Source organism: Lycorma delicatula, chromosome 3 (assembly GCF_047948215.1).
Source record: "Lycorma delicatula isolate Av1 chromosome 3, ASM4794821v1, whole genome shotgun sequence".
Lineage (NCBI taxonomy): Eukaryota > Metazoa > Arthropoda > Insecta > Hemiptera > Fulgoridae > Lycorma > Lycorma delicatula.
The window spans coordinates 146,000,895-147,124,386 of record NC_134457.1 but is presented as its reverse complement, the minus strand read 5'-3'; the positions used below and the strand labels follow the sequence as shown (position 1 = coordinate 147,124,386).

General features: G+C 29.8%; 1 protein-coding gene across 7 annotated transcripts; it reads left to right on the top strand.

Moving 5' to 3' along the window:
* Window positions 1-246,280: 246,280 nt before the first annotated feature.
* Window positions 246,281-1,117,454, top strand: LOC142322087 (low-density lipoprotein receptor-like). 7 transcript variants are annotated; one of them, XM_075360751.1, is made up of 19 exons: window positions 246,281-246,415; window positions 538,488-538,526; window positions 645,423-645,557; window positions 1,046,285-1,046,407; window positions 1,055,319-1,055,432; window positions 1,055,509-1,055,631; window positions 1,077,416-1,077,645; window positions 1,078,413-1,078,677; window positions 1,079,693-1,079,947; window positions 1,085,126-1,085,426; window positions 1,087,913-1,088,131; window positions 1,089,208-1,089,420; window positions 1,091,751-1,091,892; window positions 1,093,447-1,093,645; window positions 1,094,546-1,094,602; window positions 1,100,650-1,100,789; window positions 1,104,745-1,104,906; window positions 1,108,481-1,108,549; window positions 1,116,526-1,117,454. In XM_075360751.1, exons 1-19 carry the CDS (start codon window positions 246,340-246,342, stop codon window positions 1,116,568-1,116,570), a joined length of 2,907 nt encoding a protein of 968 aa, XP_075216866.1. In that variant the 5' UTR covers window positions 246,281-246,339; the 3' UTR covers window positions 1,116,571-1,117,454. The 7 variants fall into 7 exon arrangements, with proteins under 7 accessions (XP_075216866.1, XP_075216859.1, XP_075216860.1 ...); XM_075360744.1 differs by lacking the exon at window positions 1,055,319-1,055,432 and having other exon boundaries at window positions 1,116,526-1,117,452; XM_075360745.1 differs by lacking the exon at window positions 1,055,509-1,055,631 and having other exon boundaries at window positions 246,282-246,415; window positions 1,116,526-1,117,449.
* The last annotated feature ends 6,038 nt before the right edge of the window (window positions 1,117,455-1,123,492 follow it).

The following is a 1,123,492-nucleotide window of genomic DNA, read 5'->3' as shown; positions in this document are numbered from 1 at the left end:
CAGCTTCAGGGACGCTTGGGCGACCTAGTGATTTTGCATGTTTACAGAACAACCTGTCTCAACGAAGGTTCGGTACCAAGAGTAAATTGTATGCCTAGTAGGATCCCTATTGTGCTCTCAACGAAAATTAAACTACAGTTCCTGACTGCAAATCGTGAAAAAAAAACACAGAGGGAGCACGTTCCGCACCAGTAAATTTATACACTTTTAATAACACTGATGACAGCGGTGATAGCTAAAATCGGTGCTAATGAAACTTGATGAGGTGAGTTAAAACTTGATGTGTTTTGCTATAAAATGAGATCTCAATCGAATCTGTAACTTACCTAAACTTTTATGTGCTTTTAAAGTAGTTAAATTCTTTTTGTCGGGTATATGTTAAGTGCCTCAAACAAAAAAGTTATTGGGAACCTGAAATGATAATATTAGCTTTGAGAAAAAAATTAATATTAGTTTAATTTTTATTTTTATTGTAAAGAATCATAAGCAATATTGTTTTATTCTTCCACAGCTCCAATTATATTTTTATTTTTTAGCTTGTTATTGTAACATAGCAATTTTAATTAACTTTTTAATAATTTGCCTCAGTCCGGTTGATCTTATAGTAAAATAGATTAACAGTTTAATAAAACATAATAGTAGTAATTTAAATAGTTATATTAAAATATACCAGCTTAACAGGAGATTTATACAGAAAAGTAAATAATAAACATTATTATACAATTTATTATTATTTCACAGTTCATTTTACTTTTATAAGATTTCATTTAATTTTATCACTTAAAACATCCATAAAATAAATACCTATCACAAGCTCTTTAAATCCTGATAGTAAAACGTGTCCAGTTCATACATTGCTTCCGTAGAGACACCATCGAGAACATTATGAACGCACGTCTCGCAGGTATCAATTTAATGCAGTGTATAACAACAGATGTATCTATTTACTTGGTTTTTTAATTACTTTCAAGTTGTATAATTAAACACTGTGTTTACAGTTTACTACGTATATTAACTTATACTATCGGTCACTGACCTACTTTCCATAGTTTTCCAAAGATAAAGATATAAATTATTTATTTTATTACCATCAAGACAGTAATATTCATTACATAATCGTTATCCGCAAAATAATTTTTTTATAAAAACAAAAAATTGCTTTTAAACACTGTTCGTAGGCAAATTTAACAATGAGCTGCTTAAATTATCATTCGCATTTGAATTGCAAATCGTAGATGGCTTGATGCCATATATCTTAGCGCTCATATCACTGAGAAATAATTAGTCATCGTACTCAGTCAGTTGTGGGCGTCACACAACTGTGACGCATCACACAACTGTGACGATTTTATTTTATAAAATAATATTCTAAACGTTAACTACCCGATACAAAAGTAGGGTTCAAAAGTTGTTCCCTTGAAAGCTGCCCAACGATCCGCAACAAACAAGCAATCTGCAAACTTTTATGGCACTTTTTCACCTGTAAAACCAAGACCTCCAGTAACACTCCTTCTTTTTCAGATCTCCCATATTAAAAGACTCTCTTATCAAACTAACCCGGTTTAACTAATCATTTTTATCTGGGTCTCCTGCGATTCATATTCTGCCTCCAGACGGTTGTAGAATATTAGTGGTTTTCTCCTTCCCAAAACTGTTATTATCCATCGTCAGGTTTTGCAAAATATTAAATACAATAATTTTAATATATCAGTTTTCAAACTTACTAACTGAAAGTAGTATTGCTTAACAATTTTTTTCCCGCAGTTTAATTTACAATCGGTTCCAATTTACCGGAACCATAAGTAAATTTGAATATAAAAAAATTATATGCAGAGAGGGGTTTCCATTGAAATACCTCAAAGAGATGTACATTATACATATTGTATACATATCTTACACAGTGTACATTGAAGATATAGTAAACATTAATAAGTATATACAAACACGACCTCAAAAAAACCGATAAAGTTCAGAAAATACAAAGCAAACACCAAAAAATAGTCTTATCAATCATATAAAAAATAACTAATCAAACAAAGAAACGGTGAAACAAATTAAAGAACCAACAAAAATAAATGGTGAAAGGAAATGAAGAATTTTGACGATGCAAAACATCCTAGGGTAGCTGATTCACCTCAAATCTCGGAGAAATTGTAGATCTAATTGTCTTAAATCAATATATGCTGTCGCTTTATGCGCCTAACGTCCTCGCTATTATCCAGAAGGTTAACCACGACCCAGTTCACATGTCTGTTCAGTTTCGTTTTGTATAAACACATTTTAAAAAATTCAAGTGATGCACAATTTCTATTTATTCTTTTCTAATAATTCTGCACAATTTAAGCCGTATAATTTTGAATATTGGGACAACGATAGCATTGCAACTTCACTGTACTTTATTTTACTTTTCCAATCTTCCAATCTTCCAATCGCCTTAATTACTATTTTCCCAGTCCCTTTTGCGCTTTTAAATAATCGACGAGGGTTAAAAAAAAATTTAAGTTATTTTTAATCTGTCACCAACCAGTAAAAACTAAAATTTAAAGAATATTTCTACAAATTTAAAAAAAAAAAAATACTTTTGGCATTTTGTCATATGCTGTAAAATTTATTTTTACCGTTCATAAAAAAATAAATAGTTTTAGCAAACTTTTTGAAATTCATTTATTTTTTTTAATTTTATTTATTTTATAGATTATAATTTTGTTTTTGTTTTTTTGTATCTACAAAATACGCTGACGAAATGAAAAGCAAAATGTACAAGAGAAGCAAAAGATGAGAAACGGTGCAAAGAGAGTGCTAGCGAGCGTTACCAAGACTGTTTGGTGTGCGGTAATTTGTAAATACGGATTTTTTTTACATTGAAAGAAGTATTTTGATGGACCTGTTATAAATTTTATCATATGCCTTAAATTGACAGATCTTTTTTTAACGAAAAGTTCATTTTCTTCATAAATGAAATTTTTAAGAAATCGTTCCTTAGTACTGAATTGTTGAAGCGTATTAATATTGCTGCACCTGATATCATTCTTATAAATATTTTGGCTGATTAAAATTTAAGAAAATTAGTCGAAAACTTTGGTAAAAAATTAAAATTGTGTTTGGATTAGTTCCATTTATTTAAGAGTAAGTTTAGACTGCACATAAAAAATTAATAATAATATACGAACTGGATTTAGTTATTCCTCCTTTCTGTTTGTTAAAAATTATTGGCGAAACTTTACATAATATTAATTAAAGTGATTTTTTTTAGATAATTAAAATTACAAAAGTATTATAGGGTTTTAAAAGTATCATTGTTTATTTGAAGAAGTAACATTAAACAATCCAAGAAACTAGTTGTACTTATTCAACTTCTATATTACAGTCTAGCATACCTAAATCAAATGATTGCTTTCCTGGTAGATAAATATTTTTATATTTATTATTTTAATAAATCATTGAGACTCAAAAAATAAAATAAAATATAGTATACATATTAAACCATTGCTAAATATTATGGAAATGCTAATCGATCAATGTATTATTTGTTTTTCCTTAGGTTTTTCTTTAGGGGCATCGACAATTATGGTCATTATCCCCTAATATTATTATAATTTAGTACTAATAATAAAAAAAGGAATTATAAATGAAAAAGTTCAAGAAAATTAAACGATCGGTGTTCCATTTGAATTACATTCCATATTTAATGTTTACATTTTATATAATTGTCTTTGAATATTAATTTTTTTTCATTTCTAGCAGGATGATTATAATTTATCTTAAAAAATTTAAAACGATTAAATAAATTGTTTTTTGGAATTAGTCTAGAATTATTATTTTAATTTTTTTATCACTCAATAAAGTTTTTTTGCCAATATTTTGTCTTTATTTATTCCCAAGGATTTAACATCGTAGGCTATTTTCAATGCTTATAATTTTAAGCTTTTTTTTCTTTGTTATATATAATATATACAGTTGCGTAATTTAGTGTCGATCGCCACGCCTATTGTAATTTTCAGTTTGTAGGTTCAATTTAGAGTTACAAATGTTTACTCTTGGTATTTATAGCTATTCATTTTATTAAAACGGAATTTAGAACTGAATTCGACCTTGTCTCTATTTGAGAAAAAGTAAAAAAAAAACTACTAAAAAATGTTGGGTTACATTAGTTTTTCAAACGATACTCTGTACATAACTTTGTTGATAAATATTTACTCATACACTATATAATATGCATTGTGGATACATTTAGGTATATTTACTATATGTCATACTCATATATGTATAAAATAATAAAAACTAGTGTATCTCTAGCTTCAAACATAGTCTGCATCTGTAGAAAGGCTCTTTTAAAATATTTATCCCTGCATTTTTATTAATAATTTACTCTTAAATTTCGTACCAGCTTATTTTTAATAAAATAAGGAAAATGATTTATTGTAGCTCATAATTTGCAGTTTTTTAAACTTAAGTTTTCCTACGTATATAGTCCATTTTTTTCAAAAAAGAAAAGAATTAAGTTGTTCTTTAAAATTGTATTCCAGTCTTTCTTATAGCTTTGACTGAGGAATTCTGTTTCTTTAGGGAATAATGATGTTCACTAGACCGGCAATCCCTTTAAACAATCAAGGTGCCAATTGTAAAGCTCATAACACTATAATTCTTTGTTTTTCACATTTCACTGTGTAAAAATGAATTCTACTCGGTGAAGAAAGCAAGAGATAATTATTTCACTCATTTGTATTATGGCTAGATCGGACGATGTGTTATTATTGAAAATAGGTTTGCTATTTCAAAGAGTGATTTTCTATTTGCGATAGGTCCTCTAAAGTCGATTGATTATGGTGCTAACAAACAAACAAAAATTTTAAACTTTTAAATTTTATCTTTTAAGGGGTCGTTTCACCCTTAATTAAATTAATCGTAAATAAATTATGATACGTTATCAGAGTCGATTAGATGGATACAAATGTATTATGTAGAATAATACATTAAAAAAATATATATAGAGAGATTATTTCATATCTTACTGGAAACGATAGATGTTTCCTCGAAGTGTATATTTCAACTATTGAATGGATGCAGTATGTATAATTCATTCTTTCTTAACAAAAAGACCTTATTTTACACTATCAGTGCCAGAGTTTATTATGATCACGATGCATATAAAGGATCTGAGATACAATCGGACCTAATCGCAATTGCTTTCTTTAAGTGCAATGATTATTTTATACGCCATTTCCTGTGGTGAATAGTGTGAAATGTGACTTAACACTCTTCACAGTCTAAAAAATATAATGTGTTAAGCCTAATAACAATTATATTTCACATACTTAACATGCTGACATGCAATAGTATATTCGTCTCTAAGAAGAAGACCTCAGAAAACCATTTTACTCCTCATCTCCTCTGTAAGCATGATATAAGAAGCTTAATTTTTCTAATGTTTAAACGTGGAAAAATATATATCCACTTTTCCATGTTTTTCTCTGTAACAGTTTGAAAGCATAAACGTCACCATTTTAAGACCAGATAGCAATGTGATTTTTTTTCAGACAGACCATTGAGGCGGATTTGGATCACAACTGGCTCGATCTAGAGGGAAATAACAGGCTAAACATTACACCAATAATGGCCAGATTTTTTTATTTTAAGATTCTAATTTTCATAGCTTGAAAATAGTTTTTCTTAAAAACATTAAATCCACATAACACCTGTTTCTTAATAGTTTTCACTATTACAAAATTTAAAAAAAATGATTGAAGGTATTATTAAATACCATGGTTTAATATGTGTTAATCCGTAATGGATTTACAGCGGGCAATGCATCGTGATCTCTCCTTCAACACTAAAGGTATCTTAAAACCAAGGTGTTTTTAGGTTATACAACGGTCCACATGCTGTAAGTACCATACATTGTTCGTTTAATATTTATAAATATTATCGATCAAAATATAAATAAATATTATCGAGATGGACTTGAGGGCAGTCTCCTCTCCTCATTGTAAAGGTCACGTGATTAGACTTAACCGGATTGATGTTTATGTTCCATTTACACAGTCACACGCTGATAAGATTCAAGGAGATTGTCATATATACGAGATCACAAATTCGTCATCGTCAACCGCCAAGATAGCCGTGTCATCCGCAAACGATGCAACTATGACATAGTTCGAACTGGAAAGGTCTGCAATGAAGATCAAGAATAAAATTGGACTCAAAACTGAACCGTGTGGAATTCCTGACTGAGTGTCAGTAAATTTAGAACCTTGCGAAAGGAACCTTAATACCTTGCGAAAAGCGACCATCAGGTATCTACTTAGTAATAAATAAAACGGTTGAGGCAGGATCAACTTCAACTTGTAAAGAATACCAGGTAACCAAATCTTGACAAAGGTGTGCTGCTGTTCTGTGAGTTTCCTACACAATTGTCATCTCCTAATTCTTCTTTTAATGGAAATATAGTTTCCTAGGATAAACTGTACCTTCTCGCCCCTCATGTCCCTCCTCAGCGTCGAGCAGCATGTTGCCTCCTGTATGATCGAGGTCAAACGTTGAGTCGCATTATCTATATCGAATGACCATTTCAATAGTACAGGCACAGGTAACTCGTCCTCAACCTAGCTTCGATTAGTAGACCTTTTAGGTTCCCGATCTGTTGCACTAAGAATTAAATGTTTGACGTCAGCTTCTAAGGTGATACTTTAGTGTGCGGTCTACTGTCGTTTACATTTTAGTATGCGGTCTACCGAAATTGGTGCTACTATAAACCTCATATATATTTATTTTTAATTAGGAGCAAGCGAAGCTAGCTTAGTTTAAGCACGGTTAGGTTATATTGTATCTCTCTTTTTATACTCTTTTTAAATCTCTTTTAAAAAGAGTGTTCGTTGGTGGTTGGGTTTCAATTAACCACACATCTCAGGAACGGTCGACGTGAGTAGTCACTACAAGACTACACTTTATTTACATTCATACATGTCATCCTTAGTCCCTCTGAAGTAATACGTACGGTGTTCCAGAGGCTAAACAGAAAAAAAGGTTATGTTGATATAGTACGAAGTTCAGTACGCGGAAACGACGTTACCCAAAAAACTTAACCTCAAATTTGTAATTGTTGGTTAATCTTTAAAAATAAATTAAAAAAACCTATGACTTACTGTTAAGTGGATAATCATACTTACTATTTATATTTAACTTTTAAAATCGATTATATAATGGACATCGTGATAACAATTGAGAGATATACTGTAGTGGTAGACCTCTTGATGATGTTATATCGCATATTAAACTAGAACCGCTACTGAAATTTATCTGCAGTAATAGAATTATCATCTTTGTTTTGCACCACTGCTTCAGCAAACAATTAGTGATGATTATTGGAATGACCATTCAAATGATTATCGTAATGAACATTCAAATTCCCAGGTGTTCTCTGACTCAGTGAGAAGAGATTAGTATGATCTATGTCAAAGAACCTGTCCTACGTATCTTGAGAGCCTCTAGAAGGAGTAATCTTCGGTGCATAATTCATCCTCTGTTTCTCCTTTTTTTCTAGAATTTTCTTATTCACCCTACACCATTTGTAGTTAGCGGAATAGAACAAGTACCATAACGCATAAGTAGTCGGAATATTTCTGTCTTTTTTTTAACTATCTGCAATTCTGTGGCAGCCCGCATTTCACGCTGCAGTATGGTCTCACGTCGTTGTTCTTGCTATGCTCATATTGCTGGGATCAGATACATTGGGTTACTCCGGGAGATCTTCTAGGTTCTTCAAAATCTAACACTGCAGTTGGCAATATACCTCAAACCGAATACCTCCTTGTTGTTATCCTGCGAATCTAAGTAAACAAAAAAGTAGATAGCGATTCCTTCGTAACCCGATGACGGGCGTTGGCAATAACTCACCTCTTGATTTTCAATGTCCTCCTTGATCACATTGATTGGAATTGAGTGGTAGAAATTTTTTAGTACTACCCGAAATGATCTCTCGTTTTTTCTGGTAAAAGTAAATTCTAAGAGATTATACACCCGGACTACTGTACTTGAATAACCTTTTTGTAAGCGTCAATGTCTTTTGAAATTATTCTTAGCTGTTTATTATTAATCACTCGTACACTATACTCGAATTTAGTCACAACTGCTTCTGCTTCTGAATTAGTAACTCATAAAGTTTTATTATGTCAGTATTACCATGTAAAATTGTTGACGGGGGTTTAATCTTTTCCTTCTGTTTAATTCGCTTATTAATTTCATCCATCAGTAGATGGTCGTACTAATAAGACAACGGTAAATCATTTCTAAAACCAGTTTGCGACACCTTCAGTTTTTCGTTGAACTGGTAAGTCTAACCCACCGAGTTGTTCTAATGTGAACGCGTCTCCCCAAATCTACCGGTGTTCTTTGGTGGTTGGGTTTCAATTAACCATATATCTCAGGAACGCTCAAACTGTTCTGTACAAGACTACATTTCATTTACATTCGTACATATCATCTTCATTCATCCTTTGAAGTATTATCTGAAAGGTAACCGGAGGCTAAACAGGAAAAAGAAAAGTCTGCCATGGTAGGTTGACTACTTGTAAATCTCTAATGTCAGTTTCACCCTCATTCCCTGAAAAGTAATACATATTGTGAAATATCATCTTTAATTGTCTTTCTGGGGGCTCTGCTTGAACACTTTAGAGGGCCTCGCTTTTTTTTAGGCTGTAAATCATTGTCTATAAATATCGTTTTGCCGTTGTTATTAGGAACAGTTAGCAGCTGATTCATAACAACCTGTCAGAAGATAGGTTATGTAGACTCATACATATCCATTTACACTCATCCATATCATCCTCATTCATCCGCTGAAGAATTATCTAAACGGTAGTTACCGGAGGCTAAACAGGAAAAAGAAAGGTTATGTAGACTAGCTGTGAAAATTGATATCGATTAGATTTATAAAAATCTTATAAAATAGAAAAGTAATAATATTATTTGTTATACAATACCCGAATAAAATGATACTAAATCAGCATTATATCTCGTTTTACAAATTTCATAAATTAAGTATAACTTTATCCCGTAATAACAAATGTTCATAAATAATATAACTTAATATTTAAAAAAAAATAAATATTTGATTTTATTATTTGAATTAATTATACAATAAAACATAATCAGCTATAGTTTCATTTCGTTTACGCTTCAAACGTAAATCGTTCATCGGTTAAGACTTAACTTGTTTTAAGTTAAACTAAACATGAACAATTTACAACCACAACTGAACAGAGAGGTATAAAACTTCTCATATTTTTCTTATTGCAGATCGATCTATCATGTTCCTCCCCTTTATTAGATTTTTAAAAGTGCTTCTATCTCTTAAAATTAATTTTTTTCATCCAAAGTGTAGTTTAAGTACCGTAAAAAGATTGTATTACTGTACATTTACTGTGTATATGTTTATACATATTTGTATATGTTTTATATTATAAACTATAAATTTGTTGACATAAAATATACTTATTATATTTTGTTTTATTTGTGGTGTGTGTGTGTGTGTGTGTGTGTGTGTGTGTGTGTGTGTGTGTGTGTTTGTGTGTGTGTTAAATTGACTTTCTAATGAATTATAATATATTTTGTTAATTATTTTTGTTCTCTAACTTAAATTTAAGTCCAAGTTGGTTATTTTGGTGATGGATTTAATTGAGGTTTAACATCACATAATATTACTAAATTTATTTTTATTTAAGTCGGGCGGGGGGGGGGGTTCCTCAGCTCTGTTTTGGGCCTGCCTTATACTCCATCTTTACTGCAGACCTTTCGACTACTGACCAGATCACTGTAGCTTCTTTCCTGATGACACGGCTTTTCTGGAAGTCTATGTCAGCCCAACTGTAGCATTAAATGACCTACATACAATCTGAGAGTGCTGGATCGAATCAACAGATGGTTGATTACACGGAAGATAAGGGTTAATTAAACATAATCAAACCATGTGACATTCACGATGAGGAGAAGTGACTTGCCAGTGGTCCACCTTGATGGCGTTGTAATTCCGCAAACTGAGAGAGTGTGAGACACCTAGGTTTACTCCTTGACCGTCAAAGTAAAATAAGCTCATATAAGAGAGAAGAGTAAGCATCCTGAGATAAAGTTCAAGGAAATGTTCTGGTGTTGGGCAGAGGTTCTCAATTATCTTTATCTACTAAGTTGCTGGTGTACTCGACAATTCTAAAACCGATCTGGACCTACGGGGTTCCACTTTAGGGTACTGCGAGCAACTCCAATTTTGAAATCTTACAGCAGTTTAAAAATAAACTAGCGAAGTGTGTAACAGAGGTACCTTGTTTCAAAAACAAACAAAAAATAGTGAAATACACGAATGTTTAGGTTTACGATACTTCCGGGAGGAAATACAACGTTTCTGTTCAAAGTACGAACTGCTACTTAGTTCATATCTCGTGAATGCTACTTAGTACAACCACGTTAATCACTTAGTCGTGAACCTCTTAGACAACGGGGATGACGTTAGAAGATTAAAACGGCTACACTTTCTGGATTTAGTACTTTGTACTAAAACTTTAGTCTTAAGTGTAACTTCAGCTATAAGTGCTGTGCATTTTCTCTTCTATTTTTATTTCATATTCATTTCTTTTTCTTCTTATTCCTTCATCGTTTTTCTTACTATTTATGACTTCTTTTATTTTGCTTTCTCTTGTAATGTAAGGCATTAAATTTTTTCAAATTACTTATCGTATGTGCTGGCCGCAAAAGTTATTTTAATACTAGTGTGTAATTTTTGCGGTTCGCTGAGGACTCCTCATCATGGGATCCAATTTACTCAAGGTTAATATAAATGTAACCGACTGTAAATAAATTTTGAGACTATACAAAAATTATTTATTTATACAGTAACAATAAGCTGACGCCAATAACAGTTAATCGTGGATAGTAATGAATTTATGATAGTGTGAGATATGCCATGTTCTACAAGACTCGAACCCGGAATCTCGAATGATAATACCATTCCACACAGATCAGAATGAAAAAAAAAATAAAAATTTTTAAGATATAATTTTTTTAAAAAAATAATAATATAGAGACACAAAATTTTTGGGAATTAAGTGTTGGAATCATACTCTCTACACCTGTTTAGTGCAGACTTTCCGAGAAACAAACTATTAAATAAAAGTTATTTAAGCTGATGGGATATTTTCCAGGAATATCTTAAGTTTATATTTTAAATAATGTTTTTTTATATTCTGAATTTTCAAAAGATAACTTCTTGTTAACGGGATAATTAGGCGTTCTTTGAATCATATTTGTTAAAATAACCACGTGTTGTCATTTTTAAAAATACATTTTCCATCCTAAAATTAAAAATTTAAAATTTTCTATTGTTTCAAATGATTAAAACCGTTTTAATATAAAAAGTAATATTAACTTTTCTAATTTTCATTTTATCAAAATATCTAATTGAAAATTTAAAAAAAAAATTGCTAAAAATCATAGGTTAATAGAACAAATGTTTTCTAAATGAAACGTTATTAGAGCAAGTACTGAATTATTATTGTCATAGAGAAAGAGAAAAAATTTAATTATGAATGTTTTATTCAAACAGCCTCAACTGTATTAATTTTAGAGGAAATATTTTTGTAACTGAAGTGAAATAAATCAATCTAGAAGTTCTCTTTTATTATTTTTTTTTTAATATGTAAAGTCGTAGGGTAAAAGTAATTTTCAACTTTATCCTGTGATGGGGTTGTCGATTTTATGTTTCACCCAAGTGCAGGAATTTCAGATAAATCGTTACCAGATATTTAACATTTCATTTTTAAGACAAATCTAAAAAAAATTTGAAAAAATAAAGACGTCAAAATGATTTTGTAAGAAAAAATATCCTTTTGGTACATTACATTTTTCTTTTTACAGTCTTGTAATTTTTTTTAATACGAATTAATGCGTAATTTTTATACTTGAAAAATGTTTTAATTCGTTTTTATAGGAAAGAATTTTTAATAGAAAACGACTATACATACTTAATGCAGGTATTATTAAACAGCTTAATTGCCATCACAGTATAGCAAGGGGACAATTTACTTAAATAAACGCCGCCTACTAAAAACAACCAATTTACAAACACACAAACACATATAAACCCGCATGAATTGCCCGACAAACAAAACACCTTCGCCCTCCTTCCCGTCACTCATCCACCCACAAAACTCATACTCATTCTATCTCTTTTTACTCTCCAGCTGAATAATTTGAAAGCACAATGCTGGCGCCGTGCATTGATCAATGTTAAGTACGTGTAGTTGTATAGAAGTGTATTCGCGTTTGTTTGTGTGTGTACACGCGCGCGAGCGCGCGCGTGTAAGTGAGCGTGTGTGTATAGCGCGTTGTTATGGGATGGTACCAGTGGCTGTCAGGGGTGTTCATGGGTAGGATTTATATTCAGACCACGGGCTAGGCGACATTGACTGATGGGCCAATTTGCGATTGGAGGGCAATCTGGCGACCACTTCTCCCAAATTCACTTCTCTCCTCACACCCAGTACTAATCCATGTTTTCTTCATCGTCAATACTATACTCGACTATATTTGAGATTGCGTGAATGTTTTATTTATCTCTCTATGCCTCCATCGCGCCCAATCAACTAGCAAATTAAATAAAATACAATAATTCAGTTAATTACATTAAAGTTTTTAATAAAATTAAATTTTAAGAAGGCTGCATCATAGGTTTTCAAGCCGCAGCCCCTTCCTAGTTTCTGTGTTCCAAGGATTTAAAAAAATTAGTTATAACAATTTTTATCTTATTTTATTAAATTCTTGGAAATTTGTAAATTAATATAGAAAGAATTACAATATAAATTTTATATAATATAATATGAATTTAACTTCATTAATTTTTTTGTCTAGTTTAATAAATAAACTGTAATAGTAATGGCCACAGAACTGTATTTAGTAAACACATAACAGTTTAAGAATTTGCTTGGTCAAATGGGCGTATTTTAATTTTCTTCTCAAAAAAAACTTTTATCAACCTTTATTTTTAATATAAAACATAACTTACTATTAATTAATAAATTATTACACAAGAACGAATTGAAATACAATCACATAAAAAAAATGGTTTAAAATAATTTATAAAATTTTCTGTAACTCCAAAAGTAGTATATACTGAAATACGCCTTTTTGGCTTGGAACGGCAATGTAGGTTTACAAAAGCAACATAAATATCTGTATATTTAATAAAAATAATTTTCGTATTGGCTCGATGGTGGTAACTATTGGTCCAAGGGTAAAGAAAAGTTGAAGATCTCACATCTATCTTATAATTTAATGACCGCTAATTTTTTCCGGCTTCAAAATATAAAAATATTAAATATTATAAATTTTTATGTTAGTTTTCTACGTTGACTTTATTGAATATTTTTTAGGTTTATTTCTATTTAATAAGCTGATTAATTTAAAAAAATTTCCGCCCGAAATAAAAAAAAACAACCTTCACAAGAAAGGATAAGTTTCTCAGAAATGAGAAAATGAGAAACAAATAATAAAATAAGAAAGTAGTACGACTGTAACCTGAGAAAAACCTATCTTGATACAAATAACATAAAGGAATTCAAAAGCACGATGTAAACTAAGAAAGCTAAGGCTATGGAGTTTTGTAATGAAAGAATATATTTTTATTTTTTCCCTTAATTTCCGTTTAATTTTCTAATATTCTCGGAAGAAAATATATTGAGTACCAGAATGCATCAGTTTATTTAGCATTTCGCTGTAAAAATTCAATATTATCCAATAAAAATGAACAAACAGTAAAAATATCTTCATATATCCGTCTTTATGTACACGGTGGTAATTTATCTTTAAAATCATTTTCCGCTTAAGGTCTCTGAGAACATTTTATAACATAACCACCGACCAGAATTCGAATCTTCCTGGGCAAAAAAAATTGATTATGGTCGGGTCATTTGGTGTAGAATAAGGCTTAAAATAAACAAATAAAAAAATAATAATAACTATAGATCGAATTGAGATGTTCCTTTTTTGAAGCCGATTAAATACTGTTATTAAAACTTTAGGAAGTGTTGTAGTGTTCTGAAAGTAATGAAAATTATCATCACAGGTTGAAAATGTATAAAAAATAAAATGTATAAATTCGAACAGTAGTTCGAATTCTTTTGATAATGTCACTAATAATTATCATAGTGTACAATAATAAAACTAACTTTTGTTAGAGTGATTTCGAACATTTTTCACAGTTTTTTCACAGCACCACATTTCAAAAGCTTCTAATCTTTTCTTCTCAGATATTCCGATTGTCCAAGTTTCACTTCCATATAAAGCGACACTCCAAACATATACTTTCAAAAATCTTTTCCTGATTTTTAAATTAATTTTTGATGTAAACAAATTATATTTCTTACTGAAGGCTCGTTTCGCTTGTGCTATTCGGCATTTTATATCGCTCCTGCTTCGTCCATCTTTAGTAATTCTACTTCCCAAATAACAAAATTCTTCTACCTTCATAATCTTTTCTCCTCCTATTTTCACATTCAGTGGTCCATCTTTGTTATTTCTACTACATTTCATTACTTTTGTTTTTTATTTATTTCATAATTAATAAAAAAAAAAAAAAAAAAATAGTTTTAAAGTATTACCCATTCATTTAGTTTTAAGATATGTACATTCCTACATTCTAAACATTTACTTCTAACGTTGAAGAAGAATAAGGGAAAGAATAAGCTTACTTTATAAAAAGTCAAAACATAAATTATTTATTATAAAATTTCAAAATCATTTCCTCAAAAATGGTGTGCACGATTTAAAATAAATATAATTTAATAAATTATGGTAGTTTACTAAATTTATTGATCACTAATTTTTACAGAATACCACGAGGAAAGGTTTACATAACTGAAAATGACGAAAAAATTTCTTATAAATATTAATGTTTATATATTTCCAGCTAAACATTTTAATTTCTTATAAACAATATTCGAAAACTTTCTGGTTTCAAATTAAGGCAGCTAAAAGATTTTTCCCGAAATATGTCTATAAATTTAAACAAAAACTATATTGCATTTATGTGAACTTCAGTTATCAAGTTCAAATTTTTTCTTGTTAAGTATAATTTGATTTAAAAAAATCAATAAAAAATTGATTTCTTAACTTCATCTTCATCAGGCAATTTTTTTACAACTCAAAAAACACTCTTTTTTATTTTTGGAATCAATAAAGTTGTTAAATTGCCAAGAAACTTTAAAGAAAAATTTAAAGTTTATAAAGAATTTAATTTTGAGACTAGTGTAAATAATAAATTAATAAAAGTTTTAAAATTTATTTGAAAAGGAAACGAAACAATAAATTGGCGAAACTGTCGTAATTTAAAACTGAATAAAAATTTATTTTACTATCATGTAAAACATTCAGTGTTCTTTCGTTTTGCGTTTAGCCTCCGAAACCACCATAAGGTGGTTTCCATCCTCATTCATCCTTCAGAGGATGAATGAGGATGCAATATGTACGAATGTAAATGAAGACACCCCAAACTGCAAAGGGGAATGGGTGATGTTTGTTTTATTTTATTTTTTTAGTATCCTAGGTCGGTCGTATCCTATTAAAGACTGTTATACGGATTAGAATACTAGGTCGTGGAGAAAGTTGTTTGCTGGTGGTTGGGTTTCAATTAATCACACATCTCAGGAATGGTCGACCTGAGACTGCACAAGATTACACTTCATTTACTTTCATACATATCATCTTCATTCATCTAAAGTAATAATACCTTACGGTGGTTCCGGTGGCTAAAACAGAAAGGGAAAATTATTTAATCTAGCATGTCTTATAAAAACTCTCCAAAATTTTCTTGATTGTACATGGAAAACATATTCTACGAAGTGCAATATTAAAAAAAGTTCTGCTCATGTTACCGCAGTTATAATCGCTTTCAAAATTACGTTAATTATTTTTATAAATTAACTGTTATTTTATTATCAATTTCTCTTACGAGCCTTCGCAGATAAAATCAAGGGAATTTAAATTACGGGAACTTGAAAACAATTAATTATTCCTCCTCAACCAATTCTTCAGACAGGTAAGGTTTAAGTGTTGTTAACATCATGTAATAGATACCGAGATCATGTTTAGAAATTTGCAGCCTTTCAAGCTGCAAATTTCTAAACATGAGTGGTGTCTAAACAAGAGTGGTGTCTTCCCCGTAGCGGAAGACACCACTCTTGTGATGATTCCGGTTGCCAGACCCCTCTTCCCGTTCCTATCCCTGATGGGGTTCAATGGAGGTCATCTTTTGACCCTCAAACCGAATTCATCTCATAGTCATAAGCCAGGCCTCAGTTGAGATGCCACCGATGTAAATGCCTCGGTAGACATTTACATCAGTGAATTTTAGCTCAGCCTTTGCTTTCGCTGTAAGCAAAGGTAAATGCCTTATTTTTTGACATCTTCTCTTCTGTTCTACATCGTTGCCTTCTGAACTAGCTAACCACGAACCCCGCACTTAATTCAATATTTAAAAAAATAGACGTGACTGTAAATGTCTCGTACTTCGGAAATGAATGAGTTTAAAGTCAGCACTAAAGCACACCATAAAACTGTTGATCGCAACAACGGCAATTTAGACCTAGTAGTACTACCTACATCCCAATCCCCGTTGGGGAAGACCTTGTGACGATTCCGGTCGCCACCCCCTACCGGTTCCTAGCCCTGATGAGTTTTAACGGAATAGTACTACTTACATCCCAACCTCGTAGGGGGGTGTCTTCCCCTAGTGACGTTCCGGACACACCCCCACCCCCGTTCCTTGCCTGTTGGACGGGAGTCGTCTATCTCCCTCTGATTTTTTACATATCATAGTAATAAGCCTGGCATTGTTGGGATGCCACCGATGCAAATGCCTCGGTAGATATTTGCATCGGTGATTTAATAATATTGCCTTCGTTGTAGGCCTCGTCCGGACATTTTGAATGTCCTACATCGTCTCCCTCTGGACTAGCTAACCGTGTTCGCGGACACGCGACAGGATTCATATCTTCATTTTTGAAAATTTTGCATGTAAATTTCAAACAATACAATCTTCAAATTTAAATTGTCTATTCATTGAGCCAGTTACAGATATTGGAACCAAATAAAAAAAAAAATTTTGAAGATTTTATTTTTATTCCATTTTTTGAACTTATAAAAGTTCAACTTAAACTAAAATATTTCCATTTTCCTGTATCAAGTGTAGAAACCTACACACATTTATAGTCGTTAGTCAAATTTATTGAATTAAATTTTGAAGAAATTAGTTTACATTAATTTATTTTACAATTAAATAACTATTATTAAAAAATTCCATTTTATTTTAAAATTATTTTACTATTGATTTACATAAATTTTCTCAAAATAAGACCGTTTAGAGATTTTATGGTTTTAATCAAATTTTTAAATTATAAAAAAAAATAATTTTACTTATTTTTTAAAAATTTCCTTATTAGATTATTAAAAAAAATTGTTGGATAATAGTAGGGATTCAGCTTTGGAGTCCATTATTTTTAAATTATTCAAAACAAATTACATTTAAAACAATAGATGTTGGCCTATAACTGCAATGAAAAATGCAGTTTTGCGTCAATTTATACTTAGCCATGAGTAAAAAAGGTACTTTTTTGGACCGATGTTTAAACTTAATTTTTTTCTTTATTTTCACTAAATTAATCAAGCTAATTATTTCTTTTTTCCCGGCAATAAGTATAAAAATTATCCACTTGAAGGTTAATTTGAGTATAAAATAAATGAACGTTTCTTTATTAGGTTATTATCGATTTTTGAATGAATTATTAATTTTCAGTACCAGTCAAGTATGGTGAAAGTTCCGTGTGTTTTCGATTGAAAATAAATCGAGTAACGATGGGTTACTTAATAGATTCCACTTTTTCCATAGGGATCCCACTTTAATACGAGACATCCTACAACTAATTCTACAGGATGAATTCAGTAAGATTCGAAACACTATTAAAAAAATACTATTTAAAAATAAGTTGCGATACATTCTATTCATCGCATATCTTTCGTTGAGATCTAGTATAAAATAGTTTGCAAAAAACTTTAGCTTAACATGGATATGTTTAGGCATAGAGTTGTATGTTGAAAAAATGTCTTTTATTGAAATATAAAAGAAACTTCATGTAGTAGAAAAATGGTTGAATGTACGCTTAAGCTTGACAGAACGTGTTTTGATGTCATTTTTTGCATAGAGTTTCATGTAGAATTAATAAAAATGTCTTATAATGAAATGAAAAAGAAACTTTATGTAGTCGGCAAATTATCGAATGAAAGTATACTTCACATAGTGTGTACTATAAAGTCATACTTGCTCATAATTAAATTTTTTTATTAAAAAAAATGCTCACTTATTTTGAAAATAAATTCGTACAGAAACTTCTGTTTTCAAAAAGGGTGGTTGTATGGGTGAACAGTGTTCAATACAAATACTAAATAAATCATGAAAAATACTTGACGGGATGTGTTTTATATATACCTTTTAGGGTTGTGCCACTTGTGCGGAATGTGCCTTTATATAAAAATACTGAGGCTCAAAAATCTTCAAACTACTTTATTAGTTTCATTGAAATTTATATATGCATGTTAAAATTTGATGAAAATTGGTTGAGTCGTTCCTGACCGATCAGGATCAACTGATCGAACCACTTCAAAATATTTTTATAGTAGTTACTGTGTGACTTTGATGCGTTCCATTAAAAAAAAAAAAATAATGCTAATTGAAAAACTGTTTTGCCCATAAGATTACATTTTTATTCAGGATTCTTAAACACAGTTCATATATCATATTTATTTATTTAATAAAATGAATTTTAAAGTAAGAAAGGTGTCGAAAACCCTGCTTTAAAGATTATAGAGGTAGCGTCACCGCCTCGTTGTCAAGTTGTCATACTTGCCAGAGGGGGCGCTAGCAATGCCCCTCGATTAATGTCATTTGTATCATTTGTACTTCATAGAGAAGCTGGTAACAATGTTATAAAACTTTAACCTAGATTAAATTTTACAAATAATAATAATGGGGCTACTCGTGCGCACTTTGTATACTTAATATTTACAGACAATTATAATAAGCCATAATATTTTTCAAAATTTATGAAAGAGAACGTTTACTTAGTTTTTAGTTTAAAACTAAAATCTAGTACCATTTTAGAAATATTGGTCAGATTAATACAATGTCGGGTTTTTACTGTAAAGTTTAATTGAAAAATATCATTACTGATGATAATATAGAGTTGCATATGTATACACGTACTTATGGAATCTTTGTGGAGTACCCGAGGGAAATTTCACATCGCAAGAAATTCTTCGTTTTTTTTTTTAAATTGACAATTTTCAAGGAAGTTCATGCTTGAGATTTGTTTTTATAGAGACTACTTCTAACCTCACTATTATTATTGTCAATACTACTTAAAAGTGATTGTACAGTTTAAAATTACTGGCTAACGATTCAGACTGAAATTTCATCAGGATCTGTTTCATATCAGTTGTATAAAAGTTTTACAAGATCAATTTCATGTTCAGGCTTTAAAGATTGTCTAAGTTAATCAAACTAATTATTTCTTTTATCCCTGTGGTAATACAAAAAAATGTTTCCTTGAAAGTTAATTAGCAAACAAAATTAATATGCATTTAAGGTATTACAAAATCTGGCATAGATTTATAATCTATCTTTCAATGATTCAGAACTGTACCGGGACTTACATTCAGCTTAATTCACAATTTTACTCAGTGTAAACTGTATGTTTAATACTGTTTTACTTTTTTATCAGTGGCAAGGCTGAAAATTATATCCTTATTCACTCGATTTTATTTAAGTGAATTGTCTTATTTCTTTTTATTTACTTTTATTCTAATAATAGAAAAATTAAATTTAGAATGATGTTATTACTTTACGATGTATAATAAATAAAATAAAGGTTGCCGACATCCGTGACTGAGTTGGTAGCGTTTCGGCATTTCATGCGGAGATCCCGGGTCAGGCATGGCATCTTTTCATACGCTACCAATTTCCGGGCTAATGATCATAGCTATTGATGCCCGCTCTTTCATAATAAAATTGTTATAATTCAATCCTATTTTATGGTATTCTATTTTATAAATCATGTAATATAACTTAAAAAGCTCTCAGATGAGAATATTCCGAGTATAAAAGAGTTAATAATTTTTTCCTCTGATTATCATTCAACTTCTTAAAAGTTTAATATTTTATTCTATTTCTATAATTGTGGCTAAAACCTATTTCCACTGTTCCCGATAAACTCTCATAAAATAATGATTATCGGTTGATATATAGAAAATAGGAGTATATAAAACTCCTATTTTTTAGGAGGTATTTTTAATCCCAAATACTCTGATAAATTTTTAAAATTTTTACCATGCTGATAATGTGTAATTTAGATAAAAAAATAGTTTTATCTATTCGTAATAATTCGGGTCAACTGATTGGTGCAAATATATGTAAAGAAATTCTATTTTTTTTCGGAGGTTAAATTACTTCTTAATACTAATAAGGTAGGCTAATGTATGAAAACTATTCTAAACGTGATAACGCTTAATTTGAAGGACAAAAAATTTAAGATATCAGTTTTTTAAAGCTCTTTGACCATAACAAAATTTTTCTACGGTATTATTTCTTAGTATTTTTTTTATAATTAGGTAAACAATGAATATAAATGAAATTTCAACCGTCTTTATCAGTCCTTCAGTTATTTGATTTTTTCTAAATTGTGATAAAATTAATCCTCTTCATAACAAGATTTCATGATTATAATTAAAAATTTTCCTGAGACATATACCAGGTTGTATTTCAAAACAAATACTCATATATATATATATATAATTCAGAATACAAAATTTTACATATATATATATATATATAGAGTTTTGTTGACCCAGATATAAGAATTTTTAATTTAGGGAAAAGGTATTTTTTTTATAGATGACAGTATTTTTCTTCTGCTATATATCATAACAACTGGAAAAGTAAAATTAAGAAAGATAATTACGCACTGAAAGAATACAGTTCTACCCATAATTACAATAGTAACTTTTCCTATTTCTCACTTCTATAATAAGGTTTTAATAAACAGTTGAAGTAACAGCTGTTAAAGTGATTGGACAAATCCATTGAATTATTATTCGTTTCCTGTTAAATTTTACTAAATATTTCCAGATTGAAAGAAAATATCTGTTCCACAACGCCGTTTATTTTAAAATAATTTCATTATAATGTAGTAGCTACCTTTAGAAAAAAAGATATCCTGTTATAGAGTTAACAAGAATAACGGCAAAAATTCTTCGGTCAGCAGTTCATACGTTGACCTGCGTCAGCTACCCTTGACTATTTTTTCTTCACTCGTGCGTTGCTGAAATATCGAAGGATCTTTCATCTGATTCGTACATCGCATATTGGACTTTTACGTTTCTGAAACGGAATCACTTGCAATTCTTCATTCTACAACAGATATCCGGTTCATACCTTTCGTTTAGATCTCATTTATTTTTCTCTTTTATAATATAAAATAAAACTCACAAAACTTTTTCATCTGTTGCATTACCCGTTCAACTTTTATAAAACTAATGTACAGATTATTTATTTTAACTATTTTTCAAAGTTACAAGAGTCAAAAAATATTTAAAAGTAAAACCTTGGATGTTTTCTGTTAAATTACGAAATAAGTTAATACACTGCATTGGAACACTAACCACAAAATGATTTTCTGATGTAACCTTTAAAAATTATGAAAAGATATTCTCATAATAAAATCCTAAAAGAAATTTTAATTAAGTATTTTTATATTAAATATAATTGATCGGATTCTTTATTACACAAATCAGGCAGTTAATTTAAAACATTTAAAATATTGACATATAAAATTAAATATACGAGTATATAAAAAACTTTTAATGATATTACTTTTAACGATAAAAAACTTTTAATAATATTAGTTTTGAATAACGATTAACCTCTCAAATTTATGTTAAATTAATATGTACTAATAATATAATCTTACTTATTTAAAAAAAAAAAAAGTTGTTTTTCAATTAGCTATTTTAACATGAAACCGTTGATTCCATGTTTTCTTATTTTTAATATTCCATAGTGTTCGTATTAGCTAATAAACTTATCTGATGTCAGTTGCATACCCTTTGCTTGTTTTACAACGGTAATTACAAAAATAAATAAATAAAAACATATATATATATATACAAATATTATTACATAGCCCAGAAAAGCGTATTCTGGACTGTAGCGTTTTGTCTTTATTTTTCACAGAAAACGCTTTTCTGGACTGTATAAAAGTAATAATAATAAATACGAGAATCAGTGACGTGTGAATCGTCGTTAAAAAACAAAAACGAAAAAAAGCAGAAGAAAAGACAAACGAATGTATTCATAGTATATAGCTATAGCATATAGCTATATAGCTATATAGCATATAGCTGTATAGTATATAGCTTCTTATAAAATGTCATAAAAAAAAACATACATAATATGATAATAGGTAATACCGCTTTGTGATGCATTTTTCTTTATATAAAAGCTATTTTATTTATTTTAAAATAACTTTTATATAAAGAAAAATTATACTATTAAACTATTATTACTAGTAATAGTAATAATAGTAATTACTAGTAATAATGACTATTATACTACTATTAATAGTAGTATAATATTAGTATTATTACTATTAAATATTCATTAATTAATACGTTTTTCATGTTTTTATTCTTCTCTGACAGCATGCCAACTTACTTTAGGTTTATAAAAAATAAATCATACTTCGTATAAATCATCCTTCAAAGGACCGAGTCCCAGCTACTGGGTTGGGGAGGCTGGGAACGGCATAGCTGGGCTTGGCGCTGCTCCTTCCCTGCGGTTAGAGGCGATGGCACCTACCAGGGTTTATGCTTAAATTCGGATCCTGCCCTGGCTGGTCTAGTGATGAACGCGTCTTCGCATTCAGCTGATTTCAAAGTTGAAAGTTTTAAGGTTCAAATCCTAGTAAAGGCAGTTGTTACTTTTATACGGATTTGAATAATAGAGTGTGGGTACTGGAGTTCTTTGGTGGTTGGGTTTCAATTAACCACACATCTCAGGACGGTCGAACTGAGACTGTACAAGAGTACCCTTCATTTACATTTATACATATCATCCTCTGAAGTAACATCTATGGTGATTGTCCACTGGTTCACTGAATGACGTCTACATCTTTAAAAAAAAAGAAAAAAAAACATCTCTCACACTGATAGAATACGATATCTTGGCCTATAATTGGATCGTCACCTGACGAGGAAGGGCCACGCGGTAGAAAAGAGGAAACACCTTAACATCAAGTAGAGGGAACTAAGCAATTTTCTGGGTAGAAATTCACAATTATCGTTGTCTAATTAACTGTTAATCTGCAGAGTTATCCTTAAAACTATCTAGACATATGGGATTCAGCTACGGGTACGACATGGATTAGCAATATTGTAATAATTTAAATATTACAAAATAAATTGGTGAGAACAATAACAGTGGCACTGCGGTTTATTAGGGGTAGAGAAATTCATGACTATCTAGAATTACCTTCTGTTTACAAAGACATCCAAAAGAATGGATCGCGATATAAACGAAGGTGATTTACACACGTAAATCACCTGGCAGTATTGAACAACAATCTATTGAAAAACAGTGATGACATCAGGCGATTCCATTTGCTGAACCTGAGAGGTGTAACCACAAGAGTGACCTGGTGAAAGAACCTAAGAGGCGGAACAAAGGATGAGTCTCTCACCATGTAGTGAATGACACTTTTATAATCTACGAATTATAGCTATTTCTATTTTCCGACGAATATTTTTTTTTAATCTATAGTGTTATTTTCATATATCGGTATTAATGACTCAGTTATTGTTTTTATTCTCATTATTTTCTTCCTGTTACTTGTGATTTATTTTTAGTGCTATTTTAAGCATTTAACTTTGCTTGGACTACGCGTACAGTTGCTTTTCTTAAGTGTGTGTGACCTTTGTATGCATTAGAGGGATTTCGTCGGGGACCTCTTTTCACGTAATTCCCATGACTCAAATTTTCTTATGGTCGCCTATGAGATACCGATTGTAAATGTTAAAAGACAGACAAAAAAATCTATATAATACACATACGATATTTACTTAACAAATAATAAAAATTCATAAATAATACTTATATATGAAGTAAGCGTTTTTACCGGAAAAATCGACAACTATACAATCTAAGGTAAAATGGTCTATTTGTTTTTAATTCTGTCATCGTGAAGAAAGTGATGAAAACCAAGGTAAATATTGTAACCAAAATAAGAATAAAAATATCATAACCAAAATAACTGATATCACAACCACCAAAAAAATAATTTTATTATAAAAGTGTCAGCGAATCTTTTAGAGACAAAAAAATTATGAAATCAAAATAATGGTGAATAACACAAACCCCTAAAAAACCACTTACAGTGTGAAGGTATCACTCAAAAAACAATCGTTTGTCCCGAATCGAAAAGACTGATATTTTTAAAATTAAAAATTTACACTAATACCGGGCTGTTTCTAGATAAAATAAACAAGTGGTTTAGAAAAAAAATATGAAAAAAGGCTTGTTACCCAGTCATTTAGAGAGCATATATATGTACTCGTGTATTTATATATATATATATATATAATATATAGTATATTTAATAAATGTAACGTTTAGTTTTCATTTCATATGTCATGAATATGACTGAAGACGCGGGATCTCACGAAAGTACTATCATGATTAAAATTAAGGTAAAAAATACCTATCTAAATAGCTCTGTACTAGGGGGTTATATTAATTTTTTTTTTTAATTTGAATACAAAGAAATTCACGAAGAATGTAACAAATTTTCAGAAAATGTTCTACTGGTGAAAACAAAGAAGTAAGTTTGTATAAACGTTGCTTCCGAAACGCTTCGTTAGCGAGTGTCGGCTGACGAAATATCTCATTCTGATTTCTGTGTCTTCGGTAAAATTAAGCGAGTGTAATTTTTACACTCCACCACCTTAAGTGGTTTTATATAAAACTTTTACTGAAAAATTGAAACAAAAATAGGTCTTAGAACTGAGCTATTAGTAGTACAAGAAATCTGGGGGGAAATAGGAAAGATCGGGGTCGAAAAATACACAGTTTTATTTCTGGCCTAAAATAATTCTGTTAAATGAGTAGTAATAAACACATAAAGGTTTTAAACAAACTTCTACAGAATTTGATTCCAAGAATAAATTAATGGTATTAATAAAAAAACACAGACACTGAATGCAAACATAAGAATTTCGAAATTTGTTAAATACAAAACTTATTAAAATGTGGCAGATTTTATTTAAGTAATAACGAAACAAAATTTTCAATATTTCAAAACAAAAGAATTACATTTTTTAGAAAAATAACAGTTTTTATCTTTTGTAGTTTTCGATAAAACTACTATTAGTTAGTACTAACAGCAATACAATTCTGCCTAATTTTTGCTGTTTTTTAGGAGTGATTTTTTATAAAACTACTAAATCTACTACTTAATTTCAGTCCCAGAAATAATGGTTTAACTCAACTTTCTGCTTTATTATATGACCAGTAGAAATATCCTGAAACTTTTTTATATTCCTTAGTGAATATATATATATATAAAATAAGTAGCAAATTTTACTTTCTTCATTAAAAACCAGGAGAAAAAACAATTTTAGTACTCACAAAAATTAATAATAGAACTAACACTAATCAGTATAGTGAAACGCAAATAATATATTAAGAGAGAAATTATCAAATGTAGTACGAGCAGTACCAATCCATATTTATAAATTATATAAATACGTATCTATAACCTACAACTCACTCACGAATTTTAGCCTAAATTTAACTTTATTTTTGTATATTTCAAATGATTTCAATAAAAGTATACAAAAATTACACTTCCCCACAATGCAGTGTGACTACAGTCTTTTAGACTCTAAAACTCCCTCTCTCAAACACACGCAAGCAAGCAAGTTTTTTAGGATTTGGACGTACGGAAAGTGTTGGATAATATCTACTGGAAGTGTTTCAAAGTTTTGTGTTTTTTGGATTACGGACTTTCTTTTTATTGCTATTTAAATAAAAAATACCTTATACCTTATTGCCATTGGCAATAAGGCATACTATTGAATGTATATTCGCTCTGCAGATATTGGCAGGTCGTGTTTGCGACGTAAACAACGACTTAGAAAATTCTTTAACTTTTCTCAGGTGAGCAGACAGAAATTTTTCTAAGTGCTAGCTAATAGACTAGGAGGAACCTTCCTATCCCAATATCTCTTCAAACTTCCCCTATCTAATCAAATCCTCTTGGAACTATACCGATCTTAACGCCCAACGTTTACTTCCCCCACCCTCCCAAACCCGACCCCGGATTTGGAGAGATATATTTTACTCCCCCCCCCCCAACCACAATCACGTGTTTTCATTTATGGGGTGAATTTTTATAATAAATCTCTACTATATTTCTTTGAAGCCCTAACACAACCAATCAATTCTTTGCAATTTTCGCCAACAAGAATATTAATTTCTGTTCTGTAAAAACCCTATCCCCTAACTTCGTCGCACGTACATCTATACGTTACGTGACTTACTCATCTTATAAAGAGTGCTTCATAACTTCAAACATTTTCACAATAATGTTTGAAAATAAAACTGTGATACGAAAAAACAAAAAATTAATTCATGAATGACTCTTTTATTGTAAATATTAAAACCTTTTCGTACTTCTAAAATAAAAATTAGAGTACAACTAATAATAACAATATTCATATATATAATATTAAAAGAAAACCCATAACAGTTAGAGGCAACCCGGTGCGAGTCACATGTCACTCCCAAAAATTAAATAATCATCCTTAAAATTAGCATGCATCCCATGTCTGACATAAAAGAAAACTGAGAAATTAAGTAGTTTCCCGTTGCCTTCTTTACCGAACCAAATATACAAATCAACATGGTAAGTCGATAAAGATTCAGGTGGTGTTCAGCCTCACTTTTAATACCTTAATTCTGTTTTCTATTGAGACTGATTGTATAATGAATATCATTACTTTTAGAGAAAGAAACGCTGACTGGTGCCTCTTGTATCCCTCGTCTCAGGTGGTTTAAATGTGTCATACTAGCATATAATGTTGTGGTAGTCTGACACGTATATTTATTTTGACTCGTATATGAAGTAAAAATTGAAGTGGAATACAAATTTAAAATTCAAATTATTATTATTATTTTATATAATGTTATGATTTTTTAATTATGCTTTTGGTTTTTAAAATTATACGAAAAATGTATAAATGAAGTAAAAACCAGATGTTACCACTTTTTTGTGAAACTCTTGTGCAAATTAGTTAATAATGAAGAGACAGTACAGTTTTTATGGTTATTACGCTGGGCTCATGATCATGGCTTAATTATTAATGGAAAAAAAACGGCTGCAATGCACATCCTTTCCCCAAAATCAGTACCATAATTAACGAAAAATTAGTTTTAAAAACATACTTGAACCTCTTTGCAAAATATTAAACCTTCCTGCACGTTTGTAGCTTATAAATCCGAGCATAAGTATTTAGGCATTAATATTGATGATTTTTTTACTTTATCTAAGCAAATTAGTATTATTTCTCCTCAATTTCGCAGTATGCAATATAAATTATATCATCTACACTTTCGTTTTAACCCCACTTTCTCTAACTTTGCGGTCTCAAAACTCTTCCTCCGTTTTGCTTCAGGCGAAACGTGTGGTTCTAAGCAAGGGTGTTTACGTGAATCCTCTGTCACGTTTGTTGATTGTTAGTTTGCATGATGATCAATCCCTTCTATAGCAAGGCTAGCCGCCGGGGTACACCCCCATTCTAGGGCTACCAACGCTGGAGGTCCGGTCCGGTACTCCGGTGGAACCGGCATATGTCCTGGCGGAGAGTGGATGCCCAGTCGCTGCACTGACTCCAGGCCCCTACATACCGAAATTTTCAGGGCTCCCATGCACGACATACATGGGCACATTAACTACATACTTGCTATCGGGGGGGGGGGGGGGCATGTGAACAGCGGAAGGGTCTCCGTTGTCCACCGACCTGTAATCACTTCAACCTTGGCCGCCACATCGCTAGCTCTAAAGATGGTGTAATTCCGTTTTCTTAATCGTTTGATTTTCTATATCTGCAGATGGCCGAAAAATCCAGTCCTTGTAGAACGGCATGTAGGTGGAAATCAGGCCGAAAAAAATTCCACCTCCGAGGAAAACACTCGGAGACCCATTATCCAGCTTTATGAATAGTACTTATGTACAGCAGTTGTCGCCCTGGATGTGGAACGTAGATGTTATGTTCCGGACGTGAGGATTATCTACCTCAGAGCATTATTACTATCATTATTATTATTATTATTATTATTATTATTATTATTATTATTATTATTATTATTATTATTATTATTATTATTATTATTATTATTATTATTATTATTATTATTATTATTATTATTATTATTATTATTATTATTATTATTATTATTATTATTATTATTATTATTATTATTATTATTATTATTATTATTATTATTATTATTATTATTATTATTATTATTATTATTATTATTATTATTATTATTATTATTATTATTATTATTATTATTATTATTATTATTATTATTATTATTATTATTATTATTATTATTATTATTATTATTATTATTATTATTATTATTATTATTATTATTATTATTATTATTATTATTATTATTATTATTATTATTATTATTATTATTATTATTATTATTATTATTATTATTATTATTATTATTATTATTATTATTATTATTATTATTATTATTATTATTATTATTATTATTATTATTATTATTATTATTATTATTATTATTATTATTATTATTATTATTATTATTATTATTATTATTATTATTATTATTATTATTATTATTATTATTATTATTATTATTATTATTATTATTATTATTATTATTATTATTATTATTATTATTATTATTATTATTATTATTATTATTATTATTATTATTATTATTATTATTATTATTATTATTATTATTATTATTATTATTATTATTATTATTATTATTATTATTATTATTATTATTATTATTATTATTATTATTATTATTATTATTATTATTATTATTATTATTATTATTATTATTATTATTATTATTATTATTATTATTATTATTATTATTATTATTATTATTATTATTATTATTATTATTATTATTATTATTATTATTATTATTATTATTATTATTATTATTATTATTATTATTATTATTATTATTATTATTATCCTGAGGTTTATCTGCCTACCCAGCCTTCTGGGAGTCTGTAGTTAAGGCAGTCCGGCCTGCATGCTGTAAAGGAGTTCCATCCTACTGGAAAATTGGGCCTTTCATATTTTATATTTGCTGAAACACAAGTTTTTCTAACATTTACGAGTATACTATACCCGTAACAGTTTGCTTATGAAGAAAAAATGGCTCAAAAATTTGATTAAGCATGATACTTCACAAGAGATTACTTTCGGATAATTGCGGACGAATTCTACCTATTCCTATGGGTTTTCTTAGTCCCATATTTGACAATATGGCGAATCACGACACCATGGATATGAAATACTGCTTCAAAGTAAATAAAATTCACTCTAGGTAGTTTTCATCGGCAGAAATGAAGTCTAACGTGGATGTTACATACGAAATCTTGTAACTTAACCGTTTGGTTTATTTCATAGCTGTAGTTTATAAAAACGAAGTGTAATTGCTTGGCAACAACATCACGGACAATTCTTTTAGAAATGTTTCGTTGTCGATTAACGTTTTGGACTTCGACGGAAAGATAGTCGAATTTTTCTGTATTCTACGTACTTGTTTTAGGCCTACTTGGTGAGTATCCCTGCAAACACTTCCGGTTTCCAAAAACTGTTCACGCCATTTACGTAAAATTTGTCACTCGAAGAATTTCTACGATAGACCCATGTATAATTTACTTTTATGTAAGTAACTGATTTTGTTTTTTCAAACCATGTCCTTTTTCTTGTGGTGATGACATGGTACTGAAGCCCAGGCTCATAATACCTTGGCATGTGCAACAGTATAAGACAACTGCTATCTGACGTGCGTAAAGCAAACAAGAATGTAAGATAATGTGTGAGAATGTGTAAAATGACGCATGAAGCAAAACTGAGTGCTGCAAAATAAAGACTACATTCGTTCTTGAAATCACGAAGTTTTTTCAGACACCTTGTATTACATGTAAAATGTCATTTGTTAAAGATTAATTTGTTTCATTCATTCTTTGGTATGTCAGATTTATATCGGCTAATTCTCAGGAATATCAGGTATTTCAAAAAGTTATAAATGATTTGTTCTAGTATTTATATTACCTTAACTTATAGTCAGGAAATCTAATTGTATACATTGTTTTTGGTTTATTAAATTTATTTTCTGGAATTCATGTAAAATAAATTACAGTTAAATAAACTTTAAAGTTCAGTTCATCAGACATTACGCTTGCAATTTATATACTCGTCAATGAAGGTAGAAACTAATACAATTTAGTAGCTTGTTACCAGAGTTTTCGTGCAATTCCCAAGAACATTAAAACTTATTTGCATTATGAATTAACTCTCAGTTTCAGGAAATTGTTTCCTGAAACATGTCATTCTGATCTGACGGAAAATAAATTAAGTTCTATTGTTCCATATAAATTTAATTATTTTAATATTTTCTTTTTAATAATCCAGTTAATGAACCAACGATATTAATCGTTTAAAATATTAAATTAAATACCTCAAGTTATAAAAATTGTCTTTTTTATTTATAAATGTTTTGAATAATGATTAATATTGCTGATGAAATATCTAAAAAAAACTTCATATTCAGGGATAAAATACCTGGAGATGAAATATTAATTTATTATGTAAATTTAATAACTTCAAAATATCAATTCTCAATAATTTTAAAATATTAATAATTTAATTAATTTTAATTAGAAATTCTAAGATAAAATATTTTGTAGTGTGCGTCAACCGTAGTATTTCATTCCGTAGAATGACTCTCAAATTTTAATATTAAAAACCAGTATGACTTAAATAATGATACGCCAGCAGCAAAAGTTATTTTTTTTATGAACTGGAGTTCATAATTACTGACTGTTGATATAAAGTACTTTTCAAAGCATTTTGAAGTGTAAAAAATACGATTCATGACTGACAAGTTACAAGAATTTTAGAATTAGTTAAATGTTTCATATTACACTTTACGCACAATGTGATTACAATTTTTTTTTTACGATAAATTTTCGTTAACGTATTATTTTATTTAGAAAAGTAGTGAACATAACATTATACATTACAGAAGTCATATCAGGATAGCCTCTTTCAACTCCCTAAAAACAAATTTTCTCTCTTTTACCATACTGTAGAATTCATAGCATTACTTACACTGTTAGCATATGTTACTCGTTTTTTCAATAATTTAACCTTAGTTTTTTATTTAAGTATAAATAAAGACACATATTTATGATAAAACAAATGAAAAAATCAGATTTATGAAGGTTGACAGAACTATATTGTTTGGTCAAAGTCATTTTATACACTGCCAGAAATAATTTAGAAATCACCGTATAATACCGATATTTGTAATAATACAAATACCGGTTGAGAAGCGTAAACGTATGTGTAATTTAAAAAATAATTTCACACCATTTATTTATGTAACTGATAAAATATAAATTTTATATAAAAAAACTCTAGCAACAGAATTTAATTTAATTTTAAGTTGTTGCTTGAATTAAGTTAAGCGTTGAATATGGCATGCAAATGCCAAATTAAAGGACTTGGCATGCTGACATATTCGGCTTAGTGAAGAAGAAAACTGGAAAACACATCACCCCTCACTTTCCCTTAAAAAACCTGGCGTGAAATATATTTGCTATTCTTAAGAACGGATATATTATTTTTGAGAGTGATTTGTGGTTTATTTCCGGGTACAATCATTAGAATATGGAATTTAACATATATACATAACTGATAAGATTCCTAAAAGTTTTTTGATGAAAAAAAGATTATCTCAAAACGTATTATTTAAAAAAATATATATATCTTATGCTAGAAATGGCCTATTTGTTAAGGAGTGAAAAAAAGTCTTTAGATCGCTTTAGAAAGTCTGTTTAAATAATAATCATTAAAATAATTCAGAGTGCATGAAATCGATAAGAAAGTAGGCGAAGGATTGAGAGGTTTCACCCGGCAACCAAACCGATTGTAATTACTACAGTATTTATCTGGAGGAAAGAAGAGTACCGTGGAAAAACTTTGATGAGAATAGAATCACAAATGTAAAGATAAATAATTTACACTATCGGAATTTATTTTACCGAACTTCCAACGAATAATGATGACGATGACGATGAAATTTTTTTTTTCAATTTTGTACTATTTGGTGAGGAATCTTCCATCTCTGTTGCTGAACAGTTTTTTTTATTAAGAAAACAAAAATAAAGAAAACGGTTTTAAACAACTTTCACATGAACTGTTTGTTTAATTTCTTTAGTGTTTTCGAGCGTAATTTTAATCCGAGGAAATTGTTTTAGGTAATGAAGCATTTTGAACAGTCATTGTAACTAGTTAATTAGTAAATTAATGTAACTTATAAATAATTATTAATTTTTATCATTGAATAGGAATAATCATGTAGTGTTGCGCATACAAAAATATTTCCTAACCGATTAAAAAAGAAATAAATAATAATTAGCGTCGTATACTCGTATTTTATTTAGACGTTAAAATTCGTTTTTGTTAATCGTAGTTCTTATAAATGACACGAGATGGAGCAGTAGTATTGATCTGATTTCTTGCTCGGTAACTATGACTGCGCTATATATATATACAGGCTTCACGTAAACTGCCTCCCTTTTCGACCCTTTTGGTGCAAAACGTCGGTTACCTCTCCTGCCTCTCAATCTGCTATCACTCAGTCTCTCGTTCACACTATTTCCACTTCTCCTTTTCCTTCTCTGTCATTCTTATTGTAGCCGTCATTTCTATATCTCGATGATATATGATTTTGTGCCGATGTGTACTCGTTTGCGCACGCGTGCAATTGACATTTACCAGCAATAGATAGAAATTCCCAATATTTGTTATAGGACATCTTCGACTTAAAACTGATTTAGCACACGATCAAATCATAAGTTAGAAATCATATTGTGTAACAGACATATTAGAAAAGTTAAAGACTTTTTTCTTAATTAATGGATTACTTACGGTATATTTTATTTAAAAACAACGTTAATAAATTATTATTTAAAAAAATTGCCTATAAACTTGTACCTGACATATAATTAATTTTAAGGGATAATTTTCTATTTTGTAGATCAGTTAATAGATTAATTTATTATTTTACCGTTACTGTAAATGGTAGTTATCTAGCCACAACGGGTAACTAGATAAATATCAAATATTGTTATCTAGCTGAAAAATACTACGGGTGTTTTTTGATACATTTTCCTAAGATCCCCATTAAGATCTCCTTTCATATCCCCATTTTGCTTAAAAAGGTTTTTTACTTTTGCTTTTTATATTCTACTAGGATATAGGTTGAAAAGTGTTAAATAGTATTGAAGCAGTGAATATAAAGATTGGTTTACTATATAAAAATAACAGGTTAACCCTTTATTCTAGTGTTGTTTTAGCCATGATGCATGTAAAGTATACCCAAGAAATTATGAAAGAGCTCTTGCCAGCGTTGCTTTCTTGGAAAGTTGAGAGACTTCCTATAATGCAGCCAGTCCTTGATCTGCATCTACATTCTGATTAATGAAGACGGCAAAGAAAAAGCATCTCACTCCTCACTTTTCTTAGAATAGATGCTCTTGAGAATAGAAACTTGCTGCTCTTGAGAATAGATGGGTCGTTTTCTGGAATGATTTATGACTGGTCCCATGATCCACTAGGACTATGGTACTTAAAATACATGCGCATTTTTCCGTACTGGTCCCTGTTTGAATACAATTACTTTTTCTTTTTAATTAACAACATGTAATTTTTCTCAGTTGCCACTTGGTCAATTTTCAATAAATTTTAAACACTTAAAATTTGATTTTGAAGCTGTATTTCTTAAAAATAGTTATTTCTAAAAACTTGTGAATTTTATTAATGATCAATGGTGGCTCGCGTATAGGCATTGTGGAACTGCAACACTCCCTATTTCCACTTGATATTATCGATAACATTTAATATAACGAGTCCTTTTTTCTTTAAATTTTTCATTATACTTGTACAATATATTATAATCGTTCAGCTTAAGTCACTAGCCATTCCCCAGTATATGAAAAAGATACAAAAATCTTTATATGGAACAGTGCGCTTCACAGTTCCAGTGGCGTGGTGTTTGGCTGTTGTGCGTATGCGTACATAGGAAGCTGCACGCTAGGCTGCAAGGGGAGAGAGAACTGTTGCTCCCGCAGTGCTGACCCTGGCGTCCTGGTGGAAGTAGTTTTTTTTTACTCCGCGTTTGTATAGAACGTTCCTTGTTCGTCCGCTTTTCTAGTTTAGTCAGTGGAAGGAATATGAAAGTGGTCTAGTTGTTTTTTCAGTAGTGATCAGAAGACGGCGGAAAGCAAGGGCTCTTTGATTGCCAAATCTGTCCAAAAACACGCTGGAAGGGCGAAAGAGAAGGTAATTAGAAAAAACTAATTATGTATTTGTTTCTATGTACGGAAACCGTACTCGGTTTTAAGCACATACTGAGTATGTACTATTCTTGAATATGATAAAGTGTAGAATTAGATTATTATTCTGCTTCCAGCTATTCTATTTGATTAATTTTTTTCGGTTCTTTTATTTTACATAAAACTTTTAACTATGGCCTTAGAAAGGCCCAGTAAAAAATTTTCTGGAGCAGCATGCTCACTAATTTTAGCTACGAGCCGCCACTGTTAATGCTACATCTGATTTTAACGTTTCAGTGGTGTCTATGTCTTCATGCTTATATTGGAAGGACTTGAAACAGCAACTGTTTTTTATTTTTTTACTTTTGTTCTATAAATAAATGTATTCTTGTGGTGTCTATGTTTTTAATTACCTTCATGCTTTAGACTGAAGAACTTAAAACAACAACAATTGTTTTTTTTTATTTTTTACTTTCTTGTAATTCTTTTAAAGTAGTATTTATTAATAAATATTTGTTACTATTTCATAATATTTTCCATTTATTTTTTATACACAATTTTTCATCATTACTGATGATTGTTCACAAAACAAATTTCATTTTATATTATCAGTAAAAGCTCTCTGAAAAAATATCGTTTAACGTAAAGTATCATTTAATCCAAAGTATTTCTAAATATATCCCTGGGTAAAATAAAAACTACTATTGAGTAAAATGTATTAAAAAGATTTCTCGGGAATCCATTCATTTCTTTTTCGCTTTGAGAAAAAATATTTTTTAATTTGAGTAAATTTTGTTTATACGGGAAATGCAAAAAATTGTTTTAATGAAATATTAAGCAATTTCCTAGTGTGTAATCGATAATCTTCTTCTCGATAAGATGTTCTTTCGATCTTATGAAGACTCTTTTCTGTATTCTAGTGAAATGTCTTACATTTTTCACCTCATTATGTAACATCCGTAGGCACTAAAGAAATCATCATTGTAAGATAATAGACAAGTATTAGATGTTTGGAAATGGCATCTTCATTGCATCAAAAATATTCGCTGTAACTTCTAGTTCATTTTTTTTTTTTAAGTTTTAAATACAGCTATTCTAACGCTTGATCGGATTTTATTCCGTGCTCCAAGTTCTTCTGTAATTTGTTTTCCATTTGAATCCCTAAATATTTGTTTTTTGGTGGACATGATGTATGTACATATTAAGTGTATCTGAGAATAATTCGATCGATGTTTTCTGTATTTTTTAAATATCTCACCAAAGATATTGTTATATAATGCAAAGTACTTATATAGGATTTAACAGTTTTAAAAATATTGTTACAAAAAAAATTTCTTCTGCTTCTTAATCGTATTAATGCATTGTAGTGAAAAAATCAATGACATACTCGTATTTTTCTGTTTAAAATTGACCAAACTTTGTTTAAAATAAATTAATTCTAATTTTGTTTAAAAGAGGTAAAAATTAATTTAATATATTTTCTACTTTTTCTCTCCAATCAATAGTAGGACTAATTATTATTATTATTTTTAGTCATTTTTCCCCTAAAAAGATTGTTTTTCTTAGAAATTGTACTATAATTTCCTGAATGAAAGTTGATACGAGCAAATATTTTACGAGACTAGACAATAAATTAACTCCTCATTCTTCCCATTAAAAAGGATGGGGCGTGGGTGGTTTGTTTGATGATGTGCTCACATTTTTATCTTAGTAGCTATTAGTGTAGAGCGGACCACGTGATGCGCTAGGCAGTTACGCGCAGCGCCCGAACGATTCATTCGTTCGAACGATTTATACTTCTTTATACGAACGATTTGTCTAAAATCATATTTGCGTTCTGGGTATAAAACAAGGAAAACATTGGAATTAGAGCTGTGTTAAAACATGTCAACTCAAAAACAGCTAAAAATGTTCAGGATTTTAAAACTTTTCGTTGTAAAAGTTTTGGTTGTTAGTATGCTAAATCCATGAACGTTAATTAGTTACAATTGGCAAAATCATTTAACAAAATAATGTGTAATGAAACATAAGCCATGTAAGATTTTCGCGGCGGGTCTTGTCTTACGCCCGCCTCTTTTATAGTAAATATAATTTTCCTACTTTTATCATGTAATAATATTTCCTACTATAACTAACTGGTTAATGCGTAATACATATTTGATGGATGAGATTCCTCACCTTTTTATAGACTGGTCTTCGTGTAAGTTATTTTTCATACTACTGTTGTGAAAGAAAATAGTATTAAATTAAATTGAAATTAAGGGTAAATTAATTTTAAGTACTCTTACATTATTTAATATTTTTCAGAAAAAAATATTTGGTCTTTAAATATTACATTATTTGTTTAAAATTACTTAAAAGGTAACAAAGCGAATTCAGTTTCTTCTTTTAAGTGCTTATCAGCCATTCATCTGAATCAACATTGTGCGCCTAGATATATACGCTTAATAACTATCAGCTTGTAGCGTAAAAGAATTCCCATTATTTGTAGAATGAACTTTAAATATTTTCTTATTTTCTTTGTTTTGAAAAGAAAGTTTATACTGCTTTTTATTTTCTGTTGAATTTTATAAAACTGTGTAATTTAAATATATCTTCTAAACCCACCTATATAATTTAGAAAAACTTTCATTTATACAAAGATGTGTCGGAATAAAAAATCTTTCTGTGTTCAAAAACAAAATCTTTTTAATTAAACAAGATCATTAGTTAAGATTTGTCTCGTTCATTTTTTCCATCAGATATGTTAAGCCGTTGAATTACATGTTTTGTTTTTTTTTTACATTTATATTACTTTTCTTTTTTTTGTAAAAGTTTGTCATAGCCTTACTATTACGTTCAGGGAATTTTAATCCTGAGTATCCCAACAGATTTCTCAAAAGTTTTTAGTCATCATATACACGACCGTAAATTTTAAACCCTTTACTAAATAGGCGTATTTTTTTAATACTTTTAGCAAACAAAACTAATTTTGCTTAAGCATATTTTGGAGGCCTATATGCAGAATGGAAATAAATTTTATATATGAATGTAAGGAAAATTTTAACAACAGTCGGATTTATGTAACTAACTTATTCGTTTTCAATTTTAATAATTGAACAACGGAGATTTAACTCTGAAGATATCAATTCGATTAAACTTCAGTTCCTTGTTTTAATATGATGTAAACTCTTTTTGTTTAGGTTATATTGTTTAATATAAAAGAGCGTAAGCCAATTTAAAGTTAAACTGCAGTTGAACTATAATTTTATATTTTTTACTCGTTATATTAAACCACAAGATTAAGTTTTTATAGTTAGTTATACAGTTTATAGTTTTTATTATTTTTTTTTTGTACGTTAGTGGTTTCAAAAGTTGCCGGTTCAATATCTGTTCAGTCCTCATAAAATATTTAACACCTAAAGAGTAACTTTCCAAATAATCCAACTGTAACAGGCATCTACTACAGTTTTGCAGTAACATGTGGTTGTACTTACTACTTGTTTGTACCTCAATCCTATACTCTAAGTGAGATAAAGTTTTGTTCAAATTTTTTTTTGTGTAAATATAAGTTTTATTTTCATAATTTATGAAAACAGATCAAACGTACCCGTGCTACTGAAGATTACAAAGTGACTAATAGCATGTGTTATTTGTTAAGTAGTACTTACTGTGATCCTCTGATTTTTTTATTAATTATTTTACAGCTTACAGAGGAAGAAATATTTGATGGTTATTTTCAACAGAATTGCATACTTGAATAATATCGCTGTCAGAGTAAACAATAAAAATATATAAAAAAACATTTACCCACTCCGTAGCATTCACTACTAGATTATTATCTGTGGAAATCATGAATGATAAACAAAGAAAATTACTAGTATTTGTGAGATCAAATACAGTTTTCATATATCCCGAGAATATTAGATTATTAACAAACGTCTACTGGAATACGTATAATCGAATTATTATTTTCATTTTAATAATAAAAAAAATAATAATTTTTCATTTTAAAAATATATTTTCTCTGAATATATTTACTACGCAGAGATATTAGTCTCATAAATATATATTATTCTTTTGTTGAAATTTTTCCATGAAATTTTAATCTAAAAAAACTATTAAAAAAAATCAGATTATTAATACATTTTAAAGTTTCTATACTCAAAGGAAAAATTTTACTGTTTAATCAATTTTACGTTAAAGTTAAAAAAATGATAGTTTGTTAAAATAAGAATTTTATTTAAGGAATCTATATCAGATATTGTAATAATATAAGTAGATATTGTAATGAAAATTCTCTTTTCATGAAACAGAGTAAGTTGTTTCAATGTATCAGGAAAGTATAAAAATTGCCATACTTTTTTCCGTATTAAAACCTAATGAATTAAAGATATTATTCAGTAGGTTTCCGAGTATCATTCATTTATCTCAGGGAAAGCAAATATTTTTGGTATCTTTGGTGATTACAAACTTATTCATCAAAATTATGAAAAAGACTGGAAGAAAAATAGTGTAAAAATAATAGACTTAATGCACTCCTACTCTTCAGAAGTACTGGATGTTGAATATCAACCTTTCCTCCTTATACTAAAAAATTAAGAGTACAAAAGAATTGAAAGATATTTTTATACACATAGTATATTATTATTATTATTATGTAGGCTATATAATATATTATTTATTTTGAAATTAATAAAATAGCTAAAAAGTAATGCATATGTAATCGATTCATGTACATACTACAGTACTTATTTATGATGGAAAAGATTTAAATTTTTTTGGCAATATAAATACATAAAAACTGAATATTAACTGGTATTCTTTGTGATATTAGAATATTAATAATATAAACGTACCAAGGGATGAGGAAGCTAAGAGTATATTGTCTCTCAAGCGGAACTTTCTCTAAGGGGTTCATATTGGTTTCTATCTAGACAAATAAAACAAAAGCGAACCACATATTTTTCATTCTTTAATGCTCTGCTAACAAGAGAGACCCTCGGCATCAATAAAAACCGACCCCGGTCATTGGTCAGGAAGAAAGTTTAAGCTGTTTCATGATTACATAAAAATGTTTCTAGTGATGAAAAAATAAATTATTTACAATTCGTTAGTTATCAAAAATTAGTTTTACCAATTAGATAATTAAAAATTAATTATAATAGAACTTCTATCGATTTGATTAGTGACAACAGCAATTTATTTATTCGAATGAGAAAATTAGAAAGAAAAAGTCGTGCATTCTGTTGTTAATTCTGTTATTTATTTTATTAACACGGTGAGATATTTTCATTATATGATTCTAGGGGACAGGATATTCTGATCATTCAAAGTGATACAACCCCCCTATGAAAGACAACGTGACAGTAGAGGGAAACATTTATTATCTGGTTACATAAAATCCGTAAGGGCGGACTTATAAATCCGGAAATGCGCTCACCTTAGAAGAAAGTTTCAGCCGACCATTTCAAACGTATCAAGCCAACTGGCCATAACGGTAGCCATCTTTTTTCCTTATGTTAAAAGATACAGTTTATTACAGACAGATCAACTGCCTTTAATCATATACATCAGAAAATCATTGGCATAACGCAGGAAAAACCAGAATGAATTCAGGAAGGGCATCGATGGGACTTTTAATCGGTATCTGCAGGAACAAAACCATCACGGCAAATTAATTACTTCTGTACAAAATTATTAAATCCCTCAACTGTTTCTAATTAGATACTCCACGAAACCTAACATCTCAAAAATTTTGTAACAATTGTCAGTTAATTTATGTGCCCGAAAATAACGGCAACTCTTTCAACACTTAACCTATGAAATTAAATTAAATCTCGAATGATTCCTTACTGTTGAACATTATCGCAGTCGTATACCTTTTGTGGACATAGTATGTTCAAAGTCAACGTCTCTTAAATTCCTCTTTCTATGGATAAGCCAAATTATATTTAACCCTCTTTTTTTACAAATAGAATCAATGCTAACCGCAGTGTCAGATTCAACTCTGGTCAAAGGGTTTTCATGCCAAGACTGAACTACCTTTCAAGATCTTTCTACCAAAACTCTTCGGTAAATAGAAATCGATTTAAGAAGTGATAAAAATAAAGTTTTATGCTAAATAGTTGTTAAAATAAACTTAAAAACCCGTTTAAAAAAACTCTTAGTTAACACCTAAAACTGGCCATTTTGATCGCTAAATAGTCGACATCCGTAGACACTACGAAAAAAATTGTTCGGAAAATATTTAAGATAATTTTAACATATTTAAAAATAAAACAAAAATAAATAATTAACAACATTATTTGTCAAAAAACCTGTTCTTATGTAACTAAAAAATAAGTATTTTAGTCGGGTTTTTAAAATAAAAGAAAGTATAAGCTGTAATCATTCTGAAAACGTGAACTTTTTTCCTCCTACCTCCCGAGCTGGAGATAAGATTAAGCATAGCACTGCTCAGGAGGTTGTCCTTTTAACTCAAACGGGCCTTCCCGTCTGCCATCTGTACGACCGGTCAGCCCGCCGGTTTGGATCTTTTATTTTTGCCTACCTCTAACCTTTGAAATGAGGTGGCCAAGCCCGGCTATGTCGTTTTTGGGCCTCACCCCAAAGGTGAGGCCTCACACCAATTTCTTAGCGTGATACATTTAAAACGACCAAAATGCTTCGTTATTCTAATTTCAATCATTCTTTTAGTTTGACCTGCTTACCCTAATTGCAATTTTTGTCTTTACAAGCCAATTTACAAATCGTCGTTTTTTTGTGCTTTTTAAACATTAGCTTAATAAAAATAAAATTGAGAAACTGGCTTATTGCCAATAAAATTGAAAAAACCGCTAAAATGCACCAATAAGTAGTGAACCCATAAGTTTCTTTCTTTATGCTTACTTTATTCATTTCAAAAGGGTAAAATATATTTTTTTTTTTGTAAACTTTAAAGTTTTTTAATGAATATAAAATTAAATAGGTAATTTAAACTATTATTCATTTCGGGCGTAGAAGTTGTATTCAATTAAGCTGAAAGACATGCAATGCATCTTTCTGATATGCCGATGAAATAGTGTTTTAACAAAAAGTCTGGGAATCTTAGAATGCTTTAACATTTAGTTAGAAAATTTGAAAAATATGGAATAATAGTAAATAAAATGAAACTAAAATCATTATCCTAAAATAGGAGGAGCAGAAATATCATCTTAAAATAGAAGAACAGTTAAAATAGAAGAACAAAATGTGATTTCAGGTCATTTGAAACAGGATTTTGAGAAACAATTCAGTTGTAAATAAAAATAATAATCATAATAGAAGTATATGTGTAATTGAAAAGAAAATATTTTTAGTGGGTCTCTAATAAAGAACAAAAGAAATGACTATTAAAGCCATAACTGTTTAATTTGGTCTTTAGAAAAGAATTGTTGACTCTTAATCAAGAAAAGATGTAAAAGGACGTGGAGTTGTGTAAAATGAAGGATAAAAGAGATGCGGGTATGAAAAAGAATGAAATGCAATGTTAGATTGAAAGAAATAAAACGCTAAAAAGAATCAAAGAAATAAGGATTATAATGAAAATACGTTAAAAAAAGAATCGGGATTCGGGATAGTACACTGTCTAGGAAGGAAGTGTTTATCGGTAGAGGCATTACAACTCTGATAGCAGCAAAACAAAAAAAGAGGCGAATGTACCGATTAATATATGACATTAGGATTAAAGATAACTACAAACGGATGAAGAGACTAGTGGAAGATCGAGTAACTTGGAAGCGGGCCATGCGCTGAAACCTGCTTAAATAGCGGAACGCTAATGATGATGATACACAGGTACCGTGTACAAAAAATATGTAGTATAAAATTATATCATTTTATGTACTGATAAATGTACATGTACTTCTTCTCTTTTGTATGAGACGGTCCTATTTTTTTCAGGCTTCACTACAATACGATTATACATCTGTAATGAAATGTAGAATTACTTTTTTAAGTAGGATTTCAAAAATATGTCGGTTGTGGCGCCAGTCCCTCTTGGTAAGATACTGCGTCTATACAATTTTTCTTGTTTGAAAGTAATTTTATTAAAACATTACTAAAGAACTTGATATGACCTTCATGTCATTTTCAAACCGTACTTCTGTGAACAATAAATCTCGCAGATTTTATTCTGAATTCAACAAATTAAGCGCTACTACTAGATGATAAAGATTGATTTAAAATAAAATACAAAAAGGAATTTTAGAAACGTATTTTATTACAGGTTTATGCAATTCTAAAATTGATCTTATTGTAAAAATTATTTGCATAAACCTAATTAATTTATTTCCATAGTCAACCTGGTAGCCTGAGAGGTGAATCGAAGGGTTGTTAAGTTTGTAGCAACGATTTAGAGATGGAAACTCACCTTTCAACTTTACCTCTCCTTCATCTCCACCTGTCTAATAAAGATAGCAGCCGCCAATTTGAAGTTTGAGATTTTAATAAATAACATTACACGTAACTTCATTCCGTCTAATTGTAAGGAACCTTCTGCAAATTTCCATAAAAATGGGAAAACGTGTTTGGACGTACTTTCTTTAAAAAAAAATTAAGTACTCTTCTTATAGCAGAGTTACACTAGTTTAAAACATTAGTTGCCATCATAATTATGTCAACACATCAGTATTCGGAGTAAATTAAAAGTAAAATACGAGAAAATAAAAATCTAAATGATCCCTTCTGATCCCAGAAGTTTTTACATTGTTAATGGCTTTAAGGAAAATATTTCACGTTTTTAAATATTTCTCAAGTCTGCAGGTAATCATTATTACAGGATTCAGTATTTTTGATGCCTTTATTGTGAAAACTCCACACTTAATAAATTTTTATTTTTTGGTTTTAACAAACCAATTTATGCGTTAGAATCAATTTAAGCCATTATTTAAAAATATTTTTCATGTGATTCAATTTAAATTTATTTCTAATTACTTTTTTATTTTAATACCCGAAGAATAATATAATTTAATTATATAAAATTGTCGGCCACCGTGGCACGAGTGGTAGCGTCTCGGCCTTTCACCTGGAGGTCCTGGCTTTGAATCCCGGTCAGGCATGGCAGTTTTCACACACGCTACAAAACACTCATCTCATCCTTTGCGGAAAGAATTGCTTGACTGCGGACCCGGAGGTTAAACGATCAAAAAAAAATTATATAATATTAAATTAATTTTATTATTATTATTATTGTAATAGGAGGTAGGTTTCCCATCGATCATCTTTTCTGCCTTTCCTCCGTAAGATTTTAATTGGAATCCCCATCAGATTTGCCATTTTTTAACAGTTTACAAAACTCATTCTTTATTATGCGAGTGGAATAAACGACTGTATAGTAGGTAGGCCTGTTGTTATTCGATGAAAAATAAAATTACTTTAAAAAATATTTCATTATTATTTCTAATAAATTATATATTTGCTATTTATAATTTTATACCTATTTTGCACACATTCGTTATATATTTTTGAGATCATGTATTTCAGTTTTATTTATAGTTACGTACAGTGATGATGTATATGGTGGTATATTTCTTTTCTTTTTCCTGTTTAGCCTCCGGTAATTACCGTTCAGATAATACTTCAGAGGATGATGTGTATGAGTGTAAATGAAGTGTAGTCTTGTACAGTCACAGTTCGACCATTCCTGAGATGTGTGGTTAGTTGAAATCCAACTATCAAAGAACACCGGTATCCTCGATCTAAATCCGTGTAAAAATATTTGACTTTACTAGGACTTAAACGCTGGAACTCTCGACTTCCAAATCAGCTGATTTGGGAAGACGCGTTCACACTAGATCAACCCGATGGATCATTGTTATAGTATTTTCTTTTTTTTGAGATCCACTTTTCAAACTCACTCCCTCTCTCGCTTTCTATATATATATATATATATATATATATATTCGCGTGTTCGCGGCTCGATCAGGATATTGAGAGATTGACAATTAGAATGTTTATACAATTACAGTTTATTGTTTTAAAAACATAAATCATAAACAAGATAAATCAATATTAATGACAATGATGACAATAGTAATAAAAAATTGAGATTCCACACAAGACAGAGTTTAAAATAATCATCAGGATTTATTACAGATAGAGAAATATAAAACCAGAATTCCGACCCATTAACAAAAGATTTAGAATAACCACTAGTCTTTATACTTTTAACCAGTAGTCTTGTATTAACAAACAATAGTATACTAGAAAGACAAGTACAAAGTTCACTGCAAATACCTTTGATGTTCACAAATAAAACTACCGTAACAGTTTATGAATGGAATTTTATCTCTTTCACTTAAAGTTTTACAGTAACTCACCGTTAGTATTTCTTGTATACCGGAAATACTCCTGGAGTCACCTTAATCGTAGCGAACTTAATTCCCACTGGAAATTCCCTCCTTCACTGTCCTCTCCGCAGAATGCTCTCGGTGATTGACATCTCGCAGTCTCACATCGTAGACTCTCCTCGCTGGCCTGATGTCGTAACGTCTCGTTAGACTGGTTCGCAGAACCCTCCTCGCTCACGCAGGCGTAACGTTTCGCAGACTCACATTTTATCACACAACTGACCCTTAAGTTGTTTACCAGTAGTATTTATACTTCTACCTTCTTTACCTGCCGGACGAGACTCAACTCGAAGCGTGAGAACGATCAACCGAGTCCGTTCATTCTCATGCATTCCTTAACATGGTGCGGTACCTTTTCTCACGGTATAAATATTCTTTCATTGTGTGTCAGAAGACAGTTTTACAAAAGACGATTGTAAAGTGGACCTGTTATATCTACTAAAAGGGTTCCTTTTAGTCCCTTTCTGAATTTCTCCAATTATTATATTTTCTATTACTTTCATAATCTTTGGTTGGAATCTACTCAGGATTATAACGTTTTGTTACAAAATATATATATATATATATATATTTTTTTTTTTGTGTGTGTGTGTGTGTGTGTGTGAGCCGATTAGAGAATTTCATTCAACTCTTAATGTATTGTACTTCTTACGGAAGTTTTCTTTTTACGGTACTTTTTTCAACCTTCCCTTATTATTATATTTTTCTTTTTTATGATCTGGCCTTATCTGTTTCGAATTGATTATTTATTCTTATTCTATTTTGTATAAAACTTTTCTCTGATAATCTCACAGCACAATAATTTCAGATACCATAATTGGAAGATTTTTAAATGAAAGATTACGTAGTTATATATAATTTCAATATTTTAATAAATTTCATTACTTACCATAGGACATCATCATTACTTTGTGTTATATTGTTATAGCATAATATACAGTCGTAATACATTCTGATATTCAAAATACCTTCAAGCGAAAATTCAAGAAAATTATTAGGAAAACAGTTACGATAAAACTATAATACTTATTATATTCATTCAACAGATCCTTTACTCAACCTCAACAAGACCTCATTATATCATTTCTGCGTTCTATTTTTATTTATTCAAGAATTAGGTTTCTTCTGAAAGGCTTATTTTGGTATAGGCAACGCTTTTTACAGACCTATCTGTATTTTAAATAAAATTAAAAGAATGTCAAAAAAATCCTTAAAGATAAACTGAAAAAAACCTGACTAATAAATAAATTATTAAGAAAACCCTTTTCATAATTTTTAAAAGATTTGCTTTTAGAAGTCACCAACAAGTTAAGGAAAGTTGTTTTTCTTTGTCACCGACTTTAAAGAATAAAATTTAAAGAAAAATAAAAAGTTTATTTTATTTTTAAGACTGGTATTTTTTTATTATTCTTACTTTCTTGTACGAAGCAATTTATTGTGATAGCAAAAAATTTCGGTTTTCAGATTTTAACGGAAATATCCATTTGACCAGCCCTGAATTCATTTTGAATAGTTTCAGCGTAATTCTGTACGTACATACCTGTGTACGTATGTATCTCGCGTAATTCACAAACGATTAGCCGTAAAATGTTAAAATTTTGGATTTAGAACTATTGTAAACTTCTAGTTATGTGTTTTGATTGCAATAGTCTGGACGAAAAAGGTGTCCATAAATACCCAAAATCCAAAAAAAAAAATGGATTTTAGACTTTCCCTTACCTGCAGCCTTCATTGAGAGCTTTTCAACCGTATATCATAAGTGGTACTTATTTTCATTGGCTCCAGTTATAGGCAAATGAAATTTTAATTAATGAAATACTTGGATCTTACAAAGGGAAGGCACATCGGTTCTAATCAGACTTCATTTCCTTTTATTTAAGCTTTTTTTTTAATTTAAATATATTAGTTTATTAATAATTATAAATCTCTGATTGTAAAAAAAATTTACAATAAATAATAATTCAATAAAAAAAATCAGACGTTATTAGTGAAATAAAATTTTATGTACTTTTCGTTTAAAAAAAAAATGTATATGTATAATTTAATAGGCGTACAAGGAAGTCATGTGGTGTCCACATCACACTTTTTTAAATATTTATGTAATTAAGATAACCCTTTTTAGTTTACTTTGCCTTGAGTTAAATTCAAATAAATATTTACTTAATGTCTATTTATTTTTTTAGTATTGTTTGAAAGTAAATCATGCTCGCTTAAAAGTTAATTTCATAGTAAGATAAATATTTGTTCTATTTAACTTAATCTTATAAGAGAAAAGTTAAAAACACTAAATTTGTATAAAAGTTCAATGCAGCATAAAATTTGATAATTTTAGAAGAAACCTCTTACGAAAAAAGCTTTTTCTACAAATAATCTATTCGATAATTGAGAAACATACACAGAAAGTGCAGAGATAATTTCATAATAAAAATAAATAAGAACACATTTAAAAGAAATAATAGCGTAATAAAAATACGGGGAAAGATCTGAAAATTAATAATCGGTGAAAGGGTTAATACACCAATATAATATTAGGTACTAATATTACTCTTCAAAAATTTCCATCAGAAAAGGAAAGAAATGTAAAAAGATGATGTAATGGAGCATCATTTTATGTTGTAAAGTCGTATAATATAACATGGATCATTTGTTATTTGATGAGAAAATCCGGATTGAAAGATTTGGAATTTCTAAAGGAAGTGATGGTGTTCTTGAAACGAAATCAAATGATACGAGAATTGTATAGACCTAGGGTATCGATACGGACAGGCCTGAAAAGGCTTTTGTATATTTAATTTTCTACGGAGCTGAGAATCGATGAAAATTCAATTTATTTTACACAAGGGTTGTATTAGAGAGAGAGAGAGAGAGAGAGAGAGAGAGAGAGAGAGAGAGAGAGAGAGAGAGAGAGAGAAAAAAAAAGTGCTCATATACTCACATTCCCCACACGTTTAACTAAATGCATTTAATTTTTAATCACAGGTACTTAATTATCAAATGGAGTTTATTAAAAATGAAAAAGCTTTTCTAAGAAATAGAGTTATAATTTTTAATTATCATCTCCATACTTAATTTTGTTCATTTAATAGTGTTTTATCTGACGTATAATGCAGATCACGTATTTATGTGTGTGGATATGATCTGGCGTACGCGTTTGCTAAAGCGAACGCTCTAAAACGGCTTTTATTATTATTATTATTATTATTACTATTATTTTTATTGTTATAATTACTGCGGATGGCATTTCGTTCGGTTACAATTCATATAATAATTAATCTAACTGTTTTTTTAATGTCAAGTAAAACAGTTACCGAATGGATCCTTCTGTTTACTTTTTTATTAAGAAAAGTATTTTCACGTAGTGTTCTGTCAATAAGGGTTTTTATGGGAGCTCTCCATTCTTCTCTATTTTGTGTGTGTTACCCTTTTCATTCTACTATACTTTCTATTCCCTTCAAATTGATTTTATCCGCTAACTGCCATCCTCTACGCCCTTATCCTAGTTTTAACTTTAGTCATTCCTTCCACAGTCCTTGTATAAGGAATAAACTAATTCCCACACTACCTGATACTGTCGGGACCTGTTTTAAATTACTGGGCACGGTCCATTCCGGAGATACGAGAACCTACGTAAAATTGACTCTATAGAGTAATATCTTCTGTCAAGTTTATTATATGATTTCAGAATCGTACCATACTGATTTTAAGTTTACGATCCCTGTGATAAATCGTTTCCAAATATTTGAAATCTGTATCTCGAAAGGTTCCTTTATTATTTATAACTTGGCCGAGATGGTTTTGCCACTTATAACAAAGTCTTGGAAGAGTAGTGCAGTATCTTTTTGGGAATGGGCTATAAGCATCATAAATTAAGTGCATTGGTAGCTTATATTAGTTTTCTTTTGTATTAATAATAGGATAATAAAAGTTGCTATCCCGTTCAGTTAATTTTCTTCTTTGAATAATAATATTCCTTCTTTGCCAGCTTTTTTCATTACCTCCTCTTTCCTTTCTTTTCTATCTGACCGAATTTTTTTCTATATTCTCTGTAACCACATCTCAAACCTTTTCAAACTTCTTTCATACTTTTTCTTTAGTGCCAATCCTATAAAGAGCTATCGCAACCAGTAAAATAAAATTTCCTTAAGTCTTTGCTCGTAGTTTCACGTCTTTTTTTTTAGAACTTAAGTAGATAAATATCTAAGTTTTAATACTCAAGCTGCAGCGTATTCCTTTTTCCAGCTTATGTGTGCTTTTCTTCAATCCTTTCTTGCTTTTTTCTGTCCTCTAATTTTCTGTTGTAATCCTATGTAAGCTTTTGACGAGCATGCTGTCTTTCCGTTTAGAAAAAAAGTGGCTATATAATTACAAGTAAATCATCATTAGGTTTTCTAGTGATGGTTTCCTTGTCGGTTTGTTGAATATGCTATCATTATCGCTAAACAATGCTATCATTATCATTATCGATAGTAAACAATTGAAATAGCACTTTATTTAAACCTCTTTTCAGTAAATTCTAATTTATTTAAATGTAAAATTAAAGCATATATGATAACTATCTTAATTTTTTTTTAATAATTATTTCAGTAAATTCGTTCTCTTGTGCGTGAAAATATGATATGCAACATTTGTAGAAAATGGAAAATTTAGGGGTTCGAATCAAAAATTCATAATGTAAGACAGAGGGTAGTGTAATTTCAATATGTGTTCAGTGTATTTTGCAGTAGTCATTCTCTTGTACCTTCAGGGTTCATTCCAATAGCACTCTTTAATCGGGTATTATTATCATCGTTATTGTTATCATTCTGTGTTTTCTTCATTTCCCTGAATCATAGAGTAAGCTACTACAGCAGGTAACAGGTGTACCGTACTGTTTTCGATAAACCCTAAAGGAATATTTCTGCAAAGTACAGTATGTCTTTTTTTAAATCCGATGCAATAAGTACATATAACTATCTTATTTATATTATTTATCAATAAAATTTTCCATACAGGATAGAAATATCTTTTCCCAGTTCTTATCTGCTTTTTGTTAAGGATTTTACCAATTATGTGAGAATGACTTTGAAATGTCCTCGCCTCAATATCATAGATTTTGAAAGAGGTTATAGCCCCGGAACTTGAAAATAATATTAGTTTCGATATTTCATTATTTTGTTTTAATTTTTAATTTCTCTCTTTTTTACAAATTCAATTAAGTATGTTAATTAACTAAAGCTAATGTTGAATATAAATTTTTCCAATAGGCGATGTTCTATAAAGTACATGAGTATTTTTTAAAATGAGTTTTATTAACGAGTGAAAATAAGAAATAAAAATGAAATCTGTCAAACTGATGAAGAGTAAAGCTTAAAAATTGTCAATAATCGAATTATAGACCTTGTCATTTTCATTTTTTTATTTTTTTTATTTATCTGAAGTCTGCTAAAAAGTTAGAGGGCATACTAATTCAATGGTTTTCCTGTATAGGACAAATTTAGTAATTGAAATTTGACACACTTCCCGTTATCCAATCAAGCTAAAATTTTGCACGCAGCTTTGGTTCTGATGACAATATAATATAGCAGCGTATTTAATATCGTTCTAAATCAAATATGGCAGACATTGTGAAAACAAATTTCTTTGTTTACATACGGAGACAAATCATATGTTTCTATAACTAAGGGTTTGCTGTAGCAGTGAAACGAATTTGTTACGACAAAAAAATGAATTTGTTACTATAACCTCTCATGACTGAATTGTTATCTGATTTTGTTACGATGATAACCCGATTTGTTATCGTACGTAAATGAATTTTGTTACTATAACAAAACCATTTGTCATTCCGCCTTTCATTATTTTAACGAAATCGTTTTTCTTCGTGTGAGATAGTAAGATTCTCGTGGGAACAAAAAATGAAACCAAAGAATACAAAACAAAAAAGAACTGCAACAGAAAGTAAAAATACCATGAAAAGCGAGCGAATGAAAGTGAAAATGTGAAGCAGGCGAGAGTTGATTTTTTACTTTATTTTTTACGCAGCCCTAGTAAAGTTAAATTGAAAAAAAATTTTAAAACAAACGTTTTCTTTTAAAACGAAATTGCTCTAAAAAGTAGAAAATAATTTTTCAGTGATTATTAGATAATTAAAATAATTTTCAACATTTGTAAAAAGAAAATCATTGTGCGCTCAGAAAATATTTCTGAAGAATTCGAATAGGTCTTCTGATAGAATCCATAATGGTAAAAATGTGAACATAAATTAAAATGATTAGACAAAGTAATATTTTATGAGCGTAGAATGGTTTTCTTTTTACAAATGTTGAAAATTAATTTGATTATCTTATAATCGCTGAAAAATTGTTTTCTAATTTTTAGAGCAATTTCGTTTTAAAAGATTTTTAGTTTTATTTATTTAAATAATAGCTTTATATAATCCACAGTGATTTGCTGCAAAAAAAAACCTAAAAATTGCTTAATATGAGGCAACAAGGCAATTGTTGTATTTTCAGTTAGAATAAGTAGAATCAATAAATTTAAAGAAATTAATATTAATATTAGTAATTTTTTAAAAAATCATTTGGTTAGGGAATTATGGTTTTTGTAAACTTTCTTTGTAGGTTTTTTGATAGGTCCCTTTCTTTGCAACTACTTATATATATATATATATATATATATATATATATATATATAAGTAGTTATATGTGTGTTTTATATGTGTGTGTGTGTGTGTGTGTGCGCGCGTGTGTGTAAGATCTCTTATATATTATTTCTCTTCACGTTTTATCTACATATGATACTTTCAAGACTCTCTTGGAAACCGAGTTGAAAAAAATTTAACGGTAGACATGTGTAAACGCGTTCAAAAGTCCTTAACCGATCGGAGTACAGAAAAACTTACAAGAGAATAGAAGAGTGAAACTTAGTAAGGTTGATAGCACTGTAGTGAATAAGGTTGTAGATTATCTACCGGTAGAAACTCATTTATCCGGCTATCAGTACTGCGGTCCTGGCACAAACCTGGGGAAGAGATTAAGAAGAGGTGATCCCGGTATAAATAAGTTGGATCAGGCATGCAAACTCCACAACATCACTTATTCTATATACAAAGACAACGCGTCCAGAGCGATAGCTGTTAAAAAGTTGGCCGAAAGGGCTTGGCAACGAGTGATGGCGTCCGATTCCGATTTAAGAGAAAAAGCAGCCGCTTGGGCGGTAACGAATGTGATAAAGGGAAGTCGAAGTTCGGAGGTAAAGTCGTGAATAAGAAAATTAAATGTGGTGGTCATTTTGATCATAAAAATAAATCGGATGTAAGATTGCATCTGGAACGTAAATCAGGTGATAGATTATAGCGCGGTGGTAATATTAAAGAAAAGAAATAATAGATAATATACCAATACGTTTACTGCACGATAAGGAATTGGCAGAGCACGGTAGAGAATTAAAGATACGCTTTAGAGGTGTTTTCATGCGAGATAATTTACCAAATAAGGTTGTGGATGCAAGAAGCGGCTATAGTCAATCTGGATACAAATAAGGAATCAGGTACGCATTGGATCTGTTATAGGAAAGAGGATCAAGCAGTATACTATTTCGATAGTATTGGCAAAATGCCCCCACCGATAGAACTGATGCGCTACTTGGCGAGAACAGCGATGTTTTCTACAACTATACCAGATATCACCTGATGATATATATGCGGTCACCTCTCTGCCTGCTGTTTCAGAGACCGTAACTACGAAAAAGTTGTGTACAATGTTACCGATATTTATCACTTCAAATATACTCGGCCTATATAAAATTATAACTTATTTTATTAAATTAATATGGATTAATTTTGATATATGTAGAGAAGCCATTTTGTAGCTAGTATTGTAGAGCGATGTGAAATGATTTGATGTCATGACATACATTCAACATTATGGAGTCATCAATCTGGAAGGAAATAGAGAAGGTGTTGAAATGATTGTGTGTAGATTCAGACATTACTGCCGAATATAGTGAACTCGGAGCTATCGAGAGTTTTACACTACCACTACGAGAAAACGTAAAAATACTTAAGTTCACAATCGTCGAGTTAGATTTTAGAAAAGATTAGTGTATATTATATTTGCTTATAAAATTAATTTAATTTTGGTATTTTTATTTTTCTTCCTATAAGTGATAGTTTTATAAAAGGTATTTTATTGTACTGGTTGTTATATGATATATGTGTCGTATATGTTAAATTATATTGTGTTTGTATTTGATTTATAGCATATTTTGGTTTCCAATAAATTATTTTCTTTCCACTTTGTGTGGTATTTAAGTAATATTACTTTACACGTAAATTATAATTTTAATAACATTTTTTGTTTGATTACTCTATGTTTATCATTACTCTTGTTCTCAAGCTTTTTATTATGGGTATATTATCGAATTTTATAATATTATATCTATTTAAGTGAATTTAAAAAAATAAAATTTATTTATAATATTATTGAATAGAGTATTAAAATGTCGAGATCCTATTGACCTATTATACAATGATGTCATACTCATTATGTTTCAGGGATGAATGATCTTCAATCATACACACGTTCTTTCCAGAATTGGAAATGCCTCTAGGCCAATGAGAAAATGGGGTTACAATATATAATGACTGGTTAATAGCATACCGAACGTTGAAGAGGATGTCAATGACGGATTTTCGTTTGCGTTTCCGTAAAATGTATACAAAGACGAAAAGAACTACATCGTAAAGCAGAAAAGTACCGTCGCTATACCTAGTTAAGAGTTGAACGATATCGCAGAATACATTGAAAATTAGATGAAAGATTTGGGACAGGTCGTACTTCCAGATTTGTGCTTGCAATTCTTTTCTCCTTTCCTTCTACCATTACACCAATCTCCTCCTTTGTGTATGTGTATTCTTTTTGGTTGTATACCGTATGTAAACGTAGTCTTGTATGGAAAAGCTTCTCTTGTCCCCAGACTTGTGTGGCATGTGAAATATCTAATTCTCCTGTAAACCGTTCAGACAGATCACCACCTGGAAGGAGGTGATCTGTTTCTCAAGCTTAATAAACGGATATGTAAGTGATTTAACAAGTTTTTCCTTATTATTATTGTTGTTTAATGTTATTCGTTATTGTGAAAACTGTTATTATTAATGTTTGGGCAATTACAATCATCAGTAACTGATTACAGTTTGTTATTGGATGTAGTTCTGAAGGTAATACGAAAAAAAGTTACTACGGGGCGTATTACTTCGTTTTATAACTACCGCGATTTTTTTGTTTTTGCAAATTTGATTGATTACAACTCAAAAACAAAGGCATTTATCAAAAAATAGTTTTCACCATCGTTTTCCCCAAAAATTTTACATTAAACACACATTTCCATTTTTCCTATTTAAATCAAAAAGTTTGATTCAATATGGGGGGATCCAAGATGGTGGAAAAATATTGTAAAAACATACTAAAATAGTATATTTTATTAGATCCGCACATAAAATATGTAGATCCGCAGAAAATGATTACGCATACAAGTGTCCAGAAACAACTTGGGAGAAAGGTAATCTCATTAAATTATGAAGAAAATATAGGCGTATCACCAGAAAATTGTGGCTGATTCTAGACAGTTTCTCGTCTGCAGTATGAAATGATAATTAGTACTAAGATAACAATTTAGTATTTTGCAGTTTTTGTATCGACGCATTACTTTAATGACTTCCACGCTTTATCAAGCGTGGAGGTAAAAGTCGTTTATGTATTCTGTAACATACTAAAGTAATATAAATTCCCGTCTAGCCACACCGTCATTATGTTCGTTATCCTCATGGTTGTGATAATAATACTGGTAAATAACAATATAAGCTTTTATCAATTTGTAAACACTATCTGGGTATTATAATTTTTTCTCAGCAGCAGTTTGGTCAGCACAGAACTCGAAACTTTGCATGATCTGAAGTATGGGGATTCCAGAATAGTCGGCACCCATCTTAAAAACATTATAGCTGGTTACCCGTCGTAGCGGTAAAAAGTATTTTGCACGGTTCTTAGTGTTACCCGAAAAATATTACGAGGAGGTGATCGTACTTTGTTTCTCATTTTTTATTTATTTATTATTGTTTTTATTGTATTTTATTTATTTATTGTATATTTATTTGATGATGGAGGCGCTTGAAAGTGAAATATTTATCTAGAGTATTGTACGCTGTGCACCAACGCACATTTATAGCTACTACTATCGATAACCAAAAGATATATCGAAAGACAAAAAGAACTTTTTTGTAGAAACTTTAATTTAAATTTGTTTGTAAGAGTAACACTAACAGAAACCAATACATTATTTTTTGTATAATAGATAATATGCACTTATCGTATATCATATTTTAAAGGATTCTACCCATCCAAAGAATAATTAATATAATAATAACTAACATCTAATGCACGAATGTTATATTCAGACAGCTTTAAAAGTATTCGCTTACACCTATTATGGTTAGACTATGCAAACTGCCTTAAATAATGTTCTCTAACTGCTGTCAATGTCATCATACTCTTTTTCTCATGCCTCAACTGATTTCATTCATTACAGTTTTATGAAAAATGAGAATGCGAGAAAAAGACAAAAAATCAATACAATCCTTCTATTGAGAAATAATATTTATGTATGATTCAGCATTTTGTTTGATATCTCCAAGCTTTATAAGAGCTGTATATAATTCTGTATATAGATCGTTAATTTCATTTTATTTAATCCCACTTGGTCAAAGGAGCAGAAAGACGCTTATGGGTCCAAATTTCAATGGCCAGATTATTACGTTAGTATTATTTAATAATAATGTTGTAATTAAGATACATTCTGATAATGTTGGGTTTTAATTTAATCCCATGTAAAAGGGGGAGCAAAAAAATATTGCCATTTCTTGATTCGGGTCATATTCTCGTACTAATTAGATGATTACATGAGATGATCACATTAGTATGGCGTTATGCTTTTCTATATTTCCATTCAGTGATTTAATTTTTTTTGTAGGTTATGTTTTGCTTAATATATCATCAGACAAAATTAACAGATTTTTATGAAATTTTGTACGATGACGTCTGAATATGGATCATTGATCCCGTTTAATTATTAGCTGCAATTAATCTCGGGGATGGGAAGGTACGATCACCTTGTTTCTCTTATCTCATAATTATAAACATAATTATTAAAAAAGATTAAATTAATGCCTAACCTATCTTACCGGGGAAAATTGTACAACTCCTTAACGGCTTTTACTATATTATTAATCAAACATAAAAAGAAGCAATCAGTGTAACAAGCAGTTCCTAAAAGAATTACTAACTGCCTTTTCCACAAATAATAGGCATTAATCGACTTATTAAATGATTTGTAAGCCCAATTATTTAATTATTCAGCGATCCTTATTAGCAAAAAACTGAACTAAGTTCGGTTTCGGGATATAATCATCAGTGAAAGTTTTACCATTCAAAAGATTTTGCAAGCTTCGAAATAAATGGTAATCTAACGGTTCAAAATCAGGGCTATATAGGGAATGAAACATCTGTTTCTGACCGAGTTCCAATAATTTTCACTAGTTACGAAAGATATGTGAGACCTTTCATCGTAATGGTGGAACACAATTCTTCTGTGATTTGACGATTATGGCCGGCTTTCTTCGATTATTTCTTCAAGTTTTGTTAGGTGTTAATAGTAAACAATCAAACTGAACGTTGGTTTCTTGTAATAAGCTAGTAATACCGAATACATTTGTAATCCCACCAAATTGTCAGCATGATATTATTTTATGCGATCCAGTTTTCATGTGGCTTGTGCTGGTAAAACGCTTTCTGAGAGAAAGTAATTGCGGTAACTTAAATTTAGATTATTTAAAGAAACTAACCAGCATGGGCATCAAAATATTAATTCTGAGCGACTGAAAAAGTTACTGTTGAAAAGCAACAAAACTCGATGAATAATACTGGGTTAAAGACGGAATTACGGATCTCATCGGTAAGTTTATTATATCATCGGTGAAGCAGACGATTCTTCAACAGACTCTGAATCTGACAGCGACGACATAGACAATGGTGAAGAAATGGCCACAGAACTTTTATAAGAGCACAAAAATTATTTACCTACAAGTAAAATATTTATTCCCGTTTTAGCAAATGTAAAGTAAGCTAATTTAAAATTAATCTTTAATCGTTGAAAAAATAATATTATCAGAAAAATAGTTTTCTTGTCCTTGCGTTCAGTAAGTATTTCAATAAGATATAAATAATTAATTTTTTTTTGGAAGAACGAATTTCGCAGTTAAGATAGTAGCGGGCAGTTTATTCAGTATTTCTTCTTTATTTAGCTCATTTTTCATATTTTAACTACCTAAAAATTGATTTTCACTTAAATAAAGTAGAAGCAGTGTAAATGACGCACTTTTCATAAAATCCATTGCTTTGTTGTTTTATATGTTTCTATCCCAGTTCATCTTATTGTTGTGCTGCTTATAAAAGATTTCAGGTAGTACAAGTGGCGTCAGTTCGAGTTGCTTTATCTAAAAGTAATGATCTTCAATATACTCCTTCGTAGGCTAGAGTGAATGCATCACTTGCAGGACTGTCATCTGTATTTCTATGGGATCAGCGTACTGATGTAACATTACATTTAATTCAACGAAGAGGTAACAGGAAACCACATTATTCATCAGTTTCCTTAGTAACAACGTTTTTATAACTAAATGAGGTCCCATTAACATTAAAAACTAGCATATACAGGAATTTATTTATTTTTTCTTTTCACTTGAGTAAGCAAAAATTATTAAATTCTTTTTAATACAAATTAAATATTATACGCTACCGAACTCTTTTCATGTTCTATTAGTGTCCATTACAACTCTTTAACTGTTGTAATATTGCTCGCCTAAAAATATTAATTATGATTTAGTCAATAAATTGAAAAGCTAAAAATAAAATAAAATCAATCTTATCCTAATATAAATTTTTACTAGACGTTTTATCTATTACTTTACACTACCTAACTGAATGTTTCATAATTTAAAGAAGCTGAGATACAAGAAACATCATTCTGACCCAATCGGGGAAAACACCTGCCAAGCTACGGTTACGGTCACCACGCCACCCCCTTCGTTCCTAGCCCATCAGGTTTTGAAGCCATCTTCAAAACCTCGAAAAAAGACACCTCTCAGCCTTGATCTTGCCTCAGTCAGGATGCCACGTATGTGAATACCACATGTAACATTCCCATCGGTGTACTACTACCTAAAGAACTCAAAAGAAAAAGACAAATACATTTCATCAACTCTTAAAAAAGACTGATTTGTCCATACCCGAAGGAACTGACCTACTACCCGAGAGTAGATAAGATGAGTTCAACACGCAAAAAACTAGCCTACATAACCGGCTAGGCTAATACGATATATAAAATAATAAGTAAACCAATAGAATATCCCCAAGAATCCTAAAACAACTGGTAGATTTTAGAGCGAGGTTAGACTGTATGTTCATAGGTGATGAATTAAGACAATGCCTTGTTGCTTGTTGAATAATAGTTTAATGAATTGTCTTCTTGACAGTTAATGAAATGAATTGTAGCATAACTTATAACTTGACATTTATAAAAATAATAATTACAAAATTAAATAAAACATTAAAGCTAACGTTCATCCGAACGAAGAATGGAGTCCATCCGGACTAAGAGTATGACCTGACCGCCTTGAATCAGTCTAGCACCGAATGTTAGTAAATATGAGTAACACTGATTGTCCATCAGGACGAAATGAAAATTCGACCGCACTGCGCGGGATTCGAACGTAGAATACTAGTACGGCTTAACTTTTTTTAGCGCTAGCACCCATTCGATTGCAGCGCTGAACGGCTCGACGTGGAATGGAACAACAACGAAAACAAAAACTGAACCGTAATAGACACAATTCGAGCGAGTACGGCGATACGTAATAATTAATTTAAAGTTAGTTTTTTGAATTGTGTCTATTATGGCTCAGTTTTTGTTTTCGTTGTTGTTCCGTTCCACGTCGAGCCGTCCGATGCTGGGATCTAGTGGTTGCTAGCGCTAACCGGAAAGTTAAGCCGTACTAGCATTCTACGTTAGAATCCCGCGCAGTCCGATCGCATTTTCATTTCGTTCGCATGGAGAATCAGTGTTACTCATAGTAACCTAAGCTAAATGTAATCTTAGCTACTAGTTTAGCTAAGTGGGCATACTGCGTCAATAGTACCTCCTATCACTACAAGGAGCGCTAGTGTTAGTTAGCTTGGAATTTCCCTTTTCCATGTGGGAAATTCACTTTTACCTCGTCCTCTTGGACCGAGAAGTTTTTAAACTCCGCAGGATTGCCAATCAAATTATTTTTGACAATTATATATCAATTATTTATTTTATTTTATTTAGTTAATATTTCAAAGGTTGGTAGCACTGACTGCAGATGTTGTAGTCGTCTACTAAGTTGTGACGTCACAGGTGAGCGGTAGAATTAAATAAATTAATAATATTTAAAGTATAAAAAAGTAATTCGGTCTGGCCGGGTCTCGAACTCGATCGCCCGGTCGACTTGGTACCTGGTGCGTTATGTCTCGCGGCTATAGCAGTCTGTCGACCGTACAAGCAATTTTGTCTCACCGATCGTACAATTTGTTCTACATAAGTTGTGAAATTACATTACTTCAGTTACTGCCGACCGTTGCCGCAAGTACCGCCACACCCGCGCGGCATGCACACTTTATTTAAAATAATTGAATTAAATAAACGAAAAAAAAAATTATATTTAAGTAAAACGTTAAATATTTTAAATTAAGTTGTGCGTGTAAGACGTGCATCAGAAACAACTCATTTGTTAGCTTTTTTTCTAATGGTATGCGGGGATGACATTTGGATATTCTTCCTAATTTCATTAATATTAAAGGGAATTATAAAATATGGGAATATGTAATGTTTGAAAATAACCCATGCCTGATCATAGTTTGAACCAAGAATCATCCGGATGAAAGATAAAAAGTACTACTACTCTACCGCACGATGATCGGCGAATAAAACTTATAAAAGTAAAATAATTTTAAAAACAACCTATTAATATAATGAGAATAATAATACATGTAAAACTGAAATGACCACGTAATAATCGTAAAAATATTAATTCTACATGTTAGGAAATATAAAATATTTAAATATGCACAAATCATCTAATTTAAAATTAAATTATTACGCCTTATAAAATGTTGTAGATGTTAAACATAAATCCGTTTAACGACCAAGAAAGAAGGTACGAAATCAAGACGTGAAAAAACACGCAATATGTTTTTATAACAAATATACTATACTCTAAATTTAGGATATATAATACTATTATAAATTAATAAATTCTTTCATACAGTACGCAATCGGGACCTTCTCGTTATACATTACATACACACAAACAAACGCGCGCGTTTACAGAGAAAGAGAGTATACAAAATATAAAGTTACTACTTTTATGAAAGTATATTTGGACTTTACGAAAACACATGAATTGTAAATAAAAAAGGCGTAGCCTCTACGAAAAATGTTTGCTATAAACTCGATATTTTCATTAAACGTTATAAATTATTGTACTTTCACGGATCAGTGCGTCAAGAAACGGAGAACTGCTTCAATTTTGTCACGACTTAAGTTATGGAAATAAAAAGAACAAATACACAGTAAAGTTTACCCGATTTGTCTATACAGAGTGACGGGAAGCTGAAAATGAAAATAAATTGGAAGTCTTTTCTCACAATCACAATCGTTCGGTAAACAGCTGTACATTACGGTACTAATGTTATAATTTGTATAAATAAAGCTTATACAAGTACATTTAACTTACAATGTACAAACATTCGCGGAAGAAGTTCTTTCACAGTTCGCCGACTCTTGTTCGTACAACATATAATAATAAAATAAAGGGAAAGTATCAATAAAAGCAGACGTCCATTTTCTTGAAAATAATGCCACTAAATTCTCTTTTAAATTACGGAAATATTACATCTAAAAAATCCAACGTAACTTAGAAAATATTAATTAACGATTAAAACGATCTACTCTACAACTGTACAAGTTAAAAGAAATCTACATAAAAATCATTTATCCCATTCATAATTTTTATCTTTCAAAATAGTGCTGTTGTCGAGAGATAAACATTGTACAAATTGGGAGCTGTCAGAAGTAGTTACACGTAACGGGAACCGAAAAGAGAAATTTAGTCTATTAGAAAGACTTTAAACAGACACAATCTTGTAACGATGCAACTAGAGATTTTAAATAGAAAATGTTTTTTGTATTTTATCAAAAGTTTTATATTATGGGATTTTTGTATTACAACCTACCTCTCATTTTCTGTTTAGCTTCCGGAACCTCTGTAAGATAATTATTTCAGAGGATGTATGAGGGTGATATGTGTGAATGTAATGCATTCTTTCTGGTCGACAACTTCTGTAGTTACCCTATTAAATAAGTCATATTATATGTATTACGCTACATTATGTCTACATTTCATCGGATTGTAGCTACGCGATATTTTTTTGGTACACTTGGAGATAATGTGTATATTAATATATGTTTATCTTCCTTATAACATTTGTAGTCATCTGCCTTTTACGAAACTGTATTATTTTTGTTCGGATTGAAGATTTCGAAAAAAAATTATTCTTTTTGGTAAAGAAGAATATGTTTAGCTACCGATAAAGCTATGTTATTTGGATTTCTGTGACTATATTGAGAAAAAAGCTTTTTTGTTAACGGATTAAGAAACTATTGTATTCTTATTAACTTTTAATCAAAATAATTGAAGTTAAATAGAGATGTTATATTTTGCAACTTTTATGTAAAAATATCTTTGAAAAAATCACATCCCAGTTCCTTTTTGTTCAGTGTAAAATGAAAAAAAAAATTACAGAAACTCCCAAAATATAGTTTTAAAAATAAATTTTAGTATTTTTTTTTTTTTTACAAATAAAATATTTTACACGGTGCAATGAAGGTAAGAACGCGTGTTTTTTATTTGTTGAATTATGCCTCAAAATTACATTAGTGTAACACGAATGATGACTGATGAGGTTAAAATCCTCTTGTTTTGCAAAATCATTACCGTCAATTAGACTTCTATAGCTGAATCTGAAAAAGTGCAGTGCGGGGAACTTTACTTGTGTTACGAGATTTCCATAAGACGAACTGATAATGTAGGAGTATCAGTCTATAATGACTGAATTATTAAAAATGAAATTGTTTTTTTTTTTCAACTTAGTGGTTGCTGAGTAGAGTGTTTAATAAGGGATAAAAACGGTCGATACATTAACGACAGGATTAATCTGTTTGTCTTTATAGATAGTATTACACACCAAACTGACCAAGGAAAAGGTTTTTACAATGTGAGAAATCAGTTTTAGCTGACTCAGGATCGGTGAACTCAAATTGAAATTGTATTTTATAAACTATTTGGAATCATTAAATATACTGTCCCGACCGTCAGCTACTGTGATGGTAGCTAAGATAGAAAATTCTTTCTTTTAAACAGCTCTCTTTTTTTTCATCAATTTCTTGTTCGATTATCGCAAATACGCAAATGGTACTAACAAAAATCGCCAAAAAATTGGCTGTCAATGATCTATATATATATATAGATTGCACGTTGTAGTGTTGAAGTGCGCCTATTTGTATGGGTGTGAGAAATTCGTTTACTCCCAGGATGTGCACTCACCTTGTATTTTTAATCTAAGAGATACGAATATTTAAGAAGTTTAAGTATTCGATTACCAAATGGTTCTACTTTAAAAGGTTTTCGTGTTTTAACAACTACCCAAGCTTTTTACAAGAGCAGTTATGGTTTATAAGTAACAGTGATAATGCACTAGTTTTTCTGAATTGTGACAATGAAGAAAAATTTCAAATGTGTCGTGAGTTATTTCTTTAATACAGAATGTCAATTTTAAAAGTGTATGATGTAGGAGTCTTAAGTACAAAATTTAAATTTTGATCGGATTTATATCACACATGTGTTACGGAAAATTTTGGATGCATGTTTCCTAACAAACCGTTCATTCGATTCGACAGAATTAACCAAAATATTTGTGTTACATTAGATCTTTCTTACTGCTCTTAGAAAATAAGGCTAGGTAGGCTCTAAGGAAAATAAGGTCAGGTATTATGGTTATTAAATCCAGATTCCGGATTATTGGTTTTAAATGTATAGAATCACTTAATGAATCTCAAAAATAACAAGGGCTAAAACTTATTAATAATCGTAAGTTATCCGGAAGTTATATTTTACAGAATACATACTAATATCTAAAAGGAAAAGCCGCTGCGCAGACGTAAACACCCTTGGCTGTTTAAATAATAATCCCTAAGGGCTATTAATTTATTTTAGTGTTATCATATAAGACAAGCAATGAATATATATTTCAAAAAGAAAGATACGGTGGAGGAAATGAAGAAGAAATACCAGACCCTTGCCAGGAGTTAATCCAAAGACCGGCTGAAATAGCATACTAATTATTACACCGATCGTTCAACATATTTTGTTTATTTTTTTGAACTCACAATCTCCCTATAAGGGTAAGGATTTTAAAATCAGTTAAACACATTTCTTGTGCTTCCTTTATTTTTTTTTCTATTTTTAAGAAAATAAATCCTATCTACATTACACTAAATATAGTTCAATGAATTAAATATTTAATTTTAGAGTTTTTAGTAAAAATCAATATAGCTGAGTTTAATTTGCTTTCGCCAAAAAAAAAAAATTATTACGATATTAATTTTATACCTAAAGATATACAACGCATATACGACGCAAGAATTCCTATGAGACTCGGATGCCAGTTAAATACAAGATAATAGGTGTTTTTAACGATCACGAGGGAAATGCTTATCAAACGCACGCGGCAGCGTCTGCAGATCTTCATTTTATTCAGTAGCGTTTATCCCTAAGTATTCCAGCTACATTGGAACCGCGTAGCAAATGCACTTCAATTGACCCGAGTTTATGGGAAAGATGTAGAAAACGTCCGACTCCGACTCCACTCCCGTTTTAAATGAATCAAGAGACATCGCAATGCATTTGTATGTTGATATAACTGCCACTCGTTTTGTTTGACGACAGATGCATCGATTCAATCATCCGGCCAAAACTCCATCCGAATTTACAAGGTTTTAATGCTTTAAATGCCTTATTCTATCATATCATCGTCATAAGTCACATTTTATGCAGACAAATCACCTGCATTTTCACTGATAAATTTCCAAATTGCATTTCAAAATATGGAACTAGAAAAAGAAGCGCCAAACATAATTGAGGTTTTAACAAATAGCGAATATTTTTCTCCGACTACTATAGAGAGGCTCTGCTGATATTGCTTTCACAACCCTCCACAACAAGTACTAAGGAGCGTTCATTTATGTTTCTTCTGCCAATTAAAAATTGGCTAAAAAGCACCATACGTGAAAACAGGCTGAACGGGTTACCTATGATAAGCATTCACCGACCAAAAATTTTGCTAACAAGATGCAATTAGTTGAGTCTAAAATTTATTATTTTATCTAAGTACTTACCCCTAAATTTTTTAAAACCAATATTGAACGTATTTTTTTACGCTCGTAAGAACGAATTTTTACCGTTTGTCATAAATAGTGTAATTTGAACCGTTACAATTTACAAATTATTTGCAGACACCTAGGTAATGGGTAATGCTAATGGTCAATTTTTATATTTCTTCCAAACATAATTAATGGGTTTTTGTCGGTTATTTTCTTTTTCAAGCGATGATTCTTCATATTTAGTCTGATACAATATGAATAACACGAGTAAATATATTTTAATTACAATATAATTTCTAACTTCCTATATTTCCATTCTTATAATTTAAACCTACGTTTAATATATAATGGAAAACCAGAATATAACTTTTTTCACAAACTATAATGGAACGTTTATTATCCGACGGTTTTGTAAGTGAAAAGAAACCAGCAACGAAGAAACTGCCCAATATGAACCACTCTGAGACCACCAGCAAGACCAGCTAAGAGAAAACTGACTCATACGAACCACTCTCAGACGGAGAGGACGGCCACACCAGCGCTTACGCCGGGATAGAGGATCAGGCACAAACGAGCCGCTCAGGTGCTTGCTTTTGCTTTTCTCCCTTCCCACCTTTTCCCTTCTTTTTTTTTCATATTTTTTTTCTTCCACTTCCTTTTTTTTTCTTCCTGTTCCCATTAACCTTTTTTTTTCTTCCCCTTTTTCCTCCCCATACGCCCTCCCGCACTCCCGCCCTCACGCTTTGCTTTTCTAGGAAACGATGCCTCCGATCTACTCTTTCCGAGATTTGATTGGACCCTCTCGAAACTTCAAAACTTAAAACCCAGCCTCGAGTCGAGCAGGAAAATGGTCGCTGGAGGATTGGAGATACCTTAAGTCTTTGGAGTCCTCCGGATGTTAGGTCCCTCTCTCCGCTGGCAGTCGATCTGAGGTGTCGTTTCTTCCTGAGCTGACTCGGGCGTGCTTTCTTCCTCTTTCTTTGGCAAAAGTCCGTGTGCGCCGTTTCCTCAACAACTGAGAGTCGCTCGTGTGGGCCGCATTCATCGCAACATAGGACGCAACATAATGGATTAAATAGTTTTTTTTTTTTTAATTTAGTTTATTTTTTGTTTAATATTTATGATTAACATTCAATTTTTGTTATTTATTTTTATTCATATTTTTATGTATTTTGTTAAATAAGTAATACATTTGTTAAGTAAATTTGTAATAGAATATCAGTATTTGTTTTATTTTAAGTCAATTCAACAACACCGGCATACTTTTACAAATGTATATTGCTTGTTATTGTATTTTATATGTCATTGTATTTCCTTTGTTAAGTAAATAAATAAACAAGTTGAATAAAAAAAATAAATATTTTTCGTAATACAACTAGATTAGAAATCGAACAATTTTTTTAGGCTTTGTATAGCTTGTATGGACTTTACCCAGAGAGTATTGTCAAACTCAGACCCGAATAAGTTTGTAAGGTTAGACATCGTCTGATGTTCCACCGTGCCTTCAAATAGAGATGTGCAGGCCATCTTGACACAAAAACAATATCCCAAAAATTCGAAATTCGGTTTGAAATTATCAAGCATATAATCTGTATTACGACGCAAGAATTCCTATGAGACTCGGATGCCAGTTAAATACAAGATAATAGGTGTTTTTCACGATCACGAGGGAAATGCTTATCAAACGCACGCTGCGGCGTCTGCAGATCTTCATTTTTTTCAGTAGCATTTATCCAGCTACATGGATGGTTAGAATCCTTTAAAATATGAAATACGTTTAGTACATATAAAAAAATCTATTGGTCATTGTAAGTGGTACTCTTTCAAATTAAATTTTTGTTACAATTAAATTAAATTATTATTTTTTTTTAACAAATTTAAATTAAATTTTTGTACAAAAATGTTCTTTTTGTCTTACGTTATCTCTTTTGGTTATCAATAATAGTATCATTTGTTATAATCGTTATCATTGTTTATATAATTATTGGTTATAATAATAATCATCACATCAGCTCACCCTCAACCCGGCCCTACAACCGTGAAGAGGGATGGGCACTCCCCGTCCGCACTCTTTCGGCGCCGGAAAACAGATCACGATCATACCTTCCACCCCCTTAACAAACAGCAAAACCGAGAAGCACAACCGCAACTAGCTCGGATAGCTCGGGATCGCCAAACCCGTACTCTACGAGGAACTCCTGAGCAAGACAATTTTCCCGTTGGCCAACATAAGTGCAGGTACCGAAGTACGATGTCATTGCCCGCCCCGGAGGTGTGCATAGATGTTACTGCACAGACGTGGGGTTGGATTTATCCGGGCTACTACTACTACTGCTGATGCTGCTCATGCTGCTGCTGCTGATGCTGCCGATACTGCTGCTGCTGCTGATGCTGATGCTGCTGCTGCTGCTGCTGCTACTACCCCTTGCAGATCGGGGACGGTCAAGACCAAGCCGGTCGCGAAGTACCTCGGTATGATGATTGACCGAACTGAGTATTGCTGAGCGGCTTCGGGGAGTCGCCGACAAAGCCGCCAGATCCATAATTGCTCTCAGCTGGCTCATGGTGAATGTCGGGGAACCGAAGGCTAGCAGACAGTAACTTCTTGTGTTCACGGTGCATTCCGTCTTTATACGGGACGAAAGTGTAATAGTTCAAAGCGTTAAGATTCGAGTTAAACCAGGCCTGCCTCTATTTCCCCGAGTGTACGAGGCCAGGCCGAACTCATCTTTTTCAATTTTTCTCGTTGGACGGCAGATCAGGACATACTAAAGAGGGATGTCGCAGCCTCTCCAATGTAGTTGCGAAAATACGAAACCCCCACAACGTGGTTGTGTTGGGTGCTCTGTGATCTGAGCAGCTGAGAAAGTGTGGCCTGTTTCGTCGGCAGCATTCTTTCAAGAAGAGCAACCTGGACAGTCCTTAGGCAGAGGAAAATTAGGTAGCAACCTTCTCAAACAAGGGTGGAGAACTTGGTCTGAAGTAATGTGTAAAACGGTTCCGGATGGAGTCCCGGTAAAAAGGGGGGTGGTTTTCGTCGGGAGTTTGGATAAGTTCACCCGTGAGAATCCGACTCTCTATGTGTAAATGCATTCCACCTCCTTCCAAAAAAAAAAAAAATATTATTATAAAAATATTCTGTATTTTTAGTCATTCTAACATTGCGATAAATATATTATAATCGACCAGAAAAAATAAATGAATTGATCTGTAAACATATACCGCTTGCCCATAATACGAGCTTGAAGCTCGTAGCTTCTGTGGAGAATTAGTTAACAAGAAATAGCACGAATGCGGGGAGTGACGATCGCAGCTTTTGACGACCATAGGTTGTATGAAAAAACAGTTCTTACTTTCCAAATACCTTATAAAATATTCTAAAAGTATTGACATTCACCGACCAAGTGCAATGAAATAGTGTTTCATTTCGATCTTTTAAAGTTTTATTTAAAAATAATTTATAAAAATTAGAAATTATATTTAGATAAACGCTAAAGGTTGTTTGTTTGTGAAGGTAATGGATCGAAATACAATTTCTAATTTTTATGAAATTTTTCAGTAAGATTCTTTATTATTGGAAGGAATGACCTAAATGCAACTATTTTAAATAAAATTTCCAGTTTTGAAATAATGGTCAGTAGAGCTTATTATTATACCCCTAATAATATATAATGCAGCATCTAATCAAATTTTGAAGCCCACCTCCAATCCAAAAAATAGATTTTCTAAAATTGGTGCTAATTCTACATTACTTTGCCAGCCATTCTACTTTGCCAGCTATATACTTTAACGTAAATGAATAATCTGAGATTGTTGAACGGAAGAAAAGTGCATGACTGTCAGCCCTTATTTACTTAATATTTTATAGTCATTAAATTATCGTATATAGAGAATAAGGTTTTTTAAGGTTTTTAAGAGTTATAATGAATTTACGTGCAGTCAGAAATATCCGGTATCCCTGAAAACAGCGCATAATATATTATTGTTTTTTCGCTCTGATTAAACTGTTGAACGGAAGAAAAGTGCCGACTGTCAGGCCTTATTTACTTAATATTTTATTGTCATTAAATTATCGTATATAGAGAATAAGGTTTTTAAGAGTTATAATGAATTTACGTGCAGTCAGCAATTTCCGATATCCCTGAAAACAGCGCATAATATATTAATATTGTTTTTTCGCTCTGATTAAACCTTCTACAATTTAATTCGAAAATTTCGTTTATATTTTAATTTATTCACACTCATTTTAAAGCTCAATTTATTAAATTCTACTAGGGATAACTACTATACACAAAACGTTTTGTTCTTCATTTTACTGGTTTGATCAGCTCTCCAAGATTCCCTATCTAGTGCCAGTTGTTTCATTTCGGTATACCCCCTACATCCTAAATCCCTAACAATTTGTTTTATATATCCAAACGTTGCCTGCCTGTACAATTTTTCCCATCTACCTGTCCCTTCAATGTCAAAGCGACTATTCCAGGATGCCTTAATATGTGGCACAGTAGAACAAAAATTCTTTGAACATTTTTATTATGAGTTACTTTTTATGCACTTTCGTTATTAGGGCGGTCCCATTTTAAAAGTGGTAGAGACTTTACTTCAATAATATTTCGAAGATTTTAAAAAAGAGTAGAGAATTTTATGTTTTAATTATTTAAATTGGTCGGTTAGCGTAATGAAATTGCAAAACGAACCAAAATATAAATATTGGGTTTTAGCTAAAATTAATGCTTAAAAGATATGAAATTTGAAAATAGTATTTTACTTATCAGCCTGAGGAAAAGTTCTATATATTATTATAAAAGTTGCATCAACTGAAAATAAATTACGGAAGACCTTTACTAGTTTTTAATTAAACCACCACTATATGATACAGTTTATGACGTACAATTCGGTTTCTGAATCCATTGTTTTCTTTGAGCAGTAAAAGAAATATTTTCAAACGCGAGAGATAGTCGAAATCTAACGAACACAGTAACTGAAACAAATAGATGTAGTGCAAATATCTTCAGGTTTTCAATTCAGAGAAAGACGAAAATAACTTGTTTTTTTACGAATGTAAATCAATCTTTCAAATTAGAGCACTTTTTTATTTACTTTTTTCTGCTTGATGAAATAAGTACCAATATCTGAGGTTCTTAAATTTCTTACTTTCACAAGGAAATCGAACTCAATTGACTATGTCTCTACACATATTTCCTTTCTCTTATTTATTCAGGTGTTTACCAGCTAACAGAATTTAAATTAAAAAATTTAATTTGAAATTAACCTTGAAGTACGAATGCGCAAAAACCGACTACATTTCTTTACATCTTACCTTAAAATTGTAAAAGTTCTATAAAGTAGTCTGTAGGAAAAATACAGTAATTGACTATATGTCAATACTATATATATATATTTTTAAGTTTGTTTATTTATTTATATATACAGCAACAATAGACTTACACTTAATATCAGTTGCTGTAATAGTTGACAATACATTTTTATTGAGTATGAAAAATGTTATACCTAACCGGGATTGAAATCTGGAGAACCTCTGGATGAAAGATGGAGACGCTACCTCCCAGCCACGAAGATACATAATAAAAAAGAGTACTTTTGATACATTTATGATAGCAAGTTTAGACAAACCTAATATTATAAAAATAAAATAAGGTTTTGCCATATTACAAGTATAGATATAAAATAAATTTACAGTATTCTTGAGGTACGATCTCACAAACGATCAGTTATACCTTTCTTTATCAGAAAATATATTTTCTGTTAATCATGCATACAAATTTGAAACACAATTCGACCATATGATAAGAAAATGTTTTCATTACATTTAAGTTCTATTTAATAAACAATTTCGATCTCTCAACACTGTATTACTTTAGGTTATTCCCTGAAGTACTAAAAAAATGAAATTATTATTGAAATATGCACAGAGGTGGTATGCGATTAGGAAAAAACATTTCACACAATATTGATAGAAATTTATCGATCAGCTTCAGCATGGTAACGGAACAAAACAAGAAAATTATAAAATAATTTTCAATGGAAGCTTTTTGTCCTTAACTACACAATAAACTTAAGTTCAGTCATTGAAAAAAGTGTTATCTTGTAATGTAATATCACAATGGGTGCAACTATCTTTGAATGGAATTGAACATAAATCGTTTAATTTGAATCTATTTCCTTGGTTGTGAGTCGATTCCGATTTATCCGGAACACATAATGTTGGACTATAAAAACGTTTTTTCCTATTCGATTGCATTTTTTTAGAAGTTGTTAAACATTATTTTTCTGCTCTGTATTATTATCAAGGTTCTTTTTTTTAAACAAAGGCTCGATTTAAAACTTGCGTTTCTTATATTGAAACCTTTGTTCAAAATAGTCGCTCTAATATTTTTTGCACTTTCAGATTATTTTCTATACAACTTTATTTTTGAATTAATAAATTTTCATACAATTTTTTCATATTGTCACATGACTCAAAAAATAAATTTTTGGCTCGCGATTGTTCCATGAATGTGTTTTTTCACCCTATACTGTAGAAATATTTTTATACAAACCGTTTAAAACTTTTAGTAAAAAAAAAAATATATGATTTGATTTGGATGAAAATAATTAATGCCGTAACTAATTTAAATATTTTAAATAAATAATTATCATCTTCATTTTCTCTTAAAGATAAATAAATATGAATGGTAACAGTAAAATAGGAATATATTGAATAAATTTATGTAATTTTCACCCTATCTAATATAAATCAAAGACTTAAAACCACTACAACTAAAGTATATACTATAATTAGTAATTCAAAGTAGATTATGGTAATTTTTACACAAAACGAGACCCTTTAAACAGATCTTAAGTGTAAATATACAATTTATTGTATATGTCACTCGAAAGATAAGGTTTTATATCTGATGAAATATTTCTTGCGAACTGCCCTTTTTCATACGGGAAGCACTTTTCTAAGTTTATCAATTTTAATAAAAAATAAATTTAATAAAAATAAAGTAACAATTTTTTTTTCATGTATTTAAATGTTAACTTAAAAAGAGAAATTTAAATAATCGATTCTCTTTTATTTAAAAAGTTAATTTTATTATTTACACGAAAATTTGTTCGTGTATTATTCTTGATGATATATTTTTATGTTTCTTCATCTTTCACGACACTATTTAGTAAAACTAACAAATAGAAATTTTCATTTTTCAGAAGATAATAAACTGGTGTATTAATAAAACTGAAACTGTAACTAATTTGAAATTTGACTGGTTAGATGCATTTTTTTAATAATTTATTAATATAAAATGTTACTAGTACGTCTGATATCTTCAGATGTTTACTTCATCTTAAATCGAAGAATATTTATGACAGTAAAAGAAAACTTGTCAAATAATATCATTCACTTGTAAAATAAATTTGTCAGCAGTAGAACAAACAAATTTATTAAAAAAAAATTAATTTTTATGATATCACATTCTCTGCAAACAGAGTGTTATTACTATGAATTAATAATACCATGTTACTAACATAAATAATCTAAAACGAAAATCGTAATGCATATTTAAGAGAAAATTTTGCTATTGATAGATATTTAGCAGACGTCTAATTATTTAAAGTAGTTAAAAAGTTGAAGGGCTTAGAAACAAAAAGAACATTTTTAACAATAAAATTAAGTACTCGAATTCATCTGAACATAGCAATAAAGCAAATGGAATAAATGAGAAAAAATGTTTTATATTTAATTTAAGAAACAAAGTATAAAATGTATTGCGTTCCTCGTTTTACTTCTTTATAAAAGACACTTTTTAAGTTAAGTGCTTTCTAGACGAGAAGTGTACTAATTTCTCTCTCTTATCCCAACCCTTCCTAGTACACTTTTTACCCTCGCTACAACACAACAATCTGTTGTTTATGTATAATGAGATAGTTAATCTTAAATATTAATGATAGTTTTTTATTTCAACTAAAAACTCATAATGTAACTAATTTAACAAATAAACATCTAAAATAATGAACTTATCATTTATGTAATTTCTTCTTTATACATACTACAGTTACAAGCTGTACACGTCTGAAAAATTTTACTACTGTAGGTTAATTCTTTTTTATCTTCTGTACCATGTTATATTTTTTATTTTATTCTTCTAAATATATACGAAAGATTTGCTGGACGATATCAACCAGAAGATTTGAATACTTTTTAATTTATTTCGATGTATTACAGGTTTTTGTAGAGCGTACCCAGAAAAATGAATGACGTTAAAGTCATACTATAAAAGTGCTTGCAATTAAAAAAAATTAAAACATCTTTGAAATAAAAATAGGAGTACAAAATCGTACGCTCATGTAGTAAACATTTACAGATCTACAATTTTGGTTTTAACATGTACAAAAATACATAATTCTTCTGAATCAGATAGTAACATAAATTTTCTGCTTTAACAAGAAAATGCTTTCTAATTTTTTTTAGGTTCCCGACTGTAAAAATGTTAAAATTATTTACAAACTTATTTTTACTATATTGAAAAGATGGTATTGAATTCTACGAACCATTAGATTTTATTTCCTGTTCTTGTAAAAGAAAACTGGCTTTACCTTTTAAATTTCACTTGCGGGAACCAAATAGCTATTTCATACAAAAAAGGGATTTAGTAAGACACTTAAAATATTATTAACGAAAAATGACGTTCTAAAATACATACTGTTTAAGGTTCAAAATGCACCTTCGAAAATTAAAACAGGAAATTCGTATTTAATACATTTTTAATTTAAGTAGCATTTTCCATAATTCTGACCGGCTTCAGCAAGTATAAATCCTGACAAACTTAATTATTAATAGATACATGTAAAGTAAATAAAATATACGTTAAAATATATAAATAAGGGGATAAAATCAAATAAAATTGACTTCTGAACAAAAACCACAATGAAAAAATAGTATTTTGTAATTCTTATTTAAATTTTGACTCTTGAAGTCGCCTTTAAATTAAAGAAGATTATACTAACTTATTTAGTTTGGCAGCGACTTCAATAAGTCGACATTTAAAAAGGAATTGAAAATAAATTTTTAGCTTTTCAACGTGGTTTTTGTTATGAAACCGATTTCGGTTTTTAAAGGCTTTTCCATTTGTTGGTTGTATTTTTCAATTTAAACACGGAAAGGTTTCATAAAACTCTTTTCATGTGAAATCAACCATTCGCAGGAACGCGAAAGTGAGAAACCTGCTCTTGATAAAAAATCTCTGCTCTTGATAAACAAAACTCGGAAATGGAATAGCTGCTACATAGTATTAACTAAAGCTTTCTGGGATGTGGAAATATAAATAATTGCTTTATCCAATAATTTTCAGAAGTAAATTAAGCTGCAGAAAGAGCATCGTATTCTTCTTCAAACAAAGCAAAGACTGTGGCGGAAACTTATCGGTTACTTAGACAAGAATTTAGTGAACATATTTTATAAGAAGTACATTCATATAATTCGCATAAGAGTTTTTTTTTTTTTTTTTTAATTAATAAGAGTCAGTTCAATAAGAGTCAGAAGTGTCCATTTTTTAAATTAACAACAGCATAACATTTTCAAAATTTATTATCACGAGCGTTCTGGTTTGTCCTTCAGCCTAAGACACTCCTCAAAATGTAACAAAAGTAAGTGAAACCACTCTTCAAGATTGAAGAACAGTTCACAATGTTTGCGAGTTTGTAGACACATCGTACAATGTTTTTCAGCAAATTCTGTTGCTGGAGGTCAATATTTCAATGCGCTTGACCGCATCACTACTGTATTAATTTTTAGGGTTTACTATTCCGACAGTCTTTCCACACTATACTTATTCACTAGATCTCGTTTCATGCGACATAAATTTATTTCTGAAAATGAATTTGAAATTAAAAGATCGTTTCGAGACGATTAAAAAAAACAGAATCGATTCTTAACAGATAAGCAACTTAACGACAAGTTCCCGCATAAGTCGTTTTGAATTTAACGAAGTAAGAACAAATGTGAACTATGAGCCTCTAACCGGGTGGTAGTCGATCGTCAGTGATGGTGATTAAGAGTGTCTGACCCGCTTTCCCACCGTTCAATTCATTCACTGTTGAATGAATTTCAACAGGACAATTTCCTGTCACACAGGAAAAGCCGTGTTCCAGGAAAGCCCTACAACTGTGGATTGTTTCTGATGCATGGCTCACACAAATATACACACATAACTTAATTTAGAATATTTATCATTTTATTTAACTATAATATTTTTTCGTTTATTTAATTCAATGATTCTAACTAAAGCGCATGCGCATACCGTATATAATTCGCACGGGTGTGGCAGTACTATCGGCGATGGTCGGCACTAAGTAAACTAATATAACTTAAATAGAAAAAATTTCTATTGTAGAGTCGGTAAAATGGTGTAGCCGCAAGGCTTAATTCACCAGGTACCGAGTCAAAGTACGATCGATCGAGTTTGAGACCCAGCCAGACCTAATTACTTTATTACACTTTAAATACTATTCATTTATTTAATTCTACCTCTCACCTGTGACACAACATAGCAGACAACTACAACAACTATACATCAGTGATACCAACCTTTGAAATATTAACTAAATAAAGTAAAGAATTAATATTTAAAATATAAAAAATATTTTGGGCAACCCGGTGGAATTTCAAATTTCACGGTCTAAGAGGACGAGAGAAAAGAGAATCTCCCGCAGGGAAAAGGGAAATTTCAAGATGGCGGACTGCAACACCAGCGCTCATTGTGGACAGGGACTACTATTGAAGCAACATGCCCATTTAGCCACTAGTTCAGAGTATTTTTTGGGTATGGGTGAGATTTTGAAACAACATTTTTTTGAAAATATTGTTATTACTAATTGTTAACAAATATGCCTAAAAAAAATATGACCTTAATTAGGCGAAATCTCGGGATACTGAGCGTGACCTTGCTCTACACCCTCACCTTCTTGACCTTTTAAGTTGAAAATTTAATGGCATCAACGGCCCGTATATATAAATAGCCTGAACAATTTTGATCAAAATCGTTCCAGTAGTTCTAAAGATATAAGTGATTTAGAAGCGACACCGAACATACACACAACGTACATACGAACATTAACATTCGTAAAATTTCCATCCAGTTTTTTGGCTACCTTATATGTCAAGATCCGGTTAAATTCCCAATGCCCAAATTGGACCGATTACAATACTTTCTCATCTAGAGCTGAAGCAGTATCCAGACGGGAGAGTAAAATTTTTAAATACACACTGCGTTATCTATGGCGTCTGTAAAGACAAGGAGTAACAGGGGGCGCGAAATGACAATCGCAACGCTTTAACGGCCATATATGGAAACTACTTTCAGGACGTGCTTTGCATGATGTGTAAAAGCAAGTGTTTAATGAATAAAGAAAATTAAGTTTAAATCTACGACAAATTTTGTATTTGTAGGAACTGAACTAACTCTCCTTCAAAAATTAAATAATTAATTGTTTAATTCTTTTATATGATATAAAATTTCTAGTTTCGATGGGTAAATGGAAATAATATTCTCATCTATCCCCTAACTACAATGATTACATTTTGCTTTCTAGGACTTTTAAGTCCTTTTAATGATTTTCTTTTTATTTCGTGTCAGGTTTTATATCTTTAAGTATAAATGTACCAATTATGTAGTGTTAATCTTTATCTACCTCATATACCATCAGTTAGTAATGTACGAGTCGACGTCTGATGAAACAGTGACCAACACTCGTGACGTTGTTCTACTTAGGTTTTGTATCCCATTTGATGGAAAAGTTAAACTAATTTCGAATGACTATTCCATACGCATCTTAAAATTTCAATATTTTTTCCCTTATAAGTGAAATTCTCTCTATTCTGTTCAGCTCATCTTCATAATATTGTATAAAATAACCTATTTTTAAACAATAAGCTTAGAGTTTTCCTTATTAGCACTGCTAATTAATTAATAACAATGGTTATTATTGTAAAACACCGGCATCGTAAATGTATTTCAGTGGATTATACACAGAATAATGTTTAACATCGTTTGACCGTGTTCTGTTTATTTTATCGCTGCTCGGGCATCCTGCGTTGTTGCCAAATCTGTTGTATAGTTTAGTAAGTCATTAATGTTTTACTCGCGTAACTACTGTTTGTTTTACTTGCGTCTGATGTGTACGCACAGTTAGAAGGCTTAGTCTTCACAGTTCAGTTATCACATATCTTTTGTCTTGTATGTTCGTCAGTACAACTAAACTAGTATTAGCATCCTTTTACAATGCATTAAATTAAGTTAGTAATTAAAATTATTTCTTACATTACATTAATACACCAGAATACCACTATTTAAAAAATTTAAAACAACAATTTTATGCATAAGAATATTCTCGATTTAACTAACCTTCGACTTGTGAACTTTCAGACCCTGCATCTACGATCACGATATATTGAGGGCAATTTTGGGGTTATGAAAATTATTTTATCAAAATTTTTTTATCAAATAGGCTAATTATTATTCCTTATCATTCTAATACTGATTATAATAAGTAGATTATTACCGGTTAGTTTATACTTTATAAAGCATCATAAAAATTGCCAGCTTCATCAAAATCATTTTGATCAACTTTACTCAATAAAGACGTAAATATTATAAGATTATCTTCCTTATTTAGGGTACTTAATTAAGGTACTTAAAAGTTAAGGTACTTTTGAAAAATTAATAAATTTCACCATTATATATTTCACCGCTAAGTATTTCTTATTGACCTGGACTAGTAATGATTTTTTTATACTCAAAAATAAAAAAATAAAAAACAGGAATAATTAGGACCGAAGAATAAAATATTTATGAATAAAAATAAAAAATCAATCTTATTACTTGATTTATTGGGATGACGGGTGCAGTGAGTACAAACCTTTTTCCATTTTAAAATAGAAAAGAATTGAATTAAGTGTTTTATTTAAAGGTATATATGATATAATTTCATATTATCATTTTTTTAAAACATTTTACCTTAAATCCTGATAAATTATAATAACTATGGGTTTAATTTATTACCTTCTCAAGTGTTAAATTACGAGAGGTTTTCTCTAAAGTAAAGACCGTTTCATTGTAAAAAAAAAATATTTTGAAAACTTTATAACTACTACTTCTCTATATAATCGCCACATGAATTAAGACATTTATCATAGCGATACACCAGCCTCAATATACCCTCGTCGTATTCTTCTGTCGCCAGTCCATTTAGCCACTTATTAACAGTATTTTTAAGTTCATCGTTAACAGATAAATGCTTACCACTCAAACCTTCTTTTAATTTCCCAAACAAATGGTAATCAGAAGGAACTTAGTCCGGACTATGTGATAGATGATCGTAAATTTCCTATCTAAAATTTCTCAGTAAATCACGTGTCGGACTCGCAACATGTGGACGTGCATTTTCCTGCAGAAGGACGACACCGTCAATCAGCCGCCTAGGTCGCCGATTTTGAATGGCTGCCGTAACTTAAGTAAATTTTTGCAGTAGACTTCTGCACTTATAGTCGTTCCATGTGGCATGAAATCAATCAGCCGTATGCCAAACTGATCCCAAAAGACTGTGGCCATCAGTTTGCGTCCAAATGGCTGTGGCTTGATCTTTGTTGGTGATTAAGGATGACGCCATCCACTTGACTGCCGTTTCTTCTCTGGTATGTAATACGAAATCCATGTTTCTTTGCCGGTAACAATTGAATTAAGGAACTCATCACCTTTTTCTGTGTAGCTGATCAGAAATTCCAAAGCAGATACCATTCGGATATTTTGTGACGTTCCGTTAAGACGTGTGGCACCCAATGTAGACAAAACTTTCTGAAACCTAAATGGTCATGAACAATGCAACCAATAACAGCTCTTGAAACATCAGGATAAAGAAGGAACAGGTCGGAAATCGTTTAGCGACGATCTTTTCTGATTTCATCATCGACGCGTTTCAACAAGTCCTCGGTGATTATCGTGGGCCTCCCCGAACGTTCTTCATCATGCACATTAATTCTGTTATTTCTAAACCTTTCATTTCGGGCATTTCTTTCATTCATTATCATCATACACAACAATCAACTGCCTATAAATTTCAGCCGGCTTAAGTTTTGATGGTTTAAAAAACGTAAGACTCACGTATTTCACAGTCGGCGGCAACATTTATTTTCCTATTAATTTTATAACGTACTCACACGTAATCAAATATACTACAACGCGATAACTTACAGACAACAATGCAGTGTATACATTACTAGCGTGGCCATGAATGACACAGGTTGGCCAACCTTAAGGAGAGAAATTTCCCAGTGGATTCCCAGAGATATCCCTCGTATAAATTTGGAAGCTATTTAATTTATCAGAAATTCCATTTTTTTTATCAAAATGGAATAATATATATTTTATATTTATTATACTGTATCTGGAATATTTTTGTAGATGTAAACAAACTTTGTACGAGAACATATTGTCACCAGCAATCCTACTGGCTGTATGATCACTTGATCAGAAACTCACAATACTCACTAATTCACAGTCAGTTGCAACTTACTATAATTTAATAATAATTGAAGTTAAATTTATTCATCTTAATTTTTACAATCGATCGTAAGTGTGTGTCTGGGTTCACATTTATTTATTTTTCCCTTCGTGTATGCGAAAGAAATCAAAATTATTTTGTATATAATTACGTGTGTTTATTTAAAAGCTTGTTTCTATTGTAAATTAAGAATTGGATTTAAAGATGTTCTCTCAAAAAAATTATATATACTCGTGTATATATATATATATGTATGAGATACATACATTTCACTTTCACACTGGAAAGTGAAATATTCTATTAAATGTTTATAAAATTTTAAACAAAGAAAATCTCATAAACGATATTGTTAATAAATTAGCAGTTTTAGTAAGAATTTCCATTCGAAATGCGTCCTCCACTATTAAGCAAAAGAATGTTAAGACTCCTCTAAAAATAAGTCGAAAAAAAACTATATTTAATACCGCGGATGAATTTGTAAAAGCAGCAATAAAAAAAAGATTTTAGGAATTTTTTTTTAGGAACGAAATACCAACAGTTGTAAAATATTACAAGCTGTAAATACTGACGACGAATTACCTTACTTGAAGAGAACGACTTTGTTTAAAGTATTAAAGAAACGTAATTTCAAACTTAACATATTTATAAGTTTTCCATTAATTATTATTTAATTAATTTTTTAAATCATTCTATTTATTGTCAATTGAAAATTACGTATACAATTTTATTCAACATTATCCTTGACCCTGCTAGCAAATGAAACCTTGTGCGCTAGCCGCGAGTTCATATCATTATGAAGGATGATATCAAAAGAAGTAATTAAAAATACTATATTTAACTAAACGGAAATACATGATTTTTGTAACATGATACATAAAAATTAAAAAAAAAATTAAGTTATATAAAATAGACTTAAAATAAAAAATACATAGAATGTAAAATTATTTAGATTTACACTGAAAAAAAAATACAATAAATTCATAATCTAAAATGTAACAGAAAAGACAATTCGATAATGGGGGAATGAAAAAATACATTATAAGATAACGTATTATAAGACAACAAGAAATAGTCATAAGATATGACAACTGAATACTATTATGAATTTGTATTGCCTTTAGCATTCACATAAACATTTACAGTTTTATATATGTAGATCTTTTAATGTTAAATAGAATATTAATTTATTTTCTTGTATGTTATTCATTATAATAATATGTTAAATTTAGTATTATTATTAGTGTGGATTATTTTTGTATTTCAATTTGGTAATTTGAAATATATATTGTGTTTCATCCATTCATTTAATTCTTTGATTAGATTACTATTTAAATATCTGGACGTTAAATTTATTGGGGACTTTGTTAGAAAATATGCTGGAGTAATACGAAAATTGACGTTTGCAAACAGTTAATTTTGAAAAAAATCTAGTATAAGTATTTGTTCCTGCTGAATTTCAAAAGAATTTGTTTCCTTTGAAATTTTAAATTCAAAATCATTTATATATTTTTTTACGTGTAGTATTCCTTTCTTGAAATATATTTGTCTCAAAGTAGGTACTCTAAATTCTTCAAATAAGCGTGTATCGGAATATAACCTTGGTCTACCAAGAGCTGCTCTAATTAAATACTTCTGGAGGATAAATATTTTATTAAGATTGGTATCATACGTTCCTACCCATATCTCGATTTCATATTGAATAAGTGAATGAGCATATGCAAAATTTATAATCCTTATTATTTCAAGATCTTTAATTTTGTTTATTTTGAAAAACGGATGAATAAGGTAAAGGAATGTAATACGTGTTTAGTCTTCATGTTAAATACTGTACATGGACGTTCCACTTCATATGATCGTCCGATATTATTCCGAGATATTTTATTGACTTGACTTAGTCTATTGACTGACAACGGCAGTTACTGTTTATCGATTCGCTATTACTTAATGAACATGTATGTTGTTTTAGTTGAAATTCACGAGGGGGTTTGCCGGTTTCAGTAGGCGAGAATGACATATATTTCCTCTTATTTAGATCGAGCGAAAGAATATGAATTTAAAACAAAGATTTTACCATAAGTAATTCACGGGTAGAGCTCTTATATACTTTATTTCACGTCTCACCCGAAAAAACTAAAGCTGTGCATCAGCTATAGACACTATGGTACCGTTAGGAAGGTTCATTTTTAAAAGGTTGTTGACGTATATTTGAAAAAGTATTGGCGAGAGAACAGTACCTTGTGGTAGTCCGAAGTTTGAAATTTTTCTGTTATCAAGGACATCATTAAAGTCAGAATTTGAGTTCTACTCTTAAGGTAGTTTTCAAACAGTTCTTTTATTGGTCCTCGTATACCGCAGTTATTTAGTTTATGTATTCAAATTTTGTGAGGAATTGTGTCAAATACCTTAGCTAAATCGAGGAATATTGCTATAGTCTTGTTATTTTTAATAAAGCTGTTAATTATTCTAGTTAAATGTAAAACCGTATCGTTTGTTGATTTTTCAGATTGAAAACCGTACTGATTTTTATGAATGAAATTATTTTTATCAAGAAACTTTATTATTCAGTTTTTTAATATTTTTTAAATTATTTTGGTAAGTTACTTAACAGACTTATAGGTCTGTAATTTATATAGCATGGATACACATAAATATGGCCATGGAAGAGAAGAGAATCAGCTCATACCTGCGGAGACAAATTGAGGAATATTTCAATGAAAGAAGGTGTAAGATTAGTACACAAGAAGATGAAGTACTCTTCAATATGTCAGGCGGTGTGCCGCAAGGTTCAGTTCTGGGCCCATTACTATGGGTCCTGGTCTTTGATGGCATACTTAGTTTAAGGTATCCAGAAGGGGTACAGCTTATTGCTTATGCTGATGATTTAGCTGTGCTCGTACAAGCTAAAACAATGGAACGATAAAACAATGGAAAGATAAGACAAACCTGTCACTAAAAATAGTAGCTTGATGGTTGCGTTCAAGAGGGTTACAATTATTTGTGAATAAGTGTAAATATGTCAAGTTCACCGGACGTAGGGTACTAGAATCGGTTGATATACACATCGATGGTCACAGAATAGAGGAAGTACAGATGCTAAAATATTTGGGAGTCACATTGCAGAAGAACATGTTTTAAAAATATGTGATAGTGCAGAAAGAATGATGAGAAGTTTGAATGCGTTAATGTCAAAGAACAGAACACGAAGGGCTTCGAAGAGAAGACTTCTTGCGTCGACAGTGACTTCTGCAATGTTGTATGCCGTTCCGGCATGGTGGTCAGCATTCAATATTGGAAGGAATAGAGATAGAATGAAGAAGATACACAGAGGGGTACTCTTAGGAGTTGTATCGGCCTACAGAACGGTCTCTTATGAGGCCCTCTGTGTCCTTTCTGGAGTTTTCCCTATAGATCTTATCGCTAAATACAGAGTTGAGAAATACTTAGGCAGAACAGATAATGAAGTAAAGGAAGAGATATATAACTTATGGCAGCAAAGATGGCTGGATGCAGGGGTAGCTAACTGGACTAGATTATTAATACCTTACATATTAATATGGACAAGCAGGCGTCACGGTGAAATGGATTATTATGTTACACAATTTTTAACAGGTCATGGTTGTTTCAATGCATATCTTCATAAAATTGCCAAAAGAGATCAGCCTATGTGTATGTACTGTGTAGAACAAGAGGATGTTGAGCATACCATTTTGAGGTGCCACAAATGGCAGGAGTTAAGGCAGTACGCAGGTATTAGCGGGAAAACGCCGAAGGAAACAGTTTATTATATGCTTGACAGTGAGGTAAAATGGAAAAAGGTTGCTGATTACATAAGAACAGTTTTAAAGCAAAAGAACATAGATGAAAGAAATATGGGGTACTAGTTTGTTAGGTGGGGTGGACAGCCTCAGCAGTGAGAGCCAGCATGCTGAGGTGTGCTGGTTTCAATGATCTGCTAAGGACTCCTTGGGTGTGTTTGGTAGGAATAAAAAATAACAATAGATCCATGGGCCACACCACGGCATTATGGTATGGTGTGGTGCCATAAAGGACAAAATAATGTAAGGTCTGTAATTTGCCGGGTTGTTTTAATGTCCCGATTTATGTATTTCGATTATTTTGGCTATTTTAAATTTAGTAGGGAAATATCCTTGAATAAACATCTATTATTTATTTGTTCAAGAGCTTTTACTTATTTCTTAAAATAAAATAAAAAAAAAACCTCATAAAACATTCTTTGAGAAATTCTACGATTACAACCAAATAAAGAAAAACAGAAATAGAAGACCAACTAGCGATCATAATAAAATAAACACCAAACCTCAAATTAAAGAAACAAAATATATTACACGCAAAAAATATTACATTGCTTAATCAAACCCGCTATATAGTAACTTATTTCTTTAAAGTAACAAGCATTAAAGCTATCTATTCCAGATGACGAGTTATTTTTAAAAATTTTTATTACATTTAATATTTCAGTAATATTTGTCGGGTTAAGAAATAGGCTATTAATATAGATGGGAGTTAACGAAAGAGACAGATTTAAGTTATTTGTATTTTTTAGTATCGCATTTGCATATTGTTAAGTATTTATTTAATTTATTAGGTTCAATTTTCAGTTGTTTAATTTCTTTTTTCATATCTAATATTTCATTAATACATTCATTTCCACGTCTTCTTAACATTGTTTTTATTTAGTTGGAACTTATTATTAAAATAATAAATTTTTGTTTTGTTTATTCTATTGTTTAATGTGTTCCTATATTTTTTATAATAATCTTGTAGTTTTGTATTAAAAGGTTGCTGTAATAATTTACGGTGCATTTTATTTCTTTTTTTCATAGCAGTTACAATGCTCGGAGTGATCCATTGTTTTAGTGGTTTATTTTTATGGGGTGTTTAATATATTAATCTGTTTGTTTATTTAAGTAGTCAGTAAGCTTATTAATAAAATTCGTTACTAATATATCTATAGTATCAGTTTTATTGATGCATACGTCATTCCAGTTTTCTTTATCTTAACTAGATTTAAGTTCATCATAATTTATTTCATTGATAATATTAGGTTGTTATCTTATCTTTTACGAAGTTTGTAAGTTTTAAATGAAATGAAATGCAATAATGGTCAGTGGTAGCAGTCTTCAGGATCGCCCACATCACATCCCTCTGCCCAACGCAACCACTCTTAAAGAAAATATGGTAGATGCAGCTGGTCGACTGCATTTGAGACAGTTTTGTAATCGTGTAAATTTGTTTGTGTGATTTAAATACATAGTTGCATAATACTAAGAAATTAATTTATCAGGTTATTATTATCAAGAACATTTACATTCGTATCCCCTATTAAAATTACGTTATGATCTGTCTTTATATTTTGTAGATAAGCATCCAAGCTAATCAGGCAAGAATGTATGTGCTGGGAAGGTGATCGATAAAGGTAATCAGTTAATGGTTCCCGTTATCAATTCTAAAATTAACATCAACTGTATTTCTAACTCTACTTTCACTATTTTGTGTTTAATATTTTTATCTATAAATAAACATATACCGTCACTCTTTGTGAATTTATTATTTTCAATGACGGCGTATAACCTTCTAAACTGAAATTTAATTCAGTGTCATTACCGATTCAAGTTTTGGTCAATATACTAATAGGCGTAGAACGTATTAATACCTAGAGAAGAAATTATTTAAGAATAGTTCCGTTACCTCTAGATAAAATGTTTTTTAAAACGTCTTCCTTCAGAATTTAAAAGTGGAAAGACCATTTGAAAAAGACGAGACTCGCTATCGTTAACACTGAAAGAGAAAAACATTTTGTAAAAGATGCCTTATGATTATTTGATCCGATTCTGACAATGATTATGATAAAAAAATGAATGGTGAAATTTTTAAATTATGATTTATTGCGATTTTAGGAAAATTAGATAATAAATGCGTAACAGTTACGGGCATTCCTTCATGTCAATCTGTAAAATGGAGGCTTTACTTACAGTAATCGGGTGAAGCCAAAAATTATTAAATCGTTACTAGATAATAGATTATGTTGAAAATGGAATCGCTGAAATCAGTTTCTTTGCGCAAGCAAAACTACAACAAATAACATTACCGTTGAAACATTATCGATGAAATCGTGAAAGAAATTAATTTATTTTGGGAACCGATTCTCATCATTAAGTATTAGGGTTATCATTAGAAGCTGAAATCGTATCAACAGACGTAAGGATTTAATAACCACAAATAATATGACTTTCAGTCGACCGTTATGAACTTAATCAAATATTTACTTTCTTCTGAATCTGATTCAGCTGAAAACTTGGACTAGAAGGAGGTAAGCGATTTGAAGAATAACATATTTACAATTTTCGTTTTTAGTTTTGTTTTTAAAGTATTTTTCAGCTTCTTTTCTGCCGATATTTTACTTAAATTTATATCTTATACATGAAGAAAAGTTAATGATAATAAATAGACTTTAAGAACAAACAAACATTGATATTATTTGAAAATAAGTGTAGATTTTAGTTGTTGCCCATGTGCATTGTATTTCCAGGTTTGCTAAGTTAAAATTATTTCGTAAATAGTAATGTAGAATACAAAAAATAATTTTTTTAAAAATATTCTTCCTGCAATAAGACATATAATAAACAACACCGGAGATAAATTGTAACTCAGACAAAGTACAGAGTGCCCTGTGTACGAAGTGCCAGTGTGGAAATAAGCGTGCTCGACTAATAACAGACTGTGCACTGGTTCTCCGTATCACACGCATTGAATATGAGATTGTTTCCAAATACGGCAAAAACAAAATGAATTAAGTATAGTTGAAATTATTTTTTTGAAAAGTGCAACAGAATATAATTAATTATATTCTTAACAATCGGTTCAAATCAGTTACAAACAAATTATCCCTAGTGGTAGGTAGCCGCATTCAGTGTACGTAAATACGATTGTGGTTTTACACATTTTTTCTGAGAGAAATTTAATTGTTTTAACATTTAACAGTAGCAGTTAGTGGATTAAAAAAGTGAATTAAATAAACTGATCTGATTTTTTTTTTTTTTAATAAAAATGTAATAAATTTAATTAAATATGATAAAAATATTTTTGAAACCCAAATATTAATCTATTTATCAATAAACCGTGCTTACCATTTACTTTTGGGGTGGACTTTTGTTTACGACCTTCTTATGTAAAGCTAAAGAATCAGTTTTGGTCTCGGTTATTGTCAAATTGTGAATTCTTTACACAGTAGGTAAATACATCTTGATTTCATTTCAATGTTTGGAATATCAATGGTCTATAGAATATAATAATGCTTTTCAGTAAAATTATTTATTCATCAAAATTTCTCTGCGCCATTTGTTAAGAAAACCTAAACTGATGGTAAATATTTTCTTTCAATATGTTGAAAATTTGAGTCATTTTGATTTTTTCAATTGACTTGTCAATCATTATAACTTCAATGTACAGAGTTTAAGTAAGAAAAGTTCTGCACCGTAGGAAAAATCACAGTATTTGTTCAATATGTCCACCGTCGAATTTCAGAGAGGTCTATAGGTGGAATTTCAGCTTGTTTAACACCTTGGGACCATTGTCTACGGCAAGACAGTCGTTTCGATCTTTGTGCGTATGCGGGCTACACATACTGACGACTTGGACAAATCTTTGCACCCGTGAATTCAGTTACTTCCAGAATGAAAAGTCCATAGGGTTGTGACCGTTAGCGCAGATTTTGTATGTTGACTCACCCTTTCACATAAAATTTTGCCTCATCGAAAAACAATACAGAGGATAGGAAGTTCGCATTTTCCAAAATTCAGTCAAAAAACCACCCACTCATTTCCATCCTACGATCAGATCATCTTCCGATAACTGTTTGCTTATTTTAAATTGAACGGATGAAATTCTTCCTTCCTCAGGATATCGTGAACGGTGGATCGAGAAACATTAATCTCCAGCTCGGTCCTTGGACTGCCGTAGCTTGCTGCCGTTGGACACCTTGACGATCCCAGCTTTTTGTACTGTCATCAGCCGTGGCCTTCTTGAACAGGCAAAATCGACAACATTACCCGTCCTCTTAAACCTTTCAACTAATATTTCACGATGCTGTGTAATATTGATCGACGTTCGGGATAACGTCGATTAGACTCATTATTAAAATCACGATGTGACGACAGGCAAACAACAGGATGATTTCCTTACGTTCCCCCTGCCTATCATCATTACCTCGACTAGACAAAGGAAATAGAAATATTAGAATTTCGCTTAAGGTGGAGGACATTTTGGACCCTCTGTAGTTTTAGGAAATAGTTGGTTAACGATTAGGTCACCGCATACGCTCAAAGCTTGCGCGTAAAGATATGAAACGAAATTCTTTATAACGTATGAAAAATGTAATGCTTGAAGGGATTTGAGCCCAGGACCTTCCGGGTGAAAGTTAGAATCGCTATTATTTCTCCGAGGAGGTCGGCAAGAGTATTATGAAACAAGTTAAAATACCCAAAAACGTGTATCATTAATGGTACCGACTAATTAATTTTTTTATTAAATTTCAGCGTCCGTAGAAGTTTTGGTTAATTCTATAACTACCCGTTCTTTTCTTCTGTTACTTTGAATATCGTTTTACTCAGTATCTTCACGTTTAATATAAATCTAAACGAACGTAGACGATTACATCCAAATTTTTATCAAAGTCTTTTGTCCGGATATCATTAGAACCAGCACATCATTAAAACTGTCACTCCGTTCCCCTTCCGGTAAGACTCTTTAAAAATGAACTTACCCAATCTTGACACGATTAGTTATAAAGAAAAAATTATTCACATTCTTTTCGACTTCGTGATAAAATTATCTAAGAATAAAAAGTCAGCAGAAAGTATAAAACACACAGTTGAAAACGTTCTGTGTATATTAAGATTTGAGAAGGTCAATGAAAATTATGTATTGTTTGCATTTATCTTTTTAATATAAAAAAAAACCTGATAATATCTTTCTGGTTTACAAATGATAAATATTTCTTATCACAATAATTATTGTAATATTAACACATGAGGTGACGGTTATTGTTAAATTTTCAAAGTTTTCAGACTATCGATCGTGATTTGCCGCTGGGCTTCTAATTAACGGCAATCGCTTAGAACTTGAGTCGACTTGATGAAACTTGTTGTTTGTTGGAAACAGCCACTTGTCGAGTTCGTAACAATGGCTAAAAATACAGTTTCACATAAATCCCTGTCACTACGTCTAATGCCTACAATACAGTACATTGAACATCGTTGTAAAGTTATTGAATAAGTATAATCAAGGAAAATTCGTTAGAGCGATCAATCGATTTTACCCTTCTTAACATTAAATTTAGTTATTTTAAAATTAATTTTGCTCACCGTATCGTTAGTAGTTAAATTAATTTAATTAACAACAGGAGATTAATTATCGCGTTTTAATTAGTTATTTATTTTTAATATCGTATTCAAAATTATCATTGTACCACTATCGCTATATCGTATATTATATTATTTTCCTTTTAGTTAAATTCATTAAAATCATTTGTAGCGTGTTAACAATATTTCATGTATTATATATCAAACCATATTTTGTATTACAAATAGTACTATGCAACTCTAATAACAATTTCTCATTAATCAAATGAAAATGAATTTGAAATTGCTTTAAATTTTCCTCAGTGAATGTCAGAGTTGAAACTGCTCAACAATAATCTCTACTCGCTAACACAGAATACTCATTTAAAAAGAATATAATGTTTAATTCTGTATTTGCGTTTACTTTTGGTCTTTTTTATTCGAATAACATTTACAAATACTCAACCTTTTTGTTTTGATAAATATGATTAATTTTTAAAAACTTTCAACTATTTTTTGAAAGTATTTATTAATTTCCTTATCTCTCTCTAATAAATAAATGAATAAATATATATATATATATATATATATATATATATATATATATGTGTGTGTGTGTGTGTGTGTGTGTGTGAAATATGTATAATAAATTAATAAGTGCTCGAATTTTTATAATATAATTTATATAAATAATACTGGTAAACATAATTTCTGTTTCCTAACATGCGACACATGATTTCAATCTGTATTTTGATGCTGAAAACGAATACGAACTCAGAATCTTTCTATCACCCATCATTTTTGAAAACGTTTTAAATTTTAATTAAAGGATTTTTTTCATTTATCAACGTATAGTTAGCATTTTAAGCTCCTATATTGTATTTTGTTACCTTATTTTTTATTGTTTAACTTTCTTAACATAATTCGTAACTGTAAATATACAATACCAGACAAAGATTTAAATCATATCATAGTTATACATTATGACATCATATCTAATACTGAAGAGCAGCCTTCATGGACAACATTAATCATGTCTGTGTAGGTCAAAACATGTAGCTGAAAACACAGCTGTATTGTTTGTATTAAGCACTGGATTTAGGAATGAATTAATTTTGTTCAGTCTTACTGCTGTCTTAAGTTTGTTAACAGTGCAGTGTCACAATGCCTCGAAATTGTGTAAATGATGAGGGTGCCTTTTTTTATGTATCTGGTGAGTTTACCGTAAAATCAAATAGAAAAAACATTACAACTTTAATTAAAAAACTATATCATTTGTACTTTCAGTGTAAAATTGGTGATCAGGATAAGACAATTAATGCATATAGTATGCATTAATTGTTCTGCTATTTAAGAGAATGCCTGGAAGGTACACTGAAGGCTTTGTCATTTGGGGTACCTATGGTTTGGCGTGAACCAAAGAATCATTTAACCGATTCTTACTTTTGTTTAGCAAGCGTGTCTGGAATTTTTAAAAATCTAAACATACTGTAAAATATCCTTCATTGCAATCTGCAATCAGTCCTGTACATCAAAGTGAAATTATTCCAGTTCCTGAGTCTGTGAATGTATCTTTCGAAAGGAGCGATGAAGAATCAGGCAGTACTGAAGAAGACAACAATGATTTTGATTTTGAATTATTTTCCAATAAGCCACATCTTATATCAGAAGATGAATCAAATGACTTGGTTAGGGATTTAATTTTATCCAAGTTTCAGCTTGAAATTTTGATTTGATCCCAACAGTGAAGAATTCTTTGATCCTAACAGTTCAGCTGAACTGTTAGGATCAAGACGGCAAGGTTGGAATTTACTTCAAAAAAATTGAAATATTACGGGCTTTCGAAGCCGATAAAAAGAACTTTCTCAGTATTTTACTGATGAAAATTTATCTGTTGTTTCTGCCTCGAGCCAAATATATTTAAAACACATTTCGGTGATGGAATTTCACCGAAATTCACGTGACAATTCAGCTGTGTAAGTAACACCTTGATTCTGTTTACGATAGGATCTAGCTGTACAGTAAATATCATTACTTTCAGAAAAAATAATACTGATAGTGACTCCTGTACTGTAGGTGCTTTATACATGCCACAGCTATGAGAAAGACTGGGATAGATAATGTAAAGCACTAGATTAATTAGCGCTTCACTTAGTGAAGTCGATTACTGTTTACAGTATTTTCAATGAAAAACACTCACCGCGCCTGTCACAAATTACCCGTGAACAGTGGAGTCAAGCGCCTAGTTGCCTGGTGAAGCGGGTAAAACTGATAACAGTTATCTACAAAACTTAAGTTTAAAATGTTGTATCAAAAAGAAAAGAAAAAAGAAAACATTATGTTTAGTAAAACACATTGTTTTACTAAAATAGTAAATACGTAACTATTACTATGTTACAATGAAGTTATTTTTATCTTTTTTTTTTCAGTTATATGTATGAAAAGGTAAAACTAGTAGTTTTAACAGTTTTTTTTTTTGGGGGGGGGAATTTCAACTTTAAATATTTATGAAATAAAACGGGAGAGGTAAAAATTGTATGTTTATCAAATCATCGTTTATTACCCGGTAAACCATCAACTAGATGAAATGATTTTTAAATCGTTAAGCTCGCTTTGTATAACACGAAAGGATTTTACTTTGGAACAAAAACCTAATTCATTGAAAAAAAAGTGAAATTTTTTAAATTCTTAGAAAAGCATGAATTCATTTTTTGTAAACCAATAAAAACTTGAAATGTAATAAATGTTGGGAATAAAAGTTGCAAGTTTAAAATACTGATCGTTCGCTGACAAAGTTCAGAATTTACTGAAATATACTGGTTTGAAAGTTACCTTAACTTATCGTAATACTTTTTAAAGTGCTTTAAAATCGAAGAATACATTGTAATAAAAACTATCGTCATAACATAGTAAAAACTATATAATGAAATATTGTCCATAGGGCAAATAACTGTTTCCGTTAATGATGACATTTCATTAATAGTCAAAGTATATATTTACCGATGAATTTAAAATTAGTAACATTATTAATATGTTTTATGAAAATCTTATTTTATTTCACAGTCAATTCTTCAAAAAAAAAAAAAATGAAATAAATCAAAAAAAGTAAGCTTTGAATACTTTCTAACCGAATATGATTTTACACTTGTATAAATTACTAATTAACCTTTTCTTACTGGCTTCACCCGATATTTTTGAATTACAATTTTCCAGTTTTCAACCGGTTTACAAGTATTAGCTATTTTATTTAGTAATTGTTATTTTTGTAAAATTAAAAAAAAAATATCTGGTATATTCGTTTTGAATAGTCGAATAATAAAAATATATGATAAGCATTATCGAGGTTGAGAGGTAATTTAAAACTTTTTTTAAAATTAATACCTCAACTATCAAGGAGAAGTATTGTAACAATCAGATAGTGACATTTTTACTGCAATATTTATATTGCAAATGCTATTTATAAAATAATTTACAGTCTAAATCATTTTCCTGCAAGAGTTACTGCAAATCTACCTACTAGGGCGAAGAATTTTACTTAATCCGTGATATTATAATAGCTACCTTTCATTAATATAGAAATTTCCTTACTGTCTTAGTCAGTCCCTGCGGGGAACAGAGTGAATGTGTAGTTTGTCAGGCTAAATATCACTTACGTTTCAGTGGGTTGTCGTAGTATTGACACAACAGGAAATTATTTGACTTTTCACTTCCTGTAGTAAAATCTGGCCTAGTAAGCTTGGTATTATTACAACACCTAAATAATATAATTTCTCATTTGTTTATGAAAAAATATAATATGAAATAAAAATATTTTAATGTATTACAGACAAAATAAATAAATTATAAAAATAAAAATAAATTCTGTTTCATTTTAAAACCAACAGTATAATGAAATATTGACAATACACGGGATCGATAAGCCTGTGTTTATAAGAGCGGTAAACAGTGCTTTTTGTTTTCCGTTAAAACGAAATATTTTAAATTAAAAGTATGAAATGTTTTAACCTTGTTCTATGCAAATGGGGAATATCTACTATAACCATAATATAATACCCAAAATGTGGCAGGCATATGAGAAAGTAAAATTTGTGAAAAATAATAATTGGTCATTTATAAATGTTATCTTTTGTGGTTTTGTTCTCAGTTTCGATACTCTTGACAACCTCTATTCACTAAATTAATTTAAACTGGAAAAAATGCGTACATCTTATTATCTCCTTGTACGAAGTAAAGGAGTTGTTATTGTGGTCGCGAAAAATTTCGGTTTTCAGATTTCAACGGAAATATCTATTTTGACCATTCCTGAATCCATTTTGACTAGTTTCAGCGTGATGTCTGTACGGACGTACGTATGTACATATGTATCTCGGATAACTCAAAAACGATTACCCCTAGGGTGTTGACATTTTCAACTTGAGGCTGTTGTAACATCTAGTTGTGCACCTTCCCTTTTGATTTCATTTGCCTGAACCAAAAGTGTCCAAAAAAGCCCAAAATACAAAAAATTTGAATTTTGGAATTTTATTTAACTGCAATAAGCTGTTACTGAAAGCGTTTCTACGATAAAACGTAAGTGGTACTTATTTTCATTGGTTCCAGAGTTATAGCCAAATAAAATTTTAATTAATGAAATATTATTAAAAATTAAAGAATAAAAAAATTAAAATTAAATAAAATGATTCATTAATTCATATCGTCTGTGATCCAGATGATGTGATAGATCACAGATGATTTATGAAGCATGGAGCATGGATGATTCATAGATCATGAATCACAGATGATTCAGGGATCATGAATGATTCATGATTTACCATGAATCATCTGTTGCGTTTTATATACAATTGTGTCGTATTACACTGATGGATAAAAAAATGGTTTTTAATGTCACTCTAAATGTGATACCATTTTTTCAATTGCTTTTTTGCGTACATTACAGATATGTAAATACAATTTTTCTATCACCCTTAGTTTTAAATAAATTACGCTTCAAATAAAAAAATTAAGGGAAAATAGTTAAAATGTGAAAAATTAATAATTTTGCATGACCATACCTGTGTAGGATGCTTTACCTGCTGATGCTCTTCTTGCTAGCATGTTAGCATTCCATTTCCCTTTATAGCGGCTTTCCATCACCAAAATTTCTTGGTGGAAACTTTCACCGTCTTCGTCACTTACGTCTCCGAGGTTGTCCGGGAAAAAAACAAGATGTAAGAGAAGGAAATATACATTCAAAGACATATTACATCCCATAGCTCTGTATGAAATATTATCAATATCGTGGTAATTGTCGGATTTTTGTTTACCGTGGATAGTTTTGCAAACGTTTTTAAATGAAGCGAAAGCTACACTTTCTACATTATTTAACATTGAGCTAAATACACCATCTTTCACCAAATCTCTTATTTGAAGACCAACAAATAATCATTCTTTAATTTTTCCTTCACTTATATTCGGAAATTTCTGCCTGTTGTACAAAACTCCGGGACTATCCTTCTTCAATGCTTTTACAAAATGTTTCATTAGACCTAGTTTGATATGGAGAGGGAGTAAAAATATTTTTTTTTTTGGTTCTACTGAGGGCTCATGAATAATATTTATCCCATTTGGAGTTAATTTGTCTCGTTTCCTTCACTTTTTCATAACATACTCTTTATTCCTAGCTCGGCTGTCCCATTCACAAAGAAAACACGTGTACTTAGAACACCCTAAGTACATGTTTAACAAAATAGCTATAACTTTCAAATCACCACATATGTTCCAGCTATGTTTTTCTAATTTATTTTTTCAAGAACGTCTTTCATCATATCGTATGTCCCTTTCAAATTAATACCATAAACAATTGGTATCGAAGGATATCTGTTACCGTTGTGTAGAAGAACCACTTTTCAACTATACTTGAACTAATCTATGAAAAGGCGCCAGTCCTCAGGTTTATCAACTTGTCCTAAGTGCAGCGTGAGCTCATCAATATTTGTGCAATAAACCAAATTATTTTCATCAATAAAGTACTGAGAAAGTTCTTTTTATCGGCTTCGAAAATCCGAAATTTTTTTTGAAGTAAATTCCGACCTTGCAGTCTTGATCCTAACAGTTCAGCTTGATTTTTTGATAAATTTTAATCCCTAACCAAGTTATTTAATTCACTTGTGATATAAGATGTGGCTTATTAGAAATAATTAAAAATCAAAATGTTGTCTTCATTCACGGGTAACTCAAGTGGAATAATTTCACTGTGAGATACATGCCTGATTTCAGACTGGAATGAAAAATATTTTACAGTATGTTTAGATTTTTTAGAAATTCCAGACACACTTGTTAAGCAAAAGTAACAATCGGTTGTATGATCCTTTGGTTCACGCCAAACCATAGGTACACCAAATGGTAAAGCCTTCCGTGTACCTTTCAACCATCCTCTTAAATATACACAACAATTAGTGCATACTATATGCGGAGCCCGTATCTTATCCTGATTACCAATTTTACACTGAAAGTACAAATGATTTTAATTAAATGATTTTTTAATTAAAGGTATAATGTTTTTTTCTTTTTGATTTTACGGTAAATTCATCACATTCATAACAAAAGGCATCCATATCATTTAAACAATTTCATGACAATATAACACTGCAGTGTTAACAAACTTAAGACAGCAGTACGACTGAAGAAAATTAATTCATTCCTAAATCCAGTACTTAATACAAACAACACAGCTATGTTTTCAGCTGCAGTTGATTATGGTTATTTTTTTTCAGCATTTGTTTATTTGGTTGTTTTTATATTTGATTATTTTGTATAATTCAAAGAGATTTAAGGGTTCTTGTTGCTTATTCTTCTGTTTATCATATAAGCTTATTTATTTGTGGTTTATTTACTATAACTGGTTTTTTGACCTGCACAGACACAATTAATCTTGTCCATGAATACTCACTCTTCCGCATTAGATATGATGTCATAATATGCGACTATGATATGACTTAAATCTTTGTCTAGTATTGTTTATTTATGGCTTACAAATTATGTTAACAAAGTTAAACAATAAAAAATAAGCTAACAAAATACAATATAGGAGCTTAAAATGCTAACTATACGTTGAAAAATGAAAAATCCTTTAACTAAAATTTAAAGATTTTTCAAAAATGGTGGGTGATAGAAAAATTCTGAGTTCATATTCGTTTTCAGCATCAAAACCAGATTACAATCATATATCGCATGTTACGAAACAGAAATTATGTTTACCAGTATATATAAATAATGCTTAAGTAATTATATTATAAAAATTACTTACTAGTTTTTTTCGTGCACTTATTTATTTATTATGCATATATATATATATATATATATATATATATATATATATATATATATATATTTATTTATTTATTTATTTACTTATTTATTAGAGAGAGATAAGGAAATATTATTTGTTAGAATGTTATTTGCTAGATAGTACAAAAACACCGCCCGCCCTTCCGCCTAAGGACTTATCTCTAGTGGACAGTTGTCAGACAGAGGCAAACCTTCACTTCACTTAATGTAATGGATAACACTTAAATTAGACATTTAGTAGATATTTTTTTTAAATTTATATCTATATTTTTAATATATGAATCATATAAAAATCACAATTTTTTTTTACGCAACTAAAAATAAGTATTAAATAAGACTACTGAATTTTTTGGCCTGTACTGTTGTATTGTATATTACATCGGTTCCTGATTAAAATCGATAATATTAGGCAGTATTTATAGTTTACAATCAAAGGTATTATAATTTATTATATAATTACATACTTTCAGATTTTACCTTTCATTAATTATTTTATTATATATGCCTTCATTTTTGTAACTACATTGAACTAGTAGTTATAATTTTCGTAATTAAACCGTTTGAATGTAATTTCTATATTACTGATTCATTCATTTTCAAATTTCGAAAAAGAATTTAGTATAAAAAGATAAAATTAAATAAAATAATCGAAAAATTAAAGTTAAAACTTTAATTATTAGACAAAAGTTAGTAGAATAATTGCTAGATATTTTTATATCACCAGTTTCTAAAGAATAGTAATTTGTTATTTAATATAATTTTTTGTAAAAAAAAAACTGAAAAATAATTAAAATACAGTAAAAAATATATATATACAAATATATAGTCGTATAAAAATCTAAACGTAAATAATACGTCAGAAATGTCTTTAATTTGACAAAAAACAAATTTTACTATATAGACACATACTATTTATAAATGGCAAATACTTACAGAGACTAAATTGAATAGAACTGCTGGCCCCTACCTATACTACACCCAGAAAGGTTTGCCTACTACTCTCAGATAAAAACAGTAAAAAGTTAAAGCTGAACTAACAGCTAAAGCTGTTTTTCCCCCATATAGAAAATTAAAAACAGTATCATGCGCTAGCACTAGGAATGAAAGGAATTTGTTAAATTAAAAAAAAATCTATTCAACAAATTCATTACCTTTATAGTAAATGATTTTAAAGCGTATTTTATTCGATATTCCAGAATATGTCATTCTTAGCTAACCATCAATATTATTTCTTTGTTATCAAATCAATTAATTTTATATATTTTTTGTGAAGAAAAAGATGCTTACTCTAATTTGAAGACTGAAATTTAGAAAAATGATTAATGCTAAAAAATTATTCTGGAGTATCAGAAAAACAATGAAAACACTACGAATTATATAAATTAAAATATTTTATAAACAAATATATATATGTATATTACTTAATTTACATATGAGTAAAGTGTTTATATTATAACAGTTAAACTCCTAAGGTACTTTAAAGTCTATGTATCGCATAAAACTTTCAGTCGATCCGGCTTCCTGGTACTCAGTCACGTACAACTGTTTTGAATCGTAGAACTCTGTCCAGAGAATTTCTGATGAAATAGATTTTATTGCCCATCTACTCACAGTACTTCGATAAAAAACTACGTTACCATAGACGGTTTTAGATGACGATGATTGTTAATAGCGTTCACTGCTTCCCCTGTTAAAAATTCAATCACTACACGTTGCTTTAGAAACGTTAACATAGTAGGCGTACTCTACAAGCTGGCAGAAAGTGGCTGAAGGTCAACGAGTTTTTGAATTTGGAAGGGACAAATTATAAGATGGCAACAATGTTGCTTTGAGCCACATTTTGTTCACACATTACATTTCAGCCACGCCTTGTGTGTGTGTGTGTGTGTGTGTGTGTTTGTGTGTTAAATTATTATTATTAGGTATAATTATAATATTTTTAGTACTGTTATAATAATTAATTTAAAATTGTACGAGTATTTTTACACTAGACTAGCTTTGAAATTGTCAGAATAAAATAAGCAGTGCGTAGGTTATTGTAAAGTGAGTACAATAGGCCATTATTTAGATTTATTACAACTTTATATTTAATGTCAGCAAAGTAAAAATAAATTTGTCTATAAACATGTAAATAAACTCATTCTGATATTCAGATATTTTTTCACGAAATTACGAGAAAATTATTTGGAAAATTGGTTGAAAAGAATAACATGTATATTTCCATATTCCGAGTAGGCTTACCATTACGTAATTTTCTACAATCCTTGTTTTATATTTATCAAGACATATGTTATCACCTTCTCTGTTTTTGGGAACATCTTCTTACTGAAAGCTAAGTTTGTTATTGCTTCCTTTTATTTATGTTGCGCTCCTCCAGTCCTGTGTCACTATAGACCCCAAATACCTGTAATTTTTTCTGTTTTCCTGTGACTTTTTTCTCACTTGACCTTACCATTAGATTTTCCTTGTTTACATCCATTACTATAGTTTTTCCTTTATTTGTTTTCATTTCGTACTCCAGGACTGTTAATCTTTAAAGCCCGTGTGTGGTATCAGCTAAAATTAGTTTATCATCAGAAAACCTTACGTATCTTATTTTTCCTTCTCTTATACTTAATACTTCTTCTAATCTATTCCTTATCACATCTTTAATGTGAATGTTGAACAGTGTTGGTGAGAGGCAGCATCATTACCAAACAGCTAAATCTAGACCTACCCAGTCAGCATATTCTTACTTTCATTGTTGCTCTTATTCACTTATATAATTCTTTAATTAACCTTCTATCATTTCATTCTACTTTTTTCTTTTTAAGGATCTCCATCATTTTTTTACATTTGACTCTATCAAATGCTTTCTTTAAAATCTAAGAAATACAGACTCATTACCGTTTCCTCTGTCTGAATATCTTGTCTCTAATCATCTTTAGTAGCTGATGGCATCACTGGTTCTGCTCTCTTTCCTGAAGCCAAACTGTTCCTCTCCTATACTCTCTTCCATTATTCTTACCGATTTCCAGTTTGGAACTCTTAACAATATTTTTGTGGCTTATTTTAACCTTATTGTTCTAAGTTCCGTACACTTTCTGGTATCAGTTTTGTAGTGAATCGATATCATTACTGTTTTCACAACGTTTTCAGGCCATTCTCCCACACTGTATATCCTCCTACACAGTTCAACTATTTCTTCCACTCTATAATATTCTTCAAATTTAAAATTCTTTAAATTTCCACTCTATAACAAAGTCTTGATCTTCCAACTACCTATATGCAATCGGTCTTTTAACTTCTTTTGTTGCTTCTCCCGGAGATCCAAATGAGAAGCTATTATAACTCTAGAACAATACAGAAAGATGGCTAGAATTTTAATAATGGTTTTCTGTTACCTTCTGTATTCTAGTACCGTTGACTTTCTTAAGAGTTTTTCCGCTTTTGCAGGTAATTTCCCACCCCCAGGATAATAGATTGCCCTGTACCCACCACTGCTCATCCGTCCTCTGAAGAGGTTCTTGACACTTATAGTGGGGAACTCTTTACCGGCAGTAATTCGATCCCTTCATTCGTTAACAGCTTATATAAACTAGCAGTTGTTAATATATAAAATCATTGTACTCACTTTACCATCGGGAGGTGAATGTCAGGATTTTCCCTTCACCGAATCTCAGACCTTAAAAGCATTTCCTACACTCTTTAATATTTTTGAGAGGTTTAAACAATTTTTTTTCCAAGTGTTTGCCAGATTATTACGGTTGTAGCTTCAGCCACAGGATTTAATTTAGACAAAGAGCTTAATAACATTTTTATGCAAATCAGAACAACCGTTTTGGAGTTGCAGTATTAAAAACTTTCAATGAAGACTGTTAAAAATACTAGTATTATCTTCTAGTTTGCAGTAGGGAAGCGACAAAGCTTTCGCAACAAACATCTTTTAAAATTTCTTTCGTCAATTTTTACCAAATTGGGTGCAACACACCTCAGATTAACTATTTATCTATTTATTTGAAAATCAATAAATGTAATACCAACTGAACTGCCCAGCTTTACTCCGGATGGAGGTTTTCTTTTACAAAAAAAGGGGAACCCTGGAAAAAAGTACCAAAAAATGTTTTCTACTAAAATTGTACAGGTTAAATTTCTTGTTCCTTGAATCTTATGTTTAGCTAATGTTTAAACAACTTTTTTCTTGTATTTTTTAACAATATGTATGTGAAAATATAGTATGTAAATTATGATACTTATGAAAAATAAAATACCAAATCTGACCAAAATTCGATACCGGATCCTTCTGGAAGAAAGGACAAAACTATTACTCCTGGCTAAAAATAATATATTATCTGTAATAACAAAAAAAATTAACAAATAAAATTATTCAGATATAATTTACGTTGGTATTTTAAATGTAGGCTGATTTTTACTTAGGTTATATAACACTGAAAAATGATAGTACGATAATACTGTTATAATTGGAAAAGAAAAGTTATTATTATTGTTTCGTTTAAAATGACTAATAATCCTTCTGAGTTTTACATTAATTTAAACAAAAAGGTTTTAATTTAGCTACGTTAAATTTAGTAAATTATAATTACTCGCAGTTACATTTAATATAAAATTCCAACATAATATTAAGTAACGGAAATTGCACGGCGCCTACTGAAATATAAAACGAGTGCAAAATATAATAAAAAATGTTAATAAATAACGTGTAACAATGAAAATTTCCTTAAGCAAATATTATTATTTTTAATAATTTATTTTAAATAGATGCCTATTTATTTCTTAAAAAAATACTCTTCACATATTACAAAAAAAAAAAAAATATTACATATATTATTTTGTAATTTATCTTTCTTCGTTTTCTTTTACCTTTTCTTTAAAAATAACTGTTTTATTAATATTGCTGGAATATCAAAACGTATAAAATTCATATTCATTTAGAATTAACTGAAATTATTTATAAACCTCTACTTTATATTAAAACCGGAAAGTTTTCTCCACTATAGATAACTAACAAAGAGATTAGGTAATATTCATGAATTAAATATGTGTGGAATGCAAAACTCTTATTCATCTTAAATACAGAATTTACATTTTAATATCATAAAAAAAAATTCGAGAATTTTTTGAAGGAAGTTTAAACGGTTAAAAAGTAATGTTCATAATATTCATAGAATTAATCTTTGTAAGCCTTCGAAATTATTAAGAATAAATTATTTTATTATGTATTATATTATTTAGTATATTTATATATATATATATATATATGTGTGTGTGTGTGTGTGTGTGTGTGTGTGTGTGTGTGTGTGTGTGTGTGTGTGTGTGTGTGTGTGTGTGTGTGTGTGTGTGTGTGTGTGTGTGTGTGTGTGTGTGTGTGTGTATGTATGTATGAGAGAGAGTAAACTGACTTCGATGTACTTGTGAATAGAAAATCTTCTCCCAAATTATCTTTTTGAATACATCCGCCTTTGTATCTGGTGAGATCGAGATTTATGCATTTTCAGTTTAAGCCTTCCTTTTTGATTTTAAAAGTATTCTCGTTTTAATATTTTGATAATAAAACTCGCATTGGACAATTGTACAAGCAGTACTATAATTATACTGCATACTTACTACACTGCATTATAATTGTTTTAACGTTGAGTTCTAACTCCGGATATAATATCCAAAACCGTCTTTCAACCATTCCTAATTATTCAAGAAAAGACTGGTATTAATCATCTTACCATGATGTTAAAAACACTAGATCAATAATTAACAACTATTAATTTTTAATTTACTAGTAACATTGCAAATAGTTTAAGTTAAAACTAAAAATATAGTATTATCTTACACATTCACTTCAGTGAATATGTAAACGTTTCCTGTATTCAGTCAAATACATTTATAAAGATTCTTTCACGTTTTTCTCCCAGGGTATTATGTCATCTTCTTCGAGACGGCATAGAAAGGTTGTCCGCAGAATAGTGTTTTAGGACTCTTGTTCTAGGTTGTTGAATTCGATTCTTCGATGCGGTTGAGGTTACCCAATAGATGCAATGTCATCGCCTATGCGGATGATGGGCTTTTGCTGGTTGAAGGAGATTCGAGAAATAAGATTGAATTCAAGACAGACCACGATTGCAAGATACTCCCGTTGTGGAGTTTGCAACATAAGATGGTGTTTAGCCCAGAGAAAACAACGATGATGTTGCTCAAGAGCAGACTAGCTGTTACACGACGACCTCGTGTGTTATCGGATTAGGTATGTCCCGCTGCAGAAGTATCTAGGTACCTAGGTGTTATCCTTGATGAAAATTTTCGATTCAAGGAACGCTTTCAATATGCTGCTAAAAAGGCTTGTTCTACTTTCTTCGATGTTCGATGAGCATTTAACTCCGATTGGGGGCTTAATTTCAGACAATGCGTGATCTACATAAGAGTGTATGCAAAGCTATTACAGTGTAACTTTTCGTCTAGTAATTTTTTGAGATGCTACATAAATTAATCTCGACCAGAGTTAGCCGATTGTATTTATCGCTGTTGAGGTTTACCAAAAAGGCTTTTTTTTTTTAAGAATTGCGGACACATTACATCTGTTTTGATAGATGTGACATTTCTTTAAAAACGGATGTATATGTTTTCCTGTTTAGCCTCCGGTAATTACGTTCAAATAATACTTCAGAGGATGAACGAAGATGATATATATGAATCAATGTAACTAAAGTACAGTCTTGTACAGTTTCAGGTCGACCGTTCCTGAGATGTGTGGTTAATTGAAACCCAACCACCAAAGAACACCGGTATCCACGATCTAGTACTCAAAATCCGAGTAAAGGTTTTGAACCTTAGAATTCTCGACTTCGAAATCAGCTGATTTGCAATGACGAGTTCGCCACTAGACCAACCCGGTGGGTTTATCAAAAAGGCTGAATTTAGGTAAATATTTAAATCTGTTCACTTTACTCCATACATCAGCTCTTAAATAGAAAGTTTTTATTTCCCGTATTTTGTACACAATAAAAATTTATGCAACCAAATATCTATTTATTTTAGAATGAAATTTTTAATTACTCTATATATAATTAATGTTATTCGTTGGTTCATAATAAAATTAATTTAAATATTCTTTTACTTCAACGTTTTATTTATTTACATTTATGCCGATAATATGCCGTTAAATAGTCTGGTGTAACACAAAAATTATTTAAGAACCGTTATGTAATTATAAGTATTTAAGTAATGATTGCATTACTAAGAAAGTATTAAGTAATGAGAACATAAGTAAGCATTGAGAAATACTGCTAAATTTTTATTTGTGTGAATTTTCTATATCTAGTTTAAATAATTTCATTCCTATAATCTCTAAATATTCTTAATTTAAATTAGACACGGAAGAATTTACACAAATAAGATCTTAATAGTATTTCTAACTCGAAATATTTACGACTGCGTTGATTCCTATCGGTTAATATATTTTAATCATTCTCGCTCAAGATAGATTAACAAAAAACGATATTAATAGACTAAAAAATTAATCCGTTCGGCTTGCTGTAATAAAATTTTGTCAAACTTTGTTATAAGCTAATGTAAATAACTTTATAATGAGAAAAACTTTGGTAATTTTTTCAAGGTAACAGTAATAAAAAGAAATTTATGTTCTTTAAAAGTTCTATTTCAAACCTTCAATTTTTTTTCTTCAGTGGTTCTAAGGTTCGGATTTTTCAAGAAGATATTTTAATATTCAGTAGCTTCCGATGCACCTTCCTCAACGGACATAACAAAAACTATTCTTATAATTTACTTTTGTGTTCAGTTTTTGAAATACCGCCTTTTTTTTAACAAAAAAAGTCTAACAGAATTTATACTTTAACATGATACAAGATATAATGTTAAAAGAAGGAACGTAAATATTTTTCCCTGTCTACTTCTGTAACATTTTAGGTGTCTATTTCTTATTCTTCCTTTCTTTATTCTTTAACTCTTTTTCTCACTGAGTATATAACCCGTACTTTCATTCTGTGAGTATCAGGTGGTACACAAAACCAGTATCATTATCGGTGTCATTGTGTTATTGTCACAGTAGAGTTTCACTGTTATAATACATTCTGTTGCGAGCGGTAAAGGCAAGAACGATATTAGGTTAGCAGGGTGAAAAGGAATAAAAGAGCTCGGATGAGATGAAACGATGGAGGTAAAATGTTGTTTTTGTAACCCTGCCATTCTGCCTTACATTATTCAGTAAGCATGCGTTCACACATAAAAGATAAAGATGTGTGTGTATACACATAAAGAGAAATCACACATAAATACGAAATACGACACATATACAAGTGATTAATGAATCGGTCGTAATCCGGTGCTTGTGTGCGATGGAGATACATGAGTTGTTTGAGTATGTGTATGCCTTATAAATATTACGAGTAGGTTTGTTATCTTGCCTCCTATTACGATTTCGTAATATAAAACATCACTATGAACATTTATATTCGTTTACGAAACAACCGTATAGATGTTGAATATTTAAATAAACGTACAGATAGGGGGGCTTAACTTAAAACGAGATGAAAATTGAATTGCGAAAACGGTTACAATATTGTTTTGTTATTACTCTACTCTTTTTTATCATCCTCTTAAATCTTCTTTTTTTAATTCATTAAATTTTATTGATTTATGTATTCTCTATAAACTGAGAAATAAGTAACGCTGAACAAATTTTTCTCAAAATCTAAAATTAGTTGGCCATTTCAATTATATAATAATACAGTATATTATTTTATTTATGTCTATATAAGTGTGTCTATTTAATTTTAAGTTTGCATGAATTGTTACTAAGTTACAACACAATTTTGTAAGAAATGTGTACTTTGTAAAAGATGAGAATAATTTTTTTTTCTTCGAGATTACGGACATCAACTGTTATTGTCCTTTTTCCCAAACAAAAAAGAAAAAAATTCTTTTCTTTTCTGATAAAATAACTAGCGACCTACTCAGAAGACTAGTTTTGTCAGACAGATCATCCAGATATAGATTTTCATATGACATTAAAACCCCAGAAGAACAAGATGACAAAGATGCCTTACCACTTAAAAAAATACATCCATTTCTAAAGAAATGTCACATTTAACAAAACAGATGCAATATACCCGCAATTCTTAAAAACTCATACTCGTCCAAAAACTTATAAAATTAATTAATCCATGTTATCTACTGCTAATAGCTAAAAAAACTATTTATTATAACTAATAATTTATGTAATTATAGACTAATAATCCAGATTATCTGTCGCCTAGGTTTACCATTAAGCCAGTCTTTTTTGCTTCTTTTTTCCATCCTCCCGACGTGCTTCCAAGGTGTCTGAGAGCCTAAAATATGGAATTTTCCAATCTATCTCCGCAATAAGTCACGGAGGATGTTCTGCTGCCGGCATTAGGTGATACCCACCCAGATGGTGCGGTGGACCCACCGAGTTGATCTAATGGTGAACTCATCATCGCAAATCAGCTGATTTCGAGTCGAGAGTTCTAAGGTTCAAATGCTACTAAAGGCAGTTACTTTTATACGGATTTGAATACTAGATGGTGGATTCCGATTTTCTTTGGTGGTTGGGTTTCAATTAACCACACATCTAAGGAACGGTCGTCCCGAAACTTTACAAGACCACATTTCATTTAGATTCATACATGTTATCCTCATTCACCTTCTGAAGCAATACCTTCAGAGAATTGCATTAGAGTCTAGGCTTCGCGCACTGCCCGCTAAAATGATTGTGGCGGCTAAAGTGCTCGCCCTCCTTTTAGAGGCCTCCGTACTTCCGGAGCTCCGCTGTTGCTTATCCAAAACTTTCTTTTTTCAACATCATCTCTTCTTTCTGGATTACCTAAATGGGGATTATAATCAGTATGTCAACTATTTTGGCTTCACTTTCTTTCACCTTATTCTTTGGTAGAGAAGAACTCTTTTGTTTGATCACATCTGCTGTCTGCTTTACCGGTTTTGGGCTGCCTTTTCTGGTTGGTCGTTTATTAAATTTCTTATCAATAATACACTCAGCCAAACTGGCTAAAGCTGGAGCTACTTTTGAAATTATTATTAATAAAAATGGGCATTATTATTATTATTGTATTTCAAATATTAAATAATTGTCATTGTTGGATACGGAAGAAGAAGAAGAAGAAGAAGAAAGAAAATAAAATTAAAAAATTAGTGAATAAAAAGGAAATATTAAAAAAATATAATAATAAATATTAATATGAAAAAACATTAAAAAATAAACTTATTTAAAGAAACATGTATTTTATTCTAAAAGTCTTTCCTTAGTTATATGTATACAGTTCATTCAGTGTCTACTAATGTCGACTGGCATCAGTAAATCTGATGTCAATTCCGATCTTTCTAAACAGTCGAAATTGTCATCTAACTTAAATACTAAGTAAAATGTTTATTAAAGATTTTTGAACATAAACTTGTTTTCAATCTATTTTAGTAACCCTTTTGCACAGTTATTTATCGGGGGGTTGATCCCCTAACAGTAATATATCAAATTCATTTTCAAACGTAGCATATATACATTTCATAACATTAAATCTAAATTCAAAAATTTTTTAAATAAATTTTTAAAACTTCAAGGATCTTGAAATCATTTTTCTATTTGGCTAATTATTATAGTTTTTACTAGAATGGCTTGTCGAAATAACAACTTTACTTTATATCAATATTAAATCTCTCCGATTAGTATTTCTAAAATGGCTGTAGTTCAATATTTGCTGCCATTTTAAATTGAAGAAATAACTCCTTTCCCCAATAATATTTTGAACAGTGCTTGCTAGTGTTACAATTATGTAATTAGTTATTTTTATATTTACCAATATACACAGCCATTAATTCAATATTACATCGTATAATATTAGGGGTGTGAGGGAAGCTCCCTTTACGCTAGTTATAAAATTATTAGAACAGGTGCAGCTTATCTTCTACGGATCTAAAACGTCTGTGTGGTTCCACCATGTTTAAACCGAAAAATCTGGTGTCAACGATGCTGGTTTAGATCATCCGAACGAAGTTGGCAGAAGATACCCAGGGGTGAATAACTATCTCTGGGTATTCCTTGGGGCACGTCCCAGGTCTAAAGAGATCGAAGTTAAAAAACACAGTATATCAATACGTTTGAGGAGTAGGGTTAGCAATGTAGGCGCGGATGGAAACAAGTCACATGAGGTGCTGTGATAGTACCGTAAGGTGGCCCCCAGGATTGTAGGAGTGACGGTGACGAAAATCCAAGATTGGATGAGAGACAAAGGACTTTGCCTGCGTCCAGAGAAAACGTCCTTGTTGCCCATGACAGGTAGCAGAAGAATTCTGGATATTGATCTACAAGTGAACGGGCTCCGGGTGGAAGTTCGGAATGCAGTTAAATATCTCGGGATCTGGATGGATACCTGGAGGTCCTTTACGAGGCACACAAAAGAGGTATGTCTACGTGCAGAGCGGGCAGTCAGAGATCTAAGTAAACTGATGGCGAATGTCACTTTTCCGCGTACATCTAAGTGGCGTCTGTACGCATATGTTGTTAATTCTATTCTCTCATGCGGAATACCGGTGAGGCACAGGGTGATCAATACAAAACGTAATTGCCGACTTCTGGAAAGTATGCAACGTCGAATGGCTCTAAGGGTAGCAGCTGCATACAGTTCAGTTTCAACCGAAGCCGCTATGGTGATTGCCCGAATGATACCGTTAGAACAACTTGCTGAACACCGTAAAAGAATTTATGATAGAGAAGACAAAGCAATATTTTGAGATCATGATGAATGATTGGCAGACACGGTAGGATGCCACTGACAAAGGTAGATGGACTCACAGACTAATCCCGCATATTGCGCCGTGGTTCGGGGGGAGTTCGGGGAGCTGGGTTATTGGCCCTCCCAGTTTCTGATCGGCCACTGGGCTTTCAGGACGTATTTATACTGCAGAAGAAGAGCAAATAACGAGGAGTGTCCTTACTGTTCAGAAATTGGCACCACCTGAGCATGTAGTGTTCTTGTGTAGAAGATGGCGCGACGTGAGACAGGAATGTGAAGCGTCCGTGTGCCCCCTTCAAGTTAATAACGTAATCTCCAAAATGTTGGACAACGAAGAATGGTTCATCACAATAGCAAATTTTGTGGCTAACATCATGCGACAGAAAGATAGACCGTAAGGAGATGAACAGTCATGAACTGACCTTAAAAAAATTCCTGAAATCAGGTGAAGGGCTGGACCGGAGAGAGAAGGGGTTATAGACAGCCCTCTGCGGAGCCATCGTTTGTCATGAAGCACAGGGGCTCTTGACCCCCTGTGCTCTTGACACCCCGGGGTCGTGTAGTGCTTAGTTGCTGATCCAACCTCGGGTGGCGGGAAACGGTGAAGTAGGAGTTTTAGTCGGCAGGGTGCGGGCACACAACATAGGCTCTTAATAACATCTAGCCGAACCCGAGTCCGACACTCCACAACTTATGGGGGGGGGGGGTACATAACTGGTATTTCTCCGCAACATCGATAACAAAAAAAAAAAAAAAAAGGTTGCCCATGCCATGTTGTAGTGGTGGAATGTAAGAAAAAATACAGGATAAGAAGTTTAATCAACAACTCAATAGTCAATTTAAAGACAAGCTTGTGAAGATGTTTGCTGAGATTACCGTTAATTTTAAATGTAATTTTGTTGTAATAGCTGCCACTATAGGAGCACATTATCATTAATCAGAATTCACTGGTTGTTTTAGAATTTATTGAGTGACTGGATGATAATTTTACACGTCTAGGAAAGAATTTTAAAAAATCATTAGCGATTCTGGTAATTACCAGAAAGTAAGATTACATGCGTATAAGAGAGTGCGAGCGTGATGTCTTTTAATTTCCTTGCTTAATGATTTTTATGTTTCTAAAGATAGTTTTCATAAAATATTTAATTTTTGGACATATTGTTAGCTGATGAATTTTCGTGTGATTTCATTTTTCAGTTAGATCAGACTATATTGATTCGCTCTCAAGCATCTTAATTAATTTATCCGTTTGGCATCAGCGTTAATTTCTTATTACGCTTACGCATACTATCATTTAAAATATTACATCTCATCTTAGAGCTACTTAAAAAAGTCGAACGGAATTAGGGGCTATTTATAAATAGGACGTCCGATTAATTTTTAGTAAAATTAAACGTTCTGACAATTCTACCATTAAAACATATCCAACATTTCCTAAAAAAATTAACTACAAATATATTGTTACAAATGAATTTTCAATCATATTAAAAATTTAACTATTTTCGCGTTATGTATTTAAATATTTCTATTTAGAGAAGTATTATTGCTGCTTTTATAGGTTTTTAATTAATAGCTTTTAATTAATTATATATAATTTTCAAACGCCTAAAATTTTCAAACGCTTCGGTTAACTTGAATACTTACTCAATTATTCTTCAATATCAAAAAACGACTAGGAAATTACTTTATTCAGAATCAATTTTAATAATTTATTACATTCACATCACTGTTGTTTTGTACAATTATGATTTTAAGTTTAATTCGGGCCATTCTTTTTTTTTCCGACCTTCATTGCCCACTAGGTAGTACCTCGGTATTTCGTGCGGAGCTCCCGGGTACGAATCCCGGTCAGGCATGCATCTTTACATACGCTACCAATTTGCACCGGGCTGTTGATGCCACCTCTTTCATAACAAAACACCTTATCTTTTTTATTAATTATTTTTTTTTTTAGTTTTAGGTAGTGCCCTGATCAAGCGTTTTTTACAGTTTTCTCTAAACCTTGATGCCAAATGATGGAGCAGACCCTTTTTCATCCGTGGAATAGTAAATCAAGCCTTCCTGATAACGTACAGTGGTTTTTAATGTATAATAATATAATGATCTGAATAAAAGTATTTTGTCTTCATGATGTCAAGTTTTGTTTTTAAGTTTTTCTTCTTTTTTATGTTGTTTTTTTTTTTAATATAGTTTTTTCATACTTATTTTGGACTAGTTAAACTGTTTAACTTAGTCTGTCTACTTTCATCATTTTAGTCATAAATAAATTTGAAATAAGTAATTATGCACCCAAGGTTTTATTTAAATTCTATCCATGCTTTTATTACGTAACTTTATAAATTTTAGTTTTTCATTGAGTTTCTTATTAGTAGGTAATAATTTATCATGTTAGTTGGATTAATTCTTTTATTTTAAAAAGTAATGTAACATAAGACATGAATACAATTTTGCAATCTAAAATAAAAATTTAAAGGGAAATTAAAAAAGGATCAGTAATTCTGGGAACCAGTCTTTTGAATGCAATTCTTTTAAGTAGAGGAATACTGTTTCAGAGATTATAATTTCAAATTATAATTTTTTCTTGTCTAATTTCAAATTAGTAACACTAACAATTTACTTAGAAATCCAGCCAACCTAAGTACCAAACGACGTAAATTATCAAATACTCAGTTTTTGAAAATACTCAATAATAATTTGTACGGAATATAAGGTAAATTTTATAAAAAAAAATAAAACAAAATTAATTGATGTACCATACTTGATTGATGTAAAAATTAACATTAAAAAAAAAAAAATTATAAGTTTTTAATAAAAGATTAAAAAATGTTTTATTAATTTTATTTTTACAAGAAAAAGCTTAGTTACGTTAAATCAGATTATTAATAAATGAGTAAGTGTATTGAACTCTCCGAGGGTTATCAATAGCAATAACAGAGTTAACAAATATAAAAATAAATCCCTTAAATATAAACATATTTGTTCACGACATAGTCGTAAGGAATCTTTATTAAAAGCATTTTAATAACTTATGCGTTATGATATTAACATTATTTCGACTATAACACATTTATACGTGTGTATAAAAACGAGACTTTTTTTTAATACGGAACTAATGGAAAGCGGATGACAAATGTATTTTACCAATAAATTTCAACCAAACACATTTTTAAGGGATCTTTTTTCAATATTACTCGGTGGTTAAAAGTCGATAAACAGAAAAGAAAAACAGATTACAGTACTGCAGAAATGTATGAGTAAACTCAATCTTGACCTTTGACCCCGTGCCGTCACAGAGGTCAGAATTCGTGACACCACGCCTGTTAAAGTCACACCTCGTGCTGATCACTTAATCCAAGGCCAAAAATCAAGGTCATAAAAATAGTTTTTTGAGGTCATATCATATCTTGTCGTGTCTCGAGGTCATATTAGCAGGCTTGTCGGACCGGGAATTAGCATGGCTCAGACGTTCTTTCCCAACTCGCCCAACACCCTCGTAAAGATCCAAATAGACGACGGAGAGACTTGGCGTTACGGTCTCGACAGTAAAGCGGGTGAAGGCGAGATCAACCTGCTGAGCACGTTGATGCATGAGATCGGACACGCCTTGTGCATCCGAGTTCGTTCACGTACGCCTACAGCAACGGACGCAAGAATCTCAGAGACGACTGTTGGTGGTGCAGACCCTTTACGCCAGCGGCAGCGGAGCAAACTCCAATACGGTCCGGACCATCCAGACGATATCTTCTACGCCTACCGTTACTCCCGACGACGAGGATGTTATCGATGGTGGAAGAAAAGAGCTGCGGTTGCGGCGATAAGGTTCACTACTTGTTGTCAAAACGGGAAACTGTATTTCGTCTGCAAGAAACTACTGTGGACAATAGAAATCGCTGAAGTGGTATGGATTACCAACGGCGACATTCCAATTAACCAATCTAAAACTTTCATTTCGAACCGTTTCAATTCAACGTCGCTGTACACATCATCAGTCAACCGTATTAATTAACTTATTGTAGTTAATGATATGGTTCGTAGTGTTTGAAGCTTATCAGGTGCAGGCGAGCAGCTGCTGTTCGACCTCAACTTTCGTCTAGCTAAGACACTCGTTGAAATAGATGAGGCCGCATTCGCTACATGATAATATAACTTTTTACTCGCACAAATTTCCGTCATCTATCCCTTTACAATGGAAGCGTGTATGAATCGATATGCGTAAAAATGTGGTTAATCTGATGATACGTTACCCGGTGGATGGCTAGATTATACTTTAGTAACTGCAATCGATCCGAACTGCAATTCTGTAATTAATCGGGACGAATTTAATATATCGTTATCGATTTAATAAATATGATATTATATAAATTTATCAACATAAATATTTATTTTGTTTGTAAGCAGACAGTGATTATTAATACTTCAGCTCACTTTATAGGTGCATGCGACAACAGCATTGCGGTCGTTCCGACAGTAGTCTGTAATGGGATCGAACCAACGAAATCAAACGGGAACGAACTGCAAGAAAACAAATTAGTTTTCACGACAACGAAGTATGTAAGTATATTCTAACAATATTAATTTTCTTTCCAATGTGCAATTACTGTCTTAGCTTATTTAACGGCTAATTTTAATTAAACGAGTACGTTAGTGCATAATTAAAGCGTTTTCACTCACGTGGTAGATGATGCGTACGCAGATAGTGCCTTAGAGGTAGGTGATGTCAGATAACAGGTAGTAGTACAGATTCCTGTAGCAGTACTGTTTAATCGGAACGTGGTATGAACGCTGTGGGAACCTGAAGTGTATTTATATAAAACCGTACACAACGTAAAACAAACGAACCGGTTGATCAAATTTCAACTTTGGACCACAACCAGTAAACCGTACATTCATCTCCCTAGAAAAGAAAGATTGTGTCATCGTTATCACAACAGACCGCTCATACTCCAGCGTCAGCACTTAAACGTACGCGCACACGGGTGCTAGGGTCTCCCGTCCCAAAAACCTCTTTTCTTTCCGTAAAGAAAAGTTAGTTTATGTCATTCTGAACACAATGGATTTTATCTGGCTGCGCTACATCCATCCGCGGTGGAGAAACATAGCAAAAAATTGAACTGCAGATTTGACATGACCTCAAAAACAAATTTTTTGTGACCTTGAATTTTTTTTGTGTACGTGATCGACACGTGATGTCATCGGTCGTAAGATCTAGTTGTCTGACCTCTGTGACGTATGGAGTCATACGTCTCGAGGTCAAAGATCAAGGTTGTGTTTATTCTTACATATCTACATAATTGTTTTGCTACGCTGTTATTAAATTATTATTTATGTCTCACTGAATGTTAAATCGTTTTAACTGTTGGTGGTTTTAAAATAAAAATTGATAAAACTTTTATTTATTGTAGTTTCTTAGAATGGATGCTTCATCAGAAAAAACTTAGTCAATTCATAATGCGAGTATATGTACTCGCTTTATGAATTGATTTAGTCACGATGATCTCCATTATGATGGAGATCATCGTGACTTTATATTTACGTTTAACGGGGTAGCAACTGTAGTACCTACAAATAAATTGCTTTCTTTGTTTTATATTGACCAAATATCATTGATATAAAACACAATGATTTTGTAGTTCTAATTACGATATAATTATCAAGTTTTCTAGAAAATATTTTTAATTAATATCACAGTTTGCTTTAATAATTTAACGTAATTTTTTAATAATCAGAAAAATACATTTCACCCACTGAATTCATTACTTCCCTACGTAAGACATAATCTGATGTTTTGTTTATTGGTGCTTAATCCGTTATAAACTGATACACCATATTGCAATTAAAGGAGAAGAATGAGAGAGATGAGAAGAGCGGTATATTTCTTTAATCAAGTTACCCTGGCTTTCCTACTAATTTTCCTGGAAATGTAAGAAGAGCATCACAACGAAGTGCTAATCGTAATATCCATCTACATTAGAATCCTTTTTATAGATGATAAATTCACCATATAATCAGCAAGCTTTTAAGTGGCAACTTGTTATAGTAATTTTGGGGCATGTAATAAAATTTTAGAAATCATATACAGGATACGAACTCGGGACCTTCTACGCCAAAGACTGAAATTTTACCACTACTAAGAAGATCGGCGTTCAGAAGAATCTAGATATATTCGGTAGAAATAATTTTGTATGGTGCAAACTATATTTAATGATCCTTTAGAGATGCTTTGTAATAATTTAGTGTCGTTTTGAATTCTGTAGTGAGGGATTATAGCTTAATAGCGAATTTTTAAAAAGCTCTAAAGTAAAATCTTATCGTTCAGAAGGGATGTCGCTGAACACCTTTCAGCTTAAAGGTTTATTGTTTTGTTTGTTTTTTCCCCTTTAAAATAAGTATAAATGTAAACACACATGCAAACGGGCGCGCACAGAGAGAAAGAAAGACAAATATACATATATTTCGAAAAATCTAAATTTCCCTAATAATAATGATATGTATACTCTTCCAAAGTCAATAAGAATCTGAAATGTGATAAGTATTTTGACGATCCGATCACTATTGATCACTGCAGAGTCAAAACAGGCGCCGTGAATGTAACGTGATACTATTCTGTACACCAGCACGTTTGTAATGTTACAAACGATTGAGTAGAGAAAGTATTACTACATTTACAGTAAAAGAAATTCAATCTCAATTGATATTGCCAGTAGGAAAATCAAGATGCGTACCAATATTATTTTGGAGATTTTTACAAACCCGATTTTTCGTTTTTCGATATTGTTATATTTATTTTTTTTATATTAATTTTCCGGCTGTCTGTAGTATTTATCTTAACAATAACATCGGTTCATATTAGTGAAAGAGATTCCATGTTTTACAGAGATTTTTTTGTCCTTTAGCTGAATAGCCTTGTTTATCTCCTTTTACTACTAAATCTTCTTATCGAGCACATGCTGCACCCTGCATATCCTGCTATTGCTTCCACGTACATCTGTTTCTTGCATCATAAGTCTATTTCTTACTCAACTCCTATGTTTCCATAAGTCATTATCATATGATTATTTTCACCGATGCAAGTTCTTTGCATGGTGCAACGGATATGGTGACCGTTTCCATTCTCCTTTATTTTTGCCTTTAAATCTTTAAGGTCTTGATAGCTTCCATTTCCTACTAGATCTTCTATAATTATTTATTATTTTCTGGTCTCTTTTTTTGACTTCCCACTGATCCTTCTCGCACTATTTTATTCTCCTTTCATGATATCTCCAAACGAATTAGATTTTTTTTACTCAGTTTACTCATATTTTCTTCATTTTTCACTTTCTCTGTCCACTTAATATTTTACAATCTCCTCTATACTTGCCTCTAGGCTTTTTCTTAGCGTACCTTTTTCTCATCCATACAGAAGTATACTCAAAACATAGCAAGACGCTTATCCAAGGTTAACTCCATCTGCTTCTTTCAAACAAAAAGCTTTTCCCGAATTTTTCCGTTAAACGCTTCCTTAGCCATTATTATTCTTTTTTTATTTCATTTTATCTTTCACCTGTAAGCATTCAACTTTCACCTGTAAACATAATATTGAATTGTTCTTTTCATTCAAATCTTCCTTCTTTTGCGTAGATAGTGCTTATTGTTTCCTATTCTCATTACTTTTCCAAATATTCTTTTCCATTCTATATTCCAATATTATTATCCAATTTTTCAAATCATCTGTTGTCATCTAATATAACAACCATGAAAAACTATTCGATCTTTTATTTCCAAATTCATAAAAAATTCCTTGCTGAATGCGAAGTTAACGAACTATCGTGTTCTTGACACTCTACTGCCCTTAGTGTTTGAATATTGAAATTATTGCTATTTTAAGAAAATCTTGCCGCCACATCACGCTATTGTAGATTGTATTACAGTTTCACCATTTAAGCTTACTTTAATAATACAATTTATTAATTTGAAGTGTTTAAGATGTACTAAAATCATGTCTTTTTTCTCCATAACAATAAAGAAGAAATTTCAATTCTCTCAATGGTTCTGCAGTCGAGAAAATGAACAGAACTTCTTTTTTGCGTCATTAAATTTTTTTGAATAATTTGCTAATATTAGCTATCCCTTTCTCTTCGATGCTAATTTTTTAAACATACTTATTTCATTCTCAGTTATTGAAACTGAAAATCTTGACTCGATTATCAAAAATTACTTCTACAGATTTTACTCTCAACACGTTTCCTCAAACCAAAATTTACCAAATTTCAATAGTTTAGTATATGTCCGACCGACTTTTTGTCTTCTTAAGCTTTCATAAATCTCTCTTATTTCCTATTTGTCTTAAGAAGACATCATTTCGTAATTTATCAACTCGTCAAATTTTAAACATCCTGTAGCACCAAATTTCAAAAGTCTGTATTCTTTTGCTTTATTTTTTCTATTGTCAATATTTCGCTATCAAATATTTTTTAAGAATATTTTAAATAAAATTTGGCTTAAATATAACTCCGCTGATCTCGGTGGTGGAGAGGTAGCGTCTCGACCTTCCATCCGGAAGTCCCGGGTACTATATTAGTCCACGTACAAGATTCAAAGCTTCTATTTTAAAGCATCAAATAAAAACGAAGGTATTAAATAAATAGAAAAAAATGTGATTCCATAGTGATGTGGAGCAGTTCTCTTTATTATCTAATCCTGATTTTCATTATGTGGTAAAAATTATATTAAATTTTTTTTTAAGCTGGAATTTCATAAACTTTAAATACTAATCTTAGTCCTGCTTTTCCTTATCAAAAATGTATATAAACCAAATCCCAACTACAGTTTTACCATCTTGATATATTACCCTTTAATTTGAATTGAAAGTTTTCATTTAGCCACCTCATAAATCTTTAAGGTGAATTTAGAATCTCAGAATCTGTATTTTATGTAGGATTATATGATCATCATTTACCGTTTTCCCTTCTCGGAACAAAAATTTATAAGCATAAAGTATTTGATTTATTATGGATTTCTTATATTCAATTATTATTTGTTTTTCTTTTATGTATATACATTAGATTTAATCGTAAGTTTTTTTTTACTTTTCTAACATTTAATTTTAGTATACATTAATAGAAAAAACCCGGAAAATTAGCTAAAAATATAAAATAGGGAAATGAGAAAGGAAAATTAACGTATAATAACTATATTAATAAGGTACTTGTAACCGATGTATAAAATCCAAGTCTCACTTTTAGAAAATCTTAACAAATATTAATGTAAAAGGAAAGAAGAAGAAATATATATACAGCACGCGCGCACACGCGCACACGTGCACACACATTCACATTAGAAATTGATTGATAATTCGACAATTGTAAAATTATTACACACCGACAAAATTTTTATTGTTTGTGTTGGAAGCATGTGGTGAATAATGGTTTGATTGTATTAAATTATAAAAAAATAACTGTGTGGTGGAAAAGTACATATTTTAAACCAAATGCCAAAATCATACCAGGTATAACACAGGTATCTGAGCTCTAATCTCATTTAGTTATGAAGTATTGCCATTTATTGTAATATCTAGTCATTTGTCTAGTTCTGTGAACTTAAATTTTTCAAAGAAATATATAAAAGGGGAATGAAGTTCCTGAACTTAAAATTAAAGTAAGAAATCGATCATGTGATCCCATAACTGGTCTCCTGATAATGTAATGCTTTTTACTAGTTGTATGTCTGTGACGGTAAGAATTTATGTCCGTTAATAACCCTTAACTTATTTTATAAAGGCATAACCAAAGCTATTATACGATTTCTTCTTGTGGTACGGAATTGTTATTCTATTAAAAATTATTCTAGATAATGCATTTTACAATAGCGTTTGTTTAATAAATGTGGTGTTGTTCTCTGTTACAAAGAACGTATAAAAGTACTGCGTTGTGACAAATATATAATTTTGATGTTAACTATTAATGTTATATATATATATATAATCTGTGGTGTTTTGTCTGCATATTAAAAATAATATTTAAAATATTATTTTTAATATAATTCAAAGCATTGCTTGAAATTTAGATGCACTTTCTCTCATTTATAGTATGTTTTCTGTCTGCCTTTGTTTATTTGTTTGTTTTGACTTCCCTAAAAAATGGCTGAAGCTAATTTAAGAAAACATACTAGCTACTATTCACTTTTCATAACTTGTTTTTGGCTGTTTCTTATTTTGTAAAATTATATAAAGCTGCGTATATATATTAGTTGTATTATTATGAAATCCTAAGAAAGATGCTATTACTCTTTTTTTTAAATTTATTTTTTATTCCTCAAGAATGACGCGTTTCAGAAGGAGCCTACGTCATCAGTTTCTATTTTAAATTATACTGAATGTTTAAATTAAATAAGTCATATATATTAAAATGTAAATTCCATTAATAAAAAATCCATATAATTCTGTCAAAATCTTTTTATTTATAATTTTAAAACATAGCTTACCAAATTCCAGTTTAATTTCCTCGAGCGCTTTCGGCTATTCTGCCGTCTTTAAGAGGAATATAATTGTGATTAAAATTATAAACCTACCACAATTGAATTATATATATAACAATTATCGTCATTTTATTATTTGTCAAAAGTTAAAGTTTAATTTTAAGTGACTACGTCGGTATTGTAATAGATTCTCAATTGTTATGTGTAAGATAAGTTACGTTCTCGCCCTCCAAAGAGCTCATGACCTTAGCGTCTTCCAGTAACAAGCATTTAGAATTGGAATCATTGTGCTTAAAAATGTTCTGTACTTTCTAAAGACATTTTTTAATAATATGTTTTGAACGGCAAGGAGAACTGAACATCTTCAGTTCTCCTTCCCGTTCAAAGACCTCTAACTCACATCAATTGAAAATTTATACCTTGTGATAATCAATCCTTTTTTAAGTTTTTTTTTCATGGGCCCAGTATAAATTTTATGATATTGAAAGTCTGTGCCGTTTTCCTTATTCTGATGGTCCTGAAAGCCTTTTCATTAACAAAAAAAAAATATATTTAGACTTTATTTTCTACTATTTTTTTTTTTTTTTTCAAGCGCAATAAAATCTCATTGATGTAAAGGCGGTTGGCTTTTTAAGATTCAAATCTGACATTGTGAAATAAAATAAATATTAATTTTCAGTTTGTAAGAGTAATAATTTCAATGAAGTTTGTCTTGGTAAAACACCACTACCCGTCATTAATGAAGATTTTATGTTCTACAAAATTATTAATATTTGAAAAAATTTAATGAATGTCGAAATTTAACTACAAAAAAAAAAATATTTTTTTAATATATTTCACCAATATTGTCTTTTTATATCTAACTGTTAAAAAATAAAAAATTGCCTTACATTTCAGTTTTTAATATTGCTGTCAGTAATTTTTTCTTATCACATAACAGACGTACCACTTTTAATAAAATCTGCATATAAAATTAATCAAAAGCCATTATATAAGTATAATTTATTGTTTAATCTGAAAAATTTATGAAAAGGATATTCCACTACCCAGTTACTTTCAGTTGATTTCTCATGAGCATAATGAATGCTTTAAGAATTTTTTTTTTTTGGTTTTAAACATTTTTTCTTCTTTTTACGAGCAGTCTATGAGAGCTTTCTTCTTCAGAAATATAAAACTATTCCTCTATAATATATATAATTAATTTTATTTCCAAATGATTGTTGTTAACTTTTCCAAGCTATACTTTGTTCTTTAGATCGTTAAGTACTTGATTAAACAAAAGGACGATACGGGACTATTTAGTACTTTTAAAGTAGAAGCATATTCATCTCTTTTTACCTTTTTCATACTACGTCACAGTTTCTGTTTTAGAAGTTACATCGTTTAGAGAAAGCTGCAGTACAAGAACTAGAGGACGGGTTAAAAGTGACGTGCTAGTATAAAAGTAACAATAGTAAAAGGTCGGTAGGGGTTACTCCGCACGCTTACAAACTTGACACGTACACGCGTCTGCGCGCATACACACCCGCACATATACGTACACGTACACTGAGTTTAATTAAAACTGCCATGACGCTAATGAGGAGACCCCCTTCCTTCTCGTATCCACATTCCCCTTTATACTGCTCGGCCTCAGGCCTTGGCTTTGAGCAAAGGATGAGGCGAGGAGCGAAGGACGGTTGCTACCCATCAGACAACTCAACTCGCATTAAAGTAAACCCATTACGTGTTATTGGCCCCTATGAATGAAATTACTGTTTAAAGAACACGGAGGAGTCGGAGGGGGACTTGAAGAGTGAAGTGAAATAACGGAAGTGGGGAAATGGGAAGTGCAAGAACTTTTTTAAGTTTAAGAGAGAAGAAAGAGTAGTAACAGTAAAAATAATAATAATAATAGAAGAAGAAGCAGCAGTAGAAGTTAAACTCGATGGAAATGGAAAGTTTAACAAAATAAATCAAAAACAGCGCCCTGCACTGCTCTAAATGCGTATGCCGTGTGCCTACTATAGGGTCTACTCGTATTTTCTTCGTTATCTTATCCCATTGCTTTAACAATATATTTTAAGAGTCAGTTTAGTATGAGCCTAAAACAACTGTGAAAATGTCAGAATTGTGGTAGCTTATATCTTGAAGTAGAGAACAATTACTAACCCGGCACATAGACTGCTCTTAGCAAAAGATTTATTATTTATTTTTATTATTAATGAATTTAAGGTTTCTATTCTACTCATTATTTCTTTCTCTTGCCTTCTCTTTCTCAATTTTCATCTACTTTTATTCTAAATACAGCATGACCCACTTAAATATTCATTGTCTTTAGTCGTTCAAAATTAATTAATGTGTATTATTTTTGTAATATTATAATTTTTGTAATATTTTTAAATATGTATTTTAAGTTCTTTTACCTTAATTTTTTGTTGTTATTTTATTTTACCTCATTTTATTATTTTTCTTTAATTTTACGACTATTTTTTTAGCATAATTTTTTGCTTTTGTACTCCATACGGATAAAAGCATAGCGAGGGAAGGATGGTGAATAAAAGATTTACCGTACTTACTTTATTGTTACCGATATTTCATAATTCATTATTTTACGTATAGTTTATTCAGTTCAAAAGTAATTTGATAAAACTTAAATAAATCTATTTACCTACCAACTCCTCTACTTTTTATCGACTCCATCGAACGGAAGTAACGGTATGATTTATAATATATCACGATACGGTTATCTTCCCTGAAGCAAATCCTTTCCACTAATTTGTTTGTACTGTCTTCTATTTTCAGCTAGTTTTTTTATTTCCTTGAAACTCCTGTTTCCTTTTAGATCTATAAATTTCTTTCTAAATCATAAAATCCTAAAACTCACTACATTACGATATTAACAAATTATTAATTCTAGCTCTATATATATATATATATATATATATATATATATATATATATATATATATATATATATATACAGAGTGTATCACGAGATTCCCCCGGGATTTTCATAACCTATTCTACTCGTGAAAATAATGGAATACTTTCATATGTCCTAAAATGCTTTGTTTGCGAGTTACGGCTGGTGAAAAATTTCGCTCGGATTTCAGCTACCCCGGATTTCACTGCGATTTCATTTTACCGGGGTAGCCGAAATCCGAACTTAAATCCCCGGTGAAATGAAGTCGCAGTGAAATCCGGGGTAGCTGAAATCCGAGCGAAATCTTTCACTTGCCGTCGTAACTCGCAAACGAAGCATTTAGATGACATATATATTATACACATATATAAATATATGTCATTTATATGGACTTTTTCCATTATTTTCACGATTAGAATAGGTTATGAAAGTTCCGGGAGAACCTCATGATACATCTGCATGCGTGCGTACACACACACACACACACATATATATATATATATATATATATATATACTAGTTCTAAACTTAGAACCTTAGAGAAAGCAAAGTTGTACTGACAGGCAACATTAACTTTTCAATAAATAAAAGTGAAGGGTAAGATAAAAGAGATTTTGTTCTGCTCTAATTCAGGATTTACGACACTAGCTGATAAAATTCTCTATTCATATCAATTAATAAATACATCGCTATTGATGAAATATTTAATAAAGCACAGTCAAATAAGGAGAATGATTAATGCTGTTTAACCGGTTTTCTGATCAGTTTTATTTCAAGTTTTACCAAAAACATTTGGTAAGTTATGTTCAGAGGAAGTATACATAGATGAAGTTAGGGTAAGTAAAGAAAGATGTTATGGCAGGGGTGTTGTACATCGGTATTTTAATTTCAGTATTGAAATTTAAACTTTTTCTATTATTTGTCAGAACTTACCTGATGTGTTTTCCGTGTGTAAATATTCTATGTATGCTGATGATGTTAAAATTTATCTTATTATGAGAAACGATTCCGACTGCCGATTTTTTCATGCAGGATTGAATAGTTTATTCGTCTTGTGTGATACAAATAAATTGTATTTAAATCCGAAGAAATGTAAGTGTTGGTCACATCTAAGCAGACTTACTTATTTCATTGGGGATAATAGATAAAATAAATGTGGTTGAGTCTGTTAGGGAACTGCGAAATTTTACTTGATGTATGTTTTAGTTTTGATGTGCATCTTCAGTTTATTTTAAATGATACTAATAGTATCATAAGTTTACAGTAAGACAGGCCAAATATTTTGAGGATAAAAAAGCAATTAAAATAGTCTATTATGTCTACGCGAGAAATCGTCTTGAGTACAATGGACAGATACGGACTCCATTCTCCAGTCATCAGATGCACCGATTAGAGTTTATAGAAAACATTTTTTTATAGTATTTATTTTTTAAGGTTAATAATGAATTTCATTCCTGTAGATTTTCTACGCCTCAGTTACGTGCAGTGTTAAATATTAGACCTAATAAATGTAGACGGGAGTTATTGCAATTATTAATGCTGCAAAAGACTACTAAACTTAATCGACTGTCAGTGTATTTTGAAAAAAATTATTATTTTATGTGCCTAAATAGACATAGATGTTTTCATTTTTTTTATTCCTGCATCCTATACCTTACCCGTACGCCGATTCCCCATTGAACTATGTTCTTAAACCGTTCAATATTGTGACTTAATTAACAGGAATATTGATTTGTTTAACGATAGTAATTGTAGGTACAGATGTGGGTGTTCAAGAGCATTGATGCAGCTATTTGTTTGTTTTTTTCTTTAAGTAGATCATCCTTACATTATTATTAAGAAAATAAATGAAAATTTATTTTCTTAAATCATTTTTGTTTTTTTAATATTATTTTTTCAGACGGAGAGACAGACGGGAAATTGTGAGTGATAACAGGAGCGAAGGGGTGATCATATTTCGGCAGCTTAGCGGCAGAAACTTCCTCTTCAAACTTTCTGTCCCTTCTGACTAAGAACCATTACATTTACCATATTTGAAATAGAAAATTGTATGAAAAATCGTCGATCGTCGATCCCTAATAATTATAAAATAAAAGAAAATTTCATAAAAATCGAAAAACTCGTTCGCTCGTAATTGCGTCACAAAGACACAAATTGACAAAATACCATCAGATCTAATCGAATTTCGCTCGATGAATAGTATAATTAAAATTTTCAAGTATATTTAGATTTACACTAATGAAGTAGAATATACAGGGAACAAGAAGGAATGTTAGAAACAGAAAGTTATAATTTTTTAATAAAAAAAATAAGCCTAATTAAATATCAATTTTTCATAGTTTTTTTTTGTCTTCAGTTTGATGCAGCTCTCCAAGATTCCCTATCTAGTGCAATTCAATTTGGTATACCCCCTACATCCCTAACAAATTGTTTTACATATTCCAAACGTTGCCTGCCTACACTATTTTTTCCTCCTACCTGTCCCTCCAGTCTTAAAGCGACTATTCCAGGATGCCTTAATATGTGGCCTATAAGTCTGTCTCTTCTTTTAGCTATATTTTTCCAAATGCTTCTTTCTACACCTATTTGCCAGAACACCTCTTCATTTGTCACTTTATCCACCCATTTGATTTTTAACATTCTCCTACAGCACCACATTTCAAAATCTTCTAATCTTTTCTTCTCAGGTACTCCGATCGTCCAAGTTTCACTTCCATATAAAGCGACACTCCAAACACATACTTTCAAAAATCTTTTCCTGACATTTAAATTAATTTTTGATGTAAACAAATTACATTTCCGACTGAAGACTGCCTTTTGCCTGTGCTGTTCGGCATTTTATGTCGCTCCTGCTTCGTCCATCTTTAGTAATTCTACGTCCCAAATAACAAAATTCTTCTATCTGCATAATCTTTTTTCCTCCTATTTTCACATTCAGCGGGTCCATCTTCGTTATTTCTACTACATTTTATTACTTTCGTTTTGTTCTTGTTTATTTTCATCCGGTAGTATTCTTGCGTAGGACTTCAATCATGCCATTCGTTGTTTCTTCTAAATCTTTTTTACTCTCGGCAAGATTATTATATCAGCAAATCGTAGCATCTTTATCTTTTCACCTTGTACTGTTACTGAAAATCTAAATTGTTCTTTAACATCATTTACTGCTAGTTCTATGTAAAGATTAAAAAGTAACGAGGATAAGGAACATTCTTATCGGACTCCTTTTCTTATTACGGCCTCTTTCTTATGTTCTTCAATTATTACTGTTGCTCTTTGGTTCCTGTAAATGTTAGCAACTGTTCTTCTATCTCTGTATTTAAACCCTAATTTTTTTTTAAAATGTTGAACATTTTATTCCTATCTACGTTATTGAATGCCTTTTCTAGGTCTATAAATGCCAAGTATGTTGGTTTGTTTTTCTTTAATCTTCCTTCTACTATTAATCTGAGGCCTAAAATTGCTTCCCTTATCCCCATACTTTTCCTGAAACAAAATTGGCCTCCTCCGAACACTTATTCCACTCTCCTCTCAATTCTTCTGTACAAAATTCTAATTAAGATTTTTGATGCATGACTAGTTAAGCTAACTGTTCTCTTCACATTTATATGCTCCTGCTTTCTTTGGTATCATGACTATAACATTTTTTTGAAGTTTGACGCAACTTCCTCTTTTCCATAAATATTACACGCTAGGGTATATAGTCTATCAATCGCTTCCTCACCTGCACTGCGCAGTAATTTTACAGGTATTCCGTCTATTCCAGGAGCCTTTCTGCCATTCAAATCTTTTAATGCTCTCTTAAATTCAGATCTCAGTATTGTTTCTCCCATTTCATCCTCTTCAACTTTCTCTTCTTCCTCTATAACACCATTTTCTAATTAATTTCCTCCGTATAACACTTCAATATATTCCACCCACCTACAGACTTTACCTTTTGTAATATAAATAGTTGTACCATCTTTGTTTAACACATCATTGGATTTAATTTATGTACCCCAAAATTTTCCTTAACTTCCCTGTATGCTCCGTCAATTTTACCAATTTCATTTCTTTTTCCATTTCTGAACACTTTTCTTTAATCCACTCTTCTATCGCTAGTTTGCACTTCCTGTTTATAGTATTTCATAATTTTCGATAGTTCCTTTTACTTTCTTCATCACTAGCATTCTTATATTTTCTACGTTCATCCATCAGCTGCAATATGTCATCTGAAACCCAAGGTTTTCTACCAGTTCTCTTTACTCCGCCTAAGTTCGCTTGTGCTGATTTAAGAATTTTCTTTTTAACATTCTCCCATTCTTCTTCTACATTTTCTACCTTATTATTTTTACTCAGACCTCTTGCGATGTCCTTCTCAAAAATCTTCTTTACCTCCTCTTCCTCAAATTCTCTACATTCCACCGATTCATCTGATACCTTTTCTTCAGGCTTTTAAACCCCAATCTACATTTCATTATCACTAAATTATGGTCGCTATCAATATCTGCTCCAGGGTAAGTTTTGCAGTCAATAAGTTGGTTTCTAAATCTTTAACAATGATGTAATCTATCTGATACCTTGCAGTATCGCCTGGCTTTTTCCATGTGTATATTCTTCTATTATGATAACTGGGTGTTGGCAATTACTAAAATATACTTCGTGCAAAACTCTATAAGTCGGTCCCCTCTTTCATTCCTTTTGCCCAGCCCGTATTCATCCGCTATATTTTCTTCCTTGCCTTTTCCAATGCTTGCATTCCAATCTCCAACTATTATTAAATTTTCATCTCCTTTTACATGTTTAATTGCTTCGTCAATTTCTTCGTATACACACTCTACCTCATCATCATCATGGGCACTTGTAGGCATATAGACGTTAACAATCGTTGTCGGTTTAGGTTTTGATTTTATCCTTATTACAATGATTCTATCGCTATGCATTTTGAAATACTCTACTCTCTTCCCTATCTTCTTGTTCATTACAAAAGCTACTCCTGCCTGCCCATTATTTTAAGCTGAGTTAATTATTCTAAAATCATGTGACCAAAAGTCGTTTTCCTCTTCCCACCGAACCTCACTAATTCCTACTACATCTACATTTATCCTATCCATTTCCGTCTTTAAATTTTCTAACCTACCAACCTTTTTTAAACTTCTAACATTCCATGCCCCGACCCGTAGAATGTTATTTTTTAATTTTCTGGTGACCCCTTCCTTAGGAATCCCCACCCGGAGATCCGAACGGGGGGAAGTCCCGTTCCGACCCGGAGTACCAGGAAGAGGTAGACAGGGGTGAAAGTTTAGTCGGTAGTGCGCACGTATACATACGCCCTTGGTTATAACTGGCGAAACCTGTTAGTGAGCCCGGCACTGCTTAGGCACGTAAATGGGGTTCCTCCACCTCTTTAACAAAAAAAAAAGACCAGTGGAACGTAGTAAGTTATAATTTTAAGCTAATAAAATTAATTTTAGTTGCAGATATATCTTTTTATACTATCTTGACTTATAATTCGTAATCGTGCTATGTTCCAAGTCATTTTTAATCCTTTAATTAATTGTGTTCTTTTAAATACTCGTACATTTCATTTAAAATTCTAAGAATCACTGTATATCATTTAGGGAAATTACAATTCTAGTTTTAATTTAAAATAAAAAATAAGAAAACCCAAATTTCAGAACACATCATCTTATCTCATGGTAATACTACGCAAAAATTTGGCAAAAAGGTTCAGAAACTGGTTTTTTTAGGGCTAGAGAATGAATGAATAAGGGTGGGGAAAGTATTAGAAAAGTGGATCAAAGTAAGTAATAAATATAATGATAAAAAAACAAATTTTGAAATTTTCATGACAGACATAATTTAAATATGGCATTTCAGAAGTCGATAAGTAAAATTTCATAATCTCTAAAAAACAATTACTGGTACACGAATAATAATAGTAATAATACTAGGCATAATTCTACGCCATATGGCAAGCATTAAGATATTTCGTTCACTAAAGAGTATATAAAGCTATCATCTGTTAAGATTCGCTTAGTTCTTTGTATGCCATGTTAGAAACTTCTGAATCCCTCAAATAGACAATACTTGCTACACTCCAACTATTACAAAAACAGAAACGCATATTTATATGGACGCCTAATCGCTGCAGCATGCTAATAAATGTGACCACAAACTCAGCTACAAGAACCTCTTAAAGGAAGGCCTCTTAAATTAGTCCAGGAGATTCAAAATCCACCGGGTTGGTCCAGTGGTGAATTCGTCATCACAAATCAGCTGACTTTGAAGTCAAGAGTTCTAAGGTTCAATGCTAGAAAAGGCAGTTACTTTTATACGGATTTGATAACTAGATCGTGAATATCGGTGTTCTTTGGTGGTTGGGTTTCAATTAACCAAACATCTCAGGAATGGTTGATCTCTGACTGTATAAGACTACACTTCATTTACATTCATACAAATCATCCTCTGAAGTAATACCTTACGGTGGTTCCGGAGGCTAAACAGAAAAAGAGAAAAGTCCAGGAGATATAAGAGCTGCGATAATATCAGCGATCAAAAAGAAATTTGTCGTAAAACAAATCTAAATGTTTTTATGGATTCTCTATTTAAATATAAAGGCAGTATAACAGTAAATAGAGAAAAGAATCCTATTCTAACACGACTGAGGATTGGATATATCAACCATATCCATCCATATATGTGTTGTTTTGACAGGAAATATCAGCAATCTGTAAGCTGTGATACTTGAATTAAAATCAACGATTTGCTAATTGAATTCGCTAGATATGAATAACGGCGAAAAACACTAGGATTATCAAAAAATTTGCGATAGTTTTATGAAACGTGAAAGAAAGTATCAATGTTCTCATGAAATTCTTTCATGAGAGAGGAATTTTTTTATCGGATTTAGGTAAATGATAAACAAAGATTTTCGTTGATGCATATATACCCCTTTATCCCTTACATGTTTGTGCTATTTACTGTATTGTCTGAAACTCGGATAAGATTCTTTACAGCTCATACAGTCAGATATTAGCTTTAAGTTTTATTTTCCGATTTTTATATAGTGACAAGTTCTTTCGGCTAAGTTATCTGTGTCCTGTATTTTATTTGCTACAGAAAAAGTCCTTTATACCTTACGTAGCGACTCTTCAAATTAGTTTAGTCAACAAGACTGCAAGAGCTCCTTACACCTTATTCAGCGACTACGTAATTGATTTAATACTTAGTAAAATTGCTTTCTAATAATGAAGTGATTTCTAAAGACTAATGGCGCTACCAGCCGATATCGTAAAACAATAATAGTAACAAAAGGAAAAGCTTATTTAAACATTTTTTTAAAAGTCATTTTCTTATTTTCTGTCTTTCTGCTTGTCTCCGTAGTGAACGGACCTATTTACTAACGAACTGTTAATGAAAGTTAACGATAGTAGAATGGTATCCTATACAATTGCATTAATTGCTATCTAATAGTAATACTTTATTATATATAATGGAGCATACCACAATTCGATTACCGCTCTGTGCTACGTACCAAACCAGATTGTTACGACGTAAGTGGTGATACGTTTCTAAACGAGATTGTTATTAGATACTCGTATGTACACTCGTTCACATACTGCATTTGATTTAGTCAATACAGCACTCGAAGACTTTTTTTGTAATTCCAAGTTGATTTATGTGTATTTTTAATTTATTAAATTAATGAAAGAATAAATAGTTATCGTTATTATGAATACTATTTAGAGCGGAAGGGGTTTTGTAGCATGGAATTATATTATGCGTGGAATTAATCATAATTATTTTTTTCTTCTTTCTGAAATAGTTTCGAAAAATAATCGTTCAAAACAATGAAATTTTCAATTTTCCCTAAAACACGATTGATCGGGATTTAAGGGAGATTTACCTTGCTTGTGCCCTTACTAAACTTATTGATGACCCACTATCCAGTCCCGATGATCAAAAGTTAAAGATTGCTAAACCTATAAATTTAAAAAAAAAATAAAATGTAATGTATTTTTAAGTGGTACGTCATGGAAAAGAGATTAGTATGCAACATATTTACATGGAGTTTCTCTTACTAGAAAAATCTTGTAAACAGTAAAGGAGTTTTTTTTAAAACCGGGTGATTCAAAAAGGACTTAACAACTTTAAAAGCATATAAACATTTATTTCAATACCTTACGGATTCGGTTGAGGTCTCATTTCATAGAAAAATACATCAAATTTGTCATCCAATAATAAACTTATGGTTTTTATGGCTTCCATTTATAATTCGACATTCATCCTACCTGAAGTCGATTTCATTCCAGCAAGTAAGGCTTTCTGTGCAGCTGCGGCGTTGATTCGAAATCTTAGATCAACAAGATCGCAAGGTTGTACTCAAGCCCCGATCTTTAATTAAACCCTACAAGAAAAATTTAGCACGGTCAAATCTGTAGAACGAGGAGACCTCCACGACCGATCCACCAACCTGGCAATCGAGTATCAAAAACGTTTTGGACTTCTAGGCGATAATTAGGTGGTGCCCCGTCTTGCTGATAGTAATGGTATCCATTTTGGTCTTCATCGTCTAACTGAGGAATTAGAAAATTTCGAAGAATGTCCAGATTAACAATAACATCTACAGTTGCCTCCTTGAAGAAGAATGGACCGTACAGTCTTTGTTTGCTTAGCGCACAAAAGCATTGACCTTAGGGCTATCAAGAATGTGTTGCAAAGTTTCATGAGGGTTTTCGCTACCCCATTATATTTAGCGCTAATGATTGTTCATCTTCCCGCTGATGTGAAACGTTGACTCATCTCTAAAAATTACATTGTCTAAAAATTCTATCCATTTCCACACAAAAAATGCAACCGAGAAACATTGTCGTCGTCTGTAATGTGTTGAACCACGGTTAGTTTCTATGGTTTCAAGTGCAATCATTTACATAATACGCGCCAAACAGTCGTTTGTGGAATGCCAGTCTCAAGTGACGCACGTCGAGTTGATTTCTTCGGACTATGTACAAAGCTAAGTTGTTCCACAGTAGCTTCAATAATATGTGGAGGACCTGGTGACTTTGTATATTTAACAGAACAACCTGTCTTAACGAAGGTTTGGTGCCAAGAGTACTAGGAAATGCCTACTAGGAGGCTCCCTACTGTACTCTACAAAATTACGTTGAACTGCAGTTTCTGACTGCAAAACTTGAAACCAAAACTCTTAACAAGCGCATTCCACACCAGTAAATACTTATATACTTTTTTAACAATACTGTTGGCGGCGCTGGTGGCCAAATTCACTACTACTACTGTACTACTTGAATCAAAACTTATTGTATTTTGCTATGTAATGAGACCTCAACTGAACCTGTAAGTTATCTAAATAAATTTTTATATTCCTTTAAAAAATCACCCGGTACTTTGTCTTTATATAATAGTAAATATTGTCTAAACAAATATTTATTTATACTGTATTCAGGGATTTTTTCATTTAATGCTTGTAATTAACAATTTAAAATTTTAAAAAACTAACAATTTTCTAATTTAATTTCCTAATAATGTTTTCTAATGAAAACTATCGATTTCACTAACTAATCAGAATAGAATTGGATATGAATGAGAAACTAAGTTTTCAGATATTAGTAGAGACGACTAGCTTGATAATAATGTAATGTTACAACATGCTATTTCAAAGGAACTTTGTTTGAAATTGCTAGATCTTTTATTAACTGTTTCTCTTTGTGAGATTACATACGAAAACATTGTTATTAAAATCCATTTAATAATAATTACGCGTTTTATTAGTGAATAGCATTCTATATCAATTTCGCTATTAAAATATTCAACTTGGTTTTCCAATAAAAAAAAAAAAAATCATTCAAATTTATACAAGTGTAACAAAGTGTGTAAAAAAAGAACATAATATAATAAAGTGCACAATTATTTATTCTTTATAATTTACATTTGTTTCTCTTTATTCTTTTCATTTCTGTTGTTTATGTGAACTGAATTTTTTGTCAGTACTAATATTTATACAGCGCGTAGGCAAAGACATTTCTTCTTTGCGGGAAACCTCATCAAAATTGTTTCAGTTTTGTTTTCCTTTTTCCACGACTTTTGATAACAACAACCTGAAATTTGTTATCATCAGACTGTGACAAAGACCATTGTTACATCTTATTATTACTACTTTTCCATTTCTTTCTTTCTTTGCCTTATTTTTTTTTTTTTTTTATTCTACGTATACATTTCCTTTTTTATTTCACAACTTGTAATAAGAAAAAGCAAGCTTCTGCCTTAACGAAATGAAAAAAAGTTGAAAAATTTGATACAACGTCATAGGTCTATTATATTTATTTTTTATTTTTATTATAAATGTATTTAGATTACGTTTGGTATTCCTTTATAAAAATATAAATAACTATGAAAAAAATCAATGTAATATTAACTATTTAGAAGTAAAATTTCTTTCTTTATTCTTCTTTTATTCTTTTTCTTTCTTTTCAAACATTTATTTATAGACGTATCAAGAATTAAAGTCATTAGATTCATCAAGATTACATTAAACAACATACTCATGGATATGTTTTACGATATAAAGTGCATATATAAGATACAAAGCGCGTTTAACAACAACAAACAATACGGATTAAATAATTTTTGTTGAGAGAGCAAAAAAGTAATAATAATAATAATAAGAAAATATTAGAAAGATTCAAACAGAAGCAGATCAAGTAATGGTAAAATTTCTAGATTTAAACATTATTTCATAGCAACCAAATTAAATTTATTTTTCAGGTGGCCTAACTTAGTAAAACAAAAACTGGCTATTTATGTGTTTACCAAATTTAATTTCATTCCTCGTATCCTTAATTTTATGCTCATATGATGTCTATCTCTGCGGTGAAGTGGTAGCATCCCTACCTTTTATCGGAAAGGTTCTGGCTTCAAATTCCGGTAAACTTTTCATTTTTTAAATGCTAAAAAATTCATTACGTACTATTAAAAAGGAAATAGGGTAAATAATTAGACTTAAGCCTGTAGTTACCAAAGTGAAAATAAATAAGCTGTAATTGTGGATAAAAATATAATTAGAATAAATTACTTAATAACAATGACTGATCGTAGAATCAGTAATCTAAACCTAAAACTTTGGAACGAAACAAGGTAGATAAAATAAAATCATGTAATTAAACAATATATTTTTATGTTTAATAGGTTATTTATCCAAAATATTCATTCGAGAAGTATTCTTTTCACTTTGAATTTCTACAAATGTCTGATGCCAGCATTTTGGTTCTTAAGGAATTATTAATCTACTTAATTTGTTTTCATAAATCATCGAGAATACCTGTGTTTTCATACCCATCGAGAATAGTCTGTGCGCAAATTGAGATTACCACATTTTTTTGTAAAGTATTCAGCAGATATTCATGAATTAAGGAAAAGAAAAAATGTATTTTCAAATACCTAGTATTTCATATTTAAAGTCTGCATTAGTATGAAATAATCTTATACACAATTGATATTTTTTAACATCAGCATATAAGTAAAAATTTCGATAATAATATTTCTAGGCATAATTGTTACAATCTCTTTCTGCTGGTGTGAACTAATTAGAAATTTTGGTCACCCAGTTAGAGCAGTATAGTGATCAGTAAGGTGGTTTTACATTTAACTGGTCTTGGATTCCATTCCCAACTAGATGTCTGGTTTTATTACTTAATTCTTATTCTTTTACTAATAATAATAATAATAATAATTTCTATGATTGTGCGTACACCTGTTCAATGAAAAAAGAAATGAGATTACATTGCGTTCTTTCAGAAGAGTAAGTAATCAGTTCGTTAATTTAAAAACTACAGTTTTTAATGAAATTTGCGGCCACCGACTGCTTATGAACATTTAGCACGAATGGAAATTTGAACCGTATGAAAAATGCCATGTCTGACCGGGATCGAACCTAGGACCTCCGAATGAAAGGCTGAGACGCTACCACTCACGCCAGGGAGGCCAACTACAGTATCTTAATTTTTGAAATTAATTAAAGTTATTTTCTTTTTTCTGTAATGACAATATATATTATAAACTAGTTGTACCTTTTTTTTTATTGTGTTTCAACTATATTCTTTCATATTTTCTTAAAAAAAGAAAAGAAATGTTTATAATTTTATATTCTGATTTAAACATAATTGTATTGGTTTCTTAATTTTTTTTTCTGCTTGCTTCAGTTACAGCGAAACGGTTTTCTGAAAATAATGACCTTTTTAAAAAGTTCCCGTGCGGATTTTTTAATATTTTATAAAATGATTAAGTTCATTTTGTATTGCATATTCATCCAGATTACAAGATTAATATTGTGAATACCATTCGTTAGAGTCTTGCCTTCAAATTATGGATTTTTGGAAAAGTTAGATTTCTCTGATTATGTAATTAAGTTCTCTTTCTTTCCATTTTGCAACCGTACCCTAACGAATATGGAGTGTTTATTATTGAACTATTACAAATACAGTGTACTCCTCTATTTTTTAGGTACACTAAAATTTATACAAACGTAAACAGAAATATAAAACAATTGAAAAAAAATTTAATTAATTACCAGGTACATCTCAAACTCCTTAGTGATTTTCATTTATAAAAAAAAGAATATTAAAATCATTTAGGTAAATACATTATTACCATATTTTTCAATAATGACGTAGTTCGTACATACATTTACATCTTATAAAATATGTTCTTGGTGGTTACTGCCCTGAAACCTTTTAATCAAATCAAATTGAATCCACTAAAAGAATTTCATATTTCTCTTAAGCGTTTCAGCATTCTGCTCTTCTTAAATTTATCTCAAGATTTAATTTTGTTAGAAAAAACATGACGCCATTTATAAGAAATGAAAATAACTAGATACATAATACGGCTTCAATTGAAATACAAATTATAACGAAGCCTAAGAAGTTGGTTATATGTCTAGGTGATTTTTCTGATTTTGGAAATGGTATTTCATTATTGGAACTGGTGTATGGAATTTTTTTAAGAATTTTTGTTGCGAAATGCGCATAATGTTTTATATTCATTGTATTCAATATTACGATTATTGATCTTCTATTTACTACTACCAATATTAATTGTTGTTTACCTCGTTACATAAAATAACATCAAAATCATATGAATCTTACATCCCAGGAAATAAATTTAGATATATTTCATATTTTCAAATTTACTTATGAGCGTCTTACGTCATAAGACTGAAAATTACGAAGTTTTTCAGATAAGAGGTATAAAGTACTATCGGTACTTTTTGAGGATCGTACTGAAGTACAATATTTTTTTTGTAATACAGAAAAATATTGCACTTACATAAGTCTAAAGTTTCTTAAAATATAGATTTTAATGTAATGAACATATACGTACTATAAATAAATTTATATAGTCAAAAAATGGTAACGGAAATTTTTTTGCTATACTGTTAATGATATCACGTAATTTACTTTTGACTAAAATGAGATTAATAATTATTTCCAATGAATATTTTCTGATTTTAGCTTTTGGAAATAATTAACTATTACCGGATACACAAACACGTTCTCAGACACATACATACGTACATACACACATATATAACATACGTAAATAGATCGATGAATCGTTTTTAATTATGACAGGTATACAAAGTCACCTCCCGAATAGAAACCTCTTTAATCTAATTTTCAGTTTAACTTGAACTGACAAAACGGATTAGAAACCCCTCTCCCATCAGATCGGCTTTGCCTTTATGCAAACGCAAAATATTTCAGTATCCTATGCACAAGCTTTGAGCTTAACTAGTAAATATATCACATAATACAAAAACTAAATATAAATTTTAAAATAGAATAAAACATATCATTTAAATGGGATGAAATTATAATTAGATATTTCTGAAATTAAAAGTATAGGCCTGCTATTAACAGATTTTTTTTAATAATATTAGATAATACAATTTTTTTTCTTCAGCCATTTGACTGATTTAATGCAGCTCTCCAAGATTCCTTATCTAGTGCCAGTCGTTTCATTTCGATATACCCCCTACATCCTAAACAACCCTAACAACAATTTGTTTTACATACTCCAAACGTTGCCTGCTGCATAATTTTTCCCATCTACATCTCTCTCCAATATTAAAGCGACTATTCAAGAACGCCTTAATAAGTGGCCTATAAGTCAGTCTCATCTTTCAACTATACTTTAACAAATGCTTCTTTCTTCATCAATTTGCCACAACACCTTTTCATTTGTCACTTTATACACCCATCTGATTTTAACATTCTCCTGTAGTACTACATTTCAAAAGCCTCTTACCTTTTCTTCTCAGGTACTCCGATCGTCCAAGTTTCACTTCCATATAAACCTACGCTCCAAACACATATACTTTCAAAAATCTTTTCCTTACGTTTAAATTAATTTTTGATGCAAACACATTATATTTCTGACTGAAGGCTCGTTTCGCCTGTGCTATTTGGAATTTTATATCACTCTTGAATCGTCCGAATCTTTAGTAATTTTACTTCCCAAATAACAAAATTCTTCTACCTCCATAATTCTTTCCCTTCCTATTTTTATATTCAGTGGTCCATCTACATTATTTCTAATACATTTCATTACTTTTGTTTTGTTCTTGTTTATTTTCATCCGGTAGTATTCTTGCATAGGACTTCAACCATGCCATTCATTGTTTCTTCTAAATCTTTTTTACTCTCGGCAAAATTATTATATCAGCAAATCGTACCATCTTTATCTTTTCACCTTGCACTGTTACTCCAGATCTAAATTGTTTTTAACACCATTAACTGGTAGTTCTATGTAAAGATTAAAAAGTATCGGGGGTAGGGAATATCCTTATTGGACTCCCTTTTTTATTACGGCTTCTTTCTTATGTTCTTCGATTATTACTGTTGCAGTTTGGTTCCTGTAAATGTTAGCAATTGTTCTTCTGTCTCTATACTTGAACCCTAAATTTTTTAAAATGCTGAACATTTTATTCCAGTATGTTATCAAATGCTTTTTCTAAATCTACAAATGCCAATTATGTTGGTTTATTTTTCGTTAATCTTCCTTCTACAATTAATCTGAGCGCTAAAATTGCTTTCCTTGTCCCTATACTTTTCCTGATACTAAATTGGTCTTCTCCTAACACTTCTTCCACTCTCCTCTCAATTCTTCTGTACAGAATTCTAGTTAAGACTTTTGATGCATGAGTTGTTAAGCTAATTGTTCTGTACTCTTCACATTTATCTGCTCCTGCTTTCTTTGGTATCATGACAATAATACTCTTTTGAACTCTGACGCAACTTTCTCTTTTTCGTAAATATTACACACCGGTTACTATAATTATCAATCCCTTCCTCACCTGCACTGCGCAGAAATTCTGCAGGTATCCCTTCTATCCCAGGAGCCTTCCTGCCATTCAAATCTTTAAAGCGCTCTTAAATTCAAATCTCAGTATTGTATCTCCCTTTTCTTCCTCTTCGACTTCCTCTTCTTCCTCTATAACACCAATTTCAAATTCGTTTCCTCCGTATAACTCTTCAATATATTCCACCCACCTACTGACCTTTTCTTTCGCATTATAAATCGGTATTCCATCTTTTTTTAGCATATTATTAGATTTTAATTTATGAACCACAAAATTTTCCTTAACTTTCCTGTATGCTCCGTGTATTTTACCAATGGTCATTTCTCTTTCAACTTCTGAACACTTTTCTTTAATCCACTCTTCTTTCGCTAATTTGCACTTCGTGGAAAAATATATAGTATTTCTCCATAGTGCTACATAATGATGTTATTATCGTAAAAATATTACAAAATTTATTTTAGTATCATACTTGATTTCCAAAGATAATTACACTGGATTGCTTTAAATTAGTTATGACAAACCCTTTCCGTTAAAAAAATGTAGGTCTGTTATAACATCTAGTAGTGCACCTTTCTTTTTGATTGCAATCGACTGATCCAAAAGTGTCCAATAATGTCAAAAATGAAAAAAAAAAATTTGGATTTTGGACTTTTCTTAACTGCAGTGATAAGCCTCATACAGAGCTTTTTAGCCCTCATATTAGCTTTATAATAAGTGGTACTTATTTTCGTTGCTTCTAGAAATATACCCAAATGAGTTTTTAATTAATGAAATATTTAATCATGCAAGGGAAAAGCACATCGGTTTGAATCAGACTTCATCTCCTTTTTTTAACTTTTTTTTTATTTTAAATATATTGATTTATTAATATTTATTAACCTCTGATTGCAAAAGACGTTTTACGATAAATAATAATTCAATAATAACAATAAAAAAATATGAAAAATTATTAAAATTTATTAGTGAAATAAAATTTTATGTACTTTTCATCTCCTTATGTATTGCCTATCTCCGAAAATGATTTACGTTTTTCAAAAGGAAGTATCCGTTTGAACAATGCATCGTTCAACCAGACACCATTAGCTCTAAAGTAATGGGATAATAGTATTTAGCGTGTCACTATGTATCACGCAAGTTAAATTGATATTTGGTTTTTTAGGCAAAGTAAGAAAACTAGAGGCGTAGTGCACAGGTGTTGAGGAAACCGGTTTAGTTATCTGGCTAAGAACACTTACCGGAAATTTTTCATACTTAATGGTAACATGTTACCATAATTCAATGTTTGTAAAAAAACAGGTATTATCGATTAGAAATTGTTAGATTTTTCCCTTTCCTAAAACGACTATAATATATTTCTCTTTTTAGATATTCTATCTGAAAGTTTAATTTTTACTGTGCATCATTCTGACACTTTCATTTTGCTGGAGTATGAAATTTACAAGAAGTCGAACGAAGAATCATTGAATCCGTGTAAAGAAATTTTCTCAAAATAAAATTATAAGTTTACAACTCCGATAAGAATCAGTACCTTAAATTTTTCCAATTAAAAATTTACATAAGCAATATGACCAGCTAATATTTATGTTTTACCGATTACAATATTTATCTTTGCAAATATTTTAATAAACACCTTCTATAAAAAGTGTGCAAAGAAAATTAAAATTATTGCGTAATAAGTTACGCAATTACCTTGAAATTATGATGCAACGTTAATATTATGCAATGAATTGCATAAGTTATTATGCAATTTATTTTTGAAAAGCATCCTATGTTTATGTTTAATTTTTCAGTATAATATCAAGTTTAAACTTTCAATTTAATAATTTTAAGCTTTATTTGTGTCTTAATGATAAAATAATTCCTTTTTATTGAAACACAATAATCAAAACTATGATTTTCTTTTTTTTAATTTTTATGTAAAATAGTTTATTTCTAATTAAATGAAACGTAAGTACGTTTCTTTTAAAAATATAAATACAAAAAACCTGATTATTTCTATACTTTTGGAAGACTTAATGAAAGTTAAACGGCGGGACTATTTTTTTGTGTTCTTGAAAAATGGAAAAATGTTATTTTCAGTTTAAGATCTCATACTCAAGGGAAAGGATTGGGTAAAATATTTTTTAAGAAAATAATCCCCAAGTGATGAAAATAAATATAAAATCATAAAATTAAAGAATTTTTAAAACATACAAAGATACAGCCGTAATTCTAAATAAATAAAAGTCGTAATTTTCTAAGAAGGGGGTGAAAGTATTGGCTTACTTTTTTTTAAAGAAATAAATAATATGGAACCGTAACTAAATTGTATGATAATAAGCACATGATACGGAACTAAGGAACTCCCTAATAAGTACCTAAGGAACCCCGTAATAAGTCAACCCATAACAAAAGTTATCAGTAAGCAATGTTCAATAGTAAAAGAATATATCTGTTTTCACTTCATAGTACACAAAAAACAAACATTAACCGATAAATAAATAAATATTTAATAAAAATAAACAAATAATAAAGCGATAGCTTGTCGATAGACACATAACAACGTAAAAATTGACAAGAATAATACAATTACTACCTGAAAACAAAAAGTAAAGAAGTAAACAAAAATAACATCGTTAGTATTGGCGATAGTAACGCTAACTGTCATTCAGTAGCTCTTAAATCAAGCACATTGAAACGTTTTAACCTCCGGACTTCCACGCTCTTATCAATCAGATTGATCGCAAAATGGTTAATGTGGTTGACATCATTACCTAGACGTTTTTGGTACTGTTTCCCAACCACACGAATCGTCGGAAGCTCCAGATATTTGTGAATCATTGTGTGAACCATGTTACTTCCGCAATTGCCCTCGTTACCTTGTTTCGGAAGCATTGTTTGACATCTACATTACTATTACTTGTGGTTCCTCACAACTCCATACCGTAAGTGCAGATTGGTCGTAAAATAGCTTTGTAAATCAAAGCTTTTTATTACAAAATGTGAAGTGTGAGTTTCTCCGTAGCAGTCAATGTAGTTCACTATACTTCGCGTTCAGTTGCTTTTTTGTCACCCTCACATAATTCTTCCAGGTCAAACGCCTATCTAGGTGGTCCTAGGTACCTCACACTCTTTGTTCGTGGGATCAAGACAGTGTCCATGTTCACACTGGTACAATCACTCCTTCTTATGGCGAATGTGATCTGGTTAGATTTATTCTGACACTTTTATCCTCCAAAATTCCAGTGCCGTTTCCAGCTCTCTCGAAGCTAGTCCAGATGTTCGGTAACGGCAAGAATAAGGCAACGATGCAACCTTACAGACTAGAAAGTCCACAGCGAATATTGAATACAGCACAGGACCAAGTACAGAGGCTGAGGAACACCCGACCTAATGTCAAAAAATCTCGATAAATCTTACCTGAGAGAAAAGTGTCTCAAGATGATTTCGTAAGACAAGATAGTAGAGTAAAGAAGGTTTTAATTTTATTTTATAGAGTAGTCCAGAAGACCGTGCCTTGTCAAAGGTCTGTTGGATATTGAAGAATGTTGCCATGCAGAATTTTCTTTCTTCCAGACATCCACTGATTACATTGACGACTCTACGGGATTGTTCGATGGTGGAGTGAACGTACCTGTACTTAAATTGGTGGTCCAGAATTACTTTCTCAGGCTTCTAAACCGGCCTAAGCCTGCGAAGTAATATCTTTTCAAATAATTTAGATATAACTGTAAGAAGAAACCTCGTGTGCAGACTTCTTTGGTTTCAAGATCATTACCTCCTTAGATACCTTCCGTTTCAGTGGGAAGTAAGACAAACGTATGTAGGACAGCGTTAAAGAGATCCTTATTGTACATGATGCCCTTAAGGGGTAGCAAAACAAGCATTTTGTACATCACAATGAAGGATAGGCTTCCTTTTCTTCCTCAAAACCGTCGTACTCATACTGACATTGTCAGTAAAACTGACAGTGTTTTTACTGACAGTGTCAGTAGAATGGGCGAGTGGTCCGACTTCGAGTCATAGCTTTTTTGTACTATAGATGATATACCTAAGTCAAGTAGATCGAGAACCCACAACTGATCCCTAATTGAACCCCTAACTGAGGACCTTACAATGGGTCTTTCGCATTTCAATCCTCTCCGCCACATAGCTGGAACCTGGAATCGAAAAGTAGTCGGAGAATAACTAGTTAATTATTGTATAGCGTGGAGGTGAGTACTCCGCAGAAGGCCTTGTAGGCCGTAACTTCAACCGTGGTTTCTTTAATCTGATTGATTCAGAAACCCAGAAGTTGTTGATGCAGTAGAGAATTTCCATTAACAGATTTTTGAGAGGACCTGAGAAAACAAGCTTATCAGGCTTTCAGTCTCTTGAACCAGGAAATTTACATTTGAAGAAAGCCTGCCTAACCTGTCTATATTATTCTCATTATTACGGCCAGCCGCCCAATCATATATTCGACGGAGTTTCTCAGACTTCGCGTCGATGTTCCCAGGAGATGAGGAAAATTTTTATCATCAAACGTGAGGCTGGTTGCTTGCTCTACGGCTAGACTCTTGAAGTAAGCTGTGAGTTTCTGCGGTGTTTCTAACGATTTCCCTACAATTTGCTACGTATTTTAACTGAAATATACTTTTATTTTTCTCTTGCAGCTCTAGGTTTACGAAAAATGTTGATGTAGGTTCTTTGGTTAACCTGTGTCGTGCATTTATTATGTCTGTCACTGTATACCTGTGGTCTTCGATTATCTTCAGTGGGATCGAGTGGTTCAAGATCCTAATCACTACATGAAGGCTCGTTGGCCTTTCCAGTGAAGGTATGACCTATAATTCATTTTTACGACCTAGGATTTTATGACGTTTATGTACACCTTAATATCTTTAGAAATTATTCTAGGTTATTTCCTCCTACCAGTCATATGTTTTAATCTTCCTTACCCACGACCGCTTTTATCAGTTCGTACAACCTAACCACATCATTAAACCCGTAAAGTACGATAGGTGGGGGCTTGACGGGTCCGTTTGTTCGTAAGATAGTTGTCCTCTAATGGAAGACTACTAAATCTATTTGAAATTGATAATCCTCAATGGTCAGATTATGATTTGCAGTTTGTTTTCTCGGCATTGGTATGGTTCGCACAAAGTAACAACACATTCTGTTTTAAAAATCACCCAAAATAAACACGATTTATTCTCTCAATTACACCAGATTTATAAAACAATAGCAGTTTTTTAAAAGTAAAATTTTTTTTTTGTTAAAAAGAAAGAAAAAATAGAATACAAGACTATTTAAATCAATGGAATTAAATTTAAATATTCCAGTCCAGTTTACACTTTTAGCACTACCAGTTGTACTTCTCATCAAGAATGCATACCTTATTGTAACCTTTCTGGTGATACTGCTCTTTAATGTTCCAAAACAGGCTGAGAGTTCTACCCTGTTCCTTTCGTGGCTAAATTCTGACTGATGACTATTGTCTATCTGACAAATAGATTTAATGATATTTTAAGAATAAAAAGACAACTGCAAATTTCAAACATAATTTTCAAATATTTCTTATTAATTGGTAGATATTCTGTTAAGGAAACAATGAAATATTACTTCCTTTTATTGTTGTATATAGCTTCAGTTTTGCACATTACGTGCAGGTTTTCTAGTACATATATGCGCGCGCACATGCAGATACATACACGCGCGCGCATACACACATACACACACATGTGAATATGTTGTATAGCAGTAATAATTAATTACAAATTTAGGTTCATTTAGATTTTTACTTATCGATGATTTTATCAATCAGTCAGTTTATTGACCGTTAAGAAAAATGCTGTTTCCAAAGGTAAAATAAATATATATGATAAGGTCAAAGTGCAAAAGGTAAAAAATCTGAACTGTATCCGGCGTTTTTTAGTTTTTCTTTTTTTTTAAATGTTTAACCTTTTTATATTCTGTTCTACCGGGAGATTCATACTACCTCCCAGACTGTTTCCTCAAGGGAAGTGACCCACAATGCCATGCTGTTGAACCTCAAGGGACACATTGCAATCTGACTTCCAACATAACTGAGCTGTCCGGCTTGTTGTCCCTTCCCATGACTCTCATTCTCTCTGAAATACACATTCTCTCTCTTGTCCGCCTTTAACACCTTTACGTATATAACTTTACCTTTATCCGCTACCGAATTTCCTTCCCATCCTCCGTTTCTCTTTTCATAACAAATAAAGAGGTACAATTTTTTTTATTAAAACTTTAGATTACATAATAAACTTTCCCTATTCATCCTTTATGAGCTATTCTATGATGTGTGTTTGTGTTTGAAGAGCTAAAGAAAACATGTAAAACGTGTGCTGTTTTACTGCTTTATCATTAATTTTCATTAGATCGTTTTTAAAATAAAATGTTTATTGGATTTTATTTACAAATTCACAGAGTATTCGTAAATTGAAATAAACTACTGCAAATTTTTATTTTTCATTTTCTTCTTTTAAAGATAATTGTGCCTGGAGTTATAGTACTGCTCTACGCGTCAATAACTGCTTCTTGTTCATTTTTTATTACCACTCCGTAAATTTTCTACTCTGTTACTCATTTTTCATTTAATATTTATTTCCCCAAAGATGAATAGCGGTGTACTTTATTGGTTGGGGTTCAATTAACCACACGTCTGAGGAATAGTCGACCTGAGTCTGTATCCTCATCTTATTGGTCCGGGGGGGGTTACTTGTTGTTTACTAGTTGATCAGTTTGCAACGTACATATTAAGAAAATGAAATTAAAATAAAAAGGTTATAAGATCTTACTTTCTTCTAATTAATTGATTGTAATATATCAAAATAGAATCAAACATTCTCTGATATTATTTTTTTCAAATAAAGCTACCATAAAAATGTCATTAATGATATTAACTTGCTTTCTAATTCTGATTCTTTATTTTTTCAAATAATGTAATTTTAAACTGTAATAATAATAAATGTCAAAACAGAAATTTAACATTAAAGTTCTGTAACTAAAATAAGTTGCATGAAAAAAAAAATATATATATATATATATGTAATAGCTTTAACAATAAAAAAGGAACAAAAAAATGTTAATGATTCATATTCGTTACAACGCTCTGAAGCATAGTGCTGTGGCTGCGTAATTACTAGCATCACTGATTGTTAAATTAAAGCTTTTCAGCAAGGATCTAGATTTTAAACCTTTACTTATTAACATATCAGGTGATAGATAGATCAGTATTACTTCAGATAATTACATATATCTAGGACAGTAAAATTTTTCCTAAAAACGTTTATCAAATTTATTTCATAAATTTATGAAATATTTTTAAAAAATGATATTTATTATTTATCATAAAATAATTTACCAAGTAATATTGTTTTTTTTTTGGTCTTCAGTCATTTTATTGGTTTGATGCAGCTCTCCAGGATTTCCTATCTAGTGCTAGTCGTTTCATTTCAGTATACCCTCTACATCCTACATCCCTAACAATTTGTTTTACATATTCCAAACGTTGCCTGCCTGCACAAGTTTTTCCTTCTACCTGTCTCTTCAATATTAAAGCGACTATTCCAGGATGCCTTAATATGTGGCCTATAAGTCTGTCTCTTCTTTTAGCTATACTTTTCCAAATGCTTCTTTCTTCATCAATTTGCCATAACACCTCTTCATTTGTCACTTTATCCACCCATCTGATTTTAACATTCTCCTGTAGCACCACATTTCAAAAGCTTCTAATCTTTTCTTCTCAGGTACTCCGATCGTCCAAGTTTTACTTCCATATAAAGCTACCCTCCAAACATATACTTTCAAAAATCTTTTCCTGACGTTTAAATTAATTTTTGATGTAAACAAATTATATTTCTGACTGAAGGCTCGTTTCGCCTGTGCTATTTGGATATTTATTCGTTCCTGCTTCGTCCATCTTTAGTAATTCACCTTCCCAAATAACAAAATTCTTCTATCTCCATAATCTTTTCTCTTCCTATTTTTACATTCAGTGGTCCATCTTTGTTATTTCTACTACATTTCATTATTTTCGTTTTGTTCTTGTTTATTTTCACACGGTAGTTCTTGCGTAGGATTTCATCCATGCCATTCATTGTTTCTTCTCAATCATTTTCACTCTCAGCTAGAATTACTATATCATCAGCATCTTTATCTTTTCACCTTATATTGCTACCCCGGACCAAATAATATAGAAATATTAAATTATAGAAATAAATTGTCAGCTCTTCCAAAATAAATGTTTTTTTAATAAATTTCATGAAAAAGAAAGGGTTTTACATTATACTAAACGAAAATTATACTTTTACTTAATTGTTTATTTTCCCTAATTTTCTAAAAACTAATAACTTAATTTTGGGGATGAACTTGTGCAGTTTTCTTATATAATAACGCTTCTGCCGTTCATATTCAATTAGGCTACTATCTACTATATATGCCGTAATAGAGTAAAAACTATAGATTACTGTGTAATATGCAGTAATAATTGTGAAAAATAATTAGCTATATTTATTTAATAACTGATACGTAATTTTATAGTTAAAGGCATAGAGATTTTGAAAAACAAATAGTATAAATTTTCAAAAATATCATTACTAACATAGTTTTTAAAAACCGTAACTTTAAATTTTGAATTACCACTTCTGTTCCCGGGTGCTCTTATCAGAGATTTGTAAATAACCGTAATGTTTAAAAGAGAAATCTGATATTGTTGAAAGCAATCATTCACCAAAATTGTTTTAATAGGTTCATTAATTTATAAATAAACCCAGACTTGTAGAAACAATTGAAAATTTCATTTGGGAATTGCTTTTATTACCCTCTAATTTTATCTGTGTTATCTAATCATTATCGACGTGTATAATATCGATGTAATCGTTATCGACCTGGATTAAAATTACAAAGAGATTAAATTTAAATACAAAAAGAAAAGTACATAGATTTTATAATTAATTATTTAAATAATCTAAAATTAAATAGTGAAACATGATATTATGATCATAACTAGTTAAAATAAAATAAAATTTTATTAATTATTATTTTTTCGATGCATTCCCAATTATTAATTTGTGTGGTTCATTAATTTATAACATCGAAACGCTATCCTTGTGCTCTACAACACCATTGAAAACAATATTTGACTAGTTATAATTATTTTTTTTTTCATTGTCCATTTTGGCTTTTAACTACCGGCTTTAATTGTTAAATATCGATTTGAAAATTGGATTTAAATTTTTTAAATACTCGTTTAAGCTACAATTAAATTCAGTTAATAATAATAAAAAAAAAGTTCATACTTAAAAAATTTGCATACTTATTAGATTTGTACTGTATGTTTTAAAATAATGTTTGAATTATTATTTACCATATTTTAAAAATTCAAAGAGAAAGACAGTTATGCTTTCATTCCTCAAACGCAAGACCTTCTTGAAATATCCTTATTTTTGGCATTCTAAAGGACTGATTTTTATAACTCGTACGGAATTAAAAAATTCATTACGACTTAATCCTCTGAGAAATACGAAAATAATCATTTTTTTAATTATTCTGTTGTTATTTAAAAATAAATTTTGATTAATTTCTTTTTTCTTTCTATAATTTTTGTGTTGCTCTGGTGGAAAAAAGTAACTATAATATTCTTTACTTTTCTCCACAGATCACTTCATCAAATTCTGATATCTTTTAAGCTTAATTGTACGTAGCCACAAATTTTTACTTTCCTGCCATCGTAGGTATGCTGCAAGCCAAGTATGGCAACTAGTAAAAAAATAAAAAAATGGGGATTTTTTTTGCATTTCTCCACGTTTAATGACCCAGGAAATTCAAAAACGAAAGGAGGGTGTAATATTCGTACGTAAGTATGTTAGACCCCAATTACCTTTTGACTGGTTACACGGGTCTGATGAAACCTTGTGCAGAGAATACGATATGTAGGGCTATTTTTGACCCCACTATTTCACCAGATGGTGAGGTAGATATTTTTTGAGGGCAATTTTCTCAAAATTTTGCAAACATAATCCAATTTTATATTAAGCTCAATACAACCGTGCATGCTTATCTTATCATTTTTATAAAGTTTTTTCCCCAAAATTCTCCCTTCCCCAAAAATCTAAAAAGCTATTTTTTTATTTATACTTTCCAATCGAATTTTTTTGAATGTCTTCTTATGCATAGTAGTAGTGCAAGCAACCTCAAAATAATAATTTGAGAAGAATACTGTAGAGAAACCGATCAAAGTTTAAAAATATAGATTTTTTGAATTTTTCCAAATTTGTTTTTGGTTTATTTAAACTTTTAATATTTACTAAGTTTTAATAACTTTTAGAAAGAATGTTACAATAAAATTTCAAAATAATTCACCCTTCATCCCAAAAAAAGAGATTTTCGATAAATTTATATTGGTAGTAAATTTTTGGTCAAGGACCATTGCCAAGGAGGAACGCACTTGCATGTTTCTCGCATGGCAAGAGACCTGGAACCACGAGACCAGAGGCCGATGAGTACTACATGATTTAACGGATCACAGGTACTTCCGCGGTTACCTCCATGTCGTAGGGAAAGCGCCGTCCCCCGACTGCCTCTATTGCCCCGGTGTACGGAACGACGCCGAGCACACCTTTTTCAAATGTGATTGGTGGGCGGCAGACCGAGGAACACTACAGGCAGATCTTGGAGCAGGGCCCCTCCCGATGTGTAGCAACGTTATAACCATTCCGTAGCAGCGAAAGGTTATTGCTAAAAAAGCCACAAAACTCAAAACAAACGCAAAATCCAATAAAACGGAACTAACAACGAATAAAACACAAACAAATAAACTACGAAACTAATAACCACGGCAGCGAATCGGCAGAGTGAGAAACGACCATACTCCACGAGATCAACTTAATATTCAACATTAGCGGTGAACAGTGCAGAAGTGTCACTTAAGAGCTTAGTGCTGTCTAAACCTCGATGGTCATGGCGTGACAACAGAATATACAGCTCGGCAAAGAAGGGAATGGAAATCACTTCTTTAGTTCTTTTGCCTGATGTTTCTGACGTGATATATTTGTTGATCTAGTGTACGACTTCCAAATTCCGACTGTAATTTATATCTCGTTTCACGCTACCTGAAACCGTAGTCTTGAAATTATCGTTTAATAATTTCTGATTGCTTGAATTATAACGGAAAAAATAGAAGCATTAATTAACATTTGTAAGAAATATAAAAAATTCGTTAATATAAAATTACGTTTTATAAAGCGACTGCAGACTCGAAAACAGTATATTAAATACCCGAATTTATGAAGATGTGGAATACAAAGGTTAACGTTCTGAGTTTATTTATTCGCGTTTATACGCATTTGTTTTTGTATGTGTTTGCCTGTACGTGCATCTGTATTGAATTTAATAATATAGAATCCAAAGCAAGTATACATGAATAAAAACCATTCACGTGTCTAGTATGTATAATGTAATGTAGTGAAATAGAACTAGTATACATACTCGTACGAATATAGCTGATATTAAAAGATAGTTACGGCTTGCTGTGCTGCATACTAATGTAAAATATTAATACTAAGTCTCTGTTTGGAAAATAAATAGGATTCCTCCTGACTAAAAAATCGTGATTTGAAATTTTTATCATTTTTTATTTTTTTTTTTTAATTTTAGTTGAATGAATGCGTATTTGCGTTTGTGTAGATATACGCACTTAGTTACTGATTTTTTTTTTTGTAACAGAATATATAAAAAAAGTTTGTCCAATATTTGAGTAGTGAGTTCCTTACATCGATATAAAAAGTTTGTAAACGTAGTCGAAAAAGCCTTTTTATCCGTTTTTCCATCAATTTGTGTTTTTAGATAGAAATTTATAATTCCAGAATCGAAGTATTTTAATGAATTACGGCAATCTAAACATTATTTTTCTTTGTTCTATACTCAAGTAAACGAACCGAACTCATAGAGATATAATAGTATTGTCGTATTGAAAATGGCATTATTCCCGTTAACACGAATAGGCGACTACACGTACTTTGTTAATGCTACAGCCACTTAACTGTGTTAACTCTTCTCCCGAAAAGTAAACGTACTGCATGCGACTGCGCATGATCTTATTCATTCACCAGTCTGATAAGCCAATAAGCAAAACATTTTATAAGACTGATGACTATTGTATTTACATCAGGATAAAGATAAAAATAAATAAAGTTTGATACAACAAAATAAACTATTTTCTACCGAGTTAGTTTTCTACTAAATAAATAAATTAATTTTTTTAATTTTGTAAGTTTTTTAAATGGCGGCCTTGTTATTTTTTCACTCCACGATTGTAAAAGAATTACTGGGAAGTGATCATTTATTGTCAAAAAATTAAATTTTGTTTTATTATGTACAAATGGTTTTTTAAATCGGACTCACGTTACCGAGTTATAATGAAAGATGTTAGTTCGAGTTTATATGCTTAAATTTAAAATAAATTCATAGTAGTTTTCATCTGCATTACGTGTAAATATTAGACAATGGCATTCAAAAAATTGGTCTGCTAGACTGAGGTCAGTGGTAGTGTTAAAAATGGGCACCCTGTTGGGAAAATATCCCATCAAGATTCTGTAGAATTTAAATAAAAATGAGTTCAATCTCTGCATTAACGTTTTAAAATTATTCACTTATTACCTATTTACTTTCTTATACGAAGTAAAGGAGTATTGTGATCGTTAAAAATTTCAGTTTTCAGATTTCAACGGAAATATCAATTTTAACTAGTTTCGTCACTTAGCGTGACATCTGTATGTATGTATATACGTACGTATCTCGCATAAATCAAAAACGATTAGCCGTATATATTGGATTTTGGATTTAGGACTGTTGTAACATCTAGTTGCGCACCTTCCCTTTTAATTGCAATCGACTGGCCCAAAAGTGTCCAAAAAAGCCCAAAATCCAAACAAAAATTGGATTTTGGTCTTTTTATTACTGCAATAATAAGCTCTCATTGAGAGCTTTTCAACGATATATTATATGTGGTACTTAATTTCATTGGTTCCAGAGTTATAGCCAAATGAAATTTCAATTAATGAAATATTTGGATCCTATAAGGGGAACATCGATTCGAATCAAGACTTCAACTCTCTTATTTTTTTTTTTTTTTTTTTTTTTTTTTTTAATTTACATATATGGATTTATTAATAATTATTAACCTCTGATTGTAAAAAAAATGTGTATATGTAATTTAATAGGGGTACAAGGAAGTCGTATGGTTTCCATATCAGATGTTGTAGCTATACATATACATATCCATATCGTGTGTTGTAGCTATACTGAAATATTTAAACGAGCATGTTTTTATTAGTTTTTGAAACTAATAAAAACGCTTTATAAGATATAGAAAGCTTTTAAAAGATTAGGACTACACAATATTTTCTTTAGAATTGAAAATCCTAAATAAAAGGGGTATTGATTCAATTATAAGGTAGAAATTATTTCTGATCGTCTAAACGATCATTTTAAAATGTTTTTTTTTTTATTTTCTATTTTCGTTCCGATCATTATGGGTAACGTTTGTATAACTCCTTTTTCTTTTCCCAAAAGGTTTTCATTCTTTTGCTCTGTTGTTTTTGGTTTTCTTCTGTCCATCTATTCAGGTTTATGCCCTCCTTTCTCTTTTTCTCTGGAATCTAGATTCTCGAATCACTTTTCTAAATTTATGTCTCTACACAAATCCTTAGAAATGTTTAATGTTTTTAGATATGTTTCTATTTCTTTAAACCGGTTGGTTTTTATGGCTCTGCTGGTACTGAAATTAAATATTTGTTTTGTCAATCTTTGGTTGTTCATTCTGAATAAATGTCCATAAAACTGTAATCTTCTTTTCCGGATTAAGTCCCCTATTTTTTTCTGTATATTTGTAAATTTCTTTTTCGCTTTTCAATTTGTAAATTTCATCTTCATATTTTTGTCCATAAATTTTTTTTAAAATTCTTTTTTCTAATTTTTCTATTTCTTGTTCTGAAAAACTGCAGACATTCTGCCCCCATACAGTGCAGAATGCACTGCATGGGGCATTCTTACCAGTCTTCTGGTAAGACTAAAGTATTATAGTACCTGAATTTGGAGTTATATGATAGGGATTTTTTATTGTAAATGTTCGTGAGACGATTGGCAGTTTTCATTTTTCGTACTCTACTCTTCATCCATTTTTTCACTATTTGGTGTTATGATTGTCCCAAATATTTAAATTTTTGAATTCTACTTATTTTTTGTTGTCAAAAATTTTAAGAGTTTGAGTTCTATTCTCTTTGTCACTGGAAAACCAGTTAGGTTATCATAAAAAATTTAAAGACAAATTTTGCTTGCGCATTCGCTTAGTTTTTGAAATTTGATTTTATCCTAATTTATATTTCTTGCAAGAATGTCAATATTTTCTGCGAAGGCCAGATTGTTTCAACTGATTTATGAAAAAAAAACCTTTTGATTTAATTTTACAGAATAACAATATAAAACAAGCGCTGTGGTTTACAAAAAAAAAAAAAAAAAAAAAAAAATACACTGAAATACACGATTATCTGGGATTGCCAACCGTTCAAGAGAAGATATAACAATTCAGTACAAAATATAAAATGAGACTGAACAAACAAGTGAAATGGCTCACGAATAACCAACCGGATAACAACGAGGAGGTTAGGTGCCTAAAGCGACTGCATATATTTGATTTGTAAGTTCTCCGAGATTTGAGATGAATCGGCTACCCTAGACTGTTGTACATCGTCAAAATCCTTCACTTCACCTCGCCACTTACTTTTATTGGTTCTTTGATTCATTTTAATTTTTCTTTGTATAATTAGTTACTCTTTATGGGATGGATAAGATTATTTTTTGGGTTCTTTACTTTTGTGTGTTCTGAACTTTGAACTTTCATCAATGAATGTTCTTTAGACACATCTTGCATGTACTAATGTAACTGTATAAGATTTACGTTGCATGTATACATATACATACATACGTATACATATACCGCTCTTTGAGGGATTTCAATGGAAACACCTCTCTGCATGTCATTATTTTTGTATTCAAATTTACTTAGGGTTCCGGAAACATTTGAAACATTGGTAAATTAAACATTGCGGTAAAAAAATTTACAAAATCAGTATTGCAACCTATACTTACGAGTTTTTAAATAATACTAATTACATAATCATTCATTTTCTGCCATCTTTAACAGTCTTCTAATTATATTACCAAATACTTTTCAATTAATGCCTTTAAAATACAGTTATTTTATTGTGTACTTATTTATTGCACACTTTCATATAATTACATCATATAATAAAATTATAATAATATTTATTATACTTAATATGAACTTCCTACTTATTTCTTCTTACATTGTGATACTACTTTGAATAAGGTTTTTTCAATATTTTTCTTGTTCCTTTTTCGTAAGCGGAGGAGTTTATTTTTTTATGTATTCCTGACGTAACAGTTACAAGTATGATCTATATATGTACATATCTATATAAGTACATGTGTACTTATTTAAATAAATTATTTATTTATTCATTTAAAAAAAATAATTTTCCTCACATTTGATAATTAATTTGAGTTTTTATCTACTCTTTTTCATTATATTAACTGATTAAAATTTTAATGATGTAAAAAGAAAATTATTATTTACTCGATAAAAGTGTTCCAACGTCATAAAATATTTTTTTTTAAAAATTCGGGTATTATATATATTTTTTATTTAAGAATAATATTGTAGTGCAATTTATGTTTTTATCTTTTATTAGGTAAAAAGTTTTTTCTGCAAAAGTTACACAGATTCTGGAAAAATATTTTGTGATCATCTCCCAGTTGTTAGTTCTTTTCTAGTTGATTTAAAGTTATTAATATGACCTACATAAATTTCTTCTACTTTTTTTTTACACCAAACTATTCTTTCATTTTACATCTCTGTAAAAATAAGATTCTTAAAATACAATTATTCATTTCAAGAGACATGTATGTAATGACTTTTTATTGTTATCATATACATTTATCATTTAACTTTAAAGTGGGCTAAATAGGAGTTTTATAGAAGAATTTTATTGTCAAGATTAATCGTTTTTCTCAACAGCAATAACATTTATTTTGTCATTTACTAAAGTTTGGTCATGAAATAATTTTTATTAAACTTGCACCTGGCGCGATCTTTTGGCTTTGCTATAAACTACTTTTAAACATGAAATATAGTAAATCTTTATCGGAATTTTTACTGTTACTGGTAATATTTAACGTACATTTCTATAAACCGTTTATTATTCCTATAATACATAGAATAAAATACATAAATATCGCGAAGAATTCTGTCTTTCTTTATCGTCATTTTATTAAAATTTTAAAGAAACAAATGTATGAAGTTCACATATTTTTTCATCATAATTGAGTGTTTTTCTTTATACAGGTTCGAATAACAGCACTTTAAAAAGGAATTTCCACCGTTGTTTGTCTCTTCTTTCAATGTTTGTTGACGTTCTTTTATTTTAAAATTAACTGTACTTTTCTTCTCACACTCTTACTTCGTTTGTTTGTTTATTATTATTGTAAATTTTTATTAATCATTCCTCAATACTTAAAAAAAAGTTAGCTTTTTCCTCTTAAATAAACCTCCATAAAACGTTATAATGTGAATAATAGTCACCCTTTTATAACGTTTTATAATACCAAATTTTATATTATCGAAAAACTGATCTGCATTAAATTTGCTTCATCACAATAGGATGAGATACCCGTTACAGCTGGGTTGGCTCTGGAGTAGACGTAGACAGATGCTAACCAGCAAACTTTGGATTGGAAAATCTCTTCTGCAATACCCAGCTAACTTAACTATACAGGCTAGAGTTTTAGAGGTAAGGATTATTCTAGAAAGATTTAATATAATTTTCATTAAAATTTTCCTTTACTTTGAAGATTTAATTTTCCTTTGTATAAAAGTCTAAGGTTTTACTTTTTTTCAGGAAATTTAACGAGTTTTAGAGTATTTGCTCAGCAAAAGTTGAGTAAGCCTTCGAATTTAAATGCTGCTAGAAATTTAAAATATTTCCTTACACAATACGAAGCATATCGTACAGGATATAAAATAATTTACACTGTAAACTGTCTTTCCTTGAATTTATTACCGAGGATCAAACAAATGTCATATTTCTAGGTTAAGCATCATTTGTATGTGATCTTTCTGTTTTTTAATTAAACTACTGATTTTTCTTTGCACTTTAACAGATTACGTAGAATACAGCTGTTTTAATTCACGAACTACGAAGATTATTTAGCCAAGATCGAAGCATCTTCAAATTTATCCTCAGAAAAACCTGTATGAAAACGGTTTGTATGGGAATCTTTGAAAGTGCATTTCCCTATGCGATTGCAGTTTGGGCTTATTAACCGTCTAAAGTAGAACCTTAATAAAAAACCTTTTCATAGCCCAGACCAAAATTTTACTTCGCATTAGAGTGATTAAAATAGGCATATAATTCCTTGCTCTCTCTAAAGGGCTCAAAGTAGCCTTATGGTTTCTTCCAACTTTTGGGAAAGGAAAAAGATAAATTAAAGTGTTTACCCTCATTTAAATATTACCAAAACGGCGAAATCTAATCCTGGTTATTTTCTGTCCTTTTTTCTTGAATAACCCGATTACCCTTACAGTGACGTAAATCAGTAGTTTTTGTTTCGTTTACTTACTGAAAGAAAGTTTGGAAGAACTATTTATTTCCTTGCGTACTGCTAAAATATCAATAATAACAGCTTTCTCATTAGGACTTTCATTGGAATTATCCCCACCTAAACCACCTCTGTAGGACAGAAGGTATTATTGACAAGTTTACAGTACCAACTCCTCAAAATCTTGATTTAGAAAATCGCAGTATATGTTTATCATTTTCCTATATTAAGCATTATTTCTAGTTTCACGTGTATATTCGTTGCAATTTTTTTGGAAAACGTATTTGCCAATACGGGGAGAATTGGCAAATCAGATTATAATGGTAGCCATCATTGCGATAGCTGCACAATAAAATATGTTAATTATCTTTAAGTCTTCTCTTGTCTAACGACGACTGAATTTTTCATGGTCCAATCAGTATGTAGAGATTGCGAAGAGGGAAAAGACTAAAATATTTGGAGAGTATTCACCCTTATTATTCTTACAAAGACGAAACCGATGGGGATTGAAATGAAGGTAGAGGTAATGGAACAACGTATAAAAGAATCGTATGAAACTATAAGGAATTTGTTTCTCTAGGTTTTGTGTAGTCTTGGTATGATCCTTAAATAATAAAGAAGTTAGGCTATTACTAACCGATCTCGTATCTCTGAAATGGTCGGTCTAGTTGAATCAAATGCTCAATTGTTCTTCTCTAGAGGGAAGGAATGGAGACCACATTAATAACTACGAAGTTTATGGAAAGAACACGATTGTCCTCATTAAAGATATGTTGAATTCAGGTAAGCCTCTACCAAAATTCGAAAGAGTACCCGTCACAATCTACAGCTTTCATTGATGTAAAAATGCAAAATTTAAATTTAAATAGATGACTATTATCGTTACAATCATATCATTATCTGCTTTTAATTGATTCAACAATAGAGATTTTTGTAGAAGTTACATTTTGTACATCCCAGTTAAGATTATAATATTTTTGGTATTAATGTAGTAGGCGATCTATCTCTGTAGTTAGTTAGTTAGTTGGCGCCACTGAAACGCTACATTGAAATAAGGAAATAAATAAAAAAACAATGAATAAATGGATTAATTTAAAAATACATGGAATTATTTTTATTTAATTAATACCGAAATTATAAATATAATCTAACCAAACTTAACCTACGCCCGCTGCCAAGGTTAGCTAGCATAGGTTAATTTTGATTAGATTTTATTTATAATTTATAATTATAATTATAAGCACGTAATTACAACATGAATAAGATTAATTTATTCCTAAATTAGTCCATTTATTCATTATTTTTTGTGTTTTTTTTTTATTTCACTGTAGTGTTTCAGTAGCGCCATCTAACATCTAACTACAAAGATAGATCGCCTACTACAGTAATACCATATTTTTCTTTCCATTTAGCCACAATTCTGTATATATCATTTCTTATATCCTTCATTGTAAGAAAAAATGTGACAAAATTGTCATCTTTTTCATTAAAAAAAAAAACGTAAAAATGAAAGTTTTCTATAATCTACATCTATCGATAAATCTTACTGACTACCTCATCATTAATTCTTCTATTTTCCTGAAAGTTAAAAAAATTGTGTAATTTTCTGTAACTATGCCCAGAATCATTTTAGAAAACATATGCAAAAGTTTATTTTGATTAAAAATTTCAACGGATTTTAATAAAATAGGATTAAAAAGAAATAGTCAGAAAAAATGAAGCTATGAAACATGACCCTGATAAGTTTTTTCCCTTAGGTAATAACTTCCTCTTGATAGGTGCAACGATGGAGCAAATTAACTTTTCACATTCACTAAATTTTAATTCAGTTAAAATTCAACGATAAAGGTTGTCAAGAGATATTTAACCAAATACTACTCCGAATAATATTTATTTCTAATTAAGAATCTTGATAAAAAATAACCTTGGGAAGGTAAACGGGATTAAAATTTTATGTGACTTCCTAACTTCCTGAATTGTATATAGTCTTATGCAGCTGTCGAAATAAATACTTGGAATATAAAGTCGATAATAACATACCAGCATTCTATGAAACTATAACTCAAATTTTCACTTTAAATTATCCCTAAAATTGTGAATTCGGATAAAAGTAAGATTCATACTTGTGTATTTTGTGATTCAGTTTCTTATGGAAATTGATAGTCGTCCTTAGAAATAAATTCAACTACGAGTATACCTGAAGAAAAGTTACGGTTTTTTTTTTTATCAGAGTAAACAATTATTTTCTAATTCCCTTCAATATCTCTAATATTTTTAATAGAAATTAAAAATTTAGAACAACTAATTGATTTGAGTGTTATTTTCTGTCCTTCCTAGCACTGTCATTCTAACATTCGTAGTTGACCCGTTTCGGAGAACTTCCATTATCAAAACTAAAAATTAAAAAAAATAAATTTTGCAGGAAATAGCACGCAAATCAGTAATGATAATTCTAGCGGAAACACGAAATATTGTGGAAAAAAAATTATATGAAAGCTTATTTCAGAATTTCCTTTTAAGTATTACTTAAAATGGCAATATTGGAAAACAAGGCTTGGTATTTTCTGCTTAATTTGAAAGTACTGAAAAATCTAACTTGACAATGACTTTTTGCTGTGCAATTAAAAATATATATTTTATATTTGACACAAATCCCTCATTAAATAAGTAAATCTTCCCGTTTAACGAATACCTAAACATCTCAAATTAACAAGTTCTAAAGGAAAAATAAACAAATATTATATTAATAAAATTCTCAAAAAGTGATAGAAAAGATTTCTTCTATTAAAAATTCAGTATTACGTTCTTCACTGAAAAATTATATAATAAAAACGAATATTTCCTAAAATCTCAAAGGATTAGCTTAAAAAATAATACATTTTTGCCGAAAAAATCATTTAACTATTTTTAAAGAAGGAAAAATGGTGATCAGTTATAAGCAACGGCTTCAAACCGTTTTCCGGTTTCAAACAAGATTACATAAAAATATTCCTGATTTAGACTTGTAGAATTTTGTAAATTTAAAATATTAAGTGAAATTTTCCTTTTCAACAAAATTAAAAAATCAGTCTTGAGAATTATAGAAATTGGTTAGCATCAACATTCAGAACTCTGTTATATTTTTAACTTTCGATGCCTTAACGAAATATAACAATAATAGATATTCTTTGTTGAAGTAGTTGAAAAAATTAGTATTCTTTTTTAAGATACAAAACGTTTCCTAATTCTTGAATATTTCCAGTCGGTGATCAAATTAAACCACCCATAACGCTGTTGGCTGAACAGCATTGTAGTGGGTGCGTCTCTCTTGGTTGAAGGGAAGACATGCTAAGACCGAAATTGATTAGCACTTTAACTACTTTGCCTAACGGGCTTACATAATCTGCACATTACATAGGCGATTCAAGGATGACAGAATTGCCGGTTTTAATAACTGAATGAATGGTTTGTGAGATAACCCAGTTTATGGGAACGCATGACTGGTAATAATAAATTCTATTTCAAAATTACTCGTAATTTCAATATCCAAAAATTTCAAACTTTAAAATATAAAATGTAATACCCCCACGTTATTTTTTCAATGTAAAATAAGAAGTATAATTAATTATATTAAAAAAAAATCATATTAATAAAACTAAAGACAAAATAACCTATCAGATTCAGCTGAATTGAACAGTAAATTTCTTATTGCAAATAAATGAAAACTCAAAATCCATTTCTAGACACACTTCTCTGTACATGTACATCTACTTTGTTTTCACTGATTTCAATTTATGAGAAAATAAAAAAATACATTACAACAACATTACAATTATATATTCCTAAATAAAATCATCTATAAACGTTCCCTAAATAAAGATCTTCAGGTAAAAACAATTTTTAAAAATATAATAATAATTATTCAATACCTTCTCACGCCTTTGTTTTAAATGTAAAATAACTTATAGATTTATTTTTATTCACTGATTAAATCGAATTTCGCGCGCACCACACACACACCCAGAGAGAGAGAGAGAGAGATAATATATATAATATTATACTGATATAATATTATTTATATTATATGCGAATAATTACAATTTTCTTTTTTTTTACTTTTCTATTTTCTTAGCTACTAATGTTAATATTCTAAAATTAAACATAAAAGATAGAAACTCTTTCTATAAAAATCTTCGTCTTCTTAGAACTGATAAAAGAAGAAAAACAAGAAGTTACCATTGAAAAAATTACTGATAACTTGAAACCTAAGGTAAGTAAAATTTTCATTAAAACGAATAAACTTCATAATTCATTTTGATTAACTTTTTCTTCTCAGTAATTAGAAATATACTAAAGTTTTTTTCATTATTTTAAGAAAAAATAATTAGTAAATGACTTCCACTTGAACAATCCCTTAAGATTTAAGATAACGTATAATTCACAAAAAAATAAAATAATAATAATAATAAGATAATTTAAAAATATCCTTTACTTTTAATTAAACATTATATTTATGTATAATTTTATTTATTTTCCTTCACTGAAATTAAAAAGTTATAATTAGTTCTTATTTTTATTTATCAAGAGGTCTATTAAAATGGTGAAATTAATTTTCCAATTAAAATAAAGATCTTGTTTTTAAAAAAATTTTAATAATAAACAGAATATTTTTTTTAAAGCATTTAAATTACTTCTTTCCTTTTTTTTATTTTAACTGAAAAATGTTAACTCATAAACGATTTGGTGTATGAAGATCTACCACGATATTCTATTCAGAAAAAACGCGATATTCATCCCAAATTTCCCTAATACGAAGCTATTTGATCATTAGGTCGATAAGTTATTTATTACGTATTCCTACTTAACAAAAATTAATGCTTCACTAGCAAATGTTTTTTTTCAAATGACTACCGCTCAAGAATTTGTATGTTAAGTTTCTTAAAGGTTTTCAATAAACTAAAACGAGTCGTTGTTCCAGAGGTATTTGTTCAAAAAGAAACAGCGAGACAAAGAAGGCCATCTGGTGCAAGTTGTTCGAGTAACCGATGAATTTTCTATTTAACGATACTGCAGAGCAGAGATTCTCAACCGTTTTAGCTTCACGACCCCCAAAAAGTAAAAACATATATTATAAGGAATATTTCACGACCCCATCCAATGAAACCTAGTAAAATGTTTAAAATAAATGATTTTTGCTCAAAAAATGATTTCATTATTTACGTGTAAAACTGTAGTTAATTTCGCGGCTCCCTTTCATATCATTGCGACTGCCAGTTTGAGAATCGCTGCAGTAAAGGAAGATCAACTGATAATATCGGAAATGAACGAGGAGTTTTGAAGGTAAAATATTTTTGACATTCTTGTTTCCCCTAACCACCGTTCTATTGTTAACAAACAAAGAGAAAAGCTTCACCTACTTTTGTAAGTTTCATCTCAACGTTCCTCGCTATAGTAAATGAGTTTTCATTTGAAACAAAATATTACAAAACTTTACTTTATAAGTTTTTAAAACAAAACATGCATGTTAAATGAAGCTTCCAAAATTATTCCTAATATAAAAGAGTAAGTTAAGTTTTAGATAACTTTTCGATTATCAGTACAATACAGTAAATTTTTTCTAAAGCAAAGTGGGAAACTGTAAATGCGGACAAAATTCTTTAAATCACCTTGCTGGACGCAGTTTGATAATAGTGTGTTAAGTTATCTTTCTAGTAACACAGAATCGTAGAGTTAATCACAACACATCATGAAGCGGGTGATTTCCGATCTTTAAGCTGGAGGGGAAATGCTGTTTTCAAATACTGCTATGGAATTTTTTGAAACGGGTAAAACATATTATAAACCATATTGCATCTGTTGTTAAATTTTTTCCGTATGTTTATCTGTCAGTGTAGGCAGAGAGTAGGGCTTTACTGTTTTTTACTCTTTTAAGTTACTTTAATATAATTAAAATAAATATACATAACAATATTATACTGTTTGGTTTGAATTTGTTTAATTCAATTTTGTTAGTCTACTTTTATTTTGATTTTTAATTCTTGATGGAAATGAATTTTATCAAAGGGCGATTGTGACAGCAGTGAAATATAAATTTGAGTAGTAGTCACATTTTAACTATGCTTTTTGACTATGCTAATGCTTTTTTTATTTTTTAATATCCTTTTCAAATGGTTAGATGGTTTAACTCTTACAACGAAATATTATATTTTTATTGTTTAATTAATAAAATTCAGCCAAAGAATTTTTCTGATATTTTGTATAATAAATCTTCAGTTGCACTCTCAGTGAAACAGAAGCTGAAGAGTTAACTTTTTATAAAAGAATAAATTAATGATTATTTACAAGCAAGTTTTTATATTTTTTTTATAATGAATTATAACGCTAGTTTCAAACCATTGTTGGGAATTTGATTAAAAACTGACATTGCGTTAGAATGACACACCAAAATTTTCTGAAAAATTTGAACATAAATCGTTTGGATTTATCCAAGCTTAGTAAAACAATTAATTAAAATGAAAATTGTTCAATTTTTTTTATCTTACAATCGGTCGGCAAAATTATTTTATCACAGCTGTTTTTTTCTTTTTTTTATGCGGGGTCAGTGACATGGCAACAAATCATCTTTTTTGTCCTCAACTTCTTCCGGGTTTAGCCAAATGCATTGTAAATCCCTGAGTATCTTTTTTCACAAGTCGCTTTCGGTCTACCTCTTTTTTTCAACCATTTCAACCCTTCTTGCCATCATAATTTGCTCCTTCTTCCTTCTATCTTTATGATGCTAAAATCTAAGGCACTATTCGGTGATCTTGTCCAAAATTGTAATATTTAAATTTAATCAGCAGAAAATTGAATTACAAGTAGATTTTTCAATTAAATTTTATGTGGATTGGATAGATTATCGGAGATAATAAAAAGAAAGGCAACATAATTAGTCTGTTTCTTTTAGGCCAAAGTGTTACACTTTATAATGTAAAAAGAGTTCTGATTGATTTTGATTGAAACAGGTATTATTATTATTATTATTATTGTTTATTTATATCTACAAGCTTATTAACTTTGAAAAGCTTATTGAAGGAGCATATTGACTAATCATAACATGCACAGTTCCACTTACAACTAATTAAAATTAATGAAATAAATTATTTTTTTACTTCAACGCAGAATTTTCCAAATCAGTTAAATACAAACATAGACACAGATTCAGTGGAATCATCTGGCAAATACGGTGGAATAATTTACTGCAGGAAATAAAAACCAGTTTTAAGAAAAATCATTAATAAATTGTGAATGAAGAACAAGGGAACGAGAACATTTGTTCCAGGAACCCCGCATTCTACATCTTTGAATGAAGACCTATAATGTTTTTTATAAGAGCTGTAAAAGAGAAAAATAAATCTCAACTGTTTGTTTACAGACAGTTAGTATAGTACTACTATATCCAGAAGTAAATAACTCTTCTAATATCACAATAACTAATTTTTCATCAGTTGAAGTGTGGAATTAAATAAGAAGCTTTACAAACATCTCAAAATCAGTATAAAAGTCTAATTTTATACAATTATTATTTAAAATTTTGTCTAAATTTGATAAATAGTCAAATAAATAATTTTTTAGACAAATTTTACCTATAATCATGCGTAGTTTATCAATATATTATGTTTTTTTGATGGAGGAAGGCGCCTCCATCATTGCTATATGAAAATGCAGAGAGCACATTTTCTTGGAAAAAAAGCAGCTGTAGTTTTCCATTGCTTTCAGCTACGCAGTACTCAGAGGACTGCGTGATGTTGATATGGCCGTTTAAGTCGTCCTGACTCACGCCCCTAACAACTACTGAAAGAGCTGCTGCCCTCTTTCAGGAATCATTCCTTAGTCTGGCTCTCAACAGATACCTCTCCGATATGGTTGCACCTTCGGTCCAGCTACTCTGTATCACTGAGTACTCAAGCCCCCTCACCAACGGCAAGGTCTCATGATTCATAGAGGAGGGATATTTTATAATTTCAAAAAAAATAAATAAATAAATAAAAAGTATCGAATTAACTGAAATAAACTAGTCATTTACCTATAGAAAATCTGCTGACAACTATGTGATAAATCTTGTCTTAATCATCTTGCAGAATCTGATGTTGCAAAAGTCCAACGGTCAGTATATTTACCACCCATCAATGGCTTGAAAAATCAAGACAGGAACTTGCTGCTTGTCTGTGTAAATCATAAGAATCAGGTACCTTGACAGATCTCAACAGAAAAAATGGTCGTTGAATATATAAATATTCAAATAAAGTACTGTAGGTAAATAACGTTTTGTGAAAGCTAATACTAGCACTTTTTTATTAATCTGATCGCGTTTATGGAAAACTTTTCAAGTGGCTAAAATCTATATATATAAAAATGTTAAGTTCGTTTGTGTACGGCTTCAAAAAATCAAAATGTTCTGCACCGATTGAGCTCAAATTTTAGCACGATATATAACCCGCATCAAAGATTGTTTTCATCTATTTTTAATAAATCTATCTATCTATTTTTAATTTGTACAGTTTTTTAATAAATAAGAGGCTAATAAATCAGATGAAAATGTAAACAAAGGAAAACCAATCAGATCAATGCAAGATGGCCGCTGTCAAACACAACGACCAATCACAAAGAGCCCGTATGGCCGTTGCCAATGTAAACAAAATCACAACTGATTAAGTAACAAATTTCTTTGAATTATATTTAACAGCTAAAACATCTGTATTTTATTAAAAAAAAAAACACCAAAACAAAAAGAAAAGCCACCAAGAAGGATGAGTTACAGTAAATAAATTTAAACACCCAACTTTCATATAGCCCAGATAGACTTAAGACTAGGCAAACAAAAAAAGTCGAAATAACCAAATACACAGAAAATAATATCCCTACATAATGACCAAAAAGTCCTTTGTTAGGTTATTTTTTCATATATATGACCAAACAATCGTTTTTTGGCCATTTAGCGTTCTTTGCTATGTAAAAGCAATGAACAAAATTCACAAATAGTAACACTGAAACCACACAACTAAGTATTCGTTTTTGTTTTTTTTTGTTTTTTCTAACCTCCGAAACCACTGTTATGCATTGCTTTAGATGATGATATGAATGATTTATAGCGTATGAAAATGCCATGCCTGACCGGGATTCCAACTTGGAACCACCGGATTAAAGTCCGAGAAGTTACCAATCGCGCCACAGAGACCGGCAAACATATTCGTTAGGACCCGAATAAAAACACGACTTACCAATATGGCGTTGTGTGTCAAACTAATTTTATAGCCACATTCTGATATCATTGTTTTTCTGTAACACGGCTGGAATTCTTTTCGTTTAATGATACGAACCGTTGTCGAAGACAATAACCGAATTCTCTTCCAAAGGACATAATACACCGCTAAACTATTTCTAAATAATTCAAATTCGTGTAATTTTATTACGAAACACGTTTTTATCAAAATCTCACCTTTTTCTAAATTGACCTGCGGGTTTTTGTTTTCTTTGGAGACCGTAATTCATTAGTAGATTAATACTCGAGAAACACGTTGTACACTGAAGCAACACAACTTCTACTTACGTTAGCAGTTTATTAACATCTGAAATCAACACCGTTTGATTATTCTGTAATTTGTAAGCATTACTCTGCTTTTGTAAGTTTTTAAAATGATGTGTTTTTTCCCTCGACTTAAGGGCTTCTTTTCGCAGCCCACAAATCTTTATATATAAAAATGTTAAGTTCGTTTGTGTACGCTTCAAAAACTCAAAATGTTCTGCACCGATTGAGCTCAAATTTTGGCACGATATATAACCCGCATCAAAGATTGTTTTTATCTATTTTTCGCATCAGTCACATACCCGCGACCGCGAGAAAACAGTTTTTTTAACGGTCAGCTGTGTACCAGTGACCGCGCCATCTGCCGGAAGTGAGGGGAACACTCGCCATACTAGCTAACGACAACCGCAGTCACATGTGAAACAGTACCTGTTCCCAATTACATTGTTTATTAATAAAAAAAAAAACGTATCCACTTGCATCTGATTCAGATTATTATGCAATCTGAATTAAATATTCACTTTAATCGAGGTACTTTTGTGTCATCGTGTCGTGATTGAGCTGCGCCTTTCACCAAGCTCTGAATTTATTAGAAAACGACCAACAGTGGGATATATGTATTAATGACGCGTGCAACACTGCACATCCAAACCAAATTCGCAATTATATTGACCGCTTGCTTCCCTTCATCTCCCACAGAGTTATGGGAAAGATATCGATCGCATATTGCTGAGGATATTTTGCATAGAGTACGCCTAGAAAATACCAATATGACCATGGAATTTACAGAAGCCATTTACAACGAAGCATTGATAAATATTGAAGACAAGTGCTTAGCTATTGCAAATAAAGTTCTTAGTCAATTGAGAATGCCAGCACCCATCCGAGCTGCGATTGTTTCATTTGATGTGGATTTACGCCGTGAACAGAGTTACAACATTTGTGATCTTCAGTCATATGCCCAATCAAACATTACCAAATTACGCATAAACAGAAAGGCATTTATGATCGCATAATGCAAATAATAAATGACGGAGTTGGAGGGACCTTCTTCTTGGATGCGCCAGGAGGAACTGGGAAAACATTCCTCATTAGATTGATTCTAGCAACGGTTCGATAAAAAAATGACAATTATCCTGTTGCGGAATATTAATCAACCAAAACTCTGCAACGGCACGCGACTTGCAGTTAAGAAATTGATGAATAACGTAGTGGAAGCAATGATTTTAACGGGGCCTTTCAAAGGTGAAGATGTCCTCATTCCTCGAATACCCATGATCCCGACCGATACACCATTTTAATTTAAAAGATTGCAATTCCCAATTCGATTGGCATTTGCAATCACAATCAATAATGCTCATGTTCAATCTTTAGAATTGTTTGGTTTAGATTTAGATGCGGATTGCTTCTCACATGAGCAACTGTATGTTGCGTGTTCCCGAGTCGGCAAACCGACTTTATATCTAGCCTTTATATCTACGCAGACAGTGGAAAAACAAAAAATATTGTATATCCACAAGTATTGCAAAATTAAACTTCTATGAAACGTATGCTTTGTTTTGTTTCTCATTTCTCATCCATGCAACCACAATGTACCACAGCGAAGCGTGGCGAGTACAGCTAGTTTCTTATAGTTTTCTATTTACTTTCTTACTGATACTTAGGTTTTGAAGATACTGTATATTCTGGGAATAAATTATTTATTTTTTTGTTAATTATTCTTACTTTCTGGAGACTGAAATGTAACTGACATATTCAAAAAATATGAACAGAAGATCTAAGAAGATCTTTCCTTAGAAGAGGAATGTTTTGTAAAGTAAGGTGTACATGTTAGGCGATCTCAAGTATAATCTTCATGGAAAAAAATAAATAAAATTAAATATGTTTAATATTTTTGTAGCACCAAAATAATTTTTTCTCTCCTAAGGCTGTTATACAATATAAAAACACATATACATGCTAACATACATACAATAATTAAAATAAAATAACTTTTCTGGAAAATTTAAACCTTTTTTCGTTTTGAGGTCCTATATATTTCAAAGCTGTAAGATATATAGTACTTTAAAAGAGATTCCATAACATGGATATATATATATTGTATTGACCTCTACTTGGCTTAAGCTTAAGATTTAATTTACGATTGTGAAATTTTATTTTTTACTTGTGAATTTGGCAAATAGATTTTGTTTCTATTTTTTACTGATATGTGGAGTGTAAAATTACTTCACAAAAATACTGGAGAAGGTGTTACGTTTAGAGGATATTTGCAATAGAAATTTTACTCTTTATCTTTTTAAATTTTTAAACTCTCTCTCTTTTCATTTAGAAGATCTTGTGTTTGAATGACAGTCAGGATCGGTATTTTTTATACGCCTTTACAGAATTTCGTACCGTACTAAAGTTGATTCAAAAGCCTAGTTGGTGAAGTAATCTTCCAGAGAAATAAATAAATACAATCAGAAATACTATTAGAAACAATAACGTTTAAGATTGACTGAAAAGTTCATATATGTATATTCCTAAATATAATTTCTGACTCTTAAATTATTGACATGAATTCGGTTTAGTATTTTTCTGTAAATGAACCGTATCAGTCAGATTGGGAAGAATTTGTAGAAAAATTTATCATTAAGATTTCGTTACATTATACGCCACCAATAAAAATAGGGTTTCTTCTAATTTTTAGGTCCAATCTCTCGGTTTGGTTATTATTTTTTTTTTTAATAAAAAAATATTTTTTAACAAAAGAAAAATTTTCTAATTGATTAATTAAAACGGTTTTGAATTTCACTAGAAAGATGAGAGTTATACATTTCCGATCACTAAAACCAACAGAAGTTTTATAAATGCGTTATCTAATTTTATACTGCTTTTCGTTGTCGAGTTAAATTTAAAAAAAAAAAAAAAAGTATTACCAGGACAGAGAAATAGTTTTCAACGTTTACAGAGATAGAGAACAAAACTTTTGTAACTTCGTACTAGTAATTCATTCTAGGAAGTTTTCGTTTTATTTTTCTTTAGTTAAGAAACTAAATAAACAATCATATAATGTCGTAATGATTAATGAGTAATTTAACTTTACGTTTGTGCAAACGATTAAATTTTAAACTACATCCGAATTCCGAGAAAATCTATCAATCTTTGCCATAGTTTTATAAAACCTATTACTAATTACTGATTAATGAAAAAAAATTACTTAATACAACTCGTATATAAAATTTTTGAAAATTTTCAAAGACAAGGTATCTTCGTTTTAAAGTCAGCATTTATTTTATCTTTCGCTATACACAATATAGTTTCAACTCGGATTTTAGATGAAAAATATGATTTCGATTAGAGAATAGAAAAAAAGAGAATATAATTTTTCGAACATTTTTCAACATTGGTTGTTATTCGATGTAAAAAGGAAAAGAAAATTTTGCACTTTTTGGAAACATTTACAATCCTAGAACAATATTAATCTCAAAATCATAGGCTAACGAACGGTACAAAAGATATCAACGAATGACGAAAGTCATTACATTTTATTTACTCTGATACTTATCGATTTAGAAATATGTTTAGCTTTTGTACGATTACGATTAGCAGCATATCGTATTACTTTAACTGTAACTAACAACAAAGTTAATGACGGGCAAAAGAGTCGGCAGCAATTTCTTAAATATTCGGTGGATCGATTAATGTGTACAGTTATATTCATGTATCTACGTTAAGTAACATAACAGAAAAGGTTTTAGACGACCTGTCATGAATAGCCAAGTCACTCCTAAAAATAAAATATCCTCTTTATGAAATAACAAACATCCCATGCCAGGTTTACTAGGGAATGGAAAAATGAATAAAATTTTCCTGTTGCCTTTTTTGTGAGCCAATAATATTGTTACATATTAGAATGTCAATCCCACTGAAAAGCAGGTGATGCTCAACCTCATAAGAGACGTATTTCTGTTCACAGAGGGAATATATCACACGGTGATATCGGCAGGATAGGGAAACATGAAGGAGAAAATTCGGCGCGCTTACCCCAGGGAACATCATCAGGGCTATGCTACAAACCGAACGATCGTGGCCCACGATCTGGTATCCACGATGCCGGTTAAGATCATCCGAACTAAGTTGGCGAAAGATCATCCGAACCAAGTTGGCGTAAGGGCTCGAGGGAGAACTTCCACCTCCGGGTGCAGGCTGCTAATGGAGCTGCGGAGCGACTTAGCCAGGTGATCTCTGCTAAGGTGGAAGGTTTCACTACGTCTTTAGCCGGGAGGGGTGGCCGGAGGATCCACATCCTGGTTAAGGATGTGGACGCACTCGTGACGATGTAAAGCCTCGTCTGAAACATGAAGGTGTGGTGCCGGTGTAGGACAGCCCCGTCCGGAAGGGGTGGAATGCTTCGGTGTCCCACCACCGATGGGCGGGAATTCCTCTGCAGTGGTACCAGGGGGGAAGTTAAGACCGTAGTCCTGGTGAGGGATCCCTCGAGGGACTCCTTATTAGAGGCGAGTCACAGAAGACCGAGTCCCGTTTGTCTGGGTGGGGACCTTGGAAAGGCATAGCCGGGTCCTCGCTTACTACCCAAGCAGTTTGAGGCGATGGCACCTCCCGGAGCTGTGTTTATGCTTAGTTGCTCCGGCACCGGCTCCGGGAGGCGGTGGAAAGAAAACAGAAAAAAAAAGTTGGCGAAAGATGTCCAACAGATGAATAATTACCTCTGAGTCTCCCTTGGGGCAGATTCCCGACCCAAAGAGATCGAAGTTAAAAAGAAACTTAGGATCCCAACAATTTTGAGATGTGAGGCCAGTAATGGAAGCGCAAATGGGATAGAGACAAGTCACATGAGGTGCTGTTGTAATACCATAAGGCAGGTCTGGCATCCCATGTTGAGGGGAGTGGTTTTTTAGTGGGTAAGCCCGCAAGGGAGAGTCCCGCACTACTATGGGAAATGAGACCATATGATGCCTATAAAAAGTTTCCCCTCCTCCCCAAAAAAAGGGAATATATCATTACTTTCAAAGAGAGAAACTCTTGCTCTTGTCTTTTGTACCTCATATTCTTTATGTGCGTCTAAGCCATTGGAAAAATTTCACAGATTAATGTCTCTTAGTGAAGAAATGCTTTATAGCAATGCTTCAACTCAGAAAGGGAGTATTTAATGTGCGTTGAAGTATAAAGGGTCATGACCATTGCAAATTTGCAGACTAACTGCCGCCACAACTCTGGCGCCGCATCTAAAGCAATATAATAAACATGGAGCCAAGTGAAAAGACAAATAATTACTTTCTCATTCGTTCAGCCGACGTTATTTTTTTATTTTTTTTTCATTGTTTATATGTAATGTTTTCAGTTTGAAAGTTACATATTAGTTCAAAAGTTAAAATCCTTCCAAAATTTTAAGGGTATTAATTTAAATTTATATAACACCACCCGTCAACTTAAATAATTATTACTGATAATTTCTGACGTAACTTTATCGTTTTTTTAAACTGTCTAATTTTTATCATGTTCTAGTGCAAGCAGCCTAATAGAAGCAGAACTTTAATTTTGTTGTATTTTTATTTTTTTCTGTGTATTTTGAATTTACTTGAAAAATAAGAGTATTTCTTATATTTAGAAATATACTGCTAAATAAGCTTTCATACATTAAATTAATTAGCTTCCTGTTAAATCGAGCTTTTAAATTATGTTTCTAAATAGATATTCGTTTGTGTTAAAAAATTAATCGACCAGGTAATGAGCACCAATGGTAATGTATTAACATAACATTATTTTTCTAGGGACTGTTGATCCTTTTATAATCCTCAGTAATATTTTTCCTTCATTTCTCTCTGTAATATAATTCCTTTTCTTTTAAATATAATAAAAACAAGAATTAACCAACGTGTAATTAAGTTTATAAATTAAAAAAGGACAGGATTACAGAATCCTTTACTACTTTCTTAAGAGTAATTTGACCTCCTTAGTAGTGCAATTACAATAATGTTAGTAATTTATATGTCCATATACAGCCAAGCCTATTTTCTATATAATCATCCGTAAGTTAATCTTTCTAATTAATCTATATTATACGTTTCCCTGTAGTCTAAATTCAGTTTTTTTATTTGTTCAGAATTTTTTATTTCATATTATTTTCTTGTTCTACTAGATTTATGTCACGTAATATTTTATTTTATAAAATATTAGCAATAGCAGCTGCAGTTTTAACCTTTTTATAGATAGAAATATGTACAATCGATTTCTTTTCATTCATGAATTTTTTTTACGTTAAACCGGTATTCATACAGTTTTTATAATTTTCATGCACTTTATTTTACTTAAGGTTTATTGAACATATAAAATGTATTATTGTAAAAATAATGTAATCTTTGAAAATTTTATTTGTTTATTCCACTCTAATATATCCGGACCATTAATTACAATTTTAAAGCGATAGAAGGCAATCTATCTTGTATACTTTTATGTTTTCGGGAGTTGTGGTATATTAAAAAAAAAAAACTGTAATGGTTAAAAAATAAATCTTTTTTGAAATTTGTGTTTCTCGTTTTTTTAATGACCAAAATGTACAATAAAATTTAGATTTTAAATTATTTATTTGCGCATCTGCAGATGTATGTATACGATATAATTCTATTTGGACTTCATATTTCCGAAACGATTTTTTGTGATGTTTTATGTAATATCTAATGTATAAGTGACTCTGGTTCTATTTAATTTTTGGAAATACTAGATCAGCGCATCCATAACATCTGATAAGGAATAGGCACAAGAAGAAGAAGAAGAAGAATAAAAACATAATGATATATTCACACAACTCTGAATATAGTACTTTGATAATTTAGTACCGATTTGAATTCGGAAAATCTATTTAGAATAACAACCGAAATACAAAATTTTGTTTCATTTTTTCTTTAGGCACAAAAATATTTAAGGTGATAAAGGTTAAAGTAATTTTTAATTTAATCTGTGAGAAAGGGTTAAGCTTTTTAAAGCTCTATGCCAACAGTGCGAGGAAAATTAGTAATATAAAGTTGTCAGCTTTCTCTGAATTTGTAATTAATGTATTTTATTGTCGGTGATAATTCTAGTAAAGCACAGTATCTACACTTTCTGCGTAAAGATAGTGGAAATAACATCTACGGTATACTCTTGAAATAAAACTAACTTTTACGTTCTACCAACTTCTACAACGAAGTGTAAAATAAAAGCTGAAACAGATTATTTGGAAGTAATTATAATAAAGTAATATGTAATAATTACAATATGCATCAGTGCATTTCCACAAGCTAAGCTTTAGAGAATGTTTGCTGTATAATGCGAGTCATATTTTAAATAAGGCAACCGAGCAAGCAGCGTAATTAAACCAAGAGTATCTGACTTATTATTCAATTAATGTAGTAAATTAGATTTGAGAAGGAGCGTTTGCGGGTTTAACTGTACATTCTCTATTCAGTGTTTTACTATATTTTTCCTTTAAACAAAATAGCTATTTTAACCGAGATAAAACACAATTGAACCACAAACCTGTAATTCATCAATAAATAAGTAATTTATTTATTAACTTCATTTAAAATTCATTGGGACAACTGAAATAAAACGAAATAAATTATTCTATTTTACTACGGTTTTCAGTTCAGCTACTTCTTCATTAATTTTCACCTCAAAAAAAAAAATGGTTTACAAATTTTATATTAAATTACCGCCGCTTACTTTTTCAATAATTACTATTCCTGGTATAAGAAAGTAATAATTTACTGTAAAAGTTACTGTAGTTTTCTTGCAGTCGTTAAATAAAAAAGAAAAGTAATCATAATTCAGTTAATTTCACGAAAGAAATTAATTATTATAAGCTTTTCTTTAACTTGCTTTAGTTATAATCAAATCTATATCTTTTGATCTATCTTATGAAAATCAATGAAATTTGATTCACGTATGTAACTTCGATGACTATACAATGCTACAGTGTCGGCATTTTGATGTGAACCCACACCCAACTCCCACGCGCTACCCCTACGCTAAATTCATGCATTTAGTTGAAAATTTTCACTTCTCATGAACTATCGTATGAAAATGATTGAAATTTGGTACACGTGTGTAACTTCGATGTGTGAAAATAAATATTTTTACTTTTTAGTCTTAATAAACAAACAAACTTGAACAAACGATAATATTCAGATATAAATATTATTAAGAATTTTTTTTTATGTTTATTGTTCATTAAGACTAAAAAGTAAAAAATAAAAAAAATAAATACAAAAATATATTTGATTACATATAAAAAATTATTTAAAAAAAATGCTTTTATTTAGCTAATAAAAGATAGTGGAAATATTAACATTAATAAAAAAAAGGAAACAAATTAGAAAACCCCCTCTAAAAAGTAAAAAATAAGAATTAAATCAAATTTAGAATTTAAAAAAAAATATATATAATATATTAACAAATATAAAAATGCACTGTAAAAATAAATTGGTAAAAAATAAATTATATAGATATCTAATAAATAACCAATAAATAAATGTAATAATTATTAAATTTTAAAATTAAAAGTAATGAAAATATTTAGTTAAATAAAAGCGTGGTACAGTTTTTATAACAATCTTTTCGAATAAGTATTTATAGACATTTGCTGTATTTTAAAATATATTTTTTGTTTAATGAGGTTGTTTAGTATATGTATATACTTTATTTATCTGTAATAAAATAACTCAAGTTTTAATTCTTTGATGGTTCAAATTTGCACCGAGATGACCTTTAAGGGTTAATAAGATTAAAAATAAAAATTAAATTTAGAGATCTTGCACAAAGTTATTACATGTTGACGGTAATCTGAAAAAATTATTAATTATTACCATTATTATAATTGTAATCGTAATTATGAATTCATTAAATAAAAATACATAATTAATTAAAATGAAACTTTTGCGGAAAGAGTGCATTCAATTTGGCTTACATTACAAGCAGAATTGCTTCAAAAGATGAACTTCAACTATGTGAGAACAGGTACAAAGAAAGCGAGTGGGTGCATTTTCCCAGATTGTTACTTGTAGCTAGTCAGTCTCAACTGGAGAGGTTTCAGCAGACCTTTCTGCCTCCTCGCGTCGTTATTGAAAATTAAAATGAAGATTAATTGCTGTAAAAATAAATGTTGCGTTGTTTTAAATAAATTATAAAAACTGAGCCACGCTTTTATTTAACTAAATATTTAAATATTAAAAATGTTAAGATAATAATTATTAAAAATTAAATTATTAAATTATTAAAAATTTTAAAATATTAAATAGTTTCATTACTTTTAATTTTTAAATTTAATAATTATTACGTTTATTTATTTTTTATTTATTGGTTATTTATTAGATATTTTAGTAATTTATTTTTTACTTTTCAGTGCATTTTTATATTTGTTAATATATTATATTTTTTTGCTTAAAATTCTCAATTTGATTTAATTTTTATTTTTTACTTTTTAGAGGATTTTTCTAATTTGTTACCTTTTTTTCATTAATGTTAATATTAGTTCAATAAAAGCTTTTTTAAAAAATAATTTTTTATATGTAATCAAATATATATTTTTTTTGTATTATTTTTCTGCTTACCTCAGGTTAAATATTTGAGAAGTACTACAATTTATTTAGCAAAGTATTTATTATCTAATATATCTTTTGTAACGTAAATATTTCTTCCGGATTTTATACCATCTACAGTTCGTAAAACAGCTTAAAGACTTCATCAGTACTAATATTTTTTTTATTTGAGCGCTATGGAATAGTTATGCAATAATTAAAGACGTATATAGTTGTGGAGGTAAAAGAGTTAATAAGAAGGTGATTTTTGATCAGCTGTATGAGTAAAATTGTTTTTTATATAACCTAAAAATGTCATTATACGATGGTGAATACTCATAGTTTGTGAGCTGGTTGAATAGCGTGAAGTGATCCATTTTTTACTTTTGAGATTGAAAAATAGTTTAACGGTTTACTGTCCTACGATCAAGCAAAACCAGATAAAATAGAATGAACCGCAGACATTTTCAAAACCGAGTAGAAATATTTAAGACGATCGATCTTTAATAACTGACGAGCACCGTTCTGAACATTCAATTGAAGTTTAATTCCACCGCTTGAGAATCGCGTAGATTAAAAATCTGTTCATGTAAATAATGATTTTTAATAGTTGAACATAAAATTCTTATTATCACATTTATTAAAATTACATTTAAAAACTGAAAAAGTGATCAGAATATTACATGTAATGGTTTTTTTTCTTTTTTTTGGTGTGTGTGTGTGTGTGTGTGTATATTAATTTTCTTAAATATTTTATAACCATATTTATTTATCTTCTTGCTTATCGCTTATAAAGAGAGGTGGTCTTTTTTCTTTAGCTTTCTCTTATAAATGTTTCCATCTTTTAGAGGATGATATATATGAGTGAAAATGAAGTGTAGTCTTGTACAGTCTCAGGTCAACCATTCCTGAGATATGTGGTTAATTGAACCCCCAACTACTAAAGAATACCGGTATTCACCATCTAGTATTCAAATCCGTATAAAAGTTTACTAGGATTTGAACCTTAGAACTCTCGACTTCGAAATCAGCTGATTTGCGAAGATGCGTTCACCGCTAGACCAACACGATGGGTCCCATCTTTCAGTCTAAACCTACTTTATAAGTTCAGAGTTATTAATTTTCTAGTTTAACTACCCAAACTTTGTTCAGTTGCTAAGGATTTCTCTTTTTAATTCATTATAGGTTGCTAATTAAGGTGATTTTTGTTTACTTTTTCTAAAGATTATCTTGGGAATAGCTACACGAAATTTCAGCTTTTTAGTTTTCCAGGAAATAGATTAATTAGTCAATGAGGGCTATCGCTTTAAATATATAGGGCGTTTTCACCCGTTTTCATACCTTAAAGAAAAATACTAAAAATCCCTTCATAGCGGTAGCTTATTCTAAAGTTAAAAGTAAAGAGTGGAACTTGTGTAATAAGTATCAAATTTCGAACATTTCTAGTTTCAACAACCTTTTAACCAGTTTAAACCCTGACGTTTAATTAACCCCTGAAGAGTTTTTAATGAGAATAAAATAATATATATACACGAGGGCACGTTAAAAAGTAAAGAGAAATTCAAAAAATCAATGTATTTATTTGTACTTACATAAATGATACTTGCATTATTTTTCAACATAAGCTCCACTTAATTCTATGCACTTAGTTCATTTTTTAACGAGATTTTGAATGAATTCCTTCCTGGAAGAAAGTTTTCGGTCTGCAGTGCAGAAAATTTTTTACCGCTCTTTTTTTTCTATGACCTATTTATCAGATTGAAATGATTCCCTCGCAACTCTTCTTTTAGTAAGTGAAAAAGATTAAATCGCTTGGAGCCAGGTCCACACTGTATGAAGCCTCAGCAGCTCAAAACCGAGATCATGAAGGCAAAGGACTGTTTTTTTTTTGGTCATATGTGGTCAAGCGTTATCCTGAAGCAAAATCCCGCCTTTAGAAAGTTTACCACGTCTTTTTGATTTGATTTTTTGCTTCAGTAAACGCAGTAGCTCACAATAGTTGTCACTGTTTACTGATTGACCTTTAGGTGTGAAGTAAACCAAAAGTGAACCTTCCACATTCCAGAATATCGTCATCATCACCTTTCCTGCAGACACCTTGGTTTTGAACGTTTTTTTCTGTGAGAGATGAAGGATGTTTCCACACTAAACTTTGTCGCTTACTCTCGGGTTGAAAGTGATGGACCCATGTCTCATCAACTGTTATTATTTGCTTAAAAAATGAATCTCCTTCATCTTCGTAATGTTTCAAAAGCTTCTGGGAAATTTTCAAACTATTCTCTTTGTGGATGCTGGTCAATTGACGTGGAACCCAGAGAGCACAGACTAAGTTTAAAGAATCATGGATGATTGAAAATGCCGAACCATGGCTTATATTCAATTCGCTTACAGTGTCATCAACTGTAATTCGTCGATTACCGAAAGTCATTTGTTTAACCGCTTCAATATTGTCGTTAGTCTTTGAAGTGGAAGAGGCTTACCTTGCCGCTGTTCATCATAGAGAGAAATCCTACCGTTTTTAAAGCGATCAATCCATTTGTAGATCTTGCTTCCACTCAAACAATTCTCTCCATATTGCTGTTGCATTCGACAAATAATCTCTGCTGGTTTCACCTCTTCTGTATCACTGCTCGCATTTCTTCCTTGTTGCAGTCAGACAAAAGAGCGCACATTTTAAACAGACTTTTAAACACAATCACAAATAGCTAACAATGAAACAATACTTTCAATGAACAGCTGATAGAGATTATGAGTTATACCAGAACAATCATTGCTGCCATAGATGCGATTGGGAGTTTAAAAAAATTTTCCTTTACTTTTTGACTTATCCTTGTATAATATTTTGCATATATTTTATTTATATTATTTTTAGCAGCTTTTTATATGAAAACTAACGGAGACGTAATCTGAAACCTTTAGCAAGTGTAATTTTCTAAGATTGAGCAGGATTATTAGACGAATGAAAACCAGAGAATCTGTCATGCTAGGCTAGGCTAGGCTAGGCTAGTGAGTGATACAATTATGTTTTGGCTTATACCGTACTTTGTTTCATTAATATAGGGATTTTTATAATACAGAAGTTTATTTACTTCATGAATATAAAATATGTATATGAATACTTCATACATTAAAACAGACAGATGCTATAATTTGCAGTTTGAAGAAAAGATTTCCTCTAAACACTAAAAGAGCATTTACATAACTATCATTTAATAACAAGAATCTAATTAAGAAAAAAAGTGATCGAATTAAAATGATAATGGATCAATACAGAGAAATATAGAAGTTTCGATGGAAGAAACAGTAAATTTATTTGCAATTATTAGTAAATAATACAATCGTAATTAATATAATAGTAATACTTAATAATTAAGTATGAAGCTAAAAAGTTCATCAGAGGATATGTGACTGATGTAAATAGGCATGATACAGACTTCCTAAGAGAATCTTAGTGTTAAGATCTGAAATCCTAAAATGAATTCACATCAGAAGGCGAGTTTTCCCTTATTACAGTTTTATCATTTATTTTACGTAAATTTCAATATTCTTTACGCTGTTATGGTTCAGAAGAATAATTATCTTAAGCTTTTAGGCACTATGCTAATTAATTTCTGTATTTTAACAGTATAAAGATATTCCTTTAATTTTAGTCTATGATTATTATCATTATTATTTGTTTTTTTACCATTTTCAGTACTCAATTACATTTTATTATTTACATTTAATTACATTAATATAATGAAAAATAAATATTTTTTTACGTTTAAAGACTTTAAACATCAGAGGTTTAATTTGCTTTGAAGTGGAATATCCTTTATTCTTTAGTTACATACTTGAAGAGCAGACTACAAATACGAAAACAAGATTATGTTACAGCGATTAACACGAAAAAAAGCCTCAACATACATTTGCATCAAGAGATTGGCCTCCGATTTTTACAGACTATATTGGTTTCCATCATTCACTGAATGATTTAAAAAATTTTATCTCTGTCGTAAACACTGTAGGTATCATTCGAAGGGATCAATATCACCAGCACTTGATGAACTATAAATTTCCACTCTCCTCATTTTTCGTACTTTGCTGGCATAAAATTCATGTTATGGAGCACGGCCATGCTACTATTTGGTTTTCTAAAACCAATCCGGTTAAAAAACAACGCAGAATATTTTAATATTTAAACGTGTTGAGTAATACATCTAACTCATTGAAGGGGTCCATGTAAAACCAACAAGAATGAACTGCAGATAGCATTTAACGCCTTGAAGGAGTCAATACAATAAAAGAAATAAAGTAGTGTATTGAAGATAGCATCAGACGCCTTGAAGGATTCTATAAAACCAACAGTTAACTACCGTATTTTATTTTAAGCTGCTATTGACGCCTAGAATGATAGATAAATTATGCATAGCTACATTTTATTTATGTTTAACTTTCTCAATGCAGGGTTAAAACTGTAAAAGCAAACCGTAATATGCTTGAATAACATTCAGATTGGACCTAATATTTAGAAAGGGACAATTGAGTGTTGTCGGTGTAGAATAATTTTTGGTATATTTAACTTATATTAAATAATGCGAAATTTTATTATTGCTTTTAAATTTAGGTAAAGATTATCTTTAATTTACTAAAATTATTGTGAACAAAATTTCCGTCGGTTTTGTAAGACAATGCAATTTTATTCAAATTCAAAATTAATTTCAGCTGCTATTCAAATAAGAAGTTATTGCAATGCAAATATATAGATATGTTTGTTTTTCTTGAGTTACCAGGTATGTACCCAATTAATATCTTTCTATATAGCATATATACGTATTAATATATTCATAAAATTCTCCAAGATAGTACAAAATTGCGTAGTTTCAAAATACAAAATGCATTGTTTTCCTCAGAACTGGGTATACTAATCTGTTCCTTTACAATAACTACCTCAGACTATATTGTGGATGTGACGCATATAGATATAAGTGACACTAGACAATTTCTTTCTCTGAAAGTTATTATAAAATCAAATACGGACCAAAAATGTCGCTTATAAAGTTGCGTTTCGTATCAACTGCATTTCGTTGGACTTGACATGGTGAAATGTAAGCAAAAGGCAACAGTAAACCGTTTTACTTTTTACCGTTTTTCTCTGTGACCCACACGACTTATTGTTCTTGACTGGTTATCCCAATTAAGGAGGAATTGGTGTTTCATGTCAGATCGCCTTCAACCGTTATGGTTATGACAGATAACATTCATGTAATACATTACTGTACATCTTTATGAATTATTTCTTTTTTTCAACATTCCCTTGGAAGAAATTACGAATAGGAGAATTAGTATCTGCAGAACGAGTGAGCTGTTTCCCAATTAAATAATTATTTAATTTCAAATTTATTTTAATGTCCTATGTTAATATTTTGATGATTATTTCAAATAAATAAACAATAGATATTATTTATTTTATTTTATCCATTTTGTCATTTTAAACCACCTTTTTTTTGTCTACCTGTTAGCAATTACAAACAGTACCTCATAGGGGACCATAAGTAAATTTGATTAATGATAATTACATGAAGAGAGGTCTCCGACGTACCCTCTCATTAACCCAAATATAGGTTCAACACCTCACATAAAAAAAGCATAGCTCCAAGTAAAGTTCAGTACTTAACGTAACACTGGAAATAAATCACTGATAGAAAAGAATAAAATGGCATTACTACAAGTATGTGAAACAATAACTAAAACAAACATTCGTTGGTAAATAGAGATAATTTGTAGACTATCATTGTGATGTTCACTACACAGTAACAGACTCATCCTGTGTTCCCACTCTAGATTCTGTTTCCAGGTCACTCCTCTGGTTACGTCTCCCAGGTAGATATGGCATATTCCCAGGCATATGGAAACATCATTTCAGTCGCCTGATGTCATCGCTGTTGTCGAATAGATTTACTGCCAGATAATTTACGTGTTTATCTAATCTTAATTTGTACCGCGAGCTATAACTCTAGATCTGTTTGTAAGCAGAAGGATAGTCTTGGATTTCTCTATCCCTAACAAACCACGACGCCTCTGTTATGGTCTTCATCAATTTATTTTGGAATCATTGAATTCAATATTGCTGTTACTTGTTCGAACCTTATAGCTGGATCCCATACGTCCAGATAAAACCGTCATTTTAATCGGATTTTTTAAATTTAATCCCATTTCACAAGCTATTTCTCAGAATAACCTTTTGCGGTTCGATAGTATTTTAAATTACTTATACTGTATTCGTTTATTTTATCTAATTCATATCTTTAGGTTTAACAAAACATTTTTTCACGTATCTGGAATCTTAAAAGCTGATTTTAAATCCTTTTGGGATGGTGAATTCAAACATTTTATCAGAACTACTGTACAATTTTACTTCTTTTAGATAAAAAAAGAAAAAAACTATCAACGATGCATATTTTAAATAAAATCATTAGACTTATAGATTTTATACTTTTATTCATTGTAACTTTGGATACGTCAAACAAATTTATATTTATTCAAACACAGATTCAGTTAAAGTACAATAATAAAAATTTTAAATAGTAGTTATTTTTATAGGTAACTGATTTTATTGTAATATGTCTTTGCTTTACTTGGTAAAATATTTCGATCAGTTATTCGCTTGAAAGGCGTAAAAGTGTTATGTTTGTAAAAAAAAATACGAATCATTAATCATTCTTAAATCCTATTTTCCATAGTGAAAATTTGTGGATGATAACGCTCTACTGCTTATCGTTGACATAACCCACCAAATTTTCCTGAATTAGGTTTATGAGGGAGTGTAAGAAATGAATATTTAATGATATCCTGTATCCTGAATATTTTAGTTTTCTAATAGTTCATTTACGAGTAAAACATAGTTTCCATTTTTACTTTCCCGGTGAGTATAGCTATATTAAAGGAGAAAGTATGTGATCTTTTATATATGTATCTATGTATTTGCATACGTATGTGTGTCTTACTGCTTTTTACTTTATATCTCACGATTGACAAAACCGATTTTCTTCAAATTTGGCTTAAATATTTCTACATATGTCATATAATCACTAAAACCATTATACTTATTGATTTTGATTTATAGTAGAGTATTAGTAATCATTGATTATATTATTTTTTCAAAATTCGTTAAGTGGGTGGGAGGATATCGAGAAAAAACCGATTTTGATTTTCTTTAGAGTCATTTTGATAAAACTTTATTAGAGCAAATTTGTTACCTAAAATGCATATACAAATAATAAAAATAAAAAATTCAAACAGTCAACCATCACCACTTGAAACTGAAATTTATACTTTTTGTTCTTTTGCTCTATGTCCTTTCTGTTTAAATATTTTTCAAACTATTTTGAACGTTTATACTTCATGTACACAGCTATCAAGAAATGTATACAATTGTTTAAATCATAAACCTCGGGCAAAAAATGCAGAACAGTTTTTTTGAAAATTTTCTTTTCTTAGTTTATTATTTATTGAAGGGTTGCTAGGATTAGAGAAAACTTTACCTAATAAAATTTGTTAAGTTTAACATAAATATGAATATTTTAGAAAAACGTTTCTTATAATTTATTCCACACCTCTAAAAAAAAAAAAAAAATATATATATATATATATATTGTGTTTTTTTGGCTCATAACTATTTTAATTTTTATTATTAATATTAGGGAAAATCATTCAATACCTTCCCAGCTTTTTTCTATTGTCTAGAAACCCGCCAACATTTTTGAAGTTGTAGCTAGTTCGTATTCGCAAAGAGTTTCTTCAAAAGTGGTGAAGAAGTTTCTTGATTCGTATGCTAATAAAAATAATATCCTCAAACTTAGCTAGACGTAGGGGACTGGCCAACCTCAGACCAGGGACCCTTGACAGACTCAGTGATTCTCGTAGGAAGCTGAAAGCAGTCATCCTGTAATCGAAGAGGAGACGGTAGAGAGAAATTTGTGATAAAGAATCCCGGGGCAATCCGATATAAATTTACGATCGACAAGTTTGGGAGGTCGCAAACTTGTCCTAACAAAGGAAATGACCGTCAGGGCGATGGATGCACTGCTTCTTAGGATCAGGAGTAGGTGGAGGGAGCTGGTGGCTGACGACATCCCCAGGTTCAATATGGAGGAACTGCAACTTGCTTCCAGAAAGTTGAAAGGAGGAAGAGCCCGGGTCCAGATGGTATACCGGCCGAACTTATAAAGATAGTGGCTGAGGTCATCCCATTGGTGTGTTCAACAATTTCCTTACACATGAAATGATCCCCTGTGAATGGAGGAGAGCCCGGGCTTGTCCTTCTCAGAAAGGAGGGAAGACGTTAAGAGGACCCAATGGGTATCAGCCTATTTTCCTCCTCAATTATGGAAAAATTGTTTGAATTGATTTTGGCTGGCAGGTTGAAGAGGGAATTGTAACTAAACCGAGGTTTCTCGATGCACCAATTCGGATTCAGGGAAGGGAGGTCGGCGCACAGATAGTCCTCTCCATCGTGGATGGTGTTACCTGTGGTACCAGGTACACAAGAAAAATTCCAATAATAATACTCCTGGATGTCAGTAACTCCGTTGGGAGCGTTTCCTGGGAAACCCTCATTGAGAAATTGGTTAGGAGAGGGGCATAAGTCCCCGTACCTTGTACGAATGGTACTAAAATAGTTAAAGGGTAAAGTATCATGGCTTCCGCTGTAGGGGAGGATGTTATCCGGCCTATTAGTCTCGGAGTTCCGTAGGGATCCGTGCTGGGTCCGCAACTCTGGAACATTGTCTACAATGGCATCCTTGGATTGGTTTTCCGGTGAGTGTGATGGCCGTAGGCTACGAGGACGACCTACCCCTCGTAGTTGCAGTCAGAAATGTGACAACGGTAAGGGAGGGAGCCAGCGTGGCAATTACCCAAGTAGGGCGATTGGCTCATGAACAGAGGTCTCACCTTGGCTGCTAATAAAACAACCGTCATTAAGATGACAGGCCGAAGGCGTATTGAAGAGTTTGTGGTGGAGGTGGATGGCACAGAGATCCGGCCAACGATAAGGGGGAAATACCTTGGCGTATGACTGGACAAGAATAGGAAATTCACCGTGCTTGCAGATGAAATTGTGAAGAAAGCATCTCGGACGACCTCGGCAATATCGGAAGTGATGCCCAATATAGTGGGACCTAGGTCGTCTAAGAGGAGATTGATAGCTTCCGTGGTCGCCCCAATAGTTTTGTGTGCTACCCCAGTTTGGAGTAGGACATTGGGTATCAAAAGATACTGACAGAATCTGAATGCCCTGCAACGAAATTTGGCGATAGGGTGCTTACCGCACAGTCTCGTTGGAGGCAGTTTTTTGGTGTCTGGCCTGCCGCCTCTGATATTGGTTATGCAAGAGAAAAGTGTAGCTTTTCTCTTGCACTAAGGATGAAACGAGAGGCGACCTTTGGAGCCAGTGGCAGGAGAGACGGGATCAATCCTATACCAGTAAATGGACTCACAGGCTGATTCTGGATGTCCGGGCATGGATAGGGAGTAGGCATGGGGAGATAGATTACCAAAGGCTTACGAGACATAGGTCGTTTAGGAATTTCCTCCATGTCATTCAGAAGAGATCTTCCCCGGAATGCATCTACTGCTGTCAGGTGGGCACAGTTGATCACACCTTTTTAGGGTGTCCGCGGTGGATGGCGTTTAGATTGGAAAGAGTGATTTTCAAGACCCCCTCAGGAAGTCATGCAGGCTATGGTGTATGACCGGAACCAGTGGAGACGGTGTGGAAAATGGCTTCGGACGGTCCTGAAGCTAAAGGCCATGGAAGGATGAGTGGGAATTCGTGATAGGAAGGGGAAGGGTCAGCCTACACAAGGAAGTAGTTGGGGCCCTTGGGCCGCTACTACTTCCTTGTTATCGATGATATATGGAGCCGTTCTTTCAGTTAGATGTCAGAAGATTCTGCTGTCAAGGAATGGGATTGATGTCGTCTGCCACGGTGAATCAGTCTATCCAGTGGCACCAATGGATTCAGAGAGGCCAACAGCAGTACCCCTCCATTAGTGGTGCCCCAGATTGTGCCACGGACCTTCGTGGATGAAGGCAATAAGTAGAAATATAATCACAGAGATGTTATGATGTTACGGCAGTTGCAGTTTTGCCGGAACGCATGGGGAGGACGAGATAGGTACAGCCTGCTCATAGAGGTAGTTTGGGGCTCTCGGGCAACTGTTACTGATGATGTGTATGGGACTCCTGAATCCGTCCTGCGTAACCCGTGAGAACACAGCATGTTCCGAGTAATGCCATTACGGCGCATGTTGTAATATCGGAGCATGTTGTCATAGGGGGAGGTTGTTCAGTGAGTCCCCGCCTTCTGCGGGAAACCTCATACACACAGTAGTGCGGGCTGCTAGGCGTCTGTGTGCATAGTTTTCCTCCTCCTGCGTAAAAAAATACCGTACACGATACCACTATTTCAGTGCTATATTTGACACCAACTTTCAAATTATGTTCAGAAAAGTTGTATAAGAAATTAGTTACAAACTTTATATTGATTATTGTTAGTAACTCATTGTTCTTGTGGCTGAGCTATTACTTCATTCACATTATTAAAAAATATTACGTTTAACAATTATGTTAAATTTTATCTTGTTACATATTACCTATACAATATACAACAACATTACAACATGATATGTAACATGACAAGCCAGATCGCATTTAAAACCTGATCGGGCTTGTCATTTTTCATATGCTATGAAAATTGATCTACCTTAAAGTGGCAGTAATTGAACATTCGCCTAGTGTTACTTAGAGAAAAAACAAATGTCTGTTTTTGTTTGTGTTTAAAATGCACTTTTCAAGCAGTTTGATACAATCCACTTGAGGAAGAAATAATTTTACTTTTTCATCCTGGGAAAAACAGCTTATTCTATCATACTGTTTTCTTCAAATTGTTGTACACCCATATTCAGGCAAATCGTTTGATTACGTATTTTATTAGAATTGGTCTAATCTTCCTGAAGTAGCAGGTGCCTAAACGCACATACCAAGCCATCTCTAACCAGTTAAAACAATTAGTAATACATATTTATATATATTAAGGTTTAATTTTTAAATTAATATCTATTTTATTATTTATAACGATTTTAACGATCATATAAATTCAATTTTTTTGTAATCTAATATATTTGAAAATATAATCTTTTTTCTATTTAATATATAATCTAATATATTTGTCATAATATTATATACTTGCGTCTTTGGACACGTACTTGTAACAACGTAGCCTACAAAAAAAAGCTTTTTTTTTAAAAAGAAAATAAAAAAATTAATCGAAATCGGTGCAGTAGTACTCAGTGATTGATGAAGTTTACACGTTTCACAATCTAATAATTTTGTTAAAAATTGAATAATTTCTTCATTTTTCGAAAACTTAAGGTATGATATCGGGTATTGTGTAGCCTATATGTTTCTCTAGAAAAAAAATAAAAAATAGAAATTATTCATCGTAATCGGTACAGCAGTTTTTATCTGGCTAACAAACAAACTTTAAAATTTATTTATTGTATGACAATTGATATATGAATTTTTTGATAATCTGATTTAAATTTTTTTCCCAACTTAATTTGTAAATCATGTCTATTCCATGCAAAAATACAACGTGGTTTTTACCCCGTGTATTGGTAACCACGTCGTAATAGTATTGGTAGTATTGTTCTAACAGAAGACAGCAGGTTAATGCTGACGGTCAAAATTAATCACCGTCAAACTTCTGTATTACTCAACGTTTTGAGTTGTCCAAAGATCAAAAACATAAATTTTTTTTTTTTTAAGTTTATCTTTATTTGTACTTGTTTATCAGGGAGGTTTAAAATTACAATCTAGAAATTAGTGTGGTAAGGGATATATTAGATGGATGGCTTCTGTTATTTTTTTAATAGGACAAGGTTTTTTTGAGATATTCGAAGAGGATTATTTTTTTGAAAGAGGTAGAAAAAAGTTTATAATTTATTAGGATTCTTTAGTCCTAGTCAAAGTTATATCTTTGAGTGGTTTTTAGTTTAGCAAAAATATTACTAAAAAAATGAATAATATTGGAAATATTACTGCAAATAAACACATTGAAACTGTTTGGAAAAATTAACAAACATATACTCAAACCATAAATCTTTAAGATTCTTTTAATTTTGATTATTTAAAACCATCATTTTAATGCCTTTATCTAAATGAGGCTTAATCAGGATAGGAGAATTTTTATATTTATTAGATCATTACGGAGTACTATACATCACCCTTAATAATAGGAGTTCTATGAACTTTTTATTGTCCTTTCTCGAAGGTTATTCCCTAATAAACTTCACATCCTAAAAAATTTGAGACTATAAATTTCTCTTATCTTTACTATTTCATTCATCATCCAAAACATTTTTCCAGTTGAGGAGTTATCAAAGACGAAATATTTTATAAAATTTATCAAGAACGTAAAGTAAAAAAAAAAAAAAATCATCAAGAATTAATTCTTCTTTTATAGAGAATTGTCAACATTTATGAAAAAACAAACAGGTAGTAGTAAACACAAGTACGAAACATTTAGACTAGTTAAATGTAAATTAAATACTGAAACCGGTTTCCAGTTTGTTAATCATCTTATTTAAATGAATATTAACTACATTTTGAGATGTTAGTTCCGTAAAACTGTAACCAGTATTACGTAATTACTTAAATGTTTTTCTTTGGGGGGATGTCAAGTAAATTATTCGGACAGCTGAAGATGACAAACGTTAGAGATCAGTAAATGCTTTAAAATAGATTGTGAAAGAATTATAATTGCTTGTTTTATGTAAAAAAATAAAAAATTGTTGTAGCATTCACTGATGTAAATTATAAGTTTGAAAATTGTATTGAGTAATGTAGAGAAGGGCAAGTGTATTATTATAATTCCTTGGGGTGTGACAATAATTTTAATATCGAATTCAACATAAAAAAAAATAATTTTCAACCTACCTGTAGTACCATCGAACGATTTATAACAAAACTAAGAAATAGTCAAAAATTATTTTTTATAAGATATGGCAGCCCAACCCTCCTTTTGGGAAATGAATCATTAATTACGACAAAACAGTACTAAAGCAAGATTCAGTCAGCGAAGATAAGATTTTTGTGAAGTACAAATCCTTATTCATGATTAAATCAAACATAGGACTAATATACCAGAACTGAATGTAACTTTAGTAACAATAGTGCACAGCTATTAAACTGCCCATCTTAATTACCTACTACGCCTTGAAAGCTTTGCTAAGACTTACATTAAATTTACTGGGTTTCATTTTTCCAGATTTACAGATTTTTTTTAGATACTTTATATTTAAATAGTAATATATTTTTTTGAGTTTTGTTTACATAGTTTATATTATATAAGATAAGACGTTTTTCTACGTATTTCAATGATAGCACAAGGTCACGCTTCTCTTACAATTGTATACGCTTAAACATGATATGTGTAAAATTTTTATGTAATTAACTTTAAAAGCGGTTGATTACTATAATAATTTGAAGCACCGTTTAGAAAGGTGGATAAACTTCAAAGCACAAAGTTTTATGCCAATGGGAGAAGGATTTGGGTCTCCCCGAGCAATAGTAGATAGGTCGGTAGATTTTTAGAAATTAAGCATTTTTGTGAGAGGATTTTCTAGAAATTGTTATTCATTTCGAAGCAGGCACGAGCCTAATTTTTGATAGTGAGAAATACGATAACCCAATCTGCTGTCATTATAAGGATATTTTTAAAACATTTTATAATATGTCAGATTAGAATACCTTAACGTAAGATTAAAGTTTTTGCTAATTTTCCTTTTATTACAAAAACATTTTAAAATGGTTTTAATACGATTTAAAAAGCGGTTGAAATTTAATTCAAGATTTAATATTTACATATTTTTTTAATATTGTTAATATTTTATGAATTGAACTAAAAGTATTTTGTAATCAACTATAAAAAAATAATTTAATATCGTAATCACAAAAGTTAAAAATTTTATCAGAGAATAAGAATTTAAAACGCGAATAGTCGCCCTATTATATAATCATACACGCATTCGCTACTCAGCTGGGATTGCACGAAGGAAGTGAAATTTCATTCCGTCTGGAGGGTATGAGAGAAAATTACATTGTTTTAATGAAGTACGCTAACGTTAGCGGTCGAGAGGAAATTTCATCCTCTTATATCTATATTTCAAATTATGACTTAATACTCTACCAGATGTCATCTCTGGGGGCAACAAAAAAATGAAAAAACTATGAAAATATTCTACTATATTATAAAAGAAATTTATAAAAATGTTTTCATGAATATTAAAAAAGTAACTAAAGTTTTTCCAAATTATAATAAAAAAATTACTTTTTGATTTTAAAGATATTGTACAATGAAAGATTTTATATAAACACTATATTAATATGAAATGAGCATCTATTCATTTAATACTTAAAACTTTGGTCAAGTGCCATTATATTTTAAGCTTCCTAGATTAGCACTGCTGTTGATACAATGTGATACTGATTTAATTTTTCACCTGACTTATACGTTCATAATTCAAATCCTAAGAAACACAGTTGGTGATGGAATTATTCCAACTCGATGCACGCGCACTGTATGAAAGTCATTCTACCTTATTCTATAGGTTAGTACTACCTCAAAGAAGATGCTCTGCCATTGCTTTATTACTGTAAGTAACTGTGCCTATTTTCTGCTTTCAGTCTGAAAATAGTGTTGCCAAAAATTTCTCTTTTATAATTTTCTGATACGAAATTGTTGTATTTAATTATGGGACTACCATAAATTCTAAAACGAGATGATTATCCATTCGTATCCCGGCCAGGCATGGAATTTTACATACGCTATAAAATTTCATATTTATATGGACAAGCTTTTAACTTATAAGGTGAACTAATCATTTAACAATAAAAGATTTTTTTAGAAAATTAATTGTGAAGCAATTTTAAAAATAAAACAAAACTGGTTATCTTTTGGATGTTACTGATTTTAGAGCAGTAAAGCTGAATTCAAGGAGGATTCGATTAGCCCCTTTATCATGCCTCTACTTTATTTTCTATTTTCAATATTTATTTAAAATAAAATATAAAATATTGCTTAAATGAAATATGTGATCATGTATGTGTATTGTGTAGAAAATATGTATTTATGTAGTAATTAGTACTTCGAGTTTAAAAGAAATATAGTAACCATCATGCTATCCGACATCATTCAATCCGAGTATATTGGATGTTCTGTGGAAGATAGTGCCGTGAAATAACACAATTGTGTGGAGAGTAACACAGTGTGTCCAAGATTGCATGCACTTCACAGATTATCGGCAAAAGTTTTTCTGACTATTTATTTCTAATAAATATAAATCTTTTAGGTTTACTAAATAAGTTTAATTACACAAAAACACTGGCATAATTACTTTGTTGTTAAGAACACTTTATAATTGCTTTAGTCTTTGTCGGTATCATAAAAAAAAAAAATGTTATAACATTTTAAACAGCGTGAACCCTGTTGCTATTGTTTATACAAAAGCTCTAAACACGATAGATAATTCTGTTGGTTGTGCTTTTGTGGTCGGCAAGAGAACATACATGTTTGGCCTTCCCAGCATCGCCATTGTTTTCGTCCCAGAGCTGTATTCTATTTATAAGGCCTTAAATAAACTTAGTTTAATATTCCGACACGTACTTGTCCGTTCAGATTCCATGCCTTGCAGGGTACTAGTGATATGTACTCCAGAAACCCTGTTGTTTGCAGAATACAGTATTATTTCTGAAATGACTCAGCGTAACACAAATGTAAGGTTCTGTTGGATGCTCAGCCTTATTGGAATTTTAGGCAATGAGCGCGCTGATAGTGCAGCAAGAGTGGCTTTTTTCCAGCCAACTTTCTCTAATCGCATTGTTTTGGACGATCTTGTCTGTTTTATGTAGAGAGAGGTTCGTGATGAGTGATAAAATGAATGGAATGTTACACCAACAATAAACTTCGTACAGTTAAGAACACTGTGTTACCGTGGAACTCTTCACACAGGAATAACCGTCAAGAGATTATTATTATTATTTGCCGTTTGCGAATTAAGGCACAATAAACTTACTCATAGGCCTTCATGAATCACACCGATGCAACCGTTTGTGTTCACTGCGACTGCCAAGTAACAATACATCACGTCCTTGTGGATTGTATCTGTTATGCGGCGTTGCGTCGGAAATTTAAATTAGGAGCTAACATCCAAAATATTTTAGGAAACAATATGACGATGTTATCCAATATCTTGTTGTTTCTTAAGGCCGTGCGTTATATTATATTGGAATATTTAATTATTTTTTTTATGTTTTATAATGTGTTTTACATTTTTACTACTTTGCCAGTGTGCCTTTTGATTTTTAATTTTATTTTTATATTACTATTATTTAGTTTGTATAAATGTGATATTTGCGTTTGTTGTTATAGAACTAGTTTATTTATTGTAGATGCATTGCTTCCAGGCGCTAGTAACGAACCATCGCTGTCCAAAACACAAAAAAGAACACTTTAATTATTATTTTATAAAAATGGCTAAGAATTCATAAACGATGGTTATAAACAAAAGTTTATCACAACTTTTAGTGTTATACAATCGCTCGTTATCGAGGAAAGTTTAGCTGTATGTAACCTTTCTGACATCGATTGCGTCACCGTTGCACCTTCGTCATTATAGCACCAGCTGTGAAATCTCGTACATTATTATCATTACTTTCTTTTCTGAACTTCGGATAAATTATATTAGCAATACTTCCTTCTACGAAACTTAACAATTTTCTTTAACAAACAACCATTGTGTTTAATATTATCACGAATATATTTTTTCTTCTATTTAGCTGTAAAAAATATTCTTTATATAAATTGTTTTGAATTAAACGGAAGAGAAATGTCCATTTGATTACCTTATACTGAAACTTTACGCAATCTTTTATATGATAAACTTATGAATGTTTATTATAGAAACTTTTCACTTAACGTTTTCTATAATTTACAGTAAAACTTTTCCGTATACAGGGAAGTTTCTACTAAATGAATCAAAAAACTTTCCCTATTTCTGTCTATTTCTACTAATTTTGATTACAAAAGCCATCCACTAATAAAAAAAAAAAAAAATAATAAAAATACATAGTCTCAATCTGTTCTTTTGAACTAGGATACGAATGGCTTAATTTAACCGTGTTTTGAAAGACTTGCGATTCAAAATTGTTCCAAGACGAAATGTATGTAATAGGAGTATAATATTATAACATTTGTACAATGAGATAGAAAAGAAAAAGTTTACAGGAAATTTTAATGTTAATATTTTCACGATCTAATTAATCTATTAAGAAAAGGATTATTCTTGTGGACACAATCAATCAATAGTATTATTAAGAAAATATCTCAAGAACAAAAGGAAAAAGTTTTAAAACTTGTCCTACATTTAAAAATAAAAAAAAATTCATATAAATATGGGTCATATGAAACGTTTCATTTTCAAGCGTGCGAAAAATTCTGCTCAAGGATAAAATGGGAAGCCGTACTGAAATTCTTTGAATTTAATTAATGGGGAAAATTTGATGGTTTCTTTCAGTTTTGTTTTTAATAAAAATGAAATTTTTTAAACTCTTCATAGTCAGTTGACGTTACTTACATAGATTTCCTCAAAATTAAATTGTCTATAGATTGTGTTGCAGAATTTTATTTATTTACTGGCAATTAGTCATACGTAGAACGTAAAAATCTATATTTTATACATATATATATATATATATTTTTTTTTGTTTTACTATAATTTTCTCAAAAGTTACTTTAATACATTTATGGGACTTGTTTTATTCAATTTTTCATGTCAAACAACATATGAAATCATTAAACTTACCGCTTAATTTAAGTTTCAAAAATTTCAGTATGCCTCATATTATCATTGCAGCAGAGAGAAATTTTTCACGAGTTATATTTGAAAACGAAGTGTTTCTGGATTTATGTTTAAATAAAAATGTTTTCTTTATTTCAGTTTTAGAAATTCTCCTGAGATTTTTTTCCATTTCTTAGTGAGACACCTATATATATTATTATGTTTACGATAGAAGTATTATAATATAGTAAATGAAATCAAGTTTTCCATGTCTCGAATTTATCTTAAAAAATAATTTTTAACAAGTATTTATTAGTTTTTTATTTTCAAAATAAAATCAAAGAAGTGTAAAAATAATTCTGTATCCTGGAAACGAGTATATCTGTAAACGTTTTAGACTCAGTGAATTCATCCAGTATTCTCATATTTTTCAATTTTTAAAAAGTAGGTAATAAATATTGTGTATTCTACCCGATTAAAATTTTGGAAAAAAAAATTTTTCTTAATCTTACCTTTATGTTAAGGTAAAACTTAATAAAGAACTTTTGCTCCTATGTTAATCAGCAATAGATAAATTCCGCAAGCTGACACGACTAAATATTTTTGCTACATAAAGCTTATTTGGAAAACGCACCGATAGAATAAACGAAAACTTTCATTGGATATTTAATAAACAAATTAAAATTTCTTATTCAGTAGGTAAAGAATTCAATGAATAATGCATTGTTACTCCTGTTTTTCACTCAATATTACTTTTAAATAAAATTATGAAGTTAACCCTACATTTTGGTTCAGGAATGAGATAGAGGAGTGAACTGGGCAGAACTGTTTCATTTCATATCACACAATATAAAAGGGAGAATATAACAGTCTCAAAATATCGATCTTGATTCCCTATCGGTTAAAATGTTTTATCTCATATCATTACGGTAGTCAATGGTTTTTTTTGGTTTTTTTTTTAAATCTTGTTATTTATCTATATTATATTTTACTCCGTAATTTTCTTTTGATTTTATTCCATACATGTAATTTTCGACAAGTCCTATTTTAAAGATCAAAAATTAATAAACTTTTTCAGGAAATCTTTCGTACTCTCAGAACCAAAGTGTTTCACCAAATAATACTTTGGAATCAATATCATCATAAATTTTCAATAAAAGATTAAAAGATTAACTATTTTATCAAAATAACATCGATCACATTTTTGAAATATTAAAATAGTTACTTTACTACACTAAATCATTAATAAATAAATAAATATTACAAAATGATATTCCTTAACATTAATGCGTAGTATATTTACTTATTTATAAATACATCAAAAATGCTTTCTTTACTTTTTTAAATAATTCATAGAACAACATTACTCGATTTAACAAGATATAATGAACTAGTATCAACAGTAGTTGTAGCCCTCAGTAGTTGTAGTTGTAAAGGTTGTAGTAGTTAATAAAATAAAGTAGTTGAAGTAAGTAGTTATAATAGAAAACGCTGAAGAGGCCAATATTAGTTGAAACTGTAGCCAATAGTTTTAGCTTATGAGAGCAAACAATTTGCCGCATTTAACTTTAACAAAGAGAAAAAAATTTCTAATGATTAAAGACTGAGTGCAATATGCACTCGAATACGCGCATGTGTTTATATACTTCCTATTTGTATACCTAATATCCAATTTATATGTCATTAACCGAGTAGACAGAATAAAATAATTACTGAATTTTTATGTTTTATATTTATAATTAATCGTCATTTTAGTTTAAGATTTTTTAAATTTTAGTTTATAGCTAATCATCAATTCGAAAGAGATGGTTACCAATTCCTTGCAATAATAGTATTATTATGTATCGTTATTTTATTGAATATATCTGTATAAATAAAAATGTAAACGTTCGTTTGTTCAAAATCTTAAATGTCCGAAAGTTCTTCACCAATTGCTTTGAAATTTTGACACAACGTTGCACTCAAATACGCGCATGTTTTTATATACCTACTATTTATATACCTAAGATGTCACACCTGTGACAGATAAAAACATGCTTTTTTTGAAAAACAGCGCTATCTGTTGGATGTAAAAGCAACACAAGTTATACTAAATATTTTACGATTCCATTTCAGTGTTTCCGATATGTGTGTCCGCTATAGACTAAAAACCTACAGGACCGATTTACGTGCGGGGAAAAGGAAGAAAGGGAAAACTCGGAAAAGGAAAAATCGAAAACGATAAACGGGAAGAAGGGGGAAATGTAAAAAATGAAAAGGGAGAAAACGGGGGAAAGGAAAAACGGGAAAGGGGAAAGGATAAAAAAAAAGGAGAAGGGGAAAGAGAAATAAGAAAAAGATGCCAATCCAAAAAGTGATGGAATGAAGGAGAAAGAGGAGGAAAGGGGGAAATTGGTGAAGGATATGGGAAAAGAGGGAAAAGGAATATAGTAAAATTAAAATGAGGAATAGAAAATTAGTGAAAAGGAGAAGGAATAAGGGAACAGGGAAAGGGGGAAGGGAAAAAGCGAAAAGTCATAAACGTTAAAAGGGAAAGGTTAAATTTTGCCAAGTTCGGTAATGTTCATTTTGTTAGTGTTCTATGAAACTTTAATGGTGTTCATTTAATCTATATATATATATATATATATATATATATATATATATATATACTCAAATCTAGCAGTAACGAAGCATTGCCGGGTCTGCTTGTAAATAAATATCATTCTATTTATTAAAATAAAAAACCGGTCAGTTGAATAAAGTGCATAATGGATTAAATATTTTTAAAATAAACTTCCAAGATTACTTTTTTAAATATATATGTAACATTATCAAATTTGTTGCAATCTATAATTTTCCGCTAAAAATATAAATTCAGTTTCAACTTTATATAGTAGAAATATACATAGCCGGAGTGTTGTTCTAAAGGTCTCGACCGCTGATTGGCTGAAGTGTATTACCTGATACCGAATTGGAAGCGATGTCTGGTAACTATACGGAAAAGAGATAACAGTATAGTACAAAAGAGAGATGCATCACTTCACACCGGAGAGTAAACAAAAGGGATCAGTCCCCTTTAGTTCAGCTCATAGTGAAAATGAGGTAACATTGTATCTACATTACTTGGGTCACCAGTAAATTGCAAATTTTAATAGTTATTATCCGGTTTGAAATCATTAGCATTTGGTTTGGAAAGATATCTAATCCACTGAGTTACCCCAATCCTTTTTATAAAATTATATTTTCCTATTTAAAAAAATATATATTCACTCTCTACGGTAAAAAGATTACTTATTGCTTTGCTTTTTTAACTTCTGAAAATAATAGACTCGGTGAATATGTGAGTACATGTGATGACATATTGTCTATTTCATCTCGCACAAGTTTACATATTTTCTTTTTTATTTTATTTCTTGGAATCCTAATTATTTTATGACATGATAACTGCTGCTATGTTTTAAGGGTGTCTGTTTAAAAAAAGGGTGCATTACGATATTTCAAATAATCCAGTTGATGAATAGCAATTCTGTTTACCGTGTTCGATTCCGTACTTTATTTCTTTTAAATCACCCTTCAGCAGAAAAAAATTTAATTTAGTAGTTCAATCTGACATTTTTAATTCTATGAAGTCAATTTTTTTCTAAAAATACCTTTATAATTTTAACCGACATTTTTCCTTAAAACTAAGAAAGTAGGTTTTGTAGTAAATTTAGAAAGAATACATTTTAAGCGATACAACATTAACAGTAGTTTCTTTTGCCTATCTTTCTTGTTTACATCGATTGATATTAAATTATCATTACTTTACTTCTCAATGTACTGTTTAACAGAAAATTTTCATCGCTTGGATTCAATTCACACAATCCGCTGACTTTTGTTTTCAAACTCTGCGACGGAGAGATAGTGTCTCAGCCATTTATTTCGAAGGTCCCGACATCGAATTTATATAGATTTGTCATTATTCCGGTATAAAAACTATTTTATCATATTTCCAAGCACAAACATAAATTTACGTAGTGGATTAATTGTGAAAAAAAGGAATTATAATAAAAGCTTAAATTATAAGCTTTAATTAACACACTCTTACACCATTCTTCATTCGTTGAGTATTAAAGTCAAGATATCCAGCCTTAATTTTGCCCCGTAACGACATGTTAAATGCGATTATGTCGGAGCTTGAAGGTGTCCGTTGGAATGGGTTGTGGTGATGTGAATCACAGCCGATCCTGCAGCCTGGAAATTATTCCTTTCATCGTTTGCTCAGTGCGTCGACGTGCGTGCAACCAAACACGTGGCATCGACCGCTCCTCAACACTGCAACTACGTCCGCTCTATCAGATGCGGCTTTGCAACTGAAACAAGAAAGAGGGCGATCGTCCTGTGCAACTGAGAGTAGAGATACAAAACCCGGTAAAGATATTATTTATTAGGAACCGAGTACTGCTCGTCTTTTGAAACAGCAGCAACATGTTAATTTCAGAAAGGGGTGCAGAAACTTTTTGGACGTACTATATAATGATATATTTGTTTTTATTTGATGTCCAGCAGCAATTGATTTCCAACAACTTTTAAAATGGATCACTTTAGTATACAAATCATCATTTCTTCAAACGTGTGAGAATAAAAACATACATGAATTACGCCATTGATCTTTTTCAGCACGATTTTTTTCTCAGTTTATTCCTCAATTATCGAATCGGTTATTTTCGTATCAGTACTCTTCTGGTTATATTCTTGAAACGCATTATGGTCCTTAATATTCCCATACATTTAAACCTTTGTTGTCTTGTTATAAAGTATTTTATTTCTATTTATTCTTCTTACGATAACTCTAGGTCTACACCAGTTATAGATACCGTATCCTTTTTTTAGTGACATGAAAAAGGTTTTATAGCGACAGAAAAACTGCTAAGCCTGAGCAGATTTGAATCCAGGATGAATTCCTGTATGAAATACCCAAGTTCAACTTTAATTATCCAAGTAATACATATATGAACAAAATTAGATTTGGGGTTCATCAAAATCAAAATAAAAAACAATAATAAATATAATAATTTTAATTTTGAGGGGCAAAATCGGGTACATGAACGATGATGCTATTCTGAATGAGGAATTGTTTTAGAGCTCCTAAAATTGATCTTGACCGAGATCAGAATAGTTTTTTCTAAACATACATAACATATGTAGACCAGATTATATTTTTAAGTACCTAATTTTTCTCACCTTAAAGGTAAGAAAAGTTTCAAATTTACTCAATACGACAATGGTTGCATGTGAAAAAAAAGTCACATGTTTACCATATTACAAGCCCCATCTTCTTATAATTCTAGCAACATTTTGGTCATCCCTTGCCGTAAGAGTTGGTCATATCAAAAATGGTTTCAGACAAAACTTTTAGGTAATGTTTAGAGGACTAACTACTGTTTTAACCGATTCGATACTGTATCTATTAAGGGAGATATGATTCTTTTGTCTTCAAAATCCCATTTTTTCCACCCCCTGGGGCAATGTTTGGTGATATAAAAAACTTTATTTACATAAGTTTTAGGCCCTTATCTAAAGAATAGTAGGAACTATAAATGAATTCGACATTTTACTTAATAAAAAAGTTATAGAAATATATTTTTTTTTTTTTTAGAAAAGCCCCCCATTTTCACCCCATGGTTCAATTTTGACCGTTAACGAACTCGACCGAGATTTTGGACGAGTTATTTTTAAAGTACAACTTGGAAGTGATTGACGCAAAACTACAGCAGTTATAGTGTCCACAAGAAAGTGAAATATATATATATAGATAAACTTTTGAGCTGACGGTGGTTTTGGGTCTGGAGGATGTGAAACGCAAAGATATGTCGAAATTTTCTGGAAGTCGATTCATGGTACCCATTACAATAGGTAACTTACTTATGAAATCTACCTAATAGTAAAGGAATACTGGATAAAATATAAAAAATAAAATGTAAAAAGTGTATACATAGATCTTAGATTATCTTAACATTTTGGCTAAAAGACTGGTACAAAAAAATTAACCAATACAGTATCAGCGTGCCAAAACTGGCATTAAACTAGCAAAACTATTCATGCTTTACTTCCTTTTACAAGATATATTTATGTTAGTCAGCATAAATACGTGTTTATTTCTGTCTCTTTATATTTCTTCAATAAAAATTAGTTTACAGTTCTTGCCCTAGTTCAATGTCGTTATTATCTACGTCAACCTTGTCATAGCTTTTTATATTATTTAAAACTTTTTATTAAAATGGATTTTGAAATATAAATGTCTCCTCAGTCCTTTTTATGATCCGCTTAATTGGCTTTTACTTAAAAATGTAACTAAAACATGATGGCACTCTTTATATTTCAAAATTTTTAGTTTTTAGGTTTTTAACTTTTAAAACATTTTTAACTGAATAAGATTACTTAAGACTAATGAAAAAAATAATTGTTTTCTGTCTACTAAAGTATTTACCTCTTATTTGACTGTCAATTACTTATTTATTTCGTCTGATAAAGTAAAATATATTAGAAACAGATCACTTAGTTTTATAAATAATTTTATAGTCGTATAGTTACGTTATAATTGCGTTTTAGATGTTGAATAGTTAAATATCGCTTATTGTTAAATTTTTCTTAATCTTGACTAACAAGGTATATTGTAATCTTGATGAGTCGCTAATGGCTTAATATTATTTGATGCAACTGTAAATAAAAATATATATTTTTTTAATTATTGTTTTTTATATTTCTATATCATGGTGTCAATATTATTTTTATATGTGTAAAGTAAATATATTTTTATTTCACTTTTGACTTTCATTTTATTCTAATTGTATTATATTTTTTTATTATTTTTTTTTTTTAACCTCCAGGACCATCTTTAGATATTGCTTCAGAGGATAAGATGAATGACATTTTTGTAGCGTGTAAAAATGCCATGCCTGACCGGGATTCGAACCCTGGACCTCCGAATGAAACCAGTTGAACCGTTGAACATGAATGACCAGTGTTTGAATTAATATGTCATTACAGAAACTCGTTTTGTAAAAATTGTAATCACAGTACTCACGATTCAACTTTCGTTTATTAAAAACAAAATTTATTTTAAACTTTCAAATTATTGAAATTGCATCTTCTAAACAAAATTAAATTAGAAACGATAAAATAAATAACAGCTAATATATTTCAAATATATTGCAAATAACCGTTACCCGTCTTCATTAAAGTTACCTGAGTAACTCAGTTGTAGATACAACTTTTAATCCAGAACATAAAGGTTAATTAGGAACATCTACTCCTATATGAATGTTGGCCTTGCTTATATATATTACACTTTGGTGATACATAATTGCAAACAGTTTAACATCAAACATATTTTCGTTGTATTGAGTGATGTAATTACACAAGTCTTCCTTACAGTAAATTTTCAGCGTCAAACATTAACTTTTAATTAAAAAAAGGCAAACAAACGTTTTCTAAAATAAAAAAAATATTTTTATTAAATCAGGCTTGATTATTTTTTAATTTATTATTATTTATAGGCATTTTTCTACTAAAAAACAATAGAATTTTTAACTTCATATTGTTACGGAAAATTGTGTGTTATATGAAACAAATATGATAAAAGTTTAATAGAAAAAAAGCTTATTGGAATTTTTTATTGGATATTTTACGAAGTTGTTACTTTGAACAACAAAAGATCATATGCTGGAACATTTTGCCATTTTTTCACGAAAATCTTTAAGATTACAAAACATGGCAACAGTGATCAGAAAGAAAAGATTTAGCTCTCGGAAACTCTCTATCGATAGAAAGAGAAAGTAAATCATCACTTAACTTTACATTACAAAAATATTTCACATAATGTCCTTTATATTATTTATTATACATTTAGATAATATTTAAAGAAGTATAATTAGATTATATGTTTTCTCTCCCTACACTTGCGCATACTATTTATGCCAGCTCATCGTCGTTAATTCTGTTTAATAGATTAATGTTTTTATGCTGCTATAAAACTTCATAATGAATATAATATTTCACAACAGTAGAACACAATCACTTATTTTAAAAGCGCTTATTTAATAGCAATTGATAAACTGAGTATTCGATTATAGTCTGTAATCATAAAAGGCAGTAATTATTTGTATACTTTGTAATAATTACAAAAATGAAACTATTTATTTCTTTACTTCACTTTCAGAATGTAATAATGAAAGGTCTATTACGGTAGACTATTTTTTAAACGTATATTACAAAATTATTAATACTAATTTTAAATCATAGATTTAGTGTTAATTAAAATTTGTTTAAGTATGTAGACTATGCGTAAATCTGTTTTTTTATCAAGGTGATTAATTATTCAATTTTTTCTGGATGTCTATTAATTGGATAATCTTCAATGTGAACGAGGTATGTACGTCGAACAATTCCCGGAAAAAGCGAGATTTCTTTTTGAAACATTAATATAGAATGCTCCATACTAATTTTTAAATAATTCCATAGAATTCCTTATGTGCTTTTCCCGCTTTTAAAGACTTCTTTTGTGAATACTAATTAACATGTTCATTTCATCGTTTTACTGATGTTAATTTAAACTGAACTATCTTAGCTACCAGCTTTAAAACCAGATCCAGGGCAAGGTTATAAATCCCTAAAGATATTCTTTCTAATCATTACAATAAACAAAATTCAAAATTGTCACCAATATTAAATATTTTTATTATGATTTTCTTTGTCAAGTATTTTACTATAACCTTTTGAATAATCACGAATATTTATTTAAGGGGAAGATCCCCTAAAGTTCTGAAAATTTTGAATGAAACTCGTCACCAACTATTATAGAATAAAAGTAATATTTTAGATATGATACGTAACACTCCCGAAAAAGGTTTTACTACAGAAACAAGTAATCTTCTCGGAACGATATGAGATATTCTCTTCGTATTTCTATTATTTACCTTTTTTATAATCTCTCAACAATAATAAAAATCATTCGAGATCATGTCGGCGATTTCCTTGACACTTCACACGTCATACAGGTAAACGATCGCTCTTGTAAAATATGAACAATAAACATTATGTTTTGTGGATTGGTTTCATACCTAAAATAGATTTAGTTTATCTTGCAACCAAAATTTACTTATACCATATCTCAAGTGACCTAACTTTCATATTTCTAATGACTAAATTATCTACGTTTATCAAATGCTACATAACAAAAAAAAAATTTTTTTTAGAGAAAAACGAGAAATAAAATTTTAAAATCAAGTGTACAGTACAGTAAAACTATAAATGAAAATCTGTTTAATAGTTAATTCAATTACTGAAGCCTGTTAAATGTGCTAGGATGTTTTATTCGATTACATTAGTCTCTCTTGGTACCTTCCTAACCTATTCACCTTTTTTTTTTGTTTTTACTTTTTTTTTTATCTAATCTTGATTTCTATAACCTGTGATATTTTCTATACTTCATTATCTTTTTATTTAGTTTTCTTTTTAATTTTATTTTAGTTAATACGATTTCAAGTTACATTTCTTATAATATTTTTCATATTTATTTCAGATATGAATTTAAACCGTTCATTGTTCCTTACAACAATCAATCGTCAATTTTTTGGGGGGGGGGATTTTTACTTATATTAATTCATCCATTAAATCCATTCATAAACACATAAATTAGATGATGTGCCAGTTATATGGGAAGGAATCCAATTAAAAATATGTAAATGTAATGTTGTAAAGTTGCTAAATAAAGACAGTGTTTTATTGCTTTTATAAATAAAAAAGGGATATTAAGTTTAACGCTATTTATTTTCTCTTCATTAAATCTTTGAAACATATAAAAGTAAAGGTGACGAGGTATTACAGAAGGCCGCTTTCTCTGAAAATAATGGAGTTTAGTAAGTAGCTAATCCCTTTGACAACAAAATTAAGGAATTACTTGATGATTATCGTCCACATTTCTTTTGGCATGTTGACTTGGAAAAATATTTGGCTCGATGATTAACTCATCAGAAAATTACAAAACGTTTTTAATGATTGGCTCACTTATTTTTTACTGATTGAACACTTTTCTCCCTCTAAACTCTAAACTGGTATCCGACAGATAGGAAATAGAGTATGTGTATAAATACATATATTAAGGCCTCTCCTTTCAATCGTATTTTCCCGATGATATACTAATTTAGGTTGCTCAGATCACAAAATCTTTAACATTGACCTACAAGTTTCTAACTTTATCTATGTAACCATAAGAGAAAATAATTATTCGGGATAAAAAAAGCGGACTACATGGACAATATCTTTGGCAATGTTAAAAGTAAACAGTCTAACCACAAAGTAAAAGTTTTCAGTATATTTTTACAGATAGCTTCCCCGTCACCATAAGAAATTCTTCTGGGAATTAACAGACTTTCATGTAGGTTGGAAGCAGCTTATTACTAACGAATTATTTTGATTTAATATAATTTAAAAAAACTGTTCTTTCTGAACTAATAAGATAAGCAAGCTCGGGGTTTTTAAAGGAATATTCTTGAACACAAATTTTGTGGTTTGTAAATATCCAACTGAATCTTACTGTAACCGTTCAGGTAAAATTGATTTTATAACAAGTGTTTATTAATTCGAATGAAACTAAAATACACAAATATGTTTTGAAGTACAATACTAAAATGTTAAAATTTTGATTTCGTTTCACTTTACATTTTTGATTTAAAAATAAAACAATTGTAATGTTATGTATTTTGTTATAAATTCATAACTCGCAGGTTAAAAATTAGTCAGTGGTAATTAAGTTCTGAAATAATTGTATGCCAAGAATAAAGATGGTAATGGAAATCCACTATTCTTATTGCCTACAAAATAATAATTTCTACTATTAAAAGTCCTTCAAAAGAAAGTGATAAAATTTGAAATACGGTTTTACTTGCACCCCCCCCCCCCATGTTAAAGACACAAGAGAATCCCCGTCCAATCAACGCGAGTGGGATACCGAAGCGTCCCACCACTCCTGGACGGGGCTGTACCAACCTTAGGTCCTCCGCGAGGAAAGGCGACAGGACTCATATTTTTCCGCTGACCCTGCAGCCCCGACCCCCAAGCCAATGCCCGCGAGTGTTGCATAGCGAACATTTAGCCTCCGTTTGGCAGTTCTTCCGGAGCTGCCTCCCAGCTCCACAATTAAAACAACGCCCCCTTTTTACGACCGGTTGCAGGACCCTGCCCGGTGTCCTATGCCACAGCCCCGATAGCATCGTTCCTAGGCGAACTTCCTCGAAACCTGACAAGATACCCATTCTACATGAAGTCGGCCAACTTTTCGCAGTTCCTCGGCCAGCAGTGGCGGGACCGCCACCGTCACCACCTTAGTTTCCCCATACGACGGCCGCAGGAAGAGGACATCAATAGTGACCGAATCCTCAGCAGTCTTCCTCATGTCACGTAACAATTCCTCCTTCCTCAATGTAAGGGCGTCGAATCTTTTATCAGCGAAATGGACCCGCCGATCTTCCCTACCAACTGTGACAGTGCTACCTTCCACCTTGCCCAGTATGTGTTGTGTCAACTTGACAGGAACGTCACCATTATCCTGAACTCTTATGTGGAGGTTCTCTCCCTGACCCCGACGTGCCGACAGAATATTGGCCTCTCCTGGTGACACGGTATCCCTCACTGTCCGGTGAAGATCCGCGTACGACCGTCGCGCCGCCCTCACCACGATCGTCGTGGTTGGGGGCTTCACCGGCTTCTTCACTGAGACTGTCACCCCCGTGACAGTCAACAAAGTCACGTCTACGTGTACCCAGAACGTAGTAGAACTCCTCCGAGCCATATACTCGGCCACCTTATGGAGGTGGAGTCCCACCTTCCCTTGAGGGTCACAAAAACAAACTTTGGGGTTGTCGGCCAGAACTAGCCGAGCTGACTCCACCATACGGGTAACTGACCGTTCCTCGCCCTCAGAAGAGTCTACTGTCACCACAAAGTTCATTCCACCTACGTTCACTAACCCGCCGGGCAGGTCTATGTCATTGGTGCCGCCGACCACCACTTGGCCCACCCGCAGTGAGCCCGACCGAAGCATCTCCTCCAACAAGCTTGAGTTGGTCCAACAATCTACACCTCGTGCAAGATGTTTTGAATAAACAAAACATGAACGAAACAACTCATACAACAAACGAAACTATTACTAACGAAAATAAACAACAAAATATAAAGTATGGACTCAATGAAAATGTGAAAACGGAGTGCGCTATCAACACGCCTACACTCGCTGAGATCTCTACCTCCAACCAGCTATTATTGTAATTATATTATTATTATTATTATTATTATTACGAAATTGTAACATGAGTAGAAAATAGAACAGAAGCTTCTTAAAACAGACTATGATGATCCTTAAAGGATAGTGAGTGAGAAGTAAACGTAGCCATTAACATTAATAAAATTTGTCCAATTTGCAACTGAAAACAACCAACCTCCTTGTAGTAAAACCAACTGCTACGGTACCGATATTGAAGATGGAATAGTTTAAAGAACAGGAATACGAAAAAGAGGGGGTGTGTTAAGAAGCGTTTGCTGTTAAAGGCAGCCGGAAATAGCAGACGAATAAAGATGCCAGAAACTTTTCCCATTTTGCTAAGTGTAACACCCTCCGTAATGTTAAGACAAGAAAATTAAGGAGAGAAACTGTACAGACTTGATAAACATTAACTGACTTCTGAAGTCTACTTTTGAATAATATAATTATTAATTTATTTATAGATATTAATTAACTTAGATCGCTTTATTCATGCTCGTATGAACTTTTAACTAATTATTGAGCAAGGCTACATTTAGTTGAATTGGATTTTATTTATTGTAGCGTGATGACTAATATATATATATATATATATACACACACATATAAAACTTCATATGTGTATAAGGAAATAAGTATACTGCTGGTGCTTTATTTTCTACATAAGAGCACATACAGTATCGTTAATATTTGTTGTCAAACCATCCAGACTAATATTGTAATCAATAGGTTACAGTTATAACCTTTAAGTGAACGTTTTCTCTTGCTAATTAGAAGCAGTGTATTGAAAAATTTACTGTTTTTTTTTGTTTTTTTTGTGTGTAGGACTTATATGTATGTAAGTAAGTTGCCATAATAATTATCTTGCAGATGGCCTGATATGATATACTATGTACCCTGAAAATAACATAGCCTTTTTGATGAATAAAGTAAACATACCAAGTAAAGCTACAAATTATAATTTTTAATTATTAAAAAAGAATTAGAACACACATTAAGAAATATTGTATATAAAATGAATGGTTCTGTATTAGAAATAAGTGCATTAGTTTTTAGTTTTAGATTATCTATTCCAGTTTTATGGTTACGCTTCCGGTGTAAATATGAGACCAGTTTATATTGCTGGTCTTACTCATTGCTTAAACTCATTACTCATTGTCCAATATTTCTTCTCTTCTAGTAATGATGATTATTATAAAGTCAGGCTGTTACGGTTGTCAAAACGAAGAGCTGAATAACTTTTCCATTTTTTTTTTTTTTTTTTTTTTTTTTTTTTTTTTTTTTTTTTTTTTTTGGCTTGTCATACTGATGTGGAACAGTAAATTTGGATCTTAAGCAGAAAAAAGAATTTATGTCACTCTTTACCTTCATAGTACGTTTTCTATCACTGGTTGCTTTTATTCCTAAGTTACTTAGCAAAGATATCCTCCGCCATCCTCCTCTTTAAGGAGTGGCTCAAGTTAGATAACTGTTACAGTTACGATTATGAAAGTTTACTAAGTCATTTAATATTTTACAGTTTTTGAAAGAATCTATGCTATCGTGAATCAACAACAATCTCAATAGTACTAAAAAAAAAAACCGAAATAGAGTTACTGTTTTTCAATCTATGAATGAATCCTTCGTCCATGCTAAGTGTTTTGAATTCGACGTGTAAATTTATAAACTGTTAAATAAAATTGTTTTAAAATTATGTAATGAAATTAAAAATAGGTCAAGTGATTAGACTATATAAGTCTATTAACTTTGAAGAGGAAGTATTTTTAGAAAAAGAGCAAGTGTAAAACTTGTTACTATAAAACTCTAGTTTCTTTGAGTCCGATATACCAGTTGCCCTTTTTTCTCACCTTTGAGATTACATTACAGAGAAAAGACATCTTTAATTCTCTTTGATGTGAGCTTGATTCAAACTCTAAAATGTAGTCTCATAAAGCGTTTTACATCCTTTTATTCAAGTGTTTTAACGATAAATTTGAGGTGTTGAACTGATAGGTGAAAATTCCATAACCTTACAGGGCATTAAGCCCTAAATATCAAGTTATTCCCAGAATTATTTGTTTAATAAACCATTTCAGTAACAAAATCAAACGACCCAATGCAGCAATTAAAATAAATTTAAAAACTAAAAACCGGTTTAAAAAATAATTTGTTTAATTCTTTAAATTTCGAATTTTTAATGTTATAATCTAACTAAAAACAAACAACTACCAAAAAATTGTTATCCGTTAATTTGACGTCGATTTCATTAAGTCTAAATTTTAAGAAAAATTAAATACTAATTTTTTAATACTTTTTTGAAGTTTATTTTATTTTCAAGCAAAAGCGATAATTCTTCTTAATTTATTTATTTAATTATTAAACCTTGCGATTAAGGATGGTTACTGTTGTCTTACTTGTTTTTTTGGATGATTAAACGCTGAATAAACGTCAAGCATGACCGGGATTCGCATGCAGAACCTCGGGGATGAAAGATAGAAACTCTACTACTCCACCACGAAGGTCGGTAGATTTTAACTACTATCAAGCGTGATTTTTCTGAAATCAATAGTTTTTACAAAAAGTGAGAAAAACACATAAAAAACAGTAGTTTTTTGCCGTCAATTTCCAAACAAAACAATTTTTTTCAAAACTTTTCATTGGAAATGTCTGCCAATCAGTGTGGAGGTTCTATTAGATTCCCTAATACAAAATCCTGAAGGGCAGATAAAGGGTGTGGACCCACGGCCACTGGGTACCGGTAAAGTTGCAAAAAATCGGTTTTTTTGTATAACTCGAGAAATATACGTCGGATGAAAAAAGAATTATAATAGCTTTTGTTTGTATTTCCAAGCTCTACAATTTTTTATTCCTTTATTAAATGTTATCTACTGTTAATTGTTAATATTCAATATTTAGAAAAAAAATATCTTGAGCATTAGATAACAGATCTAATTAAACATTCTCATTAAACTGTTATAAATAAATCAACGAGTGTAGAAAATTATAATATAATTATATTACGATCATTAGGAATTTATTTAGTGAAATGATTTGAAAATGTAGTGATTCGTTTGATTTTTACTTTTTTCTTGATATTAGTATTAAATAACTAAGATCCGATAATATAAACATGGCGATGATGGTTAGCATTATAAATTGGTTTTGGAAAACCTACGTATCAGTTCATAGTTAAGCATTAAAAATAAGATGATTATTATGTACACAAATTTTCGTTATCATACTAGAAACTTATAAGCACTACATTTTTTATTACATAATAATATTTTTATTATGTTTGAATTAAAATGAACAATATTGTAAAGTTCAATTTGATGTCCTGAATTTATTTTGCCAAAAAAGATTTATTCCTGAAATTATTAATTTATGTTGAGTAACTTAAAAGTGTCTTCCATGATTGACTTTACTTGTAAATGTGTAAGTTTCTTTGACATTGAAAGGCAAATAAGTACCATTTCTACACGTTTTTCTCATTTTTGGCAAAAACTATTCATTTCACAAAAAAAGTGTTAAAGAAAAAAATGAAGATCCTAGAAAGAAATCAAATTTTTTGTAAATCTTTTTTCATCCGTCGTATATTTCTCGAGATATACGGTAAAACTGATTTTTTGCAACTTTACACCTGCTCACGGGGCCCTTTGTCCCCAGTTATGTGACTGCCCGGGGGATTTGAGATACTCTGGTACCTCCCTCCATTTCCAATGAAATTTTTCCATTACACCATTGGTGGAAATATCGTACCCATCTCTTGGTCTAGTACTATGCTAATCTTTTAATTTCAAAACATATGTTACGTTCATGTCTTCAATTGTTTCCTTTATGAATTATAACCTCTCTGTCATTACAAGTTTTTCTTCTATAACTCTGTTATTAACTTAGCTAACTATTAAATTACAAATCTCTATTGTTTAATTTGTTATACTGCATACTCCTGTAACATGTCTAGATTAGTAGCGCTAGAAACCGTTGGGTCGGCGAAGACGATCATTTCATAAGCAGTCAACGCATAACAAATGTTCATTTTTCAAGCTATCAGGTTGTGCTTGTCGAAGAGCATGAGGGTTCTCGCTACTTCAAATCCGACAAATATGACGGTTAACTTGACCAGAAACATGGAAGGTAGTTTGGTCAAAAAAGATTATTTTTTCTGAAAACGTATTATCTTAATTCATTTTATCAAGGATGTCCACCGCCTGGTGGACATCCGTTTTATCAACTGTACCGCCTTGGTTTATCGTCATATTCAATCACATGCACCGACTGAATTTTGTATGCATGAAGTTCTAGGCGCATGTATAGAACCTTCACAATTGTCAATTGTGGTGTTCCCAGATCTAAACTCACACGATTAGTGATTTATCCGGTCTTCTCTGAAAAGTTTCTCTGACTCCATCCACAACTTCTTCGGAGACGGCAGGTCCATCAGCACCTGTTTTTGTACTACACTTCCTGTATTCTTAAACTACTAGTACCAAGGTTTAATACAGTTTTCATTCGGAGGATCACGGCCGTAATCTAATCGAAAACGTCTACGAACAGTTATAATAGATCAGCTTTCATGAAACCATAGTACATACATTACTTTCCTTGCACGATAACCACTACTCAGCTGATGATCCTTCCTTCCGTTACATCGCGCCGGTGTGTTCATTCAAGATCGTCAATAACTCCACTACTCACGTTAACGTTTTAAAAAAATCAACATGCGTTACATTGCTATGTTCACTTTTTTATTTACCCCTAAAATGCCCTGACTAATCTATTTTCATCTGTATATTTCTTAATAAGCATGACGAGATGAATTAAGTTAATTAATTTAACTCAAAATGCATACCAAAATGTATGAAATTTTAACTCGTAAATTACATGTAAATATAAATAATTTAGAGTATGTTTTGATGAAAAATAGATTTTTGCAATCAATGAAAGGTAAATTATTTTCATTCTACGTTACCTGGTAATAATCAGAAAAAAGGAGACCAATTAATATTATTCAATACTTAAAAATTTTATTTTTGAATTTCAATACGATAATTAAAAGTAGTCACAATTATATTAAAATATTTGTTTTTCTTTATTATATTACTATTTTCCCTCTCAAATATCGCTTTTTAAATAATGAAGAACTGATAATTTGATGTTTCTAAAACTTGTTTATCATTTTAAAAGTAAATAAATTTTTTCAACCTTTTGTAGAAAAAAAACATTTATTTACAGTTAGAGAAAATCATAAATTGTATTGATGTTAATTACACTTTATCTAGGCAGAAGTATGCGTACACCTTTTACCCGAAATACTGTAAATCGTTAATCCAATGATGACACCACCCAAAAATATCTCCATCCAAAAAATGTAAAAAATAACTTCTGAACGGTTTATTTTTTGTTTATCAATTTAAGGATATTAACTCATAATTTAAGGATAAAAAATGAGTATTTATTGTAAAGTAATGGAATATTTAAGAAATAGCATTCATAGAGAGAGGTTTTAAAAAACGTAAAAACAGTTAGCCAACGTAGACTTGCTTTGATGAATTTTAATATTAAACAGTATATAAATGATAAAGCAAATGAATAAATTTTTGTTTTATTGCAATTCAATTTAATGAATAATTAAGTTTCTTTAGAGGTATTTAGTTAACATACAAAAAAGCGGAATATTTTAACCTTTAGTGGCTGAGTATAAATAGATGGTAAAATTTACTTTTGCATTTTTTTTTTATTCTTCTTATTCTATGTCATTTAATTCCCTAGCTGTTGTTTGTTTTACCCTAAGTAGTATTTAAAACTGTATAATCTTGACTTTAAAGTATACAGTATTAATATGTATTAATTATGCAGTAGCCTACAGAATATTTTTAAATAAAAACTCCAATTTAGATTGCAAAATTTCATAATATTTGCAAGTTTGTGTGTATATACCCAATATATATATATATATATATATATATATATATATATATATATATATATATATATATATATATATATATATATATATATATATAAGCGATTCTTTTTTCTCCTGAACCAGAATAATAAATTAATTTATATGATTAGGGCAGTTAAATTTCTCATTTTTGTAGCTTTATTATCCATTCTAATAGTTTTTAAAGACTCTTGAAACATGCATTTAAATATACCATTATTTTTTTAAAAGTACACAAATTTTGTTGTTTGTGAACAACAATAAAAATTGTTATTTTTCATTGTAGTTTTTTTAAATTTAAAAATTACTAGTAAATTAATTACCGTATATTTTCTCTATTTATTCATCATACTTGATGGTTATTTATCAGTAAGCATCAAATATGATAAATAATGAATAACCATCAAATGTCTTTATAATCTTTATAATAATAACATATTCCTTTATATATTACACATACTCATATATATATTTTAAATATACATACATACCAATCTATCTACATAAATAAAAATTTAAATGTTCGTTTGTTCAAAATCTTAAACTTCCGAAAGTTCTTTACCGATTGTTTAAAATTTTGACACAACGTTGCATTCGAACACGCGAATTACACCTAATATTTATATACCTAAGATTTCACACCTGTGACAGGTAAAAACATGATTTTTTGAAAAACAGCACTATCTGTTGTACGTAAAAGCAACACACGCTATACTAAATATCTTACGATTCCATTTCAGTATTTCCGACATGTGTGTCCTCTATAGACTAAAAAACAACTGGACCGAATTACGCGCGGGAAAAAAAGGAGAAAGGGAAAAATCGAAAAATGTAAAAAGGAACAAGGTAAAAAGGGAAGAAAGGGAAAATGTAAAAAGATAAAAGGGGGAAACGGGAAAAGGAAATGGAGAAAAAATAAAATGGAAAAAAGAATAAAGAGAAATAAGGGAAAGAGAATGGGGGAAGTAATGGGAAACGGGGGAAAGAGGGGTAAGGGAATAGAATATAATAAAAATGAAAATGGGACAATGGAAAATGGGGGAAAGAAAATTGGAAAGGGGGAAGCGAAAAGGAAAGGGGAAAGAGGGAAAAGGAATGCGAATGATTAAATTTTATGAAGTTCCGTAATGTTCATTTTATTAATGTTTTATCAAACTCAATTGTGTTCATTTAATCGATATATATACTCAAATCTAGCGATAGCGAACCATTGCCGGGTCTACTAGTATATATATATATATATTTCTTGTGTGCGTGTGTATGAAAGTGAACTCCTTCTAAACGGCTGGACTGATTTTGATGAAATTTTGTGTGTGTGTTCAAGGGGATTCGAGAATGATTTACATTCACAATTTGGTCCACTGGAAAATGTTTTTTTAATTAATTTTTATATTTATAAGTAGTTTTACATTGGATCCGGCAGACTGCACTACCATCGCAGTATCGAATATTCAATAATTTTTTTTTTTTTGTCTTCAGTCATTTGACTGGTTTGATGCAGTTCTCCAAGATTCCCTATCTAGTGCTAGTCGTTTCATTTCAGTATACCCTCTACATCCTACATCTCTAACAATTTGTTTTACATATTCCAAACGTGGCCTGCCTACACAATGTTTTCCTTCTACCTGTCCTTCCAATATTAAAGCGACTATTCCAGGATGCCTTAGTATGTGGCCTATAAGTCTGTCTCTTCTTTTAACTATATTTTTCCAAATGCTTCTTTCTTCATCTATTTGCTGCAATACCTCTTCATTTGTCACTTTATCCACCCATCTGATTTTTAACATTCTCCTATAGCACCACATTTCAAAAGCTTCTAATCTTTTCTTCTCAGATACTCTGATTGTCCAAGTTTCACTTCCATATAAAGCGACACTCCAAACATATACTTTCAAAAATCTTTTCCTGACATTTAAATTAATTTTTGATGTAAACAAATTATATTTCTTACTGAAGGCTCGTTTCGGTTGTGCTATTCGGCATTTTATATCGCTCCTGCTTCGTCCATCTTTAGTAACTCTAATTCCCAAATAACAAAATTCTTCTACCTTCATAATTTTTTCTCCTCCTATTTTCACATTCAGTGGTCCATCTTTGTTATTTCTACTACATTTCATTACTTTTGTTTTGTTCTTGTTTATTTTCATGTGATAGATCTTGCGTAGGACTTCATCTATGCCGTTCATTTTTCTTCTAAATCCTTTTTACTCTCGGCTAGAATTACTATATCATCAGCAAATCGTAGCATCTTTATCTTTTCACCTTGTACTGTTACTCCGAATCTAAATTGTTCTTTAACATCATTAACTGCTAGTTCCATGTAAAGAATAAAAAGTAACGGAGATAGGGAACATCCTTGTCGGACTCCCTTTCTTATTACGGCTTCTTTCTTATGTTCTTCAATTGTTACTGTTGCTGTTTGGCTCCTGTACATGTTAGAAATTGTTCTTCTATCTCTGTATTTGAACCCTAATTTTTTTTAAATGCTGAACATTTATTCCAGTCTACGTTATAAACGCCAAGTATGTTGGTTTGTTTTTCTTTAATCTTCCTTCTACTATTAATCTGAGGCCTAAAATTGCTTCCCTTGTCCCTATACTTTTCCTGAAACAAAATTGGTCTTCTCCTAACACTTCTTCCACTCTCCTCTCAATTCTTCTGTATAAAATTCTAGTTAAGAATTTTGATGCATGGCTAGTTAAACTAATTGTTCTGTATTCTTCACATTTATCTGCCCCTGCTTTCTTTAGTATCATGACTATAACACTTTTTTGACAGTCTGACGGAAATTCCCCTTTTTCATAAATATTACACACCAGTTTGTATAATCTATCAATCGCTTCCTCCCCTGCACTGCGCAGTAATTCTACGGGTATTCCGTCTATTCCAGAAGCCTTTCTGCCATTTAAATCTTTTAATGCTCTCTTAAATTCAGATCTCAGTATTGTTTCTCCCATTACATCCTCCTCAACTTCCTCTTCTTCCTCTATAACACCATTTTCTAATTCATTTCCTCCGTATAACTCTTCAATATATTCCACCCATCTATCGACTTTACCTTTCGTATTATATATTGGTGTACCATTTTTGTTTAACACATCATTAGATTTTAATTTATGTACCCCAAAATTTTCCTTAACTTTCCTGTATGCTCCGTCTATTTTACCAATGTTCATTTCTCTTTCCACTTCTGAACACTTTTCTTTAATCCACTCTTCTTTCACCAGTTTGCACTTCCTGTTTATAGCATTTCTTAATTTCCGATAGTTCCTTTTACTTTCTTCATCACTAGCATTCTTATATTTTCTACGTTCATCCATCAGCTGCAATATATCGTCTGAAACCCAAGGTTTTCTACCGGTTCTCTTTATTCCGCCTAAGTTTGCTTCTGCTGATTTAAGAATTTCCTTTTTAACATTCTCCCATTCTTCTTCTACATTTTCTACCTTATCTTTTTTACTCAGACCTCTTGCGATGTCCTCCTCGAAAATTTTCTTTACCTCCTCTTCCTCAAGCTTCTCTAAATTCCACCGATTCATCTGACACCTTTTCTTCAGGTTTTTAAACCCCAATCTACATTTCATTATCACCAAATTATGGTCGCTATCAATGTCTGCTCCAGGGTAAGTTTTGCAGTCAACGAGTTGGTTTCTAAATCTTTGCTTAACCATGATATAATCTATCTGATACCTTGCAGTATCGCCTGGCTTTTTCCAAGTGTATATTCTTCTATTATGATTTTTAAATTGGGTGTTGGCAATTACTAAATTATACTTCAAAACTCTATAAGTCGGTCCCCTCTTTCATTCCTTTTGCCCAGCCCGTATTCACCCACTATATTTCCTTCCTTGCCTTTTCCAATGCTTGCATTCCAATCTCCAACTATTATTAAATTTTCATCTCCTTTTACGTGTTTAATTGCTTCATCAATCTCGTCGTATACACACTCTACCTCATCATCATCATGGGCGCTTGTAAGCATATAGACGTTAACAATCGTTGTCGGTGTAGGCTTTGATTTTATCCTTATTACAATGATTCTATCGCTATGCGTTTTAAAATACTCTACTCTCTTTCCTCTCTTCTTGTTCATTATGAAACCTACTCCTGCCTGCCCATTATTTGAAGCTGAGTTAATTATTCTAAAATAATAATTCAATAATATTCTATTTTAATTTTAGTTTGTTCCGACAGTTGGTGCTGCGATCAAATTGAAAAAAATATTTCGTAATTTTGTGTTATTATTGTGTTTCAAAAAATCGCGAGAAAACAGTTTTTTTAATAAATAAGAGGCTAATAAATCAGATGGAAATGTAAACAAAGGAAAACCAATCAAATCAATGCAAGATGGCCGCTGTCAAACACAACGACCAATCACAAAGAGCCCGTATGGCCGTTGCCAATGTAAACAAAATCACATCTGATTAAGTAACAAGTAGGCGGCACTGCGATCGCGTTTAGAATTGCACGCGTATTGAGAAATATTATATTATTATTTTTTGAAATAACGTTTTAAAGTGTAATTAAAAAATATACATTGTGCAAATCTGTAAGGTACAGTATTGAAGTGAAAATGTTTTTTAAATTTATTTATGTGTTGTTGATCTTGGGATGGTTAAGGTTCACAATTGGGTCTGGTAGGCAGCGTGTGGGTCCGCTAGGCAGAGCTGCGATCGCGTTTTAGAAGTTTTTTTTTTTAATTTTTGGTTTATCAGTCAAACCCGATAGTTGGTGCTGCGACCGTATTCTAGGAATTTTTTTATTTCGTTGCTTTTTCGCATATCGGTTACTTGCGTCGTAGCTTAGTGTTGTTCTTACATTAAAATTCGTATTTTGAGAATAGTTTGAATTAAATCCGATAGGTAGTGCTGTTCTGACAATTGGATTTTTTTACATTCTGACTTTTATAAAGTGAAAGGTTAAATTTCGTTAAATTGCTAATGTTCAGTTTTTTAAGGTTTTATGAAACTTTCAATTGTTGTCATTTAATCTGTATGTATACTCAGATCTAGCAATAGCGAAGCATTGCCGAGTCTGCTAGAATGCGCGCTTATTGAGAATATTATATTATATTATTATTTATTGAAGTAACGTTTTAAAGTTTAATTAAAAAATGTACATTGTGCAAATTTGTAAGGTGCTGTATTGAAGTGAGTATTTTACATGATTTTTCACGAATTTTGATGATGTATACACGTGCATTCAATAACAATCAACGTAACCTACAAATTTAAATTGTCAGTTTTCATCTGATTCTATGCAACTTATGAAGTATTGGACGGCCCTTTGAAAATAAAAATTTAAGTTTGTAAAATAAATTATAACATTTATAAAATTAAAACATAAGTTACTTATAATATAGTTTAAAGTATATTTAAAAAATTGAATTTATAATGTTTTAGCTGATTAATTTTATAAAAAGATTTCTAAAATTATTTTTAATTTACAATTATCTAAAATTCGGTAAAATAGATGTTAAAATAAAGAATGAGAAAAATGAGAAAAATTTCTACTAAAATTTTAACTACGTTGCTTTTTTACAGTGCTCTAATTTTTTAATAATTAGTTAATTATCCTGTTACATGGTTATGAAACATCAAAATTATTAAATTAAAAAATATGTAGGAGGTACTCTTTTAGAATGATGTTAAGTGAAAATTAGTAGTAATTTGGATGAAAATTTATTAATTACACTAATTATTAATTTTACGACGTTTCGATTTTTTAATTCAATTTTCATCGGACATCTCAATATTTAGTGAAAATACATATTAATCATACTACACATAATTAAGCAATAAACTCGTTACAATAATACAACAATCACAAACTGATAATATCATACTAATAGTCATTTTAATGAAATTTAGAACACATTCCTGCTAATTTTAACTTAATTAAGTTACTTATATTTATATGTGTGCATTTATTACAAAGTAATGCCGCGTCAGGACAACGTCTGTCGGGTCCGCTAGTATATATATATATATATATATATATATATATATATATATATAATTAAAATGGGACAATAAAATCACAAGCAATTTATGTTTATTCCAGCTATTAAAATATTAGAAGAGAGACCATTGTTCTTTTGGAAGATGCCAAATGTGAGAAAAAAATCATTAGATGACATAAATTTATTTTGATAATGAATTAGAATATAACAAAATTAATGAACGAAATGACAGAAATGACAAAAAAGGAATGACAGAAAGTTAAATATTAAGATCAAATATTAGGAACAAATTATATACCAGAAGAGGAAGGATTTTTGTTATTTCTATTACTTAGGTTATTTTGTTATTTAAACATATAAAGGATGGCCAAAGTAACGCAGATATCAAAAGCAAAAAAGCTAGTGCTTGCATGTCAAATTGTTAAAAAATATTTATCACGTACTCGTATAGGTCTAGTTTGTAGTACATCTACTATATTTATGTCTTGTTTAGTAGCTTGTGCAACATGGAAATCCAGAACTAACATGTAGAGTTACTAGAGGACACTGAAAATTAAATGGTAGGTGAAATAATGAAATGATCAGGTCTAAATACGAATAGAAGGGAAGAAAAATTTAGCTGTTCAAAACTGTAAACATAGAAAAGGATTGAAATATTAAAAAAAAAAAAAACATAACTTAGGATCAAGGACGTATTAAAGAAGTTGAGGTTAAAGGATTAACTCAAACTGAAAGTGATTGAAGATTTACTCCAAAATACTCAATTTACGACTAAAAAAAAAAAACCAAGTAAAATTATATCTTTTGTGATAGTTAAACTAAAGAGTTTTGGTGCATAAATACTTAAACAGAAAATATGCATCATTAACAAATCCCAGTATTCTAATCTTAACCCACCGGGTTGGTCTAGTGGTGAACGCGTCTTTCCAAATCAGCTGATTTGGAAGCCGAGAGTTCCAGCGTTCAAGTCCTAGTAAAGCCAGTTATTTTTACATGGATATGAATGCTAGATCGTGGATACCGGTGTTCTTTGGTGGTTGGGTTTCAATTAACCACACAACTCAGGATTGGTCGAACTGAGAATGTACAAGACTACACTTCATTTACACTCATACATATCATCCTCATTCATCCTCTGAAGAATTATCTAAACGGTAGTTACCGGAGGCTAAACAGGAAAAAGAAAGTATTCTAATCTTACCTGGTCACTGGATTAGACATCCTGTACAACTCCCGATTATTAAAACTGAAATAATCAGCTGTACTGTACTGTACGTAGCCTTGTATGTATTGAAATAGGTACAAACACTGAAACAATATACCGGTGTCCGTAAAAGAACTCCGGGTTTTCAAAACAGAATATAGTTTTTATTTTGCAGCACTCAGTAGTGTTTTATGCATAATCTTGAAGAAACAACAAAAGTTTTAGTGTACAATTTCTCCGTCAGATAGCAGCTACGTTAGACTGTTGCACAAGTCAAGCAGTTTTGAGCCTCAGTACCGTAGCGTCACCGTAAGGAAAAGCACAGTGTCTGCACGAGTTTACAGAAATAAATCAGTGGCTCTCGAACAAAGAAATTATACCCGAGTTCATCGCATAAATTCTTCGAGTAACAAAAATATATGTAAGTCATTTAAACAGCTTTTTGAAACCGAAATCTTTTTCAAAAAATACGTACCAGATGGGCCTGAAACAAGTGTTGAAAATACAGAAAGAATTCGACTATTTTTCAAACGAAATCCAAAATATTCAGTTCGTAATGTTAGTCATCAATTAAACATTCCTAAAAGTACTGCCCATGACGTTGTTGGCAAGTGATTCAACCTTCGTGCTTATAAATTACAGCTACTCTGTGAAATTAAATCTAACGATAAGCCAGAAAGCGTTCAATTTGTAACGACCACGGTAGACTTCATTTCTGGTGTTGAAAACTACCTGCAGCGCAATTTATTTTCTGATGAAGCAACATTTCATATTCATGGAGTAATGAATCGCCATAACTGTCGAGTATGGAGCTTAGAAAATTCACACGAAATTGTAAAATTTGCCCGCAACTATCCGAAAGTAAATGTTAGGTATGATATCATGCATAATCTAATTTTTGGTTCTTTTTTTACCTACAAGCAGACTAGCACGGGGATATTGTACTTCCACATGTTGAAGAACCTTTTGAAAGCTTTCTAACATGTTAAAGAACATCCAACTTGAAAATATGAAGGGTTTAATTTTCTAACAGGATGGAGCTTTCCAAAACTCTGTTGGATAATAAGAGAAGTTTCCGTCGCTTGGCCACAAAAAAGTTCTTATTTGATGCCCATAGATTTCTTCTTTTGGTGCGACGTAAAGACAAAGAAATAATTCAGTAACTCTACCTCCTACTTCAAAGAATAACAGCGGCTTTGGAAGCAATTCATGCAGAGACATTCTCATCAGAGTGTGAAATTGTCAGTTTGACCTTCTCAGGACTATAAATGGTGCAACCTAAACTCATAAATAACGCATAACCACCAACATTCTTTTCTATTTCTAGCTAAATTTTGGGTTCCTGATATTTACCATATTTTCTTGATCGTCTATAATTTTTACTCTTTTCTGTCCTTCCTCTTACTTCTCTTTCTAATGATCCTTCTAGCGCTGTTTTATCAACCTTTCTTCATCGATTATATGTCTAGCCAGTTAACGTTTTCTTAACTATCGGTATTTAAAACATTTCTAAAACAGTTCTTTAAATTACTGCTACCTACCAGTTGTAAAACATTGAAAGTATTTCTTTTAGTTTTATTTTGTGTGACTGTATCGGATGATATAATCTAATATAGAGGACCAGATTAAAGTCATTCAAAAAATAACATATCTATTTCCAAAATAGAACAAACATCTAATTTTTACTTACTAAGAAAAATGAAAAGAGAAGTGGTTTCAATTAGTCTTCTTCTTTTATTTCAATATTATGTTTTATAACCCCTTTGAAATACAATTGACATGCAACAATCACAATTATTATGTTAATCCTTGAAACTAGCTATATAAAGCTACATCATTAATCTTTGGGAAAACAACTTTTGACAATCATCTCTTAATCTTAATTCCTATAGTTACGTCCTAGATATAACAATCACTGGAATGGTTAGTTCATAGCAATAAACTAATGTATCGTCTTCTATGAGGAAGAATATATTATAAACACATTTCTTACTTATCACATGTCTCTCATATCTTACTTAAAGAATACGTTTGAGGAATATTTATTTTATTAACCATAAATATAATATTTTTTTAAACGACCCAACATACAAAACCTGAGTTTTTCATCTAATCGATGAAAAATTATACAAATTCAAATTAATTAAAAATATGAATTAAATTCATTAGTGAATTAATACTTGACGTAATAAAAAAATGAAAAAATCGTTTATCTTTAATACCGTGCATTTATTATTTATTATCAACATTTATTATCAAAATTATTCTTATCATTATTTTTTTTTTAGATTTATTTCCCAAACCAAAGGAGTAGACGATGTAATTCTTTTTTCCCTTTTTTCTGCTGAATGGTACACTCAAAAGATACATACATTGTACAAGTATGGGGTGGAAGCTTGTTCGTAAACAAAAGATCGATACTCAAACAAACAACTTTATGAAATTAATAACCGGAACCAGTACCTTTGCGCCACATTCTCTCAGAAAAAACCTCACCAAAAAACCGACAATAAAATATATGTAGACTTATACGTGAATTAAATATTACATAATATCCCTCATTTTGTTATCAATAAAACTAATATAGATGGATAAAATTTCCACTTCTGTAGAAGAATACAGCTGTTTTAACAATAGAACATCTTTCGAGTCAAGTGTTTAGACTACAATTTCGACCTAAAAACCTTGTTAGTCTCCAATAATCAACTTCCAGAAATATTATGTCTGAAGATATGAAATAGTATTAGATGTGCTACACCTTTAGATTGTAAAAACTATAACTAATATCACCCTTCATGGGGATCGGAACGATAAAATAGAAGCTCCATCTGCTGCTTTTGATTGGTTGTTCACTGCGACGTAGATTCTAACACTCCAAAATTTCTATCGCACCGATTTGATGAGGCGTGAAATTTATAAAGAGATTGGTTTCTTTTTGTATGATCCAATTTGAATGGCTAATATGTATTTTAACTGTTAATTAACCTTATAAATACTTTTAACATTTTATGTACCTTCTATTTAATGTATTAAGTTAAATGTACACTTGTACTTGTACATTACAATAAATAAATGAATAGTTGTTTTTTTTTTTAAGTCTAGATCTATTAAAATAATGTAACTCATCGAAATAATTGGTAATATTTTGTTTTACGATAAATATAATTTATAATTAAATTCATAAAGAACACGTGCAGATCTTTTTCTAATATTTTTTTTTGTCTTTTAATGATTGTTTTCTATATAAAAAAAAATCCTTAAACAGTTACATACGTCTTTAGATTTTGGGGTTATAAGAGCTCTTCATATTTCTCTACTTGAGCTTCCATACTCTCAATCAAGCTAACTATCAGCTCCCCTAAGCAATCCTCTTGACACCATTCCCCCTATTCCCTGACCTAAGTTCTTTTTTTTTTACTTCTAACTGGCATTTCTACTCACCTTTTTGATAACCATCGGTCAATCAAATAGAGTTTAGTGTAAATAAAAAAATGGTTTGGTATTTTACGACGTGGTATGCTTTTACAGGATTTTTATGTTATAATTTTTATTTTAAAATCACTTATTTTAGAAATTTCTCTAAGTGAAAATATCTATCTATATCTAAAGCACATTTTTTTGGCAAGAAAATATACCGCGGTCTTATATAATAAGCAAGGAAAAATCATTTATTCTGTTTGCCTAAATAAATAAAATCTGTAGGCCGAGACCCTATCACTCACACCCGGAGCTCTATTCGTCCGGAGCTCCCGGATTCGAATCCTGTTCAGGCATAGCAGTTTCACACGCTACAAAAATTTTTATTTCATCTCATCCTCTAAAGCAATACCAAACGGTGGTTCCGGAGGCTAAAACAAAAGTATCTTTACATGTTGAAAAAGAGAAATTACTATGGCTCACAAAGAAATATAAATAGATTTAAATATACAGAATGTATCAGGAAGTTCTCGCGAGACTTTTATACCCTATTCTAGTTATGAAAATAATGGGAAACGTTCATAAAAAAATATGTCCTAAAGTGCTTCGTTTGGCAATTACGTCTAGTGAAGTATTTCGCTCGAATTTCAGCTACACTAGTATAATGAGGTCGTACTGAAATTTTTAGGATGTTAATAAAGGGGAAGAATCAGTGATTTCTTATGACTATTAATAAGAAAATTGAGTAAAATAGGTATCATAACCTTATCTGAAGTAGGTTTGTGAAATGCAGGGTGAAAACCAATAAATTGGGGTAAAATATCGTGTTTTTTATGTTTGATGTAAAATAACTCTTTTAAATGGGTATTAAACACATAAAACTTTTAACAAAACTTGTAGAAAATTTAATTCTGAAAAAATTGTGTAAGATAAGTTGAATAAAACAAAGAAAAATTTTAATATTAGACAAGTACATCACTACATTTGTCAGAAAAGTAATTATTTTTTACCCAAATTTATTGGTTCCCTCCCAGATTTCTCAAAACCTGCACCAGATACGGACCTATTACGGGACGTATCTATTTATGGGACCTATTCGTTCGATTTTTAAGACGAAAAGCCATAAGAAATCATTAATTTTGTTCCTCCATTAACGTCCTAAAAATTTCAGTGTGACCTCATTGTGCTAGTGTAGCTGAAATTCGAGTGAAATCTTTCACTAGCCGTAACTAGCAAACCTAGCATTTTAGAACATATTTTTGTATGAACTTTTTCCATTATTTTCACGAATAGATTAAGCTATGAAAGTCTCAGGGAAACTTCGTGATACACTCCATACACTTCTTATATTATTGAACTCATAACCTCCGGAACCACCGTAAGATATTACTTCAGAGGATGAGTAAGGATGATGTATATGAATGTAAATGAACTGTAGTCTTGTACAATCTCAGGTCGACCGTTCCTGAGTTGTGTGGCTAATTGAAACCCAACTACCAAAGAACATATATTATTGAACTATTACAAGGCAGGTTGTGGCTACATTAAGGAAGTTTAATAGTGTTGATCCAACACTGTTGTTAAAGAATGTAACTTCTTCATTATTTAATAAGTCCTGGACGAAATCAAGGAAGAAGTAGACTATCCATCTGAAGTAGACTATCCATCCTGCTGTCAAGTATTTCGTCTCTAAGTCATAATGTCAGTGTAAAAATACCAACAAGAAGTAATAGTCTAAAAAGTAGATCGATTAGATTTATCAATTTTCCTTCTACCTAATTTTTTGTAGATGGAAAGATATTGCAGAAAGTTTGAATTTACTAATCAATTGCCAAGGATTGATGTCAAATAAAACTCAACGAGATGTAAAATTATGGTTAAAAAAATTGCCACTTTATCCTATGCACTTCTGTCCAGATTCTTGTCATTTCGTTATGACTCGAATCTTATTTACCGAAGATTTATCCAGCCAGAAATGAGTTTCCTGAAAAAAATCATAATATTCAGAGAATACGAAATATTTCCCTATAATAAGTAAATATATAATGAAAAAGCTGTAGTGTGTAAGGATGAATTTTTAAGAAAAACTGATGACTGAATAAATGTTAACAAGGCTAATACTGCATAATTTGATGTAGGATACTAATAACAGAAAATCAGTTAAATTGAACTCAAAATAAATAACAAAAAATCCAAATAATGATTTCCCTGTAAATGTGTTGAATTGTTAAAAATGTTGCCAAAAACACAGATATTCTAACTGCTCTCAAAGGTTAGTGAATATAAAATTAAAAAAAGATTTTCTAAATTGACTAGACACAATGTGTGTTTTTTTGGCGTGTATTTGTGTACGGGTGTGTGTGTGCGCGCGTGTGTGTGTGTATGTGTAAAAAAAAGAAAAACGTTTTCATTATTTATTTTTAATTATTTACTATTATAATTTAAATATGTAACCTGTATAACCTAAAAATGAAATTATAATATTTAAATATAATTTATTTCAAAAACTCCCTTCAGGTGTTGTAATATTTGAAAAATGATTTGGTGACAATTAAATTTCCCTTTCTACTTACAAAACACTACAACATTACGAGAAAGAAACTTCAAAACATACAACTTGAAGCTAAGAATCCAGAATAGGATAGTTGGAACTAACTATAACTTTAGATGGATTTATAACAATAAATATTTAAAAGTGACAGCCAATTAAATCCATAATCCATATTTTATAATAAACAAAAATTATTCCCACTTTTTTTTCTTGAAGCAGCATTTCATTGCATAATGAACCATGCATGTTATAAAGCAGGATTTCTACTACTGTATATTAAAATATGGTTGTATTTAATTAAAAAGTCCGCACGTTTGGTTGTTTTGTTCTTAAATCTGTAATTTTATCCGATATAAACTTAAGAACCGCTGAGCTGATGTGAATAATCCATGCTGCACCATTGTTTTATTGAGGCATTAGGATTAGTTCGAATTTTGTATGTTCAATTTTTGTACATTTATCAAAAATAGTATTAAGTGCTTTGTTTGGATCAAACATTACGGTCTCGAGTTGATGAAATGTATTCATTCTTAATGTTAGTTAAAAATATGCCATATTGTTATCGGTTGTTTTTATTGTAATCAAATTTCGTAGAAGGCGGACTGATATAATATTTCGTAATGGCGCAACCTATAGTAAAGTTTATATAAACAATAGTATGACGGCTATTCACTGCCATTGCCACAGTTGGATACTGTTTCGTATTATCTTTTAGCTCTGTGCTATACTTATGCGAAATGCTTTTTGGTTCAATTTCTTACTTATTTGTCGATTGTCTGTAATCAATCAATTCGATTGTGTACGTAATTATTCGTAAACAACACAACCGTTTTTAAAAAAAACTTGATAGATAAGAAGTATTTGGAAAGGTTTTTACGATCAAATTCCTAGAATTACTGCAGGGAAAATTATTATTATTTTTTATTATCTCTTAACATGCTTATTCAAATATTTTTGCGCACTGTTATAAGTTAAAGGAGGTAAATGAATATTTTTTTTTTATAAATAGCCTACTGATTTAAAAAAAAATTAAACATTTTTATGAATAAGATTTATAAAACTTTCAAAATATTATTAATATTTGCAAGCCCTTATGAGATTATTGGTCAAAAGAATACCTCCTGCCATTAATTAAGAATCATATGATTTTCTTATTTTTTCATACAATAAAAATTTTATTTAATCCACTAATATAATGTTGATATAATAATTATGATGACAGCCATTATTTCTACATCTAATTATACTATTTGGTATAAGCAGACTATAAATAACAGGAATACTGCTTTAGAAAAATCTTGTGAGTAACTTTATGAGTAATAAATAATGTTCTTTTTAATACTGATCAACTTAAAACTGAAAATAAAACATTAAAAAATGAATGCTCATCTCTAAGAATTGAAAACATGAAATACCGGAGTGATTTAAATGAATTACTACAGTACATGTGAATCGACAACTTAGAAATTAATGGAGTTCCGGAAACACAAAACGAAAATGTTTATACAGTTTTAGAGAACGTGGCCAAGGCAATAAATATACCGTTCGGCAGCGATGAAATATCGATAGCACGTAGGATACCTACAAGCAAAGGTAAAATTAAGCCTATTACGTGCAAATTTGACCACAGATATACAAAGATGAAATGGTTGGTCGCGGCAAAAAAAAGCAATCTCTTAAATCCACTGATTTGATGCACGGCTTCCTCAAGGAACTATTTATATCAATGAACATCTCACACAAATGAACAAAATCATCATAAATATAGCCAGCGAACTTAAAAAATAAAACTAGCTTATATATGTTTGGGTGAAAGAAGGAAAACTGTTTATAAAGGAAAAACCTGACTAAAGAACCGTCATAATCACTAAGGAGAATGACATCGCTCGATTAGAAAATAAGTAACTTGTTCACAAATCGGAATGTTGATATTTTGATTCTGATATATTTCATTATGTTTCTATGTGTTTTACTGTAATTGTGTAGGTGATAATTTTTTAGTGGGTAACAGAAAATTTAATATTTTTCGGATTTTATTGATTATTCAGATTACAGGTATTAATTTTAGCCCGACAGAAATTGGGTAATTTTAGAGATTTCTTATTATTTTTATTGTGTTACTATTATTAATATGGTGTTTTTTTTTTCATTTCTTATCAGACTTTCTATTAATTTTAACTTGTTTGTGTAACTAATTATCCTATTATGTCTTTCAATAATGAATTAGATGATTTGATAGCATATGACTGCTACAATACAATATAAGTAAATGATTCTTTTTTTTAAATTTTAATCCTCAATTATATTTTAACAATAAATATGACCTAAATATAATTCATATGCGTATAAGAAGTATAAGAAAAAATTTGATGAATTTGTCTTTTACTTAGGTAATAATAAAGATAACTTTCAAATTATAATATTGACCGAAATATGGATCGGTGATGACATTGAATTTAATTTCAAATTGGAAGGTTATAATGTAGTCATTCAAAATAATAAATTTACAAACAGTGATGGTATATGTTTATTTATAGATAAATTTATTAAACCGATATAATGGAAGTAGAGTTAGAAAATGCAAATTCAGTTGGTATTAATTATAGAATTGACGGGAAACCATAAACTAATTGCCTTTATCGATCGCCTTCCCAGAACATACATTCTTGCCTGATTAGCTTAGATGTTTATCTACGAAAAAAAGACGGATGATAACGTAATATTAATAGGGGATACAAATTTAAATATTCGTGATAATAATAACTTGATAAATTAATTTCATAGTATTATGCAACTATATGGATTTAAATCATATATAAATAAACCTATACGATTATAAAATAGTCTCGATGGTGAAATGCAGTCGACCAGCTGCATCGACCATATTTTCATTAAGAGTGGTTCCATTGGGCAGAGTGATGTGATGTGAGCGATCTGAAGACTGCTATCAATGACCATTTCTGTACTTCATTTCATATGAGACTTACAAACTTTGTGAACGATAAGACAACAACCGATAATATTTTCAATAAAATAAATTATGATGAACTTAAATCGAGATTATATAAAAAGAACTGGAACGACGTTGCAATAATAACACTGATACTATAGATATATTAGTAACGAATTTTATTAATAAACTTACGGACTACTTAAATAAACATAAACAGATTATTAAAATATCACATAAAAATACACTGCTATGAAAGAAAGAGATTAAATGCACCGTAAATTATTAAAACAATCTTTTAATGCAAAACTAAAAGATTATCATAAGAAATATAGGTACACGTTAAACAATATCATAAAGAATGCAAAAATTAATTATTTTAATAATAAGATCCAACTAAATAAATAACAATGTTAAGAAAACTTGGGAATGTATTAATGAAATATTAGATATGAAAAAAGAAATTACACAACAAAAAATTTAACCTTGTAAATTAAATAAATACTTAAAAAGATAGAAGAAAATTATGCAAATGCGATACTAAAAAATACAAATAAGTTAAATCTGCCTCTTTCGTTAACCCCACCCTCTATTAATAGCTTGTTTCTTAACCTGAAAAATATTACTGAAATATAAAATCAAATAAAAAATTTAAATAATAACTCGTCACCTAGAATCGATAGCTTTAATACTTCTTGCTTTCAAGTAACTACATAGTAAAAACCATTTGAACACATAATAAATAAATTTTTATTGAAACATATTTCCCTACTAAATTTAAAATAGCCAAAATAATCGCAATACATATCTTGGAAGATAAAAACAACCCGGAAATTTACAGACCTATAAGTCTGTTCAGTAACTTTTCCAAATTAATTGAAAAAATATTAAAAACTGTATAATAAAGTAACTGAAATAGTAAGTAACAATAAGTGAGTAGAGTAGTAATAGTAAGTACCCGAAAAATAATGCGCGCTTGCAAGTGTCTTGATAAAAATAATTTTATTCGTAAAAATCAGTACGGTTTTCAATCTGGAAGATCAACAAAAGATGCGGTTTTACATTTAACTAGAATAATTAACAACAATGTTAATAAAAATAATAAGACTATAGCAGTATTCCTCGATTTAGCTAAGACATTTGACAGTTCCTCACAACATTTTAATACATAAACTAAATAGTTGCGGTATACGAGAACCAGTAAAAGAACTGTTTGAAAACTATCTTAAGAGTAGAACTCAGAATCTGTCTTTAATGATTTCAGTGATAACAGAAAATTCTCAAACTGCGGACTACCACCGGGTACTGTTCTCTCACCAATACTTTTTCTAATATATGTCTATGATCTTTTAATACTGAGCCTTCCTAACGGTATCATATTATCTTTCACTGACAACATAGCTTTATTTTTTTTCGGCGAGACGTGGGGTGAAGTAGAGAAAGCGCTCTTCTCTACCCGTGGATTACTTACGCTAAAATGTTGGTTTGAAAGCCATATTCTTATGCTCAACCTAAATCAGAAAAAATATATGACATTCTCGCCTACTGAAACCGGCAAACTCACTCGTGAATTTCAACTAAAACTACATAAATGTTCAGTAAATAACAGCAAATCGATAAACAGTAACTGCCGTTGTGACTCAATAGATGAAGTCAAGTGAATAAAATATCTCGGAATAGTGTTGACGATCATATGTGGAACGTCCGTGTACAGTGCGTACGTTTATAAAATAAACGTACGTACTTATTTATACGTTTTACAAAATAAACAGAATTAAAGATCTTGAAATAATAAGAATTATTTATTTTGCATATGCTCATTCGCGTTTTCAACATGGACTCGAGATATGGAGATGACCTTATGATACCCATCTTAATAAAATATTTATGCTCCGCAAATATTTAATTAGAGCAGCTCTTGATAGACCAAGGTTATAGCCCGGTACATGCTTATTTGAAGAATTTAAAGTACCTACTTTGAGACAAATATATGTCATGAAAGTAATACTACACATAAACACATATATAAATGACTTAGAATTTCAAAATACACGGTACAATACTCGTTCAGCAGGAACAGTTACTTATACCATATTCTTTTCAAAATTAACGTTTGCAAATGTCAATTTTCGTATTACTCCAGTATATTTTCTAACAAAGTCCCCAATCATCTTAACGTTCAAATAATAAATAGTAATCTAAACAAAGAAATAGATGGATGGGTGAAACACAAATATATTTCAAATTACCAAATTGAAATACAAAAATTATCCACACTAATAACAATAAATTTAACATATTATTATAATGAATAGCATACAACAAAATAAATTAATATACTACTTAACATTAAAAAATCTGCATGTATAAAACTGTGAATGTTTAAGTGAATGGTAGGGATGTATAAGTTCATAATACTATTCAGCTGTCTTATCTTATGAGGATTTCTTGTTGTCTTATCATATTCTATCTTATGTATTTTTTTACTTGCGTTTCTTTAATTCACATGTTTTTTTTTCATGTTTGTCCTCAAATCTTGCATCCTTAATTTAACATACTTCCTGACATTCCGATTGATGAAATTTTGCACAGTTATTTAGGCAGGGTGGCAATACAATATTCCACCATTACTTTTGCAAACATCCTCCCGTACGGGGATAAATTAAGGGTGAAAATTTAGGGTGGGGTGTAAAAGATTGCTAAATCTGCAAGTCGGCTATGTGGGGATTTTTGGAATCGCAAATGAAAAACCCGTTATTTTGTATAGTAAATGTTTGGTTGAAAATTTGTTTGATATTTTATAAAAATAACAGAAATTTCAATAAATGTTTTTTTTTGGAAATCCAAATTAACCTACAAATTAAACTCATGTAATGTATGATAATAATTTGATTAAAGTATGACTAAAAAATATAAAGCAAGGTCTTAAAAAATTTGGAATATTATTTTATTTCTCCATTATGGAATTTTATTTTCTCATTGTTTATATTATGAATTTGTTGTAGTTTATTTGATTTGATTTCAATGTAAATTTAAATAATTTTATATTATGGTTCTATGTATTTTTTTTTTAGTCTATTTTATTTAACTTAATTATTCAATTAAATTTTTTTAATTTGTTTTTTTATTTTTATGTATCATGTTAAAAAAATCATTTATTTAAATATTGTACTTTTAATTAGTTTTTTAATAATCATCCTGTTATTATGATATGAACTCGCGGCTACCCCTCAAGGCTTCTTTTACTAGCTGTGTCAAGGTTAAATATGTTGATATAAAATTTATATATAATTTTCAAATGACAACAAATAATTAAATACAAGTATAACATCCAAGCACGAAAGCGTCAAAAATATTTTTACCAAGCATGGGCAGCACTTCCCGGGTACATCTACGTTACGTTATATGAACGTTTCATTTTATCACTTCGAGCCAAACACTTTTCTTAAAATATTTCTTTTCTTTTACAAAATATTCCGGTGTCCTCCTCAATTATTTAATGTTAAAGTTTCTGCAGCGTACAGACTTTCAGGTTTTATAACCGTTTTTAATATCTGAATTTTGTATTGTAAGAAATCGATGTTTTATTGTAAAGATTTTTGGTCAGTTGGAAAGTCATCTCCATTTTATTTGCCTGATTTTCTGAACACATTTTGTCTATTTCATTTTTCCGGATTATATCGCCTAGACAGTTAAAGTTTTCCACTTCAATTTTTACTATATTTTCTAGTGTTCTTTTAATTTTTTTCATTAATTACGTTTTCTTCAGATGAAATTTTCAGTCCATTTCTTTCAAAGATTTCCTTCAAATTTTCAATTAGCTGTTAGGTCTTGATTGGATAGGTTTAGACTGATTTTAGGTCATCAGCGAAGATCATTTGCTAAAGCAAAATAATTCATTGATATTCCTCTGTTTTTTTTCCGATTCTTGCGATAGAAAGTTTTAGATTTGTTGAACATTTATTGCTTTTTTTTTCTTGATGGATTAATTACCAGAATTTATTTAATTAATTAATCAGTCGATTAAACAAATTTTTGCATGCAAGAGATTTAAAAGGGAAAAACGCAAACAGAACAAGACTAAAAGTAATGCTTTATATTATATTATGTTAAATTTAAAACGATGTTTTAAATTTACACCCACCCTCTTAGGAAAATGTATGCCTCCCATACAGGTAAAGTTAGTAAAACTTATTTTATTATTTTCATCTCATGGTACATTTTACCTAAAAATTTCAACGTATATGAAATAAGATTAATATTTAATATGAACTTTGCCACGAAATAATTTTTTAATTCTGGATGGAAACTCATCTTACGTCTCTTTTTTTCCAAAAGATTTATTACGATATTTTTACTTGAAATGTTTTTTTTAGAAAACTACTAACTGAAATATAAACTAAATCAAACATAGTTTTTCATAGAATCAGAACTTTATGAAACTTCAAATGTTTTTTTGGTTTAGTAAAGTAACATCTTATTTACCTACTGGGGATGCAAAATACCAAAAGGTATCAGATAAAAAATAAAATCGTTAACAACTGCTCAGTCAAGATTTTTCAAAAATTTCATGACTGATAATTTACGGTTAATTAATAAGAACTGGTATCTGCATGAACCTGGAAAATTAGCCCAATGTACATCACACAATTATTTATTTTAAGGATATTAAGTATTTACTAAATATTGGAAAGAGGAATCCAAATAGTAGTAAAGAATTGTTGGAATTTAATATTTAAAGGTATAATTACGTCATGATTTTAAACGGGGGGAGACCACAATTTTAGTAATCTTGATCGAGAATCTTTATTTGTAGTGCTGATTTAGGTTTGTATAGAAACTTATGAAAGAATGAAAAAAGCAAGGACGAACTAAAATATTAATGGAAACGTCTTACGAGAAGGGAGGCAGACGCTAAGAGAAACCCAACGGGTTGGTCTAGTGGTGAACACGCTTCATAAATCAACTGATTTCAAAGTCGAGAGTTCCAACGTTCAAATCCTAGTAAAAGCAATTACTTTTATACGAATTTGAATACTAGATCGTGTATACCGGTATTTGGTGGTTGGGTTTCAATTAACCACCACTGTATTGATTGTATATTTCTCCCCTAAATTTTAAAATTGTACTTCCACAATATATATACTGAGAGGAAGAAAGAGAGAGAGAAAAACTCATCTCTTCCACCCTGAACTATTTTTCTATCAATATTTCTGATAGTGACAGATGATTCCTGTAATATCCTTTCATTTATTTATTCTCTGCATTGTTTTCGTTTACAAAAACTAATTAAAATAATAAAAACACCATTTTAAAAAACATCAAAAAATAACATGAAAATAATTACAAATTCCTACGAACTTTTTTAATCTATTGATTAACAAAGATTTAATTTTTGATTGCTTGATTTAATTTTTTCCTACATAAATTTTCCGAAGCTTTAATCTGTACATACGAATTGGTCATAGTTTTGCTTCAAAATAATTCTATCGTATAATTTTTAATTTGTTAGGAACTCAGAATAATTTGTTAATGAATACCCTCAGTACATTTTGGGTAGAATTCATAAGAAAGCTACCTATTGTAATGGGCACCATGATTCGACTTCCGGAAAATGTCGAAATATCTTCGCGTTTCACATCCCCCAGACCCCAAAACCATCATCAGCTCAAACGTTTATATATACATATATTTCACTTTATTGTGGACATGAGAACTGCCATAATTTTGCACCAATCACTTTCAAATTGTTACCTAAAAAAAACTCGACCCAAAATCTCGGCCAAAATCAGATCATGGGGGTGGAAATGGGGTGGATTTTTCGAAAAAAACAAAATATCGCTATAACTTTCTTATTAAGTAAAATATCGAATTTGTTTAAAATTCCTTCGATTCTTTCGATAAGGGCCTAAAACTTACCTACGAAAAGTTTTTTGATGTCACCAACCATTGATTCAAGGGGGGAAAAAATGAGGTTTTCACGACAAAAACCATCATACCTCCCTTAATAGGCAAAGTATCGAATCAGTTTAAGGTGGTCGTTAGTCCTCTAAACATTACCTAAAAGTTTGTTTGAAGCAATTTTTGATCTGACCAACCCTTACGGCAAGGGATGACCAACATTTTTCTGAAATTGTAAGAAGATGGGCTTGTCTTATGCTAAACATTTGAAATTTTTTTTCACATGAAACCATATCCGTATTGAGTAAATTTGAAGTTTTTCTTAATTTTAAGGTTGAAATATTTTTTATCCCCTACTTAGCACCGGTGAAATCTACCTCCGCCTTCAGGCGTGCAGAAAGGGATTTTTTTTCTTCTAAAGGTACTGAATCCCGTACTTGTGCTACATACTAAACTATAGGTTTTATTCCACATATAATAGTTGATTCTGTTGAAGTACAATTGCTGCCAAGGATTTTCGATCTGATTGTAATTTGGTTATGTTTTTTCACAGTCCGTAATTTCTTTTTTTTAAGTGAGCTTTTAAACAGAGAGATGGTGTAAGAGTTATTCCTATTTAATAACACCGACCTACTCTACCCTTTTTTCTTAAATGATTTTTCTTTAATTTCTCACCTTTTTCCCAAAAAAAAAGAAAATAAATCTAATAAATACGAATATATTTCTATCTGAAAAAAAATATAATTCCATTTTTAATTAAAAATAATTGCATATATTGAAATAAATTTCAAGATTTTTAATCATACAATACCATACAACACCAGATATGATTTTTAATCAAACCTGGACCAGGTCAAGTAGTAATTTAATACCCATAATTAGTCTTCTTACTATTCATCATTTCCTTCCGTGTACCTTTAAAATCATTAAAACTAAACAAAAAGTTATATTTCAGTAAATATTGTTTATAGTGACGTCCAAGGGACCAACGATTTTAGGTTATTGTAAACGATAGTCACAATAAAAGATGTTAGGTAGCCTAGTGGTACTACTTTAATATGCCATCTACACGGATATTGTAATACAGTAAAATAATGATTATTAAAAATAATATTAATCTATTTCTGTAATAAAATAATATAAAAAAACAAAAATATGCAATAATAAATACAAATACGGTAGGGTAAAAGAAGATAGAGAAAAATTATAAAAAATACTTTTTCGGCAAAAAGTCGGTTATTTTGCTTTACTTGGAACATTTCATTTACTTGGATCATTCTTCCATTTATGTGGATCTGTAAATAAATAACACCGCCAGCAACGAGCAACAAACAAATCCAATAAAATCCATTAAAAACTATTAAATACTACTAAAATTATTTATAGTACGCAATAGTTTTGAAATAATGAAGTTAGCCACTGTACTGGAAAAAGGGGAAGATTTCAAAAATGGTAATACTGTTTTTCAATGTAGGGAAAAATCTATGGAATGGAATGCAAAGTTGGCAGGAGTCTATTACTCCCTACTTTATCGCAGAACCTGGACAGAGTCCCTTGCTGCTGGATCATTCTAATCGGGCTTGTTTTTTTTAAAGGTTATTTTTAATCTCGGATCTAATTTTTCAATTTTTGTATATTATTATTATAGTGAATTTAAGACGGATTTAATTGCATTCCAATCCGTTGTTGAACCAGCGTTATCGAACCCATTTCATGGGCCGACCGCGGAAGGCTAGCCTTATAAAGCCTGTCCTCCCGACGTAATTCCCCTTCAGACTGTCCACTGAAGTCCTTTCGGTGCTAACTCTTTAATAGGCTAGCAGGAATACGCCACAACGGGGCACTACCTGTAAGGAGGGAGCAATGCGTCCCCTTTTCCGGAGGAGTCGCAATTGCTGGGTTATTTTATCTTATTGTAAGTTTTGAAAAGGAGAGGATGTTTAGAAGCTCTTCATCCGCTTCTGGTATGGCTGCCCTTCAGGACGCATCTCCGCTGGGCTCTGTTGGAAAAATCTAGGGAAGGTTCCCCATTTAAAGTCTCTTTCAAAACTTACAGTTTTTGAGATCCCATTGTTGATCATCTTGAGTTGATCGCACTTCGACATTGTTCAAGATTGATCCATCGTCGGTTAAGAACATTCTTCGCTAGTAAAAACGATTTTAAGAATCGGGGTATTGTTGTAAGAGTAATAGTTTAGGATGACCACTCATTTCAGACGAAAATGTGCAACGAATTCAAGAGACTTTTCAGCGAAGACCGAAAAAATCCCCTCGTTTCGATAACTGAGAAATTGTGATGTCTCATATGACTCTTTGACGTATGTTAAGACGATACTTGTATTTCAGGCCATACCGATTTCAACCGATACAACCTCTTCGTGTAAATGACATACGAAAATGTAAAGATTTCTTTTATATTCTCTTAGTCGATATGGAAGACTACAGGTTCTTACCGAGCTTATTTTTAGGGATAAAGAAACATTTCATTTAAACAGTAAAGTTTCACGTCACAATGTACGCATATGGGCACATGAAAATCCGGATTAGATTGTACAGCTGCCCAAAACTTGGCGCTACTTCTTCTATCCCAATATCCCCAGGCATTACAGCTAGTGGCGTTTTCTTGTGAGGATATGTGAAACAAAGTGTTTATGTCACACCATTAGTTGCTGGTTTGGAGTTGAAGTTGACAGCCAGGATCACAGCTAGCAATATCTTCTTTTATATACTGTCTTCAACGACTTGAAGAATTCAACTTTTGTCTTGATATTAAAATGGGTGATATTAAAATGGGTGTAACGGATATTAAAATTATCTGTGTAGCAGATGGAGGGGATACAGAACATTTACATCTTGAGAAGTGGAATTTTTAACATTTTTGAACAGTATTTTATTTGTCGTGTACATGTAACAACACATTTTTATTACGAAATTGATCTTTTTGAAACCGGGTAATTTCTGCTACATCTGTAGATATTTTGTATAACAGGATATGTAATATTTCCGATGTATATTGTAAAATATATATTCCTTGTATTAAATTAAAGCCAAAAAAAAAATCCTTGTATAAAAGCAATTTTATAATTAAATACAAGAGTTAAATGAGACGCATCGAATAATACTTTGAATGAAATTAAATTAAATACGAGTATCCTCTTAATAAATTAGCAATATACATACTTACTAATAGATAGAAACTTACTTAAATTAGATTTATACCTTTCGATCATCTGAACAAAATGTGTGAACAGAAGTGTTAATGAAACATTTCAACTTGTGCAAAAGTTAAATACCGTTTTGTGATGAGGAATTTAAATTGCAGTAACATTATCCACAGTTCTGGCACTGGAAATCTTGATTAAGTAAGAGATTTTAGTTATCTAAAATTTCCCGTATTCGTACAAAGTATCTCCTAAGTTTCCATACGCAGGAAAAATAAACATTTTTTTTTTTTTATGAAAACCATTTTTATTTATTTTTGTTATTAGTATTTATAATTATTGTATTCTATGTGTGGAAACTTATGGGTCACCCTTAATTTTAATAACATAAGTTAGGAGCACTAACCATGATATAATGAAAATTATTGTTTGACTAAATTAATTATGTTTTAATTATAAAATTAGTTTTTAATTTATAAAAAGAGCATTTTCTTACCACTTGAATAAAATAAGTCTATATGAATACTCGAATAAGCTGTTGCACAATAATGTATTGTGTGTGCACGGATTAGTAAGTATAACAAAACAATTCAAGCAGGCCTATAATTTTAGATATACTTCTGGAATAAACAAAATTATTTGAAAATAATGATATTCATTTTACTGGGATGGATTTGAATTGACACTGTATTTAACAAAGGATAAACAAAATACTTTATAACAGATTTTTAGAACAAAGAAGTAAAAGAATGAAAAGAAACATGAGAGGAAAAGGAAAATTAAAATTCTCAGGAAATATAAATATATATTTAAAAATTATATAGAACATGCTTTATGAGTTGTTTCTCCAGTAAAATACACTGAAATATTTTTAAAATTAAAAAAAACCTTTAAAGAAAAATATATGTTTTTATTATTTTTCCATTGATGTAATATTAATAATACTGTTTGGAGATCTAAATAATCCAGCAGATGATTTTATCAAAAAGGAAAACTATTATTAAAAGTAAAACAAATTAATAACATTAGTAATTTTTTATTAATAAATAAAAAAAAGCTGTAATGAATTTTCAAAAAAGATAGACAATTTTATTTTAATAAAATTAATTTATTAATTGGCATAAAAATAAAAAACTTAGTCAATTTTTTTTTAGGTTTCGATCAGCTGATTAAAATATTTACTGAAAGTTCACATTTTCTAATCTTAATCAACAATTAAATTTTTTTTCTTTATAATATTTTAATAACCTCTTACTAAGATAGTTTTGTTTGAAAATAGGTTTTGTAAGGGAGTCTAGCTACATCAAAGGTACTGACTGTAATCAAAACAAGTCCACTATTATTTAACCGGGCACAACATTACCAATTTGTAGCACAGGCGTAATCGTTACTTATCACCATACCATTAGTCCCTTTTGCTGCTACTCACCAGCCTTGCTACTGTGCAGGAGCTTGTATGAGACACACGTGCTGTTCACAATATGAGAGAATGAATGAAAGAGATATTACATATATTTAGTTTCAGAGAAGCCAAGCACTTCCTCACTCCACTATTCAACTCTGAAAAAAATTCATGAGTAAAATATAGATGATATCATAAGTAAAGTTTATCACAAAAATCGTTATGGCATCATGTAACTTATACAACAAACTAAAGTTCCCATAATAGTTCATAATTAATAGTTGTTTACAAAAATTAAAATTTTTTTACAAACTTAAAAAAAAAGAAATTAAAAATCCTCCAGATTGATTCTTTATAAATATTAAAAGCTTTATTTTCAATGAAATGTACTGATTTTAGTAATATTTTGTAAACAAAATTTCTCTGATCTTTCCATACGAAATTTCTTTCATTTAACGTTGAATTTATTCCACATAATTTACAATTTTTTTCTGATGCATACGTTTCAATCTAACTAGTGAACAATAAGCAATCCCATACGTTCCAATGAGATAAGGATGATACGTATGACATGCAAAGGGAACTGCAGTCTTGTACAGACTCAGACCGACCATTTCTGAGATGTATATTTAATTGAATCCGAACTGCCAAAATACACTGGTATCCGCAATCTAGTATTCAAATCCGTATAAAAGCAACTATCGCTTACTAGGATTTGAACATCAGAATCTTCGACTTCGTAAATCAGCTGTCAAACAATTTATTTGCGACGAAAAGTTAACCACTAGACCAGCTCGCGGGCTGGTTTTAAATGTAGTACGATTGATTATCAAAACTAAAAATAACATGATCTAATTAGACGATAGAAGATATTCGTTATTTATGCGTAATTTTTATTGGTTGGTGTTGGTTTCTCAAGACCAATATTAATGTCATATTCAATGTAATTTAAAGTGGGATTTCAAGAAAATTAATTGTATTTTTAAAAACAATTTAAATAAAAAAGCTTAAAATGATTTTAAAAAATTTGACTAAATATAATTTCATAAAATATATTTCGTGCATTATAAGAAAAATTTATTTCTGCGTTATAGAAAGATAAAGGTCCAATCCGTGGTAGTCATTTACATCGTGCTTCTCCATTTCTTTTTGTACTTTTATGAAAGGTTTTTTCCCCTTTTTTGTTTCGTACAAACCACTTTATTTATAAAAACAACATTTGTTGTAGGCCTACCCATATTTTATGTAAAAAGAAACCGAAAGATTTTAATTATATATAAACTTGAAAAAGTAACTTCAAATTAAGAATCAATAAGATTTTATTGTAATTTTTAATCTACATCAAAAAGTAGAAATTTGAAGAATTTAATAACGATTATTATTTTACTTTTTATTAGATCTGTAAAGTTATGCCTATTTTTAATTACCTTCTTGTTTTTTAATTTTATGCTTTCACTAGCTGTGTTTAATCTATCGGTTTGTTTATGTATATTTTCCTTGTTATTTATGACTATGTAATATTAACCGGTTGTTACAATGTTCGTATACTCCATTTTACATAAGAGGTAGATCGCGTTGCTTGTTTCAGTAAATAAAGTATTAGAAAAACTCGCCGTATTTCTAACTAAAAAGCCAAATTTATAGATATCGAATAAAAAATAAAAAAAATTAGTTTGTTTAGTATTACAGGCCTATAAAATAAGGAAAAAATAAAAATATTTTGTTTATTAATTTAAACAATAAAGAACGTTTTTGGGCATAAATAATATAGAATTATAAGATGCAAATATCCAATAATATAATGTATTCAATATAACGTGGTATTCCTCCATGTTATTTTAGGTCAAAAAAAGTAAAATTTCATTACTTCTGGGTTTATTTCAGTTACATCCTATAATGAACAATCATTCTCTGAAATAACGGAATTGGTACAGCATTCCCAAATAGCAGAATTGACTATTACCAGAATGATATATTATTTTCACTAGCATATAACGTATATTCTCCGGTGTAACGGATTACAATGCGCATGTATAATTTAAGTACGGCGTGAAAAGAAAAATAAAACCCTTCTGGATTATTTTGTACTTATTACATTTAGGAGTAATTGAAGATAGGTTTTCCTTATGGTAGGCAAAAATAATTTACAATTCGTTAGTTTTTCATAAATTTTATTCAGTATTTATGCAAAAATTTTGCAAAATACCGATAATTTTGATAAGCCCATTTTACTGTTTCTAATGTATTTTCGTCAATTATATTACAATAATTACAATAACGTAATTAACGCAAATTCTATAGAAATATCTAATTAGTTACATTTTTAAGGATATTTCTAGGTGAAAAATTGAACTTGGCACACATATGTTGGGTATGTAAGAAAGAAAAAAGAAAGAAACTGCGTACTGAGATTTTTATTTTTGAAAGAATGCTAGGATCTGTATCTGCTGAATTAATGATGACACTTTATTACGGTCTTATCCATCCGTACCTATAATACCGTATACACGAGTGAGCGACTGCATTAACTATTCATGTGAACAGGGCTTTTATTTTGCGAGCAAAATATCAATAGGCAGAATTAGAGGGATAAAGTAGTATAGCTCTGAGAAATCTTTAAAAAGCTTAAATATTTTATTCCTGAATTCACCGAACATTTATAAATCGATACTTTACATAAGAGTAACCTACAGTGATTACGTTAAAAGGTTTGATAATTAATTAATTTATTTTTAACGACCTGTTCATTTATATTACAATTTTTTTTATAGATATAATACCTTTTCAAAGTATGTAAAAATTATATATAATACATTACGCATTATTAATTATTTATGTTCATTACGGATACTCATACAGAAATTCAACTAATAAAATTAAGTCAAACGTAAGTTATTAAAATGTATTTTTAATTTTTATTCTTATAAATTAAAAAACATTTTTCAATTTATTAATTCAAATATCTGTCTTGACATAACAAAATCTCAAATTATTAAATTAGGGCTGCAGTTCAGTTCCGCATAATTCCAGTTTGAATAATTGCTTTTTTAAGTAAACATTCTTTAGAAAGAAAACTTATATTAATTTTTTGTTGTGGTATTTTTTAGGTAAAGGGAAAGCAGGTTATAAATATAATAAATTATTTCAAAATCTGGTGATATAGTTATTACCATACCCTATAACCTCATGAAGATTTGAACGAGTTAATGTGCTATACTAAGGAAATATAGATTTGGCAGAACTTGTTCTGCCAAATCTATATTTCTGTTAAATATATATATATTAAAAAAAAAAAAAAAAAAAAAAAAAAAAAAAAAAAAAAAAAAAAAAAAAAAAAAAAAAAAAAAAAAATTTTTTGTTTTTTATTTTTTTTTGAGATTTGGCAGAACTTGTTCTGCCAAATCTGCCAGACTCTTCTTTGTGATTTAAATACCTTTTCTTAAAAACTACGCCACATTGGAAAGCCATATCAAATCAGACTATCACATAACCACTGTAAGCAACCGTTATTGTTGTTCTTGTCATTTCTTTTTTTGTTCTTGAAATGACATCGTATAAATCTCAGTGTGTTTAAAGCAGAGACAAACGAATCTAATCTTAATAATAAACCGCTTTCTTAGTTTACCATTTACCAAGAAAAGAGCAAGTGTTTTAATATAGATTCTCTCTGTCGTCAGGTAAGTTATAATCTTACATGTACAGATTTTACGAAATCGGGCCGCTTTAATCTTTAAACAGTTTTAACAGAAGACTATGCCTTTGACCAGTTACAGACCAACAATTATCTCAGACATGCTTTGTCTCTTGGTAACAGTATTGTGTTTTTTAAACAACTCGTTAGAAAACAATTTCTGGTGTGCTCATTACTAGTATGGTCGTTTATGTACTACAGGAGAAGAGCTACTGTTCACATTAGTCCAAACACAGGAATAAATTCTGACTGTAGACGATTTAATATCAACTCTTTTTTACCTTCTTCTAGTAAAAATGTCTGAAACCAACTTGATGAGATTCTGCCGACCACTATAATATTCCAGTTTTGAAAAAACCTATTGTGCATAAAAAATTTAAAATCCTTCGATAGATAGCAAACTCTACAAACGTGCTCTGTGACCGATGAAGAACCACATTAAGCTTGCCGATGAAGTCATATAGTGCTAAACTAACTGATTTTCTTTTTTCTTTTTTTTTAATCTCCGGGACCACCGTTAGGAATTGTTTCAGAGGATTAGATGAATGCAAATTTTTGTAGCGTATAAAAGAAAATGCGATGCCTGACCGGAATTCGAACCCGGGACCTTCGAATGAAAGTCTGAGACGCTACCACTCGAGCCACAGAGGTCAGCTAAAGCAATTGATCTATCACCTAAAAACCATTATGGTTATCTTATTACCAAGATGATTCTTAAGAAAGAAAGGAAAATCGATTAATACAGTTTTTTCGAAATATTTCGTGGTGAAAGGTTTGTCGCAATTCTAATAGTCATTCAATCATATTTTTGTATAAATAGAAGTAAATCCGTATGTTTAAAATAAGCCGAAAATATTCTAAATGATAGTGGGTTGTTAATAAGAAGTAAGTGAATTACCATCCCATTCAAAAGCATTTTTGTTTTTAAAAAAAACTTAATGATCTTTTGAGTTTTTCTGAGGAAAATCAAGAATGAAGGAAGTATAGAAGGCTTAAAAATCCTTAAGTGTTTAACAGTAGTCTGTGTTTGGTTCGGGAACAACAATGCTAATTAAGATATAACAATTAAACTCTTCAGCAGTTTTTTATTTGATTTCAATGCTTATAATTGATTTAGTTCAGTGCTTATTAGTTGATTTGTTTTCAATGCTTATAGGTTAAAATTATATCTCTGAGTAGGAATCGATCTGTTTCTTACCATAATATTATTAGGTTGAGGTTATTTTTTTTTTAATAGATTTATATTATTATGCAGTACTTTTGGGAATATTATGAGATAACTAGTGAAATTTAGGTCGTTTCTTTTACCATAATTCTTAAACACCTGTTAACAGGTGTTTTGATAACCTTTTTTTTAGTTACGGTCTTCTTTTCGGTTTACGGGAAACGTTTTACATTACCATTTTTTTATAAATTATCGAAACAGTTAAAAAAACTTCTCGTCAATTTAAATTACAAATACCAGTTTTCTTTTACAGAAACAATATTATTCTGTCGACGAATGCCTAAGTAATACTAATGAAAACATTTTTTAAATTCTGATCTTTCCAAAAGTGTAAATAAATATGTATTCTAATAATTTTCACTTAAGTTTTTTTATTAATAGTATGTTGGTGTATTTACCTTAATATTATTTCAGGTATTTGTATCTTAAATACAGTCTTGTGCAAATTAATATGAACAAGAGGTAATTTTTAATTAGTTACGTTGTATCACTTCGATAAAAAGGTCGCTGTGGAAGAAAAATGTAAGAAATAGCACCATCTTAAAAGATGATGCTATTTTACGTAGAATAAATAAAATTAATTCTCAGAAAAATATTTTCGAGTTACAAAAAGACTTACAATCAGTCGGTGTGAAAATTCACGATTAGAAACTCCTTACGGACCCAATTGTGAAAAATGAACTGCACTACCAAAGAGAAGATGATTTCTGCTACGATAAAGGTGTGGTTTTACGACCCAGAAATTAAAGAACTATGTAAAAAACTTATAGATTCAATGCCTAAAAGAATTGAAATGTTTATTAAAGAGCGAGGAGGACATATTAAATACTAAAACATACTGTAATAAACACTGTACATTCTTAACTGTAATAAATTTGATTATTTTTGAAAATATACTCTTGTTTATAGATTTGCACAAGCCTGCAATTAATAGACGTCAATCATGTGTATTTTTTATTTTATAATTATTAATTTTAAAATGATCCTAAGAGTAAGGGTTTATCACGGTTTCCCTTGATCCTTTCAGATAAATACAAGAGTAGTTACTCTTTTTTACCCGTGGAGTAGCATATCTACCCATTCCTGAAAAAATATATATATAATATATATTATTATGTACTGATTAGAATAAAAGATTTTTTTATTTATTATTCATTATTCTAGATGACCGCTTCCTAAAGTATTCCACAAACCCAGATATTAATAAGTTTTTATGATTAATAAGAAGCAAAAGAAAAAACAAATTAACTGGGTTGTATCGTTAGATAAACCGAGTTCAACGATCCGCGTGTGTTATTACCAAGCAGGATATAAATTGGATTTTTACTAGTACATAGATCTTCATAGATTCCACGCATTGTTGCAGGCAAATTATTCTATAATCAGGTTCTATAGTATCAAATGTAAGTAAAAATACATTTAAAGTTTTGTTGTTGGAATAATAATGAACTCTAAAAATAAATGCGATTACAATGTTTAAACTTGCATTAAACATTTTTTTAAATACTTAAATTTCATTGTTTTCTTATTCATATATATTACATCCTGAATATTAAATAAGATGAAACTCTATTACAGTATTTTTTAAATTATTTATTTTTTCTTGAGTTGAGTTATTTATTTGAAAAAAATTTATGTACGGAATGAAAAAAAAATTAATGATAAAATATTTAATTCAGTATATTATATAACTTTTTATACGTAGATAGTATAATATTTTTTATTATCAAGTAAATTTCAAATAATAAATTTATAACAATATTTAGGTATATAGCGTTATAAATCTATAAGTTATTATGTAATAATTTTTTTTTTACTGTGCTTATAATTTATTTATTGTAGTGTCTCCTCATTCGTCGTATGAGGACGAGATACGTAGAACTGATATTTTTTACAATTATAAAATCATCAAGGCCAACGAAATTAAATAATTATTTCCATTTTTCAGATTAAAAAAATTTGACCCGTTCATTTCTTCAAAGTATTCCGGTCGTCAAATTAAAAGTTTGTCGAGACATAATATAGTCGATCTAAATATTTTTTCAGTCGATATATTATATAATATAATTCAAAACATTTTCAGAAGTATGGCTGATATTCGTTCAAAGTTAAGATGTTACTTTGACTGTAATGAGGTTCAGCGTACGGTGATTAAAGTGCTACTCGTATTACTAAATGTCATTCGCGTTTAGCTGGATTTCGTGTGCTGATACGCGATCATATATTGGCCCAGTGAAGAAATAAAAGGAATCACTTCATCTCATCTTCTTCAGTATGGAGTCAACGGATGCTTACTATTATTGAGAATGGCCATCATTTTTCAGAGCATCATGACCTTAATGTTTGATTATGGCACTTTACTCTTTTTCTTTTTTATATGACTAGGCCCAAGGAACACGGGAGCATAAAACAATATCCACCTGTCGTTTCTTGAATTTGAGATATCTTTCCAGTTTCTTATCTATAATCCGCATAAATCCTCTTGGTTTTGATTTGACCATTTGGTCTTGAGTCTCGGTGTTAGTTTTTTATGTAATAGTCTCGATTATAACAACTTAGCACTTTTCACCAATTCTGTGTAAGTTTTCCAAATGTTGAAGCCGTTTTCGTCTGCAATCTGTAAAGCTCTCTGTTCTAACTGTTTCTTCAAGCACTTATTTCGATTTTTAGGAATGTTCGAACATTACAATCATAAGCGATTACATGAAGGAGTATTACAAGTCTTACCCTATCGACAGATATTTTATTTTAAATTTGTAATAATAATCACAATGATGCTCTAATCTTTGACTCTGATTTTTTTTGATTACTTATTTTATTGTTCCAGCTCTCGTTGATTAAGGAACTTAAATATTTAAACTATTGGAATTTCAGGAATTATCCGATTATTTATAAGAATTCTGTATGGAAGTTGTATACATTTTCTCTACATTATCACAAATATTATGTGACCTATACAGGTATATGATGTATCACTAACATTTGAAAAATACTTTTGATCGGTTTTAAGCAAAATTATGATTTTTTTTTTCTTCTTTTAACGACCTGAAATAGAAGTGCCAGCAGTAGAAAGGACAAAAAGATATTGCTTAAATTATATAGTTTTTATTAACTAATTCGCAAATCAAACGGTTCAAAGGGTATTGTGTACTTGTACTTGTACTTTATAAGTACAGTGTAAATTATGTAAAGTAATAGAATTATTCAGCTTCATAAACTTGGCTGTGTACTGAGGATTCAGTTTTTTATAAATTGTTTTCACTATTTTATTTAATCGATTTCTTTCTCATAAAAATAATAATAATTACAAAATAAAGCTATTTATGCAAAATAAAATAATGATTAATTATGTCTAAATTAAGAAATTTGAAAGGAAAAAAAATGAATTTGACTAATTTTTTTTTTAAATATTAAAAAGAGGTGTAGCAGATTAATAATTAAACAATAGAAATTTAATGAAAATTTAGTTTATTGAACAAGGACCCACCGGGTTGGTCTAGTGGTGAACGCGTCTTCCCAAATCAGCTGATTTGGAAGTCGAGAGTTCCAGCGTTCAAGTCCTAGTACAGCCAGCTATTTTTACACGGATTTGAATACTAGATCATGGATACCGGTGTTCTTTGGTGGTTGGGTTTCAATTAACCACACATCTTAGGAATGGTCGAACTGAGAATGTACAAGAAAGACTACACTTCATTTATACTCATACAATATCCTCTGAAGTATTATCTGTACGGTAGTTACCGGAGGCTAAACAGGAAAAGAAAGAAGTTTATTGAACAAGAAAAAAATTACAGTTGCAGAAATGTATGAAAATATTCAAATGCACATATATTTATTCTAAAACATTGATTTGCTGAAATGTCTTTTATCTATACAAAATCAAATCAACTAAAAAACTTTTATCAGATTTAAGTAGAAAAAAACTAGTAGTTTTCCTTACATGAAATAGTATGGTAAACTTAAAAAAAACAGTTGGTGCACGTCAACTCAAAAAAAGAAATAATTTTAAAAATACTGTAATGCACTTTCATCTTAAATCTTATGTAAAGGATGTAATAAATATGCGTAAGAAAACAATGAAATTTAAGTATTTAAAAAATGTTTAATGCAAGTTTAAACATTGTAATCGCATTTATTTTTAGAGTTCATTATTATTCCATATACATACACAACAATATATGTGTATAGGCCTGCAAAATTCGTATAACTTATATAAAATGTACTTAAAAACCGGCAAATTTAAAAATATAAAACAGTAAAATTAGTTATATAAACAGCAGCAATGAAATAAAGTTTCTTTCAAGCTACTACTGAAACCTATCTAGGATACTTCGTAACTCTCACATTATTGGGAGCTCTGAGGTAGTCCGGCGTGCTGCCGGACTACCTCACTAACACTAACATAGATGTGCTATCTATGTTCGAAATTAATTCCTGTATCGTACGTGTGTTTTTAAACATAAAAATTGTTATAAATAATCGTGGATCTTCACTTATTTAATTTTGATTTTATAAGATGAAGTAAATATCTTCTAAAGTTTTTTTTTTTATCTTTTATTTCTTTTGGTGTCGCATTTGTTTTATTGTTTTTTGAGAATTAAACAATGTTTAGTTAGTCGTAAACTAAGGTTATTGCGCTTCGGTCGACAGAGATTCTGTTGTATTTTTATATTTTACAAACAGAAAATTGCACTTTTATATATCACGTATAACTTTAAAGTCTTGATTAATTTTATTTTATTTATGTGATTACATCAACGGAGAATATGATTAAAGTAACCTACCAAATTGCTGTATTTTGGCTTATAAAAGACTAAACATTTTCCTTTTGGTTTTACGAGCGTAATTTTCTTTTTAAATGGAATGAATGCCAAGAAAACCTTCATGCGTTTTTTTATAGCTGGTTCGTAAACTTAGGATATATCTGACTTAAACTTGTGTTTTACTGCGACGTTTCTTTAAGCCTTAGTTGAAAGTAATTCTAGAAAACTACACATGTGCCCAGGCATATACGACCGATTTTTTAAAAGGATAAAATGAATATTAAAAAAAAAAAAACTTTTATTTTTATTTGTTGTAGTTTAAATAATTAATTAATTTTGTGGTAGTTAACTCACATCAATAGAATGCAATATAAAATTAGTAGATGAATTAAGCGGAGTTATAACTCCTAATAAAAAAAAATATGCTAATATAAATAAAACAATAAATAAATATACGACAAAAAAATTAACAAACTTGAAAAAGTAAACTCGAAAAAAGTAAAACTAAAACATTGCTAAAAAGAGAAGTTTGAAATAAAAAGAGGGGAGGAATCGGGAGAGAGTGAAAGGATATGAGTGTGTGCGCGGGAGAAATTAAGATCAAGATAGGTGCCGACTATTGTACTGGTGTGTATCTGTATATTGTAAAGGTGTTAGTCAGGCAGGGTAACGGAGTAGAATGGAAAGGAACGCTGGACGTGTTGAATTAGGACAGTCGGTTACCTGGCGTATGCGCGCGCAACTCAGGGTTAGATTATGGTGGGGGTAGCTGCACAGTGCAATGCGACTGATCGGTAAGAAACAGTGAGGTTCTCAGTCGTGTCCGATCTCGGTGGGGTCGTCGCGTAGCCATGTTTCGTGATAGTGTCCTTGTGTATTTTGTGTTATTCACTGGCTGTTATATTATACTTCCTACATCGGCTTTAAGTAAGTAATTATTTATTACTGTTGTTTTATATAGTTTATATAATGTAGATTAGATTTAACGTATATTGTGTTTTAACTTTCATCGAGCTATGTCGTTAAGGTAGGGTATTCTGCCACTGCTATCCTAAGCCGTATGTAAAGTTTAGGTTAGGTTGATTTCATGCTCGTGTAGTTACTATCATTTTTACTAAGCGAATGAATTCGATTTAGTTTAGCATAAATGTTATAAATATTCCATCAAAATATATTTTTGTAAAGTCATAAATATAAAATATGTTTTGATATGTTAACGAAAAATATTCTACGGCAATTAAATTACGATTAATTTATTGTAAAATCGCTTTTGTATTGTTACTGTGGAATACACTTGTTACTCGTTCACAGTTGTTTAAATATACTTGTAATGTAGAAATATGCTGCTTGTAATAACAGATATTTCTATGTTAACTCTTAAATCGAGTATCATTTTTGTAATAAATTAAAGGAGATTCGTCGTATTGATCCATATGCCATCGATAAACATAGTATTTGAATACATTCTTTAATCTTGACTAAAAAACAGGTTTTCACGTGTACAAGTATATTAAAAATGTTATTATTTTTATGTCGTTTATTATGTATGAAAAGTATCGCCTGATAATTTATATATTTTTTATTTAATTAAGTTATTATTGTTGATATTGTTATTTTTAATGTATGCGTTTATTTATATATTTAAAATAAAATGTTATTTAAAAATAAATAAATACATTAGTTACGGTTTATTTTAATTAGACTAATTATTGTTAAGAGTGAAGTGGATTTTTAATACACTGTCCTATTAAATAAATTAACACGTATTAAACTACACTTCCCAAAATGTAATATAAGTGCGTGTTATTTGATTGACAGAATTTATAAAATTTACTTTATGATATTATTTATTAAATCTGACAATAATATTGCATATATTTATATACAGCCCTGCAACTTAGAAGGCTATTTATTAATCTTATCAGTTTTATTACACAGACATACCGATCTGTTAGTTGTAAGGTTGTTTTGATTGATTTTATTACAATTGTTTAAAATAGAATAAATAAATAAAATTACTTCGTTTTTTTTATAGATTTTTAACAGTAAAATATATCACCCTATATTAATAAAAATTTTTTTTCTACATAAAAAAATTTCAGAATTTCTAACATTTGAATTGTATTATGGAACAGTGTATTAATATTTAGTTGAATTTAATTATTAATTATTCTAGTTGACCTTACTCATGCATGTAGCTGTAGGCGATGTTTATTTTTTATAAAACCGGTTGATATTATATTTACAATTACCGGTAAAATAAGATAATATGGTATTATAGAAATTTAATTACACGAGTTGGATGTAATTTATCTACTTTTTTTTTAACTTTCAAATAAATTTACAAACCAATCAGTTTTTTTTTTAAATTATTATTTTATACGTTGTTTATTATTTTTTCCACGCGTACAAATAGATATTTTACTGTTAGATTTTGTGTCGGAGTAAAAGCGAAAATCCATTTAATACAGGAATTAGTATTTTGAAAAGTTCCATAATCCATCGAAGTAAATTACAGTTTATCTATTTTATTATTTTTATTGTTAGTTTTTTGTTCAGTAATAAAATCATTGGATAGCTGAAAATATCTTTCTTGAATTGATTATTTATTAATCCGTCATTATGTGTTTCTCGAATATACATTAACATTGCTATTCGAGTGGATATATATATTTTTTGCTTGTAATTAAAAATTTCTGATCGCCTTACTAGAAAATAAATTCTCATAGGACGATCAAATTGATTTCGTATTTCGTCTACATTAAAATCAAACCGTATCGGTTTGCTTCGAAACCTCTTAAGAAGACGCTGAGCTTGTCATCAGTATTAAATATTTATTATGTCTACGTTTATTGACACAAAAATATGTTATCTCTCAAGAGAATTCTTCAAAAAAAAGGAGTAAGATAGTGTTTAAGGATATTAAAGTACAAGTGTATTTTTTTTTTCTCTTAATTATGAGTGGAGTACACCGTTTTATTAAATTAAAAATTCTCAGTAATCCACGCTTTTATATTTATAAATCTACTGATACGTTAATGAAATTTTTTTTTGTAAACTCATTCCTTCGTACAAGATCTGCCATTTTGAATAAATTATCGACCCTTTTAAAAATTCTTCCCATCAATTTGAAATAAAATTAAAAGATTTTCTTTTACAGAATCAATGATAATCGAACTCTGCCGATAAGTTTTTAAATTAAAAAAAACTTATTGATTAAAAAAGAAAATACTGAATTTTCATTTAACGGTTTTTAATTTATATATAAATTTTACACAATCGCTTTACTATTTAATTTAATTATTATTTTTATACGTAAACTTGTGTCATTTATATATATATATATATATATATATATATATATATATATATATATATATATATAAATATATATATTTATTTTAATTAAAGCCATAAACCGTATTTGTAGATATTTTAGATGATATAAGCTTATTATTATGGATATTTAAATAAAAGTCATCCGCTACATTTTTTATAAAATTACAGTTATGTTATATAGTTTAATGTTAAAATTTTTACGATATTTAGTTAAAGGAGATAGTTTTGCAAATTATGTTCGGTCGAATATTCATTCCGATTTAATTCGTAAACATCATTGAAAGTTGCTGTGTCGTATTTTTTTTACGAATTTGCGTAAATTCCTGTCCTGATCAATTATTCAGTAATGCAATTATAATGCTGTAAGAAAATATAAATCAATTTATACCTAATGTTTAACTAAAAAACTGATGAGAACTTATAAGAATATGTGAAAACATTTATTATTATACTAAATAACAGCCCTCTTTTCTTGTATTTCGTATTTGGCTGTTTTTGGTGTCTAAAATTAGTTCTGTCTCTATATTTAACTTTTATTCTATAAGCATAGTCTCTTGGGTCTTCTTCACTATTCCTCTACAAAATAATAAACTGTATTACTTAGTAATAGAAAATGTTATTCCCTAATTAAAAGATATTATGCAAATATGCTTAGTCATCTAGGATTTAAAAAATATATTAGATCTTTTGCGTAGTTTTGTATCAGTTTTCTCGTCGGAAAATTAGGCTAACTGACAACCAGTTCGAATTACATGATATTTTTAAAAGAAAACTTCCTGTTTGATCTAATATATATAGAAAAACAAAATTTAAATGTTAAAATTTAAAAAAGATTTTATGTAATAATTAAGAGATAAAAATAATTATCATTGTCTTGCTTATTTAAAAAAATACAGAGAGTAAAAATCCAATTAATAAAAGATATTTACAACAAAAATAACATCATAAGCCAAATCTAGGCAATAAATACGGTTATCTTATCAGAGTGCATCTTCAGTTTGAAATCATATGAAACTAAAGCAATCGGAAAAAAAGAAAGAAAAATGACCAATAAAAATATGTGAGAACGTATTCATAAGTAGTAAAGTTCGTTACAAATACAATGAAATTGAGAACATGTCAGAATCAATCAGAAAAAGAAGAACCATATTCGGCCACCTTACGAGAATATATAACAGGCTCACAATACAGATCTTCAGCCACATTTATAATTAAAAGAACGGAAATCAGTAGGTTACAAAGACTTTAAAGAAATAAAAATAACTGAAGAGATAGTACAAGACAGAACAACGTCCAGAAAAGCGGTAAAATATTTCAAGGGTTTTCAAGAAAAGGAGAAAAACGAAACCGACTATGCCTAATCAGAAGAAAGAAGAGAAAAACAAAGCGAAAAAATGAAGTACTCTTGGAAGACCAGGAAAAATAAACTGCAGAAGAAAGAGAAATGAATACCAAATGTTGCTTTACGTCGTCCGCAGACGGCCAAACTAAAAAAAAAATATGTACTAATTATAATTAACAATTTAAATTAAATTTACATAACATGGTTTCATCATTTATGCTTACTTATTTCACCAAACGAAAATTCTACTACAGGATGAAATTTACTTTTTTTTACTTTGAAGTTTGAAATTGAAGAAATCTTAGACGCCAAAGAAATTTACGTAAATTAGAATCCAACAAACTCTGTTAGTCACCATTAAAAATTGCGTCATTGTTGCATATAGTTTGTACACTTAACGTTAATTAGACGAGGTAAGCTAGCGTGGGTTATGTTTGGTTATATTATATTGAAATACATACGATTTGTCATATATTGTAAAAAAAAGATTGAACAATTTTGGGGGAAATTTAGAAAGCGTACCGAAATGATTTTTCATTGCTTTCTACATTAACACGAATATTTCATTTTTTCTAAAGCATAATTTTCATGCCACTAGGGAATTATAATGAACATCATTATTCTCAGTGAAAACAACTATGACCCATCTACCTCAAGTGCTTTTACATTCGTCTCGGTTATAACAGAAACTGAAGCAAACAGTGAAAAGAAAATAATTAATTAACAATCTATTTTGAATTATATACATTGATTCGACTCGTCAGGAAGAATGACGGAAAAATAAATATATCAGAATTTTCATTTATGCTTTCGATAAAATTATAATATTTCTTAAAGTATCACCATAATTATTCTAATAATTTCCTAGCCTGTTTAACTTCGATTGTCGACATTCGGTTCAGTTTTAGAAGTTAATAAAAAAAATGAAATAAATAAAAAAATTAGATGAAACAGAGGTAGTGATTGCTGATCCCGAAACCAGCCGAGCAGTGATGCACCTAAAAAGAAAAATATAGGCTTTTAGACATAATCGTATTAGTGCACGGAAAAAGTTATTTAGCTAATAATTAAATTCTGACACACGTTATGGTTCTATATATTAATAAAAACATCAAATAATGATTTTTAATTCAAGTCAAATGAAATCAAATTTTCATATTATCTAATCAGTTGTAAAATTAGGTTTAACGGTTGTCACTTTATCTTAATTTTTTTATCTTTTTTTTTCAAAATTATATTTTTGATTAATATTCTATAATCAGATTATTTAACTCTCCAAGTAACTGGTATCAGATATAAAACAAAGCATGCAAGTCGAATCGAAGATCGTGATTTTTCAACTTAGATAGCAGAAGTTGAAATACCTGAATTTAGGTATACTAATTGTACTTGTATATTATTGTTTTATTACATGTCACGATGATTAGTAAAGAAACTTTCTAATTATACATTCTCAGATTTAAAATAATTATAATGTAAATTTTATTCTTCATCCTCAAAACCCTTACATTAAAAATAAATTCAATCATTTCAGGAATTAAATTATAGTCCAGTTTGCATTAGATATTCAGTGGTCTCCTAACTTTCTTATATTTTTAATTAAAAGATTATCATCAATAAAATTGAAAAATTACTTAAAAATAGTTTTTTTTAGTCGACTTAAATTAAAGATTTTCTTTGGTCCATCGGATGCAATTTTTCTAGTGTAATTTATATTTGTTAATATAAACAGAGGAAAGTCTTTCTGTTGATAGCTCTGACAAAAATAAGAATAGCGTTAATGAATTTTTGAAGTTATACTTCTTTTGGTGCGTTAGGAGAAACTGATCAGGGTGTATTTTCAGCAAGTTACGGAAGTCGCGCGCCGATGTAACACACCATGAAGATTTGCGCTGGCCCAAGTGAATCAGTTTGTACGCACATGCATGTAGTATTCAGTCAGTCGTTCAATGCAATTAAGTGATTAGCACGTGTTGTAAATACAATAGTAATTGAGTAGTAATAAATGTATATTTATATACATGGATTTCTGAAGACTGATGTTTTAAACTGTGAATATTGTTGTTCATATTCATAAAACTTTATTTATACTGCAGCATATATTTATTTATTTTTTGTGAAAATTGTGTATCAAGATTTGAGGTAGTTTTATGTAAGTATTATTTTTTATGAGTAAAATTATGTTTTAATGACAGAAAATTTCACACATCAGATAAATTCTTGATTTTGCATAAATAATTTTAAATTTACCAAAAACAAAATTTTTTGATAAAATACACTTTTATAAAATAAAAGTATTTGTATCATATTTTCCATATCATAAGCCCCTGATAACCCTCGTGGCTATTCAATCGTCATTCGAAGAATTAATGGAACTAAACTAATCGAAATATATTCGATGAACTTTATTTTATATGACAACGAATACTTCAGTATTTTTCAAACTGTGTAAAATAAATATTATTTAATTTAAGAGTTATTTATTCAAACTTTTATTCGTGCTATTTAATGTCGCCTATCGATCGTTTGACTTAGTTCAAATTTGTTTGAATGCGTAAAAAATCTTTTTTATTCACGCGAAAGTAATATAACTTCTTACTTGCGTACATAAGTACACACGAGCTTTATTATTGTACAGCAATAACTGTCACTTATTTGTGTAGTTATATTTTTTATTAATTTAATTTTATGTTAATCGAACAATCAGATGAAAATTGGTTAAATAGAAATTTGACTTCACTAAATAGGAACAAGTTGCAATGAAATTAGAAAGCAATTTGGAAATTCTGAAAGAAAAACTGAATAAAATTTTAAATAAATTCAGAATATTGTAGTAGTGTATTAGAATGTTTGTTTATTTTGTTTTAGTTTTATTCATAGCGAAATGACTAATTTTCTATTAGTACCTTTAAAATTGGATAACAAATCAGAAATTTATTAGAGTTTTATTTGCGGAGCGATTGACGACTTTCGCCTAATTTCGATTACAAAAAAGATTTTAAAAATCTGTAAAAATCTACGTCATTAATTCAGTATGTTTTATCAGTTTTAATTATCTTGGAATGATAATTTTACTTAGAAAATATTTATCGATTTACGGAGTAATAACTAAAAAGATCTTTCAATTTGTACACTTATTGCGCCTCTCTTTTGCGCATTCATTAGTAGTTTGAGGGGACAGTTTGGACAATGCAATAAACTTATGCCCATGTCATCACTGATCATTCCAATAACTTAGTTAATAAAGTTGTACGGGCCGCGGCTCAGAGGGACAGGTTAACGGTTAAACAAAATCTTTTCGTAAAATCCACCCGAGGAAGCTTTTAACACTTTAAGAAATGTTTTTTAGTTATGGAATGTTTGTATTCAGTTATAATATAGTACGTCGTTTATTATTTAATTATTTAGAATATTTTAATTTTTACAAAATTATAGCTGGTAATTAGATATTAATACGTTAGTTTAATTGTCTTGTAGTCGTTCGTTGTTGTTTGATTGCAAAAGACGTAATTTTTTGTTTTGTATGTGATTACTTATTCTTACGGTAGAACGGAACAATGCGTGGTTGCTCTTACATTGGCATTTTTACGGGCAGACAATACCTGATAATGTCTGCAGTCATATTTAATGCTTTATCGGATCAAATTAAATTATTACTTCCTTGTACAAAGTAAAGGAAGTATTGTGATCGCGAAAAATTTCGGTTTACAGATTTCAATGGAAATATCCATTTTGACTATCTCTGAATGACTACTTTCGGCGGGACGTACGTATTTATCTAGCATAACTCAAAAATGATTAGCCGTAGAATGTTGAAATATTGGATTTAGGAGTTATGTAACATCTAGTTGTACACCTCCGTTTTTGATGGCAATCGACTGAACCAAAAGTGTCCAAAAAATTCCAGAATTAAAAAAAACAAACTGGATTTTAGACTTTTTCTTAACTGCAGTAATAAGCCCTCATTGAGAGCTTTTCAACGATATATCATAAGTGGTACTTATTTTCATTGGTTTCAGTTATAGTTAAATGAAATTTTAATTAATAAAATATTTGGATCTCAGAAGGGGTTGGTACATCGGTTCGAATCAGACTTCATCTCTATTTTTTAAATTTAAATATATTGATTGATTAATAATTATTAACCTCTGGTTGTAAAACAAATTTTACGTTAAATAATAATTCAATAATAAAAAAAAATTATGAAAAAATATCAGAAATTATTAATGAAATAAAATTTCATGTAATTCATTTTAATAAAATGTGTACAAGTAATTTAATAGGCGTGCAGGGAAGTCTTGTGGTGCTGTGATTTTAATTTTTCCATATTGCAGGCTGTATTTGCTTTATTTTTTCTTCTTAAGCTGTTAACATTTTCTTAAATTGTTTCTCAATTTTCTTATGGATGAATTGATAAATATTTTTTCTTCATAATATTTTAGCCGCAAATTTGTGTTTATTCGTGTACAGTCTTGTGTATGCAAATGATATATATTTAATTTAAAAAAAACCTTTGCGTAATTGATGAAAAAAGAGCAAATTAACTAGACTTACCGAAAGTCCCGGTTTCAATTCCCGGCTTAGAGCTTTACATTATTTAAAATTTTATCTAATTATTTACACACACTGTATGTATAATTCACTAGAGAAGCTTACTATAATTACTTCCATTATAATTAGGTCAGGTAAATTCCGTACACATTAGTCATTTACGGTAGATTTTCGAATTTTAAAATTATTAATCAAAATTTAATACTAGAATTTTTTAGATAAAAATGAAATTCAATTATCAATCTTTTATTGATTATTTTCTTGTTTTTTTCGTTTTCATCTGCGATTTCTAAGTTGAAGGTTAAAGACTTGAAGGCAAGTATTGTCTTCAGTTAAATGTATTTTTGTTTGTTAATAATACCAGTTAATTGCGTCTCATAGAGTTAGGATTCTCAGAAAGAAGATTAATTATTAGGAAAAACATTTCTGAATAATTTTGTTTTTTTAATGTAGTTCCCGCATTAAAAATTAGATTATTCAGTTTTCCTTTGTTTTTATTTAGTTGGAATTTTTTATAGCCTAATGACCTGGGGAATGTCATCCATTAGTTTATTAATCATAATATTTGTGTCAGATCAATTTATTAATATGATAGTTGGTTTACAATTGCGTGTTATTACTTATATTACATAATTATACACTTAAGTGATATTGTTATTCCACTATTCACACTAATGAATGAACTTCTCGGTGTCATAGAAAACTGAAATTTGACAGATAGATTTCTGTTAAATTAAATAAAAACAAAATGTCTGAAAAATTTTTATTTGAAAGATCCGAAAGTAGTCTTTTTTCTTCTAAAATTATATATATTTTAAAATCAAGCTAACAACTTAGTAAAAACGTTCTTATTCTAGTATTAAAATATATTAGAAAAATAGTACATTTTCAGAATTGAAAAATTAGCTGTTCTGTGAAAGAATGAACTTGCCTTATCATTTCCTTTTTTATTTATTTTTGTTTTTCATGTTTTGAAAAAAAATAACGATAGGCCTGCAACGAAGGCTTTATCCATTGATAAGTTGTTTCCGTTTTATTTTAATAACTCCTTTTTTAATTGGTTGTTTTATTGAATATTTATGGAAAAAACAAATAATCACTGTTTTTATTCAGATTGAATTTATTTTTCAAGTCGATTAAATTAAATACAGTTAAACCTTTTATCTCATAAAAATAGTATAAAAGAAGCTGCTTTAAATGCTATGTTTTTAATCCCCTTTTTGATTTGTCAATTTTTATATTTTTATCTTACTGTTATTTAAATATATGAAATTATTTATGTTTAAATATTTTTCCCGTTATTTTTCAACTGTTGAAAACGTTGTATTTTTATTCTTTTGTGAATATTTAACATGTATTTAGAGGCTTGAAGTAATTTTAATATTTTTTCTATCATTTTACTGTTTTAATAATAATTATATGTAATTATATAATAATATATTCATCACCTTAAAATCTGCAATAATATTATAATGTATCATAAAATTTTTTTTTTAATATCTTCAAGATGTAAAATTTACTATTTTTTCATCTTTACTATCGTAATTTATAACTTATCTATTTTTTTTTGTAAATAAATAAATAGCAATAAAACTGATTTCATAAGTATCTTCCTGAAGGTAGAAGTAAAATAATATATATTTTATTCAACTTCAATAAACTTTCCTACGATTAATTTTTATTTTGTTAAAGAATTATCCCTTGTAACCTCCTTCACGTAAACTTTAATGGAAGATTTTTGAAACAAATCATTTCACGGTGTTAACAGTTTAAAGTTTTATTTTTATATCTTTTTCTTTATTAGTGCCTAGTACTTTATTGTTAACCAAAGTCTGATGTCTTTATTATATTCACAGAAAACAGAAGAAAAACTTTTAAGTACAAAAAATATATTTTCGCATTTCAAAGAATTTTAGCACACGATTACTAGTCTCTCTTTACACCATTTTCAATGTTACTGTATGTATTTTCATCAACGTGTCTTTGTTTATTGAATTTTTTGCGAATAGTTCTTTCGTCATTTGGATAGAAATATTTTTTTATGCCTTCCCTTATAAAAAAAACCGAAATTTAGTAACCTGTTTAAAATTATAAAATAGAATTTAAAAAACGCACAAAAATTAAAAAAGATTGTTTTCTCTTCTTCTTTAAATTAGGTTAATTCGTAATTAGCACCAAATTAACAGTTACTAAAATTTATTTGTGGTTTATGTTAGTTTTTAATTTGGCGCTGACTTCACAATTTTGAAATTTAAAAAAATTAAAAATAATAAATTTGTTTTACAATATTTTTTGAACTTGTTTTAGTTTTTAAATGTCATTGGGTATTTTAAAACAATAATTGTACTGTAGTCAATACAAAATATGCGTCCAATTGGTATATAGAAGCAGGATTTTAAGGAAAATATTTATATTTAAGTTGATTTAAAACATGTGATTGTATATTTATAATTAAATCCGTTAATAATAATGATATTTAACATAGGGAATAAGTTCTCAAACAAAATTTCTCACGTTGAACTGATTGCGATTTAAAAATTAGCTAATAAAAAGCAGGATAAACATTACCAGTTTCAGTGAAATGTATGTTTTTACACGACTGCCTAAAAAGGAGTGTAGTGTATTTACGGTGTATGTATGTTTGTTCTATCGTAGCAGTTCAACCGCTGTTATGTTAAATAAATTAATTAACAATTAATACAATCTATCTTACCAGCACGTTGATGTGTTCTGTAGATCATTCGGCTTACTTGGAAGTCATCATCAATTAATATATAAAATCCAAACGTTTAAAATATCATAGTTAAAATTTAAAAACAGTCATGTCTGTCCGGTCCTACTAGTATACTGGTAAGGTGGATTATATTAATTATTAATTTATTTACTTTTGAATAGTTTCGTATTCACAAAAAGGATATTATTCAAAATACTTAATTCTATAGTTTTTTAAGTGATTTCTTTTGTCAATATTAACAATATTAATTTTCTATTTACCAGTAATTATGGGATTTTTATGAAGTGATTGATATGAAATCGCAACCGTTTCAATAATTGTGTGCGAGATTTCGTAAAGTTTATTGTTGTAAATCAAGGTAACTCATTAATACATGTGCAGTTATTTTTCTCATGTTCGTAATTCAAAAGAAAGAGTGCGATAAGGCGTTTCTGTTGCATTTTTTTGTTTTTTAGTTGTCCTTGGAATATACTGAATTAAAATTATTTTAGATTTTCCTATGTGTATAATCGTTTCATATATAATATACTATTACGTTTATTTATAATTTATATTATTTAAGCTTTTTTAAATAGACACATCGATAACGTTTATCTTTGGGATAAATTATTTATATTATACGTTTAATTATTTCATGCGTTATATTGCACAATATTTAAAGATATATTATTAAGCGCTCACGAAAAGTAACTGTTATTAGGCACACTTGTACCTCAAAGTAAACATATTAGGAACATATTATAGTATGGAGATTGTATTATAATCAATAGTTTACGTTGAACTAATTGCGATTTAGTAATTAGCTAATAAAGCGCATGATAAACATTACCAGTTTCAGTGAAATATTCATTTTTACACGACTGCCTAAAGAGGAGTGTATTGTATTTAGGGTGTATGTATTTTTTTCTACCGTAGCAGTTCAACGGCTGAACCGATTTAGATTTATCACCCCGCGTTGAAATCCTTACGTTACCGGAAGTGTCATAGGCTGTATATATGTTTTGTAAATATATGTTCTGTTTTTATTTTAATATACGTTTAAATAAATTTTAAAATGTAGAAAAAATTTGATACTGTATATAACTACTATATAAAGAATTGCACCCGCACGTTCTCTAATTATCCTGTATTAATAGTTATCCTATAAACAACAATTTTTTTTTGGCAGTTGTAATTTTTAGTCTTTAGTATTTATCTCTTTTTATTTTAATCAATTAAAATATATTTTGTGGCGTTTTTTTCCTCAACTTACTTTATCGTTTACTGCTGTGCGTTATCATTTTATTGTATGTATCTTTATATTAATTTTAGAAATTGTCCTGAAGTTTTTTCCTCCACCACTTAATAAAAAATTCAATTTGATTACAATAAACGGATTAAAATCGTATGTTGATTAGTAACACTTTTAATAACTTAATTTATCTTCTTATATATAAATGCGAAAGTTTATCAATTTGTTTGTCTGTCTGTTTGCAACAACAATACAAGAGAAGCAACTTACCGATTGCTTTCAAATTTTCAGGATATACCTGTGTTATCCCAGGGAAGGTTTATCCGCTTGGGGATAAAGATATTAAAAATATTTATTAACGAAACAAGAATTAATTATTTTATTTCATTATATTTTTCACCATGGCATTATTTTTTTTTTTTATGAATATCTGTAAAATATTTGATATTCTCACAACCATGAGAATAACGAACGCATCGGGGGGTCCAGGGGGCTGACCCTCCTGGTAGATGGTCGAGCTCTGACTCATAGTTTGTTAATTTATTATAGAGATTTAGTTCGATTAATTATTTTAATTATTATCGTCTATTGTAACAATCATTTGGTTAATATACTAAATACAAGTACAAGGCGGACAATTTATTGATTTAAAGTTTTATTTGTAAAATAAAATACAAACTCTCTGTTTTTATTGAAATTATATTTGAAAGCTCTTTTTATTAAAGTTGGTTAAATAGCAATTATCAGCTGTTTTTTGTTAGTTTCCGATAAATATTTATTAAACATTTATTATACTAATATACATTATATTTATTTTGCAATTATTAAATTCTGCAACGCAGATTTTTAAATTTCGTTCGTGAAAATTTCTGTACAGATTTATTATAAAACGGTTTTTTATAAAAATCTCTTTACTGATGAGCTAAAGTGATCATTACGTAAAATCACGTAATTTGAAGATAAATTTTTTTTGACATAAACAAATTATTATTTATTTATTTTTTTTACTTGACTATTATTTATATTATTATCAGAATAAGAATGTACTTCTTTTATCCTTAATTCCCTATTCATATTGTAATCGACTAAATACATTTAATGAATACGTATAGTAAAATGAGTCATTTGTTTAACTAATTAGCCTAATCAGTTTTTAATGAGAATTAGGTGACATTGTTACGGTTTTTAGTTGTCTATCACTTTCTGTGTTTTGTTTCGTATTGATTTATTACTGTATTCTTAAATAATTGTATATAAGCTTATAAACAAAACCTTATATGAAGCCTATTAGATAATTCAGGTTCCTGTCTCATACGTGGAGTTAAAGGAGGGTTATTTGGAAGTACTTTTCTAATAAATTGTAGATTTAAAGTTTAATGAAATCATTTCCCATTTTGTTTAAAGCGGTGAAGTGTATTTTTTTTTACCCTTTTTTTTTGTTTCTCAAAATGTTTGAATTTTTCATAATGATAACCTATTTTATTTTTACTTTGATTCTCTATTAAAAAATTGTTAAAATTAAGGTTGTTATATTCTTATTAAGTAATTATGTACTTTGTAAATATGGTTCGTTCATTTGATAGTATCAAAATCGTTGTTCGTTCTTATGAGCTTTTTATATTGAATTATTTTAGCTTTAAAATTGTTCAAGATCCAGGTTTTCTTCTGCTTACCTTAGATTCGGTAACTTTTGGTTTATTTATTGATGAAAGTTTTCCTCATATTATTTATACCGTATTACTGACAGGCTCATAAATTTAATATTATATTAAATTATATCAACGTAGTATATTGACTGCGTGTCAAAGATGATAAAATCTTCGTTCTTAAATAATAATAATAAGAGCTCATTTAATGTATTTAGTCGATGACAATATGAATAGGGAATTAAGGATAAAAGAAGTACATTCTTATTCTGATAATAATACAAATTATAGTCAAGTAAAAAAATAAATAATTTATTTATGTCTGACATAAATAAACATGCAGTCAGTTGACTGCGTGTCAAAGATGATAAAATCTTTTATCTAGTGAAACGAGATGCGTTTACGTTGTTAAACGCAGTTCACTAATATTTAAAAAAAATATAGTGTATCTCCTACAGTATATCCATCAGTTGGATTACCAATTTATAGGTTTTTATCTACATCTCTAAATTTAATAATTAAAAACGATTAATTTGTTTATTTGATGATAGCTTTTCTGAGCCAATAAAATGAGCGATTTTTAGCAGGTGATTTTATTTATCTGCACATTAAAAAAATTCTCTATAAATTGACAGTTTTATTTAATACGCTTAAATGCACTTCAAAAACAATCCAAATTTCTTTTGTTGGGAGTTTTTTCTTTGAGTTAAACGTTTCATGCAGCTGAATAATTGAAAACCTCACTTTTCAAATATAGCCGCAAGAAAATATCGCGTGCTGTAAGACCCAGAGGTTTGGCAAGCCAAGAAATATCGCCATATCTGGGTATTAAGTAATCTTAAAACAACTCTTTCAGTTTATTCGGATCGTCTATCTGTGTAACTGGTCGCTTCATCCTGTTGAAACCACGTTCAGGAGTGATTTCCAGTTTCTTTTCTATTTCAGGACAGGAAACAAAATTCTTCAGTTGTTCAAATTTATCTTTTAACGTGACAAAAACAACAATATTCGCCATCATTGTTCTTCAAGAAATATGCTGATTCCAGAGAATACTATTTCAAACCGTACGATAATATTAGTATTTTTATTACATTTTACACAGTTGTTTGATTATCAATACTGGAAGCTTTGTTTATTTACATATTCACTTATGTTTCTTCAGAACTATGCACCTACATTTTAATGACAAGAGCCGACTGCCTCGAATTATTCCAGTTGAAATTTAAATGACGTCGAAATAACACTTTGCCAAGACGACAATCTTTGCAGAATTCTGCAGTTACAAATACACGGTGTTCACCGGTCCAATGCTCCAACAAAGTAAATTCTATAGAAAGAGGAACATTTTTACGAAAAGTAGATTCTCAAATCTTGGCGGAAAAAACAGTTTATAATCCCCCATTTCAATTAGTCATCCGTTGTTATATATATATGTATTTTGTTGTAGTACTATTAACCTTTTGCGGTTTCACCATTAAATATAAATTAAGTTGCTAGAATAAATAGTATACGTTTGGTAAAGTGGTAATTCACATAAATATAAAAAAAAATCTATAAACGCTTCAGTTTTCATCTGATTATCGTTCGTGATTTTATTTACGTATATTATTTGATTCACGTCGAGGTTAGTGTATGATAGCAGCAAGTGTGGACGCGTTTAAATAAACCGTATAAAAATATTAAATTAATAATAATCAAGAAACCATGACGACCAGTGGGCGTATCATTACATCACTTTTTAATTAGTTAAGAGCAGCTCTTTTGAAGTTAAATTTAACTTAAATCCTTTGTTTAAGTTTTTTTCTTTAAAATCCTTTTATTTTATTTTGAAGTCCGCTTATAAATTATAAAACTTAATTGGTAAAAACAGTATATTCCATTGAAAATAGATTTAATTAAATATATATTAAACTAACCTAACGTGTGAAGATCGATCGTTTTCTTGATTAAACGACTCTATTCGTCTGAACTACCTTTGTATGAATGTACCCTACTGAATATATTATTCTAAGTTTAAATGTTTTACAGAAAAACAATCTGTAAACGGTATATCCTTTCGAAACAGTAGAAGTTATAAAAACAAAAGCAGTTAATAAATTTATTAAATTAATTATAAATAATTTATTAATAACAGTAATAATTACGCCGGTTATTTGTTTTAACACTGAAAAGGTTATTATTTTATTAATTTACCGTTACGTTAATTAATTATAATTAATGTATGACGAAGAATAAATTTAATAACGCATACAAAATTTCATATAGCTTAACTGAATTATTGTATTCTTTGTTTTTAACATTATTTAGGCCGAACGGTTACTGAATTTACCAAAATTTAGTTAATGGAACTAAATCATTTTTGAAAAAATGTAACCAAATAATTTTAGAAAAATATAATTAACTTAGTTTGATTTGGTTTTTTTATTCATTTTCATTATCTTTTTCGGTAAAGTAGTAAAATTATTGTAACGCATAAATGACTGTAAGCGTTTTATAATTGACTTATGAAAAAATTTATTTCATATACCACACACTATACTATTGTATTATAAAACACTATGATTGTATTATTTTAATGTGTAATTATAATTATTGTATATATATTATTAAATCGATTTACTACTGTTTTGTAATACAGTAAAAATCTCGATAACCTTAGAGAAAATTAATTTCCCCTACCCTTAAAAAAACTAGTTTTGGTAAATTTTGACGAAGGAGAGCTGACACAGTAGTACGACTTTATGTTACGTAAAATTTTCTTGCATGTATTTTATAGCTGATATATCCGTATATAGAAAGTTTCAGGTGAGGCCTTCATGTAGGCCTAAACTCAAACTTCCTATGTGCGGATTAATTTCCATTTGTTCCTATGAGATAGGCCTAATTTTTTTTCTCCTGTTAAATACTTGCAGTAAAATCTGACCTTAAAAATATAATTTTATCATTTAAATATAAACTGGTATAAAAGTATTATAATCGTTTAAAACTTATAAGTTGATGTTTAAAAATAAAATATAAGTATTTTATAAGCCTGCTTAGAAACAGTATGCATAATTATTACTGTACTCAATAATACACCAGTGATAATCTTTAATCGGTTTAGGTTATTTTATGTTACGTTTTTAAGTCCTTTACTTAATTGTTTATTATCTGCTAAAAAAGAAAGGAAAAAGATTTATTTCGGTCTTTTTCCTTATACAGTGCCTCTATATTTTAAATTATTGCATTTTTAACTAAATTACGTTTTTGAATAAACATGGCATAGATAAAAGGATTTTTTTATACCATCATTTACGCTGTTCAGATTAACGTATTACTTACCGATCAGAAATGTTTTTGGATTAAAAAGGAACTAAAAAGAACCGAATTGAATTGACGGCTGTCAAAGTTTTCCTAATTTTCACAATATTTAATATTTCGTATAGGATTATCATAACTGACTTGAGTATTGTTTTCTGTCTTTCCTAGCATTGCCACTCTAACTAGCTCTAGTTGTCACTCTAGTTGAAGCGTTTCAGAGTAGTTTTGAGAATGGAGGTCCTCCGAAACGCTTCAACTATGGATAGACGGACAGTGCTAGGAAAGGCAGAAAATGACGATCAAATTAATTTCTATATTTTTTTGTACCCTTATCACATTATGTGTTATAATAGAACGAAGTAATAAGTAGATATAGCTTTAACTCTACGATTGGAAAGAAAAAAGTTAAGATTAAGTTAAGAAGGAGGGATTAACCACAGCATATGTAAAAGACTTCTTTCAGTTCCTGTGATGGAGAATATTATAATGTATACGTCATGTTGTAATTTATTTACTATATAAGTTAACTTGAAGGGCAGTATACCTTATTTATTGACAGTTGAGAGCAACTATACATATACCATTGCATTAATGACTTTGATTATATGTCTCAACTTGTCTAGTTTTTTGTCTATATGTCTTGTCTTTTTTCACATTCTGATAACTGAAGTATGTGCAAAATGTGTTTTAGTAAATATTTAAGTTTTTATAATGAAAGAAATGCCTTTCAGGTTAACATTTTTTTAAAGAAGTAATCGAATATATGGTTTTTTTTCAAGGTCCTAGGTTCGAATCCCGGTCAGGCATGGAATTTTTCTAATATATGACTAAAGTTTAGTCCGATATAGGCCAGCGTTTCTCAACTGGGAGGTCGCGAAATTAGCCTACATCATTACACGTAAACAATAATGAAATCAATAAGAAAAAAAATCATGTATTATAAACATTTTACTTACATTTATAATTACACGTGTAAAGAAAATAAAATAAAATGAGATGGTTGCGTTTGTTCTTCATTTAAAGATTTTCCCCAAACATGGATCTATATTAGAAACACACAAAAGAAAATCGTTTTCAAGTAATAAACGACGATACCTATTTTCAGTTTTTAGCGCAACCATAGACGAAAAACCATTTTCACAGAAGTAAGACCTGGCGAAAAGGATTAATACTCTCAATGCTTCTGTGACTAATTTCCATGTCACTTCGACGAGTAAGCCAAAACGTATTTAAATCTTAAGATGTGAATTGTATTTGTAACGTTTTATCGACAGAAAATTCGATGAACTGGTCGTGAATCTCAACCAGCAAATTAGCAACTACAACAGCGTTTTCACTAAATGGATTCAGTACTCATCTCTTCGAGAAATCATTTTTATCATCCGGGAAATACTCCGCCAACTGAACTATTAGCTCACGCAAATGCATCTTTATGCTATCTAAACTCCTTTTCATCAAAATTTTTCTTAATATATTTGCAAGTGTATGGAAACATATCAGAATTCTTACTCTGAAGGCGAATAATTCAGATATCATTAAGCTTCTTGATGAAAGCACGAACTTTGTCATTAATAAAATGTTTTTATCACGTCCTTGTAAATTCACATTCAAGTCGTTCAAATGTGAAAATACAGCAGATAAGTAAGCCAACAGCAACATATACCCATTATTCTGTAAAAACATTGAGAATGGCGTTTGTTTATCCTGGAAAAATATTATTAATTCATCTTGCATTTCAAATAATCGGGTTAAAACTTTCCCTGCGATAACCATCTGACTTCTGTGTGGGAAACAAGAGATTTATTTTCGCCCATATCATCGCATAGTTTCGTAAACAGCATATTCTGTAATGATCGAATTTTAATAAAATTAATAATTTTTAAAACTCTACAAAGAATTTATTTAAGTATTTCCGGCATATTTTTGTGTCAAGAACTTTTTGTGGCATGTCTATGAAGGATGCGTACGTCCATTTTGCCTTTTATATAAGACGATCTTTTAATTTTTTTCAGAATTCCACTGTTCTTTCATGTTATCACCTTTGCACAATCACTACAATACAGTTTTTCATTCTATGTTGTAGTTTTTAGTAGCTTCATAAAATACACTGTCCTGTTACACCACCAAGTATTGATTTGCAAAACAACATATTTTCTTTGATTAATCTGTCCGTATCGCATTCAGAACTCATAAAACATAAGAACTGAGAAAAATTCGTGAACGATAACGAATATCTAAATTCGTTAGAAAGCGGAATTTTTTTCAGTTTTTTGCTTCCATGCCTATTAAAATATTGACCATATCAATTGCAAAAGGCAATATGAGGGTTTCTGCGATTGAATGGGGTTTTGGGCATCTTAGCTATTCTTACTGTCACGAGATAGGATGCTTTGAGTGTACGTTTATCGGTATGGCTTTTTTTTTACAAATAGAAGCTTGTTTATTTCTCAAAGTATGTAATTCTCTTTCGAAAAATTATACTAAAAACTATAGGTACATATGTCATAATATGTGACTGTGATGTGATATAATTTTTTGTCTAGTATTGTTTATTTATAGCTTACAAATTATGTTAACAAAGTTAAACAATAAAAGATGAGCTAACAAAATACAATATAAAAGCTAAATGCTAACTGTACGTTAAAAAATGAAAGAATTCTGTAATAAAAATTTAATTATTTTTCAAAAATGGTGGGTGATAGAAAGATTCTGAGTTCAAATTCGTTTTCAGCATCAAAAGACCGATTAAAAACATGTGTTGTTTGTTAGGATACAAAAATTATGTTTATCAGTGTTATTGTTTCATTCTCTAACTCAGTCCCTCCATCTGTAACCCTTTTTCCTGCGCTTGATCTTTGATCTGACTGGAATGAATGAGGTCTATGAATGAGTGTATTTATAGCTACCGTTACATTTCTTTGTTTTTATTTATCCTTTCGTTTTTTTAAAAATTTATTTACTATTATTTTATTTAATTAACTATTTTTACGTTTTCTTTATTTGTTTTTTTCTCAATTTTTGTTAATTGTATGCAGTACATAAAAAAATTTGTTTTATTTATTTTATTAATTTTTTTATTTGCTTATTTAAAGCAATTCGAGAAATAAAGTTATTTGAAATTTATTCCATTTTAATATATTTCAGTTATTTGAGGTTTTTTGTTGTATTTAATTGTCCGGTACTGTAACGAAATGATTTATTGAATGATTTTGTTTGTTAAGAAAAATAGCAATATTATTTTTAATAGAAAAAGTTTAGATTGTGATATTTAGTATTTCATAACAATTTTCACAATATAATCTTATAATCTTGTATCGTAAAGTTGTTTTGTTTGTTATTTATTTAAAAAAAATAAAATATGACCGAATGGATTGCGTAATAATTCTCTGAATGAATTACTTTTTCTTATTTTATACTGAAATTCAGACTAAAAAATTAATTCCTTGTTAAAAAAACGAAACAAGAAAAAACTTGTTACCTGGCGTCTTGTACTAATATAACTTCTAGTTGTTTAGTTTTTAAGCTGACTTTACCCACCACTTGTTTCAAGAGTCAGTGTTTGTATATTGTTGAACTGATGTTGAGTATAGCTCTGATAAAACTATTGCCAACATTTTTATTCATTTACCTTGACACAGTAACTGCATTACTGTATTCTAGCGCAATTAATTATAAAAAGATACTAGGAGTATATTTTAAAAATATGTATATAAAAAAGGAAAAATTGTTTATATTAATCTTAAACAAGTTTATTTACACTTTGATATTTTTTTACGTATGATTTTAGGCGTACAAAGTTGTCTTTATATAATAAGAACTATACGTAACAATTCTAATAAAGTAATTCGTATTATTATTTTATCATTTTGTGAATATGTTGTTTTTGCTGGAACGTTAATTAACATTCTATATATTTTTTTTTTGTTACATAACTAATTTTGATATTATTAATACTTATAAAAATAACGTAAAGTAAAAAATTACCGTACGATATACTACTATAAGGTTACGTTTCAGTGGAATGGTATTATTGCGTAAGGTGGTTATTTTAAATATCGTAATTGAAACAAAGTAGTTAAAGATAATAATGCTTACATGAATTCTTCAATTTATGATATAATTTTGATTAGAGACACCTAACTAATTTTTTGTAACCCCCTTTACTTTAATTTTTATGATCATTCCATATATTGTATTTGTTTCATTTCTCTTTATTCATTAATACTATCAATTATTATTTTATAATATCTGAATTAAAAATAGATTTACGTTATCTACGAAATATCTATATGGCGTATACATTTTTATAATTATATTAATTAAGGAAGGAAGACTAGGTGGGATATAATTGCGGCTAATAAGAATTATTGATGGATAGAAAGCGATAATAAAGGAATAACTGTGTATATATATATATATATTTATATATATATATATATATTAAAATTATAAATACTATATATATATACATATAGTAAAAGGATCGTGTAAAATAGAATAAACTAAAAAAAGTGTTTAAAAATTAGATTGAAAAGTTAGAAGATTAAATAAAGAATTTTACTAAATCCGAAAACAGTTGTTAAAATAAAAAATGTTCAACGGAATGATTTGATTTAGGAAGAGGAGATAGACCAGATTATTCATCATTTCGCTTCGTGTAAGTTGAAGATTTAATGAACGTTTTTAGGAAGAAGACGAAGAGATAGTCAAAGGAAGAAGGAGATAAATTGTATAGGCTTTACAGACTACATGAGTTCAAAATTATAAGATACAAAGATACAATACAATATAAAAATGAATGTTAGGAAAACACGTGTAAAGAGAATGGCAGACAATAATTCAGTGAATGTCTATTGAAAAGAAGAAAGAATTAAATAAGTAAAACAGAACAGATTTAGGTACGATATTAATAAATGATTGAATGTGGCAAAATGAAATAAAAACAGGAATAATAATCGTAGATGGAGGTAGTAAGATCGGTCTTACCTGAGGCGGAGCAGTCGATGCCGGATGGCTGTGAGCGGCCAGCCTTAAGGGATGGGCTGCGGGGGGGCTCCTTGGAATTGTCGTTCGCCGATGATCCCCTGGGGACGTCGCTCTGGCTATTCTAATTCGTGATAAGAGCGCCCGGGTGATTGCGCAAGGGCTGCGTACATATCATATGGATTAGGTCTGGCCTCTGCGTGACTATAGGGGGAGAAATTTTTTTAGCGGGTGAGCCCCGCACTTGCCGTCTAAGCGGGCTTGGCGGCGGCTGGCAGAGCTTTTTCCACCCCTACGGAAAACAAAAAAAAAAAAAGAATAGATGGACATAATTGGAGTAGCAGGAGAAGCGTCTTGTAAAATATTACGTTTAGATTGTATTTAGTGTAGCTATGAATCGTGAATATTAAAAAAAAAAAGAAGATATGGAGGAAATTCGAGAATAATAAGTAAATATTAATCGAAACAATTCAGGACACGAAAGCTTACTTTTGTTTTAATTTTTATAGAACTGTATTCTCTGCCCAAAATCTTTGTTTATTTTTACTCGCTATTTTAGCGAAAAACCTAAAAAAAATAGAATTTTAAACAACTTTCATAGGAAGATTTTTGAAAAATTCCAGGTACAGAAATTAAACAAAGAAACTAAAAAAATTAAACGAATAACTTTTTTCAATAAGTTTTAGGTAATGGTTTCCAAACGAACTGTAGTTAATGTACTAGTACTGGTGTTAAAACCTAATATTCAGTTAACAGAGATAGATATTATACTGAATCACTCCGTAAAATTACACCCTTTCTTAAGAATAACAAGCATCCTGACCACTAACTTATTAAGGAAGATGAGGAATTACTAAGGATGGTTTACTGTTGCCTTCTTTATTGAGCCGATATACTGTTGCGCATCAGTATAATGAGCTCATCTACATGTAGGAGACACTTATCTCTACAACTGAAACCTTCACTATATTCGCAATAGGGACTGGTTATAAAATAAACATCATTACTATCAGAGAAAGTAACTTTTCTGGCGCCACTTTTAATCTAGATGCTTTATACTTTGAGAATTTTACGTTCTCTGGGAAATTTATAATTTAAGTCCATCGTCAGTATATGTGACTCCCTCCGCCGAAAGGAGAAGATTGCATCCTCCAACAACTAGGACCCCAACACGCGCATTCCTGCTAGACTGGAAGGCGCTAGCAGACCTTCAGTAAACGGACTGAAGGGGCATCGTACCGGGAAAAAATCCAAATACATGTTTAATGTTGCAAATATATATATATATTGCTAGCCTCTCAAACGTCAACCCAAGTAACGCTTTTAATTTGATATGCAAGGATCGGAACGCTATCCAAAATTCTGTCCATAACAAAACCTATATGTAACCGAAATTAATAAACAAATACTCGCCCGATAATAAGAAAAACCCAACAGCAAGGGACTGTTATCCAGGTTCTTGAATTAATAGGGGGATATATATCTCCCACTATTCTTGCGTTCCGTTCCTTTGGGAAACGATCGCAATTTTTGTATTTTTTTCAGTCAGTAGAAGAAAGATTTATTATATTAATCTATAAACTATAATAAATAGATACAATTGTGACTTACAAAAAAAGACAGGTAAAAGGTTAACTAAGGAATTTCTAAAATATATTTTTATAAGTTTCTTTCGCGTCACATTTTTACAATATCGTTTTTTTTTATTCAAAAGTATTAAAAAAAAAAAATGTTAATTTTGTCTGTGTAAATAAATATTACTTTAAATTTGTCTTTTATTATTGTCTATACTGGCTTCGACGATCAGTTCTCGAACTGAATTCGTCTTTCGTTATTCAAATAAACCAGAGGGGTTTTTTTTTAATAGAAAACGATGTACTAGATTATTTCTATAGACTAGTTTTAAAAAAAAATTAATGAACATCTTTAAAACCCCCTAATGCTCATCTTAAACACTAACGGTTATCGTTTAAAAAAAAAAAAAAACCGATGCCCATCTTAAATTTTCTTCAAACAGTTTTCCCTGTGTGAAAAACACCTAGTTTTGCATACGCATCCATGATGTTTGTTTTGTCGACAAAAGTTAAATAAAAGTTATATTAGATATTATTTTCTTGTAAATATCTGTTTAATGAATGGCTTACATTAGTATTAGTGGGAATTCATCAGACCAGCGAGTTATAAATGGAAATGTTCCTATTTTTTATTTTAACATTTCCATTAACATCAAGAAAAGAAATTAAGACGTAGTGTTAATTATTAGCACTCCTAAAAAACGTTGTTTTACTTTTATCCTACAAGAAAATAGAATTTTTGTTAAATTGATTACTTCTGTTGAATATTAGAATTAATATAAAATATTAATTAACTGTTAAAAATGTGCGTTTATGTTTAAATCAGTGATTATGAATGTAATTTCATTTGTAAGTATGTATCATTTCATAGATATGTTATTTTCTTTATATGATATTCAGAACATAAAGCTTAATTAATTTTACCATATTTTATCATTTTCCTTTCTTCTTTCAATGATCAGAATGTATTAGTGTTGAGTAACATTCCCGGTCTGGGAAAATGTCAATGTTATTTGTGTAGGCTGATATTAATTTAATATGTTTTCAGTTTAGCGTAGAAACGGGAATTGTATATCGATCATGTTTAATCACAGATAAAGCAATTCTCATGAGCGTATTTTTCTACCGTCTATGAACCATCAAACTAAGAGACGTTAAGTCGTTGTTAGACGGTGAAACGTTTTATATTTTGGTCTATATAAAGTATTTTAAGTACATTGACGTTATTCAGCAGAGAAACTAGATACTCGTATATACACTGCATTAATTTTTTTATTATCTATTTTGACTATGTAATAAGTTAGTAGTTTATTGTTTTAATTTATAAATACATCCATTAAATTATTTTGTATAAGATACACAAAAGAAATATTAGATTTATTGATACGGTGCGGTATTTGGGACTTCGTCTGGATCGGCGTTTGACTTGGAAGTGTCACGTGAGGATGAATAGAAAACAGCTTAGGACAAGGTACAGGGAACTAAATCAGCTGCTACAGAGGAACTCAGGCCTCACGTTGTCCAACAAGATCTTAATTTATAAGGATATCCTGCGCCCAGTCTCCCGGGACGTACGGTGTAGAATTGTGGAGAACGGCTAGTACTAGTAATATGACAATTATACAACGATTCCAGAACAAAGTAGCGAGGGTGATTGCCGAAGCGCCATGGTTCACGCGGATTGATGAGGTTCACAATTACCTGGAGCTCCCGTCGGTTCGTGAAATTGCACGGCAGCGCAGTGATAAATACATGCAGAAACTTGAGAATCATGTAAACCACTTTGCAATTAATCTTCTCGATAACAGCAGGGACGTATGACAGTTGAGACGTGTCCCATGTACTCGACTTAGGGACTGCGTAACAGTTTGGAGTCTAATAAAAGTTAAGTAGTAGTTTAATTGTTTAGTAGTACAAGTTTTCATAAGTTTAGTAGTAATTTCTTTGTTTTTACTCTTTCCTTTTATTCTTGTTGTTTTTTTTCTTATTAATGTTTTAATATGACTATGTTTTATCAGACTATGTGTTGCTGAAATTAATGTTTTATGACTGAGCTTGAAATTTCATATTGGAGTTTAAGTTCACTTGCAACTATTTATTGTGTATTACTTATTTTAAGGGTTCCTTAAGGATCTCCTTATCTCGTACTTTTGTCAGCAGATTTACTTATGACTGTGCAGGAGAACCGATTGTAATTATAATTGTTATTGAACAAAAAAAAAGAAAAAATTATTGATACATTGGTTATAAATTAATATTATGAACTAATATAAAAGGATGTGTATAATAAAATATTTTTGGTATATTTTTATTAATTGTATGCACAGAAAATAATTTGATGGCTTTTCTTTTATCATTTTTAACGATTATTTAATTTTTTTTTGTAGGGTTGAACCATTTTATTTCTTCATTGTGTTTTTGCGCTTCTTTTTTTTGGGTCGTCATCTTCTGTTTATTTTAGTGATAAACTTTTTTATTTTATAGATTGTTTTTCTTTTGTTGTTTATATTGATGAAATTTTTGTTATTTTTTTACGAGGTTATAAAAAAATCTTGCTTATAAAAATTTATCGGCAACCTTACATACATATAAGGAATTTGATTTTGTATAAGGAATTTTGCATTTATTTATTTTACGACTTAAATATAAAAACAGTTCATATTATCCTCGTTTTGGTAAATTAATTTTCTCAATTCTTATTCACCATTGTAATGTTAATTTTCTTTTCGGATTTTATGACGTATTCATTAAATTCGAAACAAGTTTGTAAGTTTGTAAATTATATGTATGTAACATGTAGGCTAGCAATGAAATATCTACTCGCTTTATATATATATATATAAAATATATATGTATTTAAAATTTATGTTAATTGTATTTAGATAATTAATAATCTAATACTTCCTGTAGACAGGGGTAATTCAATTAGTAATTGAATTTCTGATTTTTGGGAAAATTCAATTTTCGCCAATATTCGCCATCGATAGAAGAAGTACTATTTGATCGATTTATCTAGTTTGGTGCTTTAAGTTAGCTTCGATTCCGGTTATTACAGTTATACCCATCAATTAAGCTAGCACTAAGCTTTGCAAACGTAATTGTGTGTAAATATTACCTTTAGTCATCCTTTACGCGCTAAATTAGGGTTAATTACACAAAGTGTAATTTGGCTTCTATTAATTGACGGCGTCTGAATAACTTAAATAAGATTACCTTACCTTGATTACGTAATAGGTAAAGAATCTTATACTAATTTAATTTTTTTTAGGAAGAGTTAAATTTATTGTCGTCTTTTTACTGGATTGTGCAAGATTGTTTCGACCGTTCGATTTATCCTTTGTCATTTTCGTTTTTTAATTCTACTGGATTATTTTGTTTTCTCTCTTGGGGTTAGTCCTAATCTTTACCAAAGTAAAATGCTTAATTCCTTTTAAATAAATATGTGTATATTAAATTAATTTTACGAACTAAACTTTAAATAACTTTCGCCTTTTACAAATAAAGAGTATATTAAACATTTTACATACTTTAAAGGTGTTTTTGTTTAATTAAATTCTTGGTTTTCATATTTTTGTAATCTACGAGAGTACTTATTTCCCAAGGGATTATACCATCACGTTAAATGTAAAGCGAAATTTTCTTTTAAACTGATATTGAGTTACATAATCATTAATATTAATTCTAAAATTCAAATATAGCAAAATTTCATTGTCCGTTTATAAAAAAGCTAATTCATTCAAGCCTATTCGTTTATTTATTCATCGCGGTATCTTATTATCGCTCTTTCCTGTCCTACGTAGCTTTTAATTCATTATTCAGTTTCCAGAATTTGAAACTAGACTGTTATGTTGAAAGAGGAGGGGACGTTAATCTTTACAACAATTACTACATTACAACATTACTGTATTAATAAAATATTTTAGGAAAATATATATTTTGAGAATTAAAAAAAAATTATGTAGATGATCAATTCAAGACCTAAACTTGAAGTTTGAGCATGAGAATATAGAGTGGAAATCGCCTGACAGAAGATTCGAATTTGTGACTTCCAGATAAAAAGACTGATACCAGTACGCATAATTCTTTAAAATACTCGTATATGAAAATGTAAAATTTTATTAAAATTAACTGTAATAGTTAAAAAATTAAAAATAAAACTGCAGGAATTTTTAATTATATAAAAATGGAATACCAGCCGCTTACCTATAGCACCTCTTGAATATTTCGTGAAGTCCAAGGAAATTGAAAATTTGTTTAACAGATTTAGTTTTCTTCGTACGTAAGATAAGATAAGTTTTTTTTCTAGATTCATTTCCCAAAGGCTTTTTCTGATTTTCAGAATATCCGGCAGCTAAAAAGACATTTAGCCAAAACAATCAACAAGGTTTCTTTGCATTTTTAAGCATTCCATTTATTTTTATATTCCAGTTATTATATTATACTCGCTTTCAAATTCAAATGGGAAAGTCATAGTGGGCTGGTAAAATTTATTGTTATTAATAGGTTAAAAATTAATCCTTTTTAAAAGTACTTATTACTTATATTCGTATTCGTTACTAGTTCCTCATTGGAATTTCTCCTAGCATCAAGCTATTTGTTTTATTCATAATATATATATATATATATCATCATTTAATGTCTAATCCTCGCCTCATCTATTAACTTCATCCTTCTTCTTCCTCGTTTTCTTTTTCCTTCCGATGTAGTCATCAAGATTCGATTTCCTCTAATCACATGACTTAACCAGTTTCCTTTTCTTTTGTGTACTTTCCGCATAAGTTCTCTTTCTTCATTAATGATGCTCATTATTTCCAGATTCTTCTCTTTGTCTAACCTCTTGTTCTCTTCATCCTTCTATGGGTTCACTTTTCAAAGCCTTAATCCAATCCTTCTCCTTAATCCAAGCCTTCCAATCTTTTCCTCATCGTCCATGCTTCTTTTCCATACGATAAGGAACTCCAGTCATAACATCTGGCTAATCTTTTCCTTATCTCTAAAAGTCAAGACTTTTAGTACACATTAATTCACTTTTCAGCGAAGGCCTCCGTTGCCATCGCTAACGCCCCTTTTATTTCCACTGAGCTCCTCCAGTCCTTTGTCATTATAGTATTTAAATATGCGTAATTTTTTACTTTCTTTATTTTTATTTTTTTTGTTTTCCTTAACCCTAAATCTTCTTTGTTATTTACTTCCAGTTTTTCGTATATCTATTTTCATTCCGCACTCTTTAATTCCTTCCTCCACAGCTGTTAATCATCTTTGAAACTAGAATTACCTTAAAATTAGCGTCTTAATTTTGTCCTCCTGTACTTATTCTTTTTTTTTATCTATTCCTTATTATATCTTCAATGTGAATATTGAGTAGTGTCGGTGAGAGGCAGCATCCTCGTCTAACAACTCGATCTCTACCCTCCAATCTTACCCTCCATCTTAGTTACTTTATATATTCTTATATATAATATAATATTCTTATATATTTCTTATATTCTTAGTTACTTTCATTACTGCTGTTTGTTTCACGTCAATAATTCTTTAATTACTCTTCTGTCTTTCCATTCTACTTTTTTCTCTTAAGAATCTCCATCATTTTCTCTCAATTGATTCTAACAAATGTCTTCTTTATATTTATTAAACACAAATTTATTCCTCTTCCTCTCCAAATATTTGTCTTCAACCATCTATATTTGTACCGTAGCATCTCAGGTTCCTTTCCCTTTCCTGAAGTCAGATTATTTTTCTTCTCTACATTATTCTTACCGAGATCCGGTTTATGACTTGTAATGACATTTATGATATATTAATATAATTTTGAAGTAACATCATTTTTGTTTAATTTTAAATATTTTGTTAATGTAAAGCTTATATTTTGTGAAAATATCCTATTTGAAAATTCGTATTTGAAGAAAAGTTGACCCTCTTTTCTAAAATAAGTACTTCCGTTGTTGCTCGGTAATTGGTGTATTTTTTTGCTAATGTTACATAGATATTTTGGAAATAGAAAACATTTGCCTGTACTATAGAACTCGGTATTTTTTTAAATGGAATTTAATTGCTGAGTTGTATTTTATTCATCCACTGAAGGTGAATTATTTTCTATGTAGACTAATAACAAGAAGTTTTCCTATGGGACTGTTCTTTTATATTCATTTTATTGTTATTTTTTAAAAGTATGGCATTTCCAGACGTAAGACTTTTTTTAAGTGTAAAGTTAATAACTTTTGGCATAAAAATCTAAAGCGTGATTTTATATTTTTTGAATTCTGAAATCATCGAAATTTGTATATTTAAGAGTTGATAATAAAAAGTACATTTAAGTAAGGCAGTCAGTAATAATTATGTACAGTTAGTTCTTAAATGTTACTTATGTTTTTTCCTTAATTTTTTTTTTTATCTCTATTGGTTATTTAACGAGTTTATTTCTTCTTATAAATTACAGTAAGTCAATATTCTTTTATAGATTTTTTCTTTCCTTAGGTTCAATGATGTAGAATTTTGTTACAATGCTTTAATGGTATATAAATCTACTGTAGAAACCCATTAGGAAACTATTTTATTGTTTACTTAAATTCACCCAACTCTTTTAAAACTTACAGAACCATTTTGTGATTTCTGTGATAGTATATTACGATGTTGAATCTTTCCACTGTTTACTATCGTATTTCTTCTCTCTCGTTGTAGGCATCGAATTTCAGAAAGGATGAGGGAGATCTATTTTGCTTTTTCATTACTATTATCAAAAGAATTTCAATTAGTCTATTGTGTCTGTATATATATATATATATATATATATATATATATATATATATATATATCTATATCTGTGTGCACGCGCGCGTGTATGTTTTTAGAAATCTTTACTGAGATATAATTTTTGTGTACTTAAGTCCCAGCCAGTACTCCAAATATCATGTCAAAAAAAAGAGAAAAAAATTTGTAGAATGGGAGTAATTTTCTTATTAAAATCTCTTTTCAATGTAGGATTCGATATATTTTGCGTAACCTGTCTGATTATTTATAAACATACGCGTAAATTAGAGCGTTTATTTTAACGTAATAAGTAGTCGACAAAATAAAAACATTATTTAACTCGTGACCTCGTTATTCAGTGAAAAATAATATTATCTAGTCAGCACATGAAACCAAATCGTCTAGAGTAAATTAAAAATCGATCAAGTACCGTTTCCTTATTATTTTTAAACCTGTCGTGTATGCAGTATTTTAATATGTTAATGTAAGATAACTCAAATCAGTTCCTACAGTATTAGCACCGCCGGTCCGATTAGTGGTTAAAGAGCTTCAAGAAAAAGGCAAAAAAGAATGAATAAAGAGAAAGCTACGATCTACCCACACAGCTATCTTGAAATGAGACAAAGAACATCACCCAAAGGACTGTTTCGAAGCCCCTGCAGACGAGTGGGCTGTCATCCCTTTCGCAATCCCTCGAGATATGTACTTATCCTGAAAGGGAGTAACATATTACGTGATCAACGATTCTGCATAAAACAACGAAAATATATACTGCACCCCCAGATATACTAAAAAGAGCTGTTTAAGATAAGACTAAGAGTACCTGAAGGAAAACTCTCTCGTTCCCAGGTGACGTGGCCCTTGGAAAATGTACAACTCGACTAGATAAACCGTTTAGCTTTTACCCACTACAGGATTTTGTATACTTACGTGCATTTTAATTTTTAGTTTTAACTGTTGAACAACCGTAGAGTAAATGTATTTATTTGGTTATTGATTTTAATATTCTCGGTAAACTTTTTTTAATTGTTAATCACTTTACACCTACGCATGCATACAACTTCAACAACATACATCTACATCAGTAGCTATTCAACTACATCAGTTCAAAATTTATTATCGGGTTATTTTGACAATAAAATAACCGTCATATCCGCCTAAATTTCAGATATATAATTATTCAACACCAAATCCATGTAAGTAATATTTAAAGAATTAACTGTAAGATTTACCTTATTCTAGTTCATCTTTCATTTCTGATTTACAGTTTATTAAAATTATAAAATAAGCCTAAATATTATTTTCGTATACTTTTTGAAAATAATATATATCTGCATTATTGCAACATAGTAATCATTAAATATTTACAGTATCTTCTTTTTTAACTTCAAAGTCGAAATATTTCCACAGTGGAAAAAACTGGAAAAACATATGTATATTTTATACAACTAATTAGTATTATTATAAATAAGAAAATACATCTATCGGAAAAGTGTAACTTGAAAATTAAAATTAGTGACGTTATTTTTCCAAAAACGTTAAGATCCAAGAAATTCTTTAAATTATGTAAAAATTAAGCTGCAATATGGAGATGGGGAAACCGCACTGTATCACGTCTACTACTAGGCTTTTGCGTGATATAATTTATTGTTAAAGTATTAATTATCTTATATATATATAAATATTATTATTAGAATTGTTATTAATATTATTAATAGAGCGTTTTCTGTACTTTGTGTATTATTAAATGCACGCGTGTCCATTGTTTTATTACATACGATACATCTGTTTGTCTGAGAACGGAATTGTTTGTTTAATTGTAGTTCAATTCCAATTAGGTAATAATAGGTGTTATTTAAACTACGTACAATTTAATTTAATTAACCAAATTACTGAATTGATTTACTGAAATGGTATATTTTATTAAAAACTACATTGATAAGCTGAAACCTAAATAAAACATATATTCATAATGTCTTATACAAAGATCCAGTGACTTATGTAAACGTATACGTGTGTATATATATATATATATATATATATATATATATATATATATATATATATATATATATAAATTCACACACTATATTAAACAAACTTAATTAAACAATAATAAATGTATAAAATCAGAACCACCAAATACAATACATTAAAAGGTAAGAGACACCAACTGTAGCGCTTTCGAAGTTAGCTTTATCGTCAGCAGTTAAAATCCCTTATCATGGTATGACATTGAGGATGGGTTAGAGGTTTTATAAGTAAATGACACTAAATGCGGAAATTTATTTTATGTAAAGTTTATAGTTTTAACTGCTGACGATGTAGTATTGACTTCGAAAGCGATGCAGTTGGCAAGTGTCTGTTACTTTTCAATGTACTGTATTTGGTGGTTTTGATTTTATAATTTTATTATTATTTTAATTATAATAATTCAATACAGTGGAAAATACACACACACACACACATATATATATATATATATGTGTGTGTGTGTATTAAATCCATCCATATGTATTACCACACATATATATATATATATATATATGTGTGTGTGTGTGTGTGTGTGTGTGTGTGTGTGTGTGTGTGTGTGTGTATTACTGTATAACCAGAATTACTAAAATTTACCACTTTTCTAAAGATACAACATTTTTGGAAACTTTGGGATTGTGTAATTTTTTCAATTTATTTGAGGCACTTGTAGTATTTTTAATTGTACCGCTGATTAATTAATTAATTAATACGATTGTGAAAAAAAATTTCATGTTATGGTGCTTAAGAGTTTTATCTAAACCAGTGTATTTCTGGTAAGACTAATATTCATCATTTTATTACGTTTTACTTTTAAGTCGCATCAACTATTTACGTCATTAGCCGCTTCCTGAAATTTACTCGTTATAAATTTCCCAAACTAGCCGGAAATCGAAAACAAAATTTTCGTAGAGTAGGCAATCATACTCTGCCTTTGCTACCAAGGCGGTTTTTAGTTATTACTTTCATGGTTTACTATTTATGTTCACTAAAATTCCTTTGGATGTCAAGACTTCTTTCTATCTGGATGTGTGGGTTCTTAAGGAAAATCCAAACATAATTTCTTTAATAATTGTGGCAATAAGGAATGGCTTAGTGGGGTTCTATAATATTAAGCTCGTTATTTACATCAACGAATAGTAAACTTACGGATTTTTTATTTTAGTTGTTATTCTCTTGCTCAATAATGTACAAGGGTCATTTAGTAATTAAACACAAATAGCTGTAGAGAAAAAAATGGCTTATTAAATAAAAATAATTTTTTTGTCTACTTTTCCACGTAATACCCACCACCTTTTCTGCACTTTTCCCATATTTTTACCAGTCTTCTTATCCTCTCAGTGAAGAATTCTTTACCTTGATCTCGAAGCCTATTTTGTACTTTTTTCTTTACTTCTTCGTTGTCGTTGAATTTATGCTACGCAAAGCTTCTTTCATCGTTTTTTCAACAAATCAAAATCCGAAAGGGCAAGGTCTGGGCTGTAGGAGGGTGAGGTAGGTTCTCAATCCAGTTTGCCAATAGTTTCTATAGTGAGTTGTGCCGTATGAGGTCGAGCGTTGTCTTGAAGAAGCATGCTGCCTTTCCTCCGCCATTCCGGACATTTCCTCTTCAACGCGGGCTTGTGTTTGTTATCAATCATAATTGAGTAGTAATGACTGTCTATAGTGCGTTGCTCCTCCAAATAATCACAGGAAATCATGGGCACTTCAAAGATGGTTGACATGACCATACCACCCGATGGTTGTGTTTTGAATGTCTTACGGACATGCGATTCAGGGTGTTTCCACTGCATGCTTTGACGCTTGGACTTCGGCTCAAAATGATGTATCCAAGTTTCATCGCAGAGTAAAATTTCTGTCCAAAAATGCGTCATCTTCGTTATTGAAACGATTTTTGACTTCGGTTCAAATGCGAAATTCTCGGCTTTGTGATGAACAGTTAGCTCTTTGGGAATTCACCTTGCACAAGTCTTACGGTAGTTCAATTTGTTTTGAATGATGGAATGAGTTGTGGCAACACTTACTCGACATTTTTCAGCAATTTGTTCAACTGTAAGTCGTCGGTCTTCTTGGATAAGTGAATCAGTATGAGAATCTAACGCCGAGGTCGACACTGTTACCGGATGCCCGGAACGGTGCTCTTAGGTCACGCTTTTGCGGCCACTTTTAAACTTTTCCACCCACTGGTAAAAACTCTCACGGTTCATACAACTACTGTCGTTCTGTTTGTTCATCTGAGAGAATATTTCGGACGGTTGTATTTTCCGAAAGTAAAAATCGGATCATAGAACGATGTTCTTCAAAACTACTCTCTTCGAGAGGACACGCTATCGTAACTAAGACTTAAGAGGTTATGTACACATAAATATTAATCGAACAGCTGGCTTCAATTGCCTGCATTAAGCGTTTCCTTCACTAAAAATATTTGTCCGTTTAATTATTAAATGACCCTCTTATAACGTTTTATCAACGTTAATAAAAATTGACCTTTTTTTTAATGAATTGATTTTATTATTTTATTTTTATTAATTTTATTTTACAAAAACATGCAAACATTTATTTTCTCGTAATACTTATTTTGTTCTCTTTCAATCTTATTTAAAAAAATTATACATACCGGTATTTATATGTATATATATATATATATATATATATATATATATATATAAATAATTTTTTTTTAGTATGTCATTTTGTAAAAAATAGAAAAAATATCAAACTTTATTGAATATTTAGTAAAAAATAAGATCACACCGCTTGACGCTAACATCGTCCGCATTTTGAGTTGTTACCCGGTAGTTTACGTTCTCAATAGTCCCAATAGGTTTTTTAATCTTTAAATTATAATTCATAGAAATAACTATGTAATTGTAACTGTACATACCATGTAAATACTTCGTTTTAAATAAAATTGAATAATTTGCTAATATATAACATTGTGTCTAGATAAATGGGATTTAAAATAAATATTGATTTGAAATTTCTTTGCTTTTTAAATTAATAAGAAACCTTTTTGTAATATTAAATACTTTTTCTTATTAGAATATTAATACCCTTTATATATTTTAATTTTGTGCTCAAAAAGCAGGGTGGTGTCCTTATTTCCTCTAATTTCACATCCACTGTACCGATTTTCTTCAAACAGGTTTCAAATAATATGCTTCAATGCTGAAATTAATCTTAATACAAAAAATTCGGGAAAAAAGACAGAGATTTGAGAGGAAAATTTTACAAAACCATATTATTTATATGAAACTCATTTAGTGAGGCGTGCATGCGTAAAGGAGGATTTAAATATACTCGGATTTGTAATTCTAACATTATATTTACATCATCTGGAAGATGGTGAAAAATAAATATGAAATATATAGATTAATGTAAAAGTTTCATTTAAAAAACAAAAAAAATGAACACTACATGCTATATCAAATTTTACCATTTGAATATTGATTTTACAACATTGAAAAGATATAATTTTTCTTGAAAAATATACCAAGATTAAATTCCTTCTTTTATATGCATTTGATAGAATATGTGCTAATTTGAAAAATATTTTAATTATGTATTAATTATGAACTTCCTATAGCTATTTCTAGTGTACAGTCCTGTAAATCGGATGGTTTACTTTTAAAAAAATCTAAGTTACATTTTTGACTTTTTTGTTGTGGTATTTTTTTAAACAAATTCATTTACTTGTTCTTCCTAAAAAATAATTAAATATTTCTTATAACGATTAGTTCTTCAAAGTAATAAATGAAGACTTTCGTAATTAAAGTAATAAAAAAAATGTTTAATGTTTTAAACTTAAAAAAATAAAATGACTGCATAGATAGTTCAAGCTTTTTTTCGTTTATACGTGTCGGTTAAATTATGACCAATATTTTAATTATCATATATAAAATATAATTAAAATCATTTTTATTCGTTTTTGTTATTTATGTTTTTATGTAAATTTTAACGATTTTCTTTTTTTTTAAATTAATTAATTTTTTCTTAAGAGTAATTTTTTTAGGAAAATGTAGTCGAGAAGGAAAAATAAATACTTGAGAAAATAACATGAGTCGCAATTGAATTTAGGTGTGTGTAGGATAGTTTCTTACTTCGGTATTGTTTAAGATAAGTTATCTTTATTGTTGACATTGTAATACTAATTTTTTACTTATCTTATCTTTATTTAGAGTTTTCTTTTGTATTATTTAAATTAAATAATTTATAAATTACTAAATAATATTTTCTAGTTTTTAAAAATTATTTTTTACGGTTCCCATTTAAATACACACCAGAGACAGGCAGAGATCGGAATGAGTGATCGGTACGACCATCTCGAAGTCTTTAACGTTTTACCTTTATTCTGTCCGCACGTAGGTCGCTACCGGGTAAAAGAGGTGTACGACTTCCGGAACAGCCGTCGTATTGAATTTCCAACGTAGTACCTTTTGAGTACAAAAATATGATAGTTTTGACAACGACTGACGTAATGTTTAATAACGAGTTAGCTTGTTGCTGTGGTTAATTCAATGAAAACCGCTGGTGTTTAGTTGCAATTTTATTTAACTCTAACAAAGGAATAGCTTATTTAAATTGATAAATTTAATCAGCATCTTATATTCACTAATCACAATTATCCAGTATTCATGAGAATGGCCTGTTTAGAGATTACTTGGAATTAAAAATATATTATGTATCAAAATTTTCATTCATTAGCTCGACATTTTTTTGCGATCATTATAAATAGTGTGTAAATAAATATGTATTAGAAATATATGATACTTTAAATAATTTTTTTTATTGTTTCCAAGGTATTATAAATATTACTGATTTATTAGACGACATTTCAAGACGTAACTCACATAACTCTTATTAAGAATGAATGATGTACCGTTTAGATAAATCTACTTCTGTGCTGTTATTCTTCTTGGATCGATGTTGTTCCACTTGTATTTTCCTTGAATTTCATTAATTTTATTCCAAAATGCATAGTGTAACTTTTAGTTCATGATTTTTTACGTGATACTTTAATTTTTTTTGTTGTAATGTACCGGAAAAACCACTAATTACTGTTATTATTAGGATAATTAATGCGCAGAAAATTTTCTTTAATTAAACTAATATTATGTGATTTACCTTAGTCAAGGTTATTTTATCCAGTGTTTACATGTTTATAAATATGTTGTGTATGTTGAAATGATATAAATAGGAGTATTTCGGGTGATAAAGATCAATAAATACGATTTCTAGTTACGAATGAGTACTATAAGACCGTGTTATCTGCTCCTGTATTATATGTAGAAGTGGATGAGCAACACGCTGTGCGCATTCACATCATACTCGTCCTGAAACCATCCAATAAAGATCTGTAATTCATTACTGTCAATAAATTATTAACGCTAAAAAAGATTGATTTCAGTTAAGGAATTAACAAATACGTCTTTGTAGTAATGTGTATTATTGCAGGTGTAGTTGTCTAAAGAAGACAAAACTTGAAGCTAATTTTTATCGTCGCATTAATTTTTAATCGCACAGAAATTTGTTGATAATGCGTAAAAATACAATTAATATACCTCATTTCTTTTCCAACGTAAGTTATAATACTGATTTTTTTACTTATTTTAGGTATTGTTAGTTTTTTTCTACGCGTATTTATCTACATAAGCCTACAAACATTTTATGTTTATTTATTGATGGGATCCCCTGTAATTTTATCACTTACATTCTCGTATTCCATTATCTTCAAAATATACATTTTTTTCTTCATTCCCTAAAATATTCGTATGTATTGTTTAAAAATTCTTTTATACAGTTTTATATTTGGTAAACAATCGTATATTTCTCAAAAAAATTGTGCTTTTTGTTTATCCTTTCTTGATAATGAACTTCTATATATTATGTTTTAAGATATATTTTTACATTGAACCTAATTTAACAGTTCTTAATCAATAGATAATTTTCATACGATTTTTTTTGAGCAACCTGTTCTTATACGTGGTTGCCGAAAGGATTGCGATCATAAGTAACATGTTTGGGTAACGTGTCTGGAGACCATCCAAAGATAGCCTCCTCAAATACAATGTTAATAATATGCATCACTTCTCAGGACACAAACAAAGTAATTAGTTAAAGTTAGAAGCAATTAGGTAACAGATAATAAAATCAGATCAAAACAGATAAACAAAATATCCTAAAACATTAAATATATCCAAGTAAAAACACAAATATTAGTTAGATAAAAATAATAGAGTTACAAAACAACAAAGACACCAAATTCTCAGAAGAGATTCAGCCCGTCAGATTCAATATATGTCAAATTGTACTATAAATTCTTAAAGTTTGAACTTTCTTTATCCACTGTATAATCCCATGGGTCATGCACTCCAATGATCATCCATGCCCTCAAAGATTAGCGAGGTCCAGTACATGTAGCCTCTTCAATCGTCTTACTTCCTCACCATTGTCAAGTAGATTCAGCGCCAGATGATTCACATGCATTATCCAGTTTTGACGTGTAATCCCTACTTGTCCTCCTTACCATCTCCCAAAGATGGGGCACTTCAAAATACTAGTGCACCTCATCGTTCCTAACGAACCATGGAGCCACTGATAACATTCTGAGCATCTTGTTTTGAAACCGTTGGATGATTACGTTACTATTAATGTAGTCCCTCCGTACTCTCACATCATGCCTCCGTATTAGTTTCATGAAGAAGTTTACAGCAACAGTTTATTCGTCAAGGAATGAATGGTTTTAACGATTTTATTTGGAGATTTTTACTATTGTTTTACATCAATGTTAGTTACTAAAAATGTATTAGGTTGTTTTTAGTGTAGATATTAGATCATTCATTAATTTAATAATTAAATATCATCCTCTCTTATAATTTTATGTGGTCTTCTCGTATAATTCATTTACTTTTTGACCGTGAATGGTTATTAGAAATAATTTTTGGCTTCAGGAAATCGACTGATTAGGTTTGATAATACATAGACAAACTGACGTGTGCAATTACTACTGTTTGTCTGTTTAGTCATAATGCACGATTCTTGTTTTTGGATAAGAAGTGCTGTCAGCTGATTAGTTTTAGATCATTATTGCAGGCAATTAATTTTTTTTCCTAATGTGTACGTTGAAATCTGTTCATCTAGTGAACAATAAGCAACCATTCACAACCCAATCAGATGAGAGCGATATGTATGACATATAAACGAGGTGAATTTTGTAAAGTCTCAGACCGACCATTCCTGAAATGTATGGTTAATTATACCCCAACCACCAAAATACACTGATATTTGTTACCTAGTATTTTAGTATAAAAGCAACTAACATTTAGTAGGATTTGAACCTCAGAAACTTTGTCTTCGAAAATCAGCTGTTAGAAACCCGATTTGCGACGATGAGTCACTAAACCAGCCCAGTCACTAAACCAGGTGGGCTAATTCCAGACGGCGAAATGCGTTAGGAAAATTAACGTTGTATTCATTAGTCATTTTATTCTTTATTTTTGTCGAAATTTTCATTTTCTTAGCTACAGCTGTACGACAGAGGAAACTTCTTCTTTCGGTAAAAAAATATCATTCGGATTTTTCTATTTTTTGAGATTTTAAAATCCCTCCCTTTAAAAGTAATAAATTATAAATTACAAATAAATCTTTTTCTCTTTTATTTTTATTATTTTTCTATATTTTGATTAATATTCTATCGACTCTTTACTGTTATTTTATCTAAATTGGGCGTTTTAAGGTTGGGTACAATTTTTTAACAGAATTTTATGAGTATCAATACCCTTATTGATACTTATAAATAAGTATTAATATCCGGGTATTAATATCATTAATACCCGGATAAGGGTAGGATAATTTCTTTATCTTAATAATTCAGTAATTTTATTAATTTTTCACTGTTTCTACGAGTGTTTTAATTAATTTTTTTTTCAGATAGGTAAAAAATTTTATCCAGACTTATCGCAGCAAATTATTTAAACATTAATTTTATTTTGTGCAAATATCACAAATTACTGTCGCGTGATAAGCTTATAAATAGGATATCTTAATAGCACTATAGTGCATTTGAATTTTTGCTTTTTTTTTTACTTGGTTTCACAAATCACTGTTTAAAAATTTTTAATATTTAGTACAAAGAAATTATTGAATACCCAAGAAAATAGGCAGTCTTTTTACAGTAATAATAATCTTTGTCAAATCGAGAGGGGTTAAGTTTTTAAATACGTGCAAATTCCACCACATTTAAGCCACGTATTTGTCAGATTTTTATCAGATGGTTTACCTTCAGCGTATGATTTTATTTCACTGCATGGTTTTTTGTTTAGGTAATATAAATTTATAATCGTGCAATAAGTAAATAATGAATTCTTAAAATTTATTTTCAAGTGACTTACGTGGTACTCTTTATTTTCAGTGAATTGAATTTTTGATGGTAATGTTGTAGAAAATACTTTTCTACAACTAAAACTAATGAATTCTTTGACACTTCACGGAAGTTCATTTGTGTATATCATTAACACTGATAACGATAAATGACATATTTTGTGACAGTAAATAACATATTTAGTAAATCATTACAATACATAAAAGTACTTAAGATATAAAAATATAATAATTACATTTATTTAACATTGTACACTGCCAGTTATAGATACATATTTATCTATTCATAAGTTAGTTGAAATTTAACTGAAGAACTACGTCGTAATTCAGTTCGTTTAGTTTGTAGATAAATATTCTTTAATGTATAACTATTAAATAGTACTTCAAATATGTCGTAGACGTGAGTTCATTCTGCTAAACTCCGTGGCAGAGTGGTAGCGTCTAAGCCTTTCATCCGGAAACCCCCGGATTCGAATTCTGGTTTTGGATGGCATTTTTCGTACTATAAAATATTTCCATACTCACACGCACAAGTTCTGTAGTGAAAAATTGCTCATTTTAATGGCATTTGCATTAAGTACATTAATAAAAATATTGATTTCTACTTCATCTTATTTTAAGCTATAATTCTTGGTGAGCCTTGGTCTTATAAATTATCTGCTTCCTCTACTACCTGCCAATGATATTAGCTAAACTCCTCCATCCCTCAGTCCTATCACCAAATCCTTTTTTACCTCATCTGTCCACAAGTCTGCTCCTTGCCTTGTTCTATCTGGGAACTAAATTTAGGAAGCATGCATCTCGACTATTGACCCATCTGAAAAAAACCTATAAGGATTTATAATACCACAGGTAGTCCGTTAGCCGTTAGAGAACACACGTGTTCTCTGGCGAACATGATACGTGCGTGCTGTATTTTTATTGGCGACTTGGAGTAAGAATGAGAGAATTCTAAATCTTGTTCCTCAACCTTGGCGGTGTTTGTGTAGCAGGCGGTGTTTGTGTAGCATGTGACCTAACAATGTTAAAACCTCACACTTCACACACTTATATTACTAGATACTAGCGTAGGACAGGGGATCGCATTTGAAGGCAGGTTGGCAGGTCTGATTTGTGGATTCAGGTGAAGAGTAATATGTTATAGTACTCCTTGGGTTAAGTGTTTTCTCTGTCGTATTGTCATTTCACGTCTGCCCTGCGTGGTACGTATTCTAACCTGGTTGAACATTTCTCCTTCGTTAATGAAAGTCTTTATTTCCGTATTATTTTCAGTATCATTGAAACCTGCAGTCTTAGGCCTATTATATTCCCCCGCCAACTAATATCTTCGGTGTTCTAAAGTTAGAACCAATCTGAGGCCCCACGGAAAGTCACGGTCACAATCGTTCAAAGGCGATGAATACAAAATGAACAACAAAGAATCAGCCATACTTTCTCGTTTCAAGTTTACCCACTGGCTCGCTGAAGCAAACTGTATTCAACGCAGGATTGCCAACTTTTACATATAACACTACTCACAGTGCACAGAATACTCCCTCAGCGATAATTGTGTTTGTTTGTGTAGTTGTATAGTTGCTTTTCGAACGCTCTATGTAATTTATGCCCACTTTAGTGTGTTATAATAGTTGTTATACACTAACGTAAGTATTACAATTTATAAATAAATCAAATTAATTACAAAATTTCTGTGAATTTTGATTTTTTCTTACAATTCCGGAAGTAAATATGCAGTTAGAAAACTTTGTGTTTCTTTTTTTATTAAATTGGAAGCTTCATGCTAGTATATTGTTATTGTTATATATATATATATATATATATATATATATAACAATACCACTCAATATATATATATATATATATATATATATATATATATATATATAACAATACCACTCAATATATATATATATATATGTGTGTATACATACTATCATCCCCGTCCCGGCTTCGCTTGCGCAATATGGTCTTATTATTATTTGCATTCCCGTCGCCGTGAGGGGATGTTTAGCCGGTCGTGTCACGCGTTGCTCGTCCTTCCCGTCTAGCCAGGGGGCTCTGCCTCCCCGGACCCCCCTGTGTTCATTAAACTTATGCTTGTGAGAATAGTAATGTTAAATTAAAATTAAAACCCCTTCAGTTTATAAAAACTATCAGTATATTGTTTTGTCAGTACAGGACCCAATAATTGGTTTTTAGATTTCCCTTGCGGTTCGCACGCGAAATACATAATCAGAGTTAAAAAAATTAATTATCGTTACAATGTTACCAGATCTCATAATGATTTATTCAATAACGGTAGCTTAAAACGGCAAAAATGTAAAAAAACAATTTATGTATTTTTACTCCTAAAAATAATAACCTTCAAAAAAGCCTAAATTGGTTTTAGATATTTATCTAAGGAGTATTCGCAAGCCCAAGTGGAATGAATATCTCGTTTAGTTTAGTCGGAAATAGGGAAAATTTTCAATCATTTTTCCAGATTATTTTACCTTTCTTCACCCTTTTCAAGGTGAATTCCAAAAAAATCTAGAAATTTGTTTTAGATATTCACTTATAGATTACGTTCACTACAAAAATCAAGTTGATGTCTTCATTTGTTATAGAGAAAATAGTAAATTTCAATGTTACCCCATTTTAACACTTTATACTCGGAATTTCAGAAAATATAGAAAGTGTTTTATCACCTGAAAATTACACACAAGAAAAAATCAAGTTATAATTTTTTTTTACCTAGAAATTCTAATGATAGTAAATTTCATTGTTACACCATTTTAACCATTTAAACATCGATATTTAAAAAAATACTTTCTTAGCGTGCACTTACACCAAAAAAAAAAACATGTGTACAAATTTTCATCAATTTATCTTTGGTAATTTTTGCTAGGCGTTAATTATGAATTACATGACATAAATTATTATTATTAGTTTCCATTTTTGCGTTCTATTTTTTCTGATTCTTTGATGCCTGATGCTCTAATTGTGGTATTTTCTGATACGTACAGCCTCCGGTAGGACAACTGTCCTGACTCGATATACTTCGCTTGTTAGAGTGCGACCATATGGGTCTGTATGCTTTCTGAGGTTTTTCTGTTCTTTTCATGTTGGATGTCTTGTTTGACATCCATTTGTATATATTCCCCTAAGTATATGAATTTTTCGACTCTCATTATGTTTCCCAATTTTGTATGGTTTTTGTGTCATTGTTTTGCCTTTCCGTGTATTGTGTTTTCTCGTATGATATTTGTAACCCCGTTTTGGCAACGATTTCGTGTAAGAGGTCCAGTGCTTCTTGTGTTTCCTGTCTATTGATGTTGAGAATTGACAGGTCGTCTGCAAATGCCAGGCATCTGATGGTTGTTTTGGTACGTTGTGTTCTTCCCAGACGTATCCCCTTGAATGTTTTCCCCACTATTTGATAATTTTGTCGACGATCACCATGAATAACAGGGGTGACAGACCTTCTCCTCGTCTGTATCTCGAATGGTACTGAAGTTTCCCCATGAATTTTATCTTGGAGGTGGTTTCCACGAGTTTCTGTTGTATGAATGCTCTTATTGTTCCGTCTATGCGGTATTCTTCTAAAGTATCAAAGAGAATCTGCCTGTCTATGAAGTCATATGCTTTCCTAAAATCCACAAAATGAACCATAGTATTGTTTGTCCGTCTAACCTTCAAAACTGTTCTTAAGTTCCAGATATGTTCGACGCATGATCTTCCTTTCTGAAGCCTGCCTGATATTCACCTAACTGTGAATCTACCTGTGTTCTAGTCTATTGAGCAGTACCTTGGAGAGATTCTTGTAGGTGACCGGTAGTGGCGAGATGCCCTTGTAGTTATTGGGATCTGTCCTGTCGCTCTTCTTGTGTAATGTCTGGACCAATGCACACTTCCATTCCTGTTGAATTTCCTCCGTAACCTATATATATATATATATATATCTTACATATATTGTGTACATTATATACAATATACATTGTATATAATGTACACAATATGGAATATTGTGTGATTTATATATTATACTCGTATAAAATATATTTTTTAATCGCACAATATTCCATTATATGAATGTGTTACTTATCTTTTAATAATTAAAAAGGTGAATATTTGAACAACATAGATAGACTTTTAATATAAATGCTTCAGAATCTTTATTTGTTTTTATACATTAAAGTATATATGTATCTGGATGTTCTATTTTTTATCCTCATACGCGATTTTTATTTTTTTAATTTCATCCCATGTATAAATTGAATAGAGTATTTGCTTTACATATATATATATATATATATATATATATATATATATATATAAATTGAAACAATGGAAAATATTTTTAAGAAATTATTTAATTACTTTAAGTTTTAATTACATTCAATATATATTTTTTTTAAATTAATAAATAGTTGTTGTAAATTGCTACCAAGATTTTATGTAAAATATTTTATTTAGAATATCCTCTCGTTCACGTAAGACAACAAGATTTTGTTTTATTGCCGGTACTGAATGATAACGTAATTATTGAATGCCATCTGTAAATAAAACCATTACTTTAACGCAGTAGCCACTACCATCAACCGTGAATTTAAAAAGATGGTTTTAACTCCTCGGATTGGTCTTGTGGCGAACACGTCATCGAAAATCAACTGATTTCGAAGTCGAGAGTTCTAAGGTTCAAATCCTAGTAAAGGCACTTTTATACGGATTTGAATACTGGATTGTGGATACGGTTGTTTTTTGGTGGTTGGGTTTTAATTGACCACACATTTCAGGAATGGGTCAATCTGAGTCTGTACAAGGCTACACTTCGTTTACATTCATACATTTCATCTTCTGAAGTAATTCTTTCATCGGTGGTCCCGGAGGCTAAAAAGAAAAAGAAATAAAAATAAAAATTTTGATTCATGCCCTTTATTATTCAACTATTTGTTTCAAGCTTTTACGATTTCGTAAATATAATTGTAATGATTTTAACTGATGAAAAATAACGATTCTTAAATTGGTATGATTGAACGTTACTCTACAAAAACTACAGTTTATAAACTTAGGAGTACGTTTATTTCAATCCTCTATATTCTTAAATATTTCCTTAATTTTTGTTATTCTTCTAAATCTTATTAAATTCGATTCTACCTTTTGAGCTATTTTTAAATAACTATTTCAGCATAATTTTTATTTATTTTTCTTCTCTTAGTTATCTTAACAGTATTGACAAAAATAGCTATGATAATTAGCTTCTCTGTATATATTTTTTTTATTTAGTCACGAAATAACCAAAATATTTTCCTTAACACTTCGGCTATCTCGGGTAGAAATGTATATTCTTATTTCTTTTTGTTTGTATACGAAACATTACCGAGTTTTAAAGTACATATAATAAAAAAACTGGTTATTATAACCATTGTAAAGGACCTTTAAAGGCTATAATCTCAACCTGAATAGACACCTTCATATATATATACCGGGTGTCCGAAAAAAGCTCCGCGGTTTTAAATTAAATCTACAGTATTATATTTATAATTAAAAATGTTTTATTACATGAAAGTATAAAATCTATTTCTTGTCTATTTACATGTAATAGTATGATTAAAATTAATATTTTTATGTAATAAATTTGCATAAATGTATGGAATAGGAATGAACGTAAATATTCACTTAAAAATGCTTTCTTTAATACTTTCTAGTCTTTGAATATCAGCTAAGTAACAGACTTCTACTTTTGGATGGTAAGTATACAGTCTATGTAAGTTTTATCTATATGGATAGATAAAATACCTCTTTGACATTGTTGTCATTCTGTTATCTATATACGTATATACATCCAATGATCTATCTGAGTTCGTATCTGAATAGTTTGTACTTAGTAAAAATAAAATGAATTAATTTAAGATGAATATTTGTGATTTATTTAGTGATTTTTATCTTGAAGCTTGTTATTATTTTTCGATTTAATGAATATTATTAGTTAATAAGATATGGTTTCCGCTATAGATTATAAAAATGAAACATAACGGATGTTCTTAACTGTATTAACATAAGGAAACAACAAATTTCATCGTCAAAGATATTTTGGCGTGAATAAATAAATATCGCGTCAGAATACTATTATTGTAATATAATAATGGAATTTAAACGTGGACCGCTAACAAATAGAAATAGATTACACAATTTTAACTTAGCCAAATAGAATGCGTATTATGAAATAAGGTTTATTATGTTCATTAAAGTAATGCGTAATTATTATTTATATTTTGATAATTTTACAATATTTTTATTTTTGCATACATTACAACGTATAAGATTACGAAGAAACTGTTCTGTTTATACAAATTCTTCGTTACCATCCCGAATTGAGGTGTTTCCGCGAAAAGTTTTAATTTTTATAATTTAATCTTCTTAATGATTAATAAATATGTTTTATAACTACTGACAGATCATAAATCGGCTTTGAGCTTAAGGGATAACGCAGCTAAGACCATCGTTATTAAATTTCGGAATGTATTAAATTATTATTACAAAGGTCTTGTGTTATAAAGACCTTTTGCCCTGAACTCGTTATTACTAGCAAATAGCATTAATAAATCTTGTTAATTTAGTAGTAAGCTGAATCGTGGACAATATATAATAATAGATATTGTTTATTGTGAGATGTGGGTTTCATTATCGAAAGTTCTCCTTTATATATGTTCAAGTTCAATAAATTTAGGTTATTGTTAATATAACATCTGTTTTATGACTCCCCCAGTTAAATCCCGTGTTCCAGTTCAGTTAAACATAGATGGCTTATAAATCTGCTTGAATCCTACATGATACTTAGGTTTTTGTGTCGATATTGATCGACTAAAAACGTAAAATTACTCTAATTTATGTTGAAGTCCTCAAAATAAAGATAATTTAAAATAACATATTAGTATTCAAAATGTAAAACTTACTGCATTCAAAATAATGTAGTTTTACTTAACGATATATTAAAAAAAAATTGTTTATTCTTGTTAAAAAAGCAGAAATTTGAAATTGATGCCATTCTTAAAAAAATATTGAAATCATGTTTAAATCTGAGTATTATGTTTGTGTGCATATGAATGTTTATCGATACATATTTTAATTTATATTTCAATTAATTTTACCCGATGTAAAGCTTTCATACTAGTTAGATTAATTACGTTATATTTAAAAATAAAATCGTACTTGGGCTGATGATATTCTGGGAACGATTTAAGTTAAAGGAAGGTTAGAATTATGAAAATTTTCATTTGTATTTTATGTTTTATTTATTTCTTAAAGTAATGATTTGAAGTTTAAGAAAAAAATAAAATCTTTTCTTAAAAGTTTTATAAAAATTGTTGACTTTTTACAGTTTCACTCTACCGAAATGAGAATTATGTTGTTTTTTCTCCCTAAATAAAAATTAATCAATCTAAAGAATAGTTTTTGTTGCGTATATCACGGAGGTGGGTAATTATTTAAATTTTCAAAATAATTTTTTTTTTGCTGTACATTATTTGTCTCTGTCTTTCTTAAGGCGTTTTCTTTAATACGTGTAATGAACCGGCGGTACAAGAATTAATTTTGTTGAGATACGAGTAAATAACGTACATTTTTTTCAGCCGCTAATCTGTGCTTTTACATTGTGATACACTGTAAATATACACAAATGATAAACTGTGTAAAAGTGCTGAATATCATCTTTATTTCGTCGGGCATGACATCCAGATGTGTAATAAATATATTTGCCGGGTAAAATACTCTCAGCAAAGTGTGTTTGGAAGTCGAAATCTATATACAATCTAATCATTATTTTTTTTATTATTATTTTGTTTTAAATCAATTTATTATTAATGTCTATATATTAAAAAAAAAAAAAAAAAAAAAAAAAAAAAAAACCACTAACTTACTATTAAAAAGTAGTGGATTCATTTTTCTCGTATTAATTTATTATTTTAAATTATTGTTATTTTTCTATGCTAAATTGGTTTGTAAATATTTTTTCTGTTTATCCACAGTTTTTTTTTTATAGTTTTAACCACTCTTTGTTATAGGATACCAACATTTCTTTTTTAACAACTCACTTGACATACATAATATTTATTGATTTATATCAGAATAATTAAAAACTTTTTTTATATATATATTAATAATATTTTTTAATTATAAATTAATTTTTTATTTAATTATCTTCGTGAATTAACTGTAAAAATTCTGATTGGTTTTATTTATCCCTCTGGAAATTTATTTTTTTGAAGTAAATTTATAAATCATTACTTAACACAACCTTCGATAAGATTTGGTGTTATATATTTCTATAAATGATTCATTTCATAGAATACAGGTGTATATCAGCCAGGTTTAAACAGGAAACACCTTTTGTTATATTGGTGTAGACACACAGGAAGTGATAGCTATTAACAGTCGGGTATTATATGTTGGTTACAGTTCGTTTATGACTATAGCCTTTACACATAACCAATACATTCTCTCAACCTTACATAGCTCACTCGCGTGCGCACGTGTTCAACCCACATTTATGTTTGTCATTGGCTGTATATCATACCATATTATACATGCGCACCGAAAGCAATATGAATGATACATGTACATGAACTATCCACAACAATAGACTAAAATTCATTCAATTACTGGCTAGTTAATATCATTTGAGCTCTGAATATTATTGTTTATTGATTCTAGTAGGAAAGTGATAAAAATTTAAGCACAAACAGAACCGTGCCTACATAGTGTTTATTTTTTGCTTGACGGTTTCGCCACAAAATTTTAAGCGAATATGAAAATGGAATTTTTTTAGTGTATGAAAAATGCCATCCCCGACCGGAATTCGAACCCGGAACCTCAGGCTGGAATGCCGAGACTCTACCATTCCACTACTTTCTGATTCTCAGTAATTTGACTTGTTTAATGGTATAACTTTCTTTCCTCTCTGTTCTGTAAAAATTTTTACTAGATCAATAACCCTCTCTAGTTTTTATCACTCTCTCTCTCTCTCTCTCTCTCTCTCTCACTCTCTCTCTCTCTCTCTCACACACACACACACAATTGTAATATAATATTAACATTCATTTTAAAAGATTAATTATGTATTAAGAAATTGCAAAATTCAAGAAACAATGCAATAAAATTATTATCAAACGTAAATTTGGGAAATATACAAAGTGTATCTATCACGAAGTTCTCCAGGGACTTTCAAAACCTATTCTAACGTAAACATATTGCAAAAAAACTCATAAACATATGTCAGAAAGTGATTCGTTTGCGAGTTACGGCTAGTGAAAGATTTGACTAGCTCGGATTTCAGCTACCCCAGTGAAATGCGGTCGTACTGAAATTTTTAGGAAGTTAATTAATGGGTAGAATTAGTGATTTCTTATGGATTTTCACCTGAAAATTCGAATAAAATTAGTTCCCGAAACGTATCAGCAGTTTTTTAGAAATCTAAAAAAAAAACATTTTCATTGGTAAAACCAATAAACTGGGATAGAAAGCCCTGTTTTTTTGTTTGACGTACAACTTTGTTAAATAAGTAACAAATACAAAATTTCTAAACAAAACTTGTAGAGAATTTAATTCTAAACAAAATCCTGTAAGATAAGTTGAACGAAACAAAGAAGAGTTGGAAAAAAATCGAATTTTATTTAGAAACAGTATACTAGACCAAAGTGCATTATACGTATCAGCTTATAAAAATTGTTCAGAAATGAGCCCGCCATTTGCAACTATTTTAAGCACGCTTCTGTACTGCTTTTTTTGCTCTTTTTAGATCTTCCCGGCCGTTCTTAAGTTGCCCAGCCGCACCCATAATGCGGCCAATTAGTTCTTCACGAGAATGTATTTTTGTTTTGTATACAATATTTTTCATCTATCCCCAGACGCAAAAATCTAAGGCCGTTAGATCAGGCGATCTTGGTGGCCACGAAAGTGGACCTTCCCGACCGATCCATTTCTCAGTGAAACAACGATTTAAGTGAATGGAAACGGCATAAGAGAAGCGGGGAGGCGCGCCAGACAGCTGAAAGTATACGTTGCGTCTCTGCGCTAGAGGTACATCTTCAAGCAGCTTCGGCAATTCTTCTTGAAGAAAGTGCAAGTAGACCTCAGCATTTACGCGGCCAGGTAATATAAACGGTCCAAACAGCTGATTGTGAATCAGGCCGCACGATATATTGTCGCTTAATCGGTGTTGAAAATTGCCTTCCACCGTTTCATGAGAATTTACTTCTGCCCATTTATACTCATTGCCCTAAGTTATTATCGTCATCTCGAGTGAAATTTGTCTCGTCGGTAAACTGCGGGACTGCGTTGAATGGCACCGATAATAATTTCATCATTAGCAGCGTCGTGTTGGACAGATCATTTATAGCTGGTACATATACTAGGTACTGCACCTGTTTCCCAAAGATTGCGAAATTTCAGTAGTCGCGCTAATTGTTTTGGGATCTGCAATCCTGTAATTCGGAAAACTATTTAATGTTCTACTGCAATAGCTGTAGCATCATCATTACACCCACCCACTGACAGTTGATCATTGTTTTTATTTTATTGTCAACTTTGAAATAATAACTTTTGAAATAATTTATTATATTTCTGTCATTAATAAAACAATTATCTAAGTAATTTTAATTTATTTATTTTTATTTTACAATTGTGTATTTTTCAGTTTTTAATTTTTAACAGTAAATTTTGTTTTTATAATCCTTCTCATCACCAAAAAAGAATTTGATTTTTGTTTACATTAAAATAAGTAATTTTCTGACAAATGTAGTAATGCACTTCTAAAATAAAATTCGAATTTTCTAACTTTTCTTTGTTTATTTAAATGATGTTACACCATTCTGATCAAAATTAAATTCTGTACAAGTTTTGTTTTTTCGTGTTTATTACCTATTTAACAATGTTACTGTTCGTAAAACATAAAAAACGGGGTCTTTTACCTGAATTTATTGGATTTCATCACAGATTTCTCATAAACTACTGCAGGTACGGTTCTGAAACCTACTTTATTCGAATTTTCAGGTCAAAAACCATAAGATATCACTAATTCTGCTGCATAATTAACATCCTAAAAATTTCATTAAGACCTCATATTTAACCGGAGTAGCTAAAACCTGAGCGAAATCTTTCACTAGCCGTAACTCGCAAACGAAGTATTTTAGGACATATATTTTATACACGAAATTTTTCCATTATTTTCTTGAGTAGAATAGGTTATGAAAATCCCGGGAGAACTTCGTGATAACTGTTAAACAGAGATTTTTTTCTTCCGGATCACTAAAGATCACGTTTGCATATTAGAAACTTATTTTGTTTTCCCAATATTTTTTCATTTTTTCACTCTGTTGTTTTGTTTCCTCGGTCCAATTTCTTCCTGTACTTCTTTCATCCTTCTCTGGAAAATTAAATTCTTTGATTAATTTTTAAAATTGGTCTCTTTATTTATTCAGGTTTCTTTGGTGATTTTTAAAGTTTTAAGCGTTTTCTACTTCTTTAAACTAGCTAGTTGTAATAGTTCTACTGTTTTAAAAATTATAATATTTGTTTCGTTAATCGGTTTTCGCTCATTCTGTGTATAAATGCCCATAAAATTGTAATTATCTTCTCCGGATAATGTCTTTTATTTTTGCTATATTTTTATAAATTTATTTTTTTGTTTTTTAGTTTATAAATTCCGTCTTGGTAATTGTTGTCCTTTCTTAAATTGTTGTTTCTGTATTTTAAAACTAGGTTTTTATCCGAAAACCTTTGCAAACACCCATCACTATATAACACTTCCGAAAGAATTACTGTTTTGTAATACAGAAGTTTAGCATTACGCGAAAGCGATTTTTTGTTATATAAATTTCGTGTTACATCAAGCTACCGCCATTTTCTGCGTTCGTTCTTTTAGAGCTTACTTTTCTGGGGCGTTATTACTTCTCCGGGGTTTTTTTTAATTTTGATGCTCTTTTAATTTTCTGATTTTTGAGAATTTTGTGTGTTTTTAATCTACTTTTCCTGTCGTTGCAGAACCATTTTGTTTTTTCAAAAGAAGTTTGTAAGCCTATTTTATTAGCACATTCGCTTAATTCTGGACTTTAATTCGAGCCTCGTCCATATCTTTTGTAAGTATGCGGTATCATTTGCGAAGCCTAATAAGGTTTGTGTTTTATATATATATATATATATATATTTATAATTTAGACTTATAATATTCTTTCTCTAATTAATTTACTTCTTAACTTTTTTATTGTATGTTATTTTACTAATTTCTTACTATATTTCATTTAATATTCAATATTTCTTTTATTTTTTCAAAATCGGTTTTCTGTTTGGTTTCTTTTAAAGGTGTTGGTAACGTAATGTCGTAGTATATATTTTTTATTCCAAGTGACAAGTGTTTATTTTATTTTAGACAAATGTTGGTGAATTTCTGATAATTTACATTGAAATTTTACTTTGCTATATCGAAAAGTTGTCATAACGCGTAAAGGAAGTCCAGGCAAAGCTCGATATCGATTTGTAGTTTGAACTATGCAAAACGGCGCTTAGGCAATAACGGCCCCTGATTTACTAGCTAGTTCTTGGATTTTGGTGAGCTTTGTCGATAAAACAAATACTGCGGCCGCGCGCGCGCGCGCCCATTCACACATTATAATCTACAGAAATTATGAACCAATTTTTTATTTATTTATTTTTTACAGAATAAAATGATGAAACAGCTCAACTGAAATAAAATTAATAGTTGTAAGTTTGGTTTTAAAATAAATGCACAAATATTACTTTATTGAGATACGGTTTTGTTGTAGTCTATGTAACACGGTTGGATTGTAAACTATAGTTCTTAATATTCTAAATGTTATTGTGTATGAGTGTGTTCGCGTTTATGCTTAGATCATATTATATCAAGGTTAGGTCTGTATCTTATCATCGCTTACTGGATCAGTAATAATATTCTATCCGTTTAATTATGTGTGATCCATTTAATTTTTATTATTCAGTTATCAGTAATTATCTTCTTATTCAGCTATAACTGCTAATAATTAATATTATGTAGTAACGTAAAAGTGATTTCGTGAGGCAAGATTTTTTATTTTTATTCTACGTAGAATAAAATATTGTATTACTTTTCACTTTGTACTATCATTAGTAACTCTTAATATTATTAATTTAATTGTTAAGTTTGTAAGTTTAACGTTTTATCTTATAAATGTAAAGAAATGAAAATAAATAACAGGGAATGGAGAATATCTTTTTAAGGAAATTTATTTTACGAATATTAAGGTTACAATAATTTGTTGCTTTAGATTATAATACCATCTAAAGTACAATAAGTACGCTGATAAACATATTTTTGTTTCCTAGCATGCGATATGATTTTAATCTGTTTATTGAAGCTGAAAACGAATATGAACTCAGAATCTATCTATCGCCCATCATTTTTGAAAAATGTTTACATTTTAATTACAGGATTTTTTCCATTTTTCAACGTATAGTTTGCATTTTAAGCTCATATATTGTATTTTGGTAGCTCATTTTTTATTGTTTAACTTTGTTAACATAATTTGTGGGCTATAAATAAACAATATTAGACTAAGAATAAAATAATATCATAGTCACGTATTATGACATCGTATCTAATACAAAAGAGTGAGCCTTCATGGACAAGATTAATCATGTCTATGTAGGTCAAAATATGTAGTTGAAAACATAGTTGTGTTGTTTGTATTAAGCACTGGATTTAGGAATGAATTAATTTTCTTCAGTCTTATTGCTGTCCTAACTTTGTTAGAAGTGTAGTGTCATAATGTCTCGAAATTGTGTAAATGTGTGATGCCTTTTGTTATGTTTGTGGTGAGTTTACCGTAATATCAAATAGAAAAACATTACACCTTTAATTAAAAAAGCATATATTTTATACTTTCAGTGTAAAATTGGTGATCAGGGTAAGGCGTGGGCTTCTCATGCAGTATGCACTAATTGTTCTGTATATTTAAGAGGATGGCTGAAAGGTACACGGAAGGCTTTGCCATTTGGTGTACCTACGATTTGGCGTGAACCAAAGGATCGTGTAACAGATTGTTGCTTTTGTTTAACAAGTGTGCCTGGGATTTCTAAAAAGTTTAAAAATATCCTTCATTGCAATCAGGCCTGTACCTTACAGTAAAATTATTCCAGTTCCTGAGCCACCTGTGAATGTATGTTTCGAAAGCAGCGATGAAGTATCAGGTAATACTGAAGAATACAAGAATGATTTTGATTTTGAATATCTTCCAATAAGCTACGTTTTATATCACAAGGTGAATTAAATGACTTGGTCAGCGATTAAAATTTATCAAAAAATCAAGCTGAACTATAAGGATCAAGACTATAAGGTTAGAACTTACTTTAAAAAAAATACAAAAATTTCGGGCTTTTGAAGACGACAAAAATAATTTTCTCAGTACTTTATTGATGAACTGGCGCCTTTTCATAGATTCGTCCGAGTATAGTTTAAAAGTGGTTCTACTACACAACGGTAACAAGTATTCTGCGATACCAATCGCTTATGGTATTAATTTGAAAGAGACATACGGCGTGATGAAAGACGTTCTTGAAAAAATAAATTATAAAAAGTTAGCGGGAACATATATAGTGATTTTAATGTTAAATTAATCTTGTTGGACGTGTAGTTAGGCTATACTAAGTACATGTATTTTCTTTGGGAGTGGGACAGCCGGGCTAGGAATAAACATTATATTACCAAAGAGTGAAAGAAACGAGACAACTTAATTCCAAATGGGAAAAATATTATTCATGAGCCCTCAGTTGAACCCAAAAAAATATTTTTACCCCCTCCATATCGACTTAGGACTAACGAAAAATTTTGTAAAAGCAATGAATAAGGATAGTCCCGGATTTTTGTGCATCAAGTAGAAATTTCCGAATGTATGAAGGAAAAATTAAAGAAGGAATATTTGTTGTTCCTCAAATAAGAAACTTGGTCAAATATGATGTATTTAACTCAATTATAAATAATGTAGAAGTTGCAGCTTGAGCTTCATTTAAAGACGTTTGCAAAACCTTTCTCGGCAAACAAAAATCCCACAATTATCACAATATTGTTAATCAACTTCTTACTTCTTACAGAGCTGTAGGATGTAATATGTCTTTGAAAATACATTTCCTCCTCTCATATCTGCATTTTTTCCCGGACAACTTCGTAGATGTAAGACGAACACGGTAAACGTTTCCACCAAGATATTTCGGTGATGGGAAGCCGCTATAAAGGGAAATGGAATACTAACATTCTAGCCGATTACTGTTGGACATTAATTCGGTATATACCTGAGGCTATTTATAAAAGAAAAGCATCAACGAAATCATGCTAACGCAGGTATAGTCATGCAAAAATATTAATTTTACAAATTTTTTAACAATATTTTCTCTTAATTTTTTTTGAATTGTAATTTATATTAAACTAAGGGTGATAGAAAAATTGTATTTACAGATCTGTAATGTGCACCAAAAAAGTATTTTAGGAAATTATATCAAGAGAAACAGTAATAAAAGATTTTTTTGTCTATCAGTGTTATTACTCAAAGTTTATTCCAAATATTTTTTTCAAATTTTTGCCTTGAAAGTTCTTTGATAATCAGAATTATGTTGGGTAATATATTGTTGCGCTGTGTAAGATTAATATTATACTAAGAAAGAAGATTGCAATCTGTAAAGTGCAAATAGTGTTTAAGTTACATGAACTATTGCAACTGAACCATCAGAGGAACTTCCTTCGTAAAATAAAAAGAATCGTCGTAAAAATTGATTCATTGGTGTTGATTTAAGTTTGAAGATACATAAATAATAACTAAATAAAATACCACTGGTTGAATTGAGATTCTCTTCTTTCTTTTATTGAAGTCAGTTTAATGAACGAAACGTATTATAAAATTATTAATCGATTATATCTTGCAGTATAAATTAATTTTTGTAATCTCCTATCAGTTAAAATGTGCATTGATTATTAAGTACTCGTAATAATGTTTTTAAAAAAGTAGTGATTATGATAAAATAAACTTCCTAATGTCTAGTTCCGTAAATCTTTACCTAACTAGAACTAATTAGTAGTAATAACTAGAACTAATTTACTGACAAAACTTACCGACCATTTATGCAAGTATTGTGCGTCGACGTACAGCTCCATGAATTTGGGTAGCGAGTATGCAACCAACCGGGTTGGTTTAGTGGTGAACGCGTCTTCGCAAATCAGCTGATTTCGAAGTCGAGCGTTCCAGTGTTCAAGTCCTCGTAAAGGCAATTACATTTATACAGATTTGAATACTAGTTACGTAGATACCGATGTTCTTGGTGGTTGGGTATCAATTTACCACACATCTCACAAATGGTCGACCTGAAACTGTACAAGACTACACTTTACTTACATTCATAGATATCATCTTCTGAAGTAATACCTGACGGTGATTCCCAGAGGCTAAACAGGAAAAAGGAAGGGTAGTGTGTATGTATGATGTCATAGAGTATGATCTTCAGCGAATGGTAGTGCGTTTGTGAAAACATGATTTAACTTCATAGTTGTATTTTATATAACTGTTAGCTAGTACGTAACAGATGCTTTTAACTATTATACTATTATAGTACAGTATAGATAGTATATAGTATATAGTATAGTATAGTAGAGTATAGTATAGATGTGTACGAAAACTACCGTCCTCACCCCGCATACTGATCAACGCTGTCGACCGGATTCACGGAGCTGATTTTTAGACAGTAATGTATAAAATTATTTCGGAATTTTCAAATATTACCTTGATTTATCATTCTTTTCTTAATGAGTACGGGGCAGATTTATATCTAAACACTTACGATACAATATATGAGTGCACATACGCTACTCGTTGCGTGCTAATATCCGGACACTCGCGCTTTAACGTGTAGGTCTCGTGTGTACGTGTTTGATTGCTGCTGTAGTGTCACGCATTTATCTCTAACTAGAACTGGTACGTGTTAAAACTGGCAGATTTTCTCTCTCGCAATGAATTATGGGAAAATATACCCGCATTTCTGTACGAAGAAAATCATAGATATCAAAATAAAGTGATAAAATTAAATTACGAACTAAATTCATTTTTGATAAGGTAAATAAATGTACAGTTTCCGTCTAATTTAAGCGGTACTTAGCCTGTACAGTATTAAACTTTGGTATTTTACACTGCTATCTTGATGTATTCTTGAAGGAATTTTATTTTATTAAAATATATATTTGATGTAGCCTGCAAAAATAATATTTTATCGTTGATACTTAATCCAATGTAAATAATTTATTTTTTTTACTTTATACAAAATAGATCTGCGAACGTTTATTTCTAATCGGTATGATTGATTGGAAATGTACTTCAGACCAATGATAACGTTGGTGGAGGTTGACAGTAAATTAACGTTTTCCCTTATTCTATATCCTAAGTCAAGCAATGGATCGTAGACCTCCCTTTGGTTCTATTTTATTTAATACTGTGTATGTATTTCAAATATGCGTAGCCCAGATATAACACTGGGGAACAAAAAATAATTTTTTTTTATTTCGGAAAGAAAATATGTGATTTTGATAGAAGTTTTTTCCTGAATTCAATACGATATCGGATTTTCCCCATCACGTAATGTTTTCGAGAGACAGGCATTTATAATTTCAAACAGTTTAATACTTTCTGCATTCGTAACTACACATTATTCAAACATTTGACTGCCCTAGAAAGTAAGAATTGATGATTTTCTGCTACATTTCGCATGTGGATTATCCCTCTTGATGGTTCTACAGTAAACGATCAGCACATTAGTATTCCATTTGCTTTGATACCTCTTTTCCATAGCTGAAATGTCCTGATGAAAGTGTTCCCCGTGCTCATCGCTCACTGCGCCAAGATTTTCTGGGAAGAAATCTTGTTGCTAGTGCAGGAAGTGTACTTTTAAGGACACATTAAAACCAAATTTTTTTTATTATGTTATAAGATCGTTGACCGTATCACACTAATTTCCCGCTTTTCGGTTTCCCAAAAAACTCTGAATAACTTTTTTGAATGCTTGCCAAGCTGCTTTCTCCAGTGGTGTCAATAATTTCTCAAACTTTACATCATGCATTAGTAATCGTATTTGCGTACCCACAAATATTCCTTCTTTAATTTTTGTATCACTGATTTTAGGAAACTTCTGTTTTAAGATATGAAACCAGGAGTATTGTCCATGGCCTTGACGAAATTCTTCATTAATCCTAGTTTGATATGTAACAGAGATAAATACCCATTTTTAGGATTACACAACTGGTCATGATTTACATTTTTCTGTTCAGGAAAGAGTGATTTGCTTTTAGGTTAGTCTTTTCTAATGAAATGATTTTTCTGTCCCTACTACTCCATTCACACAAAAAAACAACAGTACTTTGTGGAATCAAGCTGCAGACCAAGAATAAGTGTAATTAACTTCAAATCACCACAAATATTTCATTCATACACTTCATATTGAAGCTTTTTCAATATAAATTTAAAGTTTAGGGTACAATACTGTATGTTTTGATTTTGATGTAAATCCTTTATGTTTGTTAAGCAGAAATAACAGTCAGAAGAGGTATATTTGCGATTTCCTCCAAATCATAGGGTTAGTAAGTGGCATGTGGCGTGTGTCATTTTCCCATGCAGTGAGACACCTAGAACACAATAAATAACAGATATGTGGGGCCTAGACCCTTGTTTGGTTTCCGACTTTACAACCAAAATAACGTGCATAACACTTTTTACTTCCTTGTACGAAGTACAGGAAGTATTGTGATCGTGAAAAATTTAGGTTTTCAGATTTCAAAGGAAATATCCATTTTGACCGTCCCTGAATCTATTTTGACTAGTTTCGGCGTGACGTCTGTACGTACGTATGTATGTCGCATAAATCAAAAACGATTAGCCGTACAATGTTGAAATTTTGGATTTAGGACTGTTGTAACATCTAGTTGTGCACCTCTCCTTTTGATTGCAATGTATTGAACCAAAAGTGCCCAAAAAAGCCAAAATTCAAAAAAATTGGATTTTGGACTTTTTATAAGTGCAGTAATAAACCCTCATTGAAAGCTTTTCAACGTTATAAGTGGTACTTATTTTCATTGGTTCCAGAGTTATAGCCAAATAAAATTTTAGTTAATGAAATATTTGGGTCTTACAAGGGGAAGCCACATCGTTTCGAATCAAACTTCATTTTCTTTTTTAAATTTAATTATATTGATTTATTAATAATTATTAACCCCTGATTGTAAAAAAAAGTGTAAAAAAATATCAGAAATTATTAATTAAAATAATTTATGTAAGTTTCGTTTAAAAAAAGTATGTATATGTAATTTAAAAGGCGTACAAGGAAGTCAAGTAGTGTCCGCATCACCACTTTTTACTAATGGAGTAACGTTTCGCCTTTGGGACTTGAGCGTCACTTCACCACATACATAACAAAATTTGTTAGGATGATTTAAACAAACTCTAGGCATTTTGTAATTAACGACTAATTAAAAAAAAAAGTTATAAATGTAATACACAATAATTCAGAGACACAAAGCACTCACATTGATGTGTTTCCTCTCTTTTTCTGTTTAGCATCCGGAACCACCGTAAGGTTTTACTTCAGATGATAAATGAGGATGTTATGAAGCTAAATGAGATGTGTGGTAAATTGAAACCCAACGACCAAAGAACACTGGTATTCACGATCTAGTATTCAAATCCGTATAAAGTAAACTGCCTTTACTAGGATTTGAACCTTAGAACCCACGACTTCGAAAATAGTTGATTTTTGATGACGAGTTAACCACTAGACCAGCCCGGTGGGTGACTTCTTTACTGGTTGACTACTGTCTCACAACTGGCATCGTTCTGATGAATGTGTACTACACTAGATCACGGTAATACGTGTCTATCTATACATGGCTGAACCTGCACAACAATAGCAACGCTACCCTTTGAGTTGAGTTAGTTCATTTGGTTCTATCACATTTACAAATGCTGCAGAAGCTTTTACTTGACAATGGACAAATGGACGAAAAATGTTAAAAATATTTAAAAAAATTAAAATAAAAAACTGTGGGTGATGGAGAAATTCCAAATACATATTTGAAAACAGGATAATAAACTGCATTAAGTACAACTATTTGTTCTCGTGAGACAAACATCATGGTGATTAGTATAACGGAAAGACCATCGAGAATCTTCCATTGTGAATTACCAAATGTTCCTAGACTATATAAATATATAAACAACCATTTATATTTGTAAATGTATATATATATATATATATATATATATATACACCTAAAGTATGTTAAAGCATTCTATATATACGAGTATATAAGGTTAAGTTTACCATTCATGAATATCTAGGACTTCCGAAGGTTTGTGAAGTTGTGAGATTGTGAGACTGCGCAGTGTTGAGTACTAGCAACGACTTGAAAATCACGTTAACCACTTAGCAGGCAATCTAGTTGATAACAGCAGGACGTCCGAAGATTGAAACGTCTGCATGTGCTTAACCTAGAGGTTACTTCATGATGGTTTGATAAATGATAACTCCAAATTTAGTAATATTATTCTTGTTTGGTATTTTCTTTTGAAGTATTTTTTCTGATGGACTGATAAATATTTTTTTCTAAGATTACTTACTGTTATTATGATTTACTTATTATGGGAGTTCCTTAAGAACTCCTTATTATGTGCTTCATATCAAGCGACTTACTTTGGTTCCACGTAAGGAGCCGATTGTAAATATACTGGTTGTTGAAAAAAAAAGTATTCAGAACTTCCTTTGAAGTTTGTAAAAATAAATTACACGATTTAATACAAGAATTTTTCTGTAAATAATTTTAGAGGTTCATTAGTTTTTCCTTTATTTGTTTTATTTATTTTTCAGTTTTCTTCTTGAAATTTGGAAAAAACTTGTAAATTTATAGTTTCAAATTTTTTTTAATCAATTATTTTTTTTTTTAGTTTCTGAAGTTTAATTATACAACAGCTATTTCACATATACGTTATTTACTATCCTCAATTTTGCCAAATACAAATTGATAACATTAATTTTAAATTCTGTGTGAATCCATAATATATTTTGTTTATAAACAAAAATATAATATAAATCCAAACCATATCAATCTTTTTTTATATTCTGAATTATTTGAACTCGGTTAGAAAAAAAAATAGCCACGATTCTATTTTTATTTCTTTTCACAAACGTCTTGACATACTTATGGAAAAATAAAAATATTAGAACGGTGATGGCTTTTTTTTGTCTTACTTTTTTATTATTTAAGTGTAAAATTACACTGCAATACTTAACCGTAATACTTAGCGATTTATAGGTTACACTATAAATTTTCAGTGTTGGGATAAACTCTTGAGCAAAGTATACTGAACACTGATTTTACTTGGATCAGATTTCCTAACTAGAAAATAACAAATTGTGTTTAGTTGCTGTGATTTATTTTGAAGGGAGCTAGAACTGTAATAGTTTCTCATTCATTATTTCCTTATTATTATTAAAATATATAGTTTAATATTTACTAAAATTGATGCGAATCTAAAACTACAAGTTTAAGGAAAAGGATATAAAGTTTTACGTTGACTGCCATTAATTTTCACCTCCGTATCACCATCTGTATTAATTTCTTGGAAACTACCTGACTAAAGAATTTCAGATTATACAGCAAGATTCCCTTATAAATAATTCAATGAAATTTCTTCGATCTATTGATGATTTTTTTATTACTGATATTTGATTAATTGATATATTGTAAAAGTTTTTTCAACACCAGGTTTTCTGAGTTTAGACAGGTTTTATGCGGATCGATATCCTTCCTAATAACAAAGGATGCCAATAATTCATTATGTAAATTCAGATTATCCCCGAATTAATCGTCATTAAAATTAGGGGAGTTTTAGGCAAACGATCATTAAATTGCCAGTAATGTAGCAGTGAACATATTGTTCATCGTAAGACAGAACGTATTAAAAACTCAAAAAAAAAAAACTTTGATTGAAGTGGTTTGATGCAAGCAAAATATTTTTGTTTTTAAAAATTATTGACAATAATACTTGACCTAGTATGACTCGTTACTGACAACACTTTCAGTAGATAAATTTATGCCTGTAAATGCACTAGAAACAGTCTACAAATCCTCAAATCTTTAACAGGTCCTAAAAATCAAAACATTCAATACTCACGTGAAAATAATATTGGTAATCTTTAATCTTTCCGATTGAATGCAGAACTTCGTTTCACAAATTTAGACGGTTAATTGCTTTTCCTTTAATCGTCGCTCTTAATCCAGTTTTATTTCTCGGTTTTATTTTTATAGATATTAGAAAAAATAATTGTAACTCAAGCTTTCTATCTGACTTTATTGAATCTTAACACAAAACTGAACGTGTTACCATTTAATATTGATTGTGTGCGGCTAATTCATTATTATCTTTATCAATAATATCTTACTGACAATAAATGAATTTATATATATATATTGATCGTGTGCAGTTAGCTTTATTAATCTCGGCTTAACTAACAGTTTTTACTTATGAATGGATTAAAATGGTTAAAATTTACTAAAATCAAATCTAAATTGTGAGAAAATTTAGTATTTCTATTTCTACTTATCGGGGAAGGCTACTCGGAATGTTTAAGGTTTTTTTTTCTTTAGAAAAAGTAAGGTACACTAAACTTGTTATTTCCACCTTGTACTGGGATAGTTTATGGAAAAATTTATTTTTAAAAACTGATTTTTTTCTTTTTCCTGTTTAGTCTTCGGGAATTACCCTTCAGGTATTACTTTAGAGGATGATATGTATGAGTGTAAATGAAGTATAAGTCTTGTACCGTCTCATTTCGACCATTCCTGAGATGTATTGAAGCCCAACCACCAAAGAACATCGGTATCCAAGATCTAGTTAGTATTCAAATCCGTATAAAAGTAATTGCCTTTACTAGGCTTGAACGCTGCTCGACTTCCAAATCAAGTGATTTGGGAAGACGCGTTCACCACTAGACCAACCCGGTGGGTTAAAAAACCAGATATTTAATGTTAGTGAAAACTACTACTACAAATTGATTTGTGTAATATCATCAATATTCTTACATTTTTTTTGTTTACATATTTTTATTTGTTATATAGGGGTCTAGATAAAAATATATATATAGCTCTTTATTCGGACTATGTTTGTGTCTAATATACAAACATATACTCCGTTGTAAACAAACTGCGTTAGTGTTAATGTAATTTCCCGCGAATGTTAACGAGGCAGTTGTAATGCATATTATATGCGTTATGTTATAATGCTTTTGAGAGAATAATCAAAACATTACAAACACGTTGAGATATCCATGCATTACTTACTATCCATACTCTGTTACATTTTAACTCATCACTGCATTTAACACTTGCTGCAAGCAAGCACTAGAAATAGCTCTTACGGTGAATGTAGTCAACCTAAGTGTCCGGTGAGTGTAGACATACACAACTAGTTCACTATTCATAAGCTTAAACCTACGTACATTGTAAGAGCTTGTAACATGCTTGTTTGTTGTAGTGAGGCTACTGATTGAGTCATTGTGGTAGAGTACACATGCACTGAGTGACAAGTCGCTTAAAATGTTTTTAATTCATTGTTGTTATTTAATTATAACAAAGATTGTGAGTTAAGAAATATGATTGTTTAATATTGAACAATATCCGTTAATGATAAATAACATTTCAAAGCTGTCCATTTTGTTGTTATAGGTCATACGCTTAACGTATAGTAGGGGCCATGAAAACTGAAGCTTGAAATCAAGCAGCTAATATGCTGTTGTAACCCACCGGGTTGGTATAATGGTGAACGCGTCTTCCCAAATCAGCTGATTTGAAAGTCAGAAGTTGAGCGTTCAAGTTCTAGTAAAGGTAGTTAGTTACTTTTATATGAATTTGAATAGTAGATCGTGGATACCGGGGCTGGTTGGGTTTCAATTAACCACACATCTCAGGAATGGTCGAACTGAGACTGCACAAGACTATACTTCATTTACACTCATACATTTCATCCTCTGAAATAATACTTGAACGGTAATTCCCGGAGGCTAAACAGGAAAAAAAGAAGAAAGAAAAAGAAAGCTAATATGCTGTAAATCAACGATTCCACTGACATTTCTCGTACTGGTGTTTACAAAACGGAAAACTAATAATCTGTTCATGATTCAATCTCAGTCGCAATAATTTAAAATTTACATTTAAAGTAAATCTTATCTAACAAAGAAAATGTTATCTCAAGTCGATGTTAAGTACTATAATATAATAATTTATTTTATTATATTTAAAATAGAATTATTTCACTAGTAATTATTGTTTGAAAATTTTATTGGTATTTCTAAATCTAATTTATCTCCCAGCTGTTAAAAATTACAAATGATCCATTGTTCACAAAGTTGATAAATGTAAAGTTAACCGTTCCTTTTAAATGAAACAACTTTGTAAGTATGAGTTATTAAAAAAATAATAAATAAATCATTCTAATTAGCTGACTAATAGTAAAGACATGCATCGATAACAAGCATTGTATACAAAATAAAAAGTATTATATTTTCTACTTATATAATCATAAAAATTGAAAGATTTGCGTAATAATAATTTCAATAATTTTTGTTCATCTCTTGAATGCGTTTCGCCAGTGCCGCGTTTTGCTTTTCTTGATTTATACTAGTGTGTATGTATAGGTTATTTTTATTTCATTTGTAGTTGTAAGCAGGATAAATGAACTTAAATCCATTGTGACTCATAAAAAATTAAGTCTTACATAGTTGTTACAAACAGAGCTCTTTGTGGCTTATTTAGTTTTAATTTCACGGAGTAGTTGCAGTTTATAAGAACGAAGTTTCAATTGCTTGCCAATGACATCGTGGATAGTGCTTTTGGGAATGTTTTGTTGACGAATAATACTACGAACTGAACGTTTTGGACTTCGTGGGAAAGATAATAAAATTCTTTCTGTGTTTTCGGCGCTTGTTTCAGGACCTCTTGTCTTTTCATTGTGCTTCCAGTTTCCAAAAATTTTTCACTCCATTTACTATGGTTTTGTCACTCGGAGAATTTCTACGATACACTCGCGTTTAATTTCTTGGTTCGACACTCACTGATTTTGTTTCTGTGAGCCAGTACAAGGACTGTGCTTCCTGTGTCGCGACGCCATGGTTCTGAAGGCCGCCGCAGAACAATTTGGCCTGTGCAATAGTCTAAAGTAGCTGCTATCTTAATGAGAATGTTAACTAAACCTTAATTGTTTTCGCTTCAATATTACGCATAGAACACTATTGAGTTTTGCAAAATAAAACCTATATTCATTCCTAAATTCTTGAAACCCCGGAGTTTCTTTTTCCGGTTTATTATATAGTCTTACAATATTTTTATATAGCTACAGTATTTCTTGTTTATTTTTATGTAACAATATTATTATATATATTAATATTGCTATGTAATAAATTTGTATAAATGTATGGAGTGGCTGCGTACGTAAATATTCGCTGAAGAATGCTTTCTTTAATGCTTTCTAGTCTTTGCATAGCAGCTAAGTAACAGACGTCTGCTTTTCGATGATAACAGTCTATGTAATATTTATCTCTATGGACAGATAAAATACCTCTTTGACATTGTAGTCATTCTATTATCTATGTATTCTGTTACATATTCGTATTCAAAATGTAAAACTTACTGCATACAAAATGATGTAGTTTTACTTTACTTATTTAACGATATATAGATCAAAAAATATTTATTCTTGGTAAAAAAGCAGAAATTCGAAATTGATGCCATTTTTTAAAAATCTGATGTGAACATCACATGGCGTCCTTGTTACATTAAATTGCATATACACATTTTTGCTGTACTTCATTTAAACTTATTTAATTTGAAAGTGAGATACGATCCTCCATTTTTTAAATTAAAGTGGACTGTTACACAGTTGCTAAAATATGAGTTTTTATTAACATCAAATATTTATACAATTATTAATTCAACAATCTTACCTGAAATATTAGGTTAGTTCAGTGGTTCCCAAACTTTTCCGAGTTGCGGCGCCTTTTTTCAATTAAACGTTTTCCATGGCGCCCTACCCTAGGTAAAAGTATGGCTACTCGTAAGTAAGAGATAAAAATAAATAAAACTCGTGTATCTTCATTATTTTTTTATTTTATTAACATTAAATTAATAATTATAAATGTCTTGGTTCAATTAATTATGAAGCTTTTACATTATTTTGCGTTGCCCCTGTGAAGAGGCCGCGGCTCCCCGAGGTGCCGTGGCGCACAGTTTGGGATTCACTGGGTTAGGGTAAAAGTCCTTTGATTACTCTTTAAATAAATTGTTTACCAAATAATCCAATAATAAAAACTGATTGTTCTACACCGTAAGACCAAAATTAATATGTTTAACCAGTATACAGGAATTCACTAAACGGAATAGTTTAACTTTTATTAATAAGATACACCAGAAATCGGAAATACACACCAGAAATCTTGTGCATATTACGCTCAAGTGAAAAAATTTTTCAACAATCACTTTAAATAGAATACAATTCAAAAACGCATTTAATTTTTCTGTCAGATAATTAAATAAAATTATTTTTGTTTTAAATAAATTACAATTTTTGTAAGAATTTACTAAGAAAATCCAAAAATAATACGATTTGAATTGTAATTTTCAATTAATATTAAAATAATCATGTGTTTCACCAACTATATTACATATACACATATAATAGATAATGCCTATTAAATTATATACATACATTTTTAAAAGTACATAATATTTTTGGCCGCTGATAACTTCTGATTTTTTCATATTTTTTTTTTTATTGTTATTATTGAATAATTATTGATTGTAATTTTTTTTTACAATCATGGGTTTATAATTATTAATAAATCGATATGTGCAATTTAAAAAAAAGTTAAAAAAATAAATTTTAAAAACTTAAAAAAATTAAAAAGGAGATGAAGTCTGACTCGATTCAGTGTGCATTCCCCTTATAGACCCAAATTCATTAATTAAAATTTCATTTGGCTATAACTCTGGAACTAATGAAAATAAGTACCACTTATGATAAATCGTTGAAAAGCTCTCAATGAGGACTTATTACTGAAGTTAAGAAAAAGTCCAAAATTCATTTTTTTTTTTTGCATTTTGGGTTTAGTTGGAAACTTTTGGTTCACTCAATTGCAATCAAAAGGGGGAGTGCACAACTAGATGTTACAATAGTCCTAAATCCAAAATTTCAACATCCTAAGGCTAATCGTTTTTCAGTTACGCGAGGTACATACATACATACGTACGTACATACGTCACGCCGAAACTAGTCAAAATGGATTCAGGGATGGTCAAAATGGATATTTCCGTTGAACTCTGAAAATCGAAATTTTTCGCGATCACAATACTTCCTTTACTTCGTACAAGTAAGTAAAAATATGGAAATAATGTTTAAATCTGAATATTATGTTTGTGTGTATATGAATGGTTACCGATATATATTTTAATTTATATTTCATTTAATCTTATCGTTTTACCCGATGTAAATCTTTCATCCAGTTAGGTTAACTAAGTTAAATTTAAAAAAAAAGTCAACTTAGGCGGATGATATTCTGGGAATCATTTAAGTTAAAGAAAGGTTAGGTTTATGATAATCTTCAGTTGTATTTTATGTTTTATTTAGATTATAAAAAACAGTATTAATTCTAAAAATAATGATTTGAAGTTTAAAAAAAAATATTTTCTTAAAAGTTTTGTAAAAATTATTAACTTTTTATTGTTTTACTCTGCCGAAATGAGATTTATGTTGTTTTTTCTCCCTAAATGAAAATTAATTAGTGTAGGGAATAGTTTTTCGTCTTATATCACGGAGGTAAGTAATTATTTAAATTTTCAAATTTATTATTTTTTTTGTTGCGTTACATTGTCTGTCTCAATTTTTCTTAAGACTTCTTCTTTAATACATATAAAGAACCGGCGGTACAAGAACTCATTTTTTTGAGGTGAATAACGTTCCTTTTTTTGCCCGCTAATCTGTACTTTTACGGATTTCGGATTTACAGCGTGATTCACTGTAGATATACACAAATGATAAAATGTGTAAAAGTGCTGATTATCATCTTCATTTCGGCTTGACCTCCAGATGTATAATAATTTTTGTATTCCACGCAGAGAAAAAGGTAAATGGGAAACCACTTCACTCATCAGTTACCTTAGCTTGGAATAGAATGGTGTAATTTTTGAGTATGGTTATGCTATTTTTTAAAATGAAATTTTTCGCCAAAAAATAATTTTAGCATGCCAAAACCGTCATTTCACCTTAACCAGATAAATCGTTATGGTTAGTCAGATGTCAGTACTGCCAACAATGCCCCAAAATGGGTGAGATATAAGGGTAAGAAAAATTCCCCCGAAGGGTGTTGCAGAAGACTCTCAACCCGCATCCGTAACGTGACGACACGAAGGGACCAACGGCCTACTGAGATCCACCGCTCTAGGAAACACTGCCCCCACGAGTCCAACACCAATGACGAGCATGCCAGTCAAGGCACCGGGCAACTCGTCCCCGTGGTACCCAATCTCCGGCTTGGGTCGGCCGTAGACTCCCCTGATAGGGAAAGACAGGGAAGGAAGAAGATAGGGAAAAACTACAGGCAACAAAGCAACTACAGAAAAAAAAAAAAAAATCTACAAGCAGTAAAAGCATCAACTACAGAAAAAAAAAAAGTTGTGGGCGGGGGGGTAGTAGGTTGCCATGTGTCGGGAGGAGGGCGGAAGGGGCGATGGTGGGCAGGGACGGGGGAATGGGAAAGGCGCGGTCTTGGGAAAAAGGGGGAGTGTGAGGGGTGAGAGGCGCGGTGATGAGGTGGCAGGAGGGGCGCGAGGGGGGATGTGGGACCAAGAACTATCCGCAGTCCAAATGGGCCCGGGCAATCGCCACAGAGGAGCGAAGTACCCGAGCCACAATCGCCTCAACCTCAGAAGGGTCACCCAAACCGAGCAACGAAAGGTTGCGAAGCGTGGAGCTAATCAAACCCCCACGGGCCCCAATAACAACAGGCAACACCTGCACGGTCGGGACACTAAAAGCCGACGCGACCCCTGGGAAGATGGAAGAATACTTCGCAACCTTTTCCCTAGCACCGTCCCGGAGTGAGGAACCCTGCTCGTACCTAACGGTGACGTCCACCACAAAGGTCTTCCCCGGTGCTTTAACAACCAGGTCAGGCCGCAAAGTAGCACTCCATCATGGCGGCGAATACGGGCACCACGCCCGGCAGGACATTCACCAAGGACATGGGCCAAGGTCTCATTGGCGGAGGAGCAACGCCGACAAACCACGTCCTCAGACGGATTAAGGCGACGCAAGAAACAACGTGTAGGGAACATGTCACACCTCATCTTCAAAAGATCGATCTCTTCACCCGGAAACAGGACCGGGCTCCTAAGCCAGGTATTGCCCGCACGATTACCTTTAAAGGCGCGAATCCCACGCCCCTGGGACTCCTGCTCCGCCCAACCAGAAAACTCGGCGACCTTCCTGGCACGCTTCCACCGATCGAGATCACCCACAGAGACGGGCCAAGAGAGCCCCATAGTCCGAGCCAAAGCAGCTAACCGAGGCAGAGCAGGCTCAAGCAAGACACGCCGAACCACCTCATCGGCAGTGTCCTGCAGCACGCAAAAGGCTTTAAGGGTCGAAGCCCGAAGCAGGTCCGCCAGCCGAGGAACACCCAACCCACCATCAAGGCGCCGCGCATAAAGAAGCCCGTTAGAAGCACAAACCGGAAGATGGAAAAACCGCTTGACAAACCGCCGAACAACAGAATCCAACACCCGCAATTTATTAGATGACAAAGGCTGAAGCGTGAACCAATGGTAAAAACCCGGCAAAACGTAATAGATTAGAAGGTCCAGCTTCTGGCGGGGTTTCAAAGGGAGACGCGAAACCCGCTCACATGCCTGGACGACGACCTGGACCGCACGAGGACCAGATGTCCCATGTGCAAGGGAGAAGAAGGCACCCAAGTAGCGCACCTCCTCCTCAGCAGACACATTCCGAAGCTCACGATCAGAAACGAAAACGGAAAGAGGAACGTCGACCCAGGACCTACCCTGCCGACGAACCTCAAAAACAAAGCTCTTAGAAGGGGACAACTCAAGGCCAACGAGGCCCAAAAAGGAAGAAACCTCGTCAAGGAGCCGCTGAAGGGAGGGGGGGTCGGGAGCCAGTAAAACCAGGTCATCCGCGAAAGCAAGAACCCGCAAGGGAACCCCATCCGCCCGAAAGGACCCATCCATAGACCCCAATCGGCGGAGGAGGACATCTAACACAAGGTTAAACAACAGGGGTGAAAGGGGGTCACCCTGTTTAACCCCACGCCTCAAAAAAAGGTTATACCCAACACAATCCTGGAAGGAAATATGCGTCTCGCGGTACATCTCCATCACAGCCAACAAGATGGGAGAAGGGACCCCTTGGGAGCGCAAGACCTCGAAAATAGCAGCGTGCGAGACACTGTCAAAAGCCTTACTGATGTCGAGGACGGCGGAGCAAAGTCGACCGACAAAGCACGCTGCATAAGGTGGAAGTTAATAAAACAACCATTCCCAGGAATGAAACCACGCTGCGAGGAGCAAAGCGAGACGCAAGACCGAAGCTTCCCTTCAAGAACACCACTATAAAGGCGGGCCAGGAGATTGCCGACAGTAATCGGCCGCCAATTGACCCCAGAGGAAAGGTAAGCTTCCTTGGGAATCAGCCTGGTGGAACAGCGACGCCAGGCAGAGGGATAATACCCGGTGTAGAGGAGCAAATTAAAAAGCCCCGCCAGAACGTCATTAAGCCCGGCAACCCCCAATAACATTTCCCGACGAAGACCGTCCGGACCCGGGGCACCCCGCTTCTTAGACCGCTTAAGCCGGGCCCGAACCTCGCCCGACGTCACTGGGCTGCAGAGGGAAAGAACGAGCAGGAGGGGGCAAAGCAAGACGGCAAGGCCTGGGGGATCCCCACAGAGACCGATAAACCGACGCCACCGAAGCCGCAGGGGGGCACGCAACGGGACCAGGCAACAAATCACCAAGCAGGTCCCTACGAACGAGATCGGCAAGCTTGGACGGGTTCGACCGAAATAAATTCTGCGTCGCCGCATAACGACGACGCTTGTCAGAACCCCGCGAGCGGGGATCGGGACGCCGAAAATTCCGACGGGGCCGAACGACCGGATGATTCGCGCGGAAGCGGGCAATCAGGTCCCCCGTAAGCCGCCCCACGAATTCGTCAATCCAGCCAGGGGGAATTCAAATATTGCAATTTTAGATTTTTCTTTATTAATTTGTGTACACTTCAGATAATATTTTTTAACTAGAGTTAAATTTTTATACCTTTTTACAGATTTAACAAACAAACTTAGAATATATATTTCTTTTTTTTAAATTATTTTAATTTAGGAAAGAAAATAAATCTTGTATGATAAAAAAAATTAGATTATAAATGTAAAACTATATTTCAACTGTATCACTGAGGGGAATCTAAATTTTCATGATTTACTAAAAAAGAGGGGAAGCCCAGCAGCATCGTTGTCAAACTTGTTAAAAATTTAACTATATTTAATGACAGAAAAGTAATAAGATAATAATAGTATTCCTAACTATTATATCAGCCGTATTTGAAGTAATTTTTATCTTTAAAGGAGTGCCTTATTTTACTTAATCAAAAAATGGATTATTATGATAAATTTTTGTCGTGAAGCGATTTACATAATGAAGTGTGTTTTTTAATTTGTTTTAGTAGTTGCAAAAATCTATGTAAATGCAAGGGTTAAACATATATGAAGTTATTTAATATTATTATATTGAACAAAAAATCGTACTAAGATTTTATAAAAACGCAAAAATGATTGTTTTTGTTTTCTTTGCATAAATCAATTTTCAATACGACCACAAAAACTTCTATGGAAAACAATTGTTTTATTTATGAATAACAGAAATTATACTGTCATATCTCATCTTTGATACCGATATTTTTTTGCATTGTTCACATTCTGGCATTTTAGACTAAAGTTTTGACTGAATATATAAGTTGCCGTCATCTTCAACATACAAAACTTCTATTCCCAAATCTCTGCAGTTTTAGTCCTTATTGTCTATCTAATGAAGATAATCTCGAAAGGCTAATTCTGATGGGAATTTTCTTCCGATACAATACGAGAGGTTATCTCTAAAGTAAAAACCATTTCATTGTAAAAAAATTTATTCTGAAAACTTTATAAATATTTTTTATTTCTCTTAAACTACATACCTTATATTACTTCTCTATATAATCGCCACATGAATTAAGACATTTATCGTAGCGATACACCAGCTTCAATATTCCCTCGTCATATTCTTCTGCCGCCAGTCCATTTAGCCGATTAACAGCATTTTTAAGTTCATCGTCACCCGCGAATCGCTTACCACTGAAAAATTCTTTCAATTTCCCTAACAAATGGTAATCAGAAGCTAAGTCCAGACTATATGGTGGGTGAAAGTAAATTTCTCCTCCAAATGTTTTCAGTAAATTACGTGTCGGACCCGCAACAAACGGAGTGCATTATCCTGCAGTAGGACAACGTCGTCGATCAGTCGCCCACGTCGCCGATTTTGAATGGCGCGCCGTAACTTCCGTAGAGTTTCGCAGTGAGCTTCTTCATTTATAGTCGTTTCACGTAGCATGAAATCGATCAACAGTATGCCAAACCGATTCCAAAAAACTGCGGCCATCAGTTTGCGTCCAAGTGGCTGTGACTTGACCTTTGTTGATCTAGTTTGTGACGCCATTCACTTGACTGCCTTTTTATCTCTGGCGTTAACACGAAATCCGTGTTTCATCGCCGGTAACAATTGAATTGAGGAACTCATCACCTTTTTCTGTGTAGCGCATCAAACAATTCCAAAGCAGATCCCATTCGGATTTTTTTGTTACTTTCCGTTAAGACGTGCACAAACCTTTTTGAAACCTAAATGGTCATAAACAATGCGACCGATAACAGCTCTCGAAACATCAGGAAAAAGAAGGGCCAGATAGGAAATCTTTGAGCGACGATCTTTTCTGATTTTATCATCGACGCGTTTCAACAGGTCGTCCGTGATTATTAAGGGCCTTCCCGAACGTTCTACATCGTGCACATTAATTCTGTTATTTCTAAATCTTTCACACCATTTTCGGACGTTTCTTTCATTCATTACATTATCACCGTACACGGCAACCAAATGCCTATGAATTTCAGCCGGCTTAACGTTTTGATGGTTTAAAAAACGTATGATTCTACGTATTTCACAGTAGGCGGCAACATCGATTTTCCTATTCATTTTATAACGAAATAACTCGCATATAATCAATGATACTACAACGCGACAACTTACAGACAACAATACAGTGTTTACATTACTAGTTTGTCCATGAACGACACAGGTTCGCCAAACTTAAGGAGAGAATTTCTCAGCGGTCTTTACTTTAGAGATATCCCTCGTATATCAGAATTCGTGTATTCGAATTCTCGTTGTAGAACAATCAAAACCATCTTCTCTCATTAGCTGATCTTAACTTTTTACTACTGCAACTACGATTACATTTCCTTCTTTACACGACACAGCAGATTTCCCTTGTTCTTTGTTTTCTTAAACAACAATGAACTCATTATACTTAAAAATTTAATTTTATAATTTTCGGAAATTTACACGTATCATATAAATTTTTTGTTATATCCGCGTTAGAAAAAATGATTATAATTAGCTTAAAGCGATAAATACTTACAGGTAGATTTAACATCCACCGGGTTGGTCTAGTGGTGAAAGCGTCTTCCCAAATCAGCTGTTTTGGAAGTCGACAGTTCCAGTGTTCAAGACCTAGTAAAGTCACTTAATTTTACACAGATTTGAGTACCAGATCGTGGATACCGGTGTTCTTTGGTGGTTGGGTTTCAATTAACCACACATCTAAGGAATGGTCGAAGTGAGACTATACAAGACCTACACTTCATTTACACTCATACATATCATCCTCATTCATCTTCTTAATTATTATCTGAACAGTAATTACCGGAGGCCAAACAGGAAAAAGAATGTAAGGTAGAATTTAACAGTGGCCTAATAAAAATAAATAATTTAAATTTATCTTGTAAATAATTACAGATACTAGACCCGTCTCTAGTTACTAACAATGAGAGATGATTTTGTGGAACCTGCCTGACTGATATTCTAACTCAGAACATGCGTATGTAAAAAGTAATGACGTTACAACTCTACTGCGCAGTTATGGTTATATTTCACGATTTCAAGCTAAACATTTAAATAATTATTCAATTAAGTAATGCGTTTGCATTAACGGATATCACATTTTACAACGTATTAATTCAAATAACTTTTTACAATTGTTTATAACAGAAATCAATAAGTACGAGATAATATGTTGAAGTTGAAAGCAAATAAGATGTTTAAGTAAAGCAAGATGTTTAAGTATAATTAATAATAAATTAATGTAAGTGTTTTCGATACTTGTATTACACAAATTACCGTAATAAACTTTTTTTTTTGTTTGTGATTGTATTTATATATACATGATTAAAATCATTTGACCCTTCTCACTTACGTCATCGTTGTTATACTATTGTGCACAGTAAATTAATATTTGGGCATCAGTAAATCTGTATCTTATTATCTTATGTTCCTAATAATACAGAAAGACCCAGTCATTCATTGGCAATTTAAAATGACTTTCACGATTGATTTACTGAAGAAATGGCGTAGTGATAATAAATTCGATCGATTTCTAGGTCGATTGTTCTGAAATAGGTTTCTGAAGTTTTCAAGGTTCTTTACTACTATGCTAAACTGAAGGTGAGAACTAAACATACCTTCATTCTTATCTAGGCCAGATGCTTCCTTAGAGATACGGAAGACTTCCGGATATTCTCATTATGTATAAATATGATGTTTGAAGCATTTTGTATTTTTAATATAATTTATGTACTACATTCCTTTGCATTACTTTTTTTGCGCTTTGTCAGTGATCTTACGCATTTTAATATACCGATTCCCTTATGAAATATTGATTAGAACTCCGCCGATATCGATAGAAATGCGGCAGCGTCTTTGTTTTTCACCTGGAAGTTCGTGTCCTGGTCGGGCATGTTAAAAAAAATTCATTTCCTCCTTCATCAGCTGTTATTGGACGTTAGACCGTTATCACTCTATAAATAAATTATTGAAGTTGAATCATTTAGAACTTAAAAACGTTAGCCCACTGGACTGGTCTAGTAATTAATTCGTCATCGCAAATCAGCTGATTTCGAAGTCGACAGTTCTAAGGTACAAATATTAGTAAAGGTGGTTACTTTTAAATGGAGTTGAATACTAGATCGTGGATACCGGTGTTCTTTGGTGGTTGGGTTTAAATTAACCCCACTTCTCAGGAGAGGTCGATCTGAGACTGTACAAGACTACATTTCATCCACATTCATACATATCATCCTGATTCATCCTCTGGAGTAATACCTTCGGTGTTTCCGTAGGCTAAACAGAAAGAGAGAGAGAGAGAGAGAGAAATTAAAAATGTATTGTATTAGAATGAAACTAATACATCCGAACATAAAAATTCCATAATAAGTTCAATTAAAAAAAAACAAAACCATGAAGTTAAGTTTTAGCCTACAATAACGTTTAAAGTTATTACTTGAACACAAAAGATTTGTTTATGCGGGTTTGCTATTAAAACTCTTTAAGTTGGGGTTATAACAGTATTGGAATTACTAGATGGATAAATTATATACAATAAAACGCAAAGCTGCTTGTAATATATGTATATTTCTTTTTAAATTTCATTTGTGTTATGAATAACTATTTTGTAAACACAAAAATAACTAATAAATAAATAATTTTTAAAAGTTTAGGAAAATTATGAAAAATAAATTCTTTTAAAACAAGTCGTATTGCTTTGCGGTTGAACATTATTACATTCGTTTTGTTTAATAACAGAAAAGAAATATTTTTTTAAATGGGTTTGTTTTGAAAAATTATTGTTTTTTCTCGTACTAATGCGGTATCAAAGAATGTTACATTCTTGAAAACATATTTTAGGTGTATTTTTCATTTCATTCCTATTATATCTATATTCTTTGTTTTTGTGTAATATAAATTTTTATAATTTAATTATTAATTGTTTTCTAAAACTGTTGCGGTGATTTTACTTATAGATCGATTATAATATTAGGGTTTTAAAATTCTATAGATTTTAAACGAATTTAAAGTATCAGCGGATACACAAATCATAAAGGAGAAAAAAAGTGAAGTTTAATTAAGTTTATTTATTTATCCAAAATTAAAAATAAATTAATTTTTACTGTTTTTAAATAAACCCCTTCATAATCTTATATTGTATTACGTTAAATATTATTTAATCCGATTTCATTTTGATTTTCAAAATTATATTGTGTCAAAATTTATTTTTCATATACTCGAATTATGTACGTAATAGACAAAATTACTTTTAAATCTGGTTTATATAAAATTTTCAACGAACAATATTTAAGTGTATAAAAACGTAGTAGACAAGTTTTTAATATAACACGAACGAACAGGTTCTGTGTTGACTTGTTAACGAAAATACTACAATAACAAGAAGAGATGTGCTATGAGTGACGTCAGAAAATGAGTTTGCGAGTGAGAAAGAATCAGATGTCAAGAGTAGAGTGTCGGCTCAACAACAGCAAAGCGAGAGTGATAGTGAATGATACTGGGAGAGAGAAAGAGAGAGAGATTTCAAGTGAAATGCCTGAGATGGTAGGTCGCTAACTCGTCAATGTCAGAATCAGAAGAACTTTAATAACACAAGTGAAAAGCTTCATATCTCAGCAACAACATACACACGCACACATACACACACTTCACGACTGCAACAAAGAGAGTGAGAGAGGCATTGTGGAAGAAGATATAGTCTGAACCGAGAGATCGAGAGAGTGAACCGGGAGATAGAATCGAGGTATATATACAGAACAATATTCTCTCTCTCTACAACTTCACAGTACAATAGAGTGATGAGTTATTTCTATTGTGTTACTATGGATGTGTGATTTGCTCATGCGCATCCGCGTAGGGGTATACATGATACGTTGTTTTGTTTTTTTTTTATGTACGTTGTCCAAAACGACATAGCGTGGGGATGATGGTGTGGACTTGTCATGTACAGGTTACACGATATAAATTTTTTTTATCATCATTAATCACTTGTGGGAATAAGGGAGAGGGGAAGGAATAACCGCAAAAACCAGGAAGAGGGATGAGAGAAGTGTCTAAAAACACTTTTCCTGCGTCCTGTGATAATACACTGCAGTGTATTGTCGAGTAATGTATTATATTATAAAAGTAAAGGTTAAGCGATTGTAAGTTAAAAAAATAAATAAAAGTACAATAGCCACCAGCTAAAAAACCTTTTCTTACAAGTTTTTATAAATTGTTATTTTTTGCAACAAAAATTGTTTAAATGTTTGGTGAGATTATCGTGTGGGCAAATAATGTAAAAAAGGTTATTTATAAGGCCTATTCATGGAAAAAAAAATCATCTCTTTTAAGTCATGGGTGTTAAATGACCAATATTTTGATACGTTGATTTGCACTCGGTACTGATTAAAAGTCAGTCTATGTAGCGTTTCAACAAGATAAAGGTTTTGAAATTCACCATCTTTGTAACTTCTTTTACCGTTTCATTTTAATAAAATATGAATAAAATAATTACAGTTTTCTCAAACTTTTTATCAATGCCAATAAAAAAAAAGTTTTCCCGTATTTCGTCATTTTTTCCTCTTATTATTCTTCTTACTGCAAACGTGTACTCCTATATTTATAATATTGTATCAGAAATATTCCCGATTATTTTAAACGTTAGTTTGGCTTTAAATTGCAGCTCAAGCAAAGTATCAATTGCTATATATTTCCAATGAACCGATTATTTGATATGCTTTAAAAAAATTCGTATTCAATATTTTCAATTTTTATTCACGTTGGGTGCATAAGTTACTCTTTTCCTCTTAATTATCTACCTTTATTTATTTTACGATCTTCGAATTGCCTTCTTTAAGATACGTGAAATTAAAACTTTAAATTAAATCCGTTCTTCATGAAATCCGTTCCTTTGTGTCTAACGACCCTTTTTGGAAACAAGTATTTATCACCAGGTCTACTTAAAGATAGAAAACTGGTTCCCGATACATGTCGTTAGATAGGCAAAGAGACGAAATTTTCAAGAGGGACTTCATAGTTAAATTTATTTTGTAAATTGTATGAATTACCTAGAATTTTGTTAGAGATTATTGTACTTAGTTTTATTATACCTTTTTTTATTAAATTTTGGTCGTGGTTTTATTAGACAAACCTGACTAAGACTCATTTCGCTCTTTTGGGGAACAAGCAATAACACGGTAATGAATGCGTAATAATTTATTATTCTTAATAAAAATTATTAAATATATATCTAAATAAATTTCTTATTCTAAATTTATTATTATCATTTTTAATAATAAATCATAATCTTTTATTAACAGAAATTCGAAATAAATAAATAAACTTTAACTGAAATTTCTGATTAATTTTTTATTTTTATTTTTAAAATGTAGTTAAGAAATTTTTTGTAGAATTGAAAAATGACATGAATTTGCTTGTCCGAATTATTATTTATGATTTTATATTAATATCATTGTTATTTTACAAAAATGTAAATAGTTTCCAGATAAACGGTATTGATTTTTAATTATTGAAATGCATTTTTAGATAAGATTACGATTGATTTAGTTGTAATATTCTTAAAAAATATAGACCTAGTGTAAAAATATATTTTTAAAACAACGGTTTGCTTTATTCCAATTGATTTTCTGTCAGATTAATGAAAACGAACATTGTAAATAAATAATTTCCTCATAGAAGGGATAAGATAAGTTATATAAACCACTTTTCTTCGATTTTCCAATTTTCTTCTTTAATGGAAAAATGGCCGACCTCCGTGGGAGCGATTGCGTCTCCGCCTTTCAAACGGAAGTTTATGAATGCGAATTCGAGTAAGCCTGGAAATGTTTTTACTAACTACCGAGTAATTCTCCAATAGAGAATTAAATAAATAAAGTAATACTTATTTTAAAAACTAAAGATCCGTACTTATGTATGTTCTTACTTAATTATAATTATGTTAATGTGATAACTCTTTCGTTGGCTTTACCATCAACAGTTAATATATTTAAAAATAAATTATTATTTATTAACTTTATTGTTATTTATGGTTTAAAAGCTGTATCCAGATATAGTCAATTAAAGACTCATAGATAGACCCTTAATCTAGATTAAGTATTCTGTCTTGAATTCTTTTACATTGAAAGCGGTGGGTGAATAATCATTTCCCAATCTAGTGGAAAAATCATCGTTAATAGTGCTGTTGTGGTTTATACTTATGAAAATCTACGTAATATCAACTGAACCTAGAGCAGAGTTTATTTCACTTTTATTAAAAAACAATTCAGATCGAAACGAGGATGAAAAATGCTTTACTTATAATTTTAAATAAAACCTTAAAACGTCTCTGAAACCAAAATTCATAAATTATCTAATTTTGTTGCAAAATTATATCTGTTTACTCTCAATTTATTGATGTTCTTGTATGTCAAACCTAAAAAAAAATTCGTTTTGCGACACCAAAGAGTTTCATTTTACAACAGTTTTCTCCGAAAATACGACGTAATTTACCTCCTTTGTACTTGAAAGATTATAACATTCGACCGGTATCGTAATCTTCGCCCATTTTAAAATAAATTCTGGTAAATCTGGTAATATTTACATATTTTTATTATTTTATTTTTTATTTGACTAATTTTTCAGAAATTTTCTTTGCATTTTCTGTTTATTATTATTGTAGTACTTTTAAACAAATTACTTTAAAAAGAATTATGAAATGTTTATTAATGTCTTGAATTAAATCACATATTTGTAAAGAAATTTTCAATTCTTAAAGCAAGATGTGTGACGATATTATTTGTGAGGAGAACTTTTTCTTAAATGTATTAAGGAGTTTAGAAAAAAGAAAGAAAGTAGCGTTCATTAATCTTATTTTTTAAAGGCATCCACTGGTTAGATCAGTGGCCTAACAGTAATGCCTAAAGTATTCAGTAACTCAACCGAAGGACATTAAAGTACAACACTATTTACTTTGATGATCGACTGAAACAGATGTTTTAAATTTAGTTTTAACTGTTATCATTATCCTTATTTGAGATATTTTATTTTCCAAATTCAGCTTTCTAAAATCACTCAAGTATTTCAAACCAACAGTGTAAAAGTGGATACAGGTTTATCATCTTGCCTAAAAAACCATCTGATAGTTATATCTATCAGATTGTTCCGAATCTGTTGTGCAAATTTATTTATTGGGTTCAATTACAAAATTTAGATGATTGTTATTGTTAACACTTTTAATCATAACTGTGTTACAGCGAATTAAGTTTATTTACCATTTATTTATTATGTAGGTCGGCAAAACATTCAGTTTTATTATTTAATTTTTCTTTATATCTTTTTATTTTTAGTCTCATCAAGAATTAAAGTCATTATCGACTGGAGTGTTACGGAAATGTACCGGTAAACGTGTAGTGTTGAACAGACTCGGGCCGACCATTCCTGAGATGTGCGATTAATTGAACCTCGACCTCCAAAGAACACCGGTATCCACGATCTGGTATTAAAATCCGAATAAAAATTCCTTCATTAGGATTTGGACCTATGAACTTTCATCTTTGAAATCAACCGATTTACGTTGAGTTTTACTACTGGACCGGTGGTTTAAAAGTTTTTTTGTACGATTTAATCGACAAATAAAAATGGATTCGAATTAATAATAATTATTTGTCAGACGAATGCCGTAGCCAAGTGGTTGTAGATGAACTGACGTTAAACAATACACGCGCCCAAAAATGACATCCAATCTCGAGAATGGCGCGTATTTTTATAGAATAAATGACAATCTTGTCAAGCTTATTTTGGAGAAAATGTGGAGAGAAGTGGTTTTCCTATCTTCTTTTTCTTGGAGTCGATTGTACTGTCGTTAATCACTTCCGAACCGACCGAAAGGCAACTGATTTACAACTCTGAAAGTGGCAATCAGTGTTCGCAATTGACCTGTTCGTCAAACAACATCATTATTGTAAGAGGTACAGTCATATTGACTAATGCTTCTAGTGTCTATAATGCAGTATCATTGATCGCTATAATAAAAATTGAGGTAGATAATCGAAAAAACTTAATTCTTTCTATTGAGAAAAAAGATACTGTTATAGAACAATTTATTCGGTAACAGTCATAAAATAAATTGCTCTGATATTAATCTGTTGCACACTAGTGTTCAAGTAAATGCAAATTAAAAGAAATTAATGTATGTATTACAAAATGTACATTTATTGTGAATGTTATTTTATTTGTGAGAAAATTCTTAAATATCCTCCAAATAAGTTTTTACTTCTGCAAATCATGAAATGTTTAATGTAAAAAAGGTGAGGGTATACGAAATTATATATTTACCAACGTAAATGTCGACAGACATTTTTTTATTCTTGAATGAGAATGTATGATGGGAAAATAACTACTACAATTAGAAAATACTTGTATTACTGAGGGATGTGTTGAAGAGGGGCATTAAAAGAGATATAATATTCAAAATATATGAGTACTTTATAACATGCTCAGGTTTTTTTTCGTTTTTAGTTTACTTTATTAAATTGTTACAGAAGGGTAAAATTTATTATTATTAAGTAAATACAGTTCTTATTCTTCATTTTTCGTCTACTAGTAAACAAATTATAATATTTGACTAAGATTTTATTCTTGTTTTTGATAGCTATAAATAACGATGCAACTTTTTTGGGACCGAATACCATTAAGGGACCTCGTACTATGTTTTTTAAGTCAAGCAAGTATACGCGCTATTTGCACTTGCGTACAGCTCCCAGTAGACAGATGATGGAGTGTTGTTGTGTGTAGTATTATCGTATCCCCCCACCTAATCTCAAACGAGTGGTGTGACTGGAAACATCAGTGGTGGGGGCTATACGTCATTTAACTATTAACTTCTATGACGTATACTCGACATTGTGCCAGTTGGTGTTATTTTTAGCGTTTGAGTAAAAGTATTTTAAAGCGTATAATCATACTATTTAAATGTCATAAATTATTACAAGTCATCTTTTTATTATCTGTTAATCAATTAACAATAATTTAGAACAACACGCTGGCGTGCGTATATGCAACCTACTTTATCATCAATATACTATCTCATCTTTATTTATTTTTTTAATTATTTTCTTTTTGTGAAAAGTTCGGTCGTAAAAATTTCAATAAATGAATTTATAATATGCGTTATAGAATAAACAGCTTATTTTTGATGAGTTGTCTTTAAAAACCGGTTCTTTTTGTACATTATTATTAATATTATATATTAAAATTTATTTAATAAAACTAATCTGGGAATTCCTAATAATTACGCATAAAAATCTTCGGTATCTAATTTTAAACCGTTACCCTGAAGATCCAGTTTCAACAGTTCTGTAACGTTAGAAATAAATATATTCAAGTAATGTTAAAGTATATTTTAGAACAAGAGTCTTGTCTATTATTTAAGTGTTTTTAAAAGAAATAGTTTTACGATGATTTTTTTTACGTGGCGGTCACAATTAAAAAAAAAAAAACTGTAGGACTTTCCTGTCACGCGGCTGAAGCCGCGTTCAGAGTCCTACAACTGTAGGTTGTTTCTGATGCGCGGCCTACACACAAATACACAACTTAATTTATCATTTTATTTAAATATAATATTTTTTCGTTTATTTAACTCAATGATTCTAATTAAAGCGCTCGCGCGTACCGTATATAATTCGTGCGGGTGTGGTGGTATTAGCAGCGACGGTCGGCACTAACTAAATTAATGTAATTTCACAATTTACATTGATCAAATTTCGCTAGTATGATCGGCAGACTGGTGTAGCTGCGAAGGTTTAACGCATAAGGTACCGAGTCAACCGGGCGATGTAGTTTGAGACCCAGCCAGACCGAGTTACTTTTTTACGATAAATATTATTTTATTTAATTCTCCTGCTTACCTGTGACGTTACACCATAGCAGATGACTACAACAGCTGTACGTCAGTGCTACCAACCTTTGAAATATTAACAAAATAAAATAAACATTTAATATTTAACGTGTAAAAAAATAATTTGGTCAGCAACCCGGGGAATTTCAAATTTCACGGTTCAAGAGGACGAGAGAAAAGAGAATTTCCCACAGGGAAAAAAGGAAATTACACGATGGTGGATTGCGACACTAGCGCTCGTTGTGGTGACAAGGAGTACTATTGTCACAGTATGCCCACTTATCCATTATTTAGAGCATTTTTTGGGTGAAGGTGTAAATGTTGCAAAAAATTACTTCGCAAATATTACTTTTTAATTATAAATGTGCCTAAGAAAAATTCGACCTTAATTAGGCGAAATCTCGAGGTACTGACCTTGCTTTACAGTCTCACTCGCTGGACCTTTTAAGTTGAAAATTTATGGCATCGGTGCTCCATATATGGAAGTGATCTAACCACCAAGTTTGGTGAAAAAATCGGTCAAGTAGTTCTGGAGATGTAAGATGATTTAGAGGCTAACACCAAACACACACACATAAATACGAAAATTAACATACGGAAAATTTCCATTCGGTTTTTTGGGTTTCTTAGATGCCCTTAGGTTCAAGATCCGGTGAAAACCGCATATGCTGTAATCAAACCGATTACAATATTTTCCCTTCTAAAGCTACAGCGCTATCTAGACGTGAAAGTAAAATAACTTATTTCAGTTCAGTAAAGGTAGAATTAATTTGTTTTGCACTAATTCATATTTTTAAACAAACCGTATTTTACATTCGGTTGGAAAAAAGGATTATTTAAAGAAATAAAGATTTCTTTTACAGCGTTCGAATCTGGCTGACTAGAAATAAGTAATCGTTTCACGTAAGGGTTAGAATACAATTTTACAGTTAGGGCAGATCTCATACTTCGAACGTTACTAATTTTATTGTATAACATAAATTTTTAATTGTAATCTTTTTTATCAGACGATTAAGATTCGAACGAAGGTTCTTCATCGTAAACCTTTTTCATTTCCATCGTTAATTAAAATATGAAACTACGTGTTTATGTTGCAATATTAATAATTCGATTTAGAAGGGGAAGGCGTAACCGTTTTGAGCACCTCCAGTTATAATTATATTTTTTCAATGACTTGTGAAGCATTCACATCGGCCGGTTATAGATTACTTTCGCCTCGTAACGATGTGCACTCATGATATTCATTGATATGAGACTGGAAGAATTAAAACAAAACCATTAGGTATTTCAACGAGAATTCCAGTTATAACCTATAGTCTGTTCTCAAATAACATCTAAAAATTCATGAAATGGTATGAAATTTTGAATTCTACTATTGAAAATTTTCTGTAATCGTTCGTTTTCTTCTGTGCATTATACAAAATCAATCTCCATAAATCCTTCACCTTTCTATAAACTAAAATAGCATGGCACGCATTATCTCCTGATTCCATCATTACCTATATGAAATAGCTATCATCAATATTTCTCTTTCTTGTTATATATTTTCATTAATATTCTCTTATTATTCATCGTTTCCATATATATTAATAATTAAAAATTTCTATTAGTTTTCTTTAATGCACTCTATAGGTTTTATGCATTTTTGTTTATTTTCATTCGATCGCTAATTTTGTTTAATTTTAAATACATTTTACGGAGTGAAAAGATTGGATTTAAACCCTAAGGGATTGAATGTTGAAATAGAATCTGATATGTTGGAATAGGTTATTAAATTACTGTAAAATTACTAATAAAATTTTCACAAAATTTTATTGGGTTACTTTTTTTTTATTGATCTCTATACATTCCTGCTGACTTTAATATATGCTTTTTTAATTTTTCTAATAATTATTTCTATTGGTACTGCAATTTGTTAAATCGATTATTTTAAATTGGAAATAAATGGTGATATAAAAAGTACGATGTATTTTTATTTCATTTGAATAAAATAATATCTGTATTGACAAATTTTATTTCAGTTTAATGAATTTTTGTAGAATTAAGAGGGAGAATACTGAAATGAAGTAAATGAATTTTAACCTCGGTTGCCTCTCGTGTAGTCTGACTTTTTTAATCGGTGTAATAAATTTTTTAATATCTTGTTGATTGACTTTGATTTTGAACCGATTTATTTCTTTATCAAACCCGTTATTTTATTAGCGGTTACACTTAAATAGAGGGGGACATATATTACATGATATTTGATGCAGTTATTTTTTGAGTTCCGACTAAGTTACGTTCTGTAAGAGATACTTATATGGTAACCGCCTACGAAATATTATAAAATGTAGACTTAACATTTTAGAGATAAACTATAATATTAACCTACATAGAGATTAGATATCAATAATTTAATAAAACATTTATCTTACCACAATTTTCGAGAAGGTAAAAGCAATTAATATTATTTTCCTCAATGAGAGCTGCCTATTTTCTAAAATAATTAAAATTATCTCTTTGAATTACTATTATACTTTTTGTAGTCATGTTATTTTTATATTTTATACAGAGTTTAACCACAGTATTTTTTTTTTCACTAGTTTTATTTTATTAATTTTTTATCTTGATTTGTGTCTATTTTTCTACTTGTATAGGATTATACGTAAACGGCATAATCTGTTCTTAGCAAAGTTTTAGAACGAAGTAATTTCAAGAAGACTACAAGTAGACTTAACAATTTACAGCTTGCTGAAATTTCCAGATCTATTTCTTTAGTTGCAATATTTATTAGTAGGTCGCCTCCTCGTATCAAAACATTTTTGATTGTCAGTTGACAGAATGGAAAAAACGTATACCCGGTTCAACGGTTAGAAAAAACCTTCGTTTGAAATTTTATTTTTTATTTCGAAAAGGAAATATGGATTTTATCTTCCTATTAATATAACTGTTTCTCATAGTTTACATGCTGAGAATTTATTATAATGAATATTTTCAAGTAATTGAAATTAAAAAAAAGAAATATAATTGTATACAGTATTCACAAAACCTTTTGAAATATAAAACAGGGATTGCATCCCTACTTTTCTTTGTTAAGATCACAAGTTTTTATTAAATTTAATTGTTGTGATGAATTTAATACAGTAAAGCATTTCTGGTTTGGAAGCATTTAACAAAATCAAAATTAGGAAATGCATTTTTAATTTTAATTGACGATTCCATTATGAGATATAAATAAGATCTGATACTTATAGAAATACTGAATTGTCGTCTCATGAACATTATTTTATTATTTTATATACCTTTCTGCACTGCCAAATCAATCATTTAAAGTTAGAATTAAACGATAAAACCTATTTATCAAAATTGTTATTTTTATCGAATTCTGTTATTTCAATAAACAAAATAAAGTTTAAAAACCGAGTAATTTTAGAATTGCTTAATTCATTACATTAAATTGACAGTCGTGATTAGAAACGATATAAACAATCAGTCACTATTGAATTTGAATAAATAATCGTATTTTCCTTAACGATTTTTTTTTAATATACATTTGATAAATTTTTTCCTATTTTACCAAAAATACCATTTTTTTAGTGTAAACCTTTACTAGTTTACATAGATCCTTCATTATCGGTATGTATAATGCGTTCGGAAAGTTGCTGTACAGTACGCTTTCGAACTATGTAGTGTATTCTGTTCTTTCGGCGTTAGGTTGTTTGCCCTATGTAAATACGTTGGGCCTTGCTCAGTAATAACCAAGACGTCAGTTGTTGAGTTGTAATTGAACGTGATTCGTTTTGTATTGTTTCTTTATCGGAGTCAATAGTTGCGAGAAACGTAACGGTTATTTAGTTAGAGGAACGAATTTTTCTCGTTGAACACGTCTTTCGTGAAGGTGACAAATATACTTATTTGGTAAAGCACAAGTTTTATGGAAAGTTTCCAAATACTCCTGTTTGTCACCGCAATGTGGTCCGAACTCTTATCAAAAAATTTCGAGCAACGGTTCTGTAAGGTATTCCAAAAGGTAACGGTTCCAGAAGATATTTGATATTTCGGATGCTATAGCCGAACGTCCATCTAAGTCAACGCGTAAGTTAGCGCAACTGCAAGATTCCGGACTTAACCCACCGGCTTGGTCTAATGGTGAACTCGACAGCGCAAATCAGATGATTTCGAAGACGAGAGTTCTAAGGTTCAAATTTTAATAAAGGCATAAAGGTAGTTGTTTTTATACGGATTTGAATACTTTTTTTAAGGAGGTGGAGGAACCCACATTTACTGGCGCCAAGGCACTATTGGACTCGCTAACAGGTTCCGCAAGATGTTTGTGTTGCGTATGTGTTCCTGCGCACTACTGACTAAACCTCTTCCCCTGGCTAATCATCCCTCCTGGAAACCGTTTATGTGACATTACTTCAGGAAGGGGGGAAACACTCACACAAAAAATCGGTCACGGCAAGCACAACAGGGAACACCCAAACAAACAAACACTCACCATAAAACGAAACAAAATCACACACAGAGAATAAATTAAGCCAAAAGATCGATAACCACGCACACAAACACCATACACGCCAAGAGATCAAAGAACAACCAAAACATACACACAACACGCAGACAAAACTCATTAAATGCAATAAAGCTTCAAGAAACACCCAGCAATACTGTCAAAACACAGTACTTACCAAACGGAGACTATCTTTTCCGATGAAACTGCAAGAGACATCATCGGGGACCACGAACGGAGTGCCCACAGATTTGAATACTAGATCGTGAATATATCAGTGTTCTTTGGTGATTGGGTTTCAATTAACCACACATCTCATCTCAAGGAATGCTCGACCTTAGACTGTACAAGATTACATTTCATTTACATTCATACATATCATCCTCTGAAGTAATGCCTTACGGTGGTTCCGGATTCTAAACAGAAAAAAGAAAGATACCGGACTTGTTACAGCAATAAAGTTATAAAAAAAGAATTGAAACTTGCCCCTACAAAGCATTGCGTTTTCATGAACTGAAACCTATAGGTCATACCAATAGACGAAATTATTTTCAACGATTAATATGTTTTATTGACCAAAATTCCGTGGGCATCCCGACATTACGTTTTTTTAGAGCTGAAGCTTGATTTCATCTGGGAGAGTATTATCAGTTCACAAAATAAACGAATGTAGTCGACAACTAACCTCCATGAAATTTCAAGAAGAATCTTTCCACGAAGCGAAAATTGCAGACTCGTTCGGTATGAGTAGAACGCGCATTGTGTGTCCAATCATTTTTTAAAGTACAGTTAATAGTGATCGTTGTGCTGTTTTAACAAACTTCATTAGTCAGTTAACAGAACTGGAAATCATTCACGGTCGGTTCCGACAACATGGCGCTACAACGCACAGAGCTAACAAGGTCAGTGACGTTTTTTCAAAATATATTTGGTGATCGAATCATTTCGAGGGGTTTGTGGCCTGCACGATCGCCCGATCTGACTCCCCGAGATTACTTCTATGGGGGACAGCGAAACAAGCTGAGTATAGCAACAGATCACGCACAATTGACAAACTGAAAACCGCAGTAACGGCATACGTACGAGACATTCCATCACGTCAGCCTGTTACAGAGTTTGAAAACTTTACACTATTCCAGTTATTGTATTATCTGTTTCTATAAAATAATGAAATAAAAATACAAAGTAATAATTAAGAAAGTTTCCTCATTACACGTCTATAATCTCAGTGCGCACCAACTTTCGGAACGCTCTGTATATAAATTAATAAAAAATAAATTCCTTATTTACATCAATATCATTTAGATAATTTTATTATGTTTAAGCTATATGTTTTTATTAGTAGTAGGTAAGTTTGTGTGACCTTGCGTCTTGAAATGTTGAATAACTTGTACCGGTTCATACGTAAATGTTAAACGAGAAAAAAAATGAAGGAATAATGGAAAGAAAAGTAAATATCAGCCATACTTTACTTTAAAAATAAAGCAGAACAATATCATATGGGAAAAAAATTAGTTTTATTGTAATATTTACAGTGTCTTTTATCTTAAAACAATAAAACAAACTGCGTTTTATTCAGACTAACTATTCTGCGTTATTACATTAAGAAATTGTATAATTCGTTGAAGTTTAATGTCATGATTTTAATTAATAAAAACTTTGTGTACTTAGGAGCCAATTGTTACATTCCTTCTTCATTGAATAAAAAGATGTACATATCTGGTTATAAATAAAATGGAAAAAATTTGCTAATTGTGAAAGGAAAGATATACGCTAAACAGCATGCTCCAGTTGAAAAGTATTGCAAAGGAAACGTGACGTATGATCAACTTAGATGTTCTATTAATAAATTATTTGTACGATATTTTCTATTTAATTAAAGGATAGTAATAATGGAAAAAAATATTTAAAAAATTCACCGGTAATATGACGATATGTATCATGTTTGAGGTGAATTATAGACTTAAAAGATATGTTTAGTTTAACATTATTTTAACTACGTTATTCTCGAGTAGTGTTTTGAAAGACCTGGTTAAAATCATAACATAACTGTTGACTGTTAAAGAAGGTAACCTGTTTTAAGAACAGAAAAGTATATAGTTGATACTATTAATAAATAAAAGGGATATTACTAACTTGTATTTATCGATTTTTGAATCGATATCAAAAAATGACTGTAAATAAAAAACATATTTCCATTTCTTTTTAAATTTCACATTTTGAAGTCCGCGTCCAATTATTAAAACGCTGAAATTTCTTTACCGTTAATTTTTTCTGGCTTTCAGAAGTTGAAATTCGAGGATTAATTGAAAAAGAATTATTCTATTGTGGGAATTTTAAAAGACGGTTTATTATTTTTTTAAATTTATTTTACTTTTTTAATTTCACTATTATTTAAAATCTGCGAATATATCTACCAAAAGAGATGTCCATTTGACAAAAGTTCACTCAAAAAATTGCACGTAAAACTTGCTCTTAATATAAATAGAAATTGAAATATGGTAAATATGAAGTAACGTAAAGAGAGTACGCTAAGATTTTCTAGAATGTAAAAAGAAAAGAATAAAATAAACAATTTATTTTCTACATCTAAAAATCTTAATCTATAATGAAAAAAAAAACTCCTTGGGACAAAGCTAACTAAAAAGTGAATAACAATGAAGCAACCAGTAAACAGACTGCAAACATCTGGCTCATAGCGTGTGAATTTTACTTTATTGTTTCAGTTAATCAGATTATTTTTAATTATTATATAGAAAAATTACCTTCGATTGACTTGTAAAAATTCCCAATTGACAATTTGATTTTCTTTTGCGTTTTATAGGTTTCGATTAAAGTTTTTTTTTTTTTTTTATTTCGTTTCAAAATTTCATACATACAACTTGACAAACTAAGTTTAAAAAATGTGGTTTACGACAGTTTTCTATCTAACGACAGTTAAGTTTAATAAAATCTGTTCAATCATTGTGTTATTGTGAGAAGGTAACGGAAGTTTAAATGTGTAATTCTTTGCAAATGGTATTAACAAGCAAAATTTATCTCGATTATGAATTCATAAAAAAATGAAGTCCACTGAGATATTCTTGTCAATTTATTATTCCGGTTCAGTAATTGTTTGGTGTAAATAATATTTTACTGTGGATTTATAGTTCATGCGCCTATTTTATTTATGATGATTGATATAATGATGGTAATAAAAATATTCTAATTACATATATTAGTATGCTTAATCTCATGATTTTAATTTTTTTTTTCAGGTAAGTTCATTGTGTTACCTGTATGAAAATCAACTAATCAGTATGTAAGTTAATGATTATAGTCATGTATTTTTCAATTAAAGCAAAGAACAGGTTTAGAATTGCAAAAAATTAATTTAATTTGGATCTTAAAATATTTTGAACGTTTGTGTGAGAATATAACGAACTGAAGAATTATTAGTGTTAATATTGAAAAAATAATCTATCCGGAACTACGCATATATTACTTTAACCAAATAAGTTATAGAAAACGATTCATATTTGTTTTTAGATTTAGAAAATATTTCTGTTACTGAAGAATGAATTAAAAATAGTAATGTGTGTTTTGTTCGTGTTAAAAAATCTCCTTTCTGAACTAAAATTGAAATTTCTGATTCTTTCATTTATTTACGAAAACAAAACGAATTATCGTAGAAACTTTTATTGGCTAATGTAATTTCTATTGTCGGCTGATGAGATCTGCAGCCCCCATTGACCGACAATAATTAGACTTTATCCTTCAGGGGTTAAATCTAGTAAGTTGGATCCAAAAAATCCGTTTTTAGCATTTTACCTTTCCGTAATGAGTAACATATCAAAAGTATTTTCACAAAATTTGAGATAAATCTGTACATAATCATTTCTTTAGTCATTAATCCCCTCTTATATACTTTATATACTTTTATTTTTTTATCCATCCCAGGCCTGGACCCGCCGCGGAAGCACACTCGGTCCTAGGGATGCTGTTGTCTCTAACTTTCCGGGGGACCATGCTGGAGCCGGCTATGCCGTCCCCGGCATGAGGTACCACCCGGTCAGCCGGGACTTGGTTCTCTCAAACGTCTGCCTCAAATCAGGGGTCCCCCAAGGGCGTCCCCTAAGCGGGACTCGGTCTTTAATTGCCTGCCTCAAATGAGAAGTCCCCCAAACAGGGGATCTCCGATCGGGACTCGGTCTTTACGCTTTCCCTTCCTACTCACCCCAGAAGTCCCCGTTCACTCATCGGAAGTGCGACACCTCAGCATCGCACTTCTCATGAACGGGGCTATCCAGCCACATCCTCCTCTTCCAGCCTCTTCCTCTTCAACTCCTTCCATCGCCTTCCTTTTCAAAATGTTACCCACCATCCTACCGATTAGGTTCCAGTTTCTAGGGCTATACAACATTACCTCTATCACATTATCCGGTGTTATTGCACCAACAATAGTCCATCACTTACCTCCTAGTCTTCTCCCATCTAAAACAGTTAAAAACCGTCTGTTCAACCATGTCGCATTGCTCACAATACATATACTCCGCCGACCTCCTGCTCTTTCTATCACAGAGGATCTTATATACCTTAATCGGCCGTTACCTGACCATGCAAGAGTAACGCCGTTACTCAACGTGTGAGCGCCGCGCTCACTCTGACGCAATAGTAATAAAAATAATTGATTACTGGGGAATTCCCGCAAGCCAGAAATGCACTTGCTTACCGCATTCCAAGTGTGTAGGCCCTTTAATATGCGTAGGCAGCTAGACGGCGTTCCAAGAATCTTCAAAAAGTTTTCAAATTCTATTGCCAGGTCAGCTAGTCCTGGAAAAGTGGATGAACTAAAAAGCTTAGCGATGATAAGAAATGTTCTGAATCTGTCCTCCAAACGGAGTATCTTATTTGGTGCGAGGAGAAGTCATTAAATTTAAAATACAATCTAGAAGTGACTGAAGTATTGGATCGCTGCAAAAAAGAATATTTGCCGAATATCCATAATATCTGTTAATTTAGCGACTCTTCTGGTAACAAGGTGTACTACTGAACAATCGTTCTCCACAATGAAGAGAGTCAAAACAATTGCGCGTAACAAGTAGGGGGATGGAAGATTAAGTTTTGTTTCTTTGTCAAAGCATAGAAATATTACTGTCAATCCTGATCAAGTTTTAGATATTATGGGGAAAAAGAAAAATCGAAGACTAGCTCTCTAATCGTTCAAAACTTTTATTGCAGTGTAAATGTGTGAGTGTGAAGAAATATAAATGTGGTTTATGAAAAAAGTTATATACTAACATTATGATTCTTATTTGCGTAGTAAATGATGTATTAAATCTACTACGAAGATGTTTTGTATTTTTCAAACGCAATAAAGTATAAAAAACCTTTTCAGTAAAAAATAATTTTCATTATTATTTTTTAATCATCATCAGCCCCCTTAGGCCTCCCCCAAAAAATCCTAGCTACGTGGCTGACTTTTATTGCTTTTATTTTAGACTATTTTTGAGTGAAATACTGTTATAATTTTTGAAAATTTAAATTTTATATCTAACAGAAAAGAATCAAAAGATGTATTATTTAAAAAACTTTAGCTGTCGTAAAATAATTGGATTTCATATATCGTACGTACCTGTTACTGTAAAAGTTAAATCTCTCAGTGAAATCATACATTTAGTTGAAGTGTTTGATTAAATAGCCAAGTCCGTACACGAAACATTTACTATAATTTTGTCCAATATATCTTTTTAAATTAAAGTAACTTACGTTATATTATTTTTGTTTTTATAGTTAAGAGTTTAAAATTAATTTATGTTTAGAATTAATTATCATATAAACGGCTTCTTTAATTTTTAAATGTTAGTGGGTTTGGTTAATTTTTCTTGTACTGCGGGTTCACAGTGAGTAAGTTCTCCTTTTCCGTTATCCTTCTCTTTCCGTTATACTTGAGTTCTTTCTCCCGATTTTGGGTTTACGTTAAACCTTACGAAGTCCATGTTGAAGGGCCTGTAAAGCTTGCTAGTACGTTTTTCATGTGATCTGAAGATAGTAGTGTGATGACAGGAATCCTAAAAGAGGAATCTCTCTTCTATCTGTTGGTAGTTCCCTAAAATAATGCTTGAAATTTCTATTCGATAAAGCCGGGCTTCCTAATCCTGAAAACAAAATCCTGGTTTATAAAATAAAACCCTAAAATCAATTCTAATTCTGTTAAATCTTAGTATTTCTCATATTTTACAAACCATCTATACTTTTTCCCATAAACATATTTCAAAAAATTTAAATATTTATTTACAGATTTTCTACCTAAATAAAAATAATAAAGAAGTTCTTAAATTAATTGGTTAAAGAAGTAAAAACTTATAAAATCTGCCACAAATTCAACCTGTGCAAAAATGTTTCTTTGTTCTATAATATACTAAAGAAAAAACTTAAATGCAAGTATTTTGGTCTTCAAATATGTATAATAAAAACAGTCAAAAGTTGGATAAACTTAAACAAATACAGTATGTAGTTATTAAAAGTAAAATATATGTATTTACAATTTTATTTTTTTAAATTTTTTCTATGCTATTTCAATCAATGACATTTCCGGTGTCATATTTATTATGTAAAACGTAGCGGTGATTAAAATTTCTATGAATTCTAACTCCCTTCTACATGCAGGACTTCTATTACCGGACATCTTAGCCGATATTTTTTTAAAAATATTAATAGATAAACTTTGGGGGTACGATATATATCGTAGGGGATAGCTGTAGCTGAACCATAACCAACCCTACTGCATCTACCATACTACCATTACCTTAGTGGTCTTTCTTTCTTGGATTAGCTTTTATTCTTCTAACGTACATTCACGTAGCCTGGTTTAATAAACCCTTCGGTCTTAGCCGGATATATTCTTGAAATATTACCTTAAAATAAGAAGAACATGAACGGATCTGTCAGGACCGTTATGATTTTCAATTGACGTTAGATAAAATTAAACAATAAATACATTATTTTTTCAATATTGTAATTATATATACAAAATTACTATTGGTGGTGAGTGGCTTTTATACCACTATCACATCTAGCATGATTATACAGTAAGCTGGTACTGAAATATAAATTAGAATAGACTTATCTTTAAGTTACTTGAAGATACAAATTGTTGAATGCTTATTCTTGTGTTAGCTACCTTTTGCTCTGAGTCAAGCTTTCATTGTGTGTTTTAAGAAATTTGAGAGACAAATTTTAAGAGTCATTGAAATATTTTAAGACATTTAGATTTAAAATAAATTATGATGTGACGAAATAAAATTTTTTGTTCATTTTTAAAAAAATATAGACAAAAAATATAAATTTAAATAAATGTAAATTTGAAAAATATATAACGGTACGTGAAATTGATAACAAATTTTAAATGCAAAATAGACAATATGTAAAATATACGTATATTTTATATATATATATATATAATATTTTATTTTACATACATTATATAAAATATACATATACGTATATTAAATATATGCGTATACAACAAAAACTCGTTTAGAATTTAAAAAAAACAAATTAAATTATTTTAGTAATTCAGGTTTATTAAAAAGTCGATAAATAAAAAAAATTCTGCTGATAGTATTTTGTTTATCGCGGTTAATTCTGTAGCAACAAAGTAAAATCAAAGCTTTCTTTGTTATAGTAGTTGCCTGTTATTGTTGAATTAAATATTATTTTACTGTAATTATTGTTATTGCATGAGATGACTAGGCGTGAAAAGATAATAAAATTCGTTTGTTTATCTTAGGGAGGTTTGAAAATTATTATGAAAAAAAAATAAATAAAAGGAAGTTGAAGTAGGGCAGATAAGGATTGAGAGAAACAGGGGAGAAGTAAAGTCACAATCTTGTTTGAGTTTTTTCCCCCTTTTTTATTCTTTTCCTATTTACTTTTTCTTAAGTGAAACTGCCCTAACCAGCCCAGCTGTACTTTTCCATCGTTCAAACGTGTCTGGTCCATTGTGATTTTTTTTTTCTTTAATGTTGTGACATTACTTTAGGTTTTTACATTATTGATGGAAGTTCTTTTCATCACGTTTTTCTCATAAATTTCTGCTCTGGATGCTAGTATAGACTGTATTAAATGTATACATACGTAAATTTTTTTTTAAAAGTACGAGTAAATGTAATTTCATTCTAAGTTAAATTTTATTTCTGTTATTATATATACCGTTCCTCTAATGGTGATAGAGTGTTTATAATGTATTTTTTCCCACGAAAAGGGGTACGTTAATTTATTACTTTACACTGTATATTTTAGGTCTGTAGAAAAGCTTTGATAAATGTAAAACACCTTAACGTACTTTTTAATCGGAAATACATGTTTTACAGGTTGTTTTCTCTAAAAGATGTTCATCATAAAGCCAGTTCTAAACAGTTAATACGTTACTTTTACGCATATTGAAGAATGTAACACTAAATGACGTCATTCTTAACTTTTCTTAAGAAGCCTAGTCTAGATAGAATGCTTGTTATTCTTGAGAATGGCTATGTAGTCCTCCCAAGAATGAAATGGCTGTTATTACTACTATATATATGTCGAACTGAATTAGAAACCTATTCCACAACAAAATAGGAATTTTTTTTGTGGAGATATCCGTTGTCCGGAAGAGGTCTACAGCGAAGGCGAAGGCTGAGTTAAAAAATCACTAATGTAAATGTCCACCGAGGCATTTGCATTGGTGGCATCCCAACCGAGGCCTGACTAATTATTGTGAGATGTAATCAGTTAGAGGATCTAAAGACGACCTCTGTTAAAGTCCATCACGGCTATGAACGTGGGGGGTGGCGACCAAAATCGTCACAAGGTTGCTGTCTTCCCCTACGGGGGTTGGAATATCCGTCTAGAGAGCGCTAAATCAGAGCCCTAGAAGGGAAAGTATGTAGTCGGTCCAGTTTGGGCAAATGCGGTTTTCATCGGATCTTGACATTTTGACCTCTAAGGAACCCAAAAAAACCGGATGGAAGTTTTCCGAATGTTAATATTTGTATGTACGTGTGTCCGGTGTTGGCCTGTAAATCACCTTATATCTCCAAAACTACTGACCGATTTTAATCAAACTTGGTCTGATTACTTCTATATATCGGGCATTGATGCCATTAAATTTTCAATTTAAAAGGGCAAGGTTACCCTCAGTATCTCGAGATTTCGCCTAATTAAGGTCATATTTTTCTTATGCACGTTTGTTAACAATTAAAAAATAACAATATTTGCCAAAAATTTTGAAATCGTACTCCCACCCCAAAAAATACTGTTATAATCGTCTGCTATGTTGTGACATCACAGGTGAGCGGTAGAATTAAATAAATTAATAATATTTAAAATGTAAAAGAGGAACTCGGTCTGGGTGGGTTTCGAACTCGATCTCACGGTTGATTCGGTACCTGGTGCGTTAAGCCTCGCGGCTGCCGACCGTACTAGCGAAAATTGTTTTATATAAGTTGTGAAATGACATTAGTTTCGTTTAGTGCCGACCGTTGCCGCTGGTATCGCCATACCCGCGCGAATTAAATACGGTATGCCCGCGCTTTAGCTAGAATCATTTAATAAAAAAAAAAAAACAAAAAAAAAATTATATTTAAATAAAATTATAAATATTTTGAATTGTGTGTGTAAGCTTTAGCCACCTGACGGGAAAGTCCTACACTATGTTGTCAGCTTTTTTTTTTGCTAATTTGGGGCAATGTCATACAAATTTTATCGATACTCTTTGTTTTTAATAAACTCCCTGAGTAGTGTAGAATTTGCTCGTAATGAAATATACTGAGTAAAAATTTCGTTAATCTTATTTTGTATAAAAAAATCCGTTGCAACTTAGTCATTTTGGGGTTTAATTTTACAATTTGTGTGTTCCTCTGTTTTTCTTACGATTACGGATGATTAAATTTCAATTGAACTTTGAAGGACTTTTCCTTGAAATACTGAACTGTTGGGAAAATTAGCCGACTGATTTGCCTGTCGTGTTTGAAAGTGTCTATCCGTTTCTCATGTGATATTCAGTTTCTTTTGATTTAATTCTCCATTCATTTAATTATTAATGATAGTAAAGTTTTCTTAAATATTTTTTTTAATCAAACGGATGGTTATGAATTTTAATTAAGCGAAGCTAAAATTACTTTTATTTCTTGGGCTGTTAAGCTATGGTATACATCTGCTATTCGCGCAAATAATTCGAAATTTATTTTTCCTTTTTTTATACTTTTATTTATAGTCACATCAACAATTAAATTCATTAGCGACTTATCAGTGTAGTGTAACTTTACCGGTAAATGTGTAGTTCTGAAAAAACTCAGGCCGACCATTCCTGAGACTTGTGATTAATTAAAACCCAACCAACAAAGAACACTGTTATCCACGATCTAGTATTGAAATCCGAATAAAATCAACTAGATTTATTAGTATTTGAATCTGAAATCTTCAATATCAGCTGATTTACGACGACGAGTTTACCATTATTTTTAATTTAATGAAAAAACTGTTCTTCAATTAATAGATTTTTGTGCCTTATACTATTCCAGTCGCTGTTTGAAAAAAAAGAGTGAAAGCAGACTCCCTAGAGATTGGTTTTCTGCTTACCATCTTACGGGGTTAGCGATTGCTTTCTAGTGGGAGGTCGAAACCAAGTGTAATTAAACGACGATATGCTTTCTCTGTTTCAATCTATTGCATAGAAAGAATAATGAACAAATAGTAGTCGATAAATAGATAAATCTAATAACATTTATTTTAACAATTAATGACATTTTTATTTATGAATTAATTACGAGAGAAGTAGTGTGAAAACATATATGTATTTTGATAGAATTAAAACGGAAATGAGATTAAACGTCACACAAGTGTTTTGTAGCTCAAATTTATTCGCCTTAAATAAGAAAAAAACCTATTTATAATCCTTTCAGATATTTTAAAGATTTCTCCAACGAAGTTTAAACTATTAAAATTGTTGCTATTCTTCACAGTGGTGCTCCTGCGAAAAACGTTCAAGAGATACTTTAGACGTTTAGTTTTATTCTATTTATATGTCTGTCAATTTTGTTCGCAAAAAAGTATGTAGTTTAAGGCTAATTTTGTTTTACTCAAACGAATCTGGGTTATATAAGATATGCCTGTAAACATCTCTGTAAAAATACTTCACGAATCAATGTAACACTTGATTGTTGAATTATTTTCGATTGAAAATAAGTGGAACAAATAAATAGATCTGATTGGGAATCTTGTTTCTTTCTGAAGTCGTTTTAAAATAGAGTGAACTGATTTTAATTTGTTAATAATCCTACTTATGTATTCTGTATGCTTTGTATTTTAACTGATGTATTTTTGTAAAACAAGGTCGGGAAAAATATCTTAAATAAAATTTATAAAGTAACAGTTTCATTTACTCTCATATATATAAAAATTTTTGTTGTTTCATAAATACTATTATTGTTGGTAATAAATTCCACAAAGTTTCTTATAAATTATATCAGTGATAAATATTATAATTTTGTTACATATCTTTTCGTTTGCTAATGTTACTTATTTTTAAAATAAAAGATGTAAAAAAACTAAGTTTTTAATGAGTTATTCGGTTAAATATCATCAAAGAAGAACATTTAAAAAAATATCTGATGTGGACACCACATGACTTTCTTTTACGCCTATTAAATTGCATATATATATATATTTTTTTTTTTAAAATGAAAAGTACATAAAATTTTATTTCATTAATAACTTCTGATATTTTTTATTTTTTTTAATTTATATTATTGAATTATTAATTATCGTATAAAAAAAGTTTTACAATCAGAGGTTAATAATTATTAATAAATCAATATATTTAAATTAAAAAAGAGGAGATGTAGTCCGATTCGAACCGATGTGCCTTTCCCTTGTAAGATCTAAATATTTTATTAATTAAAATTTTATTTGGTTGTAACTCTGGAACCAATGAAAAAGTATCAGTTTGATGTATTACAACAGTCCTAAATTCAAAATGACAACATCCTACGTCTAATCGCTTTTGAGTTATGCGAGATTCATGATACGTACAGACTTCACGCCGAAACTGGTCAAAATGGATTCGCGGATAGTCAAAATAGATATTTCCGTTGAAATCTGAAAACCAAAATTTTTCGCGATCACAATACTTTCTTTACTTCGTACAAGGAAGTAAAAAACATCTATTGAAAATATTTTAACTATACCAGTTTGACTAAGAGTTAAAGAGACTATTAATTTATAAATTTTACTTAAGACATTTTTAAATTTCGACCTTGTTTATAACAATTATAACTTGTTTATAACCGAACCTGTTTTTTTTTGTTACATATGCGCCTCAATGTTAAATAGTAAATACTCTGATTAGGTTGAATAACTCAACAAAAACATTCCGAGATGTTTTAAATGACAATTCTTTAACAATAGACAATACTAAAATAAGCGGGGAAAAAGATAAATTATATTTTAAACAATCGTAATGTTGTGTTTTTGGATTCAAATTTATAAATTATTTATTTATACATAGAATTTTTGAGGTTATTTCAGCTGATAGTGTAACAACAGAGATTTTTTTTCCTTTAAAGATTCAACGGGGATTAATGGCATTTTTATTCCAAAGTGAACGACTCTGTATCTATTCGAATACTGATTATAGAGTAAGATCGTTGTTTCTTTTTTAATTAATCCCTCCTCCCAGTAATGTTTCTTTATTCTCATACCTTACTAATGGTACTAATAAGATTCCTTGAGATTTGTAATTCTTATGCTTTGATATCTTAAAAATAGAGTATTTAAATAGTCGTTTCTGTAATCTGTATCATTCCTTGTATCTGCAATTTTAACAAGTTTTATTCTAATTACTGTAATTTTAATTAAGAGATTTAATCTTTTATATTATTTATCTTAATTTTTGTTTGATATTTAATGTTTTGACGACTACATCCAGTAAAATGTTCATTTTGTTCCATTTCTACTTGTTTATGTGTTATTACTTTAATTTTTAATGACAGTTGAATATAATACTACACTGCATATAATATTCTTCTTTGTACTCTGCACTTGGTTGTGTAATATGTACGTAATGATTTACATTTTGTTTACTTAAAAGGTACACACACACACACACACACACATTTGAATATTCAACATCATAATAAATACGTATATGTGATATTAATTCAGAATATTTTAGCTATTACAGCGACTAATTTTCATACAGTTATTTAATATCTCAATACGTTAATTAAAGAACCATATGTCGTATAATATCTAATGCAATAGACGTAGGAAAAATGAATAAGAGAAGCATTTCTAAATTCCGTTTAAATTAATAATTAAAACTTGAAGATTTATTAAAACTTGAAAAAGTGTTTTTAATATAAAGAGGAGTCATAGGAATAACAACCGTAGTCCAGCCACAACATTCTAGTAGATTGTATTCGTTAGCGAAGTCATCGTCCTTTTAAATTTAATTTTTGTTTCCTTCACGAATTCATTACAAGATTTCTGGATTTTAATTTATTTTTAAAATAACATTATGAAATTTAGGATGATGTTTCAAGGATTTTAACGATGAAGTATTAATTTTTAATTCCAAAAGGTTTGTAGAAAATATGCTGGATAATTTTAAAATTAAACTTCGCGTTAAATCTTCACCGGGTTATAATATTCGCTTTAATAAGTAAATTCATAACAGTTAAATTGTTGTTTCCATCTGTTGTTTTTATTTATTTCTATAGTCATATAAGATTGACGTTTACAGATCCGTGAAAAAACGTTTATTTAAACGCATTTTTTATTTAGTTTAATTCTTGTTTCCTGAAATGGTTTACAGATCAGATATACAATGACAGCTTGTACATTACATTAGCGTTGGGAGGAAATCCCTCATTTGAAAGAGTTTGTAAAATTTATTCAGATAAAATTTTTTATTTCAATTCAACTTAAATGCACATTAAAAAAATATATTTCTAAAAAGTATTAATTCTTTGTCTCATTAGTTTTATTTGCTAACTTTTTTTTTGTAAATTTCTGCCTTAATGAGTAAATGCCATAAAAGAACAATTCTCAGAAGGATTCGGTAAATATTTCAAGTGAAGAATAGCTTAACTGCTAAGATTCAACCGTGTAAATTAATATATTTAGTTAACATAAGTTCATTATTTAAGTTTAAACAGTAAAACGGAAATAAATTTTAGATAACAGATTGAAATAAAAAGAGCCCACCGAATCGATTACCGAAAATATACTTTATACTTTTATGGAATGCCAAGGTAACATGAAAATAAAAACATCTTAGTAATTATTTGCAAAGATATAACTTAATGTACGTAAGTCGCGGTCGTTACAAAAAATTACGTCATTCATGTACCTACGAAAATCTTGGTTCAATAAAATGTACCTACTTATTAATCTACATTAATTTACTGATAATTCGAGAGCAGGTATTCCGATTTTATTATTTAAAATACCAAAATTAGTTTCTACTCTTTTTCTTTATTTCATTCGCATATAGCTATTTCTTTCCCTGCTAACATGAAACAGAATATAAAATATTATTTCATAATGAACATAAAGAGAAACATTAATTTTTTGGTTAAGATTTATACATCCTAATCACCTACGAGTAAAGTAGGACGATTGTGATCGGTAACAGATGATTTCTCTGAAAGTAATAATGTCCATTTATGTATTAAGTCTCTGTGTTAAACATAAAAAAGATAGTGCTGAATATCACGTAAATTTTAGCGGACTTGTTAAACCAATACGCTACAGTTTATTTGGTTTATTGAAAAAGGCATTTTGAAATCACTTCTATCTTTCCTAGAATGTTTTTAGTATTTAGTAGTCGTTTACTGGAATGAATTTTGACTCGATGTCGCTTACAACATTTACGGTTATAGAACTTAAATTACATACTTTTTCTTGCAAAATATTGTTTAATCTGAGACTCTAAACATTACTGTACGAAAACTGTCACTATAAAATACGATAAGCATTCTGTTTACTTTACCGATTATTCAACGGTGTTATTTGGATAAATTTAATTCTGAAACCTTTCTCAAAGTTCAATGAAAACACCGGTTAAAAAAATTCTGGTCGGTTAAAATTTATCCATAAAATATATACACAGATTCTAAACAATTACAGCTGCTGGTTAAATGTAATCAGTATAATATTTTATGCGCGTAATATTTTAAAGCTTAAAATTAACATAGTTAAAACATTCTATGGCAATACACTTTTATTAATAGTTAGTTATAACAATAATAATGACTTTTAGATGCCCTTACAATGGAGGTTTTTTATTTATTTAAAAAAAATATTACCTGACGTTTTATTTAAAGCCTTTTATTACTTAGTACCTCGATTTTATAACTTCCTAACATTATCCCCACACACTTTCATTTAATTCAGTCTTCTCTTTCATCATATATCTCACTCTTTCCTTTCATTTTCAAGTCTTCCTGTTAGCTGTCATCCTTTCGTAAACAATCAATTCATCTTCTCTTTAATTATCCATTCATAAATTTCTTACAATTACTTACTTACTATGTCTATCATAGTCATTTAGTGTAAACAAAGTAATTTATCTTTTTTTTATTATTATTCATATTATAAATTTTAATTTTACCAAAACAAATTTCCTGTTATTTGAGCTTTAAATTAATTAAATTGTATTTAAAGGGGATATTTTATCTAAAAAAGAAACAAAAAAGAAAACCAAAAACCAGCACTAAGCGAAAGTAATATAGAAATTTGTTTATAAACATGGATCATTAACTGTGCAAGTAGCACATCCAAACTGTCTGCAATGATACAGCTACCTGTTGTGATGTGTTAGTCAATTTTTTTTGGATTTGCAATTACCTGCGTTAACTTTTTTTTTATCTCATTTAAAAATCTAAGAAGTATATACATTTTTTTAGCTTAATTTCTAACGAAGTTCTGTAAATTAGCTCTTTGTAAAACAGCTTTTTGTTTTATCTATTCATGTAATAACCTGTTAATTTACGGAACACTGGTTCAGGAAAAGAGAAAATCTTTTATTATCTTTTTTATATTCACTTCGTTTGTAGTAACATTTTAATTAAATTTCATAAGAAAGTTACCTATTGTAATGATTCGACTTCCGGAAAATTTCGACGTATCTTCGCGTTTCACATCCTCCAGACACTACAACCACTGTCAATTCAAAAGTTAATATTTACATTTACATATGTATGTATTTGTGCCAATCACTTTCAAATTGATACATAAAATACAACAACCCAAAATCTCGGACGAGTTCGTTAATGGGAAAAGTCGGCCCATGAGGAGGGGCTTTTTCGAAAAAACAAAATATCGCTATAAATTTCTTATTAAGTAAAATATCTAATTAGTTTTTAATTCCTACTATTATTTGAATAAGAGCCTAAAACTTTTCTAAGTAAAGTTTTTTGATATCACCAAACATTGACCCAGGGAATGGAAAAAGCGGAGTTTCGAAGACAAAAAAAAATTATACCTTCGTTAATAGACGCAGTATCGAATCGGTTTAAAGTGGTCCTTAGTCTTCTAACATTACCTAAAACGTTTTTCTGAAACAATTTTTGATATGATCAACACTTACGGCAAGGGATAACCAAAATGTTGCTGGAATTGTAAAAAGATGGGGCTTGTATGCCAAACATGTGAAACTTTTTTCACATGCTACCATTGTCGTATTGAGTAAATTTGAAGTTTTTCTTAATTTTAAGGTGGAAATATTTTTTATCTTCTACTTAGCAGCGGTGAAATCTACCTCCGTCTTCCGGCACGCCGAAAGGGATTTTTTAATATGTGCTCAAGAAATTTAATATACTAAAAAAATGGGTAAAAGTTTTAAGTAGGAATATAAGAAAAAATGGAAGGTTAATAAAGGTTAGCTAATCTGGCATTGATACACGATGACCTCGTGTATCAATGGCGGTTCATCGAATTAGGTATGTCCCCCGCTGCAGACGTACCTAGCTGTTATCGTTGATGAGAATCTTCGCTTTCAATATACCTCCAAAAAGGCTTGTATCCCTTTCTTCAATGTTTGTAGAACAGTTCACTCCGATTGCGGAGGCTTAATTTCAAAACCAAGTGTGTTTTATGTAAAAGTGTATGCGAAGCTATAATGCTATATGCCGCACCTGTCTTGCCTTATCGAATGAGGTACAAATGTTATAGCAATATTTTGTAGAGATCCCAGCGTTTCCTGTTGTTATCTGTGATCGGTGCCTGTAGGACTGTCTCTCAGGAGGCGGTCCTTGCTATTTTTCATATTAAGCCCTTGCCAAGTTAGTTCTGGGCGCATAAAAGAAATAGAAGACCAAGGTTTTCAACATCAGGTGGACTGAATCATCTGAGGACCGTTACGCGCATGATATTTTTCCTGGTGTGAGACGTATGCAGGTTGTTTGGTGGATTTCCCCTAATTGGCATTTTACACAGTTTCTTTGTAGATAAGGAAAATAAGCTTTTCGAGATTGGTTGGTCATATTTGATTTGATTAACCCATCAGGTTGATGTAGTGGTGAACGCGTCTTCGCAAATCAGCTGATTTCAAAGTCGAGAGTTCCAACGTCCAAATCCTAGTAAACGCAGTTACTTTTATACGGATTTGAATACTAGCTCGAAGATGCCGGTGTTCTTTGATGGTTGGGTTTCAATTAAACACAGATCTCACAAATGGTCTACTTGAGACTGTACAAGACTACACTTCACTTACATACATACATCTTCATTCATCCTCTGAAGTAATACCTGACGGTGATTCCCGGAGGCTAAACAGGAAAAAAAGTTTGGTTTGATTAATTCAGGCTTGTGTCCGCAGCGTAGGGTCATTGATGACGTACTATGTTTAGAATAGAATGATTATCCAACACACCGGTAACTGTATTAGGATATATTATTTGTTAATGTGATTCTGAAAAAGAAGTACACAAGTTTCTCCAACTTTCTGTTAATTCTGATTCGGGTAACTTATTATTTTATGGGTTGTTAATTTGCAGTTATAGAAAATCAACGTTTTGAAATTTAATATTTTTACATAACTAGCTGTATTCTTGATTACGACCGGATTGTGCCTTCTCTTCCAAATTCAACCCACACAAGAATTGGACGAAGGTGCACCTCCGACATCAAATTGTATTTTTTAATTAACTCTTTCTTCAAATAGGATTAAAGTAACTAAAATAATTATCATCGATGGCAAATTCGACTTTTCAACATTGAACGCATGCTAGGAGACAACAAACGAGACTTATTATTTAATAAATGAGCTGATCGACAATCTTCTTTCTTAAAGGTTAAAAGTGGCTGCACAGTCACATTTGATTTTCATGTATCATGAAAATCAACTACATTCGACTATAGGTGTAGCTAAATTGGTATTTATTTTATGGAATTATGATTTTTCTTTGTCAATTTGCTATTAAAATAATATCCATCCGAGAAATCATAGAAGACCTGTTTCTAACATAAGGGTTGCAGCGCTTCCTGGCGTATTTTTGAAACGCATAAAGCCAAAGTTTGAATCAAAAGAATCAAGTTTCATTATAACTAAGTTAGTCGTTAAGATATTATGCGATAATTTTCACAACGAAGACTATGAGACTATGTTTCTTTATTATGTTGAAAATAGCATAATCTTTACTAAAGACGTTTGTAGCACATAGGCTGATAAGTAGCTACTGGTAATACAGTGATATTAGCAAATTATCAGTGATTTTGGCTGACTCAGAGTATATTCAACAGCGCCATATTTTCAATATATTTACAATACTTAAAGGTATTTGAAGTTTTACTACATAAAAAAAGTTTGAGGATTTGTAGATGAGACAACTCTACGAGCAATATGGTTATAAATAATTTATTTTAGGATAAATTTTAGATTTAAATTACCTACGTTACCATTACTTAGTGGTTTTGTTTGATATGAGTTATTGATTGTGCAACTATTCAAAACTATAGAAAGAGATTTAATTGGAACGGACAGGAAAGATACAGTTCTCAATTTTTACCGAACGGTGACCATATGCAAATGTTGTTGTATTGATTAGAATTTAAAACTTTATGTTACATCGACACCGAAAGATGGAAACGATGCAGATAATAATTTTGTTTACAGTTAAGGAATTTTCGTCGATAAATCGCCGAAGGAATGGTGATAAAGAACTCTGTTTAATATAATTTATCATAAAATTATACAGAAGAATTGAAAAATTATGTACATGAATGGACTTTGACAGAGTACTGATAACTTTCTTAACTTATAAGTGGGAAAAGACAAGTTGGCCGTCCTAAGAAGAGATGCAGGATAAAACTCTACAAATGCTATTTTTAGGAGGCAACGATACAAGTTTTTAAAGCGTAATCCGTATTGGGATAACAATGATGATAAAATAATTCTTTTACTTTATTAATTCATTCATATTTTTACAGTACTAGCACATCATTTTTCGTAGTTTTGCATTATTTCGATCCTTGAGATATATCCGCATGTTAATTTACTTTTTAATTCGTAAAAAATTTGTATTGTGTAAAAATATTTATTTTTTACATCAAAATACAATATTATATTTCAAGGACATTTATTTCTCATTTTTCTTCTATTTTAAAAACATCATTATTTTCAACTACATTCGGCTACATATTGTAGCTTTGATCCTTGCAAAATTTAATCGGATAAGTACGCTAATTCTTCAAAGAATAGAATTATGTTATAGCAAGGGCTCGGAAATCAAAGACGTTCAATTATTTGCTCTAAATTAAGGTAAAAGTGCACTGCATTTGCTTTTCGAAAATGGAACTTCTAATTTACAAGTTAGACTTTTGTTTACAACTTGAGAAATATGGGCTGCAACTTTTTCGGACGTTGAAATATTTGTATATTCATTTCAAGATAAAATACAAAATATCTGTGTTCATCCGATCTGAATCGTAAAAAGTGAAGTTAATATTAAAAATCATCAAACAAAACCTTATTTACAAAATAGTCTTTTAGTGTCTACATCGGTTGTGAAATTTGACGAGGCATAATTAAATGTATTATTATTAGAAAGAAATTGAATTAAGGCGAGATACAGAATAATCTATTTTTAAAGGAAAGGTGTAATTGCTTCTTCAGTTATTAGATTTTTTGATCGATCTAGTTTAAAAATTGTAACATTCCACGTTACTATTTTGTTGAGATAAAACATACCATACAGTACGTGCTAAGAAGCCTGTTATATTGAAAATAATTATTGAAATTAAAATTGAAAATAATTATTGAAATTAAATCTTGTTGATTGGTTTTTTTATTTAAGTAATATAATTTTAGTTATTTCAATTTTATTTTTGCAAATATTCATTCAAAATTTAAAAAAGTACTGTTGATTTAATTTATCTATTTTTAGAAGAAAAAGATTATTTGTTAAGTTAGCAAAATTATTAATTACAAAGAAAAAAAATTAATGAAATAGATGCTGGAAGAATTAGTGAACGGTAAAAAAAGAGGTCTTATAAAAAATAAAAATTCTTTACTTTGTTTGTCGTCTTTTGATCTTGGTTGAAATACGAATTGTCAAATATTATTTGAAATAGGATGGAAGAGATTAGAATTATCAGATTAGTATTATCTTCAGCGACCTTCTTTAGGTCACAATATCTTAATCACTTAATACAACGGTTTATTGAGACTCAAAAAAAACATTTAGAATTTATATTCATATTGGATGTAATATAGTACTAATATAAAAATCTATCGAAATTCCATTATTTGTAAATATTGTTTAATTTAGTTTTCGTTGTCAGGATCGATTATTTATTAAAAATAAGTAAAGGCGTACGCGCGTTTATACAAACACACAAATTAATTGCATTAAAACTAACGAATACGTTTTTAAATTTCTAAATATCAAAGTTGAAAATATCGCAAATCGTAATTTATTTTTAACAAAATATTTCATAATACTTTTTCAAAGATAAATAAGCCGGTAGTTTACAAACAATTTATAAGCGATTAACGTCGGTTTGGATTGTACTAAACTTCCTTGTTTAAATTTAATTTACGCCAACATCTCACCACGATTAAAACCAGGATTGGAAATTGAGTACGGAATATTTTATAATCACTGGCGGTACAAATCCTAATGTCAGTCTCGACGCATTTACAGAAATTTATGAAAATCAGTTTAACCGTTTTGCCTCTAGAGGGTTATCTAACTCAAAAATTCTATAACCTATATTTAGGCGACGAATAGGCTAAATTAAATAGCTTTTATTTTCTTTCAATGTCCCACTGGAATGAATCGGATTATTTTTTTCTGTCGGTAACGTTTGTAGAATTCATTTTATTTAATCTTAAATATTCAATATTAAATATAATATATTTTACATGTAAATATTTATTTAATCGTATATTTGTGATCCCTTACTCCTGAATGGCTTGAATTGCTGTCATGAGCTGCCAAATCGTACGAGTAATGCTGGTTGGTGAGTGATGATTTAGAAAACTGAAAGTTTATATGGTTGACATGACTTCATTTTTTCAAATATGACATAAATAAAATGAAACTCATTAAATGGAATAATAAAGTTAACGTTGTAAAGAGATATGCTAAAGAGAATGAAAAAAAAAGTGCTTCCTTAAATGTTATACTGATATAACTCTATAACAATCATTAAAAAAAAAAATGGAAATAAAATTAAAATTATAGGAATGACTATGTAAACATAATATTAACTAATATAATAAATATAAAGTTGAAAAATTTTAAATTTAATTAGAAAATCAATAGTAAATTTTAATCATATGTAGCAGTTAGACAGTTTAAGCAAATAATTTATGAATACTCGTACTATAATGTAACGGTAATTAGAAATCATAATCGAAAACAAATAAAAAAAAAGGATAAAAGTAAAACCTTCTACTACCAAAAAACCCCATGTTACAGTAGGTATTAATAGATATAGGAACATACTTAACCAGAATGTATAAATTATTCATGATAGAAGAGGACGAAGAAAACTATTTACCGTATTTATTCGAGTACCCCCCGCCCCGAAATAAGCCCCGCTCCTCGATTTTTCGGACCGAAAATCTAAAAAAAAAATCGAGTACATACCGGTATTTTAAAGTGTAACAGATATGATAAAAAAATACGTAAATACGAAAATGTTCAGAAAGTAAAGCATTTAATTCGTTCATTTAAGTTACAATATTAATATTACATTAATAATTAATTACCGTAAGTACTAGTTTAGTTTAGAATCAGTAGGCCAGTAAAACGAAAAGAAAGTATGTTGAAAAGGATCATTTCAATACACTTTTTAATATGGGATTTTATTTTTACTTAATCACTGTCACTGTCAATGTCTGTAGAAGAGTTACCGGTAGTCTCCACGTCGCTCTGCCAAAGGTCTTCACTACCATCAAGTTCATTAGATATTCCGCATTTTTTAAAACTTTTCCTTACTAATTCCGTGGAAATACCTTCCCAAGCATCTTTTATCCAAACACAAATCTGATTAAAATCTGGATGTTTGATTCTTCCTGTAGGCGTGAGAAAGAAATTTTCATCAGCCATCCATTTACTGTACAGTAGTTTTAATGCAGAATTGAACGGTTTATTAATGCAGACATCTAGTGGTTGTAATAGAGATGTCAATCCGCCTGGAATTATTACTTGGTCTGTCATACCCTCTCTTAAAATGCCTTTCACTTTATCAATCGTGATGCCCCCGATAACTACCCATTACTAGCATATCGGTATTTTTTTTTATTAAGTAAATCTCCTGATCGCTTTTGCCATACACACCTGATCCAATCTAAAATTAAGGTTTCGTCCATCCAACCTGAATTCTGTGCTCTGATAGTAACTCCATTTACCTGTACGGTAGGAAGAGTTTTTCTTTGATAAACAATGTACAGAGGCAATTTTGATCCATCAGAAGTAATGCAAAGGATAACACTACACCTTTGTTTTTCATTACCACCAGTGCGACTCGTAACACTTTTTTCGCCTTTTTTGTTTACGGTTTTTTCAAATGGCATTTCAAAATATACGGGGATTTGATCAGCATTTCCTATTTGAGAAGGCAAATAGCCTTTATCTTTTGTAAGATTTATTATGTATTTGTGAAAATGTAATATTTTTTGTTCATAAGCGTCTGAAAGTCGTTGAGAAATGGTCGTCTTTCGTCTTATTGACAAATCATTTCGTGCAAATAATCGTGGTATCCATACACGGTTTGCTTTAAAATCAACTTTATTAAATAATTTAGCGATTTCACGAGCATATGATTGACACATTTCTGTCGTGACAGCATATCCGCATTTCCTTTTTTCCGTAACAAAGTCATACAATTTTTTTTCTAGGTCTGTGTATTTTTGTTTTAAGCCACGAAATGCCCTTTTATTACCAGTGCCTTTCACCAGAAGTTGTTTCTTCTTACGCCAGTCTTGAATGCAGCTTTCATCTACATCAAATTTTCTTCCTGCCACCCGATTTCCAATTTTTTTCAGCCTCTTCTATAACGCGCAGTTTTTCATTTACTATAAAAGATCGTAGACGCTGTCCTTATGTACTCATTTTAATGCTGTAATTAAAATAAATCACCGTATTAAACTTTACAAGATAAACTGAACAGATAAAATGCACATAAACGTTCACATATACAAACAGTACAATGACTATGGCTAATAGACAAGACGACGATAGGTAACTGATACTGTAACTGCAGTGTCATTAGAACCGTATGCAGCGTATACAGAATGAATCAGTTTTATAAAAATACCGTAACTTCGTTCCTATCGATAGTATGAACAGGATGTTAATAATTAAGGATGTATTCTGTATAAGTGGAATCCGGTATTGATAAACGACAGCCTAATGTAACTAACTATATTTATGTGATTGAATTTAGGTACTTCTAAGAATACGTTTACTTTATATAAATTATCCTGACTTAAGGTGTTTCAAGTAAGCCCAGCACCCTAATTTTTTCTCTCCAATTCCAAGAAAAAAATTGCGGGGAGTACTCGAATAAATACGGTACTTTTAAATCGTGGTATTATATTGCCTGGATATGACTGTGGAATTTATGCAAATACTAATCATTATTATTTGATAGCTAAATTTACGTTTTAATAGCACGTACTGAGTGTCATTCATAAGACACAGACGAAAGGTTTTGTAGCTACTTTATGAAAATTAACATTCAAAAAATTTTAAATGCGTATTTTTCCTGTCAAGTATTTCCTGGAAGTATGATAAAACATTAAAAAACTAAACATTACGAGACTTCACAAAATTTAACCTTTCACTTTTACCATATTTCTCCATTTCCATATTTTCCTATTTCTCTTTTCCCTGTTTCCTATTTCCCTATTTCTTTCTCCATTTTCCTTTTTTCCCTTTCACAGTCTCCCTTTCACGATTTCCCTTTACCCCTTTTCTTTTTTCAATTTTTCCTTTTTCCTCTTTCCCCTTTCCCATATCCCTCTTATCCTTTCCACAATTTCTCTTTCCCTTTCCCATTTCTCCATTTTCCCCCTTACCCTTTTTTTCTGGCGTAAATCGATGCAGTAGGTTTTTTAGTCTACAGCGGACACACATAGGAACATTGCCTGTTTTATATATATAGAAGAAGAAAGTATGTATGTATATTTTGTTTGTTTCGTAAACATTTCGACACCGGCGAAACCTAGCAGGAATAGTTTTTGCAAAAATATCTCTTTTCACGTAATTAATATATATTCTGAATATGACCCAAATCGGACCATAAATACAATTTTTCGAATTATCGTGACCCCCTGCGCTACCTAGCGGGTTCAAACTAATTCAGAAACCTTCGCGGGTGTGCCCACAACTCACCAAAGTTTCATCGCAATCAGATGAATGGCATAGAAACGCATATGGGACAAGCAAACATTCATTTTTATCTTTTCTTTTACATATATATATATAAAACTCACCATTCATCCGATTTGGATGAACTTTGCTGAGTTACGTGTGCGCCCGCGAAGGTTGCTATATATTAGTTGGATCCGCTAGGTGGTGCTGGGGGTCGAGAAATTTCGGATAATTGTATTTATCGTCCGAGTTGGTTCATATTCAGAATATATATTAGTTACGTGAAAATAAATATTTTTTCGAAAAAGGGAAATTGTGAGGAAGGGAAAAAGGGAAGAAAGAAAAAAGAGAAAACGGAAAGGTTAAATTTTGTGAAGATCGGTAATGCTCAGTTTTTAATGTTTTATCAAAATTTCATTTGTGTTCATTTAATCTATATATATATATATATATATATATTCAAATTTAGCAATGGTTAAGCATTGTCGGGTCAGCTAGTTAGACTATATTTAATTAGTTATTGATCGAACGACTAGTTTTAACTTAACCATTTGACATTTCCTCTGTTTGTGACTTATTACAGTTAAACTTGTTTCCCGATCTTTATGAAATTTTTAAGAAGTCATTTGCAACGATTTTTTATAAAATTTAACGTTTCAAAGTGTTGGCCGATATAATTATTTAACAAGTTGAAGGAAAGTGAGTGCGGTAGTGAGGGGGAAGAGACCTCAAGTTACGGGCTACTGCTGGAGACTAAACATTTGGTTTCCTACCCGTTCCTGACGTCACCTACATTCAACATCATCCATAACTTCGAGTCTGTTTGTCATCGGCTACGCGGTAGATACTTATATTTTATGTTTTACTTCATATTTAACCCTAACGACTCCTATAATGCACTATATTCTGATTTTCTCGCAAAAAAAAAAAAAAAAAAAAAAAAAAAAAAAAAAAAAAAACTGGGATTTAGTGGAAGTACATAATAAACAATCAGAGATATCCACCGTATCCTTGGAAGTATTGCTTATGATATTTCAAATAAAGTAAGATCATTTTTGTCACTGGACAAACCTGCAATCAGATACGATTTCGTTTTGAACGTTATTCTAATTTTCACTTCATTATTTCAGTTTTGTTGTAAAACTCAATATCTTGGAAAATTTAATACAAAATATAAAATTTAAACACATTTTTCAGATATTCTTAAAAAGACGTTATAATTTAAATTTATAATTTTAAATACATTAGAATATATTCACAAGGCAAAGATATGATATGGTACTATTATTTTTTATGTACTGCAAAATATATATATTTAAACTGTGTAAGAGCGGGCATCAATAGCTGTGGTCATTAGCCAGGTGGAAATTCGTAGCGTATGAAAAGATGCCGTACTGACCGGAATTTGATGCCGGGTCCTTCGCACAAAATGTCGAGACGCTACCTACTCGGCCAGAGCCAGAGATCGGCAAATATAATGTTGTATTGTTAATTTATTTCATTACAAAAGAATCCAATTTTTTTTTTCAACTAAAAAAATTAATGATTATTTAATAAACAAACATTTGCTAGCTTTATAAAATGCTGATTCATATTAAAAATTAATGTTACTTTGTTTTTCTCTTTCTCCATCATATAATATTTTGAAACACAAATAAAACTAATATTCATTCCAACGTAAACCGCAGTACGTGTGAAATGTACTGGGAATAAAGCATAAAACATGAACTGTTTTCCCAATTTCAAATTGTTTTTCTCTGTTATATTATCTTTTGTTATAAATATTAAATTTTTGTTTAATATTAAATTTATAAATTTACTGAAATATAAATAGGGAAGAAGAATAAATCATTTTATCTGTTTTTACTCGTTTGATTTGTTACTCCTTTTTTAATTTAATTTATTTTTAATTTTATGATTTTTTTAATTTTTAGGAGCACCGTCTCATGAATTTATTAATTAAAAAAACGAAAAGAAATCTTTTTCATTGTAATAAAAACAACCATATCTTCATTAAATGAAATGAAACTTACGTTATTTTATATATATATATCAAATATTAATTTATTATATTTTGTTAAAAATATTTTATATGCGAATTCTCTTGGATTGCATATTGGTATTTTAAGATTAAGGATTGTTGTTAGGTATTTTGATTAAAAAAAAATTTAGTATGGTATTTTTAGAAATACTATTAAAAAAATTATAAACTAACGGGTGAGACAAGAATGGGTCATGAAATTTTTCATTCAAAATTTAGAACGTAGTGTAGTCTTAGAGATGTAATATTGTAGGCATAAAGCGATAGCACGATATGAAATGAAATTTTTGCTTGATATGAAACGAGAATGATCTGATTTTATTTGAAACTTTGTTGTTATTGAATTCTGGATTCAGCGCATAGATTTAACTTTCTTTTTTTCTATACTTCAGTAGCTTGCAAAAGCATTTTCGAAAACCTTTCTACTTTTTTTTATCTATCTTTGTATTTATAGATATAAACCCTTACAGGTTTTGCCCCTTGTTTGCTTATATCCGTATTTCCAGTTCCCAGTCCACGTTTTCCTACGATGAAGAGGAAAAATATATTTTTTTTCACGATATATATTTATTTTAAAGATTTTTTTATTTATTTATTATCAATGTATTTTTTTTAAATTGAAATGTTTTAAATAAAAACATTTAAATTTTATTTCAGTTACAAGAAAAATATTATTTAAAATTAAGATTTTATTTCATTTGTTTTATGGTTTTGTCAGGTGCAATCGGTTTTTAACTTTTAGAATATAGAGTTTCATGTTATTCGTTTGTATTCTTTTTCTTTACTAGACTATTATCTTGAATATTATTCGTTTTGATGATTATTAATCTTTATACTACTCGTGTTACTGATTAATAGATATTTCATCACGTTTTTATTTTATTTATTTTTTTGAGAACGTATCTCCTATTATTCAATGAGATGATGTTTTAAAACATCTATTTCTACCCATTTGTATAAATTACTTAATTCTTATTAAATTATATAAACTGTTGTCACGACCCTATTAATTTGAAAAATGAAAACATTAAATATTGAAACAGTTTATACAGAGTGTTCGGAAAGTTGTTGTGCCCTGGAATTATGGAAGTGTAATGACGAAACTTTCTTAATTATTACTTTATATTTTTATGTCCTTATTTTACAGAAACGGATATTACAATAACTGGACTAGTTTGTAAAAGGTATTGAAAATGTCCGCCTTCAACACCATTACCACACTCCACGCGATTCAATTTGTTTTCAAACACTTTTAACCGGCTGATAAACTGGAATGTCTACTACGGTTTTTAGTTTGTCAGTCGTGCATGGCTTGTTGCATTCACTGCTTGTATCGCTGCTCCCCATAGAAAGTAATCTGATGGAGTCAGATCGGCGATCGTGTAGGCCAAAAACCCTCGACATGATTCGTTCACCAAAGACATTTCGTAAAAAAGTCACTGACCGTGTTAGCTGTGTGCGCTGTGGGGCCATCTTGTTGAAATCAACCTTGATTGATTTCAAATTATGTTAACTGACTAATGAAATATGTTAAATCCGCACAGTAACGATCACTATTAACTGCATTTTCAAAAAAAGATTGGACTCAGAATGCGCGTTCTACTCATACCGAACCAGAGTCCAATTTTCGCTTCGTGTAAAGATTTTTCTTGTAATTTTATAGAGGTTAGTTGTCGACCATAGTGGTGTATTTTGTGAATTAATATACTCTCCCACATGAAACCACGCTTCATCTGTAAAAACATATTGTCGAGGTTACCTAAATTTGGTCAGTAAAACGTTTAAATCAATAATCTCGTCTTTTGTTTGGTATGATCTGTAGATTTCAGTTCTTGAACAGACATTGGGGAAAAGTTTCATTTTTTCTTTTACAGCTTTATGTGTAGTCGCAAGTCCGATATTTTGCTTTTACAACGACTCCACAGGGAATCCAACCTAACGACAAAAGAACAGAATGCACAGATGATTCTAAAGCGTACTGTAGAGCGACTTTCCAAACGCACTGTGTTATTTACATCATTCTCTTTGTTAAATGATTTATATCTGCTACATCGAGTTTATTGTATTGTTTAGTTTTTCTCATTATATCTATTTTTAATGACGTAATTTTTTTCCTGTTTAGTCTCCGGGAATTACCGTTCAGGTATTACTTTAGAAGATGTGTGAGGTTTTGTATGAGTGTAAATGAAGTGTAGTATTGTACAGTCTCAGTTCGACCATTCCTGAGATCTGTGGTTAATTGAAACCTAACCACCAAAGAACACCGGTATCCACGATCTAGTATTCAAATCGTATAAAAGTAACTACCTTTACTAGGACTTGAATAATGACATATCTTAGTATAAATTATATGTTGTCAAATAAATGAATATTCAAAATTATTAATTTTGAATAAACGTTATCATTTTTTCCTATTTATTATTTACTTTGATGCTTTTATATTTTAAATACATATCCGATATAAATATATAAGCTTTTTTTGTAAGTTATCAAGAATTCTTACTATTTCTGTTGTGAGTTTTTTCTCTTACTGTATTAGGTTTTATTATATTGGGCAGTTATGAATAAATTTCAGTAATGAAAAAAAGAAGAAAAAAAATCGAATGAGAAAATAGTTTTTGGTTATTTTTTTATAAATGATCATTTTCTGTTTCTTTTATTTTTGTGAAAATTAAAATCTAAAATGCATTTGTTTTTAATATATGGTAAACTAGCAGTAATGGACGTAAATGTATGCTCATATACGTAGAAGAAAGTCGATTTAAAGATTTAAACATTACGTAGAATATTTCCATTTAGAATTCCAATTTACACATTACGTAAGACCACCAGAAGACTGATTGGGAAATTAAACACTGTGGCAGAGAGTAAATAAAAAGTAAATATAATATTTTCATTGACTATTACATTCATAAAAACGAAAGGAAATCATATTAAAAAGTACTTTATAATAAAAATAATTTTGTACAATTCTGCGCAAGAAGACCGATTTTTCATTATTTGAAATATGTAATATGGAAGTTACATATTTTCTAACTTGCCCGGCTAAAATTTTTTCGATCTTAAATTGAGAGTAATTTAAGAAGGACTCGACTAATCTTCATCAAATTTTCATATGCACAACTTCAGAAACTACAACATATCTAAATTTCAATAAAATTGATTTAGTAGTTTTGGAGATTTTCAAGCCACAAAATATTTTATGCCTATAAATAAATAAATATAGAAGGAAACCACAATTTAAGTGAATGGTAATTTGTAATCCTCATACCTCAAAATGTAAAGAAAATTCATTTTCACTCCCACACTCATTATGCTACCGAAAGTTATATCGTACTTTACTTCGAAAATTTAATAAAATAAAAAAATTAATATAAAATAGTTTTTGGGGTTAAATACAGAACGTAAAATAAACTCAATATTTTAATTTTCTTCGTATTTTCAACATTTGGTGCGTAGGAAAATCTCTACACTTATGATCCAGGCTTTTTATTAAACTCTATGATCCTGATTGTCATGTGCGTTGTGATTTTATTACGTTGTAATGAACGAATATTGTATTTACGTAGCTGTTTAACGTAAGTAAAATACTGTAATAAATCTAATACTACTTAATAATATGCTAGGAATAGTAAATTAATTACTTATTTAATTCAATTAAAAAGTGATTATATTGGCTTTTGTTATTTCCCTTAACAGCGACCCGATCCAATATTTCTTTAAATTTTAGAATCGTTATTCAATAACAAAAACAATTCTAGACCTCCTATGAGAGCAACGTCAGTGTAGCTGAATAGGTTTTAACCTGAAAAATTTATCTCTTTCTCTCTATTGTTATTGTATATTTATGAATTTTTATTTTATATATTTATTATTTTAAGTAGATACGATTAATAGTAAACCTATTTTTTATTGAAAAAAATTTAATTTTTATTATTAAAAATTTTGATTTAAAGTTTTTAGATTTATTAAACATTTTTTTTAAAATCTATAAATTATAATGTTTGGCTGTGACCTCAACCTAAAGAACATGTTTAGAATTATAACATTAAAGGGAAATTTTCGTTTTGGTTATTAATCCTTTAGGGGTTGATTTTATTATTAATACTTTAATATTGTCTTAACACGATTAATAAATCTTTGATTAAATTTTAATTTTTCAAATAATTAATTTATACGTTAAAACAAACTAGATTTAGAATACTACTGATTTTTAGAGAAAAAACTTAAATACCATCTTAAATATCAGATTAATGTAATTTTTTTAAAACTGTTGACATTTCGGTATTGAAACTATGCCGTAAGAGATCTAAATCACAGAAGTATGTTTTTAATGTTGCGGGTAGCACTCGGTTCTCATGTTCAACATGTTCTCATGTTAATCTAGTATAGTGGAATAGATTTACGGACTTTTTTAGTCTGTTACAAAAACCTTGACACTTTGTTCAACTGTAATACTATTTTATATTTATTGACGAATAAATATATTACAATAAAGGCTTTAAGAAATATCTAACGTTTACAGCTATCTAATAAAAGTTTTATATCGGAAAATCTTTTTTATTATGACTTTTACGTATTCAGTAAATAAAAACCAAATAGTAATCGCATATTATCACAGTCCCATGTACTGTTTATTTTCACGTTTAAAAATTTGGTATGACAAACGTCTTTTTTTAAATGTAGACAATTAATTTTGTTATTATTTATCGTTAAAATCATTGATTTTCTATTAATACTATTTATTAGTATTTGCAATTTTTCTATAAAAGTTTTACCGTCACAGCTTATGTGAATAACGTACAAAAAAAAATTTGAGGGGAAATAAAAAAAAATAAAAAATTGATCTGCTTTTAATTTTTAAATGTTTAGAAAATAATTTTAACGTTTATTTTAAAAATTGTTATAGTAGCGTTATTTAATTAATAAAAAAGAAAAAAAAGTATATATAACAGTATGTACGTATTCGCTTGTGCTATACTGCGTCTTAAAAGTATTTTTCTTAATACTATAGTTACGTAAATATATTATATTATGTGGTTTGTTTGCACAAAGCATTATTAAGATTCTTTTTTCGTTCAAAACAAAAAAATAAAAACAAGTGAATAGCAGTTGTATTTGTTGTTGAATAAATGAATAAATAAAACGTAGTCGGCATCAAATAACAATAATGATTATATTTTATAAAGATTTCTTTTATCACGGTGTGAATTCTTTTACTATGGAGATTTTTTATTTATCTTATTATTAAATGCCGATTTAAGTTCAGACTGATTTTTTTGTAACATAAAATTGCTAAATCATTTAAATTTTAGTGAGTTAAGTGATTACTTTTAACAGAAGGTTTTGTTAGGAAAGGATGAAGGATGCTTTCAATTAACTTTGATTCGTTAACTAGTATTTTATTTCGTAATAAGTATAAAAAAAGTAATAGAAATATTTTAAAAGTAATGATTAACCGTATTACGTTGCGAAATTATTAAAATCTTGTTATGTTAATTAACTGTTCTGATTATTATTTGCGTGTTCCTATGGCCTTGATGTTAAAAATCGTATGGTTTTAATATATATTAACTTGGTTTTCGATATGGAGTATTATATATATGTCGTTCATCTAGATATTTACTGGAAATATAAAATTGTAAACTGTTAACTCCTGGTAAAATTATTAAGTTAACATTTTTCTGATAATTATTTTTTACTTAATACCAAAATTTGATTAAATATTATTTATATTTTTATTAAACACAGTGTCTAATGCATCATGTAAGTAACTAAATATGACATCAAAGAAAAATATTTTTTATCTGTGTGGAACGTCTCGGATTCAAATGGGTTTGTTGACTGGTATTCGGTCTTCTTTTTGTCGAATCTCAGGAAGTACTGCGCGAGTCGGTCTTTCCATGTCTGTACTTGCGTCTGCAGTTCGTGCCTGTTGTTGGCGGAAGTCATGACATCATCGTCGGCGTAGAGTAGCGTACATGCCATCGTTACTATTATTTCCCCCACGTAAAAAAAATATATTCTGTATTTGTTTTTTTTGTTGTTGTTTTTTGACTCAATGTCTTTTAATTTGGATTATTAATATCCAGGAAAGTTATGCAATACTTTGCATAACTTTTAAAAAAAAATAAATAAAAATATTTTTTATTTTGAATAAATTACAATTTGTACGGGGAGTTTTTTCAATCTTGTTATTTTTGGCGAATTAAAAAAAGGATAAAAGTAACTCTTTAAGCGAAAATGCGAAAATTTACTATAGTCTGTGGCATTAACGTCCCTACCTCATTTTTTTACTTTTATAAATTTTCGTTTTTTTGTAACATCTTATATGTCTAGCTAATTTGTTAGAATTAAAAATTGTAGATTAAACCGATCCAAAAATATCTAATAATAATATACATGCCATTATTATATATTCGTTATATAAACTCGAAACAATACTAATAAATTTTGCAATAATTTTTTTTTGTGTTTGAAACGAATAATTCAAAATTTTGACCAATACCACAATGTTTTTCAGAGTTTATTGTTTAACCAATGTTATTCCTTACCTTCTGTAAGTAGAAATGTTAAAAAAAATTGGTCTTTAATTTAAACACTATACAAACAAGATCTATTTAATGTTTAATAGTTTTACACAATATAATATGAGTATCATAATATTATTTTTAAAAACAGCACGCTGTTATTAAAAAATGTATGTGTATGTGTACGTGTATATATATATATATATATATATATATATATATATATATATATATATATGATCCCAATTGGCAAGAGAGCGAAAAAGAGTGAGTTAGCTTCTACAGTCTTTTTTCAATTTCTGTTCATCATGCGGAATAAACATGTTTTATTTTTCTGTTTAAGCTGTTCTATATGTTATGAATTACATTTTATTTGTCTTTATTATTTATGTAACATTGAAAGATATTTGTACGATATCGATTTATTTTTATTTTTTTGAGGACAGAGGTTTTTTGTATACAATTGATTGCATAGATACAAGGAAGTGAAATTCTTGTACAGTCATTATTTTCTTTGGTTGTAATACATTTTAATTTATATTTCCATTTTTATAATTATTATTTTTAATTTATATTTTATATTCTTCCTTTGTAATGATTATTTTTTTATTTTTATAAAATATAGATTATAGTACTGTACTGAAAACATTTGACCCAATTTTTATTGATAAATATTTAAAGAAATATACTGTTATTTTAATTTAATTAAAACTATCATAAGAAAACTATAACACTTAAAGCGACTAAAAACAACTAGAAATATTTTAAGTACCAAAATTGAAACGGCGCGGCGGCTCTTTCAAGACAGCCACTGCCACTGTTAATGTTTGTGCAACGCGACTGGCTGCACCTGCCTTCAGTTAGTTGACTAAAAGACAAAATAATAAAAAAATTGACCGCGACGGGAAACGCAAGTAACCACATAGAACAGGCAAAGTTGCGTCGGGGAGCTAGTACATATATGTATATATTAGCATCCCCGACGCAACTTATATATATATATATATATATATATATATATATATATATACTAGCTTACGAATTAGTTAACAACTGTATATGATGAGGAAATATCTCATAATTGAGTTATTACTGAATATTTATAAGTTTCCTGATTTTATTTATGCTTTTATAGTAATGTTAAGATATTTTAACTGTATTGTATAGTAGCTTTGCATGATTATAAAATGAGAGCATTACGTAATTAGATTTTTTTTTAAAGTCTAGGAACTTATAGCGAAAAAAGTATTAACATTTATTTTTCTTATCTATTTTATTTAGCCATACATCTACTGCACTGCTACATAATAGGACTTTATTTATGTATATACTGTAAAATATATTTTATTGCTTTCGGTCTGTTATTTATTTCATCTCGTTGCAATATTTTTCCACATTTTTGTCTTCGTATTTTTATTACTGTTACTATTTGTTCTTAAATATTTTACTAGTAATATTCATTTTATCATGTGTTTAGTATTTTCAATATTTTTCTTACATTGATACGCCCGCAGAAGTTTGTACGATAATGTTAACGAAACGAATTTAGGTATGTTAACATAAACCTTTGTGAGATTACAGTAGGTAAAGGACCAGCGTGGCACAAGGAAACGGAAAGTTTTGAAATAACTCCCATAAAGGTAAAAAAAAAAGAATTTAAAAGCTTTATTGTTAAAAAAAAAAATTAAATTACGTGCCATTATGTGTCCCGACACAAAAAATTTCAATTTCTAAAAACAATGTCCATAAGATGATGACTATTCGAACGTATGGATTCCTGCAAGCCAATGCTGAGATTTTGCATGGCACTTTGAAACACTTCCATGGGAATTGAAGCGATTTCATCTCAAATCCTCGTTTTCAATTCAGCGATTGCCGTTGGGTGAGTGGTGGGAACTTTACTTTTGAGGTGATCCCACACGAAAAAAATCGCACAACGACAAATCTGGTGATCTTGTGGCGTAATTTCGCCAAACCGTGAAATTACGTGGTTACCGAAGAGTTGTCGAACGGCTGCAATTGAAGCTCTGGCAGTATGGGCTGGCTTCATTTTGCTGAAACCAAGGATTATGAAGATCAGGAAAGTTTTGAAGTTGGTCTGCTATACAAAAGTTTCGAGCATATCAACATGTCGTTCAGACGTTACTGTCGTTGCATTTCCTCGCTCATCCTCAAAGAAGTAAGGCCCAATCACATCTCTTGCTGATACAGCACACCAAACTGTAACTTTTTCCTATGCAATGGTCGTTCGTGCAATTGACGAGGGTTTTCAGCTGCCCAGTTTCTGCAATTCTGCTTGTTTACATACCCGCTGATATGGAAATGAGCCTCATCCTCCAAAATGAAAGGTTATCAACAAAATTGGCATCGTCTTTAAGGTTTTCAATCATTTTACCAGAGAATTGTTGTTGCACCAAGTAGATTGATGGTTTCAGTTCCTGTACAGTTTGAATTTTGTACTGGTGAAACTTCAAATCACTGTGGAGTATTCGTGTTTCCTTGCCGATCGTAGTGGGTTCCTTCCAGTTGATGCCCGAACTGTTTCAATGTTTTCTGTGTTCTCGTTGAGTTCGTTGACCTCCTGGTGGTTTCTTTTTTAGAGCTGAACCCGTCTCCTCGAAATTCTCAACTCATGTCTTGATGGCGTGGCAAGATGAAACGATCATGACGTCCTAAATTGTAATGACATCTGAATTCCAGTTGAGCAACAGTCACTGTCACCATTCTTGTAAAATGTCTTTACGGCATGTGTCTACCGACCTACTGGTCCACGATTACTAAGTGGCAGGTAGTTGTGCATAGAAGGATGCCACTTCCATCTTTCTACCAGTTTCTCAGGGCTGCCACTACTACTTTCAAAATTTTCGTTTCCCTGTGCCACCCCCAAAATTTGAGCATAGACCAAATTATTAATATTATAAATTCAAAAGTAAACCTGCCGGGTTAGTCTAGTGGTTAAACTCGTTAAACATCGCAAAATCAGCTGATTTTCGAAGTTCTAAGATTCGAGTCCTTGTTAAGATCAAACAAAGTTTTCGATATAAAGTTTAAAGTATCCATATAAAGTTTTTATATGGATTTGAATACTAGACTGTGGATACCGGTGTTCTTCGGCGGATAGGTTTCAGTTAACCACACGTCTCATGAAGGATCAACTTGAGTCTGTTCCAAACCGGTAAACATGTTTACCGGTACACTTACATTTACACTGCAGCTACGTCAGGCCTGGTAAGCCAGCGCAGTAATTGCATATGCAATTACACACTCAGACCCGGCAGTAGCTGGAAAACCTGGTCGGAGAAATATATATTATTTCAAAGTAAAGCGGTAGAAATAACATCTGCTTGTTTATATTTTTTGTGTATAAAAATGTTTTGCAAGAATATAAATTTTTGATTGTATTTCGTAATTACCTTCGGAAATTTTGGTATGGAAAATTTACAAATGATAGAAGTCATAAATATAGTAATATCCTATCAACTAAAAAATTAATAGTGAACAAATTTAAGGTATCTTTAAATCGAAAAGTAAATACAGTCACCTTCTAATATTTTTAATGACATAAGAAGTGTGTTTATAAATACCGTAGCATTCATAAGCTAATTTCTCCAAAAGTTTTTATATTATGACTTTTGGTTGAACTGTTTAGCTTTTTGAACCTGTGGAATCAGTTCAGTGTACTACCGGAAGAAGTTAATTTTTGTTTTTGTGTAGTAGTTATTAAATAAATTAATGCGGAAATTAATCCGGTTTTCGGGTGAAATTTGATGTTATATTTTTTCGTATTATCTGAAAGTATAAATTTTCGGCAGTTTTTTATAATATTAATTTGGATAATTTATACAGTTTACTTATTTTTATTACACGACTGTACTATTATTATGAATTGTAATTCATTTACACCTTTCTGTAAATGAAAGCTTAAATAATCGTTCCTATAAAAAAAAGACTTTTTATTTTTAAATAATGAATACTTTCAAGTGAAAGATTTTTCAGTTATTCTTTAACCATTGCTCGTTTGAAATTGTCTTCTACTCATAATTTATCTGTAATTACATTGACTAGCTAACGCAAAATTATGTCTTACGTTACTAAACTTCGATAATTAAAAAATGTTGTAAGAATTAAATAATAAAAAAAGTGTTGATTTAATTTCAGAATCCAGTTTTAATTAAATAGCTGGCTGTTACAGAATTTAAATTCTTATTCAACGAGAATTACTGGATATTATTAAAATAAAAACTGTTTATTTTAATTGATGCCTATTACAAATTAGCCTTGATACAACAGAACTACGTTGCGCGCGCGCGCGCGCGTGTGTGTGTGTGTATTTGAGGAGGGAGGTATTTATATGTGCGCGCACATTCAATGCATGTTTGTTACTTGATTGACTGGACTGGTTGTTAATGGTTGGCCTCTCTTCTACTTTACTTCCCGTTTGTCGTTCTAAATAATCATTTATTTAGTGTCTCGATCTGTTATATGTTTGTATTGTTTTGTACGTGTTTAATTTTATAAGTGCTCACTTTAGTTATTGCATTAAAATCGCAAAAATAAATAAATGTTCATTAAATCCACATTTTGTTTTTCTTCATATATTTATTTTTTAATGCTCTTCTGTATTTCTTAACTATTAAACCTCTTAGTTTAGTTCATTTTTATTCTGCTACCTAAATCGAAATTTTAGTTTGTGGAATAATACTGCGTTTGGTCATTTATCTACGATTCATCACTTAAATATAACTATAAATATATAAATATATATATATATATATATAAATATAACTATAAATATAACAAACACGCTTGTAGTAATTGATAATAAAAACTAGTTTTTAATTAATGAAAACCTACTGAAACTATGTATCTGTTATTACAATTGTAATAAAGAATCTGCAAAAAAATTAATTTACCAAACAGCTATTAATATGAGTATTACGACCACTCAGGTACCTATAAATGCTGTAAGCACTCTACAAAGCAATTGATAATTAAATAAAGAACGGTTTTTTGATAGTAATAAAGTCATTATTTTACGACCGTTATATTACGTATTATACTGCTTTAAATATCGGTACGAGTAATACATTAATGAGGCTGTTGTATAACTCGGTGCATAATTAAATTTTTTTATATTTTATTCATAATGTACTGATTGATTGTGTGATTCTTTTTATAAAGAATCTCATAAACAACAGACAAAGGACAATATTTTAAACACAACCGAAGGATATGTATTATATTAAAACGTGATTTATATGTTTTTTATTCTCAATTACTCTTCCATAATGGAAGTAATTTTTCCATTACGGAACATGAATTAGAAAAAATATTTTTTGGTGAAAGTAGATTTTATTTAGTTTTTGTGGTTTAAAAATATTAATTCATATATACAGAGCGATCGTAAAATTATTCAGCGTATTTTAGATGTTAATTAAAAAAAGTTAAAAAACAACGTACTCACATCCGTGTTGTAGTTTTGAACAGGGCATTTGAAACAGTTTTCTTTACAACAGTTATTTACATTATACGAATTCCACATGAACTCCTTTTGTAGCGCGTAAACTATGCAGACGATATTCATTTTCACGCCACACATTACAAGAATATTTGGAGTTATTCCTTTAATTGTACCTTCGATTCTTCTTTTTAGTTTATTGATGTTGATAACCTACTTTGCGTACACCCTTTCCTCGACAAATCCCCAAGAAAGAAATCGACTGGCGAAACGTCAGGAAATCGAGGTGCCAGAGAATCGGTTCATCATGGTCGATCCAATGTTGAGGACATTGTTCGTGTAGTTAGTCCCTAACATGTAAACCCCAGTGTAATGGTGCGCCACCTTGTTGGAAGTAAACGTTTGGTTGCCGATGTTCAGTTTGTGATATTGCATACTCTTGTAACTTGTCTAGATAACTAGCGCTTTTGTAACCGTTGGCTCTGCGAAGAAGAATGGTCCCATCACTTCGTAAGTGGTTTTTCGTAACGTGGTTTTTTCGATTTACCAATTAAGAGAGATTTCAACTTTTCTGTCCCCATGTTCGCATCTAAAAGAACTGTGATGTGGTCTTTACTTCGTGTTCTACCGTGACATTTATCGCTTTTAAAAGTTAAAGTTTTGTCAAGTAAACATTTGTAAAATAGTCCAGTTAAGTCAGCGTTAAAAATATACGATTCGTTGTATGTGCTTATAATTTTCTTTTAGCGTACTGTTTATGTTCGTATTACACAAACTTCATTTACACTGCCATTTTCACCAGCTTTGAAATCTGTACAATTGAACTGTCTAGCAAAGTACCCGGCTTTTTCACGTAAAATTTGTCCACTGATAGGTAAATTTTGATCGTGACGGTGTTTAAATCACTCAAACGCTTTTTTCAAGATCGGGATACTTGACAGACTACTATTTTGATAACGCCTGAGTTACGAAGGCTACGAACTTTCAAAATTTGTTCACGGTTTCTGTAAATCGTTGAAAGCGTGTCGGATGGTATTTCGAATTCCGATGCGATCATGTTTTTTTTCTTTTTTCCCTCGCCTACTTCCATTATGAGCCTTATTTTATTATCTAGGGACACTGTTTTTAAATTTCTATTCCACATTTAAAAAAAAAAAGTATAGAAAGAGGGTAAAAGCAACTAACCAAACTAAATAAAAACTGAACCTAATTGTATAAATGCTAAACAAATAAAAATCGTTGTAAGGAAAGAATAAGATCATTCTTGTTTACAGTAGCAAGCAAACCCAAACAGACATACGAAACTATGCATACCAGTTAAGATGGTTATAAAGACACATTGACCGACACTTCCTACGACAAACGAGTTACGGTGAATAATGACGCGTGATGTATAAGATTTTGCTTCCCTCTTTACTGTATGTTGATTCATCCTTTTTTGTTATCGGATAGTACTGGAAGTGAATCATGCTTGTTTTATATTTCTGAATTGAAAATAAGATCGGTATTACAGGCCTAATGTTTAACTTTGGTTTTTTTATTATATTTTTTGTAATAAACTAATCAAATCTTCGACTTATCCGATCGTTGTTCGAGTTAAAGGAACTATATTTCCGTATAATTTAATTCAATACGGCCGGGAATTAGAATAAATTTCGAGTTGGTGAAATTTTCGAGTTATAGGTATTCGAGTTAGAGAAATTTCACTGTAATTATTAATATTTGTTTTGAATCAGTTCTTTCTAACAAAACACGGATTTCTGTGGTTCATTTTAAGTTCTGTTAACGATCGGCAGTCTATATTATCGCGAGTGGTAGCGTCTCGGCCTTTCACCCGGAGGTCCTGGGTTCGAATCCCAGTCAGGCATGGCATTTTTCACACACGCTACAAAACTTTCATCTCATCCTCTGCGGAATGAATTGCTTGACTGTGAACCCGGAGGTAAAACAAAAAAAAAAAAAGTCTATATTATCGTGGATACTGATCAATACTAGATCGTGGATACCGGTGTTCTTTGGCGGTTGGGTTTCAATTAACCACACATCTCAGAAATGGTCGAACTGAGACTGTACAAGACTATACTTCATTTACACTCATACATATCATCCTTATACATCCTCTGAAGTATTATCTGAACGGTAGTTGCCGGAGGCTAAACAGGAAAAAGAAAAAGTCTATATTATCGAAACCCACCGGTTTGGTCTAGTGGTGAACGCGACTTCCAAATCAGCTGATTTGGAAGTCGAGAGTTCCAGCGTTCAAGTCATATACTAAATTCAGTTATTTTTACACTGATTTCAATACTTAGATCGTGGATACCGATGTTCTTTGGTGGTTGGGTTACAACTGACCGCACATTTCAGAAATGGTTGAACTGAGACTGTACAAGACTACACTTCATTTACACTCGTAAATATCATCCTCATTCATGCTCTGAAGTTACCTGAGGCTAAGCAGAAAAAAAGAAAAAGTCCTATATTATCGAGACTCTTAATGTATTCTATTTTAAATCAACTTTGATTTTTTGTTATTGTTGTTTGTTGTAAATTTTAACCTCCAGTACATACGTCATTTTAAAATTAAGCGTTTATAACGCGTGTCTCATTAAAAAAAGAAAGTTTTACTATGAAAATTATCATTTATAAAAATATAATGTTTTGTATAAGGGATTGATTTATATAGTTTTCTTACTCAGAAATAAAATTATTCTATTTTTTCTCCTTTATACAAAATGTCCATTATTTTGGTCTGTTAATACTGAATTCAGTTAACGCGGAATTTTTAGAGTTATTTAGTGTTTTATTTATAACTTTCCGTTTTATTAATTTAACTAAAATTCCATGTAAAGGAACATAAGAACTAGTAGATAGGTTCTGAAATTCTGATGAATTATCGTTAAGGGATCTGATATTTCCTAATAAAGGCGTAGTGTAATTATTTAAATTGCATATTTTATATTTATATTGCGTTTTTAATAAATAAATTATAAAAAAAATACGCATATTATAGTAGCCTATCTCTTTGTAGCTTGTATCGTAATTTATTAATACGAGTATATTAAAAAATGCAGATTATGCCCAGCAGCATATATGTATTTATTCATGTGTGGTCGAATTTGTTAAATCAATTCTTCGTATAAATTAATATCTTAGCCAATATAAAAAAAAAACAAAATACAATAAAAAATTATTTACTTTTCAGTACTGGTTACTAATTCTTTAAGTGTTCGTGAAGAATCTCGACGTATTTTCAAAAATGTGTTATTATAATAAAGTGATTGTATTCCAGAATCTATTTCAGAAAATTTGTGACAACTAAAATATTACTAATTGTTACTTTTTGATCATAATTTTTCTCTTATATAATCTTTATACAGCTTTATTTTGTTCTGTACAGTGTATAAGGCAAATATTTATTGACTATCCTTTCTCTCCAATAAAAAAACATGGTGTGTTGGTTTGTTTGCTCTATGTGCTCACATTTTTATTTTGAATGAAGTGCTACCATCTAGCGGAAAAAAATTAAACCAATAAATTTATAATAAATTGTATTGTGTACTATAAATAGTACGTTATTATACTTATTATTTTTTTACATTTTGTTAAAAAGAAAACTATTGTAAAAATAGGTTTTTTGAAATTTTATAAAAATAAATAAATATAGAAGCACCATGCTTCTTGATACGAACGATGTATATATATAATTTGTAAATGTGTTAATCCTTTTACATCATTATATTTCTGTGACCATGACAACAGAAATATAATTAAGTAAAATTACTAATCTTTTTTTCTTTAATAAATATCTGTAAAATACTTAATATTCTCACAAACATGAAGATACGAACGTGTCGAGGGTACAGGGGCGGCTAGACCGTCTAACCGAGTTACATTATGTTCAAGAAGCGATGGTTTCTTTGCTATTATGTGCTCATATTTCTATTTTGAATCGAATGTAAGCTTCGTGCTTGTAAATATTTATCTACAATTATATTTGTGTTTTCGGAATAAAAAAGGAAAAAAATTGGGGTTAGAACTGTATTAAAAAAATCACAACTTATGTAGCAGCTAAATATGTTCAGAATTTTGAGCTTTGCGTTGTAAATGTTTTTGTTGTTGTTAGTACGCGAAATTCATGAAGATTATTTAGTTACAATTGGCAAAATCATTAAACAAAATCAATTTTAATGAAAGATAAACCCGCCTTTTCCTAGTCCTGTTAAAAAATGAAACAACGGGTTTTGAAAAACTAAGAATTCGTTACAATAGAAAATTAAATGTTTAAGCCTAACTTAATTTTTTACTACTTCCTTTCTAATTAAATATTTCTGTATTCTATTTCTTCTGACATGTATAGGTGTGCGTATTAGGAATAATTAGAGGTTCGGTTTAATTCAGTAAAAAGAGAAAGGAAACTAGATTTCCCGATATGTACGTAGGACAAAAAAAAGTAAAATATTATGATTAGATCATAAAAAAAGACATTTAGTTACTGAGCAAGTAAAGATGAAATTTACCCCAATATTCCAAATTAATTTGCTATTAACCCTTGATAACCTCTAAATAACTGCATCTTGTCCTAACATAAATTTAAAAATGGAAAAAGAAAATGAAATTTTCACTACATTCAACGACAGCGGTATACAAGAAATTAAGGTACAAAAAATCTTATGGACAATCATTTAAATCACAGGTTCCTCTAAAAAAATGTAAAAACCGCCAGATCTATTGAAACACACAGTTTGATCTTTGTTGGGAGCTTAATCATCGCTGCCAACAAAGCACATGAGTACAGAGATGTGCAATTAATTTACAGATCCTTGCGTTCTTATTCCCAATCCAGTAACCTTATAGTCAGCTTTATCCACTGAAAAATCTAAAAAAGAAATTAAGGATAAAAGGAGAGTGAATAGTAAGATAAGTATAATTTAGCAAAAGAGGGACTATGTTTTTTTACCTTTCGGTGTATATAAAACGAAAACGCAAAACTAATTCCGTGTTATCATATAATTATGAAATTTGGCCAAGTAATTGGTATGCTTGGGACCTTAATGCTATTAAAAGTTTCATGAAATTTGGAAAAACGTAGGATAATTTAATTTTACCCTATTTTTAGATAGAATTTGTTTTGTTGTGAAAATTCACTTGGGAATTTTTGAAGACTAATAATAGTAATGTAATGTGGAATAAAGTTTTAATTTCCCGAATTTTACGCTAAAAGAAACAAATTTTTTAAAAATCGAATAAAGTGGTCGGAAATCTCGAGAATCATAATTATATTTCCATACATATGCTATGTTAAGTAAAAAATTAATTAGAACCCTTTTAGTTGAGTTCAAACATTAAAAAAATCTTTCATTTACTACCCCCTCAAAACTCATTTAAAAAGGTTAATCTAAACATTCAGTGTTTTAAACTGTTCGACATTCTTTAAGGAGGAAACGTAGTTTTTCCTGAGGTTCCAAGGATGGTGGATGTAATCTTAAAAATTACCGTCAATTATTAATTTCTTATTTGTTGAGAAATTAGTTAATAAATGAATAAAAATTATAAGCAAGGTCCAGAAGTTAAATAATTTTCAAATTTATTACTGGAGATTGAAATTGATTAAATTTTTTAATTTCCACAATAGATGGGAAAATACAATACCCTTGCCAAATTTTTGTATCTAATTTCATTATTTTAGAATTCAAATGAGCCTTTTTTTTAAATTTTACACGTTTGAATATACAAATTTAATTTGCAGTGTTTCTTTATTTTTTGATTTATTAATTGTTTGTTTTTAAACAAAAATGTAACACTGATATTATTGTTATTTTAAATATTATATATTAATAATATATTCATACAAATACCATATGATGTGTTTTAAGTTTGAGAATGAAAAAAGGGTTCCGGAAGTAGCTACGTTGCTTCCGCTCCTTTACAACAATCTAAAATAATATTCAATTTCAAATATGTTACATCATGCTAGAATGAATTGCAGATGCTACCTAATCTCCTACCCTTTTTTTTTGCTAACGTATACGCATTTTGCCATTTTATATGTTACTCGTATAATTTATTCACATTTTTTATAGTTTATTTTTGTCTTATTTTTTATGCACTTACCATATAATCAAAGATATTAGAACTTCTTGTTATAGAACTTCTTGTTATATATTCTGTTTCGAAGAAAAAAATAAACTATGGTTTTTATAATTATTGTACCTGCTAAGTGCATTATCAGCGATTTCACCTCATTCGTGTGATCGTTGACACACAAATAAAAAATAAAATTGTACTGAATGTGATAAATGTTGGAGAATGACAAGTGTGGCTATACTGTTGAGTGCATTTCTGAAAATTAGATTGTATAGCTGAGTTTGTTTGTATCTACTTGTGTTGCATTTTTTATTATCTGAGTTCGGTAATTGGTTTTTTTAATGGATTGTTGTATTACAGACAATATAAAATCAACATAAATTCCCTCTGATTTTTTAAATTATTCTCTATCGCGTGAAACACTATAAAATGAATTAAAAAACGGCTTTGTTATTCTTTTGATTGTTATCTTTTGAAAGTTACCCCCAGGTATTTTAAATAATTACAATATATATATATATATATATATATATGTATAAAGTATATAAAGTACGGTATATTAAAATCACATAAATTGTTTTGGTAATATAACATTTTAAAAATTATTATTTCTAAAGAAATTATTATTTTTCAATAATCTTCTCAAAATGTGTTGCGGATGACTTTAAAAAATTTATCAAAATTACGTGAAGAACAAATATTTGAATAATCCAGCTTCGAAATTTTAAAAATAAATGCTTATTATTATCATGAGTAGCTTCTATTTCATTCAGATTTAATTGATTATTTCATCCGACCGTGGAATGTCATTTAGATTGATGTGTTACTTACGTTCAAGATATGTAATTAATATTTCTGATTTTTTGTACTGTTATACAGTTTAACTTCTGGACTGATCTTGTGATCTTTAGATTTTCCAAATCACTTATCGATCTGTCACTAGTAAAAAAACGTATGATCAAAAAGTACATATTAAAAAAATATATATAATAATACAATGGTACTAGATGGGCTTTTACGGAATGAGGAATGAAGTGATTTTTTTTTTGCATGGTAAATGTATGTATATACTACGATTCAGTTACATGAAGGAAGACGAAATGGAGATGACATTCAGCTCTGTTTTTGACGAATTCGCTCTATCCATTTCTGGGATACAATGAAAATTATTATTTTCAGAGAAAGTAGGTACGATGAATCATCTCTTACATGAGTTATTTTACTAGAGTTGCAATATAAGAAGGATTGATACTGTATTAAATGATGTAAAACACAATTGATTTCAGCCTAAAGATTTCCTTTGTCAGGAATAATTAGGTAGTTTAATCGAATCACATTATTTTCTTAAGCATGGAATTTGTCTGTTTCGGCCAAAAAGTTTTCATATTGGTATGATGTAAAATTGTAATTTATAAGTTGAATTATTTACTGTTTCTTTAGTTTTTTAATTGTAATTTATTTGTTTAAAGAAGAATATAGATAATAAAAAAAATATTTTATATACGTGTGGCGACGTAATCTAGAAAAAAAAACTGACTACAGTAATAGAATTCTTTCGTAGTCAGGTAATTTATTAATTGACATCCTAGCTTATCTTTAAGTACGATGTTTTTTTTTTCTATTGTATCTTAATTAAATTAATTTAATCTTCAACACTAATTCTGGTCTGCCGTTGAGTTCTGGTTTTTATACAATTTATTTATTGTTAATCATTGTAATGTTTTTATTAAACTGTTTTTGTGTTGCAATAATTGTTTGAAACTTTTTTATTATTGTATAATAGTAATTATTAAAATTTACTCACTTTATATTTTAGTTGAGATGATTTATATTTATTGTATTTATTCACATTAGTAAGCAACACACTTACGTGCAATTGCAGCTACATTTTTATAAAAGATCAATATATATATATATTTTTTTTTTAATAAAAATAATATTTTTATGGCGGTTAATAATGGCGACCCTAACAGGGATTCAAATCTAGATTTTTTCCCTAAGTAATATTTTGATAAATTTTGTGATTTTATTTTATATCATTTCTGCTTTATACTTCTCTACAATATTTATAACAATCATGTGACTCTACTTATAAAAAAAATTACTTTCTAACACTAACTATAAAAATTCGTTAATTGATACAAGGTTTTCTCATAGACTGCTTTTATTTAATTAAGCTTAATTTAAGTGTAATTAACATGCTTAATTAGTTTTACTAATTTCCGTAATAAAAACTAAAATTAAAATTAAAAAAGTGATTTATTTCGTGTACTTTTTATAACTAAACTATTTACTTTTTATAGTAAAAAATGTGTGTATAATTAACAGAACGTATTAAGAGTCTTTAACCAACCGAAGTCTTGAAAACTATTAAAAAGAAAGTAGAAATGAGATGTTAATTTTAGTCTATACTAGAACCAATCGTTTTTAGGATTTCTTGTAGAAAAAACTAGTGCCAGTTAATCCTACAGAATACCACTTATATATTATTTTCATTAATAATAATAACAATAATTTTTTTGTGATGGCCTCCGTTTTTCCCGTACAGCTCTCCTAACCTCCGTGAAAAAACCTTGTCTAAGCTGGGAAGCGGGACAAGGAACAGTCATGAAAAATTTTAATATGTCGCACTTATTTAACGGAACTTGTATCAGGGTGAATACATATAAAGAAATCATAGAAGATCTAGATAAATATAACCTAACATCTAGTACCTAAACGGTAACATTCAACATATATTACACATAACACGTGTACACGTAAATAGAAACAAACATAATACAGCATCCTGTAAAAATATTTATTCTGACATATAAATTTAAAATCAAACAGCTAGCTGTAAATAAAAATATAACGTAAATATAAATCTGTAACAAATTTCTTTTAAAACAACGTCTGGCTGCACAGGCCACGAAGAATCTTATTATATGCTATCGACATATTAAACTTAAAATGTACCGGCACAAATGATTTCACCCTAGCTGCACTGACCACCAACTCAACGTTCAGCCAGAACGGTAGCTATCCCCGCACACAACAGCGAACCCTGATGCAATCTATTCATTTAAGAATAACAGACAAAATTCTTGAAAGATGTAACTTCCCGCTAAAAGCATCAACTTCCGATCTATCATTAATTAAATTAGGACCACCTATGCACCTTGATATTGGTGACAGCTACGAGCGCACATATATTTCAATAGAGTATGTCGTCTACTGGTACCATATGGTACTCTGTAACTCAGCAGAATCAAATCCACCTTTACATAACTATGGATTGCCATTACACAATATCCTGAATATTTCTCCTTCTGTTCTAAGACACATCCCAAGATGCTTGCAACCTCAGGTGAGTCGTGATGCAAGGCTAGTCCACGGCAGCGTAAATTAAACGGAATCTTTTTTGTACCGCTTCTACCTGTTTAAACAAATAGTTCTTATCGCTGTTCCACAGGACGGAGCAAAACTCCAAAATCGGCCTAACCAGTGCTTCATAAAAATACAACATATTCTTAACATTTATGAAATTTCTAGCCACCCAAAAAAGTAATCCTAGGTTTCTTCTAGCATTAGAAGTGATGTTTTATCCACACGTTTTGATAAATACTTCGAGTCAAAGATAACACCTAGACCACAAACACTATCGACATGATGAATCTTCTTATCATGTATTTTGTAGTTGTATTTCACAATCATAGTTTTTTCTAGAAAGTGTCATGACAACCGTCTTTGCAAGATTTAACTTCATTCCATTGTCCGACGCCCATTGTTCCGCGGCACTGAATCGAACACCTTACTAATATCAAAATAAATCACGTCAACCTACTTCCTATTTTCAATTTCGTGCTTCAAAGATCATCATATCAAGAAGGTTAATGATCGTTGATCTTGTGGCCATAAACCCGTGCTGCGAAGAATCGATATACTTGTTCAAAGAGAAATACAAATTATGATGAATTACCTTATCAAATTCATTATATTTATTACAGACAGATCTATAATTATCAATTTCCTGATGTTTTCCTTTTTGGGAATCTGCGATACCACATCCCGTTTCCAATTCAAGTCATACTTACTTTGACTTAAAAACAGGGCGTTATCAACAAAGAATAACAATCAAGATAGTACACATCAACTAGAGATAGTAAATAAGTAAATATAGATTAGACACAAGCCAGAGTTCAGAATACATGTTTGGAACTTATTCTAGGTAGATAAATATAATAATAGACCCATTAACAAAAAAACGTCTTAACCCTTTTTAACCCCTTATATCAACAAATAATCGTCTAAATTTCACTTGTAAATACCTTTGTTGTCTATCCTAACAGTTTTTGAATGAAGTTTATTGCATTATTTCTTTCACTTATGCACTTAATAATTTTACCGCAACTAACCGATAGTATTTCTGGTTTACTGGAATTACTCGTGGCGTCATCTTACTCGTATCGAACTGGATTCAGGATTCTCTTCGCTGGAGTAACATTTCGCACTCTCGTCTGGCAGACTCACACTTGTGACTCTCCTCGCTGGACTGGTTCGCAGAACTCCGCCGAGCCCATAAAATTCGCAGCCTCTCCTCGCTGAACTCCCCGCACAACTGACGCTGTAACGCCTCGCAGACTGGTCCTAATATAACTCTTTTTTAGCTGGTCTTACCCTGACTATTTATAATACTAGCCTCTTTATCTACTGGATCGGACCCAAGTCGAAGCGTGAGAACAGTGGGCCGAGGCTTTTTTTTCCATAAATTCGAAACCTGGTCAATTTTCACCGTACAACAGGTGTTCATTGTATGTTAGCGGGAAATATAACAAAGGACGATTGTTAAACGGATCTATACTTTACAAAAAGGGTTCTCCTTTTTTGTTCCTTTCTGGATTCCTGCAATTATTATACTTTATATTACTTTCAAATAATTGGTAGGAATCCGTTACTCAGGCCCGCTATACAGGTCTTGTTACAATATATTTATTTAGTTTGACATTAATATTCATTGTTGTATAATAATTTATTTAACAAAAATATATAATTAAAATTGTAGCTGTCAGTTTTGAAATTAACCGGGGGAAACGACATCATGAATATCATTGAACGTAACCTAAAGTTATAGTATGTTTTTAAAGAGAGCAATTTTCAGAGGGAAATGATAATAATGTCGCCGCCTATTTGTAATTCGCGTCAAACAAAATTATTGTATAATTTAAAAAAAATAATAATAAGAAAGATGCCAGTATTAACTTAAATGGATTTTTTCTCAAGTAAAGGAAAAAATGGACTAATTTTTCTTTCTATAACTAATTAAAAAAGTGTAAACATAAAACTAATTATAGAACTAAAAAGTAAGTTCGTAAACTTAATAACTTAAAAGAAAGTTGTTTAATTGTTTTAAATAAATTAGTTATTTCAGGAATTTAATCGTTTTCTATGATAACCTAGTGAAAATAATGTATTTAGTTTTATATGTTAATTATGACGTATTAACTACATCGATTCGGCCTGATTTTGTGTCTTGAATCATGGGATTCATTTCGGGAGTATTTTTCTTTACGTTTCATCATTCATAGACAAAAATCACACATTTCCTTTTTCTAATATAATTCAATAAATATCTAGTTGAACAATTGGGCTAATTGATTTTTCATTAAAAATTTCTTAGTTATAGTCAATATTGGTTCTCTCGTCCATTCTGTAAAATCTTGTGTTTTGTTTTCAGTGCCAGGTTCATTATAAGATATATTTATTTAAATAGTGATATAAAATTATTGTTTTCTATTTTCATTTATGGGCTTAAAGCAGATTACTTCATTAAAAAGAAATTTGCTAATCTAAACGAATCTTAATGATGTCATTTTATAAACAATACGATATTTAATTACGTAAGCAATATTAGCCTAGCCAGCTTTACTTTTCTACGCTATGTAAGTTGTCAGTGGACAAAGAATGAAAGAATTACGTATTAAAAAATAACAAAAACGTAAGATAAAGTGAACTACACTATTTGTTTTCATTTTTGTGTACATGTATTTTTTAAAAACATCACCCGTTCACACAAACTCACACGTGCGATGCATTAGGAAGAAGTTTACTCCTTATAATTAACCTTTTTAACGCGGCTGATGAGAAAGCTGCTTTAGAAAACTGTGAAAGATGAAAGAAATATCTAAGTTCCGATCACTTTTATACTGCGTATAAAATTCTTAATAAAATACTACATCGAATTTTTAATTCTTAATAAAATAATGAAACCTTTTTAACGCGGAAGCTGAACATTTTTCAAATTTTTTTAGAATTTTTACATTTCGTAATTCTATGTAATTGGTTCAAAGGAATAATGTCCGTTAGGATAAATGGGAAACATTCTTTTCCCAAACATACTGGGCACAATTTGATAGTTAGGGATCGCTAATTTGACAGTTGTTTTATTCTAGTAAAACTGAATTATAAAATGAACGATAAGTCGGTATTAAGTAGGTTGTTTCCGGCTTTTAATCGGACGCTGATACATTGTTTTGTAAGCAAATAATGTGTTGCAATTTTATGAAAAAAAAAACCGTCGTAAATTGTATTACCCCCACATAGTTGTTAAAACACCGTTCATCTTGTATTCTGCTGATAGTGTACTATATAGCTTTGCTAACACTGTACTCTACTGCGTTTATAATTAAAAGGAATACTGTATGTAACATTGTTGTAGTGTTTTATATTTTTGGATTTATTCTTTTATTTTTTTGCTTTAAATGGGCATCGACTTACAAGGTCTTTTTTTCAGAAATTTGAAAACTTATACGTTCGGTTGTAAAATGCCTTCTCACTGAGCAGCATTTCCCAACTTGAGGTTCGCGGTGATATGAAAGGGGGATCGCAAAATTCACCTAAAACTTTATACGTAAACAAGAATTAAATCATTTTATGTGAAAAAAATTATTTATTATAAACATTTTACTTACAGTTATAATTACCATGTAAAAATATACATTAGTGAGATGGTTGCATTTTCCATTTAAATGTTTTTTCATGCGTGGGATCATGTTAAAAACACACAATAGCAAATTGTTTTCAAGTAATAAAACACGATATCTTTAGTTTTTAGCAGAACCATAGACGAAAAACCATTTTTACAGAGATAAGACATGAGGCAACACGTTAATGGTAGTAGAATTTGGTTTACTTCTGCGAATTAGATTATTTATTACTTTGCGTCCTATATAATCATTAGATTATTATAATCTTGTGTTTATTTATAGTAGACATTTAAATATTAGAATACAGCCTGACAGGCGACCAGTTCATGTTAATGTCCTTAAAATGTTTATGTAATTTTTTATCTGAAATAAACATTTTATTATTTTTATTAATAATGTATTAATATTATGTAAAAATACCAATATTTAATAACTTTTTCAAATAGTGATCACTTGACTCTTGAAAATTTGTAATAACTTTTATCAATTTAACATTTTATTAAATTCTTACTGATTTTTAATTTTACTTGTATTAATTTTTACAATATACTCACTCGAATAAAATTCAGAATTTCTTTGGAAAAACAATTTGATGTCTTCAGGTGTCACTTTTATTCATTTTTACCATATCAGTGTTTTTTCAAATGTATATATATTTATTATTAGAATTAAAATTACAGTAAAATGAACTGTGCGGAGAACGCACGTGCTCTCCGTTCGCGTTCCTGTCGTACACCTCTCTCGTTCGGCTCGCAAACAATAGCGTATCGGTTCCTCACGGAAAACCCGTGGTGGTCTAGTGGTGAACGCGTCTTCCGAAACCAACTGATTTGGAAGTCGAGAGTTCTAGCGTTCAAGGGCCTAGTAAAGCCAATTACCTTTAAACAGACTTGAATACTAGATCGTGGATACCGGTGTTCTATGGTGGTTGGGTTACAATTAACCGTACATTTCAGAAATGGTCGAACTGAGACTGTACAAGACTACACTTCATTTACACTCATACATATCATCCTCATTCATCCTCTGAAGTAATATATGAACAGTAATTCCCGGAGGCTAAACAAGAAAAGAAAGAAGAAACCGCTGCCCGCCGCTCGGGATCATTCCACTCTCCTTCATTACTAAGAACAAAAATGTGTGAATTGGTTCTTTATTGTATAACTGCAATTCAAATTACAGATGAACGTACTGATGATTGCCTAACGAAACCGATTCATTCAGTAACATTTGGTGTTCGTGGGTACCAAATATAGAACTGGAGTTCGTAGTGTACTTGCGCATTATAACAATGACCCATGCACATTTTCATTTATTTAATATTTTTTGTGTACATATACGAGAAACAAAAGTTTTAATTAAAATATAAAATCGCCCGGGGGGCAGCACAATTTAACGTGGCGGGCCGCGTGTTGGCCAGGCCTGATCAAAGAAAACTGCCATGGCAGTTTACTTGAGGAGGCCGCTGGCTTCTTTAATCTCTTAAAACGTTATCGACTCTAAATAACTATTTTTCCCTACCATGTTTATTTAAACCTAAAAGTTTGTATTATGGTCCTTAAGTATTTATACTATCAGAGTAGTTGACATATCTTTAAATTTTTTAAATACCAAATTAATTTTTTTAAATTCTTCAAAAAGCATAAAAGTTATAGCCATCAAATCATTTAAATTAGTAACAGTTCTGTCCCGATTAGTCTTATTTGAGTCTAAAATCTTTGCTCACTAACAATTGCATTAATATTTTTTTTCTTAGCTTACACCTTTGTATAATAGGTGTTCTCAATAAAACTGTTATAAGCGCTAGATTTTTTATTTTCAATTTTTATTTGTAAAAGTTTATTCTCAGGAATTAATTAAAAATTCGTGGGTCTGGTTGATGAACTTACTATCCTTTATATAAAGAGTATTTAAAATGTTTAATTAAAAAAAACAAAAGAAAAACATATTTGTATAAACACACACACACACATGCAAAACATACCGCAAGTCTTTTTTTTTTAAATTATCAGAAAGACGGCAGAATCTAAAATAAGCAATTAAAATTCGCATAATTAAGATTCAACAAATAAACTGCAATTTTTTTCATGTCACAATTGTACAAGAACTGTTATACAAATATACGTTTAAATGTGTATGATTCATTAGGTTTGGTGTAATTAGTTATAATTATGTCAAAACAACCAAATCGAAGTGAATTAAATATTTTGTGGGAAAATGTATTTATTTTAAAAATTCAATTTGTTTCCTCTCTAGTACGCATACCCTATAGTACGCATATAATAACATTCCACGTCAATTTGTAATTATGTACGTTTCGGAATAAAAGTTGCATGGAGAAATTAAAGGATGAATAAACTACTCAACTTTTTCAAGTGAATTATAACGAATACTTTTACAGTAAAAGGCTTTGTTGTGGGACTGTAGTAGAGTAGAGGAGCAAAAATATTGTAAAATTTAGCAGTTTATGACTCGCTGTGTTTTTTGAAATTTCTATTATTTTTTAAAATTAGTTTGAGTAGCTATTTATGCTAAAAAGTTAATTAAAACTACATTTGTACTATGTTTACCTTTTTTACACGTCTTCTATGAGAAACATCCCTTCTTCAAAATGAAAACATGCCAGAGCGGAAATGTTTTTGATATCGTGGTGGTTTCTATTTTAAAAAGATTTTACTGTATGCAGTACACATAATTTTTTTTTACCTTGCAGTTGCTGTTCAACTTTAATAAACTTTAGTAGTATTATATAGAACTCATTAAGAACTTTAAGGCTACAGAACGTATAATTAGATCAAGCATAGTTAATTATTATTAAAATATGTTAATAACTGTATTTTTTTTCTAAATTTTACCTCCAAATAAATGGACCTGCTTTGTAGTTGGGAGCAGTGTTGTGCAGGAAAAACATGCGATTTTGAAATGTAGCAGATGTTTTATTTATTCATTATAAAAAAAAGAAAGATATAGAAAAAACGAAGACCGACTTTTCGTTATTTTATTTTGTATAATCGTTTGGGCAAGAAATAAAATTAGAAAACTAGGAGGTATAATTTATTTTTAATTTTATGCAGAAGATATTTTCTGATAATAAAAAAATTAAACTACTGTAACTGTAATTTAATGGAATAATTAAAAATAATAAGTAGACTCTACACGCAAGAATGAAGTTGAAACCCATTCACCACTGTGATTCACTGCATAATCCCGTATGAAAAATACACCATTGTGAAGTCAATACAACCTCAAATAGAGGTTAATATTGTCTGTTTCCGGTATTAATTTGAGCGTAACTGAAGAACAATTCGTCAGATTTTCATATGCATAACTTCAGATACTATTAGTTTTAGAGATTTGCTAGCCAAAAGTTTTATACTTTGGCTTTTATACCGTATATATATATATATATATATATATATATATATATATATATATAAATAAAGGAAATTACAGTTTAAGCGGATGGTATTTTCGTACTCATACTTCAGATCGTGAAGAAAATTTAATCTCAGTCCCCAGTCCCACCGCGTGATCGAAAGTAATACCGTATTTTTCTTCGAAAGGTTATGTTTGCTGATATCGTATGGAGTTAAGAAACTCGTTTGATTTCATTTTTGTAATTTGATTGCGTTAACTTTTCATTACCATCTATCAGTAGTCAGAAATTTAATAAAGTATATTTGAGAACGGATAATAAACATTAAATACGTATTATATGAAAAAGAAAAAAATGTAAACAATATTATTGATACAAATTCAAAACATTACTCTCGCCGCTACAGGGATTTTTTTTGTTTGCTTGTTATTTTTCCCGCCAGTGGTGGCGGAAACCGACGGCTACTGAACCACGAAACAGTTTAGCGACCTACTAGCCCCTTGAGCTTACCTAATAGCGTGAACTGGTTAAGCGCGGTACCATACATCACCGGCTTACGCGTCTCAACCGCTCCTTGTCATATATTTACTAAAATGGGTAGGCGCAACCCGTCAATTACTAAAAATATATATGACATCCATAAATTAAAATTTATTTTGTCTAGACAGCAATTCGCTGCCACGCCTAAATCGCTGAATGCCAGCAAGTACCTGTCCACCATATTAAAGCGCTTGGAGCCTTAATTGGCTGGTGGTCGGCCATATATCTCTAGGTTAGCTTCCGACAGCAGTGCGGTAGGAGTCTTTCTCTAAAGTAAACTACTGATGTCGGTTGAACATAGCAACCGAGTCAAGGAACTCCCACACGTTCCGACAATGCGGCTCTCGCCACAGTGACTCGCCGCTTATGAGTGACCAAATTTACCCTTGACCTCTAAGTTCCAGACTGGCCGCTACAGGGATATGAAATTTTTTGATTTTAAATTCTTTATAAGTCAAAAACTACAATAAAGCGATACTATTTTTTAATATTTACTATCAGCACAGTGAAAACAAAATATGCAAGATTATTGACTTTTGAATGCGCGTCGTCTTTCTAATTATCATTTTTACATTTATAAATATTTTGCTAGTCACAAAATTAAATTACTACGAACAATAGTTTTAAAATATCCTTTATGAAGAGGAACTAGATATAGATAATTCAGATTGTACTTTATCAGTAGTGGTGCAGAAACTCTATTGTCGAACAACAATAGAGAACCAATATCTAATAGTCCTTTATATTTTAAATTAAATTTTCAAAGTCCTTTTGTGAAAGTTTTCAATCGTAAGAACATTAAACGGTTGTCCCCTCTCTCAAATTTGTACATAGGCGGAGATATCCCTTAGTTTACGGTTCATGCTGTCTTTTTCTTGTATTATATAACTTTTACCCTATAAAAGAGGCTTTTATTAAGTTGTGGCGCGTTGCTGGTGTGAGTTTTGATAGAACAGAGCAAGATTTTAAGCGATTTAGTCAGCGGAAAAGTGAGTAGTATAATTTTTAAGTCATTAAACTAAACTACTTTTCTTAGTGGATTTATGTTGCTGCAAATTTTTATTAAGAATTATTTTATTTAAAAATGTATAATTGAAGCGGTTACAGAAACGCTTTCTCCTTGACGTAATAGTAGAATTTCCATTTTTCATCCCGATAATTTTGGGTTCGAATCCCGGACAGGGTTGGTTTTTTTTTGAGAATAGTATTCATTACATTCCAATATAAAATCTTGAGCTCAGGCGGTCAACTAATTATGCTAAAAAATTCGATCTGATGTTCTTTTATCAAATTCCATGATATGCATAAATAAGTTTTAATATAAAATATGGTATATGTTTATAAAATTCGAGAAAAAGGGTGTTCAGATTTTCTTAAATTAAAATTTTTCACTTTTATTTGTCAGTTGTCTAAAAAAAAGCTTTTGCCTTAACATTTTTATGTTATGTTAATAACTGCTTATTGTAACAATTTTCCAATGTAATAAAAGATTAGGAAGAAATTTGTGTTTTTGATTATGGTTTTCTTGCTTTGACGTCTATTTTATAAATTGATTTTAGTGTGCGTTAGCGCGCGCGCGCGAAAGAGTAAGAGAGAAAGCGCTTGTATTTTTTTGGTGTTGTGGAACTAGAACATTGATGAAACGGGGAAAAAAAGTGAGTTAATTTTCCTCCATCCGTCTTTAGATATCCATATGGTAAACGTACGCCCTTGTTACATTCATTATGCTTTATGCCGGCTACCGTGTAGCTAGGGTGCTTTGAAACAGGGAAGGATTTGCATTCAAAATAACTTTAATACTGCTACTGCCCCTTTGTTGTTGGCCACACTGCAAACTAAACACTGCTGTTTAAAAGGGGGAAAAAGATATATCTGCTTTTGTACTCTTTTATACTGTCATTGGTTTTGAAAAAAAAGAGCTAAAATCATAGACAGTGAATTTAAATTGAAGGGGTTTTTAGATATTACGAATTCAGTGAAATAGATTTCGGATCACTAACTATAAATATTTTGGCAAAAAAGATCTGATCGTAGTATAAATTATATACCTTGCTGGAATTGGGAATATGAATAAATTTGTATATAAATATTTTTTCAGACGATTAATTATTTATACGTTCTCTCTCACTCTTTCATTCTCTCTCTCTCTCTCTCTCTATATATATATATCAATCTCTCTATATATCATCTCTCTCTATATATCTCTCTATATTATCTCTCTCTCTCTCTCTCTCTCTATATATATATATATATATATATATATATATATATAAACAGAAATATATAAACCCGCCGGGTTAGTCTAGCGGTTAAACTCGTCAGTCCTTGAAAAGGCAGTTGAAAGCTAGACTGTAGATACCGGTATTATTTGGTGGTTGGGTTTCAATTAACCAATCGTCTCAGGAGTGGTCAACCTGAGTCGTTTACAGACTTATTGTTATTAGCTGGAATGATTACTGGGCTATGGTATGCGTCTAGTTCCCGCTTGCACGAAACTTATGTGACAAAAGCCATTAACTATCGTACTTGTAAAAACATCATCTTTTCATTAATACACATTATCCCTACCATACAGGCTCTGTCATTCTTTCTCTCTTTCTCTTATACCAGACTTCCTCATTCTACCTAATTCATTCTACTATTATACGCGCGCATGCAAACACACACACACACACACACACACACACACACACACACACACACACACACACACACACACACAAACAAACAAACAAACAAAAAACAAATATTTTTAATTACTGTATTATTTACTTTTATATATTTATATTTTTTAAATATTTTTCAATAAACCAATTTTTTATTAATCTATATTTTTATGTATTACATAATTTTATTTATTTATCCTAGAGAAAGGTATGATTATTAGAGAAATGAATGAGAAAGGTGCCAATTATCTTTATTTAGACCCTTCTTCTTCGAGTAGAATATTTTGCAAGTGGGTAGCCGTCACCAGTTACATCATTGACATCGCTGTCGACATCATCCTCATCATCACAATCTGTAGTGTTTTCGTCGCTGGAATAATTCGCTGATATGATGAAATTTTCAATGATGACTTCCATTAGACCATAATTTCTCCGTAATCTTCTTCAATGTGTTCCACATATCTGCAATTTTTCTCGTCTTCTTTCACAAAATTAATGGCTCCTCGTGTTTTGTCTTCCAAATTTTCTCGGAGACAAATCTCCGGACACGTTTTTTTCTCTTATAATTTTTTTTTACTTGTCCAAGCTAATTCGATGGCGTTTGACTCAAACATATACGGTGGAAGACTCAATACGGAATGGCCGTTCAATTTTAATACTTAATCAATCCTGTAATTATTTTCACTCTGCCTTTGTTCAATTAAGGAGTGTAGCTCAAATTTTCGCGTACTTTCTCTGAACGGAATGTCATTCTTTGAAAGCCAGGTTTTCATTTCAGCTTTTTTACTGTTCTTTGATGGCTTCTTATTTATCTCGACAGTGTGGTAAGGTCCGTTGTCTAAAACGATCACGCTTTTCTCCGGAAGATTCGGCATTATATTTTAATTAAGCCGTTTTTCGAAGTTATCTCAATTCATTTGGCCGTGATAATTTTCAGGTGATCGACCTGCGTTGAGAATAACTTCTGCACCTTCAATAAATCCATTTTTTCTGCCAGCATGAACAATAATAAGCCTGTTCGATAAACTAATATCGGTCACCACACCTTCTATGTCCTCTCTCAGCCAACATTTATTGAAGCTCAAAATATTATTGACGCATGACTCCTCTAGGTAAACGACCTAAATGCAGATTTTCCGATCTACATTTCTTAATAGAATTCAAAAATTTATCCCGCCAGTTCACGATGTCTTATCGCGCAATAATTACGTTTTTTCGGTTAATGCACTTTCTCCACCGAAAGCCCGTTTGCCGCAACAGTCTTCTTAATGAACGAATTACGTATGAAAATTAATTTTTTCTGTTACGGCTGGTAACAGTTTCGTCAAAGTGAGAACTATTTTTCTGACAATGTAAAATTCAGAGAAGGTATTTCGGATTACTGACCGATCAAAAATATCACAAGAAAATTTCACACTTTCATTTCTTAGTCGACTTTTCCCTGGCATTGACAATTTAAATTTCCCGGCTTCATTTCCTTCTTTCCTTATCGTGGTTATTGTACGCACAGATATTCCGGTTTAGGTCGATGAACGCAAGTTCCTTTTTTTTCAATATACGTTCAGATTTTCCTAGACGAGCCTTTTCATCACATTTATCGATTATTTTCACGTAGTTATTTCACCCACATTTCTCCCTGGCTTCACTACGCAGTCTGCCCATTTTTCGTTTCGATGTCATTCTGTAAATTAACAGCAATTAAATTATAAATTTAGATATAAAAGACCGTAATAACATTAAAACTTTTTCCCCTAAGGACAAAGAATTTAAGAAATAAAGAAAGAATATAATTACAATCGACACGATTAGAATTATATTATAATTAGAATTAATTAAAGTATATAATAAGACGATTATAATTATAATCGGTTCTGCAATAGAAAGAAAGCTGTAATTCTAGTAATTACACCAAACTGAACGCCACGAGTGTCGACAAGCAAGTGGGAGAAATGAATGAAAAGAAAAAGACCGCGTATGTTCGTGGTTTGAATAGTATACAGCTATTCTTGGAATTGCTGTTTACGAATGAGCTTTTCTTTCTTTCTTTTTCCTGTTTAGCCTCCGGTAACTACCGTTTAGATAATACTTCATAGGATGAATGAGGATGATATGTATGAGTGTAAATGAAGTGTAGTCTTTTACATTCTCAGTTCGACCAATCCTGAGTTGTGTGGTTAATTGAAACCCAACCACCAAAGAACACCGGTATCCACGATCTAGGATTCAAATCCATATAAAAATAACTGGCTTTACTAGGACTTGAACGCTGGAACTCTCGGCTTCCAAATCAGCTGATTTGGGAAGACGCGTTCACCACTAGACCAACCCGGTGGGTTGCTTACGAATGAGCTGCCATGCTGTCCCCGCTTAATACCAGAAACTAGCGATCATTCTAGCTCGCATAAATACATGTTTACCGGTACATTTACACTTACATTCTCTATTTTTTCCTGTTTAGCCTCCGGGAATTACCGTTCAGGTATTACTTCAGAGGATGATATTTATGAGTGTAAATGAAGTGTAGTCTTGTACAGTCTCAGTTGGACCATTCCTGAGATGTGTGGTTAATTGAAACCCAACCACCAAAGAACACCGGAATCGACGATGTAGTATTCAAATCCGTATAAAAGTAACTGCTTTTATTAGGACTTGAACGCTGGAACTCATGGCTACCAAATCAGCTGATCTGTGAAGACTCGTTCACCACTAGATCAACCCGGTGGGTTATTTACACTTACATTGGATTACATCTAAAAATACGTCATGCCAGACAAACCGGTGTGGTAATTGAATTTGTCCATACACGCATATCCAAACCCGGTAGCTGGAAGACTGGTTTTATACATGTATAAAACATATATATACATATAAATATTTTAACATATAAATACATATATACATATATATATATATATATATATATATATATATATATATATATATATATATGAAAATCATAATTGAAAAATATTAGAATACGTATTAAGTACATGTTAAACGAGAAGTAGGAAATTCAGGTATATTAAGTCTTAGTTCTTTAAAAATATACTAATACTAGACTAATAATTATATTTGTTTATTAAATTAATCGTATTATCAATATTAATAATTTTTCAAAACATAAAACAAAATCATTTAATAAATCGCTTAATAAAATTTGACGAGAAGATCAGGTAATTTATTAAAATTACATCAAAAGAGTTTATAAGGTGGTTACGCATTGGTAGAAATATTATGCTTTGTAACTTAAAAATATTTCTTCAGTTTGTTTTGAAATAAGTGATCTTTTTTGTTGTTTATTTTTTAGCGATGAGTGATTTTTTTTAGTTTACTAAACTACATGATTGTTATTTACGGTTGTTTACGGTTTACATGATTGATATTGTGCAGCGATGTGGATCTTACGGTCCATTTTTGAATCCTGAAGGGAACCATTCACTTTTTAAAGGAGATATATTTTAAATGGAATATCAGTATTTCCGATTGTTTAATTTGACGGTATTAAATATCGTAGTGTCTAAATTATAATGAATACTTTATAATAAAACTGGTTTTATATGAGCTATTATTTTTTTATATAAATATTTTTTTTAATTATTAGTTTTTTCTTGTGTTGATCGTCAGAATTAAATTTTCTCCATTGTTTTACTTGAGCCTTCCTGGCAAATGACATTCTATTAAGATGTTTCAAGGAAAGTTGTTTGATTTAGTTGCAAACGAAATCAGTCTTATCATTCGCATACAGAACTAGTTATCCAATTAGATATCCTGAAATAAGTGAAATATAGCTGGATGTATTTAATATATTACTTTTTTTAGATTAAACCGCTTATTGCTGGTTTTAAAGGTAATGAATCCTAATTGAATTGTACTTATCGACATCCCATTTACATACTAACAGTGTTCTTACCGCACATAAATTACACACCATCTTTGTTTTTCTGAACAAGATTATTTCCCGTATATGTGTTAGGATTATCAATACATCAGCCTAATTTAATATATATATATATATTTTGTATGATTGCTCATTCATGTTTTATCATAATTCAGGAAAAGTAGATTGCAAGAAAAAATCAAAAGTTTATAAAACATATCTCCATATATATATATATATATATACACGCACACGCACGCGCGAACACACACACACACACACACACACACACACACAAAATACTTCTTTTTTTTTGCTAAAGAGGATTTTATTGACAGCATGTTCTTTTGTTTGAAAAATCTTTTTTCCATTTTTAAGCATACAGAATAATTTAATTAAAAAAAAAAATTATGATAAGACTTTACCAAAGTACTAGGTTGTGATTATGTTTAAAAAAAACTAAAAAGGAAAATTAATGTCAATAAAACTTGTCTGCAATTTTCACTTTAGACGAATTTGAATGAAGTATAAGACATAAATAATATAACTTCAACTGCTGGTTTATCGCCATGCGAATATTTGAGACTTATGTTAAGAAAAGTTTCCGCTAAATAATAATTCGATTTATGAAAAAAATTTCTTATTTTTCCAATGAAAATTAAGAAGAGATTGAGTACTCACATGAACCAGCGTTTACTGTTAGAAGCTGTGTCATGCAATACGGGCGTTCGCTTCAATAATCCTATTTTGTTTTTGAAATTGCACTTTTGTAAAGTGCATTCGATTGTAAATAAATGCCCATTGTGTTGTTTAGTAAACTATTAACATTGATTTTTGTACAGAGAATGAGCTGTGATAAATAGTTGTTGGAATTAAATAACTAAGTGAATGAATGATCGAGAACTAAGTAAAACAATTTAAATGCTTGTTTTGATGGTAAAAAAAATAATCTTCTTTAGTGTAAATGAATTTAAAAAATATGATTGAAAACAAAAATATGAACAAAATAAATAAATAGTAAAATAAATAAAAAAATAAAATAATTATAAACTAGTAGAAAAATAAAAAATTACTTATAAAATCACCAGTACCGTATACACTCATTACCACGTTCACCATTTTGTCCGTAATGACGCTTGCAGATATACCTTGCCCGTCGCGTCGTTCATAGATTTTAAAGTTTCACATTGATGATGTAATCATTATACTTATATCATACCGGGGTGATTCAAAAAGGACTTCCTTTTAATAGCATATAAAAATTTATTTTGCTAACTTACAGTTTCGGTTGATGTCTCATTTCATAGCAAAGCACATCAAGTTTTGACTCGCTAAGTTCATTATTACCGAATTCGATCATCAGCCTTGTCACCACATCGTTAAAAATGGATGTATTTACTGGTGCCGAACGTGCTCGCTGTGTGTATTGGTTTTACAACTAGCAGTCAGCAAACTTTTATTGGTTTTTAAAACTAGCAGTCAGTTCAACGTAATTTTCGTAGAGAGTAGCCTCCTAATAGGCATACAGCAGTAGACTCTACTGCTGTACCAGCAGTAGATTGCCTAGTCTACTGCTGGCACCAAACCTTCGTTGAGACATTTTGTTCTGTTAAAAAAAAAAAATCACCAGGACGCCCACGCATCCCTGGAACTGTCGTTTATAAATACTGATTATGTTTGTTTTAGTCCGAGAGAAACAGGGATGAACCATAAGTGGTCTCTTAAAAACATACAAGCTTAAGAAAGACTATGAAAATGTTAATCCTTATGCCAAAAGAAAGATATCCATTCATATAATCAAATAAAAACGATTTTTACGATTTCTAAAACTATTTCCCCCAAAATATCTTTAATTTAATTAGTTCCTTACGAGTGAAGAAAAATAAAGCGAAAAACTTTTGATTGTTGACTGTTTTCTTTTTATACATTTTAGCTGTTTACTTTTATAAATTTTAATAAAAGGCCTAATGAAAACAAATTCCATCATTCATTTTGAAACGTTTATTATTATTATTATTTTTTTTAAATTATTTTCTAAGATGTAGTTTGTTTGGTTTTTGTCTCTTTTGTTGTCTTGTTAGACCATGGAAAAAATATCATTGAAGTACACAGGCTGTCTTTGCTATGTTTTAATATTTATGCCTTAAACGTTATTCTTTTTAATTGAAATCGAAAGCAATACAGAAATATTTCTGTGCAAATAAAGAAAATAATTTAACATAACATTGGATTACGGTTTAATATATATTTTTTTAAATAAATTATTTTCATTAAAATAATTTATAAATATATCAAAATATGCCTTAACTTACATACAACTCCATTAAACAACAGGTATTTTTATTTATTAACATTAGAACAACGTTTAAAGGAATTTTAATTTATTTATTTTAAAGGGATTTATTTATGAGTTATTTTTAGAATTTATTATTTTATATTTTAGCTTCTTAAATTCTGTTGTAGAATTTATTAAAATAAAAGAAAACGAAAGCCTGTGTCGCTTATAAAAATATATGTGCAATCCTGAGAATTGCATAATTAAAGTATCCAGGTGCGCGCGGGCTTATCTCTCTCTCACTCTCTCAATCTCTGTGTGTGTGTGTGCGCGCGCACGCGTATAATACATAACACTAATATAAATACGTATTAACATTTAGGGATTATATTTAATATCTGGTATTATACAAATAGTTTTTTTATGGGAAAGAATCGAAATATATGTTAAATTAGTTTTCGGAGAGACTATATTGTGAGCTTATAAATTAATTTGAATATTAAAACATTTGGTTTCTGTTATTATACTCACACATTGTTGATATGTATGTGTGTGCACACGCATGCGCGTGTTCTGCTTGGCTTGTAAATTTATTCTCGATAAACTAGGACGACAAAGTTTTTACTTTAGCCATTGTTATCTATGAATATGTATATACATTGATTAACAACTTGAAGAGGTGTTAGTGTCTATAATTGATAATGCTAATGCTGTCTGAGTTGGTTTACTTATTGTAAGAGCATAAAAATAATCAGATTTATTGTTAGAGGTTCTGAACTTTTCTCTACCCAATAAAGGTGTAGAACTTTCTGTCATAAAATATTCAGTTGACTACTCCTCAACTTTTCATCATTTACGGTAACTCCCTTTGCATTTATTTGTAGGCCCCTCACATTTTTTTGTATGTTTGTTTAACTTAAAGAAGTTAAAGCTTAATATATGTATGTTAATAACGCTGACTCCAGGAAAAATTATTTACGACCCTCCCTGTCGATAAACGTGGGCTACTGTTCTTTGTTTTTTGTTTTTTTTTTTAGCGGTTAATGCCTTAAATTTTTTGTCATAATTCATATACCTAGGATAGAGAATGGAAGTAAATCAGTTAAACTGTTTGTGATGGCAAATTATTGTCATTTTTTAAATCGTACTGGCGATTCACGTTTATTTTATTCTTTCATAAAGTTTAAATAAAATTATGTGTTGTCGTTTTCGTTTATATCTGATTAATTAAACGTAAAATAATGGTAGAAATTATAATATTTTTAATAAATAAACGTAATCTTTAGTATGTAGCCATAATTGACTTTTTAAAAACTTAAGAATAAAGTAAACGTTAATTTATATTAATTTTAAATGTAATTTTTATTACGATAATTAAAGAATATGTATAGAATATTTAATATATTAAAACATGAAACTACGTAAGATGACTTTGTGCTATAAATGACTTTTGAGATCTCATTAAACAACATCTCTGAAAACTTATGTCGTATTTCGTTATTAAAGGACAAACATTAAATGTATATCTTTAAAACGTCAATATAAATATAATCTTTCGGTAAAAAAAAAATAAGTTTAAGCGTTAAGTTTTTTTACCAAAAAAATTTCCTTTCCTAAATTAAAAAATCTGATGTAGACACCTACATGACTTCTTTGAACGCCTATTAAATTACAAATACACATTTTTAAAAGTACATAAAATTCTATTTCACTAACTTCTGATTTTTTGCATTTAATTTTTTTTATTGTATTATTGAATTATTATTTATTGTAAAACGTTTTTACAATCAGAGGCTAATAATAATTAATAAATCAATATATTTAAGTTAAAAAAAAGTTACAAAAAAGCAAATGAAGTAGGATTCGAACAGATGTTCCTTCCCCTTGTAAGATCGAAGTAATTTGGGTACAACTCTGGAACCAGTGAAAATAAGTACCACTTGATATATCGTTGAAAAGCTCTCAATTAGGGCTTATTACTGCAGTTAAGAAAAAGTACAATATCCAAATTGTTTTAGATTTTGGACATTTTTGCCCATGTCGATTGCAATCAAAAGGGGAGGTGCACAAAAAGATGTTACAACAGTCCTAAATCCAAAATTTCAATATCTTACAGCTAATCGTTTGTGAGTTATGCAAGATACGTACGTACGTACTTACAGACGTCACGCCGAAACTAATTAAAATGGATTCAGGATGGTGAAAATGAACATTTCCGTTGAAATATGAAAACCGAAATTTTTCGCGATCACAATACTTCCTTTACCCCGCACAAGGACGTAAGAAGGGATCCAACTGAGATTCTCCTCTGTTTTAAATTAGATAAAAACTAAAACAAGTTATTAGACTTTTAAAGTATATTTAATAATTTGCTTTTATTTTTATATTTTTTCAGTTCGTTTTTTACAAGTAAAACTAATGGTATTTTACGAAGCTAATTTACATTATATGTTTAATTAATAAATTAAAAAAAAAATCTGATGTGGACACTACATGACTTCCTTGTACTCCTATTATATTACATATACACATTTAAAAAAACTCAAAAGTACATAAATTTTTATTTGATTAATAACTTCTTATATTTTTCCACATATATATATATATATTATTGTTATTATTGAATTATTATAAATAAATCAATATATTTAAATTAGGGTCAGTTTTATTTGTGAACAGTAAAGGTATTTGCAGTAAAAAAACTTTATTCTTGTTTTATCTATTGTAATTTTGTTATTAATACAAGACTAGTGGTTAAAAGTGTTAAGACTAGCGGTCATGCTATGTCTTTTGTCAGTGGTACTGAATTCTTATTTTCATTATTTATCTACCTGTGAATAAATCCTGACGATTATTTTAAATTCGGTTTTGTATATAATCTCAGTTTATTATTATTATTTTCAACATTTATGATTTTGTTATCAACATTTAATATTATTATTGTTTACTGTTGCCATTTGGTCAATCCCGACTTTGTTTCCTCTTTATTTGTAATATCAAGATGTCTTCCTATAATTATAAACAAAGTTGTTATTTTGTTACTGCCATGGTTACCAGTTTGTACTTAATATGTTAATATGCATTATTAAAATTAGTAATTTTTTATATATCAAATGACACACAGCACACTCACAATAACACTTATACATATAAAGGTTAATAAAGAATTTACTCAAAATATGGCTACTTGTATATTTAATTGATATCTGTGAATTAGTGCTATGGTGAAAATAATGCAAAGAAATTCTGTTATGTGAATCTACGTTGTTTATATTTTTTGGTCCTCTGACCAACGGATATGTAAACAGTCAGGAAGAACCCAACCTCATCGTGGTTCCTAGTATACCATGGCTGCAATAGTGGAATGAATCGTCTTGTCCGTAGCCCTTTGTTTGAATTTTCCCAAACTTCAAATTATAAAACTTAATCATATTATTCAAATTTTCAACAACTTATAATAATACAGTGACATGAATTGATAAGAGTTACTGACTCTACAATGACTTGAGCTGGACGATACGTATTCATTCATCAATATCATAATATTATTTAATTTTTTAATATTAAGGATGTATATTACTTATTAGTTTTAATCCATTGTGGATAAGGAAAAATTGTTAAAGGAAAAATTTTTAAAACAAAGAAAGTCTATAAAGTCTGCCATTACTAGAGTTTGTACATTTGCTGATAAGTTTAATGTATCAATGGATGATGTTTATGCCTTAGAAATCAAGTTGAGAAATTTTCTTGATTTACATGGAAAATATGATGTTATTCAGTCACACCTTTAGACTTAATTTGGAAATGATTTTGATGATGTCTGATGAGAAAACATCATCACCAAATTCAAATTGAAGATGATTTAACCACTATTGAATGTAGGTTGCAATTTTTTGGAAAAAATAGTCAAAAAAACAGTGAATCAAGAAATTTGTTTAAATTTAGAGACAACCAAATCCAACTATAGCGAATTAACTTACCAGTATTTAAAGGCAATGTCTTGCCTTTGTCTGACTGGCAACATCTTCATTCCTCCTTGAAGGATGTAAGCACTAGCTGTTAGCCGTTAAAGCATTTACAAACGAAATTATGTAACTGCATTAGAACTATTGAAAAGGAGATTTAATAATAAATATTTAATTACTTTTCATAATGCTGACCGCATCTTAAATTTAAATGCTTTAAAGGGAGAATCTTTGGGCACATTGTCCAATTATATTAATATAGTATCATTTCATGTAAATCCTCTTGATGTATTGCAAATCTATTGTTAATACATTTGAATTTATAGTGATTCAATTTTTACTTTCAAAATTTGATTATAACACTTAAAAGGTGGAAGGAGAATTTGTTAAAGAAAGAATTTCCCACCTTTTAAAACTTAAGATTCTTGAGAACACCAACCCAAATAGGTCAAACCTTTAAACATGGAAAACAATGCCTTGGAGACAGCGTTACAACAATACATCCGATTCTTTTACTAAATGACCTATTTCAAATACTAAAACTAATAATTTTAAGGGTTATTCAAAATTTAATTTACAATATCTATTGTGTAATTGAAATCATAAGTTACAATATTGTGAAGATTTTTAAATCTATCTATTTATGTCAGAAATAACCTTTTAAAACATAATTATTGTTTTGATTGTTGTGTAACGGCCGTTTTGTTAATGAATGTCATTCTTCCATTGTTTGTAATATTTGCTTTAGAAAACATAATACTCTTGTCCATATGCATAGGAGTATTGATTCTAAATCAAAGTATAAAGGATTTGAAAACAATAATCATTACTTGTTTAAACTGCAGTTAAACAAATTAGTGTTTTGTCTGTTGCAATGTGTAATGCCATTGATGTTCATGGTAATTCTCATGCATGTCACATTCTATTGGATTTTGGCAGTCTAGTGAATTTTTGTACATATGAATTTGCTCGAATTTTAGGGCTTACGTTTGTGAGATATAATTTCACAAACGGAACATGGACAATGGACATGCAATGGACAAACAATACATTGTTGTGATCACATTGCATTCTCTATACATGGATTTTTCATTTGAGGTACACAATGGGCTGTTCTTTCGAATATAACAGAATGCCTGTTGTCATACACCTTTGACATCTCACATCTTAAATTGCCTCATAATTTATTTTTTGCTGACCCTAATTTTAATCGTGCAAATGGTGTTGATATATTAATCGAAGCCCAATTTTACTTGAGTCTCATTCTTCCTGGGAAATATATTCAAACGTTTAATGATCCTATTCTCCAAGAGACTAAACTAGGATATATAGTTAGCAGTTGTATTCCAACTTATGTTAAGAGCAATAATTCCACTACACCATTTCTTTCTTGCAACGATTCTACAAATCTCTCTAATATAAATGAGAAATTTTAGATCAAAGAAGTCATTAATAATAATTCATTTAATAACAATTTCTTATGCGAAAAACATTTTCAATTTAATCTGACATGAAATTGTAAAGGTGGATTTGTGGTTTCATTACCACATAAATATGATATCATCCAAGTAGGTGGTGATTCCTTTGTTAATGCTAGAAACGGATTTTTGTATTTAAAAAAAAGGTTAAATAATAATTCTAAGCTCAAAAGAGAGCTTATTCTACCTTCATCCTACTCTAGGATGAAGGTAGAATAACTGGGTCATATGTCATCACTTAACTCTGATGGACTTATTAATTAATGAGTTAATTATTTTGATCATTAAAAATGACTTATTAATGAGCTAATGTGTGCTACTTACTTCACCACTCTGTATTTAAACCATCTAGTTTAACTACTAAACTTCGAGTGGTTTCAGTGGTTTGGCAAAATTTCCAATGACCTATCACTTAATGACACTACTAGTCGGTCGAGTAGTTCAACAATATATATTTCCTATAATGATTAGATTTAGAATGCATAATTTTCTCATTACACCAGACAATGAAAATGTATCAACAAATTTTAGTCAAACCCAGTGATTCAAACTTACAATGTATACTGTGGCATGATTCTCCAGGTCAGGAAATAAAAAGCTATGGACTACATACGTGTTAACTTATGGACCTGCTTGCACACCATACCTAGCCACACGATGTCTAATACAAATAGCAAAGGAAAATGAAATTAATTATTCACAAGCTTGTAACTCTATTCAAAACGACTTCTGTGTTGATGACCTTATTACGGTTCAAATAACTTAGATGAAGTTAATCAACTGAAAACTGACATTATAAATTGTTACAACAGTATGGGTTTTCGTTACATACTGGTTTTCAAACAATTCCATCAGTGCTTCCCTCGACCATAATTATTCTTTACCATCCAATGAAGAACAATACATATGAACTTTAGGAATCCTTTGGAATAACACTAAAGACATATTACTTTATCAACTCGCTCATTCCAATAATTCTAACATCAATACAAAAAGAATTATCCTTTACATGATAGCCAGTATATTTGATCTACTAGGACTCATCAGTCCTATCGTATTTTCTCATAAATTTTTTATACTGTCATTATGGCAAATTAAAATTGATTGGGATCTCTTTACAATCAGTTGTATTTAATGGAAAATTTATAAAAATAAATAGATCTATAATTCCTAATAAAAATATTAAGGTTAAGTCAGTGGTTTTAAGTCATGATTTTTTCGATGTTTCAAAAAGGGCTGTGGTTGCTGTATTTATATATGAATATTATTTGTTGACAATACAATTTCATCTAATTTACTGTGTTCACTTCAAAACTGGCCCTTCTAAAAAAAAATAATGTTACCAAGACTTGAATTATGTGGCTGTTTGTTACTTACTTGCTTATTAATAAAAGTAATCAATGCATTAAAGATAAATTTTAATGAAATACACTTGATACTGATTCTATGGTTGTACTTTATTGGATTCATGGACAACCATCTATTTGGGAGATATTTATTAGCAATAGAGTTTTGGAAATCCAACCTAATACCACCAAATGCTATTTGACATTTCGCTAAGTTTTCAGATAATCCTGCTGACGTACTTTCTAGGGGTTGTCCTCCAAGCAAATTAATTGATATGTTATTCTGGTGGCATGGTCTGAATTGGATTTCACGATCTTCTTCCTATTGGCCAATTAATAATAATTTTACCTTTAACAATTGCGATTCGAATCCTGAATGTATAGCAGAAAAATACAAATCTGTTATTGCCATGTGTATCCACTGTCGTACTCGATTACACACAGAAATATTCATCTTTACACAAGGTATTTGCATATTTAGCTTCTGTTTTAGATTCATTTACAATGCTAAGTCTAATCAGTTAGAATGAAATTCAGGTCCTTGACTATACAGGAATTAAACCACACACTTACCTTCTTCTTGCAACAATCACAGTTCATTCATTTTGGTCATGAGAAACATAGTATTAAAAATAATCTAATATTGCTAAATGTAGTAAACTTATCTCTTTGAATCCATTCTTGGAGAACTTAGGTTTACTACGCACAGGAGGCAGATTGCAACATTCTTTATTATACTACCATGTAAAACATCCTATCATATTACATCCTGATGCTAAGATCACAAGACTAATCATTAAGGCTGAACACATACGGCTACTACATGCTGGTACTCAGTTAACACATCATTCGCTGTGTTTGAAGAAGTATTGGATACTAGATGCTGAAGGAACTATTTCATGAGTCGTTAATAAATGTTTTGACTTGCTTCAAGTTTAATGCAAGAACTCAAATTCAACAACTTGGTTAACTACCATGTTTTAGAGTAATTCCTTCCCAACCATTCTTTACTTGTGCAGTGGATTATGGCAGTCAAATTATGGTATGCCATGTTGGGCAGCAATCAAAATCTTTCACTAAAGCTTATATTTCACTGTTTATATGTCTTGCGACTAAGGCAATACATTTTGAACTAGTTTCTGACTTACCTACACAATCAATCATTGCAGCCTTAAATAGACTCATATCTCGTAGAAGTATTTGTAAGCAAATCTTTTCTGACAATGTTACTAACTTTTGGTTTGCTAAAAACATACTGTATAACTAATATTCCTCTTTAAATCAGACAGTTTTAAATCAATCATTCAGACATTTTCAATGAAACAAGATTTCAGTTGGTCATTCATTCCTCCTGAATCTCCTCATTTTGGTGGTTAGGAAAGTGCAATTAAGTGTAATTAAGTGTCAAACATCACATGTATCATGTTATTGGTTAAACAATTCTTAACTTTCAGGAATTATTACAATTTTAAGGAACGCAGATTGAAGCTTGCCTTAACTCCTGTCCCTTATTCTCTTATTTCTACAGACCATAGAGATCCTGAGCCTTTAACTCCAGGACATTTTCTCATTGGTTCTCCACTTACATCCTTGCCTGACTCCAGTTATCAGAAAATTCAAATCAATCGTTTAGGACGCTGGCAAAAATTTATTTAATCTATTTGGAAGTTTTGGTCTAAAGACTATCTACATTATTTGGAGCAACAAAATAAATGGCAGTTTCCCAACCAAAATTTTGCTGTTGGTGATTTGGTTTTGATCGCCAACAAACATTCCACCTCCACTGCAATGGAAGCACGGCATTGTCACTCAAGTTTATCCAGGTTCTGATAATCTTGTGAGAATGGCTGGTGTAAATACTGCCAAAAGTCACTAAAAAGATCTATACATAAAATATGTCTATTACCAATTATCGTATAATTGATATATTGTAACTAGTAATAACATATTTCTTAAAGGTCATAATGATATTTGTAACAATAATTTATTAGATTTGATATTTATGGTTCAATATGATCATTAATTTCATTTATTTTGCATTTAAATATAGTATTAATGTATATTCTAAGATGCATGGTTACGTTGATGTAATTATGATTCTCATTTTCATATTGCTCCCATACATCTATACAATTTACAGACTGCTTCGACTTACAAATACATACAACACAATCATACATACAACATAAATGTACATACAAAATACAACGCAAACATATACACTATTGGCCACTTAGCTACCAGGCTAAATTTGGTTGCATTAAGGCAACAAGATGGTATACTCCATTTGCTTCTGGTTAAAGTCCCAAGCTACTTTGGTTGCATTGAGGCACCAAGATGGTATATCCATCATTTGCTTGGAGTTGGACTCCCAAGCTCAGTACTCCTTAATGCATGAGGCTGCATGAACAGCACTGTTAAAGAAATCCTAGAGCTATGTAACTCTAGATACAATCTGCCATTGGCACCTGATTGCTCTGGCCAATGGATACATCTTGACGCATTAGGCTTCACGAACAACATTACCAAAGAAAACCTAGATCTTTGTGATGCTAGGTACAATCAATCTTGAGGTTTAGTCTACCCTAGATAATTTACACATAATTTTCATTGGCATGTGATTGTCCTGGCCAATAGATTGTTAATGTATAAAGCATCACTAACAATATTATAAGAAATCCTTGATTGGTGGAATGCTAGGTATACACTGATTAAGATAATCAAATTATTTATAATTATATAGCTACTTATGATTATTACATAAACCAATCTATGTATGAGTATTATGATTTATTCTATTATTTATAATTGATTGTATTTAAATAAGTAAATGAAATTACAATTTGTTTTGAAATAATTATTACATAGTATTTGTAATTCATAAACGATTTCTATTATGACTTGGCAATATGCACCTTGTAACTTTGTTATCTTGATAAATACAACTCTATAATTTTATAATTTATGTTCAGTTGCATGATATTATATTTCATGTAAGTGTTAATTGTAACTTGTTTGTTATAAACATAAGTTACTGTGTAGATTTATTTGTTACTTTCATTGTCTTCACTATTTGGTATGTACAATTATATTGAACCTGCATTTCAAAAATTATTTTTTTCATTGTTATTACTTGTAAATGAGGAAAAAATCTTGATTTTTGGCAGGCAGTATATGGTCAATCCCAACTTCGTTTCATCTTTATTTGTAATATCAAGATGTTTCTTTCTATAAATGTAAACAAACTTGTTATTTTATTACTGCCATGATTACCAGCTGTTTGTACTTAATATGTTAATATGAAAAATTAAAATTATTATTTCTTTATATATCAAACAACACACAACACACTCAAAATAACATTAATAAAAAATTCACTCAAAATATGGCTACTTGTATATTTAATTGATATCCGTGAATTGGTGCTATGGTGAAAAATAATGTAAAGAAATTCTGTTATGTGAATCTTTACCATTATTGTCATTATTATAATTATTATTGTGAGATATTTTATTGTCTGTTATTATTATTACAATTATTCTGGTTATTTTTGTGGTTGTAATTACTATACTTTTTTCATTATTTGTTTTATTATTGTCGTTTACTATTATTATTATTATTATTATTACTATTGTCATTGTTATTGTTATTGATTTGTCTTGTTTTATATATGGTCTTTAACTAATAAATTGTAATTATATTAAAATTTTCATTTGTCAATGTCTCAGTATCCTGATCGAGCCGGGAACACCCGACAGTATAAGTTTTTAAAATATAATCGTTTGTGGTTTGATAGCTTTACATCGGTGGAAAATTATTAAACATTAAGTTTTTTTTTTTAGGTTTATATATATAAATATATATTTTATAAAGATAGTAGAGTTTTGTTATTTAATATTACTTGTTGGTTTACCCCTTTACCAATTAATAATTGAATATTACTGATGTTTAATTTAACAACCGATTATATTACTTAAGAAGTGCTTTTAAAAGGACATTATGTACTTTTTATATCACACAATAATGTATATATATATATACATATGTGATGAGTCTATCCATTTAAAAGAGGGGAACTAAATTGTGATTGACGTTTATGTGTCTATTGTAGCTTCACTGAGTTTATTGTTAAGATCTGTTACAGTTACTTATGCACCTCACTTAAACTGCAGTTATCCTATCGTAAGGACTGAGTAGTTTCAGTTAACATAACAGTGGATGATGCAGCTGAAGGCGATGATGAAGTCACTCTTTCTTTGAACAGAAATTATGCTATTATGACAGTAATAATTTGCTAGTGGTTTGATTTTAACCACCTAATTTTCAATTTGTAATTATGATTTATCATGTTCTCTGCCGATTTCTTTATGTACATTCCATATGAAATTAATATTAGCTTACTTTTATTTTTTGTGTCTGGCTACTGTAGTTTGCTATGTCATTTATAATATATAATTATAATTACCACTAATAATAATTGTTGGTTATTGTTATTATTATTATTAATAATAATTACTAACGAGATTTAATATTTGGATTGACAATTGAAATAAATTGAAATGGGAGTCACTTCAAAAAACCTGTCGTAAAATTAGAGCTTTTCTGAATAGATTTTATTACCTGAAGGCTGTCCTACATAAAACTTTTTTACTAATGTTTAAAGTCCTAATGAAATCTTTAATAGGATTTGATGTGGAAGTATGGCGTTTGACAGCTGACTGGAATTTTAAAAATTACAACTAAACTCCAAAAAAGTGACCCAAATTCAAATCTTTATAAGCATTGTAATACATTGACTCATAATGAATAATTTTTCCAAAATAATTACCTAGTAAAACGCAGTGTACCCATTTATTTGCGACACAAGAGAATGTACACGATACCAAATTATTTTATTTAATAAATTGCCTTTATATATTTTAGAGGTAAAAAGAAAACTTCTGAGGCAATGTTTTTAACTATTTATTAGTGGCAATTTCTTAATCATTATTTTCCTTTTGTTATAAATGTGTATGATCTATCCATTATTTTTATTATTGTATATCTTTTATATCATAAATGTAATTTGTAATTTAGATGTATGAATGAAAAATTACCTTCATTTAAAGTTATTATTAATTTAAACTTGATTTTTTAAATTAATTTCTATTTACAATAATTAATTTTTAATTACGCTTGTTTTACTTTATGACGCCACATTCATTAAATATTCAATAACATTTCAAGTATTATTATCTAAGGATGTAGTTCTAGCTTTCGTTCAAAGTTATAATAAGGGAACCTGTTGATAATACTTATGTCTTAACAGGACCCAGTGTAGTCCAATTTATGGAACCAGATAAATAAAATTTAAAAAAATGAATACGGTGTTTGTTTAAAATCCCAATCCAACCAAAATATTTTTTATAAAAGTTAATACAATAATTTTGGATGAACAGGTTGGCAGCACTTGCTATTGTTTTATAAATAATCAGATGATTTTCTGTTCCTTTTTTTGCGAACAGTTAAGTTACTTTTAGTTATGTGTTTTTTATTAAAAAGAAATGGTTTTAAACTCGGAAAAAAGGATTTTTATTATGGTAAATTATTTAACAACCAAATTTAGAAAGTAGCAAATAAATCTTCAATTTATGGTTTGGTAAAGACATATAGAGGGACTAATTTTGTTGGCAATCGAGGCGTAGCCGGAAACGTTCAGTATTTAATGACGAAACATTGTAAGATGTTAGGGTAAACTTTTTAAACTCGCCTAACAATTCGTTACGAAAACTTGAGCAACAAAAAGATTATGTCCGTGTAGTGCCTTTAAATCTACCAAGCTACTTAACTTAAAGCCGTACCGAATTCATGTACCAAAATCATGCGTGAATTACATCCGGTTGATTATGCTGCTAGGCTCCACTACTGTCAATGGTTTAATCAGTTTGTTCGGGATAGCATTAAAGTGTTGGATAATATATTTTTTACAGATTAGGCTTGGCTTCATTGGAGTGGTTACATTAATAGTCGGAATGATTGCTACTGGAGCTTCAACATTTCTGACGTTATTCATACACCCACAGAAAATTGTTGTATGGTGTGCAATTTCCGGGCAAAGGATAATTGCCCCCAAATTTCTTTGAATACACTCTTAATGTAGAATTCTGTCAAGAAATTTTAACACAATTTCTGGCAAATTTTAAATTCCATGAGAGAGATTCGTGGCTTCAACAAGATGTAGCCAAATGTGACACGGTAAGAGCAACAATAGATCTTTTGAGAAATTTCTTTGGTGAAAAAGTAATACCGACTGGCTTGTGGCCATCTAGGTCCCCTGACTTTTAATCTGTAGATTTCTTTTTCTGTTGGAGACGTCTAAGAGGTTGTGTATTAAAAAATAATCCATTCACCTTTGAAGAACTGAAAGCCAACATAACTAAAAAATTACGAGAAATTGGAAGAAGTACTCTTCGAAAGAATTAATTTTTTTAAAAAGAAAATTCTAAATTAATCAGAGATTTTGATTATAGAAATGTAATGTATTACCTTTTTTGATATCAGTATCGTTTTGTTAAAACCAGTTTTATTTATATTACACAAATTTTTTTTTTTTTGAGCAGAAGGAATTATATCTGCGAGACTCTTACCGTACAGTTTTACAGTTTCTTTTAACTTTTTTGGATTATCATTATGCATCGTTTTTATTCATTTAGTAGAAACTTTAGTCAGCTGCTTTTGTTGCCCGTACAGAGATTGCTTTTCTAGCGCTATTATCCTCGCGTATCCCTAGATTGCCGGTCAGAATATGTCATGTTATTAGAACTCCATACAGCAATATCGAGAGAGAGAGAGAGAGAGAGAGAGAGAGAGAGAGAGAGAGAAAGGTAGCTTTAAAATATTGTTCGTCGTCTTTTGCCTCTTTCTACCTTCTACAAGGGAATGCAAAGTGATATTTCGACGGCAGGACTAACCTTCTAGCACCGTTTCCGTACAGAACAGGAAGACGATATGGATATGATGTTGTTAAATGTAATTGTTGTATCTATAATATGTGCACAAATCATCGGTGGATCCGATTACCTTATCACTATGATAAATATTAAATAGAAACCTGTTTTCATTATATCGTGCTTAGGTATATATTTTTTTTAAATTCTACTTACTGCTTTGTGTTTTCGTTTAGAACTTTCGCAAAGATCTCTGGTTCATCATAACCTTTTATATTAAATTAAATCATAATTTAAAATATAAAAGTTACAGAGAAGTATATTTACCATCTTAGTCATTGATGTAAAATATATAATTTAAAATATTTGGAAGATTAGTCAAAGTAAAAGGAAAAAAATATTTTTTTATAAATAAAATTATATTGTGCTGCTGCTATATGTTTTTAATTTTTTATTTAGCCGTAATCTTTGTTAAGATTAAAAATTCAAATTAATTTTTGAAGTGTGTTATCCACTTAAATTCACACTGAATTTTTTCACGTGCTTGAGTTGGAAAATAAATTGACCGTAGTAATTGTAATACAATCGAATGTTAACATTTTCTGCTATGTAACAAACAATTACTGTGTTCCTGTTAAATTATTGATTTGTCATTGATTTTACTGTTACCACTGAATAATAGAATAATGAATCGATTAACGAATGTATAACATTTTATAATTTATTTAGTAGGATTGTGATGTTTTATTCAACTTATTTGTAATTTTTATGGTATCTCTAAAAGGAAAATGTATATAGTTTATACACTATATTTATAGTTTCGTTTACCATATTTATAGTTTCGTTTTTAATTATTAATATTTTTTATTGCTAGAATCACACATCTAGAAATTTTCTAGGTCACATTTTTCACACTTTTATTATTTACTTTGTATTTGATTCATTCTTGATCACCTCAGCAATTTTGTACCTGTAAATTTTATTTATTATTTGCTTGATAGGTGATTTGATATTTGTTGTGTGGCCTGCTTGTTCGGTTAAAACTTTGAAACGTATGGTTTGAAAAAAACTTTGCAGTTTTTTTTTTATCCAATAAAGTAAGTTTATCGGTGGAGAAATTGGCTAGGGAGTTTGGGCTACCGCTTTCCAATGCGGTTTAAACCTTTTTACCGATTTTAGTATTTTATTTCCTGTTAATTTTAATAAAGATGGTTTTTTAAACTAAATTTTTCTTTAATTTTATCCTAATTATTCTCGTTTTTGTTTTGAAATACATAAGAATCCAAAATTGTAAATAGTCTATGGATGATTTGTTTATTTGGTCCTAATACTGTACGGGATGTACTTTGTTTTATTGCCAGTAAATAATTGTCCTGTATCGGTACATAATAGTTTCTTAAACATGGCGATTAATACAGGATACAATTTAAGAACGCTGCATATTGAATATATTTTACTATACCTTTTCTTTTACGGTCTGCTAATTTTCCACTGTGATTTTGTTAAAAAGGCTGAAACTTTTTATTACATTCCTAATGACATATTCGTCTTGATTAATTATTAATTTTCTAATTACTTATCTCAGTTATCCTAATTAATATCATCTCAGGTGGTGTTAAAAAAAATTGTAAATTTTAGGTGACAGGGTGAATCTACGAAGAATACATAAAGGAGCCTGACATTCCTGTTAGCACCGATGTTTGATGTGAAGCGTCAACTAAAAGAATATTTGGATCTTACCCCAAAAAAGAAAGCAAAAAAAGAACTTTTGATGAAAGAAACATTTTTAAGCACCGATCTGTCCCGATCGGTGGTTGTAACCACAAAAAAAGCAAAAATATGCTTTTAAAATAATTGTCTTGTTTTTGATCTGAGATCTTGAAGAATTTTCGGAGGGAGTTTTTCATCTTCAGATATTTTATTTTGCTGAGCGGATTCATTGTTATGAACTTTTGTGTTTTATATATTTCAGATTTTTTTTTAGGATTTCTTAAAGGACGTTCATACGCTGATAAATATCAATTCTTTTACAATAGAGAGCGATGACAATAATTTAAAAAATGTCGTTATTGATTGATAGATTATTATAAAATAATAATAAAAAAAAAAAAAAAAACGGAATTTAATATTGATGCTTATATTTTTTATTTGTTGTACTATTCCTGAAGAAATCAACCAAAAAAACGACCAATAATTAAAAGAAAATGTAAAAATAGCTCTGAACTAAAAAGTCTATCAATTGTTTAGACTAATTTAGAAGACTGCTGAGTATTGGACAGTTCATAAACGAGTAGTTCATTTTCATAGATTCATTCACTGAATTAAATGAATTTGAATAAATCTTGTTAGAAATTGTATTTGTTTTCGGCATTTTCTATCCGAATCCATGTTACCTAATACAGTTCATTAAATGATTTACTCCTTTTTTGTAAAAGAACAAAAATTGTCGATACTTTCAACATTCACTGAATTATCATTTTTTTGTAAATAAATTTTTTTATGTTAATTTAGTTAGTGGTAGCTAACTAAATTATTAGCTGTTAGTTCTATATTCATTTAGAACGTATGAAATACAGAATATGTAGCATATAGAATATATAACATTTAGTATATAGAATATACCGTATTCTATAGTCATATATCTTCATTCAAATAAATTTTGTATTAAACCTCTCAGTGGGTGATAATTTTATTGAAACACATATTTATGGTGCTTATTAATTTATGTGCTCCGTGTATAAGAAATTATATTTGACCAAAACTAAAATAAGGTGATTATGAAAGTATTCATTTTCTGTCAGCTAGTTTTAAATCGTCATAATTATAAATAAGCCGTTAATGAACGCGTAATTTGTTTGCTTTTTGAGAATCTTGTTCGTTTAATAATTTTGAATCGATATACTCGAACGAATTAGGGTTTTCAATTTCTTTTCCGAGAACCAATCCAGAAGATATATTTCGCATTTCAAATACTTATATTTTCCAGACGAGAATATTTTTACGAAATATTGTATTTTTAATTGTGAAATGATTGATCCGTTCATTTCTTTTGATATACGCGTATTTACATACACACAGATGATTAGGTAATAATTTCACGCTTTTCAAAACGATTAAATTTTAGTTCCTGCGTTGTTACGGTCCATCATTTAGTTATATTAACAAAAGCGGTAGGCTAAAGTATGATTTTAGCGACTGTCACTCGCAGACACCGCACAAACATTCAGTTAACCGCATTATGTCATATCAATCCAAACATATCACTGTTATGACGTGCTTCTACTTGTACTGCTGCGGTATTGTTTGTGTACTATAAATGCATTTTGACCGATACGAGCTAACGAACTAACATTATCTTGACTCTGAGTAATAATGATTAATGATTAAAGCCGGGCCTGCAACGGCTACTGTAGTAACAACGACAAACCCGTCCTTCGATTCCATCCTTGAGTTAAGATGAAATATTGTTCGTTTTGCTTTAGTTATAAACGATGAAACCACAGCCTTCTCCGTTTTAGGAGTTGTGTTGAATTGTCTAAGTTAAGTTTTACTTAGGAAATACATATACACTTTTACAAGATGGGATTTTCAGATCTGGTGAAATGACATTTTTTGTTTCCGAATAAACTCTCTAAAAACTTTTAAACTTTTTCCAAATACAGAAAAAACTCTCGCCTGAATATCAAATATTCTAAAGTCGTTTTTAGAACTCATTTCCATTTACTGTTATTGCGCAACTTTGTTCCTTTATTTTGCAGGCCGATCTATAACTGCTGGTTATAAATAATTAGTGTAGATAGATATCACTCTAATGTTATGTAATATTTTGGGCGTAATTAATTTCGTTATAAATATTTTATAATCCAGTATATTGAACACACACACGCGCGCGCGCGCAATTGAACTTGCTTTTCTGTTGCCTATTATTTTTTCCCTCTCGATGTATGTAATTTGTAATATATTTTTCTAATTAACCATGTTCAAAACCGAATATATTCCTTTTTAAAACCTATAAATCATTAGTCCACATATTTGAGGAGGTTTATATCTATTAAAAAAATTGTTTTTATATTTTTAAATTAAATTTAAATCTATCGCAAATTATTCATCGCATTAAAAATGTAAAAATCCTCATTTTTTTATAGCCCTTACTCTTTAGTATTTCTTGAAAAAAAATTTTCAAAATCTTTAACCCCCTTTAGAAGATTATAAAAAATTTGTTTATTTTTAATTATGTTTTTATATTAAACAATTTTTAAAAAAATATTTTTTTAAATCTATTATCTTCACTTGCGGATATTTAAATTAATTTTACTCGAACGTTTCCCATTGAGTATGGCAGCCTCCAAAATGGAAAAAAAAATTTTCACAATTTCAAATTGTTAATACTCATAACGTATTTTTTTAAATAATAAAGTCTATAAAATGCCTTAATACTCTTCCCTGATGGGGGAGCCCTCAAATTCTCAAAAAGTCAAAAACATATTTTTCGAAATCATTATGCTGTTATACCAGTATTAAAACTTTTGGTTATCGCTTTATTTTATTGAGCATATTGGTTTCAAATGTTAAAATCAATAAATTTAATATATTCTTAATTATAATTTACAATGAATTACGGCGAATAACAATAAGATCAATTTTGAATTTTCAGTCTACATCCGCGATGAAAACAGATCGTACTTGCGTTGCCCAGTTACTTTAATTATTAATCAACTGTCAGCCACTATATTTTAGTCATTTTATTAATTGTTTATTTATATTCATCCAGTTATAGAATGCTACAACTTGTGATCCCGCCGAGTGTGAAATATGACGAGCAATTTGATTTCTGACGGCAAAAAACAATTCTGTGACTGAATTCAGAAGCAAATTTTTGACATTTACGGGCCGAGTGATGCTAAATTAATACAGCAGTACCATTTATTTCGAGAAGTGTGAACGAACGTTCATGATGTAGAATTTAGCGGCCGGCTGTCGGTGATAACGGATATTTGATTGAAAAATTTGTCAAAAAAATTCGAGAAAAATCGGAACTTCATCGTGTCAAATTGTGTTTAATGTCTCGTGATGTTTCATGATCTTTGATTTATGAAATTTTGACAGAAAGATTGGGCTATAAAAAATCATGTGCCGGTGGATGCAGAAAATGTTTAAACGAACAAACACGGAAAAACGTCTTGCTGCTGCACTTAAACGATTGACAGAGTTTCGAAAATGAAGGTGATGAGTTGTTCGAACAAATTTTTATCGAAGACGAAACCTGGATTTCTTATTCGAAGGTCGAGAAAAAGCAGCCTTCAGTGCGACGAGAGCATTCGTAATTTGCTAGACCGAAAACATTCAAAAAACAAAAATTCGGAAAAGACACTTATAGCTACTGTTTTTTGAGATAAAAAAGATGTCTGCTTATCGATTTAGTGATTATAGAACTACTGTGAATACCTATATGTATTACGGAAAATTAAAAAATTTCAGAAGAGCTATAAAAAGTAATAGTCGTGGGATACTAGGCCACGGTTTTCGTTTTTGCATGACAATACCCGGCCACACACAAAAAACCGCGAGGCAATCGTAAAAAATTTGTTGGAGTTTCAGAATGTAGCGTATATTTAGCTGCAAGTGACGATTTTATTTTTCTTCAATTTAAACAGTGGCTTACATCACAAAAGTTAGGCAATGATGACCTATTGAAAAATAGTTTACTGCGCGGCTTAATTCACTGGCGGCGGAATTTATTGAAGAGGGAATGAAGAAGCTGGTGAAACGGTATGAAAAAGGTGTTGAAATTGAAGGCAGCTTGTAGAAAAGTAGTAAATAAAAAAATTTTTGTGCGTTAGTAATAAAGTTTGTTTATAAGTTTCAGTTTAGTTTTTATTTCAAAAGGGACTTTAATTTAAAAACACGGCGTAGGCGGGAAAGTTATTCATTGCCGGCTTTTTTTATTCGCCGGCATCCGTGGAGCGTGTGGTAGGATCTCGGCCTTTCATCCGGATGTCCCAGGTTCGAATCTCGGTCACGCATGACATTTTTCACATACGCCACAAATCATTCATCTCGTTTTCTGAAGTAATACCTAACGGTGGTCCCGGAGGTTAAACAAGAAAAAAAGGCTTTTTTTATTCAAAATATTTCTTTTATTAATACACTAATATTGATTTAAAATTATCTTCCAACATTAATACACTAGTAGGCTAGAAAAAAAATATCTGTATAAAACTTATAAAAAGTGTTTTTAAAAATGTTGAAATTTTTTTTTGTTATATTTATTCATTATAATATGTACATTTCCTTGATGTTAGCCTAAATTTTCAACAAGTCATTTTTGTTTATTCTATTGTTTTTTGTCATACAAAACCGGTTATTTAAAATTGTTTGAATTTCATGTCCGTGGAAGTTTTGTTATGTATTCAATCAAAATAATATGGATTACAGCCTATACAATAATAAATATCCTACATAAGTTTAAAACTAATGAAATATTCATATTCGTTTAATGTAATCCATAATTAACATTTCTTAGTCTTGTTTGAACGGCCTTGCTTTAATTTCTTAACCCAGTGCACTTTACTTTCTCTAATAATTCTCTCTTTGTTAGTTGTATCTTGTTGCAGCTTACAGAGGCATAGTTTTTTCTCTCTTTTCACCTGTCTTTTTTCTCTTCCTTTCTACTTGGATTTATCTCTCTTTCTATTTCTCGTTTACATTTTAATAGAGTATGTTTGTATTGTATGTGTAATTTGAGAGTTGTTTGTATACGTTAACTCGTAGTTACGTATGCATATGAAAGTTTATAGTTAAATTTGAATATTTATCAAATATAACTTGTTGGCAATAATAATACTATTAATTTTACTACTACTATTATTATTACATTGCTAACATGTATTATATTCATAATTTAAATGTTTTCTTTAATCTACTATTTTATTTTAAACATTACCCTTGATTTTTTTTAAATTAGGAAGATAATATTTCGATAAAATTTTCAGTATAGTTCTTTTGTAAATTCTTTTATTTACATTTCAAATAATTGGTTTAATTTATCTTTTATTTTTTGTTATAAAAAAATTGTCATATGATTCTAGTGAAAATTTGTATAGTTACTAAGTAAAGATAATGATATAAGAAGCAGATGAAACTTCTTAGGTTCTTAGGCGAAAAGATCTGGTGAAGATCATTCGACCCAGCACCTACACTTATCGTAAAATTTCCTTTCTTGTACTGACTAGTACAATACAAAAGTTGTTGCATAAAAAATAAGAAAAAAGAATTTAAATTACTACGTTTGATGTTTATATTTAACTAACTTTATTGTGGTCTATCTAAACGGCTTATAGTTTATTTTGATACTTTTATACGTCATACTATGCTGGGTACGAATAGTGCCCCGTTGATCTTTTAAATCATTTTGATTTTCTCTTGGAGGTTTTTTTAATTACTGGAGAAAAGAAAATCTCGTTTTGACATATCTAGTAATGTGTTTGATGACATCGGATTAAATTTCTCTATTTCTCTGAGGAACTGCGGTAAGAATGGTCAATTGCTTGCGAGAGTAGGCCTTATAGTTTCCTTCTGGGTGGGTGGATATATAGTTTCTAACTCCTGAGTCTTTTCTTACTACCGATCCTTTTTGCTTAACGATGATTCTTGCTAATGGTCAAATGATCCTTAAGTATGGTCTTGCTAATTTAATAATTAGGATATCGGGAATTTAGAGCAATTACGTTAATTAATACGAAAAGGCCGTTCAGGAACTTTGTTTTCCTGTCCTGTTTTTTATAATAGAAGTATCTATCGGGTAAATCCTGGCCTCCTAATCCCGTTTAAAAATTGAAATATTCGACTGTTAAATTTAGCAATAAAACAGCTGGTAAAGAATTGCACAACTTTCCCGGGGTGCTAAAGTTATTTTAATTTTAATAGAATAAAAATAAAAAAAAGTTTTTAATAATAAAAATTAAAGAAGTTAGAGAAAAAAAAGAACTGAATATTTTTTTTTTAGAGGTAGGGAATAAATTTTAAGAAAAATCTTTTTAAAAATATTCTTACGTAGGTTAAACTTAACAACGAATTTGCTTAAGTAATGTTTACTCTAAATCAAACACCCTTTTCGATAAGGGCCAAAATAATAAAAAGAAAATTTCGGAAAACATTTTATGCGTTTTATGTACGAGGTCTGTCATTTAAAATAATTGTAAATATTTCTTGATAGATCTATATATGAAGTATAATAACCTTTCAAAAAGTTTTTGAATAATATTTTAACCGAAGGGTGATAGACAAAAGTACCAAAAACATGCAAAACAAAAAAAAAAATCAGAAGACAAAAACAAGAGATGGGGGTTGATTTTTGAAAAACCTCTTTTGGTTTTTTTATATATTCGTTGTAGTTAACAAATTTTCTGTAATTATAGTTTTCCTTAGAATAGCTCTGAAAAAAGTAGAATTAGTTTTTTCGCGATATCCTCTATACCCTTGACGAATTTTGACAAAAAATAAAATCTATACTTATACGTAAAAATATTTTAGCCAGATTGAAGAAAATGGCTATAATAAAATATATGCCTTTCTACTCTAAAGACATATCAACAAAGTAAATAATAATTACAATAAAAATAATAATTATAATAATGATAATGACATTACGTAAATATAACATACAATATAGTAATTGAAATAAAACAGAGATTTGTTAAATGACAGATTATAAAAACCAGAATACAGACCAATTTACTAAAAACGTTATAATGACCGCTAGAACCTAATGTTGCATTAGCAAGATAACACTAGAAAGTTTAAAGTTCAAACAATTTCATTATTGCAAATAATATTTTTACAGTTTATAAAAGAACTATCCTACACTTTATAAAAGAACTATCCTACACTTTATAAAAGAATATAATACTGTTACTTTCACTACTCGCCGAACAACGTATTATATTCACCCACTGTCCATCTGGTATGACGTACTCATACGTGACGTACTTTTTACTCGTTATTATCACATCGCTGTTATCACGAATGTGCCGAACACGATCTTGCAGAACTACAGACTGTTATCGCTTGTTATCACAACTGCACCAAACACGGCCTCGCCAAACTACTGACCTCTCTGTTAGTCCCTGGCAGTATTTATATCTCCTGGCCTGCAGAACCAGTACCCGATTCTTCTCTCTAATTGTTGAAGTTTAATAGTTTTCATTGTTCGCGCTTTTATGTTTTTTCTATAAGTTCTTATTCAGGCAAATCATTCTGAAATTTATTCAGCCGTCTGGTAATCCTTCTGGTCTACAAGAGCTTTCGGATGTGCCATTGTCTGTATTACAAAGAAAGAATGGTTAAATGGACCTGTTATTCTAAGAAAAAAGTGCCTTTTAATTCATTCTAGATTCTTCTCTGTTTTCTCTTTCTTTCTTTCTTGTTAATTGGTAGAAATCCGTCACTCTGGTCCGTTTTACTTGTCCTATTACAATATATATTACTTTACCGTCTAGATAGCGCTATAGCAGAGCTACAGCTTTAGAAGGGAATGTATTGTAATCGGTCCAATTTGGGCATATTGCGTTTTCACCGGATCTTGACGTTTTGACAACTAAGGAACCCAAAAGATCGTATGAAAATTTTCCGGATGTTAATGTTCGCATGTACATGTGTTCGGTGTTGACCTTAAATCACCTTATATCTCCAGAACTACTCGACCGATTTTGACCAAACTTGCTTAGATTACTTCTATGAATGGGGCATTGTTTCATTAAACTTTTAACGTGAAAGATCAAGGGAGTGAGATTGTAGAGCGCGGTCACCCTCAGTATCTCGAGATTTCGTCTAATTAAGGTCATATTTTTCTTAGGCGCATTTGTTAAACTCGATCGCCCAGTCGAATCATTACCTGGTGCGTTAAGCCTCGCGGCTACATCAGTTTCCGACCGTGCAAGCAAAATTTGTTGTATGTAAGTTGTAAAATTACATTAGTTACTGTTGACTGTCGCCACTAGTACCGCCACACCCATGCAAATTAAATACGGAATGCGCGCACGCTTTACTTAAAATCATTGAATTAAATAAACGAACAAAACATATTTAAATAAAACGATAATATTTTTAAAAGTTTTGTGTGTAAGCCGTGCATCAGAAACAGGAACATCGAACTACAACGGAACATCGGATTGGTAATAGTAATCCTTTGGGTATTTTATGGACTATCGATTTTAGAATATCGTTTAATAGATTAGGGGACATAATACTTGGGTGTAAAAGACCTTACAAAAAGAACAGAATTAATAAGATTGACGGGAAAGGCTTACAACTGTTTTTTAAGCTTTTTTATATTACTACGAAAAATGTGATAAATCTAAATTTGTAAAATAAAATACTTTTTTGAATACGATTGATAATTTCGTCTAAACGTACGTAAGATGTGATTGTCATCAAATGATTTTACTGTTAAAGAGAAGGTATTTAAAACAAATTTTGACTGTAGATGTTAAATGTATTTTAAAAACTATTCAGTTTGCGTAAAAACAGATTAAAACTTGTTTGATTAGTGTTGAATTCATGTATAGAGAAACATTGCAGGGATTAAGCGAGCTTGTTACAGAGAAAGACTTGATGCGTTCTCTCTGTTTCACCCTAATTACTTCTTGTGCTTGTTTCGATTCCGTGGATCAGTTAATCAGATTGTGGTACTATCTTTGAGAATAGAACTGTCAGTTACGATCTTCTGAACTAAACTGATATTGGAATTTAAGAGGAGAAATATATAGTTATAGAGTAATATCTACTTCCAAACACAATTTACATTACATTAACTCATCTGAGAATTGTATTGTTTTAACAAATCGCACTAAGATGAATTACATAGATTTTTAAGAAAATTTGATATTCTTTTCTTTTAGTTTTGTTTTGTAGTTATTTGCTTACTCAACAGTTGTTACTTTTTTCTTAATACTAATTACTTAATCGGTGAATTATATTTAATTATTAATTAATTATTATATTATACTTAATTATTAAAAAATCTTTATAATGCATGCGTCCTACAATTGTTTTTAATTTACAAAAATATTTATAATAAAATAAAGAATAAATAACCCACTTTAATAAGGATGCTGAAAGTTGGTACTGTCGGTACCTGATACATATTCGGTGGATTTACCATTGTTGGAGGTATAATTTCAAAACAGAATGGAATAATATTTCTGTTTACTATATTGCTAATTTTTATCGTATATTCTCTGTGTCCGTTTCCGAACTTAGGCTTGATATTTCAGTTTCCTCTTTTTAAGTAAAATTATCCGATGAAAAAATAAAAACCTTTTATTACTAATTTTTTTAGTAAATCGGTACCTGGTGTATGTATCTGGTTTTTAGTAAATCGGTACCTGGTAATACGTATGAAACGGCGTGTTCATACCGTTAAGAATTATGATTATTAAACAATAGTTTTTTATTTCGAACGGTTGATTTTAAATCTACTCGAGTTGCTCCCGACGATTTTTATTGAATTTAAAATTTCAGTCATTAAGCTTTTAGTAAATGTAATAAAAACCTTGGTATTTATTACACCACTAAGTATTTATACACCATTAAGTATTTTTATACACCACTAAAAACAATTAATTCAGAAGCATTTACAAATTACTTGGTCCAATTTTTAGCAATTTTATAACATTCTATTTCCCTTGTCATAAACCTTAATGTATTTTCAAAGACCTTTAAAAAGTTATATGATAATGGCAACAGTGTAGAAAAAAGATTAATTTTAATTGTAAAATTTCCAGATTATCATAGTTTTATAAAATAAAGCCGTGATTACAAAAATTATTTGAAATTTTCATTTGTTTCCTAAAATAATGTTAACTATTTTGGAAAAAAAACGTGTTTGTGTGTGTTCGTGCGCGTGTGTACTATGAATTTGTAAAAGACGTAAAAAGAATAATTAAAATGAATGAGCATGCTTTAAGAAGAAAATATAAAATCAAATTTTGTTTGTAATAATTATTTGTTGTTTATAAATTTGTATGTAAAATTACTCATTCAAATGAAATTACTCAAAAAAATAAAATGGAATTACTCAAAACTATAATCAACGTAAGCTAGTTGCATTATTATATGTCAAAAAATTATAATGGTAAACACATAAATGGGCAATTGGTCTACCAGGGTTGTCACTGCTAATAGTACAGTGGAAGGGATTACCGTGACAGAGTATTATAAGTAAAAAGAACCTAACGCTGCTCCAGTAACTTACCCCTACATTACGCACAACTGTACTTTCTAAACTTTTACAAATAATACTTTTATCTATTTTCACATTATTATATTTATACGTACGTAAAAATGTATATAAAAATATTTTAAAAGCGAGTTTTTTTACTATTACGAAGCTATAAATCATTTATAAAAATAAAAAAATTAGTAATAAAAAGGTTTTCATTTTTTCATCGGATAATTTTAATTAAAAAACTAAACTTAAATACGTTCAGTTATGCAACAGCTTAGATTTTTAATTTACTCGTCTGACTGTTTATATCACATTTTAAAGACTAGCCTAGTCCGTATCATTTATTATTGCGATTACACTTTGGAAAACAAGTTCCGTCTTCTCTCTTTCTTTTTTCCTCTCTGAAAAGTAATGCCATAGTTTGTTTAAAAATATTGACTTAGCAGTATCATAAAAAATGTAGACAAAGCTTGGCGATGTTACTAAGATAAGTAAACTTTTATACGCTTGTCCATTACTCCAATAGACAACCAACTTCTTCATTTCCTGGTTAAAGTAGTTCATTTAATACTTCGTACTGCTACCGCAATGTAATGGCTTTGATGACAGCCCAGTGAAAATCACTCATCACAACATAATAATGTGATATTAATTTTATTGCTATTATTATTGTTATTTTTTTTATACATTTTTCTTCATTTTTATCACTAGTTATATGTTATTTAAAAAAAAATGTTTAAATTAAAAAAATCATAACGGAGTGCTTTTAATAATTACAGCTGCACTAATTCGTTGAACATGCGAAGTGTTTTTATTTCAGAATCGTCGAGGAGGTATTATTTTTGAACCGTTAACAGCAGTGTAGTACGTTATTAACCAAGATAACTGCAGAATAAACTATTTATAAAATGTAAACAGGAATTGATTTAAAATTGTCGAACACGTACGTATTGGAAAAATAGGTTTATGCGTATGTATTATTTTGCATATTTTTACTTTATTGCGATTGAATCGTAGAATGCAATTACTGTTATTGTTATGCGATTGTTTTCTACCAGCGTAATAGCGTAATGGAAATATTACTAAATCCAGGTATTATATAAAGGTGTTTAATATACTTTAGTAAAATTGTTATTTCTGTTTCATTTTATTTATGTATTATTATTTATCTTTGTATTATTTGTCTGATAATAATGTTGTACGAGGTGGGCGGGAAGTACCTTTACGCTAGTTATGAAATTATTCGGATTTGAATACTACATCGTAGATACCGGTGTTCTTTGGTGGTTGGGTTTCAATTAACCACACATCTCAGGAATGGTCGACCTAAGACTGTACTACACTTCATTTATATTCATATATCATCCTCATTCATCCTCTGAAGTAATACCTTACGATGGTTCCAGAGGCTAAACAGAAAAAAGTAATGAAATTATTAGGATAGGTGTAGCTTTCCTTCTATGGATCTAAAACATATGTGTGGGTTCCTCCATGTTCAAAACACAGCTGCATGCGTCTACATGTCCGGTTGTTTATCCGCAACAGCGTATTAGGGGTGATTATTTCAAATGCTGACCGAACAGCTTCTTGGAGCTGTTTAACAGAGTGCATAATTATATTTGATGAGGTCAGAGTTTCTTGCCGGGCAAGGCAATAGAGCCGGTATATCATCTGAACCGCGTTCGATCCAGAGGTTTGGAAAAATTTCATCGAGGCGTCTGCGGACATTCAAAGCAAATGCGCTAGAGCACCGTCTTGCTAACACGTAATCTTGTCAGCGATCCCTTTTGCCGTTAATTTTGGAAGCAACCATTCGTCGATCATTCTCAGATAACTGTACTGATTAACTGCGCCGTCGAAAAAATAAGGACAAAGGACATATTCAGCTGTCATCCCAGCCCAAATTATAACGTGAGGAGGATGATGTTCGATTTCCTCAAAAAAAGCGAGGATTATCTTTCGCCCAGATAGAAAGATCTCGGTTGCGAGAGCTTCGATAAATCGCACACTAGTCTGAGAACATGACGTTCTTTTTATCTTTTGCTCTCGGAAAAAAGTAATAACTGTCAGGCATAACACGTCCATCAAGGTTGTTGTCACTCAACCTATTAACTGTGGCTGAACGAAAACATTTAACTTTCAAGTCCACGTCGATCTTGAAACGCCTAACTGTGCAGAACGTTTGCGTGTTGATTTTATCGGTGATCGTAGAATCGATGTTTCCACAGCAGCACACGTCTCAGCTAGAACGCTCGGCTTTCCACTGTGTGGCGCATCAAGAACACTCCTGTTGCAGAAGCCTTCTTCTCCCGTGTCAGTAACGTTTGCCATGATGGTGACTATATCCCAAAACGCACAGAGAAGTCGTGTCTCATGTTCTCCAATGTTTTACCAATGCGTGTGGACGTTCGTGGACCCGCACACATGTTAACAAACGCTCTTCGGCAGTGAACGCCGAAGAGCAATGAACCCACTCTTATTAGCCATCGTTCTATACTCGATTACGAGTAAGGTCATCCTACCACGAATGAAGATACCGGACGATCCCCACCCCGGCTTATCCACCCTACCTTTTCCAGCGACAATGAGTGATATCAGCGGTAAGAATTGACAGCAGTGGAACTCGATTAAGCTGGATTTCTTACAGTGTAAAGGGACTTCCCGCCCACATAGTATTGTATTGTAATATGTTCATTTGCTATTGAAGAAATTTGATAAATACGGATATTAGAATTAGTAATGCCATACGTCTTTACAGTTGTGATATTTTGTACTTTTACTTAAGATAACATGATGCATTTTTTTTTATTTTTACAAAAATGTTAACTGTTGTTTTTTTATAATCATGTTTGGAAAAGATATTTCATTAATACTAGTCTCTAATGTCATTTTGTATTTACCACTTGACCTTTTTTCTACCTGTAAAAAACAACATTTTAAATCTTGTTTTCGAATCGGTACAGTTTTAAATAGAGTATAAATAATTTAGAATTCGTTTTATTTTGTCATTGATTGGCATTAATTGTTTTACGTTGACAACAATTAAATGTAAATGAAATAATTTTGTTTAAACAACAGTGACTTCATTTTAGAAATGGAATTCTGTACATTTGTTCGTTCAGTTCAGAACTGTAATCCAATTACACTTATACATTTATTTTATAAATAAAGATACGAATAAAGAATGACATGTAGATTAGATGAACATTATGAAAATTTTAGGTATATTTTTTATTCTTATTCTTATTAACCTATATTGGTAAATATGGAAGGCTAAAAAGACGAAAGAGATAATCTGAAAAAGTGATTTTATAAAAAATAGGTTATAAAAATCTTTTTGTCACTTTATTTATATGGTTGAAATTTATTTGATTTGATAAGTGAATTGAAAAACGTTATTTTCGAAAACTTGTTTTACGAGTATATCTTACGATAATGATTATCGTACGATATACTTGCCATGATGGTGGCAAGTAATCAGTTTTCGAAATAACGATTATTCCAAAAATAGTCTTGTTCTAATTTTTTTTTTATTATTATTATTTATTGAGTAATTTACTGTACTGTCTTTTAGTCATATTTATAGTACTTCATCAATGTAGCAGAATGATTCTAAATAATCCGAGTTTAGGTTTTATTTTTATTTTGTTGAATCCTAACCGCACTAGTGTTTTGTGAGAGCGTGTCTATCTGTGCGTTTACATATGTATTATAATTGTAAGCTTAATAAAGTATGTGAAATAAGCTTAATTATTTCTATATTGAGTACTGTTTACCTTTCTTAACTTCTTTCTTTTATTACTTGACAAAACGTTTTTACCTAAACTTGTCAAAACGTCAACAAATGATGAAAGAATGAAACTAAGAAAGGTAAACACTACTCAACATAGAAAAGATAATAGTAATTATAATCTTAATAACAACAATTTTAAGATTAATTATACTGATGTTTTTCTACCCAGTAGCTTGGTCATATATTTGTGATCCTAAAAATTATACTTATGGAAAAAAGCAAAAATGTGTTCGCTTGTTCACATGTCAGTCTTCTAATTCAATAAAATCTCATCTTCTAGGTGACTGTTGTGAACAGTGTCTGTTATCTTCATGTTAATATCTAAAAGCTGATATCTAGATTTTTGAAATTCTATGTTGAAAGGGGTGAAGGAAAGTAAAAAAATTTCGAACAATGATTGCAAATTTTACCCAATTCCGATTATACCAAACGAGAAACTCACTCGGTTTGGGCTTGTAAATACTCTACAGATAAATATCTAAAAACCATTTTCGGGGTTTTTGAATTTTATATTTTAAAGGGTAAAAAACAGATATTATTTTATTAGAATTTTGTCGTTTTATGTTCTCATAAAAATTGATTCAGTAACGGTAACTGGTAATATTATGATGGTAGTTTATGTTTGTAATTCTGATTATCTATTTCGCGAGGGAAGCCATGACGGAAAATGTAAAAACCAATTAGTGGGTCTTGTACTATCCAAACTGTTACAAAACACTGACAGTTTTTATAAATTGAACAGGCTTTAATTTTTATTTATCATTATTAATCGCACAAGCATGAGTTTAAAGAACACAGGGGGTTTAGAGGACAGAGCCCCACTGGCTAGACTAGAGGCCGAACGAAGCGAGCCCTGACCGGCTTAACACCTCCTCACCGCGTCGGGTAAAGCAAATACCCTTATTGCGCGGGCGAAACCGTGACTGGGATGCTAGTCAACCTATAAATGTAATTATCTGAATATTATAATAATGCTATTATGTTAATGTAATAATGTTGATTATGTAAATCTATTTCAATTAATGGAGGAGGTTGTTGGTTATGTATATTAACGTATTTTTTTCTTCTTTATCTGTAAATAGATTTACCCTGGTGGTTCAGTTTTAAGATGTTTTAGTTAGTTAGTGAAAAATGTTTAACGAATAATTATATCAGCTACATACCCAATTTGAAGGTTTTTTTTGGGCGAAATTTTTTTACTTGGAAAAATTTTTTATAGGCTTATCCAAATTTAAAAACCCAAACAAAACGGATGTAAATTATAAACCTATAACGTAGTTTATTAAAATGAATATAAGAAGCACTTAATAAAAACACTTAAAGAAGCATAAAAATTTACTAAAAAAAACATTCTTTTTTTAAATGTTTCTTGATTCAACTTTTTGAAGTCAGAGCGAAATAATCAGTTAGTAAATTGATAAATCTTTGATTTGAATTCGGTATCGACGCCTGAGTTAACATTTAAAGAAGAATTTAAAAAGTATCATTTATATCATCAGTTGATGTTAATGCGAACGCCAGTTATGGTTCGGAAAATTACCAATCGATAGTCTCTATTCACTGACAATCTAGCATACTTATTGTTACGCTTTAAATTGCTTCTTTATTATTATTTTTCTTTAAAGTGATTTAGGCCGGGTAAATTTTGTAAATAAAAGGACAAGGTGATACGTCTGAACCTTACGGTTCCCAGAATTTGAGATTAATATCGAACTATCCGATTGAGAGTAAATGTTTTCTTTTAAAGTCTGAGAATGACACTAAAAGGGTGATGAAATTGCAGTAAAACAGTTGTTGTATCTTGCTAGAGGTAAATGCTGTTTACATTTTCTAGTTTATCCTTGTGAAGAAATCGGTAGGTTTTTTCTCGACTTTGTAAAAATTTCCATTAACTTTTATTTTTCAAAAAAATATATTTCCTTGTCAAGAGTATTCGTGATGTATTCACGTGTGTATATGTATGAATAAGTACACACACAGGCGCGTCAAAAACATGGTACACCTGAAGTTAATAAATAAGCTCCAAGGTAGTCATAAAACGCATTGTACTTTTTTTGGTAAAAAAAAAAAATACCCCAGAATAAACAACACAAAAGAACTCAATTACTTTCCTGCAGGTTATACATTTATAAGAACTGTAGGAGGGGTACTCAATTCTGCCATCCTAACTTCTCAAAATATCCATGTTGCTTAATATGAAATATTTTAAAACCCAACTATTTTTTAAATGATCCTAAATATTTATATTATATCACAGCTTAACTTATTTATTCACGATTGTAAGCAATACTTGGTGTCAAAAATTTTATTTTTCTCATTTAGAAAAAGTTCATTTTTTTGCTTATGTTTATAATAAAAAATATTGAAGGATGTGAGCATTCGTGGGATTGAACCCGTACGTTGTAGGTTTAATTTCTGTAAGTCAGTTCTACACCGTAATACACGGAAAACATTTGCAAACATATTTCCTGAAATGTCATTTTACGTATAATTTATAAAAAAACATGTTCTAAGATGTACGCACATTAATCCCCCCAAAAAAATAAATGGTCCGAGTCTGTTTTTGTCTGTATTATATTTTTTAATGAAGTTAATAATTATTAAAATTCCGGATATTATTTACTCTGTTGTTTAATTGATTAATCTGTCTTGGATTAACACTTAATTTTTCTTGTAAATATATTTTATTATTTTTGTGTTTTTTAATGGATTTTCTATAAAACATATTTTGTTTAATCGATTAAACTATATTTTTTCTTTTTTTTTGTCTTCAGTCATTTGACTGGTTTGATGCAGCTCTCCAAGATTCCCTATCGTGTTAGTCGTTTCATTTCAGTATACCCTATACATCCTACATCCCTAACAATTTGTTTTACATATTCGAAACGTGGCCTGCCTACACAATTTTTTCCTTCTACCTGTCCTTCCAATATTAAAGCGATTATTCCAGGATGCCTTAGTATGTGGGCTATAAGTCTGTCTCTTCTTTTAACTATATTTTCCAAATGCTTCTTTCTTCATCTATTTGTCGCAATACCTCTTCATGTGTCACTTTATCCACCCATCTGATTTTTAACATTCTCCTATAGCACCACATTTCAAAAGCTTCTAATCTTTTCTTCTCAGATACTCCGATCGTCCAAGTTTCACTTCCATATAAAGCGACACTCCAAACATATACTTTCAAAAATGTTTTCCTGACATTTAAATTAATTTTTGATGTAAACAAATTATATTTCTTACTGAAGGCTCGTTTCGCTTGTGCTATTCGGCATTTTATATCGCTCCTGCTTCGTCCATCTTTAGTAATTCTACTTCCCAAATAACATAATTCTTCTACCTCCATAATCTTTTCTCCTATTTTCACATTCAGTGGTCCATCTTTGTTATTTCTACTACATTTCATTACTTTTGTTTTGTTCTTGTTTATTTTCATGCGATAGTTCTTGCGTAGGACTTCATCTATGCCGTTCATTGTTTCTTCTAAATCCTTTTTATTCTCGGCTAGAATTACTATATCATCAGCAAATCGTAGCATCTTTATCTTTTCACCTTGTACTGTTACTCCGAATCTAAATTGTTCTTTAACATCATTAACTGCTAGTTCCATGTAAAGATTAAAAAGTAACGGAGATAGGGAACATCCTTGTCGGACTCACTTTCTTATTACGGCTTCTTTCTTATGTTCTTCAATTGTTACTGTTGCTGTTTGACTCCTGTACATGTTAGCAATTGTTCTTCTATCTCTGTATTTGAACCCTAATTTTTTTTAAATGCTGAACATTTTATTCCAGTCTACGTTATAAACGCCAAGTATGTTGGTTTGTTTTTCTTTAATCTTCCTTCTACTATTAATCTGAGGCCTAAAATTGCTTCCCTTGTCCCTATACTTTTCCTGAAACCAAATTGGTCTTTTCCTAACACTTCTTCCACTCTCCTCTCAATTCTTCTGTATAGAATTCTAGTTAAGAATTTTGATGCATGACTAGTTAAACTAATTGTTCTGTATTCTTCACATTTATCTGCCCCTGCTTTCTTTGGTATCATGTGCATAACACTTTTTTTGAAGGCTGACGGAAATTCCCCTTTTTCATAAATATTACACACAAGTTTGTATAATCTATCAATCGCTTCCTCACCTGCACTGCGCAGTAATTTTACAGGTATTCCGTCTATTCCAGAAGCCTTTCTGCCATTTAAATCTTTTAATGCTCTCTTAAATTCAGATCTCAGTATTGTTTCTCCCATTACATCCTCCTCAACTTCCTCTTCTTCCTCTATAACACCATTTTCTAATTCATTTCCTCCGTATAACTCTTCAATATATTCCACCCATCTATCGACTTTACCTTTCGTATTATATATTGGTGTACCATCTTTGTTTAACACATCATTAGATTTTAATTTATGTACCCCAAAATTTTCCTTAACTTTCCTGTATGCTCCGTCTATTTTACCAATGTTCATTTCTCTTTCCACTTCTGAACACTTTTCTTTAATCCACTCTTCTTTCGCCAGTTTGCACTTCCTGTTTATAGCATTTCTTAATTGCCGATAGTTCCTTTTACTTTCTTCATCACTAGCATTCTTATATTTTCTACGTTCATCCATTAGCTGCAATATATCGTCTGAAACCCAAGGTTTTCTACCAGTTCTCTTTATTCCGCCTAAGTTTGCTTCTGCTAATTTAAGAATTTCCTTTCTAACATTCTCCCATTCTTCTTCTACATTTTCTACCTTATCTTTTTTACTCAGACCTCTTGCGATCTCAGACCTCAGACCTCCTCAAAAATCTTCTTTACCTCCTCTTCCTCAAGCTTCTCTTAATTCCACCGATTCATCTGACACCTTTTCTTCAGGTTTTTAAACCCCAATCTACATTTCTTTATCACCAAATTATGGTCGCTATCAATGTCTGCTCCAGGGTAAGTTTTGCAGTCAACGAGTTGATTTCTAAATCTTTGCTTAACCATGATATAATCTATCTGATACCTTGGAGTATCGCCTGGCTTTTTCCAAGTGTATATTCTTCTATTATGATTTTTAAATTGGGTGTTGGCAATTACTAAATTATACTTCGTGCAAAACTCTATATGTCGGTCCCTTCTTTCATTCCTTTTGCCCAGCCCGTATTCACCCACTATATTTCCTTCCTTGCCTTTTCCAATGCTTGCATTCCAATCTCCAACTATTATTAAATCTTCATCTCCATTTACGTGTTTAATAGCTTCATCAGTCTCTTCGTAAACACACTCTACCTCATCATCATCATGGGCGCTTGTAGGCATTTTATCATACTGAATTAATATGTTTTAGTAACGTACGATGCATAAAATATGAATATTTTTTAATTAAATACTCGTAATTATTTAAAAATTTAAATATTATGCATATTATTAAATTTAATAAATGGCTATTAAAAAAAAAAGATATAATTATTTTATTTTATATAATAAATATTTTACAGGCCTATTGTTTTTATGTTTTGAAATAAAATTGTTAAGCCCATATTGTATTCAAGGATTTTTCCCTAATTTTGTTCAATATGTAGATGATTATTTCTGCTTTTGATATGATTACTGTTAAATTGTTTACATGACCTTAGTATTGTGTGTATTATATAAATTGCTAGTATGCTAGTAGCACTGAATTAAGGAAGTATTATAAAATAAAAATTTATCCAGTATTTATATACATTTATTTTCTTATTTAATTAGCATTTTAGCATTGTACGCAATGAAGGAAATTAATAATTTGAATTTTATAAAAAATTAATTGGATTTCGTTTAAAAAAAATAATTTTTTTTTTAATTGTTCACTTCATTATTGGTAATAGAAGATTTTAAATGTAAATATTGTTTCATTAATTCACGTATACGTTTCGAGAGAGATTCTGTGTTATTGAAAACAAACCAATTCAAGGAAATCAACATTGCCTAAAAAATGCAACTCTTAATTTTAATTAAACGATTATCATTTGTTATCATGTTGTATATTAATGTTATAACAACTAATTTTTTAATATTTAAGTATATTTAACAAGGGTTATTTTCTAATCTAAGCTGTAAACGACTTAAGTTAATAATAAAATAGAAAAATTTATTTTGATTTTAGATAGAATGAAAGACGGTATAGGTTCATATAAAAAAAAAATAAACAGAAAAAAACGGTCTACACCCTTTTAAAACCATTCAAGCTTATGACTACTAACATTGGAACGGCTGCTTTCTCGCCTATGAATCCCCCCTGAGTTTACTTGTTTTTATTTACCTTGGAGTTTGTATATATATATATATAAATAAATAAACTGATGTTCTTGTTAATATTCATGTGCTGGGAATGTTCATTCATATTCGGATTTTATTATTCATATATTCATTCATATTTTTTGATCCATCCTTCTCTGTTTGTTTGACTCAAACCCTTCTTTTCGTTTTTTTCTTATATGTGAATATATAATAGTATATTATAGGTAGGTGAGTGTTTTTTTTCTTTTAATGAATCTTGTGGTGAAGTCATATCGCTGTTGAGATGAACATATGTTGTAAAAAATGTAATGCAGTCCGTAAGTAAACGTAGTATCTGAGTTAACGTTATTAATTAACTGCGCTGCATTCTCTTGAATTATATAATACTTATAGAGGAAACGTTGAGTATAAAGATTCCCTTGATACGAAATGCTATAAAAAATATGACGAATAATGTTGGCTTTATTTTAATTAAATTTTTACGACGTATGAAAGAATAATTCTCTTCTTTGTGTCATTATAGCGCATAACATGTGTTGCATTTTAGAAGTCTTTAGAACAGTTCCACTTATTTAGTAATGCGCGTGCATTTTTCTTATGGAATAAAACTAAATAAAAAATAATGTAAATCGACGTTTATTTAAAATATTATTACTCTTCTGTATCGTTGCAAGATAAACCTTTATGTAATTATTATATTATTAATATTTAGTAAGTAATTACGCGATTAATCTACAAAAATCAGTAGCGTTCCGAAGCGAGTTCTTGTTTTAACTCGATCTTTTCTCAATTCCCTTATGTTTATTTGTTTATGACAGGGTTACGACCAAACATTTTTATTGACGTAAGTGAAATTTGAAATTCCTTGCTGTACGCGGAACGACACATATGTAACAAATTTTTATATTTCATAGTGACGGCTGCACTCTCTTAGAAAAGGGATGAAAGATTACGGATAGACGCGGTTTATAGTGGACGTTTCCGTTGTCAACCGTTACTGCTAACAGATAGAACATGTGATGTCATCGAATATTTTCATTTTGTTTGAGAAGCTACGGGCCTTTACATTTTACTTCAATTTTAACACAACTTTTCGAATGCTTACTAACATAAGGCCATATCTACAAACTTCAAGTTTTTTGTAATCTGAAATTATTAGCTGTAAAAGTATCCTTTTCTGAACGAATATTACCACTAAAATGAACCCTCTTCAAAATTTAATGCATACTACTTTAAAATATTATTTTAACTTATATTTCATTAGAAAAAAAAATAAACGAATTGTGGATAACGTAGATATCCCCTAATATTATCAAGCATGTATGTTTGTTTCATGATACTATTCGCCTGTGCATAATGAAAGCATTCTGCCTTTCTCAGTAGAGTAGACTATAAAATACCAAAATATACTCTAAATTAGCTTAATTTAGTGGTTTCTTTTAAGTTACTTTTACTTCCTTGCACGAAGTAAAGGAAGCATTGTGATCGCGAAAAATTTCGGTTTTCAGATTTCACCGGAAATATCCATTCTGACCATTCCTGTATCCATTTTGACTAGTTTCGGCAACGTCTGTACGTACGTATCTCGCTTAACTCAAAAACGACTAGCCGTAGGATGTTGAAATTTTCGATTTCGGATTGTTATAACATATAGGTGTGCAACTCCCCTTTCAATTGCAATCTACTGAACAAAAAATGTTCAAAAAAGCCCAAAATCCCCAAAAATTTGGATTTTAGACTTTTTCGTAACGGCAGTAATAAGCCCTGATTGAGAGATTTTCAGAGATATTTCATAAGTGGTACTTATTTTCATTGGTTCCAGAGTTATAGCCAACTAAAATTTTAATTAATGAAATATTTTGATCTTAAATGGGAAAGGCACATCGGTTCAAATCAGACATCATCTCCTTTTTTTTCAATTAAATATATTGATTTATTAATTATTATTAACCCGTGATTGTGAAAAAAAAAACAATAAATAATTCAATAATAGCAATAAAAAAATATGTGAAATAAAATCCGAAGTTATTAATGAAATAAAATTTGATGTACTTTTAAAAATGTGTATATGTAATTTGCAAATCCCTTACGGCACGCCGGAAGGCGGAGATAGATTTCCCCAGTGCTAAGTAGGTAAAAAAGATTTCCACCTTAAAGTTAAGAAAAACTTGCAACAGTGGTTGCATGTGAAAAAAGTTCACATGTTTAGCATACGACAAGCCCCATCTTCTTACAATTCCAGCAACATTTTGGTCATCCCTTGCCTAAGGGTTGTTCATATCAAAAGTTATTTCAGACAGAAGGTTTAGGTAATGTTTAGAGACTTTAAACAAATTCGATACGCAGCCTATTAAGGAAGGTATGATTTTTTTTTGTCTTCGAAACCATACTTTTTCCAACCCCTTGGCCAATGGTTGGTGATATCAGGAAACTTTACTTAGATAAGTTTTAGGCTCTTATACAAAGAATAGTAGGAACTTTAAACGAATTCGATATTTTACTTAATAAAAAAGTTATAGTTTTATTTTCGAAAAAGCCCTCCTCATTTCCAACCTCATGTTTTTATTTTGTCCATTAACGAATTCGACCGAGATTTAAGGTCGTTGTATTTTATGTATAAATTTGAAAGTCATTGGCGCAAAATTACGGCAGTTATCGTTTCACAAGAAAGTGAAATATTATATAAACTTTTAAAATGTCGATAGTTTTGGTGTCTGGGGGATGTGAAACGCGAAGATATGTCGAAATTTTCCGGAAGTTGAATCATGGTACCCATTACAATAGGTAGCTTTTTTTATGAAATCTACCTAATAGGCATTAGTAAATATGTGTATATGTAATAGATTTGGTGAGACATCTTAATTATTTAATATTAATTGAAAATTATAATTTAGAATCGTATAATTTTTCGATTTTCTAGTTTAATTTCTGTTAAATTTTATTCAATTATTCTGGAATTTCTGTGTAATTTTATCTACATTAAGGTTAACTACAGAGTGAAAAGTAGACCCTCACAAGAACAACATGTACTCTGAGGCATACATGCCCGATCTTTAACAAATTGCAAAAAATCTTACCTTTTATTTCATTACTCCTCTGATATTGTCGGAGAATATTTTTCCTAAGTCGGAGTTGATTTCGTTTGTTTTTTATTTCCAGTTATTTAATCGCTATTTGGTTTAATATAATTTTGTTCTTAATTTGTGTCCATGTTCTTTAGTTTGCAAATATTCTCTCTCTTTATAGTCATCATCCTCTCTTAGTCTTTTTATTCTTTCTATAGTGCTAATGTTTTCTTCCTCTTTATCTTTTCTTCTCTTAATCATTTTATCTTTCTTTGGTTTTAACATTTTCTTCCTCTTTATATTTATCACTTTATTTATTTTCTTTCTTTTTTCTAAGGAAGTTTTCTTTGTTTTATTCAACTTATCTTACACCGTTTTGTTTAGAATTAAATTCTCTGCAAGTTTTATTTCATGTGGTTATTACCCATTTAACAATGTTTTTGTAATTCAAACATAAAAAGCAGGGGTTTTATACCCTAATTTATTGGTCTCCATCCCAGATTTCTCAATAACTACTGCAAATATGGTCTGGGACCTATTTTATTCGATTTTGTAGGTCAAAAACCTTAAAAAATTACTAATTTGCCTTTTAATTACCGTCCTAAAGATTTCTGTACGACCTCATTTCACCGGGGTTAAATGATGTGTTGTTGTTAAACAGCTGTTCAAATTGAATAAAACAAGTTAATAATTAGTCATAACCATGAGTAATTATCTAACTGTTTTTTGTATTCTAGTTGTTAGTATCAGCTGTTTCTAATAATCTTTTCAAGTTATTTGATAAAAAATTTTAATAAAAAATGTGGTCTATCTAAAATTTATGTTTTAATTTGAAAAATGCCATTTTGTTTCTATAAATCCTAGAACGTTGAAGTTTTCACAGAATATTTTTAAAACTTTGTTAAAAGATTTGAAAAGTTTCAATAGAATCACTGGATGAATGGGCGAGTGATACTAAATCAAAAGCGTGTACCTCTTCGTGGAACACTGTGTGTATTAGGTTATACGTGAGCCCTAAAAAGTTTGAATAATTATAACAACGTGGAATCGTAGGCATATTTATTGCGTTATATCTAAAAATTTACAAGTGTACATAATTATTTTAAATACTTTAAATAGATTTTCAATACTTATTAGAAATTTTTTTGAATAGAGGTGCCAGATCTGATTCGTTTTTTAAGTGTTTGATTTTATAAAATGCTTTAATTTAACAGTGTAATTGGAAATTTTAAAACGCCATATTTATTGAACATTTATATTATTTATGCAGTTATAATTTACAGATAACCGTCTATATTTCAAATTAAGTAAATTTTACTAAGTGCTTTACAGTTCTGTGGTTTACTACAAACATTATTGCGTTGTATCTAAAAAATGCACTAGTTTATTTAATTAATTATTTTATCGGTTGATTAAATATTATATAATAATTCATTGGTTTCTGCAAGTACTAAATTGTTAAAAAAAAAACGATATTTGTTTCTTTCAATTTCGTAGTTTAATAATAGTTTTACATATATAGGTAACGGAAATGTTAACAGATGAGAAATAGCTTCTATTTTCATTTATAATACTTTAGTTAATGATGATTTTCATTCCAATGCAATATATTGGGATATTTAAAAAAATAATTTTTTATAAATAATAAATATTATTTAAATAACCATTATATAAATAAACATTTATATTAATGGTTTAAAGAATTTCTTTACTTAGCCAATTTAAATAGTATGCATTTATTTATACGGGATATTTATACCGATTGAGAATGAAGGCCGAAAGTTATTGGTAAAACGATCAGCAACAGGTTATTTTTTATTTCAATAAATTTTATGTAGTATTCTATTCATTAAATAATTAAAGCAAAAATGAACCTAAATTCTAATAAACAATTAGCTATTGTGCGTAACTGTTTTCTACTGTAGCTTAAGTTTACCAACGTAAATATCAGTACAGAAATATATGAATATTAATTAGCCCATACAAATCCTGCTATGAATACGAAATATGGTGTACGCAAGCAAACGTATTCTCTTAGTGGGTAGATCAGAACAAAGAAACAGAGTGCACATCGGTTACTACAACCTGTGCAGCAAAAGCGAAACCTAGCTTTAGAACCGTTTACCTCATCGGTTAATAGAAGAGAAAGTTAATATAAGATTGATAGGTGTAAAAATGTGATCTTTACCCGTTATTCATGTAAATTTATAAAAATATTTGGTAATTTGCAAATGTTTGTAAAATATAAACTTTTATACAATTTTTTTTTAAGTTAATATATTGTCAATCTTCTTTAAAGTATAACTAATCGTATTAAAAATACATCTGTAATTTTATACAGAGTGTCCTGGGAGGTATTTGCCAAACTTAAAGGACCAATTCAAGACATTAAAATAAACAAAAACGTTCGTGTGGACAAACGCCCAATAGCTTTATTTTCCTTCTATCCGCTGTGTGTGTGTGTGTGTGTGTGCGGGCGCGCGCGTGTTTTTTTCAATAAAAATTTATTTCTTTTTGAAGATATTTTAAGAAATTTTATGTGTTCAGCAAAAGTTTATGTATTTTATGAACTGTTTGAATGTTTGTTTTATTTTATACTGTCCTTGAAAGTTTCAAAATGGCTCCATTAAAATTTATTAATCATTAATATTCCGTAAATAACCTTTACTATAAATTTTTTTTTTTTTTGTCTTCAGACATTTGACCGGTTTGATGCAGCTCTCCAAGATTCCCTATCGTGTTAGTCGTTTCATTTCAGTATACCCTCTACATCCTACATCCCTAACAATTTGTTTTACATATTCGAAACGTGGCCTGCCTACACAATTTTTTCCTTCTACCTGTCCTTCCAATATTAAAGCGATTATTCCAGGATGCCTTAGTATATGGCCTATAAGTCTGTCTCTTCTTTTAACTATATTTTCCAAATGCTTCTTTCTTCATCTATTTGTCGCTATACCTCTTCATTTGTCACTTTATCCACCCATCTGATTTTTAACATTCTCCTATAGCACCACATTTCAAAAGCTTCTAATCTTGTCTTCTCAGATACTCCGATCGTCCAAGTTTCACTTCCATATAAAGCGACACTCCAAACATATACTTTCAAAAATGTTTTCCTGACATTTAAATTAATTTTTGATGTAAACAAATTATATTTCTTACTGAAGGCTCGTTTCGCTTGTGCTATTCGGCATTTTATATCGCTCCTGCTTCGTCCATCTTTAGTAATTTTACTTCCCAAATAACAAAATTCTTCTACCTCCATAATCTTTTCTCCTCCTATTTTCACATTCAGTGGTCCATCTTTGTTATTTCTACTACATTTCATTACGTTTGTTTTGTTCTTATTTATTTTCATGCGATAGTTCTTGCGTAGGACTTCATCTATGCCGTTCATTGTTTCTTCTAAATCCTTTTTATTCTCGGCTAGAATTACTAATATCATCAGCAAATCGTACCATCTTTATCTTTTCACCTTGTACTGTTACTCCGAATCTAAATTGTTCTTTAACATCATTAAATGCTAAATCCATGTAAAGATTAAAAAGTAACGGAGATAGGGAACATCCTTGTCGGACTCCCTTTCTTATTACGGCTTCTTTCTTATGGTCTTCAATTATTACTGTTGCTGTTTGGTTCCTGTACATGTTAGCAATTATTCTTCTATCTCTGTATTTGAACCCTAACTTTTTTTAAATGCTGAACATTTTATTCCAGTCTACGTTATCGAATGCCTTTTCTAGGTCTATAAACGCCAAGTATGTTGGTTTGTTTTTCTTTAATCTTCCTTCTACTATTAATAAGGATGGGCAACGGCTCTGCAGAAGGCTGTCCTTCACCCCCTCGCTCACTCGTCCTGATATTTTTCATCTTCGCCGGTTTTCTTCTTTTCAGCTACTGCCTTGATCCACACATATAATAAACTCCCACTAGAGCCTCTACAGTTAAAAGCCTCTTCTTCGCTCCTCGATACTTCTACCAGCGTTGGTCAGTAATAAAGTTAACATTTTGGAAAGGCTTTACATACCCGGCCTCCCGTTCGGTGTGCTACGGCGCCACAGTCCAGAAGTTTTTAGTCTATGCAGCTATTAGCTTTGCGGCGATTGCCCCCGCAGTTGTAGCAGAGGGCCGACCAGTCCGGTATATGACACTCAGAACTCCTATGACCAACACCCCCAACACCAGCAATAGCGGATGTCATCTGCCGTAGGCTCCAGCCTACCTTAATTCGGTTCTTAGCAGCCAAGAGTTTTGCCTTCCGTTGAGGAAGTCTTACTGTGGCCCTAAGGGTATCCCTATACGCTGAACGTAGAGGAGAGACCTAGATGGCAACTTGGAGCCCATCTACTGTTGTATAGTTTGCCTTGTATCTTGATCTAAATCCTTGAGACCCAGAGCCAACAGCCGCAAATCCCTGCGCCGGTCACCAACATATACTCCCTAAACTGTCGCATCGATTCTCTTTTTGATGTCCTCCGTGTTGAGTCTGTACCTCTAATTCTTAAGTTTAACTGTATCCGTACGAACTTGACGTACCGACAAGTTGTCCTCAGCGAGATCGTTACCAACGCTTCCCTTAATCTATTTCAATAAGTCCGCATAACTGATACCTTTCAGGCTTACAGTCACCACCGCTGTTTTGGGATCTTTAGGGATTGTCGACTTGGGTGTAGAAACTCTCATAAGATAAAATGGCAGCTAGACTGGGGACTGAGGCTGTCTCTTGGCCCAAAACTCTAGGGTCTTATGAAAGCGATCACTAAGCGGGTTGTTGGGTTCGAAGAATACAAGATACAAAACTCTACAGGCCGAAATTTGGACAAGGCCGACGTTATGTGACGTAGCATGTCAACGTCATTATCCTTAATCATGAAAATATAAACCTTCAACATATCAGAATCCTCGTCATGGTAAAAATCTCAGTGCTCTGAGAATCCCTCAAAACAGTCCCACTAGGGAATTGATCCTCCTGCACACTCCAGGAGCTCGTTCACATATCATGGAGGCACAGGAACTCCGCTTCGCCATAGCTTTGTCAAGGATGATGTCGCAGCATCCGTCCATACTTTCCACCGGGTGGCATCGCCTGGTATCAACAGGAGTCCTTACGTTAGCGTGAGCCAATCGCCTTACCCAGATCATCCACTTTACCGGACTCCAAAACCCGCTCAATCTCACCCTAGAGGTTTGGGTTTCTTTGTTCTGCCTATCCGTGCCGCCATCAGCCAATCCCTGGCAGACATCAATAAACTGTCGTGCTAAATCTCGTACATGTGTGGTGAGATAAATAATAGTCATCATAGGGAGTAGATTGTTCATACTGTTGTGAATAAGTTCGGTAATGGCATACATAAGCTGCGCTCCTTTCTCCGCTACAGTTTCATGTTGTTGTTAAAATGGCCAGATCCATTTTATCATGAACCTCTTCACAAGAAAGACCTTTCACAACACTGGTTTCCACGTCCAAACTAGACAACTGCCTATCCATTTCCAGACTAGACAGTTGTCGGTGCTACATAGAGCCTTCCCCGATGGCTAGAACCATGACTCCATCATTATTAGGAGCCTTACAATCAGCCTTATCGGCCTTCTTGCCTTTTGACATGGCGTGTCTGGCAGAGCCACCTGATTTCTTTCTTACCTCCCGTACCCGAACGGAGTCAGACATAGTACGACGTATGATATTAATCAATTTATCTAACTGAACAACGTAAGAAAGTCACGTATAAAAGAACACACGAGAGAGAAATCTACAAGCGGAAAAGAAAGTTTCCTAAACCGAAAAAATAAATATATTAAACAAAAATTAAATTCAAACCAAAGTTCAAGTAAATTAACCACCAACAACACTATAATCGAGAAATTCGCTTAAGAAGTTCACTAAGTATAAAACGTAAACAGAGGTAACATTGGCTAAAGGGAAAAATTTTCCCCGGTTATAACAGCTGTTGTCAAAACTTCTATGTTATAAAATAATAATTTCTACTTAGAACGCTTCTGTACGTCAAATATAAACTAGAATTAAACATAAATTTTATGTACAGCCAAAAATAGGGCAGTAGAAATTAAATTTAGCCACATACGTCCTGTATAATAAAAATCGACAAAATTAACACCGAAAAAAATATTCGAATATTAAACACCAAAAGCAGTAACCAGCCTATGGTTACTAGGCAACGGATCGTAATATTTATGTCTTAGTATAGACTATGAATATTGGCTAATATGACCAAAAACAATCTAAAATCTTCTGGAATCTTATTCTTCTGGAATAAGTTCCAGTTGAACAAAATGATTCCAAATTCGTTCAAATATTTTAAGAAAACTTAAGATTTTAATTGTTAAAGTGTGAAACGCCGCAAAAGTTACCCATAACGGGCACAAAATTGCCAGACTGCATAAGTTTACCAACAACTTTAACAATTCCAGTTCCAATTCCAGATATGTTATTAAACAGTGTTTCTGTTTAATAAAATATCCTTTTTTTTGTAGCGTCGCCAAATGTAATAGTTGAAGTTAAATCATTATTTGATTTTTGTTAGTATTCATTTTATAATTGTTTTCGCTTTTGAAGAAGTAATTATATTAAACCACCCTTTTCCCCATCTAATTATTCATTTATAGGTGAACCTTCTAAAATTCATTTAGATCTGAAGGCAAACTTTTTAATTGACGTCTTATTAATCTTCTTAATTTTTTCTCATTTCTTCTTTGATTTTTACATCTGCTAGTCTCGTTTAATCTTTTATGCTTACGTAGAACTCCTTTTTCCTTTCTTATTAGTTACACTGTTACCTTTAATAGGAATGTTCTTTGTTACATTTTTTTAACTTAAAATTTTTTACAAGTCAGAAATATTATTCTTCCCACTTTTTATAATCATAATTTTAAGTTTTTTTTTTTTTTTTGTTATTCCGATTAAAGCATTCGTTTTCATTGATTTTATTTATGTAAATATTTTTTTTTTGTTTTACACGATTAGTTATTAGCTTTACGATGAAAATGCTTCTAAAATAATTAAATTTCTCTTATCTTATTTTAATCTTGTTACACTTTTTATTCATAATTTCCACTACTTAATTACTTTTAAAGGTGTTCCAAACTGAACTGACATTTAAAATTTGCCGCCATTTTTTCGTTGTAAAACCAAAGTAGAAATTTATATATGCTGTTACCAGTAAACAGTGAGGTTAAACTATGGAAAAGTACACACTTATAAACAACACTTATACATTGTAAAAATAATAAAACGAGTTTTCAAAAAATCATTTTAGCGATGAGGAACATATTCTTCTTACCGGCTTTGTCAGTAAACAAAAGTATCGAATTTCGGGATCAGAAAATTCAAAAATGATATATCCCATGCACCTCGACGGGTCACGGTTTGATGCAGATTATTGGCAGGGGATTCACTGGACCTTATTCTTCGAAAATGAAAATGGGAGATATCAATGGAGTTAAAATGGAGTTACTGTCAATGGAGTTCGATATCTTGAAATGATTTTAAAATTCTTATGTCCTAGAATTATTGATATGGATGTGGAAGAACAAGTGGTTTCAACAAGACGGTGCAACATGCCGCACGGACGATGAAATTGTGTAGTTATTGGCAAGAAAATCATAATGATAATGTTATCTCGCAGCGTGGTGACGTGAATTGGCCGCCAAGATCCATGTGATTTGACACCGTTGGACTTTTTTCTTTGAGGATTATCTTAAGGAAAAGAATTGTACATAATAAACCACAAACAATTGAGGACCTCAAAGAAGAAATTCGACACAACATTACCTACATTTCCCAGCAATTATATAAACATGTTTTTGGAAAATTTTGTCAAAAATGTGAACAAGTACAGCCAAGGCCGGGACGCACATTTGTTAGATATTTTGTATCACACGTAATCTCCATGTCACTACTTTCTAATAAAGCCAAAATGTTATCAGTTATGTAATAAAAAATGTGTTTTATTGAAAAATTAAAATGTCAGCTCATTTTGGGACACCTTTATTATTACTTAAGACCGAAAATTATGAAACTATTACGATAAAGATTTGTAGAAAAATCTTCTGATAGCAAAATAATTGAAGAAAATTCTACCTTCCCAACTCTGTTGCTAATATTAGGTTAATTCATCAATTTGTAATCGGTAACGAAATGTAATAAAAATTATTCAGTTTAACCGTTTTAAATTATTTTAAGTAAATTGTTTAAACTTTTTTTATGAAACAATTTGAGCTTAGTGTAAAATTTAAGGTGACACTTTTCTGGATACTGTATTCTATAGATAACATTTTTTGGATTTATACATACATGCATCTTCTTTTAGGTAATATCGGTGGTCTCCCTAGTTTTATTCCATGAAATCGGGTAATAGTTACATTTCAGAAGACCTTAGCATGATTTTATTTATTTCTATTAAAAAAAATATGTATTTTAACAGAACATACCTAACAAATTTAAGAAAAATTATGTTTTGTTGAATGGTCTGCGTAATTTTCGTTTGCTCATTCGTGATACGGTTGTATTAACTGGAATAAAAAATTCTTATTAATTTATTCTCAAATACCAGATTACTTATATATATCACATACTGTTTTTTAAACTTTTTTCATAAAGTTTTTTAAACTTAACATATAATAAGGATTTGAATTTGTTGAAATTCTGACAGTTGATTACCCTTCAGCTGTTACAACAAGGGTGATAATTATTCCTACAACCCATATTTTTTTTTATAACTTTAACTCTGCCTCCCGGAACCGGATTCGCAATTAAGCATTAACACGGTTCCGGGAGGTGCCTTCGCCTCTACTCACCAGATGAGGGAAACGCCAGGCCCGGCTATGCTGTTCCCGGCCTTCGTCATTCAGCTACCGGGACTCGGTCCTTTGTGCTTCGCCTCTAACGGGGACACCCCCAAAGAGGCGGCCCCGGCGGGAGTCAGTATTTTAGCTCAGGGGCTCGACAGTACCCGCACTTCATCTTTACTGCCCACCTGTACAAGCACGGTCGAAAGGCACCTCCGTACGGAGATGTCTCACCCCCTCGCTTCCAGATATTTTATTTGAAGTATTCCCGACGCAAAATCCGTTACAGTGTCGAAGTCCACCGGACTGCGTAACATCGTAACACTGTATAATATAATGCAACTATTACGTAGAACCTATTAATTTAATAACTGTATTAACTGTATCATTCAATACAGTTTAGTTTGAATGATACAGTAGTTTATAGGTAATATAGTACAATAATTAATATATTTATTTAATGTTATAATAATTATAAACGATTAATAGTAATCGGTGATCAACGGATTTAAAATATAATATTTCGATTTATATCTTTTTCTATTTATTTACACGAATATCTTATGATGAGATCTCCTACCGAAAAATGTATCATTTTAAAGTGGTAGCAATATCTAAATTTCATTAAATCTTTCTGTTTGTTTCACTATTGAAAGGCTATTTTTAAGGATTGCCATACTTTTGTAACACTGTAAATGCTGCGCGTGTGTGTGTTAGCATTAATAGATATAACAATTATTATACATTTAATTGGTAGTTTTATGAGGAGTAGGAATCCCAAGTTTCGTTTTGAATTTAACAAATTTATAAATTTAATAAAATTATAAATAATCAACAAGTGAAGTTGTATAATAAAGGTGTTGTTTATTGTGGAAGATACAATTAATACAAAAAAAATAGTTTTTTTTTTTCATTATCGTACGCCTTGTTTCACGGACACTGAACGTAACTGACAATTATCGAGATGGTTATTCCTAAAGCTTATAAGATAATGAATTTTTAAAATATCTTTTCATATTATTAAAACGTAGTTAAATATAATAAATATACAACAAAGTTAATATTTTCAAAGTAGTTTATACAAAAAGAACTTGATAGATGATGAATTAATGAATGAGTGCTAAGTTTTTACTCGTAACTCTGTCACTAACATGAAAATAGACGAAATGCCAAAAGGTCGAGTTAAAACATAGCTTAATATTTAAACGATCTTAAAATATCTTTGTTTTTTATCACAAAAATAAATAAACTCTTAGTTTTACATAAACGTAACTTACGGGATATTTTATGACGTGAATTAAGAGAAAAGTTTTAAATATTTTATGTTAAATTATTTTCTTTTACTTCATATATTTTATAACTTTTATTTTTGATTGTGGGGATTATAAATTGAGCGTATCTTTTCACTTTGCGTCTGAATTTATTATATGAATATACGATTATTATTTTTACATGAGTTATACGAGAAGCGTTTAAGGATGAGACGCTATGAAAATATAGTATAAGCTTAGATTATGTTTCACAGTCAATTTTACATATATATTTATATTACACTTGTGTGTGTGTGTGTGTGTGTGTGTGTGTGTGTGTGTGTGTGGGCGGGGGGTGTGTATATATAATATATATGTACACACCCACACACAGATACAACACTGATGTAGATTACATTACCTTGTTGTTTCAGTATAATAATATTTTGAGTGGTATAAGTTCCAGATAGTATTATAGTTTAGTTATTTATTACGTCAGTGTCTTCTTAAGGAGTGGGTGTACTCTTTACAGTACATGTTAAGAGTTTAGTTAAGAGAGTGGTCGGTGTAGCGGAGCACGTTTGTTCTACTTCGTCCAATATGATTGTAATAGTCACGCAACTCTTTAATTTTAGTATAGGAATCATTTGTTCTTCCTCTTAAATTATTTTACAGACTACAATTATTTTTGTATGAAAATAACTTTTTTTTTCAATTTTTCGAGTTTTTAAAATCTTTCTATGATGTTTATTATATCTCAAAATAATTCAGATCCATTTTGTTTGTATTACCTCTTCCCAGTACATCAATCGGTTTTAAATTAAATGATCTAGATATGTCCATTTAAAATAAAACTATTTTGTAAACTTTGTAATTTGATATGCATCTAATAAAATTGGATGATTGGACATTTTCCATTAAAACTAGTATTAGATAAATAACTAAAAAAAAAATACATTACCTAGTGATTAGTTAAAAACATTCTCTTTATTAAAATAGAGAAATGATTTTGAGAGAAAAGCGGAACAGGAAGGATTGGAGAACAGGGGGTTTATTCAAATTTATCGAAGATCGTTAATGACGATTTTAACCTCTATTCATTCTTATATCTCGGAATACAGTGGGTGGTTCTATAAATAAACCCTCCTAAGAGTTATTCCTTTCACAAAATTCTGACGCAAACGTCATTTTATTACATCCTTCTCATTTCTATTAGCGAAATGTACCCTTAATAATTCCTTAGTAAAAAATATTTTTTTAACCATAACGTGAATTCATCACAAAAACACATCCAAGTAAAGTAAAATTTATTCTTTGATTTTATCACCTTATTATTCGATTGACTTGTTTATTTACAAAAATCATTTAAATGGTTGGGTAGAGTAAAAAAACCCACCTACATCATTGTCAGTGAACTTGGTATTAAGTCAGCAGCATGCTAACGAATAAAAATTGGGAGGGTAGTTAATAAGCTGCCCTGCGTTGGGTTAATATACTTGTATGTTTTTGTTGTGAAATAATGATTTATTTCATCATCATTATTATCCTTATTTTTATTTTTCTGGCATTATAGCTCTGCTGCAAGGAAAGTATGGTAATTAGTAAAAAAAAAACTGGGGTATGTGTTAATTTTTACATTTTTCCATGTTTCATGTTCCAGGAACCCCAAAAAAAGTGGGGGATAATGTTCGTTTGTATGTGTGTTGACGTGTTTGAAGTTTAATAGCTGTTGAATGGATAAACCGATTTTGATGAAGTTTTTTACAGAGACTCTTGTATTTGGGAAAATTTTATGATAAAACTTTGGAACAATATCTCCTGGTTATAGGAGGATTTTGGTCGGTTAATTTTCTCAAAATTTTGCAAATATAACTCCACTTTATATTAAACTCAGTACTTGCGTGAATGCTTATTTTACAATTTTAAAAAGATTTGTTTCAAAATCCCCCTTCCACAAAAAATTTATCTTTTTATTTATTACATATTTTTTGACAGTTTTTAAAAATGTTTTCCCAGACATACTAACAGTAGTGCAAGCGACCCTAAAAAATATTTTGACGTCAATGTTGGTGGTGAAGGAACTGATCAAACTTTAAAAATATCGATTGTTTTAGATTTTTCAATTTTTTTTGTTTAATTAAACAATATTAAAATTTAAATAAACTTTAAACTACAATACAAAGTATTGTAAGTAAATCAAAAGTTTAAATAATAAACTTTTAATAATAATATCACAATAAATTTCATCATACTTCACTTCCATACCTACAAAAAATAAATCTTAGATAAATTTTTAGTGGTTATAATTTTTAGTGAATTTTTTTTTTTCCATTTAACGTAGGAAACACAAAAAAATTGAAAAAACGATTTTTTTTTAATCTTTAAAACTTTTTTGGTTTTTTAAACATATAATGATACTTTACAGTAAAAATGTATCATAAATTATCCACTTTCCAAAAAAGAAATCTTAGGTACCTTTTTTCTTGTATCATTATGTTTCCTATACTATTGAAAATAAATAACCAACTGCAGGAAAGCATTAAAACTTTGTTTAACTTAATTAATTTTCAAATGTAGTCCACTTCAAGGAATAACTTAACGTGTAATTTTTTATTGTTTTTAAGTATGTATATATTTTTATGTAGTAAATGATAATCTAAATTAAATTTACGTTAAAAAGAAAAGTTCTATAATCACCGTTATTTGATAATTCTATTCTATTCTCCATGTTCTTCGCAAATGACATATATGTTTTATATTGTTGTTTCAATAGAGGTAATTATTGTCAGTTTTTATTTATTTACTAGCAGACCCGGCAATGCTTCGCTATTGCTAGATTTGAGTATATATATATATATATATATATATATATATATATATATATATATATATACATAGATTAAATTAATGCAATTGAAAGTTTGATAAAACATTAACAAAATGAACATTTTGTGAACGGAACTTCACAAAATTTACCCATTCTCTCTTTTCCTCCTTTCCCCATTTTCATTTTAACATATTCCCTTTTCCCGTTTCCCTCCTTCCGCCCCCTTCACTCCCCCTTCCCTTCCGCAATTATCTTTCTTTTATTTATCTTTTCACCTTCCTCTTTCCCCCTTTCCCCTTTCTCCTTTTCATTTCCTTTTCCCGTTTTCCTTTTCAATTTTTTTCTTTTTTTCATTTTCCCCTTCTTCCCGTTTTTACCCTTTTTTCAATTTTCCCTTTTCCTTTTAGTAATTTTCATAGTCTATAGCGGACACATCGGAAACATTGAAATGGAATCGTAAAATATTTAGTATAAAAGCAACACACTGCTTTTACGTCCAACAGATAGCGCTGTTTTAAAAAACAAATGTTTTTACCTATCACAGGTGTGACATCTTAGGTATATAAATAGTAGGTATATAAAAACACGCGCATATTCGAATACAATGTTGTGCCAAAATTTTAAAGCAATCGGTGAAGAACTTTCGGAGATTTAAGATTTTAAACAAACGAACATTTACATTTTATATTTATAAATTTTTTTTAGGAAGAATGTACTTTTTATATATACCCCGCCAAAAAGGCCGGTAGTTGTTTACTACTGCCGACAATTATTTGTTGTACATTTGCCATGTACCACATCGCGAATGGATCGGCCGCATCTCTTTTTGTCTTCTTTTTTATTTTTATTGTGTTCAATTCAAATAGTGTCCAACTTTATCTTTTATGTATTTAGCTTAAGTATGTACCATAAAGTTAATAGCTACGAATTCTTTTTTTTTTAATTATTAAACCTTTAAAAAAGTAATGTATCTATTGCTATTTTAAAGCGGATTTAAATTAATTTCATTCGAAAATATTCGAGTAATATTGGTTGGAATGAAACTAAACACTTTTTATAATTATTAAAATAATAAATAATGTTAAGATTATGATCTAATGTATTATTAGCTAGTTACTATTATTATTTTAACATATTTTTTTTCTGTATTATTTTTGCCTTGGTTTAAATATTATTGTTTACCAATCTAGATGTCCATTTAGGTTAAGATTTAAAGTATAATTTTTTACAAACGATTTATGGGATAGATAGTCTTTGCTTCTAATTTATTCAAATTTTTAGATTTATTTATAACACATTAACCTACTTACTTTAATGTATTCTTTAATTTGTTTTGTATTTCTACCTAAATTTTTGGAATTATTTGGCTGTAAGGAGATACCATATTCAGAATAAATCCACTGTTTCAGGAATGCTCATTGGCCAAAAACTAAGATATAATAATAGCATAATTTTTCATTTATTCCCTGTGTATATTTATTTTTTAGTTTACCTGAAATAAAAATTTAAAACGACTTATAAATATTCGTGTATTTATGGTTACTTAAACAAGAAAACCTTTTTAAAAATATTATTATGAAATAGATATAAGATTTATCCACATAATTATCTTATTTTTGTTTATTGTTTTTTCTTGTCAGCCTTTCGTTTATATTTATTAACAAAAATTTGTCGCTTATAATCACGAAATTGTACGGCAGTTTGTGGCTGAAAACGTTGTTTGACGTTAGTGGGCGAAAGAATTCGCAGACTGTAACGTGTACGTGGGTTACCGGTAATGTTGCTGACCGATGATTTTATGGAATGTTGAATGGAATTCACAATTAAAATTGTCCTTTTAAAGCCACTTTTAGATTCTAATTGTATCTGATCATTTAGAATAACGGGGTTGCATATTTTTATCTGTGTGTTTCATTATATGCTGTAGTGTATTAACATGCGGTCGTTTTTGTACGTGATATTAACTAGGTTATTGCAATGTTGATGTATTTCTGATTTGTTTCTCTTAGGTGGTTAGCAAATGTTGACTTAACATAGTAATGGAGTGCATTTACGTGTTCATTTTATATTTGTTATTCGTTTCTTCAATAAAGTACTTTATAACTTTGTGTAGTTGGATCTATTTAGTTTATAATTAGTTTCTGCAGAATTGCGTTTCTGTTTCTGTGTGTCTGTGTGTTTTCTATAGTTTTAGTTGAAAGCTACGTAGTACTGTAGCTTTTTTTAAATGTTTAAAATATTTTTTCTTGATCTTTATTTCAATACGTTGTATCTTATGTTTTATGTTTGTCTTTATTTTATCTCTTTTGTGTAGAAATAAAAAAATGATAGTACTGTTTTATACATTTTTTTTTAGGTGTTATAATAATCGAGCTGTATCATTACACATGAGTTTAAAACTTAATAGCAACAGTAAAAAAATCAGGTATTCTATTTCTCTTTCCTGTGCAATCGGTTTATTATGAATTATTTCTTTTTATCGAAAAAATTAAGAAAATCTAAATGAATTATTGACTACATTTTAATCTAATACGAATTTACGCCGATGTAAAAATGAAAAAAACTTCTAAAAATATTACTACCTAACAGGTATTATTTTATCATTTTTTCAATTACTTTTGTTGGTTTTTTAACATCTTCTAAAATTATTTCTAAATTAGCTTCTGCGAAGGGTAAAAAATCACTTTAGCTATCTCCTAATAATATTGTCTACATAGCTCTATTGTTTCATATCGTTAATTTTAGCTGATTGTTTTCTTGCAAAAGTAACTAACTACACATCGTCTGGCAAAATAATTAGTTATTGTCTTGTCGAAAAAATTTCAGTTCATCTTTACCTAACTGTTAATAAACAGTTCTCTTCAAAAGTACACGCAATTATTCAGTTTATTAAAAGTTACTGTCTTTTTTTAAACCATTCTTGGAAAATGGTCAATATCTGGAAAACGTTAAAATTTGATAACGAAAAAAGTGAAATTATTAGGGTTTTAATGGAGAATAGTTTTTGAATATATTCTTCTTGTGGAATAGTCGTGTGAAACTAATCTTTTTTTTAACAATGAAAAAATGACTGAGGAATAGAATAAGATTGCCTTAGATTATTTAATATTTTTATGAAGCGATTGATTAAGATCAACCGCCAAAGATAAAACTAATCGTCAAAGATGAAAAAAATCATAAACTGTATTATTTTTTTTATGTACTGTTCTCATCGGTAATGATAAAACCCAATCAGTATGTTCAGCGTTTGAATTAATATGAATTTGGTGATCTCAGTACGATTTTATAATGTTCACAGTGAAATATCTTCGTATTTAGTTACAATTAAAAAATAATCATCAAATAATTTTATTATAGTTTTTGTCTGTGATAAAAAAAATTAATATTGATTCAATATTTCTTGTATAATTTTTTTTTTATAATTTAATATAGAGGTGAGCAATTTCATAGATATTACTTAAAAAAAAAAAATGGCGTAACTTACTTCAGATGAATCACAAGAAAAAAAAAACAAATTTCTAGAAAAATATTAAAGGTATTGAAAACGTAACAGATTTATTAAATATAAAATAAAACAAATGAAAAGATCGATTCGGGTTTGCAAAAGGACAAACAGAATGAATTAAGCCAAGATAGAGGTATAATCCACTAATTAGAAAAAAAATAAAACGTAATTCGTGAAAAAATACGCAATTAACAAACAAAAAATAACTAAATAAAACCTATGTTAACTTGCATACATATAAACCTAATTACGTTACATGTACGTTAATATTTAGCTCAACACATATATATTAGTCTAACTTAGGTAAGAGTGTAAATTGTTGACTCGTATTTGATTCATTAGCTGTGTATTCTATTTTTTCAGATATTAATTTCGTATGTACCATGTTTAATTAGAGTAAATTAAGCTTGTCGAAATAGACAGGGAATTAAATGGATAAAAACTTCCCGATCGTCAATTATGTTATAAGCTAGTTACTGCAATACCTACAAAGTAGCTTATTATTTTGTAAATTTACTTGACGTGTTAAAGATAATACTATTTTAGTATAGAAATTGAAAACATTTTTCACAGCAGTATTTTCCATCTTTTTTCAAAAATAATCCTGGTAGAATGTGTTAGTACAAAATTGAACCAATTCTCTTGCTAACACGTGCTGTTGTTGCCTGCATACGTACGAAGCTAGGAAAGCTGCTTTTATCTTCTACTTAAATTTCTCCCATAATACTAGAAATAACGCATCAAAACGAATTTTTATTTTAATTTTATTTATTCATTTAATCAATTTAATAAACTTTAATAATAATCCGTGTTTATATGTATGTAAATTTTACACAACATTTTTACCAATCTTAGTATCTGAAGTAATACACATATCGTATCGGTTTAATTATTAACAAGAGGATTTTAATGGTAATTAACTGGTAAATTTCATCTAATCTGTCGTAATCGTTAGTTAAATATTTTTGTATTTTTTTATAATTTTGTTCTTTTAAAGAACTTTAAATTAAGTGAAGGTTTTATGAAGACTGCTATATCCTGTGATGTACAGGATGTAGTTTGATTTCTAAATAAGGACTTCCGTTATTTATTTGAGTTTTGATTTGAATCTCAATATTTATTACATATTAGTTAGCGTTATTAATTAGGTAATGCCAATTTACCTGTTACATTTTTTTCAAAATGAAAGTATTATCTACACTGATCTGTATAGTTACCATCATAAAAAAAATCCCTTTCGGCATGCCGGAAGGCGGAGATAGATTTCTTCGGTCTAAGTAGGGGGGAAAAAAACCACCTTAAAGTTGAGAAAAACTTCAAATTTAGTCAATACGCCAATAGTTGCATGTGAAAAATAGTTTCACATGTTTAGCAAACGACAAGCTTCATCTCACAATTTCAGCAATATTTTGGTCATCCCTTGCCGTAAGGGTTGGTCATATTAAAATTTGTTTCAGAAAAAAGTAATTTTTAGAGGACTAATGACCACTTTAAACCGATTCGATACTGTGCCTATTAAGGTAGGTATGATTTTTGTTTTGTTTTTGAGACCCACTTTTTCCAGCCCCTGCGCCAATGGTTGTTGATATCAAGAAACTTACGTTTTAGGCTCGTATCCAAAGAATAGTAGGAACTTTAAACGAATTTCATATTTTAATTAATAAGAATGTTATAGTGATATTTTGTTTTTTCGAAAAAGCCCCGCCATTTCCACCTCCATAGTCCGATTTTTGCTGTTAAGGAACTCGACCGAGATTTTGAGACGAGTTATTTTTAAGGAGCAATTTGAAAGTGATTGGCACAAAATTACGGCAGTTATCGTTTCCACAAGAAAATGGAATTTATAAATATATATATATATATATATATATATATATATATATTTATAACCTTTTGAGCTGACGGTGGTTTTGGGGTCTTGGGATTGTGAAACGAGAAGATTGTCAAACTTTTCCGAAAGTCGAATCATGGTACCCATTACAATAGGTAGCTTTCTTATGAAATCTACCTAAATGTTGTGATACTAACTTAAAGTATAAGTTTTAGTCCATACTTATATATTTTTGAAATTTTTGAGTTATTGTAATTAATTACATATTGATTTATTAGTTACATTTTTTTAAATCGTGGATCGTCTATTTATTTTTTTAAAAACTTGCTTTTACGATGAGAAGAGGTGATTGCTGTCGTATCCACCTGGATAATACCCTCTGATAAGAACACTGTATGGTGCCTGGGTTTGCATCTAGATCGTTGTATGACCTGAAAGGTTCATGTAAAAGAAAAGAGGAAGCGATTAAAAGCTAGATTTATGCGGATGTACTGGTTGTTGGGTAGGAAATCTGATTTACCTCTATCAAATAAATTATTGCTGTATAAGGTATTCCTGAAACCGATATGGAACTACGGTATACAATTCTGGGGAACATTTTGTAACAGCAAGGGTGAAGTCACCCGGCGGTTCCAAAACAAAATAATTAGAATCATAATGGGAGGCACCGTGGTTCGTAAGGAGACTGAGGTCCACAACTATTTAAGGATCCATATATTCGTGTGAAAATCCAGAGGGTAAGAACAGGCTACTAGATACGATTAAATACACATGTGAACCGTCTATCGGTGAGTCTGTTTGACAGTAGTTGGGACGTTAGACGACTCCATTTGTTAAGACTTGGGTGATATATGACGACAGGATGTCAAATCCATAGACTGGGATGACTATTGTTCTTGATAGATCGGTTTCAAAACTGATCTATATACCTATCGTCTCAGATCTTTATGTTGTTGTTGTTATATTACAATTGTGTTATGATCAGTAAGGTGAGAATTCAACAATCATTTGAAATTATTCGACTTGAATGTGTACATTAAGGAATATTACTTGTGTTCGTTTGTACTGTGTATTAAAATTGTTTAACTGTTGATCATTTTGATGGTTTAAATTTGATTCTATTATCATACTGTGATATTTTATCTTACTTATTGACTTATTTGTCTCGCTTGTTATTCTTGTTGAAATTTTTTAATTTTGGTAATATATTATTTTTATTTGTTCTGTTAACTATCATTGTTTTGGTATACTACCATTATGCATTATTCTTGAAAAGTAACGTACGAGGGTTATTTTTTTTTCAAGGTCCGATCGGTCACGAAATTAAAACCACAGTGAAAAATTTTTTTTTAAATTTATAACAAGTACTTACATAGTTACGCTATTTCTCTACATAGTCGCCACTCCGATTTAGACATTTGTCGTAGCGTGGTAGCAACTTTCCAATACCCTCGTCTTAGAACGGAGCCGCCTGTGTTTTCAGCCATGTTTCTACGCTGGTCTGCAGCTCGATGCCTGTGCGAAAATTTTGTCCTCCTAGCCAGCGTTTCATGTATCCCCTGTGACAATTTAAAAAAAAAAAATCTTCTTCATTGTGGTAGCGCTGGAGAAACGTTAGGGAGGCGTCCATTCTCATTGTTTTGTGATGGCCAGCCAGCATCTTGGGAACCCATCTCGCACACAGTTTGCGGTACTGAAGTCTCTCACTCACAATAGTGTAGAGAGCTGACCTTGAAATTTCAGGAAACGAATCGCTCTATACAGAAATTGTGAACTGACGATTTTCTCGAATTGCCTCATCCACTCGCTCAACGATATCATCGGTTGACAGTCGCTTCCTTCCCTGACCGCCTCCATCATGAACATCTGTACGTCCTGCTTTAAAGTTCCTGCATCACTGTCGCACTTTGCTGTCACTCATTGAAGTTTCACCGTACACATTACTTATTCGTCGATGAATTTCAGCCGCATTAGACCCCTCAGCCTGAAGAAATCGAATTACCGCACGCACTTCACACTTGGCGGGAGATGCTATTGTTTTAGACATGTTTACGCGCTAGCTGCGTGTTCAGAACTAAACGAAGTGACGCTGCGCAACACATATCCGCAAAAGTTCATCCGATTTTTGCGCGGGTTTTTATTTCGTGACCGATCGGACTTTAAAAAAAATAACCCTTGTATATTATTAATGTTTGTATTCGAGGAGAAGTGTCACTGGATAGTCTTCATCCATTTTATAATCTGTCAATAGATTTACTTATGGTTTCAAAGTGTGCAGGAAACCTATTGTTAGTAAAGCGCAATAGGAAAAAAGTAACTTTTTTCCTATAAAATTTGCTTTTTTCCTTAATAAAATAAGTATTTTATTATTAAGATGTAAAAAAGGAAAATATTTTTTTTTAAATAACCAACAGTGTTGCTTGTATGTGTTAAATATGCGCAAAGTTTTTGGTATTCTACATAGAACTTCAGAAAAATCATAAACATTATTTTCAAAATCGTGATCACGGCTTTAGAATTTGGTTTAAGCTGGTCCTTCAACTCTAATATTTTATTTATAATAAATAATGGATTCAGGTGTGTTTTTATTTACAGTTTTTCTAATTTAATCTGTTTTTAACCGGAAGAATTTTTTTTTTTACTCGAGTGTAATATATTAATAGATTAAATAATATCACGATTTAAATGAATAATGAATAGGTAACCTTTACAGTTAGTAATTTTAAAAGTGGTACTTAGTTATTTTTATTCAGTAAACATGTTTTTTATTTTTTTTTTCAGGTAAGTGTTTGGTGATACCTGCATGAAAAAATTATTGGACTGTGAAATATGTAAGTTAGAGATAAATATTTGTATGCTGACAGTTGCAGGAATAGAGGAAATTAAAAAAAATGATAAAACATTCTAAGCCTAGGAACTGAGCTTTTGTTTCACGTTTTACTTCTTTTTTTTTTAACTATTATACTGTTTTACTTACGAAATTTGGAATAATGCCTCTTTCTTTGTAATGTTTTGATAAAGGTTGGTAGATCTCTAAAAATTATTCTAAATTTGCATCTCGAACTCGAGTCGGAGATCTCGTTAGAACTGTGAACGATTTTTTTTGGATGGAGTTTTTTTTTGTACGATTAATTTTTTCCAGTCTAGAAATAACAGCAAAGTTCTCGTTCATTCAATTAGTATTTGAACTTCCCGCTAAAATTTCAGTTGCCATAGATATTGTTCTTGCGTTTTACAAACAGTATAGAATAAAAAACATCGGTTTTTTTTAATTCGTTTCTAAATTCAAAAGTGAAATAATTACGAAAATACTAATAGGACATTTTTTGAGATTCATTGAACATTGAGTTATTGAAAGTAGTTTTATCGTGATATAGTACAGGATCATATATTACTCGTAATTGAGCTCAGCAGGGGGTGTACCTTAGTGAAGTATACCCCATGTGTCACAAAATGATCAGTATTTTATCATTACCTTTAAAAATATGCTTTTTACAGCTCTTTTCTTACATAATTCAACTTTGAATATATAATAAATAAAATGTATAGTTTTTTATTACAAAATTATAATTTAAAGAAGGTATGTGTTCTAACTAAAATAAACAGGACAAAAAACAGTAATATACACTTGATTTAAGGTCTATATTACGTTAAATAGATTTTACTGAGGTATAGTTAAATTATATTTAAAAATATTTTTTAAGTGTTCCATATACTATAGACAACCCATTGCTTTACAGCCGACAAAATTTTCATATTATTACGCTAAGCAATGCAGTATGAATTTCAACCAACTTTTTACGTTTAGCAGTTTAATACGCAAGGGGAGACGGTTAAATGAGATGTACTCCAATAAATAAGTAAAGGTTTTTTTTAATTTAATCAGACTTGTTTAAAAAAATAATATTTTATTATAATATTTTTAAATGAAACAAAATGTCTCAAACCATTTGAATTAGGAAATTAAGAACTTATTCATTAACAAATAATCGTAAGTTTTTTCACATTTTTTGTCCGTAAAGTGTATTGGGAGATTGTTTTTATAAGTTAATCACTGTGTGTTAAACGAGATATTTTTATAATATTTATTTACGGTTTTGGGTAATTAATGGTCCCATAAGATGATTAAAACTAGAGCATGCATTACAAAGTTCAATTAGCAGCCTTCTCGTTAAAAATATATGGCGGTGACGGATTCACTGTGTTGATCAATGAAATAAAATTTACGTAAGGGAGAAACAAAAGACCTAAAACAACGAACGAATTCAAATTCATTCGTTCAATTGCAGGATGAATATCCGAATTTAAATTTGATTCATACAGTATGCTTTTAAGAAAAAAACGAGTATAAATTCAAAAATTATTATATTAGACATTACTAAACTACAGGATGTTTGTTATAAAAGGCAACTCCAAAAAAGCAACCAAATTTAAATAAAAATAACGTGATATATATATATAATGCGATTAGTTATAAATATTAAAATTATTTGTGCAATCAATATTTAGATAACATTCTTTTATAAAAAATATTGAAAAGTGTCCACCATTTTCGTATTTACCCTCTTTTCATATTTCGTGCAACCTTTCAAAGTTTACCTCTTCTGATTTCTCGTAATTTTTGAATTATGTTGGCTTTCAGTTCTTCAATGGTGTGTGGATTATTATTGAATACACATCCTTTTAGTCATCCCCAGAGAAAAAAATTACAGGTGAAAGATCAGGTGACCTAGTTGGCCATAAGCCAATTGATAATATTCTTTAACCAAAAAAATTTCTCAAAAGGTCTATTGTTGCTTTTACCGAGTGACATGTGACCCCCATCTTGTTGAAACTACGAATCTCTCTCATTTAATTCTAAATTTTCAATAAATTCCGTTAGAATTTCTTGGCAGAAGTCTGCATTAAGAGTGTATTCAAAGAAGTATGGGCCAATTATTCTTCGCCTGGAAATTACACACCGCACACTAATTTTCTGTGGTTGTAGAAGTCGTGAGTGGATGATGCTAGGATTGTTAGGGCTCCAGTAGCAATCATTCCGACTATTAACATAACCACTCAAATGAAACTAACCCTCATCTGTTAAAAATATATTATCCAACACTTTAATGCTCTCTCGAACAAAGTATAATAAACCATTGACGGTTGTGGACCCTAGCAGCATAATCAACCGGATGTAATTCACGTGACATTTGAATTCGGTATGATTTTAAGTTAAGTAGCCGGGTAACTTTAAAGGTACTAAAAAGAGATATTCCTATTTGTTGCGCATGTTTTCATAATGATTTATTAGGTAGTTTAAAAAGCTAACTTCTTCCAATGTTTCGTCATAAATACTGAATGTTTCCGGCTATCTCTTTGATTGTAAACGGAACCAGTCCCTCTACATTTCTTTATCAAACGATGAATTGAAGAGATATTCGATACATTTTACCCGGAAACTGCAGCTGAAAAGCTTCTTGTCATAAAACAAAAAATTTAATCGTTAAATAATTTTCCTCAATAATAATCCTTTCTTTCATGTTCAAGATCATTTCTTCTTAATAAAAAAACACAAATAATCAAAAATAACTAACCGTTTGCAAAAAATAAATAGAAAATTATATCATCTGATTATAAAACAACAGTAGGTAGTGCTGCCAACTTCTTTATCCGAAATTACTATATTAACTTTTGTAAGGATATTTTGGTTGAGATGCGTTTTGAAACAACACGTAGGAGCTCACGGAAAAAGAGCCTCCCTTTTATATACAAAAAAAAATCAGTTTCTGATATGTAGCTTGTTTACTGGTCAATGATAAGGCCCCTTTACGTGTCATAATTATTAAGAATACTGAGATAAATGAAAAATTAACTAATTAATGCACATATAACACTGTTTAAACCAATATATACTGCCGGTATGTATACTCTATTGAGGTTACACCAACTGTAGATTCTACTCATTAGGAGAATATTTATCTATGATATTTTTTTGATCTTTTTTTTGTCAGGGTGATCGTAAATTATTTAGCGCATTTTGGGTGTTAATAAAAAAAATTACAAAGCAATATATTTAATGCATGTTTTGTTGTTGAATATGGCGTTTCAAACAAGTTCCACATGAGCACCTTTTGAGATGCGTAAAATCTCTAGACGATATTCACTTTCACGCCACATATTAGGGAGTATATCTAGAGCTATTCCATTAAATAAACCTTCGATTCTTTTTAGTTCATTGAACCTCCTTTGCCTATATTCTGAAAGAAAGAAATCGAGGGGCGTAGTTGATCGTTCTGGCCAGAAGATTGGTCCATCACGCCCGATCCAACGTTGAGGAAACTGTTCATGTGGTCGTACTTAACACGTAAACCCAGTGACGTGGTGCGCTACATTGTTGGAAATAGGCGTAGTCGCCGATAATTAATTTGTGGTACTGAGTACTCTTGTAACATATGTAGATAACTACCGCTATTGTAAGCGTTGGCTCGGCAAAGAAGAATGGTCCGATCATTTCATAAGCAGTCAACGCACACCAAACGTTAATTTTTTTCGGGCTATTACGTTATGTTTATCGAATGGCATTAGGGTTCATGTACCTCAAATCCCAGAATTATGAGGGTTAACGAGACCAGAATCATTGAAGGCAGCTTGGTTAGAGAAGCTTACTTATTCTAAAAACTTCTTCGTTCACTTTATCAAGTATGTCCACTGCAAAATTCTAATGACTTAGTTTATCGTCATCTTCAATTGCATACATCGATTGAATTTTGTATTCATTAAGTTTTAGGCGTTTCGATTGACCTTCTCGATTGACGATTGTGATATTTCTAGTTCTAAATTCGTACGACTAGTCGATTTACTCGGGCTTCTCTGAAAATTGTCATTTAGTCGATCCACAACTTGCTCGAAGACATCTTGGCTTGGTCTCCCAGCATCTTTTTTGTGAACTACATTTCCGTAAACTGCTGATAACAACATTTAATAGAGTCTTTATTATGAGGATCACGGCGTAATTTAAACGAAACCTCTACGAACAGTTATAACAGATCCGATTTCATGAAACTGTAGTACCCTCAATTCGACAAGGTGAAGTTCGTATTCGAGGAGGACTGTTGTTTTGTTTGGCTGTAGGCAAAGATGGAAATATAACACGTTACAGTCTGGGGTTAGTCCTGCTGAACAAAGTGACGTGCTTGTCAATCCGTTTTAAACAAGAAATGTTGTCCGTTTAAAATAGGTTGCTCTATTTTTTTGCTGATTATTATTTTTCTGATGCGGTAATACAAAAATATTAATTTACTGTATTCACAAATGAAGTAAATTTAACCTGCAAGTAATTAAAATAATTTAATTAAATGTTTTTTTAAAACTGTATCATAGTTCACAGTATTATATCCAAAGCTGATAGTAATAATATAGGCCTATAGAATCGCAACAAGTTGGATATAGCTGCGAAATAAAAAATAAAATAATATTTTTATATTAATTTACTAAATAATGAAACGATCAATAATCTTAATACAATCCTTAACCAGTTTTGTCCGCAGTTTCCGTAGAACTATCTTCTGTGATAGGCTAAGAACCCTCGATTTCTGAGGTTGACTCAGTTTCAGTTCCACCGGAATTAATTTCCATTTCGTCTTTACTACCTGATGTCTCATCATCGTCCATCTCTATATTAATAAATATGCTTTCAATGGCATCTTCCATTAACTCATCTGTTTTTCAGTAAGAATCAATTATCTCCTGAACTTTCGATACTGATCTTTTCCCGTCTACTACAGTAATTGACGAAATTGTAACTAATGTAACGGCTCGTTCTGTCTGCTATTGACATGTAGGACATATTGCGGTCTCGAATTTTTTAAAAACTAAATTCCAAATAAATTCAGTTGGGTTAGAATATGGATGGTAAGTTTCAAGCTAAGCACTGTAATTCCTTTGTTATTTAATATTTCGTATAATTCAAATTGTGGTTTTGGGCGGTGTAATTTGACAATTTCTGAACGTATTTTTTTTTGTTAGATCTGGGTCGTAGTTAATTTCATTTTTTTTTTGGAGCCACCTTGAATATAGTTTTTCAATGACTTGGTTGATGGAGGTTTATTTTGTTGTTTACTATGGTAAGGTGCGTTATCTATGACTAAAATACAATTTGCAGGTAGTCATGGGATAATTTGCTTTTCAATATACTTCAAAAAATTTTCATTGTTCATCTCTTTACAATCATTTTCTGTTTTATTCATGGAATCTTACATTAAAAAAAGCACTTCTATGAATACCATATCTCCACCCGCATGAGTCACAATTAAAGAGTTACCATTACATCGTCACGTTGCCAGTACTTTTTTACCGTGTAATGTTTGTGCACTTAAATTTCATGTAGGTATACGACCGGTCTCTCTTGCTTAGGAGTTGCATTTTATCTCAGATGTCCAAGAAAAAATGCATGTTTTGCGATACGTCATCTTGTTCACACAAAATCAGTCTATTATTTCTACAGTGTTTCCCTACTACCAGTAAAATTCAGTTCCTCGTGACAAAAGATGCATTATTTTCGTATAGTAGGTATTTCCTGATAGAATTCGAAATATTTAAAAAAATTTCAATAACACTCTATCGAAATCTTCTATTTCATATTTATTACGACGAGTATATTTCTTTTTTTTTGGCGTTTGAGTTTGAGAACCACACGCCTGTTTCGTATTCGATTTTCCTGTAGACCAGCTTAAGTTTAGCAAGCCCGTTCCGTCGCTTTCACAAGAGACACCAATAATCCATTTTTTCATTGTCTATGAACTTATTATTGTTAAACGCGAGACGACGCGCTTGACTAAGAATAGGTTTTCTGTATTCATTTGAAATCTTAACACGACTACATTTTAGTAACAACTGTTGCAATTTCCAGTGCAAAGAACAGGGAGTATTTGTTTTTGTTAGTAGTAACACGTCTACAAATTTCGTAATGCTTATTATTGTATAATTCTACAACTGGCGCGTCTCTGTTCGTCATTATATCATTCATTACTTAAACCAAGAAATTTAATACTTTAAATAGTTCTTTAAAGTATTCTTACTTTTGCAAAAAAATATATAATTTATTTACCTGTATATACTTTTTCAGTGCCATATATTTTCGTCATGCTTGTGTTTTTTGAAGTACTTTGACTACGAAAACAATTTCTGTTATTACGAAATAACAAGGCGAAAGATAAAATTCATTATTTGTACAAAAATAGCCATGATTAAGTAAAAGAAAAACTGTTGTTTTATTTTTCCACATTGCAATTGAAATGACATGAATTAATTCAGCGATTTCCAAACTGTGCGCCGCGGCCCCCGGGGATCCGCGACCTCTTAACATTGGCGCCGCGAAATATTATAATAGCTTCATAATTAATTGAACCAAGATATTTATAATTATTAATTTAATGTTAATGAAGTAAAAAAATAATGTAGATACACGAATTTTATTTATTTTTATCTCTTACTTAAAAGTAATACTTTTACTTAGGGTAGGGCGCCATGGAAAAACTTTAAATGAAAAACTTATCATCTTTATCATTTGAATACAAAGAATTAATTCAAAGGAATTAATTCATTAATATAGATAAAGCCTAATAAATAATATAATATGTTGTGTAACACTAACATGATAAGCGTCTGCGTCCATACACACAGATCATAATGTTTAAAACAAGAATCTAATCTCACGGCAGAAGTCACAATTCCTTTAGTAGTACCACTGGAACGTGACTGAACAAATCAGGAGTTCGTAAACTCTGTGAACATGCACCTCCCCTGTCGACTAGTACAGGCGTACGATAAAAATAAAAGCTAGATAGCTATTTTCATAAATAGCAAAAATTATTTTCCCAAATAAAATTTATTAACATTTTGTTTAATTTCAGACAATAATTTCTTTAAAACTATTTAGTGTACTTATCGATATTTCTTACTGTATATAGTACAAAAACGAAAGTTTATACTTTTATTAATAGTTCCCTCCATCAAATGAGTTGTAAAATGAATGACCACCTTATATGAATAAAGGTTGTCAAATTATTTCATTTGAGTTGTATTTATATGTACTTGTTGTAATATGTATTAGTACTGTTGATTGTTTTTATAGTAATAAATATCATCATTAAATAATAGGCCTATAACCAACAAATAATGATTAGCTTAATAGCTTGATTATAATGATTAATAGCTTAGTCATTTTATTAGCTAAATAATTTTTGTATCGCATTATTGACTAATATTCAATACTTGTTTATTTTTCATTTTCAATAAACTGATTTAGTTCAATTCATGGCGTGCCCCAGTAGCCATTGCTCCGGGACGATCGCGCCGCCGTGTTCATTCAGGGTCATCAGTAACAGTAGTACTTACACTAATAAACAAGCGCGTTACATTGCTTTGTTCATTTTTTATTAATCCCTAAAATGCGCTGAATAATTTATGTTCACTCTGTTTAATTTTCTGTGTAAAATAACAATACATAATTCTGCTTCATGGCAGTGTGATAATTCTCTCAAATTTGTTATTTTTTAGTTATATTTTGTCTTTTAAACCTATTTCTCCCATTTTCTTTGGGGTTTGGCCGAAGGTAATTAGGATAATTTTTTCGGCCAGATCCTCTCTGTGAAGCAAACCGGTACGGAAACTTTTGGGGTGTAAAAACATTTTCATTGATGGAATTCGGATCCGAAACTTTCCGGGCGAAAGAATGAAACTCTGTTTATATCATGATGGTATATTTTGTGTTCTTTAAGAATGTAATTCAGTAATTATTTTTATTTTATTAATCATTCAAAGTTTAAATATTTCTTTGTTTGTATTTTTGTTACATTTGATGAGAGAGCGACATGTTTATATTCCTCTAGCGCTGTCTATCTTAAATTATCCTCTTTTCCATTTACTTCTATTTACGCGGGCGTGTTTTTCATGTGTTAGTATGTGGATGTTTGAGTTTGTGTGTGTGTGTGTGTGTGAGTGCATTGTAGGTTCATTCCTTCATTCCTGTTTTCAAGATGTTTACCTTTCTCCGGATGTACCACTAGACTAGTCTTGTTCTCTCAGGGGAGCACTCATCTCCTATGTTTCCACTTAGTGCATGCAGCTTGAGGCATTACAACGGGGCGAGAAGAGACTTAAGGGGAACAGAAAGAGAAAGGGTGGTATAGCCTCAAGTATCTACAATTCTCATTTTATTCTCCGCCTAGCTGAGACTATTACGTCTTATCATGCAAGTTTATTGTCAAATTTTAAGCTTTCCCTCTTAATATAGAATTTACGTTTATGTTTTGCTCAGACGCACTACCTGTTTACAATCTACATAAATGAATGTTTATATTGTAATTCACTGAAGATAAAATCTATTATATTGAATGTAATTTGATTTTACTACCACCAATACAAGATTAAAGTTATAATCCTTTACTCATTATTGAATAAACTTCATTAATTCAATAATTGAAATTTAGTTATGAAACCCACGAAAATATCAAAATATATATTAAATAAATATTGAAAAAAAAGAAAATTTTGATGAAATCAAAAAGATGAAGCTTTGAATAACTTTTTGCAAAACAGTAAATATTTAAACGATAATGGGCCTTTGGATTATTAAACAGTCGGTGAATTTGGTAATCATATTTTCTGTATTCTTAGAATTAAGAATGTTAGCAGGAATTAAAAAACAAAAACAAATATAAGGAAATGCTGATAATCGTTTATAGTAAGACTGTATGCAGCAGGAAAAAATTGTTTCGTATACATTTTTCAACAAATTGCGTTGTGATTAATTATTCTTTTAACGGATTTTCAGAGTTTTCGATTTTATTTCTACTAACTCGTTCAGTATGGCTTATTCTTTGTAAAAGAGAATATATTTATTTATATAAAATTTACTTTATTCTTAACGCAAATTTCTCACCCAATTAGAAATTTTAGAATGAATGAATTTCTTGTAATATTATTAAAGCAGTGTAATATAATATTACAATCATTTTAATTTATATTTTATGAAAAAATATATCGCCTGTAGAATATTTTATATGAGTCACTGTTTATTGATTGAAAGGAATGAAATAACCCATATTATTTTTCTATTATTTATTTTTTTTAATTTTACAATCTGTGTTAGTCTCTTAATGACAAGCAACTATCAGAGTATTATTATTATTTATCTATTTATTTTAATGTTGTTTGTGGAAATTGTCCTTTTCTGGTAAACCAATTGATGATGCTAGATAAGTTTGTGCTGTTAAGATTACTTACTGTATTTCAGCGGCTCGGCATGCTGATATTCAATAGTACTTTCAAATGTTAAAAGGCAGCGCGTGTACAGCTCTTAGCTCCCCTGTATGCCTGACATCGGTTTTTTTTTTATGTATGTAAAACTAGATCGTTTTGATTGACTTGTGATTTTTTTTTAAATTTAATTTTTTCTGAAGGTCAAACCTCTGACAATATTGTGTACTGGCTACCTAATAAGGTGTCCCAAAATGAGCTTACATTTTAATTTTTTTAATAAAACACCATTTTTTATTTCATAATTGATAATATTTTTGCTTTATTAGAAAGTAGTGATACAGAGATATGTGTGATACTAACATCTGAGAAATGAGTGCCCCGGCCTTGGCTGCACGTATTCACTTTTGACGAAATGTTCCAAAACATGTTGACATAATTTCTGGGAAATGTCAGCAGGGTTGTGTCGAATTTCTTCTTTCAGGTCCTTATTTGTTTTTGGTTTATTGATGTGCACTGTATCCTTAGATAAATCGAAAGAAAAATGCTCCATTGGTGTTAAATCACATAATCTTCTTTTTTCTTTTACTGTGTAGCTTCCGGGAATTACAGTTCAGGTATTACTTCAGAGGATGAATGAGGATGATATGAGTATAAATGAAGTTTAGTCTTGTACAGTCTCAGTTCGACCATTCCTGAGATGTGTGGTTAATTGAAACCCATCCACCAATAACACCGGTATTCACGATCTAGTATTCAAATCCGTACAAAAGTGACTGCATTTACTAGGACACGACGCTGGAACTCTCGACTTCCAAATCCGATTTGAAAAGACGCGAACACCACTAGACCAACCCGATGGGTAATCACATGATCTTAGTTGCCAATTCATATCCAAGGAACGGAGGGGGTGGTGTGTGGTGTAGCGACCGGACACGCTACGTTGGCGGGATCTTCTCCCCGCCGGTGTGGGGGGGGGGGATCGTGATACCAATTTATATCAGCTCGCTGCGAGATAACACGACCATTAAATTTTTCTTGCAATGACTGCATGGTTTCATCGGGAGTACGGCATGTTGCACCATTTTATTGAAACCACATCCATATCGTTATTCTTAGACCACAAATGTTTGAAATGATCTCATGATATCGAAATTCATTGACGGCAACAGCATTTCCATTTTCATTTTCAAAGATGTAATGTCCAATCAATCACCCATGCAAAAATCCGCCAAACCGTGACCCGTCGAGGATGCATAGGAAAATCATCAATCTTTCTTGGATTCTTATGTCCAGATTTGATAATTTTGTTTATTGACAAAGCCGGTAAGAAGAAAATGTACCTCATAATTAAAGATGATATTTTTTAAAACCCCTTATTAACTCGTCAAAATTGTTATTTTTACAAATTCTATGTGTTTTTCAAGCGTGTACTTTCCCAAAATTTAACCTCAATGTTTACTGATAACAGCATATAAAAATCTCTACTCTGGTTTTACCTCGAAAAAATGGTGGCAAATTTAAAATATCAGTTCATTTAGGGACTCCTTTATAGTATCATATAATGGGCGTTTACTATTACAAAAGTGGACCGGTAATTTTTAGTTTATTCGTTATAAAAAAAAAATTCATTGGAAACAAACGTTTAATGTATATTTAGATTAACCTAAATTTTTATGATTTCATCTTCTTGTTAGATTTGTAAAAGTGCTTTGGTTTGTTTATTTTTATTTATTAATTTTTTAACAACAGACTACGAAATCTTGTTATTTAAACTTTTTAAAATTTGTAAATAGGTAAATAATATAATTATTTTACAAATTTCTCTGTATGTTTATAGAGGTTTGCTTATTAATAAAAACAGTATACAAGAGGGATTTTTATACAGATTGCTGATAAATTACTTTAAAAAATGAACTATATTAATTATTATCAATTAAATTAGTTGAAAAATATATCGAATTATATTTGGATCAATATATTCAAATAAATACCTATTCCTTATTAAATTGCTCGTTATTTCATAGTACTAATAATAAAATTCAATATACATCCGTGTAACTTGTTATTTGCGATTGGTTTTATTTACATTTGTATACATCCGCTCTGTTTCTTCTTTTTTTATAGGAAAAAGATGCGTGCGCAATTGGTGGTAGTATAGCTGATATAAATTATTAGAGAAAACTTAAATCTGTGTATGCGCGTGCGGAGTTATTTGAATTACTGATTTTGTATAAACTCCATTTATGCGGATCCGGGTGGATTGAATTGAGTGGTAGATGATTTAAATATGATAACACGGTGTACATCATATGTATTAGTAGTGTTTATGCGTATGACAGTTTAAAGAGAAGTCCCTGGTCTACTCTCTCTTTCCAAACTAAACTCATCTCATGAAAGAGTATTCTCCTGGTTTGATTGACGTTAGGTAATATGATATATGAATGTAATTTACCGCAAACGCTTTCTGTTTATATCATCCGGCTTGGGTTCGGTATTAAATATATACATATTACTCATTACTCTGATGTGTATACATTTACGTTCATAAAATAGCTGTTTAATCAGTTTCCACGTAACTCCCTTTATAATCATAAACCGGTCGTTAATACGAGCATACTATTTATGGATGTAATTTACCGAAAACCCTCTCTGTTTTTATCATCCTGTTTCTGTGCGGTATTAAATATATATTATATATTATTCACTACTGTGGAGTGTATACATCTACGTTAATATAAAATAACTGTTTAATCAGCTAACTGTGTTTATGTAACGCAGTTACCATGCGAATAAACCGCTGGATTGGAAAACAGGTTGTAAATTATCCTAAATTTTTTGTCTATTATTATTATTTGAAATGATGAAACCCATTTCTTTAATAATGGAATTCAAGATCGAAAAAAACAACTATTATTGGTCAAAAGAATATCCATTAATTGTCAGAGGGCAAAATCAAGTGAGATTTTCTATAAACTGATGGTGCGCCATCATCAACGATCAAGTTTTTGGCATCCATTTCTACGAGGGAAATTTTACGGGAGCCCAATACCGTCAGCTGCTTGAAGACGTCTAATACCATCTATTCGTGATTTACCTTTAGATTTGGTAATGCAAATGCATTTTTAACAAGATGGAGCTCCAGGATACAACTACGACGAAGTAAAGGAATTTGTAAATGGTCGTGTCAAAATGATGGATCGCTAACGAAGGAACTATTCTGGCCGACGAGAAATCCAAACCTTTCCTCGTTAGGTTATTTTGTTTAGGGATACGTAAAAAGACCGGTTGTACACATCTCGGTATGCTTCCGTGGAAGAAATAACTAAAGTAGTCGAAATTTTGTTCAAAACATTGTTGAAAGCTGGAAACGTCATTATGTTTCCAGGAAAACGACTGCTTGGATTTTTACTAATGGTGGCCATTTTGAAAATCTGTTGAAATTGACACTGCAATTCTGTTGTAATTTTTCCATCCTAATATATAAAACTTAAACCACACTGTTCAAGGCAAAATACTTTTAATTTTATCTTTATTTTATTCCGCTTAACTTAATTTTTGAACTTTAAAAATGTTATTTGGCAAGCAAGGTAACTAATACATTAGGTTTTTCTGTTTAAATAATCTACCATATTTCATTTTATAATTATCAGCACATAGCACCGTAAGAGCTGCGTTTTGAGTAAAATAGCCAAGAATAAAAATGTCTTAAAACACTGTTTTTATCCCAAAAAGGCACTAAAACGTTTAGACGTTTCCATTTGAAATAATGAAGTAGGCCGCCGTACTGGAAAAAGAGTAAAGATTTCAAAAACAGTATTATTGCATTTTTAATATAGAAAAAAATCTAGGGAAGGTTTCTCAAAAAACTTATAGTTTCTGAGATCCCAATGGTGGCCATCTTTGGTTGCATATATATGTATATAAAATTACACAAACACCCAACCACCCACCCACCCACCCACACACACACACACACACACACACACACACACACACACACACACACACACACACACACACACACACACACAAATTGTTAGTAAAGTATTACTTTCTGTAATTAAAAAGAAGAAATTGGTTTATAGAAAAAATTCAGTTAAACTACATTCCTTTTGTAAGATTAGAATTATCGAAGAGATTGTCGTAATCTGTAATCGAAGTTCATTGTAATGTTAAACAATTGAAGATTTATATAAATTTACCGGTATTCCGATGATTACATACATGGTACGTGGTACATTCATGGTACATGGCATATGTTAATTTTTACTTTCAAATAATGAAGTTTTGGAAGCTACTTCTTTCTATTAATTTTATCAGGATAAAAAACCCCAATTCATTTGGTGTATTTGTAATCGTTGTTTATCTTGGTTTAGCTAAACCATTCTAGAACATGTTTGATAGGCAGATAAACCACATTACAGTGAATGTTGTGAGTAGTAAATTAAAGGTATTTTTTTTTATATCAGCTCCAATTAATACTGTATATGTCGCAGTAATATATCTAATTTATTTAACCTGAATCAGATAATAGATACTGGTAAATAAACAAGTTTCACGTCGATCGCGTGAAGTGTTTGTTTACGTGAACAGCAGTTTGCTTCCAGTGAATGAACAGTTTAGGTTTTTTGTGTGTTTATAACAATATAACCTTTAGTAAATTGTCCATGTTTTGTTTGAAAGACCAGTAACCTACGGGTGGGTGTGCGATAGTGAAATATATTATTACCTACTCTGATCTGTAAGTGTACGTTCGTTCACACGTATGTGTTAAAGCGAATTAAAAATATTACTTTAATTAATACATAAATTGGCCTAAGTAATTAGCGGTGCTACTGGATAGAAAAATAAATTTAAAATAGATTAAGAATTACAGTTGTAAAAAGTTTTGAATTTCAATATATGATTATTGATTATGAATTATGATGTTGGCAACAAATGTTTTGTTACCTTCTTCAATTTTTGAAAAGGAAAAAGTAAATCAATGGGTACATTTAAAGAGTAAAAATTTTAAATCTTCAGATTTTTTATAATGTAGCTAAATTGTTGTTCAAAATATTTGCTTGTAATTATAAATATCAGATAACATATTTTTCAGAAAGTTTATTTTATTTATGCATATGCATAAGATATCTAAAATAATTTGATAGATATTTTTATTAAAATCATTGAATAAATAAAATATTATTGTCTCCCAGCTTTTAATCGGTGGCTCTTAGACAAAATAAATTTATAAATATTAAACTCAAAGTACGCAATTAGAAGAATTTGTTAAACATTAAAATAGTTAATATTATGCTAAACTTTTAATTTCGTTTCGTTATTTAATAAACCTATTCACATTAGGTACAAATGAACTTAATCGAATTTAATAACTGAGCTAGAGAAAATTACTGTAGCTTCTCTCCTAATTTAATAATTGCTTTTAGTTAAAATTTAAAAGCTATAGTGTATTTTACATACGAACAAGATTTTAAAGTGGAAAGGTTTAAACGTTTATTTAACTATCTTTTTAACGTCATTATTTGAAATAAATGTTAGTTATTTTTTGCGCAGACTTGAATTAATAAAATGTACTTAATAAGCAAAAATTAGATGTTTGGGAAATTTACATTATTAATAATGAACCAGAAACTTTATTGGTGAATAAAGTCAGGGAACCAATATCCAGTAGCCTTATTGAATTTTAAATTCCTTAGGTAAAAGTTTTCATCTGTTTAATCATCAGAACATTAATTTATTATCCTTTGCCTTAAAATTCTGTTGGTGGGCGGAGATATCTCTTTAGGTTGTCTGAGTTGAGATCTAAATTTTCTATTTGTTTATATACTGAAATTATATTTTTGATTGTAATCGCCAATAATTAAAATAGTAATTTGCGTTTTATTTTCTTATTAAAAACTTCTTTTGTCATAGTATTTTATTGCAAATATTGTTTAGTTATCAGTTAAAGTTTCTGTTATTTTTTTTTTCTTAAGCTAAGCATCAGTTTTTTTTTAGCTAATTTTTTTTTGTATTGTGCTTCTTGATGATGATTGCTTAACAATTGAAGGTTTTGATTTTAAATAATTTCTTAACAGTTTCTTACCGAAGTGTTTTGATCCACTTTATTTCAGTAACTGCATAACGTTACTCTTTATTTGTATTTAAAATAAGGTGTTATTTTTAAATTGGAAAGAAAATAAGTGGTCTTAACGTAGAAATTGCCAGAATGTATATTTGTAAATTTAAAAAAATTCTATTTGAGAATTATATAAAATCAATTTCCTTGCAATATAATCCAAACTATTTCAGACGAATAAGATTTATTACTGTTGCTGGGAACTGACAAGAGGCTACATTCGTATAATAAATAAGAGACAGCGAGTAGAAATTTTATTTCAAACTTATTTTTTCTCTTTATTTTTTTTTTTGTTGCAAAACTGAAGCAAATCCCCTACCTTCAATATAATATACGTCTACCTTTCACAAACTACCCACCTCTTATCATTTTTTCTTTACTTACAGAACAAAGTGAAATGCGTATATAGAATTGAATTGATTAGTCGTTGAACAAAGAAATGTAAATCTCATTTCGTTTCGTATCTATAACATATACGTGTTAAAGAAATTTCTTGTTAGTCTTCTTCAACATAATCTAAGTAACATAAAACTAAATATTTGATTATAGATTTATCCCGAGATGTGAATTCTATACAGAAAATAAAATTTTGAATGAAGTCTATTCGGTGATATGGAGAACTTTTGGAGAACTTTTTGGAGAACACTTTTTAGTGTAGTTAGCTGTACAAGCACATGTAACTTGCTATTTGAGCGCTGTAATTTGAGTAATATATATTATTTTAAGAAATACATATTATTATATACATATAAGAAATACATATTATTATATTATTTTTAGTAATACATATTATTTTAAGACTAGATTAAATATGTATTACTTATAAATATGTACCTATATTTCAAGTACGGTGGAGGGAATGTAATAAGTACAAGATAAATAGCTGTGTTCCTAATCTGTATCTTTACTATCTTATAATAATTGTGGTAAACGCGTCAGTTTGAGGTGAACTTTTGAAAGATTCAAATTAATTTTCGTGAATGATAGACGTATTTTATAGAACTGAGAAATCTTAGAAGATACTGTTCAGTTCACGAGAAGGGTCTTTTTATAGGAAAAAACAACTCCTACTGTTATTTCGTTTATCATAATTACTTTAAATGGTTCACGACCTTAAGAAAGATCCCGATGATGGTAGTAAATCAACGAATTGATCTTTCTTGTTAAAATAATTAACGATATAAGATTCAGAACTTTCTTTCCATATTGGTAACGCATTGTTTAACCTCAGAAAGGAGTCACTTATTTTCTTCTATTACACGAATTTGAAAGGTGGCTACAATGCTAGTACAGTATTTATGGTAAAAACAGTAGCCTACTTACTATTTAGGGTTTATTTCTTTGAAAGTAATGGTGTTCATTATGAATTCAGTACATTCGAACAATGCGCTCACTTGTTTCACTAAACCTGGCAAGAGATGCTAGTTGAGTTTGAGAATAGTTATTATATTTGAGAATGACTGGTTCCTGGTGTAAGATGCTTACCGCTGTTTAATTCTAACATACAAACCTCCCAGAAATATATGCAAATTCATAACAATCTTTTCAGAATAATAATAATAATACAATTTTTTTTTCGGCCGTGGACAGTTATAAATTAGTTAAAAGTCGTTCGAGTACGAGGAAGGAATATGAAAAAAGGATTTATCACAAGGAGCAAGGAAAGGAAGTACCGTAAGCGGAAAAGTCATGTTTATGCATGATGTGAAAAGAGAGGAAGGATATATCAAGATGTAGATATAATCACAACATATTGTCTGTGAAGAAAAAAAGGTATAACCAACTGAGTAATTATCTGATGAAGTTTATATTTATATACTAGTAGGGAATATTTCTGTGTAATATGTCTGGCTGCTATTTTACCGGTAATAACACAATCCCCGAGAATAGGGTAGAGTTACCTTCTGAATATCTGAGACTGTTTACTTATATATCTGAAGTTGGAGAATATATTTTTTAGCAAGACGACAGTAACTTGTTTATCACTGCTGATCGTAATGTGGATCAAAATGTATCAATTTCCCAACGGTCTACTACCTACAACTTTAAGTTCCTGGTTTAAAGCCGTGCTCCAGATTAGATTTTTGTCTATTTTTGCAATTTTTTGTAAATAAATTCCTTGGAATTTCCTTTTAAATATTCATTGTAAATTCCTTTGTCCTTAATCGTCGGCCATTCCTTTTCCTTATCTCTTCACCCACATTTTGGGTTCTAAGAGTGCATATCAGTGTCCATATTATGTGCATATTGAGGTTAGTAGAGTTAGTACATTTCTGGTTATATCTGTTGGTCTGGTGGCAGACAGTCGCCTGCCATCAGATATAACCAGAAATAAGTCGGCAAGAAGTCATGCCGACTTATTTAGTTTTTGTCGGCTAATTCCACAATAGTCTTTACATCTGATATACTTACTGAACGGATCAGGACATTCTAATAGTTTTAATCCAGTTACAAGAGTGAAGTTATAAGACTCCTTTGACCCAAGTTACGCGCATTATATAAACTATCTACTACCATTCAGGAAAAAATTTCCTTATGAACTAATTTACATAATAAATTTTGTTTATTGTTCGAAATTAAGTTTCTTAATAGCGGCAAAATGAGTTTATTTTGCCGCTTATGAAACTTAATTTCGAAGCCCAGTACGTAAGTTTCATTTTCTTATTTTGTTTTTACACAGTGATGTCAGTGTAATTTGTAATTTAAAAAAAAGGAAAGTAGTTCAAGTAATAATACGGATAAATAATTTTTATCTATATATACGGTTAAATATTTTAACCTTCATAAGATTACTTGAAAATATTTCCTGTTGATAGTAACTGGCGTAACAGTTCATAAAAATTAGTGATCAAGTTTTCATTAATAAAGCGATAATATTATTTTCTTCTAGATTTATTATTATTTTATAGTTCTAGAGCTTTACTGCAAGAAGGAAAGTATGGTAATCAGAAAATGGGGTATGGGATTTTCTATGTTTCATGACCCAGGAACCCAAAAAAAAATAAAGAAAGGAGAGGTAATATTCACATTTACATATGTACGTGTATCGGTGTGTTTGAAGTTTAATAATCTTTTACTGGATAAACCAGTTTTCATGAAATTTGGCTCAGAGACTTGTGTATATGAGGTAATTTATTGATAAGGTTTGGAGTCACTATCTTCAGGGTTTTTGGGGTAAATTTTCTCAAAGTTTTGCAAACGTACCCCACTTTATATTAATCTCAATGCATGTGTATATGCTTATTTTACCATTTAAAAGAATATATTCTCCCCTTTCCCAAAAATCTTTTTTTTAAAAGATAGCTTTTTTAAAAGCTATATTGAGGGGAAAGCCGATCATTGATTAAAAATATCGATTTTTAAATTTTTTTGAAACTTTTATAGTTTTTATAAACTCTTATTAACACGTCACTTTTTTCACATTATAAATTATTTTTCCATATATTAATAAATAACCAATGCCATGAAAGTATGATTTTGACAGTTTTTTTTTTTAGTTGTTCCACAGTCTATTTTAAAAGAAAAGGAAAATGGAAACTTATATCTCTCTTTATGAAGTACGAGTAATATTACTATGCTGTATTTCTGGTGTTCAGGTTACGTCAGGGAATGCTCTATTTTAGTTTGATTATATTATTCTACTTTTTACTCTGTTTTTACCTTCGGTAGAAACCATACATTTTTTATAAGTTTTTGTGGAGATCCGTTTTGCCGGTAGTAGAGAGCGCAGAGTATACGTTCACTAAATATTAGAACTTTAATTCATGAACCGAGATATAGATAAGGAAAAATTTGCAGTAGTATATTATAGAATAATAATAATTTTGAGTTTTGTTTCATATGCTGTTTGTTTTAAGCATATTTTTTTTGCGCTTACACTTCGATATTTGTATGTACAGGCATAAGACATGTAAATAAAAAACTGAGTTTTCCTTTGAAATTTGATTATTTTGTATTACGTACTATCTTTCAGCAATTCTTTTATTCAAGTTTTTTTTTAATATGTGTAAGTTGTAATTGACCTGTGTTAATTAGTCTGAAAGTTTTTAATTGCAGTTCTCAAATTGATAACCCGTGCTTTTCGATGTTCCGATTTCAATATTTTGGACTAATACGGTGGGAAAGATCTTTTAATGCATACACACACACTCACATGCAAAATATATATATATGTATGTATATAATACACAGTATGTTTGTGCGCGCGCGTATATGAGTACATTACATAGAACGATTCCCTGTGTTATGTAAATAGGATTATGTTTCCTTTGATCCTTGATTTCTGAATTATGCAGCGTTCCGTCTAAATTCATGTGTCAACTTGAATGAGCGCGCGCACACATACATATACACACACCTTTTTTTGCTTTAATATCAGTAAATTAATTTAATATTAGTTTCAACCACATTTATTTCATGTATGCCTGACGTAAGATTGATTTACGTTATATAAATCTATATTAATCAGGATTTATCCTGTAAAATATGTAGCGAATAGTATTTATGCAGTTGTTTACTTCATTTTATAATTTCGTTTTCATGAGATACCGTATTAATATAGCTTTGATATCTATTATTCTTGTAAATATCAATAATTTAATTTATGTTAGTTGTATGTTAAATACCATAATCGTAATGAGTTTATAAGCTACGGAGCTGGCGGCATAGTAAATTTTCCAATAATAACGAACATCACATGACATGATTATTAAGGAAAGTGAAGAATGAAGTGGTTTCTTAATGTTTTATTTACTTCATCGTTGCATATTAACCGACTCCACTCATATCCGGGTGATATTTAGCCCTAAGAGATGTCACTTTTACTCTTTCCACCAATGTGGACCGATTATGTAATGCACGTAATTAATCTCAGAGAAGGCAATTCTAACTAGTGCCACTCATAGCTCAGATAATAATTTCATATTGAAAGTAGCAAATTAATGTGTCCCTTTTTATGGCGAATTCATTCTACTAACGTTCTCTACTTAGTAGTTGAATTTAATTCATACGCTTAATATTGAAATGTGTAATGGTAAAATAATTACGTACACGCGCTTCTAATATTTTTAACTGCCTGGGAAGAAGAATTGAAAAGAAATATTGGAAAATTTAAACCAACGGATGTAAACGACAAAGAATTAAACTTAAGGACAAGTGAAGGAAGAGTAGGAAAAGTAAAAAAAAGATATTTGGGTACTATGGTGACAGAGGACTGGTAGAGCACAATGAACATAAAAGGAAGGATAGCGGTAACAAAGGAAGTCTTCATTAAGAAGAGAAAATTATCTAGTAAAATTCTGGAGAGTTAAGGAAGAGGTTAGCAAATGCTATTTATGGAATGTCTTGTTTGCAATTGAAACTCAAGACGATGAGAAAGAATGAGAGGGATTGAGTTGAAGCTTTTGAAATATGTAAACGGAAACGGATGGAGAAAGTAAAACGGATGGGTAAAGGGAGGATTGAGGAAGTAATAAACACGATTAAAATTGAAAGAGCACTTATGCGGAAAGTACACAAAAGAAAAGAAAAGTGGTTAAGATATGTGATTAGAGGTAGTAAATTCTTGACAGTTTCATTTGGAAGGGTAAGTAGAAGGAAAACGGAAGCGAGGAAGAAGAAGGATGAATTTAATAAATGACGTAAAGAGCTGAAAGTACAAGGTGACGAAGGCTTGGGCCAGTAATGAATAGACAGCAGTGGTGTAAGGGACCTGCCGCCGGGTGAAATACAAGTTTATGAAGAGTGGTAAAAATGTTTATACTAATTGCGTACTTTTCAAACAGATTTAACTTTATATGTATATACATATATATATTTATACTGTGTATATATGTTGTATTTTATTTACATGTAAATTGAAGGAAAAATTGTAGAAGTAAAAACGTTTGCTTGTATACAGTAATAGTTTTATTACTTTTAAAATGAAAAGTATTAAAAATAAGAAAGTACATATGTAAATGTAGAGTTCATATACTATATATTTTAAGAATTTAAACAATTTTTAAAATGTAGCAGATAAAAATTGTAAATCTCATAATGTAGCTGAACTCACTTATTTTAATAATACGCAAATAATAATCATAATGACCCATGTTGATTACCACTTAGAACTTATTGAAATAATCGTAGTAAAAACGGAAATAAGTTATTAATAGAATTACATATATATATATATAGGAAAACTGATGTTGTAAACCACTAAACAGATATGATAACTTGGTGAATCTGGTTTAATTTATTGTAGCAGGAAATAATTAATTTAAAATCGCATAATTTTTTTAATTAATTTTTTGTCATATTTTAACCGAGATAGAAAAAAAAATATTTTTCCATTAATAAATACCATTTCAGAAATTTTAATTTTTTAATTCGTTAAAAAAATTATTATATTGGCTGAAGATATAAAAGTCAAAGAAATATTTTGGTAAATTAAGCTTCTAGATTTTATCGTTTTAAATTTCGCATAAGTTTCTTCAGTTGTTTTTTTAAATATATTTTCTATGGTAATTTGAAAAAAAAACACAAACTCTGCGAATTCTGCGGATTACCTTTCATTTCTGCAAATCAAATCTAAGAAATTCTTTTTATATCAAACTGGATTATCTTTAGATATAAAAAAAAATACTTTATTTAATATAGTTATCAAAAATATGAAGTAATGAAATTAGTTACTACTTTAAGAGACGTTACTAGTTATGTTAATTTAATGTAACTATGTGAGAAAAATCTAAACCCTTATCAATGGCGTAGACTTTGAGCCAACCCCTCTTTAAGAATTCTGCAAGTTTTTTTTACTTATTTCACCGATTAAACTTTTTTTTTTGTAATTTTTTTTTAAATGAGTTGATGCAGGGTTTGAGTGATTTTATTTAAGAGAAAAGGAATATATATATATATTTTTTTTAAATTTCTTTAAAAGCCTTTTATTCAATTAACCATTTTTTTAAACTTTCTTTTGAGCTGTTTTTAACTACAGGGTGGCTTAAATTAGATGCTTAGCTTAGAATCTATTTTGTGTTTTTTACCAACTTTTCGAAGAAAGTACGGTATTATTTTCGGTCACATGGGGTGAAAATGAATTTTCTTTACGTTTTCAGGTATGAAGAGTACGAAAATATCATTTTCTAATGTTGGGGTTTTCTTATATGTACACACACACACACACACACACACACACACACAGAGAGAGAGAGAGAGAGAGAGAGAGAGAGAGAGAGAGAGTACTTATTGATAATTGGTAAAGTTATTTTCTTTTTAAAACGTAATTAAAAGAATTTATGTAAGTGTATATAACTGTGAATGGTATATACCTGTTTACTTCCTTGAACGAAGTATCCTTCGTTCAAGCATAGTTAGAAGAATACTTTTAGCATGCTTATAATATAAGGCCGTATCTACAAACTTCAAGTTTTTTGTAAACTGAAAATATTAGCTGTAAAAATATCCTTTTCTGAACGAGTATTGCCGCTAAAATGAACTGTCTTCAAAATATTATTTTATTTATTGGGTAGAATGATCTTGTTTGAAATTTTATTTTTATTGAGAATGGTATAATGTATAGTACTTTAAAATATTATTTTAATTTACATTTCGTCTGAAAAATAAATAAATGAATTGTGGATAATGTAGATGTCCTCTAATATTATTAAGCATGTATGTTTATTTCTTGATTACATTCTCTGCTGCATAATGAAAGCATTCTGCGTTTCTCAGTAGAGTAGACTATAAAATACCTAAAATATTCTCTAAAGTAGCTTAATTTAGTGGTTTCATTAAATTTATTTTTTACTTCCTTGTACGAAGTGAAGGAAGTATTATGATCGCGAAAAATTTCGGTTTTCAGATTTCAACGGAAATATCCATTTTTTACTAGTTTCGGCGCGACGTCTGTACGTTCGTATGTGCGTATGTATCTCGCATAACTCAAAAACGATTAGCCGTAGGATGTTGAAATTTTGGATTTAGGACTGTTGTAACATCTAGTTGTCCACCTGCCCTTTTGATTGCAATCCACTGGATCATAAGTGTCCGAAAAAGCCGAAAATCCAAAAAAATTGGATTGCGGACTTTTTGTTAACTGCAGTAATAAGCCCTCATTGAGAGCTTTTCAACGATATATAATAATATACTATAACGATATGTAATAGTGGTACTTATTGGTTTCAGGTTAATAGCCAAATAAAATTTTAATTAATGAAATATCTGGAAGTTACAAGGGAAAGGCACATCGGTTCAAATCCGACTTCAACTCCCTTTTTTTACCTTTTTTTTAATTTTAATATATTGATTTACTAATAATTATTAACCTCTGATTGTCAATTTCTTTTACAATAAATAATAATTCAATAACAATAAAAATAAAATGAAAAAATATCAAAACTTATTAATGAAATAAAATTTTATGCACTTTTCATTTAAAAAAAAAAGTGTATATGTAATTTAATTGGCGTACAACGAAGTTATATGGTGTTCACATAATTTTTTCTTCGTAATATAAATTTTATTAAGGAGCTTAGATAAATATAGTGAAGTAAAATAGATTAACTTTTAATTGTGATAGATAGTAAAATCCGAAACGAAGTAGTTTTTATTAATATGCATAAATGAGCAAAAGAATGGGAAAATTTTAATTCTATAGTAAAAATAATTTTTTTCGTTTCCATTTTTGATAAATTAAAAACAAACGAACGAAAAATAAATATTTTTTCAAAAGATTAGATATAAAAAAAATTCCTTTCGTCACACCGGTAGGCGGAGGTAGATTTCACCGGTGCCTTTAGGGAATAAAAAATATTTCTACCTTAAAGTTAAGAAAAACTTCAAATTTACTCAATACGACAATGATTGCACGTGAAAAAAGTTTCATATGTTTAGCATACGACAAGCCCCCATCTTCTTATAATTCCAGCAACATTTTGGTCATCCCTTGCCGTAAGGGTTGGTAGTATCAAAACTTTCTCAGAAGAGATAGCGGGGCTGACAACTATTACAAACATGCAGGCGGAAAAAGCAAAGACTAAGCAGAACTGGTGGGGGTGAACATGAAGCAGCGGCGGCAAGATATTTGGAGACCAGGCGGACATTAAACAAGATAATTACAAAGTCAAAACGGGATCATTGGAGAATACTCTGCAAAGAACTAGATAGCGACCCTTGGGGGCAGGCTTTTAAGATAGTTACGAAACGTTTCGGTAGACGATTGCCATACAGGCAGAGATACAAGTCACAGACTTATTCCCTTGTGCAGAGGAAGAGGTAGAAGGAAGGATAGAATGCGAAAGCAGGCGATTGACTCTAGCAGAGGTACAATCAGTGGTTGGTCATCTAGGAAATAAGAACTAGGAAATAAGAAGAGTCCTGGACCAGATAGGATTCGTGCAGCATTATTGAAAGGGCAAGTTAGTAAAGTACCTTGGGAGATGTTAGAAGTGGCCAGTTTCGGAGTAGAAAATAAGAGTTTTCCAAGTGCTGGAAGAAGGTAGTAGATTACAGACCATTAAGTCTAATTAACACTATGGGTATGATAGTTGAAAAGATGCTGGCTGGTCGAATTATCAAGAAAATAGAAGAGGGCGTTAAAATTATTCCAAACCAATACGGGTTCTGGAAAAATCTATCCACTGTTCAAGCAATTAAGAGAGTTATAGACTGGGCGGCAGAGGTCAGATCAGGTACGTGAAGAATTAGAGGTATCCCACTGTTTTTTTCACTAGATGTTAAAAACGCTTTTGGGTCTATTAGATGGCAAGTTATAATAAGGTCATTGGAGGAGAAGGGAGTAAGTCCTTACTTACGTAGACAAATATGGGAGTATTTATCCGAGAGATGGTGTTTTGTAGATGCGCAGGAACAGAGGTTTTGTTTTAAATTAAATTGTGGAGTACCACAAGGACCTGTTCTTGGCCCACTGTTATAGGTGATAGATTTTGACGGAGTGTTGCGGCTTGAATTTCCCGACAGGGTTCAAGTCATTGTATATGCGGATGATCTTGCCATTTTAGTACAGGGCAAAACTGAGTTGGGGATACAAGAACGGGCTAAAACGGCAGAAGAGGTAATAATTCAATGGTTGATAGCAAGAGGATTAGAATTAGCTACTGACAAATTTCAGTATATCTTACTAACAGGCAGGAGCAGATTGAGCCGATTAATGTAACGATAGAGGGAGAAAGAATAAACGAGGTACGTAAGCTAAAATACCTAGGGGTGACATTTGAGAAGAATTGTCGGTTTACCGAACACATTATTAGCAGCTGCAAGAAGGCAGAAAATATGGCTAAGGCGCTCAAAATTATTTTGACTTCGCAAAGAGCTCCAAGAGCGTCTAAAAGGTAGCCTGATAGTATCGGCAGTGACTTCCTCTATGTTATATGCTGCGCCAGTCTGGGGGCCTTCTCTAAGGTGTAAGAGTAATCTGATAAGAATGGTCAAAGTCCATAGGAAGCTGTTACTAGGGGTGATTTCAGCTTATAGGACAGTTTCATATGAGGCGTTGTGCGTACTGTCTTCCACATCACCGCTTGAATTGCAAGTTGAAGAAAGAAGAGAGATAGCACAGGGATTAAATAGACATGAGGCCAAAAACAGGCTAATGGAAAGATTGAAGAGAAGAGAATAATAGTTGCTAGACGAACTAAAAAACTAATACCCGACTTACTAGCTTGGCATAGCAGGAGGTTTGGCGAGATCAATTACTATACGTCGCAGCTGTTTACTGACCATGGTAACTTCAATGATTACCTGTTATTATCTATGATTAGGATCGGAAGAAGACCAAAATCCAAATGCATGTACTGCAACGAGGATGACACCGCTGACCATACCTTTTTTGATTGCGGTAAATGGAACACCTTGAGAAATGAAGCTGGAATCGTAGGGAAAAGACCGGTAGAATTGATAACTTACATGCTCGGCAATGAATTGTAGTGGAAACGGGTGAATGACTATGTAAGACAAGTGATCAAACAAAAGGACATGGACTAGCGGCGAAGGGGGTTTTAGAGTAGGGTAGGGCGGATAGCCTCAGTGGTGATGGCCGACATGCCTTGGTATGTCAGCTTCAAAGATCCACTGGGGAGTTCAGAGGATGCTAGGACACTAAACGAAAAATGAGAAAAGATCCGACATCGCGTCTCGACAGAAATGTTCGGGCGTGGTGTCAAAGGGCAAAAATAAAATAACTCAAAAGAGCTGACCGGCGAGCCGACCGCCATGCCGTATTTCCAGCCGGTAGGTGGGAAGGCTCGTTAGAGTAAACAGACACTTAGTGGCGTCATATCAAACAGTTGGACCGGCCCAAGGAACTTGTTTCAGACAAAAGTTTTAGTAATGTTTAGAGGACTAACGACCACTTTAAACCGATTCGATTCGATATTGTGCCTGTTAAGGGAGGTATGATTTTTTTTGTTTTAAAAACCCCATTTTTTCCACCCCGTGGGTCAGTGGTTGGTGTACTTGTAAACTTTTTTTATTTTACTAAATAAAATATCAAATTTGTTTAAAGTTCCTACTATTCTTTGCGTAAGAGCCTAAAACTTATGAAGTAAAGTTTTTTTATATCACCAACCATTGGCCCAGGAGCTGGATAAAATGGGGTTTCGACGACAAAAAAATCATACCTCCCTTCATACGCACAGTATTGAATTGGTTTAAAGTAGTCGTTAGTCCTCTAAACATTACGTAAAACGTTTGTCTGAAACAAGTTTTGGTATTTCCAACCCTTACTGTAAGGAATGGCCAAAATTTAGTTGCAGTTGTAAGATGTTCTTATACTTTCTTATCGTATGCTAAACTTGTGGAACTTTTTTCTCATGCAACCAATGTTGTATTGAGTAAATTTGAAGTTTTTCTTAACTTTAAGGTGGAAATCTTTTTTATCCCCTACTTAGCATTGGTGAAATCTACCTTCGTCTTCGGCGTGCCTAAAGGGATTTTTTCATTAAAGAACTTAATGTCAGTATTTTATATTTCTAAGCGTTGCATGAATTTTGTATCTGAAGAATTCTTATATATTTTTTCTTTTATTAACAATTTCTCATAAATAATTTTAGTTATTGTATTTGATGAATATTCACACACATACACACTCTCCCTCGCTCTCTTTCTCTCTCTTTGCAGTTATTTATACAGTATGTCAATCCATGTTCTATTTGTTTACTTGAGGCCACTGCTTGGTTTATCAGCATACTACTTCCATTTTAGATCAAATTAACAAAAATTACAAACTGTGCTTTGATGCATGATACTTTCTGATTTTCGCTGAAATTTAGAGTTTTATTTGACAATGCGTGTGTGTATGTATGTATATATATATGTATAAGGGCGCACGCGCTATAGAGTGGGTTCAATTAAATTATCATTTCAATAATTATGGGTATATTTAACCCGTTATGGAATCTTACAATGGATTTGGTAAACAGCTAGTCAGCGAAAGTTGTGAACTTTTATATTATACTGCAACAAATCTTGTTATAATTCTGATAATAAGCATTATTTAATAGATATTATCAAACGATGTTTAAAAATCCGATTACATTTAAGGAAAACGTAATAACAAATAAAAAAACACATTTTGAGGCGTATTTTGATCCAGTATTAAAAGAGTACGCTTTTCTAACTTTTGTTACTTTTTTTGCAATTTTATGATAGTAAAATAATAAATTAAAAAAATAATAATAATGATAAACCTAGATTTATAAAAATTAATTAAATTCAAAAATCTCGCTTGTATTATAATTTTGCTCGAACACTTTTGTTTTGATTATAAGTTGAAGAGTAATTTAAAAATGACATGTACTTGAATTTAGAATTAATACGTTTTTATTTATAGTACTGTATTAATTCCATTTACGTTTCATTGGTTGAAAATGAAGGCTGTCAATTGATTTTAATTTGCTATAATTTTTTGTTAGTATACGTATGAATTGTACTAAATTTTTATGTCTGTCAGTGATCAGGGAAATAGCATCATTGATGTAAAATTTGAAATCATATAAGCTTATATTTAATATTTTATTAACGTTCATTGATTTTGATAACGTAATAGTTATTATGTATTAGAACTCTCGTGATTTATATTCCGATATTATATCCCGTTAATTTGTATTATGTTTTAGTTTACATAGAAGTTTTGCATGTTGCGGATCTTGTATAAATTATTTATTTACTTGTTAAATGAACACTTTTGAGATTATCCTTTTGTAATGGAATATTATGTAATAGTACCTAAATAATACATTCTTCTTGTTTTTTGTTTAGCTTTCGGAACCATCGTAAAGTGAATAATCAGTGTTATAAATCCCAGTTTGATTGAAATATTTGTATGTATTTCATACCATCATGTAATAGTAATGATTAATTTACACTGTATTATCTAAAAACGATTTTTGGGGGGCCAAAGCGTAGATTTACCTATCCGATTACAGCATTAATTCTATTTTTATTTTTTTTTAAAAGAAGTCTTAATTTAATTTAATTAATTTTAATTTTTTAATTTCCATTCTCCGTACCGATATATAATGTTAAAAACTGCTAAACAAGGGGAATGTTGATAACTTTTGCGTAGCCTAATGTTGTATGTTCTATTGTTCAATGAAACAAAAGAATAAAAAGCAGCCCCTTTTAGAATATGGCAAACGAGTTTTGAATAAGCAGAACCAAAATTTTAATTGTACATTCATATATTCATTATTTTTTTAATCTTACATTATTTCTCCTTTGTTGTCATTTTTTTTTCAAGTTTACTTTTATTATCAATCTTGTGTGAGATTACGTTTAATCATCTTAAGGTTTTCTTTTATCTGCGTGTAAAAAATTAGAAGTAGTTTGTTATTTCAAATGATTTTTCTAAAAGTGAATTCATGGGAAGATTATTATGAATGTTTTTCTTTTATTTAATATGTTCGTTCAGATGATGGACTTTAAATATTAAATAAAAAACTTAATATTTAAGTTATTAAATTAGTCAGAAATGCAACAATTATGTAATTATTAATCTCTATTGTAACTCAGATGAACTACTTTTTTTATTACTGACCGATCTTTATTTTTAAATAGGCTACGTTTCAATAGAATTCTTTCATACAATTAAAAAAGTATTTTTATATGCAGACGTTTATTTAATTTGATTAATAATCATAAGGTCATAGTTATAAAATTTTACTTAAAAAAATAAATAAATAAAACCGTTCTTCAAGTTATGAAATATGTTTTTTTTGTGATAATCAAAAGTTTCAGTTTACCTATCATGAGACATTAGTCACTCCGAAGTAGTTAAACCATAATAAATAATGTAAGCGTCCCTTATTTTGAAAAAAATGAGGGTTGAAGATTTTCTTTTTTCTTCTTCTATCCTCCGAATATATTATTTTAGCATGCCAAGCCTACTGAAAAGTAAATTCAGCTCTGAAGAGGTACTTCAAAGAATTCATAACAGTGAATTTCCACTAGTTAGTGTATAAGCCTAATGAACATCCCGCTCTCAGAGAAAATAACTCTTGATTAGTTCCGCTTGTACTTCACGTACTTTACATGCATCACTAAGACTATGTAAATAATTTAACATAACAAATTAATATACTCGTTTCTTTGGAAAATAATGACACGTGTATGCTATTTTCCCTTAGTAGAAGAAGTTTTAACTTAATTTGCTAAATTGTGATGAACTCTACTCTTGCTTTGATAAACAATTTGTTGAAAGAGTTACCGTTTAAATAACAAACATTTTGGCTATTGTATGAAATAATTTTAACTAATTTTATTTTCATTTTAAAAAAAAACGACTAAACGATGTATTATTAAAAAAGATGAAATCTTCTAAAATCTATTCAAAAAAAAGTTTTTTTCCCAGTTATTGTTGTAATTTATTACAATAACAAAGACGATTACTTTCAACAAATACCTCTTCCTACAGATGTTTGTATCTCTCAACGTTTTGAGATCTATCGCATCTAAAAATATAAAATTTTGCTTTGGATATACATTTATTGCATCTGTTTGGTTTTGTATCTTAAGAAAGCCTTACTAATCATGTAATTTGATGTGATAGCTTGGTTTTCTACTTTAAAGTATTTGTAACTGTTATGTACTTTTTAGTTTGTAAAATAATTAATAACATATCGAAATGTAAATGCAGATAATCGAGTCGGTAATTTTTTTTAAAACAAAAACTTCAATAAAATTCGTAACTAAAAATTGAAGTTTCATAAAAAGATTTCCTAACTTTTCCCCATTTTAAGTTATTGACTAGAAATAAATATTTAAAAAAACTTTTTTTTCAAAATTAAGCGTTACGTTAGGAATAGTTTTCAACCTTTATTGTGTTTATTACCAATGATTTATCTAAAAATGAGTTCAGGGCAACATTATTATGAATGGTTTTTTTTATTTACTTAAAAATAGAAGTTCAAACAACGGACTTTATATATTAAATTAAAGAACTTATTTTTAAAAGTTTAAATATAAGTTCTTCACCCCCAACTTTAAATATTTTTAAAAAGAATTTATTTTTAATATCTCAAAATATTATCGTCTGAAGTATAATTTGAATTAACAATTTTTTTTTAGGAATAAAACTAGTTTTTTTAAAACTAAATAAATTAACTTGGATAAAAATTCTTTACAGCTTTATCATGGAGAGCTTAATTATAAAAACAATCCATTACAGAATTTATGAAATCATTTTACCTTAATATATGTAAATATTTTAACAAATTTTGTCATTTTAGAACTGTTATACTCGAGGAAAGGTTGTCAAAGGGTGCGAGATATTTAAACAACGAGCTAATAGTGAAAACCAAAATTATTTTTGTAAATATTTAAGGTGTATATTATTTTTTTAAAAACTTATACTCTCCTTTTACAAGTAAAATGGCTTGCTGTACATTACTCGCTATATTATTTTTGCAAAATACCATTAAAAAAAGTTTAAAGTTTTGTTAGTCTAAAAAATCTTTACGGCATTGTGTGATAAAATATGCAATATGGCAGCCTTAATAAATTCTCTTTTATTAAGTATAATCTTACATCTTTAATAACGCTTCTATTACGGTAAAAGCCCTTGATCTTAAGTACTTAACGCTCTTCTTTCTTTAACATTATTTTTCTCTTATTTTAATAAAGTGTAGGCCGTTATTTTATTTTTACTTAACGATGTAATTATTTCAGTGTTAAATTTTCATGTGGAAATATTTGATAGTTAACAGAATGTAGAGCCAGAAGAGACGAGTGGTGGAAAATTGTATTATGAGCATGGAAGGTTGGATTATGTGTTATCTAGTAATTGTATATGTTAGTGTTCGTTTTAATTACGTTCTCTACCTTTAGTATCAATTGTTTACCAAAATAAATTCATTAACTTCGAGATGATCTAGTTTAGAATTAACAAACGTTAATACTCATCTAAGAAGGATTGAACCGATTACTCAAAATATTACAAGAATTAAGATTATCCTGTTGAGAAGCTTAATTAGCAAAAATCAGAATACTTGAGCCATTTTATAAAATGTGTTTTTCAGTTTTACAATATAGTATTCTACGATATGTAGGCCATTTAACAGCGATGAACATAAGAGAAACGAAAGTTTTGATTTTAATTTTTCTTGAAGAAAAAAGTTAAATTTATTTCTTATTCAGTTACGATAAAGTTCTTTTGTTTTACATTCTCTTTACATTATCATTTTCGACTCATACGTTATGGTTGGAAGAAAACTTTAAATTATTATAATTAGACCTTACATCTCTTTCAGTTTGTCTAACGATGTGCAAAAGTTTACTACGCACAACTTCTAGATCACAAGTAAATCACATTTACATTTACATTTACATTTAGATCACATTTAAATCAATTTTGTAAATTAATGTTATAGTTAAAAAAAATATTTAGCATAATTATATTCTAGTCATTTATACACATAAAATTTAATTATGTTTAAATTTAAGTATTAAATTAATAACTATAGTATTTAAATTCATAGACAAAAATTTATATTATTAGATTTTTTTATAAAATAACTTTCCATGTTTTAGAAAAAATGGGATATAAGCCAAAACTGTTTAATGTTTGATTTCTTTCTTTTTTTTCTTGCTTCAGGGAGAAAGTGATTGAGAGAAGTTAAATTGATATCAAAACCCCTTGATGCTACTTTAAACATGCCGGTTTGGGAGCACTATTTACTTTTTTTGAAGGATGAAAATTTTTTAACAGAATCAATATATCAAGAATTTATTTTTCTCTTTTTTTCCATTAATTTTCCTTATTTCAATGTTTTTTACTAAACTAAATGAATCTTCGATTCGGAAATGTAACAGATTTAATGGATTTTTAATTTTGTCAAACGTTGTAATTTATGAAACGTATATTAAATAAATACGCTTTAGAATATTTAGCGTTCTCTTAATTTAAATTAAATTTCATTTTCGGATTTAGTTATCAATTTAATTTGTAATTACGTAGAAACAGATAGCATATGATTTGTGGAACCAACATGCTGTGTTTTTGCGGATGGCTCAAATTAATTTGTGTTAGTACTTTCTACAATATAATATACATTATGTATTAGTATTCAAATATAAAACATTAAATATTAATATTTTTATCGGTCATTTTAAAATGTAACATCTCTTTCAATATTTTTGTAATAATAACCTTAAGCTGATTATATTTTCCTCGTTTCTTTTAGTGCTTTTCATTTATACTATTTAATATTAAAAAAGAAAAATACTTTGTAGGAAGTCCCTTCAATTTTAATTAATATTTACCCATGATAAATAGACATAACTGACAGTAGAGTTTAGGTTAATTTTTACATTTCTAAATTATCTTTAGATGTTTTTTTTTTAATTTCTACAAATTATTTACTTTCAGTTTTTCCTTTCAGAGAGAAATATCGAGAAAATTTTCGCCAACAACTTTAATATATTTAAAAAAAACAATATAAAAGTTGCTTTAATGTATTCAATATTTTACATTAAAAAAGTTAACTTTTGTAATTTAAAAACCGCATGAAATAAAAGGTAAATGAATTATTTCTATAATTGATTACAATCCTTTTTTTATTCCTGGATTTATAGAAAATGCAGCTTTATAAAAAATTATCATTAAAAAAAAATTAGAAGAATTTTCTTGTGATATAACCTGGATTGAGTAAGGCTTGTTTGTATGAGGGGGTGAGAGATAGTGTGTGTGTGTGTGTGTGTGTGTGTGTGTGTGTGTGTGTGTGTGTGTGTGTAAGGATGAGAATCTAAGAACGTTTAACAAGAATGTCTCACGATTTTTAAATGACGTTTAAAATCAATGATTTTAAATTAAACGTCTACCGTTTTTTGTTCATAAAATAAGAAATTTGTTAAAACTCATGTGTAAAATATTGTAGCCACAATAAAAACAAATCAAATTATGGATAGAATTGTAGTATAAAAACTTAAAAATTGGTCTAAAAAATCCGCAATATTTGGTAGAAAAGATTGTATAAAATCTTAACAGAGTAGAAGAAGAAATACTAAGTTGTGTGTTTGTTAACCAATTTAGTCCTTCAGTGTTGTCATTTTAATAATTATTTTTGAAGCGTTATTAACCAACCCATTCCCAGATATAGAAAAATTGTAAGTTTCGCTTAAATACGTTTCCATTTCTCTTTTATTAAATATCGCTGAAAAATTCTGGATAACACCCAAATCTAAAAGTAAATAAATGTCTCTTAAAATTTGTCTAAAATTCAAGGTAAATCTTTTAAAAGCTATTCTGTTTTAATATCTACACGTTCAGTTTGGTAAGTAATTATTTTAAATTCTTCTTTTTGTCTGTTAAAAACAACATCCAATTCTTCTCGTAAAATCTGTTAAGATTTTCTAGTTTTAACTAAATGTCCTGTTAATTTGTAATTGGGAAATTAACCACTTAAATTAGTGTTACAAGTTCCACAAATTTTGTTTAACGATTAATGTGTTGTTATTAAGTTTCTTCATCTTTCGTATCTAAGCTTTTTGGAATCATTATATTGTCACAAAAAAAGGATTTATTAACGGCTTCTCCTCCTTTTTTATAGTAGTTTTCGGTAGGGTTTATATCAAATACATTTGTAACAAGATGTCCTATATTTTCTGGAAAATGCCTAGTAATTATTCCAGCATCGGTTACTCTTTTTAATTTCATCCCAAATAAATCTTTTATGGTTTTTTTCTGTAGTAGTTGAAAAATTATTTCTAACTACTTTTTGTTCATATTTTGGTTTTTTATTATAATAAAACATTTCTTTAACACCGCTATCCATTTGTTCTTGCATTACTTATTTCCTCTTACTTTATTTTTTAATTACTTATTGTTTCCTCTTATTTTTATTATATTTTTGTTGTTGGTATTATTAGATTTCTGTTGGGTAGTGTGTAAGTATTTAAGCAGCTGACAAAATGGTAGTTCATTTCAAAAGTAAGGCTAATTTTTTCTTATCTGATGTTTAAGGTAATGGATAAGGTTTTAATGGGCTGTGGTCCATTAAAAACCAAGGTCAAAATTATTTTAAGAGAAAGTTAAGTGGGAATAATTTTAAAAGACCATATGATGATTATTTTTCATTTGAAACTTTCTTGTTGCTCCAAACCATCACCCGTATTATTTATATATATATTCACACTAATACGCGTGCGCGCGCACGCATACACAACAAATGTTTAAGTAATGTTCTATTAAAATACATCAGTCATCTCTGACTAATCGAAATATAATTCTGCATTTAAACTGACGGATAAGAAAAAATCAATAAGTTAATTAAAACGATTTTTGGACTGATATTTCTATAGGATCAAATATATTGGATTAATAATATCTTATGAATAATTGCTTTTCATTCATTCTAGAATATTTCATTGGTGCTAAAAGTATTGTATATATCAAAATTTGTTTTCTTTCGATAAAATAAACATATTAAAAATTTATCAATGTCATATGCGCTAATTTTGAGAAATTCAAGTTTAATTTTTAAAAAGGCACATCAAAACATTTTTTTTTGTCCAGAATTATGCATAATGATAAAAAGCAAATGTAATTGTAAAAAAATTATTTATGCATTGAAAAATAATACTTTTGAGAAGTTTTTAGCTTTAAAGTTGTGTATTTTTTAACGTTAAAAATATTGAAAAACAAATGTAAAATTTGTTAAAGCCAAACCCCCTTCAATATATAGCATCTCCAAATTCTATTTTACCGGTAAACATTAAAACAAAATAAAATTAAGTATTCCATTCCTTAAAAATTTCTTGTAAAATCAACAAACAATCATCATCATTTCCAGATATCTTTTTTGAAATAATGATGATGAAATAATGTGCATAATGTATTATTTACTACGCAAAGGTGTACATTACTCTGTTGTTTTACACTATGTGCGCCAACCTTCTTATGACGTGATGCACAGTACAAGTGGCTCTAATCAGAGTTATTTTCTCTGAGAGTAATGTTGTTTATTATACAAGTATTCCCTGTAATGTTCAGATAATTACTTTTAGGGCTAAATATTTTCTGCATTTCAATAAGTTTGCATGTTGAAATTCAGGAGTCGTGCTGAATATCTTTTAATATCTGTAAAACGTTTGCATATGTTAAAAATTTAACGTAAAAGTTTGTAAAAAGAATATATATATATATATATATATATATATATATATATATATATATATATATATATATATAATATGTAAAATATAAGGTTGTATGTTTAAATTTAATTTAATACATCTAGTTTTGTTTTTTATATTCACTTCCTTATTTGTTTATGTTATATTCCTTGTTTATATGTACAACTACAAAATTAGGTTTTAAATTGTTTCATATTATCGCTTGGATTTTCTTTTTCATCTGTATTGCAAGATAGAAATGAGATAAAGTGAAAACTAATAGCAAATTGTAAAATTAATATAACATTTTATACTGGAATTATTTGTTTGTTTTCTTAGAGGAACGTTATTTTGTTTGTTTTACTCTGTCAGAAATATGATTCTGTTAATTAAATTTTATTATACGGGTATTACTGTTTATAATAGTAACAAAGATATTATTGTTTTTATTGTTATTTATGGTTCATTTTAGCGTTATTTTAGAATTATTAATATTATTTTAAAACCCGTTTAATGTAAAAACTGTTTTGTATTTTTTATATCATACCATAATTAAAGTTTTTTTTTTTTAAACAATGCTTTTTGTAAAAACCGAGTGCACACAATAGAACCTTCATAATGGTAAAATCAGGAATAAAGGAAAACTCCGCATAGGCAGTACTTTTTCGAAAAATATAAGGTGGGTACGGTAAGGAGGATTCTCAAATTTTACTACTTTGTTTTTTTTTTATTATAAAAGAAACAGTAAAAATTGAAGAAATATGAACGATTAATTAATAACAAAATATAATCAAACTCTTAAAAAAATAAAACAGTCAAATTTTTTTTTGTTTTGTAATTATTACTATGAGGACTGATTAAGGAAATTAATTCTGAGAAATCAGATCAACTATTTTTTCAATTTTCATTTATAAGCATTCCATGAAAATGTTATCTGATAAATAAGTATTTATACATAAATAAAATATTTCTTGCTTTTTCCGGTTTTTTTTTCCATTAGAGTTCGTATAATGCAGGAGTTTTAAAATTAGTTATTTTTTGTTGAAATAGTTATTATTGTCATCGCTTTCATTGATTAATTGATTAGTTTCCTCATCAATTATGCGTTACTGCAAAAATCTAGTTTACGACCAATTAAAGATAGTAGTAGAAGTACTCAAAATCAATTAATGAAACTCAATTTCAATGCTAACTTTGCAGTCGTTCTTTGGCTATTTAGGTTAAATTAACTGTTTCATAAATGATCTGGAGAGTGACCAAGACTGAACTAGATCCAATATAAAATTGTAACTAGGTTTGTAGCTTGCTATTAGGCACTATAATAAAAAATCGAAATCGATTTCAGCGGTGAAATATTGTAGTGTCCGCCTCTCATTGGAAGGTTTGTGGTTCGAATCCAGGTTAGAAATATTTAACACCTCAAAAATTCCTCCACAGGTGATTAATTGACGGTTAGTTTATTGTAGATTAAGAGTTAATTAATTTTTTCTTCACTGAATTATTTAAAAAAAGGGGTTTTTATAAAACAAAATTTTCCGTTAATTAATTATTTTTTGTTAACCAGATCCTTTTCATCGTAGTTACTCTGCATATAATTTTTGTGTTTTATATTACAGATGAGTCTACACCGGTTGAACCACGGTTCTCTTGATGCATTATTTTCTTTCTTTTACCGGGTTTATTGAAATAATTGAAATGAATATTTTAAAAATCTCTTTTATTATTTTTGCACATTTTTTTTAAATTTACAAGAAATTTCGCGTATGCTTATAAATTCAATGCTGTATTGTGATTAATAAATACAGCTGAATTCCAATTAATTCATTTTGTCAGTCGTGAAAACTCTTTGATTGATTACTAGAGCCGTTCAGTAAGTTCTCGGCCTGACAAAGACAGAAGAGATTTTTCAGAAATTTTTTATTTTTAGACGTAATTACCTATGTAGAAAAATAATAAATCTATCTGTAATTTGATACATTTAGATCGACGACCCTCCAGCATAATACGATTTGTCCAGCTGTGCAAAATAAACCGTTGCCTCAGCTTTGACTTTATCATTTGAAGTTAATCTTCATACCGCAAGGCATTTCTGTAGGTTTGGAAGAGGAAATAATTACTAGAAAAAAATCCGGTAAATAAGGCGCGAGTGGAAGCACTTCGAAGCGTAGGTCAAGGAGTTTTGCAACGACAACCCGAGTCGTTTATGAAGGCGCATTATTGAGAAGATGTGGACATTTAGCCCGATCACACTTCAGTTGGTCTCGTAGTGAAGCGTAAAATTCCCCAATATTGATTCTTCCTTTTTCCAGGTAGTATACGAGCACCCCGAGAATCCCCAAAAAAAAAACCGTAGCCGTAACATTCCAGCGGATGAACTCGTTTTCGCTTTCATTGGTGAACTTTTACCAGCTTCTACCTACTGTTTGTAGAAACATAGATTCACCGTAATGGTAAATCCTTCTGCTATCATAAAAAGTCGAAGATATTCAGCTGAATCGCGTTTAGGTATGTCTAAATAACCTTGAAAAGTATTCAGTCGATTACGTATCTGGTAGACTGCAATGTCGGCAAGATCGTTTATCTTCTTCAGTCTGCATAATTTATACGACAATAATGTCGTATAAATTGTCACGATAGTCCATAAGGACTATTGTGACGACTTCGTCAGTCGTAGCGATTTTTGGAGGGCCCGATCGTTCATCAGTGTAAATGGATGTACAACCACGTTTAATTTTAGCTGCTTATTTTTCTACCGTCGAAACTAAAGGGAAGAATCCTTTAAAATGGAATTTAACTGTTTCTGTATGTCCGTCGGGTTAACCCATTGAAAACATAGTACTTTATAATAGGTGGAACTTAAATTTTATCCATTTTTCAGAAAATGTCAAACGTTGTTTGCTTTACTAGAACGCCACAAACAAGCAAATAAACTCACGGGTTTGAATTTTGAAGCATACCAAATAAAGGATCTTGCTTGACATTTGTCATAATCATTCGGGCATACTTTAACCATCTCTGTGTCAGGCTGAGAACTTTCCGAACGACTGGAATGTCTGTTTGTATTTTGCAATTTCTCTTTATCATGGTATATACTTAATTAAACTTTTTAATACATACCAATGTATATAACAATAAGTTATAATTTTTTTTTTTGATTACATGTACGTATATATTAAATGTGTAAAATATATTTACATATATGTATATGTTTAGCATATATTAATATATTTATAAATGTATACGCATGGTCTATTTCTCTGTTCATATCTATATTTTTGATAAGCAATGATTCTTTTTTATACTCAATTTTTTAATTGCAGGAATTACTAGGAATCGTTCATGATTTTTTTGTACCTTGTAATTTTCATGTGCTTGGTGCTTGGAAATAAATGTTTTAGTCTGCTAACTTATTGCCTTGCTAAAGCTAAACTAAAGAAAGCATTATATATATAAAACATGTAGTTTAACAATAAAATGGGGTCATTAATTTGTTGTGTGACGCTGTCTGGACGGCTATGTGACGTGTGTAATTGAGAGATAAAGACATCAATTACAGATTTTCTTTGAAAGTATGATTTTCACTATACAGAAAGTTCCAGTTGTGAACAGAGGGAATGTGCCTCTTTTAGAGCTGTATCACCTACATTTCTATGGGTTTTAAATACTGATATGTAAATAAATTATTTAGCTTAGTGAAGAAGGTAACGGAAAACCACTTCTTTCCTCTTTTTTTCTGCTAAGCACGGAATGACATAGTTATTATTCCTGAAAATATGTCTATCAATTTATGATTTAGTTTTTATTTAACCTGATTACATCGAAGGTAGAGGACAAATAATTTAGCGTTATGTTCCTTTGTGTTTTTTGTGCCCTCGATAATTTCACTGATAAACATAATTTTTGTTTCCTAACATGCGTTACAAGATTTTAATCTGTCTTTTGATCCTGAAAACGAATATGAACTCAGAATCTTTCTATCGCCCACCATTTTTGAAAAAGTTTTAAATTTTAATTAAAGTAGTTTTTTTCATTTTTCAACGTATAGTTAGAATTTTAAGCTCCTATATTGTATTTCAAAACATACATGTTTGGTAAACATTATGTTAACAAAGAGTGAAACAAGACAGTTTAACTTAAAATGTGAAAAATATTATTCATGAGCCCTTAGTTGAACTCAAAAAAATAATTTTACACTCTCTCCATATCAAGCTAGAACTAATGAAACATTTTTTAAAAGCAATGAAGAAAAATAGTCCCGGATATTAGGCAGAAATTTCCTAATGTAAGTGAATGAAAAATTAAAGAAGGAATATTTGTTAATCCTCAAGTAAGAGAGTTGTTCAAAGATGATGTATTCAACTCAATTTTAAATAATGTAGAAAGTGCAGCTTGGCCTTCATTTAAAGACGTTTGCAAAATTTTTCTCGGCAAACAAAAATCCGTCAATTACAACGATATTGTTAATCAATTTCTTGCTTCATACAGAGCTATGGGGGATGTAATATGTCTTTTCCTCCATTCACATTGAATTTTTTCCCGGATAACCTTGGAGATGTAAGTGACGAACACGGTGAACGTTTTCACCAAAACATTTCGGTGATAGAAAGCCGCTATAAAGAGAAATGGAATTCAAACTTGGTAGCCGATTACTGTTGGACATTCGGAATGTGCCTGAGGCTATTTATAAAAGAAAAGAATCAGCGAAATTATTTTAACACAGGTATGCCCATGAAAAATTATAAATTTTACAGATTTTAATTATATTTTCCCTTAATTTTTTTTGAAGCGTAATTTATTTAAAACTAAGGTTGATAGAAAAATTGTATTTACAGATGTGCTATGTACGCGAAAAAGCAATTCAGGAAATGGTATCCCACTTAGAGAAACATTAAAAAATTTGTTTTGTCTATCAGTGTATCAAAACAGGCGCACTGATTTTTGTGAATTAAATAACTGATTATTCATCTCGATTGCGAGAAGACGCTGAATACTGAGTGATATGTTAATATTTAAAATAAAATCATTGAAATTTCTTTAGCTAACTACATTGAAATTTGATATTTAAAAAACATAAAAGACAAAATGATATGTTTGAATTTAAATTGAAATAGGATTTTTGAGAGATCTTTTTAAATTTCTTTTTAGATCATATTGACTATTAATTTCATTAATGTTAGTTACATAAAAACCATTATTAACAACATTACGAGTCATTATATTCGTAAATTTTCCAGACCCTATATAGGAATCGAATCCGCAAAGTTCGGTGTACCAGGCAAGTATAATGTCGCCTTTGCCTGGTGGTCTATATAGTTTTAATATTGATTTTACAATATTTAAGAATTGTTACTGTATGAGTTGTACCAAATAGTCATTTTTTATCAGGGAATCCCCTTATCATATACTATATGGGCTTTGTGTTATATTAATTATTGCGTAATAACAATTTTTTTTTCCTTAGATGTGCCGATTTTTCCTCTTGTTTTTTTTCGGTGTTTTGATTGGAATGTTTTAATTAAAGTTCTAAATGAAATCAGCTTATTAAATATTCAACCGGTGTATTAAAGAAAGGTTGGTTGAAAAATATCGCCCGTCATTGGATCTATGAATTTCTGTTATCCGATCATTTTTTAGGATTTTTCATTTTTACGGGCTTGAAACTTATTTTAGATTTATTAATTTATTCCATTTAGAAACTTATTTTAAAATTGGAGTGTAATTTTGAGAATAAAATTATTGCTGGCTCTAGACCTATTAAAGCATGTCAACTTTTATTGCAAGGTCACTCCTTAATAAAATATAATTATTCTTTGTAATAAAATAAATAACTCAATAAATTTTGTTGAATTGGACCAATTTTATCCCACATTTGTGTAAATAAATAATAAAATAAACGGTGAAGAATTAAATTATTATGATTTTTGTTTGTTTTTACTATTTTAATTTACATAGTTACGGAAAATTTGAACTACAAAAATCGTTGGTGTATATACAGTTGAATACTAAGTGGAGTCACTTTAAAAGTTTTTTCTCAGCAACAATTATAATTTCAGTCGGCTCTCCTGCGGAGCCCTAAGTAAGTTTCCTGACAAAAGCACGCGATAAAGGGGTTTTTAAGAAACCCCCATAATAATGCACGTAAATTTCATGCTTAGTCATAAATCGCAAAATATTAATTTCAGCACCACATAGTTCACAAGAACAAATATTAATAACAAAGAATAAAAATAAAAAGAAAAAACAAGAATAAAAAGAAAGAGAAGTAATAAAGAAATAAGATACGATACCACTAAACTTGACGGTGTTCGATTCCAAACTGTTTCCCAGACCCTAAGTAGAGTACATGGGCAAGTCTCAACCGCCGGACATCCCTGCTGTTATCGAGTAGATTAATTGCAAAGTGGTTTACATGATTCTCAAGCCTTTACACGTATTTGACACTGCGCTGCCGTGCAATCTCACGAACCGACGGGAGCTCCAGATAATCGTCAATCTCATCATTCCACGTGAACCATGGCGCTTTGGCAATCACCCTCGCTACTTTGTTCTGGAATCATTGTTTAATTTCCTCATTACTAGTACTAGCCGTTGCCCACAATTCTACACCGTACGACCAGATTGGGGGCAGGATAGTCTTATAAATTAAGATCTTGTTGGATAACGTGAGGCCTGAGTTCCTCCGAAGTAGCCAGTGATGTTCCTTGTACCTTGCGCTCAGCTGTTTCCTCTTCGTCTTCAAGTGACACTTCCAGGTCAAACGCCGATCCAGGTCCAAGTCCCAAGTATCGCACAGTCTCCGTTTGCGGGATCAAGACACCATCAAAGTACACATCGGGACAGTCACCCCTCCCCATAGTAAATGTGACGTGCCCCGACTTACCTTGATTAATCTTTATCCTCCGCTTTTTTTGCCACGCGCAGACACGGTCTAGCGTCATTTGTAGGTCCTGCCAGGCTAGGCCACGGTCTTCGTTAACGGTCAGGATAGCAGTGCTATCGGCGAACGTGGCGACGATGCAATCATCCAGGGCCGGGATGTCCGCAGCGAATATGGAATACAACACAGGGCCCACCGCAGAACCCTGAGGGACACCCGACCCAATCTCAAAGAAGCTTGAAAACTCGTCAGTACATTTCACCTCAGCGAAACGCCCCTCAAGATAATTCCGCAAGACTAGGAAGTAGGGTTGAGGAGGTTTAGCATTAACTTATAGAGCAAGCCAGGTATCCATACCTTATCAAAGGCCTGTTTGATGTACTTAATTTTAAATTTTAAAATTGAAATAAATGTTTGTAATATTATTATTATCTACTATGGTAATTAGTACCGAGTAAAAATTCGTAAATTATTTGATTAAGTTAGTGTACAAGTTTTGATGTATAAAAAAATGTTATATGCTATATTCTAAAGAAAAAGACAGTTTTTAATTTTTTATATAACAACATTTTTTAAAAATCTTTTTTGTAACTTTTAGGTTTTTTAAAAAAGTTAATTTCTTTTGTAAGAAAGAAAAAAAAAACTAAATTTTATTTTATATTCATTTATATCTGAGACTTATTGTAAACTGTTAGCAATCACCTCGTGTGTCCAGGCAGCGATAAGTAAACGGAAATTATTATACGAATGAAGGGATAGTTGGTTAGCAGAATAACAGGCTAGACGTAGCAAGGAGAGGAAAGGGTTAGGTGCATTTAAAAAGAGAAAAAGTTAACGGGCTCAAGAAACGGGAGTGAAAATTGGACGTGCATCGCCGATTCCACTTTTAATGAGGTTTTTTATTTAGGCCAACGCTTGCATGCGCGCATTTAACAAGAATCAAAATATTTATTAATTCTAAGTCGTTTAAACTTGAATTATACGATCATTTTCCAGAATTCTATCTATACCAAAAATTCTATGTGAAAATGATTTTTTTTTTTTGTAATGTCTTGCAAAATATAATTTAATAAAATTAAAAAAAAATAATTTTATTCTCTTCGGTAAAAGTCATCTAAATGAAAAAAAAATCTACTTATTATCGTTAAAATATTCCCACGTGCAAATTTATTGTATTTTTATATTTTCCTGTTCGTTGGTTTGTTAAATTGTCAGTTTATTGATACAATTTAAAGTTTAATATTCCTTTACGGAAGTAATATAATAATAACAGTAGGTAAAAGAAATTTTATTTACATTATCATTTAACGCAAAATTATTCCCTATTTTTTATAAGAATAAACGGATACAAATCCTATTCTACACTGAACATCCGGTATCAGTTTTCAACTTTTCATTAAAAAAAAGAATAAAATGAATTTCCGGCAATACCTTTTCCCCGTGGAATTCTATTTAAATATTTATTCTTTTCAGTTCACTCTGAATAACTTTTAAAAACAGAATTTTATTCAGATTGTGCTCACGTTCTACTTAGAATTCAATAAACCACCGAGCAAGTTTCCAGTCGTTGATTTTCTCATTGATTGCCACATGAGGTACTATACATTCTGTATTTTACTGTTATTGAATTAAAATTTTATTGCAGTTAGTCTTCGTGAAACCACATAAACGTTAACTGAACTTGACGTGTTACGTTTATTCACGTATGTGCTAATACTTCTTATTAAAATGATTAGATTTGTTTTATTCGTTTGTTATAACCCCTACCCACGCATCAGTAATGTTTGTTTTTCTACAACCAAATTACATTATTAATGAGTAAATTCTTAATTTAATATTACGACTTTGTTATTTAGGTTTAATTGTTTTTTGGCCTTTAAAACTTTGAATTAGCTTTTTAAATACGTTCAATATTCAAATTCCTAGTTATTAAAAAGTTTACAATGATATATTTTTATGACAAAATATCAATTTGTTGGAATTACTACTATACTGTATTCAGCTGCAGCGGGTATGGCTAATCAAATGGTTTACGGTTCAGTTAGATATTTCTGTTCACTATACAAATCTGGGAACGAGCGAGATTACAACTTTAGAAATTGTAAGTTAAGTTGGTTTTTTTTTTTTCTAGAGCAAATCAAACTTTTTTATCCAATATTTCAGTTGTATTCTCAATTTAAAAAATGTGTATTACAATATTTATTAATAAATTGGGGTTTTTAATACATATAAAACATACACGGTATTTTGTAATGGAAAAATAACATATCAAGAACCAATATTGATAATTCGATTAATTTTAATAATATTAGGAACTGATACTGACAAATAGTTCTAGCGTAATGTTGGGTTTCTAAAGTCATTCCTACAGTTTACTAGGTTGAAATATCGTCTTAATTAAATGTTCGATTTAAATTTCGTTTAACTTTTTTTCGTTTAAAGTTTAATGTTTGATATTGTAGTACTGAACCAAAAGAAAATCCTGAATTACTTAGCTATCGAGACAGTTTTTCTTTTTCTCTTTTTTTGTTTAGCCTCCGGAACCACCGTAAGGTATTACTTCAGAGGATGATATATATGAATGTTAATTAAGTGTAATCTTGTACATTCTAAGGTCGACCATTCCTGAGATGTGTGGTTAATTGAAACCCAACCACCAAAGAACATTTGTATCCACGATCTAGTATTCAAATCGGCATAAAAGTTATTGCCTTTACTAGGATTTGAACCTTAGAACTCTCGATTTCGAAATCAGCTGATTTGCGGTGACTAGTTCACCATTAGACCAACTCGGTGGGTTATCGAAATAGTTTTTTTGTCATCATGATAATTTACTGTTGTCAAGGCAACGCTTGTATACACAACTTTTTTCTAATTGATCACATCGACTCACCACTGATTTATAACACTCATCAGGTTTAAATATTTGCTAGAATTACTGATAAATCTACGTTATTACCGATAACTCTCCGTTGCGTATCTCATTTTAAAATAAATTTAATTTTAATATTATTTTTAAAACGATTGTAAAAATTTGCGTTAATAATAAAATTTATATAAATCTCAAAGTAATTAGAAAAAAAAGATTCCATGCATTAATGTAAGATGACTAATTATATAAGTTTTTGCTGCTTCTCATGATTTGCCGTCGTCAACATAGACACATAAATAGACGTACCGATGTACCAGTGATCTAGTTGAGATTCATTTATCTTTTAATGGCCTTAAGTAATCTCTCCGAAAACATTAGCTACAGTTATTTACAGCATTTAAAAATTTACGTTTTTCTTTCTTTGGGAATGCGAGAATAGAAGTGCAGCCGTCCGAGGAATTTCAGAACAATAAAATAATTGAGTGTAATATTTTAATACTGTTTATGTAAAAGTTTTATTGTTTCTGTGAGTTATGTAGTTGTTCTATTAGGTTTTTATTACTTTTCCTTATTAGTTTTTTATTGCTAAAAACAAAATAATTGTCTAACGAATTTGATTCCCTTTTACCGTGTTTATATAGGCTATATTACAAATTTGATTTATTTGAATTTTGTCAGTAATATAGCCGTATTCTTTGTAATACGTGTTTTGTATGTTACATTTAATTTTCTTTTACTGAATACGGTGTGTTTACTTTGTAATGTTTAAGTAGGCGGGGGAGGTCGGCTACTTATTCACTTTGTTATTATCATTATTACAGGTTACAGAAGGTGCTTTGAAGTTTTACTTTGAATAGCTTTTAAGAAGCACCTTATTTTATTAAGCTGGGCAGACAGCCAGACAAGCATTAGCCTAGTGCATCAACGCTGCTGTGTAATTTTACTGCTAGGAGGTTAATGGAAAAAATCCCCAGGATCCACCTTGTAATACTGTCTCCATTCTTTTCCAGGAAAAGAAAAACCACTGTCTCATAGATTTATTCTGACAAAATGTAAAAACTTTTTTTCTTTTCTTATTTCAGTTGATATAGTTTTGGATTTGCTTAAAGTTTGAAAAGTACGAATAATAAATTTTAACTTTATAAACTTTCTCATGGATAAAAACTATAAAGCCACATAAATAATTTTCAATAAAAATATTATTATTTTACGTAAATTAGTAGCGTTTCTTTTAAAAATAAAATAAAAATTATGATCGTGGAACAGCAGAATTTTTATCCATTTTTTTTTTGTAGTTAACTTTAAGTGACTTTATCGAGTAAATTAATATTATAAGGTAACTAAATACAGAAATATTAGACAATACCTGTAAAGAAGTTGTTGATTTGATTATTTGCTGCTTTAGGTCTTTACGTTAATAAACTAATTTCTCATATAAACGAATGGTTTGCCTTCTTTCTAATGCAAATTTATATATTTTTCAGTTTTTTTGAACTTTAATTTACAATTTATTGACGCTTTTTTAAATGCAAATAAGATTTTTTTCTTATCACAAACGCATTAGCAACGGAAGTTATGATAAATCCTAGCTACCATTGATTTATAGTTCTGACATTTACTGTGTTAAAATTAAATTTAAGCCCGAAAAAAAGTTTTTAAGTTGTTCAGTCCTTCTTTCTAAAATATCTTAAAAAATGTACATATTCAAATTAAAAAGGTACATATAAATTAAGTTATATTCCTAGAAGTTATATTCGAGTTTATAAACAGTGTTGGTATTTGTGATCATTTGTGTTATGTTTGCTTAACGTATTACATTTTGGTTAAATTTAAACATTTTATTTTTATGTAGTTTTAGGTTTCAACTTAGTGAAACATGAACATGGATCACCTACCAACTAAACAATTTGACACAATCGATATTACGACTGGTGGAACTAACTCTGGTAGAAATTGTGGATCTTTGTAAACATCAGATCGAGATCCTACGAAGTTATACGTCTCTGTTAAATTCAGTATTTGCCATTGGAGGTCACTAACTCAAAGACAGTCTATAGAATATTTGTCGAGCAATTCTAAGATTTTCATTCCCAGAACTTTAGATGAATAGGTTTGTTTACATTAGTGAATGAGTTTATTTATTTAGTACATAGAACATGGCATTGGTAAAAAAATCTAATACCAGTATTAAAATTGAATAATTTGACAAATCTGTTTAGTTATTCTATTAATAAATACATATAGAGAGTTTCTATTCTTCTAAATTAAAACTAGCATGACTTTCCATCTCCCTGATCTGTTCTCATCAGTCAATTCTGCATCAATAATTTATTATTTAAATAGCTTTAATTAAAAAAAAACCTTTCACAATAAAAACCTTCTTTTTTATTTAATTTATTATTTCAGAAAAGTATGTAAGAGTAGAATTAATTTCTGTTATCCTGTTAAGCAAAATGCAAGGGAGTTTTAAATAATAATAACAATAGGTCTTCGAGCACAGATTGACGCATTGATACATTGCGAGGAAAATTTGCGTGTGGTTAATGTTCTTCTCTAGAATAGTAATGAATTTTCTGGCATATAACCAATATATAATTAATAATTTATTTTGATTTAACTATTTTAAAAACAGAGATTTATGTTATTTTATTAAATTCAGCAATGATGAAATTTCGATTCACGCAACAATTTTATAGATATAAAAAAACAACCTTTTTTGTTCACATTAGAATCGCCCGATTAGAACGTACGGCTGAAATTGATGAGGCGTATATATACGGACAGACTAATTTTTTAAAAGGATCCTTAATACCGTAATAAAAATATGTATTTATTATATGTATGTATATTTTATAATCTGTTGTGTTAGATTTATGGTTAAACTTGTCATCGCAAAATCGAAGTCAAGATTTCTACGGTTCGAGTTCGGAACGGAACGCAAGGTTGTTGAAGGGTGCAATACCCTCCTACTAATCGCAGTATACGGACTTGCGTCCTTTGCTTCTGGATGATTCTAATGAGCTGACGGGTTATAGATAGGAAGTGGCGTTGATTCATTTGGTGAAATTTGAACTGCGTTCCGATCCAGTGGATATTTTTAACGGTAGGGACCTGTTGGAACGATGCGCTAATGAGCTTATCTTCCGTGACGCTCTCCCTTTCGGTCCAGAATGGGCTAAAATCCTTTGTTTAAGGGATCGTCCTCTTGAGAGAAGAGGGCACCGAAGGCGATTTTGGAGCCTGTACTACATTACATTTATGTATTAAAGAAAATGTGTTTTGGTTCGAGCTCTTGTAAAGGCATTTGCTTTTATATGGATTTGAATACTACACTGTGAATACCTGTGTTTGGTGATTGGGTTTCTATAAACAACACGCCTCAGGAGCGGTCGACCTGAGTTTGTTCTAAACTACATATTTACCGGTACGTAGATTTACAATGCAGCTACGTCAGGCCTGGCAAACCGGTAGCGGTAACTGTATTTGCTTATACACACAGACCCAGACCCGGCAGTTGCTAGAAAACTGGTTGAAGAAATATATATTATATAGGTATATATTTTATAAGTATTAATAATGTTAAGATTTTTGTTCATGATTTTACTGAAAAGCGACTATATTTAATGAAGATTTTAAAAAAAGGAGTTGAGTAAATATTCATTTTAGATACTTCCTAGAATAGCAATAAATCATTTAAATAATTTAATTAAACGTATTTCAGAAATGTTCATTTAAAAAATGAACATTACATATCAACATTACGAATCGAAAATCGTTACTAAAAAAAATACAAATGTTCGAGTACAATTTCGGAGGAAATTTTCAACGATTTAAACAGGTTGTAAAAAGGTCATAACAGCAATGAAGCGACTATTTTTACTTATTTATATTTCTTAGGTTTGGATAAACCTAAGAAATACTCTTAGGTTTGGATTTGGTTTCTTAGGATTTTCTTAGGTTTAGATTTATATTTCTTAGGTATGTACATATATAACATGACGTGAGCGTTCAAAGAGGTGGGTTAATAAAACCAACCCACCGGGTTGGTCTAGTGGTTAACGCGTCTTCCCAAATCAGCTGATTTGGAAGTCGAAAGTTACAGCGTTCAAGTCCTAGTAAAGCCAGATATTTTTACATGGATTTGAATACTAGATCGTGGATACCGGTATTCTTAGGTGGTTGGGTTTCAATTAACCACACATCTCAGGAATGGTCGAACTGAGAATGTACAAGACTAACACTTCATTTACACTCATACATATCATCCTCATTCATCCTCTGAAGAATTATCTAAACGGTAGTTACCGGAGGCTAAACAGGAAAAAGAAGAAGGGTTAATAAAACCTAATTACTACTCTGTTGCCTAAGTATCGAAAAAAAAATACATTTACTGAATAAAAACTCGTTTCATTTTCAGATTAACATTGATTTTAAATTAAATTTTAATAAAAATTATTATTTTGTTTGTACCTAAATTAATTATTTCGTTATGTAATCATTCACTAATTTAAACCTTTGTTATTCGACACTTACTACGCCTTCGATATAGAATTAGTAAATAGTCCTAATTGAAATACTGAAGTACTTCTACCAATGAAGCAAATGTTTAATATGTGACTAAATTTAGAGATAGTTTTATTGAAATAAATTTGATAGGCACATTAATACCATGGACATCAGACAGCGCTTTAAAATTTGTTGTATTAATTTTCGACATGCACGCTCAACGCTTCTAGTGGCGATTTAGTGAAACATTTTCTAATTTTTATTGTTTTTACGATCCAGAAACCACAAATCGTTTCCTCGCAAAAATATGCTTAAAATGCCAAAAATATGCTTATCAGTATATGTATACATTTTACGAGTGAGTATGAAAATAAAGGTTAAATCGATTATGATTACGTGTTTCTACATGATAAATATATTACTGTGCACCTGGCAGATTTGAAATTTTGCTATTATGCTTCTCAAGAACAATAAAAATACATAATATTGACTGATAATTTACACTTTTTATAGTTTTTCAATTTAAGTTACTGCAAATTTCTTTTAAATTTCAACTACACTTTATCAATATATTTTTTAACCGTTTATTTAAATTTTTAAATTTATAAAACTGAAAACGGGTAAGCTAAGATTTGCCCGTTTTTTTTAATAATCTGTATATATTATTAGTTAAACTGCAATAATTATTCATTTCATTGATAATTCGTAATTTTAGTTTAAAAAATCAACACCAGTTTCTACCCTCTTTGTGGCAGTCTCTCTACGTTTTTTAGATTTCTACACACACTTGTATTTTTCTTCTTTTTGCAGTATTTCTGTTCTTTTCTAACAAGTTTATCGATATCTAATATCTTCTTAACTGTATGCTTCTCTGCCTTTCACTATTCTCGCAATCACCTCCTTCAACAAGCATTTTCGACTCAAGGAGTACCAATCCACTTCTTTATTGTTTCAAGTATCCCTCTGTTCCCATATCCTTTTTTACCACTTCTTTTTATTGTGAAGAGCTAAAAAGGATACCACCTTACTTTGTCTTCATTTCTTACCGCCCATGCCTCCACTCTGTACTGAACATTTATTCGTGTTAAATGTAGATACTATTCCCTGTTATGCGCCGCACGAAACACTTTATGTATTTTTTCTCGGTTCTTTATGTAGTAGCTCGCAAATCAGCTCAGTCTTTTTTATGATAATTTTCTTTCCGATAGAAATTTTTCGTGTTCTTTTGTATGGATTAGAGTAGTAAGTCTATAGCGATCGTAATTCAATTAATAAAACCAAAAAATATAACGATCAAAAATAGTTTATAAAAAAATTAACTTAATATCTAAAAGAAAATCACCGTTTCCGTTATGTTAAATAATCATGATCGTTAGATTTTGAGCAAACTGTATGTGTGAAAATAAATAAATAAGTTCATGTGTATTGAAAAAGTAATAATAAATATTAATTGACAAAGAAATAGATCTTATGAACCACGGTATTATTTTATTTAATTACCGAGTGATTCAAAAAGGACCTCACAACTTTAAAAAACATAACAATTATTTAAATACCTTACAGATTCCGTTGAGGTCTCATTTCATAGCAAAACACATCACGTTTTGATTGACGTAGTTCACTAGCACCGAATTCAGCCACCAGCACTATCACCATTGTTGTTAAATCTTCATTTTCTTTTTTCAGTTTTAACTACTTTTTTCTCCGTTTTACTAGCTGAATTATTTTCAACTATTTATCATCCACGGCGCCGATGAAGAGATTATTATTATGAACCTTTTAGAGAAACCGATTCCCATAAGCCTTCCTTTTGTACCTTTCTCATACAGAGAAGTGCTAAAGATGATTGAGATGGAAGGAAACTCACAAAAACGCCTGGCTTTGACCTGATTACCAACAAAATACTCGCTGTTCTCCATCTAAGGTCGTAATTTTTTATACGACTCAACTGTTTAATGGTATCCTTCGAGTGACCTCCTACCCGTCTTAGTGGAAGATGACTCTAATAGTAATAGTCTCGGAGCCGGGACCAACGTGTTCCAAAGTCTACTCTTTCGGAGAATGTAGCCAATTTTTAGAGCAGGAAAAGTTATTCCTGACCACTAGTTCGGTTTTCGCACTGGTCACTCCTCCGTTGAACAGATACACAGGATCATTTGTGTTATCACCAAATGCTTGGAGGAGAAAATTTATTTCTGCTGCCTTTTTAGATGTCCAGCAAGCGTTCGATATGGTCTATCTACATAATCTGCATTAGAAACCAAAAACGAGTCTACCCAACCATTTTATTTTATATTAGGTAGTTACTTGGGATGGTCGCTTTTCCCAGATTAAATATAAGGAGATGTTATCCGATTCCTTTGATACTTTTAGGCTTTTTCCCAGGGCCCAGTGTTGGGACCTATGCTCTACACCGTTTTCACTGCGGACATTCCAGTTACGGACGATACCAATATTGCATCGTTTCCCGTGACACGGCAGTCATTGCTATCGATGATGATTCAATTTAAGCCTCAACTAGGTTGCAATCAGGATTGGACCTTCTAGCCGGGTGGTTGAGGAAATGAAAAATAGAGGTGATAAGCCGAAATCGTTTTGCATGACATTCGCGATGAGAAGGGGTGACTGCTCAGAAATCCATTTACATGAGGGTAACATCCCGCGAGATGAGAGTTTACATATTTAGGTATTTACCCTAGATCGTTGTCTATGGTTGATTCATATTAAAGAAAGGAGGAAGCAGCTTGATATCTTATTTAAGGAGCTATACTGGTTGATTGGCAGGAAATCGTAATTGTCCGTATGTAACAAGCTACTATTGTGTAAAGTGATCCTAAAACCGACTTTGACATACGGAATCCAACTTTGGAGTACGGCAAGTACCAGAAATATGAATTTTCAGCACTTTCAGAATAAACGTTTGGAAAAAAATGAAAAAAGTTAATGTTTTTACGTATTGCATAAGTATGATCAGATTTTTTTATAACTTCCTAAGCATAGTATTTGTGCAAGGGGCCCAAAAAATTAGTTGCAGGCAGTATTAGGGGTGGAGGGAAACGTTCAGAGTTAAAAAAAAAAAATTTTTGAATTCTATAAATTTTTTTTAGTCGTTTTAAACTTCTATTAATAATAGTCCATTAAAATTTCATCCCATCTCCAAAAAAAATCTTAGGTAAATTTTTATATGTTGTACATTTTTCAGTGGATTTTTTAAAAAATTCTTTCATTTACTAAAGTAAAAGTAAACAAATCAAAAACTCTTATTGGAAGGTGATTTTGGAGGTGGGAGCAAAAAAAAAAATAAATTTCGATTTTGTGAATTTTTTAAAACTTATAACGTGAATTTATTATTTTTCCACTTTACAAGAATAAATAACTAATGTTAGGAAAGTATAAAAACTTTATTGTCAACGTTTTTAAAATATAGAATACATAAATATAATAAGAAATAAATTCGAAACAAGAAGGCTTTTTAAAATCATAAAAAAATGCATTTTTAATACTTTTTTAGGTTTTTACCGTAATTTTTCTATGAATGTTTATTTTTTTTTTAATGGAGGAAAAATATGTAATCAACTCGAATTGAATGAACATTCTGTAGTACGTTATTATCTTTAAAAACTTTTTAAAAATCTTTCTACTTCAATTCTATACATTTTAATGTTTACCAGCGTTGTTATAACCATGTAAATAAATGATAATTTGCAAGTAAATTTTTAGTATAGACACGCGGGGTAGTTTTTATTTTGGATGAAGAGAACACTAAAGGATTGAGGTCTGTTTATTATATATGAGATGTATTTTTGTGTATGTAATGAAGTGTGTTAAATGAAGAGGGTGGATATTAGAGGGGTGAGCTGTATGATTTACCAAGAAAGTTGTTGGAAAAGACAGGGAACTGCAATCGAGTAAAAGGGAGTGGAGTGTTGTGCGTGCATCCTTGTGTAAACGCTTCTATGAGAGACTGAATGAATGAAGATGAGAAGATTAGTAATTAATATTAATAACGGTGGTGAAAATACATCATTTAAATTTTTCCCCTTTCGGAATCCTTTATTATGAAATAAACAAGCATATTTCACTTGATTCTGAACTAAGAATGTAATATTTCAGATAAAAATTTCAGCAGCTCATCTCATTTATTTTTAGCTACGAGATAAAGAAGATTGATATCAGAGTTAAATTATAAGATATGTAGAATAAAAATAATAAATAAGAAACTTATGTACTTTCGCAATAGTTTTATGTTGTTGAATTATTTTATAAAACATTAAATATATTCGTTTTTTTTTACAGTAGTGGCAGCCAAGTATTTAAAAAATTTTAATTTTATCATCATTAATTAATTTAATTATTGTTTTTTTTTTTTAGCCTGAACTTGTTTAAATTATTTTTTCTAACCATGCCAATTATTTTATAACAATTCTTTGTCATAAGATTTAACTGAACATTTAAGTACTATTTCTTTTTTATTGATAATTTTGACCACCTTTGAATCTCGTAAAATAGCTTTTCATTTTTTTATCTTCTCTCTTTTCTACTATTCGTTCACTAAATTCTTTCTTTCTTTTGACCATGTATTCTTAGTTTTTCTTTTCTTTCATTTGGAAACCCTTAAATTTCTTATTCTTTCCCTTTAAAATGTTTTCTTTTTCAATAATGTATTTCTTTTTTAAATACCATTGCTTCTGTTTTTTTAATACCATTTAAATGATTTCAGATTAAAGTTGAAATGCTCACATATATTCTTAATTAATCTGGTCAGTCCATAATCTCTTCTTTTTCTAATCGTGTCTAATAGATTTTCATTTTTCACATAAATTTTCTGCCACTTTTTTCTATATCCTTCTTTTTTTAGGTCCTAAGATATTTCTTTCAATTTTCCTTTCTTTCTTTTCCAGTTCCTTTTTTACTATTTTTCTCGTTAAGGATAAACGCTCTACTGCATATAAGGATTCTGGTTTGATAAATGTATAGTTAATGTTGATTTTAAAAATTTTTTTTTTTATTGTACATATGTTAACTGAAATTCTAGTTCCGTTTTTCTACCCTAGATATTAAAATTTTTCTAATCTGGTGACGTTTTTATAATTTTGTTTAATACTTTCAGTGGATTTTTTATACCGGTCATAAATTCCATTTTAAATTATTTTATTTGTTCTATTGTTGCTTTTCTACATTTTTTGAAAAAAATTGCTAAATCTTCTGCAAAACCAGAAAATTGACGTCTAGATTTTCATTTTTATAGTATGATTTAATCTGTTTCGTTATTCTTCTTTTTTATAATCTCTTCTCCTGTTTTGTAATCATTCTTCCAATACACAATTAAGTAGGACGGGCGAAAATCGATCTGTTTGCCTGATTCCTGTTTTAATTTTAGAAGCTTATGAAATTACCCTCGTAAATTTAATTTCAGATTTTGTATTCGTTAAAGTTTTGTCGCTTATCCTAAATTCTTCCAAAATAACAAATAATGACTTGCTGTCGATCGAATAATAAACTTTTTAAAAGTCTAAAAAAAAGAAAATATTTACAAAATTTTTATTACTGTTCCTTCTATAGTTAAATTCAAAATTTGTTAGTAACTACATTTCTAAAGTCTGCTTGATATTATCCAAATTAAAAAAAAAAATAATAAATTTAGTTCTCTATTCTGTTTAATAAAGCCTCAGATAAAATTCCATGTTACCGGTAAAAAAAATTATCCTTTACTTATTAACATCATTTTTATGAAGCGGATGTGTGAGTGTAAATTTCCAGTTTTCTGGTCATTTTGCTTCTTTTAATATTTCCTAATAACTTTCTCAGTTTTTCTATCGAGTCATCAATCGTTTCTTTCTACAATTCTTCTTCAGTTATTGAATTTTCTTTGGCTGATTTATGATTTTGATTATACTGTAATTTATTTTTCATCATAAATATAATTAATATTTTTTATCTTAATTTAAATATGAAAACATAATTATTATTGGACATTAATTAATATTTAGATCACTGGGTTTAATATTTTTTTTAATGATCCTTCAATGTAGGATTAATAAATATAATCCGTATACAACTAATGGATATGACCTTTATTAATCACGTGTTTACAAATCTGCATGCAACAAAACTGAATCCTTTAAAATTATTAGGCTCATCAATGCAAATTTATACTAATCGAAACTGTTTTTAGGTATGTTCTTTTGTAAATTTATTCATATATGATATGCTTTATAAAAATTATTTGGGTTCGTAAACAAATTATGGACAAATTTTATTACCCCACTTTTATCAGTTTATCGGTTAAGTCGTTTTAGAAATTTTTTAACATAATAAGTTGCCCTTCAAAGAATGTTGATTTTCAAGAATTGAAAACATACTTCATTGAAGTACTTACTGTAACTACAAATTGTTATCCAGTCCTTAGTGTAGATTACTTACTTCAATGTGTCGGTATGACTTAGGAGGCAAATGAATTTTGGAATTTTAATAATGAAAAGATTTTTAGCATTATTTATAATTAGAATCTCATGATTTATTATATTAATAAGCTTGCTTTATTTAATTTCTACATTTCTGTTTATCAGTTAATGTAATGATTCTTCTGCTTATTAGTTTTAATAAATTGTTAGTAAATAACTACAGGGTGTCCCATATAAAACGCAACCCATCAATCAGTCACCCATGAAATTTCAAAAGTCAAGCTTACTCCCCTACTCGTTACTGAAATGGACTCGTCCAACATCTGAACATCGCGCGACTATCGGTGGAACACTACCGATAATAACAACAATGCAATCATAACGTTCCGTGTATTGCTAGATACAAGATTGGGTTTTCGCTAGATGAACGTGTTTTCATTGTTGAGTCTTACTTCAGTACGAAATCAATGGTTGAAGTGCAAAATTTGTTTCGCCATAAGTACCCAGATAAACCAGCTCCTAACAAAACATCAGTATTAAGGTTAGTTGCAAAATTTAGAGAGACTGGTTCTGTTAATAACAAGGAACACAAAAGATCTGCGTCAGTGTTGAATACAGATACAGTCGCTGAAATCAAAGACCGATTACTCGCCTCGCCAAATAAATCGATCAGACGTTTGTCTGCTGAAATTAATTTGTCTAAATCAACTGTTCATCAGGCGAACAAACAATTACAATTACGATCTTATCGCATTCAAATGGTTCATCAACTTCTTGAGCCCGACAAAGAAAAACGGCTACAATATTGTCAATAGTTCCGTCGATTTCTGCGTGAGGGAATTAATGTTATGGATGCTTTTTTTTTTTAGAGATGAAGCACGGTTTCATTTTGATGGCTACGTAAACAGCCAAAACAGTAGAATTTGGAGTGCTGAAAATCCCCACGTTTATCACGAAAAAACAATTACACCCGCAGAAGTTGGGTGTGTGGTGCGTGATATCGCGGAAGAAAATAATCGGTCCTATTTTTTTCGAGTACACCAATAATGCAGAACGATATCAGGATATTTTATTTCAGTTCATTGCACTCTTGGAAGAGGAAGACAGGCACTGCTGGCTACAACATGACGGTGCGACATCGCACTACGCAGGTTCAACTTCTGATTTCGTTGAGGAATTCTTTGGTAATCGTGTTATCGGTCGAGGCTTGTGGCCACCAAGATCTCCAGATTTGACTGCGGCGGATTTTTTTCTACGGGGTTACCTCAAAGAAAAAGCCTACAGCAACAAACCACGAACACTTGAACAATTGAAAGTCAATATTGAACAAGCTGTATTAAATATCCAGCCACAAACTTTGAAAAAAGTTGCAAGAAACGCTGTAAAAAGAATTGAAGCTTGTATTCAAGAAGATGGCGGCCACTTCAAACATTTACTCTAAATGTAAGGTAATGGATGGTAATAATAAAAATTACATTTGCAGTTTATTATTTCAATACCTACCAATATAAGGTTGGGTTGCGTTTTATATGGGACACCCTGTACTTCGGTTATAGGCACTGAGATTGAGATTCTTCTCTTCACAATATTATTTTTTATCTATTTGAAATTTTATTTTTTATATATTATTAATTAATTACATTTAAGCTTGAACGCTTATAACTGTTATTTTATTTTAAATCTGTCCTTCTATGTTCAGTTTAGTTTTTTTAATGTAATAGTTTATAAAATATTTGTTTAATAATTTCTTTTTCATACTTATTTTACTTTGTAACAATTAAGAGAAACTTTTTTTTTATGTTTATAAATTTAATATAAAAGTAAATTATCATTGTTAGTTGAATTAATTTGAAATAATAAAATACTTTCTCATTATTTCCCGAAAGACCGACGAGTTTTATTAATCCGCTTGCTGAATTCTTGTTACGATAGATTTTCAGTAAGGTTTTATTAATTAATTCTTCATTATTCATATCATTAAAAAATTACTTGATGACTGTATTTTGAGATAAATAAAAAAAAATCTTGCGGGTAAATGTTAATATTAAGTAGAAGTTATAATTATATTTTTGGTATTCACTAATGAATTTCGACTGTCATCCAGTTTTTAATTAAAATTATTAAAACGCGTTTCATTGTTTATTATTCACCTAACTGGATAAAACGATATCCCAACATGTCAAACAAGAATAGCTGCAGCATGATTAACGCTGATTACCATGATTCTGTGGTTCAACCAATATGAAATTTTAAAAAAAATATTTTTTCTCTGTGAGACTGAGTAAAAAGTATTAAAATCCTTGTAATTAGTTAAGTATATTTTGAAAAAAATGTGAAAAGTTTCATTTTACAATTATTATTCTTCGTCCTGAATCTTATTTACAATCTGAACTGTATCGATTTTGATGAATTATTGCACATTTTTGTTTAGTGACAGAAGATATATTTTATTCAGCTGTCTTTTTCTGTCTATTTTTAGGTTCATTTCTGTATTCTAGAATGATATGACTTAGAGTAAAAATTGACGAGGTAGAATGAGGAAAGTGTTTCGGTTGTAGAAGGAACAGTTTATAAGTAATTTGCTCTTTTGTCGAGCAGTATCAAATTCTTTGGCATAACAAAATTAAAAAAAAAAAAAAAATGTTTTGATTAACCGTTTAAAAAGCAGTAATCTGGCCTTTTCTTAAATTTATGCATGTTATATTTCGATTCATTCTACAGTTATTGACATGAAAACAATGAGTTTTTTTTAAATACTGGAATCAGCAGGTTAGAACACAAAGAACATGACTGTATTAAGGAAGATTTTATGTGTAGACTGTTGTAACGTAAAATCCTTTCTAATACGCATATAAAATAAATGAAATAAATATCTATTAAACAAAAGACCCTTATTTAGGACTGTATTAAAAAAACAATTACGGTTAATAAGCTGCTTAAAAAAATGGTTGCATAAATAATCATTTAAAATAGTTCTACGTATGTTGGTTCAAAAACTGAGTTAATGGAATTTTTTGCATCTACATCGATAGGCCGATAGGCCTTCAAACTACTATAAACCTTTTTTACCCGTTCCAGTCCAATGGTCTGTAATAACAAAAAATACATTTTAATTTATAAAACAAAATTTTGATTTATTTTAAATTTAAATCCATCCCGGAAGTCACCCATTGCATTTAAAATTTAAAAAAAATAATTTGTTGAATAATAGTCCTTACTCTTCAGTATTTCTTGAAAATAAACTACCAAAACAGGTTTACCGTTTCCTATAAAATTACAACTTTGTTTATTTAGAACTATGGCTTGAGAAAAAGTGATTTTCTTAAATGTATCATCACAACTTAGGGATTATTCTCTTAAAAATTAATTTTACCTGAATGATTAAGTGTGGAAACCCCAAAATTAAAATTTTTTTTGGCAATTTCATATTTTTAATGCTCAAAACGTAATTTTTTTAAACAGTAAAGTCACAAAAATAACTTAGCACCCTCTCCTCATGAAGAGCTTCCAAATTTTTTAAAAAATTGAAGAAAAAATGTTTTACTTCGATTTTAATTTATTTAAAATCATAATATTGTATTAATCAAAAAAGTCCCCTTATTTAAAAAAAATCGAAAATATATTTTTCGAAATTGTGAGGGTAATATACTAATATTAAAAATTTTGGTTATTACTTTACTTTGTTGAACATCCAGGCTTTGAAAATTAATATTAATAGATTTAAATAGAATCAAAATGGATTTAAATGTATATTCAATTTTTGAATCGAAAAAATGAATTGCATAACATTTCCGGTGGTTATGCAATTCATTTTAACTGGAAGAAGGCGAGAAATGTGTAGTAAATTTCAGAGGTTTTTTTTATTTTTGTGGGACGTCACCAATTTTTAAGGGATTTTTTTGTTTATCGAAAATTGTTTATAAGTACAGGGCTTAAATCAACAAATTGGGAAATTTCAAACTTAAACAAGAAAACTGGGAACTCAAACAATCGAAATACATATAATTAATTAATTGTCTCAACAATATAGTGGAGAAGAGGAAAATATTAATATTGAGAAAGAACGTGATTCAGTTTAAATGTATCGATAACAGGTGATTCAACCGTTCAATGAACGTTTAATTTAACTGATTTCTTGTTTGATCTCTTTGATGTAATATCATAATTACTTGCTTCTAATAATTGGTTTAGGGATCAAATTTAAATTATTTTGGTAGATGTTTGGATAAGTCAAATGCTAATAATTGCCTCACTTTGTTTATTTTGCCCTATTATAAATACAGATATGACGTTTTAATTATACAGGCTATTTTCTGAGGGCTCTAGTTTGCACTGAAAACAAGTTACACATATTTTGTTATTACAGTGTAATTTAATTATACTACTTTTAATTGTTACATTCTAAAATATATATATATATTTAAATTTTTTTCATTATTTCTAGTTTAAGTTTATATTTTTAACTTGGGGTCTATCTCGATAGTTATTTACCTGCGGTTGATGAATTTCTTTATGATTATTAATTGCACTGTAAATAGTTTTGATACGATAGAATATAGACCAATAGCTGCGCACAATGGGTGACCAAACTTTATCACGGAATTGTTTTTACTATTTCCGCTTAACTGATGTTTTACTTAGGTGTTTAGGTATAAAATGTATTAAATTTCTCGTTTTATTAAATAATGCGCTCGTATTCCAGTTTAACGTAAATAATGATAGAATTTTATTAGTGTACCTAATTTGAAGTAATTTTCCAATTAAAAAATTTGATGCAATTACATTCTGTCATTTTATTTTTTGTTATATTTTTTCTATACATCGATCTTATTGTTGTAACTACTTCTGATGGAAGCCGGAAAATTGTACTTTCAACAATCCTTCTGTAAATCAGATTAGGTATTCCTGTGTAATTTTTCTTTCTCATAAGAAAGGATGGTGCGTGGGTTTGTTTGTTTTCGTGTTTATTTCTTTGTTTGTCGTATGTGCTCACATTTTTTAATTTAGTTGCTATTGGCGTAGAGCTGACCAATAGTAGTGCGCCGGGGGGCTTCGCACTGCGATTGATTCTCTCTCAGCCGAATCTCTCCCGCTAGAAGCAGTCTGTTGTGAATTAATTTACAGATTATTTAATTTTTCTAAGCGTAGATTATTTTTATTTGTACTTTATATTTATATTTTTATTTATTCTATTTTATTAATAAAAGAGAGTATTACTTAATATTTATCATAAAAAAAAAGGATTCTTTATTTAGCGGGAGAGAGTTGTTGGCACGCATCCGGCCGGCGCATCACGCGGTCCACTCTGCGCCAATAGCAGCAGCTGGACCGGCAACTAACACAATCTCATATATACACAGACACAAGACTAAACGAAGAAGCCAAGTCCCTTATATTAATATATCTAGCGTTAAACACTATATTTCAATTAAAAACTATTATATAAAAATATATATAAAAACACCAAAATCTTCAGAGAAATATTCTCTATGCACTAATATTTCTTTTCTTAAAATATTCTTTGTAAAATTTTTAATATTATCACAAACATGAAGATACGAAGCGTCGAGTGGTTCAGGGGACAGAGCTCTCTGGCTAGACGGTCGGGAGAGTGAAGCGAGCGCTGGTCGGCTAGTACTTATTCCTTACTGTATCCAGAAAGTAAATGAATACCAGTTGAATACGGTAGTGTAGGTAATTGTGTGTGTGTGTTTGTAGTGTACAAGCTATAAAATACAAGACCTTATTTTTTAAACTAATGAAAAGATTCTCATTTGCAGTAGTCTTGTACTTAAAAGAGTGTTTGAAAATATTCGGTGCTAAGCGAACCGTTTCAACTCTAATTTGGTGTATAATTAGGTTTTTGTTACATGTTCTGTGCACATTTCTTGAATAGCGATACTGAACATTATTCCTCCTATACTGATGTTTTATTTTTGACACATTCTGTCATTTATCTTGTTCACAGTCCATTAAACAGTCTTTTAACGTGTATGGGTCGCTTCTAAAGCAGGTAATGGACGGAATGCTTTTCCGATCACTATACTTTATTCCACTTCAACTTGTCTCCTTTGATCTTTTTTTTTACTCTAGCATTTCTATTGCTTTTGTTCATTAATAAGCTAAAGGTGGTTGTCCAAATCATTAATTTATTTAAGTTTTGTGATTGTTTTTTACATTTTACCCCATGAAGAAAACATTGCAGCCGAAAAAGAAAAAATATTACTCTTCTTATTTTTCCACATATCGATAATTTCAAGTCCGTGAATCGAAAAATACTAATGTTTTGTCACAAATTGTATGTGTGAGCATTTAATTAGCTTCAAAAATTAAATTTTTTTTGGCTTCATTAGGGTGATAATAATTGTATAAAGGAAATTAAAAGTCTTAAAACTCTTAAAAGTCTGGAAAATTTCATGGAAAGGTGGGAGATATCGAGCAACTTAAGCTATTTCCCTTCGCGGTGTATCTCTAAGAGTATGAGATTAGATAATTTTATTTTAAGGTATTAATTCAAAAATGCATTCCCTGTTTAATTATAAACGAGACGTTGCATAGTGAAATATTTATCGATCTTCATCGCAAGAGTTCGTTAACTTCGTTGAACAGCACAACGAAACATGGTACCGCTTTAAAATTAATACATATTCAATGACTTATTTTCAAATTCATGGGACTTCTCCTTTCCATAGACCTTAGGATCTTAGTAATTCAGAGTTACTAATCAACATTTTCTTCAGAAAAGTACCTTTACCAATATTGTTTGTTAATGGCGCCCTTCAAATAAAAGTTAGGAAAACCGATTTAAGTATAAGATAGAAAGACTATTTTTCTGAGTATACTTCAGGCTATTTATGACGTTGTTATTCAGAGCTTTCAGAAAGTCGCTGTGCAGAATGCTTTAGAAATATATGCTTGCTGCATTCTGTTCTTTCGTCGTTAAGTTGGTTGACGTGTGGGTTCGTTGGGCGTTTATGAGTTGTGATTGAACGTAATTCGTTTCGTTTATCAGACTCAATAGTTGCGAGGAAAAACGTTTTCTCGTTCACCTTCACCTTCACGACTTTCGTGAAGGTGAAAAGTGTACTGATTTAGTGAAGCACAAATTATCTGAAAACTGCTAACTCGATTTAGGACTCTTGTAACATCTAGTTGTGCACCTCCCCTTTTAATTGCAATCGACTGGACCAAAAGTGTCCAAAAAGGCTCAAAATCAAAAAAACAATTGGATTTTGGACTTTTTCTTAAGTGCAGTAATAATCCCCCATTGAGAGCTTTTCAGCGGTATATCATAAGTGGTACTGATTTTTATTACTTCCAGAGTTAAAATGAAATAAACTTTAAATTAATGAAATATTTTTAATTTACAAGGGGAAGGCACATCGGTTCGAATCCGACTTCATCTCCTTTTTTAACATTATTTTTTTAATTTAAATATATTGATTTGTTAGTAATTATTAATCTCTGATTGTAAAAAAAGTGTTTACATTAAATGATTCCATAATAACAATAAAAAAAAGAGAAATTATTAATGAAATAAAATTGGATGCACTTTTTATTTAAAAATAATGTGTACATGTAATTTAATAGACACACGAGGAAGTCATGTGGTGTCCACATCACATTTTTAAGTGATGTGAAAACATATGGAAAGTTCAGAAATGTGTTTACAAGCCATTTTTCTAACGATGATAAATGAAAAAATGCTAGCCTCTTTTCTGATAATTTAATTAACAGTGAGTTGTCAGCATACTAACTATTCTGTATAAGGTAAAACTAATTTAAATTTATATTCAGCCATAATTAAAAAGTTGATAGAATATTTGTAAAATCACAATGTAACCTACAAGTAGTTTTCTCAATCAATATAACTTTAGTTTATTAGGTATTTTTAGAAGTTTTCGCAAAACTCACCGTACATAAAAATTTCCAAAAACTGAATATTTCGGGAAAATCAGATTTGCTGTAAATTAGTTTATCTATTTCTAATTTTATTACAACAAGATACGCTAATTGTTTGTGTCCTCGATAATTAAAATTCTATTTCTTCTGACTATTTAATTACGCTTAAAATATAATTTGCTTATTTTGCATTTACTTGAATAAATACGACAATTATTATATTGGAATCTTCAATTAATAATACTATAATAAAATGACATGTAATTTGAAAATAATAAGAGACGTTTTACTTCTTTTTTTTTAATTTTTTTAATTTTAATTATTTATTAAAATGTTGAAGAATCTTTGTGAATAGGAGATTGTTTTTAAACTGCATGAAAAGAAAAAGGAGTTAAAAAGTTTTTTAAAAGTGTCTAAAAAAAAGCTTACATCAACGTTGTTATACTTTTCTGGCATTGGTTATTTTATTCTTTTGTAGTGTAAAAATAATGATACATGAAAAAAGTTGAAAAATACAAAAAAAAAAATCAATATTTTTAAACTTTCATCGGCTCCCCCATCACCAATATTGCTCCCAAAATATTTTTTTTTTGCTACTTGCACTTCTGCTATGCTTAGGAAGACATTAAAACATTCTGTTAAAAAATATGCAATAATTAAAAAGATAGCTTTATTCGATTTTTGGGAAGGGGAGAGTTTGGGTGAATTTTTTTTAAATGGTTAGATAAGCATGTACGCATATACTTTAATATATGTTTGTAAAATTTTGAGAGAATTGGCAGCAATGAAACTCTCTACCCCCACTCTCTGAAGATATTGATCCCAAACATTTACCAAAAAATTTCCCTTGTACACGAGTCTTTGTGTCGAATTTCATAAATATCGGTTTATCCATTCAAAAATTATTAAATTTCAAACACGCCATGAAATGTACATACGTTCGTACGGACGAACATTACCGGCCATTCTTTTAATTTTTGGGGTTGCTGGGTCATGAAATTTTGAGAAATGCCATACCCTGGTATTTTTACTGATTACTGATTACCGTACTTCCTTCTTGCAGCATAGCTTTAGAGCTATGATGCCAGCAAAGTAAAACTAATAAATTAGCAAAAAAAAAAAATGTTATAAGGCTGGCTTTGAAGATCATAAAATTCTCATAATTTTGTTTTGTCTTATTTTGTACGATAAAAAAGTCTGTGGACTTGTATAAAACATAAAACCGCAGTCTTTTAATGTGGAAGTACGTATTTATAAACAAGATTTATTTTATTCGCTAGATACGTGTTCAAATTTAACTCTTCATTGTAGAGAATTAGGTTCTTGCGGGTCAAAATTCACTTCATCCGCTTGTTGTGGTAACAGTAAAATTCCATTCTGATATATCTACCTCTATGTCTGACATCAAGGCAAACTGCAGTTCTATACGTAAAGTGGACGGCTGTGGTGCTCGAAACCGACAATGTTCCGTAGTATTCTCTCGCAGATCCGCTCGAAATCCTATTTTCTTGAGATTAGTCTTAGTTGTTCGGTTCAGACGATTTTTATAGTATTTAAATTTGTAGAGTTCGGGATTATGAAGAAAAATTAGGTTTTTCTCACAATTAAGTGTTTTTACATTTCTATAAATCTTTTTTAAATATTTCAGGGTAGGCTAGATTCAATAAATTACCTTTCTCAAGTAAGTAATTTTGTAAATTGATCTTAAAAAAATAATATGAATGCTTGATAAACTGCTAAATTTAATATGAATAATTCACAACTGTGCGACTAGCAGGTCGCTGCGGCAAGACCGAGGGAATAGCATTAAATTATATACTGTTACAAGCACGTATAATATGTGGTATGAATTTTTTATATACGTTAATTAGTTTCGTAGCAGTGATCTTGTAACTAACTGGGTATCAGTTTTTTAAGCGCTCTCGTCACTAAATCTTACCTGTATCTGATAAATGAGATAGTCTTACGTAAAAATAACCTATGACTAAGTTTTTAATTTTTTTTTACCTCCTGTAAAATGTATTTCCTACCCTATTTTTCTCGTGAATAACTTCGTAATTGTTTTATACATTTAGATGTATGGGGCTCAGAATTTTGGTTTTCTAAAACAAACGTATTTTAAAATTTATTCAAACCTTCAAGTCAAAATTTATTCTTATGCCATTATTTACCTATATTTCGTCTCTATTCAGAAATTAAATTCTTTCAGTGTCTTTCGTAAAAGAAAATACTATAAAAGAGTTGTGCTCAAAATTTAATTCTAAATTGTCGATCAAAAGAAGTCAGCTGATCAAGATGTGTGGAAAATGTACCGAATTTCATTTGAAGATTAAAAAGATGATGGCGCATTGTTCTTCGCCATCAACAATTTAATAAATTCATTTCTTTTTAAATAATCTTTTTCATTATTATGGCTTTTGCTTTTATATATATATTTTTTTTCAAAATTATGCGTTAAAACAATATTACTGAATGTCATACTTTGTTTCCTAATCTCATATCATATTTTACAACAGTCAACATAAAATAATGGTGGGATTTCATTGCTTGGATCAAAATATTCAAAATTAGCAGAAAAATGGTTATACCCTTGTCTCCAAGATGTCCAGACATAATTCGTTGTGTTTTTTTTTTCTTTAATAGGTACGTTACAAATACTGTATACTTACAAAAAGTTTTTTTTCGAGGCCTAAATTACTTACAGCAATTACTACCGTAAGGGAAGATGCGTTCAATCCTGTATGGGAAGAAAATAAATATCGATTAAACATTTGTTGAACAGCAAAGAGCCGGTGTAAATTGAAATTTATTGATTACTAGCTGACCCGGAGATGCTTCGCCATTGCCAGATTTGAGTATATATTTAGATTAAATGATCACAAATAAAAGTTTGATAAAACGTTAAAAAACTGAACATTACGGAACTTCACAAAATCTAACCTTTCCCTTTTTGCCATCTTCCCTTTTTCCCTTCTTTCCTTTTCTTCCCTTTTTCCCCATTTCCCTTTTTCTCAAAAATATTTATTTTCACGTAACGTATATATATTCTGAATATGAGCCAAATCAAACCATAAATGCAGTTTTTCCAAATATCTGAACCTCAGAGCCATCTAGCTGGTGCATTTTTTTGCAGAGTTATTTCCAAGTAACTAACACATATTCGAATATGAGCCAAATCGGACCTTAAATAAAATTTTCGGAAATATTCCTAGCGCCACCTAGCAGGTCCAAACTAATTTAGAAACCTTTGCGGGGGTGCGCACAGAAACTCACCAAAGTTTCATCGCAATCGGATGAATGGTATTGGAAGGCATACGGGACAAACAAACAGACATTCATTTATATGCATATAAGATTATGAAACAAACCTTTTTGAGGTGATAAATCAACAAATAAAACTAAAACTGAAAGTTTTTGTTTAATTTGTTCCATATACACTACCATTCTTTTATATTTTATTATGAGATATTTTGTTGTAATCTGTAGTACAGTAATTAATTATAAATAACGGGGATTAACAAAGAAATTATATAAATAATTACGGATTTAGGGGGGGGGGGTTCCCCCCCTAAATCCGTGAATTCCTGTGAATTCCAGTGGAATTCACAGTTATAGAAAAATTGCTTCCTAAGATTTTCGTTTTACTTCTATGTTTTATACTTTCAAGATTAAATAATTTATAGACAAAAACAGTGTCTCTTAAAATATATGATTTCTTAGTATTACAGTTAAACTACTTATAAGTATACTCAGACTGAAGAAATAAAATAATAATAATTGTTATTTAAGACAGTTAAAGATAACAATGTTTGCGGTTTAACATTATTAAAATTACAAGAAATTAATTTACAACGCTGAAATTTGTTAAATTAATTAAGTTTGTTATAATGAAATATTGTAAGAAATTATTAATTCAGTTATTACAATTATTATTACTATTATTATAGGGCTGTCTGCTTGATGAAAGTAAGTTAAAAATGATCAGAAAAAAATTCATGCATTTTAAATGAGCCATCCTCTTAATTCAAAGTCCCCCTACAGGAATTGTGTTGGTTAAAATTATGTGCTTGCTGCGCGTCGGTACATAATGGTTTGTAGAGCTATACTGACAATCTATTGCCTTATTGTCATCATTTTCTCTTTTACAACTACGCTTGCCGGTGTTTGATTAAAAGTTTAATTAGTATTGCATATAGATGGAGATAGCATTGTCATTCTCAGAGCCGTGATTATAATTACATTTTTCTTTTATCTGAACGTACGCTCCTGCACACGCACACATACACACTAGTTTACATCATTTTATTATATTCTACTGTACTTCATTAGACATTTTTGTACTACACGGTATTAATTTAAAACTCACCCCTTTCTGATTTTGGTAATTTGTTAAAGCTGTATAGTTTTGTACGTGAAACTTTATTTTTTATTTTATTTTTTTTTAACCGTAAACCATAAAATTTATTGCAAAATCCAAATTAATTGAATATTTTAAAGAAATCTTGTAAAACAAACTTGTTTTAATTTATTTAACATTTATTTAATCAGTTGAAATATCAATTAAGTTTATTATATTATACTTTGAAATTATTTTTGTATTTGTAAAAATTGTTCGCCTTACCAAACTATATCTGTATATATGCGCGACGTGATTTAAGTTATAGGAATGTGTATGTGATGGTGGATATGAATAATTGATGGTGGATATCTATCATTTAGCTTTATTTCTTTAAATAATCCTTGTGTTTATATTTGTGAATTTTTACTCTTTATTAAAAAACAATAGTCTCTAATTCTTAAAAAGTACAAATATCCACCCTTATCAAAGTAGAAATCGAAACTGTTTTCGTTTATCTCAAATCAATACTTCGGCTTACAAGGAAGGCCTTAAATTATTTTTCCGTTGCTATTTTTAATAAATTTCGGAACCATTTGAGAAATTTCCTTCAATTTATTTGAAATGCAATTAAAAGATTTTATTTTACCGAAACAATATTGCTTTGTTCCCTCATCAAGGTTGGCCAAAATACCATTAGGTTGGCGAAAAAAATGGAAGGAAACGAGATGAAAAATGCAGTGATGTTAATGGTGAAATTTTCCATCATTTATTGTAAATTAATACATTGTAAACCACAGTGAGTGTTTTGTTTTTTGAAGTAAATTAAAAGTATTTTAATTTTTCAAAGGTCTAAATGAATTATACTAAACACACCTGTTTATAATTCTTAAAAATTCGTAACATGTTTCTGTTTAGTTTTTTGTTTTGTTTTTAATAAGAAAAGTTGATTTATTTTTGTTTTTTTTTCATAGAGACGTTATTACATCAATTTTCTTAGAAATAAATTCTCTACAAAATCTGATAATAAAAATATACACATTTATTAATCATTAATCAAAGTTATTGTACTTCACACCTAAAAAACCGTGTTATTCTCATCGAATCTTTTTTGTTTTACATTGGATATCATGAAAACTACGGAGGTACAATTCTGGAGCCTATTTTATTCGATTTTTCAGATCATAAAATATAAGAAACCATTAGGTTTACTCCTTTATAACCTCTTAAAGAATTCAGTATGACTTCATTTCACCGGGGGAACTGAAATCCAAGCGAAATTTTTTGCTTACCGTAATTCGATAACAAAACGTTTTTGGATATCTGTTGTACGGTTTTTTCCTTATTGCAACCTCCAGAATCAATTCCCAGATTATTTCCCTTCCTCCCGAATCACGTGTATAATGTATTTATACGTTCTGATCAGAATAAAGATTTATTTGTTTGATTGCGATCACTTTTTTTATTCAATCCTACCATAGTGTTTTCCATTTTTCCAGTATACTGTATATTCATCATTAACATTATATTTATTATTATCTCATTACTAACTAGAACTTTTGAATAATTTATTTATATCGCTGTTAAAAAATTAACTGATAGAAATAATTAAAACCATAGAATCATTTTTTATCATTAGTTTTTCGTAGCTCTAAGCTTAGAGTTTAAGTTATGTATCTTTTCGAGTTGATTTAAATTTAATTGTGAACACGTACATATCAAAACTATTTTAATTTAATTTATTTTATGTCATAATTATTTTCAATGGAATTTTAAAATTCAATCTTTTACTGTAAAAAGTAGTATTATGCGGTTTATTTATACGGTATAAAAAAAGTCAACGCACTTACGATTAATTAATACTAATAAATAATAAATAAAAAAATAAGGTTATTTTTATAAATCCAAAATTTAAAAAAAAACTGCTTTCAGAAAAAGTAAAAGCACATAAATACAATAAATTGAATAAATATTGAATATAAATAAATAAATATTGAAAATTGAATAAATATAATAAATTGAATACACCGATCACATTACATACGTATAAACACATATTTTAATATTCGTAGAAAGTACAAATATTAGAAATAAATAGCAACAAATCTAGGTCCCTTACCCACGAGAAAATAAACAAAAACAGTTATAAAAGTAAAATTAATGAATTAGTAATTTTTGAACATGATGTTTGTATTGTAGAGATAATACCGTATTGCTTCGAATTTAAGACGCACCTTTTCTTACAGATTAGTGGATCAAAATGTCAGGTACATCTTAAATTCGAAGTGCGTCCGCAACTGGAGATCTAATGTCATTTGACATAAACGCATTGTTAATAGGTGTGCAGCTGAAGTTTTTGAATCCGTACGCCTGTTCAACATCGAATGGAGACCAGACAGGAAACGTGAAAGAACATTTTTTATCGTGTATAGAACATATACAAATTTCTAGAAAGATGACTCATCTCAAACAGCTTTAAATCACAACAGTTTTATCGCTGTTGACTTCATAATTTAGTGATGAGTCTTCGGTTTGGAATTTTTGCATGTGCTCTATGCATTATGACAAACGGTTTTTCACGTTTCCTGTCTAACCTCCATTCGATGTTTAACAAGTGTACGATATACCACTGTAGTTGAAATCGGTCAATTTTTTCACACCCGTTCCGTTCTACCTATTTGTTTTGTTTTTCTAACCATTTCATTATCGCGGAAAAGGATTTCACTACGACGCAGACTTAATACGCAAGGTATATTACGCATATTGTCCACGCTGATAAGATCGGAATTCGTGCCGCCGGTAAACAGTTTTCGGTAAACGAAACGAATTGCGTCGGTGGCGCAGTATGAAACAGAAACCTTTTGCTAGACGAACGAAGAAATCTTTTTCGGGGCCAAAACACAGAAAATATCTAGAAATTGATGCTGTTGCTTTGACCTATTTCAAGGAACTCCGCACAAAAGGTGATCGCACTGGCAAGAGGTAGACTGATGTTAAAAGCCAGGGAAACTGCCAGGAATAAAAAATCAATTAATTTCATCTTCAATCATCTTGAATTTAAATCTAGTCGTGGATGGTGTGAAAAATTCATGAAAAGGCAATGTCTCTCGTTGCGTCGCAGAACCAGAAGTCCATTAACCAGAAGTTTTCATCAGATTACGAGTACAAATTCGTGCAATATCAACGTTATGTAATCGATCTACGATTAAAGAAACAGTACTGACTCGGTCAAATTGATAATGCTGATGAAGTTGCTGTGTTCTTTGATATGCTACTAAATTGTTACACCGTAAGTGAGAAGGGACAAAAACAAGTAACAGTAAAAACAACTGAATATGAGAAAGTAAGAGTAACTGTTATGTTGAATGCTACTGCGGACGGGAATAAATTATCGCCGTATATAATTCTGAACAGGAAAACTGTGCCAAAAGATAGGTTCTGTGATGGTGTAATTGTTCCAGCTCAACAGAACACCTGGATGATGAGCGCTATCTAATGCAAGATCGGTTAGGATGTGTATGGGAATGTATGGGGTGGACTTCTGAAATGAAACAGCGTGTTAGTGTAGGATGCTTTTCGTGGTCATTTGTCTGACAATTTTAAAACAAAACTGACAAATGGAAAACGTGATTTAGTTGTAATTCCTGCAGGTATGACAAGTCAATTATAATCACAATTACAACCTGGAAGTATGAAAATTCGGCGGTAATAAATATTTTAAAGATCCTATTCATCCACAATACCATCAGTGTTTGACTGAAAACGATCATCCCCTTACACCGAGCGGCAAAATTAAACGAACGTCAGCAGCTGTGATTGTAAAATGGATTTTGAAAGTTTGGAATGATTTTCCATCATAAATAGTTAAAAAAGTCATTCTTGAAGTGCTGCTTGTCGAATGCATTGGATGGTTCTGAAGACGATGTACTATGAATTACAGTGATTGCATAAATAGAGTACGATGATGGGCACAGAAAAATATTTCTCACATTCTTGTGTGGCTAATACAGTCAGTGTTTTAGTCTTATTTACTACCGTATCCAATGTGTAAGCATTTTTTTTTAGCAGTTGCCATTACTTTTATATAGTCGTTGTATACTTTTTCTATAAAGAATAATGTTTTCCGCGTGAGGTTATCTACACATATAAAAGCACATTTATTGTATAATTTCTTCAGGAACTGAAGAAGTACGCCATAAAAACAACATAGGAAATCCGAAAGAGAGCGCAGTGTGTACATTACTATTAATGACTGTATGTATATACACTATGGTATAAATACATACCACTACCTATACTGGGTGGCATGTGCAGGCATTATTTATGAAGTAGGTCGTAATATTAAGAAGAGAATGATGGTATGATCTTTAACATTTACTTTATTCTTCTATAACTCAGACATGTTAGTTTTTCTTTTATTTTTATTTTATGATCCTATAAAATAATATAATTGCATTTTATTTATTTATTATTTAAATTCAAAATAGTTATAAAGTTCACATATTTTACATTATGCTATAAATAACATAAATATGAATCTTGTTTTCCCCAACCAGTTTTCCAGCTACTGTCGGGTCTATGTGTATAGACAAATGCAAATACCGTTACCGGCTTGCCAGGCCTGACATAGCTGCAATGTAAGTGTAAATGTGCCGGTAAACATGTGGTCTGGAACAGACTCATATCGATCACTCCTGTAATGTGTGGATAATTGAAACCCAACCACCAAAGAACGCCGCTATCCACGAATACTGAATCTATTATTCAAATCCATGTAAAAGCAACTGCTTTTACAAGGACTCGAACCTTAGTTCTTTCGAGTTCGAAAATCAGCTGATTATACGATGACGAGTTTAACCACTAGACTAACCCGAAGGGTAACATAAATATGAATAATGTGTTTAAAAATTAACATAGTTACATCTAAGAAACTGATTTACGTTTATTGAATAGATATCATGTTTAATGCCGATAGTAGAATAATTCATCTCATGTATAATGTAGCTAGCTGCTAATCTTCTTTATGTGTCATCTATTGCATAATTTTTACTTTTATATTATATTTAAATTTTTTCATTGGAATACAAAAATCCTTGACAATAGAGTCTGCACATAGATTTCTTTTTACACGTATTTTACATTAAATTTAATACTATTTTAGTCTGGATTTCCATTAATCTGTTTTCCTTAAATAGATTGTTAAAGTTTCGACATCAGCAAGTTTATGGTAATATAAAATCTTTACCAACAATAATGTTATCTTTTTCTAACATTTATCTATTTATGTTTGATTGTTTCAATTAAGTTATCTTCTTTGTTTAATTTAAAATATAAAATTTGTGTAGTTATGTATATACAGGTTAACTCCTTTACTTTTTGACGAGAAATAAAATTTTAACCCTTTCTTTGGGAACGGGCCAGAGGTTGCAACTCAAATATTTTAAACGGTAACATCCATTTCCCTTTTTGTGATACATCATATTAAAAAAGTCTTTTTAAGACTAGAAATACGGTACAAATTAAAATATGGTACGATCTTTTTACAAAAATGACGGCGGGATAAAATTTGGATTTTGAAAAATACTAAATTTAGTAAGTTCAGATAATAAAATTAAATAAAAAGAAATTAAACTGAATTAAATAAAAATTTAATCTAATTTAATTAAAATTTATTTTAAAAGTTAAATTATTAAAACGCTAGAATAAAATTTAAAAGATTTAAATTTATTTAAAACTAAAATTTATTTTATAACTTTGAAATTTTAAAATTTAAATGAAATAAAAAGATACTCGTATTATTTTTTTAAGACAGAAAATTGTTTAATTACATTGATAAACATAATTTTTGTTTCCTAACATGCGATACATGATTTTAATCTGTTTTTTGATGCTGAAAACAAATATGAACTCAGAATTTGTCACCCACCATTTTTTAATTTAATTTTTTAATTTTTTTTTTTCAACGTGTAGTTAGCATTTTAAGCTCCTATATTGTATTTTTTAGCTCATTTTTTATTGTTTAATTTTGTTAACATAATTTGTTAGCTATAAATAAACAATACTAGACAAAGATTTCAGACAGTAATAATAGAAGACAGTAATCATAATCATACTGGAGTCATAAGATACTGGATATAAGATTTGGTGATTACATTTTTGGTGATAAAATTAGGTGGTAAATAAAGTTTGCGAATTGTTTAATGCAATATTTAATAATAATCGTAGGTTTGTTTGAAAAGATCAAAAACAAAATAAATTTCAAAACTAAAAACGATTTGAAGAAACAAGAGCATTGGTAATAAGGGAAAACCGGGGAGACCTAAATTTGCTACAAATAATAAAAAATCGTTAGAGATTATTCAAGAATTTATTGAGAATTCTCATTTCTCAACTCTAACAGCAGCGGCTCGATAACAACATTAGCCAAAGTTCAGCGATTCGAATATTTAAAAGTGAAAATTTCAAACCCTTCAGAATTCGTCCGGTGCAAGAACTTAATGAATTTATCGGAGCCTGTAGTTCTGAGAAATTATGATGAACCATATTTATTAAAGAACATAGTTTTTAGTGATGAGGACACGTTTTTTTAATCGGCAATGTAAATCTTCATGATTGTCGAAATAGTATCCAGTCAAAGTAAATGTACGGTATTGTTGATGGACGACTGATAGGGCCTATATTTATTGATGGAACTTTAAACTCAGTAAAATATGAGTTTTGCTTCTCCATCATATCGTTCCAAATATTCAAAACGTTAGCTTCAACTTCCAAAACATTTGTTTTCAACAAAATGGTGTCCCGCCTCATTTCGGTTTTCAGGTACGTCAAATCGTAAATGAATTATTTCCTGGAAGATGGATTAATCGAAGGGATCAAATAGAATGGCTAACGAGATCAATCGATTTGTCAACATCGGATTAATTTCTATGGGGCCACTTTAAAAATATTACTTATCATAATAGTCCCAATATATAGATAATTTACGAAACAGAATTCGAGAATCAGTTCAAAATATCACTAGAGAATCATTGTATAATGCCATATTATCCTTTTTTTTAACCGACTGGTACATTTTCAAACTCCAGTAGGATGACATTTCGAACGTGTATTAAAATGAAATGCAAGTAAATAAGCAAACGTTATGCTTACTAATTAATTTTTTTTACATAAATTTATTCAATGATTTAAACAGATGTTTATAAAATTATTTATTTGCTAAAACATTTTCTTAAATTATCAACATAATTTTTTTAAACATACAAAATTTATCCCGCCACCATTTAGGGTACAGACATCTTACCAACTTTTTATTTACATCATTTCTCTTTTCTTGAAGAGACCTTTAAAGTAATCTATAATACAAAGAGTGTTACCATTTCAAATATTGGTTACAAACACTGGGCCACCCCCAAGGAAGGGGTTGAAATTCTATTACTCGTCAAAAGGTATAGTAGTTGACCGATACCTTATTTTTAACGTTACTATATTCTATTTGGGACGGTTTTAAAGTTGTTGAGGTGTTTCCGTACTTTTGACTCACCTGGTATATTAACCTATTTTGTAAAGAAAATATTTTTGTAGGATTTTATGAAGTATTGTTTTTAAAACATTAATTTAATATTATTACGAAAATATGTAGAGTATAAATTATATGAATATTTTATGTAACTTGTTATCACAATAGTTGTTTATTTTTTGCATCTGAATTTAATAAATATATGTGGAAGTAATTTGTATGCAAAGTAAATACTTGCAATGTATTTGCTATTATAGCTTATTCCTGATGTGGAGGTATGGTACATGAAGGATCTATAGAGTTTATTATCTTGTTAGCATTTGTTTAAATGTACTTCTAGCTTTTGATACGTCTCGTTATTATTTTACGGTTCCAGAACTATATTATAATTCACAACAAGGCCATAATATTTTATTGCTTAAAATTGTCAGATAACGTCCATAAAATCTATTTATAAGGTGACCTATTACAGTAAATTTCCTATTTATTTGCATTTTTTATTACATCATAAAATGTATTACTTTTTTGTTCGTTAAGATAATCGGTTTCGTTTTGTAGTTTTAGTTTATAGTTATAATGTACCTAACGTAACGTAAAACCTAAGACCCACAAAACTATATTGCAAAAAGTTTTATAATTTTTTTTTTTTCAGTAACCGCGAAGGCTAGATTAATCTTACTCAGTGGTAACATATAAGCTGTCAGACAAAACCTAAGCTATGTCTAACACCTTAAGCTTTGTGCTACCTAAATATCACTAATGATGTTTATCAAGGGTTATTAAGTTTCGTTCCTAATTTTGAGTAGAATTTAAACCTGCACATTATCAACTAATGGTTTGTTATTTGCCAAATGAAATTATTTGCTATCGTTATACAATAAATAATCTACGCTCATTACATAATGATTAGAAATCATTGTCAGCCGGGTTTGAAAGAGGAGGAATATATTTGTTGATAGAATTTTTTTTCGTAGTACATTATCCGGTAAAATGTATTCCGAGTTAGAAAAGTAGACATTAAATGTTTTTTAACAAAATGGATAAAACAACTAATAGGATTGTTCTTCTTTACGATGTTGCATATATGTGTGTGTGTGTGTGTATATATATATATATATATATATATAAATGAGAAGGCATAACTTTAAAATAAATTAATCTCGGCACGATATAATTTCAGTATTTAAAGATTAAGTTCAGTAAAAGCGGTTTAGAGTTAATACTCTACGCTACCTGGAATCTATACTCTAAATGTGCTTACGTTTAAATCTTATTTTGAAGTTAGGAGCTTCTTTAATTTTAAAAAATGAAATGGATGGCTATAAAAGTGATGTTTTTTCAATCCGGTTAAATTCAAGATATAAACGTCTTCAAAAAATTCATTCAAAATCGTCTTAGAATTGTACGTATGTATGGATGAGTATATTGTTTTTGCCGTTAATTTGTAGTTCTTTGGAGGAGTGGACGAATGGTTTACAGTTCAATTGAGTTCTTTCACGTGTTATTCAATTTTTCCCTTACTATTTTAAGAACCATACTCCCGATTATTTCTCTCACAGAGCTATGAGGAAAAATAAACATTTCAATTTTAGGTGATTGGCGTGTGTATGGAACTGAAGGAAAGACTTCCCCTTACTATATATGTATGTGTGTAAAAATGCGTACTAGTTGAACTCTGTTCTTTTCTATTCTGTTCTAATGCTTATTTTGGAGTCAAATAAAAATGTTACAATAGACTCTTTTTTATACAGTACTACACGATCATTTAATTATCGCTCTTGTATTGTTTTGAAAGAGTAGATAATACTTAATTGTTAATGTGTATTGTCTGTTTACATGTCGAAAACTTTTAAGTTCTACTATGTTTTGTTTTTTTTATTGGGAAAGGGTTATATACACCTCATTATGTATTTTACGCGTGATATCAGTGTTCGGTATAAAGAATAATTGATTTAAGTTTAATTTTTTGAATAAATTTAGATTATTTATTTACTTTTGTTTTATTTATTTTTGTTTTTTTATTACATGCAATTGTAAACTGTGGCACATTTTCTGTTTTACATACAACAAAATTTATTAATTTTTAATTTTTTTTTTCTCTAAATAAGTTATATTAATGTTTTATTATTTCTTTTTGTTTTTACTTAGATTTTCTTAGTGGGATGGAAGCTGGTTATTCTTATTTTGGTAAGAAGATTAATATTATTAATGATATTCTCATCAGTTAGGTTAATTTAATTAAAAATTAACATATTTATTTTTGTTAATTGCTTAAACATTTTTTTTGTTATTCTTAATTTAAATGATGGTATTAAAGCATTACATCAAAATTTTATAAAGTTGTGTAATGCAATAGTTCCTAAATATTATTTCTATATTTACTGATTAAAATTCAGTGCCTTCGGAAAGTGGCTGTGCGCTGGAATTATGGAAGTGTAATGACGATACATTGTTAATTATTACTTTGCAGTTTAATTTCATATTTTACAGAAACGGATATTACAATAACTGGATTAGTTTATAAAAGGTGTTGAAAATGACCTCCTCCAACACCAATACAACACTGTATGCGTTTCAGTTTGTTTTCAAACACTTTAACCAACCGACTGGAATGTCTTGTACGTATGGCGTTATTGCGGTTTTTAGTTCGTCAGTCGTGCGTGGTCTGTTGCGATACAGTGATTGTTTCGCTGCGCCCTGTAATCTGGGTGAGTGAGATTGGGCGTTCGTGCACCAAAGACATTTCGTAAAAAAAAGTCATTGACCTGTTAGCTATGAGGACTTTTTGGCGCCATGGTGTTGGAACCAACCGTTATTGATTTCTACTTCTGTTAACTGACTAATGAAGTTTGTTAAAATAACACAATAACGATCACTATTAACTGCATTTTCAAAAAAAAATTTGACCCACAACTGGCGTTCTAGTCATATCGACCCAGACTCCAATTTTCGTTTTGTTGTAAAGATTGTTCGTTTGATTCATATGGGAAGTTAGTTGTTGTTCACAGTCGTCTATTTTGTGAATTAATACACTCTTTCAGAGGAAAAAATGCTTCATCTGTAAAAAAAACGTAATCTCGAGGATACCTACGGGGTTTTGGTCAATAAAATGTTTAAACATCTGACAATAATTCAGTTTTTTGACATGATCCATAGGTTTTTTTTACTGAAAACTTCCACTAATGATCTTCAGTTCTTTTCTTACAGCTTTATGTGCTGTAGCAAGTCCAATATATTGGTTCTGTGCTAACTTACGCGTTAATGTTTATGGACCTACGGTAATAGCATCCGAAATATCAAACTGCTTCTTTTCGTTTAGTTCACTTGTCTTCCATTCCGATCAGCGTCTTCAACAGAGCCTGTTGCATGAAATATTTTGATAAGATTTTGAACTGCGTTGCGGTGAGGAAAAGGTGACTAACTGGTTTATTTGGAACTTTTCAGAAAACTAGTGCTTCGCTAATTCAGTATAATTGTCACTTTCACGAAATACATGTTTCAACGAGAAAAATACGTTCCCCTACCGAACGAATCATTACGTTTCTCGCTGCTATTGATTCCGATAGACGAAACAAAACGAAACACGTTTAATCATAACTTAACACCTGACGACTTGGGTTTATTACTGAGCAACGCCCCACTAACCCACAGCGAATCCAATCTAACGCCGAAAAAACAGAATGCACCCTATTTTCTTTTGATTCCAAAAGATTTACCCAGTTATTTTAGTATAACAATTATAACCTTTACATCAGTGAACCGACTAATCGGTGTGTTTAGATTTAAAAAATTCACCTTAAAAAATTGCAATCTTTTTTTTTTAATTAAATCATCTAAAAATTCATCGACAAAGTAGTATTGTTTCCAGAAAATAAAATATTTTAATTGTATTTTAAGTAAATTAATGGGAAGATATTACAAACGGTTAGATAACATTGTAGTGCTTGGGTTTTGTGTTGTTAGTATGAAGGTTTTTGGTTGACACAGGTTCCGTTTACAATTTATGTTGATCTCTTTCATTATAGCATTGTCTATCGATGCAGTTTACTAAAGATTGCTGTGTATGGATTTTCTTTAAGGTATAAACTTAGAAATATTAAAAATAATATCAGCCTGTTAGTAATTACTTCAACAAAAAAAAATTAGTCCTTAGTTTACGAGTTATTAATTTTTTTAAGGCGAAAAACTGTAATTTGCTATTGATTATGTTGGACAATATTTTTGTAATAATTTAATAAAAGGTTTTTTTAATGCAATCTGAAGTAAAATGTTTTACCAGTTTTTTATTAATCAAATGGTCAGATTTAATCAAATATAGAAATATAACTCTAGTAAACTGGTTTTTTTTTTACATCCGGGTCCACAGTCAAGCAATTCTCCGCAGAGGATGAGATGAATATTTTGTAGCGTGTGTGAAAAATGCCATGCCTGACCGGGATTTGAACCCAGGACCTCCGGGTGAAAGGCCGAGACGCTACCACTCGCGCCACGGAGGCTGGTAACTAGTAAAGTGTTGACTCACTTTATTTTATTTTTAAATTCATATTTAACTATTAACAAATACCTAAATAGGTAAATAACACCTTAAAGGAATTCATGTTCATTGATTGTAAAAAAAATCTACAATCTTGTAACGATTTATCTTTTCGCTTGTAAAAGACTTATTAATGTAATGTCTTTTAAACGGTATGATTTTGTTTATGAACGTTTTCTTCATTTTTTTGACATTAAAAGTTAAAAGAAACTTAATTTTCGATTAAAGTAATTTTTTCATCATTTGCCAATTTTTTTATTTAGATTTTTAGCATATATATATACATTACATTATGTATATATATATATACATAATGTTAAAAATATTTTCTTTTTAAACTGAATTATTCGTTATAGACGAAGCCGCATATAGAACATTACAAAACTGTTTAATATCTGTTTTTCTGAAATGTCATCGGAAATTTTTTTTTTTTACATTAATTAATTTTTATTATTTCTTTTATGTGTAATATTGTTTTAGTTTGGAAAATTCTTATAAGTGAAATAAATACGTTTTTTATTTTGATCTGTAATAACAGTACATTATATAATCACATTTTAATAAGAACATTTATAAATATAAGAATTATCTTAAGATATAAAAATTGTTATTTATAATAAATTACAAATTATAAGGTGAAAAATATATCTGATAAAAAGCTTATTTTATTTATTTAAATAAAATCACATGAAATAATTTTAAGGCAAATACGTTAAATATAAAACTTAACAACAAAATAATTCATATTCCAGATGGCGTTGTTGAAAATTATTTTCAGCACATGCTTGTATATCCGTTGAACGGATGTAGAAAAATCGTTGCATTTTTTAATTACATCATCTAAAATTTAATCGATAGAGTAATATCGTTTCCGTAAAATAAAATCTTTTTATTGTATTTTAATTAAATTAAAGGGAAGATTTTAAAACTGCTAGATAAATTTTTAAATGGCAAAGGAAGCATTACGCCCTTTCTCGTAAGCCGAAGTTTTGTCTCGAGTCAAACAAAAAAATTTCGATTTTTTAATTTAGTAAAGGTGGATATTGTTATATTTTTAAAAATAAGTACTTATTATTTTTAGCAAAGATTGCACTATCATAAATAAGTAATAAATAATAATAATAAGCGACAATAATAAAACAATTAATGAAAAATAGTAATCATAGTAATCACAACCACAATAATAACCAGAATAATAGTAATAATACTAACAACAAAAGACAATAAAAAAAGTGTCACAATAATAATTAGAATAATGACAATAATAGAAACAGTAAACAGTAATAATATTACGTGTCAATAACGAACAAATAGTCATAAATGTCAATAAACGGAGATTACATACAAAACAGAAATTGTGGTAATCGTCCGGATGTGCGGACACGGAAAAGTCCGGATTTATTCACAGGTAGGTAAATAATGAGAACCAGAATTCAGTCTCATTAACAAAAGATATAGCAGTGACCACCAGCTTTAATACTTTTAACCACTAGTCTTGTATTAACAACAATAGTACAATAGATAAGACAAGCATAAAATTATTTCACTGCACATACCTTTGCTGTTTAGAAATAAAAATACCCCAACAGTTTATGAATGAGATTTAATGCATTATTTATCTCTTTTACTTATAGTCTTACAATAACTCACCGAACCATACTCTATCTTCTTAATATACTCCTACCTTCTTTATCTGCCGGACTGGACCCAAAGCGTGAAACGATCAACCGAGTCCATTCGTTCCATGCATTCCTTAACCTAGTCTGGTAACTCTTTTCACGGAACAAACATTTGTTTATTGAGTGTGTGTCAGTGGGCAGTATTACAAAAGAGGCTTGTTAAACGGACCTGTTACTTTTACTAAAAGGGTTTTTTTAGCTCCTTTCTGGATTCTTACCATTATTATATTTTCTATTACTTCTTAATTGGCAGGAATCCGTTATGTATATCTGTTATACCGGTCTTGTTACAATATTATATGGATATTTAGAATAAAATTTTCAATAGCACCATCTGGATTATGAATTATTTTGTTGTTTTATATTTAAAGTACGATTCTTACGTACTTTAATTCTAATATTCTAATATTAATATCTATAATCTATAATATCTATAATCTAATAATTCTAATATTCTAAGTACGAGGAATATTAAACGGACCTGTGACTTTTACTAAAAGGGGTTTTTTAGCTCCTTTCTGGATTCTTACCATTATTATATTTTCTATTACTTCTTAATTGGCAGGAATCCGTTATGCATATCTGTTATACCGGTCTTGTTACAATATTATATGGATATTTAGAATAAAATTCTCAATAGCACCATCTGGATTATGAATTATTTTGTTGTTTTATATTTAAAGTAAGATTCATAAATTACTGGTGTCAAATCGTGATCTGACACCATATTTTTATATCCTAAAAACTATGAAACCATTTGTATTAGATGTTTCTTATCGCGAACTCGCTTCTTTTTTGTGACAATACAATAGCAGCCTCCTAAATGAGCATTTGACTTTTTCTTTACATGTACTACCAAAAATCATACTTTCTCTAATTTTTTATGGCAAATAAATATTCTTTAATGTTATTGTACGAAAAGTTGTTCTCCGCCAATTTTTTGACATATCGGCTATAGTGTAAGAACCCAACCTAGTCGATTACTACTTGCGTGAAGATACTTCATCATTTGTCCCAGAATTCTAACGACATGAGGAAATTGATCCAAAGCTTATACAACGTATCGTTGATTCAAAAAGGAAATGTAATACTTCTAGGCGGTTACAGCATATAACACATTTATATTTTTACAGTATTTGAGGATGTGCTTTCTAAATTTCTATACTGAAAAAGTACAGTTTAATTTTATATTTATTCTTACATTCCATTTTTGGAATAATTAAAGAATTTTTATTCAGCTTTGTAGGCAGTCCCTTAATCTCATATTGCTAATTATATTGTTTAAACAATGTAAACCTTCGCAAGATAATTATTAAAAAGTCTTAGTTTAGTGTACCTGGTGGGCCAGAAGTCGCTACCCATTGTAAATAGTAAGAGTATCTTGTTTGTGATCTTCCCATTGATTTTAAACTACCACCTTTTCTTTTTATCCGATAGTTGTTGACACAAACATCAGAGTGCACTGCTACTCAAACACCCCTTGTATACAGCTGTTATTATGTTCATCGGACATTTTTGATTCTAACTTATTGTGCAGATGTTTACTAATGAAGAAAGAGTTTTTGCTTTAACAACCTGATACAAAGGTGGTTGTAATTTAATAAATTATTGGAATAATCACTTCAACACTGTTTTACCAACTCGGAAGGCTGTCTACAATTTACGAAAACGTTTTGAGAGATGCATGTGCAGTGGGATTGCCCCGGGTCAGATAGGCCAACATTAAATGATGAAACTAAGTTTAAAGTTTTACCAGCGGTTATTCAGAGCCCTAAAAGTCTACTTATAGGCTATCTCTTGGAACAGAATATTTTTAGAACTTCTGTTGGGAGAATTTTACATAAGGCTGAATTCAAACATTACATACTTCGTCTCATACGTGGCCTATTGGAAGACAATCTTGATATAGGCTTCAATTTTGCGAGACAATGTTAAATGAAGTAAGAGAAGGTGATAATGAATTGTAATTTGGATTGATGAGGCAGCTTTCAAATTAACAGTCCACGTCACCAGACACGACTGTACCTATTGTATTCAAAAAACCATAGAATTGTTTTTGAGAGGCAGCGGAGATTGGCATCAACCTGGTGTTACCGTTTGGGGTGGTGTCTCGAGTCGTGGAATAATTGGGCCTTGGGGTTTTGATGGAATAGTAGAAACTGGAAAGAAGTACCAATTGGCAACCTATACCATTCCGAGGGTACAAATGATCTACGATGACTTCAACTTAACTTTACTTTGAACATGATGGAATCCCATCCCGTTAAGCAACAGCTGTGCGAAACTAGGATGATGAGCTATTTGGTGGGAAAGTTATTGATCGGCAGGGGCGATATACATGACACTTAGATCTCCAGACCTAACAATAAAAACTATACATAATTTCCTTACTCATGGATTTTTGCTTTTGGGGAATTGTTAAAGATTAAAGTCTGTGCTACAAAACCCCAAACAATTGAGGACTTGAAAGATCCTGTTCAAAACGCTTTTGAAGAAATAAATTACGATACACGACTGTGCAGACAAATATGGTTAACCGTCCCAGGTCGTCGGTAAAAATGTGTCAACGAGGATAGAAAACAATTCCTCCTTAAATTACTGATTTTACAAAACCTATGATGTTTCATGTTTATAATTTTTATATTCAGTACTAAACATTCAAAATTAAACAATAAAAAAAAAATGTTTAGTCTATATCTTCTTTATTTTGGAGGGGGATGTTCAGGTACCACCGAAGAAACCCTGTAAGTATGTAGGTATTAACGGTAAGATCACAATCTTATCCCCAATCTTACTTAACGCGGCTTACAAAATGGAACCAGAAAAATTCTTTTATAAAATTACCTTTTGTTCAGAAAAAAAATACGTAGAAGTTAAACAGATATACGATAGTACATGTTAAAGAGAAATAATACCAGCCAGGTTAAGCACAGATTTGACTTTTTTTTGTAACCTATGACACATTCGGTAACGTAAGGATTCCAACGCGGGGTTATATTTAAATCAGTTCAGCTGTTGAGCTGCTATGGTGGAACAAACACACACACACATACATACATACATCCTAAATACCTTATACTCATTTTTTGGCAGTCGTGTAAATACTAGCATGATTTAAAGGTAAATAAGTTATAATAAGTTCACCCACGTATTATTACTTATAGGATTACTTATCTATTTATCTATCTGTATAGGCTGTCTGTTTATTAAAATTGGTTACACAATTTTTTTTTTAATCTTGTTGAAATATTACTTTTATTTATTGACAGTAATGCTGATTTTTAATTATCAAATTATCTCGTGTCTATTATTCAGATAATTTTTTGACTGTAATTTTTTAATTCTTTTCATATTAAACGATTTTTATATAGACATTAAATGAATTACATTGATGTGTGTGATATATATTAATGTAAATAAGCTTACAGGAGCGTGATACGTAAAACGACCCTTTGATTCTTTTTTACTATAAAAAATCATCGTTTTCATCGTTTATTTATAGTCGCATCAACGATATTAGCGGCTTAAATAAAACTAAGTGACCTTAAATAATTATACAATAAATGCAAACAAACAAACAAACTGAAACATGAAAAACAAATAATAAAACATAACCACTACACTATTTTTACTGCACACACAGTATTCCGTAAGGAATCTCATGCAAGGAAAGCTGTTAAATTAAGTTCTTCACACTATTATAGAGAAATCGCAACAGTCTTTTGACGTATTTCTTCCAATTGAGTAAACCCTTCACTTCTGAACCCAGGTTTAACTGTTGAATAGGTGGGAAATTTGATAGTTTATGAGTAAGTGGTTTACCGACCACTTTACATTGCATGCCTCACAATTCTGCTGAGGATAGCCAACAGATGGACGTAGATTAACTTTGTGCGCTCGATCCTCAGCCGAGTTAGGATGACTTGGTCTTTTCTATTTGGAATAAAAGGTTTCTCGAATATGTTCTCCGGGATGCCATGTGAAGCCGTGGAAGGACTTAGCAGCCAGAACTTATTAAATCAAGTAAGTAGATTGACAAGGACTGTCCTCGTGAAGTCGTTGTCGCATGTAAATTATAATGGCAGGCCATTTCTTGTCGCTCTCTTAGCAGCCTCATCAGCGCGTTCGTTCTCCAGGATGCTGAAACAGCCCGAGACCCGTAAAAATTCGTCTTGTTTACTCATGAGAGGGTGTGATAGATAATTTGAATAATGGGTTCAGATCGTCTGCGGCTCAAGTTCTTAAGTACACTCAGAGAGTCAGTTATTATCAGGAAGCTGTTGTCACTACGGATCTCAATAACTATCAAGGCTGAGTAAATTGCGTAGGCCTCGCAAAACAACACAGAGTAATAGGCACTAATCTTACATATTATCACATTATCAGGGAATGTTATTGAACAGCCACACCCTTCGGCCAAAAAGAGCTGTTTGTGTAGATGTGTGTATAACCGTTGTGCTTCTTAGTCATCTCGCTAAATTGGACCCTAGCAGCTCGGTAATGTGGATCCCGTTTGCGTCTTCCACACAGTAAATATTCAATCTTTAGAGTTGTACGCAGCTAATGAGCGCCGCATGCTATTCCTTTCCGAGAATCCTCGGAACAGACAGACCTAGTTCCTGGAGACAGCGAACCATCTGAGCTCGAAAGGCTTCTTCCTCTCAAATTGTTGAGTGCGAGAGCGCCTGGTCGCCTGCCTTGAGCAGTGGGAGAGATGGAACCTACTGACCGTGTATTTGATAACCTGGTAGTTCCACCTGTAATGTAATAGGAGTTCATCGGATTCCGTTAATAAACTTTGTGTAAGGGTAGTGGCAAATGCCTGTATGGACATTCGAATGCAAGTGTTCTGCAAGGAGTTTTGTAAGCTCTTAACTTTTTCTCTAGAGTCGTACAGGATAGACCCGAATTCCAGCTTCGACAGAACGATGCTTCTACATGTGTTCAGAACGATGCTTTTATTAGCACCCCATGTTGCAGGATGGTATGAGTTGGGTGGTAAGGATGGAGTGAGGTAAGGATGTTAATTCTTTTTAGATATTTAGCCTTAGAGTACTAAATACGGCTCGAGAAAGTCAGTTTTTCATCAAAACTCACACCTAGAAATTTAATATTATCTGTAATACTATTATTATTAGCAATAATATTAATTTTTTTAAGCTGTAGTGAATTTTAAATTTAATTGATTTTATTCTTCTCGAATATTCTTTAAAAAGAAAAGGAAAAACTGTTCGTGCTTAAATGGAATTAACTAAAGTAAACCGTAATGCCTGATTATTAATCACTGTATCTAATGTAATATTTTTATGGTATTTTTCTTATTCTAAAATGTAGTTTAAATTCATATTTTTCTTTATAATTTATTACAAATTATCATGATATCAGAAATTTTATGAAAAGTTGACTAAAATATAAGTCCATATAAACGAATAAATAAAATTCTTCGTGAACTATTTATATTGCTTATTTATACAATCATACAAAGTTAGTAGTTTAAAAATGTTTTTAGTATTTTTAGGGAAAATATTTGTTTTTTTAATTATTATTTACAAGCACGAATTATGGACATATATTAATCTACAATTTATTTTAGTTATAATTAAACTGATTTTGTTATTGAAATTGAAAATACTATGTAAATAAAAAGGAGGTAAATTACGTGGTGGTTTTCGAGAAGTAGGTCTTATCTGTTATTTAAAGTAGAAAATTCTTGGATAAAATGATGAAGTGTTTCCTACTAAAGTTATTTCTGTTTTTATATGTTTCTTCTAGTTTTTATTTTCTAAAATTTATTCCAAACACACAGAATCGGGAAAAATGTTTTAAGCTGGTAGGAATGAATATACCGTTGAAATTATAAAATATTTATTTCAAATTTCAGCTTCCCATTTTATCGTAAGAAGTTTTACATGAAAATGATTGCTTACACTTACAAAAAAAAAAAAAAAAAAAAATAGTTTTGGCTTCATTGGCTTCAAAATTCATTCTAAACGTTAATATTTTTTGGTTGGAAAATTTTTCAGTTGTGATTATTAAAAAAGTTATTAGTTTATTTGTTTTGGTTATTTTAATTGCTTTAAAAAAAAAATCATCGTTTAATTTAAAGTGGAGCGGAGTTTTCGTTTGATATTGATACACTGATTCGTACAAAAGTTTTCGGAAATTTTTCTCGGATTTGATTTTCGTTTATTAAAAAAACAAGTAAATTTGTCAATGGAGAGTTAAAGAGAGACAGAGCCTACTTGTAAATATTTCAAAATGTACCTAAGAATTCAGTACACAGGCAAACGTAATCGAAATAAGGGTTTATTTATTAGGAATATTTATACAATTAAAAAACAAAATATATATTGTGTGAAAATTTTAAAGACCAACTGTAAGATAATATGTGAAGGAATAAGACCAGGAAAAGACTGAAATGTTTTTACAGAAGACATATGAGGATTGCATCTTGATATCTTGATCTGTTAAACTAACAGATGGTGGCTTGTCTGGGATGCAGCAGATGGTCAAGACGGCGGTAATAGAGCTTGTGTTATATTACACTTATATTTTATGTGTCTACTAGATAAGTACGACTACTAGATAATTTCGTCCTTAAATTTTAAGCCTGTAAATCAGAATTTTGTACGAAGAGATTATACCGCATAAATACTGCAGTTATATTAACTTGAAATTTAAAGCTGTTAGCAAAAGTTTAAATATGAAATTTTTATGATGGTATTTCATCAATATTTTCTTTCAATTTTTCTTTTTTTTATTAATTTTGCTTACAAATCAGCTATCAATGTAAAGTTTGATTATAAAAAAACATGATATCAATAATATTATATTTTATTGTAATATTTTCAGTTTATTACATCATAACATTAATAAAATGATTTCAGTTGAAATTGTGTTGAGTTATTTAATTTTATTCGGTAGGAAATGAAAACTGGTTTTTTAATCTAGAGTAACTCACTTTAAGAATGTTTGCCATAGCTTCTTAAAGTGAATTACTATATACGAATTATTTTGAATTATGAATTACTATTATTATTTATAACTATTTATTAATTATGAACGGATTTGAATAAATAATATTCTTTGTCATAAAACGATTAAGATATTTTGTAACAACATAATATTTAAATATACCAGTGGTTGCACAGGTATTAACAATTAAAAAGTTTACATGATCATTTTGAAATGGGTTGAGAGATCATGTTCATTATTTTTATACAAGTAAACCTCTAGGTACGCTAGCAGTATACGAAATTTCAGCAACGATTAACTATCCATGAGAAAAAATTAAGTAGATTTCATAAGAAAGCTACCTATTGTAATGGGTACCATATTTCGACTTCTGAAAAATTTCTACTAATTTTCACGTTTCACATCCCCCAAACCCCAAAATCACCGTGAGATCAAAAGTTTATGTATATATTTCACTTTCTTGTGGGCACGATAACTGCTGTAATTTTGCGCCAATCACTTTTAAATTGATAAATTGACCCAAAATCTCGGTTAAGTTCGTTAATGGACAAAATCGGACGATGATGGTGGGAATGGGAGGGGAGCGTTTTCGAAAAAACAAAATATCGCTATAACTTTCTTATTAAGTAAAATATATAATTCGTTTTAAGTTCCTACTATTCTTTCGATAACGGCGTAAAACTTATGTACGTAAAATTTTGATATCACCAATCATTGGCCCAGGGGATGGATAAAATGTGGTTTCAACGACAAAAAAAAATTTAACTTCCTTAACAGGCACAGTATGGGATCGGTATATAGTGGTCGTTGGTCCGCTAAACATTACTTAAACATTTTAGCTGAAACAATTTTGTTATGATCAACCCTTACGGAAAGGGATGACCAAAATTCTGCTGGAATTGTAAGAAGATGAGGCTTGTCTTATGCTAAACATGTGAAATATTTTTCATATGCAACCATTGTATTGAGTAAATTTGATGTTTTTCTTAACTTTAAGATGGAAATCTTTTTTATCTCCTACTAAGCACCGGTGAAATGTACCTCTGCCTTCAGGCGTGCCGAAAGGGATATTTTTTTTTTGTTAAAAATGCAAAATGCTTAGCTAGATATGAGGGGGGGGGCATCCCCCATATCGAAATAAAGAAAAAACGTTTTATCAACATACATCCGAAAACATTTAGCTTACCGAAGCTAAGCATTTTGCATTTTTAACAAAAAAAAATCCCTTTCGGCACGCCTGAAGGCAGAGGTACATTTCACCGGTACTTAGTAGGAGATAAAAAAGATTTCCACCTTAAAGTTAAGAAAAACTTCAAATTTACTCAATACAATATTGATTAAATTTGACGTTCAATCCGGGATAATCGGTGTTCCATTATATTTTATTTTTGCAAGAAATTCAAGAACCACACTGTTTTCGTTTCCTAAAGGAATACTTTCAATGCTGTCAGCGGTTATGGAACAGTTCAAACCAACTAAATGATAACGGATGGGAAGCTGGATTCAAGTTGTATATTTCTATGATAGTAATAATTATTGAGTCAATAATATATATTTAATTAATATGTTTTTAAACTAATCTTTCATTACAAAAATAATTAATAATATTTTTATGGTTAAACTTATTTCTATTGAATTAAATGAAGTTGTCAGTTAGCACCAGTTTAATAATTGCATCTTTAACATCATTATTACATCGTGTTTCGAATCATATCATATTCTAACTTAATTTATATTTGTTCCGTTCTCATTTTATTCTGATTAAATTTAATTTTATTACAAACTTAACTCAAGCTGAAAAATAGTAGCTCGTATTTGTTATAAAATTTATTCAGCAACGTAATAAATACGTTCCCTTTAAAACAATACATTTTTTCTCGTTTTTGTTTCTAAGTCAATAAATGTCATGTTTTCTTCCATTACAGATTTTTATATTAGCTTTTCTTTCCATATTTCCTTTTTCTCTTAAAATTATTTGCATACACAAATATGAATTTTAAATATATTGCTTTTAAATAATCGTACTGAATTATTCTAATATTTTAAATTTAGTCTTTATTGAATAATTTTACGTGAAAATAAAATGAATAAAACGGTTTTTTTTTGGTTACGTATACTTTTACGGGAATTTAAACGATTTTTGGTTTTATTTTTTAATTGTTAGACTATATATTAATTTGGAAAAATACAGTATAGTTAAAAGCATGTTAGAGAAATTTAAGCCTTGTCATAACTTTGTTTATTCTTTTATTTTGACGTGTAATTAAACTTTTCAGATTTTTTCAAATTAAAACTCTGTTTTTAATTTTTTTTTAACATTGGTACAGTTTTAAATTTCGCGGAGGATATTTTTAGCTATTTTAAATGATATAATTACCAAATGTATCTAAATAAAATTTTTATATCAGTGTTTCGTATAATTATTATGTTTTATTTTAGTGTTTTAGTGTTAATTAATTTTGTACTCTAGTTATTGAGTTTCATTCTAAATATTTTAAACGGAGTATAGCTGGTATATATTTTTCTTAGATGGTTTGAAATATTTTCGTTTTAAAATAATTGGTTAAGCAAGGGTTAAATTAAAAAAATTGAACACAGCATATTCTGATTTATCCTTTCCCATATTTTTTTGCTTTGTTACAATGTTATTTTTACACATTTGTTTTTCTCATCATTTCAAAGCGAATAACCCAGCCATTCTCATGGTTCATCTGCTTTACATGTTATTTGTAAGGAAATCTTAAGTCAAAATTGTGAAAAATATTACCTATACGTTTATTCCCATTTTTGTTTACGTTTATTGTTTTTCCTTGAAATCGATTGCCAAAATCTCTTCCCAGAGTGTGAACAATACTATCCATTTGAACGTACGTAGCTCCCATTTAAAATTTAGTATAAACGTTGTTATGAGATTTATTTTCTCTAGAAATTCTCTTTGCGTAAATTTTTATTCCTTTATACCGACTGCTTGTTTTAAAAAGGCAACCAAAAAAACAACAACCCAATTTAATTAAAAAAATGTGTTATATTTAATGCGATAAGTTATAGCTATTATAATTTTTTGTGCAAAACAATATTCAGAGCATAGGTTTTCGGAACAAATGTTGAAAGTGTTCACCATTTTCATCATTGCAAGACATTACCCTTTTTTCTATATTCCGCGCAACCTTTCGAAATGCACCTCTCCCAATTTCTCATAATTCTTGAGTTACGTTGGCTTTAGTAAGTTTTTCAATGGTGTGTGGATTATTTTTGAATTCCCATCCTTTTAGATATCCCCAGAGAAAAGACTATGCAAGAGAAAGATCAGGGGATCTAGCTGGCAAATATTAACCCACCGGGTTGGTCTAGTGGTTAACGCGTCTTCCCAAATCAGCTGATTTGGAAGTCGAGAGTTACAGCGTTCAAGTCCTAGTAAAGCCAGTTATTTTTACATGAATTTGAATACTAGATCGTGGATACCGGTGTTCTTTGGTGGTTGGGCTTCAATTAACCACACATCTCAGGAACGGTCGAACTAAGAATGTACAAGACTACACTTCATTTACACTCATACATATCATCCTCATTCATCCACTGAAGAATTATCTAAACGGTAGTTACCGGAGGCTAAACAGGAAAGAAAGAAAGAAAGAAAAGCTGGCCAATATTATTCTTTCACCAATGAAATTTCTTAAAATGTCCATTGTTGCTCTTACCATGTGACGGCGGCCTTATCTTGTTGATACCACGAATCTCTCTCATTTAATTCTAGATTTAAAAAAATTGCGTTACAATTTCGTGGTAGAGGTCTACATTAAGAGTGTTTTCAAAGAATATTCTTCGCTTGGAAATAGTACACCACTTATCAATTTTCTGTGGGTATAGAAGTCGTGAGTGAATGATGTGAGAATTGTTGGAGCTCCAGTAGCGATCATTCCGATATTATCGTAACCATTCAAATGAAACCAAGCCTCAACTGTGATAAATACATTATCCAACACTTTAATGCTCTTCTTAACAAATAGATTAAATCATTGACAGTAGTGGAGCCTAGCAGCACAATCAACGAGATGTTTATTTTTTGTTTTTTTTTTGTTGGCGATAACCGCCTTCGCGTAATCATCGCCCGGTAGTTATTATTAAAAGGGTAAAATAACTTTAAAATAATAAACCACACAGGATGTAAACGTAATATTAACTATATAATAAAAATTTACTAAAACAAGCCAAGAAGGCAAAACAAAACCCAAAACTAATACCACAGACAAAGTTGATATAATATAAAAGCTAAAATAATAGAATAAAGAAAGTATAAAAACTTACCCAACTCCGATGGGTTGCGCAAAAATCCCTTCCCTGGATAGTAAAATTAAACACATAGAACTAAAAAATCAAATCGAAAATAAAGGTTAAAATTATTAAAAAAACTCTCCTTACAGAAAAACATATATGAGTATATTAAATCCTTTGCAGTAACCCAGTACCATGTAAAAAGAGAAACATCCGTTCCAAAATCCCGCCATCATTGCACAAGATAACACGAATGTTGCTGGGTATATTAAACTGACGACGCAACGCCGCATAACATACGCAGTCCACGAGAATGTGGTGCACAGTCATGCGGCAGTTGCATCGTGTGCATAGGGGTGGGTCTTCTCCTGACATTAGATATTCACGCGAATTACATCAACCAGATGTAATTCAGATGTAATTCAGAGTACGGTATGGCGTTAAGTTAAGTAGCCGGGTAGCTTTGAAGGCGCTATAAAGAGATATTCCTTTTTGTTATGTAAGTTTCGTAATGATTCGTTGGATGAGTTTTCAATACCTTAACATTTTCCAATGTTTTGTCATTAAGTACTGAACGTTTCCGGCTGTATCTTAATGCAAGCAGAACCAGCCTCTCTATATTTCTTTATCAAACGATGAACTGAAGATTTATTTGGTACGTTCTTACCGGGGAACTGCAACTGAAAAACTTCTTGGCACAAAAAAAAAAGATTTAGTTGTTAAATATTTTCACAATAAAAATCTTTTCTTCCGTGTTCAAAACCATTTCTTCTTAATTAAAAACACAGATAATCAGAAGTAACTAGCTGTTCGCAAAAAAAGAATTAGAAAATTACATCAGCCAATTATAAAAGAACAGTAGGTGTTGCGCCAACCTCTTCATCCGAAATTATTGTTTTAACTTTTCTAAAACGATTTTGGTTGGGTTGCGTTTTAAAAAATACCCAGTATATTTAGGTAATTTGAGTAATTAATAAACAATTTTGCCTATATGCGATGTAGAATTTACGGTGATAAAATTTCTAGAAAACTGTTTATATATTCTATTTCTCCGTTAAACATTTTCCTAAAATACATCCTAAATTAGAAAATAAAACGTATATCTTATTAACGTTATATTCTGAAATAAATATTTTTCAAATGCGATAATGATATGATGATACCTTCTTAACCCTATAATGAGGCTCGTAGATTCTGTTAAGCACGGTTTATTGAACAGACTTAATATGTAACACTTATAAAAAGTAAACTGATGCACATAAGTAAGGGTGTTTAGTTCTCATTGTGCAAAATATATATTTTTATTTATTTATTTATTGTGTAAAATATATTTTTTATTTATTTATTGTGTAAAATATTTTTTTTTTTGTTCTGCAAAAGAAATATTTCTATTGTAGATTAAAATTTTGAAATTTTATTCTTTTCAGAAAATACTAGTTAGAGAAGGATATACTTTTTTAAAGATTGGGTTTTAAGAAAGTGTAATGTGTTTTTACTTCCTTGTACGAAGTAAAGGAAGTATTGTGAGCGCGAAAAATTTCGGTTTTCAGATTACAACGGAAATATCAATTTTGACCATCCCCGAATCCACTTTGACTAATTTCGGCGTGACGTCTGTACGTACGAATGTATCTCGCATAACTCAAAAACGATTACCCGTACGATGTTGAAATTTTGGATTTAGGACTGTTTTTACATGTAGTTGTGCACCTTCCCTGTTGATTGCGATCTATTGAACCAAAAGTGTCCGAAAAAGCCCAAAATAGCCCTCATAGAGAGCTTTTCAATGATTTATCATAAGTGTAATATCCAGAGTTATAGCCAAATAAAATTTTAATTAATGACATATTTTAATATTACACGGGGAAGGCACATCGGTTCGAATCAGACTTCAGCTTCTTTTTTTTTTATTTATTTTTTTTTTATATAAATTTTATTGACTTATTAATAATTATTAATCTCTGATTGTAAAAAAAATTACAATAAATAATAATACAAAAATAAAAATTAAAAACTGTGAAAAAATATCAGAAGTTATTAATGAAATAAAATTTTATGTACTTTTCATTTAATTTAATAGGCATACAAGAAAGTCATGTGGTGTCCACATCAGATTTAAAAAAAATATATTTAAACATCCTTTTTTTGCAAGCAAGTTTAGTTTGGGAGTTTTATCAGGTATAAAATTTCAGTAAAACAGTGCGTTTACAAAAAAAAAGAAAAAAATGTACCATTGTAACATTAAACCGCTTCTTTGTTAAATTCAATAATATAATTGGATGTTTCTTTGAATAATATACGTTCATGACAAACAATTCAGAATTGAAAAGCAAGGGTTTTGCTATTCTTAAAAAATGTATGAATTTAATCTTGTATCATATATATCATTTTTTTTTTTTTTTAGTCTTTATAGAATTATTAAAATAGTATTCGTTGTAAAATTAAATAAATTATTTTACGTTGAGACATGAATTTGACGGTTGCTTGTGTTCTTTTGGCTGTTGGTTAAAAGAAATTAGTTTTATCTACTTTTTTTTTAATCTATCAGTTCTTAAAAATTAAATCGATGTTGAATGATTTTTAATTGTTTTCTTTTCTTTTTAATCTCTATAACTGAATTGACGAGTTAATTTAAACATTTTATTCAGAAAAAAACTTTACGTCTATATCCATTTTCTTTCTCCGTATCCTTCTATTTTATTCATTTTTCATTTACCTTTACTTATTAATACAGTTATACTTTTGCTGTTTTTTCCTCAAACATTAGAAAAGAAGTTAATAGCCACTAAAAAATCAAGAAGAATTAATATAATTTTATTCTGATCTCCACTGTATCCTTTTTATACTCTTATTTCCAGGTTTCCATTGTGTGGTGCCATTTTAATGATAAAAGGTAGCTTTAAAAAGTTCAAAGATCAGCAGTATTTGTTCTTTTTAATCTCACCTCATTATTTTTGTGGTTAAAGATTATCATTAAACTTTATAAAAAATTTTTAAAATGCAACTTCTGTAATTTTTGTTTTTCGAGTTTCCTGTAATTTTTTTTTAAATTTATTTCTTCATTTTATGGTAGTAAAACGTTGATGAAGTTTGTTCGGTTAGATTTTCAATGGAGTTGAATTTCAGATTATGTTTGAAAGCTTTTGAAAATTACAGGGTTAAAGAGATTCTAGACCGATTAGTAACAGCGTTGAGTTTTAGTTTAATCTGTTTTTAAAGGCTTTTACAAATTTGGAAATTAATTATTAATTTATTTAGACGATTTTGGTTAAGTTTTAGAATTAAAATGATCATCTAAAATAGATCTCAAAATATTACGTAATGTAAAAATAAATTTTTAAATAAATACAGAATATAACTTTTAAAAAATTTATTAATATAAATCTAAAATGACAATGCAACCATTTAAATAATAACATTATAAGGAAAACAGAAAATACAACAAAATCTTTTTAAAAAAATCATCACCTTGCAGTTAAACATTTTTTTACTGGAATTCCTTTTTTTAAACTTAATTTAATTATTTTAAATTTTACTCTTCAAAGTGCTATACGTACGTTTCCATAAACAGTCTTTGCTTTCAAGAGTTTTTATTTCTTTTTTATTTATAATTAAAAAATAATTAAAATACTTACTTTAGAAATAACTATTCTAATAAAATAGTATTAAACATAAAATAACGATTTCAAAAAGCATTTAAACTATTTCGTTATTAAAACTCGTTGTTATTTTACAAAATCTTTTTATATTCTAAAATAAAACACTCAGACGAAATAACGAAATAAAGCTTATTTATTAATTTCAATTTATTTATCAGGAATAAATGCTACTTTTTGTGTTAGATGGACTAATACACAATTTTAAATTCACAATTTCAATTTATGTAGTTCAATTATTACTTTTAAATTTCAGATTTAAAGTAAAATTAATTTAAAACTATACACCTAAAAACCATAATAAAATTTTTCAAATTTTCAAATAAATAAAACTCCTTTCCAAGTTTTGTTAAAAAACCTTAAACTTAACCTGGATATCCCGTATCCCTTCAAAAAAATTTATCATTTTATTAAAATTAGACTAAAAACCAACCACCTCAGCCTTCAAAATTTGTCAAGAAAGCTTTCAACTCCAATCTCAACTAAAATTCATCTCAAAATTTCTATAAATCAATCTAACCTATACGCATTATTTTATTTCTTAGATTTTAAAAATTTAGTAGGAAAACTTAAAAATACGAATATATACAATTTTCAACCGTTAAAAAAAAATTAAATGAATTTGTTTTTTACTAATCTTTATTTTGTAATCTAAGATTTTTTTAAGCCCAGGAAGTAAAACTCGCTTTTTTGTTGTGTCTTATTTTAGTTTTATAAAAATTAAACGTTTTTATCATCAACATAGTTGCTATTATTCTTACTTGAATATTTTTACTTTTGAAATTAAAATTTAAAAAAAGAGTTAATCTCTCTACTTTAAGCTGTTTGTCGTACAATATTCCTTATATAAAATTTAATCGTAGAGGTATTTTAGGTTGAATCTGTCCTACTGTTTCAATATTTCAATAGGAAATGATGATTCGACCTCATACTTTACTTTGTTATACGGTATATATATATATATGGAGTTGACAACGCCGGTTGGTATGATAGAATGCTTTTGTTTGAGTTATTAAAAATTTGACTGTAGGGTTTCAGGCATAAAGCTACGACGAGTGAGTGACTACTATACAATGAAGAACGGATGAGAAATAACTGAAGGAAAGGTAATTTTTCTTCTCTTCCGTTTTATTTTATTTTATTTTCTTGTTTCTCATGTTGTTTTTGTTAGCGGTTACATTTCATTGCGGGGATGCTTTTCCTATTTTACTCGTTCTCGTATTTCTTAGTATATGCGGTAACCGTCCAACATCCGAACCGACCTCTTAGTCTCTTTTTCTACTCATGTTGTTCCTCTGAATGGTTGTGTGTCTCTGTATGTGTGTTGTCTCTCTCACTTTCTCTCTCTCTGTGTGTGTGTATGGCTTTTTCTTCTTTTGGTAAAACTGCTCATATTTCTAAGGCAACGCAATTTTCTTTCCCTCCTATTTTACTTTAACCCTCTCTCATTATTCTCTCTTTTCCCCTTATCTTCCCCCTTTATAGTATTATTATTACTATTACTGATACTCACTCGTGCTTCTATTAGAACCGCTCAGGCAGAGAATTCTTCCTTACTTCCTCCTGTTCAACTCCCTCGCTTATTTGTCTTCCCTTCTTTTCCCCCCTCTCTTTCTTTCTCTCGTCTGAGACACTGGAATAAATTAAGCGCTTCGCTTCTTCTAATACTTTCTTTCCTGTTTTTCCACCCCCTTCCTTTCTCGTCTCTTCATGCACTTCGTCCCACTTTACAGTATTACCTTCTCCCCTCCGCCCGCTCTCATTCATCCCAAACATATTACGACACACATCTTGCATGCAAATCACCCTCTTGTTAACCGCACAAAAATAATAATACCATTTAAACCATCTCTTTCCCTTGTTGTAAGTCGTATACTTAGTTACCATAAAACTTGTATTATTATTTAAGATGACAAAGACGTATTTTAATGAGTACATTATTATCTAACTGTTACTATTGTAGCAGTTATGAGTACTAAATGTTATTATATGTTGTTAATTATGTCTCCATTCAAACTATACACTAGCTTTTTTATTAGATGTCTTTTTAAGAAAAAAGTAATTAGCATTAACTGATCTTTTTTTCTTTATAGAGCTGTATTATTATTATTTGATTAATATTGTAAAGTAGTATGATTTTATAAATAACATTCAAAGTGAAATGATAAAATAATTTTTGATTCTGGTGTGTAATTTCTTTTTAAATCGCTGGATTATTCACTTCATTTTATATCATTTGGATGAAGTTTTTTTGTTCTTTTAAGCATATTTTTTCCAAGATACACCTTGTCATGAAACTTTCTCTTCTGTATAGGATAATCATTTCTATTCTATTCTATTCTATCTGTGACTTCCGGTCCCGCGAGTAGCCAGTCGCTTAAAGTCTATTCGTAATAATCCACATCATTGATCTGTCTTTTCTTCTCCCATAATGATTAAATAATTAAAATTCCCGTTTTTCCCATAACATCAATAATTCAACTCTGAAATAAGTCTATAAGGTCAATGCAGATATTTAATAATTCGTTATTATGATAGTAGCTTAGTAAATAACATATCTATCTATCTCTATACTGAGATATTAGAAATTTTTCTATCGGTCACTTGCTATCAATTGTTAAAACCAAGATATAAGAGCCAAGTCTTAATACCTCCGTCGTTCGCCTTTATTTTTAACTAAAAACATTCAGGATCGCTCGTGATATAGTGAATTTTATAGCGTTGACCCCTTGGATTTTATAGCTTACAGATTTTATATGTATCATAGATATAAGTTTGTCAGGTTATCCAAGTTTTACTCGGGTAAGAGACTACTAATCTATCATTTTCACATCTCCTTTGCAAATCAAACCCAAAAATGTATATAACCTTCTCACTTCTTTATTTATTGCACATTAATGCGATAAAAATAATGATGGTATTAATTGATAGAAATGTTCCTATTTCTATCTATTCCTTTTCTTATCCTGTATCTGTTTTATCCTTTATTTCTATATTATTTTTTATTTCTTTACTCCTTTATTGTTTTTCTTCTATTCCTTTATTCTGTATTTCTTTTCTGTTCCTATTTCTTCTAAAGTTTTTGACATTTAGGAGGTTGATTAACATGTAATGTATTCGATAAAATTAACATACTGCCTATTTTTTCTACAAAAAAAAAAATTAGAAAAGAGAGATTAAAAAAAATATATAAGGAGCTGATTCAATATGAAGAGCTGAATTATGATCTACATATAAACATTATTATATACTGCTCAAACACGTGCCTTATTTTCTGAAACTTATCGTTTTCTTTTGTTATAATTACGATGTATTATATTATCATTATTATGTAGATTAATTTATTTTGCGATTGAAAAATGTTTTTATTTTTTTTAATTTCACGCTTTTCTTTAAATATTGTATATTTAAAGAAAAGCGTTTTTCTAAGAATATTTCACAGGGATCGATTCGTGATATTTAGTTTAGCTATCAAAAATTGTACATTTGTCCGAAAAAATAATAAATTGTGCAGAATATTTAATGTTTTAATTATTTATTTTTCTGAAGCCCGGTGGGTATTTAATATATTGTCATTTATAAAAAAAAAACATATTTATTAGTATAAAAGGTTTTAATGGTGCATACATATAAATATTCGATACAAAAATTAAATTAACTGTACTACCAACTGCGAACAAATAATTTACAATGATGATTATTTATTATATTTTCGAATCTGATAATTATTAAGAGTACGAGCGCGTGTTGATTCAGGTCGATTCTACAGCGTTTTAGATGGTAGTGGAACGTACAGAATAAAGGTTAGTAATTAACAAACTGTGAATGAAATAGAGTTCATTACGTAAGAAAATTTAATAAATGAGTTTATGTTAGTGATAAAAGTTGTTGGGTGAAATATTGTTAATGAAAACTGAGAATTGTGTGGTAAGAGCAGGGTATACGTAAAGGGGCAGAAAAAACAAGGAAATATTTTATAGTCGTGTTATAAAACAAAGTTTTCGTATATCAGAAATTAATATAAATTGCTAGTAATATATTTTTTCAAACATTTCATTATTTATTTATTGATTATGTACTACATGTTTATATTCACTGCTGTCTCACAACAGTGTAATTTTTATTTCCTTGTACAAAGTAAAGGAAGTATTTTAATCGCGAAAAATTTCCGTTTTCGGATTTCAATAGAAATATTCATTTTTATCATCCCTGAATGCATTTTGAGTAATTACGGCGTGACATCGTATGTACGTGAGTATCTCGCATAACTCAAAAACGATTAGCCGTAGAATGTTGAAACTTTGTATTTAGGACTGTTGTAACATCTAGTTGTGCACCTACCCTTTTGATTGCAATCGATTGGGCCAAAAATATGTATACAGTCAAACCTCTAAATAAAGCGGGGTTTCAATTTTGAAACATTTGGATTTGGACTTTTTCTTAACTGCAGTAATAAGCCCTCGTTGAGAGCCTTTCAACGATATATCATAAGTGGTACTTATTTTAATTGGTCCCAGAATTACAGCCAAATAAAAGTTTAATTAATGAAATATTTAGATCTTACAAGGGAAAGGCACACATCTTTTAATTTTTTTTTTAAATTAAAATATATTGATTTATTAATAACTAGCAAACTATATGATATATATGTGTGTGTAGATTAAATGATCACAGTTGAAAGTTTGATAAAACATTAACAAAATGAACATTACGGAAACGTCACAAAATTTAACCTTTCCGTTTTCCCCGTTTCCATTTCCTCTATTTCCTTTTCCCTATTTTCCCTTTTTTATTTTCATTTTTCAATATTCCCTTTCCCCTTTAATCCCATTTCCTTCCCCCATTTCTCTTTCCCTTTCTTATTCCACCTTTAATCCTTTCCCCTTTCCATTTCCCGTTTTTCTTTTCCTCTTTTTTCTTTTTTCATTTTCCCCTTCTTTCCTTTTTACCTTTCCTTACTTTTTTCGATTTTTTTCCCTTTCTCCCTTTTCCCCGCGCGTAAATCGGTTCAGTAGTTTTTTAGTCTATAGCGGACACACATATCGAAAACATTGAAATGGAGTCGTAAAATATTTAGTATAGTGTGTGTGTGTGTGTGTGTGTTGCTTTTATGTCGATTAGATGCGCTGTTTTTTTTTTTTTTTAAATATGTTTTTACATCCCTCATGTGACATCTTAGGTACATAAATAGAGGCATATAAAATACGCGCGTATTCAAATGCAACGTTGTGTCAAAATTTCAAAGCAGTCGGTGAAGAACTTTAAGAGATGTTAAATTTTGAGCAAACGAACATTTACCTTTTTGTTTATGTAGATTATTAACCTTTGATTTAAAAAAAAAAAAAACAAATTATAAGTAAATAATAACAATACAAAAAAAGGAATATGAAAAAATTCACAAGTCATTAGTGAATACAATTTTACGTATTTTTCATTTTAATTTAAAAATCTGTACAAACAGAGGTTAATAATTATTAATAAATCAATATATTTAAATTAAAAAAACAAGTTAAAATATATATATGCATGTGAAGTCTGATTCGAACAAATGTGTGCATGGTTACGGATCCGACACGTTCTCACTTAATCACATATCTACTTGAACGACGTGAAAAAAAAAATTAGTGTATAAAGTATTATGAAATCGTAAGGAAATTTTTATAGCTATTTTTCTTCACTATAATTGAATATTGGTAGTATTTAGTGATAAAGACAGTGATAAACTGTGTACTATTCACACTCGCAATCGGTGTCCCGAAGTCCGTGCCTTCTCATTGTTAGCTACAGTAATATCGATCTTAGGTGCCTTATACTGATTTAACTTTTTATCGAAAAAAGGTCACACTGTAGTTATTTTATTTCAGAATTAGAAATAATTTGCTTACGAAAAACAATTTTTTTTTAAACATTAATCATGATCTTAGTATATTAGAATAATTTTATTTCCAAAACCTATCTTGTTTTTTAAACATTAAGGATGATCGTAACATATTAGAATAGTTTTATTTTAACAAGGGAAAGCTAACAACTTCATATAGATATATTTTTTTTAATTTACTAACCTTCTGTTTCGATTTGTTTTCATTTTGTTGATGGTTATATCGTAATAGTAATTTAAAAAACATAGTAATAGATAAATATGACTTATACCTGTCACTGATGTACATCTTAGGTACATAAGTAGAGGTATATAAAATACGCGCGTATTCAAATGCAACGTTGTGTCAAAATTTCAAAGCAATCGGGGAAGAACTTTAAGAGATTTTAAATTTTAGATTTTAAGAGATTTTAAAGAGTAGTAAAGGGACTTTTACTCTATGCTAATATTTCAGGTAAAATTGTTGAATTAATAATTGTATAAATATTTTATGTTAATCAAAACTAATATTATAACAATAGTGCAACTGTCCACTTAATTAAAAAACTGGAAGATCGTATCTCACTTTCGAACGAAATGAATTTAAATGAAGTGTAGCATAAAATGTGTACATGTAATTTAATCGGACTACAAGGAAGTCATGTGGTGTCCACATTAGATTTTTTCTATTTACTTTGCTTCTACGATTTACAGTTTTTTTTTTATCAGTAAAAGCATTGGATTCTATATCTAATTTTTTCACCGGTTTATCTAAATATGTGTTGCGTCATATTGGAGAACACTTAAGAATCAACCAACTGCACGGTAATATGCGTTTTTTCTTTGTCATTAGTGACCTACGTCGAATTGCACCTTCGTCTTTCTATAAATACACCAGATGTGTTGAGATATGTTCTATATACTAGTGTAAAATTAAACATACTTCGATCTATTCAAATCAGTTCATATATATATATATATATATATACACGAGTATATAAAACTTTATATTATCATTTATACTTTATTACAACGTAATTTTTTGGGGAGGGGATACTTCTCTAATTCATCACCTTTTTTTACTTTTATCTGTTACATTATCTATTATCTTTGGTTATTTTATTTTTTGTTCTAGAGCTCTTTCTATTACAAAATTAATCTATCCTTGATAAATTGTCATCATTCCTTTTTATTAAGGTTTTCCGGTAGATTTTTCTTTTGTTATTTTGTAACTATACTTAAAACCTAACATTAAAAAAAAAATTAAATTTATTTACATTTGACGTTTTTTTTATCATCAAGTACCATATTATAGATTCATAATAGGATAATAATTTTGGTTTGACTGTTATCCACGTTAAAATGATATAAAGCCTTTAGCTTTAATTTTTTTTTTTTTCATAATTTCTGTATTTGAGGATTTACTCTGTACAAAAGCTTCATTCAAAAAAGGGTTGTCATAATGTTTTGAAAACAAAGAAAATAAGAGTTTTTCTTACTTCATACATCCTTTTGTAATTTTATAACCTAAATAGTAATGTTACGCTGTTTGCTGTTTTTGTATTCCCCTATCTTAATATCTCGTTGTGCTTTCCTTGCATTACTTATCTTTTGTTTTTCTCTTATTTATCTTCCCTCGTAGCAGTAATTTTATACCATTATCTTCCTTTTTTTTGCGCTGATTTTTTTTCTTTTAAAGAAAATATATAAGTTATATTTTTATTCGTTAGTTTTTTAATATTATTTCTGTTGGAAATTTTTTATTTCAATTTAATTTCTTCGCCGTCTCTTTTATAAAAAAAAATTGAATTAAATTTCCTATTAAAACGCGGATGGACTCATTCTTGTCTCATTTCTATATTTAAGTTTTAATTTATTGCATTAATTTAATAAGAATAAAGGTAATTAATTATTTTGACATCATGAATTAGTTACACAGGTTATTAAAATATTGATTTTTAATACAATACTGAAAATAATTAAGATCTGTGTAATTCAAAATTTTAGATCGTGTGTATGATTTATCGTAAGAAGTCGTCATATTCGGTTGTAAAGGGGATTTTAATGTAACATACATTCAACGTGAATAATTTATCTTGTTATAATGTGAAAAAGTTTAGATTTAAAATGATGTAAATTTTTAAATGTAAACAATGGAAATTATGTATTATATTTAATGATAGACAGGTAAAAGAAAAGGTGCTGTGTGTAAACATACGAGGATTTTTTATCGCAGATTCATATTTTTAAGTAAATTTAATCTAAAAAGATTTTAAGGTTAAAAAAACAAAAAAAAAAAACATGTGAATAAAACTTTACGCAGTATTTAAACTATATTAGATTACGTAATAATAAAAATATTTCACGCTACGAAAGATTCATGAAATTCACTAAGATGATAATAAATATTTGTTTACACTGACTTCTTTTTTATTTATTTCTGATTTTTTAAAATTATTTCTGATAAATTGAACGATGCTACCGAGATGAAAATTAAAATTAGGAGCAGTAGCTCAAGGGATGAAGAAAAATTTCATTAAAAAGTGAGTAATATATGTAAAGACATATACAAATTAATATTTTTCTGGTAATAATAATAATTTCACTATAAATATAATAAATGTTTGTATATTTTTACATTTAATCCTTTTTAATTACGCTGTAAGAATACTGTAACGTAATTTGATATAATTTTTTAATTAATAAGGTAAGGTTTTACAAGATACGAAAACAAAGGGAAAAAATAACGTATAACCAGATATAGCAAAGTGTTTATCCAGACGAGGGGGCAAAACTGCTGCTCTGTTGTTGTTCTAGAAAGAAACTATTCTAGTGATATTACTCTAATTGAAGAGTGCTACAGTCGCTTTCATTATATGTGTGTTGTTATACTTGGCACGTAATATCTTTGCCGAAGGGTTTGATACTTGAAAACTCGCTTCATAATAGTAGTAAAATATTGATAGCAGTTTTATTTTTTTGTTTCACAATACATTTCTTATTAACTTGCACCATTTGATATTTTTATTAAAAAAAAAAAATAGTAAATAAAAAAAAGAAGATATCTTCAAAATTCAGAAGGAATATTTAAGAAAATTATTATTTTTTTGACTTTTTGGCTTAAAATTGTTTTACATACTTATAAAATGCACAAAATATATTCTGCCCAATAATTAATATTATCTCATTACCGTCGTTAAATTTAGATGTTTTTGAACCAGTTATCGACAATTATTTAAGTAACAGCTGTTTTAGTAGCAATGTTTGTTTTTCCTTAATTTTTAAATGCTAAATAAGAAAAAGTAAGTAGTAATTATTATTATTATTGTAAGGGTGACATTGTTTTTGAAAGAATAACTTCTTTTTTACTCTCTTGTACGAAGCAAAGGAAGTATTGTGAACGCGAAAAATTTCAGTTTTCAGATTTCAACGGAAATATCCATTTTAACAATCCCTGAATCCATTTTGACTAGTTTCGGTGTGACGTCTGCACGTACCTACGTATTTATCTCGCATAACTCAAAAACGATTAGTTGTAGAATCTTCAAATTTTGGATTTGGTACGCTGAAACAACTAATTTGCGCACCTTCCATTTTGATTAAATCGACTGGACAAAAAGTGTTCAAAAAAGCTAAAAATCAAACAAATATTGATTTATTTTAACTGCATCAATAAGCTCTCATTAAGAGCTTTTCAACGATATATCACAATTGGTACTTATTTTCATTGGTTCCACAGTTATAGCCAAATGAAATCTTTGGATCTTAGAAGGGGAAGGCACATCGGTACAAATCCGACTTCATCTCTTTTTTAAACTTTTTTTAAATTTAAATTTATTGATTTATTAATAATTATTAACCTCTGACTATAAGCATTTTTTTTTTACAATAAATAATAATTCAATAATAACAATAAAAAAAATATGAAAAAATATCAGAAGTTATTAATGAAATAAAATTTTATATACTTTTCATTAAAAAAAAAATGTGTTTATGTAATTTAATGGGCGTAAAAGGAAGTCATGTGGTATCCACATCAGATTTTTTAATAACTTGTAGAGATATAAAGAGTACTGTTTACATCACATATTTTACGTAGTGATTTTGAATATTTTACCTAGTGATTTCCTGCTCATGAAATAAAATAATTCCTCCAAATTATTTTTTGGAAGTGTTATTGTATATCGCTTGCACTAGCGCAAGATATTTAATCACACCTTGATTTAAATAATATGTATCCTTCTAAGACACAATAATGGTTTTCATTTACTATTCATATTTTATTAATCTAACTTTTAGATTAAAGTACCAGTCATAAAGTACCAGTTTTTTTTACTTTTATAAACCAGGCGAAACCGATTGTAAATTTTTGTTGTACAGCAAAAAGAAAACAGGTTTTTGTAAACAACCATTACTGAATTGAAAAATCCATTTTTTAATAAATGGTCGATAACCATTACTACCTGAAGAAAACTACTATTACCTGAACTGAAGAAAGCTATTAAACGTCCCAATTTGGGGAGAACAAAGAGGAAAGGTTAGTTATAAGACAGTCAATAGCTGTTTTAATCGTGCGTTTCACGTTTCGATTAAAATTGAATTAGATTAAATAATAATCTAAACGGGTTACTTTTTTATTTTTTCTTCAAGTTGTTTCAATGTAATAAGAATAGGTTTCAGCGTTTAGTAGAAAAAAGGAGAGGCTGGAATTTCACATCACCAGCTAGTTACAATTAGCTATCGACGTTCTAGTTATGAAATGTAAACTGCAAGTCGTTCTCTCCGTTTTTGGAGTATTAGTAATCTCTAGTTTTTCAGCTTAGCCTACATTAACATAAAAATTCTCCTTTGCACTTGTACATAACTTTTGAAATACTTATTAGTTGTCTGTACTTTGTTTCACGCATTTAGAAAGAGGGTTTCTATTTCACTATTAATTGTCGCGTAAAGAAGGCCTTAATAAAAAATATGAAATCATTGCCCTAAATACATTGTAATTCAAATTATTAAAATTTTATTAACATAGAACGACTGTAACGTAGTTCATTGTGTACTGTAAGCCCAATTCGTATCGTAGATTATTATCACACATAATTATAATTAAAAATTATGTGGTATGTTTATGTGGTATATGGTGTGCTTATTAAGCTTTACTGCATCCCTACTTTAAACCAAGGCATGGACTTAGTGAAATGACACCCGATAGAAAAACGCTGAGTTGGTCAAGAGGCAGAGTCACTCTACCGAACAATAAAAAAAAACCATGAATATAACTCTACAAATTGTCACATCTTTACAACACTGGCAAGAAAAAAACAATCTCCAATATTTTAAGGAGATCGATGTGAAAAAGGAAAAATTTACCCACACGGAAACGGAAAAGTAATACAATCACCTAAAAAGAATACTTCAATGACTCGTCATTCATTCCATTGCAACAAACTAATCGCTACTCGTTCAATTTCAATTCCGGACAGAAGTACGTAATCCTTTGGGAAATGAGTTGTATTTACGGATTTAGTATAAAAGTATACAATATTAATAAATTTCGTTTATCATACCAAATATATAACCAAAAAAGTATCTTTTCCTTCGACTATGGTGCCACCCAGTAAAAGCTCAGGGGTTCTTAAGCATAATCCAAAATCCATTCTTGAGTTTTGAAGAGCGTTAAAGTGTATGCGAATATTCTGAGTTCTTTTAAATGCAGTTAAATGCGTATCGTACACACGTTGAGGGCTAAGAGGCAGTTTTCCCTACATGCAATTTTAATTCAGTACTCAGTAGCAGATGGGATACTTGTAATTTTGATATTTGTAATAGTTGGTATAATTAATACTTCCTTGTTCTGTTAATCTTTGTACATTATTTGTACGTGTAAGAATTACTGAGGTTGAAGTAATGAAAATAAGAACGAATTTTCAGTACTTCAATGTAGATGGATACGTAATAAGGAAACTGCTTCCATGCGTAATGAATTCCTGTCAGATTTCTTAATTCTGTACTGCCAATCTGTCAATATTTGCGTAATCTGAACGTACACAGTAATCATTTAAAATATGTTGGTGATGCTGTACGATGAGGTAGGCCTACAAGCAGTTGCACTTTACAAAACAATCAACTTGTTACTGAAACATTACTAAAGAGCCCTTAAACGTAAACCAGAAAAATTGAAAATATACAAAATAAGTTTACGTGTGTTTAATTTTGTATGTACTTCTTGAAATTGATTTTTCAAGGGTGAAATTTTGTGAGGAATTTATTATTCATTATAAAGCAGATCCTCTTCTCACGTTCAATGATAGCATGTTGCAAAAAAAAAAAAATGGCTAATATACCGTCATAAGTATCTTTACTAGACTGATGAAATCCTTGCATCATTATAGAAAAGGAATTTAATGTACGTGGGGTTCATGTTTGGTGTGCGACCATAAAAAAAAGTTCGGACCTTTATTTTCTTCAATGGACATATGATACAGCGGAGATGTGATTCTTAAGATAATAAAATCAGATGTGTTAGAACGGCGTAGCTATTAAGAATTTTGTATTTGATATTGGCTGATCCTAAGTTGGGTGCAGGATGGAGCATCTCCTTCCTAAGGTTTTAAAATAAGAGTATATAACAGTGTAACTTTTCGTGAATGGGCAACTCAAGGTAAGTATAATAAATGACTTTCACGTTCATGTGATTTGACGCCTAATATTTCGTTATGCGGAATTGTCAGAGACAAAATACCTCGACCGCTTCAGTCCATTGAAACCTTAGTTAATTTTTAAACCGGTATAATTTTTATTGGGAAAAAGTCATTCTCATTGAATACACGCTCCCATGATTGCGTAATAACAGGACAAAATTGTGAAACTTCCTTCCTCTGATATTATAACAAAAAACGTTTTTATGTTTGACTTCATTATTAACTTATCTCTTATTATTAATTGGAGAAAACGACTTTAGCCCCCCCGGTAAGTTAAGTTATTTAATATAAATAATTTAAGGTTGAAGTTTGTAAAATCTTATATTCCTTATTTGTATTCATTCTATTAGTATCCTATTTATTTAAGAATTATTATAATAATTTTTTTTTTTTCACCTACCGAGAGTAGTTTTGTTTTTATAATTATATTTGTTTCATTGAAACACACACTTTTAACATAGCCATGGATTGGTTTTTAGTTTATTTTTAATTTTTATTTGAAATAAGATAATGGGGAGAATTGAAAACATTTATCACAGTTTGACTGGTAGTACAAGTTGTAATAATTTAACAAAAGTAAGTTCCACCTGATTTATGAATCGCTTCTGATTGATTGATATTAAAGCAAATACAAAAAAAGATCATGAAATCAGATTACCTACGTATGTGAACAAAGGAAACCAAGGAATAAAATACATGTTATATTTCACAAAAATGCCTTATTTTGGTGTCATGTAAATCACATTAGAGAAACTTCCTTTAATTGCAATGGTATGCTTACACAATAGTAAAATAAATTGAAAAGATTTTTACCGCTTTAAATCAATGTCCTTGTTTCCCTTTTATTTTAAATAATTTTTTCATGTGAATGACTAAACGAAAATTTATCTTTAAAACATTTTGACGTTAATTCCGTACAGTAAATCTGTTCTATCCTTTTCTTCCGTTTACACCATACATACAGATACACACATATTTTACTTGTAAAATGGAATTGAATTTGAATATTGAAAAATGACCGTGACAGTGGATAAGAGGTGCAGGGAGGAGAGCCAGATTGCATACAGATAGACGATTAGATGCAAGGGGTGGGAGAGCGAAAGTGTGTTATGTGTATGATTAACTGACAATAGTCAAGCCTTGTCCTGAACGTTAGTTACACGGGATGGTAGCTAAAATACTTTATTAAACTTTTGTGACACGACACGTACAGTATCCTGTTTCAGTGTTTCTTTTTTCCTTTATGAGTCCGGTATATGTATATATTTTTTTAATATTTGTAAACAAAATTAAAACACAAAGTTAAATTCGGACATGCTTTTCGTGATACTGTGTATCTTTTGCGAGCGATAATAAAATGTGCGGCAGTTATTTTAACGTCAATTTTTTATTCATGATGTATTCTTGTTTGTATGCTAAATTTGGGCTTTATACATTTCATGTTATTTTAATTTTTAACTATCACATTTTTTTTTAAATTCCGGATATAATTATAATTCGTATAAAAAAATTATACATAAAAATACATGTATTTTAAAATGATAATACTCAGTTATTTTTAATATTATAAATTGATATAATCACGATTATGATATAAACATAATTAGAGCAGAACGTTTGGTATTTAATCCGTTATCAATTAACATAACTATAGTTTATTAAGTTATTAATTATCCATTTATTACAGCGTAAAAGTTAAATATATGTTAATGGTATAATGCCTGTAACAAGCTAATAAACAATTTATGTTGAGTTGTACTGACAGCTGTTATGTGCTCATGCATTAACTACCAGCGTATGAGTATTTTACTACTCCTAATCCTCCTAAGTTGAAAATTCATTTAATTTATTACTAGTTAATTTATATTTACAAAAATCTTATTTGTATTAATAATAGTTTAAAAAAATTTTTTTTTGTAAAATTATTTTGGTGACTTTATAAATATTAAACTTATTTTGTAATTGTTTGGGTAATTACGGTGAAAAGGTTGTAAAAATGGTCGACTGAAATCAGTAAATGATTTCATTTGAAATTAACTAATTGTGATGTTTGAGTAAATTATGCAGTACATTTTCTTGCCGACCTCCATAGCCTCCCGGCCTTTCAACCTGAGGTCCCGGGTTCGAATCCCAGTAAGGCATGGCATTTTCACACGGTACAAAATTGCCATTTCATTTCATCATCTGAAGTAATACCTTTTACTATTTAATGTTTTAAGTTTTCTTCTGTGTAAGTGTAATATTTTAGAGCTTGTAAATTGTTGGATCACGAGTTATAAGGGTATTAATCTCTGTACATTTAATTTTTATTATTTGTAGACATTTTTACCAGTGTAAAATCAATCTATCTTTGGGCTAACATTTTAAGTAAGGACTTCAAGAATGAATCAGCCTTCAGCTGTGCACATCGATGAAAATGGGTAGGTTCCGTTGCAACGTCCTCCAGAAAACGTGGATCCTAGTCAGCCATTAGTAGAGATCCTAGAAAACAGTCTTGACGCGAACTTAAAGGGAACGATATTATATTTGATGTATTTGGTGATAGCGAAAGTGAGACTTAAAACACGAACCCGCATGTAATATCCATGTCGGGTTCGTATGGACGTAACATATCTCAGTCCTGTATATCAACTGGTGATTTACTCCTATAGAATCGTTTCAAGACCTCCCGATGGAGGAAACCTATCTGGAAATCGATAGGAAGAACGCAATTAAGCCACCACTTAATTGCCTGTATATTGCCTTAATTGCCACCACTTAGTCCTGTATAGCATCAATGATATTTTGAGGCTACACGAATTAATTGAAACAGTTGTTTCAAAGGATTTGGCAGCCTAAAAAAGGTAATTGATTTGGTGAGGATACACCAACTGATCAACCATGCTAGGGAGAAACTAGGGTGAATGAAAAAGCCTTTCGTATAGTAATGGAGAACCTACATTTCTCTGTTCCAATCGAGCTCAACAGAGAAGAATTTGAGAGTCACGGTCCTACAGTCCGTAACATTGTCAACGCGAAGCACCGAATTACAAAAGAGCCATTATCAACTTTTTTTTGTAAATCTTGAGCCGAGAGATAACAACAAGAAGGTGTATTGGTTGAAATATATCGCCAATTTTGGGTTGTCATTGAGGCCTCCTAGACAGTCACCAGGACTGCTGGAGTATATTCGCTGCCATCAGTTACCACACGAAAAATAGTTGGATGCGGCTTTATCGATGTGTGAAATGTGGTGGGCTGATTGCACTAAAGATAGTAACATTCCAACTGTGCGCTATGCCAGTGTAACCATTCGGCAAACGATCGGGGATGTAAAGAGATCATGGGGAAAAACCAGAGGCAAAGGGTTACATCAAATAGGAGACTAATTGCTTCTAGTTCTTCTTTCTGACCACCTTCTTTTTCCTGTTTAGCCTCCGGCAACTACCGTTTAGATAATTCTTCAGAGGATGAATGAGGATGATATGTATGAGTGTAAATGAAGTGTAGTCTTGTACATTCTCAGTTCGACCATTCCTGAGATGTGTGGTTAATTAAAACCCAACCACCAAAGAACACCGGTATCCACGATCTAGTATTCAAATCCACGTAAAAATATCTAGCTTTACTCTTTCCGACCACCTAGTCCACTCATATTCCACGTTGCAACTTTCAGGAACGTAGCCATTAACAGAGTTTAGTAACTACTTTCGGATGAAGTCCTGTTAGCTTTCTTATTTGTTAAACGTGAGCTGTTCCCTTAAACAGCTACATACTAGCGGACTCATTGTTCCTAGTAGCAGCGCTGGAAGGCTTCAACTTGTCGGCTGTTAACTGTTCGGTCACAGTCTTTTGAATGCTCTCCAGAGTTCCAAAATGACGTCCTTTTAAGACATGTTTCAATTGCGGGAAAAGGAAAACGTCACAAGAACTCAAATCAGGTGAATAGTAGGGGGGGGGGGGGTTGAGGAACCGTAGGAATGCGTTTTGAGGTCAAAAAGTCCCCGATGGAAATGGCCGTGTGACACGGGGCATTGTCATGATGAAGCATCCACTTGTTTGCAATGTCTGGTCTCACGCGAATCACTCTTTTCCTGAGCCTTTCAAGGACACGTTTGTAAAACACTTGGTTGATAGTTTGTCCTGAAGGAACAAATACTTTATGCACGATATCTTTACTGTCAAAAAAGCAAATCAGCATGGTTTAAATCTTTGATTTGCTCATTCGACATTTTTTCGGTCGAGGAGATCACGGAATGTGCCACTTTTTGCTTTGCCACTTTTTTTCAGGATCGTATTCAAATATCCAGAATTCATCACCTGTGATCACACGATTGAAAAATTCTTGGTCATTGTCAATCCTTTCAAGAAGATCAACGCACACATTTCTTCGATTGTCCTTCTGTTCCGTTGTGAGGTTTTTTGACACCAATTTCCCCCAAACCTTTCCAATGTCCAAATCATCTGTCAAAATTTTATGTACGGTGAAAGTGTTTAAATTTAACTGTTCACTCATCATCCTTAATGTTAAACGACGGTCTGATCTCACAAGAACCCTGACACGCTCAACGTTTTCGTCAGATTTTGAAGTTGAAGGTCTCCCTGAATGAGGTTGATCTTCAACGTGTTCTCGGCCTTCCAAAAATGATTTGTGCCAGCGGAAAACTTGTGCTCTTGATAAGCAATGTTTCCCATAAGCCTATTTCAAAGGTCACACTCGCGAATTCCCCAAGTTTAACACAAAACTTGATTGCACAACGTTGCTCTAAATTCCGATGCTCCATTTTCGTAACACAACTTCACTGATACCGCTGTCAAAAATTATGTGTTGGCTGAACGGAGTTGAAACTCGTACTGAGCTTGTGGAAGGGATGAACAAACCGGTCTAACACAGACCGGTAGACACAGCGTTGGCAGATCGCTCGCATTGTTACCAACCTCATTACTTTTCTCACACACCTCGTATGTGCTGCTTCCCACAAAAGTCCTTTGTAATATTAGAGTGTAATTTTTGAAGTGTTTCGCTGGGAGCCTCCTTATCATGTAATTACCAGTATGATCCAGTTTACTCAACGATAATACAAATGTAGCCGATTGTAAATAGACGTTGAAACTGTAAAACAAAAACATTTGAATAGCTAAATCTATTAAAGAACTACAAGAGAAGTAGTGTAGTTATTAAACGAAATCTTTACTAAATCTCATCACAACCATTTTTATTCTTATTTTGGTCAGCTTTTATTTAAATTTTTGCCATATAGTGTTAAATTCTACATGACGTAATTTTTTTTTTTATTTCGTAACTTTTTTTAAATTTTTCTTAAAAATTCAAAATACCTTATTTTTATACATAATTTTCAATTTAAAACTTGATTCTTGTAACATTCAGAATTTCGTATCAATCGTATAATATTATTACAGACTGGTTAATTTAAGATAAAAACAATAATTATTTAATTTTCAAAAATTTCTATATTTTCTTTAGTTGATATTTACCGTTAATTTAGAGATCTACCGTTGTAGAGCAGTGTATTAGTTTCGCATCCCTATTTTACTCAAGTTAATTGAGCTTAACTCTTGAAAATACCCCATTTTGAAGAGAAGTAAGGTGAAAGGATTACAGGGAAGGTTTGGGGTTGTCATCCTATTTTGGACGCCATTATTATCAGTGGCATTTGTGAATTTATGCATGTATGTGTGTGTTTGTGTTCGGTTGCCACTAGTTTGTGTCTGCGCCTATGCGATTCGTTGATTGTGGTTAACTGTCTTTCTTGTTTGTCGGGTCATTTGTAATTAGATCGGCGGTATTTGTGTGTGTGTGTGTGTATGTGAGAGTAAGTGTATGTGTTTTTGTATGTATTAGTTGGAACCACTGAATTGCTATGAGATGAATGAGCCCTGATGAACGAAGCTTGGGGCGCATTACTATCACAAAATCCCCTTTCCTGTAGCCCTTCATCCTAGCCCTCGTACCATCTAACTCCGCATCCTTGGATTGCGCCCAACTCCGCCCCCTGAATTAATAAAACGTTGAACACCCCTCCAGGGCGCCATCTGATCACTAATCACCCTATTTGCTATCTCTTTCTTTCTCGTACACTCTCTCTTTCTCTTCCTCTACTACTACTGCTCTCTCCCGACCATTCCCCTTTGCAAGTGCTGAAAGACAGGAACCGACTGAATGTTGCCTCTTATGTATAATCTGTACATACTAGTATATCTAGAGCTGTCTAAGTCCGATGTGTTTCCGTTACACATTCTATGCACAATACAATACAATTTCGATGGTTTGTTGTTTAATTATAATCAACACAGGTTGATATTTATCTCGTTACTTTTGTTATTATTAACTACGGTTCAAGATAACTTGAACAAAGTGATGTAGAGTATTGACCTATTGTAAGCGAAATACTAATCAAGATTGGAATTATGAGAAATGTTTTAACAGATTGCACTTTTTTGAAAAAAAAAATAAATACACTTCGTTACTATTGGCGTTCTGTAAATTATTTATTGTCATTCATATTCAGTTTATTCCTACATATTTATGCGAATTAGGTTTTCGTCAGTTGTTTGGGATTTTATTTGAAACCTAATATTAAAACAAAAAGACGAATATTTTTTATTTTCTGCCTTTTTTAACAGATTTTTTCGCTTACATTAAATTTCTATCATTTCGTGTGTGATAGTTGATTTCACTTATCACACCCCTTTGTAATTATTCGCAGCCGAGAATAGTAAGTCGCTTTCACTATTCGTTATAAGGAAGTCGCTTTCCTTTCAGTTTTGCATGATGTTAGTTAAATGAAAGGTCAGAACAGTTAAGGATATTTTTTTTGTTGAATATTAATGAACATGCAAAATTTAAATTTCCTTACCATGTGGAAAAAATCATTCAACTTTGAAGTGGTTTTATTTCTGAAAAATGTCAAATTTTTAATTAATTAATTAAGATAACATCTTGAGCTTTTCTGATCTGGATTCGAATACCAGTAAGGCTTCGGATTTTTCGAACGGTACGAAATTAATTTCTGATAAAAAATGGAAGTAAAGCAGCTGATACGGGTATCAACCTGTGGCCGAACCACCTGCAATAGGTGATAAGCACACAGATTAGAATTATTTTTTGAAATTAATAGACTGTAAACGTATGACTAATATAATGCTTAAATCATATATTAAAATCAAAAGTAAATGAAAATTTTCAATTAATTTACATAAAAATCCTTTTTCGGTATAATTCCATTTGGAAATAGCACTGCCTGACAACAGTTTTGTGTTGTTAATATTCGTAAACAGGTTAAAAAATACGGCTGCGACTCGCATGGAATTTCACTGAACATCATTCAGCCAAGGCAGAACGAGGAATGAAAAAATAGAGTTTACCGATAAAGAATTTCTGTGACAGATTCATGAACATTTTTTGTAGTTTATTACGGGTTATGCGATGCCACAAGATTTCTAAAAGTCTAAATACTTTGTTCCACCGTTACGAAAACTGGATGGTAACTTGAACTGCAAAACGAAATGCTTAAAATTTAGTAGGAATTTGAAAAAATGTATTTCAATCGTTACAAGAAAGTGATCAGTATTATACATATAAAATTACGGAATCTCGAAAAACTATACAATCATCCATAATCGTTATTACACTATTCAGTAATTCTAAATAAAGTTAATCGAACCATTTAAAAAAAATCTGAGTTCAAGAAAGTTCCTACTTTATGATTTACTGGGTAAATCTTAAAAAACTTCTAAAAAAATATTTTGACTTCTTTGACGCGTTTTAAAATATGAATGCTTTCCTGCACGTAGGAAGATGGTGAATGTGATTAATCAGACATTCAAACTAGTTTATTATTCGAAAAATTTTTTTAGTCAAAACTATTCGAAAAAATTTTGCTTACACATTTAAAATGTTCTATTCAAGAAAATTCCTATTCCTAAAAAAATAAAAAACTAATAATAATTAGAATTATAAAATTCTTCGAATTTATACATGTATTTTAACTTCGTATTAACGGAAGAAGGAAATTAAAGTTTACAAATGCCAATTTTCATGGCAGAGTGGTAACGTCTCGGCCTTTCATCCGGAAATCCCGGGTTCGAAAATTTCTGTCAGGCATGGAATTTTTCATATGCTACAAATTTTTCTATGTAAGCTTCTGTGGTGAATAAATTCACCAGAAATTAAAAACAAAAAAAAATTAATTAGCAGTTCAAAAGTCGCTTCGAAAGCCTTACGTATTTATAATGTTGTTTCATTCCTGAACATACAGTTGTATAAATTTAATTATATTACGTTTTTTATTAATGTGTACATTAATAAAAAACTATCGTGTCTATAAGTTTTTGAATATCAAAAGCTACTCTTCAGAAAAGTTTCCTGTATTTAAAAAAAAAAAAGAAAACTTTTTTCTAATTAAGTTGTTTTTTACATTACTTTTTTATTTTTTTGTTTTAATAAGTCCGAAATTTGTTACTCTATAATATTATATTTTTGTTAGTTATTCTTTCCCGACTGTTTACTTCATTTTTTATAGTGAAAAGAATCTTTTTTTTTTTGTTAGGAAAATAGATAAATTGAAAAAAAAAAGATTTATTCTTCATTTTTCAATTTTCTTTAAGTCTGCTTACATTTAAAAACATATAACCTTTGTATTGGGAGTTTTAGAAAAGATTTATGAATTAAATCTATTTACATATAATTCATATCGATTCCTTTTACTTTGTTTTTGCTGGTATCATTTACATTTTTTTTTTGTTTTTAATATGAAAAATAAAAAAAGAGAAATAATAAATGAAAAGAAAAATAATACAGTTTTTATTAAATATTTATAAAACTAACCATTCCCAACTGAGAGTATTTTCAAAACTTGCATTCGTTGCAAAAAAAAAGCTGAAAACACAGTTGAAGGACTTTCCCGGCGTTTTTTTGCTTAACGGTTTTTTTTATGCCCGGCTTAGACCCATAACTTAATTTAAATATCTTATAATTTTATTTAAATATAATATTTCTTGTTTATTTAATTCACTGATTCTAACTAAAGCGCGCGCATACCGTATTTCATTCGCACGGGTTTGGCGGTACCAGCGACCAATTTAAATACCTTTTTACACTTGAATATTAGGAATTTATTTAATTCTATCGCTCACCTATGATATCCCAATATAGCAGACGTCTGTGTTACACTAGTGCTCCTTATGGTGAGAGGGAGTACTATTGACGCAGTATACCCACTTAGCAGCTAGTTTATTTAGATCATTTTTTGGGGTGGGGGTACGATTTTACAAAATGTTTTTTTTGGAAATATTTTTTTACTGTTAACAAATTTTCGTAAGAAATGTAAGATCTTAATTGAGCGAAATCTCGTAATATTAAGCTACAGCCTCTAAGATACCTTGCTCTACAGCCTCAGCCCCTTGAGGCTTTTAAATTGAAAATTTAATGGTATCAGTGCTCTATATATAGAAGAAATAATCTGACCAACTTTGATCAAAATCGGTTCAGTAGTTCTGGAGATATAAGGAGTGAAACACCACACATATACATTACATACGAACACCTGGAAAATTTCAATCCGGTTTTTTGGATTCCTTAGGTGTCAGAACGTCAAAATCCGGTGAAAACCGCATATGCCCAGATTGGACCAATTAAAATACTTTCCCTTCTAAAGCTACAGCTCTGCTATAGCGTTTGGCGAGAAAGTAAAATCTTAAATAGTAAGCAAAAAAAAAATACATATACATAAATAAACCCGTTAAATGATGTGACTTAATAAAAGTCTCAGAAAAAATTACTTACTTGAAAATGAATTTCAGAGTTAAAAATCAAGATTTAAAAAAGTATATATATATATATATATATATATATATATATGTATATAGATTAAATTAACACAATTGAAAGTTTGATAACACATTAACAAAATGAACATTACGGAACTTTACAAAATTTAACCTTTCCCTTTTCCCCATTTTCCTTTTCCAATTTTCATTTTTACCATATTTTTTTTTACTCATTTCCCTTTTCCTCCTCCCCTAATTTCCTCCCCCCATATTCCTATTTCCCTTATTTCCCTGTCCCCATCCTCTTTCCCCTTTAATTTTTCTCCTTCCCCTTTTCATTTTCATTTCTTTTCCCCCGTTATCCCCTTTTTCCATTTCCCCCTTCTTCCCTGTTAGCTTTTTCGATCTTCTCCCCGCGCGTAAATCGGTTCAGTAGTTTTTTAGTCTATAGTGGGTACATATATCGGAAATATTGAAATGGAATCGTAAACTTTTTGGTATAGCATGTGTTGCTTTTACGTTTAACAGATAGCGCTGTTTTTTTTTTTTTAATGTTCTCCTGCCACAGGTATGACATCTTAGGTATATAAAAAAACGCGCGTATTCGAATGCAACTTTGTGTCAAAATTGCAAATCAATCGGTGAAGAACTTTCTGAGATTTAAGATTTCGAACAAACGAACGTTTACTTTTTTATTTTTATGGATAATAGAATGCATTTTATTTATTTTTATTGATGAATTAATTCATCCGGAAGCTGATACAGAAACTTATGCGTGGGAATATGGAAATGAGATTTTTTAGCATATGGTAAATGCTATGTCTGATCAGGATTCGAACCTGGGACCTATGGATGAAACGCCGAGACGCCACCACTCCGGTACAGGATTCGACAAAGATCGGTATTTATTAAACAATTACTTTTAAATTTCCATGTAGCTATTATATAACTCAAAAGTCTGTCTAACAGAAAAAATCTTTAATTTGTGATACACTGAAAACCAGGAAAATAATAGAAAAAAAAGAAAAACAGATTTTAGTATTGTACATAAATAAATATATATTTCATAAATTTATTTTCATTCCAACCGATGTTTGCCGATTAAAAAGATCAGCGTATATATTTATTATATAATAAAATATTATTAAAAAGGTCGAAACGTTATAATTTATTATTATTAATGAAATGAAATAATGAAGCTCAAAATCTGAGCTAAAAAGAAAAAATAATTGGCCTAATCGATTGTAGTAGTATTATCCTTAAGCTGCAGTATCCTTATTGAGTACGGTCATATCCGTACTCAGTTCTGTCATTCTGCTGTTGAGGTGCGCTTTGCCTATTGCCCCTGCAACTTGGTCATTCAGCTTGCTCCGGATTACGCAGCACGGTTACACGTATCGCGTTAGTGATTTAGGTATAGATAATTGATTGCAATCTAAATTAATCGAGAGTAAATTAATTAAATTTGATGTTATATTGTTCGTCCGCATAGCCTACGTGTTTGGGTTTAAAATTAATAATTTATTTTGCACTGGAAGTGTACAGTCCAGTATAGGAAGGAGCTTATCTTGTGTTTAAAATTCATAGCTAATTTATTTCATTGTATGCATATTACCATAAATTGGCATATGCATATTATTTTACGTTTAATTATTTTAATTTTACAAAAATGAAAATTAATCGTAGTACTGGTAAAATACAATTGTCGATCACATTATACTAATTTTATTAATATAATTTTCATTGTATGAACTAATTTACGCTGGCGTATTCTGAATGTAATAAGTAGATACAAAAATTATTTTTTTTGAGAAAACTATAATTTAATATTAAATTTAGAGTAAATTTATCTCATCAACTTATCTAATCAAAAATGTCTGTACCCGATAACATAGAAAGTTGATGTTTTAGTTAATTACTTTTAATCCAAAATAGTGTGAATAAAAGCTATCGATGTATTTAAACAAGCAAAAATTAATGATTGGTGTTTTATAGTACTGTTAGCAAGTACATAAGAGAACTAGCATAGTAGAAGTAGTGCATAGTAATTGCTGTCCTCAACCCGCCTACTAAATTAACACTGTCGACCAGATTCACGGAGCTGTTCGTCAGACACAATGTGTATTTCGTTTTCAGCGAAATTTGAAATAAATTTTATTTCTAAACATCTGTCTAATTTTAAATAAATTTATTTAGTTAAAAAAATATCCCATTCGTTTATTTTTATTTGTTTTATACATTTATTGAAAGCTAGCAAACCCGAAAATGCTTCGCTATTGCTAAATTTGAGTATATATACATATACATATAGATTAAATGAACACAATTGAAAGTTTGATAAAACATTAACAAAATGAATATTACGGAATTTCTCAAAATTTAATTTTTATTTCCCTATCCTCTTTTTTCTCCTTTCCCCTCTCCATTTCATTCTCTCGTTTTCCTTTTCCTCGTTTCCCCCTTTTCCATTTTTCCTTTCATCCCTTTTTACCTTCTTCTCTTTTAAATTTTTCGATTTTTTCTCTTTCCCTTTTCCGATTTTTCCCTTTCTCCCTTTTTCCCTCGGGTAAATCGGTCCAGTAGTTTTTTTAGTCTATAGCAGACACACATATCGGAAACGTTGAAATGGAATTGTAAAATGTTTAGTAGAGCGTGTGTTGCTATTACGTCCAACAGATAGCGCTGTTTTAAAAAAAAGCATATTTTTCCTGTCACAGGTGTGACATCTTAGGTATATAAGTAGTGAAATATCGCGTGGTATGGTTCGATCAAAATGGGCTACAAAACCGATACTTCAGTGAAATATGCAGTAAAGCGGAGCGGATCGTCAACGCTCTGAGTAGGCTGATGGAAGTCAAGTGGGGACCGAGGGCAGTTAAAAGAAAGCTTTTGATGAGAGCAGTGACTTCTTTCTATAATGTTGTATGCAGTGCCTGCCTGGTTTTTGGCACTAAACAGCAACAGGAATGTGAAGATGATGACATCACTGCAGAGACGAATGAATTTAAGGTTCGTGGCGGCGTACTGAACGGTATCGGCGGATGCGGCGGGAGTCCTGGCCGGGATACCGCCGATCCAGGTACGGACTTCCCAAATGAAACTGATCTACGAGGGCATGGACAGGGAAGATGCCACTAATCTCTTGCTTCATGAATGGCAAGAGAAGTGAACGCCGCTACGACTGGGGTGTGAACAAAGAAACTTATTTCTGAGCTAGGACCGTGGCTGGGGAGGAAACACGGCGACGTGGGGTACTACCTGTCACGGAGGATTTGGTGTATACTTACACAGGTTTAAAAAAATGGTGTTCCCTAATTGTGTACTGCGGTCAAGAGAACACTCTCTGTCACACCTTTTTTGAATGTGCACGTTGGGAGGATATAAAAGCCAGATATAACAAAAAAAAAAATATTACCCCGGAAACTACAACCAAGTATATGTTGAGAGGTAGCGGAATGGTTGACAATAGGAAGATTTGTGTCTGAGGTTATACGAGCAAAGGAAGTAGATTATAAGAAGTGGGAGGAGCTACTTTAGGGGGGGAAGATCACGACCCGACTGCTGGGGCAGGGCCCAGGAACGGCATAGTCGGGCCTGGTGTCTCTGGCCTAAGCGGTTAGAGGCAGAGGCACAAGATGAGAGTAAGTAAAAGATCAAACCGGTGAGCCGACCTGCCATGCCGGACGTACTGCTAGTAGGTGGGGAGCCTCATTAGAGTCGCAAGGGCACTACCCTGGGCTGAGTAATACTTGCTTGTTGAGCCGGCACAGAGGAGCAGGAGAAAGAAAAAGGTATATAAATAGTAGGTATATAAAAACATGCTCGTATTCGAGTACAACGTTGTGTCAAAATTGTTGTGTCATCAAACTTGTTGTTTGTGCCATTGTTGTGTCAAGACTTTCGGAGATATAATATTTTGAACCAGCGAACATTTAAATTTTTATTTATATAGATGATGTATAATATTATTTGTCGTACAGTGGTGTTTAATCTGTAGTATTAAAACACTACTAATATTTTAAGTTTAATTTTTAATAGTAATTTCTGTTTATTATTTGTAATATTTTTTATAAATAATAAATCAAATATCTTTTGCTATTTTTAGGTACGAATTGATTTTAAGTCAATTAAAATTATAGTTCAAACTTTTATAAAATAAATAAATGAATTAATAATTAGACTTGTCAGAAAATTATTTTAAGGAAAAACTGACAGCTAAAATATATATATAAAAATAATAACATTTTTTGAACAATATCTTCTTGTATATACAGTACCTACTTCTCCTTAAAGCATATCCAAGTAGATGTTCTCAGATTTATCTGGTTATACTAAATGTATTGTTTTATATCACATGTCAACAGCACTACTCAATAATGATGTATTACCAATCCAATAAATATCCATTGTCGTGTAACACATTAACACAGTAGTAGGTAACTTAGTTAAGGTCAAAAAAATAATTTTTATTTTGAACAATTTAAAAGAAATTTTGAACTACAAAGTTAAAAAGTTCAGCTAGTAATAGAAGACAATAGAAACAAATTTTGTCCACGGATCAGAATTTTTTCTCAAGATGGCAAAAAAAATTAACTTGACTATAAAAAAAATAAAATTATCGGTTTATTTTGTAAGACATACATTTTTTTATTGTGTTTTACTTTCAAATTGTTTACCATCTTCATTTTTCAACTCTGTTTTAAACAATATTATTTATTCTAAGATATAGGCTTAGTTATTTGTAGGTTCTTGTAGTAAACGGAGTCTTTAATCACTCCAAGAAAAGAAATAAATTTGTAAGGTATCATTAAGGCAACTTAATGGATGCATATCAATCGATTATTCACTAATGGAAATTTACATCCGTACGATCGCAGAAACATTGTATCGTGAAATAAATATGTTGGATAATGTATTGAAAGTAGACGTCAAAAAAGATTTTCAGAGTCCTGAAACCACAAATTTCTGAATCACGTTTAAATATGTATCTGTAGTTGTTTAATCTACAAAAGGAAAGTACGGTTCTATTAAACTAAACGATCATATTGCACCGCAAACCATCACATTAGATCGCTTGAGTTGTTATTCCAAAATCAAAATTCCTGTATTCATATTATCGAATTATAAAATTTCGCCTACTATATCGTCCTTGAAGCTGGCCTCTTCCGACCGCATAATTTTATAGAAGTCTTTCGTGCTCATACAGATTGAGCATCTATCTGGTAATCTTCGATCTGCGTCATTTTCAGGTAACCGCAGAGGGTAGGATAAATATTTTATCTTGAAATCGTCAAGGAATCTTCATGTTGTATCTTATAGCTTAAAACTAAGAATTTGGTCAATTATTTTAACTTTTGAATCGTCGCTGAACAAATAAGGTTTTACTTCTATTAGGATTGCTCTCGGACTTTCAGATCAGATCGTATTAAAAAACATTTCAAATAGAGTTTTAATTTGAATCGTAAAATTAATTTTACTTAATAACAGCGGGAGTATTTCTTTTGTATAAAAATTTTGAAAACAAATATTTGTTATAATTAAGTTAAAATTATATAAATTGATTCTTCTATTAGAAACATAATTCAACGGCAATACTTAAAATATTACTGAATTAATCTCAATAGTGACTTGAGGTGTTATTATCTCATTTGATTGTAACTTTACAAGAAATAATAATTATATTTTGGTTCAATTGAATGATGCCTACTAGTTCGTTTTTATAAATTCAACCGACGTATGGCTGAATAACTCTAGTTAAGTGACTTTTGCGCCGCCTCTGTATTTATACGAGTACTATATATGCACCCATGTTATTAGCCTGTAATCCCCCGTCTAGGTTTGCCATTTTTCATTCCCTACAAATATTATATATCCTATCCCACCCACAAGCCTTGAGCTTATGTGATGAATTATTTATGCATTAAAAAAGTTATCTTACTTGTTTGATTAAAATAAATAAACACATGTTGTATTTGCGTTAGTATTTGAAGAAGTTTAAAAATGAAAGTAAAACTTCGCACAATGTGTTTTGTTATGTTGTCTGGTAATTGTCCCGTTAGTTATCTACAAAATAACCATAATTTTAATTATAATAAATTTGTCTTTTTTTTTTTTTTGATATTACTGAATTTTTATAAGATATTATAACAAAAAATTATTTTTCTATTTTTATAAATAAAACATTGATTATTTATTAATTCTTTTTTTTCTTATCTTTTTGATTACACCAGTAGAACGCAGTTTAATGTTTTAAGATTTATCTTTTACTTTTACATATATTTATTAAGATTATAAATAATCAATTGAGGGTTGGGGGAAAATGTATTAAAAATGGTAACTATTGTTTAGATTATTTTTGATACTAGATAGGTTTTTATAATTTTCTGGATTTGAATCGATTAGCTGTTGTAAGTATATATGTAATGGTTTCTGCCTTTCATCCAGTGGTTTCGGGTTTGAACCCCGGTCAGGCATGGCATTTTCACACGCTACAAAAATTTTCATTCATCTCATCCTCTGAAGTAATACCTAACGGTGGTCCCGGAGATTAAAGAAAAAAGTTCGTCTGTTAAGTGCATTATCAATAAACTGTTAAAACTTACGTGTGGTTATAGTTTATTTGATCCCTAGTAGTATAGTTTATTTGATAACTAGACTTTTTTTCTGTTAATGGAGGGAGAATGATGTTACAATACAGTATAACAATAGAATTTAAAATAAATATTTTTATGTAATTATTTGTAATATTATCCAGTACTCTTTTGTCGATAAAATATTCTTTTTTGTCGAAATTAGTATTTATTTTTATTTTTGAGTTATAATGAAGAAATATTACACTTACAAGTATGAAAGGAAATGTAACTCATGATTTAATTCCTTATTGCCGTCGTATAATTTTAAAGTATTAAAAGAAGAAGTTGGGGGAAAATATATTAAAAAAGGTACTATTGTTTAGATTATTTTTGTTACTAGATAGGTTTTCATAACTTTTTTTAATCAGGATTAGAATTGTAAATATATATCTAAGCAAAGCATTCAGGTTCAAGCACTTTAATAACTTTAGTAATCTGTTCTGCAAATCATTATTTATGTTTAGTGCTTAAGGAGCTTAACTCACAAGACAGTTTTGGTGGAAGTGTTTGTTAATGATTACGGAAATAGAGAAAGATACTGCTTACATTTTTTGAGTAGCAATCTAAGCAGTTTCTGTTTTTGTTTTATTTTAAGGAAATACAGTAAAACCTTTTTTACAGGTGAAGTACCGTTGATGGTTTTCATTTTTATCTTGTAGAAATCTCCTGTCAAAGGTTTCAAGTAACGTATTAATTATTCGGACTTCTCGTAGTTTCCATCCTTGTAGTTCAATACTTATTAAATCTTAATGAATGCGTTCAGTTTAATTTAATAACTCCTTCGGTTGAGTATCTGTTGTAATTATATTTCTAGGACTTCTAGACCATTCAACGACTATAGGTTAGAATAATTATCATCAGTTTCTTCCAGATTTGAAAAAAAACAATTGTGTACTGGTAAATTTATCAATAAAATTAAAAAGGGTGGCAAAAATAGTTCTCCAACTGATGCACTAACAGTGCAGATGTTATCTGTTAAGTGTGTCTGCGGAGGTCCTGGGTTCGAATCCCGGTCAGGCATGGCATTTTTCACACACGCTACAAAACAAACCAAAAAAAAAAGAAGAAAAAAGTGCGTCTGCGAATTGCATTATACAGCACTTCAAATTAAATATGCGTTTAATGGATAAATAGTTTTCTAAATTCAATATAATTTTCACATACAATAAATCCATTTATTGTATGTAAAAATTAGGCAAATAAGCTTGCGGGAAAATTTATATTTTTTAATTTACTTTTTAATATTTTCTAAAATCTGGGAATAAGTTACCTGATAATATTTCGATAAACCTTATACTCGTAATTGTGAAACCCTTTTTTTGTGCCATTTGCTTTTTTTTCTTAGAATTTTTATTTTCTTCCTTAATGTTTCCAAAAAAAACGGTATATATTGTTATTATCACTTTTTTCTTGAAAAAAAAATCGAAATAAAGTAAATATACATCTCTTAAAAATTTAACAATATGTTGTTGAAAAAAGCGAGTATTAAAAAAAACAAAAACAAAAAACAGATTTCAGTATTAATTTTTCCTTCATTTCAGTCTATAACTCTTAAACCTGGACTATTACTAATTTTAGTTTAAATATTTGCTAAATTTCCGGATATATATTTTTATATTAATATATACATTTACGAGTATATCTTCATTATACGGTTATCTGCCCTGAGGCATGTCCTTTGCCCCGCCCGTGTCTACTTCTATTCTCCTCTATTCCTTACTGAAATATTAAAATGGTGGTAACTCTCATTTCGTTTTACGTCTTCCATCACTTTTACTCTTTTCCGGCCTCCCTTTTATTTGCAAGTTATACAACTGTTTTAATCCTTCTACCGTAATATGTCTCAGCCAGTTACCTTTACTTTTCTTATCCGTTCTAATTAGGGCTATTGTTTTTATACCTACCCATATTAGTTCATTTTAATTTTGTCCGTTCTTTTCCAGTTTCCTCTATCTCCACATTTTAAAACCTTTCGGCCTCTCCTTTTCTTACTGTTAATTTCTCATATCCATTTGAAAATACACTCCAAATGTAGTACTTCCCAAGACCGCTTCTTCAGCTTTAACTGTATCTTACTGTACAACAATTATTTATTTTTGTTGAATGCTGCCTTACCCGTTCTTGTGTTTACTTCAATTTAATTTTTTCAATCTTCTACTAATATCATACCAAAGTGTCTTATCATTTCAATTTTTAAATTATTCCTTATTGAAAAATTTTAGAATCTTTAATTTTTATGACCGTTTTCTGATTCAGTTACAATTCTAATTAATTAATATATATATATATAATAATTATGAAAAGATATAAAATAAATATTTATATTTTTTAAAGATTTTTTTTGCTCCCCTTTATTTATCCCGCTCTCTGAACAAACATCTAAGCATAACTAAGCTCCTTAGTTATGCTTAGATATTTGTGGCGAAGTTCCTTCGCCACAAACTACCTTGGCAGAACACAAGGTCCCGCCCAGGTAGACGGGACTTGGTCTTGCTGTACATGCCATGTCTCTAACGAGAGGATCCCATAGGGTCTATATCTATAATATTAGATATTTAAAAATAGATATAATAATTAAAATATATATATAGAATAAACAGCTGAGTACAGCTATTTACATATTTCTACTTAATAAAACTGTATCAGTTATTCCATAGATTTTTGTTTTTTCTTAAGCTTTAGACACCGATTTAATTTTTTTAAAATTACAATAATAATTCATTTATGTACGTAGATATTCTATTTATACAGTTGTTAAAAAAAATTAATCTCGTGCTTCAAGTTTTTAAAGTTGATTTTAATGTACTCTTATATATACAATGAAATGCTCAGGTGTAAGATGCTATATATACATACCCTGTACCTAAATATGTTCATGGTGGAAATTTTGTAATTACCTAAATGTATATTGTTATTTACAATTCTGAAAGACCGTTTGCTGCGTACTTCGTATAATAGAGCTTATTAAAGACCTGTTATTAAAATTATAATTAATTTAATCGATAATGCATTTGTTAAACTGAAGTTACATTGTTTCATTATGTTATTACTTATGTGTTACGTAGTAATAATTTATCCGCTAATTGTGTTTCAGTATCGACGTATTATTATAATGTATTTCATTAACATAATTGATTGTTACATTCATCATTGTATAATTTTTAGTAGTATATGAAGTATTTCGTAATTAGTATACTAATGTATTTTTATTAATTAATATTTCTAAAAAAAAAATGTTTTTATTTATTTCGGGGTTAATAAAGTTTGGATTACTAATTTTGATAATTAACTAATCTATTACGTAAATTCATATAAATTAGCCTTTTTATTTGTTAGTATTAATTAATTTATTTCTGTAAAATGGTGTAGGTGACCGAAATTTTGTCTTCAAGACGCTAGGAAGTTGACATTTAGCTTTATTTCTTATATAAGTATCTTCGAGCGCTTTTTATCAAACTTTATCAAAGTTCATTCTTCTACATGTTAGGGAGTTATTATGATGAACTATAACTGAATTTTTATTAAACCTCCGGGACCACCGTTAGGTAATTATTTCAGAGGATGAGATGAATGACAATTTTTGTAGAGTATGAAAAGTAGAGTATTAAAAGAGTATTAAACCCGGGACCTCCATATGAAAGGCCGAGACACTACTATTCGTGCCACGGAGGCCGGCTGAAAAATCTTTTACAAAAAGTTTTTATAAAAAACCTAAAACTATAAATATGGTCACTTCGTTAGATGTAAACATTACCGATAATGATTGTAATTTTCGGTAAACACGGAGAAAAAAGTATGTGATAAATAAATTAAATAAGTATACGAAAAAATTTTAAAATAATCGTAATAAAAAAATATTGACAAATAAACAGTGGTTTATTTATAAGTATTAATACAGTGTAAGTTAAACAAATAATGTTTATTTGTTTAATAAACATTAATAATAAACTAAGTGATTTTTTTTTCCGATGACAAAGTGAACAGACCTCAAACTCTTAAAATTTCCGACAACAAAGAAATAATTAGGATTTAAAAATTTAAATATTTGGGAGAAATCATAACGCGAATATAATTGAATAATCCCTGTCATATAACTCCAAATTGAGGAACCATAACACTTTTGTCCTACCAGAAGTACTATATGGGGCAAAATTTCTTCAGTTTTTCAGAACAAGATATAGCAAAAGTAGAAAAAAGAATTTTAAGTAAAATTTATAAACCAAAGTATGAAGATTGAATTTACAAATTTAAAAATTAGAAAGAAATTTTAAAATGTACAGAAAAAATAGGGAATTTAATTCGGAGAAGATTACAGTTCTATGGACATTTATTTAGAATGAACAACAAAAAATCTACAAAACGAATATTTAATTTTTACACAAACAGAGCTACAAAGACCAACCAGTTTAAAGAGATAGAAACACATCTAAAAACATTAAACATTTCTAAGGATTAGACACAAATAAATTTAGAAATGTCGTCCGATAATCTAAGTTTCCAGAGAGAAAGAAAAATAAGTGAGGGTATAAACCTGGACAGATGGACGGAAGAAAGCGACAGCAGCAGAGCAATAGAATGAAAACCTTTTGGGAAAAGAAAAAGAAGTCAAAATTATGCAAACGTGACCCGTAGTGGTCGGAACGAAAAAAAACATTAATGATATTTTTTTATAATTTACTCAATTTTTTTACTTGGTTATTTAATTTGTTTATTCATACGTCTCAGTTAATTTCTATTGATGGTATGATAATTTAAAAAATAAAGAAACCGCCTTTTTGTTTTAGATTTTAAATTAAAAAAAGTTTAATTGTATTTGAATGTAATTTTGACTTCCCTCTTTGGTTTATTCTTCTGTGAATTTAAATTACCTAAACGGTATTATAGTCTAATCATAATATTTAATTTACTGGATTTGTATTTTCATTATAATATTACCAGTGGCATATTTGTTAAAGAGAAATCCATTTTATATTTTAATTAAAATATTTACATTAAAATAATAATAGTAATAATGGTAATATTAAATGAAAGTATATTAAAAAATGAGGAAATTATTAATGAAGTTGAAATTTAATTTGTAACCAACATAATATTTATTACCATACACGGTTTTCGATTGATGAAACACTGGAAACAGTAAAGGTGGCCTCTCTGGTAGCTATTTCAATAAATTCCATTTTAGTTGAGAGTTTATTAAAGGCTATTTGTTTTAGAGTAATGCAAACGACCTTTTTTTTATTAAAAACAATTCAAAAATATTAATAATGTAAACCGAATTTAAATAAAGAGAAGAAAAAGAAAATATTTATTTACAAAATTTCCATTTTATAAGGTACGGAAGAATCCTTTTTGTCCCACTTACTCAATGATTTATTCATATTATTATTTTGCTTTTTATTCTTCTGCTTAGTTCCAGTATGAAATATTTCACCGGAAATTTATCTGTGTACTTATTATTATCAGTTTTACATATAACGGTCTTTATAAGTAAATTGTGATGACCACTTTCAGTAGCGTATATGTTTTTTTTTTTTTTTTTTTTTTTTATTAATCAGTACAGTTTGTAAAATGGTAAACTTATATTAGTAATCTATGTGTATATACATATATATATATATATATCTGTACCTATGAAACAAGTTATCCTGACTCATAATCAACCTCCAGTATAAAATATTGAAGATAATAAATTGAAGAGAAATTATATACATGTTTCTCTTATGATGTAGTGTACACTAAAAACGGATTTTTCGTTAAATTTCGAGTATAAATTGGGGTAACATTAAATTTTATATTTTTTAAATTTCTTGATAACAAATGAAGATATCAACTTGATTTTTGGTGTGGGTAATCTTCATGTGAATATCTAAAAATTTATTTATAGATCTTTTGAAATTCAACTTTGAAAGGGGTGAAGAAAGGCATAAAATGTTTGAATGATTGCAAATTTTTCTCATTTCCGACTATACTAAGCGAGATATTTACTCGATTTCGACTTGCAAATACTTTTCAGATAAATATTTTAAATTCATTATCGGATTTTTTTGAATTTCTGTTTTTTAAGAAGTGCGACGGTGTGCAGCGCGGCTGTTCAACCAACACAGCATTGCCACTGTTACTGTATGTGCGACACGACTGGCTGGATCTACCTGCCTGCCTTTAGTCTACCTGACTAAAAAACATAAAATTAAAAAAAATTGGGAACCAAGTACGCACCTCCTACTGGTGTTTGTTGAATAACGTTAAGAGCCGAATGAAATACATTTTTCCCGCAAGAAGAACGGGTAACCAGTTATAACTATTTTATTTTTAAGATTGAGGCCGAGTGTTTTGAAGCTCGCAGTTTTCACTGAAAGTTTCGAGTTCTGTACTGACTAAATTGTTGCTCTGAGGAGGTTACAATACACTAACAGTTTTTATAAACTGAACAGGCTTTAATTTTTATTTATCATTATTCTCTCAAGCACGATTTTCATGAACACAAGGGTTCCACGGGGGCAGAGCCTCCTGGCTACACATACGATGTTCGACAATAAAGTAATGAGACTGATGTGAAAAATGTTGCTTACCGTTTTAGTCATGTTTAGTGTTGTCTCCTTCAAAGTAGTTCCCCTCTGATTGCACACACTTATTCCAGCGCTTCTGCCATTGATGATAAAATTTCTGGAACTCATCTTCTGTAATATCCTCCAAGACCCTCGTCACAGCTTTTTGAACATCTTGTATTGTTTCAAAATCGTGTCCCTTGACCGCCATTTTGACTCTTGGAAATAGAAAAAAGTCGCACGGAGCGATATCTGGTGAATAAGGTGGCTGTGGTAGTACTGAAATTTGGTTTGAGGTTAAAAATTGCTGTACTGACAGAGCAGTATGGGATGGCGCATTATCGTGATGCAGTATCCAATTATCAGTAATGTTGCCACGGACACGAAGAACTCGTTTACGAAGTCTTTGTAAAATTTCTTTGTAGAAATATTGGTTAACTGTTTGTCCAGGAGGCACCCACTCTTTATGAACAATTCCCTTGGAATCGAAGAAGCACACAAGCATGCATTTCACTTTTAACTTTGACATGCGAGCTTTTTTTGGTCTGGGTGATCCCTTTGAGCACCATTGCGAACTTTGGCGTTTTGTCTCTGGATCGTATTGAAAAAACCAACCTTCATCACCAGTGATAACACGGCTCAACAAATCTGGATTGATTTCCGTTTGCTCTAACAGATCGGCTGCCACATTTTTCCGTGTTTCTCGCTGTTGTGTGAGATTTTTGAGGACCATTTTTGCACAAATCTTTCTCATACCAAGATCTTCAGTTAATATTAGACGAACCGTTTCTAGATTGATGTTGAGTTCTTCTGCAATCATTTTCACGGATAATCTTCGATCAGATCCTACGATTTCACGCACCTTGGTCAAGTTGACATCTGTCCGTAAGGTTGATGGTCGGCCACTGCGGTCTTCATCTTCAACATTCGTTCTGCCTTCACTAAAAATTTTATGCCACCGAAAAACTTGAGCTCTTGACATAACCTCCTCTCCAAAAGCCTTCTGACGCTTACCATAAGTTGTCGCGTTTTCACCCAATTTAACACAAAAAGAAATGGCATACCGTTGCGCAATATTTTGCGGTTTCATTTCTGTGACGAGAGACACAAACACGTGTTCACTTATTACAGCACAACTCACGGCTGAGCAGTTGCATCAATGTGCCGCTTGGAATAGAAGTAGCTTATAGACCAAAGTCAAAGATGGTGTGCCTGCGCAAGCTGCAGGGTTGCCACATCTTGCAAAGAGAAATCAGTCTCATTACTTTATTGTCGCACCTCGTATATAATGTAAATCTATTCATAATGATGTTTCTATAAAAAAAAAAAAAAAAAACTTATTTACCTTTAAAATAGTTATTAAACTTATAGATATTCTTTCTGTGTTACTATTTTGGATATACCTTCCGATACAAAATTTAGGGGCAACGTTATGCGAACATACTAAAAAAGTGAGTACATAATTTACGTTAGAAATATCATTCTAATAATGCAAGTACAAAACTGTAATACAACCTTAGACGTTCATTCTAACGATATGAGTACAAGAATGAATAAAATAATATAAAAAACAAAGGCTTCACTATAATAAAAATTTCCTAGAATTTTTACATTTTCAAAAATATATTCCAGTATTAGTGCTTAGGGAGAGAGATCATGAGAGAGAGGTGGGGGGACGACATTTAGAAAATGAAATACATATATATGTATTTTATTTATTTTTTTAAGGTAAATAAACATTATGAATAGATGAAAAGGGTATATGTATATGTTTTCTTTTGTAAACGTTACGAAACGTTTACGTTTCGAGTAAACGTTACGTTCGAGATTTTACTATTCTTTATCAGTGTGAAAATAGTTCCATGGATGTTGAAATTATTGAATAAAATTTGATGTAGTATGATCTATTATTCTACATGTTGGTACAGTATATCTTAAATTTTTACTTCGATAGATGATTGAAGATTTAGCATTTACGTAATATTTTTATTCTTTTTACTATATAATTTAATTATAATTTGGTTATTTATTAATGACGTTTGAATGTATTTTACATACTCGTGTATATATTTTTTCAAAATTCATTTTAGCATAAAACTCTTCCTTGTTTTCTTTTTAAAGATACTTATTATGAATTTAATATATATTGGCAGGCTTTTACATATTCACCTACCTGATGTAATAACGGAAAATTTTCCAAAAGCCTCGTACGATGTGAGGCTGTTTATGTTGGGTAATTGAGTTACTTATTGAACCGCGCTCGATATCGCTTCTGATACCTGACTGTAAAACTTTATTCCGCTTGAAAAAAGAAAGTAATGTGAAATTCTCGTACAACCTATAAATACAAGATTGAGAAAAAATACCGAACTCTTTGGTTATTGATCTATAAGTTTTTCTTTATGGTTTATACGTTATCCTTCTATTTTAAAATTTTTTTTGTGATATAGTAAGAATGATGGAACTCGGAAAAATTATTCCAAAATATAATCTATGTTTATGAGATTGTAGTATAAATATATAGTTTATCAAATTTCTACGATAATGTCATAACAGCAAAGTATAGTATACGAGCTCGTATTATAGATGGAGGGAAGCGGTATTTCACTACTAACATTCTCCTTTTTAAGTTGTATTACAGTTGATTTGTATTAGGCTTATACATTATAAAATATTATATAGATTATGTTAACAGTATATGCATATATATATATATATATATATATATATATATATATATATATATATATACCCATGAATTACGTAATTAAAAGATGATTCTTTATCACTTCCTAAAATATGAAAAATCTTAGACAAAGTAAAATATATTTGCCAAAATGTCAAATAGTACTATATTAATCTATTGTATAACAAGATTTAAAATCTTAATCACGAAAAACATTCGGTTGCAAACGTTATAAACATTCTTTTAATTAAACAAGAATTGTATTGTAAAGAATAGTCAACCGATTATAGTATACTGATAACTGATGTAATCAGAGAGTTTGATACATATGCTTAATTCGGGTTCATTCTTATTTTTATTAGATAAATGACTCATTACTCTATATTACCATACAGTCTCATACACACAGTTATTATGACTAGAACTAGAGTAATACTTCTGGTTTCACAGATAAATAAATAATCTTCAGTAAAAGTAGAGTATTTAAAACGTTTTAAATTCATTTTAGGTTTACATTTTTTTTAACTGTAACAAGCTGAATTCTTTTTTTTAAAGTTTTACCTAATGGAAGTGAGTTTAATTTCTTGTTTTGCTGTTACGTTTATCGTGAAATGTAAATTACAAAAATCAGTTTTTCATGCCGCAAGCTGCTAAACAAATAGATAATGTGAAGAAAGCCACATCGTAAAATTTCTACATATAGAAAATTCATACGTTTAGTTCATTCTTCAAATTCCTTAAAGCAGATTATGTGGTTTGTATGAAATTCTGTAACACTAATAAAAAATAGACATAATTCAAGAAATGGAATTACTGAAGTAAAAACGTTATTTTAGTATAATTATAAGGAACCAAAATATGATATAAAAACTAAGAGCTCCTTAGTAATTAATTACGCACTTAATTTTAATTAGTATTACAGTAAATAGAAAAAACTCGCTACGAAAAATTATGTCGATTACATAGCTCCGAAAATCTTGATTCAGTATTATTATCGTTGATGTCTTGAAAACAGTCTACCAGTTTTATATAAACGAAATAATTAAGTATATTTTCTCTAAATTTTGCTTCTGAGAACCGTAGAGTTTTCTCTTTGACAACGGAATATAATATGCGATTTAAAAATTACTTTATGAAAAAAGAATTCGGTAAAATCCGATACTCTCTTTTTTTAAACTTATTTTTTTCACAATAATGGAGTATTCTGGATCAATTTATGCTGGATCAATTTATGCTGGTTTTTGTAACACCGTAAAGTTAATTAAATACATTTATAAACAATCATTCACATCGATCCAGCGACTCCTTGAGTTTTAAATGAGCATCTGTACAAATAAACATATATTTGGACATTCATTGAACTTATGTCAGCGATACTTTTAACGAAATTTCGTCATATGGCACAAAATTTATAAACCATTACTATCATGAAGTAAAGTGTATATATACGAAACCGTAGGAGCTGATTTTCACTACACTGTTCTACGGGTGAAATGTGTATAGACCATACTGGAGGGCTTACCTCGTTCTCACTCCGATTGCAATAACAACTACAACAACAATAATTTTAAGATAATAAGAAAATAATTTTTTCTTGTATAATCTATCTTCAAATAACAATTTTAATTGCATTATTACGTGTTAAATTTTGATTTCTGCCAACTTGATTGCTCCTGTCTTCATACGGTGGTGCAAACCTGAGAATGTCGAATGTGATAAAAAAATTAAAACATCCTTTTATAACTCAAACTGATCTTCCTGAGCAATTAAAAATTTCTCTTTAATATTCTTCAAATTTTATCGATCGGTTTTTATGGTATTCTAAAAGCGATGCTTGAAGTACTTTTCTCGAATCACGGTCTGAAGGTAGCTGAGGTTCTTATTAATTCAATAAGTGAGTGTATTTTACGTGTGTTTCATGTCTGTATCGATATTTTATGGTGTATTGTTAAACGAACTAATTGCAGACTAATGGTCTGAGACGGAATCTAAAAGCGATTAACGTTAAAATATTCAGTGGACGTCGAACCTACCGCTTTCTTTAACAGTGATTTATTTCATATTTCAAATTTCGTTGTGTATTTTAATTTTACGCCTTTTAATCTACGTAATTTATACAGTATCAATGAAAAATAAGTAAATTTGGAATTGTATTTTAACTTCTTCAGTGAACACAATACAGCTCTCTCCTACAGAACACAAAAATTGATTATTTATATAAATGAAGATATTGGGATAATTATTTGATTAGAATAAGTTTTAAAATTTGTTTCTGTTACAAAGAATTAGGGTTAAGAAAAAAAAAATTGTTACTAAATATTATTAGAATCGCAAATTTTAGCGCATGACAGCTAAAGCCGCGTTCTGGGAAAGCCCTACAACTGTGGTTTGTTTCTGATGAACGGCTTGCACACACATACACACACACAAAACTTAATTTAAAATATTTTTCATTTTATTTAAATATAATATCTTTTCGTTTATTTAATTCAATGATTCTAACTAAAGCGCGCGCGCATACCTATTAATTCGCGCTGATGTCGGGTTACTATTGGCGACGGTTGGCACTAAATAAACTAATGTAATTTCACAACTTGCAGAGAACAAATTTAGCTTGTAAGGTCGGCAGGCTGGTGTATCCGCGAGGCTTCATACACCAAATACAAAGTCAACCAGGCGATGGAGTTCGAAACCCAGCCAGATCAAGTTTACTTTTTTTACACTTTAAATATTATTCATTTATTTAATTCTACCGTTTTCTGTGACGTCACATCATAGCAGTAGTTTTGAGCATTTTTTTGGGGTAGGTTGCGATTTTGAAAAAAACCTTTTTTGTAAGATTTGCTATTTTTCAATTGTTAACAAACGTGCCTAACAAAAATATGACCTTAATTAGTCGAAATGTCGAGTAGTTAGGGTAACGTTGCTCTACAGCATCATCCCCTTGACCTTTTAAGTTGAAAATTTAATGGCATCTGCCATCAATACACCATATATACAAGTAATCTGACCAATTTTGGTCAAAATCGATCCAGTAGTTCTGTAGGTATAAGGTGATTTAGTGGTTAACACTGAACACACGTACATATGAACATTAAAATCTGGAAAATTTCCATCAGGTTTTTTTTTTTTTTTGAGTTCGTAGGTGACAAAACTTCAAGATCCGGTAAAAACCGCATGTTCCCCAGTTGGACCAATTACAATATTTTCCCTTCTAGAGATACAGTTCTGCTATAGCGCTATCTAGACGGGAAAGTAATAAATAAAAGCGTTAAAAAAATATTATTTTTGAAGTGCCCTTTACAGATATAGACAGGATATAGCTCTATTAACTATCTGATTTTTTTTGTTGTTATTTAATCGTGGTAAAACGAAATTTATATCGGGTTTAGCTGATATCGATTACACAGAAGTATGTTAATTTATTGAATGAAAAAATAATTGAATATTTTTACTATTCTTCTGAAGTAAATTTATCTTTACTAATATTGGCCGGTTTTTCTCATAATCATTCTGATAATTAGTTTTAATAACAAGTAATTTTCCTAAAACTGTTCGTGTGTTTATGGTTTACCAATACTCTTTATGATTTACTAAGTAATTGGTTTCTTTTCTTGTTACGGTTATTATTATCTAAATTTCTCTTGAATACAATATTTCTAAAAATACCTACAAATTTTTAACCACCAGCCTAGCACCATAAATAAATTTAAAAACATTAATTAATTCAGTCATTATAAAATTAATCCAGTTCTTTCTTCTATAATTTCTCTATAAATTACAACCAAAAAATATATACTATAAGTAGTTATTGTATGAAAGCAGAGATTTCACCGCTGTTTAACATTAGCATCTATTACCTTATGTATATCTACAGGTATATATATATATATATATATATATATATATATTTATATTGAAATCAAATTTTTACTTTAACCCCTAATGCCTGAAGAATTTCGTTTTTTCGTTTCCATAAAATATACAATTAAGATATCGTAAGATATTCCATTCGGTAAGATAGACGTATCAGGTCGTACAGAATAAAACGGTATTATGTAATAAGGAAATACAGTTAGTTACTTTAGACAATAATGGACAAGATCATACAAGATACAAGAATACCGGTTATTCTAGAAGTGTATTCTGTATGATACGGATTACTTGTTCAAGGAATTGGAATTATAAGGGAATGCTTGTTGCATAAGATAAACCACCGGATCTCCCTTTAGTAATTCTAGTTAACATTTCAAATGTTAACATTTCAGTATTTACATTGTAAATACAACGACGGTTGTAGTAAAATCTGATAATGTTTGTTTTTGGAATTGGTTATTGATGAATCTGAAAACGAATTTAAATTAGCATAAATTTATAATTATGGGTGTTTTAAATTTTTGTTTGTTATTTATGTGTTCAGTTTTTGTTTTGCTTTTATTCGTAAATAATTACTGATTACGAATTAGTTGTCGACGATCGTTATTGGAAATTTAGTTTAAAAATAAGTTCAGTAAAATCATTCGCAGTATGTATTTTCATATTTCATATAATTTTAATTTATTATTTACGTGCATCTACATATAAATCGGTTAATAATTTAATGAATTTTTTGCCCTAATAATAAACATATTTATTTCTTTAATGTTTATAAGCTTAATGACTAATTTTCTTACAGCTGAACTGTTTATTTTTAATAGATAATGTTGTACATGCTTTGGTTTAATAAATTATTATTTAAGATTAAGTCTTTTTTTTGGATCGTTTATTATACTATTAAAAACTATATTTAAAACACTTATTAAGCGAAAATATGCTCAAAGTTAAATGTTACATTGAAAATATTGGATTTTAAAATGTAAAGAAACAAAATCTCTCGTCACTGTTTCTGTAATTGAAATAAGATTTAGAATATGCTTGATTCGATTTTCATAGCGTTCTTTTTTATATATCGCGTTAGCTGTAAAGATTGTATAAATAATGCAATAAAAATTCGCTTGTACTGTCACGTTCTCTATAAAAAAAGATACATTATCATAAATTTAAACGATTAGTTTCAGTGTTTTTTTTTATTGGTTCACTTTTATTGATTATGAATCAATTTTCGCTGATCGTTTTTGGAGATTTAGTTTAAAACAAGCGTTCAGTAAAATTTTCGGTTAAAAAAAATAATAAATTTTTTAGCATTTATTTTTATACTTCATATAATTGTAGTTGAAAAAATTGCAGTAGTTGGATATCAAATCAGATTAAAAATATATAACAAAAATATTCAAAAAAATATTTTATTTTCTGATAAACAATTTTTTTTATTTAAAAATTGTGCAAAAAAGGTTTATTCATATCCATTCGTTCAGTTTCATCTAACAAATTATGACCGATTAAGTATCTTCTAAAATTTTATTTTTTAATAATTATTTTAATCATTCATTCAATCTGATGAATAAATTTAAAGTAATTATTAAGCTTTAATAAAATAATTCATACTTATTAAGAATGAATGAAATTTTAATCTCGAAAATTGTGAATGTAAATTTTACTGTATTGAACTTGTTACTTATATTTTTGAGTATAATCAAATAAATATAGTCTTCATATAAACAAAGGAATTAAGTATTTCTTATATAAAATATTAAGATTTGATTGAAATCTTAATCTCTCCGGACGAAAAGTGATTAAGTACCATCTCATTATAGAATGAGAAGTTAAAATCAATTTTAACTAATCATCTTAGACGGTAATCTCTATAGAATTAATGTAATTATTTTTTTTTAAATTAAAATAAATTAATAATTAATTTACGTTAAAGTAATTTATTTTAATTGATATTTATCTAATACCGTCCATTAGTTAAATTTTAATTCCTTGCTGAAATTTCTGGCAGCATTTTACGGCAATTATCTTCTGAAAATCTTTTAAGAAAAAAATAAATTAAAAAAATTGAATGAAATGTCTGAATAATAACGAAATAGAAAAAATTACGATTTTTAGATTTCATAATTTTCTTTTAATTTTTGTTAAAACTAATAGTAAGTCAGAAAAAACTGTCTGAGAAAACTTATTTTTTAAAAAAAACAAGTATAAAATTTTAAGTAGAACTGTAAGCAGGAAATTTTAAGAAGAAAGTTTTAAAAATTGCATTTATTTTATTTTTTCTACTCCCCTACCTTCAAATACAGCTTCAAAGAATTTTTTTTTGATCTCTGTATCTACTATGTTAAATTAAAAAAAGAATCCACAGAAAGAATGTGCAGCCAATAAAAACGTTACCTAAGATTCCTTTTATGGTGAATTGTGAGAGGTGAAATATGATGAATTTTATTTAGTTTATTACAATTTTTTAATAATATAATAACATATGAATAATATAATATAATTTTTAATAAAATTAAAAGTTTAAACAAACCAAAAAAAAAAAAAGATTTAACAAATTTAAAAAAAAACTGACATTTTAAAACATTAATCGGCTGCTCCACCCCCCAATATACTGCTATGCCTAGGAAGACGTTTAAAATTCGGTTATAAATAAAATGGTAGTTATTTCAATTGTTGGGGGAAGGGGGAATTTTGGGGCAAAATTTAAAAATAAAATAGGTAACAACCATGCACGCATGTACTTAATACAAAGTGGGGTTACCTTTGTAAAATTCTCAGATAATCGACCCCCAAAAACCCCTCTATTTCCTGAAGATATTGACTCCAAACCTTTACCAATAAATTGTCGTATATGCACGAGTATTAGAACAAAATTTCATCAAAAATGAGTTTTTCAGTCAAAAGTTATTAAGCTTCAAACACATTACCTACGAACATTACCCCCTTTTTTTGTTTTTTTTCGGGTCATAAAACATCGAAAAATCTAAAAAAAACCATACTTTATTTTTAACTGATTATTGTTTTTTTTTGTTTTTTTTTGCTGCGTAGTTCTAGAATTATGATGCCAGGAAAGTAAAAATTATAAAAAAACAAACATATTTTTGGTATTTTTGACTTTATCATAGCGAAAATAAAAAAAATTACAAGAAAACAATAAGGAGTTCAATAATTTATATTTTACGACAATGATGAAAATTAAGTAAAACGGTGAAGTACGAAATTGAAAAAAACATTGATATTAGCGCGAGACAGAAAGAACAATTTAGATTGAAAAAACTGTGACTGATAGTAAAAAACAACAAAAACTCATCGCGAATTGATGAATCGCATGTCTTATCCCTGAAATATATCCATCAGGGTTTTTCATACAAATATTATCGTTTATTACTATTAATTTTATTTATTTTTAAAATTTACGAGATAGACAAACAATTTACAAGTTGGAAAAACGCTAATATAATTTATGTACATTGAGTTGGTACTTCAAAATTATTTTTAATTTAATCTGTATTCCGAAGTTTGATAAAACTGAAACATTAATCTAATATACATAAAAAAAAGCACAATTTTTTTTACTGTAAAATTTTCGACTGATTGAAAAAATCTCATGATACTTATTTTATTAATGTATGAATAATTTTAATGTTTCTAGTTAATTTTGATTTATACGCACATTCAAAATAGAACTTTAATGGATATAGGCTAAGTACACACGCGCGTAAATTTGTGCGGTCGTTTTCTACCGTGTACATGGACTGAGGATGTTTGTTTTACTGAGTGTCGTTTGTTTTGCGCTTTTCATTAATAATATTCAAATTATCTTAGCCTGTAAACTGTTTAACACCAACAGTACGCTTTAGTTGTAACTATAACTTTGTTATACCTGCGGTTAGTTTGGCTAAAATTTAGAGCACAGAGTTATGGAAGCTGTGATAAAAGTTTGTTCTCATAGGCTAGTGTCTATCTGTTGTTAGTAAATATAATTATATAATTTTTGGTATCCTTGTTTCATATTTGCTATTGGTTTTTAGAACTCTGTTAATATAAATTATCGGTAATTTTAAATATAAATATAAGTAATCATTTGATTTTTAATGAATTTTTTTTCCATTTAAGTTATAATAATCTTTCTAATTATATAATTTAGTTTTTTAAATTATTAATCAATATATTTTTTTAACTTTTTTACCTTAAATCTGCGAAAAACACTTTTTTATTCTTTTTGTTATTTCTATAAATTAGATTATACCGTATATTACTTATTTTAAAATAATTCTTTCCATATACCAAATTGTATATGGTGTACCGAGGTGTCTTCGAAAGTATGGCCTCTTATGTTGCGTCCGTTTGGGCGCATAGGTTGGACGGAAATAGAGCACTTATTCAGAATTTAAGGAGTTCCCAGCGCAGAGTTTTAATAGTATGCACTGGTGTTTTTAAAACACCCTCCTACGAGGCTGCTACCGTATCGATTTAGCGTATCTCCCAATCGATTTAGTGGTGAAAGTTCGGGCGGCCACGTGGAAGTTGCGAAGAGGCAGGGAGGCCGAGGTATTTGGGATGCGATTTCGAGCCGGGCTTGTAACAGTGATCACAATGCACCGATTCTAAATTTCGTTCAGTTGCCCATCTCCCGCCTGCGGAGGAGGCTTTACAGCCTCGCGATGGATGCATGGCAGCAAGAATGGCACACCACGACTAAGAGAACATCAGCCATCAGCCAATTAAAGCTCCAAGCGCTTTAATATTGGTAGTCGGGTACCTGCTGGCATTCAGCGACCTAGGCGTGGCAGCGAATTTTTGTGTTGACGAGATAAATTTAATTTATTGAATGGCATATGTATTTTAGTAGTTGACGGGGTGCACCTACCCATTTTAGAATATATGACAAGTGAGCGATGGGACACGGAGCAAGTGGTATGTGGCACAATGCTTAGTTCGCTCACGCAATTAGGTTAGCTCTAGGAGCTAGTTAGGACACTGGTCGCTAAACTGATTGGAGGCTTAGTAGCCGTTTTTGAGACACAGACATTCGGTTTTATGCTTTAGGCGACCGAATGGGATGGTGGCGGGAGAAATGCCATGCAAATCAAATTCCATTTCTATCACACTGTAATAGTGGTTTTATACCTAGCTTATAATAGAAAAATACTCCCTGTTTTTTAATTTTTAAAATAACCAGGTTTTATTTTTTGATTAAAGTAATTGGAATGCGGTCTGTAATCGGTAATATGAAAATTGAAATTTTGGTAGATTTTTTGAGAAAGATAATTCAAACACGGTTTGTGTGATTTTAAATTGTTTTGAGAAGGCGTCCATTCGTGTTATAAAGGTGTAAATTAGACTTTCCTCTAGTCTTTTATTAATTTTCTTGTCTGAAATTCGTCGGAGTTAAATGAAATTAAACTTTTCAGCAGAAAATTAAAAGAAAAATGAGATCTAATAAAGTTCTTTTAGTCCGATGCCAGTCCAGTTCTTAAGCTGTATACTCATCATCGTTTAGTACTGAAGAAATGAACGGATACGTGTCACGCTTTACCTGCTTAGGTGTATTATATCAAAATTCAGTGTCATTCTATGACGTACTTTGAAATCCGTAAGTTCCTTCTCGTAAGACAAGTGAGTCATTGTAAATTGCAGCGGCCGGTATTTCATTAAATTATACCCGCTAGTATTTAATCAGTCTGTGTTAAGAGTACAATATTTTTACATAAACAAATTATTAGTTTACGATATTAAACTTTTACAGACAGGTAGTAAATAATGAAATTGAAGTTCATAATCCAGAGACAGAAATAATAAATAATATTAAGATTTGTGTATATTATTGTTTTGTATGAATTAGCATTAAAGTAATTAAAAAAAAAAGTAAAAGTAATAAGTGATATGGATTAATTATTAAAGTAGAAATTCACTTTGCAAGTAAGAAAAAGAAAAACAAACGTAATCAAATATAAGAATGTTCCGAAACGGTGAATGAGTGAATTAAAATTTTAAGTAATTATCTCTGTTCTGCAGTTAAAAAGATAGAATCCGTAAATAAAAACAATAAGTAAATAAACGAATCTTTAAGGTAGTAGAACTTAATTGTTAATTTTTGGAGATTTATTACTTTCCACAAAAAATAATACAGATCATACCAAGTAGAGAGTGGTTCAAGTGAAGTAAGCTTTGATACAGAAGAGAAATTTGCTAATCGAGCATAGATTCAACTATTTGTAGAAAGTATTTAATTGTAGTAAAAAGTGTACAGATTTATATCAGCGAAATATAATTTATAGTAGAACATCCAGAAAAAATGAACGCAAGCTATTAAAATTAGAATTATAGGATGATATTAAAAGTTAGACGGGTTGATGATAAAAGATATTTTAAGACAAATTGGATACCAAAGAAATATGTAGCAGAAGATTACGATAAAGAAGAGAAACATTATTTTTCTCTGAGAATATCTGAAAAATTCACTGCACCTAAAACGTATTGATTAACATAAAATAGTTTCATCTGTATACATAATATTTTGTAATGTTAATTTTTCTTTTTTTCTATTCACTTAAATCAGGATTTACGTAAATAATTTATGAAAGAAGTTCTAAACCGTTTTATCTGTGGTTAAATTATTTTTATTTATTATTTCATTAAATCAACCAACATTTAATTACTAGACGCATCACTTTCATCTGCGTTTGACTACCGTACATTTTCTAATTATTTATATTTTTTTTTAATAGGACTAAATGTAACGTAGTTAATTTTTTTTGTGTTTTGTTATCTTTGTTTGTGACTGTAAAAAATTACGTCAATTTTAAAAACAAGTAAGGAACTTTTCTGTTATCAGAATTTAATTATACTTTAGTAAAACCGTGGTTTACATAAGCTAGTTTATATTATTTTAATAATTATTCTTGAAATAAATTGATGTTCATAACGACAGTAAATGAATGTTGGTTTGAAGGAAAACTAATTTGTTTTCGTTAAATAATTACTACTGTTAAGTATCCATCAAGTTTCTATTACATAATTTTTTTAATTCTCAATAAATCGCTACATTTCAGCAAAGCGTAATTATAACTGCGCTATTAATGATTTAAAATGAACACAGCTGTCACTGATAAAATTTTGAAAACTTAAATCGCTCCTTTTATATACTTATTAGAAATTTTTGTTTTGGAAATGTGTGTATATTTTGAGATGAATTCAATTAGCACTGATGTCCTACGAAGAGTGTCAAAAAATATGGTGGGAAGGATTTGAACCTACCTTCAGGAAATTGGTGGACATTTCCAACACTTGCTGGAAGACATTACCATTTGTGCATAACTACATTCCATGAATCATATAAAATTTATCTCTCTATTATAGTCCATATTAGAATTATAGTGTATAATCATAGTGCACGGTAAAATGATCGCACTATATAACACTGATGCTATGCTTCATAGAATGATAAAATTTATTTCTTATGTGATATATATATCTATATATATATGAAAAAGTGCTTGGATAGATTTTTTAAGTATAAAATTTGATTTATAGAGCTTGTTCAGTAACAGATGTCGTCTTAACATTATTACTTTTTATATTCTGTTCTGGAATAATCAAGGTTATACGTAAAATGGGTTTTCATATATTACATTAGTAAAATTTATCATTTTAAACTAGTAAGTGAATTTAATATTTTACCAAAAAATATTTTCTTGTGCCCTCCAATTTTTAAGGTAAGTTTGGATAAATTGTGTTTGGAAAATTGTCGCCGCGCGTGCACTTACCATACATTGATTTCTTTTAACTTTTGTAGCCATTGACTGTAAACTGGCTTTGTAAAACTGTTGTGCGGGAACGGTTTCTTATTGTCATACTTTATTTTATTACATACAGTACTCGTATAATTAATTAAATTTCAATAAATAATTTAATAAATTTACCAGAAAAAGATGTTAGTCTTCTTCTTATTATAATCCAATGACATTATTGATTTTCTTTTCTTTATCTTAAAATGGAAATTATTTTTCTAAAAAAATAATATAAATTTTAATTTAGCATGATTTAAAATATACACTCAGTAACTATTATGCTATTAGGTAATGAAAAATGCATTTTTTTATTTCTGAATTACTGGAATCTTTGGCGGAAATTCTTATTAGCTAAAAAAGAAAACTTTTGTTAGTAATTTCATGCATTGTGCTTATACTAACTACATTAAAAGAAGAAAATGAAAGGAGACGCTACTGGTGAATAAATGAAGTACAACAATGTGAATGCGCACATGTTTGTGTGCTGTGTATTTTGTATAGAAGTGAATCGGTGAGATAGAGATGATCTCACTTTACGTTCAAGCCAGCTGATTTCCCAACAGACCTGTCATATCATCTCTCTCTTTCTCCTCCTTAGTTGTTTCAGTGTTCCTTTCTCATTCTGTCTCCTTCTTTTTAATAAACATCGACACAAATAAAATAAGCATAGGCTTTATACATCACACACACACACACACTCAGATACGATCACAATCACACCAACACGAAATTACTTTTACATTTCTACCTCTATTTCTATCTTTTTATGTTGTTTGTTGTACACTTTGCCCCGCACCGTACCTGGAACCAAATGTAATACTCCATAGAATCCCTGAGCTTAGCTCTTAGTCCTACTAATCCGTTATTCAGGGTGTATAATTCTGCAAGATAATCGAATTGTTAAAGTCAAGTTCTGTTGTGCCTTTCTGTGTGTACGGTACGTTTATGTATGAGCACTCTGGAGAGAGTGTTTTATGGCGTTATTTTGAATTTATGAAATAACATTCTGAATAGTAATTTTATTCCCACTACACAATGCTGCAGCTTTATTCATGATGTAGTATAAGTTATATTTACTGTTATATTGTATACGTCTCATTAATTCTAACTATAATTTAAAATTAATATTTCGAATACTGAATCATTGTATAATTTTTATTGAATTTTTTTAATTATAAAAAAAAAAATTGTTTATGGTTTTAAAAATATTTCTCTACGTATTTATTGATATTGATAAAGCGAAATAATTTAAAATTTTGATTTTCATAATTTCAAAGAAAATCATGTTTAGTTGTCTCGGCCGTTTAATTTACATTGTTTTTTACTATTCTACTCGTTTCTGTTTACTAATTTTATAGATAAGTATATGTATATTTTGGATCGTTTTACAACGCACCTTATCAAACTTTTCAAGCCGTTGTAATGTGCTGTTCCTATATTTTATAGGTATAGTTTTCCGAAATTATTATTTTTTACAATGTTAAAATTATATTTATAAAATAATATTTATAAAAAATATAAATTTCGTCTATGAAGAAATGTTTTTTACATTATATTACATTCATTTTTTTACTTCATTATATCAACATATTTTTAGACAGAAAATTTTTTTTCAATTTACGAAGAAGTAAAAACTATAGGTTTTTAATTGCGGAATATTACAGAACTGTAGAAAGACTCTTCTGTTAAAAATTAGTCATAAGTCGTGTTTGTTGTTTTGTTGAACGTTGTTAAATTTTTCTTTTTTTACAAAATAACTGTATGATTTACACGTTTGGTTGCCTTTTTGAAATACTGCTCCGAAGAGATTTATATTGATTCACTGACCATTTTTTTTTTTAACTATTCATTCAATGTAAAAGATAATTAATAAATAAGTGTCAAAATTATTGTAAAAAATCTCAGGCATACATAATCTGTAAAGACACTTAAGAAACTCAGTAATCTTTAAAATCGGTTTGTTTATTATTAAATTAACATTCTATTTACGTAATATAGTGACTATAAATAATTGAAAATAAAAATGTATTAATTTCGAAGTTGGTTTTAGCAGTAACAGAAATATATATAGTAATCTCTAATTTTACTTTTTCATATAAATTTCCTATGGTATTTTTATGTCGTATTATCTTTACAGATATTACTCCAGATGTAACATATTAAATTAGACCAGTTATATCTTTCACGATCATTTAGGTGCTTAACGTCACCTTTTTAATATCGGTAAAAGATCGATATGGTGTTATTTTATCCACCAGTTATTTTACGGTTATCATAATTTAATTCCACTACTGAAATTTGTGATCAAAAAGTTGAAGTAAGTCTGTTTCTTTGATAAGTTCTTTTTTTTAACATTAATCGGCTTTACGTCCAATTGAAACAAGAAAAAATAATTCTAAACTTTTTTCAATTGTTTTATAATTAATATTTTCTTTTTTAAAAATATTTTTATATTTTTTTTGTACGACAGATTTAATCGCATATGTATTCCTTTTAAATAGAAAAACCTTATTACGAAGCATCAGTATTGTAACAATTGTCTTCAACATCATTGGATTTAAGGTTTTTATCTAATATTTTATTAATAATTTAAGGGATTATTTCGCTTATTTATTTATTGAATTCTATGATATTCTGTTTAAATATAGGGAATCCAATTATTATTGCGTTCATATTATTATAATTGGCGGAGTGGTACCGTCTCTGCCTATCATCTGGAGGTCCCAGGTTCAAATCCCGGTCAGGAATGGTATTTTTTCATACGCTACAAAACTCCATTTTCATATCCCGCGGACAAGCTTCAAGCTTATGTGGCGAGATCATCATCAAGCAGAAAAGAAACACAAAAAGAAAGAAAAGTGTACTGGAGATTTATGTGTGTCCCATTTCAATTGGCGATCGGTTGAAATATCTCACACCACAAGCTATTTTTTCCGTGAATAATTATGTTTTCTCTTTATTTCTCTTTTACTTTGGATTTATCTCCCTTTCTTTCTTATTTTCATATAAAATAGTTACGGCTTAACCTAGACCCCTATTCTGTGTAGCGGATAAAATTCGGCGAGCACGTAGCTTGTGTGTATGGTACCAGAGGCGGCTTTTAGTCCTCAGTGAAGTGGAGAAAACTTCAAGTCGTTCATCGTGTCATCAGATTGATTTTTAGATTCGTACGGGGTGGTGATAGTCCTTGTCACGTAAGTCAGACAGGAAGGTTCCACCGCTGCTCTACTCGGATCGTTTTGTATATCGGCCTGATATTATTGATAACGGTTTCTGTCTTGAGTTTACAGTCCAGATATGATCGCCGCGTAATCTGTCGCCTCTGGTTTCGGGCCATTGGTTGTTGATTTTTCGTAACGGAGTAGGTTTTTCTTGCCCGGTGAATCTGCTGTAGTTACAAGTATAAGATTTCACCTTGCCGTGGCCAGTGATGAGCTATAAACCGGGTCTTTCAGTGACAAAAATTCGTTAATCTTGGCATTGAATATGCCTTAAAGCGGGAGGGATGGCTCACGTGTCCGTCGGCCGTGCTCTTTTTGTGCTTAATCGATTCCGGAATTTACCAATACCGGTGGGTGAAAATAATTAAAACTCCTCAAGTTTTTTGTGGAGTAGAAGGATAATCTGCCCTTTACCAAGGCAACAACTGATATTACATTCATCAGGTAGAATACTTCCGCCGATTTCGGGTGACCGTTCGCAAAGGAGATTCCAGTGTTTCAATCAGAGCGAATAGTATGGTACGTGATATGATGGAGCAACATGAGGCTAGATGCATGTCTATTCTTTCGTTTGTTTACCGTACTATGCTTGGAAACGTGCAGGGCTGCACATTCTTTACTGATTGCCGTTCGTCTTCGACTTTCTTTATCGTGAACGTTATATGATTTCAATTTAATTGAAAATAATATTTTATTTAATGTTTTTTTTAAATTCATAATAAATTCGTTTTTTTGATTTGAAAAAAATAATTTTTTAAAGTAGACTTTTTATTGATTTTTAATAGTCTTCATAAAAAAACTATCATTTAATTTCTTTTCACAACATTTTAAGGTAGAAAAAACAAATCCAAAGATATGTCGCTTTCTCTACTCTAATGGTAATTGGTTGAAATCTTTTACCCCATTCTACTTTCGTGCGATCGATACTTTTACCATAAAATCTTATTGGTTGGTGAATTTTAACACTTTTAGATTGTCAGATTTTCTGAATATCTAATCATTTATGGTTTAAGTTAGAAAACCTACAACGATACCGGTTGTCTACAAAACCCCCTAATATAGAGTTACTTACTTCAATATAGATTAAAATGAAGAAAGAAACATTTCAATAAGTATTTCCTGTTTTCAATTTTTCATTTATATATACCTTTGTATTAATTTCTTTTTACTCCCTTTTTTCTCCTTTTTTTTGCGGATGGATGGATAGTTATCTGGTAAAATCTCTTAGATTGTATAAATATGAGTGGCTTATTAAATATAGTACAACATATTTTTGTTGATTATATATTTGATTATTTTTTATCTTCTCATAGCGTTGCCAAAATGATACATTATTGGTTACTTTTAAAAAAAATGTGTGTATTGTTTTCTGAGTAACGTTGATGTTTCTGTTAAAAAACAAGTTTTTATCCTAGTAAAGATAGTTGCTATATTCGGATTTGAATACTAAATGATAGATACCGGTGTTCTTTGGTAGTTGGGATTCAATTAACCACATGTCTCAGGAATGGTCGGTATGAGTTCAGTGAACACTACACGTTTACCGGTACATTTACCGTTACATTCCAGTAGCTAATGTCTTTAATTGTTGATGCGACTATAAATAAAAATATTAAAAAAAGATTGTTATTTTGTGTTTGTTTATTTCATTATTTTACTGAAAATAATTATTGGGTAAAAATTAAAAAGTTAGTATATTGATATAACAATTTTGTGAACACGCTCGACAAAGGTTTTTATTAAACTGAAAGGTGTGTAGTGTTATGAGGTGGATGATTAATGATATCGAATTGATGCTGTAGGTTGTGTCGATTAATTAAAAACAAAAATAGTTGTTGAGTTTTATTGCAATCTATTTTACTCGTTCATAATTACGGTCTGTAAAAGTGTTCTTTTATTTTAGCCTGTTTTGGACTGGGACTAAATATTGTCATTTATTACGTTTTTTTAATTAGTTATTTTTATTTACGCCATCAATTCTCTATAGAATTTGACAAAAATGTTATTCGGTTGATAATTAGCATTTTGAAAATTTTTTAGATTTAATTGCACACTTTACATAAAAGACTAGTTAATTATAATTAAAAAATAATATTAATTTTAAAAATGAAGTACTTAAAGCAATTTAAAAAAAAATTAATTAGCTATTTGAAGCTCAGTTTATTTCGATCTATTTTGGTTAAATAATACTCTAAATGTTGTCAGAATTGAAAATTAAATACCATCGAAATTGTTTAATTGTCGTTTGTAAGCTTCAAATAATTCCAATTTACTTCCATAACGTCATCTCATTTACATTAAATCGTACTGACAAAGCAACAACAATTTGATTATAGCAATTTTTGCACAACCTTATCGCAAAAAAAGTTACCTTACTGCAAAAATGAAAGGGGTAGATTTTGTAGTGCAGAAATATGTTAACAGTTGTCTGGCGAGAATTTATGGATGTATTCTGGATGACAGGAACTGAACTTGAGCAAGAGCCTTGAAATGAAAAGTTGATTGTTGTAACGAACCGTCTACAGTTTAACAATTTAAATTTATTAAAGAGCAAAACATTAGTTTTGGTGAACCACTTTATAAGAAAAGAAGAATATTATATCCTCGAATTTATTACTAAGAAATACACATTCATTAATAATACCAGAATACTAGAATTTGGTTGAAAATTAAATGAACGAAAGAGAGTAAAAACGGGCAAGTCATAACAGAGCCTGTAACTGTAATACCAAATAAGAAAAAATAAGTATCGTCAATTTTTTTATCTGTTTTTAATCAGATTAATTATAAAAATAATTAGAAATCTTCAAGGCGCAAAGTATTCTTTATTATATAAGTTGAATTTATATGACCATATTTACCTTTTCATATACCATATGACATATATGACCATATTTACATTTTTTATATATAAAAAAATATAATAATAATAATAACGTTTGAGCATTTTTATAAAAATGGTTTTTCTTAACATTTGTATTAGATTTGATCCAATTCCGTACAAGGTTGATAATACAAAAAATCCCTTTCGGTACGCCGGAAGGCGGAGGCAGATTTCACCGGTGCTAAGTAGGGGACAAAAAGATTTCCACCTAAAAAGTTAAGAAAAACTTCAATTATTTTACTAACTACGAGAGTGGTTGCATGTGAAACAAGTTTCACATGTTTAGCATACGACAAGCCCCATCTTACAATTCCAGCAACATATTGGTCATCACTTGCTATAAGGTTTGGTAATGTCAAAACGTTTTTTCAAACAAAAAGTTTTTGGTAATGTTTAGACAACTAACGACCACTTTAAACCGATTCGATACTTGCCTAAAGGGAGGTATGATTTTTTTTGTCTTCGAAACCCCATTTTTTCCACCCCTTGGGCCAATGGTTGGTGATATCAAAAAACGTTTCTTAGATAAGTTTTAGGCCCTTATTCAAATAATAGTACGAACTTTAAAGGAATCCGATATTTTCCTTAATAAGAAAGTTATAGCAATATTTTTTTTTTTTTTAGAAAAAGCCTTATGATCCGATTTTGTCCATTAACCAACTCTACGTAGATTTTGGGTCGTTATATTTTATGTATCAATTTGAAAGTGATTGGCGCAAAATTACGGCATTATGATGTCCACAAGAAAGTAAAATATATACATATATATATATATATATGTATATATATATATATATACATATATATATATATATATATATATATATATATATATATATATTAATATAAATATATATATATGTGTGTATATTAATGTTAATGTTAATATAAACTTTTGAACTAACAGTGGTTTTGGGGCATGGGGTATATAAAACTCGATACGTCGAAATTTTCCGGAAGTTGAATCATGGTACTCGTCAGAATTGATAGGTTTCTTATGAAATCTACCTAACAGAACCTCTTTTCAATATTAATAAGAAATAAAAAATAAATAAATACATTTTCGATGATTTAGAACTTAATAAGAATTTTTATTGATCAGATTTGTTTTCTTCTGATTATTGCTTCTTTTTTTGAATTGTAAACTTTCACCTGTGTAATTCCCCTGATGTTATGAAAAAACTTTGTATTTTCGTTGCAACTGTACAAAAGTAAATAACAAAATACCCGTCTCTTTGATTAAAAAGAAAAGAAAAAGCTGCAACGATAAATATACATACCACCTTCCCAAGCACCACCTGTTGAAAGATTCGTAATTTTTATATTCATTTATAAAATTATTGTACGTATTTAGATTTTTAATTTATTTATTGTGTAGTATTATGATCTGTATATTTTTAATTTTGTTTGATAAACTAATAAAAACTAGGGATTGCAATATTAATTAATTATGTAATAATTATAATTAAATTGTATAATTGATTAAATAAAGATTTTCTTTTTACTAGTTAGACGAACGTATGAACCTCAAAGTAAAGTAGAATATTTAATAAACATACATACACACACACACACATACACCCCGTATACAAATATATGTATATATAGTGTACACTATCTGTTTTAGTCAATTTGTTTGTTCATTAACAATAATTACTCTCACACTGATAAAAACTTTAAGGATGGGCTTATTTTATTTCAAATTTTGTTTTTTAAACCTGTGAAATTTGATTTCATTACTGAGATTGAAATTCAGAAACTTGAAAAAGAACCAAACATGGACCTTTTATAATACTCTTTTTTAATCAAGAACATATTTAGAGTGTAAAACATTCTAAAATTATTTCTTATTAGACTCTTAGTAATGAACCTTTTTTCGATAGCTAATTAACAAAATTTTGTCGTTATTTAAGTTATTAATTTTCGTTCAATTTCCATCTTAATTTGGAATTGCAATTATAAAATAAAAATGATATTATTACCTTCATATGAAGTAGAATAAAAAAATTGTAACCGTTATTGTGATATTTTAACTAAGTCTAATTAAATTAAAGATTTAAAAGCTAATTTAATCAGTACTGTAACATACTGGCAAAAATAATTTTCATTTTGTTTTCATTTGAGTAGTAAAATCATATAACCCACCGGGTTGTTCTTGGTGAACGCTTCTTCCCAAATCAGCTGATTTAGAAGTCGAGAGTTCCAACGTTCAAGGCGTAGTAAATTCAGTTATTTTTATGCGGATTTGAATACTAGATCGTGGATACCGGTGTTCTTTGGTGGTTGGGTTTCAATTAACCACACATCTCAGGAATGGTCGAATTCAGACTGTACAAGACCGCACTTCATTTACATTCATACATATCATCCTCATTCATCCTCTAAAGTAATACATGAACGGTAATTCCCGGAGGCTAAACAGGAAAAAGAAAAGATTAGTAAAATCATATTTACGAAGCTGGTGTAGCCGCATGATGTAAGGTGACAGTTACCCGTGTGCAGTAAAATCATATTACATATATATATATTAACAGAACATGAAAGGAGAAAGGGAAGTAAAGTAACATCAATCCTTGATGTCTTAATATTATTTTGTCTGAGTTTCAAATTCATCAGCAAAGATTTATAACGCGACTTTATTAGAGATTCATTTTATAGCATGGTTAAAAAACCCAAATTAAGTAACGATGAAAGGAATTAAAATTTAAAATATTGATTTCGATGGACGAGTGGATAATTATGATTATGATATCGGGATTCAGAATCGGCAACTCCTGCAGAGGTGTTATAATTTTTACAGGACACAACGTACGATTACTTGTCTCATAAAAATCGCAGTATACGAAATACACGTCACACAAAAAAAAATTCCGTAGTAAGTATCTAGTTTGTGATACAAAGTTTGGGTTTAAAACCGGGTTAGCCAGCCCTTTTTCAGTTATTATTACGAAAAAGTTACTATTGATATTTATCAGATTTAATATTATGAAATTAGGTTAATGTGAATTTCTCTTTCTGTTCCTATTACACACACACACACACACACACACACACACACACACACACACACACACACACACACACAGAGAGAGAGAGAGAGAGAGAGAGAGAGAGAGAGAGAGAGAGAGAGAGAGAGAGAGAGAGAGAGAGAGAGAGAGAGAGAGAGAGAGAGAGAGAGAGAGAGAGAGAGAGAGAGAGTGATGGAGCGAGGGATGGAGGGTGGGAGGGAGAGAGAGTGAGTGTGTGAGGCGGTGGGGAGGGGGTGTGTGTGTGATTGGAAATAGGTTCCATGTACATCCAGACACAACTATACGCGTTCCTTCTTGTTCACGAAGGCTCTCACAAGTTGTTCATGTAATCTGTTCTTGGAGAAATCAAGAATATCGGTTAAAAGTTCCTGGAGGCTGTTTTTCTAGTCGGTTTAACAGTTCTTATGTTTTGCATATAAATGTAAATATAGTTATACAGTTTTAATCGATAATTAATATCTATTAAAAATGAATAGCTGTTATATCTAATATTAGAGAACTGATGACTGAGGTAATGGATTAGAATAATGAAAAATATTTTAACTGCTTTTTTCCTCAACAATTATCAACGTTATAAATTGAATTAAAAATATTAAAATCAGTAATTTAATAAAATATTGAAACTCAGTTTTCAGTAATAATAATTATCATATCTAAATTTTAATCTTTTTTTTTGCTCAGATTTCACAGTTGGGTTAAAATTAAATTATGAATTTAAACAAAAAATTGTTTTTGTGTGTTCATTGAAATTTACTTATCAATATTTATTTTTCAATTCGGATAATAGAATAATTTTTATTCTTTTTCCTCTTAACCTTTCGAATGAAGTTAACCGCTGGTCTACATTAGATTTTTCTAATTTGTCGTTTGTGGTTATGAGCGGTAACAGTGAAATTTTAATTAAAAATAAATATTCAATTTCTCATACTGTAATAAATGAAACAATGTTTATGCATTTTATGAAGTGTTGCAAAAAGAAAAATACTAAAATGTTGCAAAAATACACTCAAACACAACACACGCACACATACACACACACACACACACACACACACACACACACACACACACACACACACACACACACACACACACACACACACACATATATATATATACTCTTAGTGGAAAAGGGAATGAAATATTAAAGCGGTAAAAGAGGGATAAATTGTTTATCAAAGATATAGATGGAAAGGGAGAACCCCATTCCTGTCACGAACCATTTCATTTTGAATCATATCACTGTCTGTGTTGGGTACTGTTCATATGTAGCGGTATATAAACTGTTTCTCAGTGTGGGATATATGACAAATAATAATATTTTATTAATAAGTTTTCATACACTGGGAAAATTTATTTAGTTTATTTGAATTGAAAGCGTATTATCACGACCATCCAGCTCCAATATACTGCAATGTACTTGTACCCATATTCATTTTTACAGAGCCGTTATGTAATATCGTCCGTACGTCCCTCCTGTTATGTTTTGCGGCCACTTTTTTCACTTATGCAATTATCTATGTGTTCATTTTCCCATAACCTATTCCTTTTTTTTTTACACGTACTTATCTGCACATATGTAGGCGACGCTAAACAAACCAAAACCACTCTAATACAAATGCAGTCAAAATAACATTATAACTACCGGTAAATGCTCTAAAAGTTATCATAACACGTGCATAACAACTAAAAATTCATATTTAATTTATTTTAAATTTGCATTCATGTACATTGTAGTGTACCCACAATGTAGTTTTCAATGCAATGCTCCACTGTTTTAAATAATACAGGAATATGTTTCCTCCATTTTTTCTATACAACTATCTTCTTCGTTTTCATATTATTTATTTATATTTAAAATTATGTGTTGATACAAATATTATTTAATAAAATCAATTTAATCCTGATACGTAACGCAATTTAGAGGTTGTTGATTAGAGATGTTCCCCATTAATTTTTCCATCTTATTATTAATACAATCGAACTTCCATATATCGAAAATGATTTAAATCCTTAAAATTTGACAAGATCGAAGAAGAATCGGTAAAAATTATACGAGACAAGAACATCCCTGTGACAGGGCAGCTCATTAAGGATAAAGCGACTGAATATACTGCAAATAGGGCAATTTCCAAGCCGGCTCTGGATGGCTTGATAAATTCCAAAGGCAACACGGCATTTAAGACTTCTGTTTCAAATCTTAAATACCAAGTTCTCAAACGTGGAATGTTCTCAATGGTAAAACACATTTCTGAAAACCATTTTAAAAGAAAACGAGCTCGAAAATGAATTTAACATGAATGAAACTCTTCCCAAACCAATAAAACTCTTATTTTCAAAAACGATAAATATTTTGGAGGAAAGCCTATTAAGGACTATCATGGTTGTCATTTGTGGAAATGTGACCGGTAAGGAGAAATTAAAACACATTCTAATTGGAAAAGTAAACAGCCGCGTTGTTTTAAAGGCGTGAAATCACTTGAAGTTGACTACGAATTTAGCAAAAAGTCATGGATGACCGGAGAAATTTTTAAGAAGTAGATACTAACTCTGATAAACGGATGATCAAACAAAGAATAATAGTACTTCTTTTTCTGCATAATTTCCTGGCCTATCCTTGTTCATTTGAACGAAAATTGAGCGAGCTTAAGCCCGTTTGCTTCCCGCCTAATACGACTGCTAAATTACAACCCATAGACCAAGAGTAATTAAAATTTGAAATTTTTTACGGACAACAGATTCTCAAGCGCTTGATCTTTCTTTGCCTTTGAAAATTACGAATCTACAGAAAAATTAGTAAGTCTTCGATTATGTATAAGCACATTAGCAAACGTGTATGGGAGAGTGATGTCTTCGCACTATAACAGACTGTTTTTCTGAAGATGGTTTTGTAGAAGAAATTTCTGGAGAAAATTAAGAAACAACAGAATATGAAGTGCAAACAGATATTGAAGATACAAAAGAAGCGTGGAAACAATTCGTTCTTTGGGACAAATAAATGACGGTATTTAATTCGAGCGATTTTTTACGCGGATGAGAACTTAATTGTGGCTGATTAACCCTTTGAACAGGACATACTAGTCGACTGCTGTGATCAAGATGAATCTAAAGATTATGATGATAATGACGATGAAATAATTGAAAATCTACCTAGAAAACGAATAATGGAAGCATTTAAAACTCCCCAACACTTGAAATTTATTCCTAACATTCCTGAAGAAATTTGTACCTGTCTGAATAAAACTGAACGTTATTTTGAAACGGCTTCGGTGAAAGATTATGTTGAAAAAGACATTAGGAATTACTTTGCCCAAAAATAAACAAAAATTTTGTTTCATTTTTGAAATTCCTATTTATGGAAATTTTTCCAGGAACTTTGAAGTTCGATATATATATATATATATATATATATAGACATTCGACGGTATTATACTGCGCATTCCACATATAACTTTTTTTATAATTTCTAAGTTTGGCACCGTTAAATTAAAGGCAAACTTAATAAAAATCTCCCATTAGGCCTTTTTAAATCCAGTTATTCCCATTTAAAATAGCAGCCTTAAAAATATTTTATTTTAAATTTGGTGTGGGCACTACATGATTTCCTTGTACGCCTATTAAATTACATATACACATTTTTTTACAATCAGTAGTTAATAATTGTTAATAAATCGATGATATATTTAAATTAAAAAATACATTAAAAAAGGAAATGATGTCGGATATTTCGTTAACATTTTCGCTCCCGGGCTTCAAAAACATGACTTTACTTTAAGGCTCAAGCGCTTTGAACAGTTTTTGACGTTCGCTACCATATGTATATATTTTATACACACAAAAGTTTTTACTCAGCCCGTGTGTATATATTTTATGCACACAATTTGGTTATGTTCCCTCTTCTGTGTATATTTTGTCTTCACATATATCATTATAACTAATGGTTCTATGTGTTGGTTTCGTCCTTGGCTGTAAAAGTCAGTCGTGATTCAAAGATTGTCCAACAGGGGCAGCACTCTGTTTACTAGTCTCTGTTTTGTTGTTGTTTGTTACGGAAGCAGGTTAGGTGACTGCCGAATCACGTTCAGTTTAACCTTATTGTTTAGTGTGTTGTTAGTATTGATAATAATAAATTCAGATCAAATACGTGAAGAATTGAATTATATTTTTAGTAGCAGTGAAAGTGAGTTGAGTGTTTTCAGAAATCTAAGTGACAGTGATGACCCATCATTTCATATATCTGAGTTAGCTGTTGGAGGCGATATTGAAGATGAACATAACCTAAATAGAGACAAGTTTAGTGACCAAAATAAAGATCAATCAATGGCCAATTCATCGTGCAATAACTTTCCTACAAACATTGAACAAGACGAGGTACAACTACGCCTCGAAGAAGACGGGGTAGCTAGTAAATAATTATGTAATAGTGTGGCATGAAGTTGAAGGTAATTTAAACTCTTTTGATTTTATTCCTACTCAACCTCCGGGTATAAACGATTCAGTCATCGAAATGGTTGAAACTAATGATCCGTTTAATTTTTGGATGATGAAATCCTTAATTTGCTGGTAGAGGAAACAAATATGCTGAACAGTTTAGTATTCCTGTAATATTGCAAGGAAAACATGTGCAGCGCTTAGACTCGTGAGTTGATGTGACTAAGGATGAGTTGTTGACATTTATAGGAATTATGTGGTTGGGGCTTGACAGAGAACCAAAACTTAAGAACTATAGGTCTTTATATCGTTTGTATAAAAACCAGTTGTTTAAGACTATGTTTCGCAACAGGATTGAAACAATACTTAGCGTGTTGCACGTTTGTAACAATGAATGAGGGTGATCGCATTTATAAAGTTAGGCCACTAATTGATATACTGAACAGGAAATTTGAAAATTCTGTTAATCCAGATGATGAGATCTGTATTGACGAAACCATGATGCCTTTCCGGGGCCAAATTTTTTTCCGTCAATACGTCCCCAGTAGCGACATAGATATGGTCTTAAGCTGTATAAACTGTGTCTCAAAGGGCACAGTTATACAGTTCATACATGGCGCATAAAGTTGTATGCAGGAAAGGAATCTATCCCTAAAACTGGAACCGTATCAATTAACACTGTCATGGACCTAATTGAACCACTTTTAGATCAGGGACGTGCACTTTACACAGACAACTTGTCTGGTTCCGGGAGGAAGGGGAAAAAAATTTTGTCAAAAGAAAGCAATACCGGCATCATTTTTTCAAAATGGAAGGACAAGCGAGATATGTTCAACAAGAACTGTACCAAAAATGGTAGATGTATCTACTAAAAGAGGCCCTGTCGAGAAACCCTCACCTTTAGTAGAATATAATGCATGTAAATCTTATATTGATGTGTCAGACCAGTTGGCGTTATATTGTACTACAGTTAGGAGGCATTAAATGGTACCGAAAGCTAATATTTGAAATTGACAAATACCACGCTAGTGAATGCTCATTCTCTTTACAAGAGGAATTGTTTGAAGCCACTTGACATTGTTTAATTTCGAGAAAAAATTGTCCATTATCTACTTGTTGAACGTCATGACATTGCTACAGAAGAACGTCAAGTTGCAAATCACAAACTAGGGGTAGGTGGTCCCTTTGCTATGCCTCTATTGCTGCTCGTGCTGGAAGAAAAGAAGCTTCAAGTAAATCTCCACAAATGAAAACAATTTGTAATGGGTGTCCTAATCAATATATGTGTTTGGACTACTTTTTCGAGATGCACAAATCAGTCACAAAAATGTCAGACAAATAGGCCTATGGACTTCAAAAACCTTGTGTAACTGTTTAAGTAATTTAATGGAATTGGTTTAGTTGTTGGAGTTAGGTTTCAAGCCCATTATTTTATTTTGGTTTTTATAGCCTATTTGTTTTTTTAGGTTTAGTGCATAATTTTTCATATATATTCCATTATATATTATCCTAAATTTCTTAAACGGTCATTTCTCGTAAATTATTTGTTATACAGTTATTACTTGTTAGAGCACAGAAAAAAAATTAAATGTAAATTTATATTTTTTTAGAATTGTTACTAACCATTCAAACCTGTTATTTTTATTCAGGCCCGTGTGTATCATATTTTCAAACACTCAATAAAAAATGGTATGTAAATTGGTTCATTTTTCAAGTATTTACATACTACCACATCCACCACCAATACAATGAGACACTTGGACACTTTTGAGCCAGGCATAAAGTTAATGACATTTAGGGAGTGGTAAAATACTGTGCGACAAAATATATACACCCGGGAATGGAGAGAAACGTTTGTTTGTCTAAATATTATACTTCTAGGAGCGAAAGTGTTAATTAAACTTTTATTTGGATATAACTCTGGAAGCAATGAAAATAAGTACCACTTATGATATATCGTTGAAAAGCTTTCAATGAGGGCTACTACAGTAAGAAAAAGTCCAAAACCCAATTTTTTTGGATGTTGGGATTTTTTGGACACTTTTGGTTCAGTCGATTGCAATCAAAAGGAGAGATGCACAACTAAATTTATAACAGTTCTAAATCCAAAATTTCAACATCCTACAGCTAATCGTTTTTGAGTTCAGCGAGATACTTACGTACGTACAGACGCAACGCCGAAACTAGTCAAAATGGATTCAGGGATGGTAAAAATGGATATTGCCGTTGAAATCTGAAAACCGAAATTTTCCGCGGTCACAATTTTTATTTTTACAAGGAAGGAAAAGTATTATAATAATAAAAAATACTTTTAAATATTCCTTGTTTAGATTATTTATTTTCAAATATTTGAAAAATGTCTTAATTAATTTTTATATTATTCAGGAATATTTATTATAGCTATTATTTTTCTTTACATACATTAAGAGTATTTTCATCAATGGAATAAAAAATAGCATAAAAATAAAAATTACTGGTGTGCGGTGCAAAAAGACTAATATTTTGAAATAAAAGTTTGTTTTAATGATGTATAATTATTTGATCATTTATTAGTCTATTAACATTAAATTCGTATAAGCCTATAAATCAGTATTACAGTTAAATATTTAATTTTTTACTTCCTTGTTCTAAGTATAGGAAGTATTGTGATGGCAAAACGTTTCGATTTTCAGGTTTCAATGAAAATATCCATTTTGACCATCCCTGAATCCATTTTGACTAGTTCGGCGTGCGTACTTACGTATATGCGTATGTATCGCGCATAGTTCAAAATGATTAGCCGTACGATGTTGAAATTGTTAAGACTGTTGTAATATCTAATTGTGCACCTTCCCTTTTGATTGCAATCGACTAGACCAAAAGTGTCAAAAAAAATCCCAAATTCCAACAATTTTTGATTTTAGACTTTTTTTTTAAGTGCAGTAATAAGCCCTTATTGAGAGTTTTTAAACGATAAGTGGTACTTATTTTCACTGGTTCCATAGTTATAGCCAAATAAAATTTTAATTAAAGAAATATTTGGATTTTAAAATGGGAAGGAAGGCACATCGGCTCAAATCCGACTTTATCTCCTTTTTTTTATTTTAAATATATTGATTTATTAATAATTATTAACCTCATATAAAAAAATTACAATAAATAATTATTCAATAACAAAAAAAAATTAAAAGTTATTAATGAAATAAAATATCATGTACTCTTCATTTTAAAAAAACTGTGTATATGTAATTTAATGGCGTACACGGAAATCATGTCGTGTAATTTAATAGACGTACAAGCAAATCCATATCAGATTTTTTATTTAAAAATTACACCGTAAAAATAAAAATATTTTGTTATGCTTGAAGCAGTTCATTATAAATAAATTATTCCTTAATGTAAAACGTTTTGTATTTTTCATACATTTCAAATATTAACGACTGATTAAAATTCATATAGCTGTATCTTACATTAAAATTCTATTCTTTATTGAAAACTGACGACTGAATGAATTCAACTATGAAATTGGAATGTTTAAATTGTAAGTAAACATATTTCAAATAAAACCCTTTAGGGTGTCGTGTAGCTAAATTAGATAACAGCCAACTATTAAAGCTTTGTAATTTAGAAATAAATTTAGCATTTGCTGTTTGATTTGGTTACCACTATTATTAATTAAAACAAAAGGTTGTCTATTGCAAAATTTATATGAAATGAAGTCGACTAGATATACAGATGACTTCTGTTTATTTTATAGGATGATAAAATAACCTAAATATATTTACTCCAGTAAATAAATTATTAACTATTAATGACGTATAAGAATATAAATTAAGTATTATACGTTGAAGGAAAGTATTAATTACTTCATTTATTTAGTAATTTATTAGCTGTGTTAACTGCCTTCTTTGTAGAGGAATCTTGTAAAAGAAGGGTGTGACAAATTTTTGAATGAATGAAATTTTTCTAATATTTAAACTTTTGACTATTTTCACAAAAGTCGGATATGGTGTTCTTATTAAGAATGACATGCGAGAAGGGATAGAGACACGGAATGACTGAAGAAACTTACAGAATTATTTAGTCGAAATTTTGATAAAAATTATTAGTAAAATGGATTAATATAGAACTTCATTGTAATGTTACAATTTTATGTTAATATTTCTTAATTTTTTATTCTGTCCGTTTAATCTTCTCTGGTATCCTTCGCGCTCAGCTTTCAAACGCCTACAGTCTTTCAAATACATAAAGAAATACACACCAAAGACATAATTCGCAAGACAATTATTCAAGTTTTAACTCCATCTTACTACGTAACTGTTTCTTTGTATTGGATGTTTTCTTAGCCATTGTCATCTTGTTTTTATTACATTTTCTTGCGATCCTTTATTAATATGATGCTTAAGTACCCGTACTGTTTTACTTGGTAAATTCGTCCTTCTTTTGTATAGATTTTCATTGGCTTATTGTCTTCTATCTTGGTTAGTTTTTCCTAACATTCATTTCCATTTCGTACTCTATCTCGTCTTCTAATTTTGAAAATCATCTGTTAAATACAGTGTGTTTTTTTATAATAAAATCACCAAGTCGCTGGAAACTTTTTACAGTTTATAATTTTATGCAATTTTTTTTATTATAGTAATAATAATTTTATTTCATATAAGTTTTATTTGTAGTTTATCTACAAATTTTCGTAACTATTTTTTGGTTTAATACAGTTCTTTAATTAATTTTTTATCTTTCCAATCTTATCTTTGGCTTTTTAATATATCTTATTGTATTAGTTTATCCGGTTTGGCGTGATTGAGTGCTATTTCCATATCTACAGAACATCTACGTTTTCCTTTTCGTATATATTATTTTAATTGTGCTACATACTGTAAATACTTTAAAAAGAAAATTCTTAAATGGTTAAAACTTTTTCAAAGCTCTTTCTTTGCTGATCTTTTTCCATTTTCTTGGAAGACAGGGTTGGAAGACTTCCAATAAGATTGCTAAAAAATGAAGACATGCTAAGACTCACTCTCTTCTTCTTCTTGTTAATTATTAAAATACATAATTTGTCTCGTTCTTCTTATTGATTTATAAAAGTAAATAAATTTATTTATATACAGCTGGTCTATTTTATCAGTTGATATTTTATAATATTAATTTATTATTAATATGTTCAATATAAATTTAGATCTCATTCTGTCGTGTACGCTTTCATCAACAATGTAATTTTCATTTAATATAACTCAAACTAAAACGTTAAATATGTAATGATCATTATAACTTATTAAAATATAATATTTAATTATAAACTGGACAATGTCTTTTATTTATTATAAAATATGAACCAGGAAAGTTAATATATAGGGTAATTTTATTACCCCGAAGTGATTAGTTATTCGAACAGTTCTGTTATTTTAATAATTTATTACGTTAGTGTATAACATTTTAACTTCTAACTATAATATCTTAAATTTCTAATTTCTAATATGATATTTTAACTCTAGATTCTAACTAGAATTATAAAAAATCAAGTTTAAATACTACTGCCGCTGCAGCCACCGCCACCTCACACACAAAATAAGAATAACTTAGCTGATTTCTATTAAGGTAATATATACATTGTCAAAATTTTGATTAGAGATATTTTGACATTTTTTTTAATGTAAAGCTGTTGAAATACTTGTAAAGTGACATTTAATTTTATAAACTTTAATGAGAAATTTACTTCTTTCTCCTGTTTAGTCACCAAAACTGTGCGGCTAAAATTGTAACCTCTATTTATTATCATCGGTCATTAATTTGCATCGATAAGTATTTATTTTACAATTTACCTAAATAAATAAAAAATTTGTAAAATAGGATAATACCGCTTGGCGCTGCCGTCGTTCGAACATTGATTATTATATAGTCTACTCTCCTAAAACATAGTCGTAGCTAGAAATTCAATCATATTAAGTTAAGTTCATCCTTAAAGTTTCGTTAAAGTTAGTTTAGTCACCCTCCATTATGCTTGCACAGATGAATTAACAAGTAGACTGACACAAATCGTCGATTAATTTTGCTTAGTTTTGGTTTCTACTTCCAAAACTAAGTAAATGAAGTATTCTGATAACAAAAAATTTCGATTTTCAGATTTCAACGGAAATATCCATTTGACTATCACTGAAATCCATTTTGACTAGTTTCGGCGTGAAATCTGTACGTACGTATACGTATCTCGCATAATTCAAAAACGATTAGCCGTAGGATGTTGTAATTTTGGATTTAGGACTGTTGTAACATCTAGCTTTGCACATCCCCTGTTGATTGCAATCGACTGGACCAAAAGTGTCCAAAAAAATTCAAAATAAAAAAAAATTGTATTTCACTTCTTCTTAACTTCAGTAATAAGCTCTCATTGAGAGCTTTTCAAAAATATATCAGAAGTGGTACTTCTTCTAAATAATTATTCATTAATAACAATAAAGAAAAAAAATCAGAAGGTATTAGTGAAATAAAATGCTATGTACTCTTAAAAATGTGTATATCTAATTTAATAGGCATTATTACATATGTGTATATATAGTAGATTTAGTGAAATATCCGATTATTTAATAGTAATTGAAAATTATAATTTATAATCGTATTATTTTTGGATCTTCTAGTATAATTCCTGTTTAATTTTATTTAATTATTCTGGATTTTCTGTTTAATTTTATCTACATTAAAGTTAACAACAGAGTGACTGAAAAATAGACTCTCACAATAGCAACATATACACTGAGGCATATATGCCCGATCTTTAATAAATTGCAAAAAATTCTTACCTTTTAGTTCATTACTCCTCTGATATTGTCAGACATTATTCTCCCAAGTCGTACATGGAAGTCATGTGATGTCCACATCAGATTTTTTAAAATGGATAATGATCCTAAAAAGGAATAATATCGAGTGGTGTTAAAAAAAAAAAATTATTTTATTTTTGTTCGCTTATTGGTTACGCTCGTTTTAGTAATACATTTTTAAACTGTCTAATACGTAGTTTTACTCTACTGTTAATACTCGTGTTTTAAAACGTAATTGATAAACATACGTTTTCATGACTGTTACACCTTTTGAATTTAATATTATGTTTGGTTTTCCATAAGCTCAGATAAATTTAAAATAAAAGAACTTAAAAAAACTTTTAAAAAAAGAAGTTTTTTGTTTTGTTTTTATTGCTGCTGTATAATTTCTAGACAAAAAAATATCTGCAGTTGATACTTCGTTACATTAAATTTTTACTCTCTTGGGTCAGAAATTGCTGTTGGTTTATTGCTTTATGTTTTCTCACGTGTTCGTTTTCAAACTTTGCAACTAAAAAGAATACAATAATGTTTATTATAGTAAAAAACTAAAAATAAATTATTAAATGACAAATGCCTATTTTGAAATTCATATATATATATATATATATATATATATATATATATATATATATATATATATATATATAAATAAATCAAATCAAAAATATATATAAATTCAAATACATATAAATTTAAAAAATTTCATTTACATTTATTGTCTCTTTCAATTTCTTCTTTTTTCGACTTCTATATTTCGTATATGGTGATTTAATTATAATAAAAGGGAATCTATTTTTTTAGTTGAATTGCTCGTATCCGTAGGCTTATTTTGTAAAGAAAAAAAAATTATAAAGTACTGGTCTTGTTGTGATTATTTAATTTTAAGTTTTATTACTTTAATTTTGATAATTTATACACAATTAAATTAATAATTAATTAATTAATTAATAATTTATACACAATTAATTCTACAGTTGTAAAACTATTTTAAAAACGTATTTGAAATAAAATAATCTGAAAAAATGTAATTAAAAATATGTATTTTCATACTTTATTTGCTTATGGAAGAAGATGAATTAATAAATTTATAATTTTCTATTTCAATGTTTTATAACTACTTTAAAAAAATAATTATACCGATTAAAAAAACAGTGACTATAAAATAGTGCTTTGAATTTTTTTTTAATTGCAAGTTTAGAGGTCGCAAATAAGTTCAAAAAGTTAAAAAATTACTATCTCAATCTGGCGTCGATTTGCAAAAAACAAACATTTAATAAACAATGTATTTTAACGCTTTTTTAACATTGTATTTAATGTTTGTATATCCCCTTACAAAAACCTGCTGCCTATAAAAAAATTGCTCGCAAAAGCCGCTTTTGCGAAAAACCTGCGTCTTGATAAAAATAAGAAAATAACTGTACGGAAAATGAGAACGGTGCCTTACGTAAACCAACATTAAAAATGTTTCTCTAAATACCTGTACATATATTATGTTTTTAGCCTAATTTTCGCGAGTAATTTTCTTGAACTTTTTGCATAAAAATACTTTGGTAACCATCAGGATGGTTGTAGTCTGTTTATCAGTATGTTGTAATAAACGATATTATTAATCAATGAAGACGAACAAATGTAGTTCCATTATAGACTCTACAGAGATACTAACATTTTATTTAATTCATGTAATGTGAGTCATGTGAGTCTGTCAGTCATACACAAAATGTGTATGACTGACAGAATACACATTTGTGCATACACATACAGCATACACAAAATGTGTATGATGTGTAATCACAGCAAGTGGTGCAACTGTCCATCATTTTCCTGAAGGCAGGTCCCGAGCACTTCGCGCCGTATCTTTTGAGATGAATTCCATTAGTCGTGATGTAAGGACATCGACTAATGGAAAGAAAATTTTTTTTTGACACCCTTTGCCTTCAAAGGGTGTCAAAAAATATGGTGGGAAGGGTTCTGACCTGCATTAAGGAAAATAGTGGATATTTACAACACTTGTAAGACATTGCCGTTTGTCTGTAACTACATTTCACGAATCAAATCAAATTTATCATGTCATTTGTCCATAACTACATTCCACGAATCAATTCAAATGTGAGTAACTATGTATTATAGTTCATAGTGGAATTATAGTGTTTAGTATCATGATGTGCACGGTAATCCTATGAAAGATGTTTTCATATCATTTTTGTGGTCGTCAAAATACTTTTTTTAATTAAGTTCACCATTTATATGACGTGGAAAATTTATATCGGAACTATCAGAGGAACATTATATACAAAAATTTAAGAATAAAATAGTCGAAAACCATCTTGTAAAGAATAAGTTTTTATTAAAAAAAAGTACGAGAGAGCCTCGTCCATTAACTGAATTTTGTTAAAATTACTAAAAATAGAAATTTGTTAATTGTCACTTTTTAAACTTTTAAAGGGCAGTTGTCATTAACTTTGCCGTACATTAACACTTTTATTCATCCGTAGTTATTGATTTTATTTTCTGAAAATGATTTTATTATAATTGTGATTCGCATCAATGTTCTTTTTTTCTATTAATTTTTTCTTTTTATCAATTGAGTGCAATTGAATCGATATTGTATGTATTTCCCAGGTGTTTATTACAGTAACACATCAATCATTTTGAACTAGATTGGAACAAAGTGAATTCAGATAATTGAATTTTCCAGTTTATTGAACTAATAAAAATTAAAAAAAAAATCTATATCATTTACGTTAATTTCTCCCCCTCCTACCTTTGCTTTTAATAATAGAATATAATGAGATTTATCGAATATAATGTACAAACCCTAATGGACAAATGTAGGCAGTATCAAATATATCGTCTAGTAAAAAATTATAGACGGGTATGCATTCTGATTTTTATCCGTTAATACTTTTTACAAAGGCTATTAACATTTTTTAAATTATAAAATATTATTTCGCTCAACAGATAATAAAATTGTCTGGTTATTAATGATTAATTAATTATAAAAAAAATTCATTTAATCATCATTCTAATTTACGCCATATTTATAAATAAATTAAAATATTTTTTTTTTAAATAATGAAATATTTTAAATTGATGGCAATAAACAATTTAAACCAATTATTGGTTTACAACGGTCATAGAAAACCCTTAATTGTAATCGACCGTAATAATATTAAATTAATAATTAAAAAAAAAAAAAAAACTAATTTCTAGTTTATTTTAACCGGCTTCGCCTTATTGTTGCGTTCGTTACAGTCTATATACTGGTATATCTGATAAAAATATATTTTAAAATATTTTTTTATTTAAAGTTAAATTTTAAAATAACCGTTTGCAGCAAACGTGGATTGGTCGCTTAGCTCAAAAGTTAAAGTAATAATAAAAATAACTAATTCGGGAAACAGTTTTATTTATAAAAATTTTCATAAAATCTATTTGCTGTTGTAAATAATTCTTTATTAAAAAATTAATTTTAGTGCGGACATTTATTTAGAGTGAAGATTCTAATTGATATCTTTTATGATTATCTTAATTCCACTCAACCCATTGAACTACTTTTCCATCAACATAGATGCAAACTCCAATAATCTATACACAGCGTGCACGAAAAGTACGAAATCTATGTAGAAAAAAGACATTCATGGAAACCAGTATATGAAAAAAAATTACTAAAATTTAAGAATAAATACTAGATAATTTCATTACAGTAATTCTGTTGTAATAAATATTCGAAATGTCATTAATTTGCGCTATATAGGCATCAACATGGTTCTTTACATTAGCAATTGATACGGGGTATTTCGACTTCAATGTTCGATTGAGTCCATCAGATGTGTGAGGATTATTTCTGAACACTTTTTCTTTTTAAATAACTCACCAAAACCTCCGTAGAAAATAGATCGGGGGAATGACCTTTTTCTCAAAGAACTCGCGTAGCAGCAACGTTGTGTTAATCGCTGTGGGGCTATTGCACCGTCTTGCTGATACCAGCGTCTGTGTTCATCTTCTAGCGGAATTATAAACTTAGTTATAATCTTCTGGGAGCATTCAGATGATACTGTTTCAGTGAAAAATATTGGATCCATTATTCTCTTCCTAGAAATCATCTTCATTCACTAAAGGCTACGTTTTGTCGATTTAGCTACGTCACTCTCATCTCTGCTTCTCTCTTCAAGTCATTATATGAACCAAGGCCCATCTCTTCTTTAATATTATTGATGATGGTTGCTATCGGTCTACCTCTAGGCTTTTTACCCAAAACCTTGCCCTCAAATATATTCATGAAGAACTGGTCATGTATTACATTTCCTATCAATTTCGCTCTTCTTCTTCGTATATCATGTATCCGTGTATCCAAGTATCCGTGTTTCACACTCATAAGTTAGAACACTCCAGACATACGTTTTAGTGAACTGTTTCCTTATTTGCATACTCATATGATTATCAGTCATTATATTCTTTTTATCCTGGAAAGCTCGTTTTACCAGCGCTATTCTTGATGATGATGATGATGATGATGTAGGTTCTTGGAAAACGTGAGGGTTCTCTGCACTGTTAATATTAGTTGTTCTGGTTGTTTACATAGCCGCTTAGATGAAACCATGCCTCATCACTAAATAAAATTTTATTTGAGATTTGAATATTGCCGCGAACAAAACCCATAAACTATTTGTAATGAGCGATTATTATTCAGTGATTTCACATTTCTTGCGCGACTTGAATACGGTAAAGAGGTAATTTAATTTATTTGTGGCTTTGCAGTATGACATTCCAATCTGCCGAGATAGTCTTCTTATGGCTTTCTAGGTTATCGTTCAAAGGTTGCTGCAGTGACACGTTCTAAAGATTCGTCATCTAAAACTGTCGGCCGACCGGACAGCTTGAAATTGCCAATTACAATAGATTTCAACAACAAATGCATCTTGAGATTTATAGTTTTTCTGTGTTAACTAGTTATTAGTTTTGCGAAATTTTAAAGTAGAATTTATGTAGAACCGTTTGTAAAATTTTAATTTGGTTATTTTATATATTTATAATTTGTATAGAAAACTTTCGTAGTTTTGCACGTAGTTTACGAACCACCGGGGAATTTTAAGAAATTTATTAAAAATAATTACTTTTCTTTTTTGGTTGACATTTTAGTAGTAGTGGTTGAAATAAATCCAAAAGAATATAAAAAAAGTTAAGTTAAACTTCATATCTTATACTGTAAATACATTAAGTAAACTTTTTATAAATTTAAAAAGTTTAGGGACACGAGTAAAAAAGGAAAAATCAAAACATTCAGAAAAATTTATTTAATTAAAATTACATTTTTTTTCTTTTAACTTATATTTTTCATTTTGTTTGCCGATAAATCCATCTATTTTTCGTAGGAAGGAGCCCTTCCTGTGGCGACATTTTGTTTCATGCATATTTTATAGAAATGTTCTTTGAGGTGCACGAACTGGAATTCACTTAGATTCGGTTTCAGTTTTATCGTTCTTGTAGCCATTGCATTCCGGTTGTTATTGATGAAGATAATATCTGGAGTCACTGTAAATCAATGCGGTGATTCTATGGTACGGTTCTAATATTCTTTAATTTTTTGCTGGAATATTTTCGTGTGAATAAATAAATTTTTTACCTAGAATTTATTGACAAATTGCAAAACTCTGTATTGATGTATCTAATAACATTTATCGTGCACTCTAAGCACAGTTTACAATTATTTTTACTATTATATTTTTCGTTTTTACGTAAAAAACCGAAAATAAATCAACTTGCTTTCTCATAGAGCAATATTTTTATTATTATTTTTTTTTCATCGAAGGACTTAAGTTAGTGTATAATTTCATGTTAAACTTGTGAAAGAGATTCCATTAACCTAATATCATCAATATTAAAACGTTTTCGTTATTTCAATTTACAAGAAATAGATTTTTAGCCTTTTTATTGCTAAATGGGTAAACATAGAAACTCCTCGATTTCATTTCTTTTTTTCAACTCGCAAGTACTGTTAGACAAGGCTGCAGTTTGATACCGATACTTTTTAATTTGCATATTTTCTCGTAAACTGTAGAATGGAGAATAAATTAGTAATAATTGTTTTATAAATTCACTACTATTTGCTGCTGATTTGGCTTTTGCTACAGTCATGGCTTTTTTGTCGACGAACCTGTTCTATCTAAAATAGTCATAAACAGTCAGATTTTGGAGTAAGTTACACATTTTACTTCATTATGATTTGAAATTTAAATAATAAGATTTCTAGATTTCAGCAAGTTTGTGGAACGATTATAAGAAATTTAAAAAAATAAATCTCATATCGATACCACAATGAAGTTTTATAAAACAAACATCGCCTACGGGAGTTAAACTTGGATGATTTTTAAAATAAAATAAAAACATGTTCAGACAGCTGAAATGAGATTTTTAAAAGAGTGAAGGGAATGATTAGATAGGACAGATACAGAAATGACAGATTTAGGGAATTGTATCGAACTCCGGATGATTGCTTTCAATGAAACAGTTAAACAGCCTTATTTATCTCTAGAGAGTGGAACATATTAGTTTACCCAAACGCATTGAACTATATTCCAAGAGGAAAGCGAAAAATTGGAACACCGAAGTTACGATATGCGGAAAAGGTCAAACCCTAATCCTTGGCGGCTGATGATGATGATGAAGTGTTGTCTGGATACATAATGTTATTACTTGTCTAGTTACAACATCTTTTTAGCGAAGTTTTGAAGTTGTTACACTTTTTTTTGGTGGAAGTGAAATTTATTTCGATACTTCAAATATAGTCTTAATCTGTCCAAAATGATTGCTATGTCATCCATGATATTACGATGTTACGGTTAACATGCATTCATACACGGGTATACAAATCTACTTGCTGTAATATATCCAAGAAAGTTTCGGATAGCGGGAAATTATATGTAACTTTTTATTTATTTATCAAAATTGTTTAAATAAGTGTAATTTTTGGTGTAAGATAATAATTCATTGTTTTTATGTAAAAATTACGAAAAATCTGTAATGTATCCACTTCGTTAGTATATGTTTTATAATATACTGGGATATAAATGGAAATATTTGATAAGTTATTGTGGAATTCTATTAACCAGTATTGATTATAGGTAGGTTATTTTATGAGTTCTGAGAATTATTATTTTTGTAAATTTTACCGCTTTAAATTATAAAAAATTACAAAATTATAAATTCTGCAGAATTCTTGCATTTTCTTAGAATATTTTTATATTGTTTTTTTTTCTTGAATTGTTGTGGGACAGAATCAATATTTGTTTGATTTGACTGCATCTATTTGTACACAAAAATCCAATGTACGGTATTTCGCAGTCGGGTAATAATAAATTTTGACGTAAAAACGTAATCGTAAACAAATTGCTATATCTCAAAAAACATATATTTGATATAAAAGAGAAATGTGTGCATGATAGACTTGCAAATACAGCTCGTTTTATTGTATTCCATTTTACATTTGCCAAGAACGAGTTTGTGCTATGTATTAATATTTATGTTGCCACTAAATCAAAGTGTAAAAATATAGGTTATATTATACACAAATATACGAATCCGTAGCCTATATACTAGACAGATTATATATATATATATATATATATATATATATATATATGTAGTTTTTCCTTTAATTTTTTTAAACCTTTTTTTATCATAGTGACCAATAGAATTTAAAAATTAACAAATTTTTTAAGGCAACATGATCACACTTTATATTTATTTATTTTTCACAATTTTTTATGATGTGGACAATAAAAAAGTATTGAGTTTTAGTGATTACTATAGATTTCATTGTTTATTAGTTTCATTAAAAAAAATAATAATAAAAATTTGCCAATTATTCTACTAAACCTTCCCGGAAAATTTCGGAAAAATGTAAGAAATCTTTAATGTATTGTTATCATATGAATATCAGCGGTTCTCTAAAAAAAAGGGTACACTTTTAATTAACTAATGATTTAAAGATATTTATTAAAATGTTTATAGAATAAAATTACTAGGCCTTTTGTAATAATATTTCTCGAATTGAAAAAAAAAACCATCTATAAGTATATTGTTGCATTATTTTCTCTTTTAAGACTCAAACTGCAAATTTTTATGGCAGCAATATGTTAAACATCATCATCAACTCATATACGAGTATTTAACGAAAAACATGAAATCTGATGGAAGTTAAAAATGCCCACTAAAACCGTTATTTTTATCATCTTAAAGAAAAGTAAACTTGTAAGAATAACATTTTTATTTCACTTTAATTTTAAGTCTAGCCTCAGAGAAAATATGGTCTCCTGACTCTCCTTTTATCTTACCGTTCCTTTGAGACCCCGACTGGTACAGATACTCTGTATATAGAAACCTCTGTATATTAAAATAACCAGGCAAAATAAGAAAATTGTTGGTCGGTCAATCTCGAGTTATAATAAAAAAAATAAAAATTGGTAAATCTAATAAAAAAACTATAACGTATATCACTTCAATATGATTACTGGAAATGCAGTTAAAGTTGTTTTTATTTTTACTTTTTTTTATTATGGATTGTTTCATCAATCATCGAAATAACGTAAAATTTGTGAGGTAAAAGAAAAAGAAAAAGTAAAGTAGTACATGTTACCATTGAATTATTAATCTCGTGTATTTTATAGAATTCTTTTGTCGAAATTATAGCATTAGAAATCGCTTATACTAAAAAAAAGTAACGTAAAAACATTATTTTTCCAAACTTTTCTGAATATTTAAACAATATCTTTTTGTTGTTTTATTTTAACGAGTTTTAAGTAAAATAATTTAAAACAAGACATGCTTACATTTAGTATTCATTAAGTTTTTATGTATATACCTGGTAGTCACAAAATTATTACTTTATACTTCTTCATTGGTCTTTGTTTAGTCAGAACGTATTATTTGGTGTAAATATTCCCTAAAAAATCAAATATATTTCAGAAGTATTAGATTTTTAATACTTGTGAATAGTTTTAGAAATACTAATACTAATCCAGCAACTGATTACTATTGTGAAATACAATAGTATTTCAGTTGCTGGATTTCCTCACCGGTTGGGTTAGGCATACTTAATGAAGGTTCTAATTTTCAGTATCAGATATGAACCATTTTAGTGAAACTGTTGTTTACGATGTTTCTTTTCAATAGTGTTATCCTATGTTGAGTTTGTCATTGGTCCCCTTAGTTAATACATAACGTAAATTATGGGCGGAAGGTCTTTAAGAAAAGCTAAGCTTTTTCGTATATTTTATATTTTTTGAATATATATAATTTTGTTTAGAAAGTTTGGAACGGATATACCAGTTGGTTTCTACGATAGTGTACAGTTAACTTCACTGCTTAAATCCCTATTACTTTTCCACAACTATCTTCCACAGTAGTATTGGAAACTCTGTCTATGATTAATGTTAGACAAAAGTAGTTGAGGCACAGGCTTGGATTTTTGAGAGACTAATAATTTATATTGTAATGTATTAAGAAGAATTAGAATTCCTGACTTTATCCGGTAAATATGTCAAACCCAGGTTGTGTTTGGCGTTAGGATTTTTTTTTTTTGCTCTCAAGTAAGAAACAGAGTTCCTGGGCAATCACCCATCAGATAACGCAGATTTTAAGGATTCAACGACCCAAAGCGATCCTCATATCCTTACCAAGAATCCAATGGACGTGTAACAAAAATCCACATAAAATTACCGGGAGGAAATTGAAACTGAGGAAGCCTGAAACTACACAACCCAAAGGAACATGTCCTGCCTACCAAATTATTAATATCCATTTCATAATTCTTAGAGAATCGGATAGGATAGGAAGAATTAACAGTTCTTGACTTGAAGCAGCATAAGTATAGGTTAAGAAAAAAATAGGAAATTTTTCTTATAAATATGAATGAGCTTTCTGAGGCGAGGCTCAGCCTTCATTAAGCAAAACCCTTGCTAGAATTGTGTGGCGTATAGAAGTAACCGACTGAACTATGCAAATTGTTCACTTAGATATCTTCTATGGCATGATATATTGATTGTTTTCAGATAATGAATTTTCTTGAGGGTGAACGAAATTACTCTTAAGATTTATTATTACTAAACTATATATTAAATTTCTTTCTGTTGGCTGTACATAAATATAATCTTGATTATAAAAAAAGTTTTATTAGTTTTTCGAACAGTAAATTTATTTTTTATACAAACGAAAATTCCATTATAAAAACTTCATTATATGTGTTAGTTATTTAATCTTTTGCACAACTTTATCTTAATATCTTATTTCTTTAAATTTTATTTAGAAGATGTCGTTTAAAGTAGTTCAAAGAAGAAAAAACTAGATTTTCCTAAATGTTAAATTTTCATAAAATCTACGTTACTGAAGATTTAATACGATTTTTTAATCTTATACTTAGACCGTAAATGTAATTTGATGATTTATTTTTTTAAATAAAAATTATAAAATTATATCACACTAGTTATTAGTCATTTTTAATGGATTTTGATGGTGATAAAATTAATAAATTATTGTTAAGAAGTAAGTATAATAAAAAATAAATCCTTCTACAATCTTTTTAATTTACTTTCAGTTTTGTAATAGAGAATGAATTTTAAATAAAGCAAACTTGTGATCAAAATAAAACTGATCAAAATGAAACTACAAAAAAAGAAGTAAAATATATATATTAGTAATAGTAATTACAGTAAGAATTTCTTGAATTCAAATGTATCATAAAAAATACACCGGTACAATCTCATGTGAAAAAAAAAAAAAATATATATATATATATAGAGCATTGATGAATAAAAATTAAAAAAAAACTTTGGTAATATAATATCTGAAAACACGTATTGTTATTTAAAAAGTAACAAAAAGGAGAGAGATTGGTTTATGATTTGTTTATTTATTTATTTTTTGATGCGTTTTTTTATATATTTTTAGGTGACTGCTTCAACTAGATTTGAATAGAGTGTGAGTTTATATGAAAGCAAAAGATACATGGGGATTTGGAAATAGTAAGATGCGTTAGGTATTGGTATATATATATATATATGTATGCGGTAGTATGTGTGTTATATACGCGTAAAGAGAGGTGAGGTGGTATAGAGAAAGAGATATACTTAAACGGATAGAGAGTAGGAGGAGATGTTGACGGTATGGGAATTTGAGAAGAGAGTGAAATAGGGTTGGGTTTAAGGGTTTAGTTGAATTGTATTGATGGAGAAGAGAAAATGCCAGGAGGGTAAAGTAGAAAAAGCATATATACTATCGTGTGATGGTATGTGTAGGGTATCACAAAAAAAAACGAGATTGTCCCGTCGGAAGATGGTAACGATAGTAACTCTCTTCCGGATAAAAATTGGAAGAGCTTGCTGGTTTTTATTTGTATGTGTATAGTTGTGTGCGCGCGTGAATGTTTGTATGTGTTTTGTGGAGGAGGAGTATGAGAAGTTTTAGAGTCGGTCGGCGGGGTTAGAAGAAATGGCTGCACTCAAAACATTATCCAGGCGGGAGTAGACAGAAGTACTATAGTTGTAAGCTGTATAGCTGGGTATTCGGTAAAATTTGTAATAGCTCAAATGACACACTTACTTCTATTTTTGAGCCGGTTTTGTACCGTTCCGTTCTTTAGTAAAAAGAAATCGTAGTTTACTTTTGCTTATTCAATTTACAACAAATCTAAACACAGTATATATTCTTTTACTAAAGTTATTACGTTCCTTATTTTTTATTAAGAAATATGGTGTCTTCTTGTGGTTCTTTAATACGATTGTTTTTTACTAGCGATTGTATTCTTAGTATTTTGAAAGGATGAGTCTTTCACGTTAAAAGTTTACTTCGTTGTTCCTCTTCTTGTAATCTTTTTTTTCAAACATTACATTCAATAGCTCGGAACATAATGGTTCGCTACCCAACTTCTCTTAGGCGACCGATATTTACTGACTTATATATAACTTTTAACTAAAAAAAATCTCCCTTCTATTCTTACTATAACAAAATTAATTTAAGATAAAACCATATTTATTATTTCTTTTCAAGACAAGGGACGTCTATGAAAGTATTTGTGTAAACATTAGGGCAAAGATAAATACGTTATATTAATTGCACGAAGTAATCCGACTCGTTCATGTTTAATGACTACTTTTATCGAATACTTGTATTTTTTTAGATTTATGAATAACCAGGATGAATTTAGATTATCCATATTCGGTCATGTCTCACATATTGGCCGTTTGTTAGGCGAGGTAATTTGATCGTAGGTAACTAAACTTGAAACTTCATAATGTAATAACAGTTGTAAAACATCACTAGCACTTACCTGGAGTAAGTAGGTGCGAAGTGACAACCTGTTACTTTCTTTTTTGAGCAGATTTTACTAAACGTGTAGTAAATATCATTGTTCTCATGGAAAGTAAATCCGAGTAATTTATCTTGTTCTTGACAAATTCTTTACATTTTACAACCGTATGGAAGACTTGGACAAATTACTTAAAGAAAAAACTTTATATACCCTTTCGGTCAAGAAATAATACATGTACTACTAATCATTTCCTACGAGTAAATATGAAAACTTTATCATCCGTAGATGATAAAGTCTACCTGTCTTGAAGGATAAACTTCCCGAATAATAAACATGATATTTATTTATATTCAAAATTTGATGGATTTTATTCAGATATCATTCTATCGATCTTGTGCGTACTTCATCACTAACTTTTTTGAAAAACATGCCTTTGTGTAAATATATTTCCTGAGAAGGATAGAACTAAAGTTGAGGGCACATGTTTAAAAAAATTTCAGTCGAATCTTTGAGCAAATATTCCCTAATATTTGCAAGTTACAATTGAAATTAGTAAAAGCACCATTTTTCGATGGATTATCTATGTAATACGTATACTGAAAAAAAAAAAAACTATTAACAAAGTAGGACCGTGGATCGATTGGAATAGGTAATAATTAAGGAGGAAATCTAAAGGCGGGAAGAAAAATGTTAATCGTTTCTCTACTACATTTCTTAAAATGGTTTTTATAATTAAAACACAACAATGTGTAGCAAAATTACGTATTTTATTTATTTTATATGTAACTGGGAGCTTACAGTACCATTACAATTATTTTAACTATTGTAATTGTAAATATAACAAATTTAAACAATTAAGGCGCATAAATAAATTTTATCAGAACGAACGTATGTATTTATGCTTTAATTAATTAATGCTAACTTTTGATATTTATTAGTAGAATGAACTATTTCATCTGCTCCATTTATAACAATGTGTAATTTATTTATAAAGGTTAAGCCGTTATTAAAATTACTAATTGAAAATTGTTAATAATGTATAGTCTCTTCAGCTGAAATAATAATAACATTAAAATAATTGTATTAAAACATGTTTTAATTATCAGCTTCTTTTAATATCATTACTGTAAGATTTTAATTAATGAAAATTACATTTAACGTAACATCGTAATTAAAATTTCTTTAAAATAATTTAAGTTTAATTTTATATTTAATGTAAATGCAATTACATTTTATTTAAACGTAAAAAGGATTACTAAATTAACCATTAATGTAATTTATAGTAATTACATTCAAAATTCTATTAATTTCAAATGAAGGCATGTTAAATACGATGTAAAATTAATTATCCTTATTAACCTGACGTATTTAAGTATAAAACGATGATATCAGAATCTGAGTAAGAAAGGTTAAAATTTATAATTTAATTGAACCGTCCAGGTGATCGGAATAAGTCTAGATCATCCCCACTCTGTACATTGTTGGTACAGCAAGATAGCTGTACTGGCCTTACCACGTTTACTTCTTTGTAAGAATAAGCCTTTTCCGTTTATAACTCTTAATCTTTTATTTTGTAAGTAAACACTATTTAAAGCACTTTATCTATTTATTGTCTTATGGTATAAATTCCTTTTTCTTACAATTTTTATATAATTTTTAGTGTATCATTTTATAGAACTTGTAACACAATTTTCAGTAATAAACTGTTTGCAATTTTTTTAAATTTTATTTACCTGTTATAAGAAAAAACTAAATAAAACAGGTGAAGTAGTATAATGAGACGTTCCTCCGATGTTCTTTTAATAGATTAGCTTTAAATAGATGACAGTGAATGAAAATAAACAAGTCAAAAATACAAGTCTGTTTCAAAAATAACTAATACTGCAATGTAGACTAATAAGAATAGCGTTTTTAGAGGTTCCTAAATTCTTTTCAGAATAAATATAAGACCGGGTCATTCTATTATATTATTATAAAGTTTGTTTAAAAGTTATTATGAAACTATTAACTTTTAAATGAAATAATCGCATTGAATAATAAACACGTACTGTTTGTTTCTTTTAGCTAGGCGTATTTGCTTTTAAGTTACTAAACGGGTTATCTAAAAAGATTTTTTATTTTCATTTATTACTCTTTACAGCTTAAGTGGTTATATAGTAAGCGGACGTTATATTTTAGAAAACTTCTGTATTTTACAGAAAACGAATTATTTTTCGATATCATTTTCTCATAAAATCCAATATTTGCTGAACGATTTTTTAAATGGTTTTCATAAAACAGCTGATAGCTAATTTATTATATTCTTTTGATGGCTGTTTTTTTTTAATTCATCATTTATTTTTCTATTTTATTTCTTTTGCAGTTTTTTTTTTACTCATTCAATAATTTCAATGTATGTATATTTTTTATGCGATTTATTCATAAAGTACCTGTTATGATGAATTGTAAAATTTTACATTTATAAAAATCTAAAAATAATTCATTTCGAGGATGATAATTTTTTATTATTATTTTCCCGTCTTTCATTTTCTGTTTAGCCTCCGGAACCACCGTAAGATATTACTTCAGAGCATGAATGAGGATGATATTATGAATGTAAATGAAGAGTAGTCTTCTACATTCTCAGATCGACCGTTTCTGAGATGTGTGTTTAATTGAAACCCAACCACCAAAGAACACCGGTATCCACGATCTAGTATTCAAATCTATATAAAAGTGATTTGAACCTTAGAACTCTCCACTTCAAAATCAACTGATTTGCGATGAAGAGTTCGCCACTAGACCAACCCAGGGTTGGTCTAGATACTTTTCTGTTTAGATAGCTCTTTATATTTCTCTGTTTATGTAGCTCTACAGAGCTACAGCTCTAGAAGGAAAAACAATCAGTTCAATTTGGGCACGTGCGGTTTTCACTGCATCTTGACGTTTTGACTTTTAAGGAACCCAAAAAACCGGATGGAAATTTTCCGGATGTTATAGTTCGTATGTACGTGTGTTTTGTGTTAGCCACTAAATCACCACTTCTATATACGGGGCATTGATGCCATTAAATTTTTAAACTTAAAAGATCAAGGAGGTGAGGATGTAGAGCAAAGTTCACCCACAGTATCTCGAGATTTCTCATAATTAAGGTCATATTTTTCTTAGGCATATTTGTTAACAATTAAAAAATAACAATATCTGCAAAAAAATTTTGCATGATCGCACCCATACCAAGAAATGGTGTTGTAGACGTCTTCTACGTTGTGACGTCACAGATAAGCGGTATAATTTAATAAACGTATAATATTTAAATTTAAAAAAAGTAACTCGGTCTGGTTGGGCCTCGAACTCGATCGCCAAATTGACTTGGGACTTAGTACGTTAAGCCACGCGGCTACACCAGTCTGCTGACCGTACAAGTGAAATTTTTTCCGCGTAAGTTGTGAAATTACATTAATTTAGTTAGTGCCAGTCATCGCCGTTAATACCGCAAATTAATAAAATTAATTAATGCGTGAGCGCTTTAGTTAGAATCATTGAATTAAATAAACGAAAAGATAATATACATAAATAAAATGAGGTCATCCAGAGGTCTTGGGTTCAAATCCCGGTCAGTCATGGCATTTTCATACGATACATAAATTGTCATCGATCAAATCCTGTGAAGCAATACTTAATGGTGGTCCCGGAGTTAAAAAAAATCTGCAGTTTAATTATATTACTTCATTTTTATTTAAAAAAATGAAATATTTAAAAATTTACATTAAAAATATTGCATTTAAAAAATGTATTTTTCTTATTAATTAAAAAGGTAATCAATCAGCAGTTTTGATTATAAATATTCAATGTTATCATGCCTACTAAATATCGTTTGCATTATATATAAATGTTATTTTTTCAGTTCTGCTGTTTATGAACAGGAAGAGAGATAAATAAAAATTATTTTTGTTCAGGGAAATTAAACAGGGCAAAGTTAAAAAAAACAATGTTTTAAAAAATACAGGTTTAATTTAAATTGAAGTAACAATTAATTAAAAATTATTAGGTTAACTGCTAAAACAAAGTTTTTTATACGTAAACAACTATAAATATTATATTACCAGTTCTAATGCAAGTTTTATTGTAGGCTACTAATTTATGCTTTTTGTTTTGTTTGTCTTTTTAAACAAATTTTATATTTATAAAAATTAAATACATACGAATTATCTTGTTATTAAAATCACTATATTAATTCGTAATGATATACTTAAAAAACCTTTAATGACCCAGGTTTTTTATGTATTATTCCCAAGCTTATATGTGGGAATATATTATGGAAATTTTGTAATGCATCTAAATGCCAAACCTAACTGTGGGATCTTTAAGATGAAAAGCTGAGACACTTTTTTTTATTTAATGTAAATGTAAATGTTAATTTTTTTTATAGGTCTGAGTTTATGCATTCATGTCTCTTGAACATATCATTACGTAAATATTATATTATTAAAAAGCTTTGCTTTACCCTACAAGTCTCATATTCCGAAGTAGATTCATTCCCACCAGATTAAACTAACGATGAACCGATTTCCATCTCAGCATCGACTTATAATTACCTGCTTGACCTTTATCTCAGATCCAGAAACATTGAGAAGGTAAGATTTGGATGGGGAAAAATGTTTGTGAAGATCTACTCGTGCCAGAAGTTTAGTATAGGACATGCTAAATTCACCCAGAGTATATATTTAAGGCAATTATTCAAACAGAAGACACTCATTTGTTTAAAAATCTTTTAAAGATTCGGGCATCTCTATTTAAGAGAAGAATATTACATTCAGTGATTTTTCATTAACCAGCATTAATATGTATGTAATTATTAATATGTAAAGAATAATTCTAGAGCAGGTCAATCTTCACTTAAAATTGTGTAACGTTTTGAATTATCTATCTAAACTATAAACCCCCTTCAGGCCAAAAAATGACCGCTTTAGGGTGTATCTAGTATGTAAGGTATACGTTGACTGCCGTATTCTTTGAAAACGCAAAAGGATTTCACTTTTTTCAAATTCTCTGACATTACTAGTTTTAGTAATATAACATTACCTCGTCCACTGATAGAAAATAATTAAATTTTACTTTAGTTATTAAAGAAAATAAGTATAAACACTTGGCTGTGATTTCAAGAAGTAAATTTATTTAACATACGCCAAAAAAATATTTTTTTAAATTAATTTATTTATTATGTATTAAGAAAGATTTAGTATTATTTACAATAAATAAAACTGGTGTTTGATTTGAGATTGTACTGTAGTAAATATGTTGAGTTTAAAAAATAAGCACAGAAACAGAAAGAGAATAGCATTAAATCAGTTAACTAGATTGATTATCCCGAAAAAAGTTAAACGACTTAATAAGAATATTTCTTATTAATAGTTTTCTTTTTTACTTTCTGTGATTCTCAACTAATCACGTAATATTTAATCTTTTACAGGTCCAAGTGGTATTCAAGAATGTTCGTTACGTCAATTTAAATGCGAAAATGAAAAATGCGTACAGTTGACGTGGATGTGCGATGGCGATGATGACTGTGGAGATAATACTGATGAAACTGCTAAAGAATGCACTGGTAATATATTAATATCAAATTTTTAACGTTGCTTATATATTTTAATTACCGTAAATTTAATTACCGTATATATATATATATATATATATATATATATATATATATGCACGCGTACATAGAGTGATGATAAATTATTCAGCGCATGTTAGATGTTAATAAAAACAATAACAAAATAATATACTTAACTTCTTTAATTACATCTTCCAATTTTCTTTTTAGTTCAATGATAAAATAAGCCTTCATTACGTACATATTGTCTTTGAAAAATCCCCAAAAAAAGAAATCGACTGGCCATCACGTCAGGAATTGGATTATCACGGTCAATAAAACATTTAGAAAATGTTTCATATAGGTAGTCCCTAATGCTTAAACTCCAGTGTGGTGGTGCGCTATATTGTTGGAAGTAAATTTTGGATTGCAGATGTCCAATTTGTTGTACTGTAAACGCCTGTATCATGTGTAAATAACTAGCGCTAGTAACAGCTGGCTTGGCGAAGAATTGTTCGATCACTTCATAAACAGTAAACGTATACCAAACGTTAATTTTCGTGCTATCACGTTGTGATTGTCAAACTTCATGAGGGTTCTTTGCTACTCCAAATTCGACAATGTTTCTGTTCACGTTAACTCTTTTTATGACGGTTAACTGATCGATTTATCCGGGCTTCTCTGAAAAGTTTCTGTTACTCGATCCACAACTTGCTCGGAGACGGGAGGTCCGCCAGAATCTTTTTTGTGTTTTTTGTGTTAAGGAAATCCTTTTTCCTTAAACTGTTGACACCAATGTTTAATGGAGTCTTTGTTAGGAGGATCATGGTCGTACTCTAAACGAAAACGTTTACGAACAGTAATTACAAATCCGCTTTCATAAAATCATAGTTCGCGCATCGCTTTCTCCTGTACGGTAGCCACTGGTCAACTAACTATCCCCCTATCGTTAGATCTCACTGGCGTGTTCATTCAAGGTAATGAGTAACTAGTACCTAACACTCTAGTACTAATTTTTGAAAAAAAATAACGCACATTGCTTTGTTCATTTTGAATGAACCCCTAAAATGCGCTGAGTAATTTATGTTATATACCAAATATATGTTTTATATATATATATATATAAACAAACAACAAAAGGTCACAGAACATATTTAATTATTTTGCACCTATGGCTACTTATTTAGTATAAGCCCGAATTCTATTTTCTTTTAAATTAAGCAATATTTTTTACAAAACTTCTGTTTAAATTTATTCAAGGTAATAGAACGTTGCTATTCTATTGAAATTTGAAAAAATGTAATATTTTTCTTTGTTAGAATATTGTGATATTATTATCACTGTTCAACAATTTACATTTATTACTCTTTGAATGCAATAAAGTAAGTTAGGCGCCCTGACATACTGTTTGGAATTTATTTTAGACTAGAACTCTCAAGGAGCTCGTAACTACGATTTAACAATTCATGTTATTGAGATTTATATTAAATTCCAAATGGCATGATTGTGCGCGTACGCCCCACTTATTTTGATAAATCTAGAGAAACGTGTTATTTTTAAATATATACATATTTTTTGTATTATATTTTTAACTATTTATAGAAGACTGAATATATTAAATTTTGGATCATAAATTTTTTTTAAAGTAATTTAAAAATTTGTTAATCTAGAGGTCATCTAATATTCTGAGGTAATCTCGCGTACGGTCTATTATCTGAAGATTTTGACCAAAAATACATTTACTTAGTGAATATAAAGTTTGAATTCTACCATTTGAATAAGCCCTTTTAAATGTGTGATTTAAGAAATCTCCAAAATTTCCCAATTTGTTTATTTGATGATTTTTTTTTTTGGGAATGTATACCAAAAATTTGAGTAATTTGAGACAAAATAAATTTATATTTATATATTTGCTTGCTTAATTAATAGTTGTCGTTATCATATGTTTTTCTTTCTTTCTATGTTTGTGTTTGTGCAAACATACGATACTAAGTACCAAAACCAGTGCAAACATACAATACTAAGTACCAAAACCAAACTGCTGTAGATGGCCTGAAAGGAGTCTCGCAATCTAAACTAATGTGTCCGTTTCTTTTGGGTACTATACGATTTAATATATACGGCGTCTTTATCCATAAAGGCGAAATGCACAAAAATATCGAGCATTAAATCGATTATAGTAATCAGATTAATTTAATTGCGGCATCGAATGATGTGAACTTTGTAGTCGCATTTCTAATGAGATATAGTATATTTTTGAAAAGGGCATCAATGTTTTACTCCTTCTGCAAGTTTTCACATTAGGTATTTGTTACTTCGTTTCGAAAATTTTCATGTTTTTTTCGGTTAAAATTATGCCGGAGTATTTTTGCTTGTTGACACACACACACACACACACACACACACACACACACACAGAGAGAGAGAGAGAGAGAGAGAGTGAGAGAGAGAGAGAGAGAGAGAGAGTAATTCCAAATTGCACTGCAATCTCTCGGGGGATGATTCTGTTAGCCAAAAATGAGAAAAAAAGTTCAAAATATAGTTCAGAAAACAGTTCGTTAGCGAGTTTCGGCTTAAGAAACATTTAGCTCTGCTTCCTGCTCCCTCTGTGATTTTAAGCCGACTTGTTTGGTATAAAATAATTTTGTTAATTTACCAATAAACAAATAAAAATTTCTATTTAACTTTGTAGAGAATTTAATTCTAAGAAAATTGAAGTAAATAAAGTGTATTAAAATTAAACACAAACTTGAGAAGTTCAACTTTAATAAAAATAAAAACACACAAATTAGATTGGAAAAGTTATAGATAATCTTAAACGGTACAATTTACATCAATGTTTGAACAACATAATGTACGAAAAAAGAAAAACAAGTAGAAAGTTTATCAACAACAGAAAAAAAAAAAGAATAAAAAATATTAAAAAATTAAAATCACATCCTTTTTGTTTTTTTGTTCTTTTTTTCTAAAAATTATTAAATATCAAAATGGTTACTCCATAAAACTAAACATTTCTTTAAAGCAGTTGCTCAATGTGACCGCCAAAAAAAAAATATATATATAAAAAAAGGAAAAAAAACTTTAATGCAACTCGCCGAACCCATGCTAACCAAGTATGTCTAATAGCACCATTATTATTTCTAATAGTAGCTCCAGCTTCTATTATACGGTCCCAATTCTACTTGTGTGCCAATACAGGCGGAATAAATATATTACTTCATCCAACTACCAAAGAAAAAGTCCGCTAGTGTATAATGGGGAGATTGAGGTGGCCATTTGACTGGTCCATTTCGACAAATCCATTGCTTACTAACAGTGTTATATAAATGATTCATCACATCATGGGGATTTAAGCATACCTGTTTTTTGAACTCGCCTCCTACATCACTCCCACCCACTCATTGCGGACGCGCCCATCAGATAATATTTTGTCCGGCAGGAAGGGCGGCAGTGCCAACGTGACCACCTGTGTGGAGCCGTAAGCTGCATTGATAAGATGTCAATAGGACCGACTCACCTATTGTTTTGCGAAGCTCTCGAATAAACTCGTCCCAAGACGTGAGGGTGTCCATCACCAGGACGTGGACCCTCCTACCACCTCTAGCATCTAGGGCCGTGGTAGCACCCTCCACCTTTTCAGCGATTTCTTTGCTCAGTTGATCAGCCGCACCACAATCCGTCCGAACCCGGAGGTGAAGATACTCCCCTTGGCCCTGCTGGACAGAGAGAACTCCAGTTTCCATCACTGAAACCTTCCCCTTCACCAACGGAGAAGATCGACGAAGGTCTGCCTCTCCCTAAACCACAACTGTGGTATCGGCGGACCCGCGGGTTGCTTCTAGCCTGCAGGTTTCGGTGGTGGTAACGCCTGTATCAAATGGAAGAGAAGTTGCTTCCCCGTCCTTCTGCTCACTTATTCGCATCACGGCTATGAACGGGAGAGGGGTGTGACGACCGGAATCGACACAAGGTTTTTCCCTACAGAGGTTGGGATGCCCGCATATTCAACAGAGCGTCGCAAAATTTTCCCGATCCGCCCTTGCGGACCACAAAAGCACACTTGTCGATCCTGTCCATCGTCCAACACTCTCGGGATGGACCTGCAGATAGCAGAGGCCACATCACGGTCACCCGTTGATGAGGTAACGACCAGAGCGTAATCGGTCTGACTGAGCGCAATCATGCTGCTGCTATCTTTCTCGGTTCCGAGTAGTGACTGCAAAAGGAGAATCTGGCCATGTTTCAGTTTACCAGATGCTGCCAAGTCCCTAAGCCACGGAGGTTTCCGGTGTACCGTCTTATGCTGAGAATGTTCAATTCCAGCCGCCCTGTCAACAACCCAGGTGAATTCAACTCCCTCGTCCTATCTGTCAGTACCCTCCACAAGAGTGGAGGACTGAAAGATGTCTTCGGGTCAGCCCCTAAGGACCAGCCGCTCAAGGTGAACATCAGCGATTCCATCTTCGACCGCCCGCCGTAACTCCTCCAGCGACCAAGTCGTGGCTCGTCCCAATCCCCGTCCGAAGACTGAGATGCTACGTCAGAGACAACATAGTAGTTCTGGGTAGCCTTGTCTTCCGTACTTGGGCAAACCGGTTTTCGTCCCTGAGATCCATCTTATAATCGCTCCAAAACTTCTTCAAAAGACTGCAACATACGAATTCTTCTGTCCGTATCCTCGGAGCACCCGTTAATTTCAAGTTTAGTATTCGAGTGCTGTCGATCCAACAAATGCAGCTGCTTCACACTACGAAAGAAAAGCTTCATGTTGTGTACAATACACCTCTCTGTTTCATAAAAGTCTGTTCCATATCTTCCATACACCGCTGTTATGCAGGTTCTTATTCCTCCATACCGGAAACGTCCGCTAACGACTCGGATCTCTCCAAGTCGGAGGCTTCCTCAGCCGAATATAAGGAACTCCAACCGGCCTTGGACTTCTTCCCCTCACAGGCCGGAGGAGAACCACGTAGTCGACGCTTCCCTGCATTTAGTCTACTTCTGTCCATCATCCTGGTCGCCACCCGACCCTGCCAGGAGAGAAGGGAAATGTACTTCAGAGTTCCTGCCGGACGGTACAGACGAGCCGACAACCTTCTTCTGGTGTCGAGCCAAAGTCTTTCCTGCCTTCTTCACCTTTCTTCTGGAAATTAAGCGATTTCCACGTCGAATCTCTTTTATAACCATCTCTCCAATGCTGGCACCACCTCTACTATTGGACATAACTTCCAATATGGTGTGACCTTCGATGTTCCCTGTTTGCTGGATCTCCGACTCGCAACTGGAGAAAAACCCTCCTTATCGACGTTACCTTGTCCACAGATCCACCTGAATCAGACATATATGAGTCACAAGTTAATATAAAGAAAAAACAAAATAAATAATTATACCAAACACAGCACCCGAAAAAATCCAGCCACGATAATTATTCTAAGTGCGAATGTAAACAACAACCCTGACGGAGGGAAAAAATTATTTAAAATTTCCGTTCTCCGAACAGCTGATATAAAAAATAATTTAAATAAAATTATTTTTATGTAAGTCGACTTAAACTCTATAAGCCGAATGCAAACAGAGATCTAAACGAAATAAACAGCTGGTTTCCAGTCAATAAGCCTTGACAACCGTAGGCTGAGGAAAGGTTTTATAAATATAAAACACCAACAACAGTTTAAAACAAACAACAAACAACGAATTAACAACGAATATGTTAATTAATGTTATGGAACTAAGTAAGACACTACAAGTGCAAAAAATACGCAAAACTACGAACAGGAAACACAACAAACAATAAACGAACTCAAATGAACTCTAAAAACACAACAAAAATATAACAAAACGACGGAAAAACGCAAGAAAATAACACCTAATAACAAATACGAAAACCATAAACAGAAAAACAACGAAAACGAGTAATAATTCGCGGTGCGAAAATTCAGTCATCTGTTACATCGAGAGTTTTAACGAGTCCCAGTCCATTTTTATTTACTTCATCATAAATTAACATGTCCGTCAACTCTCCAAACTAAAGCAAATTTCTGGTATCGCCCATTGCGAATGACTGACCGAATAGCGAAAACACCGGTAAAATGAATATTCAAATGCTAGACACTAAACTTAATTGTTGATTAGCTACTACTGCCTACTTATGAAAAAACGTAATTTAATATGTTTTAGATGGATATCTTTTACATTTTTTTAATGTTTTAAATTTTGATGTAAATTTTTCAGTTTTAAATCACAGTTCTGACCCAGTTTGTGTGTTTTATTAAATTTGATCTCAAATATGTGTTTATTTTTATTACTTTACTTACATAAATTTTCTCAGAATGAATTTTCTGCAAAGTTAACTAGAAATTTTTATTTGTGTATTAGTAGATTAACTAAGTTATTTTATTCCAAATCTAAAAAAAGTGTATTTTCCGACAAAACGTTTTCATGTTTTACACCGTTTTTCTTAAAATCTAAGTGAAACAGAGGTCTGGGACCACTTTTATTCAGTTTTATAGATCATAAAAGATAAAGAAGCACCGAATTCATGCTTCGATTTGTATCCCAAGACCCGTCTTCTGAATTATGTTTTTATGTACTGTATTCTTATTTTTCTCTTATTTCAATTTAGAATCATTCTATATTTACTTGCGTGTGTGTGTGTGTATTTAAAAAAAAAATTTTTTTTAATAGAAGACTCTTCAATTAATATCAACGAGTCGCAATAGGGCCTGCTGGTTCTTAGAAAGTACTGACGTCAACTATAAAAAAAAAACTATCAGAGAGCAGTAACATTACATGTATTAATATTTTAATGCTTTTAAATATAAGTTACGCTTCTGCTATCAGTTGATGTTATTACTCGTAATTTAAAAGTAATATCATCGTCAGCAGTAGTATTTGTAATTTTTACCTGTGAAATTAAACTTTTTCGTATTAGTATGTTACAGATTTTCAATTTAAGATTTCTCTTTTGTAATAAAACAAATTTTAATCTAAATTTACGAAAAAACTACGCACATGCACTCTATTTCTTCGCGTGCGCACTCATACACTCACACACACAGAAATTTATGATTAATATTTAACATGGAATTATAATTATAATTTTAATATATTTTTTAAATGCAGAAATTTAAATTACATTAATTTGTGCAGTCTATAACAAATTTACAATAATTCGGAATACTGATATTCAAATAATTGATTTTATTGTGTTGAATTAAGAAAGGACGTTGATTATGAACATAATTTAGGCTTATTAAGAAATTTAAACTGAAGAAATGTAAGATTTAGATTTATTTAAAATTAAAATAGATGAATTGAATGAACGAATGGATCATTAAATTAAATTTATTAAGAATTTTTAATGACTCGTAGGATGTGTAATGAAGGAGAATATACTAAATTCTACTTGATTTTTAGGCGCTGAAATATTTTAGATCAACGGGAAAAAAAAATTTAATGATAAATGGATGAATGAATTCATGATTTCGGTAATGCTTATAAATAGGTTGTTGCTGATAATAAATGTTGATTACATTGATATTTTCTTTACCGTAACGTTCTGGAATCGAAAAATCAACAGGCCTGCTGAACTGCATTTATTCCATTCTAATGAACAAACTAATTTTCAAAATTTATTTTTTCGTTCGTTGTGTTTAATTAAAAAGACTTTTTTCAAATTAAACTACATTGCCATAAAAGAGATATTTTATAACGACCAATATTTTGTGAATATATATATATATATATATATATATATATATATATATATATATAAATATATATATGTATATATCGTGCGTTTAATGTTATAGTAAAAATTAGTATGAAACAGAAAACAAACCCGCTAAAAAAAAGGAAAAGAAAATTATCTTTCCCGGCTAGAAATTTAGTGTGCTCTATAAATGTAATAGGTTTACTAAAAGTTAAAGGAAAACAAAGTTTATAATTGAGAAATTTTATTACTTTTGTTCTTTTCAGAGGCAGTTTAACTGCTTTTTCCAGTAATATTTTTACGCAGCTACTAAGATACAATAAATTGTTTTTCTTCTTTTTTATTTTGTTAAATAAATTTAAAATGAAGTGAACAAACTGTAAAGCGTATAAATTTATGTTTCCGTTACCAGCAGCTTTACTTTGTAATTTACTGTAAAACGTTTAAGCATGTGTTATAACGTGTATATGTGTGTGTGTGAATGTGGTATGTATGTATAAAATTATCCTAATGTGTACATTGCAGTGTTATTGTGAACAATAACCCACCGGGTTAGTCTAGCGGTGAACGCATCTTCCAAATCAGCTGGTTTGGAAGTCGAGAGTTCCAGCGTTCAAGTCCTAGTAAAAACAGTTATTTTTACACAGATTAGAATACTAGATCGTAGATACCGGTGTTCTTTGGTGGTTGGGTTTTAATTAACCACAGATCTCAGGAATGGTCGACCTGAGACTGTACAAAACTACACTTCATTTGCACTCATCCTCATTCATCAATTTACATTTCATCCTCAATCATCCTCGAAGTAATATCTGAACGGTAATTCCCGGAGGCTAAAGTGGAAAAATAAAAAAACTAGTGAACAATAAAGCAACCTCCTGTGGCCCAATGAGATGAAAATTGTATATATGAAGTGTATTATTATATGGAACTTAGGCCTACCATTCCTGAAACGTTTGGCTAGTTGAAACCCAACCACCAAAATACGCCGGTATCCACTCTCTAGTATTCAAATCCGTATAAAAGCAACTAACCTTCACCAAAAAAAGCAATTTCCTTTCTTTTTCGTCGCAACCTTTTTTAAAAATTTTGTAATTATTTAAAATATCTTAAACAGAGTTAAGCGTTAAAGAAGTAGAATGCAGGATTTAAGAATTTAGTTTATCTACTCGATTTCACATGTGGTGAGCTACAAATTTTGTGTTTTATATATATATATTTTAATTTTATAATTTATTTTACCGACTTAGATTTTTATTCTCAAAGAGCCGTTCAATACTTCATAAGTTGCATAGAATCAAATGAGAACTGACAATTTAAATTTGTAGGTTAAGTTGACTGTAATTGAATGCACGTGTATTCATCATTAAAATTCATGAAAAATCATGTAAAATACTCACTTCAATACTGCACCTTATAAATTTGCACAATGTATATTTTGTAATTACACTTTAAAACGTTATTTCAATAAATAATAATATAATATTCTCAATAAGCGCGCAATTCTAGCAGACTCGGCAATGCTTCGCTATTCCTAGATTTGAGTATACATATAGGTTAAATGAACACAATTGGAAGTTTCATAAAAGCTTAAAAAACTGAACATTAGGAACAACATTTAATCTTTTACTTTATAAAAGCCAAAATGTAAATAAATCCAAATGGCAAAACAACAGCACTACCTATCGGATTTAATTCACACCACTCTCTAATCACAGTATTCGGTAGAAAGTAATTTTTTAACGAAAAGTTTTTAAAACAACTTTCTATCGGCTCAAATTGTGAATCTAAACCATTCTCGAATCCCCTTGAACACACACACAAAATTTCATCAAAATCGGTCCAGCCGTTTAGGAGGAGTTCAGTGACATACACACGCACACAAGAACTATATATATATATATATATATATATATATATATATATATATATATATATATATATAAAGATATATTTTATCTGTAGTAAATTATTCTTTTCGTAAAACTACTTCTTACATACAATTATTCATTGTATAACAAATTTTATATAAGGATAAAAAAGTTAATTAATGAGGTATTGTTAGGAACTATTATGCATTGTATTTTATATTAAAATTAAAAAACCTTTTAGGTTACCAAAATTCAGTCATACTTTTTTTCTAATTTAAAAATACATAGATATAAAAATATTCTGTATTATTATTATTAATTACTTGTAAAGTTACTAATGAAACATTTTTCGATAGTTCGAATTACAACGGGTAATATACCGAATTTCCGAGAATTATCTGAACAGCTTTGATGTCTTATTAGAAAAAAAGTAATAATTTTGTTACTGAATGGTTGGGATCTTTAAAAGGTAACTCATAAAGGTTTCCTTGGCAAATACTAGGTAGCGCTGTGATTGCACACGTAACTGCTTACATCAGTCGCCGTGAATCCACAGATGAAAACGCAATGCGGAAAGTGGTTCATGAAAACAAAATCAAACACACAAGTTCGACGCAATTTTAAATCATGGTATAACTTAGAGCCACTCTCTAGAACAAGTATTCGTTTACGGTATAATAAATTTAAATAATCTGGCATTGTTGAATATAAGAAAGGTGCAGTCAGGCCTGGAGATCATTCGTCAGTCTTTTGTTCGCAGCCCTGGGAAGTCGACTCTGAGAGTGAACGCGCAAGTTAAATCTTCCACGATGTACCGTTCATAATCTTTTCAAGAAATTATTAAAGTTGCGCTTTTGTAAATTACAAATATTGCAGCACATTACACCACAAGATCGTACTGCTAGATAGAAGTTTTTTGTGGAAACGATTGAAAGAAATAAAAATGATTATTGTTACCTTAAAAAAGTTACCTTTTAGACGAGGTTACTTTTCACGTGTCTGAAAAAGGGAACGCTCAGAACTTCAAATATTGGGATGAGAGAATACGGTCATATTACATTTGATCGTATTTAAGATAGCCCAAAAGTTAATATTTGTTGCGGATTGTTTCACGATTGTTTGAAAGGATTTTTTTCTTTGCGGAAACGGCAGTTAACGCGAATATCTATCTGGACTAGAAGGGTTTGCTTACTAACTTGAAGAGTTGAAGTTGGATTATCTTGAAGATGGTTCCACGTCACATTGGGGTTTGTCAGTGCGTGAATCCTTTAACAACACGTTCCCAAATCTGGATTGGACGTGATGGATCATCGCTTGTCTACTTCGATCACCGGATATAACTCTTATGTGATTTTTCCTATGAGATTTCATCAAGGATAATTTATAAAAAAAATCGTGTAGTGAATATTGATGACCTTAAGGAGAGGATTGTTAACGAATTCGAACTCATATACGTGGATATGTTACTATGAACATGGCAGGTAATTGATTACCGGTTGAATATTTTGTAAATTACTAATGGTACACCCATTTACATGTGTTTGATTACAGGTAAAAAAAAATTTAGTTTTAATGTTTTTAAATTAATACAATCCGTTTTTGTACCTTAATAAATAAATAATTTACTCAATATCGAAGTTGTTCAGATAATTCTCGGACACTCCGTATTTTAGAAACTAGTAAGTAAGATATCTGTTTTTAAAAAGTTATAACTAAAAAAATATCAATTCCAGCATGATGTATGTACAAAAAATTCGTTGAACGAAGACTTATTATGATTTAACTATCTTTTAAAGTAGTATTTTAATTAAATATTTAATATCAGTATTCATATGTTAAGTATGAGTTTAAAGAATTTTAATTATACAGTTTAATGACAGCATTCTTCCATTTTTTTAGTACTTCATAATATGACCCATTATTACTCGTAGTTACTGAGTTTCCTCTTCTGTAATTCTATTTTATTATTTGTTATAACCATCGGCATTTTTTTATATATATTTGTAGTTTTACACAGTAAATAAGTATACTGATGACAGTAAAAATTACTTCAATGTATTTTTGTATTTCATGATATTTTGAGGAATCTTAATCAAAAGTACTTATATCTTGGCTAAAATATTTGTAAATATTTATGTGTACGAGTCTTCATTTTATTAAATACTCAGGGAAGGTTTAACTTATCATGAATTTGTTACAGTTAGTGAGTTATATAAGGGGGATTAGTTTCTTTAAATTTATGATGATATTGTATGAAAATTAAAGAAGATGTTGGAGGCGGTTCTGTAAAAGAGTTATAGTTGCAGAAAGAGAATCCAGAGTTAATGAAAAACTTTTAGTAGTCCGTTTCTGGAGATTTTTCATTTTATAATATGTAATAAAATTGTATGTAATCTTTCTTTTCAAAAAACTACCCGCATTCATAAAATGCAGTTTTATCTGTATTTTTACATTTTAGCTGTTGTAACCGTTAAATTTCATCTGTTTTTTTTTCTAAATGGGGGCACTATTAAGATTTGAAAAATCTTTAAACCCTATCAGGTGTAGATTTAATACATCCCAACCTTAAAAGTATGAATTTTATTTACTTTTTTAATGTTTACAGTTATAACTTACTGTCATAAAACCTTTTTTGTTTCTTTTCGGATGAAATGTTGTTATAATGTGAAGTATTATTATGGTTTTTAAATTATAGCACTGGGATCGGTGGAGTAATTATTAGATTTTTCCCCTAAATGATCAGAAAAAATGCGGTGCTTCATTTCTACGCTATAGCTAAGGAGTGCATTTCTTTAAGTAACATTTCAGTACAGTTGTCTGTAATGGAAGTTTCTATGACACATTGAAATAGTCTGCTATGTAAGCCGTTAAACATTGACTAGTTTTTATAGTATGAATAATACAAGTACTGGTAGTGCGCCACACAGTAATCTACTTTGCCCACGTCTATTTACATATTGGTTTCAGACATGAAATATTTATTAAAATTGTTCCAATTACTGTTATTTGGGATGGTTTTAACTATATTGTACGGTACTTAAAACATAATATTTTAGCAATAGGTTATCGTAACGCAAATGTTTATAACTTAAAATCAATCCAGAACCGAGTCATATTATGGCTGATCGTTGTACTGTAAATAATTTAAAAAGTTTCTCTTTCGATAATAAAATTCAGACGTAAAAAAAGTAAAATTGCGAGATTAAAAGTATTCTTTAACATAATCACTATAAGAGAGGTTAAATTTTATGCTGAAGTTAAGAAAAATCTTGGCGATTTCGTTTTTATATTTAATTTAAATATTGATATATTTTTTATGAAATTTAATTTAAAACTTTGGAGATTTTAAAACGAAGAAAGAGTGTTGTTCAGTGTTAGGTAATACGCAAAGTTAGCCAATCTCCGTCGGTTTTAAAAACCACTTCAAGTCGTTTTTAGTTTTTAAGTTAATTACAAGACTATGTAGCCTATTTGTAGCACAGAAACTGTAAAACCACTCAAAAGAGTTCCTTCTGTTAGGCCTAACTGGATTACAGTATTCCACTCGAGAACACATACCATCTGTCTAACGCATTAAAACCGATACCTTAGTGAGCTAGGAAAGAAAAGAGACAGTGAAGCAATCACTGAATTATTTTTTTTACTAATGCGTTTGTCTTTACAAAAATACATTGTAATTTTAGGCAGGCTATCTTTGTAATATTTTGTTAGGTATTAGCTTTATTTTTAATCTTAACAATTTGAACAGAAATTTTGAACACGGGAATAAAGTAAAAAAATAATTTATATAATAAATTGAATTATAAAATATATTAATCATTTTAAAATTTAGAATCATTTACTGAATGACTATTATTTATAATTACGGTACGTTTTCAAAGTACATTGTTACATAAACAAGGAATTTTTTTATTTTGAAGTTAAATTTCTTTAACTTCTAAATATATATATATATATATATATATATAAGGATAATGTAAGGATTCCAGTATGGGGTAATACATCTAAATCGGTTCAGCCGTTGAGCTGCTATAATGGAACAAACATACGTACACCCGAAATATATTACACTCCTTTTTGGGCAATCGTGTAATAAGTTTACTGGCGTTATTCGTTAAAAGAAAAATTAATCCATTACCAGTTTCTATTTGCCAATAAAAAAACTGGTAGCATATTTAGTTTAATGTAAAAGTAGAAGTGAGGCATAAAATGGTCTTATTATTATTATTAGACCGCAGAAACAAATTTACATTTTACTAAAAACCACTGAAGACAGTAGTAGTCCTTCGGTGAAATTAAACATAGTAGTAAATTGTTGACAACATCCTGGCAGGCGATCAAATTCCGGAACTCTAACCACACGACTACTTTTTATCCTTTACCTTTGTATTGGTAGAAAACATCAAAAGAACATATTGCATAAAAAACAGATTATAAAAACTCACATCTTTATATTAGCCTATATTTAAAAAGTTTTCCCCACTGAATGGTGACAATGTATATAAGATATTTTTTCTTATAGATAGTGGTGCTTTAATTTCTTGCTCGATACTATCAGACTATGGATCTGTGGATCAATTACTTAAATTTTTTTACGTTGGAACTGAAATTAATAAGCCTTTGAGACTCCAGGAGTACAACTCGAAAATTTTAAATATTAGCATCCATTGTGTTAGCTTATTTTAGAAATTTCTTTAAGACCAGGATTGTAAGGAAAATTCTCAACAATATTCTAATTGAAACAGCAAGGGATATTTAGATTCATTCTATTTTTAAAATTTAACCTCAATATTAACCAGGTTTTGTAATATATCTTCTTTATGCTACATTTCCTCATCGTTTTATCAAACACAAATAGGACGATGTTAGTTAGTCCTTACCAGATCTTAATCGTTTTATATTAAATATTACGTTGCCGGCTAAAATTGTTTCCAAATAGTTCGTACTCCATAGATTCTTTGAGAATCCATCCTTTCTCCATCCGATTCAAGATTTTTTCCACTTTTATGTCTTTAAATCCGATCACATACTGAAATAAAAGTTAACTTCCTTTCATTGTTCATATGAAGCCTTTCTTCATATGTATGTTCTTTTACCTTTCGAAAAAAAAATTCATGTTGACTGTCTGTAAACTTTTTGTATCCACGTTTTTGATTCACAAAACAGTATGGAAACTTCATCAATGTATGGAAATTCAGTTTTGTGTCTTTCCTAGATCTACGTGCAACTTGTAATCTTGTAGCTTTCATATCCAGACCCGTAACAAGTATTATTTCATACCCGTAACAAGTGACATCTCAACCTATGTACGTAAATGAGAAATTTTCTTTAGAATTTGGTATTTAAGGAATTACTTTTAATCGGTCGAGAAACATACCTAAAAAGTAAGTAGTTCTATTATACAAAATGTTCATATGATTCTAGGTTTTTATTGGAGGTCCTGCCCTCCAGTAAAAACCGATTTATTCTGTTCCTTCAGCCATCTACCTTCTTCAAGCTCTATAATATTTTTCGATTTGTGATTTGCGTTTACTCCTGTTAAGGTGAGGAAGGTTTTAATTCTACGACTAACCCCCCCAGTCCTTGCAGAACACTTATGATCAGGGTTTTTTTATAGAGTTTGGTAATCGTATATGGAAATATAAAGCAGTATTTGCTGGTTTTGATTCACCCCAGAACTTTCATTTTTCCTATACGTACCACATAGTGAGCTTCCACGATCTGGAGAGGCGTCCGATTGGGAGACTAACATCTTCACATTAGGTAATTATCCGCTGATTCCTGTAATTTAAGAATAACTTGTTCATCAGCAAACCAAAATGAGCTGATATTTAATTTGCTTCATATTGTTAATTTGATAAATATATTGAACTCATTGTTTGTTAAAACAATTTGAAATAACGAATAAAGTATTTCGAAAAAAACAAGTTCATCTTGTACTTTCTATTTGTTATAATGTAACTACTTTTTACGTAATGAGATACGATTAGATTTTTCATTGTTGCAAAGTGTCAGGTTGAATATTCAACTTCTCCGTTGTAATAATTTGTTTGTTTATCTTTAGTACTTAACCTAAAGTAAACCTGATTTTTAACTGTAAATTTATTAAGAATAATGATTTAAAAATTTTAAGCGATAAAAAAGTAAACTATATATCGTCGTCATAAAATAAACTGGCATATTAAATTTGAGGAAAACAAAAATAAAACCTAAATGAGGTTTAATATACGATTAATATAACTTATAATTAAATATAGGTATGATAGATTAGAATAAAAAGGATGCTTGTTTAACAAGTTGTAAAATTTAAAGATGAATAAAACTGGTTTTAATACGATCTGTCTAAAACGCAGATACGTTTCACTGGCAGAACGTCGGTATTAAAAAAAAATAAAAGTAAAAAAAAATATTACTTAAAGTGAAGTCTGCAAACAACAATGAATACCTAGATAATAAAAAGATCAGATTAAATACACCTTAACGAAGAAGAATTACTGGCAGTAATCAGTTGTAAATGAGTCAACTCTTTTAGAACAAGAATATCCTTCATTAAAGTATTCTACAATAAAGGGGAAATTTTATTACAAAGGGTGTTTCATTTTATGTACAACTTTACATTACATTTTATAGCTGGACTAGAGATTTGTTTCCCGGTTTATTAAATTGACTGCGAAATGTTAAACTCTGTTGGTATCTTTTAAATCATATCTTTCCAATGATTCAAAGTAAATTTTGTAGAGGATTTAGTAAATGTTTACTAAATCACTTGTTTACTATCACTACGGTTGCACGAAAAATTGTCAATCTTTGTTTGACTTTTTGCTTTTAAAGACATCTTATAAATATTTTCTTGTAGTCTTTTTAAAACAAGTACGTAAGCAGTTAAATCGTTTTCCGTGCCCACGTAAGACAAATTTTGAAAACACTGCTGTGATATGTAGTTTGACCTTGTACAGTTTCTCATCGTTATTATTTATCTTCATTAATATTCTCAACATTATTCTTTAAAAATCTTAAATTATCTCATCAGTCCTCAGTTGAAAATTTTTATTTTCTTTTCCAACGATCCAGTCCTTAATGTCACCTGCAATTAGGATTTCTTTGTCAGTGCATAATACGAAGATAATTTCATGTAGATCAGCAGGTTCCTCATTAGTTAATGGATTACTAATTTCTGTGGCATTTGTATAAATTTTATCTTTTTTGTACTGAGATAACAGTGATAGTTACTACGCCATGATTTACCCCACAACGTTATCAAAACTTTATTGGATGTTTTTCCGTGCACGAGCGAGATTGTATGCAACATCTTTGAGATTAGTAATCTTCAGAAAAATAAGTATCCTCTCGTCATTACTTACAACACTGTAAACTTATTTTGCATTGGATCATAACAGCTTGAATAAAATTTTGATCAATCAGCTATAAAAATGGGGTCATTTTTGGAGGTAAGAACATCACTTTTATGAAGTCATCTGTTAGATTCAGCTGCTCTTATCTGGATGACCCCGACAATTGTCTAATAACAACAAAGTTTTCTGTGGCAAGTTATTTTGTAGAAGAAATTTTTTTACCGACGGGACAAACTGCTGAGTGAAACAGACGTTAAATGATTATTTCATCATCCAAGCTCTGCTTAGATTTTTATATATAACGCTAGATTTAAAGAAAGGTTTTTATTCCCTTGAAGTTTTAGATTTATAACTAATAACTGAAGGTTATGTGTACCGCTGGCATTTGAGTGTAGCATGAACGTGATTTGATCTTAGCCATTTTCCTACTAGACAATTTGCCTTTTGCCTTCTGCTCTGTGGACAAATGGTTTTTTCGGAAGAAGTCTCCAAAATAACCTACTCTCTTACGCGTTGTAGATCTGATAGGGATAAGATTTAGTTCATTTACGGTTTTTATATATTTTTCTCTAAACGGTTCAACGGATTCTATTCTCATGAAACTTTCTCGCCTGTAGTTGTCAGCTAACGAATTCCGAAACATTTTTTTAAATTTATCGAGCCAGCTTGTACTTGCATGAAAATCGTCTTTTTCATGCTCTCCTATTGAATACCCTGTCTTTCTAATTAATAAGTTCACCAGAAATTTGGGTGTGTAGACTACGTTTTTTGACGAACCATGCATAAACAACATATTCTACTAAGGGGTACACACACCAATTTTTAAAACTTTCCTATTACTGCCCTTGCAATGCTAATCGGTAAAAAATTTAATGATTTTGTTCTGGTTTTTATTGATGTGGGTAAATTGTAGCCTCTCCAACTCCTTAAAACGCTGTCAAATTAATAAATTTTTCACTATTTTCAATTTTCCTAATTATTTTAGCCTTTTCAACTAAAGCTAAGGTTTTATGTATTCTGTTTTCCAATTTATTGAGACAATTTTGTTTAAAACTGATGTAACTGACTGACTGATAACACTATTCGGTCATAAATAAAGAACCAGTACATGATCGGTAAACATAAAAGAAAGAAATCAAAGATAGTTGACAAATAACAACAGATAAATCACGACTGTAACTGATACGGGTTTAGTTTAGCCGATTATACGAAGAATGAACCAATAGGAAATGACTGGGACTATTATCGGTTGCAAAGGTAATTGCGATTAAAGGGGAATTCCAGCTACCCAGGTATACAAAGTAGCTTGCAGGCGATGTTATGATAATTATGACCTTCAAACTAATAACAGTTCTGTTGCTGTAGATACCATAGCGATTACTGTAAACAAACCTTTTCTTCGGTGTCTTCCTTTCTTTTTCTGTTTAGCCTCCGGAACCACCGTAAGGTATTATTTCAAAGATTGATTGAGGATGATATGTGTGAATGTAAATGAAGTGTATAGTCTTGTATAGGCCTATGTAGACCATTCCTGAGATGTGTGGTTATTTGAAACCCAACCACCAAAGAACACCGGTATCAAAGTTATATACAGTATCCTCTCTGTTCCAGACGTTTGAACATTTTGAAACGAAAATTTTATTTGAATTACCGACTAGCAGTGCCGGATTACTTAATGTGTTGGACTTGTGAAATATCGGATTACAGACTGTACTGTACTTATATATATTTTACGGGAAATTTTCATTATTTTCAAAAGAATGAAGTTATATTTATTTAATACGTAGTTGAATGTGTAAAAATTTCTAATTTGTGGTTAATTGTTTGATTAATTACTTTGGAATAAAATCTCACGTCTTCATTCTCTTGCGTAAGGCTTTTATTAATACAGGTTTTTACGTAACGCGTTTTTCTTGGAAATCTTAGTTTTTCTAATCTAAGAGTTTTTAGCTACTTTGTTTTATCTGATATAATTATTTTAAATGTGTACTACTCTAAATTTTTATTTTATAAATAATTTGTTTCATTTATTAATAATGCTTTACTATCATATGATAGTAACAATTTAACGTAAATTATTAGGTTTTAGGGGTAAAACACTTTACCCCTAAATTCATTACCCTATTCATTTAGAGTAGCGGTTTCTAACCTTTTTGACTCGTAAACCCTTTTTTAAAATCAGTTTCTATTGCGGAACCCCTTAACCCTACCCTATGTCTTACAAGTTAATGGTGTTTATGAAAAGTGTTTCCGGGTGATAAGAAAGAAAGGTTAGGTAGGAAGATAATCTAAAGTAAAGAGATATTTTAACAATTTCGCAATATCCATATTATGAAATTATATTTTAAAATTTTGATTTTTACCATAATATCTCATGTATCCAGCTGTAATAATTTTAGAGATAGTGGCAGCTAAATCACCTAGCGTTGTCAGCTAAGACGCGAAATTTAACTAGGAAAATTTCTTCAGAAAATAATTTCCAGATTTGTTATTTCATTCTTACAATTTTTTTCTTATTCATTAATTTCCTTCAATTATTATTTGTTTTATTTTTCTGGGGCGGTCGCGGAACTCCTGGGAAATGGACGAGGAGCTCTTAAGGCTCTGCGCAGCATATTTTGAGAACTACTGGTGTAAGGTTTGTAGAAGCCTTTTCTTTATTTTCATTTTCTTACGTGTATATTTCTCAGTAGTTCATTGCCCATAAAAAAGAAACACCTAATCTACTACTACACATTATTTTGTACCGACGATCAGTACTCTGATCGTCGGTACAAAATAATAAAATGGTTGGACAATTCAATAGATTTTGCAATACAATATCATCTAGCTAAACCTTCGGTTGTAGACTTTTGCTTTTCAGGTGTTATGAGGGAAAAATATATTCCAAGAAACCAACAATGTATAAATATTTTTGGTTGTTGGTGTGTAAACGGCAACTCAAATGGGATTTGCAAATTAATGAGTTAGGGACAACATTATGTAAAATAGTTTTAAACATTGTTCCAGACAGCTATTAGAATAATTTACTTGTATTAACCAAAAGACAATTATTTTATTGGATAATTTTAAATTAGATTTTTAATTTGGTCGGTGAGGTTCAATTAAAGCCACCGTGTCGGTATGATCGGTCTGGTACAGGGCTGTCGAATCGAAATTAAATTTTCAGCTTACTACAAGATAATAGAATTTCAAACTTAATACCAATCTTTGAACTAGGACGTAAAGGAAAGTAAATTTTCAGTATAATAACGTATTATTCTAATTTTATTGTAATCGAATGTTGTATCATATTGTCGATTTTTTCAACAATATATAAATACTTTTGGTTGTTGGTGTGTAAACGGCAACTCAAATGGGATTTGCAAATTAATGAGTTAGGGACAACATTATGTAAAATAGTAAAATAGTTTGCAACATTGTTCCAGACAGCTATTAGAATAATTTACTTGTATTAACCGAAAGACAATTATTTTATTGGATAATTTTAAATTAGATTCTTTTATTCAGTCGGTAGTACCGTTTGGGTTAGCTCACCGAGTTTGTCTAGTGGTTAACTCGTCATCGCAAACCAGCTCATTTCGAAGTCGAGAGTTCTAAGATTCAAATCCTAGTAAAGCCAGTTACTTTTATACGGATTTGAATACTAGATCGCTGATACCGATGTTCTTTGGTGGTCGGGTTTCAATTATAACCACACATCTCAGGAACGGTTAATCTGAGACTGTACGAGACTACATTTCATTCATGCATATCATCCTCTGAATTAATACCGTACGGTGGTTCCGGAGGCTAAACAAAAGAAGATATCTATGATATACCGATCGTTAAACTTAACTAGGTCGCTTTGGATCACACTATTATATGATTTTATTGTTAGTGCAGTTCAACGTCATATTTTGACGCACACATTGTACTAACTTTAATCAATCGTTTACTAACAAAATACTTACTGATAAAACTTAAAAGAAAACTCTTTAAAAACGCATTTCAATGTTTATGAAACAAAATGTCAAATGTTTTACGATAGGTTGGAAAGAAAATAAAATAATATATCTTGTAACTTCTGCAAGTAGAAAAGTTTAAAAAAAATTATAAGACAAAATAAAGGTAAAAGTAATCGGCTATAATCATATTCATTAAAAAAGAAAATTTACCTTTATAAGGTGATCTTAAACGAACGGGAAAGCAAAGATTATCTTATCCTAGCGTAATCATATGCCTTTTAACAAAACAAAAAAACTTAAGTTATTCCTGGAGAAAATTAAAACGACGAAGATATAAATAGAATGTAATTTCTGCTTTTGATCGTAGTAATTTTTGCTTTCAATTAAATTATAAAAATGTATTACGGCTTATTTCAGCTTAGAATTTCAAAATTAATACCAATCTTTGAACTAGGACGTAAAGGAAAGTAAATTTTCAGTATAATAACGTATTATTCTAATTTTATTACTTATAAGAATCGAATGTTGTATCATATTGTCGATTATTTATGGAAAAGGAATAAGATAAATTTTAAAAAATCAAGTTTTTAATTTTTTTAAAAACACCCATATCTTTTCCTTTTTTTGTTTACGTAAAATCCTTTTGTCTTAAAATTATTGTAACGATATAAAACGTGTAACGGTCAGAATTTTAAATCAAACCAGATAATTACATATTCTAATTTAGATAAATAACTGTTTTCTGTTGTATATGACTCCTTTACAAGTAAACTATATATCAATCAAGCTGTAGACATTTTAAAAATATTAGACAAATATTGAATGAGAGCCCAACTAACCAGTTATATTTCACACACAGGTTATAAACTCACATACGATGTAGAGAGAAACTTGTTTTCTGTCTTCAATAACCGAAAGAAAACCTAGATTTTTTAGCCAACATCGATTTAAGCCTTTACGTGAATAATGAATCCAGTTACTAGATTCTTGAATTTTTGCTGTAACATGAAAAAAAAATCTTTATTTTTTACGTCGTAATAGAAATATTTTATGAATTTATGAAATTTTTAAATTAAAAATTTGTATTAATTTTTTTTTTTTACAATCAGTCAAAGATAGAATTTATTAAAATTAAAAGAAAATAGAAATATTTTTTAAATTATTCCTTAAAAATCTTGTTAAACTTTTCTGACATTGATTAATTTATTCTTAAATAGCGGAAAAATAACGTTTTATACATGAAAAACGTTTAAAAAATAAAAAAAATCGATATTTTTACTTTTTTCTGCTCCCCACCCCCAGTAACACCTCCTAAAAATCTTTTTTTTTAATTTGTCAATCTTTACTACGATAAAATGGAAGAAACTAAGTAAACGTCTCTACTGAAAAATGTATAACTAATAAAAAGTTACGTAAGATTTCTTTTTAGGAGGTGGGGGTGAATTATGATGAAATTTTACTGTAATATTATTATTAAAATTTTAATTAAATTAGATATTTAATAAACCAAAAAAAAGTTTTCAAAAATTCAGAAAATCAATATATTTTAATTTTGATTGGCTCTTCTACCCCAAGTAGTGCCCCGAAATTTTTTATTTTTGGCCCACTTGCATCACTGTTACTATGCTTAGAAAGACATAAAGAAAATTCGTTAAATAATACATAATAATAAAAATGAGTTTTTTCGATTTTTGAAGAAGGCGGTGAATTTGGGATAAATGAAAAAAAAAATTAAAAAAAGCAAATATGCATTTGCTGTGCTTAATATAAAGTGCGGTTATGTTTGCAAAATTTTGAGGAAACTCAAAATTAATCACAAAGAAACTATCTACCCCACCCTCTGGGAGATATTGATACCACAATTTTTACCAACAGATTACTCCACACACACACACACACACAAGTCTGTGCCAGATTTTATCAAAATCAGTTTATCCAATCAAAAGTTATTAAGATTTAAATACGCCAACACACGTACACAAGTACGTACGAACATTACACCCCATTTTTTCGGGTTCTCTTGGTCATGAAACGTCAAGAATGAAACAACAATTTCCAATTTTCTGAATTACCAATTTTTTCTCTTTTGCAAGCATAATCCTCGTGCTATGATTCCAAGAAAATAAAAATGAAAACAATAAATCTACAAACAGTAGTAGTTTCTACACTAATAGGTTATGTAACATTATAAAAGGGGTTTTTTTAAATATGATTTTAAATGATTATGATACATGTATAAAAGTAATTAATAGACTTAAGATATTTATTCTGTATTTCGTATTACAATTAGGGCGAGATTTTTGCTAAGCGTTTGCAAAAATAAAAGTTTTTAGCATTCCTGAATTAGTTTTAACCGTTTTGTGTATGGCAAAAAAAATTAAATAACGTTTAACGAATAACGTTAAATTTTTTGATTTGATCTCTATGAGAAAGTCCTGTTCTAGACAGATTAAATTTTTCGATCGTATTTACTTATTTATATAATTTTAAAATTATTTATTTCAGTAAGCTGAAAATTCCATACGTTGGGTTTTCCTTTTTCTAAAATAAAGGAGGTCAGTTTCAACTTTTGTTTTGTTATTTTTAAGTGAATTACGTAATATTAGCGTTGTTTTTTTTTTGTGGTAGAAGGTAATCTAGTAAGGTAAGGTTAAAGTGTGTGGCTTGTTTTCCTTTTTATTTGCAGTCTTATGTACTTTCGCTCTTTCACTCCCACATGTGCACGTTCTCTGGGATTATAAAGTACTATTACAACTTCGTATAAAGTATTTAGAAGAATTAACGGTAGGCGGATAGCCAAAGTAAAAAGAGATGGTTTAAAAGGTTAAAAGTACTGGTAAAAAGGGATAGAACTTTACGATAGGAGAAGAGCGGTTAAGTAATAAGGATTGGAGTAAACGATCTCAGAGGTGAAAAACTTCATCTTAATTAATTTTTCTTCTTTTCATCGCTACAAGATTTCGCCTTTAATTCTCGTATAAGTCATCTACCTTCACCATCATCTCTTCTACGGCCCTTCTACCTCTATCTCTACGCGGCCTTTCCTTTGTCCTTTTTTTACGTCTAGAGTAAGTTTGTTACATCGGTTTGTAGCATTATATTGTTATTGGAGTATAAAACAGATTCCGTCTTATTCAGTAATAAATCTCTTGTGTTCATGCTACTTGTGTGATCCGACCGACCCCTTTTCTCTTGCATTTTGCTTTTGGTATTCTCTTTTCCTTTTTCCGTTCTAATAAATGAATGTTCACTCGTTTTAACAAATGAGATAAGACAAAAACCTCCTTTTATAAATTTTAAGCGACGTAACATTCGATTAAATCTATTAAAAAAGGAAAGAATAAATGTCACCGTTCCATTCATTTGATTCTATTGATAATAAATCTCGTTTTCCCCAACATATTTCATTATTATTATTATCATCACATCCCTTTATCTCTTACCGTTTTTTTACTGATTTTATCTTGTTATTTGGATGTACTGCAGTGAATTATTACATTTTTAATTATTTTATCTATAAATTCGTTCCGTTGACCTATAAACTTTTATATTATTTTAAATAAATAATTAAACGGTTTAAATTTATTTAAATAATAACGAAAGTAATTTCAATATATTTTTTATTTTATCAAATTTCCAATTAGAATATTTAATATATTTTTATACACGGATATACTTAATTTTCGTTTAGCTGTACTTAAGTTAGTTCAGTTGTTATTTCATTGCTTGTTATAGTTTCAATGCATTTGAAAATAGAATTGATATTATATAAAATTTACCTTTTCCAAAATTATTATGGTTTAATTTATTTTTTATTATATATATATATATATATATATATATATATATATATATATATATATATATATATATATAGCAGCTACCAACATGTAGACCTTCATTTTAAAGCTCTCTCGAAGGTATGAAAAATGCTTTTTAAGAACAACTTTCAACGATATCCGCATCAAATGGGGAGGAACGAATCGAAATTTTCATAATTTTTAGATTATGCGTAATTTAAAACGTTTGTTTATGTGGGATGTAGTGGAGTGGGATGCTTTGGTTTTAATTAACTTAAATTAAAACTGATATAAACGTTAACTTCGAGGGCATTTTTCATCTTATTTTAGGAAACTGAAACTTTCAGTACTAATATAAGCCCATTTTGAAGGCAAATGCACCCGTTTTTTCAAATGATTTGAGTTTACTATTTAAAGTAAAAATTAATCACTGATTTGATTAGAAGTTAAGTTGTAAGACATAAAAATGTCAAAATCAATTTATTTATACAAAAGTAAGTTTTATGCGTTTTGGAAATTATTTTGATTACTGTTTATCTTATTTTTTAATAAACAATTGTATTTTGGTGGATTAGAACATTAGACCATTTTTATACCTTTGTTCCGAGCCTACAATAAGGGTTTCACATGATGAGTGCTGCTGAATAAAGATTTTGCTTTGCATTCCTCCCCTTATCACCTTCCTGAAAATGGAGAAATTTAATTTTTTTCTTCAAAAGTACAGCAATTCCCATAAAATCTCATAAGTTCTCGTGAACCTTTCAATTTTCGTTCTCCAACTGAAACTCTTAAAATTTAGAAACAGTTGCAACATTTTGTATGTTGTACGATAAATTAACAGTTCCAAGGAAAAAATAAATATGTTTAAATAATATCCTATACGTTCGGAAAGTTGCTGTGCGTTATGCGTTTGAATTATGTGGTGCATTCTGTTATTTCGTCAAGTTTCGTCTGTTATTTCGTTAAGTTGGTTGTCTTATGGGTTCGTTGGCGTTCAATAATAAACCAAGACGTTAGTTGTTGAGTTGTGATTGAACGGCTTTCGTTTTGTTTAGTTTATCGGAATCATTAGTTGCGAGAAACGTAACGGTTCTTCCGGTAGAGGAACGCATTTTTCTCGTGACGTCTTTCACGTCGTAGAGGAACATCTTTCATGAAGCGGCAAGTATAATGATTTAGTGATGCACAAGTTTTCTGAAAAGTTTCCAAATAGCCCTGTTCTTCATCGTAATGCAGTTTGAATTTATATCGAAAATTTTTTGGGCAATTTACTCTGTTGAAGACGCTGATCGAAGCGGAAGACCACCTAAACTAAACGAACAGTAGCTGCTTGATATTTCGGATGCTATAGCCGAAAGTCTATCAAAGTCATCGCGTAAGTTAGCACAGCAGAAAAATATCGGACTTGCTACCGCACATAAAGCTGTAAGAAAAAAACTGAACTTCTCCCCTACAAAATAATGTGTGTTCATTAATTGAAATATATAGATCGTGCCAAAAGTTTAACTTATTGTCAATGGTTTAAACGTTTTGTTGACCAAAATTCCGTAGGTATCCTCGACATTACGTTTTCTCCATATGAAGCGTGATTTCATCTGGAAGGGTATTCAAAAAATACATGTTTGTGGTCGTCATGTAACCTCAGTGAATTACATGAACAATCTTTACCAGAAGGAAAATTGGAGTATGGATAGGTTAAGTAGAACGCGCATTATGAGTCCAATCTTTATTGAAAATGCAGTTAATCGTGATCCTTGTTGTGTTGTTTTAACAAACTTTATTTATCAGTTTAACAAAATTTTCTTTACATTTAGATAAAATTAGTAGATCATTTAATACCAGATTTTCAGAATTCAGAAAGACTTGCATTTTTGAAAACAAGATTGCTAAATGTAGATAAAGATTTTTCAGGAAATAAACATAAAATAATCAGGGTCAAAACCATATGGAAAGTCTATAATTAAATTAAAATAGTACAGAATAGCTGCAATTAAGATTTTTCATGTTTATAAATATAACAGAAAAAATGTATCAATATTTAACCACCAGATTATTTATCCAGATGACAGTCTGTACAAATAAATATTTTACAATTAAATTAGTTATACCAAAAATTTCATGTAAGAAATTGTCCACCCCATTTTCATACAATATTAAAGGAATAACAGCTTTTTTAACTTAGCTTATGGAGGAAATGGTTTTTAATATTATTAGCTAATAATTTAATAATTTTGAACCAAAGATTGAGAAAACTGTGAAAACGGTCTTTAAACAAATTTTATTGAGTTTTTTCCTTTTTTATTCCTGTTTTTGTGGATTCAATTTTCAATTCAATGTAGTTTTGTGTAAATTATTTTTTAATAATTATTAGCAGATTTTTTTTTAATTTGCTTTTTTGTAATAATCTGTTTTCTAATTAAATGGTTAAAAATATACCTTTAAAAATTACTAACTTTCTCGGTTGTAAGTCATATAATACAATCTGCATTAAATTATTAAATTAAATATAGTTTTTATTATGCAGATTTATTTGTAAGATTTCTTAGCCCCTTCGATGTCATCATTTTCAGAACATTTACTTAAGTAAAAAAACAAAATTAAAAACCTGTTAAAATATTAATATAAATTAATTTGTGCGCTAATGTTATATATTAAATTGTAATTATATGAAATTAATATATTATATTATTATTGTTTATTTCATTTAATAACGGTGAACCTTTTTAGAAATATATATTGTCTTTTATACTTATACATTTACTTTTTTAAAATTATTATTCAGTATAGATTTTGCGTTTGTCGGTTGTTGGCTGCAGGTTATAGATAAAAGCGATCATCCGTAGTGACCAGTTACAAAGCTTGTATATTTTTGGTGAAATCGATTGTTATCAATAAACAATCAAAGAACTGCTAATGCAATTCAACATTTAAACAATTTAAAGAATTGTTAATGCAATTCTTTATGTACAGAGAGATTATTTTCTGGCTGTTAAACGAATAAATTGTGCAACATATGATTTATTAATTGATTGACTTATACAGACTATAATTATATGAGTTTGTGTACGATTAAAATGTCAAATGTCAGCTCGATCATCTAATAAACAATTTCTTTTTTTAATCCAATTAAAATTTAATATTTTCTATTCTATAACTTTTAATTTTTCGGAAATTAACATGGAAATATTTTACTAGTTTTAGATGTAAAATTACTAAATAATCGAATTTCTTTGTAATCTTTCTAGACAGGCAACATTGTGTCTTAATATATTTTCATTTGTAATTTGTCACTGTCACCGGTTAAATTCAACATATCCCCTTAAATGATGTTAATTAATCCTTACTTGTATCGGTTTAAAATTTATGAATTGAATCGTTTTCCTTGAATCAATACGAATCCGGTGTTATTAGCAATCAATCAGTCCTGCTCTTAAACGTCGACATGTATTTTATTTTCTTTGCTGATTCATTAACAGTTTGTTTAAAAACATGTTTAAAATTTTTCAGTTAACGTAGACTACCAGTATCCTCTTTATTTTATATTTGTTACATTCTTTCTTAAAAGTTTGTGTAGGATTTCTCAGTTAGTGTTACATCCACATAATTCGAATTTTAAAATTATTCTGATAATTCATAACTATTTGTATTTTTCTGTATTATAATTTTCTTACAATATTATTTGAAGCATATCGAAGCAGCGTATATATAATCTGTTGTAATTAGGAAATATTCCCTTTTTTCCGCCGGTCATTTGGCAAGTTTGATGTATATGTACACGAGCTTATATTGTACATTATTGTATTAATTTCAATGAATGTATTTTTCGCAACACACATTTCTATTTATCTGTTTTATAATATTTTTTAATTTCCTATCGCTAGACCCCTTAATATATACTTGTTATCAGCGTATTCATCTCTTATAAAAGTTTCCCTCATGTTCTCCAATTCGCTGTAACATTTTTTCATAATTTACGAAACTATGTAATCTTTGAAATACCTTTAACTTCGCTAATTCTGTAAAGCGTTGTACGGAGTGATTCAAAAAGGACTTTACAACTTTAAAAGCATATAAAAATGTATTGAGATAACTTAAAGATTCGGTTTAGCTCTCATTTCATAGCAAAACAAATCAAGTTTTGACTCCTGTAGTCCATATGTAACGAATTCGGTCATCAGCGCTCTCATCATTGTTGTTAAAAATGGATACATTTACTAGTAAGGAACGTGCGCGTTGTATGTTTTGGTTTCACGATTTGCAGTTAGCAACTGCAGTTCAACGTAAATTTTCGTAAAGAATACGGTAGAGAGCCTCGTAGTAGTCATACAATTTACTCTCGGCACCATACCTTCGTAAAGACAGGTTGTTCATCCAGACAGATCAGCCCGTTCTTCTTTCAGGAAGCAACCGTAAATGGTATCGTTTATCTGGACATTCTTCAAAATTTTCTAATTCTTCAGTAGACGACGGTGACGAAAATAGACGCCGTAACTATCAAAAAGATGAGACGTCACCTCACTACGCGTAGAAGTCCGAGATTTTCTTGTTACTCGATTCCCAGGCCGGTGGATCGGTCATAAATGTTCAATTGCATGCCCCTCGTTCCCCAGATTTGACCCGGTTCCTCTTTATCTTTTTGAGTTAAGACTTCGAATCAACGCCACAGCTGTAGAGGTAAAGTCCGACTTGTTGACTACAGTCAGGAATAAAATCGATTTCAGGTGGGAGGGCGATGTATATCGCAATACAAATGGAAGCCATATCAAACCAAAGTGAATGTTAAGTGACTACAGTCAGGAATGAAATCTTCTTCAGGTGAGATGTATGTTGCATTACAAATGGAAGCCATATCGAACCAAAGTGAATGTTGTGTGTCGAACTTAATGGTGTTTTTTTTTTTTTTGAAATGAGACCTCTACCGAATTTGTAAGTTATATAAATAAATTTTTATATGCGTTTAAAGTTGTGAAGTCCTTTTTAGTCATCCGGATACTTCTCTCTTGTTTTATTGAGCTTCAATGAAACAACTTATTATAAATATCTTTTCTAGTATTTTTTTCATACAAAAAAAGTTATCGTCAGATTTAAATTTTGATAAAATCCATGGATTTTAACAAGTTTTAGACCAAAATCCGATAAGAAATTTGTAAATTAAGATTTCTATTTAACTGTTAAAACCTAAGACATGTTTGTTATCAGTAGTTTTGTAAGCAATTTACCTTGCTTTACTTTTACTGAATTTAACAATTTGACCTCTAAAATAAATTTAATTAATTAAATTAATTAATTAATTTAACTAGTTAATTTAAAAGTAAAACACGGAGATGTCATTGTAACTGATTGTAAAAGGTTTAGTCATTACCAAAAATGATCTTACGCTTTTAACAATACTGTGTTTATTACTTCTATGTATGACTTCACCGACTGTTAATGTCAAGAAAATACCTGACAACATAGATCAAAGTTAGAAATTGACAAAGGAGATTCGCTAGTGATTAAGCAAGTAAAGATTAATAAATAGTCTGTACCTTTTATAACATACATTTAATGTTGTATTTACAAGGAGAATTTTAATAAAATAAACCATTTATTTGTTATAGAATTAAATTGTTAAATATTATAATAAGAAATTTCATTTCTTATAATTCATTATAGAGATTACGAATGTAATTTTATCACATCCCTTAATATTATACGTTACGTATGAAATCATGTTTGTGTTTATTTTAACGGTTATAATTTACAATATAATAAGCTGCCAATTTATTATTATTATTATTAATCTTGATTTTAATATCTATAACGTTAATAAAGTTTGAGTTGTTAACATATTAGTAAATTAAATATTGCAAATTTCCAAATAGTGAAGCGTATATTTAAATTTTATCTTATTATAAAATATTAAACAAGTTGTTTAAACATATGCTTTGCTGTTCGTTAAACGAAGAGATAAAATTCAATTAACGTCTGAACTATGAATATATTTTCTGTATTTATTATACCTCTTTATAGAACATTATATTCTATTAATCGCATAAAATATTTTATTTAAAATCCTATTTTCTCTACTTGTATACTCATGTATATAGTTGATAGATAATACGCTTATTTATTTATTGTTCATTACTGAATTTCAATTGCTTATTAATTTTTTTTTTTATGGTACTATGTTCAATGTTTCTTAATCTTATTACTGGGTTTTACATGGTATTTTCATACGACCGTAGTCACGATTGGTTTGTTTCATTTTGTATAAAAAGTATCAGCAAAAATATTCTGTTCTCATGGCGATCGATCAGTTTTATAGAAATTATTTTATTTTTTTCAAATGCGAGTGCAGTAGTTTCATTCAGAAAACCTTTTATTCTTCTTGAATAAGTTTTTTAAAATAATTTTTATCCTTTTATTTTTATCACGTGACCTTAATTAATTAATCGTTCTTATTTTAATTTCATCGGATTGTTTCTTTTTTGATCCTACATAGTATCCGGTTACTATATTATTTTAGTCGCACAGTTTAAGTTATTGCTTAGGTAATGAAAATTACACGGGAAAAGAAACTATCGTCGATCGAGCGAGACCTTCGTCTAATGGAAAATCGACAAAACAAGCGCGAAGTGAAGAATCATCTCAAGAGAAGTTCGGGAATAATTAGGAGATACAGTTTCTGGCGTTTTCTTTCTCTTCCCTATTTTAGGTTGCGAGTAAAAAAAGCAAAAATTCACGTTTAGTCTGTTCCTCTTTGTACGTTTCCGGAAATTAGCGGTTGAAACTCTCAACCGCAAATTTCATATTGAAAGTTAGTACTTGCAAAACCTGTACGCCACAACAGGCGAGTAACTTAACAGTTGTTTTTTTTAAATACATTTTTATCTCCATTCTTCTTTTATCATTATTTGTAATTTCTTAACATTTCCTATTTTTCTATATGTTCTTTTTTATATTTATAAAAAAATATTATTAAAATACAGCTTTTTTCTTGATGTTTCGCTTTAAATTACGCAAATTTGATTATCTTTTGTTTATTATCAGTCGAATTTTAATAAAACTTATCTTTTCCTGTTTAGCCTCCGGTAACTACCGTTTAGATAATTCTTCAGAGAATGAATGAGGATTATATGTATGAGTGTAAATGAAGTGTAGTCTTGTACAGTCTCAGTTCGACCATTCCTGAGATGTGTGGAATAAAACTTATCTAGCCAGAGGTTACTTACTTTTTTACTGAAAATAATGAGCTATTTTTAATATTAAACGTATTTAAAGATTTGTTAATTAATTGTCAAATCATTGGCGCTGTAATTATTGACTAATTAATTGCGTATAACATTTTAACTTGTTATTTTAAGTTTTTGTTCGTAAATTATTTTAATATATTTAAGAACGTTTTAGAACCTCATACGATGATCGCATTACGTTGTAACTTTTGATGGTAAAAGGTTTTTGTGAAAGTGTTTAAGTACTGTATTGATGATGGGAACTTATCAGGAAGACGCTCGGAATGCAGGATGATGCAAGTTCCAGCAGGATGTGCAGGATATTGTGGATTCAGTGAAAGGGAAATTGCGTACAGTACCCTGCTGCTTTCCCATATCGTATAGGTAGACCTTTCTCTTTAACATTAAACTCTCTACCTACCCAGGTTAGTTCATGTTTTATTAAAGAGAGTTGCAGATTTGAGAATAGGCTTATACTTCGTGTTAGTGTATTAACTTGACGATACACGGTGACACGCATACATTCATACACAAACGCGTAAACACACACACACACACACACATACACACACAAGAACTGTTAAGCATACAAACGCGAATCCTGTACACATCGAAAGCTGCCCCCTTCTTATTCTCGTTTGTGATAACGATCGACTGGGATCGGGGATCTACTGTATAATTTTCAAATTTAACTTTGAACTTACATTATATAAGAAGTTTACTGGAACATCTTAACTTCAGTTTTCTTTATTGTCTCATTTCTCTTTCCTCATTCTAATCTACTTTATTCTCTTTTTCTGTATTATACTGAATCACCTTCTTCTTAATTGAGATAAACCTTTTTTCTAATTCAGTTTAAATGAGTTTTCTTTTAAATCAGATTAAAATAGAGAAAACTAAACTAATTAGTTTTTAAAATTTTTTTATAATGAAGCAATGTATTTCATAATTTTGTAACGGTGTGTTTAACATCCTGTAGTTAGTTATTTAAAAATTTAAGATAAAATTGTAAAATGTTTCATAGTTAACAACTGGAATGTATTCATATAGAAAAATAGCATTCATTACCTAATTATTTTCTAATATTATTTATATAGAAGCGCAAAAATTTGAAATGATTTATAATAGATATTATGGATTCAGATAAATTAATAAGTCCAACTGTGTGGTTTGTTACTTGATGTCATTAAAGTGAAAGAAATTACTTCCTCTATGAAATAATTTTGAAGCCCCCTTTTCTACTGATAATTTATTACCTCACGATAAAATCAATAATAAAAAAATATACTGTTAAAATCAATTATGAAATTAATGTTGGAGCTTCTTTCTTTCTCTTTCTTTTTTTAACCTCCGGGACCGCTGTTAGGTATTGCTTCAAAGGATGAGGTGAATGATTTGTAGCGTGTGAAAATTCTATGCCTGACCGGGATTCGAACCGGGGACCTCCGGATAAAAGGTCGAGACGCTACCACTAATATTGGAGCTTAAATTGTTTAATGTGGTTGCTTAGTATGGGTCAGTTATCGTTTCATTTATAATAACTCTTTCCTTACAGTTTTCTAGAAACTAATTTTTTTCAGAAAAGGTTCGACGGTTATCCTCGGATAAACTGAAGAACAAATACAAAATGCTCAAATACTTTCAAACTGTCATAAAATCTCATTCTTTTGGTCTAGAGATTTATTTAGATAAATAGAAATTTTGCATTATGTTTAAAGTGTAAAGAGGTTATTTAACTAAATATTGACTGAAAATTAACCATTACGCACAAAAATACGTTTATTTTTTTACAAATTTTATCAGTTTATGAAAATTTTAACAATTCATTTTATAATACTGTAAGGAAATTTTATCTCAGGTGTTGTATATTAGAACATCCTAAACAGACTTCAGGACTGGCTTCGTTTGGTTGAGCAAGTGGTACCGTCTCGGCCTTTCATCCGGAGGTCGCGGGTTTGAATCCCGGTCAGGCATGGCATTTTCACACACGCTGCAAGTCGTTCATCTTATCCTTTGAAGCAATACCTAACGGTGGTCCTGGAGGTTAAGCAGGAAAAAAAACAGTCTTCAGGTGTTATAATATTATTTGAGGACATTTTGAAGAAAAGTAGTAGATATTATCGTACAATCACAGTTATGTGAAGTTGTTTATTATTAACAGATGATTTATTGAAAACCTAAACCTGAGCAGTATTTTTATCGGTACGGTCAATTATAGCATTCGTCACGATAAAAGAGTTAATGGTAAAGTTGTACTTAACAACTTCCTTGAAGATAAAAAGCGCTTTATACCGTATCAAATCATGTTCTATTATCTTAGAGTTAAATTTATATTAAAAAAAAACCTGTAGGTGTTTGCGAAAATCTTCAACGTGTATCGCTTGTTTCCTAGCATTGCAATTTCAACGACCAGAGACATCATTAGGTGTATAAAAATTTTGTATGTAAAAACAGATAAGATGCAGAGTTGAATTTATTTTTGGGGGGAAATATAGTAATTTATAATTACGAATATTTTTAAAAAAATTCATTGATTGGTTACAGTATGTGTTGTTTAAAAAAAAAAATCGGGTCTCACTGAAGTAGTTTTTTTTTTTTAACTGAATTGTGTATTTTACCAACATTAATTCTGTAAATAACAATTTAAAAAAGCTGGGAGGGTTGTTTCTGACTCTCGGCTTACACACATACACACACAATACTTAATTTAAAATATTTATAATTTTACTTAAATATAATATTTTTTCGTGAAACGATTCTAACTGCGCATACTGTATTTAATTCGCGCAAGTGTGGCGGTACTAGTGGTCGGTAGTAACTAAAGCAATGTAATTTTACAACTTACATAGAATAAATTTCGCTTGTACGGTCGGCAGACTGGTGTATCAATGGGGCTTAACGCACCAGGTACAGAGTCAACCGGGCAATCGAGTTCGAGACCCAGCCAGTCTGAGTTATTTTTTTCCACTTTAATTATTACACATTTATTTAATTTACGGCTCACTTGTGACATCACAGCATAGCAGTAGTTACAGCATTTTTAGAGATAAGAGCGAAATTTTGAAAGTTATTTTTGCAAATATTGTTATTTTTTAATAGTTAGCAAATGCCTAAGAAAAATATGATCTTAATTAAGTGAAATCTCGAGACACTGAGGATTACCTTGTTCTATAGCCTCACCCCTTGTGATCTTTTAAGTTGAAAATTTAATGACATCATTGACCCGTCTAGAGAAGTTATCTGACCAAGTTTGGTCAAAATCGGTCTAGTAATTCTGGAGATATAAGGTGATTTAGATGCCAATACCGAACATACAAACGTCAAGATCCGGTGAAAACCGCATATACCCAAGTTGAACCGATTACAACATTTTCCCATCTCTGCTATAGCGCAATCTAGGTCGGAAAGTAAAAATCAATTATCAACGAAAATTTTGGTGCTAAGAATTTTTAATAGTACTGTTGGTAATGTTAAAAAAAGAGAAGAAAATAGGAAATGTACGAGTAAGCTTACATGTCCTAATTAATATGAAAATAGGACAGACAGTGTTATGTGTTAGTTTGTTGTGAGGCACTGGAAAGCGACTATATTCTTTCGTAAACTTGTAGAAAATTATTTGGAAAGATCTGAATAAAAAATTAATATATCACATTCCAAACAATCTTAGCTTACGCTTGGTGATAGTTACTGTAACGTCGACTGCCTGTCCTCCATACCTTTTCGTATCAGGACATAAAAAAAAAAAATGTAACAAAGAACACTTAAAAAATAGTTCGAAAGAAGTAATACTATTCAGTTCGTTAATTAAATCGATTCACAGGTTAATTAATTTTCGTTAACTTTAGTATTAAAACAAATTGAAAAGTTTATTCTAACATTTTAGTTTTTGTTCGTTTTTAGTGGATTTTTTTTTATTTCTGTAATTATTTTATTTCTTTGAAGAATCATCCACGGAAGTTTCGTGCGAAACGTTCCTACAGGAATACCACAGGAACTGCCTTTAAGAAAAACAGTTACTTGGTTTACTGATGCTTCAATATATAAATAAACAGATAGAAATAAATATTGATAGAATTAAGAAGCTATTTCCCGTTTTAAGTAAGTTAAAAAGAAATAAATATATACATTTGATTTAATAATAGTGTACTTCAATGTTTTTTGCAAACCAGACGCTTCTGTTATATTTCTGAATAGTTTGTTTTGCAATCGCTGTACGACGTTGATGTTTCTTTGATTGATTAGTTTTTCTTTGTGTAATTGATAAGACTACTTTTTTTTGTTTTCTTTCCTTTGTATGGACTATGATCAATGTTCTTTGGACTCATCTTTATGTTTATTTATTTTATGTTTATTATACATTTATGTATTCTGTTTATGGTGTGTATACATATACAGTTCTTTCAGGGATTTAAATGGAAACCTCTCTCTGCATTTCATTTTTTTTTGTATTCTAATTTGTTTTGGTTCCGGTAAAGTGAAACCGATTGTAAAGTAATCGGCGAGATAAAAAAAAAAAAAATATTAACTTAATAAGAGATTTTTACTGAACAATTACAATATTTTATTTTGTGATAAAAGTACATCTATTACAATTACTATAGTAGATCCGTTAATATTAATTATAATTTTGCTAAAGATTTTAATTAGAAAAAAAAATCATTTTTAATTTTTTTTTAAATTAAAATCTCGAAGATTGCTTTTTGTTCATCTCATATCACACTTTTTTCAGTGTTTGTCTTACTGTTTTAACAATACTCTAAAAGAAGCTGTAGACCGTTCAGCAATAAAATTTCAAATTTGCATTAAATTGTCAAACTTTGGTAAATTGCAGTTTTTTCGTAGTTAATAAATAAATTTAAATACTTCGTTTTTTCAAGTTGTAATGCTACTTCCTTCTTCAGTTACAAGTATTTATATTGATTTTATAATCTACTTCTTTCATTTTTATCTTTATTACTTTTTCATAAAACTACTATGAAATTGTTCTACTTGTTCAACGATTAAAAAAGCTGTTTTTCAGTTATTCTTTATGTATTTTTCCTTAACTTTTCAAACATTTGGTTTTTCTTGTTACCTTAGAAAAATACTTCGCAGTTTGTTTGTTTTTAAACGAAAAAAAGGAAAAATATTTATATAAATATAAAACAATTCACATCACAATAATTCCTTTCTAAATGTTGCATTTTTCTTCGTTTATTTTCTATTTTTGTTACTAGAGCTGATGACATCTTTACAAAACAGGACATTACAGAACTTTTTTTAAGGTAGTTAGAAGCGATGATGGTTTTCCGCCTTTAAAAAAAAAGTAACAACCGAAGCATGCACAACGCAAAAAATAATTTCCTCCAGTGAAAAGTTTTAAACTCATTCCAACATTGTCAAGAATAAATTTTATAGTTTTATTTTATTCGTTCTTAAAGCTGTTAAGTTCGTTCTTGGTCAGAAAGTTTATTGTGTCGGTTTATAACGTAAAGTATAACTTACTATATGTTTGTTGTACAGTGTTCTTGAGCATAGAACTGTCTACTTACAAAAAAGTGTATGAAAGCGCGTTTTCTTACTTTCATTATTTGATATTAGTTTTTCATTTCTTAGAGTTTCATTTAGGAATCTATTATATCGGGTGTTTGTTTTAAAACGCAACCCGATTTAAAGAAAAATAATGTGATATATTTAATACGGTTATAAATATTACAATAACTTGTGCAAAACAATATTGATACCAAATTTTTTTATTACAAATGTTGAAATTATCCACCATTTTCATCAATGCAAGCCATTACCCTCTTTTTCATATTCCGTGCAACCATTCCAAGTGTACCTCTTTCAGTTTCTCGTTGTTCTTGAATTATGTTGGCTTTCAGTTCGTCAATAGTGGGTGGATTGTTTTCGAAAACACAACCTTTTAGTTATCCCCAGAGAAAACACCTGCAGGGTAAAAATCAGTTGACCTAACTGGCCATAAGCTAGCCGGTATTGCTTTTTCACCAAAGAAATTTCTCAAAAGATCCATTGCTGCTCTTACCGTGCGGCTTGTGGCCCAGAATCTTGTTGAAACCACGAATCTTTCTCATTTAATTCTAGATTTACAATAAATTGCATTACAGTTTCTTGGTAGAGGTTTCCATTAAGAGTGTTTTCAAGGAATATGGAGCCAATGATTCTTTGCATGGAAGTTACACACTACACACCAATTTTTTGTGGTTGTTGAAGTCGTGAGTGGATGATGTTAGAGCTCCAGTAGTGATCATTCTGAATAGTAACGTAACCATTCAATTGAAACCAAGTTTGAACTGTAAAAATATATTATCCAATATTTTAATGCTCTTCTTAACAAAGAGAGACCACTTTTAACAAAACTAGTCACTTAAAGTGGTATGCTCACTTTTAACAAAGTGATTAAACCATTTGACATCAGTGGGTGTAATTCAAGTGGTACATGAATTCGGTATGGCGTTAGTAGCCGGGTAGCTTTAAAGGCACTATATAGAGATATTCCTTTTTATCGGTTTTCGTAACGATTTGTTAGGCGAGTTTAAAAAGTTTAGCCTAACATTTTCCTCTAATGTTTCGTCATTAAATTCTGAACGTTTCCGGCTATGTCTCTTGCAAACAGAATCGGTACCTCTATATTTATTTATCAAACGATTAACTGAAGATTTATTTGTACATTCTTACCCGGGAACTGCAATTCAAAAGCTTCTTGGCACAAAACAAAAATTTTAGTTGTTGTCTAATTTTCCTCCCTTAAAATCCTTTCTACCGTGTTAAAAATCATTTATTCGTATTAAGAACACGCACATAAAAAAATAATTAACTGTTCACATAAAAAAAAGAAGATTATCTCTGATTGTAAAACATCAATAGATAGTGCTGAAACCTCTTCATCCAAAATTATTGTATTGACTTTTCTAAAAAGTATTTTGCCTGGGTTGCGTTTTAAAACAAACACCCAATATATGTAATGATATTTTCCTGTATTTTGGTTTATTTATAATGTAAGTTGTTCTAATGTTCACATGCTGTACAGAAACCTTTATACTGTATTAAAATGTTTATATAATATATTTTTTTTCACTAAATTTTGTAGTTTCAACGTAACGTATAAAATGATTAAATGTATTTTTTTATAAAGTAAGATTGATTGATGTAAATGGGATTGGTTACTTTTAATATATTCTGTGCAGAAAAACAAAATAAGAGGCTACAACATGGATATTTCGATAAAAAATGGTTAACTATTGTTGATAATAAAAAAAAATAAGGTAAACTTACGAAATTTTATTGATTAGAAAAAATACGTTGCTTTATCAACTCATCAATCTTAGAGGTTGATTATCAACACAGAGATTAAAGTATTATCTCATGTCTTGCGGCTCGACCATGATATTGAGAGGTTGACAATTTAGAATGTTTATATAATTATAATTTATTGATTTAAAATGTTCATAATTACAACCCGACATATTAATAATAATAATAATAATAACAATAAGGGACAATCAATGAACAAAAACATTAATATAGTAATTACAACCACAATAATAATCAGGATAATAGCAGTAAACGATATTAATATTATATGTTAATAGTAAAAAATCAAATAATGAATACATAATATAGTACATGACATAAAACATAATATAATCAAAACAGTAAGCATTACATAAAAACAGAGCGTAATCAACAAAGGATAACAATCAAAATGTTACACATAAAGTAGTGATAAATGTCATTAGTAAGTAATAAAAACAGATTACATACAATACATAATTAAAAATAAATAATTATTTGGAATTTATTACAGGTAGATAATTGGAAAAGTAGATCCATTAACAAAAAAAAACCCGCTAGTCTTAACCCTTTTTGACCACTAGTTACTTATTAACAAACAATCGTATAGTGTTCACTTGCAAATACCTTTGCTATCTACCTTAACAGTTTATGAATGTAGTATATTGCATTATTTCTTTCACTTATACACTTATAGTTTTACTGTAACTCACAGATAGTATTTCTTGTTTACTGTAATTACTTGTGTAATCATCTTACTTGTATGGAACTGGACTCAAGACTCTCGTCGCTGGACTGACGTCTCGCAGACTCACACTCATGACTGTCCTCGCTGGACCGACGTAGTAACGTCTCTCTGGACTGGTTCCCAGAACTCCGCCGAATCCACGACTCGCTGAACTCCTCGCAGAACTGTCCTTGCGGGACCGACGCCTTAACGCCTCGCAGACTGGTTCTATTAGAACTCTTTTTAGCTGGTCTTAACTGGGCTATTTGTACTGCTAGCCTCTGTACCTGTCGAATCGGACCAAAGTCGAAACGTGAGAACAGTTGACCACCGAGGCTTTTGTTCCAATGAATTCCAAACCTGGTCTCTTCTGACCGTGAAACAGGTGTTCATTGTGTCAGCGGGCAGTATAACAGAAGACGATTGTAAAACGGGCCTATTCTTTACAAAACGGGGTTTCCTTTTTGTCCCTTTCTGGATTCCTCCAGTTATTATACTTTATATTACTGGCATGATAACTGGTAGGAATCCGTTACTCAGGCCTGCTATACCGGTCTTGTTACAATATCGTATTTCAGAAGTCCGCCAAATCTTACCTTTACCTACAAAAAGTGTTATTTAGAAGTGTTTTAATTTTTTTTTTATGCAGTATTATTCACTTCTTGACTAAGATAATTCCCATAACACGTAAGTATTTCTATAAATTTATTCACTTTTACTTTTATACTTTAAAATTTAACAAATCAGAGTTGAATTGTAAAAATCTGATGTGGGCATCACATGACTTCCTTGTATGCTTATTAAATTACATATACACATTTTTTTTTTTAATGAAAAGTACTTAGATTTTATTTCATTAATAACTTCTGATATATATATATATATTTTTTTTAATTGTTATTATTGAATTATTATTTACCGTATATATTTTTTTACAATTAAAGGTTAATAATTTAAATTTAAAAAAAAATAATTTTTTTTTTTTAATTTAAATTTAAAAATATTTAAATTAAAAAAAAAAGGAGATGGAAGACTGATCCGAACCGATGTGATTTTCCCTTCTAAGATCCAAATATTTCATTAATTAAAATTTCATATGACTATAACTCTAGAAAATATGTGCATGAAAATAAGTAGCACTTCTTTTCAAAAGCACTTAGTGAGGGCTTATTACTGCAGTTAAGAAAAAGTTCAAAATCCAAATTTGTTTGGATTTTGGGCTTTTTTTGGATATTTTTGGTTCAGTCGATTGCAATTAAAAGGGGATGTGCACAACTTGATGTCGCAACAGCCCTAATTCCAGAATTTTAACATCCTACGGCTAATAGTTTTTAAGTTATGCAAGATATATACGTGCATACCTACGTACATACAGACGTCAAGCCGAAACTAGTCAAAATAAATTCAGGGATGGTCAGAATGTTTATTTCCGTTCAGATCTGAAACTGAAATTTTTCGCGATTACAATACTTCCTTTACTTCGTACAAGGAAGTAAAAAAGGATTAGAATTGTAATAAAAGAAAGTGTTTCCTATTGATTAGTGAATATGAAACTGACATTTTTAATTTTGTACCTAGTAATTAACAATATATTTCTGTAGCCATTTACAAAACAGAATATTTTAAATTAACAAATTTAGCTCTTTTAAGAAGACAAATAGGAAATCTCTCTGTTTCCCTAGTACGCGTTCTATAGGATACTTGCTTTTCTTGAGAATAATCGTAGCACAAATCAGGCTGCCTGAGCATTTCGGTTATTACATCTTCAAAGTGATAGTGGACGAAAAGATCGCAAATGTAGGCATGGTGGCATTACTCTTCTATTTATTAAGACATGTATTATGACGCATGCTTCTGTGATTTTTGTTAACTATAATACTCAATATCCGAACAAACAGGATATCCGATTGCCAGTGCGGTTTTTTATCAATATTAGTTTTATTAATTTATAACAAACTTATTTCACTACAATATAATAAATGTCTACTTGCGAGGTGCGATCAAAAAAAATAACTAGAATTTTAGTTTTTATCGAAAAAGAATTTACTTATTTTTCTGTATTGATATTGCCTCTTTCACAGTAATTTCCTTTAGATGGACAAACTTAATCAGCCAACATTTCTTCCAATCACCAAAATGTTTGTGGGATGGATTTTTTTTTGTATTGTGTTCATTTAGCGATTTTTTTTAAATTTTTTTCTATCGTCGCAAATCGTGATTCTTTTAATGTTCTCTTAATCAGTGGATACAAGTAAAAGTCCAGGGTTCCGTGTCTAGAGAATGCGGAGGCTGCGATATCAATATGGTATTATTTTTGGCCAAGTAATCGTGAAAAGTGATGTTGGAAGTGGAGCATTGTTATGGTGCTGAATCCAAGAATGGTTTGTCCATATTTTTGGTCGTTTTTTCGGATTGCTTCGCGTAAACGGCGTGAAACTACTAAATGGTGCAGTTTGTTAACCGTGTAACCTTGTGGTAAGAATTCATAATGAACTACTACAGCGTAAGTGAAAAAAAAAAAAAAAAAAACTGTAATGAGATCATCAGTATTAAATTATACTTGGCACGATTTTTTTCACTCTTAGTCTTTAGAAAGCTTTCATTGGGATGATGTATCTTCGTTTTATAACTTAATCGTATACCTTATAACCGTTTCGACACTGTTTTTTGACCACGTTTGAAAAATTCTAAGTCATCAATAATGTCAGCTAATAATAATTGTGTGATGTTTTTCTTATGCTGATTTTTGCTAAAAATTCAACAATTTTGGAACAGATCTTTCTGCTACTCGTTTAATATCCAAAATGTCAAAAAAAATTGTTTCATATGAGACAAAAGAGATTTCTTCCTCTGCAGCAATTTTTCTTACAGAGGATCCACGATTGTTCTAAATGCCCTTTATTTAGTCGATATTTTTTCCTCGTTTGTTGATGAGTTAGGATAGCCGACCCGTTTTTTCTTATATTCAACGTGTTGATGGCTCTCTTGAAACCATTTGTATTACTCATAAACTCTTGGCGTCGGTATAACATCCTCGCCTAAATTCTTCTTTAACAACTTCACTCCTTTCCTGCACTTATCTCATTTTTAACGATACATTTAATCCAAATCCTTTGTTTCGTCATTTTCAAACAAAAATGGTGATATTTGTGGAATCAATATGTACATTTATTTATGTATTTTTTATTTGACAAGTAAATTTTTTTTTAAACTAGCTTCTTTCTTTAAGAATATTCAATATTTACTATATTTTGTTTTAAGAGACCATTACTTTCTTTTCATTCATTTAATGCATTTTTTATTTTGTCATGATTTTGTTCATTTAATGAATGATTTCATTTGATTGGTATAAATCTATGGTTTATTCCGCAGATTTCTGAGCATTGTCCGAAGAATAATCCTGGTTTGTTGATTATTATTCTAATTTGATTTAGTCGTCCTGTGATTGCATCTATTTTAACTCCTATTGATAGGATTGTTCATGAGTGAATTACGTCTGATGATGAAACAATAATATACAGTTGGGTCAGGAATGGTAGTGTTATTTGATTATCTACTTCAATTAGTCGAAATGATGATGTTTATTTTTGGGTTTATTATGAATGATTCAAAATCTATTTATTTTTATTTTTTGGGTCTGAGTATTCGTAAGATCTGTATCATTGATGACCAGTTGTTTTGATAGTAACTGATGGATTGATAATTTCTTCTATTATGAATAAAAAGTTTTAATTGATGGGATTGCAATAATGCTAGGGTAACTGGTGGCATTTTAGTTGTGATGTGGTGTGTTTTAGTTGGTTGTTGTGTGATGTTTTAGTTGTTTCTGTTATTTGTCTTTCTGTTAATATATTATTTGATATTTTAGTTTTTAGTATTATTGTTATGATAATTGCTACTATTGTTGTGATTGATAATAGAATTATTATTGGTCTTGCTCTGTTTATTCTATTGAATTTTATTCATGAGGCTATTTGTAAGAAAATTAAAAAAAAAATTATCGATGAATTTTAAGATCATGACAATTTTTTGCCACTGCTAGAGTGGCAGAAGATTGCCATGACAAATACACGCATTTTATTGCCATTTTGCACGCACGGTACAATACAAATTTAATATATTTCTTTTGTATTCTCATTATAATTACAACATTGTTTGAATGAATTATTGAGTAGAAATGATAACAGTATATTTTAATATAGAAATTATTTTAGACATGGAAGTTATTTCTTGATTATTTATTTATTTATTCTTTATTAATAATACTGGATTTTATTATAAAATGCATTTACATTCAGCACACATAAACAAAGCTATAATAGTTATTCTTCAGTGATAGGGAATAACATTTTTAAATGTTTATAAATTACGTAATAATGCATTGTACATTACGCATTGCATTACATTGTAATAACATGTACTATAATAAAATATACAATCTGTTCGTTTAAATGACGCAGTAAAGTTAAATAGTTTTACGCGAATAGATTTTCCATACCTTTGGACATCATTGTTTGTCAATACGAACCCATTTTATCTCTGATAAGTTACGCAAAAAAAAAAAAAAATTAGTTATTTAAAATTATACTCTAGTTAATATGATCGTTCACAAGACTGTATGTTTCAGTTTGCATAGTCAACCACGAGATGTAATTGGGTTCATCTAAGTTAACATGTTTGCTTACTGTCACTATGTTGGAACTACATCTTTATATTGTAATAAATTTCATTTAAGAACTACTGAGAGTACATAAACTTTTTTATTTTGGACGAGTAAATTAATTTTTTTTTTCTTATTATGAGTATGAAATTATGTTTTGAGTTGTTTATTATCTATATAAAACATCACCTATTTAGAAAAAATAAATTAATTTTGTTTGGATTTTGACGGGCAATAAAAAAATAACGTGATTCAAAGCATAACGCTGCCACTCGCATAATGTTTATATCTACTTGTAGAATGAGATAAGTTACTAAAATAATTATTCTTAAAAGTTTCTGTATCGTTTTAAACCTCTTTTTCAATTAACGTCTACTACTATTTTTATTATTGTATAATTATGTAAAATAAAAAGCGGAAAGTGGAAATAATAATTTTTCATATGAAGATGAATATTTGTGTTGTTACCTAATCTTCAATATATGTAAACGTAACAGTTATAATGCTCAGAACGTGTAAAACAGTTACAGGAAACGGTCTTCCAAAATTAAAATTGGTGTTAGTTATGTATTAAAAGAGTCTTTTTTTTAAAGCACAGATTTATAATAAAATAAAATTGTTCAAATAAAGGAAAAAAACAAAAGCCTCTCAACACTGCTAATTGACTATTGAAATTCCATCGTAGGACGTAAAAATCTCTCTCAAGATATTTTTTTTTAAAACAAGTAAGAATTTGTAGACTGAGATTGTTTTTTTATAAATTAAAAATAACGTTGTGTTCTGGTTTTTGACAAGTGTTTTATTTAACCTTTAATAAATATCCTAATAAAGTACTTCAAGAAAAGGAAAATAATATCTACTGTTTTCTTTTTTACCAGTATTCACTTAATTGTAAGGAGAAAAATCATGTTTTTGAACATTTTGTCTTATCTTTTACATTTTTTCAGTTTTTGTTTTGCAGGACTTTTAAGACCTGAATATAATACAAATTCACACTTTCCTAAATTTGTTTTTAATTTAATTTGCTTATAACTTCGTTTAATATTCGGTTTTCCCCTACCCCCCCCCCCCCCGGGCTGGACCCACAGTGAAGCATAAAACAGCCCAGGGGATTGTCTACTCTAAAGGGCCTTCCCATCAGTCCGCCGGTTGGATATTTTCAGTGCCTGCCTCTAACCCCTAGGGTATGGTATCCAGGCCCGACCATATCGTACCTGAACCCCACCATAGGGACCGAGACTCGGTCTTGACGCCAATGGCTCCAATGTGAGCATCCCATAAAGGGGGCCCACACCGGGTCTCAGTCTTTATGGCGAAGAGACGAGGAAGTCCCAGGGCCTCATCACTGGCGTACATCCGTGCAAGCACAGACGAACGGCAGCTCAGGAGGAGGCTGTCCCTCATCCCCTCGCCACCAATTCTCCCGACCATTCAGCTGAAGAATATGCGTGATGAAATTGGTTGCTGCCTGGAACTTCTCTATTCCGGACAACATACAGTCAATAGTGGTCTCAATCGTAAGGGGCCCAGTGATCAATTCACAACCATTACATTCGCTGTCCCATATCCGGCATTCAAACACAACGTGCTCCGATGTATCTAACTCCTCTTAGTATAGACATAAGGGATCATCTGCTCTCCTTCTGGCGTGCAAGTACACCCGGAACATGCCGTGGCCAAATAAAAATTGGGTTAACCAGAACCAGGGTTAACCAGGAAACTTCGCCGAAGTTACAGTTGACACACAGTTCGACCCGCTGGATCAGCCGGTGTGTCCATCATCCCGTGGAAGACTGATCCCAACAGACTTGCCATTCCTGGAGTAATCGACTGTGCATTTCATTCCTGTCCGATCCCTGAAGAACTCCGATCCTCATTCTGACTAGCTCTTGAAATGGGGGATACCCGCGATGATCAACGCCCCCTCGGTCGAAAAGGAAGAATACCCAGAGACGACGTGGAGGGAAATCCGCCTCTGCACACCTTCAAACATCCGACGATTCCGATCGCACCTATATAACAATCAATATACAATAGCATCGAATTGACTATACACAACATGACTATATAACAACCGTTTGGAAGCCCGGCTGCCGGATACATTACCTAGAACTCTGCTCAAGGTATTGACCATCGCCCCTGATTTTTCCTACGCTTCCCTGACAAGTACAACAAACGTACGTCGGTGGTCCGCCATATTCCTAAATATTTTACCGACTTCACTTGAGATATCAAGGCATCTCCGATCTAAATCTGCAGTGGAGGTAGGGGACACCTGCCAGTTAGACTGATGAATAACGTTTTATCGGAAGATTGGTTAACCCTTTACCCGCCGGGTTGGTGTAGTGGTGAACGCGTCTTCCCAAATCAGGTGAAGTTGAGAGTTCGAGCGTTCAAGTCCTAGTAAAGGGAGTTACTTTTTTATGGATTTGAATGCTAAATCGTGGTTACCGGTGTTCTTTGGTGGTTAGGTTTCAATTAACCACACATCTCAGGAATGGTTGAACTGAGAGTGTACAAGACTACACTTCATTTACACTCATACATATTCTCCTCATTTATCCTCTGAAGTTAATACCTGAACGGTAATTCCCGGAAGCTAAACAGGAAAATAGAAAGATGGTTAACCCTTTGCCCCTCAACCAACATTGCACGCGCCATATAGCTTCATTGTTCGCAGTTACTACCCCATCAACATCTCTTGTTGAAACCACTAAGGTCAAGTCATCAGCAAAGGCTATTGGCACACTGGCACAACTCCGGCAGGATACCGTAACCGGAGAACCCCATCGAACACCAGCTTCCATAATGTGGGACTAATAATACTGATCCCTGCGGGGTGTTCCGCAGGGATCAGTAATTGGAAAACCCCAAGATTGAGAATAACAAGTTATTGGGAAACAGATTGTGAGTCCGTGGAATTATGTTTAAGATATCCGGTCCGTGGATTATATATAAGATCAGAAGTCTTCTATTACCGTTGAACCAGTCTCCGTATTCCACCGTTGATATAATTACCTCGTAGAGCCTCAAATACCGCACTCCAGCACTCAGTGTTGAAACATCAAACATTACAACTGGGATGTGTCTCGTTGCGCTAGGTGTCGGCCGCTTCCTCATTTAATATTTAGTTGTAATGAGATTTCTACACTTTATTCTACTAGGACAAGTTATGTTCGGTAAATAGACTTTACCGTTGAATTATCCTGACATCATCGTATTATAATTAAATAAATTTTAAAAGTTTTTTGTAATTTTGGTTTTAAAAGAATACTGTTACATATTTTATATAAAGCACTTGTCAAAATGTTATTTTCGTAATCTTTTTTTAGGTGTAGCATTTTAATTCTAAGATTTTTTCCTCTTTTCTATAGAAATATAGGTACGCTTGTTTGAACATAATGAATACAACCGGATAACAAGTTATAAAAAAAACACATACCTTTAGAAAAAAGAGTAATAAAGCAACGATAAAATATTGTAGTCACAAGAAGAAGATTATAAACGATGGACAAAAGATAAATGATAAAAAGTAGAACGTTAAGACTGGATGATGAGTTGAAGAGGTTACATATTGATAAGATAACAAATATTAGATGGTGCTAAGGAATAACAGGGGGAAAATGTCGAAAAGAAAACATCATATAGAATTTATTTTTGTCTTGTTATATTCTTCTAGTCCATGGAAATGGTTGGTATGGACGAAAAAAATAATGGTGAGAGTTGATATTGTTATTCAAAACACGGCACCGATTGTTGTACTATACTTCTACGTCCGGTTTTTGGTGATGAGGAAAAGGGGTCATTTCATGGGGGAATTGCTGCACAGTTTTCTATCTCGCTCTCCCGTTCTCTCTATCCACACTCACTCACACACACACAACCGTCTTTCTCTTCGTTTATTTTTTCCTTCTTTCTCTATCTCCATTCTCTCTCTCCTTATACTGTGATACTATGCCGCGCTTTCAACCCTTCAATTCACTTTATTACATTTACCTCCTTCTACATATATATATATATATATATATATATATATATATATATATATATATATATATGCTGTCTTCTCTTACCAATAATGCAACCCTTTCAAATTCCACATATTCATTCGCATACGTGAGTGCTCACACACATACATGCGCACACACACATACAAAATATATATATATATATATATATATATATATATATGTATAGAAGTAGCATTAGAATGTATATTAATACGTTAGTATTATCGAGTAAGTGCTCTCTTTTCTTTTTTTTTGTTAATTCTTGTTTTTATTGTATCAAAACATTATGCATTTCTTTATTTAGAAAATATTCTTTTATATATCAAATTATACGTATTAAGTGGGAGTTGTAACGGTTGTATTCTCTTGTTTGTTTTTTGTGTGTTTATTTCTTTCTTAACCCTTCTATTATTTTCCAACTTTTAAATGAATATTGCGATATATATATATATATATATATATATATATATATATATATATATATATATGAATTTATAAAAACATTTATTTTTAATTTCATTTTGTTTTTGTTTTTTTTTTAATAATTTTTAAAGCAAATTATTTCGTTTGTTCCAGTTTATTATTTCATAACGGGTATTGAACTAAAAATATGCATTTTCTATTTCCTTTTTCAGGAAAATCTTTACATTAATATCTAATGACTAGCATTTTTAGTCATGTAAAGAGAAACATCTTAAAATGAAATGCATTATGATGCGCTCTATTTAGATATTTTTTTCTTTGTTTTTATAATATTATCAGTAAAAATACATACCTTTTAGGTAAACTGTTTATTTTTTAACATTTCGATTAGTTTCTTACCTTTAAATATTCACCTTTGATAAAAAAAAAAATCAATGCTATTTATAAAAAAATAATATTCATCTCTATCAAAACACTCAAGTGAATTATTTTTGCATAAAACAACGCAATGTTAATTCCTACGAGAAAAAGCCGTATTTGTATCTGTCGCTATTTTTCGTAACCTACTGACCCATTTAAAAAATCTTCCTACAATCTCATTTAAAAGTAGAATATTATTTTTTTATTTAGCAAATATTACTCTTTAGATAAGGGTTTAAGTAATAGAAACCTTTAAAAAAGCTTCTGCATTTTTCTCCTGTTTTTTTTTTTTTTTTTTTTTTTTTGTTAAATATGTACAAGTAATATCTCTTTAAATAACTGCAATAAATGTTTTTGAAATATATATATATGTTTGTGTGTGTGTGTGTGTGTGTGTGTGTGTATATATAAATATACTACACTATTTTTACTAGGTTTATTTATTTATTTTACATAGTTTTTCTAATGTTTATATTCCATAAATTTTTAACTTTTACTTATAAACATGTATTTTAATTAACTACCTTTTTAATTTTAATCTTTACATTATGCAACGCTGTTGTAATTAGTATTTTCACAAAGTTTCATTTAGTCCTTCCAGGCTAATTTTAGGTTATTACATTTTTATCCGTGGATAGGCACATCCACCTATTTCTGACGTGATATATACTATGTATAATTATGTACTAATTTGAATAAAACATTTATTAATTACGCTATAAAAAAATTATTATATTATTTAAATATTTTTTATTCAATTTACTTACCTTTTTGACTTAATTTGTAATTGTTTGCTTAAAAAAAGATAATAATTATATTTTATTTTAGTTAGGCTATACTTAGTTAAGTTAAAGGCTTATTTATGTTATTTTATATAAGTTAAGTTAAAGGAATTTGACGGTCAGATGGCTAACGATTTCAGTCGGATATCCATACAAACGTCAGTATTTTAAAGAATGCCAGCAGCATGATGTAAATACGAGTTAATAAACAAACGTTAATTACTATTCATTTCCTATGTTTTTTTTTTTAACTTCGGTTCTATAAAAGAAATTAAATTAATTTTGAATGAATTTAAAAAAAAAATAGATATATTGATAGGACTGATAAAATGAATATTCATTTTAAGGCAGTATTTTTCTATTGATTTATTTTCTTAATCTTTAATTTATTCTTAACCTTTCTTTCGAGTCGGCTTCATAGCTTTTTTCAATTATCATTATCGCCATTATTTTCTTCTTCATTTTCGATTCAGTAATATTTTTATGTTCTCTTCTCCATCTGAAGATTCCAGTGAATTCCATCGACTTCTCTGACTCTTCACCTTGTTTTTATTAAAAATCCTTTCTTAAAAAGCCTTATTTGGTTATCGCAATATGATATGATAGTTCTTCGCTGATGTTTAAAATTTTCCTTATTTCATAATTATTAATAAGAAATATAATTTCTAAACGGAATCGCTAGATTCATCATAGCAGTATGAAACATGCCCCTTTATCCGCCTATCTGACAAATCCATCTTTTCTCGCTTTTTTATTCCTATATTTGGTTTTTTCATCCTCTTCTCAATCTTGTTCTGTTATAAAATACGTTTTAATTACATTTTCCTTACATATCTTTCGTATTTTATGTACAGTAAGTATCGTTTATAGTGACATCGGATATAATGATATACCCTATCGGTTATTATGACTTATTTTTTTCTACTGCAATGCAACAGTTTATTGTTTATAATGCCAGATGGAAGCGAGTCGTCAATAACATAGTGTATCTACATTGTAGCTACAGAAATATTTTGATGGATAAAATGAGTCACCTTTACCTTTTTACCTGCATATGTATTATAGTTCTTGTTTTTGTTATCTTCTTCCTGCACCAGATTATTGTAAAATGAAGCAGTCACATTCAGTTGTTATTAATCGTTTGCTGTGAGCGCATCATATTGCGCGGGTACAGTATTTTTTTTTTTTTTTACGTATCCTATGTAATTCATTTAAAGTGATTTAATTATGACTTCGCGAAAAAAAATCAGGATAGATGAAAAGGCGCACATTATCTGGTGGTGAAACTGATGAGGGTATTTCCCAAGAATTACGTGTAGATCATTTGACAGTATCGGTGATCTGAAAGAACCGTGAAAAAATTAAGAAAGGTTTTGAAACAAATTCTATGAAATCAAAAAAATTACGTCCTTGTCAACATAATGATAAAGACCAAGTGTTGTTAAAATAGTTTAAATACCAGAGGGTTAGTAATATCCCTATTAGCCACCCTATATTGCAAACTAAACCGAACGATTTTTCTGAAAAATTTGTTAAACCACGTGAAATAACTTCAGCTTGGATACAACGGTTCTGTCAGCGTCACGATATTGGGTCGGGGAGAATAAGCGGCGATGCCGCAGCAGCTCCAAATGGTGTAACAGAAAGATGGCTAGAAACCATTTGACCAAAATTAAAAGAGGGCTATTCGGACGAAAAAATCTATTATGTTAATGAATCCGGTCTTTATTTTAAACTGGCGCCAGAAAGAACTCTTTGGTGTAAAGGCGAAACGTGTTCGGGTGGAAAATTATAAAAAGAAAGACTAACAGCACTAATTGCTACAAATGTGATTGGAGCTGAAAAAAAAAAACTTGAGGTTATAGGGAAAAGTAATGAACCCGATGTTTTAAAAATTTGAAATCGATTCATATTATGTATGAAAGTAACAAGAAAGCTTGGATGACAAGCTATATCTTTACGTCTTGGTTACAAAAATGGGACCGTGAATTAAAGATTGAAAATGACAAAATACTGCTGCTCATTGACAACTGTTCGGCTCATCCACACGTTGAAAATCTTTCATGTATATAGTTATTCTTACCACCGAGAACAACAGCAGTCTTACAACTCTTTGGTCAAGGTGTGATGAAGTCGGTAAAAGTCCACTACAAAAAACACCTAATTTTACAGATAATACAGGATTTAGATAAAAAAGGAAACAAAAATTATTATTCTGGATGCTATAATTATGTTAGAAAGATCATGAAATGAGGTTTCTCCGCTGACTGTAAAAAATTGCTTTCGACATGCAGGATTTTTACCACAGGGTGGTGAAGTTTGCTAACGTCGTATGCGAAGAAGACTCTTTAGCGGAATAGGAGGGAAGTAGTCTGCAAATCCAATCGTCAAGTGCATTGCTAAGTTATCAAGAGGTTGACAAAGATTTAGAAACGCATGAAACTGTAACAGATGATGATGTAATGGCTTCAGTAGTAGCAGAAATAGACGGGGACCTAGGTAATGACAACGAAGGTAACGATGAAGACCAACCCGTCAAATCTTCCAGAAGTTTTAGCGGCAATGAACCGTTTACCGGTTTTTCAGTTTTACAGAGATTGCTAGTGAGGAAACTAAGAATGTTTGTTTTGATTTAGAAAAGAACCTTCAAAAACTGCATTACAACAAGAAATGTTTCAAACAAGGCAAAATAAACGGACTAGTTGCAGAAAAAGTAATTTTTACCATTTTTCTCTGTCTTCTTTTACTCTACTGTATTTTTTTATTGTTGTATTTTATGCTTTTTTTTACAATATTTTATTAATGTAAAAAATATTATTATTTTTAATGATTATTATTTTACTGTGTTTCAATACCCATGTAGATGGCACATTAAAGTAATACCACTAAGCTACCTAAACATCGGTTTTCGTGATTATCGGTTATAATGACCTAAAATCGTCGGTTCCTTGGAGGTATAATAAACGATATTTATTGCATATAAAACAAGCTTTTTATTTTTTTTAACAAATTTTATCCTTCTAACCTTTTACGACTAGAATAACTAACGTACCTTTATGCGTTATTCAGCAAATGCTATAAAATTTCTTGTGAGATTAATCATAAAAAAATTCATTTTTTCGCCTGAATGGAATGTTTCTTTGTAGTGCATTGTTCCCTGCTGAAAGAGTAACATTCTTTTCGTGCTTTATGTTGTCTTTCGTAGTCAGTTTTATGATTTTTTATTTAAAACATTTTGAAACATAAACGAACTAGTCAGTATTGCTTTCTAAATAATGGTGCTCACGATGCAGTCAATCCTTTTGGTAAACAGGCTGAATGTCAACTCATAAACATGCTCGCAGGCTGAATATCATTTGCATTTCGGTAGAATTGGCATATCTACTAACACACGTTAGGGCATATTTAGTTCAGTGTTGAATATAATCTCCTCGTTTTCCCTTGTAAGGCCGGCTTGGGACTCTAGTTATTCCTGGTAATCTGCATGTTATTTTCTTTTCGGGTGTTCTTATCTCTTGTCAGTTCGGCTACTCTTGCTTGGCTACTTGACATAGTTTCAGATCTTTTTGTTATGTTATCAACTTATATACTTTTAAAAACTTGTACGGTTATATTACCTCTATTAATAAAATTATAATGTCTGTACACTGAGAAGTTCTAGTTGAATCGTTTGCTTATTATAGTTTACATAATAATTTATTTATTTCAGTTGTATATTATAATGATAATTTGTTAACATATAAAAACTTACTTTTGTGAATTTTTTATTTAAGAAACATTGATCCGATTTTAATGAAACATTTGCAATTGGAACATTCCATTGTAAAGAAATGATAGGAGATATGTAATATTAAAAATATTAACTTATCCTCTGTTGTGACTTGTACTTAAAAATAATTGTTATATATTTTTTAAGTTATTTTACATTCTGTAAAAAAAAACAAATAATTTATAATAACCTAAATTAAACCGTATACAATTTTTTATTATATGTTTCGTGAAATCTTCGATCAACCCATAGTCCTTTACTGATAAAAAATGATTATCTGATATTTTATTAAATATTATTTTATTCATGTTTAAAAGAACAAATAATAAAACTACCAAATTGTTTAATTTTTTTTTTTGCCGAATTCTGATTTTAATGTTTTTAATATTCCTTACTTATGTTGCCTTTTATGATAATCTTGAAAAATATTATTGCCCATATATAATTTTCAATATTCAACTACCTCAAACGATGAAATTTTCTGAAAATTTTATTTTTGAATAGATTTATCTGTAATTAAACGTGTTTATGTATCTTATAATAGTATCAATATAAAAGCAATAAGTTTATTTTTTATAAATATAAATTATCCTTTAATATTTTGTGTAAAGTTTTTTAAAATGGTTATTCATTGGCATCTGAAGTCATGTAAAATCAAAGAACCTTATTGAAGATTTATTTTTATAGACATTATTTACATTATTATTTATTTTTAATGTTGTAGTGATATTGTTTTATATAACACTATACTTACAAATGCATTCCAAAACCGTTTTCTACAATGATCGTTCTTGTTTTGGTTTGTTTGTGTTTTTTCATTGTCTCGTTCGTTAATTTTAACCGGCCTGATCCGGATTTATTAATGTATAGTTATATTGGTAACTATTATTGTTATTCTATTTTTCCCTCTAGCATTAATATTTTGATTATTTAACTGTTATTAATATTACTATTTAACGTATTAAGAATATTCACTTTAGCTCAGATAAGATGAATATTAGTCCATACTATTAATTAAATCCTGTTTATTCAATCAGATAGGTGGACATTGTTAATTAATTAACTACTCATAATAATATCTAAGATCAGTTAATTGTTAACCAAACTTTAATCTATAATAAAATTGAGTCGTATTGGTATTAAACTGTGTTTATTTGTGTTTTATGGGCGCACTCCTATAGAAACACACACACCTAACATCAAAAAAAATTGATTTTTTTTTTGCTAATTTAGCTAAATTAGAATTTTTGGTTTTTTGATTAAAATTTTCCTGTTATTTTCCTTTTTCCTTCTGTAAATAATAAACGTTACGTTCCATCAACGAATAGTTTAAAGCCATTCTTACCTCGTTCATTACAAATGTGTAAATTGTAAAAAAAAAATTAATTTTAAATGTACATCTGGTCTGTTGTTTTTGAAATCTATTCACCAGTTATCGTCTTACCCTTTTTACATTGACTTGAACCCAAATATAATATTGTATGTATCTGTAGTTGTGATATTATGTATCAGTTTTTAATCAGATCTTTTAGGACAATTATATTGATTTTTTTTTTACGATTGGTTTGTTGTTATAGACACTTCATAAAGGATTAACTATTGGTTTGAAAATTAATCGTAAGTTCATAAGTAACTTTATTTTGCAGAAAGTTATTTTTGTTTACAGTTGCACAATAGACCAGGACCATAAATAAATTTGATTACAATAAACAAATGACAAGCAAAGAGAGGTCTCCTTTGAAACTTCTCAAGAATTATATAAATGCATATGCATGTACGCATACATATGCATATCTTATACAGCACACTCAAGTATATAATAAAGATAAACATTTAAATATCACTAATGAGTCCAGAAAACATTGATATGTCCATAACATAAAAAAACACCAAGAAATATATCTCAAGGTTAAATAAAAAATCACAAAAAAACGAACCAAATAAAGAAATACCAAAAAGAGAAAAAATTAAAAATAAATAATTAAAATGGAAAAAAATAAAAATATGATTGAAAACAAAACTAAATGGCGAAACAAAACGAGATATTTTGACGAAGCATAATGTCCCAATTTGGATTCATCCAAATCTCTAAGTGCCTTACAAATCCAATATTTGTCGCCGCTTGAAGCGCCGAACGTACTCTCTAGAATCCAAGAGGTTAACTGCGAGCCAGCTCACATTACTCTTCAGCCCCATTTTGAATTTGGTACTGAATCGTTTTATCTCCTTTCGAATGTTCCACAGTTCCAGATAAGCATGTAGCTCGGGGTTTTAATATAAATTACGGCGCCTCTGTTATAGTTCTCAATAACTTATTCTGAAAACTCTGAACGATGTCAATGTTACTGTCGCATATAGCACCCCATAACTGGATTCCGTAGGTCCAAATAGGTTTCAGGATTGTTTTATACAACCGTTTGTTCGATAATGATAACTGCGACTCCCTGCCTAGGAACAAGTACGTCTCCCTGAACTTAACGTTAAACTGTTTTTGTTTCTCCCTGACGTGGGTCCTCCACGTCAGATGGCGATCCAGGTGCATACTCGGGTATCGCAAGCTATTAGAATGCTGAATAACAAAGCCATTCAGTTGAACTCGAGGGCAGTGACCCTTCTTCATCGCAAAAATAGCGTGAGTAGACTTTGCTGGATTTACTTCATCTTCCATTTAGAGAACCATTCATTAATTTGATCCAGTACAGTCTGCAGCTTATTAGAAGCTACGACAGGGTCATCACCCACGCCCAGGAATGCCATGTCTTCCGCAAACGATGGAACCGTAACGTCCTCAAGTGTCGCAAGTTCCGCCGTGAAAATCGAAAATAAAACAGTCTAGAACTGACCCTCGAGGAACACTCAACTCGTTATCAAAGAATATCGACAGGTCCTAATTGTACCTACTTCACTTGGGTGAAACGTCCGTCAGGTAGATTTGTATGATCAAATCGGCTGAGGAAGGCTCCTTTTCAACATATAAAGCAGGTCAGAAGCCAGATCTTATCAAAGGCCTGCTCGACGTCTGGAAAAACAGCCGAGCAATACATCTTCTTTTCTAAATAAATTGAAAACTACTTTTTTATTTATTTTTTTTAATTTTTATAATAGATATATGTACGAAAATATTAATCTTCGTTGTATGAAATACAATTTCACTCATGCTAAAATCTTATGAAATAAAAGATCTGATTAAAAATTAGTAATGCTTTTTTTACAAACATAAAGAAAAAATTATATTTTATTAATCTTTTGAAAATTGCTTAGAGGTGGTGCCTATTAAAACTATTTAAAAAATAATAAATAATAGAAGTGTGTTTCACTGATCAATAAGGCATATGAAATTGTGTAAGAAAAAATTAAGAAACGTTTGTAAGAATTTCAGCCTCAAAAGTTTGCAGTTGTTGTTGAGAAATAAATTATCTATTTTTTTTTTTTTTTTTAACAAGGTTTAATTGTTAGAAGCGTATTTTCATTAAGAAATTATTTTATCAAAAATATTTTTGTGGTTGGTTTAAAACCTTTACTTAATTAAAAAAAAGCTACAATAATTTTATAAATATTTTGTATTAAATTCTATAAGATTAAAGTGATTTCAAAATACTGCACTTGATTTTACGTTCTGTCTAAATTGATTTTGTTTGTGGTTTTTGTACGTATTTTATTTGTTTTTAAAATTTAATAAGTTTATAACTAATTATATTTGTTATTTTTATTTTGATTCATAATAAATAAATTAAAGATGTAAATAATAAATTTTTTTATTTAATTTTATATTTTTTAATATAATTTTTCATATAAATAAATTTTAGCCGTAAAGAAGTATTATTAAATTATTAAGTTTTAACTAATGAAGTGACATATTTACAGTAAATTACATATTTTTTATTTTGAAATTTTTATAACACCGTATTTTGTTACTAATTTGTTATTTATTATGCTTAGTTATGTATTATGATTTTGGCTGGATTACAAAATAATTTGGCTTAGTTTGGTGGGCTAAGTCAGCAGTGGTGGTAAAATAAGCACTCGAAATATATTTATATGCGTGCTCACACACACACACACACACACACACACACACACACACACACACACACACACACACACACACACACACACACACACACACACACACATACACACACACACACACACACACACACACACACACACACACACACACACACACACACACACACACACAAACAAACATAAACATTCATTGGCGTCATGTCAGATGATATAAAAAACACCCAATAGCGTAGTTATATTAGGAGGGTCCCTCCGGCCCTTCACTTCACCCATTAATGTCGTTCTTAATAATAGTAATATAGCTTAACAGTAGAAATACTAATGGAATGTGCTCAGTCCCTTTGTTTATTCTATTTCATCAATTGTTCAATCAGTACTCACTCAAGTCGAACTACTTTTATCGTACGAATCAATACTAAGCTACAAAACTTACTCCTCTGAGTAATATACTGTTACATAGTTCGAAATAAATTTCAACAAGTTTCCGTCGTACTAGTGGCGTTACATCTTTGCCGAGTTGTTTAAAACGTAACAGCTGGCTTTATAATTACTCTACGAAAGAGAGAGCAGTTTAATTGATTCTTCAATCATTTTTTCTGTTATTTTGTGTGATTTGATTTTATTGAGAATTTAAATAGATCAAAGATTATTGTTATAAAATCGTGTTTAAGACTCGTACTAATGTAGTTTCTACGTTTAATTGTTGAATATATATTGCCAATTTTTTTCTTAAATGGAAGTCTTCTAATGAAAAAAGGTAGCTTGTGATGGAACTTTATATTATGGATAAACGAAATTAGACATTTTCATGTGGTTGTGTTTGTACACGCATACGAGTCATAATGGAAAAGGAATGAATTTGTCGAGTACATCATAAAATGACGAAGGACGAGAATAATATTGGATGCTTAAGGATGATTAAAACCCTTGTAAATCCTTATACGAAAAATTCGTATTTATTTTTTATAGTCAGTTTGATAAATGTAATAATAGTAATAGAATCTGAATTAGACTACTACAAGTAATTGCCTATACTGTCAACAATAAAATTAATGTAATCTATTTAACGTAGATAGGCATTGTTTTTCTTTACAACTCTGTACATGAGCTTTGGCAGTCTGCACTATAATTCTTTTGAATATGATTAATTCATTGAAACAAAAGATGTGTATTGTTTTCAGCTAATTATAAGATTAAACGTGTCAAAGGATATTTTAGCTTGTTGATCCATAACGTTCCCTAAGTATTTACTTCCGTAGGGTGAAGTTATCGGGGATAGTGCTTTTTCGTAATCTTTGAAAAAGTAACTGGATCATCATAAACTTAAAACCGTAAATTTCTTTCTTGATCCTTTTTTATGGTATTCCAAAGAAACTAGAAACTGGTCTTTTCTCTTTATAGGTAGCCCATCCTACTCGTTCCGGTTGCTGTATATTTCCGTATCCTCTTCGATAATTTCTCGTCTGTTAATAAGACATTTAAATTGGCTGTTTCCGGTACTGCGAAACTAAATTACTATTATGGAATATCTACAACCGTTGTAGCTGTTAATAATTTCATATTTAAAGCGTAATTATGTTCGCGTTATTTAAGTAAAGACAACTATAATTTTAAATAATAAGCAAAAACAGCTTACAGATATGTTGCACAGTGGTGCAACATTCTCCGCCTTCTATTTGGAAGTCTTCCGATTCAGTTGTGTCATTTTTTAAAAAGATAAACGTTTTTTTATTACCGCACACAATGTTTAAACGTTTTTGTGGTAAATAAATGAAAACATTGGAAATGAATGAGTAAATTGCAACTCACTTTATTAATAATAAAATAAATATTTATTTATTTTTAATAAAAATAAATATATAGTGGCGTTAACATTTTTCATTTTACTTTTTCCAATACTATACTTTTTTCTTCACTCCACGTATTACTTTTTAGTAGTTCTTGGAATCATTGCTATTATTATTATTATTATTTACAGCAGATTTTAAGTAAGTTTTTCGTGGTCTATTTATTATCCTCGTTTAATAGATACACTGAGATTTTCACTTTGTTCTAATTTACTTAATCAAACACTGAATAAAAATTGTAACTCATTCAAGCTATTATAAAAATTATTGGTTTGTAGGTTGAACAAAAGATGTTTGGTTGATTCAGGGAATGAGGATGTTTTATTTTTAAACACGTCAGCAAATTCATAATTAATTGTAAGATTTAAATAAATAGACTTCCAACAAAATAACTATCTTTAATAAATATTATTATTCTCATTTATGCATGAATTATTAATACGAACTGTAAATTTTAAATCTGGTGATGAATGCACGTTAGTTATAATTCAAACATTATTTACTTAAAATGTTCGGCGAATTTAAATTAAATAAAATTCATATTCTGGTCTCGTCTAATAGTGCAAGATTTAATTTATTTTTTAAAATTTTGAAGTATCCGGATTTAAAAAAAGACAATTTTTATTATGCTTTATACGATCAGAAAACTCGCACTCCAGTATGAAAGTATGAAATAGGAGAACGGCATTATTCTATAAGTTTATCGTGCTTAGAAAAGCAAGTAACAGAGTGAGAAATTATTTGTTTTTCTTCTTGCATTTTACTGAACGGAATACTGTGTCCTATTGCGTAACATTATGTCATACCCTCCAAATTGGTACTTCATACCTTATTTATGGATTCTTAACCACAGGAGGGATTAGTACAGAAAAATGTTATTACTCGTAAATGTGATCGGTACTGGCTGGTTAAAATTCATCTTTTAAGTTTTATATTTAACGTTTGATAGTATATAAATTTATTCTCCTTATTTTGATGTTCTCGATTGTTATTTTCTTGTACGAGTATGTTAAGTTCATGCCATGTTTTTAGACATTATAGGCTTGTACGAACTCACATCATCTGTTGGTTTAACTGGTTTTGGAAACGTTATTATCTGAAAGGTATATTCCTCTGAAAGTTTTTATTCTTTATTTATATCTTTATTTTTTAGATTATATTTGAGAACAAAGAGGATTATTATTTTTATCTTTCTCATTTTTCTTGAAAAGATTTTAAATTTAAATTACAAATGTTTGGATATTTAATGTAAAACATTTTCTAAAAGTAAGTACAGTTCGTTACATTTTGCATTGAGCTAAGAAAAACCCCGCGGTTAAAAGATAGATCTTCTGATCGTTTCCTTATTATTACACATAACAAAAATGATTTTCTTTATTACTATAATTTTTTTATTAGCAGGAACTAAAATTAATGTTTGAATGTAAAATGTTTTAATTAACTTAATTGCGGTGTAGTATTTTGGTGTATCATAATTCTATATAATCTGTATATATAATAATAACGTAACGTCTATATTCGTTGCTTCATATGCAGGTTTTTTACTGCAAAGCTCGACTATTTATTATTATTCATTTTATATTCGTATATCTACCGACAGAAATAGAATTCGTAAAAAAAGAGATTTATTGTTTATTAACTTTTTAATAAACTAAACGGTTATAATATTCAAAGACCCGCTTTGTATTTATATTTTATTTCAATCTTCTTTTTTTTATATTCCTCTTTCTGCTTATATGGCAGCTGAGACGTTTTCATCATATTGATTGAAACAGAGTCTCGGCCTGTATAGTTCAACACACGCCGAGCGGTGTCATTAAGTGGTTGAACCCGGTCTTTGCTGCTCTGAATTTGAGCACCCTTTTTACGCCTCAAGTATGTTCAAGCGGAAAATAAGGGCTAAAATTTTAACTCCTCTCTTCTATTCCTTCTTTCTAAAAACTGCGGAAGTAAAATGTAATTTGCTCTGGCACTTTCTCGTAAAATATAATAAAATTTATTTTATCGATGTTTTTGCTTTCTAGTAATAAATAATGTATCATAAAATTAAATTAATATCCAATTTTTTTTTAGTATTATCCATATTCCATTACAAGTGTGTAATTTTCTTCTCTTAATTGAAAGCTCTTTTTTATTACATTATATTTTTTTTTGCGAGCAGTTATTTATAAAATAAGTTTTTAATAATGTTTTTCAATTGGGTACTTACCCTCTGGTCATAGTAAACATTTGTTTTGAGCGATATTTTTAAATATAAATATTTTATTTTATAGCAGCAATTTTTTAAGCTAAGTTTCCGATTAATATTTCATTGTTTAATTTTTTTTCTAAATAAATTAGGGCAATTTACAAAATAAAATAATTTTATTTAAAAATAAACTACTTTTTTAATTAGGTGTTGCATATTGTGTATTAAAAATTAAATTTTATTCTTTTAATTTAAAAAAATATATTATATATATCGTTTTTTTAAAAATATTTATAAAAAATACATACTCATAATTCTTCGTATAAAACTGATATTTTTGTTTTATATGGATTTTTCAAATTTCACGTAAAACTTTTATTGAAAATAATATTCTTATTCTTGTTCGGAAAATGTTCAAGTGGTTTAGGTATGGAAAAATAATTATTATTTTTTTTTAAATAATTTTATTTATAGTCACATCCTCAATTATAGTTATTAGCGACTAAAGTAACACTATCATGTAGTATTATATAAAATAACAAAAATCATAAACAACAAAAATAAACAATAAAGAAACAGGAACAATAAAAAATAAAATAGATAAGTATAACAATAAATACAAAATAAAATACATAAATCAGACAAAAATCACTAAATCGTATTTTTCATTCCACTCTGTTGTAAGAGAGAAACTACAACAGACGTTTAACACCTTCGTTCTGGTTTAATAGAAATTTCATATCCGAACCCAGGTCTAAATTTTGTCTGATGGTTTCAAAGATTGGGTAATCAAAGAGCAGTTGGTGCACGAACCATTTGACCTTGCAAGCCTCACAGATCTTCTGAGGAGAGCCAAGTAGATGAGCGTGGGTAAGCCTGATGTGTCCAATCCTTAGCCGAGTTAAGATGATTTGGTCTCTTCTGTTGCTCGCGGAAAGAGGTTTTTCGAGCACTTTCTCTCGGATGTTATTTAATGCCGTGGGAGGACTCAGCAGCCAGAACCTATTCCACTGAGCCCGCAATTTTACACCGACTGATCTCATGAAGTCTCTCTCACATGTGACTCGGATGCCATTTATTGCGGCTCTCTTGGCAGCTTCATCGGCCCGTTCTTTCCCGAGGATGCCACAATGACCAGGAACCCGTTAATAATCTGGACGATAGATTCAGAACGTTTGCAGCTCAAGCTCTCAAGTACACACTTAGAGTCGGTAATTGCTAGGAAGCTGTCATGGCTGCGGGTGTCGATAACTTTCAAGGCGGAGTAAATTGCAAAGGCCTCGCAAAAGAACACAGAAAAACAGGCAGTAAATTTATATATCTCGGTGTCAGGGAGTACAATAGAACAGCCACATCCGTCGGCCGCGACAGACGGATTAATTATTTTTTATTATCTTTGCAAAGTATGTGAAATAAATGTGAACTGTTACTGAGGAACTGTTGAACTGGTAGTAGGATAAGATTAGCTTTAATTTGATTTCTATGTTGTTATTTAAACATATATTCTTTATTTGAAATTTCATCAACGGGACTAAATAATCTTTCTGATGAAGTTATCGTTATCTAATATTTCTTAAAGTTTTAAGGTTACCGTACTCTTTTTATTCACTTTTACTAAGAAGTGAAAATTGTTTAATGTATTTTTCGCGACAGAAAAATATTATACAAGTACACATAAGGTTACCGATCTCCGTGGCGCGAGCTGTAGCGTCTCAGTCTTTCATCCTGTGGTGCCGGTTTCGAATCCCGGTCAGGCATGGCATTTTCACAAGCTACAAAATTGTCATTTGATCTTAATTAACGGTGGTTCCGGAGAATAAAAAAAGTACACGTAAGGTAAATGATACTATTATAATTGATTCCTCTGAGAATCAGAGATTTTCCGGATAACTGGAAAATTAAAAAAAAAAAGATTTATCATACGTACTGGATATATCAGTCGAATGTATCACATTTAATTAAAAGACAAAAATATGAGAAATATGTTTTTCAATAAAACTAAAAAGATACTCAAAGTATTCGTACAATGTAATAAAAAAACAAATTTAGTAATACGTTACAAAAATACAATGAATAGTTAATAAAAGAATCAGAATTCATAAAAATTATCTAAAAGATTATAATTTACTACTCTACTATTTTATAAAAAATGTAATTTAAATATCCTATTTAAGAGAAATTGAGTTAAGTTTCTGTGTTTATAAAAAATATCGTACATAAAAATTAAAAAAAAAAAAAATCAAAACATTGCAATGTGTTTAGTAGAATAAAACCTAGTACACCAATAATCAAAACATATCTTATAAAACAAAGTTTCATCTTAAAAAAGCCCATAATCTGTACTTGCTTTATTGTTAATTTTAGTTTATGATCTGCAAGATCACGTTTTAATCAAATCTGTGTAGAATCGCATTCTTTTAGTCACACCAACCATTCATTACAAAGCGATATACAAACGTTAATGAGCGTTTTCGTACGACGACCCTGGATGCACGTCATTACATCATTGTCATAGTTCATCCTGGACAATTTAAATGCAATTCTACACAGATTCTTTGTTTAAAATGAATACGTGATCTTTCTTAAGTTAAGGTTCGTGATTAACGAAGATTAAAGCAAGTACAGATTATTGTACTTTTTATGAAGAAATATTGTCTTTATTTAAAGGTATGTTTTAATTATTGACTATCATTAAATTTTATTAATATATTTCCATAAATTTTTTCAAAAGTTTATTTTATAATTTGTTTAACATAGGTATATCTGTCCTATAAGGATTGGAAAAAAGTAAGTTAAAAACCTAGGTAGAATAAAGATGGATAAAAATACATTTCTTGTTGAAGAATAGCTTTATTTGAATATTATTTTAGATTTTTTAAATACTGTAATTATTATTTTTTTTAATTGCCTTTTTGCGAATGTAAGCATTCCGTATAGTTGGAAAGCATCCGGAATACCTGGGTCCGCATAATAAAAGTTTGCTTTACATATTCTATGCCCATATAGTATTCTACAGCGTATGGATGTCATTTGTAGGATCGAAATTTAAATGTATTTCAGTTGACTCTACGAAGTGTCGTTTATAACTGTATTAAGCTTGACCTTTTTACTTTTTCCAGCATATTTATTGCTACATCAGAATATGAATTGAGAATGCTTATGTAACTTTTAATAACGATTTGAGCTCCTGGGAGTTCATTTGCAAGGTATTTCGGTTTGAAGACATCACAAAAAAAAACCGGAAAAATTATATTACATAAGACTGGAAATTGTCAGTGTTTTTATGTGAAAATATCAAATATGTTATGGGAAGATAGTTTGGGAAAACTTTGTACGAAGCAAAGTTATATTCTGCTTACAAAGAGAATTTTCAAGTCACTTTTCATACAAAAGCTGTTGTCTCATGTAAATTAGTTTTTGAATATTTAAATTTTTTAACTCTTCTACCTACGACGTATGTGCTTGAGAGTATGTACGTATGATTATTGTACTCTTTGTTAGTTATTTATTATTGCGCTTTTATTAATGTTTTCGTTAAAATAAAAATTTATATAAGTTTTTTTATTTGATTTTAATTTAATCATTGCTTCCAAAAAAATTATTAAAAAAAAAACACCATGAAATTATTAATTTTTAAAATGGTCTTAAATTTCTAAATTTCGTAATATTTAGACAATAATAGTAAAAATTGATTTTATCTAAATTTGCTTGAAGTGGTTTAATCTTTATTGTAACTGAATTCTAGACTACGTTTTATCTTAAATATTTACAGAGGGAAGAAAATAAAATTCGGTCTTTCCTTGCTTGCTTTTCATCTGTTTTAATTATCATCTGAATGCTTGAACGGACAGAAATTAAGCCGATAAAATTAAAAAAAAAATTTTAGTAACAGTTTTGTGAGGTTTTTTATTTAGGTAAAAAACCTGAATAACCTTTTAGAATCTTAATAACCTTTTAGAAAATAGGTAAACCTATAATAGTCCCCGGTAGTTTAAGTAGTTAAATGAAGTTTATTCATTTATAAAACAGTAAATATCTCCTAATTAATTGACTATAATTATTACGGCATATGCTTCACGTTAATAATTCTCAGTTTCAATAATAATCATTTGTAATTAGTTCTAAACAGATCTTCCTTAAACGTTTATAATGTATTAACACTAAATAACTCGGAAGTATACTATGTATAAAATTCTTCAATACAGATATTGATGTACTCTTGAAACTTTATGATATTAATAATATAATATATTATCGGCCGAACAGGATGACCTGTGACCTATTTTAATTGCTATCCAATAGAATGTAGACAAAGAGAGGTAGTTACCAAGGCATTAATAGCATTACAAAGTGCGAGTGAGAAAGACAATGAGATGTGATACTGGGCGTTCATGAGATGCCGTTTAGTTGTATCCCTACTGCGATTGCGCTGTGGACGTTGTAAAGCGTATATGTAATTTAATATATTATGTACTTTAGATGACATATATGTATATTATATCGTGCCTTTAAGCAAGAGTACTGTTATTGACGAGCGTTTGTAATATAATGCATTATGCCGTAAAATCTCCTTTCTCATTTACGTATAATGTTATGATCGTTCAGAGAACACAAAGGTACTTTTACGTGCCGATACGGTGTGATTATTTTTTTTTTATGGAGGTGATTAATTAAGTTCTGTGTAAAAATACGATTGGTTATCAATCAGCTAACTTATTTGACTGGATTTGTTTACATATTTGAAATTGCAACCGGTTTGTTTTAAACTTCTGGGAACAATTGTTCGTCATTATTTATTTCCTATCAGACTACAGAGAGAGTATGTTATGTGATTAGTGAAGGCAAAGTTTAATTATACTATATTTTATTACTTATTACTATGTAATATATGATTACCTAAATAATTTACACTATGTCAGAGATAAAATGTAGTTCTCCCGAGCGGATATTTAGTTAAAAAAGGGTTGATTTTAATTTATTTTAATTGCGTTCACAGTAATCGTTGTATTTATCGGCTGTTAAATAGAAGATTTCATTTTACCAAAATTTTCATAGGTAGGAAATGTTGGAATCGGTTAATTGTTTTATATTCTTATCGTTTAACCCGAACCGAATTTAAAAATTCACGCTTCACTAATTTATTTTTCTAATTATCTACTTAGAGCTTAAATGTTTCATAAAACCTAAATAATTTTATTTTTAAACGCTGTAAAACAGTGCCCGATTTTCCCTTAAATATTCTAACTTTGTTCACTAAGCTTATGTGTATAGTCATAATATACACACTTCAACATAACTTTTGCCAACGTTTCACTTAATTTACTCCTATTAGGGTCTATTCGCAATTTACACTTACTAATTATTAATTTTCATTCAACTAACTTGTTGTTAATTATAATTAACTGACTAAAACAGAGAAGTGTAATTATTACTAATAGAAACAAACTTGCTTGATGCATATTCATCAATATAAACTTTTGTTTTGGAATGCGTACTAATGGCTATCGTTTCCGACGAATTAAAATGTTGTCTCAATCGGTCAAATAATTTTACTAGATCTATTTCTTCTTCCGTGAAGACCGATCCCTAGACAGGCCTGATTGAATCTCTTATTTTTCTTCTAAACTGATATTTTATTAAATGCCGTTGAATGTATCGCTTTGTATTTTTGATGGTGATAGGCTAGAAAGAAATTGCACGGACTGTTATAACCATCCGTTTACTAATCTACTTTAAAAATCCTCTTGGAAATTTTGTGCTACAGCTTTGTATTATTTTTTGCTTGATGTTTTGCCAACCGTGAATCAATAATAAGAAAATATGTCTCGGAGAAAGAGATAGATAACTTATTCACCGTCTTCTTCTAATCGTATGTTACTACTCCTGACGCGATAACGGTACAGCTGAAATAATATATGTATATATGATCGTGGCGGTTACAGACTGTTAATAAACACTTGCTACAACTGACAGCATGTATAAAATAAAACAATACAAAACTGCCGTAACGAAGCGACTTGTTACATCGCAATCACTTTTGCAGTCGATAGTCTAATTTATTTTATTCGTTCCAATATTTTGAGTTTGCAATCTACACTAAATTTAGTATATTGTGTCTGCCTACTACCTAACTTAAATTGTTCAAACCGTACAAAAAATTAAACTTCCATCTTGTTTTGTGATATAAAATAAACTTGGGGAGTACACAGCCGCATGTACGATAGGCTGTATTACCGTGTGGAATAACTGAGAAAATTTCTTATTCGGACAGCCTAAAGCCGCAGTAATACAGAGAAAACATAAAAAAATTCATTCTTTTAGGTTTGACATTCATATAAGTTTAGACTCGTGGGGATAGAGGTACTTTGGACAGTTAGGAAGTTGCACTTCTGAACCCGGAGTGACTCTTCTCGGTTCATGTCCATTCAACCTGACCTCGCCACGTTTAATATGTGGATAGGCCTCTCTGCCTTGTTTAACCCACCGGGTTGGTTTAGTGGTGAACGCGTCTTCCTAAATCAGCTGATTTGGAAGTCGAGAGTTTCAACGTTTAAGTCCTAATAAAGGAAGTTACTTTTATACAGATTTGAATACTAGCTTGTGAATACCGGTATTCTTTGGTGGTTGGGTTTCAATTAACCACACATCTTAGGAATGGTCGAACTGAGACTGTACAAGACTAGACTTCATTTACACTCATACGTATCATCCTCATTCATCCAATGAAGTAATACTTGAATGGTAATTCCGGAAAGCTAAACGGGAAAAAAAGGCCTCTGCCTTGTGCCTATATAGGCCAGATTTAGATACCACGTCTCTAAATCTCTAGCGAGTGGTCCCGGGTCGGGTAAGATCGCTGTCGTTAAATGATCGTCAGTGAAACGGCTCAGTCTTATTCGGTGATTCAGACAGAGGGGTTGGGTTGGATTTGAACATGCTCGTAGTTATCGGTGAGCCCGAATCAGTTCGATCCTACCAATATAATCTGTTCCTCTTGGCGGTAAACCTCTTGTAGCAGGGAGGTTTACTTTACTCATCTGTCAGTCGGGAATTTCTGGACAGTGAATACGAACTTCGATGGGTGTACAGCTCTAAATTCTGTTCCGTGACCAACGTTGTTGTGTGGATAGTAGGAGGTTAGCCTATAGCTGGCCAAGTTGATGCCGATACTGCATTCATTAGATTTTATATTTCCTAGAGTTAATAAGAGTGAGACGTAATGAGGGTGATCGCACTCATAAATAGATGGTTGAATACAGTTTGCAATAAAGGTAAATCGGATGGTCCGTGACGGGATGGAGTCTCATAACTTTGGGTGAATGTTAATTTTGTCGCTTTTCTTCTGTGCTGTCGTAAGAAGATAGTATCAAGTTTGTCTATTTTGCACGAGAAATTATTTCTACTGCGTGTGATTAACGCATCTAATTTTTTGTATGTTGGAAAATTTTTAAGAATAAGATCGGAGGAGGCGATCTATTGATAAAAATATTAATGATTTTATTTATTCGAATTTTTGTTTGCTTATTTAGTGTATATTTATACTTGTGCATACACCGATGTATAGATGAATGTGATGTAATGGGCTGTGTATTATGATTAATTAAAATAACGTTAATACGACTTTCAAAAGCGTTGCCTCACAGGGTTTTCATGTAATTTTTTATACTGTGTTCTATTAAATTACTGAAGAAAGCGGTAAACTTGTTATTTGCTGCAAATTTTGCATTAAATTCAACATTAAACTGAGAACAAAACTGAAATGAACAAATGTCAAGTTTAAGTGGAAAAGTTCTGAAGTATTTGACACATATACGTAAAGAATAGATTAAACTTGTAAATTGTATGGTTGGCGTAACTTAGTATTTTTTGATGAAAAAAGATTAAGGAGCGTCACGTGTTTGTCACAGTCGCAGTTGAGCGCTTTCTTCCTCTTCTTCCTTACTGTGTTGCTGGAATTCTTTACCCACACTTACACACAAACGTGCGAGAACGTGAGCGAACACGGACTCTGACAGTTTCTTCAACGTATCATACTTCTGCTTTGTTTTTACAATGTGACTTCGCTTAACGTTTTGTTTTTCTGAGCCCATTTTATTCCAAAATTGTGCAAGTTTCATGTTACAACTTTTCAGTCTTAATATTGTCTGAAAACGAAAATATCAGCCTTGTACGGAAGAAATTCTTTCTCTGTTTTACATTTACCATTTAGCTTATTGTACTTACTAAACACTTAGAAAAAAAACACGTTTTTTTTACTTAATTGAGTTTCTGAACCATTGACTACTAAATTTTACTGTGTATTGTTTCCGGTATGAAAATTACCATGATTTTTAAATAATTTTTTTATTATAGAATCGCTGAGTTCATTTGCTCTTCTCATTGTGTTACTGATTTTACTGCCTTAATAAAAGTATTTATATCTATTTCATATAATAAATTATTGATTAATAAAATCTAAATGTCACATGATGGTCTCACCATTTTTTATTTTTCGAAGTTTTCTCTGATTATACCGTAGCTTAAGAACTATTGATTCCATTTTAATGAAACATTTTTCTTTAGAAATTTTGATTTTCAGAAGTGGTTAACTCTATAACATTCTGACATTATAGATAATAACATTCTAATAATATAGATAATGGGAAGCGCGTCTTACTTTTTTTAAAAATGTTTTCTTCTATGAAGTCGTTTACTTAACGTTTTATTAAAAAACGGAAAAAATTTATTATTATTTTTTTTTTGTTAATGAAAAAAAATGTATACTTTTATTTTTCAACAAACTATCTACAGATTTTTAAAAGTAGGACTACTGCTCGGCCCTGATTTTAACAAAAAATATTTTTTTTGCTATCAGTCTTCTTTCTTAATTTGTTTTTTTAAGGCTGTATGTATGATCTTAAAATTAACCACGTATAATTTATATGTTTAAAGTTATTTATTATAATTTTTATATATATATTTATTTTTACCGGCTTAATGCCTTTTACATATCGGTGAGATAATTTGGCATGTTGATATATGACATTATATTCAGTTCAAAACTATTAGTAGTATTAGTACCAAATACTTCAAAGGATCAAAATATGAAGAAGTACTACTTAAAATTTCAATATTTTTTTTAGTCCTTTAATTAAAATTCGCTAATTTTTTGGTGGGTTCATTCCATGTTCATGGCAAAAATATTTTATGATGTTTCTTTGATTATAGCGAGAAAAAAATGTCTATCACAGTTATAAAAAAGTCTTTTGAAAAAATTAAAACAAAAAAAAAAGTATTTTTAACCATCCATTGTGATCATCTGAATGTTATAACATAAATCATGCTTTTCATAATTCACTACATAGTTACGCGTTGCTGCATTTAATGTCATTATTTAGTAAACGCTGGAACGTTTTTTAATTTGACAACCTAAATGCGACAGGTATGTACGTATATGTGTAAACTGGAGGGAGTAACTAATTATTTATTTAATTGAATTTTTTATCTTTATTCTTATTTACGTATATTACAATATCTGGCTTTACTATTTTTTTCTAACACCTTATTTGTATAAAGTTGAATGGAATTATATCATATGTTTTCTCGATAATTTTATTACCCGACACATAAGTAAGATAATCAGATTTTATAGATTAAATATTTGTATATTATCTATTAGAAAATAAAATTTTTACATTTTTTCCCCTAAGTTATAATACATTGTAATAAATTACAATCAGTTTTAGGGTACTTAAGGTAGTATTTAATTCGTTTGTTGTATAACAGCGAAACCGATTAAACAGCTGGTAATAGATTACTGAAGCGTTGATCATGTTACGTCCATTTTTATTTTACGTGTTCACATGTAATATAATATAGCCTACACGCTAAACTTTTTCAATAAAACGTATTATCAACTGCAATTAATCCGACGCTCTCGTGTTACGCCGGTTGTGTTCATACATTTTATAACTCGCCTATAAATTTTGTTTTTTTGTTTGTCCTGTTATTTCTTATTATTATTATTATTGCATTTTTTATTTATATTATAGTGTCACTAAGTATTATTTGTTTTGTTCTGTGAAATTAGGTTGGGATTTAATGAAAACATCATCGGTTTCCTTTTTAATGATTAATTATTAATGTAAATGAAAATTATTTGAAAAAAGTTAAAACAATTAAATAAAATCTGATGTGTTTCTGTCTGGCTCAATCTCATTTCTCAAGTTTTTTTTCTGTAGGTGTTTTAGTTCGGTTATGGGTTGCTGCTAAAATTTTCTAATTTTTACTTTCTGCCCTAAAAATCTTAAACAACAAAAACAAAAACTTTAATTTCATAACCGAACTGAACTCTTTATAAAGATTCGGACATTAAAAATAAAGACCTTTTAGGTAGGATAAGTTCTTGCAATGAATCTCATTTTATAAGTAGGCCATGTTATACCCCAAAAAATTGATTTCAAATTGTTTAATATATTTTATATCACTTCGTTATACTTTAATAACGTGAAATTAATCTAATTTATTCTAAAAAAGGTATCATTGAAAATATTAAAATATTACAAATGTCTACTTTCATAATTACTTAAATCGTAATTCGGTAATCGTATTTATTGTAAAACTATAGATTTATTTTTGTAAACTTTAGATTTTTAAGTATTATTTAAAATTAAAATACTAAAAGATGGATTTCTCGATAAATTAGAGAGATTAGTTTTTATAAAGCAGTTATTGGAAATCTTGGAAAATTGCTACCAGAATATACTTATAAAACATTTTTTTCTTTTCTCTCATAACATATCGTGTTTCCACTAATTATTATTTCTCCATTACTCTATAAAAATATCTATTTTTAACTAACCTAGACATCCAACTTTATTATTGTTATTAAAAAAAAACGTATTTATAAAAATCTTGGGTCTTGTCTTTAATTTCATGCTCTTAATTATTTTTATTTGACTGAATAGACTAGGTTAATGTCTTAAACCAAGTAAAAATTAATTATTTATATATTTTGTTTAGGTTAATGTTTTAAACCAAGTAAAAATTAATTATTTATATATTTTGTTTTACAATTAAGTATTTTACTCCGATATTTACACATTATTAAAATACTTAATGCATTTTCACTTTTTAATATCCTAGCATCGTAGCTCTAGAGCTATGCTGCAATAAGGAAATTATGGTAATAAGTCAAAAAATTTGGTTAGGGTTTTTTTAATAACTCAACGTTTCATGACCCAGGGACAAAAACTGGGGGCAATATTCGAACGTACGTACACGTGTTGGAGTATTTGAAGTTTAATAACTATTGACTGGATAAACCGATTTTGATTAAATTTGGGCCGGAGACTCGTGTATACAGGACAATTTGTTGGTAAAAATTTGGGGTCAGTATATCCGGAGGTGGGGTAGATAGTTTCTTTGGGATCAATTTTCTCAAAATTTTGCACATATAACCCCAGTTTATATTATGCTTATGTACTAAGCATAATATAAACTGGGGTTTAAATGTTAAGATAATCATGTACATATGTTACATGATTATCTTAACATTTAAAAAAAATTGTCCCCAAATTTTCCGCCTTCCCCAAAAAACGAAAACCTATCTTTTTATTTATTATATATTTTTTAACCCAATTTATTTTTGTATTTCTTTTAAGCATAATAGTATGAAAGTGGGCTAAAACATAATTCTGTGAAGGTAATAGCGGTGATGGGGAAGCCAAACAAAATTCATAAGTATCGATTTTTTGGACTTTTTAAAAGTTGTTTTGGTTTATTTTCATATATCATTATTTCTACACTATATGTAAGAATAAATAACCAATGCGGAAAGTTTACAACTTTGTTGTCAGCTCTTTTTTCTTTATAAAAAAAACTGAAAACAATATCTATTGTGCGTTAGGCCTTTTATTTATTAATTTATATGTTTAATGTATTATAAAAGCAAGAATGTAAGCAAGTTTTATTTATATAATATAATTTTTATTTATAATTTTTCATGGAACTTATACCAGAAAAGTTAAAATATTACATAAAAATAGACGATGTAGTAATTCGTTTTATTTGCTTTTATATGAATAAATATTTAGTTAAATTTATATTGATGTTATGAAAACCATTTTTCATATTTCCGAACTTATTTTCCTGTTCATATTTTAGTTACTCTAATAATATCTAAGTCACGTCCCGTTTGGGGTAAGGTCTTTTCATAACTTATATTCAAATTATACTAACTACTATATTATTTTATTACTAAATCCGGTCATGAAAATAAGTCTTACGCTCAAATTATATTAACTACTATTATTCTATTACTAAATCGGTCATGAAAATAAGTCTTTCCTTGTACATTAATTGTTAAAATGAATAGTCCACGTTGAATTGTTTTTTTCAAATTCAAAATTTCTTTATAATTTAATATTTGTATTTTTGAAAATATAAAACTTTAATGATGTTCATATAATTTGATTTGTTGTAATGATTTGTGGAATTGTACAGTATTATATATTAAAAATTTTAAAATTCTTAGTGGTTGATTATTTATTTTTTTCCTTATCAATTGGTTAGTGTACAAATCGGTTGATACGCCGGTACAAGCTTGACTTATCGTTTTGATTAGATTAATTTATGTCCATTCCCAGGTAAACTTTTCAGAATCCTGATATGCTCCCATTTACATCATCAATAATCTTTAATCTTTTATCAGCATTTCCTTTTCTTGCACTGATCTTCTAGTAGTGCTTTAATCAATTCTTCTTTTCTCAGCCGATTAGATTTTCAATTTTGAATCGTTTCTCATTAACCCTTCTCATTATTTCTTCGTTTTTCAATTATTTGTCTGTCCGTTTAATTGCCTTCAAATCCCTCCAGATTTCTTCTTTTTTATGTGGTGATGTTCACATCCATACAAAGTATATTTGAAACATTACAGTTGACAAGACGTTTCTTTAACGATTACTATTTTCTTACTTCACAATAAGAAGAAATAATATGATGATATGCTTTTTACTATTAAACGTTTCTTTAACCGTTGCTAATCTTGTTTTCAGATTTGAAATTTCTGTTAACAATTTACATTGTTTTAGTTGTTCCATTTCTCCTTCTTTTGTGTACGTAGTTTCTATTAAATTTTTGAATAATCTGGTGAATGTCCTGTTGATCTCCTATAAAACCACATCTTCATGTAATTTAAAAAAAATTAAGATCCTCTTCTTTAAAGAACAGAAATTAAACGATAGAACATAAATAATTTCTGTTTAGAAGTCCTTTAATTCATAATCATACGAATTAGATAAAATCTAATCTCGTATTAGATAAAATTACTTCTCGATTGTATGTTTAGGTGTACAATTAACCCACCGGGTTGGTCTAGTGGTGAACGCGTCTTCCCAAATCAGCTGATTTGGAAGTCGAGAGTTCCAGCATTCAAGTCCTAGTAAAACCAATTATCTTTACATGGATTTGAATACTAGATCGTGGATACCGGTGTTCTTTGGTGGTTGGATTTCAATTAACCACACATCTCAGGAATGGTCGAACTGAGAATGTACAAGACTACACTTCATTTATACTCATACATATCATCCTCTGAAGTATTATCTAAACGGTAGTTACCGGAGGCTAAACAGGAAAAAGAAAGAAAGGTGTACAATATAAATGAAGTAATGGATCTTTATAATTCACAAGTTGATAATTTATGTAATTAAATATATATAATTAAAAATTAACTTCAATTTATCTGTCCATCACTAATATAGGATAGATTTATGTATATTTTTTAAAATACATTTATTATTATAGCATATGCAGATGTTATTTTCCAGACTCCTACAGAGAGTAAGATGATTCAAGTTGTTAAATTTAGCACATTTCTGTATATGTTTTAATGAAATAATACCTTTAGAACATCTTAACCGTTTTTATTAATGTATGTAACGTTTTCTCGTAAATATTATTTTTTCCCTAATGCATACTGTAATCATTTAAAAAATTAAATTAATTATTTGAAAACGAATTACATGATCTGTAACCAAAATTTAGTGTCTTTAAAGAACTTAAATATCCGGTCTAAGAAATTCTGTCGATCAGAAGTCATAATATTTCCATTTTCTGGAAATAATATATTTACTCTTCTTGGAAATATTTTTTTCGTAGTCAGTATTTTTTTTTAATTTATTTTTTTTATGTTTAGCTGTTTATGAATCTACCTAGATTGTGAATTGTTTATAAATTAATTATCAGTAATAACTTTTGTATATATTTTGAATTTAGATTCTATAGGTTATGATATAGATATTTCCATTGTATACTATGTATGTGTTTGTGTACCTGAGATAAAAGTAGTTTGTATACTGTTTATCTTTGCATAGGGAAATGTAATATTTGTAATTTTACGCGTTTTGTTGCAATACGAAGTAATAATAATACTACCGTACGAATACGAGAAATATAACACTGCCTACTGATATTTTAATAAAACATATGTATATACATTATATTACTACACATACACACACACACACACACACACACACACACACAAATAAATATATATATATATATATATATATATATATGCAAATGAAAGGAAATGCATAACGATGCAAATGATGTTTATGTGTTAGTCTGTTCATTTATTATTATACGAGTATATTGTAACAAAGCTTCTAGCAACATTACTGGTATGTGGTATAAAACCAATTTGTGGTAATGAGACCTCTTACAAAGATAGAAATAATAGTATTTTGTAATTTACAGTTCCTTCTATTATAAATGAGCCTATCTCTGGCATGGTACGAGGGTTTATTGCGCAAATATAATAATATAAATTAGTTCATTTTGAGCTTGTTCTGTTGCTGATTTTCCATCTTTCTCGTATGAGTATATTCATTTAATGCAATACCTTTTCGTCTTTTGGTGTCTGGTATCAGCTTTTATTGCGTTGGTAAATGAATTCTTTTACTTACTGATTACACAAGAAGTGACTCTACCAAAAACTCATGTATGAATTAATATTACTTTGGAAATTGAAGTTTTACTTTTGAAAAAAACTGTAAAGTGAAGGATGCATTGAATCGCAAGGTATATATGTGTATCTATTTTATGTTGAATAAACAGTAAATGAATTAGTCGTATCCATTTGATATCGCTTTTATTTATCGATTGAAAAAATTCACCATTAAAATTTAAAAAAAAAAAAATTTCATTCAATTTTTTTTCTTTAATTAGCCAATAAAACGGAAATGTGTACATTTCAGAAGATCGTTAAAAATGGTATTTTCTACAAAATGTTCAATTTAAAATCAACAGAAAAGTCGTTTTGAATAAACCGAATACTCATTGATAATTGCTAGGGGGCCTGGATTAGAAAAACTCTTATTTGTATGTTTAGATAAGTAAGTTTCTGCTAATTGTACCTATTCTTTTAGAGTAAGTTTGATAATTTTTTTCTTTACATATTTTCGTTGAAAAGATTCGATATTTCTTCACCTTTAGGATTCCCCGACTAATAGTTTTAAATAATAACCTGTAGCGTAATTTAAAACTATTAAATTAAAATAAAATAATATATTCAATTTTTTTTGTGAAAATTGCTTGCGGTGTACAAAAGAAGGGCAACATTTTTTCTGGAAGTTGTTTCAATTATTTTCCAATTAGCTTTGAAAAAAGAGGAGTACCTTATGTTTTTGCGATCACCAAAATATATTAATATTACGTTGTATATACGTACAATTATTAAAATTATATAATAATAATAAATAAAATAATTATTAATTAAATCCTAATTATTATACCTATTTAAAGTTAGGTATTTTTAAACAAGAAAAGAATTATCTCTGTATTATGTACAAAAATAAAATTATTAAAATTTTATAAAGATTACGTAAAGCATTTTACAAAACGTTATTTTTACTTTGTAATTTTAATAGAAATATAAAAGGATTATTATTGTAAAATAACTTGTAAAAATTGTTTGCAGGTGGTAAAAATCCGCTTTAAAGTATAGTAGTATACTCACGTATTACTCCGTATTTGCTCTTTATCATTTTATTGTTCTTTTAGTAATTCGTTTTGAAATCTTTCCAAGTAAGTAAGTAGTTACATCACTAATTTAGATGTAGATTTTCTCATTTGGTATTTGCTGATTTTTTATCCTTTGAAGTATTTTATTGTGATGAGGGGAATAGATCCTCTAAATATATATCTATAATAAAAATTTGTTGTAGATTTAAACCAGGATTAAAAGGAAAAATAATCAACTTACGTTTAAAATCATTGAATTGTCGCGTAATGCGACGAAAGAAAAATAACTTGGTATAGAATACATTTTTCAATGTGAAAAATATAATTATTATGGAAAATTGACATCATGATTCATTCACATAAAAACCTCAGTTTTATAAAATTGGATAAATTAATTAGTTTAAATTATTCATTAAAGACTGGAAAAAATTATTCTTTCCAATGAACGCGTAACATTTTTGTTTTTTGTGAATTAAAATTCACAAAAAACATTTTTTATAATTATTGCAAAATGATATTTTGGCAATGATCGAAAAGCACTGGTATTCAAAAACGTCGAATCTGACCGCATTGAGACTAATTCTATGTTACTACATCGGTCAAATATAAACCGGACTTTGGTTTTTAACATATATTAGTGTAGAATAAAATTTAAAAAAATACAAAAAAAATTATAAAAATATATTTGATTATATATAAAAAATTATTTTTTAAAAAAGCTTTTATTTAACTAATATTAATTAAAAAAAGGAAACAAATTAGAAACCTCTAAAATGTAAAAAATAAGAATTAAATCAAATTGAGAATTTTAAAGCAAAAATATAATATATTAACAAATACAAAAATGCTCTGAAAAGTAAAAAAATAAATTATACAAATATCTAATAAATAACCAATAAATAAATGTAATAATTAATAAATTTTAAAATTAAAAGTAATGAAAATATTTAGTTAAATAAAAGCGTGGCGGTGTTTTTATAATTTATTTAAAACAACACAACATTTATTTTTACAACAATTAATCGTTATTTTCATTTTCAATAACGACAGGAAGAGGCGGAAAGGTCTGCTGGAACCTCCCCAGTTGAGACTGACTAGCTACAAGTAACAATCTGGTAAAAATGCACCCACTCGCTTTCTTTGTACGTGTTCTCACATAGTTGAAGTTCATTCTGTTGATAGTTGAAATTCTGCTTGTAATCTAAGCCAAACTGAACGCACTCTTTCTACTAAAAGTTTCATTTTAATTAATTATGAATTTTTATTTAATGAATTCATATCCAAATTCTAATACGGTAGTATTTTATTGTCATTGAAGTTACATAGGTGTACAAAATTTCATTGATTTTCATACGATAGATCAAAATATATAGCAGTTGCAAGATTTGGTTATAACTACAGCAAGTTAAATAAAAGCGTATAATAAATAGAAAACATATTTTTTGCTTTTCTGCGTAGTCTCACTGAACTTCTATTTCTTTTTCTCAAAGTGTGGAGAAATGGAGATGTATTCATTATAAAAAATTTGAGAAAATGTCACGAGTTAGTTACATTCGAATTCTTCTGCTTTGTTGTCGCTCTGGATATGCTTTCAATACCTCATTCAATGGACAAGACAAAAATAAATCGCAGCGCGATAAGTATGGGCTGAAGGGGGATGTTATAAGCTTTTTCCAATAAATTTGTTCAGTTTATCCTGAAAGTTAACGGCTGTGTTGGCATGAAGAAGAATCAGTCTCTTATCGGGTGACGGCTCCTTTGTTCATGTCGGCAGCTTTCACTTTGACTTACAGCAGTTGTAGCATTCACAGTCTAATGTTCGTGGGGAAAATCAACGAGGAATACGGCTTTCCAGTGCCAAAAGAAGGTTGTGAGAACTTTTTTTCCAGCAGACGGATCTGTTTTTACCTTTATAGGGCAAGGCTCTCTGTTCCTACGCCATTCCATATTTTCCGATTTGGACTCGGGAATGTAGTGATGGACCCTTATCTATCATACGTGACATTCGATGAAAAAAATTATTTCTCTCTGCCCAATTCCGGAGTCTTTGGTAAAATTCCTGTCAAGCGTGTTTCTAATTTTGGGTCTAAAGTCTTGAACTGATTTGGGGTGACTTACAAAACGCTAGGTGCTTTGTGGTAATGAAATGGATCCTTCTATGACTGATACCCACATCCGAAGCGATTTCATCATCCGTATCGACTGAATTTTGAGGGATCGAATGAATTTTGTCATCTATCAATTTGTCATTGAATACCTATCGTGACTCTCATTTTCTACAACTTCAATTGAAATTGAAACCAATTCAGTTGGCTTTAGACTGACACCTTTTCAAGATGATATACATGTGGAAGAAATGAAAATAAACATCCTGACCCCTGTAGGGGAAGACCTGCCTTGTGACGATCCCGGTCCCTACACCATCCGCTAGCCATGATGGGCTTTACCGGATGTTGTCTTTTAGACCTCTAAACTTAAAAACACAACACAGTCATCAGTTTGCCCTTTGTCAGGATGCCACCGATGCAAATGCCTCGGTAGACATTTCCATCAATGTATTTACACAACGTACTATCGCCTTCGCATGCTCACTTCCAGCAACGACCACCTTCCATAACTTAAAACCGTCAAATATCAAATTAACCGATTCGTGGAAGCGCGATTCCTGCACCTTCCTCCATCACCGAAGGTTTCACAAAACTCTAAATTAATGTAAGTAAACACAGTTAAACTGCAAGTAATTTTATTTAATGTGGTTGAAAAAAATCAAAATTACCTCTAGATATTTAATCCTAATATAAAAAGCAATTCTTAAACATTTTCAGACTTATAATTTACGAATGAATCACGTCAAAACAATATTGAAATACTTAACAGGTATCAATTAAAAATACTTCAGTCTTGCAGGAATTCTACTATTTAAATAATACAAAATAGAAAAAAACAATTAACACTAATTTAAGCTGCAGGTGTGCTTTCAATAAAATTAAAATTAAAAAAAAATTTAATAACACAAACTTAAAAAAAATCAGAGAAATTTTAAGAAACAAAATTGAAAAATGTCTATACGTAGAATTTCAGTGTGCATTGTGTTTTAGGAGATAAATTCTCCCCGATCAAGTAAATACGAGAAACTATTATTCGTTATAAAACACAGAAACTTTTTAAACAATTTGAGGAATAAAAAAATAATGAAATATTTTATAAATAAAATAGATAAGTTTTTTAACTACATATTCAGTAATTTAATGTAACTCAATAAAACAAAATAAAATGCTATGAATCTATCGTATAAGAGACGGACCGAGACTGTGATAGTGTATTTTGATTGTTTTCGTGAACAGGCATGAATTCGAAACGGTTTTTCAGGTGCGTACGGCTTATATATTCGGTTGTGATTAGATACTGTGGTAGAGAGTAGATTCACGACTTCCCACTGTTTGTCTTAATGAATTATAGGAAAGAGGAAGGAAATACATTTAAAGCCACTAACGTAATAAATGTTTGTAACAAAACCACTTACCAAGCATTTTGGTGTAATTATAGTAATTAAATGCAATAATAATAAAATAATTGGGTTTAAAATAAATTTTTTATGTATCACCATATTTTTACGTTAATTAACAGTCAAGATAAATATTTCTATTTTTTTATTGCGATTAATCTAGGTATTAATTTAAATTTATAAAAATTGTAAACTCCCTTGTGATTAACAATTGGATGTTTTAAACTGCAATTGAAATAATTAATTGTTCATTGTTAAAAAACTATAATTTTGATTTGTCAGCCTATAAAGACAGAATAATCTAAACCGAATAAAACTCTCCGAAAAATAAAATTTTAAATTAATACCTCACAGTACCATAAATTAAAATTGTTTTGCAATATAAAATGTATTCCGGTAAGAACTTTTCATCGAAAGGTTTGTTCTCTTTTTTTTATCTAAACTAGATTGGTGGAGTTTTTCAATGTAAAATTATCAGAGAAGTAACTTTTTATTCTATAGCAGTCTAATACAACATTTAATGGACAGCTTTAGATATAATAAAAATATGTGTTGAAATATCTCTGGATACAACGGTACCAACACATATATTTTAATATTTTTAATTCCAAATAACCGAGATAGTTCGACTATTGATTGAATTTGATACTCAATTTCGTGTGTAACAAACATTCAGTTAATATTTTCTGTGATACAGTTGTGTTTCTGAATTGAATTACAATCAGACATTGTTTTTTTTTTTATTAGAAAATGAATTAAACTAACTTAACTCTTGATTTTTAACAGCATCATAAATACAAGCATTTTTATAGAATAATAAATAATTTTATCTCAAATAATTTGTATTTTTGCTATCGTCTAATGTTACCTGGAGTAAAAATTTAATAAACTATCTAAAATTACTTTCATCGTTATTTAAAGTTTAAGCTTACACACACATGCGCGCGCGCGCATATGAATTAATTCATGCTGGTATTGAATATGTAAGGCATGCGCGACGTTTGGATATTCCAAGTATAGTAACCTCATTCGTGTGTTTGAGTAGGTTATTTTGTGGATACATTGTTTTGATATTCCTTCTATTAATTTATTTGTTTGTAGTTTTAATACTTAGAAAATCTAGTCATTATTTTACTATTCAAGGTTAAGTAACTCATTAAATCTAACCATAAATGAAATTATGTGATTTTACAACTCTGTATTTTATGGGTATACAACTATAACAAGGTACTTGTTTTATATATATATGTATGACATATTTCATACATATTTTCAGGCCCTTCAAATCCTACTAAAAGAACAACACGTGAGTGATTCTTAATCGACTCCCAGCAAAAACTACTGAAGATAAGTTGATGAATATTTGTGTACTCTTTCTTACGATGTAAGTTCACAATAAGAAGGATTTTTTTTGAATCTCCGAGTTTAAAGGGTTAAAATGGGTTAACAATGAAATTTACTTTTTTTTTAATTTCTCGTTAAAAATTTTAGATATTGTAAAAAATTTATTTACTTGATTTTTGATGTGTGTAATCTTCATGTGAATATCTAAAAGCCAATTTCTAGCTATTTGAAATTCGACCATAAAAGGGATGAAGAAAGGTAAAAATTTCGAAGAATGATTGCAAATTTTCCGCATTTCCATTAAACTAGATATTTATTCACTCGATCTGGGTTTGCAGATATTTATGAAATTTGCTAACATCTTGGTGGTAATTTACGTTTGTAATTCTGATTATGCGTTTCGCGAGCAAAGCCGCGACTGGAAATCTAGAAACCAATTAGTGGGTTCTGTTTTCAACAAACTATTTCTCTGATGATATTACAATACACTGATATTTTTTATTTATTGTATAGGGTTTTTATTTATTGTACAGGTTTTTATTTATTTAAGCCGTCGCGAAGCCTTGACGGGGATACTAGATATATATATTAGTTATTACCGTTGCATTATTCATTAATTTGTAGTTAGTTTTTTTGTCAGAACAACCGATGTTGTATTACAGACACGTAGCATTCTCAAACGTATGTTTTGATGTATGTAAATTTATACTGGTTGTCTTTGGCATAAGTACTTAATTAAGATTGTATAAGAGTAAGATGATTATATAAGATTAAGATGTATTAAGATTGATTAATAAGTATGTAGTTGGGAGAATTGCCAGTGTGCCGAATAAATAAGGTAAATATTTTTATAGAAAACTGTTGTTTTTGTGTTATTTTTAAATTATAGTAATGTGTATAATCGTTTTAATTGTATGTGGTGGTAAAGTATTTTGTTTTATTTTTTGAACAGTATACGTTTTTATACCAAAATGTATTATACCGACGTTAATTTTTTATATCACTATATTTTTAGTATTAAATTTTCAGAAAATCTTACGCATTGATTTGCAGCAAATTTAAAAAAATATTTAATAATTCATCTGCGGCAAAAAATGTCTAATTTGGTGTGTAGAACGAAAAACCAAATAAAAGTACAAAAAGTTAATCTCTTAAACATGGTTTCTGCTGATATGATGTAATAAAATAAATAAATCCACCTTACCAGCTATTAAAATAAAATATAAATTCTCAAGATCTTTCGGTTCTTAAACCATCGTCAGGAGAATTAAAATATTACAAAATAAGTCAATATTGAAATAAAATAACAGTCATGACTGTACGGATAATATAAATATACTCACCATCAGGAGGATTAGTATAAGAATGTATTGATAATATCCATAGAGTCATGAGTGTTATTTATTTTAATCTTGACTTATTTTGTAATATTTTAATTCTCTTGACGATGGTTTAAGAACCGAAAGATCTTGAGATTTTATGTTTTATTTTAATTGGTTGTACGGTGAATTTATTAATTTTATTTATTTCACATAAAATTTATTATTAAAATATTTTTATAAATTTCTATTAAAACATCATCGTTCAATTTTTTTTAGAAATTTTACCTTAGAAAATATAGAATATAATTCTAAAATTATATATTTATTTATTTAAATGGAATATGATACCACTTTGATAATAAGCTCTACAAAGGATCAATAATACATTTTTAGGGTGATATAAAGGTGCAATAAAACTTGTAGGTTTTAATTATGTACGAATACACACATACGTCTATTAGTTTTAACACAGAGTTTTGTACATTAGCTTTAGTTAGTATTAGGAATTAATGTCTTCTGCTTATTTAGAATGTCTTCTGTATTTGCATAATTACAGATATACATATATCTTAAGTAGTATGAAAAAATATGTTTAATTAATTTTGTTAAATCAAGGAATAAATGAACTACTTTTATATGATACATTTTTTTAAATATTTCACCTTGTACCTCTTGTCTTAATGGTTTATGTTGCATGAAGAGGTAACAGACGTTAACATAGAGTTGAGTGTTCGTCTACTCTTTAACCTTACTTCGTTGCTCTTTTCAAAAGAGAAGTGTGTGCGCTCGTACGCGTACTTGTGTGTTTGGTCAGCAGGGTAAATTCTTATCGCGGTTCCCTTTGCCGTTACTTGCCCTCGATTCCCACACCGACTCTTCTCCGTTGCTGATTAATGGGCGTCACGTGAGACCGCCGCAACCACTCCAACTGTTCCAACAATTCTACCCTCTAGTCGTCGTCTCGTCCTAACATCTCTTACCCCTGTCCGTAGACCCGCTCCCAAACACTATTATTTCTGTTCCTATCATTCTACTTCCACTTGCGACCAGCCATCCCTTAAATTATATCCTACCGCTGCCACCATTATTTCCTTGCCTATTCAAACTAAAACATACTGTTTATTTTAAAAATATATTGCTGTGTTCATTATATGTTTACGTTTCAATACGTAATATTAAGTTAAAAATATTATTTTTTCTTATACAAATATACATTCCTTTTATATTTTATTCGCTTTTTTATTTTTATTTCTTATGACTTCTCAGTTCTCTATCTACACTTTCTGATATTTTTTTATTCTTGTGTTTACACTATTATAAATTTTATCAAAGGATTTCAAGAGTATGTGTATATATGATTTATTTTAATTGCATCTTCTTAAATAACTTAATAAATCTTTAATGAAGACTTGATTATATTATTTATTTTTGTTATGATAGCTGAATTTAATTGTTATTATTATTATTAATTTATGTCATCAAATATTAATTTTATAAGCATTCCCCAAATTACAAAACAACAAACAAGGTGATTGAATGAAATTCACATTGTTTTTAATTCATTTTCATTTTTGTACTTACCTTTATACTTGCTTGCTTGGATGTTAGGTTGTTTAAAATTTCGAAGGTGAATCATAGCTAATATTTTTAATTATTCTTCATTAATATTTTGATAAAATTAAAACATAATACATCTAAAAGAGAATGGTAAAAAAAAGAAAAGTTATGATGTTCATCTTAAATCATAAATAAATTAAAAAATAGAACGATTCACAACTAGTTATGATTTTAAAGATTAGAAAGTAACAATAAATTATAACAAAACAAGTCAAAAAACTCTATATAAGTTTACAAATACTATAAAAGGGCCCTGATGTGTAAAAAACCCCATCGGAGTCATCAGAATAGCTGCATTGTTCTCGAAGTATATTTATGATCCTTTCTATTATTTCAAATGGCGTCTCAGTTCTTCATAGATAGTAAAATCCTCTTTAGAAAACTTAAATTGTAAATCTTGCTCTACAGTTAGCACATAAAATTTCATCTTTTTCGGTCAATATATATTGAATTTATTATTTCTTATGTAAATAAATAATGTCTGTCTGTTTGTATGATGTTATTTATTCACATTTTTCCTTACTTCAGAAGCAGAATAATGCGTTAAAAATATTTTTTGGTATTTGATTGTATATTGTGTTTGTTTATCGAGTGTGCATACAGTGTTCAACTTAAAAGAGGCCACATCATTTAGTTTAGTCTATAAATAATAGTTTATTGGCAAACACTTAATAATAACGTATAAAAGGTGTCGAAAATGATGTCCATCCACTTCTATACAATTGTCAACTCTTTTTGACTAGGTTCCTGGCTACTCTTGTTACCTGTACCTTGTCTATTTCCTGATGGCATTGGTAATGTTTTCATTAAATCCCTGCAGAGTGTTTGGATTGCGCCTATAAACAATTTCTTTTAAGTAAACCCACAGAAAGAAGTCTGTACTAGTCAGATCAGGAGATCTTGGTGACCGCAAACTTTTAGACATGATTCTTCTATCGAAAAAATCCTGTAACAAAAAAAATCCTGTAATCCTGTAACTTCCAATAGTAGAGCGAGCTGTATGGCAAGTGGCGCTGTCCTGTTGCAACCAGCAGTCAAGGCTCATCCTCTTGCAATAAGGCTAAAAACTGTGGGTTAATTTCCTGGAAGACGGCAACATCCACAGTTTTTTCAAAAAACAAGGGTCGTATTATTTGTCGCGACGAAACCGCATTCTATACACCTGTTAGGGAAAATTAAAAGAAAATGTGCGGGTTTCCGTACACCAAGTCCGGCAGTTCTGACTATTAACTTACCCATCAAGGTGAAACCACGCTTAATCTGTGAAAAACACTTGATCTAAAATGCCAATGTTGTCTCTAATGAATTTCTTGAACCGTTGACAGTAGTGAACCCTTTTATCATAATCAGCATTAGGTATCTCATGGAAAACCTGCATTTGAAACGGATAACATTTCATTATTCTTACTGCAGTATGGGCTGAACGTAGTTAAACGTTCTTTTCCCGTATTAGTCTCCGCAAAGATTTATGAGGAGTTCTTGTAACTGCCGCTTCAATGTCCTGTACGACCTGCGTCGTTAAAATTAACTTGTATCGGGTACGTATCTGGTCTAACACCGAACCTGTATCACAACATTTTTTAACTAACTTCTGAATAACACTTTTCACTGGTGCCTCCTTGTTTAAATTTTCCCTGAATTTTCGCGAACACACAACATGAGATTTCATCTCTAAATAAGTTTTCATCACAAATACATGTTCTTCAGCAGTTAACCTCATTTTAATAAACGACACATGAATACGCAACCTCGTTTAAAAGCCAATGCTCGATACAGACTGGCAAATACTCAAATGTGCAGGCGAAAAACAGACCTCTCTACTCCAGTTCTATTCGTTCCGAAATCTTCCACGTTATATTACCCATCTCACACCAATATATGCATTTTAACAAAAATATACATTTAGTATAAACTACTGATTGATTGGTTCTCATAAAAATAATTAAAAATTTATCTCGATCAATTAGTGAGATATTAAAGTTCTTAACTGGGATAAAAAGAGAAACTGGGAAGTAAAACAATTTTAATTCATTTTATTATATTAATATGCTGCATTTATATTTATTTCTCTTTTTATAGAGTTTCTTAACATAGTACACATAGAATGACTTGTTTAAAACATTTTAACATTCGTAATCTACTACTTAAGAGAATAGTTAGAAAGTTAAGCTAAAAAAAGGTATCGGTTTGATTAAGGTAATATTTTTGTATGATTGATTAGTTAGTTGTATTCATGTTTATTCCGTTCCTTCTGAGTTTTTTACTTTTTTTTTTCATTTGACTGGTTTGATGCAGCTCTCCAAGATTCCCTATCCAGTGCTAGTCGTTTCATTTCAGTATACGCTCTACATCCTACATCCCTAACAATTTGTTTTACATATTCCAAACGTGGCCTGCCTACACAATTTTTCCCTTCTACCTGTCCTTCCAATATTAAAGCGACTATTCCAGGATGCCTTAGTATGTGGCCTATAAGTCTGTCTCTTCTTTTAACTATATTTTTCCAAATGCTTCTTTCTTCATCTATTTGCCGCAATACCTCTTCATTTGTCACTTTATCCACCCATCTGATTTTTAACATTCTCCTATAGCACCACATTTCAAAAGCTTCTAATCGTTTCTTCTCAGATACTCCGATTGTCCAAGTTTCACTTCCATATAAAGTGACGCTCCAAACATACACTTTCAAAAATCTTTTCCTGACATTTAAATTCATTTTTGATGTAAACAAATTATATTTCTTACTGAAGGCTCGTTTCGCTTGTGCTATTCGGCATTTTATATCGCTCCTGCTTCGTCCGTCTTTAGCAATTCTACTTCCCAAATAACAAAATTCTTCTACCTCCATAATCTTTTCTCCTCCTATTTTCACATTCAGTGGTCCATCTTTGTTATTTCTACTACATTTAATTACTTTTGTTTTGTCCTTGTTTATTTTCATGCGATAGTTTTTGCGTAGGACTTCATCTATGCCGTTTACCGTTCATTGTTTCTTCTAAATCCTTTTTACTCTCGGCTAGAATTACTATATCATCAGCAAATCGTAGCATCTTTATCTTTTCACCTTGTACTGTTACTCCGAATCTAAATTGTTCTTTAACATCATTAACTGCTAGTACCATGTAAAGATTAAAAAGTAACGAAGATAGGGAACATCCTTGTTGGACTCCCTTTCTTATTACGGCTTCTTTCTTATGTTGTTCAATTGTTACTGTTGCTGTTTGGTTCCTGTACATGTTAGCAATTGTTCTTCTGTCTCTGTATTTGAACCCTAATTTTTTTAAAATGCTGAACATTTTATTCCAGTCTTTTTACTTTAACATTATTTTTTACATTGTTCGGAATTTAGTCTGTTTATTTTATTTACTTTTAGACTGAATTTTGAATAAAGCTCATTTACATTCTCTGATAATTTTTATTTATTTATTTAACAGTTTTGTATTGTTAGATGTTTTTGTCTTCTTGCTGCAATGGTTGAAACCTTTTATTTTATTATATTATACGTTCTATAACTTGTTATTTATATAAATCGTTTATAAATTATTTATTTTTGTGTTTATAATGTTTAATGGAAATTATAGGAATAGAGCGTAATCTTTACGCTCTATTCATTGTTTTCTCTTTTTTTTAAATTTTATTATTCATATTTTTTTTGTTGCTTGTATATTTGTGTTTTGTATTTCTTTTTTATTATTATTGATTTCTTATCTTTTTGAAATCATATAATCTTAGGCTTTTTTGCATTAGAACAGCGTTTTTGCCCGTGGAAGGTCACGAAATGGTAGAAATGCTTCCACGGCGATCGCGGTGATATGAAAGGGGGACGTGAAATTAGTCTACAACTTTATTGTTTATATTTTGCAACATATTATTATTTTATGCAACATATATTGTTTACGTACAATAATGAAATCATTTTATGAGAAAAAATTATTTAATATAAACATGTTACTTACATTTATAAGTATAAAGAAAATAAATTAACAAAACAACCGAAAATTATGGTTGTTTGCGAGATAGTTGCGTTTGCTTTTCATTGAAAAGTTCTTCTATTCGTGGATCTATGTTAGCAACACACAAAAGCAAATTGTTTTCGATTGATCAAAGACGATTTCTATATTTAGTTTTTAGTGCAACCGTAGACTAAAAATCCTTTTCACAGACAGAGGTAAGACGTGGCAAAAGGGATTAAAATTTTCAATGCTTCTGTGACTAAATTTCCATATTCACTTCGACGAGCAAGGCAAAACGTATCTAAATCTTCAGGTGTGAATTGTAGTTGTAATGTTTCATTGGCAGACAATTTGATTAGCTGGTCGTGAATCTCAACACGCTTTGATGGTGATATGTAAGATTATTTTGAAATCATAGCTTTAAAATAATTAAGTTATGTGAAGTCATAGCTTCAAATTAAAATTTCACAATTTTACCAATTTTTTCTTATGCGTGATGAATGGCCTAAAGTGTGGGGCGCTTATGTTAAAGTACATATCTTTGCACCCCATTCTTTAGGCCCATTCATCACGCATAAGAAAACATTGGCATAAACAACAAATTTTTAATTTGAAGTTATGACTTTCACGTAATCATATATATCACTCACTATTAATGCTTGTTCTCAAATCTATTCTGAGATACCGTCCTAAAATTATTTTTTACCTTTTAGTGCGTTTAATTTAAGTGTTTTTTTTTCTGCTTTTTAGTGCATAAGAGTAGTTTTTAAAAAGTTTTTTTAATATATTTTTTATTTTCAATTATTTAGTCTTCATAATTGTATTCTTTACAGCTGCGCTAGTGCACAGGTTTGAGCGTATTTAGCGAAAGATCGGGTGGGTACGTTTTACGTTGGGTCAGTCAATCAAAACATAGGGCTAAATGATTTAATCTTCCACTTCTACTTACATCACCAAACAAACGTGTGATTTTTAAAATACTAATCGAACAAGTAAAAAAACAAATTTAAAGAATTGTCAAAAGACAAAACGAATTTTTTTGCCAAATCCCTTGAATTGGACAAGAAATCATAAAAATATAAATTAATTAAGTCAGCATTCAAATTTTCCGCTTACAAAAATAGAACTATAAAAAAAATATTGAACAAATCCATCTTTGCTTGGTAGAATGAAATACCCAATAACGAAAAAAAATTATCTCCACTTTAATATTACTTATGAATGGTATTCCACATTTAATTCACCTAAAAAATCCAGGAGTAAAAAGAATACAAATTCACGTCAAAAACAGTAACTCTGAAAATAAATCCGGTACTGTAAAAAACTACACTGGTAATTTACTGAACGCTGAATAATATGACTTTTTGGCTACTCATTGTAAAACCAATAGAATTGTTTTTACTGTCTAGCAGTTAAGGAAACTTTTAATAGTATAAAAATACTGGTAACAAATAAATAGAGATTTAGTTTTAAATCTGTTAAATATAAAAATATTTACCGTGCAAAAAACTGTAAAATGAAAAATATATTGGAACGTCAAAAGTATTGAATAACATATTAAAATAGGGATGTACGGAGTCACAAAAACAGTAAATACGAATTGTTTGAAAAAAATCCATTATTATTGTTATTATTATCTTTTTAAATCAATATAACTATTTATAATAATTATTCAGTATTTTCTACGGCAACATAGTTTTTTTCGTTTTCTTTTTTGTAAAAAGAAATTGCCGTTGATGGTGATGATTGGTCTAGCCTCGCACGAGGTGCTCGCATCACCTCACCACTCTAGCCCGGCACGCAGCCCCCACAGGAAGGGCATTATTATTAAACAACATTTTATAAAATTTATTTAATATTATTTTATTTAACGTAAATTTAATTCTATTATTCTTGTAATATTACTCATTCGATTGATTCGAATCATTCAAACCTAGCTCACAAAGTAATAGTCAAATTTCACAGTTCATTAATTCAATTCATGAAATTTTGTGCTTCAGCCGGCAAATCTTCACTACTACAAATACATACGAGTATATATATATATATATATATATATATATTATACTCCCGGTAACGCAAGGATTCCAACGTGGGGTTACATATCTAAATCGGTTCAGCTGTTGAGCTTCTACGGTAGAATAAACATAAATACGTACACCCTAAATACATTATAGGAAGTCGTGTAAAAAGAAAAAAAAATCAAATTTGATTAAAAACAACTGGAACTAAAGTTATAATGATCAATTCATGAAATGAATGAAGGAAATTCTTTAAAATATTAATAAAAATCATTAGTCAGTTTTATAATTTCTGATAATAGTGTTAACAATTATAGCTTTATCATGAAACCAAAGATCACTCGACTAACCTAATAACAGAGACTGGCAATCACGAGAATTGATTCGCATTGTCAGTACTAGGTTTCAACTCGGTTCTGATCGTTAAGGGAATTCCTACTAATTACATCGCCGATCAATGCATGTCTTTGCAGCTTATTAACAAAAGACTAATCAGCTTTATATCGTAATAGCATAGTTTTTCTCTTTTTACACTACAAAATCAATATTCAATATAACAAGGAAAATGTAAAATTATTTTTATAATATCCCGTAAAATATTCAAATTGCCATTATTATAGTTTCTCTTATTCGCATCGTATCCTAGTTATTATTTTTTCTTAATTTTTTAAATTATAATGAGATTTAGTAATGCTATGATTTAATACAGTCTTTCTTTTATTACAGTAATTATATTTACCTTAATTGGATTAAATATTATGTAACTTTATTAATCATTCAATACGTACACAGATAAATATGACACAAAAATTATCGGACTTTTTCTCTTAAGAAAGCGAATAAAAAAATTTTAAATTACAAAAAAAATTCACTCGATTTCACGATTTACGTGTTCATCTTTATTCTTTTTAAGTTCACCGTTCTTTCTTTTTTTTTTTAAAAAAAGACTTCAAAAATTCACTAATAAATTTTATGAAATTAAAAAGAACTATAAGTTATAATTTAGCGCGAATTTAAAATATTTTTATATTAAAATATTTTTCAACATAATTTTTTTAAATATTAAAATTAATTTAATTTTAATTTTTAACATTTTTAAATAAATTTAAAAAAAATATTTTTACTGGTGTAGCTTTTAAAAATCTTTTTTTCAACAAACATTTTCAGTATGAAAAACAAACGAATGGAAGTGCATACAAATGAAGTGAAAAAACTACTATCGAACCTGAGATAAGACTGGAATAAGATAATGTGTAATATACAATATCATTATGTATTCGTGTTTTTACTGAGTACATATATCACTTTTTTTATATGAAGTCTTTCAACTAATCTTTTGAAAATATCCGCATGAAATCCTAAAAATATCAGAATGATTAATTCGATATTGAACGATGATTATGATCATGAAGGAAATGAAAAAAAGCTTCGTCTCGTTGTCGACGTAGACCATACAATCTTTCATTTACGTTATGCCGAAAATAACTTACAATGGAACCATTGGAAGAGATTTCTCCAACAAATAAAATTACTATCGACTTTCCCGTATGGTGAACAGAAAAGCTTGGTGATACACATAAAGAGATAAAAATACATACGACTCGAATTGAGAGCGTACTCCTTTGGTGAAATTGATTAAAAAATACATTATAAAATATAAAACTTGTAAATTGATTACCAAAACTTATTATCATTACCATTATCACTATCTTCATTTAATTTTTTTTAAGAATCATTTATTATTGAATGTTGACAACATCAATGAAACTTAAAATTACCATTAATCTCAGTAATAAAAAATCGTCCACTTAAATTTCGAACAAAATTTATCCATGCTTTTTGGAATATGCAAATAAAATCTGTTAAAAGAAAAAAAAAACAGTCCTGTGAGAGTTAAAATTTCATGAAATATTTGCATAAAAGCTTTTTATTCTTTTAAATAAACATTAAACTTATACAAATACAAGATTGGTATTTTTTTTACTCATGTAGTAACAATAGGCCGAAGCCCAGCTGTATGTTCGATCTTTTTTGTATTATTAAGAAATGAATGTTGTAGCGAAAGAAAAATTCCAAGCCTAAACGGAATTCAAACCCGAATCCTTCCGGATGAAATGCATCCACTTCATCACGGAGGTCGGCGAAGCGATATGCTTAACTGTTGGAGTGTAAAATCTATTCTACTTCAGAGACAACCGAAACTGTTCAGTTAATTACATAATCTAATTAACAGATTTACAGTTCAATAAACGTTTTACTGAATTGCAGGATATTAATTCTGAAAGTCGTATTTAATCTCTTCGTTCAGTTTTATTTTTTATATTGATCTTGTATATTACGCGATTACATTAATACGTGTAGATAGAAGCTTGTTTTAATAAAATGTCTGAACAATACGTAGATCACTAATAAGACACTTTCATACAAACTATTTTTTTTTAGAACAAAAATTTACTATCAGTTTCTCCTGTCGAACCATAAGTAAATAATATGTTAAAAATAATACATGAGAGAGGTCCATGCAATGACCCCACCACGAAAATTATCTGTAAATGATTATAAAATAAACGTCCATGTTAATAAACAAATTTATAGTAACAAGTAAGATTTAACAAACACACATGTCAAAAGCATTATTAGCACTGGGTTCTACTTGTCCAATTTATGGACCATATGTGTCCAACACATTCAGTTCGCACGCGATGACTTTCATCAAATAGAAGAAAGTCATAGGTATATACAGGGAAAGAGCGTTAAAACAATAGCAAACAAATATTGTTAAAAAATAGTAATAAGAAATAGTACCGGAAAAAAAACAACGTGATAATAGAGTATCTTCAACGACCATCAGTAATGTCCAGCACATGAACCCTTTTCAATGTAATCACCGTTGTATAGCAGATTCAAATCTACTTAGTCTATGTATTTAGAATTGAAAGGGATAATCTCTTCCCGAACCCAGGAGTGAATGGGTATTCCATGATTACCTAGGTAATCATGTATTTCAGAATTCCTGACGAACCAAGGCGGTCGAGTCACTTTCCTCAATATCTTATTCTGTGACCTTTGGATCACATTGACATTGCTGTCACTAGTCGTTCCCTAAAGATTAATATACGTTCATATCGTTTTCAAGAAGGTCTTATATAGAAGAAATTTGTTAGAGAGAGACAGACGAGAACCGGTGTATTCTACGTGGTGTGGCCGTTGAATTAGAGAGAGACATCTCGATTCCGCCCCGAGGGGAGAAGATCCCACCTCGTAGCGTGTCCGGTCACTACACCACCCCCTTCGTTCCTAACCAGTAGTGGCTTTAACGGAGGACATCTTCTCGCCCTCAAACTGATTGCGCATCACAGCTTTCAGTTCAGGCCCCGCAGAGATGCCACCGATGCAGATGCCCCGAGGGACATCTGCATCGGTAAAGTTTACCCCGAGATAGTTTTATGTGTTTATGCCTTCAGAAAGAAGACAACGGACACCTGCAGATACCACGTCGTCCTCAGGAACTAAGCTATAAGCCTAACCACGGAATGAAGACCCCGCGCCTAGCACTAACTTTAAAGAGCCAATTATCGAATGTCTCAGATCCGAGCTAAACAACCACTATAACAAAACTTTCCCACTAAAAGTTAACACAGAGAAATTTAGTCCTAGTTCCCTTAAGAACCCCGCTTAATACTCGAAATGAGTTTCTAACTGACTCCGCTCCGGTCTGCCCGGGAGAGGAGAATAAACGCCTACTCCCACACAGCTCCATGTCGAGTCCCGCGTGACATTCACCATTTTTCGTAAACCGCCGTCGAAACGCCACTGCATACCACCGAAGCGGCACCCAGAGACGCCCCGCCGACAGTGTCGTTAGCTCACAAAATGCCATCGTCGAAGCACGACCGTCCCTCGGGACAAGGATAACCATGCTCGCTGGCAGCGGTCGCAACTCCGCCAACAGCTTAATCTCAAACAGAAAAAAAAAAATGACACCTCTTAAATCTAACCGAGGCACGCTGCCTTAAGCGCCTACCTTCGGCCAGTCAACTGCCCAGGCGGTCCCTTGCCACTCAGGTTCCTATCACCTACTAAATCCCTTTGGCAGCCCTGCTCAGGGCGAGGAAGCGAAGGAAGCCAGCAACTATTGTCAACTCTCTACGAGTCCTCCAGTTGACTCGTAGATCCAAAACAGAGTTTACTCTCTCGAGTTCCCTAGTAACTCTGGTACGCTCAGCTTCGTACCTGGGACATATATGTAGGACATGGTCCACGGTGTCATCGACCCTACAGTCCGGACAGAAGCGGGAATCGACCAACCTAATCCTATCCAATTTATCCCTAAAGGCACCATGTCCGGAGAGGAACTGCGTCGTGTGCCGATTGGGGGATACCCAGCTAACCGCTCGCAACTCTCTGACATTGGGAAATACACCATGCGTATAACGACCTGTTGAAGAATCGTTCCACCTATCTTGCCAAGAGTCAAAACCTTGGTCTTCGATCTCACGCATACGCCCTGAAGTAAGAAGGCCTCCCTTCTTTGCAATATACCGCTGGCTACGCTCTGTAGCCGAAATGTCCAGAGGTTTGATGCCTGCGATCACAGTTACTGCCTCTCGCGAGACTGTCCTGCATCCGCCGACAACCGCTAATAAAAGAAGACGCTGGGCTCGTAATAGAATGTCCCTATAACATTGGTATCGCAAACGATGAGCCCAGACGGGCGCAGCGTACAACATAATGGCCTCGCAAACACCTTTATAAAGAATCCGCATGGTACGGAAATTCAACCCCCAATCGGGAATTAGAGAGAGACAACTGAGAACCTCATACGCTTGAATTTCTGGTCAAAATATTTCTTCACCAGTACATGACTTCACGGCTACGTCGATCTAGATGTAAGCCAAAGCATCTCACATTAGTTGTATGAGGGATTTCAACGTTATCCAAACTTTCTTAGTCGTAAAGGTAACATGGGCAGATAAATAATAGTACTGATATAATTTTTGTTGGTAAGCTTCAAAGACATGCATTGATCGGCGAAGTAATTAGTAGGAATTCCCTTAACGATCAGAACCGAGTTGAAACCTAATACTAACAGTGCGAATCAATTCACGTGATTGCCAGTCTCTATTATTAGGTTAGTCGAGTGATCTTCGGTTTCATGACAAAGCTACAATTGTTAACACTATTATCAGAACTTATAAAACTGGCTTATGATTTTTATAAATATTTTAAAGAATTTCTTTCATTCATTTGATGAATTGATCATTATAACTTTAGTTCCAGTTGTTTTTAATTAAATTTTAATATATATATCAGCAAATAAAATAATGCTTAATCTAAACTGCTGTAATAATATTATCAACTTTATAGTAATATTTTCATTTTTTTAAAGAAATTATAACATTTTTCCTCCTTTTATTTATATTATAGCACTAATTAGGATATGACAGATGAATAGAAATAGGTCGTTCAGAATTTCTGTAGCTTATTTTTTCATGTCGGTTAAGAAAAATTTGTAACGGTTAAATAATGTTCCAAAAACGATTATTTTTATATTCTTTTTTTTCAAAATAAAATTCATGTTTCTAGTAATGATTAGGCAACTTATAAAATTACGAATAGAAATATTAATAAGCAATATAATCGCAAGGGCGATTTCTCGCCCTTGCGTTTCTTATGCATGGTTTTCTTTCATACTCGCAGAATTTTTTTGCACTCCTACGCGGATTTTAAATTAGAGAAGTAAACGTAAATATAAGATAGTTATTTAGAACAAAGTCTGCTAACGGTTTGAGTTTTTTTTATTATTTTCATACAGAGATTAAAAAATAATTTCCTAATAGTTTTGTACAAAAAAAAAAAAAAAAAATTGTTTTTCCTAGTAAAAATGGTTTTTTGCTACGATATGTTAAATATATATTTAAAAAAAAATATGATTAACTTTTTGTAGAATTATTAATATAATACTCAAATCACGAGTATTCCTATCATGATTTTTCCGTTCGTAACTTCTGAGGAAGGTGTTACAAACATATCACTGTATTTTTCGTAAACGAATCAACTGTATTTTTTAAATAAATCTTGTGAAAAAAACATTTTTGGTTTCTTTTGTAATGTATTCCGATAATGTAATGTATAATGTAGGGTTTATGTATTTATGTTTGTTCCATCGTAGAAGCTCAACGGCTGACCGATTTAAATACATGACCCCGCGCTGGAATCCTTGCATTACCGGGTGTGTCAATGGATATATGAATATATATATATATAAATATTTGTAGTAGTGAAGATTTGCTGGTTGAAGCACAAAATTTAATGAACTGTAAACTCTGACTCTCTATCACTGTGTGAGCTGGGTTTGAATTGAGTGATTCAAATCAATCTAATGAATATTATTACAAAAATAATAGAAGTAAATTTACGTTAAATAAAATAAAATAATAATAAACAAATTTAAAAAAAATAGTTTAATAATAATGGCCTTCCCGTGGGGACTGCGTGCGAAGCTAGAGTGGCGAGGTGGTGCGAGAACTCGTCATCAATCACATTAAACAGTTATTTAATACTCGTACTTCTAATTAACTGCATGACATGAATTAGGTTTTAACTTGCGAGCTCTTTCTTGAAATCTGCAGTATTTTTCAAAGAATCCTGAGCATTATTGTTTTGTCAAAACAGTGAGAATGGTCATATAGCAGTTGTAACATTTTACGGTTACTTTTTAAATGGCGTTAACAACATTTGGTTTGGAAGTACTCCAGTTCTTTCAGGGATATCAAAATTTTTGTGTAGCTAAAAAATTTCAATAACCGAATTTATACGGTTTGTTGTATACACTGCATTATACTTTTAATTTTACAAAAAAAAAGTCAAAAGAATTTTCTTGTAGAGCATAAAGTCTTATACAAATAAGCCAGTGCTAGGATTTTGTCATCTGGGATAGTTGAGTTACAAAATTTAAATAACGTTCAATTTGTATGTCGTGCAGTCGGAGGCTTTATCGGCAAGAATTTCATTGAAAGTAGAATGGATGAATCAAAAATACATAAAATTCATAATTTTTTTCTTGTTTTCAAGGTGGATAGGAAAATAAGATGGAGATAAATTCAAATAAAACAAAAAGATTCAAATAATTTTAAACATCGGAAAGTTGTGTATTTTATTTTAATATTTTAACATTCTTTTAAATTTTTTTATAAATACTTTAATGTATACCAGATACGCTCGTAAATCTCGTTTCGTATAAAAAATATCTACTTATGTAAAATTTAATAAGTATTTTTTTAAATTTTACATATAGCCTGTACGACTATCATTCATAAGTTAAAATTGAAATAAAATAGAAAGTAATGCACCGATTGAAAACTTTATCAGTTAACCTATCAAAATTTTTCACAAATCGCCTTTCATGGTATATATATTTTACAGTATTGAACAGAATATTGGAAACCATAGAGGGTTATTTTTTAATACTTTATTTTGTATGAAAAATTAATAATATAATGTGAAAATCTAAAGCACTGATTAATTTATGAAAAGTATGGTATAATTATGAACGTTTTGATAAACAATGGCAATAACTAATGAATATTGGTTTGATTTTTTTTTAATAATTAATAAAGTCTAATCATGAAACCTTTTTAGCCTCCTAACGTCCTTGCTATTGTCTAAAAGATTCAGTGCGAGATTAATAATATGCTTATCCAACCTGGACCCATATCTCGAAACTAAACGTCCAACTTCCTCTCGAACGTATGGAATGCCTACGTAATCGTGGATTTCAGCATTCCTCGCGAACCACGGCGCGTAAGTTATGTTCCGTAGAAATTTTTTCTGAAACCGTTGAATGACCTCCACGTTGCTTTACTGGCCGTTCCTCAGAGTTCAATCCCGTACGTCCATATCGATTTCAAGAAAGCCTTTTAGAGGAGAACTTTGTTGTATAAAGAAGGTTGTGATCTCTTATACAACACGCAATACATCTTCGTAAGCTTAACTTCAAGCAACTTCCTCTTCTCCCTAACATGATTCCTCTACGTCAAAGGCGATCAAGGTAAAAGCCCAGGTAGCGTACCTTACTGACTAGAGGTATCTTTTCCTTTTTTTTACTGTTTAGCCTCCGGAACCACCGTAAGGTATTACTTCAGAGGATGAATGAGGATGATATGTATGAATGTAAATGAAGTATAGTCTTTTACAGTCTCAGGTTGACCATTCCTGAGATGTGTGGTTAATTGAAACCCAACCACCAAAGAACACCTGTATCCACAATCTAGTATTCAAATCCTGGAGGTATCCTGACACCGTTTAACGGAACCGCAGGGTAGTTTTCCCTTTTCATCGTGAATGTCACGTGACTGTACTTAGCCGGATTAACCTTTATCCTTACAAGCCTTTATCCATATCCGCAACCAAACGTTAATGGCATCCATTACAGATGAAATTTCTTCGAGGCAGTAGTCGAGCTATCGTCTACCACCATGTCAACCACCGTATCATCCGCGTACGACGCAACCGTGACTGGCTGGAGTAAGCAGATCAGAAGATTAGATCAGAAATAGAACCGGCTCCAGAACTGAGGGCTGCGGAATTCCCGAGTTGTTATCGAAAAACACAACATCTCTTGATTGTAATAAACGCGCGAGAAGCGATCATTTAGATGGCTGCGTAGCATTTAAAAGTAAGATAGTGGTAGGCATTTAAAAGTAAGGTTGTGATAAAAGTAAGGGTGTGGTAGGCATGATTTCAATTTCAAAGGAAGAGCTGGTATGCAGAACTTGTCAAATGCTTACTCTATGTCCAAAAAGGCTGCCAAACAAAACTGTTTTTCTTCCAGACACCTATACGATAACACTAGCAATTCTGTGGGCTTGTTCCAGAGTCGATTGAGCACCCCTAAAGCCGAATTGACGGTTAAGTATAACTCCTTCACTTTTCAACAGTACCACAATCTGCGCAGGAACAACTCCCCAAAGATCTTGGATAATACCGGTAGCAGGCCTATACGAAGACACCTCTTGCGAAGGGCACATCGTTATTTGCGACACCTTCCATTCCGAAGGGTAGTGGGTTCTCCTAAAGATTACATTAAATAGGACCCGTATGTATGAAGCGGCCCGAGACGGTAGTGAAGATATCATCTTGTCCGTAATGCACTAAAACTCTGGAGCCTTCCATACGCACCCCATCCTCTTCACATTTTGTGCTATCTCCACCTTCGAGAAGGTTCTCAAAGTGGGACACAAAGGAAGGGGGCTAGTTCTTCCTCGATAGCACCGTGCATCTAATGCGTCCGAAACACCTTCCCTAAATACTCAGCAAATATCTCGGCTGTTTGGCTGTTGTCACAGGCCACCATCAGCCGTCAACGACGGGAAAGAGATTGGCGGCCGCTTGAATTTATTCAAGTGCAGTAATTGAATGGGCCACGTTTTCTATTCACCTGCGTGTTGTTGTTTCCCGCCTCGCAGCTGTCGTTCGCTGAGTGATTGCTGTGCGGAACAGCCTGAATCTTGTCCATAGCAACGCCCCGACCGCTAGGTTATGTAGCCTCGCCTATGCCTATAACTAAATAAAAATAAAATCTAACAAAAATTAATTCTAAAAACGTAATACCACTGCAAAAATAATACAGTTGTCCACGATTCACTATGTTGTTTATAAATTCTCTCAAAAATACGAATATATCTTTTAATTTGCCGGCCTCTGTGGCGTAAGTGGTAGCGTATCGGCCTTTCATTCGGAGGTCCTGGGTTCAAATCCTGGTCAGGCATGACATTTTTCATACCTTATATTTCCATATCCCATGCACAAACTTCAAGCTTATGTGGCGATATCAAGCGAAAAAAAACCATTCCATATGTAACAGCTGATAACAAATTTTCACTAAAATGAATACCTTTTTACTGCTCATTAGTTTACAGTAATATAACTCTAGATCACTCCATAACATAAAAAAAATAAATAAATAAAATGATAGATTTCGGAACAACCGTTCTAAAAAAAAAATATAAAAGTATTTTTTTTATTGCCGATCTTCTTGGCCGATTGGTTGCGCTTGGCCTTTTATCACTTGGTCCTGGGTTCGAATTCCAGTCAGGCATAGCGTTTTTCATTTGTTACAACTCAATTTCCGTTTTCGTATCCCTACGTACAAGATTCTATGCAATGTTCTGCGGTGAATTGATTAATCAGTCTATAAAAAAAATCATATTCTGTCTGCTTTTTGATTCTTAATTCGGCACCACTTTCAAATGTCAAATTTGTAAAAAAATCTAAAATTGTATATTAATTTATTTTCACAAGTCTGATTTATTTTTACATTTTTTATGTATATTTTATTTTTCAAAATATGTAAGAACCTCTCGTTTCATAGTATTCCATAAGTATTGTTGTTTATTTTTATACACGAGTATATGTCTAATTTTAGATTTTCATCATATATGTACGGTTTTGGGTATTTTTTCCTGATTCTCCTTAATTCCTCTAATATATGTAATAAAATTATGTTTCATCTGTTAAAATCTGTAGCGTCCCATTGTCGTGAATAAAACTCTATCTCAAATGTAAGTAGGATTTCCGAATTATGTAGAAAATCGGTAGAATGAGTAGGGATAAAAGGTTTTTAGGTTTAGTTTGAGAATAAATATATAAAAACAAAATAAAAGCGTTAAATTGAATTGATAAAATATTTCTAGATTTTTTTATTTAAAAAAATTCTATGATTTGAGAAATACTTTGTTGTGGATGATTTGGGTTAAGATCATTTCTCAGTAAGTACTACTTTATATCTTTGCGCGCGGGAATGTATATATATATAGAGAGAGAGAGAGTGAGTGAACGAGAGAGAGAGGGAGCGAGAGAGGTGTTATACCAATTTATATTGCGCAAAAATATAAATATGCAAACACACACAGCAGATGTATTATCCAAATAAACGTGTTGCAGCAACTTAATTTTTATGTTTACGTACATAATTATTGTACATAAATGCATACATACGTATAAACGATACATGTCTCTTAGAGATTAAATTTTGGAATTTATTATATTTGTATGGAAATATTAATCACAGTTGATGGATATTTCCGCTGATAAATTTTACTCTTCAACTGTCATAACATCGGTAATAACTTTAAAATCAGATTTGAATCAACACTCTGAATTAAGTTAGGAATAACAACTTTGCTTTCATATCAAATGTGTTTGCTTCAGTACTCTCGTATAAATGGTTATAAATGTAAAGTACTTAGTCAAAATATGCCGTTTTAATTCCAGTTTATATTTACTGGATTATCTTGGATTTAATGTATATTAATGTTCCGTTTTGATTAGTTTGTGAATAATTTTTAAAACAAATTACTTGCAATTTGTCTATTTGATTAGAGTAAAAATTAAATATGTTAGATAAGTTATAAACTAATCGAATATTGAAATCTTTTCAGTGTGACCACCACCTTTTTCATCCATTTTTACGTCTAGAGACGTTAGAACCTATTCTAACATCTCTAAACTTCTTTAAAACTACAAATTTTACTCGAAAAATTTTTATTTTGTAGATTCTATTTTCTTAGTTAATTTTTAAAATACGACTTCAAAAAACTAAACCGTTCGACTGATTTTCTTTTAACGACAAACCCAAGTTTTTATTAATCTTTTTCGTATTTTAAAATTTCTAATAAGATGTAAGGTTAAATATTTTTATTCAAAGTACCTATAATTTTTAACAGGCGTATTTTGAGAAATACTCATTTAGGTGTATTTTCCTTGATCTGCTAAAAAAAGGAAAAATGGGTTAATTTAACCAACAATTTTTCCTGTTGTTATACCGAAACAAAGAGCGATGAATTTTTTAGTTTACCGATAAAGAAAGTTTTATTTCTTGTTTACATGAAAACGAGTTTTTTATTCCCGCTGAAATTATTTATAGCTATAATCTTAAAGGTTATCGGCTATTTAAGTCATTCTGGAAAAGAGCACAGCTACTCTCAGGAATAAGATCCTATGCCAGGTTATCTAAGTAAATTGGGGAGGGAAGCGGTACTTCCTGTTGCCTTATTCACTAAAAGTTTTTTGGGAATCTCACCATGTGTAAATCAACTTAGTGTTTACCTGTTCCACAGAAATTATTTTATATTCAGCTTCCAAGTGATATCTTCACGTTATTCGCTATAAAAACTTGTTTGTATCATTATGGGAGAAAATAATTCCGACTAGCTGCTCTATTCTTTAAGTTCTTTATATATATTTCAGCCATAACAAAGACTGGAGTAGTCTGTGCACAATAATAAACGAATGCAAAGTTATACCTTGTAAAATACCTTTATGTTACAAAATTATACGTTTTATGCACTGCCGTAACTCTGTAAGGGAAATTTATAGGTTTAATAAAAAAAAAAGCTGATAAAAAATCTACAGTCCTCATCAGAATTCACTAGTACAGTATTTTGCAAAGAATTTTTATAAGTGTAAGAATTACAGAATTCTTTACCATAATAATACTTAAATTCACAACATCACAGCATATAACTAAACAAGTAATTTGTGTTAATTGGAACAATCAACAAATAATAAAAAAAGTCATCTTCCCAATATAAGTAAAACCAGTAGTAATATATGAATTAATTGCAATTATTAAATGCCACTTATTTAGTAGAAATTCAGTTCACAAGTAAAGCAAGTAAATCAACCTCTAAAAAAACATTGTTTAATAAACTTTTTCAGGCTTTTAATGTAATTATTGAGATTTTAGTATTGAGAAAACTGTTTGCTTTTTAGATTTATAAATACTTTTACCTCCTTAAGGAGCCCTTTTTGTATTAATGTATTGTATTTTATTGTGTAAATATTTTCTTAGCGTTTTTAACTTTTTTAAGTAAGTATTTAAAGAAAAATGTATTATATGTTGAAGGTATTCAAATTAAGGTTTCCAAATTGTATTAAAAAATTTTTTTCTAATGTTATTCATGCCTCCATGGCGCGAATCGTAGCGTCTAAGCCTTTCATCTTGAGGTTCCGGGTTCGAATCCCGGTCAGACATGTCATACACGCTACAAAAATTTCCATTTCGTCACATTCTCTAAAGTAGTACTTAACGGTGGTTCCCGGAGGGTAAAAAAAATTTAAAAAAAAGTTAGTCATCGTTTGATTTTATATATAGATAATTAAATACTGGGTGATTAAAAAATGACTTCACAATTTTACAAGTATATAAAAATTTATAGAGATAACTTACAGGTTAGGTTGAGGTCTCATTTCATAGAAAAAGACATCAAGTTTGTCATCAAACATTCTCTTTGGTTTGATATGGTTTTCATTTGTAATGCGACATAGATTTCACCTGAAGTCGATCGATTTCATTCCAGACTGTAGCCCGCAAGTCGAGCTTTACTTCTCCAGCTACGGCGTTAATTCGAAGTCAGCTCAACAAGATCAACGGGCTAAGGTGGTACAGGGGTACCACCTTTTGGGGGTACCAGGGGTACCAGGATACACGGGTGGAACCCGATCTTTAATGAAAGCCCCCAAGAAAAAAGCTAACCTTTTCAAATCTAGAGGCGAGGAGGCCATGCCACTGGACCTTCACAACCGATCCACCGACCTGGGAATCAAATATCAAGAAAATCCTGAACTTCTAGGCGGTAGTGGGGTGATGCCCTGTCTTGCTGATAGTAATGGCCTCCAGGTTGGTCTCATCGTCTAACTGAAGAATTAGAAAATTTTGAAGCATATGCATATAAACGATACCATTTACGGTTGCCTCTTGGAAGAAACAGGAGCTGTATAGTACTTTGCTTAGGATACAAAAAACTTGGGCTTAGGGCTATCAGGAATGTGCTGAAAAGTGTCATGAGGGTTTTTGCTATTCAGCAATTACGGATGTTCCACCTTGGCAATGATTTGAAACGTTGACTCAAAAAATTAAATTGTCTAAAAATGTATCGTCTGCAGTTCTATCCATAATTTCCTTACAAAACTGCAGACGAGCAACTTCATTGTCATCTGTCATGTTTCGAACAACGGTTATTTTATACAGCTTCAAGTGAAATCGTTTACGTAATACGTGCCAAATAATCTTTTACGGAATGCCAGTTTTACGTGACGCCGCACGTCGAGTTGACTTTTCGGACTACATGCAAAGCTTTCTGAATTGTTACACAGCAGTTTCGGGGACGCGTGGGCGTCGTGGTGATTTTTTAAGTTTAACTGAACATCCTGTTTCAATGAAGGTTTGGTGCCAACAGTAAATTTTACGCCTACTCGGAAGCTTTCTACCGTACTCTTTACAAAAATTACCTTTAAGTGCAGTTGCTGACTGCAAATCGTGAAACCGAAACACACAGCGAGCCCCCTTTCCCCACCAGTAAATGTATCCATTTTTAACAACAATGGTAATAGCGCTGGTAACCGAATTCGGTACTAATAAACTACGTGATTCAAAACGTGACGTGTTTTTTATGAAATGAGATCTCAACCGAATTTGTAAGTTATCTAAATAAACTTTTATATCCTTTTAAAGTTGTAAAGTTCTTTTTGAACCACTCGGTATAGTCAGAATATATTCATAAATATTTTATTGAGAGTAAAATAAACACCAATAAATTTTTCTATTGGATTAGAGATTTTCATCGATTTTTATTATTTTGGTTTATATAAATCTATTTTCAATAATATTTTTATATAAGCATGTCAGGAATAAGTAATTTATCATAATTCATTTAATCCTTTTTTAACGGTATCAAATTTATTTGTCCATATAAAGATATGTATACACCTAAGTATTAATTATGCATGCTGAATTAAAAAAAACAGAATCAATCAATCACTGTCTTTTTTGTCACATAATTCCTACCCTTTTAATTTCCTGCATATTTATTTTCACGGTCTATCAGTGTTTCTATTCTTCCTTATCTTTCTTTATGTGCGCATTCCCTTGCATATCTTTGCATATCATTTTGATTAAAACATTTCATTCTTTAATACATTTTTTATCACTTAGCGTTTTATTTTATTTTACATTACGGTGCTGTATAACAAAATTTTCTGTATAATAACATTTTCTATAAAAGAAGCAAAATAAATGTGATGTCGTAGCCAGCTTTATTAAAACTTTATTTTTTATTCTCTTTAATATTAATTAATAAAACTATAGTAAACTCTTTTGTTTTTTTGTTAATTTCACGTTATTTTGATATGGTTAGTAGTAATTTTCTGTTGTAGGGTGATAATCTTAGGAAATTTAATATTAACACGGTTTTGCGGAGGCACTAATCTGCCTAATGATCTCTCATAATCTGTATACGTACTTCTTTTATTAATTACTTCTTTTTTTTCTTTATAGACCGTTTATTTTAATAGGTTTCTTTTCTGAAATTATATCCTACCTAAATAGAAATATAGGGCAATATATAATGGAGACGGTTTTCTCAGATCCGTTACGGTAAGCTGGTTCAATTGAAATGGACCAACCCACCGGGTTGGTCTAGTGGTGAATGTGTCTCCGCAAATCAGCTGATTTCAAAGTTCCAACGTTCCAATCCTAATAAATTCAGTTACTTTTATACGGATTTGAATAATAGATAGTGGATACCGGTGTTCTTTGGTGGTTGGATTTCAATTAACCACACATCTCCGAATTGGTCGACCATTCACTTACACTCATACATATCATCCTCTGAAGTAATACCTGAAGGTGATTCCCGGAGGAAAAAAGTTAAAATTGATCAGCTTGGTGTATAAGATGGGCATCTGAATGGTTGTTGCGTGTTTGAATTCGTAAACATTTATTTTTTTAAGAATATGTCGTATGACATTTCAATATAACTTTATATTACTATTATTGCTTTAATGGTTTTGTTTTTGAATGAGATTATTTATGTCTAATTTAAAAAAAAAAAAAAAGTATTTTTTTTTTCATTCTTTTTGTTTCTGTTTATTTTTAATACTAAAAAAATATTCTTATTACTTTTTTTTACGGCTGTCTATTTTCTACGTACCAAAACTTTCTTGGGAGCTTAAATTGTTAGTAGTTTCAATTCAAATTTTGCTATTTAACATGAGCGACTGCTGACTACTTTTATGTATAGATTTTTTCACCGTCTTTATTCAGAGTGTTTACAATTGTCGCATTTGGTGATTGATAAATAATTAATTAATGTATTACATAATTAATGATTGATTTTAATTTAAGCATTAATCAAATTACGTTTGATATATGAATTAAAACTTTTAGGTTTGTAGCGATATAGTAGTAAAAATCATCACAAGTCAAGTTGCTTAACTGCGCTGATTTAAGAATTCGAAGCTTCTGATATACAAATCTTGATAAATATAAATTACTTTTATACGGATTTTAATACTAGACAAGAGGATAACGGTATATGCTGGTGATTAGGGTACTATTAACTACACATCTCAGGAACGGTCGGTCCTAGTCTGAACATGACTACATCTCACTTACATGTTATATATATTATTCTTATCACATTGGGGTGTGAGACTGCTTATTGTTTTAAAATTGAACAGTTTGCAACTTAAATATTAGGAATAGAAAATAAATTATAGCAGAATGTAACCCTTTCATCTAAAAGCTACGGGTTTGAATCCTTTATCAGGATTAGAATTTTTTACGATAAAACTTCATTTATGTTCACATAAAAGCTTCAATTCTGCTTAATAATTTAATAAATGCATGTATAAAACATTAAATCCTTACTGTAAATTTTGCCCTGTGAAGTAATTCCATTCTAGAAGAGATTGTAGATAATCAGTTTGATTTTTTTAGTTCAAAGAAAAAAATATAAAATTTTGAAATGATATCAAATGCGTAGACTAATAAGACACTAAATAGGCCATGCTTTTTATTGTAAAATACATTTATTTTTTGTAATTTCTCTGACAAATAAGTACTGACAGGAGACATTGCTTATAAAGAAGAAAAACAATTCAGCTTTAAATATCTTAGATTGAAATATTTACAAGAGGACTTTTCCACGTCGCAATATTTTTGACTAATATAGTTTTTTATTCCCACAAATGATGGGCTCTATAAAAAAATTAATACAATAAAAAATTGAAGATCATGAAATTTTTAATAATATTTTTTTAATTGAACGCTGTCTTTAACTACAATTCATTAGAATCTTATTTTTGTAATTTACTTGCCGATTTGGTTCCTTTTTTTTATAAAAGATGAACAGTGAAAAAGTAAGCAGATTTAACTTTAAACAAAGAACTCTGTTTACTTAAACCAAAAAATAATTTTTGCAAAATATATTTTAGGTTAGGATGTTAGAGTGATATGAATTAAAATCAATCAAAAAAACTGAATCAAGTTTCTTAGATGAAAAAAGTTTTTGAAATTTTGACACTGTATTTTCAAAGAATAATAATAAAATAAGAACTGGTATTTAAAAAAAGGTTTGGTAATTCTTCTAGTAAATTATATAAATTTTAAATTTATCATTTTTTACTGTAATGAACTAAGAATTACATATAAAATTATCTGTAGCAGGAACCATAGAAATCCAAATTATTCATATTATTAAATACCTCAAATGAAATTAATCTTCCACAGTCGCTTTCTCTTTCCTTCTGTCACTATCTTTGTCTATATTTTACGCACACATTTCCTCCGACTATATACGTATTTTGTGTTTTGCGCGTGCGTGTTTATAAATTTCTGTCTGTTTGGTAGTTGCTTTAATAGCTGAAAGCTATTCGGTTTGTTGTCTGCTGTCGTGGTGAGGTCTGATACATATCTTCCTCAATATATATGTCTAAAGGCCTTTATATACAAGTCTCTCTTAGCGGTTCTTGTACGGTATATACAAAGATCCTTTACATGTACATTTAGCGCGACAAATAAAGGAAATACCATAACTGTAATGTTAATTATGATGATTTAAAGTCTGAAATTCGTAATTTTCATTTTCCTCCTTCGTCTCTACAAACATTATTATACATCTTTAATCATATTAATTACGTTACGCGTAAAATACATTTTTGCCTATATTTGTATGAAATTTATTTAAAAAATAGATAAAGTTGCTTTATAATTTGTTTTAATTTTAATATTTATTCTTCACATTAAGTACGAAATAATTAATAATACAATATCTATACAGTACATATTGTATAACGTATAAACGTAATTTTTTATAAAATTTGGATCTTAACCACTGATCATTGAATATTTTAAAATAAACTTAATAATTAATTTTTTGCTGAATTTCTTTATCTATAATAATTAATTGAATTTTTTTTTTTATTTAAATTTATTTTTCGTATTTTCCCTTTAAATTCATAAGGTTAAGATAAAACTTATATTGTCTTTTATTATACAGTCTTTTGGAAATCTAAATCAGATGCTCTCCTCTTCAGAAGTACAATTTTAAATTAACGTAAATTAAATAATTCTTTCATTTAAAATTAATGAAACTTTCATCTATAATCGTAATTAAAGTTTTAATTTCATTTAAATTCAGTTAAAATTCTTTTGTTAGATTGTTAATTTCTTAGTTTTATTACTGTTTCCTAATGTATTCTCATCATCATTATTTGCATTAATTATATAATAGCTTTTCGTAAATGTTTCTACAGTGGTTTAAAGAATTCTCTTTTTTAGAAAATTAAGCATGTTTTTGAAAATTATGTTGTAACAATAATTGATAATAAGAGGTATAAATATATAATTATATACAGCACACAGAAGAATGCAAATACAGTAGGTATTCAGGTTTCATTATGGAAAAACAATAGCTTTATGAAGTCACAATAAGGATGAGATAAAAACTATAATTAAGAAGAAACTGTAATTAAGATTTAATGCAATTAAGACATACAATTAAATGCAATCACTTACGTTCTACAATTACCGGCTTCAGAATTTACACATTCCTGTAGTCTTGTTTCTATACTGAAGCACACTTTGACATAGAGGTTTTTATTATTATCATTTTCTTGACATGCTTCTCGTATGAATTGATTCATGTCACAACAGTGCGTGGTTTTCTTGCAAATCTTTGCTAAGACCCTTTTTAGGGTCTTAGCAGAGAAAATGTCAATGGAAAAGTCCATTGGGGTAAGATCTGGTGATCGTGGTGGCCATTAAAGTGGCCCTCGTCGATTATCGACCTATTGGGTAATTCGTTGTCAAGCAACCCGCGCATAATTAAAGCATAATGGGGAGGAGCTCCACCTTACTGGAAATAGAACTCCTCATTATCCTGCTGTAGCCGTAATTGTGGAATACCAGTCTCCCTTAGCATGTTAAGATAAACGTCGTGGGTAACAGCTGTATGGAATTAAAAGGCTCAAGGACTCTTTTCACGTGAAAGGCACGCCCAAACTGTAACCCAGGTTGATTCAGTTGTTTTTCAATCATTACATGGGGGTTATCTGTTGAGTAATACATACAGTTATGCTTGTTAACTGTGCTTGACAATTTAAAATTCGCTTCGTCAGCCCAACAAATGTTTCAAATGATGCCATCACCTTGTCTTTATTGATTCAAAAGTATCTCGCAGAATTGTAAACGGCAATCGGGATTATCCTTTATTAATCCATAAAGTAATCTTGGCCGATATATTTGGAAACCTAAACATTGCATTAGATGACCCAGAGATCTACGGGAAATGTCTAACTCAACAGAAGCTCTCTTTTTGGATTTCTTTGGGCTTTAAGTAAATGCACGAGCAACTAACATTTCATTTTCTTGGATAATAACATTGACTGATCGGCCAATCTTTGGCATATTACAGATGGACCAGTTCTATCAAATTTTTACGCAATCTGTAAATTATCTACTTGGTGGGCGTGTAATTCTGCACATTTCTATCGAATCGTTTCAGCATTCTCTATCTTCCAGTGTTGTTTGATTATCCAGTTACGTTGGACGTTGCTTAAATTACCAGCTGTGATTTAAACAATGAAAACAACAGTATCAGAACCCACAAGTATCAGAACAAAAGAATAGAACAATAACAGATTTAATATATGTTAATATTATAGTACAGTAGAACACAGTAACTATATACCTACTTTTGCACCCCTCTGTATAGTCTATCCGTCTAATTTTTCGGGAAACGTACAAACATATTTTTCTCAGAGGTTAAAATCTCATGAGCCGATTTGGTTTTGGTCTTAATTCAGACTTATGCTTTATAACATTTTTAAAAAAGTCGGAAGCGAACATGTTTTTTTTTGTTCAGAAACAGTTCTACAATTTTATCTTGATGGTATGTTATTTTAGTTATAAAAACAAACAATTTTTATAGTTGATGTTTTATCGTGAAGGATATATATGGAACTAAAATTCTAGTCGTTATTATAATTCTATCAACAAATTTATTGAATGAGTCGACATATTTATTGTACAACGAGGGGAATTAAAAAACCCACGATACGGAGTGACACTCCAGACCGGTTATGAGTGTAGAGGAGTCAGGAATACATTATTACATAAACAAAGTTTTAAAAGCCAGATGTACACAGTATCACTAACAGGATTGAAAAAAGTTTCATTTTTTTAACTTTTGTTAAATAAAATATTTTCTCTAACTGTACATTATTTTTCCCTCGGCATATGAAATTAGGGTTTCTTCATGTAAATTTTCTCTACATCAGTTCGAATTTGTTTATTATCATTATAAATTTAGTGTAAAATTAATTACCCGTTATTACTAACAGGTTACTAACGATTTTTTTTACGATTTTTGGTTGCAATCATTCATTCATCAATTTTTATTCTTAATTTTGAAAAAAAATTGAAATTTATTTTGAGAATTTAAAAAAAGATGTTCTTATAATATAGGTTAACAAAATATGACGATTTCGATGTTCTAAATAACAGTCATATTTTAAATACCAGTCGATATTCTAAGTAGCGACTCGGTCTTTCATTTGGAAGTTCCGAAATCCCGATCAGACATGGCATTTTCACACGCTAAAGAAATTGTAATTTCTTACTTTTCAATCGCTTTGGCTTTAATTTACGTCAGAGTAATCTGATAAGTATTTAAAATCGTCACTAAAGAACTGTACTGAAATTTTATCGAATATTTTATAATTTTATTAATTTTTTCGAATATTTTCTTAAATAAGATCATATCTTTGGCACTGTCGTAACTTTGATTTATTAGGCGATCGCACTGATAAATAAACAGTGTTTTAAATTTATTTCTTCTTATATATTTTCAAATGTATTAATTTAACAGATTACCTGTAATATCTTTTCAGTAATTATTAATATAAAAAAGTTGATATCAATGTCGTTATACTATCCTTTATTATTATTATTATCTTAATATTATCCTGTATTATTATAGTATGTAATATTATCTTATTCGATTATTCGCTCTAATATGTCTAATGTTCCCTTTAATGTATTTGAAGTCCATTCTCACGTGTTCTATTGTATATTTTTTGTAATTTTATTGTCTTTACTGTTTACATTTTTTTTTAAGTAAAAGAAACCAATAAATGGTATTATATAAGTGATGTCTAAAGTAATTTCAATCCGTTCATTTGTTGTGTAGTTTAAATAAAACCTTTCTTTTCATTAGGGAATTATAAATTATTAGTAGAACTGGAGTATGATCTGAGCATAAAGTATCTTTGAATTGGACAACATTGTACCTCTCAGAAATTTCAGTGCTGACAAAAATCTAAAAAATCTGGAATCTTGTTATCACTGTGGGACAGTATTTCAGCTCATTAGTTGAGAGTGTTTTAACTGTTTTCGCAAGTGATGTCGTGTTTCCTGATCAAGGATCTAATTTAACATTTCTTTTTTTATTTGTGCTCAGCTAAAAAAATTGTTTGATAAATATAAATGTTAGGTTTTCCATTAGTTTATATTGTAAAAATAGTCATTTTACCTTACAGATTTACATAATGCTAACTAGTTACATTCATTTAATTAGTCAGAATTATCATCGAATTTAAGTAATTTAGTACATGTAGCTATAAAAACAAATTAACAGCTCTTTGACAAAAATCAATATTACATTTGATGAATGCTTCTGCAAAAATGTCCTATATCTCTTTACAAAATAAGTGTAATAAAGAGATAAGACAAGCTCGTAGCTTGTACTGTTATAAAATTATTATTAAACATAATAATTTATAACAGTACTTATATGTACGTTTTTGAAAAAATACACAAATGGCGTAATAATAATAGCAGATCCTGGAATGAATGAATTTTGAAACGCCCAGAGCACTTTCTATTGTTAACTTAAAATTCATGCACATTCAAGACGATGCTAAGGGTTATAAAGGTGCTATAATCGTTGTAGCTGTGGAGTTGTAATACATGCGATGAGTTACAAGCAGATATGTAATGACTTTTTTTTATTGTTTACGGTAAAGAACCTTTTGATATTGATCTAGTTCATCATTGTATAATTTTTTCATTTTTGTTAAAAAGGAACGAAAAATCCTAATGCATTTTATTTATAAATCATTATAACGTTATATTTTTTTCGAATTTGTGTTACAAAAAAAGTGACAAATTTAAAAAAAAATAAACTATGCTGTATTCACTTAACTTATAGAGTGAAGAATAAGCAAACGTTGCGTTTCTGTGAATTAGTTCGTCATGATTCTGCTGAGTCATGTCTCGTGTATCAGTACCGATTCACAACGCGGCCATATCTGTATACAACATTATAATAATTTACTCATAATCACTATTTATTTAGTCATATAGTAGTCATGTAGTTAAACGTTTATGTAATGTTATATCTTCTCAGTTTTATTAAAACCCTTCATTTTTTTTTTGTTACTTATTTATTAACAATTATGTTTTTTAAAGTTAATATAATGCAATTTAAGTTTACTGGAACGTGAGTGAAGTATATCCTTAGATTTGTGTCTGTACGACTTGAGTTATACCAATATTTAACATCTTATCTAATACTGATCCACCTGATAATAGTATACGATTATTGATATCCCTTCCGAAAAAAAATCTCGAAAAAACTGGTCGTGCGTAAAACACATCATTTTAAACGCTTACAAAAGTGAATTACAGAGTAATACAATGGCGTTGACTTTGGATGTCATTAATAAATGTTAACGTAAGTGAAAGTTGCGCTGCTTCACTGTACAATGTGATTCGAGAGAATAAATCTACTGATTAATTACGGTCTCCTAAGAAAATAAGACCTTGCAGGAAGAAGAAAAAGTTGACGATGTAAATGTAAATTGATAACGATATATCAGTTTTCCAAAGAACAGCTTTTTGAATTCTTTCAGTTGTTGAACAGCTGTGAATTCGTCAAAAGAAGCCTTTCTGTGAGGCTTATCAACCGGTAATAAGATTCCATCGGATAAAGCTAGGCGTTTCATAATTGCGCATATTGGCACTGGTACCGATTTTGTCAATGGGGGTCTCTGGATTTTTTAATCTAAATCTACAGAACTACAATAACAGGATGAACGACACGTCTTTTGGGAAATGGTTTAGCGATTTCTTACATCTTCTGAAAGATAATTGGGTTATTTTCTTAGACAACGCCCCTTATCAATCATGTAAAAAGGAAAAATTCCGGCCGTGTCTTGGAAAAACAATGATATCAAAATGTGGCATAGTTCAAAAGAGTAATTTTTGAAGAGGATGAACTCAAGTTCCAATTATTGTAAAGGATTTTGCATATTAAAAGCAATTTTAATATTTATAAAATTGACGAGTTAGCAAGATCCAGTGGTAAAACTGTGCTTCGATGACCTCCATATCATTGCGAACTCAACCCAATTGAGATAATTTGGGGACAATTCAAAATATACGTTATATTAAAAGTAATACTTTTAAAATATATGATGTTAAAAATTTGTGCTTAAAAGCCATCGATAAAACGGACCAGAAGAAATGGAAAACTGTACAAAATATGTAACGGATACTGTTGAATCAAATTATTGGGGCAGTCGGTTTTTTGGGACGGTTCTTTAAAGAACAAAAACAAAACGATATTTTGTATTGATAAGTACTTTTTTATTCGGTCCATAATGCTGTTTATTCTAGCCAATATCCGATGTATATTTCTTATTAAAAATGAATACAGTCCAGTGGTGAAAACAAACTTTGTTGTTCTGAGAATTATGCAGCTAGATAATGGTACGGAATAGTGGCAGTAAATGTTCCGACAGATAACCTGCTGTAATGACGCTTCAGCCATTAATCATAACAAACATAATCAGTTCAACGTTAACCATAGTAACAAATATAATTATAACAAAGAAGTTTGTCGTTGCACATGACATCACCCGCAATGTGATCGATGTTTAACAAATCCATTCTAAATTATGTTTCTGCGAATTTCAGTCATACCCGCTAAAAGCACTTTGCAGTTTGTGGTTAGTTGTCAGTTGTTTTTCGTATCGTGTACATTGAACGTTCGTACTTCCATGGGTCTCTTTAGTTATTTTATTTCACGAGTGTGAATAACTTAATTTCACCAAAAAGGGTTTACTGTAACACTTTTTTGTTACTATCCGATTGTTTTCTTTTCTGTAGTCATAGTTTTTGATTTTCTTTACTTTCAGTTGTTTCACACACGTTAGTAATAAAAACACAAGTATTAAAAACCTTCATTTTTATGCATCGGCCTACAACGCATTATGTGTAATGCTGTATCAACGTCTTTAAACTGTGTCAGTTTTTATTGTTAATCTACCTGCTGACAGTTAATTAAAATTGTTAAAAATACCGCGTAACGATGTGACATTGAGTGAACGAATAAAGCTTCTCTTGACAAAATAAAAACGTATCCACGTAACTTAAGCCAGCGTAAACTATCGGAACTAACAGGTGTACCAAAAATTATGATAGCGCGTATTGTGCTTTAAGAAGATAAAATACGCCAAGAATGGGCTGTAAAAGATCAAGGAACATCTCAGAAAAGAAATCGTGTTGTAAAGGACCCACTTGTTGAGGAATTAATTGTTCGCAAGTGTAACTTCGCAAGGTGTTAATGTCAGTGGTCCAATGCGTAGACAGAAGGCAGAATATTTTGCTAAAAAGTTTAGTTATAACGAATTTAAAGCAACGGATGTCTGGTTATCTCGTTGGAAAACGTAAAATCAGATAAGATACAAGAAGGCTCATGTTGAAAAATTGAGTGCTGATACAGAAAATACAGCTTCTTGGAAATCTATCAGATTCCCTAAAATGCTCCAGAAGTTTTCTTCCGACAACATTTACGGTGCTGTATTATCATGCTATACTGAATGGGTCCTTTTGCTACAAACATGAATTGTTGTCTGAATCCAAAAAAAATCTATGGACCGTATTACCGTACTTTGTTGTGCTAATACGTCGGGTAGTGACAAACGAAAACTCGTCGTAATTGGGAAGGCTACCAAGCCTCGTTGTTTGAAGTGGCTTATAATGGACAGTTTGCTGGTACATTACGTTTCTAATAAAAATGAGTGAATGACGAGTGCGATCTTTTAAGAATGGCTTAGCGATTGGGATGTTGAGTTGCAGAAAAAAATTAAGAAAAATCATACTATTGACTGACAGTTATGCTACTCATCCGCTACCAAATAGTTTGAAAAACATTACAATTGAATTTTTACCGCCATGCAACGAGCCTCATCCAATCATTGAACATGGGAATTCTGAAAAATATGAAGTCTATTTACCGATGTAAGTTGGTGAACCACATTATTCTAGAAATAGAAGAAAATTTACTGAATTAGGCTCTATAGCTAGAGAGAGACGTACACAATAAGTGCAGGATTCAACTTGTTGCAAGCAATTCAGTTCGTAGCTGACAGCTGGGGAGAAGTAAGTAAAACGACAATAGAGAATTAATTTGCTCATTGTGGTTTTTCTAACACAGAAGAAGAACCAGAAAATATACAGGAACATGATGAAAATTATCATCATAATATACAGCAAGTTGAAAATTATCAAGAATGCGTGCAGATTGACGAAAACATTGAATGCGTACAAAATGAAGAGTGTGACATCGGTATTGTAGAAAACTTCCAGCCCACATGTAGCACAACAGATTAAATAATAAGCCAGTAACGATGAAGATGAACCAGAAATACAAGTTACTACTCAAGATGTAAAAAACCTTATTGTCGGACTTTAACGGGTTTTACGCAGGAAGGAAGTGAAGGAGTCCTCAAATGAAGTTGAAAATCTGCAAATTTTGTTGACGTATGTCATTAAAACGAAAACGGCAGTGCAGGTTAGATGAATTTTTTCAAAGAAAATAATCAGATGAAACTTTTATTTTGAGATCTAAAGGAACTATAAAATAACGATCGGTCATTTCCTTTGAGTTAGATTCTTTACTACATGTAGCCTACATAAACAGTACAGAACATATTTTTAACAGTAGGTTACATGAAAAGATATTTTGAACTTATTTAACTGATTTAGAATTCGGTTTTCACGTTAAATTTACGCGTTTGTAGTATGTTTATGTCGGTAGAACTTGCGCGTAGAATTCGTGTGTATGTTATGTTTAATGCAATATAGAGTATCGTATACACTACAATTTACGAATTCGTTTATTAGGGCCAGCCGTTTAATTGAGTCAAAATGGCACCGGTCCTGTTGCCCAGTAAACCGGAATCGATTGAATTATAAATAACAAAATTGAACTTTTCATTGTATCTACACTGACAGCGCTACGGATTATTCGCAATCAGCTGAGGAAAACTGAATTGAATTTATTATCATAAAAATTTAAACTAAAATATTTGCTAGTTTTTTCTATTAGTGGACAACTAACGATTTCATAACTCAAGGAAACTATGTAATAATAAACAATTTTAATAAATAAAATATATATATATATTTTATTTATTTATTTTAAAATAAATTAAATAAAATATCATGGGTTATCAGCTGTGCTGAGCAAGGTAAGAAACATTTATCGATCATTTAACATGTCTTAATTTATTTAAATTTAAACTGTATGTATAATTTTTGTAAAATAATAGCGCATAGTTACTGAATATTAACGTCCCGTTGCTTCTTTTATACGCATCAGGATTTACAGGTGATGCTTTGATCGGCTGCCTGAACAATCGTTCGTACAGTGTTTTCTTGAACTGCCTACTTGACTAGGTAATGTTTTACCCTTCTCTGGGTAATTAGATGGTGTTTTTAAATGTAAGCTATTTCATTTGAACTACAATCAGTAGTCAGAATTTAAGATACGTTTAATTGGAAATACACCCAAGCATTCATTGATAATGGTATATGATATATTTAAAATCAGAGATTGAAATCAAATCGTTATTTATAGCGAACTAGGATGTAGAATTAAATCGTGTTCTTTAAATAGCAACAAATAATATCGCCGTGTATTTTATATTTTTCTTTATTTAAAACTTGAGTGCAACTCTTCTTGCATATCACAACCAAATGCAGGCGGTTTTAACATCAATGTTAATAGCATTAAAATAATCCAGTTGCAAGATATTAACTTGTTTATTGAGAATTATTAATCGTGTTGAGCTTAAGTTACCGAAAACGTACTGCGTTTAGTATTATTTCCCTTCAGTACTGAGTATAGATATGCAGCATAATAATGTTGCATAAAAGTTAAAATGTTGCATTTGGTTAAAAAAATTTAACAGATTTTTTAAAGGAACAGAATGTAGTAAAATTTTAAGCCTGCCTTTCATCCGAAGGTCCCGGGTTCAAATCCCGGTTAGGCACGGCATTTGCACACGCTACAAATCATCCATCTCATCCTCTGAAGCAATACCTAACGTGGTACCGGAGGTACCACGTAGCACAAAAAAAAAATAAAAGTAAGGTAAGTTTTTTATCTCGCTAATACAGTCGATTGAGAATGAAACAATAATGTTAATATGAAGAAAGGAATTTTTAGACGTTCGTTCAAACCTAAAAATTAAGAAACAGTTTCGTATGACTACCATAAATTTTATCATTAAATAAAACAGATTAAATAATCCCGTGCCGTTTCTTTTTTTGCACACGCACACGCGCGCACACACACACAAATGTATAATTTATTTAGTGATCAACCTTTTTTTTTGTTTAACTTTATTGATCTTTAATCAATTCAATTTTTCTAATTTAGTCAACTACTGAAGTGTTACTAAAAGAGTTTTTTTTTTAATTTTAAGCAAATGAGATTAGATGAATATTCATGTCAGTTACCCTTGATTCAGTTTAAATTTATATTTTTCCTTCAGTATGTACGAGTATATTTTTAATCAAATTTTTATTATTTAATCAAGTTTTAAATAACTCCAAACTGCAATATGATTTTTTAAAATTGTGAGAATCTCTTAGTGATTTTAAAAAATTATATTGACAATAGGATGATAAAAACCGTAATGTAGATTCCTCAGCACTACCCAAAATGCTTTCTATTTTCATAATAGAAACTATTTTCATATTTTCTCGGAAACGTATGTCCAATAAGGTTGTGTTCTCGGACCAAATCCATTATTCTCTTGTAAATGTCAACGTTCTTTGAAATTACACATAGTTGTTTAGGACCAATGAGCCTTACACAGTAGTCAGTTTTAGCAACATCCGTTTCTACATTATTAGATCGTAAAGCCACATTACATCAGTAATGCCGTAGAGAATAATCGACGGCAGCTTGATGTTCTTTTGGTATGGTAGCTTCCTCCAACGCAAGGTCTCCGAAACAATTAAACAAAGGAAAATCATCAGCGACATCATTTAGAGTTCGTGACACCTTCGGCGTTCGCAGCATCGGCGCAATCTGCCTCGGTAGAGAAGGTGACTGTGAATCCATAACATCAGCGTCGGTATCGCTCTCTATGATATTATCTAGGCATTGTTTAAAGAAAATTTTATCATAATATTATCTCTCAATTTTCGACTAGACAATTTTCTAGGATCCCTGTTCGAACAGATTATAGATTACGCTTTCTATTAGATAGTAAATAAGATCCACCAGACGTCGTCTCATTGTCGTCATTGGGAACAGCTGGTAGCTGCTGATCGATATTTACACTTTTTATTACGCTATAGGTTAATCCAATTGAACTGATTAAAAAAGAAGGTTTTGGCAAATAAATAAGAATTAATATTTATAATATATTACCCTTCAAAAAGCGATACATAGTAATCCTCAAACTGTGTACACTATCCCTTATTGCGTAAAAATTCAAATTAACCAGAAGCATTAGATAAACACAACTTCACGCTATGAAAATAACTGTTATTTGAAGTTACATAACAATAGTTATGACTGCATTTTTTATAACTGTTTTTTTATTTATTAAATATAATTATCGTGTTTTTTATGTCGTTATTATAAAACTTTCTTGTAAATAGTTAATAAGACACAATAAAGTAAGAAAATGGTTTAATTTGGACAATTGTCCTCCAATGATCCCTACAATAGTAAGAACGTAATATTATACCAATATGAAGTTTCTTTGTGTTGTATATTTCAAAATATTAGCTGATGGTATAAAAGGTTCTATAATAAAGGTTATATATATATATATATATATATATATATATATATATATATAAAATTAATTTATTTAACTTTAAGGAGAATCTTTATTAGGTGGTTAAATATACACGTGTATATATGTAAATACTCTATACTCCTCATTTATCAACAACAACATAAACATTTTAATGTATTAAATATTATAAAAATCGATTCTAAGTCATTTTATTTGTAATTATCCCAAATAGTGGCTGGGCCTATTTTTTTTTATTTTATTAAGTAATACGATTAAACTTAATTAAGGTTATTTTATAAGAACTATAATTATATAATAATTTTAAAATTACTGTCTAATTTTTTTATTTTAAAGCAGTTATGCCTAAGTTTATAATTTCAGGAATTTTCCTTGTTCTGCTAAAAATTTCATTTTATGTGTATCGATCATGTAATCACTAGAAATTATTTTACTGAATGCTTAGTTTTTAATTAAGATGAACCCTTCAAAAACGTTTGTGTTTTCTCAAAGGAATAGTTTTGTATATTTGTTTGAATGGTTTGTCTTTACTGGTTAAAAGTTGTTTCTGTTTGAAGTTGAACTTCTAAACAAATGTTAACCACTTTAGATATAAGGTTACTAGTTATAATTCAAATTCCAGAGTAATCATATATTATTAGTTATTAAGTGCTAGTATGATATTATAATTAATAATTATAAAATATATCTTTAGATAGCTTTTATAAGATGAGATTTTATAAATTTAGTTTTAATTATTAGTTTATAAATTTGTAACTGCTATTTGAATGTTTACTTTGATAGGTTAGTCGTCCTTGTATAAGAGAATTTTATAAATTATGCACACAAAACACACACACTCAATATATATATTATATATATATATATATATATATATATATATATATATATATATATAAAGTTCATATATATTATATGAAATCGATAGAGTTGTAATTTTAAAACTTATCCCGCGAAGAAGAATGATTCAGTTTCATAGAGAAAGTTTTGTAATACGAGTAGTAAACATTTGTAACTTAAATGAAATATGTAATTTTAACACAACTAGATCAATATTACTTATTTTAACTTAAAATTTCTCTTATATGTGAGAAGTAATTTGTCTACAATGGCTCAAAATAAGATATTTATTCAAAGAAAACTTGAAATATTTATCCCAAAATATGTTAAAAAATAATTAAAATAATAACTCTTATTATTTTTTATTAAACTAATCACTCTGCTTGAGTTCTTTTCCACTAGAATACAAGTGACGTGGGTGGGGGAGTTCTTAATGCTCTAGCCCATCTGTTTATTCATCGATTGAAGACATTAGTCCCCCTGTATTATACTGCAATCCTATTGATATTTACTTCGAATATTGCGTTTAATACGCATAAACGGTATTGTTGTTGCTTCTGCTTTCCCTTAGAATTGTCAAACTAGAAGGCACGGTCTTATATTATAATAAAAGTTTATTACTTAAGAGATTTATTTTTTGTTCATTTTGATCTCGTTATTAAAATCATATTGTTTCAAAACAGATTGTGAATCTGATTACAAATCAGAAGTAAGTCTTATGGATCGATAAGTCAATATTTTTTAATTAAGATACAATATAATTAAATAAACCCATTCATCAGTGAACATCTATAAAACAGTGATTAAAAAGTATTTTTAAATTTAATTGGATTTAAAGAATGATTTTAATTTCAAAGTAAGGTCATTGTAAATTATGAATTAGTAAAGTTTAATTATTATTAACTAACTATTCGTTTCTAAAAAATTAATCACATTCTATTGAAAGACCCTCATTAAATGTAGTAACTAATAGAATTCGTATATTTTTGTTCCAAGTAAAAGAAAATAATTTTTTAGTTAACAGTAATTATTTTACATTAATACAATAAAATTTCTAGCAATCTGCTTGGATGCAGTAAAGTTCTGATCAGGTTTCTTTATTCGTTTTGAAATAATTGGCTTTCACGGCAATCTTTTCATTAATGCTTAACTATGCCTTTTTGTAGGTCGTTTTGAAAAATAAAATATTTTGTTAAAATCGTTTTCTTTTCATCATGTGGGTATCGTTGTCCTTAAATAATTATTACCGCATTATTAATTAAAGTTTGAAGCACAAAGAATGTAATAAGTTATTACTTATTTCATATCTTATCTAAACAGTAGTAAACATTTTTTTAATTGAGATTTTATTGTTTCTTATTAAACTGTAAACCCGACTACAATAGTCTTAACCAGACCGGCTGGACATTCCAAACGCAGAGCCCTTAATTAAATTACTACGACTTAAATAAATCGATAACAGACAATTCATCGTCTGTAAATAAAACAGACGGAGTTTTTTTACTGGACTTTAATCTATGTAAAAGAGCATCAAAGAGTTTTCCTAATAACAATTACTCATCGGTGATTATGCAACCAACACACACTTGAATGATGAGCCTAGCCTTATTTTCAATATGACAGAATTAAAAAGCGAAATGAAATTTCAAACGTTCCCGATTTTCATCTTTTTATTTGAAAGCAAATCTAGTTTTCAAGAATATTATTTTCTTTCCAGAGAGAATTTTTTTTATTATTTTACATTTCGTTTTATCTTTCCTATACTGGGGAATTTTTGTTGATTCATGTTAAAAACTAATTACGACGAATCGAATACCTGGTGTTTTTTTATTGAATTTTTTTGATAATTTTATATAACAAAAGAATTCATTTTATGTTATTACATTTGCAATAGCTCTGTTTTTTTGTGTTTTTTTAAAAAATAATTCTAACTGAGCAGTCTGTTAATAAAAATATTTTTAAAAAGTAATAATAAAATATTGTATTATTTATTCCACCAAAATTAACTTAAAAATAATAAAACTAACTTAAAAAAAAAACTATTAAATAAAAAAGTAATTCTATTCAATTGTTCTTTAAATTTCTACTTTTACTGGCGCCATATTAATGTGCCTAACGTATTGCCTACTAACACTTGATTTTAGATTGATGGCAAAAAGTGCAAACTGAAGAAAAATTGAATTAATTACTTACTTTTTTAGTAGATTTTTTGAAATAAAATGTTTTTTTAAGTTTATTTATTTAAAATTTTTTAATTTTATTTAAAATATGGGTAACAATTCAAAAAACCTCGCTGTTACAAGAAGAAAAAAACCGTTGCAATAAACACAGAATATGAGAAACCAGCATCTTGATATAAGTAGTAAAAGAAATGAATATAAATGATTAAGTTAATACAAGTGTTAATATAACTATAAATAAGTTAACAATACCAGAGCATGACTGTCTCGTGTACAAGAATAATTATAATTTATACCTTAAATTTCCTTACTAATTTATTCTTTATTTGTACGTAAAAAGGCTTTTAATTTTAAAATTATAGTAATTTAGCTAATTTTATTAGAGTTCAGCTTAATGCTATTTCGCTATAACAACCAAATTAATCCTAAATCCAAAGTTAGTTTCTGAATGCAGATTTAAATTCTGTTGGCCGTTTAAAATCTTAGTTTTGCAGTTGTTAATATCAGAAAATATTAGTGTTGATATCTGTTTATTGATGTTCAGCTCATTTTTGTATATGTGTTGAGAGTAATAGCGTCAAGTAAGCGAAACAAGAATAAGCTGTAAGTCTAAATTGTAATTTTAAAACTTATCCCACGAAGAAGAGTGATTTTTTTTTCATAAAAAGTTTTGTAATACGAGTAGTAAACGTATGTAACTGAAATGTAAACATATATAACTTAAATGAAATATATAATTTTAACACAGCTAGTAGATCAATATTAATTATTTGAACTAAAAATTTCTCTTATACGTGGGAAGTAATTTGTCTACAATGACTTGAAATAAGATATTTTTCCAAAGAAAACTTGAAACATATATTTCAAAATACATTAAAAAATAAAGTAATACCTATTATATTTTATTAAACGTAAATAGTAATTATTATGCTTTGAGTTCTTCTCCACTAGACAAAAAGTGACGTGGTTGTGGGAGTGCTTAATGCTCTAGCCCAGTGATTCCCAAACTGTGCGTCAAGGCGCCACGGGGAGCCGCGACCTCTTCACAGGGGCGCTGCAAAATATTGTAAAAGCTTCATAATTAATTGAACCAAGACATTTATATTTAGCCTAACTAAACAAAAAAAAAAATGAATAGCGAAAAATATCTAAATTTTGTTTGTGTGTTTTATTTTTACTTGACTCTGTATAAAAGTAAAGTCGACAGCACAGAATATTCTAGCGAGCCGGCAACGCTGCGCCTTTTCGATCGCGTCATATGATCGCGATAGACAGATCGAGGTGCGTAGACCCTTCGCGACAGATTTGGACTGTTATGGAAAATCTTGGGGAAAGCATACAGACCGATTTTTGAACAGTAATAAACGTAATAGTGCAGATAAAGAAAGTGTATCTTCAACCAGTGACGCGATTGTGAAAAACGAAAATATCGTAAATATGATGACGGTTAGAGTTTGGTTTTACATCATCCGAAATTAATGGTGAGAGGAGACCACAATATATATTGTGTATGAAAGTTTTGGCAGCAAAGTGTATGCTTACAAGTAAATTGAAGCGCCATTTAGAAGCTAATAACCACAGAATTGTTGGCAAACCTCGTGATTTTTTTGCTAGGAAGCTAAAAAAACTAAAACAAGAAAAAAATACATTTTTTAAGACTGCATCAATACCAAACAACGCATTGCTAGCATCTTAGAAGGTAGCTTACAGAATTGCGAAACGCAAGAAGCCTTACACCGTCGCATAAGATCTTATTCTACCAGCTGGTGTAGATATGGTGAACATCATGGTTGGTGACCTGCTTGAAAGCTGCTTTTAAAAGTGCCTTTGTTCAATAACAGAATTAATTGGAGAATACAACATATGGCAGAGAATACCAACGATGAGTTAATAGAAAATATTAAAGGAGTGGAATTGGGATTACAGCTAGATGAGACTACGGATAATAATAAGGATGCTCATTTGATATGCTATGTACGATTTATAGATGGTAATAATATTAAAGAAGACCTTTTATTTTGTAAAAATACCATTGCAGGAGCGAAAGCTCAGGACCTGTTCGAGATTCTTGACACATTCATATCTGAAATAATTTGAATTGGCCTAAGTGCGTTCCTGTCTGTAGTGATGGAGCTCGCTCCATTTCTGGTTGCTATGGAGGATTACAGGCACTTATTCGAAGCAAATCACCAAATGCACTGTGGACCCATTGCATTATTCATAGAGAACCGCTTGCGTCAAAGCATCTCAGTCGTTCACTTAATCAGGTGTTCGAATGCGTGGTGAATATGGTAAATTTTATAAAATATCCTTTGAAAGCAAGGTTTTTTAAAAACTGTATGAGGATATGGGAGCTGAACACTCGTCTTTATTGTACTGTAGCAGTGCACGATGGCCCTCTCGTGGTAATGTTTTATCACGTACCTTTGAATTGCAACAAGAAAATTTTATTTTCCTTAAAGAGGAAGGATAAAAACATGCAGAAGATTTTGCTGATGCCGATTTTTTAATAAAACTGGAATGTTTATGCGACATTTCTGAAAAGCTGAATTCCCTTAATCTGTCTCCACAGGGAAAAACATGCACCTTTTGAAGCCAACTGAAAAAATATCACCTTTTATAAAAGAAACTCAAACTATGGAGAAGAAAATTGAATGAAGATGCAGGTAATGATTGTTTTTTAATATTGCAGCAATTTTTGACGTCAAATGAACCTGATCTATTTCATGATATAAAAACCATGTTTGAATGGCACCTATCACAGCTAATTATCTGGTTTGAGAAATACTTTCAGAATGAAAATTTCGATAGGTTTGCGTAGATTGAAGATCCATTTAACACTAGTGCTCCGTCTGAATTTACTTCCGCGGAAGAAGAGAATCTTATCGAGTTATCTTGCGATAACAGTTTGAAAGCAAAATTTGGCAGCATGGAATTAACAAAATTTTGGATTTCAATAAATGATGAATATTCCCTTCTAAGTGATAAGCTTCAGCGGATTTTAATTCCATTTTTGACGTGGTATTTGTGCAAAGCTGGGTTTTCGGCGGTCGCTGAAATAAAAAGCAAGTATTGAGAAAAATTCAACGTTGAAAAGGAAATGAGGTTGACTGTGTCCAGTTTAATTCCTAGATTTGAGAAAATGTGCAGTGATTTGCAGGCTCGTCCATCATATTAATTATTAATTTAATGTTAAGAAAGTAAAAAAAAAAGTTAAATAATGAAGATACACGAGTTTTATTTATATTTATCTCTTATTTACGAGTAGTGATACTTTTACTTAGGGTAGGGTGCCACGGAAAAAGTTTAATTGAAAAAGAATGCAGCGACTCGGACAAGTTTGGGAACCGCCCATTTGTTTGTTCATCGACTGAAGACATTAATTAGTGTTCAGGATTGGTGGCCAGGTGATAAAGCCACTGTTGACGTCCGCTGAGAATGATGAATTATATCTAAAATTATGCAATTCTCACGGTAGATCTGTTAACACTTGTTTTTGTTACATATAAATATGGAAATACTGGAGAAATTCTTCACGATCAATTAAAACTAAATCTAGAGTTAGCTTCATTTAAAAAAAAAGTAATAATTTTTAGCGGACCCATCAAGTGTCAACCAAAAAAATTGGAAAATGCAGAAGATTACATAATTCATTACATGAAAATATTTTTTTAGGAATTTATTATTCCTCGAGAATAAGATCATCATTTCTATTTCTCATTTTAATGATTTGTTAAAAGTTTTAGCGTAATTATGGAAAAGATATTTAATTTACACGAAATTCATGTTCAGAGTGATACCGCAAAAACATAAATTTTTAATTTGTATTTCTTTAACGAATTGTGTGACAACAGATGGTTCACGTTTCGACATTTTATTTGTGATCACTATTCCATTTTTAGAAAAAATTTACCACGACACCACCTTTAATAGAAGAAAAAAATATTACCACCGTGCAGAATAGAAAAAAAGTATTACTGAAATCGGTTTAATTTAGCGGTAAGGTTGAACATACAATTAATTAGAAAAAAAATTAAAAATTATATAAAAACTCAAGTTTTTTTCTTAGTGGAATTGTTAATTATTCGGTTTTTAGTATTTGATAAAAAAATATGATGAGAAAAAAATAGAAATCAAATGATGGGTAAAATGTTTTTCGTTCTAAAATAAAATTCAATTTTTTTGTTAAAGGGTGTTAATGATATCAATTAAATTGTAATTATTTAAATGATTTTGTACCGTAGCATTTTAGTTACATATGTAAATTTATGTTTAAATTAATGTTAATTATGGACAATACAATACTTCTTTTTAATGTTTATATGGTTATTATTTTTTACTATTTTACATTTTTAGCAGTACTTTGTTTCGTAAACTAATATATTTGCTTTATCGCATTTTAATTTTAAATTAATGTTAATTCTGATTTTATTTTCTATTCTTTGCATTATAATCTTTACGTTTAAATCTTTATTTTCGTGTTTATGTCCTTTTATCATTTCTAAAATTACTAAGTTTTGTTTATTATATACCAATTACATCCCTCTGGCTTCTTCCACATCATGAACTAATCGTCTCTTTTGTCGGTATGTTTGTACATTGTTCAGCGCATACTGCAGTGTAAATATAATTCTGAAGCCCCTATTCGCAGCAAGTAGGACAACCTCTGGAGGTTGCAGATACTAACATATAAAGAGAGGTCACATGCGAGAGATAGAAAGAGGTAGGGGTGTGTAATGTGTGTTTTAGTGTGCTAGTAGTGCTGGTAGTTATAGTGCAGCATGTTGGTATATTCCCAAAAGTTATGTTAAATTTTATAGGATTAGTTATGTATGCGATTACATTTATTCTCTATTATATACAAAATTTTATTGTACATTTCTGGAACGTTATCTTTTTTTATGCCCCTGTGTGTATTATGGTTGTTTAATTGTTCCACCTTTATCATAAACGTTTATGTAAATACAATTTTATTTACTATATTTATTTATTATTATTTTAATATATATATTTACAGTTGTATAAAACATGTTTTATCTTTAAACAGTTTTGTTTACATTTATCTTATTTAATATTTTGTTTTAAATATGTAATTATTTTAAAATTAAAATTTTTCATTATATTATGAGATACTGACCCCTATTTTACATTATTCCTTCATTTCATCATTATTGACGAAGTTTACGTTAATTACTTTTACGAGAGAAGACGTAAAAGTCATTCAAAAAGTAATTTTTATTTAAGAGTTAAAAAAATGTTAAAAGTAGAATACGGTACTTTCAAAATCATTAGTTGGCACCAATATCATCAGTTTATAACATCATTTTATAACAGTTGTTAACAAGTATTGTAATACATCAAATTATTCTTAATATAACTATCATCTATCATTGAACAACGACACGTCTGTCTTATTGGAAAATGTTTTGTAGAACAAGACAGTTCTTCAAAACTATCTTGTGTAGTTTTGTAGTTCACAGTTAAGATTTCTTGATTCAAAACGTATAAAAATATTTATTGTTTAACCCAACACGGTTAAAGTTGTGTAAATCGTATAATAATAGTAATAATAATAATTATTATTATTAGCATCGTATCAGAAGCATTATTTGAAATTAAATCTAAATTAAATAGAACTTTATTGGAAAGTTCAAATGAAAAAAAAATTAAGTTGAAAAGAGTTACATTATGGATTAAAATTGTAAGAAGAACAAGAAAACAAGTGTAATACAGACACATACACATCAAAGTTCACTGACCACTTAAATAGATGTGTCCAACGTCAAGTGCGTCCTTTGTTGCTTCAAGCAGGTCCTTCTGTTTGCATTTGGCAGGGAATAGATGACACTGAAGCAAATGGGCTGTAATCTGCGTATCGTAACAGTCGCATTCAACATAGTCCACGGTAAAACTCCACTTCTGTAAGTTCGTCCTGCATCTTGTCTCGTCTGAGCGCAGCTTACCGGAGATCTCCAAGTTGCCCAGTTCTCTTTGCGCCCAGGAAAAAGTTCTTCGCTTGGTGTTTTCCGTACCCTTTGAGATGTACTCCATTGAGATATCCCTTAGGATATTATAGCTTTTAATGTTTTCTTTACGAGCCGCTTCTTCGTGTCGGATATCAGGTGGTGAAATTCCAGACAAACAATACAGGATCTCAAGAAGTGTTGGTCATTAGAAGCGGCATGTTTCGTTCAATGCCACATCTACTTCCTTGGAATGGCCATACTGGACAGGCATACTCTGCTGCCGAGTGCATATCGTGAGGGATGAGGTTCTCATTGAATTTGGCTTTGCACGCCAGGTTGTTCCAGTCAGCTTTTGTATCACGTTGTTTCTTGCAGCCAAATTGTTGTCCTTGGTTTTGAAACAATGTTTCAATGTGAGGGCGCTATCCAATGACCTCGAGTTACCTTGGAGTTTTACAGTACAGTGTAAAGAAGTGGATTCCTTCCTGCATACAGACAGCCACAATTCTAGGTGCCTGTCCGCTCTTCAGATGGAAGACACAGGTCTGGTTTTGGTAGGATTTAGCTTGAGCTGGTTTTCCTTGTAGTAGGTTGCAAAATAATTCAGTCCATTGCTTAATGTTACCTCTGTTTCCTTGAAACTGTCGTCTTAAGCAGTAAATGTACAGTTGTCAGGTAGATGAAACTCTGATTCCCTCAGATACTGGCCGATCATTGTTATAGATATTGAAAAGAGCCGGTGAAAGCACACAGCTACCTTGAGGTAAACTATTCTTTTATGTTTTCCTTTTACTTCTTAAAATAAAATAAACCTAAATAAAAGTATTTACAAGTGATGTGCGAGTTGCTGATAACGTGAGGGATGACCATTTAAGTTTCAACTTAGCTTGAAATCTTCCATTGATGAATATAATCGAGAATTACAGTGAATAAAATTGTTGAAAATAGTAATTTAAGTCTTGGACAGTTGGTTAAATTAATCAGCTGTTATAAAGCATGCAGTAACTGGCCTCGAAGAATCTTATCAACGATTATAAAAAGAACCACGTATTTCGCTTGTTCGGGAAAATAGATGTTAAGTGGTTAAAGAACACGAATTAATAATATTTTATTGTGAGACCTGGATCTGTCATTACAATCCGGGATCGAAATGGCCACGCTTGGAATGGAAACATTCCAATCTAAAAAAGTTTCAATGGAGCCGGTAAAAAGAAGCTAACTCTCTTTTGAAATGCATATAATCTAATCATTTTTAAAAGAAAGCAAATTATCAACAGCCTGTACTACAGAATTATTCTTTAAATAAAGTGAAACTTTCAATACTGAAAAAGACGCGATTTACAGATAGAAAATAAGAATGTTTTTTTTTGCAGGTTAATACTCATAAAAAAAAATATTTGAAACCATTGGAAAATTAAATTTGGACGTCCACATTACATTCCGGACACTGTCCTATCAAACTTTTTATTATTTTTTGATCCTGCTAAGAAGTCAGTATGTGTAATTAGATTTCAAAGCAAAAAGAATAAAACTAACTGTATAAATATGAATCACACACAAAGTAGTACTTCAAGACAAAGATTTCCTTACTGCTAATGTAAAAAAATGTTAGCTAAGATGGTGAATTTTTTTGGAAAATCGGCCCACTGTTTCTTAAAAGAAACTTGCTAAATTGATATACAGAATATACTTCATTTATCCCCAAAAATAAAGTAATGAAAGTCAGTAGAGCACAAATTAAATCCCATTTAATCTCCAAAATCTTTCGGTGGAAAGGAATCAGATGTTATTTTATGATTTAGAAAATATTTCAGAGATAAAAACTAAAGCGAATCAAACTGAAACGTTTTTAATTTTAAATGTCCTTCGTTTTTATTTGATTTCTTTTCTCAATTATTCATGAATTTGGAATAAAATTTTAAGTCTAGTCTTTGTTCAAAAAATCAGTCTGTTTGTTAGTTTTATTACTTCTCATGTATTGGCCTATATTATTCTAAAAAAATACATATTTTTAAGCATTCAGCTATGCAATAATCTTTACTTCATATTTTTAGTAACTATTTATCTGTAAAGAAAAGTTGATAACAAAGTTGTAATACTTTTCTGGAATTGATTATTTATCTTTATATAATGAAAAAAAATATTGATACATGAAAATTAACCAAAAAATGATTATAAAAAAATTTTAAAAATTGATATTTTTAAACTTTGATTGGCTTCTCCACCGTCAATATTACTCCCAAGGGTTACAATTTTTTTTTTTTTTTTTGGTCGCTTGCACTACTAGTAACCCTAGGAAGACACAAAAAAATCTGTATGCAGTACACAAAAGAAACAAAATTAAAAAAATAAATGGCAAGAAAAGCATGGATGCTTGTACTGAGTTTAATAAAAAATGGGGTTAGGTTTGTAACATTTTAAAGAAAATTGACCCCAAACAACTATACCATACCAACTATCTACCACACACCCTGGAGATATTGAACCCAAAATTTAGCAAACATTTGTCCCGTATAAATGAATCTGTACAAAATTTGATCAAAATCGGTTTATCAAGTCAAAAGTTATTAAACTTCAAATACTCCAACACACGTACATAAATAAAATAATCTCTTTTTTTTGGGGGGGGGGATGTCGAGAAATTAAAAAAAATTCATCCCATTTTTTGACTGGTGAGAATACTTTTCTTCTGGCAGCATAGGTTTAAAGTTAAGATATCAGGAAAGAAAACCTTTTTTTTCTCTGTTGAGAGGCTATCGATCAAACTTTTCAACCTGAAAAGTGTAAGAAAGACATCTTTCGTATATGGGATAATTCTGGGTAATAATTTTCGGAATAAACTACTTTTTAAATATATGTTGGTTCAATATGTACAAATGTGTATGTTCAATATTGCTTTGGACGAGTAGAATGATAGCCATGAATTGAAATGTCTTTTTGATTTCTGTAGTGTTCTGGATTGACATTCTGGTTAGTATTTTTAATTTCGATCTGGGTTGCATTCTGGTTTTTCGATGTGAGAACGATATTTTTGTTACTTGGCAACACGATTCATCACAAGCAGCATTTTGAAATTAAGCTACGTTTTATTTTAATTATATATATTTTATCTTGTAGAGTAATCATTCCTTTTTTTAATTTTTAATTGAACTATTCCTTATTAATCACTAAATAGCATTCGAATCTAACTGTCGGATAATGTAGCGATATTTCCTATCACCCAAACTAGCCCGCGACAAAAGCTATTTTTAGAATTTCATTATTTTACTTTACGGTTGACCTTTCTGGGTTTTTCACAGATTTTTAGTAATTTTTCCTTTTTCATTAACAATCCGATGTTCTGACCTTGGGTAAGTCGGCTGCAATAATTCCCAATAATTGATTTTTTCATCTCTTGTGATTTCTTACTAATATATATATATATATATATATATATATATATATTAATTTTAATAAGAACTCTTTTTTCCTGTTGACACCACAGGTAATTTAAAACATAAAAACTGTACACGGAAATTAGTGAAGGTATCTGGTATCTATACGTTAATCTGAGAAATAGGAAGAAAGTACAATAATAAAAGCAGTTTTAAAACGAACCAACCTTAACTATCCAGCACAGTTCGTTGGGTGTACATAAACAATAAAAGCGTACATTGTGATTTCAGGTTTTGTTTGTATTATCATATATCTATGAATGCAGAAGCCTGAAACAATAATAATATATGCGTAAATGCTTATTTTACGATTTAAAAAAATACTACAAAATTCCCTCTTCCCCAAAAACCAATAAAAGCTTTATTACATATTTTTTAATCAATCTTTTTTTCAGTATCTTCCTACTCACAGAAGTTGTGCAAGCAACCCTTAAAAAATATATTTTGGGGCACTATTGAGAGTGGGGGAGCCTAGCAAAACTTAAAAGTATTGATTTTAAACATTCTTCAATACTCTTTTTGGTTTATTATTTAAACTTTAAATATAATTAAAAGATTAAATAATCAACTTTTAGTAATAATATTGCAATAAAATTTAATAATATCATCTCACTTCCACCCGCCAAAAAGAAGTTTTAGGTAATTTTTTATTAGTTTTATATTTTTTAGTAAAATTTGTTTAGTTTCTTTCAATTAACATCGTAAACGTAGACAAATCAAAAAAAAAATTTGAAGGATATTTTGAAGGTTAGCGGGCAGAGAAAAATTAAAAAAAATATTATTTAAAAAACAAAAAATTATTTTTATTTAAACATAAGTGCTAGTTTTTATGATAAACTCAGTACCAAAAAAAATCAGTTTTTTTGGTGTGTGGTGGGAATTTGGTATTTCCACCACAAAAAAAAAAAAAATCTTAGGTAACCTTCTTCATGATATAATTATTTTTCCAGTATTATAAGAACAAATAACCAATTCCAGGAAAATATTACAATTTTGTTGTCACCTTTTTTTTTATTTACACAAAAAATAAAAAATAAATTTAATTCAGCTGAAATTTTTATTCTTGTCATAATCTGTGAAATCGATATCATTTATTAAATTTTTATACACAGAATATAATTTAGTAATTTGAATTATATTGCATGGAATAAATTTTTATTTCTATAAATAATTCAGATTTTTTTTAACATTTTGTTTATTTTTTGTTCATTTCCAACGTTGCATCTCAAGTACGTGATTAATGGTGAAACTGATGGGAAGCCTTGATTATTTAAATGTTTATGAATAATTCATGTAATTTTATTATTATTTTTATTTTTTACTTTTTTTTATAGATTTTAAAGTAGAATTTTATCATAATGATATTTAAATAAAGTATTCGGCGTATGTTTTTTAATTAATTTACTTCAGATTTTTTTGTACTTATTTTCTCTTTACAATAGAATAAATTATTACCGTTTCTAAATAGTATACTGAAAAATTAAATCGAAAAAAGCTTAATTTTATGAGTTATACACTGAATGAATGATTGATGTATTTCTTTTTTTAGATCTTTAAATTTGTTTCAAGTAATTAAAAAGAAAAAAATGGATTTGCGTGCTTACTGTGTGTGTGTGTGTGTTTGCATTTGTCCAAAAATTTCAATAAATTCACTCTCCGGTATTTTCAGTACCACTAAGTTGATTTGATTTAAATGTGGAATTTCTGCCGGCCTCCGTAGCGCGAGTGGTAGCGTCCCGGCCTTTCGTCCGGAGATCCCGGATTCGAATCCCGGTCAGGCGTGACGTTTTCATACACGCTACAAATCATTCATCTCATCATCTGCAGCAATACCTAATGGTGGTCCCGGAGATTAAAAGAAAAAAATGGAATTCCTATGACTGTGTGTGCTAAAAGAATTTTTTGTTACTTATGACTTACTTTTAATACAGTATTGTCAGCCCAAGGTAGTTAAAGTATTGAGATTTAGTAATTACCTGAGGTAAATCTATCTTCATTTGGGAATTTTTTACGGGTATATAATTCATTATTAATTATGTTTTTGTGTATTTTTGTTTTACTTTTTTTGACTAGTTTTTAAACAAAGAATGCCGTGGATGTATTACATTATTTTTACGAAAGAAATACAGCCAATTCTCGATTATCCACGATAATAACCGGGAGGAGGATCGCAGTTTACCCAAAATCATAGCAGAATCGCGGTTGATCCAAAAATAATATTTAATAAAGTAATATATGTTAGAATGACCTAGTACTATACTGCTCCAGTACAACATTTCTATCCATTATTGTATTAAGGTATAACGATAAATAATAAAATGAAATATAATACACTACACTACGTTATTACTTACTTCGTAAAAGTAATATCCAGAAGTTTATTCAAAATATGTATTAACATATAACAAATTTTCACCATCACTAATAGTATACGTAAATAGGTTGTATATGCAGTAGTGTATATACTTCGTAATACATTAACTAACAATTTTTAAAACTGAAGTAACTATCGAGAAAAAAATACATAGATATTAAAAAAAAATTGTACATTTTACCCTTTCAAATATATTTTTCTTGAAATAAGACGCGATTGATTATTATTTTAGTGATTGAAAACGTTTTCTTTGATTTGAACTTGATAGTATGCGTAATGTAGTAATATCACTCAATGAATTACCGTCCTACCATACCCACAATACAGTATTATTGTATTCAAAACAAACATGCATACAAGTAGCAAATAAATGAAAGATTAAAACCTACCATAGAACGATGAAAAAACTTCTTTGTAAGTTTTAAAAACTCTGTTTTTTCCGAGAGGTAACGCAGTTAAACCACTCACAGATAATCGGGAGTTGACTGTAGGTACAAATATTTGTTGAAATAACTTTACATTCCTAATTTTTTATTAAGTGATTTCTATAATAGTAATGATATTTGCTGTAAATATCTTCAGTTTTTTGCCGAACAAAGTGAACTTGGAATGTTTAGAAACTTTATCGGTGGATTTGGCATTCTGATCTGCTAAAGTATATTTATTTCATTGAAAAACGGAAAGGGGAACCACTTTATTTTCCATTTTTTCCTACTACTCCTAGCATCGAGTCCTTATGCTAGTAGTAGAATTTACGGAGCTACTTGATTTCATTTCAGCTCGCCTATAATCCTTACAGTTGCAGCACATAATCCATAACATCCACATGAATCAGTTGGAAGCAACTGATGATAACTTAAGACATTTCAGTAAGGTAACTGAAATGTCTTCTTAAGAAATTTTAATTATCTTATAAAGATTAATCTATTATTTACACGGGATATTAGTCTGATTAGATGAGAACCCTACGCCTCCTACTCCGCTATGTTCGTTATCCGTATGATTGTGAGAATAACAATTAAAGCCTGAAAAGCTCTCTTTTCTCCAACGTTTCGTTCTTGATGTAGAAGTTCTGATACGCTGTTGCTTTAATTAAAGCTCAGCTCCAGTCTGAACGTAGCGCTGTTGGTCAGCAGTTAACTATCACGCCCTTCAGCTGTCTCCGAGAATCGAGATACTTATTCTTTTAGCAGAATTTGAATAATAAGAAAGTTTAATTCTCTTTCTTGAAGGCATATTTTTTAACTTCTGACAATCCAATATCGACGACCAAAATCAATAATCAAAACCCAAAAAAGTTTGCTTAATGGACTAATTTAAGCTAATTACAACAGTAAAGATCATAAAATCATAATAATACACAAAATATTTATAATACTAAATAAAAAAGAGTGTGTCGATACGTGAAAACTTGAAGAAGCGAACCTTCTTACGCAATATATACAAATGATAATTTTATTTATTTATGTGAAGTATGAACTAACAATGAAATACACCTACTTAAAAAAAAATATTTGTTTACATATTTATTTCATAAGCCGTGTTTAAGAGAGCGAGAGAGAGAGAGAGAGAGAGAGATAGAGAGCGCTTACCGCTCAATATTATCAACTGACCGTGATGCTCTTTCATAACGCTCGTTTTTTCCTCAGTTGACTCCTCATCCTGAAGCTTGCGTTAAGAAGCTTCGCTTCAATCTTTACAGATTAGGTTAGATGATTAGTAATTTGACCTGAACTCGGAGATTTTTTTATTTTTCCATGGAAAGAAATATAATGAAGAAAAAGGATTAATTTTTTTTCTTTACTAAATATCTTAACTGTCTTTATTATCTTAGGAATATCATGATAATTCTAACTGGAGATAATGAGCAAGCCTCTAAGGCAGCATTTCTCAACCTGGGGGTCGCGATGATATTAAAGGAGGATTGCGTTTAGCTTACAATATTTATTATATATGTACAACTGTATTGTATATGCTTACAACTTTACACGTAAACAATAATGAAATCATTTTATGAGAAAAAAATCATTTATTATGAACATATTACTTAATTAGTACACATGTAAATAAAATAAATTGATGAAATGGTTGCTTTTGTTTTTCATTTAAAGGTTTCTCCACGCGTAATCTATTTATAAACACACAAAAGCAATTTATTTTCAAATGATAAAAAACGATTCCTGTATTAAGTTTTTAGTCCAAACATAGACGAAAATCTCTTTTTTCACAGAGATAAGACCTGGTGACAGGGAATAATATTTTCAATGTTTCTGTGACTAAATTTCCATATTCACTTTGACGAGCCATCCAAAATATATCTAAATCTTCAGATGTGCATTTTAGTTGTGACGTTTTGTCGGCAGAAATTTCGATGAACTCGTCGTGAATCTCAACCAGTACTTTGCAGCTGCAACAACGTTTTCACCTAATGGATTCAATACCCATCTCTTTAAGAAATAATTTTTATCTTCCGGGAAATACTCCTCAACTGAAGTTTTAGCTCACGCAAATGCGTTCTTATGCTATCAAAACTGTGGTGAAACTGTGTGAAAAATATAGCGTCATTTCATTCAAATTTTTTGAAATGTGTGGAAAATATTAACATTTTTAATCCTGATATTATCAAGCTTCTTAATGAAAGCGTGAGCTTTGTTTGTCGTTAATCAAATGTTTTTATCACATCCTTGTAAATTCACATTCAATTCGTTTAAGTGCGAAAGTACATCAGCTAAGTAAATCAAAGCAACATATACTCATTATTCTGTAAAAAATATTAAGAGTGGCGTTTGTTTATACTGGGAAAATATTATTAATTCATCTCGCAGTTCCAGGAACCGGATTAACATTTTCCCCTTCGATAACAAACTAACTTCTGTATGGAAAAGAAGAGATTTTTTGTTTTCGCTCATTTCATAGCATAGTTTAGCAAACAGCTTATTCTGTAACTGTCGACTTTTAATACAATTAACCATTTTTATAGCTACACAAAGAATTACTTGAGATTCTCCGGTATATTTTTTGTGGCAAGAGCATGTCTGTGAAGGAAGCTGTATTATAATAAAACGTTGAACAAGTAATTAATTCGTTTTGTAGTTGTACTATGTTATATAATCCATCATAATAATTTTTCTTTATTAAATTTTTTTTACTTGTTTGTATCGTTAGTTTTCGAAGCAGGTTTGTTTGTATTTATTCTCTGTAGATATCGCGTTTCTGCAATACGAGTAAAACTCATTAAAACTTTATATTGTAACAAAATGAAAGACAAACACATTTATAATTAATTAATTATGATTAAGTAATTCATGTTGATGGTATTAAAAAGTCAATTTATTGTTTTAGTAAAACTAAAACTTTTACTTCCTTTTTTCGTAATTTACTTCATCGTATTACGTTGTTTCCTATTCTTTTAAGTAAGTTTTTCGTTATTCTTTAAATTTGCGTCCAGATTCAATTTTTTTGTTTTATTTATTTTCTGATAAGTTGTAATCTGAATTAAAATTTTTGTATAAAATGAATGCTGCATTTCTTTTTTGTTATCACATTATGCTTTTATATGCATAATCTGATTTGTTCTTTTCGTTATTATATTGTTACTAACTGCCGTAATTTTGATTAGAAAAAGTAGCTTTTTATATCTGTTTTGGTCTAACCTTTTTTATTTTCAACCTTATTCGTATACGTAATTATATTTTGTTTCTTGTTTATGTTTAGTAAGCTGTTTATGCACAATTAATCTCTCTCTCTCACTCTCTCTCTCTCTCTCTCTCTCTCTCTCTCTCTCTCTGTCTCTCTGTGTGTGTGTGTGTGTGTGTGTGTGTGTGTGTGTGTGTGTGTGTGTTCGTGTGTGTTCGTGTGTGTTCGTGTGTGTTTTATGTTATGCTAAAGATGATCTTATAACATGTGTCTTTCCAAATTCAAGATTTTGATATTGAGTCTATAAAAATAGACTAACCAAATGACACACACACCTACAAATTATAATTATAACAGTATAATATTTTTCAAGGATATTATATGTTTTCTCCATACAATATTTAATACTTTTATGTTGATAAATACGGATCTCTCTTCTTAAGTATTTTAATCAAAAATAAATATTAAATTCTGAAGTAGCCTTTTTTTGTTCTTAAAATTATTAAAAATTACGTTAGTCTCCTTTAGGATTATCAGTGCTGCTTATGAAACACGTTAATAGTTTTTTGAAAGTAATGAATTAAAGAAAAAAAAATCGATAGATAATTGTAGTACATTTTACTTTAATGTTATTTACTCGGTATAATCTATGTAATCCGTTTCTTTTGATCACCAAAATTAAAAAAACTTTTCAAAAGTTATGCAAGAATTTTTTTTATATCTTATTGAATTAATTTATCTTTTCTTTTTTAAATATTTTTTACTTATAGTCGCATCAATTAAAGTCATTAGCGACGGGAGTGTAACTATAAATGATAATAATAACTAAGAAAAAAATAATGTTATTAAATTAACGAATTAAAAAAAAAAAGAAAAGACCAAATAGATAAAACAAAATGAACTAAAAAATTAAACATAAAAAACTCTGGGAAGGAATATTTTTGTTTGTCGTTACTTGTAAACGAGTCTTGAAGAGACTCACACCGACCATTCAGGAAACGTGTGATTAATTGATTTACGAAGACGAGATTTACCATTTGCCAACCCGGTAAGTTTTTTTATCTTATTTTGTCAGCGTACATTTAAAATTTTACAGTATATTTTAAATTATTTCAAACACTTTTTGTAAAGAAACCTTATTAACATATATCTGTGAAACTATGCGACTCTGCGCATTTGACACTCTGTAACATCGGATCGATCTCCTGGTCATATGCGTATAGAATATGTATTAAAATAAATGTTAAACATTATGCTCCAAAGAAACTTATCTAGTTCGATTGTATAACTCTGTTACACAGTTAAAAAGAATGCGTAATAGTACTTTGATAATTTAAAATAATATTCAATTGTATTTCGGGTTGTGATGTATTTTTTACTATTAAAAAACCTGAATTTTAAATTTAATTTCTTCTTTTTTATGTACAGCAGTTTGTGGTATTTTTTCTCATAATATATACGTATTTTTATAAATCTTGTGAAATAATAAATTATATTATAAGCACATGTAGACAGGTTAGACTTAAGAAAAATATATAAGATCTGTAATGTACGGTGACAGTTTTACATTTAGATTATTTTACATTAGTTGTAAGTATGATATCACATTTATATCTAATTTTTGTGTAGAATCATCGCCTTTATTTTAAACATACGGCTATTTCAAAAACGTTTAACTATAATATATACTTTGATATATTTACTGAATATATGTTAATACATAACGTTTTCATTTGAATAACGGATGTATCTGTTTATCTCATTGATATTAGGTTACTCCCTCTATTTAGGCTAAGTAATTAAAATTATATAATTAATTTATTATTAATTAATTCATTAAAATTTTGTTCATCCGTTTTTCTGTTAACATGAAATCGTATAATACTCATCAATTTCATTTTATATTATAAATAACTTAAGTCATATTTAAAATTTAACAGTGTAAGCTTTTTTCATTATTTTTTACGTTCATCAGTATTATGATCATTTTGTTTTTTTAAATAGATACTTGTTTTTATTAGACAACTTTTTAATGGTATATTTTAAAGTTACATTTATTATAATTTTTCTTTAATTTAAAACATTCGTTAGATTTTAGTAGTGATATTTATTATAGAGGCAGTTCTTTCAGTGAACAAAATGAAGATATCGTCGCTTGTAGAATGAACATCACATGAATTATAATTATCTTGGAATTCTTATAGGCAACAGTTAATTTGGTTTTGTGCAGATGTCAGAAAGTAACCGCTAACATTTCACTCCCTATTTTTACTGATAATCATGGAATTTAATATTTATTATTCTTTGAAATGTTTATGGCATAAATTACATGTATTCTTGGTATTTTGTGTCGGGTTGTCAACAGAATTCCAAATACTACTATTTATTTTTAAATAGATTTTTTTTTAAGTAAATGGAAAAAATAAGGTTTTAATTATTACTAAATTATATTCAGTTGTCAAATATTTTTCAGTTAAAGCAAATTATTATTTTTGTACTTTTGTGTTTTTTTATTAATATATTCTGTTGAGTTGTGCTATTAAGCGGTGAAACTATATTGTATAATAATAATTGAAAATTAAGTGAAATAAGTGTAATAATACCGGCCTACGCGGCAAAGTAATAGTGTTTCATATGAAAGGACCCGAATTCAAATTCCGGTCAGATATTTCGGTCATTTTTCCTACACTACAAAATTTCCATTCAATATTTTCATATATAACTTTTTTATCATCGATTAAAAAAAGAAAAGAAAAAATGTCCAAGTATAAAGTTTAAAACTACCTGGTTGTTCACTATTACTTAGTTTTTGAAGATTATATTACAAGCACTTAACTGATGTTTGCCACTATATTGTATAAGGATGAAGTTGTTCCCTCACCCGATAGCCTCAAGCTCACTCCCGTTTCAGTGTCTAGTGCTTCTCTATCGGACGTGGAATCAAACTCACCCTGGGATACATGTTCGCTTTCGGTAAATTTTTTCTATAAAAAAGTAGATAATGAATTTTTAATTCTTGTGCTCACATATTATAATTTAATATTCCTTATCAAGTGAAATTTTAATGAGAGATTTATACGCACTATTCTCTAATGAAATAATCACCGTTAATGTAAAACAAAGTTTTTGTTTTAACACTTTTTCGTTTCATTAAATTTTTATGACAAAATACATTTATTACTATGTTTTTTTTCCATGATTTCATGCCAAATATTTATTTATAGGTTTGTATTTACGTATGCAAATAAAATAACAACATAATATCATATTCAATAATGAATCCATAATAGTTCATAAATAAAATAAATAAATTAAATTGAAATTTAAAATAGTTTGAAATCTAATTTACACTTAATAAAGTATCAGTAGATGTTTGGATGATTATAAAACTTTATTTTTAGTAGAGATGTAGTTGAAAACGCTTCAAAACTTCTTTTCCATTTCTCTATATATATTCCTCTTAACTCTTATCCTCGCGTTCCTTTTACATCTTTCATTTCTCTCAAAGGCTTTTTCTCTTTATAAACGGAAGGTGTAGTTAACATTAACTTTCTTCTTTTGCTTCTCCCTCCTTTCTTTTATTCTTCTTCTCATTTTTTATTCTTATTCTTCCTTGAGGTAACGCTCATCTTCTGAATGATTGTGCTTAATATAAGATATTTAAACAAGGTTTAGTTTTGTTATTTATTCTGTATTTACTTGAGGTATTTGTATTTCATCTACTATAAATACTTAAAAGAACTGATCGGTATTACTTAATCTAATTATAATTTAATATAATGTAAAATTACTGAAGCATTAGCTATGTAATAACGGAAGTAAGTTAATTTAAATTTGGATAAATTAATTAGTCAATAATTATTTAGTAAATATATATTTTATAAAATAAAGTTGTTTTAGAAATACCTAAAAACATCTTCTATTTTCTTGCTTTTGTCGGCTTCGTTTTCAGTTGACTACACTTAATTAATAAATTGAAACGTTCCTTTCGATAATTTCCTTATCCGTTTTAATTAATTATATTTCCAATCCATATTATCATGTAATTAATCCGTACTTACTTTGAACTATATAATTAAGATTTAATCCTGTCTATTATATTATTGGTGTTATCGTCATAATTATATTCCAAATGTACGGAGGTTGTAGTAGTAAAAATAATGATAGTAAATATAGATAATAGGTATAAAAATAATAACATCTTTTTTATACTTAAAATTCTTATTTTCTTTCAAAAATAGTTAATAAATTAATTTTACTATTATTAAAAGTTAGAAAACTTCAAAGAGAAAATATCCCAATGTTGGAATGTGAGAATGAAATAAAATATAGTACAAAAGTACAAAAAACATTAAAAATCTATTAAGTTGGTGTTAACTCTTTATTTTTACATTCATGGATCTGCATTGAATTTACGATGTTGCACTGTGAAATAGCCAAACAAGTGTTAAGGTATTTAATATGTAATCCTACACTTTCATAAAGCTCTTACCAGTCAGTCGAATTTAGTAACAGTTTTTATTAGAAATGCTGTACTTACGTATTAACGTCACCGCAGCTACAGCTTTATTTAAAAACAAAGTAGTCAATCGGATTGCGGTGGAAAATGGGCCGATGTAGAGTTTAAAATAGATTCAAAACAGTCTCTTTATTAATTTTAATAAATGATTATTTATATTTATTTATTTTATAAATATAATTTAACCATACTTAACCTACGCTCGCTTTGCTCGCTAACCTTGACTAATTAACTGGAGTGTTTTTATTATAATAATAAATAATTGCAGTAATTACTGAATTTATTAAATAAATACTCAAAAAATTACGGTGTTAATTAGTCAAGGTTAGCGAGCGAAGCGAGCGTACGTTAAGTTCGGTTAAATTATATTTATAAAATAAATAAATATAAATAACGATTTATTAAAATTAATAAAGAGCCTGTTCATTTTCCACCGAAATCCGATTGACTACTTTGTTTTTAAATAAAGCTGCAGCTGCGGTGGCGTTAATACGTAAGTACCAGAAATGCCTCTCTCCTTCACAAGACAATATTCATCCCGTTGATAATTAAATTAAAATACATTCCCGTATTAGTTTTATTAGAATGTTTCGGTGTATTAAATAATTACTTTATTTACTGAGAGCGGAATATTTTTTTTTAATGCAGTCGCCACACTATTGGAAACATCAATAAACAGTAAAATTAATTTTACAAAAAACTGTTTTGAATTATATTTAAACTCGTACGTCAAAAAGAAAAATCATTTGGTACTTTGTTTTACCGTATGATCTTTTAACAGTTATGGAAACTGGGATTCCGGGAAAACAAAAAAAAAAAAAAATAGCCAACTTCTTATTCGTAATTCATAATCATGAAGCATTTATTGCTTATTGTTGTATATTAATTAGGTAATTAGCATTCATCTGTGTTATTTAGCCGATTAAAAGCACAACATATTGGTTATATGTGTAATATATTTACTAAGTAGATAGACAGTACCCGTTTAACAACATCCCGTTTTTTGAGAGAATGATTCTCTCATTGGTAAGGATTTAGTTTGTTTCGTTTTAAGCTATAAAAGTTTTTTTTTTATCAGAATGAGGTATTATTTATTTGATAAATTCTATTAAAGATTTCAGTAGTCGCTTTGACGAAATTTTATATTTGTTTTATTCACAAATGAATGTAAAAAAAGGTTTGCTTTTTTTTATTTCATTTTTAGCGTAGCATTATGTCTATGTTCATTACCTATTTTATTAAATAAATACTTTTTCTGATTTGCTTTAAAATATTGTTTGTATACATCATATACATTAAGTAAATTTGTTTTTCTTTTACTAATTCTGCTCGCTTATTTTATTATTGATCCCAGGACTCATTTTTTAAAAATATTCTTCATTTTAGGAATGACCTTCTCTTGTCATCCCCTTGATGGAGACAAGTTTTTGGTTTGAGTTTAAAAAAATAGGATGAGTAATCTTTTCTTTTCTTATACCCTCATTACTCATTTTATTGTCATACCGTACCTTAACAGCTTTAACTCGCTGAGCACGTTCTGCATGGAATTTTCATCATGATCTACTAATAATAATAATAGTAATAAATTGCTCAAAACCTTATTTTTTTCTTAAAACTTCAACCCATCTTTGATAAGTGCGTCTTTTAATTTTTTTTCTCCTTTTACTTTTTCTGGAAATTTATTTTTCTGAAACTTTTGATTAATTATCGGTTTATATTATTATTATTTTTAATAGATTTTAATATAATTATTTAACCTTCTTTTAAAATAATAATTAATGATTAAATTGTGGTAGAGGGCGTAGCATCTTATTTAATATAGAAAAAAAAATTGATTCAGTAACGCTACATTATCTAATTTTTATTATTTAGTTCGAGTTTAGAATTTAAAGTTAATTTCTTGAATGAGAGTAGCAGAAAATATGAAATGAATTGCGTTGAAATAATTTTTTTTTAAAATGACAACGAATCTTTACTTATAAATGCTAGCGAGAAAAACTATGCAGCCAATAAGAAAAATAGAACTAAAGGATTTAAAGGAAATTTCGTGTTTTACTATAAGTAAAAATAAATATGAAACGGATAAGTAGGTTACGTATGATTGAAGTGTATGTTCAATAACCGATAACGAGGAGGGAGAATTTAGATTAAGACTGGTTAGTTACTACTAACCAGTCTTTATCGACCAGATTAGTTGATTTTACTCTCGGCAGTTTTGATTGGTTCGTTCAGGCATGCCATATTTTCAATTTTTTTAAAATAAATATGACAAATCTAAATTTTGAAATAGTTTCCATTTTTTAAATAGGTATGTGAAAATGCTACAATTATTTTGTCAAATTCAGTAAGATAGCTACTGAATATCTACTACCCCGCTTGGCAACAGAGCTCAACACCTTTTCTTATCTCTAAATAAAGAATTACCTCCAGTTCTTACTGTTACTCAGTGTTATTACTTCCCCCTTGGCGGCCTTCTCTCTAAATTTATTGCTTTAGTTTTTGTCGATATCTAAAAAGGTATAATGCTGATATTAGGTATAATGATGCTGTTGTTAATACAGACGGCTCTAAACAAGATAATTTTGTTGGCTGTGCTTTTGTGTTTGGCAATAGAATATACATGTTTGGCCTTCCCGGCATCGTCAGTGTTTTCGTTGTGGTGCTGTAAGCTACTAACAAGGCTTATTTATAATTAGCTCAACGTATCGACACCTACTTGTTTGTTCAGATTCCATGAGCGCCTTGCAGGCGAATAGTGATATGTATTCCAGACACCCTGTTCTCCGTGAGATACAGTATATTATTTCTGAAATGGCTTGGTGTAACACAAGTGTGAGCATCTGATGGATTCCCAGCCGTATTGGAATTTCAGACAATGAGCGTGCTGATTGCACGGAAAATATTCTTGTTTGCAGCTTCCTTTCGCTAATCGCGTTTTTCGGACGATCTTGCTTGTTTTCTGAAGAGGGTGGTTCGTGACGAACGGCAAAGTAGATGGAATGCTAAACGATAAACTTCGTTCAGTTAAGAACACTGTATCACTGGATCTCTTCATGCAGGGATAACTGTCCCGGTCGAGAGGAGGTTATTATTAAATTTATTATTTGACTAAACTTACTCATTGACACCTAATGAATTAGATCAATGCATCCGTTTGTAATCGCTGCGACTGCCAACTAACGGTACACCAAATCCTTACGGATTGGGTCTGTTATGCGGCATTGCGTCGGAAGTTTAAACTCGCGGCTAATATCCGAAATATGTTAGGGAAAAATATGACGATGTTATCGAATGTCTGACGATTTCTTAAGATCGTGCAACTGTATTCAAATATTTGATTATTATTATAATTGTTTCGCCTATTTATGTAATTTGATGTATACTAGATGGTAATTTTGTTGTTTTAGGTAAGATATTTAACATTGTATTTCATTCTCGTTTTATTTCTTCATTAGCATACGGCATAGGCATTTTACGTGTGTTTAATTTTTACGTTAATTTTCAATTGTTTATAATAATATTGTATCCGGGCGCTGATAACTACACTTCTTTGTGCGCCCCCGGAAAAAAAAAGGAGTAAAATTATTATTATTATTATTATTAATATTATTATTATTATTTAATGTTAGTTATTATTAATATTATTTAATGTTAGTAATAGAATAGTAGTTTATTAAACTGGATTGAGAAATATACCCTCAATTAATGTTTTCAAAAAGCCTCAATTTTAGCTTAAAATTTGTCAGGAGAAGAAAAATCTACTTGTTTTGCCGATCAATATTTTATGATCCGAGTAGATTTGTCTCTCTTATTTAATAATAAATAAAACATCATTATAAGCAAAAAATGACACTAATTCTTATAATATCTATTTATTAAAACAACGAAATCCTATTCCGTTTTAATCAGTAGCCTTTAGAATTACCTATCTGGTATTTTTTTTGTAACGCGGGAGGGAGAAATCCGTTCTGATTGGGATACAGTATGTAAAATGTTCGTGATTAAACTAGCAGAGATATATCTCCTGCTACTGCTAGCCAGCTGATCCAGACGGGATAGAATGACAGGTATAATAACATTCAGATCAGTGGCGCTCTAAACATATTAAAATATAAATGGTTTATTAAATTGAATTAAAGATGTTTAAATTTTTTTTAAATTTGTAATTTTATTAAAGTATATAATGTAATACGTCTACGTGATCGTTTTATAAAATAAATTATACATTCGTTACCATTTATGTTTTGTTACATTGAATGTTTTTTATTAATTAAAATTTAGATAATTATTATTGATATATCTGTTGGATATAAAAGTAATTTTGTACTTTTTTAATATTCAATTATGATTTTTTTTAAATATTTTAATAACTTCCGCTTGAATGAGTAACAAATTTGATTATCAGAATTATTAAAAATGCCCAAACCTTTAATAATATAATATGTTTAATATAACTTTATAAGATGATTTATCGATTAAACATTTAAATTATTTTTTAAGTGCGAGAATGTGAGGTAAAATAAAAGCGATAACTGAAAAGTCATATTTTTCGTAATTTTTTTTTGTTTAAAAGACAACTTTTTGATCAATTTTAAAAGATTTTTTTTGATCAACCACTTCATGAAGTGACTTTTTGAGTAAACGGTTTCCATTCCTCACTAATTTCTAAAATCGTTTTTTCACTCTATTTGCTATCCATTTTGTGCTGTATAAAATATTATGTGATATAATTTTCGAGGTTTGAAAAAAAATTTCAGCATTAATGATAATGTAGATTCAACATTAATGTAGTTATGACTCGAAGCAGACTTGGCGCTCAGTGTGTGCGTATGTATAAAGAGTACCATATCTGGAAGGGAGGCTCCATATCACTTTAAATGTTTTTTTTTGCCAGTTGAGAAAGATCCAATTTTTGTAATTCTAAGATTTAAAAAAAACGTATACTGTAATTCTTAAAAATTAGGAATTAGTAATTAACAAATCATAATGTATTAGATTTCTAAGATCGGAATAAAATGATATGGTAAAAGATAAATGTTAGTGGGATATATGAGTATTAAAACAATTTACTTCAAATTATATTGATTTTAGACAGCCCACGTAATTGCACTTTTTTTCTTCAAAAGTGCAATTTAAACGGCGGTATGCATTTCCATATTATTATTAGTTTTTGATTTTCTTTACAAAGAAAATGTCAAAAAAATTCCAGGAACCATCTTTTCAACTACTTGTGCAAGTTGTGTCCATGCCTTAACGTGTACATACACAAATACTTGCAGTTAAGTTTAGTAACAGTTTTACACAAAGAAAACTTTGAAGTAAAGTATCTGGATCTGAAATTTTCTTAGTAACAAAAATTAATTTTAATCTGCTTAAATATTATTTCTTTTAATGTATTAAAATAAATTAATTAATATCATGAATGCCAACCCATTTGTAATTAGAAGTATTAGCCTAATCAAATCAAATCGAATCTCATGTCTCTGAAAATACCAAAAATTAAACTTTCTGGAAAATTGTAATTTTAAAAGAAAATAAAAAATGTATTTCAAGTAACCGGAATCTTTTTACAAACATTTGAGTCTAGTCTGGAATCATCAGCTAAAATTTCTTTTATACAAACTTTGGTTTATACTTTTGAACAATTGTAAAACGTAGAATTTCCTCAATATAAAGTCCTGCCAGTCAATATTTCTAAAACGACAGCCAATAACGTAAAATACTTTAAAATAGTTTTAAAACCGTATACATTAGAATTTTTTTTTTATAATAATTTTTGTGAAAATTTCCTTGAGATATGTTAAGTTGATTGTATTCATGTGATGTGCATATATCAGGATAACAGAAAAAACGGGAACTTTTGAAAAATTCACCAGAAAAATTTATTGACAGAAACATAACCATTACAATTAAAAATTGTAATATATATAAAAATATAAAATATCAAATTATTAAAATACCTAATATCAGTTTTTGAAAATTACATCAAATACATTTTGGCGTCCTCCTCTACGTATGGATTCTGCCAATCTGCCGTTGATGTTTCTCATTGCTCGCTGCAACATCTCAGGCAGGATTCCACGAATTTCGTCTCGCTGTTTTTGGCCGACTCTTATAGACCACACTCTTAAGGTATCCCTACAAGAAAAAATCACAAACTGACAAATTCGGGACCAGGGAAAAAAATTCGGGATTCGGAAAATCTTGGGTACTAGGGAATTTCACCGAATCTTGAGATGACATAGTTACCGAATAATTTTCACATTGTTGCAGGATGGTCGCACTGTCTCGTTGAAATTAGGCCTCGTGTTGATGTAGGAAATTGTTCAATGCAGGTGTAATAAAAGATTGCAGAATGTGAACAAATCGATCCGAAGTGACAGTTGTCGTGATTTGTTCCTCATTTTCGAAAACGTATGGTCAAATGATCCAATGTGACGAAACTGCACACCCTACCGTTACTTTGCTGCTAGAAATTGTGAAATAACAGCTGTTCAGTGGCGGCTCGCGTATAGGCACTATGGAACTGCAGCTTCTCCTATTTCCACTTGATATTATCGATAGCATTTAATATAATGAGTCCGTTTTGCTTCCTTGCACGAAGTAATGGAAATATTGTGATCGTAAAAAATATCGGTTTTCAGATTTCAACGGAAACATCCATTTAGTCCTGAATCCATTTTGACTAGTTTTGGCGTGACGTATGTACGTCCGTATGTAACAATTAGCCGTAGGATGTTGACATTTTTGATTTAGGACTGTTGTAACATTTAGTAGTGCACATTCCCTTTTTATTGCAATCGATTGAACAAAGTGCTCAAAAAAGCTCAAAATCAAAAAAAAAATTGGATTTTGGACTTTTTCTTAACTGCAGTTATAAGCCTTCATTGAGTGCTTTTCAACGATATATCATAAGAGGTACTTATTTTCACTGGTTTCAGAGTTAAGGCCAAATTAAATTTTAATTAATGAAATATTTGTAACTTAGAATGAATAAGGCACATCGGTTCCAATCAGATTTCATCTCGTTTTTATTTAATTTTTTTTTTTTTTTTTTAATTAAAATATATTGTTTATTAATAATTATTAACCTCTGATTATAAAATTTTTTACGATAAATAATAATTCAATAATAACATTAAAAAAATGAAAAAATATCACAAGTTATTAATGAAATAAAATTTTAAGTAAACTTCATTTTAAAAAAAAATGTGTATATGTAATTTAATAGGCGTACAAGGAAGTCATGTAATGCTTACATCAGATTTTTCCTTTAATTCTTTCTTTAAACTTGTACAATATATAATCTTTAAGCTTAATATCAGTAGCCATTCCCCAGTTATGAAAAAGATACAAAAATATTTATATGAAACTGTGCGCTTCACAGTTCCAGCAGCGTATTGGCTGTTGTGCGCATGCGTACATAGGAAGCTGCACATAGTTGCTGGGAGGGAGAGAGATTGAGAGAGAGAGAGCACTATCGTTTGCGCAGTCGCGACCCTGGCGTGCTGGTGGAAGGTAGTTTTTTTTTATTCCGCGTGTGTACGTAACGTTTCTTGTTCGTTCCATTTTCTAGTTTAATCGGTGGAAGGAATATGAAAGTGGCTAATTTGTTTTTTCAATTGTGATCAGAAGATGGCGGAAAGCAAGAACTATTTGATTGCCAAATTTTCCCAAAAACACGCTGGAAGGGCGAAAGAGAATGTAATCAGTAAAAACGAATTATATATTGGTTTCTGTGTACATAGAGATTTAAATTAAGCACCAATGGACTGTAGTGTTTTTAAGCGGACACTTTAGTTATTATGTAATAATACTTTTAAAAATATTATCTGTATTGACATTTTATTATTTATTCGGTTAAACCGAATACTGTTTTACGGTGTACCATATTCTTGAATGTGAAAAAATGTAGAATTAGACTATTATCCTGCTTCCAGCTATTCTATTTGATTCATTTTTTTTAACAACAAAAAGTTTTCTTTTACATGATATGTAAAATAAATATAAGCCTGGTATACAAATACGTAAGTTTCGTTTACTTGAAATTGTTATTAAGATACAAATATCGGCTTTACATACTTATTTTAAGTTGTTACAGACTTATAGAACGATTCCGATTACAGAGACTATGAACTCAGCCTATCTAAATACAGTAGGTAATCTTATATAATCTTGATCTATCAATCTTAAGAAAGTATATACTACTTTCTTAATTTCTTAGCTTAATTGCACACAAAGCGTGTGCAATTAAGCGACTAATTATACCTGACACATGGAAAGTAAAAAGCTGTTAAAAGTAAAAGTACTTTTAATAAAATTTAATTGTAGTATCGAAAAATAGCTGTTTAACAGCTGATCGGTATTATTTCTTACTGCTAACCAGATTTAATATTATTTATTTTCTTAATTACAATACGCAGATAAATCATAATATAAAACCTATTAAAATTTATTCCGCATTTTGTAAATGTTCTGCACAAAAGAGCTAATATCTTTTGATTTACATTAATTTTGTAATACAGATTCCTATTGATTAAAATTTGTTAGTGGCGGTACGCTTTGCCCCCATACTCTAGCTAAGGCGTACACCCTGGACCTCGTCAACGTTATTAATTAGTAAGTTCACTCGCTAATAAACCACTAATGTCACGTGACATTTAGTAAAATAGATTAGCCAAATTATATCGCTTTGTACAATTTGCTTAGTTATGTAGTCTTAGTAAACTGTCATTTAGTATAATATTTTAACACCTTGATAGTAACAATTCAACTTCCTAAGTTCACAGAAACTTAAATATTCCCACGAAATAAAGATAATTAGATAATTAGTTCTTGATGGATAATTATAAATTATCTGCTGTAGTAATGGAATTAATTTTTATTAAAAAAAAAAAATTATAATCGTGAATGTTTTGTTGCGTGTTCGCGGCTCGATCAGGATATTGAAAGATTGATAGTTTAGAATGCTTATGTAATTACAGTTTATTGCTTTAACATTTTTATAATTACAACCAGAAAAATTAATAATAATAACAATAATGATATAATAAGTGACAATTAATGAATACAGATATTAATTAGTAATTAAAACCACAATAATAATCAGGATAATAGTAGTAAACGATAATAATATTACATGTCAGTAATAACAAATGTAACAATTAATACATAATATAGTGCATTATATAATACATAACATAATCAAAACTGTGAATATGGCATAAAAACAGAGCATAATACATAACGTAATCAACAAAGTAACAATCAAAATATTACACATCAAATGGTAATAAATATCAATAGTAAATAATAAATACAGATTCTACGCAAGACAGAGTTCAGAATAAATAATCGTTCGGAATTTATTCCAGGAAAATAAATAGAAAAATAGAATTCGACCCATTAACAAAAGAAACCGTTAGTTTTAACCCTTTTTAACCATTAGTCTTATAACAAACAATCTTATAAGATTACGGTTTTTTGATATAGTCTTACAAACAATCTTATAAAGTTCACTTGTAAATACCTTTGCTCTCTACCCTAACAGTTTACGAATGAAGTTTAATGCAATATTTCTTTCACTTATGCACTTATAATTTTACTGTAACTCACCGATAATATTTCTTGATTACTGAAATTACTCGTGCGTCATCTTATTCATATCGAACAAGATTCAAGACTCTCCTCGCCGGACTGACGTCTTGCACTCTGTCTCTCAGACTCACACCTCTGACTGTTCTCGCTGGACTGGTTCGCAGAACTCCGCCGAACCCACACGACTCCACACAACTCGCAGCCTCTCCTCGCAGAACTGCTCTTGCGGGACTTACGTCGTAATATCTCGCAGCTGGTTCTAATAGAACTGATTTTTAGCTGGGGTTATACTGCTAGCCTCTTTAACTGCCGGACCGGACCAAACTCGAAGCGTGAGAACGATAGACGAACCTCTTCATTCTCATGGATTCCATAACCATGTCCGGTAGCTTTTCTCATTGTAGAAATATTTGTTCATTGTGTGACAGCGGGCACTATAACAAAAGATGATTGTAAAACGGACCTATTCGTTACAAAAAGGGTTCTCCTTTTTGTCTCTTACTGGGGTTTCTCCAATTATTATATTTTCTATTACTTTTATAATAATTAGTAGGAATCCGTTACTCAAGACCGCTATATCGGTCTTATTACGGTATTCTAACTGTATAAATGAATGCATTATGAACCTGAAGTTCACTAATTCTCTAGTAATTTTAACTGCAAATTTAAATTTGTAACCCGAAAAATCGGGGTCAAAAATCACGCTTTTTAGGATTGGGTTTTACAAAACTTTTCTCGAAAACTACTTGAGATATAGTATCTGGAACTAATTTTTTCAATGTGTCATCTTATATAAAACAATTTCATATAAAACCACTTATTTTCCCGAAATACCCTGAAAATTTATTTATTTATGAAAAAATGAAAATAAATTAAGTCCGTCATGGTGGTAATCGTTATTGTATGTTTTCTAGCTACATTAACTTCTCGAGTTCGATTCACAGGTAGCGCCTGAAGAATTTCATGAAGAAATCATTCAGACATATCGCTTAGTTAACAGCATTTCTACCGTTGATCTCAAAGAAATGCTGTTCGATTATTCCAGAGGATCCTGTTGCATACCGTTTGATGACGTTAGTACTGTGTGATGAATTTTTTATGAATTTCATTGGGGTTGTTTGTTACCTGATACCGGTAGCTTTGTTATCCAGATATCTCCATTAGTGAAAATTGGATTTATGAGCCATTGACAGTTGTCATTAAAAGTTGGCACAAAATATGCCGATAACTCGACCAACGTCATGTATACTGTTAGCACTACATAAATTTTCTACGAATATATGAGTAAATCCTTATGAAGAATTCTTCGTTCTTCTGTTATTCGACAACTCAAATGAAACTGATTGATGACGGTTAGACCGATTGTGACTTCGTAGTGTTGCAGCTTTTAGGACATGTTTAACTTCAGTTGCGTGTAGAGCCTTTATTTATCATACATATTCTCGTTCGACCCCCGAATCAGTTACTGCGATATTCTAAACCCAAATTTTAACTGTAGACTGAACCGCATGATTCCGATTGATTTTAAAATAACGTAGAAATAACCGTTGTTCAGTCATAAAGTTACCGCCATTTTTTGTAGATTGCTTCAATCGCAACTGTTGTTCAATCGTTCACTGTTGTTCACCTGCCCAAAATTTTATCTGAACTAAATTCTATAGAAAGAAGAAATTATTTTTACCAAATGTTGCCGAATGTGACCAGAAAAGAACAATGTTTGTAATCGCTCTTATCATATAAGTAATAAGTTTATAAAAATTCATTGGACTTTTTAAAAATTTATTTATATTATATTAAAGTTTTCTTATTAAATATAAACAAATAACATTACATATAACTGTAAATTACATCATAAACACTATTGTCTACTGTGAGCACCATTTATTTCCTTTTTTTCTATTTTTACATTTTAGTTTCTAGAAGTTCCTACTTCCATATACATTGTCTATAAATTTTAATCTCTTTTTTCGATTATTCTAACACTGTTTTAATAAATTTTTCTCCTTTCACGATATATCCCGCCAGTTTGGGTTACCTAACTTCTGTTGTTTTTTTTTTTTTTTTATTAAGCTTTTATAATCAATTATTTTTCCCATTACTTCGTTATTATTTATTCTACCTGTCACATAATTTTCCCCAATAGTCTCCATTTTTATTTTCTAAATCTCACCATCCTTCCTTTGTCCTTTTTTGTATCCTTTTTATCTCCTTACAGAAATATATTCTAAAAGTGACAATTTACAATTTGCGAATTATTATTTCATTTTATTTTATTATTAAGATGAATACGTAATAAATGTTGGTTTCTATTAATTGCTTCGTTAATTGTTGTTATTGAGTTTGTACTTCCTTTTCTCTTCTATTGTCTTTTATTGACAGCTTCGTAAATACGTTTTTCTTGTTTAATTCTTCCTGTTTTGTTATAATTTTTTATCTCTGTATTTTCCCGTGAACTTTATACAGACTATTTTTCTCTCTCTCATACTTATCCGCTCAACAAAAATAATTACATATAGAATTTTAATTTCAGTGAAAATTTCACTTTTTTGCCGCAAGAGGAACAGCATCTGATCCGAATAGGAATTTTTATACTAAGTTCAAATATTTAATATCTGTATTTGTTTTTCACCGCAACAAAATTTTCCGAGAAGAAAATTTATTTCAAGTAAGAGCTCAAGAAATGAATTTTGAGGATCATATTACATCCCATAATCTTTGAATGTTCTTTATCTTTTTACCTTCTCACGGTAGTTCAGGTAGTTCACGGTAGTTCAACAAAATTTTAAAATCCTTTTCAATGGTCCCTATCTTGATTTTCCAACTCGGCTAATTAGATCGTCAAATATTTCATCTTTATTCAATGTTCTTATGTAAAACCAATAAAGATTCCTTCCCTTGATTTTAACATCGCGAATAATAGGAGATTTTCCCTTAAACATCGTAATCCAGTATTATTTTTATCCATTGCCTTAAAAACGTTTTTGAAAATTTCAAATTATAATTGTATATGCGTGGGGACTGAAGGATCATTTCGGAATTTACTAGTGAGGGATGTACAACATTTTTCAGGACAGGCATAATTGTCCCTGCTGTTCTGAACGTGAAAGAAGAATTTAACATTTACTATTGCCGAACGGCAAACCATTGCGAACAAACCAATAATTTCGAAATTGCAATTTATATTTTAACAATATTTATCGTATCAAATTTCTTCTCACAGGAGTTTTGTTGTTGCCTTCAAATTAATAGCACAAGAACGGAATGAAATCTGCTTCCGTTGTACAAAAGAATAGTCTGCAAACAATTTCCAAAGAATCATTACAGTCTCCAATCAATTTTTTTATGTACCGTATGTGATAAGTACATTCATCACAGTGTTATTATTATCAAATTTCTTTTAATTTGTGTTTTTCTTATTATTATTTTCTTTCAAAATAAACACTTTGTTGGTGTCTAATTAAGATTATAACAATCCACCGAGCTGGTCTAGTGGTAAACTCGTCGTAAATCGGCTGATTTCGAAGTGGAGAGTTCTAAGGTTTAAATCCTAACAAAACTTTCTTTTGATTTAGATACTAGATTGTGGATACCGGTTTCTTCGGTGGTTGGGTTTTATTTACCATACGTCTCAGGAATGGTCGGCCTGATCTGTTCAAGACTACACGTTTACCGATACAATTACACAGATCTTGCTAAGTCGCTTATGATTTAAATTGTTGTTGCGATAAAGTAAAATAAATTTAAAAAAAAGATTTTAATAAAGAGTCCCGTAGTATATAGTTTCCTGTATAATTATATTCTTGTGTAATTAATTTTAAGAATTATCATTTACAAACTACATAAATGAAAAAAATTAGCAATATTATTTTAAAAATACTTAGATACTTTTTTTAGTTTATACTTTTTACATAGATACTGTGATTTATTGTGCTTTTTTATTGATAGATTTAATATAAAAATTAAATTTTTCCTTAAGTTCTGCGTTTATAAAAGATGTTTCTTTACCGTATATTCCCTGAGTAGATTTTATTTTTTATTTTAAAACGCATTCATAAAAGTAACTCATAAATTATTAAAAATAACTTCTTTTTTTTAAATCTGATTATTATTCGTGTTGTCTAACTTTCTACGTTTGTTCGGTTTTTATTTTTTCTTCCTTTTTTCTGTTAACTCATACACAGGTGGTGTTGGGGAATTCTTTTTATAAATTTTAGAACTGAAAGGAAGTTCGGAGGGGTCATGGTATTTGGTACTTCCTTATCGAGTTTGAATAGCACAGGCACGTTGTACGTTGCGATGCTTGTGCTTTACCATGGCACACCAGATGGTCTCTATCTCCTGTTAAGCCTCTCTCACGCTTTCTCTCTCGCTCTTTCTGTCGGTATCTGACACTTCCCCTCTTAAACTCTTCCTTTACTCTTTCTCTCTCTTTTCCTCTCTGTCGTTCTCTGTATAATTTATTACTCCACTCTTCTTCACAGTTGTTGTAATTCAGAACTTCTCAGCATTGATTTCCAATAAAGGATCGACTAGCAAAGCATCCCACACCCGTGTGTCCCACATAAGGAGTACTTTCACTATTAGTAGTATTATATTATCATCCCTCTCTCCATTCTTTTCACAGAATATATAAAGCATGAGGGAGGAAAGAGATGGATTTGAGAACTTCTTATAAAGCCTCTCGCTGTTAGAGTAGCAGCAGCCGCTACTGTTTCTATTCTTTTGTTATTGTTGTCGGTTACACTTTACTTAACTTAACAAAACTTCGTTTTAATGAATTTAATATTGTTGTTATAGCTACGGTATTTCTTTAACATCTAAATGATTATTCTAATTGCATTCCTTTTTACAATTTATTGACTTAAAACACAATTAGTTAATCAAATTTTGTTATATTCTATTCACTCATGAGATAATTTACTAAATAATACTTTATAAAACTAATGAAAACCTCCGTAATTGAATATTCCTTCTGTTTTATCCTTAATTGATGTTTAATTACTTTTCTAATAACATTTTAGCTTTTATTTTATCTTTTTGAAAAATAATTCCTATAATTTTAAAATGAATGTACTTATTTTGCTTCGTTTAATTTTAATTTTTTGATATATTGACAACATTGGACAATTATGACAAGATCAGTCAACTTGAAAATCATGTAAAATTACTAAAGCGTCAATGGTGTAATAATAATAATAATAATAATAATAATTAATAATAATGAACTCTACTCGATATTTCATAGTTCTATGACAATAATGACAACTTTTTTTTTTAATTTGATTTATGAAGAATTCTTTAAATAATACATTTGTGTTGTTCTTCAATCGGGGATATAGATTTTTCCATTAAACCTTTTCATGGACTATAATTTAAAAATAATAACAAAGAAACAAAATTGAATTTTTTTTGGCACAAGGAACAATACGTGATCCTAATAACATTTTTCACGCAAAATCCAAATATTTAAGTAGATTTTATTCATTACCTGCTATTTTTTTTGTGGTTTTAGGTAAACTTTAAATGAAAGGTAAATATTTATGTATATGCAGGGCGTTATTCAATTTACCTAAAATGTGGTAATTGTTTTACTTTTCTGTATGGCATCTAGAACATCCCTTTTTAGCGTCCAAGAATAATCTCCGAGCATTCTTGCACTTTACGGTCGTCGGTACCTGTTTTCCATGACTGAGATTTCCTGGTGCAAACATTCCCCGTGTTTGTTATTGACGGTGCCGAGATTGAAGGAAATCCAGCTGTGAATCTAACAAATGAATTTTTATGGACATATTACACCTAGTATGTTTGTGTGCCTAATATCACGGTAGTTGAGGTATTTATGATCTCCAAAAACGTTTTGTACAACACCTTTAAATTACGTCTGCACAGCCGTTTCGACTTTTCTTAATAGTTCTTTTATTGGTTTTATAACTATTGTTGCGAACTAACTGTGCACCACATCCTTGTGGATTTTGTCTGTTACGCGCCATTGCGCCACAAATCTAAACGGGGCTAACGTGGGAACTATTCTAGGGAATAATGAATCGAAGTTATGTTATGTTTTACAATTTCGTAGGGCCGTCCGTTTATATTCAAATATTTAAATTACTATATTTCAGCTGTTTATGCCATAAAACAGTTAGTAATTTTATCATCTAACTCAGGTAATAGTGTGATATATCTTCGTGTTTTTATTACGATCTTAGCATACGCTACAGGTTTTTTCATTTTATGATATTGTTTTTAATGATGTTTTTGTTTTTAATTAATTTTTAATTGTGAATTTTTAACATTTAATTTTTTTTTAAAACAAATACTTCATGTTCGGGCGAGGATAACCCCTAACCGTTTTTCGCCCCCCAAAAAATTTATTTCTAATCAAACTTGTTATTTGGGGACCCATAGAAATAGAAATCCCTTCCTTGATTTTAGCGTCACTAATAAGAGGGAATATAATTTTTTTCAAATAAGGAAATTCAGCACCCTTTTTAACCATTGCCTTAACAACGTTTTTGAAAATCTTAAATTAAGTGGAGTGAAAGTGGTAGAATAATTCCCTAGTTAACTAGTAGGGAATGTACAACATTTTTCTGCCCAGGATTAAATCTTTCACGCTTTAGCCACTCCTCCTCATACAATGATTTCTTTTTTTGATTTGTTTGAGTCCAGTTCTCACAAAAAGCAATAAAAATTTGTGTTGCCGAGCTAAAAACCCATAAAAAACGAATTATGTTTCAGATAATTGTACCGTGGACATATATTATCTAATTTTAGAATATATGATCTAATTTTAGAATATGATCCAGAATATCGGGTAGCCCCCCCAAACTTCAACATGAAGGGTAATATGATCGCAATTTCAAAGCAGAATCCTCTTCCCGTGAACCTCAACTGATACCTCAAGGTGAATTAAAATACCTTGTTCGGGATTTGAACTTGTCGAAGAAACAAGGCGAGCTTTTCCAATCTAGGAAATTATGTTTCAAATCATTGTACCGTGGACATATAGTTCAGCGGTACTTGTACTGAATATTTTTTAACAGGATTTTCATATTCTCATGCTTTTTCATGTTAGTTCTATAAGATAACGAACGGCACAAAAGAAAATTTGTTGCCATTATGGAAATGGACAGTCATTAAACTAGCTTTCAATCAGTGTGCAGTCTGTAGTTTTGTCCCTGATGAAAAGCATCCATGACAGTACAAATAATGTTACAATACATTAAACTATTTTCATCCGATTATAAATCTTGAATCTCTTCCTGACGATTACAAAAGATAAACACTTTAGAATCAGTGTGGAGAAGATGCCAGCCTTTCAGCCTAGATTGGAAAAACTCGCCTTGTTTCTTCGACAAGTTCAAATGCCGAACAAGGTATTTCAATTCACCTTGAGGTATCAGTTGAGGTTCACGGGAAGAGGATTCTGCTTTGAAATTGCGATCATATTACCCTTCATGTTGAAGTTCTGGGGCTACCCCATATTCTGGTTCATATTCTAAAATTAGATCAGATGGGAATGCGGTACAGGTAAGTCGTCCTCCCCATGAAGCACTGGTCTTATAGCAGCCAGTAAATTCGGATACTGCACTGTGTGTTTGGATTTACTACTTATTATTTGTAACAATTTATTGAAAAAAAGAATCAGTTTTTTAAATTTTTACTAACAATTTCTACCCGTTTTGACGAACTGTGGAAATTTTTGTTTTATATTACACGAAGTATTTTAGTGAAAAATTAGTTTGGTTTATAATTAAATTAAGTATAATTTGAAATGAACACTACTTTTAAGTGAACATTTCGTGTTATAAAAATTGCAGCAAATAGGTTTTAAACCAATTTCACTTTAAAAATTTTAAAATTTAATCATTTTTACAATTATTTGATATTGTTAATAATTAATAAATATATTGTCTACTAGAAACTAGAGTGGGTTCGTCCCACTCTTGCATAAATAGTTGTTTTTATATGTACTATCTGGATACGCATTCTTGAAAAACCTTTCGGTGCATAAAAATTAAAAAAAAAATATTCCAGATAATTCACAGACAAAAAAAGCTTTTGGAAAATTTCGACTCAGGTTACGCTTCATTTAATGCATAATAACTGTTACTGAATTATAGATAATAGATACAGAAAAAAATTCTATTTACTTCATAAAATAAAAAAAATGTTCATTTACTTATTTCAGTCGGTTTCGCAAACTTGATTTTATATAAAATTAGATTATATTTTGTTTGCTGTAATCTTAAAGGATTTCTAGATGAGGAGGCAAGAATAACAGTGGTGTGTTCTATCACACTGAGGGCAAGTTTCTTTCTAAGAATTGCTTTAAAAATTGCGTTGGGAATTGAAAAGATTCGGGGTCAGACTAAAGGTGAACTTACAACTATTACTATTTAGTTGCTTTGTCTTCGCGATAGCTGATCGATGTATCATTTAGATCATTTTTTTTTCTTTTACTGCAAAGATACTCGTATATCGAAAGAACATATATGTAAATTAATAATAAAGTAAACATAGTATTAAATAAAACAGCCATTATTAATTACTATAATTAACAAAAACTAAGAAAACCTTTATAATATGGTAAGTATGTGTTAGTACTTACAACAAAGTAGTTGAAAAATATTTCAATGCCAACTAAAAGTAAAATATAAAAACAAAATAATGTATATATAACTAGTAAGAGAAAAAAGTAATAAAATTAATTCAATTGCCCAAAATTATAAAAACTGAAAATTCTCCGTCCTCTGATTGGTTAACATTTCTCCCAAACAGCAAAGTATTAATTATCTTACTCGAAAAACTAATTAAATCACCAACTGGTTGGCGGTTATTGTAATGATTAGGTTTCTAAAGCCGAGAGAATTGAAGAAAGGTGTTCCGGACTCAAATCTGACAGCCAGCGCGAAGGAAGAATTATTATCTCTATACCCACTATTTTTCCATAACAAACTACTCTCCAATGTTCTCTGTTTACTGTGATCTGGAGGGAAATTGAAACATATCGATTTCCATCGGTCTCCTGTTCATCATTTAATCATATGCGTTGATATTTATGTATGTCTATTATATATAAAACCACAGTCACAATGTGCATTGTTCTCTACTATCTAAACAATAATGGGGAGATCGGACGGTTTTCATCCAGTACCAAAATACCAAATTTTAACAGAACGTAGATTAACTAACTAGTTTGAGTTCAATTTCCGACAATTTGTGACTGTTTTCATCTATAATTTCATTCTTTTGTTGAAACTATATTAAAATACTAATTCGAGCATTTTGCGTACGGTCTTAATCTGTTACATATATATATAAATGAATGTTGTTTGTTTGTCCCGTGTGCGTTGCTATACCATTCATCCGATTGCAATGAAACTTTGGTGAGTTGTGCGCACGCCCGCGAAGGTTTCTGCATTTGTTTAGACCCGCTAGGTGGCACTGGGATTGAGATATTTCGAAAAATTGTGCTTATGGTCCGATTTGGTTCATATTCAGAATATGTGTTACATGGAAAGAAATACCTCTGTAAAAACTGGATCCGCTAGATTGCTCTGGGCTTGAAATATTTGGAAAAATTGCATTCATGGTCCGATTTGGATATTTACGAAACAAACAAACAAACAAATATACAAACAGTATTTCTTCATTATATATAAATAGAAGAATATCCGTGCGGACAAGATAAATATTACATAATGTTTAATTTTTTAAATTCGTCCGGAAGATCTTGCAAGCCAAAAAGTACCTAACCAAAAAGAAAAACCCTGAAGTTCTCGCAGGCAAAAGTATCTAAGCTCTGACGTAGTGTAAAAAATAAATAAAAAGTGTTTAATAAATTTTCATATGGTTACAGAAAGCATTACATACAAAGTATTACTTTCGCTATCAAATTAATTATGCCACACAAACGACAAGCGACTGGTCGATCTACTCCTCAAGCACAAAAGAAAAAAGGCATTACAAGCTTTAGAAACAGACGAGCAACGGAAAACAAGATTGGAAACCACTCGAGTACGCACTGCTCAAGCCCGTTCGTCTGAAACAGTCGAGCAACAGGAAGTAAGATCGGAAACCGTTCGAGTACGTAGTGCTCGATCCAGACGAACACTGCACGCTGATTTAAATCTTACTGCATTTCACTACGATGCTAATTATGATTACAATCTTCATCCAGGTGTGGTTATTGGAAAAATGGATAAATTATGCGTGTATTGCAGTTCTCTCAAATTTAAAAATGAAACCCCAGGAATGTGCTGCGGGGGTGGAAAAGTAAAATTTCCAGAATTACATTCACCACCCAAAACGTTATGAACGTTGGTATCAGGTGACACAAGCCAATCGAAACATTTCTCGCCAAACACATGCAAGTACAATTCATATTTCCAAATAACATCGTTCGGTACACAAATATCTTGGCGAGAATTACATGCCAATATTCTAAGGGCAGTGGCAAATTTATTATCGTGCGCGATCACTATTACCATTGCCGAACGCAGATCACAAATTTCTTCAAATTTATTTCATGGGAAACAATGATGAACAAACTGATCAACGTTGCCGATTTAATACGGGCACTAAACAAGAAATTGTCGCTGCATTACAAACTTTATTCGATCTACACAACGAATTAATACCAGGCAAAGGGACAACGTATAAGTCCTTCGATTCTGTAATTAATCGAGACGAAGTTGTCAATTATCCAACTAAATTCTCGAAATTCACTTGATTTTCCAGGCGTGCCTATCATTCTTCGAAACATCGGAGATGTTTGACACCACGACTTTTGCAACGGTACCAGGCTGAAAAAGGTGATGAACAGTATCATCGAAACTGCAATTTTAAATGGAATATTTAAAGGAGAATATGTACTGTTACAATGCATCCCACTTATTCTGGCAGATACGCCAGTCGAATTCAAACGTTTGCAGTTTTCGGTGCAACTCGCATTTGAAATGACCATCAATAAAGCACAAGGGCAATCGCTACAAGTGTGTGGACTAAATTTGGAAATTCCATCCTTCTCACATCGACAGCTGTATGAGGCCTGCTCAAGCGTCGGTAACCCTCTGATTTATTCGCATACACACTAGACGGAAAAACAAAAAAATACTGTGTATCCGAAAGCACTTCAATTAATAAAATTAAAACACAAACACTTCTTTCTTTGAGTGGCATTGCAACGCATGCCGGGTATTAGCTAGTAATAAATAGAAATGAGATACGAACAAATGTTATGCAGAACTAACATACAGTGATGAAATCTATCAATATGTGGGTATGCGGTACTTTATACGTGAATATTCAGAAATAGTAATAGAAAATAATTAGCAGAGTTACACGTGAAAAAAAAATCCGCAAAAAATATACTTCCTTACAGATAACAATCGATAAACTGTAAAAAAATAATTAAGACAAAATTTTCAATGTAGTGAATATTGAAATCTGTTACATTCATTTTTACTGAAATAACATTCGAGTGAGAAAACGGTAGAGGAAAATTCTTTTTGCTTTAGAGGAGAAACGGTACTTCCATCAGCATATCTTTTAAATACTGTGTAGTCAAAGTTTGAATCCGGGTCTAGAATAAATCGTCTTGAGTTTCATTAAAAACGGATTAGCCGTAAAAGATTGATGGAGTAATAGATTAACAGATTTTGTATTCGTATATATTATATGTAGATAAATTTATTTGTATGTATATATATATATATATATATTTATTTATTTATTTATATTTATATATATGTACTGTTACTGTCGTATAATTAATTTTATATTATCTTCACAAGTTTAAAAGCGTACAAAAATTTATTTAGATAATTTACAGATTAGATTGAGTAAAATACATAAAGTATTTTCACATAGTTTATTAGTACCGAATCTGTGCACCAATGTTGTTAAAAATGGATACATTTACTAGTGCGGAACGTGCTGGCTGTGTGTTTTGGTTTCTCAACTGGCAGTCAATTATTGCAGTTCAACGTAATTTTCATAGAGAATGCGGTCGGAAGCATGTTAGTATACATACAATTTACTCTTGACACCAAACCGACATTGGAATAGGTTTTCTGTTAAACATACAAATTCACCAGGATGCCCACGCGTCCCTGAAGCTGCAGTAGAACAACTCGATGAAAGCTTTGCACGTAGTCCGAAAAAATCTACTCGACATGCGTCTCGAGAGACTGGCATTCCACAAACAGCTTTTTGGCGCGTAATACGTAAACGATTGCATTTGAAGCTGCAGTAACTAACCGTGGTTCAACACATTACAAGTTGCTCGGAAGCAGTTTGGTGTGGAAATGACAGATAGAATTGGAGACAACGATACATTTTTAGACAATGCAAATTTTAGTAATGAGTCAACGTTTCACATGTAGTAAGATAAACACCCATAACTGCCGAATATGGGGTAGCGAAAACCCTCATGAAACTGTGCAGCAAATTCGTGATAGCCCTAAGGTCAATTTCTTGTGCCCCATGCAAACAAAGAATACGGCCCGTTCTTCTTCCAGGAGGCAACTGTAAATGGTATCGTTTATCTGGACTTGCTTCAACATTTTCTAATTCCTCAGTTCGACGATGATGACCAAGATGGATACCATTACTATCAGCAAGATTTGGAACCAGCTCACTACCCCTTAGAAGTCCGAGATTTTCTTGATACTAGATTTCCAGATTGGGGGATCGGTCGTATAGATCCATTTTCACGGCCACTTCGCGCCCCAGATTTGACCCCGCTAGATTTTTTCTTCTGGGGTTTCATTAAAGATCGAGTATGTGTATCATTTTTTCCTGCTGATCTTTTGAGTTTAATTATGGCGTTATTTTCGAATTAACGCCGCAGCAGCAGGGGTAACGCCCGAATTTCTGGATACAGTCTGAAATGAAATCGACTTCAAGTGGGATGTACTCGTATGTCCAAAAGTCCACACTGCATTACAGTGGAAGCCATTTCGAACCAAAGTGAATGTTGGGTGACAAATGTGATGTGTTTTTCTGTTAAATGACGCCTCAACCGAATCTGTAAGTTATCGAAATAAATTTTTGTCTGTTTTAAAGTTGTGAAGTCCATTTTAAATGACCCGATATATATATATATATATATATATATATATATATATATAAAATTAATTTTACGATAGTAACAATAGTATGGTGCGGGGAAGATTAATAATTTTAACAAAGTTAGTTTCTATATTAGTTAGATATTCTAATGTTAGATGAATAACTTTAGTGTATGTTTCTGACAATTAAATCAAGAAAGTACCAGTAAGTTTCTTTAATCCATGCCAGATTCAAAACCAGATATAAAGCATAATACTTGAGGCATTTGGTCGGAAGAAAAAAAATAGTGTGAGAAGAAAAGAATATGATATTTTAAAATTTATTAATGAATTACGGTTTTGAAATTCAATCAAGACAAAATCTTTCACATACTGTACGTTTCCATACTTATTTTTATTGACTTTTTATTCTGTTCGGAATAAATTTTAATTAATCATTATAATAAAAGATATTATTTTAGGTGATATCTAATTAAGAAATTGCTTTGTTTAAAGTTTGAATATATATAGATGTTATTTTTTTAGTAAAATTATAATTTTTTCCCAGCATTGCGGAAGTCAGTTTTCTTTTATTTTCTATCTAACATACAATAATTCGTTCTCCATTATTGTAGTATCTAATCGGTATTTCTCTAGTTGTTTTGAACATCCTACTTGTATTACCTGATAATACTGGTACGGGTTTGAAAATAGAATGAGCCAATGTACTAAAAGACCTTAATTTTTATCTTTTAATGAATTTATAGCCACGAACTTCTTCTTTTAAAGTAAATAATTTTTTGACAGATACATAAAAGATAGGACTTGAGGAGTAATAAATTATTAAAATTTACACGCTACATAATTCAATTTAGGATAAAAAATCTTTTTTGGATAAAAGTGTTCTAGACGTACGTAGCAATGTAAGATAAACAAAGTCAATTTTATACGGTAGTGCGTAAACAGACTTTATTAGGGCATAAAAATTTTAAAAATAAATTTATGCGGTAGTTGATTCAGTTGAATTTATTACAACCCTGATACTCGCGTGTATACAGGAAATTACAACAGAAATTTTGGATGTACAGAACCATATAAGATATGTATACATGTCAGGTAAACAATAACTACAACACCTTGTTACTGTAGCAGTAAAAAGAGTATCTTGTAAATATATTAATCATTACGAAAGAAAAATCTTGTTTTTTGAAGGGATCTTACGAATCACTTGTAGTTACGAATAAAAGTATCGTATTGATTTTTATTCTGTATTAAACGTTGTTTTTTTAATGCGATATTCTTAAGAATTTGTTTAAGTAACCTCTCTAGAAATAACAGTAAATTATCCATAAAGGTATCCAGTATTTCTCTTGTGGAAATGCAGTTTCAACGTTCCATAACTTAATTAATAGTTTATATTAAAAATTAGTGTGAAGTATTTTTAAGAAAAGAGATTTTTATCTCGTTAAATTTTAAAAGAACTTTCTGGTGGTATTTAAATATGGCGGCAGTTTAAAAAAAAGTTTTTTTTCAATGAACTGTTTGTTTTAACGACACTATTGTGGTACATACATATTTTCATAATTTCAACTAAAAGGTACAAAAATGTACGGTAAGCTTGTTTTTAAAATGTGTATGGTACAAGAAAAAAATGTCTTGCCACTACCTAAAGCTATTTCAGTTTAATTTTAATGAACATTTTCAAATGTTATTGTAATTTAAAAACTGAAATTTAAATTTTATTTTTTTTAACTCTTAAATAACAATTTAAACACTGTTCTTAGATTTAAGAAAACTTTAATTATTAACGAAATTTGAGACTAAATTTACATTACTGTACATAAAATATAGTTTTTCATTCTATATTTAGTAATGTATTATAATAATTTAATAATATATATATAATAATATAATATTATAATAATAATAGTAATGTAATATAGTAAGTAATGTTTTTCTGTCGTGAAGGACACATTAGTAACATTCAGGTACAAGAATAGCCTTATTCCAGGCGTCCGTAACGATTCAATTAGAATCATCTACGACATTCTTTTGGATATTGATTTATTAGGTAATTTTCATATTTTTACCTCTACCTCTCTATCACTTAAGGTTACCTACGATCTCAAGATCCTATTTTTCTTTTTTTTTATGCAGCATTTTTATTGTTGAGCTTTTAGCAGTCTAGGGTCCCTTTGGTAGTGTACACGTAATGAACGTCATTATGCACGGTTAAAATTTTCAGTGTGTTTGAAAATAGAATGAGCCAACTACCAGAAGAACTTAATATTTCTTTTAATGTATTTTTTAAACGTTACGTACTTCTTTTTCTTTTAAAGTAAATAATTTTTTGGCTAGTTCATAAAAGATAGGTCTTGTGGAGTAATAAATTATCAAACTACTGTCAAATTGAAATAAAAATGTGTTATAATATAATAATTTACAAAAACTTTTTTTTAGTAAGTTTAGCATTACAAGAAAAGTTGTGGGAAGTATTAAACTTTCCAACAACTCCTATAAATATTGTAGTATTAAAAATAAATAATTTTTCTTTTTTATATAGCCTGTATTGTACAAGTTTTCTAACAATTCACTTTTATAGTTCTTCCTCGCAGAAAACTGTAGCAGATTGTTCTTAACTGCATTAAGGTTTGGCATTTTAATTGATTATTATTAAACAAAGGTCGAGAATTTCGATAGTGCCAGTGTCGAAGATATTAAATCTTACAAAACATGTATATAACCATTTATTTTTTCAAAAGAGTTTATAATTTAGTTACAACTTTCCCCACAATTCTAGGTTAAGTGGGATTTTCCTTACGGAATCATTGCTGTTTAATATCTTTAATAAACGAAATTCATTGCACCATATGTCAGGTTCGGTCTAGGGAAAAGGTTTGATCAATAATTAACAGTTTCTCTTTTTCTGTGTAAAGACGAGCCGATTTTACGAGAGATTGTTGCTATATGCCCATTCACTACCTTGGAAGTCGCTGGTTGAGCTTATTTGTTTCATTCTTAATCCATCTGTGGGTGAATTAATAAATCCCTTTGTTATTGTTCATGTTTTCTTTTCTCCTATGTATATACTTCTTTCCGTTGTTGATTTGTAAATCCGAACATTAGTGTAATGATCGGATAAAGTTACTCCTTTTTTTTTCCCATCCGGTGGCTGTCTAAAGTTACCGATGAAAGACTGTCGTGATTACCGAGTAATCCAAATCTCTTCTGCTACACATTAGTCAAAAGGATACACGATACTTTTGTTTTTCAGTTACGTAAAGAAACTTAGATTTTCCGTCTTAATTACGTAATTATTTACCTTCTTTAATAATTGAATTTCTTTAAAGAAAAAAAAAATTTGGTTATAGGTGAACCAAAAAAAACCACAAAAGATAAGTATGACACTTTTGCATTACTCTTCTCAAATTCAAGCTAAAAAAATTTTAAAGTACATTTTTAAAAAATTAATTATTTTTAAAGTAATAATTCCAGTTTAAAGCAGCGATTCCCAAACAGTGCGCCGTGGCCTCTTCACAGGGGCGCTGCGAAATATTGTAAAAGCTTTATAATTATTTGAACCAAGACATTTATAATTATTAATCTACAGTTAATAAAATAAAAAAAATAATAAAGATACAGAAGTTTTATCAAGATATACATGTTTTATTTATTTGTATCTCTTACTTACGAGTACTCATACTTTTACTTATGGTAGGAGGCCATGGAAAACGTTTAATTGAAAAAGGGCGTCGCGACTCGGAAAAGTTTCGGAACCACTGATTTAAAGTAATAATGATCGCGTGATGCTTGATTGCAGGTCCATCTGTGAGGCTGGGGAGAAAAAAATTTAATTTTAAATTACCTTTTTAATAATACTATGTTAAAACCTCAATGGTTTTGAATCCGAGGATAAACCGCAGCTGCTTTTTATAATACGAGTTTCGTCTAGATTCAAATATTTGTTACCTAATCACGATTTCTCGTATAATGCATGTAGAACAGAGGTAGAAATTTCATATATTTCTATGCAACGATACTTCACAATTAAAATACTGTTCAATCAAAAACTGAGTTACATTCAGACACTTATTAAAGGTTATAAATAATTAATGTATTCAACTGTGATTGAATTTTAAAGGTACATTGTTCTGTTCGTTGTGCGATTGCTTTTATTGTACATATGTGGTAGTAATTTACTTTCAGTGTTTTGTCTATGTGTGTGTGTGTGTGCGCGCGCGCTTATATAATTTATTTGTGATATTATTAATTGTGGTTGTTTGTTCAAAGTACATACGTATTCGTTTGTCATGTCATGTCATGTCATGTCATTAACGTAGAGATAGGCTTATTGCAACCTCTGTCATGTCGCTATAACACTACCTAACATTACAAAGTGGGCCGGTGTCACCGTAGGGATTCGACTCAGTTCAATAGTCATTTTGTATGTGTTGTGTGTGCTATGCATTATAAACTTGTGTGTTACTAAGCATTACATATTATCTTGAACTATATTTTGCCACGCTATTTGGGAGTAGTAAATATATAAATCCAATCTAAAAGGCCAATGACAAAAAAAGCATACACACACTAGCCGGTTAGGCTCACTTCACTACATTGGTTCACTATATCGGTCAGGCTTCACTATATTTATATTGGTTCCAATTAACATGTCCATATCTGGACATGTTAATTTATACACCACGTATTGATTGGATGACTGAAAATTCTTACCAGACTTTCATTTCACTGTGAAAATATCGGTAAACGGTAAGTTATTTCTGATAATTATATATTGTGTCCAATATTTTTTGGCCGGATTGTCAATATGGACGTGTTCCATACAATATTTTTAATAATTCTACGCTCAGTTAACAGATGGTGGATAAGAGCTTCTTCCAATAAGATAGAGCAATGTATCTCACAACAAACGATTCATTAGCACACGTTCTTGCGGCTTTTACTGAAGAACAAACTATTAGCAGATGTCGTTGGCCTACGCGTTCCCCAGATTTGTCTAGTTGCAAATTTTCCTTTAAGCCTGTTTGTAGGATACGGTTTATGGATCAAATCTCCTTAGTATCCATGAAGCGAAGGCAAACCTTCAATAAGAAATCGTCACCATTGACAACAATGTTTTGTATTGGGTGATTCTCAGTAACATCATAGGCGCACAAAAGTGTATTGCACACGCTTTGAACATATTTTATAAAAATATGGTAAATTTCTTTTAATGCAGATTCAGAGTTTAACTTTTGTCTTATTTCATTCATAAAATTTTAAATGTTGCAACTGTTTTAAGTGAGTAACGGTTCTATTGTAAATTGTTCTAACACAATAGACAATAAATTTATTCTTATTTATACGGTGCTGATTATTACATAATACCCAGATATTGTCAGTGAATTAATTCCCTACCTCAGAGATATTTTAAATAATATAAAAGGAAAAATTAAAATATCTCTAAGTATAGTATTTACAAAATTGAACGAATGATCATCCTGCTCAGTTAAAAATAATAATAAAATTATTATTTAACTTGCTTTATTTTAATTTAAATATCCAGAATATACCTGAAGTAGGCAGTTAATTCTACAAAATCGTTTTGATAAAGCATAAGAAAAATAATCATTAGCTCTGTACAAAGATACTGTTTTTTATTATCTACTTAATTTTCTGTTCTGATATTTTTTCTACCTTTCTTACGTTCCGTGTTTTGATGTCGTAAATGACATCGTTGTATTCCACATATATATATATATATATATAGAGAGACAAGATTTTTATATATATATATATATATAAAAATCTCGTGTCACGATGTATGTTCGGGATAAAATCCGAAACTACTGAACCAATTTGATAAAATTTCCTAAATATCTGTAATTTGGTCCAACTTAAAAGATAGGATAGTTTTTATCTCAATTATTGACCTCAATATTTATTATTGCAAATTAAATGTTTATTATACGACAATAGTGTGTTTGTATTGGTTAGTTCTATGAATTCCTAATAGATGGCGGTGTAAGTTAATTCATCGATACAACTCTACATCGTTTGACATCTAGGTTGCGTAGACAGATGGCGTTATATATAAATATTTATTTATTTATTTCTAATAACTATGTTTGATTAGAGATTTATATTTTATATTAGCAGAAAGGTCGTTTTGTATGTAAAACTTCTACTTCATTTTTTTAGTCCGCTCTTCTCCTTATTTCAACAACCATTATAGTTTTCTGCTGAAACAATAATATTTTTTTATTTCTAATGTATGAAATTACCTTACGTTTATATTAATGTATCTTATCATTTTCTATTTTAGTCACTTATCATTACGTTCATGTAATGTTTTATTTTTTTATCAGCTCAGTTGAAGCAGTTTATGTAACACATTATTTTACTACTGAAAATGATACATAAAATTGTTATTTTACACTAACTTTCCTAGTACTTCTTACCGCTGTGGCAGATATAAAGCATCTAAGATACAATAGTCACTAGTAAAGGTTACTTTCTTTGAGAGTAATGATGTTGATGGTAAATTCAATCCCTAGCTTTACAGAATGAAGAAGCCATTCGTAAACCTGAATATCATTTGCTTGATTTGCTGATATGCAACCGTGTACTTGGTTTAACCGTTTAGTTTATATTTGGTGAAAAAATGAAGAACGCTATGATGAAACGCTATCAGTATTTAGTGAAGAACGCTATGAAAAAACCATTTCGTACCTCAAACAATTCTTAGTAACCCTGGCACAGGATGATTGCTACTCCTAAGGTCGGCGCTGAATTTTTGTTACTGACTTTTGGTTCGTGTCAGGTTGTCTACTGACTTTACAGTTATGACATTTAATAACATTAGATAAAATTTGTATGTGCTTAGCTTAATTTACAGTAGTATTAATGTATTAAATTTTGTTTTATTGTAATTCAATCGCTATTTATGTTGCAGGTAAGTGGCAAAATAAAGAGTAATGGAATGAGATGCGGGGATTTCTGTCGCTTTTAAAAGATACGGTAAGAGGAAACTAAAATATGAGATCGTGTATTTTATATAAAATACTCGCTTTATTTCGTAAGACTGCACACGTTCATGTATATGTATGCCTGTATATCGTGTAAGCGAACATTTATAAAGCGATTTACCCTATATTTATTGCATGATGGTATTATTTTATTTCGGTTACAATGGCTGTTAAACTAAAACTTTTTCTTCATTTCGTAAGAAGAAGAATGGAATTAAAATATTTACTTTTATAAATGAATGAATGCTCTTTACGTAATAAAATTTCTTTTATATGCACATAAATATAGATAAAGTCTGACGTGGTACAAAATATACTTCCAACGGTGTATATAAATTTTGATATATCCTAATTCAATTTTCTTTTAGATCAAATAATTTTTTAAGAATATTTAATATGTACTAATTTAATTTATTTAAAAAAACATTACCGTCAACTTTCGGTTATAATTCAGTTATTAGTTTTTTGTTTAAAAAAATGGACGCTATAATATAAATTAATATCTTTGCAAAGATATTTTTATGTTATATGTATTATTGTTTTCTTAATTTTTATTTAAAAGATGTTACACTGTTAAAAAAAATCCATTCTTCTTTTTGAATATATTTTTATGATATATTTTTTAATATATTTTTATGATCCATTATTATTTCTTAGATGAAGCCTATTTATTTGTCCTACAAATGTGTAGTAGAAAAACAATAAAAATAATATAACGCCCACTTGTATCTTCTGGTTGTATTTAATAAAAGAAACATGTTATATCACTTGATATACTGAAATATAAAATTATATTTTGTAATATTCCAGTGAAAAATAGGTTAGGCTTATGAGTTGAAACGTATCTTTATACATAATCTTCTAAAGTACGTATCCTACTTCTATGAATACATATGCGTATATTTATCAAGTTTGTCATTAACTTTTTCCACACTTAAGGAAATTTAAAAATAAAATTTCCACGAAATTATGATGGTTGTTATAGAACCCAACCCACTGGGTAGTTAAAATAAAATATTTTCTTTGTTTTTACTATTATTATGTATGTATAATTATATACAATATTATTAATGAATTTTAGTCCATTAACCTCTTTCTTAAAAGTTTAATCTATATACAGAATTAAAATGTAAGCTTTAGACTATTTTATTCCTCCCAAAAAAAGTGGAAATAATCTGTAAATAATGTCCAAAATCCATAACATCATTAAGGTGCAGATATTTTAGTTGACTAAATATGGTCGTACATTATAGTATTAAATAATTTCAACAAATTTTACTCATATAGAAGTCAGCCGTAACACAAAACAGTTGAAGAATAACCGACTATATTTATATTTAAAAAAAACAGCTAAAAAACGCTTGTATTCGAGCGCGCACGCGCGCGCACACACACACACACACACACACACACACACACAGTTAACATATGGAACAAGATATCATCCAAACGAACTGTACATTATCATCGATACGCTTCAAGCTAACTTATGATCTGTTCGACAACGACTGGCAATTACAGCAAATGATCTGTTATAATTCAGTTATCACTAAAAAATTTCCCGTCTTTTTTTCGTGATCGAGCAGATCAGACCAGTTACTAATTCTGAAAAATATAAGATACCTATTTCAAGGATTTGTTCTTATCTCATTCGGTACATGCTGGTTTTTCTTTTTTAAATCTTGTCTTAGATTAAATTATGTTGCTTTTTTCTCGTTATATCTGTAAAACGCTTGCGTTGAACCTCCGTCTATCAACTAATTATCAGCTTTAAAATTATTTTACCTACCATACCTTTTCCATATTTTGCTTACGAACAATCATCGCTTCCCGTACTTTTACTAACATCATGAATTGGTTATGTTTAATGTTATTAAAAACAAAATGTAATTCACATCTTAAATAATTTGACGTAAAACTGGTTTTTTTTTGTTTTAAACAAAAAAAAAAAACCAGAAAGATTGAAATCAGAAAGAAACCGGAAAGATGTATCTTTCCCGTAGTCCGTTTATTGCTGGTCTCTTTGTCAACCAAGTCCGTACTTTCTCCATGAAAAAACAGGAAATATCTTTAATAGTTTGTAAAATTTTAAATAAAATTCAGTTATTAAAATCAAAAATGTTATATAAAAAATTATAACGGGATATTCAGGTTCTACATATGTAATTGTTTTTTGTTTTACCTCCGGGACCATCGTTAGGAATTGCTTCAGAGGATGAGATGAATGATTTATAGCGTATGCGAAAATGCCATGCGTGACCGGGATTCAAACCCGGGTCCTCCGGAAACTATTAATCATATTTATTTAAATTAATCAGTAAGGTTTTCATGAGGATGTACAATTATAATTCGACTTTTTACAATATATATACTACTTACAATATACGTTTTACAAATTTAAATCTAAATTAACTTTAACCACACAAGAGCTATCAGAAAACAGTACTATGCTCTTAACTACACTATTAACCGGTGGATACCGGTGTTCTTTGGTGGTTGGGTTTCAATTAACCACACATCTCAGGAATGGTCGAACTGAGAATGTATAAGACTACGCTTCATTTACACTCATACATATCATCCTCATTCATCCTCTGAAGAATTATCTAAACGGTAGTTACCGGAGGCTAAACAGGAAAAAGAAAGAAAGAACTACACTATTAATAGCCATAACTGGATGGAAAATTATGATAGGCTGAAAAGGAGACATCCGTTTTGAAACAGAAAAAAGTGGTGTGGAGATAATTATTTTTTATCAAATTAAATTTTCAAATATAGTAAATATCCAATTCTGAAATAAAATAGAAGTATAGCTACACTAAGTGAGCTGAAGATTTTCCCCTGTTTTTGTCAACCGAACTGCCGGCTGGCTCTTAGGAGAAAGGGCGAGCGGGGTTTGTTATATTACCTAATTAGATGACATCATCCGATTACTAATATGACACATTTGTATATAAAATACAATCACAACAGACTAATACTGTACAATTACAAGCGCACTAGACACAACAGTTGGTAAGGAGCAAACTTTCAGCTCACGTATTGTGCGTAGAAGTAAAAATGATGTAGGAGCAGTCAATTATCTGCATACTGACAAAAACTGGTGGTTTCCATTTTTGATCCTCAAGTACTGATATGTGTTTTTAACTAAGTAATTTTGTTAGTGTGTTATAAGTTTGTTATTTAATACCTGTTTAAATGATTTATCTTTTACAAATCTTTTTAAAATATTCGTTATTTTAGATAGCAATTTTTTTTTATATGTCTAGATTAAAGGTAAATTATCAAAAATGAACTGAACAGTTTTTTTTAGAATAGAAAGTTTCTTTGCACAATTCTATTTTATTCTCGTCTTATTTGGTTAGATAGCTGATCAAATAAAAGTATTGATTTCAGTATGCGTCAATATTTGTTACATAGAAATGCCATTTATATTTGTCAGTACATAACTGTACGGTATGTATGAAAAGACAATCAATAGTTATAGTCCTTAACTATTGCCAACTTTTACATTGACTCGTACTGATTTTCTTATCATTATCAAAATAGTATAAATTGTTGTTTATTTAAATTAAAGTTCGTTTTGTATCTTTTTGTTTTAATAGTAACGTACAATTGACAAAACTTAATATTTTAAATTGTAAATTACGTTATTTTTTTAATAAAACAATATCAGTATATTGTTACAGTATAATTTACAGCATTAGCTCTTGCTACATTTTGTCTAAGACCTACCGTTTGATTATTAAAAAGATTTTTTTCTTTAATTCACTACAAGACTCTGCAGCAGCCTTGTGTACTGTCACTTCATACATCCAAATTTATCTTACCGCTTGATCCGACACTTCAATCTTGGTGGTTTAGAAAAAACGTCCTGTCCTCCATATTCCTTATTTTTTCAAACATTTCACCCACCTCGGTTTTTATTATACGCCATTCAACTCAATCTCCCAGCTCCTCTTACGTGTGACATCAATCACTTTAATATTTCCGTTCTTTATGTATATACTTTTTATAAAATTCTATACTTTATGTCACTAGTTTCCACGTCTTACTTTTATCTATATCTGTTGAAACTGCGGTTTTTTCCGTTCAGCTATTACCGTATTTTTTACGGTGAGGTTAAATGTAACACGTGTAATTGTTTTTAATTTTCATTAATTAGAAGAATATTATACTTAGGTTCTTTCTAAATATTTTTATATTATTCAAAGATTCCTTGAGTACAAAATACGAATACAAAACAGTTTAACAAAATAAAATCATTTACAAATATATACGTAAAAATAATGCCTTCAGTGTTTGCTTTATATGTCAGTAAAAGTCTCCACTTTTATAATGAACTGGTATCGTCTCTATTTTTCGTCCACAGAGATCTGGGTTTGAATCCCGATCAAGCTGTTTTACTTCCTTGAACGAGGTAAAGTAAGTATTGTGATCGTGAAAAATTTAGGTTTTCAGATTTCAACAGAAATACCCATTTTGACCATCCCTGAATCCATTTTGACTCTCGTTTCAGCGTAACATCTGTATGTAGTGCCTACATACCTGAAAAAAGTGCGTATGTATACCTCATAACTCAAAAACAGTTAGCCGTAGAACGTTAAAATTTCGGATTTAGGACTGTTGTAATATCTATTTGGCACCTCCCTTCTAGCTTGCAATCTACTTGACCAAAAATGTCCAAAAAAACCCAAAATTCAAAAACTCTGAATTTTGGGGTTTTTTCTTAATTGCAGTAATAAGCTCTTGTTGAGAGCTTTTCAATATATTATTGGTACTTATTTTCATTGGCTCCAGAGTTGTAGTCAAAATTTTAATTAATTAAAGGGGAAGGCACATTGGTTCGAATCCGACTTGATTTCCTTTTTTTTTTTAATTTACACGTATTGATTTATTAATAGTTATTAACCTCTGATTCTAAAAAAATACAATAAATAGTAATTCAATAATAACAACAAAAAAGTATGAAAAAATATCAGAAGTTAGTAATGAAAGAGAATTTTTTGTACTTTTCATTTAAAAAAAATATGTGTATGTTATTTAATAGGCGTACAAGGAAGTCATGTGGTATCCACCTCAGATTTGTTTTATCACACGCTTCAAAATTTCGTTCTCTTTCTTCTCAAAAAAAAAAAAAAGAAAAAAAAAAGTTATTGGGTAATAGTTTTTTATTATATGAATAAACATATTATCACCATAGTTTAGTTTATATTTTGTGGTTAAATTCAAAAGAAAGTTTTAAATATTATATGTGGAGGTGAAAAAATAATTAATATAAGAAATTATTTCTTTAAGAAAGATTTTACGGATATTTAAACCCTAAAGGTTCGTTTAAACATAAAAACTCCTTTATTTAGGAGTATATTTTTTTTAGATTTTCAAATAATATTAGTAACATTTAAACAAAATAAAATAAAAATATACCTGGTAAAATTTAGTTAAAGAATGCTATAAATTTTAATTATATAAATTAATTTTAGAGTTTATCACTCGAGCAGTACGTGCTGCTTTTTTATAAGGTGTTCAGTTTGAGACCATCCTTCGCTTAATGTCTTTTTCATGCAAAAATTATTGCAAAATCAATTATGATCCTTCTTCAATTTATTAGCCTGAAAATGTTATATATCGTTTTCCAAATGAGACCAAGTTGCGTTTTTGAGGGGGAATCATCAATCGCCTGACTGGCTTGGCACTTCTCCATTTATACGTGTTCTGTCCTGTATTTGTTTTTAATCTCAATGCATTTATTATCTATTAAATACATTTCATAGTCGTTACTTCCTCTAATTTTTACTCTCTACGTATCCCCCTTATTACAGAATTAACTAAACCTGGATGTCTTAATATATTGTCAGCCAACCTAATTCATTTCTTTACATTATATTCCGCCAAACGTTTTTCTCCATCCTGTTTGTCTTATCTTTAGAATTTTATTGAAACAGTCATTTTCAACATTTTGTAACATTATAATTCAGAGATCTGCATACTTTTCCTTTCTATTTTCCGAGTTTTTCACGTTTCAATAAAATTCGATGAAAGGTGGAGGAGTTATACGAGTATTTGAAAACTAAAACGTTTTTTGAAATTGTGTTTTGTGTATAATGAAAACCCGTTCATAATTTCTCAGCAACTATAGCTTATTTTATAAAAGGTGTTCTCTAAGGATATTACCGCTAAACATAATAACCAACCAGATCCCAAACAAGTTGATTAAATCCATTTTGTACAAATTGAGTTTCCACTTACCAACAATTTAAAAAGTGTAAATCCTAGTACTTAATTTAGATAATAGTCGCAAACATCTTACAAACATGACGTTACTGTCTTATTGACGTACGAATTAGAACCTATTATGAACATAACAATTAAATTTAAAAACGATTATTGATTGAATTTAAATTAACATCTTTTAGAAAATCTCTGAAGATGGTGTAATAGCTTCAAAAGTACTAGGATTTACTTTTTTTAAGTTGTTGTTAAGTGGAAACTCAATTATACGATTGTATTAATACCAACGTTGCCAAATGCTTAGTAAATTAAATTTAAATCCATTTTATGTAAGTGGTTCCATTACTTCTTTAACATACAATAAAACATTTATTGATTATAGTTATATTGCATTACGTATTTTACAAATAAGTATATAATATCTTATATATATATATATATATATATATATATATATATATATATATATATATATATATATATATGTCGGTTTTCGTATTTCACTGAAATTAATGCTGGATTTATTTTCATTCACTAATGATTGACTGTGGTTTATACTATAATAGTCTGTTACTTGTGACTTAGCTACTAATTTTTCTTCAATTACTAAAGAAAGTAAACAGATATTTTTCTTTCTTTTGTTTTAATTTAATAGGTACTTAATAAATTATTAAATTTTTCGACTGATATCGAATTCGTTGTTTGGAGAGTTAGGGGCATGCTGACTTTTTATTAATATCTTTTATTTACTGATGAGTACATTTAAATTTAACAAACGTTGTATTACTTGGTTAGTAGAAGTAAAATGTTTTCGTTTTATATACAGTAGTTATCTGTGGTGTGCTCTACTAAAAGTTGATAGATGATTTCTTTGAACAGTTGCTTTTCCATTTCAAAAACTTTTACTTAACTTCTTCAAGTCTTTTGTTAAATTATCTTTAAATGGAGTTGATTCTAAATTGTTCTTATCATACTTTTCCTCCCATTAACCTAAGAAATGTTCAAAAAGTATCCGTTCTTTCGGTGTATAATAGAAACGTTTCATTTTTCAAGATGAATGTAAGTTAAAAATATGAAGTACAACTTATAGGTAGTTCCTGTTCCTTTTTTATAAAGTATATTACCAAGCCTGATTTTTAAAAAATAATATCGATAATTGTATACTGTAACATAAATTTTATGACAGAAAGTTAAAATAAACTATATGCAAATAATTTTTTTCTCGAACTTTCATTATTTCAACGAACTAATTAATTCATTGTAAATATATTTGCACTGTTGTAATGTACGAGTGAAAATTTATCTACGCTTTCGCCTTAACACACCTTCAAGGTTATTATACTCTAATCATGCGTGCTTAAATTTGGTGCGACTGTACTGAAGTTAATGTTTCAGTGCATCTGTAACAGACCATTTACTAGCAGATTTTATAGGGATGGACTAAATTCTCTCTCTAGATAATCTTTTTTCCAGAAGCATTTACTCACGAAAAATTTTAATAATATATATTTTTTTACTCGAAATGAATCTTAATATATTCTCTGATGTAGCCGATTTTTTATTTCAGATAACGTGTGCGAAATTTGATCCCGATCGCGTCATTTACCTACCGCTATTACAGTGTAAAAATATCTGCTCTGTTAGCAGATTGTACAAGGAGGAAGAACAAGCAGTGATCCGATTTCTCTAGCCTCAGGGTATGAAAGGGTCTGAAATTCATCATAGATTTTTATCACAATACGGGAACAGTGCTTTATCAAGTAAAAGTGTTTTTTCTTGGATAGCGAAGTTTAAAAGTTGCCGGACGAGTGTGATACACGAAGAGGATGCCCATCATTCTCCACCGTTGACAAGATTCAGTAAACTGAAGAGATGGTTCTGGGGAAATAGAAAGCTACACTCGATGAATTAATGTCTTTTTGAACATCGGTCATGATTCTGTCCATCAAATCATCCTTGACAAGCTCGGCTTCCGTAAAATCTTTTCGCAAAGAAAGTATTGGGGCATGACAATTCCCAACTGCACACGGCTCACCGTACCATTCAAACCATTAAGTTGAATTTTGAGGTACTGGAACACCTTCCTTACTGCCCAGATCTTTATTCCTCCGACTTTCATCTGTTTTGGCCGCTCAAGGAGGCTTTGCGAGGTCGTCAATTTTCCATAGGAAGCGGAGCAAAGGTGGCTTTGCGACCGACCGGAAACCTTCTCCTTGAAAGGAACACGCAAGCTTGTGGATCGCTGGATCAAGTGTATTGGCAAAGGAGGTGACTACGTAGAAAAATTATGTACATGTTGGACCCCCCCCCCCATACCTTTGTGCAAATAAATTATAGAATGAAAAGTGAAGATAATCCTTGAATCGCCCTCGTATGTTCCTGTATTTTAAAGACTCCCATATTAAAGTTCTTGACTATATTTTGCGGCTGATAGCTTTATTAATTTTGAATTATAAACTTTATAATTAATAGTCTTGAATTATCTTAAAAAATATTGATTTATAACATTTAAAAATATCTAAAACGTTTAAAAAAAAACAGGTTTGATTATATAGGAGTGGGTGAAATTCCTTCTCTATCACGGTCAGGCATAACATTTTTCATTCGCTGCAAAATTTCATCTCCATATCCTACGCACAAGCTTCAAGCTTATGTGGTGATATCAAGCAAAAAATAAAAAATAAAAAATGTAAACAACTTTCCAGAAGCATTTACGTAGGAAAAATATTAATAATATATAGTTCATTTAACAGTAATTCCTCTTAATGAAACTGATAAATTTTCTATTGTAGCTGGTTTAATTATTCGGGCAAAAATATAGTTATTTTCTGTACTATAAATTTTACACCTTAAAAAAACTATGTAGGCCAAGTTATTTCAAATCCACTAACCCCGTCAGTTAATTAATTCTTGTTGTATACCCCTCCTCCGATGGGGAAGTTTTTAAACTTCCATTTTGATTTATTTAAAATCTGTTTTTGCGAATATTTTAATCATTTTAAAAGCCTCCTGATGCATAAGGCACCAATATTTTTAGCAGGAAAATTTATGCAATTTACGCCCTCTTTTTTTAATAAATTAATGATTTTTTATAATCGATTGCATGTATATTGATCGTCGCAATTATGATTGTTAAAACCATGCAGTGCTTTATTAAGCCAATTTTTTTAAATCTACAAAAAATAAAAATATTAAACAGAATATTACTAGAAACAATAAACGCCATTATAGAATAATGAGGATATTAACAACACGTGTGCTATTGAATGTGTAGAGTTAGTTTCACTCACAGTAGTTGAACGATATGCTATTTTTTTTTAATTTTCAGTTGTTCATATTATTAATCAGTTCTTTTAAACTGTATATTACACTCCTCAGTTTATTTTAATACAGTTGATTTAGTTTATTGATAAAAAAGGTATAAGAACTTGTTTGAGCATAACGACTTAAAAAAGCATGTTCTTAGGGTTTTTATTCAACTTTTTTCTATTTTATATCTGGAAAAAATCAATTTACCCATGATAATGAAATAAAAAAAATTAGATAAATATGAGATGTGATAAATATGAGAACATTATTAATACTTTTAAAAGTGTATTACTTTTCCATTTATGATCCTCACAAACATCCCTTTTTAAAAGTAAAGTAAAAGTAGTGTATTTTTTTTTTTAATGCAATTATACTTTACTGTAAAATTGCCTAGATTTTTGTTTGTTAACACTAATAACCATATATTTTTTGAATGACCGTAATATATCTACGGAAAGATCACAATCATTGTGAAAACCTTTATTTTAAATGATTAAGGGTGATCAATGATCTTTACGTTTCTTACTTTGAGTGTAGTTTATTAGGAGTATTCGGTGAAAATAATTCTTCTGATTTCTTAGAATATAATATATTTTATGGTTAATCTTTGCTCAAGTGAAAAAAATGCTATAGAATCTACTAATTATTTAATTAAAAAAATAAACCAAATTATAACCTTATATTAGTAATATTGTTAAGTAATATATAATTAGTTATATTGGTAACCATATATATTAAAATAAATCATATTATTTAAGGTTTTAAAAATAAACCTTGTATTGTATTATTTAATATTCACTTATGCTAATAATTACACTTTATTGACAATCTCACCAAGATGATACAAAGTCAACTGTGTTATCAAATATTTACTGATTTTTTAAACACTAAAAATTGAATTGCTTTACATCGGAAAGTTATTAATACATTTATTTTAACATAAAAATAAACCTTTTCGTAGTGGACTAAATTGATTTGTTCTTATTTTTAACTCTTTCCTTTGTAAATGTTTATAAAAATTAACATTATTTAATATTCTTTGTACACATTAAAACGGTAAGAATATTTAAAAATGAAAGAATAAAGTATTTACGTCTGTAAAAGAAAATTAATGATTTCTTTTTTGTAAGCAAATTAGTCTGATTCCCGCTTTTTTTAAAAGCTAATAATATATTACTTATATTTTTCCTTTAATTTAACATGATAGCAACGTGTTATATTTAAGTAAACAAAATTCCATATATTAATGTTAATCGTTGGTGATCAAGCTTGTTTAAAATTAATCTGGATGGATTTTTATAACGTACAGATTTGACAAATGTTTATTCAAATGAGGTAGTTAAAAGAGGTTCAGATATAAAAATTTACGGCCTATCTTTAAGAAGATATAAAATTAAGTACTTTTAAGCTTTTCTTTAGGATTTTACGCTATTAAAATGTAATTAATTTTTGATCGATTTTATGAAAAAGCTTAAAAGTTTTGTTTCTATCCTACTTACTACAAGAAGCCTATCAATAAAACTTAATCTATATCTGTCCTTGCATTACATCAGTTTCTAAGTTATTGCAGTTGATTAATTGTCTCAATGATTTCGTATTGTGGAATTATAAAATCTGTAAACTTAAACATAATAATACTGCTTAATTAGTGCTAATTATTTTAAATAAAAGATTTTGATTTGAAATATTTATTCATTTTAATTTGTATTTTTTAATGGTTTCATCTTAACTGGCCCAGCCGGTTCTGGTACTTTAACCGGTTAATCTGAAAATGCATTTTATTATAAAGTACATGAAAAGGTTGTAAATTAGCTTCACTCAAAAAAAAAACTAAAAAAAAATACAGACTTAACAAAAATACATAACGAAATGTACAATTTCATTAAATAATTACCCAGTCAAACTGGGTTGTATTCAATAAGCAAAATAATTTAATGAATCAGCCAAACTAACATTGGGGTAAAATATGGGTAAACGGCATCTTTAGCATAGAACATAATCAATAGGAAAAAAAATATATATATATATACATTATTTAAAATGATTTTAATTTCCTTATCTTAGGAAAATTTTGATAACTGATTAACAATCACAATTAGAAAAGAGCTAGTTAATAATTTTTGTAATTCATGTTTAGATTTATTAAGGGTCGGGTCATCTTTGTCCGTTTTGACAATTTAAAGTTTTTGTAATTTAATGTGACAGAAGTAAAAATTTTAAAATCGTGCACGAGTTTTTATTCATTTATTCAATAGTGGATTAACATCAATGAATTAATGAGAAATAAAGTTGTAAAATTTTATCTTAGTTTAGTAACATTTTAAATCGTGCAATTCCTTCATTTTAAAATATGTTAAAAATCGATTTTCTTTACACAGAAACAAATATATTTAAAAAAAAAAAATAGAATTCTCTTACGTTATAATAATATTAGATTGCTTTTCTAGTCTTAAGATACTTCTATTTTATTCCGAACATTCTCCAACGAAAGTACTTATAATTGCTGTTTATGATACTGCCGCTCCCAGATAAAGATATCAAAAGCCCGGCTCGAGTATCACAAATACTCGTACTCGTACTGGTCTCCGTGGTGTGAGTGGTAGAGTCTCGGCCTTTCATCTGGAGATCTCGGGTTTGAATCCCGGTCAGGCATGACATTTTATTCACTGTACAAAACTGTCATTTCATCTCACCCTGTGAAACAAAAAAAAACCCGGAGGCTAAAAAAAAACCAGGTTAAGATATTAGTAATTATGAATGTTTCGTTTTTGTGTTTTAAGATTTGAGTTTAAGTTTCTTCAATCGTTCAGGTTCAAATAACGAAACTGTCTCAAGCTGAAAAACTTGAAGACATGTTGTAATTGTTATTTAAAATACATATTGTTATAGTTCTTCGTCATCATTTATTTATGTTAAATGAGCTTATCAAAAACCTTTTAAGCAATCTAACGTGAGGTCTAAGTTACTTCTTAAATTATCATAGCTATTCTCAAGATAAAAAATATCCCATGACTGGCTTACTAAGGAAAGAAGGAGTGCAATATTTTCAAATTGCCTCCTTCATTGAGCCAAACATACTGTTGCACATCAGTATGAATTATCAGACCGTACGTAATACGTAAAATTTTCAAATCTGTAAGTGATATCTTCATTCTTTGTGGTCTTATAATGAACATCATTCCTCTCAGGAAAATCAACTACTCTGTTGTACCTCAATTTCTCTGTGTGCATTATAGTCATAATAAAGATTGAAACTGATAGTTGAAAAGGATTATTCGCCTTCTGTAACAAATAATGCATTATTTACCAGCGGCTCTATTCAGAAAGAGACTTTCATAATTATTATTAGGTACATGATATATTCTCGTGTGTATATGTGTGGGTTTTCTAGTTAAAGTTTTATGTCTATAAAATGGTGTTTTTTATTTTATTTCGGTACTTTACTAACCATTTTGTTATCTTTATTTTTTATCTTTTTCTTTCATTTTATCAGATGGGGATTCATTTTCATATTAATTTTGAAATTTCTTATGCTACCAAAGGAAATACAATAAAAATATATTGATAAACAAGGAGACACTCTTCTAAATGCCCAGATGTTATTAAAACAAACCCATACATAAATACTATCAACTTAAAAACTGGAATTTATTTTTTCGATCAGACAGTTTGTATCTATCTTTAATATTATTGAATTTTCCTCGTATTTTGACGTAATTGGCCATATTTTAATGGCATTATATCTAAGGTTCTTATGTTGCAGTATAACGCCCTTCTATGATGTCTTTACAGCTATTTACGATATTTTACCCCTGATATATAATAAAGTTAATCGAACTTTGAAATCGGCTGACGTTAGATATTTGGGGTGTTAAGTGGTTCGTAAATACAAATCACCTCTCTTTCTTTTCATTAAAGTATTCTTTACTCATTTTACTTGATTAAATAATAATAATAATATTAATTAAAAAATTAAGTATTTTTTTTTTTAGTTAGGAAAGAAATATATGTATATTATTAACTGTATAAGTAGTCTATAACTTATTCGAATAGCAATTTTTAGAAAAAGCTTTAAGGAAAATAATTTAGTGCCGTAAGGAAATTCATTTAAAAATAAGTTACCTTTGAGATAACTTTCTTCATAAATATTTCAAAAGAAAAAACACTTTTCTGATTTCAAATTCGTTTTACATAAAAGAATAAGTAATTTACGTTTAACAACCTAAAGCTAAGTTAATGAACTGCCTTTTTAGTTATTATTATTTTTATTTATTTTATATTGATTTTCTCTTTTAACTCAAGCAGTTTTGTGAAAATGAGAATTATAAATTAAATTAAAACAGTACAATAGAATAATTGATGACATCATTTGATCAAATATTTAATCTGTAAATATTCTTTATATTTACCTTTTGTGCTTTACCTTTTTTCAGGGAATTTAATTAAAAAACAATCGGGTAGACTTCTGTAAAAATAATCATGAGGTTTTGTGTGGAATTTTGGTATAAATATTTCATTTTAAATAAAGACCCGTGAATTTCATAAAAATAAATAAAATTTTCAGTAATAATAATAATAATATAACTGATGATGTATTTACAAAACTGACGTTAAATTATTTTTCCAGCGATTTATTCTCATTGAATGACTTCATATTGGAATTTTTTTTTGAGAGGATAATGCCAACCTGCCCACCTTAATACCGTAGTATGCATGTATAGAGGCAAATTTCACATTGTTTTTGGCCATTAAAACCAGAATTGAACTTATAGTAAATTGTAATGTTTATTTAGATTAGATTTATAATTTTGTGTACACTGGAAATGCGGTCGATTAAGCCTGCCATTGATTTAAACTATTATTAACTTGATTTATTTGCCTACAGGCTATATACCAGAACAATAGTACACAATATTCTGTTCGATGTACCGTTAACTTTGCTTTAGTATCTACTCTGTTTCTCTAAAATCAATTTATTGAATCTATTTAGTTTCGTATTGTGGAATAATAATAATAATAACAATGATAAAATTAAGAAACTGAGTTTATATTAAGTTCGATGGACTACGAGTATCAAAAACCCTTCGTTAGAATTTTTTTTGACATGCATACAATTTAATATGTAAAGGATTTATCATAATTTAATTTGAAAGTTATAAATGTAAAAATCGTTTCTTTTTTTTCATTTTAATTATTGGGATGTTGAGATATTATTACGTTGATGATATGGTTATTTATTAGTCAAATTTTATGGAGTTCAAAACAACTTTATTGGTTTAATTTTAATTTAATTTTAAAATTATTTCGCCCTGTTAAAGTTACATAAAACTAATTATTGACACTCTGAATTAAAAAAAGATTACCTTTTTTAAATTGTTTTTTTTTTTTTTTTTTTTTTTCAGCAACATGTATGTTCAATAAGGAATATGCAATATTATTATATTATACTATAACAGCATACTATACTGTATGATTATATAGTGTTCTGATATATTCAGTGTAGAGTCGTTTAATTTAATTGATTTTTATTGTTTTCAGTTGAATATTTGTTTATTTATTCTCTTTTTCCTTTATTATTCTGGTGCTGGTATATCAAGCCTTGCAATTTTGACGTACTAACAGATATATTATACATCATGTCATTGTGCAATTTTATATTGTTTGCCATTGTGTATAAAGCACTGACGAAAGGGATCCCCTCTGGCTTTACCTAAAAAATTGACTCTGTGAAGAGAGGAATGTCCTTTGATTATATTGCTTGCTAATGGGGGTTTTACTAGAGGATGGGGTATGGGTGTGGTTGTATTTATTGATATTTTTATCTTAATATTAACAATATTTTTTATTTAACCTGAAAACAATATAAATTTTACTTTTGTTTTTAAATAATTCGTGTCTTTTTTACTATATTTATATTTTATTTATTTATTTATTCATTATTTTTTTATTTATCTTCTATTTAGTTTTCGGTATATGATTCTTTAGCATGTCGCCAATTAAGATTATTATAAGTTTTACTTGATGTATCCAGTTTCCGATTAACAAAAGATATGGTTATGTTATTTTTCTTGCGATTTTAATACTGGCGCTTTGTTATTAATTTGGTTCAATAAACGAGACTGTTACTTTCCTGGCGAATATATGTATTAGGTTATTATTATCGAGGTTATTTTTTGCATCTTTACGTTTTCCAATTAGTTCATCTAGACCAAACTAACATGTGCATGTACGTATGTGCAGATGTCCTGTGCAGATGTACATATGTTTGTCGCACTGCTTTTGACCTTATATCCCAGGATTAACCAAAACGATTTTCTTAAAATTTGCCTCAAATATTTCTACATTGATCGTATTATATTTTATCAAAATTCGTTAAGGAGAAGGGAGGGATTTTTTCAGAGGCATTTTAGAGAAAAACTTATGTAAGCACATTTACTATCTACAATGAATTTATAAATAATTCGTTCTTTTTGTCAAAAAAATCAACTTCCACCTCTTAAAATTAAAATATACGTTTTTGTTTTAATTTTGTTTGCTTTATTTCCCTTCTATCTAAATATTTTTCAAAGATTTTTTTGGATAGTTTATACTTCATAGAGTTTATCATGAAAAAACGTCTAAAATTTAAAAAAAAACAATTATAAATGGACCTAAAATGCAGAAAAGTTTACTTTTTCTTATTTTAGCTTCTATTGAAGGGGTTGTTAGAATTTTGTATTTTTCTTCATCGCTTAATGGGCTACTAAAATTAAAGTAGCTTTGGCACGTATATTATATTTCGGACTTAATTTTTTTTCTGAATTCGTTTTTTTACAGTCTCCTTTCACATTGAAACTATAAGTAAATCGTACGATAGACGATTATTTGAAATATGATCTTCCAATGATAATCCTCAACGAGTACAAACGCAATTATAAATAAATTTAAGAAAACTAGTAATGATAACTTGATAATATCTGATAGTGTCAGAGAATATAGTTAAATATAGTAAAATGCAGAATTAATAGATATCTTCAGACCATTAACCAAGTCGGGCACGTAAATAGAACAACATTAAATGAAACATTAACTTTAGATTATTGTAGATAAATAATAAACGTAAACATCCATAAATTTGAATATCCGAAAATAAAACAAAAACAATTACAAATAGTGCACCTTCAACAAACTCGATCATCATAATGGTCGATCAACCTGATGAAGTACATGGGGCCTTTTCAGCCTTCTAACATCTTCCTTGTTGTCAGGTAAATTCATAGCTAGACGATTATCATGTGTCATCCTGGACACATATCTCGAAATTAGGCGTTCAACTTCTTCTGGAACGTATACTCGTAGAATTCCTTCGTAATCTTGAATCTCAGTATTCCTCCCCAATCACGGAGCTTGTGTTATGTTCCGTACTATTTTTTTTGGTAGCCGTTGAACGATCTCCACATTGCTATTACTGGTTGTGTCCCAGAGTTCAATTCCGTAAATCCATACCGGCTTCAAGAAAGCTTTATATAGCAGAACCTTGCTGAACAAAGGAAGTGGAGATCCCTTAGCCAATACTCAGTTCGCTTTCTGTTTTCCTGCGAGTTGTTAGTATTTACATCTTTGCAGCTGCTGAATGCTGATCGGTTGCTAATTGAAACATCCTGAAATCGGCCCATGTCAACGCTTTGATTGCTAGGTTATGTAGTTTAACGTAGGCCTTACGCTGTCTAAACAACTATCTTCATAAAATAGAATTAAATTAATTAATTTCACACGCTAAATGATACAATCTCTGACTTATTTGAAGTACGTACTGTATAATAAATCACAAAGGTTATACTTTATTTTTTAGATCATTTGTTTAAAAATAAACTTTCTAAATGTTCTCCACAGAATAAGGAAGCCCCTAAAAGTAAAAATCTTTTTATTCGAAATTTGGAAATTTTGATGCTTAAATCTTATTTCGGTAATCATGACTTGCAATATTTGGCCAGCTTTTTATTCATATGACTGTATCATTGGATTAATATCAGATCCAAAACTTTGTGATCAATATTCAATATTTCAATATTTTTTGTGATTCAATATTCTATTAAGAAATAATAAGATATTTTTCATTTTATTAACTTTCAAAATTTTAAATAGAGAATAAAATGATGTAAAGAAATTTACATAAGTTAAATAAAAGAAAATGGTGAAATATAGTTTAACTTTATAATTTATTAATAACTTTTATGTATTAATTTTAATAGCTGTTTCAGAAAATAGTCTCGAGCTTTGTTACTTACTAATCGAGTCGTGAAGTTATAGATGCTAACAGCATAAGATAACATATGTTATCTTATTTTTTATTAATAAGATGAAAATAGGTCAAAAGTTGTTAAATAACATTTTGTCTAAGAATACTATATTCTATTGCTGTCTGTTAAAGATATCATATTTATTTATTGTTTGCGCTCTGAAAGTTGATCTTATGTTTTAACTGTTGTAATTTTTTTGATAAAAATCCTATGAAAAAAATAAAACATCGGTGGAATTTTCACGTAAAATCTACAATTATTTCTACGTAAATACGCAAAATAAAATATTTTAATTAACTTTTTTATGTAAAAAAAAAGTTAAGAAATGTTACCTAAAACGCGGAAAGAGAAATCTCTCAATTTTTCATAAAAATCATCTTTTAATGTCTACAAAAGAAAAGTTCGCTAAACGAAAATTTTTAAGACATTTTTCGTCATGGCATCTTTTATAAATTAATTTCAGCTAGATTGAATAATTTTTAAATTATCTAGCGTTTTTATATTATGTATACTTTATATATAACATATATTAGAAAGCATGGGCTCTTTTAAATCCTTAAAACTACATTAATTTAGTTTTGACATTCTAGAATAAATTAGAATAATTTGTGACGGAATTGTGAAGGGATTAAAAATTGCATTTAAATAACGACCGGTTTCTTCCCGAAACAACTAAAATATACTGATTTGAATGCTTATATCGACCTTTAAAACGTAGTTTTTTATTAAAAAGTTACTATCTCTATAATTTCTTAAATACTAAATTTCCTTTTACTTCACTTCTCAAAAACCTTTCTTTTGTTTGTATTGTTCATATTTTGTTTACCAAAGAATAAATTACCATTCCTTATAAATATTTTAAATGATTTTTTCTAATTCATAAATTTATGTTTGATAATATCAGAGTTGTCCTTTTTTGCATTAAGCTCTCTTAGTTTGTCTGTTTGCTTTTGATGTTTTTCTTACATAGTGTGTTCTTTGTATTTTTACTGCCCATATGACAGATGTATGATTATTTCATACTATAATATATGTATTTTTCTTGTAATCAATTGATGTAATATTTGACATATTTCACAAAATTGTCATCTTTTAAGTTAGTTCAGATGAATTACGTATATTTGCGTAACATATTTTATTCTTTGATGTTATTTTCCATTATAATCTCTTTCAGTTGATTAATTTTTGATATATTATTGTTTATATAATTAATTATTGTGATAATCGTAATTAATTAATTCATCATTAATTATTGTGATGAATCTACTCGTATATAGTTTTTTCGTAAATGTAGGAAATTTGTTGTCTTTCATTTTATTTTCTATCCCAATTGTGGAGTATCAAAAAACCAAGCAAACTGTTATCTTCTATAATTCTTTAATTGGTAAACGCAGGATTATATGTAACCCAATTCCTCTCCAATACGACTTACAACTTGATATTTTTCTTACTTCTTTATTATGATAACATATACATTCACGTAAATAAGTATACATTTGTATAAATCCGAGTATCATCATCATTCCTTTGTAGTTTCTAATCTTCACCTCGTTTAACTTCATTCATCCTTCTTGCTCGCTTTCTTTCTCCTTCTACGTAGTAATCCTTCCGAATGAAATTGTCAAGATTCCACTTCATTCTAACCTTATCCTAACCAGTTTCCTTTTATTTTATGTACTTCCCGCATAAGTCTTTTTTTCGTAAATCCTGTACGTTACTTCCTCATTCCTGACTTTATCCGTCCGTCTTATATTCTCCATCTTTCTCATAACTGCATTTTAAAGGCCTCAATCCAGTTCATCTCTCTCTTCCTGATCGCTCGCGCTTCACTTTCACACTACAGGACACTTCATACATAGCATTTGACTAACCTCTTTCGTAACTCAAATCAAGACTTTTATCACGGAGTAATTTCCTCTTTTTACTGAAAGTTAACTTGTCATTGCTATCCTTCCTTTTAGTTCAACTGCGTTCTTCCACTTTTCTGTCATCATGGACCCTAAATGAATAATTTTTTATTTTTTATATTCTTCCTTTACTTGTCCTTACCGCTAAATTCTCTGTTATTTACTTCCGTTACTTTAATTTTTCCTATATTTATTTCCATTCCATATCTTTCATTCCTTCCTTCACGGCTGTTAACAATCATTGAAGCGAGCGTGTGTCATCAGCTCGAATTATCTATTATCACCAAACCTTATGCTCTTATTCTTCGTCCTCCTACACTTATTCCTTCTTCTCTTTCTTTAAATGTATTCCTTATCACTCTACGAATCACTATTAGTCCTCTTCCTCTTTCTAAATACTTCTCTTCAACCATTTTGTGGTTGGTAAATATATATATATATATGTTCGCATACAATCTTATTAATTTTTTACACAAAACACAAACGCAGTATACGCGCGCGTGCACGCACACACATGTGTAAGTGTGTGTGTATATATTTTTTTATACGTAGATTTTATGTATCATATAAGAAAGATAAGAATTTATCTAAGGAAAGCTTGATACATTTTTTTAGATAGATTTCATGATTGTAATCTATCCAGATCTTCAGAATATGTAAATTAATATAAAATATACATATGTATATTAAAAGCAGCCGTCATATTTTAAGACGTTTTTCTATCGTTAAATGGTCATTCTTATCTACACTGAATAGTTCTGTCAGTTTAAATGATGTATCGTTTTGAAATTCCCATTGATTGTTAATTAGTCCAATTTATTTTCATGTTTATGCATGAAGTAGTTGTGTATGAATATTATGTACGTACTAGTATTAAATGTTTCGTTGGAAACTTAGATATCTTTTTGTAGTAAATAAGGGTCTCCTAAAATCTCTTTCTAAATATTGTGATGGTTAATATATAATTTATGATTAGTATATCTCTTTCTAATTTTATTATTTAAATTATTTTTAATGTGATTTATGTATAAAATTTTGTGAAATTTTTATAACTGGTTGAAAGGTTTCCTCCAGTAGAATCTTTATCAAGTTTTAACATCGGTTATTTCAATTTTTACGTTGAAGAATGAATCCTACGTTCTTTTTCTTTTTCAGTATTAAGAGATAATTTTAGTTTTCACGAGTATAATTTTCTATTCATGATTTTAAGGTCATTTCTTATATTTTCTTTATATAAGTAATAAGGTGTGACTGTTTCTTACCCATAGTATATTTCATATAATGTATGTTATTGTCTATAGGTAAGTTTCTTATTTATTGCTTAAAAATTAAACGCGTATCTATAATGACATTTGATTTTTTAATTTTTTGATCATACAAGGTCATTTTAGAGTTTACAGTCATCTTTGCTTTTTACTTAACAGTTAATTTCGTAGAAATTTATATTTGTACACTCGTATGTAAAAGATCATGTCATGAGTGATTCATAAATCGATGCCCAGCAAAAACTACTGAAGATAAATTGATAAAAATTTATCTTTAGTTTCTTCTTACTTGCTCAACAACAAAAGATTTTTTTAAGTTTCCAGTTCATATGTATACATGAAATTTTTCATTATTTTCACTAGTAGAATAGGTTGTGAATGTTCCGGAAAAACTTTGTGATGCACTCTGTATATATATATATATATATATATATATATATATACAATCTACACTACATATGTATAATAGTTTAGTATACATATATGCATATATATATTAACGAACTATTCATAGTTTAACAACTTTTGCCTTAAACCTTATTGTAAACTGGAAGTTGTAAAGATATTGATAATAAAATTTTCTTCAATATCTTTATCCGTTTTTTCAAACATTAAACAGCAATATATTTCGAAGTTTATTATATGAATTCAAACAATAATAACTATAATAAATATTTCTTTTTTTTTTAATGATTAATTCACCACATAAATTGGAAGTTTGCGCAATGGGATTATAAAATGAAATTTAATAGCGCATGAGAAAAATTCCCTGCCTGACCGGGATTCGAACTTGTGACTACCGGATAAAAGGCTGAGACTACCATTCCGCCTCGGAAATAGACATGGTGATATTAAAATAGATTTTTTAGTTTATGTTATTTTATTTTATATAAATAAACATGAAATCTTTTTTTAAAATTTGATATTTAAAAAAAAGGGTAATGGAGGTTTTTTAAACTATAAAATATTAAAGTTTATCTTAAAATATTATCTGTTACTTTTGCAGTTTTGTCCAATGCATCTTTAAAGTTAAAGAATAAAGAAAAAAATCTGTTTAATGTGTATGTATATTATTTTTTTAAATAATGTTATATATTATTATCTTTTAAAGGTGTAACAAATGAGTTATATAGATTCAAATTTAAAGGGTCCCGTTTTGTAACGTAAATTGGCTGGAATTAACTACCATCAAACTTCTGGTTTGTATTAGTAAATAGCTTAATTTATTTTTGGGTTGAACGAGTGTTGAAAAAATTAACAAATTAGGCAAAATAAAATTTCACGGCTCATTGTTTTGGACTCTGATTCCGTGTAAAGTTCAAATGAAATTAATCTTTTTACCGATATTTATCCATAACTTTCATCGGTTTATTTTTTAATACATCTTTTTTACCTTTTAAATTAATTCTGTTATAGGTTCATTTTTTGTAAATATAATTTAAAAACATTTTATAGAATCGTTAATATTCGATGTGCATTGACAGTCTAAAGTTTGGGTGATGTAAAAATTACTTTGCTCGATTTCACTTTTCCAATTTCGTGATGGGAATTTCTTCTTAAAATTTTTTATTATAAGATTTACTGCCTTTCTTGCAATTCATATTAAATTTATTTGATTTTTGAGATATTATATCCTTCATTTTTAACTTTCGATTTCTAGGTTATGATTCCCTATGTAATTAAATAATATTAATTATTTTATGCTAACTGTTTTGGATACGAAATCAAAAATTTCGCTTCAAAATGGATTGATATGTTACTAACTTTTGAATTCAGACTGATGAACAGTGTGTTACTAAAGAAAGTTGTCAAAACTCTAAAGCTCATTTTGATGCTACGATTTTACACCGTAGTAATTTTGTTATGTGAAGTTTTTTTTTTTGGCGGGGGTTGTATCTTAAGGGGTGTATTAGACTTTCATTACCAGTTACCTCTCCTGACGCTAATTTACTGGAGGATGATAGCAGAACATAATATAAATGAAGGATTACTTCTATATATTCTAATTACTACTCACTGTTACTTATCTTCGGTGTTCACATGGAATTAATTTTGCCCTTGGTTACCTCCTTTAACAATAGTGGGGAATAATTTATTTTATAAAAATAAAGTATAAAACAGATCGATCGGTATTTAACTTTTTTTTAAATATTGACACAAAAAGGTTTCGTAATCATCAAAAATCGTTTAAATAAAAAACAAGATAAAATAGCACCAAAAATGAGTGAAATAAATAAATAATTTTAATTTATCAGGCTACTATAAATATTGTAAGCCAGCATTGCTGGTCGCATTATAATGCAGGTGGAATAAATTATTCTGTTAATGTACCTGTTAAAGTGCCGCTTGGTTCTTTACTGATCTAGATGGGCTTCTCGACTTGATGTTAAAATCTTAATGATTTCAGAGTTCCTTTCATAACACTCACCCTTAACGCAGAAGAAAGTAACTGAGAGAAGAATTTAATGAATTTATGTAGCGAAGTCTTAATTTACGGAGCGAAGTTCGCAGTTCTAAATCATCCGTACCACTTAACAATACTGACAGTCTCTTGAGGGTATAAAGGAGGGAATTTTTTTGAATTCTCTTTCTTTCTAATCGTTTTAACTTCTTTAAAGTCGACTTTCTTGGCAGGTTTGTCTATTGGTATTTTCCTCTTAAAGGTTCGCATTTATTTTGATTCGGTATAATATTGCTAAAATACATAAACGTTACTGTAATTAATGTTAGGAAGTGCATGATAATAATTAAAGGTCCATATTTAACTCGGCTAAAAACTTATTTTTCTATTTAATAGATGTAAATTCATTTACTCTATTTTACGTGGTCGAATTTCGAGAGAATATTTGAGATCAAGCTTAACAAATACTACTACTAGGAATAAATCTGCCGATCGGGCTAGAAAAAGGAATTTAATATATTAAAATAACTTAATTAAGATATAATGATATTTTCAATTAATTTTAAGAATACCTCAAACGATGGTAATTCAAACCTTTCCCTGATAAACATTAAAAAATAAAAAAGCTATTTATCAGAAAATACATTAATTTACATACAACGCTCTGCCGAATGAATATAAATGTATTTATTATTATTATTATTTTTTTTTTTTAATTTATCCCTGTTATTTCATGATAAACCTTTTTCTTACATTGATTTTTATAGAGTTACCAAGCCCGGTTTATTTCTCCTGGTCAGTCCAGTGTAAGCATATTGAGCATTTTTACTCAACATAAAACAGTTTTTGAAGATATTCTAATTGTACAAATAGAAGATATTATATATATATATATATACTTTAAATATATATTTTTAGTTTACATATACTCTTTTAAGTCTGATTGTGGTGTTTTACTACCGAGCTCTTTACTGACTGTCAGAAGCATTAGAAGAAAGAGAATTAGGGCTGCATTGTTACGTTACGTAACTCGTATGGTGGATAGAGTATAATGAAAAACACATTATACTATTATAATATTTTATTTTATATTAGAAATACAGAGAGCAGAACGTAGTGATATAAAATACATTTTTGCAGAGCGGAAAATTCAAAATATAGGAAATACTAACGGAGATTAATATTGCATAGTACAGTAGTTGGTTGTTAATAGTGTTACTTAAGATGTCTTTTTGAAATGAAAAAATAACAAGCTGATAAAAATGTTTTACTAAATTTTTTCTGGCATTTTTTTGCAGCATAAAATTTACCCGTGATGAAACTGGATATCTTGTATTGTATTATTATCCTGTCATTATGATCTCATTTATGTGTACTAAAAAGCACGTCATATTAAGATTTCATAAAACGATGTTAGAACATTTCAAAAGATAATATTTTGAGCTGTTTGATAAAATATACATTTTTAAGTCATAAATTATTTGCTATTTATATTTGTGATAAAGGTTTAAAAGTATTTTTTCCTTTAAAACTTTTTGTATCGATGAGTCGGAGGATCCCTTAAAACCAGTTGCAAAAATAATTACAGCAATAAAAGTTGTAGTATAAATTAGTACAAATTTAATAATCTACTATTTTTATTTTATATTTTAAGGAAAAATGAATGAAAATGGAAAGAAAAAAGAAATGAAAAGTATAATGGTTATGATTTATTTCTTATGGTTGAAAGAACACTGAATTTCCCAGTGGTTCCGTGATATTTTACATGCAAAAACAAATTCCGAAAAATTTCCTTTTTTAATTATCGCCGAACTTTCTACCATTTCCTATTTTTATATATTTATTTATTTTTTAATATTATTAAAAATTCAAGAGAATCAATATCTAATCAAAATCTATTACTATTTCCAAGGTTGCAAGTTAAAACCCTTCTGAAATATAAAGCTGAAATTTAATCAATACTCACATAAGCGTATTTAAAGAATTTTTGAACCTAATATTAGTATTTTTTTTTTCTAACTAAGAAAACCTCAAAACGTCAAAAAATTCAGAAATCTGGTGTGAATGTCTTTCTACTACAGATAGCAATCTTCGCCTTTATTTTCTACAATAGTCGCGAAATTAAAAACTTTAGATAAATTGAAAATAACTTTTTCTTCGAAACTTTTGTGGGTTTTTTATTTTCATTAATTTATAGTTCCATTGTAAAAGTAGTATTCAGAAGTTACCATGCAATCGTAATCCAAATCTCTGTTCAAAAAAGGTAAAAAGAGTAGAAGTTATTTAAAAAATATTTTGTCTGAAGAATTTGTAAATATTTTGTGGATGGAGACGTATAAGAAATGCGTAGAGTATTTAGATGAACTGGAACTACTTTCTTTTTTCAATGAAATTTTGTTATTCTTAAAATAAATATGTTGTTACTTAGTCATATAAAGGAAAATACAATATCCGGTATTTTTTTTAATATGTATTTTATAATCTTAAATTAGAGGGTGAAAGTTAATTGCCAACATCAGATTTTTCTTAAAATTAAATTTTACGTAAGGTATTATAGAAACTAAATGAATATTTGTAGAAAGATTAATATATATTATACAAAGTTTTTCTTTAAATTAATTTTTCTTTATTGGTTTTCTTTATTATTTTGTAAATTTATTTTTTATTAAATTTTTAAGTGAAACTGAAAAAAAGGAAAATAAAGAACATCAAATAAAATTTAGTAAAGTTGTATAGTCTTTTCTGCTTCTATGCAAGTTTATTATTCAAGCTAACAAGACATCATAATTCTTAATTTATCTGCCTATTTTATCTTTTTCGCTTCTTATTTTCATTAAAGAACTTCTTCCAACTTTTGTATTATTTTTGAAGAATTTTAATCTCTTTTTATAGCTCCTTTTGTTAGATCGTATTATAAATTTATGTCGCTGTACTTTTCTTTGATTTATAAAATTCTTAAGATTTAGATTTAGATTTAGATTTTTACCGTTTGTCGTGGTTTAAAGATAGAATTTCTTAGTTAAATTTCATAAACTGTTGGAGCATCGCTTTTATTTTCATAACAATAAAGTGTCTTTATTATGAAAAAAACCACGAATATATAATAATACCGTATTTACGTATTCATTTATGGCGTGTGTGTGTGTGTGTGTGTGCTTTTGTTGGTGTTTGCGTATTCTGAACTTATATTAGCGGTTTTGAAGTTAAGATTACCGTGATAAAACCTTTACAGAGTAGTTAAATTTTTAATAAAATTAAATAAGATTTAAAAGGAACGTAATTAAGATATTAAAAAGACCAAATCATAGAAATGATTCTAGCTAATTTCTTAATAGTGACGAAAAACTGTAGTGTGTACTGACTTATTATAAAACCAGTAAATAAAGTCAGAATTTATTTGATCTGTAGATTGAATTTCATACTTAAACCGTAGAAACACTATTAGGGATTAACTGTTTAATTTTTATTCATAATTAATTTTCTTTCGCTGTAATCATCATCAAATTTTACTATAATTGATATTTTATTCGAAGAATAAAACAATTATAAACAACAGTAACAACCATAAAATTGTTATTATCGAAGAAAAACAGTTAGTTTGGTATGGACATATTCTACGGATGAGTGAGGAGTGATGATTATTGTCCTTTCCTAAGAAGGAAGATATAGATCCAGAATGACGTGGTCTGAAGGGGAACAGTGGGAAATTGTGGAAGATGACTGAATGGACAGGAAAGTATGGAGATCGAGATGCGTGATGTGGAGCAATCTGTAGGAACCCCGCTTTAACTAAAATAGCTTATTTTATTTAATTTTACGATAATTATCGTAATCCGTGGCATTTACTACAACGTTTTTAACCGATTTCCGAAAAACGTTTTTCAGTTTAATCAATATGTTTACTTGTATTTTCAAGCACTACCTAACGCACTGTTTATAGTTATTTATATTTATAAAGGAAAACTTTAGACCCCGTTAAGATTTTTTACAATACTTTAATGGAAGGTTTTCTAAATGAGAAATTATATTTATGTAGGATTTTATGAATATTGTTTACATATATTTGTTATAAACATTAAAAGATTATTGAACTTTTTTAGCGTAATTATATATATTCTGAGTCTTTTGTTAAAATTTTGGTTTGAAAATTGGTTTGCAACTAAAAAAAAATAAAATGTTTTTCCCATATTCCAGATCATATTGAGTTCAACCTTGACACCACAACGACATTTTGTGCATTCTTTTTCTTTTTTGGTCAAGATGGTGCTTTCATGTTTTTACGTTTTGTTGCAAAAAGCTTTTTTCATAAAAGAAGCGTTTTTTTATGCTTAACTATATTTTAAAACAAAGTAAAACTAATAAAAAATCTAAAAAAAAAATAAAACGAGTTTTTATAAAAAAAACTTTTTGAATTTTTATAACGTGAAATTTTTAAATACAGTACCAATTAATTGTTGGTAGTTGTTTTTAATTGACACAGATGTTTCCAATTAGTAATAAAAGGATTTGAAAAATTGTTAAATTTTAATTTTTGTGCGGTTTTTTAAGTCGATTTTATTTATTAATTTTTTTGTTTATTTCAGTTGAGTTTTCCTATATTAGATTAGTAGTATCGTATTTTCATTTCAGTGTGGGATTTAAAAAAAGGTGTAATTTTTTGAAATGTACTTGATAAATATTAATGTGTAAAAATAAATCTTACGTCTGATAACATGTTTACGTAATCGTTTTTCATTTAATTTTAAAGCTCAGTTTGATTATATGACATATTTATTAGTGTGTCATGTATAATAACACTGGATTTTATTAATATTCTGTAAAATGAAATTAATTAATAATTTTAATTTGATTCCTTTTGACAAATTTGCTTTAAATTTGGCAATTGTTTTGTAAATTTTAACTAATTATAACCGCGTGATTTTACATTGTCTTATTAATATATATATATATATATATATAGACATACATGCATGCTGGACAAAAGGAGAATGGCAATTTCTTCATGTTTGCATGGATAAGAACTACCACGGGGAAATTTACTAGGTAAAAGTCCTCAGAGGAACAGACACAGGATCTGATCACTATTTAATAAAAAAAAAAATTAATTTACTTTGTTAAAAAAAAAAAAAAATTACAACCCAAAGATAAGAAAACCTATGACCCAAAAACTAATAAACAATAAAGCTTATGAAGAAAAAATCAAAAATATAAAAAGAAATAAAAGAACAAACAGGTAATCCCAATAAACAAAGGAAAAAACAACAATGGTGGGACGAACAATGCGATAAACCATTCACAGATAGACAACTAGCCTGGTTAAAGTATCAGACCCAAAACAGAAGAATCAAACCTGGAACTTACAAAACAAAGAAAATTACCCAAAAAATAATAATGAGGGTCAAGCGCCAGTACCAAAAATACATAATTCTAAAAATAGCAAGAAAATAATTTCAAGAAATTACTACAAAATATTTGCCATACAACTTGAAAAATATGATCGCCATTCCTGATGCTAAAAGATAAAAATAATAAAATGGCTCATAGCAATAAATAAAATGCGGAAATTGTAGCGAAAACTAATAAACTACTAAATTGGAAAGATCTCCCTAAATTCCTCCAAATAATCAGAAATTCAAAAAAAAAACACTAAATGAAAATATAAAACCTTCGACAATCAACGAACTAAAAGTGCTGAAAGAGTTCAAGAACTACAAAGCGAGTGAAGATCAAATATTGTAGAACTCTGAAAATGTGCAGCAGAATCGGTGAAAATCTGGACCAAATAACTACCAGAGCACTGATCTTCAGCTCTAATGCATACGTTATATTAAGAAGGAGGAAAATCAAACCCGGAGAACTACAGAGAATTTCCCTCTTGGACTGCACATATAAAGTCATCTCGAGAATTCTATACAATTGCTGTAAAGGTCAACTTTAACAAGAACTAGGAGAATACCATGAAGGAATTAGACCCTGGAGAAGCTCTCCAGATCAGTTAATCACTCTAAAATTAATTATGGATATCTACAAAGAAATCACAGCCAACAAGTCATAACTATTGCAGACTTCAAAAAAGCCTTCTATTATATTCACAGACCCTCAATGTTAAACATATTAATAAATTTCAGACTACACCTCAAATTAATAAAAATGATAAAATTAACCCTAAAAAAGACTCAAATCTAAAGTGAAATTGAAAGGAGAACTATCTGAACCATTTACAATTAAAACAGGACTAAGGCAAGGAGACGGTTTATTACCACTATCCTTCAACTGTGCTCTGGAATTTGTGATCAGAGAATGTTATAACGAAAATCTTAAGAAAATAAAAACCAGAATCTGAAAAGGACCCGATAAACTTAAATTGTCAAAGATTTACGAACAACTTAGTGCTACTTGTTAACAACATCCAAGAAGCCAAAACCCAGATAGCTAACCTTCAAAGTATAGTACAAAGAATAGGGCTCCAAATCTGATTCGAAGAAATAATAATAGTGGTAGCAGGCCCATTACAAACCACACATCAGTAAACGGCAGAAAAATAGGTAAAACAATTTAAATACTTCGGAGAAATTTTTAAATACGACTTCAACGAAAAAACCACCTGGCAAGAAAGAACTAAAAAAATATAAAAGCTCAAAAACTAACATGATCCACATATAACAGAAAAATTCCTATCCATCAACACGTAATTAAAAAAATACAAAACAGTAGTTCACTAAGAAGTAACCCACAAAAAGTGAAAACCTCTTCAAAAATGTCACTCAAAGGAACAGGATTGACAAGATCCTAAAAGCTGAGAGTAGACTAGCAAGAACGTGTATAAACAAGAAACATAAAAAAGAAGGATAATGGTGGATAGGGAAAAGTGAAAGTGGTGTAAAGGGAGCTACTCTCCCTTTAAGAAGAGGATATCCTTCTATTTCCATCTCATGAGAACACCGGAAACTAGATTAACAAGAAGAATTATAGAGAGACTTTGGAATCAGAAACAAAGGGTGGAATGGATTAAAGAAATAACACAGGATCTGGAAGAACTGGGAATAACTCTACAAAACAAGACTGAAGACATCAAGAAACTAAATGACAAGAAAATAGGGTTTACAAACAGACAAATGGCATACAATGAAAAGCGTATTTACAGATGTGGAGAGAAAAGAAAGATCAGAACGATTGAAAAGTACTGGGAAATTGAAAAGAACAAAAAGATAAAAAAAGGAAGTGGAGTAAAAAAACCGAAAAAACTTCTTTATTTGTTTCCTCTTCAAAAAGAATGAGCGGGCACAGATTGACTAAAATGGTCCAATGAAGCCCTTCAAGCAGGAAAAATGTACTCGCGGCTTCGCGCACGTACTTATAACAATGGCCTTTAAAAAAAAAAAAAGTTTTCCATAAAAAAAATTTAAAAAAATTTCTTCGAAATGATTCTTTCATTTCGGCAGAGCACTGGTGCGGGGAGGTAGCAGACGAAATGGTGACATTCACAATGGAGTAAAGAACAAAACAGTTGTACTTAAATTTTGAAATTTGGTTGTTAATAACTTTGGAATTAAGAAGGTTATCAAAGTCGGTAGAATTGCAATCTGTAGCAAATTTCATGCGTTTTTAGAAAATCACCCACTTTGGTTGATTTCCTCACCGTTTTCGAGATATTTACAAAAAACCGCAAAGCTACGCGTTAGAATTTTTCTCATGGGTGGAAACGATGATGGGGGTTATTCTTTCAAAATGAAATGTAGATGACAACGTTTCTCTTGTTTTGAACTGTTAATGTGCAAAATTTCATCAAGATCGGAATAAAACTCTCGATTTGTATGATCTCTCTCTCTCTCTCTCTCTCTCTCTCTCTCTCTCTCTCTCTCCCCCCCTCTCTCTCTCTCTCTCTCTCTGTGTGTGTGTGTGTGTGTGTGTGTGTGTGTGTGTGTGTGTGTGTGTGTGTGGGCGCGCGCGCGCGCGCGTAATCATAAAATATACTTCTTGATTGTTTTTATTTAGACAATAAATATTTATTTTAAAACTTTCTAGATCATACAACCATTTAATAATATTCCAATAAAAAATTAACACAGAAAATATAATTAAACAATGCTTCGTTTCATATCGGAAGCTTTATTAAATAATAAGTTAAATATTATTAGATAGTTCTTTTATTTCTGAAAATTTCTCTTTTTCAAAATTTCCAGTGGGCCGAATAAAATGAACAATCTAATAATGTTTTAACATATGATTTAATAATTTATGGTTCAGTTACGCTTGAAAAAGCTTCAGATATGAAGTGAAACGTTGTTTAATTACATTTTTTGTGTTAATTTTGTATTAGAATATTATTAAATGTTTATGACCTAGAGAGTTTTAGAATAAATATTTATTGTTTTGTGTGTGTGTGTATATTGAAAATATATATGAAAATATGCTTTAATTAAAATGTATTTAATAATTAATAAAATTTTCAATATATTTCAAATGTTTCAGTAATTAGAGATGAATAATATGTTGTTGTCCTGATTTCCTTCTGTATTAGTCTCTAGAAGTTTAGACATGATCTTATTTACAATTCGGGGGCAAATTCCGTAGCCTAACCATCAAATTCGAATAACATATTAACTTTCATAAGAAAAATTGTGTAATATAATAAAAATTATTGATATAATTTTTGTATTTTTGTAAACTAAGGCAACTTTTGAAGCAAGATTTACAAAAATATTATTGCAGTATTTAAAACATTATTGCACATTACTATTATAAATCGATTGTCTTTTTAGAATTTCCTCTTTAGTCTATTTTATACCCATTTGTGTTAAAGTTATTAAAAAAGAAAGTCATAAGCAACCAACAATTAGATTTGTTACTGTATATTTTTAAATAAAATCACTAATTAATAGCTTCGTCTTCTATTTCAATAAATTCATGATATTTCTCAAATTTCATCGAGTGTAAGTTTCTTTACCATCTGAAATATGAGTACATCGTTCTCTTTAATATGTCATTATCACAGCACCATCTGTGTTCTATAGTTTCTCCAGGTTCTATCGATATCCGAAATCATCTTCACTTTGATTAGGTCTTTTCTTGACACCTTCTCTTATAGCTACAAAAAATTATTCCTTATAGGTTCCGTTCTTCAGAATATAATGGTGTAATTTTTTTCTCTTTATTACCTTTTACGTTGTACATAAACTAACTTAATTCGGATCATTTTTTATTGATTTTATTTCACCCTGCAATGTCCTCTTCTCCTTAATTCGTCTTAGAATATGTTCATTTCAAATCTTATCTATCCTCTTAATCTACTCTGTACTGGTCGATCGTCTTTAAGACTGGTTAAAGTATGTGTCATGTGTTTAAAATAACGAGAGACTGTTCCGTCTTTGATTTACATGCTACTTTGTACACAGCAACTCCTATCAGCATCGATCACTGTCCAGTCATCGATCAACGTTTTTCTCATTATTTAAATTCTGTTACTTAATACTCTTTGTATTTTTTCTACGATTCCAATTTTCATTAGTTTTTTATTTTATTTGTATTTATCTTAAACCAAATAGTTCTCTCGGTTAATCAATACGTTTCATTTTTCTTTCTTCCAACAGAATCAACGTATTATAAAATAATACAAAATTAAAATTATAGGTCGTCCATTCTCCTTGCTCATTTTATAACCCCTAACTTGTTTTCTGTTCATACCATTAAAATGATCGACGACATAAAATCAAAACATGTAACATGTTCATCCACTCCTCTTTTACCACTGGCCAATTTAATATTTTTGGTTACTCGCTTTCATAACAATTTATTTTAAATTAAATTTTTAAATCTTTCCTTCTTTCTACGAGTACGTAAATCTTGGTACGTAAATTTCGTACTTCAAATATTTAATAAAGATTTATGACCTGAAATGTACACATATGTACATATAATTAAAATTGTAATATAATTTAATTAAATAAGAAATTAAACAATTTTTAAAATGAGCCGTTTGTAATAGTTTTGTTTTAAAAATTTTTGGGGATTAGATTTAACAATATGTAATAAAAAGAAATAAATAAGTTCGAAAATTTAAGTTCCATAATACATTTTTAAGTTAATAATTTAATTATTAATAATTAATTAAAATAATTTATTTTATTATTAATTAAATGCTGTAAACATACTATTGAATACTTTCTCTGCGATTAAGAAGATAAATCTAAAATCATGTAATTATGATACTTGTTAAATAAAGTTGTTTTAAAATAGTTTTTAATATCAAATAAAAGAGTTAAAAACACAATATTTGTGGGCATAAAGTAATCGTGTATAAATATATTTATTAGATTTGAATATGCGCTACAGTGCTGTTAATTTATGTTAAAACTTTACGTTGTTAAAGATGTTTGCATTGTAGCAAAATATAAAACAGGTAAATAGTGAACGCTTTTTTTTGTTCACTATTATTTAAACCTTTAATACTCTCTAGTGAATATTCGTTCTCTCTTTCTGTCCGCGCGCGATGTGTGTGTGTGTATTTTATATATATATATATATATATATATATATATATATATATATATACATACATATATATAAATGGGAGTTGAAACAGGAATAGCTGCACCACACAATAACATAAAGGAGCTCTGCAATGTACTGTGACCAACAGTGTTGCCAATCCTCGATTCAGATCCAGCTCAAAAAACAAAACAGCTTCCAAATCCCTTCTACTTTATTTTTCTAGCGTTTAATTAACCCTATTGAAGCTTTTGTGGGAAAAAAAATCGTTAAAGCAGAGCTTTAAAAACCTTTCACCAGCTACTACCTACTTTTTCTTTTATATTTTCGCATATCCAATCAAGCAGTGCGTCATGTGTTTGCATAAGTAATATAAATAAGTTTTCAGAGAATAACTTTCAGAGTATACGTTTTTTTATGATCCATTTTTGTTAAAATACTGGTATTTATTTGAATCGTTACCGTATGTTTGTTTTTATTTGTAGATGAACGTCCTGGCTGTTATCTACTACTCGCTGCAAAATAATTTTTAAAATGTTGTGTTTACTGACTTTTTTATTTTAAATTGCATAAGGCTTAAATAAAGCCATTGCTCATTTTTTACATTTATAAAAAGGAACCGTAATATGGTAATCATTGCTTTTTAATATGCTTTTTTTTTTGTTGGATTTAAATTTTTTTTCAACAAATTCTAGTTTAGACTTCGTGCGTCGTACAAGTGTGTGTGTTTTTTTTTATTTTTAAGCACAGTTATTTGTAACAAAATAACAACCTATACTCACACACATTCACGTAAAATCTACATGTTTATATGCTACTATTTTACATTTTTATTAGATAATCCTTTAATATTTATTAGATAATCTTATTTTCAATTCTGTTATTCTCCTTAAGAAGTAATTAACACGAATTAGCTTACGAATAATTTTATTTAAAATTGTAATTAACTAATTATTATTAGAACTTCTATTTCTCTAAACTTTATACTAGTTTAGTGCGATAACATTAATGGTATTAAATTTAATGAGTTTAATCTATTTTAAATTATTTTACTTATTTTTATCTGATTCATGGGCATTGTGAAAAAAAAAATACGTATCTTTTAAAACAGAATTTGTAGTGAATCTCTTTATGACGTGAAAGGAAAGAAACGACTATGAATAGTACCATATTTTACCAATCTGTTAATCTATTGCTGGAGAGTAACTTAGGATGACGTTCCTATCGGATTTCCAATTTTTCTAAAAAGAGATGGAAGAATTATCTTGTTTTTAACACTTCCTGTGCAGTTTTCTACTACACTATTAGTATATTTATTGGAACAAGAATTAAATTCATATTGTAATATAAACGTATAACGAATCCATTTTTTTCTTTCACGAGATCAAATTGTTTTTAAGTTATTCCGTAATACTCAAAATTAGAGGTGACTTGTCATTTATGTTTAAGTTAAAAATAAATCAATTAAAAATGTTAGTACTTCTTGACAAACTTATCCGACTTACCGGATGTTTGTGGAAATAAACTTTGTTACAGGCGTATGACGTCTCTAACAAAAAATATTATAATGACTGGTAGACTACTACAGAGAATTTTTTTAATAGATATATTTTAAAACTGTTCTGTAATTATTAACTATTTACTACTGAGCGACGTTAAATGAAATTTTCTGAAGTTTTATGTCCAATGATTCTGATTTAAAATATATAATTGCATTCCTCACTTCAGTATAATAATAAAAAAATACAAAAATATTAGGATAATATATGCAAAAATAGTTGTTACTTGAAAAATAAAAGGATCTTCTCCGTTAATTGGTATCTTTCCAAAACTGCATAATTTAAACTAGTCTGTTCACTACGCAGTCATCTGCTCAAGGTGCCTCCGCATTTCCCTCGTATGACGCTACTGATCTTTTTGATAAATGAGCACACCTCTGTGATAAATTTAATTTACGCAAACCAGAATATGTAGTTTTATATTATTGTAAACGTAAGTAATATTTTTACCATAAGTAAATAAATCATTTAAATAATAAAATATTAACGATAGCATAATTATCAAAAGTAATTGATAAAAAAAGAACAATTAATTTTGAATAGCCTAGATTATTAAAATAAAAAAAGCTGAAAGCACAGTTGTCGGACTTTCCTGTCTCGCGGCTTTTTTTCTGATGCAGGGCTAACACATACAACTTAATTTAAAATATTTATCATTTTATTTTAATATAATATTTTTTTGAAGTATTATTTTTTAATTGTTAACAAATATGCGTAAGAAAAATAAGACCTTAATTAGGCGAAATCTCGAGAAACTGTGGGTGACCTTGCTCTCAACCTCACCCCCTTGACCTTTTGAGTTGAACATTTAATGGCATCATTTCCCCAAATATCGAAGTAATGTGACCAAGTTTGTTCAAAATCGGTCGAGTAGTTCTGGAGATATAAGGTAGGTGATTTAGAGCCCACACAAACATACATACGATGTATGTGTTATGCTTCACTGTGAAATCCTATTCGGGGGAAAAAAAATACCTACGAACATCCGGAAAATTTCCATCCGATTTTTTGGGTTCCTTAGGTGTCAAAACGTAAAGGTCCGGTGAAAACCGCATATTCCCAAATTGGACCGATTACAGCACTTCCCCTTCTAAAGTTATAGTTCTGCTATATCGCTAGGCGGAAAAGTAAAAAATAAATAGAATTTTAAAAAATCTGTAGTGGACACCACATCCTTGTACGCCTTTTAAATTACATATACACATTTTTTTTTAAAATGAAAATTACATAAGATTTTATTTCATTAACAACTTCTGATATTTTTCATATTTTTTTAATTATTTTTATTGTTTATGGTAAACATGTTTTTACAATCAGAGGTTAATAATTATTAATAAATCAATATATTAAAATTTAAAAAAAAGGGGAAATTAAGTTTGATTCGAATATGTGGAATATGGGGAAGTGCCTTCCCCATATAAGATTCAAATATTTCATTAATTAAGATCTTATTTGGCTATAACTCTGGAACCAATGAAAATAATACCACTTATGATATATCGTTGAAAAGCTCTCAATGAGGGCTTATTACTGCAGTTAAGAAAAGGCCTAAAATCCAAAATTTTGGATTTCGAGCGCTCTTGGACACTTTTCGTCCAGTCGATTGCAATCAAAAGGGAAGGTGCTCAATTAGATATTACGAAAGTCCTAAATCCAAAATTTCAACATCATACAGCTAATCGTTTTTGAGTTATACGAGATACATATGTAGGTACAGACGTCACGCTGAAAGTAGTCAAAAGGATTCAGGCGTGGTCAAAATGGATATTTCCTTTGCAACCTGAAAATCGAAATTTTTCACGATCATAATACTTCCTTTACTTGGTACAAGGAAATAACAAATAAATTAGCAACTAAAATTGGTGATTTCGGTTTTAAATTTCAACAACTTAATACTGTGCTTACACTTTAATAGAAAATATCTTGTAAAAAAAGAGATCGTATTAAACTTTTAACTTAGTGTGATTTTATTTTAAGTTTGTAGTATGTATTATGTAACTATTAATTGAGTACAATTATTAAAAAAAAAAATCACTGTGCCAGATAAAGGACTATGCAGTGAAATAATTCGTCTGAGATATGATGGGCGTGCACACTGGAGGAATTCTTTTTCCCCTTAAAATCCGGTGGGCGCTGGACATCGATCAGATGTCAAAATTCATTATGCTACTACCGCCATCGGTGCTTCTTTTTCACTAAAACTTTCTTTCGGTCCCTTCCGTGTACCTTTCGCTTTGAGAAGCAGCTGTTTTTATTGTTTTTCCGATGTGCCTCTTTACCGACTCTTGCTTGCTGTGGCCGGATTATGCGAAATTACTGCTGCTTTATTTGGAAACCCGCGGGTGTTTTTATCCTTAATTTTTTCTTATCTTTCTATTTCACGGCACATCCAGAAACAGAGCTGCTTCTTTGTACGATTAATAGGTTAACATTGGCGATTATTAGAGTGAAAATTAATTTTTACCTATATAGATTTTATTTATAGAATATTGATTTAAATACGTGATAAACGAATTATATCTACTCTCTGGATATTTGATTGTAATATGATTATGTTTTTTATCATCCTTTTTTTAAGAACCCATTACATTACCTTAGACTCATATATACAATAATTTGAATGATATTCAGTATTTTGCAGTGGTATTTACCATTTATATATACGTTACTTCATGTATATAAAAACCTGGAACGAAGTTAAAAAAAAAAGAAAACAAGAGACTTGCTATATAATATAGCATATGTTATTTGCTGTATAGTATATACACACTTCCAAAGATTTCTGTGTTTTGAATATTTCATGAGACTTTTTTTATGCTCGCAGAATTTTATATACACATGCACCGTAATATTATTTCCATTTTTATGCATACACCTACCCTGTCTATACATACACGTTAACATTCTTTTATTAAATTTTTGTTGCCCTTCGTTTTGTCACTATTCTTTCTCTTTATTTTATTTAAGTATTTACTTTTTTTAAGTAATTCAGGTACTGTTTTATATAATTTAAAAAATTAACTCAAACATAAAATTATATATATATATATATATATTCTATTTCATATTCCCATGCACAAGTTTTGAGCTGATATGGTGAATTAACCATCCAAACAATATATATATATATATATTGTTTGGATACAATGTATATATATATATATATATATATATACGGATGTCCGAGAATTATCTGAACAACTTTGATGTCTTATTAGAAAAAAGTAATAGAATGTTACTTATTAATGACTTATTATTAATGAATGACGGGTTGGTCTAGTGGTGAACTCGTCATCGCAAATCAGCTGATTTCGATGTCGAGAGTTCTAAGGTTCAAATTCTAGTAAAGGCAATTACTTTTATACGGATATGATTACTAGATCGTGGATACCGGTCTTCTTTGGTGATTGGGTTTCAATTAACCACACATCTCAGGAACGGTCGACCTGAAGCTGTACAAGACTACACTTCATTTACATTCATACATATTATCCTCATTCATCCTCTGAAGTAATATCTTACGGTGATTAAAGCAAAATGCGTGAAAGTCGTTTATTCAAACAGAATCAGATGGACAAGTTCGACGCGATTTTAAAACTTTGTATTACTTACAGCCACCCTACAAGGGTACTTGTAGAACAAGTATTTGTTCACGACGTGATAAATTTAAAGAAATCGGCAGTGTTGAACGTAAGAAGACTTCAGGCAGGCCTAGAATATCTGTTGAAAAAATGGAGATCATTCGTCAGTCTTTTGTTCGCAGCCCTGGGAAGTTGACTCGGAGTACAGCGGGCGTGTTAAATCTTCAGCGATCGACCGTTAATAATGTTTTTAAGAAACTATTAAAATTCTGTTCTTATAAATAACAAATATTGCAGCAAATTACATCACAGTGCTAGAAAGGAATATTCTGCGGAAATGACTGAATGAATTGAAATTATAATTGTTACCTTAAAAATGTTATATTCTCAGACGAGGCTATATTCGTGTCTGGAAAAGTGAAAGCTCATAACGTTCGAATATGGGAAATCGGAGAACTCATATTTTACACCTGACCATATTAGAGATAGCCCAAAAGATAATATTTGTTGCGGACTGCCTCACGATCTTGTTATTGGATCATTTTGCGTTGCTGAAACGGCAGTTAACTTGAATATTTATCTGGTCTTGATAGATGGGTTTACGGTCAGCTTGAAGAGTTACAACCCGAAATCATATTCTAACAAGATGGAACGCCGCTACATTGGGGTTTATTAGTGCTTGAATCCTTTAACAACACGTTCCCAAATCGTTGAATTGGACGTGATGGGCCGATTGCTTGGCCACTTCGATTATAACGGATATAACTCTATGTGGTTTTTCCTACGGGATTTCATCAAGGATAATGTATTAAAAATTCGTGTAGTGAATGTTGATGACCTTAAGGAGAGGATTGTTAATGAATTCGAACTCGTATACGTGGATATGTTACTACGAGCATGGCATGCAATTGATTACCGGTTGAATATTTTGTGAATTACTAATGGTACTCCCATTAAATGTTTTTGATTACAGGTAAAAAAAATTTTAGTTTTAATGTCTGAAAATTCAAACACGTTTTTGTATCTTAAAAAATAAATAATTTACTCATCAAAGTTGTTCATATAATTCTCGAACACCCTATATTATATATAATTATATTTTAGTGGCTGTTTTATTAATTAGAACTATTTACGCTTTTGAACTGTGTAAAATAATCTTAACTATATCATTTTTTAAGATGAGAAACACTTTTCTTATTAAAATAGAAGTAATAAAAAAATTTTAATTAATAACTTTGCGTTCTGTATTATAATGATAAAAGAATTCTTCTTTTTTTAACACTGAATAAGGGAAAACTGCCTTTTTGAAGAATTATTCTTTTTTTACCCATTTAGATCCCTTTCACTCCCACTTTTTTATCTGACGTACAGAAATATAATAATAATAATTTTGTTCTAAAAAATATTAATAATACTATTATCTTTTCCGAATTCTCCAGTTATAAATTTCCCTATTATTATAGATTAATCCTAGAATTTATCCATATTTTATATTATTTTGATCCATAATACTCTCTTATTATAATAGAATATATTCTTTGTACGGGTTGTAGAAACAAAGAAGACTATTTTGTGCGACAAATTTACAAAAGTAACCAATAATCCTGTAGTGTAATGGTAATAATTATCCAAATTTTACAACAGTGACTGTTTTTCAAATCACATTGCTGCGCATCTATAATCTAAAAATAAAAAATAAATAAGTAAATAATAGATGTGTAAAAACATAATGGTCAGTCTTGTTATGAAATGTCTTCATGAAGAGATACCCGCTCTTCTTTCACCTTCTGCGTTAATGTTTCCTTTAAAATAATTCAGTCGACGTCATTTCTTTTACATGACATCTCACTATTGTATAAGAGAATTAATGCTTCGTAACTCAGATGTTTTTCTGTGAATATATTTTACTGATTGGAAAAATTACGTAAATCTTAGAAATTATTTTTAATGGTCGTAAAACTTTAATAGTAAATTGTTAATAAGTTAAAAATAAGTTCAGTAAAAATTTAAAGGCTTAGATATATATGCATGTACGGTAGAAAATTAATTTTAAACAGTTTTCCGATAGAATGTAGCATAAATATGGGGTGTATTTACCAAAGTTAAGAAGCTCAGTTGGCGAGCAAGATGCTGATAGATTGCTGGGCTGACGATTGGCTTCTAGCTAACGACGTCTTGTTACGGTATACACCGACTTGGATGAGGCGACATTCAAAGTCTGAATGCGGATTTCTGTTCAGAACTGCTAAGATGTGATGCCAATATCATGGTGTCACGGTACATTCGAAGTTGAGCCTACTCTCAACTGGGGCAGTTGTCTGTATAACAAGTGAGGGTAGGTCGTTTGTGGATTTCCTTCCTGTACAGGTAATGATTACGTTGATGTTCAGAGATGTTTTAAGTGATTTGGTCATAGGAATAAATTTTGTCAATATGCTTCACTCCGTACGCACTCTGGTGACGAGCGTTACAAGCGCGAAGAGTGTCCTAAAAGGTCTGAGGCTTCTACTTGTGTAAATTGCAGAAGGTTGCACAAGATTGCAAGAACTCGGTCGATAAAGAGGACTGTAGTTGTTATTTCAGAGCTATTGAGATGTATTTTAATTTATTAGATTCTCAACCTGCTTACATTGCTCAGATCGAGTTAGGTGATATTATTAAAATCAGGTCCCCTTGACATAATTCTTCTGAAACATTCATATATAGTTTAGAGCGATCTGCCAGGTTTTATTGGTTAGCAAAAATGTTACACTGGAGGTAACAGTATGTCTGCAGTTCTGTGTAGGAGGATTTTTGATTGTGTCTTTTTGAGATAGGTTTCTGATACTCATCATGTCACTGTTAAACTTGTTGTAGATGGTCTTCATTTTTTGTGTTGTTAGTTCGTATTTTTAATATAGAGGTCCAACTGAGGAACATTTAGAAAAGTGGGATAGAATTCTTAGTTTTGTTAATAACTGTTCTGTAGCGCTAACTGCTGCTGTAAATGCTAAGTCGCTTCTTTGGCGTAGTGGTAAATTAGATGAATCGTGGAGAATTAGTTAAAGGCTTTGTTGTGCAGTATGGCTTAGAGGTCTTTAATGTCTTCGGTGAGTTACCATCATATGCTGGAATGGTAGATGAAAGGAGATTGTTTGCTGGAACGAATGTTGATATTATTAGCAGTGCCAACACACACACACACACACACACACACACACACACACACACACACACACACACACACACACCTACATTCACTTCAAATAGCACTACTGTACCCCTATATTTTTAGCTTTTCTAAATTTTGGTGGGTAATACCGATCTGTTAACTATAAGTGCAACAAGTCAACTCTAAGCCATACGAGGATTAATGTACAGTATTAACCAACTATACAAACATATGTATGGTACATTAGCGTTCAAACATCGTTGCATAGGTTATCAACTAAAATTAAATTTACTTTACTTACGTTCCGTATGATGAAAATTGATGGCAGAGTTTTGAATCGGGCATCTAATCATAGTAAGTTAATAAAGATATGAAACATGTGTTAATTTAACACATCTTTTTTTCTGATTTTAATAACGGACTCTGTTTACAATCAAATAATTTGCCGAAATTATTTATTTTATATATATATATTTTTTTAATAATATGAATGTCGTTAATAATAATAACGTTTTATTGATGTATTTAAAGTAGGGAAATAGCAATTTTCTTATTTTAGTTATTCTACAAGTGGTACGTAATATGTTAGTTCCAAAATTTAATTAAAGATTTTATTAGTTGGCAAACAATTTATTGTGATCCAAAAATCACTCACAACGCAATATTATATAATCTCAATTTCACGATCCAGATGTAATTCACATTTTTGTTGGTATAAGTTTTGAACTAAGAGTTACACAAAATAAATAATTACAAGATAGGTTATGTCAAAGATTTAATTCTTCTATTTTATTTTAATCAACTATCCTATAAATCGAATAGCAATATAATTTCTATAAATGAATGTAGCTTTTATAAAAGAGCTGGATAAACGTTTTTCATTTTATTTTTACGAAAGTTTTACCAGAGAAAACTATCGATAAATAACTTATCCTAACACCAGACAACATATAAAACTGTATGATCTCAAGTTTTTTATACCAAGTCATTAGTTTGTACTAGATTAAGTTTACGATAGCATTATTTAATAGTGATAAATCTCCTCTTGTATTAATCACGTTTTATTAAAGAGTTAATAAAATTCCTAGTAATTAAAAAAATACCCCATTGATTTTATTAAAAGGAAAAATTTATTAACTACTATGAGATACGTCTATTTTTAACAGATTCCAATAAAAGGAAGTGGTTCTCATTTCGACACGAATTTACTTTTATTTTTTCAATTATTCCTAAGCTTAACTGTTTACCAATTTCCGTGATTCTTCTTAGTACAAGTATTACTGTTGTAAATGTTTTTACATAGCGTAATGATATATAATATATAGTCTGATGTAATACTAAATTTCAAAGTATTTTGACGCGAAAATTCAAGAAAACTAGTCGGAAAATAAGAATAAAAAACAGTACATACTCACTCGTATTTCTGAATTCTAAAGGAACTTTGATCGTAATCGTTGGTTTGTCTCCTGTTGTTTTTCAAATTTTTTATAAATCTTGTTATCAAGAAGATGCAAGCTATTTTTTCATATAGATAGTTTTTATTTAAACCTACCCTTATGTTAAACAAAAATAAAATTAAACATTTTAAGAATAAATATATAAATTAAAAAAAAAAATTAAGTATCCTCAAGAAAAATAATATAAGTAAGAAATTCTTAAGAACTGATTTTTTATTTTTTGTATTTCGGCCAAATTAAAGGTTAGTAAGTTGTTCGTATCGATTTATTAAGTCAAAATTAAAAGAATAATTGAAAAAAGTGTTATGTTTTGCGATCAGACCTCCTAAAGGGTTCGTATCTCGGTCAGTTTTCACAACCTAAAAAGTTGTTATCTCGTGGTCCCGGAGGTAAAAAAAAATCCCTAACTAGCCTGCATCCATAATCCTGGCTTCTTTCTTTTCCAAAATTCGTTCATTTTTTCCATAATGTTTATCTACTTTCTTCTGTCCATTCACTGGTTTTTTATGTTTATCTAGAAATTGAGATTTATCCTTTTTTTTTTATGAGAGATTGTCTGTTAAAAATTAATTCTTTGGAAATATTTAATAATTGTAGATCTTTTTACGAAGTAAAGGAATTATTGCAATCACGAAAAATTTCGGTTTTCAGATTTCAACGTAAATATCCATTTTTACCATTTCTGAATCCATTTTGATTAGTTTCAGCGTGACGTCTGTACGTACGTACATATATATTATGCATAACTCAAAAACTCTTAGGCGTAGGATGTTGAAATATTGGATTTAGGACTTAAGTAATATCTAGTTGTGCACCTCCCCTTTTGATTGGAATAGACTGGACCAAGAGTGTCCCAAAAGCCCAAACTCCAAAAAAATGGATTTTAGACTTTTTCTTAACTGCAATAATAAGCCCTCATTGAGAGCTTTTCAACGATATATTATAAAAGTTGTATATTATAAATTTTCATTGGTTCCAGAGTTATAGCCAAATAAAATTTTAATTAATGAAATATTTGGATGTTACATGGGAAGGTACATCGGTTCGAATCCGACTTCATTTCTTTTTTTTTTACTTTTTTTTAGTTAATTATATTGATTTATTAATAATAATTATTAACCTCTGATTGTAAAAAAAATTTGCAATAAACACTTAAATAATTACAATTTGAAAAAAATCATAAATTATTAATGAAATAATATTTTACGTACTTTTCATTTATTTATTGATTTTATTATTTATTATTTTCTGAATTTCTTAATTTATAAACATTATCTTCGAGTGAAATTTTTTTAAAGTTTTTTCAGCTTTTACTTGATTTTCGTGAGAAACTCTGTAGGGCTTCAGCACAATGTAACGCTTCCGATAAAACTACGGTTTTGTAGTGTCTTAATTTTGCGTTTTTAAATAAGAATTTTTTATTGTAAAATTTGATAAGCCACTTCCATTTTTGTGTTCTGACTTTTATCCCGTATTTTTAAAAAAATAAATTATTATTAATTTTTATTTTTAGAACAGCTTTATAATTATTTTTTTTTAAGTATTTTATTTTTTTTATGAAACTGATAATCGCTTTGAAGCAATCACTTTATTGATACGAAGTAAATATCTTGCAGGAATTATTTTTGCATTGAAAATTTTGTTACTAATTATAATATATTATATTATAATTGCAACATGAAAGGGAATTAATAAATGTAGTTGATCCGTTATATTAGATAATTGGAAAAATAATTACGTTAATAGATTAATTGAATTGTTTTAACTTAATTGATTATTAAGAAAACAAGTTTAACTGCATCGGTCCAGTTAATATTACACTGTAATGTTAATTACTTACATAATTTGTACATAAAATTTGTCGCATATATATATATATATATATATATATATATATATATATATTAGATATACGCATACCTACAATATTCATTATTATTAGTGTATGTTTGTCTAATGCGTGTGAGTGAATTTGTATTAATTTATAGGAAGGAGGTAGAAAATTAATACCACTTTTATCCTTCATCGATTATATGATGGTGTGATGATTTAAGAGTGTGTACGTTATATTAAATCCTTACTCTGTATCATCGAGCTGTTAAGCGAAGTGTAAGCATGTTGTAGACCGGGAGGAGAACGGTAGAAGCTTCGGTTCAACTTAAAATGAGGCTTATCTTCCAAGTAGTCATTTCATTATTGGGTGGGATATATAACGCACACGCTCACGCGTTCACTTGCACTAATGTTATCTTGTATATCGAACGAATCGGCTGGCTATGATGTTATGGGTACTGAAAAACGGATAGAGGTGTGGGGTAGTAAGTTCATTTTATTTAACGCGATGAAATGTGTTTGTCGATACAGAAGAAAGTACCGGGAGTCGGTTGAGTTATAAAATGTTACTCGGAAAGTAGTTTTGATCGACTCCTCTTGTTCCGTTTTTCCTTAAAATCTATTTCATGAAATATATTGCCGTGCTTGAAATGTTCAACTTTAATATTATTTTTTTATGTTAATCAATAACACGATTATTTTAATCGATTAATTAATTAAAACGTTAATGTTTTGTTGAGAATTTATTAAATAAATTTATAAATACTGACCGAAATCGTTGATTTCTGTTTGGTATCATTAAGCGTTACAAATTTATGCAACTAGTTCATTTTAATATCCGAGTCTGTTTTTCACTTGATCCGTCATTTGTTTACGTCCGTTAAACTTGCTTTTAACATCCCTAGGATTAATTTAAATTAAAATATTTCTTTATTTTTGTTTAGAATTTACAACATACAGAATTTACGTTGATATACATACTTGTATTTTAAATATATGTACGTATTATTATGTACATGTATGTAACTTGTAATTTAAATTAAATGTGTAATGTATATGTATTATTTTAAATGCATATTTAAATTTTAAATATGCATACATAAAAGTGTATATTTTTCGTTAACTGGGTGACTGTAAGCAATTTGATAGAGGCGAAATTCAACCTTCATAATACACAGAAATAACAAACACTTCATTACAGGGTTACTGCAGAAGTTAAAAATAAAGGGATTTGCCGTTCGTCGCTTTCTTCGTTGAATTAAATGTAGGCTTATCGTTACACATCATCATATCAAGCTCACTAAAATTTCTGATGATATTCACCTCTACGATTAATGACACATTCTCCCTATTTTACCTTAGGGAGTAGTTTGTTGAAAATCATTACTCTTAAAGAAAGCAAATTGTGATTGTTATTTACACCTTACACGACTTACGTACAGTTCAATCATAAAAAAGATATTGTAAAGAAAAATTAATAATGTACTACTTTCTAACAGAGAAGATGAATTATATACGAGAATGAACTATAAAGAAATGAATTACAAAATTTTTGGTGAGGGTATTATGTTACGAGGGGTGGGCGAAAGGCGTTTCCGACGAATAAGTTAGGTTTTCATCTAATTTTATCAAAGTCGGAGGTGAATATCTAATTGTATGTAATTGCCGAGAGGACTTATGGCTATTAATGGCTATTATGTATTAAAATATCAAGTTTTAATAGTATCTTGATGTATTCATGTTAACAATAATCAAGGTTATTTTGTCATAATCAACGCAAAAGTAGTCGATGTTATTTTGGGGTAAATAGAGGGAAGTGTAAAGGTAAAAATTGTGGAGGAATTCAACGAATGAAATATAGGCATAAAACAGATACAAATGGAGTTAACAATTAAGTACTTCTTGTATCACTTGTATTTAAATGTGCAAAAAAATATTTTTTTAAATTATTCTCTTTTTATAAAAACATTTTTTATAATGAAAAAAATAAAATTAATTTTATAAAACTCTTTTAAAACTAAATAAAGTAACTTAATAATTAATATAAAAAAATAAATAAGCTATTTTAACAATAAAATTATGTGAAAAAAAGGAAGTTTAATAATTATTAATTGTTTAAAGGTAATAGTTCTGCGAAATTTAATTCAAATAAGATTGGCTATCAGTTAAATACTAACGTAGTAGCGTAATAACATGCGAGACAACTACTGTTGTAATTTGTAATCACTGGGTCAGCACAATTATTGTGTTCCTTGCAAGAAGACAATTTTAGAAAGGAAGGAAGGAAGGAAGCGAAGGGGTGAGGTCAGGGAAGGGAATGATGCGATGTTAGTAAGGGAACTGACATCGAACACTGAACAGTGGCTGGTGGAACAGTAGCAAGTGCGGTCTGCGGTCTGTAATTGTGTGGTCGCCCACCGGTGATGTATTCTAACAGCGTGCCCGTTTTCTCACTTGCTCATTCGTTCGCTAGCTAGCTATTTTAGCTCGGCAGTAGTGCACTTGACTGTCTAGGGGGTGAGTTTTAAACCCCCAAACCACCCGGGCTCCTCTTAACCCTTTATTATTCTGTGTCCTTTACTCTGTTAACAAGGGTACCACTAACTAACATTACCGACGACGGCGTCGAATGGTTGACCGTCCCTGTCGGTTAATTGTACTATTCTAATGCAGCCCATTACCATTTGCATTATACTAATCTATACATAAATTATGATCGCCTTCATCGTTTTGTATATATGTACTATGCTATTAAAATCGATTCGTGCTATTCGTTATTTCTGTTTGTTGTACATATAAGGTATCGAACAGTGTTTCTCTTCCTTAATATAATTCATTTAAATTATTTAGCTTTTTTATAATTTATCTGGAATAAAAATATTACTGGAAAATTGGGAAATTTCTCAATAATAGATTTCAAATTACTGACAAATTTTTTCTTAAACCTCATAACATAATATTGGTATTGCATAATTCCTGAAAATGTTTAAATAATTACAAAATTTATTTTATTTTTAGTATATATTGCTAATAGTGAGATATATTTTAATATTAAAAATTCCATTTTTACCATCAAAATTATTTTTATAAAATTTAATAAATATAAAATCTTTCAGACTTTACTTTTAGATTAAAAGTTTTATTAACAATAATCTGTACGTTACTTGCATAGTTTGTTGGATATATTAAAATTTATTAACATTCTTACTTTGTTTATAAACTAAATTTTTTGTTATTCTGTTTTGAAACTGAACATTTTATTAAAATTTACTTACGAAAAACCTCAAATTTTAAGTGGTGTAAAATATTCCATATAAAATCTAGGCTATATGTATAGGTTATATAAAATAAAACACTTATGTTTTGTTTTATTTATATAAAGCTCATTAAAATATACTCTCCATTCGTAACGAAAGCCAATATTTATTGACTTTCATTATTACTGAACGTTAAGGTGTTTTTAAATCTCCTTTGATCGATTACCACTAGCTGAGGTAGTTCTTATATGTGAAAAAATTATACACAAGAGGTAAATTATAATTTTGCATTAATTCATTTCGTAACAAGTCACTTTCTATAAAATAATTTGGAAAACACGATTATACTAAAAAAACCGTTTACAAAACATTAAAAAACGTCTAATCTTAGATTATCGTTTCGATTGTTGAACAATTATTATCAGTAGACTATAGAAAAAGTATACGTAAAAAAAGTAATAAATTAAAAACACTGAACTAACATCAAACGTATTGATAAATAATTATAAATGCTTAACCAAAGTTCTAAAATAAAAATAAAAAAGGAAGAACTATTAACGATCATCTAAATCGGTGAAATCAGTAATCCAGATTCCCGACCATTAATTAGTATATTTCATTGTTTCATCGATTCAAAATTTACCTCAGTTCATTTCAGATTACAGGCCTCTTTCAAATCGGTCGAATAGGTAAAATTTATCTCAAGAAAGAAAGACAACGTGAACCGTAAACCAGAGAAAGAGATATTCCAGTCCATGATCAGATATTTAAGGGAGGGGATATACTCGCGCAGTTGAAAACTTTCAAAAAACGATGTGAATCTCAGAAGCCAGAAAATATAAATGAATGCATCGCGGCACTTTTAAAATTACACACTGTGTGTTTCAATGTTTTCGATGAAGTGTATGAAAATAATACTGTTTAAAACAAATAAAATTTATTAGGAGGTTATGATATCAATTTTACAGTCTTATTTGTGTTTATAAAAAGTTTATAAAATTCTTAAAAGTAAAAGACTGTACTCAGAATGAATTGCTATAGAAAATGAAGAAACGCACTACTGTGTAAGAACAGATTAAATACATACATACGTCTGAGCCGAATCTGCCGAACGGCTCAATAATTTCTGAAAAAAAAAATTTTTTTCTTATATTTTTTTATGTTATTTAAATAAGGGTTATTTTCCGTATGAGTTTTTTCTTCGTCGATCTCTCCCCCCCTCCGGATCCGGATCCGCAATTACGCATATCCTCAGCTCCGAGGGGTGCCTTCGCCTCAAACTACCTCGGCAGGGCGCTAGACCCCACCCAGGTAGCCAGGTCTCGGTCTTGTGTTACATGCCATGCCTCTAGCGGGGGAATCCCAAGAGATTTCCCCGTTAGATTCCGGTCTTGACGCCTTGCCTTTAATGGAAAACACTCGGAGTGATCTCTCACCGGGACTACGGTCTTGCATTCCCCCCAATGGTGTTTGTAAGGAAGGTCCCTCCCGATCATAGGTGGTGGGACGCCGGAGCCTCCCACCCCTCCCGGATGGGGCTGACCCCGCAGCTTCATTGTGCAAACTTCAACGGGTTCATGACGTGGGCAAAGTCGCCTTACACCCACGGACTCTAGGTGCATGACCATGCAATTTGCATGTGAGTCACCGAAGCTCCTGCATACAGTCTTTTCGCAAGTGGCCAGTCTCACCACAGGTAAAGAAAGCGTGGCCGCTACTATCTGGTCCAAGACACAATTTGGCTCTGTGGCCTGGCATCCACCACCGAAAACATAAGTCGTCAAAGGTGCGCCTCGTCGCCTGGCAGGCCACCCACCCAGTTCGAATTCGCCCATCGGACAGAAGCTTGTCCGCCAAGATGGGCGGCGTATGAGTTTTTTCCTCTTAAATTTTATCCTATATTTTTTCTTTTAAAGATAAAAGTTAGAGATGAAAATGCGAAGAAAACTTCCTATTTCGTCTATAAAATTGTGTTTGTTCAAGTAGTTAGTATATCTTGTTGTAAATAGACGTTTCTTTTCAACATTTACTGTTTTTTTTTGTTTTTTTTTTTTTTTGCGAAACGTATTTGATATTGCAAAGTAAATGTATTATGGAAGTACAATATACCAAAATTAATATTATTTAAAATAAATTTACACGTCTAATTTTTATAATTTTTAATTAAAATATTTTATAAGGAAAAATGAAAAATACACACACACACACACACATATATATATATATTTTTTTATGAGGCAAAATGAAAAAATCTGTTATTTAATGTGTTATATTTACCACTTTTACGGTACTAAAATCTTATAATGACTCTAAAGTTCATGCGTCACCAAATCTTTCTCTTTTTCTTGTACACTCTTTTACGATCTCTATTTAAATATTAAGATATCGTCGTTTATATTGGTTCGTAATATCTTAAAGTAACTGAGAAGCCAAAATAAATATGTCTGGAACGAATGACTGTCATTATCCGTGAAACCAGCCGTGTTATTTTACCCGAATTCCTAAAATTCTTCTATCGTATAAAATTTCTATCTTCTTGATTTGTAAGAATATATCTGCTCCAAAATATTTATGATTATGTTATGAAAAGAACCATTCGTCGTCATTATTGTTTTCATTATATAAAAATGATGAGATATTTTCCTGATTTTCAATAATTTAAAGTTATTTAATCTATGAAAATAGTAAAATCGAAAGTATTATCGAAACGAGTAGTATATAGTTTCTTGTTGACATTTTCATTAAAATATTTGAGCACACGGTATATAGGGTTGAGCACAGTTTATAGGGTATACGTTTTTATTTTATTTTTATTTTTTTTTAACCTCCGGGACCACTGTAAGGTATTATTGCTTCAAAAAATGAGATGAAAGACAATTTCGGTAGCGTGTGAAATACCATGCCTGACCGGGATTCGAACCCGGGACCTCCGGATAAAAGGTCGAGACGCTACCATTCGCGCCACGGAGGCCGGCATTTTAGGATATACTAGCTAGAAAAAACTGATCCACCAGTTAGTTCGAAACAACTGTAATATTAATTGTAATTCGACTTTAATTCTTTACGATTAATACTCGTATTTTTTAAAAACTTATAATTATTTTTTATCAGTTTCTTACTTTAATTTTTTTTAAATTTAATATTTGTAGTAACAGATTTGTAAACTGTACTCGTGTATACATAACTTTTTTTAATAAGGGTTATAACAACCTATTATTTTGATTATAATGAAATATTAATTATTATTTTATATTAATATACTTATAATTTCAAAAAAAATATCATTAAATTATTAAAACCAACTTTGAGTTATATATTTTTTTTAATCGGTTATATTCTTACAAATTTTTTTATCTATGACGCATCTATATTCTACGAGTATTATATTACTTCTTTGAATTCACTAGAATACTAGAAAAACATCTAAAATCTAACACAGAATATAAATAAAGATATAACATGCGTCTAGGATGGGAAAGCCAGAACAGTATCATTGTACTACACCCTCTACTGAAAACTTAATACAATTTGTGTCACTTTCAATAAATAGCTAACACTTTATTTAAAGACTTCATTTTCTGTGCTTACAAATTTAAGCGATTTTTTTTTACCATATTGCATTTTGTCAAGGTAGATTAGGTTATGTTTACTTAAAAATAAACGATGAAGAAAGTTTTATAAGTTTTCAAACTTTATGTTTCTGATATTCTGCAACGAAAGCGATTTCGTATGATTATAGTAGTAAGAACGATAAGTGACATCCCTTACGGTTTTATAGCTACAAAACACTGTTTTCCGTATAGAGTAAATATAATAAGCTTATGCAACGATCTACCGTTGTAAAACATATCTTTATATTATCACTGATATCTGCTCGTTACGTAACTATCAATTTAAAATTTATTATGTTAAGCAGTGAAAATTATGATTTAATTGAACTGTTATTTATATAATTTATTTAACAGAAAGGTTTCTTTATTTTTTATTTTTTGCATTAAAAAATTTGATTAGCGTACAAGTTTTATTATTTATGGAATATAAATCCTTTACTAAACACTTTTGTTGTTTTGCTTATATTTTGTTAATAAATCTCATAAAGTAATTGATGTACTTTAACTCATTTTAATACAAAAAAAAAAAAACAAAATAAACTATAAATTTTAGCCGAAGAGCTTTCAGGTGCAAAAGGAGTATTGATTAGGAGTATTGGCATTTATACAAGCAGCTGTATGTAGCGGTAAGAAATTATTCACACTTATTATTTCACTTAGAGTAAATTATTCTGATAATTAATTACTAAATAGTGTGAAATATGTATTGAAAATTTTTTTGACTACTTGTAATTTACGTATATTTACGTTTATCTTATTATTATGATTATAATTCACTTCAAATTCAAAAACATTTTATTTTTCACTTTGTCACGTATAAATTTCTGTTTCGTACATTTCTTGCATGACCTATGTATATCGTGTTTTGTTAGCTTATTGATATACATTTTAGTTTTGTAACATTACATCACTTTATTGTTTTTTTTTTTGCTTTGTTTACAGTACAATATTCTTTTGTGCATCTATATTTGTGTTTCTATAATTTGTGTCGTTTATCTAGTGTTTAATTTTTGGCATTAACCATTATTAAAATTAATAATTCGTTTAATTAACGAATTACGTTCTTCATTTTCACTTTTTATTATATTTTTCTAACTATATACGAGAAAGGTAATATACTCGTAGGTAAGATTTCTATTCTGATTGGTTTTCATCCAATCAGAATGAAAACCACATTGTATATAAATTATATTGTGATACAATGTGATGCTAACCTACGCGACTATCGTATGTACATTTCGTTCCTTAAGAAATTCTTATAGAAGTTTACCTAGGAATATACACAAGAAATTATTAATACATTTTATTATTATAATAAATATATTATTATTATTATTATCTCGGGCTTTTATTCGGAGGTCCCGGGTTCGAATCCCGGTCAGGCATGGTATTTTTCATACGATACAAAATTTACATCTCATATTCCCATGCAAAAGCTTCAAAGAAATAAAAATTATTATTATTGTTATGAAATATTTCTTTAATTTTATCATACGTTGGGAATATTAACGATCCGTTTTACCGAAAGCTATTTAAATGTCAACATTTTATAAATGTATAGTTCATAAAGCATTTGTTTTTTTTATATAAAAAGGATAGATATAATAAAATCATTGCATTTTGTAATTTTCTGTAATTATTATAAAACAATTAATGCTGATGGAAATATCGAGAGTTGTAGCACAAATTAATTTAAAGTTTATCGCTCTCGTATTTTTTTATTAAAATACATTGAAGTGGTTTCCCGTTTGGTGTTTGTCGTTTTCGTTCTTTGTTGATCTGTAAAGGTAGATTTTTTTTATTGTATTACTAATACTGAAAAATAAATTAAATTTTAATGGAAGAGAACGAGATCAAATAAATAAATTAAATATTTAAGAGTGATTGAAAAACCGGTAGAAATCGAAGTAAAGTGAGAGATTACGAGGCATTAAATAAAAAAGTGAATTAGTTATAACATTGTTATAATGAGTTCTACCTCATAAGTGTGCGTGTGTGCGTGCGCGCGCGCACACACACACACACACATACATGCGTATATAGTTTCTATTTTTCTCTCTAAAACGCGATTACCTAATTATAAGGTACGTTGTTGCAAAAGGAAGCGATAGTTATTCGTATAAATTATACTTATTCTCTTCTCTCTCAATCGGGTTATAATAATCAATGTTTATTCTCTCCTTTACCCTCCCCTCATTACATTTCTCCCTTGTCTTTTAACATTTCCTGTTAGGGTAGACAACAAAGTTTCTCCTATTGTCCTCAAAACTTAGACTATTTCACTGGGTTGGATGTTAAGAATTTCGATTCTATTTTCGTAACTGGATATTCCTCCACCGACTCGTTCTTCAATAGCAGCATCCTTTTGTCTCGTCTATTTATCTGTCTTTTTTTCTTTCTATTACTTCCCTTTTTATAGTTTTTTCTTTTCGTTCTATTTGTCCATCTTTGTTGTTCTATTTCATTCCCGTCCGTTATTTCATCTTAGTTTTCTTTGTTTTTTTCCTCAGAAACTTCCATAACACACACACTCTAGCGACTGGTGCTCTATATTAAAACTTATACTTCCCGTAGAAGTATCTATCTCGACTAAAAATGTGTACTTAACTGTAATTCCGTTATAATAAATAAAAACTATTATTTGTTTATTCATTATTCACGGTTCATATAATCCATCTTTTATTATTTTTTTTTAATTTACTTAAAATAATAAACCTATTTTATTAATTTTCGATCGATTAATTTCATGACATACTTTTCTTGTGTGTAACTACAGCAGAGTGTCAGCCTCTGATTAAAGTGGGATTCAGACATTTGTTTTAGTGTTTGATATTATAGACTTTATTTACTATAGATGATGCTCTTAATGTGGCATCTTCGATTTAAGATCGGCAACCATAACTTTAATAACTACTACTGTAAATAAAATAATGTGACTAAACAGTAGTGGTAGTTATTTTTTTTTAACCTCCGGAACCACCGTTTGGTATTGCTTCAGTGGATGAGAAAAATGATTTTTAGCGTGTGAAAATGCCATGCCTGACCGGGATTCGAACCCGGGACCTCCGGATGAGAGGCCGAGGCGCTACCCTTCGCGCTATGGAGGCCGGCTTCTATTCCCTTAATTTATTTTACCGTTCAATTTCTTGTGAATTATTAAATTTAATAAAGAATATTTCCCTCTTTTCAAAATGTTCTAAATATTACTATTATTATTAGTTATTTTTTGCTGTATTAATAAATTCCAGATTCTTTTAGATTCTCTTAAAACGTCATTATTGGGCACTGTTCCTGTTCGATTTTTTGCAGCATTATTCGATAATTTCAAGAGGTTTCAGTTTTTAACCTTTTGTTTTAGCGTCCAAGCCTCGATGTTATAAAAGAGATTAGAAAATAAATAGCATATCAACATTCTAATTTTAAGCTGTAAATTAATACGTGTGCTACATAGAATCTTGTATAATTTTATTTATAAAGGTTCTAGCAGTTTCTATACGCTTGCGTATTTCAAGGAATTGATTGCCAAGAAAGTTTAGTCAGATTTATATATATATATATATATATATATATATATATATGAAAAACGTCTCTATACGTGAATTTCTTGTTAATTATGAATTGAATAGAGCTTGCTTCAATTCAATTAAAGTATCCTTTGCTTCAACTCTTAGTTTGGTTAACATAAAATGAGTTTTCCCACCACATTCATCAGATATTTAATATCAAATCATTTACAATATTTTTTAGATATGATGCATAAAATTTAGCCATTAAAGAGCCGAGATTTTCCACTGATGTAATTTTTTGTATGGATACATGATACATACAAAAATATGTTCGTCATAACAAAACAGACAACAGCAGTGATCCAGTTCTGTCAGCCTTTAAATATTCGCTAAATTAAATAAATAATATATAATGTGTAAAAAATTAGGCTGGCAACACTGACAATGAAAGGGAATATTCTACAGGGGAACAAAGGAAGATTCAAGATGGTGGGAGGGCGGGGCCAGTATCACGTGACCAAAATAGTGAAATCCTATTGGCTCGTGGCGCAAACCCCTATTTTCGTATTAGTACGTGTAAATATTAAAATAAATACAAAAATTATATACTTAAATTTTTTTTGCAATTTTTTTTGTAACCTTTATAACTTGATATATCATTGCTTTATCGTATCTGTTTTAAATGTTTATTGTAACTGTTCTTTTAAATAAAATCCGAATTTAGATTAAAAAATGCATATTTTTCAATAAGAATGAATTGTTAAAAGAAATAAATAAATAAAACGTCGTAAACATACTGTATAATGTAATAGCGTATACATCAGTTTTATTTTATTTTCATATAAATTTTATTTTGCCTATTTCTCTTATGCAAAAAAACTGAGTTACAAAAATATCTAATATAATGAATTTTGTTTGGAATATTATAATTACTTCGAACAAAACTCTTCATATATTAAAATTTATATTTTTTTTAATTTTTCTGAAGCCAGTTAGACTAAGTTCGGTATGTGGTCACCACATACGAGGAATATTCTGCAATACAAATTATTATGTTATTGCTAATATTGTCTTTAACCACTGTTAACAATGATGCCGGTAACAACTACACTAACCGCAACGGTTGCTTAGTACAGTCAATCTCGTAATACTGTTACGTCCATGTAATAATATTATATATGTATAAAGTTAATATTGCCCTTTATTATGTTACCTGTATCGTGTGTACATTTGTGCATAACATACAATTTAGCTCTCTGTATTTAACTTGTTACATCGTACAGGCTGCTACTTCTAACAAGAGCTGCAAACGGATGCCACTGAATATAGAACCACCAGGTATCCACTCTTGTTATACTGCATTGCAGCTTGGCAATATATTCCAATTTAGTTATCGGTTGTAATTTCATACTTCTTTGACGTTTAATTGCTGCAATGTTGTATTTAATCGTAATTATAGGCTACCTTAGCTTTGATATCTTTATTGGTGTTTCACTGTTATGCTAATTTCATGCGTTATTTTATTCTCTGCATCACATTTTTTCCCCTTAATTGAATTGATTTTCGTAAAATAAAAATAATTTCTATATTGTTGCTAATTTGATAAAAATTTATGTATTTTTTCAAAAAAACTTTGGACCATTTCTTTTCTTCTCATTAAAGATAATATCAATTTTTTTTTTTTTGATTCAGGCTTATGTGAGTTCAACGCTCTATAGAGTGATTAAAATGGAACAATATTGTGACATAATTGCATTGTACGGGTAATTATCGTACCTTTGAATTATCAATTTTTTCATATATGGACTTATATACTGATTTAATCTTAAATTCTTAATTTTTACTTAAAGGAATAAAATTAAGTTAAGTAGTAAATTAGAACCAGAAAAATGTAAAGCCTTTAATAATAATAATAATAATAACAAGTAAATTTTATTCCGATAGTATTACAAAACTAATAAAAAACTGAACATTGAAAATACTTACATTAAATGGACTGATTTATTAAAAAAAAAAAAATATTATATTAATAGAAAACTGAAGTCGTATAAAATAAATGTAATAAATTAAATACGTAGGTAGTCGTCCAGACCAGAAAGTAATAACCGTTTGCGCATCGCATGCACATAACTTTTCACAACAATATGTGACATAATTGCATTGTACGGGTAATTATCGTACCTTTGAATTATCAATTTTTTCATATATGGACTTATATACTGATTTAATCTTAAATTCTTAATTTTTGGGCCTGCTAGTCCCAGTTGTTATTCTGCTAGCGCTGTACGAAATTTCGTAGCTGTTCTGTGACCGAAGTGATTTTGCGTGTGTTTATAATAATGAATAAAAAAAATAAAAATCCCAGCGACAATGAGATACGATCGGTCGTATGTTTTTTTAATACGCAAGGTGTTCGTCCTGTGGAAATTCATCGTTAAATTACTATTACGTATGATGACAGTTAATAAATGAAGGAAACGTAAGGATATGGTGTCGTGCATTTAAGGCAAGAAGAACATCTGTTCACGACGAAAAACCCTTAGGACGCCCTATTCTAATTACTGAACAGCTGAAAGAGCATATTGACAGACATATTAAAGAGAACCGGAATTTCACGTTAGACGAACTTAGTGATAAATTTCCTGATGTTCACGGTCTGTGTTAGTGAAATTGACGACGGCGTCAAGACAGATGTTGGGGAGTTGCTTAATGGACTGATGGTAGACTTCTTTAACGATGACATAAAAAACTAGGGCTACAGTTTGACAAACGGTTGATCGTAGGAGGCGATTATGTGGAAAAATAGGTAGATTATGTTGCACATATTAATGTTAAAAGAAACGCAATAAATTTGTGAAAAAAATTTCGAGCTTTGGCTGCACAGACTGTAAAAAGATGAACTTTTTTCTCTTTTCTTTTTCTTGTTTAACCTCCGGTAATTACCGTTCAGATAATACTTCAGAGGATGAATGAGGATGATATGTATGAGTGTAAATAAAGTATAGTCTTGTACAGTCTCAGTTCGACCATTTCTGAGATGTGTGGTTAATTGAAACTCAAGCACCAAAGAACCCTGGTATCCATGATCTAGTATTCAAATCCGTGTAAAAATAACTGACTTTACTTGGACTTGAACGCTGGAACTCCAGAATTTTTTCTCAGATCAGTTAATAGTTACATATCAGCCACTGCCCAAAATGTTTTTTAGTTGCAAAATTATTATTTAGATTTACAGTAATAAGTGTAATAATTAATACAAAATCCATTTTTAACTTCATTCTTAAATTTAAATAATGACGATTTCAAGTCTCGTATTATTAAAGATTAAGATTCTTCTGTATATTCTCTAAGCATAATGCTTTCAGTTTTGTCTTTAATTTTTTCTTTTTAAATTCTTTTAGAATAAAAAAAAGTTTTTCTTTTGTAATCTTTTTTTTTTAAATAAAAGTAAATTATTCTTATTCTACTCTAGTTACATTTCGCTCATTTAAACTCGTCAGTGTACTTAGAGAAATTTTCAGAACATTACAATTAATTGTGTCTATACTTAGTTAATGAGTCAACTAATTATAGCACTCAATCATTAATTATATAAATTATTATTAATTTAATTGTTAACGATTTAATTGAATTCAATTTTATACCTGTATGAATAGTTCATTTTCACTATGACATTTCCTTAAAAAATATTTTGAATATTAACAATAATTTAAATGAACAGTTCTTAAGCTTTACTTAATTTTATTTATTTTTAATTGTAAAAAAATTATCAACTCCACCAAGTTAATTTATTTAAAAATACGATTATATATTTTTAGCAAATGTATAAAAAAGATTTTAACTGAAAACGATAAAGCAAAAACCAATCCCAAAATTAAAAGTTATAAAATATCCATTTATTCCAAAAATTATTTTAAGATAAATTTTTTTCTTCTCAGTAGTGACAAGAATCAGGTTGGCAGTGAGTTTAAATATGTACATTGGCATTAAAACAACTAGCAGTTGGCTACATTAAGATGTAATTGGACTATGTTCTATTTCCTACTTGTGGAGATAGAACATAAATGTTATCCGTTGTTATTATTAATACGTTTTTATGTAATTTTCAACATCCAGTATCAGTTTTGTATTAGTATTCAAATTTAATTTTCTAGAATATTTAAACATTTTTGTGTAAAAGTTGTAGATAATTATTAAACATATGTATTTCTTATAATGTACAAAGACTGTACGTAAGAGTCGCTGCGCTTGTATTAATTATGCACGCATTACTAATTATAAATAAGATGGGTCAGTCATAAAGAGGTTGTATTCCATTTTAAAATGCGCTCATTTCATAGTACAATACAATAAACTGGATATACACTCAACGTTTTGTATATGTCTATGCCTGAATCAAAAGCTGTTACAAAATCGGGGAATATATTGTTCCCCTATTTTAGTTTATAGAAAGGGTAGTTTTAGTAATAACCTTAGCTACTTCCTTTGACTCTCTTTAATACTGACCCTTATAAAAGTTCCTGTATCTTAGTTGTATGACAAAAAAATCTTCTTTTAAAGTAGTATTTTAGCATTTATTGAGATAAGGCTACAATAAATACGGAAGTTAGTGATTGAAAATCTGAAAAAAAAACAGGATATAGATAGGTTGGAGGAAACAGCTGAAGATTGAAAAAGGAACATTTCAGAATTTTAAGAATCTGCTAGAAATTCTCATATCAGACATGAAATATTAGAACTAGTTTCATCCTAAAGTTGAAAAAAAACGTTGTGCATACTCATTTACTGTCAATGAAGGAATGATGCTTTTCAGTCCCTTTAGTATTTATTTTGAAAATTGCTCAGTATTATTTCTAATTTCTGACAAATATTTTTTTGTTTATAAGTAGCTGTAATATTGTTTCTCAGATATTATTAACTAATGTTTTGAATACTACTGATCAATTATTAGAATCATTAATATTAATTCTACTCTACTAAAGGGCATTTGTATGTGTGTCTTTTTTCATTTTTTTTCCTGTTTAGCCTCCGGTAATTACTTTTCAGATAAGTCTTCAGAAGATGAATGAAGATTATATGTATGAGTATAAATGAAGTGTAGTCTTATACAGTCTCAGTTCGACCATTTCTTAGTTGTGTGGTTAATTGAAACCCAACCACCACGGGTAATCCACGATCTAGTATTCATCTTGTATGTATGTCTGTGTGCATTTCCGTCCCCCTTAGCTTATCACCGGAATGTACCGATCACTAGCGGAAAATCCCGATTCGTTAGTACATGTCTTGTGGCGGTCAGGTGTATACTTGTTATATTATTATATATCGATATACATGCAAAATAAATATTAATAATGTGTTCTTTTTATTTATGTGACTGTTTTTCTTCATAAAGTAATGAACTTTACCGGTACTATAATATAGCGGTCACTAGCAGAAAATCCCGAGTCGTTAGTATCAATTTCTAGAGTTAAATTTCTAATTTAACTTTCGTTATATTAATTTTCATCATTAAAAAAAAAAATATTTTTACACAAGAGATAATTAATTTTGGACGACTAATAATCCCATTCCGAGACGCAGCCCGGAGGGCCTAGTTGCGAATGGCGTGAGAGCATATACGCCTCTGCAGTTAGTATAATAATATTATACTGTGCACTACATTACCTCCAAGTTACTACATCGCAGTGATTCCATAGGCTGTCATACTATCCGACTAATACTGTACATGACGGAAGAGATGTGATGATTAATATTGTTATTAAAGTTGAACAGTAATTCACATCAATCTAATCTATTAACAACTTTTAGAATTTACACCGTTATTAATTTGATGCTTCTAATTACTTCTAAGTTGTAGTTATAGTAAATTAACATATGACGCCGAATAAATTTTATTCATTCTTTATGAGAATGGGCTTTTGATGGATTTTTTCTCAAAAATAAAATTGATTATTTAACGCCCTTTCTCATTTTTGTACACAAATTTTTATTCTAAAGAGTGCCGAAACTGAAGTTACTAGTATTGTGAGAATTCGTTTCATGTAAAATATTTATTAAATTTTTTATTGAATATGAGGATGGTTTAAGTGCATTTCGGGATTTAGTGTGAATCAATTATTGCTGAGGTAGAGATTATGTTAAACGTCTGCATACTAATGAATAATGCTGTCTTTAAAAACTTCTTTTTTTGCTCAAGAGCTTCTCTTGATCGATGCCTGACTGTACATTTAAATTAAATCGAAGTTTTACTGGCGCTGTTTTAATTGTTGTTTGCCAAATATGTTTTTTTCTTCCAACATTAATATCTCATACCTAATAATACAATTGTATTCGATGTAATCATTGTGTAAATTTAAATTGTAAAACGATGTAATTATTTTAAATTAATTTAATATTCAGTTAGTGTATAATTTATAAACCTGGAAGCTGGTTTGACCTATTAAATACCATTACTGAAACTTGCATTATAAATGCTTAAATAGTACTAGAGAAGTTTTCTTGGCGTAGAGTTATCGGGTAGTCGGTATTTCCTTGCCTTTTCTGAAATATACAATACCAATTAATAAATTATTGAGATATCCGTGCAAATACGATAAAAATATTCTCCAATTTTTGTAATGTGCTTTCATCGTTTCCTAATAACCTTCAGTAAAAAATATGCTTTAATTGTTGGAGAATACTAAACGTTCTAGACATAATAAAATTTATTGTAATCGTAATTATTATAACCTAATCATAATGAAAATAATTGAACTTTTAAAAATGATGCTGGATTCATTGTAATTTAAAAATAATTGACATATTCTGTCTTTCAGTTATTGTTAGGTATTTTTTTTTTTTTTTATTGATTGCTTTTCCAACTTTTTTTAATATAATAACAAACAGAAAAGTTAACCAGAGTTTATACTTAATGAAATATTTTCGATTTCAACGTATTTTCCGTTATTTTTTTAATATAACCATATTTATATATAATAGTTATATAAAATATATATTACTGCTTAATATTAAAATAAAATTAAATTTCAACGTAATATCATAAAACGGTATTAATGATTCTGACAGCCAGATTCAAAAACCCGTAATAATTGTTCAAAATCAGTAATATTAATAATTGTTTTATCATTCATTCATCATTTGTTTTATTGATTTGATGCGATTCACCACTCTAATGTTCTGGGCCAATCCTACATCTTCAGTTAACTGTTTTATATTTTCTAATATTTGTATTCCCATTTTTTACTTTTGCATTTTATATATATATATTTCTTTGTATCACTCATAATCGTTATATTTGTAGTATTAATAAATACGTCATAATTGTACGAAATTGCATATAAATGCCTATTATCTTAAGAATAAAATATTATAATATTTATATTGTACAGACTAAAATAAAAATTATTCTAATAAAATAAAAAAGTAGTCTGTTTAATGATGAAATTAACTGTGATGATTTACCAGAAAACTGTGTTTATAAAACATGTTTCATTTATGTTTGAAAGGAAATTTACGATCGTGTCTGATGGTATAGCACAAAATCTTTTGGGTTGATTTTTTCACTGGCCAATTATTTATTTGTTGTAAAGTGTGTAAACAAAATAGTACAACAAGAATAACTGACATGAAACCATTTACTACTTTTAAAAATTAATTAGAGATTCCAACTTTTTTTTTTTTTTTGTTAAAGAAACCTTTCGACTGAACACAGCAATATTACAAAACATTCAAAATTTGTCCAATTTAACTTTTAAAATACTAAGAATATTTGAATAAAATGATATATCTCTTTTTGTATTGGTTGCGTTGCATCTTTGCCAATTAGTTGGAAACTTAGTAACTTGTATCATACTAACGGAAAAAATAATTAAGTGTAGTTTATTTGGTTTATTTTATTCCCTAATTACTTTTATCCTGAAGTTTATAACTTGCTAAGTTATAGTTTATCATTACTGAAATTTCTTTTCTAGAAATAAAAAACCAAATAAACTTAAGAAAAATGTTTGTTTTTTAATTTTTTTTTAATCTTATTCGACTTTACGGTCGTGAAAAGCGCTCAAAGTTTAACCATAACAGCCTCAAACCAAAAAAGGCTGATGTGGATACCACATGACTTCCTTGTACGCCTATTAAATTACATATACACATTTTTTTTAAATGAAACGTATAAACATTTTATTTCACTATTAAATCCTGTTTTTTTTTCATATATTTTTTTAATTGTTATTATTGAATTATAATTTATTGTAAAGATTTTTTTCTACCATCTGAGGTTAATAATTATTAATAAATCAATTTATTTAAATTTTTTAAAAATTTCCATAGGGGATCTTTCTCTTGTAAGATCCAAATATTTCATTAATTAAAATTTTATTTGGCTATAACTCTGGAACCAATGAAAATAAGTAACACTTATCGTTGAAAAGCTCTCAATGAGGGCTTATTACTGAAGTTAAGAAAAAGTCTAAAATCCATTTTATTTATTTTTTTTTTCGGGCTTTGTTGGACACTTTTGTTTCAGTCGATTGTAATCAAAAGGGGAGGTATACAACTAGATATTTCAACAATCCTAAATTCAAAATTTCCACATACTACGGCTAATCGTTATTGAGTTACGCGAGTTACATACATACGTACAGAAGTCACGCCGAAACTAGTCAAAATGGATTCAGGGATGGTCAAAATGTATATTTCCGTTGAAATCTGAAAACCGAAATTTTTCGCGATCACAATACTTACTTTATTTCGTACAAGGAAGTAATAATTCCACTTTATTATCGATATGATATTATGTTTCCAATTTTTTTTTATATTATTTGTTTTTCGCTCTTTTTTACTTAGGTTGTGAAACGATAGATTACTAAAAACATGAAATGTTGAATATTTATTCTTTATCTTCCTAATGTATACATTGCAATCTATTCAACTAGTGAACCCTCCCACGGCCCAGTGAGATGAGGATGTTATGTATGACCTGCAAATAAGATGTGGCCTTGTACAAACGCAGGCAGACCGTTCCTGAGACGATTAGTTAATTGAACCCCACCGAAGAACACTGGTATCCACTGCTTATATTCAAATCCGTATAAAAGCAACTAATTTTTACCAGTATTTGAACCTCAGATCCTTCGACGTCAAAAATCAGGTGTTAAACTGATTCGCGACGACCGGTTAACCTCTAGAACAGCCCAATAAGCCAAAATATGAAGAAAAATTTAAAAATGAATTTATAAATTAACCGGACATTCTCTTTTTCCCTTTAAATATATTGATGATTTCTTTCATATGTCGCAGGGTAATTTAATTATTTTCTATACTTTTTATGTTATTGATTAACTGACAACGCCAAAACTTACATTGACTAATTTTGTTAAATAAGCATGTCAATTGTTAATGATTTTTAGCGATCGCTTTTCATATTGAAATTTAACGAATATTTACAAAGTGTAAAAATAACATCGGATTTTAAAATAATTGATAATATGTAGAATTTACAGACAATAGAGTTTTCTTACAAAATATTTCTGACAGATTCTTCAACACAATAGCGGATGAAATTAAACCAACATTGGCTCGCACATATATTCCGATATATGGTGGGCGAATTATGCACCACGTCTGCTAAAGCCGGCGTCTTCCAACAAATCTAAGTCATCAGTAAATAAAATTTTGTGAACCAGGAAATGGTATGCTGAAAACGTTGAAAGATTGTTAGGAAGTGTAGGTTTGGTTTCTTGTTTTGCCCGGTTCCTATGGCGGTACCATGGAACTGATAGATAAACTCTTCATAAGGTCTTCTATCCGCCGTCAGTACCCGTAAATTTCTTTAAATTATTCAACTATACATAAAACAAACGGAAGAAATCACGTAATAAACTTTAAAGAAAACATTTTAGTTTTCTTCTGGATGAGCACAAAATTAAATAAATAAAATTAACAAAAATTGTTTAGATTTTGTAAAGATACAATTTCGTTAGGATTGCTAACTGACTTTACTGGACTGCTAGATTTATATAATTCTTGATAAAAATTATATATATATATTTTTTTAATTCTGTTCAAATCGGGTGGCTGGGGTCGTTTGAAACTATGTATGTATTTCTCATTTCTTTGATTCTACATCGAGAGTAATTTACAAAACTTCCCCTGAGTAACTTCAGTATAAAAAATTGTAAACGAAGGGAGGGATTCAAACATAATCTATTCAAACATAATTAGTTAAAACATCACAAATAATTTTTTTTTTCTTTTTTAACGGGGAGTATGAATAAAAGTGGTGGATTCAAATAGTATTAATTTTGAGGTTGAAAGGTCAGTATGAAGAATATTTAAAAAATTTTTTTTACTGCGTGAATAAATATGTCCTAATTCTAAAAATCATACAAATATATAAAGGCATGTACCAAGAACTAATTTCGGGTGAACGTTTACTCGATTCAAGTTGCTTTTATTTAATTAAGATTTACATTAATCTAAATAAACTGTTCTAAAAGGTTCCTGAGGAAGTAAATGAAAATAAGAAACAGAGGTATGTTTTGGCGGTTTTATTGAATTAAGTTAGTCAGAATCAGAGGTAGGGGAGGTACTGTTAAACATTAAACTTGTCAAACAAGTACCTGTAGTAATAGCCTACAGTACAGCAGAGAATACGCGTAGAACAGTAACGCTGTGAGATTTGTTAGTTACCATAGCAACGGCAACCGGTCCTTTTGACGTCATTGTTTATCTTCCCCTTATTCAACGATTAAACACAATTATTTGGACACGAGTTACAGAATATACTACCGCAATTCAGCTCCTCCCTGCGTGTTCTCCGTCTGTTTCAAACTACCTATCTCCACCCACCTATCTGCGTGACGGCTAATAAATTAACTTTTAACAACTGATGGAGGGGTATAACGACCTCGCCCGGTATTATTTTTAATTTATTTCTCTGCAGAGTAAACCTCGATTGAACTCGATTTGTACACATGTATGTACTAACACTAACGCACTGGAGTAGCATGAGAGTTTATTAGCGTACGAGGATAAAAAGAATGTCGATTAATTGAATGGGTGGGTATATTTAGCAGAGTGATTAGTGAATCAAATTATTTCACTTAATAATACTCGTAATCTTAATAATACTGGTAATTATATTTCTGCAATCGTAAAGACTAAAAAAATTAAAAAAAGGAAATTTACTATTCATATTCTAGACAAATTAATTTTTCTACATCACATTCTACACTGTTATCGTTGTAGGAGGTACGATATGAAGATGTAGATGGGCACGAAGTTATACAGGGTATAGTTAAGTAGTATCACATTCTGATTACTGTAATTCAGTATTATAGTGAACCATTTAGAATACCATTTGATATTCTGCAAAATTATTACTCTCCTATTTCTAATCTTAAGTGGCTATAATTAAGATTAAATAATATATATATATTAATTTATATTATAAGTATGGAAATGTTACCTGAAAACAAAGAAGTTTATTCGAGTAAAAACTTCATTTATATTTAGAAGAAATCAGTTGGCAAAAAAAGGAATTTGGGTTTTTTTGTGTGAAATAGAACTCAATTTTTTATACAAAGAATTAATTTTATATTTTTTTCCGATCACCTTTTGCCATCTTTATGGCAACTTCATGATTCCGCGGTAATACAACTTCTGGTCCTTAACAGCAAAAAACTAAACCAAGTGAGAAATCAGTTAGTGAAAATTAGTGAAAATTTTACCTAACAAAGAAATTTGCAAACTTCGAAATAAATGGAAGTTTGGTAGTGCAAGATCAGTTCTGTATGGCAGATGAGACTTCCCGACCGAACTCCAATAATTTTCCACGAGATTTCAAAGATGTATGAGGTCTTGCATCGTTTTGGTGGAACACGATTCCTTTGCGATTTGCCAATTCTGGCCGTTTTTCTTTGCTTAATTTTTTTCAGTTTCATTAGTTGTTGACAGGATTGATCGTTGGGTTCAATGGAAACAGCTCAAAATATACGACACCTTTGTAACCCCACTGAATTGATAACGTGATTTTCTTTTTGATTTGATTCGGCTTTTGATATTGTGCCAGTTCATCACGTTTGGACCATGATCGTTTTTGATTATGTTATATGTTATTTTAGAGGATCCATTTTTAATCACCAGCGATGATTCGTTTTAGAAAAGGTTCGACTTCATCGCATTTGAGATGCATATCGCAAATATTGAATCGTTATATTAAGTGAGTCTCTTTCAATTCATGCGGAACCAAAATATCGAGATTCTTAACGAATCCAAGAATTTTTTTGTGATATTTAAATCGTTCTGTGTGATACATTTAATCCCTCTGGAACCTTTCGCACTATTATATGACGATCCGATTCAATTATTGCTTTGATTTGGTCTTCATCGGTTTCAGTTGATAAATTTGTTTGGTCATCTTTCATTGAAAAATTTCCTGAACGGAATTTTTTAAACCGATACTGACAGGTGTGTTTGGTTAGGTGGTCAACACCGTACGTAAACTTCACGTATTTCTTTTTGTATCAGCAGTTTTCTTGCCTTTACGGAAATAATAAAATAAAATATGTCGAAAATGTTCGTTTTTTTACTTTATTAAATTTTATCATAAACTAACAAATGCAAATAAAATTACGTCCAATTTGCTTCTAAATTATGCTAGAAGTGTTAGTTATCAAATTCCAAAAGAAAATATTCATAACATTGAAGTCCTTCAATGCAAAAAAAAAAAAAAAAACTTGTGAAAACCGGGATTACTTTTTTCCAACTCTTATAGTGTATCTTAGATGGAGAGTATGGTACTTAATAATTACTTACATTTCATTTATATTATTATTCCTGAATATCTTTTTTCTTTCTCAATTATTCAAGTGGGTAAAAGAAGGTATTATCTTAAAAAAATATTAAATTCTATGTTATTTATATATGTCATTTAAAAATAATATAAATAAAGAAAACTGTAAATAATTTTAAAAAACAGTCATACGAAAGGATGCTAAAGAATAGTAGCTTTAAGAATGCTAGCCTTAGTAGGTAATTAGAACAAGGGGAATTATTATGATACTATACTTAGCTATAATTATTATGATACTACATTTACTGATACTAGCTTACACTAAAAAAAAGAACTAAACTACAGATAGAGATTGATTGATTTGAATGATATTCTAAAACTTTCTTTACCTTTAGTGTAGTCTTGTTAATTGGTGGCTTTAAACAGCTTTAGTTCCTAAATCTCAAAATAAAAGAAATTAGTAATAACATTAAAATGGTTTGACTTACGGAACTAATTTTAATGATAAATAAATAAAATTATAATAGGCTTTATTTACGTACTTGTAAGCAAGTACATGCGTTTCTGTGAATATATTTTCATTCGTAAAATGGGTTTTTTTATTTATTTATTTTTTTGTTTTGTTTAATGTTAGGTTTGTTTCTGTTAACAACAAAAGTTAATTATACCGTTACAGTTTCCGAATCGTAAAAAGTTATTACCAGTTATATTTACTCGTATTCGTAGGCGTATGGCGATGTAGGCTACTACATTAATTTAATTTTGTATTGTAAATTGTTTTTTGAATTTTTTTTGGAACATCAACTACAATGAAAGGGAAAATTGACACGTATATATAACCTGTGTGCACAGTTTAGAATCAACAGCGCTTAAGTATCAGGGGATATGAAATCGATGAATCGATATCGGTTATAATTTAATTTTTTATTCCTTTCTCTGTGTTAATATCTTTAATTTTTAAATTACCCGTTATAAAAAAATATTCTCGCTGGCGATATGTTGTACACGATTAGTTATTTATTTGTAAGGATTAACATTTGGAATGAATGTAATTTTTTTTTCTGATCTACTATTACTCCAGAGAATTTTCAGTGGAATCATTATTCCAAAATATTTGAGTTTAAAAATTAATTAGACTCAAGTACTTTTTAGTTTCAGTTAATTAACCACATAAATGTTTCTGTTTTATGAGAATATATTTTTATTATGTGATTTTTCACAGTAATTATTTGCTTATCATTTTTAATGAAAAGCTAAAGGCGTAAAGGTTTTTTTATTCTACAGTTTGTGTACCAAGTTAATATTAAATTTATATATATATATATATATATATATATATATAAAATTCTGCGTGTAATTTCTAATGAAAGCCTGATTCACTTATTTTATAGAATATCTGAAATGATTTCTTCATATCGTACAGTGTTGAAAAGCAAAACATTCAAAAACCCATAAAAAAAACTAAAACAATACAAGTTTTGAACATTATATAAAGATTGTTTCAATAGATTTAAAAAAAATAATAACAAGAGCATATTATGTAGAGATATGTCCTAAAACGGGGCTATTTTTATTTTGTAACGTGTTTGTCGAAATTGACTAAAATGTTCTTAATAATTAAAAATTAAAAAACCCACTTACTAACAAATTTTTATACATAAGCGCTTTCGGAATTCTATCATCAGGAATTTAAAAAAGTATATTATATTCTTAACAAAACTAAAACTTGTTGTCATATGTAGTTGTTTATATAAAGTATATAAAATTTTCTTGCCGGCTTAGTTATCCGTAGTACCGAATTATTGATGGCGGGTAAATAAATTAAAGAGAAGCTCTACCCGTATCCCTGTTGATAAGTCGGACCAAGTATTTTGTATATCGTAGGTTCTTAATATTCCTTCCTTGCTGTAGCCGAAAACATCGAAACCCAATACTGCACTATCTTTCGTTCATAACCAGACCGGCAAGAAGATTATACTGGAGATTTTCTCTCAATAACAATTCTAATTCTAGCTAACAAAACATACTTATAATAACAATATTAACGAAATTGTTAAGATAGTACTATATTAAAATTAATAAGAAACATTTTACTGGTTTATATTACAAACTAAACAAATTATCGAAAGTGGCAAATATTTTTAAGTTTCGGGTTAAAACGCAGGTTATTTATTCGGGCACGCCGAAACTGTATTGCCTTTAAAAAATATTTAAAAGTATAAAAAACAGAAAAAGTTTCCAAAGAATAAAGAGTTTCCAAAACAAACACCGTTTTCAAAAAAATAAAAATTTTAAATTAACTATGTACTCGTATTTCATATTTTAAAACTAATACGTTAGGGCTACTTTTATATAGAGGAGAGTCCAAAATATGGAAACCCAACAAAAACTTTAAAACCGTTCCAGATACAATAATGTAACTTTCAGGATAAGGTATCGGTTAACTACTTTACCTTTTAACGAGAAATAAAATTTCAACCTCTTCTTGGATAGTGGCCCATGGGTTGTAACTCAGATATTTTAAGTGGTAACTCTTTGTGTGAAATATCATGTTAAAAGGCTCTTTAATACAAGAAAAATGGTATAAATAAAAGGTTGGTACGATATCTGTGCCCAAAATGGTGGCGGGTTAAAATTTGGATTTAAAAAAAAATTACATTGATAATTTAAGGAACTGTTATCGGAAGTAAATAGGTTTATATGTGATTAAATGGATATTATCGAATAGATTTAGTTAAAAAAAAATTACTTATTAAGTGTAACTTTTGGCTTAATTACTTACATTTCATTTTAATAAAAGTTCGAAATGTTCTCCTCCTCTTGTTTAACAGTGAGTCAGTCGGTTTTAAAAGGATGATACTGCATTATACAGTGATTCCTAGTGATATTTTATGCTGATTGTCGAATTCTGTTTCGTAAATCATCGATATCTTGGGGCTTATTATGATAATACTTTTTAAGTGGCCCCATTGAAAGTAATCAGATGGCGACAAGTCGGGTGATCTCGCTGGCCATTCTATTTCGGCCAATTCATCTTCCAGAAAAATATGCGTTTAAAATTTTAAGTACCTGAAGACCGAAATGAGGCGTGGCACGTTGAAACTAAAGGTTTTTTGAAGTCGGGACCACAACGCTTTCATTGTGTAGAACAATGGTCGAGAGACATAGCCTCATATTTCACTGCATTTAAATTTCCATCGATAAATATATACCTTATCAATCTTCCACCGACAATTCCTTCCTGAACGCTTACTATGAATGCATATAATGTATGTGCCTCATAATAACAATGTGAATTAATATTAGTCCAGTATCGACAATCAACGCAATTTCCATTGCCGAGAAAAAAAATGTATCTTCGTCCCTAAAAAGTATGTTGTTTAATAAATTAGGATCTGCACAAATATTGGTCATCATAATTTCGCAGAGCTCAAGTTTTTGATCGTAGTCATCTTCATTAAGTTCGTGCACCGGAAAATTTTGAAGGGTTTGAAATTTTCATTTTTTGATGTTGGAATCCCTGAACATCGGTTAATGTTATGTTCTCATACTGCTGTTAGAATCGAGGAATGAGGATTTGCATAAACTTTTGCTTAATCTCTAACGTTTTGTTATTATTTGTTGCAGATTTTTAGGCCTCCCTGGTTTTCCTTTATTATTAATGCTTCTTGTTTCATCATATCGTTTGATAGTTTTTGACACTGCACCTTTTGAAATAGGGTTACGATGACTAAATGTTGCGTTGAACAATTCACAGACTTAATTATATCACTCCCATCACCAAAGCCTCTCATCATTAAGGTGTAACTCTCTTCTGTTTACTAATTACATGTTGACATCACTGTTAGCAGGTAGCACAGAAAAAATTAATTCAGTAAAAAATAGTAGCAAAAAAAGTAAAAAAATATGTAAATAAGAAAAGTGGCTTACAATGCTGTAAGCCACTTTAAAGGTAAAGGTAGGCAAAATCAATTAGCCAACCGATAACAATAAATTCTCAGAAGAAAATAGCAGTTTAGTAATGAAACACTACATGGAATACTACAAGATAATGAAGTAAGTTTTACTTCTGCAACAGTGGTAAGAAACCATCAGTGATCAGCTGATAAGCAAGATTAGATGACAATATTTCTATTTATTTTTACTCATTCAAATGGAACGAAAGATTTAACTTCTAAAATAAATTTTAATTAAATTAAATTAGATTTTAATTTAATTTCTTTTTATTATTTGATCTTATTAAATTTAGTAATTTAAAATTCGAAACTCTATCCCGCCTCCATATTGGGTAGAGACAACATTTTATTTATACCATTTTTCTTCTCTTTAAGAAACCATTAAAATGGTCTATCTTACAAAGGGTGTAATCATTTTAAATATTTGCGTTACAACCCCTGCACCACTTCCGAAGAAGGAGTTTAAACTCTATTTCTCGTCATAAGGTAAAGAAATTGATTGATATCTTATCCTGAATGTTATAGTATTTTATCTGGAATGGTTTTAAAGCTCTTGAGTGGTTTCGATACTTTTGACTCGATCTATGTATGTAAATGTAAATTAGATAATATATCATTCATTAGAATGATATACGTATTCGTTAAAAGACAATTCATAATTAATTTAAACTTAGTATTTTCGTATGTCATTTATAATTAAACGTTAGTGGTTCACCTGATTCTGCTGGCAGTAATTACTATCAAACTATCAAAATGTGTAAATGTAAAAGTCGCATTTTATTATTGTTACTATGAAACTTAATTAATTACCTAAATTTATTAATAGTAAAAACCGAGGATATTTTTTTTTATTCCTCAAATATATTGTTGTTTTCAAAGTAAAGTATAATTTTTGTACTAATTTAGTTTTTTAAAAAAAACCGAAGAAAACTAAAAAAACTCATTTCTTTTTACTACATTTTAACCTTTAATTTAGGCTTGTGTTACTACAAAAAGAAAAGATTCTAAAAATATGCCCTATTAACTGTTTTATTACTAATCTTTTTTATTTAACACCAAACTGTGCGTTTTAATAACCAACAGATTTGACCAACCATTTTTTTTGTTGTTATTACTTATTTCGGTGAAGTTATTTTTTTAATTATTCGGGACGGTTGATTTTAACCTTCAAAAAAACACTGAATGTTTGTTTTGAGAAGCTTAATAAGAAAAATCGTCGCGGACGATGAGATATTTGTGAATAAAAATGTGATTAAATTTTTTGTATCTGTCTAGATAATTTATAGCAGATCTTGCAAAAAACCGACCAACCGGCATCCGGATCATTTTACCGATAGCATTTCACAGTTTTCAGTCATTGTTATTACGTGATCGTTAAAATACTTCTTCCTCTTTGTAGCAGTAACAGTTATAAAATATTTTATATAACGTGGTATTTAATATATAAAGTTGTTTTTTATAAGTTAAGCTTTTTTTTTAAACACAATTCGTTTATTTGCAATCGGTTCCAAGAATTAACCACAAATAAATATGATTACAAAATCGCTTGATGAGGGGTTTCTGATGAATTCCCCCCCCCCCGCAATAAAGCATTGGTTCAGATGAGATATAAATATAAGACAGTATATGATGTGCAAATTCATAAGTCAATAGTTCATTTATATAAATGTCCTTAAATAAATCCACTTCATAAAAAATACAAATGTCCGTACAACCCTAAAAAAAAATCAAGTAATATTAAAGAGAAAAAAAGAAAAGGAGAAAAAAACAGTGTAGCTGTATATCATACATCCAAATTAGTTTCAGAATGACTTTGTACATTAAAAGCTTATTGGACAGTGACAAATGTAAATTCCTACTTAGTAACCGATAAACTCCCTTCCTTAAACCTGGTGTTTAGTAATTTATATGAGTGTTTGGTTATTTTAAAATAAAATAAAAACTATTTCACTCTCAACGAATACTTTTATCAGTTATTTCATAGAATACATCTTCACTGTATTAAATAACAATTAGTATATACTTCGACGTAAAATTTTCCGTAAACTATTTTTGTTTTCGAGTCGATGTAGGTTTTTATTGTAGATGAGAAAACATTTACCTCTATATTACATATGTACACATAACATATCGCATATTAAGTTCCTTCGTATGTGTAATTTTTTAACAGTTTGTTTGTAATTAAATGAAGTTGTTTTATCAATCTGAAGATTTAGCAAAACTTTAGCTTTGATATACCACTAATTTAATTATTTTAGTTGTGAAGCATTTTCCGCTTTAATAAATAACTTTGTTAAATACTTGAAATTTTGATTGTTACTGCTTGATTACCACATGAATTTATGTTAAGTTTTATAATTCCTTATTAATGCATAACTTTTAATACTGCTCTTCATATACGTGAAGGTTTTTGCTTGTTAGTTTCAAAGAAAGTTTCATGTATTAAAAATATAAATTGTTATTTAAAATAGATGATATATTAAATTTTGTTATTATTAAAATTTACATTTAAAATAACAATTTACATTTTTTTATCTTATTTTTATTATAGTTAATATAATTTATCAGTAATTTTCCTGACTATTTAGAAGTTATTTGTTTTTATTTTTCCCTTGTAAGATGAAAACTTATGGAAATAACGAACTTTCTTTAACATTTCATTGCATTCCTAAATGCCCATTTCAGCTCGAGTTATAAATGTTTCACTGTCTACACCACGCAAGTGTAGACATGAATCATGACTATAAATTTGTAAGAAACTCATTGAAAGACAAATGTGCTCTTTTTTTTCTAAAACTACGTATTATAATTATTATGATTGTTTAATACTGTTCTGTTCAAACAATATTAACAACTTAATTGAAGTTTTTCTTTTATGTTATTATTTGAAACATTAATTTAAATAAGAAGATACATTTTTATCCCATTACTGGTTTATTAGAAAAAAAATAGATTTATTAATATATGAAATTGTTTCTGAATATTCATATTTGCTTCAAGTGGGTGTTTTATTATAATTGAATTCATCACCAAGTCTTTCTCTCATATTATCTCCTAAAAAAAATTTATGTTAAAAAAAAACTGTTGTATAATAATTAACATATTTCCATATTCATGGAAATATTTTAATTTATATTAATGCAGGTTGAAACAAATTCTACGTAGTTTTAATTTATTGAAAGCGGATTATTTCACTACCAGTAAAAATGTATTTACGATAAGCAATATGTTATCTACTAGATAATATTTTTATAATATCTATAATTAACAGAAGATCATCCGAATTCCAGTTAACTCACTTTTATTGACTTCAATTATCGAATTGGATTCCTCATTTAAAAAAGTTTTTATTTCATTATTCCTGCTGTTCTACAACGTAAATTTATGGAAATATGCGTAGTTCATTTCATTTCATTAATAACTTTGCAAGATTTGTTTTAGTTGAATATAGAGTTTTTATGATACCTAGGCATTTACAGATACATTCACCTACACTGATACATACATGCTCACTTCTTTGTTTAGTCTTTGTGTTGAAAGAATTGGGCAAATTAAAGGAAAGATTCTTTGAGGTTTCATTTTATAATCTATTTTTATCACTTTTATGCAAAAGGTTGACTTTTACTCGTTACTCTTTGATAGGGAATCTTATGTTGATTGCATACGGTTCGTTGTGCACGATTGTCTGTTTTTAATCGATTTTGACAGAAGAGGCTTTCAATTCGACTAATTTTTATTTTTTATTATATCCACTGATTCCGATGATTCTTTTTATTCTGAAAAACAAGAATTGGGAAGTTCTTCTATGGCTCCAGGGACAAGTAAGTCAAAAAACTATAAAGTATATTTAAAACTAAAAATTGCATATCTAAATAGACGAATAGATTGTATATCATTAAGCCCGGAGGTCACGGGTTCGAATCCCGATTAGGTATGGCATTTTTGCACGCTACAAAAATTATCATTCATCTCATCCTCTGAAGCAATACCTAACGGTGGTCCCGGAGGTTAAAAAAAATCATATATATATATATATATATATATATATATACGTTTTTTAAATAAAATAAATAAATCTGGCTGTATATATATATATATATATATATATATACAGCCAGATTTATTTTTCAAATTTTTATTTAAATAAATGTTTGGCAAAAAAAATAAATTCGTGCCAATATAGCTTAAATGGTATAAAAAAGGTGACAGAAAAGTTGTTATACACACCTGACAGTGGTTTTTTTTATTTTTACATAGTGGAAAAATAATGATATAGGAAAGAAAGAGTTTTAAAATTTTTTTTAAATCGGTATTATTTTTTTCTGCTTTGCAGAATCACTTTCAAAAAAAAATGTTTTGATTTGTCTACGTTTCTTACGTTAAATTAAGAAACTAAAAAACATTCCACTGAAAGAATGTACAACTAATAAGAAGTTACCAAATTTTTTTTTTCGCAGCGGGATGAATCGCATAATATTTTATTGTAATATTATTATTATTAAAAGTTTAAAGTAAAAAAAGTTTTAAAAAATCAAAAAGTCGATACTTTAAAATTTTATCGGGTCCCATACTCCCAATATTGCCCCAACATATTTTTTTTTTGCTACTTGTACTACTTGTTTTTTGCTACTTTGCTTAGAAAGACAAAAAAATTTCGTTTAAAAATACGTAATAAATAAAAAGAGCTTTTTTCGAGTTTTTAGGAAAGCGGAGAATTTGGGGAATATGTTTTTTAAATGGTTAGATCAGCGTGTACGCATGTACTAAACGTTGTATGAAGTGGGGTTATGTTCGCAAAATTTTCAGGAAATTAACCCCCAAGAAATTGTCTACCCACCGCCTGGCAATACTGACTCCAATTTTTACCAACAAATAGTCACATTTACACGAATCTCTTTACCAAATTTCATCAAAATCTGTTTATCCAGTGTAAAGTTATTAAGCTTCAAACACGCTAACACACGTATATATCGGTAGGAACATCCTCCACTTTTTTTTTGTTTTTTGGGGCCCCTGGGTGATGAAGCGTCGAGAAATAGAAAAAAAGCCATACCCCATTTTTTGACTGATTACCATGCTTTCCTTCTTGAAGCATACCTGTAGAACTAAATGCCCGGAAAGTAATTGAAACAATTACGGATTGCGGGAATAGTATACACAGCTGCATTCCATATGGTCTTACCTGACACTCGGAGGTAATGTGTTTTCTCTGAAATCCTTGTCTTATAAAGACAAGGGGTTTTCTACTTCTTAAATTTTTACGAACGGTTTTTTTATGCAGACAGCGTAACTTAAATAAAATTTAAACTCAAGAAATTTGTTATAAAATGAACTTAAAAGAAAGTATAATCAACTTTTAGAAAATGCGTTAAACAATAGAAAAATAATAGTTTCAATTCTTATCTACATTTGCTTTTTTTATCAATGAATTAATTATTTTTATTTAAGAGCCGATTTTAAAGAATTGAAAAGGTTTTTTCAGAACATAATTCGAAATTAATTTTCTTTATTTTATAGTTATTTTATTAATCTTAAAGTAAAAGAGTCTGATATTGATAAAAACACCTTTCGGCCCGCCGGAAAGCGGAGGTAGATTTCACTGGTGCTAAGTAGGGGATAAAAAATGTCCATTTTAAAATTAAGAAAAACTTAAAATTTACTCAATACGACAATTGTTGCATGTGAAAAAATGTTTCACATGTTTAGCATACGACAAGCCCAATTTCTTACAATTCCAGAAAACTTTTGGTCATCCCTTGCCGTAAGGGTTGTTCAAAACTTGTTTCAGACAAAAGTGTTAGGTAATGTTTAGAAGACTAACGACTACTTTAAACCGATTCGATACTGGGAGGTATGATTTTTTGTTTTCGAAACTCCATTTTTTCCATCCCCTGGGCCAATGGTTGGTGTTATCAAAAAACTTTACTAACATAGGTTTTAGACCCTTATTCAAAAAATAGTAGGAACTTTAAACGAATTCGATATTTCACTTAATAAGAAAGTTATAGCGATATTTTGTTGTTTTTTTCGAAAAAGCCCCCCCATTTCCATTACCACAGTCCGATTTTGGCCGTTAACGAGCTCGACCGAGATTTTTTGACTAGTTATTTTTAAGGAATAATTTGAAAGTGATTGACGCAAAATTACGGCAGTTATCGTGTCCACAAGAAAGTGAAATATATATATATATAAACTTTTGAACTAACGGTGATTTTGGGGTCTGGGGGATGTGAAACGCGAAGATATGTTGAAATTTTCCGGAAGTCGAATCATGGTACCCATTACAATAGGTAGCTTTCTTATGAAATCTACCTAAAACATAGATTGTCAAAAAGTATAATGAAATAAATTATTTTATAATTCTGGGGGGGGGGTAATTATTAATAAATGAATATAATTATTTAAAAAAAAAAGTTGGAAAAAATATTTCACCGGTACTAAGGAGGGGATAAAAATAATTTCCAACTTAAAGTTAAATTATAAAAATAACTTCAAATTTACTCAATACGACAATGGTTGCATGTGAAAAAAGTTGCATGTGTTTAGCATATGACAAGCCCCATCTTACAATTCCAGCAAAAGTTTGGTTATCCTTTGCCGTCTAAGTTGGTTATATCAAAAATTATTTCAGAAAAAAGTTTAAGGTAATGTTTAGAGGACTACCGATCACGGTACCCAATACAATAGGTAGTTTTCTTATGAAATGTACCTAAAAAAAGAACTTGCGGTTTTACAAATTTTATTTTCAGTTATTTTTCTTACATTTAATTTTGTTGATTTATTTAGGTTGGGTGTAAAGTAAAAAGAAATTCGTCTTTAAAATATTATTACAAGTTTTTCCTTAATATTATTATTATTTTTATTATACTTGTAGAAAGCTTTTCTAACAATGATAATAAGTGTTTTCTCTAAAAATTCAATAAGTACCCAACCATCTTGAGGAAAGGTCTGAAGGTTTGGAGTATTAGATAGAAGCGTAAACCTTTTACTTGAAGAGAAGAGGTTAAAATTTTACGCTTTTAAAGGAATTATTTTAATAAAATCTTCAGTTTGTCTTACTTCAAAATTTTTCTTTTCTTTTTACCTCAATAAAAAACTTCTTTTTACAAAAACTCTGGGTTTTTATAATTAAATTTTTTTCAAGTAGCTGTAATAAAAATTTAAAAAAATTAATTAATTACGTTATTTGGAGAAAATGTCTATGGTATTAAATTTGCGAAATTTAACGTCATGTCTTATTCTTATATTATTTTTTAAATTAATTTCTTTATCTATCATCATTAGAGGTTTAGGAATGGTTATTAATTTTGTTTTAATTTCTACTTTGAAAAGTTTTATTAATTATTTTTATTGTTTAATTATAACTAACTTATAAATACATAAATCCAATCTCACTGTAATATTTTTTCGTTTCTTTTTTACGGGTGAATGCTCTAGTGATTCATATAAATAAATATATATACAAAATATTCATTTTACTCTTGTTTTGTTAACTGTATGGTCGGTCATCGTTCTAGTAACAAATCACAGATGGCGTTGCGGTTTCAATTAACATTTGAATTAAACATGTACATACGTTATTAGTGTGTACGATAAAAATATACATTACGTTGTTATGAATGTCCATTTGAATATATTGCAATACCACATAATTATGATTTATCATTTGTAACATTTAAACGTGATTTGTAATTAGCCCATGTTTAATTTTTTGTTCGTATTACCTTTTAATGTAACAAAATGAAAACAGCGACATTCATGTTTAGTTAATACTTTAACAACAAATATAAAAAGTTTAAATTTTAAAATATAATAAATGTAATTATTTTTGGCCGTATAACATCAGTTGATATTTTACGCGTTTTTATTTTTAAGAAATATAATAACATTAAGTTGATTTTAACAGTGGTAATTCATTTTTCCCTGTTTCTTAAATTTATCATGACGTGATGTAAAAAATTTCAGATAATTCTAAATTGCTGTGATAATTTGGAAATAAAATGTTTGCCAGAATTGTAAGAAATTACTACATAGTGCACCGAAGAATAACATTTTTTGTTATTTGTTGAAGTTATTTCAAAATTTATAAATTTAGAGAAAGACCATTTAGCTAACCGACGTTCTCATAATTATATATTATCATTGCCAATGTAAATAAATATATATTACACATATATATTCATATATAAATTACACATTGACATATATATTATTATTTTATAATTAATGTCATTATAATATAATTGTATTATATATTATACATTATTTAGATATAAATTATACATTGAAAGAAAAAAAAATGGAAATGTTTTGATTGAATACAGTTGTACCTCACCTACCATGGTTTATGCGTTCCCTTAAATCGTCATGATGTGCAAAACGATAAAATATGAAACATTTATTGTTTCATGGAAATAGACTTAAAAATACCGGTCGGTAATTTTCAGTCTCTTAATTTTTTACACGTAATTTTTTCCACTTTTTTATACTTGCATTAAAAACTATATTAATATTTTTTGAAGAATTTCCAATAATTGTTTCAATTATTCAATTGTAAATTTATCACTTGAAATTTTCAAACTTATTTTTATTATAATCTTAATTATTTTTTTTTTAAGTATAGCTGTTTTCATATATCAAGATCAATTAAACACCAAAGCAGAAACTGAAAGGTTTTGTTTAGTTATCAAATATTACCGTAATGAAAGGTTTTTTGATTATTTTAAAGATCGTTAAAATGGATACTTAAATTTAATAAAATATTTTGTTGTAAGCAGTTGTCATTAATTATAACTTGTATAATGATAACCAGTAGAACATTCTGACTATTCATTTGTTGACCAAGAGAACTGACACTTTTTCACTTCCAGATATTTTATTAAATTTAATGTTATCAAAAATAAACCAGTTTTTTTAGTTATTTTATTAGATGAATGATGTTTACTAATATGATTTAATCACATAATTTTTTTTTTCGTGACTCATAAATATTAATTGAAATTGACTTTAATTTTGTGAATTTATTTTATTTTGATCGATTAATTTTGTTCCTTTCCATGATCTGTTGGATTTAATGATTCCTTTGTCGTAAGCTGAAGCTGTATTGCCTCTTTTTCTTTTGTTCCTCTTATTTGTACTGTTTTTATTTTCAGGTGTATCCTGAATTGTGCATGCATTCGCACTCGCGTGTGCGTATATGTAATATTTTTTTTACAAATTTGAAATTTGTTACACAAAATATATATTTTTTTAATATTTTATTTAATTAAACATCTTGAGTCTCGAATTAATGTTATATTGAACAACGGAAGTACTATCTATGTGAGTGCTGTTAACAATTTTTACTACAACGATGGTTTTATTAAATAAATTTTTTTATTTTGTACATATTAGTTTTTTTTAATTGTCTTTTCTAGTTTCAATCGATACTTTACCAGATGAATAAAAAAAACTTGAGCTTTTATTTTTAAAAAGATGGTTTACCTTTTTACAAACAAAAGTTTACCGTCTACTAGTTTGGTTTTTTATATTATCATTTGTTGATTATTATTTATGGATTTGAGATAAATCGTTTCGTATGTGTTTCATTAAAATCGATGTAATTGTACTGATGATACTTGACCTTAAGTACATATAGTTTACATCATTGGCAACCGACACCAGATTTTATCCTCTTTTCACAGTTGGCTAAAAACGTTTTTTTATTTACATAAAATAATAAAAAATATAGAATGTATTACTCTTATAGAATAAAAGTAGCTTAAACTTTATTTAATATCGTATATATCCAAAAAAAAATCGTAAATTATATACGCCAAACAATACTTAACTACCACATAGATAATTTAATTATATTTATGCTTACATGTTTATTAGTTAATGTCTTAGATGGATTAATGAAAGCTTGCCAGTTCAAAGGTAACAATTTTTACTCGTTTCAAATTCAGTGGAAGACGGTAATTAGTTTTTCGTTGTCTAAAAATTTCAGCTACCGTTTGCCTTTGAGTCTAATTAAGGTTGCTTTCCTGGTACTGACTGTAATAGTTAAAAACTTGGAACGGTTTCATCCATGTCTGAGGTTTTATTAAATAAAAACTTACTGCTACGTTTATAAATAAGAAATTCATTTTTTTCTTATAGTACATGATAATAATTACTGATAAATGATTTTTTTAAATTATTTAAAATTCCGATCACATCATTCCGTGTATAAAGTAAAATAATTGTATATGGTATATTACTTTTGAAAAATAGTAAGAAATATTTCTCAGAATAGCCTGCGACTTTTATTTATAAAATGGAAAAACTTGTATTTACTTTTAATTATGCATTGCATATTTGTTGTTTAGTTAAATAAAAAATTATTCCAAGTACTATTTCCCACCAGTATAATTTGGATTCCAAAATATATAGAATACTCTACGATGGGGGATGTAAGTTCGCACTGGTACTTAAAGGGAAAATTGTTAGGTATTTTTTGCTATTTGATTTTACAATTTTACAAATCTAAATTGAAATCTGGAATATATTATATGAGATTTTATTTTGGTAAGGGATAGTGTTGGCCGAAGTCTTGTATTCCAGCTCTGCACGTTGGAAAGGTTTCTGATGTGTCGGATAAGACGAAACGAGTGAAATACTCTCTCATAAAATCCTCTTCTTATAACAGTTCTGCTGCTTTCCTTAATACGAGACGGAATGTGGAAATTAAAAATTACCCGAGAATTTTTCATTTCCACGTAAAATCTTCTAAGGTAACGAAGTTATTTATACAGTAATTCAAACAGTATATTATATACTAGTATATTAAATAATAGTAAATTTATATTAATTTGTTTAACTTACGTAACAAAAGCACTTCTGTATTTTATCTAATTTTGAATGTTATCCTACTTACCAGGTGGGGACTTGGAAATTATATTTATGTAATGGCACCTGATATGCGATGCAACGAAAAAATATGCTTCTGGATAATCTCGTACCCAAGTGTCTTAAAAATATAAAACTTTGCCAGTTACTAATATCGAAAGTTCTCAACTTATTAATTTATCCATTAAAATCTTATATTTTTAAATGGGATGGTGTTAATAAGATGTTACCTACTTTTCTCAAGACTGCGTAACATGTATTCTAGTGAAGTTTTATTATACTATGTCACCTCTTAAAAATAAAAGTTCTGTTTCAGTACAACTTAATGAATTTTAGCGATTTTTTTAAAAATTTAATTTTACTAATCGAACACCTGTTTTTTTTTTAACCTCCGGAACCGCCGTTAGGTATTGCTTCAGAGTATGAGATGAATTTCTTGAGAAAATGCCATTATTCCTGACCGGAATTCGACCCCGGGACCTTCGGATGAAAAGTAGAGACGCTACCACTCGCGCCATGGAGGCCGACACCTGTTTCTTGTTTGGAATGTTATCTTGCTTTTGTATTTTTAAAAATTCTCTTACTTTAATGGTAGAATGGAATTCCGATCACATCATTCCGTGTATTAAGTAAAATAATTGTATATGGTATATTACTTTTGAAAAATAGTAAGAATTATTTCTGAGAATAGCCTGCGACTTTTATTTATAGAATGGAAAAACTTGTATTTACTTTTAATTATGGATTGCATATTTGTTGTTTAGTTAAATAAAAAATTATTCCAAGTACTATTTCTCACCAGTATAATTATGGATTTCAAAATATATAGAATACTCTTCGATGGGGGATGGGAAGTTCTACACTGGTACTTAAAGGGAAAATATTGATTGTGGTGCATACTTTCAGTTATAATTACAAATATGGAATTTATCTTTTCATAATCCTATAGATTGATCATCCGTTTCCTCTATTCATCCCTTTCCACATTATTTATTCCTTACTCTTGTGTTAAATAATAACATAATCTATTGTTTTATGAGTTTGTTTAAGGACTCTTGTTTCCTGCCTCAGTTTTCTTAATTAGTCTGATTAGTTACTGCGGTTCCTATCTGATAAAGCCGGATTTTGTATTCGTTCTATATATACTACTCGCTGAAATCTAAGGAATATTCCTTATCGTTTTAAAGGATCGGTAACTTAAATCAGTTAGTTTTGAACAAGATCTGTGTAATATTTTCAGTGTAATTTTTTTTATTAATATTTATTACGCGTTATGTCGGTCACGGAGATAATTTTTTTTATATATACGGTTGGGTGTATGTCTTGTGTGTTGTAGTGAACTATAGAATAAAAGTTTTACTTAGAGATATAGAAAACTTCCATTTTACGCTTTGAAATTTCTCTGATGCGGTTGTTAATATTTAGTTCACAACAGTACTAGTATCGGTTAATTATCGTCCTTTAGAACAAAGGAGGATAATTAACTAAAGGAATACTAATGCTACAGTCTGCTACAGCATTAGCATTAGCAAAGAGACAAGCTCTTTCTAAAACATCTTTTTGTCTCTTTTGCGATTTGAAGTGAATCTATCTGTCTACAGCTGTTACACAGTTTTTCAAAAGTTTAAAACTAGATAGAAATTCTTAATTACCTTGAACACATATATTAACCATTTTTTTTATTTTTAAATGTTTATTGTTCTATAAAACTTTTAAAACCCAGTTTTCAACTATTCGTGATTGAATTCTTAAAGGAATATCAAAAATTTAATTTGCCTATTAAGTGAAATAAAGTAATTTATCAAACATATCAGGAAATTTATCCAGCTATAAAAAAACTTGTCTTCTTAAGCTCTGAAAAATTGGTTAAATAAGGAAATTAATTTGAATTAATTAGATAATTTGCTATTAAAATTTATTTTTGTGGCATCATATTGTTCTGGAACTAAGCTGTAAGAAGGAATTATGATAATCAGTCAAAAAATGAGTGTGGTTTTTCTCTCTACGTTTCATGACCCATGGATCCCAAAAAAAAAAACTATAAAAAGTGGGGGTGGGTCATGTGTAAATGTACGTATGTTGGGGGTGTTTGAAACCTAGGAACGTTTGACCCGATAAACCGATTTTGATGAAATTTAGCACAAAAATTAATGAATATGGGGCAATTTATTGATAAAATTTGAGGTCAATATCTCCAGGGAATGGGACAGATAATTTCTTTAGGATGAATTTTCTTAAAATTCTTCATTTTGCAAACATAACCTCCTTTATATTAAGCATAGTGCGCACATGCTTTTCATGGTGCAAAAAACTTGCACCAAATTTTCATCTTGCCTAAAAATCAAAAAATGCTATCTTTTTATTTACTGCATATTTTTTTAACAGAATTTTTTCTATGCTTTTCTAAGTATAGTAGTAGTGCGCAAGTGGCCCCAAAATAATACTTTGGGAACAGTATTGGGGATGGGATACCCGATTAAAGTTTAGAAATATATAGATAAATCGATTTTATCAGTTTTTTTTTAGCTTATTTAATCTTTTAATAATAGTATTAAAATAAAACTTTATCATAATTCACCCCACTCCTCAAATAAGAAATCTTAGGTAACTTTTTATTATTTGTACATTTTTCAAGAGAATTTTTTTAGTTTCTTCCATTTAACTAACATATTAAATGTAGACAAATCAAGAAATGTTCTTGGGAAGTAATTTTGCGGGGTGGAGGAGAAAAAGGTAAAAAAATGATGAGTTTTTGAATTTTTTCAAATAGTTTCATGTATCTTTCCACTATTATTAAGAATAAATAACCAATGCCAAGGTAGTATAAAAACTTGGTTGTCAGCTTTCTTTTTATCTTTGATAATTTGTTTTCATTCAAGCGGCTAATATCAAATAATGTAACACTTAAATCATAAATATTTTGCAAATAAATGTTTATTTCATTGAACTTTTAAAACTTGAAAAGGTTACAGAATAATTATTTTTTAGAAACGTAGAGAAAACAAGACGTAACATATTGATTTTAAACAATTAATTAATTTTACGCTGAGCTGAGTGGTATCTTTCTTCCTAAAGGTTTGGTTAGAAACTCCGGTTTGGTTTTTTTTAATACTTTTTACAAAAAGTTTCCACGTGCATGCTCTAAGAATGAATGTTTTGAAAAATATTTTTAAAGCTATAATGAAGGAGTGAGTTGAAGAAGAATTAACACTTATACATTCCTTAAATATCTGTGTGAAAGTATGAAATACATTTCAATGTGTCATCAGTTTCGATATAATTTTAACGATTATACTTGCGATGCTATTGTTTTTCCGATAAGTTTGAGAATAATAACTCACTTCATATTAACGAAAAAATTGAGGGCAGCTTTTTCTCAGTCATTTTTTTCTATTAATGTAGGCAGTATTATACCATTACCATACCAAAGTTCGAATCTACGGCCCGATAAAAATTCCAAAAATATATTCTGCGTATATGTGTTATTCCTGATTTTTTATAATTATCCTCGCCCTGTTTGGATGTTCTTAGGTGAACGTCTTTTTAGTAATAGCCTTCTTTTTTGATTATAATATTTCAATCAGAATTAGCCATTTATAAAAGTTTAAAATTTAAAACAATTATATTCGCTTTGATAAGCTTAATAACAAAATATGTAACTAAAAACTATTATTAATATGACGGAGACGAAATATATTTTTTTCCAATCGTTTTAAAATAGTTGCCACAGTAGAGAACGTATTATTACAACATATTTTAACGGTTTTTGTAACGACTACTGATTGTTGCTGTTGGTAAGACAGCATGAAATATCAGATAATAAACTTTTTGCCAGAATTAGTCTTCATCGTCCGCGTAGTGGTAAAATATATTAAAACATATTTTTTATTTACAGTTAGTTGTCACTTTATTCTTTTCGTGATAATGATTGTTTTAGTCAGCTTATCGTAATGGACATACCAATTTTTCTTGGCCGGTAGCTTAAAAACTTTTGGCTAAAATCTCTCGGAGTTTGACTAGGGAAATTACAGAATTTTAGTTATTAAACGTAGTCTAATTTAATTTTATTTGTAATTATTAGAAATTTAAATTTATATCCCCAAGAGAATATACTTTTAGATTTTTCTGTCATGCATTTTACATAATATAAAATGTTTAGATAGACACGAGTTAGGATAAACAGTAATCAGAAAAGGGTTCTTTTATTTAGTTTTTCTTCAATTTTTTAAACAAAAATTTCAGCACGAATAAATTTCACAGGTTTTCAGAAAGGTTATTGGGGAGTAAAAGAAGACTCTTTCAATTTTTACCGTTATGAAGCAAATATAGCGCGACGAGCGTAGGTTTGTTATCTACATCAGTCTGTATTTGACCTATATTTGTAGATGTTATCCTCATGAAATTTTCCGCATATTGTAGTAGATTTACAGATTGGTGTTACTTCATACATGAGTAATCAATGGTTGTCACATTACTGTTGAACCTCATAATCATTCATGCTAAGCATAATATTTTTCTGGAGATCTCATTAGAGATACTTTTATATAACATAACGAGATATTTCTTATAATTTTTTTTTCTCTTAATTGTGTAAATGAAATGAAAATATTAGATATTCATCTGCTTCATAAATCTACAAGGACTTAAACCGGCAGTTTAATACGTACAACGTCGTAAGCTTCTGTATAAGCGTCTGTATATTTTGAATTTATTAGGTGTTTACTTTGAAAATTTATTATCGTACTATCTTGAGACACGAATTAATTTAAATTATTTATTCATGCGCATTATTTAGTAGCAAAATTATTAGTGAATTTTCATGAATACTTAGTTATATGTCTGAAAAAATAAATTAATCTAATTTCCGATTTATTTCATTTTTCTTCCAAAAAAATAAAAAACAAATAAAAATGTTCAATAACGATTATAGAAAGTACAAATGCGCATTTAAATTACTAAACAATCATCAGTACCCTTTAAAAAAAATTAGTAAAAAAATGAAACCTAAAAAAATAAACTACAAAAAGAAAAGATTTCATATTAGTTAATATGCTTATTTTTGTGGAACTTAACCTAGGTAACCTACCGCGGTAGGTTGTCTACCGTTAGATGGTTATCGCCTTGTTATGAGTCAGCTGCTTGCTGCTTCAATTGACAAAGGCGATATGACATTTGTGAAGAATAACTCGCAGAACAACAGGAAGGAATAACAATTAACAAGTTCAAACAGGTACCCAGAAAAACACCGCATTGCAGCTTGGAGATGACATTATCAGGAATACCAGTAATATTTCTGAATTGAGGGGAAATCTGGCATTACGGATTCTCAACCGGACAATTTACCATGGCAAACTGTACCAGCCTTTCGCGCACCGAGGGTGTCACAAACTGTTGTAAGTAATGACTTGGCTGTTTCTAATCAATACGAAGACCTTCCTGTGTAAGAGGCTGAGGAACAATCTAATCAGAAAGTGTTTATTAAACCCTTAACAATAGGTTTTACGGTATTACAGACATTTTGAAACATTCGAATTGTTAGTAAAGGTCGTAACTAGATCAGAATACAGTGTGCGACTGATGAATAACAAACAGCTGAGAGTGATCTCGAAGGACATAGAAGCTTATAAAACATTTATTCGATTAGTCACGGAGCCTTATAGGACATGCACCTTTACCAGTAAAAATGAAAGAGCGTTTAGAGTTGCGCTATGAAACTTGAATTTCTCGAATCCGATAGATGATCAAAGATGACATCGAAAGAAAGGTTCATAGAGTACAAAGCTTTTTCATCGACCGCCATAGAAGTACAAAAGAACCGTTGCATTTTATTTTCATCAATCCAAAACCAAGAGATAACAACAAAAAGATATTTTCTCTAAGATATCCAACTGCAGCGTTCGATTTGAGGAACCTAGGAGGTTTCCATGGTTCGTCTAATTTATAAGATGTCAGCATTATGGTCATAGGGCAAATAACTGCATGCGACCGTACCGCTGTATGAAATGTGCAGGCTGGCATAAAACCACGGATTCCCAGAAAAAGAACTATGGGATTTATGCGTTGTGTCAGTTAAATCATCCCGCCAAATATAAGCGTTGTAAAGTATATAAAAAGATTTTAGAAAGGAAGGAGAGAGGAAGAAGAAATTATGTACCAAATTTCACTCCTACTAGACCTCCACAGAAACGCTGGACAGATCTTTTGAGCTAGATAATAGTAACTTCCTCTCGCTGAATCAGGGAGCATCTAGAGATTGGATGGTTTTTCGAAAATCACCTAAGCAATCATCCCCGATCTTTTGTCAAAGCAGTGATGGGTTGCAACGGTAATAATTCTAGTTTTGAGGATAAGTTTCAGTAGGTAATGCTAAGCATTAAAATTTTTGATGCAACAAATTGAAGGTCTTCTATCGAAAGTGGTTGCTAAGCTATGTTAATCTGAGAGTGGCGAGAAATCTGAGAATTGTGACATGGAACATAAATGGCATTATGCACCAACGAGATGAACTCAAAGCATTAATCCTAACCGTGCAACTAGATGTTATCCTTGTTTGTGGGAAGCGTTTTACTAAGCGGAACTCCTTACGTGTTCGGGATTACTGAGTGTATCTACAATCCATCCGGATGATAGAGTGCATGGTCGTACTGCGCTCATAATCAGGAGTTGGATAAGTTATATTCAGCTTGAAACATTTATCACCACATCCAAACAACTACGATTGAAATTTTAGACTGGTTTGGGTCCGTAAGACTTAAGCGGTTTACTATTCCCTTCGTCACGCGATCACTGGTGACATTTATTCTGAGTACTTCAATTTACTAGGCTGCCACTTTTTTAGCGACGGTAACTGAAATGCGAAACATTTACACTGGGATTCTAGACTAACAACCACTCGCTTGAAGGAGTGCATCTCGAAGCTACGGCTCAAAGTTATTTCAGGATTGGAACTACTTTTTGACCTTCAAATGCAATTAAGGTTCCTGACTTATTGGATTTCCATATAACTTCTTTCTTTCTTCTTCTCTCTGACATGAGAACCTTGACTACTCGTCTGACCTGTAGTATTGACTGTAAGCACAATGGTCGTAAAGAAGAGGAATTCCCGATCATTCATAAAAATATAACGGACTGGGATTATTACTAGAGCTGGGTTGAGGAAAGGCTACCTATGTAGCCTTCCATTAAGCATTTCCATTGAGAATTTGATGTAGATGATGCGACCAAATGTTTGACGTCATACAGGCATGATACTCAACACCTGAGAAGAAATATGAAGGGAGAGGAGGGAAAGACTTTCGTACGGAGGTTACAAAGCATACTGCTGATAAAAAGAGAATTCGTAAAGGAGATGTCAGTACTACAGGGGACCTGAGAACAGGTCGGCTCTGAATAGGACTGCACCCAGAATGAGGGCACTAATAAGATCTGTGAAAAAAGAAACGTTTAGGGGCCATGTTGAAAATCTCTTCCCTCTTGTGGAAAGCCACAAGAAGATTCAAACGACTTCCTTCATCATCTGCACCATTGAAATCATCAAATAGGTGGTCTTGTAATGACAACCAGAAGGTCGAATTGTTTACTGCTTACCACTGGAAAGTTTTTTCATCCTCATGAGATGAGAGGGGGTGACAAGAAGGAAATTATTAATGCTTAAGTAGTCCAATTCCATTGTGCTTCTCAATTAAACCCTTCTCATTTGTAGAGATATCACAGAATATATGTGTTACCACCCTATGGAGGACTGCACACAACCAACTTATTTAATGTGATTCTACGCACAAGATGCTTCCCGTAACAATGGAAAGTATCCCAAATAACTATGGTTTTGAAGTCTATCCAAGACGTCTGCTCATACAAACTTTCAACCTATCCTCTCCGAGGTCTTTGAGAGGTTCTTCCTTCGCAGGCTATGACCGATTCTGGTAAGCAATGACATTATTTCAGATCATCATCTTGGCTTTACATGCGGCCATTAAACCACTGAACAGATTCATAGAATTGTTAGTATTATCTTCGGGTGTCTGGAAAGAAAAGAGTTTTGTCCGACAACTTTCCTAGATGTGCAGCTACACTTTGACAAGTTCTGGCTGCTTGGTCGTCTTTATAAGTTACATTCGAGCCTACCTCAGCCGTTTTATTTGGTGTAACGAAACAATCTTAAAGGATGGTTTTCACTAGTTAGATATAATCAGGAGTTTCCTTGCTTTATCGATACTCATTCAGGAGTCTCACAAGGTTTAGTATTAGGATTAAGCTTGTATCTAATCTACACTGCAGTATGGGGACCAGTCTTTATCTAATCTACACTGCCGGTTTTTCCAGTCCGAATTTCGTGACAATCGCATAGTTTACGGTTGAAATGGCTATCTTGGCGATTGATGATGATGATGCAACTTTGACCTTGGGTAAACTGCAGTTTTCATTGGATCTTGACAACGAACGGCTATATAGATGGTAGATAAAGGTCACAACATGTACTGTTTACGATGAGGAGAGGTGACTCCTCATGGCAACCTGGATAATGTTTACATCCTACATATGGACACTTATGGTATCTGAGATTGCAACTGGATCGTCGTTTAAAATGGAGAAATCACATAAAAGAGAAGAGAAAGCAATTAGACTCAAGTTTAAGCGAATGTATTCATTGTTGACAGGAGAGCTTCTATATCTCTATCGGAAAAATTAGTACTATAAAAGGTATTCATAAAACCAATTGAAGCTACGGCATACAGCTATGGGGAACATTGTATAACAGTAAAATAGAGATCATCCAGAGGCTCCAAAACAGTGCTCAGGATCTTAACAGAAGCGCCGTGGTTTGGTGCTTCGAACGATGAGATCCACAAATATCCAGTACATTCGTGAGGAAATCCAACGTATAAGTGCAAATTACATATCTAAACTGAATGAAAACATGAACCCCCTAGCGGTGAATCTTTTGGATGTGAATCTTTTGGTGAACCTGTAGGGGTATTAGCCGTCTAAAGAGGCGACACGTGTTGGACCTGGGTTACCAGGGTGTACCGAAGGCTATTGTGGTGTGTCAATCGTTATCTCGACTGATATTATTAAACTATGAATCGTTCTACTGTCTTTTGTTTTTGTTGAGGTTACTTCTTTATATCACTTGTTTGTTTAACTCGTTTAATAATCTATTCCCTATTGTAACCTGGTATTTCTGTGATTTGTTTTTCATTGTGAGTATTTTTATGTGTTTTTTAATACGCTTGTGTTGGTAAATACTCGTTATAAAGAGAATTAATCTATCACGAGGAGTATCTCTGATTACTCGTCATTGGTTTATTATTTGTCTATCCATTTACTTATGGTTTTGTTTGTAAATATATATGAAACCGATTGTAAAGTACAGCAACAAAAAAATTGTTATTATTAAAGCATAAAATAAAATAAAAATGTTAAAAAAATGAGTTAAAATTCAGTATGCTTGTGATCGATACAAGCAATCTATTTTAAAATTGATCGATGATTTAGTTGGAGTATGATAAAGGCATTTTATTAATACCTTATGCAAAAGTATACGAACATTTTTCGTATTACGTCCCATTTGTTTTAAAATAACTATTTCTTTTATCACTTAGTTGAATATTTACCTATTTTAGTAACTTTGTTTTTATCATTATTATCAATTAAATAGTTTTTTCATGTTTTCATCGTGTTTTAGCAGTTTTAAACTCTGTTTACGCTTCTATTTAGGAAATATTGTATTAATTTAGGAGAAATATTTATTTTTCCTAGTTTTATGGCCAGTTGTTTTTATTTTTATTCCAAAACCTGTAAACATATTTATTTTATAGTATTTCGTAAATAAATCCGTCCTTAAAATATAACATAATACACAACTTAAAATTTAGATCCGACATTTAAAATAAACCCTTAAACACGCCCGATTATAGAATCACACAGCAGCAAGGGACACTGTCCAGTTTCTGCGATTTGTAGGGAGAATTTGTGAAACTCCCGCCACCTTTGCATTCCATTCCATTCCATTTCGTAAATATTATTTATGTTTTTAACTGATTATTATCAGTTAGAAACATAATAATTATAAATAACTTCCTCATTTTTTTTTTTTTAATTTATTTATTGCATTGCGGTGAGGAACAGGAGTATTTGGAAACTCTTAAAAAAACGTGTGCTTCAGTAAATCAGTATGTTTGTAACCTTCACGAAAGACAACAAGACAACAAGAAAATGGGTTTCTCTTCCGAAATAATCAATTATTGTTTCGAAAAACAAACGACATAAAACGAAACGAAGCACTTTCAATCACAACTCAACAACTAACGTCTTTTTTGATACGGAGCAACGTCCAGCGAATCCACAGGGCAGCCAACTAACGCGGAAAGAACGGAATATCACACATAATTCTAAAGCATACTGCACAGTGACTTTTTTCTGAACGCTCTGTTTTTTTGTTTTTTTTTTTTTTAATGGGTAATATAAAGTCTTAAGAAGAAAATAATATAAATATAAAATTTTGTAAATGTAAGTTAAAAAAAACTTGTAATGCTTTCTAAACTAGCTACCACTGCTACGCTTACCAAGTACCTAACAACTTTATTAAGTACATTGGAAATTGTAACGATCGCTTTTCATTTAATTTATGATGTTTAATTAAATAATTATCATCAAATACGGTATAAAATTATATTGAAGCAAAAACTAATAACATACTGTTTTTCAGTATATATATCGGAACGAGTATATCAGGTTTTAAGTTTCTTTACATAAACTGTTTGATGAGTTGAAAATACCACCTGAATATTGTTATTTTTACTCATTGTTTATTTAATAAAAGTCTCAATTAACGCAATACGGTTTTAATTGCACATATATCAAAAAGTCATATTTAAATGATTAATTTGTATATTAAAGTTAGGGCAATAGAATTAATTTAAATCTATGTCGGCAATATTTCGGTACCGTATAAAAAGCATTGTTCATTGTTCACTGCATTATTAAGTTCTGGTTTGAGTTAAAAAGAATACTGCAGTATTAAAAAAAAAAAAAAAAATGTTAAAATCAGTTGGAAAACAATTCATTAAGTCCATTATTCCTTTAATTAAATCGTTTAAAGTGAGGGTCATATTCTGGTTATCGTTGTAATTGTATTTAGTATATTATCTGATTAAGTTTTTTCACTGTATGCGTGCTTACCTTTAATCTCATTTAATTAAAACTTTCTAAACTGTTGTTATTTAAAACGAAGGTGATATAGTTTAAAACAGTACACCACACACCTTTTCTTTGTAACCGTAGTGTCAGACTAATGCGATCTGTTTTCAGAATGCATGAACTAAAATTCTTGTATTTTTTACGTACCTTCATATTTGTATTTAATTATAATACGGCTGGAAGATAAGCTTATCTGGAATTAATAACATTTTTAAATGGGAAAACTTTCAAAAATTTTTTCTCATAACATACGTAAAATCTCAGCTTCAACGTACGTTCTAAAGTGATAATTATTATTATAAAAAGATAAAGTATCCATTTCCCACCGTGTATAATTTTTACGTAACTCTTTATTACTGATTCTTTCAACACTTTTATTTACATTTGAACTATGCGCATTTCCTATTAATTCTTAGCTAACTAAATCACTTTTCCACATTTACCTTGCTTTTTTTTTAAAATACTGGAACATAATCCATAAGTATAAATTTTATATGACACTGAACATGTATTTTTCGGCATTTTTCTAAACTTTTAATTCTTATCGTTATATAAAACAGAAAAGACGTATATTTGTCGCGTGTTCGGGGCTCGATCAGGGTATTGAGAGACTAACAAATAAAAATGTTTATGTAAATACAATTTATTAGTTTAAGAACATAAACAAGATAAGGCAAATTAATAATAATAATAATAAACAACAAACGATAACAATAATAGTAATAACGGAAAAAATAATATATATATTCGAATGAACTTAACAAACATCGTAATCTTTACAATAATTTAACAATATACCAATAATATTAACAATATTATGTCATTTGCACTTTTTTTTATCACAAATACAGGTCACAGTGGGTCAGCCATTCCAATGCTTCCAGGGCAACATCATGGATGTCTTGTAGCGATCCTCTAAAAGGTGCATTTGGACAAACCAGGGCGATCGTTTGCTCTTCAGCTCCACATCGGTCGTATCGTGGGCTTTCCGCAGCTCCCCAGTGGGTCGGTTCTTATTGCAGACACCATCGTGTTTGGATCCAGTTGATTTGGATCCCGTTCGCAGTTGGTCCGAATCCTGTTTATTTTGCACCACTGTCTTCTGGGAAGACTAAATCTTGATACCCTTAGAGTTGGATCTATCATAAGGTTGGAGTTAATATTCTGACTTTGTCATAATGATGTCCAGTGATCCTTTGTGTTGAAGTAGTTGATCCGATTGGCGGCTGATGCAGGTGGATGTCTGGACTTCGGTCTAGAGTGTAGACCTTTTACTAACAGGTTTGAAAAAAATAAATGGTTTGCACTTTGGTTAGGTTGTCGAAGCCATAAGTTTGTTTTCTCAATGCCCTATAAAATATGTCTCATACTGTTGTTATTTAAAATTATTAGTTTGTCCCTCCCAAACTGGGTGAGGTGTAGTTATTTCTTATCGAAAATAGATAGCTTCGAGGCAGGAGCATTTACTAAATTCTGTCTTTCTATGTTTAATTGTTGATAAAATATTTAAAGTTGCCGTACTTTTTTAAATTTTAAATTTCAAATTTATATATATCTCATTTTTTGAGCGCATAAGACAGGTATTATGGTTCATATTACTTAATTGATTAATATAATAAAAAAATATACTTATGATTTAACTAATTAATTAAAGTTTATTCCTGAAAATATGATTTAAGTTAACGCAAGAATTATATTTATTTGTTAATAATTTCAAACAGGACCTCTCGGATAAAAGGCAGAGATACCAATATATTCCATAATAATAATGGGAATAATTTAAACGTGTGAAACTGGTGACGGCATTACTTTTTAGCAATTCACACGTGGCTGAAAACATAGAGAAAATAATATGTTTCCGGAAACAAAGACAAACATCTTTATGTCCAGTAGGATTTATATGATAGTGGTGGTATACGGCTGGAGGTTTAAATATTTATTTAATTGGTATTTTTTTTCTATAATAGATCATTGCTTAACATTACCCTACCAATCATTTATAAATAAAAGATAAATAACAAATTAAAAGCTACTAATGCAATATTTATTTTTCGATTTATCATTTATTTTACGCAGTTTCAATTAAATTTAAAATATTCACGTGTTTGTGTAATAAAAAGATAATGAAATACGATGAATTCTATTATATAATATAAATTATGTAAATATGATATTTCAAATTTTCTAAAACAATAAATTGCAATAAAATATGGGTCATCTGTAAAGGTCTTAAATGAAGGTGAAATTCATTGTTTAGAGGAAAAAAATAATTTTTTTGTTTTTATTTTTTATTTTGTTTTATGATGCAACTTTCAAATTTTTTCTTATGATCTCGTGTGCGTGCGTGTGTGGGTATTAAGCGTTTCCATGAATTATGTGAAAAGGATATGGGGGTTATGTCGCAGTTATAATTTTGGTATATGAACTGTTGCAAGAGTTAATGATAACAATGGTCAGGGATGAGTGAATGCGCAGAAATCCTGTCTCTCAATCACATTTCCTCACATTATCTCTCTCCGTCCGTTTCTCTCTCACACACGGACTTGTTCTCTCGCTTCATTCACTCGCTTTATCTTTGTCTCTTCCTAGTTAGAATATGATATGTTATTGCATAAGCAATGTGCTTTCAAGCACGACATTCAATTTACTAATGTACTACGTATTATATATATATATGTATGCTATTCGTGTTATATATATATATATATATATATATATATATCTCAATTAAAGTTTTTTTTACATTTCATGTAATCATTAACTGCTGCATTTGAATTATTGATTGTCGTGCTAGCAGAAGTTTGAAAGCCGTTGAATTTATTAAAACAAATTACAAATCAAACAATTCAGCGATCAGTTTTGATGATCGGAACAGGGACTAGAGGGACATCTCATGTAACATCATGTTAATGATGATGCCGTAATGAATGAATTCATGTCATATGCCAATGTTAATGAAATAAATCATCGCTGTAAACAGTATTATTAGTAATTAATTATATTTTGTATTGCCAAATTAAAATTTAACTAAAAAATAATAATATGTTAACTAGCAAACAAACTGTAACGTTGATTTTTTTTAACTGAATATTTGTTAATAAATTTTAAAATTATTATTAAATATTAATCGGTACTTTACACTTTCTTTTCACAACTTGCTTTTCACAAAGATTCATAAATTAAACATTTTTTTTGTCTAATGGTCTTTATAAAACATTCAAGGTGGATTTACACATGTAGTACTGTGCGCGTACTGTGCTGCTACCATGTCGTAACTGTCTTCGACAGTCTCAGTTAGCACATATGGTACTGTGCTCCTATCGAACTCCTATTACTGTTTTTGAAACATTATGCGCATATTTTTAATCTTATTTTCTTTTAGCTCATTAGTACTCTCTCGCTCCTAGTCGTGCATCGAGATGAAGTGAACGTAATTATTGCCTGCTGCTTATATGAGCTCGTACAAGAAGAACAACGGAAGAAAACAAAAAATAGAAGAACCTGTTAGGTTCATAATTTATGCAGGGCTAGAGAAGAGGAAGGAGAGTTTTATACAAAACAAATTTAATAAATTGAAAAAAGATTCGATGAAGTTTATAAACTATTTTCGAATGAGTGTTCATAAATTTGAATTTTTAGTGGAATTATTAAGACCTGAGCGTTTCAAAGCAGAGTACTAAATGGTGGCGGTGCATTTCACCAGAAGAGAGATTAGGCTTAGTATTGAGCGTGATTTTTGTTGATTTTTTAAATTTATTACCAAAATGTTTCTTACCAACACTTTACTTAGAGGATTAGCCTATATATTGTTCATTGAGTAGTTAAAATAGCCGAATACATTATTTTTAGAGACAGAAATTTATATCGCGTAATTATTTATTTATTTATATATTTTTATTTATTTATTTATAAGAAAAACAAACCAACATACTTGGCGTTTATAGACCTAGAAAAAGCATTCGATAACGTAGACTGGAATAAAATGTTCAGCATTTAAAAAAAATTAGGGTTCAAATACAGAGATAGAAGAACAATTGCTAACATGTACAGGAACCAAACAGCAACAGTAACAATTGAAGAACATAAGAAAGAAGCCGTAATAAGAAAGGGAGTCCGACAAGGATGTTCCCTATCTCCGTTACTTTTTAATCTTTACATGGAACTAGCAGTTAATGTAAAGAACAATTTGTTAAAGAACAATTTAGATTCGGAGTAACAGTACAAGGTGAAAAGATAAAGATGCTACGATTTGCTGATGATATAGTAATTCTAGCCGAGAGTAAAAAGGATTTAGAAGAAACAATAAATGGCATAGATGAAGTCCTACGCAAGAACTATCGCATGAAAATAAACAACTACAAATCAAAAGTAATGAAATGTATTAGAAATAACAAAGATGGACCAATGAATGTGAAAATAGGAGGAGAAAAGATTATGGAGGTAGAAGAATTTTGTTATTTGGGAAGTAGAATTACTAAAGATGGACGAAGCAGGAGCGATATAAAATGCCGAATAGAACAAGTGAAACGAGCCTTCAGTCAGAAGTATAATTTGTTAACATCAAAAATTAATTTAAATGTCAGGAAAACATTTTTGAAAGTATATATTTGGAGTGTCGCTTTATATGGAAGTGAAGCTTGGACAATCGGAGTATCTGAGAAGAAAAGATTAGAAGCTTTTGAAATGCGGTGCTATAGGAGAATGTTAAAAATCAGATGGGTGGATAAAGTGACAAATGAAGAGGTATTGCGGCAAATAGATGAAGAAAGAAGCATTTGGAAAAATATAGTTAGAAGAAGAGACAGACTTATAGGCCACATACTAAGGCATCCTGGAATAGTCGCTTTAATATTGGAAGAACAGGTAGAAGGAAAAAATTGTGTAGGCAGGTCACGTTTGGAATATGTAAAACAAATTGTTAGTGATGTAGGATGTAGGGGGTATACTGAAATGAAACGACTAGCACTAGATAGGGAATCTTGGAGAGTTGCATCAAACCAGTCAAATGACTGAAGACAAAAAAAAAATTATTTATTAAAATAATGAATTATTTTATTGTATTTGTGTGTAATAATACCAAATTATATATATATATATATATATATATATATATATATATATATATATATATATATATATATATATATATATATATATATTTAGGGTATTAGCTTCCAGAAGTAATCAAGTATCTTTAAGTTACAGTTACAGAATGTCTCCTTGTACCATTCATCTGATCATCATGGAAACATGTAATTGTATTTAGGCAAAGGTGTCACTGTCATTTTTACTACCTCCGTCAAAAAATACGTGGAGGAAAATTACAGAAGATTTTAACTATTATTCGCAATTCCCAAACTGCATTGGTGCGGTTGACGGGAACCACGTAGTGATACAAGCACCTCCAAGTAGCGGTTCACTGTATTTTAATTATAAAGGTTCATTTTCAGTAGTGTTTTTGGCTATAGTTGATTCGAATTACAAGTTTGCAGTCGTGGATGTAGGAGGGCACCGGAAATCCAGTGATGGCGGCATTTTGAGAACCACGAATCTAGTTCAGCATCTGGATCAGGGACGCTGCATATACTTCCACCAAAACCACTACCAGGAACTTCAGATCCATTGCCTTTTGTGTTGGTGAGAAACGAAGGTTTCCCTCTTAAGAAGTGTTTACTACAACCTTGCCCAATTTCTTCTTCGCAGAATAATGAAAATCAAAAAAAATATTCAATAATTGTCTATCAAGAGCCCGACGTACCTCAGAAATGGTTTTGGCCACCTGGTGCAAAGATCCCGACTGTTCTACGGGAGTTGTCAGGTGAAGCCTGAAAATGCAGAAAAGGTTACACTCGCTGCTTGTGTTCTATATAATTTCCTTCACGAATACAATTTTGAATTTTCGTTTGACGATTCCGAATTTGACCTACTTCCATTCCGAATTCCGGAGGCCGTGTTGCCACGGAAGTTCGTAGAAAATTCAGTGATTATTCTGAAGGACCAGGAAAGGTTCCATGGAAAGTTGATGCGATAAGAATAGGTCCTAGTTAAGCAAAGATTAACGGAAATGGTACAATTCTGACGTGAAATATGATTAATTTTGTATTTTTATTTTTTTATTATTAATTTGTTTAAATTTTCATTTACAATTAAACTTTCCAATTCATGATATAAAATTTTCTTTTTTTGCGTCGATCGTGTCGAACTTTCTTCTGTCATGACCTTGATGAATCCTCTTCGAAGCAGTCGAAGAGCGTACGGTCTGAGCACGGTATGCCTGCAGTCAGTCCTACATGTGTAAATTGAAAACAGCCTATCTAAGGATTTCAAATGAATTAGCCCATTTTTCAATTCAATCAGTTACGATACGGTAGCGTAACAGTTCCCGCACAGTATTACATATGTAAGCTTTAATCAATACTAATTCAAGCTTGCTTGCGTTAAGTGTGATTTTGTTTAGCAAAATGAAAGTGGTTTTCGATAACCAGTCTTAAAAAAAATTGTATTTGAAAATAATTCTGAAGTAATGTTTAATAGTAATTATTGAATTTGAAAAAAGGTAAACGGTTTGGAAAATGTTCACTACGATTGTATTTTTTAAGTGACAAAAACCAAACTGAATGTTTTTCTTTTTAAACAGATTCACATTGTTTTAACTGTATCATATAATTGTTAAAAAATCCATATCTTTCTAAAATAGTACGAAACATATAAAAGACAAAAATCATGAAAATTTAGGATTTTTTGGTTTTTTCTTTTTAAATCGAGGAATTTTAATTTTAAAAATGCATTTTATTTAGCTATCCCAAACATTGTTTTTTTTAATTTTTTACTAACATACTGCCATCAAGTAAACCTGTGATTGGATTCCGGTATTAAATTGAGTGAACATAAAAAATATATAAAATAAAAAATAAATATATAAATGTATGACGACAGAAACTCGTGAACTAAAGTGATATTTGTATTATTTTGTATCAAGATGACTTGCCAGTAGCAGAACTTCTGTTATTGAACGTTTGGACGGTCGACGTATTAACTGAACAAAAAGTTTTGCTATTGGCAAGATTTCTTATAACAAAATAATACGGTTAAATCTCTGCAAGCAATGGAAAATATACACTGGCGCGCTAGATCTAAGAAGTATATAAGATATCTATATAGGGAGAATATATATTGAAGATACTATTTAATACCGATTCAAGTTTAATGATTTCAATTAAATTTTCGATCATAGGTTGAGACGTGGAAAGTTATAACAAATTATCTAACTGTAGTCTGGATACATTTTTATCAGCTAAAAAAAAAAACGAATTTAATTTTCATTATGTTCAATATACTTCGAGATAATGTAACATTTCTTATAATCATTAATATTTCTTCACAACTTTAACCGATTATATTTTAAAACTAATATAATTATTTCTATAATAGCTGTCACCATACCAAATTTTATAATTCTGCATCAAATCATCTTTGATTTATTTGTAAATATACCACTATTCCGACTTGAATCCTTTACTATTTCCTTTCTATCTTTTTTCCCTGATATTGTTTACTTTACTTGAGCTTGAAACGATGTTTAAAATCGTTTATTATGTATAGTTTTTTAATTTATTATTGGTTATATTCTTTTAAAAGTAAGTAATTATTTCACGGAAAAACTTTTTATATTAATACAGAGAGACATACGAATTGTACATTAATATGATAAATTGTATGTTGAGTTTAGTACTGATTGGCAGTGAAATATTATCAATAGGAAAAACAGGAAAAGAAAGAATAGATATTTTAGAAAGGCGGTAATGTAGGAAATATGGGAAATTATCATAAAATTCGAAATTAATAGATCTTAGAACGAACAAAAAAAAAGATAAATTTGTTGGAGGATCCGTAAACAGAACTGTAGGAGATGAGCATTGTATAAAGACATTTAAGTTTATTGAATTTGATGTTAGAAGAATGTGTAAAAAATCAAAGCTGTAGAGGAAGGTATTGGATTGTATAAAGCAGATGATTGAGCATGTGGGATGCAGTTAATATATTGGGGTTAAACGATTAGCACAGAGCAGGAAGGAGTAGAAATAGCATTATCAAATCAGTCAAATGATTGATGACCTAAAAGCGAAAAAAAAAGTTATAATAATAATAATTTGTCGTTATAAACGTACGTGAATTAAACAAAATTTATACCAATTGCCATCGGAACTTTTGGCGTAATGCCATCAGAGATAGTTGATTATAATAAACAAAACAGTATTATAAAGTGCAAAAATCAAAGGAAACAATTAAAATTAATACATACATAAATGAAAACAGAAAGCTATAAAAAATGCTAATAATAAGGGTCTGTTGTTGGTTGATACCTACACACGTAAATTCAGTCCACCTTTCGCCATATAAGATCTCTTTTAATTGATTTAAATTGACGGTAACTTTATAGAAAGACATTTTTCTCTTTCAGTTAGAACGGAGTGCCTTGATATAAAATGGACAACATTCTCTTTTTCCGATCTGTTGCACAATGAGCAAATATTTATTCTACTACAAATAAATATGTATTTAAATATATTAACTTTACTCTTGCACTAAACATTCACTTACGTACATCATAACATTATATTATATATATATAACATATTTTATCTAACAGTATAATCTAAAAACACCGAGGTATTTATTTTAATAGAACTTTAAGTTAAATTAAATGGTGCCCGCATGATTTCGGTCTTCAGGTACGTGAAATTTTAAATGCATTTTTTCCTGGGAGATGGATTGTCCAAAGAGATCAAATAGCATGGCCAGCGAGATCACCCGACTTGTCACTATCAAATTACTTTGCTTTAAAAGTATTGTTTATGATAATAAGACCCTGGATATCGATGATTTACAAAACAAAATTTGAAAATCAGCACAGAATATCATCAATAAGGAGTTATTAAATAATACAGTATCCTCTAATACAATCAACTGGCACTCTGTAAAACAACAAAAGGAGGATATTTAAAATGTTTATTAAAATTAAATGCAAATAAATAAGCAAACTTTATGGTTAATAAATGTTTGTTTTTTAAAAATAAATTTTATATTAATAATATCCATTTTATCAAGCTTTTTAAATTTATTTACGATTACAGTTCCTTAAATTACCAACGTATTTTTTTTTAGAAAATCCAAATTTTATCCCGCCGTCATTTTGAGTACAGATTTTTTTTTACAGACAACTTTTTATTTGTGCCATTTTTTCTCTTAAAGAGACCTTTATAATGATGTATCGCACAAAGAGTGTTATGTTTTGATGTATTTGTATTACAACACCATGAGCCACTCCCCAAAAAGGAGTTGGAATTCTGTTTCTTGTCAAAAGGTTGTAGTTAACCGATACCTTATACTGAAAGTTACAGTATTCTATCTGGAACGGTTTTAAAGTTGTTGAGGGGTTTTTATACGTTTGACTCGTATTTGCGAGTCAAACCGTACAATAGAATAAAAGCAGTTATTATTACCAGAAATTTCATTATAAAAACCATCATTTCAAATTGTACCGAGTACCGAAGTCATTCTTTTCTTATGTGGCAGAATTTTATTTATTTATTTATCTTTTTATTGACAACCATTCAAAGTTTTTAAAAACACTTACGAAAACAGCAGATTAAACTCTGTTATTTTTTTGTAATAAACATAAGAACTTTAAATATAATTAATTTTTAAAATTATGACACGTTGAATATCATTACCTAGAAAATGGGGTGTTTATGCGTAATTTTTCGTAACCCCTAGAAAGTTTCTTCAAATAAATTAAAACTAATGATAACACCGAATAAATAAGGTTTAAAATAACTTATATAATTTAATATAAATAACGGAACTTTTTTTTTTACTAAGTAGTTCGTAAGATGTACTGTTTATATTGTATTTTTTTATATCGTGACGTATATTATTAATTACCATTATCTTGGTGTTTTTTTAATCTGGCTGTAATGTTTTTTAACCGTTGATTAATGAATTTTTTTTTTTAATGTTATCATATTGTATTTCTGTATTTTATCTTATTTTTTTATTATTATACAATCAAGCTTACACACACAGAATATAGTCTGTGTGTTCTCAGTTCTCCATAATACAAACATACACGTACAAAAGTGTACGTGTGTAATGAGTTTATGACAGTCAATAAAAACTTGAGTATTAAACAAACTAGACGCTAACATACGTAAATTTTTATTTACAATGAATTTGTAGAGCTAGGTTGTTTTTTTTTTTTTTTTAATTTTTAGATTCAAGGTTCTTTTAACGTCAATAAATGCAAACTTTTTTTTTGGCTGTCTGTTATAAACTAATTGACATTGCCTTCAACTGATTATTATTTAGTTGATTGATAAAGTTAGAGGACACAGTATTGTTTAATTCATAACTGTAGTTATGAATTGTCAGAACTTGGTTTGTATCTCAGAACTATATCGTACTATGTGTAGCAAGGTGAAGGTGATGTAGACCTTGCGTTATACAGATAACGTTAGCAAATACGTAAAATAAAATACGTCATACTTTTAATAATAATGTTTGTGTTAACATTTGTGTTCATACAAAACATTTTTCTTTGAGTGACCAGTAATTTTTTCAGATATTTTATAATTTCTATCGTTTATAACGCCAACCTCGGCTTAGACTTTCTTTTACCTTAGTCTTCCATTGTATCATATCTTCCGGCAAGATAGTATACCAAATTCAATTTCATATTAGATGTTCCCAATCATACTACATTTCCCTCTGCTTTTTAAAATATACCACGTACCATATTTTTTTAAATATACCATATTTTTTCACGTACCATCATAAATATTTCTTTTGTACGTTACTTATCAATTTAATGAAATTTTCAGTATTCTTCACCCGTATTGGAACTCAGTCTTACTCTTGTTTTACGTTTATTTGAAGGATGAAGTTACACTTGTATAATTTTGTTTGCTGTAACTGCTCTGCAGATCTTTAATTAATTTTATCTTTTACGTAAGTTTTTTGATGTTATAACTAAAGGTTTTTTGTTTTGGAGGAAAATTATTCTTAATCTCTACGCTACTGATTAGTTTTATGCTATTTTCTTGAGTAAATATTTACTCGAGGGTACTTACGTACGCGCTATGAAATGTTGTCTGAAATTACTTAAATGTTCGAATTAAACTGTTTAGCTGAATTGTAGGGGTTCTGAGACTCACTAATCCACGGATTAAAGATTCTTAGGATTCTACGGATTGTCATGACAAATTAAGTATTAACGCTTTGAAATACAAACAGATAAATTTGTTTACTCTATTCTTTTCCTAATATCTTTTTTTTTGTCCTTAGAATAAAATATTTACTCATTCCTAACACGATCTATGAGTAAATAAAATATTATGTACCGATCTGAATAAAGAATTTATTTATTTAATAAAAAATAAATACTTAACATAACTTAAATGTTTCCAGTCTACATTTATCATTTTTTATTTTATTTTATGTAAATACTGGACTCTTAGAGAAAAAGTAGTGAAATTATTAAATGAATATAATATTATATTTTTATGTACTGTAACATTTATACTTATGAACAGTCAGTCTTACGTATGAGTATATTGCGGATTTGGTGAACATGGAATGTATGTATTTCATTATTGTGTATTTACTGATTTATGATACGTATTTCAAAACTTGACAAAGCTGCCAAGCAGCGGTAGAATTGGAAAAGCGGCAAAATATTACTTTTCTAACAAAGTCCAATTTCAGGTGCAATTCAATTTCTTATTTCACAGTTATCATTTTTTTTTAAATAGCTCATTAAGCCGACACTTAAGAAGAAAGAAGTGGGCTTTCTAATACTTTTAGAAGAAACAATTATTCACTAAAAAATGAAGTAAAATTTATTAACAAAGAAAAATTTTTCTGATTATTTACGTTGTTAATACTATAGCCCTTAAAAGTATCGTACCAAAACTAAAGTAACGATTAATTTGTTTTTCTTCTTTTTATGTTTTAGCAGTTTAATCTAAGTTTTTAAAAATATTTTTAAACGTTGATTAATTTATTGAATGTCTTTCTCCCTAATTTTAAATATTTCTGCCAATTTTGTAGCATTTGGTTGTTAATTTAATTTGAATTAAATTAATTATACTAGGATAAAGTTGCCTTTTAGTTTATGTATAAATGCGCACTCATACTTACGTAGAAGATAGTAATAAACTAAATTGTTGACCGAAATAAGTAAGTTCTGTGCGGGCATAATATAAGATATGCGTTTACAAGAGTAATTTCATGAGTCAAGTTCAGGCACGGTTGAACTTGTGTACTAAATTATCTCAAAATACATTGGGCTCAATCTTTCTACCTACTGCAGTAAAGACTGAATTAGATTGACATCCGTTTAATGTATTTGCTCAAATAAATAAAATCAGATAGTAAAAATCATAAATGTATTTTTAATTCCTTTTTTATGATGCGTTGAAAGATCTTTTTTAAATCACACCCAGTGGGCAGTTTTATTTATATTAAACATTAAGTGATTTATTGTACAAATTTCTTAGATGTAATTTTATTCTAAAAACTTTGGGTGATTTAGAGTATAGTAAAGTCTTCCTATTCGCGGAGGTTAGAAACCGTGAAAATTCCACGAATATAGAACGGAACTAATACCCATTTAAGGAAGAATGGTTAGGTTCTATGTAAAATAAAAAAAAAACCATGCGTACTTACTTAGGGCGATGTTATTGATGAAATACAGACGGCAAAATTAATTGTAAGCACTGATTTAGTACAGTACATAGGTAAACTACACAAAAAAATATTTAACAAAATACAGTATATTTCCTAATTTACTCTTAAGTACTTACTGAACTGTTTGATTTAAAAACTCACTACAGTACGTACAGTATGCACTGTATTAGAAAGCTGTATTACATGTTCAAATTGTACTCGGTAATCGCCTTAAAAAGTCAAGAAAACAGCATTACAGTACTACGTATACTAAAACTAAAATTACTGTAAAGCAAATTAACCTACAGTATTTTGGATTGCATTTTAAAATGTAATTATTCCTTGCCTCGCTCTTGTTTTTAAATCCGTGTGAAGTTCTGTGCATTCTTGCACGGCATCTTCAATTTTTGCGCTTAAAGATTAAGCTTCTATATAAAGGTGGATCAAAATCTATAAAAATAAACTGGGTAAGACCATAAGATAGTTTAATGCCTTCGGTAAGCGTTTTGACATTTAGGAGTTTTTCAGGGATCGTATCTCCTACCTCTTCACCATCATACACTACTTGCGCCAATAAATCTTCCAGATATTGTTCATTAAGTTCTTCTCGTGTGTTTATGAGATTTTCAGTATCTGTTTCATCTATTTTCAATATCTATTTCATCTATTTTTTTCTACAGAACAAGATATTGTTTTCACGCTTTCGGCGATATTTCCTGGGTTGTCGATGTCACTAGTACCTTCCAGCGCATCTGTTTGAAACAGCTTCTTCCAGCAAGACACCAGAGTTGACTGTTTTAGTTCATCTAATGAAGACATGCGCATAATGTAGTCGGCAGTATTAAATTTCTTCCAACATGTTGTAAAATTCAGCTCAGAATCGGAATCATTCGCGTCTAAAATAATTTTAAATCTTCTTCTGATTTAATATAATTTAAATTATTGAATAATTCCGTGATCCACCGGTTGCAATAAAGCGGTAATGTTTGGCGGCAGAAAAACTTCTTTTATTTTAGGATGAACTGTTTGGATTTCTGTGGATGACTGGGAGCATTGTCTAAAACTAAAAGTCTTAAAATCAAGGTTTTTTGTTTTAGATATTTATCAACTTCGGTTACAAAACAATTATTGAACCAGTCCATGAAAAGTGAAACTGTAACCCACGCTTTTTTATTGGATCGCTAAAAAACTGGCGACAGCATCTTATTTTTATTTTCACGCGTGCAGGTTTTAGGACCTGTAAATCATTAGCGGTTTAATTAAACAATTACCGGCTGTATTTGCACAAACCAAAATTGTTCCTCTGTCTTTTGCTACCTTGCACCCCGGTCTAATCGTTCATTTTTTAAGTTTAAGGTCCTTTCGGGCATTCGTTTCCATAAAAGGCCTGTCTCTTTCGCGTTAAAGATCTGCTCTGGCTTGGCTTTTTATTATTATCCTCGACTATTTTAAAAATTTTTTCTGGGTAAGTTTCTGCGTTTACTTTATCTGCTGATGTAGCTTCCCTTACAATTTTTTACGTTGTGTAAAGATTGCCAGACTTTAAATTTATTAAACCAGCCTTTTGAAGCTTGGAACGGCGTAACAGAATCATTTTGGCTCGGCCCTTGATTATAATGATCGTACAGTCTCTTAGCTTTTTTACGAGTAATAGTTCCACTTATTGGAACCCGTTTTTGATTCTGATCGTCGATCCAAATACTTCGTTCAGTTTCGATCTTCTCTATAGCAGGATCCCGAATTATTTTAACTCTTTGAGATGATGAAATGGCCGCGAGATCCTAAATTGTTGTTCGGATTTCTTAATGTACCGAATGGTCAATTCATTTGCAAACCTACAAGCCTTCGAGTAACAGAAGCTACAAACAGATTCATCTTCTTTAAGCCTATCCAATATTTCAACTTTTTTACACAACGTCATTACATTTTACCAATTTTCTTTCATTGCTAAAAGTTGAAGACATTTTTGCAGTAACTAATTACATTTTTAACATTTTAATTTTTTAATGTCACTACATAATGTAATGTACGCGAATACGAAAAATTTTAGCCGCGAATATAGAAAAGACATAAGAAAATATTGCACCGCGAATAACGAAATCGTGTATACGGGAAGCGCGAATAAGATTTCACTGTAGTTTCATTTCCTCAGCATTCTCTATTAGTATACTGTACTTTTTAAATTTATACTTGTTGCAATTCCTTTAATTTTTGCCAAACTGATGAATTTTGTTATTTTATAAAATAAAAAAAGAAAGTTACCTGATTATCTTAAATGTATGGGAATATTAATAGGTGGTGTAGCTTTTTAATAAATTTATATATCAGCTGGTCTCAAAATCGATTTCCGGCAATGATTTTGCATTGTTGTTTCATCTATCTTCCAGTTAAGTATTCAAAATATGTGATATGTTTGTAGTAGTATTCAAACAATTCTGAAATAATAAATAAGTATTTAAAAAATTATTTTTATGCGGAAGAAAGTGATATGAATCGTTAGTTATGTAAAAACAATAATTGTAAAATTTGTTATATTTTTAATTTTTTTTTTTTTTTTATTTTGTGATTACTCGTATATAGTCAGAAATGATATATACAATATCCATTTCAAAGAATTCTTCATCATTTCTACTTTTATGTTGGCAATACTAAAAATAAATAAGTTCAAAGTATTCAGTGGTTTTTTTCTATTGGGATAAATTTAAATTAAAAATCGCTTAATAAAGCGAGAAGAGTGTAAAACGTTTATTAAAAAAGATTTGTATTCTGATTATAAGTTATAAATGTAATGAATTTCTATTGCTGATAAATGTTAATAAATACATGTATCTCAGTGAATATCAGAAACAGGTAAGTTAAAATAAGTTGCTCAGGGATATCGTAACGATCGGTTATACCCTTTTACTTTTATCACCAATAAGAAAAATGTTGTTAGAAAATGGGTGTCAGAGGTACGATTATGGATAAAAATTGAACAGATGTTTCAAGCGTAATATTATTAAGGTTACTGAATGGAGCAGAAACGAAAACAATACCTCTGAATTTGATGGTATGAATGCTAATGGATAGTAAAAATAGGAAAATTTTAGGAGTACAGATAAAGACAGAATAAATGTAAAAACTGTGAGTAATATGACTAAAAAAAAAACATAAAAAATTAAAGATAAATATTTAATTAAAAAAGAAAATGAACTCCATGATTTAAAATTCATAAAATCCGTATCAAGAAAGCAATCAACCAATGTAACAAGGAAGTAATCTATTCAATCAAACGTTTGTTTGCATAGGTCGAATACATTTGTCTCAACAAAATTTGTTTTTTAAAAATTACCTTGTAGAGTCTTTCATATTCTCACAAATTGTTTAATGTAATACCGTACTGTGTTTTTTTTATTTATATATTACATAGATCTAAAAAAAACATTCTGGGCCTATCAAAAGGGTTTGGACAGATGTTTTTTATTGCTAGGTATTTGTTTTTTAACGTCAAGTTCAATTAGAGGTACCTGTAGTACATATTGTAAATGGACGATCACCATATATTTATTTATTATTCCCGATATTACCTAAAACTAATGTTGATAATCATTAATTGAATCGGGTGATTGAAGAAAAACTTCACAACTTTAAAAATTTATTTAGATAACTAACAGATTTGGTTGAATTGTCGCTTCACAGCAAAACACATCAAGTTCTAACTTAGTAGTTCATTAGTACCGAATTCAGCTTCCAGTGTTGTTAAAAATGGATTCATTTACCAGTGCTGAACGTGCTCGCTGTGTGTTTTGGTTTCACGATTTGCAATCAGCAACTGCAGTTCAAGGTAATTTTCTTAGAGATACCGGGAAGCCTCCTAGTAGGCGTACAATTACTTCTTGGCATCCAAACCTTCGTTGAGGTAGGTTGTTCTGTTTAAAATACAAAATCACCAGGTCGCTTACGCGTCCCTGAAGCTGCTATGGAACAACTCAGAGAAAGAGCTTTGAACGTAGTCCGAATAAATCAATTTGACGTACGTTACGTGAGACTAGCATTCCACCAACGACTGTTTAGCGCATATTACGTAAACGATTGTACTTGAAGCCGTACGTAGTAACCTCGGTTAGTTCAACACATTACAAATGACGACACAGTTGCACGCTGTAGTTCTGTGTGGAAATGATGGATAGAATTGCAGACAACGATACATTTTTAGACAACGTAATTTTTTGTGATGAGTCAACGTTTCGCATCAGTGGTCAGGTGAACACCCATAACTGCCAAATATGGGGTAACGAAAATTCTCATAATACTTTGCAGCACATTCGTGAGAGTCTTAAGCTCAATGTTTTGTAAACCCTAAGCTAAAAAAGTACTGAACGTGCTTCCTGTATTTCTTCCAGGAGGCAACCGTAAACGGTATAGTTTATCTGGAAGCGCTTCAAAGTTTTCTAATTCCTGATTTAGACAATAATAACCAAGATAAACGCCATAACTATCAGCAAGACGGGGCACCGCCTCACTACCGCCTAGAAGTTCGAGACTTTCTTAATACTCGATCCCCAAGTCTGTGGATCGGTCGTGAAGGTCCAATTGCGTGGGCACCTCGCTCCCCAGACTTAACCCCGCTAGATTTTTTCTTATGGGGTTTCATTAAAGATCGGATTTATGTACCGCTTTTGCCTGTTGATCTCGTTGAGCTAAGACTTCGAAATAACACTGCAGCTGCAGAGGTAACGCCCTACTCGCTGGCTACAATCTGGAATGAAATTCCAGATTCCAGGTGGTATGAATGTCGCATTAAAATTGGAAGCAGTGTTGAACCAAAGTGAATGTTGGGCGACAAACATTCACTGGTTGGGTGTTTTTCTATGAAATGTGAGCTCAACTGAATCTGTAAGTTATGTGAAAAAATATTTTTATGCTTTTAAATTACTGAAATAATTTTTTAATCACCCGGTATTATTAACCAGGCTAATTCCGCCGATTCTTTTATTTTAGTTAATAATATTAAAAAAGAAAATAGAATTTATATATAAATTAATTACTTTTCAGTAAATGAAATAAATAAATAAAAAATTATATACTGTGTGAATTGTGCAGTACAATTTTTTTTATATTATAGTAAACTTATAATTACTCAATTTTGTACATGTAAATGAGTATAAACCCATTAATGAAATAGATTTTTTCAATATATTTTTTTTATTATTACAGTTAGAAAACAATATTATTTTATTATATTAGAAAACTAACTTAGTTGTAGTAATAAACATCTTACAAGTGGTATGATTTCTTGAGAACTAAAACGTTAAAAAAAACCATTGCGAATAATAATAATAATTTAATTGAATCAACTTCTGTTAAAATGGTTTTTAAACCATTTTGTGGATTTACGTAGCTTCTGAAACTTTAAACCAAAGGTCAACTTTCACTTCACACGTTTCCTAGTAAGGATAACAGGGTTTATGTATTCTTGACAATGTCTGTATATTTTCTGGTAGTTCAGTATTCATAATTGCTTCTACTGTTTACATCTAAACACGGCTTTGAGTTAAGACTAAAATGAAAAGAATCGTACAACCTAGTATAAAAATTATACCTGCCTAATGGAAAGGAGGAAGGGTGGAATAACTCTTGGCAATACGTTCTCGAAAGTCGAATGTGAATGTTTTAACTTTGGCTTTTTCTGTCCGCCGCGGTAAGGATGAAATGAAAAATTTTATTGTTTCTTTTCGCCGTTTTCGTGCCTTTGGAGTAAGCAGACTCCCTTTTGTTTATCGTATGGTATCTTTTTCTGGCAGAAGACGTTTTTCCTTTCATTTATGTATTTTTCATAGTCGACCATCTTTATATTCTCTTTTCATCTGTTTTGTGTTAATAAATCTCTTCAGAATTATTAGTCGTCAACAAAGGTTTAACTTCGAATCAACATGTACGGTGGTATTATTTAATAATTTATTTTTTTATTTTGTGTACTCTACGTTATTATTAAAGTAAAATTAGGAATTTTAAATACGTTTTATTATAACTAAGGTAGATCTACAGTCATAAAAACGCATCAAACTCCTGATTTGAGGTCACCATTTAATTTCATTACCTACTTTTAAGTAAATTTCGTATCTACGATTCACCCGTTAAAACAAAAATACTATATTTCATTTCCTGAAGTAAAAATGTTTCTTTTGAATATTTGGATAGATTTATACAACTTAATACATGTACTGTTTTATTTAAACATCTTCATACGGATTATAATATTAACAGGTAATTCACAATATATTTTCATTCAGTTACTTTATTTACAGTAAAAATATTAATTTAAAGCATCATCATTTTACAAAATAATGTTATTTACACTATTTAGGAAAGATATTTCAAAATTAAATTATAAAAAACGTATTTATATTATTTGTTTCGCGTACGTGCATCCTGGCTAGTAATCGTTGCATGCTATATAATATTTAGAGTGTTTAAAACAATTAGTTTGATATAATAGGGTAATGAACTTTTCCTTTTAAAACATTTACTTTAATCTCCTTTTTTATTTAAGACTTTAAATAGTATTTAGTATTTAATTATTCATTACGCTGTTAAGTACGACTGTAATTGATTAATGTATTATTTATTTTGTTACTAATTAATTATTCTGTATATGCATGAACGCAAGTAAAATATTATTATTATGCTTATTCAACTGTTAAGTTTTTGTTATCTATCAGCTCTTTAATTATAAGATTAAATATTTGTCATTTGACAACTTATGACAGGTTTTTTTTTCTAATTTTTAAAAATTATAATTGTTACAAAATCTTAATTAGTACATCACGAAATAAATATATATTTTTTTTATTTTCATTTAGTCTGTTAGTATTAATAGAATCCATATAAAATACATGTTTATTTAGAAGTAATATGTTTACTAATTTGCCTAATATGTGAATAATATACGAGATAAATCTTTATGTACTCGTTAACACCAACTTAATTTGGAGTTAAAGTTGTAATGGAATTATTATTATTCTTTGAAAAAAATATTAACCGTGCACTAAACTAAATTTTTCTGCCTTTTTTTTTTGTAATAAATATTTCTGTTTGTTGCATACGTTGGAAAATTAATGGTATTCAAGTGATAGCGTATGATCTTAATGAAAATTTTACTCGGTGTGTCTTTGTTTAGCTTACTCTAAAGTATTATCAATGCAAATGCAGCAAAAAAATATTGAGGAAAAATTGAAATAGCAACACTAAAGCATTTAAATTTAAAAAAAAAGATTTTTCTGTATTTTCCTGTTACAATACCATCCTCTCCATTTTCTCATTCATTTCGTTTGTTGTTTCTTTTTATTTTTTTTTATGTGTTCTGCGTAAAAAACTATATTCACGATTTTTTATTTGGATTTTTTGTAATACAAAATTATTTATTGTTTTGTTTGTTATTTTATTTATTGTTTCTTTATCTTGGATTTTATTGTTGTTATAATAATATGGATTTACTTTACCTTATTTCTGTTCCTATAATCGTAAGTTAAGTTCCTGTGGGGTCGTTATATACATTCTTGTCGTTCTTTCTATGTTTGTTGTTCTTATGAATTATGAATTTTATACTTCTTCCGATTTCCGTTAATAATTCTGTAAATGCTAAAGGTTTTTTTTTCAAGTCTGGTATTATTCAGGATCCAAATTTTTATGACTAATCAATAAATGAGAATGAGTCTGAGTGGTCGTAAGAGATGAAAGATGCCTTTGTAATAAACAAACTTCTCGTGAAAAATATATACGAATTGAGAGTTTATAATCTAATTGTTAGTTTACGTTATATTTTAGATTATTGGGGAGCTAGAAGTTGCTCCACATAATAAATTAAAGTTTATGTTGTCGGCGATGGATTTTTTTACACATAAACGGGCATTAGAATCTCAGTAGTATTATCTTTAATACAGATATTTAGTCTTCATATATCGTTTTGTTTCTGTATCCGCGTAGTACCGATTAGATCGACTAATTGATGGAAACTTTCTTTTTCTGTTTAGCCTCTGGAACCACCGTAAGGCATTACTTCAGAGGATTTGTATGAGTGTAAGTGAAGTGTAGTCTTGTACAGTCTCAGATCGACCATTCCTGAGATATGTGGTTAATTGAAATCCACGATCTAGTATTCAAATCCGTATAAAAGTAACTGCATTTACTAGGATTTAAACCTTAGAACTCTCGACTTCGAAATCAGCTGATTTTGCAATGAAGAGTTCACTAGACCAACCCGGTGAGTTAGTTGATAGAAACTCGGCGGATTGTTAAAAAAATAGATAAAATCGGAGTAGAGCGTATAACGAAAAAGTATTAATTTTTTAAGTAGTAAATAGTTCAGCCGAGTCGTTAAATATTTTGTTCTAAATGAGAAGCGTTATGAAACGATTAAGTTACTTTTTAGCCTTGCTTTCTTTGAACTTTAGTCAGAAGATGTTACCTTCTTACTAAAGTTATCTACCTATAATTGTAGGACTCAGTATAACCTACATTTTAGTAGGTTTGAGAAAGCAGTATGCAGTTACATTTGGTTCAGAGATGAAGGCAACGAACGAGTAATCACTTCTCATTTATTTTCCTTAGTAAGCCTGAAACGTTTGTTATTCGTAATTGCTTTGTAGTATGTGGGAGCTCTTGTGATTTATGTTAGGTAGTCTACAATCATTACCGTGATATTTAAATTATATATTTTTTTTATTTTAGACTTTTAAAATTTGAAATTAATTGATTTTTTAAAATTAAAATTATAAAACATAAATAAATATATTTATTGGCCATAAAATTAAAAAATAATTATAAATTAAGTAATTTAACAGTTTAATAAAATACTTTTTACTCCGTACAAATAATGTGTAAGTTCAGCAATATGCATGAATATATACATCACTATTATTATTTATTTTTTATTATTACTAATTTATCCGAGCAGCTTTAAATTTAAAAACTTTCTAGTTTTGCAATTTTTTTTTCACAACCTCAGTAAAGTCAGCAATGATGCGATAGAGCTGACACAACTCTGTTAATATGTGGTGTTGTTTTTTATACACTGAATTTGGTTTCTTTTCAGTGTGGAAAATGATGGAATTTTTATTAAATCTTTTTAAACCGGTTGCAGTTTATCAACCGTACAGTTTTTATACTCTTGTCAGGTTTCGTTCGTGTAAGTGAGTTTCATCCGTTAATTTGACTCAAATTCAAAACTACTGTTAGTAATAATTAATTTTTTTTGGACAATACAGTTAGTTTTATGGATCTAAACCATATATAGCTCTGATTACTCATATTTGTAATACTGGTAGTCATATAGCTACAGTTTTGTTTTTTAACTAAATTCCTTTTTTATGCATTCCATTTTCCGCAAAAATACGTATTTTGATTACATTAGTGTGCGTCTTTGTTTCTTTATATCATTTCATCTAGTTTACAACTATTTATTTATTAATATTATTGCAAAAAAATTAAAGTAAATAACAATAAAAAACATTATTGAGATAAAAAGAAAATTTTAAATGAGTAATTTTGTAATATAATCATAATTAAATGATAAATAAAATGTCATCTTATTATCCTTGTAAGAGTACGTAAACATAATTTTATGAAATTTTTTTAATGAAACATTGCTGCTTAAAGTTATAAGTTTGTAGAAATTCCATAATTAAATCAATTTAGCGTAAAATTTAATCTTAAAAAATGTATTTTATAATCTTAAATAATGTATTCAGAATATACTTTTTTTAAATTATACTAACAAAAACATGAAGTTATTGTATTTTTTCTCCTCAGACCCGGTTTTTTTTAAATTTATTAAAATGAAATGTATACTCGTTTCAAAGCCAAATGAAATGATGAATTATTGCATTTTAAAAAAAAATACTTCATCTTAATCAAATTTCAACCTATTACATTTTAAATTATTATTTCAAACTATTTCATAACGACATATATTTCTTAAACATAGTGGTGAAAATATATTTTTTTCTCTGGAGAATTTATTAGAATCAAGATTCTGTTGAATCACCAGTTGTTCATGCATACCGAAAATTGAACAATGCAATGAAAGCTAATCGAATTAGAATATGACTGGAACGGTTTGTTGAATTCTAAAAGTTTTTTTTTTTTAGATGTTAACAAAATAAAAGATTTGAAAAAAATCTGTGTGGAGTGTAGTATACAGATTTTGAAAATTAACAGTCCCAAAAACGCAGAAAAGTACTTAGAAAGCTTGAAAGTATGATTGAGGATCCAAATTTAAATAATAAAATCGATAGGAAATAGGAAAAGGGTGGGTAATAAAAGTGTGAATACTTATGATAATGATAAATAAGAGGAAAACGTGTTCTGTCGATTTAGTAATCTACTTCGTAGAAGTTCTCTACAGTGATGCATCATTAAGGGAGAATGTGGAACGATAAATGAAAGAAGATCTGAAATTCTAACAAATATCGAAGAAGGAAGATGTTACAAAGCGACAAAGGAAAGATACTCGGAAGCGAAAAAAGTAGAGAATATTGATACCTGTTAGAAGATCGATTACAGAAAAAGAAATTGATTTTTATGGCGAAAGTTTTCATGAAGACACTTGTTCTATTAATTTGTGTCTGTTCGCTAGAGACTGTAGATGTAGAAATGGTTCAATCAAAAAATTTGTGATTTGCCGTGCAGTTACACTTTATACCGTGTTTACGATTTTATAATTCTTATTTGTGATCAAATGATTGTCAATTTTTTGAATTGGAATATTAGTTACCAACACACATAACGCCAATTCTGTTAGCCAATTCGTTACATTCTTAGTATAATAACTTAATTTTGTTTATTTACGTATAGATATTTAAAACTAGTACAGTGTTTACAAATATATAAAAGAACTGTAAAAGTTATAAAAGTGTTATAAAATATAAAAATGTAAACGATAAAATAAAAAAGCGTTTAGAAAAATATTTTATTATTATTTTCATAACTATTATAATAATTATTCTTAACAAATAACCGTAAATGTGTATTCCTGCTGAAGACATCTATTTAAAAAGAATGTATTTGAACAATTTCAGAATCAAGTCTACGTTTTTCCTTATTTGCAAATTAAGTCAAGGAAACTGTAGTGTCGCTTTGAATAACGATGACGTGGTATAATTAAGAATTTTAGAGATAATTCTTTAAGCAAGAATATAAACTTATTTTTTCAGTATTCGAAAATGTTTTAAGAAACTTTGGAAGAATTCCCATGAGCCATGCGATATATATCGTACATATTAGCATTATATTCGAAATCTCGAACATATTTTAATATTTGAATATTCCTTTTTACTGAAAATTATGTAAGTACTAGAAAAAAGGCGAACCAAGGGCCCGCCGCGAAAATGTTAACATGGTTTAGATTTAGTTATACATGTTTTTGTTAAATGTTTTTACAATTGTTACTAGATAACATTCATGAATTTAGCTTCCTAACATCAAAAACTTTTACAACGAAAAGTTTCAAAATCCTGAACATTTTTAGCTCTTTCTTGAGTTGTGATTTTTTATCAGCTCTAACCGCAATGTTTTATTTTTTTATCCCCAAAACACAAATACAATTTTAGATAAATCGTTCGCATCAAGAAGTATAAATCGTTCGAACAAAATGAATCGTTTGTGCTCTGCGCGCATCCGCCCGACGCACCACGTGGCCCGCTCTGCGCCAAAGCAGCTAAAATAAAAATGTGAGCACACACATCAAACAAACAAAGAAACCCACGCACCATCCATTTTTTATGGGATAAAAAGAGATGATTTTTATAGAGATGGAAGTAAAAATAATTCTAGTTCGTGATTTTTTAGAATTCTTTTTTTTTTGTAAATTGTGAGTGTATTGCAATGAAATTTTAGGATGATTTTTTTTACTATGAATTATTGCTCGAGTAACTCCAAGCTCTGAGTAATCGTGTCTGAGGAACCGGCTATGGTATACATGTGTGACATACTCTCAGTACGTTTTATATTGATCATACAAAAACTGTGTTAAATTCTTTTTATTAAAGACATACACAATAGTGCATTTTAGTTGGTAATATACATAGACAACTCTACTAGTAGTAAAACATTGCCGATAGAAACGCGTCCTTCTCGATAGTATTGACGCGCTAATAGTTAAATAGTTAATTATAAAAGTAACTAAATAGTTACTACTGTTAGGAATAGGTGGTTATAACTACAACTGAGCAGTTATTTGGATTTAATATAGGCTGCCAAAGCCAGAAAGAAGTTTTTGTTAATTGCTTCTTTTTTATCTTCAATATTATTACATTAATAATCTGAAAAATCATAGTTTTCAATCTTTGCCAGCTAAAGTTATGAAAAAATTATACCGAGAAAAAATTTAAAAATTATGATTTAGTGAAATTTGTTGTTTTATACTTTTCAGTGCCTGATATATTTTACGCGTGAAACACGTGGACTGTGTGAAATAATTTTTATTCATTTTATACCCCTAAATCAATGTGATTTTTTTTACCAAATTTTCGAAGAAAAGTACAAAATTACTTTCAGTTGCATGTTGGGATTGAGGGGATAAAAATGAATTTTCTTTACGTTTTGAGATATGAGGATCACAAAAATACAATTTACGTATAAAATGTTGTGGCTCGAAAATCTCTATAACTACTTGATCAATTTCATTGTAATTTAGATATGCTGTAGTAGTGCATTTGAAGTTGTGCACGGGAAAATTTGATGAAGATTAGTTGAGTGGTTCTTGAATTAACAGATGACATAACCTCTATTTGAGATTATGTTGATTGTGTAGTTGTGTATATTTTATATGCGCGTATGCAGTGCGTCACAGCACGTACACAGCGCTGTACATTGAAAATCAATGCGTTTCTAACTGCGAACAGTAAGGGCTCGGAAACGAAAAGTCGGTCTTCTTACGCATTTCTGTGCAAGAGGGCTTTTTAAATATTGTTTTAAGAAACGGTTAAGAATCATCGATTATCGATTATAAACCATCAAATGTCAATTTAGATCTTATCTATAAAACCAGTTAAAATTAACGGATGGATGATACCTCATCTTTTTAAATGATTGTACTGTGTATTTGTCATCATTAAAAGTAATTTTATATTTCATATTAAAGTAATATAAAGTAATTTTATATTTCATATTAAAGTAATATAAAGTCATATATAAATTAATTTTATATTTTATATTTCGGGTATGTGATTATTTTATTAGCAATTGATATAGTCGTTGTATTCACAGTTAATTATATTCTATAAACATTTCTTGCAAGTAATATAAAATAATAATAAAATTAAATTACAAGCTCTACTAATTTAAATTTTCTAATAATAATATTGCAAACTACTGAAGAACGATTAAAAATTGCCTGATTAACATTAGATAAGCGCTCTTTTTTTCTTCTAATCTTCTAGATTCGTAAGGTTTGCGTTTCTTTTTAACTATATTTAATTATATAGTTTGCATATTTTAACAGGATCAGGCAGTCCTTCCAGCTCTGGTAGATTATCTAACTTTAACTTTAAATGAACCCTTAGTGAAGAAAACATAAGTTTCTTTTAAACAGATATTGGGTATTTACTTTAAGAGGTAGAACCAATAATCAAGGAATAATTCTCTCGTTTTTAGGTTATCATCTTGTACTATTTAATACAACATAACTCGTATTATAAAATACAAATTTTACGCTGATTTATATTTAATGTGAACATTGTTTGGACTTAAATTGAAGAAACGGATATGGTGTTTTGTACCCAAATTTGTTTAATAATAATATATGATTGGAGAGTAATGTAAGCTGGTTGATATTCCTTTTAACTTCTCCAAAAAATGAGGAAATGGGTATCGAAAAATGGGGAGAAGTAAATCTATTTCCCTAAAATATACTAGTTGTATTTTACGAGTAATAGACGATTTGTAGTAATGCTATTATTGTTGAATATTCTACACTAGATGCAAACATACTGTAGCTTTCTTGTAATTAGTATTTATTAAGGCATATATATTGTCTCCTTTTTTCTTTTTCCTGTTTAACCTCCGGTAATTAACTATCAGATAATAACTTCATAGGATGAATGAGGATGATATTGTATACTCATACAATATCATGTAAATGAAGTTTAGTGTTGTACGGTCTCAGTTCGACCTTTCCTGAGATGTGTGGTTAATTGAAACCCAGCCACCAAAGAGAACCGGTATCTACGATCTAGTATTCAAATCCATGTAAAAATAACTGACTTTACTAGGATATGAACGCTGGAACTCTCGACTACCAAATCAGTTGATTATATATATATATATATTGTCTCCGGATCGTTCTAACCTTACGAACATAGCACCTTATGAAGAGCCTGGTAGCCCTGTAAAGGGTTGTTTAAGGTACTGTAGTGCTAGCCTGAAAAGGACCGTTCGTGCGTTTGTGTGGTGCGGTAGCCATGAAAAGGGCTTTTGTCCGGTAGCTGGTCTCCGGCGGTATCGGCTCGAATTGACAGGTTATAGTCGAGGAGTTGCGGCTCGTCCATTGGAATCGAATCCAGTAACTGTAAAATTTATTTTTCATCAGTATCTTTTTTATAAGTTATATCAAAAAAATATATTGGTTACAGATAATACTAAATGTATTTTCTTCTATGTGGTAAAGATATAATGAATATTTTGTATTTATGTTGTATTTTTCATCTTCCAAAAATATATTTCTTTGTATATCTATGCAAATGTTTTCTTCATTTTTTATACGAACAAAAAAAATTATATGTAATTGTTACGTGCTCAAAGTATATTACGTCCGGAAAAAATTAATCCTCAGGCATTACGCAATATGCTTTTCGACCTGATCTCCACCACTTGAACGGATCAAGTAAAACAAGATACTTCGTTACATTCTCCCTGTTCAAAGCATCACTCGATTTATGAATGGTTTCTTAGAAAAATTACTGGAAGAAAAGTTTAGTTTAATAAAAATTACACAAAAATGAACTACCCACACACAAACACATTTTAAATTCTATTAATATAAACAACTTAGTGCAGAATATTGAAGTAAGATATACCTTACCTTAATTTTACCATGAAAGTACTTAAAAAAAATTAAAAATTACATTTTTATTTTTATTAAGCAGTTTAACTAAATTATTTCAATGATGGCTGAGGATGCGGGATTCGCGAAAGTTCCTACGTTTTTATCTCAGTATACTTCACTTACTAAAGAAAATTGAGATAGTAAAGAATATAAATCTATATTAATAGAATTTATAATATAATTTTAATAGTACAGACTAATTATATAAAAATTAATTTTAATAAAATAATATTCTTTTACAGTATATTCTTTATACATATTATAAAGAATAAATAAATTATTATTTATTCCAATGTAATTTATTTTTTATTCTCTATAATTAATTTTAACAGAAAATTATTGTGAAGGAGCATTTATTAAATGACCATACAATCTTTAAATTATTTATAATTAAAATTTGTATTTTGATGTTAATTATAATTCCATTTTACATATCATATTATTCATGTAATAATAAAAATAATTTAATTTCAGTAGCTATTAATGTAATATTACTGATAAAATATTATTCATATAGAATCCGTTAATTTAAAATTATTTTATCACAATTTTTATTATGGATATTTTGTTTTAAAACGATTAATTTTAGAATATTACTGAAACGGGTGTTATAATTTTTCCTCTATATTCCTGGAACTCGAGAGAATATTTAAAATAATTCTCTGTTCTATCAATAATTTATTCTGCGCGTTTACGTTCGTTTATGTTATGAGCCTTTACGTAAACATATCTGTTTTGTAAATAATTCTCTCCAAATGGATATATTGTAGTTAGCATGGTATCCATGGTAATCCTGATTATAAAAATTATGTGATCCAGCTTCAGTGAAGAGAAATACCGCATTATAATTGAATGAAAGATTGTATTTTACGTATTTTTTTGTTCATCACAGCTTTCGATGAAAATTTTTTCCTTGAGATTTTTGTTACTTTTTAGTTGTGTAACATTAATTACGTCGGCGATTTTAATAGTGAAGTTCCACATAGAACTACTGTAGTAACATTTGCTTTATCTCTTCTCATTAGAGTGAAAGAGATGCGTCGTCAATAGATAGGGTTTTCTAACTCCATCATTCTGATTGCCCCGTTGTGTACTATCTATCGTCTTTGAGAAACAGCTTTTAAATCCGAGAAAAGGAAGTCCTCGCTTTGAATTATTAAACTGAATTTCAAAAGCTTTTTTAGCACGACTAGTATTTTTCGTGCCTATGTACGTCAATATCTTATTTTATATGTGTTTTAAATACTTTTATTAAGCTTTCCCATCTTCTTTATCTTATTGTGTACCGTTGAAAGCCAAATACCAGTTGGCACTACATTCTGTGCGTCCTCCGTCACCTGCTAATTACTTCTTTTACTTGTATAATCGGTCAAAATACAAATCATCCTGTTTCCAGAACTCTTTTATGGATCCTTTTTTGTATACACTTCATCCTCAATGCCCAGTTCAGGTTATTTTGTTTTCCATTGTAACAGTTAAGTACATTTTTCTCCTAAAGACTTCTTTCTCCACTCTATCGCTCACTAGTTTCCGTAAACACTTTTTATATTTTTTTACGTATTAATCTTCCTTCATTCTCGTGCTTCGCTTCTTCACCTCCGTACAACCGTTCATGTAAAACAGTTGTGACGGTCTAGTTCTTTTCTCGTTGTAGTTTGCTATGTAAGTTAATAGTGGTTATAAGCGACCTGCCTCAAGACAAGGTCACTTCCAAAAATTGAATAGCCATTTCCAAAAATAATAAGCGTTCCCAGTTAGGATCAATATGAATAATGAGGAATGAATTCTCGTTATTTTCTTAGTTAAACCGAATAAAATGTCGCTTAATAGCGTGACAAATTTATTGAAAATAAGGAATATTTCATCCTTGTAAACGATACCTACACTACTAATTATAGGAATGCGTGTATTATGATTTGTTATGATATGTAAATATTAAACGAAGTTTATATATACTCTCGTTTAAGTATATTATTGCGTATTATATTTACTTGGTTTTTACAGATGTTTACAAGAAGTTAATCGCCAAAAATAAATTCGTCTCTTTAATTGTTAATTTAAATTGTTGACAGATCTTAAAATAAAATAGATAAGGTTAGTTATTAACGCTGATTTTCCCTCAGTCGCACGAGTCATAAAAAAGATTGTGACGGATAATGTAAAGGAACAAGTGAATGTATTCATTAATACGCAGGGGAGACCCTGAACTAATACATTATACGCACAATTTCTACGTAATTGTGCGTATAATGTATTGGTACGTACCAATGTATTGGTGGTTATGTATTTGCGCGTGTGATATATTTCTACATACAAGGTTCTTATTAAAAATGCTTTCCTACTATTACTTTTTTATTGTAAATCGTGCATCTTATCTTCGCTTTGCAGTTCCCATTGCAAATGATTAACTATATGAAATGATGCGTCTCTTTCTAATCTTTATTCTTCCAACCGTACATTTGTAAAATTAATAATTATTATTCATTCTGATTATCTTTGTTTTACACTTTTAACTTTCAGATTCCCTTCTTAATCATACAATATTTTCATCACTGTCAGCTCTCAAATACTAGATCAGTTGAATACTTTCTTGTTTCTGCATCCTTTTCCAAGTATTACATATTTTTTTATAATTCTAGAATTTTTAACGTATTTCTATTAAATTCAATTCATCGAACAAAAAACGTGTAATTGAAAATTATAAATTGCAATAATAAAATAATCTTTATTTTTAAGGAGTTTAATTTAAGATGAGGTATCTTTAATATTTCTTCGTTTGTCGATGCGTGTTTATATATGTAACTTATAATAAGACGTATTTAATTATTAATTCAACATTTAGATTTGTATATTGAAGTTTAGTTAATGGAACTGTTGAAATAAGACTGAGATAGGCTAAAACCAATCATTAAGTCATATAGTTATACGTCTTTATGATAAATTGATACATATTGAGCTATTTACAAATTGTACAGTTGCGGAATATTAGTTGTTATAGAAATAGATCAGTTAACGATTTTTTTTTTGTATTATCGATTATTTTATTAATGTCATGAACTTTGCCATGCCTTTATAGAAGTAATCTAACGAGAAGATTATATAAATGAAGTAATAGGTGAACCGAATTATTCAAACGTAACTTGCAGACTATTACACCTTCTAATCGGCCAATTTATGGCTTATTTGTTATCAAGAATTGTCTGTAAGCTGCTATTTAGACCTTTATATTTTTTTTATATCTATTTTATCATGATAGAAAATTAGTTGATGTAAAATAATATATGTATTATATTAAATGTTCATAATCATGTCCTGATATTTTTTTTTTAATTTTTTAACATAGTCGTTATAAAGTTACTTTATAACGACTATTTTCGTTATAGATAATTATTATAGCGAAACAAATTTATGGTAAACGTAATTTTTTCTGTCGATAGCTGTTAACCGATTAATTTACAATCTGAATGTACTATAGTATTAAGGGACTATTATTAAATCGGGCGATACTAACGTAAATTTTTCTCTTCTCGTTAAATCTCCGTACAGAAATCAGGCACTATAATAATAATAAAATTCTTATTGCTAAATCTATAGATACAATGACTTTCTGAATAACCTTTGTTGGTTGGTCAGGACTGCTGATAAAGGTAAAGGATCTACAGGATTCCTGTATAAATGCATCTAATTGCTAGATTACCCGTAAAAAAATAATCTAGATAAATGTCTCTATTTATATTTTTGTGACAGAAGAAGATTTTTTTCTCATGATCGATTCTTAGTGTTCTGTCTGCTTTTAAATTGTCCGTTTCAATATAATTTGAAATATCTGATTGTGTCTAATTTGCTCTATTTATGCTACTATACTTCCATTTTTTCCTTATTCATCCTTCTCTTTTATTTTATTTACCATTTTGTTTTAACTAATTCTTCTTTTTTACTTGCTTTAACTTAAACCGTACTTTGGAAATCATCCTCCAAAATATATTCTCATTTCATCGATCGTCTATCCTCATTTTCTTCATTAATTTCCTTTTTTTATCGTTCTTTTTCAGTACTCTTCACTCAAATAACCTTTTTTAATACTCGCTCATCATATTTAAGATTTTTCCAAGCTTATCGTTTACTTAAAAAAAAAAACAAAAAAAAAACAATAATATTTAAGTCTCTATTGAAGATATACCTGATTTTCATTCCGCCAAGTATGGTTTCGTACTTGGGTATATGTACGAATTTACATATGTGTTTTATGTTCACTACAAGTCTAGCACTGTCCAAACTCTAAAATGTTAGAAAAAATGATTTGAAACTTTTTTAAATTAATTATTTAATAATGATAACATAAATATGGATTTAAAAGAACAATTGAATACTGCCCTGTTGCAAATAATTCATCGTTAACCTTCGTCATCATTATTTGTATCTAGAAATAATAAATATAAGGTCACTTTTAGAAATGAATTTATTGAACTGTGCATATGATTATGCATGATTCACGCTAATAACTTTAAACTCCGTAGTTCTTAAGTTTATCATCACCACCATCACCATCATCACCTCATGTCGTGTTTATATATGTAACTTATAATAAGACGTATTTAATTATTAATTCAACATTTAGATTTGTATATTGAAGTTTAGTTAATGGAACTGTTGAAATAAGACTGAGATAGGCTAAAACCAATCATTAAGTCATATAGTTATAAGTCTTTATGATAAATTGATACATACTGAGCTATTTACAAATTGTACAGTTGCGGAATATTAGTTGTTATAGAAATAGATCAGTTAACGATTTTTTTTTTTGTGTTATCGATTATTTTATTAATGTCATGAACTTTGCCATGCCTTTATAGAAGCAATCTAACGAGAAGATTATATAAATGAAGTAATAGGTGAACCGAATTATTCAAACGTAACTTTTTTAACATCAAATTTTTTAGATTGCTTTGACCTTTGCTCAAATTTGATACCCAGGTCTTCTTTATTATTATTATCCAAATCCAATTGCTTTAAAGAACTGTATTTGAATTTACATTTTTATAAATTTCGTATTTTTTTAATTATAAAACCTATTTAAATAAGCGATTATTTAATTTTTTTTCAAATTTTTATTTACAATTGGGGTTACATTTTAGTTAGTACCTTAAATAAATTTTCCGCGGTGTAAGACAGTTCCCAAACTGAGCCTTACTGCGGAACCCCTGACTTAGTATCGAAGAACGCAGATAATTTTTGGTTATACTTTACCGGGGAGAAACGCCCGTTCTGGTAAATACGAAGGAAATAAGTTTGAGGAAGATACTTTTTCAACTTATATAAAAGCACAGACAGCCAGACCTTGCTGGGCATCGAAGGAGGCTGCTGAATATTATTTCTTCTCCTTTAAGATCCTGTTAACGACGTTAACAAGTCTGTGCGTTTGCTCCATAGTGGAGTACCCACTACGGAAACCGAACTGGTTATCTGGAATAACGTGACTCTGCTCCAGAATAGGTCACATTCTCCGAAGAAATAAACCTCTCACTTCGTTAAACCTTCAACAAAGTAGGCAGCAAGCTTATTGGCCTGTACGAGGATACATCATGAACAAGTCTATCCGGTTTCGGAACCGTAACCATTTGTGAAACTTTCCACTCGGTAGGAACGTATGTCGTCCGGAGAATACCATTAAAGAGATGCGTTATGTACTGGATGGTGTTGGTAGGAAGCATAAATAGTATCTTAAAAAAAATTAAGTTACATTACTAAATTACATTTTTATCTGAATTGTTTTATTACGTATCATATTACCAAAGAAAGCAGGGGCAGATAAATGTGAAGAATACAGAACAATTAGTTTAACTAGTCATGCATCAAAAATCTTAACTAGAATTTTATACAGAAGAATTGAGAGGAGAGTGGAAGAAGTGTTAGGAGAACACCAATTTGGTTTCAGGAAAAGTATAGGGACAAGGGAAGCAATTTTAGGCCTCAGATTAATAGTAGAAGGAAGATTAAAGAAAAACAAACCAACGTACTTGGCGTTTATAGACCTAGAAAAGGCTTTCGATAACGTAGACTGGAATAAAATGTTCAGCATTTTAAAAAAATTAGGGTTCAAATACAGAGATAGAAGAACAATTGCTAGCATGTACAGGAACCAAACAGCAACAATAACAATTGAAGAACATAAGAAAGAAGCCCTAATAAGAAAGGGAGTTCGACAAGGATGTTCCCTATCTCCGTTACTTTTTAATCTTTACATGGAACTAGCAGTTAATGATGTTAAAGAACAATTTAGATTCGGAGTAACAGTACAAGGTGAAAAGATAAAGATGCTACGATTTGCTGATGATATAGTAATTCTAGCCGAGAGTAAAAAGGATTTAGAAGAAACAATGAACGGCATAGATGAAGTCCTACGCAAGAACTATCGGATGAAAATAAACAAGAACAAAACAAATGTAATGAAATGTAGTAGAAATAACAAAGATGGACTGCTGAATGTGGAAATAGGAGGAGAAAAGATTATGGAAGTAGAAGAATTTTGTTATTTGGGAAGTAAAATTACTAAAGATGGACGAAGCAGAAGCGATATAAAATGCCGAATAGCACAAGCTAAACGAGCCTTCAGTAAGAAATATAATTTGTTTACATCAAAAATTAATTTAAATGTCAGGAAAAGATTTTTGAAAGTGTATGTTTGGAAAGTGTCGCTTTATATGGAAGTGAAACTTGGACAATCGGAGTATCTGAGAAGAAAAGATTAGAAGCTTTTGAAATGTGGTGCTATAGGAGAATGTTAAAAATCAGATGGGTGGATAAAGTGACAAATGAAGAGGTATTGCGGCAAATAGATGAAGAAAGAAGCATTTGGAAAAATATAGTTAAAAGAAGAGACAGACTTATAGGCCACATACTAAGGCATCCTGGAATAGTCGCTTTAATATTGGAAGGACAGGTAGAAGGGAATAATTGTGTAGGCAGGCCACGTTTGGAGTATGTAAAACAAATTGTTGGGGATGTAGGATGTAGAGGGTATACTGAAATGAAACGACTAGCACTAGATAGGGAATCTTGGAGAGCTGCATCAAACCAGTCAAATGACTGAACACAAAAAAAAAAAAAAACGTATCATATGTGTTCAATTTATGGAATTTGAATGCTACATGTTTAAAAACGGTAAAATGTAAATGTAAATACTGTATCTTGATAGAAAATTAAACAAGTAAAAAGTAATTTAATAAAGTAATTAAATTTATAATAATAAGTAATTAATTTTTAAATAATGCTTTGAATGCTTTGAGTTCATTTTCAGAGTTTTCTTTGAATTTAATTATCCAGCTAAAATTGAGAAAGAATATCTTTACTAGTAAATTTACGCTCTGTTTAATGAGAAGCGGCGTTCTCAAATAAGTTATTTAATTCGAGTGGTTAATTTAGTTAAATTGGTTCTCTGAATCAAAGGACTTTTCGCATCATAAGACGTAAGATATGAACTAGCTGCAGCAACCACATTTCTTTATAGAAGGGGCTCAAAAATATGACCCGCTCCTTATGGTAATTTATTTATTTGTTGATTTTTATTGTTGCTGAATTAGAATTTTATCCACATTTAGCAATAATATAATGGTAATATATAACAAAAAAAAAACATCTGTTCTATAAAAATCTTTCTGTACTTAATATCTTTGAAGTACTGATAAAAAAAGGTAATCATTCAAATTTGAATGTATCAAATTTTTAATTCAAAGGATTAATGAATCTTAAATAAAATAAAATTCTATTGTATTTAAAAAATGTTAATATATTTTTTAACATAAATAGAACATTTAGAAAAAGAAACATAATTTTGTCATTATTGTAAAAGTAGCAAAAAATATTACGTTCGATATTTTTGATAATTTTTTTTATTTTTTTCAGGTAAGTCCGTGAAGATTTACACTTATAAATCGAGCTCTGCAATATGTAAGCTAATTACAAATATATTTTTATTGACATTTTGAAACAAAAACTTTAATAATATGTAGATTAAGGTGTTTATTTCAGTAAAATAAATTCCCATTATGTGCATCACAATTTAAAGTAGTACAGTATTCTATTAAGATTGGAAAGTATATATTTTTTATCTTGTCAAAGGTTGTAATATAAAAAATAAAGAGTTAAACTTTAATCTCAGCATATTTACTGCAGCTACATCTTCACTTATATATTTTATGTATTCTGATTTTTCTTTTCTTTTACGTTTTACCTTAATTAAGTGTAACTAATAGAATCGGTTGTTAAAAGTCAAACACTCATACTTCTACATTTCCGATCCTTTGGCGTAACGTATGGACGTAATACGTATAAGTTTTTTTTGTGATATCATATAATCTATAAAAAAAATCTATTACCCTTTATTTAATCCATTATTCAGATTAAAAGTTTCTTTATCTTACCTTAGAACTTTTAAAAGCATAATAATATTATATATTTTCCTTTTAACATAGAATAATGTTTAAAAAATAAATAAATACGTTAGCGCTGCTAACAACACTATTTTATTTTTGCCCGATTACGTCAATTGGAGGAGTGATATTGTATTTAACTGAAATGTATATTAGTTTGTTCCTTCTATAACTTCATTCACCCGACCTACTTTTGGGTAGTAACAGGTCTTCGGTCTGGATGTAACGTAGGCTATCTTAAATTGACTTATCTAGAAGGGGAGGAGGTGGCGAAATTTGTTCTGGAGGACAAAATTAAAAAAATACGCTATTTTCAGATCTTAATGATAAAATTCCATAAAATGATAAAAAAATAAACACTTTTTGCCTCTTGTAATTGATTTGAAAAATTGATCGTTCTCCTGATATAAGCAAAAAATGTGTTCAGCAAAAGGAAGCTGGAATGCGTCGCGGCTAGCTCACGTGTTAAAGTTATGAACATTAACATTCAAATTTCTATTAAGTAGCACAACGTTTCTAAATTAAAAAAAGTAAGCGCAAAACAAGTAAGCGCTAAATAGAATTATAATTAAAAAAAAAACTATCTAACTGATACATTTACATATAATAATTATGAAAAATGAAGAAAAATAGTTAAACAAGTTTTTCTTTATTTTCTTACAGGCATTTTTTCAGGATACGGTGAGTTAGTGATGTGAATTTAATATTACTTCTACATTTTATGCTGTAGTCGAATGGCCTTTTAGGCTGTATGAAACGGTGACTTTAATGGCCTCCACTTTGTTAAGACTAACAGGCACCCGTATATAACTAAAATGTAGAAGTATTATTAAATTTCACATCCTATCTAACTTACTGTATCCTGAAGAAATTCCTGAAAGAAAAGAAAGAAAAAGTTGTTTTAACAATTTTTTGTTCAGTTTTCATAATTATTCTAGGTACATGTGTACAGTTACTAGTCGGGTTTTTTGTTTTTGTATAATAATTATTTTATTTTTTAGTTCTATTCAGAATTCATGGAGGTATAGTCAGTCTACTTTTGTTGAAACTGATTCATATCTGTTTACACACATTAAGCGACTAACTATTTTTCTGCATTACTATTACGAATGACACTACATCCTCATAAGCTGTATAATGTGAATTATTTATTATGATTTTTTTTTATCTAAAAAAAAGAAAATCTTATTTATTTGACTTCCTACTTTATTTTACTTTTAGCAAAGATTAAGACAAAAAGTACATTATCGGCGAGCAGACACTTATGAATTTTGCTAACAGATTGCAAAGTAAGCCTAAATTTAGGCACTGTAGTTTTAATTGCTCTCATACAGAAAAGTAATTGAATTTCGAATCACTCCTGTTTCTGTTCTTTCCTTAATGTATGCACATTGTCATTGAACAGCGCAAATATTACCAAAGTAATGGTGAACAGTAACCAAAGTCGCGTCAGGAGTAGAGGGTAGACCACGGGTCAGTTGTCAGCAGCAGCGGTTTGGAGACGGAAACTTTGCTCCTCCGATCCTTTTCTACAATACCTTGTCTAGTACAAAACCTTCTACTATTTTGAAACGGTAATGTTTATGAAAAATAGTAACATGCACGTTTTTCTTGTTTCATAATAAGGAACCGTAGGGAGAAATTTTACAAAAATCGAAGAACGCATTTGGCTGCAAGTACATCACATATACGTAGGGACCAAAGTCCAATTAAAATAGGAAGTTGTTTTCATTGATTAATTTAAATTTAATTATTGTGCAGTTATGTATTATATTTATATTTTAATAAAATTAGTTTTATTAAGTAAAAAAATTATATAAATACACTATAAATAAGATTCTTATTAAAGAAAGTTATGGCTGCAATTTCTCCTGAAAGAAAATCCACGAACTGTGTTACAAAAAATATTCAACAATGACGTTCATTGTTAATGATAAACAAGTAATCAATTATTTAGTAAGGTTTAGTTAGGATAGCTGTCCAAATAGCAAAATGTTACTGAAAAAATAGTTGTAAATCTATGTTTAAAAGAAATATAAAAAATTAATTTAATTTATTGCTATTAATTGGTTGATGATAATAATAACATTAATTAAAATATAATTTCTTATATGAATTGTCGAAATATGCAACTGGTGCAGAGACCTTCGTATGCGGTTGCTTCTTCCTATGTGGTAACCTACCACATAGGTTTTAAGGTTATCATCTCGTAGTTACTTCTTGTCAACCACAATTGAATTTAAAAAAGAACTTTTGAAAATCGTTTTAAAAGAGAAAGATACAGCCATAATTCTAAATAAAATTGTAATTTTCAAAGAACGGGGAAAGTTTCTGGCTAATTTTTCTTTACTTCCTTCTACGACGTAAAGGAAGTATTGTGATAGCGAAAAACTTCAGTTTTCAGATTTCACCGGAAATATCCAGTTTGACCATCCCTGAATCCATTTTGACTAGTTTTGGCTGACGTCCGTACGTAAGTACGAATATATCTCACATAACTCAAAAACGATGAGCCGTAGGATGTTGAAATTTTGGATTTAGGACTGTTGTAATATCTAGTTGTTCACCTCCCCTTTTGATTGCAATCGACTGATCCAAAAGTGTCCAAAAAAGCTCGAACCAAAAAAATGTGGATTTTGGACTTTTTCGTAACTGCAGTAATAAACCCTCATTGAGTGCTTTTCAACGATATATCTTAATTGGTACTTATTTTCATTCGTTCCACAGTTATAGTCAAATAAGATTTAATAAATGAAAATATTTGAATCTTATAATGGGAAAGCACATCGGTTCGAATCAGACTTCATCTCCTTTTTTCAACTGTTTTTTTTAATTTTAATATATTGATTTATTAATAATTATTAACTTCTGATTGTAAAACTCTTTTGCTTAAAAATAATAATTCATTCTCTAATAACAATTTAAAAAAAAAATGAAAAAAATAATAAAAGTTATTAATGAAATAAAATTGTAATTTTCATTTTAAAAAGATATGTATATGTAATTTAATAGGTGTACAAGGAAGTCGTGTGGTGTCCACATCAGATTTTTTAAAGAAATGTTAAAGAGTAAGAGTTATCAAAAAATTAACATTTTAAATGCAATGGGTAACTTGCGAGATAGGTTTTAAATTAAAATAAAATTTAAAAAAAATTTTTTTATTTCCACAGACCATTGGATTGTAATGGGGAAAAATTTTATAATGATTTGATGACCTATTTATGTAGAAAATATAAATGCAAGTAACTCCCATTAAATCCTTTTCTGTAGCAGGATGAAGCTAAAAAAAATAAAGATGTATAAAGCAATTTTTTGATGAAGGGGATGATTACTAAATAAATTTTTTTGGTGTTTTCTGATCTCGATAAAAAAGCTTCAATTTTTATAAGAAAAAGTTTTTGCTAAAGTGCATCAGTAAAGATTTGAAATTTCATTTCGGCCAAAACACACCCTCATCCCTTTTTCCAATTTTTGCTAAAATTGAATGCATTCTTTCCTTCCGAACGGTAGTACCTATCTATCAAATTTGAAGAAAATTTGTCAACAGGTCCAGAGTTGTATCACCAATACAGGCCAACATACATATGCACAAACGTCCTTCAAACAAAAATGAATTTTTTGGTCTTGGAATAAAAAGTTTTTTTGCAGATTATTTACAATTAATTTAAATCATTATTTTTTTAATGCCTCCGCAAGATGACAAAACTAAAAAAAACTTTTTTTTTTCTTTTTTTTACCGATCTGTATACTTTTTAGTTTTTCTTAAAAATTTAATTTTGATTACGATTTACGTTTGTACACATTACTAGTTGTAGTTCAGTATTAAAAATGTTATATCTTTTATAATTTTCTCATGATTTCATTTGTAAAAAGTTAAATACTTTATTACAGCCGGGTAGACTTTAAAAATTATATCTCTTAGGGTTTCCTTTTATGTTAAAAATATTAATTTCTCTGAAATGGCTGAGAGCCTTGTATTAAAAAGCTGTTGATGAAATTGTATAGAATCCAAGTGTTATAATATTTAATCCACCTACCTTCTTTTAATTTATAAAAACAAGGATTATTTGGACATACAAAGTGTAAAATGAAGAATTGAGTAGAGTAAACTAAAGCAGAAGATAAAATCAGTACAATTTAATATAGAAAAGGACATATCGTCAGAGAATTAGGGTTAAAACAGCTCAAAGGATCAGTTATAGGTGAAAAAATACGAGTCTGAAAAGAGAAGATCGTTTATAAAGATTATAGTCAATTTCAAAGGAAATGGCAGCTATCACGGAATCAGGAACTATGGTTGGAGTAGAAACCGAGAAGGCGGTGCAAGGGCCTCACAGCAGATAACCAAATAATTATGAAATCTTTGTTCTTTTATTACGCACTAATTTCTGTTAGTTCTTCCATTTTATAGCTAAAAATTCGAATAGTTCTGTTAAGTCCTATAAATCTTTTAATTAACTAAATTGAATGGAAAACTAAATTCTTTTTTAGACTTACATAATAACAATTTTTTATAAATATATAATTGAATGCACAAAATTTAAAAACTTTTCACCTTTGGTTAAATTTTAATTTTTACAATTAGTATTTAATTAATATTTGTGTTTTTATAATTATTTTTATTTAATTTTCCTTTTATTAGAGCTTTCATAAAAGTTACGTTGTTCTGGGATTTGGGAACTTATTTGTTGTGCTGCCGTATTCTTTATTTACATTATTGTGTAGGGTACATTTTTTTCTATTTTAGTGACAGGTTACTGCACGAATAATATTATTTCATAACGTATCTAATTAATTTTTTGAGTAAATTATTTACATTATTCGTGTCATATTTCTATTATTACAAACTTACAGTCACAAGTTATGAAACGTATAAGTGAATTTCAACTTAAAACTTACCATTTTCAAGTTGAATTGATTTGCAGCGAGTCATTTTAAATCTGAGAATCGGTATTGAATTTAGATGTAATACTTATGCTCATATAATGCAAAGGTCAAGCTGCAATCCTCTCTTGTTATTTAAATCGTCTACAGCAATCGCTCTACAAGTTATAAATTCTACTTCATAAAAAGTTGTGATTTCAGAAGCTAATATATTCTAAGAAATTTTAATTTATTTCTGATCATTTTAAAATTAATTATGTGTATATTAGTTTGTGTTTTTTTTTTTTTAAATTTATTTCTCGGGATTTTTATGAGAAAAATATTGTATGTATTATTTTTCCTTCTTAATATAATGTTATATTATTGAAAAGCTCTAATCCAACTGTTAACCGTTAAGAATTAGTAAAACTAATATAAATATGTCAGTAGTAAAGATAATGTAAAAGTTAAAGCGTTTATAATTTTTTTTTTTTTGTGTACGTATGTAACTTATTACCCTGATTTTCAGTTGATTTGTATTTTCTAATTATTATAAATTATTCCTTTGCTGCGTTTATGCAGTGGATGTTAGACGTTGCACAGAAAGTATGTTTACATTGTACAGAAAATGGTATAATTAATTTGCTGCTTTATAATATTTCGTACTGTTTGATATAGCTGTGACATATTATAGCAACTCAGGGCAAATGATTCGTTATCAGGGTGTAGTGTACACAATGAAGGTATCACTTGTACAGCTAAATATCCCCTGAATTTTTGTAAGCTTGATATACTGATGTACTTTCATATTTTCAGTCTAGTGAAGGCTACAAAAAAATTACTTTTATCTGATTTTTTCTAGCAGGCCGGTTTGAGATTTTTGTAATGCGTTTTTTTTTTTTTGGGGGGGGGGTTTCTGCATTGATAATTAAGAGATTTAAAGGCCTGCAATCCTTTATTTACCCTACTTGGACTAGTCGGTGGCTAATTGTGCAGCCATCAGATAACATTCCTGAATTGGTCTGCGGCACTTCCATATTAGATTGTACCATAAATGCACTGGCTTTATATGTCATGATATCTTTAAAATACATCTCGCAGAATCTGATTTTTACTTAAAATCGAAAATTAAGACAAATGAAAACTTTTACCGTGACGAAACGTTTCGATCTACCTTCTCAGAAATTACAGTGCGAGAATAAAACAATCCCGCACGAGATAAGTACAAGGCCCAATTCAAGAAGTATGGGCTCTTACTGCTTACAGTTTCTTGGGAGAACAGGATAATTTTGTTATTATGCGAGCATTGTATTACTGAAAAAACTTTACATCGTCTAGGTTAAATGCATGCTACAACAAAAGTTGCGGGATGTAACACTGGAACTGTTATTTTTAACTACTCGGTTATCTTTGATGTTTACTTTTATTGCTTGATTTTCATAAATATATAATTCTACGCTTTATTGTAATTAGTTGAGTATTTGTTTATTTTATTTTTATTCTATTAGTATTTCAAATTCAACTTTAATAACATATTAATGTCAACAAACTTTAATGATTATACTTATGAATTAATAATTACAACGTAATTTTAAAACGTGTTGTTTGTGTTTGTAATTCTTTTCGCATTACATAATATGTTTATAATATATAAAAGTATACGAACGTTTAACATATATTTATTACGTGATATACAAGATGAAACAGGAAGAAAGGGAAATAATATGAAAACGGAATCTAGAGCATGAAATAAGGAAAATATTTCATAAGAATATGTGTCCGAAAACGCTTTGTTATCGAGTAACGATTAGCGAAATATTTTGCACGAATTTCAGTTCCCCTGTGAAATGAAGTCAAACTGAAATTCTTAAGGTCTTATATAAGGTGTTTCTTATATACTTGATGGTTTCTTATGTTTTTTGACCTTGAAAATCAAATAAAACAGGTCCCATAACTGTACCTTTGTAGTTTTCATGTTATCCTTAAAATATAAACATTCGGTGACGAAAAACGTGTGTTTTTTTTTAGATTTGAAGTTCAAAACCTTGTTAAATGAATAATAAATGCGTAAATTTTATTACCAAAACTTGTAAAGAATGTAATTCTGAGAAAATTGATGAAATAAAGTAAAAAAAAAATCAACATTTATTTTTAAAAACAAAAACTTAACAGAAAAATATTATTAGTATGTAAAAATCAAAAATAGTTGTTTTTATTACAACTTAAACCTTTAAAAAATTTAAAATACATCTAATTTGCTTTTAAAAAAAGAACTTTCCCCGTGACACTTCGTTCTAGTATAAAGGGTCTATTAATTGGTTGTCGATTATGCCACACCAAAAGTTCATCGAAAATCATCGCTGGAAATTTAATTCGATTACAGCATGTGGGTTTCCTTCAGACCGCCAATGTAAATTCTGTGTTTTTCTTATGCCATTAAATATAAAAGTAACATCGTCCAAAAATGTTGTGAACGGGAGTAAGTAGTAATTGTTAAACCACTGACAAAAGTGCAGTCATCTGACATGGTCACCAAGATTGAGGTACTTCATGAACATGATAAGAATGCAATCCGTGATCATGTAATGCCCTCCATTCTGTACTTCGTGGAATGTGGAGTCGTGTAAAAATACTTGGTTTGCTCGTTATAGGGCTAAGCTGTATGCTGTTTCACCTGAAGAATGTTTTTCCTTTAATCACCAAATACCGGTTGATGTTCAGGTGAAATTTGAGCGCTGGGAAGTGTATCATTCTCACGAAGATTATTAAAATTCTAAAAAAAAAATACTTTACGGTTTGGAACTACTCGTCCAGGATACCTAGGAGGGTATTCTTGCACCGCAGCTTGAGCACTTCCATCGCAAGTGCTTCATTATATAACTTTTCCCAAAATTAAATTCTATACAAGTTTTGATTATCAAATTTACGCATTTTATTATTCATTTAATAAAGTTATTCTACTTCAATCCTAATAAATGTATTTTTGTCACCGAATTTAGTTCGGAAATATGAAAACTACGGGAGATACAGTTCTCAGACTTGTTTTATTCGATTTTCCTGGTTAAAGAACATAACAAACCATCAAGTTTACCCCTTATATAACACCTTAAAAATTCCAGTTTGACCGGAGGGTTTCATTTCACCGGAGGAACTGAAATCCGGGCGAAATTTCTCGCTAGCCTTAACTCGATAATATAATTCGGACATATATTTTTATGAAATTTTTTCCTTATTTTTAAGCTCTAGAATCAGTTCCCAGATTATTTCCCTTGTCTCCTGAATCAATCTTTATTATTATAATTCTTTTTTTTAATGGTCTATTTATCGTTCTTGAATGATACGAAGTCATAAAAAAAAATCATAAAAAATTTAAAATTAATTTTTATTTGTACAGTTTCATTGTTATTAATACGAGTATATTTAAATTTTAAGTTGAAAGTAGCTTCTTGTTGATCAAATGGATACTGAAGTAATAAAAATTGCCTTAAATGATTGATTCATATGGTATTACGGAATTTTCTAATCTAACACAACTTTGTTATATCGGGGCCCTTAGGCATTTGTATTGTTTGTTTGTATTCCGATGAGTGCAAAAATAAATTTTTGCGTCTCTAGATCGTGAGACCAAAATATATTATTCATTACAAACAAAAACAACAGAATTGTGGCTGGAAGGACGTATCGAAGAACCGTTTAGCATTAAAAACTAGTTATACAGTCAACTTTCCGTCCGTAGAAGGAAGTGCCAATTTTTAAAATACCTGCATTCTTTTGGAGTTAAATGTTAACGCTACTATGATAACGTTCACCATAAATTAAAATTATATTTTTAATAAAATAAAATGAAGAAAATGTTAAAGTGTAAATAATAATAGTGGAAATACAGGGGTTGTCTTTATTTTCTTATAATTCTTTCTCACCTCATTCATAAATAAATATGTTTTTAATATAACTATATTTATCAAGAAATAATATGCAACTGTTTCTTGATAAATATAATCGAGATATCCTTTTAAAGAATAAATAGAAAAAGTATAATTTTTTAAATTTATTTACTCCTTAGCACTAACTAAAGGGAAAATTAGATTACTAAATTTGACGGATTTTTATTGAGAAGTTGTATATTGTATTTATGATGTAATAACTCGGTAGAAATAGAATATTAAGCTTCTAATCTTTAATATTAAAGATTAACTTAAGTCTTATCTTTTATTAAAGTTTAATATTAAACTTAAGTTTACATTTTGTGAGCTACAATAAACTATTATTTTTTAGCTTTTATGGAAAAGTTTTTATTGTAAACTCAATGACGTTTCAGATTACCTGGTAAATTGGTAAATTGAGTGATATACATTAAATTTTGTTTTCATTTGTCATAAAACATACTAAGTGGACGTACGTTGGGATTCATTATGATATATTTATTCTGTATATACACATATATACAAACATATATATTCAATTATTTATTTCACTACATTATCTGTCAAAATGTATGCATTTCTCTTCGAAACAATTTCCATATAATTCAAATTCATAGATAGAGCAGGAAGTACTGTATAATCCGTGCGGGTGTGTGTATGTGTATGTGCTATATGTTTGTTTGTGTTTCAGTTAATGTTATTTCGAATACATTAGTTTAGAAATTTAATTACTGAAATATACTTTAGTTTATTGAACTTTATCTAGGAATATTTCTAATTTAACTTGGCGTCATCTGCTTAAACTTTAAAAACTGTTAGATTTTACCATATTAAACAGTATTTATTTGTTTGATAAGTAGAGTGTTTTACAATTTGTATCGATTTTATGTACATACGTATATTAGTATATCTTTAATTTATGAATCTATTTACTTACCTGTTTTTTCCATTTTACATGTTTCGTATTGGGCTAATTTCAGACAAGAAGACGTGACATTGGATCGTAATATGTTCTATCATTTGATAAAACTTAATCTTTTCCATTTCACAATATCATGATAATTTTCATTATCATTTTACATTTTATCTTTTGATAATACCTTTTAAATATTATTAGCTAAATTATCAACGTGATGTTAAATGATATCTTATAATATTAATTTATTGCATAATAAATAATATAATTGGGAAAAAGTAAAAAAAAAAAATCCAATGAAAAGAATCACATAAGTAAATAATAGAATATTTTTGTTAAAAAAAAGACAAAGAAGAGCGAAAATGGTTATAAAAGATGGTAATACTGTAAACTAATTTAAGGAATGGAATAATTAAACGAAAAAATTAATTTCTTATAACAAAAACTATACAAAATTGTAAAAGAAGTCCTGCAAATAATACGTCAAATTTTGTTTAATAAAATTTTGTTAAATCTTTCATAAAAATCTCAAGTGAAATGGATCCATCGGTAAGAAGTAGTTTTATTTATAAAAGCAAGTGTAAAAATAAACATTGAGATAAAAAAAACAGTAAAGGTCTACATACAAACATTGCAGATGTAAATATTATGTTATTTAGAAGTGTTTATCTGCTAATACAGTTGATATCGGGTCAAATTTAGGATACTGATAACCTATCGATTATTATTTCTTCAAACTGAACATTTTTTGTTAGAAATAAATCACGATTTGTTAGAATAACTGAAAACCGAGAGGTAGATTTAAATATATTGTCTAAAGAATTCAGCAGAGGAAATAGAAAAAAAATTCGCACTTAGAATAATAATGTTTATAAAATGGATACCTGCTAATTTTTTGTAAGGATCTTAATAAAATTTGTAATCGTTTATTAATATCTCATGAATAACCTTCAATCAATAATTGATATAACTAATTCAATTGATTTACTACATGTAGTTACACATTCGTTATTGTGCACATCAAAGTAATTTAAACCGGCTGACTTCCTTTGACCCACGTTTATCCCTTGTTAAAGAAAATATTAAGAATGATATTAATATAATTTATTAGTTATTATTGAATTATAAGAACTTGTTATTAGATCATATTGAACTAATCTCTTTATATTTGGTAAAAAATTCATAAAAAAATAAATCTGTTAATTTTAAAAATATTTTATAAATATTTATACATCGATAAAAGTTTTGGGATTTTCTATTTTTATAACTTTTATAAATATACACAAGTTCTTTGATTTTACGTAGTTGTACACAAAATGTAAGGGAGGTAATAATCAATTATGGAAGGAGAAATTTGTTATTTTAACCTTTCTCTTCCCTGTTCCTATGTGTATGTAAAGTTATAAAAAAATTCGTAATATTAATGTTATAATTAATCTTCAAGCTTAAACTCTTAACTTATGATTTGCGCAGTTGTGATCACGGTTAAAAATAACAGAAATCAATAGAAAAGCTTTATTGCTTAATAATAATAATACATTTACTATTGCACTCACTTAAAAAAAAAAAATGATCGATCATACAATAGTTATGTTTGGAAAATTTTAATTTATTATTAAACGACAATGTTATACAAAAAGTTTAATTAATTCTGTATTTTAATATTCCATATTATGTATGAATTTATTATAATAATATTTTAAAGATATTTTTGATCGGGTACGAAATGTACTGTAATTACACTGCAGAATAATAAACCATTATGTACGAAGTTATCTTTAAAAATGTGAACTCATTTTTTACTATTTTGAATAAGGACATGATTTTTTATACAGGTAAATAAAGATGGGTGTTACTCATTAAAGTTTAAAAAGCTTAGTTGACGCGAATGATGGGGATAGATTTCTGGATCAGTTCTCCATTGTACTCCCAATGCCTCTCACAAGGATTATAAACCACTACACACCAGTACGCGGTATGGAAATAATGAGTATTCTGCTCGGCGAACCTATTTCTCTTTATTATCGTCGTAATGATACTTTTATTTATTCATTTATTTTTTAAATACTTTCATCTGCATGAATATATATATTCATATATGCATTATATATATATATATATATATATATATATATATATATATATATATAGCTGTCTGGTAAGTCAATACCTATTTTCATTTGCATCTAAGCGGAATGTATATAAATTTAACATGTATTTGGCTGTGAAGTATGTATTTATATGTGTGTGTGTGTGTGTGTGTGTGTATGAATATTAATTTTTTTTCGTGTTTAGCCTCCGGGAATTACCGTTCAGGTATTACTTCAGAGGATGAATGAGGGATAATATGTATGAGTGTAAATGAAGTGTAGTCTTGTACAGTCTCAGTTCGACCATTCCTGAGATGTGTGGTTAATTGAAACCCAACCACCAAAGAACACCGGTATCCACGATCTAGTATTCAAATCCGTATAAAAGTGCCTTTACTAAGACTTGAACGCTAGAACTCTAGACTTCCAAATCAGCTGATTTGGGAAGACGCGTTCGACACTAGAGCAACCCGGTGGGTTATATGAATATTAACTTAAATGTAATTGGCGGTTCAGAAAGTAACTTACGTTTGTGCCTAGTGTGAAAATGGGTGGGGATAAACCCGCCATCTTGACGTCAAAACCTTTCTACACTCAGTACGCATCAAGCTGTCGTAACGAATGGACTGTAATTTTTCTACTTTGTTCGATGTGAATTATTAAAATGTGCGCTTCAATAGAAAATGCCGTGAGTTTTGAGGTGCGTTCAATGATCAGGTTTTTACTGGCTAAAAAGAGCTCAAACCAGTTGAAATTCATCGGCAACTTTGTGAGGTGTACGGAGATGGAATAATGAGTGAAGATGGAGTGAGGCAGTGGTGCATTCAGTTTAAAAATGGCCGCATCAATATTCGTGATGAGGACCGCAGTGGTCGGCCTAACCTTGTGACTGATGAACTGACGATGAAAATCAACAATGAAATTCGTGAAAATTGCCGCATTACGATTACGGAACTCTCGCTTCATTTTTCCCAAATTTCACGAAGTTTACTGCGTGAAATTGTATCGGAGAAGTTTGATTATCACAAGTTTTGTGCAATACGGGTGCCAAAATTCTAAGGCGGCAGATTTCTACAGAAAAGGAATTGAAAAGCTTGTGCATCGTTATGATGTCTCAATTTAAATGGTGACTGTGTAGAAGAATAGTTTAATAGTTTCAAATGTAAATTATAAAATCTTTTTTTATTACGTAAGTTATCTTCTGGGCAGCCCTGGTATTTAAGTTTATTTTCCTTTTGATTGGATAGAATTAAATATAATAAGACATATTTTACTTAAAAATATTATCTTTATTAATTTCTTGGGTTGACCAATCAACTATACAAACTTATAAATTAAATACACTACATTTCACTTATAATTCTCTTAGCTTCCTCAGGTGACAATACACATTCATACACACATATCATATACAAAATTCGCTTCCATACTCTAATGTGTGTATTGTCACTTGAGGAAGCTTAAAGAACTCTAAGTGAAACGTAGTGTATTTAATTTATAAGTTTGTGTAGTTGGTTGGTCAACCCAAAAAATCATTAAAGATGATAGTAAAATATGTTTTGTTATTATATATATATATTCAAACTCGTTTACAAATTTCCTTTTCTAAAACAGAAATAATGAGAAATTCTAAACAAAACAAGAAATATAGAGAAATAAAATCTGGAAAAATTAAATACACTGATAAATTTAAATACTAAGGTGAAATAATATCCTCACATTGTTCGGAAAAGAAGGCGTTTGAAAGTAGAAAAGGAGCTTTTTCAGAGATTGAAAATTTTAAATCAGAGAAAAATTTATCCAGAAATGCAAAACTGAGGCAATTTAATACAGTACGGAAACCAGTAACCCTCTGTTGTATAGAACAAATCCACTATAATAAATGTTGAATCATTTTTGAAAACTAAAAAGACAATTTTAGGAACAATCCATGGTTCCAGAATAACGGAAGACCGACAAAGAATGGAGTCAAATAAAGAAATTTACAAAATTAAAGATAAAAAGAAAGAAAAAAAGAAACTTTCTGTGAATTAGAAACCATAATCTGAAAAATAAGACTAATTTTTGTGGAACATATGATTCGAATAGATTCAGATTAAAAAAAAAACTTTTTGATAAATTTTCGAATTATAAAACTCCGCTCCCATATATAAAATTAGTAAAGGAAGACCTAAATAAAGCAAATATAAAAATAAAAGATTTCAAGATAGAAATAAATTTAGACAAAAATCCACAGAATAGAGGTTCTTGTGAATGCAAAAAAGAAATGAAAAGGAATGTGCTAGGCAGAAGAACCAAAAACAGGGTATAGTGAAAGTGTTTTGGAGGAGTAAGAGGGAAAATCAAAACAGAAGGGATTGAAATGATATTTGCGTGGTCCTCTGCAGGCCTGCTGGAATGCACGGCAATCTCTCGGTAAGTGATTCTATAGCCAAAAATAAGAAAAAAAGTTTTATAAACCTAGAACGGTTCGTTAGCGAGTTTCGGTTCATGAAACATTTATCACTGCTTTTTGCTCCCTCTGTGAAATTAAACCGTACTAAAATGCTTGGGGTACAAATCGAGGGGTGTATTTGGTGCTTCCTTATGGTTTTTAATTTTATAAATTGAATGAAAGTGATCCCAAACTTCTGTTTCAATTAGGTTTTAAGGAAAATGAGGTAAAGCATGAACACGTTTTGTTAGAAAATACGTTTTTTAGGTTTGGAATCAAATAATTGTTAATTTACCAACAAACAACTAAAAATTTCTAGTTAACTTTGTAGAGAATTTAATTCAGAAAAAAATTTTATAAATAACGTCTATTAAAATTAAACAAATTTGAGAATTCCAACTTTAATTAGAAACGAAACACACGAACTGGATCGGAAAAGTGGTACTAATTTAAACAGAACAATGTAATTGATTTCATCAATGTTTAAACAACATAATTTAAATGAAAACAAATAGAAAACTTGTCAGTAACAGAAGAAAGAATAAAAAGTAAATTTAAAAAATAAATATCACATACGTTTGCTTTTTGTTTTCAAAAAATCATTAAATATTAAAATGATTACTTGATAAAGCTGCAAATATTTCTTCAAAGCACTTGCTCAATGTGACCGCCATTCTGTTCAATGCATAGTTCGACTCGACGAATCCATGTTAGACGGGCACGTTTAATAGCATTATTATTATTATTCCTAATAGTAGCTCTATTAGTAGCTCTAGCTTCTATTATACGGCCTTAATTCTGCTTGGTGCCAATACAAGCGGAATAGAGAACCGACTTTAACCAACTCCAAACGAAAACGTCCGTTGGCGTGAGATCGGGAGATCGAGCTGGCTATTTATACCCATCCATTGCTTAATAAATGTGTTGTTTAAATGATCCATCACATCACGACAAAATGAGCAGGTGCCTCATTTTTGAAAAACCTCATCTGCACTTTATCTGCAAGTGGAGATCTTCCAAGAGTTCCATTAGATTTGTTTGCAAAGCATGCACGTGCCACTCTCCATTGAGCCTTGGCGGTAAGAAATAAGAGCCTATGAGGTTATCACCAAGAAGACTACACCACACATTAAACGAAAAACTGCGTTGCAAGTGACTTGTAGCATCTCATGGGGATTTTCTTCTGCCTAAATGTGAGTGTTTCTATATTATACAGTGCCATTTTTTATAAAAAAGAATTCATCAGTAATTAGAATATTACTTCGGAAATCGGAATGATGTTCTCATTTTTTAATTAACCAACGACAGAATTTCAACCGTTTATCAAAATAAGGTGGTAATAACTCTTCTACACGTGTTGAATGGAAATAGTATAATTTTTGTTCCCGTACGTTCGCCACTCCCTTGATTACGAAACATGAAAACGATGTAATAACCTTCTAGTGCTTGAGGTGGGAGATAATTGTACCGCGTTCAATATTCCTTCTTCAGCGTTGGCATTTCTCACAAAACGTTCACGACCAGCATCCAATCGTTGTGTTTTAAGCATACCTGTTTCTCGAACTCCCCTCTCCAAGCCTCAAATGTTTTATTATCCGGTACTCTTCCATCTGGATAATTTTCCCGGTGTTCACGCACAGCAGCCAATCCATTTTTACTTTCTTTACTATAAATTAATTAACATTTACTTTTCTTTCCAAATTAAAACAAATTTCTGGTATCACCCATTATGAATGACTGACCGAAAACAGAACAAATACCGATAAAATTAATATTCAAATGCTAGACACTAAACTTCATTGATCAGCTGTTATTGCCAATCTATGAAAAAATAAAATTTTTTAGTATGTTTTAGAAGGATGTCTTTTAAAATTATTTTTATAAATTTTAGAATTTGTATGTAAAGTTCTGTTTAAAATCGGTATCATTTTTCTGATCCAGTTAGTGTATTTTGTTTCTAATTAAAGTTGTTCGTCTTTAACTTTTATAAAAATTAAACACAAATTTAAGAATTAAATTAATTTAATTTAAGAATTAACAATTAATTTGTGTTTAATTTTTATAAAAATTATTTACATCAAATTCTCATAGTTTAAATTCTCTACAAAGTTAACTAGAAATTTTTATCTGTTTATTGTTAAATTAACGAAGTTACTTTATTTTAAACCTAAAAAAGTGTATTTCTCAACAAAACCTTTTCGTGGTTTACCCGTTTTTCTTAAAACCAAGTAAGACCACTTGGGACCACTTTTATTCAATTTTTCATATTAAAAGTCATAAGGAAACATTAAATTTACCCCTCTATTTTTACTCCAAGAATTTTAGCACGGTTTAATTTCACAGAGGGAACAGAAAGTAGGGATAAATGTCTCGATAACCTGAACTCGCTAATAAACCGTTTTTTGACCTATATTCATATGAACTTTTTTTTATTATTTTGGCTATAAAAACATCTCCCAAGAGTTTGCGTACAATTTGCAGTCACTCTATACATATACATTTTATTTATTGGTTTTTGATTTTAATACTTTAATTTCTTGATTTTATTAAAAATAAAAAATAAAAAGGAAAGATACTTTTTTAATTTTATATAACTGTTCTTTTCGATTCATATTATCATATCATCTGGATCGTCACTGTCTGATTGCTCATTGGTATCTTCACTGATTTTCCTGTCACTGTTAATTATTGTAAACCTCTCGGTTTTTTAGTTGGCAACTCTGTTTATCTCATAATAATTCCACTTTAATTTTATGCCATACACAACACACTGCTTTCAATGTGTAATCGGCGGTTCAGAAAAATTTTTGAACTCAAAAAAGTCTAGAAAACCAGTATTTTTATAATATTTTCCCGACCTGACACTTGAAGAAACGCAGCCTGACTTTATTTTCGCTTTTCTGATCGAGTTCAAGGTGGTGTGGTGCTAATCTTTAATATGGTTTTACAGCAATCTCCATTAATTTTTTGAAGTCGTACTCTTCAGACCGAGGCTTATTTAATCATAAAAATTCGTATAGTTTAGTTTTTATCATATCTGAGCACGGAATGTTTCTGTTTTGTTGCCGTTCTAACATTTCTTGTTTTCTTCAATTGAATTCGACGCCTTATGCAATTTTATTTCGTTAAAACGAATAGTTATTTTTAAAAAATGAAAAATGAATTGAATGAAAATTTCAGACAAGAAGGATGACCAATTATTTTTGCAGACGAGTTATAAATACACTTGAAAGACAATACAAGTTGTGGTTGGATTCTATTAATGGTTAAAAAAGAAACCATATGAAAGGATTGAAGCTGATTTTGGTCGACACCCGCAGTGCTGCAGGAGAAACTCGTAATGCGTTTTTGATTTTTAAGTAGTGCTGCAGGCAAGGAGAATACAAGAACGAGAGTACTGAAAACTACGAAAAATGACTGGAAACAAGTTAATTCCTGTAATGGACAGTAGTTGTAGTTTTAAGGGCGAAAAATACAACTGAATTTCGCTGGTCATGATGGTTTTCGAAAGAAATTTGCCTCAGTTATCTATAACGTTATATTACAGATTAAAATTTACCAAACATGATTTTTTTTAAGTTTCTGTTTTGTACATAAAAAAATAAAAAATATCTTTTAATTTATCTAATTTAGAAAACTTTTCTCTTTTCGAAATAAGAAAATTAGAAATATAAAATGTATACAATATGATATTTCGTTGTGATTATGAGTCAGGTAAGTAATTACAGTTGGCGAATTTTGGGAATATTTATTGATGCAAATGATAATAAATTATTAAACCCCCTCCCCATGATCACAAGTTAGTATAAGTAAATATAAAATTTTCATATATATTCCCCTCCGTTTAAGTTACAGTATTTAATGGAATGTCTTTTAAGATTTAGTGTAAATATCAGAATGATTTAATGAGGTTGTTTATCTGAAGCGTTAGGAAAAGGTTAAAAAGTATTTTTCTTCCCTCTCTTTTATCTTCTTCTTTTTAGATGAAGTGAAAAACATTTAAAGATTTAACTTTACAATAACATCCATTAGGTTATTATAATATCGTCCAACGCTGAAAATACAAATCCACCTCTCGTAGTTGTCTTAAGGCACACAAAAAAATACCCTCTCTTTTTCAAAATAGTATTTATTATTACATTCTCTCTCGATGTACTCGATACGGTATTAAAAGTTGCTATATACGAGATATTCATTCACTTACTGCTGAATACTTGGCGTGTTCTGCAGTTTCTTAACAGAGAGGGTAGAAAATTTCGTTTTGTAACTTGTCCGCTATTTTTCAATTAAGTGATAATTTCTATTCCTAATTGGGTATTCTTTTGGAAAATAATTTATATATCTCCAGAAACCAGTTCACACATGATCACTTAAAATAAAAAATACACTCTTCAGACCCACTTCTTAATTTAAACAGTTAAGTCGAATACTCAAGGACTGTGTGGAAATAGTAAATAAAAATATTTCATTCCCTTAAAAGATATCAAAAGAAAAATTCCTGATAAAAAAAATCTTTATACAAGAAAAGAATTTAATCCATACTTACTAATAAAGTCCTTACTTTATATATATATATATATATATATATATATATATATATACTATGAATAATAAAGGCGGAAAGGCCTTTATTATCGGTAATAAGTTCTCAGTCTAATCATCTCGAATACCTCCTCCCCATTAATGAATGCTATTGACTGACTAATTTATGTGCTGCATTAATAGAAATTATTCTAGTGATTACCATGTATTACAGAAACTTAGTTAATGAGTATCCCGACCGAGTTTGGCTTTTGTCAGAGCAAAAAAAATTTGCGATGTTAATATTTATGAGAATCCAATAATTTCTTCATTACTGTATTCCGAAACGCTCTTTTGAGCCTAAACGGTGAATTGAATTATATATATATATATATATATATATATATATATATAATTAAGATTTTAATTCGCTCAACTTATATTCTATTCTATTCAGATAAACATTTTTTTTCTTTCCCGTTCATTCTGAATAAATTAAACAGCGCTATTAATTTATGACTAACTTATCCAATAAAATTACAATATAAACTTGGTTAATTCAGTAATTTTATTAATATCAACTTAATAACTGTTTTTTATAATTTAATGAAAAATAAATTAATACTATCTAGATTTAAAAGTCGATATATTGCAGTTTAATATTTAAATAGTTTTTTTTTTAATATTATGATACGAAACTTTTGTTATTAAATTTTCTTTAGGATCGTTAAATGTCAGTTGAAATATTTCTTTCTAATTGTCAGAAGAAATGACCGTTTCTTGATAAAAAATGCGTCGCTAATTTTGAGCCGTGACCTCGGATAACCTAAATTAGTTACATGCAATAATGATAACAATAATATTTTTATAATATTATTGTTAATTTAGAATAAAAAAATATATGTATTCGGTGGAAAATATTGTAGACGTTAAATGTATATTTTTAGATAATTGCTGGCGGCAGTTACAGATAAAAGTTATTTTTATTTCTTATCAACTTTATAAAAATAAAAAAAAATAGCTTATAAACAATGAACTTTATTCGTTAAGATATCGGTAATAATTTATCTTAGATTTATACAGCGGCTGTAAGTTTTAGATATAGTTCATTTTTAGTTTTGTATCAGTTTTAAAGAAACGTTGTACACTTCCGTAGAATTTCATCATCTATTATTTATTTTTCATTCGTAACTAACAAATTCGGAAATCTCTCTTTGCAACTTAAAAAAATGTATGCCCTTTTTTAGCATTCTTTTTTAACTAAAAAACTATGTTCTAATTATAAATATATATATATATATATATATACAACATGTAGTGACTTTCAAAATCAGCGCCCAGCATAGACTATGAAAATTTGTATACTCGTTCTTACGGTGTAATAATCTTAAGACAGGATTATTTGAAATTCTGAGTTTAAAGGGTTAAAAGTAATATTGAATTTTATTATTATTTTTTTTTTTTTTTAATTCTTGTTAACAAATAAAGATATCAGCTTGCTTGAAATCTTTATATGAGTATCTAAAAATCAATTATTAGAACTTTTGAAATTCCAAGTTTAAAATATTAAAATAAATTTTTGAACTTTTTTTTAAATTCGGCTATTCTTTTAAATTTCTTATTAATAAATGAAGATATCAGTCTGATTTTTGGTGTATGTAAGTAATTTTTCTTTATATGAATATCTAATATCCAATTTCTAGATTTTTCGAAATTTGACCTTGAAATAGATGAATAAACGTAAAAAACTTTGAACAATGATTGTAAATTTTCCTCATTTCCGACTTTACTTAACGAGATATTCAATACCTTTGGGCTTATTTATACATTTGGGTTATTTACAAGCACAAATACTCTTCAGATACCAGTTCCAGGTTTTTTTAATTTCGATTTTTTTAACGATTGCGACGGTGTACGGCACGGCGGCTCAATCAACACAGCTACTGTTATACTGTATGTGCGACGCGACTGACTCAACACCCACCTCTTAGAATTGACACATTTTTTTTTGTTTCTAGATAGTTATAAGTAAAATATTTTGCAACGATAAATATTGTTAAACCTTCGCGAAGGTTATTAATTTTTATTAAGCTCTAACTCCATGTAGAATACCCAGTTTATATCGCTAGTAAATATCATTCCTATGAACATTTTGAGAGTTTAAAAAATATTAAATTAAATAACATTAGAACAGTTTGGCGGATTACATCATATTGTTTCTACGGAGATGTTAGTTTTATACTTTTATTTTAGATCGATTTATTGAATGGTCTGTTAATAAGATTGGTATTTTGTATACATAATTTCTTTTGTATATATATATATATATATATATATATATATATAAAATAAAACCGCTGAATATTTCAATATATTCATTCATTTTTTAATATTGTTTGTATTTTTTTTTCTCTTTTTGTTAATGAAAATTTTGTCCAAGTATCTAAGATCAAATCAAAAAAAAATGTATTGCTCACCATTTAAATTTTATTTGGTAATACATAAAGTTTTCATGTATATTCTTAGTCTAATAAAATTATAATTTCCCAATAGTTTATCAAGTGTAATATTTATGTAATAATAAGGCAGAAGTGTAATACATCTTACATAAAAACCATTTTCTATCCGTTACTCTATGGTTTTTATATTGGGTTTTGTTTTTCTTTTAATTTTTGAATATATAACTTATTTGTTTATACTATACAGAAATACGTTTATTTTATTATTTTACGGTCTTTGGTAGAGGCATTTATGTATATGTTATTAAGGGATTACAAGGGTTTGTATGACGTTTATAAAATCGGTATGTATCTATAGGCACTCATTGTTCCACCTGCTTTTTCCCCTTCCTGAAATCGTGTTTAACCCGTGAATGTAACACATGTTTACGGGATATATGAATTGCACGTATCGTAAAATTTAATGGTGAGGTAATATTGTAAGTTGCGTACATTTTACAGCGGTCATTTTACACTAAATTTCCTATCTGATATAGCCTATTGAATTATTAATTAAAACTTGTTCTTTTTTTATCGTAATATTCAAGAACGAATCATTATAATACGAGTAGTTGTAACGTGTTTATTTTGTGATAAAATAAAATACGTTTTGTTTTTTAAATACTTAGTTGCATGTTAATGTAATAAAGTTAATTTTGGTACTTCTATTCAAAATGTAATTTTGAATATTTTAATTTTCTGAAAATTTAATAAAAAATAAATTTTACTGCTTCGAAGAGATTAAAGCTTAAGAATGACATTACAGGTTAGTGCGGAAGTCTCATCGTTTCTTCTTGCATTTAGCTTAGGCCTTTCATGAGAAAATTTACATTTATATGTAAATAAAACATACAAATCTATTTTTTTTATCTTTGTATCCAAATATTGAACCATTTCTCCTATTATCCTACTTTATAAATTTTATAATTAAGTTTAATGAATTATTTTTTTTTTTTTTGTTTATAATGGAGGTGATCATGTTATGCACGACTAGATAAAAGATTACTAGGACGAATAAGGTTGAAATATTTGTTTTGTGTATTTAATTATAATACAATTTCGGCTAAAATAAGGAAATTTCCAGTTTATTTAAATTACCTGATATATAAAGCTGATATATATATATAAGCTGTTACCTGCACATAAAGCATATTAAAACGAAACCTGGGAGTTGAATATAAACTAATTGTTTCTAAAATCCACTTCCTATGTAGCTATTTAAGGCAATTTTTAGTTAATTTTGTAACAGATTTTGAAAAATGAGGACTCAACCTAAACTGTATTATTATCTGATTATACCGATTAACCAGATTTTAGATTTATACATATCAACTTATAAGTTTTCCTTATTTACTTTAGGTACATTATTTATTATTACATACAGAGAAAAAATAATTAATAAACGTAAAATAAATACTAACAACACTAAAAACCTTTTCATTAACTGATAATTTAAAATAATGAAAAACTATCACTCTGAAAAATATTAGATAAAAAACATTTTTTTAAATGATGTCATTCGACTTCGACTCATCTCATTTTTTGTAACCCAGTAGAATGTTCTTTTAAATGGTACATTTTTTATTTCTCAGTTCAACTAAACGTTTTATCATCTTTTTTATGTTTGTCATTAGCTACACAAGGTGTGTGTGTGTGTGTGTGTGTGTGTGTGTGTGTGTGTGTGTGTGTGTGTGTGTGTGTGCGCGTGTGTTTTGTGATATTGCATAATTCTTGTAAGGATAATCCAGTATGTTAAAGTTTATCATTTATTTACTATCTCTAATTTTTTATTGATGTAATTTATACAACATTCTATTAATGAATAAAAATTGACAGTTTCATTGAAAGACTTGTGTATCTACCTTAATTTTATGTGTTCGAACTGTGTATCAGTGTGGTCACAGTAACTTTTATATCAATAGAAAAATACTCCATTGATACAAAAATAATTTATATTCAGCATTTTTACTAAGGAAATGGTTCATACATGTTTATGTAACTTTAAATATTTTTTTTATCATCAGTAAAAATTAATATTAAACAACTCTGTTTTCCCTGGTGGAAAAACTAATGATGCATAAATTTAATTTTAAAAAGTAATAAATAGATAAATATACAAACGAAGTTAATTAAAAATTAGTAAATATAACAACTGAAATACTTTATGTAAGTGTAACAGAAGTATAAAATATATTTCTTAAACAAAAAACCTGGAAATTAAGAAACACTCAAGCATTTGGAAAAAAAAATATTTCTAAAATTCAACTTCTTTGTAGTCATTTGAGGCAATGGTTAGTTTTTTAATAAATTTTGAAAAATGCAGGCTCTCTACTCAATACGCATTATATGATTATCTTTTGTGTTCGTCACAGTTCTGCTGTTTACAAATGATTTTTGAAAAAATAATTAAATAAAATGTAATTTTCTGAAAAATAAATAAATAAATACTTTTAATTTACTTTGAAGTTTAAGTTACAATAAACGCATAACGCATAACTTGGTTCTCAAAAATAATTTAACACAACTCAAATTTCGTCGAAAACAACTAAACCGCCTAAGGTTTATTATTAACAAACACGTAACCACAATCTTATGACAACAATGCGTAGTATTCAAATTAATTTCGAAGCATACAATTAGTGTTGCCAATCTGATTTTTCAAAGATGTTTACTTATTTTACTAAAAACAACTCTTTTTAATTTTTACAAATTTAAAACATTTTTCTGTTAATTTTTTTTGTTTTTTTTTTTATAATAAAACTTGATTTTTTTTCTCTTTTATAGACTTTATTACAATAATTTTCTGAAAATTAAATTTTGTTCAAGTTTTATAAAATTTACCCATTTATTAGTCATTTAACAATGTTATTGTATTTTAAACCTAATAAAACATGTTTTTCTTCAGCGAATGTTTCTGTTTTACTTCATATATCATGAAAACTTCGGTAGATACCATTCTGGGACCTGTTTTATTCGATTTTTTAGGGCAAAAAGCATAAGAAAACATCAAGTTGACCTCTGTCAAAGTTTACCTATGTCAAACTCTAAAAATTTCAGTTTGATCTTATTTCACCGGAGAAACTAAAATCCGGGTGACATTTTTCGCTAGCCATAATTCGATGACAAAGCGAGTTCGAACATATAGTTGCATGAACTTTTTTTCCTGATTTTAAGCTCTAAAATCAGTTCCCAATTATTTCCCTTTCCTCCTGAACCGATTTGTTTATAAGGTAACTGTTTGCATTCAGTTAAAGAGTACGTTTGTTTTAATTATTTATTATTGTTCATTTTCGGACATTTTACTGTTCATCGTAAATGTTTATTAACTGAATTCAAGAGAAGTTCAGCAGTGGGTTGAGGGGAAGAGATGTGTGTCAATGTCTTGAAAACCGAATTTCAGCTCTTCTCACTCTCAACTAAGGAACATCATGTAACTTTGACCTATGCTCAAGAGAAACTGAAACGAAAAAATTCAGCAATGTACCTTGGGGTAGTTCTAGACATCAGATTGAGTTGGGAAAAGCATACAGAACAGTGGTCGAAAAGGTGAAAAGCGTCTTGCCCTGGTTAAGAGAATCATTGGTACGAAATAGGGAGCAAACCAAGACGTATTGTGTATGTGTACAAAAGTTATATGAGACGTCGAATATGAACTACTCATTGCAGTAGCGAAGTCCACTATCCAAAAAATTGAAAAAGTACAAAATAAGGCCCTCAGAGTTATTACAGGAGCCCCAAATCAACTACAATTACAGTTATGCAGTTACAAACGCGAATAGAACCCATCAATGTAAAAAATGAGATTACAGCACTTACAATGATCGAGAAACTGCAGCGTTTGAATATTGGTTACTGGAAGAACTGTAAACATGCCACTACAAGTTGAAGTCTTGTAGTGGCAAGACCCAAGTCATATTCATATTTTATTCATGAATATGGCCCAAGTCATATTCATGAATAAAATAGACTCAGTTAGAGAAGATGAAGGACTTGCCATTGGTACTAGAGAAAATTTCGTTATGATTCCACCAAGGATCCCTAAAAAATCAGTAGAAGCTAACTTACAGCTCCTGCAGCCGATAAACAAACAAAGCCGCTCAAGGACAGAGCTAAAGAATTTTGTGCTCAAAACTATAAGAGAGTTGTACCCCATATCCTTATGGTTACAAGTGTTCACAGACGATTCTGCAAATAGTGCAAGAAGGGTTGGAGGGGCTGGAGTTTATGCAGAAGCTTTCCAGATCAGAGCCTGTGGGGAAGCTAGCCAGCCAGTAACTACGACGGCGAGGTCAGAGCAGTTTTTCTCACCTTGGAATCTATAAAAAAGATCAAAACGCAGAAAGTCGTTATCCTGATTGATTTGCTGGCTGCCATAATTGCCATTTCTAATGCTTCCTGCCCTCCCACAAATCAAGTTAATGTGTGTTAGAAATTGATTGAGTTGATTTTAGAAGACATACAAGTCATTTTACAGTGAATACCGGCACACTGTGGATTGTCGAGCAATGATAAAGCTGATCAATTAGTTAAAGAAGTTGCTAGAAAGGAACAGCCCGGTAAGCCAATACCTATTGTGATGGCAAAAAAATTAAATCAATTATGGGAGAGTTAGAGCAGAAATGGCGGCTAGAGTTAAAGGAGAAGGTATGGGCATCATTACTTGACGAAAAGGGACGAGTGCCATTAGATCTTCAAACGGGTGAGGCAGTTGCACAGTTTCAAATAAAGACGGGGCACGACTAATTCCAGACCTATCTCCACCACATTGCGAATCGCCGAATCAGCAACATGCCCACTGTGTCGACAAGGGTCTATGACAGGCCTGCATCTATCGACCTGTCTTGAATTACGGGACGTTAGAACCACAGCAGATAGAGAGGGTGAAGTGAATTGATCTGCTAGACATCCCATGGCCAAAATGGCCCAAGACAATCAAGGCATACAATAAAAAAAAATAATAACTGAATTCAAATATTATTACTGTTGATTGTGAAAATTATTTGTTATTTATTATTATATCAATTATTTAGGTATTGGTGAGAAGTAGAACGTATTGAATTTTGCTAATTTATTTGCAAATTTTAATATTTACACATGTGCATTAATTAAGCAATGATGTTTTTTTTAAATTAAAGTATGAATACGTTTTAGTGCTACTACATTAATTAATTATAGTAATTGGATTGTATTAATATCTACAGGCTGGCTTTTAGTATAACATACTTTATCACTATTCAATTTTAAAATTAAATTTTCCATTAGTAAATTTTGTTTGGAATGATATATGTAATTCGATTCAATGTTTCTTTTTGTATGTCGGGTAGTGTATATTGATTTCTTTCGTAATAAATTATTTTATTTTCAATAATTACGGACTTATTTAAAAGCATTCTTGTTTTTTCTAAGCAAATTAATAATGAACACATTTTGATACTCGATATTGGCTCAATACTTGACCTGGTTTTATATATAAAGTTTAAAAATACATTATATACAATATAAAATGTATTTTTAAATCTTTTATTGAACTCGTCTATCAAAATATGTATTTAAGTTCAGTTATGTAAATATTATTGTCATGTGTTGTGTACGATGGTACGAATGTTTAATTAAAAATAACTCATTAACAAGGTTTTCATTTTGTTTTTCCTGTTTAGCCTCCGGTAATTACCTTTCAGAGGATGATTTTCAAGGATAATACTTCAGAGGATGAATGAGGATGATATGTATGTGTGTAAATGAAGCGTAGTCTTGTACAGTCTCAGTTCAACCATTCCTGAGATGTGTGGTTAATGGAAACCCAACCACCAAAGAACACCGGTATCCACGATCTAGTATTCAAATCCGAATAAAAATAACTGACTTTACAAGGAGTTTAACGCTGGAACTATCGACTTCCAAATCAGATGATTTGGGAAGACGCGTTCACCAGTAGACCAACCCGGTGGGTTAACAAGGTTTTCTTTAAGTTTATTTTATCGAACTATTACGAAAAAAAAGAGAGTTAACCTTAAAATGTCATTAATGACGAAAAGTGGAATAAAAGTGTGACTTTTACTTAATATATTATGAACGTTATAAAAATATAGCGACTACTGAAAGGAAACCTTTGTAGTTGTACGCAAAAATGAGAAAATGAAACAAGTAATTTTAATAAATTAATTTTACAGAAATTTTAAATGAGAAAAATATCTTGAAGAAAAAATGGAAATATTTTCTTTAGGAAATGAAATGAAAATATACTCGTATGAATTTTGGTAAAATAGAAAATCCAATAATCCATTACCTGTTCGATAATTTAATAATAAATTAGTTTACGATAAATAAATTTGATTAAAAAAAATGTAGAATAAAAAAATTTAAAAGAAGACTATAACTAATATTTTATTAGATTTAAATGTTATGTTGAATGAAAAATAATTTAAATACATATCTACCTAATGTCATGTTTTAATTTTATTTTTGTAACAATATTTTTATGATTTTTTAGAATACGTCTATCTTGTTGTCAGTCTTGTTAGAATTTCTTAAACAATTTATTACAAAAAGTATGGGCATAAAACAAAAAAAATAATTATCTTCTACCATTTTTAGAGGATTTCCAAGAACTTGGAGATCGCTACTGCGCCCGATCATATTTATTTTATATATATATATATATATATATATATATATATACGTACGTACAAGTAAATAAATACATATAACATTTTTTCGTTCGCTCTACGGGACGCAAATCTTAATCGATTTTGATGAAACTGTGTAAACTTATTGGGAATAGAGCCCTGTTGATTTTCAAGCGAATCGGTTCACGGGAACTAGAGTTAGAGCCAAACCCACCGGGTTGGTCTAGTGGTTAACGCGTCTTCCCAAATCAGCTGATTTGGAAGTCGAGAGTTACAGCGTTCAAGTCCTAGTAAAGCCAGTTATTTTTACACGGATTTGAATACTAGATCGTGGATACCGGTGTTCTTTGGTGGTTGGGTTTCAATTAACCACACATCTCAGGAATGGTCGAATTGAGAATGTACAAAGACTACACTTCATTTACACTCATGCATATCATCCTCATTCATCCTCTGAAGAATTATCTAAACGGCAGTTACCGGAGGCTAAACAGGAAAAAGAAAGAGAGTTAGAGCCAAAAAAAAACAGGGTTTTGGGTATATTTTCAGTTTTTTCTTTCTTCTGGGCGCAATTTTTTTTTTACATTTCCTTCTATTTTCTTAAGAATAAATTATTTTAGAGATAAAACTGGTTTGATGCATTTCAACTGTTCTATACAAAGCCTATGTAACATTGGTGAAGCATACAAAATACTTATATTTGTACTTTCGTGTGTAATACTTAAATAAATGATCCTATCCTAATAAACTGCATTTGTATGTGCATCTCTGTGTGCGGCCCCCTTAGCGTAGCACCGGAATGTACCGATCACTAGCGGAAAATCCTGATTCCTTAGTACATGTCTCGCGGTGTTCAGGTGTATACTTGTTATATTATTATATATCGATATTTATGTATATCGAAGTTTTGGGAAAATTTTGTACTTTTTAACCGGATCCGAATTTTCGGACGAAATATCAAATATGCAAATACCTCAAAAACGGTCGTTCCTAGCGGTCTGAAAATGTTTTTCGATCCCCAACAGTATCCCTTCCGCTTTCAGTGGTACCTGTCGGATAATAATATTTTCAAGGGCTCCCGGGACGCCGTTTGGAAATTGGGGAGGGAGTGTTATAGGACGCCACGGTAATACCTCGGCAAACGCTCGTCCGATTTTCACGATTCAAACAGTGTATGTATCAGTAGATAGCGCTAACTGTTTAACTCATCGGGTACACTCTTGATCGACCGAATCTTAGTTATCCGGAAATTAAATTGCACTCATCCACTGTAAAAAGTACCGATCCGATCTTTCGCTAAATACGCTCAAACCTGTGCGCTAGCGCAGTTGTAAAGTACAAACTTATGAAGACTAAAAAACAAAAATATATAAAAAAGAATTTTTAAACACCACTCTTAAATTAAACGCACTAATATGTAAAAAATAATTTTAGGATGATTATCTCAGAATGGAGTTGACAAGAAGTTTTGATGGTGATGTGTAAGATCATCTTAAAGTCATAGCTTCAAATTAAAAATTTGATGTTTCTGCCCATTTTCTCTTATACTTGATGACTGGTCTAAAGAGTGGGGTCCAAACACGCATAATAGAGTACGTGTAAAAAAAAATTATATTACATAGGTCTTATAGGATAATCATTTTTATGAAATTTTATTAGACGTAGATTCTTGGCGGTATCGCGTTATTGATACTTACAGTTTCGCTTCTTCTTTTATTATATACCCATGTGCAGAAAACTTTTTGGCTATTTTATTATTTTCTAGTTGTAATTTATTGGTCGGATCCCTTTTTATTTCTCTGTATGTGGTATTGTTATTTAACATATTTTCCATTTTTGTTGAATAATATTTTGTCCAGAACTTTTATATTGTAAGTTATCTCTGTCGTAATAGTCCTCTTCTTTCAGGCCTATCTATTCGTTTTTATTTATACATAAATAATATTATGTGCTACACTATTAGATCTGCAGTAGTGTAGGCCTAAAGGAAAACTATACCTCATTTATTTCTTATTTTTAGATTATAAGTCCTGTGATATATGTATGAAGCTTAGGTGTAAATGTACGTTTTTAGACAGTGATAAATGTAATTTTTTATTATTTGTAAAGTACGATAAATAACAACTGAACAGAGACAAAAACTATGTAAATTTATATTGTCGGTGATGGAATTTTTCATAGTTAGCTTTTATCTCTATGATCTGCTTCTCGTACTACAAATTTACTCTTTTTTTCTACAGCTTCTGAGTCCTCTCCTCTTCCTCTTATATTTTATCTTTCAGACACACACATGTACGCAAGTACTTATCGTTTACAAACATTTCGTAGTTTGTTGTATCTGTGTTAACTGAGCGTTCTACCTTTTCCTACAGTCTCTCTCCTAATTCATCATCCTTTTTAGTTTAAAAATATTTCTTTCTCCTGTTGTAAAAATTCATCACTTCGGGCGCTATCTGCGTAACATCATTTTTAGTTAACGATATGTTTTCTTTTCTCTATGTACGTACTCGCTTACTCAAACTCGTATATCTACGATATTTTCCTACCTTGTTTGTTCCTCTTCTATTAAAAACACCTTCGTAATTTTGTTCTTTACGTGAAAACTTTTTTAATGTATTTTTATCCATTAGTGTGTATTTCTTTCAGACAACTTTTATCTACCACTTTCATCTCATTTTCTCCTTGTGTAGCTTGTATTTATTACTTTTCTTTTTACATCTTATCTCCTTAGTTGTTTCTTATATGTTAAATATTTTCAAAAAAATCTTTTTAATTTGTGTATTTTTTAATCTTTTTTACATTTTTTCATTTCCTACAAAACCGTCTTCTATTGAAATTCTATTGAGTCACTTTACTTTAAGTGTTTATTTATTTCATATCCTAATTCGCTAATTCGTACCTTATTCTATTTAATAGTTTACGGAATCAAACATCCAAAATTCAATATTTTACAATGTTTTTTATTTTTTTTTTAATTTTGTAATAAAATGTATTTTCTCGTTTGTTTTTTTATTCTTTTAAATTCTATTTTTTATAAACATTAGGGAAAACTAAATACCGGTGAACGGAACACCATAGATTTATCGCTGTCAGTATTTATTCCGCTTAATCCGATAAGCTCTGTAACAAAGTTACATTTTCAATAACAAGTCCCTTCCACGCAATGCTGGATTTTTATTGTATTTATTCTTATCCAATAAATATAAATAAGGATTTAAAAAAAATAATAAAGTATTAGATAGTTTCTTTTTTAGTACAATACGTTGTAATTATTTATTATTGTATAAATATTTTTACAGTTAATTTAGGGCATTTTCATTTGATTTTTTTTTTTTTTTAAGAAAAAACCATGCTTTAGCCCATATTATTAGGTATTTTTAATCTGGTAATTATTTTTATTTTCTTGTGTTATTCTTTTCTTTCTCAGGGTTTTTGTCTAACAATAAATAAATTTTTTTTTTTTTTAATTTTGTTATTTATTATCTGGCTATTATACTATGTTTTTCGCTGTGACTTGGACCAAAGAAGAATTATTTATTTGAATTATTGTTCGGAATAGTGGTAGAACGTTACGTGCCCGCATGCGTGTGTATACTTAGAACCAAGTTATTAGAAATAAAATCAATTTAAAGAACTGTTAGAAAAGAAAAACATCAAATAACCTTAGTACGTAATGAGAGATAATCGATGAAAAAGTATTAAAAAAACACATCTATTCAATATCAAAGGTATGACTTTTATTCATCCGTAAAAAATAGATAGGATGTAGAAGATTCCTCAGTAGAATATATTTCAAGAAAAAAGAATGAAAATAAATTTATTAGTTACAAAAAGAGTTTTTCCTTATTTCTGATAATTCAGTTTAATGTTAATTCTAAAATAAATTTATCTAATTTATATTTTAGGTTCAAAATCATTACATCTTTTAACTCGAAAAAAATATTATAAATAAATAAATCTTTAATTCTGATCTATACGTAATATAAATACGCATTATACAGATCATGTCAGGGATGGATAGGTTTGCTACTTCAGGGATGAAAACGTAACAGTCCCAGCATTTACCTGAATGGATCAAGGTAAACCGTCGTAAATATTTTGATTAGAGCAGTCCCACAAAAATATTCAATTAATTTTAAAATAAAAACTAAACGGTGGTTAAAATCCATGTAATCGTTTAATATATAACTACATGAAATAATATTCAAGTAAATAAATGAAGCTACTATTTATTTAAAATAACTACAAAGTAAATCACAAGTCAGACGATTTTAATAAAAATTGTGTATACATTGTTACATATTACGCTAAAATTTCTACATCCAGTTAAAAAGGACGAACAAAATTCAGGTTTTTTATCGTTACTGTTATCGACTTCCGAGCAGTGGTAGCATCTCTTCTTTTTGTCCAAAAGGCTCTAGGTTCGAAGCCCGTCAGACTTGGCATTTCTCATCCGCTAAAAAGTTCACTTATCATAAAGTAATTGTAATCGGGCGTAAGCTTATTGTTGCTTTGGGAGTAAACAAATAATATATACATATGTATTTTTTTAATTAGTAATATTTTTTTTTTAAATTCATTGACAAAATAATAATTCTTTCTCTAAAATATATTTTATTTTTAAATAAACTGGTGCCCTCTGAATGGTTCGGAAATCTATTAAAAATGGCATTGGAAGACCCTTTCTCGTAAGCTAAAGTATTGTGTTAACACGAAAACACTTTAGCTGTCTGGTGTGATAGAGAAGGATTTATATGTTTTTTTTAATAAGTGATTTTTTTTCAGCTGTTGTTGCTTATTTATAAATATAAACGTATGGAGAAGTAAATATTTTTATTACCTAAATATCGATTTACTTGATGCATATTTATGGGTTTCAAACCCAATCGGTCAGTCTTTTTTTAACCTTTAGCTTATGTTATGAAAAGGAATGTCGCTACATTTCTTTATAACGGACAATATAATAATAGTTCGTTAAATAAAGGAAATGTTAAGCACAAAGATTTTGTTGGTAATCACTAGGCATTTTATAAGTAGTGTGTCAAACCCACAGTACAATATATTAGCTCAAAAAATTCAAATAAAAAAATACAGTATAACCTTTTTTATCTTTTTTTTTTGATCTTTTACAATAATTGGTTCATCTAATCTGGCTTTGATTATTCTTCACTAGTAGAAACCTTGGTTGAAGATTAAAATCTAACAATGACAAAAAAGTACTAGTAGTACTGTGGAACTGTCGGAATTAATTTTCTTTGTCATTTATTACAACAGATTTTCATATACAAGCTCTGCCTATTCATAGATAAGAAGTTTTTTCATTCAGAATCAAGATCTTTTTACTAACCCGCGCGTACACACACACACACACACACACACACAAAACTGTTTTTATTGAAATATATATTTTAAGGTAATAAAATTGGTATTTGTTTCGTTTCCCCTTCTCTAAAAATTCCCTTGCGTCAAGTTCCACAAGTTACAGTTTGGCTTATTACTAAGTCTGCTGACAAGGATAGATTGAACTGCTGTACGTATATCTGTAATCTTTGTTACCAACTGCGGTCGATAAATCCCAAGAAACCGAGTTTAATTAGAACCCGAAGATATGTACTCTTAGCAACCGAATTCTAAAACAGTGAAAATAAATGTAACGTGAATTAATGAATAAATAAATATTAAATCGGGTTGCTACGTTAGAAAAGATTTAAAATTCTTTATTAAGACAACATTTAATAAGAACATGCTGTATAGTTGTTTAAAGAATTCTCTTGCTTATTTTGAGATGAAAGAAAAAATTCATTGTTCTGGATAATTTCCTTTGAAATGTAATTTATTTTTATATTAACGGAATTACCGGGTGTTCCTTTGGGTACCAGTTCTTATTTAATTTTGAAATCCTTGGTTGAATTCATAAAATGTTTTATAAGAGATTCTTTTCAAATGTTAATATTTGTTTAATATTCGTACCTGAAATTGTTTGCTGGATGCATCGTTAGTGTCAGTGATAAAAAAGTTTCCTTCAGAAACGTTTTGAGGTCACTTCATAATTTCAAAATATGTTTTCTCCAAAATCATTCGAATATTTTTTTTATTAACTTATTTTCCGTGAAACGTATCGTTTATCGTGTATCGTTGTATAGGCAATAATAGTTTTAAAATATGAGTAAAATAAAGGGTTTGTTTTTCTAAAAATAATGTTTGAATAAATATTTTACGGTAAGACAGAGCACTCGTTAATCAGTGTTAAGATAACTTTTTCGAATTTCATTAAAAGTCACAGAGTAAGTTTTGTTTGGTGCTTTAGTTTTTTATGAAGTTCATTGTTATAATTTATTAAGATATTCTGAAGAGCTTGCTTACAAAACTTCAATTTTTTTATAAATTTTGCTTTATCCCATACCGAGCACAGACATTGCTCATTATCTATTTTAATTTAGTCGAAAATGGAACCCAACAATAATTTATTGTTATAAGTTTATTTGTTCCAGTCTTCTTACGGGCGTGACTCATGTAAGTTCCTGACATATATTTGTCTGTAACATAGATTAGTCAACTTTGAGAATAACTTATGTCAGGTCGCTTACAGACTGTTTTTTTACGGTACCTAACATACATCTGATTCATGCTAATAATAAACAGATTGAAAATGTAGATATTTAAATCATTCTTGAAGATCTATTCGTCAAAATAGAATAAAACATAATTACCTAATTACTTTCAACATTTAAATTATTAAAAAATCTTTAAATGTTATAATTAAAACTGTGTTATCAAAATACACGATTTGTATAGTAAAATTAATACTGTAATTTCTTCCAGCCAAAGTTTAATATTCTTGAAGTTTGTTAATTTTATACATGAATTAAATTAGAATCAAACTTATTATCAGTTTATTTTGTGTAATGATAAATCATATTAGCTTAACTTCCATAATCCGTCACCGTAAGAGCTATATGCGATGAAATTAAGAAGTAAAGAGTTACGAAAAAACTAAGAATATTTTCTGATGAACAGAAAATATACTTAGGTACTTGAAGTACATTTGAAACATCGAAAATATTAATAATACAGCTTATTTTTAATCGTTAAAATAAAAAACTAATTCTTTCAAAATTTTGTTAATCTCGTGCTTTTATTTTATCTTTATCCAAGTTATTTTCTTTTGCTTCCTTTCCATTGACAAGCTATCAAATTTGATAAGATTAACTATGTAATTTCAACATTTTTTATCTGTCGTACTTCCCGAAGCATTTCATGAGAATTTTATCTATTTCCCTGAAAGTACTATCCATTTTCGATGCAGAACTGATAAATTCTTGTCGCGGTTTAAGGTTCTTATAAACTTTAAATTCATCTAAAGATTTTTTAGATTTAAATCGGATAGCTTAATAAAATAATGACTTTCTAGCTGTGAAAACCAGATTAACATTCATTCATCAAGTTGAACGTGATTTTTTGTCTAATGTATTTTCCTTTGTTTGCATATCTATCACTATTTTTCACTTTGTAGTAGTTTTCAATTTATTACAACCTTTCTTGTAAGCATTACTAATAATATCTTAGCTTTTCCAAATTCTACTAACTTAACCGCCGTTCTTAAACTCGTTTATACAATACTTATTAAATACGTATACGACATTAAGAGATATTAATTTGGTACTTGATGTTTGTTATCGGTAAAACAAATTAGCTTTAGGTGGTAATTATAGAAATTAAAGAAAAATGAAATAACTAATGTTTATTTTATTTTTATGTACATGTATAGTTTAAAAAAGTCATAAGCACATGCAGAAAGAGAGATCCATGTGGATCACGAATTAGAAAACTTTTATTCATTTGGTGCTAATTTAGATACTTTAATGTGTTATAGGTAGTTGTCAGTTTATATTTTGCTAAATAAACAAAATTCTTTAAAATTATACATGAGTTTTTTGTATTTATTGCTAAAATTATAATTAATAAACATAAAAATCCAAACCCGAGTTAACGGTTTGATTACGCAAATCATTATTACTGCGATTTATGTGGTGTGGTTATAGTCGACTCAAAGGTAAGAATTTTGAGGTTACCCGATATACTCCGCAACTACTAATTAGGTTTGTTTTACAATCAGATAGGAAATTCTTGGACAAGAGAGTAAAAGTTCGGAGATTTTTGTATTTATCCCAGGAAGAAAGGGATTACGGATATAGATTGTAATTAAGACAGTGCCGTCCATACAGACAAGTTATGTTGTTGCAAGAACAAAAAAGTAATCTTTTCGCGTATATTCTTATTTTACTCGTATATCCGTATGTCTATCCAGTATAAAACCTCGTACAGAGGGATCCTGTTTTTCACGTTAAAACGATGAATGCAGATGTTTTTGCGTTGACCTTAAATACCTTTCCTTAAGGGATATATTTGCGGGCTCCTATAGGAGTAACGCTGCCCGTCGATAGCGGAATCCTATGCGAAAATGTGTAACTAATGTAATTCACTTATACACTATAGAACTTTTACAGTATTATTTATCTCTTTTGGGCTTAATTAAAATAATTTACTGATTAGTAATAATAATAATCATATATTAATATTAATAGTTTATTTGAATAGTCTTTTTTTTTGTTCATCAACCTAATTTACTGACTGTAATTAGTACCAATAGATTTTTATTTGTCAGTGAATTATACTAATTTCTGTTTAGATAAATAACGTGTCATGATTAATGTGACAGTTTATATATATATATATATAATTATTGTTTTTATTTTGTCATTTACAGTTAATTATTTATCAAGATAATTAATAAAAATTAAGTATCGTTAATAAATAAGTCTAGTTTATTATGAAAGAACAAAGTACATATTGTTGCTATGCGAATATTATATAATAAGAAGCTTATAATAATGGTAATTTACAAAAGAGTTTATAAATATTACATATATATCCGTACTACGAGTCAAAAGAAATTTATACGTATTTTTTTTTTTTTTTTTATTTGCTAAAAGAAAAAATCAGTGAGCGAGTACTTAAAAATGATCAACCATCATCCTGAATTATGTGATACTTTACAACTTACTTTGAAATTCATTTACCGCTACAATAATCTGTTAATTATAATTTTTTCAAACCAATCAGTGAGTAAAGATCACACGCTGTTACACCTTCCTTACTGACGTTCCTGTTCACTGATTTTAATATAAGTAATTACAATACGTATCGTATTACTAATAATAGTAATCATTTTTAATATAACACGTTGTAGGGTGTATAATTTATAAAATCAATCTATTATACTTTAAAAATAATTAATTGCTTTTTTTATTGAAATTATACAAGCTTAACATTTCTATTTTTAAAGTAATTCTAACTATGATTACAATATACAGTATGTATCACGAAGTTTTCCCACGACTTTCATAGTCTATTCTACTCGTGAAAATAATGGAAAAAGTTCATATAAACATATGTTGTTCTAAAATGTTTCGTTTGCGAGAAATATTTCGCTCGGATTTCAGCTACCACGGTGAAATGAGGTCATACTGAAATTTTTAGGACGTTAATTAAGGAGAAGAATGAGTGATTATGGATTTGACAGAAAAATCGAATAAAATACCGTATCTGCAGTGGTTTTTGAGAAATCTAGGATGAAAACTAATAAATTGGAGTAAAAAATTCTGATTTTATGTATGATATATAATAACTTTAATAAACGGGTAATACACTTTTAAACTAAACTTTTAGAAAATTTAATTCTGAACAAAATGGTGTAAAATAAGTTAAAAAAAACCAAAGAACGGTTAACAAAATTTGAATATTATTTTGAAACAGCGCACTAGACCAAAGTGCATTATACATATCAGTTTATAATAAAAGTTCAAAAATGAGCCCGCCATTTTCAAAACATTTCTTGGACCGCTTCTGTACTCTTTTTGTTGCTGTCTTTAGTTCTTCAGGTCTGTCCGTAAGTTGCTCAGCCGCTTCCATAATGTGAACTATTAATTCCTCATGAGAACGCATTTTTGTTTTGTATGCAATATTTTTCATCCATCCTCAGATGCAAAAATATAAAGGTGTTAAGATCAGGCGATCTTGATAGCCAGGATTGTGAACCTCCACGACCAATCTAGAGAAATAATGATTTAAGTGAATGGAAACTGCGCGAAAAGAGGAGAGTGCATCATCGTGCTGGAAATATACTTTGCGTCTCGGCGCTAGAGGAACGTCTTCAAGTAGCTGCAGCAATTCTTCTTGAAGAAAGTAAAAGTAGACCTCAGAGTTTAAGCGGCCAGGTAATATGAATGTTCCAAACAACTGATTGTGAAGAAGACCGCACCAAACATTGACGCTAAATCAGTGTTGAAAATTACCTTCCACCGTTCATGAGGATTTACTTCCCATGTATATTCATTGCGTAAGTTATTGTCGCTATCTTGAGTGAAATTTATCTCGTCGGTAAACACAACAAACTTGTAGAGTTGTCGATTTGTATTCCACCAATTTGTGTTGTGATTTGTGTTGCAGAACTTTGAGCGAAGCGGAACGTCTCTTGGGTGCAGATGGGAACTGGCTATTTATGATAAGGGTAAAAAACTTGTTTTGTTTAATTGTTCTCCAAACCAGCGAGTGCGAAACTCCGATCCGCTTAGAAATACTTCGTGTACTGACGCCTGGACCGCGTTGAACTGAATCGATATTAATTTTATCAATAACAGCGTCGTTTTGGACAGACCGTTCGTAGCTGATAGGAATACTAGGTAGTGGACCTATTTTCCGAAGAATACGAAAAGTCGCGGTAATTATCTTGGGATCTGGATCCTGCAATTCGAAAACGTATTTCATATTCTACTGCAGCAGATATATCATTACCATTACACGCACCCAAAATGAATACCATATCATTGTATTCCTCTGTTGTAAATAAGTACGGCATTACTTCAATGGCATACCGATAACGTTCAAACTAAAATTCACTGAAAAATTTCGCTAACGACAGCACAATTCACAGTACTCGATATACTTAATGTATTTTTCTTACTTTGAAATAAAAATTTTTCAAATAATTTATTGTTTCTGTCATTAAACAAATATCTAACTTATTTTTATTTTACTATTGTGTAATTTGCAGTTTTTTATTTATTTTTTAACAGAAGTTATTTTTTACCAATTTTTCGCAATATCAATTTGTTTTTTTTTTACATTAAATAAGTACTTTTCTGACAAATGTAGTAATGTGCTGTTTCTAAATAAAATTAAAATTTTTCTAACTTTTCTTTGCTTTATTCAATTTAACTTAGAGGATTTTCTTCTGAATTAAATTTTCTACAAGTTTTGTTCAAAGATTTTTTGTATTTTTTTTACCCCTTTAACAAATTTTTTTTACTACAAACATAAAAAAGGGATTTTTTACCTCAATTTATTGGTTTTCAACTAGATTTCTCAAATACCACTGCAGATACGGTCCTGAGACCTATATTATTCGATTTTACAAATCAAAAACCATAAGAAATCATTAATTCTGCTCCTTAATTAACGTCCTAAAAATTTCAGTACGATCTCATTTCACTGGGGTAGTTGATACCCGAGCGATATCTTTCACTAGCCGTAACTCGCAAACGAAGCATTTAAGACATATCTTTATATTAAGTTTTTACATTATTTTTACGAATAGAATAGGTTATGAAAGTCCTGGGAGAACTTCGTATATTCTGTTTACATCTTTATTTATAAATTAAATTTTTATTAAAGTTTACTTATGATCGCAGATATGTTTTTTATTTTCAAAAATTTCATACATTTTATATACACAATTACGTATATGATAATATAGGTGAACAATTTTCATAAAAAAGTAAATAAAAGTACAACATAACCAACCCCTATAGTAGTTATGGGTTGTCGATGAATAGTAGTAAATTAATAACATATACATCAGGAACTAATGTGAGTTACGGTGTAATTGTCTTTGTCAATTTAATTGAACAACTCAACTAAATTGATCATTTGACAAGTTGAGCTGTTTAACCGAATTGACCAAGACGGTGAAGTGTATACGTGAATGTATTCTATCAATTTATTATACGTCGATGACCTGTATGTGTACTATGTTCAAAAGAAAGAAAAAGAAATATATTATTCATATCATTTTCATGTTCAATAATTTAATGTTTTTTTTTTATGTATTTGTTTACGTATAAAATATATAAGATGTTATGAAAATTACAAATAAATTAATCAAAAATAGTCGAAGAATACGAATTAAAGAAGTAGATTACCTACAATTAAAAGAAAAATCTGAAATAAATTATGTACTATTTTAACGTGAAACATGTAGGGCAAATTGCAATTAAATAATCATAAATGTTTTTTACTTATATAACGACTTCATTTCATCATTCATTCCGAAAAATACAGGCTGAAGTCCAATTATAGTTACTCTCCCTTCCGTTTACTTCCTTTTTTTATTATAAATAAATTTTATAGCGGTTTTATAAATAATATCAGGTAAGGTCACAACCAACAATCAAACCAAATAAAGATTAAAATGGAAAATTTGTTTAATATAAAAAAAATAATACTGGGAAATAATATGAATTATGTTAATGAATAGATTTAGATATATACTAAATATATTTCAATAAATTGTTGTGTATATATTCTTTAAAAAAAACCAGAAAAATAACATTTATAAAAAAAGAAAATTTTTTAAATTCTGTTTTAAAAGGGGTTTTTATAGAGATACAGTAAAATATTATCAAAATGTATTTATTAATACGTAAAACTAAAAAAAGAATTATTAAGTTGTTTACTTTAATAGCCGAATGCTTGAATAGTTTGGTTGTTTATTATTATTACTTTAGATTTACTTTATTTTATTATTACTTTAGATTATTAAACATAAATCAGTTGTTGATATTGTGAATATCGAAATCCAGATTTTTTTTCAATATTTTGAAGGATAATACAAAAATATATACTTCCATAATTTACAAAAGATTTTACGTGCGTGTTGTATGATTAAATATATTTTAATTTTCTGAACTTTATAAATACAGTATCGTATCGTGTGTTATTAAAACCAGTAAAATCCAGTTCATTTTTGTCGTTAATTTTCCATATTGGTTTTTTTTTTTGCCAGCTTATATTAATTATAAATTTATTTACTTTTCATTAAATCTACATTTCCTATTTTTTTATATTATCATTATGTTGACTCTTCATGTCATTTATTAACAAATGATAATAATCCATTCTAAAAACAAATATATAGTGTTTTTTTTCTTTTTAACAAATCAACGTTTATTTAACCGTTCGTTTAAACAGACATTCAGATAAATCACAATCAGAAATCATAATTTAATTTTGATTAATTTCTATGAGTTCAATTGCTTAGTCTTTATTATGTATAAAATATTAATATCTTTTCTTTTGTTTTTGAATTCTTAAATTGACCAATCGTATTTTTTTTAATCTATGATTTTATTCATAAGTGTGAAGCTTTTGCGTAAGAATATGGTATCCAGTAGTCTAACTGGGATTCATATGCGAAACCTTCCATAGGCGTAAATTTTTTTTTGCAGATTCATTGGAAATTTATTTGAAAATTTGAATATGTTACCATAATTTTTTTAATCTGTATGTATATACTACGCTACATCTATCTATAGCTATATGCACCACGCTAACTTGAACCAGTATCTGTTTCGGTTCCGCCAGGCAGACGATGAGCTGTGCGTCTGCCGCGAGGTCCAGTCAAATGAAGACCTGATGTTTGAACTGCCTTGCTCTTGGTGGGGGGGGGGGGCAGAGACTGGGTCACCCTGGAACTTAGAGGTCGAGGTGAAAATTGGCCACTCACAAACCGCGAGTCATTGTGGCGAGAGCCGCATTGTCGGACCGTGTGGGAATTCCTGGTTGCGGTTGCTTTGTTCAACCGACATCCTCAGTTTGCTTAAGAGAAAGTCTCTTACCGCATTGCGTGGCAAGCTATCCTGAGTATGGCTGACCACCAGCCAATTATTATGGCTCCAAGCGCTATAAAATGGTGGGCAGGTACTTGCTGGCATTCAGCGACCTAGGCGTAGCAGCGAATTACTGTCTAGACAAAATAAATTTTGTTATGGATGTCATATATATTTTTAGTAGTTGACGAGGTGCGCCTACCCATTTTAGCAAATATATGACAAGTAAGCGGTTGCGACATGTAAGCAGATGGTGTATGGTACCACGCTGTTAGGCAAGCTCTTGGATCTATGTTAGGGTCGCTAAACTCTTTGAGGCTCAGTTGCCGTTTGTGGCACAGACATTCGTTCTTATGCTTTAGAGCGATTGAATGGGGTGGTAGCGAAAGAAATGCCAAGCAAACCAATCTACATGTATTTCGATCTTGACCTTATATTGGGACGGCAAGTAACTAATTTCGGTTTAATGTGTGAAATAAAACTCAGTTTTTTATACAAAGAATTGACTGTAATCAGTTATATATTTTCTATTTTTTCTGTTAACCTTTTCCTATATTTCTGGCAATCATGATTCCGCGCTCGTAGAACTTGTGGTTCTTACCACCAAAAAATTTAACCGAATGGGATTTCAAGTCATCACAATTAGTGAAAAGTCTTACCGTACAAAGTATTTTGCAAACTTCGAAATAAATGGTAATTTTATGCTGGAAAATCAGGGCTGTATGAGGGATGAAACGTTACTTCCCATCCAAGCTCCAGTAATTTTTCATGAGTTATTAAAGATACGTGAGGTCTTGAGGTCTTGCATTGTCTTGGTGGATCACGATCCTTTGCGATTTGCCAATTCTGGCTGTTTTTCTTTTCATGCTTTTTCCATATTCATTAGTTGTTGAAAATAAACATCTGATTGATTGTTTGGTTCTTGGAAACAGCTCAAAATACACAAAACCTTTGTAACCCCCACCGAATTGACAGCATGAATTTTTTTTATGCAATTCAGATTTTGATGGATCACGCTTGAACAATGATCGTTTTCCATTGATATTATTTTAGACGATCCTTTCTCATCAGGCATCATTTTCATAAATGGTTGTCTTGATTGAACCCCAATATCGAGGTTAAAGAATCCAAGAGATTTGATGTGATTTTCAACTGTTGTGTGCGCTATATTTAATCCCTCTGCAATCTCTCGCACAGTTATATGACGATCCGATTCAATTATGGCTTTGATTTGGTTTTCATCGACTTCGGTAGGTCGACCAAAACGATGGTCATCTTTGTTTGAGTAAAAAATCTCCAGAACAGTATCTTTTAAACCGATTCTGACATATGCGTTCTTTTAGGCGATTAACACCATAAACTGCACATATCTCTTTGTGAGCTTCAGCAGCTTTCATGCCTTTACGAAAATAAAAAAATAAAATATGTGAAAATGTTCGTTTTTCCACTCCAATGAAATTGATCATAAACTAATCATAAGATGGAAACAAAATTACATGCAATTTCCTTCAAAAGTAAGCTAAAAGTGAAAGCTATCAATTGCCAAAAGTAAAAATTATGATGACAGAAATCCTTCAAAACAAACATAAAGCTATCTGTTTGTGAAAACCGAAATTACTTTCTTACCAACCCCAAAATAATCATAACAATTAAATGTATTTTTTTTAAATTTATTTATTTAATTCTTTAACATAAACACTGAAGGGTGAGTTTTTATCAGATAGATGCAGAACATTACTGACAACATTGTTGACAATAATGTATTGACATTATTGTCAAAACATTTCAAGTTCTATGAATTAATCGGTCTCGTTAAAACGATGTACCAGTATTTTGTAGTAAATATCTATATTTTTCAAGAGAACTGAGAATGTAACTATTGCACGGATATACCTATTAATTATTTTCTGATTATTTTAGTTTTTATACCATATTTAATGTGTTTTTGATAATAAATATTTATAAATTTACAACTGGAAAAATATTACCAATATTTAATAGAAATTAATTTTATCGATAAAACATTACGTACGATATTTTTTTTAGTTATTAAATTCATCTTTTCACCTTTACATGGTTGAAGATTTTCAATAATGTAAACGGAATGACATGGCTGTTCTCAAAAAAATATTTTTACTCCATTTCAGGCTTATTAAGAATGGCAAGAAAGGAAATTGTTTACCGTTGCCTTCTTCGTTGAGACATACCAGTCCTATAATCTATATGAGTTTAGTCCTTTAATTAACTGTTTCACTCAACTTACAGAAGTTGGTTGCATACTGAACTTCATTACTTTCAGTGAAAGCAACGCTGGCTAGTTTATCGTTAATCACATTTTTGTTAGAGACTTTGCTAGACAATCATAAAAAGTCACAAATTATTATTTTTTCATTGAATATACTGTTGCTCTTGAGGAAGGAAATTCTTTATAAGAATAACAATAACTAATGATATAAATTTTTATTAGGGAATGAATATAATTTAGTTAAAGATATCTGTAATGTTTCTGTTTAATTTTATCTCCAGATGTAAGTTCGTTTATTTTCCCAATGATTTTGCCGTACTGCAAATTTTCCTACGAACCATACTGAAGGCAGCTGTAACACAGTCGTCCCAAAATAATATTGTTGATTAATACATTATGCAATCGCAGCGTACATAATCTAACTTCTGCTTGTTAACTTATCAGTCGCTCTCAGGATTTGTCGGTCCTTCTTAGTAGCCTCTCTTCCAATTTTCCCCTCTGTTCTATGCCTCCTTCTATAATCTCTAACGTATAGAGTATTATCCTCTATCGTCACTTTATATCATCTTCCGCATCTTATCTTTACTTCTACATCACTGCCAACATAACTCTAATCATTTTATTTTGTATATTCCATCTAGCTTCACTTACGTTTTGTCTTCATAATCATCGGTAGATTTCTTTTATATCCGCTCTTCTTAACAATCTGTTGTTCCTGGTTTTGTAAGTTCGTTCAAATTTGGTTTTATTTACGTTTTGAATTTTTTTAATCTTTTCAATTTTGTTGGAGTTTAAAATCTACTTTACAAAACACTTAACCAAATCAACCGTTCTGAGTTGACTTTTATCTTTTCTTCCGACATCTTGGATTTTTTTTTGCTGAAACTTTTTCTTGAAATTTTAGATCTTCATTTTTCAGTATCGTTCTGATCTTTTGTTTATCAGAGATATTGTTTTCGCGTATTTTTATTTCTTTCATAACTTCTTCTTGTGTGTTCAAACCGGTTTTCTTGGTTTTTCTGTTCTTGAAGAAGCCGATAATCTGTTTACTCAGTCTGTTTTTGTTCATCCTTTTGATGAAGGAGTGGAAGCTGATTTTTCTTTTTCTCATCGTGTCTGAGAGCTTTTCGATTTCCCTTTATATTGCTTCTACATAGAACTATATAGGAAATATGTAGGTATCAGTTTTTTTGCTTCGTTTTGAAATTTCGGCCCGAAGGTTTTTCTGATTATTTTTTTTCCTATTTTTCAATCTGTCCTTTGCTGTTTACATCGTGAGCTGAACGTTTGCCCGTCGCTAATTGCTATGTCTGATGTACTATAGTCATTGTATTGTCATGTCTGTTGTGTTTGCATTTTATATACAAATGCGTCGTGTTAAGTTTGGAGTTTTGACTTTTTGTTGTAGGTGATTTTGGGCAGCTGGAACGCTAAATCTATCTTTTACGTTTTTTTCATAGAATTTTTTTTCGGAAGCGGTCTACTTTTTCTATATTTTGTTTGACTGTTTCAAGATACCGTGGTGCATTTTTTATGTTGGTCCTTATTTTTTCTTTTTATTATTATTTTTACTTTTGGTTTATCATAAGTATCCTATCTTCATTTTATTCCAACTTGTAATTCTCTTTTGCATCTCTTCTCTGCTCATATCTAACTTTTCTGTCTACCTTTATATCTCTTGGACTTATCTTGCACTATTTTTGTAACCTTTGATTTTCTTCTTTCTTTATTTCAAATATTTTTCTTTAATTTTTAGCTGATATTGTTACCCAATAATCATTTATTCTTAGTCAAAAAGGATCACAGCAACGGCTGAATTGATTCCCAATTTTTATTTTTCTAATAATAATGTTTAAAGAAAAATGTAAAAGAACAGAAGCAGTTTAAGTAGTTATTCATATTCATTTGTTTCATAAATATAGTTTACTATTTTTCTGAGAATTCTTCCTTTTTATCTTCTGTTCTGGACAATCAACGTCATCGTAACAATATCCATAATTAGACTACTTCTTGTTTAGCAAAGGACGCCATTTTTTTTTTTTTTTTTACTTTTTTAGATTTAAAGGTAAAGGTAAAGTCGATAGATGGGTGGAATATATTGAAGAGTTATACAGAGGAAATGAATTAGAAAATGGTGTTATAGAGGAAGAAGAGGAAGTTGAGGAGGATGAAATTGGAGAAACAATACTGAGATCTGAATTTAAGAGAGCATTAAAAGATTTAAATGGCAGAAAAGCTCCTGGAATAGACGGAATACCTGTAGAATTACTGCGCAGTGCAGGTGAGGAAGCGATTGATAGATTATACAAACTGGTGTGTAATATTTATGAAAATGGGGAATTTCCATCAGACTTCAAAAAAAGTGTTATAGTTATGATACCAAAGAAAGCAGGGGCAGATAAATGTGAAGAATACAGAACAATTAGTTTAACTAGTCATGCATCAAAAATCTTAACTAGAATTTTATACAGAAGAATTGAGAGGAGAGTGGAAGAAGTGTTAGGAGAAGACCAATTTGGTTTCAGGAAAAGTATAGGGACAAGGGAAGCAATTTTAGGCCTCAGATTAATAGTAGAAGGAAGATTAAAGAAAAACAAACCAACATACTTGGCGTTTATAGACCTAGAAAAGGCTTTCGATAACGTAGACTGGAATAAAATGTTCAGCATTTTAAAAAAATTAGGGTTCAAATACAGAGATAGAAGAACAATTGCTAACATGTACAGGAACCAAACAGCAACAATAACAATTGAAGAACATAAGAAAGAAGCCCTAATAAGAAAGGGAGTCCGACAAGGATGTTCCCTTTCTCCGTTACTTTTTAATCTTTACATGGAACTAGCAGTTAATGATGTTAAAGAACAATTTAGATTCGGAGTAACAGTACAAGGTGAAAAGATAAAGATGCTACGATTTGCTGATGATATAGTAATTCTAGCCGAGAGTAAAAAGGATTTAGAAGAAACAATGAACGGCATAGATGAAGTCCTACGCAAGAACTATCGCATGAAAATAAACAAGAACAAAACAAAAGTAATGAAATGTAGTAGAAATAACAAAGATGGACCGCTGAATGTGAAAATAGGAGGAGAAAAGATTATGGAGGTAGAAGAATTTTGTTATTTGGGAAGTAAAATTACTAAAGATGGACGAAGCTGGAGCGATATAAAATGCCGAATAGCACAAGCTAAACGATCCTTCAGTAGGAAATATAATTTGTTTACATCAAAAATTAATTTAAATGTCAGGAAAAGATTTTTGAAAGTGTATGTTTGGAGTGTCGCTTTATATGGAAGTGAAACATGGACAATCGGAGTATCTGAGAAGAAAAGATTAGAAGCTTTTGAAATGTGGTGCTATAGGAGAATGTTAAAAATCAGATGGGTGGATAAAGTGACAAATGAAGAGGTATTGCGGCAAATAGATGAAGAAAGAAGCATTTGGAAAAATATAGTTAAAAGAAGAGACAGACTTATAGGCCACATACTAAGGCATCCTGGAATAATCGCTTTAATATTGGAAGGACAGGTAGAAGGGAAAAATTGTGTAGGCAGGCCACGTTTGGAGTATGTAAAACAAATTGTTGGGGATGTAGGATGTAGAGGGTATACTGAAATGAAATGACTAGCACTAGATAGGGAATCTTGGAGAGCTGCATCAAACCAGTCAAATGACTGAAGACAAAAAAAAAAAAAATTTAGATTTGACATTTCATGTCAAATCTATGGGGTTCATGCCTCATTGATTGTGTGATAATGGATTTATACGTAGAAAATACTCTTCTCTGTCTTTTTCTGTTTAGCCTCCGGAATCACCGTAAGGTATTACTTCAGAGGATGAAAGAGGAAATGTATGAATGTAAATGATGTGTAGTCTTGTACAGTCTCAGATCGACCATTCGTGAGACAAACAAATAGTCCTGCTTTATTACAACTAAACGTTAAAATTCTTACACTAATGTAACATTACGTGTAAACCACTATGGACGTGTAAACCATAGTAGGAAAAAATGTGATAACATTACGAAACAAATTACTCATAGGGATAATACAGATCTCGTATATCAGTTTATTTGTAATTTCTCCTTATTTAAATGATTTCCTTATTATTGTTTTTTCTTTTATTATCTTATTGTCCCACATAATTATTTTTTTGTTGCGGCAAAATATTATCTCTTAATTCTTGTTCTAAATTTTTTTTTATCAAGGAAATCACCAGAGTAAATAGAATGTTCAATTGTTACGTACAATTATCGACTTCTCAAAACTGAATTATCGTTTTCTAAAAAAGGAAATTGTTATTACGGCACGAATTACTCGAAACAATTTTAAAAAAATAATATTTTATTATTTCCTTCAGAAGTTAAAAAATGATAAATTACAAAATTATGTTAGTTTTATAAAAAATTCAAAAATTTTAATATTGGAATATGTATTAAATTTCATGTTAAAAATTGTTCAATCTTTGTCCTTTAACAATTAAAAATACTCATAATTCATTGAAAATACGTATATATAAATATACGTATTACCTTTTGATAAATAGTATATTTTTTACATTTGTAAATATTAGAATTACGTTCGCCAGTACTATAAAACAGTGTAAATTACTTTTACTGTTTTTTATCGTAATTGATGAAAAAAAAATTATTTGTTGAGATTAATTTGAGTTAGAGAGATTTTGAGTTAAAGTTTTAAGTTACGTTAGTTAAACTAGAGTTAAGTTTTTATTTATGTCTTCCAGTAATAGTGGACATCCTTCTAATGGTTTGTTTTTAGTAAGATATATTCTATCCTTTTCTTACGGAACATTACACACACGTGCATTCTCTCTCTCTCTCTCTCGCTGTGTGTGTGTGTGTGTGTGTGTGTGTGTGTGTGTGTGTGAATTCACGCGCTAGTTACTTTACACTGATAAGACGAGTGATAGAGCTGATTTGTGGTAGGGTGAGATAGTTGGCGCCCGAAGTGGGCAGAGTAGTGGTTGGTAATGGTAAAAGGGAAATGACTGAGTAACAGACTCTGTTGTATTCCCCTTGTAGATGTACCCCGCTTCATCTTACTGTAACTTCTCTACTACATCGCCTCGACCGCTTTTGCTCGTAATTTAAACGGCGTACAGCACCGTGTAATGTGGAAAGAGGGCAAGTGAGCAGGGGTTTACGTTTAGGTTTAGGATGGGGAGTGCAGAATAGCGCAGTACAGGCAGGCAAGTAGGCAGTTACTCCTCCGCATCCGTTTGTTTTTGTCTTTGACGCTGGGCATCTAGCCAACACTACGTTGGCACTTATGATCTACTGTATGTACATACATTGTGACATCGGAACGCGTGTATATATATTCATAGGTTATTTCCTATTGCAAATGCATAAAACAGACTAGTTTTATACAAATTTGTGTACTATCATTTCGCATTACTTACGTATACAAATAACTCCTCTGTTTAACGAGGTATTACACATCTTACTTCAAAACTATAGGTTTCAATATATTTACAAGTTCAGTACCATTTTGTTTGTTAACAACTCTGCGCCTGCGTAACCATTATTGACTGGTAACTTGCTGCTTAATGTATTAAATTTGTGTTAACCTATTATAAAGAATTAATAAAGCGTAAAAAAATAAAACTGTAAGTAAAATAATGCTGCTAATGAGTGTTTAATTAACATTACATTGTAATGTTTAATTTTGTAGACATCTGTTTCAGGATAGTTACTAGTTAATTCATGTCCTACACATTTTAACCTGAGTTTCTGCGCATTCCTAACCGCATTATTTCAAAACTTATATCCGGTTGAGAAGTTAATTCAATAGGTAATTTCTTCGGTTTTGTGGCATCTCATATTTCAGGCTACCTATTGAATGTTTGATATAGAAGACGTGTAATGGTTTCCACACAGTATCTTCAGTTAACAAATTAAAATTTAGGTCAAGAGGGGAATGTAAAAAATGAACTTTCAATAACATTCTGCAGCTGAAATTTTTGCAGTTAACTACGAGTTTCTTTACAACAGATCCTATTTTTAGGTTTTTTATTCCAAGAAAACCTTTACTAGCGTCTTTGAACGATTTTCATGCTTTTACTTTCTTGTGATTCAATTTACTATCAAATGTATGGTCACGTATTAACTTTCTGATTTCAGAGATGATGAGTATTCTCTCTTTCAGTTTAGCGTTACTTATTTGCGGAAAAACCTGAGTTAAATATATATTCCACCTTTATTTATACTTTCAGAAAATTCTCCATTTTTTCGCCTATTGTTTTTTGAATGAGTAAGTTAAAATTCAATATTTTATTCTTTATTGTAAGAGAAGGCCTGTTTATAAAATACTTATCTACACCTGTAATTTTAGAGTTGAGCTGTAGAAGACAGAGAAGATTACCTGAATCTTCTAGAGTTGCCTCAGAGCTGGGATTTGCCTGAAACGTATCTAGTGAGCTATATATATATATAATATTACTCTCACAGTATGACCAGCAAACGGAGAACAGTTTCCAAGAGACCATGTATGCAGGCTGTATAAAGGAACTATTGCAGGTGCATGACGATTTGATTTGACAATGTTGCACCCTGTTGAATGTAGTAGCTGCTTGTTGTTGTGACTCGAGCCAATACGCATAAGAAAGGCTTGGTTCCCTTCCAGAAAAATCTAGATTTCAACTCTGAAATACTCCAAAAGTAGTTCTTAATACAGAATATATTATTATTTAAATTGTTTATTTATACAGAAATTTAAAATAAAATCAATATGTGTATTATAAAAATGCATTATTGCATATACATCTTTTATGGCCCTGTGTTTATTTTTTCATATACATAAAAGTATGGATATTGTATATATATATATATATATATATATATATATAGTTTTTATATGTGAAATATATTACAGTAGTTTCATATGTATATAAATCAATTAAAATGATGATAATATGCGTATGCAATATCTTAAATCAGTGAGATTTTTTATGAAAATAACATTGAAATGAAACGGAAATAAACGGTTTTAGGATCTGTTGTTAATGGCGGTTGCTAAACAAAATAGACAATAGTAATCACCTTTTCAGCACTTCCCTTCTTTGTGATCTGTCTCCCTGAACATGACAGGTTGAATAGGTCGAGAATATTTCAGGATAATATTCATAGAAATTTATTTTGATTATGAAGAGGTGTGACATGCTCCATTTTAAATTATCCCTTTCTTTAATATCACCCTCTCTCTTTCTTTCTATCTCTTAATGTTTCTACCTTTCTTTCATGTTAAATTTATATATAATTTATATATATACACACACACACACACATACACACATTATAAAATACAAACATCATGTCTCTTCACATACGAGTATGCTAATCTCTGATCCTGTAAAATTGAATTACTACTAAGGTTTATTTTGGTCTGGGACATCATCAAAGGATTTTTTTTTAATTTAACTCCCAAGAAGGAAAGAAGAATTTTAAGCACTGACTGTTCTTAAAATTCTTCTCTTTCCTAAAAATTATAAAAACAGAGTAGCCTGAAAGCAAAGTGTTGCTTTCTGTTTTTTAGGTTCGTTAGTCCAAGGAAGTTAGAAGGTTAACGCTCTTATAGTGAAGCAGTTTATGTTTGTGGAGAGCAAAACTCAACATATTTTTAATATTCGGTGCTTTAAAAATGATAAACCCAGAATCTTTAATCATTATTGAATTTTTCAATCATCCTGCAACCGCGTCTTGAGAAGTAAAATTCAGTAAATGAGAGGTTTTTAAATTCTAAAATAAGATTAGCAGTTTTTTTATTAAGTATAATTTTCTATTCGCATACGAAGCATAAACAATCCAAATAACTTTAACCAATAAAATTCATCTGGAAGCCTGTGTTATGTTGTCAGTTAGCTTTAAAGTTATATCAGAGTAAAAGGAAAAGTTTACTTTTCAATTATTTTTTTTTTTAATTTACGAAAATTGTGTAGGAGAAATTTCTCTGGTAACTATAACTCGCCGATTTTTTTTTCGTTTTTAGGTCTGTAAAATATATTTGTAAAACAAACTCCTGGATGTCACGTAGCAACTGATTTTGTATCACGATTATCCGAATAAATTTTAACCGCTAATTTATTGAATTATGTCTAATTACTGGATAGATATTAGAAATTAATTAAAAATGTTATAATAACAATATCTGTTTTTCGTTTTCTATTTTACAGAAGGCAACGATTTTCATCATTAGTAAATGTAAAAAAATATATGTTGTATTTATGTATAGTTTTTTTTTACGATTGAAGAAAAATGAGATCATTATAAAATTTCTTTCTACCCAAAGCACCTTCTCTTCTTTTTATTTTCTCTTTAAATATCTTCAAATTAACTGAATTGCAAAATATAAGAATGTAAACCTTTTGCGGTTGCTAAGCAACGTTCAATCATTAATTTTTACGAAGAGATTTTATTCGGCATTTTCTTTCTTTCTTTCTCATTCCATCGCCGTTTCTCCTTACATTCCTACCTCTCTCATTTCTTCAGTCACACTCAGTCTGTGTAAAACCTCTACATTTTGATCTCATTTTAATTTAAATGCTCTGTACATGTTTTATATATAAATGAAATTTGTTCTTTTGATTTTGTTGTTCCTATTAAAAAATTCCTCGTCCTTTACATAAAGAAAGGAAGGTATAAAAAATCTTTTTTTCTGGAAAGTTTTTTGTTTTATTCTAATCATTATTTATTGTTAATATTTTTTTTTCTGTTTTAAGAGAAAGGTTTCTTGATAGTTAAGCTACAATTTTGAAAAATCATGGTACAGTCTATCAAACTATTTGAATTTCTAGGCGATATCATGCTTCAGATGTTATTATTATTTTCCAAAGAATTATTAGTTTTCAGTTTGACTAAACAGTTGATTTAAAAGTATCGATGAATAGTTCACGGAAATGTGTAATTAAACGATTAGAAAGATTGTATTGGAGAATTATGGATTCGAGTACTAATTCAAAGATCGGTAGAACAAGCAGTAGTAGGACAATATTTTAATACGGTTATAGAGTTAAATTTATTTCGTTTTAACCGGTGTCATTCCTGCTCGTAATTCTCAGCTCTTACAAAAAGACACTCTGTAGGAAGAAATTTATTGTTTTTTTTTTTTTTAATTTTAGATAATGAAGGATAAACGAACAAAGATTTCTTGTACATTGAAATAATGATTATTTTATTTTAACTTATTTCTTGCTTATCTCTTTGTTTGACTAAAACATATAACTATTTTTAACTTATTATTTTAAATCATTTCATTGAAGATAAGAATCGTGGTTACTTGGCCTACTTACAAAAACATAAAACAATAAAAATTAAAAAAGGCTTACCTTTTTGTAATTATTCATCTTATTTTCAACTTGCATATGGTAGGGAAGTGTGGACCGACAGAAAATCGGATGATTCCCGTATACAAACGGCGGGGATGAGGCTCCTGCCGAGCATGAAGGGTTGTACAAGAAAGGATTGTACTAGGAATGAGGTCATTCGTGAAGAGAATAAGATACAACCGATCAAAAATGATCATACGATATCACGAAAGATGAAAGAGTCACCTGTTACGAATGCAACATAGGCTGCCATTGCGTACGTTGTATTATAAGCCGGATGGAAGAAGAGATTTAGGCAGACCAAGACGTCGATGGGCGCCGGAACAGGTTAATCAAGCCTAAACCGTAAAGGAAGACGAAGAAGAAGGTGGAGTTTTCAACTGTTTTCACAGTACTTTTTTAAATAATATAGCTCGTTATTTATTTTGAGATAAAACTAATGACTTTTTTGTTTTTAAATTCTGGGCAGTAGCGATATAGATTCTATAACAGCTATAGCTTAAACGAAAAAGTTTATAGACCAGTAAAAAAAAAAATCTAAAAATACTGGTCTTTTATAAGTTTTTAACCTTAAACTTTTTAACAAAAAATAAAAAATAAATTGTAAATAATCTACAAAAAAGATTTTTGTTCCAATGCTCCGAAGTCCAGAAAAATCTATTTTTGTCAGACTAAGAGTTTATACATATGTGTATTGGCCTGTATTTAGTCTTATCTAGTTTAATAATATAGACTCCGTTGACCGATTTTCGTCAAACTTTGTAGTCAGGTACTACCTTCAGGGGAAAGAATGTAAATTTTTGCAAAATTTAGTAAAAGTGGTGACGATGTTTGGCCGAAATAAAATTTCAAATATTTTATTTACTAAGGAATAGAAGCAAAAAAACGTTTCTTACAAAAGTTTAAGTATTTTATCGAGATCACAAATTACCAATAATTTTTATTTAATATTCACCCCTCTCCAAAAAATTACCTTATTTTAACTAAACCTGGCTTCAGAAAAGGAGTTAATGGGAGGAGTATTTTTACATCTGCATTTTCTACATCAATAGGTCTTCAAATCAGTTTAGAATCAGTTTACAATTTTTTGCTCATCCTACTCCAATGGTCTATCATAACAAAAAATATTTTTTTTATTTAAAAAAAAATTTTTATTTCAACCCATCTCGAAAGTTACCCATTGTATTTAAAATGTAAAAATCTTAACTTATTGATATTTCTTACTTTTTATGATTTCTTGAGAAAACGTTACTTCCTAGAAAATTAAAGTTATTTTATATAGAATTGTGGCTGTGTATTTAGTATTTTTAAAACTACTTAAAAAAATTACTTTTTTAAATTTATTTATCATTTTGGGACTATTTTCTTAAAAATTTTAAAACGTATTTTGTTAAACAATAAAGCTACTAAAATAATTTAATAACTCTTCCCTGTGGAGGAGCTCCCAAATTAAAAAAAAAAAAAATCGAAATTAATTTTTTAAATTTCTATTTTAATTTATTTAAAGTCAATTTTAGAGAACATTTTTTTTAAACATTAAAAAAACCTCAGATGCATGAGCCCCTAAATTTTCAAAAAGTCGATAATATATTTTCCAGAATTGTAATGCTAATATACTACATTAAATATGTTGGTTATTACCTTATTTTGTTGAGCAGCTTGACTTAAAATAGAAAAATTTTAAGCAAGCTGCAAAAAATTAAAATTGAAAGATTTAAATATAATCAAACAAAAAATTTTATATTTAATAACAATATTTTTTTAAAAATCAATAAGATTAAAATTTATTAAGATACATGCTTTTTTTTAATATGTAGATGAAGAAATAAACCCACCGGGTTGGTCTAGTGGTGATCGCGTTTTCTCAAATCAGCTGATTTTGAAGTCGAGAGTTACAGCGTTCAAGTCTTACTAAAGGTAGTTATTTTATACGGATTTGAATACTAGATCGTGGATATCGGTATTCTTTGGTGGTGGTTGGGTTTCAATTAACCGCACATCCCAGGAATGGTCGAACTGAGACTGTACAAGACTACACTTCATTTACACTCGTACATATCATCCTCATGCCTCCTCTGAAGTAATACCTGAACGGTAATTCCTGGAGGCTAAACAGGAAAAAGAGAAAGAGATGAAAAAATAACTTTTTGACATTTATGGTTAACATTTTGTACACATTCATACATTGTATTTTTTATGTCTCCCGGCGATTGATGTTTACATTTTTGAACTTTTTGGATATTCATAAAGGATTTTTTCGCTTAATATTATATATGAATGTTGTCATATTTCTCATTCATCAAGTTTCCTTTGGTTTTGGTTTTTTTTTTCAAAACATTACACGTCTGAAGCCCATAGTGAAGAATCAACGATCGCTTTGAACTTTATGAAGTGTTGTTTTTATATTTTAGAATATAATTTGAATAAAAAATATGAAATGGTTATTTCTTAAGGCGGAATTCATTCAAACTGTCGTTTACATGAAGTATTTCACCATCATAATACAGTATGTATTTATCCGATGTTGCGGTATGTCTTTTATGCTATTAAATTGTAATACGATTTTGACATTTTAGAAAGATTTTTCAAAACTTGAATTGCGTAAAAGCCGTATAAGTTACGCAATGCATAAGAATTTTTTTTTGTTTTTTTAAAAGTTTGAAAAACAATCTAATTTTTATCGTTCGAACGAATCGGTTTAATCCTTATATAATTTTTATTGTTTCGCTCACTCCAGTTTAAAATAATATCACAGTTAAATTTCAGTTTTCAACGACATCGAGTGCCTCTTTTTCGCGTAAAAAAAAAAAAAAAAAAAAAAAAACAAAGAGCTGGAAAATTGGCAAATGTATTTATGATTTATTACGTAAATGTTGATTTTTTTTTGTAGCTTTTTAAAAGAGTTGAATTATATTTGTTAAATAATGTAAATATATTCGCCAAATTTTCATGTATTGTACACTTATATTGTACTTTTAATTTTTATATACCTTCAGATTTTATTAAAAAAAATAAATAAATAAAATTGTATATATGTAGCCTGTCTTTGTGTTTATGTAAGTTTTATAATATGTTATAATAAATACATATTTACTCCGATTATTCAGTCAACATCAGTATGGAAGGGGTAAAAGTGGGAAGGAACTACGTTATGATAAGAGGATAAGTTTTGTATGTTATTAGTGCATAATTGGACATAAACCCAATCTGACGTTAGTAGTCGAATATTGTTCGGCTTTGGTTGCTGTAATTATTTTTTATGACAACCATAGCTAATTAGTTATTCTTAGATCGTACATCGTTATTCATTTATCGCATTAACTCTGAGAATGATTTTGAAGTTCTTTTTGTTTTTAATTTTTTGTTTATTTTGTTGTGCCTCGATTGTACACAATGAAGGTATTTTCGATTTAGATCTCAGTTTATCGGAGCACGAACCGTTTCCTTTACGTCCTACATCCACAGAATCGATAACATTACAAAGACATTTTGTCAGAAGTTGGGCAGCTTTAATTGGTAGGCTTATACAATTTTTTTTATAAATCTATGTATATATGTTTGTATCTGCATATTAATATTTGATTTCTTATTATATTTTTATTATTATTATTATTACTTTTTCGCTTAAAACATTACATTTTTTCACTGACAAAAAAATTATGACGGATATAGTTTGGGACATAAATAAAATTTATTGAAAATTATTAATTTTGAAATGTTATTTATTTAATAATATTTAATGAAATAAACTAGTTTATTAAAATAATTTTCTAACGGAGTTATGTTTTATCCAAGATAATTATTCCTATTGTTTTGTAAACCTCCTACATTCTTAATCTTGTCAATATTACTTAATTTAAAAACATCCCTATAGTTTATTAATATCTGAATAACTAACTTTAATCTTTCATTGCATGCATCCATATTATTTACATTATAACTTAATTTGAGTAAGAAAAACTTTTACCTCATAAAGTATGATTGAGAGATAGCGCAAGCTGCTTTTCATTTTTTAACTAGTACTAACGTGAAATATTGTCAAATTGCTCTTTTGTGATTTCTTCTGTTTAAAACTTTTAAAGTTTTTTTTTAGTTTTTTAATTTTTTTTAAATTTTTTTTATAAAGCAAGGAGCAGTTTATCACCCTGAACTAGTTGTGGATAAAAATTTGCTAATTCAAGATTTTTGTTAGAAACAGCCATAATTAATTGTTCGAAAAAGTTTGATTTACCTCTAACATCATACATACTATTGCAAATAATATTCAAATATGAGTGCAATTTTTCACTCGTCAAAGGAAAAGATTATTTATTAATAATCGCCAATTCTTTATATTCAAAAATTTACTATTTTCTAAATATTATAATTGCTTCAAAGGTACAAATTTTTAATCCCCCCAACCAAGGGTTTTGTGGATCAAAACTTTTGGATTTTTAAGCTTTTGGGTTCTTAAGGAAGCTATAATTAAATAATTTTGAATATTTTAATTATTCATTTATGTCAAATGTAGAGAACTTGAGTACTGTTGTGGAAACAGTTTTGTATTTATATTAAGCCCGTAACTTAATATTAGTTTTTACCGACTTTTCGAAAAAAAGTACGGTATTATTTTCGGTCGCACAATGGGATTGGGGAGGAGTGAAATTGAATGTAACTTCCTTATGTATGAAATATAAGGTACATGTATACAGGCCTACGTATAAAATTTGTAGCTCGAAAATATCCAGGACTACTTGATCAATTTCAATGAGATTTAGGTATGCTGCAGTAGTGAATGTGAAATTTTTATGAAAATTGGTCGAGTCGTTCTTCATTTATGCTTAGTTTACCATCGATAACAGACAATATAACTTCAAATTGAGTTTATATTGGCTTTGTATTGAGTATTTTTCATACGCTTTAAAATTAATGCTTATGTGTAGTAAGAATTTTTTTTTAATTTTATGATACTATTTTTGAAATTAGTTATTTCAATATATATTTTTTTTACTTTTCTTTTTCTTTTGTTGATAAAGATGTGTGATAAGATATCTTAAAATGGATGGATCTAAAACAAGGCTTTAGCTCGATTCTGAAATTAGGAATATTAGTTCCCGTAAACAGTTTCTTTGGAAAGGAAGTTTGAAACTATCATATAAATCTCGGAGATTTTAACATTCTAATCGAGGAATATTAGGAATCTTGCATCAAAAGATGTTACGGTATTAAAATTGCGTTAAATGTTTAATAAGATTTTGGCTGAAACTAGTACCTCCAAACGAAACTTCTCCGAATGAACACTTTATAAAACAAAATTGTAGATTATCCTTTCGTGAACCGATCGGGTTACCCCCATCTGATAGCCATTACTTTAAACATTTTTGGTATGTTTTTAACTCGGTAGTTAAAGTTTTCTCGCTTATATCATCGTCATACAGTTACCTTCTCTGAAGCAGGCTCCTTGCACCATGCCCGTCTACATTCTGTATTCTCGGCTTAACTTTTAATATCTTAATCAAATATCGCCTTCTATTCTCAATTATTTTAATTTTTCTAAAATTCATTCTCATTCTATATCGCTTAAAAATTTTATGAAGTATAACTTCCGTTTATATTTCCTTAAACTGAAATTATAAATAACTTATTAAGCTCTATTTTCTTTATTTATTTACGTCATAAAAAATATCAGGAATTTTTTAATTGTTTAATCTTATCTTTGAAGCTTATTTAAGTTGTAATAAAAATTCATTACCCTTGTTCAATATGACAAAGGCCATTTTAAGTAGCTTCTTCACTCTGCGAGAATGTGCGCGCACGGGTGTTTGTGTATGGGAACTTATACATTTTTATTAAAAAATCCGAAAATTAAAAACCATTGTGCGTTCTCATTAAAATAGAATAATTAGGCGCATGTTTGATAATGTTGAAAATTTATATAGTTCACACGATTTTAATAAAAGTCGAACTACCAAGATAGATAAAAATGTACTATCGTGATTTTGTCAGAATAATAACATAAGTAATTAAAACGTTATACGTTTTGTTTCTCCAACTGAGTATAGAACCGGTATATGCAACGAATTGTTTCCTAAAGAAACTACATTATTTTTGTCGCTTTACTTTACCTGACTTAGTACTCTTTTGTACTTGTGAAAAGGTGTTTGTAGCGGCAAAGCATCTAAGGTGTAAAAGATTACTGATTTCACAACATAATCTATGGTGAACAGATAACGTAATCTGGTGTCTGTGGTGAACAGAGTGAAGGTTTCTTTCACGTTTAGGACTAAATTAACTGCATCGTGTAATCGTGGTTGTTCGTATGCGATTCCAGGATTCAGCTGAGCAGTGCACGTGTAAACGAAGAATCACTTCTCTTCTCTTCACTCTCCCTCCTTTAATAACCTTGGCGTATAATTCTTACTACTCTTAATAATACCTATGCCGTTTTCCGAAGCGATTTACATCTCATATCAGGTCGTCTATAAACACTGGATTATGACTCTTAATCGACCGCATATTTTTTTTTAACTTTCGTGCTTTGAAAACCGACGGTCTAGATTAGGATCCCGATTACGATCTTATTAGGATTCAATATTTCAACCGGCCTGAAAGGATGTATGTGTGAATGCGACTAAAAACAAGATACGGCCTATAATTTAAGATAGAATTGTTTAATAATGAGGAATATATCAAATATATAGAATCTAGAATAAATTTATTAATTACTTTAGTACGTTTTTAATAGAAAATTTATATAATTATAGTCATCTGCACTAGCCGGGTTATTGAACCGCCGGACTCAGTAGATGTGTGTAACCCTTTAACAGGCTTCATCGAGCCGATCAAAATTATAAAAAAGAAACATCAAATCCTTAAGTCGCTCTTTATCAGTGATTGCATTCTTACATTGGAGTTCATCATGGAGATTAAGTCGGGGTCTTTAATTTTTCGAATTCATACTGAAAGTTTAAAGGGGAAAAGAGTAGTAGGTATAAAGGAATCGTGTTGTTAGCAAAGTTGATCCTTTGATCGTATTTCTATGAAATACCACTTCTTACAGTTTTGGAGAATTTACATTTCTCAGTAGTACAGTGGGAACATAGATCTACAAAGGGATTACAAAGGATTAAATCTACAATATTAGAGAGTACAAAAGGAATTCTTTCGGTAATGGACCGCACGTTCCTTATCCGATTCTATTGATCGGTATTTTGTTCTTTCGACTATGATTTTTTCTAAATATTTTATCGCATTGTCACTTACTGACTATTATTTAATAATTTAATTAATTAATTAATTATTTATTTACTTATTTACTTTGTACAAGGAAGTAAAAAATGGACCGATTGCGATTTCAGGATCATCATCTTTAGTGAAAGTTTTACCGTTCAGAGATTTGCAAACTTCAAAATAAATGCTAATCTGATTGTGCAAAATTAAGGCTATATGGAGGATGAGACATCAGCTTTTTTGCCTTTACGGAAATAAAAAATTAAAATGTGTCGAAAATGTTCGTTTTTGCACTCCATTAAAATTGATCAAAAACTAGCAGGTGGAAACAAAATTACGCGCAGTTTTCTTCTAAAATAGCTAAAAGTGACAGATAACAATAATGTCAAAAGTAAAAAAATTATAACATTGAAAGATGCCTTTCAAAACAAACATAGTGTTATCTATTTGTGAAACCGAAATTAGTCGTACTTTCTTGCCAACTCCAATAATTCATGAGTCTATTTATGTAAAAATTATTTATTATTATTAATTATTAGAAACTCTCCAGAACGGAATATTAAAACTAATTATAGGTTGTTCATTGCCGAAGTAAGGGATTTTTGTGGAGATAGCAGAAATACTGTAAATTGGAGTACAGTCTAGATTGCTGTTAATCTTTATAAATCTTTTGTAATAAACCTTTAGCATGCTCATCGATTCGAGAGATTTGAATCGATCATAACAGACAAAATATTAAAGCACACGAATGTTTTCAATTTTTAAATCTCTAACTTCAGATGAATTGAGTAGATAATTTAAAAAAAAAAATTAATTATTGGCATTTTATTGACTGACATTTAATCAGTCAGCACAACCTCTAAACAGGATTGAATCTTATCGGGTTTAAACATGTTCCATTCCGAAATAAAATATTTACATTTCTATTTGAATCGCTTTCCATTAATAATAAAATTGGATTTGTATTTTTTCTTTTTTTTTGTTTAGAGAAAAACCATAAAACTATATGTTTTTTTTGCTAACGATTGGTAGTGGTTTAAAAAGAAGTTCGAAATTTAAAAAAAATAAGGGTTAAAGAAGTGTATTTCTTTAATAGCGAAGTACAGTTCACTAATTTAATCGTTGTAGTATCTATTACATTAAATTCTCGTAATGAAATACGGTTCGTTATTTTATATTATAGTTAATTTGTGTAGACTGTATAATTATTATATTTATTGTCTTTTTAAATTTGAAACTGTTCTTATTACATTATACATATTCTTAAAAAAAAAAAATTACAGGGTTTTCATTTCAGTGGAAACTGAGATTATATTTAATCAAATAAATTTTAAAAATCGTTAAGAATTACGTTAATAAATAAATTTGTTTATATTATATTAATCACTTAAGAGTGGTTATCTGTTGATTTATTTTATTTAATTTTAGGTAAGTATTAATGAATGTTGAATTCCGTTACCGTAATAATTATAATAATACACTTAAATTTATAAACAATAATATACAACGTTTTTTATTAACTTTTTCTTATTTAATTTAAACTAATAAATAACATTTTTTCTAATATTCTTACAAAGGATTCAAAATTTATTGTACAGTTCCAATACGGTCCGTACGTATTTGAAAGTATTACAAAACATCGGAATCGGATTACAGCACTAGAAAATTTAGGTCAATTGACTTTTGTGACACTACTAAAATTGGTCCTACATTTTGTTTGTGCTCCATATGTCTTCCAATTTCTATATTTCGAAAGTTGATTTATGTATTAATCGTATGAATTTATCTTTTATAAATTAATCTAGTTTTTTTTTCTAGTAAAAACAATAATGATTATCTTTGTGATAATCATTTTACGTTATCATAATGATATAGAAATCATTGAATACTGAATAACCATATGAATTATAGATTCACTTTAATTCTAAAGGATTTATTTATCCTTGCCATTATTTCTTAACAAGTTTTATTTTTATATTGTTTGAGACCAAATTTGTTTACTGTTTGGAATACATGAAACGATATTTTATCGTTTTGAATTAAATAAAAATTTTAGATTATCTACTCACATTTTCTAATTACAATTATTATGTAAAAGATTGTATGTTACTTGCATTTTCCTTTTCTCTTTGTGAATATTTAACAGGTCACAGGGCTCGCTTCGCTCGCCCTTCCCGTCTAGTCTGGACCGCTCTGTGTTCATTAATAGAAATAGAAGTCGAGAGTTCTAGGTTCAAATCCGAGTAAAAGCAGTTACTTTTATACGGATTTGAATACTAGATTGGTGGATACTTTATTCTTTGGTGGTTGGGTTTTCAATTAATCACTCATTTCAGGAATGGTCGACCCGAGACTGTGCAAGACTACACTTCATTTACGTTCATAAATATCATCCTCTGAAGTAATATCTTACGGTGGTTCCGGAGGCTAAACGGAAAAAAGAAATTGAATTCTCTTCAATTTAAAACAAATTAGTGTATTTTAATTTCTTCAGAGCAAGAGTTTGCAGGACCCAAAACTTTGGGTGAACTTAAGGCGTACTTAAGTTTTCAAAGGGTTTCAAAATAGTCGGCCTCCATCTTAAAAAATATTAGCTTAACTAATATTATAGCTGGTTCTACTCGTCCTTCGTAAGGGTAAAAATATATTTTGCCCGGTTCTTAGCATTATCCAACAAACATTATTAGGAAGTGACCGTATTGCGTTCCTCATTAAGTTTTTTTTTATTTTATGGTTGTTTAGTCAAGTAACCGGAACCAGGTGCAGCCAGTCGCGTGGCACGTACAGTAATATTGGTAGTAGCTATGTTCGTTGAGTTGACGCGCCGTACACCGTCGCATCTCTTAAAAAATCGAAATTAAAAAAACTGGAAAATGGTTTTTTAAATATTTATCTGAAAAGTATTTCTAAGCCTAGATCTAATTGAATATTTCATTTAGTATTATCGGATATGAGGAAAATTTGTAACCATTATTCAAAACACTTTTCTTTTCTTCACCCCTTTCAAGGTCGAATTTCAAAAATCTAGAAATTGGTTTTTAGATATTCACATGAAAATTAGAGACACCAAAAATCGAGTTGATATCTTTATTTGTTATCGAGAAATTAAATTAGTAAATTTCATTAATTCCATTTTACTTTACTCCATTTAACCCTTTAAACTCGGAATTTCAAAAAATCCTTTCCTGTTGAGCACTTTCACCGTAAAAAGAACTTGTATAAAGACATTAATCAATTTATCTTCAGTAGTTTTTGCTGGGTATCTATTATGAATCACTCACGACTTGTTCTTTTTATATATATATATATATAGATACATTTACACTCGTGTATGCTATACGTCTATATTGTATATAGATCTATTTATCTGATTCAGACTTGCGTAAATTATTTCGCTTTGTGTTGACCGTCTATATGAACTTTTCCTATAAATTTTATTTAGGTGCTGATAATAGTTTTTAAGTCCACCTTTAAGGAAAAATTCTCAAGTTCGTAGTTATTTATTCGTTATATTTACCGTATAAAGTATTAATAATGTCTGATACGTCAAGATATTTATTCAATACCGAACATGAAAAGAAATCATTTAATAATGTAACAGCAACACTATACAGTAGATATGACACGGTATTATAAATAATAATTTATATCCAAGTATCTTAATAATAATAAAAAATATAAGATAATGTTATTATTTAAACATTAATCCTTTTTGTAGAACTCTGTTAAATTCATTCATTATAACCGATGGTATGCACTGAATATATATGCATAATTATCATAATAATTTTACTAAAAACACAAGAATTACTTTGAATGGATTCAGGAGGTTCAATTTATTTGTGATTATTAATATATTAAATAGTTTTTTTATGTTGCTAAGCTGTGAAAATTTGTACAACGTGTACATAAATGAGCATGTAACAAATGAGTTACATGCTCATTTTCATTAACGTCTTCTGAATTTTGAATTATTTTGTAGTTATTTTTTTATATTTAATGTCTTAATATGTTTATGTTTAATTATCTTTAATTTAATATTACTTATATTTTAATTTAATTTAATTTTTATTTGTTTTATATTTTAATAATAATATTTATTAATAATAATTAAATTGATCTATATTTTACTTTACAATCAGTTGTTTATTTTGTGATCATGCTTTGATCAAGATTTTCCTACTTGTTCCCTGGATTCATCCTGACGTGTCAGACAGTTTCTTTTTTTATCGTTGAAGTAACTCATTTACCCATTCCTGATATGATCTATATATAATGTATTATTATTTAACAATCAGAGTAAACGATAGGTTTATTTGCTAATTATTGAATGTTTTTTAATTTAGCAGATGAAACTCCCTTTGATTAAATTCATTTTTTGTAAGTTACGCTAAATTTTTTGCCGAAAAGGCACTATAGTTCTTTTGTAAGCCTAGCTTTTCTGTTAATCGCTTAATCACCAAACCATTACTCATTCCCCTTATTGCCCTGATTAACTGAGCCCCGAATTCTGAACAGCCAAGAAGAGAGTGTGTTAGACAAGAAATTATTTTAAATCACTGCTGTTTTATGGAAGATTATAGTTAAATAATAATTAATGATATATAAGTGTTTGCTTAAACTTCCTTCATATATTTTTTTCAATATATTCGTATTTCATTTATATTTTTTCTCAGTCTGATTTATAAAAATTTGTAGAAAATATTTTACATTATTTTGTGTGTGCGTGTGTGTGTATATAATATATATTGCTTCCTTTTTGAAGTCGGCCAATGAGAGATCTGAAGAAGAAATAAATAAAATTGTGATTTCTCCCACAATGAATGACTCATTTTATTTTACTTTCCTAGCTGTAGCGTTGTAGGAGCTATAACGGGAAAGTATATAGATAGATAAAAAAAGCTGTATTTTTTGTTTTTTTCCTTAAGGTGACATTTAAAAAATACTTTTGTAACAAAACAATTTGATTTAAATAAATTGTAACTCCGAAAAAAGTTTTAATTTCAATGCTCCCAAGTCTAAAAAAATCCATTTTTGTCAGACAAATGTTTGTGCGTCTTCTTTTTTTTTAAGTTGAAGTTTTTTGTCGAGATCATAAATTACCAAACATTTTTATTTAATATTCATCCTCCTCTTCAAAAAAATGAGGTTTTATATTTTTAGCTATATCTTGCTTCTGAAAAGGGTGTAATGGAAGTTTTTTTTTAGAATCTATATTTTCTATATTATTAATTGGTCTTCAAACCAATATATACATTTTTTACCCATCTCATTCCAATGATCTTTCATAACAAAAAATACATATATTATTTTTAATATTTTAAATTTAAATTCATCTCACAAGTTAACCCATTTCATTTAAAATGTAAAAATCTTAATTTTTGATAGCCCTTACTGTTTAATATTTCTTGAAAAAAAATCTGATGTGTACACCGCACGACTTCCTTGTACGCCTATTAAATTACATATGTACAATTTGTTTAAAATGAAAAGGACATAAAATTTTTATTTCAATAATAACTTCTGATATATTTTTTTTATTGTTATTATTGAATTATTATTTATCGTAATTTTTTTTACAATAAGAGGTTAATAATTATTAATAAATCAATATATTTAAATTTAAAAAAAAATGTTAAAAAAAGGAGATGAAGTCTGAATTCGAACCGATGTACCGTCCCCTTGTAAAATCCAAACATTTCATTATTAAAAATTTCATTGGGCTGAAACTCTGCAACCAATGAAAATAAGTCCCACTTATATATCGTTGAAAAATCTCTCAGTGAGGTCTTATTACTGCAGTTAAGAAAAAGTTCAAAATCCATTTTTTTTTTTTTGATTTTGGGCTTTTTTGGACACTCTTGGTTCAGTCGATTGCAATCAAAAGGGGTATCTCCCCTTTTTAAACAAATAGATGTTAGAACAGTCCTAAATTCAAAATTTCAAAATCCGACGGCTAATCTTTTTGAGTTATGTGAGATACGTACACGCGTACGAACAGACGTCACGCCGAACTAGTCAAAATGGATTTAGGGGTGTTCAGAATGGATATTTCCGTTGAAATCTGAAAACCGAAATTTTTCGCGATCACAATACTTTCGTTACTTCGTACAAGGAATTACAAAGTTAATCCTTTTACTAAACTATATTTCTGATACTATGGTAACAGAATAAGACCTTCAGATGTATACACAAATCATCTAACCTAATCTGTAAAATATTTAATATTTTTTAGTTTATTATTGTTATGCAAATTCTATTGTAGTTAGCTTAAAATAGCATATTTAGCGAACTTTTGTGGGTTTTGATTGTTTATTTTGGCTGGCGATATTGGATCGTCAAAAGTTAAAAATATGCCATCAAGAAAGAGAAGTAACCTTTCTTATTATTTAAAGTCTGCTAAAAAAATGAGAGTATCACAGTCCTCTGAAACAGCTGAAGTGCGTGATTCTCGGTTAGCTGCTGACTGAGCGCTACGCCCAGACTCGAGCATTAGCTTCGTCTACAGCAGGAGCATTTCAGAGATTTTATGTCAAGAACAAGGGAAACGTTGGAGAATAATTGCTATTTATCAGTATTATTCTCACAACCTATTCACACACACACACACACACACGCGCGCCCAGATCTGGCAGTAGCTGGAATACTGGTTGGGGAAAACAATTGAACTGGGATCTACACTTTTAGAAAAGTACAAAGCTACGTCTTAAGATATTCTGTTTCAAAATTGTTCTGATTCCTTTAGAAAACAGGCATGACCATAACAGTATACTAATGAAAAAGGTTTTTTTAATTTTTTTATTATTGTTATATTATTTAGAATAACCAATTAATTAATTTTTTTTCATTTGTTATGACCTGAAAAAGTAGTGAATAAATTTTTAGTTTATTACAATCGAGCTATTGTATTTCTGAAAACTGGAATTAATAAAACAGTTAGGCAATGAGTAAGTTCAATTTTTTAATTCCTTCCACCTTCTTACCGCGTTGGGAAAATCTAGAAATTAAAGAAAAATATTACGTATTGTTTATTGATGTTTTTTTATTGTTTGAAGTATAGAATTTATTATTTATTTAAATTTAATTTTTATTTCAAGTTCTCAAAGAAATTTTTTTTAGTATCTAATTTTATATCATATTATTGTTACTACAAGCCATTAAGTTACAAAATCTCCGACCGGTTTTAATAGTACTAAAAATGAATGCTGAAATTCTATTTTTGGTTCCAACGGCGTTATGTGGGATAATTATTATTAACCTATACTTCGGGACGAAATATTTATATAGTCGTAAAATTTTATAGCCTGTATAAAGATTTCTTTACAGCGATTATGTAGTAAATATTGCACACTATAAAGCGTACACTGTCCTGGCCAAGCAAAACATAAAACGAAACGTTCTTCCTTTTTAATCACAAATCGAAATCCAAATAAAAATGTTTTAGTCGATTTTTTTAACTAATGTTTTTCTCATATTTATATAACTTTTCTTTTTTTTTAAATATCTCCGATCATGCTTTTTTTCATATAAGCTTGAAGCTTGTATATGAGAATATGGAATGGAAGTTTTGCACCGTATTAAAATTGCTATGTTTGACCCGGATTCGAATGAACGGACCCCAGGATGCAAGGTCGAGATGCTACCACTCCGCCACGGAGATCGAAATTTATTGTTTGTGAATCTTAATCAGAAAAAGTCTGATGATCAATTCTGTTAGACGGTTTGGATGCTGAATTAATTCACCGACATTCTAACTAATCCATTAATCCGTCACCTACGTATATGAAATCAATTTTTTGTGAATTTTGACACCGTACATTATTAAGTAATTGTAAATAGCCCTCTTCATAGTAGAATATTCATTAAAATATTGAAGCCGTCTTATCTTATCAGAAGCAGAACATGAATACGTTTAGGCATCAACTTTTAATAGTAATCAAGTGTTAAGTGTTCTTATGATAACATTTTAGAAATTGAAAACAGGTATCCAACTTTTAATTAACGTCAATCCATAAGTTTTATTAAGTAAAATGAATTATTTTTGTTGTTACTGAAATTCTCCGTGTAGTACAGGATTGGCTTCCCTAGCTAGTTGTTAATCCCTGAGGACCCTCAATATTCATCAAGCTCTGCAAGCCTCTGTAAGGCTCTCTTAAGTTTTAAATTCAATTCCACCAATTTTTGTTTTATTGGCTAACTTTAATTTGAATCTGTTTAATTTATTCTTAAAAACATTTAGTAAAATTATAATGTCATTTCATACGAATTATGTATTTATTTATTTTTTTTTTACGTTAATTATTGTTTTCTAAAATGCAGTTCTCTTTAATGTAAATTCACAACGTAGATAAAACGTTTAATTAATATTTTTAAATATATTATCTTAAATCTGGTTTCATTCGTCAAAATATCACAGTAAATTATTTCTACAAACAAGTTGTTGGTATTTAGGGAATTAAATAAAAAATAGATGTTCAGATAAATTGTTTGAACATTTCTTTTTCCAGGTTATATCTATTTATAATCGATATTGTAAATATTTACCTCAAACATTCACCGACAAGCAAGTTGTTTGCTGGGAGGTTCAGTAAAAAAACCAGTCCAAAACACCAATTATTCCAGTCGTTAGCCTTGATAGGCAGGCCTACCTCTAATTTTATGTCTACTATACAACATATGAGTAATAATCGACAGACCTACATAAATTTGTGCATATCCCACCTCTTTACATTAATATATCTTGAACTCAACACGTGATCAGAAAATAGAAAATGACTGCAGTAAATCATAAACTATCTAAAAGCGATGTATTTACCTCGACCAGCTTTTATTTTTTTTTTCGTTATTTTATGTGCATGAAAAAATAATTGTGATATTCGTTATTATACAATCTTAATATCTAAAAATTCTTTTTACTTCCTTGTACGAAGTAAAGAAAGTATTGTGATTACGAAAAATTTCGTTTTTCAGATTTCAACAGAAGTTTCCATTTTGATAATCACTGAATCCATTTTTACTAATTTCGGTGTGACGTCTGTATGTACGTATATATCTCGCATAACTCAAAAACGATTAGCCGTAGGATGATGAAATTTTCGAATCAGGACTGTTCTAACATCTAGTTATGCACTTCCCCTTTTGATATCAATCGACTTAACCAAGTGTCCAAAAAAGTCCAAAATCCAAAAAGATTTGGATTTTTTATTTTTTCTTAACTGTAGTAATAAGCCCTCATTGAGAGCTTTTCAACCATATATCATAAGTGGTACTTATTTTCATTGGTTCCAGAGTTATAGCCAAATGAAATATTAATTAATCAAATAATTGGATTTTACAAGGGGAGGGCACGTCGGTTCGAATCAGACTTCATCTCCTTTTTTTTAACATTTTTTTTTTTAAATTTAAATATATTGATTTATTAATAATTATTAACCTCTTATTGTAAAAAAAACTTTTACGATAAATAATAATTCAATAATAACCATAAAAAATGAAAAAAAATATAAGTTATTAATGAAATGGAATTTTATGTAGTTTTCATTTTAAAAAAATGTGGTTTTGTAATTTAATAGGCTTGCAAGGAGGTCTTACGGTTTCCATATCAGATTTTTTGTTATAAAAACTTTAAACATAATCTTAATAATGACAATTCTTTACGATCTTTAAAATTTAAATTGCCATATTATTTTGTAATATATTAAAGTTTAGTAAATGTAACTGAGAAAACAAAAATATCGTAGAATTAATGTCATAGTTACGTGGAAAAACAAAGCATGCGATAACCGGCGGAAGCCTTCTTTATACAATTTACAGAAATACAAAAATAATTCAGAAGTTAGCTTCCTTTAAAAAATAAGAGATAATTCATATCTATTTAGTTTGATTTTAATAAAATAGAAGTTAATGATACCGGAAAACAGCCGTGGAATGACTTTATCTCCAATAGCTATCCAGACTAGCATATCTAAAATTGATCAAAAATACAGTAATTGTTTAATTAAATATTAATATCTTCTTTAGTGGCAATAAATAGATTAACCGTTAAACTGTTAGTAGGTTTAATAATAATAATATATTCCAATGATTAAGCTTCAGTCTAAAATCAAATGCAAACATTTTTACAGTATCCCGTTAAACTTTAGTAAATTATAAAATTTACTTCTGTTTTAGATTTTCTCATCATCCAGCTAAATAATAATAAAAATAAATGCAATCATTGTTCTTAATGTACTATTCTACATTGTAAACAAAATAAATTGAAATTTATTTTCCGGATTTAGATTTACCTCCTGATCTTATTTATTTAAAATATTCTATACGATTATAGAATATTATGTTTTTGTAATACAAAAAGTTGTAGTGTCATTCTTGTATTGAAGTTGAATGTCAACATTTAATTTCTAATAAAAAACTCAACTTTGACAAGAATTTTAGAAAATTCGGTTTCAAAAATCATCGTGAAACGTTATGTTCAGTAAAAATTTATTGTGTAAATCTTATTACTAATGCAGACATAAATTAATTATTCATACTATTTATCGAAGAGAGATTTTAATTAACAGTTTTTACCTTTCTAATTCACGTTGTAACAATCTGTTAATTTTGTATTATTAAAATATGGCTTCGTAATTTAAAGATTTTACTTCTGGTGAGGCTTTTAATAATAGAATATTAAAGAGTAGAAACAATTATTATTATTTAAAACGGATGTGGATATTGCTTACATTTTAATCTAGTGAAAATCTAATTAACTATTTTTACGATTACATATTTCAGTCGGTTGTATTTTCATTTCGTATGAAGATGATATGATGTATTATGGTATATAAACAGTACTTTTCTGTACGGAAGCACGAGCCTGTTTCCTGATGGTAGCTCTTTTTTGGGAAAAGTATTTTCTTACTGAATATATTTGAAATAATTTATACAAGACCATCGATCAGTAACGTGGTGTTCTTATCGTTTATTACAAAAAACCCGATTTTCTAAGGGGTTCATGTAGAAGAGATGCTTATTGCCTGTTGATGTCTTTAATCCTTCTTTATTTATATGTTGAAATTTTAGCTTGACGCCCACTGTTTTTGCGCTTAAATTATGGGCACAAGCATAGGTGCTTATATGGTAAAGCCAGACCCTCTAAGTTTTCTAATACGTTTTTAATTATGTATGTCATGAAGTATTAACAAAGATTTAGAAGGTAGACTTAGAAAATCCCAGGAATCAATATCGTTATTTAAGTTGTGTTTATTTCTTCACGTATTGATGGTATTTATGTACTTAGTTACACATATGCTTAATGAATTTGTGATAAATTGTTCTCTTGTTTATATTGTCGACATTTCAGGTACGTAATAGGCAGGAATTTAAAAATAGAATGAGGTTTATAAGTTCGCTCTGGATTTTTGAAAATTGGCGGTAATGTATTTACTTTTGTTACAACGTAAGCGACATGAATGTGCATTATAATTAGTTTTTAATTATTTTGAATTAAAGTTATATTGAGTTTTGTATATGGTTTTATAATCGGTTACTCTTTACAAAATATTGTACTGTTGATATTTTAATCCCAAGAAACGGTATCATGTCGTTATTTTTTGTTTTATTTTATACATATAAATAATAATAATTTATACGAATCAAATATTTAATTGATAATTATTCATATTTTTTTTAGATACAGGAAAAATCTGAAAAATTAATAAGGTTACTTACGTAAATTAATAAACCTTACGGTAAGGTTACTTTCGCAGGTTTATTTTTTGGATTTTTAAAGGCAGGATTACATTAATAATCTTTTAAAACCTAGTTTGTACCATCAGATTCTTTTTATCTTCTTCGATGAGTTTCTCATATACAGTGAAACAAAAAGGATTGTGTGGATCTGTTACATGAATTCTTGATTCGTGTTTATACAAATTACAGTTATACATTCAATTACTTAAGTCTTATAAAATAAATATTATAGAAATGAACGCTTTTTTTGACTTCTATAACAATTATAAATAAGGTAGACTTACTTTCGTCTTCATTTGTCTGAATTTATTGAGATAATTTACAGATTCGGTTGAGTTGTCATTTCATAGAAAAACACAAGTTGTAACCTAACATTTTGGTTCGTTTAGCTTCCAATTGTAATGCGACATACATCCCACCTGAAGTCGATTTCATTCCTGACTCTAGCCTGCAAGTCAGGCGTTAACATCGCAGCTGCAGCGTTAATTCGAAGCCTTAGCTCAACAAGATCAGCAGGCGAATGTAGTACATAAACCCGATCTTTAATAAAAACCCACAAAAAAAATCTAGCGGGGTCAAATCTGGGAAGCGAGGTGGCTATGCGATTGGACCTTCATGATCGATCCACCGACCTGGGAATCGAGTATCAAGAAAATCTCGGATTTCTAGGCACTATTAAGGTGGTGCCCGCTTTGCTGAGAATTATTGCGTCCATCTTGGTCATCATCGTCTAACTGAGGAATTAGAAATGTTGAAGCACGTCTAGATATACGATACGATTTACGGCTGCCTCCTGGAAGAAGAACGGGCCGTACGGTCTTGTTTGCTTAGAGCAAAAAGAAAACATAGACCTTAGGGCTATTACGAATCTGCTGCAAAGTTTCATGAGGAGTTTGCAATCCCAGTTGTGGGTGTTCACCTTGCCGCTGATGTTAAACGTCGACTCATTACTAAAAATTACTTTATCTAAAAATGTATCGTTATCTGCGATTCTATCCATTATTTTCACACAAAAATATAACCGAGCATGTGTGTCGTCATCTGTGATCTGTTGAACCACGGTTAGTTTGTACGTCTTCAAGTACAACATTTACGTCATACACGCCAAACAGTCGTTTGTGGAATGCAAGTCCAGGTGACGCACGTCGAGTTGATTTCTTCGGACTACGTGCAAAGCTTTCTATGAGTTGTTCCACAGTAGCTTCAGAGTCGCGTGGGCGTCCTGATGATTTTGCAAGTTAAACAGAACAACCTGTCTCAACGAATGTTTGGTCCCAAGACTAAATCGCGTGCCTGCTAGGAGGTTCTCTATTGTAATCTCTACGAAAATTAGTTGAACTGCAATTGCTGATTGCAAATAGTGTAACCAAAGCACACAAGATTTGATGTTTTTTGCTATGAAATGAGACCTCAACCGAATTTGTAAGTTATCTAAATAGATTTTTGTATGCTTTTAAATTTGTACAATCCTCTTTAAATCAACCAGTATATATATTGTGGAATATTACTAACAATAATTTGTTTGGATAACTGAATAGGATCTTGAAAGAGTCCCAAAAAATAGCCAATTCTATATTTGGTTTACAATTTAAATTATTTCATAAATTGTTTTATTAAAATAATCCTCTTTGCGATATAGTTCTCCCAAAATGCACGAACTTTTTGTTACCACTGTACTTATTCTGATGACACTGTGGCCTTTTAACTGATAATTCGAGCATGTAATGATAATTTTAAAGCATGTGAATTAAAAGTTGTTTGTTCACTAATCTACCGTTTCCTTCTGTACAGTGCAGTTATTTTCAAATTAATAAAGAGTATTATTTTTATTTATTTATTTTATTGCTATTAATTTTTCAGAGTAAAATGTAATTTAAAATATTTTCTAGCTTGACAATTGATTTGCATTTTATGGGATATATCCCATTAAAAAAATAATTGGGTTAAGATGTGAGCTGAAGGTTGTTATACTCATAGATTACATTTATATTTTCTGAACTTTAATTAATATACAAATTATAGTCTGTATTTTATTTAGTTACATATTTTATTTACAAGTTAAATGTACATTAATCATTTGAGCCACAATCGGTTTTCACGTACTTATAAATAATACATTTATAATCACTTTACACTTAAACGAATTGTTTGAATGTAATCAACTGTTCTTTTAGGGAATATTTGTTTGAAGATGTCGTAGGAAATAGTCCTTAGATGAAGGAAGTTGACGATTAACAAAATAATTCGCCTAAAAAGGTTTTATTTATTATTATACGAGTATGTGTAAAGTATTTATACATACTGGTGTATTGATCTTTCAGTTCAAGCATCACGACTTATAAGTATATCATCATTTCTGAACGGCTTACGTCTGTTTCATTTCATTTGATTTAGTCTGAATTCGTTAGGCTACATAGAATTTAAAAAAAATATGTAATGGATTCCTCCATTTCCTCTCTCTGTCAGGAATAGTTTATTTGCCCATTATCTCTCTTGAATGTATACAAAAGAAAAAATTTACTCTTATAAAATGTTTCAATTTTTATCTTAAACATTTCTTTATAATTAAATTAAAAATGACTGATCAATATTGAAAAATAACACTTACAAAATATTGTTCTATATTTTATTACAACAAGATACTGTAATAATATAATGAGATTCATGTAAACAAGTCTATTTATTAACCAAATCATTGGTTTGCTCACATCTAAGTCACATTTTTGGATGAGATTATTGCAATATTTTTAATTCTTTTTGAATTTTGAATTCACAGTTATAAAACGTAATTGATTCATTAATTTAAAAAAAGGCATGAATTCAGATTACCATGTTTTCAGTAAAAGAAAAAAGTAATTTCTGAATAAAGATTGTTTTTATTTTCTTTTCAATATATCTGTTTTGCATAACTTCCATTTGTGATTTTTGTCTTACTGATGAGTTAATTCACTTCAGAAGCTTATACAGAAACTTGTGCGTGGGAATATATATTTTTTTTTAGTTCCACAACTAGTATATTTACAAACGGCTTCTTAAGTGGAACCTTAAGTAAATCTTTTGATAATAAGCACATGATACGACGTTCTTAAAGAACTCCCGTAACAAGTCATTCAATAACAAAATTTATCAGTAAGCAATGTTCTTAAAGTTCTTTAGTAGAATAATAACCGATAAACAAATAAATTGTCAATAAAAACAAACAAATAATCAAGCGGAGTCTATAGACGTATAACAATATAGAAATTGAAAATGTAAAAATTGCATTGTAAGAAATTATAGAATTTGACATTTTATGTATAGCTACAATATAGTTGTACACAAAAAAAGTAAAGAAGTAAATAGAATTAACATCACTAGATTTGGCGATAGTTACTGCACACTGTTATTCAATAGCCCCTAATTCAAGCACATGAAGATGCTTCAACGTTCGGACATCCCCGCTGTTCAAGCAGATTGATCTCTGGGTGGTTGACGTTATTTTCTGTACGTTGTTGGTATTTAACATTGTACTGTTTGATAACCTCATGAACCGTCGGAAGCCCCAGATATTCGCGTATCTCATCGTTCCGTGTGAACCATGGTGCCTCCGCTTATTCTCGTTACCTTATTTTTGAAAGCTTGTTATGATATCTACGTTACTATTTGGGAATATGAAAATTAAAATGTTGGAGATTTGTAGCGTATGAAAAATAATATGCCTGTTTGATTTTCCAAACTTATTTCTACTGTATGTGTGTGTTTTTATAAATAATATAAGCATTTAAAATTTTTACATTATAAAAATTAATACCAGTAGCCGTTTTTTTTTCATTTTAGAATAGCACGTATTCAAAATTTATGTATTTTTAAAATGGAGTAAAAAATTTGTCATTATTTTCAATCTGTGTCTTTATTAAATTAAATAGAATTATAATTATTAATTAGAACAATATTAAACAATTCCTCGGACTTTAGCCTCTCTAAAATAAACCTTTTTAATTATGTAATTAAACATCGGTTTTGTGTATGCTGAATGAATTTGTTAATTTATTGAATTGATATACGCGCGTGTAATTAGCCACATACAAATAAAAGAATTTTGTAATTGGTAAAATGAATAATTCAATACTAAGAACTATTAATGATTACTTTTTTTTTAAATTGTGACCAAAATAAGATATAATAAATCCTGATTCTTCCATATCTTACCTGCACAGTGTTTCTTTGGAGGAAAAAAGGAAAGCTATAGATTAATCTATTTTTATACTGTTTTCAAGATAAAAATATTCTGTAGTCCTGTAAATAAAATTTGATCAGTTTTTTAAATTGTTTTGGTTTATGGAACCATTATCATTTTGTTCATTATTTATAAAAAAAAAGGTACTAGTTGTGCAAAAAGTACGCTAATATGTTTTTAGTATAGTTAACTTAAATTTGTTAATGCAGTGTAGTGATAATTTATTACACTCACTATGGTTTTTATTCAGAACTATAAATCTGTGTTTCTCAGCTGGAGATAACTGTTCCGCAGGTGGTACGTGAAAAAAAAAAAAAAATAGGAGTTTTCCGGTGAAAAAGACACAAAAATAATTATGATAAATGATTCTGAGATCTATTATCATTTTTTATGTTTACAAGATTTTTATTTTTAATTTTTAACGGCATTTTGATGTCATATTTATAATAATAATATTTGAATTTTTTACCTATTCTTAATTACAATTAATTTTAGCAAATTTTTGTATTTAAATAAAATTATTTTTATGTAAATTAAATTTCCACTTACCAACAATTAAAAAGTGTAAATCCTAGTACTTTCGGAGCTGTAACTTCATCTTCAGGGATTTTTAGGGATGTTAATTTAAATTCAAATCGATAATTGCTTTTAACATTTTTTGTGTTATGTTATGTGTCGGTTTGTGTTGTGTTTATAATAGTCGGTCGTCAAGAATCAAATTAAATCGTATGTCAATAAGACAGTAACGTCATGTTTGTAAGATGTTTGCGACTATTATCTCAAACACTATTATAGCAAACATCTTACAAACATGACGTTACTGTCTTATTGACGTACGATTTAATTTTATTCTTGACGATCGACTATTATAAACATAAAACTTTAATTTTAAAAACTATTATTGATTTGAATATGAATTAACATCTCTTAAATCCCTGAAGATGGAGTAACAGCTCCAAAAGTACTAGGATTTACAGTTTTTAAATTGTTGGTAAGTGGAAATTTAATTTATACAATTGTATTAATACCAACCGCGCCAAATGCTTAGTAAATTAAAATTATTTTTATAGAAATGCATCATCGTTTGGATGAAAATTGTTTAGTTTAAAGATACTTGTTAAATTTATGTAGTTTACTTATAAAAAAGAAACTATCTTTCCGTTACCATACACTCTAATAAAAAAGCTGACAACTAAGTTGTTATACTTTCCTGGAACTGGCTAATTATTGTTATATAGTGGAAAAATAATGATACACGAAAAAGTTTTCAAAAGTCAAAAAATCGATTTTTTTTTATAATTTTTTTTTACTTTCACCCGCAAAATCATCTTCCAAGAATTTTTTTTTGATTTGTCTACGTTTACTATGTTAAACAGATGAAAAAAAAAAATTCACTGAAAAATGTACAACCAATAAAAAGTTACCTAAGATTTATTTTTTGTAGGTGGAGATGAATTATGATGAAATGTTATTTTATTATTATTAAAGGTTTAAAAAAGTACAAAAAAATTATATTTTTAATCTTTGATCGGCTCCCCCCTCCCAGTATTCCTCTAAAAGTATTTTTTTGGGTCCACTTGCATTACTACTATGCTTAGGAAGACGTGAAAAAATTCGGTTAAAGAATATGCGATAAATAACATTTTTTTGGAGGGAAAGAAGAAAATTTGGGAGCAACTTTTTCTTAATATTGTAAGATAAACTTGAATGCATGTAATGAGCTTAATATAAAGAGAGTTCCTGTTTGCAAAATTTGAGAAAATTAAACAGAAAAACTATCTACCCCACTCCCTGGAAATACTGACCCCAAAGTTTTACAACAAATTTCTCCATATAGAGGAGTTTTTGTGCCAAATTTGATCAAAATCGGTTAATCAAGTCAAAAGTTATTAAACTTCTAACACGCCAACAGACGTATATCATAGTACGAACGTTGCCCCCACTTCTTTTTTGTTTTTTTTTGGGTCCCTGACTCGTGATACTTCGAGAAATGAAAAAAATCCATACCTCATTTTTGACTGATGGCAGCATAGCTCTAGAGCTATGATGCTAGGAAAGTAAAATTTTACGGGTTTTAAAGGAACTTTTTATTTTATTTTCTATTCCTAATCTGTACGTTGCAGACTGTTCAATTTGGGGTTGCAGAAAACAATCCCATTACTTAATGAGATGAGGATGAAATATATGACATAAATGAGACGTTTGCTCGACAAACTAAGGTCGAGCATTGCTAAGATGTGTGGTTAATTTAACCCCAACCACCAAAGTACAGTGATAGCCACTGTTTGATATTCAAATCGCTATAATAAAAGTAACTTAAATTTACTAGGATTTGAACCTGAGAACTTTCGACTTTTCGACAACGATTTATCATTAGACTAACCCGTTGGGAAAAACAATTTCGTATCATTCTCTTTTTTTTATTGATATTGTGGCTTCACCACATTTTTAGTTGTACGAAAATGTGATGAAATCTGGTATAATGCGCCACAGTTTTCCTGAAAAAAAAGTTGGAAATTATTATGTAAGATTGAATAATTTCAAATGAAAATAAAGGATTTTTGTTATCAGAGGCTGACTAATAAAATATGACACATTATGATTCAAATAACGGAAATATGAAATGTTTTGCAACAGTTTTAGTTTTTATTTATTTATTTACTTTATTGTAATTTAACTGCTTATCAGTAGTATCATTATTATTTTGTCGTTGCGTAGAATACTGATTTTTGTGTTGTTGTAACAAAAGGTGGGCGTCACAAATCCAAATAACACATACGGAAGGAAGTAATCTGATTCTGAAAAATCAGACTTGAATTTTAGTCGATAATTAGTTCACCACGTAAACCCTAAGCTTGTGCCTGGGAATATAAATGGAAATTTTGTACCATGTGAAAACTCCCATGCCTCTTTGCTGCAGTTTTTTTATTGAGCTCTTCCTTAATTCAAAAGTAATTTTCTGAAATAAATATCATCTATTTTATTTGTTCTTGTTATGTTCACAAATATTTTGAAAGAATATTTAAAAAAAAAATATTTATTTAATTCTGTTAATACTTTCTATACTTTTTATTATTTATTGGCTTAAACATCAAGTCGTTCGGTAGAATGACGCCGGCGAGAGTTTGTTCGACCGCGGAAACACCAAAGACTTATTTATTTACTCTTACCAACTCGACGATCGACTTTTCAGAATTTTTAAAATTTTAAAAAATAATAATTTTGATGAAATAAAGCTATCATAGCAGAAATAGATGTTCTTAATGAATATAGGTTTTTTGCTCGATAAATATGTGATAATCTTTGTAATTTCACATTTTTTAATTTGAAAATGTGAAATTTTTGTTCTTCTAACCCTGAGTTTTTTACTAACCCGTTTACGAATCGTGTCGCTAGATAGCAGCACTTGATTATACTTGAAATAATAAAATTTAAAAGAGATTATGCTAGTTTTATATTTTTGCAAAAAAAATGAAAAAAGATTCGTGAAGATCGAGTGCTTTATTTGCTGAGAATTTTTAAGTTGTTTTTTTTTTTTTATTAAAAATAAGAAGAATCTAATTATTAACAGATGAATAGTTATTGACTAGACTTATATATCGTCCAATTAACCAATCGCATGATTTCAGATTTAGTACATTCTTGTTCTACTTGAGTGGAATCTTCTTCTTTAACTTAGGCTAAATTTTTTTTAGTGCATTTGGTAAAATCTTTTCAACTTGATTATCAGCCACATAGTATTAGTTTCATAGGTAATTTGAATTATAATTCTGATCCTCTCATTCTTAACAATACTACGCAAAACAAAAATATTTCTCATCATTTGAAGTTTTCACCTTTGAATAAATAAGTAAATATTAACAATGAATAATATTTAATGTATTTTAATTAGGTTGATATTGTACATAGTATACGTCCAATTCACATTTTTTTAAGTAAAAACTTTATTATAATTTTAAAATGAATTCAGTGATATAAGATTAACTAAAACACATTCCTAAAATAACATAATTATAAAATGAAATACATTCTAGCAAATAACATTTTTTAGTCATCTATAGATATTATTTATCGTGGTTAAAAAAGTCTGAATATGATTATAAATTTTGCAATTGTAGTGGTTATATTTTTAATAAATAAAGTTTGAAAACTTCATAAACGTTTGATAATTTTCATAACAATTTCGGAACACTTTCATGATGTATTGCTTAACAGAGAACACTGCAAATTTAATCATACTCAAAACTTCATTAACAATGAATTGACTTTTTCTGGTATATCTTAAGCATTTATTAGTCAAATAAATAGTCCAATAAATACAATAAAGTTTTTGGTATTTCTAATATTTTACTGAATAAAAATACTTTTGTGTCTAATTTCGAAATTAGAAAAACTTTACTATCATCTTGAAAATTATACTTTGATTTCAATACACATTTTCATTTTTTTTTTCAGCTCGCAGTATTAGCTACATTTTCGCTCCAAGTATTTCGTATACGTATTCCGAAAAGCGGTCGTAAAACTTTTCAGTTTCGTATACAAATTCTTGTTTAAGCATAATAATCAATGCGTCGAGATTTTCAGCAGATTCTCGTTCAAGCATTGATATTTTGCTCCAGAATCTTTAAAATTGATTCTAATTGAAGCAATCAAATTATACTTGCTCCAGGTTTCAAGAGCTCTTGTTGAAGCATTCTTAGTTTATTTACCAGTTACTTTAATTTTTGATATACTGATAAGGAATTTAAGTGAATAATAATCTATTTAGAAAATGGAGAACGATTTTCTCACTACTACATTACAACATGATTACGTGAAAAATATTCTCAATAATCTAGGACTAACGGAAATGCATATCAATCTGTTTGGGTGTTTGATGAAAACGAAAAATTGAATTTTTCTTTACAGACGGAACGTATGTGGATGGATGACCCTTCAAGAATTATTCTTGTATCTAAAGATATTGAATATATTCAGATTTTGTACACCTCTGGATATTATGTTTGTTGCTATTGCGATACAAAATTTCTTTTTATTTATGGCTCGATAAATGCTGGTAAACTGACTAAAGAATTTGAGTTTTGCTTACGACACCTCTTTCTACACATTGATTTGAAAATGATAAAATTCCCAAGAGTTCAAAATCAAAATAACTGTATTGCTTGTTGACGTTTTTCTATAGCCTCTGCGGTTTCACTTATATATGGTATTAAGCCCGATAAAGGCAGTTATAATCTAATATTAATACGACACATTTGATTAAGATGTTTCAAACATCGACTATTGAACATTTTCCTCAGGATCCGCTCTTATTAAAGCGCGGATCATTCGTTCCGTTAAATGAAGTTTCACGCCAAAGTTGTAAAGCTATCAGTTTGGGTTCTGAGAGAACTCTGAATGAACATAAATTTTTAACTTTTAAACAATCGACAGCTCATGATAAATTAAATACAAATGATATCAAACATCATTACGAAACTGCTATTACAGTTACATAGCTCAGTTAGGGTTATGCCTAAACATATCAATGAGTGCCAAGAATCGAATGATGCAAATGATATAAAACACGCAAAAGATAGAGAATTGCACGGGCTAGCTAATGATGATTCAGTTTCGTGTTATGCTAATTCAGTTATTCAGTGTTTGTTTAATTGTGCATTATTGAAAATGAAATTAAATTACCGAAAAATCATATATTACATATGTCACCTAAAAATTATATAAATAGAGCAAACGTAGACATGATAGAAATAAGAAAATTGTACTTAAGAATTTCAATATTTAACAAGATGCTATTGAATTTTTCACTTATTTAACTGACAAAGTTGAACCTTTCAAGAACATTATAGAACACACTATCCAATACACAATTATTTGTGCAAATGATAAATGTAAGTATGCTTCAGAGCACAAAGAAAATAGGTTAGTTTTACACATAGATTTTAAAACGGATAGTTTAAAGAAACATAACAGTTTAAGTCTCCAAGATTTAATTCATAATTTTAGTGAAAAAACTCATGTCGAAAGTAGATGTGCTGAATGTGGAAACGCAGATTTCGTACATAGAATGGAAATTCATTCTTTAGGAAAACTGTTATTCATTCAAAAAAAATTATTCGAAAACGACGCAGTACGTTTACGCAAAATAACTGAAAGTAAAGGAATAAAAAAAGTGTCTAATGATGCTTGCAAACTATTCGGGAAAAAATATAAAGTTATTAGTGCAATATTTCATCATGGGCCGTCAATGAAAGGACATTATAGTAGCATGATCAAAATTGGGAAAAATTGGATTGAAACTAATTATTTATTAATAGCAAAAAAAAGTTGGTCACGAAATTCCAAAAACGAACAAATTTGATTTTTTATTGGATACGTAAATATAATCGACGAAAAGTTATTAGCAAACACACGACAGATACCAGAATTTTTATAAATATAAAAATAAAAACAGTTTGAATTTAACGAATAAACAGAAAACAAAAAATAGATGATATCAAAATTGCCAAAACAATAAAATTGTTAAGGTTTCGGCGAGAGTTTTCCGTCATTTGAAAAAATCAAAATCAAAATTCAACAATTTATGTATTTATAGTTCTTCAATAGACATTGTCCGAATCAAAAAAGTTTAGATATGTATGAAAGGCGAGATAATTGTTATTTATTTTTCCTGCTTCATTTTCTCAAACACAAAAATATATACCGTTAAATATTTTATTCCTATTTATTGAATATTAAATATTCACATATGAGATCATCGAGAAATAATTGGAGATAAACAATTTTTTTATATACTTGTTTATATACTTAAAAACACCAAATCGTATAATAAAAAATTCGTCAAATTTTCTCAAATATGTTGATTGAAAATGCAAAAACTTACCGGCTTGATATCAGCCGGTAAGTTAATCTTTTTATTAAAATCTGGCTTGAAATAAATAATAGATCGTTATGCTTGTTCTTGTTGCTTCACATTATATGTAACTCTTATGGTTTTGAACAATGTGACGCCACTGCTTTTATGCTTTTTTGCTACAATCTATTTTTTTTTTTTTTTTTTGGTATTTATAGGAGGTGCAAGTAAAAGTTTCTTTTTCTGAAATTAAAATTGTTAATTAGTGGAAGTGATCAGAAAGAAGATATCCTTTGTAGAGAAAATTTAAATTTTATTTCAATGGTTTCGGGAAGAAATAGATGACCAAGGTTTCCATTTACGGCAGGTCAGGTGAATTAAATGATCCGATGACCATTACATACACGGTATTTTCCTGATGTGAGAAGTACATAGGTAGTTGGCTGGATTTCCCCCGATTGGCATATTACACAGTTTCTTTCTGGACATGGTGGTTTTTTGAGATATGTTGGCCAGATTTAATTTGGTTAATAAAGTAGGATCAGTTGCAAGGATCAGTTCTGGTTTTGATCTGCAAGTTAATTGGAAAACCGAAAGGGAATGGAACATAGTTGCTGGCTTCCTTAAGATTGTTAGCCCTGCGGTGGATGGCTGAGGGGGTCTGATGCTGTTACAGATGTACAGTTAGAACAGCAGTCTAGTTGGCTAGGGGCCTGCCTGGGAGTTTACTTTGTCAAGATGCTTAGCATTTCGGCATCGAACCCTGGTTAGCTGAGATATTTGCTGTTAGGATGAGAAAAGATGTGTGGAGAACTCTGTGATGGAGATGTGGTTCGGGAGGGTACAGGCATTGATCTCACTCCCGAAAGCAGACCAGAGCAGAGATAGATAGGGTATATTTTCATTAACGCTTATTAAATCTGTAAATCTGTTTCTTGATTTTTAAGTAAATCAAGAGGATTTAGAGTAAATTTAATTGTAGGACAAAATTATCATTATTACGATCACCACTTGTATTGATGATGTAATGATAGTATGTTTGGTGTTTAAAGACTTAATCAAGTAATGATCTGAGTACATAGAAGTTAGATATGGGAAGATCTTTTATGTAAAACCTTCGGTGTTGGAGGAAAGCACGGGGATTATGCTTCCATGAATCAGTTAATTTGATAGTTGAGGGTTGTAAGTTATGGTAGATGGTCGTGATTGGAAGAGGACATACGAAGGCGATAGTAGGTTGTATAAATACACAGAGAAAATATCTGCTGAGGCATTTGCATCGGTAGCATCCTGACAGAGGCCAAACTGATGACTGTGTTGCATTATAAAATTTGGAAGGTCTAAAAGACGATCTCTGATAAAGCCAATCAGGTCTAGGAACAGAGAGGGGTGATAACCCCTTAAGGTTCCCCTAAACACAAGGTGATAACTTTGGTTGCCACGTACAGGGGTGCCTTCCCCTACGGTGGTCAGGATGCTGTGTAACAGTATATCCGGCTTATTGAAAAAAGTCTAGGGAAACTGACTCACGCTCATTTTTCCTACTATGCTTAGGAAGTGAATTGGGTAGAAAGGTATGATTAAAAGTTGTGAAATTTTTTGAAGTGCCTTTGTGTCATGTCAGGTACATATAACTGTTCGGTTTTGGTTATTGAAATTAACAGACAGACGTGCCCATTAAACTCTCAACCAAGTGGTTTCTATATTATTTTTTGTGTTTTATCTTTGCTGTTAAATAGTGTATGTATATAACTAATTTAGAGAGAAATTTTAACCGTAATAATTAAAACAAATACAAAAACTGGAGAAATAATAATGATAAAAAAGCTGAAAATTGTTCTATAGTTACTTAAATCAAATTCGATTTGAAAGTTTATTATTTTTTGAAAATAAACACCGCTTACACAGTAGATAGAATGTTTTAGAAAGTGTAATTTTCTTTTACTTGTTGAAAAGGTCAATTTCTATTGAAGCGGTTGTTAGATAAAATTACTTCGCAAAAACTGTTATTACGTGGCTAAGACCCCTGTAACATACAGAAAAACATTACTGGAAATGAACTTTTTGTTAGCATTAAATTACAATGAAACCGATTTAAAGGTGTATAAAAGGAATTTCAAATAGAGTCTGTTCCAGATAATTGTAATTTTTTTTTTAATTTGGTAATTTTTTATCTTCCAATTAGTTTGGAGCTATCTTAATTTTTTGTTTAAATGAACCTTCACGATTGTGTTTTTATCATTAAAAAAAACTGATTATTTCAACAATTTTTTTTTCTATTTGTAAAAAAAATTGTTTTTATTAATTGAAGAAAAGTTGAAATTGAATCTGTAACTTAAAATGATTTTATTACATGTCTTATGTAAATAAGTTAAATTAATTTAATTTTAATTTATTTTTTGAATATTTTATTACTTAAAATAACATTTTAACTGAAAAAATAAAAGTCAAGTGGGTGCAGATAACATAATTTAATGCTTTTACAGATTCAAATATTTATCTTTCCTTTGAATTATGCAGACATACAAGCATATAATTTCAAGAAACAGAGAAAATTGAAGTCTTTCTATAGATTTTAGTTTTATTATTTGTGACGATTTAATAAATTACATTTAAAAAATAATTGTAATTATTTTTATTTCAGTAATACATTTAGAAAAAAACTGTAAATTTAAAAAAAATATGGCTTAAAATTATACATCAAGAAATAGGAAAGCAGTAGTACTTACCTATTCTTTTCTCCATATCCTCTATTTAAAAAAGTAATAAAATTTATTTTAAATTTTATTTGTACAGAGTGTTCCAGAAGGTGTGGGCTGAAGTTAAGGAACTATTCTAGACATCAAAATAAATAAAAAAATCATATGAAAAAATTCTGTATCTCACTTTATTTCTCTGTGCCATCATCATTCTGTAACCTGCCATTTTTTTTTCACTACCTTCATTAATCGGTTTAAAAATAATTAATTAATTTTTCATTAGTAGTTATTAACAAATCAAAGAAAAGAAAATGTAAAACACATAACATTTTATCTAATAAAAATAAATTTAAAAAATTAACATTTACAGAAGTGTTAATGGTTAAGAACTTTTTATCCATGCCATTTTGAAATTTTCAAAGGAAATATTTTCAAACTTATTTTTATTGTAGATGTTGGATACATGTGCAACATCTCAATCTATTTGTAAGTTATAAATTTTAAAAACTCAAAATATCTTACAGAATAAAAATGATATAAGATAGGATACTGGGACACTATGTATATATACATACAGTAATATATAATATTATATTATATTATATTATTTATTTTTGAAACAGTAATGATTGGGATCTTGCTTAAGAAGGTCAACTATATCTTCTTAAAAAATTATGACCCCTCAAAACCTGGAATGTCTCAAAAAGTAGCATCCTGGAAATTGGAATAGTACTTGCAAGGATAAAATCCAACGACCAAAATAAACAATTTATTGGAAATTACTGAATTTTAAGATGCTACATCTATTTTCACTGTATATTAATGGTATTTTTTATGCCTATTCAAAGTAAGGAATAATAATAATAAACAATATAGAAAATAATTGTAATAATAGTAACAAAGTATGAAAAAAGCTATAAAAGTTTTAGAAATATGTATGTGTATTAATTACTTGAACTAATCATTAACAAAAAAATAAGTAAATTAAAAATAAGATCAGCTAAGGGGCGGCAACAGCGGCACCAGGGCGGCAACAGCTGTACCTTTGTACATCACATATAGCTGGCTAACGGGGTTCCGAGTAAATTCCTCGGTTGCTTTGTTAAGTTTGACCTGGTTCCAACTTCAGGTCACTAAACGGACTGGATTTTTGGCCACCTGCAGGAAATGGAATAACAAACGATTTTGGAAATGGATTCATACCACTCTTAGAGCTGGCGATGTGGCGGCCAGGGTCAATGTTATTGCAGGTGTAACGGAGACCCTTCCGTTGTCCACATGCCCCCTGCGATGCCCCCTGCGATGGCAAGCATGTAGCAATGGTGCCCATGTATGTCGGTGCATGGGAGCTCTGAAAGCTTCGGTGAGTAGGAGCCTGGAGTCAGTGCAGAGACTGCGCATCCGCTCTCTGCCAGGACATATGCCGGTTCCACCGGAGTACCGGATCGGACCTCCAAGGTTAGTAGCCCTGGAGTGGGGGTGTACCCCGGCGGCTAGCCTTGCTACAGAAGGGATTCACTGTTCATGAATATTGAACAATCAAACGTGGCAGAGGGTGCACGTAAACACCCTCGTTTGGAAACCTCCGATTCGCCGCAAGCGAAGAGGAAAAAAAGTAAAGAATCTGATAGGATAAAGAAAGATGCTGATAGAATCAGTAAAGTATTAAAGAAAAGTCTATTTGGCTATAGCGCACCAAAGCCAAGATTTTTAATTATTACAAGGGAGAATGGAAACTTTCAAAAAGTTAGTCCATTCCTTATCGCAAGAGAAGTTACAAATTGTGCTGGTGGTCCTGTCAAGGAAATTCGTAAAACTTTTAATGGATTGCATGTCGAAACCATCAACGACATGCAAAGCCAGAAAGTTTTGGCGTTGAAGAAGATCGGTGAATTTGCGGTTTCTGTCCAACCGCATAGCACACTGAACTCATCCAGAGTAGTTGTTGTTTGTCGCGATCTTCTTAATTGTACAGAAGAAGAAATTGTACAAGAAATGTCGAGTCAGGGATTAATTCAATGTCGCAGACTTACTATGAGAAGAAATGGTGAGATTCTTCCTTCGGCCTCGCATGTTTTGACATTTAATAGGCCGAATCTTCCTGAAAAGGTACGAGCTGGCATCCATCGGCTTGATGTACGAGCTTTCATCCCGCAGCCGATGAGATGTTTTAAGTGTCAACGATTCGGACACACAGCAGCAAGATGTGAAGCGCAGGAAATATGTATATGTGGAGAGAAAACACATGAGGGTTACCCATGTAAAGACCCTCCAACCTGCGTTAACTGTAAAGGGCATCACAATTGTCGTTCAAGAAACTGCCCTACATATAAATTAGAAACAGCAATTCAGGAAGTTAAAACGCTTCAGAAGGTAAGCTATCCTGAAGCAAAGAAGATTGTTAACAAGCGTACACCACGACCATCGACTTCTTATGCAGAAGCAGCGGCTGCCCCTTCCACATCTAAAATTAATGTGGAGCAGTTGCTTAACACGATGGCACCAAGTCTTGCGACGATGATTGAAAGAATCATTGATTCAAAGATTGAGTCGACTCATCAGAGAAAACAAAGTAAAGATGAGAAGGCTCATCCCCGGACTGACGCCGTTGACATGAGAGACACACCAGCGCCGTTTAAAAAAACCAGCTAAATCTGCGATTGTAAAGTCACCAACTTGTGTAAGAATTAAAAATCTTGATTTATCTGACAAAGAGAAACAGATCGCTCCGTCGTGTAGTCACAAATCTAAAGAAATTGTGACAAGAAAACCTGAATCTGCGGAAATGGAGGTGCAAGTTATTATAGGAAAAGCACCAGGCGCAGATGAAATAAAACCTGTACCAATAGAGCCTCCGAAAGCGCAAAGACCAGCTTCGGTGAGAGCATCTATTTCAGCCGGACCCAGTACTGCAGTAGAGATAGAGTCCGGCTCATCCGCCGCGGAGACATCATTGCACATTAATTTAGATTCTTTAGCAAAGATGCTAACAGCGCCGGCGAAAGTTTCATCAACTGACGTCAGCCGAAGAACGTCACTGGCATCCGAAATAGAGGAAGACGATGCCATGTCTGAGGCCTCAGATACGCTGTCATCAGAGGTTGAGGCCGTCAGAAGAATGGAGAAACGTAAAAAAGGATGGCCGAAAGGAAAGCCTAGAAAGTAATTTTATTGGATCAGAAGTTATAAGAAAAGTAAAATTTTGATCATTTTTTTGACACATGAAAATGTGAAATTTTGAACCCTTTTTTTATTTTTTATTTTTTTTTTGAAGTGGGATGGGGCTAATGACCAAAGTAGTCGATGCCCCTAAAAACCTTAAAAAAAAAAAAAAAAAAAAAAAAGATCAGCTAAGCCCTGAGGTAGATAATCCCCACGTCCGGGTCCGGAACACAACATCTACGTTCCACGTCTAGGGCGGCAACAGCTGTACTTATGTACAATACATATAGCTGGCTAACGGGGCTCCGAGTAATTTCCTCGGATATGCTTTTCTTTTGACCTGTTTCCACCTTCAGGTCACCGTATGGATTGGAATTTACGGCCACGTGCAGGATATGTACTACTAATGATTTGGAAATGGACTCACACCATATTTAGAGCTGGCGATGTGGCGGCCGGGGTCAATGTTATTGCAGGTGTAACAGAGACCCTTCCGTTGTCCACATGCCCCCTGCGATGGCAAGCATGTAGCAATGGCGCCCATGTATGTCGGTGAATGGGAGCTCTGAAAGCCTCGGTGAGTAGGAGCCTGGAGGCAGTGCAGAGACTGCGCATCCGCTCTCTGCCAGGACATATGCCGGTTCCACCGAAGTACCGGATTGGACCTCCAAGGTTGGTGGCCCTGGAGTGGGGGTGTACCCCGGCGGCTAGCCTTGCCACAGAAGGGATTGAACAACAATCAAACGTGGCAGAGGGTTCACGAAAACACCCTCGTTTAGAACCGGCTGTTTCGCCCGAGGCGAAACGTCGTAAGAGTGCAGAATCTCGAAGAATAGAAGTTGAGGCCAGAAAAAGCTTGCAAAAAGCTTTTTTCAAGAGCAACATTCCGAAGCCGAAATATTTGATAATCACAAAGGAAGACGGTAACTTCTCGAAGGTGAGTCCCTTCCTCATTGCTCGAGAAATAAATAAATGTGCTGGAGGCCCTGTTAAAGAAATTTGAAAACCCTTCACAGGACTTCATGTGGAAACTGTAAATGATATTCAATCGCAAAAGATTCTAGGGTTGGAAAAAATTGGAGAATTGGCTGTACGTGTTGATCCCCATGGCACACTCAAGACCTCAAGGGGTGTTGTTGTCTGTCGGGATCTTTTAAACTGTTCGGAGAAATTGTTGAAGAACTAGCAGCGCAATAAGTAATAGAGTGTCGCCGATTGAACATGAGAAGGAATGGCGAAGTCCTACCTTCAGCATCTCATGTTCTCACATTTAACCGGCCTACTTTGCCGGAGAAAGTAAGAGCGGGAATACATCGATTGGATGTGCGGGCATTTGTCCCGCAGCCAATGAGATGCTTCAAGTGCCAACGTTTTGGCCACACCGCTGTCAGATGTGAGAGACCACAAATATGTGTGTGCGGCGATGAGTTTCATGAGGGAGAGCCATGTAAAGAGCCTCCTACATGCATCAATTGTAAGGGAGCACATTCTTGTAGATCCAGGAACTGTCCGGTCTACAAAGACGAGGTAGCTGTACAGGAAGTAAAACCCCTGCAAAAGGTCAGCTACTTCGAAGCAAAGAAGATTGTTAACGCCCGCAGGCCTCGAGCAACAACAACTTATGCTCAGGCTGCGGCTGCTGTTCCTGCTCCTGCTCCGGTTGCTGTTGATGAAAGTCAGCTCATCAGCAAACTTGCGCCTACTTTGGCTAACATGATTGAAAGAATTATTGAAAATAAAGTGAAGCCTTTCAATGGTAAAGAATATGTAAAGCCAAAGATATTAGTACAGCCTCCTGAAGATTAAACTCCGAAAGTTGCTCTTGTTCAGAAGAAAACGGACGCTAAAGCAGAATCACAAGTCCGTCTTAGTGAGATAGTTATTGATAAGCAGAAAGTAGCAGTTACAGAGACTGTTATGGAGGCTCCCAAGCCTCCTTCAACTGAGGTGGCCTCTAAACCACAGAGGCCACAAAAAATTTCACAGAGGGGGCGAGTGTCCCCCCTTCCACAGGCGGTGACCGGTGCTGCTCCCGTGCGGAGGTTGGCCAAGTTGCCGCCTCTCAATCGGCGCCGATCCATGCCCGTCGTCCTCGGCGGCTTCTGTTGTCTCCGATTCGGAGACTGGAAGCTATACGGGCGACGACGTTCTCCGCGAACACGATGCTGTTCGCAGTATGGAGAAAAAAAGGATGGCCGAAAGGCAAACCCAGACTATAATTTAATTTAAAATTAGCGAGTCGATTGTACAATGGAACATCAATGGATATTCTTCAAACATCCATGAGCTCCAACGCTTGGTACATGATGTAGACCCGATTTGTATATGACTGCAAGAAACACATTTCAGCCGAAATGAAATATTTAAATTAAAAGGATATAACATATTTCGGCGAGATCAACTGCCAAATATTAGAGTTAGAGGTGGAGTAGCCATATTAACATAGACCAGAGCTACCACCGAAGCCAAAAATACAAACCTACAAGCGGTCGCCATTAGAATGAAGCGTCCGCTTCAGGTCACTGTCTGCAGCATATACTTACCGAATTTTGATTGGAAGGAGGATGACATAGCGCGATTAGTATCTGAGCTTCCTTCACCTGTCTTATTGGTGGGTGATTTTAATGCTCATAATTCTCTTTGGGGATCGGATCGAGTAGATCCCCGCGGAAGAGAATTGGAAAGGTTCCTGATGAATTCTGAACTTATTCTTTTAAACGACGGGTCAGGAATCTTTTTCAATGGCAGAAATGGATCGACGTCCTGTATCGATCTTGCACTTATAAGCGGATCGATAGCACCGAGGTACAGCTTCCATATTTTAGACGATTTGTATGGAAGCGATCATTTCCCGGTGCAAATTGTAACTGATGTTACAAGAAAAATATATCCCATCTCTAAAAGATGGTTGTTTGAAAAGGCAGATTGGACGAGCTTCACAGCTAGAACGATACTCCCTGAAACAACTGGAGTTATCGGGGACGATGTCGACGCTATAACAAATGCAATACTTGAGTCGGCATCGAGATTTATTCCCAAAACATCTGGGAAACTTACGAAACGACCCGTTCCATGGTGGAACGATGAAATAAGTGAAGCTATTAAAAGAAAGAAAAGGGCGTATAACACCTTTAAGAAACGTCATACCACAGAGAATCTTATTGCCTTTAAAAAATACAGGGCGTATGCAAAACGTCTCATGATAGACTCGAAGAAACGATCCTGGCAGCAATACGTGTCGTCCATCGACAGAACCACTACTGCATCAGATGTTTGGAGGAAAGTGAAGGCGATTTGTGGGCGTAAAAATTTTGCACCCATAACTAGCCTTCAAGATGAAGACGAAATTAAGGACACTCCAAACGAAATCGCAGAGTTATTATCCAAACACTTCGAGAAAGTCAGCAAAACGGCTAACTACGAAGAAGATTTTCGAGCGAAAAAAGAAGAACTTGAAGGTCTACTAAATTTCCGTACTGAGTATAATTACTCATATAATGTACCATTTAAAATGGAAGAATTCATGAAAGCGTTGGAGAAAGCAGGCAACACAGCTGCTGGTCATAGCAGTCTTGGCAACAAGACTGCTATGGTGAAGTACAAATTGCAACGGGCGATTAACGCTCTAAATGAAGTTGCGAGGAATAATGGATTCCAATTTTCACCAGAAAAAACATGTTGTGTACACTTCTGTAGGAAGAGAATTCCTCATCAAAGTCCTATGGTGAAAATTGGCAATGATCCAATACAATATAAAGACAACGTGAGATTTTTAGGACTAGTATTAGATAAATCCCTTACGTGGGGATTACACATACAGGACTTGAGTGTTAGATGCAAAAAAGCCCTAAACATTATTAAATGTTTATCGAACATTAATTGGGGCTCAGATAAAGAGATATTATTGAGATTGTACAAGGCATTGGTTCAATCAAAACTAGACTACGGATGTATTGTATATTCATCCGCTAGGAAGTCGCATTTAAGAAAGTTAGACGTTATTCACAATAGCGGAATAAGATATGCGACAGGTGCTTTCCGCACAAGTCCGGCGACTAGTCTAATGTCTGAAGCCGGAATACTGCCACTACATTATAGAAGAGGATCCTTTTGCTAAGATACGCAGCAAATATATGGGCTTTTCCTGCCCATATAAATAACAAACTTTTCAACAAACATCCTATGGCTGCATTATACGAACGTCGTGCTACCTATTCCAGACCAGCCGGAATTAGGTACCACGAATTAAAAAGGAAATACGAAATTGCTATTCCAGAGACACTAGCAATTTCTACTAGAGAAATACCGCATGGCTTTCGCCAGCGGTAAATACAAGGTTGGATCTCTCTCAGGGAGAAATAAGAAAGAAGCCAGCAGTTATCATCCAACAGGAATTTTTGGCAACCGTAAGTAGTTACGAGGAACATATTATAATTTATACTGATGGTTCTAAAACCGAACATGGTGTTGGATGCTCCATATATATAAATGGAGAAGCCCATTGTTGGAAACTGCCAGATATGGCCAGTGTCTACACGGCAGAACTTACTGCCATTCAGCAAGCTCTTCGCTACATAGAACATTATTGCGAAGCGAGAGTGCTAATATATTCCGATTCTCTAAGTGCACTTGTTGCAATTCGAAACAAGAACATTAAGGATGTCCTAATTGCAAACATCCTGTCCATTTTGTATGTTCTAAACCAACGAGGACAGCGATGCGTATATTTGTATGGACTCCAGGGCATGCTGGTATTACAGGTAATGAAAGCGCAGACGAAGCTGCCAGAAAGGCAACAGTCTGCGATGATTTGGATGCATTTCCTGTAAGAGTGGCAGATGTTAAAAACTGTCTAACGAACATAGTAAGAAACAAATGGAATACTGATTGGAGGAGTTTAAATACAAAATTAAACTCAGTGAAAACTTCTCCATATAAATGGAAAAGCGACTTTAAGTTGACTCGCCGTGAACAAGTAGCTGTGACCAGACTTACAATCGGTCACACGCAATTGACAAATTAATATTTGTTAACCGGCGAAGAGAGACCAATCTGCGGTGTTTGAATAAAACACTTACAATTAAGCATCTAATAGAAGAGTGTACAATATATGAGGGCCTCAGAAAGAGGTTCCGTCTAAGAACTGACATTACTGCTGATCTGGATAATGGAAATGAAGAAAAGATAGTTGCATTTTTACACGCCAGTGGACTTCTTAGAAGTCTGTAAAAGTTGGAAAATTTTTAAAGCTGTGTAAAGAATCTCTAAGTGGAATTCATTATGTATATGGGAGTCTCGAAGCGTGGCACGTGTAGTGACGGGAGGTAGCCCTCTTGCCTAGGCCATCCTGGCTCTTCTGCATTCAAGAGCAGTAAGTCGGGGTGTGTCCAATGATGGCATGGGGGACCCTCAAGGGTAAACTGAGGGCGCGAGGCTATGGGTGGGCGTGGTGCATGCCTGTAGCCTATTTATAAGGAGGAGTCAACTGCCACGGCGCCCTGACGCGACTGATATACTGCTCAACGGCGGTTCTGGTCTCCCCGAGGGTGCTTAAACAAACTATAAACGAGACAGGTAGAAGGAAATGGTATTGATAAGTTGTATTTTTAATTTCATGGTCTTTTGAGAACCTTATCTCAAATTTTAATATCGGGGCCCTTTACACCCCGTAAGTGTTGTGTTTCTCTTTGTTGTTTGTGTCTTAATGTTTTTGTGTAGTTTTGTGCCTTTATTTAAAATGTAAGGGCCCTTTACACCCTTGTCTAGTCCTTTTCAGATGCTGAAATCTTAAGTGCCTTTAGTCAGAAATTATTGTCATGGTAAAAAATTTAATTTACATGTAGAAAACTATACATAAAAATTTGAATTTGTGTCACACTTTGCTCACACTTAGTTTGATGGAGAGTGCTTTATCATGCAGAGTTCTTACAATACTGTAGTTAGCAAACCTTTACATATTGAAATTTTAAGGAAATTATTTTGTGATATTGTAATTCTATTTTAGAAATTTACCAAGTCTGCTTTACTGGCCATCAAATGCATCAGTCAATTAACAATTTCTATATATATTTATCATATCTCATAGAAAAATGTCAAACTTTTCAAGAATAATCACAGCAATGCACACTACACAGTAGACATAACAGTGAGCTGTTACTTGGTCCAAAACATTTAAAATTAGGAACTGTAGTTTGATTTTATTAATTTTCAATTTTAACTTGGTTTTTTGAAGTATGATTTAAGGAAACAGGGCAAAATTTTGTTTACAGTACAATTTTTGAAAATAAACTATTACTTTCAAATTTTATACTGGCCATTGTTGAACTATCATGAAGTGATAAATAGCTGTAACTTTGATATTCACTAGCATAAAATTTCTATATGTATTTAGGTTGTATAGAATACTATTACAAAAAGATATGCCAAATTTAATTGAAATAACTCAATCCATTTTAGAGAAGTAAATTAAAAAAAAAAATAACATACAAAATGACAGGCGGTAAAAAGTTTTTGGACTTATGTATAAAGGAACTTCTTTTTATACTGCTATCAGGAACACATTTACATGTTATAATTTTTAACCCTATAACATCAAAATGTTGCTATCATTATTAATCGTTATTATTAATTTAATTACAAACAAAAATTTCTCTTTTTTCCTTTCAGAAAATCGATCGTGTACGGAAACAGAATTCCGTTGCAACAATGGTCGATGTATACCGTCTCATTGGCAGTGCGATAATGAAAAAGATTGTGTAGATGGAAGTGATGAAGATCCAAACAAATGCCGTAAGTTATCAAATTTATTTATTTACAGACTTAAAAACGGAAAAACGAAAGTAATCCATTCAGCCAGTTTATGTACGTATATATAACTTGTAATTGTTACGATATATTCGAATACTTCTGGACATTTCTTCTGAAATCTCCAGTAAATAAATCTACATATAGGTTAAGGTTTTTCTTACGCATTTAAAAAAACTATTTTTATTTTAAGATACTTTTAAATTATTAAATTTTTAGTGAATTATCTGCTAATATTTTTCATTAAACATAAATTATTCTTCAAACAAATGTAAAAATACAAAGTATGCATTTTATCAGGTAATCTATAGAAAAATATAAAATTATCTTGAACATTTTAGAAGTGTTATTATTTAAAGATTAAAGAAATTGTTATTTTATTTTAGTATTTTTTAAAGTTAAGTTTTATTGTTTAATTCATTTTTATTTATTAAGTAGCTTATTTATAATTCACTTATTTATATTGAGAATTAATTTTTTTAATATATTTTAACTTTTAGTAACAATGTTATGAACCAAAGTTAAAGATACGTCATCTGTAAAGAAAAAAATACATTTGTTAATTTCATTATTTTTATAATCTGTAATTAATATACACTGATTATGTTTCTCAATCATACTAATTAAATATGTATTTTATTATTAAATGAACATCTATTTGTATAAGATATATAATCAACAAGGATTTCAGATTAAATGAAAATAATTTAACTAATGATGTAAGTTGTTTCATTTTATTTATGACAAACAGATACTATTAATCTTAGGATTACACAAATCTATGACCCTTAAAGATGAGATTGCTGTAGTGTATGATTACATAACTTTGTTTTGTCTTATTATTTTTATTTATGAAAGTGTTTTACTTTAAAACATTTTTTTTGTATTTCTCTGAAAAATGGATTGTTAATTTGAAAGAAAATAAATAATTATCTGTATCATTATATTTAAATATTTTACACATACACACAAAATGAGTGAAATAGTATGGAAGTAATTAAACTACAGTAATAATTAATTGTACTATCATAAATAATTAAATTAAAATTAATTCAAATTATTTCATGGAAAATTATGGTATAGTATATTACTTTTCTGGAAATATAAAATGCTAATGAAAGAAACCATCTTTCTGAAATATTTGATAGATTAAAAATGCTTTGAAGTGCTCATGCTGCCCACAATACTCTTTTTTTTTCTATATCATTATTACCATTACCCTTGCATGATGAGCTGTATATTCATTAATTTTAAATTTCTTCATTTATATTTAATGTCCACAGATAATCACCACATCTATTTTTTAATGAGAATGTGGCTGAATGGTTTACAGTTCAAATACTTAGAAATGCTACATAGACTTTTGAGTGGATAAGCACTTTCCTTAAAGAGATAAAAGTTTGTTCTCATATGTCTAATAAGTATTAGAAGAAAAAAAAAATTGTTGTAACTATAACTACACTGGTCTAGCAAAATGATTAAAATGCCAGGAAAAATGATTGACCAGTAATATGTAGTCCTTGAGATCTGAGTGAAAATTTCCTTATCTTCTCAGGATTGTTGGGAAGTAATGCAAGTTATCCTCTGCTCTTCTTTTTTCTATCAGCAAAAGCCACTTCTTTTTCTTACCTCCTTTTCTGCCCTTCAACTATTCAATGAAGAATTGTTTAATAAGTGTTCTGTCATCAGTAATCTAGTTAAGCGGTCCTCTTTCTCAGTTGATTGAATAATTTTATCTCTTTATCTTCTTCTACCCACATTGCAGATGATTCAGTATCGTTTTTCTGTTTATTACTTTTTATTGTCATCTAAGTTTACACACATATAACACAATCCTCGACACATAACATTTTATCACCTTTTAATCTTGTTTGTTCAACATAAAAACTTGTTTATTTATTGAACAAAATTATTCGTTTATTGAACATAAAAAGATGAAAAATGGATGTAAAGGTTAATGGTAGGAGTTTCAAAAATTATTAAAAAAAAGCTGTCCTCTGGATGAATCTACTGAATTGATTGATGTGTTGTAGATAATGTCAGATAAATGCTTATAAGCAGACCACAGTACAAAAACATAAGAACTAAGCATACATGAAACATAAGAATTAGACATAAGAATCATGGAATGTCAATGTATATTACTTGTTATAAAATAGAAGAAATTATATTTTTAAATATAGAAGTCAGGTTTGTATGAAGGTTTTTGGTTAAAGGTTTGTAAAAATTACAGAAATTAGACATTTAAAACAAGATAATAATGATAAATTATTTCTCTCACTACCAATGTTGTGCTGATATAGAGTATAATTTTTTTATTTATCATAGATAATAATATATGTCATCTGTGAGTGTTTCTTTTAAAATAAAAATGTCAAATTCTCTTTGTTACATTATTTCTCACGATTCAATATCATAGAGATAACCAAAATGGAAGAGATTAAAGTACCAGTATAGTGACTAAATTTTCTCAGTTGATTGATTAAAATAATAAAAAGTACAAATAGGGTTTAATGTTTTTAACTAGTGAATTACATTTTCCATTAGTAATAAATTATTATTATTATGACGTAGTTATCTTTTAATTATAAAAGTATTAAAAAATATCTAGGTGTTTGTTTATTGTTGTTTTCATTAATTTTATGCTAATATTTGTTTAATTTTAACAAGTCTTCATTAAAAATGTGTAAATTTCACAAATAATTAGTAATCTAGTTTTTACTATTTTGAAGTAGCTTATTGGTAATTTAGTTGACTTACTATTACCATCGGTAGTTTTTATTTTCTATTTCTGTTATTTTTATTTCCACTTAATGATAGAGAATGAGCAGCTGATGATATTTTTGTGCTTATCTTTTTCTTAAGTATCCCCAGCATATTTACTTCATAGATATAATTTTATTTATGTTCAGATGTATTGGGTCTTTTTTCTGCTTAACTATAAACTATTTTATTTTATTATTTTTTTTAATGAATTAATTCATTAATTCGCCACTGAAGCTTTGAAGCTTGTTTGTGGGAAATTAGAAATAATGCCACGGTGGACTGGGATTCGATCCTGGGACAACTGGATGAAAGGCAGGATTCTATCACTCTGTGGAGACTGGCAATTTCCTTCTCAGCAATACGTCATATAAATATGCTTCACAAGGAATTAATGCTTGCTATGAAGATCTTTCATAACTGAAATTTTAAATCTGAGTAAATTTTTAATTGTCAATTGAATGAGAGGTCATTTATAATGAGAGGAATGAGTTAAGAAAATCTCTCAAATTATTTGCAGTTGAACCTGAAACAAACAGACATAAAAATGACTGTGCTGTATTTTAAGTATTACATTACAAATAAATAGTATATATTAATTATTTTTATTTTATTTTTTAAGATAATAAGTTTATATCATAAACATGAAATCTTGTTTACTTTGATGACAGTAAAAAATAATGTTTTTACATAACCTTTGTATTTCTTCATTAACAATCTTTTTCTTCTCCAATTAATTACTTAGACAAATTATTAGCAAATTGTGCAGCAATTTAGATTTTTATGGATAAATTTCTTTCTTGACATATTAAAAAAAATTCTAAAGATAAAATATATTATTATTGTAACTATTAAATAAATAACTGTACATTTTGTTTATTGCATTCAATCTTTATGTATTACATGAAATGAATAATTAATTATTATCAGTATGAATTTTTTATATGAATAATAAATTTACAATTTGGACAACAAAATTTATAAAAAGATAATAAACTTTGTAATATTTAATCAAAATATTATTTCTTTTATAATTTTTTTTTTTAATTTGCTCTTGAAATATATATTTTTATATAATGAACCATCATTTGTTAAAACAAACTAAATTTAATTTCATGTATTAAAAAAAAAAAAGGAAAAAAGATGTATATATATCATTAATTTATTTTATATTGTCATCAAAGTAATTATCAGCAGGCCCTTTATTACTTAAAAAAATCTATTTCATCAAGCTGAAAATTTTCCATTACCATTAGTGTTTTTTAACACTTAATATTTATTATTATTTTTCCCTTTTTGACATTAAAAAGAAAGCAAAGTTTTAAGATTGCTGTTGTTATTGAAAGTTAGTCACTCATTGTTTTGTTGCCATACACATTTCAGTTTAGAAGTTAAGTTCTGTAAGTGTTTTTATTTTTTATTTTTTTTCAGTTTTTCTTCCTTTTTTTTAAGCAATATGGAAAAGTATTAAAAATATTAGGGAGCTTAGTTAAATATCCTAAATAATGTTTAAATGCAGCAACCATTAATATATTTATTTAATATATTAAATAAATATATAATTTAGAATTTATTTAAATTAAAGATCATAATCATTTGTTAATTCATGATGGCCTATTAAAAATTGATTATTTTAATTACAACATGACTTGTGTTATTAATATTCAATTATTCATAACAGATTTTTTTATAATAGATAATTTTCAGTAAACCCCTATTGATTTGTATCAAAATAACTGGTTGCAGTGTGTTCGTTTGAATTTTGAATTTTCTTCCTTCATTCTTATTTTAGAAATTATCAAAGGATTGAATATTATGTGATGATATTCTTATAGTATGTGTATTTAGACATTAATGTACAATTGAAGTTCATAAAAAACTATATTAAATTGTTAATATTACTGATTATATTTTTCCATCGCACGAAGAATTTTTACTTAATTTCTGATCAAAAGATGTGATAAGTAAGATCTTTATTGTTTTGGTTTCAGTTCTGAAAATTTATTTCCTTTTTCCCCTTTCTATGGAAGCATTAAAATATTAGTGAAGATCAGATATATATAGCACACCTTTTTAAGTTCTGTTATTTTATCGATATTATCTTTTAATTGATAATCTTTTATTCTTTCTTGTGGCACTTAAGCAATTGTGTATTTGAATCAATTAATTTATATATTTGTAGGAGTTCATATACTTAATAATATGCTAAATTAATACTCGCTTTTCGATGAATGTTTACCATTGTTTATTTTCCTCTGATATAATAACATCTTTGTAATGCTATAGAATCCTAATTGACTCAGGATTAGTCAGCTAGGCCATTCTTGATTTGTCTCAGTTTGGAATCTACTCATAGTATTAAAAAAAAATCTAATTGTGGACCAAAGTCTCCATTCCTGTAAGATATAAGGATAATATTGTTATAATTAGTTATTAGTAGCTAATGGCAAAGTAGTTATATGGATAACAGTGCACAAAGCCTTAACCAATAAAACAGTAAAGGTAACTATCACACTTGATATGCCTACAATAGGTTGTAAATATTAACAGGGTTTGACTGACGATCTAAGTTTATAACACTTAAACCAAAAAACAAGCAATCTACTTTTCAGTTTTCCTGACTATCTATTAATGCAAATATGGTTTTAACTAAAGTAGTCATAAAAAGACAATAAATTCCTTTAATTTCTGTATGTTAATAAAAATAATCTCATTTGTTATTGTAAATACCAAATTATTATTTATATGGCAGTATCATCATTTATAAAAAAAAAAAGGATTTTTGTGTCAAAAGTAAATAAGTAAAAATAATTCCTTTTTTTTAGAGTAAAATAAACTTGGTGCATAGATTTTTTTAAATGTTGAAAAAAGTTTATTAAACACCCAAAAATATCACCAAAGAATAAAAACTAATTTTTTAATGTATTAAAATTAAATTTTTAGTTTCATTATAAAATAAACTTTTATTTAAATTAAAAAAAATAAAATTAAAACTACGATTAGAATATTTTCTGTTTAAATACAAAACCAAATAAAATAATTATTATAAAACTAATTTTAGATAAATTAAAAAATATTTAATTTATTATATTATTTTTGTATTTTAATGGATTAATTTACTGTCTATTGACAGTGTTATGGATTTTATTCTATTTTCCACTGAGTTAGTTGGTGGAGTGCTAATATCTCTGTCTTTAATCCAGTTCAATTTGTGATAGAGTCATGATATTTTTTATGTATTAAAAGTTTCCATACTTTGTTCTCTCTCATAAGTGGGATCAGAAAGGATGTCTGACCAATAAATTAATATGCAATTAAATGATAATTCTATCAGCTATTCCTTAACAGCTATTCCTAGTAAAACATTCTGGAAAAAACAGACATTAAAAGATAAAAAGAAAATATACTCTTTTAAAAAATAGAATGTGCAGTAATAGACTTATTATTATGGATAAGTTATTGTATAATGTACTTTATTATATGTTTTATTACTTAATTGAAATCAAAAGTTTTTCATTTGATATTAAAAATAATAATAATAATATTTTTTCTACACTTTTGCTATGGAAGTAGTAAATTAACGCCCCTTAGAGTTAATTGCCTTTGTTAATTAATCATTGTTATTACTTTTTAAAGTTTAAAACTTATACCATTAGCAAATTACAGTTTTAGATAACTGTATGTCAAATAGTGATATATTTAAATTATTTGAACTATTACTACTCGCTTTTAAAATCATAATTTGTTTTTACTCTTAATTATTTATTTTATAATGATTTTTAGACTGTAAATTTTGACAAAATGGTCTTCTATATATAATTTTTCTTTACTTGTCAATTTATGAACATGAATTTATGAACTTGTCATTATCACCAAAGCTCATAGACCAGATTTCACTGATGGTTGAAAGCTTCAATGGAAATTAAAACATTTTCTACACTTTTGAAATCCTTTTTTGTTTAAAAATTATTGTAACAATGAAAATAAATAATGTACATTTGAACTGATTGTGACATGTTTCTTTGATTATTATTAATTATTAAAAGTTGTATATGCATATGCAAACACATATGATTGTTTGTTGTTATTTTATTAAATAATAAAACATTTTCTTAATACTAATGAATATATTTATTTATAGATTTGAGAAGTCACCAGAAATGATTTTAATATTATAGAATCTTTATCTTTTGAAGTAGTTCAAAGCCATTGGAACATTTAATTATTATTATTATTTTTAAGTAAATGCTAAATAACTGACAGAATTTAATAATTATTTTATTTATAATTAATTATTGTTAATATATATTTATACATTTTATATATATATAAAATGTGTATTATTAATATATATTACACAAATTAAGAACTCCCTTGATGTTAAAACAATGAAACTTCAATAATTTGAAGTTGACTAACAAAATAATTTGAATTGTTTAATGATGATTTAAATTTATGAAGTTTGATAAGTTATTATATTTGTATTACATATAACATTAAAATATAACTCAAAAGAAATTATATATTGTAATAAATTAATACTATAAATTTAACTAATTAAAACTATTTGATGGGATCCATAGTTTTATTACTATTTCAGGCTTATATTTTAATCCCATTTTTGTTGCCCATAATATTGTTTCTTTTGTTTGTAAAAGTTAAGTGTTTTATACTTTACAAATAAAGTTAATAGTTATTAGATTTTTTTGTTAATAGTTCAACAGTTTTGTTGAAAAATAAATTAGAACAATAATTATTTATTCAGAACCAAATTTTTGTTGTTGGCTCTATTGATCAATTTAGTAAAGAATACTAAATGTCTAAGATATGTTTTAATGAAGGTTTTATTATTGTTACATTTACATTTGAGAATGAAATTCATACAAAGATGGTGGATAGAAGAGAATATTCAGTTTTCAAATGTTTTATCTAGTTTACTTTAAATCGTTTATTTTTAGTGATGTTTTCAGTTTAACTTTATGTTATTTAATAGTGAAAGTCCAGATCACTAACTAGAAGATTATTTTTTTTCTACTGTTCAGATGATACACTTTTATAAATAAAGCTTCTATAGACATTTTATGAGCATTTGATGGAAAATTGGATTAAAATTCAATGAATTTAAAAAAGGAAATGAGAAATTAAAATACTCTTTTTTTTGATTTTATAAAGATATTACTGCTGTTAAGGGGAGTTAATTACTTAGGTTAAGGAGGGAACTCAGGCAGACTGTAGATAGATGTTTCTATTATGTGCTGAGATTTATAATAAAATAAGGACGTGTTTTAAATAAGAAAAAATAAAATTATACTATGTTTGCATTGTGTACGTACTTCATGTTTTCCTTTATGGGTCAGATCATTGGAGTAAGTTAAAAAGAGTTAAGATATTGTTATTAATCTTGTAAAAAAGATTCTTTATTAATTAATAAAGTGATAAGATATGGAGAAAAAAAATGTTGATGAAGTCTATAAAAATATCCAACAACTTTACATGTCTTATACTCTTATACTACTTATACAACTTATGCAAGTGATTGGGCCAGAATTATAAAATTTCCAAGAAGTCTGTTCAAAGCATTGTAAATTAGTGAGAAATGTTAGGGTTATTATTCTTAAGATTGAAATAAATTTTTATAAAGTATATGTTCTTTCTGGGCATGAATGATAACTATAAGTTGTTGGTCTAAAACAGAGAAGATTAGTGACAAATTATATAAAGCAGCAGATTACTGAAAGATAAGTGATTGCCAATCAGTAACTGGGTTTTATTTTAGATTGATGCCCAGTGTTTATTCAAATTTTTTTCTTTTTTTCTTAATACTATCTTCTGTGAATTACATATTGGAAGATTGAGCTATTTTAATTAGATTTTTCAAATATTATGAGCGGTTCTTAAATAATTTTTCTTTTTTATTACTTCTCATCGGATAATGTACATAAGAAGATACCTCTTATTGCATTTTGGAAGGAAGTGAAATTTATTTGAAAATATATCATTTAAATTCTATTAAAATAAATATAATAATATTCTATTATTATATTTGTCTTTAGCAGAAGTAAATGTTTTGTATTACTATAAAAAAGATAATAGACTAAAATAATATGCTCATAATGTTATTGTATATTTTCAGTGGAAGCAACATGTAATAAAAATACTTTCCGTTGTGGTACTCTTTGTATTCCAAATTTGTGGGTGTGTGATGGACAGATAGATTGTCCAAATTCATCAGATGAAAAAGATTGCAGTAAGTTTTTTGAAGTAACTGGTGTAATTAGAAATAATTTCTTAAAATATTAAAATTGGGTATTGATTTGTTTTAGAACAAAGAGTTTGCGGTCCAGAGGAGTTCACATGTCGTGGCATGGTAGGCGAATGTGTACCACTCACTTGGATGTGCGATGATAATCCGGATTGTTCTGATGGGTCCGACGAAAAAGCTTGCAGTAAGAATTATGTACTAACAACACTAATGGGTCAAACTGTTTGCAAGTTTGTTTACATTATCTGTTTTTTTAACTTATTAATTAAGTCACCACAGAAGCTTACAAAAAAGCTTGTATTTGGGAATGTGAAAATGGCAATTGTAGCATATGAAAAATGCCATGCTGACCGGGATTCGAACCTGGGACTTCTTTATTAAAGGTCAAGATGCTTTCACTCAGCCACAGAGACCAGCAATTTGTACACCATATTTATTTTTATATTGATTATTTCTTCCTTGTTAAGTTACTGTAGACAAACTATTTATGAAAGCCCATATTTCTCTCTACCTGCATATATTTAGCTTCATACATAGAAGTAAATGATTTATTTTATTTTAGAGTGCTCTTCCACTGAAATGACATCATCAGATTGGGGTAAAATTAACATTCACTCTAAAATAAATTAGTCAATATAAAAATAAATAAAAATAAAATAAATTAACTCAAAATAAATTCATTTTTACTCTACATTAAAATTGCAATTGTTTACTGTTTTCACAAAACTAACAATTAACATTAGCATTGGGATAACATGAACACTAAATATTTCACATGCAGTTATCTCAACAATATTTAATTTTTTCATGAACAGATTGATTTTACTTGCATCAAAATTAGATAAACACTTTTTCAGTTTTTGTGTCTTAATAAAACATTAAGCTTGTCATCATTATTAAATAATTTTTATTGTGTTCATTTATTAGTATTAGTATCTATTAGTACATTCATCTTAAGTATATTATCTTTTGGGATTTCTATGAATTTACAAATCACTATTTAGCGCCCATAAATGGATATTCTCTGATATCAAGTAAGTTAAAATTCTTACTAATCCGTGTGTTTATAATTATTAATTTACAACTGTCATTAAAAAAGTCTCGTATTTTTGAAAAATATAATTATCTGCTTCCATAAAATCAAGAACTGAACTATTTTTTTTGTGGCTCAGTACAATTTTTTACCATATAAGTAAAGCCGTTATTACTCTTCTGCTGTAATTTGTAGACAAGTACTGATGCATTTAAAAGATCTTCCAACAAGTTATTTTAAATAAAACTAAAAGACTTTATTTTACAGAAATAATAATATGCTGTTGGTGATTTTTTAAATAATATAATTATAAAAAAGTAATAAATTTTATTACATACATAGAATTGTGTGTGCAAATGGGCACATGCACAATAGCTTGTGCACACACACACACACACACACACACACACACAAACACACACACACACACACACACACACACACACACTTTATACTTTCAATTTATTTAACCCTTTTACTGACCGCTATACTCTGTTCAGATAAGATCTCTTTATGAAAGTAAAAAAAACATGGTGATGTATATTCATAAAATATAAGTATGGGTATTTTCGTATTTGTCTTATACATCAAATTGCAGTTTCTAGTAGCGTACCTTTAATTTATTTCAATGTGACTACTTGTTTCATATTTTATTTTTTAATTGATTTCTATGTTTTCAAGTATTCAAGAAAGGCAGACATGTAATAAAAAAAAAGTACAATATTAGTTTCTGACCAACAAGAATAACCTAATGCTTAAATTAACAAACATGAATAGTCCAGAGACATCTCGAAACCTTATTAATTTTGTAAAATACTTTTTTGTTAAATTTGCTGGAAGATTATTGAACATCCTCTCTTTTTCTCTGTTTGTTAACCTATATTCGCCCATAATTGCATCTTTTTCATACATTCAGCTACCGTTTTTGTATTCATATCTTTCATGTTATATATTTGGTTTCATGTGTAATTTATGTATGATTCTTATTTCAACAGATTTAAGTTTAAAAAATCTTTTTGTTTTCTTTGTGTTCTTTGAATCAAAATTTCTGATAATAGTTTGTTTTTGACATCAATTCATTTCTATTTATTTTATACATGTAATTTATTTCTCTTAACAGATGATATTTGATTTCCTGTGGTTGCAAAGGAATTCATTAAGAGTATACATTTGCTTGAATTGTTAATTTAAGGTATACCTTTTGTCTTAAATATTATGTTTTCATTATTATCTGTGTATACATCTTTTTCATACTACATGATGCTTATATCTACTTACAAATATTATAACCTTGACACATTTCGTTTAAAATTTACTTAGATTAAAGCAGTTTTAACATTTTTTATGTGTATTCAAACAGAAACAAATATAAATAAAACAAATGTAAATTTAAACAGTTACTTTGTTATATTTACAGTTTGAAATCGGTCTTCTAATTGGCTCTGTGCTACTAAATTTTTACCTAATGGCATTTATGTGTATTACATCTTCCACCTAACGTAATTCAAAACTAATATCGAATAATGATGTGTGAAGCTTTCATAAGTGTAAAGTTGTGATAGAATTAATAATGAATCATAGAAAAAGTTAGATATTACTACTAATAACAGATATGTTACTTAACATCTCTGGAATTTTTCACTAAATCACTGTTGAAATAACAAGTATGGCCCCTGGCATGCATGTTAAAATTTGAAAATTTTAACCCCAGTCAGTGCTGTTGTTCAATAGTTTTGCATTTCTGTGATTATTGAAAATTATTAATCAAAATATTTTTTGTTACAGTCAGATCACTATACTCATCTATCTGATTTTCATTATTTAATATTTCCCTATCATCAGCAATATAAATTTTTAAAACATTGTGTTTGAAACATAGGGTGGAATACAGTTTTGTTTACGAGAAAGTAAAAATTTAATATACAGTCATGGTATATCACTGGCGTATGAAAAAAATGTACAGTTAAGCATGTCAAGAATTTATGTTTTATCAACATGTTTTTTCCACATGTTTATATTCTATTTATTATAGATATACTGATAAATACATTCTTTCTTTTTCTTTCTGATATATATATTAAGATTTCTCATTAGGCCAACCAAGTGAATGATGACTTACATGACAACATAGTTTTCTGTAAAGCAATTTAAACTTATGTACTATTTTATTAAATTATTGTATATTTAAACTTGAAAATATTAAATATTATTATTTAAATAGTGATTTTATAATTAAATCATTATTCTATTTAAGATAAATCTTGTAATAGTTTAAAAAAGAAAAGGGATTTATTGGTAACATATTAGGTATCAAGATATAACAAAGTAGTTCAACATCTGCTGAAAATTTAGAATATATTCTGTACCCATGAATTATTTTTGTTGTATTAGTTGAACAATAACACTTGATTTTGTGAAAATACAGAATATGTTTGGTTGAAATGTATTACTTTTGTTAATTAAAATGTTAGTGTAAACTATAATAGTGTGTTAAACTTTCTCGATAAATTAGATCTATAAAAACAAACATCTTCCTTGTTAAAATACTCACATAAGTGAATGTTTGAGTTTATAAATAAATAAAACTTTTAATTAACAGTTAATTTATTTAACAGTTTACATTTGCCATGGATTTAAATGTACCTCATGCGCGTTATATTATATCCTTTTACATGTGATATAGCCCACACATCCTTCATGTAAGTAAATATATATGTATGTATAACACTTTTATTATTTATGTGTGGACATTTCATGTACACACCATTTCTCATCGGTATTACTTCTGGGTCTAAAGCTTGGTGCCTATACATGCTTGTCACTTATTATCCTGTACCCTTCTATAGAATTTTTCTTAATCTCTTCCATCCCTCATAGCTTCTGCATTCTGATTGTCATCCTTCTTTAACTTTTTTGCTGTAACTCTTTTAGTTATTTTTTATTGTAGTAGAATTCTTTCTTTTTGATTTGGAATTTTTTTTTTGTGTTCTCTTGTTATATGAAAATATGTTTTTATCCGCTTTTCTGTTATTTCTTTAATACTGTAGTGTACAATAACTTGTATTAAATATCTTCTTATTTGTTTTTTCCTCTAACTTGACATTAATTATCCTTAAAACCCTCATTGTTTTTCTTTTTTTTACATAGTAAGAGTAATTTATTTTTTAATAATTTTCATTTATTTCCTAATATTTTTACCATTCCTTAAAAGCCTTTTTTTTTTTACCATATGGATTCTCCATTGGTAAAACAAAAGTGTATTAATATCAAAAAATTATCAGAAATGATTTTTTAATATTTACTGAAGGAAAAGCTCATAAGAAATGCATAGCATACACACATACATACACAGTTGTAAAGCTACTTTATGAACTGATTAATGTTTTCATATGGAAAGTAATTTAACTTCAAAATTGATCTGTAGAATTGAGAGGATTTTGTTTTAGAATCTATCCACGTTAATCTCTTACGTGTTTGGCGAATAATCAAGCAGGAATACACTTTGGAAAACAGATGCAGTTAAATTAGCTACATATAACTTTGGAATTCACTATTATGTGATTATGTGATCCGTAAGCAAGGAAATGTCTGAAGTACTTGTTATGTTCAAACTATATTGCAAATATGTATTTACCCATTCCTTTGTCAATTGTATAAAATAGTGACTTTTTTTTATAAAAATTATCTTTTATTTAAAAACAATAAGATTTCCACGATGTAGACAACTAAAATTAAACATTCTCTTTGTTTTTTACAGTTGATAGTTTAGGACAATACTGTTCATAGTCTAGGAGCAGATTTTAAAGAAAAATTAAAATAAAAAAAAATACATTTACACAATGAATTTGTTTGAAGAAATTAGGATAGTTCTGCATAATTCTGAGAAAATTATATTATGCTGAACAGTTGATTACCTGATCTCCCTAACAGGATAAATGATATCAAACTTGTAATTATAAAATTACTGCATGAAACATGATTGAAATCATTAATTTTTTATGATTATATTAAAACAAAAAAAAATAGTTTGTTTCCAATTTGTAATAAAGCTATAATTGAATTATGTATGATAATATTTACAGGATTTCAATCCTTTCTGAAAAATGGTTAAATTCATGACAAAATACCTGTAATGACATTTAAGAAATCTTCTATTTAAAAGATTTGTTACTCAATTAATTTAATGACATGAAGTTACATTAAAGTACTCAAAATGTACAGGAATTAAGTCTTTCAGGTTGATCAACAGTAGATATTTGGTGCTTTTCTCTCTCTATTATTATATCAAATGAATAGTATCTTATACTTAATTTTCTATTAAATTAAAATTAGATAATATAAAATTGGTAATCATGGATTTTGATAAATAATTGTACTATTAAAAAATTTTTATTTTTTTCAAGTTATTACTTGTAAAGAATTTTACCCTGATTTCTGCTCCAAGGGAAAATGAAGCCCTATTGAAATTTTTGAAACTTAAATAAGGAGATAAGTTTTATGGTTTCATATGGTTCTTATCCTAAAAAGTTGAACAAAACAGGTCCTAGAACTGTCTTGTAATTTAAAAAAAAAATTAAAAAATTATTAAACAAAAATTAGTATTGCATAAAATGTACTACTTAGTTTTAATTCATAGAATTTCAGTATGGCTTCATTTTATCCTATGAGCAGAAGTCAAGGGAACATTTTTTGCAAGTTATAGCTCGAAAACAAAGCATTTCCAGATCGATGTTATGTGAGCTATTTTCTTTACTTTTACTTATACAAATATCCTGAGATTCTTTCTGCTTCTTTGTAAGACTTCCTGAATTTTTTGTTTTAATTATGTGACTGATTTGCTTATTCTCCATTTTTTCTCTATTCTTCGTTAATTTTTACATACATTCTTAGCTATCTGTTTTATTATAGCTTCCATCTTCTTTTATAGTTTTATCCTTGTATCACCAAACTAATCCTGACTGCTTAAATATATGCCAACCTCATTTATCTCTTGGGCAAGATTCTCCCATAAACTTTTCTCTTTTACTATTATACATGTTAGACCTCTTAATCTTATATTTTACCTACCCAAAAAATTTTTTACATCCTTCTATAACACCATACTCTAAAGGCCTCTGTTCCTTTCTGAATTTTATATTGCTGATGTTTTGCTACTTACAACAGTTTAATTAAGAATAATTGATAATTTAAAAAATGGCATATATTTGACACAAATAATAGAATAAGTTTACAGTTCTGTTTTGTAAGATTTTTTTCTAAAGATGCCCCAAGCAGTTTAGTAAAGTATCTGTTAAGAATGGTGTTTGAATGATTTCATTTTCTTTTTTCTATTCAAACAAAAATGGATTTGTTTAAATTTAATTGTTTAACCAGTAATGAAAAATGAGGTTTGAGTAGGAAATACAATTTAACTATTATGTTATCATTGTTTTATCACATTTTGTCCATGGTTGTTCAGCAATTAATTATTCTAAACAACCAATGATTAAATATTGCCGTAACTGCCACTTGAGAGAGTAATTTGTAAGGTTATTATACAAGTAAGCATCTCTAGGGAGTATTTCATTAATAAATTCCATTATCAACTAATACTCTTATTAAGTATGGTATATAAATAATTTTGTGTAGTTTGAAATTTGCTTGTTGTTATAATTACTATGATATGGTCTTCTTATCAAAGATTTATCAGAACAATACCCATAACAGCATTGTTCATTTAACTAGCATTGTTCATTTAACTAATTTTTGTTATCATTAGTTTCATAATTTACACATTTTACGTTATCAGTAATTATGGCTGAATAAATTGTATTGATCAGTAATTTATTTTGCTTGTTTACATTTTCAGTTACAATTTAAAAATTCTTTTGTGATTATATATTAGCACTTACACTGCTTATATATCAGCACAGCAATTATATAATATAATATAAGCAATTACATTGCTTATATAACCCTGTTAGTCAAAATAAAACCCTGAAAAATTGCAATTTATGACCAACAATACTGTTATTAAAGTTCACCAAGCTTTATATTCATAAAAATGAAGAACATAAACAAATTTACCCACAAACATTCTCCCGTAAACAATTTTCTTCTACTATTTGTGGTATTTTATATTTTACTACCCACCTAATCCTCCTGCAACAATCAAATGTCTCTGTTCATTTTGATTTACCTTTTCTACTTCTGTAATTTGAAAATTGAATACTTGCAGTTCTTATGAGGTACATGTAATAGTTTATGTACATGCATGGCTGTCGCTTGCTGTTGACTGTGTATAGTTAGTCATTTCACTTTTTGTTGTTAGTCACTTTTTGTTAATATCAATCAGTTTTGGTAAAAGAAGATCAAATATTTATTTTAATTATCAATATTTTTTTTTGTTCTAGTGATAGTTTAAAATAATGTGTAATACTGGTTAGAATGCAAGGCTCAATTATTATAGTTTCCTTATAGTTTTCATTTTATAGTTTTATTTATAGTTTTCAAATTTTTTAAAGGTTTGCAAAAAAACTTCTATATTTTATCAATTTAATATGACATCTGCATATTAGCAGTGTTCTGCAAGAAAAAATGTGGAACTTAGATTTTATTGAAGCTTGATTAAATTACAATATTTATTCAGAAAATTTGTAAATTCTTTTTGTAGGTGGCTTTTTTAAATTTTTTAATTTAAATGTCTTTATGGTTTACAAATGTTTCAAGAGATATTTCCGATTATTAGGTGTGATTATATTAATCTGTTATAGAGTGTAGTGTTGAAGGTAATTTGAATAATGAGTTTTACAAATATATAATTCTAAATATATATTAAAATATATAAATAATTCTTAATAGTAATAATTGTAAAAAAAAGAACATAAATATTTTACCCAAATATGTTCAAAATTTATGATTTTATAATATGACAGTGACAAACTTGAGGACGCATTCCTTGGTGATTGTATATAAACTGATGGTCAGTTATTTCTATTGATGTTTTGTTTATTTATATTTTAAGTGTACTTTAAAAAACACATTATAGTGATTATTAGCTAGTTGATTATTGAGTAACTGGTTTTTCTAAGTTTTGGGAGCTAATTATGTTTTATAGTACATGATTGCATTCAGGTATGTGCCTGCCTCTACTGCAAAAATTGTATAAAATAAAAAATAAAATAGGTATAGTTGTGACTGTTATTAAACAAATGAAATGCATAATTTGATTTTGTAGTGTTATTATTTTTAAGTAAATCCCTCTTGAATCTCTCAGAATTTCCTTCCAGTTTGATCAATAAAGAATATGTTGCTTACTGCATTTCAAATTTAATAATTTATAAAAATTATTAAATTTACTTAAACAATTTGGAGACTGTTGAAAATTAGCCTAATTAATTAATCTATCTGTAGTGATAATAGAGCAGTTAAATTAAATAAAATTATCTTTATTCTACAATATGCCAACTTAAAAAAATATATTTTTTACAGTTTTTTTTAAATAAATTTAAACCTCTTCAGTACTTACTTTGAATTACTGTACTACTTTACTGTTATTATAACTTATAAATTTTTAAGTTGATAAATTTATTTTTTCTTAGTTTTGCCATCTTTATTTTGTAAACAAACTTGCAAATGTTAGCATGACTTTATTACTTAAGGATTTAAATTACATTTTGTGCATTGGGCAGTGTGTATGTGTTTGTGTCTATCTTCTCTGGATTTTTTTTTATTATCTATTTATTTTTAATTATTATTTAAGTATGACAATGAAATCTCATTTTATCTAACTTGAAACATATTTGCTTTAGCCAGTACATCACTTTATAATCCAATAACTAGATATAATCCGATATATTTAAAAATTTTGAAAAGCTTACACACTGTAAAAATGTGTATAACTAAACATATAACATGTTGTTTATGTTGTGTATGATATGTAATGTTTATGTCTTGTATGCTTTGGTTTTTTAATTTGTCTTTCTTCAATAAGTTTCTCATGATGTTTTAATGTAATAATTAAAACATCAATAAAATTAGTAATAATAATTTATTATTACTACTTTAAAAAAAATAAAAATTTAGTACATTACTTCTTTTTTCAAAAGTATATGAAAGCTTTTATTTGTTTTAATGGAATCTGTATGAACTTTCGTATACTAGTGTCTAGTTAAAAGCTAGTTAACTAATGTTTGTATGACTGATGTTATGGTATAAAAATATTTGTTTTTATTGTTTGCTTGCATTAAAAATGAGGTTTGTACTTATAAAAGTTATTATAGGTCATTAATATTATTTAATATAAATGAATTTGCATGACTGGGAAGAATCATTTATAAATAAATGCATATCATGATATGCATTTATTTATTTAACATTTAAACAGTAGTTTTTAATAATATTAAGGATAATAAAGTTTTTAAGAAAATTTAAGTAATTGATTATAATTACCTTATTTCAATATTACTATAATTTTTTCCCATTAATATAAAAATATCCTGCCAAATTTTGATTTAATCAAAATTAAAACTAAAAGCTTCCAGCATGTTTATATGCATATAAGCATGGAGTGTGTGTGTGTGTGTGTGTGTGTGTGTGTGTGTGTGTGTGTGTGTGTGTGTGTGTGTGTGTGTGTGTTACTATCCTATGAACCACCTGTACCAGGGTTCTTAATAAATAAAAGATGTAGTTGAATAAATCAGATGATTATTACACTGGACAGATTTTTTATACTGCATGTTAATAAATAAAAGTAATATTCTGTTACTAATTACTTTTCTTTAGTGGTGTGTTTTTTTATTTGTTTTTTCTTTATCCAAATGAAAAATTCTTTATTAGTGAATACGGCTCATTTATTATAACAGTTTACAAAGAATAATTATATTGTTATTTTAATAGTTGTAGGCGTTAATGTTTTGCATTTACAACTAATATGATAATATATCCATGAAAGATGTAAAGATTTCCTAAAAATATTTGTGTAAAGAAAAAATCTGTAAGGTTATTTATTCTACATTAGATCAAAGTAAGAAATTTTTAATTTTCATTATTTTTGTCATTAAGACTAAAATTACTACCAATTATTTTAAATGTTTATTAATTGTTTGTGATTTTAAAGTTCTCAGTATCAAAAGTAACAGAAATTACAGTAAAATTATGATTCATTTTTTAATATAAAATTAACAAAAAGAAATCAAAACAAAATATGTTTTGTGACTTTCAAGAAAATTATTAAAAATTCTGTTTCAGCTCATAGAATCTTCTTCAGATATTATGTACAGAATATAAAAGCTTAGAATTACAATACAAAGAAAAAGGTAAATACACAAAACCAAAAGAGAAAAATACATAAAGATACAACAGGGACTGAATACAAGTATTAGTAATATATAAATTTAACAATAAATACTATTGGTCAATTCAGAAAAACAGCAATACTTAAAATAATTTATGAAGCCAATTTTATACTTTTAAGTTTAATAATGCCTGAACTATTCAAGTCTAATTGATCATTTTAAAGTAAATTAGAATTTTTAAGTTTATTAATTTCCAGTGATTTTAAAAGGTTTAGTTTCAAATCGTTTTGTTCTCAACATGAAGTACTTTGAAATTACCATTAAAAATATAATTTTCATCAGTTAAATGACAGGCATATTAGAAACCCTCTTGTTATTGGAAAAACTAGATTTGTGGTCCCTTATACTTTTTTCAAAAGATGTACTTGTCCAATATAAACTTTATCACAAGAACCAGATTCAAGTTTGTAAACTTCTGATTTTTGAAGTTTATCAATTTAACTTTTATTATCCTTAATGAATTTACTCAGAGAATTACCAGATTTGAAAGCGATATCAAAATCTCTGTTTATGAAAAATTTACCAATTTTCTCTGTGTATTTACCTATATAAGCGAGTGTGTGAAATTTCTTTTGTTGGAATAAATTACTTAAAAAAGGAAAAACTGTGCTAATTACAATTTTGTATAATTTATTCCGAAGAATCAATTAGACTCGTTTGGTAACCATTTTTCACAGCTGTTTGTCTTATAAAACTAAGTTCTTTCTCAAAATGATCATCTGACATCTGAATATTTAACAATCTATGAATATAACTATTAAAAGCTGTTAATTTATTTACAAATGGATTTAATGATGAACTATGAATGACAGTATCAATGTGTGAGGATTTTTGATGTGTGCTAAAATCCAATTTGTTATTGATTATGGTGATATTTAAATCTAAAAAGACAATAAAATTAGTTAGTTTCATTTCCAAAGTAAAAGCTATATTTTTGGGTAATATGTTAATAAAGTTCAAGAATGCTCGTAGGTGTCTCAAGCTGCCCTTGTTTGAGTAAATGTGTTTAGCAAAACAACCAAAAATTATCATCCTCATATCTACAACAAAATTTTAAGTATTTGAAGAAAGGATGAGCACAAATCTTGTTTTCTACACAATCATAAAATTTTCATCAGCTAATTAAGTGGATTATCCATAATTAGACCCTCTTTCAGAGTGTAAATATTACTGTTAAACTCAAAATAATTTTGATAAAAACAAACATTCAATGCCTTAACTAACTCAGTTTTTTTAATTTCATTAGTTTTCTGAGTAATTAGTAACTTGTTAATAATTCTAATAACCTCTTTTGGTGGAATACTAAAAAACAGATTTTTTACATTAAAAGAAATTAGGATTATCAGAATATATAAATCCGTAATATTTTCAACAAGCACAGTTGAGTTTTTAATACTAAATTTTGGTTGTAATTTACGAGACTGGATAATATTAATCAACCTCCTAGACAATTGAACAGCAGAAGCATTAACATATTACTGGTCTAACTCTATTTTCTTTATGTAATTTAATAAGAGAGTATAATTTTTGCAGCGGTAGATTCATTAAAATTAACGTGAAATCATCACTCATTGAAAATAGAACAATTCTTAATAATTTTTTTAACTGTGTTTGATATTTAGTTTCACCTTAATAATAATATCAAGATTTGTTTGGATGTAAAAATTCAATTTGAGATATAATTATTCTTTTCCTAAGCTATTACAGTTTTTCCTTTATCTGTACTTCTAAAAACTATATCTTCTCCATCACTTATTTTCTATAGACTTGATTAAAGCTAAATTTCTAACATTATAATTACTGTTGTCATAATTTTTAATTTTTGTAGCCACATGTAATGTTTTGCAAAATTTATCTCTTGAAATGAAATATTAATGTTAAATAATATTAACATTATTTGTAAAATTCAAATAAAGTTCACACTCTACTACTAAAACTTCTAAATCCTTCGTATATTTTTCTTATGTTTGTTATATCTGTTATATTTCTTGTGTGTTGTGTATGCTCCCTATTGTTGCTCTTTATGTAGTCTATCTCTTTTGGTTTTATGTACTTACACACAACATAACATCTGAGGAAGATACTGTGTACCGAAACAGATTCATTTTTTAAATAAATTTTATGAAAACCAAAAAAACATATTTTGTTTTCATTTTCTTTTTCTTATGATGGATTTTCATCAAGTAAAGGCTTCATCCATCAATTTTTTAATGTAAAATTATTTTACGAAGTAATAAAATAATACAAATTCCTTTCTAAGAAGTATATTTAAGAAGATTTTATCAAGGCTATGATTGCAGATGTTTTGTCGATCCTATAATTTACTGTGCTTTCTTTATTACACTACTTAGAACACCATCGCTGAAAGTACATTAACAGCAATACAACTGAGAAAGGGACTAGTTTATAGTCTTGAAAGAATCTTTTTTAAGCATATTTTCTGTTATTATGTAATGTTTGAGTCATAAAAACTTTATAAATGTGTAACCCTCACTTATTATGCTGATTTATGAATATAAAATTGTGTGAAAAGGGGTCAGATAAAAACAATTGTTATAATTCCTTTGATAATATATTTTTAAGATGTAAACAAGCGCAGTACTTAATATCAAATTTTAATTATGAAATTATAATAAACAACAATTTTATTGAATTTCAAACAAAAAAATTGGGTTTATTAATATAAAAGATAAATTACATTACTAACATTTAGGATATTATTATCATTAGAATAATTGATTTTGATTATTTATAGTCCTTAGAAAAAAGTAATAACATGGTTTACTAATATATTATTGACTTAAATAACAATAAAAATATTTCAGTTTCAATAAAAATATTCACTCAGAGAAAGGAAGAAGAACTAAATGTAAGAGAGAAAAGGTAATGTGAAGAATAGACTATAACACCAAATTTTACACTTTTTAACTTGCAAACATGAATCTACATACCAACAGTTCCTTATACATGTTAACATCACTTATAAGGATATTTTTAATTATCAATTTATTTGAATTTGTGTATTAAGGCCTACAAAATGGTGACAATGCTTTTAATCCAATATTTCTGACTGTAAGAGGTTGTTGTTTAACATTATTTGTTAGGTCTTGAATTTGATGCATATAAAGCAGCTTAAGGTATTAAATAGAACTAATTAGAGTTGCTTTTTCTGAGTTATGGTGTTCATTATACAACCAGACTGGTGAACATAGCCAAGGAGACATTTTTAAGTATGAATTTCACCAACTTAGTATATGAATATATAGCTGTATTTTCAATTCAGCTAAGAAAAAAACAGGAAACCAATTCCTAATTCCTTTTATTAAGAGTGGCATAGGGTGCCCATTATTCTTGGATTGGCTGTACCGGTTTTTTTTTAGTAAATTGGTCTCTTTAACAGGTAACCTATCGCTTTATCACTTGTGACACATAACAAACTTATATATTTATTTATTATTCAAGTGACTAAAATTACCATAAAGTTCAAGCAATTATAATTACCAGTTTTAATCACTTAATGAAAAATGAACTTTGTGAAAAATATTAAACCTGGCCTTCATGAACAAAATTATGTAGAACATATAGAATTATTATAAATGTTTTCATTTTTTCAGTATATACAATTATAGTATACATTTTTTCAGTTCTCCAATTTAGTTCTTTCAAAATTTGTAGTATCGGACCTTTACATAAGGACATCTTATTTGAATTTATTTAAATTTTATTTCATTTGTCTAAATTGTTTTTTATAAGCATTTATAGAAATTCTACATTTCTTTTTATAAACTTTTATTTAACTTGCTTTGGTTATAATCAGATCTTGCAACTGCTATATCTTTTGATCTATGTTATGAAAATCAATGAAATTTGGTACACGTATGTAACTTCGATGACAATACAGCATTACGGTGTCGGAATTTGATATGACCCACAGCCCCATGCGCTACCCCTATGCTAAATTCATGCATTTTGTTGAAAATTTTCATTTCTCATGAACTATCATCTGAAAAATGATTGAAATTTGGTACACATATGTAACTTTGATGTGTAAAAATAAATATTTTTACTTTTTAGTCTTAATAAACAAACAAACTTGAACAAACAATAATATTCAGATATAAATATTAAGAATTTTTTTTTTGGATGTAAAAGTTTATTGTTAATTAAGACTAAAAAGTAAAAAATTTAAAAAATTACAAAAAAACAAAAAAAAAATACAAAATATATTTGATTACATATAAAAAATTATTTTTTAAGAAATCTTTTATTTAACTAATATTAATATTAACATTAATAAAAAAAGGAAACAAATTAGAAAAACCCTCTAAAAAGTAAAAAATAAGAATTAAATCAAATTGAGAATTTTAAACAAAAAAATATTATATATTAACAAATATAAAAATGCACTGAAAAATAAAAAAATTAATTGTATAAATATCTAATAAATAACCAATAAATAAAAAATAAATAAATGTAATTATTATTAAATTTTTCAAATTAAAAGTAATGAAAATATTTAGTTAAATAAAAATGTGGCGCAGTTTTTAAACAATGTTTTCAAATAAGTAGTTATAGACATTTGCTGTATTTTAAAATATATTTTTTGTTTAATGAGGTTCTTTAGTATATGTATATACTTTATTTATCTATAATAAAATAACTCAAGTTTTAATTCTTTGATGGTTCAAATTTGCACTGAGATGACCTTTAAGGGTTAAAAAAAAAAAAATTAATAAATATTAAAATTAAAAATTAAATTTAGAAATCTTGCACAAAGTTATTACATTTTGACGGTAATCTGAAAAATTATTAATTATTGTCATTATTATAATTATAATTGTAATTGTAATTATGAATTCATTAAATAAAAATTCATAATTAATTAAAATGAAACTTTTAGCGGAAAGTGTGCGTTCAATTTGGGTCAGATTACAAGCAGAATTCAAAGATGAACTTCAACTATGTGAGAACACGTACAAAGAAAGTGAGTGGGTGCATTTTCCCAGATTGTTACTTGTAGCTAGTCAATCTCAACTGGAGATGTTCAGCAGACCTTTTTGCCTCCTCGCGTCGTTATTGAAAATGAAAATGAAGATTAATTGTTGTAAAAATAAATGTTGTGTTGTTTTAAATAAATTATAAAAACTGGGCCACGCTTTTATTTAACTAAATATTTTCATTACTTTTAATTTTAAAATTTAATAATTATTACATTTATTTATTGTTTATCTATTAGATATTTATATAATTTATTTTTTACTTTTCAGTGCATTTTTATATTTGTTAATATATTATATTTTTTTGTTTAAAATTCTCAATTTGATTTAATTCTTATTTTTTTACTTTTTATGTATAATTATCAAGTAATTTTGACAAAACCTGCTGAACCCTAGTCCTCATTTTTTCAAAGTTCCTTTACTATAAAGTTGTAATTTCAAATTCATTATTTTATTAATATTAATTTATACATTCAATTAACTTAATTTGAGTTAGATATAACTTTTACCATATCATTTTTATTATGTAAATCATGTTCCATATGCAATGGTTTCTTAAATTCTAAAAAATAAAATAAAAAATTTAAGGAAAAATTATAAAATAAAAACATTAATTGATATGCCATGTAAATAGAACGGTAACATTAATTTTTTTTTATTGATTTCATATTTATTGCCATAATTATAATTTTTTTTAATTGTAATGCAATAGTTTGTTTAATTTGTTCATAAGTAAGAGTTACTAATTACAGCTGAATAAAAATTTTATAATGCTATTATGTTAAATAATAAAGTATACAAGTATTTATTTTATAATAACTTTTTTTTTATTCATATAACGCTTTGATTCATATTTTTGGATTCATCTTCAGAGCCTGGTCTAGGTTATTTCTTAAATAACATTTTAAAAGAGTTTTGATTTTCATAATTTTTTTTTTTAAATCTTTCTGCTTGGAAGTTTTTTCATAATTAAATCTCTATACATGATGGCGGTCTTCTGAAATAACATTAAATTCTATTGATTAATGTGAATCTGCTTTTATTCCTCTGTTAATGGATATCATCATTAGTTTTTAACATTTTTACATACATCATTTCTCATCATCATACCTCTACATAATACAGAACTCTCATTAGCACAAAACTTTTAAATAAGTCAAGTAATACAAGATCTATGACATAGATTTAATGGATGGCACACTTTTTTTTTAATTTCAGGAAGTGTTTCATCAATTGAACATGATGAAACACCTCATAAAAAATAAAATTTGTACCTCGTATGTGACAAAATGAGTTCATGATAAACTTCTGTATTTATCTATTAAGCGAGACAGCATAATTAGCTTGACCTTTCTCAGTGAATAGAAGTTATTGTGATTAGATTAGACAAAAAAAAATTAGTTATTTTTACTGGGTTAAAATAGAATTAATGATTTGCTGTTAAAATGATAAAATATTTTGTAATTAGAGTTTAATAAGTAATATGTATTTTTCAATAACTAATGTCAGCAGTATTTTTTTTTTTATTTTTATAAACAGTATATCAATTTCTTCTGAATTAATTAAAAATGCTAATTAAACTTATGTTTAAGTCAATCTTGTTACCAAGTGTAAAATGATTTTATATGCTTACATTTTTTTGTTTTGAATTTCCATTACACTATATAGTCTATACTAATTGCTTTAACTCAAAGTAACATTTGCTTATCTTTTTAATGAATATAAATTTTGGATTTATTAAAAATCTATCTAGTTGACAAATGTTATTTCATTAAAAAAAATGACAATTTGTGATTATAACCAAGTTCTGATTACAAGTTGATTGAGTTTAATAAAATTAATTAAAAAAGGCTACTACCAACTGTAAGATTATGTTTTAAAACCTTAATGAAAACCACGCAGTGTGAATTAGTTTATTCATTAAATGCTATAATTATAAATTAAAATTGTCAAAAGCAAAACTTCTTTGGCTGCTTCAGCTTTGATAGTGGTTGAAAATGGATACAGAGTTTATTTTTTAAATGGTTTTTCATTATTAATGATTCATCATGAATCTTATAAAAACTGTCATTGTCCATTAGAATATGTTTAAATGTGTTTATTATAAGAGTAGATGAATTGCTGTTTTACTCTTGAATGAAGCAGCTTTATAAATCTGAAGGCTTAATTGAGTTTCTGCTAATTATGTTTAGTAATGATGAAAGAGTGTTAAAATATATATAGTTTATTTTCAATATTTCATGCTTGGTTTTCTAATATTTTGTTGTACTTTTTGTCATACAACTTATAAGAGTATTTATATAATATATATAAAATTTGCTATTAAATTCGACCTTGTATAAAAATAGTGGCACCTGCAGTTCCTTTTTTCTTATTAATTGATGCATTTTGAAAGGATTATAAGATTTTCCATTTTCAATCCAACAATATTTTATTGATTGATAAATTTCCTTTTATGTATTTTTAACTTAACCTTCTGGATTTTCACTGTTTGAGAGAGAAAACAGTTTCTTTTTCTCTGAAAAATTCAGCACTACATTGATCCCTTTATGAAAAAATTATAAAGAGTAGCTCAGAACATGCTGCATCAAAATATATCTGCTCTCTTGTGTATAAATGTTCAAAGGTATGCTGCATAGCTTTTCTAACTTATGCCATTAATGTATAAATAATATTTTTCATAAAGACAGGTTGTGATTATGTAAATTAAATAAATAATAACAGGATTAATAGTTTATTGTTGAGATTTTAATACATTGTTGTTGGATTGCATGTAAAATTTAGAGTTTATAATACTTCATAATTTTTCTTTATAAAAATTATGAATTTATTTTGGTATTGTACGAATATAACAAGGATAGAAATTGTTTCCTGGTTAATTTAGAATATTTTTAATTCTTTAATTTGTTATAAATAATTCCCTAGCTGTTTTACCTAAAAGAATATCTTTATATGTCTCACGGAATAATTCAGTATTCATGCCTAAAAAGATAAATGTAGAACTAAATATTGAACTTATAATTAAACTAAAATACATTATTTAAAATAAAAAAATAAAAATGACTTGATATCTACAATTATTTATCCACAAAATATATGAAATAACTATTTTTCAACATCTAAATTAAATTATTAGTAGCGTGTAAAAAAGGGTATTGTTTTTAGTTTATGAAAATTTCAATTTGAAAAATTTACCACTTAAAAATTTATAATTTTTAGATTCATTAATCACGTTTATTGTGCAGTGTCATTAAAATTTTATCTTAATATTAAGATTTTTTTAAGTGAGCAGATTATTTTACTTGGTATCATCAAATTTTATTTCCAATATCAACATAGAACAATTTTTTTAATAATTTGAATATTTACAAGCCTAAAAATAAAAATATTCTTGTGTCCTGTAGACAATTGCAAAATCTTACAAACCACACTTTCTCATACAAGAGAGATGCTTGTGTAATTCCAAGCATTGTCAAAACATTAATTTATACTGTTGTCATAACGAAAAAAACAGTAAATTTTAAGCAAAAATGAGTTAAATCTTTATTTTTCATATAAAGAATAGCTGATTTCAAATATGTTGTCAAAAAATCGTATCTCCATTCCCTGCATTCCAAAATTGTCTTTGTATAAGGAAAAAGACAGAAAAACCAGACAATAATATAAAAAACAGTAAATCCACCAAGAAGTTAGAGAGATAATGTGAAGTTAATTATTATTTGGAGACTGTTTTTTCTTTCCAACCTATTGTCATTGTACTTACTGCTTTTCACATTAAGATCATATGGGTTGTGTTTTTTCTCTTGCTCATGTCACATATTATATTGCAATCAGCTGTTTAAAAACAGTGTGTTGCAGTTTGTTTTTGTACTGATTAACCTATCTTTTTGTTGATATTTAGTTAAAAATGTTGTTTTATGTAAATAATTTTGTACTGTGCAGGTTTTTGCATTTGATTGGCCCTTTTTAAAAGTAGTCATATATAGTATCTGAAATGAAACGTGTTAATGGTAGTTTTAAAAGAAAGGCTATACTAAAATAAATTTTCCTTCACGTTCAAACAGATTTTCAAATTACTTGAAGAAAATATAATGAAAATACAGTTTTCAATGATAACAATTTTACTAATGAAAATATTTTAAAACAAAGTGATGCTGAAGGCATTACATTAGGTTTTTGTTTTCAAGATAAGAAATGTAATACTGTCGTCAAGTTATTGGCTTTAATAATAAACCCGATTAGATGTTTCAAAATGTTTCTGATAAAGTTACCATTGTTAATTCAAATGATAGTAACTTTATATTAATAAGTGATGATTCTTTTCCAAATGAAAATTGTGCTACATTGAGCATTAGCTGTGTCAAAAGTGGCTTAGTGATGAAAGAAACTGGAACTTATAAGTCTGATACTGATGGTGCATGTTTGCAATCTGTTTGCAATCAATTTTGTTTAAATATTTAAAGAGAAAATAATTCTTCTTTTTTTAATTATATATGTGATCTTAAATGCCTTAACTTTTCTGCAGTTATCTAGGAACTCAAGGTAGATCCATGCATTAGGTTCTTAATTTAAATTTTTTTATTTATCTGATGAGATGTGTAATTACATCACATCACAGCTGTTGATTTAAAGGAATCTGGATCATAGTTGTAGTATGATTGTTGCCAAACTCTTTGGTTCCAGAAAGAGCCATGGTCTGAAATAAAAGGGATAACTATGATGTATGTACAGAAATGTATTATGAGTTTACATGTATGTACAATTATTATGATTGTAGACAATCTGCAATGTAAAACACTTGTCATCAGTGAAAATGACTTAGCTGTTCTCAGTGATAGCAAGGATTCCATGTAAGACTTACTAAGTGAAATGGTTTCCCATCACCTCTTTGATTCTTAGCTTCTGAAATGTATAAAGTGTGGCTATTAAATAACGAGACTAATGTTGCTACAGAACTGCACATGTGCCAAACTTGTACGACCAACAGCTGTGTAGCATGAAGACTTCTCTTTCGATTGTTGCCACTCCAGTTTGTGTAGACATATTAGTCTGACCATGACCTTTGTTTGGATAAAACCTGTTTTTTTGTTTTTCCGAAAAAAATGATAAGTGTTTTATTATTATTAGAGCAAAGAATTGTCGTGAAATTCCATATGAAACTGTAAAACCACTACTTAAATTTATCTTTTATTAAAAAAAACTATATGGCAATGAATTTTTATTATGTGCACAGGTTTTTGAATGGTTTAAGCATTTCCAAGATGACTGAGAAGACATTGAAGATGTTCACCCTTCCATGTCAAAAACTGATAAAATATTGAAAAATTTGTAATCTGATCTGATCTGACTGTCGGTTAACTATTCATGCAATTGCTGAAACTGTAGGAATTGACAAAAAAAGAAGAAAAAATTACTTGAATTGTGGAAGAACAAGTCATTGGTTCTTCATCAGGACAAGATACTGGCTCACACTGTATTGTCTATCAAGACATTTCTAGTCAAGTATAACATCCCAGTGTTGCATCATCCACCTTATTCCCCTGACCTGGCACCATGTGACTTTTATCTGTTTCCCTTGGTCAAATCTGCACTAAAAGGAACAAGATTTCAGACCACTAAAGCTGTGAAAAAAAATGCGGCACATGCGTCATGAAAGAGTTCACGAAGAAGACTTCCAGCACTGTTTCGAATAATGGAAAACTCACATGGAGCATTGTAGGGATAGAGGAGGGGTGTATATTGAAGGGGATAATAACTAAATATGTATAAATTTAAAATAAAATATTTTATAGCATTAGTCTTATTTAATAGCCACACCTTGTAAGTGATGTCCAGCCGTGCAAGCTATAATTTCACTCTTTTTATCGCAGGGAATGGCTATGCAATGAATATCCTTAATCTCAGGGAAAGCAACTCTGATTATTGCTTCTGCACCTCAGATATTTTACATCGATCACAGATAAAATAAAGACTGGGATGGATAATGTGAAACAACATATTAATAATGCATCTCTTTCTATAAGAAATAATGCATTATTTACGTACAATGTTTCCACTTTGGAAAAATGTAAGATAATGGCTATTATAAGAATGATGAGTTAAAATTTATATATAAGTAAAAAAAATTAACATTGGTTGTTTGATGTTTTTTGCAGTGCCTCCATTCTCAAAACTACTTTTAGCACTCCTACTTAAGGATAATTTTTGAGAATGGGGATACTCCAGAATGCATCAACTACTAATGTTAAATTGAGAATACTCTCAATTCAATTATAATAATCCTAGTGGAAATATAAAATATTGTGAGGATTTTAATAATTGTAATTCTATGTAAAGATAAACCTAACGTAAGCTGTAAATTATTATATATTTTAAGCAAGTACTAGTCACTGGATTATAATCATACAGTGAATGGTTGCTCTGTCTACAATTTAAAAAATTTCATTCACAAATTTTGATGAAATCACCATTTGTTTCTGTGTTTATCTTTCCTAAGGAAGTTGCTTATTTATTGTCAGCTTTCTTGTTTCTTCTGTTTATCATATTTTTCAATCTATAATTTAGCTTTATTATTAATTGTAACATATTTAATAAAATTTATAGATGAAACATGTAGATCAGATGAGTTTACATGTGCAAATGGCAAATGTGTCCAACAAAGATGGGTCTGTGATCATGATGATGATTGTGGTGATGGCTCTGATGAACTAAACTGTCCTGATACAAGCTGTGCTCCTAATACAGATTTTCAGTGTACTAACAGCTCACAGTGTATAACTATTCGCTGGAGATGTGATGGAGATTTTGATTGCCCTGATGGATCTGATGAACAGGTACGTGCAGCAATTTTTTTTTTTTTGAAATTCTAATACAGAATGGAATTTTTTTTTTAAATACGATTTTATATATTTTACTCTACCTCTCTTAAAATACAGGAGAACATAATTTATTTTTCTCATCATAAGAGAGCAGATTCAGAAATGTATGTGATGAATTTAGATATGGTTGAATCTTTTCAAAACAATTACATTAAACAAAAAATTTTGAATATCTTTGATGGACTGCGTTTTCTTATCTTTAATCAGAATATTTTCAGGCCCTGGTAGTATATTAAAACTATGTCCTCTCCCTTTACTTGAAATGTTATTTAACTTATTTTTATGATATGGGCATGATTTTTCAAACATATTAACATTTTTCTGAATTAATAAATGCTGATGTTGGCAGTGTGACAGTGTCTCAATCTATTGTCTGGAAGATTCCAAATTGAATTGCAGTTAGGTTTGGATACTTTTCATAAGCAGTAAAATTTCTTTATAATTTTTGTATATGTGTAAACGCTTCAAGCCAATGTGATGTGAATTAATATATTATATAGATTATGATGCTATTTCATTATTATAGCCATTTGCTTATTGAGCTAAAGATAAGATCAAAAATTCAGGAACTGGTAAAAAAACCCAGTCACTAAGATTTTATGGAATAGCCATATATTCCATTATTCATTTGTTGCATTTACATTACTTATAAGTGTAACGTTTAACTTATTTTATTAGGAATTATTTTATGACATGTTATATTATTATTTTATTGATTTTAGGATTGTACCGACCAACCAACATTCAGATCATTTTGTGTTGCTCGTGAATTTGCTTGCCCTGACCGTCTTACATGTATTCATCAATCATGGGTGTGCGATGGCGATGAAGATTGCCCAGATGGAGCTGATGAAAAACTTGATCAATGTAAAAATATGTCGTGTAGAGCTGATCAGTTTCAGTGTAGAAATAAAGACTGTATTGCTGGTCATCTACATTGTAATGGTCATTTAGATTGTCTTGATAGCAGTGATGAACAAGACTGTTGTAAGTATTATTTTATAATTTTTTTCATTTTAAAAACATATCATATTCGTCCTTGTTTTATGAAAGAAAAAGTATAGTAATTTTTTTTTTCTTAACATAATTTCATTGGTATTATCTATTTACTTATCTTCAGCTTACTATGGTCTTCAAAAACCTTCAACTACTTGCTTTGTGAAAGAGAAATTCTGCAAGTTTACTAATTTTGCAGCTAATTAAACTAAGTTTTAATAGTAAGAAACTTAATTATTCATCTATTTATTATTATCTAATAGCAATTTGTTACTAGTATGTAAAACACTTCTTTGATTTTCAACCCTAAAGTTGGTTTGCAACAATTCTCACTTCTTTCTGTATTATCTTCTTGTAAGTAAGTCAATTTTAATATTGAAAAATATTTTTTCTTTTTAAAATTTATTTTCAAGTAGAAAAAATGAATACTCATAAAATATTCTTTAAAAGTGAGTTTTTGTAAAGTAAATTGACCAAATATGAGTAACTGAAATTTTTAGTCAGAAAAACAGACAAATAATGAGTAACATAAAATTTTTTTCTAATCCACCGTTTCACCACTTCCTTACATCTCTTCCTTAAATGAAGTTTATTTTGTATTTGATGTATTTATTCAGCAATCTCTTTGAGTAGTTAATTATTATCAAATGTAGTTTTCTTTTTCTTATCCAGGTTATTTGGACTATTTCATTTGTGATCACTGATGTGAATTAACTTCTCCATTATCTTCTACCCATCATGTACTCTTTCAAAAGAACTCTTCCATACTCCTCCTCAGAACAACCACTGTTTATTGTTTACTTAATCATCCTATCTGGTAACTCTACCTTAAAGAGGAAATTATCCCCTCCTTATTTTGTTATCCTCAATGTTCTACTTATCCATTCCTTTTTAATCCTTTAATTTATTGTTATTCCTCACAGATAGCTCGGTATTGTTATTTTTATGCTGTATATTTATTTTATATTTTTGGGTGATTTTTAATTGTGACTGATGTTATTTTCAGCTAAACCCAATCCTATGTGTAACCCTGATACAGAATTTGATTGTGGTGGAGGTATATGTATACCGTTAGAAAAAGTATGCGACTTGAAGCCAGATTGCCCGTTGAGTGAAGACGAACCTGGTGATAAATGTGGTAAAAATGAGTGTCTTGTAAACAATGGTCATTGTTCTCATCAGTGTATAGATACTCCTACTGGTTATAAATGTACTTGCAAACCAGGTTTCAAACTTACTTCTGATAATCATACTTGTGAAGGTTTGTTTATTATTTAATGTTTTTGTTATTTAACCATTTTATTCTCTCATTTTTAATTAAACTTCCTTGTATATCTTTTAAAAGCATATTAGCAGTTATTAGTATAAAATTCATAGCCTTCAAAATATTAATGTAGTTAACTATAATATTTTAATATTGAGAATAATAACAACATTAACTTAAATACTTTAAAGCTCTTTCAAACAATCTTATTAGCATAAAAACTTGAAGGAATTAAATAGCTGCAATCAAGTAAATCTAATGATTCACTTGGGATATATGATTCATTTCTTATGTCCGAAATCTTCACTGACTATTACTTTACACACAATGAAAAATTTCTCAACAAATGTAAATAATAAGGCTCACTTTTTGAACCTAAGGATTCCACTTCAAGATTTTTTTCAAGTTTTTGTTCAGTTCCTTTGTCAGTACTATTTAACAAATAAAGTCATGTGAATATTATTATAGTTAGCCACTACTATTATTTTAGTTAATTAAATAATCCATTCACTATTTATTTAAACAATTTAACTGATTTGTTCATTTTTTCAATATGTTGTTTTTATCGATTTAATTATGCCTAAATATTTCAAATTATTCAAGTACCTTAAATTCATGGTCTCTTTATTTACAGTATTTTCATGTTTTAATTAATATCAGGTGTATGTTCACCATGTTTTTATGCATTCTCTTAAATAAGTATATCTAACCTATATTTTTTCTCAGAAAGTGTTTGAATGCGAGTAGTAACTCTCAGTAGTGCATAACAGTACTACCTAGTGTGAGTGTGTGTGAGTACGTGTGTTTTTTGTAACTTCATAAAGTGCATTAGTTTCATCCAGCAACTATTATGTTTGTTAATATAAGATGTGTTTTTGCATTTTTTTTGTTCATATTGATGGAATGTATTGAACAATATTATTGTATCAAATTCTACCAAAAGCGTGGTGACCTAGGGAAACAAGTGGTAAAATTAAACAGACTTTTAGGAACAAAACTAAGGATGTTAAACATATTAAAGAATGGTATAACTGCTTTCAAAATGGCTGAAATAAATTTCAATTGAGAGCAACTATCACATTAATAACTGCTTTCAAAAGTCCAGATTTCAGTTGAGAGCAACTAGCACATCAATAGGCCATCAAGAAACTGAAATCATAGTGTCATCTTTAATGTGTGCAATTTGGCATGAAAAGAGTGTTACAAAATTTGTACCAAAGCTGTTTTTACTTGAACAGAATTAATTTAACAGAGATTTAATTTATGATATGCTAGGTATCCCAACAGTGATTCTAATTTACTTAAGACTGTATGTAATAACTGCGGGTGAATCTGGGGTGTTTGGGGGTACAACCCAGAAACTAAAGCTGATTAATCGCAGTGAAAGTTGCCATCAATCCCAAGATGGAATAAAGTAAAGCAAGTGAAGAGAAAAGTAATAGCGATGCTGACGTTTTTTTTTACCACAGTGAGGTTATGTATCACAAACATGCACCAGAAGGGTAGACTATTAACAAATAGTACTTTTTTTTTCTTTTTTTTTTTTTTTTAATCTGGTGCTTTTTTTTGTCTTCATGATAAAATTCAGCATAAGAGACCAGACCAAATGTAGGAAGCATGAAGTGGTTGTTACATCACCTATTTGTTACATCAAATACAGGATTTCTTGATCGAGCATGCAATTTCTCAGATTTGCCAGGATCCTTTCACATCAGAAATGGCTTTTTGTGATTTGGGGTTTTTCCTAAAACTGAAAACTACTGAAACAGTCCCAATTTGACGAAGACAGGAGGACATAATGACAAACTGCAACAGCACAGTTGGTAGGTGTACTACCAGCTACGACCGTGGCCGTTGTTGCCTGTGGTGTGAGAATGATAGGGAAAAAGTGCTACTGAAATTTCTTCTTGCATCAGTGAATAGTTTGATAAATTAATAATAAAATGAAATCTGAAATCCTGGTTGACATTATTCTGTTCTGGGACAACTGTCCTGAATAGAATAAGGACAGTGCTTGCTTTCCATGCTATTTTTACAAATTTCGTATCCAACCAGAATTGAATCCATAAAACTAGCATTTTTTTTGTCAGGACATTTACATGATAATGATAATATATAGCATCACTGGTTTATTTGTAAAAAAGAAGTCAATAATGGCAACTTCACAATGGCTGTAGGTCATATCATTGTCAAGAACAAATCCTCTTCTGCTCAGAGGTTTTAAAATGGAACTTACAGATTTTGAAGGCCTTGAAGTATTCAAGGCTTACACTTACCAAAACAATTTAACTCTTATCAGGAAATAAAATAAAATGATCTTTACTAAGAGAATTGAAATTCAGAATAGAAATAAAATTGTGAACTTTTAGTAGAAAAAATTCAGAAGCGATAAGAACTGATGAATTATTCAAACAATAGACTCCTTCCATATTCCAGTGGCCAACCAGCATCTGCATCCAATCACAAAAGCAAAATTTAAAGATTTGCTGTAACATAGCACCCTGGTTAAATGTAATATTGTGCTCTAAATTAAAGGATTACAATTTAATGTGGGTATTACAAGAAATACCCAAACAGGGAACAGGGAACAGAATCTTATCCTGATTTAGAAAAAATTAAAAATATAATAAGTATAATACGAGGGTAAGTCAATTATTATCTGCAATGTAGTTATAAATTTTATTGCAATACAAATAGGAAACTTACATATACATCATTTTTCAATATAGTTCCCTTGCATTTCAACGCACTTTGGCCCATCGTTGCACAAGCTTCCTGGTGCACTCATAAAAGAAGGTTTTTGGTTGAGCTGCGAGCCAGGAATGCACTGCTTCTTTCACTGTTTTGTCCAAGGTAAATCGACGGCCCCTTAATGCCTTCTTGAGTGTACCAAACAAGTAGTAGTCAGAAGGGGCAAGATCAGGACTATACAGAGGATGAGCCAGTACTTCAAAGTTGAGTTTCTAGAGCGTTTCAGCAGCGTGGGCAGCAGTATTTGGACCAGCATTGTCGTGCAACAACATAACACCTTTCAACAGCAGTCCTCAGCGTTTGCTTTGAATTGCAGGCTTCAGCTTGGCAGTAAGTATCTCACTGTAACATGCACTGTTTATTGTCGTGTCCCTTTCCTCATAATGTTGCAGTACTGGGCCTTGCGAATCCCAAAAAACCGTAAGCATCAGTTTTCCTGCGGATGGTTGGGTCTTTAACTTTTTTCGCAGGGCGAATTAGGATGTTTCCATTCCATACTCTGCCATTTACTTTCCGGCTTGTAATGATGGACCCATGTTTTGTCACCAGTGATGATTCTGTCCAAGAAGATGTCCCGTTTTTTACCATAGTGATCCAAATGTTTTTTGCAGATGTCCAAGCACATTTGTTTATGCAACTGTGTGAGTTGTTTTGAGACCCATCTTCTTTTTCTTGTTTAGCCTCCGGTAACTACCGTTTAGATAATACTTCAGAGGATGAATGAGGATGATATGTATGAGTGTGAATGAAGTGTAGTCTTGTACATTCTCAGTTCGACCATACCTGAGATGTGTGGTTAATTGAAACCCAACCACCAAAGAACACCGGTATCCATGATCTAGTATTCAAGTCTGTGTAAAAATAGCTGGCTTTACTAGGACTTGAATGCTGGAACTCTCGACTTCCAAATCAGCTGATTTGGGAAGACGCGTTCACCATTAGACCAACTCGGTGGGTTTGGGACCCATCTTGAACAGACTTTATGAAACCCAAGTCTGTTGTGGATGATTTCATATGCAGAACTGTGACTAATTTGCAGACGATGTACTGCTTCATCAATAGTTACTCATCTGTCTAAGAAAACCAGTTCAATGCATGCTCAATGTTTTCCTCATTTGTGGCGGTAAACGGTCGTCCGGCTCCTTCGTCGTGCGTAACACTTGTGAGACCATTTCTGAATTTTTCAGTCCATTCATAGACACTCCATTGCAGCAACACACTGTTCCCATACTGTACCGAAAGTCTTCGATGAATTTCAGCCCCTGATACACCTTTCGACCACAAAAAACAGATCACTAAACGTTGCTCTTCTTTGGTGCAAACAGAAAGCAGAGCAGCCATGGTTAACAGCGATAATGAAACTAACCTAGCAGCATCAAACCTGCACAGACATAACAACAATTAAACCATGCATAACACGACAATATGCAACACGACAATACTACCAATATAAATAAAAATATAACTAAATTGCGGATAATAATTGACTTACCCTTGTAGTATAATACTTTATAATTACAAGTATAATAGATGTATTTGAAATCTCCTTACTCCAAAAATTAAAAAAATTCAATCTTCAATTTAACTTTGTAGTTGTTGTTTTTCAGTTATTCTGCAAAGTTAGCATAACATTACTTATTCCCTCTGTACAATTCAAGACCAATGTATTAATGTTTACAGAAATAAAGATAGTAATTTTATGATGAATAATAAATTTTAAAAATTGGACCGATTAGAAAAATATGATGTTTATAAGTGTAATTAAACATAAATTAACAAATCATCAAGTTGTTGTTGTTGTTGAACTTGAACTATATAAGTTTAAGTTCGTGGCTGATGAAAAATAGTCATTTCCCTTACAGTTTTAACTGGTTATAACGAACAGATTTAAAAAAATTTTTATTTGATAGAATTACAAAATAATCTTTTTCTGTTAAGTGTTGCTAGTATATGTGACAATGAACTGATGTTAGCTATAGATTAGCTTTTTTGTAGTTAATATCACTTTACTTCCTAGAAACCATATGACTTCTTTAAAAAAAGTAATTTATATTTATATGTACACTTGATGACAAAAGATTTTTCTAGATTTGTTTATATCTTTTAAAAGCTGACTAATCATATATAATATTGTATTTTTAGTTAATAATTCTTCATTAATGTTATTTATTAATTATGTATTTAAAAAAAAATATATACATTTATACATCCAGCACGATACAACTAAAAAAAAAGGATCAAGAACGTTCATCTTTTTTTATTAATACTTTCACCTTCATATTAGTTCATTAGATTAGCATCTTCAACTCATGTAATTAACATATTTGTAGTAAGAAGTCTCTATTTAATTTTTTTTTAATAATCTCTAACTTACCATGGTAATTGTAATTTAATATATATATATATTTTTTTTTTCATCTACAGACATAGATGAATGTGAATACCCAGGTGCATGTTCCCATAAATGTGTTAATGAAAAAGGTACATTCAAATGTGAATGTGAACCTGGTTATTTGCGTGATCCACATGATCACACTCGTTGTAAAGCAACAGAAGGTCATGCATCATTACTTTTTGCAAGAAGGCATGATATTCGTAAGATATCTTTGGATCATCACGAGATGACTGCTATTGTTAATGATACTAAATCTGCTACTGCTTTAGATTTTGTTTTTCGTACTGGAATGATATTTTGGAGTGATGTTTCCGAACAGAAAATTTATAAGTAAGTAAGGAAAAAATTTCTGATCTTTTAACAATTACTTTAATCTTCTTAAAATTAAATTTAACTAGCCAGCCTGTCTAGCCAGAACCTGGACCCTCAGGTCCCAGGTTGACCCAGGTGAACCCCAGAGCTCACTACAATTGCTATTTCCATCTTGCCAGGGGGACTGGCGTTCTGGACACTTGCAGAGCTCACTTTGGTTGCCATTCCTGTCTACACAGAGGGTTCCGTCCCCTTGACTCCCGAATTTTCATTATGCTCATGGTTGTGAGAATAATACTGTTAAATAATAATTAAAGTATTTAGTCTTTACAGAAACCTGAAAAAGAAACTAAATTACAAAAGACAGAATAATAGTAACTATGGTAAGTAAAGTACACATACCTTTGACGATGAAAAATTCATAACTTATTTCTTTGCTATGGTGGCAGAAATATAATAATAATGAAGTAAAAGGATTAATCTTTTTTTCTTAATAATATCTTTAATTCATAACTTCACCCTCCTTGGGGGTGAAGAAATAATGAATATCTTTAATATCTTAACCTTGAAGAGAGCTAAGGTCGCAGTCTGTGGCTTAAACCTTCCCTGGGATAACGTCTATGTATCCTACAAATTTGAAAGTAATCTGTCAGTTGGTTCTTGCTTGTTGTGAGAATAAATAAACAGCAACCATTATAGATGTACATATCTATTGAAAAAAAAATCTTGGTAGCGGCTCGCCAGAAGAAAGTAGCATGAAAATTGAGCGAATTGCCAGCTAGCAACCCGAATGAGAAATGTAGCACTGTAAAAAATTATTTATTATTATTTATATGTTTTAATAAATAATTTTTCATCTTAATATAGCATATATAACTCCAGATTATATAATGAAGCTACTATTAAAATTTCCTAGCGACTAATTTAGCAGTTCTTGAGATTTTGCTAACAAACAAATAAACATTTGCTCATATAATAGAGAGATAATACCATCCTGGATGAATTTATGAAATATTTATTACTTAGTGTAATCGTAATAATGAAAATTCAAAGTAATTTAAAAGTTTATCACAAGTAATACTATTACTTGTTCTATGGATGTTGCAGAATGTCAGTTATCTGCAGAGTAGACAGGTAAAAAATAGACTGTGAATGAGTCATATATGAATAAATCTCATTTGTAAGAGGTTTTCTGTAAGTTTAGTTTTGCCTATTTTCTTCTTTTAATGAAAAACTTTTAAAATAATAACAATGTTCAACAAATTTGTAATCATATAACCTTTCAGTAACTTACAACAATGCAATGGATTTTATCTTGGCAGTAACAAGCCAAAAAACAAGCAGTATAACCTAAAATTTCTTTTTCTGTCTGGTTTGGTAACAAAAGGAGCTTTACATTATACTGCTTGTTTTTCATGTAGATTGTATTTTGCTTTATACTTCATTCTGTTAAATCTGTATTTAGTTTGTTTCTCATACCATGTATTTTATATAATTTATAATTATGCTATATGTACAAAGTTAAGAAAAATTTACAATTTTTCTGAGCTTTGACAACAGGTTGACATCTTTTGTTATTAGAATTTAAGTTTATGCCCTATTTATTGCTTGATCACTTCCTATAGGTTTTATTTTAATAATAAAAATTCAGATGTGGTGATTATATATTGAAATAAGAATTATATTGGCATTTTAGAATTAGGCAGGAACAGTTTGCCATCTAGCACACTAACATTACATATATATATATTTAATCTATATCGGTTTAATTTTAAAACTTAGAATAATAAAGGTTGTTTCTTTATAAAAAACTTTTAAAACATCTTCTATGAGAAATAACTCTTATGTTCTTTTTCTACCAGTTTTTCTTCTGGCAGAAAAAGTATAAGAAACAAATGCTTAACTAAATAAAAAATGACATTTTCATAGTATAATCAAAACTCAAAAAAATTTCTAAATAAATTGTATTATAATAGAATAGTCCTTTTCACCAGCATGCATTTCTGCCGACACTGTACACTGTTGTGCAGGATATTATTGTCTTTCAACTAAGCACAACTATTACATGATTATTCACAGTCCTGTTGTCAAAACCATTCTAAATTTAGTACTACTGTAGTGAGATTGACTGGATGAACTCAGAAATAAAATATGATCAGATTAGTTGGTAACTGCATATTCTTATGATTTTTTAAAACTTAAAATTTATGAAAAAATGTGATTGATGAAAATATTTCAGTATTTAAAAAAATAATAATTTCATTGATTACAGTTAATGTATTTCAAGTTATCACCATTTTTTTTTTGTTTATAAAATAATTTAGAGATATAAATATCCACTTATTATTTAAGTTACCATTTGAATATGTGTATGTTTTCTAAATAATCAGCAAATCAGGTACATTTCACAGTATACTATTTTATTCAGTAAACTTATTCTATTTTAACATGTTTTATGTGTTTAATTTGTAATAGCTCTTTTGTATATATTTTTTACCTTACAGGGCACCAATTGATGAAGGAAGTGAAAGAACAGTTGTTATTAGGAATGAAATAACAACATCTGATGGTCTGGCTGTTGATTGGATATATAATCACATTTACTGGACTGATTCTGGCAAAGATACGATTGAATTAGCTAACTTTGAAGGCACAATGAGAAAAGTTTTAATTACTGATAAATTAGAGGAACCAAGAGCAATAGCATTAAATCCACTTGATGGGTACGTACCAAAATTAACTTTATCAAAAATGTATTCATTCTGTTTATCAAAAAGTATTCTATCCCAAGGAAACTTCTGTACTCAATTACTAAATTGAATGATCTGTGGGAATAAGATAATTGGTCATGGTGACCAACCATGTTCAAATATTAACCTTAATATTCTTGTCTTATATTAAGATTAAGACAAAATTTGGTCTTTCATCTTCAATAATTTATTCCATTAACTATAATGCCATATTGATAAAGGAACTGGTAATTCTGGAAGACCTTAGGAAGAAAAAAAATTCTATTACTTAAAAGTGAAATTGTAATAATTTAAAAAAAGACATTTAAGTGTTTGTAAACAAAAAATAGTAGTTGGTTTTAATATATCTTCTTAAAAGAGGAGACTGTTTACATTTAATAACAATAATTGAAGGAAAATAATGGGAAAGTGGTGCAGAGGAAGATGATGTATTTTTGAAGACTAAACTAATTTGAAGAAAGTTAGGAATTATAAGAATATGAAGCGAGAAAAGCTCAGAAGGAAGAAGAAAGGTGAGAAAATATTCTGCTGAGAATTGTCTTTGGACAGATTGGAATCTATTATGCAAGAATACCAGTTTAAGTATTTTTTTTCTCCTGTTTCTGAATAACTCATTTTTTATTACATGTTTAACTTAGAAAAACAAAAATTATTACTTTTTAAATAGTTTTTACTCTCCAGTTTTTCTTTTGAATTTTACAGAAATCTGATTCACGTATACTCAATAATAAGTCCACATGGGATGACAAAAATTCATTGACATTGTATCTTAATTGTACTCTAGTTTCTGAGGAGTTTCTGTGTAGTAGTTTTAAAATATTTAAAAAAAGACAAAAACATTTAATTAACTAAGCATTTTATAAAACTGAATCTAGGATAGTCGCATCTTTACTGCATTTGCATCTGTACTAAAGTTTAAAATGTTGGTTCATTAGTTATTTGCATTTTTTTTTTTTTTTTGAGTAAAAATCATATTCACTGTATTACATTCTTTCTTTTATTTTTTTATTTTTGATTCAATATTAGTTTTTTATTCTTGTTTTGTACAGGTGGATGTACTGGACAGATTGGGGTAAGGAAGCTCGTATTGAAAGAGCTGGACTTGATGGTACACACCGTCAAACAATAGTCTCATATGATATTAAATGGCCAAATGGCTTAACACTTGATCTTGTTCGTAGACGGATTTTTTGGGTTGATGCTAAGCTCAATCTTATTTCATCATGCGATTATGATGGTACAGGACGAAAAGCTGTTTTAAGGTAATTATTATGTTTATACATTTTTTTTTTAAAGAACAATTAAACTGTTGCTTTTTTCCTATAATTTCAATTTTATATATATTTTTTTTGTATTATTTTTTATCTATGTTTTTGTGTGTATTTTCATTTGATCTCATTTTTTGTGTATTATATTTTCTACAAACAATAACTTTTGATGTCAGTTATGAGTAAATTATCAAATAATTATTCAATAATTTTCCTTTACTAACACTGCTTAAATAAATTGCACTTAATGTTATTTGTTTATTTGTACTTAGTGATCGATACCAGTGTTTTTACTTCCTTGTACAAAGTAAAGGAAGTATTGTGATCGCAAAAAATTCTGGTTTCCAGATTTCTAATATCCATTTTGACCATTACTGAATCAATTCTGACTAGTTTCAGCGTGACGTCTGTACGTACATATATATGTACGTACGTGTCTCGCATAACTCAAAAACGATTAGCCGTACTATGTTAAAAATTTGGATTTAGGACTGTTGTAACATCTAGTTGTGTACCTCCCCGTTTGATTGCAATTGACTGAACCAAAAGTGTCCAAAAAAGACTTTTTCTTAACTACAGTAATAAGTCCTTATTAAGAGCTTTTCAGCAGTATATCATAATACTTATTTACATTGCTTCCAGAGTTATAGCCAAATAAAATTTTAATTAATGAAATATTTGGATCTTACAAAGGAAGGCACCATATCGGTTCGAATCAGGCTTCATCTCCTTTTATTTTTTAACATTTTTTTATTCAGATATATTGATTTATTAATAATTATTAACCCATGATTGTAAAAAAAAAATTACAATAAGTAATTTAACCAATAATAACAGTAATCAATAATAACAGTAAAAAAAGTATGAAAAAAAATTATTAGTGAAATTAAATTTTATGTACTTTTAAAAATGTGTATATTTAATTTAATAGGCATACATACATATGTGTATATGTAATAGATTTGGTGAAACATCTGATTATTTAATATTAATTGAAAATTATAATTTAGAATCATATTATTTTTGGATTTTCTAGTTTAATTTCTGTTAATTTTATTTAATTTTAATTAATTTATTTAATTTAATTATTTAATTATTCTGGAATTTCTGTTTAATTTTATCTACATTAAAATTAACTACAGAGTGACTGAAAAATAGACCCTCACAAGAATAACAAATACACTGAAACATATATGCCCGGTTGCAAAAAATTTCTTATCTTTTAGTTAATTACTACTCTGATATTGTCAGACAATATTCTCCCTACGTCGGAGTTGGTCATCATTTCATTTATTCGTTTTTTGTTGCCACTCATTTAATCACTCTTTGGTTTGATATAATTCTTCTGATCTTAATTTGTGTACATATTCTCTAGTTTTCAGATTTTCTCTCTCTTTATATTCATCATCCTCTCATAATCGTTTTATTCTTTCCTTGGTCTTAATATTTTCTTCCTCTTTATATTTATCATCTTCTCTTAATCTTTTTATCTTTTCTTTGTTTGCAACATTTTCTTTCTTTTTTCCTTTTTTAATTTTCCTTTTTTTTAACTTTTTTTAAATTTAAATATATTGATTTATTAATTAACCTCTGATGGTAAAAAATTTTTTATGATAAATAATAATTCAGTAATAACAATAAAAAAAATATGAAAAAATCAGAAGTTATTAGTGAAATAACATTTATTGTACTTTTAAAAATATGTATATGTAATTTAATAGACGTACAAGGAAATCATGTGGTGTCCACATCAAATTATTTTATGGTGTGTGTGTGTGACTAAGAAAAAAATTATATCACTTAGTTTTGATGGGCTAGAGTGATTTTAAATCTCTTAACCTAATTCAATATAATGTTTAAGGTTGTTTGAAGTTGTCTTCAACCTCATCAAATAACGGTGACATGGTAATTGATTATGAGAGACTCACTCATCCTTGCTAAGTTCACATTCTATATATACTGCTTAAGTTTAATAAGATAAATCTTTGTATTGTTCTTCAAAAGTAATTGTGTTTCTTTAATCATCATCAGTGTCTGTAATTTATTTCATTCATAAATAAGTAATTTGTAAGAAACCTGCAATCCAAGGGTATATAAAATAATTGGAGGATAAGTTACAAAGGTTCTTCTTCATCTTTTCAGGTGAATCCTTTTTTTAACTTAAATACTTCTATTATAGCAGGTTCAGAGGTTCAGAGATTTGATAGTTGTTTCAATTTTTTGAATTATTTTTAATATAATTTGTCAGCAAATTAAAAAAAAAAAATAACTAAAAACTTATTACTTTTGTTTTTTTTATTTTACCTGTTTTCATTACTTTTCAGATCTTCTGATTACTTACCACATCCATTCTCCATCAGTGTCTTTGAAGATTGGGTTTACTGGACAGATTGGGATAAACAGGCTATATTTAGAGCAAACAAATTTAATGGCAGTCAGATTGCTCCTGTAACAGCAGTTAATATGGTTAGTAAAATTTAATAAATTGGAACATGTTGAATATTTTTTAAAATTGTATTTTGTGATACTGAAATTTTAAATGAAGCATTATTTATGTATCAGTACTAAGTAATGTTTCTAGAACTGAAATTACATATATATCCATATGTATAAAATATTAACTGTCTTTATAATGGGATTTAAAATTACAGTATCTTATTAGGGATTTGGAAAGTTCATGAGTTTGTGAACTTTTTGTGTTATACTTGAATGAATATGTGTTTTAAATCTATGCATAAAGAATATATGAAGATAAAAACTGCGATGAAACTGTTCTTTCATCGCAGTTTTTATCTTCATATATTCTTTATGCGTAGATTTAAAACACATATTCATTCAAGTATTTCTTTGTTAATTTCTCAAAGATGATTTAAAATAAATTCAAGTCTGCAATAGACTTACAGATTTTTCTTATCTATTTTGCATAATTAATGAAAATATTAGCAGAATTGTAGAAAAATTGAAAAATAAAATAAAAATGGAGAATATAAAGTGTTAACTTAGAAAAATGTTGCTGCACATTTGGCATGAGAGATAAGTCATTCTCAATAATAGACCAAATATCAACTTTAGGAATAAAACCACTGGAACATTAAAAAAATTCAGTCTTTTTCTTTTTTAATTTTTAATTATAGTTTCTAATCTCTTTCTTCAAACTGTAGCTAACATCATAGTGTCAATAACATCATGATATTCTGTCTGATTCTGTTATCAAGATGAGTGTGGGTTCCAGTGATAGAAATTACAAAATAATAATAGCTATATAATGACAATTCTAGTTCATTTTGAAAATAATAGCCTTTCATACTTTTCTAACCTGGAAGATCCTGGTTTGGCATGGCATTTTTTACACACAACAAAATTTTAATTCCTTATTCCCATGCACAAGCTTCAAGTTTACGTGATGAATTAATAAAAGAAGTATCCACAACTATGTACTCTTCACCTCCCTCCCTAATTAAATATTACAAGATTCAGGCTAAGAGCTAGTCCTTGATATTGTCCAATTCCCACAAAAACCGCCATCATATTTTCTTTATTCTTAATCCAAACTGTCCGTTTGTACATTTTTCTTTATAATCCTAATGTACTTCTTTTTAATTACCATTCAGATCTTGAACATGCATTTTATAGATATTTTAACAAGGAAGATGAAATAATTGAGATGACAAGTGATAAAATGTCAGACAATGCTAGGAATCAGATGCGAGAAAATCATGAATATTCATAATTCTAAATACTATAATATTATCATGTCTTACAATATTATTATAACTGTTATAACACTATGAAAAATAAAACTCATCAACTATTAGCAAATTTTGTGCCTGTTCCCCAGCATGATGTTAAAAATAGGATTTAAAAACAACAATATTTGCTATCTGTAGCTCTGATTAAATGAAGCTATCTATAAAAGGAAATTTTAAAATAATTCATTCACTCATTCCTAAATTTACAAAAATTAATTTTTGCTCATAGTTTCCATGAATTTAGTATTCTGTTAAAAATGTTCTTTTTCAGCTTCAAAACCCAATGGTTATTCATGTGTATCATCCATATCGACAACCAGATGGTTTAAATCATTGTGCAGCTGTAAATGGTCATTGTTCGCATTTATGTTTACCAGCACCTCAGATAAATTCAAAATCTCCAAAGATTTCATGTGCATGTCCTGATGGATTAATCCTCATGGCAGATAGCCTTATGTGCACAGAAGATGGTATGTATGAAAAAATATCAAATTAAAAAAAACTACTTGAAATTATTTATTTTTCATGTTTTTTTTTTTTTTTTTTTTTTTTGTTTCATTGTAATCATGAAAATACTTATTATTTTTTTTTTTTTTACTTTTTTATTTGGTTGGGTACTGTAGACCAACCATTCATTAGTATGTGATTTTAAAATTTTTAAGTCCATTTAAAGCTACAGTTATTAGGAAAAAATTATATTAAGTTGATATACATTACGCTTGATGAAACTTTTGATTTCCTTTTAATCTTTTAAAAGTTTGTTATCCTGTATTAATTGAAATTTCTTCTCAAAGAACATTTTTTTTATTATTATTCAGCAGTACTTATGTATTTAATTAATTAAATTATCCTTTTTTAAGTAACTGTACTTATTAGTCTCAGTTATTGATGGTGATGATGGGAAACAAATTTAATAGAGCATTCTTAAACCTTTTCTGCCTGACACTAATTTAAAGTTTACAATACATTTTTGTTTTACAAAATATAATACAATTTACCAAATGATATAGTTAAAATAGTGCCAAATAGATGTACAGGTTGTGATAATTATATTATATAAAGTTTTGGCTTAATGCACAAGGATGCTCTGCTGAACAGTAAATTTTAGTTAAGTATTGAAGTTCTGCCACATTGTATAATGTAATCAGTTGTATTTCAGTAGTTTTTATCCTAACAGTTTATCTGTTGTCAAATAAAAATATCATTCTCTAGGCCTTATTTTCTCAATTAAAGATTAGATTCCTTGAAAAGTTTCATGATTCTTTTTATTTTTTGTTATTATTTAAAATTAACTTTTTTCTTTTTTTCACCAGTTAATTAATTTTTATTTATTATTTTTTTATTTTTTATTTTTATAATTTAATTTTCAGTTGAAAGTGCCTCAGCTATTCCCAAAATGGCAACGAATAACACTTCAGTACAGCCTGGTAAGTAAAAATTAATTACTCTTTAATTAAGCAACTTACTCTAATAATGAATAAATGACTGTTGACCATGAACAATAATATTTGATATATGTGTTCATATATATGAGCACTTAAATGAAAACTTATACTTTATTAAACTCATGCAATGTCTTATTGTTTTTTTGTAAATGTCTTACATTTTGGCTTTAAAAAAAAAATTTATTTATTTATTCACTCTTTATTTTTAGTTAATTTTAATTTTATTTATTTATTTATTTATTTATTTATTTATTATTATTATTATTATTAAACTGATTTAGCAAATACATAAAAAATAATGCACGAGGAAAAATTTCAATTTATTTAACTTATTCTGATGCTAGGATGAATTTCAATAAAATACTGCTTACCTTTATTTTTGTATGTATATGTGAGTGTGTGTGTGTATTTTGTTTTTTAAATTCTATTTATATATATCATGTAGTACTGAATGAGATAAGACATATCTTACCTTAAATTTATCATGAAAGTACTTTCACAGGATTCAGCATCCTCAGCCAATACATGGTATTTATTTCATGTATCATATGCAGGGAGTGTACAGTCCGTGTACAGTATTTATGTACCATGTACTGTATTTATTAAATGTACATGTACATGAAATAAATACTGAAATAAACCATATACATGGTTTATTTCATGTACATGGACATTATTTATTTCATGTTCATGTATATCATAAATAAACTGTGTACGTGGTTTAAGTATTTTTAATTTTTAATATCTTTCTAATATACAGTTTCATTAAATGAATTAAATCATATCTGAGGATGCAGGATCCTATGAAAGTTGTTTCATGATGAAATTAAGGTAAGATATGTTTTATCTCAATATTCTGTACTTGGTGATTTAAATTAACAAAATTTAGAATATAATTTAACATTACAGAGGAATAGTATAAATCTTAAAAAGATTAATTTCAGTAAAATAATAAAATAAGTAAATATATATATATACACACGTACATACAGTGTGTCCCTCGAAGGAACAGAGAAACTTTCAGGACTTGTTTTACTGGTGAAAATAATGAAAAAATGTTCAACGTCAATATAAGTCTTGAAGCGCTTTATTTTCAAGTTACGACCAAAAGATTTCACCCGGATTTCAGCTCTTCTAATAAAATGAAGCCCTACTGTAATTTTTGGGACCCAAATTAAGGAGTAAAGTTGGTGGTTTCTTATGTAACTGACGTAAAACACTAAATTCAGTGTTAAAAAACAATTGTTTTTAGTTTGTATTTCAATAGCTTTGTTAAATGACTAAAACTGCGAAAGATTTAATAACAAAACTTGTAGAGAATTTAACTCTGAGAAAATTAATATAAATAAAGTAAATAAAAACTTTTAAAAATTAATTTTTTATTAAAGCAAAACAGACGATAAATAGACAGAAAATTGTAATATTCTTTCTGTACCTAATAAACATTCTTTTTAAAAACAAAAATGTAAATACTGAAAATAATTTTAAAGAAATACAGCATTTATAAAACAATATTTTAGATATATGTATTCAATAATTTGCACAGGTAAAACAAAATAATTACATAAAAAACTAAATTGAAATGTATGTTACTTAGAAATATTTAAAGAAATTTTATTGTATAGGTTGGCAATAGTAGCAGCTGGTGAACAACAAAAATTGTGTACTTCTTTTGAATCTGTTGTTATAAATTTTCATACAGACAAAAGAAGTGTAGTGTAATGTAAAAATGGCATTTCAATTTCCTAATGAGGAGGAATATGTTGTTATAGTTTTTGTTTATGGATTTTGAAATGGAAATTCTTAAGCTGCTCAACATGAATATCAGGAGAGATTTCCTGGAAGAAAATTTTTGATTCCAAATTTCTTCAGTATATCAGTATTTATGAATGAAAGGGTCATTTTCAACATGCTCATTTACTGAACACCAGGTAAATCATTGTGTTAATGATCAACATCAGTTGATTCAACATATTCAGCATAGCCCAGGCACTAGTACAAGGTAAATTTCATGTCGCACTGGTTTGTCAAAAAACAAAATGTGGTGCATCCTACAGAAAGAAAATCTTTATCCTTCTTGCCTGCAGAAGGTTCAAAATTTGCAGCCAACAAATTACCCTTAGTGATTACTTCTGTCATTGGTTTCTAAACAATGCTGATAAGGTAAATTTCATTTTATTTACTAATAAAGCCACTTTTGTGAGAAACGAATCTTCAGTTCTAAAAATATTTTATTCAATTCAAAAAATTCTAAAAATAGTTATTTATGGAGCGAGAACAACCCATATGGTGCTGTGGAAACTGGTTTCCACAGCACCACATGGGTTTCTACATACATTCATGGTTTCCAACATAGATTTCACATTGATGTTTCATGTGCCATTATTTATTACAAAATTCTGGGACCATTTGTTTTCAATGAAAATCTTACAGGAGATGCATACGTTCATTTCTTGAAAAATAATTTACCAGCTCCTTTGGAGAATGTTCCTTTACACACTAGATTGCGAATGATTTTCTGGTGCGACGGTGCAACACCACGTTTTTCAGAAGTCACTTGAATGCTAATTTCTTAGACTGCATTGGACACGGTGCACCAGATCAATTAGCCACTACGATCACCTGACTTAACGCCTCTAGATTACTTCATTTACTTCATGAAAACGCTAATATACCAAAAATAAGTAATTACTAAAGAAGAGTTACTCATTAAAATACGAAATTCTATTGAATTTATACAAAATGATCCTGACGTAATAACAGAAACCTGCCAGAAATAATTTACATTGGGCAGAGTGCTGTGTACATTGTGAAGAAGGGAATTTCGAACAATTACTGTATACCATTTATAATTTCAAGTATTTTATTTTTTTTTGTTTTACTATATTAAGAATAATGTTTATTAGGTACAGAAAGAATAATATGATTTTCTGTCTAATATGATTTTTCATCTTTTTGCTTCAATAAAAGCCCGATCTTTAAAAGTTTTTATTTACTTTTTATTGACTGTATTTACATTAATTTTTTCAGAATTAAATTCTTTACGAGTTTTGTTACTAAATCTTCCCTATTTATTAGCCATTTAACAAAGATATTGTACTGCAAACCTAAAAAAAAATTATTTTTTGACGTTAGATTTTATGTAAACACCAAAACATAGTAAATAGATAAGTTAGACTCAACATATTAATGGTGCTTGGACCACAGATTCTGCAGAATCTTCGTATTTGTTTGTAATAAATTTCAACAACTTTGACAAATTATAAAATAAATATATTTTAATGTAATTATAGAATTTAATAACAACTAAAGATATGGAACCCGTGAAAGTTGATTCTTAGAATTAATATGGTAAGTTTAACTTATCTATTTATTGTGTTTTGGTAAAACATATGTAATATATATATATATATACATATATACATTATTTATAATGTAGTATAATATAATATAATAGTAATTTATTAATTCATTAGATCATATCCATTTATCTGTGAAAAGTGTTCTTTAGCTTGATAAATTTTTAAAAAAAGTGACGAAAAATAGAATAAATGAAACAAGTGGACTTAATCATGGTACTGTAAAAATATGTTTTGAAATATGCAGTTGGTTTATTTCAATTCATACAATTTTTTTTATAACACATGAAGGCTCATAACCTCAAAATCTGCTTACCATTGTGACAAAGTTCTGACCATAATATCCAGTTTTTACCAGAAAAACTAAAAGCTTAGTATTTATCAGAAAAACTAAAAAAATAGTATTTTTTAATAATTTTGATCAATTTTGGAGTGGGGGTGAAATTTAGCAAAAAACCTTTTTTCAAAGTTGTTTACTTTATTAATATTCACAAAATTATAAAAATAAATATAACCTTAATTGTGCAAAATCTGGTGACGATTTCATTTTCCCCCTGTAACTCCCACCCACTGACCTTTTGAATTGAAAATTTAGTAGCATCAGTGCCCCAACTAGAAATATTATAACCAAGTTTGGTGAAAATCGGTCAAGTAGCTGGAGTTATAAGGCGATTCACATGCCAACATACAGACATACGTACACACATATTGTCGTGGAAATTTTGACGCCATTTATTGGTTTTCTGGAGTTCTTAGTGGTCAATTTGTCAAGATTTGATGAAAACCAGATATGCCTAATTTTGACTGATTACCATACTTTCCTTTCTATACAGCTACAGCTGGTATATAGATGGGAAAGTAAAAATAATATGAAATATAATCTTCAGTTAAAATTAATGAAAATATTGCACTATGTAAATAAAGTATCAAACAGATGATTCTATAAGTGCTTTTTGTGTTCTTTTTGTACATTTATTACTTAAGAGTAAGTAGTTTTTGTAATCTTCTTATAATTGTACTTGATCTTACCTAACTGGCCAGCCATTTAAAAAAAATAAGATTTATTATTTCACTCTTCAATCTCCTAAATATTTCTCTGTTGCGCAGAGTGTTCTCCCTAGCTTCCAATTCTTTAAGAGCCAACTTTATTATAACCATCCAAATAAGCTAATCTTCTGTCCTGTTTTTCTTGTTGCACTTTTTTTTATCTTTTGTTTATAAGAATATGTCCCAGTTTTTCAAATCTCTTGCTTGTTAATTGTTTTTACCGCTTTTGTTTTGTTGCAAAGTCCTTAAATCTTCACATTTCTTCTTTGTCTGAACTGATTGTTCTCAAGGATCACTCTGAAAATTTTCCTTATAACATTATAGTGAGAGACATTAGAAGCTCCAATTTTTTTCTTAATATTCATTTTCCTCTCTATGTTACAAAATTAGCCTTAAAATTTTGTTTACTTGTATTTTTGTTTTTCCTAACGGTATTCTTATTATGAACATTTTACTTAAGACTTAGAAGAGGATGTCTCAGCTACTTTTATTTCTGGAATAAAAATCTTTTCACATATGATATAATGATAATTCATATGTCTAAAAATAATCAGTCTTCTTCTATTATAAATTTACAGATATAATTGAATCACCCAGTTTTTCTCTATAACTTTGTTACCACTTTACACCACTGGAGGCCTGACCAAACACCTGGATACTCCCGTGTTTTATATAATTCTAGGAGTGAGCATGGTTTTTTGTTTAAGAACCTTGTTCCTGTCAGATAGCTCATTCATTCAGGAGGAGAAACAATTTTTGTAACATACATTTAAGCTTATCAATGCAAAATAATTGCTCAATAATATACTGCTTCTGTCTGAGTAAAAATAATCTGATCTGTTGAGGGATTGTGGGTACGATGGTTGTGTCCATTTTGAGTCTTGAGCTTTTCTATGGATGGGGTTATGTCTCTTGTACTGTGGTTCTTCCAAGGGTAAATCATTTTTTCTCATCACCCACCCCTTTTCTTTCCTTGATCCTTCTTTTCCATTATGAGTACAGAATAGATGTACCCTATTAGAGGGTGTACATCTGATCCTACAAGGTCTTCTTTGCTAAGGATGTTAGGATCTGTACAGCCACTTTGTCCTTAGTGCTACCTTATAGTGGGCTGCCTTTGGGTCAATCAGTGGACTTCATTTCTGTTCAGTAACTGCACAATAAGCCCAATTGTTAAAATACCTTTCAGATAAAGCTGTAACTCATAATCCCTCCTAAAAAAAATATAAAATTTCACTTTAAAAATAATAAGATTATATCATGTAGTGGAACAAAATAATTATTTTTGTTATTGATTATTTTTTTTGTGATAGACAAAATACTAAACATAAAGTAATATCAAAAGTTCTTGTTTATATTGAAACTTCTTTGACTATGCTAGTTCTATTACATATTAAACCTATTATGTACTTTATAATTATTTTTTATCATTTCCATTGCCTATCTTCATAACAAAAACAAAATCATTGCTAAATAAATTATATAGCATAATAAACGATGCAATAATATTTTTTTATTTAATTAGTTTGAAAATTAAAATTAAAAAAAAAAAAAATAGAATAAATAATAGCATGCAGTTAAGTAAAAATGATTTTTATTTCATCAATGTTTTTTTCTTTCCAGTATCAGGAAGTGATGAAGGTAGTGATAACAACATCAATAGAAAAACAAGTAAAGAAACTGAAAGTGAAGATGCAGATACTGGAATGATTGCTGGAATTGTCATAGCCATTGGTATACTTATCCTTGTGTTGGTTTCACTGGTAAGTTATTAATTAAATACTTTAAATATTGTTTTCTGTTTTTTCTATAACATTTAGTGGCTCTGTTTAATTTAAGTTTTATTTTTATTATTTGTCGATTTAGTCGCTTCATTTGCAGTTGGTAAATACATTTACATTTTCTTGATCAACTTTTTTTCAATCTCATCACATTAATTTTGATATGAGATGTTTATCTTAATTTTATTATCACTTCTGCTTATACTTGTCTCTTACTCTCACTCAAAGAAGTCTGTCTGATCACAGTACTTGTAATCATAAATTTACTATAATGCTTTACTACCCCTCATACTGAAGTTATATGAATGAATATTAGATAGAAGGATTTGGGCAAAAATAAAAGAGAAATTGGTATAAGATAAATGGATTTGACATGGAAAATCAATGAATGATTAATTTTTTCATCAAGGCAGGTGATATTACGGTAAATGCTGATACGGTATTCCTCAATATAGGTAAAGAATACAATAAAAATAGATTAAGAATGGTGGAAAAAGAGATGTTGATGGAGATTTTAGAATAGTCTGAATATGAAAACTGGGAAAAAATAGATTGAGGTAGAACATGGCAATTTTAAAATAAAAAATGAAGTATGCTGTTTAGTAGCAGTAATGTGCTGCTGTTAGTATTTATTTTTACAGTTGCTATAGGTAGGGTCCAAAAAAAGATGAGACAGGGTTAGCAAGGTTATTATTTGCAGGTGATGTAATTATAATTAAGGATGATAACACCTTCTTCTTTAGTCCAAAAGGTTCTAGGTTGCATATGATTAGGTATGGCATTTTTATTGTGCTGCATATAGTACAAAAAATTAATCAATTTATAACAAAATAAAAAATAAACAAAATGTCAATGATTGGAGTTAGTGGCCAAAAAATTATAAAATTTAATAATTCCATGATGGAAAGAATAAAGATTTGGTGCAGAGTAGAGGAGGAAGGAAAAAGTTGTAGAGTATTTTATCATATTAAAAACGTTAAGTTTTCCTTGAGAAAACAAAATTAATTTTTTATAGCTTTTGTGAACTTCGTTAATAAATTTGAATGTAACTAAAACATATTAATAAGAATAAAACAAAATTTTACATGAACTTAAAAAATTAAACTACACTTATATTGAAGTTATATAAATGAATATTATAAAAATGTATTGGTCAAAAATAAAAGAGAAACTGGTTAAAGATCAAACAATATTAACGTAGAAAATCAGTGAGTGATGTACGAGGGCTGTCTAGAAAGTAACTTACGTTTTGAAATAAAAAACCAACTAAATAAAAAAAAAAGAAATTTTATTATATACATTTGAATCTTAAATTATTTTTCTACATATTCGTCATTTAAATTGAGGCACTTATAATGATGCACAAGCTTTTCAATTCCTTCTCTGTAGAAATCTGCCACCTTAGATTTTTGGCACCCATCTTGCACAAAACTTTTGATAATCAAGCTTCCCTGATATAGTTTCATGCAGTAAACTTTGAAAAATTTGGGAGAAATGAAGCAAGAGAGTTCTGTAATTGTAATGCGGTGATTTTCACGAATTTTATAGTTGATTTTCATCATCATCATTCATCAGTCTCAAGGCTTGGCCGACCACTGTGGTCCTCATCATGAACACTGGTGCAGCCATTTTTAAACTGAATGCACTACTGCCTCACTCCACTTTCACTCATTATTCCATCTCCGTATACCTCAGAAAGTTGCTGATGAATTTCAATTGGTTTGAGGTATTTTGCCTGTAAAAACCTAATCGCTGAATGCACCTCACAACTCACAGGATTTTCTATTGAAGCACACATTTTAATAATTCACAGTGAACAAAGTAGAAAAATCACATTCCATACACTGTGACAGCTTCATGCATATTGAATTTAGAAACGTTTTGACGCCAAGATGGCGGCTCTATCCCCACCCATCTCCACGCTAAGCACAAACATAAGTTACTTTCTGGATCGCCCTTGTAATTTTTTTCATCAAGGCAGGTTTATAAGAAGAAATGGGGTTATGGTTAATGCTATTTATTAACGGTTAATTAATACGATTACAGTAAATGCTAGTAAATGAAAGTTTTCATATACTAAATAAGTGGTCTGATTTTAACCAATAGGAATTTCACCTCAGTAGGTGAAATATTATTAAAAGTAGGTGAAATATTATTATAATATTTCCAATAGCCAGTGCTATTGGAGATTTTGAGCAAATAGATAGGAAACTGAGTTCCCAAACATGCCCACTAGGAGAGTCACTGCGTGACTTGCCAGCAGTGCAGATGAAGTCAGTGTCAGTGTTTGCTGACCCAATTCTACTGTATCTATTTATGGAAGAGGGGATAATGATAGGAAGTGAACAGAAGGAATAATGATTGCCTCATACAGCCAATTCAAGTCCTATAGGAAATCATAGAAGTTTTTTTAGATAATGTGTGACTGCAATACTTATTTTCCTTTTATAATAATTATAATAAAATGTTTGTTGAAGTTAGATTTTTTATTTAAAAATTTTTATATATATATAAATGGAGTTTCTAAAATGATGGGCTGGCTATACTTTTTTGGATTGTAATTGTAAAACTAAACAAAAAATATTCCTTAGGAAAAATAGCGATTTCTCCTTCATTCTCTCCCTGTCTGCCATTTTGTTATATATATATAAATTTATATCTGAAGTTTGGATAGACAAACCACATTAATATTTGGTAAGTGTCTTTGTAATAAAGTATTAAAATTTAAAAAAATCAGGAATTAAATACCTTTGCAAATTATAAAATGGTGGCCATGTTTATTTTTCAATCCGTAAATATTAGTTTTATCAAAATTTATGTTGTTTGCTAAAATATTAAGCCTTTTATTTTGAACAAAATGACATTTTATTTTTTTAAATCGGTTAACAAATAGCCGATTTATGGCAGAAAATTTATGTTGTAATTTTGTTTCTGTTTGGTTTTCATGCCCTCCACTTTACATTCAGTTTGATTAAATATTGTTTTTATTTAATATTAATTCTAGTATTGTAAATTAGTATCAAATTAAGTAATTTTCTCACAATAAGATTTAATATTAATTAATAATAAAACAATTTATTAATTTTTCACTTTTGAATATTTTTACACAGCGACTATTACTGTTGATCATGTTATCAATGTTAAGTGAAATTTCCTTCAACAGGAATGGTGTTCAAAACTATCACAACCAGCATATCTGGAGCAATAAGAATCCTCATGGTACCTTTCAAAGTAGCCATCAACAAAAATTTTCCCTGAACATATAGGCAGGTATTTTTAATGACTATCTTTTGGGTCCTGTCATTCTACCAAATCGTTTAAATGAAGAAAATTATTTTGCTCATTTAACCAAAAATCTTCCACATTCTTTTGAATATCTACTTCGAAAATTAAGAGGAAATATGTGGTTTCACCATGTATGAGCTTCAGCACATTTCAGTCAGTTGGTATCAGATTTCCTGCATAAAACTTTCCACGAAAAATTGATAGGCCATGGAGGGCCAGTGCCCTGGCCTGCCCGATCACCTGACCTAAACCCTCTTAACTTCTTCCTGTGGGGCTATTTGAAATAAATTATTTTTTATTCAACTCAACATTGAGAATCTTCAACAAAGGATGCAAAATGAATTTCAAGAAATCAGGAATAGTCCCAGAATTTTTGAATGGTTAAGACCATCATTTAGAAAACGACTGGAGACTTGTGTAATTTCTAATGGTGGACACTTTGAACATCTCTGATAGCTTTTAAGAATTGTTAACTGTTTAAGTACACCTAATGTTCTACAATAATTAATGTAAGATTATTACAGATAGTTGTTTTATTTTTTAATTATTAGGTACAGAGTTTAAAATTTACATACAGAGGAGATATGGACTACAAAAAGTTTATATATATATATATATATATGCTATATTTCATTTTTTTGTATTGTTTCAGATTGCATTTATTGTTTACCGTCACTATTTGCATCGCAATGTAACTAGTATGAACTTTGATAATCCAGTCTACAGAAAAACAACTGAGGACCAGTTTTCACTGGAGAAAAATCAATACCAACCACCAAGTAACAGAATTTACTCATCAACAGTGGGAGAAGAGGTCAGTGATAATCATGATATATCTTTTTATAATACTATCTAGAGTAATGTTTATACAAAACTATAACGTTATTAAAAATTAAAAATATTTGCCTTCATACTTTTGTTATTCAATGTTATGTCAAATATATTTTGAAGTGCAATTACATACAGCAATAAAAATGTTTCTTATTAATGCACTACATTATAAATTTAATAAGTGTGAATTAAAAATGTGATAATTTAGAATATTTTCAAAACAATTATGTAGAGTTATGGTTTTAAAATATTTGTATAGAAAATAACAAATACCATGTATTTTGATGAAGTTGCTGGCATTCAGACATTAATAATATTTACACTTACTATGTTTTTGCCCATAATAATCAGCATTGAAAATGTTTAAAACTATAAGATTTTTAAATGACAAAATGTAGCAAATTTAACATGATTTGCAAAACTCACATCAAAATGTTTTAATATGCTCATGTTTTGCTATAGTCATTTTCATTGAATATATATATATACGGAAAAACATATTCTAGGCCTATACAAAAATGGTGTTTTTTAAATTATATGAACAAAATACTGGGTGATTCAAAAAGGACTTCACAAATTTAAAAGCATATAAAAATTTATGTAGATTACATATAGATTCAGTTGAGGTCTCATTTCATAGTAAAACACATCAAGTTTTGACTCATGTGATTCATTAGAACCAAATTCGGCAACCAGCATTGTCACCAGCTCTATTAAAAATGGGTACATTTAGTGGTGCAGAACATGCTCCCAGTGTGTTTTGGTTTCATGATTTGCAGTCAGCAACTGCAGTTCAACATAATTTTCATAGAGGGTACTCTAGAGAGCCTCTTAGTAGGCATACAATTTACTCTTGCACCAAACCTTCATTGGGAGAGGCTGTTCTGTTAAACATACAAAAACACTAGGTCACCTGTGTGTCCCTGAAGCTGCTGTGGAACAAATCAGAGAAAGTTCTGCATGTAGTCCGAAGAAATCAACTCGACATATGTCATGTGAGACTAGCATTCCACAAATGACTGTTTGGTGTATATTATGTAAACAATTGCACTTGAAGTCATACAAATTAACCATGGTTCAACAGATTAAAGATGATGGCAAATTTGCTTCACTGCGTTTTCTGTGGAAATGATGGAAGAATTGCAAAGAACAATATATAATTTTTTGTGATGAGTCAATATTTCACATCAGTGGCAAGATGAACACCCATAACTGCCAAATATGGGGTAGTGAAAACTCTCATGAAACTTTGCAGCACATTCATGAAAGCCTTAAGGTCAATGTTGTTTGTACACTAAACAAACATAAATTGTACGGCCTATTCTTTTTCCAGGAAGCAACTGTAAATGGCATTGTTTATCTTGGACACACTTCAAAATTTTCTAATTACTCGATGATGATGACCAAGATGGTTGCCATTACTATCAGCAAGACTCACTACTGACTAGAAGTCTGATTTTCTTGATAGTTGATACCCACCTTGCTTCCCAGATTTGACAGAGCTAGATTTTTTGTTGTGGGGTTTCATTAAAGATTGGGATTATGTACCACTTTTACCTGCTGGTGTTGTTGAGCTAAGACTCCAAATTAACACCGCAGCTGCAAAGGTAATGTTCGACTTGCTGGTTACAATCTGGAAATAGATCTACTTGAGGTGGGATGTATGTCCCATTACAAATGGAAGCCGTATTGAACCAAAGTGAATTTTGGGTGACCATCTTATGTTTTTCTATGAAATGAGATCTCAGTCGAATCTGTAAGTTATCTCAATAAATTTTTATATGCTTTTAAATTTGTGAAGTCTTTTTCAAATTGCCTATCGCAACGGTATTCTAAATGAACAGTTATAATCAAATGCAGCCGACCTTTGATCAAATTCTAAAATAAAAATGGCTTCAAGAGTAATGATAATGTTTTGATATAAGATTTGAAAACTTAGCATTTCTTAAATTTCGTTCAGTATTATTTATGATTAAATAATCCAGATTTACTTGCAGTATAATGCACATTCTTTTTAATATATTTCTGTTACCTTAGGTCTATAATATATAATATTTTTATATGCCTTTAAAACAAAAAGAAAATCTTATTTTTATTCTTGTTTCTTCTTTGTTGTTTAGACAATATTGCACTGAAATTAAGTTGCAATTTCCCGACAAAATCAAAGAGATTTAAAATACATATACAGTCAGAGTTTGTGAAATTATCATTTTTATTTCTTTATCTTATGAAGCATACCTTTGTAGTTCAACTTCGTCATTTCAGTTTATACTGGTACATGGTTACATATTTATTATTATGTATTACTTTCAGTCCTCTGATTAGTTTACATTTAAATATTGACTTCCTAATCAATCTGTCAAGTATAGTAACAAAAAATGTTAAAAAAAATTATATAACATAAAGTTTTATTTTATTCAGCATTTGGAAATTATAACTTAAATATGCCTACCATATAACTAGTGGCTTTGCATTTTGAATTAAGTGATCTGATATAAGTAAAACTATCAAAGTGTCTCCTCGCTTATTATTTTACATTTATTGAGAAGTCTTGCAATACTACACAAACTATAACAAACCAGGTTTGCACATTAAAATATTTTAGATTGTCTTAAATTTTTCTCACAGCTTTTAATTTTTAATATTCTCAAAGTTGCTGAAATAGATGTAAAGATTCAGAAATATTTTTTTAAAGTCTACCTTGCAGATGCACTATTTATTTGTGTATAATGACATGTTTTGAGAATGAACCCCTACCATCAAGCATGATTGTACTAATTCATTTTTGCAGCTTATAATAATAAAGTTAAACTGCAACAATAAAACAAGTAAAAACACTTACAGAATTATACTTGTATACAAAAAGTGCACTTCTCAGAGAACGCATTGTTCCGTGATTGCTTGTAGACTTGGTCAATAGACTATTGAGTATATTTTTTTCTATGTTCCAACTATAATTGAAAATAACAGTATTATTCAGTCACTTAGAGTTTAATTATAGTTGCTTGTAATATTAAGAAAGAGCAATAGCTTAATATTTTCAATACCACAATTAGAATTCATATTTTGGAAGTTGTATGATGTAATGAATTTTATTAATACTCTTATTCACAAGTTATAATAATTATTATATATGTAATATTTGATAGAAGTAAAATTTATTTAGGCAGTAAGTAATTAAAAAAAAATGATTTATAAATTTTAATTGATTGTCCTCACCGATTATTTATTGTTTAGTTAAATAGTTTTGTCTACATTATTTAAATTTTATCAGACTGTATAATTTGTAGCTAATTATTGTATTATTGCTATTTAATAATGTAATAACATAACACATGAATTAATTTTTCATGCTACTTTTAGACCCTCAATGATTTTTTGGTAAGTTTATTATAATTGAACTGGTATGTAATTTACATTTATAAGATGTTCTCTTTTACTTTTGTGAATTTGCATAATCTCTTTTATCTGATTGTATTTTGTTTCATTATTTTTATTTTATTAATTTTTCCTTTTCTTTTCTATGTTATCTCTCTTCATACTTTATTAAATACTAGCTTGCGGCTAGTGTTGTATATCTACTGTCAACTGCACAAGACATGGATAATGGACTAGAATTGAGTACAGTTAGTTCCAAAAATAGATTTTTTATAAGCGAAAAAAATATTACTAATACATTTACACAGAAAAACATTTTTTTTTGGAAAGTGCATGTAAATATTTGAACATGACTAATTCTACTCTCATTTACCATATTTCCAGTTTAATAAATGCTGCTAAAAGAAGAACATACGTAGTAAAATATTTTGTAAAATGTAACTACTTAAAAATTTAGTAAAAAATTGTTAAATCTCTCCTTTTAGAAAAAAAATTTATGATAAAAGATTTTGCAAAATATTTGTGAAAAAATGTAATATTTGTTAAAATGTACTTGAAGTATCTTATTGCAAGCACTATATTCCAGATATGAAACACTTATGTTCATAATTTAAAGTGTGTGAATTCATAAAATTGATAATTAAATTTTACTGGAAAGGAACAATATAATAAGTTATTATTAAATACTTGAAGCAATCTTCAACAATTCCATGGTCATTTTTTTTTTAATTTCTATTGGTATCTTGAATAATTACTTAAAAATTAAGTACTTTCTTAATTTTATTTGAACTTGGTTTAGCCATATGATCTGACAGTCAGTTTTACATCTCAAGTGTAAAAAAAAGTACTATATATTTTCTTTTTTCATTACTGTCTTTTTCAGTCTTCAATACTCTTTATTGGTTGGCAGCTTTTCATCTAGATTTATTACAAACTAGTCTTTTCATTGCTGAGCAACTCTCAGCTCCTGTTTTACTGGCAGATTTCTTTAAATATTGTAATGGGGTTTTCCTAATACTTTATTTCCATATATTTCTCTTTCTCACATATTTGACAAAAAATTATCTAATTATATTTGCTATCCATAAGTGACATCTTTTTTAAAACTTTTTAAAAGTGAACTCTTCTGACTCTTAGAATCTAGTTCATCACTTTATCCATACACTTTTTGTCATCTACCATTCTTCTCCAGCATTATGTTTGAAAAGCTTTTATGATTTTTTCTTCTCAGTTTTTCTAAAGGTCCACATCCCTGAACTATGAAGAATAATACTCCAAATATCACTTTTTATAGATTTCTTTTTGATGAGAGTAGTCACTTTTTATTTGTATAACTTTGACGTCTCTAAAACTTTATCCCTTTTTTGACCCTTTTCTGTTATTATGAGAAAAAAGAAAAAATATATCTATAATTGTCAGGCTATGATTATTTTCATATATTCTAAAATTTTTTGTGCAGATTCTAATTCATGTTTTCAAGCATTCAAATATTTTGTCTATTTAAATAAAATTTTTTAATTTTACACCTACGAACTACTCAATTAAAGTATAAAAAATACACTTTTATAGTGTTTTATGTACAAACTATAACATTTATTAATTTTTCATGCACAAATTTCTATTACAATCAAGTATTTTACTTTAAAAATATACAAAATTATCAAAATTCGGTTATCAAATGATAAGATACCTTCCTATATGGATTGATTTTGTACTTTTTCTACTTTGTAGCAAAAAAAAGTAATGAACACCTCATATTATAACTACCATATAATTTCTCTTTTTAGTTTATCTTCTTTTTTATTATGGGTGGAGAAACATTTTATGTGTGTGTTTATTTTAATACATGTGTTTTTTTTATGGATATGAATGCAAAAAGCACTCTCTATCTATAGCTGGGCTTATCAGTTTTGACTGTGTTGAAGTATTTCATCAATTTTAAATGTAAAAAGAATAAAATTTATGTAAACCTTGTGAAATTTGTTTAAATTAATGAGCATTTGGTTTTTCTTTTTAATTTATGTTTGTCTCCTTAACTTGTCCAATGTTTTCTGTTGTATTGTTGGAGTTAAGTAAATCATTGCTGTTGTGTCTCAAGTGCAACCAATTCATGTATGCACTCCCTTATTTAATGATTATTTACAGTTGATTCTATTGTTAAAATTATTTTGGATTATTCTGCTACCTGTTTTTTATAAATTTGAATTTTCAGATTTCTTTTTATATTATGAAAACATTATGTAATCTTTTGTAATAAAATTGTATTAAAGTTAATGATCCTAAATCTTGATAATGAATAGCATTAACTTTGCCAATCATTATTTGACTTACTTGTTCATTACTGTTGATACACATATACTGCACCACAAGAATCTGTTTTAATTCTGGTACCCAAACAGATCTTTCAGATGGTTAAAAATAAGTTAATCTGTGTTAACAGACATGGAAATTCATTTTCTATTTCCATATTTTCCTCTTTAGTAGGCAGAAGTTCTAAGTATTTTAACCAGTAGTTTTGAATCAAACCTTTTATGTTAATTTTCATACACAATTCAGCAAAATTAAATTTTGTGATTAGAAGTTTTTTTTAGAAAAACTTATTGTAAAAAAAATTGAGAGGTATAATTTTACAACAGTAAGCAATTAAGATAAAATTTGAATTCACAATATACTAGAGTGCATTATAATCAGGGAACACTGTATAAAAACATATGAAACAAAAAAAAAAGAAGAATTTCTACATGTGGTTCAGAAGGTGGTTTCTTAACATTTTAATTTGGGTGATTGATAATGATGGATATCATTTTAAATTTATGAATAAAAAAAAAAATAATTACTTTTAGTAATAATGAATATATAAAAATTAGTGAAGTGAGTTCTTTATTATATACTTACATCATTTTATTATTTAACTAGCAGACTCGGCAATGCTTTGCTATTGCTAGATGTGAGTATATATATGAATTAAATGAACACAATTGAAAGTTTGATAGAACATTAAAAAAATTAACATTATGGAACTTCTCAAAATTTAACCTTTCCCTTTTACCCTTTCTCTTTTTTACCTTTTCCTTTTCTCCATTTCCTTTTCCCATTTTCGTTTTACCATACTACCTTTCCCCCTTTCCCACACCCTTTACTTTCATTCCCCTATTTATTTTTTCCTTGTTTGCCTTTCCCCCTTTCCCATTTTCTAATTTCCCCTTTCTATTTCTTTTATTCATTTTTCCTTTCCCCTTTTTTCTTTTTTCAATATTCCCCTTTTCCCTTCTACCTTCTTCTCTTTTCCATTTTCCAATTTTTCCCTCTTTACTCTATCCAATTTTTTCCTTTCTCCCTTTCTGCCCTCGTGTAAATCAGCCCAGTAGGTTTTTAGTGTATAGCGGACACACATATCAGAAACATTGAAATGGAATCATAAAATATCTGGTATAGTGTATGTTGCTTTTATGTCCAACAGATAGCGCTGTTTTTAATAAAAGACGTATCTGTCACAGGTGTTACATCTTAGGTATATAAAAGTAGGTATTTAAAAACCTGCACATATTTGAATGCAACGTTCTTTCAAAATTTCAAAGCAATTGGTGAAGAACTTTTTGAGATTTAGGAATTTAAATAAACGAATATTTACATTTTTATTTATATAGATGATTGGTTTGCAAATGAAATTCAGTATTTATTTGTGTAGAGAACATGTTTAACCAATTCTCATCCTACTTATCTAGCTTGCTTTATTAATAAAAAGTTTTTGTTTAATTTGTTATTAATTTTTGTTGTTAACTTTTGAGCATGTTAGTATAAAAATGTATTTTTTGTTCATGGTTCATGCTGATTGCACTGCACATGTTAATATTTATTGCTGTGCCTGTGCATGTGCTCACGCACATGCGCACGCGCACACACACACACACACACACACACACACACACACACACACACATACACACACAGAGAGAGAGAGAGAGAGAGAGAGAGAGAGAGAGAGAGAGAGAGAGAGAGAGAGAGAGTGATTGAACATGTAATATTACAAAGCTGAAATTTTATTTTATCTGAAATATTATATTTATTGTGAATCAAAGGCATTATTTTAATAATAAACACTTAGAAAATAAAAGTATTTGGAAAAGTATAGCATGTAGACAAAACTAGTTTTCTTAGGGTTATACAATTTTTACTGTTAGGGTATAAACAGTTAAAGTATGTTTTACATTCATTCAAATTGTCTGAAATAGCAATTGCTATTTTTTTTTTGACCACATAGGATCACTTTAGTCAGTCCATTATCCAGTTCTCTTTGAAGATGAAAAGACTTCGACTGTTCGGGCTTTGCAGTCCTCCCAGTACTTTTTTATACGTTCTGATCTGCGTCCCCTTTCTGATGTTGAAAATGTTCATGTTGTGAATTTCTTTCTTTTGAGTGGTTTTGTTCTTGATTTTTTCATTTAATTTTGTCTATGGTGTCTTCTGGTGTAAGACACAATTTCCTTCAATCCTCTCTTATTTCTCTGATCCTTCTTCATCATATCTTGGTGTTTTTCAAGTCGAGTGTGTACTGTACCAGGTGTTTTAGAAGACTCGAATCTTGCATCCTCATGATAATATGTCCAAAGAATCCTAGTCTCCTCATACACATGGTATTGATACCATGTGTAAGAGGAGACGATGGGTTCTAACTCTTTGTACATGACTTTGTTGGCACAATCCACTACTCTTTGTCTTTCTGGTAAATTTTGATAATGCAGGTTCTTCCATTTTTTCTTTTGATTTTCGAGAGTCTGACGGTCTTTGATTGTTTGTTCAGGTGGAAGAGTGTTTCTGCTGTATATGTGGCTTCTGGTTTTATAAATGTTTTGTAATGTTTTATTTTTGGGTTTATGGATAAATATTTTTTACTGTAGGTGTAACAGGTTAATTTTTGTGCTTTGCTAGTTTGTTTGTTGTTGTTTGGATTGTCTGGTTTTTTCTTTAGTTTGGTTGTTATTATTTCTTCAAGGTATTTAAACTGGATTACTATTTTGAATTTATTACCGTTTATGTTTACTTCTTTTAATTGTGTTGGTTTTTTTGGGCATGATTTCTGTTATTTCAAATGATATTTTGAGGCCACAGAAGTTCTTGACCTCAAAAATTCTGTGGCAAAATTTGCCACACTAAAATCTGTGTTTTAGCTTTATTGATGTTGAACAAATTGTTGGCAATTTGGTAACATCCAAGTTGTTGGTGAAACCAAGGCAGTTTATTTTTATTTTTATTTCTGAGGTGCATTTTTGAGCCATTACATCATTGCCATTTCCAGAGCACAATTGAAGCAGTGAGAGTCCATTGCCCTAGCACAGTCCTGTTTTGATCTCAAATGGTTCCAAGAGTTCAGTTCTGAATTTCTCTTCTGACTTAGTGTTTATGAGGGTCAGTTTTATTATGTCTATTAATTATCTGGAATGTAATTTTTGTGTTATGGGTGGATGAGGGCTGTTGTCCTTTGTACTGGTAGTTCTTCTTTTATTCAGATGTTGATGAAGGACAATTTTTGCTGGTCTTGCTGCTTGCTTCCAGATCTCACAAAGGATGTTTCCCGCCTTCTCTTCCAGATCTCTACCACCACTTTGTAATTCTTCATCTCACCCAGTGTTTGGTAAACTTCTTTTATTGTGTGAGGGTTGATGTTTTCCAGTGGTGTTTTTATTGGGATACTGGTGTCGAATTTTAGGAGTTTTGTCAGTTCTTTGCAATTTAGCAGTTTATTGAAATATTTAGCTAAGATTTCTACGTTGTCTTTATTGTTATTGGTTTGGATTATAGTTTTCATCCTTCCTTAGTAGGGTTGGAGATTTGTATTTTTGGAATTGTTTTTTGAAGGTTTTGTGGTAGTCTCTTGGCTAAATTTTGTTGAATTATTTTTCTATTGATTTCAGTATATCTTTATGGTGTTGTCTTTTTATTTTCCTCAGAGTTTGGTTGGTTTCTGATCTTTATTTTACTAGATTTTGGAAGAATTTTCCTGATTCTTGGGATTGGTGTAATAACCATGCTTGATGACTCTTCACTGTTTCATCGCATTTGGTTTTATTGGGGGCCAGTTCTTCTGCAGTTTGTTTAAGGTTGTTGACTAGGTCAAGTTTATCCATGATTGTTATTTTTTGCTGCTTTTTGTAATTTTTATAATGTACATTTTTATAATAAGAACTATTATTAATTAATTTTTATTAACTAATAATTCTTAATTAATAATTTTTAGTTTTTATTTTTGATTAGTTGGGTAGGATCCACCTTTCTTTTAGTTTTAGGTGCTTGTTTTTTTGTGTTCTTTGGGAAGTGAATTTAATTTTAATTTTGACAACTTAGTGATCTGAACCTGTGTCTATTCCTCAGAGGACTTTTACATTGTAGATCTTTTTGTGGTGGTGTTTGTCCATGAAGCCAAGATCTAGTTACAGTTCTCCTTTAGTGTAGTTTGTATGTTTCACATCATTTGTTCTCTTTTGGACAGGCCATTTTCTGATGATGTCGTCGTGTCTTCTTTCTCTGCCTAGTTGAGTCATTAGTTGTTTAACTAATAAGTTCTGATTAGTTGTTTAACATGATTTTTGGGGATGTTATTTATGGTCTGATTGATTGGTCCCAGAACTTTTCTGTTTCTTTACATTCTTCTGGAGATTTATTTTTATTATTAGTGAAGGGTGGGTATTAATTATGGTGTAGATTTTATTAGATGCTTTTGGAGTGAGTGTTGAGATTCTTGGGGATTGTGAATTGAATTCTTATATGGAGTTTATTATTTTTCACCACTCTCTTCCCAGGTGTACCTTTGTAGAGCCTTGGGATTCCTTGGCATCCTAGTCTGTGTTTCTTATTTCCTGCAGTCCCATGGTGAGAATTTTGTGTTGGTTCATTAGGTCGGGTATTATTTTTAGCTTACCGCTCTGCATGAGTGAGTTTACATTGTGTGTGGAAATATAGGTGATTTGCTAAAGTTTAATTTTGGATTTTGTATTGATCTTGTTTGTATGTGTGTATGAGAGCATTCCAGTGCTTCTGATTACATGTTATCTTCTAAGTGACAGCTCACCATATCAGAGTGCTGCCTTCTCTGAACTCTGGTGTTGCTTGGTTCAGCCGGTGAAATATTTCTTAAAAGATCTTTCATGGTTATCCGTTAAGGGGTCACGTGTGATGGGTCTAGGTCCCAAGGTACAGCTCTAGATGTGATCTAGTGAGATGGTAGTGGGGTATGACTTGATAGATGAAGTCGTGAAGTTTGTTTAGATTCAGTTCCTTGGATAAATTTCTCCTATTTCCAGATATATCCAAACACACATCTCATGGAGGCTTGATCTGACTTTTATTAAAGTTGTTACTTTGGAGAAAAATTAATAAGTCTGATCCTAAACATTACACCTCAATTGCTATTTATAATATTGTAGTATATTATTTTTTTTAATTTTATTTAAATATTTTAATTTTAATTTTATTTTAAAATTCTTATTTATAATTAATGTATATTATTTTAAAATTTTTAATGAAATTTATTTTTGTTCATGAGTAATGATTCAAGTCTCTACACATTCTACATTTATTGTAAAAAGTGTTATTTACTTTTCATTAATTGTAAATTTTATTTAGGAATTCTGGTGTCACTTTGGCTGAAAGTGGTTTGTCGATACATCAAGCTCCTTAATTCAATATTTTCATAATGATAGTTTTCAGAGTTAATTGTGAGTTAAGAAAATTACTAGATATATAAATCTACCCTTTTTGTTTTAATGTTGTAACTGAACTCAGATTTTAATTTGAAATTAATACAATTTTAAATTAGTTTCTTTTGTGTAATAAATATTTAGTATAAAATAAAGAAAATAAATAATACTTTTTTCATACTTTTTTACTAATCTTAAAAATTAAACATTTTTCAAAGTTAATAATGCTATCTATTATTAGTAGATGTTTTAATGAATTACAGTTTTTTTAAAAAGCTGTTATTTTCAAAGAGATTTTCCAAGTATGGAAATTTAAATAGCTTAATGTCAATAAAAAAAAAAATTAGTTTTACTCTACTTCAAACAAATTAAACTACTTAAAAAATTAGTATTTTTTCAGGCAAATATGTAGAATTTAATCAGCTTGATTAAAAAAAAAATGGTTGAAATATTACTCAACACTTGTAATATAGAATTGAAAATTGTAAATATTATAATTATTTTTAATGTTTTGTTTTTTCTTTTTTCAGGCACAAGAGCCTTTAACTAGTCCAGGAACAAATGACTATGTATAATTGTAGAATCATTAATTCATCATATAAATCATTATTATCATCGTACATCCATCCATATACATCGTACATGTCACCACTTCTTTTAATCTGATCATCCATTTAAAAATTTAAACTATTCTGATTGTGAGAAGATTAAGTGATGAAAAAGAAGTTGATGGAACAGTAGTATTAGATGAGATCAAGAAAAGAGATTTAAGGAATAATTAAACAACAGTTATTACTGAATGATTTTAAAATAAATTTATAAACAAAGAACTAGTCAGTGTCAGCACCAACAATAGTAAATGAGGAGACCACCATGGCTAACATTAAAGTTAATTACCTACTAAATATTACTAATAACTGCATTAGTATACTATTACTGAGTATAAATGGGAACTGTGTAATTATTATATTTCTGTGATTGAATGAATGAATGTCTTGTATGTATGTTGTGTGTATGTATATTAGTGTGTATCTGTAAAATCTTGTGTCATTTATTTGACTGGATCGTGCCAAATATTACCATTGTTATGATTATTTTAATTACTGTAAATTATTTTATTATTTATGTTATCATTTACTTGATAATATATTTTTTTTCATATAACATTAGCAGTTAATAATTATTAAGATAAATATACTCATATAGGTATTATTTATTGTACAAAATAAATTTTTTACAATACACTCATTACTTTCATTTGGTCAAATAAGACAACATATTACACAAATTAAAAAAAAAATATTTATTTCCTTTTTATCTATCTTTTCAGTCTTGTTGTTGATAAATTCATTAAATGTAATATGTTTATTAACACATAATTATTTATTGATACATTAATTTATTAATGTATATCTTTTCTTTATATAAAAATTAACAACCTATTATATAAGACTGTCTTACATAAATAACTGTTGTTATTATTATAAATTTAATAAAAATTATTTAGATTAGGTTTTTATTATTAATTTATTATTACTTTGTATATTTACTTTTTCTTTTTTGTTTCAGTGTAAATATTTTATATGATATTTAAATTCTTTCCATCATATCTTGATCTAATAGTAATATTTTATAAATTGTATTCATATTGAACCATATTCTTCTTCTTCTTTCTTTATGCCTGCCTAAGGACCACGTAACAATTTTTTTTCCTTATCTTATAGTACTCTTTCATCTTTTCATTATGCATGTTTTCCTTTCCACTTTATCCCAGTTCTCTTATCCGTCATACTTTGGAATCCTTCTATTTCGCTGGTATTTCAACTTCTTTTATGTTGTTTGTTTTAAATTTTTTTTTTTTTATTTCTTGAATCCAGCTTGTTGTTAACTTCTTTTCCCAAAGATACTTGTAAATTGTTTGGTTAACCTGTTATCATTCATTCGTATGTGCCCAAAGAAAGTCAGTTTTCTTTCTCATTGTTTCAGAAACTTTTTCTACATTTTTATAAACTTCATCATTACTTATTTTCCATCCTTCATTCGTTTTTAGTGACCCAATATTTTTCTAATGATTCTTCTCTGTAACAATTCTAATTTATATTAAGTGATGGGCATTCACATACATATAAACATTCTGTTTTAATTGCAGTGCTAATAATGTTATTTTTTGAAGTTTTGATAAGCATTTTTTATTATAGATATTCTTAGTCAGACCATTTGCTCTTTGTATTCAGTAGAGTTTTCTAATCCATTTTCTTGAATTGTTTTTCCTAGATATTTAAATTTTTTAATCTTTTCTAATTAACCAACATTTATTAATGAAAATCTTGGTGCACTCATAATGGTTGGACATGAATTAGATTTTTCTAAAGAAATTCTTAAATCTGTTTTACTAGCAATTTCTTTTAAAATATTAATTTGCATTGCCATGTCTGTTAGATTTTTTTGGAGAGTATGGTAAAATTGTTCACAAATGCTAGGTAGTTTACTTCATTAGATTTATTCTTTCTCCCAAACTTTATTAGTAAAATTTTACATTCTTTTTGTTGTTCATTCCAAATTCTTACTATTTTTCCAACACACAATTAAACATGTGGTGACAGACCACCACCACCCTGCCTAATGCCTGTTTTTATTTCAAAGGGCTTAGAATTTTCTTCCATAAATTTAACTTTTGACATTGTTTGTAAGAGTTTCACGTGTTAGGTTAGATTAATTAGGTTAATTTTGCTTTAACACCAAATTTTCTAATTATTTCATCTAAAGTTTCTCTATCAAAGAATCAAATGCTTTTTAAAATTAACAAATACTATAACTGTCTTTTAGAGTTTAGAATTTCGTGCCAAATTATTGATTTTAGGAAAAATATTTGTTCTGAGCAGGATCTGGCCTTTCTGAATTTACCCTGAAATTCACTTTCCTTATCCAAAGTTTCTTCAACTTTGTATATAGTAAAAGTCTAGAAAATACTTTATAGGCAATTGGTAAGAAAAATATCTCTGTAGTTATTAAATATCTTACTTATTACCTTATTATCTTTAATTATTGAGAAGATGTATTAAGGACATTTCCAGTCTTCTAGGACTTTCTGTTTTCCATATTTGTTAAAGTATTTTTAGATCTCCTTTGTTTTTTGGTTCTGACTGTTCCTAAAGCTCAGCTGTTTTGGAGTCATCCACACTAGCTTTGTTATTTTTCAATGTTTTAATTACATTTTTAATTTCTTGTGAAGTTGGTAGTAAATCATCTTCTAAATTTTCTACAATATCTAAAAGTTCTAACTTATCAGTTGGTTTTCTGGACAACTTAGAAGTTTATAAAAATATTCTGCAAGAATGTCACAGTTTTCAAAATTACTTAGGTCCATTTTACCACTTTATTTTTTAAAACATTAGGTGCTTGGTATCCATTTAATTTGTACTCGAAAGTTTGATAGAAATCTCTAGAGTTGTGTTTAGCAAAGTTTTCCTGCATTTCCACAAGATGAAATTTTTCAAAAGTTCTTCTTATACCTCTTACTGTTTCCTTTGTTTGTTGTTTGTACTGCTCATGAGGCTCTTTCTTTCCAGAAAATTTACACTTTTTTCCATTTTTCAGATTTTTCTGCTAATGTAGCTTCACATTTTTCATTCCACCATACTTTCTTTTTGATCTTTGCAAAACCAAAAGTCTTTTAAGCAGCACTATTTCTTTCTCTAGAAAGTTCTTGCCAATCACCTTTTTTGAATATCTTTATTTCATCTTGAAACTTTTCTGTTGCATTCTTCAGTACAGTAATTCTATCTACATTATATCTTACTAAGTTTGATGGATTTTTTTTTTTGTAATTTTAGAAGGTAAAAATTTCATTTTAATTTACATGATCTACCTGAAATTCTTCTAAGTAAGGTTTTGGAGATACCCATGTTTTAGCTTCCTTGAAAATTTTCTAAAGAATGTTGACTTTATATTAAGCTGAAAAGCTTTACAAAGACTAATAAACCTTATACCATTTTTGTTGGTTCGTAATATGTCCTGGATATTCATCAGCAATATTTCTAAAATTTTGTTTCTCTGCCTATTTTTGCATTGAAATTGCCCAAGAGTATTTTAAAATTTAACTTTGGAATTTAGACATTCTTCTTCTAAAAGTTCCCAGAATTCTACTTTTTGTGGATTTTTTCTATTGCCTTCATTTATGGGAACTTGACAATCAATGAAGGTGTAATCTTTGTTTTTACATTTAATTGTAAGAAAAGACAGCCTTTCAGAACTGAATTTGAATTCTACTACATTATCTAATGTTTTTTTTGTTTACATAAAAAAACGGTACCCAATAATGGCATACTTTTCATATTATGATTGCAGGTTTACCCTTAAAAATTCTATAATTTTTGTGTAATTTCTTCTAAAAATGTGTTTTCTTATGCTGCTAAAGATTTGGATCTGATTTTTGTCTAAAGGTATTTCTAATTCATTTTATTTGCCAACCTTTAATAAGAAATCAACATCCTTTAATAAGGAATCAAAAAAGTATTTATTTTGTAAATTTTAATGTTGAAGGATTCCACGGATGCTCCAACTCACCTGATTGCAAATGTGAGGACTCTTCAGAACCCTAGGTCCCAATGCATTGCATGAAGCAATGGTGGATTCCTCAGTTGAGTTACCACCTGGGGTAATGCTTTCTTTTAGTGTACTTTCCATTCTGCAGTTGAAATTGTAAGTTGTTAAAGGTAGGAATAAATTCCAGTAGTTAATCTGAAATTCACCATGTTCAGTTTGGTTAGAACCTAGGTCTAATCTATCCAGCAGCATCATGTGGAGGGAGTCTGAAATTATTTGCCCTTATCAGAATCTGTGAATAGTATCTGCGCTAAATGATTTTTTTCAGAAATGGAGACTCACCGCCATATTCCATATTATTATGGAATTATTATTACTTATTAATTATTACATTATTACTTCTATGATTAATGTTAATTCAGATTGTCATTGCTGGCCTTGAGGTACTTACTGATTTTTAAATGGTTTCATTTTCTTGAACATTATTATTCTTGTGTTTCTCTTTTTTTATGAAAGTTTATGCTAGCATGTATAATTAAAACTTTCTATTTAAAGTAGTATTATAAATATTATATTAATTGTAATTGATGTAAAGTTATTCATCATTATAACGCTGTGTTATTCAATTATTATTGCAATATGAAGGAAAGAGTTGAGTTGTATGAATATAAAAAATTCAAACAAACGTTATTAATGTTTCTTATCAAAATAATTTTGTATAATTTATAGCACTTTTATGCAAAATATATTTAAAGATAATAATATCTTTCCATTAGTTTGTATGGTATTAATATCATAAATAATAAAATTAAAATTTTATTTACTAAAAATATATTATCTATTCGTAACGTTTGGTAGTTGATGATTTGGAATTATTGTTAATTAAGAAATTAGCAAAATTTAGCCTACATAATTGTACAGATTGCCCAGTACAGTGGAAATGTGTTGCTGTGAGCTAATAGAAGTGCCATGTGTCAAATTTCTTAAATTTGAAGGCATAAAATAGTAAAGAAAATAGTTAAAATAATTAGTTGAATCATTTTTAATTAACTGAGCTACAGACAAGATATGATGTACATGAACCCAATTGTTCTTTATTTTTATTTTTGTTGATGAATTTTTCTTTTGTTATATAATATTATTGTTATTAATATAATTAGCATTATTATTATTATTAAATGTAAATACATGTATGTACATAATATATTTTGCTTAGTTTAAGTCATTGTTTTGTTATTTTATGTTGTATACTAACAATGTTATTATTATTCTATGTAATTTTTAGTAAAAATCTGTACATACACAGTTAAAGAACTAAAAAAAAAAAATATTCAAAAATTGCTAATGTTTAATAATTTACAAGATTTATAATAAAAGTCTTTTTAATAAATTTCTTTTTGTTTCTTTTTTTCTGTTTATATAATTTAATAAATAAAAATAGTAATATCTTTATATTAAAACATAATCTGCTTGTATTTTAACCCTTTCATTGTAACCTTAACCTGATTGCTTTAACCTTGATTAGTATTTGTCTATCTATGAACTTGGTTATTTTTTTGGATATTCATCATAGTAGCAGAACAATGTAGTTATAAATGATATAATTATAATTATGTTTTATGTTTATTTCAATTAATCCAAAAATTACTGTTGTATTTATTATCCCCTCCCTCGTGATGAAAGGGATGGGGTGTATATAAAATTATGCTTTGTATTTTTGGAAGTTCTTTCAGGATACCAATACTTCCTTTTAGAAATTAAGTAAATTTTCAGTAAAATATTATCCTTTTTTGTAGCTGGTGTAGAAGTAAGTTTAGCAAATTGACCACTCCACACTGTACACAAGTTATAGCATGCTTGACTTGTGCATATACACACTGTAACACCATGTAGTGTGCCATGTATAAAAGTCAAATTAAGAAAGTATAGTTCTTAAAGCAGATGAAATGAGTAATAATCAACTCTCCCCAAAATTTCAGGAACAAAATACTGACTGATAATATAAATATATATGTATGTATCTCCAGACATTTGCTTCACAGTCTATGCAAGGAGTTTCATAAATGTATTATTTTTTTTTATATTTTGCAGATAATTTAAATCATTTTGTTCAAACTTCTAATTACAAAACTTAATTACATTTATTTACTGTTCATAAAGCTTATGATATTATTATACCTGCTGATCATTTTAAATGTTTAATGAATGTGTTATAATGGAATTTTAAATAATGTTTAAAATAAATATTATTTTCTTACAAGATAAGAAAAATTGAAACTAATAAATGAAAACGACTTCATACATATTACCACACATTTTGTGATCATTTGTTTGTTCTAAGTCTGATAATTCTGATTTGGTTTAAAAAATATAATTTTTAAAGGTACATAAATTTAGATTATGAAGCATATAATGTTGGTCTTGATATGGATTGTTTACAGAATTGCATATTTATATTTTTTATTTTACAAGTAGAAGCAATATGATAATTAAAAAAAAAAAAATTAAAAACATCTTTTGAAGACTTACTCGTAGTTATGCCTGCTCGTTATGCCTTACTCGTAGTTATACCTGCTTCAAGAACTAAATTTTAAATAAAACATTGTGGTGATGTTTTAAATGCTGACAAAATATTAAATTATACATGTTGCATTTTTTAAAATTATAACATTTGTTTAAACTTTTACTTATATTTATAAATCAATTTTTTATGGTGATTTAAGAATAACATGAATTAATTCAGTTATATTATCTTATTATGTATTATTTTAACAAAAATATTATTATCTTTTATAAAAATAATACTGATATGAATTTTAATAACTGTGAAACAACAGAAAGCTTATTTTTATTTGTTGGCATAACTATGAGTCAAAAGCAAAATTTGTTTTTATCCTTGGCTGTTTGTTTAACAAAAAGAAAACAGATATATGTGTTATAGATGATAATTGT

What these genes read in the sequence shown, in the direction of transcription:
- LOC142322087 (XM_075360751.1), top strand. Translation starts at nt 246,340, where the DNA reads ATGTTTCGTGATAGTGTCCTTGTGTATTTTGTGTTATTCACTGGCTGT. An exon ending in AGCTGGTTATTCTTATTTTG is followed by an intron (nt 538,527 to 645,422) that starts GTAAGAAGATTA and finishes AATCTTTTACAG; the next exon opens with GTCCAAGTGGTATTCAAGAA. An exon ending in TGATAATCATACTTGTGAAG is followed by an intron (nt 1,079,948 to 1,085,125) that starts GTTTGTTTATTA and finishes TTTCATCTACAG; the next exon opens with ACATAGATGAATGTGAATAC.